The 1,153,433-nt window shown below is 42.7% G+C and overlaps 1 protein-coding gene, 1 non-coding gene and 2 pseudogenes across 2 annotated transcripts; 2 read left to right on the forward strand and 2 right to left on the reverse strand.

The window, feature by feature from the left end:
- Nucleotides 1-88,101: 88,101 nt before the first annotated feature.
- LOC124557288 lies at nucleotides 88,102-88,219 on the reverse strand (annotated as a pseudogene).
- An 18,068-nt stretch (nucleotides 88,220-106,287) lies between these two features.
- Nucleotides 106,288-761,893, forward strand: LOC124556317 (alkaline phosphatase, tissue-nonspecific isozyme-like). Its single transcript, XM_047130289.1, has 7 exons — nucleotides 106,288-106,921; nucleotides 170,808-171,043; nucleotides 366,739-366,913; nucleotides 410,372-410,550; nucleotides 529,348-529,555; nucleotides 706,795-706,935; nucleotides 761,688-761,893. The coding sequence occupies exons 1-7, from the start codon at nucleotides 106,288-106,290 to the stop codon at nucleotides 761,891-761,893; spliced, it is 1,779 nt and encodes a 592-aa protein (XP_046986245.1).
- LOC124557163 lies at nucleotides 238,071-238,188 on the forward strand (annotated as a pseudogene).
- On the reverse strand, nucleotides 744,120-744,194 carry Trnap-ugg. Its single transcript has one exon. It is a non-coding gene; the product is annotated as a tRNA-Pro (tRNA).
- Nucleotides 761,894-1,153,433: the final 391,540 nt, after the last annotated feature.

A 1,153,433-nucleotide genomic window follows, 5' to 3' on the forward strand; every position in this document is an offset into this window, starting at 1 on the left:
GTTGCTCGGCCACCATTGGCCAGACGTTTTCAATTGGTGAGAGATCTGGAGAATGTGCTGGCCAGGGCAGCAGTCGAACATTTTCTGTATCCAGAAAGGCCCGTAAAGGACCTGCAACATGCGGTCGTGCATTATCCTGTTGAAATGTAGGGTTTCGCAGGGATCAAATGAAAGGTAGAGCCACGGGTCGTAACACATCTGAAATGTAACGTCCGCTGTTCAAAGTGCCGTCAATGCGAACAAGAGGTGACCGAGACGTGTAACCAATGGCACCCCATACCATCACGCCGGGTGATACGCCAGTATGGCGATGACGAATACACGCTTCCAATGTGCGTTCACCGCGATGTCGCCAAACGCGTATGCAACCATCGTGATGCTGTAAACAGAACCTGGATTCATCCGAAAAATTACGTTTTTCCATTCGTGCACCAAGGTTCGTCGTTGAGTACACCATCGCAGGCGCTTCTGTCTGTGATGCAGTGTCAAGGGTAACCGCAGCAACGGTCTCCGAGCTGATAGTCCATGCTGCTGCAAACGTCTTCGAACTGTTCGTGCAGATGGTTGTTGTCTTGCAGACGTCCCCATCTGTTGACTCAGGTATCGAGACGTGGCTGCACGATCCGTTACAGCCATGTGGATAAGATGCCTGTCATCTCTACTGCTAGTGATACGAGGTCGTTGGAATCCACCACGGAGTTCCGTATTATCCTCCTGAACCCACCGATTTCATATTCTGCTAACAGTCATTGGATCTCGACCAACGCGAGCAGCAATGTCGCGATACGATAAACCGCAATCGCGATAGGCAACAATCCGATTTTTATCAAAGTCGGAAACGTGAAGGTACGCATTTCTCCTCCTTCCACGAGGCATCACAACAACGTTTCACCAGGCAACGCCGATCAACTGCTGTTTGTGTATGAGAAATCGGTTGGAAACTTTCCTCAAGTCAGCACGTTGTAGGTGTCGCCACCGCCGCCAACCTTGTGTGAATTCTTTGAAAAGTTAATCATTTGGATATCACAGCATCTTCTTCCTGTCGGTTAACTTTCGCGTTTGTAGCACGTCATCTTCTTGGTGTAGCAATTTTAATGGCCAGTAGTGTATGTGCGAGGGGAAAACAAAATAGTGTGAGTACGTTAAAGATATGAAACATCCTCAGCAGGGCTGTCATATTTTTTTGCAGAAGATTAGTTCATTAACGTCTAACACAAAGAAAACATTTCTATATATGGCTGCCTTCCATGATCGACGTTATAGTTTTCTAGTAGCAAGGTTATTCAACCAGAATACATACAGTGATTTCGCGTACCAAACAAGCGCAGTATTGCTTCGAAAGGAAGTGGATCTCAGAGTGACTTCAAACTTATTACGTGCGTTCCGACATGAATGTTGGTATTAGGAAGACTCTACACTCACCAACGCATCTGCGACATCAACAATCACTTTGTCCTTCATCTACTTCATCAACAATCTACAATACGTCTCCAGTAAAGTTACGAATGTCTCCGACTTCCATTATGAGTATTATTTCTATCACTAAATTCATAATAATCTATGAATATGTTATGATCAATACGACTATTGTCACTGGGAGGAATTATACCATTATCGTGGATACGACCTCCACATAAATGACCACGTTAAATTGGTAACCTGCGTGTGAAAAACCGTACTACGGCAAGGAGAACATCAGCATGTAGCAGACTAAGTGAAGTCTGCGACAGATTAGCATACTCATTTCGATCAAAAGGAAGCGTTCTTTGATAGCGAGCGCGGCTCCGAAGCGATGCTAAGCAGCGGAACACCAAAGCACACACAGGCTGCTGATGTGTTAGTGGCATTGCCAGGGGTGCGCGGGGTGGAATTCCGCTGTGACAAGGGCTGCTGATCAATATAGGCCGATTGAGTACTGCTCCCAGCTGCCGCCCCGAACGGCCCTTTCGTGCCTGGGTCGCAGCCAGGGAGGTTGCAATCGCTGCGCCTCAATAAACTGCTCGCTAACTGGCCGTGAAGGCATTCGTCAATTTCAACCTCTTTCGTCTCTGCTCAGAGATGGCTACACCAGCTATTAAATGATGCCTGCTTCATAACTTTCTAAACCTGGAAAGTTATTTTTTACTGGAACAAATGCACAGAACAACTGCCACAAATGCTCACTTGGAGACAGCAGAATTTCCAGTCGAAATAAAGCTCATAAAGGAACGAAACATTGCCTCGTGCACTGAATAAATCAAAAGGAAGATCGCTTAAAACACCAAAACACGAGAGACGGAAAATTTTGAGCACAAAATCCTTTAAAATAGGTGTAAAGTTAAAAGGATGGAGTGGTAGAGAGTTTACTCAAGTTTCAAATTATTTCGCCGTGATACATTTCAATGTTCTAAAATAGTGTTTTGTTTCTCCCACTAGACAGTGCCACAAGTTCCTCCAAAAAATCGTAACACAACACACACGCACGTGTCATACTAGCAAATGTAAATCCACCTCATGATGGAGATTTAAACCTTTGAAACGCGTCGTGGAGATAAATAAACAGTGACTGATAACAATAAACTTGTTGTTTCATTTAATTGCTTTTAGAGTTCTTTCAGAGTTTATTATTGTCTACGTTACAATTTTTTAACGAATCCAGAAATACTTCCTTGTATTTTATATCATTATGTGACAATAACAGCCTACTTTGGAACACAGTTATCGTCTTTTGTGATAATTAACGCTTAAGATATTTTTGCCACATCCATTTCTGTAATTTTAACTTATTAAATAGAATTAAATTTAATTTATCTGTTCTGCTCAGCCCGCATCTCGTGGTCGTGCGGTAGCGTTCTCGCTTCCCACGCCTGAGTTCCCGGGTTCGATTCCCGGCGGGGTCAGGGATTTTCTCTGCCTCGTGATGGCTGGGTGTTGTGTGATGTCCTTAGGTTAGTTAGGTTTAAGTAGTTCTAAGTTCTAGGGGACTGATGACCATAGAAGTTAAGTCCCATAGTGCTCAGAGCCATTTGAACCATTTTTTTTGTTCTGCTCATGTAATGCCTCTCTTTCGATGTAAAGTATTACGCTTTTCTCTTTTACTTTGCTCAAAATTTCCTTTATTCCAGTACACTGTATGTTGGAACGGAATTCATCATTGTGGAACCTCTGCACTCTATCCAGCGACACCTCTAATTCATCCTTACTTTCAATCAAAATGATGATGACATCATCTTCAGTGGGTCACCGAGACATTGCCATTTTATTTCTACTCTAAAGTTTTCGCTCCCTTCTCTTCGTGATATATAGTATTGTTGTTGTTGTGTCGGACTGGTTTGATGCAGCTCTCGGTGCTAGTCTATCACGTGCTAGCTTCTTCATCTCTGCATAACAACGGCAGCCTACATCCGTTTGAATTTGCTTGCTGTATTCAAGTCTGGGTCCCTCTCTACAAATTTCACCCCCACACATCTTTTCATTACCAAATTGATAACTCCTTGATGTCTCAGATTGTGTCCTCTCACCCATGTCCTTCTTTCAGTCAAATGTTGCCATAAATTTATTTTTCCAGAGTTCTGTTCAGTACTTCTTTATGTGTTATTCGATATAGCCAGCCGATTTCCATCATTCTTCTATAGTATCACATTTCAAAAGCGTCTATTGTCTTTTTGTCTAAACTGCTGGTCGTCCACGTGTGACTTCCATACAAGGCTACACCTTCAGTAAAGACTTGCTAACAATTAACCCGATATTGATCTTAACGAATTCATGTATTTAGGGAATTCATGTGTTGCTTTTGTCAGTTTGCACTTTGTATCCTCTCTACTTTGGCCATAATCAGTATTTTGCTACTCAAACAGCAAAACTCATATACTACTTTTAGTTTCTCATTTCCTAACCTAGTTCCTTCAGCATTGCCTGTATTAATTAGATTACATTCCATTACCCCAGTTTTACTTTTGTTGATGCCCATCTTATAATTTATTTTCATGACACTATCCATTCCATTCAACTGTTCTTCCAAATGCTTTGCTGTCTCTGACAGAATTACAATATCGCCGGCAAACCTTAAAGTTTTTATTTCCTCTCTGTGAAATTTAATTCCCTTTCCAAATATTTCCTTGGTTTCATTTGTTGCTTGTTCAATACACAAACTGAATAATTTTGCGGATAGGTTACAGCCCTGTCCTACTCCCTTCTCAACTACTGCTTCCCGTTCATGTCTTTAGACTCTTATAACTGTAGTCTGGTTTCTGTACAAGTTGTAAATAATCTTTCGCTCCCTCTATCTTATCTGTGATACCTTACAAATTTCAAAGAATGTAGTCCAGTCAACATTGTGAAAAACTTTATCTAAATCTGCAGATGCTATAAACGTGGGTTTTTCTTTCCTCGGGCTTATCATCTAAAGTATGTCGTAGGGTCAGCATTGCCTGACATATTCCTACACTTCCTTGGAACCCAAAATGATCTTCCTCGAGGTCGGCCCCTACCAGCTTTTCCATCCTTCTGTAAATAACTCGTGTCAGGGTTTTGCAACCATGACTTATTAGACTGAGGATTCGATTGTATCCCCATCTCTCAGTACCTACCTTCTTTGGAATTGGGATTATTGCATTCTTATTGTTGTCTGAGGGTATTTCACCTGTCTCATATATGATGGAATAGTTCTGTCATGCATGGCTCTCTCAACGATCTCAATAATTCTGAGGGTTTGTCGTCTATTCAAGCGTCCTTGTTTCCACTTAGGTCCTTCAGTGCCCTGTGAAATTCTTCTCGTAATCAAATCTCGCATCACATCGTCATCTGCTTTCTCTCTTCCTTGAATAATAATTTCCTCACGTTTTTTTCCTTTATATAGGCCCTATACATATTCCTTCCACAACTAAGCTTTCCCATCTTTACTTTATATCACCGAAATTTTGTTGGAAATGGAAGAATGAGTGACGGGTATTATATTATTCACTAATTTCCTATATAAAACATAAACTTCCGGACTGGCTGTACCGATCACCAACAAAAGAGGACGAATCTTTGAATGTGCCAGCCATTCGAGCTCGCGGAACTACAGAAAAATCATTACACAGGCGTCGGCCGAAGATTCCGAAACAAAAGCCAACAGGCAGCAAGGAAAATGGCGTTTCATCGTGACAAAGTGTTCACGCTTAGCGACTGATCAGCAAATAGTGAACAACATTCACATCTCTGAATCCCGTTAAAACAGAAATACCACGTCGCACACTCGAGTGGGTTTCCTCTTTGGTACGCAGATTCTTCTTGAAATTTGTCAGATTTGTTAAAAATGAGAGATTATGAAATTTCACACAGGCAACGCTACTGTGTAGGAATTTTTATTTACTTTATATCGAAAAACGAGCGACGCCAAGAACGATAAATGAATTATGCGTCCCCTGCTATTTACTTGAGCTTTAAAAGCAGGGCTTAGCAAAGATGTATAGTCTCTGGACAGACATGCTACATTCAGACACGTTGTGGAATGTTATCAAGTTTTCCGTGCAATGTAGTGCGCGTCTGATGTACCCGGAGTGAATAGAGTGGTTGGCATGAGAGTAACGAGCTAGCGGTTTCGTTTGCGACAACATTCGCGCTGTGAAGATAGAGACGCTTTTACTAAAGAAACTTTGTCTCTAATGAGCTCCTAACAGACTAGCGGCGTAAATAACTATTTAGAACAGACCTTGCAAAATGTTCCACGTGTCTGTAAGACTTATTTCTCTACTACACCGTCGCGCACAAATTTATAGCAGCATTTCACAGGGTTCCCTAACGAGCCCTAATCCATCAAGTTATTAAAATCTGTTATGCTCCGAGTAAAAGCACTCAGAACAGAGTAAATCCCTTTACGTTCCGACAGTCCGTCTTACATTTCATGCAGTCTGATCTGAGAGAAGACAGTTCGCGCTTTCAAAAAGGAAAACGAGTTTAGTGGTTTCATCAAATTAGAAATTTTAATTACTTAGGTATATTAAGTACAAATATACAGGGTGTTACAAAAAGGTACGGCCAAACTTTCAGGAAACATTCCTCACACACAAATAAAGAAAATATGTTATGTGGTAATGTGTCAGGAAACGCTTAATTTCCATGTTAGAGCTCATTTTAGTTTCGTCAGTATGTACTGTACTTCCTCGATTCACCGCCAGTTGGCCCAATTGAAGGAAGGTAATGTTGACTTCGGTGCTTGTGTTGACATGCGACTCATTGCTCTACAGTAATAGCATCAAGCACATCAGTACGTAGCATCAACAGGTTAGTGTTCATCACGAACGTGGTTTTGCAGTCAGTGCGATGTTTACAAATACGGAGTTGGCAGATGCCCATTTGATGTATGGATTAGCACGGGGCAATAGCCGTGGCGCGGTACGTTTGTATCGAGACAGATTTCCAGAACGAAGGTGTCCCGACAGGAAGACGTTCGAAGCAATTGATCGGCGTCTTAGGGAGCACGGAACATTCCAGCCTATGACTCGCGACTGGGGAAGACCTAGAATGACAAGGACACCTGCAATGGACGAGGCAATTCTTCGTGCAGTTGACGATAACCCTAATGTCAGCGTCAGATGAGTTGCTGCTGTACAAGGTAACGTTGACCACGTCGCTGTATGGAGAGTGTTACGGGAGAACCAGTTGTTTCCATACCATGCACAGCGTGTGCAGGCACTATCAGCAGCTGATTGGCCTCCACTGGTACACTTCTGCGAATGGTTCATCCAACAATGTGTCAATCCTCATTTCAGTGCAAATGTTCTCTTTACGGATGAGGCTTCATTCCAACGTGATCAAATTGTAAATTTTCACAACCAACGTGTGTGGGCTGACGAGAATCCACACGCAATTGTGCAATCACGTCATCAACACCGATTTTCTGTGAACGTTTGGGCAGGCATTGTTGGTGATGTCTTGATTGGGCCCCATGTTCGTCCACCTACGCTCAATGGAGCACGTTATCATGATTTCATACGGGATACTGTACCTGTGCTGCTAGAACATGTGCCTTTACAAGTACGACACAACATGTCGTTCATGCACGATGGAGCTCCTGCACATTTCAGTCGAAGTGTTCGTACGCTTCTCAACAACAGATTCGGTGACCGATGGATTGGTAGAGGCGGACCATTTCCATGGCCTCCACGCTCTCCTGACCTCAACTCTAAAAAAATGGCTCTGAGCACTATGGGACTCAACTGCTGAGGTCATTAGTCCCTTAGGACTTAGAACTAGTTAAACCTAACTAACCTAAGGACATCACACACATCCATGCCCGAGGCAGGATTCGAACCTGCGACCGTAGCGGTCTCGCGGTTCCTGACTGCAGCGCCAGAACCGCGCGGCCACTTCGGCCGGCTGACCTCAACTCTCTTGACTTTCATTTATAGGGGCATTTGAAAGCTCTTGTCTACGCAACCCCGGTACCAAATGTAGAGACTCATCGTGATCGTATTGTGGTCGGCTGTGATAGAATACGCCATTCTCCAGGGCTGCATTAGCGCATCAGGGATTCCATGCGACGGAGGGTGGATGCATGTATCCTCGCTAACGGAGGACATTTTGAACATTTCCTGTAACAAAGTGTTTGAAGTCACGCTGGTACGTTCTGTTACTGTGTGTTTCCATTTCATGATTAATGTGATTTGAAGAGAAGTAATAAAATGAGCTCTAACATGGAAAGTAAGCGTTTCCGGACACATGTCCACATAACATATTTTCTATCTTTGTGTGTGAGGAATGTTTCCTGAAAGTTTGGCCGTACCTTTTTGTAACACCCTGTATATACTGGTGTTCAAAATTACAGCTACTTCCCGCACTGCGTCTTATCGGCGATATAATCATACAAACTGTCAAGAGATGTGTTCCGCACGGAAGATGGGACTTTGGTCAACGGAAAACCACGCCAACGATGACGCCATGACACCAGTCAAACGGAGTAGAGTTTGTCTGATAGTCCCACATTCACAGTCGCTGTGTACACAGTCACAAGCGGTGCAGCACGGCACAGAGAGGACGTCTACCAGCCTCTCTGCCGGGGAAGGCCGTAGGAAGAATGGAAGCAAGACAGCCGCAAACTCATGTGTGGTTGGGTTGTTTTGGGGGAAGAGACCAAACTGCTAGGTCATCGGTCTCATCGGTTTAGGAAAGTACGGGGAAGGAAGTCGGCCGTGCCCTTTGAAAGGAACCATCCTAAATCAGGATGGCCGGATGCGGGATTGAACCGTCACCCTCCCGAATGCGAGTCCAGTGTGCTAACCACTGCGCCACCTCTCTCGGTCTCTTAATGTGGATCGTTCTGTTGTTTCTCGGATGTGACAACTGTTTATAGAGACTGAAACTGTATCCCGAAGACCAGAGCAAGGCCGAAGAAGTGTGACATTAGAAAGAGAGAACCGTAATTTGGCTGTAAGTGCACGACGCTACCGCCTTGAACGGCGCAGCAGCTGGCACCTGACCTCGCAGCATCCACTGGACGTGTTGTAGGGAACGTCTAGAGTGGAGTCGTCAACTTGCCAACTGGACGGTCGAACAGTGGGCCAGTGTTCTTTTCACAGAAGAGTTCCGATTTGGTCTGGAGAGTGATCCTCGACGGTTTCGCACCTGAAGGGAATGTGGAAAACGATTTCGAGACCCGAACATTGTGGAAAGAGACCGATGTCGAGGAGGATCGCTAATAGCGTGGGGAGGGATTATGTTGACCACTCGAACACCTCCTCATCAAATTGTACGTGTGGATCCAAAAATGATTCAAATGGCTCTGAGCACTATGGGACTTCATTTCTGAGGTCATCAGTCCCCTAGAACTTGGAACTACTTAAACCTAAGTAACCTAAGGACATCACACACATCCATTCGCCAGGCAGGATTCGAACCTGCGACCGTAGCGGTCACACGGTTCCAGACTGTTGCGCCTAGAGCCGCTCGGCCACTCCAGCCGGCCCGGGTGGATCGTCAAGGTTCAACTGCTGTCAGGTATCGTGACGAGATCTTGGGACCTCATATATAGTTTACGACGTGCTGTGCGCCCAGACTTCGTATTGATGGATGATAATGCTAGACCTCACAGAGCACGAATGGTTTATGTTTTCTTGGAGACGAAGGATACTACACTCACGGCGTGGCCTGCTAGCTCACGCGATTTGAATCCCATAGAACATGTCTGGGATACGCTAGGGAAACGTGTTGCACCACGTCAACATCCACTGACCACTCTCCAAGACTTGCGAGCAGCTCTGCAAGAAGACTGAGCATTATTGCCTCAGCACGACATTGAAGACGTTATTCACGTCATGCTCCGTCGTTGTCAGGCCTATAGTGAGCACATTAACCTGTTGTCGGAATGAGTGTGCAAATCTGTTAAGGTGTAAATAACGAAGAACACTTGCGTCTACTGCTATGCGTGTTGCAGTTGTTTACGTTCTGTATTCTTTACTTTGTTTCTACTTTGCTATCACCTTATTACACTGCTTGTGGCAAAATAACGTAACCTTGCAAAATTTCGGTTTGTTGCTTTAATTTTGGACACCAGTGTATACACAGGGTGGTCCATTGATAGTGACCGGGCCAAATATCTCACGAAATTAGCATCAAACGAACGTGACGGGGGAAAACGGGTGGTGCTATGGATGGCCCACTAGATGGCGCAGCCATAGGTCAAATTGATAGAAACTACGTTTTTTTTAAATAGTTACCCAGTTACCCCCAGTTTTTATTACTTATTCGTACAGTACGTAAATAAATATGAATGTTTGATTCGCTTTGTGACGGATGGCGCTGTAATATTCCAACACTTATGATGTGTCTCACCCATTTAGATGAAAAGTTGGTAACGATGCGGTTTTTTAAATTAAAACACAAAAAGTAGTTACGTTCGGACTTTATTTGTGTTGTTCCAATGTGTTCCATTTGCTTTTGTGACCTTATCATAAATTATGAGAACGCATGCTGTTACTGCGTGAGGAACTGTAATAACCTCATTATGTAATAAATGCTCAAAATGATGTCCTTCAGCTTAAATGCATTCGGCAATACGCGTAACGAAATTTCTCTCAACAGTGAGTAGATTGTCTTCAGTAACTGTCTCACATGCATTGACAATGCGCTGACGCATGTTTCAGGCGTTATTGGCGGATCACTATAGCAAATATCTTTCAATTTTCCCCAAAGAAAGAAGTCCGGAGATGTAAGGTGCAGGCCATGGTACGGTGGTTCTACGATCAATCCACCTGTCATTAACTATTCTATTTAATACCGCTTAAACTGCACGAGTGCTGTTTGAGGGACATCCATCATGTTGAAAGTACATCGCCATTCTGTCGTGAAGTGAAACATCTTGTAGCAGAGTCTGTAAAAAATTAATTAAGAAATCAACATACATTGCACCTTTTAAACTTCCATCGATAATATAACGGCCAATTAAATGTCCTCTCATGATTCCACACCGTACATTAATCCTCCAGGATCGCTGATGTTCCACTTGTCGCAGCCGTCGTGGATTTTCGTTGCCCAGTAGTGCATACTATGTCGGTTTACGTTACCTCTGTTTGTGAATGACGCTTCGTCAATAAGACTCTTGAAAAAACCTGCTATCGTCTCGTAATTTATTTTGTGCCCAATGGCAAAAATGTACACGACGTTCAAAATCATCGCTAAGCAATTCCTAGTGCATAGAAATATGGTAAGGGTGAACTGTATTACGATACACAATTCTCAGAACCGACGTTTTGGAAATTCCCGCTTCCCGCTCAATTGGTCTGCTACTGATGTGCGGATTAGCCTCAACTGCAGCTAAAACACTTACTTGGATATCTTCATTTGTTGCAGTTCCTTGTTGCGTCTTCTTCTTTGGCTGAACACTTCCGGTTTCTTGAAATACGTTAACTATCCGACGAAAGGTCCGGACACTTGGATGCTGCCTGTCAGAATAACGATCGACGTAAATAGCACAAGCTTGTTGGGCATTTTGATCACAACAGCCATAAATAATACCATATCTACCTTTGATGCGACTGTTAAACGTTCCTTTTTAACAGGTTTATGTCTTCCGCGTAATTATTATGACTGGACAAGGTTAATATCATACCTAATTTAAGTAATGAATTCCACACAGTGCTGTCGGTTGCGTTGCTACATTTGTGAGAATATTACAGCGGGGTCCATCACAAAGCGGAACAAATGTTCCAAATCAAACATTCCTACTTATTTGGGTATTATACGGACATGTAATAAAAATGGCAGTACCTACTTTAAAAAATGCAGTTCTTATCAATTTGACCTATGGCACCGCCATCTAGTTGGCTATCCATAGCGCCATCTGTTTACCACTGTCACGCACGAACAGATTTGATCTTCTTATTTTTTAGTTTGATGCTAATTTCGTGAGATATTGTGTCCGGTCACTATCAATGGACTGTGAATACACTATAAGATCAAAAGTATCCGGATTCTTGGCTGAAAATGACTTAGAAGTTCGTGGCGCCCTCCACCGGTAATGCTGGAATTCATATGGTGTTGGCCCAACCTTAGCCTTGATGACAGCTTTCACTCTCGCAGGTATACGTTCAATCAGGTTCTATAAGATTTCTTGGGGAATGGCAGCAAATTCTTTACAGAGTGCTGAGCCGACCGAAGTGGCCATGCGGTTCTAGGCGCTGCAGTCTGGAACCGCAAGACCGCTACGGTCGCAGGTTCGAATCCTGCCTCGGGCATGGATGTGTGTGATGTCTTTAGGTTAGTTAGGTTTAACTAGTTCTAAGTTCTAGGGGACTAATGACCTCAGAAGTTGAGTCCCATAGTGCTCAGAGCCATTTGAACCATTTTTACAGAGTGCTGCACTGAGGAGAGGTATCGATGTCGGTCGGTGAGGCCAGGCACGAAGTTGGCATTCCAAAACATCCCAAAGGTGTTCTATAGGATTCAGGTCAGGACTCTGTGCAGACCAGTCCATTACCACTTTCGAAGTCCGTGAGTTCCGTGGAGCACAGCATTCTGCTTTGTCACGAGGTCTAATGACTACTGAGGTCGCTGATATGGAGTACCTGGCAGTAGGTGGCAGCACAGTGATCCTAATATTAAAAAAACGTGTGTTTTTGGTGGTGTCCGGATACTTTTTATCACATAGTGTAAATCAGAGTAGAGAGTGTAACCACTCCACCACAGACCATACATTGTGTACAGGTGTTCGATCGTGCTGAAAGATGCAATCGCCATCCCCGAGTTGCTCTTCAACAGTGGGAAGCTAGAAGGTGCTTAAAACATTTATGTAGGCCTGTACTGTGATAGTGCCACGCAAAACAACAAGGGATGCAAGATACCTCCATGAAAAACACGAATACGCCATAACAACACCGCCTCCGAATTTTACTGTTGTCACTACACAAGCTTGCAGATGACGTTCACCGGGCATTCGCCAACCTACATCCTGCCATCGGATCGCCACATTGTGTACGGTGATTCGTCACTCCACACAACGTTTCTCCACTGCTCAACCATCCAATGTGTACGCTCCTTACACCAACCGAGGCGTCGTTTCGTATTTACTGGCGTGATGTGTGACTTGTGAGCAGCCGCTCGACCATGGCTCTGAACACTATTTCTTAACATCTGAGGTCATCAGTCCCCTAGATCTTAGAACTACTTAAGTCCCATAGTGCTCAGAGCCAATCTTAGAACTACTTAAACCTAACTAACCTAAGGACATCACATACATCCATGCCCGAGGCAGGATTCGAACCTGCGGACTGAAGCGCCTAGAACCGCTCGGCCACCGCGGCCGGCCGCTCGACCATGAAATCCAAGTTTTCTCACCTCCCGCCTAACTGTCACAGTACTTACAGTGGATCCTGATGCAGTATGCCAATTACTGAGTGATGTTCTGGATAGATGTCTGCCTATTACACATTACGACCCTCTTCAATTGTCGGCGGTCTCTGTCAGTCAACAGACGAGGTCGGCTTGTACGCTTTTGTGCTGTGCGTGTCCCTTGACGTTTCCTCTTCATTATCACTAGGAAACAGTGGACCTAGGGATGTTTAGGAGTGTTGAAATCTCGCGTACAGACGTACGACACAAGTTCAAATGGCTCTGAGCACTATGGGACTCAACTGCTGAGGTCATTAGTCCCCTAGAACTTAGAACTAGTTAAACCTAACTAACCTAAGGACGTCACACACATCCATGCCCGAGGCAGGATTCGAACCTGCGACCGTAGCGGTCTCGCGGTTCGAGACTGCAGCGCCAGAACCGCACGGCCACTTCGGCCGGCCCTTAACTGCATGCTGCACGTCCTCGTCCGATAGGAATCGTCGAAACTTCAAGGCATTTTTTAAGGAACCGGGCATGGATGTGTGTGATGTCCTTAGGTTAGTTAGGTTTAAGTAGTTCTAAGTCTAGGGGACTGATGACCTAAGATGTTAAGTCCCATAGTGCTTGGAGCCATTTGAACCATCATCATCACCCGCTGTCGCAGTTTTCCCGGACTTTCCCCTTAACTGCACGCCATTTTTCTGCAGCGTTGCGTATACTGACACATACACATTCTTCATTCTCCGATAGATATCTATCACATCTACCGGTGTTTGTCCTTCGGCAGCCCATAAAAGCATAACAGCACGTAGGTCCTGTTTGGTCGCATTTGTTAATACGTCGTAGTTCACATATCCGCATTTACCGCACGCTCGTGGGGAAGAAATGCCACACAATCCCATGCCTACATGTCGCTGCTTGTATACCCGCATCGGAGTCGCGCTAAGTTACATTTATGTTGCACCAACGTCCTCATACGGAAAATGTTTGATTGTCCATTTTAGAATACCCAGACTGACAAAGGACAGTAAATCTAACAAGTTTGTGGGTGTCATAATTTACTAGATCTTATTAAAAGTTGATAATCGGTGATTCTGATGCAAAATTAAAGCATTACTAAAGAACGGTTCTTCAGTCGGAAACATTTGGTTATGATACTAGATATAACCAGGTGATGAAAATTGTGTTAAAGAAAAATAAAAACATAGAATCAGCTAGGACCAAATGGAAATACAAATGATATTGACTACACTCTATACATTAATCCTTTCCACTCCAGTGGCGAGTGTATTTCGACATTGCGAATTTTGTTATCCACTATGACGTCCAGCCTTTCAAATGGTTCAAATGGCTCTGAGCACTATGGGAGTTAACAGCTAGGGTCATCAGTCCCCTAGAACTTAGAACTACTTAAACCTAACTAACCTAAAGACATCACACAACACCCAGTCATCACGAGGCAGAGAAAATCCCTGACCCCGCCGGGAATCGAACCCGGGAACCCGGGCGCGGGAAGCGAGAACGCTACCGCACGACCACGAGCTGCGGACCAGCCTTTCTAGACTCTACTTTTAGTAGCTCTCACATGATCCATTCTCGAATCTGACTGTACTAGGCATCAGTGCTACATAGAACTGCCAACTACGGAAGCCTGTGTTAACTCGGTGAACCGTGGTAGTCGTGTAGAGAGAAAGGTTGTAATTATTCCTTTCAAGTCACTGGGCACGAAATAGTTGGTTCTCCACGACAGTCCTTTCAGAGGAAGAGATTTTAGAGCTTTTAGAGGAATGTCTAAATGAAAAGGAGAGAGGCAATTATTTTAACGAAAATAATTGTGATTATGACAGTGATTTATTTGTAACAATTCGAGTGAAATCGCGATGGAAACAGTCCATCCTGAAAAGTGTCAAAACAATATCACACAATGAAAAGTTGTGTATTCTAATGCTTACGTAAACATATTTGGATGAAAAAGTATTTCAGTTTTTAATGAATACCCTAACTGTTGATCGGTGGCCTCATTGTTTACACAGAGACTCGCACTACTCTCTGTGGGGATCTCGCTGCCTGGGCGGCAGAGATTTAAATATCAGAGCACGGGGACGCCCTGTGTCTACATTAGGGAGTGCCAAAGGTAAACATGGGAAATGTACGGGCTGTTCTGATTCTGAAACACTTCAGAACGTCAAGCTAACATTGGAGAACAAAAAATAGATAAAGAACTTGAAAGCAATAAATTCATCAGGCAGGAAATAAAAAACTCGATAATGAAATTTTTTTTAAGAATAGGGACTTGTTTTATAAACAAGTTAAGCATCTTACAAAATAAATATTATTTTGTAAGTACCTCTGGGGTTTCAGAAGACGACTGTGCGACAAGAGCATGTCTCGAAATTTTAGTTCGTAATACGTCCCGTGACGCAGTTGCGGTAGGGAAGGGCCGCGTCAGAACATGTAGACAAATCGTCCACTTCGTATTGTCATTTCGAAAAAGTTCGCGGTTGCAGACAGGCAACCCAGTGACAAGATTTGAAAAGCGGGTTGGCGTCGCGCCTTCCCGCGAAACTCGTGTAGGCGACTTCCGTGACGTACTGACGACTGCCGCGTCACAAACGGTGCCCATATTGATCCCATCGTAATGTTAGATAAGAACTTGCAGAGAAGCACCATTCACTGATTTATGTCATTTTTCCGTATCTCTTGTAGTTTTTGCACAGTTGCCTTTTGAAACCTCGGATGTACATATGAATAACATTAGTTCAGTGTCTGTATTTGACAGTGTACAGTTCGATGGAATATTCCTTCTGACATGCATGCGTCTCCGTAGAAACGAACACGTACATCCCGCTTTAAACGACGGTCGCCTTAATCCCTTTGGTTATCCGAGCACGCTTTACGGACAGACCCATATATCCCAGTGTCTGCTACGGGCAGACACGACTTCCGCAAATTAGATGCGGTCGAGATAGGCCTCACTAATCCCTGAATTCTACAACTTTCCCTTCTGGTAGAAGAGCGCATTCCTGGGGCTTCCTCCCTGACGGGTGCGACCGGCAGCGACGCATTTGACCCAGTAAGCTTGTATCTGCTGTCAGTGAAAAGCATAGCAGTGGCAAATCTGGTGCCAAAGTACCTTTACTGAAAACTTTACGTTCAGACATTATAGAGAGGTAAAAATCTACAGGGAACATCGTTGGAGATGCTCTTACATGAAGAACTGTAATGCCAAAATTTTTACACTAGGCAGTGATCATGTTTTGTCGAGGTGCGACGGAAATCACACTTACGATTCATATTCAGTATGAGTTAGGAAGAAAATCTATGATAAATGCAATAAAAAAAGCTACCGATGCTATCGACGAGTGCCCGGCAAAAACTATCAATAAAGAGCCAGATGAGTAGAGCGATTTGGTCAGCGTGTTGACTCATCGAGATACAACATGCATAAGGAACAACATTCACAATACAAGACGTAGATACCACACGAAATAGCACAAATTAGCATATGTAGATCACTTGGCTGTAAATTCTATGAACACTAAGAGGATAATCTTTTTTACTGAAAAATCATCCTGATACAGCTTTGATAATTTTAGTAACACAATAAAATCTTCGTTATTTGTGTGAAAAGGAAATAGTTTTGATGGATGGCACTTTGGATTATGCTCCATAATTTGTCTTGCAGTTGTTTATAATTCATGGGTATACCGACAGAATGCACATACCACTGGTTCTCTCTCTTCTGAAGGATAGGAAGGTGACAACTTACATTAGTGTTCTGGACTGTGTTAAACAAAGTTGTTCAAGCAAAATAATATGTTTCAAACCGAGGTAGCAATCCAGTTCAGTCTTTCCTACGAGTGAAATACACTGAAGAGCCAAAGAAGCTGGTACACTTGCTTAATCTTGTGTAGGGCCCCCACGAGCACGCAGAAGTGTCGCAACACGACGTGGCATGGACAGTGAGACAAAAGGAAGTTTGGGTCTGTACTCGAACAGTCGAAGCAGTTAAGGCGGCCGTTCGCGTAAAGCGTGAAATCTGAATTCGAATACCTGTCCGGCACTAGTTGTCATTTGTTTCCAGGAAATTTTATAGCTGTGGGAGTAACGTATTCGTAGTTTGCAAATACATTTCATGAATTAATGAATGGCCCTATATTACTCAGTCAACTGATCGTGTGTGGTGTTCTTTTGTCCTTGGTGGAGATCAAAAAGCAGAAAATTTTAAAGAAAAAGAATGTGTCGGGCCTTTATTAATAGCACTCTCGGGAGGCTAAAGGATTAGCGGTACGTTAATAGTAAATAGCTATCCTACGCATGGTGGACCATCAACACGATATATAAGACGAGTTACATCAAAGAACTGAGTGACAGTAACAGCAACAGTAACCTGTGTGGATGTACTGAAACAGATAATGAGGAAATAAAGTCACGCGCTGCTGTTATCGAATTTCTCTCGTTAGACTGTGAGCCCCACCAATTAGGAATGCAAAGAGGGGCAGTGAGAAGAACTGCTGCCTTCGCCCCCCTTCTCCCCAAAAAAGTGTAAAGAGTTTCACTTTAAACGTATAACTGTAGCGGGAATCAGATACCATAAGGAAAGATTAGGCAAATTTTTTATTCAGAGTCGGAAGAACTGAAACATTCAAGAATCGAAATGACAGCGTGAAATGCAGCTTGCCATAGTTAATGAAACCAGCTAACAGTAAATGTGTAAAACAGCTAACGTTCAAAATGTGTAAGCAAGTTTGGAAATATACCTTTGAAGTATGGCATGTTTCGTTGCACAGGCGTCACTTTTGACCTTCTTGTTCTGTATCAGAAGTCATTTAAAAGCAAGTATTCATCAATTAAACGTGTTCTGTACGTTTTATTGTGTAAGAGACAGTTCAAATTCATTTTAATGAGACACTGTACGTAAGCCGCAAGCTGAAGAAATCACGGAGCAGATACAACACAGTTTGTTTTTAAAAATCTCCCTATATCACACTGAACAGACTCAGCGTGACTTCAGGCTACAGGTTCAAGGATACGTAAGTATAGTCATAATGCGTCAACGTAATAAAACTGTTCTCTCTCAGAAAGTCTCAATAGAGATAAATGAATGAGTTCGAACGGGGTGAGAATGTAGAGGCCGACAATTATGGGCATTCCGGCAGAGAGATCATAAAGTAGTTTCACTGTGCATGAGCGACTGTTAGCGAAATTACTGTGAAATGAAAATTCCAGAGAAACACAAACCCTAGCATCATTATCTTCCGTGCTCTAAATTACGGATATCACACATCTTTGTTATCAAGTGTCGATAACGAATAATTCCGCTACGTATATGTCACGTAGTACATCTAGGTTGTTAAGTAGCTCAAATGGTTCAAATGGCTCTAAGCACTATAGGACTTAACATCTGAGCTCATCAGTCCCCCAGACTTAGAACTACTTAAACCTAACTAAGCTATGGACATCACACACAGCCACACCCGAGGCAGGATTCGAACCTGCGACCGCAGCAGCAGCGCGGTTACGGTCTGAAGTGCCTAGAATCGCTCGGTCACAGCGTCCCGCTGTTAAGTAGCCCGAGACTTGGCTTGGAAATGCAGCACTACATTTGGTAGATCACTTACATGAAGCAGCGCTAAATCACAGAGCCGCGTGGGATTAGCCGAGCGGTCTCAGGGGCTGTGCAGCTGGTCCCGACGGAGGTTCGAGTCCTCCCTCGGGCATGGGTGTGTGTGTTCGTCCTTAGAATGATTTAGGTTAAGTAGTGTGTAAACTTAGGGCCTGATGACCTTAGCAGTTAAGTCCCATAATATTTCACACACATTTGAACTAAATCACAGACTCATGATCCGGAATACAGCACTTTTCAATTCAATATATCCAATCTGATCTTCCCTTGAGGCACTTCAGTTCAGAGTTATAATATTTTTTAAGCGATGTCACACGCTACCCCTTCTCAACTGATGTTATAATTTACGTTAGAATTTCGTATCCCATGCCTTAGCTGCTCATAAGATCAAAATGCTAAAACTATAGATTTAAGTATGCTACGTTCACCACCCAGCACAGATATGCGCAGCTTTTTGCATAATACATATTATTTTGAGGTTGAGCCTAGCCACCGAATTAATTACAGGCAGATTGGCCTCGTTTTCAAAGCGGATTACCCTGCATAACGCTTAATTATTAAAGTAATTCCAGAAACTACATATTTCCCTACCTGGCTCTAAGCAGTGTCATTATCGTTCGCGGTTAACGGATTAGGCAGTACAGTTACTACCGGAAACCAGTTTTACCTCGGATGTCGCGAACTATGACAACATTTGGAATTTTAATTCCGTATGTGATACCGAGTGAGGTGGCGTCCTAGCTAACACAGTAGTCTAGCATTCGGGAGTAGCATTGTTCAAATCCCAGTTCTTCCATCCAGATACAAGTTTCCCGTAGTTTCCGTAACGACTTAAGGCAAATGGTGGTTCCCTTTACAAGATATCCTGCCCCATCGCTGTCCTGGCAGAACATCTGCCTCGTCTTTTATCTCGTCGCTGAAGGAATGTTGATTTCCCTTATGTTGTGTACAGTGACTTGAACCACGTAGTCTTGCTGCATTCTCTCTAGATCTAGATGGGTTGACAAACTGAATTTGCATTCTTTAATTTTATTTAAAGGGAACAACCTAATTTCTTTCTTTATTAGAATTACTTATAGTTTTTGCTAAACTGCAACCTGCTACAGATGCAAGAAAAATCCTCGAACTTTATATTTTGAATTCTGTTAGTTGTTTTACAAACCTTTTTTATAGAGGTATTTTGAATCATAATTAGTTTAATTTCAACATCGAAGTTTACTGTGAGTGATACTCTATACCCCAATTACTTAAATTTGGATATCTTGTTCAGATTTGTGCCGTTTCGAGAAATACCTTTGTTTTGGTTACATGTTGCAAAGGTACCTATTAATTATCTTCATTCATATTGTTTAAAAGCCACTTTATTTTAACATATGATCTGCTGTCATTTGTAAATCCACACTGGCCTTTCGCAAATAATATTACCGGTAGTTAATTTTTGTATTGTTGTGAAAACTTTACATTAATATTTTCAGTTTTGTGTCTTCTTCGAAGTCAGTATTACAAGATGTTGAGTGGGTGCGGTTCCCTTGCGTAATTTCATTATTTGTCTTCACTCCTAATGTCAGTCTTTTACTTGTATCCGGGATAACGGAAGTCGTATTGGCGTCGAAATTTTTTACACTATGATTTCTTTTATTGTTCCTGTATTCAGATTACTGAACGACATTTAAAAGCTCTATTTAGTGTAGTTCAAATGGTTCAAATGGCTCTAAGCACTATGGGACTTAACTTCTAAGGTCATCAGTCCCCTAGAACTTAGAACTAATTAAACCTAACTAACCTAAGGACATCACACACATCCATTTCCGTGGCAGGATTCGAACCTGCGACCGTAGCGGCCACGCGGTTCCAGACTACAGCGCCTAGAACCGCTCGGTCACTCAGGCCGGCTATACTAGTTTCTTTGGCGCTTCAGTGTAGTTGGCTGCAGGCCGGCAGTGTAGTTATGCTGTGATGTTTTTACGTAGCTAATACAGTATCGATTACTACCCCAGTGCTGGTTCAAGAGTACGTCAGTGTTTGCTGCGTTATTGGGTAACGTACACAGCTATATATATGTTAAAATGAACGACTGTTAGGCGTTAAAACCACATGGCCGACTAATTTCTTCACAGCCTGATTCCGCCATGTTAGGTACACCTAAGGTGGATAACAGATTGCGCAAGAGTTAAATTATGAAAATAAAATAAGAATATTGCTAATTTTTTCTGTGATGTACCATAGTTTGGAAAAAGAAATGCGAATGATGTTTTTAATACATCGCCCCACACTCTCAGCGCAACAGGAAACACTGTCTATTAAAAGAATAGAAAGTTTCAGAGCCCCATGCAGGTAATACTGAGCAGAAGAGGCCCATATATTCGATCACCTTTTGAGTGAGAGCTAGCTACCAGTGAGAGAAGAAAATGTGATGCAGATTAACATAACGCACAGAGTGCAGGAAATAGACCGTAGTTTAATTACTGCCCGATAATGAGTTGCGGTTTCTGTGGTTTTCGCTGTTACTTGCTCAGAGCGGGCTTCCTGGTCACCGTGGAACTGTGAACTAAACAGGATCCCCTCTTCTAAGAATCATTTTAATCAATGTATGATATCTGCCTTACTTCTTGAGCAGATCTGATTATGCCGCGGAAACGGCCTATATGTATGAAGTCTATCTACGCTAACCACACGGATTTACTGCACACCCCCAGATTAATGACAGGCTAGTTCAAGTTTTTTCCGATATTCAGTTCACTTATTTGAATAAGGAAAAACATGTTCCACTACAAATACCGATGTATGTTACGTAAGTACGACTACTAAGTGTGTTCATTAAAATGAACTTTATTTTGCTCGAGTTAAACGTGGCAGCGAAGCAACAAAGTTCGTGGAACAGCAGCTTATAAATGAGACTGTATCTCCTTTCTGCTTTAAGACAATGGAGAGATAAGTAAGAAAGGAACTATCTGTAAGTGTTTCATACTTAGAATTACAGCAAAATTATGGACTGTCTTCCCTCGCTCAAAATTGCGCCCTTCTTAACGCTACAGATACGCAAAGAGAGTTTGTAGCAGCTAAGGTTCACGGGTGGAATCTCCCTCTCAGTACAGTAAATTAATACTGCTCCAAGACATCATACTCTTGCAAAGTGCTCCTAATGTTCGGGACGTCACCATACTTTTCTTGTTTAGTGAGTTATATATCTCCAAACGTGTCACCATACAAAATACGGATCTTTCGCTTTGATTGTTTCATCAGTTTCGATTAATGAAGAAGCTATACCAATTTTGGACGAGACTGTTTCACGGGAACTTTTATAAAGCTGAACGGTATTGTCGTGGAGAATGGCAAATCATTACCCCGGCGAATATATCTGACCATCATTTTGATCAGGTTGAGGTAGTACTGGCACCTAGAATATTTCTGTAGCAAAATATTCATCGAATTGATTAGTTTAAGAAGAAACGGAAAAAGCAAACTGTAGCTATTTCACAAATTTGTGGCAACTTCAGCATCACTACGTTATGGATCAATGTTCAGGCCTAGAAATATTATTATGTTTGATGTTTCTCAGAAGCTGTCCCACTTAAATATAGATTTACGCGTCATTTTTGGCGTGAAATTCACAGAAGGTTCATTTTTATCGTTCCGTATCTCAATCGGTAACAACGGACAAGATCACTTTGTTGTCCGCCTGTCTGTCCGATTGATAGGACCCCTTTTTCTCGGGAACGGGTGTAGGTGTCAAAGTTTAAATTTATGTGACATACTAACTACGGTCCCCTAATGGTGTGAAAAATTTAAGCATCTAGATCAATGGAATCAAAAGATACGTCCATTTATGTCACTTATTTCGATACTCCCAACTTCACTCATCAAAAACTATCGATTAACTATTACATGCACGTGGGGGTCCGGTGGTAAAGCGGGTGCCTGAAAATTGAGAGGTCGCGTGGTTCAGTCTCGGTCAGTAACGGTAAGCGTATCTAGGCGAACTAATAAGCCATGTACAATTGCTACGAGGTAAGGTGAATTTGATGCATGGCTGAAAGCTAGCGGGCCCAGAGCTCAGAGAGCTTCGCAGCCAGCCTAGGTAATTGAACGTTTCCGGTCAATCAGCTGCAGAGACATTGGGCCTGTCGTCGGAAACCGGTAAATCCCAGAGCCGAGAATTTGGACGGCTGATGCTCGCATTGCCGTTGTGCTGAATGTGTTCTAGGAAATAGCGGAGTTTCAGACGCTCTTAGAGATGGCTAAATTACAGCTCTATAAGATCTCACAGTAATTCACATCAAATATTAATGCAAATCTGAATACATCGGCGATCTGAGATACATGAGGCGCGACCAATGATACAACAACATTTCATTACCTTAATGTTTCACAGTCAATAAACATTTAGACAATGAACCTCTGAATTAACAAATTTTAAATGCTTTATACGATTTTAGTGTGCGATATCTCAGATGATAGCATTGCACTGTAGCTATCATCCCTGAAAGCTACCTATTTGTATTTGTTTCATTTATATCTTTTTCATCATGCAAATGTTTGTCAGAACAGCATCAGTACCTGACATATTATTATAATTGTGTTTTTATTCAATGGACAGTTTACTATTTTGGTTCAAATGGCTCTGAGCACTATGGGACTCAACTGCTGAGGTCATTAGTCCCCTAGAACTTAGAACTAGTTAAACATAACTAACCTAAGGACATCACAAACATCCATGCCCGAGGCAGGATTCGAACCTGCGACCGTAGCGGTCTTGCGGTTCCAGACTGCAGCGCCTTTAACCGCACGGCCACTTCGGCCGGCTGTTTACTATTTTGCCAGTAACTTTATTTAAATGTTGATTTTGCTCATTTAAAAGTGGTGAATCACATGTGTTAGCGGACACCACAATTGAGCCGGCCGCGGTGGCCGAGCGGCTCTAGGCGCTTCAGTCCGGAACCACGCTTCTGCTACGGTCGCAGGTTCGAATCCTGCCTCGGACATGGATGTGTGTGATGTCCTTGGTTAGTTAGGTTGCAGTAGTTCTAAGTGTAGGGGACTGATGACCGCAGATGTTAAGTCCCATAGTGGTTACAACCATTAAAAAAAAAAAATAAATAAAAACACACACAATTGAAAAGAATGCCAGAAGACGCTTTTGTGAAGCTGGCATAAATAATTGATTAAGCAGCTTTTAGCCACAATTTGTTGTCATTTAACGTGAGTGCACTTGTGCTAGAATGCTGGTTTATTTATTAATGAACAAACCTCTATTTATGAGTATTGTGAATAATCTGAGTGTAAACGAACGTTTATGATATTTATTTATTTAAATATTGTTGTAACATATTAGTTTATCCCGGGAAGTGGTCATATTGAGTCAAACAGCGTCTTTAGAGCCTGAAAACAACGTAATTTTGGTGGGAACAGCCTCCAGCCAATGAGAGTTGGACAGTGGCGGAACACTGCTGGAATCAAGTAGAAACTGGGACTTTTCGAGGGAGGAGCTCAAGGGAGCGATTTTGATGAGGCTTCATATTTCTAGAGGTCTGAATGTGCTCCAGAGTAGAACTCTAATTTTTTCCACTTGAATTACGGAACTGAGACTAGACAATTATGAGTTTCTGTTCTCTGTATCGCGTGTTATAATTTTTAGATCAGCATATTGAACTCTGAATAATTTTGAGCTGGAGAATATTTCGTGTATTGTGATTGCCAAATGGACTTAACTTTCGTGTATTTTTGATGATGGGTTTCGCTACCATTCTCGTAAGGCTCTCAACGTAACTTTACTGCATTTGATGAGGGTATTTTCTGTCTGTATTTCAGTTGCATACCGTAGGACAACTCCACGTTCAGTTGACATGTACTTCTTGAATAAACATTATTCAACATAATTCTCTGTCGTCTACATCAATTACAGACGTTAGATAGAGCCCTTTTTAAGAAATTATTCATTTATATTTTATTTTGTATAACTGTGCAATTTATTAGATAGCAATTCTAGCCAGTGCATAGACTGATTGCAGGATCACAGTAACAGTATTATTTGCAGCGAATCAGCTGCGGGGCATGAAAGCAGAGGAGCGCGGCCCGACCCTATGACTACATCGAGATGTTATTCTTTTCAAAGAGCCGTGCATAGCCCAAGTACCTAAAGTACGAGTAACCGAAGCAACTAATTTGTTCGTATGGTACGCTGTTTAGAAAGAGCAACTACTCAGCAGTAACCGCCACGTGTCGTCGCAGGTAGGACCACAGATTTTGCAGTCTTCTTTTTAACCAAGCCTTCACCTCTAAACGACGGGAGGAGTCACCAGGAATAACTCGTCGATCGAATTCCACGTTAAACTGTAGGTCCTCTTTCCCCGGTTGGATAACTGGGGTAGATTAGGGACAGGCAAATCGCCGAAGTGGCGTCCAATAGAAAGACTTGCAGCAGGCAACTGAGCCACACGAAGCTATTATTATTATCTGTATACATAATTAAGTTTGTACGGAACCCGCAGAGTGCGAGTCCTACTGGCATTTCTCCGGATTTGCTTCTGAGAAACGCGTAGTTCTGATACATTTGTCGTATGAAAATACACTATGGCCATTAAAATTCCTACACCATGAAGATGACGTGCTACAGACGCGAAATTTTACCGACAGGAAGAGGATGCTGTGATATGCAAATGATTAGCTTTTCAGAGGATTCACACAAGGTTTGCGCCGGTGGTGACATTTACAACGTGCTGACATGAGGAAAGTTTCCAACCGATTTCTCATACACAAACAGCAGTTGATCGGCGTTGCCTAGTGAAACGTTGTTGTGATGCCTCGTGTAAGGAGGAGAAATGCGTACCATCACGTTTCCGAGTTGATAAAGGTCGGATTGTAGCCTATCGCGATTGCGGTTTATCGTATCGCGACATTGCTGCTCGCGTTGGTCGAGATCCAATGACTGTTAACAGAATATGGAATCGGTGGGTTCACGAGGGTAATACGGAACGCCGTGCTGGAACCCAACGCCCTCGAATCCCTAGTAATCGCGATGACAGGCATCTTATCCACATGGCTGTAACGGATCGTGCAGCCACGTCTCGATCCCTGAGTCAACATATGGGGACGTTTGCAAGACAACAACCATCTGCACGAACAGTTCGACGACGTTTGCAGCAGCATGGACTATCAGCTCGGAGACCATGGCTGCGGTTACCCTTGACGCCGCATCACAGACAGGAGCAAAACGTCATTTTTTCGGATGAATCCACGTTCTGTTTACAGCATCATGATGGTCGCATCCGTATTTGGCGACATCGCGACAACGCACATTGGAAGCGTGTATTCGTCATCGCCATACTGGAGTATCACCCGGCGTGATGGTATGGGGTGCCATTGGTTACACGTCTCGGTCACCTCTTGTTCGCATTGACGACACTTTGAACAGTGGACGTTACATTTCAGATTTGTTACGACCCGTGGCTCTACCCTTTATTCGATCCCTGCGAAACCCTACATTTCAACAGGATAATGCACGACCGCATGTTGCAGGTCGTGTATGGGCCTTTATGGATACAGCACATTCTCCAGATCTCTCACCAACTGAAAACGTCTGGTCAATGGTGGCCGAGCAACTGGCTCGTCACAATACGCCAGTCGCTACTCTTGATGAACTGTGGTATCGTGTTGAAGGTGCATGGGCAGCTGTACCTGTACACGCCTTCCAAGCTCTGTTTGACTCAATGCCCGGGCGTATCTAGGCCGTTATTACGGCCAGAGGTGGTTGTTCTGGGTACTGATTTCTCAGGATGTATGCACCCAAATTGCGTGAGAATGTAATCACATGTCAGTTCTAGTATAATATATTTGTCCAATGAATACCCGTTTATCATTTGCATTTCTTCTTGGTGTAGCAATTTTAATGCTCTCCACTTATGTCTACGTGGGGTTCTAACAACTGCTTATCTGCTCTTTCTAGGGCTTTCTGCTCTTTCTACTTGGGTCTATGAATTGCGGAATTACATGAAGGTAGTGTATAGCGAATTAATTTCGTGTGGAAAAATATTTGAATATTGCTGGTTTCACTTTTCCTTCTTCGTTTCCACCCTGTGCCGTCAGCAATCATAAAAGCACTTGCTTTCGTCCAGCTGGCAATTAAAATAAACAATACTGTGAAAGTTATTGAAAATTTTTCGCGTTATCAGTTTCTCATCCTGTTACGTTACCTCCTTCAGGAGGACCTGCAACATGCGGTCGTGCATTATCCTGCTGAAATGTAGGGTTTCGCAGGGATCGAATGAAGGGTAGAGCCACGTGACGTAACACATCTGAAATGTAACGTAGACTGTTCAAAGTGCCGTCAATGCGAATAAGAGAAGGGAGAACCGATAGAGGTACTCAAGGTACCCTCCGCCACACACCGTCAGGTGGCTTGCGGAGTATGGATGTAGATGTAGATGTAAGAGGTGACCGAGACGTGTAACCAATGGCACCCCAAACCATCACGCCGGGTGATACGCCAGTATGGCGATGACGAATACGCGCTTCCAATGTGCATTCACCGCGATGTCGCCAAACACGGATGCGACCATCATGATGCTGTAAACAGAACGTGGATTTATCCGAAAAAATGACGGTTTGCCATTCGTGCACCCAGGTTCGTCGTTGAATACACCATCGCAGGCGCTCCTGTCTCTGATGCAGCGTCAAGGGTAACCGCAGGCATGGTCTCCGAGCTGATAGTCCATGCTGCTGCAAACGTCGTCGAACTGTTCGTGCAGATGGTTGTTGTCATTCCAAACGTCCCCATCTGTTGACTCAGGTATCGAGACGTGGCCTCCTTACACGAGGCATCACAACGAAGTTTCACCAGGCAACGCCGGTCAACTGCTGATTGTGTATGAGAAATCGGTTGGAAACTTTCCTCATGTCTGCAAGTTGTAGGTGTCGCCACCGGTGCCAACCTTGTGTGAATGCTCTGAAAAGCTAATCATTTGCATATTTCGCGTCTGTAGCACGTGTAGCAATTTTAATGGCCAGTAGTGTACTTCCCGTATGATGGATGTAGAGGAATTTAAGGGCAGAGTTTAAACGGATTGTAAATCACACTCTAAAGAAGTATGTGCCGAGTATGTGGATTAAGGACGGAAAAGATCCACCGTGGCTTAACAACAAAATTCAGAAAATGCTAACGAGCAAAGACTGTTGCACTCTCGATTAAAAGAGAACACGCAAACGGTGACAGAAAAAATTTAGTAGTGAGACGTGCGTCTGTAAAAAGGCAGATGCGCAAAGCATACATGAGCTACCGCCGTCATACCTCTGCAAAAGATCTACCCGAGAGCCCGATAAAATTCAGGTCCTACGTAAAATTACTACGTGGGTCGAAGGCTCCTGACCATTCGCTCGTTGACCAGTCTAGTGTGGCAATAGAAGACAGTAAAAGGAAAGCTGCAGTTTTAAATTTAGTGTTTAACAAATCTTTCGCACAGGAGGATCGAACAAACATACCGTTGTTTGACCATAGCACAGACTCCCGTAAAAGGACATAGTAGTAGACATCCCTGGCGTAGCGACCCAACTGAAAGTGTTGAATACAACTAAGTCACCCGGTCCGGATGAGATCCCAATCTGTTTTTACGGCATTGGCCTCTTACTTAGCTTGCATTTATAGCGAATCTCTTCCCCAATGCAAAGTTCCAAGCGACTAAAAAAAAGCGCAGGTGACTCCTGTATATCTACATCTACATGATTACTCTGCAATTCACATTTAAGTGCTTGGCAGAGGGTTCATCGAACCACAATCATACTATCTCCCTACCATTCCACTCCCGAACAGCGCGCGGGAAAAACGAACACCTAAACCTTTCTGTTCGAGTTCTGATTTCTCTTATTTTATTTTGATGATCATTCCTACCTATGTAGGTTGGGCTCAACAAAATATTTTCGCATTCGGAAGAGAAAGTTGGTGACTGAAATTTCGTAAATAGATCTTGCCGCGACGAAAAACGTCCTTGCTTTAATGACTTCCATCCCAACTCGCGTATCATATCTGCCACACTCTCTCCCCTATTACGTGATAATGCAAAACGAGCTGCCCTTTTCTGCACCCTTTTGATGTCCTCCGTCAATCCCACCTGGTAAGGATCCCACACCGCGCAGCAATATTCTAACAAAGGACGAACGAGTGTAGTGTAAGCTGTCTCTTTAGTGGACTTGTTGCATCTTCTAAGTGTCCTGCCAATGAAACGCAGCCTTTAGCTCGCCTTCCCCACAATATTGTCTATGTGGTCTTTCCAGCTTTCGAAATTTTTACACCCAGGTACTTAGTTGAATTGACAGCCCTGAGAATTGTACTATTTATCGAGTAATCGAATTCCAACGGATTTCTTTTGGAACTCATGTGGATCACCTCACACTTTTCGTTATTTAGCGTCAACTGCCACCTGCCACACCATACAGCAATCTTTTCTAAATCGCTTTGCAACTGATACTGGTCTTCGTATGACCTTACTAAACGGTAAATTACAGCATCATCTGCGAACAACCTAAGAGAACTGCTCAGATTGTCACCCAGGTCATTTATATAGATGAGGAACAGCAGAGGTCCCAGGACGCTTCCCTGGGGAACACCTGATATCACTTCAGTTTTACTCGATGATTTGCCGCCTATTACTACGAACTGCGACCTTCCTGACAGGAAATCACTAATCCAGTCGCACAACTGAGACGATACCCCATAGGCCCGCAGCTTGATTAGAAGTCGCTTGTGAGGAACGGTGTCAAAAGCTTTCCGAAAATCTAGAAATACGGAATCAACTTGAGATCCCCTGTCGATAGCGGCCATTACTTCGTGCGAATAAAGAGCTAGCTGCGTTGCACAAGAACGATGTTTTCTGAAACCATGCGGATTACGTATCAATAGATCGTTCCCTTCGAGGTGATTCATAATGTTTGAATACAGTATATGCTCCAAAACCCTACTGCAAACCGACGTCGATGATATAGGTCTATAGTTCGATGGATTACTCCTACTACTCTTCTTAAACACTGGTGCGACCTGCGCAATTTTCCAATCTGCAGGTACAGATCTATCGGTGAGCGAGCGGTTGTATATGATTGCTAAGTAGGGAGCTATTGTATCAGCGTAATCTGAAAGGAACCTAATCGGTTTACAATCTGGACCTGAAGACTTGCCAGTATCAAGCGATTTGAGTTGCTTCGCAACCCCTAAGGTATCTGCTTCTAAGAAACTCATGCTAGCAGCTGTTCGTGTTTCAAATTCTGGAATATTCCATTCGTCTTCCATGGTGAAGGAATTTCGGAAAACTGCGTTCAATAACTCCGCTTTAGCGGCACAGTCGTCGGTAACAGTACCATCGGTACTGCGCAGCGAAGGTATTGACTGCGTCTTGCCGCTTGTGTACTTTACATACGACCAGAATTTCTTCGGATTTTCTACCAAATTTCGAGACAATGTTTCGTTGTGGAGAGGCAAAAGAGCTACCAGCAAAATTACAGACCCACGTCTTGAACATCGATTTGCTGCAGAATTCTTGAACATATTCTTAGTTCGAATATAATAAATTTCCTTGAGAGCGAAAAACTTATGTCCACAAATGAGCATGGTTTTAGAAAGCATCGCACTTGTGAAACTCAGCTTGCCCTTTCCTCGCTTGATACCGCTAGTGTTCTCTAGATACATAAATTATCTAACGGACGGGGTGAGCAGCAATCTGCGGCTGTTTTGCTGACGATGCTGTGGCGTACGGGAAGACCTCGTCGTTGAGTGAATGTAGGAGGTGCAAGAGGCGACTACTGGGAAGGCGTAGGTAGAGTTGGTTCTGTGTCAGGAGGCACTCTCCCAGTTCGCTCCTTGCCAGTTTTCCTCGGAAGGATGGAAGTAAACTATGGTCGCTGGTAGGCACAGTGAAAAAAGATTGCCGGCCGAAGTGGCCGTGCGGTTAAAGGCGCTGCAGTCTGGAACCGCAAGACCGCTACGGTCGCAGGTTCGAATCCTGCCTCGGGCATGGGTGTTTGTGATGTCCTTAGGTTAGTTAGGTTTAACTAGTTCTAAGTTCTAGGGGACTAATGACCTCAGCAGTTGAGTCCCATAGTGCTCAGAGCCATTTGAACCATTTTTTGAAAAAAGATTCAGAATTAGTTACTTATTTCCGTGAAAATACAGGTAGTGTCTCTAATCGTGATTGCCATTGTATGTCAATGTACGCTGAGAAATCGCGACATAATGGCCTTCAGCCCCCCCAAGGCATCTGACACCGCACAGTTGGTTCTAGCCGGCTGCTGCACTGATGGTTCGCCGCTTGGCTTGAACTTGCACACGCCGACTTGGGAGGTGCTCTGTCCCCTAACGCACACCACCCTCCTTCGTCATCCATCGTTCCGCGATGACGGTTGTGGTGTAGCCGTGAAGCTCGACGATATTGGCCTGCCGTCCAGGTAGGCCCTATTAAGTCGTCGGATGTCAGGAACGCTGGTGCCCTCCCATCTGCCGGCCGCGGTGGCCATGCGGTTCTAGGCGCTCTAGTACCCGCAGCTCGTGGTCGTGCGGTAGCGTTCTCGCTTCCCACGCCCGGGTTCCCGGGTTCGATTCCCGGCGGGGTCAGGGATGCCGGCAAGGTAGCTCAGCGTGTTCGGTCAGAGGGTTAGCTGCCCTCTGTAATAAAAAAAACTGAGTGAATGGATCAATAACGAACTTCAACGAGCGTCAGGGGACGTCCGCCACGAACAATTGCAACGAACTATAACGAACAAAATGAGATTATAAAGAAAGAACCGCGCGATTGCTACGGTCGCAGGTTCGAATCCTGCCTCGGGCATGGATGTGTGTGATGTCCTTAGGTTAGTTAGGTTTAAGTATTTCTAAGTTATAGGGGACTGATGACCTCCGATGTTAAGTCCCATAGTGCTCAGAACCATTTGAACCATTTTTTTTCCTTCTGCCGTGCTCGCTTAAAGAGTTTGTTATAATATAGAACTGGTTCGTGGAAGCTCTTGGTACCGTTTGTTTCGTTCGCCTTAGTCTTCCTTTCGTCACATAACGAAGGCGAAGTGACCCTGTTTGACTGCTCCGACCTACCACATTCTGCTGAAGTCTACTGCCTGGCTCTCCAGAAACGCCAACGTTGTGTTTTGCCCTGACCCGGTCTCGTTGGCGAAATGTTTTCACTGCGGCCGCCTCGTGTCGACATTTCCATAATATAGCCATATAGCTTCGCTCTGAGACACTGAAAATTTTACACGTTTTACTGCCCTGTACAAGGTTGGCACGTAATAGTGGATACCAGACGACTTAGACAAGTAAATGCAGATGAATAGGAAAAACAGTCTCTTAATGTTCGAATACAGCTTTAGTAGTGTGCTACTTCACTCCGGCAGATCGATTACATATCTAGGCGTAACGTTGCAAAGCGATATGAAATGGAACGGGCATGTAAGGATTATAGGAAGGAAGGCGAATAGTGGACTTTGGTTTATTGGGAGAGTTTTAGGGCGCAAGAGAAATCGCATATAGAACACTAGTGCAACCCATTCTTGAGTGCTGCTCAAGTGTTTGGGATCCCCATTAAGTCAGATTAAAGGAAGATATCGATGCAATTCCGAGGCCAGATATGTTACCGGTAGGTTCTATCAACACGTAAGTATTACAGAGATGCTTTGAGAACTCAAATGGGAATTCTTGGAGTTAAGGCGACGTTCTTTTTGAGGAACGCTGACTGTAGAACGATTCGACTGCCACCAACGTACAAATCGCTTATGGGCCACCAATATAAAATTATAGGAATTGGGGCTCTTAAGGAGGCATATAGAGCGTCGTTTTTCAGTTCTATTTGCGAGGGGAACAGGAAGGGAAGTGACTGATAGTGGTACAACGTAAGCTCCACCGGGAATCGTACGGTGGCTTGTGGAGCATGTATTTAGATGTAGATGAAGCACTACAGTTGAAATAGTAAGCGAGAACATGTTCTGATGGAATACGAATTGGTTCTACAGAGAATTTTAACTGAATTTTCACCATTCTTTCCTTTTTTGTGATTTATACGATCAAAGTATTGTTCTTATGTCCAGTATAAGTAAATGCCCCCAATTAATCAATTATAATATATTCCTGAAGTACTTTGTTCAACAGCACTCTGTCGAATAACACAATATTTGTGACCGATGAGTTGTTGAAAGGAACTTTGTCTGGCCAAAAATTATCATCAGAGGCAAGAGAGAATTTGGATGGTTTTCATTATGGCATGAGAGAACTACACTTCATGCGTTGTTTCAGAAAAATTTAGAGGGAATATATACGAGATGTAGCTTCAGACTGCAACGCAGTAATATTAGACAAAGTGTTATCAAACTAATTTGTCAAATATTCAGTCTTACAATGACGTTTATAAAAATTGTAACACCGAGAAATAATGACGATAGGTGACGAAGACTGTGAAGAGACGGAGTATACAAACAGTCAACAATGTCTACGTTTGCGTGATGGAAAGCCTCTGAGTAACACCAAACTCAATATCTGGGGAACCATCAAACGGAGTGGAAACTTAGAAGAAAGTAACAGTACGCCTCGTAGAAGCCGAAGGACGTAATATCATCAAGTGTTTGTATTGTAACAGTGTAGAGTAGCCAGTCTCTGGTAGATGGGCTTGTTATACAGTGGCAATTTAGCACATATACGGGGTAAGTTACTAACCATTGCCACTAAGAATAACTCCGAAAGTATCATACTAGCTGAAAAGTTTGTGGTATAAAAATTGGATGGGACAACGGGGGCCATAATATGACGTTGGTTTTTTGTTGATATGTGGGGTCGCTTCAGAGGTATGAAGGTTAATTTTTTTAATGGAATGATATAGTTTGGTACTTATTTTCTGATAGCGGCTATCAAGACGAATTCAATGATGTGTAACAGTAAGGTCAGCGAAGATCAAAAAGATGCCATGAATGTCCAGTTACAGAATGTGTTCGAAGTGATTACTTTTGGTATCGACGCAGTGCTGCAATGTTCTTATGATGGATTGAGTGGTATTCCTTATCACTTCGGCACTTATAGAAGCACATACTCTGATAACTTTCTCTCGCATATCTTCAGGTGTAGTTGGAACGTTTTTATAAACGAAGTCCTTTACGAATCCCCACAAGAAAAAATCCAGAGGCGTCAAGTCTGGCGAACGGGTCGGCTACGACACACCTCCTCCGCATCAAATCCAACGATTTGGGAATTATCTCTGCAACTTGTTTCTAGCCATCAGCGAAAAATGTGCGAGAAACCCATCGTGCTGATACCACATCCTGTTCCTTGTTCCTAAAGGTACTTCTTCCAATAACAGACCTTATGTTTCTTGCTGGAATGTGGTGTACTTTCTGCCATTAAGATTTCCTTCGATGAAATAGGGCCCTATAATTCTGTCCTCCAGAATCCCACACCATACATTCATCGAACAGGTTTTTGGTGTGCAACCTGCCGCAGCCAACATGGTTTTTCAGTTGCCCAATAATGCATGTTTTGGAAACCAACATTTCCATGGTTAGTGAATGTAGCTTCGTCAGTTAATAAAATGAAATTAATAAATGTATCATCACTTTGAATCTGAAGTTGAGCCCATCGGCAGAATTCAATGCGACGCATATAATCCGTACCAGTCAATTCTTGGCGGAGACTGATGTGGTAATGATGATATTTACGGCGGTACAGAACACAAACAACACTACTCTGGCTCATGCCAGATTCCTTTGCGATTTGACGGGACCTAACAAAAGGACAGTGGCAAGAGTATCAATTTCCGTTTCCTCGTTAGTAACTTTCCTTTGCCGGATATATTTCCAATGCGTTAAAGATCCCGTTGTTCTCAATTTATCATACACATCTTTAAATGTACGACGTGTGGGGTTAGTACGTTGAGGATATCTTTCTGGGGATAGGTCTCTAGCTCTCACTGAATTTCGTTGGCATTCTCCATAAATGAGAAGCACATCGTCTTGTTCTTTGAAGGAATATATCATTCACATTCGCTTGATTCGACGATGCAAGTCTTACCGTTCCTATTAATGTTGTGTTTGCACGATATACGACGGCAAATTGTCAGAGCATGTGTTTCGATAAGTGCTGAAGTGATAAGGAACACCACTCAATCCATGATAAGAAGATTTCAGCACTGCATTGATACCAATGGTTATCACTTCGAACACCTTCTGTAAATGGACGTTCATGCCACCTTTTTTTCCTTCGTTGACCCTCAAAGACCTTACCGTTACACGTCATTGGATTTGTCTCGGTAGCCGCTTTCAGAAAATAAGTACCAAACTATAGCATCCCATTAAAAATAATAAAAAAAAACCATTAACTAACGTCATATTAAGGCCCCCGTTGTCCCATGCAACCTTTGTCCCACAAAAGTTTCGACTTTCAGCTACTATCATAGTTTCAGAGTTATTCTAGTTGCCAATAGTTTTGACTCACCCTGTGTATTTCTGGGCCATTGGTGCGTTATTTCTGGGACATTGGTGCGTAGTTTGTACTTGTGGATAGAAGCGGTCGTACAGAGCAACCCGACGACCGCCGTTTTGTCCATTGCCACTGTGGTTCATACAACTTTATCCACAGTGTTGGCTCCGAGCTGGAGCACTGCGACGGTCGTGGACTAGCCTGCTGCGACTCGAGGTACACAAGATTATTAGCTGTAGAGCGGCCCTGGCGGAAGCCGCCCTGATATGGAGCCAATAGGCCACGGATTCCAGGACCCACCTCAACCGCTGACACACCATACGTTCCAGCAGCTTACAGAGAACGTTGGTGAGGCTGATGGGCCGATAGCTATCCCCATAAAGGGGATTTTTACCGGGTTTTAGCACCGGAGTGGTGGTGCTCTCCCACCAGTGCGATGGAAAGACGCCATCGCACCAGATCCGGTTGAAGATGACGAGGAAATGTCGCTTGTAGTGAGACTAGAGATGTTTAATCATCTGACTGTGGATCCGATCCGGCCCTGGAGCTGTGTCCTGGCAACGTGCAAGGGCGCTGAAGCGCTCCCATTCTATAAATGTGTCGTTATAGGGTTCACCGTGGTGTGTAGTGAACTAGAGGACTTTCCTTTCCATCCGCTGTTTGAGAGTGCGAAAGGCTGTTGGGTAGTTCTCAGATGCAGAGGCTCGAGCATAGTGCTCAGCAAAGTGCTCGGCAATCGCGTTTGCGTCGGTAGAGAGCACGCCATTGATGTTAACGCCGGGGACACCTGTTTGAGTCTGGTACCCAAAAAGACGTCTGATCTTCTTCCAGACTTGGGAAGGCGACGTATGACACCAAATGGTCGACATGAACCTCTCCCAACACTCCTGTTTCCGTCGTTTTATAAGCTGGCGAACGCGGGCACGGACCCACTTAAATGCTATTAGGTGCTCTAGGGAAGAGTGCCGCTTATGTCGCTGTAGAGCTCGCCGACGCTCTTTAACTGCTTCAGCGACTTCCGGCGACCACCAAGGGACTGTCTTTCTCAGGAGCACCCTAGAGAACGAGGGATCGCGTTTTCCGCCTCAGAAACTACTGTTGCAGTGATCTACTCAATCACAACATCGATTGCACCACGTGGGGGAGATTCAACGGTGACAGCAGAGGTGAAGGCTACCCAGTCTGCCTTGTTTAAGGCCCATCTGGGTTGGCATTCGTGGGCATGATGCCGGGGCAGTGACAGGTAGATGGGGAAGTGGTCCCTACCACACATGTCGTCACGTGCTCTCCAGTGGATAGATGAGAGAAGTCCTGGGCTGCAAATTGATAAATCAATGGCCGAGTAACTACCATGAGCCACACTGAAATGCGTTGCGACCCCAGTACTTAAGAGGCAGTGGTCGAGTTGGGACAGTAAATTTTCTTCATCTCTGCCACGACCAGTAAGCACGGTGCAACCCCACAAGGGGTTATGAGTGTTAAAATCACCCAAAAGTAGGAAAGATTTAGGGAGTTGATCAATCAGTGCAGCCAATACGTTCAAGGGTACCGCACCATCTGGGGGGGGGGGGGGGGGGGATATATGTTGCAGACAATTATTTCCTGCGTCGTCGATATCCTGACAGCCACAGTTTCAAGAGGAGTTTGAAGGGGCACAGGTTCACTACATACCGAGTTCAGGACATAAACGCCAACTCCACCTGACACTCTACTGTATTTGATATGGTTGTTGTAATATCCCCTGTAGCCGTGAAGGGCAGAGGTCCGCATTGCCGGGCACCAGGTTTCTTGGAGGGCAATGCAGAATTCAGGTGTAAAGCTGAACAGTTGCCATAGCTCAGCCAGGTGGTGGAAAACCGCTATTCCACTGGAGGATGATCTGATCGTGAGACTGGGAAGGCATGAAACACTCAATAAGACAGTTTATGCCTCAGGGTCACCTACTGCCACCGACGTATTTCCTGAACTGGCTATATCAATTGTGTCTGAGGGTCTGGCGAGATCTAGGTCTCCAGCAGATGCCAGAATTTTCACCTCATCCTCAGATGCAGAGCTTGTTGGCAGCAGTAATGTGGGTGCCACCGCAATTCCCTTGGTCTTGGGGGTCTTCTTTCTGGATTTCTCTCGCTGATCCTAGGGTTTCTCTGGCTGGGAGGTCTTCACTGATTCAGTCTCCTGGACTCAGGATGGTCGTGAAGCCCTACAACCAGATGCTTTTAGGCACTTCAGCCACTGGCGGGTGTCATCTTTCCCACTAGCAGAAACATGGGAAGGGAGTGACCCAAGAAACCCCTTCCTATCGAGCGGAGCCGAAGAAGACTTACGCGTTTCCAGTTGAGAAGTGGGGACTGGTGTCCCCCATGGTTGGGGGGACAGTGCTCCCGGGATATGTGGTGCAGGGGCAACAGGGAGGGAAGTGTCCCCCACCATCAAGGGGGAAGGTGTAATCTTCCAGCTCTGAGAGCCGACTGGAACTGATGGGACTAAAACTGTTCTTGTAGTGGCGGTGTAAGAGGAGGTCATAGCCACAGGATGTAGGCACTCAAATTTCCTCATGGCCTCAGTGTAGGTCAGTCGGTCCAGTGTCTTGCATTCCATGATTTTCCTTTCGCACTGTAAAATCCTGCAGTCTGGTGAGCAAGGGGAGTGCAGTTGACACAGATGGGAGGCGGGACACCTGGAGTATTGAGATGGGATGGAAAATCTCGACATGTGATGCTGGAAGTACAGCAGGAAGACATATGGCCAAGCTTCCAGCAATTAAAGCTCCGCGTTTTGGGAGGGATCTATGGCTTGCATCACAGCGATAGACCATCACCTTGCCCTTCTTGGGTAATGTGTCACCCTCAAAGACCAAGATAAAGGCACCGGTGGCAACCTGATTATCCCTCGGACTCCGATGGACGCGCCGGACGAAATGAACTCCTCGTTGATCTAAGTTGGCTCACTGCTCGTTGTCATACTGCAAAAGAAGGTACCTGTCGAATATAATACCCTGGACCATATTTAAGCTCTTATGAGGCCCCCCACTTGTCGCAAGCGAATGCCTGTGACTGGACAGAGGATGCCGTTTTAATGAAGAATGACCATGACCGCATTTTGGACAAGCCCTCGACCTCGCCAAACTTGTCTTTTAAATGCTCTACAAAAAACTGTGGCTTCATCGAGACAAAGGAGTCCCCATCAGCTCTCATACATACGAGGTACCAGGGTGAATAAGTTTCGCTGCCATCCTTAGCCTGGCGTTCCTCCCATGGTGCGGCCAGGGAGGGAAACGATTTAGGATCATACTTCCTTGCACTGTACTGAGACTTTGAACGCTTAAAGACTGCTGGCGTTTGATCACCAGCAAGTGATGGCGTGGTACGCTTCATCGCGCGCCATTCGCCCTGATGCCACCCACTACGACCAGGGACCCTCCCCATGGGCGCCACCTAGCCGCAGCAAAGGCCACCTGGCAGGATAGCCATTGCTGGGAGTCACGATGCCCCAGGGCGACGGACATCTACTCCTTGGCATACGTGGGGAGTTAACAGCGCAGGCATCAGCAGAGCCGTCCCTGTGTAGTCAGGGGGCTACAACCAACAGGGTACATGGCGGCCCCACCACAACGGACTGGTTACCGTGCTGGATATGAGGTGCAAAGAATTCCATGGTCATCGTCGGCGCAGAAAAAGACACTGCATAGTGGGTGGAGGAAAACGCTCCCAGGATGGAGTCCTCGTCCAAGAGAAGGAAGATGAGCGGCACTGCAATGCCACGACGAGAAAGTGGGCTAAAGATCTCAATGCTCGATGGACACGATGCACCATGTAAGACGCCATTCCCCAATTGGCTCGATCTTCGGGAAACTTGTCTTTTAAATGCTCTACAAAAAACTGAGGCTTCATCGAGACAAAGGAGTCCCCATCAGCTCTCATACATACGAGGTACCAGGGCGAATAAGGTTCGCTGCCATCCTTAGCCTGGCGTTCCTCCCATGGTGTGGCCATTGGCATGACAATGCCTGGCAACATTTGGCGAGGATGTGCAAGCTGTCTAAGAACGGCAGGTAGCAATTTTCCCCTGGCATTCACGTCCACCCACTCGTTGCCCATCGAAAATTTATGGGTGATGATTTGTCGACAGATTGTCCGTCACTATCTTCCAGCCACTATAGTTGGCCCTTTGTGGATTTACATACAAACTGCCTGCATGGAAATTCCGCAAGAATATAACCAGATCCTCTCTGATTCATCCCAACGACGTCTAGAATAAAGAAAGGAAGGAAAATCAGGCGTTACCGTCTCGTCATCGACAAGGTCATTAGGTTCAGAGTATATGCTCGGATTGGGGAACCGTCCTGACATTTGCTTTAAGCAGTTTACGTCAACAATGGAAAACATAAATCAGGAGACGGATGGGAATTTGGACTTATGACCTTCCGACTGCGAGTCTAGTTTCTTACCACCGCGTCACCTCATTCGACTGCGCTGATTGCAGCATTTCTGGACTTCACATCATACTGAATGCTCAGAGTCAGGGATCACGCGAAGTTCTGTCATATTAATATTTTTCGTCTTGTCGCATACCTAATTTCATTCACGTCACGTATCTCCTTCCTAAAGTTGCGGTTATCATAAAATCTATGATTACAGTTGGTATTAACAAAACATTAGTGCAGTCCAATATCAAGTATCTCTCTAGGATGTGATATATGTATTCAATTGAATGGTTGGTTGTTTTGTTCAAGGGCGTTCGACATTAAGGTCATCAGCGATCTTTCCTTCGAGTGTGGTTTCAAACTGTTTCATTTGATTAAAAACTCTTTTAAATACTTTTGTTAAATGATGTTTCATTTCAACAGGCAACACACAATCACCTCTCATTGATGATATTACTGAGAAGTTACTATTGTTATACAGAAGTTCAAAATATGTCATTTACAATAGAGAACAGGTCCGGAAGTAAGCTGTGATCTGCTGATGTATGTAAAAATAGAATATACTGTGATGTGTATTATGAGTTATAGCTGCACTGGGACACGACCCAGATAGTTGCCTTTCGCGGACAGTGTACTACCAACTGCGCTATCCGAGATCATCCCATAGACCAAATCAAGCCTTCAATCTATCACAGACCTCTCTAAAACCCTTAGAACACAATAGGGGCTGTTTCAAGACGCCGTGTAATTTTCGTCTGTGTTAGAATGGATATTACACTGTTTATGGCTTCCTCAAAGACTCGTAGTTGCTACTGACTTTTAATTCGTAAACACTTTGCAAAGTATACGCCGCTTTGATTACGCAAAACAAAATTATCTGCTAGTCCTTCATTTACATTCTGAGGGAGGTGCAAGTCTCATAGCAACGAGAGTAAGCATCTAAACTGTTGCTAGTTATAGCGGAGGACCTTAGACGGACTGAGGTTTTGATTCGCCATTGGTAACACAAGAAAAAGGTATCCAGCACCGGTCCCGCTAAGGTACACCGTTTTAAAGTATCAATACGGCATATATTCTCCAATGAGTAGACGTACTTGTTTTAAAATGGAATGAACAGGTAGTGGATCACCGTGGTTTGTGGCCAGGAATTCGCTCACAACATCATGAGCGCTTTCATATCTGTGCTGTCATTACAGCTGAGACGACTGTGTTTTTTATACTGCACTGACAGCATCATCGACACTTCCTTATCATTTCAGGAATCGAATCCTACCATGCTCATGCAAGTGTGCTTTTTATTTCACTGACATCAGCGTCGTCGCATCCGACCTCGTGCCACAGCCATGGAGTGGGAGGGAAGGGCTCTCTGCTTGCCACGACCCCGTCCACCATGCCCGCGCTTTGCAGCCAATTGCGTGCAAGTATAATTTGCATATGCATTGTCATATGCACCCCTGCACTACTACATAGTTTACGCTGACGTTTGCGCTTTCATGGAAGTGAGAGTCAATTGTAGTTTGCCCATGTAGCGTGATATTCCATGGATCATGACATTAGCATCCATTCACGAACATCCACGCTCCTCGTATGTCCCACTGTAATGCATAGCCTATAGCGTGCAAGTTAAAGGGACCCCACTACTTTCGAACTATATTATCTACATTGTAACTCAGCACTTGGGTAATTGTTATAACAACAAATTAATTCTATTTTATCCACAAAATATTCAAAACGATTTGACGAAATCTCACACAAATAGGTGTAACGGCTCGTCGACGTCCATAAGCAATTTAATGCTCAAAATACCTGCAGTATTAATAACCATTAGCTGTGGCAATCCATTCGGGGTCTCTGTTCTGTAGTGAGAAGCAGAGTAAGATTCTACGACAGTATAAAATAATGATGTCATATCGGTAAGAAATGAACCCTATTATACCTAGACCATCGTAAATAGGACATTTATTTGGAAATTTTTGACAGAGAAGTGAATACGAAAAAAAATATTCTTGTACAAAATCAAAAAGATATTTAAACACAGAAAACAACCCTGTCTTTATTGGTACTTGGTGTAGCGGTAACGTGTGAGGATCATATAACATGAAACCAACAATTTCGAATCGCTTTTGCGGCATTCCGCGAAGCATGTAATCACACCGCTGGCGCCACCTCTTGCATCTCACTGCCGTTACGTGCCACTAGAACTTTATGTGAAGTTTGTATGTATTGGGAATAAACTCCACAGCATGCGAAACCCAGATGAGGAATGCAATAGAATGTTATAGCTGGGAACAGGCTGAATCGTGTGTACGGCACTATGCAAGACTCCTTAAATATGTTAAACACCAACACAGTAATTACAACATACTCCACTGTACCCTGCACCAATATCTTCCACATACTATCAGTATCCACCGTGACAACTGCTGTGTGGTTGTAACCCATCGGAGTCCCACCATCGTGGATCTGTAGAACACAAAAGGAGGCATCCTTCAGCTGTTAGGGCTAAAGACGATGTCAACCGACTAATTTGTTTGGTTTATTGTTATTATTGGAGAATATAGATAATCCGACATTGGCAACATAAAGTACAGCGTCTCCTTAACAGGAAACAATGAAATGTGCTTACACCCATTACAGAACTGTTTTGCGACGGCATTATGATACTGAAAATCCGTGATCAAGCGGCCTGTCAGTAATGTTAAAGAAGGAGATGTGTGGAACATTTAACTGTTATCTATGTAGTACGTTCTCCAGGTTTATCACTGTTAGACACGGTGCCAAGGGAAAACTACTGTTCCTGCAAGAGGAATATTGTATTTCATTTGGGAGAAAAAATAGAAATCCCTTCGGTCATAAAAATGGAAATCAACTGTGCATTATTATTAGTATATACCATCAATGAGGAACAACCTTCTGCATGAGAAGCAAAAAATTGAACAAAAATGGTTCTAAATATAACGAGGTATGGTACTTCAACATTGCAATATGCGTGACGTCATGAGATTACTTGTTTGCAGAGAGACAATGGTTTCGATGTCATAACACACAGAAACAGAGATGAAATAATGTGATTACATCAGCGATACTGGTGGTACAGTATTTGCTCATTGTGTACAGTTCGTCTTGGTACAATGGCTCGCGCACACCGTGGTAGGTTTAGGGGCTCCGAAGTGGGCGGAGGAACCGCGACACACAAATATACATTTTGTTGCGGTGCGTGCGATACTTAAGTTGTAGAGCAACTCGTTGGATGTGCTTGCGGACAAATAAAACTAACCTGCGGCTTGTCAAGGCTTGCGTTACTGGGTAATATGTCAAAAAGACTATGCCTGTCGTGGGCCAAACTATCAATCACTGTAGTAAGCACTTGTCTCTATGTAAAGGCTATAAGCGACTCCACTTGGATACTAAGTCTAGCAGGCCGATCTCCACTATGTCCTGTAGGTACCGACAGCAATCCTGGCACGTGCTGAAAATGAACAGTCCGTTGCTGCCTGTGGCTGCCACTTGCCACAACGAGGAGGTCCATCTCATTGACGGCGGCACGGAGATTGCTGATTGGGCTGCGCTTGTGGTCGGCGGCGAACTTCAAAGCACCGCCCGTAGCGTCAGTCAGAAACTGTCTCAGCGTACCAGCTCCGGTTGCGTCCATTGGCGAGGATACAACATTTATACTGTCTTAATTACATTTAATGAACTCCCTAACTGTAGATGCTCTAGCCTCCCAACACACATCACATGAGGAAGTGGGGAGTGCGCGTTTAACACAGTTAGTAATGCGTCCACGTGGATTGAATATTGCATCCAGCTCATCCTGGAAGCACGTTTTACACAGACTAGTACCCCAGCCACAAGCTGTTCATATAACACTGCTTTGTTCAGACTGTTTCCCGTAAGTTTAACATTTAATACGTCATTTACTGTAAGTATCGCTTTTTCGTTCGCCAGGTAGTATCCAAAAAATCAGTGCCCTTTACACGAATCAGAAACATACATTTGGAGAACCACAGCACATGTGCTGCCCATGGATCATCCTCTTCACACCAATGCTTCAAAACCTCAACTACAATGAAAACACACTGTTTGATCATTACCGGTGTAAAAGTACCCCACTTCACTTATTGTCGGATAACAAATCCGCCACAGGCCATGCATTATGAATAGGTACTCGATCGTGTTGAAAGATGCAATCGCTATTCTCGAACTGCTCTTCAACTGTGGGAAGCAAGAAAGTGCTTAAAACATCAATGTAGACCTGTGCTGTGACAGTGCCTCGCAAAACAACAAGGGGTGCAAGCCCCCTCCATGAAAAACACGACCACACCATAACACCACTGCCTCCGAATTTTACTGTTGGCACTACACATACTGACAGATGACGTTCGCCGGGCATTCGCCATACCCACACCCTGCCATCGGGTGGCCACATTGTGTACCGTGATTCGTCACACCACATATTGTTTTTCCACTGTTAAATCGTCCAATGTTTACGCTCTTCACACCAAGCGAGGCGCCGTTTGGCATTTACCGGCGTGATGTGTGGCTTGTGAGCAGCCGCTCGACCATGAAATCCAAGTTTTCTCACCTCCCGCCTAACTGTCATAGTACTTGAGGTGTATCCTGATGCAGTTTGGAATTCCTGTGTGATAGTCTGGATAGATGTCTGCCTGTCGACCCTCTTCAATTGTCGGTCTCTGTCAGTCAACAGACGAGGTCGGCCTATACGCTTTTGTGCTTTACTTGTCCCTTCCCATTTCCACTTCACTATCACATCGGAAACAGTGGACCTAGGAATTTTTAGTAGTGTGGAAATCTCGGGTACAGACATGCTACACAAGTGACACCCAGTCACCTGACCACGTTCGAAGTCCGTGAGTTCCGCGGAGCACCCCATTCTGGTCCCTCACGATGTATTCTGACTATTAAGGTCACTGGTATGATGTACCTGGCAGTAGGTGGCAGCACAATGCACCTAATATGAATAAAGTATGTTTTTGGGGGTGTCTGGATACTTTTGATCGCATGGTGTACGTCCCTGATAGAACAAGTGTGAGGACAGCTGGGATGCCAGTACTCAAGATATTGAGGACCAATTATGACAGTTACACGCCACCTTGCCTCAGGAGAGAGTATACAATGGCCTTATGACACCCATCCCAACAAAATCACTGCATGCATCCAGGCTAGAGGAGAGTGCAACGTCATCCTGTTAAGTGAGCCCATACTGCCAGATGCTTTGTAAATTTCACTAGATTTTGTAATCACTGAAATAACGTCTCATATTATCGCAACTCGTTAAATCTGATTATGTTTCCTCCTCTTCTTCTGGGTGCTTCTGCTTTTTTGTCACGTAGTCTATATATAATGCGCGACACAGTTATTTTAGTCATGTGAGAAAACTGTTTATGAAATAACGTTTCTGCTACCAGTCACGATTTTCTTTGTATTTATATTTAGCTCGTAGCGTTTCTGAAAATGATTTGCGTTTTATAGTGCACTTTACACTTGAAGAAGCCGGCCGAAGTGGCCGCGCGGTTCTGGCGCTGCAGTCTGGAACCGCGAGACCGCTACGGTCGCAGGTTCTAATCCTGCCTCGGGCATGGATGTGTGTGATGTCCTTAGGTTAGTTAGGTTTAACTAGTTCTAAGTTCTAGGGGACTAATGACCTCAGTAGTTGAGTCCCATAGTGCTCAGAGCCATTTGAACCATTTACACTTGAAGAATATCATGAATAAATGGAATAGAACACAGAAAACGCAATTGTACATGGAAATCATTTCCTGAAACATGTCGTGCAAAATGTAAATAAAAAGAATAATGATATCCTTCTCTGCTCCCTACCGTTTTATATTTTTATGTAATCACATATTATAATTTCGTTCGTTTGATAATAATGTACAAAATCATTTCCATTCTTGGGATTATTACTTTCGGAGAAACGAAGCATTCTGTATATGGGTTCGCTCTTGGTGGAAAGTTATTTATTCTCCTTATGAAAAGTTCTTGTTCTGAAGTTTTAACGTTGGTTATGTTTTCGATGTGTGCTTTGTATTGGTTATTAGCGGATCCTTAAAAAAGAAATTCCTTCGTTCCTCTGAAGATCAAACATATTTTCAAAATATTATGTATGGTCGCTGCATGTTTTTGCGGCTATGGGAATTCTATGCATGAATCTCAAGCATACAACAGAAATGAGACAAGAGACGGATTCAAATCTTCAGAATAATAACGAAAACACTGCTCAGTAGAAAATAACAAATTTGTTCTAACGTCATACTAAGCTTAACGGGAGTGCAATTTACGAGCGCATTTTTTACGCCAGTGTGAGAAAAACAAGCAATTTCGTCAACTGAGATGGAGAAGCAGCTGGGACCGTATGTCAGCGACGGGACGGGCCGAGAAATACATCGATCATCTGGTCGGTGCATTAATTCTGGTGGAAGTCAAGCATGACAGATTTAATGTAAACAAACGTGTTTCGTAGCAGGAGTGATGGACCAGCTGATGCAGCCCTCTCGCTCGCGAATACAAAGTAAGCTTATCGTGAACCTGGATGCTTCTGGGAATCGCAGACTGGACGAAGAAGAAGTGGACATAGGTGTGAACTTAACATACATGGAAGTTACAGCAGCGTAGAACTAGAGCGATGTGTTAACTGTAAATCTGTTAGAGGTGTGCACATGCCTAGAAAGTACGATACAAATAAAGTGATTTAGAACAAGGAGTATCACATTAACGGTGAGTTCTTAAATTTACAGAAGAGGCAAAAGTAAAAAAAAAAAAAAAAATAACAATTCAAAAATTTTAGAGAGCAGAGCGACCCAATTTTTTTCATAAACTGACAGGAAAAAACAGTAATCAATGAGAAATTTGGTACCATTTTTCTGACATATGAGACCGTAGCGCTCCAGGTGTCGTTGGTCGCCGTTAGTCAAACATATTTGTTGAATATCGCACTTCATATGTGTGTAATTGCGAACATTGATGAAACAGACTTTATTGTGAGGGATGGATGTCTCGTAACGGAATCGGTATTATCTTAACGAAACAAAGCTCTTAATATAGCGCATTATGAAAGATGTTGAAGTGCAATTATATGCTCCTATTGTTCAACTTAGTATATTGAAGGAGGATGGCACCCATCTCTTTTACTTTCAACTGAAACTCCCCATCGCAATCCGCTCAGATTTAGTGGTAAGTTGGCCCATTGGACAGACCGTCAAAATCTGAACAGAGATCAAACATGAAAACAGGAAGAAGCTGTACTGAAATGTGGAAAAAAGAAGCAAAATAGCATCAGTGAACGGTTCAACCTTAATGTGTGCAATATGAAGTAGCGTTAACGACAGTTGAGTCGTGGGTATGTGGTCACGGTGTTTGAGTGTGAAGGGGAAGAAACGCTCGGTTCTCATTTCTTTTTTTCACAAAATTACCAACTTTCCGTCTGGTCACAGACGAGTTTGTTCGCTGTATTCAAATTTGTGTATGTGTCGTGGGGTAATGTCAATTTGCAGCAGCGACGTTTAACGAAGAGGCCTCCAGAGATACGTGCCTACTATTTGTTCTACACATGTTATGCCTCTTGCGTTAAGGTTTGGAGCCTTCGACTCTTGAATTTCTTCTTAGTAACATAGTTCACACCCGTTTATTTCTTGTTTTCATTTCTGTGAGAGGTCTATGCGGCACCTCGCCTGTTCTCATTCTTTATCACAGGATATGAGTGATGTGGTAAGACTATATTACCCTCTCAAGTAAATGTGATGAATAGTGAGAACAGGCGAGATGCCGCATAGAACTTTCACACAAATGAAAACAACAAATAAGAAGGAGTAAACTATGTTACAAAGAAGGAATTCAAGAGTCAAAACTTCCAAAACGAAACGCAAGAGACTAACCTGATACCCGTGTACAACAAATAGGAGGTACGTACACCTGGAGGTCACTTCGTTACACGCCGCTAATGTAAGCTGACATTAGGCTACGACACACACACTAATTTGAATACAGAAAACAGACACTTCAATGACCGGGCGGCGAGTTCGTAATTTTGTGAAAAAAAAATAAAAAAAGAGGGAAGCGAGTGACACTCGAACCCGGATCTCCCTCTTCCCAGTCGAACACGGTGACCGCACAACCACTATACGACGGTCATAAACGATGCTCGATGTTGCTTAATTTGACCATTCACTGTTTCTGTTTTGCTTCTCTTTTTCCACAATTAAGTACACCTTCTTCCTGTTTTCACGCTTGATCTGTGTTCAGTTTTTGACGGGCTATCAAATGGACCAACTTACCACTAAATGTGAGGAGGATGCAATGGGGGGTGGGGTTCCCTTGTTAGTAAAAGCCATAATGAAATTTCAAGATGAATTGTCATTTCGTATGTTACTTTATGGTGAAGGTTGATCATCATCTAGAGATATGCAGACGAAATTCAAGACGTACAGAACTGAAATATAGTGAGCAGTCAGTAATATGTAAACTGAATTTTTCGATAAATGGAAAACAATGCAAGGTGTAGTGCATCCGCACATCGGAAATGGTTCAAATGGCTCTGAGCACTATGGGACTTAACACCTGTGGTCATCAGTCCCCTAGAACTTAGAACTACTTAAACCTAACTAACCTAAGGACAAGCCGGCCGAAGTGGCCGTGCGGTTAAAGGCGCTGCAGTCTGGAACCGCAAGACCGCTACGGTCGCAGGTTCGAATCCTGCCTCGGGCATGGATGTTTGTGATGTCCTTAGGTTAGTTAGGTTTAACTAGTTCTAAGTTCTAGGGGACTAATGACCACAGCAGTTGAGTCCCATAGTGCTCAGAGCCATTTGAACCATAACCTAAGGACATCACACACATCCATGCCCGAGGCAGGATTCGAACCTGCGACCGTAGCGGTCGCGCGGCTCCAGACTGTAGCGCCTAGAACCGCTCGGCCACTTGGGCCGGCGGACATCGGAAATGCTAGAATGAAATTTTCACTCTACAGCGGAGTGTGCGCTGATATGAAACTTCCTGGCAGATTAAAACTGTGTGCCGGACCGAGACTCGAACTCGGGACCTTTGTCTTTCACGGGCAAGTGCTCTACCAACTTTTTTTTATCTCATTTTATTCGTTTTCGTTCGTTGTATCTGCTCGGGGCGGCCGTCACAAGACACCAGTTTCACTTCGTCGTTGATCCATTAACTCAGTTTTTTTTATTACAGAGGGCAGCTAACCCTCTGACCGAACACGCTGAGTTAACCTGCCGGCTACCAACTGAACTACCCGAGCACGACTCACGCCCCGTCCTCACAGATTTACTTCCGCCAGTACCTCGTCTCCTACCTTCCAAACTTCACAGAAGCTCCTTCACAGAAGCTTCTGTGAAGTTTGGAAGGTAGGAGACGAGGTACTGGCGGAAGTAAATCTGTGAGGAGGGGGCGTGAGTCGTGCTCGGGTAGCTCAGTTGGTAGAGCACTTGCCCGCGAAAGGCAAAGGTCCCGAGTTCGAGTCTCGGTCCGGCACACAGTTTTAATCTGCCAGGAAGTTTCATCGGAAATGCTGTCAAGAATTTCCACGATCGCTGTAATTGTATCTCAAGCAATTATTTCCAATACAATTAACAGTCAATGTCTCCAGACAGTAAATTTTGAGATTTTTAATTCTACGATTATAAAAGTCACAGAGGTCAACCAACGTCAAGAGTAGGAACTGATATTGTCTTCAACGTCGTGCGAAGTGCCTTGCTTCGCCTGGCGTCCGTTTTCATGGCTAATGTTCGTAAACTTGACAATTCTTAATCACAGCCACATTAAATGAGACTAGGTTTTAGTGCAAAGATTTATTTTGCGCTGACGATCAGCGTAATAAGTTACCAAGTGATAGGCGAAAGTCCTAAACGCGTAGTGCACTGTACACATGACCAATAAAGACACATGAAATAATATTATGCGACTGGCTGGGGCCATGAACATACTGCTACTATGAGTAGGGTAGTTTATGGCTCATAGGAACGTTAAATCTCACATTCAGGAAGGGGCAGCTGACTAAAGTTACGGTGGGAAAGGATATGGAGTGTCTGCAGATGGGGCCGTGGGATAGAGCTGCGGTAACACATCATAGTTCTCGACAATGGAAGATAAAACAGAGTTTTGGGACTCTGATTTACAGGAACCAGAAAAGATTAAGGTGCTCTACGTGTTCGAGGAGGTATGTGGAAATCGAGGTGGACTGCAGTTGCAGGATTTTGAAAGAGCAGTAATACTTAGAAGAAGTTAAAGTACATCCATACTTGTATAGGTAAGATGGGTCGAAAGAGGGCTCCCCTATATGACGGCCGTGGTAATTAGTCCTCATGTTTAACCGGTTAGTAGTTTCAATATTTATGGACTTTCTTTTAAATAATTAGTAGATGGGTATTTTCAAGATTAGTTTTTGAACATGCACGAGTCCGGACTATTGTAGTGTTTCAATTAAGTGAACTGCACGGTTGTGGATTGTAAGGTATACACTGTCCGTTCTAAAAGTTCCGAGACCGATTTTATTCCTGGCGTATAAGCGACGTCAGAACAGTAACTACAGTGACAGCTTGAACTAACAATATAAACAGATGCATTCGACCAGTCACTTGTCAGCAGGCAGTGTTAAGTAGTAGACGTGCGGCCGCAGTGTGTCAATGACGTCCCACAAATCGCATTGCAAGAACATTAGGCCAAGAAAATTAGAGTTCTGCCTTCCAAAAATCAATGAAACTCTAGAAACTTTTTTAATCACTCACGTAGACCTCTGACAGGAATAATCTAGGTTTGCCTCGATTTTTGAGTCGAGCTTGAGCCGAGGTGAGAAGAAAACCACCAAAATTTAGGATATTTTCCGTTTTTTCCCAAAATTCCTCCGAAACTAATCGTTTCATCGAAAATGCCAAGTTTTCCAAACATGCAGAAAATCGAATTCTTCATCGATTGAGTACCAAAAACTTTGCTCTATGATTAAATTTTCCCGTTGAAAAACTAAGTGAGAAAACGATTCTCGAAAAATGCTCGTTTAGTCATTATAAAACGTGCAGCATCTGAGAATTGACCAATTTCAAGCAAAATTTTGAGGGAAGAAAGTTGTAGAGCATTAAACTGTGAAATTTCAAAGAATGTAATCCTAGCGCTTTAAATGTGATCCCTGTCAACTGTGAAATGATTTTTCATAGAATCGAGTTCCACAAAATTTCAATAAAGAGCTTCAGCACTATTTTTAATACGAGGTGGCTCCATATCCTCTATCTGTGCTTGACGATGTAGATGTGAAGGAAACACAACAAGCTTTGTTTTATAAGTTGTTTGACGCCTTGGAAGACCCAATGGACTTCAAAAATTCAGAGTTCGTTGTCGATGGAGGATTTCTGTTGCGTAGAGTACCATGGATGTCATAAGATCTATTTGCTTCCATAATTACATAGTATATAGACTACATGAAGCGTTAGTATGGCAGAAAGGTCAAGAATGTATTTGATGAGTAACCTGCCGTGCCAAGGGACAGGAGACTGAAATCGGCTGAGCTGCTGCGCACAGCCCCAAAGAACTTCCACTGTCACGTTTAATGAAACAACGTCAGTAACCACAGCAAAAGATTTCTTTACTGACAGCACAACTTGATGGTGATCACTTAAACATTAAGAAAACCGTTGAGGACGCTGTTACTTCAATTGTAGCTACTGCTGTTGACATTGCTCAGCAATCTGACTCCACTCTCTTAGCTAAGTGGTCAGCGTGTCTGACTGCCATGCAGCGTGCCCGGGTTCGATTACCGGGAGGGTAGGAGATTTTCTCCGCTCGGGGACTAGGTGTTCTGTTCTCATCATCATCGACAACCAAGTAGCCCCATGTGACGACAACTGAGAAGACTTGCAACTCAGTAGCCGAAATTCCCCATGGGCGGACTCAAGGCCATCAATGCCATACGATCATTCCTTTTCAGCAACCTAACAGTGTTGTTACCGTTAGGAAGACCCTGACCTCCTTATAATTCTGATAGCTTTAGCTCCAATGTTCCCCAACATTTTTATTCTGAACCCAGGCAAAGGCAGACAAGGTGGCGTAGGCTCCAGCTCCCTAAATTTCAAATTGTCTCAAGTACCGAAAGACAACATTCTGTTTCTACGTGCCTTCAGTGGCTCCACCCGATTCGTCGTTTTTCAGAAAAGGCAAACGGAAGCTCCTGAAGAAACTGGAAACGAAAAACAACCTATAAAAAGAAGGAGAGGTAATCAGTAATTCCAGTGCTCCTCCTGATCAGACTGTTGAGGCTGGACAGAAGTTCGTAGCAGCCCTGTACTGGGAATATGAAACATAGCATGTGATTCTCCATCGAATTGCTGAAAAAGTATATCCTAGACATAATTCAGCCCCACCTATTTGCCGTCTACAGAAGCAGCTGCTCAACAGCATTCCCTGAGGACGTATTTGCAGGTGAAAGCTTGGAAAAACAACCCACTAGACCCACTGGACTAGAGCTGGAAGGCTTCAAAAATCAGCCTTTTGCCAGTTCACAGTACTAATGAAACAGCATCCCCGAAACTGTTGAAAACCATTTACTACACATGGTGCACTGAGTGCCATGGAAGTTGTTCCTGCGAGATAAACGTCATTAAGTGTATCATCATTTGCAAATAAGCAAAGACCAGTCCTGAATCAGTGTTCCAACTGATATTCGTGTTATTGACACTGATGTTTGTTATATAGATAATGACATTTTGGAGCAAGCAAGGAGAGATCACGTCGAAGATATGAATATGTAAGAAATGGAATAATTAAAGTTAGTGTTATTTAGATACTCGTGTGAAGAATTAACATAAAAAATTGTGAAAAACAGATTGTATGTAGTTAAACATTAATCTTTTACTCCAAGTGAAGATAATTTTTTGATGGTACTACTTTTAATGCAGTTTTATATAATCGAAAGTAACTCAATTTCTTTTTAATTCATCTGAGTTTCTTTAGTCCAAATAAAACAATAATAAATCTAAAGCATTTATTTTGACTAATACCATTGTGAACAAATTTTTTTGTCATTTATATAACATTATCCTGCTAATTCCATAACTCTCAAAACTACTATATTGATAACGTGCAGGTTAGGTATTATGTACTAATAGCAAAAATAAAGAAGTAAATATTGGAAAAACTCTTTGAATGGAAAGTGAAAAGTTGGTGTTGTCTCTTCATCATGTGATTTTCATATAGTTGAGTAGGAAGATTTAACCAAAAATCAAAGTTTTGCCACTCATTTAATTAAAAATCTAATGCTCTACAGTTTTGATAAGCTTAGATTTTTCTATTCATCACTTAGTTTTGGAGGAACTTGAGAAACGAAGTTCGAAATTTTTTTAGTTTTCTTTTCATTACTACTGAAGCTCAGCTCAGAAATCGACGCACACACAGATTATTCACAGCAGAGGCCTGTTTGAGTGATTAAAACAGTTCCCAGAATTCCGCTAATTTTTGGAAGACAATCCCCTTTTTGGAGCTAATTTTACTAGCGTTCAACTGTGAATTAAGTTTTCAAGACATTCTCCGGAATATTTTAAGGAAGACAGAAGTCTGAGAAATTCGTCCGACACACCCTTACTCCCGAACAAAACCAACGACACTTGAACCCCTGGCTAGACTTTATTACAATGCAAAATGTGGACAGTTCTTGTCTAGAAAAAAGTCATTACGGATGACGAGACTTGGCATTATCACAGAACGACGAAGTGTAGAAAGCCACGTGAAAGGTCATCGCTTTGACGACATGACAGACATTCAAGGCAATATGACGCGCCAGTTAAACAACATCCCAAAGAAGGACTTTTCTGACAGTTTCACGTGGTTTTATGAATGTTCTGTGCGCTGTACACAAGTGGGGGAAGACTTTGTAGAGCAGCTGAAGCACTAAAACCGTGATCTCAACAGCCGTTATTTGTCTCAAGCATCAGGTCTGTGTGTTACTGAAAATGGATGTCTGAAGTCATAAGGCTCACTCGAACAGTAAAAAGAGATGGTACGGTCAACTGCAGTTGTTAATATTGCTGGCGTCACGCGTTCGAGAAATAAATCGACATTCTCGACTGCAGCTTTCATTACTCCACCATCGCCACAACGGCACACGCTGGCATGCTACTTCCTGCTTGGCTTGTTGCCGTATCTGATATCACAGGCCCAGTTCCGCGTGCGGCTCGCCAATCATCCTGTTCCACCGCTCAGATAAACGTAATACTGCCTTCTAAATCACTGTGCAGTAAACATTGTGCGGTAATGTGTATTTTTAAAAACTGTGCGACCACGCAGCAGAGAAGATAAAACTGACGAAAACGGATGAAATAAACGTTACAGTCTCTGATTCTTTTAAAAAAAAGTCTCTTATATACACCGTATTTAGAAATGTAAACTCTGATGTTGAGCTTACTGAAATATTTACTTTTACCTGGCCGATGGTAAAATGTCGGTACAACTGAATTTTGTAACTGCAAAGCAGGTACCACTTTCTAGATTTCTTTATCCCACGGTCAATTTCCCGTCAGTACGGAATATCGGATATTTACCCGTCTCCGTATCAGAGGTCGTTAACACACGCCTTTGTGGTGGCAATGGACTCGGAGGTAAATCTGTTCTAATCCTAGTCTCGCCACACCCAGTGCTTACATGTTTCATTTATACATCGTGCCACAGCTACACGATCCCCACACTGCCGCAGACAATCAATAAATATGTACCATCTGATGATAAATCGCTAGGCGCTTCGAGTCCGGTAATGGGATAATAAAAATTGAAGAACAAAATAAAAGGCTACTGGTTGCCGTAGTTTCAAGAAACATTTATAAATTTTCATCTCCAGTATCTACGCGACAAGGGGAGAAGGGACGGTGGCGTGAAGTTCTTGATCACCAGACTTTGCGCCAGAGTCCTGGATTACATTTCAAACCTCGCCACAGTGTCTCATGAGTAAGGTACGTGACGCTGTTGGTGCTGATCCGTCCGGCTGGCATTTACATGCTGATCGAGAGGAGAAGCGTGTGTGCTCGCATCGGGTTTCAGCTTCTTCTTTCTCTCATTTTAATAAAACACATATATTACATTACTCTAGACACACACCAATTACAGTCATCTAACTCAGCAGATACATTTAACACAGAAGTCTCACACAAAGGGAAGAAAAGTCTATCCAGTTTGTTAGCGGAACCTACGCGATGCGACAGTAAAGTAATGACACTGATGTGAGAAAAAAAGTTGCTTACCGTTTTAGTCAAGTTTAGTGTTGTCTCCTTCAAAGTAGTTCCCTTCTGATTGCACACACTTCTTCCAGCGCTTCTGCCATTGATGGTAACATTTCTGGATCTCATCTTCTGTAATATCCTCCAAGACACTCGTCACAGCTTTTTGGACATCTTGTGTTGTTTGAAAATGGTGTCCCTCGACCGCCGTTTTGACTCTTGGAAACAGAAAAAAGTCGCACGGAGCGAAATCTGTTTAATAAGGTGGCTGTGGTAGTACTGAAATTTGTTTGAGGTTATAAATTGCTGCACTGACAGAGCATTATCGTGATGTAGAATCCAATTATCAGCACTGTTGGTACGGACACGTAGAACTCTTTTGCGAAGACTTTCTAAAATTTCTTTGTAGTAATATTGGTAAACTGTTTGTCCAGGAGGCACCCACTCTTTATGAACAATTCCCTTGAAATCAAAGAAGCACACAAGCATGCATTTCACTTTTGACTTTGACATGCGAGCTCTTTTTGGTCTGGGTGATCCCTTTGAGCACCATTGCGAACTTTGGCGTTTTGTCTCTGGATCTTACTGAAAAAACCAACTTTCATCACCAGCGACAAAACGGCTCAACAATTCTGTATTGATTTCCGTTTGCTCTAACAGATCGGCTGCCACATTTCTCCTTGTTTCTCGCTGTTGTGGTGTGAGATTTTTGGGGACCATTTTGGCACAAATCTTTCTCATACCAAGATCTTCAGTTATTATTAGACAAACCGTTTCTCGATGATGTTCAGTTCTTCTGCAATCATCTTCATGGATAATCTTCGATCAGATCGGACGAGTTCACGCTCCCTGACCAAGCTGACATCTGTCCGTGAGGTTGATGGTCGTCCACTGCGGTCTTCATCGTCAACATTCGTTCTGCCTTCACGAAACATTTTATGCCAATGAAAAACTTGAGCTCTTGACGTAACCTCCTCTCCAAAAGCCTTCTAAAGCTTACCGTAAGTCGTCGTCGCGGTTTCACGCAATTTAACACAAAAAGAAATGGCATATCATTGCACAATATTATGCGGTTCCATTTCCGCGACGAGAGAGACAAACACATGTTAACTTATTACAGTTGCATTGATGTGCCACTTGGACTAGAAACAGCTTATAGACCAAGGTCAAAGACATTGCGCCTACGGAAGGCTGCAGGGTTGCCACATCTTGCAAAGAAAATCAGTCTCGTTGCTCTATTGTCACACCTCGTCCCCCCCCCCCCCCCCCCAGTTCTCCCACTCAGCCACCTTTACCGAATATTTCATTTGTGCAGTGAAACATAATTAACTGTAAATGTTCAAGAGAGAGGAGAAGAGGAGTCATCGGATAACTATAGGCGAGGAAGTCAAGTCCCTGCTGTGTAATGCTGATGCTTAGATGTTAAGCACCCTTGATCCACAACTCTTGCACTATTTTGTCTGCAACAACAGCATGTGAGATGAAGCACAGACTTCTGAAGACATAGCAAAGAGCAAAGAGGTGACTGTGAATGACATGGCTGTTCTCCGTTGCTGTTGTCTTTCTTTCAACTCGTGAGTGATGAGATACATTGTCTTTCGTCTGCCCATTGTTAAATTCAGTGTGAGTCGATGGCCGATTCCTATAATTAAAACGTTGTTGTCCACGAAAGCTGAACAAATAACCCTTGTGGCACTGGTTTCCACGAATCAAGGTACAGTCGATGCACCCTAGTCGCAGTGGGTTGTGAAAAGTCCAGTGTCTACACGGCACTGGAGGTTGACTGCTGCATACACTGGACACTCACGATATTAGTGGGACTAGGAGAGCATCACCCCACTCTCCAATGTGGCCAGATGTATCCAAGATGGCGAAGATGATATCATCCAAGATGTTGGCGTGTAGACTTGGCAACAGCACATGATGTCATCCAAGATGGCGGATTCTGGCGGGAAGATAGGTCAATTGGACTACCTCCACTAACCTAACCCCCCTCTCCTCCCCTCCTCTCCCCCACAAAATGGCAGAAAGTCCAAATTCCATCAGGACAATGCAACACGCCTCTACTAACCTAAGAAAATGGCGGGAAGATAGGTCAATTGGGCTACCTCCACTAACCTAAGTCATCCGACCACCAACTCTTCCTAGGAAACGGCGGGAAGAGGCTCGACCTGTGCTGGACATAAGTATTTTGCATGTACTATTTATTTAAACAATTAGAGGCAGTACCACCATCAAGTATAGTCACCATGGGGTCAAGAGTCCAACTGACCTAGTACACAGTAGTGCCATCAGAGGGCACTATCGTCCATTCCATGACATAATCCAAGATGGCGGCCAGGGGTGGGGGAAAATGGCAGGAAACAGTGTGGTCGCCATGGGGTACAGAGACCAACTGACCCAGTACACAGTACCACCACCAGAGGGCGCAGTCGTCCATTCCGTGCTACAATCCAAGATGGTGGCGTAGGGTGGGGAAAAATAACGGGAAACATTGTGTCCACCATAAGGTTTGGAGTCCAACTGACCTAGTACGCAGTACACTGTCATTCCTCACGTGAAGTCATCCTAGATCGTGGTCTGGGGGGAAAAATGACAGGAAAATGCCTCTGCCTGTGCTGGGCTGCTGGAGAGAGGAAGGAGTGTACTTTATTTATTTTAGAGCAGTTTATTTATGGACGGATTTCACACAGTTTATTTATGACACTGATACAAAACACATGCTCTGAAATGCTTGGAGTCACGCCACACAGCCTACAGACCGGCAAACTCCTCGTAAATTACCGAAATAATGCATTCATAACGCTCTGCCAACACGCTCACAACACTTATACAGCCGGAAATAATGTAGTCCACAGACACTCATTGCACATAAAATGCTTTCAAACTATCGTCAACATGCTCCAAGGGCGGATGCGCGTTGACACCGCCGCGAGCCACCGCCGGATGTAGGCCAGCACGAGCCATCACTACAGCAAGCAGGTGAAAGTCGGGTCTATTTTCTTTCGAGTATACATTTGGAGATCTTCGGGTGTTATACCGACGTCACAGAACTCCAGGGCACATTCATGCCAGTCCTATATGCGAGACACCTCTGGACAGCACGCGTGTTTACCGTTGGTGACGTGATACTTGTGGATACTGAAAATGGCTCTGAGCACTATGGGACTTAACATCTGTGGTCATCAGTCCCCTAGAACGTAGAACTACTTAAACCTAACTAACCTAAGGACATCACACACTTCCATGCCTGAGGCAGAATTCGAACCTGCGACCATAGCGGTCACGCGGTTCCAGACTGAAGCGCCTAGAACTGTTCGGCCACACTGACCTATGGATACTGACATCACAGAATAGCACAAGGTACATTGTTCCTAGTGATCCTAACTGGACATGCGAGCTGCGTCTAGCTGTGTATGTGTACCCAGCGTGGTTGACACATCGCTGTGAAATGTTCATCCTGCTGTCAATATCTGCAAGAAGCACTGGATCAGAACATGTTTATGTCAGTTTAGAACCTGACACAGACTTCGAGGTCGTGGTGGGAAAAACAAGATGTGTGGCAGTATACAAAGCGTGGTACAGCAGAAAAAGCAATGTTTCAAACAACGACACAGGCTCTTCGTCTTATAGTATAGTTTGTGGGGTACGGTACAGTACAGGTGATGAAGCTTTAAACTGGCCTCTCTTTCTAGATGGGTTGCAGAAGGTGGTGGATATGGCTTTCTATGGCTTCTGCTCAATTCCAACTTAAATTGGAACGAGCACATGCGCAAAGCTGCAGAAATAGCAGTCGCAAGATGCGTAGGGACAGATTAAAACCATACGGGCTCAAAGGTGACTCGTTTCGAGATATGAGAGCACCAGAAATGTTATTTACTTGTGGCTGTAATCATTATAGGAATTCTTCATAGGATCCAATGCAGGTATGTGGTTGAATAGAAAGACTTGACTGCAAATCATAGACATCATTTCTAGCGGGTAGTGTAACACTAGAGATCTGAAACGCTAGTGTACATTTCTTGCGATCTCAATCAGCACACCATATACTACTGTTTGTGATCTTTCTCAATCAGTCATCGCCTATAGCTCAGTGGATATATCACTGAACCTCTAACATTGTATCGAGACAGAATACACTAAGAATACTGTAGAAATATCTAGCAGCGCGAGGGAGTTGCAAATAGCGGTTTCATACCACGTTCCTCAGCCAAATCACTTTCAAAATTCAGCAGTTTTATCATGACGTAACATCGTGGGCTGCATTTAACTGTACTGCTGGTCTGATAATATACACTCCTACGATCACCGTCTTGGTATTAGTCTGGAAAAAACCACATCATTCAGAGGTAATACCATACATAGATTTATAAAGCCAGTACAGCTTTTAACATACTTACGTGCACCTGTAGAACCAAGACCGCTTGTGATAATAACATACAGAAGTTGTTGCGATCGGGTTTCTTAACATCTGGCGGTTTGTAAAGCGATTACACCTCTCTTTCTAAGACACACTGGTACCACTCACAAGGAAAACTTACGAGACATGTCCACCCATCGCTGATTTTCTCTCAGTATTATTTTGTATTGTCTGCAATCATTTATTGGCGAAGTATTATACTTAGTAGTAGGGGATGCATGATAGGTTTATCTTCAGCATCAGGCTTATATAGTATGTGTTTGTGTTCCAACAAGTACAAAGGAAATGACTATGTCCAGTCGTAAGGAAGGTATGGGTTTTTGACGTGGAGTAATGTGATAGCAAAGGGAAGAGTATGTCAGATCACAAGAATGGTGCTGATATCTCTATTTCCAGAGCCACAGCCACCAGCAGGGTGTATTTCTGATACTTCGCTCATTATTGAATGTTGTTCAACTGAGACTTCAATCGTAACATTTAGTTGTAAGTACAGGGATAAAATATACATGAGGCCAGTTTTTTTTTCCTAGGACGACTCTGTCTATGCATGTTTGGCGTGCAACGCCGGTGACCTGTGCGGGAATGATTAACGTTTCCCATCAACGGTAGGAGCTGTCCGAATGGAGAGGCCTGTTGGCGTGTAGGAATGTAGCTGACTTAACAGTGATGTCCTCTAGATGGTCGAATAGCGAACTAATACTTAGTATGTGTTAGATAGCTTTCATGATCAAGAGGAAATTTGAGAAGATTGAATATGGACGTGTGTTTGCACTTGATCGTTATACCCTTCCATATAAATTGTTCGGTTGACTGCTTCTTTGCATTTGAAATCTTTATTTAGTTGAAAGAAGATCGATTGTGTTGTGTGCATCTAGCATGTGTAAGACACATTTGCTGGTTCTCCAGACATAAGAAACACGTTATTTGACTTTGTAAATTATAGGGATGATTTGGAATCTATTACATCACCGACATCGGTATTCGTGAGTGGAAATATCGTTTCCCTCTATTTGTTTCGAGTTCTCATGTAAAGGTTTTCGCAGACAGGATAAGTTTCTAGTAACTCAGTGGTCTAGAGCATGCTCCCTCTCGCTAAAGTTTGGGGTTTGTAGCGGGCTGGAGCGGCCGAGCGGTTCTGGGTGCTACAGTCTGGAACCGCGCGACCGCTACGGTCGCAGGTTCGAATCCTGCCTCGGGCATGGATGTGTGTGATGTTCTTAGGTTAGTTAGGTTTAAGTAGTTCTAAGTTCTAGGGGACTGATGACCTCAGAAGTTAAGTCCCATAGTGCTCAGAGCCATTTGAACCATTTGGGGTCTGTAGAGAAATAATTTCCAGTCTATATCTTCAGAATTATGTTGTGGCGTGGTCGGTAGGATACTGCTGTGTGCCTGATATCGAGACGTACCGCGAAAATAGTATGATATTATGGCAGACCGCGTGAAAATACATGTGTTCTTGTAATCCCAGAGTCTGGAGATGGGTGTTGAAAAGCGAACAAGGAAGCAGGTCCGTACCAGAAACAGTAACGCATTTGTGTCGAGAGGAAACGACCCCGAATTTGTAGAACAGTTACAGGAGTTAATTCGGTCCATTGAGGGCACTCTGATCATCCGTCGGGAGTGGATGAGCGCCAACCTCACAGGGAAATATCTAGCGCTGTGCGGCGTATACACGGTGCTGTCTGTCTTTGCGATATATGTAGAAATGATGTAAAAGGGGTGATTTTGTATGGCACAGGATACGAATTGTATGTTTACTACATCGAAACTTTACATGGTGACATATTGCTCGGTTGGAGATAGGTTTCACGCTCTAATATTCAAGCTCCAGCTCTCAGTGGGGGATCAGTGTAATTGAATAAGAGTCTTTCCATATTTGACGATATGTAGAGGCACTTTGCAGGGTTTAATTGAAAGTGCAAAATGCCGGTCTGTGTAAAATACTTTTTGCTGCTGAACATCTTGTCCGCAGAAAGAAAGAAAAGGAGGATGGTGCTTCCACATCGGCGGCATCGTTAATTCGGAGGGTAAAGTCGATAAGAGCCAATCATAATGCCCAATTCATTCAGTAGACATCCTTTGTCCCAGGACGTAGAAACATCTACAAACTGATTCGAACAAGATGGAGGCAAGGTAGGTACAGAAAGTTCTGAGAAGGCAAGTCTTCAAAGACAAGTTGAAGCAGACCATCCACCTCTGGTGGGGATGCCGTCACTCATCCGCCACTGTGGCATCAGGACATCTCCAGACCTGTAGCTGCAGGAGACAGAATATTCGCGCCACTTTTCTCTTCTGTAAGGCAGAGTTTTGAATTCTGTATGTGTAATTATTCTGATCTCTTTCCAAACAACGAGAATGCTTTTAAGACTAATGGTATTTTCGTGAGCGTGCACAAACATGATGAAGGCATTTAACGGTGAGAACGATTAACGTTTCTGAGGCGTATATTGGCAGCAGGATGAACATTTCGTGGCGATGTGTCAGCCACACTGGGTACGCATGCACTGCTAGACGCAGCTCCCATGTCCCATTAGGATCGCTAGGAACAATGCACCCTGTGCTATTCTGTGATGTTGGTATCCATAGGTATCGTGTCAGCAACGATAAACACACATGCTGTCCAGAGGCGTCTACATGTGGGACCGGCGTGAGCGCGCCTTGGAGCTCTGAGGCGTTAGTATAACACTCAAAGAACTCTAACTGTATACTCGAAAACAGACCTAACTTTCACCTGCTTGCTGTAGGCAGCAGCGGCGTGAGAATGATGGCTCACGCTGGCTTGCGTCGGGCGGTGGCTCACGGCGGCGTCGGCGTGCGCGCCCTTGAAGTGTCTGATGTGTTGACGGTAGTTCGAAAGTGTTTTTAAGTGCAATGAGTGTATCCTCTCCTTAAGCAAGCTGGCCTACTGCTGGTGTCGCTGGTCCTTGATATCCTGGATACGGGCACTGGGATGGAGTTTACGACCAAGCTGGTCCCACACATGTTCAGTCGGGGACAGATCTGAAATTTAGTTGGCTTCGGGGGTACCTCAACATCGCACAGACAGTTCATAGTTACATGTGCGATATTAGGACGTGCACTGTCCTCTTGAAAAATGGCACCATGTTACTGTAGCATGTGACGTAACAAACGACGAAACAAAATGTTTGTGGCCTTCCATTATGCCATCAGAGATCCCTCAGTCACTACCAGGGGTGTCCTGAACTCATGCCGGATGGGTCCCCACACCATAAAGTGAGGAGTAGCATCGCTGCGCCTCTCAATATGAAGAAGAATGGGATCTCTCCCCAGTTAGGCTCCAACATACTTGCCAAAATTGGTTATATTGGGGTAGTGCACAACCACAAGTCATCGCCGAACACAGTACGACGCCATTCATCAGAAATCCAAACTGCACCATTATGGGCACCAATCCAAACGCAGCCGTTCGTGTTATTCTGTTAACGGCAATCTACTCACGGGACAGCAATTCCCTAGCCCGTCTCCTGTCAGTCTCTGATCGATGGTGCGGTATGACACAGAATGTTACAGGCAGGCCATTACTTGTTCTCGCGAGTCAGGCGCAAATGTTTTAATCTGCCAGGAAGTTTCATATCAGCGCACACTCCGCTGCAGAGTGAAAATCTCATTCTGGAAACATCCCCTAGGCTGTGGCTAAGCCATGTCTCCGCAATATCCTTTCTTTCAGGAGTGCTAGTTCTGCAAGGTTCGCAGGAGAGCTTCTGTTAAGTTTGGAAGGTAGGAGACGAGGTACTGGCAGAAGTAGAGCTGTGAGGACGGGGCGTGAGTCGTACTTGGGTAGCTCAGTTGGTAGAGCACTTGCCCGCGAATGGCAAAGGTCCCGAGTTCGAGTCTCAGTCCGGCACACAGTTTTAATCTGCCAGGAAGTTTCATATCAGCGTACACTCCGCTGCAGAGTGAAAATCTCATTCCAGGATACGATGTGATTGGTACACAATACGGCGATTCTCCCTCGTGCTGGTCAGACGCGGTCGACTGGAAGCTTGGCGACGAGTATCCCCACCCTCAAGTTCTTGTGCAGTCGAGCATCCTGATGTCCTAGAAATCTGGATATTGCTCGATTTGACCAGCCGACCGAGTGCAGACCCACAACAAGACACCTTTCAAACTCTGCCACGTGCTGATACTGCTGTCTCACACGAGAACGTGACACCTCTGCGTCCTTGATTCTGATCACTCAACATCTGACAATGCTCACGCTCGTTATAAACCCTACCAGGCCTGGTAATAACACTTAACACAAACAATCCTAAGGCGCGGTGAGGCCGTTTTATCTGTCACAGAAATTTGGAGCTCTAATCAGTCACCTACATGCAGGTGGTGTGTACATTTACGAAGTGACATTGAGATCCGACTGACCATGTCTTCTGGCTGCTTCGCCTTGTTTTTTTTCGGGAAATGTATCATTGTTTTAAGTAAAATAGCTTTGTATTATTAAATCTGTGTAGGACTGTTGAGCAATAAATTACACCGACGTTAGGGAACATCTAGTACTTTATTGTTTGATCAAAGAAAAACTGTTTGTGGCAGTCTTCATGCATCGCAAACTCTTAGATGAGCCACAACTTGGATTGATTTTAACTCTTTTATACATCTGACGAGAGCATCTGTCGGGGCTTCAGTCGACACCTATTACACGTAGAGAGGTTGTTGCAGGAAGGAATGTTGAATATGTGTTCTGATTTTATAGGATATTCGAATACATGTGACAGTCCCTGGAGCGTTGCAGTCCCGTTTTTCGTGAATATGGGGGTTGATATTCAGAATACCTGCAATGTACGGACAGCACATACACGACAGTGCTGTACGAGTTTTGTCTAACGTTGTTATATTTTGGTACATAGAACTATTTTGTTTCTAGTGAGATTGGAATATACTGGCTGTTGCAGGTGTAACAGTAAATATTTCAGAAGATGGATGATTTGATCTAAAAATGCATATGAACCTATGTGCAGTTTTGAATTTAGACGTGTGTCGTTAGAGCTGTTTGAATTTAACACGTAAAAGGAATCTGCCGAAGAGAGGCAAGAGAAAAAGTAGAACTGAGTGAATTAATAGATACAAAATGCTTTAAGCAAATGTAAAATAATTAATATAGCGTTTTCAAACAACTCATTACTGTCTTCGTAACAATTTTGAGCTCTCCTCATAATACTAGGAGCAGCTTTTCACAGTACGTCTTCAAGTACATTTGTGAGGCTAGAACCGCTGATAATGCGAGCGAATAATTAGCCTCCTGTGTGATCCTCTTTCTATAGACGTCGCATTTCAACCAGTCCCAGAGACAAAAATGTAATGGAGTAAATTCTGGGCTTGAGGGCTTGATGCCAAATTAGTGTTGCCAGAACTATTAGTATGACGGGTAGCGCGAGCAGCAGCTCACCATGTTGTTAGAAAAGGTTCATTTTTCTGACCTAAGGGAATTCTGAGAATAACAGTGGCAAATAATTATGAAGGGAGTTCTCATACATGATCTCTGTAAGACTATTTGTTGAGCTAACGGGCGCAATTAACCAACTGTTGATCGCATCAAGCCACAGATTTACAGAGAAGTGACCATGAGTACATTTCTCTACAACGACAACGCGAATTTTCGTCAGACCGCTGATATAAAGTACGGGTGATGATGTTACTCTCCCTCGTGAAAATAGCTTCGTCGTAACTAGTGTGAATAGAATTACTCGGCGATTGGCAATTATCCTCAAAGATCTAATAGTGAAGCATGACAGCCTGCGTGACTGAGTTTCATGCGATGATGATGGATAGGATATAAGCCAAAATGCTGTAATGTTCTCCGCTTTTATCTGCGGTACACCGATACGTGTTTAAATTATACGTCTTTTTCTATTAGTACAATTTTACAACGACGAAGAGTAACATCTCACTCATACATATTTTCTTCAAGTGGACGTTCACATGAAACTTGTGTACTAGGAACTTTGTGAATCTCACGGAGTTTGTTGAAAATACGAATCCGGTACTGTCCGGTGAGGAAGGTGACCAATATTCATCCATACCAACAAAGTAATTTTCAGAAAGGAAGGTCCAAGTTAGCTATAGTAGTAATTGAATGTAAGTTATCCAGTGAAATGGAAGTGATTTCTGACGTTCCCCAACGAAGTTTTGTAGGCTTTCTGTTGTTCGCAGATGTATGTAAATGATCTAGGAGACAATCTAAACAGCCATCGAAGATGGTTTGTATCTAATGCTGTCGTTTACCGTCTAAAAATTCATTAGAAGTTGAAACCGTGTTGTAAAATTATTTAAACAAGATATCTGCATGGTGGGAAAAGTGACGATTGACCCTAAGCAATAAAAATATGTGAGGTCCTCCACATGAGTACAAAAAATACCATTACATTTCGGTTGTACGGAAAACGATACAAATTTAAAGGTTGCTGTTTCAACTAGATACCTGGGCATAACAATTACTATCAATTTAAATTGGGTCCATCACACCCTGCGAGGTGGCGCACTGGTCAGCACACTGGACTCGCATTAGGACGACGTCTCAAATCCCCGTCCGACTATCCAGATCTAAGTTTTCCGTGATTTCCCTAAATCGTAGTTCCTTTGGAAGGGTACGGCCGATTTCCTTTACCACCCTTCCTAATCCGAGCCTGTGCTCCGTCTCTAACGGCTGCGCCACCGCCAGAGGTTCGACACCTCCCTCCGGCATAGGTGTGTTTGTTGTTCTTGGCATAAGTTAGTTTAAGTAGTGTGTAAGTCTAGAGACCGATGACCTCAGCAGTTTGGTCCCTGCCGGCCGCGGTGGTCTAGCGGTTCTAGGCGCGCAGTCCGGAACAGCGCGCTGCTACGGTTGCAGGTTCGAATCCTGCCTCGGGCATGGATGTGTGTGATGTCCTTAGGCTAGTTAGGTTTAAGTCGTTCTGAGTTCTAGGGGACTGATGACCACAGATGTTAAGTCCCATAGTGCTCAGAGCCATTTTTGAGTTTGGTCCCTTAGGAATTCACACACATTTGAACATTTTTTTCCATCTCTAATGACGTCGACGTCGACTGGACGTGAAACACAAATTTTCCTTCCTTCCTTTCTCTACCGACAACACAATACTCCCCAACTCCTTTTGTACTGGCGATTCCGTCGCTCGTGATATCTGGTGGTCAATTCCGCATTACTTACGGGCATTGGGATTCTCGTGATCATCTAGTGTATACATACACTGTCCAGTCACATTAATGTGAGCACCTGTCGAAAGCCTAAATAAACATCTTTTGCAGCGTAGACTGCTGCGAGACCTGCAGGAAGAGAGTCTATGAGGTACTGGGAGGTACCGACAGGGATGTGGAGCTGTGGCGGCTCCAATACTGTGGCCAGCTGCGCTAGGTTTCTCGGTTGAAGATCCATGTGCGAAGAGCGTGATTGAGCTAGTCCCACAGATTCTCGATTGGGTTTAAATTTGCGAATATAGGTGGTCAGGGGAGTACGGTAGAATCATCCTGGTTCTCTTCGGACCAAGGACGTGCACTGCTAGTTGTGTGACACGTTGCAGTTTCCTTCTGGTCGATGCCGTCATGGTGAGGAAAAACAATCTGCATGCAGGGACGGACATGATCCCCAGTTATAGATGTATACCTACGCTGGTCCACTGTGCCTTTCAGAGCGACGACATCAACCAGGAAATGTAACGAAAACATTAATGGGGCCATAAAAGTCCCTCTTCCGCCCTGGACCCACTTGCTTTCAAATCCGCACACGCCAATGACCATCTGTCGGATAGTGCATAAAAGGGGAATCACATGAAAAGGCCAATTCTCTTCACTCAGTGGACGTTCAGTTGCGGTACTGGCGTGCAAATTACAGCCTTCGTCGCTGATGAACAGAAAAAAAAAAAAAATGGTTCAAATGGCTCTGAGCACTATGGCACTTAACTTCTGTGGTCATCAGTCCCCTAGAACTTAGAACTACTTAAACCTAACTAACCTAAGGACATCACACACATCCATGCCCGAGGCAGGATTCGAACCTGCGACTGTAGTGGTCGTGCGGTTCCAGACTGTAGCGCCTAGAATCGATCGGCCACTACGGCTAGTAGGCAACGTTCGCTGAGCGATCGTTGAGGTGATACTGTTGGTAGCCCCTGGGCTCATCTGGATGCTCAGCTCATGAACAGTTGCATGTCTATTCGTACGTACACGTTTCCGTAGCCATCGTTCACCCCTGTCATCTATGCCCCTTGGTGCACCACAGTTGCGCCGGCGCCGGGTTTCGTACAGCACCATGCACGGTATACTTTAACATCGGTGGCATACGAACTTACAAATTTATCCGTTTCGGAAATGCTTCCACCCTTGGCCCGAAAGCCAATGAAGATGCCGGCCGCGGTGGTCTCGCGGTTCTAGGCGCGCAGTGCGGAACCGCGCGACTGCTACGGTCGCAGGTTCGAATCCTGCCTCGGGCATGGATGTTGTGATGTCCTTAGGTTAGTTAGGTTTAAGTAGTTCTAAGTTCTAGGGGACTGATGACCACAGCAGTTAAGTCCCATAGTGCTCAGAGCCATTTGAACCATTTTGAACCAATGAGGATGCACTTTTATACGTCGGATATATCGCCCAGTTTCTATCGCCCTCCCCTCCCCCCCCCCCCCCCACCCCAGCCCCCGACACGCTTTATACATTCCACTGCTAGTGCTGCCACCTGCCGTCTGTGAGTGTTACTACACGTCGATGTCGAACAAAGTAAGAACATATGGACTATCAGACCCATTGTGTGAGTGGATTGAAGAGTTCCTAGATAACAGAACGCAGCACGTCATCTCAATGGAGAGAAGTCTTCCGAAGTAAGAGTGATTTCAGGTGTGCCTCAGGGGAGTGTCGTAGGACCGTTGCTATTCACAATATACATAAATGACCTTGTGGATGACATCGGAAGTTCACTGAGGCTTTTTGCGGATGATGCTGTGGTATTTCGAGAGGTTGTAACAATGGAAAATTGTATTGAAATGCAGGAGGATCTGCAGCGAATTGACGTATGGTGCAGGGAATGGCAATTGAATCTCAATGTAGACAAGTGTAATGTGCTGCGAATACATAGAAGGAAAGATCCCTTATCATTTAGCTACAATATAGCTGGTCAGCAACTGGAAGCAGTTAATTCCATAAATTATCTGGGAGTGCGCATTAGGAGTGATTTAAAATGGAATGATCATATAAAGTTGATCGTCGGTAAAGCAGATGCCAGACTGAGGTTCATTGGAAGAATCCTAAGGAAATGCAATCCGAAAACAAAGGAAGTAGGTTACAGTACGCTTGTTCGCCCACTGCTTGAATACTGCTCAGCAGTGTGGGATGCGTACCAGATGGGGTTGATAGAGGAGATAGAGAAGATCCAACGGAGAACAGCGCGCTTCGTTAAGGATCATTTAGTAATCGCGAAAGCGTTACGGAGATGATAGATGAACTCCAGTGGAAGACTCTGCAGGAGAGACGCTCAGTAGCTCGGTACGGGCTTTTGTTGAAGTTTCGAGAACATACCTTCACCGAGGAGTCAAGCAGAATATTGCTCCCTCCTACGTATATCTCGCGAAGAGACCATGAGGATAAAATCAGAGAGATTAGAGCCGAAACAGAGGCATACCGACAATCCTTCTTTCCACGAACAATATGAGGCTGGAATAGAAGGGAGAACAGATAGAGGTACTCAAGGTACCCTCCGCCACACACCGTCAGATGACTTGCGGAGTGTGGATGTAGATGTAGATGTAGATCACACTAGTGTTACTCGACCGTGTATTGCCGAATTGCTCTGTAGTAAGGACATTTGGGAGGAGGACGTTTCAGTTCTGCGTCCGGACATCCATATTTAGGTTTTCTCTCAGTGGCTCCAGGAAAATGGCGGGTTGGTTTCTCTCAAACGGCACGGGCGCTCTCTGTCCCCATCCTTGAAACATTGCGATTGTGTGTTCTATTCCTAATGGATTCGGTACCGACGGGACGTTACATCCTAATCTTCCTTGCTTTTTTTCTGTTTTAAGAATTTCAAAACTACGTGTTTTCTAATGTCAGTACAGTCAGCCGGTCGCCTAATACAACTTTACGAAGTTCGTTGAAAGAATTCTCTTCCTCCGCGTTCATCAATTACATTTATGCTACCTAAATTTTTTGGTCGCAGACTTCCATACTCACGAGGGACTACCGAGTCCGCCCTTTTGCGTATGCTTCGTTCGACGCGGAAAAGTGCGTTTTGTGTTGTGGAACAAGCAGTAGGCCTTGCGGGCAGGAAGCGTGCGGTGTGGCTGCGCTGGCTCGCGCCGCGTCCACGTCCGCGTCAATCGATAGCGCTGGCAACGCGAGGCGGCGTACGCCTCAGCTCCCACCAGCCACGCCGGCGCACCGCCCACTTACCGCTGCCCACACCTCAAACCGCTCACACCGGCCACCGCTGTTTCGCGGATTTGCGATGTTACGACCACGTTACGGCTCAGTCATCTTTTCGGAAGACCCTGAGCGTGGCGCTTTATGATCAGTGAATTAGTTCTGATACTGACTGTTTTCCTCATTACTGGGCCCAGAGCCGTGAAATATTAGTTAAATAAATATATGTTTCCACTGAGGCTGCAACTTTGTGTATTACTTCTATATGCTGTTTGTCAGTCTCAACCTCATGGTCGTTATCGCCCATTCACGTCTTAGTACAAGACAGGTAAACATGAATCAAACAGAAAACTTTATACATAAACATGAATACTTGCCACAAAGTATCAGGTAGTACATAGTTAACGACATTAAAAACTTGATGTTTACATGTAAGCGGTAACAAGTTTACTGTTAGTAAATGACAGGTGAAGCAAAAATAAAATATTGTGTAAAATTGCCTGTTTCAAATGGTTCAGATGGCTCTAAGCACTATGGGACTTAACATCTCAGGTCATCAGTCCCCTATACTTAGAACTACTTAAGCCTAACTAACCTAAGGACATCACACACATCCATGCCCAAGGCAGGATTCGAACCTGCGACCGTAGCAGCAGCGCGGTTCGAGATTGTAGTGCCTAGAACCTCTCGGCCACCGTGGCCGGCTGCCTGTTTCAGCCAGCGTTTGCGGATCTGTTTATGACGCAGCAGCGCTAAATACTGTGACGAATACGAACGACTTGCAGGTAAAATCTTGTTATTACACAATAACTCACAGAACATGTGTGAAATATTTATGCAACTGACTTGATATTGGCGCGTAGCTGCTTCCGCGCAGGAACTGACATAAACTTTTAGCAGACACATATTTCATCATTAATGTAAACCACTACAGCTGAAATAATACACATTTATTATATGACGACCGCTTTCTCTGCCGGCCGCTGTGGTCGAGTTGTTTTAGGCGCTTCAGTCCGGAACCGCGTAGCTGCTACGGTCGCAGGTTCGAATCCTGCTTCGGGTATGGGTGTGTGTGACGTCCTTAGGTTGGTTAGGTTTAAGTAGTTCTCAGTCTAGGGGACTGATGACCTCAGATGTTAAGTCCCATAGTGCTTAGAGCCATTTGAACCGCTTTCTTTCCTTTACAACATCATCATGTTACCAGTAGTTAACCCTAGATTACTTAACCTTCGTAAAATTTACGACTGCAGTAGGGTAGAAAACATGAAATTTTATACTTAATTTGGTATGTAACGTAACATTGCAGATCTAATAATGGTAATTAATGGATAAACTATAAATTATTATTTACTTTGAATAAAATTTGGAGTAGTACACTTCCCGATGGTTTAGTAGCAATGTAACATTTTCCACTCTTTAGTGTTCTAGGGTTGAACAAAACAAGAAATTAGGTCAAAAGCTGTAGTATCTTAACGAATAAACAGACGTTGCCATTTCGTGTAAGCACTATCGTCTGCTCCCTTGTTATTGTGCACAACTGTATTCTTAATCTTCGTTTATGTCTATTTTAAAAGTTGTTTTGAATAAATGTGTATCGTTGTTTCAATTTAATGCCATTTCTATATTAAAGGTTCAAATGGTTCAAATGGCTCTGAGCACTATGGGACTTAACGTCTGAGGTCATCAGTCCCCTAGAACTTAGAACCACTTAAACCTAACTAACCTAAGGACATCACACACATCCATGCCCGAGGCAGGATTCGAACCTGCGCCGTAGCGGTCGCACGGTTCCAGACTGAAACGCCTTTAACCGCTTGGCGACACCGGCCGGCTATATTAAAGGTTTTATCTTTACTTGTAACGGTTATGACCACGTAACAGATACATCGCACTCAACGGAGGCCAAGCAGTAAGTTTACATATTTACCTCTGTCGTTGAGTGGTCCTGTCTGGTAGTCTAGTGTACACAGCATGCGTGTCGTATGCACTAACTGCTCGTTATGCTTCTTCCATACGGCCTGCAGGTTCTTTATGTGATCGTCGTTCCTAGGTTTTGCCTCTAATGTAAAATACGAGAAACAGACCTTCTAACTGAAGCGCCAAAGAAACTGGTGTAGGCGCGCGTGTTCATATACTGAGATATGTAAACAGGCAGAATATGGCGCTGCGGTCGGCAACGCCTATATAAGACAACAAGTGTCTGATGCAGTTATTAGATGGGTTACTGCTGGTACTATTGAAGGTTATCAAGATTTAAGTGAGTTTGAACGTGGTGTTGCAGTCGGCGCACGAGCAATGAGACACAGCATCTCAGAGGTAGCGATGAAGTGGGCATTTTCCCGTACGACAATTTCACGAGTATACCCTGAATATCAGGAATCCAGCAAAACACTAAATCTCCGACATCGATGCTGCCGGAAAAAGATCCTGCAAGACTGGGACCAACGATGACTGAAGACAATCATTCAACAGAGCAGACGTGCAACCCAACCGCAAATTGCTGCAGACTTCCACAGTCTACCAACACAAAAAGAAAGGAAGGAAGGAAGATTAGAGTAAGGTGATGTATCGACGGCTAGGTTAATAGAGCTGGAGCACAAGCTCAAATTGAGAGAAGGGTTAGGATGGATGTTGGCCATCCGCGCAGTATTAGCCGAGCGGTCTAGGGCGCTGCAGTCATGGACTGTGCGGCTGGTCCCGGCGGAGGTTCGAGTCCTCCCTCGGGCATGGGTGTGTGTGTGTTTGTCCTTAGGATAATTTAGGTTAAATAGTGTGTAAGCTTAGGGACTGATGACCTTAGCAGTTGAGTCCCATAAAATTTCACACATGTTTGAATGTTTTTGAACGGATGTTGGCCATGACCTTTTCAGAGGATTAGTCCTATCATTTGCGATAATCGATTGAGGGAAAGCATCGGAAATTCAAATCTGGGTTACCGGACGGGGATCTGAAGCACCTTTCTCCCGACTGCGAGTCCATTGTGCTAACCACTGCGCCACATCATTCGGTACACCGAGCGAAAGGTTTGAAATCGAGCATTCTCTTTTGGCATTATAAAGATACCATAGATAAATGCGACTAGTGTGTACTCAACATTGTACTACTTTCATTTCCTGTCGGCAAGATTTTCTGCGGCTCCACACTTGCAAGTCCTGGAGCATCGACGCAGGTATCAGCCGCTGAAGATCTCTATAGCGCCAGGAAGGACTTGAGGGGATCGCCGACGCAGCCCCCGTCTCACGGCGGACGAGTCGCTCGTGTTATCCCACAGCAAATACGACGGTGGCCTGGCTGTGGCTGCGGATTCCGTTTACTTCGCAGCAACAGTTCGCCACGGAGTTGAGACAGGCCCTGCAGCAGGCAGCCAAAAGAATAAAATACGGGTGTTTCGACGACTGCAGTATATTTTGGCGGAAATAGACGTCGCGACATATCCTTAAGTGGCGGACTGATATTTGAGGGAAGTTTCGAGTTCATACATAAGTAAGGCTTACTTAAAGTGGAAAAAAGGAAAGAAATTATAAATCATTTCAGATAAATGACAGCATTGTTCCTTCACCAAGTCTGCTGTCCGACAGAGTTCCCTCTTTACCAGGGCAGGCCACGAGGTGCGGACCAAGGCCCAGCACAGACTTTGCTCGGTCCTTCTCGGAAGTAGCCAGAACAGTGCGACATTTCATTTAGGAATGTCGTCCGACATTTTTCGGCCGGCACAGGTCCCTGAGTTTGGCAGAAACGCGGTGTCACAGATGTTTACCCTTCACTATTTGTTCGTGGTAGGAAGGAAGTTCACAGGTCCACTACCTGTTTGCACAAAAAGAGGCAATCTAGCACAATCCTTTAAAATGAACAGGAGTGACAGAAGAGAGGGATGAGAATTCTCAATTCGCATAAGCGACAAGTACTGCTTATTTGCTATGAAACGACATTATAATACCATGCAGAGAGAATTTAAACATTTAGATGACAGTGAACGAGCAAAAAACTACATCGATCAACAGACCAGATTCACTGTCCTGTACATCAAGAAGCACTTTGCGTTAAATTTGCAAATGGTTCAAATGGCTCTGAGCACTATGGGACTTAACATCTGAGGTCATCAGTCCCCTAGAACTTAGAACTACTTAAAACCTAACTAACCTAAGGGCATCACACACATCCATGCCCGAGGCAGGATTCGAACCTGCGACCGTAGCGGTCGCGCGGTTCCAGACTGAAGCACCTAGAACCGCTCGGTCACACCGGCCGGCCTAAATCTGCATGCAAGCAGCACTTGAAGGAATTGGTGATACGAATAATAACATTCCTGAAGTCGTACCCATTATTCCATTGTCAGTTGCAACAGTTTTTAATGGAAATGAACGAAGTGTATGGAGACTTCTTATATTACTGCGACATGTGCTGATTAAGTCAAAGGTCATATCTTTATCAACTTTTCGATTTAAAACTCACTACTGTTAAATTTATGAAGGAATAAGATGGTTGATTTGTGGGGTTGAATGGACCAGAGTGCAAAGGTCATCCGTCCCTGGAACGAATAAGAAGTGCAGGTACAAAAAATAGAAAATTCAGAATGGATTGCAAACTTCGCATTTATTAAGGACTTGACTGCACAATGCTCACAGTAAAGCATTGCAAGGTAACTTCTTTCTGCCGGCCGTGGTGGCCGAGCGGTTCTAGGCGCTTCAGTCCGGGACCGCGCGACTGCTACGGTCGCAGGTTCGAATCCTGCCTCGGGCATGGATGTGTGTGATGCCCTTAGGTTAGTTAGGTTTTAAGTAGTTCTAAGTTCTAGGGGACTGATGACCTCAGATGTTAAGTCCCATAGTGTTCAGAGCCATTTGAACCATTAACTTCTTTCTGATTTGATAGGGATGTGTTTCAAATGAAAATTACATTGTGGATGGGACAAGTTCTAACAAAGACAGACCAGTTCCCTCAGCTCACTGTGTCAAAGAATGGGTGCGGTTTGAAGAATTCATTGTGGCCTTGCAAAAATTAAAGGGATAGTTTTATAAACGTTTTGAGGACTCTGTCAGTCTTACATCTCTTTTCGAGCTGTTTTTGAGACCGTTTGCCGTTTCAGTTGAAAGTACCCCTGTGCATGGGCGGACGTAACTGATTGACCTGCGAGGTAATTCCAGTTTCAATGACAAATATTTTCACTTTAAAACTGACCAGGACGTCTACGTTGCTTTCCTTAGGTAGATTTTTCAATTTCCATAATGAGGCTGTAGAAGTGCTACAATATTTCGATCGACATACTTGTGCGAAAAACCTTTTTTCGATTGTGAAACCTGAGTGCAAAACTCTGTGAAATTGTCTGCGTCTGCCCGCATGAAAACAGTTCGTACCAGATACACTCGAGCACCAAAGAAACTGGTATAGGAATGCGTATACAAATACAGAGATGTGTAAACAGGCAGAATACGGCGTTGCAGTCGGCAACTCCCCAGACGTGAACATTATCCAGTATATCTGGAATGCCTTGCAACGTGCTGTTCAGAAGAGATCTCCACTCCCTCGTACTCTTACGGATTTATGGACAGTCCTGCAGGATTCATGGTGTCAGTTCCCGCCAGCACTACTTCAGACATTCGTCGAGTCCATGCTACACTTCTGCGTGCTCGCGTTGTGCCTACACTATGTTAGACAGGTGTTCCGGTTTCTTTGGTTCTTCGGTGTAAATACAGTATTGTATTCCGCCTTCAGCGCGCGAAAAATAATTAATACTGAAAACTTGTTTGTTTGTGATTTATGTTGATGAGAAATGTGAAATATAGAACCACGTAGCATGCAGTGCGATTGCAATGCCATTTAAATGCAGCACGTTTGCTGTTTTCCTCTCTTCCCCTCACTCGCGCTCAGGCAGCGTGGCGTGGCGGTGGGGGAAATGTGAAGCAAGGCTGAACGCTTTGGCACTCAGGCCCGGGGATGGCTCGCAAGCAAAATCTTGGCCACCCCTACTCAATAATTACTTCACTGACAGGTCACCGAAACCACCCTAATTACTACCTCGAATGTGTCGTTAAATTATTTTCTTATATTATAAAATTATAATTCTGTGTGGTCTACGTCAATCGCCTTTTCAGGGGTTGTGGATTCCCCAGGAACTTGTACTGCTGACAATATGACCCTAATACAGGGCTATTACAAATGATTGAAGCGGTTCCATAAATTCACTGTAGCTCCATTCATTGACATATGGTCACGACACACTACAGATATGTAGAAAAACTCAAAGTTTTGTTCGGCTGAAGCCGCACTTCTGATTTCTGCCGCCAGAGCGCTCGAGAGCGCAGTGAGACAAAATGGCGACAGGAGCCGAGAAAGCGTATGTCGTGCTTGAAATGCACTCACATCAGTCAGTCATAACAGTGCAACGACACTTCAGGACGAAGTTCAACAAAGATCCACCAACTGCTAACTCCATTCGGCGATGGTATGCGCAGTTTAAAGCTTCTGGATGCTTCTGTAAGGGGAAACCAACGGGTCGGCCTGCAGTGAGCGAAGAAACGGCTGAACGCGTGCGGGCAAGTTTCACGCGTAGCCCGCGGAAGCCGACGAATAAAGCAAGCAGGGAGCTAAACGTACCACAGCCGACGGTTTGGAAAATCTTACGGAAAAGGCTAAAGCAGAAGCCTTACCGTTTACAATTGCTACAAGCTCTGACACCCGATGACAAAGTCAAACGCTTTGATTTTTCGGCGCGGTTGCAACAGCTCATGGAAGAGAATGCGTTCAGTGCGAAACTTGTTTTCAGTGATGAAGCAACATTTTTTCTTAATGGTGAAGTGAACAGACACAATGAGCGAATCTGGGCGGTAGAGAATCCTCACGCATTCGTGCAGCAAATTCGCAATTCACCAAAAGTTAACGTGTTTTGTGCAATCTCGCGGTTTAAAGTTTACGGCCCCTTCTTCTTCTGCGAAAATACGTTACAGGACACGTGTATCTGGACATGCTCGAAAATTGGCTCATGCCACAACTGGAGACCGACAGCGCCGACTTCATCTTTCAACAGGATGGTGCTCCACCGCACTTCCATCATGATGTTCGGCATTTCTTAAACAGGAGATCGGAAAACCGATGGGTCGGTCGTGGTGGAGATCATGATCAGTAATTCATGTCATGGCCTCCACGCTCTCATGACTTAACCCCATGCAATTTCTTTCTGTGAGGTTATGTGAAAGATTCAGTGTTTAAACCTCCTCTACCAAGAAACGTGCCAGAACTGCGAGCTTGCATCAACGATGCTTTCGAACTCATTGATGGGGACATGCTGCGCCGAGTGTGGGAGGAACTTGATTATCGGCTTGATGTCTGCCGAATCACTAAAGGGGCACATACGATGCTTTCGAACTCATTGATGGGGACATGCTGCGCCGAGTGTGGGAGGAACTTGATTATCGGCTTGATGTCTGCCGAATCACTAAAGGGGCACGTATAGAACATTTGTGAATGCCTAAAAAAACTTTTTGAGTTTTTGTATGTGTGTGCAAAGCATTGTGAAAATATCTCAAATAATAAAGTTATTGTAGAGCTGTGAAATCGCTTCAATCATTTGTAATAACCCTGTATACAGGTTGGCGCCAAACCAGTATAGGAGGAGGCAGGGAATGTTGTATTGTCAGTAGAAAAGTAGTAACAGCAGGGTGGGTCGGTTATGAGAGCATAGTGACCTTTAACGTGTACAAATCATTGGGTGACACCAAAGTAACATATCCATCAAGGACGTTTCAACCGTATAAGGCTGCCCAAGGCAACTGTGGTTGATGTGACTGCGAAACCGAAACGCGAAGGAACAACCGTAGCTAAACCAAGGCAAGGTGGATCTCGTGTACTGACGGACAGGGTGGATGTAAAAAAAAATCGCATGAATTCAGCGAAAGGAACCACTCGTGATCCGCCTTCTAGCACAATGGCCGTGTATAGGGAGTTAAAAACGATGGGGTACAATGGTCAAGCAGCTCCTGATAAGCCACACATTTCTGTTTGTGCAAAGAGAGAGTCACTGGGTAGTGGATGACTGAAAACGAATGATGATTTGTTCAGATGAATCACACTATAATCTGTGCCAATCCGATGAAAGAGGTTGAGTTTGACGAATGCCCGGAGGATGTTACCTGTCATAATGTGTAGTGCTGACAGTGAGGTACAGAGATGGTGTTACGCAATGACAGTGTTTTTCGGGTTTAGGGAGTGGTCACCTAACCGCGCTTTAGAAAACGATAAATGCAGAGGATGTGAACACATTTCACAGTATTGTGTACTGCGTACAGTAGAGAAACAGTTCGAAGACAACGATAGTTCGTATCAGCATGACAATGCACCCTGTCACATCGCAACATCAGTGAGGCAATGGTTTGAGGACAATAACGTTCCTGAAATGTCTGACCTGTCCAGGGCACCGATCTGAATCTAATGTAACACTTTTTGGATGAGTTAGAACAGCGACTTCACGCCAGATCCAAGGATAACAGCACAACCTTCTCTGGTTTCGGTTCTTAGGAAGAATGGGCTGCCATTCCTGCACAGACATACAGACACGCCATTGAAAGTGTCTCCTGCAGAATTCAAGCCATCATAAAGGCGGAGGGTGGACACATCTCATATTTATGTCCACTAATGGTGCTTTTGATCAGTACAAGAAATAATAAACTTCCAGATGAAACAGAAGAGCTTTATCTTTTAAATGAAAGCTTTCTAACAGAAAGAGGAAAGAACTCTGCAGCTCCCTGCTGAGAACAATTCGACAAAGGATCATGTCAAATGATAGCCCAGTGCCAGAACCGAAATCGAAAGCAGACATTTGCTTTTCGTGCAGAAAAATGCGAGCTCGAATACTACGTCAGTGCCAATTCCTTACCTGCCATGACGTTTTATTTCAGCGTATACTCAGCTGAAATGCGAAATATTCGTTCTGGAACCAGCTTTACTGCAAATAATACGTGCGAATCTGCAGGCATTAATCGATAATTAATTTCCATACTAATTGGTTTTTAGAGGAAGACAGAAAAAATAAATCATGCGATTTTGATAAAGGTTTCAGAGTGCATCCTAAACCCATTCTCGGTCTGTTTCATCGCAAAAGAGCTTTCGTCGCGGAAAGAGTCTTTATCTTTACCCGCTGAAATGCTTACGAGCATAGTCGTTTTGTTTGTTTAGCTTGAAAGCTTTTTATTTTAGGAGTGTGTTTTTCCAGGGAATCGGGCCGTATCGTACTGATAACAAAAGCAAAGGTCAGCGCTTGCTACGCCTCGTCGTTTCTTCCGTGAGATTGAGGTGCAGCTCCATCTGTTTGAGTGCGCTGGTACTCAGAGAGAGGAGCGAAGCTAGCGCGCTCACAAACAGCGGTTTACATTCAGACGACTCTCTTACGGCTGATGGTTTACAGCATCGAAGCCACGGCTTGGGTATAAGCTAGCCAAAGGAAAGTATCTCGTCTGTTCTTAGAATCAAAATACAAATCGTTGAAACGTCAGCTTTATTTCTAATGGTGCTAATGTTATTAGTAATTACTTTAATAATTTTTAAATGAGATAGTTATTTAGTTATGTCTGGCTCACTCCAAAAATACTCATTCTATGAAAAAAGTTCCAGATGAAAAATTAATATTTTTAAAAGGGACATCTATCTGTACTAAAATTAGCCAGCGTCTAATCCCCTACGAGGAGGCCAACTTTTTATTTTCAAATTCGAGTCCCGCTTTTTATTGCAAATTCGGATTCTGCACCAAAAAATGCGTGGGGTTTATCTGAAACAATGTTTTTCCACTCGTGGTAGATGGCACTGTAATCGGGCACGAGAGTTCCGACTGTTAGACAGAAGAACACACCGAAATAAGTCACCATGATGGTGCTATGCTAAGGAACTCACCGAAATCAAGCATCCTGATGGTGTGGGGACTCAACGTAATCAACCACGAAGGGAACAGAAAACGACCTAACGTCAAAATTAGCTTATTTGTCAGACTTTTAAATATCTAAATGTAAAAGTTTTATTGTACAATCACATTTTTAAAACTAAATTAAAATTTTGACAATAGTAACAACTGTCTGGAACAAAAAGGTTTTCATTTTTATCGATAGTGTAATACAGAATAAAACGAATCAGTTTTCAGTCGTAAATACCGGAAAAATTAAATTTTATTTTATACAACGCATCTACCTCGAATGAAAATAAAAATTATTTCCTGTAAAGCATAGATATTTTTTGGGTACATTCCGAATGGGTGATTCCCGTTTGGAAACAAAACGTTGAACCCCTCTGACGGGGGAGGGGGAAGGGTGTGATGCCGTCCGGTGTGGCCGTGCGGTTCTAGGCGCTTCAGTCTGGGACCGCGTGACCGCTACGGTCGCAGGTTCGAATCCTGTCTCGGGCATGGATGTGTGTGATGTCCTTAGGTTAGTTAGGTTTAAGTAGTTATAAGTTCTAGGGGACTGATGACCACAGATGTTAAGTCCCATAGTGCTCAGAGCCAGTTGAACCATTTTTTGAAGGGTGTGGTGTTAGCGAGTGGCCAGTTTAGCACAGACAGACATTCTACTTTAAAATTTTAATTTTTCATAAGGAACATATTTTTACGTATGCTGTGTATTTTTCCAGATATAAAACATATCGAGATGTAAGATATCGAGGTTTAAAACAAACGCCATATATTTCAGTTAAGATGCAGGTAAAGATTTTGTTATATAGGACTCGATATTTAATTCTTTCAAAGAGATTTATTTAGCGAAATTTACAGTAAAACACCACTGAATTATGTTTTGTATCGTGATAAATGTCATAAAATACAGCGCCGGAAAAAAAAAATAGTATACCTGGTAAGACAACTTCGACGTTGATCGGATGACGGCATATGTCACCTGGGGGATGGTAAATGTGCTGAGAGTGGTTTCATTGTTGTCCGGCAACAGATAGCGTACTGGCTTAGCTACTAAAGCTCTGTGTAGGTGTACCTTTTGATAGGAATTGCTCACAGCCAGAAGGCTTAGTGTGGTGCAAACGTGTGAAGCAAGCAGGCAACTATGCCACGGAGCCGCACTCGTGCTTCCTACACCAAACTGAGCGAATTTGAAAGAGGTCAAATTGTGACCTTGCGAGAGGCGGTATTTCCGTACAAGTTGGACGTGCTGCGTCAGTTGTGCTACGATGCTGCTGGTATGAGCACACCTGTAGACGTGGTTCTGGACGTCCACGCATCACAGGCCCGTCTGGGTAGTCGTATTGCAACGTGTGACGTCCCATCCCTCCGCATTCACTTGCCGGGAGGAGACGAGACTAGTAACGATGTTCGTCCCCGTCGATATGACGTGGAACAGCACCTGTGACTCTCGTAAGAACACAACTCCTCGCATGGTTTAGAAATATTCTGTAATCTCTCCGCAACAGTCTTCTCAGCTTGTGCGAGCTGGTAAACTGCAACGGTTTATTTTTATTTTTATGACCGGTTAGTTCCGTGATGAAATAAAATTTTGATTCTTGGTTTCATCATTATGGTCGTTTTTCACATCAAACATAGCGGGGATGAAATTTTACTGTCTACTGTTCCGTTGCTATGCCGTTGCTACGTCAAGTTATTAACAACGGTCCGACGTGACTCCAGAGATAATTTATGGTGGAGTAAATGTTTTTTTTTATGCGCCGTAATACTGGTTTAAACTAATCACTTTTCACTGTCCGTTATTCATGTACTCACTTAGTCACTTAAAATGTTTAAAGAGTCAATCAACTTACGTTAATACACATTGTATTGTTCGTTTAATGAGTTAGGTGACACGTAAGATTTGTTCAAATGTTCAAATGTGTGTGAAATTTTATGAGACTTAACTGCTAAGGTCATCAGTCCCTAAGCTTACACACTACTTAACTTAAATTATCCTAAGGACAAACACACACACCCATGCCCGAGGGAGGACTCGAACCTCCGCCGGGACCAGCCGCACAGTCCATGACTGCAGCGCCCTAGACAGCTTTTTTTTTTTTTTTTTTTTTTTTTTTTTTTTTTTTTTGTAACAGGAATAAAGTAAATGACAATCCTAGTCACGGGCGGGAGTGAAAGTGAAGTTATCATCTGCATCAAAATCCCTGCAGCACGCGGTGTCGCATCATAAACCTGGCAGAAAGCCATATAATCTTATATAATCTTGACCATTTCTGCCAGTGTCTCTAGTCGTTCTGCTGCAGGAGTCTTCCCAGTTCTGGGACACCCCAGCTGTCGGGCGGATTGTGAAAAACACTTCCTAAAAAATTGGAAAAGTAAGACCTGTATTTCGTATGACTCCGTATGAGCTCGTGTTGTTCTTGTAAATACAACCAATAATCCATCACGGACTTAATATCGTACGAATACAAATATTTCGCCGCATGTCCAGCGATCCAATTAACCGCATACGTCTTTTGATTCGGAAAAAAGGTCTTGTCCGGTAGAAAAAGTACATCCGATGTGATTTCTGTGTAGTTAGTCCGCCGAAGGAAGGCCAATATTCGACGCGTCAGCATCCAGACGTCCCTCGCTGCGCCACACACTAAACCATGTTCTTCCGTGGCTAACAGTCCACAGTTGGTGCAAAGAGGAGAATCGACCATATGAATTGTATGTAATCGACTCCTGGTCACAAGTTTACGGTTTATAAGAATATACCACATCGATCTCGCTGCTGTTGACAGTAATGGAGTATGCACTGCACACCAAATGTGGTTCCACGTTCTCGACGGGTATTTGAATTCCATTATGTTGCGGCCATGGTGATCCATCAAGCATCTATAGATCTCCCGAGTCGTGGGTATTCTCGTCGAAGGGACTTTCAGACGAACATAACTGTAATCAACAAGAAATGAGGCAATGTGTGCAAGAGAAGGCGAAATATTGCCCACCGCAATAGGGGGTTCGTACGAAGGCGGAACAAGTGCTTCTATCAGAGCTGACGTTATGGTATGCTTTCTTTGTTGCCAATTTCGTATCATTGCTCGCATGTAAAGCGCCAGAGCTTTGTTTCGCACGTTTGTGAGGTTGAGGCCACCGTTTCGGAACTGTAGCGTTAACGTATCATATTTGATCTTAAATAACATCCCAGTACTAACATAGTAACCAAAGGCAGCCATGAGGCGGTCGGCGATACCCTTCGGTATTGGTAGGATCTGCGCTAAATGGGGCAGTCGTGACGCTATGTGAACGTTGGTGTATGCCACACGTTGGATCATGTCAAAGGCTCTCAGTGAGTTGTTGCGTATCGTCAGACGAACATTCTGCAGAAGCCGCCGAGAACTCGCCGCCGCTGACCGCCGTAGTGAACGGGTAAATGTAATCCCCAGACATCTCAGCGATTCCACCGTCTGGAACGGTCCCGGTACGTCTACCAGACCCCGTCCAATGTGCATAATTTTGGATTTCGTCATGTTAACGACACTGCCTGCCGCCGTCCCGTAAGAGTCTAGATGTTCAACAGCCTGACGAACTTCATGTCCTGATCTGACAAGAAGGATCAGGTCGTCCGCATATGCGCGACAAATGAAAGAGTTCTCATTAAGCGCTATCCCAGTAAGTGAGCGCCTCATAACACACATCAGCGGCTCAAGCGCTATCGCAAACAGCATCATGGAGAGTGGGCACCCTTGTCGGACTGAGCTGTTAATGGGAATCGAGCCCGCTTCCCGACCGTTTACAATCACCTTCGATGTAGCCCCTCGTATTAGCCTCATAACGATGGAGATGAAAATCGGAGGAATCGCCATTCGACTCATGACTGACACCAAGAAGTCATGGTTTATCCTGTCGAACGCACGATCGAAGTCCACAGATATCATCGCTGCTCGCATTTTACACGTTTCCGCAAGGGCGATAACGTCACGGTATTCACTTAACGCCGAGGAGATGTTGCTTCGCACCCCTAGGCAAGCCTGATCAGGGGATATTGTCCTGGAAATCACCAGCTTGAGACGAGACGCTAGTAGTCGTGCAAAGATTTTATAGTCGGTGTTTAGCATAGTGAGAGGCCGATATTGATTAACACTACGACTCTCCGCCATCTTCGGGATAGGAAGAAGAAAGCCCGTCACAAAATCCGACGGTAGGCGCATGTCCGGACGCATCGCCTCATTGTACATCGACACCAACTGTGGGATCATCATGTCCACGAATTCTCGATAAAACTCTAGCGTAATCCCATCTGGTCCTGGTGATTTATGGGCCGCTCCTTTTGTGAGTGCCACCTTTATATCGTCTTCTGTGAGTGGCTCCATAAGCGCTGCCTTATCCGTCTCTGTCAGTGTCGTTTGCAGATGTTGCAGTATCGCTTCCCCCACCAGACGGTCCGTCGGTGTACCGGCATAGAGGTGGCGGAAATGCTCTAAAAATTCATTTGCAATGTCCTGTTGTGTTGTCAGTTGACGGCCATCTAAACCGTGGAGCTCTGTTACCAATGCCCGGCGGTAACGTTTATGTTCCCGCGACACATGGTGCATCGAGGTACGTTCCCTAGTGATGGTATCGAGACATCTTGCCCGTATTGGGATGCCACCCAGTCGTCGTCGCGTGATCGATAGGATTTGTGCCTTGACACGATGAACTTCCGCATGATGTTCTGCAGACGGCACCTGGAAGGACAGCTCACGAAGCATGGTGTAATAATAATCAAGAGTGTCTCGTTGCCATCTCGTCTTATCCCGACCATACTGTATGAGAGCTCTTCTTAATGCCGGCTTAGTACACTCGAGCCACCATTGAAGCACGGAGGTATATGTTGGTAGACGGCGTTGACACGTGACCCATACCTCCTCGACTCTCCGACGACATTCGGGGTCCGCCAAAAGTGACGAATTGAGCTTCCATGTCCCGCGGCTTCTCCACACACTTTGCCTAGGGAGTGATATGGTACAAATGTAAGCCAGATGATCAGTAAATGCCGCAGGCCATCGTTCCGCGTCGACCACCTTATCCTGTAGGCCAACCGAAACATATATTCGATCGAGTCTGCTCGCCGAGTGACTGGTATAAAAAGTATATCCCTCACGGTTCCTATGAATCATGTCCCAGGTGTCGCTTAACTCCAGATCCCGGCATAGCACATGCAATTCACGACAGATATTGTAATGTGGAGTCTGGTCTTTTTGCGCTAAAACACAATTGAAGTCACCACCTATAATGAAATGATCGAATCTGCCGGTAAATAAGGGCACAATCTCTTCTGAATAATATCTAGCACGCGCCCGTCTGTTGTCTGTGGCAGAAGGGGCATAAACATTGAGAATGCGAATTCCATTAACAGTTATCGCCAGTCCTCGTGCCGAAGGTAGATAAGCCAGGTCTCGGACCGGAATCCCGTCCCGGACCAATATCGCCGTTCCACTGTCGTTGTTCGAGTGCGGCGAGGTGTAGGAGATGTATCCGTGGACTTCCTGGAACTCAGGAATGTAAATTTCCTGCACCATTAGTATATCCACATCCGACGCGTATATCATGTCCCTAAACAACTGCTGTTTCACGGGCGATCTAATGGTATTTACATTCACTGTCCCTATTCTGTATGCCTGGGGTCGAGTAGCTGTCATCTCCACATGATGTTAAAATGACAAAGTTTCACCGTATCGATAGTCCCTTTGCACATCCGCAGAGGGTCGCCCGACGGACGTGTCCCTGCGGCATTAGGTTTCTTGAGATGCGGACGGATGCGAGTCCCCACCAGTAGAATGGTCCGCATCGGTGATTTCGTCGTCCTGTTCATACCAGCTGATACTATTGGGGTGCTCCAAATTTTCCTGTGCGGCATTGATGTGTGACATCTGTTGTTCTTTTGCAGCATTATACTCCACCGCAGAAGGGGTAGCAGGCCCCGGAGCGGATGCGTCTTCCGAGCGACATGACATCTTTTCACTGTCCGAATTCATATGGTCTGCGACATCCGAAGCTTGTGGTTCCAAGTCAGACAGTTCCATAGTGTTAGACTCATCTGGGCTTCCAAGAAGAGAAGGGAGCGTCTCCGCAGAGTTTAGTCGGCGCTTCTTGCGGCGCTTTGGCGAGCGTTGTTTGCGGGCCCTAACCTCGGCCTCTGGTGTTGGCAAATCTTGCATCACCTGCGCTCTCGCCGCCGCTACAACGCCCTGGGGCCGTTCCACTTCAGCTTCCATGCCTGTTGTGATGCTCTCATCCTCTTTCTGCACCACCTGTAATGTCTGGCACTGAGGGTTGGTGGGAGCTGTTCCTTCTTCAGTGGGGTCCGAAGGCGCCTCAATCAACTGCGGCGTCGGTTCAATAGTGCGCTCCGACCTCGGCGTCACCTCCCCGCGAAGCGCCGCCACGTAAGTCATCGGCAGTGACGTTGGTGTAGTCGGATTCTGGAGGTCTCCGCTGGGGAGTTGCACGAGTCTCCTCTGCATACACGCAGATCGAAGATGTCCTTCACCACCACACCCGGAGCATGTCCGGGGCTGTCCATCATAGATGACAATAGCTCGACAGCCGCCGATGTTGATGTACGATGGCACATGTTTCGTAAGTGCAATTCGCACCTGTCGGACACCATTGAGCACTGGATACGTGCTAAAACTTGTCCAACGTTCGGCCGTATGACTGATAACTCTGCCATATGGCTGGAGCGATTCAGTGACCAAGGATTCTGGTAACTCGAATGGCAGCTCAAAGACTCGAATCGTACGCACGCCCAGGCCCGAATGAGCGACTAACACTTCGCCAATATGACCATCGGAGTGTCGGAACTGGAATCCTCGTTTGGCAGCTTCAATGATCTTATCGCATGCTGCGTCGTCAATCATCTTTACGTAAAGAGTGCTGCTCACGATCGATAAATGAATTCCAAGAACCTCAGTGTAATTAAGTTGCACTTCGTCCCTCAAGAAACGTTCGATTTCGAATGCTTTCGGTCGTGCATACTCGTTACAGAACGTGAACTGTATCGTGGTTTTTCGGAAATTGTGTGCCATTGCGTTCGATTCAAACAATAACACACGCGAGTGACGACGGTGTAAACACCGCTTCTTCCGCGAACGTTCGCAGCCGGGACGTAAACAAGTCCGAGCTGCTCCGCGGCTAAAGGCGGACTGACCGCTCGGCTAATCCTGCGCGGCGTATAGATTTGTCTTCTGACTTAGATTTTATTGTTCTTTCTGTAAGTAATTGTTTGTCACTACAACACACGCACACCGATATGTCATTCAAGATTAACTTCTGTTCAGTTCAATAATCGTGACGCTGACGACAACTTTTGACTAATCGGCGTACTTGTCTTTCTTCCTGTCTTCGTTTTATTGTGTCCTACTCAAGACTTCGAATTTTTTTTGTCGTTGATTCATTGCTCTCAAGGTTTGTACGAAGGCTAAGTACGATAAACCAATATCACTCAATTGAATTCTAACACTCGTCTTACTATACCGTCGCGTTGAGAACGGTAAAGATTAATTTTCTTCAGTCGAATGACTGCGCAATATTTCAATCTCTATCTCACCAATTATCAAACTTCCAAAACTGAAACAATCTAAGAGCGTTTGTATCCAGACAACTATCGCAAAAGTACTATCCGAGTTGCATTGTAGTCGCACTGAATTTTCTTTTCGATGCGGCTGCAACTCTCTCCATGGTAAATGTTATCTTTGACTTTCTTACATTTAACCCTCGTTCATATGATTTTGAATTTATTCTATAGATGTTTGATAAAGAATCTATGATAATTCTTTCCTTTTATCTCCCCTTTTTGTGTGCTATTCTCAGTTTTTTAATGATATAGGTGTTAATCAAAATATTACCGGTGTAGATTTTATCGTCAGTAGTTGCCGTCACTGTCAAGATGACTCACTTCTCTACTTTAAGTTTCCACAAAGTTTGTTGATTGGGGTTTTCTGTCCTTGGGGCGTTACAAACGGCAGCAAGGGCGGAGATCGTACAGCCACCACAGTACAGATAAGGGGGCTTGTGAATCCAGACGTGTCAACACGAACTGCTGCAAGCCAGTTATTAACAGTGTGACTACGGATACACACATCTCTAGCCCCTCTTCCATTTATGCTCTAGCATCGTCGTGCATCGTACGACTGGTGCCGTCAGAGGACCAGCGATGAAAGCAGATTCTGCCTGCACCCAGGTGATGGTCGTTTGTGCATACTACGTAGACCTGTTGAGCTCTGTTTCGTAGAGTGGACTTGTCCAAGACACACTGGCACCACCTCTGGCTCTATGGTCTGGGGTGCGATGACTACAACTGTCTTTCACCTTTGGTGTTTCTGGGGGGGACACTAAGCAGCGCTCGGTACGTGTAGAATGTTGCCATTTTTGATAAGTTGTTCCAACAGGATAATTCTCACTGCCCGTGACACTCAGTGTGCTCTGCAAGACGTGCAGCAACTTCCCTGGCCAGCACGATCTCTGGACTTGTCGAATCGAGCGTATGTGGGATATAATGGGACGACAAGTGACTCGTGCGACTCGTTAACCGACAACTCTTTGAGAACTACGTGAAAAGGTCGAGCAGGCGCGGTATAACGTATTCCAGGACAGTATTTGCCATCTGTACGATAGACTGAATGCCAGAGTCAACGTCTGCATTGACGCCCAGGAAGACTACTCCATGTACTAGTGTAGGTGTTTCAACATGGGTCCCGGTACCTCAGGGCCCCTTGTGCTATTGATCCACTCCGTTTACAGGCCACAAGTGGCCCATCGGGACCATCCGAGCGCCGTGTCATCCTCAGGGGAGGATGCGGATAGGAGGGGCTTGTGCTCAGCTCACCGCTCTCCCGGTCGTTATGATGGTATTCTTGACCGAACCCGCTACTATTCGGTCGAGTAGCTCCTCCATTGGCATCACAAGGCTGAGTGCACCACGAAAAATGGCAACAGCACATGGCGGCCTGGATGGTGACCCATCCAAGTGCCGATCACGCCCGACAGTGCTTAACTTCGGTGATCTCACGGGAACCGGTGTATCGACTGTGGCAAGGCCGTTGCCCTTGTGCTATTGATCGGTAAATGAAATTATTTCATGTACTCCATATGCATTGTTGCAACGATAAATCGTGAGCAAATTGAAAACCTCTAAATAGTGAACTAATTTTTTCCAGCAGTGTATTTTTTCCAGCAGTGTATTTTTTGAAGTTTTTAATCAGCTTTTTATAGCTCCGCCATCTTATTTTTTTAAAATTTTCTACCAGCACCATAATGCATTTTTAACTCACTGCCATCCTACATCCTGGATTTTTGACGACGTGGGTAACCAAACTATGGAGTTTCTAGAATGAGATTTCCACTCTGCAGCGGAGTGTGCGCTGATATGAAACTTCTTGGCAGATTAAAACTGACGATGTACTGGCAGAAGTGAAGCTGTGAGGACGGGGCGTGAGTCGTGCTTGGGTAGCTCAGTTGGTAGAGCACTTACCCGCGAAAGGCAAAGATCCCGAGTTCGAGTCTCGGTCCGGCATACAGTTTTAATCTGCCAGGAAGTTTCATATAGAGTTTCTATCCCACTTTCACGTTTGAAAGTCATTAAAGCATAAAGTGGTACAGGTTGTACCCTGATATGCCACTCTTTTTCATACAATTCTCTATCGTAGATACCTTTCTGTTTACAACTGCATCCTCTGTGCAGACTCTCGTGGAACTTCCAACGTTATCCACTAGGTCATTTATATATGTTTTGAAAAGTAATGGGCCTACCACTCTTCCTTGGGGTATGCCCGAATTTACTTTTACATCTGAAGATTTCTCTTAATTGAGAATGACATGCTATGTTATGTTTGACATAAACACTTCAATCCAGTCTCACAGCTGATTTTATTTTCGGTAGGCTCGTATTTTGTTCATTAGGTGGCAGTGTGAAACAGTATCGAATGCCTTCCGGAAGTCAAAGACCACGACATTAATATGTGGGCTACAATATACTTATTTCTGGATACTGTTTACAAAACAGAGCGAGATGAGTGTCATAAGACCCATTCTGTTTCGTACAGAGGAGACTTCCAGTCTCCAGAATTGTCATAATACGCCAGTATAAAACATATTCCAAAATTCAACAACAGCCTGACGTCAGAGATACAGACCAACTCCCCTCCCCCCCCCCCCCCCCCTCACCAAGATCGAACGGAGCTTGTACTTCATCTTTAGTGATCGTACTGTGAACCAGGTATTAAACTTCATTTTCTCTTATACTATAGCAGATGCGACATTTATTTCTAGTCGTATAGTTGGATTATTGCATATATGTACCAGTCATCTATTCTCTTTTTCAATTGGGATACTGTCTTGTAAACTGGAAAACATGTTTGGTTCCTCAGTTGAGGACGATTGTTAAGTCGATCGCCCGCCATCCCAGTTAGTCAGTTCTGTACCTGATCGCTTGTTTATCATATTTTTAGGATTAATAAAAGTGAAAGGACGGATATAGACGTAGATTCAGAAGTAAAGACTGAGAAGTGGATATTTTAGTGTTACTTCCATTTCTCTACTAGCTTTCAAAAACTCGTTTACGGTAGAGGACTGCAGCACTATTCCCCTTTTCAATTCTAGAACAAACGCAAGGATGGCTGACATAGTGTTTAGTGTATCTGGGATTGTAAAACAGTTAAGATCCTTACACGCCAGACGGTATCCACGTAAGATTTTATGTTGATTATGTTGCAAATATAGCACCAGGCGTAACATCAGGTGTGCCCCAGGGCAGCGTAATATGTCCGCTGCTTTTTACGATTTACATAAACGATCTCGTTGATGGCACTGACTGTTTGCCGATGATGCTGTAGTCTACAGGAAAGTAGTATCACACGAAAGTTGTGAACAAATAAGTGAGGATTTGCAGAAAATAATTGCGTGGTGTAATGACTGGCAGTTATCTCTCAATATTCATAAGTGTAACCTACTGCGTATAACAAAGCGAAAATCCCCATTAATGTACGAGTACAAAATAAATGCCCAGTCTTTGGAAGCGGTAACATCCGTCAAATATCTGGGTGTGGCTATTCGAAATGACCTCAAATGGAACGATCAGTTTAAACAAGTAACGGGTAAGGCGAACACTAGATTACGGTTTATTGGTAGAATCCTGAAGCGATGCAGTCCTTCATCAAAGGAAATAGCTTACAATACTTAAGTTCGTCCACTCTTAGAGTATTGCTCGTCTGTGTGGGACCCTTACCAGTTAGGTCTGATTCAAGAGACTGAGAAGGTCCAAAGAAGAGCGGCAAGATTCGTGACTGGTACATTTAGCCATCGCGAGAGCGTTACAAATCTCATAGAAAGTTTGAAGTGGGACACACTTGCAGATAGACGACGTGCTAAGCGGAAGGGCCTGCTCACTAAATTCCAAAATCCGATCTTCGCCGAGGATGTAGAGCATATATTATTACCACCAAGTTTCAAATCGCGCAATGATCACCATTCAAAAATAGGGTAAATTAGAGCTCGTACTGAGGCGTTCAGACAGTCGTTTTTCCGTCGCGTTATCCGCGAGTGGAACAGAGAGGGGGGGAATATGACTTTGGCGTGACTAGTGCCCTCCGCCAAACACTGCTTGGTGGCTAGTGGAGTATACATGTAGATGTAGAGTACTGTGACCACCTATCTAATATGTGCCGTTTGATTTTTATACGCAAAACAGTTGTACCTCGTCATGCCATGAGGTATGCAACAACTTTGTATGTTGGTATGTAATTTTCTGGCAGTATATATTCACGTACTCGTCCTTTAGAATAATGTAGTTTTATTAATTGAAGCTATCGCTTGATAACATTTCAGGTTCATGGAAAATGAGGAGTTCCGTATACCAATTGGAATTATCGGAAAGCCACTATGACTATGGTCTGGAGATATACACATAGAGACTTAAATTGCTCTCGTTCATACAGATCAGTGTCAGCAAAGTAAAGTGTACATGCACTGATCACTGAGACAAAACATTGCAATGGCGGGGTGGTCGACGAAGAGAGAAACGATTCCAAAGTCATTTGTATGTGACTGGCAGAATGTGGTGCCAGGTGTACAAGCACAGATCACGTACTTTCAAATCCTAATATTATGAATATTAATTGAAAATCCAAATTGATGTACCAGTCACATTTATAACAGTTTCCACTGCGCGTTTTGGAGGATTATACCTACACCCTCTGGTGGATTTACACTGAGGTGATAAGTCGTGAGACAGCGATATGCAAATATAGAGATGACAGTTGTATTGCGTATACAACGTATAAAAGGGCAGTGCATTGGTGGAGCTCTCATTTGTACTCCGATGATTCATGTGAAAAGGTTTCCGACGTAATTATGGCCGCACGACGGGAATTAACAGGCTTTGAACGCGGAATGATAGTTACATATAAATGCATGGGGCATTTCATTTCGGAAATCGCTAGGAAATTCAATATTTCGAGATTCACAGTGTCAAGAGTGTGTCGGGAATACCAAATTCCAGGCATTATCTTTCACCACGGACAATGCAGTGGCCGACGGTCTTCGCTTAACGGCCGAGAGCAGCGGTGTTTGAGTAGAGTTGTCGGTGCTAACAGACCAACAGCATTGCGTGAAATAACCACAGAAATCAATGATGGGCACATGAAAAACGTATAGGTTAGTGCAGTGCGGAGAAATTTGGCTTTAATGGGCTATGGCTGAAGACGACCGACCCGAGTGCCTTTGCTAACAGCATGACATCGAAACTTCCTGGCAGATTAAAACTGTGTGCCGGACCGAGACTCGAACTCGGGACCTTTGCCTTTCGCGGGCAAGTGCTGTACCGACTGAGCTACCCAAGCACGACTCACGCCCCGTCCTCATAGCTTTAATTCCGCCAGTACCTCGTCTCCTGCCTTCCAAACTGCACAAAAGCTCTCCTGCGCACACTCCGCTGTAGAGTGAAAATTTCATTCTAGAAGCATGACATCGCCTGTAGCGTCTTTGCTGGGCTCATGACCATATCGATTGGACACTAGACGACTGGAAAACCGTGGACTGGTCAGGTGAGTCCCGATTTCAGTTGGTAACAGCCGATGGTAGGGTTCTAGTGTGGCGCAAACTTCACGAAGCCATGGACCCGAGTTGTGAACAAGGCACTGTGCAAACTGGTGGAGGTTCCATAATGGTGAGGGCTGTGTTTACATGGAATGGACTGAATCCTCTGGTCCAGCTGAAACGATCATTAACTGGAAATACACTCCTGGAAATGGAAAAAAGAACACATTGACACAGGTGTGTCAGACCCACCATACTTGCTCCGGACACTGCGAGAGTGCTGTACAAGCAATGATCACACGCACGGCACAGCGGACACACCAGGAACCGCGGTGTTGGCCGTCGAATGGCGCTAGCTGCGCAGCATTTGTGCACCGCCGCCGTCAGTGTCAGCCAGTTTGCCGTGGCATACGGAGCTCCATCGCAGTCTTTAACACTGGTAGCATGCCGCGACAGCGTGGACGTGAACCGTATGTGCAGTTGACGGACTTTGAGCGAGGGCGTATAGTGGGCATGCGGGAGGCCGGGTGGACGTACCGCCGAATTGCTCAACACGTGGGGCGTGAGGTCTCCACAGTACATCGATGTTGTCGCCAGTGGTCGGCGGAAGGTGCACGTGCCCGTCGACCTGGGACCGGACCGCAGCGACGCACGGATGCACGCCAAGACCGTAGGATCCTACGCAGTGCCGTAGGGGACCGCACCGCCACTTCCCAGCAAATTGGGGACACTGTTGCTTCTGGGGTATCGGCGAGGACCATTCGCAACCGTCTCCATGAAGCTGGGCTACGGTCCCGCACACCGTTAGGCCGTCTTCCGCTCACGCCCCAACATCGTGCAGCCCGCCTCCAGTGGTGTCGCGACAGGCGTGAATGGAGGGACGAATGGAGACGTGTCGTCTTCAGCGATGAGAGTCGCTTCTGCCTTGGTGCCAATGATGGTCGTATGCGTGTTTGGCGCCGTGCAGGTGAGCGCCACAATCAGGACTGCATACGACCGAGGCACAAAGGGCCAACACCCGGCATCATGGTGTGGGGAGCGATCTCCTACACTGGCCGTACACCACTGGTGATCGTCGAGGGGACACTGAATAGTGCACGGTACATCCAAACCGTCATCAAACCCATCGTTCTACCATTCCTAGACCGGAAAGCGAACTTGCTGTTCCAACAGGACAATGCACGTCCGCATGTATCCCGTGCCACCCAACGTGCTCTAGAAGGTGTAAGTCAACTACCCTGGCCAGCGGGATCTCCGGATCTGTCCCCCACTGAGCATATGTGGGACTGGATGAAGCGTCGTCTCACGCGGTCTGCACGTCTAGCACGAACGCTGGTCCAACTGAGGCGCCAGGTGGAAATGGCATGGCAAGCCGTTCCACAGGACTACATCCAGCATCTCTACGATCGTCTCCATGGGAGAATAGCAGCCTGCATTGCTGCGAAAGGTGGATATACACTGTACTAGTGCCGACATTGTGCATGCTCTGTTGCCTGTGTCTATGTGCCTGTGGTTCTGTCAGTGTGATCATGTGATGTATCTGACCCCAGGAATGTGTCAATAAAGTTTCCCCTTCCTGGGACAATGAATTCACGGTGTTCTTATTTCAATTTCCGGGAGTGTATATCAACGGGTCACAATTGTTCGCAATTGGTGACATGAATATTCTGGTCAATTCGAGCGAATGATTTGGCCGGATCGCCCGACATAATACCATTGAACATTTATGGGGCATAATCGAGGTCAGTTCGTGCACAGAATCTTGCAGCGGCAACACTTTCGCATCTGTGCATAATACCATTGAACATTTATGGGGCATAGTTGAGGTCAGTTCGTGCACAGAATCCTTCAGTGGCAACAGTTTCGCAGCTATGGATGGCTATTGAGGCAGTAGCGCTCAATATTTGTGCAGGAGACTTCCAACGACTTGTTGAGTACATGCCACATCGAGTTAATGCACTATGCCGGTCAAAAGGAGGTCCAACACAATATTAAGAGGTGTGCCTTGACTTGTGTCACCTCATTGTACGTCAATTAACAAGGCATGGATGTATTGTATGTACAGCTTTTGGGTTCGCTGGGGGAACAGTCTGGCAGCAGAAGACCAAAGCCTATTTTAGTACAAAGCTATGAGTTATGTGGATGTTTTGATAACACAAGCGAACAGTAATTCACATTTAATCAGCCCAGTCAGGGAAAGAAGGCTACTTTCGAATATAAGCACGTTTCGAAGAATTAGTACAGACAGTCAAGCACACACAGTTCACTATAGATGCCACGAAAAATAACGCAATTCGAAATTAATTACATTTTTATTGGATTCACGAAACACTCTTAGGTTCCAACGTAAATGTGTCAGTAAGAGAACTCCCTACCACCGAAATTAGTTGCTGCTATTGATGTGGCTTGCTTGCAAGCAGCAACTATACAGCCTCGTCACAGGGCAAATAGGTTTAGGCAAACTACGGTAAAAGTTATGGGAACACATATTAGCAACAATTTACAATAATTCATTAAAATAAATAGCACACTACTTGACTTGCATGTGAAAATGTTGCATGATACTATAGTGAACAGTTTATTTGCACTCACTAATCTTTGAACACTTGTCTAGTCCAGAATACAGTGAACGATGGCTAATATAACTTGAATTATGCCGAGTTGGGCCCATCCGGGCGGCAACTATAGGGAGGTCCTGATGCTATCCTGAAGTACAAGCAACTAGTGGGTACTGTGCGGATACTCGGCGGTTGCTGCCTGAGTGGAGCCGTGCGTCTGCTTATACAGAACTTTGGCGGATGATATGCACTTGGGAAACTATTTAAGTGACATATAGCAGAAGCATAACATTTGAAGAATATCCATCTCAGACTCCATAAGAGCATCTCACACATTAAATTCAACTGGACCTGTAAACTAAATAATGTAATTCCAAGTAATATTAATGTAAAGGTCAGAAACAACTCTTTGGTAGCACAAAGAAAGAAATCATTTGCAGAAAAAACTTGGTTAAAAATGAAATCAAATCGCTTTATACTAAGAAATTCATACTTAATAGAATGTTATATGATGTACATCTTGAGTTATCAGCATTTATTAACAACCCAACAGTGATGATCAACATAAAAAAGAACACATCAAAGCAAGAACACTACAATACACACAAAGCAAAAAACACTAAAAATCAGAACACTACTAAAAAAAAAAAGCCAGAAAGAAAACATGACAAAGTGCAACACACCCACCACCACATATCTTACCCAAAATTAATAAATCTCACAGATACAGAATTAACAGGGAAAGAAACACAGCTGTTACAGAAAGGGCTCAAATACAACATCACTACAAAAATAGATAACCACTACATCGAAAATCTGATTGTAGAAACGGAAAACATCATGACAGAGGAAGAGAAAAAAAGAAAATAACACTGTAAATAATGGGCCAAGTCGAGAACTAGTGAAGCAAGAAATATATAACATAATCACAATGTCAAAGAAAGAGCAAAACAGTAAACTTCAAAAAGAAAAAAACACCACTAAGAAATTAAAAGATAAACTGCAAGCTGACAACTTTATAGTCACAGGAGCTGATAAAGGGAACAGAACAGTACTGATCAATAAAAAACAATATATAGAAAAAACTAAAGATTTCATCTCCTCTAACAATATCACAAAACTGAAATTGATCCAGCGGTACGCTCTCCAGACATACATAAAAAACAACCTCAAAGACATCAGACACAAACTCACAGATAAAAAAAACCAACACATCACACAGAAGAACCCGGAAGAACCAACTCTCAGAAGCCAACCCAAGGTCCACAAACCCCACCTTCCATTGAGGCCTGTTATTAATTTCATGAATACACCATCATACCATGTGGCAAAACACATGAACAAAATCATAATACAACATTATGAAATGAAAAACAGCAGAAAAGGGAAAAACACAAATGAACTCATAACACAAATAAAAGACATACACATCCCACAAAGAGCATCACTCATCTATTTTGACATAGAGAACATGTACTCACTGCAGACACAATAAAATTAATTGAAGAAAACTTCCTGACATACAACAAACTACCTGCAGACAATACTAATGAAGTAACTAAAACCCTCAAAGGAATCACATCCCAAAATTAATTCCAATTTGAAAAGGAATTTTACTTAGAAGAAGATGAGCTTCCGATGGGATCCCCAATTTCAGGAACACAGGCAAACATATTCACCAACCACATAGAAAACACAATCTTTGATGCAATCATCACAAAGAAAGGATACAAAACTGTTTTCTGACACAGATATCTGGATGACGTAATCTGTATGGTAGATGAAACAACAGAGAAAATTGATTAACTTCATACAGATATAAACAACACACATAAAAATATTCAATTCACCATGGAAAAAGAAACAATAAAGAGAGACAACAATAAACACACATTTGACATCTTCAGAAAGCCAACAGCCACAGCCATAATTATACATGCTTCATCCAACCACCCACAAAATCAAAAATTAGCTGCCCTACGACACATGTTACACAGACTAACTAATGTCCCACTCAGGAAAGAAAACTACGAAAAAGAATTACAAAAAGTACAACTCATAGCCACAAAAAACAACACCCATATAGTACAAAAACTGAACCAAAAAATTGAAACACAACTAAAGAAATAATGAATAACAGAAAAAAGTGGTACACTCGATGGCAAATATACTAAAGAAACAAGGACTACAGATACCTTACAGAGAAAGAAACACACTCCATCACATTTGCAAACAACAAACAAACCAGATAAATACCAGCTACAGTGGCAAGAACGTAAATCAGTATATCTGGGTATGACAAACAGGAACTTCAAAACTAGATATCAAGAACATATAAGAAGTTGGAAATATGAAAATAGCCATTCTACCTTCGCTGAACACCTGATAAAACATGGACATGAACCATCCAACATGGAATGTGACATGACAGTTATCGGAGTGAATAATCACAAAAAAAGCTCCTGACATTGCAAGAAAACTTTCACATCCAAGGAGCCACTGCAATGGAAAATAAGGTACTCAACGACCAAATCCATATAAGCAATAACTCTCTGATCATGCTAGAAATCAGATCAACAACAAACTGAAATGTAACCCACATAAATAATTAATAAATCTCCTTCCCCCCTTCTCTCTCCCCCCTACCCTCCCCCCCCCCCCCCCAGACACGCACATAAACACATATTTATATATATTTAAAAAATAAATAAAAATAAAAAATAAAATAGAATAAAAACATTTACACACAGCAAAATACTCTCTCTCTCTCTCTCTCTCTCTCTCTCTCTCTCTCTCTCTCACTCACACACAAACATAAACACAAACACACACACACACGCACGCACACAACAAATGAAAAAATATCAAACCACAACACAAACAAAAGAAAGACAAACACACATAAACAGCTAGCACCACTTCACACCGAAAACATACATATGTTGATCACAAAATGAAAAGTGCAAGTGATACATGCGATGTGACAAATGTGGGTGAAAGAACGCCAGAAATCGGCCAGCTGGAGTATGGAAATTAACGAATACATCTCCAGGACCACACACATGAGTTAACAGCGCTGGAAATCGTAAGTAACTCTGAACGATAAGTTCACATTACGAACATTGTGCTACAAAATTTGACTATAACCTAAAAACAAGAGAAAGACGCGACAAAATGTAATATATCAGCATATTACATCTACTATATAATACGTTTATTGTATGTAAAATAAGGAAACATGTATTACAGGCCACTGATGATGCTTCCCACATAAATGAAGAGAAACGCGTATGGCAACGAACAAACTGCCTTCAATTGGTTGCATAGACGGTACATACCTCCATGAATTTAAAGCAATTTGGGGGAAGACGGAAAACAGGAAAATATGACGATAACATAGCCTGAGTTGCGTGCACCCTGTATGGTGTCTGACCATGACAATGTTGCGCCTCTGTGGAGACAGGCCTTGCAGCAACGTTATGTAAAATTTGGCAGGATTATTGGTTTTATATGTTCCAAGCGGTTGTTAACTCTTAATACGCCATATTTGCTTAGTTCAGAAAACAAAAAATATTTTTGATGAAAATACGACTGGAAACGGGGCCTGTGTTCACTGATCGGTGTTTACATATATATTACTGTGCACCTACTTAATCGAAATATCCACGTAACACTGAATTTTGTACTACTGCCAGGCGTTGCCAAAGGTTACAAAGGCGTACTACGATACATCAATGCCACATTAGTTTACATAAAGTATAGTGGGGATGCAATAAATGTCACTGGTTACATTAATTTATATTTTCAGCATATCAAGTAATTTCTTTATGACACGAGCAGGTAATTTTTTGTTTTGGCGGCAGCGCCTGATGACGCCTTAATTGAGTTCGATATGGCAGACAGCTGTTATCATTCTTTCCCATTATAGCAAGATTTTGGTCTTGTAGGACAACTTCTCTGTTGTAAACTGAAACGTCTAGAGTGGAAGGCATCAGACATAGAAAGATGCAAAACCTGAGTAGTAAATTACAGTTGGATTACATATTGAGTTTAATCTGTGACAGCCATAGATCCCAGGCAGACGCAGGCAAATGTCAGCTGAAGCATAATGCTGCAACCACTAGGATGAGAAAGTCCCTCTGTAAATGTCCTGCAAGCGTTTTAGCTCTGAATATTGTCGTGTTGCAAGAGAACCGTTTGATTTGTCTCACCCAGGCTGCTTGCTTCCATCGTATCTTGATAGAAGTGCGGTGTTTTTACATTCGTTAACTGACGATACCATTTGATAAGAGTTGTGAAACTACTGTGGGTTAGCTTAGACTATCGTAAGTAAGACTAGACTGTGATAGTTTTCCTAGTAGCCTTGGTTAGTTAAGATCGTAACCGCGTTACCTATAAGTTAAGTGTGTTGCATACCTATCGGGCGGCACCTCATTTCGATCCCTTTCTTTGTGTATGCGATCAGGGTATAACTACGAACTGTATATTCCACCAGAAACCATACATGGTGAGTCATGCAGAAACTGAATGAGTACATATAAAGGCTTTTGTAACCTACGAAACATTTTTCCTATACATAGTTATCCTCCTGTTTGCAACTTAAAAATAAGCAGTATTTATAGCGAAATTGAAACTGTCGATGTTTAATTCGGGTTTTATTCGATAATTGTTGATTTGTAACGTGAAATAGAGGGATGCTATAGAAAAAAATACAAATTTATCACATAGCTCTAGAAAACGCAATTTTCGCAAACAAATGGTAAAATAAAAAAAAAAAACACCGCAAAACAAAAACATATCGAACATCACTTCAATACTTTATGCAGCTTATATACTTATGTTATTCATAAACAACTTTCGCCCTTATCAATAATAACAGGAAACCACTGTCTTTAACAATGATGAAGAACATTCTATTGCGTACAAAGTAACAACGATAATTATAAAGATTTTTTAATGTTTGAGGATGTAAACTGAACTTGCATCAAAAGTAATTGCTTTGGTTACATAAAGAATATAAAATGCGCAATGAACTAACACTGAACGATGTGTGGTTCTAATTTGTACAAAACAAACGAACGAACAAAAATCAGAGAGAAATCGCCGGTTCCAAGTGTCTCTCTTACACATTCATTTCTGTTTCGTTCCCTAGCATTACTACCGGTAATCCCATCATTTACTACGTGATTTGTGCACTGTACCAAAACTACGGAATCGTTGTTTTGGTAGAGGGCAACTTTACTTTTGATCAAGTGCACTACAATTACTGGTCGTTTTTTGCGGCACCTCTTGTGCGACACTTTGATCAAAAAAATTACTCCGAATCTCTTGTGCCATCCCAACTCCGTAATCTGTTTTCATTCATCTTACAGATAGCAAAGTTTTTCGATTTCGACAGTCTTTGTTGAAGCATAGATTTGCAACTCCATGATGTCTACTAGTAGTTCCCTCAAGATTCATTCACCATTCGCCATCCTGTCAATGGCATTATCCGACGAGCTGACACGAACGTTCGCAAGCGGAGAATTAAATGGTTTCTGTATGTTCGTTGCATACATTTCTGTCTCGTCATGGGTCATTCTGGAGACCTGAGAGAATTAGCAGGTGGTAGTACCTATTTCGTTGTGTCGCCCGATTGTAGAATTCTACTATCCTTGAGAGGATTATAAATATACATCTCTGCAAAACTTATGGAGGAGCTAGATAAAGTAACATAACTATTCGGTGGAGAGGAATGGAGGTGCGATGGAGTGTTGCCAGAGGCCTCCCAGTTGCACAAAAAGTTGGACGTCACATGGCGTGAGTTGTCGTGACTATAGCGCCAAATGGGCCTTAGCCCCGTAACACGAGACAACTGAACGAACAGCTGAAGAAAGTATGTGTTAGTCAGCGAGCATTTACCGTACACTGCTCATTACAGCGTGGCCCGGAGACAACATCTGGATGACTTCACACGAGGAAGAATCACGGGACTGGAAGATGGCTGAAGTGTGAAGAGTGTAGCCCAGGAGTTTGGTATTGCTGATACATTGTCATGGCGAGCGTACTGAACCAACGGAACTGTTGCCCGAAGGAGAGGAGGTCGTCGACCACTGTCAATGGTCAATTACAGCAGCTGAGGACCACTACATTGTGAAACAATCAGGAGGGGACCCACCTCAAACAGCGGGTGCAATTGCAGGACTGCAACGCACGCAATATCCTACGCTCCACAGTGGCACGACGACGGTGGGAGTGTGGACGAGGGAGGGAGGGTTGGTATCATTGCTCACGGACAGTACGTTGCGTTCCGTTGACACCCGCACCTAGGCCGCAAAGCTTGCAGCCGTGCCAAGAACATGGTGATTGAACCAACGAGGATTGGGATCGCGTGCTCTCCTATGATGAGAGCAGCTTCAGTCTGCGTAATTATTCCGGATGTACCATCATATGGCGAAAAGTGGGAGCACGTAATGCACCCAAGAAATTGTCGAACATGATCGTTTTTGTGTGGGGAGGCATAATGTTGCATGGGCGTACTGATCTCCAAATCTTTGAACACGCTACACTCACCGGCCAACGCTATTGTGACACTGCACTCCCTCCCCATGTGCGTATTTTCATTGGTGCATTCGACATTCATTTCACTTTTATGGATGACAGTGCGCAACTGCATAGAACAGTGCAGGTGGACGAGCTCTTGGAGCGGGAGGATATTTGGCGGATGGACTGGCTTGCTCATTCCACTGACTTAAATCTCATCGATCACGTATGCGGTGCGTTGCGGAGACGTATTGCAGCACACTTACTATCATCAACAACCTTCCAGCAACTGTGAATCGCACTGGTACAGGAATGGAAAGCCCTACCACACTATCCCATTACAAGCCTTGTGATTAGCATAGGAGCACGTTACAGAACATGCACTACCATCCGTAGCGATCACACACCCTATTAAGAAGCATACTCCACCTTTCGCATTGTCCAGAAGACCACCATAAATCGCTGTTACTTCTGTGTAACTACTGTCTTCGAATAAAAGTGTCATTGCTGTTCGTCGCATTGAATATTCCTTCCATTTACTTTCCGTACATTGTTGTGTCATTTCTTTCTATGTATGCTACCAGTTTCACCGAGCTATGTCACTTTCCAGAGATACATCATGTGAAAGTTACTTTCATTCTTAAGTTTTGCACGCACGACTACAATGAAGTGACAAAATTCATGGGATACCTCCTAATATAGCGTTGGGCCTCAGTTTGGCCAGCGTAGTGCAGCACCTCGACGTGGCATGGACTCAACAAGTCATGAGATGTCCCCTGCAGAAATATTGGGCCGCTCTGCCTCTTTAGCAGTCCGTAATTGCGAAAGTGTTGCCGGTGAGGGATTTTGTGCACGAACTGATCTCTCGAGTACGTCCCATAAACGGTCGATGGGATTCGTGTCAGGCTACCTGGATGGCCAAATCATTCGGTCGAACTGTCCACAATGTTCTTCAAACCAATCACGACTATTGTGGCCTGGTGACATAACACACCGTCACCCATAAACATTCCATCGTTGTTTGGGAACATGAAACCCACGAATGGCTGAAAATGGTTTCCAAGTAGCCGAGTGTAACCATTTCCAGTTAATGATCAGTTCAGTTGGACCAGAAGACTGAGTCCATTCCATGTAAACACAGCCTACACGATTATGGAGGCACCAAAAGCTTGCACAGTGCCTTGTTGAAAGTCTGGGACCATGACTTTGTGGGGTCTGCGCCACACTCGAACCCTACCATTAGCTCTTACCAACTGAAATCAGGACTCATCTGACCAGGCCGCGTCAAGGGTCCAACCCATATGGTCACGGGCGCAAGAGAGGCGCTGCAAGAGATGTCGTGCTGTTAGCAAATGCACTCGCGTCGGTCGTCTGCTGCCATAGACGACTAACGCCACATTTAACCGCACTGTCCTAACGGATACGTTCGTCGTACGCCCCACACTGATATCTGCGGTTATTTCACGAAATTTTCCGTATCTGTTGGGACTGATAATTCTACGCGAACGCCGCTGCCGTTAAATGAAGGCCGTCGGCCTCTAATTGTCCGTGGCGAGAGATAATGCCTGAAATTTGGTATTCCCGGCACACTCTTGACAATGTTGATCTCGAAATAATGAATTCCCTAACGATTTCCGAAATGGAAACTAACATTCCGCGTTCAAAGTCTGTTAATTCCCGTTACGCTGTCATAATAACGTAGGAAACCTTTTCACATTTCTTAAAACGATGCTTACGTCAATGAACTGACCTTTTATTTCTTGTGTGCCGGCCGCGGTGGTCTAGCGGTTCAGGCGCTCAGTCCCGAACCGCGTGACTGCTACGGTCGCAGGTTCGAATCCTGCCTCGGGCATGGATGTGTGTGATGTCCTTAGGTTAGTTAGGTTTAAGTAGTTCTAAGTTCTAGGGGACTGATGACCAGAGATGTTAAGTCCCATATTGCTCAGAGCCTTTTTATTTCTTGTGTACGCGATATCACTGGAATCTAAACATGTGCATATCGCTATCCCATGACTCAGTGCAATGTGCCTCGTCAGGTGCCATCTGTGAGAACGTGCTTAAAATTTATGCCTCAAAACTTTTTTATGTGGAAACTCAAAGATTTTTAAATAAAACAAACGTTATTAACATTCTACAGTCGGCCGCTAAAGCCTAGCGGTTATAGGCGCTTGAGTCTGGAACGGCGCGACCGCTACGGTCGCAGGTTCGAATCCTGCCTCGGGCATGGATGTGTGTGATGTCCTTAGGTTAGTTAGGTTTAAGTAGTTCTAAGTTCTAGGGGACTGGTGACCTCCGATGTTAAGTCCCATAGTGCTCAGAGCCATTTTGAACTGATGACCTCAGATGTTAAGTCCCATAGTGCTTAGAGCCATTTCAACCACTGGAACATTCTCAAACTTTGTTCCTGATGTCTACATATTTGCAGTCCTCTGCTGCCTGATGGCTCCGAGTTATGGCGTGTAACAAGGACGTGTGTAACGTAACTATGTCTGTGCGGAAGAAAGAGCGTGCCATAATCGAGTTTCGAATTCGAAGAGTTGGTCCACACATGGAGTACCCTCTCGTTTAGCATAACAATGCCAGACCACACATAAGCGCTGCTACATCTGCTGCAGCCCGACGCCATAGGTTCACTATCACCGATTGTCATCCATACAGTCCCGACTTCGCCCCATCCGATTTTCATCTGTTTCCAGAACTTGAAAGAACACCATCGAGGACTTCAAGCTGATAGTGATGAAGAGGTGCAAGCAGAGGTGAGGTTGTGGCTCCATAATCAAAGTCACACATTTTACAGTGATTGTATAAACAAACTGGTCGTTCGTTGGGAGAAATGTGTTCGTCGCCAGGGTTTCTATATTGTGAAATAAATATGCAGACGTGAAGAACGAAGTTTCAGAAAGTTAGTAACGTTTGTTCTGCTTATAAAGCTTTAGAAGTTTTCATATAAAAAATTGGGAGCCATTACTTTTCAGCAAGCCGTCGTACAACTAGACCTATTCTGGGTGTTCCAGGAGGAATGGTTAGTGTTCAGGGATATGACAGGAATAATCACTCGAAACAAAAATGTGTAGTAGACGTAAGCTTTAAAATGGGTACTTTAAAAGCTGTGAGCACTTCTTCATCTTCGATAACGTGAAACTAATCTCATCTACTATGAGCTCTTTACTTTCCATAATTTAGGGGAGGTGCACGGCCCAAAACAAGAAATAATTGCCTAATGAACATGGACTCTAAACTGCGTACCTTAAGAGCTATGAGCACTTTTTCAGCATAACCCATGTTTTTCGCAATAGTGAAGATGAATAAGTCCTCATAGATATTAAAGTACCTATTTTGCAACCCATGTTTACTAGATACTTTTTCTTGTTTTGGATCACACTACCATCTCTCAGAACATCGAAAGGAAAGGAATTGTGAAACTTCCTGGCAGATTAAAACTGTGTGCCCGAACGAGACTCGAACTCGGGACCTTTGCCTTTCGCGGGCAAGTGCTCTACCAACTGAGCTACCGAAGCACGACTCACGCCCGGTACTCACAGCTTTACTTCTGCCAGTACCTCGTCTCCTAACTTCCAAACTTTACAGAAGCTCTCCTGCGAACCTTGCAGAACTAGCACTCCTGAAAGAAAGGATATTGCGGAGACATGGCTTAGCCACAGCCTGGGGGATGTTTCCAGAATGAGATTTTCACTCTGCAGTGGAGTGTGCGCTGATATGAAACTTCCTGACAGATTAAAACTGTGTGCCCGACCGAGACTCGAACTCGGGACCTTTGCCTTTCGCGGGCAAGTGCTCTACCAACTGAGCTACCGAAGCACAACTCACGCCCGGTACTCACAGCTTTACTTCTGCCAGTACCTCGTCTCCTACCTTCATATCAGCGCACACTCCGCTGCAGAGTGAAAATCTCATTCTGGAAACATCCCCCAGGCTGTGGCTAAGCCATGTCTCCGCAATATCCTTTCTTTCAGGAGTGCTAGTTCTGCAAGGTTCGCAGGAGAGCTTCTGTAAAGTTTGGAAGGTAGGAGACGAGGTACTGGCAGAAGTAAAGCTGTGAGAACCGGGCGTGAGTCGTGCTACGGTAGCTCAGTTGGACAGTCGGCTTTTGGCGGCCGTGGTGTGCGGACCTCCGGCGTGTGCTGTGCGCTGCGGTCTGCTGCGCTCCGCTCGGTAAGTCAAGCGCCTGTTGCAGTAGTTACTGCGTTATTTGAGACTCTTGATGGATTCATATTAGAAGGAGAGATGGATCAGCCTAATAGGAGAGACACATTGAAATTTGTTTTTGACCAGAAAGGGCAGAGACCGAATTCGTTCGAAATTGAGACGTGGTTAGAAGAAGTTGTGAAAATTTCGTTTGAGGATATTATAGGTATTCACCTTTCAATTGTGAATAGTATTGTGTATGTCAAGCTTAAAAGCACGGAATTGTGTGACAAAATTTTTGAATCTAGTGGCGGAACATTTAAGTTCAAACATCACGATGGCAATGAATAGTGAAGTTCGTGTTACGCATGCTGGCTTTGGATTAAGAACTGTCCGTATCTTTGAGCTACCATTTGAAATCACCGCTGAGCAGATCAATTCCGTGATAGCTCCTTATGGGAGAATAATTAGCAATTTTGCAGAAAAGTGGTCTGCTGCTCACAAGTTCCCCGTCTTGAATGGTATCAGGCAACTGCGAGTGGATTTACACAAGCACATACCCTCGTATATAAATGTTTGTGGTTATCGGGCTATAGTAATATATGATGGGCAGCCAAGAACCTGCGCGTCTTGCGGCGGCACAGGCCATGTCCGCTCGCAGTGTATACAACGCCGAGTGGCCCAGCTACCTGCGGGCGAAGCAGTGAGACCCCCGGCCATGTCAACGTTGCCTTTAACTTACGCAGCGGCAGCCGCTGGACAACTCCATACGCGTGACGCTCCTGACGCTACTCGGGACCCTACCCAGGATGATGCAGCTCGCGACAATGAAGTGATAATGGAAGTTAGCGACTCGATGGGGACAACACAGCCAAAGAGTCAAGAAAAAGAACCAAATATCTCTGTTCAAATAGAACAAACTCCTGAACCGGTTATAGTCCTTCAGAATGAGCAGTCTCCAGAAAACCACAAGGAAATCAACCCATCACTTGCCAGAGAACAAGACCGAGCGCAAGAAACCCAAGATGTAATGGAAAACGATGAAACCTCCCCAAGAGTCAGTCCTCCAAGGAAACATAAGAAGAGGAGACTAGCTCATAAGGGAGCTGAACAACTGGCACCCCCTTTGCGAGAAAAAGCAAAGCAGATTAGCAACAAACTGCATGAAGAACAACATCGTAATCCGGTTCTGAGTATGCAGGCACCTGACCCCTTGCAAGCCAAATCAAATACACCATGCCCCATGTCAACGGAGCAGTCGTCAACCGAGAGGTTGAAGCTGATAGTAAATTTCGATGCAGACAAGGTTTTCCCTGATACTAGAAATGCAGAAAAAGAGACATCGAAAGCTAATCAACACAAAACCTGGGCTGATGAATCGGATGAAATGCATCAAGATGAAGAATTGAACGAAACTGGAGGAACGGAACAGAGTTCTGCCCCAAGAGATCAACTGAAGGCGATGAATACATCATTGCCGGAACATACATGTGAAAAAGGATTTTCCTCCGACAGCACTTCGTATGACGAATACTGACTTCGGTAATGAATAGGACAATATGAACGCAGCGCAAGCCTACAAAATCGCTACGTTGAACATTAATAAGATACGCTCCTCCCTGCAGTTACAACATCTGCAAGACTTTCTATACGCTGCTGACGTTGATATACTACTGTTACAGGAAGTAACAGATATTAAATTAGAGAAGATACGTGGATACAACGCCACAATAAACCCCGGTTACGGTGCAGAGCTGGGAACCGCAATTCTCACGAAAGAAGGCATCCGTGTCACACAAATAGCAAAACTTGAAAACAGCAGAGGGGTTGCAGTGACTGTTAACAATTCCCGCATCATCAACGTTTATGCACCGTCAGGCAACAATAACAGGCGTGCTAGAGCGGATTTTTTTAGAAGGGAAATCGTTCATCTCTTCGGTACACGTCAAGATTATATAATCCTAGCCGGCGATTTTAATTCTGTACTTAGCCCGAAAGACCAGACACCGAATTTCAACAAGTCCGTAGAACTGGAAAGAATAGTCCACCAAATGCAGTTAACCGATACCTGGGAACATACCCATGGCGCACAGGCCGGTTTCACATATTTTAACAGTCACTCAGCAAGCAGGCTAGACAGAATTTACGTGTCGTCCAACCTTAAGAACCATGTACTCCAGTCTGAGGTCTGGCCCACTATGTTTTCTGACCATGCCGCGTACATCACCACAGTAAATTTGGAAAAACAAGAGACTTACCGAGCGAGGGGCATATGGAAACTCAACATTACACATCTCCAAGATGAGGAATGTCGCGTAGCATTTACTAATGTGTGGCAAGAATGCGAGAAACGATTCCCGCGATACAGTTCTGCCATAGCTTGGTGGTTACAATGTGCGAAGCTTAAAATAAGAAGAATGCTGATGGATTACTCGCGACAGAAAGGTTTCTGGATTAAAAAGACGACTGAATTTTATTTTAGCTGCCTTAGAGACCTGTACACCTTGGACACACGATTAATGGAGAACTTTAGCCGGATTCAGAAAGTCAAAGCAAAACTTTTGGCGCTGAAGCGGCGACAGTCAGAAGGTTTTAAAGTCAGAGCGAGACTACACAACATTGTAGAAGGGGAAGAAACGGCTATGTACCATGTAATGCGTGAGAATAAGAGAGGAAACAGAAAAATACTGACAGAAGTTAAGTTACCTGATGGGACCAGGCACACAAAACAGCATGAAATTCAAAACGCTGTTCATAAATATATCTCAGATATGATGTCCACCAAACCTACCGTCGACGAGGCGCGGCGTGATCTTGTTAGAAACGTATCAGGACGAATTAGTACAGAGCAAGTAGAAAATCTCATGGCCGAAATAGAAGAGGACGAATTGAAAGACGCAATAGCACAGAGTCCTAAAAATAAGTCTCCAGGACCTGACGGTATCCCCGTGGAATTCTACCAAGTGTTCTGGCCACAAATGAAAAGCAAGTTGCTATGTATGTACAACGAAATCATGAGTGGCACTGTTGCCGCTCCCAAAGAATTTCCTGAAGGGATCATAGTTCTAATTCCTAAAAACTCACTTAGCAAAGCGATTGAAAACCTTCGCCCAGTAACATTACTCAACAGTGATTACAAAATTATGGCCCGCGTATTAGCAAGAAGAATAAAAATGGTTATTAACTCTGTAACTGGCACGTACCAAACATGTGTAGGCAAAGACAGAAACATTTATCAGAATATATGCGAATATAGGGATATAATATCAACCGCAAATGTATGCCGAATAAAATGTGCTGTAGTGTCATTAGACTTCGAGAAGGCGTTTGATAGGGTCGATCATAAGTATCTTCTTGGTATCATGGAAGTAATGGGATTCCCACTATGATTCGTGAGGATTATTCAACAAATTCTGAAAAACAGTGTAGCACGAATAATGATAAACGGACAACTAAGTAGAGAGATTGAATTGACTGGATCCGTACGTCAAGGTTGCCCAATGTCAATGGCCCTTTTCGCAATAGCAATAGAACCTCTCCTCGCGACACTCACGCATCACCTGCAAGGACTGCATATACACGGCAAGAAAATAGTGTGCAACGCCTACGCAGATGATGTGGGCGTCCTGGTTATAAATGAAGATGAAGTGGCGAAAGCTCTTCAGATTGTACACACATATGAACTTGCTTCTGGCGCCAAACTAAATAAAAGGAAGTCAGGCATCATGAACCTAGGCAGAGGAATATCCATGCAAAATCGGGGACAATTGACGGAAGTATCCACATTGAAATGTTTGGGTATTGAATTTAGGAGCAACATCCAACACACTATTGCCGTCAATTATAAAAAACTACTTGCAAGCATACGAGCATCTGTACAAGGAAACAGTATGTGGCAACTGGACGAGATACAGAAAATCAAACTAGTAAATGTGTATATAACATCCAAACTTAACTATGTTGTCCAAGCTTTTCCGATGCCATTAGAAACAGCCAGAAGAATTTTATCCGCGATAGGAAGCTTTGTATGCCAAGGCAACATTTTCAAAGTGAAGTTCAATACACTAACACTCCCAACAAGGAAAGGAGGTTTAAACCTTGTTGATGTCAGTTACAGGTCACGAGCGTTATATGTGTGTCGAATGTGCAAGCAATGGAAACAGATGCCCGACAGCTTAACGGCCCACTTGCTGAATGAAATTGCTCCAACAAGCATGCAGCCGCCTATAGATGTGAAGCATATACCAGCTGGTCTTTGTCACCTGAAAACTTTTCTCGTTGAGTACAGTTATATCTCCTCGAGGCTCTCAGAACAGCAGTTGAAGAGAGTAAAGGACATCTATACATATTTGATGGAAGCTAAGGACGGAAATATTATTGAAAGAAAATACCCCAACAACGACTGGTCTGCAATTTGGAAAAATATCGACGATCGGAACTTACCCTCTAAGGTGAAAGCAACTTGGTATAATGCAGTCAACAGGAAAATTTCAACTAATTCCAAATTGCACGCTATACATCTCACAAATTCGCCCTTGCGCGTCATGTAACCTTCTTGACACTGAAGAACACCGATTCGTGTGTGAAAGAGTAAGAGACATATGGCATATAGTTAAGCAGAAATTAGCGACCGTTAACAGAACATCTCCAACCGTTTTCACCGCCGCAGATTTTCTGACTCCAGACGCAGTGCCATACCCTGATACGAAAAGAAATGCTGTTAACTGGCTAAAAGGGCACACTGTGCACTATATCTTGAAGGCAGAAAATAAAAGCAAAGAAGATTATTGGGTGTACCTAACGACTCAGCACCATCATCTCATGCGGACAAAAGACTACAAAAAAAATTACGCATGCTTCCTAAATAGAATCATGGAATAAAATTAAACAGAGAACAATAGACAGATTAAGATTGGTACGGAATTCAGAGATGTCAGCCCTGCACGATTACAGATACCTGGAACCGGAATGTCTTCGATCCTTTCACGAGACACAGCAGAAAAGAAATCAAGTCCGTGGCAAGACGCACAGGACTATATCCTCATGAAGAAATTAGACATCAAGTTTTATGTATTGTATTCTTTTTTTTTTTAATTATCTTATGCCATACACGGAGAAGTTTTCAGTTCTAAAAAAAACGTTCTTCAAGGGGTTGCAAGATTTTATGTTTTCCTTATGAAGATGAGAGACTTCACGTATCAGTTTATTTTAATATACTTATCTTTCCATTAGCAAGAGGAAGATTCATTACCTTTAATTAATATTAAGAAGAAACATTTACTTCTCATTTCTGTTAGCTAAGGTAATTTAGACATCCAGCTTACAGAAAAAAAAATTAAGAAGCCGAAATAAAAAAAAAAAATAAAAAAAATAAAAAAAAAATAAAAAAATAAAAAATAAAATAAAACAAAAAAATACAAAACAAGAAAAAGTGGCCGAGCACTCGCAAAAAGTAAGAAAAATGAGGACTTGGCATCAAAAACATAAAAAAAGTACATACAATAAAAAAAGTAAAAAAAAAGTTGGTAGAAGGATGGACTCATAATAACAATGATAATAATAATAAAAACGACAAAAGCAAAGAGGCTAGCCGAAGAAGGCAAAGCAAGGTGAGCGTTTGGAAGGGCTGTGAGGGGAGAAGGGAGGCCCTAAAAAAAAAAAAAAAAAAAAAAAAAAAAAAAAAAAAAAAAAAAAAAGGTTGGTAGAGCACTTGCCCGCGAAAGGCAAAGGTCCCGAGTTCGAGTCTCGGTCGGGCACACAGTTTTAATCTGCCAGGAAGTTTCATATCAGCGCACACACCGCTGCAGAGTGAAAATCTCATTCTGGAAAGGAATTGTACTAGAGAAGATTTATTTCACAACACCGAAGATGAAGAACCGCTCATAGTGCATAAGATTTGTATTTTAGAGCTCATAGTTACTAGCCTGTTTGGTTTCGAATGATCGTTCCTGCTACATCCTTGAATACTGACCATTGCTCCTAGGACCTTCCGCATGCTACTGTTAAGTGAATGCTTGGGGGGAGAAGGGGAGAGTACACCGTACCAATATTATCAGTTTCTTTCCTATCCCATTCGCGATTTGAGCGAGGAAAAACTCACAGTAAGTGCGCCCTAATCTCTTCTATCTTTTTCCCAAAACCCCTACACCACGTATACGTTGGTGGTAGCATAACGGTCGCACAGTCATCTTATACTCTCCCTCCGTCTGAACAGGCCATGGAGGGTCCAGTGCCACCGACCAACCGCCGTGTTATTCTCAGGCAATAGACGTCACTGGATGCAGATAAGCATGGGCACAGTCCCGGTCGATGTCAGTTTCCGTGACCGGTGCCTCTACTTCTCAGTCAAGTAGCTCCTCAGTTGACCTCAGAAGGCAAGACTGCAGACCGCTTGTCAACAGCGCACGGCAGGCTCGAACGGTCTCCCTTGCAAGTATTAGCCAAAGCCGACAATGATTAATTTCGGTGATCTGACGGGAACCGGTGTTCAAAAAATGGCTCTGAGCACTATGGAACTTAACATCTGTGGTCATCAGTCCCCTAGAACTTAGAACTACTTAAACCTAACTAACCTAAGGACATCACACACATCCATGCCCGAGGCAGGATTCGAACCTGCGACCGTAGCGGTCACGCGATTCCAGACTGAATCGTCTAGAACCGCACGGCCAAACCGGCCGGCGGGAACCGGTGTTACCACTGCTTCAAGGTCGTTGGCGCCTTCGAATACAGTTTCTCTAAATTAACGCAATATGACTGCGCGAAAGACGGCCGGAGTGGCCGTGGTGTTCTAGGCGCTACAGTCTGGAACCGAGCGACCGCTACGGTCGCAGGTTCGAATCCTGCCTCGGGCATGGATGTGTGTGATGTCCTTATGTTAGTTAGATTTAATTAGTTCTAAGTTCTAGGCGACTGATGACCTCAGAAGTTAAGTCGCATAGTGCTCAGTGCCATTTTGAACTGCGCGAAAACTACGTCTTGTTAGCTCCAAGAATACCCATTTAAGTTCCCTGTGCAATTTTGTTACACTTTTGTATAGACCTGTTACGATCGTAGCAGCGCGTTTGTGAATTAGTTCTATATCTGCCGTAATCAAGGAAAAGTAATCACACTGTGCTCATAAAGTTTTGGCGGATGAGTGTACAAGTGTGGTGGTGCAAATGGCTCTGAGCACTATGGGACTTAACTTCTAAGGTCATCAGTCCCCTAGAACTTAGAACTACTTAAACCTAGCTAACCTAACCTAAGGACATCACACATATCCATGCCCGAGACAGGATTCGAACCTGCGACCGTAGCGGCCGCGCGGTTCCAGACTGTAGCGCCTTTAACCGCTTGGCCACCACGGCCGGCTACAAGTGTGGTTGTTCTGTAAAGGCTCAAAAAGTGCCATACATTCTGTACTTTTGCCGGCCGCGGTGGTCTAGCGGTTCTAGGCGCTCAGTCCGGAACCGCGCGACTGCTACGGTCGCAGGTTCGAATCCTGCCTCGGGCATGGCTGAGTGTGATGTCCTTAGGTTAGTTAGGTTTAAGTAGTTCTAAGTTCTAGGGGACTGATGACCACAGATGTTAAGTCCCATAGTGCTCAGAGCCATTTGAACCATTCTGTACTTTCGCCTTCGAAACCTACTGAAAATGAACTGCATGTTGGAAACATTAAACAACTCTGAGAAATACACGAATATACGTTGACATCGGTGACAATCTGAATTATACACATCTGGAAGCTAATTGTGATTTATCTGCGAGTGAGGCGGACGAGCGTGGGGAAAGCAGTTAGTTGCAACAAACTGACAAATACAGCATAGCGAGCAGAAAATAGGGGTGTTTACAGCGGGGCCCCGTTTGTCATCGGCAGAGGTGAGAGCGGCTGAGCCCCGCCCGTAATGAAAACGTCAGCGCGGCGGAAGCGCGCGCCCGCGCAGCTAAATCATCCCGCAAGACGGCTGCTCCTCGCCGCCTGCGCAGCCGCCGCACAAATCTTCTCCGCGATCCAAACAGTACTTCCGCTCCTGGCGAGGGCGCGCCGCTAAGCCACCCTGACAACATTTACGTCCCTTTCTTCCAGGCTTTCTCCCTGCCGCTTCTTTGCGGGTAATATCCTGTCGGTATCAGCGGCACGACTGCCACGACAAGACTAAAGCACAAAGCCAGGTGCGGGAAATTGAAACACGGAGCAGCAGAACCTGAGAAGACCGTCACTACAGTCCTAGAACTTCTTTCCGCCTCTTTAAATGTGGGAGTAACGTGAGCTGTCGTATCTGTCACTGGGGTATTACATACCGTACCGCAGCAGTGCTCTACAGGTTTGTATGCCACGTACGTTTCATTTAAGGTATTCTACAAACTAGTTTATTCTATACTTTTTTTTCACTACGTAGTTTAGATTAATGTTAATGTGCTATACCTTTAATATCTCTCCTTCGGTGCATACTCCATCTAGAGGTTTTACGTCCGAGCATCATCCAACAGAATCGTAACCGGAAAATAAAACGACAATTTTTTTACGCATCCACCCGAAATTTTTTTGAAATGATTTAGAGAAACAACAGGTAACTTCAATCGAGGTAGCTGAATGAAAATGTGTAATCTGCTTCTCCCACTTCGTTCACATCAGCTCACTAGTTACATCCAAACCGAAGTACTTAGTTCACCCCGTCAATAAAACATAAAAATAACGTGCATGACTTCTGCTGTAAGTCCTTGCGGTTTTCGCTGAGCATGGTGCAATGAAGCCATCAAAACATATAATATGAAAATTATTAACACACGGTGTTGCACCAAATTCGTTGTACATTTTACCCATAAAGCTCCTGATGTGAGTTAGAAATTGCAAAGTTGAAAAATTAATATTACTGAGAACTTGTTTCGGATAATTCAGGATCCTCTGGATTTTTAATTAACGTTTAATTTTGTTGCAAATATGTAAAATAAGAACAACAAACCTTAAGTATAAAGACTGGTGACTCCATAGAGTGATGTGTGCAGCCGGCCGCGGTGGTCTTGCGGTTCTAGGAGCTGCAGTGCGGAACAGCGAGACTGCTACGGTCGCAGGTTCGAATCCTGCCTCGGGCATGGATGTGTGTGATGTCCTTAGGTTAGTTAGGTTTAAGTAGTTTTAAGTTCTAGGGAACTGATGACCTAAGATGTTAAGTCCCATAGTGCTCAGAGCCATTTGAACCATTTTGATGTGTGCACAACGACGATATGGTAAATAAAAATGCTGAGCTTCCTTCTATTTTTAAGTATAAAGCATTAAGAACAATGTCAGTACAGTACAGTACAGCATTACTTTCCAGCATGATCGTCGTGTACGTCGGGAAGCTGAAAAGTAACAGTTACCTTTTGGAACGTTTGCTCGGAAAGTGTTCCTAAAACAGGCACTTAATAAAGATTTTCTGTTCCCTATCACGACCACTATACGAACTGCTGCTGGAAGACACCAGGTTTTCTTGGAACCAGGAATGAGATAGATCTTCTCTGTCCTTTAAGAGATGCTGACATTTTCACATGCAGTGTCACTCTACGACGATAGTGCCGTGACTACAATGCACTGTGACGCCAACAGTAACTGAGTTCCAGTGAAAACCAGAAAACAAAGGAAAGAGCTGTAGAAGTGTCTTCAGAGTATTCCTCCCAATAAAAAAGAAAAAATAGAGTATCTAGCAGTTATTAACATAATAAGTTTCGACCGTGTTTATTTAACAAACCACTCACTGCTGTAGCAGTTCGCCATTATTTTTGCTGCATGACAAGTTTGAAGGATCCGCATATGACTACTGGTAAGACAGGTATTGTCGAAAACATAATTATGTGAACAGTATTTCTTGGGATCCTTAGGAGGAACATTGCATCAAAGATGACGTACTCATCTCTGCATTAGCAGACACACTTGTTTAAAAAAGTTGACCTAATATTACTGAATATTAAAAAAGTGTAAGAGAGGAAGAAATCATAAAAGGAATATTTCTGTTAACATATAGGCCGTCGCACAAAAGGAATTAAGAGACACCGGGCGGAGATTGTAGCTCGTAATATCAGCTCACCATCCTAAAATATCAGTATACTCCAACAACTTGTCACTGGGGATTTGTGAACATCTTTGACAAAATCAAACACATGAGTCATCGGTCACCTTTATCAACTTATTATGTAAGTCATTTTAGCGAATGCCAGCGGTAGAGGCTGGTTATTAAAAAAAATGGTTCAAATGGCTCTGGGCACTATGGGACTTAACATCTGTGGTCATCAGTCCCCTAGAACGTAGAACTACTTAAACCTAACTAACCTAAGGACATCACACACATCCATGCCCGAGGCAGAAATCGAACCTGCGACCGTAGCGGTCACGTGGTTCCAGACTGAAGCGCCTAGAACCGCACGGCCACACCGGCCGGCGGACTGGTTATCCCCAGGGCATCTAGTACCTATCATGCCTGCGGTTGCCCCATCCTACCGCATCGAATTTGACCTGTTGAGGGCGACCCCATAGTCTGAAAACGGAAATCGATCATTAACAGAGTGCACTGACTTCCTTACCCATCATATCTTGGAAATGTCGTATCCAATACTAAAGCTGGGGGAAACACCAAATTTCTTGTAGAAGGGACAGTTCTAAGGCGATATGAAATAAATTATGAGAACTGGGTGTCGCCTGACTGTGAAACAACAAATCATCTTGGAATCCAACTCCCATAATTTAATCTGCCAACACTGTTGCTGTTAGAGCATCAAAAGCGAAATGATAGTAATTTCAATGTGTAATATCTAATAATCTCTAAACGTGGAAACATATTTTAGGCAGAAATAGCGTCAAATGCTAATTCATGTTACGATGCAGCGTTGCTTACAGTATGAGAGTCACCTACTAGCTGCGGACAAATGGTTTTATGGAACGTTTTAATAAAGCTTTGGCAGGTATGATCTACGTGTTCATAAACGTTAAAAGAGAAATTAGGATCCACGTTCAACGTAACGAGTTAAGACAGAAAGGCCTACATGCCATTTCTATTCTTCTACGGTTGAGCGGTGAAAACCCCAATGGGTATCCCACTACGTTAAGACAATAATACGTGAAGCTGGTTATCATCAGGCCTACTGCATACTCGTAATACAGCAGAGACAATAGCGATATAACATCCTGAAACCAGATGGAGATATTCGACGGAAATTTCCCATTAAAAGAAGCGTAAAACCAGCGCAGATATCGAAAAAGTTCGTAGGAAGGGTCTACTTTTGAACGTTACATTGGTAATATAGATGCGACGACGTCTGATACGGGAAAATTTTCAAGTGACCTGTGGTAAGATACAGAGAAGAAATGCAGTAGTAGTAATTGAGAAAGAATATATAAATCTCCTCACTTTTTCTTCGGGAGGGCTCAGGAGGAGGGCTGAGGAGGAGAACAATGCTGATCCATTTGTTAGTTTTCCTATCTCTCTTACTATCTATGTGCATCTTATCATTTCCCACTGAGCATCATTCACTTTTGGAATGTTTCCCGTATTGAAAGTCTATTTCTGACTGCTGAATTCAAAACTGATAATACACACTGTTTGTGATATTTTCATCTTGGACACCACAGAAGCTTCGTTCTGACAAGTGCGTTACGTTTGTAGTGGGAATTACTGTCGCTGCTCGCTTTCCGTGACTCTTTGTGCGTAGATGCCTTCTAGCTCGTAAGTCTGTGACCACACTGGTGTATAGGCTTCAATGATTTGCATGGAATATCTTTCACTATCCTTTCGCTGTACGAACCAAAATATTCAGAGATCCAGTTGACGCTTGCTTCATGCAGTAGCAGTTATCTATCGACGTAGCAGTTATTTTCCATTGTGTCGATTATAAGACATTCCGGTTCCATTTATGTATGGAGCGAAGGAAGAATGCTTGCTTAATCACTTCATTGCGCGCTGTAATTAGTCTAGTCTTGTTCTCGCCATCCCTACAGGTGTGGTACATAGGGGGTTGTAGTATATGCCTAGATTCATCACTTAAAGCTGGTTCTGCGTCTAACAGTACAGTTTCTTCTGCATCTCCATGGCTCTTTCCCATGGGTGAAACAAACCTGTGACCATTGGTGCTGCTCTTCTCCGTATACGTTCAGTATCCCTTGTGAGTCCTATTTGGTAAAGCTTCTATACATTTGAGCAATATTCTACAGCAGATTGCACTCTTTCCTTGTATGCAATCTCCTTTTCAGAATGATTGTATATAAAACCACTGGCAAACAAAATTCCGATCATTCATTTTTTCTAGATACAGATGTAATGTAGTTTCCGTTGCGTAGTGAGTTTTCAGCGTGACTGACTGCCATGCGGGGCATCCGGGTTCGATTCCCGGTACTGCCAAGAACGTTTCCTTGATGGGAGGACTGGTGCGGAGCGCACTCTGCAGCTTGAGGCCAAGTGAGGAGCTACTTGACGGATTAGCAACGTTTCCAATGTCAAGAAACCAGACGACGACCGGGAGAGCGGTTGGCTGACTAGATGTCCCCTCATACCGCATCCGATAAAGCCATTTGCAAATGATGATACGGTGGTCGGTCGGTACCGATTGGCCAGTCTACGCCCAGAGCGTGGAACACTACCAATTAATGTAGTTAGTTATCTTCAAAAGTCTCACCACTCGTTTATTCAGTCACCTATAAAACAATATTACTACAACAGGTTAATTTTACTCACAACATTGTTGCAATTGCTGCAATCCAGTATGTGCAACTAAAGCTTTCGAATTTTCACAGATTTAGTAGTTAATTATGCTGCTCGTATTTATCCTTATCGTCAATAGAATATATAGTGTGAGGATTTCTTTTGCTCTTCATTGGCCGAGAGAGATGCGGACTGGTACAACACTGGACTAATATTTTGAAATAGCTGCAACGTGGACTATTCTCAACTTCTGCATTCTTGGGAACAGTAGCGCTAACTTTCCAGTAGCGACTTCAATCGTGAGCATAATAGTAACTCAATTATTATTATCGGTTAAACAAATGGTTCAAATGGCTCTAAGCGCTATGGAACTTAACATCTGAGGTCATCAGTCCCGTAGAACTTAGATCTACTTAAACCTAACTAACCTAAGGACAGCACACACCTCCATGCCCGAGGCAGAATTCGAACCTGCGACCGTAGCGGTCACGCGGTTCCAGACTGAAGCGCCTAGAACAGCTCGGCCACACTGGTCGGCTATCGGTTGAACATTTTCGTTTATAATTTTGTAAGCAGAAAGTAACTCTTGTACCGACGTGTATCGTATGTAGAAGCGTACGTAATTTCAGAATGATATATCAGAATATACAGGTCACTTGACTAAGATCCGATCAATTCTGTGAAATATATCACTCCTCAAGCTGATATCACAATTTCTGACCTACTACATATTGTGCATATGAACTACAGCGTGTCCCACTCGAGAGAGCCCCACAGACATGTGTAGTAATTCCGCTGAAATTGCACCATGTAATTTTTGACGTTTGAGGTTCGTGAAACTGTAGCGTCTTGTTCAACTATTTTTACAAGTCGACGCCGGCCGTTGGTGGCCGAGCGGTTCTAGGCGCTTCAGTCTGGAACCGCGCGATTGCTACGGTCGCAGGTTCGAATCCGGCCTCGGGCATGGATATGTGTGATGTCCTTAGGTTAGTTAGGTTTAAGTAGTTCTAAGTTCTAGGGCACTGATGACCTCAGATATTAAGTCCCATAGTGCTCAGAGCCATTTGAACAAGTCGACGGCCGTCACTTCCAGCACCTTTTGTGATTCACTTTTATTTCCCCACGAACAAGGTATGACATGTTCATTTCATTTCCTGATTTTTATGCAAAGCTTTTAACGGTAATTTAAGCAAATGTTTGTTTGGGGTGCCTCTTCCGAGTGGGACACTCTACAAATCCACAATGCAGAGCTGTAAGAAATATCTACTGTAAACGTCTGCACCAGTCGCACCACTAACTCCAGCGGTAGAAAGGAAATGTTTGTCAGGAAATGACAAGTGGCTCTATCAAACCATCGATGAACAGTATCCTATTTTATTGAAGTGGAATCAGCGCAGCTGAAATAATATCTGCTGAGACAATGACAGGTAACAGTTTCTACAGTTGGTCTATTCATGTTAAGAATACCGTATCTTTTACTTCAGCTTTCCTCACTTCCATTTATATTCAATGATAGGAGTCACAAACGTTTGCAGACAAATTGTAACAAAGAGAATAATGAAACAGATGAATGCATGTGATATAAATCATTATTCAAACTTTTTCAGAGAGGATGATCTAACCCAAGAACTTTATTGCTAAAGATTCAATTTTCTTGCAATAACGAGATATTTCGTGAGAGACTGTTCCCGTACAGGATCTAAGAGAGCGATTTATGTAAAGATATAATACAATAGTACAAAATGAAAATCACGGTGTTTCCTATCGTCAGCATAGTCATTATAAATGGAACATTTGTTCATTTGGAGAATGGTGAGCCGGCCGCGGTGGTCTAGCGGTTCTAGGCGCTCAGTCCGGGACCGGGGGACTGCTACGGTTGCAGGTTCGAATCCTGCCTCGGGCATGGATGTGTGTGATGTCCTTAGGTTAGTTAGGTTTAAGTAGCTCTAAGTTCTAGGGGACTGATGACCACAGATGTTAAGTCCCATAGTGCTCAGAGCCATTTGAACCATTTTTGAGAATGGTGAAGGAAATTGTTGGTCATGGTTTTGCCACTTTAAGTGCTTTAGTGAAACCAGGAAAGAACTAAACCAAGATGGGCGGGTAAAGATGTTAATTGCGCTCTTCTTAAATTTGAGATTAACAACTGCGCCAGCTCACTGGATAATAATTAGAATGTCTTGAACGAGTCTGAGACTGCATTCATTAGATTAGGAGGCCGGTATTGTACCCTGTGATTGCTCGACCAGTGATAAGTACGTAAAAGCGAATGCCACGACTTAGTTGTTATAGATTATGCTAGTAATTAGCGAATGTGTTCAAATTAGTGCCGTGCACGTGTTTAATTGGATTACAGATTTTATACCCACAACACCTGAAAGAAAGACCATTACTTCGCTGAGAAAATTTTAGGATTCTTTGAAGTAATTAAATTTCGATGGTCCACAAAGGTGTTGGATTCGCAGCTGTCGCCCCGACTCCATCGCTAGCCTTGTGTGGCTCGTCGTCGCCCGTGCTGTGCTGTGATAACACAAACCCCATCTATCGGCTAATCGTGTAAGCTGGTACCACCGCGCAATCATTTCAACATGTTGGCCCATGTGGATTTCTATTAAGAATTGAATGAATTAGCATGAATAACGAAAATTAGTGACAGACTGCTACATAGATTCCAGACACCGCTGAGCATACCACGAAAATCAGACATTTCTTTAAAATTATATAACAGGATAGATGTTTTGTGCCGTCATCTAAAAACTGTTCATTTGCCGCTATAAGCACACTTTTGCATATTAAATTTCATGGAAAATAAAGGCGAGATCCTATCCTCTGTTTTGCCTGGATACCCCCCCCCCCCTCCCCAACAAATTCTACAAGTCCCTCCAGATCCTCGAGCACTATGCACTCCGCCTCACCTTTCATATACACCTCACATCCCCCACTGGGATCCTCTATGACCCGATTCCTTTCCCCCACCTGCTCCTTTTACTAGAACGTATCCGCATCCTCTACACCTCCCGCTGCCTTGATCACTCTCATCCCGTGGTTGCTCCCCTCTTCTCCAACCCCCACCCACTGCCACGCCCTCACCGTTGTGTCCCCCCCTACCCTCTACCTTTACACACTTCATCTCCTTTCCTGAGGTGACTTCCACCAACTCCCCCTCCTGGATGATGCCCCCTATCCCTCCATTTATCCCTCCTATCAACTCTGATCTTCACCTCCCCCTCCCTCCCTCTTCCTGGGCTCCCTCTCCCGCCCCCTTCCATCCTGTCCTTCGTCACCTACCCTCTCTTTGACTACCTTCTCTCCTTCGAGTCCATTTTGCTTTCCCCTCCACTGCCTTCCCCACTCCTTCTCGTGTCCACCCTGCCCCCACTTTTTCTATGTCCTCTTCCTCCATCGGCTCCCTCCGCTTTTCCTTTTCTACTCCTTCCCCCCTTTTAACCCCCTCATCAGTCTGGGTCCTCCCCCCGCCGCCGTCTGCCACTGTGTGCCTATAGTGCTGTTTTCAGTGAATGTTCAGTGATGTGCATCCCCTATCAGTGTTGGGAACAGCCACCATACTGTCGGCTTTGTTTTTTATCTCGTACGAACAGACACCAGACTGTCGCCGTGTTTTTTTAATTGTGCCTGCCTACTTACCGTGCGTCTTCATCCGCACCGGCAGCACCGTGTTTTTGTATTATAAATTACGCAACTTTCCTCCATTTTACTGTTCCTAACAAAGTCTTCGTTTTATCGCCTTTTTATATTGTTTGTTATCTTACCATTGTTTGTTTCACTCTTCTCTCGGCTGTAGAGCAGCGTATTAAGCTGCTGTCAGCCCGAAAATCGATAAAGGAAAAAGCATAAAGGCGAGAAATGCTTACATAATATGTTCCACCGACCTTAACTCGCATCTTGTACCAACTCATCCACTTTCCACATCTTATTCTTTTCCTTGAGAACCTTTGAACCCGGTGCACTGGTCACAGAACCTAGTCCCAGCACCCAATTTTCCAACCAACTAATAGCCAGTCCAGGTACCCTGCTGCTCCACTACATCCAAATCAGACATTCCATTCACCTTCATGCCTTATCCATCCTCTTCCACCGGAATTTTAACCATGTCCCACTTCCCAAAATAAAATCCGTCCCGAAATATACCACTCTTTCCAACCTTAATCGTAACGCTCCACCTCATACCGTCCTTCCATTTACTCCTTCTCCCTTCATCCACCTTGCTGACTGCTAGTCGCTACATGCCATAATCATACTCATCATCGCACCCTCATCGTGACGATTATTTTCATGTATCACCTAGCATCATCATTACATCATGGCATCATTCACATTCATTAGTGACTATATTTTACCTGTAATATAAAATCATCAAACGACTTTAAAAATCATCAATATTTTCTAAGCGTACTTTACAAAAACCTCGTTTATTGTCATTTGTTTTGATGTAAAAATCGTAAATGTCGTCCACCAGTGTGTTTTTTACAAAATCATCTGTTAATGTCATCTCTTTATATATTTTAATATCTTCTAAATACAGTTCATGAAACCTTTTACTGCAGAGTAATTTTTACCCTTTTCCAGCCCGCCCCCTTTGTGGGGAATTGAAATAACAATAAAGAAGAAGAAAGTATAATACTTCTCCCCAAACGAATTCATGAATCACGTAGTTCTTAGTTTATCCCGCTAGCTCTACAATCTTTCCTCCGCACCGATGAGCAAGACACGCTAACACGTCACCGGCGATTACAAAGACACGTTTTTAACGTAATGAACGCCAAAGAACGCCGCGATTGGCGACAGACATGAACTTAACTCAGTACATCGCTACGCATAAACGCAAGCAAGTACTGGAAAGCTCTCCACCGACTTACAGGAAACAATCCTGCCCTTCACTACGCACTACTCCACAACCTGACAACCTAAGTAATGGAAATGTTTTTGCCTCATACCCCCATGTCACACCCACCATTCCCATCGTCCTTCTTCTCTTTTTCTTTATTCCGTATCGTCAGGGGGTCGGCATGTTAAATATTGGATTTGGCAATGTTAGTGGTAGAGGATGCCCTGATCCCTTTCCTGCCTCCATCCATTTCCTTTCCCAGTATAATGTTAATGCCTCTCCACCAAATCATAAACTCATCCCTGAAATAAACCCATCTTCCCAATCATAAAGCAACCTACCCATTCCATCATATCCATAAAGAAGGCTCCGACCAACCTTCGCTTGGCCAGTTTGCATCCCCCTTTCTTCTGACACCCACATCCTACTTATCAATTCCTTCTCATAGAAACAACCCACATCTTTTTTGCATACAATAGCGTCCACAACAGATCTTACATCCCAGTCCCTATCAATCGTTACCGGGAACACCTCCCCCCATCCTCAATCTCATACTCATAACAAAGTAAGTATGTATCACATCACCATCATTTTGTCATAAACATCAGTACTACTTTCACCTTCTCAATTTTATCTATATTAAAATTACAAAATTTTTATATTGCAATGCCAGCTCAACCCTAGTAGTGCAAATGTAAATAAAAGATGAAAAACTACATCGCGCTCCACCGAAAATTTCAACACTCTCTCCAAGTCCTCAATCATCACGTAGTCCGCCTTGCCTACCACATCTCCTGCCATCCCTCTGTAAGATCCTGTAGGAACTTATTAATTTCCCCTCCCTCCTCTTCCGCAATGAAGACATTTGCATTAACTGCACTTCCGTAGATTTGACGCCAACCACTATATAGTTTCATCACCGATTATTAGCCCTAGGCGTCTGCTGCCAAACCTTAGACTTACACGCTCCCCGCATCCTTTCCAAGTGAAACTTTAACCACCTCTTTCTACCTAAGATGAAATCCGCCTAGAAATCCACCTTATAGCTTACTATCAAATCCCTTTCATTCTCCACGTCAGGGCTCCTGCGTCCACCTTCCTTCGTGTAGTGTGACATGTTGCATTGTCCTGGTAGATGCCATGGTGCTGAGGAAAAACGAACTGTATGTGCAGGTGGACATCACCCCAAGGATAGATACATACTTGTATTGACTCACTGTGCCTTCCAGAATGACGACATCATCCAGGGAATGCCACGAAAACATTCCCCCGACCATAACGCTCCCTCTTCTGGCCTTTACCCTTTTGCTTTCAGACGTTTCACGCCGTATACGCCAACCGCCATCTATCAGATGGAGCACAAGACGTGATTCATCTGAAAAAGCCACCTGTCGTCACTCAATGGCTCAACAATTGCACGTCTATTCGCCCGTACACATCTCCAAGCCGTTGTTCACCACTGCCATCTGGCCCGTGGTGCGCCACAGTAGCCTCGGCGCCGGGTTTGGATAGCGCGATTTCGTCATGCACAGTATACTTTAACCACGGCCGTCACGCGAACAGTTTACAAACTTATCCACTTCGAAAATGCTTCCACCCTTGGCCCGGAAGCCAATGATCATGCCTTTTGGACGTCACATAAATCGCTCCGTTTCCACATTACAACAGCTGCGCAATTTTCACGATCCCCCGACGTGCTTTATATACCCTACACTGCTAGTGCTTCAACATGGCATCTGTGGTGGTTATTGTACGTTGGTGTCGAACATAGACGGTTGTCATATTAATATGACTGGGCCGTTTATGTTATCTGATGAAAGGTATCTGGACATTTATTAGTTGACATTAATATGGGAGATGTCCACCCATTGCCTTTATGACACGTTGAACTCTGCTGATGGTTTCTGAATGTCTGTGGAGGAATGGCAGCCCGTTAGTCCTCAACAACAGAAATCGGGAAGGGTAGTGATGGTGGACGCTGGGATCTGAAGCGGAGTCGGCGTTCTAACTCATCCAGTCTTCCATTGGGTGAAGCTCTGGAATCGGGGCGGTCCAGTCCTTTTTAGGAATGTTATTTTCTACAAATCATTGCCTCACAGACCCTGCTTTGTGACTGGATGCACTTTTATGTCGATGGAAACATCGTCTCCTAAGTGTCCCACCATTCTACGCAGCACACAATGCTTTCAAATGTGTTCATATCATTCTGCATTTAACATTTTCCTAAATGCAGTAAGGGGTTCACACACTAACCACGAAAAATATATTGTAACACCGCCTGCTCCGTACTTCACTGTTGGCAGTACACAATCAGTCACATCACAATCAGCGTACTTGGGTGGCTTTAGAACGGCTGAAATGTCCCTGATGGGTTTGTTACTCAGATGATATCCAATGACAACGTGTAGTCCACGTTCAAAGTCAGTGTCTCCTGACCAAACCATTCTGCTATTAATGCTTCTCTACTGACAACACAATTTTCTCGGCATTTTTTTTTTTTGTGCTGGTTGGTCTGCCTCTCGTGACACTTAGTGGTCAGTTCAGCACTACATAGGGGTGTGTCCGGATACTGCTATCTCCGGATACTGCCTATATCAAGTAAGTCATCCATCTTTCTCTGTTTACATAAAAACAAATAACTTAATACTTATATTTTCATTTGCATTTACACCGGTTCTCATTTTTTGTGTGGGCATATAGTACCAGAATTAAACTGAAAAAAGAGTTCCCAACCTCGGTTCTTACTAAGGTTTACGGTAACTTTCCCTTGTTTGCACGTAAAACACCGGAACGGGACGTTCCCTCGAAGTAACCGAGCAAGATGGCGCAATGGTTAACACACTGGCACTCCAAACTTAGGTTTACAGAGATCTCCCTAAATCGCTCCAGGTAAATGCTGGGATAGTTCCTTTCAAAGGGTACGGTTGATATTATTCTCCATCCTTGAAACCATCAGAGTTTGTACTCTGTCTCTAATGACCTGGACGTTAAACACTGATCTTCTTTCCTTTCTTTCCCTCACACAATTCCTAACTGAGACACTCTCTGCTCCACTCCCAGGTCACCAAATATTTGGTTATAAACACCCTGACTCTACTACAGGGGGACGGCTCTAGCGGCAATGGTAGAGAATGATAAAAAAGTATAATATGCACAGCTCAACAGTCGCTGTCGATCAAACAGTTTGCAGTCGACAGCGACACAGACCACACGTGTTGAGAATTGGCTCAATTGACTCTGAGCACTATGGGACTTAACATCTATGGTCATCAGTCCCCTAGAACTTAGAACTACTTAAACCTAACTAACCTAAGGACAGCACACAACACCCAGTCATCACGAGGCAGAGAACGTGTTGAGAAAATCATAGACTTTACTCTGCGTACGCGTAAGCAAATAAACTTTCACATAGGTAAGTTTTACAGATTTTCGTCTGCAACATATTGTCCAAGGTCTTCTGTATGTTTCCGTTGACTGTAAGGCAAATGCCAAAACTGGAAATCTCCTCCCGTACATCTTCACTCCGCAAGCCACCTCACAGTGTGTGACGGTGGTTCCTTTGTGTACCACTGTCATTTTCTCCTTTTCGTGTCACAGTCAAGAATGTTTCACGGGAAGAGCGACAGCTGGTAAGCGTCCATGTAGGCTCGGATCCTCTAGTTTTACCTTAGCGGTCTTTTCAAGAGATATAGATAGGAGGAAACAATAAGAGGGGGCAGTCACGAAAATCACGGAATTTCCTTTGTATCCGTTTTTCTGCCCCTCGTATTATTCCGAATTAATTACTCTGATTTAACTGATTATTCTTGATTAACCTACAATAATTAGCGTAATGTTTTTTGTTTATTTACAGGTAAGAATATGTGGTGATCTGTTGGCACGAGCAAAGGTCGAACATCAGATTCATGTGCAGAGTGGGCAAATGTGCTGCAGAGACTTTATTAGCCTTACAGTTTACGGTTAGGCTGCTTTAAAGAAAACAGCTGTTTACGAGTGGTTTTTGAAGGTTTCGGTGTGGGCAGTAATCGCTGGAAGACGAAGACCGCAGAGGAAGGCCATCAACCTGCAGAAACTAAAAAATGGTCGAGCAGATCAGTTAATCACATCTGACCGATGGTTGGCCATCGACTAATTCGTACAAGAATTGTAGATATCTAATGGATCCTTCCACGTTAGCCTGTCTGATGATTTGAAGATGAAACTTGTCAGTGCAAAGTTTGTCCTGCTGTTGCTGACTTTGGATCAAAAGGAAATTCGTTTGTTGACTTCAGCCAAATGTTTTGAAAAAAGCTCAGAAGATCCCACGTTTCTTGATACTATCGTTACTGGTAATGAGAGCTGGGTGGTCGCTTACGACCCGCGGCAAGAAAGGCCGTCATCAGAATGGCATATAACGTCGTCTCCTCGATCAAAGAAAGCACCCCATATAAAATCCAAAACAGAAGTGATATTCATTGCGTATTTTGACAACGAAGATTTCGTACACCATGAGTTTCTATCAGCTGGACAAACTGATATTGGACCTTTTTGAAACGATGAGGGAGGTAATCCTAAGAAAACGTCCCACGATATTGCAAGAAGGATGGATAATGCATCACGGCGATGCTCCCTCTCACACATCACTTGTTGTGGGTACATGGCTCGCGGAAGCGAGCGTTCCACTCGTCTATCCGTCTCCATGCTTACCTGATTTAGCACCGGTTGATTTCTGGATCTTCCTCAAGATTAAAATGGATTCGAATGTAATCATTTTGCCACTATGGAAGACATCAAAATCAACGAGACGACCGAACTTCGGAAGATAGAAAAAGAGGACTTTCATCGATGTTTACAGCAGTGGCAGAAGGGGTGGAACAAGCGCGTGTGTGCTAAAGGAGCCTATTTTGAAAGCGATTATGTAAATGTGTACCTATATTAGTTCAAATGGTTCAAATGGCTCTGAGCACTATGGGACTTAACTTCTGAGGTCATCAGTCCCCTAGAACTTAGAACTACTTAAACCTAACTAACCTAAGGACATCACACACATCCATGCCCGAGGCAGGATTCGAACCTGCGACCGTAGCGGTCGCGCGGTTCCAGAATGTAGCGCCTAGAACCGCTCGGCCACTCTGGCCTGCTGTACCTATATTGCAGCATTAAGTAGTTACAAGGAAATTCCGGGAAATATTTGACTATTCCTCGTATATTGGTTGACACATCTAGGGACGTACGCTCTCGGAAATTTAGCGGTAAATGACACAGAGATGCAGAACGACTCTCTTGTAGCGTCTGCCACTGTATCTGGCTGAGCATCTCCGTGATGTTATCACGCTCACTAGACTAACCTATAACAAAACACGCTGCTCTTCTTTCGATTTTCTCTATCTTCTCTATCCATCCTATTTGGTGCGGATCTCAGACTGACGAGCAATATTCAGGAACTGTTGGAACCAGGGATTTGCAAGCTACCTCCTCTGCGGATGAACATCATTCCCTGAGGATTCTTCGAGTGAATCTCAGTCCATCAGCCTTATCTACGATTAATTGTAAGTGGACGCTGCGCTTTAAATCTCATACTTCAAGATATTTTGTGGATGTGACTGCTTCCAGGAATTGTTCTGCAATCGTATTGAAACAGTAATGCATACCTCTGCGTTCTTGTGCACAATATCTTACACTTGTTTAAGTTGTTTTGTAACCAACCCAGATATCAGGGATTCATAGCATTGCGAAGTGAGGGCTCGTGCTGCGGCTGGGCCAGCCAGTGGCTTCCCAGGCCGATGTACGGTTGCAGACAGCCTCGAGAATGGGGGAGCGAACAGGAGGCAGGGCCCCGGCGACCGTACCCTCACAGTACTCCACCGCGTAAACTGCTGAACACACTGTAATGGTACTTGAATTACGCAACCATTACGGCAGCTCACCTGAACCTCTCGATACCAGTAATATTTTACTGTGATTCTGTAAAGTAGTTAACATACACTCCTGGAAATTGAAATAAGAACACCGTGAATTCATTGTCCCAGGAAGGGGAAACTTTATTGACACATTCCTGGGGTCAGATACATCACATGATCACACTGACAGAACAACAGGCACATAGACACAGGCAACAGAGCATGCACAATGTCGGCACTAGTACAGTATATATCCACCTTTCGCAGCAATGCAGGCTGCTATTCTCCCATGGAGACGATCGTAGAGCTGCTGGATGTAGTCCTGTGGAACGGCTTGCCATGCCATTTCCACCTGGCGCCTCAGTTGGACCAGCGTTCGTGCTGGACGCGCAGACCACGTGAGACGACGCTTCATCCAGTCCCAAACATGCTCAATGGGGGACAGATCCGGAGATCTTGCTGGCCAGGGTAGTTGACTTACACCCTCTAGAGCACGTTGGGTGGCACGGGATACATGCGGACGTGCATTGTCCTGTTGGAACAGCAAGTTCCCTTGCCGGTCTAGGAATGGTAGAACGATGGGTTCGATGACGGTTTGGATGTACCGTGCACTATTCAGTGTCCCCTAGACGATCACCAGTGATGTACGGCCAGTGTAGGAGATCGCTCCCCACACCATGATGCCGGGTGTTGGCCCTGTGTGCCTCGGTCGTATGCAGTCCTGATTGTGGCGCTCACCTGCACGGCGCCAAACACGCATACGACCATCATTGGCACCAAGGCAGAAGCGACTCTCATCGCTAAAGACGACACGTCTCCATTCGTCCCTCCATTCACGCCTGTCGCGACACCACTGGAGGCGGGCTGCACGATGTTGGGGCGTGAGCGGAAGACGGCCTAACGGTGTGCGGGACCGTAGCCCAGCTTCATGGAGACGGTTGCGAATGGTCCTCGCCGATACCCCAGGAGCAACAGTGTCCCTAATTTGCTGGGAAGTGGCGGTGCGGTCCCCTACGGCACTGCGTAGGATCCTACGGTCTTGGCGTGCATCCGTGCGTCGCTGCGGTCCGGTCCCAGGTCGACGGGCACGTGCTCCTTCCGCCGACCACTGGCGACAACATCGATGTACTGTGGAAACCTCACGCCCCACGTGTTGAGCAATTCGGCGGTACGTCCACCCGGCCTCCCGCATGCCCACTATACGCCCTCGCTCAAAGTCCGTCAACTGCACATACGGTTCACGTCCACGCTGTCGCGGCATGCTACCAGTGTTAAAGACTGCGATGGAGCTCCGTATGCCACGGCAAACTGGCTGACACTGACGGCGGCGGTGCACAAATGCTGCGCAGCTAGCGCCATTCGACGGCCAACACCGCGGTTCCTGGTGTGTCCGCTGTGCCGTGCGTGTGATCATTGCTTGTACAGCCCTCTCGCAGTGTCCGGAGCAAGTATGGTGGGTCTGACACACCGGTGTCAATGTGTTCTTTTTTCCATTTCCAGGAGTGTATTTCTGAGACAACATTCAGATTTGATTTCATTTGTGATACATCGATATGTTTATATTGCAATGATATTATTCTTATGCGTATTCTTTCTTTTGTCACTATGATCTTTGACGTACTTGTAACTCTGATTTTTGGGCGCGTAAGCGATTGTTAGTTAGTTGGTTGTTAACTTGTTAGAGAGTCGGACCTTGAGACAGTCAAGTCGTGGACGTCATGTTGGAAAGACGAATATTGTCGTCAGCTTATAAAATGTGAACTTTAACATTGACTATGAGGAAGATGTTTTCAAGTATGTTTTGTATTGTGAAGTGATGTTTTGTGTGTTACCTGATATTGCAATAAAAGCAATTAAAAGGAAGTGTAACTTAAATTCGGAGTGCTGATTATATTTTTTACATCACTATTGCGCTAACTTTGAAAGGTTTAATCTCCAAGAATGGTTTGAGAAGCGCATCTACAAAACTTTTGAATATAGCAGAATAAAACCTAGGCTTCTTTGCATCCGAGCTTGGAATAATAATCACCTAGATTTTCAACGATTGAGCCATAATTTTACGACGAGACCTGCGTGGGAAATACAAAAAGATGAGTGGCTAGTTTTTTCATTATTACATGAAATGACTTAACTGTGCTCTAATGACACCTGCCACATAATATGACTGTTGTTGCCCGATAATGCAGTATTTAGCAGCGTTAGCAACACCACAATCGTTATTAAAATTTTGACCTTTGTTGTGGTAGGGTTGTTAGAACACCTACACAATAAATCAGCCCTGCAAAAAGGAACTAGATTCTAATAGACCCCTCTGAGAAGATGCAATTCCATTCGGATATTGAAATACGTGAGAAGATAAAAATTTTACAAAGACGCGAATACGATTAAAAAACAAGGCTTGTCGGCGACTCGGACAAGGACGTAGATATAACCCACAGCCCACTGAATCATCGAAAGAATAGGCCATAGATTAGTCCTCTCCAGAAATGTCGTAGAAGTCACTTGACAGCGACGCAGTATCTGACACCAGAGATCGAGAGCAAACAAAGGCAACAAGTAACAAGAAACAAGATACATCGTCCCTATCCACCTACAGCGGATCTCAGATTCCTGTAATTTAATAAACAAAAATTTCAAAAACTGAAACTTCTATGGACATGGACGGATCCATAACTGGCAAACCCAAAAAGGAAAGCAGCAATACGGCAGGAAAAGGAAATGGTCACACCAAAGGGAGGTGTTTCGTAGAATAAAACTAAAGCCAAATGATGTACAGTTCTAAAGCGGCATATGTTAACTTGCTAGAACAGTCCGATAATGAGAAGCAAATGGACAGACATTCGATTTCGAACAACGTTAAGCCACAGATCAATTGGTTGTATATCATATCGCTATTCAACTGACCAATGTTGTCAAACGTTCAAACTCAGGATCCTTATGTGGTTTATGTAGGGTGGTCAGAAATACTGTGAAAAGCTTGTAAGGGTACTGCAGAGTAGGTTGTCCTGGAAAATAATTGTTATCAAAAAATTCTGTATGTTGTGCTGTCTACGATTTAATTAAGATTGAAGTTAGCCAATTAGGTTATTGAGCACGCAAATTCAAGCAGCCTGCCAGAGATAGTGTCGCCAAATGTGTCTTCATTTGGGTTCCTTTAAACCGAACAAACGTAGTTTTATCTCACCTAGCTTAAATGTACCAATTCCGAAGAAGGCACATTTTAATTGGTAATGAGCATATCAGCAAGTTATTGGTTTGTTGATTCGGGGGAAGGGACCAAACAGCGAGGTCATCGGTCCCATCGGACTAGGGAAGGACGGGAAACGAAGTCGACCGTGCCCTGCCAAAGAAACCATCACGACATTTGCCTGAAGCGATTTAGGGAAATTACGGAAAACATAAGTCAGGATGGCTGGACGCGGGTCTAAACGTCATCTACCCGAATGCGATTCCAGACCCATATATGTCTGCGAATTACCGCATTTTGGCGCTTCCAAGTGCTTCAATTTGCAACCGCAACGACCTGATTGCCTAACGTCAATGCTAATTAAATAGGAAATGGCGCAACGCATCGAATTGTTTTCTTAATACTTATTTCTCAGGACAACCTACCTTGCAACAGACTTACATGCATTTCAGACTGTTTATGACAGCACTGTATAATGGCACCCACGCATGTATGGTTTCAAGGAAAAGGAGAGTTACAGAGAGACGAAATAATTCCTAGAAACAAACCGCCTACTCTGTTATAACAAACAAAATCTAGGATACAGGAAATTATGGGTACTAAAGAGATTTTCTGTTGGAGCTACGTGAAAGGAAGTACCTTCTAATAGACAGTTTGAAACAAGGGACATTGCCAACAAATAATTGATCCCATTATCGGTATTTGCCATGACTCTGACAAAGGGAATGACCCGGGGAGAATACACAGAGAGGTGTATCTTACGGTAAGAGTAACCATAGAAAACAACGAAACGAAAAATAGCTAATCGTATTGTGAAAAGGGACCGTGGTTATTACAACTACAATCAGATGCCTTACAGACATAGAAGCCTATATATAGTTTGCATGAGACCTTCTCTCTATATTGCAAACTACGCGCTGATCAAGAAGTCACTTGATCTTACATAGCGAAAATACACTTCACCTCCTGGAAGGATGAACCCATCACCAGAAAACAACAAATGAATAAATATAGAAAAATTGTTGCGACTACAAACCAAAAGAGTTACAGAGAATTGATGGGAGCGAACAAACTTTACACCTACAGCCAGTGGCGGACAGGATAAAAATCAGTCCACGAACAACTGCAATAGGCAGACCAACAGTTAAAGCTACCGAACCAAAGGAAATACCCACTAACAGATTTGGACCAAGTAAAGTATCACAAGTAAGCGTAGACACCATAGTTGATAGCGTCATAGGAGAAATTATTGTCCTTCTCGCATTCTTCTTAAATGTGAAAAAACGTGAAAATCATCAAAAAATGGCACAGAAAACACTAAACGTAAGCGAGAAAACAGAAACTTATAGTATCGTAGAAGCCACGTGACAATAATAATAAATAAAAAGCACAGTATTGCTTATGTTCTTCAGGATTACTTTATTGAGTTAACCGGTTTTCGGCTCACGAGGCCATCATTAGTCTGACGATGGCTTTGCAAGCCGAAAACCGGTTAATTCAATAAATTAATCCTCTACAACGTAAGGAATACAGAGGTTTTCATGTATTATAATGTTGCTCTACCAGGAACCGATGGAAAAATCAGTTAACATGAAAATAATAAAATAATGCACAGAAACTTAAATATAACCATTTGGGAAACCAATGGCATAAAGCGTAACAGGAGTCTTTTATTAGACACATAAATACCACCATAGCGCGATTCACTGAAACCCTTTGGAGAGAAACCAACCTCTTATGGTTAAACACATGCACACGCACTTACTGAATTGAACACCACGTGAGAGAAGGGTGCGACACGGCAGTGCTTCTAAGACGATGTGTGTTCTACCACGAAGAGCAAGTACCCAGACTACGCAACACTGAGACAACATCTGTCTCAGACCCTACCAACAACAGGAGCAAAACATTCATCGTGGCATACTTAAGTCCTCGCCAACAGTTAACAAGATCATACCTTGAAAACTTTTTGAATATAGACGAGTCGATTTTCATCGGCGGTGATTAAAATTCAAAGCATTCGTTGTGAAAGAGCCGCAGTCCCAGCCAGAAAGACGAATCTACTATCCGACTAAGTAAACGTACTCACCTAGAAGGTGCACAATCGGAAAGAGCCTACATTTATACCCATTAACGGAAGACATCAGCCTGCCGTTCTCGACATAGCATTTACAAAGAACGTAACACCCATCTTTGAATACCAGGCTATAAAAATCAACATCACCAACCGGTGCTTACCGCTCTAAACATAGCGATATCGACGTAAAGCTTTAAATATAGCCATAGAGAGACGAGGAAAAGTGATACTGTCAAACACAGTCAAATCACCGCTCACATATCCCATAAGCCATAAAATATGTCACATGAATCGAAGTCCTTACTGCCCACACAGACACCAAGCCTTACCCTTTATTTACACAAACGCACAAATCGCTATGGGAAACCATGGAAACCGTACAGGAATTCATGACACAGGACGAAAAGGTACAGCCTTGATAGTGAAGAGCCACAGTGGTAAGACACTCGACTTTCATTCGAGCGTCCTTGGGTTCAAATCCCCGTGTAGTCATCACGATTAGGGTTTCTCTAAATAGAGTAATGTAAATGTCGATATGATTTGTTTCAAAATAACACGACCAATTTTCTTCCCTATTTTTCTTCAAACAGAACTTGGGTTTAGTATTTGATAACCTCGACTTAGACGCGATGTTAACCTTTCTGCTTCAGAGAGAGATTGTATTATTATGTAGTATTCTGCCTAGTGGTAGGTCCGTGTCTTCGTTCGGAGAACTTTTGACTCCAATGATACCTTTCTTCATCTTCTTCCTCCAGTCTGCTGTATCTCTTTCCATCTTTCATCTTATCCAAATTTTGAATTCCTCTTCTTCCTCGTCCTGTAGCTCCTTTGATCTTCCATTTTATGACTTGGTGTATGAGCCCTTTTTTCTTCTCTCCTATTTTTCTCAGTAAGTCGTCGTTTGTCATCCAATCTGTCCATTTCATCTTCTGTAGTCTTCTCCGGCATCACGTTTCAAAACTTTCCAAGTACTAGTTCTCGATTTCTCTCATGGTCCACGTCTCTGCTCCATACAGTAAAATGCTCCAGATGTAGCACTTCACCAGTTTCTCCCTCAATTCCAAGTCCAACTTGCTCGTCAGCAGAGTTCTCTTCTTGTTAAATGTGGGTTTTATTATTTGTGTAGCGGGCATCATTTGTCAGCAGGCTTCCCCAGTACTTGAACTGCATCGAATTCTCCAGTTGTCGAATGTTGGCAGTTATCCTCCCGTTCTGATATCCACATCTCTCATAATTTCTTGATGTTGATTTTCATGTCATATTTCCTTCCAGTTTCCACCAACCGGTTCATACTGTGTTGCAGTTGTCTTTGATTTTTGGCGACCACTTCCGGTCATCTGCATGCTTGATGTTCTCCGTAGTAAGACTAGAAAAATGGCTCAACAAGCAATGGGAAGAAAAAATAAAAAGCGTTCTAATACAGATGAAATTTGAATGGAAGCTATCCTTAAAAGCATTAACAAAGCTAAAAAAAACCATGAGGGTCATAGAGACCTCAAGCTGACTTAACTTCTACCAGATTACCATTAAAGAAACTTTCGCGAACACTTACGGGAAGAATTGCATCCTACCTAATGTAAACATCGCTCCACGTGATGAAATCAATGGAAGAAACACTGTGCTATATAACAATACATACAGAAAACCTTAGTAAGTGGAACGTTGGGTATCTCCCACATCTGATCGCACTGACAAAAGTAATACACACTTTGACGAACAGAAACATAAAATCAGAACTAGAATAGCACGTACAATTAACATTCCCCTAAAATGTGCCAAGAAAGCCTCTTATTTCGTTGGCAGGATATTCAAAAAATATTATGTGCTCAATGTTCGTATCCAATCTCAAGAAACTAAATTTGTCACTGTTGGCAAACAAAGCAAAGATAAACTGCAGACCCTCAAGCCGTCTAAATAACATAATTAAAAACTTCGAAAAAATAATCAGACGAACCCAAATGTCACGAACAGAAAAGGCCCCACAAACCTGGGGCAATTGTGACGAAATCTCCGAAGTGATGCATGTGTTGACAGTAACAGAATAATCAAATGTTTACTCGTTTGAGCGTGTTGTAGACATCTTCCTCGATTATAAGAAGGCATTTGAAAAAGTCAGGTGAGACAACCACGAAGTTTCTGAGCGAAGTTACTGTGTGAGAGTGTTATTGAAAGCTACCGATAATTTCCTGCAGGAGCTAAGAAACAGTAGTTTTTATGAGGAGAAATTATCAAATACAAAAACGATTCCTGCAGAAATAACCCAGGGCTTAGAGCTCTCATCCGACCGATTTAAAACTGACATAAATTATCGCCTATTGCACTACGGAGTGAAGTTGGATAAGTTCACACGTGATGGTGCTCTTCTACGTGGGGATGACAGTGCTTCGTCTGTATTGCGAAATTCTAAAGGCAATTTAACCTCATTATCGATTAATGGAAACAGCACAGAGTGAATCTAAACTTCAACAAGGAAAAAGACAATTTCATTTCTGTAACGATTCTCTTCAATTAAGAAGTTATAAGTAAAACAAACTATTGTCGTCGCGAATAAACTACTCTGAAATCAATTTGCACAGGAAACTCTTCTTTAATGCACAGGTGGCAGAAAAAAGAAGAAAATGTATATGCAGATTACAAAGGCATCAGAACTCTTCTTCAGTTGCGCTGTTTTGAAAAAAAGAAAATTATGTTTCCATAATTTAAAAATCTTGTCGAAGATCTTATCTCACTGAAGAGCATGGTGAATCGTGTTGAAAATTCAGCCAGTTCAGATTAAAGCCCTCTGTTGGATTCTATGCACACCATCATCGGAACACACCGCCGATGTGCACGAAGTTCTTCAAATAGAATAATCAAGAGAACTGAAAGGAGAGCGGTAGAGAGATTACATAGCAAGATTATCTTACTATAGGACTTATCCCTGATTATCAGGTACCCTGCAGCACCAACCCTAAACCAAACCACAGATTTAAAGTCACGCTAAACTTACTAAATAACAAAAGGAGATAGAAAGTGCTCAATTTAACATGTAACGTTAATTCTTTAAAACCCCTAACAGAATAAAAAACAATCAATTTTAAGAACAGAAACCTATGGAGAGTGGTAGGGACTACAGGAAGAGCCATACCCATTCTCTAAAAGTGCTGAAAAAAAAAAGACCATTTACTCCAAACTACTCGCTTATTCGGTCAATTTGTCAACGGTAATGGCACGTTAAGCTATATTACATAAGGAAGGTTCGTTCTAATACTTAACCGAATAGAATATTCTACTCCAAGAACAAAATTTCATACTTTATTCTGGAATGTAATGTTGTCCGCGCCGGCCGAAGCGACCGAGCGGTTCTAGGCGCTTCAGTCTGGAACCGCGCTGCCGCTACGGCCGCAGGTTCGAATCCTGCCACGGGCATGGATGTGTGTGATGTCCTTAGGTTAGTTAGGTTTAAGTAGTTCTAAGTTCTAGGGGACTGATGACCTCAGAAGTTAAGTCCCATAGTGCTCAGAGCACTGCAGAGCTGTCTGCGATCTGAGTTGGAGAGCTGCGCTTCGGTATTTGCTTACCAAACTGGAGTCGCTATAGTCGCCGTCACATTGGCCTATGGAGAGAAGGGTTCTGGTGCCCACAGTGAGACAGAAGAGTGATCAAGTGTTGTGGGACACACGTTGCCAGCTTCCTACGCTGGAACTTGGCCGGAATGGGAGGATCTATCAGTGAAAATGCTTTACAACGAACCGAGAGGCAATACTAAACATAATACAATGAATTTCGGACATTTAAAAGTGTACAATCCAGTGCTTCATTAATGTTTTAGCAGCGTATCTTCTGGCCATCCTTGGAGTGAACCAAGAGATAGTCTGCCGGATTTGAAATTTACACAGTTTTGCCCCTAAAATTTAATGAGTTATACACTAAGCCATGAAAAGCTGAAAATGCACGTTCTAAACGAGTTGCAAGAGTTCTTCAAAAATTTGTGGATTAGGCCTACACCAAACAAAGAGAACGCTCAGGTAAGACATGTATGCATGACAAAATAAACACCATCCCTACATAATATATTTACACTACGCGCCGTTAGGATATTTCAATGTGGATACGTAACAGTATCCGAACCATTGCGAGTATACAGTTAGGCAGCGAGCAAGTGTATTAGTGACCGGCCGGAGTGGCCGAGCGGTTCTAGGCGCTACAGTCTGGAACCGCGCGACCGCAACGGTCGCAGGTTCGAATCCTGCCTCGGGCATGGATGTGTGTGATGTCCTTAGGTTAGTTAGGTTTAAGTAGTTCTAAGTTCTAGAGGACTGATGACCTGAGAAGTTAAGTCCCATAGTGCTGAGAGCCATTTGAACCAAGTGTATTAGTGGACAGGGCGCTACTGTGTAGTATGCGGCATATGGAGATTCGGTTCGGACGGGACACGTGCACTGATAGCAGAGGCAGTTAAGGCGACCGCTTGCGTAAAGCGGAAAATCTGGGTTCGACTCCCTGTCCGGCACAAACTTTCATCTGTTGCCGCTGCCCCACTGCAACTAAATGTCGGATATTTTTGTCGTCGTGCAAAATAAAATGTTGGAAGACGTCCAATATCCTCCATCTCACATCAGGAGTGACCATTCGAGCCACCCACCGAGCACACAGTTATCTGTGCTGCAATTCTCCAACGATGGCCTGTATACGCTCTCGTGATATTCCACACTTACCTGAGAGCTGTCTTTCTGTTATCCGACGATTTCGTCTGATGAGTTCATCAACCCGATTCCGATGACTCTCCTCGGTTGCCATACAAGATCGTCCACTCCGAGCTCTGTCACACACACGTTGCACCGCCATTTCCCCTATTACGAGCAAGAACAATACAACGTCGCACATTACTGACGCCGATACAGTCGTCACCGTCCACAGCTTTCCTTCTTCTATGTATTTCAATTGGATGCACGTTTTCTGCGGTTAAAAACGCTATTGCGGCACACTGTTTCTCACGCACCGAAATAGCTACGTTACACACCGCCATGTTACACGCTACAATTCGGAGCCCTCTAGCGGCAGAGGGTTGCAACGTGCTTCAGCGAAGCGAGAAAGTCGATCGAGTAATATGCATGACATGTTATACGTCAACCGATATCGTGAACAGTATAAAAAGTTCCGAGGCATTACTTTCCAGCACGTCCTCGTATTACCTTAACCTGAAAGGTATTTTATCGCCAGAGGTAGCCAATTAATTGAGATCCCATTTTACTAAGAATTTCTTCATTTCTGAGCTCTGATGTCCACGGAATCTTTGTCGTCCTCTTCCAGGAATACATTTCAAATTCATACATACGTCTCTTGTCGTATGCGCCAAAATTATACATTTCCGAGACATAGAAGGCTATGCTCCTTCCATCTGCTCTTTATTTCGATCGAAGGTTTGCCGTCTGACGTGGTTTTACGTCCTAAGTAGTGAAAGGTATTTGCCTGTGTATGTGTGTGTGTGTGTGAAATCTTATGGAACTTAACTGCTAAGGTCATCAGTCCCTAAGCTTACACACTCCTTAACCTAAATTATCCTGAGGACAAACACACACACCCATGCCCAAGGGAGGATTCGAACCTCCGCTGGGACCAGCCGCACAGTCCATGACTGCAACGCCTGAGACCGCTCGGTATTTGCCTGAGCAGTATATTATCATCTGCAATGTTGACTGAGATATGTTGGTGCATGAATATCATAACGTAGTTCCTAGTTGTACTAATTTTCAAGTTATACTCTCCTTTCAAGAAGGTATTCATTATTGTTAAGTTTTTCTGCAGTTTTTCTTCGTTTTCTCAGTGACAGAAATCTCTCCAGCAAATTTTATCACTTTATTTTCCACTCCATTGACCTTTACCATTCAATATCCTTTTATTCTCATCTGTGCCTTTCTCAGTATACAAGTTGAACTACACAAGTGCCAAGTTGCATCCCTGATGCACTCCTTTCTGTATCTAAGGCTCTTATACTTTACTATTTGAATGTATAACGTCCCTTTGCGTTCTGTATACTTCACATACTATTCGCCTGTGTCTGAAATCTAGCGCAATACTATAGATTTCTCATAAACCTATTTCGGTTTTCTTACGTCCAGCGTTTTGTGTGAAACCTGTCGTAACAGTAATACATGCTCTTGGGCATCTGTACCGTCTAAATCGAAACTGGTACACAGCTAAATTTGGTTCAGTTCGATTGCTCAAGCGCCAAAGAAACTGGTATAGGCATGCGTATTCAAAAATGGTTCAAATGGCTCTGAGCACTATGGGACTCAACTGCTGAGGTCATTAGTCCCCTAGAACTTAGAACTAGTTAAACCTAACTAACCTAAGGACATCACAAACATCCACGCCCGAGGCAGGATTCGAACCTGCGATCGTAGCGGTCTTGCGGTTCCGGACTGCAGCGCCTTTAACCGCACGGCCACTTCGGCCGGCCATGCGTATTCAAATACGGAGATAACAGAACAGGCAGAATACGGTGCTGCGGTCGGTAACGACTATGTAAGACAACAAGTGTCTCGTGCAGTTGTTAGATCGGTTACTGCTGCTACAGTGGCAAGTTATCAAGATTTAGGTGAATTTGAACGTGGAGTTATACTTGGCGTACGAGCTGTGGGACACAGCATCTCCGAGGTAGCGATGAAGTGGGGATTTTCCCGTACGACTATTTCACGAGTGTACCGTGAATATCAGGAATCCAATAAAACATCAAATCTCCGACATCGTTGCGGCCGGAAAAAGATCCAGCAGCAACGGGACCAACGACGACTGAGAATAATCGTTCTACGTGACAGAAGTGCAACCTTTCCGCAAATTTCTGCAGATTTCAGTTCTGGGCCATCAACAAGTGTCAGCGTGCCAACCATTCAATGAAACATCATCGATATGGGCTTTCGGAGCCGAAGGTCCACTTGTATATCCTTGATGACTGGGCCCATGAACACCGACAATGGACTGTTGATGACTGGAAACATGTTGCTTGGTCGGACGAGTCTCGTTTCAAATTGCATTGAGCGGATGGACGTGTGTGGGTATGGAGACAACCTCATGAATCCATGGACCCTGCATGTCAGCAAGGGACTGCTCAAGCTGGTAAAGGCTCTGTAATGGTGTGGGGCGTGTGCAGTTCGAGTGATATGGGACTCCCGATACGTCTAGATACGACTCTGACAGGTAAAACGTACGTAAGCGTCGTGTTTGATCACCTGCATCCATTCATGTCCTATTTGAATTCCGACAGACTCGGGCAATTCCAGAAGGACAATGCGACACCCCACGCTTCCAGAGTTGTTACAGAGTGGCTTCAGGAACACACTTCTTGTTTAGGCCACCAAACTCCCCAGACATGAACAGTATTGAGCATATCTGGGATGCCTTGGATCGTCGTATGGCGGCACTTCTGCGTGTTCGCGCGGGACCTATTAGGCAGGTGTACTAGTTTCTTTGGCTCTTCGGTGTATAATAGTCTTGACAATATTTTCTACGTGTGCGAGAAGAGACTCAGGTGCAGATTTCTTTGCATTTTAGGGTTCCTGGTTTCTTTGCAATAGGTATTAAGATACAAGTTTTAAAATCTTCTGGAAATTCTCCAGTTTTATATATCTCCGTGATTACTTTAAAAACATAATCGTGTGTTTGATCACCCAGTCCATGTGCAATTGCTCCAGTCACTTCAATATTTCTTGGCCGTTTATTAGTTTACAATTCTTTTACTGCTTGAAAATATTTTTTGCTTGTATCTGATGATTTACTGTGCTGTTTTCATTTTCAATATCCTTTACTTCTGACGGCTATCGCTATGATTTTTCTATGTATCGCCTTCATCTTTCTCTCACTACCTTGGTTTCACATAAATGTGTCCAATTTCACAGTACTGCGGCATTCCAAATATTTTCCCATGTTTTAATCTATATATTTTTCAGATATTCCCTACAGAATACTCATAAGAGACCATTGATCTATCAGTCAGATGTTCGTTAAAGACTTTGTATAAAATCAAGCGCTGCTAAAGAGTAGTAATGAACACTGCAGCAGATGTAATTTTCATATTTTGTGTTATCGTTAAAGATAGACTGCAATGAACACTAGAAGCTGCATGTGTCACTTTAGTGACCGTGTACATCACATTGCAGTGTGTATTCATCTCCAGTAGTTTTAGGTGATTAAATTTCACGAGTCGCTTACATGTTTTGCAAGGAACCTGGCATAGTTGTTAAAACACTATACTAACATTTGGCAGAACGAAGCTTCAGATACCTATCCGACTATCCAAATACCCATTATAAATAACCAGATTTAGGTTTTCTGTGGTTTCCCTAATTCACTTAAGGTAAATACAAGGACAGATCTTTAAAAAGCATACAGCCGATTTCCTTTCTCATTCTTCTCCATTCCGTGTTTGAACTACATCTCTGAGGACCTCGCCGTAGACAGGACATTAAATCATAGCCTTCCTACTTATATTTATTGGGTTTCTCGTGAAATAAAAGAACAAAGAAATCTGAAGAATAGCTACTGCTGCTATCGCTTGCAAAAATTGTTGTGTACCGTAAAAATTACCAGAGGTAATTTAATTTTATCTCACATGTGACGTACTGCATTGGTAGGAAATCATCACGTGTTAGAGAGAAATAAAACAACAAATGTCATTGCTCCGAATCAAGATGGCTGCGAACGTGTCACCGATGAAAGGGACGTCAGACGGCCTCTATCTGAGTGTATGTCGGCTACCGTATGACTGGAGAGATTAACATACCAGCCAAATTCCTGATATGTTCATTTTCTTGAATTATGTGCTTGGAGGGGCTCTGTGTCTGCTATTTCGTGTTGGAATCTCATTCTGAGGTCCATTGCTGGGTTGGTGACCTGATCTAGCCCACATCTTCCACAAACGCGTCGCAGTAGTAGCGCGACGTGCCGTGCAAACTGCAATTTTATGATACGACGAGGACGAACCATATTCGCGAATGGCGACCGTTCGCTCCTGTTCAAACTCCATAACTTGGTGTTATAGCAGCCTTTGGCGTCGACGAGCGTATTGATTCCCCGCGCAACGATTACCACTTGCAGCCAACGCTCCCGTACATCCCTTCATATAGAGGATGAACCAGAACTCCACCGCCAAATGTTCAGAGATGGTAGTATGGACTAGAATAAGTAAAAATGTGCAGAAAATATGGGCCCTAAAATTCATAGACACGAACCGGTTCGACGTAGTCAAGCATTTATCTCCGTCTACAACTGCCCCTCCCCCCCACCCGCGCTCCCGCCGAAATACTTCCTTCCATCCATTACAAAATTAACTATTCCCTGATGCCTCAGAATGTTTCCTACCAACAAACCCTCTTTTAGTCCAGTAGAGCCATAATGCTCCGTGCTTCCTATTTCCTCATTAATTACTCAGTTTGGGTCTACGAATGAAATCTTCTTTATTTTTCTGTAATATTACATTTCAGAAGCCCCCTAGTCTCATCTTTTCGTTATTGTTTATTGTCCACGTTTTACTTCCATTTAATGCTGTCAACAGACCAGTGCTTTAGAGTTATATTTAATGATAACAAATGTTTCCTTTTCAGAAACGATTTTCTGTTTGGAGCCGGACTGAATTTTACATCTGCTGTCTTTCGATCAAAGTCAGTTATTTTGCCGCTGATGTAACAAAACTCATCTACTGCTCTTAGTGTCACATTTTCTAAACTAATTCCCTCAGTATCGTCTGATTTATTTCTACTTCACTTCTTCATTCTTGTCATTCTTTTTGTTGATGTTGATCTTATTATCTATGGTCAAAAGAGTCTCCATTCCCTGAAAATACTGCAATGTCATCTGCCATCATTAAGATTTTATTTATTTTCCCTGAACTCTCTCACATATCATACATGTCAGATGGAACAGTAGCCTCACGGTTCAATGTCGTCTGCTCAAGGTATACTGTTCGGACTTCTTCCAGTGTTTTCTCAGATTCTTCTTGCAGTATCGCATCCTCATCTTATTTCCATCTACTTCCTCTTACTTTTTCGTAATCCAATCTTCAGGTTTTTCGCCATACATTGCCTTTCTCTACATTCCATGTACCTATCAGTGTTCTCTTGTACGCTTGGTATTGGCTTATCATATGAGTTATTGATTTTCAGATAACTCTTTCTCTTTTCTTCTAATGTTTCTTTAATTTTCCTACATGCGGCATCTACCTTTCCTGCAGTCGAGCATGGTTCTACACCATTGCATTTCTTTTCTAGCTTTCCTTGAATTCCTATTTTTGCTATCTGTCAATTTCATTTTATTAGACGTCTCAGTTCCTTCTTGCCTGCTTCACTTTTGTATTTTCGCCTTTCATTAGCAGGATTTAATATCTCTTGTGTAATCCAGTGATTCCTACTGTACCTTGTCTCTTCACATTTAATCTGTTAAAGCTATTCATTAATCTTTCTTTGTATTTCTTTCATTTTCAGTCAGTCGTTGTCTATCGCTCTTTTCCAATCTTTGTATGTTCTCTAGTTGTTTCAACTCATCCAGTTTCTACGTCCTTAATTTCTTACATTTCTGCAATTCCTTCAGACATAATCTGCATTTCATAAGTAGAAAACTATCGTCGGAGCCCTCATCTGCTCCTGGGACTGTTTTTTACTTTAAAATCTGCTGAAAAATTTCGTTGCCTCCATATGTCTTGCGAGCACAGAACTTTCTTTCATTATTCTTAAACTAAGTGTTAGCGATGATAACATTTGAGCCTACACAAAATTATTTGAGTTCCTTTTCTCCACTCCATGTTTTCCAGCTACCTTTCCTTCTCTTTCTTTTCCTACAGTTCGATTCTATTCCTCCATTACAATTAAATTTTCGTCGCCTTTAATTTACAGAATGATTTATTTTACCTAATCGTGCTTTCATGACTACGAATTGCTTGTTCAGAAACGATAGGCACGGGTATCGAATTATGATTCAACAACTCAGATTAAGGTTTTTGAAGTGTTTTCCGATTGCATCATTCAAAGCCAAGAGCATTCTACTTTTTAAATGACGGCGTTTACTAAGAACCTGTTACACAGAACACTTGTAATGTAACTAAGCAACCAGTATCAAACTGACTTAAGATAAAATTATTTTAAAACGGTTAAGTATTCGAATTTCATAATGTAATCATCAGATAGTTTGCATGCTTTCGTGTGAAAACCTTATGGTTCAGCGCTTTACTGAAGTTTTGACCGAAGGCATTGGTAAATCAGTAGTTTTAAATGTGGGAATATAATGATGAATAGTCCGTATTAAGTTTCAAAATTCGTACTAGAATTTATCATTGAGACAACAGCCTGGAATATTCCTTTCTTGAATGTTTCCTCAGCCAGCAGAATTAACTGCAATCTTGAAGCGTGCTTAGTCACCCTAATATTCCTCATTCTTACCACTTCTTTCTTAGTTCAAAATACTGCTTTCCAGAAAGCTGTATTTCTACAAACATGCTGTGAATGTAAACAGACTAGCTTCAAAAATTCGATCGTTGAAAATGTTGTGATGTAGAAGTACGATACAAACGTAAAACGTATGGCCTGTCAAGTGAAAACAGTATTTTGCAAGATAACGAGCGAATCGATACCGGAGATCGGTGAGTCCCGGGCATATTGATTGCCGCTTTACGGTCAAGCCTGGTGGACTTGGCTGTATTTTATGGAAACGTCGCGATATCTGTCCTGCTGACCGCACATGTCTACTCTTACACAATATAATGAGTCTTAATAATTTTAAACAATGTAAAAGAATTACTGAAGGTTTTGACGCAATATGCAGTATGTAGTTTCAGATGCATCAGATCAAGATTTCGTACTAAAAACAGTGTTTTGAAATATTCACTGGTGCTAAATAAGAAACCTACAAAAAATTGATAAAAGGCACATTTGGAAAAGAAATATAGTACTTTCATTGAAAGATATTTTAATGTATTTAAAATTAATATAGTTTTTATTGTTTTTGTCGTTTATAATTGAAATTTTACAGATGAACCACAAGCAAAAATCATAAAGTAGGAAGTCTAGCTACACGATAGTGCAGCTCTAAGCATTTAATAACCCCATATCCAGTTTAGCCGTTCTAAAGTACACACAGTGGGATGAGTAATGTTTCGTTGATACTGAGAAGCGATTGTAACTGATGTGTCAATATTAAGAAAATTGATTTTGTTACAAATTCAAATTTGTGGCCAAGAGAGACCCAATCAGCTTCTTGTCCTGATATATATTTGCTGGGATAAAAATATACGATTATAGTACACTCATTTTGGAGACGTGTACGACTTGTAACCTTTCACACTGCGTTTCAAACTGAACGTATTTTCACTTGAAGCGAGATTAAACCAGAAATTGTTCTCAAATTGTACCAGGCGTCGACACTGACTTCCCTGAGATTGAAGCTGGAGGATTGCGACGGTTTTAACGAGGTTATTTGTCTGCGACCTGGACGTTGACAAATTAATTATGGTATCATTCATATGCCAAAAAATACAGTACTGGGTGGCCGAGTGTTTTGACAGTTTTAGCGAGTTTACTTGCGGGCGTTCTAGACTTTTAAGAGATTAATGATGTTCTCACTCATACGCCAGAAGAATAATACAGTGCTGCAATGTAATTGGTAACTGACTATTAACTAACATTAATATTCAGTTGCCACTGGAGTCATAACTCTCTTTGGTGAGAATAGCGATTGTAACCCATATGTATAAGCAGTCGTCGTCTACAACCAATGTTAATTCTTTAAGCTGATTCACTTACTTTGGGACTGCTTTACTTTAGCCACTGGTTTACTTATAATTCTCGCAAAAAACAGAGTGTAAATCACTTCGACTTCAGTTTCTTAACTTGTTTTACTGAATATCAAGAACAGTTTAATTTTTCTGCGTTAAGCAGTCGAGTAGAAAGCTCCATTTCATATTAGCAGTTAATGTATAAAATCGAAACTGTTCGACGAGGGTACAGCTAGCAACCGCGATAACAGAGTGAATGGTTACAACGTTAAGTTTGCACCTTTCCAGCAACATTTTCGAACTTCTGCAGATCCTGCTTCGTGGATCCGACTCCCGACATCCACTTTGGAGTAGGTCTGAAGATGGTCCGCCTTTGGACTGAAACCGGTCACAGACAAATGCGATATAGACTGTTTTTCTATGTACGGTAGAGAAAGTGGATTGTTGTTTTTCGCCAAATGTTTTCGAAAATACGTGATCATTCACTGATATGATCACAATATGGTCTAACAAACCGTATCTCTGTAACAAAAAACATATGCAAAATTTTACCTGTTACACCAATCACACGTAGCATTAAAAAATGAATTGAATCTCAAGGCCGGCCGGAGTGGCCGAGCGGTTCTAGGCGCTACAGTCTGGAACCGCTCGACCGCTACGGTCGCAGGTTCGAATCCTGCCTCGGACATGGGTGTGTGTGATGTCCTCAGGTTACCACTCAACCGTTTTCTCCGACTTCTTCCCAGGGCAGCTCCTAAATCGTTCAGTTTATATGCTCTGATAAAACATTCTCTTGGTATATCACATCATGCTTGAATACCTTCGAAATTACTTTGTTCACTTCATCGTATCTAAGGTAGTTTTAGTTCTTTCAGTTAGGCATACTGATTTTACGTCCGATCTTGAAATTCAAAAATGGTTCAAATGGCTCTAAGCACTATGGGACTTAACGTCTGAGGTCATCAGTCCCCTAGACTTAGAACTACTTAAACCTAAGTAACCTAAGGACGTCACACACATCCATGCCCGAGGCAGGATTCGAACCTACGACAGCGCGGTTCTGGAATGAAGCGCCTAGAACCGCTCGGCCACAGAGGCCGGCCAAACCGATTGAGTAATTTAGCTCTTGAGCCTGGTGTGTCAATAGGACATCGAGTAATCACTTTACATATTATTGCTCGACAGTTCTGCATTTGGATAGTGCAGTCAGTGCCTGATGGGAAAGTTGATCCATGCTTCTTACGAGCATCATGCACAGACTCATATAGCCAGATGTACTACTATCGGCGAGAAGTAGTATCTGAATTAATCAGTCGATACCCTATCCGTAGTTTCTAACGTTGGCCAAAGACTGCTTCTAATGGTGTTTACTACATAAAATACCTGAGGCAACATTAAACACTATACACATTTGGGCAACACACAGGTCAATATAAATCTACGCCTCGACATAATCATAGGGTCGATCCATAAATATCTGCTTCCATGCCCAGCAACTACATTCACTGCGAAAAGTAGTTGTAACCTGTGATTCTTGGGTCTAATTATCCAAATATTGGCAATAATGAGAATTTTTATTAAAAAATTGTAATGAAATGTAATATTAATTACAATTATAAAAGTGTTATATTCTACTGAATAACTGATGTAGACAACTTGAAATGGTATAATTTGAATGAACTGATAATTTATTCAGTCAGTCAAAGCAGTGGAATCGTTAAAATGGTGGTCCTACAATAATTCATTTAAACAGTAAAATAAAATAATAACAGTATTCCAAAGTAGTAAAGTTTGCTTGAATGCGTAATCAGAATGGTAGCAGAAAACCCATTTACTACGTAAACATCACTGATACATTCCGTTAAATTAAACACAAAATATTCTCCAGCTCGTAAATACACTCTAAGACAAAATAAAAAAATAAAAATAAAAAAGACTCACTTCTGTGGAATTATCCGAATGGGACGGATACCGGTAGATACGATGTACATGTACAGACAAATAATTACATTTTCAGAAAAACTGGATAATTTATTCTAGAGAATAACTTTCACAAATTGAGCAAATCAGTAATGCGTCGACCTCCACCCCTTACTCAAGCAGTTATTCGGATTGGTATCGACGGATAGAGTTGTTGGATGTCCTCCTGAGGGATATCATAGCAAATTCTGTCCAATTGGCGCGTTAAATAGTCAAAACTACGAGCTGGTTGGTGGACCATGCCCATAATGCTCCAAACGTTCTCAACTGGGGAGAGGTCTGGTGAGCTTGTTGGCCAGGGTAGCGTTTGGAAAGCTCGAAGACAAGCCGTGGGAACTATCGCCGTGTGCGGGCGGCCATTATCTTGATGAAATGTAAGCCCAGGATGGCTTGTCATAAAGGGTAACAAAACGGGGCGTAGGAATCGTCGACGTACCACTGTGCTCCAAGGGTGTCATGGACGAAAACAAAAGAGGTCCTGCTATGAAAAGAAGGGACAGAGGAGGATCAACACGTTATTGACGTGCTCAAATTGTGAAGATCGTTATTTTGAATAAATCATCCAATTTTTCTGAAATTGTAATTATTTGTTTGTACATGTACATCACATCTGCCGATTTGCGTCTCATTCGGATAATTCCTTTGTGGTGAGTAGGTTTTTTGTCTTAGAGTGTTCATAAAGTCCACTGTGGTGACCAACATATTTAAACTAGCGAAATCATGAGCTGATTCCCACAATATATCCAGCATTACTTCCAAAATGCAACCCATATAAATTTAAGTTTAGTGCTGCAAATCATCTAATGCTTGCGATACGTTAAAGTTGTAGCCAGCTCTCAGAGTTTTAAGTCCTACTTGGCTCGGAATTTTACTAAATACTAAGGAGAATTAAAGTATTCGCGTGGCCGCTTGCAGCTCAAAATCTGGCACTTTTACAAGTACGAGACCGCACTATCAGCTCCGCAATACGTTCGCTCAAGACCAATCCGTACAGACTCACCGCCAGACACAGAATGCCCCAGAGTGACTGCTCGCTTACTTTTCTAAGCCTTCGGTTCCCCTCTCCAAAATTCGCAATATACTTAAAATACAGAAAATGGGCCACCATTCAAAATATAAGTAAGTTAGAAATATGATGCGTACGTTTAATGGAACGCCTTCCTCTCCCGATCACCCACAGATCATACACATTATTCTCCTCACAGTCCATACAGTCCCAAAAGCTTTTATATAATCAATTAAAACAAGAATTTTGCGCATACGAACTTACAACAAATAGCAAAGAAAAAGTTGTTAATAAAAAATGGATATGACGTGTGGCTAGGGCCTCCCATCGGGTAGACCGTTCGCCTCGTGCAAGTCTTTCGAGTTAACGTCACTTCGGCGACTTGAATGTCGATGGGGATGAAATGATGATGATAAAGGACAACACAACACCCAGTCAATGAGTGGAGAAGATCTCCGACCCAGCCGGGAATCGAACCCGGGCCGTCGCGCTGACCACTCAGCTGCCAGGGGCGGACAGCTGTTAATATATGAAAAACAATAAAGTTGATCTGCTCAATAGATGCTCTTTATTCAGTGATGGTGTGAAGTCTTATATGCAGACTACTGTTTCAAACGTCAATTGTCTTTAATATAGGCCGAATTAGTGTTTAATTAAATAAACTATAAATCGAGTAATAATCTAGGTATATGTTACATGGTTAAGTACGGAGTGGTACAAGGAATGCCATGCTGCATTCATTTGATGTGTAACCGTGGATAATATGAGGATCTGAAACATTAACTTAATTAACAAAATGTAAAATGTGTATGGGTGTGGGTTTCAGTCATGATGGCTAGTGTCACATAATATCTTGCTTGTCAAGATTGAATGATGCATTCAGTAGTTATTAATTTTTCATGCTTTTTGTAAGATCATTAATTTATTTTGAGTGCCTAACTTCTATAGTTTTCGTGACATTCATAACACTAATTTTCAATACATGCACCTCAGTGCTGCGAATGTGCTCATGTGCTCGGTTTTGTACTACGATGAAGCTGTAAATTACTACTGTACGGGTAAACAGTTGTTACTGAGATAGCACTCCGAAGTGCTAAGCGGAGCAACAGTTTTCTCGGACTTCTTTCCAAAACCCATCAGAAATTGTCCAGTTTTTATTTATTTATTTTTAACGATAATCTATCTACCTTACTGTCCTCAGCATGTTTCGTCGGTGAAATACTACATTCGCAGACACTTAGTGGATATAACATATTCTGAACAATCAAAACGTATTTTCTCTCAGTTTTCAAGCTAAAGAGGGACTCGACCGGGAAGAGCACACATTTCCATTGATCTGAGGTCATAATACTATTCTTCCTGTAAACCATCTTTTGTTTTTGATTGTGTTTCACAGCTTGTATAAATTATTAATACGACATCATGTAACACCTTAAGCGGCATCTCAGTTGATTTCTTATTATGCAATTGTTTTCAGTCGGAGACCATTTACCATTAGAAATTTTTAATCAGATCGAGAGTTACAAACATAAAAAACACGATGTCAAAATATAATATTTGTAAATAATGTTTCTTCACGAAAAGGTAGATGCATGGAGTGTCAATTACAGACACCTGTGACTACTTGTGATCAGTTCGCACGTATCTGTCTGTCCCGGATGCATAGTCTGTAAAGCCTTCCGCAGCTAGGACAAGTCATGGTTGACATGGGCTAGCGATTCTGTTCACTCCACTGCACCGAAACAAATATTGCGCGCGTCGTAACCCTTTTCGATCGTTCCATGAAGATTGTGGTTGAGTAAACTATGCTTAAATTGTAATTGCAGTGTGAACAACACAAGAAAAAAAACTTTCAACTACCTGTGCACCTCTGTATGTATTTTTCCGTGCCATAAACAGAGAATGACCATTCATTACAATTCGTTCCATAAATGTCGTAGGCTAGTTACTTTTTCGAATGATCACAGCACCAAATGTCGACCAAATGGCTATCATACATTTTTCATCTGTGCACCGATGACGTATATAGGCTGCAAAGTGCGTGACTGTCTGTAAAAATACTTGATAAGTAGGTTTTTGGAAACAGAATGCCCACAGCAAAACTTTATCGTTTTCATTATATATAGTTATATTTCATTCTTGCGACAAGTATCGGCGTCGGAGTCCCATTCACAAATACATCCGGAAAAAAATAATACAGTATTTGCATTAACTGACTGTTCCGTTAGTTTTTCGTAGAAAGAAAAAAACACACTAAACTGTTGTAGGTAGTATTCTACAATATTTATAATTTTAAAAACCTGTTTTCGGCTGTTACGTAATCTTCAGGTACAAAGATAAAGATGTATGGCTGTGAAACATTTTTGGGATCAAAATTTTAAAATGCTTCAACTATAGAGTGTCTCAGTTGGTTTCCAAATATGACAGCTGTTAATGTTTCATTTACGACGAAAAGAGAGGGTATATTCAATAAAAATGCGATGCAGAAATATTTAGGTTACATAAAATATGTTTACCTTTGTATCTAACGATGGCGTAACTAGCGAAAACCGGATAGTAAGATGATAAATATTTTAGAATATTACGTCTTTTCATTCGTAACATACAATATTTCTTGATTTGCGAAAACCATTTTCAGTACCACACCCACTTTCGTTATCGAAAGTAGGATCGTATGAGGTATCAAGTGAAATTTGTGCCTGGAGTAAAGATTTCTTTACAGGGAGGACACAGCATATTATTTGGGATGGAGAGTCATCTAAAGGTGTAGAAGTAACGGCAAGTGTGCCCCAGGGAAGTGCGCTGGAACTCTTGCAGTTTGTGTTGTATATTAATGACCTTGCACACCATATTAATAGTAAGCTCAGGCTTCCCCATGGTGATGTTATCAATAATGAAAAAAGCTGTTACAAATATTCAGTTAGATCTTGATAAGCTTTCCAAGTGGTGCAAATATTGGCAACTTATTTTAAATACTCAGAAACTTTATACTTCACAAAACGAAAATATGTGGTATCCTATGACGACATTATTAATGAGTCACAACTGGCATCAGTCAACTCATACAAATACTTGGATAGGCCTACATTAATTTGTAGGAATATGAAACAGAAATATCATATACAATCAATCGTTCGTAGAGGAGGTGGCAGGTCTCGTCCATTTATAGAACATTAATAAAATGCAATATGTTCACAAAGGACATTTCTTGCAAAAAAGTATGCGACTTATCGTAGAATATTGCCCGAATGTGTGGGACCCGTGCCATATAAGACTAATAGGGGAGATTGAATGTATGCATATGTGGCTTCTTATGATGGAGGAATTCCTCCACAGGGCCAGAAAGATGACTTCTGAGACCAGAGTAGCATTCGTCACAGCAGATCGGAGAAATAAAATGTTATAATAGTGTTAGTTAATTGGTGGAATGTCTATGGATAGGTCCCGGAAAAAAATCTTGCTTATAAACGGTAACAACACTTACACAGTACTAGTGACAGAAAGCTGGCTCAAACCAGAAGTCAATAGAAATGAAATTCTAAATACGATTGGAAAATATACCGCTCAGATAGGTTGAACGCTGATGCCGAAGCCGTCTTTATAGCTGTAAAAGACACTATAATATCTACTGAGATTAGTACTGATGCAGAATGCGAAAAAATTTGGGTGAAAAAAAGCGTTAAGGGTTGATCAAACGTTGTCATCGGATGCTTTAATAAACCCTCTGCCTTAGCAGTAGAAGTGGCGGAACAGTTAGCTGAGGAGAAACATGGAGAAAATTTTGTGTAAATTTCCTGGTCATCTTATAGGTTTAGATGGATATTTTAAAAATGGTTCAAATGGCTCTTAGCACTATGGGACTTAACATCTGAGGTCATCAGTCCCCTAGAACTTAGAACTACTTAAACCTAACTAACAGAAGGACATCGCACAGATTTCAGTAGGACCCAACATGGGTTCCGAAAATAGCGATCTTGTGAAACCCAGCTTCACACTGTTCGTCCACGAGCGAGACCCAGAAAGCAGTAAATGCAGGCGCCGAAGTAGCGGCCATGTTCCTCGGCTACCGGAAGGCATTCGATACAGTTCCGTAGTGCTGTCAAATAAACAAAATGTGAGCGTACTTAATATCCGGCCACCTGTGTGACTTGATTGAAGAGTCTCTAGCAGACAAAACACTGCGTATCATTTTGAACGGAGAAAAGTCTTCAGACATAAGCAACGTCGGGTGTGCCCCAGTGGAGTGTTACAGGACCATTACCTTTCGCAATGTATATAAATGATCTAGTAGATAACGTCGCATTTCTGTGAAGCTTTTCGTGACGCTATCGTATACCGAGAAGTCGCAACGCCGGAAAATTGTAGCGAGATGCAGGAAGACCTACAGAAGTTCAACCCCATGGTACAGGGAGTGGCAACTGACGCTCAACATAAACAAATGTAACGCAATGCAGATATAGAGAGAGAGATCCTTTATTGTGTGCTTAACACAATTACAGAACAATCACTGGAAGGAGTTACTTCCGTAAAATACGTGGGAGTATGCGTACGGAGCGATTTGAAATAGAACGACCGCATGAAATTAATCGCGAATAAGGCAGGTGCCAGACTGAGATTCATTGGAAGAACCCTCAGGAAAAGTAGTCCATTAACAAACAAAGTAGCTCACAAAACACTCGTTCGATCAATAATTACATACTGCTCGTCAGTATTGGATTCTTACCAGACAGGAGTGACATAGAGAAGACCAAAATAGAAGCGGGGTGTTTCGTTCGAGGTTAATTTAGTAAGTAGGAAAGCGTCACAGAGATGATCGACTAAATCCAGCGGCAGACGTTGCAAGAGAAACATTCTGCATCACGGTGTGAGTTATTGTCAAAGGTCCGAGAGCGTGCATTACGAGAATAGTCAACAAATTTATTGCTTCCTCCTAGAAATAGAAGACCGTGAAGATAAAGTTACGATGATACGAATAAATACGGAGGCCTACTGGCAATAGTTCTTCCCGCGAACTGTTCGCGACTGGAATACGAAAGGGGGGAAGTGACAGTGGCACACGAAGTGCACTCCGCCACGTTCCACAAGGTGGCTTGCGGAGTAAGATGTAGACATAAATGGAGACAAAGAAGAGCAGCACGAATGGTCACAGGTTTGTTGACCCATGGGCGTCACGGAATTGCTGATAAAACTGAACTGGCAAACGCTTGAAGACAAATCCAGATTATTCCATGAGTGCCAACTCAAAAAAATGGTTCAAATGGCTCTGAGCACTATGGGACTTAACATCTCAGGTCATCAGTCCCCTAGAACTTAGAACTACTTAAACCTAACTAACCTAAGGACATCACACACATCCATGCCCGAGGCAGGATTCGAACCTGCGACCGTTGCAGTCCCGCGGTTCCGGACTGCAGTGCCTAGAACCGCACGACCACCGTGGCCGGCAGATTACAGTAGCTTTATACTTGTACTGCGATTATTTTTATGGAATGTACGATACAAGATCAATCCTTACAAAGCATAAAATGTAATTGAGGCTACAAATAGCTACGAAGTATGCAAGATAATAGACATGCTTTGCTACAGATATAAAACAGGTGTAATGCACTTGCATTGTTTGAAATTTCCAAGAAGAGAATATAATTAAACCATACAGTCTTTGTTAAACGTATTTCTGTCGTACTAAAAGATTAAAATTGCTTTATTTACTTCCAAATTTATGGCTGTTTTGTGTTTTTCATCAATTCGCTTAAGCTGTCATATCTTCTCAGATGGAACAGGTGAGGCCACTCCAGGGTCCCCTAACTTGTTAGTTAAAAATATCTCGGAGTGATGGGCACACCATTAAAAGCCCTGTTCCTGGTAACATTCTGGGAGGGAATAATATGTGCTTTTCCATACGGAGAAATATCCATGCAGCTGATGTGTGCATTTAAAATTTCTCGAGATTTCCAGAGCTCGCCGACAGATTGCTCTTTTTGCTGAATACTTGAGGGACCGTCAAAAGCACACAGCGTATCACACACAAGCGGGCAGAAGTACTGCAGCGGCGTCTACGTCGCTCTGGGATTCGAGCTTTTTTCCCTTCGTTTTCTTTTTAGACAAGTACATAGCAGGCGATAAACGTCGGATGGTACACAACTCTTGACTACTAATACAAGTTAGCGAAAAGAAGCTAACAGCGAAAAATATTTCTAATGGTTGTCATTTGTCTTCAATGACATATAAAACTATTCGTAGAAAAATTTACGTTTCTTTTATGCAGAAGTAATCAACAGCGCCAAATTCACATAAAACCACACGTTTGCGAACAAGCATCACTTGTTTCTTTGTATCATCGTCGAAGTAATAATTTTACGTTGCTATGTTACAGTGACGTTTTAAATACTACTGCTGGTCGTTTTGAAAAGAAAAATCTAAAAAGTTCTGCTTTTACGTAAAATCAGTAAAGGAATAAAATCTAAATAACATTCGCTTAGTGTCATACTGGCTTCAAAATTCTTCAGAAAGCCGAAATGCTGAACTCGATCTTGCGATATTATTTTACTGCGGAAAATCGTAATACATTTCAACCATCGCATCCAATCTAACATGACAGATATTGACGTAGGGGAGTCCTGTACGAAAAATGACACGCTTTGTTTTGTCTGCCAGAGACTCTTCAATCAAGTCACACAGATGGACGGGTATTAAGTACGCTCGCATTTTGACAATTGGACCTAATGAGATACCTGTACTATTCCATACATAGAATGTAAAAAACTATGTAAACAGAATTCTTGTATTTGATGGAGATAAAAAAAACACTTTTTAGGTGACAAATATGTCACATTGAACTAGAGATGGGTAAAACCATTATTTTGGGAGATAGAATCAGAACAGCTGACTGGAATGAACTAGCTATTTTTTAAGACTCATCACTCACCATTCGTCCACAAAAATAAATAAAATGAGAGGAAGGCATTTTGACTTTTTAATTCAGGTCAGAATATCTATATTTTTAATAATTTGGTTCCATTTTGAAAGAACATAGAAAGAGGAGTAATAAGTTTGTGTTACGTCCCTGGTAGTTCTGAGATTTAAAAGTTCTATGTTTCGTTTGCTGTAAGGATTAAACATACTACAAAAAAATCCTAAATATCTTTTTATGTGGGATAATTTTAAAAATAAGTGTAATTCGTGTTATGTATTATTACTTTTATCAGAAACAAAATAAACTGTAAGAATTATAACAAAAGTGTAATTAATTTACACATCTACAGTTTTCATTCACAATCAATTTAGCAATATAGGAACCCAAGGATGAAGATTAACAGTATTATGATTTATAAGTGACTCTTGACCTATTTTATTCGAAATGAATTGATTTCCTTTCGCAGTGAATATTTGTCTTGATTTTGTAAAGACATGCTCACAGAGCACTGACGCAGCTGACAATGACATGTGTAAGTGAGTTCGGAAAAAAAACAATACAAGCACTGGAGATAAAATTGCTAAGAAGAGTAGCTGCGTACACATTATATTACAGGAGAATGAAAGCTGACATCAGAGAGGAAATAGGAGCAAAACTCTTAAACGAGCAGATTAAGGCATACAGGACCAAGTGCAGGGACTACGTCACAAAAATGGAAGACGTCAGAATACGAAAGTTAATGATGAATTATTACCTAACCAGCAGAATATATTTAGGAAGACCAAGGAACAAGTGCAAAGATCAATAAATTCGGCACAAGAGGACGTGACAGGCAAATGCCTAGTAATGGAGAAAGAGGACTTACGTATAAAACCGTGGTCCAATGTAAGAGCGGTCCTGGAGGCAATACCCTGATCAAGTTAAATGAATTAATAAAAAATAAAAAGAAGTATTGTATACTTGTACTATCATATACATAAAAATAACTATATAATATGTATATCAATATTATTATAAATAACGATATCTGGTAGAGACGAGATGCTGAGACAAGAAAGCCAGCTGTTAGCTGATTCAGTGTGTGAGCCAAGAACGCAGAGAGCAGAGTGAATCCTTATTCACTTTGCGATCCGCTCTGTGTAAGCTGAGGGGAGCAGAGATTCTTGAGTCACTTTGAGTTCTGCTCCATGTGAGCAGTGGCTGAAGACTGCAACATGTTCTACTCATACAATCGTCAACATGTTCTGAGTGCAATGCTATGTCAAAGGATAAGTAATAACAGCCCACTCAGAAGTACAGGGTTTATATGAAAATATATTTGTAGGAGCTAAATGAATTCGAACATGGAAAAATTGTAGGTCACTGCAGAACGCATTGCCACACTCCTGAAACTCGTCAGCACCAAAACAACATGAAGGGAGCTCCATAAACTGGGAATTTCAAAGGAAGCTGGAATTCCAAAACTGTTCATCAATGATGCAAATGCCAGTAACAGGAAAACGTTGTGCAGAAGCCATAATACCTGGGCTATGGAGCTACAGAAGTATGTCGATGTGTCACACTGTTTCCAACATCTGGCCAAGTTTGTATTCCAAGAGTGAATGGAAATTATTTTCAATGCGAAGAGGTTTCCTATATTGTAGTAGACATGGTACTGTATTTTGTTATTCTTTTCATAGCTGAGAGAAGTTGTACGACATTAGTAAGATATGTAAATCCATATAATGCACATGGCAGATAGTTCATCTTCCTCTTTCTCTCTCTCTCTCTCTCTCTCTCTCCCTCCCTCTCTCGATTCTAGATTTTATTTATTTATTTTTATTTTTGCACCTTGGGAACCGTTTCCTTCAGCATTTACATCTACGTGAGGACTCTGCTATTCACAATAAAGTAACTGGCAGAGGGTTCTATGAACCACACTTCAAGCTGTCTCTCTACCATTCCATTCTCGAACGGCGCGCTGGAAAAACGAGCAATTTTAATTTTTCTGTGGGGCTCCTGATTTCTCTTATTTTATAGTGATGATCATTTCTCTCTATGTAGGTGGGTGCCAACAGAATGTTTTCGCAATCAGAGGAGAAAACTGGTGATTGAAATTTCATGAGAAGGTCCCGTCACAATGAAAAACGCCTTTGTTTTAATGATTGACATTCCAATCCACGTATCATGTCTGTGGCACTGTTTCCCCTATTTCACCATGTTACAAAACGAGCTACCCTTCTTTGAACTTTTTCGATGTCATCCATCAGTCCCATCTGATACGGATCCAACACCACACAGCAATACTCCAGAATAGGGCGGACAAGTGTGGCGTAAGCATGTGGTGTGGCGAACTGTTACATTGCAGCGGCCTGCTGCAGAATCTTCGATCCGCTCACTAATGTCACCAGAGAGAAATTTGGTATCAGTTGAGCTATCCCTCCTTTTTTCCAAGTCACTGATCGCTCACTCTTTACAAATATCTGGCTATTTGAATCAGTGTGAGAGAACATCGCCCATCTCTAATTGTGAACCTCTTCACTCGTAGGGATCCACGAAGATTTTGACGCTAGTGATGATCAGAGATGGTGTTCAAACTGCCATGTGATCAGTGTTGTTTTACAGATATTTCTGACATACATTTGGATTTATTTTCATACAGGGAGAGCATAAGTTTCGTTACAAGAGACTAACAGACACTGCAGAAGAGCTGGTCACTGTTTTAGCTGAAGCTGCAGTTATTATTCGTGAAACATCTGGTTGTCTTGGATGTTTTAGACTATCATTAGCGCACAGATGCCAGTTGTGCAGTAATGTAAATGGACGACAATTTTAGCAACATTTTTAAAACAATATGAATCACATGGTAGTTAGAAACCGTCTCTGAACATCACTGGCGCCAAGAGTTTCACGGATCCCTAGTGGGGATACTGGTGCACCTACGATATTCTTATCACACAAAAACGTGTTTCTTTTTATCCCCTCTAAACACGTTATACCTATATCCCATTTTTATAATTGCTCCACAGAAACCAATTACTTATTGTTTAAAGGTCGATTAAAAAAGTATCCATTATCAGGATACAGGAGACCAATATAAGAAGGGAACCGAAACAGATTATTTTGGCGTTCAGTTAGATAGCGTGAGTAAGCATTTTTTCCTCTAGTGCAAATAATTTACAAAAGCGAATGAAAGAAACAAACAGAACATGTTTAGAAGTAGGCCTGATAGTCAATTACACTAAGAATAAAATAATGTACAGCCAACATACGAGATTTTGTGTTTAGGGCAGTTGAAGACTGATAAAGAAATAAACAACAGAGTAAGAATGGGCTGCAGTATATTTGGTAACATAAGCAGTGTTTTCAAAACACTGTTTGAAGAGGAACCTTTAAATCAGTGTGCATTTCCTTTTAATACGAAAACCATTTATAAACTGAAGTTTTTTGAGTAACCAATGGAAAGATGAATTTTGGGAACTACTAGAACAGACAGGAAAATTAACAAGTGAATCAGGGACCGGATTGGAGTGGAAGATGCCATTATCACCATAATGAAACTTAAATGGCGTGGGGCAGATAATATAGCCAGGCGGATGGCTGATAAATAGAACAAGGGAGTTCTTTGCTGCAGCCCAAGACGCGAGAAAACACCGATACCGAGGCCTAATCTAAGGTGCGTGCATGAATTTAGGAAGCACGAAGGAGCAACATGGATGCGTGTGGCATAGAGATGCCTGGAAAGCGCCTTTACCCGCCAGTAAATCAAATGGCTTATTGTGATAAAGTATGCAAGCAACAATCGTATAAGTATTGGGCAGAGAGGTTTTAATTTGTCACCAGATTTTACAAACCTTATCATAAACTTGCTTGCCTACGGTTCTAGGCCCGGTGAGCACAGATTTAACTTGTGAAATGTGCTTTGGCTTTGAGAGGATTGCAGAGAACCATCATTGTAAGAAGTAAAGCAGCTTTTTAAACGTTCCCTACAAATGCAGTGCCGGCACCAGTGGCCGAGCGGTTCTAGGCGCTTCAGTCTAGAATCGCGCGACCGCTACGGTCGCAGGTTCGAATCCGGGCTCGGGCATGGATGTGTGTGATGTCCTTAGGTTAGTTAGGTTTAAGTAGTTCTAAGTTCTAAGGGGACTGATGACCTCAGATGTTAAGTCCCATAGTGCTCAGAGCCATTTGGACCATTTTGGGCAGATGCAGTACTCGCAATAAAAGGGTTTTGTCTTTCGAGCTTATCGGGTAAAGAACAAGCTAAGAATTATCGGTTAAAAGCAAAGATTTTTGGGATAATGAAACTCGTACTAGACCAGCAAGTATTTAGTGTACAGAAATGTAATTCTAGAGTAGTGGCAATAGAATGGGAAGTGTATTCCTCTGAGTGGAGAACATTTAATGTGTTTCCAGACGTTCACTGGAGACTAAACAAAGGAAGTAGTACCCTTATTCACAGCTGATTCACCCAATCAGCCATGTTTTTGTTGGAATCACGATAAATTAACACCTGAATGTAAATGTGGGAAGCCATGCGGAACCTCTTGTGACATACTACTTCAGTGACCTATGTGCTGCTTAAAAGTTGCTTATGTGTAGCGACAAACATTTCGCACGAGATATCTGTTTGAGGTATTCCTAAATACATTCTAAGGCAAAAAAAGGACACACCACGAAGAAGTTATCAGAATGGGACGGAAACTGGGAGATGCCAGACAAACAAATGGTTACACGTTCAGAAAAATTGGATGATGTATTCAAGAGCAAGAGCTTCACGAATTGAGCAACAGTTATTCGGCTTGACACTGATTGGCAGAGTTGATGGATACCCTCCTGAGGGATATTGTGCCAAATTCTATCCAATTGGCACGTTAGATCGACAAAGTCCCGAGATGGTTGGAGGACCCTGCCCATAGTGCTCCAAACGTTCTCAATTGGGGAGAGATCCGGCGACCCTGCTGGCCAAGGTAGGGTTTGGCATGCATGAGTACAAGAGGTACGCGTCGGACATTTTCTTGCTGAAATGTAAACCCTGGACGGCTTGCTATGAAGGGCGACAAAACGGGGCATAGATATCGTCCACGTACCGGTGTACTGTAAGGATGCCGCAGATGACAAAGAAGGGGTCCTGGTATGTAAGGAAATAGCACCCTAGCCCACAACTGCTGTTTTTCGGGCCGCACGGTGGGCTACAGTTAGGTTGGTATCACACTGCAGTCCAGGACGTCTCTAGACACGTACTCTGGTGGGAATCTCTTTGATTAGAGTAGAATTGTCTTGAGTCCCGCTTTGAACTGAGTGCCGATGAGCAACGAAGACGTGTCTGCAGGCAACCCAGACAGCGGTGGGATACCAACCTGAGAGTCGCCTGCCATACAGCCTGACAACCAAGAGTGATGGTCTAGGCTGCCATTTATTTTCATACCAGGACCCCTTTCTTCGTCATCCGTGGCACCCTCACAACACAGCGGTATCCTGACGATATTCTACGCCCCTTTTTATTGCCTTTCAGGCCAAACCGTCTTGGGCTTACATTTCAGCAAGATAATGGTCTTCCGCACATGGCGAATATTTGTACTTCTTGACTTTGTGCATGTCAAACCGTACCATGGCCAGCAAGTTCACCAGATCTCTCCCCAATTAAGAATGTTGTGGCATTACGCACAGTGCCCTCCTACCAGCTTGGAATTTTTAGGATCTATCGCGCCAATTGGACAGAATTTGTCACGATATCCCTCAGGAGGACATCCAGCAACTCTGTCAATCAGTGCCAAATCGAATAACTGCTTTCATAATGCCCACAGTTGGACCACGCGTCATTCATTTCTTCAGTTTTTAAATCTTTTCTCATGAATAAATCGTCAAATTTTTCTGAAACTTTAACCATTTGTTTGTCTGTGCCTGTACAGGTATCTTCCGATTTATATTCCATTTGGGTAATTACTTCATGGTGCAACGTTTTTTTTGTCTTAGAGTGTAAATTAAATGAGTAAAACTGGTTGAGATAACAAAAAAGATTTAAACACAGGCCACATTATCTGATCAAAAGTATCCGGACACCTATTAGTGGAAATTAGCATGGCCTGTGGGCATACTTCGTCTCCATGACGACTTGAACTTTGTTGCGGACACTTCTAATGAAATGTCCGAATGTACATGGAGGAACTACAGATTGTTCTTCCTCAAAACCCGAAAATGAAAGAAGTATTGATGATAGACGGTGTTGTCTGGAGCGATGTCGACCTTTTGACTCATCTCGACGACGTGCCATTAGGTTCAGGTCGGGACTCTGGGTACTCCAGCCCATTTCAGGAATTGTGTTGTCCGCAAGCCGGCCACGGTGGCCGAGCGGTTCTAGGCGCTTCGGTCCGGAACCGCGAGACTTCTACGGTCGCAGGTTCGAATCCTGCCTCGGCCATGGATGTGTGTGATATCCTTAGGTTAGTTAGGTTTAAGTAGTTCTAAGTCTAGGCGACTGATGACCTCAGATGTCAAGTCCCATAGTGCTCAGAGCCATGTGAACCACGTGTTGTCCGCAAACCACTGCCTCACATATGCTTCTTTGTAACAGCGTACGTTGTCACCCTGATACAATCAGTCATCTTCTCCAAACTGTTGCTCTACTGTACACAGAACACAATGCTCTACTGTACGCAGTACACATGTTTCCGCATTTGGCGTTTGCTTAAACACAATAATGGGACCACAAGGTAACGGCGAAAAACACCACCATATCGTAGCACCACTTCCTCCATACTTCACACTTAGCTCTACACATGATGGCAGGTAACGTTTTTCAGTCATTTGTCAAATCCAGATATTGCCACTGGATTGCCAGAAGGCACAGCGCGATTCAACACTCCAAATCACTTGTTTCCAGTCATCCACTTTCCAATGGTTCCACTCTTTACACCGCCTCAAGCGTCTCTTATCTGTGGCTACGGGTATGTGTGACTCACGAAGAACTGCTCGACCATTGCACCCCATTCACCTTCACTTCCTACGAACAGTCATTGTGTCAGTCACTTTGGAATTCGCGAGTGAATCTTTCCTCTGGCTGCATACGATTTTCTACAACTATACCACGCAAAGTCCAACGTTCGCCATCTGTCAGTACATGAGGCCTGCCGAGTATTGATTTGACTGTGGTTGTTCCTTCGTCTTTCCATTTAACAATTATTACATAACCAATGGTCGAATTTGGCAGCTTTAGAAGGTCTGAACCGTTCCTGATGGATTTGTTCCTCAGGTGACATCCAGTGACTACTCCGCGTTCTAAGTCACTGATCGCTGCTGACCGACCCATTCTGCTGTTACTGTTTCTTTACTGATAACTCGATACTCTCCACCTCGTTTTATACTCTCGTGGCATCTAGAGGTCAATTTTGCATTGCATAGGTATGTCCAGATACGTCTGATCGCATAATGTATACTAGTCACTTGGCATACACAAAAAACGAACAACCGATGGGATCGCTTCTAATGCCAAATGGAATAGTGAAAGGGTTACAATCTGGATTCAGGACCGAAAATTGCCTCCTCACATCCCCATTTATATTACGACGGATTTTTAAGATAATTATAGACTGACAGTTTGAGTGTAATTTAAACTGAATTATGTGTTAGGTAGCATTATTTTCGAAAACGTTTTGTCTGAGTTATTATATGAGGGTACGTATTTTGTGCTATTTTAGATTGCATACTGTGTAGTAATGTCAGACACAAAGAGCTCACATTGTCAGTGACTCATCTTATCTGGGGATAAGTGACCATATGAATCGGCACAAGTCAGAAACTGGTTATATTACACAGTAAGCTAAAGAAGTAGTACACACTGTTTTATAGTGTGTCAGTAAATAGAAATACATGACTATTATTGCAGAGAGTGTATGTGTGTGTGTGAGAGAGAGAGAGAGAGAGAGATGGAGGGAGGAAGAGAAGAGAGTGTTCCCCACAAGATACTTCAGTACCTTTGTTGCAAACGCTAGCGATTGCCATAGTGGTGATCCTTCATTGATATGTGATCATCATAGTTATCACTGGATGATCACACAAGGTATCGCATGAGGAAAGACACACGGGTTGAAATTTTATCCATTTGAGCAGCAGTACGCCAGTGTCACACTGTCTATGCGCTGTATAAAGCACGGTTAACCACACAGCTAGAAGACTGAGACGAGTGAAAATCAGACCATATACACAGGTGAGCCAAAACATTATCACCACAAGCTTAATAGCTTGTTGGGCCATATTTGGAATGAAATACACCGCTGATTCTGCGTATCAGGGAGCCATCAGTTTATTGGTGGGTTTGTGGAGGTATGTGGCATTAGATGTCTACGCACAAGTCATGTAATTCGCGTAAATAACGGGCCATTGATTTGCGTACGTGGTGTAGGCAATCGATAGTGACCCAGATGGGTTTCAATTCATCAGGCGAATTTGGTCGGTGAGACATTAACGTCAGTTCACCATAATGCTCCTCAAACCACTGTAGCACGGTTCTGGTTCCGAGACACGGACAGTTATACTGCTAAAAGATGACATTGCCGTTGGGGAAGATGTCAAGCAGAAGGGATGCAGGTGGTTAGCAGCTGTCAGCGTGTCTACGATTACTACCACAGGTCCCATGCAAGCGCAGAAGAATGTCTCCCACAGCATAATACTTCTCCCACCAGCCTGTGTCTGTGGCGCACTGCACGTTTCGAGCCGTCGTTCATCTCGATGGCGGCGTTTGTGGAGACAACCATCGACCTAATGTAGCAAAAATATGCTTCACCCGAAGAGCAGACACGTTGCCATTGGTCGACGGTCGAATCCCGATGGTCCCGTGCCCACTGCAGTCGTAACTGACGATGTAGTCGGGCCAACATGTGAACCCTAGGGGTGGTCTGCTGCGGAGCTCCATGTTCAGCAATGTACGGTGAACAGTGTGCTCCGAAACATTTGTGCGTGCACCAGCATTGTGATCTTTCTGCAGAGGTGCCAGAAATCACCATCTATCCTACTTTACAGAGCAGACAAGCCTCCGAACCCAACGTTCTGTGAAGAATCTTGGACGTCCAACAGTTTAGAGCCTAGTGGTAGTTTCACTATATTACCTCTTTCCGTAAATGCTCACGACAGTAGCACGTGAACATTCGACCAGCTTCGCCGTTTTCGAGATACTCGTTCACAGGTTCTGCGTAATAATAATAATCTGCCCTTTGTCAAACTCGCTTATCTTAATGAATTTCTCCATTTGCAGCTCATATCTTCTCTAGGGTGATCCCCCGTCCGTGTCTGCTCCGCTTACATACTTTTGTTACCGCGTCACGTGCCCGCAACGCACCAGGCGGCTAACTGATCCATAAGGTCCGTATAAGGAGTATATGTAGACGAAAAAAACGTACGACAACAGGTGGAAGCACTGAGCACACGCAGACATATACCCTGTTCTCCGTGGTTTCCAACATGCAAGTCTCAGTCAGGACAGGCAACGGTGCAGGTGATAATGAGCCACTTCAAGTAAAGATCTGTGAATGAACTATTTCTTATAAATCAAGTATTCAAAAATTTCACCCCTCAATTCGACGTTTAGATGTGCTAGACGATAAATCAAGTTGCTGTCTGTGTCCAACTTTGACATGTGCTCAAGTATTTAAAATGTAAGGAAGAAAATCTTATTCATTTGCATCCCGGATACTCAGAAGAGAAGCACATAGCGCATGAACACTGTGTCGTATGTCCTAGCAAACACTGTTCCATGAGATATTCCAGAAACTGTCACTGGTGTACTAAATTAAAGAGACTCGTATCTTCGTTGCAATGACCATATACATGCTCCATACCAGCGCTTATTCTGAATGTCTAAATACACGTGGCATTGTATCACTGTAAATATAAACTGTCCCAGTCTTCCTGGCTCAGTCAAACTAAACTATAAGAGCCATCCCTCCATCCTTTGATCAAACGGTGTCTCTGGGGGGAGTGGAGAAGGTCGCGCTCCAAATAGGTTTACATTTGATACCGCTGAGAGTGGAGCGCATGTTCGCATGCGCACCGGGACACGGAGCGTGCATTCGAACGTCAACGTCGATAATGCCGAGTTTCTGATCATCTCATACCGTGGAAGAGGCGCGTTGTGAAGACTTTCAGAACGTGTAGAACAATATCAAGCATGGCAGATATTCTGAATGTGCGTTTAAACGTAGACCAATGATATGGAAGAACGCCACCTACGTTACATGCACGCCATGTCTTTTAACTAGAAAGTCTGGAGACGCCGTGTTGGCTTTCAGTTGAAGCCCATAAAGCACTACAAAATTGATCTCTTGAAAGTCCGTCGTGATAAAATGACGAGAAATGTCGTATTTCTGGTTAAATAATTTTCAAATTGTAACATGCATATAACGGAAGCATGCGGTTTCAAGGCAAAAGCACGCTGAAGATCCATCACAAACACATTTTCTTTAGTACGATTTGTTACAATTTCATGACCATCAATAACATAGCTGCCTTCAGAATATGGTAACATGTAACGCATCGGCACGTGTTATGCAAGTTTAAAACAGCGTAAAGAATAGAGAGGAAGTTATAGAGTGATGTCTGATGTGTTGTAGGTTCGCGTCTCGCTATATTAATTTTTTTTTTTTTTTTTTTGCTTGCCTTCGCGTTTTCTAATAGGTTCTGAGACTTTCTTATTAATTTAATATAAGCATTATTCTAAACTGTTTGAGGTTATATGAATATAAGTGCACTGTCTCTTAGGAGTGTGTGTGTGTGTTCGATTGCTTTATCTACAAGAGAGCTTTCACTATTTGCAGTAAGATATTTTGCACTTTCCTGTTTAGTCAAGTGTTTCACATGTTCTAAATACTCTGCTACTGGAAAAGTGATAAAATAAGAGTGACCTTACAGTTTTACTAAAAACTTAGAATGATGAAATGATTTTTTCTTATATGGAACACTATTGTAAATTTTTATGGCAATATTTGTAACGGAATTTTTGTAAGCTAATTCCTTATTGACTGTATAGTGTACAACATGCTTGGATGTGCAAATGATCAGCATTTCACCGCCACCGCACAAAGTAGTGAGGAGAAACGCCATCTACACTGTTAATATTACGTAGCGGGTTTCGCATTCAGAAACCGAATTTCGAATGTCGGTTGTCTGAGACTATAGTTTTATGCTTCGTCTAAGAGGGAAAAACATCTTCCAGCACGTACTGGAATTCGGCAGTTTCTGGATCGTGGCTTCTCGAGATTGTGGATTATCATTCCGCTATATCGTTGCACGACTGATATGCGAATATTAAATCGATGGGGGTCGGTAGGGCCACACTGTGTGCCATGCGAGATGTCACAGTCCCATCGGGAACAGCGGCCGAGAGGGCAGACATACTGTTTGCTCCACCATGCAGGATCGTACAACCAAGTCACGCCCCTTAAATCAGGGAATGGGTTGGTTTGCAACAACACGAGTATCCACGCGGACAGTGCGACGACGTATGGAGCACTTCGGACTGTTGCCACGTCATCTGTTGCGGTTTCCCTTGACGCGATAACAGGCAGAGGGGTGCTGACAACTGTGGGCTCAATCACAACATTGGACACAGAAGTGGCACCACGTTGTCTTGTCTGAGGACTCCCAGTTCTATATACATATATCATGAACATATCCATGTTTGGAGGCTCTGAAGAGAATGAGGGTTGCCAGATAGCATTTGTCAGCGTCATATAGGCCCGGCACTTGTCGTGATGTATACGAGGTGCCGCTGCGTACAGAACACAGTCTCCTTTCGTTCGCATAGCCGTTAATTTTGACGGCGGTTGATACATTTGACGTTTTAACGTCGGTGGCTGCACCCTGTTCTCGACAAGGTAACGTAAGACCACGTGTTGCAGTGTTGTGACCTACCTCGATACAGAGCGTATTTTAATGCTGTCCTGGCCAACAGTTCTCCACATTGGAAACATTTTGTTATTGTTTGCTTAGACACTGAAAAGGCCGGCCGCGGTGGCCGTGCGGTTCTAGGCACTTCAGCTCAGAACCACGGGACTGCTACGGTCGCAGGTTCGAATCCTGCCTCGGGCATGGATGTGTGTGATGTCCTTAGGTTAGTTAGGTTTAAGTAGTTCTAAGTTCTAGGGGACTGATGACCTAAGATGTTAAGTCCCATAGTGCTCAGAGCCATTTGAACGATTTTGAACACTGAAAAGCTACCACTCACCCGCCACTACGATTGACGAATTGTGGCTCAGAGTTGTAGCACCATTGAATTACTCTACTGGCCATTAAAATTGCTACACCACGAAGATGACGTGTTACAGAGGCGAAATTTAACCGACAGGAATAAGATGCTGTGATATGCAAATGATTATCTTTTCAGAGAATTTACACAACGTTGGCGCCGGTGGTGACACCTACAACGTGCTGACATGAGGAACGTTTCCAACCGATTTCTCATACACAAACAGCAGTTGACCGGCGTTGCCTGGTGAAACGTTGTTGTGATGGCTCGACTAAGGAGGAGAAATGCGTACCATCACGTTTCCGATTGTAGCCTATCGCGATTGCGGTTTATCGTATCGCGACATTGCTGCTCGCGTTGGTCGAGATCCAATGACTGTAAGCAGAATATGGAATCGGTGGGTTCAGAAGGGTAATACGGAACGCCGTGCTGGATCCCAACGGCCTCGTATAACTAGCAGTCGAAATGACAGGCATCTTATCCACATGGCTGTAACGGATAGTGCAGCCACGTCTCGACCCCTGAGTCAACAGATGGGGACGTTTGCAAGACAACAACCATCTGCACGAACAGTTCGACGACTTTTGCAGCAGCATGGACTGTCAGCTCGGAGATCATGGCTGCGGTTACCCTTGACGCTGCATCACAGACAAAATGGTTCAAATAGCTCTGAGCACTATGGGACTTAACAGCTGTGGTCATCAGTCCCCTGGAACTTAGAACTACTTAAACCTAACTAACCTAAAGACATCACACACATCCTGCCACCGTAGCAGTCGCGCGGTTCCGGACTGCGCGCCTAGAACCGCGAGACCACCGCGGCCGGCCATCACAGACAGGAGCGCCTGCGATGGTGTACTCAATGACGAACCTGGGTGCACGAATGCCAAAACGTCATTTTTTCGGATGAATCTAGGTTCTGTTTACAGCATCATGATGGTCGCATCCGTGTTTGGCGACATCGCGGTGATCGCACAGTGGAAGCGTGTATTCGTCATCGCCATACTGGCGTATCACCCGGCGTGATGGTATGGGGTGCCGTTGGTTACACGTCTCTGTCACCTCTTGTTCACATTGACGGCACTTTGAACAGTGGACGTTACATTTCAGATGTGTTACGACCCGTGGCTCTACCCTTCGTTCGATCCCTGCAAAACCCTACATTTCAGCAGGATAATGCACGACCGCATGTTGCAGGTCCTGTACGGGCGTTTCTGGATACAGAAAACGTTCGACTGCAGCCCTGCGAGCACGTTCTCCAGGTCTCTCACGAATTGAAAACGTCTGGTCAATGGCGGCCGAGCAACTAGGTCGTCACAATGCGCCAGTCACTACTCTTGATGAACTGTAGTATCGTGCTGAAGCTGCATGGGCAACTGTACCTCTACACGCCATCCTAGCTCTGTTTGACTCAATGGCCAGGCGTATGAAGGCCGTTATTTCGGCCAGAGGTGGTTGTTCTGGGTACTGATTTCTCGGGATCTATGCACCCAAATTGCGTGAAAATGTAATCACATGTCTGTTTTAGTATAATATATTTGTCCAATGAATACCCGTTTATCATCTGCATTTGTTCTTGCTGTAGCAATTTTAATGGCCAGTAGTGTACGTACCTGCATCTGTCACCCAAGCTCAGTTCGATTTGATGCCCAGCCAGTCTAGACGCGCTATTACTATCAGAGGGAGCAGCTCTGTGTACTAAATTTAGCTCCCTGTACACCCCAATCATCTATCAATTTTATCATGAATTCTTCTTAGTACACAATATACGCACAGCAAGTAGTTTCTTTAGTTGGTATCCTTCCTAGCGTTGCAATTTAAATGACCAGCAGTGCATTTCTCAGTTGCCACGCGTGTTTTAACTGTGCTGCGTTGTCGGCAGACGGCGAGGCGTGGCAACGGGCGGCGCACGCGGCTATCCGACGGCGGCTGGAGGAGGCGGAGGCGGACGCGCGCGGGGGCAGTGCGCGGGCGCGCAACGTCGTGCTGGCCGTGGGCGACGGCATGGGGCTCTCCACCGTCACCGCCGCACGCATTCTCGCCGGGCAGCGCCTCGGATCCTCCGGCGAGGACCACCACCTCACCTGGGACCGCTTCCCCGCCACCGCACTCGCCAGGGTAACTACATCCAACAACTAACCGTATTCCTGATGCTATATCGATATATGTTATAAAATGTATATATGAATGTTGCACATCTCCTTCTACATCTACATCTACATACATACTCCGCAATCCACCATACGGTGAGTGGCGGAGGGTACCTCGTACCACAACTAGCATCTTCTCTCCCTGTTCCACTCCCAAACAGAACGAGCGAAAAATGACTGCCTATATGCCTCTGTACGAGCCCTAATCTCTCTTATCTTATCTTTGTGGTCTTTCCGCGTAGCCGGCAGTAAAATTGTACTGCAGAGCCTCAAATGCTGGTTCTCTAAATTTCCTCAGTAGCGATTCTAGAGACTCCCACGTGAGTTCCTGAAGCATTTCTGTAACACTCGCGTGTTGATCAAACCTACCAGTAACAAATCTAGCAGCCCGCCTCTGAAATGCTTCTATGTCCTCCCTCGATCTGACCTGATAGGGATCCCAAACGCTCGAGCAGTACTCAAGAATAGGTCGTATTAGTGTTTTATCAGCGACGATGAGCCGATTTCAAATAAACTTGATACACATTGCAATATTTCTGGCTTTGTCAGCCGTCATATTAGGCTCCAAGAAGCTGTTCCCAGAGCAGTGGAGATGCAAGAAGTATATAGGCGACGAAATGTGGTGTGAGGTACCTGTGACAGATGTTAGATTCGGTACCATTCCCGTGAGAAAGACCGCCTGCATAATGCTACTGCTGTGTGATTGGCTGCTGTGTTCGGAGCAAGGGCGCCAAAACGTTAAAGTGTAGTTATTATTATTAGTTAAACTACTCATTGGAATGACTTCACTTTTTAATATAAATATCTCTCAACAGCTGACTATTAATCAGTCATTTTAAAATAATTAAAAACAATTTAAATCAAAAACAAAAGACTGACGAAATTGCAGACGAAGCACTTCGGAAGCGTTCGGGTCACGCCTTTTCTGATATGGCGCGCGAAGTGTTTCGGGCTGTTCGTCACTCTGGATTAGGCAGTCGAGAAGAACACACATGGTGTCTATCGTAGGATGTGTTTCCAATTTTTAATTAAGTTCCTATTCGTCACTCTGGATTAGGCAGTTGAGAAGAACTTTCTTGCCGTAACATACCACTTACTATCTGGATATAATCGCTGTGGGGGTAAGAACCACCTACCTATCAAAGGGGCGGGATGGGAGTGAAAAAGAAGTCTAGCCCACGTCACGAGAATACCCAGTCTTTATTCATTCAGTATTTGAGAATGAGAGCACTTGGTGACTTGCATCAAACTTAACGCACAATTTCAAACATTTCAAAAACTACTCGCTGACAACGCCTACAAAATGATGAAAGAGAAAAAGTTTATCGCTTATTACATTTTCGCTGTTCTTGAAGTAAAACTGTCGCATCGGGTGTAACGTTTTAATTTATTACACCTTTGCTAATAACTCTATTCACGACACATTTCGCAGACAGTGTCGACATGTGCCGCTGTATATATGCACAAAATTATGTGATTGTATGTCACATTGTTCAGGAGATATGACGTCATAATCATTGAACTGCGTGAAAACGAAACTGCAGGGCCAATGTCGCTACAGATATGGTGAAATATGTGTACAAATATGTGTGAAATATGTTAGATATATATGATATACGTGACATGTGAGTACGCACGTGGGTAAAAACTTCCTCCAAAGCTTCTTGTTCGATTTCAACCAAACTTGGTACACATATTAGTTGCTATCAGGAAAGAAATGACGTGGGGGTAAGAACTAGCAACATCCTGTTGGAGTGGTGGTAATAATGTGGAGAGGAAAGGGGGCAGGAAAAGATGGACTGACAGAGAGGAGAAAGAAGGAGTTGACAGAAATAGGGGGGAGGAGGATATGGACAGAGAAAAGACGAGGGGGAAATGGACAGAGACAGGAAAGAGGACATGCACAGGGAGAGGGGGGAGGAGACAGAGGAGGATGAGGTAGAGATAGAGGGAGCAGGATGAAATGGACTTACAGGGAAGAGGAGGAGGTGGAGAGAAGGGGAAGGAGCTGATAGATTGGGGAGAAGCAGATGAATGGAGAGAGGGGAGAGTAGCAGTTTGACAGAGAGAGAGGCAGCAGGAAGTGGATAGTGAGTAGGTATGTCGGAGGTGGACAGAGAGAGAGAGGGGAGAAGGAGATGAACAGAGAAAGGGAGAAAGAGGAGATGGACTTCATACCTGGGCAGATATATATTATGAGCCAAAAAATTATGACCACTGTCCACCACGAGAGTGAATGTCGCCATGTGAGCATCTGTGGAAAGTGGACTGTGGAACCACTAGTAGGCGACAAGATGCTAGAAGACCACGCCTCACCACAGAATGTGGATGTCGGACGTTTGTCCGCTCTGTAAAGCAGCATAGGTGGCACGAGCTGTGGGAGATCTGACGACAATGTTTCGGAGCACATTGTTCAGTGCACATTGAGGGACATAGGGCTTGGCAGCACACACCTCCTATGCACTCCCGAATGAGATGCCTAGTCGGATAAATCACATTTCTGGTTAATCCAAGTAGATGGTTGTGTCCACATACGTCGCCATTCAGGCGACTGGCTGTCCTCATCGCGAATGTAGGCTGGTGGGGTCAGTGAGATATTTGGTGGTAACCGAGTGCAGTATGGCAGCTATGAACTATGTGAACTTTATAGCAGACCATCTGCATCCATTCATGTTTTACGTCTTCCCTGACAGTGATTGTATCTTCCAGCAGCATAACCGGCCATGTCATAAGACCAGAATCTTTCTGCGGTGGTTTGAGGAGAATATTAGTGAACTCACGCTGATATCTTAACCATCAAAATCTATTCAGAAACCGATGGAAAATATCTGGGACGGTATCTGGCACCAGCTCAATGCCCAAAAACGATGGGTCTGTAATTTTCAGAAACTGTGTGACCTGTATGTAGATATCTGGTGTAACACACCTCCACATACCCTCTACACCTCACAGAATTCCTATTGTACTGTCCACATAATCCTCCCACCTCTATCTGTCTCTTCATCTCTACCTACCCCTCACTTTGTCCAATCCCTCCACCCCTCTCTCTGACTGTATCTGACTCCCTCCTCCCTCTGAGCATATATTCCTTCCCCTCTCTCTATCCATATACACTTCCACCTTTTCCATTTCCACCTGCCAACCACCCTCTAAACCAGTATTGGAGCAAACTATGTACCACCCCACATTACACTGTTCCCAATTTTTTCAAGATGGCGGATCCAAGATGGCGGCGATAGATTTGGTAATGTCGTCATGGTGGGAAGTTCAAATTTTGGAGGGAAGATAGGTCAATTGGGCTACCTCCACTAAATGAATCCCCTCCCCTCCCCTCCCCCTCCCCCCAGAAAATGGTGGGAAGTTCAAATTCCAACTCAACAATGCTACACACCGCGACTACCTCCACTAACCTAAGAAAATGGCGGGAAAATTGGACACTTGGGCTACCTCCACTAACCGAAGTCACCCAACTGCCAATTCCTCCTACGAAATGGCGGGAAAGGGACTCAACCTGTGCTGGATAGGATGGAAGTAAGTCTTCATTTTCAGTTTTTATTTAAACAATTAGAGGCAATACCACCATCCAGTGTGTTCACCACGAGGTTCGGAGTCCAATTGACCTAGTACGCAGTACTGCCACCAAGGGCGCAGTCGCCCCCTGTGATGTAATCCAAGATGGCGGTCTGGAGGGGAAAATGGCGGGAAAACGACTCAGCCTGTTCGGGGCAGCTGGAGAGAGGAATGAGTGTACTTCATTTATTTGGGAACAATTTATTTAGGGACGGATCTGACATAGTATATTTATTACACTGATACAAAACACTCACTCTGACGTGCTAAGGGTCACAATACACAGTTTACAGACCTGCGAACTACTCGCAAATAATGCAGTGCACTGATGTAGAGACACGCAACCAACTCGTAAATTACCGAAATAATGCAGTACACAGCATACAGACATGCAAGCAACTCGTAAACTATCAAAAAATAATGCATGTGTAACGCTGTGCAAACACGCTCACAATGCTTAAACAGCTGAAAAATAATGCAGTGCACAAGCACTTATTGCACGTCAAAAACACTCTCGAAATATCATCAACCACAACGCATCAGAGGCTCCAACGCGCGCCCAACTCCGACGATGCCGACTCCGTACGTGGCCCCAGGAGTTGGGATGCATGGGCAGCCCTCACAAAGTGACGACACGTCTGTCAGCTACCGAGCCACATACAGGTGTCTGTTCGGGTCCCGCAAGCCTGAGGCAGAGGCATCCCTTTCATAGTTGACACCTGAGAAATTCCTGTCGAAATACATGTTCACCTAGACACCTTTACTGGCGCGATGAACATAGCTGTGGTGCAGGTCCAGTGTCGAGAGATGTTTGCAGAGCAGCTAAAAGATTATCAGTGTTATACCGACGTCACATATCTATGTAAATAACAGCCAAGTCCCCCCTCTGGATGTGCTGTAGTAATCTGTGTCAGAATAACATCGACAGCTTTCACCCCTTGCGATCCATAACGGGACATGCGAGACGTGTCTAGCATGCATGCACAAAACCTGTGTGTGGTGTCACCGCCAGACACCACACTTGCTAGGTGGTAGCCTTTAAATCGGCCGCGGTCCGTTAGTATACGTCGGACCCGCGTGTCGCCACTGTCAGTGATTGCAGACCGAGCGCCGCCACACGGCAGGTCTAGAGAGACTTCCTAGCACTCGCCCCAGTTGTACAGCCGACTTTGCTAGCGATGGTTCACTGACAAATTACGTTCTCATTTGCCGAGACGATAGTTAGCATAGCCTTCAGCTACGTCATTTGCTACGACCTAGCAAGGCGCCATTATCATTTGCTATTTATCTTGTGATGCATGTACCGTCAGACCGATGTTCACCAATTATGGATTAAAGTTAAGTATTCCAGAAGCTACGTACTTTTTTTTGCTAGACTCAACTCCTTTAACTGTTCCAGACCTCACGCCAGCCTGCGTGAGCTTAAACGCGTGCCTTTCGGCTATCTCATAGTGGCTTGGCTGTCTTGCCAAGTCACAACACTGTGGATACTGACGTCACAGGTCGCGCTATAGAAATCTGTTCCAGAATAACATTGACTGCTTTCTCTCCCTCGAGATCATAATGGAACATGCGAACTACATCAGGATGTGCACGCTGTGGCCGATCTGTTCTAGGCGCTTCAGTCTGGAACCATGTGACCGCTACAGTCGCAGGTTAGAATCCTGCCTCAGGCATGGATGTGTGTGATGTCTTTAGGTTAGTTAGGTTTAAGCAGTTCTAAGTTCTAGTGGATTGACGACCTCAGATTTTAAGTCCCATAGTGCTCAGAGCCATTTGAACCATCTAGCTGTGCATGCGTGTTTACCTGCCCAGCCTAGCTGACGCATCACCACAAAATGTTTGGCCTGCTGTCAATTTACATCTCACAAATGTTAAATGTCCTCGTTGCTAAAAGCCTTCATAATGTGCACACTCGCGAAAACACGGTTAATCGTGAAAGCATTCTTGTTGTTTGAAAAGAGAGCACTGTCTAAGTACAGGAGAGGGGAGGGGGGGGGGGGGGGAGGGAATCTGGACAATTACACAAACAGAATTCGAAGCACAGTCTTACAGATGAGAAAAATGGCGGGAATTTTCGGAATCTTACAGCTACTGGTCTGGAGATGTCCTAATGTCACAGTGGCGGATGAGTGATGGCATCATCGCCAGAGATGGATGGTCTGCTTCAACTTGTCTTTCCAAATCATGCCTATAATTTACAAAGTCGGCTAAAGTGTTTCTCATGTCTAGAGAACCAGCATATGTGCTTCCACCTGGCTTTCACCAGCTAAATACTCAAACCGCAGTTTATGTTCTCTCAACTAAATAAAGGTATGAAATGTGCAGCCACATGTGCATATTGAATCTTTTCAAATTTCCATGTGATCACGAAAGCTGTCCAACACATACTAAGTATTAGCTCGCTATTCGGCCGTCTAGAGGACGAAATGGGTAAATCAGCTACATTCCTGCATCCCAACAGGTCTCGCCATTCGGACGGCTCATACCTTTAGCCAGAAACGTGAATCATTCCCGCCACAAACCACCGGCGCTGCGCGGCGCGCACTGCCATTGAACAACACTTGACAATGACCGAAGTACTGGAAATACACACTGCTGATGGGTGTGGCTCTGAGAATAGAAATGTCTGTACCATTCTTGACATACTCTTCCCTTTGCTATCACAATATTCCATATCAAATCCATACCTTCCTTATGACTGGACATCCATTTCCTTTGCACATGCTGGAACACAAACACATACTTTGTAAGCCTGATGCTCAAGGTGAACTTATCACGCATCCCCTACTACTAAGTATAATACTTCGCCAATAACTGATTGCTGGCGATTCGAAATAATACTGACTGGAAATCAGTAATGGGTGGACATGTCTCATACGTTTTTCCTGCTAGTACGACCACTGTGTCTTAGAAAGAGCGGCATAATCGTCTTACAAACAGCCAGATGTTAAAAAACACAACCATATTACCATTACAAGCGGTCTTGGTTCTATAGGTTCACAGAGGTATCCATGTTAAGAGCTATACTGGCTTTGTAAATCGAGGTATGGCATTACCTCAGAATGAATTTTTTTTCACACAAATACTGTGACGCTGAATATAGACCGTGATAATAGGCGTATATTTAATCAGATCAGCAGTGCAGTAACATGTCACCTACGGTGCACCCTCCTACTAAAATTATAGAGTTTTGAAAGTGATTTAGCTAAGGAGCGTGGTATGAGACCATTATATGCAACTCCCTCATGCCACCACTAGATACTTCTCCAGTATTTGTAACACATTCTGTCTCGCTGTCATGTCATAGGTTCTGCGATGTATCCACTGAGTTATAGGCGATGGTTGATGGAGAAGGATCACAAACAGTATTAGATGGTGTGCTGACTGAGGTCGTAAGAAACGTACACTAGCTTCTCAGATCTCTACTGTTACGCTTTCAGTAGAAATGACGTCTATGATTTGGAATCAAGTCATTCCAGTCCACATACCTGCGTTATATCCGATGGAGAAGTCCTTTGATGATTACAGCCACAAGTGAATCATATTTCTGGCATTGCCTTGGAGCCTCTGATACATCGTGGCTGATGATAGTTCAAAAGCGCTTTTTACGTGCTATGAGTGTTTGTGGACTGCTTTATTTTCAGCTGTTTAAGCACTGTGTGTGTGTTTGCTTAGCATTGCACATGCATTATTTTTTCACTGTTTACGAGTTGCTTCCATGTATGTATGTTGTGTACTGCATTATTTCGGTAATTTATGGGTTTTTTGCTTGTCTGTACATCAGTGTACTTCATTATTTCGGTGATTTACGAGTGGTTTGAAGGTCTGGGTGCTGTGTACTGCATTATTTCGGTAATTTACGAGTTGTTTGCGTGTATATACATCAGTGTACTGTATTACTTGCGAGTAGTTTGCAGGTCTGTAAACTGTGTATTGTGACCCCAGGCACATCAGAGTGAGTATTTTGTATTAAGTGTAATAAATATACTATGTCAAAACCGTCCATAAATAAATTGTTCCAAAGTAAATAAAGGACACTCCTTCCTCTCTCCAGCAGCCCAGAACCGGCTGAGTCCTTTTCCCGCCATTTTTCCACTCCAGACTGCCATCTTGGGTTATGTCACGGAAGGGGTGATGGCGCCCTCTGGTGTTCTATGTCAGTTGAACTCCAGACCTCATGGTGAAGACACTGGATGGAGGTACAGCCTCTAATTGTTTCAATAAAGACTGCCTGCAAAATAAAAAATTACGTCCATCCTATCCAGCACAGGCTGAGTCCTTTCCCCGCCAATTACTAGGAAGAGGTGGCGGTTGGATGACGTAGGTTGGTGGAGGTAGCCCAAGTGACCTATTTTCCCGCCATTTTCTGAGGTTAGTGGAGGTGGCTGTAGTGTGTTGCATTGTCCTGCTCGAATTTGAACTTCCCACCATTTTGTGGTGGGGGAAGGAGGGGGGAGGGGAGGGGGTTCGGTTACTGGAGGTAACCCAGTTGACCTATCTTCCCACCAAAGTTTGAACTTCCTGCCATGACGGCATTGTGACGTTCCCATAACTATCACCACCATCTTGGATCCGTCATCTTGAATAAATTTGGCAACAATGCAACATGGGGAGTACATAGTTTGCTCTACTACTACTTCCACCTTCCACCTGCCTCATGCATCTCCAGCTCCTCACCTGATGGCCAATATCACTCCCACAACATGCCTATCATGCAGGACAGCCTTCATTTCCGGTCCAGAAAACTGTTATTTGTCCCTGACATGCAGGTTGCCCTGCAGAGCAGGTTGATTTGACAAACTGATACCATTCCCACATAACACACCTGTCATATAGGGCAGCATATACGACAGTGGCTGAAGAAGAAACGTTTTTGTCTGTAGGAGATTATAAACCCCACAGTGCTGATACTTGTGAGGCCTGCTGTTTATGTCCTAAGTTTGGTTTACAGCGCTTCAGGGGTTTGAGAGGAGCTCTCTAACATACCCTGCTTTATATCCATAATGGAACTCTACAAACGCATTTGAAATATAAGTTCCTCAGTTGGTCCAGATCTAATTTGGCACAATTTTAAGACATGGCTTACTTTAATATAATATACAATACTACTTGAGTTCATTAAGTGATACCTTCTTCCGTATACTCCTACACAATAAAGCAGGTGTTCCACATGCCTTTCTTGTATTTGGTGGAAATACGATTCTCGTCCCTGCAGCGAGTTACGATTTTTTTAGAAAATACTACGAATATCTCGTATGTATCAGTAAGACTGTACAGTTCGCTGCTCCAGCTCCAGTGCTGGACACTTCACTTTTGAGATAACCCCAGACAGAAATCCAGAGAATTGACATCAGGTGGTCTTCAAGACCAAAGAACAGATCTTTTTCGACCCAGCCTTCTTTGACCCCACTGGAGCGTTGGGTAACGTCTTATTTAACTCTATGAGCTGGTGAAATTTCAGCTCAGTCAAATGTGTATTTAACTTAAAAGCTTACATTTCAAATACAGTTGTACTAACTAACCATGACACTACTTCACACTGAAGTCAGAGGCAGCTTATAGCCACACATTCGTAATCATCTTGCAAACGGCTCTTTTGCGGATTCATGCTTTTGTAACTTTTTTACTTCTATTGCAGCACATTTTCACTCCCGTTAATTTTCGTTATAAATTGTTATAATCCTAATAAATGAAACTAGTAAGATTTTACGATAAATTAGGAACTGTTTCTATTACTTTAACTAAATTTTAGTCTACGAGTAGTACCTCTGGCTGTTGCAAAATCCTCTTACTTTACTACCTTAAAACAAATGATTGAAGGGGTAAGACGATAGTGGGTTAAAACTATTTCTAATTATTATTTGAATTGTATCTTACCTGTTTCTAATGCGCATATTATGAGGAATGCAAAAGACACAATGGATGCACGTAAAATCAATATCAGACATTTCCGGTTACGCAGAACATTTTATTTCTGTCTACATACACGAAAAAAAGTGCAGACAGGGCTCTCGTGCTCAGTCAATTTTATTGAGTAAATTATCGAAACAAGATGCCATCACCAGTGCCTGACACAATTATTTACAACTTTCGACTGACAGTTATTTACTACTTTCGACTGCTGCATGTCATTAACGATCAATTTTAATTTCCTTAAAGAGAATTTATGATCTTGGACCAGTGAACAGATTGTACTAATTTTTCTTGAAACTGTATTTGACGTTAGCAATTACATGTTTTGTAAAGCTATGATAGTGAAGGATAACAGAAAATACGTGAAAAGCTTGTGCATCCAAGGTGCTGTTATAGGAAACAAAGTTTCACCTGTAGGGTGTAACAAAAAGAGATGGCCAGACCCTTGGGACAGATTCCTCACACATAGAAGAAGGAAACTTGTTTTTCAAATTTGTGTGAAATCTTATGGGACTTAACTGCTAAGGTCATCAGTCCCTAAGCTTACACACTACTTAACCTAAATTATCCTAAGGACAAACACACACACCCATGGCCGAGGGAGGACTCGAACCTCCGCCGGGACCAGCTGCACAGTTCATGACTGCAGCGCCCCAGACCGCTCGGCTAATCCCGCGCAAGGAAACATGTTACGTGTACTTCAGTTTTTACAACTCTCCCCAGAAAATTAATCACCTACAGGGTAGCTGCGTGTATTAACGGGGCCGCTTCCGGAACGGTGAGGTATGTTGGCCTAAGATCGAATCCACCCAGCGGATTAACACCGAGAGGTCGGAGTGCGTGCATGGTGCATGAGTGGATGTGGCCTTTAGGCAGTTTTCCACGTCTCACTTGGTAAATACCGGGCTAGCTGCCATGTTCCGCCTCAGATACAGGCTACGCAAACATTTACAACACTATGTCACTTGCACACAGGATTTACTCTACTCTCAGACAGATTGAGTACACTGCTAATGTCCTGGGGCATGAATAAGAGAGTAATGACCTTAGCTGTATGTATCTGTAAACACTTACTCAGCATCAGTAAATTAATGACGGGTAACACACAAGAACAGAGATAGCATGTTGCATCATAATCTTTGTGCGCTGTCTGACAGGAGAAGTGAAACACCCACAAGACATGGTCAGATGTCAATGTAACTTCGTACACGTAGACACCATCAGAGGGTAATTAAATGATTATAGCTGTAATTTTATGTGACAGGAAGAAAGGCCAACAGTGAGCATTTGTATTGTTTCTATTCACTGTTCTTACCAGGCCTGGTAGGGCACATAATGGGCGTGAACAGCATTAGATGTTCAGTGATCAACGTGGAGGACGCGGAGACGACTGGTACTTCTGTGGGACAGCATTATCAGCACCTAACAGTGTTCAGAAAGGGCCTCATTGTGTATCTTCATTTGGATGGCTAGCCGAATCGTGAAATAGCTAGGCAGATGAGGCATTCGCGTGTGCTAATGGCCTGAAATTGGCCTGCATGAGAACGTGAGGACAGGCATTCTCGTAGTCAGAGTTCCAGTCGACATCACCTGTCAGTGAAGATCTCCAAATTGATAATTACTTTTCCAACAAAGGCATATGTAAACTTCATCCCACCACATCGCCAACAGTCATCAAAGCTGATCAAAGACTCATCGGTTGCCATTTGTGCAAATTCCTACTCTGGTACCAAGCACCACAGGTTTCGAATCTGCGCCAGATGGAATGGACCTCGATTACCAATAGAGGTCTCTGCAGCCGTCGCGCCGTAAGCCGTGGCTGCGAGCGCTCCTGGCCTGCATATAATGTGAGGGCGCCACTGTGGAGCACGTAGTCCCAGCGGCCAATTGCGTCGTACCCTATCATGTATTTAAATGCCTGTCTCTCACTCAGGTGGCACAGCCTTCTGCCGCCTTACTGGGTCTAACCCCCCCCCCCCTACTACCCTCTCCTTCATGATGACCACCCCTTTCCTAATAACCTTACTACGGCCAACCATTTTACTTCCTACCTTTCCGACATCTTTACCATCCCTGATGATCCCCAGTTCGATTACTCCCTCTTCCTTGATGTCCGTGATCGGACTGACACCTCTTCCCCTCCACTCGCTCCTGGCTTCCAGTACTTGGACAACATTACACACACTGAACTCAACATCCCGATCACCACTCAAGATATCACCGCTACACTACACACGAAATACAACACCACTCCTGGTCATGACCATGTTACCTACCGTAACCCCCTTGAAGCTCCCACCTCCTTCCTCTCCACTCTGTCCAGACTATATAATGTGGTCTTGTCCATGAGCTTCTACCCCAGCCTGTGGAAAACCTCACGGTCCTGACGTTCCTCAAACCCGACAAACCACCATCCGCTGCCTCCTCCTACCGTCCCATCAACCTTACCTCAGTCTTCAGCAAGGTTCTGGAATTCATCCTCACCCAATGCATCCATTAGCACCTCCACCAGCACCACCTCCTTCCGTCTACTCAGTGTGGCTTTCGGCCATCCTTCTCTACCGATGACCTTCTCCTTCACCTCACTCACCTCCTCCCCAACCAGTTAAATTCCCGTCGCTGCGCGATCTTCCTCTCTCTCGACCTTGAGCGCGCCTACGACCGTGAATGGCATTCCGGTCTCCTCTTCAAGCTCCAAACCTTCGCTCTTCCTATTAACTACGTCCATCTCATAGCCTCCTTCCTTTCTCACCATCCTTCCTATGTCACCATCCATAACACGGATTCCTACACCTTCCTCCCCTCCCATGGTGTGCCCGAAGGTTCCATCCTCTCCCCTCTTCTCTACCTTCTTTACACGGTGGACATGCCACCATCTTCAGCCCCCTTACACCTTCTCCAAATCACCTATGACACCGCCTTCCTTGCTCTTGTCCCAGTACCTTCTCAAGTCGAACCACTTGTTGTAACCAGTGGCTGCTCAAGTCAAACCTCTTGTTGTAACCAGTGGCTGCTCAAGGTCAATCCTTCCAAAACCCAGGCGATCATTGTAGGCACAACCACCCCCTCCTTTCGCCTCCTTGATTTTTATGTCACTAACTATGGCCATCCTATTAACGTTACCCCCACTCACAAGTACCTTGGCGTCACACTTGACCGCCGCCTCTCCTGGGCCCCCCATCTCTGGATGATCCAAGCCAAGGCATGCTCCCGACTCCGCCTCCTCAAACTCCTTTGTGGTCGCACATAGGGTCTGGACCCCTCCACAATCTACCACATCTACAAATCCCTCATACACCCCATCCTCTGTTATGCCCATCCCACCTGGATCTCTGCCCCTCCTACCTTCTACAAGTCCCTTCAAATCCTGGAATGCCATGTGCTCTGCCTCGCCCATCGCATCTGCCTCCCTTCCCCCACATAGATCCCCTACGAATTAATTCCTTTCCCACACCCCCTCTTCTTCCTTGAACAGATACGGATCCTTTACACCTCCCGTAAACTTGATCCCCCTCACCCACTTGTCTCTTCCATCCTTTCCCACCCCCATCTGCTGCCGTGCTTGTATACCTGTATAATACCTGCTCTCCATCTTACCACACTCCATACCCTTGCCCAAGGTGGCTTCCATCAACTCATCCTACCAGTTGATGTCCTCATCCTCTCCATCTACCCCTCCTACTAGCTTTGATCCTCTCCTTCCCCTCACCTGTGTTTTTTCTCCAGGGCACCCTCTTTCCCTTCTCTCCCTGCTACCTCCTCCCTCCCTCCCTCCCTCCCCCCAACCCCAGGCTTCTGCACACGCTCTCCCCTCTCCCCTCTTCTCTCCCACTGGCATCTTCCCCCCCTCCCTCCTCCCCTCACCTCTTCACTCCAGCAGACCCCCGGCTTTTTTGTGTGCACAGTATGTTTTTAGTGCGCTAGAGATCGTCGCCACTGTGATAGCGTTTGTCTTCCCGTCAGTTACTCAGTGTCTCTCCTTCAGTGCTCTTCTGTTCACGTGTGAAACTCTGTGTCTCCCTTGTGTACAGTGCTGAACGTTTTTATACAAACGGCACATCCGTGAACGCCTTCATTTATTTCTATATTTATGTCTCGTGTTTTTATCCTCCATGTATGATTGTTTGTCTGTCTTCTTGTTTTATGTATGTTTTTTCTGTGGCCGAAGATCGGCATTGATAGGCCTCTGCCGGCCTACCTTTTTGTAAAGGTGTTAAAATTACAATAAAGAAAAAAAATCTCAGGGAGGCAGTCTGATGTTCGCGTGAGTCGATATTTCGCATACAAACATTGTGTTTACTTTGCTTATTTCCGTGACCCCGTTGCTTCTTGCGTGTTGTTGTTCTTGGTGTCTTGCTAGGTCGTCTGTCGTTGTGCGTGTCCATCATTTCCCGTTCGTCCATCTTGTTTGTTCGCGGGCCGCTCCCGTTCGGTCCCGCCGGGCTTTCGCTCATAGCCATCCCGCAACTGTTCCGGTCGCGGTTACAACACCTACCATACATTGTTCTAAAGATTGAAGCTATACCTGTCAGTTTATCCGTTATAGATAATGGTAGTATCATCGATGAACAATTGACCTGAACCTAAAATACATTTTCCATGTCTGGAAATGATATTGGACGAATCATATTTTGCAAAACCACATACAGCTTTTCTCAAGGGAAATGGAAAGTGATTTGGGAATTTGGGACCTTACACATCTTACGTTTTATTCCACAATGCCCTATAACAATGCTCCAACTGTGAAAAGCGCCTAGACCTTGCCTTAACATAGTTTACTAATCCAAGTGGAAAAGCGGTTAGCACTGTGGACTTTCAATCGGAAGGAGCGGAAATCAAACCCACTGTCGGCCATCCAAGGTTTCCACAAATCAGTTAAATTGAATGCCTTTAAGATTCCTTTGGAAAGGAATCAGTTTCTTTCTACGGTCAAAGCTACGTCTCCGGTGAACTCGTTGTCAACAGGTAATTAAATCTAATCTTCCTTCCTTCCTTTTAAATTTCTTTGTGAAATATAAAGATCGCTGTGGCAGGTTACCGCTTTCTATAGTCAAATATACTGATAATGTACTATTCGAAGAGGGGATTAGCGAAGTCGTATCCCTAGTACCTTCAGCAAGCATAGCTCCCCAAATTTGTCCAGTAATGTGACTTTTCTATACAAATAACGCGTACTGGACAGCAGAACCGTACCTACTAAACTGCATTAATCTCCTTCGTGGCACATATACGTATGACAAATATTTATGTACTTCGGAATGTCTTTCCCGGCAACATTAACAAAGTTAAACATTTCCCCATTTTACAAAAATAAAGCAGTGTCTTATGTATAATGAAATAATAAAAGTACAGCGTCTACTGCAGACTGAGTCCTACTTACTACAGTCGATCGTCATTTGTCACTACAAGTCTTAAAGACGTTTTAACTCACTCCTTACTTTCAGCTTTATCACTCTTTTCCTTGATTTACTTTCATTTTCTTTACCGTGATTTGTTCATCAACTTCACTATAATTTAAAATGATAATATACTATCACGCATCCCTATTAATCGTTATGCAATAGTATTTGTCTTTGCTGTAAATTTAAATCTGTGTGGTCCAATGAAGTGAAGGACGTGAGGACCTAATCTGATATTGGAAACTGCCTTTGTCTTGTGCCTCGGAATCTCGGTGAAGTTTAAATAAACATTTATGATCTGTTGCCACTTTCTGCTCAAATTACCCAGTAAACGCCCTTAAAATTTTCCTTATATTATGTAGCGCCACGTAAAGTGCTCATTAATGAAGCATCTAATTTACGTATAATAGCATTATAGGCAATACAGTCCCAATCTGCCGTGTTAATGCACCACAGGAACGGGCTTTAATGTCAATTCTTGGAAAAGAGGCAATAAATTATCTCAAGTACCAGCAACGAAGTCCAATTAGAGGCTTTTCCTCGTTCCAAATAAGGAACGCAGAGCTGAGTGCGAACATCGCGAGAATTTGGCTCCCGTCCCAGGCTCTCCGTCCTCATTCGAGTTCTTAATGGCCCTCTCTGTCGTTACGAGTGAGTACCAGTGCCAGTCCATTACCTAATGTAAGTCAAGGCTAGTTGCACCCACACAGCCCTTTGAAACTGGCAGAGTGTCTCCGTGTGCACCGCCTGCGCTACGTGTTGTTTTCCAATGTTTAACATAATTCACATTTGTTTGTCACTGATAATGCGAGTTCACTATAGATGTGACACTCTTAGGTTTGCAAAAACTAGAATAATGATTATCAGCTGCTTGAAGTTTGAAACATTCCGTCGTTTGCACGGAGTTATTTACGGAACCCAGAAGAGCGCACGGATGAACTCACGTAGACATCCAAGGCTCTCAAGGAAGCGAGAAACTAAGCATATAACAATGTCAGATTAATTGAAAAGTGGCGTCTAGCATACTAAGTCATTACTGTGGTACAATTGACAGAAATAAAATAAGGCAATGTATCAATTTTGTAAATAGTTTCCGTTGTACAAATCCTGATGCACTCGTGTCAGCAAACATTGCAACACTACGAAAGAATTACTACTTAAAAATAGCAGTTTTACCACTTAGTTATTTAAGGAGCTGACAAGGTTAGGGCCTTAAGGTCCTCTCTTACATCTAACAGACGTTCTTAGTGAGTAAATATTACAATTTGTTCAGTCCATGAGCAGTACATAACAATACTATAATAATAATAATAAAGATAATGATATAAATAATGACACAATGTATGGTAATGAATATGCGGAATTTAATAAATGTCTTATTAACATAAAGCAATTTCCTCATTACAATCTTGTTGTATGTGAGTAATGACATCTAACAGAAAGGTCTGACAGTAGCACAGAAGGAAACAATGTGGAAAACAAGTTGACTAGTTTAAGGAAGAATGAGAAATAAAAAGGAAGGCTAGCAGATGAAACAAGAAAAAAGAAACAGAAAGCGACGAGAAAAGCGTAGATAGTTTATAATGTGACAGACATAATGGTGACGTGTTGAAAACAAAGAAAACAGCCGAGAAATTCCAGGAGCATAGCTACGTTGGTGATAGCAGATCAAGCTTTTACCTCCACTAGAAAGCAGAGTGGTTTTGAATAAATGGCAGGCTACCGGGTAATTTGTTCGCCAGTCGTGTGCTTGAAATGGAAAAGGAGATGGTGTAAGATATGGTGCTAAAGCTACAACCAAAATGATGGACATATCCGATGACATCTAATAAGATCGGAAGTTATTAAGGAAATTTTGTAAATTTGTTCAAAAATGGTTCAAATGGCTCTGAGCACTATGGGACTTAACTTCTGAGGTCTCCAGTCCCCTAGAACTTAGAACTATTTAAACCTAACTAACCTAAGGACACCGCACGCACCCATGCCCGAGGCAGGATTCGAACCTGCGCCCGTAGCGGTCGCCCGGTTCCAGACTGTAGCGCCTAGAACCGCTCGGCCACCCCGGCCGGCTGTAAATTTGTGGTAAGGCCATATGGGAACAAACTGCTGAGGTCATCGGTCCCTAAGCTTACGCACTACTTAATCCAACTTGAACTAACTTACGCTAAGGACAACACACACACACACACACACACACACACACACACACACACACACCCATGCCCGAGGGAGGACTCGAACCTCCGACAGCGGCAGCTGGCCTGACCGCGACAAGACGCCTCAGACCGCGCGGCAGTTATTAAGGTATAACACTGCTGCAGCTAAGTTACAGGCTCTGAATTGGCGTTTTGTGAACTCTTAGGAAAGTTTTCATACGTGGCAAATCAAATCAAAGAGGGAGTAGGTGTATTCTTGTAGGATTAATTCCCAAGTCCATTAACGTCTTATCCCGCAGTCTACTTGCGATCAGCGGTGAAAATTTGTAGCTCTTTCGTTTCCATCTTTCGTAATCTTTGTGCGGCAGTTCTTGCAGTTGTAATATCTCCAGCTTGAGTTGGTAAATTATCTGGTGATTCATGAAGTCCTCTCATCAATCAGGAGTTACAATATTTGTTACATAAAAAATAGGTCTATTGACTATTTTATAATCAACGAGTTTTAAAACTATATCTTGTTCTGGTCGTCAGTGTGAAGACTTGTTTCATGCCGCTCTCCACACTTCTCTTTCCTATGTCAGCCTCTTCATCTCCCACTAACTACTGCAGCCAGCATAGTTCTAACTGCGCTTGTTATATTCATCCCTTGGTCTCCCTTTACAATTTTTACCTTCCCTCACCCCCTCCCCCCTACAAAGACACAGTTCCATTACCAAACTGATGTGTCCTTCATTCCTCACGCTGTGTCCTGCCAACCGAGTCCTTCTTTTAGTCGACTTGTGGCAGTATATACTGACAAGGGAACCTCCCCATTGCACCCCCCTCAGATTTAGTTATAAGTTGTCACAGTGGGTAGGCCTTGAAAAACTGAACACAGATCAATAGAGAAAACAGGAAGAAGTTATGTGGAACTACGAAAAAAATAAGCAAAATATACAAACTGAGTAGTCCATGCGCAACAATGCAACATCAAGGAGAACATGAGTTAGATCGCCATGGTCCCGTGGTTAACGTGAGCAGCTATGGAACGAGAGGTCCTTGGTTCAAGTCTTCCCTCGAGTAAATATTTCACTTTCTTTGTTTTCGCAAAGTTATGATCCGTCCGTTCCTTCATTGACGTCTCTGTTCACTGTAATAAGTTTAGTGTCTGTTTTGCGACCGTACCGCAAAACCGTGCGATTAGCAGACGAAAGGACGTGCCTCTCCGATAGGAACCGAAAACATTTGATCGCAAGGTCATAGGTCAACCGATTTCTCCACAGGAAAACACGTCTGATATATTCTATACGACACTGGTGACGGCATGTGCGTCACATGACAGGAATATGTTGTCGACCCACCTAACTTGTACACTTGGCGAATGGGTAAAAAGATTCTTCTACCTTGCCCGATTTAGGGTTTCTTGTGGATGTGATAATCACTCCCAAAAAGTGATGAAAACATAAGAGTTTGTCACATAAACTGCAACAAATGAATGCAAAAGTTTCACAGTCACACAGTTTTCCCTGTGCTCTGTCAAAACGTATGTTTTTAACGTTTTCAAATTTTTCCGTGTGTAGACCGTCAAATCCTGCATAAGTCCAAGCAAATCTGAACATGTCCTGGAATTTTGGAGAGCGAAGTTGATTATGTGTGAGTGCCTGAACTTTGATTATTGTCTGAAAATAGAAAATTAGACTTCTCACTCGAGGGAAGACTTGAACCAAGGACCTTTCGTTCCGCAGCTGCTCACGCTAACCACAGGACTACTGCGCCCATTACACACTTCCTCCTTGATGTTGCCTATCTCTTGATGTTGCCTATCTTGCGCATGGACTACTCAGTTTGTATATTTTGCTTATTTTTTTCATAGTTCCACACAACTTCTTCCTGTTTTCTCGATTGATCTGTGTTCAGTTTTTCAAGGCCTATCCACTGTGCCAACTTATAACTAAATCTGAAGGGGGTGCGATGGGGAGGTTTCCTTGTGAGATCAGGGATCCTCCGCAGGTGGCGCTGCAGTCGCTCCCAATTACACTGCGTTCAAACAGCCTCCACTAGGTGGTGTTGAAGTCTGACTCCAAGATGGCGGTAGTGGGAGATTTAAAAGCCCAAGATGGCAGCGACAGGACGTTCAAAACAGGAAGATGTAGTAAAAAAAAAATTTAAAAAAATAGAAAATACAGGATGTTGGAACTACCCAAGTTGTTGTACTTTGCAGTCCCTCCTCCTTCTTTCCCCTCCTGTACTCTCCCCTCTGTTCTAAATAAGAGTGTAGTTAGTATTTCACCTGCCATTAAAACGAAACAGCCAATCAGATCACAGTAATATACAAGCCATTAAAAGTTAACAGCCAGTGACAATGTAGCCCCGAAGTAGTCCTCTTGGCTGTGCTCATAAGTATCCGAACGATCAATTTTTTGCACCAAAGTCAAAGGTATTTATCCAAAATGTATGTTAAAGTAGTAACTTGTGGTATTTCTGCATCTAAAATACCTGAGCGGAACACGCACACGCACACACACACACACACACACACACACACACACACACACAAGGACACACACACACACTCACACACACATCTGCATGCATGTCTATGGGAAAATTGCGCCATGCTCAAAAACATTCCGAACGATCTAAATTTTTCGCCCTGTTAAAATATTTAAAAATAATGTCAATGCTGGTATAATTTACAGTATTTTGACGCTAAAAATATGTAAGAACTCATATGTATTTCATCACTTAATGCTTTCATACATCACTAAAACAAAATTATTTCAAACACTACACTGTCTCGTCAGAAAATTTCATCTTGCATCTGTAAATTTCATCGGAAATTATGTAACATTCGCTGTGGATATGATAACGATTATGAAACATGCTCTTCATAAGCAATTAAAAAGCGACAAATGCTTATCAAAAGTGATTAACGAATTGGAATATTTGCTAAAGAAGAGTTTTCCTTAACTCAAACTTGAAAACGTGAAATAAAATCAGCTGCTGCTTTATGCTCCTGTTGCTTGTCATCGACAACAAACGGTATCGCTTCTGAATCTACACAGTACAGTCTTTGCATCACAGTTGGTGTAAGGCACAATGTGTCCTCATATTAAATATTTCCACATGTAAACTGTTTTATGGTGCTTATCAAATGTTACAGTGGTATCTTCACGTCTAAAACACCTAACGAGTGTTGATATTTCGTTCTGTGGACATGTTATTGGTGGTTCACAGAACGAACTGTCACCACTTAACGTGTTTGCTAGTTTTGAATTATGTATCACCTAAGCGAGCACCATTTTAAGGAGGAAGAAATTATTGTACCCTATTGTACACTAGAAAAATACACTCGATGATACTGATTGACAATTATTGTTGTTTGTGATAACTGATTCAGGCATATTCGAGCTTATGTGCAAAACAACTTTTGAGGAAGGCTCAGTATTTGCCGATTGGAACTATGGTGTCATGGCTCTTTAAAGCTTTTACAGACTGTATTTTCTATAATGTACCACTAAATCATACCAAAAATCTAATCTTAATGCTCCAAAATACATGTACAAGTGTCAATAAAACTACAGCATTTTGGGAGCAATAGAACAGTTTCTTTGCAAGGCTATTCAGTTTCCATCCAATACTCTGTAACTGAAATTAAACTCTTACTAAGAGAGATGAAGAGCTTACTTAAATAATAATGAACTTACTCTATTGACCGGATTCGTACTAAACTGCAAACATGGTTCAGCAGCTCTACCTTTCCAGAGGTTTTTGTTACTGGTATGGTCAATCGACATTTTGATGTATCAACAAAAGGCATTTCTGATAGTAGATCTTCTGATCATATTGTTGTGTTAAACCCGTTTCAAGCATTGGAAGATGTATGGATGAATGGTGAACTAGCTGATGTTTCTTTCTGTGAGAGTAAGATATTGCGAATGCCAACGTCATGGTAATAATATACTTTGGTAATTATCGTCGACAAGTGTACTTAAAGCTATCAGTAGTAGTGCCCACGTGTGTTTTGCAACGTTAGAGTACCAATTTTTATGTATTTTGATGAACGTAATGCATGGTAGGTAGATTGAAATATGACAGTCGACTAACATATAATTTATTTCAGTAGTGCTAAAAAGCCAAAGATCTTGCCGCAGTAGTAACACCAGTTCCCTTCAGATCACCAAAGTTAAGCGCTGTTGAGCTTGGATAGCACTTGCATGGATCGCTATCTGAGTCTGCCAAGTAGTGTTGCCAAGTAGCTGACTCAGCTCTTTTTAGGCCAATTGAGGAGCTAATTAATTGTGACCTGGTTGCTCCAGTCACGAAAACTCACAACGGCTGGGAGAACGCTTAGGTGATCACACACCCCTCCATATCTGCATCCAGTGATGCCTGTAGTCTGATGATGACACGGCTGTCAGTCGGTAGAGCTAGGCTTTCGAGGCCTGAACGGATGGAGTTTTAGTAGTGCTAATAAGCAAACCACATGCAGTTTAATAAGTAATGCAGATAATTTACTTGTGGGAATATTTAATTTTAGGATTCATTATGCCTTACACCTCGTGTAGGCCTAAAAATGGAATTAACTGCATTCTTCTAGTAGTTGGCAGTAATTCAGAGCGTCTGTGTATTTGTGTACTTGCCTGCTTAGCTTAGCATTTTAGCCAACATATGTTCTAAGCTTGCTCAGGATTTATTAGTACATCGTCTCATTTAGGCCTTAACATGAAATGTCTGCTGCCTGTTCGGCATGGTATTTTAGCCCCCATGAACCATGGACCTTGCCTTTGGTGGGGAGGCTTGCGCGCCTCAGCGATACAGATAGCCGTACAGTAGGTGCAACCACAGCGGAGGGGTGTCTGTTGAGAGGCCAGACAAACGCATGGTTCCTGAAGAGGGGCAGCAGCCTTTTCAGTAGTTGCAGGGGCAACAGTCTGGATGATTGACTGATCTGGCCTTGTAACATTAACCAAAACAGCCTTGCTGTGCTGGTACTGCGAACGGTTGAAAGCAAGGGGAAACTACAGCCGTAATTTTTCCCGAGGGCATGCAGCTCTACTGTTTGGTTAATGATGATGGCATCCTCTTGGGTAAAATATTCCGGAGGTAAAATAGTCCCCCATTCGGATCTCCGGGCGGGGACTATTCAAGAGGACGTCGTTATCAGGAGAAAGAAAACTGGCGTTCTACGGATCGGAGCGTGGAATGTCAGATCCCTTAATCGGGCAGGTAGGTTAGAAAATTTAAAAAGGGAAATGGATAGGTTAAAGTTAGATATAGTAGGAATTAGTGAAGTTCGGTGGCAGGAGGAACAAGACTTTTGGTCAGGCGAATACAAGGTTGTAAATACAAAGTCAAATAGGGGTAATGCAGGAGTAGGTTTAATAATGAATAAAAAAAATAGGAATGCGGGTAAGCTAGTACAAACAGCATAGTGAACGCATTATTGTGGTCAAGATAGACACGAAGAATGCGCCTACTACAGTAGTACAAGTTCATATGCCAACTAGCTCTGCAGATGACGAAGAAATTGAAGAAATGTATGACGAAATAAAAGAAACTATTCAGATAGTGAAGGGAGACGAAAATTTAATAGTCATGGGTGACAGGAATTCGTCAGTAGGAAAAGGGAGAGAAGTAAACGTAGTAGGTGAATATGGATTGGGAGTAAGAAATGAAAGAGGAAGCCACCTGGTAGAATTTTGCACAGAGCGCAACTTAATCATAGCTAACACTTGGTTCATGAATCATAAAAGAAGGTTGTATACATGGAAGAGGCCTGGAGATACTGACAGATTTCAGATAGATTATATAATGGTAAGACAGAGATTTAGGAACCAAGTTTTAAATTGTAAGACATTTCCAGGGGTAGATGTGGACTCTGACCATAATCTATTGGTTATGAACTGTAGATTAAAACTGAAGAAACTGCAAAAAGGTGGGAATTTAAGGAGACGGGACTTGGATAAACTGACTAAACCAAAGGTTGTACAGAGTTTCAGGGAGAGCATTATGGAACGATTGACAAGAATGGGGGAAAGAAATACAGTAGAAGAAGAATGGGTAGCTTTAAGGGATGAAGTAGTGAAGGCAGCAGAGGATCAAGTAGGTAAAAAGACGAGGGCTAATAGAAATCCTTGGGTAACAGAAGAAATATTGAATTTAATTGATGAAAGGAGAAAATATATTGTTGTTGTTGTGGTCTTCAGTCCTGAGACTGGTTTGATGCAGCTCTCCATGCTACTCTATCCTGTGCAAGTTTCTTCATCTCCCAGTACCTACTGCAGCCTACATCCTTCTGAATCTGCTTAGTGTATTCATCTCTTGGTCTCCCTCTACAATTGTTACCCTCCACGCTGCCCTCCATTACCAAATTGGTGATCCCTTGATGCCTCAGAACATGTCCTACCAACCGATCCCTTCTTCTAGTCAAGTTGTGCCACAAACTCCTCCCCAATTCTATTCAATACCTCCTCGTTAGTTATGTGATCTACCCATCTAATCTTCAGCAGTGGTAAATTGTAAGACATTTCCAGGGGCAGATGTGGACTCTGACCACAATCTATTGGTTATGAACTGTACATTAAAACTGAAGAAACTGCAAAAAGGTGGGACAAAACTCTACCATCTGGTGAGCAAGATGTATGAGACAGGCGAAATATCCTCAGACTTCAAGAAGAATATAATAATTCCAATCCCAAAGAAAGCAGGTGTTGACAGATGTGAAAATTACCGAACTATCAGTTTAATAAGTTCTTTACAGAGGAATGGAAAAACTAGTAGAAGCCGACCTAGGGGAAGATCAGTTTGGATCCCGTAGAAATATTGGAACACGTGAGGCAATACTGACCCTACGACTTATCTTAGAAGCTAGATTAAGGAAAGGCAAACCTACGTTTCTAGCATTTGTAGACTTAGAGAAAGCTTTTGACAATGTTGACTGGAATACTCTCTTTCAAATTCTGAAGGTGGCAGGGCTAAAATATAGGGAGCGAAAGGCTATTTACAATTTGTATAGAAACCAAATGGCAGTTATAAGAGTTGAGGGGCATGAAAGGGAAGCAGTGGTTGGGAAGGGAGTGAGACAGGGTTGTAGCCTCACCCCAATGTTATTCAATTTGTATATTGAGCAAGCAGTAAAGGAAACAAAAGAAAAAATCGGAGTAGGTATTAAAATCCATGGAGAAGTAATAAAAACTTTGAGGTTCGCCGATGACATTGTAATTCTGTCAGAGACAGCAAAGGACTTGGAAGAGCAGTTGAACGGAATGGATAGTGTCTTGAAAGGAGGGTATAAGATAAACATCAACAAAAGCAAAACGAGGATAATGGAATGTAGTCGAATTAAGTCGGGTGATGCTGAGGGTATTAGATTAGGAAATGAGACACTTAAAGTAGTGCCCGCATCTCGTGGTCGTGCGGTAGCGTTCTCGCTTCCCACGCCCGGGTTCCCGGGTTCGATTCCCGGCGGGGTCAGGGATTTTCTCTGCCTCGTGATGGCTGGGTGTTGTGTGCTGTCCTTAGGTTAGTTAGGTTTAAGTAGTTCTAAGTTCTAGGGGACTGATGACCATAGATGTTAAGTCCCATAGTGCTCAGAGCCACTTAAAGTAGTAAAGGAGTTTTGCTATTTGGGGAGCAAAATAACTGATGATGGTCGAAGTAGAGAGGATATAAAATGTAGACTGGCGATGGGAAGGAAAGCGTTTCTGAAGAAGAGAAATTTGTTAACATCGAGTATAGATTTAAGTGTCAGGAAGTCGTTTCTGAAAGTATTTGTATGGAGTGTAGCCATGTATGGAAGTGAAACATGGACGATAAATAGTTTAGACAAGAAGAGAATAGAAGCTTTCGAAATGTGGTGCTACAGAAGAATGCTGAAGATTAGATGGGTAGATCACGTAACTAATGAGGAGGTATTGAATAGGATTGTGGAGAAGAGAAGTTTGTGGCACAACTTGACACGAAGAAGGGATCGGTTGGTAGGACATGTTCTGAGGCATCAAGGGATCACCAATTTAGTATTGGAGGGCAGCGTGGACAGTAAAAATTGTAGAGGGAGACCAAGAGATGAATACACCAAGCAGATTCAGAAGGATGTAGGTTGCAGTAGGTACTGGGAGATGAAGAAGCTTGCACAGGATAGAGTAGCATCGGGAGCTGCATCAAACCAGTCTCAGGACTGAAGACCACTACAACAACACATGTTTTGGAACATTTTAGGCACGAAAATAGCATATGTGGTGCGGCTAGTTAAAAGTTTCGGTTATTGCTTTATGAAGTATTGTTTTTTGGTGCTTTTTGTATGCATTTGTGCGATTTTAAGTACCATTGCCGTTTACAAGTGCATAGCAATTATTTGTGCGTACAACCAGAAAGTAATCTAGAAACCTGCTGCCCGTAATCTCCAGTCCTCATGTCCATAGCCCAGCTCTCCGAACTGGAATGAAATGTTCTAAATAACTGTTCATAATCAAAAGGAATCGCGAACTACAGCGTAAATTGAATGTCTACTGTTTTAACGAATCAGTATATACAAGAAATCCTAGATTTCCAGTTCCATACAATACAATACTATATACAAGAAAATACACGCGCACAAATTGATATTTTGGAAAGTCATTAAAGTTTTCCTATCGTAATCAGTACTACATACGGTTTAGAGACGACCTCTGCTCATAGTTCCAAGTATTGCTGATTATCGCACAGCCTGTTAATTAAGTACAATTAATTTCTCACCTGAAAACTGGTGAATAAATTACGCTAATTGCCATGCAGTTTTCTAAAACACTTTAAGGGGCACACAAAATAAAAACACCGAAACTAAAACACAGGTTTTCCAGTAAATTATCAATCCATAAAAGTTCGTCTCTGCACATTAGCAATAAAATAGCGATACATAATCCAGTTGATAAACCCTCAAGCCAGTCGTCTTCAGTGCCATCCGAAGCACAGCGTACTCAGTCGTGGACAGAGTTACGACACATTCTGAAGCATAGCAAGATACATCATGGACTGCTGACAACAATCGAATGTAACCCATATACCACTACAGTTTCACGCAGAGCAAGTGCCTGCAGTGAAGCTCAAATGGCACCCTTTCTGTCTACAAGATCTTACATATCGTTATTAACTGAAAACTAACAACTTTTCCATTCTTTTCTATTACCAATACTGTACTCCGCATATGTTTCATAAGAATATCAGTTAGATAACTCTTATTTTCCGACTTCTAGAATTTTTCTAAAGGAACCAAGAGTAGGTTTCGCCTTCTAAACTGTCTGTATTCTGCCGACTGTACCTCTGGAAATTTACATACACTAATGTTCAGAAAAAACCGAACACCTCTAACGACTAGAGAAAGGTTGTTCATATTCACAGGACATGTACATTAGTATCTTCTTCTCTTCCTTCTTTTGCATCTGCCTTTGTCCCGCAGTTTTCACTGGGTCGGCAGTGTTACAATCGGATTTGGCATGCTTAATGTGAAGGTGTGGCTGGATCCCCTTCTTGCCGCCACTCTGTACCCTCCAGGATGGAATCAGTGTGCCCCAGCTGTTTGTGTTTAGTGTAAAGCATGAAAGAATGTGAATGTGTTGCAAATGTCTGTGAGTTATGTAACTGAGGCAGAACGTGGGGACCAGCCAGGTTTTCACCTAGTGGGATGTGGAAAACCACCTAAAAACCACATCCAGGCTGACCAGCACACCGGCCCTCGTCGTTAATACGCCGGGCGGATTCGATCTGGGGCTGGCGCGCCTCCCCTTTCCAGGAAGCAGCGCATTAGCGCTCTCGGCTAACCTGGCAGGTACATGTATATTAGTATATTCTACAGAAATATTGGCATTTGAACGATGTCGGCTCACTGGTTCAGGACAACATCGATATTGCGGCGAAACAGCAGTTGTGGGCAAAATGTGCCTGCGGCTCTCGTTGTCGCTATAAACCAAAGGTAATGGGTCAGTGTGCCTTGAGAGATGCAGGATGCCTCTTAGACGTATGCGTGAAATGTGCTGTCAAATCAGTGAGTCTGAAAGAGGGTGCATTATTGGCAAGAGAGAATCTGGTGTATCCATCGGGGAAATTGCTGCTCGTGTGGGACGAAGTGTTTCGGCAGTGCAATGGGTGTGTGCAAAATGGTTCACGGAAGGTCACAGAACACGACGAGATGGATCAGATAGCACCATCCAGACCACCTCCCGAGAAGGTCGACAACTTATCCGGATGGCATTGCAGGACAGATATGTGTCTTCTTTGGCTCTGGTGCCATGATGGAACAGTGGAACACATGGTACAATATCAAGGGTTACAGTCGGTCGCCACTTATTTTGGCATGGGTTACGTGTGCGTCGTCCACTTCTCTACCATACCTTTGACGAATGAGCCGAAACATGCTAGACGGTAATTGCGCATGGAACGACGTCACTGAGAACAGGAATGGCATCACATAGTGTTTTCGGACGAATAATGCTTCTCTTTGTCTGAAAATGATGGCTGCCTTTTGGTTCACCCCAGACAGGGGAAACGACATCACGGTGACTGGATTCGTCCAAGTCATACAGCTCCAACGCAAGGCCTTCTGATGCGAGGTGTTATTGGGTACAACCACAAATCACAGCTGGTGCGTATCCAGGGCACTGGGACCAGTATGATCTACATGAATGACATCGTGCGACCTGTAGCCATAACGTTTCTGCACAACATCCCAGACGCCATTTTTCAGAAAGACTATGCACAACCACATGCTGCAGCACGAAGACGTGACTTTTTGGTGTCACAGGATGTCAGCCTTTTGTCCTGGCCCGTCATATCACCAAACTTGGCCGCGAATCGAAAATACGTAGGATATGGTGAAACGACGGGTGTGGCGCTGTGACCCAATGCCAACCACCGCAGATGAGCCTTAGAACCAAGTGAATGAAGCATGGATGGCTACAGCACAGGACGCCATTCGCGCCGTATGCGCGTCGATGTCATCACGTATGGAACAAGTCATCAGGGCCCATGGCGGACCCTGTGCCTGTTAGGCAGCAGGACGCTTGCTGAACCGAGGTGACTGAAATGCTAATCTTTTCTACCGAACATACTAATGTACATGCCCTGTGAATGTGAACGTCCAATCTCGAGTCGTTCAAGGTGTTCTGTTTTTGTTTTTCTTTTTTTTTCTTAAACATGAGAGTAATTACATTGAAATTTGGCACAGTTCGACCACTACGTCAACTGAACATAATTTTACATAGTGTTGTAATTTTATCATTGAAACATTCTTCTAAAAGCTAGTTAATTAATCAAGGTTTTACAAATTTTGGTACAAAAATCAGTTTTCAGTTAATAACTTGAAAAATAAGATGTAACTTCCTAAAAACCTCTAAAGTATGTTTTTACATAAAACGGAAACTAAATACAAAATTACAACGTTCTATCTTTAATATTCGGAGCTTTAGACATTTCATAAGATGTAGATTTATGTGGAGACTAATCAGCAGTATGTTTTTGCATCGTCTGGTGAAGTACTGTGACATTACTGAAATATTTCATTGTGCTTGAGATCACTGTGCAACGCTTCTTCGGAATGCTCGTGCACACGTTAAGCGCCGCGGGCAAGACGCGGAAGTACGTATCACATTCGCTCGCCACTGTTGCTGCGTAGTCACAGCGCTTACTTGCTTCCTCACACATTGGGCCACTTCATATGACAATTAACTAATACGTTTTAAGCAGAAATTTTAATACCATGCCTATACCAGTTTCTTTGGCGCTTCGGTATATATACAGTATATATACTGAAGCGCCAAAGAAACCGGAATAAGCACGCGTATTCAAGTGCAGAGATACGTCAACAGGCAGAAAAACGCACTGCGGTCGGCAACGCCTATAAGAGACAACAAGTGTCTAGAGCAGCTGTTAGATCGGTTACTGCTGCTACAATGGCAAGTTATCAAGATTTAAGTGAGTCTGAACGTTGTGTTATAATCGGTGCATGAGCGATGGGACACAGCATCTCCGAGGTAGCGATGATGTGGGTATTTCCCCGTACGACTATTTCACGAGTGTACCGGAACTATCAGGAACCCGGTAAAACATCAGATCTCCGACATCGCTGCTGCCGGTAAAATAGCCTGCAAGAAGGGGACCAGCGTCGACTAAAGAGAAGCGTCCAACGAAAAACCTTCCGCAAATTGCTATGAATTTCAATGCTGGGCCATCAACAAGTGTCAGCCTGCGAACCATTCAACGAAACATCGTCGATATGAGTTTTCGGAGCCGAAGACCCACTCATGTACCCTTGATGACTGCACGATACAAAGCTTTACGCCTCGCCTAGGACCATTAACACCGACATTGGACTGTTGATCACTGGAAACATGGCTGGTCGGACGAGTCTCGTTTCAAATTGTATCGAGCGGATGGACATGTATGGGTACTGAGACAACCTCATGAGTCCGTAGCTCGTGGTCGTGCGGTAGCGTTCTCCCTTCCCGCGCCAGGGTTCTCGGGTTCGATTCCCGGCGGGGTCAGGGATTTTCTCTGCCTCGCGATGACTGGGTGTTGTGTGATGTCCTTAGGTTAGTTAGGTTTACGTAGTTCTAGGGGACTGATGACCGTAGATGTTAAGTCCCATAGTGCTCAGAGCCATTTGAACCATTTTGAGCCAACCTCATGAATCCATGGACCCTGCATGTCAGCAGGGCACTGCCCAACGGGCGTGTGCTATGTATGCTGCTCGGTATCCTGGACGACATCATCCAAGTGTCCGGACCGTTCGCCGGATAGTTATGTTATTTAAGGAAACGGGATGTGTTCAGCCACATGTGAAATGTCAACCACGATCTGCAAAAAATGATGATGCCTAAGTAGGTGTTTTAGCTGCTGTCGCAGTTAATCCGCACATCAGTAGCAGACAAATTGCGCGAGAATCGGGAATCTCAGAAACGTCGGTGTTGAGAATGCTACATGAACATCGATTGACCCATACCATATTTCTATGAACCAGGAATTGCATGGTGACTACTTTGAACGTCGTGTACAGTTCTGCCACTGGGCACAAGAGAAATTACGGGACGATGACAGATTTTTTGCACGCGTTCTATTTAGCGATGAAGCGTCATTCACCAACAGCGGTAACATAAACCGGCATAATATGCGCTATTGGGCAACGGAAAATCCACGATGGCTGCGACAAGTGGAACATCAGCGACCATGGCGGGTAAATGTATGGTGTGGCATTATGGGAGAAAGGATAATTGGCCCCCATTTTATCGATGGCAATCTAAATAGTGCAATGTATGCTGATTTCCTATGTAATGTTCTACCGATGTTACTACAAGATGTTTCACTGCATGACAGAATGGCGATGTACTTCCAACATGATGGGTGTCCGGCACATAGTTCGCGTGCGGTTGAAGCGGTATTGAATAGCATATTTCATGACAGGTGGATTGGTCGTCGAAGCACCATACCATGGCCCACACGTTCACCGGATCTGACGTCCCCGGATTTCTTTCTGTGGGGAAAGTTGAAGGATATTTGCTATCGTGATCCACCGACAACGCCTGACAACATGCATCAGTGCATTGTCAATGCATGTGCGAACATTATGGAAGGCGAACTACTCGCTGTTGAGAGGAATATCGTTACACGTATTGCCAAATGCATTGAGGTTGACGGACATCATTTTGAGCATTTATTGCATTAATGTGGTATTTACAGGTAATCACGCTTTAACAGCATGCGTTCTCAAAAATGATAAGTTCACAAAGGTACATATATCACATTGGAACAACCGAAATAAAATCTTCAAACGTACCTACGTTCTGTACTTTAATTTTAAAAAACCTGCCTGTTACCAGCTGTTCGTCTAAAGTTGGGAGCCATTTGTTTGTGGCTATTACAGCGCCATCTATCACAAAGCGAAAAAAGTGGTCCAACTAAAACATTCACATTTCTTTACGTACTACACGAATATGTAATAAAAAATGGGGGTTCCTATTTTAAAAAACGCAGTTGATATCCGTTTGACGTATGGCAGCGCCATCTAGCGGGCCAACCATAGCGCCATCTGGTTTCGCCCTTCAAGCTAGACGAGTTTCGTTCTTTGTAGTTTTTTCGTTTGATGCTTATTTCGTGAGATATTTGGCCCGGTCACTATCAATGGACCACCCTGTATAGTTAATAGTGTTTTTCGTATTGTATTGTAACTAAAATGTCCAGCTTAGATCTGAGTCTACTGATAGATTAGTTTCTGGGTCCCCATGCTAATAGCTGAACCAGATTTAAGTTTAATATTATAACTATAGCACTGATGAAGTGCACTTGCCAGGTCTCTAACATTATCGCGCTTATAATAAGCAACTGGGTACAACTATTAAAATTATGCTAGATCTAGCACCACGCGTTCCATTTCAGCTAAATAATATAAGGAAGCGGACGCTCCTTGAGAATACAAATAATAATCGAAATAAGTACCTGAAAATCGTTTTAGTGACAGTATTTTCCAATAATTAAACTGATAAAAGAACCTCACGTCCAAGTTATTAGTGCTCTACCGTAAGTAAGTCATCTACTTCTATGATCATTACGTTGCTTCTTTATTACAGAGATAGTAAGTGCTACTGTGAGCCGGTGGTTGACAAACGTTTTGATATACCTTTTGAGTTAGTCATGCGAAACCACAGGTATATTGTTTGTTAAAGTGTACTACTGTCTCAGTCCCATTAACAAAAATAGTATTTCAGTATCAGGTAAAGTAGATACCGATAGTTAACTTTCTTTAGGAACGGTGCTAGTACTTGGTACAACTTTGCCTAGTGAGGCTGGCGGCCGTTTTGCTTCCACGTAATTACAATTTATTTTATAGCTCAAAGAACCTCGGCTCGAATCCCGTTTCTTTTGCTATTTTTTTCAGTAGTAATCTTTTGAGAAACGAAAAACAGTCCGAAACCTTATTCATAACACACAGTCACGGTCAAAATTAAAATCGTATCACTCGAGTAACGTTATCGGTGTACTATTAATTTATAGTAGCCGGTAGTGTTATTTTTGACTCTTTCCGTGAGAGGACTAGTGGTACTGTTAGGGGAGAGTGTTAGAAGTGCCATCAGGATATGCAGCAGTTTGGCTGCCGAAGGTACATCAACACATAGAGGGGTTCTTGGTCGCGAGTTGCAGATAGACTGATGCTGCAAAGAACATCATCAGCACCTAACTAAGAAAGACATCCCTGTGCTCAGGATGTGTTTCAGTGTACGGCAGCGCTGTCAGTGATTTTCATATCACTACCACTGGCGAACAATGGCTATATGTAATCGAACTCCAATCCTGAATATCAAACAACTAGATGGTGTCTTGTAATGTGATGGTTTTTCTTTTCAGGCTTCCAAAACAAAGGCGAATCTCGGTATCAAAGATAATACTTTATCGATGCGTTGCATTCCTACTCGTGCTCAACTGAGTTCAATGAAACCAAAGTCGTCAGTACTGAAATCGTATTGGAACACCCGCGCACCTCAAGATACTTACAAGGGAACCTCCCCATCGCACCCCCCTCAGATTTAGTTATAAGTTGGCACAGGGGATAGGCCTTGAAAAACTGAACACAGATCACTCGAGAAAACAGGAAGAAGTTGCGTGGAATTATGAAAAAAATAAGCAAAATATGAAAAATGAGTAGTCCATGCGGAACATACGCAATATCAAGGAGAGTGTGAGCTCAGGAGCGCCGTGGTCCCGTGGTTAGCGTGAGCAGCTGCGGAATGAAAGGTCCTTGGTTCAAGTCTTCCCTCGAGTGAGAAGTTTAAGTTTCAATTTTCAGACTGTCATGTGACGTACATGCCGTCACCAGTGTCGTACAGAATATATCAGACGTGTTTTCCTGTGGAGGAATCGATTGACCTATGATCTTGCGATCAAATGTTTTCGGTTCCCATTGGAGAGGAACGTCCTTTCGTCTACTAATCGCACGGTTTTGCGGTGCGGTAGCAAAACACAGACACTAGACTTATTACAGTGAACAGATACGTCAATGAACGAAGGGACAGATCATAGATTTGCAAAAATAAAGAAAGTAAACTTTCCACTCGAGGGAAGACTTGAACCAACGACCTCTTGTTCCGCAGCCGCTAACGCTAACCACGGGACCACGGCGCTCCCATGCGCAGATTATCCTTGATGTTGCCTATCTTGCACATGGACTACTCAGTTCATATATTTTGCTTATATTTTTCATAGTTCCACACAACTTCTTCCTGTTTTCTCGATTGATCTGCGTTCAGTTTTTCAAGGCCTATCGACTGTACCAACTTATAACTAAATCTGAGGGGGGTGCAATGGGGAGGTTCCCTTGTTAGGTTACAGTTATGCTAGTGTACCTAATACTGCCTAAACGTGCTGAAGGACTGCCGGACAGAAAATTTTCCCTGCTCATGCTCCTATGCCAGTAAACTACACAGTTCTGTGATTTTTACAATTGGTCACCACAATAGTGTTCAGCCCGCATCTCGTGGTCGTGCGGTAGCGTTCTCGCTTCCCACGCCCGGGTTCCCGGGTTCGATTCCCGGCGGGGTCAGGGATTTTCTCTGCCTCGTGATGGCTGGGTGTTGTGTGCTGTCCTTAGGTTAGTTAGGTTTAAGTAGTTCTAGGGGACTGATGACCATAGATGTTAAGTCCCATAGTGCTCAGAGCCATTTGAAAGCACAATAGTGTTCATATTTTTCTTCTGGTATGATGTTATTGTCGAGTCGAAAAGTTCCAAATTATGATAGTTGTAGTTGTTCACTTTTATACAGATCAGGACTACAAACCTTTCTCAAACTCACCAGATGTTCGGAATGTCGATGCTTACACAGTCACATCGGGCTGGATTGAGCTTCGTTTACAGGGTGATTCGAAAGTAACTATACACACTTTGTGGGTGTAATATATGCATCGAAATAAGAGTAAAATGTTAAAGAAAGGTTTGTATGAAACTGCTTTATTTCCGACATGTGCAGTGTGGCACGGATCACAAGTGCACCGCAAACAATACAAAATTAATTATTTTATGGAGGTGGTGTTGTACGGCTTTAATAAGTATTAAGAGGTGCATTATGTAACGGTATACTGCATTTTATTAGAGACGATCGATTTCGGTCTAGGGTCAACCCATGATCTGGTCCAAAAACCAAGTCAGATATGCATTTACGTAATTGTTATTACGAAAATGCATATCTGAGATGGTTTTTGGACCCGATCATAGTCTGATCCTAGACCGAAATCGATCGTTTCTAATAAACTATTCCGTTACAGGTGTGTGCCGCACAATGCAGTTCTTACCAAATTAATTCTTGTTGATTCAAAAGTAACTGTACATACTTCATCGGTGTAATGTGCGCATCGGAATAAGCTTAAAATTTTAAATAAAGTCTCGTCTGAAACTGCTTTATTTCAGCGTTATGCAGTAGAGTAGAAGTCACAAGTGCAACACAAAATTAATTATTCTCAGGAAACAACGACACGAAGGACCCGAAATTCAACACAACTACTTGCTTATATTTACCCCAGAACATGTTCAAAATGATGTCGAAGTAGCCGAAGCTCTCGGGATGTTGCAGGCTCTGTTCATCTCATTATTTACAGTTGCGCAGCCAATTTCATTTCACTGCTGTAGTTGTGCTTCATTCTCAGTTGCAACACCATACACGAGTTCTTTGAGACATCCCAAAAAGCAGGACTCCAGGGGTTAAGATCCAGAGATTAGGCGGGTCAAACAACTGGTCCTATCGGGATAAGCACATGCAGATACTCTCTTGTCTCGTGACTGAAATGCGCAGGAGCACCGTGGTACATAAGCCATAAGTCGGTTCGTGTACCGAATGGGATATCACGAAGCAGACCGCCCAATTCATGCTCCGAAAATTGTCGATACACTCTGCCAGTCAGGCGCGTTGGAATTATATACGGTCGAAGTAAACTGATTGTCCACTACACCACACCAAATGTTCACTGCAAAACGATGTTGATACCCTCGTACTGTAGTTACGCAAGGATTATCGTACGCCCATACTGTAAGTAGGCTGTTTAGGTTTTCTTATTGGGAACGCCACGTAGCGCTCTGTCTGAAAATCACTGGGTGTGCTGTGTGCAGTCTGTGGCTAGTTTGCATTGTTGTCTGCCATTGTAGTGTTGGGCAGCTGGATGTTAACAGCGCGTAGCGTTGCGCAGTGGGAGGTGAGCCGCCAGCAGTGGTGGATGTGGGGAAGTGAGATGGCGGATTTTTGAGAGCGGATGATCTGGACGTGGGTCCATCAGAAACAGTACATTTGTAAGACTGGATGTCATGAACAGCTATATATATTATGACTTTTGAACACTTTAAGGTAAATACATTGTTTGCTCTCTATCAAAATCTTTCATTTGCTAACTATGCCTATCAGTAGTTAGTGCCTTCAGTAGTTAGAATATTTTATTTAGCTGCCAGTAGTGGCGCTCGTTGTATTGCAGTAGTTCGAGTAACGAAGATTTTTGTGAAGTAAGTGATTTGTGAAAGGTATAGTTTAATGTTAGTCAGGGCCATTCTTTTGTAGGGATTATTGAAAGTCAGATTGTGTTGCGCTAAAAATATTGTGTGTCAGTCTAAGCACAGTCATGTATAATTTTTCTAAGGGGACGTTTCAATACATGCACGTTATAAGCGTTCACGATACGCACATGGGTGAAGACGCTGTCACCCGAAACAGTAATCGACGACCAAACAGTTTATCACCAGCACGGCGCTCGAGTAACCACTCACAGAAATTCTGACGTCTAGTGTAGTCTACAGGTGTCGGCTTCCGTACCTTCTCCAGGTGAAATGGGTGGAATTGCTATCTCTGAAGACGGTGGCATACATTTGATTGACGAACCCCTACAGCAGTGTAGAGAGGTGTACAGAGCAACATCAGTCGATATGCAGGCGAACACGACAAGCCAAAAGCCTGTACTACCCAAAATGTGGTGCCTATCACAAATGACATTATGTATCATAACTCGGAAACAAATCAATTTCAGACAAAACTTTATTTCACTTTTTCTCTTATTTTGGCGCATTCCTTACACCCACGTAGTGCGTACATTTACTTTTGAATCACCCTGAACAATATGTGTGTTGATACATTTACAATTCTTGAGATGTTTCTAATCTACGATACAAACGACCGTATCGCCCATGTATTGCTGACATTGTAGTGTTATCATATTAACCTGCATTCATTTGCAGGTATTTTGCTGGTAGTTTTGCCAAACCTTCCAGTTAACAGACTTGTTACAGTATCTGAAATGTTCTGCGAAGATGAATTGATGATATTCTAAGAATCGTTTGTGGTTTTTCGGTGTACAAATGGAAAAACAATTCAGATCTTTAGCCAAGCTTAGGGTGCTGCTCCATCATCATCTCTGTCTTTGGGCAGATACGGCAATCGCTTATCAACAGAATAATTAAGTTCAAATGTTCAAATGTGTGTGAAATCTTATGGTATTTAACTGCTAAGGTCATCAGTCCCTAAGCTTACACACTACTTAATCTAAATTGTCCTAAGGACAAACACACACACCCATGCCCGAGGGACGACTCGAACCCCCGCCGGGATCAGCGGCACAGAATAATTAAGTACATATAAATTTCTTACACTAAATTTGCTCCAAAAGTGAAAATTTACAGCGAAGACAGCGCGTTAGTCAACTTTTTCCACATATTCATCACTATTCCGCTACAGGAGTATTTTCTCACTTTTCATTTCATTCGAAGCAGTGTGAATTTTGCGCAGCGAGGTGGTGTTCCGATTACGATATAGGACAAGTATTATAGGCTTCCAAATTCACCCGGCTCTACAGATTTATGTCTACCTACAGTAAATAACTATCGAGGAGAAAAAAATGTGAATAACGTGGAAACGTATGGATGACTGTTCGTTTCTAAATGTGCCTTTGCTGTGAGAAACATTGAATACAAATGCAGGTAATGTAATTTCAAATTAACTTTTAAAAATTTTCAACATTGGATAAATGTCCAATGTAATTACAGTTATGTAATTCGTTCCACAGGTAATAGCTGGATGAGAAGAAGCAATGGAAAATTTATTATTTAATAACGTATGATGAAATTTCACCCAGCGCTTAACCGTCTGATCTGTTTCATATTAATCATTTTATCGACTTCAAAACGCTACCGTTACAACCAGTTAGCAACGTAGAGAGGACAACAAAGGTATTTCGACGATTAACCCAATGTCAAACTAATCGATAAGCTCACGTGGCTTCGAAATCACGTTGATTGGCAACATGCTACCATCATCCGTATATTTTCAATCGGGCCAACTCGAAACAACTTCAAACAGAAAGCTATGTGTAAATTTTATAGAACTGTTGTAAAAAATGTTTGCGCAAATGAAATAAATGTACGGTTCTATTAGTATGTTAATCCATAAGAGCCTGAAGCTGCTGACTTAAATGCGCCAATGAATCATATAACAACCATATAGCGAAGAGTGCTTCCGAGTCATCTTAATTCGTTAAATTTTCTGTTGGTGTGACGGAGTCCTGCATTCATCCTACCCAAAGCACACTTTTTCGTTGTTGTATATCATCTGCACCTGACGTCCAAAAATATTCTGTGCTATAGAATGTGGACTATTTAACTTTTGACACCTAAATATCTCTAGAAATTTGCAGAGTACAAATAGTTCGTCCATAAAATAATAGTTTATAACAAAGTATGATATTCATTCAGTTTATTATTTTTTCCTAAATGGCGACTTCGTGGGGAGAATCAATAGGAGCTTTATTTTATTTTTTTCAACTGTTAATTCCTATTTTATATTGAAGACTTGCCTTCTACGAGTGAAAATACGTATTTTTTTTTTCTTTCGACATTTGCCTATAGAATATGTTATGGTATCAGGAGTTTCGAAAATTTTAATAAGGGGTTTATCAGGGTTAATTGCAGGTATGCTAGAAGCCGGCAATTTTGCATGTTATGCTAAATCTTTTAAACGACATTTACAATGTATCAAAGCTGACCCTCAGAACTTTGAGCCCTGTTTTAATTGATAACACAGGAAAGGAAGAAAGTACTCGATAAATGTAAGCAATTCGAAGAGAGTAGTAAATTACTCTGTGCAGGGCATTGTCCTAGCGTTAGGATAGCGGCAATGGCTTTTTCTATCCGTTAAATGTTTACAGAATCGATCACAACTAGATAAAATACACAAGACAAAATTTTATGTATGATAGATCTGCTTAGGGAATGAAATGTGGAGGTTGCTAGTTAATGAAACTAGACATTAACGGCCACTGATAAAACGTATCAGCCTGCATGAGTCGCGCCGTCTTCTGGGACTGGAACTAACTTTGCTGTGAAAGACTGAACTTGCTCAAAGGTAGGGATGGCTGGTTGTTGAGAGCGCCATTTCTGGGCTAGTGATGGAGCCCCTCAGAGAAATAACAGTCAGGGCAGGATGACAGTCCATTTTTCTCATGGTAAATTGCCCAATGATTTCTTGCGAGACGAGGAAGTGGCTCTTCAAGATATTTTGAAACACTGGGTTAGGCAGCAACTCAGATCAGCACCAGTGACTTTTGGCTCTTGTGTTCAGAAAACACTCTCGGTTCCTTTAGGTGACTGGCTGAAGTAATGAAAAGTGCATTGCTATCATAACTCTGCCTTTCTCATCTTGTTTCTTATCCATACATGTTTCGGCCCCTATGTACGATCTTCTGCGTATCTCGTTTTATTTGTGTAAAACCATGGTCAGCTTTGATTCGTTTTCTACATTATTACTGTACAGATAGAGGTGGAGTGGGTCCGAAACTTTATCTTTGAAGAAAGAAGTGGTTGGAATACCGTCGTTGATTACATTAGGAAATCTCACTTATTTATTGATGGTGATTAGTTTCAGACTTGTGTCGATTCTCAAACCATCCGTCTTCTAATTGACTGAATGCAGTTATGTATGCATGCTTGGAACAAGCATAGCAAATAATCGAAATGTTAATATGGATACTTAATCTTACCGTACACAGTTAACAAGGAGCAATGCGAAAAGGTAGTTATTATTTTAGGCGTAAAACTGTAGCATGGGGATTTATTTATGTTTCGATTGCTATTCTTAGAGACGTAATTTAAGTCTTGAATTTAGAAAGGTAGTGGACATTGGTACGGATTATGGCCTGACATTTTATCTGAGAAAGGAGCGAAAAACAGTCGGTCTCTTTGTTCGAGAAAGGATTACATTTATAGAAAATTTCACTAGAGTTAGTGGAAGTACTGTGGCTTTTCGCCGCATTGCATTGCCTTTGTATGATGGGTAACACGTATTTTTAACACTGTTTTTACCATAAATTTAATGACTCCACCGTTATCTTCTTTCATCAGTATACAATAACAAAACAAAGCTATATCACAGTACGCGAATTTGCATCATGTTGTTCTTGTCCAGTGTGCCATAAATTTTGAATATTTGATTCAGTGGCCATACGATAAATAAAAGAGTCCATCACAAGCGACATTGTGCGTGTGAGTGTGTGTGTGTGAGAGAGAGAGAGAGAGAGAGAGAAAGAGATAGATAGATAGAGAGAGAGAGAGAGAGAGAAGGCGAGAGCGAGAAGCATTAAAAAGTCGATAGTACCGAAACTGCTTCTACAGGCCATCTCATACAGCAAAAATGCAACCCGAAACATGCTGGAACTGACCTTCAGATCCTCAGGGAAACTAATAAATACCTTTTGCCGCAACTAATATTGTTAGAAAATTTCCATTCCCAAAAAGCGATAGTAAAAGGGAAATAGCCATGAAATATGCGCAGCAGTACGCTGGAAAACACTTCGTTCTATGAGTATGCAAAAGCTCGTCAGCAAAAAAGGATATCGATCAGACATTTCCTATTCCAACTGTGAATGGCGCTCGGAAATAATGACTATCGATAAGCCTCCCTTTCATTTGAAATTTCTCAAATTTTGTGGCCGTCGTCTCATCGTTAGGTATTTGCAGAAGGTAGTAACATGCTAACAGACTCTTTTTCGGAACGTGCACGTTCGGAATAATAACAGAAAACATCTCTATAATGTATAACGCCTCTGTTGTTTCTCGAGCCACGAGTGTCGGAGACCCGTATCCGTGACGCTTTCGCGACAAATAAACAATCCCGTTTTTTCTTTTTTTTCAGAAAGGGTAGATGCTCATTTAGTGAATGTATCATTGTTACCATAAGTGTTCACTGTCCTCTGTTATGGAGCCGGGTTGATAGCTTAAACCCGAAAGCTTCTCTCTCCCCCCCCCCCCCCCCCCCCGGTCCCCCACACGCACACACTAATAGCAGGGGCTTGTAGTAACGGTTTTTTGGAATAATGGAGCTTCTCAATAGGCCCAATGACGAAATACATGCCACATTCCGAGAGGTAATTAGTGTTTCTTCCCGTCACGAATAAAAAAATGTGAGTACTGTATTTGTAACTACAGTATCATTAATCGTAAAGTTAAAGAACGGACCAGGTCATCATCATTAGCGGTAATAATGCCCATGTTGTATTGTGAGTTTATAGCTGACTGAAACCAGAAGCGAACAGCAGCGAAATATTAATTCCGAACGTAATATATATCACGGGTATGGTATGGTCGCTAGTTATGACGTCGTAATTCATCCCACGAGGAACTGGTGCACATGTAATGAGTCTATTGTAGGCTAAATTGAGAAGGCGAAATAATTTGGCAAGCTTCAAAAGTGAGTCGAACATGGTGCTCAGGTGCATTTTTAGATTACATGTATCAGGTGCCGCTGTGACTGAACACTCAAGGGAGAAACTGAAAAAGGCCACGATAAAATTTCGTTATCATCGTACCGCACCATGTGGAAATTTCAGTTTGGTGGTTATAGACCTGGAAATTCACACTGTATAAGGGTAAAGGATATGTGCGATATTGACTTAAACGCCTTGTCAGTAAACTACCTTGACCAACCATAGAACCAACTCGCGACAGTAACGTCTTAAACCTCATGATTACAGACAGATTCACTGACCATCGAGTAGGGAATGAGTGATCATAAGGCCGTTGTAGTACTAATGACAACTGATGTTAAAAGGAATGCTGAAGTGTACGAAAATATTTCTGATTAGTAATTGTTACACGAATCAGATTGAAGATTACCTGAACAACCAAGAACAAACATTCATCTGTCGGGTTGAAACTGTTGAGTATGAATGCATAAAATTAGAAAGTTGTGCACAGTTTTCTTTGGATGGGTACGTGCCACGTGAAACTGTGACGTGTGGGGAGGATCCAAGGTAATTTAATATTTGATGATGATGAGTGTTTTCAAGGCGCTCAACATCGTTATTATTTGTATTCTTACAAAATATTTAGTGGAGGTATGAGCTTAAGGGCAGACGTAGGGCAAAATAATGAAAAAATTCGATTTTTTTATTACATAATCTATTAGGTTGATGTTTTAAGAACGACATCTGAAAGTTTCGTAATCGAAATCTGCCTAGAACTATTTTTAAAATTTTTTTTCACCGTCTGCGCTTGCCACGTCTCCTTTATTTGTGCTGTGCTCCACTCCTTCTTGACTCTAAATATATTTTTGTGTTATTTTTCAGTCACACAATCGAAACGAACAGCAGACGTATTTAGAAGGCTGTGACAAAGATTATACATGCCTGTTCCTTTGGTTATTAACATGATTTGTTTTTGAATAGTGCGTGTTACAGTTTGTTGTTTGGCAATTTATTAGCTTTTTTTTTTTTGCTTAAAATGATTCGTAACACTGGCCGTGTATTCAAAAGAGTGAGAAAGTGTCGAATTTCACGTGTAAGGAGCACAGAATGTTTAAATAAGAATATTGTAAATGTTCCTTGTATGTTTGAAGAACAGTTTTCGATGAAATCGCCAAGTTCGTCGAAGAAGAAAATCAGTGAAGGAATTAATGATGCAGTGTACAGTGTTAAAGACGAATTTTGTAGTGAATTTAGGTTAATTGACTTAGAAATTCTTGCCCATATGATTAATGTTTTATGTGCATGTGGTAATTGTGGGTCCAAGGGCCTCAGACTGTATGATGACAATGCCAGAATTGGCATTGTAAGTAATGTACGTCTTTTCTGTGATGTCTGCAAATATGATGCTCATTTCAAGACTTCTGCTCTCCATGTGAAAACGTATGAAGCTAATACAAGATTGTGTTATGCCATGACATGCTTGGGTGTAGGAAGAGAAGACACAAATTTGTTTTGTGGCTTGATGAATATGCCTCCACCAGTGGCTAGATTCACTGAGTACAACAAAACACTCCTCAGAGCTCTTGAGGTTGAGTGCAAGGAAAACATGCAAGCGGCTGTTGAGGAAGCTGTAGACGTTAACAGTGAAGGGACAGAAGGTAATTGTGATGTGAGGACAGATCTGTGTGTCTCCTGTGATGGAATGTGGATGAAAAGTGGCCATACATCACTTCATGGTGTGTCATCTGTCATCAGTGTGGACACAGGAAAAATCTTGGACTTCCAAGTAATAAGCAAATATTGCTCTTATTTTGAGACCCAAAAGAACTATGACAGCAGTGAAGAAGGAAGGTATCAGGAGATACACAAGAAAGTCTGCTGTAAGAATTATGAGGGGTCAAGTGGTGGGATGGAGGTAGCTGGGATGAAACTAATATTCCAAAGGTCAGCAGAACAATGTGGAGCAAGGTGTGTGAAGTACCTAGGTGATGGAGATGCTAGTGCTTTTAAGACTGTTTTAGAGAGCAATCCTTATGATTCACTAGTTAAAATTGAAAAACTTAAATGTGTGGGACATGTTCAAAAGCGAATGGGTGGCAGACTTCTCAGACTGAAGAAAGAAATGAAGGGCAAAAAATTAGTAGGTGGAAAGCCACTGGGAGGTGTTAACAGATTGACAGACAAAGAAATTCACACATTACAAATATATTATGGGAAAGCTGTCAGGGACAATGTACACAGTGTGAAAACAATGCAGCAAGCAGTGTGGGCAATATTCTTCCACAAACTTTGCACAGATCAGACTCCTCAACACTACCTTTGTGGCATTTTGTGATGCAAATATCGTCAGGCAGAAGCCAGTGGAAACCCATACACCCATAAGCATGGTTTGCCACTTGCTCTTTTAAATGTTATAAAGTCAATTTTCAGATATCTAGCCAATCCTGAACTGCTGAAAAAATGTGTACATGTGTACACAAAATTCGAATGAGAGCTATAATCACCTTATATGGATGCGTTGTCCCAAAACAGTGTTTGTGTCCTCAAATGTGTGTGTGATGCCTGTCTAGTGTTTAACCGTGGAAATGTAGGCAGGATTAAGTACCTGCAGAGATTAGGCTTCTATCCAGGTGCATTCACACTGAAGATACTCCGAAGCATCGATGAAGTGCGACTTGACAAAGCCCAGGCAGCAGAGGAAAATATCCAAAAGATGACTAGGCAAAGGAAACAGGGAGAGAGAATACCCCAGCAAGACAAGGAAGAGAATGAAGATTATGGATATGGACAGCATTGGTGCATAGAAGTATGGCAATATTCTTAAAAATTGAAATAAAAATTTTTAATGAGATTTCCCATAAAGTGATTTTTTTTTAGATTTAACCGTTTCCATCCGAACCCACACGATCGTGCAGGTTCGGTTTTTATTTTTTTGACGACAAACTGAATCTCTTGCCTTGCTTCCAACCGACCTGCAACGATCGTGCATGTTGTGCGCTTCGCGTTTATCATGTTTATGTTGCAATTCGGCGCCAACAGATTGCAGCAAATGTTGTTTAAGTTGATCGAGAAGTGACCATTATGTCGGCGCTTGGTTAGTTGCTCATAATTAAGTTACATTGAATTGTTTCGGCGATTTGCTGGATCTGGTTATTTGTAATAGTGTGTACAATGTTGTGATATTGATAATTATTAGTGAATTAATATCTTTGCAAAGCAATTGTGCGTTAAATTTGTACTAGCACGATTGTGCGGGTTAGGTGTTGACTGTGTAACTTCATCCTCGAGTGGGTGTTGTTGATTGGGTCAATGGCCTCCCTATATTACTGCTTTTCATATAGTCTTGAATGGGAAAGTTTTTATGCATATTCCCGCTATTGTATGCAGGTTTATCAGACAATCAAATCCGTTCTCTATTAGAGGATTCGGATTTGAGTGGCATTTCGTCAGATGAAGACGACAAGTTTGATCCTTCACCTTAAAATATTCAGTAGGCAGACGACTCGTCTGATGATGATTTGAGTGCCGAAGAAGTTCCTGAAGAGCGCAGGAGTTCACACATTGTCACAGAAGGTGTCATACCACTGCTTTTTCGGAGATCAAATTTTGTTCAGAAGTTTCCTCCACCAACCATTAATTACAGTGCTGTTGAGGTCAGTGACAAAGATGTGCGATCTGAGTTACCAATTTCGTGTATAATTCCCATTTTCTTACTAAAATATGTATGAGCGCTGCAGTTCTAGAACAAAGACAAAGTGCATAAAATGCAATCAGTACTTAATGTCTTGGCAAAGGAAATGATTGTTTCAAACTATTTCACGAAAAGTGAAGCAGTCTGAACCATGCCTTTGTGTTACAAAATAAACAAAAAAATTTATTATTAATTTTTTCCACAGAATATGATTTGCAATCTGTGTAACATTTTTTATAATAACTAATGAATAAAAGAAATGAAACAGTAATTTTTTATTCATAACTGTTCCTCAGGTAATTTATAATATCAAACAAATAGCAAGAAGTCAGAGAATAATTTTGGTGAAATAAAACCTGACCCTCACGATTGTGCTAGTTGTTTTCCCGCTACATTTTTTATGGAAGAGTTTTTTTATTGTTTTTCCCAGTGTCTACTATGCCCAAGTATACAGGGAATTCAACTTTATTCACCATTTTCAAAAAAAAGGTGTTCATGGGAACTATAAGAGCTAACATCCAGAAATTTGGCAGAGTTGTTAAGAAGTACGTACAGAATAATCCTGTGCACCGATTTTCCATTATTTTTTCTCTGAGAAAAGTTATCCTTTAAAATTTGAGAAACATAGAGCAGTCCCAGGTAACAGAAGACTAATAAATTAAATTGAAAGTAACTATGATCTGAAACAAAAATCTGTTGCACACGTTTTAATAGCCTTTAATGAAGAAGTATACTATAAAGTTTCAGCTTCAATGCTTGAATAGTTTATGAGAAAATGTACATTATACGTACATTGGTAATTAAAAATTCAAATTCTTATAAAATGAAATTCCATGAACATGATCAAACAAAAACTGCAGAGACTATAGTGGATTATGTACTACACAATAGAGTCAAGTTTTTAATTTATAACTGTAATGTTGTAGGAGATATCTAAGTTTAAATATCAGTATGCAGTTTGGTCTACGTCTACCCTTAAGAAAACTACCCAAAATGGTAAAATAATAGTAAAGGGAAAAACATAGGGGGAAATATTTACCAGTTAAACTTCCAATAGTAATATAAAACTCAAAACTATCAGTTATAAGTGGATAAGTGCAACAATAAAATAATCGTATATAAAATTTGAATAAAAAGAGACTGGATATTAGGAAGCGTCAATATTAAACACTAAACAACTATACAACAGACGTTTCGACAGTCTTCACAGCGAACCTCTTCAAAGCGAATGAACTGCTACAGCGAAAAATAGCTGACAAAATTTACGTTCGACCAATTATTTGTTACTACTTGGCTGTCTCGAATCCATATCAGGCAGTAATAGCAGAAAACAGAGAATGGAGCCAAAGAAGAGCAGCACGTTTCATCACGGTTTCGTTTAGCAGGGACGAATGCGTCATGGACATAGTCATCACAACCTCAATGGCTCACGCTGCAACAGTGCTACAATTTCGAAACTGTACGTTCCAAGATGAGTCGACCAACGTTTTACTTGCGAAAAGTCCCTGAGCGTGAAGTATGAGAAATTTTGGCTGCTACAGGAAGTCCAGCTTGTCATGCGCCGTTCAAGAATGTAACACTGAAGTCGTAAAATTATAGAAATACGCATCGTGATCTGCACCATAAACCATAAGGTGGCCTTCCGAGTATTTAATATACAGTTACACAGAAAGAGAGAATGGAGGATGCTTCAACATAACGAGTTATTTGTAAGGGAACGTTTGTACTGTCTTTATGTACGACTTGTGTTTTACTACTGAGTTCTATGTACTCTTTCAATACCTGTCTTGTTATTGCTTTATGAGTATATAAACTTTTATAGTGTTAATTTTGGTAGAGACTATTGCTTTCTTTAAGGATCTGCAGGATTGTTTCAGTATGTTATGGGTGATGGTTCTACTATCACATGTGATGACGTACGAAAGTTCCTTGCTATAATACGCACGGACGAAGCATTCAAAATTTGCGTCTCCCTCGATAACAACAACAAGATGCAAAAAGCAAGAAGTAGCAGTAGACTAATATCTCGCTTTCAGTGTGCAGTCTAATGTTTTCTCCAATTCTTTTGCTGTTGAATACTGACTAAAAACGATACAAATAAAGTGTTCAAGTGAGGTATTCAATTGAGTTGCCATTTTCCTGAAGGGACAACTCAACGTGCCTTCTAAACGGCCTATGCGCTAATGTCACGGAGAGAGATGCTTTGTCAATGGGATGACTGAAGTCATCTGGGGTCTTGTATTACCACCTTACCATCTCAAACTACTCGATTCTCGAAGTCATTGTTCAGCACATGAGAACGTAGTCCGCAGCTCGTGGTCGTGCGGTAGCGTTCTCGCTTCCCACGCCCGGGTTCCCGCGTTCGATTCCCGGCGGGGTCAGGGATTTTCTCTGCCTCGTGATGACTGGGTGTTGTGTGCAGTCCTTAGGTTAGTTAGGTTTAAGTAGTTCTAAGTTCTAGGGGACTGATGACCATAGATGTTAAGTCCCATAGTGCTCAGAGCCATTTGAACCATTTTTTTTGAGAACGTAGCGGATGATGGAGCTCCACTACCAGGATATCTCACGGCATAGACCATGGATGATTTGTTGCAATCGTGTCATTCTTCGCCAAGAGTAAGCATCATGTCAACGTACTCGTGCAATGTGTATTCCATGTTCATTTCCCTGTGAGACCAAACCCCTTTTGTTTCTGCATACCTATCTACCGTCCATGCGGCTGTATAAGGATCCATTCTACAATCTGGCCGAACATGACTTCAAACAGCGACTTCGCAAGCTTGTCGCTTCATGACGTCAGGAACTTTAAATTTCGTCCACAAGTCGTTCAGGAGACGCATTGAGTCGTGCATTAGGAAAAAGGGCGCCACCAGAGCATCCATGTGAACACAGCCAATTATATACAGAATGTTGCATCCAGTCCTGAAACTTCTAACGTTTCTAGTTCCCAAATTAAAACAGAGAGTAACCTGACTTAAATTCATCTGTAAATCAACTAAATGACAGAATAAATAATATTTTATTTACATACATAACTCGTTCTGCAGCTCCCTGGTAAATTAACTTCGGACGGTGTTAAATAAGTAATGCAACAATTTTTTTTCTCGACCAGAAAAAATGCGGAATTAATTGTGGGACATGGTGAAATATTCCGCTTCAGCCTTTTTAGTTTTGTGAATTTCCGATAGGTGGCACCGCCTACGTAGCTTTCAAAACGGTGTCTGTAACGGTGGTACGTTCCAAGCAGAGAACTGTCATTGAGATTATTTTGGCAGAAAAGCAGAGCATCGCAGATATTCATAGGCGCTTGCGGAATGTCTACGAAGACCTGACAGTGAACAAAAGCACGGTGAGTCTTTTGGCGAGGCAACTGTCATCACGGCAACAAGGTAGCGCTAACCTGTCCGATTTCTGCGTCCCAGCCGGCCCCAAACAGCTGTGTCTCCAGCAACGCTGGAACGTGCTGACACTCATTCGAGGTGATGCAAACGAACTTATTTTCCCCCATGACAACGCAAGGCCTCACACTCGTCTGCGCACTCGATAGGAGCTCATAAAACTTCATTGGACCGTTCTTCCTCATCCACCCTAGAGCCCGCATCTCGCACCTTCCGACTTCCATTTGTTTGGTCCAATGAAAGATGCACTCCGCGGGAAGCAATTCGTGGTTGATGGAGATTTTATTGATGGAGCAAGATGTCGGCTCCGATGTCGAGCCCTGCCGTCGTTGGATAAGCAGCTGCAGCAGCAAGTCGTATACTCCTAGCTCACTCATTTGCTACACAGTTTAATTCTTAATTTCTTTGCGTGTTTTTGGTACTTCCATTGTTGAATTCATAAATTTCGGGCGTATTAGAGTATTTGAGAGTTGTAGCATCGCGTTTTAGTGCCTGAATAGTGTAAAATCGCGTAGTCTCCTTCCGCCGCCGAGCAGTGGGTCAGCAGTGCGCAAGTAGCAGCACTACTGCATTTACTAGGCAACCTTGCACTCTAATAACTATTTAAATTTTGTGTCGATTTCTTTGCGCTCTCTATAGATTAGTTCAGACGTTCTTTGCACAACAGTTTTTAGCATGGATAGGGACTGCAACTGCTGTGTTCGGATGCAGGCTGAGTTTGCATCCCTTCGCTCCCAGCTTCAGGCAGTGTTGGCTTCGGTCACACAGCTTGAGGCTGTTGCCAATGGGCATCACTGTGGGGTTCCGGATGGGGGTTTGTCGGGGACGGCCAGCTCGTCCCACGCATCCCCCGATCGGACTACGACTGTGGTTGCCCGGGATACTGCCCGCATTGAGGCTGATCCCTCACCTGTGGTAGAGTGGGAGGTCGTCTCAAGGTGTAGCAGGGGGCGAAAGACATTCCGGAGGGCTGAACGGAAGGCCTCTCCAGTTTGTCAGACGAACCGGTTTCAGGCTCTGTCTCAGGCTGATACTGATCTTCGGCCTGACATGGCTGCATGTCCTGTTCCAGAGGTTGCCCCTCAGTCTGCAAGATCCGGGCGGTCGCAGAGGGTGGGCTTACTGGTAGTTGGGAGCTCCAACGTCAGACGCGTAATGGGGCCCCTTAGGGACATGGCAGCAAGAGAGGGGAAGAAAACCAATGTGCACTCCGTGTGCATACCGGGCAGAGTCATTCCAGATGTGGAAAGGGTCCTACCGGATGCCATGAAGGGTACAGGGTGCACCCATCTGCAGGTGGTCGCTCATGTCGGCACCAATGATGTGTGTCGCTATGGATCCGAGGAAATCCTCTCTTGCTTCCGGCGGCTATCTGATTTGGTGAAGACTGCCAGTCTCGCTAGCGGGATGAAAGCAGAGCTCACCATCTGCAGCATCGTCGACAGGACTGACTGCGGACCTTTGGTACAGAGCCGAGTGGAGGGTCTGAATCAGAGGCTGAGACGGTTCTGCGACCTTGTGGGCTGCAGATTCCTCGACTTGCGCCATAGGGTGGTGGGGTTTCGGGTTCCGCTGGATAGGTCAGGAGTCCACTACACGCAACAAGCGGCTACACGGGTAGCAGGGGCTGTGTGGCGTGGGCTGGGCGGTTTTTTAGGTTAGATGGCCTTGGGCAAGTACAGAAAGGGCAACAGCCTCAACGGGTGCAGGGCAAAGTCAGGACATGCGGGGACCAAGCAGAAATCGGTATTGTAATTGTAAACTGTCGAAGCTGCGTTGGTAAAGTACCGGAACTTCAAGCGCTGATAGAAAGCACCGAAGCCGAAATCGTTATAGGTACAGAAAGCTGGTTGAAGACCGAGATAAATTCTGCCGAAATTTTTACAGAGGTACAGACGGTGTTTAGAAAGGATAGATTGTATGCAACCGGTGGTGGAGTGTTCGTCGCTGTTAGTAGTAGTTTATCCTGTAGTGAAATAGAAGTGGATAGTTCCTGTGAATTATTATGGGTGGAGGTTACACTCAACGACTGAGCTATGTTAATAATTGGCACCTTTTACCGACCTCCCGACTCAGCAGCATTAGTGGCAGAACAACTGAGAGAGAATTTGGAATACATTTCACATAAATTTTCCCAGCATGTTATAGTCTTAGGTGGAGATTTCAATTTACCAGATATATACTGGGACACTCAGATGTTTAGGACGGGTGGTAGGGACAGAGCATTGAGTGACATTATACTGAGTGCACTACCCGAAAATTACCTCGAGCAATTAAACAAAGAACCGACCCGTGGAGATAACATCATGGACCTACTGATAACAAACAGACCCGAACTTTTCGACTCTGTATGTACAGAACAGGGAATCAGTGATCATAAGGCCGTTGCAGCATCCCTGAATATGGAAGTTAGTAGGAATATAAAAAAAGGGAGGAAGGTTTATCTGTTTAGCAAGAGTAATAGAAGGCAGATTTCAGACTACCTAACAGATCAAAACGACCGAGCGAGGTGGCGCAGTGGTTAGCACACTGGACTCGCATTCGGGAGGACGACGGTTCAATCCCGTCTCCGGCCATCCTGATTTAGGTTTTCCGTGATTTCCCTAACTCGTTTCAGGCAAATGCCGGGATGGTTCCTTCGAAAGGGCTCGGCCGATTTCCTTCCCAATCCTTCCCTAACCCGAGCTTGCGCTCCGTCTCTAATGACCTCGTTGTCGACGGGACGTTAAACACTAACCACCACCACCACCAGATCAAAACGAAAATTTCTGTTCTGACACTGACAATGTTGAATGTTTATGGAAAAAGTTCAAGGCAATCGTAAAATGCGTTTTAGACAGGTACGTGCCGAGTAAAACTGTGAGGGACGGGAAAAACCCACCGTGGTACAACAACAAAGTTAGGAAACTACTGCGAAAGCAAAGAGAGCTTCACTCTAAGTTTAAACGCAGCCAAAACCTCTCAGACAAACAGAAGCTAAACGATGTCAAAGTTAGCGTAAGGAGGGCTGTGCGTGAAGCGTTCAGTGAATTCGAAAGTAAAATTCTATGTACCGACTTGACAGAAAATCCTAGGAAGTTCTGGTCTTACGTTAAATCAGTAAGTGGCTCGAAACAGCATATCCAGACACTCTGGGATGATGATGGCATTGAAACAGTGGATGACACGCGTAAAGCTGAAATACTAAACACGTTTTTCCAAAGCTGTTTCACAGAGGAAGACCGCACTGCAGTTCCTTCTCTAAATCCTCGCACAAACGAAAAAATGGCTGACATCGAAATAAGTGTCCAAGGAATAGAAAAGCAACTGGAATCACTCAACAGAGGAAAGTCCACTGGACCTGACGGGATACCAATTCGATTCTACACAGAGTACGCGAAAGAACTTGCCCCCCTTCTAACAGCCGTGTACCGCAAGTCTCTAGAGGAACGGAAGGTTCCAAATGATTGGAAAAGAGCACAGGTAGTCCCAGTCTTCAAGAAGGGTCGTCGAGCAGATGCGCAAAACTATAGACCTATATCTCTTACGTCGATCTCTTGTAGAATTTTAGAACATGTTTTTTGCTCGAGTATCATGTCGTTTTTGGAAACCCAGAATCTACTATGTAGGAAACAACATGGATTCCGGAAACAGCGATCGTGTGAGACCCAACTCGCTTTATTTGTTCATGAGACCCAGAAAATATTAGATACAGGCTCCCAGGTAGATGCTATTTTTCTTGACTTCCGGAAGGCGTTCGATACAGTTCCGCACTGTCGCCTGATAAACAAAGTAAGAGCCTACGGAATATCAGACCAGCTGTGTGGCTGGATTGAAGAGTTTTTAGCAAACAGAACACAGCATGTTGTTATCAATGGAGAGACGTCTACAGACGTTAAAGTAACCTCTGGCGTGCCACAGGGGAGTGTTACGGGACCATTGCTTTTCACAATATATATAAATGACCTAGTAGATAGTGTCGGAAGTCCCATGCGGCTTTTCGCGGATGATGCTGTAGTATACAGAGAAGTTGCAGCATTAGAAAATTGTAGCGAAATGCAGGAAGATCTGCAGCGGATAGGCACTTGGTGCAGGGAGTGGCAACTGACCCTTAACATAGACAAATGTAATGTATTGCGAATACATAGAAAGAAGGATCCTTTATTGTATGATTATATGATAGCGGAGCAAACACTGGCAGCAGTTACTTCTGTAAAATATCTGGGAGTATGCGTGCGGAACGATTTGAAGTGGAATGATCATATAAAATTAATTGTTGGTAAGGCGGGTACCAGGTTGAGATTCATTGGGAGAGTCCTTAGAAAATGTAGTCCATCAACAAAGGAGGTGGCTTACAAAACACTCGTTCGACCTATACTTGAGTATTGCTCATCAGTGTGGGATCCGTACCAGATCGGGTTGACGGAGGAGATAGAGAAGATCCAAAGAAGAGCGGCGCGTTTCGTCACAGGGTTATTTGGTAACCGTGATAGCGTTACGGAGATGTTTAACAAACTCAAGTGGCAGACTCTGCAAGAGAGGCGCTCTGCATCGCGTTGTAGCTTGCTTGCCAGGTTTCGAGAGGGTGCGTTTCTGGATGAGGTATCGAATATATTGCTTCCTCCTACTTATACCTCCCGAGGAGATCGCGAATGTAAAATTAGAGAGATTAGAGCGCGCACGGAGGCTTTCAGACAGTCGTTCTTCCCGCGAACCATACGCGACTGGAACAGGAAAGGGAGGTAATGACAGTGGCACGTAAAGTGCCCTCCGCCACACACCGTTGGGTGGCTTGCGGAGTATAAATGTAGATGTAGATGCAGATGTAGGTACCATGTGGGTATACAAGCCCTCCCTGTAAGGTGGCGTAAGGTCGTGGCACATAACGGAGATTGCCGGCCGAAGTGGCCGTGCGGTTAAAGGCGCTGCAGTCTGGAACCGCAAGACCGCTACTGTCGCAGGTTCGAATCCTGCCTCGGGCATGGATGTTTGTGATGTCCTTAGGTTAGTTAGGTTTAACTAGTTCTAAGTTCTAGGGGACTAATGACCTCAGCAGTTGAGTCCCATAGTGCTCAGAGCCATTTGAACCATTTGAACCATAACGGAGATTATATTGAAAAACAGGATTTTGTACCCATAAGTTTTAGGAATAATGTGGTGCCCTTGAATCCTGAATAAAAGCTATCTGCTTTCAGAGAAAAATATGTGTTACATTACTTACTGAATGCCCCTCGATGTTCCTAACTCCGTAGAAAGAGTTACGTTGCTTACGTTTGCTTATGTAAATAAATATTCCGTTTGGTTATTATTTTGTAAGTTACTGAGAAACACACCATACTGAATCACACTATATACTCAATCCTTCATGAGACGTAGAATAATTTATCAGCAGACTTCTTCATTCGAAGCGGACCCAGCACTGTAATGCGGGATCTCGCATTGACTCCAGTACTCTTTAACACACTATCAGAACGCTTGAGGAACAGTGTAGAGTTGATGTTATCATGGTTAGTCCTGCACTGTGCACTAGTCATGAAACGTTCTTACAAAATGCTATGTTGCACCGAAACATGCTCCCCAAAATTATACTGTTAAGATTGGGTTTCAAAAGCTGCCAACTAACGCAAATGCATGTTTGGTATGGATATGGTGGAAATCACTTGTATTGAGTGGCGCGCAAGACAGCCCTGTCTTTTCCTAGAAAGGGAATGTCCCCTTTCCATGCTCAGCTAATATGTACATGGTTCCTGATGTGAAACGCCTAGTGGGATGAACCTGCCAAATCTAAAGCGAATTTCGAATTTCAGTGCTGTAATGAAATGAAAAGTAGTAAACAGATTTCTATATAAATTGAGAAAATTACTTAATTTCTACTACAAAACTAAACTATTTGCGATAAGAAATCATTTATAATATAATAGATGTGTAGTCATAATTTACAACAATCAAAACTTTATGTACACTGACGGGAAAAGTCGCAGCACCAAAAAGTAATTAATGCAGAGTAATTAAATTTAGGAATACATTTTTCAAGGTAACATATTTAAGTAATTACCATTGTAAGATCAGAGGTTAATGTAAGCGCGAGATAAGCCACTGCAAATGTGAAAGGCTGGTATATTAATAACCGGTGTGTCCGCCCCTGGTGACTGACGGGTCAGCGCGATGGAGCGTCATACCCAAAGGCCCGGGTTCGATTCCCGGATGGGTCGAAGATTTTCTCCGCTCAGGGACTAGGTGTTGTGTTGTCCTTATCATCATAATTTCATCCCCATCGGCACACAAGTCGAGGAAGTGGCGTCAACTCGAAAGACTTGCACCAGGAGAACGGTCTACCCGCCGGGAGGTCCGAGCCGCACGGCATTTCCCAATAACAGGTGTAACCACCAGAATGTTGAATGCAAGCATGCACACGTGCATGAAACGTGTTGTACAGGGAGCGCTTATCAGTTTGTGGGATGGAATTCCGTGCATGTTACTCTTGGTCGGTCAAAACAGTGATGGCTAATGCTGTTTGTGGATGGCACTGGAGGTGTCATCCGATGATATCCCGTATGTGCTCGGTTGGAGACAGATCTGGTGATCGAGCCGGCTAAGGTAACACGTCTACACTATGTAGAAGATGTTGGGTTACAATAGCGGTATGTGGACGAGCGTTACCTTGTTGGAAACCATCCCTGGACTGCTGCTCATTAATGGCAGCACAACAGGTCGAATCACCAGACTGACGTACAATTCTGCAGTCCGGGTACGTGGGACAACCACAAGATTGCTCCTGCTGTCATACAAAATCGCACCCCCGACCACAACACCAGGTGTGTCTAACCAGCAGACAGGTTGATTGCAGGTCATCAATTGGCCTCCTTCAAAGCAAAGTACATCACTGGCAACGACGCAGAACCAGTTTTCATCATAATATACAACAGGCCTCCACCCTGCCCTACGATGAACTCTCTCTTGACAACACTGTAGCCGCAAGTGGTGATGGTTCGGGATCTGTGGAATGCACGCTACAGGGCGCCTGGCTCTGAACTGTCCTTGAGGTAACCGATTTTTAACGGTTCGTTGTGTCTCTGTGGTGTCAACTGCTGTGTAGATTGCTGCTGCAGATGCAATACGAGGCGCAAGTGCCATACACCAAACACGATGGTCCTCTCCCTAGTAGTACCACGTGGTCCCCGGAGCCCGGTCTTCTGTCGACCGTACCTTCTTGTGACCACTGATGCCGGCAATCATGTGCAGTGGCTACATTCCTGCCAAGTCTTTCTGCAGTATCGTACCAGGAACATCCAGCTTCTCGTAGTCCTATTACACGATCTCGTTCAAACTCACTGAGGTGCTGATAATGGCGTCTTTGTCGCCTAAAATGCTTTCTTGACTAAAATCAACTCTCCACGTTCACTCTCAAAGGTAACTAACGCTTGCGACCCTTACAGCATGTATTTAAAGCAAGCCTGATTTTCATCCTCATAGTGGTGCTACTAACGTCACTCTCATGCACTGGCGCGAAATTTGAATAGGCAGCATATTTCAGATGTAGAAACACATCAACCAACTTTCGTTTATATCACACAACTCATTCTTGGTGTTATGGTTGTTGTTCCGTCAGTGTAGTTTGAGCAAGTTTTACCTGCCATTAAGTTTAACGTCAACATCATCAAAATGTAAGGATAAGGTGTCCTAAAACTACAAAGCCAAAACTTTCAAAAAAATGCTAAACCCAGTCTATTCATAAGAACCATATGTATCACAGCTTTTCCTACTGTTAGATATGCTGCCATTCTTCAGAAATAGTTAGCCATAATTTGTTTCTCCCTGAGAAACTTCAGTTTGGGGGTAAAAAATAATTTAGACAAACCGTACGTTTAGACTAAAAATAAATGTTGGCACAGGTTTAGAACATTTGCCACGCTTATGCAACTATTGACTATATATCCACCAAATTTGTGTTACATAGAAAGAAAATTGTGCTCTGTCTGCTGAATTATTCATTATTGTCCCGTTTGTCATATTGTGATGACTATTAAGTAGTCAGTATAGTCCTTAATTATGATACACTCCATTCCATAATATGATACTGTTTTGCCAAAGGCCCAGCAACAATTCACACAGTGATGTACTGTGGGTTTCCGCCGCTCCCATACTCTAGCAACACAACCGCCCGGGGCCACACCTCCGGCAGTAAACTCACTGCTGAACAAGAAAAGCCTCCAAACAAGCAAACAAACAAAAACAAACAAACAAACAAACAAGAAGGAAACTGCGGAGGCTTATTCTGATTCCGATATGCCGTTGAAGAGTGATGACAACATGGATAATGTCGATCCCCTTGAAGAGTCCACACCCAGTCATATTGTAGTGATGGGTGCAGCACATGTAGGTGGAGGAGCTTACGTCTTGGCTAAATTCCGAGGGGGGAAAACATACATATATATGTCTGCTCCATACAAAAAATACCGATAAATGACCTAAAAGCTGCGCGGGATAGCCGCTTGGTCTATGACGTCTTGTCACGGTCCGCGCCGCTGCCCCCGTCGGAAGTTTGAGTCCTCCCTCGGGCATGGGTGTGTGTGTTGTCCTTAGCGTAAATTACTTTAAGTTAGTTAATTAGTGCGTAAGCTTAGGGACCGATGACCTCAGCAGTTTGGTCCCATAAGACCTTACCACAAATTTCCAAAAAATGTGACCAAAAAGTTATAATTTAAGCACAAGGAAAAAAAATATTTTCTCAGTTAATTGAAAAAGACATTTCTCTTATTAATAAGAGTGATTTGATAGGAAAACTTCCTATTTCTCGTGTTGATACTGAAGTGGTAAACATCAGACGAAGAGTCTACTTTGTGTTTAACGGTCCTGTAGATGTTCATAAAAAAATATAACATAGTGATTCTGTTTTGCGTAGCCCTTATTTTTGTATTATTGTGGGTGTATTAAGTATAATTGTAAACAGTTCCTACCCATTGCTGGTTAACTTCATAGTATTAAAAACAGAAGAATTCTAGACTTCTCGCTGACATACGTTTCACGTCGTAAATATCCTACAGATATCCCCACGGAAAAATTCGTTATCTTCACGTATCGTTTTGTGTGTTCCCTATCTCATTTTTAAGACCTCAAACCTCTGTCTTAGATTGGAGGAGTCGTATCATATTTAAGGTTTTCGGTCCAAAACATGATACACATTTTTTATTTTTTCTAGTCTACAACTGTAACCTTAAAGACTTAAATACAGTGGCATTTTAAAGCAACTTAAACTATGTAGTATTTACAATTTTTCTTAACAGTTAGTTATTTATTAGTCTTTCAAAAATACAGGTTAATTTTAAGATTTTGTATCATATTTAGATCACCTCACCCTACACCTAGAAATCTAAAAAAGGTTCAGTGAACAGGGGAACTGAAGATTGCTTCCATAAGATCTAGTTGCGTACGTAGCCATCTAGAAAGTATTACCCCGTAGTAGTTTACGAAATTTTACGAAGTGTGCATTCACGCAACTAGACCAGATTAACTTGATCCGTGCAGCGGAAAACTTTGTATCATTCAGCTAATACAGGATGAGCAGATCAGTAAATCCGATCTGCCAATTTCCGTAAATCGGTATACGAACGAAGTAACTTCTAGCGTTTGCGGAAAATTGCGGCATGTTGGTAGCAGTGGCAGGCCGGCTTCTATTAGCCCAATGGGAGGGGTAACTGTGCACAAAGTCAAACAACGGGTGTGGTCACCTACCCTCTGCTTTACTTCAGCCACTTGACTAGCATTTACGTGTATTGAGCCCTCGGAAGCCACAAGCTTTGGACATTTACACTTTGTTCACCTTCAGTCACGCAATAAATATTGTTTTTTATATCGTTACGACTTTGATTACCATCGTACTTTAATGTGTTTCGGGCAGTAAATGAATGAATTTCACGAACTCATTCGTTCAAACAAACACATGATCGCATATTGTGCATGGGTCAGGTTATCAATTTTTCGTATAGTTTAATGACTCTGCGCAACTATAGCTCGTGTGACAACTTTCCTTCCAGGAAGGATGGTGTGCAGTATATCGATTCTGTCGCACTTTAAAAGCGTAAAAGATTTCATCGATGTGACTGGTGATTTGTACGATATATCCAGGAATTTGCTAGAAACTGCCTTTTTGAAGGTGGTACGCTCACGTCTTCAACCGATCCGAAAATCAGATAATTCGGCTGTTTGTAATGTGACCTACAGTTAAAAATTTATCTTAGCCAAGATCAAATTCTGAACAATCTTGTCTGTGGTGAAAGTCAGCATAAAAGTAAGAAAAACTGAATTAATCCGAAATTAAGCATGGAATTACATTGTTCGAAATGTTACGAAAAAGGAATCATCGGAGTTGTGTTACTCGAAATGAAATGTCTTAAAACAATTGTTGGTTTTGTTAAAACAGGCAACTCGACATTTTCACGCAGTGCAGTATCCTCTTGTCTCTTCATCTTTTCCAACAACCAACTTTTTTGGGTTTACAAGCCTTACACTTACGTGATTCATATAGACTTTGTTTTTTTAGTTGTAATGTCATATTAATTTTTTCTGTAATGTCTGCATAAAGCGAAAACAGTTTAAAGTAATAGACAAAACTTAACATATATTTCAAAAGAGGAATAATTTCTCAAATAACGCCATCTGTATAAAACAGTCTATCTGCATGTCATACCATTTGAATATTTTGAATAACTCAAAAACAGCTGAAAGAGACTATTAAGCTGAGCAGATGATTTTAGATAAAATTTTAGATAACAATATCCTTTTCTTCTGTGTTCCGATTTTGATTAAATAAAACCTATATGTTGACCCAATTTATGCTCAAGGTAACTATGAAACCCCATGAAAATTCGTCTAGTAGGTTAGCGTATTCAATCACACAGACATCAGTGTTGTACAGTCTTATTAATAGTATAGATTATGTGGAAACCTCTGCAGAAACTATCTGCTACAAACCCGGTAATAGAGGTGATGCAGCAGAAGGGTTCCATTGTACGAGGGCTATTTCCCCCATCGATTGGGTCACGTTGCAGTTTTCAGTTCTGAGCACACAGTGAGCAAATAAAGGTGCCTTGAACAACAGAAACTCCCTCCAAGTGTAAAGTACGTGCCGTCATTCACTAAGGGTTTCCGCCAGATTTCATGTAGCTCACATAATGTAGCTGTCATGCGTGACAGCGAAGTGCGGCAATGTTGTGCGAACTCACAGCGCCTGAAACAAAGACGCTCTTGCAGCGTTTTGGATGGGGAGTGTTTGATCACCCACACTACAGCCTGGACATGGTTCCCTCTGATTTTCATCTCTTTGCTCAAATGAACCGCTGGCTATGAGGACAGCATTTTGGTGCAGACAACGAGCTGCAGACCAGCGTAGGGAATTGACGGAACGCACAGGCGGCTGCCTTTTATGACAAGAGTATTGGAAAGTTGGTACAACGCTACGACAATTGATTAATTCCATCTCGCACTATGCTTAATTCCTGCCAAATCCCAGAGTGCTTCTGCCGGAGTACTACTAAGCGTATGTCGATTATCCACATTACCAAGCGCTGCGTTAAGGGCTTTTGATTAGAGGTGCAGCGGAGACGAGAAAATGTTTCCAGGTTTTCGGTCACACATTAGCTGGAATGTGGCCACTGAGTCAATCATGCTGTAACGTACACTCTGTTTTACGTTTTCAAATTGTTTCAGAGTATAGGGTACGGTCGAAACCTGTACACAGCATGCAAGGTTCCTGTTGTGACGCAGCTCGGTATCACCACATTTTACTGTCATCTTCTTTTTGGCTGCGTACGTAGAAAGCGAAGGCTTAAGTTCCTGTTGGGTTTGACATACTGAGGCCCCACTTGTGATCTTTAGTGAGATATCTGAGTGTTTTTGTCAACTCCGAGGTGCCTCCTCCCGACAGACTTCGCAGTTAAGTCTCAGAGCACACGTCTCTCGGTGGAAGTTCAAATGGTTCTGAGCACTATGGGATTTAGCATCTGAGGTCATCAGTCCCCTAGAACTACTTAAACCTAACTAACCTAAGGATATCACATACATCCATCCCTGAGGCAAGATTCGAACCGACGACCGTAGCTGTCGCTCTGTTCCAGACTGAAGCGCCTAGAACCGCTCGGCCACAACGGCCAGCTCGGTGGAAGTAGTCACGCGCACATCATACTAGGAACTGGGAGTTGGTTGAAAACTAAAGTAGAGAATAGGGAAATTTTCTGCAACACGTGGAACGTACATCGGAAAGGCAGGTTACACCCTCCAGGCCGGCCGAAGTGGCCGTGCGGTTAAAGGCGCTGCAGTCCGGAACCGCAAGACCGCTACGGTCGCAGGTTCGAATCCTGCCTCGGGCATGGATGTTTGTGATGTCCTTAGGTTAGTTAGGTTTAACTAGTTCTAAGTTCTAGGGGACTAATGACCTCAGCAGTTGAGTCCCATAGTGCTCAGAGCCATTTTTTTACACCCTCCACGAGGAGTTTTTATAGCGACAAGTAAAAGCATTAAATCTAGTGAGGTCTAAAATGAATCCGACTGTAATGTAATATCGATAAGGGTAACCAGGGTAGTGGGCTTAGATTAACAATCTCTACGCTCCACCAGATTCAGGCACATCTGTCGTAGAGTCATTCAAAGACAGCCTAAATTGGATATCAGGGATATAACCATTGCATAGTTTGCGGCTTTGACTTGTCCAGTAACGACTGTATAAACTACGCATACGTTATCGGCGGTAAGGGCAAATAATACTGCTGAGTAATGCTGCCTCGAACAAATATTCTGACAAATCCAACGCAAAAGAAATATTCTAGGCCTCCTGGATACAAACACAGCCGACATTTTCGACAGTGCCACCAGTGAGAGAGGGATTACTGATCACGATGCCGTTACAGGAACAAATGTCAACAAAGAAATAAGAAAGCGTTATCAAGAAAGGTGGAGACTATTTGTGTTTGGTCGACCTAACAGAGAGTCATTATCAACTAATTTAAAGCATGAACTGAGAACCTTTAGTTCAGATCTGAAAAATAAGGAATAATTGTGGTTAAAGTTGAAATACGTTATAAACCGTGGTATGGAGAAGTGATTTTTAAGTTATGTAATAAAACACGGCAAAACCTCACCCTGTTTTAAGGGCGCCATTCGTAGAATGTTGAGAAAGCAGAGACGACTGCACTCTCGCTATAAAAAGTTTATAGGAACCCACACATCTTTACGAAAATCCTACAGTAATTTTCACATTCAGATACTCACCAAAGATTTATCAGAAAGTGTTACGTAAAGTATATGCTGATGCAATAGTTCCATACTTAGCAATCATGTACAAATGAATACCCCTGGAGCTCGCTAGCTGGTGCTACTGCGCAAGTTGTGCGCATGATGGCGAAGTGCTGCCGTCTTGTTAAAACAGCAGCGTTCGTTGTAAGTATTGGATAACACATCTTTATGACCATAGTTTGAGTTTCAAAAGATATTCTGCACATTATGTCTCGACTCGCAGCTAATAGGGAAACCGGTGAATGTTTTTCCAGCTGACCTCATCAAAAGAAAACACGCGTAAGTATAATTTGATTTGTGAAATGGTACTTAAACTTTCAATCGTGCATTTAAACAGTGCAGAAATATCGGTAGAAACCACTGGATCACTTTATTCTGCACACTGTGAATCGAGTCAAGACGGAAAAAATTGAAGAAAGTTATAATAATGACGAATTTTCGAGTAATAGCGCCACATTTAATTATCAGTTGTCTCCTAAAGAAACGGAGTGAAGTAAAATTACCTTATCAGACAAAGAATAAGGGTTATTGTTTTGGGTAAACGAAAGTGGTAAGAAACGCCTTTGTATGAGTACTCTTCAAAAGAAATTTCACGTTTGCTGTTTGTATAGGTGGAACGACGTCAGACCATCTTGGGCGACTAGGCTTGAGACGGTTCAGATCCCCTAGATTTTCCGTGATTTCTGTAAGTCGCTTAAGGTCAATGACGGAATGGCTCCTCTGAAAGATCACGGTCGATTTCCTTCCCTATCCCTACCTTGTACTAGCTTGTGCTGCGTCTGTGACGACTTCTCTGTCGACGGGACGTTAAACTCCAATCTTCCTTCCTTTCTTTCTTAGTATTTAGATACCTCGAATAGTACAGAAAAAAAAGACAGCCTCTCAAAGTTTGCTTAGTCGCTTAAAAAAATCTCATAAAACTGAATCAAGAAATATAACAAAATTTGTATGGAGGAACAGATCGGAAAATGAAGCGGTTCAAAATACTGTAAATGGATTGACTGGTTTATTCAGATGGTTCATATGGCTCTGAGGACTATGGGACTTAACATCTGAAGTCATCAGTCCCGTAGAACGTAGAACTACTGAAACCTAACTAGCCTAAGGACACCACACATATCCATGCCTGAGACAGGATTCGAACCTGCGACCGTAGCGGTCTCGCGGTTACAGACTGAAGCGCCTAGAACCGCTCGGACACAACGGCCGGTGATTGGTTTATTACAAAAGCTTAGCATAATATCGCTAGTTTTACTGAATCTTGTGTTTATAATAAAAAACTGTCCAATTTTGAAATAGAAAGGTGAACTAAGAGGATGCTTTCATTCGAAGGAGGAAGACATACAGAAATTGGAAATTTGTGGTAAATTCCTATGGGGCCTAAATGCAGAGGTCATCGGTCCCTAGGCTTACACACTACTTAATCTAACCTAAACTAACTTACGCTAAGGACAACACACACACTCTTGCGTGGGAGGACTCGAACCTCCGACGGGGGGAACCGCGCGAACCGTGGCAAGACGCCTCAGAGACAACTGTGCAGTTCACGGCTGAATTCTCAAATCCATACACAATAAAGCAAATATTTAATCTGTATAATTCAGTGTTATCTGTGAAATATGTTTGTTTTTAAGAATCGACCGAATATTTTAGATCTGTGAAAATATGTATGTTCCACGCAAATAATCCTATGAGAAACTCATCGAAGTGTGGAAGAATGGTAAAATTGAAGCGTTATACTGTTCACGCGGCACGCTTCTCTTCTGTTTTATGGGAACAGATCCCTTCTCCTTCTAGATTATTAGTTACGTTACACAAGTTCTGAATCATTAATTGCCGCATTTCGAGCTCACCGTGACTAAGAAGTACAGACACTTCAGATTGCACCTGGTACTATGCATGTATTGACCGTTAGACTGCGAATTTTTCTGCCATCGGAAGGCATTTTAAAGAACATTAACACAGAAAATTATTTTCAACACACCACTACAGTCTCCAGTCTGCCTCCGTGACAACATTCTCAAGTTGAAGTCAATAGCACACTATCTGTTTTCCACTCCTCGGTTGAAGAATCTGATTAAATACTCGTGACGCATCTCAAATTATACCGAATTAGGCCGGATTCATTCCTACCTCTACCCCACTTCTGTATAAAAAGCCTACGTCTGTCTGCGACCAGCGGGGCTGTCAAGTTTCGTCCTTAATTGTACATTCATGGTTCACAGGAAATATAAATTTGGAACATTACATCAATATTTCACATTTATGTAGCAAAATGGTTCAAATGGCTATGAGCACTATGGGACTCAACATCTGTGGTCATAAGTCCCCTAGAACGTAGAACTACTTAAACCTAACTAACCTAAGGACATCACACACATCCATGCCCGAGGCAGGATTAGAACCTGCGACCGTAGCGGTCACGCGGTTCCAGACTGAAGCGCCTTTAACCGCACGGCCACACCGGCCGGCTTTATGTACCAATTAGAAGGAATAAATGTAATGTAGACGTGGTGGAAACCTTGTATTTGTTTGTGTGTGTGCTATATCAATTTGCGAGGAAATTTATGGATAAAATATGAATTGCCTACCCTATGGGTATTTAATTATATTACGATCGCTTTCTATCGGCGGTTTAGCGCTCGGTTAGCAGCAGATCAGTACAAGCGCTGACAACAGAACGGCAAGCCTTGCAGGCACAGAATTCAGGTCCGTACACGAGGTAGTTTCTAGTGCGGAAAGTATGAGATACATGTCACATTTGATAACTATTTTTCAGTAATTTCCAGTTCATGACGACAGCTAAAATTTAACAAGTGGATTTTAACTAACCTAAACTATGAGTGGCAGGACCAGGGAAGGTGTCGACGTGAAAAGTCTGATCGTTCCCTCGTTAATCACTGCAGTGAATACTGTAGTCGGGATACGTTTTCAAGAGGTGATAGACTATTATGAAATGGCACTCGATACCGACAATCAACACGAACAACATCCCTGGAGTTGAACCTGAGGAAAGGAGACTAGTGAAAATTCCAATAAGACTACAGGAAAGTCTCTACAGCTGACAACAAGTAACAACAAGAAGCAACAAAGCGAATGTGTAGGAAGTACAATACAGCTTCTGCAGCGGGAAACCTCACATTTGAAAACACAGACAGGGAAACAGATCTCGGCCAATATGTAGCGTACTTTGAAAGTCGCGACAGAAACATTGGATGTTTTCATCCAGTGGATGCGAGTAAGTAGCCGGCCACTGTGGCCGAGCAGTTCATGGCGCTTCAGTCCGGAACCTCGCTGCTGTTATGGTCGCAGGTTCGAATCCTGCCTCAGGCATGGATGTGTGTGATGTCCTTAGGTTAGTTAGGTTTAAAGTAGTTCTAAGTCTAGGGGATTTATGACCTCATATGTTAAGTCCCATAGTGCTCAGAGCCATTTGATTTTTTTTTTTTTTTTTTTTTTTTTTTTTTTTTTTTTTTTTTGGCTAGTAAGCTGATGTATTCAAAGATATTAATTACGAAGACTGATACTGTGACTGAGTCTGACATTGGCAGGAATAGTATGAAAACAAAGCTTACGAAAGTTGAGGCGGTAAAGCAGTTAGAACAAGAAAAGTATTCAAAAGAAAAAAAATGGAACGTGTATATTGCCACAAATATGGTGAAAATTTAAAGTGTAATCAGGAAAACTGGAAGCTCGTTACATAAATAGGAGACTGTGGACGTCGTTATAAGTGAACACACTGTTACAAATATACAGACGTTTTAAGAAACGAGTCATACACAAAGCAGTTGAAGTCATCGAGAAACTTCAAAATTATTTGTTAACATTAACGCACTATCCTTATCTGCATTCGTGTAGACTCACGGAATGAGATGTTTTGTAAAACTATACACATCTCCTGGCAGATTATAACTGTGTGCCGGACCGAGACTCGAACTCGGAACCTTTGCCTTTCGCGGGCAACACTTGCCAGCGAAAAGCAAAGGTCCCGAGTTCGAATCTCGGTCCAGCACACACCTTTAATCTGCCAGGAAGTTTCATATCAGCGCACACTCCTCTGCAGAGTGGAAATCTCATTATAGTTTCAGATATCTACGCCACGACCGCATTAACATCCAATACAATGACCAAACGAAATGCGAAAGATATCGTGAACCCATACCCACAGACACCACAGGTATATCCATTTCAGGCCATAACGTGTATCTGTTGCCAAGAAAATCGCTTACGATGTGACCGTATAAACTTTCCCTCATGGTGTGCGTAGGGTACTACTAGGGCTTCGACACGTGTAGAAAGAAAGACGCAACCCAACTCTTTCGTATAAAATTAAGTTTGAAAATTTTAGGCGTGCTTATTGCTTTGTATTGTCACTAGTACTCAAGGAGATCACAGCGTAGCAGTTAAGCGCTTAGTTGCGTAAGTGCGAGGTATCTGGATCGAATGTCGCTGTTGGTAGATGTGCGACGAACGGAACTGCATAGGGCGGCACCTTCGTACACTGCTAAATATGCTGTCACCTTATACGGAAAATCATAATCAACTGTCTTCGTTTGCTTGCAAGAGACCACTGGCTCATTAGGACCTTGGGTGAAAAAATACAAAAAACGTTACTGTAACATCTTCAAAGTCTTGCACCCTCAAAACAGCATTACATAACGATCTTCTAAACGAATTCTTGAAGCCATACGTAAGAGAAGAACAAGCTCTTTAATTTTTCGATTCATGGGAAGAACAAACGAATCCAGTGTGTACGACGATACTTATCAGGATGGAGAGCGTCTGCCAACGTGCAGTATTACATTAATTTCTCCAAACTTTACTCCGATGGTGCAGCGTTGCGAATTTTATTTTTACAGGCAAGTGAAAAACCTTGTATAGCTGCTACAAAACAGCGCGTACATCGTCGAACAGAATGGAGAGATAGCTTACAGAGAAGACTGAATAAAAATTCAAGCAATCGTACACCATGACTGCACCAATATGCGGAGATATGCTTCGATATGCTTGGTACGCCGTGAAATCGTGTGATGACCGAGAAAAATTTATGGATGTAAACCAAGTTTGTTTTGCAGTAGACACATTGAAGAAAGCATACACAAGCAAAAATTCATTACGTCTGCTGTATGTTGCAATAATTATGTAAAGCTGTGTGGACGGAGCGTGAGTCGTGCTTGGGTAGCTCAGTTGGTAGAGCACTTGCCCGCGAAAGGCAAAGGTTCTGAGTTCGAGTTTCGGTCCGGCACACAGTTTTAATCTGTCAGGAAGTTTCATATCAGCGCACACTCCGCTGCAGAGTGAAAATCTCATTCTGGAGACATCCACCAGGCTGTGGCTAAGCCATGTCTCCGCAATATCCTTTCATTCAGGAGTGCTAGTTCTGCAATGTTCGCAGGAGAGCTTCTGTAAAGTTTGGAAGGTAGGAGACGAGGTACTGGCAGAAGTAAAGCTGTGAGGATGGGGAGTGAGTCGTGCTCGGGTAGCTCAGTTGGTAGAGCACTTGCCCGCGAAAGGCAAAGGTCCCGAGTTCGAGTCTCGGTCCGGCACACAGTTTTAATCTGTCAGGAAGTTTCATATCAGCGCACACTCCGCTGCAGAATGAAAATCTCATTCTGAAAACATCCACCAGGCTGTGGCTAAGCCATGTCTCCGCAATATCCTTTCATTCAGGAGTGCTAGTTCTGCAATGTTCGCAGGAGAGCTTCTGTAAAGTTTGGAAGGTAGGAGACGAGGTACTGGCAGAAGTAAAGCTGTGAGGACGGGGAGTGAGTCGTGCTCGGGTAGCTCAGTTGGTAGAGCACTTGCCTGCGAAAGACAAAGGTCCCGAGTTCGAGTCTCGGTCGGGCACACAGTTTTAATCAGCCAGGAAGTTTCATTATGTTCCATGTTACTACGATCTGGCAGCGGCCTTGCCGCAGTGGAAACACCGGTTCCCATCAGATCACCGAAGTTAAGAGCTGTCGGGCGTGGTCGGCACTTGGATGGGTGACTATCCGGGCCGCCATGAGCTGTTGCCTCGTGATGCCAATTGAGGAGCTACTCGACCGAATAGTAGCGGCTCCGGTCAACGAAAACCATCATAATGACGGAGAGAGCGGTGTGCTGACCACACGCCCCTCCTATCCGCATCCTCGTCTGAGGATGACACGGCGGTCGGATGGTCCCGATGGGCCACTTGTGACCTGAAGACGGAGTGCTTTTTTTACTACGATCTGCATCACGATAGGTTACACGTTACGTTTGTCACAGATATAGACACAATAATTTAAATAATTATACCAGTTTCATTGAAAGTTCTCGTGTATCCTTCTTTTACTTCCAATAAAAAACAAACACCACCCGAACAGGCCAGAAGGTCCACCGGTACCCACCGCCCGCCGTTTCATCCTCAGCTCCTAGGCATCATCAAATGCGGATACGGAGGAGCATGTGGACAGCACTTCGCTCTTCCGGCTGTTGTCAGTTTTCGTGAGCGGTGCCGTTAATTCTCAATCAAGTAGCTCCTCAATTGGCCTCACAAGGGCTGAGTGCACCCTGCTTGCCAACAGCACTTGGCTGACGCGAACGGTGACCCATCCAAGTGCTAACCAAGCCTGACAGCGCTTAAATTCGGTGGTCTGGCGAGAACTGGTGTTACCACCACAGTAAGGCGATTGGTTTCTTATTTCCAATATTCTTAAGAAATTTTTCTCCTTTTTCAGGATAAAGATAATGAAAATAATAAATGAATCATTAAATACTGATAATTTTCACACTCATACTATACCTATTGTTAGAATTACGTGGGAATTAAAAAAAAGAAAGGTAGAGGCAGCGAGATTCGACCCGGAGACCTCGCGGTTATGAAACTAAGTACTTATTCGATTGTTAGCGATCTTCTTAAGCACTAGTGATCATACAAAACATTCAATGACAAGCCGAAACATTATGAGCACCTGCTTGATAGCTTTTGGGCCATCTTTAGAGCACAGTACATCACCGAGTCTGCGTATCATGGATTCTACAGCTTTTTGGTACGTTAGTGGAGGTAGTGGCTCAAAAAATGGTTCAAATGGCTCTGAGCACTATGGGACTTAACATCGGGGGTCATCAGTCCCCTAGAACTTAGAACTACTTAAACCTAACTAACCTAAGGACATCACACACATCAATGCCCGAGGCAGGATTCGAACCTGCGACCGTAGCGGTCACGCGGTTCCAGACTGAAGCGCCTAGAACCGCTCGGCCACACCGGCCGGCTGGAGGTAGTGGCACCAGATGTTTAAGCACAAGTCATATAATACCTGTAAATAAGGGGCTGACGCTTTGTGTATGTGGTGATAGCGTCTGATAGGGACACAGATAGGTTCCATAGGATTTTACATCAGGCGAACTTGGTAGCCAGGACATCAACGTGAGTTCACTCGAACAGTCGAACCACTGTAACACGGTTCTGGCTTTGAGACACGGATCATTATACTACTGAAAGACGACGTCGCCGTCGGTGAACACGTCAAGCATGAAGGGATGCAGGTGGTCCGCACCTGTCAGCGTGTCTTCGATTAAGACCACAGGTCTCATGAAAGAGCAGGGGAATGTCTCCCATAGCATAGTATTGCTCCCAACGGCCTGTGGTCGTGACGCGACACACGTTTCGAGCCTCCGTTCACCTGGGTGATGGAGTTTATGGAGATGACAATCGATCTGGCGTAACAAGAAACATGATTAGTCTGCCTGGGTGACAAGTTTCCATTAATCTACGGTCCAATCCCGCTAATACCGTGCCCACTGCAAATGTAATTGACGATGTCGTTGGATCAACATGTGAACATGTAGGGGTCGTCCAATGCGCAGCTTAATGTTAGACAATGTGCGCCGAATGGTATGCTCTAGGACACACGTGCGTGCACCAGCATTGTGCTTTTTTGCCAGGGATGACGTAGATCGTCGTCTATACTACTCTACATAGCCTCCGAACTCCACGTTCTGTGTAGAGTCGTGGACATTCAACCATTTAACGCCTGTTGGTGGTTTCACTGCATTTCTACCACTTTCCGTAGATGCTAACGGCAATAGCACGTGGACATTCGACGAGCTTCGACGTTTCCGAGATACACCTTCACATGCTCCTGGTAATAATAATCTGCCCGTGTTCAAAGTCGCTTATATCAGTGGATTTCCCCATATACGGCCCGTATCACCGCTAAAATCATCCCCTATCCGTCTCCGTTCAACTTATATAATTTTCTTACCGTGTTAAGTTCCCGCGGCTCCACCAAACGGCATCTAACCTCTGTGTGGACAGCGGTCAAAATGTTCTGGCTTATCAGCGTATAGGCACGCCTAAATGTTTCAAACTCGATTTTCTCGAAAACGGTTAAGGGTGCATTTTCCCGTTTACATATGCTGGAGTCCTAGTCGCGCCTTACACACCATGTCAATATGAATCAAATCGGTGAGGGGAAGTTCGTACGGTTCCTTGTTAACCACGAACAGAGGATGTCACGAAGACACTAACACGAGACAAATACAAAAAATAGCTACATGCTAAAAGATATCTTGAAATTGTGACTTGTTTTTGTTTTCTATGCACAAATCTACAATATTAATGCTATTTTTTTCTGTGTAGATGATACCTTAATTTTACTCAAAGGTGACTCCAAGGACACCAATAATACTATAAATTTGTATAATAATGTGCACAAGAAAATAAATTTCACAGCTGAATACACAAAAGCATTAATTTTCTAGACTTTTGCATAGAAAACAAAAACAACAGACACAATTTCAAGATATGTAGGAAAAATACAACCTAAGCACCACAATCCCAGCCACATCATGTCATCCAGATGTACACAAGAATGCTGCATACAAAACGATGATACATAGAGGTTCAAATGGCTCTGAGCACTATGCGACTTAACTTCTGAGGTCATCAGTCGCCTAGAACTTAGAACTAATTAAACCTAACTGACCTAAGGACATCACACACATCCATGCCCGAGGCAGGATTCGAACCTGCGACCGTAGCGGTCACGCGGTTCCAGACTGAAGCGCCTAGAACCGCACGGCCAGACCGGATGATACATAGAGCAAACACAATCCAAATGAACGGAGAGGACAGGGATATAGAATTAGACATCATTAAGAAAATTTCAACGGCCAATGACTTCCCCAGGTCAATGATAGGATGCAGACACTCTATGTGAAACCATAGTGTCATAATATCTTTGTAGCATGTTTTGTAAACAAACAGTGTAAGCGTGTGTGTGATATTCTGTATAATGGGGGCGGTATAATACATGTAACCAAACGAACAAAAATATGTTCTCTAAAATTAGCATTTAAAAACCCTCAAAAATTAATTATGTTCGATTTTCTGATTACAGTCCAGCTTCGAAAAGACGCACGGCAGAAAATCATACATGCAAATAAATGTACAAATGCACTTGAAAATGAGAATAAATTCTCAAAACAGGAGGTCGGACGTAATTGTGCATCGGTACTGAAGGTAATGGGTTCGTTGCCCATCGAGGCGATACAAATATACAGATGCGTGGTGTCTGTTCTTTCGGACGTGTCAGAAGGAACAAACACTACGCGGAATCAGCAGCTGCGAAACATATCCCGATGCAGCTGATATCATTAGTTCCTTCCCCTTTCTTGCTTTTCTCCCCTCTCCACTTTCAATTTACATTATATGTATCACAGCTGGAGATACTGAGTGGTGTTTGTCCCTTCGGACATGTTCGAAAGAACAGGAACCACTCGTTCATATAGCTGATTCACCTCGATGGGCAATGAATCCATCACCTTCAGTGCGGATGCACAATTACGTCCGACCTCCTGCGGGAATCTCAAAGTAGCGAGCATGGAGGACATGGACATGGTCGGAGACTGCTGATGGGTGGTGCTATGTGGGAATGTGGGTCGGCCTAGAGGCGTGCCGCGATAGTCCGTGTAACTGCGATAAACACTGTGTCCTGGTGGTGCAGTGGTTAACGCAACTGCCTCGTGAGTAGTAGATCCTGGGTTTGAGTACCACTCTGGCTTCCTTCAAAACGAAAAAAAATGTATCGGTCTAGCACGTATTTTCATTCGTCATCGCTGACGTTGCATAAAGTCTCTATGCAGCAGACATCAATAGTCCCTTTCCCCTCTATTTTCAATTTACATAACAGAACTTTAATTGTAGCAGTTAAACTTCATTCAAATACAAACAGCTTCTCGTTAATCTCCGGATAATGTACAAGCAGAGCTTCAGTCTAAGATAGAAGGCAGAGAAATATCGTCACCCACACGCAGTCGCCGCATCTGGTATGCGGTGACTTTAATGCACATAATTTTATGTGTGGGTGTGTATCTAAAGACGGTTGTGGGTGACATAAGGAAAAGGTAACCCTATGACTGTGGGTTAATTACGCTTAATGATGAAAAATCTCCCATAATATCGAGGCCGTATAGAAAGCCGAAGGCCAGCTGCCAGAGCAGCATAGAGCGCTACCGAGCTGCTTCCTCGACTCGAGTAGGCGCGCAAGCCCCGGATCGAATCCGCCCGGCGGACTACCGACCAGGGCCGGTGTGGCGGCCAGCCTGGATGTGGTTTTTAGGCGGTTTTCCACATCCTGCTAGGTAAATACGGGGGTGCTCCCCACGTTCTGCCTCAGTTACACGACTCGCAGACATTTGAAACACGTTCGCACTATTCCATGGATTAGACTAGACGCAGACAGCTGGGGTACACACATTCCGTCCTGGAAGGGGGGGAGGGGGGTATAGGGTGGCGACAAGAAGGGCATCCGGTCACCCCTTCAAATTAACACGCCAAATCCCACAAGTCGGGATTAATGTTTGGAAAGAGAGAGAGAGAGAGAGATAGCGAGAGAGAGAGAGAAAGAGAGAAAGCCGAAGGCGATAGACATAAATCTTTGCTTTCCAGAGCTGGCTGCATTAGCTTAATGGACAGTTCACAGTGACACTTTGGGATCCAACTAATGTTAAACTACGAATGGAGGATCCAAAAAATAAAATAGAGATAAATGAGAAATTTAGGCTAAAAAAAGCGCTATGAGAAGTATATAGGATATGGATTCAGCATCTAATTACTGAAATTAGAAGCTGTCACACCGACACGGACACATTTAAAGCATCTATCGAACTAATAAACATAGACTGTTGGTAAACCAGAAAAGAAGAGACTAGAAGCATTTGAGATACGGTGCTACAGATGAATGTTGAAAATTAGGTGGACTGATAAGGAGGAGGTTCTCCACAGGATCGGAGAGAAAAGGATACATGGAAAACACTGACAGGAAGAAGAGGCAGGATGATATGACATCTGTTAAGACATCAGGGAACAACTTCCATGGTACTAAAGGGAGCTGCAGAGGATAAAAATTCTAGAGGAAGACAGGTAGTGGAATACATCCAGTAAATAACTGAGGACGTAGGTTGCAAGTGCTACTCTGAGATGAAGAGGTTGGCGCAGGAGAGGAATTCGTGGTGAGCTGCATCAATCCCAAAGAAATACCCACTCATTACATGGCATGGGAAGCAGGACGATAAACAGCTATTGTGCTAGGGAAAACTAATTGAAAGATATCGTGCAAGGCAGTCACCTGAGAAGTTCTTACAAGATAAGAAAATAATACTGCGGCAAGGGAAAACCCACTGGAAGAATATCATGCAAAGCAATCACCCGAGTAATTCTTACAACACGAGAAAATAATATTACGGCAAGGGAAGACCCATTGAAACAATGTCGTGCAAAGCAATCACCCGAGTGGTTCTTACAAGACGAGGAAACACACGTCTCAGCGAAAATTTTTTAAAGAAAAAGAAGTCGTGTTACGTCGTATTTGCAGGGACTTACACAAAGATACTAACGTCATAGATATATTGAGATGAAACCAAGGAACTAATAATTTAAAAACAATGAACTCGTCGTTCGTAGACACATTCCTAGAGACAGCACCATACCGCATCAGTTTCGTCAGGATGTTTGAGTGTTCTACTGGAAGTGTCAAATCAATTTTTTACGTCCCTTGCTTAACAAAGGAATACGACCATTGCTGGAACCCGTACATCGAATACAGTACCATCGGTAGACAATTTTAAACATTGGACGATTGATCAGTGGAAAAACATTGTGTGGAGTGTCGAATCACGTTACACAACGTGGCGATCCAATGGCTGGGTGTCGGTATGGCGAATGCCCGATGAACGCCATCTGCCAGCGTGTGTAACGCCAACAGTAAAATTCGGAGGCGGTGGTGTTATGGTGTGGTCGTGTTTTTTATGGAGGGGGCTTGCACCTCTTGTCGTTTTGCATGGCATTATCACAGCAGAGGCCTACTTTGATGTTTTAAGCACCTTCTTGCTTCCCACTGTAGAAGAGCAGTTCGGGGATTGCATCTTTCAACACGACCGAGCACCTGTTCATAATGCACGGCCTGTGGCGGAGCGGTTACACGACAGTAACATCCCTGTAGTGGATTGGCCTGCACAGAGTCCTGACCTGAATTCTACAGAACACCTTTGTGATGTTTTGGAAAGCCGACTTCGTACCAGGCCTCACCGACCGACATCGATACCTCGCCTCAGTGCAGCACTCCGTGAAGAATGGGCCTGATTGGATGTATGCCTGCGAGAATGGACGCTGCCGTCAAGGCTAAGAGTGGGTCAACACCATATTGAACTCTAGCATTACCGATGGAGGGCGCCACGAACGTGTACGTCATTTTCAGCCAGGTGTCTGTATACTATTGATCACATGGTGTAGAAAGAATTGCTACAGCGTAGTACAAATGACAACTGAAAGAAATGGGCAGTGAGACGAACAGAAACGACAGTTTTATTCAAAGATAGTAATAAGACTGAGGTCATCGCGATTTATGATGGTTCCTTGAACACTACAGAAGGTTCTGGTTCTTAACAGATCATGTGCTCAGCATGGAGAGCACATACTCTGCAACGCGCTCCCATGCTGGTCACAAGGTTGGTAACTAGTTCTTGGACGTTCCATTTCTCCACCAGCGCGGTTGAATAATGCTGGATGGCCTTTGTTGCATATGGACTTGTTGCAATACGTCTTTTCAACACATCACATACGTGCTCCAAGAGGTTTCAGTCGGGGGAAGGGGCAGAACAGTTTATTCACCGAATATCGTCTCGTTCCAAGAACTCCTCCACCTGCGCTTGTCGATGCGGCAGGGCACTGTCATCCATAAAAATGAAGTCATGGTCGAATGTACCCCTGATAATACTCACACGGTGGAGGAGTACAGTGTCATAACGGTGACCGGTGAGAGTACCGTGATCAAGAATATGGATGTCAGTACGTCTATGCAAGACTATGCCTCTATAACACCTGGTATACGAAAACGGTTATGTTCGACAATGTTCTTGGTCGCATTGCGTGTTCCAGTCACTTGCCATATGAGCGTACATCCAGAACTACTACAGACTTAATCTAGTCTCATCCGTTAAGGACACGCGACCCCACTCCTCACTGGTCCAGTCGCTATGCTCTTGGTAACATCGTAAAAGGTGCCGCTGATGTGCTAGTGGCAACGTATTGGTCGTCGGACAGAGAGACCACCTCCATGAAGTAGCCATTCCACCGTGGACCGAAAGTTTGAGTTCCCTGCAAAACTGTTAAATGTGGTTGTAACTGCACCTATTGTTTGGCGAGGGTCCCTTCTTGCCTATTGCACAATGTAGTGGTCGTCTGCTGCTGTAGCTGACCGTGTTCAACCACCTTCTCTCCTTCGTGCATCAGCGCCCGTGGTTCGGAACACTCCCCCATGCACGTGAAAAAAAAAAAAATTGAAATGATCGTATGGCGTCGGTAGCCGGGAGTTCCCACGCGGTAAGTTCGGCCGCCAAGTGCAAGTCTTACTGAGTGCGACTCCAAGTTGGGCGACTTACGTGTCGACAATGAGGATGAAATGATGATGAGGACAGCACAACACCCAATCCCTGAGGAGAGAAACCTCCCACTGTAGCCGGGAATCGAACCCGCGCCCCCTTGCGCGGCAATCCAACGCGCTGACCGTTCAGCTGTTGGGTTGGACTGGAGGTGCAATAATGCTGTGATTAATAGCAAACTCCTGGGCTACACCCGTCACACTTCGTCCTTCTTCTACTTTCTGAGCCATTCAACAGTCATCTACAGGCCATGTTGTAATGGAGAACGTATCCACTGTGCATCATAACTGCTCGCTAATAGACACACACTTTCTATTCCCGTTCTTTCAACTACTCCGTGTTGCGCTGACAACACCATTTGACACTTAGACTCGCTGACCGACCTAACACTATGCAACGTTCAACTTACTGTGCGCGTCTGGTAGCCCCTGGCAGCATTCTCCCACACTTTCATTCATTTCCAGCAAGTAGTTGATATGTTATGGTACTTCATTTACCTCGTTCTTAAATTTTGAAGATTAGTGTACAACATAGGCAGAGATATTTATTGCATAATGTGCCATTATTGAATTTTTGTGCAGATATTTGAAAATGGTCTGAGTCCGAGTTTGTGCAACAGTACAGCGAATAAAGGAAAAATGAAACTGCAGACGGTATTAAATCGTTCAAAAATTGCGATCTCCAGTCGGGAGGCTGGTTTGCTGCAGCTATCCACATTATTTTACACGATGTATGTGTGCCATCTTTGACTACCATCCGTGAATAAAACGCTAGGTGTAATGAGTTTATAGATTTCTACTTTCGAGAGGATTACTGTAACGTTAGCAGGTGAAGAATTCTACAAGAAATAGGGCACGTGGCAAGGAAAGATGAATATCAAAATGGATATCAAATAAAAAGTAATATATTCAATAAATTGTTTATGGACAGACTGCAATTTTTAGTCTACAATTATAGCACGATGACTAGTTTCTGTTGTTTTCTACAACCATATTCAGCTCTTTTAAACAGTAAAAAGTCGTAGGACATGAAATGAAAAACATGATCATTAACTTTAGTCATGTAATGAAATGCATTCGTATTGTGGGCCAACAAGATATGATAGTATATAACTAAAAACTTCATCATGAGCGAGCCAGATTGTAAACCATAATCTCGCAAGATGACAGTAATAAAGAAGGAAAATTGCCGATTGCATTAGTAAAACTTGCATCACATGCCCGTGATTTGCAACAGTCCAGCAGGTATTATAATGAGAACAGTATACGTAACGGCACTAGAATATTCAGCCGTTGCACAGCTGTAAATATAAACACCAAACAATACGCAGTGAAGTTATAAAAAATTTATGTGATCAATGGTTACAAAATGAGAGAGAAATGCAATATCCTGGCTTCCAAAAGAGTTGTCCAGCATGACATATAAAATAGTCATCTTTATAAAATGTGTACACGTACTGATTGGTGTATGTGTTTACAGCTATGGAACAGCTAAAAATTCATAATGAAATTTTTAAGTACATGCTGTCATAGTCTTGTGGGTCCACAATACTAACGCGTTTCATTGCATGACTACTGTCAACGAAAATGTTTTTCTACGCATACACACAGCTTTTTTACGATTTGTGCGATCTATTGCAGAAAACAACCCAAACTGTGCTGTAATTTTATACTGAAAATTGCGGTCTAGGCATAAGAAGTCTTTTACAATAAAAATGTTATTTAACAAATTACACGAAGACCTCCATCTAGTCCTTGTCAACATCACTATTCTTTAAAAGATAATGTTATGGACAAATACTGCTAAACTGGGCCCACACAGGGTAAGAAAGTAAAAGAAAATATAAGTCATGTGAGACATAATCATAGGTCATTCACCACTCGTCTGCACATAATATACGTTCGAAATAATCATTATTGTGAATGTGATGGGATAAATAGTATTTGTAATGACATAAAGCTATTTACAGAGAAGAGCCAGACTAAATCTCCAAGAATGGTGATGGACTCACACTTTTCATGAAAGGGGTATACTGCGTATCTCATAGATGAACACTTGCCTTGTCGGAACGAGATACGCTCGGGTAGAACAGGGGTGTGGTGGGGAATGGATCATAATATTCTGTTATTAATGTGCAGGAATCTAATAAGATTTTCAGTCGACGATGACTGTGTCTCTAGCTATTGCATAACTAGTTCTAAAGTGAATAGAATTGGGGAGAAAAGAAATTTGTGGTACAACTTGACGCAAATAAGGTACTGGTGGATAAGACATGTTCTGAGTCATCAAGTGATCGCCAGTTTCATACTAGAGGGAAGTGTGAGAAATAAAAATTGTAGAAGAAAATGCAAAAATGCAGTAAACGAAGCAGGCAAAAAGGAATACAAACGTCTCAAAAATGAGATCGACAGGAAGTGCAAAATGGCTAAGCAGGGATGGCTAGAGGACAAATGTAAGGATATAGAGGCTTATCTCACTAGGGGTAAGATAGATACTGCTTACAGGAAAATTAAAGAGACCTTTGGAGAAAGGAGAACCACTTGTATGAATATCAGGAGCTCATATGGAAACCCAGTTCTAAGCAAATAAGGGAAAGCAGAAAGGTAGAAGGAGTATATAGAGGGTCTATACAAGGGCGATGTACTTGAGGACAATATTATGGAAATGGAAGAGAATGTAGATGAAGATGAAATGGGAGATACGATACTGCGCGAAGAGTGTGACAGAGCCCTGAAAGACCTAAGTCAAAACAAGGCCCCGGGAGTAGACAACATTCCATTAGATCTACTGACGGCCTTGGGAGAGCCAGTCCTGACTAAACTCTACTATCTGGTGAGCAAGATGTATCAGACAGGCGATATACCCTCAGACTTCAAGAATGATATAATAATTCCAATCTCAAAGAAAGCAGGTATTGACAGATGTGAAAATTACCGAGCTATCAGTTTAATAAGTCACAGCTGCAAAATACTAACACGAATTCTTTAGAGACGCATGGAAAAACTGGTAGAAGCCGACATCGGGGCAGATCAGTTTAGATTCCGTAGAAATATTGCAACACGTGAGGCAATACTGACCTTACGACTTATCTTAGAAGCTAGATTAAGGAAAGGCAAACCTACGTTAGCATTTGTAGACTTAGACAAAGCTTTTGACAATGTTGACTGGAATACTCAATTTCAAATTCTAAAGTTGGCAGGGGTAAAATACAGGGAGCGAAAGGCTATTTACAATTTGTACAGAAACCAGATGGCAGTTATAAGAGTCGAGGGGCATGAAAGGGAAGCAGTGGTTGGGAAGGGAGTGAGACAGGGTTGTAGCCTCTCCCCGATGTTATTCAATCTGTATATTGAGCAAACACTAAAGGAAACAAAAGAAAAATTTGGAGTAGGAATTAAAATCCAGAGAGAAGAAATAAAAACCTTGAGGTTTGCCGATGACATTGAAATTCTGTCAGAGACAGCAAAGGACTTGGAAGAGCAGTTGAACGGAATGGACAGTGTCTTGAAAGGAGGATATAAGATGAACATCAACAAAAGCAAAACGAGGATAATGGAATGTAGTCGAATTAAGTCGGGTGATGCTGAGGGAATTAGATTAGGAAATGAGACACTTAAAGTAGTAAAGGAGTTTTGCTATTTGGGGAGCAAAGTAACTGATGATGGTCGAAGCAGAGAAGATATAAAATGTAGAGTGGCAATGGCAAGGAAAGCGTTTCTGAAGAAGAGAAATTTGTTAACATCGAGTGTAAATTTAAGTGTCAGGAAGTCGTTTCTGAAAGTATTTGTATGGAGTATAGCCATGTGTGAAAATGAAACGTGAGCAATAAATAGTTTGGACAAGAAGAGAATAGAAGGTTTCGAAATGTGATGCTACAGAAGAATACTGAAGATGAGATCGGTAGATCACAAAGCTAATGAGGAGGTATTGAATAGAATTGGGGAAAAGAGGAGTTTGTGGCACAACTTGACACGAAGAAGGGACCGATTGGTAAGACATGTTCTGAGGCATCAAGGGATCACAAATGTAGCATTGGAGGGCAGCGTGGAGGCTAAAAATCGTAGAGGGAGACCAAGAGATGAATACATTAAGCAGATTCAGAAGCATGTAGGTTGCAGTAAGTACTGGGAGATGAAGAAGCTTGCACAGGATAGGATAGCATGGAGAGCTGCATCAAACCAGTCTCAGGACTGAAGGCCACAACAACACAACAGAGGGAGATCGAGAGATGAACACAGTAAGCAGATTCAAAAGGGTGTAGTCTGCAGTAGCTATTCGGAGATGAATAGGCTTGCACAGGATAGAGTCTGGTGGAAGCCGACTTTGGGGAAGATCAATTTGGATTCCAGAGAAATGGCAATACTCACCCTAAGACTTTTCTTAGAAGCCAGGTTAAGGAAAGACAAACCTACGTTGTTGCATTTGTGGACGTAGAGAAAGCTTTTGACAATGTAGACTGGAAAACTTTCTTTCAAATTCTGAATGTGGCAGGGGTAAAAGACAGGGAGCGAAAGGCTATTTACAATTTGTATAGAAACCAGTCGGCAGTTACAAGAGTTGAGGGGAACGAAAGGGAAGCAACGGTTGAGAAGGGAGTGAGAGAGGGTTGTAACCTATCGCCGATGTTTTTCAATCTGTACATTGAACAAGCAGTAAAGGAAACCAAAGAATAATTTGGAGTAGGAATTAAAATCCAGAGAGAAGAAATAAAAACCTTGAGGTTTGCCGACGACACTGTAATTCTGTCAGAGACCACAAAGGACTTGGAAGAACAGTTGAACGGAATAGACAGTGCCTTGAAAGGAAGATACAAGTTGAACATCAACAAAAGCAAAACGAGGATAATGGAATGTAATCGAATCAGATCAGGTGGTGCTGAGGCAATTACATTAGTGAATGAGACACTTAAAGTAATAGATGAGTTTTGCTATTTGGGCGGCAAAATTGCTGAGGATGGGCAAAGTAGAGAGGTTATAAAACGTAGACTATCGATGGCAAGGAAAGCGTTTCTGAAGAAGAGAAATTTGACAACATCGTGTATAGATTTAAGTCTCAGGAAGTCTTTTCTGAAAGTATTTGTATGGAGTGTAACCACGTATAGATGTGAAACGTGGACAATAAATAGTTTAGACAAGAAGAGAATAGAAGCTTGTAAAATGTGGCGCTACAGAAGAATGCTGAAGATTAGATGGCGCGATCACGTAAGCAATGAGGAGGTACTGAATAGAATTTGGGAGAAGAGGAATTTGTGGCACAACTTGACTAGAAGAAGGGATCGGTTAGTAGGACACGTTCTGAGACATCAAGGGATTACCAATTTAGTGCTGGGGGGAAGCGTGGAGGGTAAAATCGTAGAGGGAGACCAAGAGATGAATTCACTAAGCGGATTCAGAAGGATGTAGGTTGCAGTAGGTACTGGGAGATGAAGGAGCTTGCACAGGATAGAGTAGCATGGAGAGCTGCATCAAACCAGTCTTTGGACTGAAGACCACAACAACGATATATTCCTCCAAAATAGACATTCTATAATTAACCAGCGAATAATTCAGAAATTCGAAACGTTATCTTATAGGGCAATGGATGGACAGAGAATATACTGTGCCAAAAAGCAGAAATCATCCATCAGCTTCATTGATCTAAACGACGTTTTACGCATACTGAGGTGACAAAAGTCATGTGATACCTTTTAATATCGTGTCGGACTTCCTTTTTCCTGTCGTAGTGCAGCGGCTATATGTGACATGCGCTCAACAAGTCGTTGGAAGCTCGCTGCAGAAATATTGAGCCATACTGCCTCTACAGTCATCCATAATTACGAAAGCGTTGCCGGTGCAGGATTTTGCGCACGAACTGACATCTCGATTACATCCCATAAATGTTCGATGGGATTCATGTCGGACGATCTGGGTGGCCAAACCATTCGCTCGCACTGCCCAGAATGTTCTTCAAACCAGCTGTGAACAATTGTGGCCCAGTGACATGGCGCACTGCCATCCATAAAGATTCCATCGTTGTTCGGGAACATGAAGTCCATGAATGGCTGCACATGATCTCCAAGTAGCCGAACAAAACCATTTTTAGTTAGTGACCGGTTCAGGTGGACCACAGGACCCAGCCAAGTCCATGTAAACACAGCATACACGAAGCCACCACCATCAGGTTGCGCAATGTCTTGTTGAAAACTTGGGTCCATGGCGTCGTGCGGTGTGCGCCACTCTCAAGCCGTACCATCAGCTCTTCCAAACTGAAATTGGGACTCATCTGATCACGATACGGTTTTCCAGTCTAGGGTCCAACCGATATGGTCACGAATCCAGGAGAGGCGCTGGAAACCTTTCCACCTGAAGCACCTGGGAACAAAAGACAGCTTTGCCAATGCACTGCCCTTATGTGCGGGATACTACCGTCATGTCTATGTGTGAATATCGCTGTCCCATGACTTTTTATCAGCTCAGTGTATTCTCCAAAGAATGTGAGCATATCCGGATTCGTATAACTAACCTAAAGAAATAACTATATTACCGATGGTTTCTTCTCTACAATAAAAACTTTCACCAGATCACAAAAATCAACGAATAACTGCATTTCTGTTAACTTCCCAGAATATTTCAAGAACTACACGGAAGACTCGACATCCTCAGGTTACGCAGAGTAGGATATGCATTTGTTGTACAAGTTCAGGTTACAAAGAACTGACTTTGCTTTCCAGTGAGATTTCTACGAAGGCGTCCTGAAAAGTAATGCCTTTATTACGTTCTCAATATCGGTTGAGTTCGGTCGACTTCGCCGCTACGTTGATGCACGTTGAAACCCTCTGCCGCTAAATGGCTCCGAATTGTAACGTGTGACATTGCTGTGTGTCACGTAACTATGTCGGTGCGTGAGAAACGTCGTGCTCTATTCGAGTTTAGAATTCGCGCAGTTCGTCCACATATGGCGCTCCCTCTCCTTCAGTACGATAATGCCAGACCACACACGAGCGCTGCGACATCTGCAACAATCGGACGTCGTGGATTCACTGTCATCGATCATCCTCCACATGGTCCCGACTTGGCCCCACCCGATTATCGTCTCTTTCCAAAACTTAAAGAACATCTTCGAGGACTTCACTTTGATGGTGATGAAGCTGTGGAAACAGAGGTGAGGTTGTGGCTCCCTCAACAAAATCAGACATTCCACAGTGACATTATCAACAAACTGGTCTCTCGTTGAGGGAAATGTGTTCATCACCAAGGTGACTATGTTGAGAAATAAATCTGTAGGCATGAAGAATAAAGATGTAAAGTGTTAACTGAATAATACTCAGTATTACAGAACACTCAGTATAATGTCGTTTATTGAAACTGAACTACACTTTTCGAACAAACACTATATACACACAAAGAATGCAAATAACAAGTACACGACTATTCATCAAGAGCGTCGGTGATGTCCGCCGGAGCTGGTCCTAGCTCGGCGAGGAACTGGCTGTACTGCTGCTCCGCTGGCCTTATAAAGCCGGCAGAGGTCGGCGGAGTACTCCAACTTCCCTGTGTCTGTGAGGCGACCTCTGCAGAAAAAGGTTCGCATTAGTCTCTAGCAAGTTCAGTTTATTTGTAAAGAATTTGTTTCCTCTTGGTTGCGCCTACAAGTGCTTGTGTATGTTATATTATATGGTACACAGGGGTGTCTTGAGTGTAGTCTGCCCGACAGCGGCCGTCTGTGGCAGACGTAACATTAACAACGTTTGTTTTATTTAAAAAGGTTTAAGACGTTTTACATAAACAAATTAGTAGGCATTATTTTTCAGCACGCCCTCGTAGTTTTCTCATAACAATACTATACTAGCAGGTTTACGGGGCATACAGAATTATTTTACATATTATACAGGTTAATACTGTCGCAAAATGCGGCGTTACCCCATATAATGTGTATAACTGCAACTGAGGGAAAAGGGGCCGCAAAGCAAAGAAGAAAAGATGTAAAATTATTTAATCGTGTAGGACTGGAAAGTTTTGCTTCAGACCCTAGTTCCTATTAGGAAGTCTAATGCATTCGTAAAGCACTTTATGAAAGCTACCAAGGTTAACAAAGTTGTCAGGAATAACTTAAAATCGATACGGATCAAGGGATACGCTAACTTTAAATACACACATCAAAAAAAGTTTTGCATCACCCCGGTTCCCAGAACTCCTGAAGACAGACGTCGACTGTGGATACTGTATCACAGACACAGTCCCTCTGATTGTACAGAGATGCCACTAAACCTGCCCAAAGGTAAAGAAGCATGCATGAGCAGCGCCTATTAGACGGAGTGAGTCCGACACTCGATCAGTTCCAGTCATTCCACCAAGAAGGAGGTACATGGCTCGTGTTGTCTGTAGTTCAGCCATGCCTAGACGGTCAATACCGCGGTTCGACCGCATCCGCTTTGTTACTTTGTGCCAGGAAGGGCTCTCAACAAGGGAAGTGTCCAGGCGTCTCGGAGTGAACCAAAGCGTTGTTGTTTGGACATGGAGGAGATACAGAGAGACAGGAACTGTCTATGACATGCCTCGCTCAGGCCGCTCAAGGGCTACTACTGCAATGGATGACAGCTACCTACGGATTGTGACTCGGAAGAACCCTGACAGCAACGCCACCATGTTCAATAATGCTTTTCGTGCAGCCACAGGATGTCATGTTACTACTCAAACTGTATGCAATAGGCTTCATGATGCGTAACTTCAGTCCGCACGTCCATAGCGAGGTCCATCTTTGCAACCACGACACAATGCAGCGCGGTACAGATGGGCCCAACAGCATGCCGAATGGCTCGCTCAGGATTGGCATCACGCTCTCTTCGCCGATGAGTGTCGTATATGCCTTCAAACAGACCATCATCGGAGAAGTGTTTGAAAGCAACCCGGTCAGGCTGAACGCCTTAGACACACTGTCCAGCGAGTGCAGCAAGGTGGAGGTTCCCTGCTGTTTTAACGTGGCATTATGTGGGGCCGACGTATGCAGCTGGTGGTCGTGGAAGGCGCCATAACGGCTGTACGATACGTAAATGCCATCCTCCGACCGATAGTGCAATCATATCGGCAGCATATTGACGAGGCATTCGTCTTCATGGACGACAATTCACGCCCCCATCGTGCACGTCTTCTGAATGACTTCCTTCAGGATAACGACACCGCCCGACTAGAGTCGCCAGCATGTTCTCCAGACATGAACCCTATCGAATATACGTGGGATGGATTGAAAAGGACTGTTTATGGACGACGTGACCCACCAACCACTCTGAGGGATCTATGGCGAAGGAGTGGAACAGTCTAGACCAACAATTCCTTGATGAACTTGTGGATAGTATGCCACGACGAATACAGGCAAGCATTAATGCAAGAGGACGTGCTGCTGGATATTAGAGGTACCGGTGTGTACAGCAGTCTGGGCCACCACCTCTGAAGGTCTCGCTATATGGTAGTACAACATGCAACGTGTGGTTTTCATGAGCAATAAAAAGGGCGGAAATGATATTTCTATTGATCTCTATTCCAATTTTCTGTACAGGTTCCGGAATTCTCTGAACCGATGTGATGCAAAACTTTTTTTGATGTGTTTGTAATGAAATAGTCGATAACTTAACACAGACAGTCGCTCGGAAGGGCACACTTAAAAATATTGTCAGACCTAAACAACGCATTATATACAAGAAAAAGATGAATATCAAGATCGATAGTAGTAAGAGAAATATTACGGACAAATACAGTAAAACTGGTTCCACATTATTTAAACAAATAAAACCTTAAAGTGTTTCATAATCCGCCTGAGATACAATCATAGATCGTCCTTCACTCATCCGCACTTAATATGTGTTCGAAATAAGCATCACTGTGCATGTCACGCGATAAAATAGGATGCTTAATAGCAATTTCTTCGCATTTAGGCCGTATACAAATATCAAACGGAAATTTTCCAACAATTAATAAGATATAATCAACCATTACATACTAATATGGTAAGCCCCCTTTGTCATAATGTTATATTAATCATAAAAAACAGTAAAATATTGAAAACAAATGCGATACCTCCTGAAATCACATAGTAAATCCGTAACACATTAAGAGATGGCTGTATGGTCTACAGGCCAAAAGCTAAATAAGAAAGTATTAACAGATAGGTCGCCGGGCGTCTGTATGAGGTAAACCATCAGTGGAAAAAGTTCTTTAAACAGACCGCCATGAGGCAGCAGAGGTGTCTAACAATCTAGTCTTTCTTGACCCACAGTCTGGAATCTACAAAGGTCTTTAATTATTAGGGCTTTGCCGATAGACACAGTAATTGTACGCACAAGTAGCGTGAATGGTAATTTAACATGATTTTTCGATTAATGTTGTAAAAGGTACTTCCTTAGTGTACGATTATCACTGCTGATTAAGGACTCAACGCCTACGTTCGGGTAGCAACAAGTGTACGGTCTCCTAAGCAGAGGCTGCCATTAAAGAATACTGGTTTTTATATCATGGTTAAATTTCTCTTTTCGTTTGTGCGCAGATCTTTAAAGAATTTCACACTGAATTCCAGCTATAATTTTTATGAACGATGGAACAAAAGGACAGGAAACATGCAGAACAAGTTTCAATAACATATGGTAAGAACCTCCAGGGATAGCGAGCAAACTACCATTGGTTCCCTAGGTGGACACTGCGGGCTGCAGTAACACACTTATGTAAACATTTCGTTACTTTGTTGTTTATCGTTTTCCCATATGCCCAACCGGTCCTCCACCATAACCTAAAACCGTAGTTTCCTCGAAAAATGTGAATGGCACCTACGTCATAGCTCAGATCGTCCAGGAGCAGTGATTTCTAAAGTGGTCTATGTCGAACAACAGAGGTCGACTCCAGCCCGCAAGGGGTAGATGTCAACTGAAAAAAAATAGGGGTGCATCAGATTTAAATGGGGGTCCACAAGAGTGGATCCTATTTTGGCAGGTCACAACTATAATTCCAAATTATTGTTAAAGAGATGAAGCTTACTCCTGTGAAGTCACTGTTCGTGCCATCGGCTAAGATAGATTGTGTAGGAAGTCTTTATTGTCGCTCTCCTGCTCACAGCGTTCAGGGGTATAATTATTTTTCTAGCTTCACTCTGAAGGACACCCCTTGCCTTTTCCGAGGAGTGGAAACAGTATCTAGCCCGTGACAGGTCAGTAACGGCTTCGTCACTCATCAAGAGATGTATTAATATGCAACAAAACACAAAGGGCAGAACAGCCGCTTCGCAATGGGTGCATACACGACATTCTGTGTTAAGTCGCTCAGGTTGTTAGTGGCCGAACATAAACCATGAGAAGACCGAAGATGACCGACTTCTACTAATCCAGAACTAGGAAGCCCTAGTTCATCTCCTTGTGAACAAACTACAGTTAGGTATCATACAAGTCAAAGTCAATTGATGTCATGTTGTTTGGGAGTGCTGGGGAAAAGTAAGTAAACTATTTTTTATCAAATTTTCTGTTTGTAGTTCCTTCAATTGCGTAGAGACGCGCCGATCATGAGTTGAATTTGAGAGTGTTGATTTTGATTGCTATGTCTTGTCACATTTACCTAAATACCTTAATGTTTGTGCACAGGTAACTGATAGTAAACATAGCCGAATATGAAAAGATACGCAGGCAGTGCAGTTTTGATTATTTGAATTGTGGCTTCATTCCAGTGTTGTAGGACAAACAGTTATCTATGTGTCCATTGCCGGCCGTTGTGGCCCAGCGGTTCTAGGGGCTTCAATCCGGAACTGCGCTGCTGCTACGGTCGCAGGTTCGAATCCTGCCTCGGGCATGGATGTATGTGATGTCCTTAGGTTAGTTGGGTTTAAGTAGTTCTAAGGTCTAGGGGACTGATGACCTCAGCTGTTCAGTCACATAGTGCTCAGAACCATTTGAACCATTTTTTGAAAATTGTTATTATTGTATACCTGTCAGTTTTGTGTATGATATTGAGTTCAATCACACTTCTGCACACATATGTTTGATTTTTTCCACTGTTAATTAAGATACGTAAATACACAGAAGAGAGACTACACGATTCACAAACAAATGGCATACGGGAAGTATTTTTCATTTAGAGTAAGGAAGCTTTATGGTGACAGAAGGATAAGTCAGTTATAAAAATAAATGCCATAGCTTGGTTGATCAACTGCCCATATTGTACATACTCCCTCAAGTGGTAATAATAGGTATAGCAAGAGGGTTTTCTAGCCGGAACGGCCTCTTATTTCTGTTCACGCTGTAAATCCACAAATGCATGTCTCACAAATAGCAATAGGGAAAGTTATCAAATTTCAGTTTCCATTTATTGGCAGTTTCCTTTTGCGTGTTGTTCGTTGAAGATTGGCCTGCGCAGTTTTTATCACAATGAGAATTAGTGTTGACACTGGGTTCTTTTACACATTAATTTTTCTGTTAGAATACTAAACGCCTGTGGTATGTACACTACTGACTAAATCATGAAATATCATATAACCAAATCGTTCTTCCGTTGCATACATATCTTACCTGAAATGCCAACTTTCAGCCTTTATTATTATCGGTTTTCTTGAAAATCCAGCCGATGTATAAGTAAAGTTTCTGAAATAAATAATGTAATGACACAGAGTGTTTGTTTTAATGTAGGATAACTAAATATTCCCAAAAATACTCATTATATGAAAAAAAGTTCCAGAGGAAAAATTAATATTTTTAAAAGGGACATCTATCTGTACTAAAATTAGCCAGCCTCAAACCCCCTATGGTGAGGCCACATTTTTATTTTCAAATTGGAGCCCCCCTTTTTATTGCAAATTCGGATTCTACACCAAAAAATGCATGGGGTTTATCTGAAACAATGTTTTTCCAGTTCGTGGTAGATGGCACTGTAAAGTCCCATAGTGCTCAGAGCCATTTGAACTATTTTTTTATGTGTCCATTATGCAGCGAAGTGTTAACCAATGACGATATGAAACTATCCAAACTGGAGGGCCATCTGAGAAGGTGTGCCCTTATAAAACACTTTAAAATTTGAAATACTTCTAGCTGCTTAACGAAAAACTTCAGAAGAGATTCACGGTCGACAGTATGTTAGCTTCGGCGTCACAAAGAGGGGATGATGATTTGTGGGGGTCTTACAGTATCTCGCTACTTATAGCCAAATCTGGAAAATTATCGAAGAACAGTTAATTCTGCCAGCCGTTCAAGAGGTTTTCGAAACTGTTCTGCACAGAACTACTTATAATATACTCAAAAAATTCCTTTGATCTACAACACAGTTCAAAGACATATCGATGAAATAAATTACGATATTGAAGGCAGCTTGTGGAATTATCTGCAAACGACCCGGTTTTCCCTAAAGATGGACGAGTCAATTTCACCTGGTAATGAGGCATTATTATTACCATAGGTTAGTTCTGTTATTGATCGAGAAATACACGAAGAGTTGCTTTTGGTGACGACAATGACAACATACACTAAAAGTGAATCAGTATTTAATGTTTTGACGTATTATTTCATGGAAAAAGAGATACCTCTACCAAACATAATATCAGCGCCAGCGGGCGGAGCGCCTGCCATGTTTGGGCGTTATCGTGGATTTATCAGCCATTTTAAAATAAAATGTACCTGGGGTGTTTGCAATACACTGCGCCATCCATAGACAACATTTACTTGTTAAAAATCTAAGTGCTGTATCGCATCAATCTCTTCATTTTGTCATTAATGGAATCAACAAAATTTGAAGCAACACATTGAATCCTAGGTTATTTGAGCAGTTACGAGGAGAAAACGGCAGGAATTTGGATCGATTACTTCTTCCTACTGACGTATGCTTGCTGTCAAAAGGCTTACGCTTGACATTATTTTTCTCACTTTTCGGAACGGTTTTATAGTTTTTTAAAAGAAAATTTCATCAAGTGGAAACCAGACATTGCTTATTTAACACATTTGTTTCCTAAATTTAATGAGATTACTTTGCGTTTACAAAGTGACAGTCTAATTTTGAAAAAAATCAAAGTCCATAATTTCAGCTTTTATAACCAGAACTAATGTAGCAACACATTAGACTGCGCCAATTTTCCCAGTTTCCCAATTTGTCGCAAACTGCCAGGATGATGAAGTTTTAACCTACGTTGAACATTAAAGTGTCCTTCTCACTGACTTTGAAACTAAGTTTGACGATGTTCTGACTATTGAAATACCACAGTGGATTATCGATCCATAGAGTAATACTGAAGAAACAAATGTTCCATTACAAGAAGAACTGATGGGAATAAGCACTATCGAAGAACTTAAGGTACAATTGAGAAAGGCATATCAGCAATTCTGGTTTCAACGAGACATACCTGTTACTTATCGTGTGTTATGGATTATCACAAGAAACTTTTTAATAGTTTCACAAAATAACGAAACAGACTGTAATTCAGTGACCGAGGAGGTTTAACATAAAAAGTAACTAAACTGAAGAAAAACACTGAAAGTTCTGTAATAAGGTTCCAGGCTCATCCCTCCCATTTAAAGCATTTATGTATTAATTTTACTCGATTTGCATTTTGTGTCATTTATAGTAATAAATGTTTAATACTTAACATATATTTAAAAGTTTTTCGCTCTACACTTCTGCAGTTAAACCTACCAAAGTTACCAGCACTGTATAAGCTGTCGAAAACAGTTGATGGATTTGCAAAAATTCAATGTTGGATAGGCAGAAGGCTACCCAAACCAATAAAAACTGGCATCTGGTCTACGCCACAAAAAAGTTTGGAACCTCTGATCCAGAGCAACGATACACAGGCTGATCAGTATCCGCCACTACCAGCGTCTCGTTATAAGACCTGGAGTGCAGAAAACGGTGTTTGTGAATTCTGATCAGAGAGATCTGAGCAAAACATTGTTTTTGCGCGCGTGCCGCCAGTTGTTTTTCGCGCTTGCACTTTGTGTCGGTATACATGAAAGGAAAATTTGTTTGTCGGTACTTTTGTTCCACAGCTATGGAGAGTCACTCGCCCGTAAAAGAACTGTTTGCATTCCGCTTTTCGTCACGCGCCAGTTGAGAATAATAAATTTTTCTGACTATTGTCCTTCCATAACACCATTCGCTCTTACGACCAGCAAGTTATCAGTTAAAAAAATATTTAATCACAAAGGACTCGGGGCTTCATACAATATAAAAATTCCTCTTTTCCTGTTAATCTTTATATGTAAACTGCAATTTAAAAATACGGGCATTAATTTCGAAACGTTAGTTTTGATTCTTGGTTACAGGAACGATGTGCTGCATTTGTTATACATCTACAAGTGTGTTGGTTTGTTCATCAAGTCCATATAAAGTGATCTTGTTAACATAAATGGCTTTTACAAGCGTCTGTGATTCACTCTGAAGAAGTGGTGACACAAGGATGGCAGAGGAAAGCCATCAGTTTTGGCCTAGTTGAACAAATCTTCTTGTTAAATTAATTTCTTGAGGCGAGAGTGAACACTGCTGTTCTTGCTAATTCAGTTCAGTAGCCGTAAACGAAACTGACTTGTGGTTTATTCACAGTCTATAAGTACATATGGAGTCGCAAACAACAAGGTGACGCCGTGGTCAAAACAGCATTCACCTACAGGACAACAAGGATTTAATCATTACTGATGGCTCTGTTTTTACATTTGTCCTGGAGCTACTCAATGTCTTAAACCAAATGCCGTGATGATTCGTTCCCGATGGAATGTTAAACTTTGACGTTTCTGCTTCTCCTCTTTTTGCTCTGTATGTGTGCTACTTACTTCATCAAACCTTAATGAAAGACATTTCATGAAGACGCATAGCTTTCACCAATTTCAAGATAATGCGTCTGGACTGTTAATGAGTATTTATGGGCGACAGAATGAAACACAACAGCCTACTGTACACGGGATTTTTAACTCATTCGTTTTACTGCAACTCGTGTCGTTTTCTTCCCTTCGGTTTTCAACGAATTGTCAAACGTACAATTCATTTTAGTTGTGAGATTCATCATATTTTCCATTTCAATTTTTTTTTTGTAAGTTATCCGACCACTTTCATTCAGTTTTGTATCGACAAGTCGTCCGTCGTTACCACCATGTGTTGCATCAGGCGAAACACGCTTTACTCAACTCACACTTAAAAACACGTATTTAAGAAGGTCATCAACTCAGGGGAGGCTTAGTTATTTAGAACTTCTGGCTGTACAGTGAGGACTGTTTGGGAACTAAGAACTGTTGCACATAGTTAACAAATTATCTGTCTCCTTATCCGAGCTGGTTGGTACGTGCGTGTGAGCTCGTGCACAACAAGGAAGTAGCCGATTCGAATCCTGGTGGTGGGAAAAATTTTCACCTATAGTCCGTGGAGAGGGGGAGTGGGGGAACGGGATGTTGTCAAATCGCTGGTCACCAGAATTTGCTGTAATGTACTGGATCAAATTGCAAACATCTTCGTGGTATCTCGTGGAAGTGAGGACATGTGGCTGTCACTGACGATCTATCCATCGGATTGGGACCTTTAACTCGGCTAACCACTGGGGCTACCCGAGAGGAGTAGACTATGTGCCGGCACCCAATGACATACTCTCCCTTCCGTTTTTTTCACAACAAACGCTCATGATAGTCATCCACACTACACAGAATCACACTTCACTGTTCGTATCAGAAGGGAGGAGGGACAACAGGAAACCACAAGCACGTCCTTGTGCTGGACGGCAATTCGGGACTCATGGATCTGCCTCTAACGCCACTATCTGAGCATGGGGCTGGCTTTTACACTGATGGAAAGGTAAATAAGAAAGATGTTACACCTGCTATGGTGAAACACATTCTTTACTACTAAAAATGAGGATAAAGTGTAACTACTTGACAATACATAATTGCAGTCCACTCTGGGTCGTCGTAAATTCAATAAGGGGCAGTCAAACGAAAACAACACATCAGCCACGAAGGGACCATGAAATGGTTCCATTCAACAGTAATCACCACATGCCTTAAGACATTTATCGCACTGATGGGCGAGATGATCATTGCCTATTTCGTAGAACTCGATCTACCACTGGCGGACCCATAACGTTCTCTTGCACTTCTCCGTCCGACTGAAACCAACGTCCACGCATATTTTTCTTCAGGTCACCAACGATGTGAAAATCGCACGGTGAAAGATTCGGGCTGTACGGAGTATGTTGCAGCTTTCCCGACAAAATCGCTGACGTATAGCCTTCTTCTGATTGGCAGCTTGGGGGTGGAAGTCACCGTGCAACAAGATGATTCTGTCCGACAGCATTCCTGAACGTTTTGACTTTATGGCGCGTCAGAGTTTCCGCAAAGTGCCTCCATAGCGCTACGTATTGATTGTGGTTCCACGTTCGAGGACCTCACGAACAGAGGCTTCCTGCAGTCGAAGAAATAGGTCATCATGACCTTACCGGAACTTGTGCGAATAGCTTCGGATTTATTTGACGGGGAAGATGTGCGGTGTTTCCACTGTTGGCTTTGGCGTTTGCCCTCGGGCTGGCGGAATGTTGTCGGACGGAATCATCCAGTTGCTCGACAACGCCTGCCTCCAATCGGATGAAGGCTACGCTTCAGCGATTTAGTTGTAAAACTCTGCAACATCCTCCGTACAGCCCAGATGTTTCATCGTGTGATTTTCACGTCTTTGGTGAGCTGAAGAAAGACATGCGTGGAAGCCGGTTTCAATCGGACGATGAAGTGCAAGAGTGGCTACGTTGATGGATCCGTGAGCGGCGTTCTACGAAACAGGAATTGATCGTCTCGTTTCCCAGTGGAATAAATGTCTTAACGGGTGTGGTGATTAGTTTTGAATAAACTATTCCATGATACCGTTGCGGCGGGTGTTAGATTTCCATTTGACTGCCTCTCATAGAACACACTAATAGAGTATTCCAGATCATCCAGGGACAGGCCAGTCCGTCAACAATCCACAGTAGAGCAATCCAAAATATAGTCCAGCTGAAGTGCAGTAAACAGCAAGGTTACGAAAGTACTGTGTAGGCAAGGTATAGGCATCAGCGCAGCATGATTCGAAGTGTCATTCTGCCGCCCAGTGACTTGGTTTTGTCTCCGGCATGACCTCTGTATCTAGGCCCAAATAACAGCCCAATGGCGCCTCTTACAGGCGACCATCGCAGGGCATCGATCTCGCTGTTGGATAACAGAGATATAGCAAAAGCAAGAAAAGTAAAGTCTATATTTGTTGTGTTTGTTAACTGTCGTCTTTATCAACTGCAACAAAATTCTTATTAACACCAGACGCGTTTCGCTTTCTTTTAAAGCATATTCAGTGGTCTCTGTAACAGTATTGTTTTTCCTCTTACAGTTTTGTTTGTTACGATCGTTAACAGTTCGCATGCTTTACATATTACTATAAATCGTCTATATTCTTTTCATTACACACGATTTTTGTTGTTGTTGTTTATTAAATCCTTCTTCATCTTCCACGTGTGTGCTGAGCACTGGTAAACAGCACTTCCACTGCAGTCAACACATGTACACTTGTGTGCTAGAAAGCATCATTATCAACTCGCTATTTTGTGTGTTTTGTTTTGCTATTGCGGGATGCGTTTGTCTTTTGTTTGCTTTGATCATAAGAAACAAAATTGTAAAAGAAAAATTCTTACTGTTACAGTGACCACTAAAGATTCTTTAAAATAAAGCGAAACGCCTCTGGTCTTAATAAGACTTTTATTACAGTTACTACAGACGGCAATTAACGTATACAACTTGTATATGTACAACTGCGTAAAAAGGCCTAAAAACAAAGAAGACAACATGTCTATGTTTGTAAGTGAACATGCACTGGTCATTTGAAATAAACTAAAACAAAATGAAACTTCGAACTTATTTTCCTGCTGTCTGGAACAATTGGTATAGTGTCAGATTCAGAACAAACTTTGAGTCTTGGAATGATTGAAGAATAGCAAATGACGGACACGTAAGTTTTTAATGCACCGTCCATTGTGGACGAGGTCGTTACAGACAGTATACAAGTTCAGACTGGACATGGATCTTGCGGGAAACGGATCGTAGCTTTTTATTACTGAGCCGTTTTAAAGACACATGATCTTGGTTGATAATGATACTTTAAGCGTCTTATGCAAAACTGTGTAGCCCCAAATTCTGTGCAAGCTTAAAAGCACTCCTTTCCGTTTTTGCACAGTTGTATCACATTGCTACAGCATGAATAATTTTTTAATGTACGTGTATGAATAGAAACGATACCATTTGCGAACAACTGGAAAATGAAAAGCAATTTCAATCAAAGCCTTTCCTAGTACTTGACATTAAAAACATTTAACAGACCACACGATATAATTCGTCAGAGAATCGAAAGCCAATATCCTATCTTCACAATTATAGATGTAAATAGCACTGCCGTAATTATGGTTGAAACTAATGCAGTACATACAAATATAAACAGTAAATTGCGCGAAATTCCCGTATCATGATTACAGATGGAAGAGAACAACTGTATCCGTTTGACCACGACAGAAGACTCAGCCAACAACTCATACCGTTATTAATTCGGTGCTTCATGCTCCTGTTCGCTGTACATCAAACATTCAAATTAATTTAATTGAACATTGTAAAGGACGGAATAGAAGTTGACGAGTAACCTCAAATAATGACGTTACAAGGAATTTCTTCTGTTATCTAAAATTTTATTGCGGATAGCTTAAATCACCATACTTATGATAACAAATAGGGGAAAGTATGTGGATTTAAAACTTTTCATCAGAAGATACTTAAACTGGTTAGAACTGCACATGGCGAACCGTCGCTTCCGTCTCGATGTTTCCGAAGTTACCATACTGAGCATTCACACCGCGTTAAAAACCTTACTGAGATCTGTCTCTAGACAGGCTGCTTGTTCCTTCTCCATAATAATATAGCGTTGTAACAGAGATTCGCTCTGTTTAATTGTACAATTAAAATTTACAATGTAAGACATCAATAAACGGAGGTGTCGGTTATCAAAGCTAAGAGGAATTATATTCTGCTTCTTGTTCCTACCATAAGTTCTGACCCTCACCGAAGCCGGCCGGAGTGGCCGTGCGGTTCTAGGTGCTACAGTCTGGAGCCGAGTGACCGCTACGGTCGCAGGTTCGAATTCTGCCTCGGGCATGGATGTGTGTGATGTCCTAAGGTTAGTTAGGTTTTATTAGTTCTAAGTTCTAGGCGACTGATGACCTCAGAAGTTAAGTCTCATAGTGATCAGAGCCATTTGAACCATTTGAACCCTCACCGAAAAGAAATTAAGTCATATACTAGTAACTGGCGTTAGTAACTGCGACCCTCATCATACGAATACCATTGTGTAAGTCCTCAGAAACTCTCTTCTCTTACAACATATGCACATGACACTTGGGAAACAAAAAAGAAGTTCATGAATTTCCTATGGGAGAAATGAGTTTCTGCGCAACAAGGTTTGAGGCGGGAATTCTTATATGTAACATATTGTTAGAATATTCATGATACTGGCGCGTAAGGGCAGCTGTGCACTGTACTACGGCCATTGTAGAAATTAAGAGCTAGACGAGCAAGTACATCTTCAGCAAATAACACATATTTTTCAGCCTCATAGTAGAATACTAATCGTGTCAGAGTATTTGGGGTGTGATCATAGAAATGAGTCATTTGATCCGTCATAGTCATTAATAGATTAAAGAGATTCCTGTTGTTACTTTCTAATTAAGCGTCTGGTAGGGTATTCTGGCCTCTGCCAACATTTCGTCATCTGGTCATGCATGTTAGCAGGGTTATCTTTCCTTGGCGATTGATTTACCTCACACTGGCTTTCGGAAAACACACTACGTTTGTTGAAACGTCCAGAGCGAATCACTCAAATGAATCCAGAAGCGGAGGATGCACAGAACAGTGTGCCATGAATAAATGGTTATGATTGCAGAGGGACAGCGTACACGTAAATCTAACAACGCTGCTCTGGTGCGACCAGAAAGGTCAGCGTTATTGACAGCACAGTAAACAAACAGCTGTGAATCAACGTGGAAACGGAAAGCAAATGTCAGTATGCTTAAGGCAAGGGTTCGAATAGAGCAAAATCGTTTTACGTTTGAGAAAGGTATTTGTCACACTATAACAACTCTGTTTAACGTCCTTTCGCCGCTGAGCTCATAAAAGAACAAATACTAACTCATTCCGAGAATAACTGGAGAAGCAATTCGCAAAAGTTTTGATGAAGCAATCACCCCAAAATTTTGATGAAGATATGCGGAAAACCTTGGAAAACCTAGCGATCATACTAGAAACTTACCGAAGTGGGTCATGCATGTGGTGTACTCATCTTTTTTCGTAGTCAAGACTTTATGCCTACAAAGTTGTTGTAAATGCGTATCATTGGAGAACAAACTGTTTAAGGAATTGCAGTGTCTGTGTGTCTGTGTCTGTGTGTGTGTGTGTGTGTGTGTGTGTGTGTGTGTGCGTGTGCGTGCACGCGTGTTCGTGTTCTGTATCAATATCACGTGGCAGAAGCCCAAAATTAATAATGGAAATGTAAACGGATCTCACAATGATATTCGTCTGTGGTTAACTGTTAACTTACTATTAACGAACCGTAAACACGGTTTCGTGAGTCTGTAGCACAGAAAACGAAATAACAGTCGCCAGCGGTCAGCTGAAATTACTACAATGGAGCTTGATTATATAAAGATACACGAATATTCCACAGTCAACGAGCGTAAATTTCCTGATGTGATAGTCCGCAGCTCGTGGTCGTGCGGTAGCGTTCTCGCTTCCCACGCCCGGGTTCCCGGGTTCGATTCCCGGCGGGGTCAGGGATTTTCTCTGCCTCGTGATGACTGGGTGTTGTGTGCTGTTCTTAGGTTAGTTAGGTTTAAGTAGTTCTAAGTTCTGGGGGACTGATGACCATGGTTGTTAAGTCCCATAGTGCTCAGAACCATTTGAACCTAATGTGATAGATGGTTGAAAAAGACACTGTAACACTGAAAATCTATTTTAAAGTATTCATGACAGTAACACATTGAGTTTATTCAAATTAACGTTACCATTACGGATAAATAGCAGTCGGCAATGAAAATAGTTGCTGGAAGACTGTATTGACCCCTACCACTCTCCTATCCACACAGTTTAATGTCCAATAATAAAATACTGATTCTGTACCTGCATTTGTATTACTGGTATTATCTAGCGTGTTTGAAGTCGTCAAAAACCCCACGCAGTAAAGTAAATATGTTGAACGTGAGTGTTTGTCTGATTTGCAATCACTTTGCGTACGTAAACTTAAGGAAGTGATTTGTAAGTGACCGCCGGCCGCAGTGGCCTAGCGGTTCTAGGCGCTACGGTCGCAGGTTCGAATCCTGCCGCGGGCATGGATGTGTGTGATCTCCATAGCTTAGTTAGGTTTGAGTAGTTCTCAGTTCTAGAGGACTGATGACCTCAGCTGTTAAGTCCCATGGTGTTCAAAGCCATTTGAACCATTCTTTGTAAGCGACCGCAGATACTGGTTACATTCATAATACTATTATTGCATTAAAATAACATCATAAAGCAATTTCAAAATCAGACTAAGTAACACTCATTTTGTGCAGTTCTGACGTGCTATAAGCGCTATGGGACATATGAGCGAAAGTGAAGCAGCGGACGATATTCACACAGGAAATCACTCTTCTATTTACGGCAACATCTCCACCAACGTCGCACGCAACCATTTTTAAATATATTTTGGCCCACTGGGGACGTGAAAGTGAAATATGGACGCCACATGTAGGACAGTATATGTAGAATTAACTGATGATCGTTCCAAACTCAAAACTGTACTGGAAGCACGTGCTAAAGGAACTGCATTACTAACTGCGTTACTAGTATTAATCAGCTAGTTTCATGGCTATGGATTACGATTTCTCTCAGGTTCATTAAAAGTCATGTTCCATAGGACAAATAAGGTGACCCAGAACTACTCCGACGAACTTTCAGCGTTAGTAGTATGGAGCAAAACAAGAACAAAAGGATGGGCTCTAAAATGTATGCCTTAAGAGCTATGACCACTTGTTCCTCTTCGATAATGTGAAACACATTTTATCTACCGAACAAGTGCTCATAGCTCTTAAGGCATGCACTTTCGAGCTTTTTTTAACTGGGCTTTTTTTAAAATTATTTTCGTCCATACCATCACCTCTGAAAGTTTGTTGGGAGTTGACTTTTGATTGACCATGTATATAGTAGTATATAGGGTGATTTAGCTGCCCTACCACTGGGTTTTATGCAACTCGCATTGCCTTCATATACCACACGCAAGATTTTCGTATTCTCTCGTGCAAACTATCAGTCCTACAGAAAAAAATGAACAGGATCTCTTTGCAAAAAATTTAAAGTAGTTAAATTTTGTATTGAGTTGAGCTCTCGCTACAGGCTGTAGTTTATGAATTATGCAAGAAGAACGTACAAAAGTGACCTTAAGTGCGTTTTTCTTGAATGACTCGAAAACCGTGACCTTCAGCGGAAACGTATCCCAGTACAAAATTTGGCTACATTAAAACTTCTACAATAAGGTCCCGTTCATTATTTCCATATTCATATTAGTTTGCACGTAGCGAGCACGGACTATGAAAATCTTGGGAGTAGTATTTGAAGGCGTTAGGGCTGCATAAAACACAGCAATAGTGGCAGATGACTCACCCTGTATGTACATATTTTGAAATTATTCTATGGAGTAAAAGGACTTTTCAAGTAGATGTGATTTCAATTAGTATTTAAAGTTACTTTTATTATCTTTTGGATTCCTTGCATCACTGGACAAGTAGTGAAAGATTCTTATGGCTTAATATCTCACTACTTCGTTCCACTCTAGGGCTCAGTGATGGATCGTGGGATCGTGTAAATCATTTCCCTCTTCAAGTATTATACACTCTAAGAGAAATTTGTTAACATCGAGTATAGATTTAAGTGTCAGGAAGTCGTTTCTCAAAGTATTTGTATGGAGTGTAGCCATGTATGGAAGTGAAACATGGACGATAGGTAGTTCAGACAGGAAGAGAATAGAAGTTTCGAAATGTGGTGCTACAGAAGAATGTTGAAGATTAGGTGAGTAGATCACGTAACTAATGAGGAGGTATTGAATAGGATTGGGGAGAAGAGAAGTTTGTGGCACAACTTGACTAGAAGAAGGGATCGGTTGGTAGGACATGTCCTGAGGCATCAAGGGATCACAAATGTAGCATTGGAGGGCAGAGTGGAGGGTAAAAATCGTAGAGGGAGACCAAGAGATGAATACACTAAGCAGATTCAGAAGGATGTAGGTTGCAGTAGGTACTGGGAGATGAAGGAGCTTGCACAGGATAGATTAGCATGGAGAGCTGCATCAAACCAGTCTCAGGACTGAAGACCACAACAACAACAACAAGATAGAAAAAACGACGTACGACGAAGGAGTTATGCAAATCGGCCACAAATTAATAGCCCCACATGTATCGACAGAAAATGGAAAACTGTGAACTTTGACAGCCGATAGATGAATATGTGACGCAGCAGTGCAATCTCACCACGCATTGACAAATACAGTAAACAGTGGACATGACGATACCAGGGCATAAAGTCTCTGCGAATATCATTCCGTGTGTTCAGTTGGACTCTACCCTTGCCTCGCAGACAAGCGAGTGAACAATGACAGCGTGTACCTGGGCTCAAAGAAGTCGGCGAATCGCTTACATCTGAATAGCAGTGATCCCACTATTCGACGATGTTGGCAGAAATGAGTGAACCATTGCCGAACACAGCGTCCAGAATGAAGTGGTCGACCTAGAGGAGGAGATAAGTGTTTAACACCCCCTCGACAGCGAGGTCTTTAGAGACTGTCGACCTAGAGAGACAACAGAACTAGAGGACTGAATAATCGTCAGAGAGGCACTCAGAGCTCGAGATTCATCACTATTATCGATCCTACGTACAACTGATGCTTGAGTGACCACAAGGACCATTAAGGGGCGGCTCACGGATAGAGAACTAAGCTCACGGCGCCCCTACCATTGACCTCTGCACAGCAACAAGCACGTCTGCAGTATTGTTGGGCATACTTGGCCCGGAATTTCACTGACTGTGGAACTTAGCAGTTACGCTGGAGGGTTATACAACGTAGTAATCAGTCCCACATGACTGTCTCGGTAACTGGTAGAATATTTATTTTAATTTCAAAACTTAAACGAAAATGTGTTTCCGTTGTATCGGTTGAATGCCAGTGACCAGTTACTTGAGTGCAATGGTGCCACTCTCTCCGTTTACCAGAGCGGGCAGCGTGCCAACGGTCATCTCACGTTTGTGGAATGACTCGCGCTCCAAAAACACCGATATTAGGCCAGGTCGTCGAAAAGGCACTCAGGAATAGCTCTGATAATCCGCTTTCGTAGATTCACATTGTAATTATCAAAATGAAAATTATATTGAGGTGGCCTGGGAATCAGGGTTGGTTAGCCACGAATAAAAATAACAGAACTGCAAAAGCCTTCAAATGTAATTTGTCCTCTAATAAATTGCAGTACAGTAGCAAGTGACTGATCGTTACAGTTGTGTTCGGCACCTACTGCTTAAGACGAGAGCACACGAAAGACAACGGTATAGGCGAATGTCTTCCCTTACATCCATTGTATGAGACTTCCATCAAACATGTTAAATATAATTCTCCTCGCAAATCAAGCACCCGCTCACGTTAACCATTTCTAGAACTCCAGAAGTCAATCTGAAGCACTCGGTAATTTAACATAGCTACAACGCATAAAAATAATTTGTAAAGCATCTTTCACTTGCCTTAATTAATATTGCACTGTTACGTGCGATTTTCAATAATGATTCTAAACTGTACTCTTGCTCATTTGCACATAATAAACGGAATAAAGCATCAGGACTAAATACTTTCATCACGCGACCAGTCGGCCATATGCGTGGTTACACCTTTAAGACAGCCATCAGAAATCTCGCAAACGCCATGCCATGCGCCGAAATCACTTGCCCATCAGGTTGGGCCAGCATAATGACTTGAGAACGTGGGCCTACCGTCGTTTTAATAATCGTCACAGTTGGAAATGATACTTATGCACACATTTAAAGTCGGTCCTACTCGTACACGTTACTGCGCCTCTCAGGCAGTCCACTGGCGACTTTCTTTCGAGTATGCCAACAACTCAGCTTGTTTCCCTTCACGGAACCTATGCTTCCCCACTCTTGAGTCACAATAGATGTACCTGCTTTTGAAAATGAATGAAAACATATGGTCTAAAACAGAGGAATCTGATCCCTTTGGTGTCGTCCTCTATTACATTCTTTAGACTACGATTAAAATAAATAGCTCTCAGCCTGAAGGGTTAATAACTCGTGGGACTATTTTATGTCTTTGTGCTATATCTTGATCTATTGCACAGCAGACCAGTACGGAGTTCCCCAGTACGTAGCCCTTCCGTCAGCTAAAAAAAGCTGACGGAAAGGTCTACTTATGCGAAAATCCTTCCAGAACAATCTAGACGTTTTCTGTGTTCTCTTGCAAACAACACATCTATATAACTTACTTCTGCTACTTTACTCTCACTTTCCTACTCTCACCAAATCACCGCCTTCCATTCGTAACGTTCAGTTGTCTGCCTGCTTAGTGACATTAGAAGTGTCCCCTCTTACTGTAACTGGAGTACAAAGTAAACACTATTTCGCGTTGCTTATGGGTAACTTGAAATTCTTCTCTACAAATTTTGGTAAAGCCGTTAGTTTTTGCTAATATTATCATATATAAGCAAACAAGAAAAACAAAGGAGTATACATTTATACATTGCTACGTTACAGCTGGATTAGAATTGTCTTCACTGATGGGTCCCATTTGAAAGTGAGCCCCGATGACCAGCGGAGATGTGTTTAGAGACAGCGGTAGGATACCGACATGACTGTCGCACGCCGTACGGACAACCGGGAGGGACGGTCTGGGGTGACATTTCTTTTCATGGCAGGACACCATTGGTTGCCATCCGCAGCCCCCTTACAGCACAGCGACACGTCGAAGATATTCTACGCCTAGTTTTGATACCCTTCATGCCAAGTTATCTTCGGCTTACATTTCAGCACGATAATGCCCGCTAGCACACGCTGAGAGTTTCTATTACTTGCTTTCGTGATTGACAAACCCTGCCTTAGCTAGCAAGATCGCCGGATCTCTCTCCAGTTGAGAATCTTTGGAACCTTATGGGCACCTTGTTATTGGTGAATAAATCATTCAATTTTTCTGAAACTGTAATCATCATATCTACCGATTTCCGTCCCATTCGGGTAATTCTTTCGTGGTGTTTCGTTTTTTTCTTAGAGTGTATTTATAAATGTTAATATTGTTTTCGAATTGCGACTGATTGTTGCAACTAACTTCATAAGGGCGTAAATGTATTATAAGACAGCTACTAATTTTCTCAACTATTTAAACAGGTTTCTACAAGAGAGTCTTAAATGCGTACCACGTATTATTTTCAGTAAACGTTTCACTGCAACAAACAGTTTCCTCCTCAATGACGCCATATGAAATTAATCACTGGAAATAGGAAAAGTAAGTCAACTTTTTGACATTTACATCTGCAACATCTGCTCTAATTCGAAATCCAAATCTTGCAGACATTTAATAGGATCTGTAGAATCTCAGCTCCAACTGGAGATATTATCTATGTAATCAACTAATTATTTAGAATATTCTGTTTTATTTACTAATTTAACTGCGTGCATCATTTCTAGCCGTCTGGTCAGGTGTTACATGAGTACAAAGTTGTAGGTATTGCGTTTTGTCTTAGTCCAGTTGGTAGCGGACCAATTATTAATGTTTTAAGTAAATTTCACTTTTATTGTCGAGCACTGAAGGCTCGTCATTATACTTGGTTATTGCACTTGGATTCTTGAATTTGTGTGGGCAGATCATTTATATATAACAATAACAAAATTGGACTCAACATCGATCCCTGTAGATGCATCTGTATTGATTGCAGCCATCAGCTGATCTATAAATAACCTGACTAGCCAGCTACAAGACGAGAGCTTTACAGAACTGAGGAACTTGGTAGTAAACAAAGGTAATGAACAGTCGATGAGAAACAGTTATTGCATATGAAATATGGTACGTCATGTGCTTCATTCATATTAGTCGATAGTCCCAAGATAAACCGGAAACTGGCAGCTCTATCACTAATTTCATATTCTCAGTAATGGCAACTGTGTCAGGATTCGTGTGTGCAAAGAGTGGTAAGTGCCAAGAACTTAGCTGCCATTAGTAGTAACACGTTTGTTGTTAGTGCTAGGAAAATAGTTTTCAGGGACAATTTATATAAATCCGAGGACACTGTGAATTACTACAACTCATATAAAGATTCTCAGTATGTTTCTGAACACAAAAGCTCCTCAAAAGTTGTTGCTTATCAGGTATACGTGAATAATTATTTAATTGAATAAACAATGTTGTGTCCGTTACCATGGTTCAAGTGAGTATATGTGAAAGAAACGTTAAGGACCATCCTTGATCGTGTTGTAGTAAGGTGACAATAAAATTTATATTGTGCTGAATCTGATTCATTTCTGATGTTGGCAATGCAAATCTTATTATAACAAACTGAAACATTTTTTGGAGTTTCCTCAGTAATGGAAAAAGCGGTTAGTCAGCACTAAGCTATATTAAGTGTACTCAGTTTACAAGTAGACAGTGTTAAGTACCACTGAAGCATTTTTAAGAATAAAATTTTGGATAGAATTCAAGATTTTAAAAATATGTCTTTACTCTAGAAATATTAGAAAACAGTGTCTTATCTGAATAAGACTTAAAAGAAACTTTACGGTACAACGTCTCGAAAGAACTAACTTGTCCCGTACTGTACCACTGTTTACAACTGAGGTCTTCTATTTTAGGAGCCCACTTGTGAACTCTACAGGAAAGGTGACAAGTACCTGAATAGGTGACAATTACCTGAATGGTTGCTTTGGTAACTCTTTGACGTCGCGTATGTGGAGGATTCTAAGTAACTTACCACCCCCACAACTATATGTCCTCCTCCAACTTCTACATGCTTTTAGCATAGTGATAATCAGATCAGCACACACTTAAAACCGAACAGGCAGTCATGCAAAGCATGCAGCAAGTGAAGCAGGTACAGTAACAAATAACGAGACAGATTTTTTTGAGAGATTTTACTACCTATTCATGATATAGTCGACGTATGTAACATAATATTAAGATGTTAGTATCGGGGACTGCATCAGCTGTTACTATTTTCATTCGTGACTTGCTGTCCCATATTTATTATTTTCTAAATGGCCTTTCTCTCGTCGTAAGACAAACCTTCATCAACTCTGGACCAGATCGGCGGCCATTGCCACCTGAGTGACAGAAGTTACAATTACCTCTTTAAGTGACGACCTAGGAGACACTTTTTGAACCTAATTCCCACAACTCATTCGACTGTAAACACCTTACCCATTTTCCAAACAAATGATTTTAAAAGATTTGTAATTCTCTTTCGTACTTTGAGCACTGCCCTTGCCAAGATTATAATTTATTATTTCGTCACCTCTGATGTTCCTCTCGTTGTCGAAATCTCAGCTTTCTTCTATAAAGCCATCACGAGTTGATAAACAGCTGCAACTGTCAATTGTTTACATTGTTAGGGTCTGTATTACACGAGCCTGTCAATGCTGTAAAGAATTGTTAAGCCACACGTAATTTGGATGCAATACTGGAAATCAAAACCAAATAGATCAATTAATAATGTTTGAAGTCATATCAAGAACAGGAGCGATCTATCTTATTCTAATGAATATAATAAGTCGTGATCGATAATAATGTTTTATTTCATTACTAGTGACGGGTTTCAATCTAAGTACACCATCGTCAGACTAGTGGATGACACCTTTGGTGACACTCCTAGACGACGAGCAGAGCTGTTGTGTATGCCGGGAGGCATCAGTCGTAAACTGTGAACGTTGTCACCCTTCGGTCTGGAGATTGTCTACTCAGACTGAAACCGGTCACCAGTAATAAAACATCATCCGCGATCACGACTGATTATTTCCATTAACATGAAACAACGTCAAATTATTAAGTTATGGCACCTACATAAATCGAGTATTTTTCTACTTTGTTTGCTCAAAGAAACTGAACTGAAGAGTGCAACTAATTTAACCCTTTGAGCCCCAGTTATTTCTGCCGCAACACCCTACTTCACTCGTTTTGTTTTAAACTACCAGTGCCTTTAGCATGAAACCACTGATGTTACAAAAGCCCTGATTCTGGCAGAAACCACAGCGGCTCAAAGGGTTAAAGTCACTAAACTATTGTTCAGCATGTATAATTAACCACTACTCGAGCCAGTCAGTCAGTTCTCATTTAAAAGGATGCATATTCTTTAACACAACGTTTACAAAAATGTTTCTCAACGAATATTATCGAAAATAATAAATTAACAGTTGCTTCAGTTACTATTGATTTTAAACCTCAAGGAAGGCCATCCACACCGATCAGACATGTTTAGGTGGTGTCAGCAACATTCATACAGCGTTAGGAGCATACCGAGACGTAATTGCTTTGACGGTGGCCTGCAAAATACGAGGCGCCCTTGTCGCCGTCGATTTTGACCACGCATTCGACATCGTCGTCCACGGCTTCCTATGCGCAGTTTTGGAACACATGGGCCTCTGTCCAGAGTCTGCACAGGTGGTCCTTCGACTGGTCCACGGAGCGCGCTCCCGCATGATGGTCAACGATTACCAGTCTGGTCACATAGTTGTTGGACGGTCAGTGTGACAAGGGTGCCCCTTGTCGGGTATATTATTTGCGGCAGCGCTTGAACCAGCTTTACATGGTCTACGGCAGCGATTAACAGGCATTTCCATGCGGGACATGACCTTTCGTTGTGGTGCATTCACCGATGATGTGGTGTTCCTGGCCAGATCAGAGGATGAAATGCATATGGCATTTCAGTGGCTACGCCAGTAGGGGGCGGTCTCTGGGAGCGTGATCAACGTGAAGAAGAGAAAATACGTGGATATCGGAGGGGGGCTTTCTCACACAACGGCTTTGCCCTTTGACAAGGTGCCCGTACTCAATGTTTAGTAGTGCAGTTCTATAGGAATGTTCGCCGCACAGCGGCGGCGTACCTCCGTGCCGGCTCCTACACCAGACACGTGCTCGCTACAGGACAACAAACTGCGTCGCATGGATATGCTCCTCAGAACATGTTGTGCACCCTGATAGCTTTAGTGGCACCACACAATCCGCATCCCCCAGTTTCTGTAGGACACATTTCACCGGCACTCGCCCACATCAGAGAGTTCTTGATTGACTTCAGCTACTTAAACGGTCAGACCTTCCTACGACACGGATGTCCAGCACGAAAGACTATTATCACCTCTATCAACAACAGCAACCTATCAATACGGTCGCGCATAGACATCCTGAAGTTGCCTGGAACACGGGGTGGCGAGCGGTACACACGTCCTTTCTACATACGACGGTGCGTTCATTGTAGTACGTGGTTGTGAATGGGAAGTTCGCTACTCGTCAGCGGCTACATTCAATTCATCTGACGGACGACCCCTTGTGTCCGACATGCTCAGTCGTTGACCCGGATGCACACCGCCTGACTTGTGTCGCAACCAGCGAGTGCTGGCTACTCACGCAGCGCATGCTGGCCTTTATCTTGCGGCGATTGCCGGAGTCTATCTCCCCTCATGATATATTGCGCCGCGACGGCGTATACTTTCCATCGACCAGGACGAACGCCGTTACTGGCTAAAAGGCATGGCCCTTTACTACATATTTTGCGATGCCCACAAAGGCACACTCGACTTTTAGTCCGTACTGATGACGACACATGCAGCTTTCAGCCGCCACCCGAAGTACAGAACCCGTTTCGCAAATTATTTAGGGTCATTATTTGCAGATCCTCCTGCTCACTGGGCGTTCCGGGTATGAGGCGCTGAAAATGAAGAAGAATCTTCGAGCATATTGATCCTCTACGGACGGAGTAGAGGGGAACCCCTACCAACAGACGAGAAGACGACTCGGACGCTCGGTTACGGCAGTTGTAGGATCTTTTTTTAATGAAACAAAAGTAAATCCATAAATACAATTTAAAAATAATAAATAAAATAAAAAATTATAAAAATTGAACAAATAAATAAATAAAACAACATAGACAGTCAAGCTACATCCTCTCCCTGATCCTTCGATCCTAGAACACGTTGCTTGGGCAAGGCGGCGGGATGGTCAGGCCTTGGGTGTCGACCCCTGCCCTACCCGTCGTCCTGCTCCTGCAGCGATTCCTTAAAAAAAAAATCCCGTTCTGCCACGAATTTTCAACTTGATTTCAATCAATGTCTGCTTGCAGCCAATTTTTGTAATTCCTTTCTGCATAACTAATTTGTTTCCTGTCACATTACGAATCTGCAGCCTCGGTTTTAGATTTACTTCGGCACCAGATTTATATTTTCAATGAAGTCCTAAGTGCAGAGGCGTGTTTTCGCACATACCTGACGTCTCGCCAGCAATGCGTCATGTCCGGCACCGTAAAATCACAATGGGACAGATAGTTCAGATAGTTATCAGGGGTCCCCCAGGGTTCGGAATCAGGTCCTATATCCCTTTCATTGTTTTTCAATGATGCGTCATCAGTTTTGCCCTACTGCAAATACCACATGAATGCTGATGATCTCCAGTTGTATTTAAGTGAAAAACAAATGAACCTGAAGTCAGCTAGTGAGAATCACAATACCGATCTGTGTGCACTATCATAATGGACGCAGGATGTAGGGTTAAGGCTCAACTCATCCAAAACCGAAGTGGTACTGGTTGGTTATTCTAGGCTCATCAGTCCGAAATATCGATTATCTCTACCATCTATAGCCCTAAATGGGACAAATATCAACTTCTCTCCTTAGGCGAAGAGTGTAGGAGCAATAATGGATGAAAATCTAAACTGAACTAAGCATATAACTTCAATGTGAGAGAAGACATCAGCATCTCTCCATACCCTACAAAAATATAAGTAGTTCGTCCTTCTTGACCCAAAAAAGAAAATTGTACAAACACTTATACTTCTAGTTATTGAATACAGCGATGTTATCCTGGAAGGCCTTTGTCAGGAAAGCTCACAGCGCCTGAAACTGGTTATGAACGCCTTTGTTCGTTATATCTGTGATGCTCGACGTTTTGATTGTATTTCATCTTCGTATGCACAGCTACCTTGGCTGTGTACAGACAAGCACAGAGATTTCCATACCCTCCGTTTTCTCAACTGCCTTATCGACGTACAATGTACCTCATATCTCTCCTCGACCTTAAAGATCTTTTCTAAACAACATGACAGAAACATCTGTTCTCATCAGAGCAAAATCCTATCTGTACCACTCCATCATTCACATACTTTTTCGAAGTCTTTCTCTGTAATAGGTACCCGACTCTGGAACAACCTCCCGCGTTCTTATTAGAGAAATGAATACCATCTCTAGCTTCAGAAGACAGTTAATGATACATCTAGTAAAGCAGCAATTATGATTATCACTGCCCCTGTACATACTCGTTACCCTTGCAAATTCTTCTATCCCACCAGATCTCCCTCATTTCCCAGTGGTTTTAGCTGGTACAGTCTTCTCAAATTTCCTTTCCGCAGAACTCGCTATATCAGAGAACATCTATCTTGTACACGTATAATTAATTTTTGTATCTGCCAGTATTATTATTATTATTATTATTATCAATAGAGGCAGCAGCATCAGCAGCAGTAGTACAAGTACTGTCAGTGTTATCTTTATTAGTTCATAAACTATACTAAGCTCCGTCCCAACATGCCTCATAAGGCCCAACGGTACTGACCGACCGCCGTGGCATCCTCAGATTATTGGGGTCACTGGATACAGATATAGAGGGGCATGTGGTCAACACACCATTCTCCCAGCCGTTGTCAGTTTTCGTGACCGGAGTCGCTACTTCTCAGTCAATTAGCTCCTCAGTTTGCCTCGCAAGGGCTGACTGTATCCTGCTTGCAAACAGTTCTCGGCAGACCGGATGGTCACCCATCCAAGTGTTAGCCAAGCCCAACAGTGCTTAACTTCAGTGATCTGACGGGAACCGGTGATACCAGTGCGGTAACGTCGTTGGCAACTTTATTAGTTCATAGTCAGTATTATTTACTTACATTGTGACTACAGACGCTCAAATCATTTTAATACTATTTGTCATATTATATTTGTTATTTCTTAGGTACCTATGATGTGAAGAAAGGTACAGTTTGATGGCCGTAACCAGATCAGCTTAAATAGATAAATAAAAGTGATAAATATAGTTCAAGGTGTGTTACACAAAGAAAATCGACTACGGTGTCAAGCTGTGTTGTTATATGCAGAGAATAAAAAGCATTATAGCAAGTCTTCTCATCGCCGGTTTCAGTACTGATAAATATCAACAGCAATACAGGAACTATTCCAAATATCATCCACCGAAAATGAAGTCCAGGAAAGCACAGATGCTTCCTAGTCTACAATTTACACTAGGCGAGAAGAGAGAGGCCAGACTAGAGTCGCGCGACAGCCTCAGCCCATCGGCGCTGGCAACTTTGCTCTCAGAGCTGCTTTGCGGATTTTGCACTTGTGACCTACTGGTGGCGGCGACTGCGATAAACACGGGAGACATTTGCTGACCGCGCCACCAGCACGCTGTTTACGTCTTTCTCTGTCGGCCTGCCTGAACTATAGTGTCCTACACAACAGATACGAAATCCACATCTTTCTGAATTTTTCCTTTGGCTATTACAAATATTTTTGGTATTCAAATATGTTTATTTATTAGTTTGAACCCTTGTATTTTTTTAGATAGAGCTATTTAGAAAATCTGACGGTTCAACCGTCCTCTAATCGAATTAGAAGATCTCGATGAGTAATACACTTTTCGTTAACTTGCGGAGCAAAACGTCATCCTCAGATTTTTCAGATCCTGAAATCATGGACTGCTCGGTTCGTATATCAACTTATCCCCCGTTATCCAACACACCGCTACATCCTATCCTAAGGAAACTAAAATCTCTCAGTTCTTAACTCAATGCTTCTCACTGATGACTACCTGTCCTGTTCCTATGAACTAAAATCCAGCCCCTTACCTTCTCCTTACAATAGGTCTGTAGTTCATAGGAACAGGACGGATAGTCATCAGTGAGAAGTTCTGAGTTAAGAATCCCATCCAATCTCTCACTACCACTGTCGCTGTTCCTTCTCTCATTGTCTATTCACACACTTCCTAACACTCAATAACCGTCTCCCTCCCTTCTCCCCACTACCCCGAAATGTGTCCAATCCATTTTGTTCTTCATCCTACACTAGAGACTTGACGGTGAATGTCCAGCATGAACAACAATACCCATCTCTTGTAGGCCAGAAAAAAACATTGTCATTCATATCACAGCACCGCCGCAAAAATGTTGTCAGCAGGTATCGTCTACTGTTTTTAATACTCATTATTTTATTCAATGAAAGTGATATCGGCCCGCATCTCGTGGTCGTGCGGTAGCGTTCTCGCTTCCCACGCCCGGGTTCCCGGGTTCGATTCCCGGCGGGGTCAGGGATTTTCTCTGCCTCGTAATGGCTGGGTGTTGTGTGCTGTCCTTAGGTTAGTTAGGTTTAAGTAGTTCTAAGTTCTAGGGGACTGATGACCATAGATGTTAAGTCCCATAGTGCTCAGAGCCATTTGAACCAATGAAAGTGATAAAACTCTGTTCGGCCCCCTGAATTATGCTAAGGAGCAGCAGTATAACTGGGGCCAGTTGGCCGCCCACACGCCATGCCTCGAGCCTTATGTGCATGTTAATGGGTTGCGGGTCGGAGTAAAATTAACCGTAACGAAAAACAAAGAATGATTCTGTGAGACGTGCTGGTAAGTTTAGAATTATAGCCTTATACAGAGTGAGTTTTCTAAATGGGGCAAAAAGCAGGAAACGATGACTGAAAGAGTAAGGAATAAGAAAAGGTTATTGGACATGCGGCCGGAAATACATTCTAAGGGAGATATAACCACCTGAAGGTGGAGATAAAAGATCTTTGACAGTGAGCTCTGTATCACCATCAGGCAGGTGGCCCGCCAGCATGGTTAAGCCAGACGACCATGTGGAACATTCTTCACGACAGCTGCCACTATCCGCATCAGTTACAACGCGTGCAAGCATTGTTACCTGCGGACTTGCCACTGCAGCAACGGTTCTGTCGATGGTTCCTTGCACAAACAATCACGGTGCTGCAACTTTTGTCATCCAACCAATTCACATGTCTGGCTACATTTACGAGGGGGCAGTGTCATCGAACTTCAACCCTCCCCCTCCCCCCCCACTCCTCCACCCTTTGGACTACGGAGAGGCCCCATAGTACGGTGGCAGCCAAGGTTCTGCACCAGTTCAGCCTCAATGTGTGGGCAGCGATTATTGGTGACTACGTCTTGGGACTCGCTGTCCTTCCACACGCCTCACGGAAGAGGCATATCTGCACTTTCTGCTCGTGACCCTGCCTTCCCTACAGGAAGACGTGCCTTTGGTGGTAAGAAGGGTAATGTGACTGTTACATGATAGTGTTCCAGCACATTGGCCTCATGAGTGTGAAGCGGAAATACTAGTACAAACAGATCATTCAAACCTGCCTAGTGTGTTCTCATGCGTGATTTCAATCGTTGACACTTACACCTGTCAAGAAGGTGTGTCTCCCTTGGAACGCATTTCCGGCTACATGTAGAGGTTCTCCGTGATTTCGCTAAATCACTACACGCAGAAGCCGGTATGGTTCCTTCCCCATACTTCCGTAATCCGAGCTTGTACTCCGCCTCTAGTGACTGTATTCTTCCTTCCTTTTCCTATCGACGTCTCTGCTAGAGGTGGCTGTCCAGCAGGTTTTCCTACGTAAGCATCACTGCTTCGGCATATCCTTCGATATCAGTAACGCTTACGATACTTCTTGGAGACACTGTATTCTAGAGCAACTGCATTAGTGGGTCTTTCGTGGCCACCTCCCTATCTTCATACGGTCTTTCCTGTCTCAGTGGTTGTTTAGGACCCGAGTTGCTGACTCGCTGTCAGATCATTTGGAACAGGAGAATGGTGTCCCTCAGGGCAATGTTTTAAGTTGCCATGTTGCCATAGCCATTAAACAGTATCACGTCTACGGCAACGAGTCCTGTCCAGTGCACCTTATTTGTGGACGACTTTGTTGTTTTCTGTTCCTCCTCCAGTGTTGCAACAGCGATGTTGAAACAGCGAGCCGTCGGTTGCAGCTTACAGTGTAGAGATCGGAGTAGTGGGCTGCAAAGTCAGTCTTTCAGTTTTCTGAAGATAAGTGTGTGTGTGTGTGTGTGTGTGTGTGTGTGTGTGTGTGTATGCATTTTAATTGTCCTCGTCGTATTTTTAATTTGCCTGACCTGCATATGAGGGACACCATTCTACATTTTAGAGACTCAGTGAGGGTTCTGAATTGCAACACCTGAGAGACGTGAAAGCCAGAACTCTGAAGGCACTAAACATCATCAAGTGCCTTAGCCACAACTCTTGGGGAGCGGACACGGCACATCTGCTCCAGTTTTATAGGGCTTTCGTGCGTTCTCGGCTGGACTACGGGCGCACGGTGTATGGATCAGCGAGACCTTCTTATTTGAAGATCATTGACACTGTCCACCATGAGGGCACTCAGCTGTCCACAGGTGCTTATATGACCAGTCACATACCCAGTCTCTGTACTGAGGCTGGGGAACCACAACTCACCATCCGGCGGCAGCTCCTCATGGTGTGTCAGGCATGTAAGTTCCTTGCAGCTCTGACTTCACCCGCATACCATACTAGTCTTCTCCACCTCTGGAACGCCTTTTCTCCAACTGTCCACGAGCCACAGTGCCATTCGGGACCCGCGTGCAGCGTGTACTGCAGTCGCTCTTTGTGGAGCAAGTACAACCCCAAAACCGGGGTTTTAATCGTCTGCCACCTTGTTTTCTGTAGACGCCCAGCGTCATTTTAGATTTAGTGCAGTACAGGAGAGGTTGCAATCCTCCTTCTGTTTTTAATTCGATATTTTCAAATATTTTATATGAGCACCACAATGCAGTAAACGTAACGCATGTATGCGTGCTTAAGAACATCACTTTGAAAGTTTCCTATAACCGTGGCTGTGCAACTGCCGCTTTGCTGTTGGTGAAAGATAATGGACAGATAATACGGAAAAGTAGGAGATTCCTTACATATCTTGAAAATATGAATTTTAATAAAAATTAGCTGATGTAGATTCGGGCTAAAATATAGTGATGTGTATAAATCGCTGATCATTGAAAACGGACTCCACATTACTCGCACAGGCAATATTAGTATGTCTAGCAGCATAACGTGCACGAGGGTGGAGGAAACTTTCATTTGAGGATTATGTAACTTAACGTTAATTCAAAAAACATTCACTTGTGAATATGAATGAAAACAGTATCTAGAATAATAATACTTCGTATCAAATTTATAGGAAAGTGTAAAATTATTGAGTAATAAATCAACGAAATGATACTGAGGGTGATGACTGGGTGTTGTGTGATGTCCTTAGGTTAGTTAGGTTTAAGTAGTTCTAAGTTCTAGGGGACTGATGACCATAGCTGTTAAGTCCCATAGTGCTCAGAGCCATTTGAACCATTTTTGATACTGAGGGGCTCAGTACCACGAAGTATAAACCAACATTCGAGATTTGTTCATGGATGTCTACAGAGCTCTTCAGGTCTACTCCTGATGCACAAATATCCAGAATAAGCAGAATTACGTGCAACGTATATTCTAAAGTTAGCATCCGTCTCAAAGGACTCTGTATGCTTAGCTGCATACAGACATGTGCTCCCACATTATAAAAGTATGTCCTAAAAGGACTTTCAGGACTTTATGTCGTACTTTTAGCGTTAAGCTTAATGCCATTAAAAAACAACAGGCACTACCTACTGCCGCCCAATTAATAGAAAACTCTCGTTAAATATTTCGAGTTCTGTTGCAAGATACAGTTTCAAAGATAATTCAGACCCAATTTATTCAGACCTAGGTGAAAGCCAGATATTACTTGTTGGATCTTTAGCTTTTAGAGTTAACTAATTTGATCCAGTGTTAAGATCCAGCTCCTATCCGACCAGTGAAGTCATTTCCCTACACCTTTCAGTCAGCCTGTGGGTTCGTCCTGTTCTTGTCTTAAATGATAAGTTACTAGTTTCGATGGGGTTCTGGAACCCAACTCTGTAGCAAATAATCTTCTGTAACTCAATATTAATTTCTTTCATTTCTCTTATTCTATCGCATAACTGGTACAATAACATATAACAGCAATTGATTTCATATTAGAAATGGTTCTTGAAACATATGAGGATAATAACAAAGAAGGGAAGGAGACGGAATGATTCCAAAGACGTCGTCGCTGAGTTTCTGTAGGAAGATACAAGATGACACAGACAAAATTTTTAGTTGGTATAATAAATGACAGCTTGCTTTAGATGTAGAAAAATGTAAGTTAATGCAAATGAGTAGGGAAAACAATCCCGCTACGGTCGCAGGTTCGAATCCTGCCTCGGGCATGGATGTGTGATGTCCTTAGGTTAGTTAGGTTTAAGTAGTTCTAAGTTCTAGCGGACTGATGACCTAAGATTTTAAGTCCCATAGCGCTGAGAGCCATTTGAACCATTTTTTTTAACAATCCCGGAATGTTCGAATACAGCATTATTAGTTTACTGCTTGACAGAGCCATATCGATTAAATACCTAGACGTGAAAATGAAATCGATATGAAATGGAACGAGCACATACGGACAGTAGTATGTAAGTGAAACGGTTGACTTCGGTTTACTGGGACAATTTTAGGAAAGTGGAGCTCATCTATAGAAGAGATAGTGTATAGAATATTAGTGTGATCCCTTCTCGAGGACTGCTTGAGTGTTTGGTATCCCAACCAGGTCGGATTAAAGGATGACATCGAAGCAATTCAGAGGCGGGCCGCTAGATTTATTGCGGGTAGGTTCGATCATCACGCGAGTATTACAAATATGCTTCGTGAACTCAAGTGGGAATTCCTCGACGGAAGACGACTTTCTTTTCGAGGAACACCACTGAGAAAATTTGGGGAACCGGGATTAGAAGCTGACCGCAGAACGATTCTACTACCACCAATGTACATTTAGCGTAAGAACCACGAAGATAAGATGAGAAAAATTAGAGCCCATACGAAGGAATATATACAACCGTTTTTCCCTGGCTCTATTTGCTAATGGAACAGAAAAGTAAATGGTACAAGGTACTCACCCCAACGCATCACACAGTAGCAAGCGGAGTAGGAATGTAGATGTAGATACACATGTAGAAAAAAGCTGTAGGCTTTCATTCAGTGGTATGAGATAGTTAAAATAAACTAAAAACGCGTACAACCCTTGGTGTCATTTTTCTTCTGGATAGCATTCGAATGTGGGGTCTCTGCTTAAAAATCAACATACAAAATTTTAAAAATCGGTGTCAGTAAGGAATAAAGGAGTATTATGTGACCTCCACCATATCATAAATAATGAGGCAGTGAAGGGGAGATAAGGAGAAGTGCAAGTGATGAGTTTGTCCATGAAGTGCAGAGGTTAAGATTAGAGTCTTGATCCAGCACTGAAAATTAACAGCAAAATGTGCAATGGAACATAATACTCTAATTTTTCTCACACACCAACCACAAATGGAATGGGAAGAAGCTTTACCGGTGTGTTTCTGGATGAAAAGCGAGCTTTACCAATCACATCACAGTAGCGGGCGGAGTATTAAGATAGATATGTATCTCGGCTTCTGCAGTAACCTCTATCGATCTGCCAGCTTGCAGTTCACATTTGTCGCAGCGTTGTGATCTTGTTTACCCACTCGTAAACTTGGCATTTAACCAAACACTTCTCCACGAAATTTCAGACCGTTTCAATCTCTCGGTACGCAGGGAACGAATCATTAATCGCATCTCTAGTGTCGTACCCCGCACGAGTAGCGCCAAGTTCATTTAGCAATACATCAGTTCGTGTAGAGACAGAGTGAAGGCTAAGAGCAAACTCACTAACATTTTGCAACATATTGTCGCTCAGCAAACAACATACCTCGGGCAATACATCAGTCCGTGTAGAGGCAGAGTGAAGGCTAAGAGTAAAATCACAAGCATTTTGCAGCATATTGTCGTTCAGCAAACGACATACCTCCTAACGTGTCTTCCACATTTATCGTTCTGGACATATGTCTCGAAAACTGAACGCTCGGGGGAATTGTGGATAAGGTGCCTCTGGGAAAATGTTTAAGAACAAAAAAACTGTGGACCTTAAATATTTAGAAGCCGGTCCAGACAGCCTGTACAAAATCTAATGTAGAGTATAAATGAAAAGATTGTACAAAATTAGTGTAATTGGATACAGGTTTCAAAACTGGGGATTTTTATTGAAGAATTTCCTTTCTGTCTTTTTTTTTTAATTGGCGGTATAATCATGAAACAAGCGTCCCGTTGATGAATGTCTGAAAAATACTTCAGAAAAAATGAATTATTGTGGAGTAAAGGATTTGACTAAAACGTCTTTTAATGTTGGAATGAGAAGAATGTTTTATTCAAATTATAACCCTCATTAATCGAATTTTGTGCCTTTCTGAAAGTGAAGATTACGTTGTTAAAATTTTAAATAATAATATTTTTTGGTAGTAGCATATGCTGAAAGAACACATTCGTCTATTTCTGGTCTCCCGTAAGTAAAGAACATTCCTTACGTTTAACAGCCATAATAATAAAAAAAAACGACTGATGATGCTGCAACTGCAGTGAAACGTGTCTGGGACAAAAAACAAAATTGTGTTTTGCTAAAGACGGACCTAACTCAAAAACAAATGGCATAGATGATTGTGGATGAATACGGTAAGTGGTTAAAATGGATGTAAGCTGCAGTAGTTAAGGAGAGATGCTGAGACTTGCAGAGAATAGAATGGGGTGCACACATGTGTCAAGCGAGTTTTAGGACTGAATACTACCACTACCGCCGCCACTAACCACAACAACGAGACCAACAACAACAACAGGACGTAATCTTTCATTCCCTATATCAAGTGAGATGGAACAGTTGTTAAGATACTGGAAGCGTGTTCAGGGGTCTGATCATCCAGATTTGGGTCTTCTTTGATTTCGCTTGAATGCTTAAGGTGGATGCCCGTATGGTTCCTATGAAATGTACGTGTGATTTCCTTCGCCATTCCAAGCTTGTGGTCTCCTAATGACCTCATCGTAGACTGGACGCAAAATCGTAATCCTCCTACCTTCCTGATAATTTCCTGTCACACTTTAGTGGAAACCCATAGAGATACGTTCTGTACATTGCAAGAAGTATTTGGTTTTCACTACATTTAAGAACTCTATGCCATCGAGTTCTGCTGTCTTCTCCACTGATTTAATTTCCATTCTGAGAGGACTATTGAACAGTTTCTTGTTCAGCATGGCATACAAAAGTAAATCTCAGAGCTGTATAGTCTCATTACTGCCGAAACTACTGTGTGTTGAAAAGCTGACAAGACCGCCAAAATAGAAATTATACGGATTGGCACCAGATCAATGCGGTGGTAATCGTGTTACCCGTGAACAGTTTGCCGAGTTATTTCTATGCGAGTTTGCAGTCAACTTGAATAGACGGGCGAAGGACGTTGATTACGGACGTTAAATTTCATGCATTTTCAATCAGCGACTTGTCTGACGAATGGGCCTATCGCGGCATATTCTGTAGCACCATTACTGCAGCAAGTGATCGAGTGTTTGAAAGAGCATTACATTATCTTGGATTCTAATGACGACCTTCTTCGCATTACATGATATCAGGCTGAATCCTAACCTCTCTCAAGTATTTTAGTGATTCACGTTGAAGTAGTGTGGACATTATAATGTAGATCGTCGTTCATCACCACAGATCTCGGCGTACTTCCTGCATCGATCATCACATATCGTCCAATGGATGGGCCGACAACGGATGTCTAAAAATAAGGAAGTCTGAAGATTAATGTTCCATCAGTGTCATAGGCTGTGCACAGTCACTGCGAAAGAAATGGGGTGGTCGATTTCGGAGCAATCATTAGTCACTGATTTGAATTTATTTAGGGAACTCAGAGAACATTTAAATAATTAAAGCTGAACAGGGATGTTAGCTCCAGTCCACAGAATTCATGATCAATGTTTGAACTACTGGGTCACTTTGTATGACAGCTACACCATCAGAGTCCCACATCTACATCGTCATCATCATCTACATTTATATCTGTACTTTGCGACGACCCAGTGGTAGACACATAGTGTACCAGAACCATTGCGTCCCCTACATCTTCCATTAGTTAGTGGGCTCGGAAATTTTCCTATACCTGTACTATTCACGAAGTACAAGCTGACACTCGGCGCGGCAGCTGATGCGAGCAACTGTAAATGGAAAATGCCTGCACAGTCACTTGCAACTGCCACTGGAGCCAACGTTAGCTTGGAGTGCGCAAATACTTCTCTATTTAGTAGCCGTTAGGCGAGATTTTAGTTGAAAGTAGAAATATGTTTCTTAAACAATTTTTTATTGTGAGCTGTCGGATTACAGACAACAGCAATCCACATCTATTTTTTGTAGAGTTTGTCACTGGAGTTACAGTATTTCTGTGACTACTGGACTGAATAAACAAATGACACTGTAACCATAAAAATTTCATTTTACTTAAAGAATTAATTTATTTGCCTAAAATTTAATATTTAACAACGCCAATTTTATCAGTTAAAATTTTAAGAGCTTGTTCAAGACACCCTTAAAATTTAACATTCGACAAAATAAATTTTAAACATTAAAAAAGTAAAAATTCTACATTTTATTGAAATTCAATAACATGAATCAAATTACTTATTTTGTTTTTACCTTGATGTATAAAATGTAATCCAACAGTTTTCTGTAATTTATCATTGTCTTCGGAAAAGATTTTAGTGTAATGATATGGAAGAGTAATGTCATATTTATCATCTAAAAGTAATAAAACTTTTTGAACATATTTAGTTACCAAAATTTCAGCTTTTGAAATATTGCAAGTTATTTCCAGTTCTGTCAATTGCATAAACACTTCTGTATAGCCATGACTGTAACTGTGAAATTCACTTAATAGATTTTCAATGATGCCACTCATGATCATTTTGTTTTGCTTTCATTTATACAGAAAACAATTAAATTAACAAAAATTAAAACATTTATCAAATGTTTTAATTTTTAGAAATCTAAATCCTCCGGTTTTATTTCCTCGATTAGTCTGAAAATACTTCAAAAGGAAATGTAAACATTGAAGTCAACACATCTAAAAGGTTTTCAAATTTTTATTCATTTACTTAATTAAAAATTTTCAGTAAGAATTCTATATTGTGAATCATAAGCTGAATTCTTTTTACCATACATAATTATATATACAATTGTATCATTTGGTATGTTTTCAGTAAAAAAGGAACAAAATTTCAATTTTGTTTTTTGTGTAATTATAACATTAATTCTTCTAGTCATATTTATTACATAGATAGAATATTTCAATAGACTGAGTGGACTTACATTTACGAAGTTATTTAATTGTGTTAGTGTTTTAAAATCTCTAAAAACATCATAGGCTTTTAAAAAAACTATTCAGTGGATCAACAATCCAAATTTATTGATGAAAAATTTCATTTCTTCCATTGTTTACATAGATACTTTCTAATCTAACATGATCGAACCAAGAAGAATTATTTAACTGATTATTTTTTCGGCTAGTTTGGAAAACAACGAAAATAAAGTAAAGTATATCACATTCAGCAGAATTATGACAACTACTAATACCTTGTTCTAAATTTCTTTTTCCATGTAATCCAGCAATTTAAATTGCAAATGGTTCATAAAAGAAATTGAAATTATTGAATTTTTTAGACTTCCTTTTTCTAGTTCAGGTGAGCATTCTGGTTCATATTTAACAACAACACGATTTCCACACTTTTAATGACACTTTTGCCTTCTTTTGGAAGTGTACTACTATCATTATCACTAACCCATATAAGGAGATAATCTTCTTGATATTTTTCTGAACTCCAAGTCAAAATTACTGTTAAATCGCCTTCCCAAATTATTTTATGAAAATTCTTAATAAATTCTCTGAATAATTCTAATGGATAAAGTACATCATTTTGTTGGTCTTCAATTTACCATTGTGAAGAATATGTCCTTCCAAAGTTAAATCATTTGATAGAGATGAAGTTAAATGAATATGAGTTGATGCATATTCTATTCTGAACAAAATATTGTTTCCTATTTTAATTTTAGTAACACTGAAAATCTCAACACACAATCATCTATCAGTTTAATATTTGCTTTAGCATCATATGACGAAAAATCTGTTCTATCTGTGTGAATAATGTTAAGTATGATATAAAGTTGTGAATATTTAGAATGAATCCAAACATCACAAATTTTAATATTAAATTCTGTTTTCTTCTTTTTACTGTTTAAATTATTTTTTGTTTCCTCACTACCAGGAAATGAGCAAAATCGTCAACTCTCGATTTTATTTATGATTTATTAAGCAAAAAAATTATTAATACATTTTTAAAATTACTTTTACACATGAACCATTGGAAACATTCAAATTATCGGTTCATCAGCAATAGTTGACTATAAATTTTGAATACCATCAAAAATTGCAATATTTATAGAATAATTTCGTCCATAAATTATTGTTCCTGCATATGGTTTAAAAGAAGAAATAATATTAATTTCTCAATGGGATTGGTTAATGTTTAACAAACATACCACTAGCCAAATTAAAATTTATATTTATTAATTCAAATGGAATACTTTTAGGAACATCATTAAAAAATTTTTTTTCAATAGTTTAATAATTTGATCACTGAAACCCAATATTTGTCCAGTACAATCTTCTTTGTACATATATAATTTAACAACACTTTCAGTAGTAACTATATTTAAAATTTTCCCTCCTTTAATGTGAAGATTAGGTTTTTCAGATTGAATAAGTTTTCAAAGTTTTCAAAGTACATTGACCAACAGAAGTTTCTGTCATTTCTCCTTCAGTATCTACATTATTATTTTTAATATGATATTTGCAGTTTAAAAAGCTGAATGAAAACCAACTAATGTAATGGTTCAATAAGTTTTTCTTACTGGAACCATTAATTTTTCAGAAAAGATGAAGTGTCACTCTGTTGAAATGATCTGCTCATTCATATTAATTAAAACTATGAAAATTAGATGATAGATTGGCAACCAAAAATAAGAATTCAAAAAAAAAAAAATATAAAAACTGAAACTTTTACCAAATCTTGTTTGATCTTCAATAATACGGCCAAGTGGTTGCAGAAAGACAATGCTAATGGTCGATAATTATAATCTATATCTGGGATCGTTAAACTGGAATAAAATTAACTATTTATACATTTATTCTTTAAGTTTAAATCAACCAAAATGGTTAAACTGGAATAAAATTAAGCATTTATACATTTATTCTTAAAATTTAGATAAACCAAAATATCAATAATTTATAAAAAGATGTGAAAAATTGAAGAAAAAATAATTAAAAAATTACTAATTTTATTAAAAATAATGATGAAATTATTCTGTTACATTAATATGGATATAATTCAGATGTAGGTTTGATTCTTGAAACTTGAAGTATACTTGGAGACAACTTTGCTAGATGTAGACACAAAGGAATAGATTTTTTAAATCAAATGTATCAAAAATGTCTATACAATTTGTTAGAGATAATCTTAATTTTTAAAATATTTTCAGACAAGAGGATAGAAATTGAAATCACATTTTTCATGAGTTAGTTGGGGTGATTTAATATATGATGATTTTTAATGCTATATGTGATAAGTGTTGGGATAAAGATGAGTTTCATTTTATAACAATAGATATGACAAGAAAAATTAATAATGGTAAATATAGAAAAAGATTAAGAATTTTTAGACACTTGACATAAACAATGAACATAAAAGTTTAACATAAATGTTGAATGCAAAGAGTGAACATAACATTCAACATAAATGATAAATATAAATGATCTACATAAATATTGAACACAAATGATGAACGTGAAATGAAAGTGAGTATTGTTTTTTATCCTTAACAATAGTTTGGAAATATGATTCAGAACTTGTTAAAAAAGGCTAGACGAAATAAAAAGTAAATTAACATTAAAAATAGTTTAAAAAGTGGAAAGAAACCAAGAAAAGAATATGAATTATTCAAAAAGGAATTTCAACCTGGTATCGAAGCATCCAACAAATTAAACAAGGAATTGATGGATTCGGTGATAATGTTTTGACAGCTAGTGAAGAAAATAAAGAAGTTGAAAAACAATTGATACCTAATAATCAACATTGCTTAGACGAACTATATTCCAACAATTTAACAATATGACAGTGATAAAAGAGATTATAAATTAAGTGAAACTGAAATACATAATTTGTTAGAGAACTATAAAAAGAAAGAACAAAAATTAAACGACAAAGATATTAAAAATTAATATATTTGAAGGAATGTTAGAATTTATCAATCATAATGAAAATACTGTTTCTGGATCAAGAACTGTTGGTAGTTTCAAATCTATTGGTAAGTATCCATGTGAATTCAATAGTGATACATTAGAGACTGGTGAAAAAGGATATGTAGGTACTAGTGGATTAGTGAGAACGTCAACTAAAATACAAATTTATGTGGATGATATGGCATCTCATGTGATTCCATTGATATACAAAATTAGGCTAGAATTTTATTCGACTCAAATGCTGTAGATAATGAAAGTAATCCAAATAAAATAAAACCAAGTAATCGAAATGAATACAATACTTACTAGTTTTTCAGAAAGAATACATAATGATTCTTTTCAAGAAGTTGTTGAAGGTTTATATTAAAAAATACAGAAAAAACAGTTGAATATATTTGGTTGAATGCTGTTCAAAATTCAATCCATAGATTATCAATAACTCATGATGAAGAATTAGCTATAAATCAAAATTTTTTATGATGAAAAAGTTGGAATAACAAAAATGTTTTAGTGATTTTATTATTAATAATCCAAAAGGAATTTCATATTTGATTAGATTTTTGAATAATTTTCCTCACAAATTTTGGAAAAGAGAATAATATTGAAGAGCATTAGTTAATATGTGGATTAATAAACTGCAATTAGAAATAACATTCCTGGTTATAATTAGTATGATTCTTGAACAAAATTAGAAGAAATACCAGCTAGAGGAGATTCGGGACTTAATACAGTAGATTAAGCTGATAAAGAACATGGCATTTTTAATTGGGATAAAAAATATTTAGAATCTAGATATGAAGTTGATAAAGAACATCAATTATTAACAACACAAGGAATGTATGCTAATGGTTCTTCAATTGGTCAAAAAGGAGATGAAACAGCAGTTAGAGGAATAATGTACAGAAAACAAAATTAGGAATAGTTTGAAATGTTAATGATTAAAAAAAGGCGTAATTATTTTTTATTAAATTTTTATTTTTTATAAATAAACAATTTTAGAATCGATTATACTAAACTTCCAAAAGTAAAATTAAACGAAAATCTATCAAAGTAATAATAATTTTTAAATAATGCACATAAAACCAAAAGAGATAAAAACTGGTGGAAATTTACTTATTACATTTGATTTTCCTGATATAAAACAAATTATTGAGTGTTTAACTGAAAAGAAAGAAACAAAATATGATGGTGGATTTTTACCAGTTTTACTTGCAGCATTTGGAGCAATTGATTCATTAGCTGGTGGTGCAGCAGCAATAGCAAAATCAATTCATGATAGAATAAAGTGGTAATGAATTTGAAGAACAAGGACAACAGAATATAGATATGGAAAATAAAAGTGATACAATACTAAAACCATCTCAAAAAGTATAAAAAATAATAATACTTTATCAATTTTCGGTATAGAAAAACTTGTTAGACAATTAAATCTTAAATACTTTAGTTCATATTTAATATTAATGAATTAATCGATAAAAAATATCCATATGTGTAATAAAAATTTATATCATCTGATTATATTTGCACTCACTGGATTATTTATTATAAGAATAAAGATATTAAATTAGTTTTCCTTGGTTTGGTGGATATATACCGTAACAGCTGGTTAACTATTTGGAACTAATGATTTATATTACAAGACTGAGAGCCTACCAAACTTTAATGAAGTAATATGTGGTCAAATGGATATATCTGCATTAAAACTATTAACAGACAAATATAAGTGTAACGATTATTATAATTTAATAAATAGAAATTTTTAGAAATGCGTTATATGGTAAACTCAATGGCATCTGAGAAAAAATGAAAAGTTTTCAGTCACTATAACCAATAATTAAAAATTACTCAACTTAAAAATTTGAAGGTTTTCAATCAAAAATAAATGATTTTCAATCAAAAATTTAAAATATTCCATAATCAATATATCCAAGAACAGAACCATCATCCTAGTTATGGAAACAAAAATAAAAAATAAGTAATCAATAGATAAAAAATAAAACCATTAGAAAAAATTAAATGTATCAAAATTTTTAAATAATCCATACATGCTAAAATATATTATAGAATCAAGCTATTTCAAAAATAAATAGCTTACTTTTTATTTAGTAAAAGTAATGTTGATTTTAAAAGAAGAATATTGGTAAATGTAAGTAATTCAGTTGATAAAAAGCCAGTAGTGAACAAAGAGAATTATCATTTGAAGATTTTGATATTTCAGTGTTTATCATACTCTTTGTGAAATATTCATACTATCCAGTCAATAATAGTTAATTAATCAAGTTTTCTAACTATATGACTAAAAGATTCTTTTAAAGCTGTTCCACTTGATGTAAAGTTCCTTTTATTGGTGAAATTATTTAAAATTTAAGCATTTTATATTCTATATAAATGGACAATCACATTCACATCTGCCATTTGAAGAGTACAAACTTTACTGAAGCACATAATACTCATAGAGTAACAACTATAAATGGAAAACAAAGATTTGAAGTTAGTTGTTCAATATGTAAAGCTAAACAGTATATTCGACAAAAAGTTGTAGGTAAGGGATGAAGTATTTGTGAACAAATTATAAATGAATTACATAAACCAATTGTAGGTGTTATAAAAAATGTAATGTCATTTGAAATAGATGATGTCTGACAAGCTGATATATTCGAAATGGAATCTGGAAAATTAAAATTAATATCAAAAATAAATAAACAATGTAAGTATTTACTAACTGCTATAGATATTTTTTTAAAAATTTCCTTGTGTTATCCCAGTTTAAGACAAAACAAGTAAAAGTACCACTGACTGATTTTTTTAAAGAAATATTCAAAATACTCCAACCAAAAATCTACAGTCTGCCAACAATAAGAATTTTATAATAAAGATATCCCAAGATTTAATAAAAAATTCCAATATTAGTCGTTATTCACTTTTGTGAATTAAAAGCATGTGGATAAAATTTACCAGAAAATTATAAATGGGTTGATTCAGCTAAATATCTTTTTGATGACTATAAAACAAAAATCATTCAACACTAAAAATTAAACAACAAGATGTAAACAAAGGAAATCAAAACATCTTACTGAAAACTGTTAACTTATCAAACATGTCAGATATTAATACTAAATTTAAGCAAAGTGATTTAGTAGGAGTAAGTAAATTAAAAGGAATTTTCGAGACAGGATGTACAGCAAACTACCCAAAAGAAACTTTTGAAATTGAAGATATTATTCATTCTAATCCAATCACATATAAATTATATGATTTAAATGCTGAAGAAATAAAAGAAAATTTTTATGAACAAGAACTACGAATTTTCCAGCTGTCCATCCTGTTGAAAAAGTTTCGAAAATGAAGATATTCAAGGGTATGTTAAATGGTTAGGATCAGATAATATCCATAATAGTTGGGTTACTACAATAAAATTGTTTTATAAATGGAGAGTCTAAAAGATACAACAAAATAACTTGGAAAACTTACTACAAAGCAACTAATTTATCTTATTAGCAGTACTAGCGAATTTATTTTTCGTATATTTCTTCTAAACTAAAATTTAGAGTATTTATATTATTTCTATTCAAAAAATGAATCATGTGGAACTATTATTTCTGGTTACACTAAAAACGAAAATTTATCTAATAAAGAACATTGGATATATATATATATATATATATATATATATTCCAATATAATAAGTCCTGAAATTTTCTAATAAAATCTCCAGATAATTCTTGATCCATTGATATATATATATATATATATATATATATATATATATATATATATATATATATATATATCAATCCTGTTGTCGTCCATGAAGACAAATGCCTCGCTAATATATATATATATATATATATATATATATATATATATATATATATATATATATCAATGGATCAAGAATTATCTGGAGATTTTATTAGAAAATTTCAGGACTTATTATATTGGAAAATTATGTCAAAGCATTAAGAATTATGTGATGATTTTATAAGAGCATTTCAAGATACAATAGATTGGTCTATTATATAATATACACAAAAATTATCAGAAGATTTTATAAGAGACTCTCCAGATAAAGTTTAACTGGAACCATATTTCAGATGAACAAGGATTATCAGGAGCTTTTATTGGAGAATTTCAAGATAAAGTTAACAGGGTCCAGATTGTCCCATTCCTCAACGGCCATTCGGTGTAGATTCCTCAGAGTGGTTGGTGGGTGACGTCGTCCATAAACAGTCCTTTTCACTCTATCCCAGGCATGTTCAATAGGGCTCATGTCTGGAGAACATGCTGGTCGCTGTTGTCGAGCGAAGTCGTTATCTTGGAGGAAGTCATTCACAAGATGTGCACTACGGGGACGCGAATTGTCGTCCATGAAGACAAATGCCTCGCCAATATGCTGCCAATATAGTTTCACTGTCGGTCAGAGGATAGCAGTCACATACCTTACAGCCGTTTTTGCGCCTTCCATGACCACCAGCGGCGTACGTCGGCCTCACATAACGCAATCCCAAAGCATCAGGGAACCTCCACCTTAATGCACTCGTTAGACAGTGTGTCTAAGACGTTCAGTCTAACCGGGTTGCCCCAAAACACGTCTCCGACGATTGTCTGGTTGAAGGCATATGCGACACTCATCGATGAAGATAACGTGATGCTAGTCGCGAGTGGTCCATTCGGCATGTTGTTAGCCCCATCTATACCTCGCTGCATGGTGTCGTGTTTGCAAAAATGGTCCCGCCATGAAAGTCGGGAGAGAACTTGTGTATCATGCAGCCTATTGCATACAGTTTGAGTCGTAACACAACGTCCTGTGGCTGCACTAAAAGCATTATTCAGCATGGTGGCGTTACTGTCAGCGTTCCTCCGAGCCATAATCCGTAGGTAGCGATCATCCACTGCAGTAGTAGCCGTTGGGCGGCCTATGCGAGGCATGTCATCGACCGTTCCTGTCTCTCTGTATCTCCTCCACGTCCGAGCAACATCGTCTTGGTCCACTCCGAGACGCCTGGACAATCCCCTTGTTTAGAGCCCTTCCTGGCACGAAGTAACAAAAAGGACGCAATCGGACCACGGTATTGACCATCTAGGCATGGTTGAACTACAGCCAACACGAACCGTGTACCTCCTTCCTGGTGGAGTGACTGGAACTGATCGGCTGTCGGACCCCTCCGTCTAAAGACGCTACTCATGCATGGCTGTTTACATCTCTGAACAGTCAAAGGGACTGTGTCTGTGATACAATATCCATAGTCAACGTCTATCTTCAGGAGTTCTGAGAACTGGGGTGATGTAAAACATGTTTTGATGTATGTACTTGCTGTAAAAGATAGATACATGAACAAATTTGTTAGTATAATGAGTTATCGAATCAATAGCAGGAAATGAATGCTACAGGCTATATGAAGCTTTGAATGAGAAGTGCGTGTGAGACACATGTGGGTAACCTGCTTATGTTTTAGACCATAAAAACCACCTGTTCATTGACGTTGATGGTGTTGTGTTGAAAAGCAATGCACAGTCGTCTGTCATGTTTCCATGATGGAGTTTATCACTATGAGTAGTTGTTTATGATAGAACGTTACTGTCATAGGAACTTGCAGACAGGTATTTGATTTATGATGCAGTACCTGGGAAGGGGAACGAATGTACTAAGCAAAGTTCCGCAACAGGCGTCTTCCTAAATGGAGGTCGTTTATAACTGTGGATGTACAGTTACAGGAAACTGGGTCGCTCAAGCAACTAACAGTTGTTCAAGCTTCTAGACAAAGAATTGTTTACACAGTAGAATTTTATGTGATGGTGTTCAAACGAGTTCGGAAGAACTGAGCAATAAGCACCTGTCAACTTGCCCATGAAATACACACTTCGAAGATCGCATTGTGGAGAGTACTGGTAGAGCAGTAAGTAACCCCATCACAAACAGTGTGTGCCGTCAGTAGAGCCAGGACAGGTCTTGGTGGTCTAGTGGCAGCCAGCACGCCAGCTCAGCATGTTCAGTCAGAGGACTGGCTGCTGCCTGAAAAATAAAAACGAGTTTCAGTCTGTCTTTCTGTCTTTACGCTAGTATTCACCTCTCACTGATGTGAAGAAACACTAGGAACGACACGTGGTTCGGAGTTTACGTTAAACTGTGGGTCGCCTTTCTTTGATAGGATTAATGGTAGTTTAACGGCGCGCAAGTCGCTGAAGTGGAGTCCAGTTGACAGAACTCTCAATCAGGTGGCTGAACGTCTCTCTTGAGGGATTTCCAGCCCATCATGCTATACGAATTCACCTACTAGTGGAGCCAAAGATCAATTCTGTCACTGAACTACTCAGCAAGTAGTGCAGTGTCGAACTTCCTACTACTGCACATTTATCAGAGATGAGGCCTCTTTCAATCTCCTCTTCTTCTTCCTGGCCTTATCCATGTCTTCTCGTAATCTGCGTGTTAATCTGGATTTGGCAGTGTTAGCGGTAGAGGGTGGCCGGATGCCCTTCCTGTAGCCACCCCTTCCCCTCCCCCTCCTCCTCCCCTGGGCGAAATTAGTGTACCCCATCTGTCTCCGTCCAGCGTTATCCCAGAGGGGGCCCCGGCGTGCCAAACTGCACGCGTGCGCGATGTGTGTGCGAGGCTGTCTGTATCGGCTTTGCTTCGTCGTTCTCGAAGTGCTCGGCATGGCGTGACGTTTCTTGTAGTAGTACTAAGCAGTACTGTTTCTTCCCGCATATGGTGCGGTATTTTTCGGAGTGCCAACGCTGTCTATACCTCACTATTTGTTTGTGGTTTAAAGGAAGTATAAAAGAACAGTAGTTGTTGCAATGGCACATACACTCAAAAAGCGGCAGTCTAGCGACATGTCCGCAGCTCGTGGTCGTGCGGTAGCGTTCTCGCTTCCCACGCCCGGGTTCCTGGGTTCGATTCCCGGCGGGGTCAGGGATTTTCTCTGCCTCGTGATGACTGGGTGTTGTGTGATGTCCTTAGGTTAGTTAGGTTTAAGTAGTTCTAAGTTCTAGGGGACTGATGACCACAGCAGTTAAGTCCCATAGTGCTCAGAGCCATTTGAATCTAGCGACGTGTTGTCACCAGCATTTAAATATGAATGGAAATTACAACACTTTTTCGAAGAGAAGGACGAAAATTCTCAGTGTCTATTATACAGACGCATAATCGCTGGGCACAGCAGATATAATACAGAACGGCATCATAGTACAATGAAAAATGAAATTTAAAGATTTAGTTGGTGATGAACGAGAAAACAAGTTGGCGGATCTATAAAGGTGCACTGCTGTACAGCGGGTGGATCTCAACGTGAGTGATACATGAACATCATTCTGTTTGTGCTGTCTGTATGTGTACTATTTGTTTGTAGAAATCTAATGCGTTTCCAGTTCTTCGTTCTACTTTTTGTTTTTAGCTGTCAACCAACTGTAGCGACCCTATTGCTGAATTTTGTAAGCATTTCAGCCATGGCGAGTTCATTAAAGCCTGCGTTGTTGAGGCAACGAAACTTACGACGCTATTGGAGGTACAGAAGTTTTCCGAAATGATCCTTTCGCGACAAACAGTAACTTGTAGAACAGCTGTCACGGCAGCGGATGTCTACATAAGGTTGATTAAAAATGGCAGCAAGTTCATTACATTCTCGTCGCCTTTGAACGAGTCGATCGACATTTCGGACACGACACAACTTGCGATTTATGTTCGTGGAGTCGACAGGAATTCGCACGTGACAGAATAATTGTTAAATTTGATGCCAATGAAAGACACAACGAGAAGAATCGACTTGCTGGAAACTATTGAACAGACAACTTAAGCCGTTGATCGGAAATGGAACATGTTGATCTCAGTTACCAGCGATGGAGTGCCTGCGATGTGAGGGGCACAAAATGGGCTCGTAGTATTGTTGTGCAAAAAACCACAACAATCAACAGACGATTTGTACGGCGTTCATTGTTTCGCACACCAAGAAGCACTTAGTACAAGATTTACACGGATGGAGCACCTCATGAAACTAGTGGCCCGAATATTAAATTATCTAACGTCTCATGGGTTACTACAGCGGCAGTTTTAACAGTTTTTGGTAGAACTGCAAGAACAGCATGGAGACATGATTTGCTACTGTGAAGTACGTTGGTTAAGTCGAGGGACATGCCTGGAACGATTTTTCGAGTTAAAGCCTGCTATTGTTCAATTTATGAAGGAAAAATGAAAGTAGGAACCAATGTTTTACATTGGGAATGAATTGCGGATCTCCCATTTTTAGTAGACTGCACACTTGGACACTCAATAATACGTTGGACAATGAGAAGCACTTAAAATCTCATTTAATGGAAAAGATGGGCGAATTTAAAATGAAAATTACCTTGTGGCAGGGACAACTTCTGAAAAAGGACACCACTCATTTCCCTAAAATCTCTGGTGTCAATGAAACTGAGAATTTTTAACAAATGTAAATGTTGGAAGAAATACAGAAACAGTTTTGAGATCGTTCTCAGGTCACTGCCAACCTCGCATCTGTTTTTGAGACTGTTTAACATCATTTGCTGTATCAGCTGAAAGTGCCCCTGTTTATTTACAGATGGAACTGATCGATCTGCTATGTAATTCCAGATTAAAAGACAAATTCTATTACGTTAAAACAGACAAGGGGTTCTCCGAAGGCTTTCTTCTGGAAGAGTTTACGCATCTCTATAATAAGGCTGCAAATGTGCTATCCATGTTTCGATCCACTTATTAGTGTTAAAGATTTTTTCGATAATGAAGCAAATAAATCACAGTTACGTGGCAGCCTGAATAAGACACTGCCTACCCCTGTCAACATCTCGACAGATTGTACCAGATATTAATTTTATTACGTCTTCAGCGAACCAAAAGTAATTAAATAATGACGAAAATTCTGATTTGTTTGTGATATATTTTCTTCGGAATTGTAGCGATGGCACTGTCTGTAGAGAAGTGCTAGGTAATAAATTCTTTATCTTTTCACATGTAGTCGTGATAATTTATTCCATCCCTAAAGGCATGCTATAGAGACCATTTGTTTTGCCTCTTTTTCTATATCTCAACTGAAATGTTGTAGAATTGCTAACTGAACTGTACTTCATTTTTTTAGTGTATGCTCTTGTTCAAACAGTCAGTAACAGTATAATACTGCTTTCCATGACACATAGCTTAAGATTTTCGAATTTCCTAATATAGTATTATAATATGAACCAAGCCTAATGGAAACTGGTCTGTGTTCCATGAGGAACTGTTCTACCGTCTAAGCGGAGCCTTTGTAGTTGCTACTCAGACAGCATAGCAGGTGATTGGGGGAAACGTGCAGTCGGACGAGCGAGAGAGTGGCCCATGTACCCAAGGGTTGCCTGCGTGCCGAGTTTCTAGCCAACCCTGGGTTACCCCCTGTGAGAGTTTGGGAACGTTTTCTACATTTTCACGAATTGTAGAACGGAGGCAGTACCTGTGAACCAGCCCGGTATTCACCTTATCAGATGTGGGAAGCCACCTGAGAACTACGTCCACGCCCGTTGGCACACTAGCCCTCGCAGTGAATCCGCCGTTCGGATTCTATTCGGGTCGTCCTCTCTCCCAGAATCCAGGAAGCGGTGTAATAACGTGCAGGACTATACGCTTGTCTGAGGCCTCTTTCAAACGATACTGACATTTCAATCGCCCACCCCTCTCTTTCTTCCTCTCTTTATTCCCTAGCGTTTATCACGCCGTACGGAGTCTACTGTTTCCGAGATTCAGCAAATGTATTTTATTTTTAACGTTATGGTCGGCTGACCTCCTTGTCGCCACACTCGTCAGATAAGGAGGGAAATCGAGTTCGGCATCTGCCTGTGAATCATCTAAACTTCGTTCTGTGTGTTATCGTATTTCATTTAACTGTTTAACTGGGATCTCGTAAAGTAAATACGATCGTAGAAGAAGAAACCCATCATAACAGGTAAACGAGGTGGCTTTAGAAGAGAAAAATCACGGCCAATCCATCGTTACCAAATCTTTACGTTGTAAAGTGGTTGCTAACATTACGTCTTGAGTGTGTAGGTGTCACTCTATTTCGAAACGTTGTCAGCTTCGAAGAATCGGCTGCACATCTTCCAGTGTGTAGCTTTGTAGAACTGTTAAATAAGTTCCCAAAGGAAGGTTTTGTAAGTGATTCCATGTTGTCCCTCAGGAAATTCAGATACTCGGTAGTTGGTGATGATGGATTGATTATATGAAACGACTTAGCACACTTCCATTAATCTATCCTCAATGTTCCTTAGCTATGTATATAGCCTCCTAGTGCACGAGTTTACAATACCAAAGCAAGGTGAATCTGCGACGGTAATAAGATGGTTGCGTCATTTTCAAGATCTCCGCCGCGCGGGATTAGCCGAGCGGTCTGAGGAGCTGCAGTCACGGACCGTGCGGCTCATCCCGGCGGAGGTTCGAGACCTCCCTCGGGCATGGGTGTGTGCGTTTGTCCTTAGGATAACTTAGGTTAAGTAGTGTGTAAGCTTAGGGACTGATGACCTTAGCAGTTAAGTCCCATAAGATTTCACACACATTTTTTGAACAAGATCTCTCTATGAATATAAATCTCATCAAAGGATACTTTTTACGAGGTTTATAACTTGATTACTCACAACTGATCAATACCGGTTTCAGATTATAAGCTTACATGCTGATGTCTCGCTTCGTAGTCTTTAATTATTTGGCGTGGTTCACACATAATGCTCGGGCAGCATAGTGGAAGTTATAGAGGTACCAGGGAGTATTGAAAAGTAACGCTTCTGAATTTTGTATTTGAAAACTCTTAAAAAATTTTTAAATGAAATTAATATTATTAACATTCTACATCTTCATTCTTCATGTCTACATATTCCAGTCCTCTGCTGCTTGAGGGCTCCGGACTGTAGCGTGTAACGTGGCTGTGCGTAACCTAACTGCGTCGGTGCGTGAGAAACAGCGTACTGTAATCGAATTTCGAATTGGAAAAGTTCATCCACTCGTGAAGCACCCTCTCCTTTAGCGTGGCAATGCCAGATCACACACGAGCGCTGCGATATCTGCAACGACCTGATACGCTGTATTCACTGTCACCGACCATCCTCCATACAGTCTCGCCTTGACCCCAATCGATTTTCATCTGTTTCCAAAACTTAAAGCACATCTTCAAGGACTTAAGTTTGATAGTTATGAAGCGATCCAAGCAGGTAAGGATGTGGCTGCGCAAACGAACTCAAACATTCTATAGAGACAATATCAACAGTATGTTCTCTGGATGGAAGAAATTCGTTCGTCGCCAACGTGGCTATGTTGAGAAATAAATACGAGGACATTAAGAGTAGAGCTGTAGAATTTTAATAACGGTTGTTTTATTTAAAAGCATGTAAGAGTTTCACAAGAAAAATTCGGAGGCACTAATCTGCAGCATGCCCTCGTAAAACAGAAAAATTCTAAAAATGTGTCGCTCACGAACATACACGAAGAAAGATTTCGCCAAACTATATGTTAATCAACTTTATGATCATTTCCTGTACGATTCATCAAATTACAAGTCTTTTCCAAACGTGTACTTAACTGCAAACAAAAAAACATATTTTTACCTTAGAGCTCTAAGCTATTAACAGTCACAAAGCGAGGTTTCGCTATAAAAGCCTTTAAACTACATCTGACGAAAAATTTATGAAAAGATCCGGAACCGGTAATGGTTAAATGTAAACAAACTTTTTATACCGTACTTGTGGCTGGTTGCTGGATTCAAGTTGCAATTCTTACAATTCTGCTACAACCACATTTCCCAAAAATGTTTGTTTTCGAGAAGATAACGAGCAGATACTCCTGTCAATGCATGTGGAGTTTCCAACAGAGCAATTATTTGGCTGTGCAAGCAGCATACGATACGTTGGGACCGGATAGTCGGGTGGCGATTGTGTGTTATCCTCCTTAGCGACAAAAGGATAGCTTTCATATGAGACAATACTGCTACGATTATTCGGGTAAAGTACAGCACAAATATTTTAATAAAATGTTCAAACGGTGGGCGCTCTTTGATGAGCGCCTCGTGTTGGAAGCAACTCGGCGAAATATTTTCAAGCCTTTGCCTTCGGAGAGGCAACGTAACGCAGGACACAGTCAGATAAACATTTTTTACAAATATTTCCCGCACCGGCACACCGCTCGCTATCCTCTGACGGACTGTCTTTTTTGCACACCAACATGCTATGAAAACGTAGTTTTGTAACGTAGACAACTGTCACAGTTTACCTCGGTGTTACGTTTCACTTACAAACTTGTATGACGCCTGTAAAATGAGTTTTTTTGTATTATTGATCATTAAGGCCCACATAAAATTGCTCTGATTAAAGATGCCCTCTTCACTATGCGAATAAAGCCCAGGACTATAATATGATTACGATATCTGCCTGTCCTTCAGGTATGATGCAACACAGACATAGATACTTAATACAATGGATATTCTTTGGCATCTGAAATGATTTACTATTGTGAACGGAGCAAATTTCTCATCACTGGATCTGACCTTTGATCACAGAATCATATCAACGTTACTTGCAGTAGGAGTGACATACTTGGATTCAGTTACGACTTATAGCGCTTGACCGTTCGTAGCTGGTAATACATCGTTCCCACAAAATATTACCGGGTGATCAAAAAGTCAGTATAAATTTGAAAACTTAATAAACGACTAAATAGTGTAGATAGAGAGGTAAAAATTGACACACATGCTTCGAATGACATGGGTTTTATTAGACCAAAAAAAAAAAACCCATATTGCTAGGCGCGTGAAAGATCTCTTGCGCGCGTCGTTTGGTGATGATCGTGTGCTTAGCCGCCACTTTCGTTGTGCTTGGCCTCCCAGGTCCCCAGACCTCAGTCCGTGCGATTATTGGCTTTGGGGTCACCTGAAGTCGAAAGTGTATCGTGATCGACCGACATCTCTAGGGATGCTGAAAGACAACATCCGACGCCAATGCCTCACCATAACTCCGGAGATGCTTGACAGTGCTGTTCACAACAATATTCCTCGACTACAGCTGTTGTTGAGGAATGATGGTGGACATATTGAGCATTTCCTGTAGAGAACATCATCTTTGCTTTGTCTTACTTTGTTATGCTAATTATTGCTATTCTGATCAGATGAAGCGCCATCTGTCGGACATTTTTTGAACGTTTGTATTTTTTTGGTTCTAATTAAATCCCATGTCATTCAAAGCATGTGTGTCAATTTGTACCTCTCTATCTACATTATTCCATGATTTATTCAGTTTTCAAATTTATACTGACTTTTTGATCACCCGGCATATCAATACGGTGTACGTATGCTGGTCTGGATTTCTCAAGGTAAACTTACCTTCTGGAACCTGCAGATAAATTATTAAAGTGATAGAAACACTTGTTGGCTGAACAATTCGTACGACATAAGGAGTGGTTATCATCGAGCTAATGACTGAAGGCACAGGATCATTTCTCTTATTCTTATGCAAGGCATTAGTGAAAGGCCTCGTGGTTACTCACCTTCACCATCATGAAAATGTATATTACATTTAATTAAATTGATGAGGGACTGAAACAAATAAAAGTATGAGACTTTCAGCAGACCTGTAACCTTTAAGTCCCGAGGAATAAACACGTTTTACATAGAGCAATAAGATAAATGTCACATGAATCACGTGGTGCTGTCGGACTATCATACCAAGACTTGCTCCACAAGGTGGATGTGAAAGTATGCAAAGTGCAAAAAACCCTTTGGGGACTAAAATGCTGACTTGCTAAACTCGATCACGAATCAAATACGACATGTAAACAGAATGGAAACTGCCCTGTATTAAACGTAAATCGGAATACCACAGTGCTATTTACCCTGCTTTAGTAACCACGGAATATTATCTTTCCAATATGGCTAACGAGGTCGTAAATAAAGAAAAACATTATCTTGTATACCTGTGTAGACATATGGAGAAATATTATGTACAATCCTCAGTATCACTTCATGAATACAAACCGTAAGCTTTCACATATCGCTCTCCATGTTTCTCACCAGGATAACGCAGCAAGTGCCATAAACCGATTTACCAGAAACTTCGCTCAGTGGACGAGGGGTCAAAATAAGCTAAGACATCACTAGGTTATCCGTAGATACTGCATCGTTTCTGAGAAAACGACGGTCAAAGTTTTCAAGATACTGTATGTGCCTTTTAGCGATTAAATAATTCAACCAAAGCAGTGGCACAGTGGCTAGCGTCACTGTTTTACAGTTTGGCGCCCCGCATTCGAAAACCGAGTCCTATTTTTATTTGTGTTTTTCGTTTATCTACTCATTTACGTAGAATATTATTACAGTGTATACGGAAATAACGTTCATTTTATTGGTCCACTAATTATATGTCTATACATTATACAGTAAATATATGGCGCAATTGTGAAAACCAGCTGTAATTTTACACTTAATATAACGCCTTCGTATCCTCTAAATTGGTAAGAAACATTCGTGTAATAACCTTCTACGGACGTGGGTAGATAAACGAAAATAAATAAATACATAGAATGAAATAAATAAAAACAATAATCGGGTGTCGAACGCGGGATGCAAAACCGAGAGGTCGCAACATTAGCCACTGAGCCTCCGTTTCGGCTGAGATTATGGCGCATAAATTACTCGAAAACTTTGATCGTCGTTTTCTTAGAAACAATCGAGTATCTACCGACAAGCTGAGACACGTATTCGCTTATTTTGACTCATCTTCCTCTGAGCCAAGCTTCGGGGATATCGGATTATGTCACTTGGCGTGTTCTCCCCGTCAGTGTAATTCAATACAACCACGCTCAAAAGCACTACATAAAACTCACAGCCAAGAACGCAACTTAACTCCAGAACGGTTAAAATGGAATAGAACGAAAAAGAAGACTTTGTTCGCATTCAAGATTGCAAGCCCCGTGCTTCGTCTCATTGACCGAGGCTGCTCTCGCCTCAAAGATCTTAGGCAAGATAAACTAGTACAGCAGACGCATTAGTGAGTGTCTGGAAAGTCGATCAGTGGGCGCACATATGACAACAGACATTGCTTGTGAGAAGCAGACACGTAAGAGGAATATGGAAATTGCCAAATCATACACACAACTTCTAAATTTAATGCCCTTAAAACCTTTGTATGAGTTGATTATTTGTACATTATTCCCAGGATCTTGCAATCAAAAAAGGTTTCACAAGATCTCATTTTTGAATTGGCCTATATAGATTGTTGTGTTTATTGTGCTTGCTGCAAATTTCTCTGTAGTATCTCTGCTCAAATACAATTTCATTTTATTTTCCTTTCGTGACGTAGGCGTACTGTATACAGCGTCCTTCTCACGGCATTACTGCATGTACACATTCTCCTCGACATAAACCAACATTAATGTTTAAAGTTTCTTATATATTTAAACCCATGTTCGTAAATGTCAAGCTGCTATTTGAGAAATGTGTAAAACTTATTTTTGATATATAAATATCTAAATCTCATTGCAGGGCAACGGAAGTATGTGAAAATTTATTTTCACACATAAATACGTAGAATCTACACTACACGATGTGAAATCCAGAGTAGCCGGTATATCAAACAATTCGTCTGCGAGAAGGGAATTCGTTTTCGATGAAGTTTATATGCGTCATTTGAGTGCAAAACCAAAATGACTTAGTTTAAAATGTTGGCCCTCAATAATGCTAATCTTTATCTTTAGTCTTGCAAACAGTCACCGTACCAGAAATATTGTTGTAATTGCACACCAAATGAACATAAAAATTAACGAATCTGACATTCTGATAAAATTGTTTGAAAATTCACAAGATAGCTCTTTACTGAAATATTTTACTGGTATTAAGCCTCTGAACTGATACTGTTATTATTTTTAAAAATACACTCTGCCAATTACTATGCCTTATAGTGAACGTGAACTTTAATGGTAATTAAATTTATTGGCCAACGTGTGAGCGCGGAACGCTCATCTGTTCTGCAGCTTGTTGCTATTAGAAACGACGTGACTGTCAAAAATCAAATCTCATTTGCCGTACTTGCGATGTGTAATATAAGACGGTATCTTACAAATTTTCATAAATGCTTGTCAGTACACATCTCGCGATGTGCAATGCAAGTGTGCAAACGGAGTCATGATAGTAAGTGAAAATGAGAAACTAATCTTAACGACTGATAAACGAGAAGAAAGACTTCAAGTTTAACTGCACTTCATTAAGCCGTAACAACAATAATCCTTTTCATAAAGTTCTCGCTCCGAAAGAAGTTAGCAAAATATTTCTTAATAACTCTCCTGTGTACATTTGCTTCCCTTGACACAAGTTTCAACTATAATACAAGACTATGCGCTTTATTACAAAATTTCTATTGCAGACTTCAACCATACGCAATGTTCTAACAATGAGAAGCTACATAGTTACAAATATAAAAAGCTTGATTACCTTAAAAGCTGGCTTTTATCATTATTCCAGTAATATCATTTGCTTCATATCTTTCCTCAAAACATATTATGGCAGAATTCTTTTTAAATAATGCTGCCTCCACTACACAGCACACATCCTTTTTAAACCAAGTACATTGCCAGACTGCTCAACACTCTCTGTTACTGCTACTCTTTGACTTACTCTGATAAAGCAAATTCCACCTCCCTGACCAACATCTCTTATCTCAAACACAGTCTTACAACAAATATGACATAGAAATTAAGTACATTTATGAAATTCACAACTTCATCCACATTTATGGCCCAAACTTCCTAAAAATCTTCTTGGACAGTAGGACAGCCCCCTTTTAATATTACTTCTGTTTCATTTCTGAACTACATCTAAGCCCATTATTTGGCTTCAAAAATAGATATCGTTTCAACTGCTACAGAAATATTTTTCTTTAAAATAAACTGATAGTTATTACATTTCATATTTCATATTTTGCTCATATGATCACTAAGCTTTGGAGAGGTACCGCCTAGCTTACAGAGGGTACATACTTATTACTTATGTAAAAATAACAAACGATTGCTTGTTGACCATGTGTTAGCTTATTATCTGTCAAAACTGGTTATAGGTGACTAAGAGACTTCCAAACTTATCAGCTTCTCTTGACAGCCTACGGCTAAATTTCTGTAGGAATGATGTCAGCCAAGTTCAACATTCTTCTCTTCCTCATTATGTGTTCCACATCTTACTATGTGAACCTCATGCTCCAGTTCGCTTCAAACCATTATTGGTTGCTATTCCTGCACAGCACAAGAGAAAGAATATTTTATATTCTCCAAAAAAATATAGTGTACAGTGTGCTCCTTCCATTGGTGACAATTTAAGAGACTGATATTTGCTTCTTTCTACGTTACTGTAAGTTCCTAACTAACATAGTTAGTGAAGAAGTACACAAACTGCCACTCTCTTCTGTTAAAACGAATAGATTTTGGTCTAACGTAAGCACATCACGCCGATTTCTGTAGCTGAGAGCCATGAAGGACGCTCTAGTTGGGATTCAACTAGAAGGTTCTTCAACTCCTCGTAGGCTGCTGGTTAAATTTCAATCGTGTCTGAAGTAACAACTCTCACGAGCGTGATCAGCGAGATATATGGGGTCGCAAAACTCGTCAGTCCGCTCTGTACATTTTCCTGCCCATTAGAAAATCACTCATAACAATCAAAGGGTGCACAAAAAGATACTGATAAGCTTAGAGAGTTTTGATTTTATCATTTTTTGGATGTGAGGTCATGGCTGTACTCAACTTGAACTCTGAAGTGCCGCCCCAATAAGTTATAATGCAAAAGCACTAATTTTAACACGTTTCGAATGTACATACCTTCGTCATGAAAAATGCCTTAACATAGGAATCTTCATCAAAATAGAAAGGATTCACAGACGTTCATCTATGCGAAGTTGTCATAGTAGTGTCGTCATTGTACAAAGGTAAGAACATAAAACACATCCATATAAAAGTCGCCAAAACTTCGTGTTCACTTGTAACCATGTCCTTTTCCAAATCTGAACATGCTTAGAGGAAGAGAGGCCACGCAACACAAACTGCTACCACTGTGCCATTGCCAATTTTGATGGCCACCATACACTGTCTGTCCAAAAAGTTCCGAGACTGATTTTATTCCTGGCGTACAAGCGGCGTTACCATAGTAACTACGGTGGCACCTTGAATTCATAACGATAAACAACAGACTTGCTCTAGATCAGCTGGTTGTGATCAGGCAGTGTTAATTACTGGACGTGTTGCTGTAGTACGTCAACGTTGTTGTGCCACAAATCGCAGTAGAGCAACACCTCTAAATCAAGTGTTCAATGCATTCTCTAGAATGCTGCAAAGGAGAGAAAAGTGTGTGCAAAGTTTGAATCGTACACCTCGACTCCCGAGCAAAAACATCGACACATGAACGCCTGCCACGACTTGATTGAAATGAGAATCCCGCATAATTCTTTTCAGGAAAAAATCATCATGCGTGACTGAAATCGGAGCAAACGTTCAGGCCCACGTGACGCGCCAGTTGATCAACAAACCAAAGAAGGACTTTTCTGACAGTTTCGCATGGTTGTCTATGCGTTGTACTCAAGTTGAAGGAGACTATGTAGAACACATTGATCAGTGAAACAACAAACTTAACTTCTCTCCATTTGTTACTGACCCATCAATGAAAATTTTTTGAGTGATGAGGTATTCTGATCTATTATTGCTGATTAACTATGTTTTAAGAAGAGGACATTGTTACAAGAGACGTGGCCTCCTTACTTTCCTACAATGGCAACAATGTGAGAGCTTTCCAGGGATGAATGTCCTTCAATGCCTTCCATGCAATGAAGATTCTTATGTTAAGATATTTTTGATGATGTAACGCGTTAACAATGGTGCTTTTGTAAGTGGTTGAGCCTATACTGCAGCTTTCAAACTTTAAGTGGTTGTAGGGGGTGTATCGACGGTCAACTTAGTGACTGGGACCCGTGAACGGAAACATCATCCGATGGCACTACAGAGTGTGCATAACTACAGTGTGTAGAGGTATTATTCGAGCATTTCTAGCTGATACTCGCCGAGGCGGCTAATGGCAGCGACCGTAAAGGCATTATCCGTTTACGGTAACTCGAATCAGCCATCGCGCCCAGTTTCAGCTTGTACTGCGCGAGTAGTACAGATCCAGGAATATTTCTGAACACAATCTGCTAAAAGCGCAGGGTAGACGAAATGGTTCTGGTACACCATTTGTCTACCACTGAATTGTTGTAAAACACAGATGTAGATGCAAATGATGATGATGTTGATGTGGGACACAGATGTTGCAGCTGCCAAACAAGGTGTCTTGAGGTAAAATTTGAGGCTAGGGACCCATGTTGGGAAACGTCATACGTGGGGCTACAGGGCGTGGACGTTAAAGAGGTAGACGCTTGCCACACTTCCGGCTTAAACCGTGAGTTTGTACGCTTGCAGGTCTCAGCAGTGTCGTTATGGCAGGCGTGGACGCGTTCGGAGCCAGTCAGTCGGCATACTGACTCACATTTGCTGAAGCGGCAGACTTTGATGCCCATAAATTCGATGTCCTGTAGGATGTCTGTATTGTTACAACCCACATAATACTAAAATACACACCTCATCGCAGACATCCATACGACACAGTAACACAGCTAACAATTATACCTCCAGGTCGGAAGAAGACTGAGGCAACCACCTCCATTACAGTCGTCACACGAGAACAATATTGGGTGACCCCCATCCGAACTAGTATAACAATTTTGGCACATTCAGGCTGTTTTGTCGAAGTAGTTGTAGAAGGAATGTCTACCTAGTCATTCACGCTAACTGCTCGACACAAATCGCAATGTATACTCAGAAGGTATCATATTTTGTAACACGGAGCAGAGGATGCCTGGTTGTAATGTACACTGCCTGCCAAAATTAGTAAAGCCCTCAGAAGACATGGTCGGATGTCAGTGTAACTTTGTAAGCGTACACACCATTGGCAGGTATGTAAATGATTAGAGTTGCAAGTGGGACGTAGCACGGCCACCAGAAAGCATTATCGTGTTTCGCGTTTAGTGTTGTTACTAGGCCTTGTAGCGTATATAAGGGGTGTGAAGTGTGTTAGCCTTTAAGTGATCATTGCGAGGGATACGGATATGCAGCGTACTCACGTGAGACAGCGTTGTTGTTTGGAACGGATCTTATTATGTGTCTCCAATATCCAGACTTGTGGGGCATTCAGATGTGACAGTGACCCGATGTTTGACTGCGTAGGAACGTGAGAGCAGTCATATTCGTCGTCAAGGTTCCGGCCGACCATATCTGGCCACCACAAGGGAGGATCGTCATACTGTACACCAAGCAAACCGTCACCCCCTATTGCTCCGGCCATCCGAGAACAGGAAATGGGGCCTCTTGCAACATTCTGTGTCATTCCGCTGCACTGGTTGGAGACTAGCAGCAGCAGTACTAGGGAACTATTTTTGCAGACTTACAAGGAAACTCCCCATCGCACCCCCCCCCCCCCCTCCCCCCGCCTAGGATTTTGTGGTAAGATGGCTCTGTGGATAGCCTGTCAAAAACTTAACACAGATCAAGCATGAAAACGGAAAGAAGGCATACTGAACTGTGAAAAAAGCAAAACACAAAACAGAAACAGTGAACGGTCAAAGCATAAGAGGTGCAATACGAAGCAACGGAAAACGTCACCCAAGTCGTGATGTAGTGGTCACAGTCAGAGCTGCCCTCTGTAATAAGAAAAAAAAAAGAAAGAACGCAAAACGTCGTCACGCCATCATCTGCTTGAGAGTGATCACATTCACATTCATTCGAACACCTAAATCGGGTAAGGAAGCATACCTCACTCACTCACCAGGCGTACAAATTAGGTGCATCGGTAAGAAATTCCTACTGTATGACGCACGTTCTTTTACTAATTCCGTGTATGACATACCACACATGTTGTCCGGTGGCGTTTTCAGTTGACTTGTCGCCTTGTCATCAAACTTTTGCGGTTTCCATTCGAAAGCCACTTCCTTTCGGCTGCTAATAGAGTAGTTGTGCAGAGTCAACTGTCATTATAGGTCCCTTCCTTACACCTCGCTGTTGCAAACGGACGTAACACCACTACACAGACACAAATTTAAATACAGCGAACAGTGGAAAAAAATTGAGCAGAAGGGAGGCTTGATCCCTCATCGCCCGCATGGCAATCCAACACCGTCACCACTTCGCCAGGACGACGGTGGTGTTTCAGTTTGCTCTACGTTATACTTCCTGTTCTTCGACTGTCCACTTTCTATTTTGCTTTTTTTCACGGTTCAGTACACCTTCTTCCTGTTTTCATGCTTGATCTGTGTTCAGTTTTTGACGGGCTATCGACTGAGCCCTCTTACCACTAAATCTGACGGGGGTGTGATGGGAAGTTTTCCTTGATAGGCTACTGTTAACACTGCAACGCAAACTGCTACCGACTGAGGTGACGCAGTGGTTAGCGCACTGGACTCGCATTCGGAAGGACAGTGGTTCAAACCCACATCCGGCCATCCTGATTTAGGTTTTCCGTGGTTTCTCTAAATCGCTTCAGGCAAATGCCGGGATGGTTCCTTTGAAATGGCACGGAAGACTTCCTTCCTCTATCTATCTACTACTTGTGCCTTATCCCATGGTTCAGCAGGGTCAGCCATGGGTAATCGGATGTGGCACGTAAATGTTAATGGGTGGCCAGATGCCTCCACCCCGTACCCTCCAGAATGGCATTAGTGTACCCCAACTGTCTGCGACAATGCGAAGGTGTTCAGATGTCTGTGAGCCGTATAACTGAGGCGAAACGTGGGGACCAGCCAGATATTCACCTAGCGGGATGTGGAAAACCGCCTAAAACCCACATCCAGGCTGGCCGGCACACCTGCCTTCGTTGTTAATCCGCCGGGCGGATTCGATCCGGGACCGGCGCGCCTACCCAAGTCCAGGAAACAGCGGATTAGCGCTCTCAGCTACCCTGGCGGGTAGCAGACTTCCTTCCCCATCCTTCCCTAATCAGATGGGACTGATGATCACGCTGCTTGGTCAACTCCCCTAAATCAACTAACCAGAAACTGCTGGATCTGGAGTATTGCCATGAGCAGATGCATTGTCTGCTGATGAATGTTTTCACAATGTATCCGGCGATGATTCATCCTGTTCTGCACTTCCCCAGATGACCATCGTAAGTGAGTGTGCTGGCGTCATGGGCAGAGGTCCCATTCTTCCAATATTTGGGGAAGAATAGCGGCGTCGTGGTGTGGGGAGACATCGGGTATGATCTCAGGTCGCGGCTGGTAGTTACTGAGGGAACTCTGCCGGCAGAACGGTACGTCGTGAACATCCTGCGTCCTAATGTTTTACCTCGCATGGGACAGTATCGTGTTGGCATTTCTTAACAAGACAATGCTCGAAAGTTCGTCCACATATGGCACATGTCTCTGTGAACTGTCTGGGTGCTTCACACTTTTGTCACGCTGGCTACCTACATAATTTTCGTGAATGGAGGAAATTAGTTTCAAAAAAAGCCACAGATGGCTCCACCTCCACTCGTGAACATGCTCATTCACTAATGACTTCGACATAAAAAGTGGCATCATGGAACCACTAAAAGCTGCCGTAATGTGTATTTATGCATATATTAGTGAGAGATGCTCCAACTGATATTAATTATGTGGTTGACGCCGAAGAATCTTACTTTACTGTGACCTAATGTTCATCTGCGGCTAGATGATGTTCTTGTGCAGGAAACTGACTGTTGATACATGAATACACATTACAGCAGCCTTTGGTGGTTTCGTGATGCCGTCCTTTAAGTATATTGAAGCTGTGCAGCATTGTTTCCCGAAAATACACTGATGTGACAAAAGTCATGGCACAGCGGTATGCGCATACACACATGGCTGTAGTACCGCGTACACAAGATGTAAAAGGGCAGTGCATTGGTGGAGCTGTCATTTATACAAAGCTGATTCATGTGAAACATTTTCCAACGTGATTATGACCCCACGACGGGAATTAACAGACTTTGAACGGGGAATAGTAATTGGAGCTAGACGCATGGGACATTCCATTTCGGAAATCGTTAGGAAATTCAATATTCCGAGATACACAGTGTCAAGACTGTGTCGAGAATACTAAATTTCAGATATTCCCTCTCACCATGGACAACGCAGTCATCTACGGCTTTCACTTAACGACCGAGAGCAGCGGCATCTGCATAGAGTTGTCAGTGCTAACAGACAACCAACACTGCATAAAGTAACAGCAGAAATCAGAGTCGGAAGTACAACAAACGTATCAGTTAGGACCATACGGCGAAATGTGGCATTAATGGGCTATAGCAGCAGACAACCCACGCGATTGCCTTTGCTCAGCACGACTTCGCCTGCAGTGCCTCTCCTGAGCTCGTGACCATATTGTGTGGACCCTAGACGACTGGAATACCGTGGCCTGGTCAGATGAGTCCAGATTTCAGTTGGTAAGACCTGACGGTAGGGTTCAAGTGTGTCGCAGGTCTCACGAACCCGTGGACCCAAGTTGTCAACAAGACACTGTGCAAGCTGATGGTGGCTAATAATGGTGAGGGCTGTGTTTACATGGAATGGAATGGGTCTGCTGGTCCAACGGAACTGATTCGAAGAACATTCTGGACATTCCAGCGAATGATTTGGTCAACCAGATAGCCCAACATAAATCCCATCGAACATTTTTTGTCATAATCGAGAGATCAGTTCTTGCAGAACATCCTGCACCGGCAAACTTTCGCAGCTGTGGACGGCTATAGAGGCAGCATAGCTCAGCATTTAGAGATATGCCGTGACTTACGTTACCTCAGTGTACTTTAAAGACTTCGATGACGAGGAGGCATCAAAGTCTATCCTTGTTTACTCTTACAATGTAAATAGAAAACCAAATAAAACATTTTAGAGAAAGCACTGCAATAGACACCTTTTCTCTACCAAGGAAAACAGGAAAACATTATCCAAGAATTGTAATCGAGCACTGATAAAGAATAAAATCACAGCGAATTGCAGTGAAAGTATTGCAACGTAACTACATGCCATTATTACTGTTATAGTGAACTATTTAGTTTCATGTTTTCATCCGTTGTCTTGAGAAAGCATGTAACGACTATCTTGGTTTAGTGGACGACACAACTCGACCAGAAAAGTAAGTGACTGAAGTGGGAGCTCCAGGTGACGATGCGCATAGGGAAAATAGCATTTTCGACAAGGGTCGGGCGAGACATAAACCGTTTATGTCAGTGCTGTTTCCAGGCAGCGTTTGACGCTCCGGAAAAGCACAAAACTGGAATCCGAGGATGGTGGTGCCGATTCCTTATGCGGAAATTTTTTCTTTTTTTAGTTTCAATTTTTAAGTTGCTTACATTGCAAAGAAACCGAAATAATGCTTAATATACAGGTTGTTTCAAAAAGAATATACGTATTTCGAATGTATATATTTATTAAACTTTAAGACATACGAATATGAAACTTTACATACGTATTTACGAGCCTCTCAAGTTTAGATTACAGGTGTTCAATATGTCCTCCATCAGAAACACGAACAATATCACATCGATACTCAAATTCCTCACATACTCGGGCAAGCATGTCCTTTGTCAGTGATGTTATGGTAGTACGGACCGGTTCTTCAACTCTTCCAGGTTCTGTGGGAGTGGTGGTACATAAACGTTGTCTTCAACGAAACCTCACAGGAAGAAGTCAGAGGGTGTCAAATCCGGTGACCGTGGAGCCCAGATGAGACTTGCTAAGTCGCCAGCTCCTTGACGACCAATCCAACGGTTCGGTAGAGTTTCATTTAGATATTCACGCTCTTGGCAACTCCAGTGAGGAGGTGTCCGTCATCTTGAAAAATGAAGGTGTCTACGTGCAGCTTCGGAAACAACCAGTTTTGTAACATAGCGAGATACTGCGGACCGTTAACCGTGTTTCCATCACAGAAGAAAGGCCCGCAAACAGACGATCGGGATATCTCACAAAACAGATTGACTTTGGGCGAATCTCATACATGTTCAATGGCTGCATGCGGGTTCTGTAGGCTCAAATTTCGAACATTGTGTTTGTTTACCTGACCATTAACATGGAAAGTCGCTTCATCACTGAACCCGGTGCGTTTTCCGAAAGTGTTATCATTGTCAATTGCATCAAGAATCTAGTTACAAAATACCACACGTTTGCGTTTTTTATCAGGACGCAGAGCTTGTAACAGCTGTAACTGTACGGCTTCATACCCAACCGACGTCTCAAAACACGCCAAATTGTTGTTGTAGGCAGTTGTAACTCCCGACTAGCACGACGAGCTCATTTTGAAGGACTACGCTGGAAAGCAGTTAGAATTCGTGCAACATTTTCTTCAGCAACACGACGGTGGCCAGGACTCTTTGCTTAACATACACATCCTGTATATAGAAACTGTCGATACCATCTGCGAATGTTCCACCCATTCGGAAGATCCATTTGGTACCTCAACCTGAAACGTCTTTGCAAACTCGAGAACACAAAATTATTTCTGCTGCGGAGTAACCATTTTAAACATATCACGATTACCAAGCAAAACAGAAAACAACTGACATCTAGCGGCTATCAATATATACTAGACTATGTATTCGTTTCTCCATTAGCAGAGCTGAGGCACAGCGACCGATAGTTTGGACAAAATAACATTTTGTAATACGTATATTCCTTTTGAAACACCCTATATTGTATTTATTAATATCTTGATAAAAGGTGTGAAATAAAAAGCCAAAGGAAAATTATAGGCTGAAAATAAATTTTCAAGAAATGGTTGTATTTACAGCGTCTACTAGGACTTTGCATATAACTTTCCTCGGCAGCTGCACGCCAACAGGAGACTCTGGATGCAGGTAGAATCGGCCGATGGGGACAACGGAAGCTACGACTACGGAGCCCATTCGCTTGCTAGCTCTCGGCACCAAATGCACTGCACTAATGCCATGTCTGTTTTTATCGTCGGGTAAGGAATTTGATGAAAAGGCATCAAAACTGCTCTCATGTTATCGAGACAGAAAAAGAAATCACGTCCCGAAAAGACTGCATCAAGACTTGTAACAGCATCAAACAAGCGCTGGGCATGATTAAAGGCGGCTTTGGTGGACACTCGATTCTTTGTAAGAGAGAACAAAAGCTAAAGGTTAACAACCCGTCGGCATTAGACGAAGCAGAATCAATTGCGTCTGTTTTAGCAGTCGTTAGCGACTGACCCCCAGATCTTTCTAGGGCAAAAGCTAAGCATTCTGACTACTGTTCACAGTAAATTTGTTCCCTCATGAAGAGTGTTGTAAATAGTTCACTGCAGTTCAAAAGGAACAATGATGTAGATAATTATAATACGAGAAGGAAAAATGACATTCATTACTCCACATTAAGGTTATCATTAGCACAGAAAGGAGTAGACAATGCGGCAACTAAAATGTTTGATAATTTTCCCAGTCATATTAAATGTCTGGAAGTCAGCAAAGTAAAATTTGAAACCAAACTGAAAAAGTTACGTATGACATATCTTTTTGTTCCGTAGAAGAATTTGTAATATTTTCATGTGTAAAAGTTTATGAGTAGGAGTTGCTAACTCACATCTGTATGTATAATAATGACAGTAATAATAATAACAATAAACATAAATATTCAGTATGTAGCCATATTTACAAATTAATTTGCTGTGTGAATATAAAATCACTCATTCCACAAAATTACCATCTGTCGTGCAAATGATCCTGAGAACATAAAGCTAAGTAACTACCTCTCTAACTGCACCGTGTGACGTATACATTCGAACACTGACAAATAATGGTTTTGCTGTCACAAAAGGAACAATGAAAGTTATTGACTATATTCATATTGTTACTGTCTACTCGTGTCCTTTATATGTCCCCGTTCCGAACTCAGAAACTACTTCATAATCCACACCTACATTAATATATCGCAAGTCACCAGAAAGTGTGTAGTTCCGTTATTTCTCGCCTTGTTTCATGTTCATCTCACAAAGGGAGTATGGGAGAAATTGCTCGTATTCTTACATGTTACAATCTGTTTAATCTTCTGTGGTGTTTTCACTGCATACTGACCGGAGCAAGTAGATTGATATTACCTTCAATTATACACTGATTCTTTGAGTTTGTTGTGTTGTTTCGTGAAAAAAAAAACGTGTCTTCTTCTTCCTAATATTCCTGTGTGAAGTTTCTAGCCGTCTCCATAGTTTTTAGTACTTCACAAATTATTAGACTATGTTCAATAAATAAATAGATAAACAAAAATTATTAGATATTTTGTGTGGATGTCGTCCAATATGAAGAAATCGTACCATTACTCAGATTTTAAGTGCTGCGGGTGAACTAAAGCGTTATTGCTGAGCCTCCACAGCCCTGTGTCCGATGCCTGTAGGTCGGACAATGGTAGTAACAGCGTCTGATTGCAGTTGTGTCGGACTGGCGAGCCCGCTTCTTTGATCACTCACGCGTGGTTAATGGCTGCTGTAACACGTGGTTTGATCTACTGTTATAACACTGAGACACAATGAATTAACTACGTGTCGAAGCCTACATAGACGGTGCTCTGCACTCCAGAAGAGTCGGCATTCAGCCATACACAGAGAGGGCTCCACATGGCAAGGCCAGCCGCCAAAGAGCCGCAACACATTTGTGGTCAGATGCCATGGAGAGCGCACGGACCATGTTATGCATCCGCCTTTAGCCACACAGATAGTTCTCAGGTGAAATATCCAGCCGGCCGAAGTGGCCGTGCGGTTCAAGGCGCTGCAGTCTGGAACCGCAGGACCGCTACGGTCGCAGGTTCGAATCCTGCCTCGGGCATGGATGTTTGTGATGTCCTTAGGTTAGTTAGGTTTAATTAGTTCTAAGTTCTAGGGGACTAATGACCTCAGCAGTTGAGTCCCATAGTGCTCAGAGCCATTTGAACCATTTTGTGAAATATCCATTCGCCAAACGCAGATATAAGCTGACGCGTGGCTCCAGTCACTCAGTCCTATCCTGCTAGTAAGAAAGTACTATCACACAAAATCAGCAGAAGAAAATCGAAAAGACAGCTTTAAGACATTGTCCCGGAAAACCAAACAGAAGGTTGGAGGCACAACTAAATGGTCTAACCTTCAATAAACTCTGCGAGTGTGGATCCCAGCACTACCTCTCCACAGAGAGACACAATTAGAGTGAAAAAACTTTTTTTTTATTTCGTCCGTCTTAGTTGCACTGATATAAAATTTTTGGTGCAGTGATTACCGGTTTTAGGCTGACACTCCCATTTTCAAACCACGTATCTTATGCCAACCTGAAACTGGTAACAACTATAGCAAAAAATTTATATCAATGCCACGGAGACGGACGAAATAAGAAAAGAAAATCCAATTTCATCAGTACTGAACGGTTGTGGACCTAACATCCCATGGCAGCATGCCTTGAATACGCAATGCATTCGGTGTATCATCAACAGTTAATAAGCCAGAACAATGGCTTCATTACAGTCGGCGGCAGCAAGAGCCCAACTGTACATTGTACACGTTAAGAGGACGTGCTGAAAAGTAATGCCTCCGAAATTTTTATGCAAAAACTCTTAAAGCACTTTAAATGAAACATTTTATTAACATTCTACATCTTTATTCTTCATGTCTACATATTTACAACCCTGTGCCACTAGAGGGTTCCGAACTGTAGCGTGTAACATGGTGGCGTCTAACCTAACTATGCTGAAGCGTGCTAAACAGCGTGTTTTAATAGAGTTTCGAATTCGCAGAGTTTGTCCACAAATGGAGCACTTTCTGCTTTAGGATTACAACGCCAGATCCCGCTATATCTGCAACAACCCAACATCTTGGTTTCAGTGTCATCAGTCATTCTCCATACAGTCCCAAATTGGCCTCACCCGAATTTCATCTGTTTCCAACACATAAAAACACCTTCGAGGTAAGCTCCTTCTACATAGTCAAAAGTTATACACACAGTGAGGGTATCAGCTAACCGGTATCCTGTTTGGGAGAAATGTATTAGTCGCTAGGGTGACGTAAGAAATAATTTTGTAGAGATGAAGAACAAAGATGTAGAATGTTAATAACGGTTGTTTTATTTAAAAGGATTTAAGAATCTTCATATAAGAGTACGGAGGCATTACTTAAAATATTACCCAACAATCACTGGATTTAGGACTACACAAGTATTCGAAGTTAGATCAATGTAAGTGAACTTCTGAAAACATTAACGCGCATCATTTTCACACTCAAAATACGTAGTGTAAATTGTCTCTTAGTAAAGTACCGTAAAAATGGGCAACTTCGCGACACTTTGAGCAATTTATGTAACATAACCTTATATAAATACACTGTAAGCAAAAGAAGTCGCAACACGAAGGAATTATCCGAATGGGACGGAAATCGGTAGATGTGATGTACATGCACAGTCAAACAAATTGTTGCAGTTACAGAAAAATTGGACGAATTATTCAAGAGAAAGAGCTTCACAAATTGGCAAGTCAATAACGCGTTAGTCCACCCTGGCCCTTATGCAAGCAGTTACTTGGCTTGGCACTGTGTGATAGAGTTACTGGATGTCCTCCTGAGGGATATCGTTCCAAATTCTGTCCAACAGGCGCGTTAGATCGTCAAAATCCCGAGCTAGATGAAAGGCCCTGTCAATAATGCTGCAAACGTTCTCTATTGGGGCAACAACCGGCGACCTGTCTGGCCAAGATACGGTTTGACAAGCACGGAGACAAGCAATAGAAAGTCTCGGCGTGTGCTGGCAGGTATTATCTCGCTGAGATGTAAGCCAAGAATGGCTTACCATGAAGGGCAACACAACGTGGCGTACAATACCGACAATGTACCGCTGTGCTATAAGGTTGCCGTGGATGACAAGTAAAGGGGTTCTGCTGTGATAAGAAATGCACCCCACACAGTCATTGCTGGTTGTCGGGCCGTATAACGGGGGACCGTCAGGTTGGTATCTCACCGCTGTCCGGGTAGTCTCCAGAGACATCTTCGGCCTGAAATCTCATTGACTGGAGTAGAATTGTCATCAGTGATGAGTTCCTCTTCGAACTGAACCTCAATGACCAGCGATCTGCAATAAACAAATTAGAAACTTACGACCAATGTTGCCCTTCCTCCTATCTTGAATCTCGTTAATACTGTCGTGGAGCATGCTGTTCCTGACGGACAAACCTGAAGACAATCCCTTTGTGGTGTGTCATTTATTTTCTATTGAGTGTATGTATTGGGACATTCAATTTCTGCATGCAGCATGTGGAGTTTTTAACATTTATCCTTTAATTTTGATACCAATACAGTTTATATGTGGAATAAGGCATTCATAATAAGGGATACCAATTTCTACCAAGACACATCCTTCCCCTCCCCCCCACCCCGCAGCAAAGAGCAACATTGTGTCATGACGCCTATGAGAGGAAAGTAGAGTTAATTTCATCTGTCAAAAAGATTAACTGACCCAGTGTTTCCTTATGACACACAGTTATAACTCTGTCAGAAATCTGCTAGGTTTTGTGAGTCTTGTTTCATCAATACGCAGAAATTCTTTTGTCACAAATTTTGTAAATTTGTTGAGATAAGTTTTCCCGCTTTTCTTAAATGCAGATAATTATTGCCCTGTATTCACTGAAACAAAATACGAATAAAGAAATTAAACTGCATTAAGCAAAGTAATTAAACAAAACGTTTACACACTTATTTATGCAGGCATCCGGTGAAACCGTGTGAGGAAAAGCAGGTGATAACATATTGAACACAATATCCTCTAAGCAAGGTAATTAGTTTAAACTGTAAGAAACTACGAAGTTCCGTGATATAAGATAAAGAAAGTCATGACGCATTTAATATGTTATTCGTATCAAGTGTATCTTGTATTTAGAAACAATGCTATAATGCCAAATAAAGCATTGTATTTTTCACTAAAACCTTTACAGATATCTCTGATTTCATTAATGAGACTTATTTTCTACCATTTCAGTTGCTACTTTTTCTACAGATATTTGTGCCATAGCAAAGTTACTCCTATAATCTAAGGAAATAAATTTTTCCACTTCTCGAAGACTGAAATTACCTCTTGTATGGTGTAGTCAGCACATATAAATTACTTATCTCAACTTATCTTCAGTTACACATCTCTTCAAATCTGTCGGCAGTAGCAGAAATTTTCAAAGAAATCTACGAACACGTTTTTCCATCTGCAAACAAACTCTTTTTGTGACCAGGTCAAGTGTAACGCGTGTACGTGTACCTGTCATCACTAATAGCAGTTCTACGCAAGAACACACTGCAGCAAAACTATATGTTCACTGTCCATCCAAGTGACAGTATTTCAGAATAAAAACGTACAGTGTTCTGTTGTCACAAGGCAATACCTAAGTTTCAAAGTTACACGCTTTTTTGATATTGTAAACTGTTACTAATTTTTGTTGCCTGCTGTCCTTCGCCTAAACCTATTTGGCCCTGGGACGCGGCTGTATAGTTTCTGCTTGAAATGAAGCCACCTCATGACAGCAAATACTTTCGGTCGAGGGAAGTTCTCTTCCAGCTATATTTATGTTTCACTCAAAGGGTATCTAGTGAACACAATAGACGATCAAAAGAGGAGCACAGAACAGTGGTCATCCGTCTACGTTCAGCCAAATGTAGACCACTACAGATTATCTCGCAAATGTTATTCACGACTCAGTGCATAACAGAAGCGTTCCAACACGACTGTCCCGTAACTCATGTAAAAGGTATACCAGCATAGAAGTTTCAAAGTTACACATATATCCCACAAGGTTTTTGTCTTTCCGTATGCGAAATTAATCTCTACATTACTTTACATGCTAATATGACATTTCACCCCATCACGAATTATCTTTCATTTTTAATCCATGATATACAGTGTGCGTAATTCTCAGACCTGTCCAAAAAAAAACCTATGGGACTTCTGTTCTTACGACAGAGTCGAAGCGAGTCACGGCCGCTTCTCTCGGACCGAGAGAAAGGAGCTCACTTATCGTCTTCCAGATGAGTTGTCCGGCGCAGTGGTGTGAATGCGCAGAAGAGAGCCTGTGCCGTTAAATAAACTGAAGGCTGCAGCTGTTTTCCTTTTCTGTTTGCTTGCGTGGGTGTAACGTACCGTAGACACCGAAGTTTTTAAAAGTGCAGGAAGTGTTAGAAAGGTCTATTATCGTTCATAAATATCTAAAAAGTATTTTACACTCTGCTGACCCTTTACATGGTCAATGACTTCATCGCATGGTCCACCGTAATTCCCATTCAACAAAGGTAGTACATTACTTTCGAAAATCTGCGGTTCATTCTTGGAAAAGCGGTAGTAAGAATTTAGAATAACTTCAAATTTCAGAAAATTTCCTTTTGCGTAATGGAGAGGCTTATAGAGTTCTCTGCTTTCTTTTCAAAGTAATTTGAACTGTGTCGCTATTCTCCATATAAAGATAAGGTAAGAGAATACTCCCTAATAGCAGCGTCAGTTGTTTAGTTCTTAGTATTTTGAAATCTGTTTTCCTCCCGTCTAAAAATTCTGCTAAATATTACCTGCTCTGTCACTGAGGTCAGTGGTTTCACTTAAGGAGATACTGAATTATTCGACCGAACGAGCTGGCGCACCGGTTAGCACTCTGGGATCACATTCAGGAGGACGATGATTAAAATCCGCAACCGGTCTTCCTAATTTAGGTTTTCCGTGATATCCCTAAATCGACCCAGGCAAATGATGGGATTGTTCCTTCGGAAAGGGCACGGCCGATTTCCTTCCTAGTCCTTCGTAATCTGAGCTTGTACTCCGTCTCCAGTGACTTCGCTGTCGACGGGACGTTAAACTCTAATCTTCCTTCCATCCTCTTTGAATTATTCAACACGTAAATTGACTAATACATAGATTTGTCCAATACAGTCACAATACAAGTGCAATATTTCGTAACCTGTCCGTGTACAGACAAAATCCGCTATAGCCCAAAACAGAACAATGTAAATTTCACCAGAAAGTCCAAGGATCCAAAGCTATGTCTTTGTATGCAATAGCAAAGTCCACCAAAGTTGTAATAACGATACGTATCCAAGTTCACAAGCAACGGTAGGCCTCCAGAATGAGATTTTCACTGTGCAGCGGAATGCGCGCTGATATGAAACTTCCTGACAGATTAAAACTGTGTGCCGGACCGAGACTCGAACCCGAGTTCGAGTCTCGGTCCGGCACACAGTTTTAATCTGCCAGGAAGCTTCAACGGTAGGTTTCTTCGATCAGTTCAGGAGACAGCACCAGCTGCATGATGACCGAAGTGTGCTTCTACAGCCGATACCAGTTCGTATACACTGCCCACGTGACATATTTGAGGGCACCACTTGACGTGTTTCGGAAGCCTCCTACTGCGAGCAATGTTGGTTGAGAACGACTGTGCTGTGTCAGTAGGCGTCACTGTGAGAGCCTGATTTGCCGTCAGCCTGCCATACAAGAGACACATTAGAGCTATATATATATATATATATTTTCATGGTCCAGTCAGTCATGAAATAGAGACCTCAGCAAAAATCAAAGATGTTTCACTTGCAACATTTTGCTGCACCTTTCAGCTACTTCTCTACATAGTCATCGCTTCAGCTTAGACATCTGTCGTAATGTTGTACTAACTTTCCAATACCCTCTTCACACACTGAGGTTCAAAATGGCTCTGAGCACTATGCTACTTAACTTCTGAGGTCATCAGTCGCCTAGAACTTGGAACTAATTAAACCTAACTAACCTAAGAACATCACACACATCCATGCCCGAGGCAGGATTCGAACCTGCGGCCGTAGCGCTCGCTCGGTTCCAGACTGTAGCGCCTAGAACCGCACGGACACACTGAGGTGAGTGAAGGCATGGGATACCTCCTAATATCGTGTCGGATCTCCTTTTTTCCGGCGTAGTGCAGCAATTCCACGTGGCATGGACTCAACAAGTGGTTGGAAGCCCCCGCAGAAATACTGAGCAGTCCATAATTATGAAAGTGTTGCAGGTGCAGGATTTTGTCCACGAACTGACCCATCTATTACGCACGTTAAATATTCGATAGGATTCACCTCGAGCGATCTGGGTGCACAAATCATTCGCTCGAACTCTACAGAATGATCTTCAATTGTGCCCGCTGACATAGTGCATTGACACCCATAAAAATTCCATTGCTTTTTGGGAACACGAAGTCCACAAATGGTTGAAAATGGTCTACAAGCAGTCAAACATAATCATATCCAGTCAATCATCATTTCAGTTGGACCAGAGGACTCAGTCAATTGAATGCAATCACGGCCCCGCACCATAATGCAGCCCCCACCAGCTTGCACAGTGCCTTGTTGACAACTTGGGTCCATGTTTTCGTGGGTTCTGCGCCAGACTCGAACCAAACCATCAGCTCTTACCTACTGAAATCGAGACTCATCTGACGAGGCAGCGGTTTTGCAGTCGTCTAGGGTTCAACCGACATGGTCACAACTCCAGGAGAGACGCTGCAGGCGACGTCGTGCTGTTAGGAAGGGCACTCGCGTTGGTCGTCTGCTGCCACAGCCCTTTAACATCAAATTTCGCCGCACTGTTCTAACGGATACGTTTGTCGTACGTCCCGCACTGATTTCTGCTGTTATTTCATTCAGTGTTGTTTGTTTGTTAGCACTAACAACTCTTTGCAGATCTGCTGCTCTCTGTTGTCAAGGGAAGGCGTCTGCCAGTGCTTTCTCCGTGACGAAAGGTAATGGCTGAAATTTGGTATTCTCGGCACACTCTTGACACTGTGTATCTCGGAATACTGAATTCCCTAACGATTTCCGAAATGGAATGTCCCATGCTTCTAATTCCAACTACCATTCCGCGTTTAACGTCTGTTAATTCCCGTCGTGCGTCCATAATCACTTCGGAAACCTTTTCACACGAACCAGCTTTGTTTATACCTTGTGCACACGACACCACCACCATCTGCACACGTGCATAACGCTATCGCATGACTTTTGTCTCCTCAGTGCAGAAGGTCTGTGCTTTCCGCCAGTTCTCTGCGCTGGTCTGCGGCCCTTTGTCTGCGTCAAAATGCCAGCAGTTTATGTCAACAAATAGATGAAACTCAGATGGAACCAAATCCTTGCTGTACGGCGAGTGATCAAACAATTTCCATCGAAAACGCTGCAGGAGCGTCTTTTTGGCAGCTGCAATGAGCGGCCAAGTACTTTTAAGAAGAAGGACTTTACTGTCACCCATGACAGTTACGTTATGTTGGTTGCATGAAATCAGGCGGAACCCCTCACCATGAAGACATCTAATGACAGCGCACACATCACACTTAGCGGGGGACTATATTGTTCTAGGCGTGATTAAGGGCTCACTGTGCACTCAGAACTAAAAAGAGTGACTTCAGGCGATCGACGGGCATACTTAAGAGACACTGCGCAACACATCTGCGCAAAGCTTCATCGGATGTTCACTGTTGTTTTAATTTCGTGAATAATCTGACCTTGAAAGCAAAATAATGCTCCTAGCTTGTTTATCACTTCATTCTGAAGTAATCCCTTAATACATATGCACGATATTCAAGTATACAGTGACCAAGTGAAATGCAAGTCCAGTTACGGAACTAACAGATCTTTCTGAACTACAGCACATATTTTCTATTTGTTAATGTAAGCAGAAATGTTGATGTACAAATGATATGATATAATCTGTTATTAACTATTCTTGAGGGGGCTACACTCGCCCATCCAGAGCGGTCCTGAAGCTGTAAGCTCCCACTGGATGATGAAAAATAGCGAGGATCTTAGTGGAATCTTTGTAGTTTTGGCCAGTACGTCGTGACTAACAGGAGAGGGAAGGTAGATTTAGAATTCAATACCCCACCAATAAGGAGGTCATTATGAAATGGAGCACGAGCCTGGGGTAGAGATGGATGGGGAAGGAAATGGCCTTGCGTTTTACAAAGGAACTATCCCGGCATTCACCTAGAGCGATGCTCAATAGCTGCACGTCTATTCACCCATACACATCTCTATAGCCGTCGTTCACCGCCGTAATCTATAGCCCGTGGTGCAACCCACTTGTCAGGCGCCGGTTTCCATTTTGCCATGCACGGTATGCTTTAAACACGGCCGCATGCGAGTAGTTTACAACATTGGCAGTGGTCTCATTAATGAGACTACACCATGTAGTTCTGTTCAACGGTGCAAAATTGTCGCACAGTTAACGGAAGTACTGGCTTGACTGGTCGGATTATGCGGATATTACAAACCTTAACCTCGAAGTGTGCTAAACATCGATGAAGTGGATGCCTGTGAAGGTGAAACAGAGGAAGTGTTCAGCGTTTTGCCCAACGAAGTGGACGAGGCTCTTTCCAAAGCTAGAACATACATAAAGACAGAGAGGAGAGCACTGAAATGCAATCACTTTCTTTTGAACTAGTAAGTAATAAGCATACGTTCTATTCACTTATTAGGTAACGACAGCGGCCTGAAATAAGATAAGCAATGCGCAAACCGATATCAAATATCAGCATTTGTTTACTACAGTAATATTCATTACAAGTACTGCAATCTCATGTTGATTTTGATTTTTATAGTAAATTTAGCTAGTACGTAGCCAACGGCCTTAACACAGTGGTAACACCGGTTCCCGTCAGATCACCGAAGTCAAGTGCTTAAGCGCTGTTGGGCTTGGCTAGCTCTTGGATGGGTGACCGTCCGGTCTGCCAAGCGCCGTTGGCAAGCGGGGTGCACTCAGCCCTTGTGAGGCAAACTGAGGAGCTGCTTGATTGAGAAGTAGCGGCTCCAGTCTCGTAAACCGACATACGGCCGGGAGTGCGGTGAGCTAACCACATGCCCCTCCATGTCCGCATCCAGTGACGCCTGTGGGTGAGGTTGACACGGCGGCCGGTCGGTAACGTTGGGCCTTCCAAGGACGGGGTTAGTTTTTAGTAGCTAGTACGTGAATAGAAATTAACTATCAGCAGATCTAGATAGATTGGTTTGAATTAAACTTCCTGCCAGATGAAAACTGTGTGCCGGACCGAGACTCGAACTCGGGACCTTTGCCTTTCGCGGGCAAGTGCTCTACCAACTGAGCTACCCAAGTACGACTCACGCCCTGTCCTCACACCTTTACTTCTGCCAGTATCTCGTCTCCTACCTTTCAAACTTTTCAGAAGCTCTCCTGCGAACCTTGCAGAACTAGCACTCCTGAAAGAAAGGATATTGCGGAGACATGGCTTAGCCATAACCTGGGGAATGTTTCCAGAATGAGATTTTCACTCTGCAGCGGAGTGTGCGCTGATATGAAACTTTCTGGCAGAGCACTTGCCCGCGAAAGGCAAAGGTCCCGAGTTCGAGTCTCGGTCCGGCACACAGTTTTCATCTGGCAGGAAGTTTCATATTAGCGCACACTCCGCTGCAGAGTGAAAATCTCATTCTGGTTTGAATTATTTTACACCATATTACCATATATGTCACTGCACAAGTCCGACTACTGCTAAGAACTGTAGTAAGGAGTAATCAGTTGCAACAATCGAGGCCTCAAATTGAGTTGTCCGGTGTTGTACTCTGAGGCCATATTCGTGTCACAAAAAAAAAGTGTTTCTAGGGATGAACATTAGGATGTCTGTTTATACATGGAGGTGCAGATATGGGAAGTAATAATTTCGATTCGTTACATTTTCTAATGAGAAATAAACACTTTGGGGATGAGGAACCCTTCCATACAGAAGGAGCTACTGTGGTCAGCGAGACTTCCCGGTGCAGCGGAACGAGCAGAATAGCACGACGGTCATGTGCCGCCATGCGTGATACAAGGCGACGCACGGAGGCTGCGAGGCATCGCTCATTATTCCTCAGAGTCGCACCCGCGAGGCAATTAGCCACATGTTAGCGGGCTTGTTAATGAGCCCACTGGCTCTGTCCGTGCACAGGAGGAAAAGGGACGGGTTTCCGCGGAGCCCGCCATAGACGCAGCGCCGGAAAGCCTCTCTGAATAGTCGTGTGTGTTTGCGTCACCGTACGGCGGGCGGGACAGAACTGTCTGGAGGAACGACATATCGTCCGCTGCGCAGCTGTCCCTCTCGGACTTTTCGCTTTTTATTTTTACTTTTTGCCCGGGGGTTAATGCTCCCCCCCTCTCTCCTCCACCCCCACATCGACAGTGAGGCCATTAGGGACGAGCCGCTGCTGCTAGCACTCTCAGCAGCCCGTGGTCGAGATGTGCTTCGCCTGATCATTAGTGCAGCATAGAAAAGCTTACGCACGGTCACTGAAAAATGTCAGCTTCAACCGTACTGCCATATCTCTCCGGAGTTTCGAAAGGGGTTAAACGACAGCGAATGCTGGGGGAAGCGACAGCGAATGCTGGAGGTTTCAATTAAGGCTGAGGTACAGTAATTTTGTGATAATTTACGTTACTTCGTTCCGCGACTCAATCAAAATGTATTCACACATCCACGCAATTTTCGAGTATTTTATCAGTTTATACTATGTTTTACAGGGTACTTTTCATCACATTTCCTGGAAAATGTACGTAATATGATCCGACTGCAGAAAAAGTTTAATCATTTCCAGTACAGGTTGGCAAAATTAAGGACGAACGAAGCTTACATATAGTTTGTGTTTTTGGGCGCTATGATATTTTAAAAATTTACAGAGCATTAAACCGTAGTATCTTGTTCCAATATTGCCCTCTGCTTGTTGGGACTAGCTCTTATCTCTTACAGTATTGCTATTCCCAAACATAGCTGCTCTTTTTCATTGATAACACTGGTGATTAAAACATAATTAGTGAAACACACGGCATATTTGTCGTTGCTTGGTCTTACAACATTTATGTTTGATGTTTATTCTTTCCACACAATACCAGCTTTTGCACAAGTCATTGAGTTATTTAGCTAAATGTTTATATAACTCCACCAATAAATATTCTGTCAATAACACATGAATTTTGAATCACAAAAGCCCAACGGCCACATTTCAGTGTTGACGCAGCGCGTCTGCAGTCCTGCGATTGATTTGGATTAAACAAAACAAACAAGATTCTATCAGCACAAAACTCACTGAATTTACTTTTATCGATTAAAGTATTTTTTTCGAAAACGCCTATATGCCCAAATCAAGTGTAATACACATTAGTTTTCTTATTACAAAGGAGTTGTTTCATCACTTATAATGTATAGCCTTATACATGGTGTAAATGGTAACTGTTTAGAACGTTCTGCAGTAGTGTGAGGGAAGTAAAATGGTTCAAATGGCTCTGAGCACTATGGGACTCAACTGCTGAGGTCATTAGTCCCCTAGAACTTAGAAGTAGTTAAACCTAACTAACCTAAGGACATCACAAACATCCATGCCCGAGGCAGGATTCGAACTTGCGACCGTAGCGGTCTTGCGGTTCCAGACTGCAGCGCCTTTAACCGCACGGCCACTTCGGCCGGCGTGAGGGAAGTAGAGAGGAACAATTTGATAAAGGAAACTTGTGGCCTGTCAAGCAGGAAACAATTTAAAAGTGGCCTACAAAAGACGCCAAGCTATAGAGTACATGAAATTTGACAGATTTGCAATATGCACCCGCTCTAATTGTCCTAGTCGCCTATTTTGCTAACATTATTAATTTAAACTTATCCGTGAGGGCAATGGAAGGAAGAAGACTTTTGTAAACGTTATGCAAAAACTAATTACGTGTAAAATTCGATGTAAACTTATCCCTCACAAGCACAGTAGTTTCACAGTTAAAAAGCGAGACAAACAAATCGATTTAATTATTAAATTATGAAATTAACTATATTTTGTGGTAAAATTTACAGAGACGTCAATGTCACATTTTGTAAACGGAAGAGAAAGAATTTTCAATATTCGAGGACTATTTTAGCCAAAATCTCAGAGTGGTTCGCATACGCTGGAGGCTAGGTTTCATTTGAAGGAGAATTTAAGGCAGTTTCCCGGCTTGATAGACCACAAGTATCCCATACCAATTTATTCGTCTCGAATTCACGTACACCATTGTAGTAAGCTGGTAACATTTGTCGTTTGCACCCTGTATACAGTGATATGAGCTAGAGTCATCACAGTTTTACTGATTTGTAGATCCTGGATACTTAAGAAATCCCTTACAGCTAGTTGGTCTGCAGAAGTTTCAAATAAAAGTGCAATTGAGTTTTGGGTAAGTGTACGGTTTTCTGCGTTATTGAACAGATAGTAGTAGATGTAAAAGCCTTCCATCGTATCTTACGAGAACCTTCATGTACCTATCCCATTTAAAATATGTTTTGATGTACTGCACATCTGCGATAAAGCTATAGCTCAATGCAATGTTCCTATAACAAACAGCGCCCTAAACAATTTGAAGCAAAATCTGTGTTCAATTCTCATTTTTAGGGCTGTATTGGAAATACTAAGAATCTAATATTTTCTGATCAACCTTCAATTTTTTTTTGAACGTAACAAAAGGCTGAGAATACCGCAGTCAAAACTGAATGTGCTTCAAGAGCCTTCCAGGCGGAATAATTTTCAAACTAGAAATGTCGCTGGGTCGACAGTAGCAATTTGAAGAAATGAGTGTTGGAGTTTAACTTCTCATCGACGTCTAAGTTTTTAAAGATGGAGCAGTAGCTCACTTGTAAAACATTTAGCATAGGCTCGTGCGACGGGAAAATTTCAGTTTTTGAAGTGATTCATGTGACTAGGGGGAACCGGAACTCTGCTGCCTCCCGATGCAAGTAGAACCCCAACCACGGCGAGCCATGTCAGTCTGCTGCATACGGGACAAAATTATAGTGGAGCAAAGTCACTCATCTGGTATATAACTGCTGCGGTCTTTCCTCTGTGAAGACCCTTCTCCATCTCTTCTCTGAGAAGAGCCCGTATGGAAAGAACATGACGGCCGCCTCAAAAACGTTATTAGTTCGTTCAAATAAGGTTACTGGATTGATGAATTTATTTGCAGGTGTCGTTCTACGGTACCGTAAGCAATAGAACACTTTGCTGAGGAGTAATTCACTGGTGATTTTACTAAACCCAAACCGTTGTAGGCACAGTAACATGTCGTAGCGACAGCAACAGTCCGGCACCATAGGATGGAGACTATGCCAAAACTTAAATTCCCCTGGAACGAGTGCAAAAAATATGGTGGAAATGATTCGTTCTTATAATACAACAATTTACAAAATATGTAGCTTCCACGAGGTCTTGTCTCCTCTTAAACGCATTTCAGAGAGAACTAGAGGGTTTCATTGCTGATAGTATTGGGACAAGGGGTATATCACGCCAAAGTACCGTTATCCAGGATCACGGTGATGATGTCATCCAAGATTGCGGCGATGACTTCATCCAAGAGGGTGCCCATGACGTCATCCAAGATGACGGATTTTGGCGGGAAGTTTGAATTTTAGCGGGAAAGTGCCACGCCCCCCTCGCCCATAAAAATGGCGCAAAGTTCAAATTCCAACATGATAATGCATCGCAGCCCACTTATCTCTACTAAGCAAAAAAAATGGCAGGAAAAAAGGACTTGTCTTTATTATGTAACCAATTTCAAGCATGTGTGTTCTCCACTCGGTCTGGACTCCAACTAGCTTAGTTCAGATCATCGCCACCAGAGAGCGCCACCATGACGTCATCCAAGATGGCGACCGTGACGTCAATCTAGATAGCTGCACGCAGTGAATCTACCACGTGGTGTAAGATTGGACACCTGGCCTACTTTCACTAACCTAACCCCCTCCCCAATAAAAATCGGGCGACGTTCAGATTCTAGCATGATAATGCGGTACACCTACGATAATGGTGGGAAAAACAGACTTGTCTTTGTTAGTTAACGAATATCAGGTACGTGTGTTCGCCACTGAGTCTGGCCTCCAACTGGCTTAGTTCATATCGGTGCCAGCAGAGGGCGCTCTCCTGACGTCAGATCATGATGCAAGTACCGTTATTCAAGATGACGGTAGCCGCTGTGTTCACCGCGAGCTACATGGCCCAGCTGACTTAGTTCATATCGTCAACAACAGAGGACACCACCGCGACGCCACGTGATGATGCGAGATTGTCTGCTGTCTCTCGCGCGCGCGTTACAACTGGACATGCGCCGCGCCACCGGCCCCAGGGCGTCCGACCGCTTACGTCACACACCCTCGGCCGCTACCTCCATACACGCTCCAGGCATAGTCCTCTGTAAATATGCTAACACTCACATCGCGCATCTGACCTATCAGTTACTTAAGTAATTAATTCAATTTCAATTTTAATCATATTCAATAATTCAATTTACAATTTCAATATTCAATGATCAAATTAGAAGTTCCACACCACTTTATGTTTGACCTCTGCTTAAGACAGTTTTACTACTTAGGGCACATATTCGTTGAAAACACCGAAGATGGCTGTTAATCAGTCGAAATCGATTTGCAAAAGTGAATAAATAAAACTTCCTGGTAGATTAAAACTGTGTACCCGACCGAGACTAGAACTCGGGACCTATTCCTCTCGCGGGCAAGTGCTCTACCAACTGAGCTACCGAAGCACGACTCACGCCAGGTACTCACAGCTTTACTTCTGCCAGTATCTCGTCTCCCACCTTCCAAACTTTACAGAAGCTCTCCTGCGAATCTTGCAGAACTAGCACTCCTGAAAGAAAGGATGTTGCGGAGGCATGGCTTAGCCACAGCGTGGGGGATGTTTCCAGAATGAGATTTTCACTCTGCAGCGGAGTGTGCGCTGATATGAAGGTAGGAGACGAGGTACTGGCAGAAGTAAAGCTGTGAGTACCGGGCGTGAGTCGTGCTTCGGTAGCTCAGTTGGTAGAGCACTTGCCCGCGAAAGGCGAAGATCCCGAGTTCGAGTCTCGGTCGGGCACACAGTTTTAATCTGTCAGGAAGTTTCATATCAGCGCACACTCCGCTGCAGAGTGAAAAATCTCATTCTGGAAACATCCCCCAGGCTGTGGCTAAGCCATGTCTCCGCAATATCCTTTCTTTCAGGTGTGCTAGTTCTGCAAGATTCGCAGGAGAGCTTCTGTAAAGTTTGGAAGGTGGGAGACGAGATACTGGCAGAAGTAAAGCTGTGAGTACCGGGCCTGAGTCGTGCTTCGGTAGCTCAGTTGGTAGAGCACTTGCCCGCGAAAGGCAAAGGTCCCGAGTTCGAGTCTCGGTCGGGCACACAGTTTTAATCTGCCAGGAAGTTTCATATCAGCGCACACTCCGCTGCAGAGTGAAAATCTCATTCTGAATAAATAAAACATGATTTTGCGACTGGTTGCTGCTTATTTGGTAATTTTATGGTTTACGGTCGCTGCACAACTTGGGAACCACATGGAGCCCACCATTCACAAGATGCATGTGTCTCTGGACAAAACGAGACTGTAGACTCTTGGGCATCTACAGCAAATTTTGTGGATCCCCGCAGAGTATGGTGGACCTTAAAAATCTTTGATGTGGAGGAACGGGCGAGGAATCATGAACCACACTACGTAAAATGTAGCCATCTTAGGTCAGCTCCATTATTGGCGTGGACGTGGGCGGTCTGCTGTCTTACTATGGACCCTCCTTCGTCAGTGAATTATCTAAGAAAGAATGTTAATTCAGTTTGAAATGTTCTCGTTCTAATTATAGCATACCTGACTAGTAGTGACGAGCTCTCCATTCGATTTCAAGAATTTGGTGAGTTTTTTGGGCCTCACATTTGATGAGAGAATTACTTTACTGCCACACCTGAGAGACTTACATGAAAGAGCGACGAGAGCACTGCACATATAGATGTCCCAGTGACCAGGCTTGGAGGGTGGGCAGACAGAACAGTTTTACAGAAGCTTCGTTAGATTTCGCGTCTTTTATGTTTGAAGTATGTACGGTTCGACAAGATCTTCATAAACGCAGGTAATAAATGAAGTTCCTCATGTTGCCTCGCGGACGATGGAGAGCCACCATTATGAATCCAGTGGCAGTTCCTTGTGGCTGGCCATACCGTTACGTCGTGTAGTCACCCGCATACGACTCACTAAAACCGTTCATCTACAAAGTTTTCATTTATTTGCGCATAATCTAAGAGTCTTGAGATTCGATGTACTTAAGTGTAGCGGACATAAAAATTTTGCCTCAGGGATGGAGAACGTACAAACACTAGTTACTGCCGGCCAGAGTGGCCGAGCGGTTCTAGGCGCTGCAGTTTGGAACCGCGCGACCGCTACGGTCGCAGGTTCGAATCCTGCCTCGGGCGTGGATGTGTGTGATGTCCTTAGGTTGGTAAGGTTTAAGTAGTTTTAAGTTCTAGGGGACTGATGACCACAGATGTTAAGTCCCATAGTGCTCAGAGCCATTTTTTGAACTAGTTGCTGTGAGGACGGGGCACGAGTCGTGCGCGGGTAGCTCAGTTGCAAGGTTCGCAGGAGAGCTTCTGTAAAGTCTGGAAGGTAGGAGACGAGGTACTGGCAGAAGTGAAGCTGTGAGGACGGGGCGTGAGTCGTGCTCGGGTAGGTCAGTTGGTAGAGCACTTGCCCGCGAAAGACAAAGGTCCCGAGTTCGAGTCTCGGTCCGGCACACAGTTTTAATCTGCCAGGAAGTATGTTATCAGCGCACACTCCGCTGCAGAGTGAAAATCTCGTTCTGGATATTACTGTTATGTTAGTTAGGATAAGCTCACCGGACGAAAAAATTAGTCGCTCCAGTGCGCACACAGATGAATCGTTAAGGTTTTGCAGATTACACAGTGATCGAGTCACGTGCTAAACCACGCGCTTACTGCCTCTACGCGAGCATAAGGCAGTAGCGATCAGTGAGACAGTTATGTTTCAAGCGGCCAATGTCGTAAGCAAGGGTAAATGTAAGGACGTGACAGAGTGGCAGAAGGGGCAATCGTGTCTGGCTGTGGCCATGGCCATATAGTGTGTATAGTTGCTGGATTTGTTGATATCTCACAGTGGACTGTTCAACATGTCTACAGGCATTTGTGTAATGTACATGGTCGCGAAACACGACCTCAGAATTGTCGTCGGAAAAAGATCCTGATTGAAAACGACCAGGGACGCGTGTCACGGCTTGTGAATCGAAATTCCTCCGGAAACCGACGGTGAATCCCAACAGAGAATATTGCGTCAGGAATTGCATACAGTGAACATTTGGAGTCGGTTACCTCATAAAAGGCCATTGCTCACGTGGGCACATAAGCACCGCAACAGAAAAGTATATCGGGCTGGAAGAATATGTGACTGGTTTCCTAAACTCACCCCCAACCTACTACATCTGGATAAGCCTGCAAAATCACGTGACATGAACCACATAGAAAATCTGTGAGACATATTGGAACAGCGGGTAAAGCGCCGACGTCAGCATCCCAGGAATCCGGTGGAACTGCTCCACCATATCCTCAACGAGTGGCTTAACATGGGTGTGACGTATCTGCACAAAAGTGAACTGACTTCCCAACCGAATGCAGTCGGTTATCAACTCCAAGGGCGGAATCTAACGGTATTAAATTATTCTTGTAATAATTTCTCTAGGGGCGACTAAATTTTTGCCCTGTGATCTTATATTAATTTGTCGTAAGACAGTTGGTTTATCCTATATGCTGCGTGATCAGCTAGTCATATAGACCTGCATATTCAATTTTACTGAATGGAATCCCCGTATTTTGGAGTACTCGTTAAGATTTTTCGCGAGCGCTGCTCTCTCTCTGTGTCTCTCTCTCTCTCTCTCTCTCTCTCTTTCTCTCTCTCTCTCTCTCTCTCTCTCTCTCTCTCTCTGTGTGTGTGTGTGTGTGTGTGTGTGTGTGCGCGCGCGCGAGTGTGTGTATTCATTTCCCCTCTCAGCCACTCTTTGTCTAATGCACCCTCTGAAACACTCAACAACTTCCGTTTCCTTCTGTTTCTCCAGGCTCAAACTCCTTCAGTTTTTATCTACAGTTCATTACCAGTAAAGATAGGTCCGCAAGAGAGCTTCTGTGACGTTTGAGAGGTAGGGGACGAGGTACTAGTGGAAGTAAAGCTGTCAGGACGGGTCGTGAGTCCTGCTTGGGTAGCTCAGTCGGATAAATGTGCACAAAAAGTGAAATAAATAAATAAGTAAAATTAATATAGCAATGTGAGCGTGCAGCACGGCGGCGGGAACTGGGAGGCATCGTGGCCAGGCCTCGGAGTTCGACCCTTGCCCACCTTGTCTCCTCCAAACTGTGGCTGACTGTGGCCCTAAAAAGCTGCAGAAAGTCGTTGGAGCACTTGCCCGTGAAAGGCGAATATCCCGCGTTCGAGTCTCGGTCCGGCACACAGTTTTAATCTGCCACGAAGTTTCACAATTGCCCATTTTTGTCATTCTGTCACGTTCTTGCATCTACTTTAGTTTACGTACATTGTCCGCTTGAAACATATATGTCTCACTGATTGCTACTGCTTTGTGTTCACGTAGAGACAGTGGCGCGCGGTTGAGCATGTGACTCGATCGCTGTGTCAGCTATTGAGGCTTAACGATTCATTTGTGCGTGCGCACTAGGGTGACTAATTTTTTATCTGGGCAGCGTATCTTGGTTAGTAGTCGACAGTGTGGTAGTGTCGAACTCCTTTCGGAAATGTAGGAAGATAGTATCTACTTATTCACTGGTATCTAACGTTTCCAAGGTGCTATATATGAATAAGCAGGCTGTGTTTCACAAGGGTGGTTTTACCTGAATCTATGCTGGTTCTGTTAGGTGTAACATAGTGCATATGTTTTAGTAATAAGCCAGATAGAAGCTTTAAAATGAGTCATGAAGAGTGTTGTCCGGCTGCAGGGACTTCCCACATGACTCACGTGCGTCGACAAATGACCGGCCAGCTACGGACAATAGTAGAAGTTTCTCCCTATTAGTAGGTGGAATGGGGGCGGATCATCAATCCAGGCTACAGTGCCTGTCCGGTAGAATGACAGAATGAAGGATGGCCATTTTGAAACGCTTCATAATTCAATAATAATTCGATGTTTCACAGAACAACTAATCGAAACATATCAGCATGCTTGCGCCATTGAGGCCTAATTATTAAGGCTTTCATATTATAAATATCATAAAAGCTGTAGAAGTTAGTTGAACACAGTTAACAAATATACCTACAATAATCACTGCAAATTATTAACTGCTGACCACCTTATGTGATCCTAATAAACGAAGTATTGGATGATAACTCAGGACTCTAGCTACCATCCCTGGTAGTTACACATTGGCCCATAATTTATTTATTGAAGTATTGGTTTTTATGTGTTTTTATTATGTAAATGTGTCACATTGTGGTATCCTTCACAGACACACAGCAAATGAAAGCAGTGCGGAAATTCTCAGGTGTAGCCATCCGTGATCATGTTATGTCCATCTCATTTATTAACTGTTGCTGAATGATAACTAAAATTTATGTCGCCCAGTCAGGCCGCAGCTCTCGGCAGATACAATCTACTGAGCGACAAATTAATCTTTCTATCTTTTCCCCTGTTTTGCTCTAGTATATTTATTAAATTTTGTGCGTGTTTTTCTGTTTAAGAGGTTCAATCTCGCGTTTTTCTAAGGGTGAATTCATTCAATCTGTACCGTAATTGTTGCGCACTGAACAGCCAGCTACGTAGCTCATTAACAAATCAGCGTCCATTGATGACTCATCAGGAGGATAGCAATTTGCATTTCTACGATTCTGTCTGCTTTTATGGTTTACTTCTGCAGTTAGTCTTGCTAGGTTGGTTAGGACGTGTGCATGCTGTGTGCGGATGCAGGAGGAGCTGGCCGCAGTTGGCGAACAGCTGAATGCGATTTGGCTAGGGTCATCCACGTTCAGGCCATACTACCTAGGGTTGTAGCGGTGACGGAGAATCTGGCGCGTCACGTGAGACACCTCAGGTGCCGGCCGGAGTAGCCGAGCGGTTCTAGGCGCTACAGTCCGGAACCGTGCGACCACTATGGTCGCAGGTTCAAATCCTGCATAGGGGAAGGATGTGTGTGATGTCTTTAGGTTAGTTAGGTTTAAGTAGTTATAAGCTCTAGGGGACTGATGACCACAGCAGTTAAGTCCCATACTGCTCAGAGCCATTTTAACCAACACCTCAGGTGTCTCTTGTTTTGCCCACGGCCTCTGCTTCCGTGGCACCTCCTAGTGTACCCGACGGGGTGGATCCGCCACACTGCAGAGTGTGTTGTGTCGAGAGTGGTAACGCGTTCACGTCACTCGAGGCGGAGGGCCAATATGGAGACTGGCCACTTGGCCTCGATCATGCACCCCATGAGTAGATAGGGGGCCGCACCTTCAGCAGGGTCCGAGCCGGCACACGGGGAGAGGGGTTTACTAGTTATCGGGAACTCCAACTTAGGTGCGTTATGGAGCCCGTTAGTCAGATAGCGTTCAGGGCTGGAAAGAAAGTCAATGTGCACCCGGTATGTCTGGCGCGGGGCTTCATCCGAGATATGGAGACAGCCTTGCTTGCGGCTATCGAGCATCCATGGTGCCGTATTCTGCAAGTTGTGGCTCACGTCGACACCAAAGACTCTCGTTCATGGGTTCTGCGGCCGTCCGCAGTTCATACAGGCGGCTGGTGGAGGTGGTGAAGACTGCTGGCCTCGCGCGCGGGGTGCAAGCAGAGCTCGCAATTTGCAGCATAGTTCCCAGAGTATATCGGGGTCCTTTGGTTTGGAGCCGAGTGGAGGGTCTCAACAAAAGGCTTTGTTGACACTTGACAGTAGATTTCTAGACCTGCGTTATCGTGTGGAGATTTGTGGGACTCCCCTTGATAGGTCATGGGTGCACTACAGAATGGAAGCAGCTACTAGGGTAGCAGAGTACTTGTAGAGTTTCTAGGCTGGGCGGTAGTTTGAGGTACTCTGATGAACACTGGCCAGTCGATACGCAGCAAGAGAAGTCAGACAGCGTTCAGAGAAAAGGCACTTCGACTGTCAAAATTTTATCAATAAGCTGTCGAAGTATTCGTAATAAAGTTCCGGAACTTACTGCCCTCCAGGAATGTTCTAGCATTCAAATCATTCTTTTGACTGAAAGCAGGCCGAAACCCGAAATGGAAAGCTCTGAGATATTTAGCCAGTCGACGAAAGTATATCGGAAAGACACATTAGAGGCCACAGGAGGGGAAATGTTCATTGCAGTTGACAAAAATATTGTTCCTATGAAGGTCGAAATTGAGCGTGACAGTGAAGTTATCTGTTCAGGTATAACAAGTCTAGGTGAAATCCAGTTAATTGTTGGATGATTTTTACCGGCCACCCTATTCCGCTGTGACAGTTCTAGAGTCATTCAAAGGATGTCTACGGTCAGTAACACGTAAATACTCAGATCGTACAATACTAGTTGGAGACGACTTAAACCTACCGAGTATAGACTGGGATGAATTTTGATTCACTGCAGGGGGTACAGACAGACAGTCGTGCGAAAATACTTTTGATCACGTTTTCTGAAAACTGTCCTGAGCAGTTAGCTCGACAGCTCACACACAATGGAAATATCTTGGTCCTTTTAACTACAAATAGACGGAACTTTATCGAAAATATCAGTATAGAAATAGGGTTTAGCGATCGTGATGACATCATAGTAACTATGATAACGAAATTTAATAAATCGGTCAAGAAGCCTAGGAGAGTTTTCCTGCTAGACAGAGCAGATAAGCAGTTGTTAGCATCTCACTTAGACAGTGAACTGACACCACTTAGTGCCAGTAAGACTGAGGTAGAGGAATTATTGACAAACTTTAAGCAGATTGCAAATCGTGATACGGAGAATTATGTGCCTAGTAAGTGGATAAACGATAGAAAACACTCGCCATTGTTTAATAGCAAAATTTGGAAGATGCTGAGTAAGCAGAGGCTGCTGCACTCTCTGTTCAAAAGAGAACGCACAAATGATGACAAGCAAAGGTAAGCAGAGATTCGTGCGTCTGTGAAAAGATCTATGCGCGAGGCATACCTTAGCAAAAGATCAGACTGAGAACCCGAGAAAATTCTGGTCCTATGTAAAATCGCTGATCTGGTCTAAGGCTTCCACTCAGTTCCTTGTTGACCAGTCTGATGTGGCAGTCGAAGGTAGCAAAATCTGGTGTGGCAGTTGAAGATAGCAAAACAAAAGCCGAAGTTTTAAATTTCACGATCATCAAATCATTCACACAGGAGAATCGTACAAACATACCGTCATCTGAACATCGGACAGACTCTCGTATGGACGAAAGTAATAAGCATCCCTGGCGTAGAGAAACAACTGGAAGATTTGAAAGCAAATAAATCACAAGGTCCGGATGGAATCCCAGTGCGGTTTTACAAATATTACTCAACGGAATTAGCCCGTTACATAGTCTGCATTCATCGTGAATCTCTCGCCCAACACAAAGTCCCATGCGACTGAAAAAAAACCTCACGTGACTCCAGTATATAAGAAGGTTAGAAGAAAGGACTCGCATGATTACAGACCAATATCCCTAACTTCGGTTTGCTGCAGAATCTTTGAACATATTCTCAGTTCGAATACAATAAACATTCCTGAGACTGAGAAGCTTATGTCAACGAATCAGCATGGTTTTAGAAAGCGTCGTTCGTCTGAAACTCGGCTTGCCCTTTTCTCACATGATATACTGCGAACTATGGACGAAGGGCAACAGGCAGATGCCATATTAATAGATTTCCGAAAGGCGCGTTTGACACGGCGCTCCCCTGCAGGCTGTTAACGAAGGTACGAGCATACGGAATAAATTCCCAAATATGTAGTGGCTCGAATATTTCTTATGTTATAGAACACAATATGTTGTTCTTGACGGCAACTGTTCATGAGAGACAAGGGTATCATCAGGAGTGCCCCAGGGAAGTGTGATATACACAAATGATTTGGTGGACAGAGTGGGCAGCAATCCGCCATTGCTTGCTGACGGTAAATTGTCGAACTTGAGTGACTTTAAGAAGATACAATAAGACCTAGACAAAATTTCTAGTTGGTGTGATGAATGGCAACTATCTCTAAATGTGGAAAAAACATAAGTTAATGAGGATGAGTAGGAAGAACAAATCTGAAATGTTCGGATACAGTACCAATTGTGTCCTGTTTGATACAGAGAAGTCGTTTAAGTATGTGGGCTTGACGTTGCAAAGTGATGTGAAATGGAAGGAGCATGTGAGATCTGTGGCAGGGAAGGCGGATGGTCGACTTCGGTTTGTTCGGAGAATTTTAGAAAAGTGTTGTTCATCTGTGAAGGAGGCCACATGTGGGTCGCTGGTGCGACCTATTCTTGAGTACTGGTCGAGTGTTTTGGATCCTCTCCAGCTCGGATCTGAAGGAAGACATCGAAGCACTTCAGAGGCTGGCTGCTAGATTTGTAATCGGTAGATTCGAACAACACGTAAGTGTTAAGGAGATGCTTCGGGAACTCAATGGGAATCCCTGAAGGGAAGGCGACGTTCATTTCGAGAAACACTGTTGAGAAAATTTAGATGATGATGTTTGGTTTGTGGGGCGCTCAACTGCGCGGTTATCAGCGGCCGTACAAATTACCAACCTTTTCTCAGTCCAATCTCGTCACTTTCATGAATGATGATAAAACGATGAGGACATCACAAACACCCAGTCAGAGAAAATTTAGAGAACCGGCATTTGAAGCTGACTGCCGAACGATTCTACTGCCAGCAACATACCACTAAGATAGGAGAAATTAGGACCCATACGGAGGCAAACAGACAATCGTTTTTCCCTCGCTCTATTTGTGAGTGAAACTGGAAAGGAAATGACTATCAGTGGTACAGGGTACCCTCCGTCAGGCAGCGTACGGTGGCTTGCAGAGTGTATATGTAAATGTAGATTAAAACATTTGCACCTTAAAAACAGCCATTGATCCGTAAGAAGTAACATAATAAATAGATCGAGCGTGAAAGACGCACCAGCTGAGAAGGCCAAACTTATATTTCATATGTTTTGAACGTAAATTCTTTATTATTTGTTATAAGCACGTATGTGCTAGGTCATGTTTAATCAATAAAGTCTATGCTTTATCGTACTTAGTCTCTACTTAAGCAGGAGAAGATGTTCTTTAATATAAACCATGTTTCTAATCCGTAACATTTTTATTATGTAAATTGTGGTCCGCTTTATAGATTTTAGTAAATCATGCTATTAGGTGGGGGCGCGAATGTTTCTCATTGGCGATATCTGTGAGGCTCTCGGACATTGGGACTTGTGGAATGGCTCTTCGAAGAAAAGTGAGGTTTCGAGGAGAGGTACAGAGCTGAACAGTTGGTGTGAAGAGATGATACTGCGAATTTCGTGTCGAGACGCGAAAGAGGAAATACTTGATGTGGAGATGGGATTTAGGGAACCTTGTTTCGGGAGGTGTGGAGAGTGGAAGATTTGGTCTGGGCAAAGTGGGGTTTCTGGAAGAGGTAGAGAGTTGGAACATTTGGTGTGGAGATGTGATACAGTGAACTTCGTCTCGAGACGTGATATAGAGGAGAGACATGATGTTGGAAGGCAGTTAGTGGGTTAAAGTGATATAATGTGAGCGGCTAGCGGTCGGGAATACTTAGTGAAATATGAGGCCAGTGGGACTCTGACTCAGTGCGTTAGTATGAGATTTAAATGTGAGTGATCACTATAAAATGTCCTTCGGGAAACTTCGACGTGAGTTCTTGCTGCTCTGGGGTTATTTTTGCCTAGTTCGAAGCATGATATTTTGGCGAAATAGTGATGGTTTATTGATTTCGGGAGAGTCTACTCCCATTCTAACTAGGCAGATTTACACATCTTAACAGTAGTTGAATAATTATCAGTTTATATCCTTTAAACTGGAATATTCTACGATCACCATTTCTACATACACTATGTGATCAAAAGTATCCGCGCACCACCAAAACCATACGTTTTCCATATTATGTGCATTGTGCTGCCACCTACTGTCAGGTACTCCATATCAGTGACCTCAGTAGTCATTAGACATAGTGACAGAGCAGAATGGGGCGCTCCGCGGAACTCACAGACTTCGAACGTGGTCAGGTGATTTGGTGTCAGTTGTGTCATACGTTTGTAAGCGAGATTTCCACACTCCTAAACGTCACTAGGTACACTGTTTCTGATGTGATGGTGATGTAGAAACGTGAAGGGACACGTTCAGCACAAAAGCATACAGGCAGACCTCGTCTGTTGACTGACAGAGACCGCCGACAGTTGAAGGGGGTCGTAATGTGTAATAGGGAGACATCTATCCAGACCATCACACAGGAATTCCAAATTGCATCAGGATCCCCTGCAAGTACTATGACAGTTAGGCGGTATGTGAGAAAACTTGGTTGAGCGGCTGCTCATAAGCCACACATCACCCCGGTAAACGCCAAACGAGTCCTCGCTTGGTGTAAGGAGCGTAAATGTTGGACGATTGAAAAGTGGAAAAGCGTTGTGTGGAGTGACGAATCACGGTACACAATGTGGCGATCCGATGGCAGGGTGTGGGTATGGCGAATGCCCGGTGAACCTCATCTGTCAGCGAGTGTAGTGCCAACAGTAAAATTCGGAGGCGGTGGTGTTACGGTGTGGTCGTGCTTTTCATGGAGGGGACTTGCACCCTTATTGTTTTGCGTGTCACTATCACAGTACAGGCCTACATTGATATTTTAAGCACCTTCTTGCTTCCCACTGTTGAAGATAAATTCCGAGCTGGCGATTGCATCTTTCAACACGTTCGAGCACCTATTCATAATGCACGGCATGTGACGGTGTGGTTACACGACAATAACATCCCTCTAATGGATTGGCTCGCACAGAGTCCTGACCTGAATCCTACAGAACACCTCTGGGATGTTTTGGAACGCCGACTTCGTGCCAGACCTCACCGACCGACATCGATACCTCTCCTCAGTGTAGCATTCCGTGAAGAATGGGCTGCCATTCCCCAAGAAGCCTTCCAGCACGTGATTGAACTATGCCTGCGAGAATGGAAGCTGTCATCAAGGGTGGTCCAACACCATATTGAATTCCAGAATTACCTATGGAGGGCACCACGAACTTGTAAGTCATTTTCAGCCAGGTGTCCGGATACTTTTGATCACATAGTGTATTTTTTCACGTGACCAATTGAATAAATTATCTCCTTATTCAACATAGGCTTATGGTGTCATCTATATCAATTTATTATCAGTAGATAATAATATTTTATTGCCGTTCAGTATTATTCATTTAATTGCAATTTGTGTTTATTTAAAATTTCTTTTAACTTGCCAGTGTTTTAGCTGTCTGACCGGAAAATCAAAATCTGAAACTTTTACTTCAGGTGTCTTAGTTAATCGGCATGAAAGCAGTCGTGAACGACTCGACCCTATGACAGCGTCGAGGCATATTTTCTGAACAGAGCCGTGCGTTCTCCAAATACAAACTGATCAATAATCGGCTAATTTCCGTACTTCGAAAACATAATTTCTCGTCAGGAAATCTGATTACAAAATGTATCCATATTACTTAGCAGTTGGCATGCTACACAGAGAAACTTGTTTTCGTCAAGGAAAGTCAAAATGTTTCGACTTAGAATACGGTCTTATATTCTGCAACTGATTGACGTAAGTGATATTGGTCTGTAATTCTTTACTTCAGATATTTTAGCATTTCTGTAAATAAAGGTGACCTCTTTTCCAGTCATACAGGACTGTTGGCTGCGCAAGGTATTTTCGATGCGTATGAGCTTGACCAAGAGATAATTATGCGCTTATTGAGTGTAAAATCTAACTTAAACGTGGTTTCTGCTACAGGCCTTATTAAATTTAAGTAGTCTTAATATTTTTCAGTACCAGGAGCACCAATGTCGATATCTCTCACTCGTCCAGAATGAATTTTATATTGGAGATGCGACAAAAACTCATACAGGAAGCATGCCATCATATTGTATAATTGGAACAGTACTGTACAATTGATGAATAGGTCACGTAATAAAACGTCATCTGCTAGTGAATCAATGATTTTAATATTACGCGTTTGGCGTTATCCATCATCAAATATCCGTGAAACAGAGAATACACAGTCGTAAGTAACATCAACAGTGCTGTCATGGCGCATCATAAAAATATCCACAGGTTACAAGTAAAGGACACAGACGGAATACATTTTGTCCAGATGAACTGAAGTTATATGATACGCACGTAACTGTCTGGGCAGATTGACGGTTGCACATTGATAACACCGCCACACAGCGAAATTCTACCGGTAAGTGGCGATAGCATATCCTTAGTAGCGCTAGACAGCGTCGAGCGACAAACAAGTTTTTGAATTATGTAAAGACACATCGACAGAAAGACCCAGGCGACAATATAAAATATACAAGAAACTGAATTGGTGACTTTTAGCGCCACCTAGACAGACAAAATTTTTAAAATAATTTTACATAGGTTGTTGTTGTTGTGGTCTTCAGTCCTGAGACTGGTTTGATGCAGCTCTCCATGCTACTCTATCCTGTGCAACCTTTTTCATCTCCCAGTACCTACTGCAACCTACATCCTTCTGAATCTGCTTAGTGTATTCATCTCTTGGTCTCCCTCTACGATTTTTACCCTCCACGCTGCCCTCCAATACTAAATTGGTGATCCCTTGATGCCTCAGAACATATCCTACCAACCGATCCCTTCTTCTGGTCAAGTTGTGCCACAAACTTCTCTTCTCCCCAATCCTATTCAATACTTCCTCATTAGTTATGCGATCTACGCATCTAATCTTCAGCATTCTTCTGTAGCACCACATTTCGAAAGCTTCTATTCTCTTCTTGTCCAAACTATTTATCGTCCATGTTTCACTTCCATACATGGCTACACTCCATACGAATACTTTCAGAAATGACTTCCTGACACTTAAATCAATACTGGATGTTAACAAATTTCTCTTCTTCAGGAACGCTTTCCTTGCCATTGCCAGCCTACATTTTATATCCTCTCTACTTCGACCATCATCAGTTATTTTGCTCCCCAAATAGCAAAACTCCTTTACTACTTTAAGTGCCTCATTTCCTAATCTAATTCCCTCAGCATCACCCGACTTAATTAGACTACATTCCATTATCCTTGTTTTGCTTTTGTTGATGTTCATCTTATATACTCCTTTCAAGACATACGTAAAATAAGAAAGCCGGCCGAAGTGGCCGTGCGGTCTAGGCGCTGCATGCAGTCTGGAACCGCGAGGCCGCTACGGTCGCAGGTTCGAATCCTGCCTCGGGCATGGATGTGTGTGATGTCCTTAGGTTAGTTAGGTTTAACTAGTTCTAAGTTCTAGGGGACTAATGACCTCAGAAGTTGAGTCCCATAGTGCTCAGAGCCATTTTTAAAATAAGAAAAATTTGTTTAGAATCTGTACAGATATTTACAATGTCCTCGCTCCACGATGACAAAAACTATGACTGGTGATCCAGATAACAACTTAAGAAATCAAACAAAGAATTACTGTTGGCTTAAAAGTGCCAACACAATAGACATACAAGATGGAACAATTTTATTTTAAACAAGAAAAATAATCAATTTTGCTTTTTTCAAAAAAAAAAAAAATACAGTCATATCAAAGATAATAATTGACATATGACATTATAAAAAGACGGGGCATAAAAAATAAAAGCACACTTTAATACACTAGAGCGCTAAAGAAACTGGTACACCTGCCTAATATTGTGTAGGACCCCCGTGAGAACGCAGAAGTGCTGCATCAAAACGTGGCATGGACTCGACTAATGTCTGATATAGTGCTGGAGGGAACTGACACCATGAATCCTGCAGGGCTGTCCATAAATCCGTAAGAGTTCGAGGAGTGGAAATCTCTTCTGAACAGTACATTGCAAGGTATCCCAGATAAGCTCAATAGTGTTCATGTCTGAGGAGTTCGGTGGCCAGCGGAAGTGTTTAAACTGAAAAGTATTCCTGGAGCCACTCTGTAGCAATTCTGGACGTACGGCGTGTCGCATTGCGCTCCTGGAATTGCTCAGGTCCTTCGGAATGCACAATGGACATGAGTGGACGCAGGTGATCAGACAGGACGCTTACGTACGTGTCACCTGTCAGAGTCGTATCTAAAGGTATTAGAGATACCATATGTGGTGTCACCGCCAGACACCACACTTGCTAGGTGGTAGCTTTTAAATCGGCCGCGGTCCGTTAGTATACGTCGGACCCGCGTGTCGCCAGTATCAGTGATTGCAGACCGAGCGCCGCCACACGGCAGGTCTAGAGAGACTTCCTAGCACTCGCCCCAGTTGTACAACCGACTTTGCTAGCGATGGTTCACTGACAAAATACGCTCTCATTTGCCGAAACGATAGTTAGCATAGCCTTCAGCTACGTCATTTGCTACGACCTAGAAAGGCGCCATTACCAGTTACTATTGATACTGAATCATGTACAGTCAAGAGCGACGCTCATCATTAATGGATTAAAGTTAAGTATTCCACCAGCTACGTCCGTTTTTCTAAATTCTAATTTCCTTGTCCTGTTCCAGACCTCACGCCAGCCTGCGTGAGCTAAAACGCGTGCCTTTCGGCTTCCTCTAGTAACCCGGTGTTGGCTCTCCTGCCAGCCCACAACACCATATCACTCAAACTGCACGTGACCCACACCATAACAGAGCCTCCATCGGTTTCAGCAGTCCCCTGCTGTCATGCACGGTCCATGGATTCATGAGATTGTTTCCATACCCGTACTCGTCCATCCGTTCGATACAATTAGAAACCAGACTCGTCCGACCAGACAACAAGTTCCCCGTCATCAGCAGTCCAATGTTGGTGTTGACGCGCCTGGGCGAGGCGTAAAGCTTCATGTCGTGGAGTCATCAAGGGTAAACGAGTTGGCCTTCGGCTCCGAAAGCCCATACTAATTATGTTTTGTTGAATGGTTCGTACGCTGACAGTTGTTAATGGCTTAGCATTGTAATTTATAGCAATTTGCGGAAGGGTTACACTTATGTCACGTTGATGCCGTTTTTGCAGGATCTTTTTTCGGCCACAACGATGTCGGAAATTTGATGTTTTACCGGATTCCTGTTACTCACGGTATACTCGTCAAAAGGTAGTAGGGGAAAATCCTCACTTCATCGCCACCTCGGAGATGCTGCCTCCCATTGCTCGTGCGCCGAATACAACACCACGTTCAAACTTACTTAAATCTTGATAGCCTGTCATTGTAGCAGCAGTAACCGATCTAACAACTGCACCCGTCAGTTCTTGTCTTTTGTTGGCGTTGCCGACCGCAACGCCGTATTCTACCTGTTTACATATATCTGTATTTGAATACTCATACCGATTCCACTTTCTTTGCCGCTTCAAGTGTATTTGCACCTCTTATTTTGGTACACTAATATTTGCATTGTGGAAAGGTTGACAGCTCGCTAGAATAAAACTGTGCATCAGACAACCTGAAGACTAACATCTTGAGATATGCTGAATTACTCAGTTTTAAAAAACACCCCATAAGAAGAAAGCAAGCGTTCTCTGACCTGTTAGCGCTATAAGTCACCAATTCAATTATGTATGTTTTAAATTGTCGGCTGAATGTTTTTGTATATGTGACTTAACGTAATTTTTTTTAAAAAAATTATGGCACATAGACAGTTGTGTATAACTTAACGCTGTGTAGCGCCACTAAGGGTACACCATCGCCGCCCACCTGTATAATTTTGTTTCGTGGTTCTGTGCATCCGCCAGTCTGCCTCTGATACTTATGTACGAATCATATAACTTCAGTGCATCTGTATAGCTCGAGGTATCTTGTATGTGTCCTTTACTTGTAACCTCTGGACATTTCTGTGATGCTTTTACTTATGGCTATGCGTCGTAGGATTAACAGATATCTGAGGATGAGTTAACCCGAAACGCGTAATATTAATATTACGCATTTCGGGGCAACCAGACCTCCAATATCGGTGAATGAGAATAGTCATTCAATCAGAAGCTAATGAAGTTTTATTAAGTTACCTATTCAGCATTTGTGCGGTATTGTTCCAATAATTTTATATGGTCGATGATAATTCGACGTAGAGTATTCTGAACCCAAACAACAACATCAACATTTCAGTTACGAGTGTTATTGTTCTGATTGAATTCTGACCTCAGTGTCGTACGAATTTAAGCTACCTGATTAGAAAAGTCAATATCAGCAGAGTATTTGATACAATTCAAAATCTTTTGGCATCGATCATTAAACGCGCAGTATTTGCTTGGATTTATTACCCGGACAGTTCGTTCCTCATAATTGTAAAACATTTTTCAGAAGGTGAATGTAAGAGAAATCGGCTACTGGCATAGAGAGAGACCAGGTGCAGCAAAGATACTGGATCCGTATTCGGAGGGAAGAGTGTCTCAGTTCCCGGTCAAACTAGCATACGTTTATCTTGGTTTCCCTAAATCGTTTAAGGAAAGCACTCAATTGTTTTTAATATTATTTTTTGATGCAATAACGTGGCAAATTAGAAACTGAAAATAAGTCATATTAAAAAATTATCAACGAAAAAAAAAAAAAGAGTAAGCCGTAGTCAGTAACATCTACTCGAAATACTGTATTGAGAGCAGTATACTTTGTTCGTTGCTTAAGTTACCTGCTCGCTAAGCCAACAGTTGTAACTCAAAGGTTGCGACATACTTTCATAGGTCAAAGTAGGACATTCTGACGTACAACCTCTCCTTTTTACGTAAATTACTTTTCTCGAAACGTATAGTATGAAGTTACCAATTTTACGTTTGAAAAATCTGTTATGAATACAGGAACTCTGAATGATAGCAGTCATTTCCTTAAAAGAACGGAAAAGATATGTTTTCATTAACTTTACTACGAATTAATTGTACAGTTACTGACTAATTGCTAGTCTCCTAAATTCAACAAAATCGAGGTGATGCAGGCAATAAGAAAATTTCGCGAGGGTATGGATTCGGTACGTTGGTAGAATACTGGCAAGGTGCAACTTGTGCATTAAGAAAATCACTTACGGTACATTGGTTCAAACTGTCCTGGGGTACTCCTCGAATGTTTGAGATTAAGTGTCTGTTTACGGATAGCAGCTGTACGTAGGAAAAGAGCAGCATATGTGATCACAATTGGTTTCAAAAATGAAAAATGCGCAGGTATTGATAGTATGGACTAACCTGATAAGAGGGCTCGAACACTTCTCGTTAGTTTCTTTACGAAATTACAAAAAAATGAGAAATAAGGAATGCTTCCCCATTCGATTCGTCATTAGAAGATCTGAATGGCGTACACAGAGTACTAATTGGTTTCTCTTCGATTGGTTTGCAACAGAGCACAGCTACTGCTTATACCTCTGTGATTTGAATAACGGCTCCCCTACACTATATAATTTTTTTAAATTGCGGATCCTTGGATAGTATTTCCTGTGTTCACGTGTTGTTCCCAGAAAAATGAAAACGCTTTACATTCTTCTGTCTTCCTTAATTTGTTTACTTTTTATAATTCCTTTAAACAAATCGAGCGTATTTTTAAAAATGTACCTTTAAATAATCTCTTCCGCGTTTTGTCCTATGAGAGGGGCATGATGGACCTGCTAACTACAGAACACCAAAATACAAATAGTGCAGAGACCATTTTATGATACCAAAGCAGAAAACGACAGTAGCAATCCTAGTGGCCTGCTATTCAACGTCGAATACGGGAAAACGTAGCTCGAAAATTGGTATTATTTGATTTTGAGATACTAGTATTAGATGACAGTATCTTTTTTATTTATAATTTATGGGTCGCCCTCCTAATCTAGTGATTAAGTGCGTGACTGGAAAAGTTTTTTTAACCTTGCAAAGTTATATATCCGAGACATCGTAATCAAAAACTAAGATTAACTTCTCGTAGCTGGGTTTACAGATACGAAAAATTTTATAAATAACATCGTAGTTGCATTTTGAATGCAGCATTATTTATTTGTAAAACCCAATATTGCAATTTCGACTATGTGGTTTTTATGAAGTGGATAATACTGCATTTTACCACATGTCAAAATCTAAAAATCATCTGTCATGAAACAGAAGCTAGTTTACCGAGCGAGGAGGCGCAGTGGTTAGCACACTGGACACGCATTTGGGAGGACGACGTTTCGAACCTGCGTCCGGCCATCCTGATTTAGGTTTTCCGTTGTGGTGTCACCGCCAGACACCACACTTGCTAGGTGGTAGCCTTTAAATCGGCCGCGGTCCGTTAGTATACTTCGGACCCGCGTGTCGCCACTGTCAGTGATTGCAGACCGAGCGCCGCCACACGGCAGGTCAAGTCTAGAGAGACTCCCTAGCACTCGACCCAGCTGTACAGCCGACTTTGCTAGCGATGGTTCACTGTTTACAGACGCTCTCATTTGCCGAGACGACAGATTAGCATAGCCTTCAGCTACGTCATTTGCTACGACCTAGCGAGGCGCCATATTCAGTTACTATAATCTGAACAGATAATATTGTGAATCATGTACCGTCAAGAGCGACGTTCATCATTAATGGATTAAAGTATCAAACTAAGTACGTCCGCTTTCTGAATTCTAATTCCTTGTCATGTTCCAGACCTCACGTCAGTATAGTTCTTCCCTCCTCACGCCAGCCTGTGTGCGCTAAAACGCGTGCATTTCGGCCTCCTCTAGTAACACGAAGTTGGCTCTTCTGCCAACACAATATCGGTGATTTCCCTAAATCGTTCCAGGCAGATGCTGGGGTGATCCCTTTGAAAGGGCACGGCGGCCTCCCTTCCCCATCCTTCCCTAATCGGATAGGACGAATGACCTCGCTGTTTGGTCCCCTACCTCCAAATCAGCCAACCAACCAACCAACAGAAGCTGGTTTTTTCACATTCTGCTCCTGAATACGACTTTGTGAGAGTATTGCACTCTCTGAATTGCGTTGTAAGTATGTTGTCCGTATTTTGCTTGATTTTTGCTCAGATCTGTCATATTGGATGGAGTAAATTGTTCCATATTTGCCTTTGTCTCACATAAAACAGATTCTGGTTTCATAGTCTCACGTATATTTGTTCTTGCTTACGTATCAGTATGTGAACCAATCAATTTAAATGTGTAGTAAGTACATTGCTCGTGTTCCGCTTCATTTTTGTTTTTTCACACTTTTTCAGATTTAATGGAGAATTCCATGTTAGCAGCTGTTGGCAGAACTGATATTCAACTTTATTACACGCTGAGTATGTAATTGTCCTTTGAATGGTGTTACTGCCGCGCGGGATTAGCCGAGCAGTCTAAGGCGCTGCAGTCGTGGACTGTGCAGCTGGTCCCGACGGATGTTCGAGTCCTCCCTCGGCCATGGGTGTGTGTGTTTGTCCTTAGGATAATTTAGGTTAAGTAATGTGTAAGGTTAAGGACTGATGACCTTGGCAGCTAAGTCCCATAAGATTTCACACACATTTCATTTCAGTTCCGCGGAGCGCCCCATTCTGCTCTGTCACGATGTCTAATGAGTACTGAGGTAGCTGATATGGAGTACCTGGCAGTAGGTGGCAGCACAATGCACCTAATATGAAAAACGTATGTTTCTGGGATATCCGGATACTTTTGATCACATAGTGTAATAGAGTTGAATGCCAATTCTTTAAAAAGCTGTTAGCGTGAAGTTCTCCATTAAATTCTAGAAAGTACAAAAAACGGATGAGAAAAAAATAGAGTACAATAGGAGCAGTATACTTAAAACGCAAATTAATCAAAAAATTCACACAAGGATTCGTAGTCAGGAACAAATACACATGAGTCCACAGAACACCATACGGCGAAACCAGATTCTGTTTTACATGAAACTGATACAAATATGGAATCGTTTCCTCCACCCAGTCTAACGACTGCGAGCAAATATCGAGCAGAATACGAGCAACATGTCTACAGTGCAGTTCAAAGAGTGCGAAATACACAAGAAGTCATAATCAATAAAACAATATGATGAAACCACCTTCTGTTTACTAAGAAACGAAAACTAATATAGAAGACTTTAAATCATCCGAAGCGGGATAGCCTTGCCACGGTACGCGCTGCTACCCCAGTCGGAGGTTCGAGTCCTCCCTCGGACGTGGGTATGTGTGTGTTGTCCTTAGCGTAAGTTAGTTTAAGTTAAATTAAGTAGTGTGTAAGTCTAGGGACCGATGACCGTGGCAGTTTGGTCTCATACGAACGTACCACAAATTTCCAATTTCCAAATGATCCGTTAAGAAAACGAGATGACGAAGGATTGATAAACATGCAGCGCTCCAAGAGGCCTGGCAGTGAACCCAGATCGTGTTACCGGAAGTGTCTATATCAGTTTCACGCTCCTGCTGCTAAACATCGTACGCCACTGTTTCTCCGGCACACCGCCATGGCCTCTATTGTATAGAGTGGCTGAATACTTGCGCCATCTCTTGGTGCGTCTCGTAATATACTTGTTAGAGTGAGTTCTGGATGTATGTAAAACACACACACACACACACACACACACACAATGCGGAGGGGGAGGGATGGACAGATAGAGAGAGATAAAGAGACAGAGATAGAGAGAGAGCAGGAGAAGAATTAACAATTCCCCTCAGTTTCTAAATAATTCCAGTCGCACCTGTTTTGCTAATGAACATGCTGCAGTGAAAAGCACAATGTTTCATTATGCCCTAGAACTACACAGAGAGTAAGAACAAAAAAATTACAAAGTAAAACGTGGTTCTTTTAATAAAAAAGTGAGAGAGTAAAGCTCGTGTCGATATAACTTTCATGTTTGAGAGCGAACTAAAACACCTTGGCTGAATGAGCATTAGGGAAAAAGAGGAAGCTCCACACCGCTGTCCTACACAATACACAAGTGCAGATGTTTTGCATTTGTCTTCCTCAACTTCCTAATGAAGTCTCAAAAGTACATCTGGGTCGTGCATTAACAGAAATGAGTGTTTGTGTTCTTTGGATTAATGAAGAATGAATGCAAGTGATGGCTGTCGGCTAACATTTTACTTCCTCTGGAAAGAATGGAAGGGTGCAGCCGAGTTTAACGTCTACAGCAGACAGCTTCTCTTTCTATTAGATCACTGTATTTGCGTTAATCACCTGCTTCCTAAAACCCATAATAGGACATTCTTGTCTAAATTACAGAAAGTAATGATTAACACTAATATACTATCAGCTTCTCTTTTCTCATTACTGTTGCTAAAATTAGCTTTCAGATGGTCATAATTGTATTACTTTGCAGCTTATTAACTAATTTAATTATCAAGTTTTCCATCACAACTAATTCTCGACTAAACCTTATTCAGAACTTGTACTATACAGGCTTCACCTTACTTATTGGCATGGGAGTTCGAATTAAACAGCGCCTTTCGGAGGTACTGACCCCCTCTAATTTTCACCTGTACTAAACTCACTGCGGCATTTAACATAAACTATACAACTACATCTCATTTTGACTCGGGAAATATGTCAGATACTGTCTTCCGACTATTCCGACACGTCAGCTGTGTAACATTTTCTCCTTGAGTCGCCATCAATGCCTAGTGTTGCGTTCCGGGGTGAGGTCTGGTTGTAGCTGTCGGTTGTAGGCTTAGATCCGATTCGGGTAGCTGGGGCGTCCTATCATCACCACATCTACAGGAATTTCGTACATGATTTTATCTGTACTTTCGTTTTTTGCCATCTCAGCACTTATAAAATAATTGTTGATCCGTTGATCAGTTCTCGTTCTGTGATATCACCAAAACTGTACCTATGAGAAAATCTACTTCAATGCAATCGCTTAGTCTGATTGCCTCCTTCCTCTCCCACTGCCTCTCCTACGCCACTGCCCACAACACCGATTCCCGCACTTTCTACCCCTCCACGGGTGTGCCCCAGGGTTCTCTCCTCTCCCCTCTCCTCTACCTCTTGTACACAGCAGATATGCCCGAACATCCCCCTCCAATCCACCTCCTGCAGTATGCCGATGACACCGCCTTCCTTTGCCCTCTCTTCTACCCTTTAACGATGCCAACGCCTTCTCCAGAATTACCTTGACCTTTCTGCCACATGGTGTAACCGGTGGCTCCTAAAAATCAATCCTTCCTAGACCCAGGCAATCATCCTAGGTCATACCACTCCCTCCTTCTGGCTCCTTGATTTTTCCCTTACCATCTGTACCCATCCTGTCCGCCTCTCCCCCATCCTGACTGTCGCCTTACCTGGACCCCTCATCTCCACTCTATCCCGTCCAAAGCCCAATACCGCCTCCATCTCTTTAAACTCCTCTCTGGCCGGACAAGAGGGTTGAACCCCTCTACCATCCTCCACACCTACAAATCCTTGATACGTCCCATCGTCTGCCATGCCAGTTCTGTCTGGACCTCTGCCCCTCGAAATTCTATGCATCCCTCCAGATCCTTGAGCACCACGCACTCCGCCTTGCCTTCAGTATATGCCTCCAATCCCCCACATAGACCTGATTCCTTTCCCGATCTGCTCCTTTTCCTTGAATATATCCACGTCCTCTACACCTCCCGCAAATTTGACCTCCCCTCCCCCCCCCCCCCCCCCCGCATCCCCTGGTTGCTCCTCTCCTCTCCAACCCCCACCCACTGCTGTGTCTTCACCATTGTGTCGCACCTACCCTCCATCTGTATACACTTCATCTCCTTTCTCAAGGTTGCTTCTGTCAACTCCCCCTCTGGGATGATGTCCTCTCTCCCTCCATTTGTCTCTCCTATCAACTCTGATCCTCACTTCCCCATCCCTACCTCTGACCTTTTCCCAGGCTCCCTCTTCCCCTTCCCATCCTGTTTTTCCCTCTTCCCTATCTACCCTCTCTTTGACTCCCTTCTCTCCCCCAAGTCCTTTCGCATTCCCCTCCTCTGCCTTTCCCCACTCCCTCTTGCATCAATCCTGCCCCCTCCCCCATATTATGAGTCGTCTCCCTCCATCGGGTCCTCACCCACTTTGCTTTTTCTCCTCCTCCCCCTTTTTTCCCCTCATCTGTCCGGCTCTTCTTCCCCCCCCCCCCCCCCCCCCCCCGCATCTGCCTTAGGCTGTGGTGTCTCATCTCTGTGCCAACGTTTTAGTGCAGTATTTTAAGTGAGTGTTAAGTTTTGTGCGTCTTTTCTGAAGTGTTGCGAACATAAGCCATACTGTCGATAGGTGTGATTTTTTGTCTCTTGCAGACAGAAACCAGACTGTTGCCATGTTTTTTTTAATTGTCTGTCTACTGTTGTACCTGTCTGCTTCTTGTGTGTCTTAATTACCATCGCCAGCTCTTTGTTTTATATTATGACTTCCACTAAATTTCCGCCTTTTTACAATTTAAAAAGTCACTTTTTTATCGTTTGCTTTTATTATTTATTATCTTCTTATAATATTTTTAAATATTCTGTAGGCTGAAGAACGGCGGCTGGTCTCTGTGGCTGAGCGGTTCTAGGCGCTTCAGTCCGGAACCACGCTGCTGCTACGGTCGCAGGTTCGAATCCTGCTTCGGGCATGGATGTGTGTATGTCCTTAGGTTAGTTAGGTTTGAGTAGTTCTAAGTTCTAGGGGACTGGTGACCTCAGATGTTAAGTCCCATAGTGCTCAGAGCCATTTGAACCTTCCCTGTCATACTCCTCGACTTTTATAACTACCTTCTTGTTTCTGTATGAGTTGTAAATAGCCTTTCGTGCCCTGTATTTTACCTTTGCTACCTTCAGAATTTCAAAGAGAGTATTCTAGTCAACATTGTCAAAAGCTTTCTCTAAGTCCACAATTGCTATAAACTTAGGTTCGCCTTTCCATAACCTATCTTCTAAAATAATTAGTAGGGTCAGTACTGCCTCACGTGTTCCTACATTTCTCCGGAATCCAAACTGATCTTCCAAGAGGTCTGCTTCTAGCAGTTTTTCCATTGTTCTGCAAAGAACTCGTTTTATTATTTTGCAACCATGACTTCTTAAACTGATTATTCGGTTATTTTCACTCCTGTCGCAAACCGGTTTCTTTGGAATCATAGTTATTAATTCTTCTTGAAATCTGAGGGTATTTCGCCTGTTGCATGCATCCTGCACACCAGATGGAAGAGGTTTATTATGGCTGGCTCCCCCAAAGCTATTAGTAGTTCTGATGGAGTATCATCTACTCCCGGGGCCTTGCTTCGACTTAGATCTCTGAGAGCTTTGTGAAATTCTTCTCACAGTATCATATCTCCCACATCATCTTCAATCTACGTCCACTTCTCCTTCTATAATATTGCTTCCAAGTTCATCTCCATTGTATATACCTCTATATACTCTTTCTACCTTTCAGCTTTCCCTTTTTTGCTTAGAACTGGTTTACCATCTGAACCCATGACATTCATATAGTTGCTTCTCCTTTCTCCGAAGGCCTCTTTAATTTCCCTGTAGACTGTATCTACCTTTCCGCTAGTGAAAATCCTTACATTCGTCCTCTTTCCATTCCTGATTAGCAGTTCCTATCGATCTTATTTTTTAAACGTTTGTATTACCTTTCGCCTGCTTCATCTTCTGCATTTATAATTCTCCTTTCATCAATTAAACATTACCAAAGTTAACTACAATAGCTGGAAGGTATGAATGTTTTACTGGCGGCTCCCAAGAAACATTTAAGGATTGTAGTTTACTGTTCCGCCCGTCTGCAATAAGACCAATGAAACAGTTCATTCAAGATTACTTGAATGAAATGTGACAGGAGCCCCACTGGGGACTGGCGTACTAGGACGTGTATTAGAACTCTGAAATACTGTATCGATAATGGCTAATTACTAACCAAAATCTAGATTTGCTTTAATAAAGCTTTAAAGGACGACAGATTGCTGTGTTACATCCTTTTGAAAGCCATATCACAGTCGTTGAGTGCATTTCACATTCCTAAAGGAAGGTATCTTGATGTAACTATTTAGTTAGACAGATAGGTTTCAGAAACATTGAGTAGATTTTTGTGTTTGATTGTATCAGAATTTACCTTTCTTTATCGGTATTTGTAATTATTCAATGCTCAGCATGCCTGTCTTACATTATAAGTCATTTTGAATATATCCACACATTTTTGAGGTATAATCATCGTCAAAGTTCCGTCGGCATATTCTGCTACCACTTGGTAATCCACTACATTATTCATGGCCGAAGGGATTTGGCCTTAGCCCGCCTGGAGGATTTACGTTGCTTTTACTATGGAACTAGCCAATCAACTCCAAGATGTAACTGATTAAAGTTATGCAGAACCTGAAAAAGGTGCCTATAGGTTTTTCCGCAAGTCAAAGTAGAACTTCTTTTGGTATGAAAAACATTTGTCTACTAGGCGACGCAATAATAACAACTGTGTCTACCAATGGTATGCAGAAGTTTATTGCTTGAAATTTTGTGCTGCTTTACGCTGCTGCTGCGAAAAAGCAAATCACATAGTTTACGTAATGTAAAGTCTGATTGCGTCCAGATTTGTGTCAGCATTGTCACGCCGTAACTGCAATAGAGTCAAAATCCGAAAGAAGGGTAGTCAATGCAATACAACACGTAGCAATAAAAGGATATTTATAACGGACACCAACACGCAGACATAACTGAACTGCTTCCTGAACGGAGACTGCTGCTATTTACACAAACATCGAATATTCCGGAATATATAAACATTACAGTCGTATGAAATTTCGAGAACCTTTTAGAAATATAAATACTAAATAACAAATAATTGCTTGTGACCGGGTTTGAAGAGACGCCCGGAGCGCGCCAGGCAGCGGCATTAACGGCTGCTCCGCATTGCTTGCACCACAGGACGCGCAAATAATAATCGGATTGCTTTTCAATTACATATGGAATTCCCTGAAAGCGTCTTATCGAGTTTGAAGCCTAGCCGTGGAATATTTCCGTGCCGAGGGCTGTGATTTTTACGAACAACCCACGTGCAATATTGCATTATCTCACGTTAATCCGCCGAAATGGCGTGTAAAGCACTTATAATTCAATAATTCACTCTAGCATGGAAAACCAGACCAGAAATTTTATAAATAAAATGAATTAATGTACGCTCGACATTTCTGTGTACTCTGTAGATTACTTTCTTAATGGATTTATCCGTATATGGCTAGGTTGTACGTATTAAATTTTATTGTAAATTGAAATTAAAATCCAGTTACGTTAATGGACAGCATGTAAAGATTTTTTCGCGAAGTTAAAGTGCCTGGAACGAATATTTCTCTCTACAGCGGAAATTACGCTGCTTTGAAACTTCCTGTCAGATTGTAACTGTGTTCTAGACCGCGCGTTAAACACGGAGCTTCGTCTTTCGCGGACAATGCTTTTACCGACTGAGCTATCAAGACACGACTGACTGGCATCTCTCACAGATTTAAGTGTTTAAAGTATCTCCTCTGTAAATCTACTGATACATTCCACATCACAGGGAGCTGCCGCAAATATCCAACTAAGTAATTAACTGGCGGAACGCTTCCATCTCGAGCCTACGGTGTAAGAATTAGTGAGTTAAGATAAGGGAATGAAGGACAATGGCTACCCACACAATCTAACAGAACTCATATATAGGTAATATATCGATACTCTCATACGTGTTGACGACGAGGGTTGGTTCAAATGGCTCTGAGCACTATGCGACTTAACTTCTGAGGTCATCAGTCGCCTAGAACTTAGAACTAATTAAACCTAACTAACCTAAGGACATCACACACATCCATGCCCGAGGCAGGATTCGAACCTGCGACCGTAGCGGTCACGCGGTTCCAGACTGAAGCGCCTTTAACCGCACGGCCACACCGGCCGGCCGACGACGAGGGAAGAGGATCCTCGGATGATACTGTAAACCAGAGTGTTGAAACAACAATGCCCATTATCACCGAACTGTGTTTAATATCTATGTAGACTCAGCTATAAAAGACTGGCAAAACAATGACAATAAACATTAAAAACAATAAACATTTTAGAACTGTCATGACAGTCGTAACACTATGTTACGTTCTGACGGTTAAGTCTTACATGCAGGCAACGAGACTGACGTATAACTGCCCACTCATCAACTTTTCAGCTTAAGCTACTTTTCAATAATTCAAAGCTAATGATATTCAAGGGAAAGCAACCAGTCTGTAACATGATTGTAACTAATAATGACATAATCCAACAGGCCAGAAATTCATCTGTTTATAATGTTTGGTTGCTTATGATTAAGATGAGAATCTGAGGAATATATTAGATAATTCACAGTTGACATATGACACTTTGAACACACTGATTACCTACAAAACAAGAAAAGACACACAAATGAAATTATATACAGTGATGGAAGTGCCTTTGATGTATGTTTGTGAGAATTAAGCTCTAAAGAAGAAGAAGAACAAGAACAAGAAGAAGAAGACAGGTATTGCAACAACAAAAATGAAGTTCCCTTGTCGAGCGGCTGGATATAGCGTCAGAGACGAAATAAGAAATGAAAACATCAGACACTACGGTCGCAGGTTCGAATCCTGCCTCGGGCAGTGTGTGATGTCTTTAGGTTAGTTAGGTTTAAGTAGTTCTAAGTTCTAGGGGACTGATGAACTCAGAAGTTAAGTCCCATAGTGCTCAGAGCCATTTGAACCATTTTTTGAAAACATCAGACTAGGGTTAAAGATACTTAACGTACTTTAAAAGACACTTTCCAAAAACTGAAGCGCGCTATCAAGTAGAAACGCCCTGGAATATTGACTGACGCCATCACTCTGTTGCAGGATAATGACATCTTTCTAAGGTTGATTCGACTACGCTATAGAAGTTTCACTGGGAAGCTCTTAGACATCCTCCATACAGTCCTGATCTCTCCTCATGCGATTTTGATATTTTTGGAGCTCTGAAAACGTCATTCGAGCCCAATGATTTGCTTCGGAAGAAGAGGCGCTTGCCTGGTGCAATCACAGTTCCGTGGGCAACCACAGACATTTTTCCACGAAGGCATTGACCATCTTGTGGGATAAATGTATCAGCAGTTATGGCGATTACTTTTGTGATGCCCCCTTATATTACGTGTCATCCTAACCCTTCATAAGAATTCAAGGTGTAACAGCAAGATGAGACTGCATCTTAAGAGGATTTTTACTGATTATGCAAGCGTAGAATAAGTTCTAAAATGGTTCAAATGGCTCTGAGCACTATGGGACTCAACATCTTAGGTCATAAGTCCCCTAGAACTTAGAACTACTTAAACCTAACTAACCTAAGGACATCACACACACCCATACCCGAGGCAGGATTCGAACCTGCGACCGTAGCAGTCCCGCGGTTCCGGACTGCAGCGCCAGAACCGCACGGCCACCGCGGCCGGCAGAATAAGTTCTCTTTCAGTTAGGATCGTCTCACTATCATTACGACCGTTGTTGCAAACTGCACTGGCCCGACGCCTCTCAAAACAACAACAGGTGGCAGACCGTTGTTGCAGACGGTTGACGCTAGAGTGTGCTGTGAGTCAGCATTGAAGTTTCACCCCTGGGCGCGAATTTTAGGCATATTCAGATGGTGGACGAATACTTTATGAAGTAACATTTTTAAGATGCTTTCTGCTTTGTCAACCTTATTATCGCTATGAATGTATCTTTTTCCCTGTTTTACAATAAAAGTGATTTACTGTGCTAATTTTTATAGGACTGGGTCTTCATGTTTTATATTCTCTTCTTTTCGGGTGCCACAGATTTACTTTTTGAAAAAAGAAAATATACCGGTAGATCAATACTTTTTGGACTTACTTTATGGCCACTTTTCGCTCTGTCAGACAGTAAAGCAAATGCCCTCATCTTCTCCCACTAATCGGTTTTTCTCTTTTCATTCATGTATGGTTCAAATGGCTCTGAGCACTATGGGACTCAACTGCTGAGGTCATTAGTCCCCTAGAACTTAGAACTAGTTAAACCTAACTAACCTAAGGACATCACAAACATCCATGCCCGAGGCAGGATTCGAACCTGCGACCGTAGCGGTCTTGCGGTTCCAGACTGCAGCGCCTTTAACCGCACGGCCACTTTGGCCGGCTTTCATTCATGTAACTTTCTTTTTCCGTATCTTCATTAATTGTGTTTCACCGCGTTCCTTTTTCTCTCACTCTTCCCCCCCTTCTGTTATGTCCGTTGTTGCTAGCCTTCATGGTTTAAATCTGCCTCCTGTAATTTGGATCTACTGTTGTACTTCTCATGAACTAATGTAAACAGGTCTTTTTCTATGTTAAAAAATGACGTAATTCCTCCAGCTGTATTAAGGTGTTGATTTTATTGGCAACTAGTTTCGATGTTGTTACATCATCATCTTCAGGCCCATACTTGTTGAAAGTAACCGTATGTGTTAGACATAGCCGGCCAGAGTGGCCGAGCGGTTCTACGCGCTGCAGTCTGGAACCGCGAGACCGCTACGATAGCAGGTTCGAATCCTGCCTCGGGCATGGATGTGTGTAATGTCCTTAGGTTAGTTAGGTTTAAGTAGTTCTAAGTTCTAGGGGACTGATGACCTCAGATGTTAAGTCCCATAGCGCTCAGAGCCATTTGTTAGACATACGGTTAGACATACGGTTACTATCAACAAATATGGGCCTCAAGATGATGTTGTAACAACATCGAAACTAGTTACCAATAAAACCAACACCTTAATACAGCTGGAGGAATTACGTCATTTTTTAACTTATATTACGCCAGCCGACGTCCCAAGTCGTCCGTTTTAATTATGGATATACGAAGGTTTTTTTTCTTTCTGTACTCTACCAATTACTGCAAATGGTTCAAATGGCTCTGAGCACTATGGGACTCAACTGCTGAGGTCATTAGTCCCCTAGAACTTAGAACTAGTTAAACCTAACTAACCTAAGGACATCACAAACATCCATGCCCGAGGCAGGATTCGAACCTGCGACCGTAGTGGTCTTGCGGTTCCAGACTGCAGCGCCTTTAACCGCACGGCCACTTCGGCCGGCTCCAATTACTGCACATTTTATGATAATGTATATTAGTTGTGATTTGTAATATGCTTATTGTACTGAAAGTAATGAAAATACGCAGAATAATTTGGTTAGATGTAAGAAATTGCCCGATAGCCGTAAAATTGCCAGGATAAATAAAATAATGAATGTAGGGTTACATATAGTCACTTCCAACTAGGAACGTTAATGTGAAGATAGTAACATGAGTGATGTTTTCGTGGCATGGAGAGTACTAGCGTAAGTGTTGTCGTTGCAGACGTACAACGCCGACGCTCAGACGGGCGAGTCTTCGGCGTGTGCGACGGCGCTGCTGTGCGGAGTGAAGGCGAACCGAGAGACGGTGGGGCTGGACGCGCGCGCGCGCTTCGAGGACTGCCCGTCCAGCCACACGTCGCGCGTGCCGTCGCTGCTCTACTGGGCCCAACACAAAGGTCAGCCAAATATCATGCATTCAGCTGGCCAATTCGACTAATATAATATATTAACGTTGTTCATGACTAGGTCATTACGCTTTATTTACCACCTCAGTCACCTTCAGTCAGCGACCATGAAACTTGTGGTATCAGTCCTTCTCTGCATAATTTATCCTTGAATGTGACCCATTTTTCTGAACGATGAATGACTTGGCAGATGGTTCAAATGGCTCTGAGCACTATGGGACTTAACATCTATGGTCATCAGTCCCCTAGAACTTAGAACTACTTAAACCTAACTAACCTAAGGACATCACACAATACCCAGTCATCACGAGGCAGAGAAAATCCCTGACCCCGCCGGAGTCCCGGGCGCGGGAAGCGAGAACGCTACCGCACGACCACGAGCTGCGGACTGACTTGGCAGAGAACTTGGATGTACACTGATCAGCCATACTTGATTACCACCTACATAATGTCCGGTATATGCACCTTTGGCACGGATAACAGAGATGACGGGTCGCGGGCCGGCCGGAGTGGCCGTACGGTTCTAGGCGCTACAGTCTGGAGCCGAGCGACCGCTACGGTCGCAGGTTCGAATCCTGCCTCGGGCATGGATGTGTGTGATGTCCTTAGGTTAGTTAGGTTTAATTAGTTCTAAGTTCTAGGGGACTGATGACCTCAGAAGTTAAGTCCCATAGTGCTCAGAGCCATTTGAACCATTTGATTTGAACGGGTCGCGGCATGGAAGCAATGGGGCCTTGGTAGGTCGCCGGAGGGAATTGGCACCACATCTTCACACACGAATCATCTAATTCCCATAAATTCCGGGTAGGGGAGGGGGGGGGAGCTATGCACTCCGACGCCACGTTCAATCACATCAGAGATGTGTTCGATCGGGTTCAGATCTGGCGAGTTGGGAGGAAAGCATACCAATCAGAACTCGCCACTGTGTTCCTCGAACCACCTCAGGCAAATGCCAGGATGGTTCCTTTGAAAGGGCACGGCCGGTTTCCTTCCCCAGCCTTCCCTAATCCGAACTTATGCTCCGTCGCTAATGACCTCATTGTAGATGGGACATTAAACACTAATCTTCTCCTCCTCCTCCCCCTCTTGCTGAAAAATGCCATTGCCATCGGGAAACATGATCGTCAGTAAAGGGTGTACGTGGTCTGCAACCAGTGTATTATACTCCTTGGCTGTCATGGTGACTTGCACGAGCTCCAGCGGACCCATGGATGCACACGCGTACGTTCCCTGGGGCAGAATGCAGCCGCCGCCAGCTGTTCCCCTGGAAAACGACGGATTCGTTCCCTCCGAATGGCATGATTAAGAATGTACCGGGATTTTTCAGACTATGCAATGCTCTGACACTGCGCCAACGTCCGGTGCCGATTGTCACATGCCAATGTCATGGCGTTAACACTGGCACATGAATGGGTGGACGGCTGCAGAGTTCCATCGTTGGTAGTGTTTGGTGCACTGATTGTACAGACACACTTGTACTCTGCCCAGCACTACAGTCTGATGTTAGTTCCATCACATTTCACCGCCTGTCCTGTTTCACCAGTCTGCCCAGCCTACGACGTCCGACATCTGTAATGAGGGGTGGCCGTCCAACCGCACGGCGTCTGGACCTTGTTTCACCTTGGTTTTGCCACGTGTAGAAAACACTCATCACAGCACTCCTCGAACGCCATCCTCTGGATCACGGGGTCCCACGTTCGATTCCCGGCCGGGTCGGGGATTTTCTCCGCCCACGGACTGGGTGTTTTTGTTGTCCCCATCATCTCATCATCATCCGGGAAGTGACGAGATTAGAACTGGAAAGATTGGGGACTTGTACGGGCGTTGATGACCTCGAGGTTGAGCGCCCCACAAACCAACATAATCATCATCCTTGAACACGCGACAAGTCGCGCAGTTTCCGAAATGCTCGTGCCGAACCTCTGGGACATCACAATCTGCCCTCGGTCAAACTAAGATAGATTGTAATCCTGCGACATTCTGTTCACGGACAGCTCGCTCACTGATATCACATGCATCGTGTGTGTGTCTGACTAGCAGTCATTCCCCGCCAGGTGACTATGCTATAGCCTGGACGGGTTATGTCGATAGTAGGTCGGTGGTCATAATGTTCTGGCTGATCGGTGTACGTGTCTGCATTTAGGCTGTCCAGCAAACGTTCCACCTAGTAAATCAGCTCTTCCTCTTTCTGGAAATGCCTTCTATGCAATAGTTTTTTCATTTGAGGGAAGATTAAGAAAACACTAGGTGTCATATCATCAGAACACCCAGGCAAAATCTTATAGCCGAAAGAAGCGTCCCGTGCGGAATGAGTTGGAGCGTGGAACGTGGAGCAAAACTACCCTTTTGAGGGAAGGGCCAAAAAGCCGAGCGTAGTGAACTTGCCTGTGAAAGGCAAAGGTCTTAGTTCAAATCCCAGTTGGGCATAGAGTTTTACTTTGCCATGAAGTTTCAGTCTCTTTGAGAGCTTCCCATGGTACTTCCTCCTGACAGTAGGCTAGCTAATGGAATGTGCCATATGCCATAGACCATTTAAAAGATTTTTTTCACGGACTGGGCGGCCCCTCCCGCCGGAGGTTCGAGTCCTCCCTCGGGCATGGGTGCGTGTGTTGTTCTTAGTATAAGTTAGTTTAAGTAGTGTGTAAGTCTAGGGACCCATGACCTAAGCAGTTAGGTCCCTTAGGAACTCACACACATTTGAACACACATATTTTGAACATGTAGAAAACATGTGGGGCGAGTCAGTTTACAGGATATGTATACATGAATAGTTTCAGTGGGTGGCTACATGCTGGCCATTTATAAGTTTTTAAATTTAACATTAATGAACGAAACAGTTTTCCGTCCTTCTCGTAGAACTGCACTTAAAACTTTTTTGTACCTTACCAGTTTTTACATAAAATTTCGTATATCAAATACAAGGGGTTGGTTGCTCAGAGGAAATGATTTTCCGTTAGATATTTTATGTTATTGGGCAAAAGATGCTTATTGAGTCTCCTTTCTGAGTCACTGGTAGCTTTAACAATGAGTAATGTAGGACATTTCTTCATCTAGCGTTGTATGTATAGACAAGTATATGCTGTCCTAGGAAACCGTTCACTTTGCGTCCTAGATACAGCCATGGAGAAAACATCAGATCGTAAAATATGGGACGTGTTTGTGTGATGCCTGCATGACGCACAGAAAAAGCAGCCAACTCACTGATGTGTACACATATTAAGGTACCACATATAAAATATCTGCACATATACCCGTTACACCCTGTACATTTAGTTAAAATGCGTCACTCCTTGATATGGAGCATACAATATGATCGCAAGTGAACACCAAATATTATTCGCATTGTTCCATGTTTTGCAATCAATGCTTACTTTCTAAGTAATAAGTAACACTAGAAAATTTTTTCGTTAAGATATTAGTCAGTGAAATTGAGCAAAATATGTTAGGAGGCTGATTTGTTTGTTTCCAAAGCTAGCAATTATGCAAAGAGCAGTTGAACACAATTGTTTGAACAGATCAGTAATGCGCTTCTTCTAATTCAAGTTTTCATCAGTACGTAAACTCTAAAATTTTGAACATTCTACCTGGTTTACCGACTCCTGTTTATGTATTACATCAATTGTGACATCTGTCTGTTATACTGAGCTGAATATATTTGTTTCCTCAAAATTGAGAGTGAGCGCCTTTTGACAGAACCACTTAATAATTCTTTGAAAAACATTATTAATAAAATTTTCCATCGTTTCCTCTCTTTTGAGATTTATTTAGCACAGCATTGTCTGCAAAAGGTACCAATTCTTTTTTATGACTGTTAAGTGAAAGGTCTTTCACATGTGTTAGGAATGGGAGTGGACCTCGTCAAGATATTTCGGTAGATCCTCCTGAGATGGTTTTCTCCATACGAGAGTAATTTGTCAGCACCGAACCATGGTGGTCCCAAAAATAACCGTTCTATCTTGCCTGATGATAGTGGGGTCTTCCATTTTTCGGCGGTTATGAATCTGCATGCTTCGTCTACTTGCGTTGGTTCTTTGTTTTTGGGTCATAGTGATAAATCCGGCCTTCGTCGAATGTGATAAGGGGGCTAAAAAGTCGTCTGGTTTGGACTGCACTGTTACAACATTTCCACAGTTGTCTCGGCTCGGCGAGCTTAATGGGTGTGAGCAGTCGTGGAACCCAGCGGCCAGCCCATTTTTTCATGTTTAAATGTCGTGCAAGGTGCTGAAAACTGATCCGTGGATAATTTTTACTTCTTCGTCTATCGCCTCGTCTTTGATGGTCTGTCACTCCATTGATCGTCATTCAAACTTCTTTGACAACACTGGAAGCGTCTGAGCAACCTAATCACTATGTTATAATGGGTTGGTGAATACCTCCCGTTTCTCTAGTAGTTTAATAAACACAACAGACACACATGACTCATGCTTTAGTCATCAATAATTTATTCTTCTTAACTATTTACAATAGTCTGTCAACGCTGGGGTAACTTTTCGATTCAACGACTGTAGAAATCACGTGGTTTTGAGACGAAGAACACGTCTAGCCATGTTCGGAGTGTATTTTTATCCGGCAAGGAAGTTGCTTGAAGGCTGTTCGGTAGAGAAAGGGAAAGGTGGAAAACTGAGGGTGCAAGATTAGGTGAAAAAGGTGGACGTGGAATGATTTCCCAATCCAACTCCTCTGTAGTATTTTTGATCAGTCAAGCAGAATGTGGACGGGCGTTATCGTGGAGTAGCATCACTTTACGTAGTCTTCCTGGTCGTTGTTCTTGGATTGCGTCTGTAGGACGTCTCTGTTGTTGACAATACATGTCATATGTGATGGTTATACCTCGGGGCAGCAGTTAGTAGTACAACACACCGTCGCTGTTCCACCACTTGCATAACATCATCTTTTGTGGATGCGCGCAGGTCTGTGTAATGGGAGTTGTTGCTTTGTTTGGGCTCAACCGTTCCCCTCTTTTCCTTCTGTTAGCATAAAGACACCATTTCTCGTCACCAGTAACGATGCAAAACAGGAATGGTCGGTGTTGTTCACCAGCCAATTGGTGATGAACAGGCAGAGACGAACATATGTCCACCCAATGACCTTTGTGATTTTGGCTTAGAGCGTGTGGTGTATATACACCCGATTTTTTGAATCCTCCCCATTTTATGCAAATACCGCACAATGGTGGAATGATCAGAGTTCATCACATTTCCCAGCTCTCGAGTACACTATTGTCGATCATTGTGGATGAATGAGGTTAAACCATGTTCATCAAATCCCGAAGGTCTTTCTGAACGTGGAGAGTCACTAATGTCAAAACGATGCCTCTTCAAACGAGAAAACCATTTTCTTGCCGTGCTCTGTCTGGTGGCATACACGCCTATGTTTCTGGCTATCTCCACTGCTGTCACCCTCTATTGAACTCAAAAATAAGAATGACTCGAAATGCTCGATTTCTCCAGTTTGCACTGCATTTCCTAGCGTCCATAGCTCCGCTCGCTATGTATACTCCAATATCAACTGTGAACTACAAATAATAAATGACAATCGCTAAATAAAACCATAGCAACCAGAATACCAATATGCAAAACTTAACTACTGCGAACTTATGCACCAACCTAATATGATGGTGCGTTGTATTCGCACACTTCCATCAACTCAACATGGACTGTTACACTGTTGTTTCCCTTCAAAAGTAAAAAAGCGAATTTGCGTACGATGCTCCACTTGATAAATGGACTGTGTCATTTTTCGTTTTTACTTCTCTAGCGGCGCGCTAAGGCGTTGTGGTACGGGAATTCCAATGTGTATCAGGACTGCAGACACGTACCTGTAAAAAAACGAAATGTTAATAATTCAACTTTACAATTACGAGATGACAATTGTACCTTATGGCTACAGCTCCTATAACGATCGTGTACAAACAAGTACACCCTAAGACAAAAAAAAAGAAGACGTACCAGGGAGGAATTATCAAATGGGACTGAAACCGGTAGCGTGATATACATGCACAGACAAACAAATGATTACAGTTTCAGAAAAACTGAATGACGTATTCAAGAGAAAGAAGTCCGTAAACTGAGAAAGTCAATAGCGCATTGGTCTGCCACTGGTCCTTATGCAAGCAATTATTCGGCTTTATATTGAATGACAGGGTTATTGAATGTCATCGTGAGGATTATCGTATCAAATTCTTTCCAATTGGAGAGCTATATAGCCAAATTCGCAAGATGGTTAGAGGGCCCTGCCCATATTGGTACAAATGGCTCTGAGCACTATGGGACTTAACATCTGAGGTCATCAGTCCCCTAGAACTTAGAATTACTAACCTAAAGACATCACACACAACCATGCCCGAGGCAGAATTCGAACCTGCGACCATAGCGGTCACGCGGTTCCAGACCGAAGCGCCTAGAACCGCTCGGCCACATCGGCCGGCTGCCCATAATGCTCCAAACTTTCTCAACTGGAGAGAGATCTGACAACCTTACAGGCAAATACAAAGACAAGCAGTACAAACTCTCACGGACTGCGGTTGGGCATTATCTTGCTGAAATGTAAGCCCAGGATGTCTTACCACTGGAGAGAGATCTGGCAACCTTGCTGGCAAATACGAAGACAAGCAGTAGAAACTCTCACAGAGTGCGGTTGGGCGTTATCTTGCTGAAATGTAAGCCCAGAATGGCTTACCACTGGAGAGAGATCTGGCAACCTTGCTGGCAAATACGAAGACAAGCAGTAGAAACTCTCACAGAGTGCGATTGGGTGTTATATTGCTGAAATGTAAGCCCAGAATGGCTTACCACTGGAGAGAGATCTGGCAACATTGCTGGCAAATACGAAGACAAGCAGTAGAAACTCTCACAGAGTGTGGTTGGGCATTATCTTGCTGAAATGTAAGCCCAGGATGGCTTACTACTGGAGAGAGATCTGGCAACATTGCTGGCAAATACGAAGACAAGCAGTAGAAACTCTCTGACAACATTGCTGGCAAATACGAAGACAAGCAGTAGAAACTCTCACAGAGTGCGGTTGTGCATTATCTTGCTGAAATGTTAGCCCAGGATGGCTTACCACTATAGAGAGGTCTAGCAACCTTGCTGGCAAATACGAAGACAAGCAGTAGAAACTCTCACAGAGTGCGGTTGGGCATTATCTTGCTGAAATGTAAGCCCAGGATGGCTTACCAAGAAGGATTACTAAACAAGGCGTAGAATATCGTCGACGTGCCTCTGGACTGTAAGGGTACCGCGGATGACAGCCAAAGTTGGCCTATTATGACCCCAGACCATAACTGCTGGTTGTCGGCACGTGTGACCTGCGACAGTCACATTTGTATGACACCGCAACTCAGGGTGTCTCCGGACACCTCTTCGGTCTGACATCTCATTGAATGGAGTAGAAATGTGTTCTGTGATGTCAAAACGAAATTAGCCCAGATGATCGGCGAAGATGAGTCTGGAGACACCCCAGGCATTTGTGTGGCACCAACATGAATGTCTCCATTCATCCAAGCAGACAACCAGGAGTGATGGTCAGGGGTGCCATTTCTTTTCATAGCAAGACCCTTTGGTATCATCCGCAGCATCCTTACAGCACAGTCGTGCGTGACAAATTCTATGACCCGTTTTGTTGCCCATCATATCAAGCCATTCTGGGTTTACATTTTAGGAAGATAATGCCCACCTGCAAGCAGTGAGAGTTTCTACCGCCTGTCTTCGTTCTTGCTAAACCCTACCTTGCCCAGCAAGGTCACCGGTTCTCTAGCTAATTGAAAACATTTGGAGCATTATGCACATGTTTCTCCAACTATCTCGGGATTTTGGCGATCTAAGTCGCCAGCTGGGCAGAATTTGGCACTATATCCCTGAGGAGGACATCTATAAATCAGTGCCAAACCAAATAACTGTTTGCATACGGGCGAGAGATGGACCAATGCGCTATTGACTTGCTCAATTTGTGAAGCTCTTTCTGCTGAATAAGTCATCCAATTTCATTGAAATTGTAATCATTTATTTGTCTGTACATGTACATCACATCTATAGATTTCCGTCGGATTTGGGTAATTCCTTCGTGGTGCGTCACTTTTTCTGTTTTAGAGTGTACTTCAGCCATGCCAACAAGTAGCTTTGTTGGGCCACTAACATTAATGGACAGAATAAATTACTCTCACGGAAAGAAATGAAGGGACTAGAAAAATTCTAGTGCATCTAGATTACTGAATATATTTCTACGGCTACCTCACGCGTAGATTGGTGATCTAACGTGTCCACGCTCTACCAAAATAGCAGACGTATATGGCCAGAAAAGTCTGTGAGGCAATCTTATCAGTTGAGTTTCCAAAGTAGAGGATTTTTGGCACATTCCCTTAATGTATTCGCCATATGCTACTTAACCAAGGGATTCTGAAATGCAGAGTTGATTGTACGGGTGTTATGGTCATTCCAGCACGAAGGCGTAATAGACTGTTCTCAGCACTCTGCATTCCCGTCTCTGTAGCCCAGGTTACTAACGAACCCTAATGCAGTAGAGCTCGGCGCTGCTGTAGGTGGGTCGAGAACTGAAAGTGAAAAGAAAATTTCATCGCCACTATTTGGTCAGTAAGGAATGGAGAACCGGTGGCGTAAATGTTTTAATTATGAAACTTATAAGCAATGTCCTACGCTAAATTGCGAACATTATCGCAGTGTCTCGTAAAGTGAGGGCATATAACCCTTTTGATGATCTGTTCTTCCGATGAGGACATTAAGTCTGGCACCCCGTTGTTTAAGAGGAACGGAATGTGCTTGAGCATCGCTTCCAGCTCTCTGCCATCTTCCATATTGTCAACGACAACATTAAAACAGGACTCTACTAGAATCATTCGTTGTAGTAATCTACTCTGTACAGCTGAACTATCGAGTCGGTGATGTAATTATTATTATTACCACCATAGTGAGTGGCCTTATTGGAGCAGTCACTGGGTGTGGATTTGGAGCGGCATGTGGTCTGCATAGCGCTCTCCCTGTCGTTGTCGGTTTTCGTGACGGGGGTTGCTACTTCTCAGTCAGGTAGCTACTCTATTGACCCCATTGCTGGGTGCACCCAAACTGCCGACAGCACTCGGCGGACCCAAATGGTCACTCATCCAAGTGCTAGCCAAGTCCGATAGCGCTTAACTTCGGTGAGCTGACGGTAACCGGTGTTACCACTGCGGCAAGGCCGTTGTCACAATGGAGCTTACTACTGCATAACTATTTGGCCAGCCTTTTCCCCTCGTTATATGAAACGCTTATAGGTTCTGAAATGATGTTGTGGACTTGAACCTTCGCATTGCCACCTTCCCGTATTTCATTACGGAGCGACATTTGCCATTCAACCAGAGAATATGTTGTCTCTTATGCTGTTATTAGGTTTGGGGGCAAATTAAATCAGCAGAGCGATGGATCATGTTTCTGACGTTGTCCGCCCAGTCATGTACTCTGCCACGGTCCCCGAATTTTGCCAGTCGACTGTAAAGAGTCCAGCTTCCTCCGATGAACAACTGTTCTAACCGATTCTTTTCAGAGACTGCTATTTCTGTGGGTGTAACCAGACTGCGAAGTATTAACTCGAACGTAGATCTATTCTAACACCCGAATGAGCAGTTTTGCAAGGTCAAGTAAACAAATGGAAAGCTCTGTTGCAGAGAAGGCCACTATTGTGAAACTGAGAACAACGGTTCGTCTACGTTCATGATGAATGTCCTCTGCTAAGGTAATACTCTTGAGCTCTGTGCGTGGGACGTGTTTTTGAAGTCCCACAACGAACCGCTTGAGAGTGAGGTCGCAAGTTCAGTCTTTAGAAAGGCTCATTTGAAAGTATTGTGTCAACTATTATGACTCGAAAACTATTAGCTGCTACTGACAAACATGTGCATCAAAAGGGAAACACAAAATGAATATCCCGGCGATACAAAGATCAACCTTGTATGGGATGTATGTATTACACTTCACAATATAGACATGGTTGACATTCAAGAAATGTTCAAAACAAACCATTAATTTGTAACATGAACCATGAATGAAAAATGGCGCACTGCAGTGATCACAAATGTTTTCACCATCTACATCGAAGGCAAACTCCTTCGTAGTTACGAACCGTGAAGGACGTCCAGCTTGGCATCCACTCTTAAGGAATGCATGTAGAATCATATTGCTGTAACGGGGTGATGAGAACTGGTGGAATGTGATGGCATGCAACCGAATGCCAAACAGTCTATCGTGCTTGTCGTGAAACTGGCTATCCTTCACGACGTAGCTGCAGATAAGGCGATAATATGTTTTATAGGACGGAAAAAACAAACATTCAGAGATTGAATTTTTCCATTGATTCCAGGTGGTATGAACTGCAATCCCACACACTTTCCAGGGATGATATTTTGCTCTGAAGGAGTCTGATTTTTATACCCAGTCCTGGTATCAATCAAAAGCAAGTTATTTAGACCAGCTACTGGCCAAAAGCAGTTCTCATATCACAATTATAATTCTCTTGCGCCGATTTTCCCACTCTTGCTTGCTGTGACGTAAATATTCCCTACTGCCCTTGCAAGATGAATCACACGAGAAAGGATCTTAGGGGGCAGAGCACCTCCAGCTTCTCGCAGCACAGTAAAGAAATAACTTTCCAGCCAATTCACCATCCAGATGAACAGTCGACATAATTGTATGCGAATGGGTTAAAGGATTGGCCTTTGAGCTTGATACAGTTCTCTTGGTACCTCTAATATCCAAGGGCTCCTTTCATATGTATTTCTTCTTCAAATCGCGGTTAGTCGGAGTCGGAAATAAATTCCTTACTGAACAATTGGATAAGTCCGTTTATCTCATCTTCAAATTTTAAGAACGATTCTGCAGTTTGCAGTGCATCGTCAAAAGGACGCTTTGCTTGAAATTTCGTGATCTACGTCTTCCAATTCTGTGGCACTGTTTGAAATTCGCAAACATCCACTGGTTCCCTTGAAATCACTGTAATTTTCATAAATTAAGGATAATTTCAGAATGTGGTGCCACACAACGTGGCACTACACAAAACTGGCGCTAATAGCATACGCACATAGGAAACACACACGACACAGATCTGTAAGTTCACGGTATTGGTGATAAGTTGAGAAAACCGTCCCGAAATACATGTGCTACAAAACGCCACTGTTTCCTGCGCATGTACCCCGACATCAATATGGGATATGATCACCATGCACACGTACACAGGCCGCACAACGGGTTGGCATAATGTGGATCAGGTGGTCGAGCAGCTGCTGGGGTATAGCCTTCCATTCTTGCACCAGTGCATGTCGGACATCCTGAAGTATCCTAGGGGTTTGAAGACGTGCGGCGATACGTCGACCGAGAGCATCACAGACATGCTCGATGGGGTTTAGGTCTGGAGAACAGGAAGGCGACTACATTCGCATGATATCTTCTGTTGCAAGGTACTCCCCCACGATGACAGCTCGGTGGGGCCGTGCGTTATCATCCATCAGGAGGAAGGTGTGACCCACAGAACCCCTGAAAAGGCAGACATACTGGCGCAAAATGGCTTCCCGATTCACCTGACCTGTTACAGGTCCTCTGTGGAAGACACGCAGGGGTGTACGCGCACCAATCATAATCCCACCCCACACCATCAAACCACGACCTCCATACAGGTCCCTTTCAAGGACATTAATGGGTTGGTATCTGGTTCCTGGTCCACACCAGATGAAAACCCGGCGAGAATCACTGTCCAGACTATACCTGGACTCGTCCGTGAACACAACATGAAACCACTGTTCTAATGACCATGTGCTGTGTTCTTGACACCAGGCTTTACGGGCTCTCCTGTGACCAGGGGTCAGTGGAATGCACCTTACAGGTCTCCGGGCGAAAAAACCATGTCTGTTCAGTCGTCTGTAGACTGCGTGTCTGGAGACAACTGTTCCAGTGGCTGCGGTAAGGTCCCGAGCAAGGCTACCTGCAGTAATCCGTGGCCGTCTGCGGGCACTGATGGTGAGATATCGGTCTTCTTGTGGTGTTGTACACTATGGACGTCCGGTACTGTAGCGCCTGGACACGTTTACAGTCTGCTGGAATCGTTGCCATAATCTTGAGATCACACTTTGTGGCCCACGGAGGGCCCGTGCGACGACCTGCTGTGTTTGACGAGCCTCCAGTCGCCCTAGTATTCTACCCCTCATAACGTCATCAATATGTGTTCTTTGAGCCATTTTCAACACACAGTCACCATTACCATGTCTGAAAACGTCTGCACACTTACTCGCTGCACCGTACTATGACATGCACCAACACACCTCTGCGTATGTGTACTGCTGCCAGCGTCACCGTGCGACGACCGTAGATCAAATGCACCGCATAGTCATACCCCGAGGTGATTTAAACCCGCAAACCGCCCACCACAGTGTTGTTTCACCATGCATCAGCATTATCCTTAATTTATGAGCATGAGTGGACATGGCGCGCAATCTCATGTGCATAACGTAGTGGGTCACTGCACATCCTGTAAACTGTATCGAGCATCCACGAAACGTGCAGACACCAGTTTTTGTAACAAGTGCGCCTTGTCCTCCCTTGAATATCCGTAGTTTTTCTTATACGTTACAAGATCGTATTGCTGTGGACTTATTCACAATCAGTTCATAATGGTTTTCTTACTACTCTGCGGATGCCCTTCCATGTACGTAATGATTAGTACCCGCTACTTGGGCAACGACTGCCCTTTACTACGTCTCACTGGAGACAGTTTTTGTGGCTCCCTGTCGGACCAGGATGACGAACTACAGGATGACATCTCTATCAATATCACTTACACTTGTAAAGCACGTATCGTCATTATTGTACTCCTCATGTACATTGTCCCCACAGTCGAGCGTATGCGACACCATACATTCCACTGACTCATTTTGCAGAAATGCTAATATTTCATCTGCCACTTTTTTCTCATTCTACGAAATTCCTTGGGTTCCATTCTGACGAAATATCAACTATTGCAACTGTTGTAGATATAATGCAATATATTACGTGTTGTGTCTAGACAAGACAGCCTAGACACAATGAGAGGAAGCCGAAAGGCACGCGCTAAGCTAAAGCAGGATGGCGTGAGGTCTGAAACAGGATACGTAATGAATGCTATAAAGAAAAGTACGTAGCTTCTGGAATACTTAACTTTAATCCATCCTTTTGGTACATCTGGAGATTGTGGCGATACAAGTGAGACTCTTTAGATACATGCAATGTTACTAATGGCGCCTTGCTAGGTCGTAGCCATTGACTCAGCTGAAGGCTATTCTAACTATCTGCTCGGCAAAGGAGCGAGGCTTCGTCAGTGTAGTCGCTAGCAAAGTCGTCCGTACAACTGGGCGAGTGCTAGTCCGTATCTCGAGACCTGCCTTGCGGTGGCGCTCGGTCTGCGATCACACAGTGGCGACACGCGGGTCCGACATGTACTAATGGACCGCGGCCGATTTAAAACTACCACCTAGTAAGTGTGGTGTCTGGCGGTGACACCACATTACTTTTTTACCGTTGCCATTGCTCTGCTTCGTATTAATACCACTAGCACAGTAGCGCTGCTGTGAGTAACTCGTCGACCAAGCTGTTCAACAACGCTCCGTCCTCACCATTAGATACCTTCAGTCCTGCCCGCTGTTGCCATTAGCAGCAAATATTTTGGTTGCATGGTAGCCAATATGTGGGGCGTCAACTGTCGCAAACATCACTGACCTGTTGCGACCTCACACTCAAGGGGTTCCTTGCCAGACAGTACGGTGAGGTAGTCACTGAAGAAGAACAAACTAGGAAGTTCCTTAATATCCTGTGGGCTCTGTCAAGCGGACCATACGGTGATAGATATACAGAGTATATGTAGAACTTAGGAGACACATGAATAGCCACAGCAACTGTGGTTGATATGAGTGATACTGACGAACACAGAAACATCACCTTATGCTCTCTCAACACCAAGGTCGACTGTTAATATAGACTGCATAGTTTCTTAATAAAGGAGCGCCAGAATCTTTGTCGCTCTTTTCTTGTAGGCATACGCCTAATGATATTCCCCGAGCTAAGAGCTTTAGTTCTTCTAGACGGATTCGGAAAACTTTCATGTAGCACTAATGGATGGGAGCCAGGTATCGGTGGGGATTTTCTTAACCTATTCTCCTGGCGCTGGTGAGATGCGCCAGCCATTAGGGGCAGCAGCGGGGACTCTTTTCTTCTCCTTGAAAGCACTGACATTTATAAAGATGTTTTCACGTTCTTAGAACGAGAGTGCTCTGCCTTCTTACGGTGTTTCGGTGTCTGTCTTTCTTTGCCATTGACCTTCCGTGATAGTTCTTCAGTTCTTGCATGTTGTGTTACCGATGTAGCAGGAGCTGTATTTGCGCTATGTTACGGAGATGCTATAGCTATATCTCGCTGACTAACGTTTGCTGTAACTGTCAGTTTGGAAGCAAATGCGTGCAATGTACTACTTGTTCCCTTGTAAATGCATGTGCATGTACGGGTGCAGGTATTAGTGCAAGTCTCGACCAATCTGTTTTTTTAAGGGGAGCCAGAACAATGAAAATGACAAAATTAACGTTTTCTGTTTTTTTAATTATAAAATTATTTGGAGTTTTCTGAATAAAACAAATCAAGTTTCACCCTTCTAAGTGAATTCTAAGTGTGTTTTTTATCGCTGCAAAGTTGACGCGCCGCGTAAAAGGTTGTAACGACTTGGTGTGTCACCTCTGACGGCGCCGCTCGCTGGCTGCAAGCAGGGTATCTTTGCGGAATTAGACAGTGTTTTGTTTTCCAACGTTGTATGGCTAATGTGATCAGACGGGTTTACTCACCTACTAATTTGAGGGTTAAATGGAGTAGCGTTTACCGATATGAACGGTCATTTGTCACAAAGATAAACGCTATATCGTGTGTGTTGACTTGTGGAGTTTGCTTTGTGCTGTTTAGCCGTTCAATTTTGCGTATTTGACAAATTTTGCTCGTACCTGTAGCATTGAGCATATGAGGAGAGCAGTATGGGCATTATTTTTTAATACTGCATCAACAAATGAGCACCCACAAATGCACTGTGGGCCACAGGTGATAACTCAGGGTGTAAGTACCAACCAGGAAAGGAATATGCCCATAAAAACAGTTTGCCAAATGCTGTAATTGATGTAATTAAGCCCATATTCAAAGATTTCTTACAGCCAAGTTTATTGGAAAAGTGTTTACATGGGAAAACACAGAATTCAAATGAAAGTGCAAATAACTGAATTTGATTAGGATTCCCAAAAGAGTGTTTGTACAGATAAAAACATTGCATTTTGGAGTGTATGATGCAGTAGCAACATACAATGAAGGAAACATTATCAAATGTGATGTGCTGAAACGTTTAGGTTTCCAACCAGGACACAACACCATTTCCACAATGTGCCTAATTGATGAAGAAAGACTAAGAGGTGCAGGAAGATGAGACAAAAGCCGACAACATGCAGCAAAAGGGTAGAAAAGACCAGTTAAAGGGAAACTAACACTAAAAAGAAGAGGATGCTGATATCCATCATATGGGGCAGGAATGTATTAAAAAACTTTGGAAGCCATTTCCCATAACTTTAAAATTTTCATCTTTGAGGAACATTTTCTCAAAAACTGCTAACAGTATATCAATGAAATTTATACACGATATTGTTTACTTCTTTTCCTTCATTTTTATAACAAATTGTAACAAAAATATTGTATAATTCAAGAGTTACAGAAGAAAAAGTGCAAAATTTTAGAGAAAAAATAAGCATCTGTTTAAAAAAATTGTAAAACAAAAACCCATAAATATTTCTTACCATGGCATTATAACGTTGTAGAGAAATATTCACTGAACAAGTACTCCAAATTTCAGAGCAATATGTTTGATGGTTTTAGAAAAAATGTTCCTTCTATTTGCTAAAATTAACATGGAAGAGATGGATCATTCCGGTTCTCCTTAAGCATTAGGATTAGGTACAGGTTTCTTCAGTGCTATGGCAAACGAAGTCATTAGGCTTGGAAGCTGCATCGACTTCAACGCCCATCATGTTCACGGTAAGAGATTTTGCTAATTACTTCCAGTTTCTGAGTTTTCCACTCGGATGTGCATACATCGTATTCACTGAACCACACAGGACGGTCACACTGAAAGTTGAAGCACTTCGATGAGAATCTACACGGCGATTCTCTATCATGTGGTTATGGTCCGCATCTGCCACATGCCATAGCAGTGATCGGTTGTGAACTCAAACGCCTGATATTTGCAACACCGTGTTACAGTTGGTATAAAAGGTCGTATCTTAAGACGTATCCACCTTTCCTGTATTCGTGTAATGCTGTTTCATTTGAAGGTAAAATCAACGCAGGTGTCTCTACAGCACGCAGTCTACTGCTTTCATTATGTTTCTGATTCGTATTGCTCCTATTTATGACAGTTGGTCCTCCACGACTTTAACGCAGATGTCCATGATGTCATGGCATTCCACAACACACCTGCAGGAGTTGAATGTGTTGTGGAGTTCACAGGCAATCGGCGAGCCTCCTGATTTCTTCTTACTCAATACGTTTGCTGCTTGTTGGACAGTGGCAGTGTCTGCTAGCACAGTGCCATCACGAAGCCTTTTCAAAGCTCTGCTAGCCCTTCCAACTCTTTTTTTTAGTGATGAATTGATGAGGGGAGGGGGGGAGGCGTAAGCTTGTCTCAGCTAGCTTCTTCTTTCTTAGCAGCAACACCAAACTGATTATGTCAAAATGGTGCCCTATTACTACATTCTGCTTTTATTTTTATTTTAAGGCTGACGAAGAGGACTCCCTACCGAGCTCTTCTGGGGTCCCACTAATACTACTGGGAGTGTAAGATTGATCGTAGACTTCCATGGAATTCCTACGAGCAGCTAGGGATGTACAATCTGACTCAAGCAGCATCCCGTATTCACGAGCATCTCTTTTACATCTGAGGTGCGGTATGTGGCTCAGATGTTACCAACAACGACAGATTAACTAAACAGGTATCCACTCCATCGACATGTAGCACAGTTTGAGGCTGAGGTTTCTCTTGTAGAGGTTGGTTGTACCTGGGTGACAAAGGCAATATCTCCATTCCCTATTGCTCATGATTCCCTGTCGTTTCTAACAGTTGCCAACGACGCATGTTCATAGTTTACTGTTGTTGTAGGTGGGAGGCGATGGCGACTCCCAACTCGGGAACCCGGTTTCTTCAAACCCAAACTTATCCTGCGACCAGGCGCGGTTCGTAATTAAAGGTTCTGTGGCGGATCTGTCCCAAAATATGCATTACAAAATTTCTCAAAAATGCATTACAGAATTTAAATTACCAGAGCGCATTTCGTATATTTCCCACAAGGATTTAATAAATGGTGGTCACTGCTTTTGGAACTGTTGATATGTGATATCAAGCGATGTTTTCCGAACAGGCATTAGCAAGTCTTAAGGCTGTGCCTTGAAATGACGCTTAGTTCTATGTATGAGACGTTTCGGAGCGTGGCTTCCTTGGAGTACAGTTCTTAAGGACGTCCCGAAGGGTCTGGCGTATCAACCTCAGGGTGGCACACCAAACTGCACACAAATTTCACGTTCCGTTACTTACATCAAAAGGGAATGAACAGAGATGCTGAAACTTCGTTATCAAATCCCTGTTTTTGTGTATCTCTGATATGCTTGACTGTGTCATTAATTAAGGTTAAGTATTATTGTTTTTACAGTTTTTTACAAAGTCTTTTTTGTTTCTGCAATTGGCTATTCTATCCACCGTTGTAATAGATTTGTCTGTGTGCACTAGATTACGGTAACATAACTATCACCACCTAGCAATTGTTTCACGTTTGATTAGTGTAAAAAGCGCTAGAAATACGTACGTGAGTGAAGTATGTCCCGTTACTTTAGTTTCCTTGCTTGCTGACTACGGGTAACGTAAAAGTTTCTTTGGTTCAAATGGCTCTGAGCACTATGGGACTCAACATCTTAGGTCATAAGTCCCCTAGAACTTAGAACTACTTAAACCTAACTAACCTAAGGACATCACACACACCCATGCCCGAGGCAGGATTCGAACCTGCGACCGTAGCAGTCCCGCGGCTCCGGACTGCAGCGCCAGAACCGCTAGACCACCGAAAAGTTTCTTTCTGTGGGAATATTATGCATGGGTTAAGTGAGTTTTTGCAAATAACCGTGACATAACACGAGTTCGAAAACAGCACAATATGGGTTCAGTGGGTAATTTGTCAGGTAAAATTTAGGCACATGCGGTTAGGATGAAAGTAAAGGAACTTGGTGAGCGCAGACCCAACGTAACATGAATCAACAAAAGGAACTGTGAAAATACAGGAAAGGGTATACACTCAATTTTGAGAAAACAATGTACAATCCAGCTAAGTGGTTATGTGCGCTTCGGTGTGGCCGAGCGGTTATAGGCGCTTCAGTCTGGAACCGCGCGACCGCTACGCTCGCAGGTTCGAATCCTGCCTCGGGCATGGATGTGTGTGATGTCCTTAGGTTAGTTAGGTTTAAGTAGCTCTAAGTTCTATGGGACTGATGACCTCAGCTGTTAAGTCCCATAGTGCTCAGAGCCATTTGAACCACTTTTTTAATGTGCGGTTTATCACTGAAAATACATATTTTAGTAATGTTGTTGTTGTGGTCTTCAGTCCAGAGACTGGTTTGATGCAGCTCTCCATGATACTCTATACTGTGCAAGCCTCTTCATCTCCGAATAACTACTGCAACCTACATCCTTCAGAATCTGCTTGCTGTATTCATGTCTTGGGGTCCCTCTACGATTTTTACCCCCACGCTTCCTTCCAGTACTAAATTGGTGATCAGAATGTGTCCTACCAACAGATCCCTTCTCCTTGTCAGACTCTGCAAGAAATTTCTTTTCCCCAAATTCTATTCAGTACCTCCTCATTAGTCACGTAATCTACCCATTTAATCTTCAGCATTCTTCTGTAGCACAACATTTCAAAAGCTTATATTCTCTTCTTGTCTAAACTATTTATCGTTCATGTTTCACTTCCATACATGGCTACACTCCAGAGAAATACTTTCAGAAAAGACTTCGTGGCACTTAAATCTATACTCGATGTTAACAAATTTCTCTTCCTCAGAAACGCTTTTCTTGCCATTGCCAGTCTATATTTTATATCGTCTACGCGAAGGAACTTGCCCCCCTTCTTGCAGCGGTGTACCGCAGGTCTCTAGAAGAGCGTAGCGTTCCAAAGGATTGGAAAAGGGCAAAGGTCATCCCCGTTTTCAAGAAGGGACGTCGAACAGATGTGCAGAACTACAGACCTATATCTCTAACGTCGATCAGTTGCAGAATTTTGAAACACGTATTATGTTCGAGTATAATGACTTTTCTGGAGACTAAAACTCTACTCTGTAGCAATCAGCATGGGTTTCGTAAAAGACGATCGTGAGAAACCCGCTATTCGTCCACGAGACTCAGAGGGCCATAGACACCGGTTGCCAAGTAGATGCCGTGTTTCTTGACTTCCGCATGGCGTTTGATACTGTTCCCCATAGTCGTTTAATGAACAAAGAAGAGCATATGGACTATCAGACCAATTGTGTGATTGGATTGAAGAGTTCCTAGATAACAGAACGTAGCATGTCATTCGCAATGGAGAGAAGTCTTCCGAAGTAAGAGTGATCTCAGGTGTGCCGCAGGGGAGTGTCGCAGGACCGTTGCTATTCACAATATACATAAATGACCTTGTGGTTAACATCGGAAGTTCACTGAGGCTTTTTGCGGATGATGCTGTAGTATATCGAGAGGTTGTAACAATGGAAAATTGTACTGAAATGCAGGAGGATCTGCAACGAAATGACGCATGGTGCAGGGAATGGCAATTGAATCTCAATGTAGACAAGTGTAATATGCTGCGAATACATAGAAAGAAAGATCCCTTATCATTTAGCTACAATATAGCAGGTCAGCAACTGGAACCAGTCAATTCCATAAATTATCTGGGAGTAGGCATTAGGAGTGATTTAAAATGGAATGACTATATAAAATTAATCGTCGGTAAAGCAGATGCCAGACTTAGATTCACTGGAAGAATCCTAAGGAAATGCAATCCGAAAACAAAGGAAGTAGGTTACAGTACACTTGATGGCCACTGCTTGAATACTGCTCACCGGTGTGGGATCCGTACCAGATAGGGTTGATAGAAGAGGTAGAGAAGATCCAACGGAGAGCAGCGCGCTTCGTTACAGGATCATTTAGTAATCGCGTAAGCGTTAAGCCGTCGGCACAGACCGTGCATCCGAACGTTGAGCGTTGAGCGTGCCGAGTTTCTGACGTCATAGCGTGGAATAGCACGTTCGGGAGTCTTCCCGAACGTGCAAACTAATATCTGGCATGTCAGATATTCCGAGCGTGCGTCTCAGCGTTGACCAATGACATGGCACAACGCCACCTACGTTACACACATGCCGTCTCCCTTCAGTACAGAGTTGTGAGGCGCCATATTGGCGTTCATTTCAAGCCTATATGTATATATGCTGTTTCTGAGCACCAGCAAATTGAGAATTACTGAAAACCCGTTGTTAGTTGTGTGATTCGTTCCAATAAAATAATGAGACACATCATAGTCGTGACAAAAGAATTATTGTAACTTGCGTATTATGAGAGTAGGCTATTTGAAGGCAGCGACACACTGAAGATCCACCAAAAACGCATTGTTCGTAGTATAATTTGTTATAATTAAATTTCAATTAGTAACACAATTATCTACATTAACGTTTTTAGCCAGGCTTAATACATCTGGTTAGAGACGTGGAGGATATTATTGCTTTAGCGACGCCTGCACGGTAGCTCAACGTGTTCGGTCAGAGGGTAAAGTGCTCTCTGTAGTAAAAAAACTGAGTTAACAGATCAACTTTTCCAACATTCGTGTTTTTATTAGGTTCTCATACTTTATTATTAGTTTAATATAAGTATATACTATAATATTTGATGTTATGTAAATATAAGTTCACCTTTTTTTGAGGGGATGACTTTGTTCAGTTGGCTTAATCTACAGGACAGCTTGCGCTACTTGTATAAAGATATTTTGCTCCTTTTTATTTACACTTCGTAATTCACATGTTGCAAAGATTCTGCTACTGGGTAGGAACAGTGATCAAGTAAGACTGACATTGGGGCTTTACTAAAATATGGGAATGATGAAATAATGTTTATCTTATTCGGAGAAGTATTCCAAATTTGTACCGCACTGTTTGTAATGGAACTTTTATAAGCCTGTGTCCTTATTGATGGGACATGGTACTTTCCTTTTCGTGGACGATGAAGGAAATGTGCGTTTTAATAGATCTAACGTGGGATTTTTACCCGCGCCCGTTGAGTAAACAGTGTGATTTACGAACTAGAAACGTCCCTCAACTACCGCTGGAGTGCGTTGCGATCGCGTATACCACGTTGGGTCCCACGTACCGTATGCACAAGTCGCATCGTTCCTGAGCGTTCAGCAGCACGTTGAACTTGGCACACTCAACATTAACGTTCGACAGCACGGTCCGTGTGCCGACGGCTTTACGGAGATGACAGATAAACTCCAGTGGAAGACTCTGCAAGAGAGACGCTCAGTAGCTCGGTATGGGCTTTTGTTGAAGTTTCGAGAACATAATGACTAATAAATTTTCGTCTCCCTTTACTATCTTTATAATTTATTTTATTGCATCATACACTTCTTCAATCCCTTCATCATCTGCGGAGCTAGTTGGTATATTAACTTGTAGTATCGTGGTAGGTGTGGTCTTCGTGTCTATCTTGGCTACAGTAATGCGTCCACTAGACTGTTCGTAGTAGCTTATTCGCGTTCCTATTTTTTTATTCATTACTAAACCCACTCCTGCATTGCCGTTATTTGATTTTGAATTTATATCCCTGTATTCACCTGACCAGAAGTCTTGTTCCTCCTGCCACCGAACTTCACTAATTCCCACTATATCTACCTTCAAACTATCCATTTCCCATTTTAAATTTTCCAATCTACTTGCCCGATTAAGGGATCTGACATTCCACGCTTCGATCCGTAGAACGCCAGTTTTCTTTCTCCTGATAACGACGTCCTCCTGAGTAGTCCCCGCCCGGAGATCCGAATGGGGGACTATTTTACCTCCGGAATATTTTACCCAAGAGGACGCCATCATCATTTAACCATACAGTGAAGCTACACGCCCTCGGAAAAATTACAGCTGTAGTTTCCCCTTGCTTTCATCCGTTCGTAGTACTAGCACAGCAAGGCCGTTTTGGTTGATGTTGCAAGGCCAGATCTATCATCGAGACTGTTGCCCCTGCAACTACTGAAAAGGCTGTTGCCCTTCTTCAGGAACCACACGTTTGTCGGGCCTCTCAACAAATAACCCTCCGTTGTCGTTGCACCTACCGTACGACTATCTGTATTGCTGAGGCACGCAAGCCTTCCTACTGACGGCAGGGTCCATGGTCCATGGAGGGCATTTTTCTAATACACAAGTATAAATACGACAAATACGGTGTGTGAATAACCATGGCGGTTTTTCGAGTTGCTCATATCAGGCAATCACAGCACAAGATTTGTGACATGATGCAATCATCACTTCTTTGTCACGTGAACTCAAAAACACCGTGGTTTGAGCACACAAAATACTAAGCATCTGGAATTTATAAATGGAAATAACAAAAACATTAAGCACGCAGCGAAGGAAACATATACCGCATTAAAGATTTCTCCAATACCACTCTTTTAGTAAGATTTGTTGTGGTAAACTGTCGGGAAATGTGACGTTGCAGGATAAATAAGCTACTTGTAGATTGTATCTTGCAGTTAGCTTTTGATGTTATTTAGTAGTTGATAATGAAACGGAAAGAAGATATAGTATGTAACCCTTTGGCTGGAGTATGGTATTACCCCACTCCCCCCCTCTCTCCCGAAATCTAGGTCGTGGTGACAGATTGTCTGTAACGTAGCCTGAGATCTAGGTTATTTCCGATCGATGAAGGTTAGTTCCGGTCTATAAATGTCGCAGCCTTCCCCAGTACTGAAACCACGAGCCGCTCCTGCCAAGGATGCTCGTCATTTGGCACGGCACAGGAGACCCCATAGGCTTACAGAATGCCATGGACGCAACAAACAAGTATTATTCCTTATTTCATCCACCCCTCCAACGCCTCGTACGGTAACGCTAAAATGAAAACCCACAAAGCTTATTAAACAATTTTAAGGGCTAAATTTCATTCAAATATGAAAGTATCACGCCCAGGAAAAGGCTGTACATTCCATTACGATAATGGGGCCTCTCACTAGCCTATAAATACTCAAGATTTGTTTCGTGAACATGAAGGTGAAATAACAGATCTTCGCCGGCCGCGGTGGCCGAGCGGTTCTAGGCGCTTCAGTCGGGAACCGCGTGACTGCTACGGTAGCAGGTTCGAATCCTGCCTCGGGCATGGATGTGTGTGATGTTCTTAGGTTAGTTAGGTTTAAATAGTTCTAAGTTCTAGGGGACTAATGATCTCAGAAGTTAAGTCTAGTATTGCTCAGAGCCATTTGAACCATTTAAAAGATCTTACCTCACCTCTACAACAGCAAGGTTTTAATTTATCAAACCATGGTGAACTGTATGGAAAGATATTTGTCTCAATGAATTGGAAAAAATTATTTGCAAGGAATAGTAAAAAAATCTAATTGATCTCCATTCAGAGTTTGTATGTACGTTAGATAACACGAAAGGTGGATTTGACAGCGTAAAAGGTGGCGAAGAGTGTTGTGTTGCCAATAGAGGCCGCGCGGGATTAGCCGAGCGGTCTCAGGCGCTGCAGTTATGGACCGTGCGGCTGGTCCCGGCGGATGTTCGAGTCCTCTTTCGGGCATCGATGTGTATTTTTGTCCTTAGGATAATTTAGGTTAAGTACTGTGTATGCTTAGGGACTGATGACCTTAGCAGTTAAGTTCCATAAGATTTCACACACATTTGAACATTTTTTGGCAATAGTGAAGCAGTAACAGCGGAATGTTTATTTTTATTCTATTTATTTACACGTCAAGTTCCCTAGGACCAAACTGAGGAGCAAATCTCGAAGGACATGGAACGTGTCAGTACATGAAATTACAACACAAAAGTAATAAAAAATAAAAATAAAATGTTTATGAACCCGAAAAAAACCAATCCATCAGTTTAAGAAAACGCAATCAACAATACAACAGGAATCAGCTTATTTTTCAAGGAATTCCTCGACGGACTAGAATGAGTGATCCATGAGGAAACTCTTCAGTTTCGATTTGAAGGCGCGTGGATTATTGCTAAGATTTTTGAATTCGAGTGGTTACTTATTGAAAATGGATGCAGCAGAATACTGCACACCTTTCTGCACAAGATCCAAATGCAGGTTTCATTTCTGCTGAGTATTAACTGAGTGAAAGCTGCTTATTCTTGGGAATAAGATGATATTGTTAACAAGAAATTTCAGAAAGGAGTATATATATTGAGAGGCCACTGTCAAAATACCCAGACTCGTCAACAGAGGTCAACAAACGTTTCGTGAACTTACACCACTTATTGCCCGAACCGCCCGTTTCTGAACCAAAAATATCCTTTTAGAATGGGAAGAGTTACCCCAAAATGTAATACCATACGACATAAGCGAATGAAAATAAGCAAAGTAGAATAATTTTCGTGTCGAAGGATCACTCACTTCAGATATCGTTCGAATAGTAAAAATGGCAGCATTACGTCTTTGAACAAGATCTTGAACGTGGGCTTTCCACGACAGTTTACAATCTATGTGAACACCTAGAAATTTGAACGGTTGAGTTTCACTAAACATATGCCAGTTGTTAGAAACTGTAAAAACTGAGTCCTACTGTGATTTAACCTTAGTTTATTTTCTACAAGCCATGAACTTAGGTCATGAACTGCACTGTTTGAAACCGAGCCAATGTTGCACACAACATCCCTTACTACCAAGCTAGTGTCATCAGAAAACAAAAAATATTTTAGAGTTACCCGTAATACTAGAGGGCATACCATTTATATTAGTAAGGAACAGGCAACCCCCCCCCCCCCCCCCCCCCCCCCGCCACTTGACTGTGACTGTATTCCACTCAGACCTCACATCACAGCCATTCTCAACATTGTGTTCCTAAAGTAAGAGTTGAACCAATTGTGAGCTACTCTCGTATTCCGTAATGGTCCAACTTCTAAAGCAGTATTTTGTGATCAACACAATCAAACACCTTAGTTAAATCAAAAAATATGCCTAGCGTTCGAAATCTCTTGTTTGACTCATCCAGTATCTCTTAGAGAATGGAGAATATAGCATTTTCAGTTGTTAAACGACTTCTAAAGCCGAACTGTACATTTGATAGCAAATCGTGTGATATAAAATGGTCAATTATCCTTACATACACAGCCTTTTCAATAACTTAAGCAAACACCAACGGCATAGAAATAGGTCTAAAATTGTATAAATTAGCGCTTTCTCCCTTTTTATAAAGCGGTTTTACTATATAGAACTTTAATCGTTCAGAAAACTGACCATTCCTAAAGGAAAAATTAGAAATATGGCTAAATACAAGGCTAACATGTGCAGCTTCTTGTAGGCACTCCATTATATCCATGAGAGTCCTTAGTCTTCAGTGATTTAATTATTGACTCAGTCACCCCCTTCTCTGTATCCCAGAGGAGTATTTTAGACATCAATCTCGGAAAGGCATTTGCCAAGAAAGTTATGTGATTCCCTGTAGAAACTAAATTTTTATTTAATTCACCAGCAATGCTCAGAAAATGGTTCTTAAATACTGTACATATATCTGATTTATCAGTAACAGAAATATTTTTACTACGAACTGATTTTATATCGTCGACCTCGTGCTGCTGACCAGACACTTCCTTCACAACTTACCACATGGTTTTGATTTTATCCTGTGAATTAGCTATTCTATTTGCATACCACACATTCTTTGCCTTCCTAATAACATTTTAAGCACTTTGCAATACTGTTTGTATTGGGCTTCTGTAGCTTGATTGTGACTGCTTCTAACATTTTGATATAATTTCCACTTTCTTCTACATGATATCCTTATCCCATTAGTCAGCCACCCAGTCTGCCTATTTCTGCTAGTACCCCATTTAGAACGTTCTAATGGAAAGCAACTCTCAAAGAGCATGAGAAATATGTTAAAGAAAGAATTATATCTATCATATGTGTTATCGGCACTATAAACATCCTGCCACTCTTGTTCCTTGACAAGGTTTAAAAAACTTTCTATTGCTGTTGGATTAACTTTCCTACATGATTCGTAATCATATGTGATATTTGTTTGAGTACAAAAGCCTTTTTGTGTTAAAATTTGTGTGTCATGGTCTGAAAGGCCATTCACCCTTTTACTAACAGAACGCCCATCTAGCCATGAAAAATGAATAAAGATATTGTCTATGGCTGTGCTACTGTTCCCCTACATCCTAGTTAGAAAAAAACACAGTCTGCATCAGATCATATGAATTTAGGAGATCTACCAACATCCTTTTCCTTGCACCATCATATACAAAATTTATATTGAAGTCACCAAACGTAACTAATTTCTGGTACTTCCTACAAAGGGAATAAAGAACCTCTTCTAGCTTGAGCAGAAATGCTCTAAAGTCAGAGTTAGGGGACGTATAAACAATAACAATTAGACGTTTCATTTCACTAAATTCAACTGCCCCTGCACAATATTCAAACATCCGTTCAGTGCAATGTCGTGAAAAGATAATTTTGCAGCAGGTCAGTGCTCGACCCCATGTCGCAAAACCCGTCAAAATATACATGGAAACCTTGAAATGAGAAGTCCTATTACTTCCGCGGTATTCTCCATACGTTTCTCTCTATGAGAACCACCTTTTTCGATTAGTGGCATACAGCCTGGCTGACCAGCACTTCCTATCATATGAGAAAGTGCAAAATCGAATCGATTCATGGATCCCCATAAAAGACGCCCAGTTCTTCAGCCACGGGATTCGTATGCTATCCGAAAGATGAGAGAATGTAGTGGCCAGCGATGGGCAATAGCATGAATCATAATTTTTTTGTAAGTATTCACAATAAAGCCCCGAATTTCGATAAAATCAGCTGCATTTTGTCTGGTGTTTCAACACATATTTCAATTTCGTTTCTACAGTGTGTAGATGGAGTCAGCCCAAAAACTTATTACTCGTCACATGTTTCATACGACGCTCAGTGTCAACAGGAAGCATCGATTTGTTTCTAGTCACAAACAAAATTATTTTTAAAGTGGAAGTTAACGCGTCCGTTCGATAAAACAGTCCTAGGTCTATTGTGATATACGGTTTAGCGATATGTGTTGAAAAGAATAATAAGCTCTGAAAAATAACCAGTACTCTGCTGTACAGAGGTAGCACACAGTGCGGGTAAGTAGGGCAAACATGTGGCTAACAAAAGTTTTATTGTGTTTTACAGTCCCTGTTCGTACATTGCCGGAAAAAAATTAATACTCCTGGAAAGACGACATCGATTTTGATCCGACGACTGCATATGCCACTTTGGAGATAGTAGACGTACTGATAATGGTTTCAACATCGTCCACCAGGAGATAGCGTTGTGGCATAGCTACCATAGCACCATCTGTGTCAACCTTTTCATAGGGAGTGCTTACAGCCAGATGGCTTAGTGTGATGCAGACTTGTGAACCATGCCACGGAGATGCACTAGTGCTCCCTACAACCAACCGACCGAGTTTGAAAGAAGTGAAATAGTGGACTTCCGAGTGGCAGAATGATCCTTTCGGAGAATTGCCACACGAGTTGGACGTGCTGCGTCAGTTGTGCAACGATGCTGGTATCAGTGGTTACGTGAACATTCTCAGACACGTAGACGAGGTTCTGGACGTCCCCGCAGCACAGAAGACCGCAAGGATCCTCTTGTTGTAAGGGCAGCAGTTCAAATGGCTCTGAGCACTATGGGACTCAACTGCTGTGGTCATAAGTCCCCTAGAACTTAGAACTACTTAAATCTAACTAACCTAAGGACATCACACACATCCATGCCCGAGGCAGGATTCGAACCTGCGACCGTAGCAGTCCTGCGGTTCCGGACTGCAGCGCCAGAACCGCACGGCCACTTCGGCCGGCTAAGGGCAGCAGTGGCAGATCGTACAGCTACCACGGCACAGATATGAGGACTTGTGATGAGTCATGGCAACACAAACGGTTGCGGCCCTGTTATTAGCAGTGAGATTAAGAGCACCCACACCTCTAGCCTGTCTTCCCCCCACGCCACAGCAGACGTGCACGTCTTGGCTAGTTCCGTCGGAGGGTCACTTGGAAGATGCATTGGGGCACTGTGGTCTTCAGTGATGATAGCAGATCCTGCCTGCACGCAAGTAATAATCGTTTGTGCTTAGGACGTAGACCTAGTGAGCACTATCTCGTAGAGTGCATTCCTCCAACACACACTGACCCCACTCCAGATCTTATAAACTGGGATGCAATAAGCTACAATTCTAGTTCACCTTTGGTGTTTCTGGAGGGGCGCTAGCCAGCGCTCAGTATGTGCAGAAAGTTGTTAGACCCATTCTTTTGCCGTTCTTGCAACAGGAAGGTGATGTGTTGTTACAATAGGGTAATGCTCGCCCACATACTGCCTGTAAAACTCAACGTTCTCTGCAAGACGTGCAGCAACTTCCCTGGCCAGCACGATCTCCGGACTTCGCTCCAATTGAGCAGGTGTGATATATGATTAGACAAGAAGTGACTCGTGCGACTCGACAACCAACAGCTCTTACAGAACAACGGGAACAGCTCGAGCTGGCGTGGCATAACGTATCCCTGACAGTATTTGTCATCTGTACGATCAGTTGCATGCCAGTGTCAGCGCGTTCATTTCCGCCCGGGGGGGCTACACCATGTACTAATATGGGCATTTCAGCATGGATCGATAACTGGAACCTCAGAACCACTTGTGCTATTTATTTGTAAATGAAATCATTTTTTGTAGTCCATATTTACTGTTGCAACAGTAAATCCTGAGTGAATTGGAAACCTCAAAAATGGTACAGTATTTTTTTCCCCGGGAGTTTACATATCTCTAAACTGAAAACCACAATAAACTAACTTGGGACCTTTCTATCGAATGGCCACGCTAAATTCTGCTGTAAAATACTTCCCTTTTTAACTGGAAACAAACAGGTACTTTCCGTTGATGCTAGGTGACGCATGAAACATGTGATAAGCGGTATTTGTTTGGCCCGAGTCCATCTACACTCTGTCGAAACCGAAACTGAAAAAATATGCGGAAACATTAGCCAAAATCCACCTGACCACTTAGGAAATAACCCGGTATATACAGAGTGTTACAGCTGCCCCTAATAATGTTGTTTCATGCAACTCGCAACTCTATATCTGGTCTTCAAAAATATGTGCGAGAATTTCATATTCTCTCGCACGCTACGCACAAATTCTTAATCCTGCAGAGAAAATGAACAGGACCTTTTTGTAGGAAATTTAATGTGGTTAGATTTTATACTAGGATACAGTTCCGCTGCAGGCCATTGTTTTCGAATTATTCAAGAAAAACGCAGAAAAGTGACCATCAAACCCACTTCCACTCTCACACTCATCCCTGACCGGTCAGGATTTCTAGTATGTTGTTCGTGGCACTCACTCCCACCACTGTACAGAAATTTCGGATTACACAAATTATTCCCAATATTCGACATTTTCTGGTCTCCATTTATTGGGCTATTACGTCGCCAGTATAGCCGGCTATTTTGTTAACATTATTGACTTAAACGTGCCCGTGAGGGCAATGAATGAAAAGCGACTTTTGTAAACGTTGCACCAAAACGAATTACGATGACAATTCGATGCAAAGTTTGTCCTCACAAGCACAGTAGTTTCGCATCAGAAGGCCTGACGAATACAATGATTTCATTGTTTATTTTATGCTGTCAAAATTCACAAAAATTTTAGGTGAAATTAAAACAAACGTAAATTTTACAATTCGTAAGTGCTCCAAAAATGGTTCAAATGGCTCTGAGCACTATAGGACTTGACAGCTGGGGTCATCAGTTCCCTAGAACTTAGAACTACTTAAACCTAACTAACCTAAGGACATCACACACGTCCATGCCCGAGGCAGGATTCGAACCTGCGACCGTAGCAGTCGCACAGTTCCAGACTGCGCGCTTAGAACCGCGAGACCACCGCGGCCGGCGTAAGTGCTGCGCTAAGCCGATGGCGTAATAAGGCCAGTCATTGAAGATCAAGAAAGGTAGAATGTGGGATTTAATTAGTACAGCAGCATACTTTTGTACACTGTTACGAGGAAGTGCCATGAAAAACATACCAGAAATCCTGACCGGTGGACGCTGAGCGTGGTAATGGGTGCGTTTGAAGGTAACTTTTATACATATTTCTTGAATAACTCGTGAACTACGACCTCTAGCAAAAACGTACCGCAGTATAAAATTTTGGTACATAAAATTTCTCACAAAAATGTCCTGTTCTTTTTTTTTTTTTTTTTTTTTTTTTTTTTTTTTTTTTTTTTTAGGACTAATACTTGCCGGCCGCGGTGGTCTCGCGGTTAAGGCGCTCAGTCCGGAACCGCGCGACTGCTACGGTCGCAAGTTCGAATCCTGCCTTGGGCATGGATGAGTGTGATATCCTTAGGTTAATTAGGTTTAAGTAGTTCTAAGTTCTAGGGGACTGATGACCACAGAAGTTAAGTCCCATAGTGGTCAGAGCCATTTGAACCATTTGACTAATACTTTGGACGTAGCGGGCGAGAAAGTGTGGAAACCTCGCGCGTGGTTTTTGAAGGCCAGATATAACGTTGTGGTTTGCATGAAACGACATCTCTAGGGTCAGCTGACTCACTTCGTACATGGTGAGCGCACTCAGAGGGGTCCATGGTGTCTGGCGGATCGTTACAGAGTATAAGGCAATTTTATTTATCCCTAGTCACCCTTGTTCCTGTGAAAAGACCTTCACAACAGTGAATAAACCTGTAACATGCGATAACCATGATGTACAACACAGAGTAATGCGAAAATACCAAATGCAGAAGTACAGCGATGTAGTTTCCATCGGTGAGGGAGCAGCTCAGCGTAAAGTTGTTGTATCGCTCTTCCTTTGGATCCAGTGAATCCATACACCAGCTATATTGATCTTTTCCACCGTGTACAAACTGTAGGGACTGATCGATGAGAGGATAAGGAATAAAAAAGGTCTACTGAACTTATGTCCGGAAATTCGTGGTTTCCATGCTAGAGACCATTTATTCAATCATATTTAGTTACAGAGACTGCGGTCTAATACACGCTGTACCATGCAGTCACTGTTACAGTATGCATGGTTTCCTCCTAGAGGGTGGTACTGTTCTTATATGTCATGGTCTAGGGCCCTCTCTTGCCATAGTAACTGGTAATATTGTGTCGGTGTCGTTCTCTTACTGACTCACCTAGTACTGAATGTGTTACAGCGTTGTACACAATGGTTCCGTATTCGAATCGAGAGCTTGCCGACATGGCGTTTAGTTCTACACCTACATCTACATTTACACTCCGCAAGCCACCCGACGGTGTGTGGCGGAGGGCACTTTACGTGCCACTGTCATTACCTCCCTTTCCTGTTCCAGTCGCGTATGGTTCGCGGGAAGAACGACTGTCTGAAAGCCTCCGTGCGCGCTCTAATCTCTCTAATTTTACATTCGTGATCTCCTCGGGAGGTACAAGTAGGGGGAAGCAATATATTCGATACCTCATCCAGAAACGCACCCTCTCGAAACCTGGCGAGCAAGCTACACCGCGATGCAGAGCGCCTCTCTTGCAGAGTCTGCCACTTGAGTTTATTAAACATCTCCGTAACGCTATCACGGTTACCAAATAACCCTGTGACGAAACGCGCCGCTCTTCTTTGGATCTTCTCTATCTCCTCCGTCAGAGCGATCTGGTACGGATCCCACACTGATGAGCAATACTCAAGTATAGGTCGAACGAGTGTTTTGTAAGCCACCTCCTTTGTTGATGGACTACATTTTCTAAGCACTCTCCCAATGAATCTCAACCTGGTACCCGCTTACCAACAATTAATTTTATATGATCATTCCACTTCAAATCGTTCCGCACGCATACTCTCAGATATTTTACAGAGGTAACTGCTACCAGTGTTTGTCCCGCTGTCATATAATCATACAATAAAGGATTCTTCTTTCTATGTATTCGCAATACATTACATTTGTCTATGTTAAGGGTCAGTTGCCACTCCCTGCACCAAGTGCCTATCCGCTGCAGATCTTCCTGCATTTCGCTACAATTTTCTAATGCTGCAACTTCTCTGTATACTACAGCATCATCCGCGAAAAGCCGCATGGAACTTCCGACACTATCTACTAGATCATTTATATATATTGTGAAAAGCAATGGTCCCATAACACTCCCCTGTTACTTTAACGTCTGTAGACGTCTCTCCATTGATAACAACATGCTGTGTTCTGTTTGCTAAAAACTCTTCAATCCAGCCACACAGCTGGTCTGATATTCCGCAGGCTCTTACTTTGTTTATCAGGCGACAGTGCGGAACTGTATCGAACGCCTTCCGGAAGTCAAGAAAAATAGCATCTACCTGGGAGCCTGTATCTAATATTTTCTGGGTCTCATGAACAAATAAAGCGAGTTGGGTCTCACACGATCGCTGTTTCCGGAATCCATGTTGATTCCTACTTAGTAGATTCTGGGTTTCCAAAAACGACGTGATACTCGAGCAAAAAACATGTTCTAAAATTCTACAACAGATCGACGTCAGAGATATAGGTCTATAGTTTTGCGCATCTGCTCGACGACCCTTCTCGAAGACTGGGACTATCTGTGCTCTTTTCCAATCATTTGGAACCCTCCGTTCCTCTAGAGACTTGCGGTACACGGCTGTTAGAAGGGGGGCAAGTTCTTTCGCGTACTCTGTGTAGAATCGAATTGGTATCCCGTCAGGTCCAGTGGACTTTCCTCTATTGAGTGATTCCAGTTGCTTTTCTATTCCTTGGACACTTATTTCGATGTCAGCCATTTTTTCGTTTGTGCGAGGATTTAGAGAAGGAACTGCAGTGGGGTGTTCTTCTGTGAAACAGCTTTGGAAAAAGGTGTTTAGTATTTCAGCTTTACGCGTGTCATCCTCTGTTTCAATGCCATCATCATCCCGGAGTGTCTGGATATGCTGTTTCGAGCCACTTACTGATTTAACGTAAGACCAGAACTTCCTAGGATTTTCTGTCAAGTCGGTACATAGAATTTTACTTTCGAATTCACTGAACGCTTCACGCATAGCCCTCCTTACGCTAACTTTGACATCGTTTAGCTTCTGTTTGTCTGAGAGGTTTTGGCTGCGTTTAAACTTGGAGTGGAGCTCTCTTTGCTTTCGCAGTAGTTTCCTAACTTTGTTGTTGTACCACGGTGGGTTTTTCCCGTCCCTCACAGTTTTACTCGTCACGTACCTGTCTAAAACGCATTTTACGATTGCCTTGAACTTTTTCCATAAACACTCAATATTGTCAGTGTCGGAACAGAAATTTTCGTTTTGATCTGTTAGGTAGTCTGAAATCTGCCTTCTATTACTCTTGCTAAACAGATAAACCTTCCTCCCTTTTTTTATATTCCTATTAACTTCCATATTCAGGGATGCTGCAACGGCCTTATGATCACTGATTCCCTGTTCTGTACATACAGAGTCGAAAAGTTCGGGTCTGTTTGTTATCAGTAGGTCCAAGATGTTATCTCCACGAGTCGGTTCTCTGTTTACGGAAGCGGGGAGCAAAGTTGTACCAGGAGACCTAACACCACAAACAACAACCGCAGCATCCAATGTTTGCAACAGTGTTTTGCTCTTTGCCTGAGGCAGAGTCGTTTCAGGAAGCAGGAAATCATAAAGGAAGTACCCGAAATGTTCGGACACCAGACCTGGAGGAAAATGATTGACACTGTGGAAGGCGACCGCCGTGTCAGTTGGCTCGCCAGTACAGGGTAAGCCAGACGACCGTGTGGAACATTCCCCATGACAATTGTTACTACCCGTCTCGCTTACAGCGCATTCAGGGCTTACTAGCGACAGACTGTCGGCATCGAGAGCAGTTGTATCACTGGTTTCTTCACCGGGCAACCACGATTCCGGGATTTGTGTCATTCATTCAATTCACAGATGAAGCCTCCTTTACACGGAGTGGTATCTTCAACTTTAATAACTGTCATCTGTGGAATAGTACGCAGAACCTCCGTGGTATGGTGACATGAATCATCAGCATCGACGCAGCCGGAATGTGTGGACCGGGATAACTGGCGACCGTATTTTGTGAACAGTCTTCCTTCCACGTCGCCTAACAGGCCGGAACTATCGGCGTTCCTTGCGGGTGAGTTTGCCTCCCCTGCTGGAAGAAGTGCCATTGATGATTCGAAGGGTTATGTAGCTGCTACATGATGGTGCTCCACCCCACTTGGCCGTTAACGCCCGGACGCATCTCAATCATGTAGTCCTTGGTCGATGGATTGGACGAGGGGGTCCAGCCACATGGCCTGATCGTTCAGCGGATCTCTGGTTATGGGGCCATCTCAAAAGCATCGTGTATGAAGAGCCCATTCCATATGGGGAGACACTGGAGCAGCGTGTTCATGCCGCCTTTGACACTGTTCGGATACAGCCTGGCCGATGTGAACGTGTGAGACAGAACATGCTACAGCGCGTACACGCATGCTTTGAGGCACATGGAAACCATTTTCAACATATATTGTAACTGTGGCTGAGTGAGACAGCGCGTATTAGACCGCAACCTCTGTAACAACCTATGACTAAATAAATGGTCCATAGCTTGGAAACCAGCACAATGGACTCGCATTCGGGAGGACGATGGTTCAATCCCGCGTCCCGCCATCCTGATTTAGGTTTTCCGTGATTTCTCTATATCGCTCCAGGAAAATGTCGGGGTGGTTCCTTTGAAAGGGCATGGCCGACTTCCTTCCCCGTCCTTCCATAATCCGATGAGACCGATGATCTCGCTGTCTCGTCTCCTCCCCCAAACAACCCAAACCCTAGCTTGGAAACCATGTATTCCGGACATAAGTTCATTTGACCTTTTTTGTTCCTCATCCTCCCATCGATCAATCCCTAGAGTGTGTACACGGGCCGGCCGAAGTGGCCGTGCGGTTAAAGGCGCTGCAGTCTGAAACCGCAAGACCGCTACGGTCGCAGGTTCGAATCCTGCCTCGGGCATAGATGTTTGTGATGTCCTTAGGTTAGTTCGGTTTAACTAGTTCTAAGTTCTAGGGGACTAATGACTTCAGCAGTTGAGTCCCATAGTGCGCAGAGCCATTTGAACCATTTTTTTTGTACACGGGGGACAAAAATCCTCCTGTATTTTTTGTTCCTCATCCTCCCATCGATCAATCCCTACAGTGTGTACACGGGGGACAAAAATCACCCTGTATTGACCAACTCCTCATCAATAAGCCTGTCCATAGTATTACTTTGTATCACTGTTAACGCACATCTAACAGTTACGGACAACAAAACTCTAGACAGAGCCGAGCAGTGCTGAATACACACTTGAGAGAAACATATTAAAAGAGGGCATTACTCTTTTAAACAGAAGGTACCTTGAGCGAATGGAAAGATGACATGCAGCACATACCGTCGACATTTGAACTGTTTTGTACTATTTTCAGTGCAGTACAGATACGGAGGTAAATGGGGCACGAAACCGAACGAAATGCAGTATCTCAGTAACGACCCGCCTGAGACCGTGGGTACATTATATGAAGATACAAAGTACACTACTCGCCATTAAAATTGCTACACCACGACGATGACGTGCTACAGACGCGAATTTAACCGATAGGAAGAAGATACTGCGATATGCAATTGATTAGCTTTTCAGAGCATTCAGACAAAGTTGGCGCCGATGGCGACACCTACAACGTGCTGACGTGACGAAAGTTTCCAACCGATTTCTCATACACAAACAGCAGTTGACCGGCGTTGCCTGATGAAACGTTGTTGTGATGCCTGGTGTAAGGAGGAGAAATGCGTACCATCACGTTTCCGACTTTGATATAGGTCAGATTGTAGCCTATCGCGATTGCGCTTTATCGTATCGCGACATTGCTGCTTGCGTTGAGCGAGATCCAATGACTGTTAGAATATGGAATCGGTGGATTCAGGAGGGTAATACGGAATGTCGTCCTGGATGCCAACGGCCTCGTATCACTAGCAGTCGAGATGACAGGCATGTAACGGATCGTGCAGCCACGTCTCGATGGGGACATTTGCAAGACAACAACCATCTGCACGAACAGTTCGACAAAGTTTGCCGCAGCATGGACTATCTGCTCGGAGACGATGGCTGCGGTTACCTTTGACGCTGCATCACAGACAGGAGCGCCTACAATGGTGTACTCAATGACGAACCTGGGTGCACAAATGGAAAAACGTCACTTTTCGGATGAATCCAGGTTCTGTTTACAGCATCATGATGATCACATCCGTGTTTGGCGACATCGCGGTGAACGCACATTGGAAGCGTGTATTCGTCATCGCTATACTGGCGTATCACCCTGCGTGATGGTAAGGGGTGCCATTGGTTACATGTCTCGGTCACCTGTTGTTCGCATAGACGGCACTTTGAACAGTGGACGTTACATTTCAGATGTGTTACGACCCTTGGCTCTACCCTTCATTCGATCCCTGCGAAGCCCTACATTTCAGCAGGATAATGAATGATCGCATGTTGCAGGTCCTGTACGGGCCTTTCTGGATACAGAAAATGTTCGACTGCTGCCCTGGCCCGCACATTCTCCAGATCTCTCACCAATTGAAAACGTCTGGTCAATGGTGGCCGAGCAACCGGCTCGTCACAATACGCCAGTCACTACTCTTGATGAACTGTGGTATCGTGTTGAAGCTGCATGGGCAGCTGTACCTGTACACGCCATCCAAGCTCTGTTTGACTCAATGCGCAGGCGTATCAAGGCCGTTATTATGGGCAGAGGTGGTTGTTCTGTGTACTGATTTCTCAGGATCTATGCACCCAAATTGCGTGAAAATGTACTCACATGTCAGTTCGAGTGTAACATATTTGTCCCATGAATAACCGTTTATTATCTGCATTTCTTCTTGGTGTAGCAATTTTAATGGCCAGTAATGTAGGTATCCCTCAAAATCATCTGGAAGTTTGTCGTTGGGATCCTAAGAGACGTCAGGCACATTGTCGCTAGTGTTTCAGTATATACTTGCAAGTTTGTTTTTGCAACGTGTAGCTGCAGTCATCTCACAACAAATACAGCTTATCACATCTTTCATGCGACGTCCAGTGTTGCTGGAGGCATCGGTTTGTGTCGCGTTACGAACAAAGTCTTTTTTTGTTGAGGAATTGTACGTGACATTTCAGTAGACCAGTACAAAATTAGTCTAATGCAATATTTGTTTTATCTATAGCTGCGCGGATTGGCCACGTGGTTAGAGGCGCTATATCACTAATCGCGCGGCCCGTCACGCCTGAAGTTCGAGCCCTCCCTCGGGCATGGGTGTGAGTGTTGTCTTTAGCGTTAAGTTAGTTTAGGCAGCGGTTAAGTCCAGGGACCGATGACCTCAGCAGTTTGGTCCCTTAGGAATTCACACACATTTGAACATTTTTCTTGGGTATATTAATTAAAGAGACAGTAAACCACGAAGAAAAACCAGTACTCCAGCAGCGACTGAGCTGCGCGACTACATAGCGTTGCAATCGGCGCAGGCCATGGCGATACTGGCACTGCTGGAATACTTATCATTCTTCGTGTTTTACTGTCTCTGTTAATGCATATCGATAAAACGAGTCTCATACTATAGTCCGTGAGACGAGTGATTGGTACTGACAGTTCCGGCGGGCAGACGGCGCTGTTGCCGAACGTGGCTCACAGCACGCGGCGCCCTGTCTACTACACGCATTGTCTAGCAGCAGAAATAAAAGCGAGACAAAATACAAGTCGTATTGATACGCGTGAATTTATTTAAAGTTGATGCTTGAAATATATTAACTCGAAAACTGATAAGAGCTATTTAGTACAAGTATCTAAGATGCTGAAACATAATAAAGTTATTTGTTAAACTTCACAACTGAAATGAAAACTATTTTCGCAAGTTGTGGAACATTAGCAGTTTTGGTTTCCATTGTTAAGTATTAGCATTATTAATTTGTTCTACTACAAGCTACAGAATAATTGGTCAGTGTATTAAGAGTTATAATCTGAAGAAAGTACTCACAATATGATGATCTGGTTGTAGATCGATAGCAAACTCCCTCCTTACATTCCTGAATACGTTATAGTTACTGTAATGGAAAAACACCACTCACATCACTGTCAGAATCTGATTTGACATTGTCTTCCTCAGCACTACTCGAACTATCACTGCTCTCTCCCAGATGTATAATTAAATTTTCGATGCATTCTTTCACAACCCCTTCGGTTTTGGCCGCCTCTCTGATGGCACTTGCAGTGCTGTTTACAATTTTAGCCCACGTCTCGCTTGTCACTTTATTGATAGCTGCTGGAAGGAGAGTTTCCACTTCAGAGATCGTGAATTTTTTATTGTTTGCAGCAATGTAATTTTTTATCTGCGCCCACACTCCTTCAATTGCATTGAAGTGACAGTGTTATGGAGGAAGCCGAACGATTTCATGCCCGTGCCTTTTAGCAATCTCGTCAGTTACATATGTTGGAAATTGGGGTTTCTTTTGTGCCACAATTTCGAGCAGTTCCGCCTTCCTTAAATCTTCTCTGAAATCTACTTTTCGCCGTTTCAACCACTGAATGATATCGTCTTTTTTTGTTGCCAAGGTTGGTGCCTTATCGTGAACAACGGAATGATAAGGCGCATTGTCCATAACAATCACTGATGGACTTGTCAGATTCGTCATAAGCGATGTCTCGAACCATTCTTGAAATATCACACTGTTCATTTCTTCATGGTAATCTCCCGTCTTTTTTGACCGAAACTTTTTCAAGCAGTTTGGCACAAAACCTTTCGATGTTCCTGCATGTAAGACAATAATACGCCCTCCTTTGCCAACAGGCACTGCCATTGTCCCCTCGGGCGTTCCATCATTCCAGCCTCTACGTAAAGAGGCATTGACCCAAGTTTCATCTAACCACACTATACTTTGCCGGCCGGTGTGGCCAAGCGGTTAAAGGCGCTACAGTCTGGAACCGCGTGACCGCTACGGTCGCAGGTTCGAATCCTGCCTCGGGCATGGATGTGTGTGATGTCCTTAGGTTAGTTAGGTTTAAGTAGTTCTAAGTTCTAGGGGACTGATGACCTTAGAAGTTAAGTCCCATAGTGCTCAGAACCACCACACTATACTTTCGAATTCCACACCCATGATCCTGCGCAGAAATCTGCACCGCCATGCAACTACATCTGTCCTTTCCATTAATATTTTGCGTCCGTTAAACAGTGAATAGCTGAAGCCTATGTCTTTCAACACTTTACGCAATGAAAATTTGCTCCCTTTAAAAAGATCGTCTTTCTGAAGCAACACCTGTAATTTAGATAGAGTGGGATGTTCCCTTCTCTTATAATAGCTGTATATATGACGACGAATAGCGTCTTTCTGAAAATCGTCCAAAGCTGCCACCTGCTTATTTCTCGGTCGCTTCTTTCCTGGTGTGTGCAGCTTTGTTGTGCCACGCTCGTCACAATCTACACTATACTGTTCTTTCCCTATCTTTACAACAGTGTTCTTACTTATTTTCAATGCTGCTGCAGTTCTCATCACAACCTGAACAACAGGAATTAAAGGCCCACCTTTGCCCTTTTCTTTCTCAAAGCAATCCCTCACAGAGCACACGAATTCACGGGCCTGGGTGTGTAGCACACTTTTCTTCCTCCGTTTCACTTCTTGTGTTGGGCTGGTACTACCCGCCGCACTAGACATTGTTTACAACGAAACATAAACAAAGAAACACTAAAAACAACAAAAACGAAATAAACTGCGAATTCAATTTCAGACAAACGACGAACGACCGCACCGCCTGCACGCGAGACACTGGTAAGTTTCATAAGCGCGCGCGACCGGGTTTCAGAGCGGCAACGTGGCCCTTGCTACCCGCTCAAAGTCAGGCCGTCATTGGCTGCCTGCCTGCGGTCGCTAGGCAACGGAAAGGCGCTACCGAGCTGTCAATACCAAAGACTCGTCTCCCAGACTATAGATGGTTCAAATGGCTCTGAGCACTATGGGACTTAACTTCTGAGGTCATCAGTCCCTTAGAACTTAGAACTACTTAAACCTAACTAACCTAAGGACATCACACACATCCATGCCCGAGGCACGATTCGAACCTGCGACCGTAGCGGTCGCGCGGTTCCAGACCGTAGAGCTTAGAACCGCTCGGCCACACCGACCGGCCATACTAGACTGTTTGGATACAGATGTATCGACTGGATACTTAAATTCTGTTTTAAATATTATTTCGTTCGTAACAGGGGACAAACCGACGCTTTCCATCGACATTAGACATAGCATGAAAGACGTGATGAGCATTATTTGTTTTGGGCGACTCCAGTTACAGCTCGCAAAAACGAAATGACAAGTACCTGCCGAAACAATAGAGAAAATACGCCTGACGACTCTTAGGAGGAACATCGGAAAACATAATGGCGTTCAAAACCTATTCAAAACAAAGGAGGACAAAATAAAAATTATTTTCAGTGCTATGTTTTAGAATTCGCTCATAGATATGACTCGATGCCAGGTGGGTATCTTGATAGAGTAGTTCATTTCTTACATCACCTTGCCGTCGACAGTATGGAGGTGATTGGGGTTTGAAATGATCTGTTTTTGTAAAAATGATGTGTGATGATACGACAAGCCACCAGACTACACTGGTGGTCTCTTCCTGTGCCCATGTTATCAAGCCTAACAGTGCATACAGAGTATAACGAAACGGAACCGACAAACGTCCAGGGGTTGTAGGTGTTGTCTTGAGGAGGTGGCCTAGCCGCATGCGTGTGACTCTACAACTTCGATGTTCTGAAGCGTCACTGAACGTAACAAAAATGGTTCAAATGGCTCTGAGCACTATGGGACTCAACTGCTGTGGTCATAAGTCCCCTAGAACTTAGAACTACTTAAACCTAACTAACCTAAGGACAGCACACAACACCCAGCCATCACGAGGCAGAGAAAATCCCTGACCCCGCCGGGAATCGAACCCGGGAACCCGGGCGTGGGAAGCGAGAACGCTACCGCACGACCACGAGATGCGGGCTGAACGTAACAGGAGTTCCTGTTCTGAATTTGTTCCTCGTAAGTCCAACTACAATCCAACGACTGTGTCGTTTAGTTGCGCCCTGTATGATGGGAGTGCGCTGCGTCAGGTGATCAGTGAGCAGTGTAAAGGACCATGACAAACTGAAAAAAATGCCGTCTTGTGGTTTCAGGCAATCATACAAGCGTCTGATAGATTTTGAAAACAGCATCATTGTAACTCTACATGTGACCGTCTGGCAGGGCTGTACGACATTCAGGCATGCGGGGGTTTGGATATAATAGTAGTCCGATTTTGGACTGATTGGGACCGTGGAGAGAATGACGCGTGTCATTAATGTTACGGTCGGCCAAGCACATCATAACCCCTTCACATCTGCTGCTGCCATCCGGGTACAAGTAATCGACTGACTAGAACACTCCCTCGCCGTTAGTTGGAGACTAGCAGAAGCCAGGTTACTGCATCTCCGCCGCCATGCGTAGGCAGCCGTTCACACAACAGGCAGCTGCATCTTGAATGGTATGCTAACCGGAAAGCATGGTTTGTTGACGAGTGGCGTTGCATTATTCTCACCGACGTCACTCAGTTTTGCACTAACCAGGATACTCATGGTTTGCAAGTATACAAAAAAATGTGTGTGAAATCTTATGGGACTTAATTGCTAAGGTCATGAGTCCCTAAGCTTACACACTACTTAACCTAAATTATCCTGAGGACAAACACACACACCCATGCCCGAGGGAGGACTTGAACCTCCGCCGGCACCAACCGCACAGTCCATGACTGCAGCGCCCTAGACCGCTCGGCTACTCCTGCGCGGCTGCAAGTATACATATCTTCCGCAATTAACCATTGGCATTGTTGTGAGTGCCTTCTGAAACATACTTGTTGTGTAATGATGCAGCAGTTCATTATGTTAGGATATACTAGTTATAACAAAATAAAACAATTAAGGTTGTAGGCAGTCAAAAGTTACATTTCTGATCAAACGACAATAATGCAACAATTATTGTCAAAAACCAGGTAGTGAGACAGAGACCAATAGCCGAGTGTGGAAGAGAGCAAGGGAAGAAATCGAGCGATATTATGTAGAAAGAAACAACTGCTAGTGGAGCTATGCAACTGAGGAACTCAGTATGATCAGTGAAGCACGAAGTCAGAGAGCTGTTTTGGATACAGCTTTAAGAACAGAGCATTTCTTTAAACCATTAGTGAGAATGGTGAAGTATCTGACAGATTCCTTCCACTGAAATGTAATGCTTATTTACCACTCTTTTTTTTGGTTCGTGACGTAAAGTAATGCCAACGTCAAGTAAATTAAAAATAATTCTGAAATTCCAGAAAAACTTTTCTAATTTAATTTATCTTTTATTAATTACTCTGTAATTATGGTCACGATACTTCTGAGCTTATTGGGCACTTTACACCACACATAGAAAACAGTAACACAAAGTGCTTCCATTACTCATTCATCTGTTAATCGTGTATTTTGGGATTAAGACAGGCATATTTTACTACAGTATGATTTTTATGTGTGTACTACCTCTAGTCAGTGTGGCGGCGATAGTGTGCGCTGGCATGTTATACTGCCTCTAGTCAGTATGGTGATATATAATGTGTGTATACATGTATCACCTCTAGTCGATATTGCGATGTATGGTGTGGTTCAAATGGTTCAAATGGCTCTAAGCACTATGGGACTTAACATCTGAGGTCATCAGTCACCTAGACTTAGAACTACCTAAACCTAACTAACCTAAGGACATCACACATATCAATGCCCGAGGCAGGATTCCAACGTGCGACCATAGCAGCAGCGCGGTTCCGGAGTGAAGCGCCTAGAACCGCTCGGGTGTATGGTGTGTGCAGGTATGTTGTACAGACTTTCGCCAGTATGGCGGTGCATTGTGTGTGCAAACATGTTGTACTGACTCTGATCAGTGTGGTGGTGTATGGTGCATGCAGGCATGTTGCCCTAGTTCTGGGCAGCTTGGTGGTAAATGGTACGCACAGATATGTTGTATTGCCTCGGTCAGTATTGTAGTAATGTAAGATGTGTGCAGGCATGCTGTAGTGGCCCTGGTCAGTGTCATGCAAAATGGTGTGCACAGGTATGTTGTACTGCCTCTGATCTTTATGGTGGTGTATGGTGTGCGCAGGCATGGCGACGGGCATCGTGACGAACACACGCGTGACGCACGCGACGCCCGCTGCCCTGTATGCCCACTCGGCTAGCCGCTACTGGGAGGACGACTCCAAGATGTCGCCAGCTACGCGAAAGATCTGCAAGGACATCGCAAGGCAGCTCGTCGAAGACACACCAGGTCGCAATATCACGGTAAGTATCAACCACACTTCAGTTCATTTATCTGCATGTAACATGAAACAGAGTATGACACAATTCAACAGCTGACAATGGACAGTCGCAATTGTGTGTAACGGTGTCTAAATCCACTGTTGACCAACAGGTTTAGCTTTCCCACGGTTTCCTCAAATCGCTTAAGGCGAATGCCGGGATGTTTCCGTTGAAACGGCCACAACCAGATTCCCTGCGCATCTTTTTCGAGTCCGAACTTATGTTACGTATTTGTAATATCGGTGTCGATGACATAGTAAATTAAACTCTTCCTTTACTTTTCCATGATCTAAATGGAGTGTTTCTCGTTCCATAGATAGCCCATTCGAATACTGATGAAAGGAGAAATTGCCATTGCCAGCATCTGGCTGACAAAGAGATACTAACGTGTGGCATACTATGTACCTGTTACTAGGCTCTGTTGTAGTACTCTGGGTTGATTCGCAAACATTTCCGCAATGTATCACAGAGTAAGAACATGTGATACTATTGACAATTCCCAGACTATCAAATAACTACGCTCAGTTCTGCAGCCCTCTTAGTGCATATTAGCGAAAAGGAGATTCAGTGACAGCACTGGCTGGAATGCTGTTCATCAATGGTAGCACAACAGGTTGAATCACCAGACTAACGAACAAATTTGCAATCAGTCTGCGTATGATAACTACGAGAGTGCTAGCACTGCTATACGAAATCGCACCCTCGACCACACCTCCAAGTGTAGGTCGAGTGTGTCTAGCATGCAGACAGGTTGGTAGCAGGCCCTCAACTGGCCACATACTAACCTACACACGACAATCACTGGAACGGCGGCAGAACGAGTTTTCATCAGAAAACGCAACAGACCTTCACCCTGTCCTCCAATGAGCTCTCGCTTGACACCACTGAGGTCGCAATTGGCGGTGGTTTGGGGTCAGCAGAATGCACGCTACAGGGCGTCTGGCTCGTAGATGTCCTTGAAATAACCGATTTGTAACAGTTCGTTGTGCCACTGTTGTGCCAACTGCTACTCAAATTGATTCTGCAGTTGCAGTACAATGCGTCCAGTGCCATACGCCGAACACGATGGTCTTCCCTCTCGGAAGTGCCACGTGGCCGTCCGGAGTCCATCCATCTTGCGACCGTACATTCTCGTGACTACCGCTGCCAGCAATCATGAACAGTAGCTGCATTCCTGCCAAGTGTTTTCACAGCATCGTGGAAGGAACATCCAGCTTCTCGTAGCCCCATTACACGACCTCGTTCAAACTCTGTGAGGTGTTGATAATGGCGTCTTTGTCGCCTTAGAGGCATTCTTGAGTAACACCAACTCACCAGGTCCATTATCAAAGATAACTAACTCTCACGATCGTTGCAGCCTGTATTTAAAGCAAACCTGATTTGCATCCTCATAGTCGTGCTACTAACGCCACTCTCGTGTGACTGGCGCGAAATCTGAGTAAACACGATATTTCAGATGTAGGAACACGCCAACCATTTTTTTTTGGCGCACAACTCCTTGTTGGTGTTGTGATTGTTTTTCCGTCAGTGTAGTTTGAGCAAGTTTTATCTGCCAGTAAATTTAACGTCAACATCATCAAAATGTTGGGGTAAGGTGTCCTAAAACTGATGCAGCCAAAACTTTCCAAAAAATGCTAAAATCCAGTCTTCTCATAATAAAACCACACCTATCACAATTTTTCCTGCTGTTAGTTATGGTGCCATTGTTTAGAAATAGTTAGCCATATTAAAACTGTGTGCCCGACCGAGACTCGAACTCGGGACCTTTACCTTTCGCGGGCAAGTGCTCTACCATCTGAGCTACTGAAGCACGACTCACGCCCGGTACTCACAGCTTTACTTCTGCCAGTATCTCGTCTCCTACCTTCCAAACTTTACGAAAGCTCTCCTGCGAAACTTGCAGAACTAGCACTCCTGAAAGAAAGGATAGTGTGGAGACATGGCTTATCCACAGCCTGGGGGATGTTTCCAGAATGAGATTTTCACTCTGCAGCGGAGTGTGCGCTGAAATGAAACATCCTGGCAGATTAAAACTGTGTGCCCGACCGAGACTCGTCTCCTACCTTCCAAACCTTACAGAAGCTCTCCTGCGAAACTTGCAAGCCATGTCTCCGCAATATCCTTTCTTTCAGGAGTGCTAGTTCTGCAAGTTTCGCAGGAGAGCTTCTGTAAAGTTTGGAAGGTAGGAGACGAGATACTGGCAGAAGTAAAGCTGTGAGTAGCGGGCGTGAGTCGCGCTTCGGTAGCTCAGATGGTAGAGCACTTGCCCGCAAAAGGCAAAGGTCCCGAATTCGAGTCTCGGTCGGGCACAAAGTTTTAATCTGCCAGGAAGTTTCATATCAGCGCACACTCCGCTGCAGAGTGAAAATCTCATTCTGGAAACATCCCCCAGGCTGTGGCTAAGCCATGTCTCCGCAATATCCTTTCTTTCAGGAGTGCTAGTTCTGCAAGGTTCGCAGGAGAGCTTCTGTAAAGTTTGGAAGGTAGGAGACGAGATAATGGCAGAAGTAAAGCTGTGAGTACCGGGCGTGAGTCGTGCTTCGGTAGCTCAGATGGTAGAGCACTTGCCCGCGAAAGGCAAAGGTCCCGAGTTCGAGTCTCGGTCGGGCACACAGTTTTAATCTGCCAGGAAGTTTCATATCAGCGCACACTCCGCTGCAGAGCGAAAATCTCATTCTGGAGTTGGCCATAATTTTTTTTTTCCTTTAGAAAATTCATTTTGGGGGTAAGTATTTATTAGGGCAGTATTTATTCACATAACAAACACCTTGTGCTAATAGTTTTTAACATGCACATTAAATATGTCAACTTTGCCAATAGAGCTTGCGAAGTGGCGCTCTTTCCTCAGCGTTTTAAAATTTCTTTATAACAGTATAATATTGGCTTCTGTAGACAAGGTTGTCCTTTTCCTCATAGTTAGTTTCTTTCAGTGTTAACAGTAAATTTATTTCCTAATAAACTGACAGAGGACGTAATTGTATGGTGACCAAATGATATGATACACGCACCAGATATCGAAATGATCTCAAGCGTGGAAACGGTCGATAGGCACTTTACATCTGGCACTCTCTGGTGCAAGCCACATGAGCTGACCCTCTTGACTTCTAGAGTGGTGAGCAGTAAGAAGACGGGTGAGTGATGCGTTCTGCGCAAAGACAGAGAGAGAGAGAGAGAGAGAGAGAGAGAGAGAGAGAGAGATATTACTTGGCGGTGTCGTTAGAGTGCTCTCTATCTCTGTCTCACACCACATGCTGCAGCTGTTCTCTCTCCTGGAAAAGTGGCAACGCCGGAGCGAACTCCAACACGGAACACTGTTTTCACTTCTGACATTTTCTCGATAAAGTGACTTACAAGCAGTGCCTAGTGCTCTCGATTATTCGTGTGATATTTGTTACTTTTCTTTGCGTTATCCATAACGAACACAACAGTGGCAAAATGATCGTCGCCGTGCACGAACAATAAAATAAGCACGAAATGTTTAACACACTCATCAACGTGCTGATGACAGACAGAATCAGTGGAACATCGCTAAGTACTTAGCCAACGCGTGATACAGTCTCTTGAGGCTGCGCTACTCTCTGCCACATGCCTTCATAGTTGCACAAAATTTTAACAGAGATTAATTTGGCGCCCAGCATCTCTCGACTCCACAGTTGCGCATAAATCATCTCACTACTCCAGTGTTCTGTATACGATTACGGCTTCAACATCAGCTACTCGCTCACATTAGTATTATGGTGGCTGTGAATTCAATTGATGATCCTTGCTTTTTGAATGGTTTTGTGTTTAACTACTGATGGTTTTTCTGAAGTGTCATCATGTAACCACCTACGACAAGTGCCAGTTATTAGTACAACTAAACTAGTACCCGCTATGAACAGATTAGATGATAAAACAGTCTAAGTTCTCTTACAGTTTCAAATACGTTTACAATTTGTGTTTTCCCCGAACCGATCGCTTCAAATTTGTTACAATGCTCTCAAGTCTAAAGATTGATTTGATGCAGCGACCCTCCTACGAAACTATTACAACCTATATCCATTTGAACCTTCTTCATGTACTCAATCCTTGGCCACCCTCTAAAATTTTTACCCTCCACAAGGCCCTATATTGCCACGTTAACTCTTCCTTGATGCCGAAGTATATTCTATATCTTTTAGGCAAGTCTTGCATCAAGCTCTTTTCTCTCCACTTCGATTCAGGACCTTGTCATTAATTACCCGAGCTACGCACATAACCTTCAGCGTTCACTAAACCTCACTCTAAAATTCTTGCCACTCTGATCTACATAGAAATGATCAATGTTTTTTGCAGTTGGTCTTATACAGGTTGTTAAAAAAGTGTCGAATACTTTGAGAGGTGGTAGTTCTAATTTCTGGGGGACTGATGACCTCAGAAGTTAAGTCCCATAGTGCTAAAAAAAAAATATTTGCAATAAGGCACACAAACACGACGAAAACTAACGCAGCCAACAAAACGACTCATCGAAAGGAGAAAAGCAAGTCCAATAAACATGGGTCCAGAAAGGCATACTTTCTGAGATAGGTCCAATAAACACTGACCCGGGAATGCATGCTTTCTGCGATAAACACCTGTTTACAGGAGATGTTCAACGTAGCGTCCATTCATGACAATGCAGCCCTGATGCATACTTTGAAGTATACCGACTTGTTGTTGTACATGCTGGCACGCATTGATGGCGGCCCTGTAGTGTCCGCACATCGCTGATTGGAGTAGACCAGTTCCTTTAAGGTCCCCATAACCAAAAGTCTAGGTGACTGAGGTCTGGGGAACGAGCAGGCCTAGGCGTGCTGCCCTCCCCTTCCACCCCCCTCTCCCTCCCGCCCCCGACAGATCCAGTGGTCCTGAAATGTCTGCATAAGATATTCGGGAACATCGTGACGGAAGTGTGCTGGTGCGCCATCATGCATAAACCGCATTTGTATTCGTTGCTGCAATGGCACAGCCTCCAGCATAGTAGGCAATACATTAGTGAGAAAGTCCAGATAATGCTCCCCAGTCAATCTTTGTGATAGCACGTATGGCCATATTAATCTGTCGCCAAGTACACCTGCCTATACGCTGATTGACAACCGGTGTTGATTCCCTTTTTCCTGAATTGCTTGAGGATTTACATCGACCTATACATGTTGGTTATGGAAATTCTTAACACCATCTCTTGTGAACTTAACCTCATCGGTAAATAAAACCTCGGATGTGAACAGTGGATCTGCGGCACACTTCTGCAACAGCCACTGACAGAACCGCCGTCTGCCATGACGATCATGTGACCTTAGGACCTGAACGCGCTGTAGATGATTCGAGTACAGCAATTGTTCATGAAGTACCTCCCAGATAAGAGAGTGAGGCTCGCCTTCAGCTGCTGCTAAATGGTTCAAATGGCTCTGAGCACTTCTGAGGTCATCAGTCGCCTAGAACTTAGAACTAATTAAACCTAACTAACCTAAGGACATCACACACATCCATGCCCGAGGCGGGATTCGGATCTGCGACCGGAGCGGTCGCTCGGTTCCAGACTGCAGCGCCTAGAACCGCACGGCCACTCCGGCCGGCAGCTGCTGCGAATCGTCGCACACTGCTCCCAGGGGTTTCTTCCACCGAACGTAGCACACGTTCCTCTATGGCAGGCGTGTGGACTATGCGGGGCCTTCCACTGTCAGTCTTCCGATGTGCAAGGGTATGTGTGACCCTCAGACACTGGAAAAGCCTGCGGATCAACTTATCAGAGGACACACTGCGCTGTGAATGTTTCTCAGCGTAGATGGCACGGGCTCGCAGGCTATGTCCAGTTGCTAATCCATAGCACAGTGTCATATCCGTCATTTCACTTGTAGAGTAGTAGGCTTCCATTGCTAATATGTGGTGGAAGAGAGAAAACGTAAATGTACTATACCATTTGTACGTACAACCAGCGCAATAACAGTAAACACATAATTGAATCCGCCCTTGGAAGAACGTAAAACACCATGATACGTTACCAGGGTCGACAGTTATGTACACTAAGGCACACAAACACGACGAAAACTAACGTAGCCAACAAAACGACTCGAACCACACAACTGACTGCAGACCACCAAATGGTAGGTAGAGTACCGTAAGTAAGACGTCATTATACCCTGCCGACACATTTGACGGAGCGCCAATGCAACGACTGTGCTAATATCCGCAACCAATCCTCACGCAGCCCTTCCTATAAAGACATGTTTATTTCGGAAAGTATACTTATCCATGTATATTAGACTTACTTTTTTGTTTCGATGATTACCACCACCTCTCAAAGTATTCAACAGCTTGTTTTTAAAACCCCTGTATATACCAGAATGTGTCCATTTTTCTGACTTCTTTGTTATGTTTAATATGTGGAGTGACAGATTATATTTTGTAAAAAAGAAATATCTATATTCAATTGGTTGAATGTATTAACTATTTTATATGAGAGGTTGCCAACAAATTCCTGACTTTGGTGAAACGTCTTGTTGCAGTTAGTGGTGTGTGTGATGTAAGTTCCATTTCATAGTTTTTTGCAGTGCGTATGATAAAGGGAATCTATTTTATATAGGATACTCTTTCTTTTCGGAAATTTGTTGTCTTGTGTTTATTTCTTTTTCTTTTAATTCTCTAAAAACTATAATTTGACCACTCTGTGTCTCATGCGTCTTAAAGTAGCAAGTATTTCAAATGGTTCAAATGGCTCTCAGCAGTATGGGACTTAGAACTACTTAAACCTAACTAACCTAAGGACATCACACACATCCATGCCCGAGGCAGGATTCGAACCTGCGACCGTAGCGGTCGCGCGGTTCCAGACTGAAGCGCCTTTAACCGCGTGGCCACACTGGCCGGCAGCAAGTATTTGCGTATGGGGATGGCATGATATATTTTTTATTGTAACGTCTGTGGTGATAGATTTCCTGGGTATATCAAAGCACCGCATATTATTTTTACACCGAGGAAGTTTTTAGTCTGTTTTTGTACATGTTATGCTCTAAATTTAGTGTTCTCATCTTTGGAACTGAACAACTAGCTAGAATTGTTGATAAATCTATTAGAACCTGACGTTCAGCCACCCCGTTTGAAACAAGCGTGTTACTTGAGTCACACGCTTCTCCTACTACTGGGCAAATTATTTCCCTACATTCATAGAAACATTTAGACCCAGAATAATAGAACGCTGCGACACGATCGTGAAAGGAAGCCATCAGGATTGAATTGCGGTACCTCTCCGGCACATAGTTTTAATTTATGGGGACAATTCATTATGGCATGCAGTTCGTTGCATAGAGAGAGTGAGCCTGCCTACTTTGTAGGTAAACAAATAATTTATTTCCGTTTTGATATCATTAAAAACCATATTCTCTTCGTCGTTGCTTGGATCATTGAGGAATACGTGAGCGAACACGTGTTTCTCAGTAACAAATAACCTACTACTAAACACTGTCAACATAAAAAAAAGCTGATTTGTAAATGTAGGGATGTGGTAAGAGGTGTTCATGTTGTCATACGCCTAACTTTCTGTGCGTAACGAATTTCATATGTTTAGGGTTGGCATGTATAATTCTGTTATACGTTGTTGGTTGGGTCACTCATGAATCTATCTTTTTACGTGTTTTATGATGATTCTGTTTGATGGTAAAACAGTCGTTGATACAACCTCTCAAAATACACGTTTAATGAGTACACTGTCATTATAATTAAAGTTCTGCTGCTTGAGCCTGTGGAGACGAAAAACTGTTTACCGTATGGATATTTATTTTTATTTATTTAGACTTCAAAATTACAGCCTATTATCTGAAAAGCTAAAATCTGCCTTACAAACCACATTTCCTTGGATACTAATAAATTATGTAACAACTACTCCTACTCATCAGGTTACCTTCCATTCGGAAAGTGGGTGGACTCAGCGACTATTATGTGGCTTATAAATTATAGAGTGCAACAATCAGTCATCCTTTTTTAGATTTTATTACGCAAATCCGTATTTTGGCTAGTAGCTAGCCATTCTCAATGCACTATCTTCTATTTTCGATGCATGTAAGTCCCTGTTGTTCGGGCACCAGTCACATTTCTTTGAATACTACTTTTACTACTACGAAATTACATTAAACCCTTAATCAATTACCCAGCTACTAATGGGTTCCAAACTTTATGAGATAGATATCCAGACTGTGCGCTACATGATTTGCGTTGTTAGTAGTGCTAGTGTCACGACTTGCCGTTACGCGCCGGTACTAGTACGGCGACGTAGGGTTGAAACAGAAGCTCTGGGTGTGCGTTACAGTTGCAGACTGTCAACGTGGTCTGGACAAGGTAAGCAGGAATTTACTCGTAAAGCAATTTTATCAAAACAGCAATAGCGCTGCTGCTCTTCGTGAGTATCGACGCATTAAAGGAATACAAGAGGTCCTCTTTCCACACCGGAGTTGAAGAACATGATTCGGAAGTGCGAATTAACTGGCGATTGCACCACAAACTGTTGAAGAACCTACTGCCGCCATGACTGAGAATCCTGAACGCAATACGCGATCTTCAAGGAGTGCGCGGTCTGTGGCACGACAGCTGAACAATCCATGGTCCAGCCCGTCAGAGATGTTTCCGGCAGTAGTAGAGTAATCCCTCCTGCGGATCCAAGCTGTCGTGGTAGCATATGGTTGTCACATTGAGCAACGTTTTTAACCTGAAACGTAAACATCGTGGCCATTTAACAAATGCTACTGCCCCACGTGAAAATTAAAATGTGTTTCCTACAATGGTTTATTCGTTATTTCTCTTCTGCATGTCCTTAAAAATGTTTCCACAATGTTCCGTTGTCCAACGATCACTCATTTTTCATGGTGGTCTTCTCAAGTAGCAAAAGTTTAATCATAAACACGCTGTATATTATTCTCGCGAGCAGTTCTAGAAGCGCTTGCCTAATAACAGAGGACCAGATTTAAAAGTATTTATGCATGATTTCAGGAAACTTCGTTATGTATTCAGTATACCCATATCCTCAGTTTATTCGAATCGCCAACGTCAGATAAAGTGGAAGGCACCGTACGTTGAATAAAATGTAGTTCTACTTCAAATACGCATATCAGATAAGAATGGTGAACATTCACTGCAGCACGATCTACAACCATCGCGAAGAGGATCCACTGTCTGACAAAAAACTTCGTTCCACTGTTCGAAGTACGTTTACGGGTTTACACTCTTCTTCTACCAGAACTTACTAGGACGAGCTAAAAAGTAAAGCCTCCGACTTTTTATGTGAAGACTCGTAAAGCTGTTCAAATAAAACAAATGTCATTAACATCCTACATCTTTATTATTCATGTCTACATATTTATTTCTCAACATAGTCATCCTGACGACGAACATACGTCTTTTAACGAGAGACCAATTTGTTGAACAGTCTGGAACCGCGCGACCGATACGGTTTCAGGTTCGAATACTGCCTGGGGCATGGATGTTTGTGATGTCCTTAGGTTAGTTAGGTTTAAGTAGTTCTAAGTTCTAGGGGACTGATGACCTCAGTAGTTAAGTCCCATACTGCTCAGAGCCATTTGAACAATTTTTGAACCTTCCGGTGTCTGCAGATTTCTCCCACATATACAACCTTCTTTCATGATTCTGAAACCAAGTGTTAGCTATGATTAAATTATGCTCTGTGCAAAAATCTACCAGGCGGCTTCCTCTTTCATTCCTTTTCCTCAGTCCATATTCACCTATCACTTTTCCTTCCCTTCCTTTCCCTACTATCAAATTCCAGTCACACATGACTATTAAATTTTCGTCTCCCTTAACTATCTAAATAATTTCTGTTATCTGGCTATGCATTTCCTCAATCTCCTCCTCCTCTGCGGAAATAGTTGGCATATAAACTTGTACTGCTGTGGTGGGTATGGGCTTCGTGTCCATCTTGGCTACAATAGTGTGTTCACTATGCTGTTCATAGTAGCTTATCTGCGTTCCTTTTCCTTTTTATTCGTTGTCAAACCTACTCCTCCATTACCCCCATTTTATTTTGTGTTTTCAAACCTGTATTCATCTGACGAAAAATCCTGTTCGTCCTGACCCGAACTTCACTATTTCCCATTATATCTAAGTTTAACGTATCCATTTCCCTTTTTTCATGCCGGCCGCGGTGGTCTCGCGGTTCTAGGCGCGCAGTCCGGAACCGTGCGACTGCTACGGTCGCAGGTTCGAATCCTGCCTCGGGCATGGATGTGTGTGTTGTTCTTAGGTTAGTTAGGTTTAAGTAGTTCTAAGTTCTAGGGGACTGATGACCACAGCAGTTGAGTCCCATAGTGCTCAGAGCCATTTGAACCATTTGAACCCTTTTTTAATTTTATAACCTACCTGCCCGATTAAGGGATCTGACATTCCACGCTTCGATCCGTAAAACGCCAGATTTGATTCTCCTGGCGATATGAGAGGCGAAATAAATATGACTGTATACCTCAAACGAGCTGTTGTTTGCGGCCATCACGTTCGCTGGTTCACAAGATACCTTTTTGAGCTCCATTAAATATTATATCTGTGTTTGGTGATCGGTGAAAAGCCAAGCTAACAAAGTGAAGCTAGCTGAGCAGGAGCGGCAGATTTGCGGCTGCTTGCGTCAAAAGAGCGTCGAGGCGAGCGACAAAGTATATGCGTACTACTGGAAACAAAGGTAGAAAATTCACCATTCCTGTGGCGCAATTTTCGTGAATTTATTTCGGACACTAGGAAAGTATTCACCTAAGATTTGACCAATAAATGTATGACGCAGTCATTTGTTTCCTCTTGCTCGTTTATGATGTATCTTTTGAGAACGAGAGAGAAGTAAACAAAAAAAAAGACCAATCTGTCTTTTACATTTACTGCGAGTTACGTACTTATTTATTTGATTGCATTTTGTGTGGTGTGGAATATAGACACTTCATTAGATACTTACTGATCCTCCTACTGCACACAATATATGGATTTGTCTTTAGAATATTTAGAGAGTCGGGTGTTCTATCCTATATCATCAACATCTTTGCAGAAGCAACAGGTCGTTCGACTGTGCATTCTGCCCCTAGGTTCTTGTCCTATACTTATTCTATATTTTTTAAGCAAAGCATGAGGATTTTCCCCTGAAACAACAGAAGCCGATACAGAAGCCTGAATTCTCTTTACATGAACAGTTCTTCCAATTTTCAGTTAATTTTAGTGAGCTACAATTACAATCAAATCGTGTAAACTGGCAATTTGTAAGTAGAATGAGTCCATTCATTTCGGAAAATTATGTTTCTATAACTTAATTAAATTTACTTAATATTGAAGTGCACAATTTTACGTATCTGTAGATCAAAAGCAGCTTGCAAGGTGTACACCATTTTGAAATTATATCGTGATCTGCCTGGATATTTGAGCAGTTCTTCAGATAGTACTTCATTCCTTACTAAACTGCTTTAAATGTTCTTAAACGTAAAATTGTACACTTAATAAAACGCAGAAACGTAGTATCCTATGACCATAACATCAGTAAGTCACATCTGGAATCATTCAACTCACACAAATAGATGGTTGTGACAATTTTTGTGGATATGGAGTGGAATGATTGCATTTGCTCAGTTACAGGTAAAACAGGTGACAGGCTTTGGTTCACTGGTAGGACACTTGGAAGATGCAGTTAGAGTACAACGGAGATTGCATAAAAAACTGCCGTGCGACCAGTCCTGCAATATTCTCAATTGCGTATAGCACACAGCACATAGGACTAAAAGAAGATATCGAAGGTAGATAAAGAAAGGCAACACGAATTGTCAAAGGTTTGTTTGATCCATGGGAGAGCATTACGGAAACGCAGAAAATCATGAACTGGGAGAAGCCCGAAGATAGACGGCAACTATTTCGCAAAGACTTACATACAATTTCACAAGAGCCACAATTTAGTGAGGACTCTAGGAATATGCTACAGCCCCAACATATTCACGTTTTCTCCTTTGTTTTACTGCCTCTTTTTTCTGCAGTCGCAGTTTTGTAAGTTGCATAGGTTTATATCGTTGAAAATGGGAAAACAGAGTTCAGCATTTCTGCTTTTTCTTTTCTACCCTCAATTTAGGTCTCTGAGCCATCTGTGACCGACTTGCTGATGACAGCTTTTACATATGACAAGAATTTCTTTGAGTTTTGTTGGTTGGCTGGTTGGTTGATGGGACCAAACAACGAGGCTATGGGTCCCATCGGATTAGGGAAGCGTGAGATAGGAAGTCAGCCGTGCCCTTTCAAAGGAACTATCCTGGCGTTTGCCTGAAGTAATTTAGGGAAATCACGGAAAACCTAAATCAGGATGGACGGACGTGGGTTTGAACCGTCGTCCTTCCGAAGGCGAGTCCAGTGTGCTTACCACCGCGCCACCACGTTCGGTCTTGAGTTTTGTGTAAGCTCTTTAGATAAGAGTCACTGAAGCTCTCATGCACTGCCGTTACGACAGCCAAACGCTTTTCTTCACCATCTGTCTATCTATAGCTCTTTGCTTTGTTTAAAGCATATTTGGCAGTAGTCGCCGTTTGTTTGGAAGTTTCTTTACTGTCAATGTAATTCTTTCGAGGTTCGCTCCTATCATGAACAGTTCTATCGGATCAATATCTACTCAGCATTCAGTACTCTCGAGTCACAATCCGTCAACAGAGTGAAATGTTTTGAGTTCTCCCTAGATATATGGCACTCTTCACCTTTATCTAGTGTACTGAGCATGTAAATCTTGCTACTTGTTTTAGCTGCCATTTGTACTTCAATAAACATTATTGCTAAAACTACCTCATAGTCACTGATATACCAATTTCAGTGCGGGGATGATTAAGGTCTGAAAAGCGTTTAAGCCTTACGAGTTACTCGATAAAATGGTAACTGTACTGATAATATAAAAAGCACCGGCGGTAAAGTTAAATGACAAACGTCTTAACTAAGCTCTGTACTGTGGAACACGAGAATAACAACATATGCTAAATAAAATGGAGCTTAAATTAACGTTGCCAAATTTGACCGATGAGAAAACGAAAGAACTTGAAAGTACTTGGTAAACTATTCTAATTTTCTTTAGAACTATTGAAAAATGAATCTTTGTGACAAAGGAAAACAAGCTATACCTGCGCGAATTACACCTAAGCAATGGCACATATTCTTACCTGGGTGGCGAAAACATCGTGGAGTTAAACGCGTAGCATGAAACTTTCCGGGCTGTGCGCTGCGCGCAACTTTTCCTGTTCCGTGTGCCGCGCCGGCACAATGGAATGTTTGAGTGCTCTTGCCGGGAGCAGCACAACACCCTTAACGTCATATTCAAAGGCTTAATGGTCGCCGCAGAATACAGAAGCCTTTCGACATCCATAAAAGAAGAGCACCGCACCCTCAGACTCCAGCCTAGACGCTCTTCAGCGTTCTTCTAGAACAAACGAAGAGCAAAAAAGTCAAATAAATGTACATTCACCGTAACTTTTCGCTGAAAAAAAAAAATAGCGATGGAACAACCAGGCAGGTAATCGAAGTTCTTAACTGAGTTAATCGGCATTATCGCTCAAATTTCCACTGATCTTTTGCGTAGGCAGCCTATTCATCGTTATGAACACCAGAAACAGAATTGCTTCCCACCTAATGCGTCCTCTTTTGCCTTGCAAAATACTTCCTAACGAAGACAAAGAAGCAGGTAGACATTCAAGGCATACTTTTGTTCAGATGGTGAATAAACTGTGAAGATAAGCAGAATAGTGATTCAGTCCGCCGGCCGGAGTGGCCGAGCGGTTCTAGGCGCTACAGTTTGGAACCGCGCGACCGCTGTGTTATGTTAGGTTTAAGTAGTTCTAAGTTCTAGGGGACTGATGACCTCAGAAGTTTAAGTCCCATAGTGCTCAGAGCCATTAGAACAATTTTTTTTTTTTTTATTCAGTCGCCAACTGAGATTTATTTATTACTGACATGTTTATTGGAAGTATTTGGGGGTTTATTTATTTTATTTATTTTTGACGCTGGTGATGTTAATAGAGATATTCATGGAGCTTTAATGTCAGTAACCGTATATAAAACATCTGGAGCATTAGAGTGTTACCAGAATTATAAAACTTGTTCTGTGTAGAATCTGAGTCATAGGTAAGGAGTAAAAACATGAAACTGTAATTTCTATTTCGTTATTCCCATAATTGTATCGTATTAGAGTGTTATTTGGTATTTGTAGGGCTGTAGGAGAGAAAATCCTGAATCCATGGTTTGATTTCCTGTTGGTCTCATGTCTTTTTATGGAATTTAGCGTGAGTTTGTAGTTATTGTGCATGTAAGAAGAATCGAGTTGCACCATGATTCAGATCCCAGGTTAAACTGTGCGCTACTTTACAAATTTCTGAATGTGTTCGTTGTAAGAGAAGAGCAAGACAAATGAATAACAACTCCAAAAGGAAAATCCCCTGGAAGGTATAGAGATGCTAAGGCAGGATTCAAAAATGGTTCAAATGGCTCTGAGCACTATGGTTCAAATGGCTCTGAGCACTATGGTTCAAATGGTTCAAATGGCTCTGAGCGCTATGCGAATTAACTTCTGAGGTCATCAGTCGCCTAGAACTTAGAACTAATTAAACCTAACTAACCTAAGGACATGACACACATCCATGCCCGAGGCAGGATTCGAACCTGCGACAGTAGCGGTCGCGAGGTTCCAGACTGAAGTGCCTAGAACCGCTCGGCACACCGGCCGGCGCCAGCATTCAGATTGGGTGTAACGTTACTGCATAGTTTACTCTTAACATAAAGAAAATGTTCTTATATTAGCCTTTCCCTTGTACTGGGAGACAACAAAAACAAAAGTCGCTCATTAAATGCATCAAAGCAGCTGTGAAAACGACAGCACTCGAAAACAAGGACCATGAGATACAGACAAGTCCCTGGTGTATCAATCATTGAACAGTCGCACAAAGGAGTCCGTGTTTTTGCACTAATAATATGTTCCACATTTTCCATACACAATGATAAACTGAAATTCACAGAGAAGGATCTTCCAAGTCTTTTGTGGCTAAAGTGTAGCTGTCGAGTGTCCGCGAAACCTTCTATAGAAACCTGGATTACCACATTTGAATAAAATTTATTTTTTCCTCAGAAGAAATCGACTGCACTACCATAACGTGCGTGTGCTTTGCAATATTGATGCAGAACACGTTTTCCTATGTATAACATGCAAGGAGACGAAGTGCTGCCAATGTACTGTGAACAGGCATGATCTATCGGAACATTGTTAGACTGTTTTAGATCATGTGTGACACCACATTTCTGCTGATTTATTTATCTCCTATGTTTGTTTGCTGTGGCCAATAAACTAAGGAAAAAACCCTGTTTAGTATGGACTGTACTAACATGAGCGAATTACAACTTATTATGATAACTTTAAGAAAAAATTCATTCATAAAAAGCAAAGTACCCGCGATTCTAACGAATTAGCAGGATAATACGCACTTTCTGCTTCAAAACGGTCTGTGTCTCCGTTCAGTCCACAGTCTTACTGAAGTAGCGTTACAGGACTACTATGAAAATATGCAAATATAGGAGTAGGAGTAGATACAAGACAAGATCCAATTAACAAATCATTCAGTGCCACAATTAAGTCAATACAATTGACAGAAACGGAAAAGGTAGGCACTCACAAGTGCTCTATTCAGCAAGATTTTCACCTTTATATGTATAGGGTGCGGAACACGGTAGTAACAAAACTTGTGGGACTGTAGTTGTCTTAGGATTTCTCTACTGATTGTCGATCTGCCTGCTAGTGGCTCTTTCACAGAAAAGAAAAATTCTTGTCTGCAGCGAGATAAGAACCGAAGATTAACACACTCTTCTACTTGAAGCGCGAACACTTTAGCATTCAGCTAGAATAAAACTACGTCAAAAAGCTATACCTAAGACAAGGAATACGCAACATAAATGACGAAGTAAGCTGCAGTTTCTGTTTGAACGAACTTTCTGGTCTCAGAACCATAAATTTGCAACCTCTGTGTCACCCATTAAGTGAGAATAAGTCAGAAAATTGGACCAAACCACGAAGTAAATCGACAGTCACATTGCTGCCAAACGTAATCTACAATGTAGCCAATTCTCCAGTAGACAAGCGACAGGCGGACAACTTTTGCTTAGGCGATGTGAATCTTGAAATGGCTACCATCTGGGAACTAGCCCTTCGAATTTCCGGTGTCACTGGCTGTAAGTTTTATTCACATTTCTGTTAACTATGATTTGGGTTTAATGTGCAGTTACAAATAATCAAATAATATCCAGACGCACGAATATCATTAACAAAGGCCATAGAAAATTATTACAGCGATTTTCCTCTTCTGTAGCTGTCGAAAGCAGTTTTGTTTTTCTGCCTCAAGCGTACAGCAAATTAAAAAACTCATTCACTTGTACATTACTCCTGCTTCACTGTGAAGCAAGTTGCAACCCTCTGCTGGTACAGGGCTCCGAATTGTAGCGTGTAACATGGCGGTGCGTCAGAAACAGCGAGCTGTAATCGAGTTTCTAAACGGAGAAAGTTCGTCCGCACATGGAGCACTCTTTCTTTCAGGATGAAAATGTGGACCACACACCAGCGCTGCGACACCTGTAACATTCCGACGCTCTGGATTCACTGTCATTGATCATCCTCCATAGAGCCCCTACTTGTCCATTCCTACTTGTTCCTGGACTCGGGTAGGCGCGCCGGTCCCAGATCGAATCCGCCCGCCGGATTAACGACGAAGGCCGGTGTGCCGACCAGCCTGGATGTGGTTTTCAGGCGGTTTTCCACATCTCTCTACGTGAATACCGGGCTGGTCCCCACGTCCCGCCTCAGTTACACGACTCACAGACATTTGACACGCATCCGCACTTTTCCACGATTTACACTAGATGCACACAGATGGAGTACTGTCATACCGTCCCGGGGGGTACGGGGTGGCGGAAGGAAGGGCATCCGGCCACCCCTTCAATCTAACATGCCAAATCCGATTTAACCACGCCAAACCCGCCCACAATGCGGGACACAGGCGCAAGCGATAGATAGGTAGGTAGAATAATAAAGATGTAGAATGTTAATAAAGTTATTTTTATTTAAAAAGCGCCCCAGTACGGTCTTATACTTATTCTAATATAGTTATTAAATGTAATGACAGATAATAAATATGACTGAAAGACGTGCCACTGTGGAAACAAACCCTGAATGCAGAACTGTTTGCAATTTTACCTCAAGCTCCATAAAACATTCTTGCAAAAAGGCTGCAGATGATACATACGTTAGGGATATGCAGCATCCGCTCCTCAGCGGATTTTATGGTGGAAAGAATCTTCTTGACAAGCTAAAACCATGTATCGGACCGGCATCATAACCTGCATTTTATGTTCCCTATCCGTCAAGAAATTTTAGTGTCACTAACTTCTGTCTTCTATGAGGAATTCTTTTCTTTTCAGAGTACAGAAATAAATAATAATTATTCAATAATATGATACCTTATCGTAAAACTAGATTTTCACATATTTCTGAAATGTTTCCAAGCTTAAAGATGGTGCACTTCCACATTGCTATTACTCTTAGAGAAGTTTTTACGACGACTTAAAAAATTAAAAACGCATTTACTGTATTTCAGGTTAAACATGATCGTTAAGAGCTCATACACTCCTGGAAATGGAAAAAAGAACACATTGACACCGGTGTGTCAGACCCACCATACTTGCTCCGGACACTGCGAGAGGGCTGTACAAGCAATGATCACACGCGCGGCACAGCGGACACACCAGGAACCGCGGTGTTGGCCGTCGAATGGCGCTAGCTGCGCAGCATTTGTGCACCGCCGCCGTCAGTGTCAGCCAGTTTGCCGTGGCATACGGAGCTCCATCGCAGTCTTTAACACTGGTAGCATGCCGCGACAGCGTGGACGTGAACCGTATGTGCAGTTGACGGACTTTGAGCGAGGGCGTATAGTGGGCATGCGGGAGGCCGGGTGGACGTACCGCCGAATTGCTCAACACGTGGGGCATGAGGTCTCCACAGTACATCGATGTTGTCGCCAGTGGTCGGCGGAAGGTGCACGTGCCCGTCGACCTGGGACCGGACCGCAGCGACGCACGGATGCACGCCAAGACCGTAGGATCCTACGCAGTGCCGTAGGGGACTGCACCGCCACTTCCCAGCAAATTAGGGACACTGTTGCTCCTGGGGTATCGGCGAGGACCATTCTCAACCGTCTCCATGAAGCTGGGCTACGGTCCCGCACACCGTTAGGCCATCTTCCGCTCACGCCCCAACATCGTGCAGCCCGCCTCCAGTGGTGTCGCGACAGGCGTGAATGGAGGGACGAATGGAGACGTGTCGTCTTCAGCGATGAGAGTCGCTTGTGCCCTGGTGCCAATGATGGTCGTATGCGTGTTTGGCGCCGTGCAGGTGAGCGCCACAATGAGGACTGCATACGACCGAGGCACACAGGGCCAATACCGGGCATCATGGTGTGGGGAGCGATCTCCTACACTGGCCGTACACCACTGGTGATCGTCGAGGGGACACTGAATAGTGCACGGTACATCCAAACCGTCATCGAACCCATCGTTCTACCATTCCTAGACCGGCAAGGGAACTTGCTGTTCCAACAGGACAATGCACGTCCGCATGTATCCCGTGCCACCCAACGTGCTCTAGAAGGTGTAAGTCAACTACCCTGGCCAGCAAGATCTCCGGATCTGTCCCCCATTGAGCATGTTTGGGACTGGATGAAACGTCGTCTCACGCGGTCTGCACGTCCAGCACGAACGCTGGTCCTACTGAGGCGCCAGGTGGAAATGGCATGGCAAGCCGTTCCACAGGACTACATCCAGCATCTCTACGATCGTCTCCATGGGAGAATAGCAGCCTGCATTGCTGCGAAAGGTGGATATACACTGTACTAGTGCCGACATTGTGCATGCTTTGTTGCCTGTGTCTATGTGCCTGTGGTTCTGTCAGTGTGATCATGTGATGTATCTGACCCCAGGAATGTGTCAATAAAGTTTCCCCTTCCTGGGACAATGAATTCACGGTGTTCTTATTTCAATTTCCAGGAGTGTACTTTCTTCCATGAAATCTCACACAACGATTTCCCGCAAGTGCCGTTTTAGGTTCCGTTCGTCACAGTCCACTTTCTTATTACACTTACAAGGTTTCGAAAATTGTGGGGTTATAACCTTAGATGATATGTTCGCAACGACTGAAATTAATTTCCTCTTACTCGTTATGAAAGTTATTTCGTGTTAAACTTCCCCGCACACGCTGATTACGTAACCTCTCCCAGCTGTTCAGCTTAATACTGTAACTCGATTAGCAATAGCGGCACGCCCTGCGGAAACGCGGTGTGGGACAGCTGGAATTGGTATTTCAGCTTTACACGCGCCAGCAAGCAGATGCCCGGCTAGCTTGCGTTTCCGCTTGCGTAATATGCTGGTAAACACCTGTAGTACCGTTTGCGGTGCAGACAAGCTTACGCCACCACGATCAGGGAACAAAACTATTTCCTGTTGTAGTTACGCAAGCGATGTAACCACGAGATGCAGAATCTCACTGTGAAATGTTGAATATGGGATCTGAACGTTGCATCGCGCGTCAAAGGTTACAGGGTTGTACGAACAGTGGCTTACAATAAAGTGATGTGCGGAATGGGGCCACAGTCCTCCAACTTCTCTTACTATTATGCTCGTCGAATTTCGGCGAAAACTTTGTAATGAGATTACTGTAAGTTTTAACATCGTTGTCAACGGTAAACTACTAGTGTTCGCATAGGAAGTGAGAATCTAAAATTCTAAAACCAGATTCTTGATACAACCACACAGTAAAGTTTCTCAGCAGGCGTAGTATATTCCTTCAAATTAACTCCGCTATTGCGTGTAAATAATAACTGATTGTAATTACTTATCTCTATCGCAACCCACTACACTTTAAAATCTTTTTCTGTTTAATTCCGTAACCGCCTCCGTTAACAATCACATCACGAGACATCAAGCAATCCTCAATTCGGTAGTAGAGAAAAAATATGTAAAAATTATTGAGGGAGACCAAGACTTCAATAAATATGAAGGTTGAAATTGATGTAGGTTATAGTAGCTATGCAGTAGTGAAGAGACTTGCACTGAATAGACGAGGAAGAAAAGGAAGCAAGATTAGAGTTCAAATGGCTCTGAGCACTATGGGACTTACAGTCTGGAACCGCAGGTTCGAATCCTGCCTCGGGTATGGATGTGTGAGATGTCCTTAGGTTAGTTAGGTTTAAGTCGTTCTAAGTTCTAGGGGACTTATGACCTCAGAAGTTAAGTCCCATAGTGCTCAGAGCCATTTTTGACTATGGAACTTAACCTCTGAGGTCATCAGTCCCCTAGAACTTAGAACAATTTAAACCTAACTATTCTAAGGACATCACACATATCCATGCCCGAGGCAGGATTCGAACATGCGACCGTAGCGGTCGGGCGGTTTCAGACTGTAGCGCCTAGAACCGCTCGGCCACTCCGAATTGCCAAGATTAGAGTTTAACGTCGCGTTGACAACGAAGTCACTAGAGACGGAGCACAAGTTCGGATAGGACGAGGAAAGAGTACGAAACTAGCCATGCTGTTTCAAATGAATCATTATGGCATTTGTCTTAAGCATTTTGAGGAAATCACGGAAAACATAAATCGCTATGTCCGGATATCGATTTGAGCCGTCGTCCTCTCGAATGCGAGTACCGTGTACTCACCACTGCTCCGCCTCGCTCAGTGGAGAGACAAGAATAGATAGCTGCGTGAAACTAAACTTCGGAATAAAAGCAACAACAACAACACTGTCAGGCATATGACTCACGAACTACGACAACAATGCGCTGTGGTATGAGTTTGGTACTCTTAAATTTCAGATTCAATGGATTTTTAGCACTGTTTGACATTTACGAGGAAATCATCTCTAAATTAAAAACAGCAGACTGCGTAGCATGAGTATTTAATGGAGTGAGTTGTAAAAAGGACAACTAATCAACAACCTAAATAAAAGCAAATTGTAATTAAAGTAGTATTTAATTTCGATTCCATTCTGTTAATTATTTTCACTTATTTCATATTTATGATGTTACTGTTGTCATGATTATTGCTAGATGTCTTTTGGTAGCGTTGACGTGATAATTTATATTACTTTTGTAAATTTTCATCAATGATTAGTTTCTTGAATATCACAATATTCAACAATCGCCTGCACTAAAAGGCAATTTGTTACTGCAGCGCATTTATACGTCTTGTACATGAACCGAAAAACGTATTCTTAATGTTCATAAATTCTCGTGAATGTAATCTTCGTTTCGTCATAACATATAACAAAGACAAGGAAGATGAAATTTGGACTATAACACATGATCTAGAGTTCTCAACAGTGTTGGATAAGTTGTGATTTGGGCACTTTGTTAATTACAAAATTATTAAGCCTAAAACTCGAATAAGGGTACGTTTCATCTGGGTACCTGATCTATGATATTTCATCCGTTCCTTCGAATTTTCATTCTTTATGATAGGGCTCATGACTTCATTCATTAATCTATTAATAAACTCACGTTTTTGCCCGTAAGACCCCTCATTGTGACTCTGGAAGCACCTACACTATGTGATCAAAAGTATACGGACACCCCCAAAGACATACGTTTTTCATAGTAGTTTCATTGTGATGCCACCTACTGCCAGGTACCGCAGTAATCATTCAACATTGTGAGAGAGTAGAATGGGGCGTTCTGCGGAACTCACGGACTTCGAACGTGGTCGGGTGGTTGGGTGCCACTTGGGTCATACGTTTGTACGCGAGATTTTCACACTCCTAAACATTCCTAGGTCCACTGTTTCCGATGTGATAGTGAAATGGAAACGTGAAGGAACACGTGCAGCACAAAAGTGTACAGGCCGACCTCGTCTGTTGACTGACAGAGACCGTCGACAGTTGAAGAGCATCGTAATGTGTAAAAGGCAGACTTCTGTCCAGACCATCACACAGGAATTCGAGCTGCATCAGCATCCACTGCAGGTACTATGACAGTTAGGCGGGAGGTGACAAAACTTGGATTTCATGGTCGAGCGGCTGCTCATAAGCTACATATCACGCCGGTAAATGCCAAACGACGCCTCGCTTGGTGTAAGGAGCGTAAACATTGGACGATTGATCAGTGGAAAAACGTTGTGTGGAGTGACGAATCACAGTACACAATGTGGCGATCCGATGGCAAGGTGTTGGTATGTCGAATGCCCGGTGAACGTCATCTGCCAGCGTGTGTAGTGCCAACAGTAAAAATCAGAGGCAGTGGTATTATGGTGTGGTCGTGTTATTCATGGAGGGGACTTGTACCCCTTGTTGTTTTGCACGGCACTATCACAGCACAGGCCTACATTGATGTTTTAAGCACGTTCTTGCTTCCCAATGTTGCGGAGCAATTCGGGGATGGCGCTTGCATCTTTCCACACGATCGAGCACCTGTTCATTGCACACGGCCTGTGGCGGAGTGGTTACACGACAATAACATCCCTGTAATGGACTGACCTGCACAGAGTCCTGACCTGATTCTATAGAGCCCCTTTGGGATCTTTCGGAACGCCGACTTAGTGCCAGGCTTCACCGACCGACATCGATAACTCTCCTCAGTGCAGCACTCCGTGGAGAATGGACGGCAATTACCCAAAAATCCTTCCAGCACCTGCTTGAACGTATGCCTGCGAGAGTGGAAGCTGTCATCAGGGCTAAGGGTGGGCCAACACTGTACCTTACTGCATTATGGATGGAGGGCGCCACGAACTTGTAAGTCATTTTCAGCCAGGTATCCGGATACTTTTGACCACATAGTGTACCTCCGATACTGTCTTACATATTCAGACACCTTATACCATAAAGCAGATATATCCTACTACGTGAAGAAGAGAGTTTCCATGGGCCTTCTGTGGCACTGCGTAACTCTTACGACAATTTCGTCTAACGTTCTTTACCTCGATTTATGATAGGAATGCAACTGGAAACGTTACAGTCTACAAAGCTGTCGTGGTCACGTAGTTTGTGACAAAAAAAACCGTATTTCTATTATGTAATGCACCAAGATATCACAATATGATTTTGTGGCCTTTTTTTTCTTTATTGTATTTCAATTCCCCATCGGGGCGGGCTGGCAGCAGCATATGCGCTGCTCTTCAGCCGAAAGACATAGAACAAACAATAGAAGACATTTAAAAATAACAAAGGAGAGAATAAGGTGAACATACACTCCTGGAAATGGAAAAAAGAACACATTGACACCGGTGTGTCAGACCCACCATACTTGCTCCGGACACTGCGAGAGGGCTGTACAAGCAATGATCACACGCACGGCACAGCGGACACACCAGGAACCGCGGTGTTGGCCGTCGAATGGCGCTAGCTGCGCAGCATTTGTGCACCGCCGCCGTCAGTGTCAGCCAGTTTGCCGTGGCATACGGAGCTCCATCGCAGTCTTTAACACTCGTAGCATGCCGCGACAGCGTGGACGTGAACCGTATGTGCAGTTGACGGACTTTGAGCGAGGGCGTATAGTGGGCATGCGGGAGGCCGGGTGGACGTACCGCCGAATTGCTCAACACGTGGGGCGTGAGGTCTCCACAGTACATCGATGTTGTCGCCAGTGGTCGGCGGAATGTGCACGTGCCCGTCGACCTGGGACCGGACCGCAGCGACGCACGGATGCACGCCAAGACCGTAGGATCCTACGCAGTGCCGTAGGGGACCGCACCGCCACTTCCCAGCAAATTAGGGACACTGTTGCTCCTGGGGTATCGGCGAGGACCATTCGCAACCGTCTCCATGAAGCTGGGCTACGGTCCCGCACACCGTTAGGCCGTCTTCCGCTCACGCCCCAACATCGTGCAGCCCGCCTCCAGTGGTGTCGCGACAGGCGTGAATGGAGGGACGAATGGAGACGTGTCGTCTTCAGCGATGAGAGTCGCTTCTGCCTTGGTGCCAATGATGGTCGTATGCGTGTTTGGCGCCGTGCAGGTGAACGCCACAATCAGGACTGCATACGACCGAGGCACACAGGGCCAACACCTGGCAGCATGATGTGGGGAGCGATCTCCTACACTGGCCGTACACCACTGGTGATCGTCGAGGGGACACTGAATAGTGCACGGTACATCCAAACCGTCATCGAACCCATCGTTCTACCATTCCTAGACCGGCAAGGGAACTTGCTGTTCCAACATTACAATGCACGTCCGCATGTATCCCGTGCCACCCAACGTGCTCTAGAAGGTGTACGTCAACTACCCTGGCCAGCAAGATCTCCAGATCTGTCCCCCATTGAGCATGTTTGGGGCTGGATGAAGCGTCGTCTCACGCGGTCTGCACGTCCAGCACGAACGCTGCTCCAACTGAGGCGCCAGGTGGAAATGGCATGGCAAGCCGTTCCACAGGACTACATCCAGCATCTCTACGATCGTCTCCATGGGAGAATAGCAGCCTGCATTGCTGCGAAAGGTGGATATACACTGTACTAGTGCCGACATTGTGCATGCTCTGTTGCCTGTGTCTATGTGCCTGTGGTTCTGTCAGTGTGATCATGTGATGTATCTGACCCCAGGAATGTGTCAATAAAGTTTCCCCTTCCTGGGACAATGAATTCACGGTGTTCTTATTTCAATTTCCAGGAGTGTAGATATAAAAATGGGGGAACATCATGGAAGGCAATAGGCAAAAAAACGGGGTGACCGTAAAATGGAGATAAAAAACTGTGAAAACTGTTTAAAAGTAGCACACACAAAAAGCCACACTCTGCGACAATTAAAAGAACACAAGGCACAATATGACTTGAGCATAATAGGTATCGACGGATGGCGTAGCACATAACAAACAATGACGGCGAACCTCAAGGCAGTACACAATTAAAATCACACCTCTTGACGCACAGGAGAAACAGCACTAAACACAACACTTAAGTGGCACACTGACGATGATCAAAACAGAGGATCTGCCAGGCGCAAGGAGATGAGGGAGACTGGAAGAAGGAAGGAAGGGGAAGAGATGGGGGAGAGGAGCGGGGGCGCGCTGAAGAGGGCCAGGTAGGGAGGGATGTGGGAAGGAAAGAGGCAAGTATGGGGTGCAGGGTCCCAGGGGAGGGGGGGAGGAGGAAAATCCGCTCTGGGAGAAGGAGGGAAGAGGAAAAAAGGTGACCCTGGGGAGGGGGGGAACAAGGCCAGGTTATAGTTGGAAGGAAGGGTAGATGTCACGGCGAAGTTCGTCATCCGGGAGGGGGAGGCGTTGGAAATTGCCCTGATGAAGGAGATGGAGGGTGTGGAGGTGGAGAGAGGGAGGGATACAGCGATAGAGGCGTGGCAACGGGCGGGGGGTGGAGAGGAAGCAGGAAACCAGAAGGTGGGGGGGATCAAGCCTGCGGACAATGTAAAGGATGTGGAGATGTTGGAGGAACAGGAGGAGGTGGGGGAAGGGGATCAGTTCACACAGGAGCCGTGTGGGGGAAGGAAGGCGGATACGGAAGGCAAGGTGGAGCGCATGGCGTTCAAGGATTTGGAGGGCCTTGTAAAAGCGGGTGGGGGCGGAGATCCAGGCAACGCTGGCATAACAGAGGATAGGACGGATGAGGGATTTGTAGGTGTGGAGGATGGTAGAAGGGTGCAATCCCCATGTCTGGCCAGACAGGAGTTTCAGAAGGCAGAGGCAGGAATGGGCTTTCTGCTGGACGGTCTGGAGATGAGGGGTCCAGGTGAGGTGTCGGTCAAGGGTGAGGCCAAGGTATTTCAGGGTGGGGGTAAGCTGGATGGGACGACCATAAAGGGTGAGGTAGAAATCATGGAGGCGAAAGGAGCGAGTGGTGCGGCCTATGATGATTGCCTGGGTTTTGGAGGGGTTGAGACGGAGGAACCACTGGTTACACCAAGTGGTGAACTGGTTAAGGTGGGTTTGGAGGGTACGTTGAGACTGTTGAAGGGTAGGATAGAGAGCCAGGAAGGCGGTGTCATCAGCATACTGGAGAAGGTGGACTGGTCGGGGTGGCTTGGGCATATCAGCTGTATACAAGAGATAAAGGAGAGGGGAGAGGACAGAACCCTGGGGGACGCCAGCTGTGGGATAAAAGATACGGGAGTTGGTGTTGTGGAGGGTGACATAGGAAGGACGGTGCGAGAGGAAGGAAGCGAACAGACGGACAAAATTGATAGGCAAGGCGTAGGTTTGGATACCTACATGTTATCTTTAAATCATTTTGTACATGGTTCAAATGGCTCTGAGCGTTATGGGACTTAACATCTGAGGTCATCAGTCCCCTAGAACTTAGAACTACTTAAACCTAACTAACCTAAGGACATCACCCACATCCATGCCCAAGGCAGGATTCGAACCTGCGACCGTAGCGGCCGCGCGGTTCCAGACTGAAGCGCCTAAAACCGCTCGGCCACACCGAGAGAAGGACAGTTTTAGTTTTAGTGAATCAAAATTTACGAAGTAAATAAGTATTTTTTATTTATACGTAACCATTTTCCACGCAAAAATGAGAACATGGAATCTAAACAAATGTTTAAGACACAATATATGTAGTTTTTATGTAGAATCTGATTCTGCAATAAAAATGGGATTCCCATTTGAAATTTTAAAGTTGCCTCCCGCCCCACCCCCAGGGGGCTAGTGTGGCGGGCTAATTTTAGCACCAGCAGCTGTCCCCCTCGAAAATAATCAGCTTTGGATTTTACACATTTTTTCGTGTGAATCTTATTTTTAGAGTTATTCTGGTTTGTCAACTTAAAATTTACACCCTGTATATAAACGATTTAGGAGACAATCTTAGCAGCCCTCTTAGATTGTTTGCAGATAATGCTCTTATTTACAATATAGTAAAGTCACAGAAGGTGAAATCAGTAACAAACTTACTTACACACGATACTTCCATGGCGCAAAAAGTGGTAATTGTCACTGAATACGAAAAAGGGTGAGGTCATCCACATGAGTACGAAAATAAATCCGTTAAATTTCGGTTACACTATGTTGTTGTGTTCTTTAGTCCAAAGACTGGTTTGGTGCAGCTCTCCATGCTATTCTGTCCTGTGCATCTTTATCTCCGAGTAACTACTGCAACCTACATCCTTCTAAATCTGCTTATTGTATTCATCTCTTGGTCTGCCTCTACGATTTTTACCCTCCACGCTTCAATCCAGTACTAAATTGGAGATCACTTGATGTCTCGGAACACGTCCTGTCAACATATCCCTTCTCCTAGTCAGGTTGTGACACAAATTTATTTCTCTCCAATTCCGTTCAGTACTTCTTGATTACTTACATGATCTACCCATCTAATCTTCAACATTCTTCTGTAGCACCACATTTCATAAGCTTATATTTTCTTCTTGTCTAAACAGTTCACTGTCGATGTTTCACTTTCATACATGGCTACAGTCCAGAGAATTACTTTCGGAAAAGATTTCCTGACACTTGAATCTATACTCGATGTTAAAAATTTCTTTTCTTCAGAAATGCCTTTCTTGCCATTGCCAGTCTACATTTTATATCCTCCCTACTTCGACCATCATCAGTTATTTTGCTGTCCAAACAGCAAAACTCATCTGCTGCCTTAAGTGTCTCATTATGTAGTGTAATTCCCTCAGCATCACCTGATTTAATTTGACTAAATTCCATTATCCTCGTTTCTCTTTTGTTGATGTTCATTTTATATCCTCCTCTCAAGACAATGTTCATTGTGTTCAACTGCTCTTCCAAGTCAAATATCATCGGCAAACTCATTGTTTTTATTTCTTCAATTCAAAAATTGGTTCAAATGGCTCTGAGCACTATGGGACTCACCTTCTGAGGTCATCAGTCCCCTAGAACTTAGAACTACTTAAACCTAACTAACCTAAGGACATCACACACATCCATGTCCGAGGCAGAATTCGAACCTGCGACCGTAGCGGTCTCGCGGTTCCAGACTGTAGCGCCTAGAAACCCACGGCCACTCCGGCCGGCATTTCTTCAATTCCTACTCCAAATTCTTCTTTTGTCTCCTTTACTGCTTGCTCAATATACAGATCGAATAACAATAGGCTACAACCCAGTCTCACTCCTTTGTCAACCACTTCTTCCCTCTCATGCCTCATGATTCATATAACTGCCATCTGGTTTCTGAACAAATTGTAAATAGCCTTTGGCTTCCTGTATTTTACCGCTGCCAGCTTTAGAATTTGGAAGAGAATATTCCATTTAATGTCCGTCAGTTCAGTTAAATACCTAAGAGTTACAATTACGGGCAGCTTAAATTGGAACGATCACATAGATAATGTCGTGGGGAAGACAAACCAAAGACTGTATTTTATTGGCGGAATACTTAGAAGTTGCAACAGGTCTGTTAAACGGACTGCCTATACTACACATGTTCGTAGTGCTGTGTGGTACGGAATCCCTACCAGATAGAATTGACAGAGGCCATCAAAACAGTCCAAAGAAGGACAGCTCGTTTTGTATTATCACAAAACAGGGGAAACAGTGTCACGGATATGATAAGCGAGCTGGGGTGGCAATCGTTGACACGATGTAGGTGTAGACATATGCATATATCAATGATAATGATGATAATAATAATGATAATAACAATAACAATTTGTGGCAGTTACATTTAGGTTCATCGACTTTGGTATGCCCAGTAAGTGATTTTGGCTACACATCATCCTCGTCCTTAGGAAGATTGTCCATACATTGTAATATTTTTTCGTCCAGTTCAGCATTCACATCTACGGTTGTATTCTTGATAAATGAATTTAGATAAAAAAAACATACATCATAAGTATTGCATGTAAGCGTAAAAATTGTTATCTATAGAAGAAGAAGAAGAAGGAGTAATATTACTTTCGTACCTGATTATCTAAAATCGGACCCAAACGACATGAGCTTCGGGTTGATGGCTGGGACAGCTCACATGTAGTATTCAGATCAACACAATCCCCCAAATCGTTCACTACAAAATCCATGCTTTGATTGTCAAAGATTGGCGACGGTACTCTATTATCCTGCTCACACACGGTATTCACCTAGAAAGAAAGAAAAAGCATCTTATAAACATTGTTCGCAGGCGTATATAATTGTTCATAACACACACAAGTATATACCAGAATGAAAAATTCTCCTATCGTAACAAGAAAAGGCGAATATATCCTTGGCAGATATAGGGATTTAAAGACAGGGAACTAGGTTTTCGACTTATGTGGCTTCAAAGACATTTTAATCAAATCATCTTGACCTATTCGCGCTTTTTTATTTATTATTAGTATTAGTACCCATGTTATGTAATATAATGCATCGTGTCAAGTAACGTAATATTATTCATGACGTCATGTTGTACAACATGACACATGCCATCATGTCACCCGACATGCCATGTGTCATGTCATGCAATGTAACACAACATGTCATTAAAGATTAGGGTGCGTGCATCACCATTCTAAGATACTTCATATTATAGAAACAACCCCACTCTCTAATACTTCCTATTGTATACGTATCCCAACCTCTAGACGCACGCAGATCTATTTGCTTTTACACCCATAATCATACATGTAACAACAGGTGGGTGTAAGAGAACTCCCTGCGCTGGGGATGTAGGATTAACTCGTAAAAAGTGCGAATATGTCAAGATGTTTCGATTTAAATGTATTTGAAGCTGCCAGATAAGTCGAAAACTTAGTTGCCTTCATTAACATCCCTAACTCTGCCCTGGATATATTCGTCTCTATTTGTGGTGAGATAAGAGCATTTTTCATTCAGGTTTCCAACTTTTTCTCTACCATAATTTTGACATTATACCGCCATAGCTAGGCAACCGATGAAGAATTTTGTTGACTCGGGCGACGACTGATCCGGTATACGTTTTTTTAGTTGTCTTTCGAACCATGTTGCTTATATGGTGGCATCGGACAAAGCTTTCAAAAAACAACAGGACTACCATGAATTACATGTATTTGTCTACGTTCTTACAAAATTTTAACCAGATCGTCACGAGTGAAACATAGAAGTGGCATGATTGAAAAATTTCCCAGAAAAACTTTTTTTCTGCACGTCAAATCCAAACGCAGGAAGATTTTTTCAAACAGTTAAAACTTATCTTAGACCAAGATCCGATTCACCGGTGGACCATCAATCTCACGCCAGTCCGGAGTTATTTAAGGGTGAATGTTTTTGTACGTAAAATTCGAACGGTGCACATACAGATGGTGTCATTAGCTGAGCATTAATTTCAGCCCAGTTAAAATCCTTTACAAAAGGAATTAATCGATTCGCAAAATTTACCTGGGCGCCAGCTCCAGTTCTTCACTCAAATACTGTTTAATATACTGTAACATAGTTACAGTAATAAGACAGATGTTCGAACAGCTATACTAATGGCCAACGGTCCGGGATGAACCAAAAACATTTTACCACACGTTCCTAGCTCAGATGGAAACGGAGCACCAAGATCCCCCCACCCACAAACTGCGATTCTGCTCGCGGCCATTTCAGGAAGCGCTGTAACGATATTAACGTATAAATTCCTGGGGAATAATTCGTGAGTCGGGCCCTCCCGCCAGAGGTTCGAGTCCTCCCTCGGGCATGGGTGTGTGTGTTGTTCTTAGCATGGGTTAGTTTAAGTTAATTTAAGCAGTGTGTAAGTCTACGGACCGATGACCTGAGGCGTTTGGTCCCTTAGGAATTCCCACACATTTGAACATTTTGAATTCATGACTAAGGGTATGGCCTCATCGTCGAAGAGTGGCGATGGTATGCTTGTGGTCACCGCGTAACTCAAACGAGAGCGCTTACCGCCTTCATTACCATTACAAGTGTCAGACTGACGTTTCGTATCGACACAGTAGCCGTCAGTGACGATGGTCGGACTGAAATGGGACAGAGACTGCCCAGCACGGCTTATTTACAACTAGCGTCAGAATACATGCCCTGACTTTCTGTATATCACCATCTCTGTGCGTGATCACCGACCCTCATGTGAATGTGTCCCAAGTGCAACGATTTTGCAGATCCTGTGTTTCTACATGGAAGCCACTCGACAGCGGCGCCTCGCAGTGCTTTGATATCCAAAGACGCGTGCATGGCTCGGGGCGTAATATTAGACTCGTGGTCGTACCGGCGCTCACCAGCTCCTGCGCGTAACCAGGCAGTTTTATACACTACTGGCCATTAAAATTGCTACACCAAGAAGAAATGCAGATGATAAACGGGTATTCATTGGACAAATATATTATACTAGAACTGACATTTGATTACATTTTCACGAAATTTTGGTGCTTAGATCCCGAGAAATCAGTACCCAGAACAACCATCTCTGACCGTAATAACAGCCTTGTTACGTCTGGGCATTGAGTCAAACAGAGCTTGGATGGCGTGTACAGGTACAGCTGCCCATGCAGCATCAACACGATACCACAGTTCATCAAGAGTAGTGACTCGCGTATCGTGACGAGCCAGTTGCTCGGCCACCATTGACCAGACGTTTTCAATTCGTTGGTTCAAATGGCTCTGAGCACTATGGAACTTAACTTCTAAGGTCAGCAGTCCCCTAGAACTTAGAACTAATTAAACCTAACTAACCTAAGGACATCACATACATCCATGCCCGAGGCAGGATTCGAACCTGCGACCGTAGCGGTCGCGCGGTTACAGACTGTAGCGCCTAGAACCGCTCGGCAGCACCAGCCGGCTTTTCAATTGGTGAGAGATCTGGAGAATGTGTTGGCCAGGGCAGCAGTCGAACATTTTCTGTATCCAGAAAGGCCTGTACAGGACCTGCAACATGCGGTCGTGCATTATCCTGCTTAAATGTAGGGTTTCGCAGGGATCGAATGAAGGATAGAGCCACGGGTCGTAACACATCTGAAAGGTAGCGTCCACTGTTCAAAGTGCCGTCAATGCGAACGAGAGGTTACCGAGACGTGTAACCAATGGCACCCCATACCATCACGCCGGCTGATACGCCACTATGTTCGATGACGAATACACGCTTCCAATGTGCGTTCACCGCGATGTTGCCAAACACGGATGCGATCATCATGATGCTGTAAACGGAACCTGGATTCATCATTGAAAAAATGACGTTTTGCCATTCGTGCACCCAGGTTCGTCGTTGAGTACACCATCGCAGGCGCTGCTGTGTGTGATGCAGCATCAAGGGTGACCGCAGCCATGGTCTCCGAACCGATAGTCCATCCTGCTGCAAACGTCGTCGAACTGTTCGTGCAGATGGTTGTTGTCTTGCAAACGTCCCCATCTGTTGACTCAGGGATCGAGACGAGGCTGCACGATCCGTTACAGCCATGCGGATAAGATGCCTGTCATCTCGACTGCTAGTGATACAAGGCCGTTGGGATAAAGCACGGCGTTCCGTATTACCTTCCTGAACCCGCCGATTCCATATTCTGCTAACAGTCATTGGATCTCGACCAACGCGAGCAGCAATGTCTCGATACGATAAACCGAAATCTCGATAGGCTACAATCCGACCTTTATCAAAGTCGGAAACGTGATTGTACGCATTTCTCCTCCTTACACGAGGCATCACAATAACGTTTCACCAGGCAACGCCGGTCAACTGCTGTTTGTATATGAGAAACCGGTTGCAAACTTTCCTCATGTCAGCACGTTGTAGGTGTCGCCACCGGCGCCAACCTTGTGTGAATGCTCTGAAAAGCTAATCATTTGCATATCACAGCATCTTGTTCCTGTGGGTTAAATTTCGCGTCTGGTGCACGTCATCTTCGTGGTGTAGCAATTTTAATGGCCAGTAGAGTATATGCTAACAGGCTCGCATGGGCCTCTGGATACTAGCTACTGTCGACTGCTGCCACTTTCAGCATGGTGTAGACAGAGTATCCCAAATTATATATCTGACCCTTAATGAATTGCATAAACAACAAACTTACGATGATGAAATGAGATCTATGGGGAGGTGAAAAAATAAATAATGAGTTTTAAAGGCAAGATCATTTATTGATAAATCAACTTCAAAGTATTTGTACATAATCTGATCCACACATATCACCGTAACGACATGGCCCCTGTTCACACAATTCGCGTCGTCCAGGATTGGTTTTGTAAGCAGAAGAATGAATTGTTGCATCTCCCTTGGTCACCACAGTCGTTAGATCTCAGTATTAATGAGCATTTGTGGTCTGCTTTGAGGAGAAACGTGCGTGATTGCTGGCCGCATCTATCATCGTTATCTGAACTTGTCACTATTTTGTAGGAAAAATGGTATAAGATTCCCTTGAAAATCGTGGAGGACATGTATTTATCCTCTGCGACTGGAAGCTGTTTTGAATCCCGACGGTTTTCCTACACCATATTAGGCGTGCTAATGTGTTACTTTTGTGGTATTACCATATTTTTGTCCTCATCTGTACATCCGGCACATACATGGAACTTGCGAAATGATCATTATGGTACAATAAGAGAGACTCTAGTTGATACGAAGGTTTGTCAACAATCATACCTCTTACGCGGCACTCGTGACTGGAATAGCAAAAGGGGAAAGTGGTAATAGTACAGGAAGTACCCTCCGCCACATACCGTAAGACGGTTAGCGTGGTAAATATGTAGATATGTTTGTATATGCAGATATGAGTAGATCAAACATACGAGAACCAGTTAATCAATAGTAGACTTTTGGAAACTATATTAAGTATTTCCTTTTGGATATTACACGTAAAATATTATATTGCAGAATAATAGAAGCGACACACTTGTCCATCTCCACATCGGACTGATGTTGCATCAGCATTTATATGTTCCCAGTAACTATGATACGATGTGTCAAGTAGGAAACAACACACGCACAGCACTGTAATAATTTGGACTTCGATTCATATATGAAAGTAACTCGGGGAACGTAGTCTAGCAAATTAAACTCATATTGCAATATTAATTCCTGTTTACTTTCATATACAAAAAAACTTACATCATGGAGAACGATACTAGTCAGAGCCGCTGAGGTTTGTTTCGCGCGATGAAGTATCGTAAGGTGTCAGGGAATTTCTTTAGGTAGGTGTGCAGAGGTGTTCGTTAGTTAACAGCAGCTGAAATGCGGTGGGTCTACATCTACATATAGTAAACCCAGCAGCTCACCTGATCGTTATTGCGACGCTGCTGTTCACGAGAAAGTTTTGTTTGACAAACTGTAGTTCGCCGCCTGTCAATGTCGGCATTTCATTAGACTTTGAGTCTGAGGTAGTAGTCAAGATAAAAGATGAGTGCTGTTCAAAATGGGAAGTGACTTTTCAAATTGCACGGGCAACGTACACTCGATTATCGATCATTTTGTTTTGTTATGTTGGTACACATGTCCCGAACAGTGTTCACAGTTTCAAGTGTACAGCATTCTTCGTTTGTTTTTGACAGATAGATAGGTTAGATTTGTTTTAGTGTGGTCGGCAATTTTGATTATTATAGAAAATGGAGCAAAGAATTTGCATCAAATTTTGTGTGAAAAATTGAACCAAGTGCTCTAAAGCAACTGAAATGTTGACAGTGGCATATGGTGAGTCTGATCTAAGTAAAAAAAAATTTTTACAATTAGTACAAGCTCTTCCAAGACGGCCGAGATAATGCCAATGACGAACCTTGCTCTGGACGCCCCAGCACATCAACAACAAAACGCCGAAACTGTGAAGAAAATCGTTTTGTAAAATCGTTGAATTACCGTAATAGAAGTTGCTGAGGATTTTGACATATCGGTCGGCTCGTGTAATGCATTTTCTTCGGATTTTTTTGGGCATGAGACGTGTTTCAGTGAGGTTTGTTCCAAAACTTCTCAATTTTGATCAGAAGAAGCATCGCATGAGCATTGTTCAGGAGCTCTTGAATGACGTCAATGATGATCCTGATTTGCTCTAAAAGGTCATAACTGGTGATGAAACATGGGTTTACGGTCATGTCGCCGAAACCAAAGCCAAATCGTCCCAATGGAACCATCCCGGAGAGCCAAGACCGTAAAGAGCAAGCCAAGTTTGATCAAATGTGAAAGGATTGCTCATTTTTTTTTTTTCAATTACCGTGGCGTAATGAATCATGAATTTTTGCCTCAAGGTCGTTCGGAGAATAAGGAGTATTACCTTGATGTTATACGCCGTTTGCGAGGAGCAGTACACAAAAAAGTCCGCAATTGTGGAAAAACAATTCATGGCTCTTGAATCACTTCAATACACCTGCTCACTTATCGTTGCTTATGACAGACTTTTTGGCCAAAAATAACACGACAATCATGCCTCGGCCACCATCACCGTAATTTCCCCCCTGCGATTTTTTCCTGTTCCTTAAACTGAAGAGACCTATGAAAGGACGAAGATTTACAACGATTGAGGAAATAAAAACTGCATCGCTGGAAGTACTCAAGACTGTACCAAACTGCTTATGAAAAGTACTACGACGATTCAAAGAAGCGTTGGAAAAAGTGTATTGCATCTGACGGGGATTACTTTGAAGTGGGCAACATGAATATCGATGAATAAATAAATATTTTCTCAGAAAAACGTAAAGTCACCTTACTTTTTGAACACACCTCGTATGTGGTACGTAGGAACGTTCAGCTCACGCAAAACCAGTAGCACTGCTAGTGTGACAGACTATCCCACAATGAGAGCCAATTAAGAAACTAATTCACTTGAGACCCAATCAACATCAATGTTTTCTCCAGCAGTAGCAACAACACCAACAGCGACATCTTAGTGCTTTGATAGTAGGTGTATTTGGCTGCACAGCACTTAAGCTATTGCATCGGGTGATGATATATAGTGTACTGTTAAAATAACAAAGTGTTGCAAACATCCGGGTGTGCGTGATACGATATGTTTCATACTGACGAAATATATCCAGTAAGTGAAGGCGCGAAATATGCGTTCAATGACAGTGAGAAGCGTATTGCAGTTTCACCTGTGTATTGGTCATGCCGAATTTAGCGTGTATAAAAGACAATTATGTGGCAGATGCTTTCGTATGGCAAACGGTTTTGATGGAAAAAAATGAGCAGGTATTAAAATGTCTGTACACATGAAGAAATGCAATACATTACAATGGTATTATTATTTTTTAAAAGTTACAATACATGTATAATTTCCTTCACTGAAGAACATGGTTTCTAGGCTGCGCTTTAGAACTATGGAATGGATTGTTCCAGTTTGATTCTGTGGAGAGTGGTCTAAATGTATCGCTGACATGCCTTAGGTTTCTGACAGTGAATGCACTGCTTGACATTCTCATCGCTGATATACATATTTTCACTGTTCTTGGGTAGTTCTCACACATATTGTACAGTACTCCAGTAACACTGCCAGAGTTTGAGATAGAGTTGAAAATTGCAGTTATTCAGCTGAATTCTGATACACGCGTAACTGATGTCAATCATAAACTGACAGCATCACTTTCATGTAAAAAAATCGTGGTTAAAAACGTACATTGAACTCTGTATCTGATGACAATCCTATAAAAACGTATTTAAAGATATAGAGAGTGACACGACGTTCATGCAATGCTAGTAGCGTAGACATTGGTGACAGCAGAATCTCAAAGCTTGGAAACACTTCCGTGTGTCCTCCTCAAAAGTATTCTTGATGGTTAATAAGCCTGATCGCTTGGAGTGTGTGGTGTTTAGAAATCTGCATGTTGTATCTATAACGTAAATACAATTTATGAGAGAAATCACTTAAAATGCAGTGCTAGCGTGTTCATCAGATCACATTCTGTTTACATGAAGGATGGTTGGAGATTAAAGTTTTCATCACGCCAAGATCTACCTGTAACGAAAATCGGTATCAGTTAAAGAATAATACCACCTCCCATCAAAAATGTTTATGCTCACTGTACTATGGCTGGTTGAGAATCTGTGGTTATGAATCTATTTCACTGCAGCTATTTGGGAACCTATGGCAGTCCATAGTATGAGTGTCCGTCCCGATAGCTGAGTGGTCAGCGTGACGGATTGCCGTCCTACGGGCCCGGGTTCGATTCCCGGCTGTGTCGGGGATTTTCTCCTCACAGGGACTGCGTATTGCGCTGTATTCATCATAATTTCATCCCAATCCGGACCGCAGATCGCCCAAGTGGCGTCTAATGTAATAAGACCTGCACCAAGGCGGCCGGACCTGCCCCGCAAGGGGCCTCCCGGCCAATGACGCCAAACGCTCATTTCCATAATATGGATCTACGCTACTGAATCAGCCATTGTGGTTTGAGGAACACTCTGATAGATGTCTTAGCCATCACATTAATATGATCTGGATCTTGTGATAAAGGGCTCCAACCAGTGGTCTTGGCCGTCAAATAAGGTAATTTAGCGAGTTTATACTTCCATACATTAAGTGTTCTCTGTGAAGTAGTTTCATTTATATATAAAAACGGCAAACACATTTCACTTTAGACCCACTGTCTGACTATTTCGAGAATATTGTGAGAACTATCACTGAACTGACGCACACAATTGAAGGTCTATATTGCTACTGTCAGTCGGCTGTGAGATTTTGGTACACAGCTTATGTTCATCCTGAAGACAGAACAGCAGCATATATTCCATAAATATTGGTCACGTGGAGTTCAGCTCTCTCTGTTCGTCCACCAGACACAGAAAGTGATACATACTGGTGTCTATGTTGATACAGTTCAATGCTGTGACAGTATGAATAAAACACAGAAACGTCAAACTAAATTTGTGACTGGGTTGGAGAGATCCTAGCACATAGCGCGTTGATCTGAACATACTACATAATAAAAAAGTTTTTTATAATAAAAACAATTTATTATTATAATATGGTCACGAAATCATTAACTTGAAATTCCCTGCACAGTTTTACCTGTCCATGTTTGACGCCGTTTCTATACTTTCCCCGCGGTCTGCTTCTCCGCCTGTGTTGCTGCACAGTTGGCTATAGCGTGGACTCTTGACACTATGTTAGGTTGAGGTGCTATGTCTTGCTCGCTTTACTAACCGCCATTAACGGAAAGCCACATCCAGGCATGGGATACTATTTGAACGCGCAGATAATCTGCTGTGATGTTACCCGATATCAATTTAGCACTTTTACGAGAAGAATCTAACCGAGACTTAATACATGTGACTGTCAACATTTGCGAACATGTACATAGCATCTCTGATACCCTATCATACCGGCTAGTAAATACGAGCTGGCTTTAATGTTGGTGGAGTCCCTGATCATTCCACTGCCAACAGCGAAATATAGGTATTCACGTCTATCACCATCAATGCCAGAGACGTTGTCAAAAAAAAAAGAGAGAGAGAGAGAGAGGGGGGGGGGGGGGGGTTCAAATGGCTCTGAGCACTATAGGACTTAACATCTGAGGTCAACAGTCCCCTAAACTTTGAACTACTTAAACCTAATTAACCTAAGGACATCACACACATCCATGCCCGACGTAGGATTCGAACCTGCGACAGTAGTAGCAGCGCGGTTCCGGACTGAAGCGCCTAGAGACGGTGTCACTCACCAGAATGGCTTGTGGCAGATTCACATAGTCGTCACTGGATTAGTTCAACGATATGACATCATCGTTGACCTATTAAGAGTCAGTAGCGAATTGCAGGATGTGCTTTAGGGGAATTTGTGATTATCGTTAATGCTGATACGATGTACCTTCCACCACGCGCTGTACAGTGGCTTGCGGGGTATTTTCTTAAATGTAGGATGTTCGCAGGGACTTCCTTCCATGGAATATAATTTCATTTCAAAAAAATGGCTCAGAGCACTATGGGACTTAACTTCTGAGGTCATCAGTCCCTTAGAACGTAGAACTACTTAAACCTAACTAACCTAAGGACATCACACACATCCATGCCCGAGGCAGGATTCGAACCTGCGACCGTAGCGGTCGCGCGGTTACAGACTGTAGCGCCTAGAACCGCTCGGCCACACCGGCAGGCTAATTTCGTGTCAACTAAAAGACAATACACATAGGTTGGTTGTCATAATATTGTGCATCAAATGCTATAGACCTTATTGTGCTTAGACAGTGTATAGTGTTTTGCCAATCTGTAGGTTAGTTAACTGCTATATCGTGTTCTCTGCAGCTCGAAATTGCATGTGGCACGTGGTCTGTAAAATTCATTTTGGTTACGTGCCCTAATTTTTATCCTGTAGTCTCTTTGCGAGATATACGATGTTGAAGGTAGAATTACAGCACAGTTCAGAGTTTCGCGAGAGTTATTTTGACTTTCTTCCATGGAATACCATTTTGGTTTCTCCCCCCCCCCCCCCAAAAAGAAAATGAATAAAAGCCACATATAGGTTGGCTGTCGTAATATACGAGGGCGTGCTGAAATGAGAGCATGTTGGTTACAACAGCAGTATGCAGGCGAGCGTTATCCTGGTGGTAAACACTCCCTGTTCATGAATGGCAGCATATCAGGTCGAATCACCAGACTAACGTACAAATTTGCACTCAGGGAGCACGGAATAACTGCGAGAGTACTCCTGTTGTCATACGAAACCGCAACCCAGACCATAACTCCAGGTGTAGGTCCAGCAATGCAGTGTGTCTAGCACGCAGACAGGTTGGTTGCAGACCGTCAACTGACCTCCTCCTAACCAACACACGGTCATCACTGGAACTGCAGCAGACCGAGTTTTCATCAGAAAACGCAACAGACTTCCATTGTGGCGTCCAATGAGCTACCTCTTGACATAACAGAAGTTGCAAATAACGGTGGTTAGGGTCAGTAGAATGCACCTCCCCCCGTCGGAGGATCGAGTCCTCCCTCTGGCATGGGTGTGAATGTTGTCCTTAGAGTAAATTAGTTTAAATTAGATTAAGTAGTGTGTAGACCGATGACCTCAGCAGTTTGGTCCCATAGGAACTGACCACAGATTTCCAAATTTCCAAAATGCACGCTACAGGTTGTCTGGCTTGGACCTCCCCTTGAAATAGCCGATTTGTAATAACAGTTCGTTCTGTCACTGTGGTGCCAACAGCTGCTCAAATTGCTGCTGCAGATGTGGTATGATGCAGAAGACCCATACGCCGAAAACTATGTCTTCCCTTTCAGTAGTACGTGGCCATCTGCAGCCTGGTCTTCTTATAACCGTACATTCTCTTGACCACCACGGCCAGCAGTCATGTACAGTGGCTACATTCCTACCAAGTCTCTCTGCAATATCGCAGAAGGGGCACCCAGCTTCTTGTAGCCGTATTACACGATGTCACTCGAACTCAGTGAGGTGTTTATAACGGCTTCATTGAAGTCTTAAAGGCATTCTTGACTAACATCAGCTCAACAGCCAGCAAAAGCTCATTATTCACAGCGTTGAGAATGGCTATGATGTGGGGTCTGAGTGGGGCACGGTCAAATGAAAAGGGGGGGGGGGGGTCGCAGGGATCAGTGCTGGGGACACTCCTGTTCCTTATTTATATAAATGATATTCCCTTTAGAATTACAGGTAATTTTAAAATATTTCTGTTTCTGATGACACTAGCTTGGTAGTAAAGGATGTTGTGTACAACGTTGGCTCTGTTTCAAATACTGCAGTTCATTACATAAGTTCATGGCATGTAGAAAATAAACTAACTTTAAATCACAGTAAGGCTCAGTTTTTAAGGTTTCAAACACACAATTCAACCAAACCCGACATTTTAATTTCACAGAATGGGCATATGATTCTTGAAACTGAACAGTTCAAATTTCTAGGTGTTCGGATAGATAATAAAGTGTCGTGGAAAGCCCACATTCAGGATCTCTTTCAAAGACTTAATGCTATCATTTTTACTGTTCGAGCGGTAACTGAAGTAAGAGATAGTTCGACACGAAAATTAGTCTACTTTGCTTATTCCCATTCGCTTATGACGTATGATATTATATTTTGGGAGTTACTCTTCTCATTTTCAAAGGATATTTTTGACTGAGAAACGGGCGGTTTGGGCAATAAATGGTGTAAGTTAGCGAATCTCTCGTCGACCCCTGTTCATTATTCTGGGTATTCTGACATTGGCCTCTAAATATATATATATTCTTTACTGTCGTTTCTTGTTAACAATATCAGCTTATTCCCAAGAATTAGCAGCTCTCACTCAGTTAATACTAGGCAGAAATTCAATCTGCATTTGGATCGCACTTCACTGATTCTTGTACAGAAATGTGTGCAGCATACTGCTGCTTCCATTTTCAATAAGGTACCACAAGGATTCAAAAATCTTAGCAGTAATCCACGCGCCTTCAGATCGAAACTGAAGAGTATTCTCATGGGTCACTCCTATACTGTGGAGGAGTTAGTTGAAAAATTAAGCTAACTCCAGTGCTATATTGTTGATTGCGTTTACTTAAACTTATGGCTTGTTTTTTGTGGGTTCACAAACATTTTATGTCATTTGTTATCACTTTTATGTTGTAATTTCGACACTTTACATCACCTTGGAGATTTGTTCCTCAATTTGGTCCTACGGCACTAGACGTGTAAAATAAATAAATAAAACCACGTCCAATCTCCAAGGTAACAAACGCTCATGACTGTTACAGCGTGTGCTGAAAGTAAACGTGATTTGCGTCCTCATACTGGCGTTATTAGCGCCACTCTTATGCGACTGGCGTGAAATTTGAATAGACATCATCTTTCACACATAGAAACACGCCTACCAACTTTCGTTTACGTCGCACAACTCCTGCTTGGTTCTGCGATTTTTTCCCGCTACTGTAGTTACATTACACGCCACCATATTACACACTACAGTTCGGAGCCCTCTAGCGGCAGAGGGTTACAACTTGCGTCACAGAAGCGGGAAAGTAGACCACGGAATATACGTTATATGAATGCGTGGTGTGTGGTCTTTCGGACACGTCCAAAAGAACAGACACCACGCATTCATATAACTGATTCGCCTCTATGGTATCGATAGCTACGATGCCACGGCGTAGCTGCAAGTTCATAGGTTGGCACTACGACACCGACACCGACAACAGCGCCCTCTAGCAGGCGCTGTTCAGCTCTGCGAGCACCGCTGCAGATTCTACCCATTTGATCAAGAGCAGACAGACGGGACACTTCGCTTCAGCTTCGCTTCATATAGAGACTTGCACTGCTTACGACGGGTCTAAGGCTTACCACCTACGTGCTCATCTGTACAAAGTTATGTATGCCTCCGTATATATTCATGCACCAGTAAACCACTTTTACGTGCTTGCAGTACCGACGTGTTTTACCTCACCTGCTCCTACTCGCTTCCTTCATTCGGCCAACTTTTCAGTTTTAGGAGCAGACCCACGCGCCGCCTTCCATGCGGGATACAAAAGCCTCGATGGACAATGAATCCACCAACTGCAGTGCGGACGGACAATTACGTTCGACCTTCTTAGGGAATCTTAAAGTAGCGAGTATGGAGGGCATGGACAGGGAATGCGGACAGGTCGTGTTAAGTGGGAATGTGAGTCGGCCAGGAGGGGTACCGAGATAGTCTGCGCTACACAGTGTCTGGGTGCCGCAGTGATTAACAAAACTGCTTAATAAGTAGGAGATGCTGTGTTCGAATCTCGGTACAGCAGACATTTTCACGGATCACCGCTGATTCCCCGTAACGTCTCGACGCAGCTGACATAATTAGTTCCTTTCCTTTCCTTCCTTATCTCCTATACCTATCCTAAATTTACACAACGATTAAGATGCATGACATGTAATACCTGAACCGATATCGAGAACAGAATAAAAACATTTGAGGCATTACTTTTCAGCACGCCTCGTATAACAGTGCTTCGAGCCGCAAGGCGTTCCCTCGGACCGGCAAGCTTTTATGTCCACATGGATACTAAACGACTCTCGAACTCCCGCACGTCAGGGCTGGTACGCTATCGATGCAACTGTTCCGTTACTTTGGATCTTCCTTGGCCATTTCTCCCACGAGAAACGATGAATTCTGCGCCTCGTGTCAGTATAAATCGTGTTTGTGCTGATGAATACTCAGGGGACGAGGAGATAATTACTGTTTTTTCTGTGGCCCATACTCAAGAGGAAGCTGCGCGGAGCGTTTATTGTTGGCGCGAGTGAGAGCTAAGGACGCTATTCTACCGCGCCACTCTTTTATTTAGTGTTATCATATCAGCAAGTGACTTTCTCTAACGAGGAGGGCAAAGCAAATGCCATAACCCGATTTCCCAGAAACTTCGCTGAGTGGAAAAGGGTGAAAATAAGCGAACACGTGTGTCGGCTTATCCACAGGTAGTCGACCTTTTGTGAGAAAACGGCGATCAAAGTTCTTGAGGCACTTTGTGCGCCTCTTAGCGAGTAACTAGTTTAACCGAAGCTGTGGCACAGTGGCTAGCGTCGCGGAATCACACTTTAGCGCCTTTATTTTTGTTTTTCATCTAGCTACTCAGCTGCAAAATACTAACGCGGAATCTTTACAGACGAATGGAAAAACTGGTAGAAGCGGACCTCGGGGAAGATCAGTTTGGATTCCGTAGAAATGTTGGAACACGTGAGGCAATACTAACCTTACGACTTATCTTAGAAGAAAGATTAAGAAAAGGCAAACCTACGTTTCTAGCATTTGTAGACTTAGAGAAAGCTTTTGACAATGTTAACTGGAATACTCTCTTTCAAATTCTGAAGGTGGCAGGGGTAAAATACAGGGAGCGAAAGGCTGTTTACAATTTGTACAGAAACCAGATGGCAGTTATAAGAGTCGAGGGGCATGAAAGGGAAGCAGTGGTTGGGAAAGGAGTGAGACAGGGTTGTAGCCTGTCCCCGATGTTATTCAATCTGTATATTGAGCAAGCAGTAAAGGAAACAAAAGAAAAATTCGGAGTAGGTATTAAAATTCATGGAGAAGAAGTAAAAACTTTGAGGTTCGCCGATGACATTGTAATTCTGTCAGAGACAGCAAAGGACTTGGAAGAGCAGTTGAACGGAATGGAGTGTCTTGAAAGGAGGATATAAGATGAACATCAACAAAAGCAAAACAAGGATAATGGAATGTAGTCAAATTAAATCGGGTGATGCTGAGGGAATTAGATTAGGAAATGAGACACTTAAAGTAGTAAAGGAATTTTGCTACTTAGGGAGTAAAATAACTGATGATTGTCGAAGTAGAGAGGATATAAAATGTAGACTGGCAATGGCAAGGAAATCGTTTCTGAAGAAGAGAAATTTGTTAACATCGAGTATAGATTTAAGTGTCAGGAAGTCGTTTCTGAAAATATTTGTATGGAGTGTAGCCATGTATGGAAGTGAAACATGGACGATAACTAGTTTGGACAAGAAGAGAATAGAAGCTTTCGAAATGTGGTGCTACAGAAGAATGCTGAAGATAAGTTGGGTAGATCACGTAACTAATGAGGAGGTATTGAATAGGATTGGGGAGAAGAGAAGTTTGTGGCACAACTTGACTAGAAGAAGGGATCGGTTGGTAGGACATGTTTTGAGGCATCAAGGGATCACAAATTTAGCATTGGAGGGCAGCGTGGAGGGTAAAAATCGTAGAGGGAGACCAAGAGATGAATACACTAAGCAGATTCAGAAGGTTGTAGGTTGCAGTAGGTACTGGGAGATGAAGAAGCTTGCACAAGATAGAGTAGCATGGAGAGCTGCATCAAACCAGTCTCAGGACTGAAGACCACAACAACAACAACAACTCATGTCCACAGGAGAGTACTACACGAATGTCTTCCAGTGTATAGTGAAACAACGTTGTCCTTATTCGTCTAATAAATGTATGCCTGGTGAATGAATTAAAAAAGAAAATACAATAAATGAATGAGAAAGTTACTTGAAATCGTTTTCCCTGAGATTCCTGTAGTGTATCTTGAGTCAAAAGCGCAGTGGTTAGACACTGGACTCGCATTCGGGAGGACGACGGTTCAATCCCGCGTCCGGCCATCCTGATTTAGGTTTTCCGTGATTTCCCTAAATCACTCCAGGCAAATGCCGGGATGGTTCCTCTGAAAGGGCACTGCAGACATCCTTCCCTAATCCGATGAGACCGATGACCACGCTGTCTGGTCTCCTTCCCCAAACAACCAACCAACCAACCTTGAGTCAAAAGCAAGTGCCAGTTTCCGGTATAGTGATCCGTTATGCGTAGTTTGCCGCGAAATTATTGGCAACGCGTGAAATCTTCATCAGTGTTAAAGACGTTTCTTTCCCGAGTGAGTTTCATGCGAAGAAATGTCACTGTGGTAAATCTGTCTACACACGATGCTCGTGGTGTGTGGAATTTCTCTGTTTCAAATGTTTTTACGATCGGTATCATCCAAGGGAATGCACTAAATCTTTCTGAAAAACAAACACGAGAACAAAGAAAAAGAACTGACATAATAACTGATACGGAAGGAAATATAAAAATATGATAATTTAAAAGGTTGTAGCCCCTGAAAAGTACCATACACACATACATTACATAATAAATGTATGACACTTATTGTGAAGCCCAGTTGTGATTTTACAATTAAGGTAGTATCCTTGTATTCCTTAACTTGATAAGAAACATTTTTGTAGTAACCTTCTACGGAAATGAGGAGATAAATATAAAATGTAATAAAATAAATAAAAACAGTCATCGTGATTCGAACACGGGGCGCAGAAGTGACAGGTCACAATGCTAGCCACTGTTGTGCGCTAAAAGGCATCTAAATTAGGTCGAAATTTTTACTGTCGTCTTCCCAGAAACGTTCGAGCATTACGGATGAGCTGACACACGTATTCGTTTATTTTGCCGCCTCTTCCATAGCGTGAAGTTCCTGGGAAATCAGGTTATGGCACTTGCCGTTTTCTGCTCGTAAGGACTGCTATATTTTGAGACAACTCCAAGTTTCCTGCCGTAATTTACACCAAAGAGCCAAAGAAACTGGTACACCTGCTTAATATCGTGTAGGGCCCCCGCGAGCACGCTGATGTTCCGCAAGACGACGTGGGATCGATTCGTCTAAAGTCTGAAGTAGTGCTGGAGGACATTTACACAATGAATCTTGCAGGGCTGTCCATAAATACGAAATAGTGCGAGGCGATTAGTAACTCTTCTGACAGCACGTTAAGAGACATCCCAGATACGTTAAGTAATGTTCATGTCTGGGGATTTTGGTGGCCAGAAGAAGTGTAAACTCAGAAGTGTGTTCCTGGAGCCACTGTGGAGAAGTTCTGGATGTGTGAGGTGTAGCATTGTCCTGCTGGAATTGCCCAAGTCCGTCGGAATACGCAATGGACATGTTACCAGACAGGATGCTTACGTACGTGTCACCTGTCGGAGTCGTATCTAGACGTATCAGGCGTCCGATATCACTCCAACTACACACGCCCCACACCAGCTTGAACAGTTCCCTGCTTACATGCGGGGTCCATGGAAGAATGAGATTGTCTCCATACCAACACACGTCCATCCCCTCGCTACAATTTCAAACGAGACTTGTTCGTCCAGGCAACATGTTTCCAGTCATCAACAGTCCAATGTCGGTGTTGGCGGGCCCTGGCCAGACGTAAACCTTTGTTTCGTGCAGTCATCAAGCACATATAGATTATGTTTCGTTGAATGGTTCGCACTCTGACACTTGTTGATGGCCCAGCATTGAAATCTACAGCAATTTGCGGAAGGTTTGCACTTCTGTCACGTTGACAGATTCTCTTCAGTCGTCGTTGGTCCCGTTCTTATAGGATTTTTTTCCAGCTGTAGCGATGTCGGAGATTTGAAGTTTTACCGGATTCCTAATATTCACGGTACACTCGTGAAAAAGTCGTACGGGAAAGTCTCCACTTCATCGCTACCTCGGAGATTCTGTGTCCCATCGCTCATACACAGACTATAACACCACATTCAAACTCACTTAAATCTTGATAACGTGCTATTGTAGCAACAATAAGCAATCTATCAACTACTCCAGACACTTGTTGTCTTATATAGGAGTCGCCGACCGCAGCGCCGTCTTCTACCTGTTTACATATCTCTATATTTGAATACACATGCCTGTACCTGTTTCTTTGGCGCTTAGTGTAGTTATCAGAGTAAATGTATTGTTTTTCGTCATTTTTTTCTGTTTCCGTCATTCCTTTAGTTGCTTTAAATTCGTCGAGGTATGTACCGTCCATCCAACCAATTGAAGGGAGTTTGTTTGTTGCCATACGCGTTTCGCTTCATTTATTTGGAAAGTATCATCAGTAGCCTGTAATACATGTTTCCTTTTCTTACATACAATAAACGTATTATGTGGTAGATATAATATGCTGCTATATTACATTTTGTCGTGTCTTTCTCTTGTTTTTAAGGTTGAGATCAACTTTTGTAGCACAAAGTTCATAATGTGAACTTATGGTTCGGCGTTACTTACTATTTCAAGTGCTGTTAACTCACGTGTGTGGTCCTGGAGATGTATTCGTTAGTTTCTATACTCCAGCTGGCCAATTTCTGGCATCGTGTTTCTTAACCCCTTTTTCAAGATTATTCGTTGTGCTGTACTCCTTATGCCTGGTCTGTCGCTTTTACTTTCAGCTAATTTTTTGTAATTTTTTTATTAAGTTAAGTAGAGATGCTACGCTACAGCGGATTATGCAGGGGACGGTAATTCCCTAGTCATGCTACTGTTGTTAATCTTCGACCAATGGGGAGGAATGACAGAATTTTACAAGGAGTTCATTACTTATTCTCGGATGGCAGTCGCACATGTGAATGGTTGCGATGTGCTTAGTGTGCAGCATGACGATCCTTCTTTCTGGTGATAAGATTCGGTCGACCGGCCGGCCGGAGTGGCCGAGCGGTTCTAGGCGCTACAGTGTGGAACCGAGCGACCGCTACGGTCGCAGGTTCGAATCCTGCCTCGGGCATGGATGTGTGTGATGTCCTTAGGTTAGTTAGGCTTAAGTAGTTCTAAGTTCTAGGGAACTGATGACTTCAGAAGCAAAGTCCCATAGTGCTCAGAGCCATTTGAACCATTCGGTCGACCGGAACGTTTACGACGCATATGCCTGCCTTCCCGTTCCCATGCAGCCCGACATCATGCGCTTGTCACAGCCGGATGCCCCACAAAACTAGATATTGTACAGCGCGGAGTAAATAAAAGTCCCCCAGACGAGTAGATACGACTGTATGTGCATTTGTGGCAGCATTAACGAAGGGGGAAAAGATCTAAAGCTGCTTTCGACAGGATGGAGAAACTGTCCATACAGCCGGCCGAACCTTGAAGCACATTTACACGATCTTCACGCCTGACGGAATTGTTAGCAGAGGTCAGTGTGGTCGCAGCCCTAGCTGTCCACCTAGGTCGCCTGATCTGTCAGTGTGCGATTACTTTGTGAGCGGAGCACTGCAGTCTAAGGTGTATCACAACAACCTCATAGTCTTCAAGACACTCATCAGAACATTTCGGATGAGAGTGCAGCAGTCCAGCTTCGTGCCGCCTTCAGCAGCTTTCTGAAAAGGGCCCAAAAGTGACAAGAGATGAATGGTGGTCACTTTCAATATCTGCTATAGTCATTTTAGTACTGTATTTCCTTTTCTCGTCTGTGTTTCTTTGTATCCTGGAACTCTGTTCTCCGGGCCATTTTTATTTGCCCCACTCCATATTATTCGACTAGCAGCCAAATGGATACCCGCAGTGAGACCCCTTTGAAACACTTTAAGGTCCTGATGCGTTCTCATACGAGTACGCGGCACCTCCGTGTCCTTCACAGTGATCAGTCAACACTGACGCTGTTCAGGCCTCTTATACACCCTACCAGGCCTTGTAACAACACTGACACAGTATGGTGGCCGTTCTACCAGTCAGATAAATGCAACTCTAATAATTTACATACGCGCCAGTGGTTTGGACGTGTACGAAGTTACTCTGACATCCGACAACGTTTATTGGGTGCTTCTTCTTTTTTGTCAGGCAGTGTATTTGCGTCCAGGAAGCTTCGTATGTTTCAGGGCTGCACAGTGAGGCTATAAGACATGGTAGTTACGGTGCCTCATATCTTTGTCTACGAGATCCGTAATAGTTGTACAGACTTTAAAGCTACATTAATCGAAGTTTTTTTTGTGTATATTGACTGATAGCAGTTATTTCTTGGATTGGTCTACTGATGACGCAATGGCTTCTTCTAGTGGAAAGATGCGAACAAGGAAAAAGAAAAGATTTAAGTCACGTCGACATAATTAGAAATAAAAGGAGATGAGAAAAAGTAACGCATAGAACCCAGATTTTTCAAGAAACCTTCAAACGCTATCTTACTACCAGTCAGTGCACTCGTACACGCTAATACAGAAGTTACTCCCTCTCCGGTCTTACACACTCTCAAACGAAGTCAGTGAAGTAAAATATTAAAATAAATATTTTGATCGCCATAGTCTGATGAGACGTATGTGACGTATTACATCTTCCTTTTCAACCTAGCTCTGCAGCCACGCTCGAAAAATGGCTCAAAGTGCTATGGGACTTAACATCTGAGGTCATCAGTCCACTAGACTTAGAACTACTTAAACCTAACTAACCTAAGGACATCACACGCATCACACACAGGCAGGATTTGAACCTGCGACCGTAGCAGCAGCGCGGTTCCGGACTGAAGCCCCTAGAAGCGCTCGGCCACAGTGGCCGGCAGCCACGCTAGCTAACGCACGCCGATATGACGGTGCTTAACTGAAGGTGAGATGGTTCGGGGCCAGGCAGTGGATGGAATTTTTACAGCGAGTATTTGGCCGGCAAGGGGAAGAGAGGTGGTGGGGTGAAGTTCCTGGTCACCAAAATTTGCGCCAATGTCCTGGACAAAACTGCAAACCTCTCCGCGGTGTCTTATGAGGTGAGGTCAGCTGTCAATGTTGATGGAGTAGACTCTGTGCCAGCACCGGCTTTCACCCTCTCCATTCTTTCATCATCATCGCACAACACACAATACGACACTATGTACACATCCATTACACTCACTCACTCTCAGGAAATACACATATGACAACTCTCACTTATTTGTAAGGCAAGAGGCCATTATGCGCGGCGGAAAAAAATATTTTCCAACTAGGTGGCCTCCCAGCGAACAATACCATTTGACTTTGCGTTTTTCTTTCTTTACACACTCTCTTTGTGCAAAAGTAGTGAACTAACTGCTTGATCGGTTTTTATAGTCTTTTGGCTTCATATGTGTCTAGGGACGGGTACGCACACCTGTCACATTATCCTGCTACTGTTCTGTTAACTTCTTATGACTTGATTAAATTGCAACCAGGGTTATAGTTGTCGAAGGGAATAAATGCCCTTAACACAAAATGAGTCCTTAGGTACACAAACTGGCTCTTAAAGTTCCTATTGAACCCTTGCCTAATACTGCAAGTGCAACGTCAGATTGATTCGCTTGCTCCATCGAGAGTGTTCTAAGTCCGGGTCACCAAATAGCTGTTCGAAATTGAAGTTCGAGAAATCTGTTGTCGGGAACTTTTTAAAGTCGAAGAACCTATGGAGAAATTGTATGACTCTTCAAAAACACAACGCTGTAGTTCAGAGTTAAAGACCACAAGCCGATGTAGAAATTTCACAAGTCTTCAATACCACGCTCCTTGTCAATTAGAGTCCACGAACGCGACTGTCGAAAAATTATCTAAGTTTCCGAAAAATTATCTAAGTTCAGGTTACCTTCCATTCGCAAAGTGGGTGCACTCAGCGACTGTTACGTGGCTTATAAATTATAGAGTGCAGCAATCAGTCGTCCCTTTTTTAGATTTTTATTACGCAAATCCAGATTTCAGCTAGTGGCTAGCCGTTCTCAATACATTATTTTCTATTCTCGATTCATGTATGTTCCTGTTGTCAGTCGCATTTCTTTGAATTAACTAAGTTCCTGAAATGCAGCATAAACTGAAGTCCCTAGACTTGTCGCCAAAAACATTTCGACCACTTCAATTGCGGATGACACGCCTCTCATCAACGCAACTCATCAGTCACCGACCACGGCTAACATGGGCGCTGCCCCTACACAATATGTGATCAAAAGTAACCAGACTCCTTTATGTGACGCGCAATGGACTCGAGATGCCGCGAGAGTTGGACCTGCCAGCATAGAAGGAAGTGAGGAGTATTGCGTTGTCAGTAGAGAACAATTGACAGCAGAATAGAAATGTCAGGAGAGTTCAGTGACTTCGACCGTGGGCTAATCAGTGGATGTCGCTTGAGTAACAAATGCAGCAGACACATTTCCACCCTTCTACAGCCCTCTAAGTCGACTGTTAGTAATGTGGTTGTGAAATTGAAACATGCAGGAACAACCACAGCTAAACGAAGACAAACAGACCTCCAGAACTGAAGGACAGGGAGCGTCGAGAATTGTGGAAGCTGATTGTAAAGCATCGCATGAAACCAGTGGAAGGAATCAGTCGTGAGTTCCAAAGTGCTATCAAGAGTGCATCTAGCACAATAACTGCAAGTAGGGAGTTACAAAGAATCTGGTACGATAGTCGAGCAGCCTCTCTTAAGCGTATACATTTCTGTAGTCAGTGCTAAGCGACGCTTGAGGTGATATAAAGAGAGACGCTAGTGGATAGTTGATGGCTGATAGTGATGAATCACGCTATACCCTGTGGAATTCCGATGGAAGGATTTTGGACTGGCGGATGTCTTGAGAACGTGAAGTATGGAGGAGTATGTGGTTCTACGATAGGGAGGGTGTTTTTCTTGATTAAAGTATGGTTCCATAATTACACTTAAGAAACCGCAAAATGCGAATTGATTTTTAACACTTAATACAGGATTGTGTAATGCATGTAATAGAGGAACAGTTCGTGGACCATGATTGTATCAGCACGACAATGCAACCCGTTATAAAGAAGTATCTGTGAAGCAATGGTTTGTGGACAATAACGTTCCTGAAAAGGACTGACCTGCCCAGAGTCACGATCAGAACCCGACGAAACATCTTTGGGACGAATGAAAAAGTCAGCTGCACCCTGGAACCCAGCGTTCAACAACACTACAGATTTCGTTTTCGGCTGTTTAGGAAGACTGGGTTGCCATTCCTCTACAGACATTTAGCCGCCTAACTGAATGTGCCCTCAGCAGAGCTCAAGCCTTCATAATGGCTAATATTAATGTTCACTAAATGGTGTCCGGCTAATTTTGATCAGTAGCCTATAGCCTCAATTTTCTATTGTAAAAACCCATAAAAATATACATACAATACGTATTAGTACAAAAATTATGCACCTAAACAGTTTATATGACTCGCGCCTATGCACTCATTCCTTCGAAGTGTTAAAAATTTCTGGTTATCTTTTTGTAAGTAAATCTAACATAATGTCTCTCGTTAGTTTCGCGTGAACATTATGACGAAAAAAATTTACGTTGAACTTATCACTGCTATAAGTATTACACACCAACTTCTCTGTGGCATTACTAGGTCTTGGCTGGGGTCCTTAGTTTTTTCCGCTATGTTCATGTTATTCAGTGAAGTAGTCAATATTTACTATGACCTATTTTAAACCTAGTAAGAATTAAACCGCTACAGATAGTCATTGTAGTACCTAGGCTATATTACGTAGTGTTGCCGCTGTACTAACTGCGAAGGAATTTATTTTGTATTAAAATACGCTATTTAACGATCGGAATCAACATTCCGGTGGATTATTCAAGTTGTACTACTTTAATAGCTATTTCCCCGTAGCACTGTTCGAGCATTAGCAGTTGACATTTTGTTCGTTAAGATCGCTGAAGGTATTTGGAAAATGTTAATTTTTAAATATATTAAAAACATTCATATCTTCCTCCATCAATATCTAAAGTACTGTTATATGTACAGAACTGGTGTTTAGACATGCTTCCTCACCTCGTTTGTATCTTTCGTTAGGTGCCGTTGCCCATTTTGTACTTCTATTAGTATGGATTTTACTTATGCGGCCGCCGTGAAATAGCTTTCGGCCTCTGATTTCCCTCCATGGCTGCAGCCTTACCTCATGCGGGGACGTACAGTAGCCACTCGGCTGGAGAACACCACTGACAGTAACCCCATCAGGCCACTCGCTGGCCACCTGACAGCCGGCTTACTTCGTGAGAGCACATATTCCGCCAGTAATAGAGGCTCGGGTGTCGTCTGCTGTGGCATTAAATCCTCACGAGCTATGTCGCCTGTATGTGGACACGCGCCGCCCCATGCCACTTGCCAGATCAGCGCGCGTCTAGAAGCACCTGTCGATATCATTTCACAAGCTCTGGCGTTAATTTGATGGACTGGGATTGAGTATCGATTCAGTTGCCTTGATTCAGGGTTTGAGTGCTTTCCCGAAACTGACCCATGTAAACGCCAAAAATGATTTTGTAAACACGATCACAGTACTTTTGCTTGCTTAACCTCTAAGCTGACAAAACTGCTTGTTCTCTGCTAACGTATCTCATAGTTTTAGATTTTCTTTTATAATTTACACGAAGTACATCTGCAGATAGTAGTGACACTCGTACGCCAGGTCAAGATACAGGTTATATTTGGACCGTAGTAAATTCTCAAGAGTCGACCTCTATAAATTTCTTTAGATACGACAAATGTGCCACATATTTCATATACTAGTAAACTTTCAAACTTCTTTCGATGTCATGGTCAAATGTTGATTGTTTTCAGATTTTATGAAATTAAGAATGACATTACCTACCTCGTTATTATCATTTTACTTCCTGAACACTGAAATGCTTTATAGCAGGCGTGGGCAGCCTTTGGTGACCCACGGGCCTGATACACACGCTTACTCACGATCTCGGGCAACCTCGTGCCATGACTCAACAACAGCACTCCTAGAGCAAAATGTTAAAACTAAAGCATTCGTGACATTCATGTTTGTGGCAAAACTACTATAACTTGAGCTGAACTGTTCGCCAGGTGTTTCCCAAAGTATAGAATGTCCGCCGGCCGTAGTGACCGTGCGGTTCTAGACGCTACAGTCTGGAACCACGTGACCGCTACGGTCGCCGGTTCGAATCCTGCCTCGGGCATGGATGTATGTGACGTCCTTAGGTTAGTTAGGTTTAAGTAGTTCTAAGTTCTAGGGGACTGATGACCACAGCAGTTAAGTCCCATAGTGCTCAGAGCCATTTGAACCATTTTTATAGAATATTCGCCGGCCGGTGTGGTCATGCGGTTCTAGGCGCTTCAGTCTGGAACCGCGCGGCCGCTACGGTCGCAGGTTCGAATCCTGCCTCGGGCATGGACGTGTGTGATGTCCTTAAGTTAGTTGGGTTTAAGTAGTTCTAAGTTCTAGGGGACTGATGACCTCAGAAGTTAAGTCCCATAGTGCTCAGAGCCATTTGAACCATTTTATAGAACATTCATACTTGTTTACATGTGAGTCACAATGCGAATGGAGATTTCTAACTAAATGTGTTGTAGAATTCGTCCTAAATATGGGTGGATGCTCAGCAGTGAACTGCACTAACCGTTGCAAAAATGCTTTTACATGAAAGCATAGTGTCTGTTCTTTCGGACACCACGTGGAATCCACAGCTGTGATACATATTGCCGGCCGCGGTGGACGTGCGGTTCTAGGCGCTCCAGTCCGGAGCCGCGCTGCTGCTACGGTCGCAGGTTCGAATCCTGCCTCGGGAATGGGTGTGTGTGATGTCCTTAGGTTAGTTAGGTTTCAGTAGTTCTAAGTTCTAGGGGACTAATGACTACGGCAGTTGAGTCCCATAGTGCTCAGAGCCATTTGAACCATTTTTGTGATACATATTATTTAAATTGTAGGTGGGTGGGGGGATAGGAGAAAGGAAGAAAAGGAACTGACGATATTAGCTGCATCGAGACTTTATTCGGAATCGGTGATGATAAGCAAAAATTTGTGCAATACTGAAACTCAAACCGACACCTCTTACGTATAAGACAGTTGCGTTAACCACTGTGGCGGCCTAAGTGGCCGAGCGGTTCTAGGCGCTACAATCTGTGACCGCTACGGTCGCAGGTTCGAATCCTGCCTTGGGCGTGGATGTGTGTGATGTCCTTAGGTTAGTTAGGTTTAAGTAGTTGTAAGTTCTAAGGGACTGATGATCCCAGCAGTTAAGTCCCATAGTGCTCAGAGCCATTTGAACCATTTTTGACTATCTCGGCACGCTCCCAAGGCGACACACAGACACACACACACACACACACACACACACACACACACACACAGAAAACACACACACCCCTAGGGCCACCAATCCGCAGTCTCCTTCAATGTCCTCCATGCTCGTTAATTTTAGACTCCCACAGGAGGCCGAACGATGTTGTGCATCCGCACTGAAGGTTGTGGTTTCCTTGCCCATCAAGGCGAATCAATAATATGAATGCGTAGTGTTCGCACTCCTGAGTGCAGATGGACAATATCGTTCATCCTCCTACGGGAGTCTAAAATAAGGGAGTATGGGGGACTTGAGAACGGGGACTGCGGATTGTTGCTAGGCGGGCGTATGGGTCGGGCGGGGAGCGTGTCGAGATAGTCTGGGCATTTGCGATAAACGCTGTGTCCGGATGGTGCAGCGGTTAACGCAACTCCCTGGTAAGCAGAATTTGCTGCGTTCGAGTCCCAGTCCAGCACACATTTTCACTCGTTACCTCCGATTCCGCATAAAGTTCCGATACAGCTGATATGATCGGTTCCTTGCCTTTTCTTTCTTCCCCCCCCCCCCCCCCCTCACTCCACCATCCACCATCAATTTACATAAAAGTGAAACTTCCTGGCAGATTAAAATTGTTTGGAAGGTAGGAGACGAGGTACTGGCGGAAGCAGATCAGTTGGTAGAGCACTTGCCTGCGAAAGGCAAACGTCCCGAGTTCGAGTCTCGGTCCGCCACACAGTTTTAATATGCCAGGAAGTTTCATATCAGCGCACACTCCGCTGTAGAGTGAAAATTTCATTCTAGAAACCTCCCCCAGGCTGTGGCTAAGCCATGTCTCCGCAATATCCTATTTTCCAGTTCTGCAAGGTTCGCAGGAGAGCTTCTGTGAAGTTTAGAAGATAGGAGACGAGGTACTGGCGGAATTAAAGCTGTGAGGACGGGGCGTGAGTCGTGCTTGGGTAGATCAGTTGGTAGAGCACTTGCCTGCGAAAGGCAAAGGTCCCGAGTTCGAGTCTCGGTTCGGCACACAGTTTTAATCTGCCATGAAGTTTCATATCAGTGCACACTCCACTGTAGAGTGAAAATTGCATTCTACGTAAAAGTTGTTTCCACACATTAGATTTCCAAGTGACTCCAAACGAAGAAAAAGTTGGGCCATAAATTGCCGCAAAAACAACTGGGAAACAGGACTTGGCGCTCAATTGTGTACTGTAAGTATGTTGTAGTAAAAGTAGTTATAAACAGGAAACCAACTGTATAGCGTGTTTCAAAATGGACTTTACAATTTTTAAAATTCGTATAAATTAATTCATAGTACCTACAGAGATGATTGTAGTGTCAATTTGTAGGAAAATACAAGTTTTTTCTCACGTAGTTCACTAGTGCAGAATCGCACCGAAAGGAGCGCTAGCTGCAGTTGCGTTAAAGATGGCTGCCTTCACTGGACCCTAGTATGGTGGCTGTGTGTTTTGGTTTGAAGAATCGAAGTCGGCGACAACAGTTCAGCGTAATTTCCGTACCAAGTAAAGATCCTCCTAGTAGGTCTACAGTTCATGAGTGGCATAAATGTTTTGTAGAAACAGGGTGCTCGGTAAGACATGGGAAATCATCAGGTCGTCCAAGCACATCTGAAGACATCGTTGAGCGAGTGAGACAACGTTTTGTCAACAGTCTTACGAAATCGACTCGGCGTGCATCTCGCGAACTGCAAACCCCACATACGACTGTTTCGCGTGTGTTGAGAAACTTTTGCATTTGAAACTGTACAGATTGACGATCGTACAAGCAATAAAAGACACTGATAAAATTGCTCGCAAGAACTTCTGTGTGGATATTTTAAATCGGTTACATGAGGATGAATATTTCTTGGACAAAATAATCTTTTCTGACTAGTCGACTTTTGACTTAAGTGGTAAGGTTAACACACCTAACTGTAGGATGTGGGGCAGTGAAAATCCACATCACACATTGCTACATGTTCGTGATAGCCCTAAACGGAACGGTTTTTTGTGCACTGAGCAAGAACAAAGTCTAAGGCCCCTTATTTCCGTGAGAGAACAATCAATGGGATAGTGTACCTGGATATGTTACCACAGTTTATGATACCACAATCGATGAGGATGACCGTCTGGGATTTCCTCAGTGACCACTTTCCACGTCAGTGGATTGGGCGTGATGCTCCAATTTCATGGCCCCCAAGTTCCCCAGACCTGACACAACTAAATTTTCATTCACGGGGATTCATCAAGGATATCGTGTTTGTATTCTTGTGTCGCCTTCTTTACCTGAAATTAGAGCAAGAATTTCCCGGCACTGAGCAAGTTACACATGCAATGCTATAGCGAGTTTGGGAAGAAATTGTCTTCCGATGGGATGTGTGCAAGATAACCAACGGAAGCCACATACGACATCTTTAGCTTAAGATAAAAAGCCATGATGTGTTTCCCTGCAAAATAACATTAAAACCCAGCTGTAAATCTTGTTTCAATAAATTTATATGAATTTTTAAAGCTGTAAAGTCCTTTTTGGAACACCCTGTATACAATATTCAACACCCAACCGTCAAAACTATACTGAAGCAGTTCGTTTCAAAATTTTTCGATTCGTGAGATATTTTGCAAGTGGCAAAGTCGAGAGGAATATTTATTTGTTTTTGTATGTCGTTATCATAAACATACTTGCACAAACTGATTAATACTTAGCCCCATCTCAAATAGTTACGGCAGGTCGAGTGATAATTAAGATATTTTTATAGCGGGATGGTCATTGTGAGGGATCCTTCACAAGTATCAGTTCAGAGAATAAAGTTTGGACCACAACTTAACAGTCAATAAATTTTCTGTATCATTTCGCGTTAATGATAAAGACATTTAATAACAGCATTTACAGTTAGTGTTTTTTTTGGGGGGGGAGGGGGGGTTACTCAGATCTCCCTACTTGGTGAGAACTAATTTAATCTAATGAACAAAAAGTACAGGTTGTTAATGAACGCCGGCCGGGGTGGCCGAGCGATTCTAGGCTCTACAGTCTCGAACCGCGCGACCACTACGGTCGCAGGTTCGAATCCTGCCTCGGGCATGGATGTGTGTGATATCCTTAGGTTAGTAAGGTTTAAGTAGTTTTACCGTATTTGCACATATTGATACCGAGTTTTTAATTCATTGCGTTTAATATTTACAAAATAGCACGTACGTACCGAGCCTACAGTTCTTTAGCCGTGTAATATTACATTCAAATATCCGCTATATGAAAAGGGCATTATAAATATCTCTGTACACTTTAATTACTATTCGGTACACTTCATACATGCAACATCAAATATCTTATAAGATATGTTACTAATATTAATACGAGAAAGAATAGGAAAACAACACATTTCAATGAGATGCGCAGTCCCAGGTGAAAACAATTACGTTTAGTTTTAAAATTTTTAGTCACATGCAGGCCGTTCAGGTGTTTGAAATTCAGTGTGTGAATATCTACAAACATCATTAGCAAGCAATTTTTAAATATTTGTCAACAAATATCTTCGATGACTCATCGTATAGTCTTGGGTTGTTTCTGTAACAGTAAATAATTTAAGTACTCAGAACGGAAACTGGTTACAGTTTGTTGTTCAAATCCAGAGGCGGCCAAAAGACATTGTGCATGTAAGCAAAAGTTTCATTGGTCTGAGATATCAGCTGCAAATCCGAGGCGAGCAGAATGTCGGCAGACATATCCGAAAAAAGTCTACCGGGAGCTGCGCGGAATGGCCGCGCGGTTATAGGCGCCATGTTACGGACTGCGCAGCCCCTCCCGCTGGAGGTTCGAGTCTTCCCTCGGGCATGGGTGTATGTGTTGTTCTTAGTACAAGTTAGTTTAAGTAGTGTGTTACCGGGCGGAGCACATGCAAGAGCCTCGATCTCTCTCCTACGAAATTCTTCCGCAGACCAGATTGAAACCAATCGGAAGCCAATCCGGCGGGCGTGTCGCTGGCTGTCCACTTGTGGTTTATAGTATACATGAATTCGTTTATCATGCGAAGTCGGTATTGCTTAGCGCAATGGATTGGCATTTGGAAAGGTTATGGTTCTTATCGCCATCTGGTCATCATGATTTAGGTTTTTCATTGTTTCCCTGAATCGCTTGTGACGAATACCGAGGCTGTTCCTTAAACCAATCCACGACCAATTTCATTCCCTCTTCCGAGTTTGAGCTCAGTCTTTCTGGTGATGCCAGTATTGACAGCTTTTAAAACCTAAATTCTGTCCGTTCGTTCGTTCCTTTACTCTTTCTTTCGAATTCAGTAGGAATCCTGAAACCGTAAAAGGACGAAGACCGGCACCTTGCGCGTTTTATGTGTGCTTTTATGTGTTTTTCGATCTCTTGTACATCATTCGTGAAGCTGCTAAAGTAGCCGTTGCAGTTTTAAAAAGATCTCATAACACCTGGATTTTGTTCCTATACTTATTACGTTGTGCTTTCGAAACCCTTAGTGTTGTTTGTGGAGCAATTACAAGCAGTTTAGCGCTTACTGCAGTTGGCTACACGTCTCCATATTCAGTCATAACAAGTTCTCCGTTCAAGAATATACGAAAATGCGATACCTTTGAATAACTGAATTACAACTCGTCTCAACAGTGACGCTTCTGTAAAGTGTATGCAAAATCGTTGTTGCCTTCTGTTTCGTGTCATCGTTGAGCGCCGTTAATATCGATATGACTTTGTAGTCAGAAACGACTGTCGTCCTAATGAACGATGAATGTGACTTATTTATCCCTTACGCTTGCAAAAGACCGAAGCTATAGGTACTGGTGGCCTATAAACTACTGAAATGAAACAGGTTCCCGGCATACCAGACTCAGGATAACGTTTCGTCCTGAAGAACACCTGAGCAACAGTTAGCCCTCACTCCATGCAACTGATGATTGAATGATATCGAGATGGTAAGCTCAAATCACAAGTATTCAATATTCAATCATTAAATTCTGGACAAGACTCTTATTAAAATCACGCAACAATGAGTCTACAAGATTTGTAATCTTCCACGACCCACGAAACCATGAAAGTTTCCAAACTTCCAAGATAATTAGCCACAAAAAATTCATTTCAGCGATATATATTCAATTACATTAGTAAATATCTATTACTCCAGATATCGTTTGGAACCTGACAACCGAGGAAAGGCAAGGAGCATTATTTGGGAATTTTTTATGGTCCGTGTGTCCTATTTCCAGTCTCAGATTCGTTAGCGATCATAATATGCTTAAAGTTTACTGACCTACCCGAAATTATTCTCCAATATCAAAACAGTGGAGGTGTGTAATGATTTACATTCTTTTATCTCAGCTGAGCAAACGGGGGAACGATATATGCAATTCACTGAAGACGTCTTAGACATGGCTAGTGGCATGCACGTTAATATGTATGCATTTAAATGTTTTTAGTTACGTTTCTAATTAATAGGTGAATGGAAAACGTATATGTATTTAGTTTTTCTATATCAGTCTCACCTGTGTGTAAGATACATTAGCATACCAGTTCTTTTGTAAACGTGTATTACGAAGTTTTGTTTTCCTGCGATGTTCCACATTCTCAGTTGTCATCTCACTAAGGATTCAACAGTGTATCTACATCTATACTCCGCAAAGCACCTAACGGTGTTCTGGCGATGGGTACTTCTGGTACCAACACATCCCCTCTTTCTCTGTTCCATTCAAGAATAACAAGCGGAAAGAATTATGGCCGGTAAACCTACGTATCAGTTCTAATTTCTCTGATTTTCTCGTCGTGGCCATTTGTGTGAGATCTAAATGAGCAGAAATAATAAGTTTCTCATCTCGTCCCGGAATGATCTCGCTTGGAATTTCGATATCAGACCACTCTGTATTGCATCACACATCTCTTGTAATGTCTGCCACAGGAATTTGTTCAGCATCTCAGTAATGCTCTCATACCAACTAAACGATGCAGTGAGGAAATGCACAGCAGTTTTTGATCTTCTCTGTGTCTTCTATTAATCAGTCAAGCCGCAGCTGTCACCTGTTACACATTTCCAGAGCGTCCAGTTACGTATTTAGCTTTTCCTGTGTTTTCCTAGTAGTATATTTTTTAAATTTCGTGCGTTTTTTTCATATTTAGAAGTTTAGTCTCACGTTTTATAACTGTGTGTAAATTCATTCAGTCTGTAGTGCAGTAGCTGCTTCTTTTCTTTTTTTTTTTTTTTAAAAAAACAAGAGTCCGTTCGTTTAGTAAGCCAGTTAGTAAGGCCTTCAGCTGACCCCTGTTCACATCTCCAGAGCGGCATGTTTCAAATTTTGATTTTCTTGTGTTTTCCTAGTAGTTTATTTTTTTAAATTTTGTCTGTGTTTCTCTGTTTAAGAGTTTTAAACTCGTGTTTTTAGCTGTAAGTCTAAATTCAGGCTGTTTGTAGCGCAGTTTTCATTTCTTCTGAACAGCCAGCTACACACCTCATTAAGGCATTAGAGTCAATTGGTGACACGCCTGGAGGGTAGCAAGTTGAGCATCTAGATTTCCGTCTGCTTTTAAAGCTTACTTCTTCATTTAGCCTTGGTAGGTCGGGTAGGATGTCTGCATGCTGTTTCCGGACACAGGAGGAGCTATAAGCAGTTCGCTAACAGCTGCCGTCTTCAGGCTTCTGTCTCTGGATGTTACGGTGATTGGGATTCTGGTGTGTCGCATGGGCCACCTCAGGCCTCGCTTCTTTCACCCACGGGATGCGCTGCCGAGGCACCTTCTATTGTGCCCGACGCAGTGGATGCACCCGCACAGTAGAGTGAGTGGCGGAAGGTAACGCGTTCTCATCGCTCGAGGCGGAGGCCAATGTGGAGACTGGCCGTCTGGCCTCGCCTATTCGCCCTGTGAGTGAACAGGTCGCTGTTCCTTCACCAGGGCTCGAGGAGCACACATGAGCAGGAGGTTTGATGATTATCGGGAGCTCCAAAGTTAGGAGCGTTATGTAGCCGCTTAGAGGGATAGTGTTCAAAGCTGGAAAGAAAGCCAGTGTGCACGCGGTATGTCTGCCGGGAGGCATCATCCGAGATGGGGGGCGGCCTTGCCTACGGCTATCGAGCTTGTAGGACGCAGTCGTCTGCAGGTTGTGGCTCACATGGGGGTCCTTTAGTTTAGAGCTGAATGGAGAGTTTCAGCCAAAGGCTTCATCGACTCTGTGATGGTCTCGGCTCCAGATTTCTGGACCTGCGCTATCGGGTGAGGAAATTTAGGATTCGCCTTAATAGATCAGAAGGGTATTACACAAATGAAGCAGCTGTCAGGGTAGCAGAGTACTTCCGGAGTGCACATGATTTCTTTAAGGGTATGCAGTAGTTAGAGATAGTCTTATGAACACTCGCCAGTGGATACGCAGACAGCGAAATCAGACCGCGTTCTGAGTAAAGACGCTTCGAATGACAAATTTTTTTTACTAAATTGTCGACGCACTCGGCACAAAATTCCCGAATTTACTGTCCACCAGAAATGTTCTCGCACTCAAATTATTCTCGAGACCTAGAGCTGGCTGAAACCCTAAGTAGAAAGCTCTGAGGTATTTAGCGAGTCGAGGAACATATATCGGAAAGGCAGATCAGACGCCATAGGGGTGAGGGGGGGGGGGGGGGGGGTACTGTTCATGGCATTTGACAAAAATATTGCCTTCTATTGAGGTCGAAGTTGAGTGTGACAGTGAGGTTATCTGGTTCAAATGGCTCTGAGCACTATGGGATTTAACATCTGAGGTCATCAGTCCCCTAGAACTGAGAACTACTTAAACCTAACTAGCCTAAGGATAACACACACTCCATGCCCGAGGCAGGATTCGAACCTGCGACTGTAGCGGTCGCGCGGTTCCAGACTGAAGCGCCTAGAACCGCTCGGTCACAGCGGCCGGCTGGTTATCTTGTCGAGTATAAAAGGTCTAGGTCCCACCAAGTTAATTGCTAGATGTTTTCACCGGCAACCCGATTCTGCTGTGACAGCTGTAGAGTAATTCAGGGGAAGTCTACGGTCAGTAGCGCATGAATATCCAGATCATGCAATACTAGTCCGAGACGACTTTAACCTACCGAGTATAGACTGGAATGTCGATAGATTCATTGCAGAGTGTACAGACGGACAGTCGTGTGAAGTACTTTTGAACTGTCCTGAGCAGTTATTTCGGCAGCCCACATGTAATGGAAATATCTTAGACCTTCCAGCTACAAACGTGGCCGGACCTTATCGACAGTGCCAGTAGAGAGACGATGATTAATGATCATATGTCATCACAGAGATTATAGTTACGAAAGGTAATAAATCAGTCAAGAGAGCTAAGAGAGTGTTTCTGGTAATACGAGCAGATACGCGGTTGTTAGCATCTCACCTAGACAATGAACTGACATCATTTAGTTCCAATATGACGGACTTAAAGGAATTATGGGCAAAGTTTAAACAAACTGTAAATCGTGCTCTAGAGAAGTATGTGTCTAGTAAGTGGGTTAAAGAAGGGAAAGACCCACCATGGCTTAACAACGAAATTCTGAAAATTCTGAGGAAGCGAAGGCTGTTGTACTCTCAGTTCAAAAGAGAACGCCTCGCAAATGACGACAAGCAACAGGCAAAGGTTGTATGTACGTATGTATGTATTAAACCGGGGACCTAGAAACGACGGAGAGGCTTCGTCCCGCCGTACCCCTCACTGGTTCACAACTCCACAACAGGCCACAGCAGTCCACCCACCCCACCGCCGCCCAACACCGAACCCAAAGTTATTGTGCGGTTCGGCTCCCAGTGGACCCCCCTGGGAACGTCTCATACCAGACGAGTGTAACCCGAAATGTTTGCGTGGTAGAAAAACGTTGATGTACGCGTACGTGGAAACAGCATTTGTGCAGAAATCACCGACACAGCGTAACTGAGGCGGAATAAGGGGCACCAGGCCGCATTCACCAAGGTAGGTGGAAAACCGCCTTAAAAACTATCTACAGGCTCGCTGGCACACTGAACCTCGACACTTATCCGCCGGGGAATCTTCGCATTTCAGGAATCGTTCACACAGGAGAATGACACAAACATATCATCGTTTGAAAATCGTACAGCGTCCTGTATGGACGACGTGGTAATAAGCATCCCTGGCGTAGAGGAACAACTGAAAAAGTTGGAAGCAAATAAGTCGCCAGGTCCAGATGGAAACCCATTTAGGTTTTACAAAGGGTGCTCTACAGCACTGGCCCCTTACTTAGCTTATATTTAAAACAAATCTCTCGCTCAACACAAAGTCCCAAGTGACTGTAAAAATGTGCAGGTGTCTCCTGTATATATAGGAACGGTAAAAGACAAGCTCCCCAAAATTACAGACCAATATCCTCATCATCTCTTTGCAGCAGGGCTATTGAACATATTCTCAGTTCAAATAGAATAAATTTCCTTGAGATGAAAAACCTTCAGTCGACAAATTGGCACGGATTTCGAAAGCACAACTCGTGTGAAATTCAGTTTGCCCTTTTCTCACATGATATCGTGTGAATTATGTATGAAGAATAACAGGAAGATTCCATATGTATAGATTTCCGGAAAGCTTTTCACAAGGTACGCCACCGCGGTCTGTTAACGAAGGTACTAGCATATGGAATAGAGTCCCAGATATGTGAGTGGCTCGAAGGCGTCGAGGGTGAGTGTTTATTAGAGACGAGGGTATCGTGAGGAGCGTGACATGACCGCTGTTATTTTCTGTGTGCATATATGATCTGGGGGGACAGGGTAGGCAGCAGTATGCACTTTTCGTTGATGATGCTCTGTTGTACGGAGAGGTGTCGTCATTGCGTGGATACAAGCTGACTTAACCAGAATTTCTAGTTGATGTTATGAATGGCATCTAGCTCCAAATGTCTGAAAATGTAAGTTAATGCGGATAAGTAGGAAAAATAAACCCATAATATTCAGATACAACATCAGTCCTGCTTGACACAGTCACGTCGTTTAAATATGTGGGCGTATCGTTGCAGAGCAATTCAGATGCGGGCTACTGGATTTGGTATCGGCAGGTTCGAACAACTTGCAAGTATTATGGAATTCAAATGGGAATCCCTGGAGGGAGGCGACCTTCTTTTCGAGGAACACTATTGATAAAGTTTAGAGAACCGGTATTTGAAGCTGACTGCAGAACGATTCTACTGCCGTCAACATACATTTCACATGAGGACCACGAAGATAAGAGGGGAGAAATTAGGGCTCATACAGAGGCATACAGATAGTCGGTTTTCCCTCACCCTATTTGCGAGTGGAACAGGAACTGAAATGACTAGTATTGGTACAGGGTATTCTGCGGCACACATCGTACAATGGCTTGACCAGTTTGTGGATAAATGTAGACGATAATGTACATGTAGATGATAAGAGTATGATATTGACAATAATACACAAAAATCGACTGAAGAAGTGTTTTACAAGACTCTTCGTTTTGTATGATGTTCGTTTAGTTAAGATTCTTTCAGTGAATCTCAGCCTGGTATCTACTTTTCGTGCAACTTCTTATATTAGGTCATTCCACTTTCTGTCGCTCCGGATGGTTACTCTTACGTACACTGCCTAACAAGAAAAGTGAATCATGCAGAATACACGGATGGATGTGAGTGCGTCTTTGTAGATGAACACTCCACGGGCGGATATATTAAATGATTAGAATTTCAATTCTCTGTGACAAGTAGAACGGCCAGCAGTGTGCACTAGTGTTGTTGGCGTTTAATGTTGTTACCAGGCCTAGTAGGTTATATGCGGGCCGTGAACTCAGATACTGAGTGATCACCCTAAAGGACATCGTAATGCCGCGTACGCGTGTGAGAAACCAGATAAATTAGAACTGATGCATTATCCGCATCTCACAGTGTTTGAAAAGGGTATCAAAGTGGCTCTCCATCTGGCCGGCAGGTCGAACCGTGCAATGCCCAGATTTGTGGAGCATTCAGATGTGATAGTGACCTGATGTTGGACTGTATCTGAACGTGAGGGCAGGCATACGCGTTGTCAAAGTTCCAGTCGACCACATCTGACCACCACAAGGAAGGATCACTGTAATGTGCACCAAAGACTTCGTAACCTTTTCACATAATTATGCCGCCTGCCATCCGAGAATAAGTTATAGACTCCCAGCAACACTCCGTGTCATCCTGTACATTAGTCAGAGGCTCCAGCAGCAGGAGTAGGATATTACCGTCCCATTAATAGGTTACAGTTAACACCACAACACAAACGGCTGCATTTGAAGGGGTGCCATGACTGGGAAGCATAGAGTGCGGCTGAATGGCGTCCCATTATGTTCAGATATTAATCACGGTTCTACACTACCTCGGATAACCAAAGTTGGCAAGTATGGCAGTAATCTGAGTAGAGGCCCCTTTCCTCCAATGTTTCAGAGAAATATAGCAGTATTACTAGTGGCGTCATGATGTGGGTAGGCATTGAGTGTGACTTCAGGTCGTAGCTGGTAGTGGTTGACGGCACAACTGTATGTCACGGACATGCTGCGTACTCATGAGTTACCTCTGACGATACAGTAGCTGGTGATGACACTGTGGTGTGGGCGCACGACAGAAAGGTCATTAGCGCCCATACGAAAATATCATGACAAGAGTGTCGACAAAATAAGATTCACATAATTAGACTAGTACAACTACATTTAAAAATTACAACAATGCAGCAAAGTATGTGTACACACACACACACACACACACACACACACACACACACACACACACACACACAGGCATACGAAAATTACGTGTTTCACCAGATCATAAACTTGGGCTAAAAAAAGGAAAAAGCGGTGGAAAGATGTAAAATATCATAGCAGATACCTATGGGTGTGTGGTCACTGGAATAAAAAGGATGAGCTAGTCACTTTGCAACAGATTAAAATCTCCAGCCTAAAGACTTGGACTGGAATCCAGACGCTTCGTAAAACTGTAAGACTTTCACTGCACTCGCCTCGTCATCAACTAAAATGGAGGACAGATCACCACATAAATTTGCTTCTGCCTACTCATCACGATATAAAATGCACTCAGTGGCACACAGTTATTGGCATGCCATTGACATCACAGGGGTTCCTCTCACCTGAGTAGAAAGCCATGGTTGAGGAGGCATTGCTGAATTCGGTGGCGGGTCAGGGCCACTTCATCCCACCAGAGTGCCCAGATGAGGAACACCAAGGCCGGATATTTGGCTTCACCAAGCATACCTTTTTGCCTGTCACTGGGAGCCACCCCTCCTCCCACAACTGCGTGGATCTCCGAAGCAAAGTGAAATGACAGCCTGCAGAGGAATGGCACATTGGGTCTCTTCATGTTCCCTGCAGGCGCCCTCGGCAGCTCTGTCTGCTCATTTTTTTCTCTAAATTCCGACGTGGCCCAGTATCCGGTCCCACTTCTGTAGGACGAGCAGATGGTCATGTTTTACCTGGACCATTTTCTCTACTGGGTACATGTGTTGCAATGATTGTAGGGCAAAAATGGAATCGGAGCGGAGCAGTAAAATGTTTACCATTAAGATGCCACATCTGCTCCAGTGGGCCGGCCACTGTGGCCGAGCGCTTCTAGGCGCTTCAGTGCCGAACCGCGCTGCTGCTACGGTCGCAGGTTCGAATCCTGCCTCGGGCATGGATGTATGTTATGTCCTTAGGTTAGTTAGGTTTAAGTAGTTCTAATTCTAGGGGACTGATGACCTCAGATGTTAAGTCCCATAGTACTTAGAGCCATTTCTTGCTCCAGTGCCTTGAGGACCGCATGGAGCTCTGTGATAAGGTGAATCCTGAAAGCGAGTCCATTCCATCAGTACATGCACCTTTAAAACTGTGAAGCCGTTCTAAAATGTTAAAAAACAGCGATGGAAAAGTAAAATATGGAGTGTAATTCGTCAAGTTGAAAATAATTCTGGGAATCTGTAAAAGTCAAGGTGGAGATCTGCTTCAAGCTTGAAATAAAACTTTCAAGCCTGCAACACTCGTCTCTAAAACACACTTCTTCGCCCGAATCGGTTAGGGGTTCATTACTCGTTGTCCATTAAGAAAGAGCCTTTCCATATGTGGCTGAGCAGCGGTATGGTGTACAAATGTGTGTGGCGCCGACAGTGTTTTATAGGCCTGTCGCAGCATGATAAGTCGTCGCCTCATATAAGCGGCGACTCACTAAACCACAGCCCAAAAGCTCGGATGGGACTGGCTGGAAGGGCCCCACTGGCCAGCCGAATTCATTCATGGTACTAGATTTCTTATGACACAATGCTGTCGAACACATTCGTTTACATCATGGTTCAACAACCTAAATCCCAGTTTACTAGAAAGAAATAATCAATTGTCAGTCAACATGCAAGTATCCCTATCCTCAATGCGATCATATATGGTGGTCAAGGTCTTCCGTAACGTGTAGCTGCATTCCACTGCTCCACAAAAACAATTAAGTCATCTGTGATAACCACGCGCCAGTGATACCTCTAACAATCATGTGCTAGTGAAACCAGATGGAACGTAGTCAATGTATAAGACCCGATGAAAATTACTCACTCCAAATTCACGCGATTATACTGGGGCCCAATACTCTGTAGATATTTTAACACATGTTTATTCAACAAATCATCCGTAAATGTGGGGCCAGGGTACAGATTAGCTGCCTATTACTCAAGGAGTTCTTTGTGAAGTGCCGCAGTGGCCATCTACGTAAGAAACAGCATTCCATTTGAGTCCGTAGACATATTACGGCACTGCACCGAACAGGTATTTGAAAGTTGTGCAGGGGAAGCTGAATTTAGTGAAACTAAACTTATAATTCTTGTTATTTATAGGTCCACTAACTCTGACTTCAGAGCATTTCTGCTTAGGCTAGAGAGGGTTCTTGGTTCACTTTATAGGAAGTACCAAAAATTAGATATATGTGGTGATTTCAGTATTAATTTTGTATGTGATTGTGCAAGAAAAAGGATGTTGGAAGATCTCCTAAATTCATGTGATCTGATGCAACTGCGTTTTTTTTTTCAACCAGTGTGCAGGGGAACAGAAGCGCAACCATAGACAATATTTTTATCCATTCTTCATTACCAGATGGGCACTCGGTTAGTAAAAGGATGAATGGCATTTCAGACCATGACGCACAAATCTTAATGCTGAAAGGTTTTTGTACTCAAAGAAATGTTATATATACTTACAAACTATGTAGAAAAGCTAATCCAATGGCAATAGAGAGTTTTTTAAACCTCGTTAAGGAACAAGACTGGCAGGATGTTTATAGTGCCGATAACATATATGTTAACATGCAGCCGGCTGGAGTGGCCGAACGGTTCTAGGCGCTACAGTCTGGAACCGCACGACCTCTACCGTCGCAGGTTCGAATCCTGCCTCGGGCATGGATGTGTGTGATGTCCTTAGGTTAGTTAGTTAGGTTTAAGTAGTTCTAAGTTCTAGGGGACTGATGACCTCAGTAGTTAAGTCCCATAGTGCTCAGAGCCATTTGAACCATTTGTTAACATGCAAGTCAACATGCAACATACAACACACTTCTCATGTTATTTGAAAGATGCTCCTCATTAGAACGTCCTAAACAGGGTACTAACAGTAAATGGCATTCTAGGTGGCTGACTAGTGAATAAGGGTATCATGTAGACAAAGTGGGAATTACATCAAAATGTTAGAAGTAGTAACAATTGAGCTACAGTAGCCCATTACAAACAATATTGTAAGATGGTTAAAAATGTAATTAGGAAGGCGAACAGTATGTGGTACGCAAACAGAATAGCTGATTCACAAGATAAAATTAAAACCACTTGGCCAGTCGTGAAAGAAGTGTCTCGTCAGCAGCACAAGGTCGACAATATAAAGTCAGTTCGTGGTGAATATACTTCTGTTATTGATAAGTCAGATATATTTACCGTATTTAACAGCCCTTTCTAAGCATTGTTGATCAATTAAATAAATACTTAGTTTGTACAGGGAACCATATAACGCTCTTGGAAAATGCCAATCCGAGACTGATGTCTGAAATATTCCTCTGTGATACTGACAGGAGAGAGATGAAATGAAATGTCGTGTGGCTAAGGCCCCCCGTCGGGTAGACCGTTCGCCTGGTGCAGGTCTTTCGATTTGACGCCACTTCGGCGACCTGCGCGTCGATGGGGGTGAAATGATGATAATTAGGACAACACAACACCCAGTCCCTGAGCGGAGAAAATCTCCGACCCAGCCGGGAATCGAACCCGGGACCTTAGGATTGACATTCCGTCACGCTGACCACTCAGCTACCGGGGCCGGACAGGGGAGAGATAGAGTCAATAGTTAAATCACTGAAGACTAAGGAGTCTCATGGATATGATGGAGTACCTAGCACAATATTAAAGTACTGTGCTGCAATTGTTAACAAACGGTCATTCTACACAGTGTTGAGCATGGCTATAATGTGGTGTCTGAGTGGGGTATGGTTAAATGGGGAAGGGGGGGGGGGCACTAGGGATCAGCGCTAGGGCCACTACCGTTCCTAATTTATATAAACAATATGCCCTCTAGTATTACGAGTAATTCTAAAATATTTCTGTCTGCTGATGACACTAGCTTGGTAGTAAAGGATGTGGTGTGCAATAGCGGCTCTGTTTCAAACAGTGCAGTTTATGACATATGTTCATGGATTGTAGAAAATAAACTAACGCTAAATCACATTAAGATTTAGTTTTTACGGTTTCTAACACACAATTCAACAAAACCGACGTTTTAATTTCACAGAATGGGCATATGATTAGTGAAACGGAATATTTCAAATTTCTTGGTGTTCAGATAGATATGAAACTGTCGTGGACAGCCCACATTCAGGATCTTGTGGAAAGACTTAATGCTGCCATTTTTACTATTCGAACGGTATCTGAAGTAAGTGATAGTTCGACACGAAAAGTAGTCTACTTTGCTTATTGTATTATGGTCATGTGACGTACGTAGTACAATCACCCGTTGTTTGCGTAGTTGTGCCGTGTAAGCCGCATTGTGTAGTGTACAGCCGACGGATCGGTTAGTTGTGTAGTCTATGGTGTTAACTGTGTTCGTATAAGGACTACTAACAATGCCTCACGTCTACAGTAAGGAGGAACAAGCAGATATGGTGTATTTTTATGGCTTCTGCGACGGTAGTGCTACCGCTGCAAGAGAAAAATACCACAGACGCTTTCCGACTCGACGATTACCTGATCGCAGTGTGTTTACCAAAGTGTTCATCAGTTTGCGTGCAACAGGCTCTCTTACAAGTAGACATTTTTCGTTCGAGCGTACACGTCAACAAACTTTGTAAGAACAGGAAGAAATTATCGCAAGAGTTGAGCGAAGTCCCAGTACGAACATATGAAAAATGTCCCTGCGTATGAATGTCCTACAGACACGTGTATGGGAAATATTACATGCGGAAAACCTGTATCCATTTCACATACAGCGTGTCCAAAATCTCCACGTTGCCGACAATGCCCAACGACTTCAATTCTGTCACTGGGCAATTGAGGATAGTCATTTGCTTCCATGCATACTATTCACTGACGAAGCCCAGTTTTCACGACATGGAATAAACAACACACGGCATGATCGATAACCTTTTGACAGGTCCATTTATTACCAATCAGCGATTGACGGGAGAGAGGTACCTGCATTTTTTGGAAATTCATTTGTGGCACTATTGGAATACATTCCTTCAGCCAAGCGAACTGGAATGTACTTTCAACATGACATTGTCCCTCCACATGTTACCTTACGTGTGAGGGACCATCTCAATCGCTGGATTGGCCGTGGCGGTGCTATTAACTGGCCTCCAGGATCACCTGACCTTACACCTTTAGATTTCTGTTAATGGGGTTGAATGAAATCATAGGTGCACAAAGTGAAGGTAAATACACGAGATGAACTGCTTCGTCACATCATGGACACCGCAGAATTGATTAGGATCCAACCACAGGCAACTGAACGAGCAACACAACATGTTATCGCTGGAGCGCAAAAGTTCATTGACGTTCATGGTGGGATATTCGTACTTGTTCTGTGAACTGTACAACATCTCTACGAAAAGTGTTAACGCCGTCTGTAAAAGACGTGGTACGTCTTTTTCAACTGAATACATGTAACATACATGTTGTAATGCATTATGTACTAAATGCAAAGTAAATAAACATTTTGTAAAAATGTGTAGCTTAACTGTACTCCTCTGTAACATTGCTTTCAAGAAAATCGCGTTACGGTCCAGTTGTATTGCATATACGTTCACGTTGTGCTCATCAAATTTGCAGAATTAAAGTTCCTTTCAATACCCATACCTCCCTAACGAAGCATTTGCGGACCTATGCTCATATAACATTTTTTGTTCAGAATTAATTATACTATCACTGTGTAAAATATTGACATTTCCTCCCCAAACACCCTGTATATTCTTTAGTGTCGTTTCTTGTTAAGAATACCAGCTTATTATGAAGAATTATGAGCTTTCACTCAGTTAATACTAAGTAGAAACCCAATCTGCAATTGGATGAAGCTTCTTTGACTCATGTGCAGAAAGCCGTGCCGTATACTGTTGCATTCGTTAACAATAAGCTGCCACAATAATTCAAAAATCTAAGCAGTAATCCTCGCGATTTCAAATCAAAGCTGAAGAGCATCCTCAAGGGTCATTCCTTCTACTCTGTCGAGGAGTTCCTTGAAAAATCAAGCTGATTCCTGTGTTATATTGTTGATTGCGTTTACATATACTTATGGCTTGTTATTTTTTTTTGTTCATAAAAATTTTGTTTTATCTGTTATTACATTTATGTTGTAATTTCAAATACTGACACGTTCCAAGACCTTGGAGATTTGCTCCTCAGTTTGGTCCTACGGAGCTAGATGAGTAAAATAAAAATAAAACAACAAGCCATGGGTCGGATCTGTAACACCTGACAAATTGGAAGCTTACTGCAGATCAGATTTTCAGAAGGGCCACCCTGCTTGGGGTGGTATTACGGGACGAAAGCTCTGTCCTCTAGTGTTAGGGGGACAGCTGTCCCATCTGGCTCACATAAATATACATATTATAATTTTAGTCTTAAAACTGTAGTACTTGCGTCTATTTCATTGTTTTAGACCACGTTATTTAATTTTTGGTTTTCACAGCGAAAGATGCTATTGCATACATTGTCTGAGAGCACGTCATCCGTAAACTATGGAGAAATAACAATTTCTTTGCTCAAAATGTAATTATTTGTGCAGTCGTGTTCCAAGCGTAATTGTAAAGGATATGCTGTACTTACGTTTTCTGCCATATTGACCATTATTGGTGCGTTCTGTACGAATATGATGTATTCTCAAATTCTGATTTCAACGTACATTTAACCACTTCACTGTTGTTTCTCAGTTTGCAACAATAAAGCAACACTCTCAAAAAGAGACTTGTTATTTCGCCTGCATCTCGCTTCAGCGTCGTATTGTTTTCATTCAATGTGGATTAATTTTTAAAGTTGTGTGTACGTGTGCACAAACAATACTCTAATACTTCACCAGACAAATTTATTAAAAGTAATATTCAGGAGACCGCAACTCGTGGTCTCGCGGTAGCGTCCTCGCTTCCCTAACCCGGGGTGCCGACGGGGTCAGGGATTTTCACCTGCCCCGAGATGACTGTGTGTTGTTGTGTCGCCATCATCATCATCAGTCATACCCATTCCGATCGGAGGAAGGCAACGGCAATCCATCTCCATTAGGACCTTGCCTAGTACGGCGGTGCGGGTCTCTCGCATTGTTTCGCTACTCTCTGTCAAGAAGCGTGACACTTCATTTTTTCTAATATTCAGGAGTTAAATTGTGGTTTATTCCAGCATATGAATGGAGGTCGAACACTCAGATATTTTAGAACAAGGTGTTCTGAGCTCCTCATGGCATTAAGAAGTGATAGAATGCTCTCCACTCTTGCAGATAACCCTGACCTGCAGAATTTAAATTATTTTCAAAATTTCAACAGATTTATACTACTGTTTGACGTGATGCTTTTAAGTTTAATACTTTTGTTGTAATAAGTAAGAGTTAGTCGAAACTCAGACACGAAATATCGAAATATATGAGTACCTTTACAAGTCTCTGGCTTTTGTTTTTCGTTTCTCATCAAGATTTTCTATTGTTCTTTTCCTGTGAAAAATGTGCTCCTGATCTCTTTGCAAAATCCAGCGGTAGTCAGAAACCATGCTGACGTCTCACTTCCACAAGTATCTGCGTTCCATCTCCTAGAGACTCTGGTAGAAGCTTCCTCGCTTCTGCTCAAAAACTTTTGGGAAAACAGTTGAAATGTGAATGGAAATGCACTTTCAAACTCCTTGAATAACTCAGTGTTTTAAATTCTGTCAACCTGTTTCCCATTATGCACTTATAGTTAGTCCTTACAGTTTCCAAGAAATTTCATTACAACTTCTCTGGCAGCTATTCACGTCTCTTGCGGAACTGTTTCCATTTTTATTAAAAATCCTTTATCTCGATAAAGTTCCCGAATGTCTGGGCCAAGAATAAGCCCTTCTCTCAAGATTGATTATAACAGCGGCAGAAATTTTTCTCATAGGTATTAAAAGCATTCCCTACGTTTTGGCAGAACCCCACAAATGGTCTATTAATCTCAGCTTAATGTAAAGCCGAAGCAATAGACGTTTCTTCAGGTCAATCGCGCTATTGTGAATTATGTTTTACTTCAACGATCTGTGTTCATTCTGGAAAGCTATTCGTTTTGAATCCAGTGCGGGGCTCTGTCACGTCCATCTCCTTCACATAAAAAGCAGGGTTGTCCAAGAAGTACGTAAATAACTGTCACATCATCATATATAATCAATTCATGATCACTATATTCTAGTTTTGTGAGAACAAATGCTAAGTTGTCATGATATTCCTTATCGCATACAGAACACTCTACAAATATTGGTGCATTCTTGATGGCGTTATCACTGCTTTTTTCTTGAATGAGTGTCGTTGCGGGGGGAAGAGGTAATTTTGGAATGCTTTTTTAGGAAATGAGAGACTTTTCAGTGAGGGAAGATTGATGGATTTTTGCAATTCGCAGTTAGGTGTTCATTGTAATGGAAGACGTTTTGACAGCAGTACGACTGAGGCTGGGATTTTTAAGTTCCATAATAGTGGCCCCCCTGATTGAATGATTTTTTGTGACAGTACCACAGCTTCCTTTAAGTCCTTTCTGTAAGTTTAACGATTTAAGTCCATTTGATTTGGTGTCGGTGAATACTAACGTTCAAAAGACAAGAACCAAAATCAGATCACAAATCAGCGCTGTCTCTGTGCTGCAATTCAGTGAGGAAAGGCAGCTCATCAACGTACACTGCTTGCCAGTTGCTAGATAAGAAGGAGATGGCCACAGTTGACATTGCACTGCAGAAATTTGTGTGTGTGTGTGTGTGTGTGTGTGTGCGTGTGGAGTTACTGGTACGGGTCACCAGCAATTTGTCAGTCCCACTGACAGGCACAAAAGAGCTATTGAAATGCTCTCAATTAGGAAAATTTGTTGCAGCTGGTCGATAGACTCTGAACTCATGAAAGCCATCAATTTGGAATGTGGCTATTTGAGGGGATATCAAAGTCCAGCCTGGAGGCAGTGAGAGAATGTGTTTCCCCAGACATTGACACTCCAGGCGACAACAATATTATTGAAGAAGCCACAGAGAGCAGATGGTCGCCCACACCTTGTTTCGCCCTGGGTCAATGCGGTAACACACAACTGAACAAAGAGTCCAAGGAAGAGTGGTCGCGCGGTTAGAGGCGCCATGTCACTGACTGCGCGGCCCCTCCCGCTGGAGGTTCGAGTCCTTCCTCTTAGCATAAGTTAGTTTAAGTAGTGTGTAAGCCTAGGGACCGATGACCTCAGCAGTTTGGTTCCTTAGAAATTCATACACATTTGAACATTTGAGTCCAAGGAACCTGACAATATTTGTAACTCAATGGGACACTGAGTTTCGAACTAACTAACCTTTACTTAAGAATGAAATGCTAAAAGAATGGAACAGTTTTAGCAAAGAGTGTTATTCTTTTAGTGCGGGAAAATAGGGGATGTTGTAATAACAACAAAAGTTGTTAGCAAATAATTAGATTTGTGAGACGAGAACTCCAATGCAGCCAATCGGATGTAAGGACACGTCCAGAGAGAATTTTTCAGAGGACTAGGGCAAGCATACTATTCAAAGGGACACTTTTCTGTCAGGCCAGATATAAGGGACTTCAGCATCTTCTCAAAGGTCGTTCAAGACATTGGTTGTGGCCGGCCGAAGTGGCCGTGCGGTTAAAGGCGCTGCAGTCTGGAACCGCAAGACCGCTACGGTCGCAGGTTCGAATCCTGCCTCGGGCATGGATGTTTGTGATGTCCTTAGGTTAGTTAGGTTTAACTAGTTCTTAGTTCTAGGGGACTAATGACCTCAGCAGTTGAGTCCCATAGTGCTCAGAGCCATTTGAACCATTGCTTGTGATAGTACGTAGCGTGAGTCATTGCTGGTAAATGCACGCCATACCTTCTCAGAAAATGCAACACATTCAGCTACCGCCACTCCAAGAGGTTTACTTTCTCCTGGGCACAATATGGACATCACACATCAGCTGACGCTACCTGCAGATCGATCAACACCTGGTAACGATGCCTGCTAAAGCACTCTAGTAAAAGTCTACCTTCCGAAGTTCTGTTTGCCTCAAAGTAGTTACTAATATCCAAAAAAGTAGTCCTGAGATAACTGTGAACACAACTAGTGTATTATTGTTTTTTCTTTGATCTGAGTGTCTGATGGACATGTTAATTGTTTCTGAAAGAAGTTTGGGAAAGGGTAAGGGAAATAGCTTTAGACACGGTGCTGAACTGACATGAAATTTATGAAGTAAAAACAATTATAATATACCTGAAGTAATTTCCTGCAACTGAATCATCTGTTGACTGCAATTGTTACACTTAAGTGCCATTTTTATCTTCAATAAATGTAATTCATTTACATTAGATTCTCAAACTAACTTATGCTTAAAAACAAATTGAGCGAATAGAAGTCTACCTAAGGAGTGGCATTAACATTTAGTGTCACAACAATTTATTGTACTACATCCCTCGCAAGAGAATGACTGTAAATCATCATCAGAGAAGCATACAAGGACACTCCGTTGCCTTACGAAGGTCCAGTTGCCTCTACTATTGTGAGTTCCAGGAAATTGACGAAGAGTAATCTTATTAACTGAAAGAACTGCTGTTACCAGAAGAACTGGTGCAGCTTGAAGGCTGTATGATATGTATAACAGACAACAATTATCGCTATATTAGTGAACTCCTGAAAATAATCAGATTTACTACTCCTTCACATATTGTTACCGCTTCAAAAACTCACGTTCTCCACCACCTCCCTCCAGTATGATCACCTTGATAGATTGCTGTGATGTTTTGAATACCGTAATTGAGACTTGTGGCAGTGGTTAATAGTGATATTTGCAAAAAAATCCATTTCGAACTATTCTGGACACATCCTGATGCAGAGAGAACGAAGAACACTTTTACATGAGCAACTCAAATTGTTACGTAACAATTACAGTGGATTTGCAGTAATTCTCTGATCGGCTAATAGTTTGTATCTTTGCATACAGTCGGTCTAAGAGAACATTATGTCATCGGGATAGAAGAAAAACTGTTTGACTTGTCCACAGTGTAGTGCCTCCTGCCTCCATTATCACAGATGACAGTCCTGTGTTGAGATACTGGAGAATGAGAATTTGAATAAGATTAGAGGGACGCTCTCAGGAGATATGCCCTACAGATGAAAGCACCAGTTCATAACATTCGATACGAACAAACCATTCTGCTGCAACAGTTTCTGAGCAGCCTCTCAAAGTGTTTCCAAACATATTCAGATCGCACATTGAAGTCTCCCGTAGGCGTAATTCTTACCGGTATGCTGGCTTCCATGGATAAAGACAAACTTATCACGTGATACCAGTTTTGGGTATATTGCTTTACTTGTAGTTTCATGCGTCCATCCATGATGTGAGAATCCCTGTTGCATCTTCTAAATAATGATAGTCATTGTCTAGTTGCCCATATGGTTCTTCGCTATCCCGGTACTCCGGCCAAAAGAGAAAAAGAAACAGAATAACTGATGTGTGTTAATAAGTGTCAAGCAGTGTCATTGTGAATGACTTCTATGGTTAACATTTCCTTTTCCATTTAGAATTTGAAACAGACACTGAATTTGCTGCATTAATAACTTATATGTTCATCGATCTCATTTCTGTTCAGTTACTGTCGTGCCCGCCTTGGTGGCCGCGCGCGAATTTCATAATGTGAAAACAGTTGGGCCGGCCGTTGTGGCCGAGCGGTTCTAGGCGCTTCAGTCCGGAACCGCGCTACTGCTATGGTCGCAGGTTCAAATCCTGCCTCGGGCATGGATGTGTGTGATGTCCTTAGGTTAGTTAGGTTTAGGTGGTTCTAAGTTCTAGGGGACTGATGACCTCAGATGTTAAGTCCCATAGTGCTCAGAGCCATTTGAACCATTTTTTGAAAACACAACTTCGGCCACAACTTCGGAAATTATTTATGCTTCACTCTTGTGTACGAGACCATCACGCCACATCTGTAGTGCAATATGATAATCTCCACCAAACTGCATCACTAACTATACAATTCTTAATCTTTCATTAAAAGTTCGAACATCAGGTTTTAGTTACGTCAGTGAAGATCACCTCAACACAAAGTTTTACTTCAACATCACACTGCTGTACTATTCACAGTCCTGTAGAAGGTGGCACTTTCGTGCCTTCTTACGGTCTTTGAAATCACTTAACTAGCCAGCTGAAGAGTTTAGCAACGACTCTCAACTATGACGTGACTTGGGATATCCATTTTTACAAATGATTGCCAGATGTGAAACAAACGAAAGTGACAGGAAAACCGTATGACTGAAAGAAGAATGAGCTGTGCGTCTGTGAACTAGCAGTCCACTTTTAGCCATTGAGGCAGTTTTGCGTTATTTTGCAAAATTTTGGGAGCAATGGAGGGACGAACTCCATATCTTCGGGCACACGAAGCTTGAGAGTCACACGCCTGGAATGCTTGTAACCCATTCCCTGAATTGAAATCTAGTCATCGGAAAGTATTCGGAACGTTCCCGCGTTAGGGAACCAACTTCTCGTTGTATTAGTGGACTGGAGAGTTTGTAGTAAATAGAACACAGCATGTTCCTCTTAACGGAGTGAAATTTTGAAACATAAAAGTAACTTCGGGTGTACCCCAAGGTAGTGTTATAGGGTCGTTACTTTTCACAATATTTGCAAATGCAGTCCCAAGACACTTTTTTGGATGATATTGCATACATAAAGCCGAGACGGTGGAGAAATGTAGGAAGATTTGCGAAGAGTCGACGCTCGGTGCAGGGATTGGCAGCTGACCCACAACATAAACAAATATAAAGTACTGCTCACAAATAGGCAGAAAGACTCATTATAGTATGATGACACGACTACATAACAGTTACTGGAAGCAGCCAAATCCATTACATATCTATTAGTATGTGTACGGAACGATTTAATGTGAATCAATCACGTAAAACTAGTCGCAGGTGAGGCAGACGCATGCATTGAGGGAATCCTCAGGAATTTTAGCTTACAAAACCCTCGGTAGACCAATGCTTGGATACTGTTCGGCAGGTTGGAACCGGAACCAGATAGGAGTGGTGAAGGAAATAGAGAAAATCCAAAGAAGAGCAACGCGTTTCGTTACAGGTTCATTTAGTATGCACGTGAGCGTCACGGTGATGCTCAACCAACTCCAGTGGCAGACACTACTAGAAAAGAGTTCTGTATTACTGTTCAGAGAGCGTACTTTCCCAGAAGAGTAAATGTATTTCTTCCTCCCAAGCGTATTTCACGAAAAGACCATGAACGTAACATTTTAGGGATTCGAGCCCATTTGGAGGCTTATCAATACTCGGTCTTCCTGGAGCCCATTCGCGACTGGAACAGGAAAGGGAGGAAGTGATTGTAGTACACAAAGAACCCTCCGTTACACACTATAGGGTGAGATACGGTGTACAGATGTTGGTGTGGATTCCCTCTCTCGGTTCTGCCACTCCCCTCCTCATCATTACCATCCCAATTAAATGACCCACTCATATGGAAGAATTGTAAAGGAATCATCCCTTCTAAAATGCAAAGCGTTATTACTCGCCTCTGAGGACAGTGCAGCGTGATCATTCAGCGGGGCGTGTTCGAACAGCTCCGGCGTTTCAAATTGTATCCCGTGCTAACGACTGGCACTGTCAACAGCGTTATCTGGCTGGCCCAGGCGTGCAGCACATTTCCCGCACTCCTACACCGGTGCCTGCCTCCTCCCATCAACTGGAGCGCACGTCTCCTGGGCGTGGTGTGCCACATTGCTGGCCTTGTTCGCCTCGGGGATTCTCTTTCAGGGCTCTCTGGAGCCTCGAATTACACTTTACGGGAAAGTCCACGCGAGTAGTCTCGAGTAAAGCCCAAGGGAACCTCACGTTTCGTCCGCCATGACATGAAGAGCGATGTCCACGATTCTCTTAACAGAAAAAGTTTCTCTGTCTTCAGAGACCTCACTGTCGCCATTCCCTCGAGTCCAGTCCACTTATATGTTGTCTCTTCACGTGGTAAAAGTGAATTAGGGTTACATTTTCCCCGATGACGTAAGAGTGGTTGTGGCTTATGTGGCCCTCTTGTCCTCTTGCGACTTCTAGCTAACTTTTACTTAGGAGCTCTCGCTAACCTGTACTCGTTGTCTCTATACTTTGTTACATAATTTCACTTCTATTATCACTGCAACCCTAAACATCTTCAAATCTTATGATTTCAGTGTTTTCTTCACCTTTGTAAGCTATCCAGCCGCTTGCCGTATTTACACGCTGCTATTTAATGACTACAGTCCAATAATGTCTGTACCTGTTTGTCAACAGTTCCGAATTAATATGTGTATTTGGTCAATATTGACCCTTGGTCAAAGTGCTGTTACATAGTGAATCGCTTCATTAGTCTCAGTGGTGCACCGTCATTAAATATTGAAATGCCAAGTCAATTCTCTGTCTGTTTGTAATTTCCCTATTATTATTTTGTGACTCGAAAAATTTCCCACTAATTTGACTACTCCTTCTTACTTATTTCTTTCATTCTAGAGCATTTTTCCTTGGTATTTGACACATTATTTCTTTTCTCTCTTCCAGGCATTTCAAATATTTGACAGTGTCACTGCGAATGATTGTGGTACTTCAACGAGATTTCAGTTCAGACGTTACGGATAGCCGAATTTCTCTTTCCCATTAGATACAGTGTGGCAATTTGTTTTAGTGGCACATTTCGTATCACAAAAATTGTTATTTCACTCCAGTGATGGCATCACAAGTAACCGGAAAACGAACACCCGGTAGCGCATCACGCTTTCTGTCCTCCACGCCCTCTAGCTAAATGTCAGATTTCCGTTTACCGCTCTGACATTTCCTGGTGAAAATGACAGCGAGGCGGTACGGCCCTTTAATGTGTAATACAACCATCCACACTTGCAGGGTAGCCGGCAATACCGATCCTTTCCTATCTGTACAGATGAAATGTAAACTGAATTCAGCTACGTGATTCTCAGCATGTTCAAAAGTAAAATATACTAAATAGGAATAGTATCAAAACAATAGCCATTAGTTTGCGAGAAACCATCTATCAGAATGAAAATGTTGCACAATATGTATCCAGATATCACGTGATTAGAAGTACTCTCACGCTCCACTAAACTTCGTGTGACGTCAAAGCATACTGCCCAGGTTAAGTAAATGCTCAGTGTATCAGTATGATAGCCGTGTTCTATGTCGGAATGAGTCAGCGGATTGAATTGAGAATGTTCTACACGTCGTGAATGTGCCCAGAAGCTGGAGCATTTGCTCGGGAGCTGCAAGTAAATGTACTCAGTTGCGTTACTAACGCTGTTGTTTGTAAAGTGGAAACGCCATAGAAAAGTTCGATTCAGTCCGCTGCAGCATGTACATCGTCTACGAATAACCGAGATACTATCGAACGATACTGTTCTCTACAACAAGGTACAGTCACTGAATGATCAGGAAGAAATGCACGAAGGCAGGGACAAAATTTTCGTTTGGTGTAATGAACTGTAGTTGTGTTCAAATGAAGAAGACTAGGAGAGTATTTTTGCCAGAAAGAGCAGAAAAGCAGCTGTTAGCATCCCACTTAGAAAATGAATGGACAACATTTAGTTCCAGTATGATGGACTTGGAGAAATTACGAGCAAAGTTTAAACGGACTGTAAATCGCACTCTGGAGAAGTATGTGCATAGTAAGTAGATTAAGGAAGGGGAAGACCAACATTGGTTTCATAACAAATTTCAGAAACTGCTGAGGACATGGGGACCCCGTCGTTAGCGTTACTCACATCTATGAATGCTATTGCCAGAGAAAATTCTTAGTAGATTAGAGACAAATATCAGAGATAATTCGTCATCAAAGACAGACGATTGAACAGGATACCTGGTGAACAACGCAGGGAAAAAAAGTCTGTTGAAAATTTCAACAAAGGTTACAGCAGAATAAATAGATACAAGAAACGCTACAGCCGATAAATGACGACTGAGAGAAAAGAAAACAGCAGACGCTGAAGAGGTGTCAAAGTCAGTTTCAATAGAATAGCTACGACCACCATCCCACAACAGACACAAAAATACAGATTTAGATCCATACGCGCTTTATGTTGGAAGCACCGAGAGAAATGTGGGAAGATTCCGCCCAGTGACCTTGGGTAAATGAATAAAATTACAATGTGTACTTGTCTCCCACTGACAGAAACCACTCTAACGAAAGGTGAAAGAGCATGACTTTTACCGAGCAAAAAGTTTTCAAAGAAACATATTGAAGACATATATATTAATCCCAATAGTAATCAGGAAATGTGAAATCCAAATAGCTGAGGAGGAAAATATAGACTTCATTGGAACTTGAGATAATATTTTAAAGGTGCAGTGGTTTTCAAAGCGCGCTGTGCAGAAAGAAGTTTTAGTCTGTAAGAAATTTTAAACTTATTCATCAACATTAAATGCATTGGCGTCTGTTTGTATTCGTGGGCAGAGGTAGTCAGTAGAACCATATGTAACCACCGAGCGAGGTGGCGCAGTGGTTAGACACTGGACTCGCATTCGGGAGGACGACGGTTCAATCCCGCGTCCGGCCATCCTGATTTAGGTTTTCTGTGGTTTCCCTAAATCGCTCCAGGCAAATGCCGGGATGATCCCTTTCAAAGGGCACGGCCGACTTCCTTCCCCATCCTTCCCTAATCCCATGAGACCGATGACCTCGCTGTCTGGTCTCCTTCCCCAAAACAACCAACCAACCATATGTAACCCAGTACGACAATGCTTAAAACGTCTATGCTACGATAACCCTAGGAACCAATCCATAGGGCAAGAAATATACAAGGCGACAGGGCGATTCAGCTCCCCTTCCGATGGGCTTCATGCAAAATTCTACGCCTTCAAATACCATGTGCAAGTTTTTGCTATTCTCTCCCTTCTCTCTCTTGCTACATGCAGAACTATTAGTCCTATAACAGAAATGAACAAGATCTTTTTGTAGCAAATTTGATGTAGTTAAATTTTTTACTAGGCTACATTTTCGCTAGATGCTATAGTTTTCGAATCATTCAAGAAAAACGTACGTAAGTGACCTTCCAAAGCGTTTTTCTTGAATAACTCAAAAACCATGGCCTCCAGCTCCCAGTACAAAATTCAGCTAAATTAATTTTGCTACAAAAAGGTCCTGTTCATTCTTTCCATAGGGGTAACTGTTTATGTGTAGTGAGCAAGAGAATATGAAAATCGTGTGTGTGGTTTTCGAAGGTGTTGCGGGTTGCATAGAACCAATAGGTAGGGGCAACTGAATTGCACTGTATGTAAAATGTAGCGGACGTCACACAACTTTGACATGTATGTATTAGTCCAATACAACACTTCAAGAGCAGTGCCATCCAACCAAAACAAAGAAAAAAATTCCAAGTAAACATATGTCGAAAATCCTTTCCTTTACATTTAATGCATTTTGTAATAAAATTCAAGATGTGAAATTTGACAATTAAAATTCACTTTGTTAGAAGCTGGACTGCTGATTAAACGTCTTGGCAAGTTAAAAATGTGTGCATGACCGTGACTCCGACTCCCCCTTCCGCCCATCGATCCCCCCACAGATCTACTACCGCCATTGCGTCATCTCCTACCTTCCAAACCTGACAGAAGTTCTCCTGCATACCTGTCAGGACTAGCACTTCGGGAAGAAAGGCTATTACTGAGACATAGATTAGTCACTGTCTATGGAATTGTTTCCAGAAAGAGTTTCAACTCTGCGGTGGAGTTTGCACTGATTTGAAACTTCCTTGCAGATTAAAACTGTCTGTCGGAGCGGGACTCGAAGCTGAGACCTTTGCCTTTCGCGAACACGGTCTCTACCGACTGAACTATTCAAGCACGACTCATGAAGGCCTCCCCCTCCCTACCGACAGCTGTACTTCCACTAATACCTCATCGCCTATCTTCCAACTCCACAGAAATTCCCCAGCATATCTTGCAGTAGGCAAAGGTCCCAAGTTCGAGTCCCGGTCCGGCACACAGTGTTAGTCTACCAGAAAGTTTCAAATCAGCGCACACTCCGCTTCAGAGTGAAAATTGGTTCTGACAACATTCCCCTAGGCTGTGGTTAAGAGATGTCTCCGCAATATCCTTTCTTTCAGGATTGCTAATCCCGCAAGGTATGCAGGAGATCTTCCATGGAGTGCGGAAGGTAGGAGGGAAGGTACTGTCGAAAGTATGGCCGTAAGGGCCGGCCGCGAGTCCTGCTTGGTAGCTCAGCAGGTAGACCACTTGCCCGCAAAAGGCAAAGGTCCAAGGTTCGAATCACGATCCAGCATAAAGTTTTACTTCATTCTGAAGTCATACTGCCGATAGCAGTTAACCTGCTGAACAGCACGTCGTAACCTCGATAGTATGCTACATTTGCATCTGACACTAATGTTCATCTGAGATTTGTCATGTTGAACGTTTTAAGTGTACAGTAATAGTGAGTTACCTGCTAAATGTTTCTTTTAGCCATGACAGGACACCGATATCATGGATAGGTCGTTCTAAATGTACGGCCGCATGAAGGGTAATACGCTACAGGCTACACGGCTATATAAAAACGGATTTCCAAACAGAAGATTGAGATGTCATTTAAATTTTGCTGATATTTACAGGATCACGCTGCTAAGAGTTGCACCCAAAATATGTCTACAGCGAGTAAATGCATTGAGGTATCATTTTCGTTAAGCTCTAATGGGCAGTGTGTTGAATTATCTGGCATATGCAAATAACTTTTGGTTTTCATAGGTACCGAATTATGACACGAACTTTTTTAAGGGAACTGTATACTTAATAATATTTAATCTTTAATCAGAATATATCTTCAACGAAGCCCTTCAAAATATCGAAGAAGAAATCGTCATTAATGAAGACATGCTGAGCAACATTCGCTATGCTGATGACACTGTAAAGACTGCTGACAGGTTAAACAGTCTTCAACATCATGTATCCCGAATCAACAAATGTAGTGTGCAGTATGACCTAGAAATCAACGTAAGTAAAACAGAATTAATGCTCATCAGCAAGAAAGACATGCCAAACAGACGTCTAGTCATTAATGCTAAACATACTGGCCGGCCAGGGTGGCCGAGCGGCTCTAGGCGCTACAGTATGGAACCGCGCGACCGCTACGGTCGCAGGTTCGAATCCTGCCTCGGGCATGGATGTGTGTGATGTCCTTAGGTTAGTTAGGTTTAAGTAGTTCTAAGTTCTAGGGGACTGATGACCTTAGAAGTTAAGTCCCATAGTGCTCAGAGCCATAAACATACTGAACAAGTAAACAAATACGCACATCTGATAACTAACAATAACAGCTACTAGGGGAACTCGCAAGAAATTGAAGTCTGTATTGAGAAAACCAGAGCCGCGTTTTGTAAATTTCCTAATTTTTTCAAGAACCATCACCTTTTAATCGAAACCAATTTAAGATTTCTTATTTGCTACGTACTTCACATAAAACTGTGTGCCCGACCGAGACTCGAGCTCGGGACCTTTGCCTTTCGCGGGCAAGTGCTCTACCATCTGAGCTACCGAAGCACGACTCACGCCCGGTACTCACAGCTTTACTTCTGCCAGTATCTCGTCTCCTACCTTCTGCCAGGAAGTTTCATATCAGCGCACACTCTGCTGCAGAGTGAAAATCTCATTCTGGAAACATCCCCCAGGCTGTGGCTAAGCCATGTCTCCGCAATATCCTTTCTTTCAGGAGTGCTTGTTCTGCAAGGTTCGCAGGAGAGCTTCTGTAAAGTTTGGAAGGTAGGATATAGCCAGAAGTAAAGCTGTGAGTACCGGGCGTGAGTCGTGCTTCGGTAGCTCAGATGGTAGAGCACTTGCCCGCGAAAGGCAAAGGTCCCGAGTTCGAGTCTCGGTCGGGCACACAGTTTTAATCTGCCAGGAAGTTTCGTATCAGCGCACACTCCGCTGCAGAGTGAAAATCTCATTCTGGGTACTTCACATACTTTCTTATGTAGCTGCGGCGTGAACTTTGACCCATTACGGGCAAACGATATGAGGCATTTGAGATGTGGCTGCATGAGAGAATGCTAAGAGTGTGACATTCTCTGAAAAAGGAAGAACTAAAAAGAAGTGCTAAGCACCGTAAAATGCAGAAAACTACAACAGCCATGTAACGATGAATGAAAATAGGCACAACCAGCTACAGAAAATTTTTCAAGGAAAGATACATGGTAAGAGAGGAACATCTTGACTTGAAAACTTAGCAATATGGACTTAACACACGAGTGTGGACCTTTCTAGAATAAGCAAAAGTGATATAGCTATTTCTCCAAAAACTGTCCAGTTACTAATATAACACCAGAGTTAAAAGGAAGAGATCTCTTTGGAAGCACATTAAGGTGAGCTGTAAGTGAACGAGCACGCGCCAGGTCACGTAGGATGACAGGGAGGGGCCCCACCCCCACCGCCGGGAGAGTTCTAGGTAAGTGCTATCTGGCAGCGACTCAAGTCAACGCTACTTAGTCACCCGACCTTTCCTTGAGGAGACGCCGCTTTGTGCCGCTCACTGAAGTCCAATACAGATACGATCTCTGGCAGTGTAGGGCCGCCAGCAAAGTCTGTTTTACAATTTGAAGGTTGAAAGAGGAGAGGTGCCATCTTTGGTGACGTTCGGAAAGACGATTTTGTGAATTAAACGTGGAAAATATGGCTTCTTCGAAATATACAGCCCGCATGAGATACGATCGACACGGGGAGTGTGAACTCGTAGTAGTCAGGTCACATTTGAGGGCATGGGATGTCGCCCAGTGCAGGCACTACAAAAATCGAATGTTTAACGCAATGTAAGAGCCGCCAGGAATGGCTAACGTAAATAAGCTAGGATTTAGAACGAGAAATATGGTACTGCTGTGGAGGACCCACCTCACTGGCCATGGAAAAAGACGGAGCGAGAGCAGGACACAGGTTTTCAGCACCAAATGCTAGGGAACGTATTTCTGGTTAACCATCTGAAGTCACAGTAAGGGAGAGAACCAGCTTCTTTTAAGGCATCCTTTTATTGGTCGGCGCTCGTAATATCCGTAGCCCTTCAAAACGACGCAAAGAACGAAAAACGCGAAAACCCATGTCTTCCTTTTCGGAAGCAGACTGAGAAAAATCATTACTTCTCCACCAGGGTCCCTTTCTGCATCTCGTCCGCCAAGCATGTCTGCAAACAGGTGCCTCTTCGAGCAGATGAGCTAAGGGACTAAGAAATATTTCAGGCTAGGATGAATTTGATTGCAGATGCAAGTTGGTGCGAGACCATTGACTGATTTTGCAGACACTTCTGCCTCCACCTGCAGATTAACATGGTGAGATCTAGCAGCTACAGCTACATTAACCGTACGGGCAGTTCATTCATTTCTACTGTTTCAGTAATTTTAAAGCTTAATTCTGAAGACTTCCTAGGAGATTTTCACTATCACTATGCTTGCTAGGTGCAAACGCATACCATATTATAGCGTTACCTGTCTTTTAATACTAACGATCAGCAGATGTTTTATAATGAGACACTATTATTAGATTCTGACCTCAGATCCTTTACACAGATTTGACAAGGTAATAGTTTGAAATTGTGAGTGCTGTCAGATGATTTAATACGCACTGTAACGTAATAAACTGAATTAATAGTAACTAAGCCAATTCCACTCGAACAGGCCTCGGAAGGCTCAACGGTACCAACCAATCACCTTGTCGTCCTCAGCCGATAGGCGTCTCTTAATGCGAATATGGAGAGACATGTGATCAATGCACCACTCTCCAGTTGTCAGTTTTCGTGACCAGAGTCGCTACTTCTCAATCAAGCAGCTCCTCAATTGGCCCGAAAAGAACTGAGTGCACCTCGCCTGTAAACAGCACTTGGCAGACCCAGACGGTCGACGGCCGGTGTGGCCGAGCGGTTCTAGGCGCTACAGTCTAGTACCGCGTGGCCGCTACGGTCGCAGGTTTTAATCCTGCCTCAGGAATGGATGTGGGTGATGTCCTTAGGTTAGTTAGGTTTAAGCAGTTCTAAGTTCTAGGAGACTGATGACCTCAGATGTTAAGTCCCATAGTGCTCAGAGCCATTTCAACCCAGACGGTCACCCATCCAAGAGTCAGCCAAGCCCGACAGCGCTTAACTGCGGTGATCTGACGGGAACCAGTGTTACCGCTGCAGCAGTGCCAATATCGATTTAATTGTGACTCTTATTTAATCTCATAGTTAACGAATTCCCTGTTCATTTTTTGGAAGGGCTTCAATTTATTTATGTCACATTGACAAGGCCAATTTACATAACTTGGGGCTATATATAAGGGGCGTTCAAAAAGAAACGAGTCAGAGGCATAATTACAGAAACCAGTTCCTGTAAGTTACACTCATGCTCATAAATTAAGGATAGTGCTCACACATGGTGAAACAACGCTCTGTTGGGCGGTTGGCGGGTTTAAATCACCTCGGGGTATGACCATGCGGTGCATTTGACCTGCGGTCGTTACACGGTGGCGCTCGCAGCAGTCCACATACGCAGAGGTGTGTTGGTGCATGTCAGAGTACGGTGCAGCGAGTAAGTGTGCAGACGTTTTCAGACGTGCTAATGGTGACTGTGTGTTGAAAATGGCTCAACACATATTGATGACGTTATGAGGGGTAGAATACTAGGCCGACTGGAGGCTGGTCAAACACAGCAGGTCGTAGCACCGTTCCTCCGTGTGACATAAAGCGTGATCTCAAGATCATGGCAACGATTCCAGCAGACAGGAAACATGACCAGGCGCTACAGATTCATTGGAAGAATCCTAAGGAAATGCGATCCGAAAACAAAGGAAGTAGGTTACAGTACACTTGTTCGTCCACCGCTTGAATACTGCTCACCGGTGTGGGATCCGTACCAGATAGGGCTGATAGAAGAGATAGAGAAGATCCAGCGGAGAGCCGCGCGCTTCGTTTCAGGATCATTTAGTAATCGCGAAAGCGTTACGTAGATGATAGATAAACTCCAGTGGAAGACTCTGCACCAGAGACGCTCAGTAGCTCTGTATGGGCTTTTGTTGAAGTTTCGAGAACATACCTTCACCGAGGAGTCAAGCAGTATATTGCTCCCTCCTACGTATATCTCACGAAGAGACCATGAGGATAAAATCAGAGAGATTAGAGCCCCCACAGAGGCATACCGATAATCTTTCTTTCCATGAACGATAGGAGAGTGGAGTAGAAGGGAGAACCGATAGAGATACTCAAGGTACCCTCCGCCACACACTGTCAGGTGGCTTGCGGAGTATAGATGGAGATGTAGGTGTAGACGTCCACAGTGTACAACACCACGAGAAGACCGATATCTCACCATCAGTGTCCGCAGACGGCCACGGACTACTGCAGGTAGCCTTGCTCAGGACATTACCGCAGCCACTGGAACAGTACAGATGACTGAACAGACATGGTTTGTTCTCCGGAGACCTGTAAGATGCATACCACTGACCCCTGGTCACAGGAGAGCCCGTAAAGCCTGGTATCAAGAACACAGTACATGGCAATTGGAAGAATGTTCCCAGGTTATGTTCACGGACGAGTCCAGGTATAGTTTGAACAGTGATTCACGCCGGATTTTCATCTGGGGTGAGCCAGGAACCAGATACCAACCTCTTAAAGTCCTTGAAAGGGACCTGTATGGGGGTCATGGTTTGTTGGTATGGGGTGGGATTATGATTGGTGCACGTACACCCCTGCATGTCTTTGACAGAGGAGCTGTAACACGTCAGGTGTATCGGGACGTCATTTTGCTCCTGTATGCCCGCCTTTTCAGGGGTACAGTGGGTCCCACCTTCCTCAAAATGGTTCAAATGGCTCTGAGCACTATGGGACTCAACTGCTGAGGTCATTAGTCCCCTAGAACTTAGAACTAGTTAAACCTAACTAACCTAAGGACATCACAAACATCCATGCCCGAGGCAGGATTCGAACCTGCGACCGTAGCGGTCTTGCGGTTCCAGACTGCAGCGCCTTTAACCGCACGGCCACTTCGGCCGGCCTCCACCTTCCTCCTGATGGATGATAATGCACGTCCCCATCGAACTGCCATCGTGGAGGAGTACCTTGAAAGAGAAGATATCAGACGAATGGAGTGGCCTGCCTGTTCTTCAGAGCTAAACCTCATCGAGCACGTCTGGGATACTCTCGGTCGACGTGTCGCTGCACGTCTTCACCCCTATGACACTTCAGGAACTCCGACAGGCACTGGCGCAAGAATGGGAGGCTATAACCCAGTAGCTGCTCGACATGACCTGAGTATGCCAACCTGTTGTGCGGCCTGTGTACGTGTGCATGCTGATCATATCCCATATTGATGTCTGGGTACATGTGCAGAAAACAGTGGAGTTTTGTAGCACATGTGTTTCGGGACGGTTTTCTCAACTTATCACCAATACTGTGGACCTACAGATCTGTGTCGTGTGTGTTCCCTATATGCCTATGCTATTAGCGCCAGTTGTCTGTAGCGCCACGTTGTGTGGCACCACATTCTGCAATTATCCTTAATTTATGAGCATGAGTGTAGAAGTATTGACCCTGGCTATTGAGACACTTGTCCCACTGTGACACAAAACGGTGAATGGCTGTCTCATAAAATTCCCGGGGCTGCGATGTTAACCAGTTCCGCACGTACAGCTGGACGTCGTCGTCCTAGGTGAATCGTTTGCCCCTCAGAGCCTTTTTTGAGGGGACCAAAAATGGCGTAATCACAGGGAGAGAGGTCCGGACTGTATGGAGGGTGTCCGAGAACCTCCCATTTGAATTTCTGCATGAGTTCTTCGACTGTGTTGGCCGTCATGCCTTTGCATTGTCGTGGAGCAGACTGATCCCACGGGTGAGAATGCCTGGTCGATTTGATTTGATCACTTGGCGAAGGGTGGTCAAGGTTTGCGAGTAACGCTGGGCATTCCCTGTTATCCCGTGCTGCAGGCAGTGAATCAGCAGGAGGCCATCTTGGTCAAAGAAGAACGTCAGCATAACCTGCGACTGGCAGCGTTGGACGATAGATGTATGCTTCTGCTAGCTCTGTATAGTCACGTGACGTGCACGCGTGCCCTCTAGCGACGGGCTGTGAACTTCCATGTTCTGGTCGGAAACACAACTCGTTACACACGCCACGATATTACCCTCCTGTCACCAGTTTGCACATTCCAGACTCTGGCTCGTTTCTTTTTGAGCGCCCCTTATACACAGTGTCCACTAGCACAAGAAGAAGAAGAAGAAGAAGAAAAAGAAGAAGAATATAATTCTATATAGAGCATCATGACGTGTGGAGGTTCTGGGCAGAACGAAAGTTTCCGCTTTACTATAGTCATCGTTATACGGGATGGTGATGGTGTGGATGGTGATGGTGTGGGGCGCCAAAGAGTACACGACACGATCACCTCTGGTTCATGTAACTGGTAATTTGGATAAGAGCCGTTAAATTTCTGATGTGGTAAGGCCGATGGCTGGGCCATATCTTCGAAGTCACCATGACGTTATCTTCCAACAAAATAACGCATGATCGCACTTCACAGAGAGAGTGGAAAGCCACCACCCTCCAGTCACTACAACTGATGAATTCTGGTACAGAGCCGAAGTAACATGGAATAACTTTTATGTATCTCTCATCTAAGCCCTATTCGACACAATGCTTAGCTGAATGGGAGCAATTGTTATTGCGGCTAGAAGTGACAGTTTTGTGTACTAAATTTCGCTCCCTGTATACTTTTAAATCACCTACAGATTTAGCCACGTATGGCACTATGATGCTGTTGTTACAGGTATTAGTCACTCGAGGAGAGGTAAACTAAGGTTCAAAGTTTCCTTGACGTTCTGACCATTAGAAACGGAATGCTAGAAAGGATGGGGAATAAAGTCAGATGTACTCTTTTTTAAAAAACGAGCTCTCCATCCTCTGTTCATTTGCGTCAACTAATTTAAGAAAACCACAGAAAAACTTAATGAACATTGTTGAACGTGGATTTGAACCACATCTCTCCTGAACACAGGTTACATCACTCGTTGACCGCTACGGTTGCAGGTTCGAATCCTGCCTCGGGCATGGATGTTTGTGATGTCCTTAGGTTAGTTAGGTTTAACTAGTTCTAAGTTCTAGGGGACTAATGACCTCAGCAGTTGAGTCCCATAGTGCTCAGAGCCATTTGAACCATCACTCGTTGTGGGTTCGCAACAACTTCAGTCGTCGTTGTCTACACGACGTCGGTAACACTTTGGAAGCTTACCGTCTTACCTATCTGAAAATAATACTGTAATATACCTCGGGTTGCCCAAACGAGCAATAATGTAGATTGAAAATCGACGTGTCAGTTGATTTCGCTGGCAGCTTTTCTCAGGGTTATTTCTGGTGGTTCACCATTGTAACCCTACATGTACTACTGGGTCTGTCACCCTTCCATTATCAAATAACGGGAACATCTACAAACTCCTTCAGATGAATGAAAGATAGCTTTGTGGATGACAACGTTCAATTCTTTTATTTGTGAATGCAGTAAATGCATTTTTTTTCTTTTGAAGCACATATATCACTTACATGAGCAAGATTATATAGTGTGATTTGTAGCAAACTTTACAAGACGAGGATCGTTGACGACTGTGCTGTGCACAAATATGCATTCCACGTGATTTTTTGACGAAACTAGGACACATCTGTTACTACAGATGCACTTGAGAATAGGTAGTGCTGTAAACCAGTAGTGCAAATAAAATAATTTACAACACAGTCTGGTGGAATAATCTCATTCTTCAAATTTATTGAGGTTCCAGGGCCCATTCAGTTCATCTCTATTATTGGTTGTCGACAGTTCATGAACTGAAAGACCAGTAGAAGGACGACAGATCCATATTCTTTAGAAATATCCGTGTTAATTGAAGGGACGCACTTACCGTCAAGAAGAGGATTAGAAGGCCCGTCGAGATCACACGCTGCTTTAACATGAATGCTGTGAGTGTTAATCCTCCCCACCGTGTTTTCTATGGATTCCTTTCACGGAGCTATCCTCATTAATAGCAGGAGGAAGTGGTGTAACTTTGCAGGAGCTACTGGAAATTTGTTAGCTCTGTTACTTCACAGTAGCAGCTTCAGTTTATTCCGTCACTAATAGTAACTGAAGTACAAAATAAAATACTTCCACTGATAAATTACGTGAAGATTCGATGCAAGCCTCACTGGGTAACTGCCTGCCACCAACTGCGTTTAACTTCATTGCTGGAAAATAACAGAAATGCGGAAGAAAAAACAAACCAAAAACGAATAGTGTGAAACTGACTAGACTCGAAGAACAAGACATAAATATTCAGTGTCTAGTATTTGCGTGTAATATGTCACTACTAAAAAGAAATAAATATGATGTTCAGAAAATTCTTGAAAAACTAAATGTGTCTGACGCAAGATTGCTCATGAGACAACTATTATAACTTCCTTTGCACTCTTTGTGGTTCTTTAGTGGATACAGAAGCGAGGAGCATATGCCGCTCATGAACAGAAAATTCAGATATTAATTTACTCTACACCTAATATCAAATAGTAAAAATAATACATAACTGTTTTGCTGTAGTTGCAGCGTCAGTTGCTAACAGTAGCTTTGAATGTTGAAACGTGAACGGATACCGCAAATTCACAAATCAGTCGGTTTTCAGTACAATAACTACTTAGTAGATCACGAGCTCCAGCTTCTATTAAAGTCTGTAAATGTTACTACTGTGAAACACAAAAAATGGGCTCAGTGTAGTGGCGGGCAGTAAATCGCCTATCTGTTACAAATCACAGTGATTGAGATGTCACAAATATCACAATAACAACTCTACAGAATCTAACTGCGATTTCAGTCACAATTAGCAGTTGCAAGTAGGATTTCACATTCAACGCCGTGTGCCATCTGATGCCCGAATTCCGTACTGCTTTCTGTAAACCTGGTGTCATGCTGTGGAATTAGCTGCGATTTCAGTGACAAGTCGCGTCTAGAAGTCGCAAGTAGCAACTAAAAAGCACAGTTAACAGTCAACGCCGTGTGCCATCTGTTGGCCAAAGTTCGTACTACGCTTTTTCTCTGCGATTCGCTATCGAGTCCAACTGCGAATTCTCTGACAAATCGCAACTAGAAGTCGCAGGTAGCAATTAAAAAGGGCAATTAACATTCTTTGCCGAGTGCCATCTGTTGACCGACGTTCGTACTTCATTATAAGAACCTTGTGTCTAACGAGATGGATGTATTGTGTGTGCATACTATATGACGACATGCACATTCAGCATTAGTTATGGTTGGTCAAACACAGCTGTGACTTTGTATGTTTTATATCAATAAGAAGCAACATTGCTTTTTTCTCCTGAAAATATCTTTTAGAAACAAGTAAACTAAAAAAAAACTGTTTGATTCTGCTTCCAATATGACATTTGTAGTTAACACTCCATGTGCCTACAGGACTTTGCAGTGTTAACACAGCAGAACTCACACATCTGTATAAGTGTAATGAAATGAAAAAAAATTATTGAGTCATATGAATGCCTCACTTTCGTTCCGAGACAGTTCAAGACTCTGGCGAAAAATTTTACACTTGGTGTTCTACATGGCAACTGCACCCACAAGAACTTTTTGCCGACACTACAACCACCTACGTAAGTAAGCTTTTCCTGTGTTACCTTCAAGTACTGCACTTAAACTATTCCTGATTTAACTGGAGGATCCGTATTTCCCACTTTCATATCAACAGCCTCAAAACTCACATTCCAGACCTCAGGCTATGTTACAGGTCAGTGTCACCACAACATGATTGCCGATAATTAAATGGCGGAAAATTTACGATTATAGGACGGCTTAACATGGGGAAAATGAGATTTTCATTATTCACTCACTGTATTTAGCATTGCTTTAATATCGCATACTAAGTTCAATTAAACACAGTTCAATCATTCATTCTGCACACTTAATTCATAATAATGGCACTTTTAAGCTGCAAGTCATCTAAGAGTTGTCTTGAATCTTCACAGTTCTCTCTCAAAAGCCTTGATGTTCAAAATGGTTCAAATGGGTCTGAGCACTATGGGACTCAACTGCTGAGGTCATAAGTCTCCTAGAACTTAGAACTACTTAAACCTAACTAACCTAAGGACAACACACACATCCATGCCCGAGGCAGGATTCGAACCTGCGACCGTAGCGGTCGCGCGGTTCCAGACTGTAGCGCCAGAACCGCTCGGCCACCAGCGGCCGGCAAAGCCTTGATGTGAATAGATACAAAATCACAAGCGTTATTAAACGTTTTTGCTGTTAGTAACGAAAGCCACTCAATGGGAGATGTTTCACATTTGCAAGGACGATCTCAGTTACGTAATTAAATTCATCGAAACACTTAGAAACTAACCTCTCGTCTGACGAAGACAGTCTAAAGACGCAGTGTCAATTTCTCCATATCTGATGACAATGATATTTTGAATTATCGCTACACTGAGTGACTGAAGCGTAGTTCAGGTACCTGTGAACATAACAATACGTTAGAATTCGTTTTATAAACACGAACTATTACGGTACTGTATGGCTACTTTGGTATTGAAAACTTCTTGGCAGATTAAAACTGTGTGCCCGACCGAGACTCGAACGCGGGACCTATGCCTTTCACGGGCAAGTGCTCTACCATCTGAGCTACCGAAGCACGACTCACGCCCACTCCTCACAGCTTTACTTCTGCCAGTATCTCGACTCCTACCTTCCAAACTTTACAGAAGCTCTCCTGCACAATTTTAATCTGCCAGGAAGTTTCATATCAGCGCACACTCCGCTGCAGAGTGAAAATCTCATTCTGGATACTTTCGTATTAATTACACTATTAATATTTTCCCAATGGTTTCTTTAATACAAAATTAAAACCAACGGAAGAACAATTATAAAACATACTTATTAATGACAGTTTTCTTGAGATGCTACTTTCTGTGTGGACAAGTGTAACTTTTTCATACGGTGATAAATCGCAGAAATCGCAGGAGTCGCAGAAATCGCAGTAGTAGCAGAAATAGCAGTGTTAGAGTACGGAGGGATACAAGACCTGGATTCGTTAACTGCGATTCTTAGCAGCGTCAAATCACAGTTAAGAATAACGGATACTGAAAAGTAGCATTCACAGAAATCACTGATATCGGAAAATCGCAGTTTAGGCCATCACTAGCTCAGTGCATGAATGATCGAACTTACGTACACCCACCGCTGAAGCTCCGGAGAGGGGATGCTTGCATCTCATTGGCAGCGGCGTAATCGGTCGTGGCAGCGCCCTCGTGCCCCGGTGGCAGCTGTAGGAAACACGGCAGCGTAACTGACGGCGTACGTATTTGAAAGTGCGGCCGACCGGATAGCGGCCGATACCGCACCGCTCCCCGACCCAAATTGGAAGGTACGGGGAAAAGCCTGTGCCACGGATAGTAAAGAGGCTCGTTGCTGGGCTGGGGGAAGGTAAACTGCCACAGAAAACAATGCGCAGGAAGCTCCGACGCCACAGGTAGGAGCATAGAGGGTGATACAGAGGATGCCGGCGTCTAGCTGACGGTGACGGCAATGTCTACGGGAGAGTGCGTAGCGGCGCACGCATCTGACTGCGTTACGACTGTTGGGAATCGTGCATTGAAGAAATCTGAAACAGTTTGATCTACGGCAGGAGCACTGAATTCACGGAGGCGTAGCTGATTTTTGAGGTGCTGATGAGTACTTGCGCTGCAGAAAATAGTGTACTGCGCTCTGCCAGCTGATGTGAGAACAACGCCGTATTCCCATAGATGTGGCTTGTTATACATTCGATATTGAACTCTGACGTTCGGGTGAAATTTAGTGGTGAATTCTGAAGCTGGAGCAGAGCGGTAAGGACTAAGCAAATGAAGTAAGGTCTGAAGGCGTCTTCCAATACAAACGTTCTAACGGCGAAATATCAGGAGCAGGCAAAGTACGATATGAACTCGGAAATATCAGTGATTGTGAAGCTAGAAGTTTTGATATTTGCATCTTCAACGTTCGAACGAAAAATGTTCGGCTTCACCGTTAGACTGTGGCGCGAATGGTGCTGTCATAACATGCTTTATTCCATTATTTTTGCAAAATTGGGCAAATTCCTTGAAAGTAAGAGGAGGTCCATGTCAGATACAATTGTTTGTGGCAATTCTTCGGGAGAAAATACAGAAGCGAGCACTTTGATAGTGCTGGTAGCATTCGTCGAATGCATTGGTATAACAAATGGATATTTCCTGTACGCATCGACAATAATCAAGTAACTTGTGTGCCAAAAAGGGCCAGCAAAGTCTATAGGAGGCGTGATTCTTCAATTTCTCCGGGCGTATTTTATGACGAAATAAATCTCGGGTGAACAGCCTGGTATAGGTGTGCATAGGATACAACATATCGGCAATCGACCACGCTGCCATCATCAGGTGCGCACCTGATGATGGTAACGTGGCCGATTGGCGAAATATTGAGTCCTATGCACACTCATACCACGCTGTTCACCCGAGATTTATTTCGTCTATAGGAGGCGTTTCCATGGATTATGAGAGAGTGGCAAGGAGAAAAATTCCTGGAGTAGAGTGCCCTGATGGTCCGCGCATGTGCCACTGTGTGCCATCGTACGTTTTAGTTGCTTATCTAAACCAAGCCACGTACACTGTTGGTGCGCGGGCTGCTTAGTGAGAACCATTCCTCAGGGACCTCTATATAGGAGACATAACACTTGGTGGTGCAATGAGGTAGGGTTTAACAGACTTGTGTGTTTGTTAGGCGTGCGAAGCAGAATCACGTAGTTCAGAAAAAATAAACTGTTGCAGTGCACAAAATAACTCCGCACTAAGGGATCGGGATTACATTTCTGATAGTGCGGCCAACTTTTGCGAATGTAGCTTTTCAACAAACGTAGTGATTGCTCATGCCCCGTGGCTCGTGTATTCCGCCATGAATCAATAGGAAAAGAATCCAGTGCTTGCAAATCAGAAGAATCAATATATAAACAAGGAGCTTCCGGTGCGTCAAATGGTGCATCTGTGCCGATAGGTAAACGAGATAGTGTGTTGGCGTTTGCGCGTTGCGCCGTCGAACAATACGGAAGATCATACTCGTAATTTGACAATAATAGCGGCCAACGTTGAAGCTTTCGCGCCATGTGTTCGGGAACTTATTTCGACGGATGAAACAGTGCAGTCAAAGGCTTGTGGTCTGTGACTGGGAAAAATTTTCTGCCATACGAGTAAGCCGGCCGCGGTGGCCGAGCGGTTCTAGGCGCTACAGTCTGGAGCCGCGCGACCGCTGCGGTCGCAGGTTCGAATCCTGCTTCGGGCATGGCTGTGTGTGATGTCTTTAGGTTAGTTAGGTTTAAGTCGTTCTAAGTTCTAGGGGACTGATGACCTAAGAAGTTAAGTCCCATAGTGCTCAGAGCCATTTGAACCATTTTTTGATAACGCCGACGATGATGATGAATGTAGTTTATAACAGACTCAACAGTGTAGTTATTAGGCTCAAATTTCATTCTCTGGGACAACAAAATACTGTTGTGTCCTCCTACTACACATCTCGGTAGTTTAATAAAAGACTAAACATTACGAATTTTTGCTTTCTTTTCTGATCTGTTAAAAATTAATAGATTTTAAAGTCCCTTCTTCTCCTCTGAAAGTCTAACCACTCTGAAAGTAATTTTTGTTTTCGACGTGTGAAAATTATCAGACAGAGGTTATATGAAAAAAAGGAGGTGGTGTACTTTACGTACCCTTCATTCCACACCGTAATACGGTATTAAATTTTCGAGTAATTCATCGACAGAAGCTGAAGTTGAAAAGTTCGGAGTTTGTTTCTGGAAAGAATTCAAAAACATTTTGCAGAAGACTGTTCAAAGAACTGCTTACGCTAATTACAATTCCGTAGTTCTTGTTATGTGGACCCTTCTCGTACCACACTTACCCACCATATCTTAGATACCATAAAAGAGGAAGTGGGATGGAATTATGATGTGTGTGTGAAATCTTATGGGACTTAACTGCTAAGGTCATCAGTCTCTAAACTTACGCACTACATAACCTAAATTATCCTAAGGACAAACACACACACCCATGCCCGAGGGAGGACTCGAACTTCCGCCAGGACCAGCCGCACAGTCCATGACTGCAGCGCCCAGACCGCTCGGCTAATCCCGCGCGGCGCGCAGAAATCGCCGACATAGTGTAACTGAGGTGGATTAATGGGAACCAGCCCGCATTCGCCGAGGTAGATGGAAAACCTCCTTAAAAACCATCCACAGGTTGGTCGGCACACCGTACCTTGACACTAATCCGCCGGGCGGATTCGTGCCGGGGATCGGCACGCCTTCCCGCTCGGGAAGCAGCGCCTTAGACCGCGCGGCTAGCCTGGCGGGCAGGAAAAATGTAGAAGAGGAGCAGATAGGAATGGGGAATCGTTCGAGCGACGATCTTGGCCGCAAATAGGGAAATTCACTGACGTGAACGACTTTGACAAAGGGCAGGTTGTTACCGCCCAACGCCTGGAAAGGAGCGCCTTGGAGACGGTGAAGCTGGTCGCCTGCTGCTGTCGCTGTCGCTGTCGCTCCTACCCGTTTGCGTGCTACTGTCGTGAGTATTTACGGAAAGTGATTGAAGGATTGTGAATCCGCAATTTGGTGACAGTACTGGACGTCCATGCCTGTTCACAGAATGTGAGGTCGGAGGTATGGTCCCTCTGTAAAGATGGTCATCAGTCCCCTAGAACTTAGAACTACTCAAACCTAACTAACCTAAGGATATCACACAACACCCAGTCATCACGAGGCAGAGAAAATCCCTGACCCCGCCGGGAATCGAACCCGGGAACCCGGGCACGGGAAGCGCGAACGCTACCGCACGACCACGAGCTGCGGACGGTCCCTCTGTAAAGCTGGATATATGGTGACCTGTGGTAGGTCTATCGACGAAATATACTGCTGGCGCAGGCACAAGTGTTTCGGAGCACACCGTTCCGCTTACGTTGTTGCTTAGGAGACATCGCAGCAGACGAGCTATAAGTGCTCCCATGTTGACTCAAATACATTTGAAACGTCCCCTTTGAACAATTCTTACACGAGACTGTGCTTAACCTGACACACAATATTTTTAGCGCAACGCAATCTGACTTTCAAAACTCCCTACTAAAGATTGGCCCTGACAAACATTAAACTATACCTTTCACAAATCACTTACCTCACAAAAATCTTCGCTGCTCAAGCTACTGCAATACAGCGAGCGCCACTACTGCCAGCTAAATAAAAGATTCAAACTACTGAAGGCACTAACTACTGATAGGGATAGTTAGCAAATGAAAGATATTAATAGAGAACAAACAATGTATTTACCTTGAAATCATCATATATAAATATATCAGTTCATGACAAATTTCAAAACTCCGCCATCTCTCTCCCCACATCCACCACTGCTGGCGGCTCACCTCCAACTGCGCAACGCTACGCGCTGTTCACATCCAGCTGCCTAACACTACAATGGCAGACAACAATGCAAACTAGCCACAGACTGCACACAGCACAGCCAGTGATTTTCATTCATATTGAGCGCTACGTAACGTTGCCAATAAGAAAACATAAACAGCCTACTTACATAGAGAAAACATAAACAGCCTACTTACATAACTTACATAGCCCCCATGCTCCCCACAAAAATTTTTACAAATGGTGTTGGGCACTGGCCAATACGGATTTGACAAAAATTTTTCACAATTACAGTAACACAGATATAAAATGCACACACTTATTAATATTATGTTGGTCAAAAGATCAAAATTTTCTCACAGTCCATAAAGATAGTCCAGATCATCCATCATAATAGTAATTACAGGTTTTTTTTTCACAAAGTCTCATTAGTAAAAGAAATTGCACACAGAAGTAGTGGATTTCCATGCAGTCTTGAAGAAGTAGTGTTGTCCTTCCAACGGAAAGACAGTGCTGACTCGACATGCAGACAGGTAATGGGCCACAATGGAGCAAACCCACAGCAGAGTCATTCGAAGTTTTGAAGAGTATTGGTAGGTAGGTCATCACAGAGCAGACCCAATGTAGTCCTGGTAGAGATTACGGTATTGGTGGGCCACCAGAGGTGCAGACCCACTGCAGTCCTTGTAGAAATAATGGTATTGATGGATCATCAAAGATGTAGACCCACTGTAGTCCTTGTAGAGATAATGGTATTGGTGGGCCACCAGAGGTGCAGACCCACTGGAGTCCTTGTAGAGACGGCCAGCAGCCATCTGTTGCGACTGTGCAGGTGCACAATCACCCTCGAAGAGTCTTGCGGAGAATATAGCAAGTCCATAAACCACCACTTGTGCACTCACAAAGTTTTTGGAATTGTCCTTAGAACCAGCAATGCTGTTATCCAGTCCCTTGCTGAATTACCAACACACGTGCAAACACTATCAGTCCCTACTTCTCACATATTGTCCATATACTGTGACCAACAGAAACGTGTGCAGTGAAATGTAACTTACAAGTTAATAATATCATGAACTGGTGACAATTACATTTTTATAACAGAAGAATACAATAACAAAGGTACAAAATACATCATTAAAGAACATAACAATACAGATAACATTTGTAGTACAGGCTTTACAAAAGAATAGATATAGACATATACATCAGTGTTACAGGAATTATGACATGAGTACATACATAGAAGATCCGAATAATTACTGAAACATCAACTTCACACATGAGCATTTAAACAGAATAAATAATGTGTAAGCATATTTATAAGGTAAATAACATATTATGAATGCCAATTATATTTGAGGATAACAGTATTCCTCATCATAGTGAATGTAGCTTAATATTAATAGAAGAAAAAAATTCTATGAAACTGCACAGAGACAGGAAGAAAACAAATACACAAGGGTACACAAACATATAGTGGGATAACACAAAAGGGAAAGGATAGGGTTCGTTTTCAGTGTAACATGTGGTACTGCAGTCCAACCCAAAACTTCATATATCTTTCCTCTTATTTCATCCTTTGTTTCCACCCAAAAAATTCTATCTAAGCATGCTTTCTGTATTTATATGTTCATACATTTCTTACCTCAACATTTATTTCCAAGAAAATCCTACCTAAACCTGTTTTCTCAATGCATTTCTTTACCTATTCTCCATAGTCAGTTTCTTATATAGTCTACCCCCTCTTAAGCTAACTTAAATCTACTGAGCTCAGATGCTAAACTAAGGGACGAGGCAATGCAGCAGCACATAAAACAATTAATATAAGCAGCAATGACAAGAAATACAGATTGGCAAAGCTAGCAGCAGCAAATGTAATAACTTATATCAAAACATGACATAGCTCAAGCAAAAAAGATATTACAGTAAAAACAACAATGCAGATAAGGGAAATGTATAATCACATCTTAATGTCTAAGTAATTAAAGTGGTGCACCACAAGAAGTTATTCTACCAAAAAGTTACCAATTACTTGAAAAGAAAATTATGAATGCAGTTACTAGTTCCTTCTTATTGTTCTTTCCTTTCCAAGTGCTCCTTTTTTTTAAAGAATGTGGATCATAAAATAATTATTTAATAGATCTGTTGACAGAAAGTGTTCACATTAGCAAATGCATTTCATTTTATAAAAGCAATGCTGCAACACAGCTGAAAAACAGGTATCAAATGAAATAAGCAATTACGCAAACCAAAGCATAAAAATATCATTCAATAGTCATGTGACATTTCATAAGTTAGTAGAAATTCTCTCAACTCTCGTAGAAAGACGCTTGTCGTAATCAGGTGTGCAGATGTACGAATATTTCTCGTCATTTCATTAGGCATTTCAGTAAATATCATAAATTACGAGCTCCACATTATACTTTCAACAAGGAAATGTCAATACCGAGGATAATGGCCTTCCCTTTTTTTTTTTTTTCTACCTGTGCTTCCGGAAAGGCTAATGGCTTTTTTTTTCGGGCGGCTGTCGCCCAGGTGGGTGCCCGCGACGCATTATGTGCAGGTGGTCACTTAACTTTCTTACGGAAATATTTACGACACCAGCTTCCGCTACCGTAACAGTCTCACATAATTCACAGGTCAAGAATTAGCGTTGCAAATCTGTAGAAACAAAATCCTATAAATATAAGTGTCCAAAAAAAATATTCGTCAGCATTGTGATACAGTCACACATTTCATAACTCTTAAAGTACGTTTCTTGGTTTCCAACATCCTGTTTCACAAGTCAAGAGTCCCTACCCACTATTCATGACTCCTTACCTTATTACACATATACGTATCCATCGACACTCGTCAATATTTCGTCATTATAAATATGAAGCATAATCAAATAACTCATATAGCCTCAGCCTATTAATCGTAAACATACCTCAGCAGCATAATACACATCGTCGTCGTAAAAATAACATCATTAACACCTCAGTCAAATCTCAAAATCGTCGTAGCTTTCTGCAATAATTCCAAACCTAAAGAAAATTCTCTGCTCATGTCAAAAGTGTCATCTGCCTCAAACGTACTTTAAAAATCATGAATCCATACTAAATACATCATTCAAAGCTCTCATAGTATCACAATGGTTCCAAAAACATATGAACAGTTTACAAAGTACAGACAAAATACAGTTTCATAAGTGTGAAGTTATCCAACTGTGTAATTGCGTAAACATGTGTCACTGACATAGTAAAAAACGTTTGTCTGTCTCAGTTAAAGGATCAGATAGCTGTGTAATTATGTGTTGGAGAAATATGGTACCGATGTGTAAAGTTGTATAAGCAAATACCATATTAGCTAGGGTTCCTTGTGGTTGCCACACACATGGTACACAAAGTAAGCATGTACCCCCCTGAGGATTAATGTAATTATACCCTCAGGTGTTACAGATTACACCAATGGAATGAAATATATCACGGAAAACTTTCTTTGTAATTCAAAAATCTTTAAAAATAAATGTTTTAAGTACAAAATTAATCACTCAAATACGTGTACTGTAGCGCTAAATGTGCGTCTTGTTGCAACATAATCTGTGTGGAAGTGTCGTAGTTATCGTCCTCCGAAAGCTAAGTTCTGCAGAAGTCAATGTACTTACCTCATAATACACAAAAGTGAAATGCTTTGCGTATAAATGTCTTAGTTATTACGCTTATTGCCGTGATGAGGAAAGTACTGTGCTGTAACGTATTATCGTGCTACGGAAAAGGCAGTCTCATTGTAGCTATACCACAAAAGTTACTACTAAAACATGTTTTTCTTTCCAGAAGAATTCAGAAAACTGTGCAGATATAAAACAGATACACCGCAAAAGCAACATTGTAAATTGTCACTCATTAGTAGCGTCGTGATAAAATCGTGTAGCTGTCACATAAACTAACCTCTGTGTCATCTGGTATCTCTCAGAAAGCACTTTAAATTCAGAATGTATTTTCAAATAAACCAAAATGTTGCATTAAAATCTCCTTAGCAGTACTGGTAAATGTTCTAAGTATGTGAGCCTTATAGTCGTTACGTAATCGTGCAACAAACAAGCAAGAATGTACACACACAATAACACTGTGACGTCTGTTCACTATAACAATGCATTCGTCATTTCTGTTTAAATAAGTTCTCTTGGTTCTTGACTGGATATTTCACCTCAAACATTGTTACATGTTAACAGTTTCTTAAGTCTGACAAAGCATACTAGAAATGTGAAGTGAAAAGTTTTATGGCAAAGACAAAGTTAAAAAACAGATTATCTCTCAGTAAGCGGTTTTACATGTGAAGTGTGGTGCAATCCTTTACTCTTCCTAGTACGCAGACTTTCAGCTTCAAAGCAATTATCATGTTGTTTACATCGGTAAAGAATGCTAAATCTTTTCTCAAGGCTAGCGTCTTTGTTATTTTTCCCTGAGCCAGCGGGCGCACGCGGCTGCCTGCTGTGCGAGTCATTGTCTGTCTCTTTGTTGCCGCGCGTCGTTACTGGGATTAGGAGGCCTAACTTCCACAAATTCGCCTTGCCGAGAGGGCCCAGCTCTGTTAGAATCCCGCCAGTTCTGATGAAATTCACGTCTGTCGTTTTGTCGGTAGTTTACATAGTTTCTTGTTTGTCGGTCATGTGGTGGAGAATTTATCCCTGAATCGTAACTCTGCGCCGAACTGTTGCGTCTGAAGTTATTCTGCCTCCCTTGATAATACTTGTTTTGGTTCCCATATTGTCTGTTTCTCTGATTGTCTCTGTGATAGTCATTACTACGGAAATGCGATCTTTCTCTGTAACTATTATTACTCTGCCAACGGTTGTCGTACGGGTGGTGTCTATTTTGGTCACGATTTGCGTTGTAAGAATAGACCAGTCGTGTCCGGTTATTGTTTCTGTCGTCACGGAATTGTGACGGATGTGCCCTGTAATTGTTGTGTCCTTGTTTTCGCGTTCTGCGATTGTCAGTGTCAATTTCCAATTCTTGTAAAAGTCCCTGAAATGCTTCAATGTCGTCTTTGCAACGTCCTGCCAAAATAATATGTCGTAAATGTTCAGGCAGTTTGATTAAGCAAATGCGGATGAGTTCTGAGGGGCTGTATGGGTTTGTCAGGTACTGATTCTTGTGCAACATGTCTTCAAAATATTTCACAAGACTGGAAAATTCAGACTGTTCAAAGTGTTTCATCATCATGATGCTATGTTTTACACGGTCTTGTGTGGCTTGAGACCAATATGCTGAGAGGAAGGCATGGTAAAACTCTCCTTCACTGTGGCAATCGTGAATTACCGATCGCATTCTTACAGCTGGTTCATTCTCCAAGTAGCCACACATAAATTCTAATCTGTGTTCCAACGACCAGTTGGGAGGAAAACAATGAGAGAATTGATGGAGCCATGCTTGAGGATGAATGTCGTTGCCAGAATTCTTAAATGTTTTGAATTTACGTGTAGTAATGAACAGCTTATAGTCAAAATCATCATGTCGGCAAGTCGCATCTCGGTCATAGTTACGTCGTTTCGGCGGTTCCATCTCAAAATTCGGCGTACCTTGCCAACTTCTTTCACAATTTCCGAAGTGCCCTGTGTTGTTATTTTGTGTCTGTTCCGTATTTGTATGTCCCTCTTCCCGTATTGGGGCGCGAGTGTCCTTTGAAATACGTAATTCTTGTACTACTTGTGCCAACTGATCTTGCACTTCCCGGATTTCTCTTTTGTACTGTGTATTGATTTGATTTTGATTTTGTTTGAATTTTCTAATTTGTTCATACTCTTCTGTGTCAGTGAAGGCTACAGGTGTTGTGTCATTCAGATCATCATCTACCTTTGTAGATAAGTTAGTGAACTGATCTGAAAGTTCGGCTACTTTATCCGATAGTGAAATCATTTCCTCTGTATGTTTTTCTGAACCAAGTTTCAGAGTGTCCATTTGTGTTGCAATCGTGTCTACTGTGACCTTTAAGTTTTCCTGAGTTTTTGCAAGTTGCGTAACCGAATCGGTAGATGCAACTGAGTCAATTTTAGCTTGCAAGGTCTCATGATTTTCATGAACAATAATTTGCAGTTCTTTTATGGCTGCTTCGTGATTCTGTAATGCATTTTCATGCCGCGAAAAAATAGGTTGAAAATGCTCACAAATTTGTGTTTTTACGTCGTTACAGACTTTTTGACATTTCGATTCAATGTTATGTAACTCAGTAGTTAAATCTTCACGCGTTTGTTCAAGAGTTTGTTCCAATGAGTCTAACTTTTGAAGCTGTTGCTGTGTTTGTCTCTGATTTTGTTCCATTGTGTCTAACTGTTGCTGTGTTTGTCTCTGGTGTTGTTCCATTGTGTCTAACTTTTCAAGCTTTTGCTGTGTTTGTCTCTGATTTTGTTCCATTTGTTGCATTAATTGCAATAATAATGTATTAGTGTCTGGAATCTGTTTCTCTACGCTTTTCGGCAGTGCATTTGCACCGGCAACATTCACATTTTGACAAGCAGAAAATGTATCTTGACTTATTTGAGAAAACGGAGATGATCCAAAACCTGAATCTACAGTATTTGCGAAATTGTGTCCGGTCATTTCGGATTCCTGAGGCGAGCTGTTGCCGACCGATCGATCGATAATGCTTCCCTCTTCACTAATTGTTTCACTGTCCACGCCATTGTTTGACGCCCGCTCCATTTCCCTGTGCACAGTTACCAAATTACTACTTTGAATGTCTGTTAATTCATTACTCTGCGGCGCTAACACACTGCTTTCGTCTTCACTGTCATTTCTCAGTTTACTTTGGAGCCTAGTATTACGTTTTTCACACGCCATTATTGTCACAATATTTCACATGACAACACAGAAAAGCACAATTTGAAGATCAAAAATAAGAGAACACATTAAAATAGCACTGAAAATAATATCTAGTTAATTGCAGCTGCGAAATACTTGGTGCAAATCTACATGCATGCCACAACTGTTTTACTGTACAACAATGAAAAACTACAACTACAAAGGAAATTCTCTCTATAATTACGCGCTAGCAATAAACAAAATCTACGCTAATTACACAAACTACAAGAAAAAAAATCAGAAGATTCCAGTGAGGTATCCTAGGCTAAGGGTCGACATATGAAACGTCCCCTTTGAACAATTCTTACACGAGACTGTGCTTAACCTGACACACAATATTTTTAGCGCAACGCAATCTGACTTTCAAAACTCCCTACTAAAGATTGGCCCTGACAAACATTAAACTATACCTTTCACAAATCACTTACCTCACAAAAATCTTCGCTGCTCAAGCTACTGCAATACAGCGAGCGCCACTACTGCCAGCTAAATAAAAGATTCAAACTACTGAAGGCACTAACTACTGATAGGGATAGTTAGCAAATGAAAGATATTAATAGAGAACAAACAATGTATTTACCTTGAAATCATCATATATAAATATATCAGTTCATGACAAATTTCAAAACTCCGCCATCTCTCTCCCCACATCCACCACTGCTGGCGGCTCACCTCCAACTGCGCAACGCTACGCGCTGTTCACATCCAGCTGCCTAACACTACAATGGCAGACAACAATGCAAACTAGCCACAGACTGCACACAGCACAGCCAGTGATTTTCATTCATATTGAGCGCTACGTAACGTTGCCAATAAGAAAACATAAACAGCCTACTTACATAGAGAAAACATAAACAGCCTACTTACACATTGTCAGTTGCGGCTGCAGTGGGCACGGGATCAGTGAGATTGGACGGTGAATCAATGTAAACGTGTCACGTAGTCTGATAAGTCACGTTACACCAGTTCGACAGTGGCGTCCTGATACGCCGTCTTCTAGGCGAACGGCTGCTGGACACATACATCGCGCCACGAATGCAGGCCAGTGCCTGTATTATGCAATGGGCGACATTCAACTGGGCTCCCGTGAGACCTGTGGTAGTAATCTAAGGCACCATAACGTCTGTGGGCTTCGTTAACATTATTGCGTGCCATCAAGTCTTTCCACGCTTGGTGTCTTTGCCAACGGCGAAGGTCTCTGTCACTATGATTAATAACCGAGTCGCAAGGCCACAATCATGCTACAGTGGCTTGAGCAGCGTGATAGTGAACTCACGTTGATGTCTGGGCTACCAGATTTGCCTGTTTTTAACCATTTGGAAGAGATCTGGGACACGCCCACAAACCACCGTCCTATAATTTACAAAAATTACACGACCTCTTTGAAGGTAAATGGTGCATATACTTCCGAAAACCCGCTAAGGGCTTGTCGAATGCGTGACACACAGAACTGCTGCTATGTTGCGTTCCAAACGTGGACTAACACGCTATTAAGCAACTGTCCAAAATGTTTTGTCACATTTATGTATGATACAAGATCCAGAGATTAATTAATGTGTAAAGGATCAAACTTATAAATATTTTTTTTTATTTTTTACGCATCATGAATGGCCATCTTATTTAGGATGTGTGGAAAGAACATTACCACATCAATTGTTCTGATTTTTTGACACGTTCTACATCCTCGACCGTATTCTTATTGTGGGTTTACAAAGCGAACAGTGTATCTACTATGATGTACTCGATAGTATATTCTATTTAGACTTATGATTGTCACTGAATGATGATATGGGAATTAACGGCCTTTTGAATTTCCGATGCTAGCATTGTTATAAGAGCTGACCCGTTGCATGCATCTCGCCGGCCGCGGTGGTCTAGCGGTTCTAGGCGCTCAGTCCGGAACCGCGGGACTGCTACGGTCGCAGGTTCGAATGCTGCCTCGGGCATGGATTATGTGATGTCCTTAGGTTAGTTAAGTTTAAGTAGTTCTAACAAGGGAACCTCCCCATCGCACCCCCTTCAGATTTAGTTATAAGTTGGCACAGTGGATAGGCCTTGAAAAACTGAACACATATCAATCGAGAAAACAGGAAGAAGTTGTGTGGAACTATGAAAAAAATAAGCAAAATATACAAACTGAGTAGTCCACGCGTAAGATATGCAACATCAAGGACAATGTGAGCCGAGGAGTGCCGTGGTCACGTGGTTAGAGTGAGTAGCTGCGGAGCGAGAGGTCCATGGTTCGAGTCTTCCCTGGAGTGAAAATTTTACTTTCTTTATTTTCGCAAAGTTACGATCTGTCCGTTCATTCATTGACGTCTCTGTTCACTGTAATAAGTTTAGTGTCTGTGTTTTGCGACCGCACCGCAAAACAGTGCGATTAGTAGACGAAAGGAGGTGCCTCTCCAATAGGAACCGAAAACATTTGATCGCAAGGTCATAGGTCAAACGATTCCTCCACAGGAAAACACGTCTGATATATTCTATATGACACTGGTGACGGCATGTGCGTCACATGACAGGAATATGTTGTCGACCCACCTAACTTGCACACTTGGCGAATGGGTAAAAAGACTCTTCTACCTTGCCCGATTTAGGTTTTCTTGTGGATGTGGTAATCACTCCCAAAAAAGTGATGAGAACATAAGAGTTTGTCACATAAACTGCAACAAATGAATGCAACAGTTTCACAGTCGCACAGTTTTCCCTGTGCTCTGTCAAAACATGTTTTTTACGTTTTGAAATGTTTCCGTGTGTAGACCGTCAAATCCTGCATATGTCCAAGCAAATGTGAACATGTCCTGGAATTTTGGAGAGCGAAGTTGATTATGTGTGAGTGCCTGAACTTTGATAATTGTCTGAAAATAAAAAATTAAACTTTTCACTCGAGAGAAGACTTGAACCACGGACCTCTCGTTCCGCAGCTGCTCACGCTAACAACGTGACCACGGCGTTCTTGAACTCACACTATCCTTGATGTTGCCTATCTTGCGCATGGACTACTCAGTTTGTATATTTTGCTTATTTTTTCATAGTTCCACACAACTTCTTCCTGTTTTCTCGATTGATCTGTGTTCAGTTTTTCAAGGCCTATCCACTGTGCCAACTTATAACTAAATCTGAGGGGGGTGCGATGGGGAGGTTCCCTTGTAAGTTCTAGGGGACTGATGACCACAGATGTTAAGTCCCATAGTGCTCAGAACCATTTGAACCATTTTTTTTCATGCATCTTTACAGAACAGTGGGCCGCAATCAGTGTCCATTTATTAACAGAATGGAAGTTCGCGAAGGGTCGAGTCGAAACAGGTCAAGTGAAAATTCAATTTCGGTGCCTTTGTTCTCTCCTTATGGAGAACGCTGTAAATTGGCCTGGTGTTCAAACGTTCCCTTCGCCCGTACTTTGGAGCTTCCGTGGCGTCGATCGATATCACATTCGCGGTCGCGAAAGATTTCACTCGCCCTTAGAGACGTGGAGCGTGCCTGACGAATTGTGCGACGTACTCCGCCGCAGACTTAGTCGGAAACGTTTATTGGAGTATCCACATTAATTCTCTGTTCTGTAATGTTATAAAATCAGTCTAAATCAGAGTCGACAGCCTGGCTTTGATTCGTGAGACAGGGTAAAATTCTCATTATTTCAATGCCAATAACCAAAACGCTGTAGCAATGCCAACTACTATCATAAACATTCCGAGATACGATCGCTGGAGTGGAAAACGTTCACCGCTAACAATTCACACGTCACAGGCAACTGACGTTTGACAACTCGCGCAGATAATCTCCACGACACAACAAAGGCATACAGCTGAAGGTCAAGGGGGAGCGAGGCACACAAAACACCACTCAAAAATTTCTATGGGAGGCATGACAACCTTTCTTGGCCCGCGAGCCTCATTCACATACATACACTATGTGATCAAAAGTATCCGGACACCACCAAAAACATACATTTTTCATATTAGGTGCATTGTGCTACCACCTGCTACCAGGTACTCCATGTCAGCGACCTCAGTAGTCGTTAGATATCGTGAGAGAGAAGAATGGGGCGCTCCGCGGAACTCACGGACTCCGAACGTGGTCAGGTGATTGGGTGTCACTTGTGTCATACGTCTGTACGCGAGATTTCCACACTCCTAAACATCCCTAGGTTAACTGTTTCCAATGTGATAGTGAAGTTGAGCCGCGAAAGGACACGTACAGCACAAAAGCGTACAGGCCGACCTCGTCTGTTGACTGACAGAGACCGCCCATAGTTGAAGAGCGTCGTTGTGGTGTCACCGCCAGACACCACACTTGCTAGGTGGAAGCCTTTAAATCGGCCGCGGTCCGGTAGTATACGTCGGACCCGCGTGTTGCCACTATCAGTGATTGCAGACCGAGCGCCGCCACACGGCAGGTCTAGAGAGACTTCCTAGCACTCGCTCAGTTGTACAACCGACTTTGGTAGCGATGGTTCACTGACAAAATACGCTCTCCTTTGCCGAGACGATAGTTTAGCATAGCCTTCAGCTACGTCATTTGCTACGACCTAGCAAGGCGCCATATTCAGTTACTATTGATATTGTGAATCATGTACCGTCAAGACCGACGTTCATCATTAATGGATTAAAGTTAAGTATTCCATCAGCTACGTCAGTTTTTCTAAATTCTAATTTCCTTGTCCTGTTCCAAACCTCACGCCAGCCTGCGTGAGCTAAAACGCGTGCATTTCGGCCTCCTCTAGCAACACGGTGTTGGCTCTCCTGCCAACCACAGCAGTCGTAATGTGTAATAGGCAGACATCTATCCAGACCATCACACAGGAATTCCAAACTGCATAAGGATCCACTGCAAGTACCGGTGTTCTATGGAAACAAATACACCTTACTTACCTGTATTAGATCACACCAAATCCAACACATCCACTAAAGCACTAACGTGGAACAAGCTAATGACTCCGCGATCTGATGTGAGGACTCTGCTTACCAGGCACGTGCACTGTTACTTAAAAGTAACAGTGGAGGAGAATAACTGGGATGACTCAACCAGAATTCGCGTCCGCTTACTGGATCCCACTATTCGGTTTGTCACCGATTTTCGTAATTTAAGGAATAACTCGGTTGATCACGGAAGGATCACCTTCTCCCACCTTCTAAAGTACACTATAAAACATCTTCTCCGACCCAGAAGGGACACATTTTCAACGCTCACCGGGGTCTGCAGGCCGACTCCACGATTTCGCGAGATCCACGCCGCTCCATGAAATTAATTAGCATTCAGGCCTTCCATTCCCTTCGATTCCGAAATAGAATTCAGGCATTTCCATTGTCAAATTTTCTGCCCGCTCTAACACAGCTTCTGTAAGGTGCATCTGCCTGGCAGGAGTTCCAAAGCTTTGTCTGTAGCGGATGTTGGAAATCACCGGATTAGCAGAGCGGTCTAAGGCGCTGCAGTCATGGACTGTGCGGCTGGTCCCGGCGGAAGTTCGAGTCCTCCCTCGGGCATGGATGTGTGTGTTCGTCCTTAGGATAATTTAGGTTAAGTAGTGTGTAAGCTTAGGGACTGATGACCTTAGCAGTTAAGTCGCATAAGATTTCAAATACATTTGAACTTTTTTTGGAAATCACCGGACATACTGGAAAAATTACTCACTCTTAAAATCAGGCTAGTCTGCTCAGACCACCATCCATTTAGGGGTATTAGTGAAAGACTTGCCCATCATTTTCTGGCAGAACAAGAAATCCTTTCCCATTGCAGCTGGAACTGGCCGAGGCGACTACAAAACGAAAAGGGCTAGCACACATGTGCGTCACGGAAATGATATGTTACAGTGCTTACTGGCTTCGCATGGGAAGCACAACGTATCCACGGCCAGCTGACCTCTCTGGTGTAGAAGTGCTAAATTACACTGTTTGACAGAAAACATGAGCACCCAAAGGACATAGACAGATGTCGATGTAACTTTGTACATGTACACACCATCGACGAGTATGTAAATGACAAGAGATGCATGCCTTTGTGACAGGTAGAATGGCCACCAGCTTGCATTATTGTTGTTCGTGTGTATAGCGGACATGAGCGTCTTCACATGTTGAGTGATCACTGTGAAGGACGCGGAGATGCTACGTACTCGTATGAAACAGCGTTATCATCACAAGACAGAGTAGGAAAGGGGTCTCACTTAGGATATCCATTTGGATGGCTGTTGGAATCGTGCAATATTCAGATTTGTGGGGCATTCAGATGTGACAGTGGCGAAGTGTTGGACTGCATGGGTACGTCAGGGCAGACGTGCTCTTCTTCAAGTTTCTGGTCGACCATGTCTTACCACCACGAGGTAAGATCGCAGTTTCGTGCACAAAGCACATTGTAACCCATTCACATCTGCACCTCTTCCGAGAACGAGAATTGGTCTCCCTGAAACATTGTGTGTCATCCCACACAATTGGTAGGAGACCAGCAGCAGCCGTAGTAGGTGTTGTGGCCAGGGAACATGAACTACTGATATATGGGGGTGTAAAGTGTTCAGCGATGAGTAGCGGTTCTGCAATACGTCGGATGACCATCGCTGGAGATTGTGGCTGTTACCTGTAGAGAGTTCCCACTCATCCTATGTTTTGGAGAGGCACAACTGTGTTGCTCTGGCTTATACGGCTCCGCGGAAGTTGGATGCCCGCCAGACGTAACGGACGTAGATGGCCAGTCTCGCCGCAGTTCTGTGCTCGCAGCGGGAGCGTGCAACTCATCTCGACGCGTGAATACGTCAGGCAGTAGTGTTCGTCATGGCCGACATAAACAAAACCCTCAAGCGAATGGTCAGTCAGTTCTGTACTCGGCTGTGATATTGTCATCGCTGTACTATGGACTATTGGATAACAACTTATCTTGGCACTTAGTCTTTTCCTCTGGTTGCGATTCGTATTGTGTCTCTTTTTTTCTCTTGCCCTGTCGACATCGTTGTGGCCAAAGTTTCCGCTTTACACTTCGTTGTCTACACAAGTTGCTTTTGTCTTGTCCTAGTCTGTGTCCTGTCTGTCGTCAGTCAGCCGTTTTTAGCTCGACTACCGCTTGGTGTCTTGTTCTCCTCCTCAACCTTCCACCTTGCTGCTTCAGGTATTTCTCTCCTGGGCTCAAACGCGTGGGGTGATATCCGGCCACCAACGAACACAGCAGTTACTCCTGATGTCGTAGTGTGCGGAGCCATCAGGTATGACTTCAAACCAAGCCTCATAGTGATTGAGGGAGGTCTGATGCCATAGCGTTATGTCACAGACGTCCTGAGCCCTCGTGCTTCATCTCCCGATCGACAGTACCGTAGTACCATTTTCCAATAGGATCATGTCACGTATCTGTTTGAGCTGTCTGCGTGATTTTGAGTTATTCCTGTCGCCAGCAAGATTACCAGATAAGTCTCCGATAGAACACGTGTGGAACCAGTTCGGATGTCAACTCTGGCCCATTGCCAATATGCTGAACATCAAGGACTAGTTACAATAACTGTGGGTTAGTTTGCCATAGGAGAGGACACAACGGGTTTATTGCACCCTTTCCTACCGAATCAGTTCGTGTATTCAGGCAAGAGGGGGTGCAACGTCATACTGACAAGTTCTTCGTAAATCTGATTCGATTTTACAGCCACTGAAATAACCTCACACACCCTCTCAACCCGGGAATTTTCAGCCTGTCTCCCTTCCTTCCTGAGTCCTTCGCCCTTTTGTCAGGCAGTGTCAGGCAGGCAGTGTATCATTATGAATCAGTCTGTCTGTTAGTGAAAACCGTATCAAATTCCCTGTAGCAGTCCCTGAGGTTAACCTTCAAATACAGACAGAAAAACTAGTAATACAACAATGGAGAAAAATATCCTGACACTAGGAAGAAGTTGTGCGAGATAAACGAAAATTGGCGTGTTTCTCCATCTGCAAGATAATGTCTATTCAAATTTCGCGCCAGTGGCATGAGAGTGGCGCTAGTAGCGCCACTATGAGGATGTAAATAAGATCGCTTTAAATATGCACTGCAACGGTAGTGACTGTTAGTTACCTTCGAGATTGGATATAATGAGTTGACCTTAGTCAAGAACGCATCTAAGATTATGAAGACGCCATTACCAACAGCTAACTGAGTTTGAACGAGGTCGTGTAACAGGGCTACGAGAAGCTGGATGTTTCTTCCGCGATTCGTGGTTCGATGAACCTTCTGCCAAGCACTTGAATGTGAATTGCAGAGTAATCATGTAGATGCAGATGTAGATACTGCAGAAAGACTAGGCAGGACTGTAGCCACTGCACGTGATTGCTGGAAGCGGTGGTCACGGGAAGGTACGACCACAAAAAGATCGGGTGTTCCGGACGGACACGTAGCACTACCGAGAAGGAAGAAAGTTATCTTCGTCGCATTGACACAACGATCTGTTGCAAATCGGTTATTTCAAGGACAGCTCCGATCCAGAAGCCTTGTAGCGTACATTCCGCCGACCTCAAATCACCGTCATTTGCGACTTCAGTGGTGCCTGGCAAGAGCCCATTGGAAATGGCTCTGAGCACTACGGGACTCAACTGCTGTGGTCATCAGTCCCCTAGAACTTAGAACTACTTAAACCTATCTAACCTAAGGACATCACACACATCCATGCCCGAGGCAGGATTCGAACCTGCGACCGTAGCAGTCGCACGGTTCCGGACTGCGCGCCTAGAACCGCGAGACCACCGCGGCCGGCAAAAGCCCATTGGAGGGCGGAATGGAGATGTGTTGTGTTTTCTGATGAAAGCCAGTTCTGCCTCGGTGCCAGTGGTGGCCGTTTGTTGGTTAGATGGAGACCAGGTGAGGGCCTGAAACCAACCTGTCTGAGCACTAGCCACATTGAACCTTCACCTAGAGTTATGGTCGGGGGTGCGATTTCGTATGACGGCAGTAGCAATCTTGTGGTTGTCCCACGCATCCGCTTGCAGTAATTCGACCAGTTGTGTTGCCATTCGTGAGCAGCATTCCAGGGAGTGTTTTCTAAGAGGATAACGCTCGCCCACATACTGCTGTTGTAACCCAACATGCGCTACAGAGTGTCCGCAAGTTGCTTTGGCCTGATCGATCAGCAGATCTGTCTCCGATCGAGCACGTATGGGGCATCATCGGATGACAACTCCAGAGTCATCCACAACCAGCATTAACTGTCCCTGTACCCATCCACCAAGTGCAACAGGCATGGAACTCCAACCCACAAACTGAAATCCGGCATCTGTGCGATGCAATGTACGCACGTTTGCATACTTGCAGCCGACATTCTGGCGGTTACACCTGTTATGAATGTACCAGTAATTCATATTTTCAGTGCCTTTTTTTCGTGTTTACATTAACCTGTGAAGTTGTGTCGTTAATCTCTTCAGTACACAACTGCCCATTAAAATTGCTACACCACGAAGATGACGTGCTACAGACGCGAGATTTAACCGACAGGAAGAAGATGCTTTGATGTGCAAATGAATAGCTTTTCAGAGCACTCATACAAGGTTGGCCCCGGTGGCGACACCTACAACGTGCTGACATGAGGAAAGTTTCCAACCGATTTTTCATACACAAACAGCAGTTGACCGGCGTTGCCTGGTGAAACGTTGTTGTGATGCCTCGTGTAAGGAGGTGAAATCTGCACCATCACGTTTCCGACTTTGATAAAGGTCGGATTGTAGCCTATCGCGATTGCGGTTTATCGTATCGCGACATTGCTGCTCGCGTTGGTCGAGATCCAATGACTGTTAGCAGAATATGGAATCGGTGGGTTCAGGAGGGTAATTAGGAACGCCGTGCTGGATCCCAATGGCCTCGTATCACTAGCAGTCGAGATGAAGGGCATCTTATCTGCATGGCTGTAACGGATCGTAGAACCACTTCTCGATCCCTGTGTCAACAGATGGGGACGTTTGCAAGACAACAACCATCTGCACGAACAGTTCGACGACGTTTGCAGCAGCATGGACTATCAGCTCGGAGACCATCGCTGCGGTTATCCTTGACGCTGCATCACAGACAGGAGCGCCTGCGATGGTGTACTCAACGACGAACTTGGGTGCAAAACGTCATTTTTTCGGATGAATCCCGGTTCTGTTTACAGGATCATGATGGTCGCATCTGTGTTTGGCGACATCGAGGTGAACGCACATTGAATGCGTGTATTCGTCATCGCCATACTGGTGTATCACCCGGCTTGATGGTATGGGGTGCCATTGGTTACACGTCTCGGACACCTCTTGTTCACATTGACGGCACATTGAACAGTGGACGTTACATTTCAGATGTGTTACGACTCGTGGCTCAACCCTTCATTCTATCCCTGCGAAACCCTACATTTCAGCAGGATAATGCACGACCGCATGTTGCAGATCCTGTGCAGGCCTTTCTGGATACAGAAAATGTTTGACTGCTGCCCTGGCCAGCACATTCTCCAGATCTCTCTCCAATTGAAAAAGTTCTGGTCAATCGTGGCCGAGCAACTGGCTCGTCACAATGCGCCAGTCACTACTCTTGATGAACTGTGGTATCGTGTTGAAGCTGCATGGGCAGCTGTACCTGTACACGCCATCCAAGCTCTGTTCGACTCAATGTCCAGGCGTTATTACGGCCAGAGGTGGTTGTTCTGGGCACTGATTTATCAGGATCTATGCACCCAAATTGCATGAAAATGTAATGACATGTCAGTTCTAGTTTAATAGATTTGTTTAATGAATACCCATTTATAATCTGCATTTCTTCTTGGTGTAGCAATTCTAATGGCCAGTAGTGTATGTTACCTAGATAAATGTATTGACGAAATTTCATTACTCTACATTAGTGATTTCTTGGTGTTGGAATTTTTTTCGTCGATGTACGCATAGCTTTGTTATCATTTTGGCAGGTGGTGCTGGGCGGCGGGCGGCGACACTGGCTGCCGAGGGAGGCGCGCGACCCGGAGCTGGACGCTGAGGAGGGCCGCCGGCTGGACGGCCGCAACCTCATCGAGGACTGGCTGCGCGACAAGAAGCGGCGCGGCCTGCGCGCCGCCTACGCCTGGAACCGCCAGCAGCTCAACCGGCTCGCGCGCACTCCGCTGGACCACCTCATAGGTCAGGTTCCACCATTCTTTGCACGTCTAGACCTTCTCAGCTCAGTAACACCTATAATATCCATTAAGTTTACGAAAGTGCATTACGCTCTTCCTTTTCTCTTGTGTGACTGCTTTCCTTGTGAGACAAGGAAAGAACAGAGCCCGACTATACTCAGAAACACGCAGCAAGCACAAAATGCAGGAACATAGTATCACGAATACTTGAACTAGTTCGTACGAGAGACGGTTTCAATGTTTAAACAGAGGCTGACGAGCAGTTTGAAGGTTATTCAAAAATGTTCAAATGTGTGTGAAATCTTATGGGACTTAACTGCTAAGGTCATCAGTCCCTAAGCTTACACACTACTTAACCTAAGTTATCCTAAGGACAAACACACACCTCCGCCGGGACCAGCCGCACATTCCGTGATTGCAGCGCAGCAGACCTCTCGGCTAATCCCGCGCGGCGAAGGCTATTAATATGGCCATAGTAGATATGTATTCGTTCTGTGACTATTATGAGTACATTCTTTGTTTTGTAAGACTAAAAGTAACGATATTTATTTACTTATAACAAGTTATTTGTTACAAGTTACGAACATATTTCGCTCAGTATCAAGCAGTGTTAACACTTTGCCGTCCGCACGTCTCGTACAAATTTATTCTCTTGGCGCCGACAGCGCTTATTCGGATTACTTGGCTTGTCGCCGGCCGCTTGTCACCTTTCCGCTGATGACGAGCTTCGAACACATTGACTTTTGCGCGCTTTAATTTTTCCGGAAATCCCTTATTTTGCCGTATCGTTCCACAAACACGATTTTTTTTCATGTAACTTCTCTGCAAGTTCTACACTGTTATACCAATTATCCATGTAGAGGTGATGCCATTTTGCATAAGAACGTGTCAATAGTTCCATCACTGTTTTTGCTAAAGGTTGTCCAGCACCGGAAAATATCTTGAATGAGGAAATGTATCCCGCACTCGAATCACTCAGCATCCGAATGAGTATGCCATATTTCATAATTTTAGACGGATTGTAAACTTTAGCCGGCCGGGATGGCCGAGTGGTTCTAGGCGCTGCAGTCTGGAACCGCGCGACCGCTACGGTCGTAGGTTCGAATCCTGCCTCTGGCATGGATGTGTGTGATGTCCTTAGGTTAGTTAGGTTTAAGTAGTTCTAAGTTCTAGGGGACTGATGACCATAGATGTTAAGTCCCATAGTGCTCAGAGCCATTTGAACCATTTTTTTGCTTTTCTTACAATTCCCATAAGGACAGCAAGACCATACCATTTTCTAAGTTCGGGTTCCGTAACATCGACAGATTTGGCATTTTTTTAATCCAGTTTCCTTCTATTGCAATTTTGACTGTAGTACTTGTTGGTTTCGTTGCTAATGTATTCAAATAGATCGTTCCCAATATATACACTACTGGAAATTGAAATAAGAACACCGGAATTCATTGTCCCAGGAAGGGGAAACTTTATTGACACATTCTTGGGGTCAGATACATCACATGATCACACTGACAGACCCACAGGCACATAGACACAGGCAACAGAGCATGCACAATGTCGGCACTAGTACAGTGTATATCCACCTTTCGCAGCAATGCAGGCTGCTATTCTCCCATGGAGACGATCGTAGAGATGCTGGATGTAGTCCTGTGGAACGGCTTGCCATGCCATTTCCACCTGGCGCCTCAGTTGGACCAGCGTTCGTGCTGGACGTGCAGACCGCGTGAGGCGACGCTTCATCCAGTCCCAAACATGCTCAATGGGGGACAGATCCGGAGATCTTGCTATCCAGGGTAGTTGACTTACACCTTCTAGAGCACGTTGGGTGGCACGGGATACATGCGGACGTGCATTGTCCTGTTGGAACAGCAAGTTCCCTTGCCGGTCTAGGAATGGTAGAACGATGGGTTCGATGACGGTTTGGATGTACCGTGCACTATTCAGTGTCCCCTCGACGATCACCAGTGATGTACGGCCAGTGTAGGAGATCGCTCCCCACACCATGATGCCGGGTGTTGGCCCTGTGTGCCTCGGTCGTATGCAGTCCTGATTGTGGCGCTCACCTGCACGGCGCCAAACACGCATACGACCATCATTGGCACCAAGGCAGAAGCGACTCTCATCGCTGAAGACGACACGTCTCCATTCGTCCCTCCATTCACGCCTGTCGCGACACCACTGGAGGCGGGCTGCACGATGTTGGGGCGTGAGCGGAAGACGGCCTAACGGTGTGCGGGACCGTAGCCCAGCTTCATGGAGACGGTTGCGAATGGTCCCCGCCGATACCCCAGGAGCAACAGTGTCCCTAATTTGCTGGGAAGTGGCGGTGCGGTCCCCTACGGCACTGCGTAGGATCCTACGGTCTTGGCGTGCATCCGTGCGTCGCTGCGGTCCGGTCCCAGGTCGACGGGCACGTGCACCTTCCGCCGACCACTGGCGACAACATCGATGTACTGTGGAGACCTCACGCCCCACGTGTTGAGCAATTCGGCGGTACGTCCACCCGGCCTCCCGCATGCCCACTATACGCCCTCGCTCAAAGTCCGTCAACTGCACATACGGTTCACGTCCACGCTGTCGCGGCATGCTACCAGTGTTCAAGAGTGCGATGGAGCTCCGTATGCCACGGCAAACTGGCTGAGACTGACGGCGGCGGTGCACAAATGCTGCGCAGCTAGCGCCATTCGACGGCCAACACCGCGGTTCCTGGTGTGTCCGCTGTGCCGTGCGTGTGATCATTGCTTGTACAGCCCTCTCGCAGTGTCCGGAGCAAGTATGGTGGGTCTGACACGCCGGTGTCAATGTGTTCTTTTTTCCATTTCCAGGAGTGTAGTTCTACGATATCCATGACGATCTGTGTATCTTTGGAAATATGTATGGATCCGTAGATCCTTCAAATTTATTATTGGTCCTTAGTAAATCATAGTCTGTCTTCTTCGTCTGATTCATCCGAGTCAGCCGGCAACCGTAGCGTTCACCGAATTCTTCTTGGACGTATTTCACTATCTTCCGACGATCCTGCTTCACTTTAATTTTTTTGATAACCAATGTCTTCTTCCCAATCGGCCAAGTCGTCCGGAAAGTCAGACAAGACGTCCGCGCATTCATCGTAAATAATCGTATCGCCTCTTTCGTCTGCCAAGATAAAAGTGCACAAGTATTTATGAAAACAAAAAACTTGTTGACCTGTGTAACTTATTGTTACCTAAACAAAACACCAACAGAATGAAAAAGATACTGAAGTGTTGTCACCAGCCACTGCGCGATACTATGTTCACGACACCACTGTGGTGTCGCCGGTCGGCAAAGTGTTAATTGCATATATCTGCTTTTCTGTAGTGATCAGTCCAGGGATTGATTGGCAGCAGTAAGTTGGCAGCATATCACCACTCCTCACTACCTTCCGATTTCCTCTTGATTTCTACGTCGTCCTTACATCCACACATCTATTTACCTTCGTCGTGGTCTCCCTTTACGACTCCTTCAATTAACATACCCCTATGTTATTCTGCTCAGGAGTCCTTCGTGTCTCATTAGATGATTAATCAGTTGCATTCTTCTTTTGGTAATTGACTTCCGCAAATTTCTCTACTCACCCAAACTCATAAGGACCTCTTCGTTCGTAACCATGTTAGTCGATTTTCTTTTGAGGACGAGTCTATAACACCAACTCTCTAATGGATTTAATTTCCTCTCTTCGCCGGCCGAGGTGGCCGAGCGGTTCTTGGCACTACAGTCTGGAACCGCGCGACCGCTACGGTCGCAGTTTCGAATCCTGCCTCGGGCATGGATGTGTGTGATGTCCTTAGGTTAGTTAGGTTTAAGTAGTTCTAAGTTATAGGGGACTGATGACCTTAGAAGTTAAGTCCCATAGCGCTCAGAGCCATTTGAGCCATTTCTTCTCTTCCTCAGTCCCCAGAGTTCGTGTGTCCTAACCATAGCATGCCACAGTCCAAACATAGGCTTTGAGAAACCTTTTCGTGATTTGAAGGTTGGTGCGTTTTGAAGTCAAGGACTTCTTCTTCTTGTTGAAGGCACCTTTTGCTTGAGTAGTTCCATTTCTGACATCTGTTTTTCTCTGTTCATGCCAATACATCTTTCTTCTAAATAAATTAATAAGTCAACTTCCGCAATTAGTTCGTTACCCACGTCAGTTTTGATTTAGGTTTTATCTTATTTATCACATTCCATTTTTTTGTTTTAGATGCATGCATATAAAAACAAAAATTACAAGATTAACTACGCTGCCAGAAAAAATGAACATCACCCAGTACAAGGTTATTTCACTGACCAATGATGAGACAGGTAGTACATCATTGTCGGAGTATATGATAACAAACTGAAACCAAAGGAAACACACAAGTCCCAGTGAACGGTGCCAAAACAGGCACGTCAATACACAGTGTACCCCCTCGTTCTTCTGGCGTCAACGTAAGCGTGCATTCTCGCATGAAAACTCTCATAAAGCTGCTGAATGTCATCCTATGATAGACTGTCGCCACAATCTTGCACCTTTTGTTGCAATTCAGTAATAGTTCTTGCAAGCTCTGGAGAACGAGTAAGCTTCTCCTTCGTCATGTCCCATATATCTTGAACTGGTGAGAGACCTGGTGATCTTGCTCGCCAAGGGAGTTGTACATCACGAAGAACACGTTGCTCCGCTGCAGCCGTATGTGGACGTGATTTGTCCTGCTCAAAAAGCGTATCACCTTCCCTTACAAGAAACGAGAGTAGCACAGTGATAACAACCTGTGCAGTGTAGCGGGTACTGGTTAATTTACGCTGCAGGAACACCAAATGTGACCGCGAGTTTTAACTGATGCCCCCAAATGTCTGTGGTGTAACCTGTTTGTTGTGAGCGAATGCACTCCGGAATAGTCCGCTTACCATGTCTATGACGTGCACATGCACGTCCGTAACACGCATACATACAGAACCTACTCTCATCGCTGACGACAACAGAACGCCATTCCACTCTCCAGTTGACTCTTGCACGACACCAGAGTAGCCGATCTTGGCGGTGTCATGGTGTCTGTGGCAGCCTGGCCACAGACACACGTGCTCATAGTCCTTCCGCTAGCAGACAGTTCTCATTGGTCCTCACACAGCAGGTGCAACATGTGACCAGATTTCTTCGCTGGATGATGTCGGTATGACACAGCTGCACGCACAACGCGACGGTTTTGACGTGCGTCTGTACTACACGGACGTCGAGAACCTGGTCTAAACGTGGGGAAATGTTCCATAGACCACTGGTGAAAGCAGCGATGTGTCACCGATACAACGCGCCCAACATGTGCAGTAATCCCGATTCGTCCATCTGCCTTCCCGCAGGGCCAAATTGTGACCCCGTGCAAACAGTTGAACTTGTTCGTCGGCGCGGCATGGTTGTACCGTGGAATGAATGTTGCAAACACTGTTCTTCTCTAAACTCAGCACTGTTACTACCTGCAGAATCTAAACAAAGGGCGCACGGTGAGGCCTCTTGAATGCCACCTGATCGCCGATGACAATCACGAGTGAACCACAAACCCATCAGTATGCACATATTACCCCTGGTACAACTGAATACAGCCCTGCCTAATCTTAACGTAGTCTTTTCTTTTGAGAAAATCGGCTGCGTGAACGTGGGTTTGTGGCGAGGGTGGGGGAGGTGGTGACACTAAAACAGGAATATGGCAACACAATAAGGAATAACCAGTAACATTTATTAACAGTGTGTTACAAAATGATACTTAACTTGGTTACAGTCTAATGGGTGGTACTGGATGTCCTATACCTAATACGACGAAGTCTAAATAACTTCTCTGTCTCTTGGCAGTCTATGTTATTTTCACGATTTATTTATTTTATTTATTCGTATGGCTAACATGGTCATTTTAGAGTCTTGTTTAAGAACTTCATGTATAAAAGGTTAAAAAAAACACAAAAATATACGTAATATAAACAAGTAAGCAAACAATCGAGGGAAAATATTTTAACTTAATATCTAGGTCTCTACAGTTCTTTGTGTCACCAAATGCAACTCGCTGAGTCCACAAGGAAATTTTCATAGTATACACGCTTCAATCAGGTGCCGCATAGATAGGATAGGATAACCACAATCACACACCGGTGCATCTTTGGACCCCCATTTATACAATCAGGCGCCACATCTTCCATGCCCTGTACGGAATCGATTCAGGGGTGTCCATAGTTCTCTGGGAAGACCAAATCCATTCACACCTCTGTTAAGGTTAGTTATGAGATGAGAATTAGTCGGAGGACACTTCTGCAAAACCTCTTTCCCCTCTTGACAAACATCATACTCAAGAGTCTCTAGAAATTTATGAAGTGGGACTGCAGCCAGACACGTAGTACTTTAATAACGACAAATCCAGCGGCTGTATTTGAATCTAACGTCGTTGATTCGTTTCAAAATTTGCTATCAGTTTCGACATCACTTGGTGTCATCTTCAAGCGCCTGCATATGGAAACATACATAGCATGACAGAAGAATATGTGTAACTACACATACGCTACCGTAAACTAAGAAACGCTCATACGGAAACCCAGCAGAATAAAATTAAGGACATGTACGTATTAACACACAATAACAAGAGAAATAACTCCAAAGATTCCATAATAATGGGAACACAGGTAATAACTTAAGCGAACGTGACAAATGTCGAGCGCATCCTTATGCGTCCCAGACAAAACGTATGGCGCACAGTTTGGTTACACTGGTGTACCGCTACCATGGTGTGGTTTAGGTGTGCAGAGATATAAGTTATGAATTATGCGTTTCGTCTGGGACGTGTTCGGATGTCCTCGACGTTTGTCAAGTTTGCGTAAGCTATTACCTGGGTTTTCATCATTATGGAATCTTTGGAGTTCTTTGTCATGTACTTGTGCTCTAATATGCACATATGTTTGGTTTTATTCTGCTGGGTTTCTATATGGGCTTTTCTTAGTATATGGTCCAGTACGTGTAGTTGCACATATGGGGCTACTGGTTTTACTGATTTACTTTTACCATGTTACTCATTATAGCCTATTGTTACATGTAAATAGTGATTTTGCCACGTAAGATGTTCCTCGGCAATAATTCGTCGACGCATATTATGTATGGGGAACGGCCTTGCCCCAGTGGATACACCGATTCCCGTGAGATCACCGAAGTTAAGCGCTGTCGGGCGTGCTCGGCACTTGGATGGGTGACCATCCCGGCCGCCATGTGCTGTTGCCATTTTTCGGGGTGCACTCAGCCTCGTGATGCCAATTGAGGAGCTCCTCGACCGAATAGTAGCGGCTTCGGTCAAGAATACCATCAATAACGACCGGGAGAGCGGTGTGCTGACCCCACGCCCCTCTCCGCATCCTCCACTGATGATGACACCGCGGTCGGATGGTCCTGGTAGGTCACTCGTGGCCTGACGACGGAGTGCTTTATATTATGTATGCCACTTTAACCCTACGGATACATATTGACAGTTGCTGTTAGGGATATACACTCCTGGAAATGGAAAAAAGAACACATTGACACCGGTGTGTCAGACCCACCATACTTGCTCCGGACACTGCGAGAGGGCTGTACAAGCAATGATCACACGCACGGTACAGCGGACACACCAGGAACCGCGGTGTTGGCCGTCGAATGGCGCTAGCTGCGCAGCATTTGTGCACCGCCGCCGCCAGTGTCAGCCAGTTTGCCGTGGCATACGGAGCTCCATCGCAGTCTTTAACACTGGTAGCATGCCGCGACAGCGTGGACGTGAACCGTATGTGCAGTTGACGGACTTTGAGCGAGGGCGTATAGTGGGCATGCGGGAGGCCGGGTGGACGTACCGCCGAATTGCTCAACACGTGGGGCGTGAGGTCTCCACAGTACATCGATGTTGTCGCCAGTGGTCGGCGGAAGGTGCACGTGCCCGTCGACCTGGGACCGGACCGCAGCGACGCACGGATGCACGCCAAGACCGTAGGATCCTACGCAGTGCCGTAGGGGAACGCACCGCCACTTCCCAGCAAATTAGGGACACTGTTGCTCCTGGGGTATCGGCGAGGACCATTCGCAACCGTCTCCATGAAGCTGGGCTACGGTCCCGCACACCGTTAGGCCGTCTTCCGCTCACGCCCCAACATCGTGCAGTCCGCCTCCAGTGGTGTCGCGACAGGCGTGAATGGAGGGACGAATGGAGACGTGTCGTCTTCAGCGATGAGAGTCGCTTCTGCCTTGGTGCCAATGATGGTCGTATGCGTGTTTGGCGCCGTGCAGGTGAGCGCCACAATCAGGACTGCATACTACCGAGGCACACAGGGCCAACACCCGGCATCATGGTGTGGGGAGCGATCTCCTACACTGGCCGTACACCACTGGTGATCGTCGAGGGGACACTGAATAGTGCACGGTACATCCAAACCGTCATCGAACCCATCGTTCTACCATTCCTAGACCGGCAAGGGAACTTGCTGTTCCAACAGGACAATGCACGTCCGCATGTATCCCGTGCCACCCAACGTGCTCTAGAAGGTGTAAGTCAACTACCCTGGCCAGCAAGATCTCCGGATCTGTCCCCCATTGAGCATGTTTGGGACTGGATGAAGCGTCGTCTCACGCGGTCTGCACGTCCAGCACGAACGCTGGTCAAACCGAGGCGCCAGGTGGAAATGGCATGGCAAGTCGTTCCACAGGACTACATCCAGCATCTCTACGATCGTCTCCATGGGAGAATAGCAGCCTGCATTGCTGCGAAAGGTGGATATACACTGTACTAGTGCCGACATTGTGCATGCTCTGTTGCCTGTGTCTATGTGCCTGTGGTTCTGTCAGTGTGATCATGTGATGTATCTGACCCCAGGAATGTGTCAATAAAGTTTCCCCTTCCTGGGACAATGAATTCACGGTGTTCTTATTTCAATTTCCAGGAGTGTATGTGGCTCTGATCGCTTTGCTGCTGTAGCTCTTTGTACGTATGGGTTCTCCTTAAGTCCATTGCGTCATTGGTGCAAAAAAATTGCATATAAGTTAGATGCAATTTTTTGTGTGAATAACAATACCATATTTTCATTAGATTATTTTATGATGTGATATATCTTTTTTAGTCATAAACTATGTCTTATATTGTCTGTGCTCTCATACCCTTCGTCATGCTATGTATGCATCCATATGCAGGGCTGAAGATGACACCATGTGGTGTCGAAACTGGTAGCATGTTTAAAATACTAAACAACGCTAGATTCAAATACAGCCACTACTTTTGTCACTGTTCACGAGAGGCGCATCTTACGTTGGCCAGGATGGTTTTCTAGATTTGAGTCTGCTGGCAGGAGCATTCTGTAGTTGATTTCATAGAAATTGGAACTCTCTTACTGCTGCTGCTTCTCATTATATTGATGGAAGTGCAGTTGAATACGGTTTAGCGACAGTCTTTCTAGTAGTTTATAAACTACACTAAGTAGTGAAATGGCTCTATAATGTGCTGCTTCGTTGCCATGTTTACCAGGTTTTTTGACACTATCTTTGCAGCCCTAAAGTTTTTTGGAAATTTTCCAGTGATCAGTATCACGTTATATAGTTGTAACAGCCATTGCTTAGTTTTCGGGCCAGCGTTTTTCAGGAACTCTGATATATTTCCTCGAAACCTGCCGCTTTGTTTGTACGCACACTTGCCTAAGCTTCCTCCAGCTCATCGGTTGTGAACTCGCCTGGAACCTCCGGATGGAGGACTAGCTGAGAGCACAAGCCTTGTGCGGTTCTTCTTCTTTCTGCTTCAGAGTTCTGCAATAAGCGTGTCGCGACTTCGTTTGGTGTGATGTTGTGTTGGCATCTCTAAGGCCCAGAATCTGCACCCAATTTCGTCATTCGCTGCCACGCATCACGACTCGAATGGGTGAAGTCGGGGCTCTCTATAGCTTCTTGCCACTTCCTTCTTCTATGGTCATTCCGTGCTTGAAGAAGTTCGACTGATGTTTTATTTGAAGAAGTAAGTTTATGTTCCTCGTATAGCTCATCACATTCATAGGACCATCCTGGGATGTATTGTTTCCTCTGGCTGTCGTTCTTTCTGCTACCTCAAAAATGGTTCAAATGGCTCTGAGCACTATGGGCTTAACTACTGAGGTCATCAGAACTTAGAACTACTTAAACCTAACCAACCCAAGGACACCACACACATCCATGCCCGAGGCAGGATTCGAACCTGCGACCGTAGCGGTCTCGCGGTTCCAGACTGTAGCGCCTAGAACCGCACGGCCACTCTGGCCGGCTTTCTGCTACCTCTTTGACAGCTTTTGTAAATCTGTCATACTTCTTAACAACTTCAACTAGCTTTAGCAGTTGAATTTACTAACGGTATCTAAATGACATAATCAATGAAAATCGGCCTATGTTGGCTGTGTGGCAGAGAGTCCATAACTTTCCTGTTTGCCAGTTCATTTCCATCAGCTTGGCCGGTAGTGATAAAGCGTAAGTCTGGTAATCAGTCTTTCTTCCATCTTACCGATCGAAAAGTTGCTTTGTCCTTTGCACTAAAAACTAAATACAGAGTGTTTTAGGACAGCCAACCATTTAAGATGTTGCCATTTATATCATTATCCTTATATCACCAAGCATGGTGGTTCCTACTGAAGTCTCAAACATAGGTGTCAGGGTCAGTAAGAAGTCTAATGGTTCAAATGGCTCTGAGCACTATGGGACTTAACATCTGTGGTCATCAGGCCCCTAGAACTTAGAAGTACTTAAACCTAACTAACCTAAGGACATCACACACATCCATGCCCGAGGCAGGATTCGAACCTGCGACCGTAGCGGTCACGCGGTTCCAGATTGAAGCGTCTAGAACCGCACGGCCACACCGGCCGACGTAAGAAGTGTGAATGGGGCTGTAAACCATACCACTATTGGAGGTTTGTAGATGTTGATAATAGTAGTCACATATGTTCAAATGGTTCAAATGGCTCTGAGCACTATGGGACTCAACATCTTAGGTCATAAGTCCCCTAGAACTTAGAACTACTTAAACCTAACTAACCTAAGGACATCACACACACCCATGCCCGAGGCAGGATTCGAACCTGCGACCGTAGCAGTTCCGCGGTTACGGACTGCAGCGCCAGAACCGCTAGACCACCGCGGCCGGCAGTCACATATGTCATCAGTGCCAAGATAAAACTGTTGTCTGTAGAGTCCTTGGAAACCATTCTGTAATCAGTTATTATCATCCTAACAATATTGCTATTCAGTACACATGGTGTTCGTCTTGAAGAGCATCTACCAGTTTACACCCTGGGATTTTTCCTCTGCTTTGGAGATCACTGTCGTCTTTTGTGTACATTTCTTGTAGAGTAATTATGTCCGCATTGTTCTCACAACACATACATGAGAGATATTCACATTTGCTTTTACAGATTCCTTCGATATTCAGGTCACTGATCTTCAGTGCTGCACCTGTTGTCAGAATTTTCGAGTCTTGAGAAAGCCCATTTGAATTTAATGTTGTAGTGGCCACGTTTTCTGTGTTGCATAGCCGGTTGGAAAGATTAGCCAGTAAACCACTCTTGCCCAGTATATGATAATACGTTTGGATATTCTTAGGGAAGAATACTTCCTTGTGATCCGTTTTCACGATGACTAAATGTAATAGTGCAGACACTCGTGATTACCCTGTTACTCTGTAAGTAGGAGCTGTTAAGCTGCTGCTTGGAACTGGAAGGCGCAAGGCGAGTGGTTGTGCCTGTGTGGTGACGCCGTGTTGTGGTAGTTGTTGTGTACCCTTAAGAGTGATACAAAAAATCCCTCCCCTTGTGGAGAGGTGGGGGGATGGAGGAGGTGATAAAGCCGTCTAGCTTCCTGCTTTCTTGCTAACGGTGTACGTATTCGGTGGGCGTTTATATGTAGCTTCCTCTGGCATTTTCCTGTGGCACCGCGGAAAACCCACCCCAAACCAACAAGTATTGCACTTCACGTTAAAAGAAGATGCACTTATCTTCGTTCCATTTCAAATTAGCCGCTTGTAGAATCATAAAAACAGATTCCAAATTCTGTAAGAGATCCTCTGGAGCTGTGCCTGGCTATTCCGAAGGGTAACCTTTTGTAATGGTAGACACCAAATGGAGTATTTACCACTATAAATTTCTGTGTGTCTTCGTCCAAAGGGATTTGCGAATATACTTCGTTAAGATCTATCATGGCAATATACACACAACCAACTAATTTTGAAATCAGTTCTTTCAGTTTGGGATATGAATCAATCAGAGACTGAGAGTTAACCATCGCTTTGAAATCTCCAGAACTGCAAAGTGAGCCATGTGGTTTCTGTACAACTGCGATCGGTATTGCCATTGGCTACGGGTTATAGCTTCGACAGCCTCATTCTGTTCCAGATGGTCGTGTTACTGCTTTGTCTTACCTTTTAACGCAAAAGGAATGTTCGTTATTGTCCTGTCATCTGTCATTGGGGTGGGAGACCAGAGTAATTTGTTGGAATGTGCCGGCCGGAGTGGCCGTGCGGTTCTAGGCGCTACAGTCTGGAACCGCGCGACCGCTACGGTCGCAGGTTCGAATCTTGCCTCGGGCATCGATGTGTGTGATTTCCTTAGGTTAGTTAGGTTTAATTAGTTCTAAGTTCGAGGCGACTGATGACCTCAGAAGTTAAGTCGCATAGTGCTCAGAGCCATTTGAACCAGGGAACGGAGGTAGTTTATTTAGATAAATAGAGTCAGCTACTCGCGGGATGGGGACGGCGAACTTGGGTGTCGTTGGGAATCGTTTGGCTTTGCACTTGTGAAAATATGGTTGATGGGCTCCATTGCAAGTATTACAGGTGAAAGACAGTGTCAGGCTGGTGCAATCTCTATGGAGACATTGGGTCTTTCGGTGAAGTGGGTTTCTGCAGTTGTATATATGATAAGGTAAGTGAATCTATGGTTATTGTGGATACGGATCGAAGTGCAGATTGTCAGGCCAGGGTTCGAATTTGCTTTCTGTGTGACGTTTTCTGCTGTGATCTCGGAATCAGCTCATTTGACCATAGACATAACGGTCGGCGGATGGTGTGTGGGAGATGGTTTTTTGGGACGACGAACAGACAAGAGGGTAACGTTGGCGTGGGTCCCAAAAGTGGGATGTTCTCGGAGTATTTGTGAATGAAGGTTCGAACTGAAGGATTTTGTAAGGAGAGAAATTGGTTTCGTAGGAGACACTGGCTGAGGAGAGTGGGCAGATGTGTTGGTTGGCAGATTAGAGGATATGGGTTGGTTGAATGTTGTGTAATGATACTGGTACTCGTGATTGAGGTAGTAATGGGACTGGTGATGACAGAGGCGCTTGCACTGTTTATTGTGATGGTAATGGTGATGGCGATGGTGCACGAGATGGAGCTGGATACAGTGCTGGCATTGCTACTGGTGCCGGTGGTGCAGGTGTTGATGCTTCTATAAGTGATATTACTAATGTTAGTGATATATGCCATGCTAACGTGGTTGTTGTGTTTGTGGTTGGTGGTTGCTGCAGTTGCACATACTTATGAAGGAAATATTGGGTAAGTTTGATGGCTGTAGGAGAGTTGGTAGATAAATTGAACGAGTCGCTCTGGCAGCGGGTTGGGAAAGAAATGAGAAGATAAAATACTTGGAAAGTGAACGTGGGGCGGGGTTGTGGTTGTAGGAATATGTGTATCTAGGAGTGGTGCACCGGTGTATATCTATGTCTGTTATAGTGATGGTGACAAGACGATCCACCACTGGTCACGAGAAAACAGACAGCGGGCTCAAATTACAGGAGTACGATCGATATCAATGGCGAAGTGAAGAGCGGTGGTAAGATCACACTGAAGACACTGGTGATAACGACAGCTCAAAGAAAGACAAAGCAGTTGACGACGAAGACAATTTCTCGCGAAGGATGCGACTGCTGGCAGAAACAATGACAGGTAAAGCAATGACTGCCACCGTAAGCGACGACAGAAAAGAGATAAATTCCAGTGAAGGTCGTGAGTGTCGACAAAATTGATGATAGGCTCAATAATGACAGATGACATACACAGTGATGACGATGGCTGGAGACGAAAGCGATAATGGGCTGTGGCTAAGCTGGAGACGGCAAATTACGAATACTGGTGATGACATAGTTCCACTTATGAAAACGTATTAGATGACCCTGAGAGTGTCCCAGCAAGTTATTGGATGTTTTGAGGATGGGGATCCACGCCTGATAGATAAGAGAAGACGGCATCTTATTGTTTATCTTATGTCATATTTACGTCACAGGGCGCGTGAATGCTAAGGTGGCGCACTCTGAGCCCAGAGATTACCATTCCGCTCGCGGTTCAGTTTCGCTTACAGCACCGCCACTCATATCAACTGGTAAATTATGTTATGTATTTTTCTGAACCATCTCCCATGCATTGATGCGTTCATAACCGGTCTCTGTTGAACTTTCTGTCACACGAGTCTAGTTTCCACGGGACCACTAATCACATATAGCCAGACGTTAAGTGTTGGAACCTAATTTCTCGTGTGTTAAACATAATCTTTTCACTGTTCATAATAATTTTCTTTACCACTGTAATTTTTTCGAAAGATCTGTACTTGAAATGGCGATGGTGTTTGCACAGCGATCAAAGACTGTCCTTATAGACTGGCCCACGTAATAGTTGTCACACTCCCACATAACGTATTGAACAGGATGGGCGTATGGGCAGGCGGTGGGCGTTATGGAATGATTAGAATTATTTTTAGAGAAAGGCCATTTATTGGCTAAAGCATGTTGGAAGGGGCTGCATAGGCCTAGGGAGGTGAGGGTGAGCCAGAGCTTAGAGTTCAGCCAAACATTGTTCGCGAAGCTGCCGAAAGTTGTTGTCTGCCAAAACTAAGTCCACAGTGCCGCAGCACCGGGAGAAGCGAGAAGGTCTACACCGCTACAGGGCGCGCATCCGACTCGCGGGTGAGCAAGAATACAAGTGAGCGGGCCCGGCGGCGGGCGGCCGGGTATATTCGACGCTCCACGCGGCTCCCTCCGCCCTGATTGGTCAGGAGCGAGCAAACCGTGCGGGCGGCATGGAACTTTCCAGAGCTTTGCCTGCTAAGCGACGCCTGGGGCGGCGTTACCTCGTAAGCACATGAGAGAGGTGCGTGACCAAGGTGCCCTTCCTCGGTGCTGACTTCCTGTTACTAGACCGTGCGACGAAAGAATTTACAGGCAGCTAACACTGCCGGGCGTGGCTTGGCCGTAATGGAACAATGAAGTTACAGTTTGAAAGCTTATATAATAAAGTAAAATCTCCTACTGTGTGGCTCATCCTTTACAGTATTAAATTCCTGGAACTCTCAGGCCAAGGCTATTTTTTTTTACCTATCGTTAATCTTTCTGGGCGACTAGAGAACAGGTCTGACTCCTTGTTTGTTGACTCTGCCTATTTTACACGTTGTTGCGTACCAGAATGAAAGCCGCACAATAGGTCGGTCTTCTTGGCCTGGTTGAACGGTATCATGGACTTGTTTCCTAGATAGACCTGAATTAATCTCACGGACAGAGTTCCCATTTCTTCTGAACAGCTATGCCAAGTCATTCCACGTCAATCATTCCCTAGTAATTTCAGTCAATCATTTCCTAATAATTGCCGCACGGGGTTGCCGTGCGGTCTAAGGCACCTTATCACTTTTCGCGCGGCTTCCCCCGTCGGAGGTTAGAGTCCTCCCTTGGGCATGGGTGTGTGTGCTGTCCTTAGCGTAAGTTAGTTTAAGTTAGATTAAGTTGTGTGTAAGCCTAGGGACCGATGACCGCAGCAGTTTGGTCCCATAGAACTTACCACAAATTTCAAATTTTTCCTAATAATTTCCACTGAACAAAAAATACGTTTTCGTCAAGATGTGGTGAAACTATTTTTAAAATTTCACGGGAGAAATAACTGATCAATAGCTTTAACAGGTCTTTTAATGGTACTTTCGTTAGCAGAGAGACTGCATCGAAGATCTCCATGACTTTATCTGGTCCTGTCTTCGTCTGCTTTTCAGTTTCCGCAAGAATCAGAGAGTTCTTAGCACGATGTTCACTGTGCTTGATCACGGGATTCAATAATTTTGTTAAACACGTAACATATGTAAAAGAGCAGACGGACTAACGATTGGTCGCTCTGGTACCTTTTCTTTGCGAATTTTTGACAAGCCATACAATACGGAAGGCTTAGGTTCCCGTAGCGTTAGATTCTTCATACGTTTGTCGGGAGGCTGGAATTCTTTAGTAGCTCCTTCAGAGCGATGATGTTTCCCCCTGACAAAGAGGAGATATTTCAGGAAGGCATACTGTAAAGTTGCAGTAATTCTTGTATTTTCCTGTGTCTCGTTTTATTCTTGCATTGAGATCTTTACTACGACAAAATTTCAATTCGATATGAACATTATAGCCGTGATAAAGTTGAACTCTCCAATACATGGTGCCTCTAGATTTTGTTTGAGGGGGAGTCCGCTGGTGACAAGTTGAAAGATTCGAGTACGTACAGCGTGCTCGGTTAATGCGGTTTCTAGGGGGTTCCCTTTCAGACGCAGTTGCCGGAGTTACCAGATTTTAGTCCTGAACTCGTAACACACAAACTCAGCAGGACTGAATAATATGTCTGCTAAGGACAGAACCGCCTAGTTTCGTGGCACCGCGTCAGATGACTGCTACCTGTTCGAAAGCTACGTTTCTTGTTTATAGTGCCCAATATATTCTTTTTCTTTCAGCTGTCAAGCTTAAGCTTAATTTGACGCAGCTCTCCATTCCTTGTCAGCTTTCCTCTTCATTTCAGCGCAACTGCTGCGGCCCTGCCTTCTTTTCTCATATGTAGGCCATCCGCTGCAATTCTTTGCTTCCATTATTCCTCAAAGTATAGTTTTCGGCGAACATTCTTGTAACAATATGTGACAAAAACTTTATCTTTTCGATTCATTATTTTCTTCATTAGGCATTTTTCTCAATGAATCGTTGCAGAACGTGTTTCTTTTGCACTAGATCGATCCATTGTTTTCTTCAATAATCTTCCCCCAGCATCACATTTCAAAGGCTTTTAGTCGTTCATTTGTAGATTTCATCCATTGTACGTAAACAATATTGACTTTTATAAGCTACTCACCGTTTTCTCCTCCGCAGAAATACACTGGGACTTCATAAACTGCCGGCCGGGGTGGCCGAGTGGTTCTAGGCGCTACAGTCTTGAACCGCGCGACCACTACGGTCGCACGTTCGAATCCTGCCTCGGGCATGAATGTGTGTGATGTCCTTACGTTAGTTAGGTTTAAGTAGTTCTATGTTCTAGGGGACTGATGACGTCAGAAATTAAGTCCCATAGTGGTCAGAGCCATTTGAACCATTTGAACTTCATAAACAACGGTACGTATGTTGTTCCACGCTAAGACAATTGCGCGACAAGAGTGGCACATTGGAAGGAGAGAGAACATGTTCAGAATTTCCTACAGACACAGTTATGCTGCAGTATGGGTAGCAGGTGTATCGCAGTGTGCGAATGAAATTGCACGGCAACTGGAAACGCACTCTTATGTTAACATACGCGGGCCAATACGATTCTTGTGGGGAAAACGTCCTAATTACACACAGATTCACCGAGAAATTCAGGCGGTATGTAGAGCAAGTGCAATACCGCGTTCAGGTGTAGTAAAATCGTACCAACAATTTGACCAAGGCCGTACAGACGTGAGTGGTGATGATCGGAAAGGAAGGAAGATCTTGAACCGTCCGACTTCCATCTTTTCGACAAAGGCCGGCCGCGGTGGCCGTGCGGTTCTAGGCGCTGCAGTCCGGAACCGCGGGACTGCTACGGTCGCAGGTTCGAATCCTGCCACGGGCATGGATGCGTGTGATGTCCTTAGGTTAGTTAGGTTTAAGTAGCTATAAGTTCTAGGGGACTGATGACCTAAGATGTGAAGTCCCATAGTGCTCGGAGCCATTTGAACCATTTTAACAGACTGAAAGAACATCTGGACTAAGAAATTTTCCAACGATGAGGACGTTCACACAAGTGATCTCGAATGGCTCCGTGATCAAGGAGCGGATTTCTATAGTCGAGGAATTGAACAATTGGTAGTTCCTTTCCACCATTGCTTGCGGAGACTTTGTTGAAAAATACTGTCACGTATATGTGTCTGTTTGAAATGCAGTGCAGCATTCAAAAAATTTTACTTGGCTTGCCATAAAAATGTGTAACTTACGTTCTGAAGTCCCTTCGTAAATAGCATTTCGATATAGCTGGGTACACTTGTAAGAATAGGTAAGATTTGTCACAGATCCGATTGTAGTTATAGTCATGTAGATGTATTTTGGGTGTATATTTTTTAATCACTTGTTGACTGAGTCCTTTATTATCACTTTAGTATTGACCTTGGTATTTTGAATTTACAGTCAGCGAGAAAACAAGTGCAGCTACAGACATTAAAATGTGATCATGCCGATAATGAGTGTCAAATATAGTGAAAGTGCGAAATTAGGTTACAAACGCTGTGTTGACCTTAGAACCAGATAATGTGTAAGTTAAAAGTAGCAAGAGAGCGTATATTTGTCAAGTCAAAAAGCTTCAAATTTTTACTAAGCTTTCTCGCTGTTTTATCTAAGCACCATATCGAACTACTTGGAACTGTTATAATTTCACTTGCTGAGGAAAGTTAATAATCAGAACATTTTCGTTGTAACATACAGTTTTTTACATCGACATCGACCGATTCATATGTCCATCATTTAGAAAATAAGTGAGTGACTACAAAACATTCCTCATTGGGAACACTCTCTCGCAACATCGCCATTACCTCTGTGGCAAAATCAACGACGCGGCGTTTTTCTTTCGAGGAAGTTAGCGTGACGTGTTCACAATGACTAACGACCTTGTCGTGAGCACACTGTAGAACGGCTTTTTTGCGGTTTGGTTCTACTTTCAAGGTTTTTTCGATGGTCGAGCAAGGGAAGGCCGCAGCAAGTAGATCATTGATGTCATGCCGTGTAGAACTACATATCGCGCACGTCAGGGTCCTCGAATTTCAGAAGGAAGCACTAATTATCATTGTCCATCCACTGAACGAATGTGAAGAAACTTCACGATCTGATCTAGCTCTTTTAATTTTTACCAGCTTGTTCTACTACCTGAAACGTAATAAAATGGAGAACGCCCCAATTTTCCAGGAAACAAAAGGACTTGTGACAGGAATTCCTGTTCCAGATGACGAGCCGGCTGTGGTGGCCGAGCGGCTCTAGGCGCTACAGTTTGGAACCGCGTGACCGCTGCGGTCGCAGGTTCGAATCCTGCCTCGGGCATGAATGTGTGTGATGTCCTTAGGTTAGTTAGGTTTAAGTAGTTCTAAGTTCTAGGGGACTGATGACCTCAGAAGTTAAGTCCCATAGTGCTCAGAGTCATTTTTTTGAACCAGATGACGAATACAACAATACGCCACAAAATAAAACGCACATCGAAGTATCTTATACTCGAACAGGAATGAGACATTTGTGTTACCTAATGAGGTAGAATTGCTCCAGAAGAGATGAAAAGTACGACCTCAAAAATATATTGACCTAGTTCTAGCTTACATCAGGGTACAAGAAGACTACATGCGGGATCTATTGTGCTGTATCATGTAAACTAGGTGCCTGTAGGATATTAGGCTTTCGCAGCTAAACACAATACGAAGCGTATTACAGGTGGCGGAACTATAAAAACTCGTGGAGACGCAACGAACGCATCTCGCACTCCTGCAGGAGCCGTACATGATGTCAGGCCGCATACCCCACCTTCCCCCAGGAGTCAAAGTGATAAATGTCAATTATTCACACCGTGAATGTAATAATTATATTTAAGGATAAGCTTCTATTAAAAGAAGTTTCATAGTTTTTCTCCAAAGCTAATGAAACTGAAGACACCATTATTAAAAATGGAATGTGGATATCCCTACAACTGCCACCCAGTGTTCGACAGCATAGAATCCCAGGTTGCTGAAATGATAGATGCTGCAATCTACTATTAACGGTTGAGAAGAGAGCCTGGTCAATGGTTTGTTACAGCTCGTTAACAAACGCTGTGGGCTCCCAAGTTGAAGGATTTTACGGTGTCTTTTTCACATCTTTGGCGAAATGAAGAAAGACATTAATGGACGTCGGTTTCAGTCGGACGAGAAAGTGCGGTCGTGGATCTGTCAGTAGGCGACCGCGTTGTACAAAACAGGAATTGATCGTCTCGTTTCCCAGTGGGATAAATGTCTTAACCCGTGTGGTGATTACTTTTGAGTAGAAATATCCCACGGTCCCGCTGTGGTGGGTGTTCGGTTCCCATTTGATTGTATCTAAGAACCGTGCAAATAAGTAATGTAAATTGTTTGTAATTCTTCATACAAACGTAAGTTTTCAGTATTCATGTGTTTTCATGTCACACATGTTTTCATGTCTGCGATTATATCTGTGTATTAGAAGTAATCTCTTGCTCATTTTTCTTTATCTGACGCAATGCGCTTTTCTTCTTAAAATGTTTGTCGTTATCTTAACAACTAAGCGCTACGGATTTTGAAATTTTTAGTTATCCCAGTTAGTTCACAGAGACGAGATACTAAACAGTCACCTTTCTGCCATTTTGTTATATGATATCTGGGTTTTTTATTGCGTTGTTGATTGAAGATATATTTTGGAGATTTCTTCATGGATATTTAATCACTAGTCCGATTCCTCAAAATGACATCTAGCTCAGTAAATATGGATAAAAGTGGAATCGCTAACCCGAAAGGAAAGTCGAAAATACGTTCTTCTTCTTGTTAAATAATTTGTAGCAGCTTAATTCAGCTGACAAACACATTTGTCTATAAGCGTCTGAACACTTCCCCAGCAGATGAACTAGGCGACTGTTTTGTGACCTACGACTATTTTATCCACAGTATATATTTCGATTTATATTTTTACTTATGTAATGAAAGTGGTAATACTGGGAATTTCCTATCTGCAAACTTACTGGGACAGTAATTCGCGTTTTCTGAAAATATTATCATAAAACCCGTGAAGGTGCCCATTCTGTTCCTACATACTGTAGACTCTATGTGCTGAGATGTAGCTGCAAGTACCTCCCCAAATTCTTCCGTGTAATGCTGCCCTAATTTCCGAGACAAATTCTCACGGTGTCGCTCGAGCGCGCAGCGGTTTAGGAATATTCGCCAAGGGTACGATATTATACTGCACTCCAGATGAGGCCAAGTTTACGACGCGTGTGTCTCAAACTCCGTGGCTCAACTTCCGCGCATAGACTTCACAATGAAGACAAACTTGCAGTCTTTCTAAGAACCCCGCGCAAAATATGCGTAGCGTCCCGGTTAATATGCCAGTCGCATATAGTAATACAAAATTTGCTGCTGATGGCGCAAGTGTCAATTGAAGAAGTATCTCAGACTTAGAGGTTCAAAACGAGGGTATTTTAAGGACAGCAATTTTCCGGAGTCGTGCCGTCATGTTTCTTCTGTTCTGGATCATAACAAATTGCGTCTACAAGAAGTTAAAATGATATCTTCCAACAGGCTGTCACAGATTATTCAGATTTATTTACTGAAACATTAGGAGTAATAAAAATGTTCAAATGTGTGTGAAATCTTATGGGACTTAACTGCTAAGGTCATCAGTCGCTAAGCTTTCACACTACTTAACCTAAATTATCCTAAGAACAAACACACACACCTATGCCCGAGGGAGGACTCGAACCTCCTCTGGGACCAGCCGCACAGTCCATGACTGCAGCCCCTAGACCGCTCGGCTAATCCCGCGTGGCATTTGGCGTAATAAACTTATAATCGCCAATGACATTTTACCAAGCTATTTGCTGTTGATATGTTAGACTTATAATGCCTCTGGGATAGTAAAAAACGAATTTTTAAATTTAAAATAAGTCCATTAATAATGCATTACGTTCCCATTACTATAATATCACGTGTACAGAAGCAACTAAACAAAAATTTAAAATACAAATGCATTACGATAGTAATGCAAACAACACCCTATAAAAACTTGTAGACCTTTGTGACCTTTGTTACAGAAGTTTTTAGTATATATAGTGCTCCCATTCATGTTTTGTTGCCATACAGATTTGCTTTACAGCAAAAATTCAAAACGTTGCGCAATATGGTCACGAAAGACTCGTAGCGAATCATGGTTTGTCGTATATGATCTCTTGTCTTTGATTAGATGCAAAAATGCTGATGAACAAGTAAAACCAATAGTCAAGTAGAGTTTCGAAAGTTAAGTTATTTACATGGCCCTACATCCTCCTGGTCAATTGCTTCTTACATGGGAAGTTTTTAGTCTCAAACATGGTGCCTGTATACAAATTTTCAGAACGTGTGTATTTTCCAAGATTAACCACCTCTCAGTGTTTCCAAAGCAGAGCAATCGGCCGTACTGTTTTCTGTGTATATTCGATTTTTACAACACTGAGCACAGTCACATGTCTCCGCGTAAGAACTGCTTAGTAGCCTAAAACTCAATTGCCGATTTCCTTAGATGTGCAGACTAACGTGCCGGTATCAAGACCCACATAGTGAATTATCTAGAAAATTCCACTAATGTGAAATTTTAGTGGTGGTTGCTCCGGACAATAGAAATAAATTTGAGATTGGTACGTTTTAACACACAAAAAAGGAAATCTAGCTTGAGACACCATAATACCCCAAGTGTCAGAAACACATTGCCATGAGTTTGTTAAAGTGATTCCGGTCGGGTATTGTTGTAGGCTGCACATGGCAAACGCCCTACCCGCACCTCCTCCTCTCTGATATTCTTCACGCTGAACTTGTAATTATTATAAGCTTGGTGAAAGACGTAAAGAAATCTGTAAAGCTTAATCTCTAAGAATATTATCGTTACCTTTATTTTTTCTCTAAGAGTTGTTGCAAGACAATCATGTGAATCTTTACTATCGTTACCATAAAATCTGATGTGTAGCCGTACAGCTTATGTAATGAAAATGTTATTCCGACATGTCAGTATTCTGATAGATAACAAAACAGAAATTAATTATTCGTCCTATAAATCACGAAAAATCATTTCTCTAGGATCTGATTGCGATTTTTTAAAAATATTTCCTAACGTCTCCTAAGAATTAAACTGCAATACTCCTGCACGCAACAGACAGCTTACCTCGTCTTGCCGCTGCAGCTGCATAAATATATTGTATCCAAGAACGTGCTAAAATAATTCAAGAGAAATACTGCGATCCATGCACAGTGCAATGCTTGGTCAGAAATACTGATGCAACTCTTCCTTTGTTTTATTCTTATAGAAATTAACTGATCAGGAGGGGTTCAGTCAACAAGGCTTGAGCAGTGTAAAGCAAGAAAGGAATCAATAAAACTTTTAATGTACTATATTATGGAAATTGCAGATTCATACACTGACAATCTCTCCTCAGACTTTTCTTTTCCTAGGATAGTTTGATTAGTAAAAACTTAAATTATTCCACTGTGGTGTCACCGCCAGACACCACACTTGCTAGGTGGTAGCCTTCAAATAGGCCGCGGTCCGTTAGTATGCGTCGGACCCGCGTGTCGCCACTATCAGTGAATGCAGACCGAGCGCCGCCACACGGCAGGTCTAGTCTAGAGAGACTCCCTAACACTCGCCCGTTGTGCAGCCGACTTTGCTAGCGATGGTTCACTGTCTACATACGCTCTCATTTGCAGAGACGTCAGTTTAGCGTAGCCTTCAGCTACGTCATTCGCTACGACCTAGCAAGGCGCCATATTCAGTTACTATAATTACTATCTTCAAGAATGTATTCTGAACAGATAATATTGTGAATCATGTACTGTTAAGAGCGACATTCATCATTAATGGATTAAAGTTAAGTATCAAACTAATTACGTCCGCTTTCTGAATTCTAATTCCTTGTCATGTTCCAGACCTCACGTCAGTATAGTTCTTCCCTCCTCACGCCAGCCTGCGTGAGCTAAAACGCGTGCGTTTCTGCATCCACTCGTAACACGGTGTTGGCGCTTCTGCTAACACAAAACCACAATATCTGTAACCAATAATAACATATCTGCTCACAACAAAGATACTAATATTACTTTCAATGTGCTATTCACGAATCTGACAAAATCCCCCAGTGCGCAAGCAAGCAACAGCTACGCGCAGCAAAAAGGCAAATTACCAAAAATCCTCGATTAATACCAAAATCTCCTCCGGTGCTACTAGCACGGTCAGGGCAGGCTGCGACCTCTCCTGGTGCGGCTTCTCTTCATGTGACTCTGCGTCGTACCACCGCGAACAACTCTTCACTCGCTACCACTCGCGATAAATACGAGGGTTGGAACTTTAATAGTGGCAACTATTTATTTACAGCTCGTACAAAATAGATACATTATTCAAAGTTTTACTGACCTTCAAAGTAGTCACCAGTATTGAGTATAACCCGGTGCCAGCGATGTGGAAGTCGTAGAATACTCTTAGCAGTGCCAGTTATGTTGACAGTTCGAGCAGCGCTGTCTATTGCCTTACGAATTTGAACAGTTCTGAAGCGAATGCCGCGAAGTGTTTCCTTCAATTTAGAAATCGAGTTGAACGCTTGAGGACTTAAGTCAGGGGAGTGCAGTAGGTGGTATAGCACTTAGCAGCCCCATCAGTCAAACAAATCAGTAACAGCTTGCACTGTACGTGCTTTAGCATTGTCCTGCAAAATGATGGTCAGGTCCTGCAGAAAGTGTCATCACTTCTGTCTCTAAGCCTGGTCGTAGGTTGTGTTCCAAAATGAACAGCATCGGTCCCTATACAGTACTTAAACTAACTTATCTCTGAAGAACACACACACTCATGCCCGAGGGAGGACTCGAACCTCCGGCGGGAGGGGCAGCGCAATCCGTGATATGGCGCCTTAAACCGCGCAGTCACTCCGCGCGACACTAGCGCGGCCTTAGATTGGAAACTTTTCGATTGCCACTTACACGATATTTGCTCTAAATATATCTCAAAAACATTTTAATTTCTGACTAAGGTTTGTCATCATTATTAAGTACTGTCTTTAAGACTAAAGCGTCCGTCCTCAATCTCTCACCCTGGGGCACAGACGATGGTGGGAAGTAGTTAATATCTCCTGTGGGCTCGAAAGCACACTCTTTTCTCGCACATAGTTAATTACTCCTTGACCTCACGACATACTACGCAATAATGTCGTTGCTGCGAAACAGGGAAATGTCTGAGTTAGGCTTTGTCCTGTCCTCACTTGTCAACTAAAGCAGTCGATGATGGGACTCATACCATATCACTCTACTAAATACTAGTGAACTGTACTTACATATTCCAGCTGAATTTTGTTTACTTGGTCGCATTCACACATGCCACGGTCGCAGGTTCGAATCCTGCCTCGGGCATGGATGTGTGTGATTTCCTTAGGTTGGTTAGGTTTAAGTAGTTCTACGTTCTAGGGGACTGATGACCTCAGATGTTAAGTCCCATAGTGCTCAGAGCCATTTGAACCATTTGAGCATTCTTTTCATAAACCAATATTCTGCCTCTTTGCTCTGTATTTTCCACGAGATCCAGAGCACACCGACACTATTGCAGCACAACTCTCCTCCGTACATTTTCTTGACATACAGACGCTCGGTCATTATAAAGGGCGATTCAGCTGCCCCTACCTACGGGTTTTGTGCAACCCACGACGCCTTCAAAAACCACGCGCAAAATTTTCACACTTTGTCGCTTACTATGCAAAAGCTATTAGTCCTACAGAAAAAAAGGTGGGTCCTTTTTGTAGGATATCTAATGTGGTTACTGTATTGGGACGCGTTTTCGTTGGAGCCCACATTTTTCGAGTCATTCGAGAAAAAACGCAGTTGAAGGTCACTTTTGTGCGTTTTTCTTGAACAATTCGAAAACTACGGTCTCTAGCGAAAACATAATGTAGTACAAAATTTCCTACAAAGGGTCCTGTTCATTTTTTTTTTCTGGTTCAAATGGTTCAAATGGCTCTGAGCACTGTGGGACTTAACATCTATGGACATCAGTCCCCTAGAACTTAGAACTACTTAAACCTAACTAACCTAAGGACATCACACAACACCCAGCCATCACGAGGCAGAGAAAATTCCTGAGCCCGCCGGGAATCGAACCCGGGAATCCGGGCGTGGGAAGCGAGAACACTACCGCACGACCACGAGCTGCGGGCCTTTTTTTCTGTAGGTGCAATAGTTTGCTCGTAGCGAGCGAGAGAAAATGAAAATCCTGCATGTGGTTTTTGAAGGCGTTTCGCGTTGTAGTAAACCTATAGGGTGGAGGCATCTGAATCTTCCTGTACAACAGAAAAGGGAATTGGCCAATGACTGGCCAGTATATTCTCCTACTTTACTCGTAAATCCCTCCCGACAGCAGCAGCGTCTCCAGTGCCGATGCATCTCACTTTCCACGTCGTTAGTGCTGCTGGAGACAGGTTTTCTGTCTAGGGGATGGAAGGAAGGAAGGAAGCTAGAGGTAGCGTTCTGTCAATATCAAAGCCATTAGAGACAGACGCTAGTTGTTATGAACAAGAACAGGGAAGGAAATCCGCCGTTGCCTTATTTAAGCAACCATTACTGTATTCTCCCGAAGAAATGTTGTGAACTACGGGTAATCCAAATCAGAGCCGTCGGCAGTAGATTGGAATCCCATGTCTCTTAATTATGAGTCCAGGATCCTAATTGCTGTAGTACGTTGCTCCCCGATTCCATGAGACAAGTATAAAGAGTGATCCAAAAGTTCCCGTCTGAAGGCGTTGCTGCAGCGTATACGCAACCCAGAGCGACTCCGATGCGCGTATATAAGCACCGACAGGTAGGCAAGGTATTAGTGTGGCGTTCGCACGGAAACTTTTTATTCGCCCCTTGTACTTACTGTCTATGGCTAATACAGTAAGTTACAGCTACCAAAGTAATCTGAAGAAATACTCAATCGCCAACTGTATATGCTTCAGTTTTGTTATTTCTTACTGAAAGTTGAGTTAAGGACTGTAAAATTCGATACAGAGGAAAAAATGTGTGAACCGTGCACTGAAAAGGATACAAGGGACAGTGCCACTTCTGCGGCTTTGTTAAAGGGACAGGGGTGTGCTGGCACGGACATATGTTGCAAGGCCCGAACCACCAACCCGTTCCTCTTCTCTGTCTTATTTAATATTGCTAGAAGTTCGATATCCAGAAAAACCCTGCTCGTCACAGAGTCAAAACTCCTCTCATTAAGAGTCAATTGGATCTCGTTTAGATTTCGGCTATTAAAGGCGTAGCTCTGCTGCCAGCTAGTCTGAACAATTCCTTTAAGTGTTTTCCAATCTCTTAGAGGATTTTTATGTCCACTATGGATAAAATTCATTTTTATGTTAGTCTGAAAGTTGTGTGTGATCAACTCCCTTCAAAACACAAAAGTATATGAAAAAACTTTAAGGGATCTGTACATTATCCTAACTGATACCTCGTAAAACTGAAACGAATATCTGATCAAGATATATAGCATAATATCATCACTGACTAACGCTGGCAGCAAGATTGCTGACGTAACGTTCAGACTTGAGATGGATGAGAACGGGGTGTTCAATATGCTAAGCGAGAGGAAGATTACATACAAATCCTCTCCGACCTTGCAGTTATGATTCCCGTCCTTCCCCTAGTCATCAGGATAAGAACCAAAATGTTAAGTATAAAAAACACACTCACTCACATACGGTCTCAGTGAGTCGTACGCTGGTAACGATGTAGGCATTTTGTTTTTGTTCTAAACCTTCTCAAAGTCCAGATACCTCCTTAAGTAATGTAAAGTCCAATCCGTTCCTCCCCGCTTTTTCTAACGAGCCAGAGCTTCTCCCCAAAAAATATTACTCTCGACAAGGGTTTCAATCTAATCGTCTTTTTTATCCACGAGTCCAGAATTTATTTGATTTCCCCTGTGTAAGACTAGGTTGTTTCGCTCTATATTTGCTCTAATGTCAGTAATTAGGATCCATTCCCGATCATATTCAGGGATATGACAGGAATGGTCATTCTAAACAAAAAAATCAAGTAAACATAGGCTCTAAAACACATACCTTAAGAGCTATGAGCAATTCTTGGTCTTCGATGCTGTGAAATAAATCTCTCTTACTGCAAGTTCTTTGCTTTCCATATTTTGGGAAGTTTTAGTATGGACCAAAACATGAAAAAAATGTTCGATAAACATGTGCTGTAAAATGCATACCTTAAAAGTTATAAGCACCTGTTCATTGCAAGCATTGTTTTTCAAAGTAGCGAAGATGAACAAGTGCTCTTCGCTCTTAAGGTATGCATTTTAGAGCACATGTTTACTGGGCAGTTTTTTCTTATTTTGGTCCATACTACCATTTCCCAAAATATGGAAAGCAAAGAGCTTGCAGTAGAAGAGATTTGTTTCGTAGTATCGAAGATCAAGAATTGCTCTTAGCTCTTAAGATATGCGCTTTAGAGCCCACGTTTACTTGACTTTTTTGTTTCTAATGATCATTCCTGTCAAATCCCCGAATATTGATCATCACTTCTGAAACACCCTGTATGTTACTTGCGTGCATGATTTTGCCAGAAATTTAATCGGCAGCTTTACTTGTAAGCTGATAACATATTTTATTTAGCCGCACAAAATGTGTTCCGAAATACCGTTCTCAAATCCAACACGTTATTGTGCTATAATAAATGCATATGTTTCTTACTCATAATATTAGAGGCGAACAAAAAATTTCCGTTCGAATACCACACTAAACCGTTGCGTACAAGTCGGTGCTTAAATACCCGCATCGGAGTCGCGTGGGTTGCATATATGCTGCAGCAACGCTTTCTAATGGAAACTTTTTGATCGCACCTTATACTGTATTTGCTCCTGATTATTAATCAGACAATTGTATTATTTTAAATGAAGTCAAATTTCTGTTACAGAGTCACTGATCTCACACAACTTTTCATGAAACGACATAGCTAAGGGTAGAACTGTGTATATCAACGATCTAATATACTATGACAAGATTGGAAGAATGAAAGAGATTGCTTCTAGAATCATTAACCGCAAGGATTTGGCCGCTCGTTCATCGATGTTGCTACCAATAATCTTGTCAATGAATATATCACTAAATTCATAGAACAGTCATTTTGAACTATGACTCGAAGCAGAAAGAGTGGTGAGTGTTTCGGAAAGCCTATAAACACAAAAATCTCAAATTTGGCGTAACTGGGGAGTAAAGAAGAAAGGAACAGAACTTCATTGACGGAAACTAACAATGTAGCTAAACACAGATGTTAAACAGCTAGACGATAAATAAGATTCAAGTGGATGATTACAAAATAAGCTATGTTTAATGCCTAGGATTTATTATTTAAGCGCGATCTTTGATAATCTTGTGTACCTACCACCGCACCCCGCATGGTCAAACAATAAAGACTGGGTGTGTGCTTTAACCCCCGGAAGTGCATGATAAAAACAATTTCCTCAAAGAACAAACACAAACAAAGGATAAGGCCTGGAAGTTAATTATCTGGGAATTTAGTTCGCGTAAAACTTTGGCTTTAATTAACTTCTAATTGCTTTTGTACGCCCGTGCAGATGCTCCTGTGTTTCACCAGAGGTAACGTTGCTTCAAGTCTCAAAAACGCTCTAGCTTGTTTCTCAAAATTAATTTCCTGCTCCAGATACAGTACTTGGCCTTAATGGACAGGCTGTCTCGTGCGACGAGCTTCCTTTTCTTGATAGACATGTCACCTATGTAATACTGTTTCCGGCTGTTATAACGTTCTTAGAACTATACCATGTACACTAGTGTCCAAAAGTTAAGTATAATCATGAAAACTCGAAAATGAAGCCGCGCGGGATTATCCGAGCGGTCTCAGGCGCTGAAGTCATGGACTGTGCGGCTGGTCCTGGCGGAGGTTCGAGTCCTTCCTCGGGCATGGGAATATGTGTTTGTCTTTAGGATAATTTTGGTTAAGTAGTGTGTAAGCTTAGGGACTGATGACATTAGCAGTTAAGTCCCATAAGGTTTCACACACACTTTTTTCGAAAATGAAAAGAGAAAAGGTGGGCAATCAGCAAACATCACCGTAAATATTAACTTACACTACTGTTGGCTCTGTGGGCAACAGCGCAACCGAAAGGTAAACACAAACAGTTCATGAGACCACTCATGTCTCAGTCTTGAGCAGAGTATAGTCACTTAGCGAAGCTCCTGGAAGCAGACCAGACACAGGCCTAAGTCTCAGTATCATTGGATGTTCAAAAATGGTTCAAATGCCTCTGAGCGCTATGTGACTTAACATCTGAGGTCATCAGTTCTCTAGAACGTAGAACTACTTAAACCTAACTAACCTAAGGACATCCCACACATCCATGGCCGAGGCAGGATTCGAACCTGCGACCGTAGCAGTCGCGCGGTTCTGGACTGAAGCGCCGAGAACCGCCCGGCTACCGCGGCCGGCCATCATTGGATGTGCCACAAAGTGTAGTATCAAGGCTTTGGTGACGGTTTCGAGACACAGGAGATATTCGTCGTAGGCCAGTACAAGGACGATCAAACACAACCACATCATAGCAGGACCGTTATCTAGCTGTAACTGCTGACCACATCGGAGTACAATTGCAAGACAATTGACTGCAGAGCTTACAGCTGTCTCAGGAATTACTATTGCCGGCCAGAGTGGCCTTGCGGTCCTAGGCGCTAAAGTCTGGAACCGCGTGGCCGCTACGGTCGCAGGTTCGAATCCTGCCTCGGGCATGGATGTGTGATGTCCTTAGGTCAGTTAGGTTTAAGTAGTTCTATGTTCTAGGGGACTGATGACCACAGCAGGTAAGTCCCATAGTGCTCAGAGCCATTTGAACCATTTTTGAATTACTATTTCCCGAAAAATTGTGTATCGGCGGCTCAGAACAGCAGGACTGTTTGCTAGACGGCCGGCCGTGTGCATCCCCTCACTCCATCACAGAGACGGACAAGTGTGTTGTAGAGTCGGCAGCATCAGAATTGAACCATGAATGAGTGGAGGAACGTGCTCTTTGTAGAAGAATCCCGTTTCAGTTTGAGAAATGATTCTCGTTGCACATTACTGTGAAGAGCACATGGTAGCCCAGGAACATCGTGGAAAGAGACCAGTTTAGTGGTGACGGCGTCATGGTGTGGGGAGGCATCGTACTGAATGACCGTACGAAGCTGCACATCTTCATTGGTGCTCGGAGGTACACAGTAAACCCCGAGAGGTACAGGGATGAGGTACTCCTACCACATCTTTGCCTTTTCAGTGGTGCACTTAGTCCAGACTTCCTCTTTATGGCCGATGACGTCCGTTCGTATCGAAATGCTCTGGTGCGTGAATTTGTTGAAGGAGAAGATCAATTCGCATGGATTTACCAGCGACGTCCGCGGATCTGAATCCCACAGAACATACCAAGCATGCGTTAGGAAGGCGAATTGCATTACTTCAGACTCTACTAAGTTCAGTTCCAGACTTCCGCACTGCTCTTGCTCAGGAGTGCCAAGACAGCTCCTGAACCATTCTGTAGAGAGCATGTCACATTACTGTGCAGCCTGTGTGGCTGTTAGGGGTAACCATATCCACTACTAGACGCTTATTTTGATGTGGAACAAATTTCCCAATTCTGATATTTCTTACAAAGGTGTATCTTAGCTATGAGAACTTTTTTAACATAATGCTTGGGACACTGTTGTATGCCACATGTTTTGTGATTAAGTTGAAGCTTGTTCAGTAATCCTTCTGGCATCCTGATAAGGCAATATGTCATATTTTAGTCAATATGCTTCACTCTTGAACAATAGCGTATACGTTATCTTGGAACGTTACACAAACTTCTCCTGTCCGAAATTTGACATAACGATCACTATTAAGATGCAATGTGAATCGGCCTACCTCCGAGTCGAGCGCCAAAGCACAGGAGTGCGCGAGCGACCTCTGCTACGGACTTGGGTATCCTGTATATATATTCACGTCGAATAAAGGAAACAAAGAGAGGAAGATGAGACCTTAACAACACGTCGACATTGAAGTCATTAGAGACGGAGAAGAAGCTCTTAATTTTTCAAGGATGGGGAAGGAAATCGGCCTTGCCCGTTGAAAGGAACCATCCCAGTATTTGCCTGGAGCGATTTAGGAAAATCACGGAAAATCTAAAGCTGAATGGCTAGAGGCGGATTTGAACCGCCGCCTTCCGAGTGAGAGTCCAGTGTGCTAACTTCTGCTCCCTCGCTCGGTTGAAATTAAAGGAACTTGGGGCACGATCGTAGGAGGTGACAAGTGGGCATCTTTAATTTCACAAGGAATACAGTGATCTCTGCAAATATCATACATATGCAGTTTATTAGCCCTGCATTAAACTAAAATGATGAGAAGGCCTGCAGCCATGTTCCAAACATTTAGATGCTTGTCAAAACACAACTAGATAAAACACAAATAAATTGTTTTGTAATAGCAAATTTTGATTCAGTTTAAAGTCAGTGAAGTTGCATGTGGCTACCATCTCATGAGAAGATTTGCAGTACGTGTCATATTCCGCCAAGTGTTTCGAATTGTACCTAGAGAAGGGTCTGTTGTGTGAGGGTCCATTGCACGTAGTCAGTCGTCTAGTCTGCTATAGTAATTGTTTGTGGGTTCCCTTAGCAGCGACCATTGCTACACAAACTATACTTCCAATGCACCACTTGCAGAATAATGTAATAAGAAGAAAACATGACCATATATTACCTAGACTGCTCATTCCTTCCCCTGAAAGCCGAGAAATCTATTTCTACAAATTTCCAGCGTGCTCGAATAGCTGTGGACCAGCAACTTCTGTTAATCAGTTCAACGAAAAACCAGTCCAAAGCTGCAAATTTCATATTTTTTATTCACTTGATGACTATTTTCGGACCGGGACCCATTTTCGAATCATCGTAACGTTGTCAAAAACGGTGTTTTCGACAGTTCAAAAACAATTTTTGATTATTTTACGATGATTTGAAAATGAGTCTCGGTCCGAAAGTAGTCACCGAGTGAAAAAAAGTGAAATTTGCAGCTTTGGACTGGTTTTTCCTTGTACTGAAATCTGTTTCTTAGTACGACGTATCTGTCCTCAAGAGAATGCTTAGGATACGGTACTTGACATTTAGCCGCTAAATGTGCAACAGTACTCAACCCCAATAGTTTGGCCTTGTATCGTAACAACCAGAGAAATATGTCCAATTCACGTTTACCTTTACACTACATTATGAAACACGTTTTCTCGCTGGTAGCGTTAATTTTATTTTGCGCATAACGTGGGAGTATTGGTGTGAAACTTAACCGTTTCTTCCCTACAGTACCATACACACGTTTGCCGCAAAAATTTTATACTTTGGAGATGATGGTTTGATGATTTGAAGACTTTCAGACGAATCATTATATTCGAATTTGATCCACTTGACATATAACAACAATATTTTGGACCGACAGTCTCTTTTCTGGTAAGATTTCCTACAGAACTGTCCGAACATAGATTGCAATGTGGATTTATTGCTACAACAGCTGCAAGAACCGCTGCTTTTGCTGTTTCATTGGTAAAAATTAGAGCTTTCAATACGTTTATCGAACATCAAGATTAATGAGATTTTCAAGCTGTATTAATAAAAATAGTACGAATTAGTTAAAGTCTGGCCGAGTTTATTCACATTCGACGTTTACAATATTTATGTAACAATGTTTCTTGAAACAACTAAACACATAGCGTTACGCAAGCCAAATTCTGTTAAATTCGTATACTAGTGGGACCTTATATTTGTATAATAGAAAAAGGTACACAAGCATGAGTTGAACGTGTCAGTCAAACTATTTCAGTAGCTTATCTAAGAAGTCGAGGATATTATTTGTGAGGCAATACTTTATAAATTATCTTGCACATTCCAGAATTGTTAACGTAGGCCCTTGAAGCAGATGTTGTGCTGTAGGTCTAAGACCCCCAAGCTGAAGCGGCCAACATTGGACTCGCATTTTGGAGGACGACGCTCCAAATCCACGTTCGGCCATTCAGTCCCATTCCGCATTGAACGATGTGGCTTCTTCATCTCTACACTTTTTAGAAAACTGCGAGTACGATGTTAACTACTGAAAAAGGTTTACACCACCTGCATATCAGCGAAACTGTGTGGGCTTGGTTTCAAAGGGAGGATAATATGCAAGAATAAGCCTTAACAAACCAAAAATTAACTTTACTCTGAACTAACAAAATAGAGACAATCTGTTTGAAATTGCATATCTGTAAATTAAAAATCTGCTTTTGGATAGCCGCGCGGAGTGGCCGTGTCACTGAGTGCGCGGCAGCTCCCGCCGGAGGTTCGAGTCCTCCTTCGGGCATGGGTGTGTCTGTGTATGTTCTTAGCATAAGTTAGTTTAAGTAGTGTGTAAGTCTAGGGACTGATGACCTCAGCACTTTGGTCCCTTAGGAATTCACACACATTTGAACATTTGCTTTTTGATAAAATTCAGTACCGTGCTCCTCCATCTCGTACACTGCAATATGCCCGATTTGTCCTTACCATGCTACCAACGAGGTGGTTGGGCTCAAACTTTTTTTACTCTTCGATGGTGGCCATCCTGCTATCACCTTGTGTCCGAAGATTGTTCCTGCTATTACTTAACGTTTCAACTGGTTCCAAGCATAATCAGCAGCGTACGTTTCCAAAACATACTGTACACCATTTCACTCGGTTTACTCATGCCTTCTGGAAGAAGATGTTAACTTTCATGGCTGTGGTGTGTCATGCATTGCCGTATTGTAAGCCGAATCGATCACCCAAATGTAGACTGGACAAGAGGTTGGAGGATTCTGTCCCGATACTGTCTCAAATTACACAGATTGTCCTAGATGGCGATGGAGATTCGTCTGACATACGAACATAATATTATCACAAAACTATTAGCCTAAAACTGCCACGCACGTTTCCTGTAGAAAGCATAATCTTTTAGGTGTTGAAAGTAACTGTACAGTTCTATGGATACATTATCCTATGGTTTGTGCATGACCAGGGAGCACAATGAACGTTTCACAAAACCAAACGTGAAGCTCGTGGTAGCGGTTAAAAAGCGCAAAAGTGGAAATTGTTAACCAAACAAAATGTTTAGTGGGAGGAAAACAGTCAACTAAGAGAACAGGGCTTCACGACGACCCAAAACAAAATAACATAAATGGCAGGCTAAAGCAATATCTTAACATTTAAAAATACGTTTTGCTGCAGTTATACTATTAGCTCGTGCATGTTTATTAAAATGACGAGGAACCAATAGGAGAAAATGATGAACAGATAACAATGTCCACAAAATTTCTAAATCACATTTAGACAGAAATACTCTGCCCCTAGTGACGTGCAAACCTTCGGGCGCTCCTGATTCGACTGTATGACTGACACGTACCTAGGTGCCTAGCCAAATCAACATCCTGCTATTATGATCATCAGGACAATGCGGTGGCAAAACTGCACTCATTGGTGAAGATAACCCAACACTGTTGTTCTATGATCCATTTCAGGTGTTCCCTTTCTCACCTTCATCGCGCTCCACAGTGCTGGAGAAGGGGGGCCTAACTGATCAGGTGGAGACAGTTGCATACCGGCTGAACGAGGTCATTAGAGATGGAACACAAGCTCGGATTAGGGAAGGATGGAGAAGGAAAATCGGCCTCGCCCTTTCGAAGGAACCATCTTGGCACTTGCCTGAAGCGATTTAGGGAAATCAAGGAAAACCTAAATCAGGAAAACCATAACGGCCAGTCGGGCTCACGTAGTTCGTACGTCATTGAATTTACTTTATCGAGAATACCTGGAAGGGTAGCAACTAACGAAAACTTACTTATAGTGCATACACAGTATAATAGGAATAATATATGGTTAAGTTTCTATGTGCTTGGGGGTATCCAGAGTGTGAAATTTTCTACACAGAGATGCGGCCTCAGGCAACTGACTCAACTCGGCTGCGCAGCGAGTCGATCTGAGCTTGGATGCCCGATACGGATAAGTCATTAAATGCTGCCACAGCACTATGCTAGAGTTCATCAATCGTAGTGGCAGACGAGTGGTGGCATGCTTGTCTCTCATAAACCTATAAACAGATCCAAAATGAGATTTTCACTTTGCAGCGGAGTGTGTGCTGAAATGTAACTTCCTGGCAGATTAAAACTGTGTGCCGGACCGAGACTCGAACTCGGGACTTTTGCCTTTCGCGGGCAAGTGCTCTACCATCTGAGTTACCCAAGCACGACTCACCCCCCGTCCTCACAGCTTTACTTCCGCTGTCATCTTTCCAAATGCACTAACATTTTTCAGCAGTGTATATTATCTGTATCTTTAATGCATTAAGTATACTGAATGTTGAAAATGAGTCGTAATCCATACACTTTTTTCTAAAACCCTAAAATTTATCCATGTATGTAAAAATGGTGCATACTGCTCTGTCCTGCTTTGTTGTTGTTGTTTTTCTTTTGTGTTTGTGTGTGTGTGTTCAAATGGTTCAAATGGCTCTGAGCACTATGGGACTCAACATCTGTGGTCATCAGTCCCCTAGAACTTAGAACTACTTAAACCTAACTAAGCTAAGGACATCACACACATCCATGCCCGAGGCAGGATTCGAACCTGCGACCGTAGCAGTCGCGCGGTTCCGGACTGAGCGCCTAGAACCGGTAGACCACCGCGGCCGGCTGTGTGTGTGTGTGTGTGTGTGTGTGTGTGTGTGTGTGTGTTTGTGTGTAGCTTAAGGGATGAGAGGGATGAGTCGGTTGTAGACAGCGTGGTTCTGCCCTGTAGTTTTTTTCTGAGAGAGAGGATACAATTCTGAGATTTAGTCGAGCATATGCCCTCCCTCATGTGGAAAAATCTACTTGCTTAACAGTGGTGTGAAAGTAACATATGTACTTTTATATTTTCATGTATGTTATTTGGGACGCAATATTATTGGCAAACAACGCGAAATAAAAAATAATATTTCCATTGACCAACCCGCTGTCAACCTCTGTCTGCAGATGAATTATTCATTAACATCAGATGTATGCCGAATTTGGAAGCCGTATCCAGTGGAATGCTTTTTTAATAATTTCATACCAACCTCCTTTTGTTGAAGAAAAATATATGTAGAAGAAGCTTTAATATCTTGGATACGTAAATAACTCAGAAAGTAGGGCACCGAGTGGCATAACAGAGAATGTGCAAAAATTTCAAACTAACATTTAATTGCAACTACGTTATTACGTGTCCCTTCAATCTCAACAGATATGTAAATTACTCTAATTTATCGTGTGCGATTAGTCTGAAGAAGGCTTTTTTGGACTTGGTCAATATGTTTAAATACGAATCATATTCAGTGTATCATTGATGAAGAATCTGACACTAATGTGGAAATGAAGATACTGACCATCTGAGGATAAAATATTTGTATTAAGTCATGTCATGCCCCCAAGAGTAATTCTGTTTCCGTCATAAAATGGAGAACAAAAAAGAATGGTATGAACGACAAACAATGCAGAATTATAAGATTTGTGGTATACGATTCCATGTGCTGAATCGGTTGTCCAGCTGAGAAAATGTTAACGAAAGGAACGTCCAAACGACTTCCACCAACCAATCGGTCAATTTCTAATTTCTATGTAGAAGTATACTGTTCCAAAACTGGTGCCTCTCAAAACTATTTGCATAGTAGGTCAAAGACTTCCTGCTAGCAGGTTCTCTAACAAAATTATAGGACACACACTTAGTCTGTCAGTGATTTCTACTATTACTAACGTAATTTACCTTTGTCTTTTTATTTCACCTTGAAAACCAAATACTTCTTAGCTATTAGCATTGACATGTGTATTAATATGATGACTGTTTCTCTGAATTGCCAAGATCCCTTTCCCGAATAGAACAGCTTACTCCAAACTCCATTAACATCGAATACAAAAAGTCGTTAACAACTGAAACTGTATTCACAAATATTGGAAGAACTATTTGGAAAATCTTCAAACATATGAAAACAGATGAAGAATGGGTGGTGGAAACTAGGATACCCTACTAAATACCCTGTTAGATAATCTCATTAGTTATTTCATGTGTACCACTAATCATAAGAATCGGCGTTGGACATTCTGCAGCATTCATGTGCCTTTTAAAGTACTTCTCAAGATTTGTGTTCTAATAACCAATCAAGATATCAGATATTTTATATAACACTAGCGAACCAGGCAGTGCTTTGCAATTGATAGAGATGTGTGGAAATTGGATACACGTCCTAATCTGAAGTATCCCTGGGAATTGTGTCAGGACGCAAATTGCGGCTCCTTGTTACAACTTCGCCCGCTTTGAAGGTATGGAATTCGAAACTTTAGTAAATCATATAGAATGTGAATAAACAATACTCCTTTGTTTTCGTTTTTTGTTTTTATTGTTTTCAAGATATTTTAAAATGATTTGTACGCAGTACAACCACAAAATTTCAGAATGTATAAAATTTTCCGTTTTTTGGATGCTGTGTGGAAAGAGTGTAAACTGGTTTTCTGAACTATCAGTTCATGAAAGGGCGGCACACAATAGCCTACGGTAAAAACGCTGTGATCGTAAATCAATTCCAGCGCGTTTGAGTGTCCGGCCTAGAACCTTCCTTATTGTTACTGCAAACGAAACGTTGATTCGCTTAAACTGAAGGAGTGAATCGGTTGGGATCATTGGTATGAGAGCCACCTCTCCTGATGCAGCATCCATGTGGATAAAAGCTTAAATGACATAATTTAGCATAGTTTTAGTTTGCGAACGAGTAAAATTATACAATTTCGGAAGATTCAGATTCTAATCATAAGCCATAAATACAACTTCCCATTTACACAATTTTAAGGCTTTGGGGTACAGGAGGCGGTCTATCGTAGTGGGCAACGATCGCTGCCCGCTGCGATCCGGCGATATGATTGTATGACGCAGCACTGCATCGTCCCTGTCACACATGAAGTGTTCTATCGCGGGGATACATTTGTGCGAAATTACAAAATTTTCCGGCGATCCAGGTCATCTACTAAAGTTCGTTGAGAAGTTTTTTTCCATATAGGAGAAGAAACTGATCTGCTGGCACAAAGAAAGTACTCGTATTTGAACAACACTTCACACCAGTTCCACAAAAAGGCAGAAACATGGATGGTAATATCAGAAGAAGTAAAAATTACTAGTAAGAACGAATGAGTTTTCACTTCACAATATTATTTTATTAGGTAGTCATTATTTATTATTGGGTACCTCAGAGAAGTACTATAAACAATGTCAAATTATGTACTACTGACAAAATAGTAAGAAAACTTTTCACGGACTTCAGTTCCATCACTGGTTGATCTTCGATTGGTAGCATCTGTTGACAACAGTGCCTGCACAGGCTGTATGACTACTTCCCTTTGATCAGTAGCTAAATATTCTCAGTCATTCTGCATTATAATGAAGTTATGGAAACAGAAACCTGCATTAGCTATGCAATCTGGAGTCGACTCCTCTGTATTTATGGCTCTCAAAAATAACAAGATTTCATAGCCAACATACCGAAAGCGCTTTCCACGACACGACTTGCTCGAGAGAGCTGTGCGTTGAAACATTTTTTTCCTCCGGCTTTTGGATACGCTCTTTTTAGGTACGTCTGAAGTATGAGGGATGGGGGTGTGAGTGGCCGGTAGTGGCTTTGGAGATAGAATTCTTTTTCCACTAATGTACTGTCGGTAGAAAGCTGAAGTGTCAAAAATAGCACTATCGCTATGTCGTCAATAACTTCCTGTATCAACTACCATTAACAAATAGACTAGGTCAACCACCGCCAAGAAAACGAGTGAAAAATGATTTTTATAACAACAGTAGTCAGATCCGCTCTTCTAAGAGCATTTTAATTTGATATATTTTCCATCCATACTTCCAATACAGTTCAGAGAATCCCTTTCTCGGCTTTTTTCCACATCTGTGTCGTGGGAGGAGGCAAACAGATCTGCCATAAAGTATTCCTTAGTTCTCTACAACCCTCTCTCACCATTAAGTAAATACCTGAACGTCTCGTGCAGAAAGAAAAAGCGATGGTCTGGTGACCGTCGCCTGTAGCCAAATACCTGGAGAGATACGAAAATTACTATCCGTAACACAAATACGTAGGTACATATCTAAATATCGAAAGTACCATGATAAATTGTGAAATCTGCATATTCACTCCATCCATCCAATTTTTAAAAATTTAGTGTTATCATTTTAGGCACTTTTTCCTGAAACATATAATCTTTTAATAATAATCATGTAATTTAAATTAACTTTTTGTAGGTTATACAGCCAAACCAAAGTGATTAACTTTGCGGGACAGTTATTCCAGGTACACGAAAAGCTTAAAATGTGTAACGAGACAATGAGTTCAAGTGGCCATCCAGTGGATACACGCAATTTTTTGAATATAGGCTTCGAAAGCCTTCCATGATCAGCAATATACCGAATGCCGACAATAAAGATTCCGTATCACTTGAAAACGAAACCCCTGAACCTGAAATAGAAAGTGAGGAAAATGACACACAAGTATCTCCAGCCTCTCCACAAATGTCATCCCAACCTCCTAAGGAAAAAAAAAGAACTAATACTGAATCTACAGCGCAAGATGATCCGTCCTGAAACTCTCCAGTTACGAAATTCATCGATCATTTGCAAAGCAAAGCCCGCTAAACGTAAGTTAAATGGCATAGATCACTTGTTTCTCAGCTATGCTGACAAGTTCAGAAAATTCCAGGCAACAACGCAAGCAATACTGAATATGGGACTAGCTACACCCTTCGCAACAGTAGAAATTAGAAAGGTTGGTGCATCATTCTACTCACCTGACCTGTCTGCGCTCCACTCTCTCTTATACTCCAATAACAATTCTTCCCAGTACTCATTTACTAATGACACAGCATTTAGTTTAGGAGATACATCCATAAAACACTGGAGCATAGATCCCTTTGGCTCACCAACCAATGATTAGTATGAAAATGTACACAACTTATATGAAAATTATGGGTCGTGTTTTCAGTCAGATTAGGTTGTACTGTTTGTAATAATAAACAATATTTGCGTTGTATATTACTTGATATGCGATCTGAAGTTTTCCCGGCGCATTTCCAATTTGAACAGTTCTCGGGTATCCGAATGGGTAGCGTCGTAATTTCTCCACCCGGTCGGATACCCGAGAAATGTTCACATATATTACTTGATACTATATATGTAATGTTAGCTGACGTTTTGAAATAAATAACTGTCCATATGATACAAGTGTATTTTTGATTAATTTACCTCAAATGGCTCTGAGCACTATGGGACTTAACATCTATGGTCATCAGTCCCCTAGAACTTAGAACTACTTAAACCTAACTAACCTAAGGACAGCACACAACACCCAGTCATCACGAGGCAGAGAAAATCCCTGACCCCGCCGGGAATCGAACCCGGGAACCAGGGCGTGGGAAGCGAGAACGCTACCGCACGACCACGAGCTGCGAACAATTTACCTCAAATAAATGGCTAACCTTTCCCTAGTTTTAAAAGGTCTCCTCCAGTTCGTAGTCATCTTCTCAATGCTCTCTTGCAGTAGTTCAGATGGTTCCTTGAAACTCTGTATAGACATCTGAAAATACACACAAAATCTGTGTTGGTGTGACTGAAATTCCCTACAGAGACGGAGGTATTCACAAAGTTCTTAATTTTTTCATTAAACGGCTGCTCCCAACATCGTCTTTTTCTTCAGCTGCTCTATAGTGCTAAAAGAAGCAGGAATTTCTCCTCATCAGAACTACTCATTTTCGAAGAAAGGGCTGCAAAAACTTGAACCTGTGCAAAACACTGCTGTGAACCTTACAGACATTCCACGTCATACTCCTTATCGCAGGTGTGTGTGTGTGAGATGGCTACATGTTGAAGGCTTCTATAAGCAGGAAACTTAGGAAGACGTGTTTGCAAAACAGTGGGACTATTTCTAAAAGGAGATTATTGCAGCATACTTCTATGAGCAGCATTTTAAAACTAGTGTTATTTTTTTCGGTCAAAGCAATAACTTTATCACTTAATCCAATAAGTATATTAGACAGTACTAACCTCAGTAAACAGAACTACGAAAACCTTTTCGTATAGGCATTTAACATGAAGTTCTGATGTTTATAAATTTATACAAATTTCGATTTTAGAATATGTAGCGTATCTGTAAATATAATTCCTAATACAAACATATGGTGTTACACAGATTAAAAACTGTTAAACCTGAAGACTGGTGGGACTTCTTTCTGAGTTTCATAACGAGTAGTATATTCGCAAAGCGCATTTTCGAGTAACAATTCGAGGTTGCAAACCTGGAATTTTATTATTTATAAATAAGAATCAAAAAATCATATTTGCCTGTATCGAAAAAAACTAAATTCTATATACATACAATGAAAACGACCAACAAAGTTGAGTTATATGAATACTTAGAAAATTACATAAAGGAAATTTTAATTTGATTAAAAGAGAAATACAATTCTTTTAAAATTTATGCAAAATCAATAACATCAATAGGTCAATCCTTATTTACTTTTTTACCTAGATAAATAAACTGGACTCTAACAATTTTATCTAATTTATCATTATTTGGAAAGATTTTAGTGTAGCATTCTAGAAGAGTAATTTTATATTTATCATCTAAATGTAATAAAGCTTTATCACCAAACTTAGTTGGTAAAATTTAGGCTTTTGAAATAATATAAGATTTTTATTTGATAAGTTCTGCAATTTAGTGAACATTTCTGAACAGCCATTACTATAATTGTTAAGTTCAGTTAACAGATTTTCAATGCTTCCATTCATGTTCATTTCATTTTGAGTTTATTTACACAAAAAATTTAAGGAATCAAAATTAAAACGTTTTCCAAAAGTTTGTAAAATGGTCAGAGAAAGATTTAATTCTAGAAAAAACTAAAGGATTCCGTTTCTTTTTCTCTAGTTTTCTGAAAACATTTCAGAAGGGAGTGAAGACACTAAGTTAAAAGTCCTTTAAATTTTTCTAATTTTTCCTACATTTATATAATTAATTTTATATATAAATATATATAATTAATATTATATATATATATATATATATATATATATATATATATATTACAATGTAATATTTGTATAATTAGAAAATTCTATGTTGTGAATCATTAGTTTAATTCAATTTATCATACATAATAACATATGCAATTGCATCATTTGGAATATTTTCATTAAAGAATGCACATAATTTCATAAATATCTTCAACATTTCGCAGCCCTGTCAGCAACTGTATAAATACTAATTTTAATTTCAATAGTTATCAACCTCAGGTCCACCGTTTACCTATAATTTACCTAGGTTTCAGTCAATATAACCCAACCTTCTTCAGAGTAACAGTAACTATCGTTTTTCCATAGTGGACATCATCAAGATAAAACTACAAATCCATAAATTATCGTCAGATTGTAAAAACATTCCTGAAACTGCCTCAGCCTTACTTCGCAACCGCGATGCGGCAGCCATGAGTGCTGTACAGTTCCAGTACAGCAATTCTGAATACAATTGTAAATAAGAAAGAAGTTGAAAATGTAATAGATGAACAAAAACCACATAATTTGGAAATGGAACAGAAACGATAAGGAGTGAAAAAAGATTCAATAATCCCTTATCTTATTTTGACATTTTAGAATTAGTTAAACACTAAATCATTTTCATGGTGTTTTTATGATTGATGAATAACCTAGTGAACCAACAAATTCAGAATGTGAAATAGTAAATTTAGAAACATCTGATCACGTTGCGGATCATTGGATTTGTTATTACAAAAATAAAGATATAAAATTTCTTTCTGATTCATATGGAGCAAGTATTCCAAAACAACTAGTCAACTATTCAGGAAAAAATAATTTATACTACAATAGCGAGAGAATTGAAAACTTTGATGAAATAATTTTTGTTTATTTTGTTTATTTGTTTTAAAACTATTTTGCATAGTTTATAAGTTTAATGATATTTAAATGAAGAAATGGTTCAAATGGCTCTGAGCACTATGGGACTTAACTTCTGAGGTCATCAGTCCCCTAGAACTTAGAACTACTTAAACCTAACTAACCTAAGGACATCACACACATCCATGCCCGAGGTAGGATTCGAACCTGCGACCGTAGCGGTCGCGCGGTTTCAGACTGTAGCGCCGAGAACCGATCGGCCACTTCGGCCGGCTAAATGAAGAAATCAACAGTTTTGGAAATAAATAACGTTTTGAATGGTGGTAACTAACAGTAATGTGTATATTGATCTATCCATCGGGTGTCCATTATCTACAATTTATTCACTGATTAACTCATAAATGTTTCTTAATCTACAACAAATATTGATTTGGATCATCCCTTTGGAGTTTCACAGTTACATAGCATTCAGTCTTGGGTTCTTGTACCCACTACGTTTAATCGTCATTACCAAATATACTGTACACTCGTTCTTATATCCATTCCAGTTGCTTATTTTATAAGTGTTGTGTATATTAGGGCGTAGTTTATTTCTAGGAATTTCATAGTTTGTATGTTTTATGATCACGAAAGGATTTTCTCAAACATCTTCTAGACGTGTTATTCACAAAGCTAATCATTGAGTATATCTTTCCCAAATTTTTGCTATGATTTGTTCTTGTTACGTTTATTACACTATTTTCAGCTGTATAGCATACCAGCTAGAGTCAGTACCCTTTTAAAATCTGGTTCACTGTATTCTGGAAGATATTTTGACCAAAAGATCAGGACAACTTTATTCTTAAATTTATTCTTTGTTCTGTAAGATACTCAAACCATCCAGTAGACTGTTATTATTTTAGTTAAATTATCTGAAATATTTTTCAGTATCTATCGTGTATCGAATTTTTGTATGAAATTAGTCTTGTATGGCCACAGCTTTCTTCCACTAATCAATTGATCTTTTTGAATTAATGACTTCTCATACTCCTCTTCTACAGTAACATCCTTCTTGGTCCTTACTGGTACATTCCGTGTCATCAGTACATTCATTGGTTTATTGTTGCTGCTATATTCTTAGCAGAAACAAGTTAATCTCATCAATTGTTCCAACAGCTAACAAACCTATCCTTCTCTGACCAAAATCTGAGAACTTGCTGCACTCGCAATTGACGACCAGTTCCTAGACCTACTCATTCCTAACCGGGTTTTGGTACTATTCCCTGACCTCCCCATTACTATTCAAAATTATTTTCCCTCTCATAGGGTATAATTTTTATACTATTTACACTCCCTTCTATTGCTCCTTTTAAATGCATGTCTCAGTAACACATAATCACAGTCTGGGCTGCTTGGATGTACCGAAACTAGCACCTTACACATGTTCCATGTCATTTTTGTGTTTATAAAATTATGCTCTGAACGTATTGTTTTAGACCAACTGAGAATTATTGTATATAGTGCACTGCACTTTTAAATTCAGCTACAGCCAATGATTAACTTTGTTTTACCTATGTGTGTAGAAACCACACTATCTATTGATTGAGTCTTCCTAGATTTGTCTTCATTTGCATCTTCGTGTATTCAATAGCCTTTGTTAGTATTTAATACCTAAGGTAGAGATTCGACTCACGCTTTATTGATTTAGTAATAACTATTTAAGTCAAGCTTCACCATTATAGACCTACTTTTCTTCTTACGTGCAAAACTCGAAACCACGTCGCCCTTCGTCTGACTTTCTAGTGACGTTATATCGTGTGGTTATAATTAAAGTTCAGCTGTTCACAGAGGTCCAGTGTGGTATGTAATTATCATATGGAAGCGAAACTTGTTAGATGTGCTAATGCATTAATCGGGAACCGATTATCGCCGGAAAAAATTAGTTTCTATTTTGGCCATCATGTGCAAATCTAGTGATGTAAATGCAAGAAAGACTAATGGTAATTTCTCCATATGTAATGTATAAGGGTGGGGACATAGGCAGAAAACGTCAAACAAGTGAGAAAGGCATAATGTTTATTTTATTATAACTGCCGCTTACAGAGTTTGTTCAGTATGAGCACAGGAGATGTGGACGAGATGCTGCATCCATAAAACGACACTGCTCACAGCAGTTCCCATGGAATCTGAGCAATGTGCTCCTGTACACTGGCCTTCAGATCAGGTAGAGACTGAACGTGTCCCTGGTAAACGCGTTCGTTTAGATATCCCTAGATCCAAAAGTCACATGGATTCAGATCAGGTAATCTTGCACGCCATGCGTCTACAATCCTCTGGATATGACACGTTTGTTGAACGTTGCTTTAAGCACATCACTCACTGGATGAGCGACATGCGGCGTTGTCTCATCTTGCACGAAAATAATTCAAAGCAGACGTCACGGTGCACCTGACAGGCCCTCTGGGTGTACTCTCTTCAAAGAAGAAGGGACTGAGAATAAAGGTGCTTGTGACCCCTCACTACACAGTCACATACAGCTAGTGAAGCAGCCGTTCGTCTACAGCACGCGGTTTAACAGTACCCCAAATTCGGCAGTTCTGTGTAGTCACTACACCCTGTAATGTAAAATTCGCCTTGTCACTCAAAAGAATATTGCCTGGCCACATATCATCAACTTCGATCCATGCCAGAAGCCGAAGAACAAATGGAGAACATTGCTGCGGATCATGCCGTTTCGGTTGCAGCGTCTGGATCGAGTATGGATACCAGTGTTCTCGTTAATCATACTGATCACTCCCATTATGGCTTGTTAAATGAAACTGTGGATGTCATACCGTCAGACAAACAGTGTACAGCGCCAGATTTGCACCTGGAAGCCAAAATTGGAACTAATTGTATTTTTATTGTAAATCGGTTCCACATAAACGAATTAGAATGTCTATTAAGTTTCTCTGCCATATGATAATTACAGCCCACACTGGACTCCATGAGTAGCTGAACCTTAACTATAAACACCCAGTACTATAATGTTTTATGTGGACTATGCGATATAGACTTTTGATTTTTCCTGTGTTTGGGTCTATTAATATTGCATCTTTGGGATGAGATACATCAAGAACTTCTCTTGGTCCTTGTACAGCTACATCTACATAAATACTCCGCAAGCCGCCATATGTTGCGTGGCGTAAGGTGCCCTCTACCATTATTAGTCAATTCCCTTTCTGTTTCACTCGCAAATAGAGCGAGAAAGAAACAATTGTCTATGTGCCTCCGTATGAGCCTCATTCTTTCTAATCTTATCTTCATGGTCTTTACGCCAAATGTACGTTGGCGGCAGTAGAACCGTTCCACAGTCAGCTTCAAATCCCATTTGTCTCAATTTTCTCGATAGTGTTCCACGTCGCCTTCCCTCCAGTGATTCCCATTTGAGTTCCTGAAGCCTCTCCACAATACTTGCACGTTGTCCGAACCTGTCGGTAACAAACCTGCAGCCCACCTCTGAATTCCTTCGATGTCTTCCTATCATCCGACCTGGTGTGGATCCAAAACACTCTAACATTCGCACACTGTGCGTGGTAACAGTTAATAATGACAGAAAACTTTATTGTATTCTACTTCCATCATTTTAACTTAGCCTCAGGCAGTGGTGTGAACAGTTACGTAAACTATTCCTCAGTACTTGTGGTTGGCTCCCACGCTATTACGCTGAGCTAGGGACGTCACCACGGTATTGCCGAGTAAGAGACGCCAACTTTCGCCAATGGGAGGTGCAGTAACCAAAACCAACTGCGGGAACGCCTTGGGCTGCGGATCGGAGCCGCCAGGCGGGGAAGCCGCCGACGGTGGAGCACGCACCACCGGGTAAACACAAGGACGAGTCGGACGACAGACCAACGACAGCTGACGACAACCGACCACGACCGACTATGACCGACACAACAAGGAAGAGATAAACAACGGAGGCTTGTGGAAACCACAACACCAAACACCAACAGTAAATCCACTCGGAACCAGAGCCAGGCAAATGTCAACAATGAGCAACGACCAGAACGCAGTACCACCGCGATATAAACGAAATCCAGAGCGTGTACCAGGCTGACTGGACTAGGTTTTTTTTTCTTTATTGTGATTTTAAAACCCGTAGAACAGGTAGGCTGGCAGCACATAAAAAAATACGTGAAGCCGTTCACACTCGATGACAATCCACACTACAAACTGTTGACACGAGGCACAAACACTGAAGATGTCGATGGCACTGGTGAACGATGGAGTGTGACGGTGAACACTGAACACTAAACACGACGGCACACACGAGACACTGATGGCGATGATCTCCGGCGCGCGAATGTCCACTTAGCGTGTGCGAGTCCGGGGACCTGCCAAGAGGGGAATAAGGGTGAGGTGGGGGAGAGCGGAGAACAAGGATGCCAATGGCTGAGGAGATGGGGGGAGGAGGAGAGGGACAGGGGAGGGGAAGCCCGGGGGAGGAGTGGGGAGAAATGTAGGAGGGAGGGAAGAGGGAGAGAAGGGAGGGAGGGTGCCCAAAGGAGCAAACACAGGAAGAGGGAGGGACGATCAAAGTTGGTAGGAGGGGTAGATGGAGGGGAGGAGGGCATCATCAGGGAGAGGGAGCTGGCGGGAGCCACCTTGGGAGAGGGTAAGGAGGGTGGAGAGATGGAGACCGGGTGGGACGTGGGAATACAAGCACGGCAGCGGGCGGGGGTGGGAGAGGATGGGCGAGAGAAGCGGGTGAGGAGGATCGAGCTTGCGGGAGGTGTACAGGATCCGTATCCTTTCAAGGAAAAGGAGGAGGTGGGGGAACGGAATGAGATCGTACAGGATCCGCGTGGGGGAGGGGAGACGGATGGGATAGGCGAGGCGGAGAGCATGGCGTTAAAGGATTTGAAGGGATTTATAGAAGGTAGGGAGGGGGGGGGCAGAGATCCAGGCCGGATGGGTGTAACAAAGGATAGGGCGGATGAGGGATTTATAGGTGTGGAGTATGGTGGAGGGGTTCAGACCCCACGTACGGCCGGAAAGGAGCTTGAGGAGACGGAGTCGGGAGCGTGCCTTGGCTTGGATTGTCCGGAGATGGGGGGGTCCAGGAGAGTCGACGGTCTAGGGTGACGCCAAGGTACTTAAGGGTGGGGGCGAGGGTGATAGGACGGCCATAGATGGTGAGACAGAAATCAAGGAGGCGGAAGGAAGGGGTGGTTTTGCCTACAATGATCGCCTGACTGGACTAGGGCAGAGCGGGTCCCTATATACGAAACCGGAGGGAGCGGCTATTGGCCGCTTGCACGTGGCGTAGCGGTGGCACCCTCGCTGCGCGAGAGCCGCCGCGCGGAATAGCCGCCGTGGAGGCGGAGCCTTCTATGGGCTGACGACGTCCATTTGTTCTGGCGCGTGTTCGACTTCCGCGGCGGAAGGTACTAGAGGAGGCTCTTTTGCCGTCACGTGATGTAGGCGAGAGAGTTGGCGAGGTAGCGGCCGCAACAGCGGGTCATTCTCTTGCCGGTCAGGTTCCTTACCCTCCGGACTTGTCCACCGATCCTTCCTATTGAGGGCAAAATGTGCTTTCCGTACCATGTGCGGTTCACTCCGCGGCCGCAGCTAGTTTTCACGAACATTGTATTGCTTAGTGGTAATTCTTGGGAATAAAACCCATTTTTTCCCCTTAGTCCTTGCATCTGTCATTTTACGTGTAGAGAAAACGTCCTGGATGCCCACCTGGTTCCATCCTGAGATGCACAACACTAGGTTATACAAAGTCACCAAACTTCTCTCATTATTCTTTACACAAGCGTTTCCCTGTGGGTGAAATATGAATATTTTAATATGCTTTATACTATGGTTTTCTAGGAATTGTTTACATAGTGTGCTTACAAACTGACTGTCATTAACTGATAAAATTCTTTATGCTATTTGATATTTTACAAATTAGTCCTTTTATAGCCATCTGGTTACAGCATTGAAGGTCATAGCTTCTAAAGGATATTAGGCAACATACTTTGACTACCAGCCTATCACTGCCAACACATACTTGTACCCACCTTTCTGTAACGGAAAGGGCCTAAAAAATCATTGAAAGCAAATACCATAATTCCCGTGAATATCTACTTGATCTGGACAGCTCAGTATTGCACTTATCTTCGTTCATTCCTTATCCATTCCCCTGTACATGAGTGGGTAATCGGCTGATAAGTACTTTAATTGAATGGCTATCACTTGTTGGCTCACCCAGTAACTTTACTTTATTTAAATACCATTCAAAGTATTTACGAAAATCACCCCATTTCTATTACGTGTGTTAGGGTCTAACATTTTTAAAGTGAGTTTTTTCTGTTCTCCTTGTGACAAGTATTTTCCTTTAAATAATTTGCGAAATCTCAAAAAAAATGGTTCAAATGGCTCTGAGCCCTATGGGACTTAACTTCTGAGGTCATCAGTCCCCTAGAACTTAGAACTACTAAAACCTAACTAACCTAAGGACATCACACACATCCATGCCCGAGGCAGGACTCGAACCTGCGACCATAGCGGTAGCGCGGTTCCAGACTGTAGCGCCTAGAACCGCTCGGCCACTCCGACCGGCTGCGAAATCTCAATCTGTAAATTCATTCTGAGGAAGTACGCCCCACTCCGTCACCTCGCCACCTCACTGAAGTTTTGTTGGTTATTACTTACTTTAATCTCAACCCCAGAATTGCTAGTGTAACTACCACTGGAAATTTACCCGGATATTGCATCAGTATTCAACGCTTTCAAGTGATTGTTCCAAATGCTTCACGTTGACCTTACATTTTCTAACGCTCTTATATGTAGATTATTTTCTCCGTTGACAACCTCTCCTTCATCCAGTCAGAACTCTACACCGCCTTTTACCTTTCTAAACCCTTCTCCTGATAATCCGGAATTGCCAGATTTTATTTCACTTAAGGCTTCCAAGACTTCTTCCCTCATTGTATTAATTTCATTATTTACTTGTTGCTGTATGATCCCCATCTTCTCGTCTGTTTATTTGCTGATATTTTACTGAGTTCCATAGTTAACATTTCTATATGTAATTTAATTTGTTCCTACTCCTCTTTCGATTCGCCGGTATGGTTATGTAACCTTTGGTCTACCGTCTCTGTCTTATTTCGTACTGCTGCTATATTCTGTATTAGTTCCTCAGTGATATCATCTGCCACTTGTTTTATTTCTACTTTTAAGTCTTCATTATCACTATCTATCTTATTAAACAGTTCAGTTATTTGTCTTTTATCAGTTTCGATTTGTTTAGAAAATCAGGTTTTATTATTAAATTTTAGCGGACAATTCGGTTGTTTTACTATTCATTAACTGTAAGATTTCATCTATTTTAAGAATTAAGGCTTCAATTTTTGCCTACAAGAATGGTGCTCTACGACCACAACGTCAGTATTTCCCTTATGTAGATACAGTCACGAACATGTGTATTTAACACTTGTTAGTCTTGCTATTAACCTCTCTTCACCACACAGATCTTTCACTTCCCCAACACTCAAGTCTAATTTACATTCGATTGTCACTGGATTCAACTCACCAGACCAGTTATATCGGTAATTAAGTAGCGGCTGCCGTTGCTGTGCCATGTCGCTACATGGAGCCGCCGGGCTGCACCTCTGATGCGAAGCCTGTGTACTGCAAACGCCGACTGCAACTGCAATGCGAAGCCGGTGTACTGCAAGTGGCGACAGACTGCGGTGCGAAGCCGGAGGACTGCGCTTCGCCAAACTCGTGCTAAAGCGTCACCTGGACAGCGTAGAACCCCGTGCCCGTGCCGCAAACAAGACCCTACCGAGACGTAGCGGAGAAGTAAGGAAACTGTTCCCGAGTTGAAGACCGCCATTTGCAGGGACGAAAATGTATTCTGGCCTATGATTTAATGGCTATAAGAGACAACGAAAGGAAACCGAAAAATAACAAAAGAACATGTACATCATAATTTCTACTGAGTCATCAAGTCTGTCTTAACTGTTTGTACTTCCTAGTTTTCTCCATCAATAGACGAGAGGTAATAAATTTCTATTCAAGATCCTAGGGATTGTTTCTTACAAGTATGGGCGGAAGTGCAAGTTTTCTATTCAATATAATTGCATAAAACATATGAAGTAGCAGATAGTGAGATTAGTTGATGTTTCACTAAGCTTTTCAGTTTCGGTACTTATTTAATATTTCTTGGCACAAACCCTACATCTGCCTTATACAGCCGGCCGGAGTGGCCGAGTGGTTCTAGGCGCTACAGTCTGGATCCGCGTGACCGCTACGGTCGCAGGTTCGAATCCTGCCTCGGGCACAGATGTGTGTGATGTCCTTAGGTTAGTTAGGTTTAAGTAGTTCTAAGTTCTAGGGGACTGATGACCACAGCAGTTGAGTCCCATAGTACTCAGAGCCATTTGCCTTATACATTTATTTTTCAGTATTTATTTTATTTTTACGTGGCATAATTTTATCTTGTTTAATGGTTCCTGGTGCATTCCCTATTTCTGACTTTTGTATTTATTTTTTAGTATTTATTTTATTTTTATATGGCATAATTTTACCGATCTTATTTTCCGTATTTTATCACATTTTTACTCAATTAGCTTGGACTTGAATAATTGCAGTCTCCAATATAAATTGAACTAGCCACTTTTTTTCACACCTTTTTCCGACAACAAGGACACATAGTCTTTACGAACGTTATTTTCGTCTGTTAACTCATTGTGTATGAAACATTTTATCATATATTTGCCGTCATTTACTAACTGCAAGCACAGAGTTGCCATGCAAATAGCGGCTTCAAAATGAGAGTACACAATCCAGCGAGCGGTGATTTTATTCCTGGTAAATCTATGGCCCCAAATGGCTTCCTCTTCTTTCTTGCTCATTGTACTGCTGCAGCACCTGGATTGCGTCCTATCATTTCTATGCCACATACAGTGGTTGCTCTTCATACTCCTTACACCGTAACGGAATGTGACACATCTTAATTACGAGTTGATACTGCGCAAACGTTTAATTCGTCTCACATGTCACACCACAGTACACTGAGGTGGCAAAAGTTACGGGATACCGATGAGCACATATATAGATAGCGGTAGTATCGCTTACACTAGGTATAAAAGGGCATTGCATTGACGGAGCTGTATTCAAGTGATACATGTGGAAAGGTTTCCGATTTGATTATGGCCGTACGACGGGAATTAACAGACTCTGAACGCGAATGGTAATTCGAGATAGATGCACGGTACGTTCCGTTTCGGAAATCGTTAGGGAAACCAATATTCTGAGCTCCAAAGTGTCAAGAGTACGCCGAAAATACCAAATTTCAGGCATTACTCTCTCGATGGACAACGCAGTGGCCGATGGCCTTCACTTAACGACCGAGAGCAGCGGCGTAGAGTTATCAGTGCTAACACAAGAAAACTGCGTGAAACAATCGCAGATATCAATACGGGACGTCCGATTAACGTATCCATTAGGACAGTGCAGCGAAATTTGGCGTTAATGGGCTATGGCAGACGACGACCGACGCGAGTGCCTTTGCTAACAGCATATCACCTGCAGCTTTTTTCCTGGGCTCGTGACCATATGTGTTCGACCCTAGAAAACTGGAAAACTGTGTTCTGGTCAGAACAGTTCCGATTTCAGTTGGTAAGAGTTGATAGTAGGATTCGAGTGTGGCGCAGACCCCACGAAGCCATTGGCCCAAGTTGCCAACAGGGCACTGTGCAAGGTGCTGGTGGCTCCATAACGGTATGGGCTGTGTTAACATGGAGTGGAGTAAGTCCTCTGGTACAGCTGAATCGTTCATTGACTGGCAATGTTCAGCTATTTGGAGACCGTTTGCCGCCATTCATGGACTTCATGTTCCCAAAAAATGATGCAATTTTTATGGATGACAGTGCGCTATCTCACCAGGCCACAATTGTTCGCGATTGGTTTGAAGAACATCCTGAACGGTTTGAGCGAATGACTTGGCCTCCAAGATTGCCCGACATGAATCTCAACCAACATTTATTGTAAATAATCGAGATCTCAGTTGATGCACAAAATCCTGCACCGGCAACGGCTATAGAGGCAGCATGGCACAATAATTCTGCAGGCGACTTCCAACAACTTGTTTAGTCCACGCCGCGTCAAGTTGCTGCACTGTGCCTCTCAAAGGAGCTCTGTCACGACATTAGGAGGTATCCTATGCCTTTTATCAGCTCAGTGTATAATTCCGACGTTAACATCTAATTAGGTCGCAGTTTCTATCTTGATGGTCAATCGACGAGGGCTTAAGCTTTTTATTAGTAATATCAGCTGTAATATTTCAGTTATGGAAATCACCTTTCACTGTCTTGTTTAGTTCTTTGAAGTAAGTCATAGACATTAACTTCACTTGAACTCGGTACCGTTTATTATCTCTAGTCCGTTCTTATTCACTTTTGAAATAGTGAGTTATTAATTCACCAACTATAAAATCCAACAAATCTGCACCATCAGTATAAAGGAATGTTTTGGCTTTGGCTTTCGATGACATTCCACATTAATATTACATTACCGTAAAGTATAACGTCCAACGATAGTCGTATTGTTGCTGTTTAAGAGTCTCTTCAGTCGCAAAGAATATCTCTGATTGTTTACTAACTGCCGCTTTAGTATTTAATTCACCGTTTACTATATATTTCTTCATTACAGAAGGAATTTTAAGTTCGTTTATGATTGGAAAAATCTACGAAAAATTACTTCCACTCATCTAACGTGAAGTAAAATTAACGCGGTCTCAAAGCGTAATCTCAATAATCCGGAGTGCATATTATCTGGTATTAATTCTTGCAGTACGCGTTAAATGACATTTCAACTCCGAAAAAAAGAACTTTTTCCCAATATCAGTGGTTAATAAAATCATTCTTCCAAAACAATTTCAAGCTCCTCAAAATTATTTTGAACATTTGATTGGTTGTGATCTAGCAACCGTACGCTATTTAAACACAGGATGTACATACAGCCACTTCGGTTGCACAAAATTTTGTCAATTGACCTCGGTTTCGATTGCACAAAATTTTGTCAGCTGACCACGGGTTTTTTTTTGCACTAGGGCAATCTTCATCAGAATAAAAAGTTACATTGAATACCTAAACATATAATGACATGGACTGAAATTATATGCACTTAATAGGATTACTTCCATAAGTTACAAACAGAATGTACTTACATGTAATCACACCAGGGTTTAAAACGTCTGAGCAAAAGTACTTTCCTCAAACAGAAATGTCATAGGAACAAAAACTAAAATGTGAAAGTATAACATGACTGCCAATCAGATAAAATACTCTATGTAATATAAAGACAACCGCAAGGTCGCTTAGAACCAGGAGCAGCATAACACAGCCGCTACCGCCAGACTAAACGGTTAACACACCGAGACAGCCACGTATTAGCCGAGCGGTCTGAGGCGCTGCAGTCAAGGACTGTGCGGCTGGTCACGGCGGAGGTTCGAGTCCTCCCTCGGGCATGTGTGTGTGTGTTTGTCCTTAGGATAATTTAGGTTAAGTAGTGTGTAAGCTTAGGGACTGATGACCTTAGCAGTTACGTCCCATACGATTTCACACACATTTGAACATTTTGTGAACAGCCACGTAGGTGGACACGAAGACAGACTCGCGCCATCTAGCAGGAAGTAATCGAAATACAGACAACTTAAGAGCAAATGAGACATTGCAAGGACAAATTTAAACATTACTGGTAACAAACAGCAACCAGTGTATGAAAGTTATAACAGAACGTATCAGTCTTTTTTACAAAAGAAAATACAGTTCAGGTAATACCCAGGAAAAACATAAGATTAGAAGGAAAAGCGAGATTTAGGAGATTACACTGAGGAGAGTATCGCCATTCAGACAGTTTTAGTTAGCGGCTCTACACCTTAAAAAATTTTTGTCCCGTAATTGCAACTACTCGTTAAGAGTGAGACCGTCCTTTTCTCTGAATGCAAGATCTGAACGTCTTTTACATCTTTACGATTATGTTCAATTGTGTGCAAATTCCTAAGGGCCCAAACTGCTAAGGTCTACGGTCCCTAGACTTACACACTACTTAAACTAACTTAAGAAGAACACACACACCCATGCCCGAGGGAGGACTCGAATCTCCGGCGGGAAGGGGTTTAGGATTATGACCTGTGATTAATAAATGATCAGCGAAAGTCGAATTATGAACCTTGATGCCTTTTTCCCTACAAGGTGTCCCTCGAATCTTATCGAAATAGCTTGGCCTGTTTGTCCTGTGTAATGGGCGGGACAATTGTCGTAAATAGTTGTATGAACACCAGAATTTTGCAAAGCGGAAAGCTTAATTTTCAAGTTATGTATGATGTTATTTTTTAAAGAACAATTAATGGAAAAGGCTACTCTACAGTTACACTTATTTTGAAGCAGACACTTTCCCCTTTGCAAAATTATGGTGTTTATAAAATTATTTGCGACAGTTGTCCCGCCTGTTACATAGGGTGAACGGGCCGGGCTATTATCAAGGGCCGGCCAAAGTGGCCGTGCGCTTAAAGGCGCTGCAGTCTGGAACCGCAAGACCGCTACGGTCGCAGGTTCGAATCCTGCCTCGGGCATGGATGTTTGTGATGTCCTTAGGTTAGTTAGGTTTAACTAGTTCTAAGTTCTAGGGGACTAATGACCTCAGCAGTTGAGTCCCATAGTGCTCAGAGCCATTTGAACCATATTATCAAGGAACACCTTCTAGGAAAAAGAAGCACCAATATTCATAGTTCAACTTTCACCGATCACTTATCACAGGGCATAATCATGAAGATGTAAAAGACGCCCAAATGTTGCACTCAGAGAAAAAGGATGTAGGCTTAACATCTTAGAAGAGCTAGAAATTTTTAAACGCCTATCTCTGAAGGACGGTCTTATTCTTAACGAACAGTTGCAATTACGCAACAAAAACTTTTTTAAGGTAATTAACGAAGTCGTCCGGTCAACATGTGAACACATAGGGGTGGTCAGCTGCAGAGCTTCATCTTCAACATTGTACGATGGGCAGTGCGCTTCGAAACACTTCTGCGTGCAGCAGCATTGTGCTCTTTCGGCAGAGATGCCACAGCTCACCATATATCGTACATTACACCCTCCGAATCCCATGTTCTGTGAAGAGTCGTGGATATCCAACCATTTAGCACCTAGTGGTCCTACCGCTTTAAGTAGATGCTCACGGCAGTAGCACGTGTTCATGTGTCGATCATCTTCGCCGTTTTCAAGATACTCGTTTACAGGCTCTGCTTAATATTAATCTGTCTTATATCAGAGTCGCTTATCTCAATCGATATCCCCATTTGTATCCCATATCGTTGCTTAGGGTGATCACCTGTCCGTGTCTGGTCTGCTTACATACGTTCGCTAACGCATCACGTGCCCGCAACGGTTCTAGGCGGTATCCAACGTCGCGGCGCCCAGCGGCCGTAATGTTTTGGCTCATCAGTGGTTATTAATAAAGATTTCCTTTGGCCCATCTGCTTGTACGTTAAATTTTAATACTATTTTCTGATGGGTCACTATTTGTACTCAAGTCACTGATTTTCACTTGCACTGATTTCTTCATGTTGATATTCATGAAACTGAGTATAAATAACAATTAGAAACTTTTGCTTCGCTAACCACGATATTAGACACTTTGTTCTGACTGTCGCAAATCGCAAAAATGTTCACGAAAATTATAACGCGCAGAAACAACGGGTCGAATGAATCCAAACACGGAAGATATAAGGGAAAGTGCCCCAGCAAAACGTGATATAGGAAGCAGAGAGATGGCGTATGCGTAAATAGGAAGGAAGGAATGTTAGGATGCAAAATCACGTCGATAGTGAGATCATTAGAAATAGAGCACAACCTAGGATTGAAGAAAAACGGGGAAAGAAATCTGCCGTGTTCTTTTTATAAGTAACAATTCCAGCATTTGCCTTAAGCTGTTTAGGGAAACCTCAAAAAACTTTAATCTGGATGTATGGTTGGGGCTTTGAACAGTTTTCCAGTGTCTGATCTCTCTCGATCTACACGTAGGCCCAGCTAGAGCCTCTGTAGAACTACCGAAAAGGTCAGTGTAACGTCGACCTCACTCAATGAAGAGCCGTCAAACGCAGTGGAAATGTTAAAGCAAGTGCCAGAACGCTTCGTTGACATCAAAGGGCACAATTTCAAAGTGTGAATGAGTTCGAGCTCAGCGGAATGATCGATCTCCAGCTATGGGTGACATTTCGTCTCTTGTACGGCAAGGGTACCACTGTGACGGATGTGCTGAAGCAGTGGACAAAAGACGGTTGTACGCAGTGACAAGCACGTACTTGACTGCTGAACGAGATCAGAGAACGAGATGATGGCCATCTTCGCTGGATGGCCATAACGCAGGCTACACTCTCCTCTACAGACAGTGGAAAAATGAAACGAGCCTGGGCTTCTGTGGGTCGACGGTTCGACGTTATCAGCGGGGAGCTTGACCAATGTATAGCTGGCTCCAATTATCCAGAAACCACTAACACCTCAGACTGTAATAGACACGTGTACGCACCCGCTGGAGTACTGACAAGGGAACCACCCCATCGCACCCCCCTCAGATTTAGTTATAAGTTGGCACAGTGGATAGGCCTTGATAAACTGAACACAGATCAATTGAGAAAACAGGAAGAAGTTGTGTGGAACTGTGAAAAAATAAGCAAAATATACAAACTGAGTAGTCCATGGGCGACATAAGCATCATAATGGATAATGTGAGTTTAGGAGCGCCGTGGTCCCGTGGTAGCGTGAGCAGCTGCAAAACGAGAGGTCCTTAGTTCAAGTCTTCCCTCGAGTGAAAATTTTACTTTCTTTATTTTTGTATAGTTATTATCTGTCCGTTCGTTCATTGACATCTCTGTTCACTGTAATAAGTTTAGTGTCTGTGTTTTGCGAGCGCATCGCAAAACCGTGCGATTAGTAGACCAAAGGACGTGCCTCTCCAATGGGAACAGAAAACATTTGATCACAAGGTCATAGGTCAACCGATTCCTCCACAGGAAAACACATCTGATATATTCTATACGACACTGGTGACGGCATGTGCGTCACATGACAGGAATATGTTGTCGACCCACCTAACTTGTACACTTGGCGAATGGGTAAAAAGATTCTTCTACCTTGCCCGATTTAGGTTTTCTTGTGGATGTGATAATCACTCCCAAAAAAGTGATGAAAACATAAGAGTTTGTCACATAAACTGAAAATAACAAATTAAAATTTTCATTTGAAGCAAGATTTGAACGAAGGACCTTCCGTTCCGCAGCTGCTCACGTTACCACGACACCACGGCACTCCTGCGTTATCGTCGTCCTTAATGTTGCATATCTTTCATTGAACTACTCAGTTTGTATATTTTGCTTATTTTTTCACAGTTCCACACAACTTCTTCCTGTTTTCGCAATTGATATGTGTTTAGTTTTTCAAGGCCTATCCACTGTGCCAACTTATAACTAAATCTGAGGGGGGTGCGATGGGGAGGTTCCCTTGTGAGTAGCGAAATGTCGTGTTTTCGTACGGGTTGCAGTTCAGTATGTCTCACACTGACGTCCGCATACGTGCTAGGATTGCCATGAAAACTGCAATCTCAAGGTCGCTACAGGTAAGCGTCATAACGGACGTATTCCAAGAGTGATACTTTGGGGAGCCATTAAGTTCAACATGCGATATCGACGTCTACGTATTCACAGTAACCTAAACAGCAACGGCTCTATCAAAGGGGATTTAGAGGCCGAGGCACTGCTCTTTCCTTTTTCAATTCCACGTGCCATAATTCAGCAGTACAATCTCCAGTCCCATTTGACGAGAAAATTCCAAGCCTTCTTCAAAGAACTACGCGTACCACTGTACCACTGTTTATCTGATTTAAACATTCGCTTAATTAACTCTTTACAGAACATATCTGTGATATGGTTGGTGGGCAACCTGTTGCTCATGCCCACCAGTAATCTCTACTGATACTTTGTGTTCTTCCATACAAACAGCTTGGAGGGAAAGTCCTCAGGAAAATATCCAGGACATTTTCGTTCCAATGCTACAAAGTTTTGAGGCTCTGATTGGTACATCTGGAGAATTCAAAACATCAGTAACAATTAGAATGAGCATCGTGTGTAGTTATGTAATAATAATCGTTTGTGTCTCCCGATGTACCTGATCCATAGTATAACCATCGTTCTTGTTGTATATATCAATCATAATGACAGTTTTCACAAACGTTCCCGTATTTTTGTATTATAACTTCTGATGTGGTGTTTCTGTATCGAGGTTCCTAATTATATTTTGATACTTCTGTGCATCTGCATGATGCTTGACAAGCGTAACGAAAAGACCCTCTACAAAGATTCTGTTGTATCCTTTATGTTATTAATAATCAAGTTAGTAAAATGATTAAGACACAGAAGACAGATTCAAATCTCCGTCTAGCTATCCAGATGTTGATTTTCCATGTTCTCCTTAACCGACGTAGAACGTCATTATCGGCACAATTCCTTTGACGTGACCACAGTCGAATTTGTACCCTGTCTGTATCCATATCAGTCTTGAGCTCTATTTAGTGGTAATTTCAACCATAAAATTAGGCCTACTTCGTTCGTTTCTTCCTTTTTACCATTATCGTTTTAGCTAAGTGGTTAACAGAGACCCGTTAAAGTGCAGACCTGTAGGACACGTAATATTAGATTATCAAATTGTCATTACAAATAAATTACGTCCTTACGGTATCTGTTTGAATATTTGAGTGATGACCACCGTGACCTCGAGAAATTAACAACGAAACTGAGTCGAATAAGCGTAACGTGGTTCAACATATCGAATCAAGATTTTCAGCAAACAATAGTTTGTAGAGGATCACGTAACTCAGTTGTATGTGCAATGCTCTTGTATCAACCGATATATTGAAGGAACTATATCTTTTTTTTAAATGGAACGATATACTTCCTCTGAACGCAATTCTAAACGTCTTGAAAATATGAGCACAGTGACATAAAGCTAGCTAATATTTACGCTGAAACTTTTAGTAAACGTATCCGAGAAATGTATTCATATTGAAAGACATAGCCACTGACGTCGGTCATTGCGGTGTGAACACTGCCTAGTGTGGCTCTCATGGCAGACGTCGCCGTTGAATCTAGCAAAAATGGTTCAAATGGCTCTGAGCACTATGGGACTTAACGTCTGAGGTCATAAGTCTCCTAGAACTTAGAACTACTTAAACCTAACTAACCTAAGGACATCACACACATCCATGCCCAAGGCAGGATTGGAACCTGCGACCGTAGCGATCGCGTGGTTCCAGACTGAAGAGCCTAGAACCGCTCAATCACAACGGCCGGCGCGAATCTAGCATTTATACATGTCTTCGCTACAGAACTTGTACGACTAGCCGCTCATTTCTGCTTCAATATTTATACCTCTTAGACAAATATACCAATGCGGAGACTTTAGAAATGTTGCCTGAAAACGGTAAAGGTCAAGGAAACGTTGTAGAATATTGGAACATTAGTGCGAACGGCCATCTTAGACGTCAAACAGTGGGCGATGTAGAGGACTACAAGACACAGAGCATACAAGAAAAGCGATTTCAGCCGCGACGTTTATGAGTCCGCATGGTGGCACGTGACGTATCGCCAAGGAATGTGAGATCAACCAGACGAGAGACATTCTCATTTTGCATCAACATAGATTCCACCCGTTTCATCTGTCAGCACATCAAGCACTCGCAGAATGTGATATCTAAAGACGTGCGGTATAGAATTTTGTCAATTTGCTTTGCAACTCTTCCTCTGCTACAACGCAGATGTTGTATGAAAAATTTCCAGGTCGTTACACAGGATGGAATTCTGCAGTAAAATGGCCTGCCATGTCAATCGATTTGATTCCTGACTTCTTTCTGAGGAGAGCTCTCGAAGTTGTCGTTTTGCATGAATCCCTGACAATGTGTGTCAACGAATAAACCGCAGGATGCGCCGCCATATTACTCACTGATATCTCATCTGCTCATCTTTTTCTAGAAAAACGATCGCAGATGTGCCTTGCAGGCACTGGTAAATAGTATGAGAATATGCTTTCAAGTGGTGTTTGAAAATATTTTTTACTAAGAAAAGTTTTTATTATGCAGGTGGCTGGTCGTCACCAAGTAAAATGGTTAGTTCATAGACTTATATTTTCAGGTAGATTGATAATGTGTTTAAATACACGGATAAATGCAGCAAAAACTGCGTTCGGATAAGGAAAAACTATTGCGAATAAATGTTAATTCAGTGACTTGCAAATTCCATTTAATTACAATTAAGACTAGTGTCTGTAGTCACAGTTGTCCAACACTAGGTGTTTTCCCTTAAGAAGCATGCACACAAAGTTAACAGATTACCACAGCTACTTGTGAACAGATACAAATCATAGAGCGATCGTGGGAGATAAGCATCAGATTCGCTTTAATATCAATGAGTGGGCAGGAATTGTGGCTGACACACTCATAAGGCTACACACTTTACCAGACAAATTGTAAAGTGCTGTTTATCAGCAGTATCTGCCCAAAAAATTACCCGCGTTATAGCAGAACATTTTTTGCCGGCCGGGGTGGCCGTGCGGTTCTAGGCGCTACAGTTTGGAACCGAGCGACCGCTACGGTCGCAGGTTCGAATCCTGCCTCGGGCATGGATGTGTGTGATGTCCTTACGTTAGTTAGGTTTAGTTAGTTCTAAGTTCTAGGCGACTGATGACCTCAGAAGTTAAGTCGCATAGTGCTCAGAGCCATTTGAACCATTTTTTTGTGATTTTTGCTCAACGGGACACCATTCAGTTTTCTACGCCTCGTAAGACAGACCCTCCACAAGCGTTTGATGAGCAATGGGTTACTCGAGGAGCTCCAGTAGCTTGGCTTTCCCATTCACCTAACCTTAATCTATTAGCTTTTAGGATATGGGGATTTTTAAAGACTGTTGTGTATTCCACACTTACCTGTAACGTGCACAGGGGCCTGTTTCTCACGTAGGAGACCAAATCAAGGCCAGCCAGGTATGTTCGTACGAGATAATGTTTCATCGAGAAGAACAGCTGGAAATGAGTTTTAATCATACTGTGTACCTTCTGCAGTGTCAACAGACGTAACTGTCAATTGGTAGAATGTTCCATATGCCAATATCCCAGCAAGTACTTGTTTCCCGACGTACTCCGATGAGCCAAAACATTGTGATTGCCGGTTTTACAACATGTTGATTCACCTTTGGAGCGCGACGCAACAACGTGATATAGATTCCATACGTCCTTGACACGTTTTCAGAGGTAATTTACACCATATTTCACTCAGTTCTCGTAAATTAGAGGCCACTGGTGTGTGGGCGGGGAAAGAACACATCAGGTGAATTTGGTAGCCAAGACATCAATGTGAGTTTGCCACCATGCTCCTCAAACCACTGTAGTGCAATTGTTTCCTAGTCGGACAAACAGTTATGCTGCTCGAAGATGCTATTGTCGTCGGGGAAGACATCAAGCTTGGCGGGAGAAAGCTTACTTAGTCCGCAGGTAACATAGTTCCTTCCATTACTGCCGCAAGTCCCATGGAAACTCAGGTGGATGACCCCTGTAGCATAATACTGCCCCATTGGCCTGCGTCTGAGGCGCGGTGCATTTTTTGGGCAGCCGTTCACCTGAATAAATGCATAGTCGGACACTTCCATTGACCTGGTATAACAAGAAAAGTTTCTGGGCTCAACCCCGACATCCTCCTTATAAAACACGGTACACAAATAGGTGAAATACGATACCACAAAGAATAAAGCTTACACCATTTGCATACAGATGCCGCACGCGACTTCCCTCCCTTAGGTGAAAAGACTACTGTGGCGACAGAAAGGAGATCCGATCACAAAATAAAAATAAAATAAAACTGTAAAATCAGAAGGACAGTGGCCCCCTAATTACGGAACAAACATTATCAAAGAGAGCACTGTTCAGACGACCATCAGTTCCTATGCTTGCATTGGGTACAACGTCCATCAGAATGCATTGATGTTGTTACCAGGCCTAGAAGAGCATATAAAAGGAGAGAGTAGTATCAGAAGTTCACTGATAACTGCGAAGGACAGGAAGGTACTGCATACTTGTGTGACAGCATTATCAGCACATTGTATGAAACGGGCTTCATTGTGGGTCTCCGTTTAGCCGGCTGGTTGGTCGTGCAATACCCAGAGTGGTGGGGCACTCGGATGTGACAAAGGCCAGTGCCTAATTGCATACAAACATGAGGGCAGGAATACTCGTCCTCGCGGTTCCGATCGATCGCGTCTGACCAGCAAAAGGGATGATCACCGTATTGTGCACCAAGCACATCGTAACCCGTTTAAGTCTGTAATTGTTATCTGATAACACGTAGTAGACCCTCTGCAACATTCTGTCTCATCCTGTACACTGAGCAGACACTACCAGCAGCTGAACTAGCGAATTACGGACACATACGTACGATGCCGTTAACACCACACCACAAATGGTTGTCTCTGGATTGGCGCTGTCACTGGGAAGCAGTTAGTGATGTTGAATAGCGTTCACTACCCGGATCACTATCGTCAGTGAGCATGGCGACGACATGAAGAGTGGTTCCATTCTTCCGAAGTTTGGAGACTTACAACGGTGTTACTCCTTGTGTCAAACTCTTGGCAGTCTTCGGGTATGATTTCGGCTCGCAGTTGGTAGTATCTGAGGGAACTCTGACGGCACAACAATGCGTCATGGACATCTTGTGTCACATGTTTTAGCTCTCATACGACAGTATCGTGCTACGCTCGTCCACATACGACACGTGTCTCTAAGATCTGTCTGCGTGATGCTGAGGTACTGCCGTGGCTAGCAAGATTCCGAGACTTGCCTAATAGAAAATGTTTGGGACCAGCTTGGTGACATCTATGTCTGAATACCAGTATCCAGAACTTCATAGACGAGGTGCAATAGTTGTAGGTCAACTTGCCTGAGGAAAGGATACAATGGCTTTATGACATCCTTCCACATCGAATGAATGCGTGCGTCCAGGCCAGGGGGGTTACAACGTCATGCTGATCAGTGAGCTCGTACTTCCATGTAGTTTGTAAACTCGTCTCGATATTTTAATCACTACGCTAACATCACGTACCCTTCCAGCCCGTGAAGTTTCTTTTCGATTCCTATTGCACTTCTCGGTGCTACACTTCTTTTGTTAGGCAGTGTGGGTGTGGAATACGTCAATACTGAAACATAGTTACCAGAAAAATTCACTCATGGCGGCCGGATTTCGTGCATGGCGTTCCGCATGTCGGTCTAAACAGTTTCAGCGATTTAACGAGGGATCAAAAGTTGGTATGTGAGAATGCAGCTTTCTCGGTGAATTTCAGATCTGAAGATGACGAGTTGGTATTTTCACAATCTTGCTTCAAAACGCCATTGTTACTCGTTTCACGAGCGAAGAAGATTTAATGGGTGAAACGCTGAGGACTTGTTAATCTGCCTGATTCCGTCGTACCATATACCACTGCTTTAGCACAATGGACGGAATAAAAGTGATCTTGAAGGACAGCTCTGGTAATGTTACGGCCTATGTTAAGAAGACGGGTAAGCCATGAGTCCAGGTTGTCCAGTTGATTTAATATACCTATCATTTCAACCAGAGCCACATAGTCTCTTCCAGGCTGCACCACCTCTTTCAGGCACTCGTTCAGGAATACTTCCTGAGGTCTATAACGAATGCAGTGCCACTTCTCACTCACACACAAGTATAAAAGTAATTCGTGTGACCAGATAAGACGTTTACAATTCTTCTCACATCACTGCATGTCACGTTTCACCCATATTGACCAGGCAACTTTACGGACAGGATGGAGCAACTCTGCTGCATTGTCCATTTGAAGTACTTGTAAACAGGTGTTAAAAAGCTGTGAATGACAACCTACAACATCTGCTGCCTCGCAGAGATGCAGTTTGGAATACACACATGTGTCTACTGCCATCTTGGTCGCTTTTCGGCTACCATATCATGCGAATTCGCCACAGATTTTGATGCGTGTCACTTTTTATGAACCTGCTGCACAATATGAAGAACGTTGAAATTCACAACTTTGCTCACATTTTGTGCATTCAAAGGTAATCACTCGGTCTTTACAAGCTGTGCGATATTCCTTCCTTGCAAACTGTGAACACTAATGTACGTCAATGAATAATAGCCTCCTCCAAACTCGTTCCACGTCTGCTACAGGCACCAGTACCATTTATATTTTCTGGTGATCATACTTAGATCATATTTCTTGTACACAGAGCTATTATTTGCAACAAAAATTAATTACCTCATTACTCACTATTGAGTAGGATACAGAATGGAGTGCATGGAATTTAGTCAGCTTACCCTAGTAGTATGCAAAAGAGGCAAATTACTGCCAGAGGTGGTTCACATCGATAATCAAAACAATATGTTAAGAGCTGGGCACCAAATGTTTCAATTATTAATATGATGCTCAGCAACCTGACGTACAGAGCTAAAATAACATGGCATTATACACTGCAGACTTCATTACAGTTTTCTACAACTTCTTTTTTTTAACTTCGTGTATTATTGCATCCTGTATCACATTGTATCTTTATACTTATGAATGATAGTTCGCAAGCCCATAGCGTATAGATGGCCTGAAACCCGTACTCACCAATCATATGTGCCTGTAGGAGGAGACCGTTCTCCATCTACATACAGCACGAAACATTTAGAATGGGGTATCAGCTTTAACTCCAGGCAGAAACCACATACGAACGATTTCTTCGACTAGCTCGGGGCGGACGTGTTTCATGATTTAAACATTCATGCAAATGCGCGTAAGAGCTTCCCAGCTTCGCGCTAACGTAGCAGCTTTTTTGACTCTCCAACAAGCATCTCAGCGACGCTAAAATTATATTATCGATCGTTTCCCTCGGCTGCCTGAACGAGCACCGGTCTTGAACATCGTTTCAGCTTACAACATTCATAAATGTATACTGCGTAGTCTAACGTTTTCGGGTACCAATAGCTGCTCTTTTCGGAGTAACTAATAACGATTAGAAGGTCTTTTTATGATATTAAGAATTTAATCTTCGAGAAGTAGATTCCATTTCGTTCTGATAGACCAATGGTGGAACAAATTAACGTTCTTCTTGAAGCGTGGAGCATAGTTCTTGCTTGATATTTGGACAAATCTAAAACCATCCAACATACTAGACCAAACCAAATATGTTTTGTTCTGTTCAGTTTAGAGTTTTGAGCGCGATAGTCTACCAGATATACCTGATTGTCTGCCTACCGCGATTTAATGACACTTTACAGACATGAACACTGTCACGTTGATACGTACAAGGCGCAATTCCAAATTATTATCACAGTGGAAAATGTGACATTGTCTTATATTTTTTCCAAAAACACTTGCGTTAGTTTTGTGACGGTCCAGTTCAAAATTAAGAAAAAAAAAGACCCCATGATAGTTCCACCAACTCCACCCAATTCCACTCAGGCCACACGCTCATGTTGGAATGCTGTAGCATTAAGCGTCACTCAACACGGCATGTAACACCCTTCCGCCGCTCCGCAACCCAATGAGACAATTGTTTGTACCGATACGAGGTGTGTGAGAAAATTAATGATCCTGATTTTTCATCAACCAGAGTTTTTATTTTTCAAACAACGATAATGTCCCGTTCGAAATAGTTCCCTTCAGCAGCCGTACACCGGCGGAGCTGTTCTTCCCAGTCTTGGCAGAAATGCTGAAATGCTTGAAATGGTATGGTCTTTAACGTGTCGGTCACATTCGTTTGAATGTTCTCCAGAGTCTCAAAATGACGCCCTTTTAAGACTTTTACGGTTTTGGGAAAAGAAATAGGTCACAAGGACTGAGATCAGGTGATAGGAGGGCTGTGGAAAAACATGAATGCCTTTTGAGGTCAAAAATTGTTTGATGGAAGTGGTTGTGTGACATGGGGATTGTCATGATGCGGCATCCACTTATCTACAATGTAAAAGGCTTTCAGTCAAAATCTGATGTATGATGACAGTGTTTAACTGGTCACCCATGATCTTATTTCTAAACATCGGTCTGATCTCACAAGAGCACGAACACGTTCGTTGGTTTTTGAAGTTGAAGGTCTCCCTGATCGAGGTTGTACTCATGATAAGAAATGTTCCGCATAGGTCTGTTTCAACTTTTCAGAGGTCACACTCGCGCACTCCCCAAGGTTAACAAAAAACTTGGTGCTGCTCTAGATTCCGTTGTTCCATTTTCGCAACACAACAACAAAAACATAACTTCAATGATGGCGCTCTCAAAAGTCACATGATGACTACAAGGAGCTGAAACTCGGACTGAGTATCTGGAACGTAAGAACACACTAGATTACACAAGTTGAGCAACACAGTGTTGCCAGATCGCTCACAGTGTTGTCAGTCTAAGTTCTTTTCTCACACACGTCGTGTACTCATAGACGACGTCGCTCTTCCGTTCTTGTAATCAGTCTTTCGGGCATGCCTAGATCTTAAGGGGAAACTTCAGGGGACGCCAAATTCATATTCTTGAAGAAAAAAAAAGTTAATCAAAATATCCACGGGTGTACTGCCGTTGCTTCCAAAGCGCCTAACATTCAACACATGTTGGTCTATCGATTATTCATATGATTCTGAAACACATCCCAGTTTCTTTTTGAACATTTATGAACTCATTATAAGCTGATTTTTGAACGAATCAAAAGTTGATCATAGTGTACGTGATGTTTCTACCAATAAAAAAACTTACTGGCAGACAAAAGGGGACTCTGCTATACGAACTGAACCGAGTAAACCCGAATGGGTGAATGTCTATCGCTGTTTGTTTACATGGATGATTGGGTGTACAAATGATCAGCATTGTTTTAATTATTACCTAAGTCCATAGATTCATACAACACAGTGGTAAAAAACGATTAACAGGAATAACATGCGAGAAAGATTACATATTATTTTCTTGGTGTATCCAAGAAAGCCTCTTGATCTAGGGCGCCTTGCCACGGTTCGCTCGGCTCACCCAGACGGAGGTTCGAGTCCTCCCTCGGGCATGGGTGTGTATTTTGTCCTTAGGGTAAGTTAGTTTAATTTAGATTAAGTAGTACGTAAGCCTACGGACCGATGACCTCATCAGTTTGCTCCCATAGGAACTTACCACAAATTTCCATTTTTTTATCCAAGATAACGAAATTTTGACACAAAATTTTTGCCAGAACGCTACACTACTAAGGGGCAGTTGTACAGTCCCCGAATAGCAGTCATTTAAGTTCTATTCTCGGAATAGCGCGGTAAAAGCGTTATACGACACGTAATAACGCCTAACCGGAGAACAAACGAGTGATAACTGAACCGGTGGTTCTGGCAGGGTTAGTGACTTAACCAGTTTTGATAATGGCAGTAATAGATACAGAATTAGTGATGACAAGTTTGCTTGTTAGAACGAGAAAGGAAAAAAAAAACGGGGACATCACACAAATTATATGGAAGAATATGACGAATCCAAATTTATATAATAATTTCATACTACTACTTTTCGATCTCATGCTTGAGAAAGTGGAAAGTATGAATGAAATGTGAGACTATTTCCTAACATAAACCTTGTTGTGGACTGACAAGACAGCCAGTCCACAGTGACGGGTAACCGAAAGGCACGCGTTTAACTCACGCAGGCTGGCGTGAGGTCTGAAACAGGATACGTAATGAATGCTATAAAGAAAAGTACGTAGCTGCTGGAATACTTAACTTTAATCCACAATTGGTGAACATTGGTCTTGTTACTGTACATGCTTCATTAGATACATAGCAAAGGATAAATGGCGCCTTGCTAGGTCGTAGCAATTGACTTAGCTGAAGGCTATGCTAACTATCGTCTCGGCAAATGAGAGCGTAATTCTCAGTGAACCTTTCCTAGCAACGTCGGCTGTACAACTGGGGCGAGTGCCAGTACGTCTCTCTAGACCTGCCGTGTGGCGGCGCTCGGTCTGCAATTACTGACAGTGGCGACACGCGGGTCCGTCGTATACTAGCGGACCGCGGCCGATTTAAAAGCTACCACCTAGCAAGTGTGGTGCCTGGCGGTGACACCACCAACCTTTTTGCTTATAGTAGGCCTAATAAGCAATTGATATTGGTACTTCATGAATTATATTCTGTCGTGTTATTTACGTAAATGATGTTTATAAAAATGACCATTTGTGCCGAAACAGTCTCGCTGATTTGGCGTGCTGCAATATTACAAAGACCTATTTCTTTTTATCTAGCAGTCAGTGACAAAATGGACGCAATCAAATCGAGAAACCACACCAGTCTTGGGTACTATCGGTATTAACAACTTTTTTCAGTATTAGCCAGCGACATTTTGATTTTTCATGTAGCATAACGTTTGATGAACTTTGATGACGTAATAGATTCTTTCAAAGAAAGGCAATCACGTCGTGTAAATCTGTATCTAGATTAGAGAGAAAAAAGTGTGAGACCTAAGGATTGAAGAAATATGTACTGTCTTGCTTGTCTCTTGTCTTTACTGGCTTTATGTTTCGTATATTTAATTTTATGTCACACAAAAGATAAAGTTATTAGCTGATAGGTAATAAAGAGTGCAATTTTTTTGATGGGTTCTTATTTTCCGTCGCGGTTCGTGCGGCTCCCCCCCCCCCCCCCCCCCCTCTCGGTCGTCATCCCTCGGGCATGAACGTGTGTGTTGTCCTTGCGTAAGTCAGTTTAAGTTAGTTTAATTAGTGTGTAAGCCTAGGGACCGATGACCTCAGCAGTTTGGTCCCATAGTACTTGGCACAAATTTCCAAATTTTCTTATTTTCTTGCTCACCAATAATCCCACCCAGCATTAATTGTGAGTTTTTTTTTTAGGGAGACAGGATGTCAAACCAGACGGCTGGGGGCAGGAGAGGCACCACAGGCCATTTTTTTATTTCCACTGTCTTGAATGTAGGTTTTGTGACTTCTATTGCAATATATATACGTTTGAATTCCACAGAGCGAAGTACAACGAAGAATGCTGTGTGAAGAGGCCTGGCACTGCAATTTGGCAGACTCAAGACCAAATAACATGTCTTACATTTCCTAGAACATATATGTTTTATATGTCTCTTCCGAGATATGTGCGTTACAAAATCATATTTTTGAAAAATCTTTTTGTTTTAATTTTTGACATCCTGTGTCAAACGCTACAGAAGAATGCTGAAGATTAGATGGGTAGATCACATGACTAATGAGGAGGTATTGAACAGAATTGGGGAGAAGAGGAGTTTGTGGCACAACTTGACAAGAAGAAGGGACCGGTTGGTAGGACATGTTCTGAGGCATCAAGGGATCACAAATTTAGCATTGGAGGGCAGCGTGGAGGGTAAAAATCGTAGAGGGAGACCAAATGAATACACTAAGCAGATTCAGAAGGATGTAGGTTGCAGTAAGCACTGGGAGATGGAGAAGCTTGCACGGGATAGAGTAGCATGGAGAGCTGCATCAAACCAGTCTCAGGACTGAAGACAAGAACAACAACAATCTCAAACGCTAGGGGGAGGCGGGGGGCGAGGCGCCACTATCAAATTTTTGCCCTGGTTCGGAAATATCGTAGATCCGGGGCTGCTTTCGGGCAACAACACGATCATGAAAATCGAGACATATCGGATCGATATGCATCTTTCTGTAACTGACATCAATGAGTGAGCAGTAATGGAATTCTTTTGGAAGAGCTGGCAACGATTTGTGACGACTGGTTCGTACAGTAGGTTTCGGAAGTCTGTTGTATTTAACAGTTAACTCCTTAGGCCTACCGGAACGATGCTTTTGTTAGTGCTTTCCTGTTTCCGTTTATAGAAAATCGCCTACTCCGGAGCTTGGACTTGTACCTCCTGTGAAATCTCTGTGATAAAATCTCAGAACTCTCAATTGAACCTCCTCTTCATTAACATACTGAGACAGAAATCATGTCAATGGTGACGACAAATTATGTCTGCACTTGCATTCTTCCGAACGCGTAGTCTACGTCACACAGAGAATAGTTAGCAGCCTGTGACTTGACCACATGGAGTACTGGAAAATAGAGGTATCTTTTACTAAGATACGCTTCTGATGGATGGCAACGCTATGCATATAGATCTGTTAAATATGCTGTTCTGAAAGGAAAAAGCTTATGTACCTGTTGTGATGCTGTATGCACAATTAAATATCAAAACATAGTGTGTGTTGGGGAGGTAGGGAGAATGTAATATTCCTCGAGCGAAGGCTTACTCTATTTATTGTATATCTATGATCCACGGCCCTGATCATGGACATATTGTCGCAAGAGCAACAAAACATACTGTCATGTGACTTAAAACAACAATGGCTTACTGTTCCATTACAGTTCGGAGTTAAGTTTTATAGATCATATTGTTCTTAAGAAACGGAAATATTTGTCGATTTATTGCATGTGGAAGTTTAATGTGATACCCATTGGCTATGTTAATTGAAGTGGAATGAGGAGCGAATCAGATGAACAGGACAGGGAAGGAGGAAGAAATAGCTGATGGATTTGTTGGATAAGTTATTACCTAATGTGATTTAAGGAAGTGGAATTTTGCTCATCCTGAAAAGTTCAAGGTCTTAACCACAGAGCTACTTCGCTTTGTTCTCGATACTGACGCGTGTAGAGGGTAAAGCAGAATAATCACATCTCGTTTTCTCGCACTCGGTGTTTATTTGTGGCCGTTGTTGCATTCAGACTCATTGTGTTATCTGATCTGAATTATGACGTCTTTCACCATTTTAAACAACAGTCTCTGCTACTGCATTTTTCGAAGTGGAAAAGCAAGTATTCCGCGTCCATGATATTTCCGATTCGAAGAAGTAACAAACGGGAATGACCCAGCTAACATACAAGTGCTGAAAGTTGGGGGTAGAGAATATTCTCAAGGTCTTTTATAAGGCGCGAGACAGACTTCGGCAACGTCTCCCAGAGGGGTCGAAGAGTAGGCAAAATGAATCTAAGATGTGCATGGCCGAATAATACACTATTGGCCATTAAAATTGCTACACCAAGAAGAAATGCAGATGATAAACGGGTATTCATTGGACAAATATATTATACTAGAACTGAAATGTGATTACATTTTCACGCAATTTGGGTGCATAAATCCTGAGAAACCAGTACCCAGAACAACCACCTCTGGCCGTAATAACAACCTTGGTACGCCTAGGCATTGAGTCAAACAGAGCTTGGATGGCGTGTACAAGTACAGCTGCCCATGCAGCTTCAACACGATATCACAGTTCATCAAGAGTAGTGACTGGCGTATTGTGACAAGACAGTTGCTTGGCCACCATTGACCAGACGTTTTCAGTTGGTGAGACAATGTGCTGGCCAGGGCAGCAGTCGAACATTTTCTGTATCGAGAAAGGCCCGTACAGGACCTGCAACATGCGGTCGTGCATTATCCTGCTGAAATGTAGGGTTTCGCAGGGTCGTAACACATCTGAAATGTAACGTCCACTGTTCAAAGTGCCGTCAATGCGAACAAGAGGTGACCGAGACGTGTAACCAATGGCACCCCATACCATCACGCCGGGTGATATGCCGGTATGGCGATGACGAATACACGCTTCCAATGTGCGTTCACCGCGATGTCGCCAAACACGGATGCGACCATCATGATGCTGTAAACATAACCTGGATTCATCCGAAAAAATGACGTTTTGCCATTCGTGCACCCAGGTTCGTCGTTGAGTACACCATCGCAGGCGCTCCTGTCTGTGATGCAGCGTCAAGGTTAACCGCAGCCATGGTCTCCGAGCTGATAGTCCATGCTACTGCAAACGTCGTCGAACCGTTCGTGCAGAAGGTTGTTGTCTTGCAAAGGTCCCCATGTCTTGATTCAGGGATCGAGATGTGGCCACACGATCCGTTACAGCCATGCGGATAAGATGCCTGTCATCTCGACTGCTAGTGATACGAGGCCGTCGGGATCCAGCACGGCGTTCCTAATTACCCTCCTGAACGCACCGATTCCATATTTTGCTAACAGTCATTGGATCTCGACCAACGTGAGCAGCAATGTCACGATACGATAAACCGCAACAACGTTTCACCAGGCAACGCCCGTCAACTGCTGTTTGTGTATGAGAAATCGGTTGGAAACTTTCCTCATGTCAGCACGTTGTAGGTGTCGCCACCGGCGCCAACCTTGTGTGAATGCTCTGAAAAGATAATCGTTTGCATATCACAGCATCTTCTTCCTGTCGGTAAAATTTCACGTCTTTCGCACGTCATCTTCGTGGTGTAGCAATTTTAATGGCCAGTAGTGTACAATTAGTACAATTCTGTTTATTGTATCTCCTTTATCTAGAAACCAATTTGCCCTTGTCAAAAACAGCTTTTTTTTTTAAATTTCCAACAATATTCAACATGATGCTACATCACCATGATAGTAAGGAATAAACGCAGTTAGTACTGTCAGGCAAATTAAATTTCTCTCAAAGTGAAAAAAAAGACAATACAATACACACAGCCTTAACGAAGACAATTAATATACAGCTTTATTATATGCTGAATTGCCTCTAACATAGTGTTGTTAAATTGTGCTTCCGTAAGACCGGTTTCTATCGATTATAGGAGATGGTGCTGAAAAGTAGTGCCTCCTAATTTTTTATTCTGTTCTCACTATCGGTTGAGGTATTAGAGCAATGCATACTGCTCGGTTGACTTTCCCGCTTAATGACGCAATCTGTAATCCTCTACCACTAGAGGGCTCAGAATTGTAGCGCGTAATATAGCGGTGTGTAACGTAGCTATTTCGGTGCGTGCGAAATCCTCGGAAAACTGAGAGCACAGATTCGAAGAGTTTGTCCCCTTCAGCATGACAATGCCAGACCACACTCGAGCGCTGCGACATCTGAAACAATCCTACGCCTTGGGTTCATTGTTATCGGTCATCTTCTATACAGTCGTGTCTTGGCCCCATCCGATTGTCATCTGCTTATAGAACTGAAAGAACACTTTAGAGGACTTCACTTTGATAGTGATGAAGCTTAATAAGCAGAGGTGAGGTTGTGGCTCCGTCAACAAAGTCACACGTCCTTCATGGACGCTATCAACATACTTGTCTCTCGTTGGGAGAAATATGTTCTTCTCCAGGGTGAATATGTTGAGAAATAATGAAGCTGTAGAATGTTAATAAAGTTTGTTTTATTTAAGAGTTTCCAGTTAAAAATTCGGAGGAATTACTTTTCAGCACTCCCTCGTGCAGGTCGCTCGAAATTTTGTACTTACATTTGCATCTTCAAATATTCGATGAGAGCAATTGACCCGTACTTACCGTTCAGAAGCGCCATTATTTACAGATTAGTGGCCCGGCGAAAAAAAATTGTCTTGCTACAAAACTGCATAGCAACGAAATTCTAAGTTCTGTTTGGAAAGTATATCGCAAGGATAGGCTGGACACCAATAGTGGAGATGCATTTTTTATTGTAACGATGCATTTTTTATTGTAACGAACTTGGTAATATCTATTGAGCTAATTACAAATTCTGACTGCGAAATAATCTAGGTGAAGGTAATAGCCAAAGGCCGTTAAAACACTATAATCGCATCATTTTATGTACCACTTTACATAGGAGCTGTAGTGGCATAACACTTCTGAAAAAAAAGGAGAATATACACTCCTGGAAATGGAAAAAAGAACACATTGACACCGGTGTGTCAGACCCACCATACTTGCTCCGGACACTGCGAGAGGGCTGTACAAGCAATGATCACACGCACGGCACAGCGGACACACCAGGAACCGCGGTGTTGGCCGTCGAATGGCGCTAGCTGCGCAGCATTTGTGCACCGCCGCCGTCAGTGTCAGCCAGTTTGCCGTGGCATACGGAGCTCCATCGCAGTCTTTAACACTGGTAGCATGCCGCGACAGCGTGGACGTGAACCGTATGTGCAGTTGACGGACTTTGAGCGAGGGCGTATAGTGGGCATGCGGGAGGCCGGGTGGACGTACCGCCGAATTGCTCAACACGTGGGGCGTGAGGTCTCCACAGTACATCGATGTTGTCGCCAGTGGTCGGCGGAAGGTGCACGTGCCCGTCGACCTGGGACCGGACCGCAGCGACGCACGGATGCACGCCAAGACCGTAGGATCCTACGCAGTGCCGTAGGGGACCGCACCGCCACTTCCCAGCAAATTAGGGACACTGTTGCTCCTGGTGTATCGGCGAGGACCATTCGCAACCGTCTCCATGAAGCTGGGCTACGGTCCCGCACACCGTTAGGCCGTCTTCCGCTCACGCCCCAACATCGTGCAGCCCGCCTCCAGTGGTGTCGCGACAGGCGTGAATGGAGGGACGAATGGAGACGTGTCGTCTTCAGCGATGAGAGTCGCTTCTGCCATGGTGCCAATGATGGTCGTATGCGTGTTTGGCGCCGTGCAGGTGAGCGCCACAATCAGGACTGCATACGACCGAGGCACACAGGGCCAACACCCGGCATCATGGTGTGGGGAGCGATCTCCTACACTGGCCGAACACCACTGGTGATCGTCGAGGGGACACTGAGTAGTGCACGGTACATCCAAACCGTCATCGAACCCATCGTTCTACCATTCCTAGACCGGCAAGGGAACTTGCTGTTCCAACAGGACAATGCACGTCCGCATGTATCCCGTGCCACCCAACGTGCTCTAGAAGGTGTAAGTCAACTACCCTGGCCAGCAAGATCTCCGGATCTGTCCCCCATTGAGCATGTTTGGGACTGGATGAAGCGTCGTCTCACGCGGTCTGCACGTCCAGCACGAACGCTGGTCCAACTGAGGCGCCAGGTGGAAATGGCATGGCAAGCCGTTCCACAGGACTACATCCAGCATCTCTACGATCGTCTCCGTGGGAGAATAGCAGCCTGCATTGCTGCGAAAGGTGGATATACACTGTACTAGTGCCGACATTGTGCATGCTCTGTTGCCTGTGTCTATGTGCCTGTGGTTCTGTCAGTGTGATCATGTGATGTATCTGACCCCAGGAATGTGTCAATAAAGTTTCCCCTTCCTGGGACAATGAATTCACGGTGTTCTTATTTCAATTTCCAGGAGTGTAGTTGGGAAATTTCCTGATCGTGCTGGAGATTTAAACTTGTTATCTACAAGCTGGAAGAGTCAGGTGATTTCAACAGTGCTACGGACAGGGATCTATGTGGGATCATTCTGAACACACTTCCTAAAAACTACTTTCAACAGTTTGTTAGTGAACTGTATCGTGAGGGTGGTGTCACATATCTTCTGGTAGCTAACAGAGTTGAACGTTACGATTCTATAAGCGCAGAGACTATAAGGCTTTCTAGCATCAATGGCTACAGTTGTTGTAAGGACTGTTAAGAAAGGTAGGAAAGAGGTGGTGATTGCAAGCGTGACAAGAAATATTGCAGGTACCTAAACTGGAACCACCAAACATTCATTGGTAGAGTTCAAATGCGCGGAATCAATGGACAAAATTCAAGACTCATAAAATACATTTTAGATTGATAGTTATTGAGCAAAGTTGTGAGAAATGAGGAAGACCCGGTCTTATTGAAAAGTAAGAAAGTTCCTATAAAGGCAAGTACAGCATTATGACAGATTTAAACGAAGCTAATGCTTTACTGACAAAATAGTAACTAATCCAAAACCTACGTCAACTAACATATATAGCAAGTTAATGTACAGTGAGTGTATGACGGAGAGAGCAGCTTGCTAACTTTAGAGACGCTATGTCATCTTTCTTTCACTTCGTGAGCGAGGTAAAAATGTCTGTCCCTAAGCCTCAATACACGTCCTAATCTCTCCCATCTTGTTCTCTTGATCTCTCCATTATATGTACCATGTATTCAGCCGAAACATTGGACGGCGTTACTCGAATATCGACTCTCTCAAATTTCCCAGTAGGTTGCGTTATATCTACTGTGATGTTAAGTTTGGTTATTAGTCGACAATGAAGTTCTGTGTCAAATGCCTTTCGAAACTCTAGTAAAACGGAAACAACCTCTTAATCAGCATCTGCTATTTCCCACATTGTGTGAATAAAGCGAAAGTGAGGAGCTCGCATACGAAAAGCGTTCAATGAACTCGAAATTAAATCCCGACTGCACTTCGGATCGTTATTGAAGTGAGACAGGTATTATTAAGTACAGCCAGTAAATGCATCAAAACATCTAACTTACTCGTTCAGTTCCTATACCGGCAGGAGCGAATAACACAGACAAGGTTAAATTACTGAAGTCTGTCGCCCGAAATCGTTTCTCTTGTTGAGATCGTTCTATGATTCCTCGTTGCTGTCCGTTGTACAAATTCCGAATTTACAAATAGTGAGATAAGATATTGTGATGTAGAAATTTAAATTATCAACAGAGGAAATATAACTAGACTTAACTGGATATCTGCTCGATTCCATACAGTTTCCGCAAAAGAACTAACTTACTCTCTAGCAGCAGTTATTGTATGTCGCTGGAACAACAAAGAGATCTAAAATGATTTGAAAGAGACTCAGGAATTTCCGTTCTCAAGAAGGGTCATCTAACAGATGCGCATAGAGCTATATGCTAACGCCAGTCTTGTGTAGAAATGTGGGACACGTTTCATGCTCGCTTATTATGATCATTTTAGCAACAGGGGAGCCATACCGCAAGAATCAGCATGCACTCCATAAAAAACGATATTGTGAAACTCATCTCTTTCTGTTCTGAAGGCAATAGATGGTATCACTTAGATTCATACGGAGTTACCTTACTTTCGTAAAGCATTCGGTTCAGTTCATAGAAAAATACAAGCTTACTGAATATGAGTTGAACTTCGTGATTGGATAGAGGACTTCCTAGCAGACAGAATCCAGTACTTCGTTCTTAATGGGGAAAGAGTGTAAGAGTGATGTAGCCTCAGACGAACTCCAAAGGAAGTCATAGAACCGTTACTGTTCAAGAGACTTATAACTCAACCAGTCGTCGAAAGCTCCACGAAACTGCTTACGGGCGTTGCTGTTACATATAGGGAAGTCGCAACGCCACAAAATTGATACTTGGTACAAGGATTGGCAATTGAGTCTCAGTATAAATCACTGAAATGTGTTGCGTATTAATAGGCGGAAAGTTTAATTATTTTTCGATTACGTTATCGACAACCATTCGCTAGAAATAGCAGCAATCGTAAAGTACCCAGAAGTACAGCGTGTTCCCGTTATTCCGTAAGCGTTGTGTCCAGTGTTGCGAGGGAATCAGCACGGTGAGGGACCTTCCGATCGCCGCATATGCTCTTACACGTTTCTAAGATTTTGGCACGTGGCGAACCAGTTTTCGCCGAGGTGACGAATTAGGAACAGTTTTGGAATGAAGTTCAAGAAAATTATTATGCCACTGGTAGTCCTTCGTGTTGAGTATAAAATTCTTTGTTGAACAAAAAGTAATTTTGTGCTGAGTACTGTTGCGCAGTTTAGCACATGAGAAACGCGTGTCAGTAGCATCTACAATGCGGGAACTTAAACTGAAAATTGCTGGATTTAAGGTCCATGTGTTATGAAAACCACTGTTCATTAGGTTACCTTCCATTCAGAAGGCTGTTGCACGCAGCGACTGTTGTATTGACTTGTAAATAATAGATTTCAGCTATCAGTCGCCCTTTTCAAATTTTATTGGCAGATCTAGATTTCAGCTAGAAACTAGCCATTCTCAATGCACTCTCATTTTTGATCAATGCATGTAATGCCTGTTTTTCGGGCTTCATCCACAGTTTATTGAGTACTACTAGTATACCACTAGTATTCAATGAACTGTTGATGAAGCCCGACCAACAGGCATTACTTGCATTGATAAAAAATGATAGTGCACTGAGAATGGCTAGTTTCTAGCTGAAATCTAGATCTCCCAATAAAATATAAAAAGGACGACTGATAGCTGAAATCTATTATTTACAAAGCCACAGTTTCTTTTCTTTAATCTACACTCCTGGAAATGGAAAAAAGAACACATTGACACCGGGGTGTCAGACCCACCATACTTGCTCCGGACCTGCGAGAGGTCTGTACAAGCAATGATCACACGCACGGCACAGCGGACACACCAGGAACCGCGGTGTTGGCCGTCGAATGGCGCTAGCTGCGCAGCATTTGTGCACCGCCGCCGTCAGTGTCAGCCAGTTTGCCGTGGCATACGGAGCTCCATCGCAGTCTTTAACACTGGTAGCATGCCGCGACAGCGTGGACGTGAACCGTATGTGCAGTTGACGGACTTTGAGCGAGGGCGTATAGTGGGCATGCGGGAGGCCGGGTGGACGTACCGCCGAATTGCTCAACACGTGGGGCGTGAGGTCTCCACAGTACATCGATGTTGTCGCCAGTGGTCGGCGGAAGGTGCACGTGCCCGTCGACCTGGGACCGGACCGCAGCGACGCACGGATGCACGCCAAGACCGTAGGATCCTACGTAGTGCTGTAGGGGACCGCACCGCCACTTCCCAGCAAATTAGGGACACTGTTGCTCCTGGGGTATCGGCGAGGACCATTCGCAACCGTCTCCATGAAGCTGGGCTACGGTCCCGCACACCGTTAAGCCGTCTTCCGCTCACGCCCCAACATCGTGCAGCCCGCCTCCAGTGGTGTCGCGACAGGCGTGAATGGAGGGACGAATGGAGACGTGTCGTCTTCAGCGATGAGAGTCGCTTCTGCCTTGGTGCCAATGATGGTCGTATGCGTGTTTGGCGCCGAGCAGGTGAGCGCCACAATCAGGACTGCATATGACCGAGGCACACAGGGCCAACACCCGGCATCATGGTGTGGGGAGCGATCTCCTACACTGGCCGAACACCACTGGTGATCGTCGAGGGGACACTGAATAGTGCACGGTACATCCAAACCGTCATCGAACCCATCGTTCTACCATTCCTAGACCGACAAGGGAACTTGCTGTTCCAACAGGACAATGCACGTCCGCATGTATCCCGTGCCACCCAACGTGCTCTAGAAGGTGTAAGTCAACTACCCTGGCCAGCAAGATCTCCGGATCTGTCCCCCATTGAGCATGTTTGGGACTGGATGAAGCGTCGTCTCACGCGGTCTGCACGTCCAGCACGAACGCTGGTCCAACTGAGGCGCCAGGTGGAAATGGCATGGCAAGCCGTTCCACAGGACTACATCCAGCATCTCTACGATCGTCTCCATGGGAGAATAGCAGCCTGCATTGCTGCGAAAGGTGGATATACACTGCACTAGTGCCGACATTGTGCATGCTCTGTTGCCTGTGTCTATGTGCCTGTGGTTCTGTCAGTGTGATCATGTGATGTATCTGACCCCAGGAATGTGTCAATAAAGTTTCCCCTTCCTGGCACAATGAATTCACGGTGTTCTTATTTCAATTTCCAGGAGTGTATATACCCAAACACGTTTCCGCAACTCTGGTCTATCGTCATGAGTGGGTACTCTTTAAGCAGTTCGGTAAAATGTAAATATGTTTTAAGTAATTATTATTCTAACGAAATTCCACCTAAAACAGTTTTTGTCTGTTATCATTACCGCAATTTTTTATACAGTGTTTGGTTATGAAGGAACTTCTACACATTACAGTAAATGGCTACTATAAATGATTCTTTCGATTTCGAAGCTCTACATTTTCCAAAGTGTTACATGTACAAATATGACTGGTGCCTGAATAGTAATGAAATCTCACTAAGTTTGTATTTTGCGCTGTAGAAATGTTTTAGGAGTGTCGCTCTATTGACACGACATAAACCAAGCAGTAGTCAAGTTCGTTCCGTACCCTGTGTAGCAACATCCTGTTAGTGGTCATCACAGCAGTGTTGGTGCGTTCTGTGAGTTGCTGCAGTGTTCTTGGCAGTGGGGTGCCTTAATACACCCTCAAAGGAAAAAGTCATAAGGCGTTAGGTCAGGAGTCCTGCTGGCCGAGGGAAAAGTGTCACTTCTTCTTCACCACTACACCCAATCCAGCGATGCAGAGGTTCGTCGTTTAGGTAGCCACGAATATCGATACTCCAATGAGTGGGTATCCTGTATTGTTGGATGATGAACTGGGAATGAACTATCAGTTGTGGGAACATGCACAACTGCAACATATAGATAAGACGTACCGTCAAAGTCTCCTCACAGTAGAAAAGCGGTCCATACAGATTTGCCTGTGACAATGAACAGAGAATATGAATCTTCTTCGAATCTCGTTCATGTGCCTGAATTTCATGAAGATTTTTGGTGCCCCACTTTCACAATCTGGCGATTAACCTTTCCAGGTAAATGGAAGGTTACTACGTCGCTGAATATCAGTTTGGAGGCGAAATTTTCATGTTCAAGTGCTTCCTGCATTCTGATTCAAAACTGAAGGCGCCGTCCATAAAATTCCGGTTTTAATTCTTGCACAAGCTGCTGACGGTATGTTTTTAAAATTTAATCGCCATGTTAAAATCTGTCCCGTAGTTTGCTGCTGTATTCCAAGTTCGTGGTTTCGAACACCGTTAAAGTTTTTTTACTGGGTGGTGACTTTAATTTACCCTCGATATGTTGGCGAAAATACATATTTAATTCCGGAGGTACGCCTAAAATATCATCCGAAATTGTGCTAAATACATTCTCTGAAAATTATTTCGAGCAGTTAGTTCATGAGGCCACGCGAACAGTAAACGGTTGTGACAACACACTTGACCTCTTAGCAACAAATAATCCTGAGTTAATAACGAGCATCAAAACTGATTTGGGGATTAGTGAACACAGGGTTGTAATAGCGAGAATGAATACTGTAATCCCCAAATCATCGAAAAATAAGCGAAAAATATACCTATTCGAAAAAGCAGATAAAAAATTCAGTTGACGCCTTCCTGAGCGACAATCTCCACTCATTCCAAATTAATAACGTGTAGACCAGATGTGGTTTAAATTCAAAGAAATAGTATCGGCAGCAATTGAGAGATTTATACCAAATAAATTAACAAACGAAGAGCCGGCCAGAGTGGCCGAGCGGTTCTGGGCGCTGCAGTCTGGAGCCGAGCGACCGCTACGGTCGCAGGTTCGAATCCTGCCTCGGGCATGGATGTGTGTGATGTCCTTAGGTTAGTTAGGTTTAATTAGTTCTAAGTTCTAGGCGACTGATGGCCTGAGAAGTTAAGTCGCATAGTGCTCACAGCCATTTGAACCATTTGAACAAACGAAGGAGCTGATCCTCCTAGGTACACAAAACGGGTTAGAACACTGTTGCAGAAACAACGAAACAAACATGCCAAATTTAAACAGACGCAAAATCCCCAAGACTGGCGATCTCTTACAGAAGCTCGAAATTTAGCGCGGACTTCAATGCGAGATGCCTGTAACAGTTTCCACAACGAAACTTTGTCTCTAAACCTGGCAGAAAATCCTAAGAGATTCTGGTCGTATGTGAAGTATGTTAGTGGCAAGAAACAATCAATGCCTTCTCTGCGAGATAGCAATGGAGATACAGTCGTAGACAGTGCTGCCAAAGCAGAGTTACTAAACACAGCCTTCCGAAATGCCTTCACAAAATAAGACGAATTAAATATTCCAGAATTCGAATCGAGAACAGCTGCCAACATGAGTAACGTAGAAGTAAATATCCTCGGAATAGTGAAGCAACTTAAATCACTGAATAAAAGCAAGTCTTCTCGTCCAGACTGTATACAAATTATGTTCCTCTCTGAGTATGCTGATGCATTAGCTCCATATTTAACAATCATATACAACTCTTCGCTCGACGAAAGATCAGTACCCAAAGACTGGAAAGTTGCACAGGTCACACCAATATTCAAGAAAGGTAGTAGGAGTAATCCACTAAATTACAGGCCCATATCGTTAACGTCGATATGCAGCAGGATTTTAGAACATATATTGTGTTCGAACGTAATGAATTACCTCGAAGAAAACGGTCTATTGACACACAGTCAACATGGGTTTAGAAAACATCGTTCCTGTGAAGCACAACTAGCTCTTTATTCACATGAAGTGGTGAGTGCTATTGACAAGGGATTTCATATCGATTCCGTATGTCTGGATTTCCGGAAGGCTTTTGACGCTGTACGACAAAAGCGGCTCGGAGTGAAATTGCGTGCTTACGGAAAATCGTCTCAGTTATGTGATTGGATTTGTGATTTCCTGTCAGAGAGGTCACAGTTCGTAGTAACTGACGAAAAGTCATCGAGTAAAACAGAAGTGATTTCTGGCGTTCCCCAAGGTAGTGTTATAGGCCCTTTGCTGTTCCTTATCTATATTAACGATTCTGGAGACAATCTGAGCAACCGCCTTCGGTTGTTTGCACATGACGCTGTCGTTTATCGACTGATAAAGTCATCAGAAGATCAAAACAAACTGCAAAACGATTTAGAAGAGATATCTGAATGGTGCGAAAAGTGGAAGTTGACCCTAAACAACGAAAAGTGTGAGGTCATCCACATGGGTGCTAAAAGGAACTCGTTAAACTTCGGTTACACGATAAATCAGTCTAATCTAAAAGCCGTAAATCCAACTAAATACCTAGGTATTACAATTACGAACAACCTAAACTGGAAGGAACACATAGAAAATGTTGTGGGGAAAGCTAACCAAAGATTGCGTTTTATTGGCAGGACACTTAGAAAATGTAACATGTCTACTAAGGAGACTGCCTACACTACGCTTGTCCGTCCTCTTTTAGAATACTGCTGCACGGTGTGGGATCCTTACCAGATAGGACTGACTGAGTACATCGAAAAAGTCCAAAGAAAGGCAGCACGTTTTGTATTATCGCGAAATATGGGAGAGAGTCTCATAGAAATGATACAGGATTTGGGCTGGACATCATTAAAAGAAAGGTGTTTTTCATTGTGACGAAATCTTCTCACCAAATTCCAATCACCAACTTCCTCCTCCGAATGCGAAAATATTTTGTTGACACCTACATACATAGGGAGGAACGATCACCACGATAAAATAAGGGAAATCAGAGCTCGTACGGAAAGATACAGGTGTTCATTCTTTCCGCGCGCTGTACGAGATTGGAATAATAGAGAATTGTGAAAGTTGTTCGATGAACCCTCTGCCAGGCACTTAAATGTGATTTGCAGAGTATCCATGTAGATGTAGACGTAGATGAAACTTTCTCTCACCTTCTCCACTATTGTATCTGGCACACTTGGACGACCGGTACTTTTTTGTTCACGAAGACAACCAGTGTCCCTAACTGTCGAGACCTAAGCACAAATACTCTGTTTTTATGGAAGTCCTTTTCCACAGTTTCATCTGAGTAGACGCTGCACTGTTGTAACAGATGAAGATATCGCATATTTCAACAAACAACAACTCTTTTTTTCACTTTGTCGCTATTTTGTCAAGGCACTACACTCGTAATGCCAACTGGTGGGCACAATGCAAACTCAGTGAGTTTACGGTTCTGTTCATGCATCAACCATATTAGTACATGCAATGCTTGGGAAAATATGGAATTTTGAATAGTAACTTACCATTTATAGCACCCTTTTATATTGGTAGCTTGCAATTTGCAATTAAGTGATTTTACTGTAGGTTTGGTTAGCGTGTTGACAAATGGCTTTATCTATAAACGTAATGTTGCTGTGCGAAATTATTTCACAACTGTTTTTGCGATTACGTACAGTTAGTTTCAAAATATACGTTTAATTTGTATTCCCAGCTCTTGCTGAAATGCACACACTAACACAATTGTGATGACTGGGTGTTGTGTGATGTCCTTAGGTTAGTTAAGTTTAAGTAGTTCTAAGTCTAAGAGGGACTGATGACCTCAGAAGTGAAGTACCATAGTGCTCAGAGCCATTTGAACCAATTTTTTTTTTTTTTTTTACTCGCAAGTAACATTTTCTCACTTTATGAAACACAGTGTTTATGTTGTTGCTGCGTCCTGTGTTCCAGTCCCTCCTGATGTTCCCTTGTTCTCATATCAGTTTTGATATGCCCCGCGCCAGTGGAGACGCAGTAACAACACAGCCCAAGTAAGCAATGCAAAGCAAGCTTATTAATGAACACACGAACAAAAAGTTCCTTCTTGGGCTGAGTTTTTACAAGACCCATGGGGGTAAATGTTTGGTTATCACCTGGTCGACACAAGACCTTCATTGGGCAGACGGCCCCAATAAATTATAAAGTCTGAGTTCACTTTGGAGTTGAACAGTTACACACAGTAAAGAGCCATTTCCTGGCAAAGCCTGAGGTCGTCACTGGCAGAGACCGGGGTAGGACAAGGTCGGAGGTTTTGATGATTTCCTTAGCGGAAGCTCTGATTGGTAGACCACTACTGTGGTCGGTGCCTGGCAAGCAGGACTCAAAGGACTGAATTTGCCTCGCACAGCTCAGTGCCAGGCTAAATACCCTGGCGGCACAAGGATACAGGAGGAGCTATTTGCGGCCGTGCGGAAGCAAGAGGGTCCTCGGGGTGCTCACGCTGCCACCTGTCGGCCCGACGAACGCCTGGGGTTTTATGGCTGTCGTCTGCAGATGTTGCCTTTGTGGCTTTACCGTTTAGGCCACTCACGTAACTTTGATCTGAGAGGGGTTGCTGGTAGAGAGGGCACACGGCCAGTACATGTCAAGTTAAGCGCCAATTTTGTACTTCATTTGCTTTCTCCCTCCCCTCTGTCTCTTTTCCCGCATGCGCGCGTGTGTGTGCGTGTGTGTCTGTATGTGTGCGCGTGTGTCTGTGTGTGTGGGAGGGGGGGGTGTATGTTCAGCTGCTTTAATGTATTAAACAGCCGCGTTGGGTATCTGCGCGGTCTTGGGCCTCTTGTCACGCTTCGCGCGGCTCCCGCTGCTGGAGGTTCCAGTCCTCCCTCGAGCATGGGTGTGCGTGTGTGTGTGTGTGTGTGTGTGTGTGTGTGTGTTAGTGCGTGAGTTGTCCTTAGCGTAAGTTGGTTTAAGGTAGTTTAAGTAGTGTCTGAGCCCAGGGAACGATGACCTCAGCAGTTTGATCTCATAGGAACTTACCACAAATTTCCAAATTTGTGCTAAACACCGTGCCTCTGCATACCGTAGTGTTATCGTTTATGATCTGTTTTCCTTCTGATAATGTCTTTCGAACGTGAAATTTTTCTTTTGTTTAAGTTTTATCGTGGGTTGTGACTGGATTTTAGTATTTAAAATGTGTTTATATTTTAATCGTGTGATGGTTGTGGGTTATTAAGTTCACAAATGGCTCTGAGCACTATGGGACTTAACATATGAGGTCATCAGTCCCCTAGAACTTAGAACTACTTAAACCTAACTAACCTAAGGACAACACACACATCCACGCCCGAGGCAGGATTCGAACCTGCGACCGTAGCGGTTGCGCGGTTCCAGACTGAAGGCTGTTAAGTGACCAGCAAATGTGAAATGAGAGGTGTTACTTTTTAGCCCTCTCAGGTGTTTGGAATATTTTGATTTGAAGTTCCTAGATGTTTTCTGTAGGCATTCTGATTGACAAGAATTGCATGCAAGTTCATGTAGGCCTGAAAAAATTTGACAATTTGGGGTAAGTTCTATGGGACAAAATGCTGAGGTCATCGGTCCCTAAGCTTACACGCTACTTAAACTAACTTAAACCAACTTACGCTAAGGACAACACACACACCAATGCTCGAGGGAAGACTCGAACCTCCGACGGCGGGAGACGCTCGAACCGTAGCAAGACGCTTAAGACCGCACGGCTACCCCGCGCGGCTCATATAGGCCTGAGCATTCAACTTAGCTGTGAGTGTTTCCAGAATTCTGAGTATTTCTGTGTTGTGTTGACTGTTCAGTATGGTATTTGAAGTCCTAGTTTCCTTTTTTTAAAAAAAGAAGCTTTGCTTCTTCTCTGAACTATTTTACTATTGTAAGTTAGTATGTGCCGTTTTTCTTTGTGTGGTGATTCTTGCTCTGATGTCTTGTGTGCGGTCATTGTCTGAGTGTCGAGTTTTTCTGTGTTGTTCTGCAAGGTCTTACACACATGTGGTTTGTTCTTCCCTGTGCAATTACATATATTTTGATTTAGTCTCTTTATCATATGTGTTATCATAACCATTCTCCATTGCTTGATATCTGACTGTATTTAACTTCTTTGCGTAGTTGTGTTTCTACATAGGTGTTAGGTTCAATCCGTGAGGCATGAATTTTGACCTTACTTGTTTCTCTGTCAATGGGTGGTTTGACTGATTTTGAATGGTGTTTGTGGTTGTGAGTTTCCTGTATATTGTGAAATCATGTACGTAGTTTATTCTTTGTTCGGTGACATGCAGAAAATTCAGAGTGTTATCTGTTTCTGTCTCTAATGTGACGTGAATTTTTGGGTCTAAATTGTCTATTTCCTTGCATAGGTCTTCCATGGGCGTATGTGGTTCATCTGTCAGGCATATTATGTCATCTTCATAATGGTACCATCATCTAACTTCGTATTTTTTTTTCATTATGTGATTGAAGATCTTGTTTTCTACCTTTCTTGTGAATATGTTGGCTAAGAGGCCACTAATCAGTGATACCATTGGCAGGCATTCGTGTTGAGGATAAAAATGTTTATTGAACACAAAGTAATTTTGAGCTGTTATCGTCCCGAGTTGGGTCGCTATTTCATCAATGCATGTGTCTGGTGTGTTCCCTTATTGTCTTGGTCCTTGGGTGGTGATGTTGACTGTTTTGTCTACTGCAGTGCAAGTGTGCAATGAAATGACATCAAATGGTATCAGACCTGATTTGTCTGAAATGTCTGTTCTTGATCCTGCCTATTCATTCCTTCGTGTTTTCGATGTTCCTATTTTTTCAGAAATTTATATTTTCTTTAGTAAAATGTGTGTGTGTGTGTGTGTGTGTGTGTGTGTGTGTGTGTTTGTTGGGCTCTGTGATAGCATATTGTATTTCTTAAGTTACTGATTGGTCTTATGGGAGCACTTTGTTTGTGCGTTTCTGCTAATGAATTTAGGGCAATGGCAACAATAAGCTAAAACTGTTTTTAGGCCTAATTTCGTTGTAATAATTATGACTTAAAACTTGTTTATCTTTTACCAAACTCAATAAAAATACACATTAATAATGGCACAAAGATGTTGGAACATATTTGGGTTTATATACAAAACAATAGCACCTGAAATCCAGTAATTTTACCTACAAACATGGCTACTGCAAGGGTTTATGAATAAATGAAACTCGAAACTTAAAAAATCACTGTAGTTCATCGACTGACCAATTCAGATGGTGTTGCTCGACTTCAGTACTGAGACTGTAGGAGTTGGTGATTTGAAAATCCTCATTAGTGACATGAAGAGTTTCCGCATGATATAAAAGCAGACGTGTCATGTGCTATTAGTGAAACACACATCATTGGACCACACATTTTCCACCAAAGTACAAATTCTCATAGATATGCGAACATATATATTGCAAATATTTTTAGAGAACTTCAACCAAGCAAAGTGTATAGAGTTATTTCATGCAGTACACTGCAGGAACATACCCCACCATTGCGTCTATAAAAGTATCAAGAGCTGATTTTGAGAATAAGTGCCAATGGATGATGCATTATGCATCACAGATGAATTTATTGTTAAAATTTCGACAATATGCATTTCGAGAAGTGTATATCAACAAATAATTACCTCTAACATTTACAGGGTGATTATAATTAAAGTTACAGTTTCAAAACGATGTAAAAAATAACCGCTGCTCAGAGTGAACGGAATAAAATCATTACTTATACAAAAAAATTTGCGATTATTTTCCAAGTAGATGGCGCTAAGCGTCATAATGAAAATGGATACAGTCACATATGACAAACGAATCTCAATATGAAGGCTGTGGTATGAGTTGCACATTAAACGAACTATACAGTTCAATGTGCATGCCTATACAAGCTCAGCATTTATTGGAGAATAAGAGTCGATCCTCTGTGGCGTGTGTGTATAATTGTCTGAAACGGTACTGGACGCTGTGAATAAATCTGTGAGTTAATACGTCAATTTTCTTCAACAGTACTGGGTCGCATGCACAAAGAGCGTGCTCAAAAAATGGTTTAAATGGCTCTAAGCACTATGGGACTTAACATGTGAGGGCGTCAATCCCCTAGACGTTGAACTACTTAAACCTAACTAACCTAAGGACATCACATACCGCCATTCCCGAGGCAGGATTCGAACCTGCGACCGTAGCAGCAACGCGGTTCCGGACTGCTATGCCTAGAACTGCTCGACCACAGCGGCCGGCCAAGAGCGTGCACTGAAAGCCACACACTGCTCTGTCTGGCAAGAGTTTCGAGATTCAAAACTTATAGATAATGGCTGCAGAGTTCTATGCCTGCCTCGGAAGTAGGATACAGTTTTCTCCAGCAATTGCACTATTGCTGAAGCTCGTCTTTGCTCCTTACAAAAGAATGAAGAACTGAGCTCATTTATGATGAGATCATGTCAAATTACATTAAGAGGAACCAGACAGAAGTTATGGCTAAGGACTACACACTTGGAAACGTGTTTTACCAGACACAACACACAGTGAAGAAATGCAGCAATGGAAGGGACAAATTCAGGACTGTGTTCGATGCATCATCACACGATCCAGGCTCTCCATCTGTGAATGACGCCATCGAAACAGGACCAAATGTACTGCCACATATATTCGCAACTTTGTTATAAGCCGGCAAACTTCAAATGGGACTAGTCTGAAATTGGGACCAAGCCTTCTTACAACTGATCTTGAGCGAACAAAACAGAGACCTTATTAGGTTCTTTTGGTATCGTGCTAAACAAACTGAGGACGGTGCCTACACCACCACAGAAGAGGTAAAATGGAAACTGATCGTTTGGCGTCACTGGCCAGGAGGCCCCTTATGGGGCAGGTGTGGGCGCCTTGGTGCAGGTCTCATTACATTCGACGCCACAATGGGCGACCTGCGCTCCGTATGGGGATGAAATGATGATGAAGACAACACAACACCCAGTCCCTGAGCGGAGATAATAACCTACCCAGCCGGGAATCGAACCTGGGACAGCAATCCGTCACGCTGACCACTCAGCTATCAGAGCGGACACCACGTATGAGGTGAACACATATTGCTTCAAATGCTTACCATTTGGAATTGCACCAAGCCTATTACTTTTTTCAGCTGCCATAAGGGCCAGCACCACTAAATGGGTACAAAATCCACGAGCTTCAGCATTAATTGACAATTTTACGTTCATGGACGATTTTGCAGTTACTGTGAGAGACAGCGAGGATGCTGCAAGTGTTTTCCTGGAACTTGACAGTACTCTTCCTGTAAATAAACCTTCCATATTCCAAATGGGCAAGTAATTCAAAAGAACAGAAAGCGATATGGTATACCAAGGCCCTAACCATGCCCACAACACAAATCTTGTGAATCAAAAGGAATAAAGAAAATGACTCCATCTCCACTGACTACTGAAGGATAGCAGATCCAAGGGAAAACAGACAACCAAGAGACACAGTATTCGAGCAGCCACTCAGTTTTATAGCTCCTTTGGTCTGTTCACATGCATTTTGATCATTGCTAAAATCATCTTTGAAGACACATGGCTGAGAGGTCTTGCATGTCAGGAAGTTCTGCCCACAGATCATGCACATAATTCACACTCTTGAGTCTCAAAGCTTCATCACATATCACTGTTGCACATTCCCAGATGGATAGGTGTGCCAGAGGTAGATATGCTGATTGTATATGTTGATTCTAGACCAAAGCATATTTTTTATAAACTACATACCTTATTAATCAATCAGTTTAATTAATTAATTAAATCGATTAATTAAACAATTAATTATAACTGTTTATCTTTTTTTAAAATTCCATCATGCAAACAAAGTTTTTAGTTCTCTGTACCCCATTCAAAATTTTATCTATACCCACAAACAAATCACTCATTCAGTTCAAAATATAAAAAAGTCAAATAATTTTTTCTTTATAAATAACATCTGCCAGAGCATGTTTATCTATACCCAGAAACAGATTCCTCATTTACTTAAAAATCTAATAAATTTACTCCTTATGAATAGATTATCTCAGATCTTGGTTACCTATACGAAAGGTTGCAATTTTCATTTAAAGAGTCAAAGGAACATCTAAACTGTAAATGTTTTAAAATATAAAAATCAATTTCTATATAAATAAAAAGTAAAAAAAGTACTGCAAAGCTGAGCTATTTCGAAACTTAAAAAATTATTACGAAGAAAAATGTAGATGTAGGTATATGGATTTAGAAAATTATTGTAAAGGAAAAGGTTATTCAGATGTTAATAGACAAGATCTCTTAGCATTTATGAACTATTTTATTTTGAAAGAAGAGAAGAATTCAGATATACAACTATTACAGAACTTCACAATTTGTAAAAAAAGAAATTTAGAAAATTATTCCAAACTTAATAAAAAAATTAATCGATCTTATTTTCCAATCCTGTTGGCTACATTAATAATAACGACAATGAACTGAATAAAAATTCTTTACTAGATCTTTGTAAAATCTATACAATGAGAAATTTAAAGAATTGTTATAAGCTCTTAAACAACGATTAGTTGATCTAATTAAAAGATCTAAGGATAGAATCAATAATGAAAATTATTTTCAAAACGTTCCATTAGATAAATATTATGGAATTAAACAAATAAACTGTCAGAAAATTTGCTTGGTTACAATTTTCTAGGTAATGATGATCACCTAAATTAATTAATAGAGAAGCTCTTGCTTTTAAATTGGGAATAACAACACATTAAACTAATAATAATGATAATATTGTTGAACCACAAAATTTTTTAATCAAATTAAAGAAGAAGTAACCACCAAATTAAAGAATATCTTAACACAAAAACTAGCGATTAAAGCTAACATGAAACTTTATTGTAATTTTAAAAATCAAGACAAAATACAAGAATTTAATTTTAAAATAAGTAACAAATTTTTATTACGAACAAAGCTATATTTAGTTTTAAGAATACTGATCAAATTTGTTTTATTTTTTCAATAAAATCAGCTTTATATCCAGGAAATGATCATGTGAAAAGAGTTAATAATTATAAAAATATTGGATTGGAATTAGTTGAAATTTTTGAAAATGAGAAAATTGACTTTACTGTTGAATTAACAGATGTCCCAAATTTGAACAAATCAAATATTTCCATTAATATTTATGCATATGATGAAAATTTCATTGTATATCTTCCTTATCATACAAAAAAAATAAACATGCTAATCTTCTTTTATTCGAAAAGAAAATCATTCTAATTATTGTTGAGTAAAAGAGTTTTAACTAGATTAATTAGTTCACAATCAACTAAAAATATACACAAAATTTATTCTTGTGATAGATGTTGAAGACATTTATGTTCACAAGAAAATCAAATAATCATGAAAATGATTGTAAAGAAGATAAAGTAACAATAAACTTGCTATAAGAAGGTGAAAAATTAATTCTGAAAATTATTATCATTCATAATGAGTACATTTTGCAATTTATGCACATTTGGAACCTATTTTGAAAGATGTTAACACTTGTGAACCACATAGTGAAAAATCTTATATTAATAAATGTCAGAAACATTAACCAGAATCTTTAATTTGTTATATAAGATACTTTAATTTTGGTTATAACCTGTAGAGTATACTGCTAACGATTGTGCACAAAAATTTATAAAATATTAAATCAAGAATCTCGAAAAATTAGCGAAATATATAATCAAAATGTACCAATAATAATAACTAAAGAAGATAAAATTAAATTTAAACATTTAAAAGTTTGTTTTGTTTGTGAAGGAGAATTTAGTACAGAAGAATAAAAAGTAAAAGATCATTGTCATGTAACAGGATATTTTCGAGGAGCTGCACATGAAAATTGTAATCTCAGTTATAAAAATCCTAACTTTATTCTAGTTTATATCGATAATTTAACAAGTTCCTATGTTCATTTGCTTATTAAAGAACTGACAACTGATAATCAAGATTATTACACCACGCCAAATAATGAACAAAAATATATTTCTTTTAGTAAAAATGTTGATGACAGATTAACATTAAGATTTCTGGATGGATTAAATTTATGGCATAAGGTACTGACAAGTTATCTTCTAATCTTACAAATGAACAATTTAGCGAAATATCAAAATAAAGGTGAACAATTAGATTAAATAATTAAAAATGGGGTTTATCCATACAAATATATGGAGTCTGAAGAGAAATTACAACAAACAAAATTACCTAGAAAAGAATGCTTATGTTTGGGATTTAAAAAAATCAAGATTTTTTTGAAGATTATAATTGTGCAAAACTATTCTGGTAAATATTCAGTATTATATAATGAAACTGATGTATGAATATTAGCAGACTTTTTGGAAATTTAGAGAGACTTGTATTAAATCTAATAAAAAGAATCAAGCTTGGAATTTTACTGCACCATGATTATCTGTATTAAATCTAATAAAATGAATCAAGCTTGGAATTTTACTGCACCACAATTATCTTGGGAATCTATGTTAAAAATGACAAAAATTTAATTATATCTATTAAATGATTATGACGTGATTCTACTTCTTGAAACAGGAATTTGTGGAGGAATTTCAATAGTATTAACAGATATGCTAATCAAATTTTAAATATTTGAAAAATTTGGATCCAGAAAAACAATAACATTATATTGCATATTTATATGCCAACAATTTATAGGGTTGGGCAATGTCTCAGATTATACCATTTAAAAATTTCGAATGGTTAGGCCAAAGTATTTTAATTTTAAAAAGTACTTAAAATACAGGATGATAATAAATATTGTTATATTTTAGAGGTCGATTTCGAATATACAAAGAATTATATGATTTACACAAGGATTCACCATTAGCACCAGAAGGCAGTAATAAATTATTACCAATATAAATAATACTAAGTTTTACTGTACAGAAATGTTAAACAGTTTTTAAAACTTGGAATAAAATTAAAAAAAATTCATATAATCTTGGCATTTGATCAACCACATTGGTTGAAAAAATATTGATTTTAATACAGAAATGAGAAAAATGCAAGTAACAAATTGGAAAAATATTTTTGTAAATTAATGAATATCTCTGTTTTTGGTAAAACAATACAAAATATTAGAAATAGACAGTTTATTAAAATAATAACAAATCCAAATCAATATGTGAAATATATTTCAAAACGAATTATGAACATACTACTGTACTTTCAGAAAATCTAGTAGCAATGCATATGAAACAATATTAAAATTGAATGAACCAGAGTACTCTAGATATTTCAACAATAGAAATGTAGTGTTTTTATGATAATGTGATGAAACGAAAAAAAAATGTGAAAATATTTATTTATGTTATGTGGATACAGATTCTTTTATTGTAAAAACTGAAAATTTTTATAAAGACATGAAATCTCTGAAAGTTTTTGGAACATTAAAAGAAGAAAATTGTGGAAAAATTATGTTAGAACACATTAGTTTCACATCGAAAATGTATGCATATAAAGTAGAATATAAAAAATGTAAAGGTGTGAAAATAATCTGTTGTAAAAAGTGAAATTACTAAGGAAGATTATAAAAGTAATTGAAATGATAAAATAAAAGATGAATTTGATAAGATCTATATGAACTCCGTACAACTGAATGCAATAAAAGTGTTTTAAAATCTGATGATGATAAACGTGTTATGCCACATGAGAGAATAGAAACTTCATCATACGGTATTATAAAATACAAAAATTAAAACTAAACATTCGAGACGCATAAAATACAAAAGCTAAATATAATATATTAACTTTAAAAAGTAAAACTTAAATTGAATTACTTTTTAATACTTTTGCATGTTTGAGTAATTTTTGAAATTTTATCATATATATTTTACAAACAAATTTTCCACAAAAACATTCACCTTTCTGAAAATACCTTTCTTTATGTTTTTGATAATCAAAAGGGTTTTGTGTGTCTTTGAGTCACATATGAATATATTTAGAATAATTTTTTACTTTGATTTTTACAAATTTCACAAGTAAATGTTTTTTTATTCCAGTTATTGGTGAGTTCTTTTATATGTTCATCAATTGAATCCATTTGTGAAGATGTGTTCTTTATTGTAATTTTTTGTGCTTGATGTATTTCTTTTTTTTATTGTGCAATGGACAAATCACTTTAGTTTCACTTTCCATTCTGAAAGGAAAAATTCATAAAGAAAAAATAAAAAAAAAATGTAATGTCATTATACATAAATGGAATCATATGTAGATATTAAAAATACTAAATTTTTATATAACAAGAAACAAGCTTCAATAATTTTTGATGGAAAAAGTAATATATGGTTTTATGCAAATCAGGTTGCTGGTGTGTTGCTTGAGGCTTGCTGATACTTTAGGATATATTCGATTGAGGAAAGCAATTGAAAATCTTGTTAAACAAAAACATTGTAAGATATACAGGGTGCTTAGGGAGGAAAGATCAATATTTTACACAGTAATAGCGCAAGTTATTCCGAACAAAAAATTTATATGAACATAGGTCCACAAATGCTGTGTTAGGGAGGTTCTTGAAAACAATGTTACGGAGAAGTATAGTTACAGTACCCATTTTAAATAATATTTATTTAATTTGCATTTAGTATATAATGCATTACAATATGCATGTTACATGTATTCAGTTGAAAAAGATGTACCACATCGTTTACAGATGGCTTTAACACTTATGATACAGATGTTGTAGAGTTCACAGAACAGGTTTGAATATCCCACCATGAACATCAATGCACTTCTGCACTCTAGTGATAACATGTTGTGTTGCTTGTTCAGTTGCTGTGGTTGGTTCCTAATCAATTCAGCAGTATCCATGATGCGACAAAGCAGTTCATCTAGTGTATTTATCTTCACTTTGTGCACCTCTGATTTCATCCAACCCCACAAACAGATATCTAAAGATGTAAGGTCAGGTGATCTTGGAGGCCAGTTAATAACACTGCCTCAGCCAATCCAACTATTAGGGTAGGTGCAGTCGAGATGGTCCCTCACACGTAAGGTAGCGTGTGGAGGGGCACAGTCATGTTGAAAGTAGTACACTCTAGTTTGCTTGGCTAAATGAGTTTTCCCAAAAATGCAGGTATCTCTCCTGACAGTCGCTGATTGATAATAAATAGACCTACCAAAAGGTTATCAATCATGACACACCAAAAATTATGGCAAAACGAACTTGTAAATTACTATCCACTGAAGCGTGTGTATTGTCCCGTGACCATCGATGATTATTGCATGTGTTGTTTATTCCATCTCATGAAAACTGGGTTTCGTCAGTGAGTATGATGTATGGAAGCAAATGACTATTCTCAATTACCCAGTGACAGAATTGAAGTCATTGAGCATTGTCGCCAGCACGGAGATTTTGGACATGCTGTGTGGGAAATGGATACAGGTGTTCCGCGTGTAAGGTTTCCCATACATGTGTCTGTGGGACATTTGTCCACAGGGACATTCTTCATATGCTCAAACCGGGACTTCGCTCAACACTTGCGATAATTGTTTCCTGTTCTTGCAAAGTTGGTTGTCGTGCACGCTCCGACGAAAAATGTGTATTGGGAAGAGAGTCTGTTGGACGCAAAGTGGTAAACACTTTGTCAAACATCTGCGATCAGAAAATCGTCGCATCGGACAGCGCCTGTGGTATTCTTCTTTTGCAGTGGTAGCACTACCGTTGTAGAAGCCATAAACATACACCATATCTGCATATTCCTCATTACAGTAGACGTGTGATATTGTTAGCAGCACTTGTATGGATACAGTTAACAACATACACTACACAGCTAACTGATCCGTCGCCGGTACACTACACAATGGGGCTTACCCTGCACAACTGCGTAAACAATGGGTGATTGTACTACGTACATCACATGACCATAACATGTGGTAGGTTGCATGTACCCATGCACTGTTTGCAAGAAAATCGCGTTATGGGCCAGTTATATTGCATATACGTTCATGTTCTGGACATCAATTTTGCAGACTTAAATTTCCTTTTCATACTCCTACCTCCCAAACGAAGCATTTGCGGACCTATGTTCATATAAGATTTTTTGTTCGGAATTACTTATACTCTCACTGTTTAAAATATTAACCTTTTCTCCCCAAACACCCTGTATAGGGGTTTGAAGGGTTCTATTTCAGGACTACCTGAAAATATTCTACCTTACACAAAATTTATTAATGAACGCAGTTTATATTCATTAATTATGAAATCCAAAATGCCTTTTGCGAAAAAATTTCAACATAGGATTTATGAGAAAATTTTACCATGTATTCAAATACAGGGTGAATATAAAATAAAAGCTAATGCAAGAAAACTCTACAAAGGCCAAATAACTCATTTAAAAGATCGAAATAATTTGGATAATCGTACAAAATAATCAATTAAAGATCTGATAGAACTATACAAATTTTACATGAAAGAAATGAACAGCTTACTGGTTTATTACTACGTGTAGTGGCGGCTATAGCAGCATTTAGGCTGAGTCTTGTTCCTCAATTAACTGATGAAAATTTAAGAATTGAGAACGTAGGTTGTAAGAACTGCTACTCTGAGATAATATTCCATTTGAATTTTACGTTATTCTGAGTAGTGGTTCGTGTTTTATAGCGTTTTGAAACTGAACTATAATCACCCTATACGCTCTGGCGGTAAACTCAATTTGAGCTCATAAGGAGGCTTACCAAGAGAAGTTCTCCCCATCCACCAGTCGTCAATGGAAAGCCACAATGGGGGAGCAACAGTGGAACCTGGGATATCGTCTACCACATACTATCAGGCGGATTTCCTAGTATTGATGTGGATCTACGGCGAACCTGTACATCAAAATAACAGGAAACTGAGTTAGTGCAAGAACTCACAGACTTAGTAACATTACCCAGTTTTGTATAACAGGAGCTGTCGATGAATCACGTGCTTAAAAAAGCTTCAGTAATGTGATAAATTTATATCAAATTTATGATTAACGAACGTAAATTCTGTGGTTAAGACCGAAATTTTCAGCTTTAGTAATAAAAATAACTTGAATAGTGTTTGTTCTCCAGAAGTCGCATTGGTGTGTTAATCCGAAAACTGACACAGCAATTTTTATCATAATTGTCATATCATTAAAAAAAATCTAGTCGAGCTTTTCTTATTATTACTTTGTCCATCAGTTCCATTTTATGGTTCGGTTGAGACTGACAACCAACGTACGCTTTAGTGTTAATATTTTATGGGTAATTTTCTGTATTGTCTACGAGAGTGCTGGGATGAGATCCGAGATCCGCAACGTTGTACCTATTCTGAGTAACAACAACAGAGCTACAATTCAGCAAACTCAGAGGAAGCGGTACAGGTTTCTAATGGCAGATGGGCTCTATTGTTAAGTGCACCACTCTCAGAGGGGCCTGTTCCTAGCAGAAAGCTTAGCTTCAGGCCACAGGAACACGGCTGCCGGTTGTAATGAGCGACCTATTGTATTGGAGACAGGTCAATGGCCACCAGGCCGCTTAGTCCTCCCTTTAGCGGCAAGGCAGCGTTCATAGCTTCTGCTTGTATCAGTGTTCTAACACTAGGACACTATTCGGTTATAAGTATGGTCAGCCGAGTGTTCATTCGTGGTGAAAACAAACTTTTCATAACTCCATGAAAATAATTGAGAAACAATTTCACTTCAGTTAAGAGATCGGTAGAAGAGTTTTTTACGGTAAACTTAAAATTAATTACATAATCTGAGACAAGATGTTAAATTAACAGAACGCAACAGCGATGCAAGATTTTTATCCGATGTTGTCGAAAATGGGGCTCCACAACAGACAGCTTGACATAATGTTGTAAAGTTATACCGATCTGGGAGCCGCAGTGCTTGGTTTTCAGTCGTCCCTGACGCAAACAAGGCAGGTTACTGCCGCGAACCACGTAGTATATCGAAACCGAGATCGACGCAAACTCATTGGACGAAAACATAATAGAAAACGAACGTTAAGACCGTACGTAACGTGACGTGAAGTCATTACCTATGAACAAAGCCAGAATCCTTATCAGCAATATACAGTACCACAGAGTTCCTATTTAAAGTCCACTTCCAGAAAGTGAGTTAACTGTTGTATCCGTGTTCAGCCTAAGGAAGACTTCAGAGGCTCTATACGAATTTCGATCCACCCGCCGGGCTGGGTATTTACTTCCTGTAGACGAAAAACGGCTTTCCTCATGTGATGTTGAAAGCCTACGACTTCCTCTTGCGCAATATGTTTCGAGAAGTTAATTACTGACATGGTGGAACTTTAGCAAGCGCTGCTGTGGATTCGTAAAGCATTCATAACTTGCAAGGACTGAACATTACGTGTACACGCTGCTTTAAAAAAGACCAATCGTGTAATGAACTTTGCCTTGTAGGCTCGGCTCGTGCAGAGAACATGTGCTGGCCATTGTTACAGGCCGGCCGGAGTGACCGTGCGGTTCTGGGCGCTACAGTCTGGAGCCGAGCGACCGCTACGGCACAGGTTCGAATCCTGCCTCGGGCATGGGTGTGTGTGATGTCCTCGGGTTAGTTAGGTTTAAGTAGTTCTAAGTTCTAGGGGACTGATGACCATAGATGTTAAGTCCCATAGTGCTCAGAGTCATTTGAACCATTTGAACACAAGCCGGCCGGAGTGGCCGTGCGGTTCTGGGCGCTACAGTCTGGAGCCGAGCGACCGCTACGGTCGCAGGTTCGAATCCTGCCTCGGGCATGGATGTGTGTGATGTCCTTAGGTTAGTTAGGTTTAATTAGTTCTAAGTTCTAGGCGACTGATGACCTCAGAAGTTAAGTCGCATAGTGCTCAGAGCCATTTGAACCATTTGAACACATTGTTACAGTTATCACTTGAAAAATTACTAAACAGTGAGATGTTGTGGATCCTAAAATCATCAAACTACGACTCCAAGGTGCATGTCAGAAATAGCGTCTTTGTTTCCGTATCTAATTTCTGCAAAATACCATGACAGATAGCTGACATGTGCATTAGCAAAGCGAAAATAAGCATTTCTTTCAAAACAAATCAAACAGGAAAATGGGGGTAGGTTCCATTAGATCACCTCGTATCAATGAATAAACAAATCCACGTGGCTGCATATTTGGACAAAGATAATTCTCAGCTGCAGTAAATATGTGTCCGGAAAAGGTGAGAAGTGAATCTTACAATGCTCGAAATAACATTATAGAAATGGTAGTACTACTTGGACAATATAAATCATCAATACAATTGAGGCATAAGTTCGCAAACCACATAATCAGTTGATGACCCCATAATGAAAGCTAAAAAAACGTTTCCCTGCCTTTTAAGACAGGGAGATAGATAGATAGATAGAGTGAGGGGGGGGGGGGGAGGGAGTTGCAAGTCTTTGTACACGCGGATTCGAACGGGTCACAAAGGAATATCGAGGTACCACAACGAATCAACAAATGCGCAGTATGAAAAGCTACTCTAGATAAACATGACTTGAAAATATACACTACTGGCCATTAAAATTGCTACACCAAGAAGAAATACAGATGATAAACGGGTATTCATTGGACAAATATATTATACAACAACTGACATGTGATTACATTTTCACGCAGTTTGAGTAAATAGATCCTGACAAATCAGTACCCAGAACAACCACCTCTGGCCATAATAACAGCCTTGATACTCCTGGGCATTGAGTCAAACAGAGCTTGGATGGCGTGTACAGGTACAGCTGCCCATGCAACTTCAACACGATACCACAGTTCATCAAGAGTAGTGACTGGCGTATTGTGACGAGCCAGTTGCTCGGCCACCATTGACCAAACGTTTTCAATTGGTGAGAGATGTGAAGAATGTGCTGGCCAGGGCAGCAGTCAAACATTTTCTGTGACCAGAAAGGCCCGTACAGGACCTGCAACATGCGGTCGTGCATTATCCTGCTGAAATGTAGGGTTTCGCAGGGATCGAATGAAGGGTAGAGCCACGGGTCGTAACACATCTGAAATATAACGTCCACTGTTCAAACTGCCGTCAATGCGAACAAGAGGTGACCGAGACGTGTAACCAATAGCACCCCATACCGTCAAGCCGGGTGATACGCCAGTATGGCGTTGACGAATACACGCTTCCAATGTGCGTTCGCCGCGATGTCGCCAAACACGGATGCGACCATCTTAATATGTAAACAGAACCTGGATTCATCCGAAAAAATGGCGTTTTGCCATTCGTGCACCCAGGTTCGTCGTTGAGTACACCATCGCAGGCTCTCCTGTCTGTGATGCAGCGTCAAGGGTAACCGCAGCCATGGTCTCCGAGCTGATAGTCCATGCTGCTGCAAACGTCGTCGAACTGTTATTGCAGATGGTTGTTGTCTTGCAAACGTCCCCATCTGTTGACTCAGGGATCGAGACGTGGCTGCACGATCCGTTACAGCCATGCGCATAAGATGCCTGTCATCTCGACTGCTAGTAATACGAGGCCGTCGGGATCCAGCACGGCGTTCCGTATTACTCTCCTGAACCCACCGATTCCATATTCTGCTAACAGTTATTGGATCTAGACCAACGCGAGCAGCAATGTCGCGATACGATAAACCGCATCGCGATAGGCTACAATTCCGACCTTTATCAAAGTCGGAAACGTGATGGTAGGCATTTCTCCTCCATACACGAGGCATCACAACAACGTTTCACCAGGCAACGCCGGCCAACTGCTGTTTTTGTATGAGAAATCGGTTGGAAACTTTCCTCATGTCAGCACAGTGTAGGTGTCGCCACCGGCACCAACCTTGTGTGAATGCTCTGAAAAGCTAATCATTTGCATACTACAGCATCTTCTTCCTGTCGGTTAAACTTCGCGTCTGTAGCACGTCATCTTCGTGGTGTAGTAATTTTAATGGCCAGTAGTGTACTTGAAACACAAGAACGATTAATGCAGTGCGGATGAATTGCACGGCTAAAGCCTATAGCAGACAGTAGTCCTATCCATTTACGTCTAACAACTTGATGAAACACTGTAACACCACCACATTCCGCCACAACGTCGAAAATATACCAAAACAGAATTCAAAAACAAGTGTGGAGTTTCCTCTTTCAAAGCATGTCGGTAAAACTAAATTTTTGCGGCCTGAGCTCTCCTTGACTCACGCCAGTTCCTGAATTGCTCGAGATATGATGCATTAAGTGGCTCTAAGGTGTCTGCTGCTGGCGTGTCAAACTCTCTAGACACGTGATACTTTGCAGAGACTTGCACTGAATATATGCAATTATGAAACAGAGTGGAGTATACACCACCGACGTGTTTGAACGTGTTTGCCGCGACCACTTGAGTCGCGACCGCTGAAAACAACTGTTTCCCGATTTAAAGTATCGGTGTCACATTCTTAGTCTGCTCCCATATCGCTAGAGTGTCGGGATACTAGATCTGTTCTCCCCCCCCCCCCCTTCCCTCCTGTAACAGTCCAACAGATGTTATGGTTCCCATAGTACTGTGACTGGCGATGTACGAGGGCAAGGGAGGTGGCAATCCCTGTCAATGGCTCTGCTGCCATTATTGCCGACATTGGAGCCACGGAGACTTATGAGCCCTTAGCTCGGTGTGCATGCACAGAAGCAGAGATAATACCCATGCCTCGCTGGAGTGAGAGACGAGGAGCTTCAGTAGGAAGGGTGTAGAAATCTGAGTGAGGGTAGCCGGGACCTGGGTCGGCTGGGAAGCCTAATAGGCAGCGGTGACAGTCTCGTGACGCTATTTGGACCCTGACGAGGTTGTGTCCTGGGCATGACTTCGATCAGTTGTCGCGACCGGAACCGATTGGGTTGGTTCACGAAGCTGTCTTGTCCGACTGCTACTTCAAGCAACTGCTGCTCTATATGACCTATGACGACACCTGAAATCCACCCTCTACGTGACCGAATGAGCGAGCTCGGAATACTGATATCGTGGAGTAGTGGCGTGTCTGTGTAGTCTGGCCCCGCTGGTTCCGGCATAGGAACTCTAAAAGAGTATGATGTCTGCGCCCGTGCAGCGTCTCAGCTAAACTGCAGACATATGCCGTGGTAGGTCTACATTAAGACGGGAAGCACGCCAGAGATTTCTCAGAGGTCGCTGTCGTCATCTTTTCCATTTAGGCTTTAGAAGTTCCGACCAACCACTCGGCTACAGAGTTCGATGTCGAATGAAAAGGAGTAAGGGTCAGATGTGTTATGTCGTTTAATTGGCGAAAGGAATGGAAGTCGCTTGTAATGAACTGTGGCCCATTGTCAGATACTATGGTTTGTGACGCACGGCTGTGTTGAAGATTGTAGTTAGTGCCTTTATCATAGTTGCTAATGTCGTTGATGAAATCCCAGCAGTGTATGGAAATTTAGAAAAAGTCCACAACATGTAACACCATACGCCCGTAAAGGAGCCGACAAAGTTTATGTGTACGTGGTTCCATGGGTGACTTTGTGATCCATGGCGAGAAATGTTGTGCCGGACCCCTCTGGTTTGACACACATGTTTGGCAGGTAGGGACCATACGTTCAATGCCGGCGTCATTTCCTGGCCGGTATACTCCCCATTGTGCCTCATGTAATAGCTTGAGGATGTGAGGTCAGAGTACGATTGGACTCGAAACCTTGCACTCGGACACTTCTGTGACCAGCAGACCCATGATTATTGTTATGTCTGTGCTGCGTCAAAAAAATAGATCCGTAGTGTCAATTATATAGCTTCGGGCAGGTGTTCGGATCAACCGAAATGCGTATAACGTACTGCTTTGTGAAGCGACTGGTTCTGATTTGTTAGTCAGGCCATGTCTTGGGACGTCACGAGGAATTCGTTCAGTGTGACCCTAATATTTTCATCAACCTGGAAGTGCAGTACCTCTTTCTTATCTAACTCGTGATCAGGACCCATCGGATTATGAAACAAGGTGCCGCCGTTGGTGTGTTATGTGTTGGACTGGTACTGGCTTACATAATTTTAATGGCGCCCGCCGCCGTAATCGTTGCACCGACTTATGTGTTTGGTTAATGCAGGGGCTGAAATGTTCAATTAGCCGCTTAGCGTTCGTGACTAGGTACAACTTTGTTCCATATAAGAAAACCTGATTTTTCGGATACCGTAAATCATAGCCGCAATTCCCTGTTCTATTTGGTTATAATTTAGCTGTGCTGCTGCCACTGCTTTAAGAGCATATGCATTCAGTTCCTTCATGCCGTCGGAGGACTTGGGTGACAAAACAGTAACCTATCCCATACACGTCTCTACTTTTGTGTCGTATGCTGACACAAACTAGGCAGCACGCCGTATCGAATCAGATAGCGCGTGGAAATCAAGATCCTCGCTAAGTCGATGGTAGAAGTGCAATAGTTACGGTTAGAAGTAACGTAATCTCAAATCTGTTCCAATGAACGAAACCAAGATCGTCTTAAAAAACAATGCAGGACCAAGTAGAGTTCCAAATCAGAGTTCATACCCACAAAGCGAGGTAATGTCTGCAGGCCTACTCGTGAGTCAGCATGACGATAGCTTCAAAGACGAGATACGAACTACCGATCATCTCACTGGACCGGGTATTTATCCTTCGTGTGGCGTGTTTGTAGCGACCCCTGAAATCGAGGTAGCCGAAAGCGAAATTATGCACTTCACAAATACTATTAACATCACCTCCCCTAACTCAGTCGGTTCTGATATTGCTGGAGTGGCTATATGTTGTACTTAGGAGGCTGGACGACATCATCAAATGGTTCAAATGGCTCTTAGCATTATGGGACTTAACTTCTTAGATCATCAGTCCCCTAGAACTTAGAACTACTTAAACCTAACTAACTTAAGGACATTACACACATCCATGCCCGAGGCAGGATTCGAACCTGCGACCGTAGCGGTCGCGCGGTTCCACACTGTAGCGCCTAGAACCGCTCGGCCACCCCGGCCGGCAAGATGAAAATAGGTCATGTTTATACCAACAGTTGTATCTGCAGTTTCTATTCACATACACACCCTACAAGAAAATCTTATCAGAGAATATAAGTTATCAATTGATACTGCAATGGTTTACTAGTACTGAAATAAATTGTAATCAATCATATGGAAAGAATGATGATTCTTTAATGGCGCATTGCAACGAATTAATTGGTAACGAATTAGTTTAACACTGGCAATGGAAAGAAAAGCGTTTCTAAAGAAGTGAAATTTGTTAACATCGAATATAGATTTAAGTGTCAGGAAGTCTTTTCTGAAAGTATTTGCATGGAGTGTAGACATGTGTGGAAGTGAAACACAAACAATAAACAGTTTAGACAAACAGAGAATAGAAGCATTTGAAATGTCGTGCTACAGACGAATGCTGAAGATTAGATGGGTGGATCGCGTACCTAGTGAGGAGTTACTGCATTGAATTGGGGAGAAGAGAAATTTGTGGCACAACCTGACTAGAAGAAGGGACCAGTTGGTAGGACACATTCTGAGGCATCAAAGGATCACCAGTTTAGTACTGGAGGGAAGCATGGGGAGGGGGGGGGGGCGGCGGGTGCGGGGGTAAAAACAGTAGAAGGAGACCAAGAGATGAATACAATAACCAGATTCAGAAGGATGTAGGTCTCTCATCTTACTCGGAGATGAAGAGACTTGCACAGGATAGAGTAGCATGGATGGCTGCATCAAACCAGTCTTTGGAAGACCACAACAACAACAACATTTTCATTACATGCAACTTTCATAAGGGTCCGATTGCATAAGTGGCAGTGGGATAAAATTAGTATCTCTTCTCTGAGGAAAAATTTATTTATGTAATACTAGAGCTTACAGTTTGAAAAGAATTTCTATCTCTCATTAGTTTCAAATTGAAATAAAGGAGTGAAAACTTTTACAGTGCTAACTAGAACGGTGTTGCGATGTGAGGTGTAGCGATGAGTTGGTTTGCAGCCACATTTTTCTTCTTCCAGAACGAGTACACTCCCCTGTCGCCCCCACTTCATCCAGAATTACTAGAGCAGTCGTATTTTTCTGATTTGGTAGGTGTATATATTTGTAGAACACATTACCACTACGATTAGGTCACATTATCAAACGGCCAATAGAACCACCTTGGATTTGTTCACTTGCTGGTCACTGAAGTTTTTTACTGCTCTTTTTGTACAACTTTCTTGCAATCTTCTTTTCTCAATAACAATACTTTCCCACACACCCTAGTAATGCCATGAGACTGACTTCTGTAACAAAATCTGATTGTCACCACAATCCTACAGTGAAATAGTGAATACATGCATTCGTGATATGAAGAAATAAAAGGATTACAAGGTTAATTATGATATATACTGGATGTCCCAGAAACGTTGCGACAAACTTCAAGGGGTTGTAGAAGGTGTGTTTAGAAACAAATCGAGGATAGGAACCCGTGTCCGGAAACGTCGTCCAGCGACGCTACACAGTCGAAGTTATGGGCGCAGGCGACTGCTACTAAAACACCCCTTAGGCAGAAACGCAACTTTTTACGCAGACGAACCGTAGACGAAACGTATCGCATTGTTGTTTGCTATTTAGTGATCACGACTGATTGCCACGATCGCCATTGTAGAAGGTGGAGCGAGCTGCTGCGTATACAGACCTCGTCTCTTACGAATGCGATGTTCTGTTGACTTGGTGGATGACAGTTTCGAACATGGGTTTTCATCCGCAGTTTATTTTTGTTCTGGAAACCTCTAAAATTTCCAATATTTTCAGTATACAGGAGGAAAATAAACTGCTGAATGAAACCTGTGTCCGAAACTGTCATCCATCATGGCAATAGAGCATCACATTCATAGGAGACAAGGCCTGTCTACCCAGCAGCTAGCTCAATCTTCTCCACAGGCGATCGTGGCAATCAGTCGTGATCACTGGATAACAGACAACAATGCGAGACGTTCCGCCTACGGTCCATCGCATCAGTGGCAGGCGTCCACGCCTATAACTTCGTCTCTGTAGTGTCGTTATGTGATGTTTTCGGACATAGGTTCCGATCCTCGATTTATTTCTCAGGACACCCTCTACAACGGCTCGAAGTTTGTGGCAACATTTCTGGGACACCCTCTACATGCAGGGGTTATAAGTGCAGATATTTCTGTTATGACTGAATATAGTGTACTGAACATTAAATCAGTATGTACTTCAGATGTAATATAGCTATTACGAGTAGTATGTGTTTAGGATTGTTAGTACCTCCAAGTACACATGGCACAAGCATGCCATTAATGTTTACTTTTCTCTAGGCTGCAATTTAGGTTTTGAAGTGTGGACGCATGGACATGAAACGGATAGTCCATACAGGCGTAGTCCTCTCTGCAGTACGGTTATGACGCTGTAAGAAACATCAGGTAGTAAATTATGTAATGTGTTTGCGGGAAGACTGCTAGACACAGACAAAATACAACTTACACACTGAGGTCGGTACTTGTTAAGATATCAATTATCACAATATCTGTGCCCGTACCACTAATACCCAGTATATATGTTAGGGAACTAGATTCGTACTCTGTAGGACAGCTGTTCAGAACTCATCCGGCCATCCAAATTTAAGTTCTCCCTTGTTTCCCTAAACTGCTTCATCAAATATCGGTCTGGTTCCTTTGGAAAGGCCACGACTGATTTCCTCCCATCTTTATCACATACCTATCTTGTGTTACGTCTCTTATCACCTCGTTGTCGACAGGGCACTGAATCCTAAACTTTTCTGCTTCATTTCTTGTGATCTATAAGCTGACGTTTGATGAAGGCTCAGATACGCCCAGTAGGATTGCCACTTCGGCTGCCGATAAAATACCGATGTATCGATATTTTTCCAAAAAGTATCTATATATATACCACCAATATTTCTTCCACCTTATAGCGATACATCGGTATCGAAATGGCAATATTGAGCGCCGATATTTTTATTTTACATTTTTTAGAAATTTTCGGTAAATATTTGAAATAATAGTCATGGGTGACTGGAATTCGGTGGTAGGAAAGGGGAGAGAAGGAAACGTAGTAGGTGAATATGGATTGGGGCTAAGAAATGAAAGAGGAAGCCGCCTGGTAGAATTCTGCACAGAGCACAACTTAATCATAGTTAACACTTGGTTCAAGAATCATGAAAGAAGGCTGTATGCATGGAAGAAGCCTGGAGATAATGACAGGTTTCAGATAGATTATATAATGGTAAGACAGAGATTTAGGAACCAGGTTTTAAATTGAAAGACATTTCCAGGGGGAGATGTGGACCCTGAACACAATTTATTGGTTATGAACTGTAGCTTAAAACTGAAGAAACTGCAAAAAGATGAGAATTTAAGGATATGGGACCTGGATAAACTGGAAGAACCAGAGGTTCTACAGAGTTTCAGGGAGAACATAAGAGAACAATTGACAGGAATGGGGGAAAGAAATACAGTAGAAGAAGAATGGGTTGCTTTGAGGGGTGAAGTAGTGAAGGCAGCAGAGGATCAAGTAGGTAAAAAGACGAGGGCTAATAGAACTCCTTGGGTAACAGAAGAAATATTGAATTTGATTGATGAAAGGAGAAAATATAAAAATGCAGTAAATGAATCAGGCACAAAGGAATACAAACGTCTCAAAAATGAGATCGACAGGAAGTGCAAAATGGCAAAGCAGGGATGGCTAGAGGACAAATGTAAGGATGTAGAGGCTTATCTCACTAGGGGTAAGATAGATGCAGCCTACAGGAAAATTAAAGACACCTTTGGAGAAAAGAGAACCACTTGTATGAATATCAAGAGCTCAGATGGAAACCCAGTTCTAAGCAAAGAAGGGAAATCAGAAAGGTGGAAGGAGTATATAGAGGGTCTATACAAGGGCGATGTACTTGAGGACAATATTATGGAAATGGAAGAGGATGTAGATGAAGATGAAATGGGAGATATGATACTGCGTGAAGAGTTTGACAGAGCACTGAAAGACCTGAGTCGAAACAAGGCCCCAGGAGTAGACAACATTCCATTAGAACTACTGACAGCCTTGGGAGAGCCAGTCCTGACAAAACTCTACCATCTGGTGAACAAGATGTATGAGACAGACGAAATACCCTCAGACTTCAAGAAGAATATAATAATTCCAATCCCAAAGAAAGCAGGTGTTGACAGATGTGAAAATTACCGAAATATCAGTTTAGTAAGCCACAGTTGCAAAATACTAACGCGAATTCTTTACAGACGAATGGAAAAACTAGTAGAAGCTGACCTCGGGGAAGATCAGTTTGGATTCCGTAGAAATATTGGAACACGTGAGGCAATACTGACTTAACGACTTATTTTAGAAGAAAGATTCAGGTAAGGCAAACCTACGTTTCTAGCATTTATAGACTTACAGAAAGCTTTTGACAATGTTACTGGAATACTCTCTTTAAAATTCTAAAGGTGTCAGGGGTCAAATACAGGGAGCGAAAGGCTATTTACAAGTTGTACAGAAACCAGATGGCAGTTATAAGAGTCGAGGGACATGAAAGGGAAGCAGTGGTTGGGAAGGGAGTGAGACAGGGTTGTAGCCTATAACCTATGTTATTCAATCTGTATATTGAGCAAGCAGTGAAGGAAACAAAAGAAAAATTCGGAGTAGGTATTAAGATCCATGGAGAAGAAATAAAAACTTTGAGGTTCGCCGATGACACTGTAATTCTGTCAGAGACAGCAAAGGACTTGGAAGAGCAGTTGAACGGAATGGATAGTCTCTTGAAAGGAGGATATAAGATGAACATCAACAAAAACAAAACGAGGATAATGGAATGTAGTCGAATTAAGTCGGGTGATGCTAAGGAAATTAGATTAGGAAATGAGACACTTAAAGTAGTAAAGGAGTTTTGCTATTTGGGGAGCAAAATAACTGATGATGGTCGAAATAGAGAGGATATAAAATGTAGACTGACAATGGCAAGGAAAGCGTTTCTTAAGAAGAGAAATTTGTTAACATCGCGTGTTAGGAAGTCGTTTCTGAAAGTATTTGTATGGAGTGTAGCCATGTATGGAAGTGAAACATGGACGATAAATAGTTTGGACAAGAAGAGAATAGAAGCTTTCGAAATGTGGTGCTACGGAAGAATGCTGAAGATTAGATGGGTAGATCACATAACTAATGAGGAGGTATTCAATAGGATTGGGGAGAAGAGAAGTTTGTGGCACAACTTAACTAGAAGAAGGGATCTGTTGGTAGGACATGTTCTAAGGCATCAAGGGATCACCAGCTTATTATTGGAGGACAGCGTGGAGGGTAAAAGTCGTAGAGGGAGACCAAGAGATGAATACACTAAGCAGATTCAGAGGGATGTAGATTGCAGTACTGGGAGATGAAGAAGCTTGCACAGGATAGAGTAGCTGCATCAAACCAGTCTCGGGACTGAAGACCACGACAACAACAGTAGAACTCAACTTTACTTTCGCTGTGTGAAGGAGTCTTACTACTTTTTGAGCTTTCATCACTTCCAGTCTTTCTCTTTGACTGTGTGAAGCAACAAGATCAAGATTCCCAATGTGACGAAACAGCACACCCGTTGCGTTAAAAAAATTTAAAAAATATTCACGCAACTAGTATGCTATTTCTTCACATTAACTTTCTTCAAAGACAGTTGCTGAAAATGATGAACACAAGTCTAAACGACAAGACTGGTCTTTACGGTGGGCGGAGACGTGTGAGCCGGCAGCGGTGGCTGAGCGGTTCTAGGAGCTTCAGTCCGGAACCGCGCGACTGGTACGGTCGCAGGTTCGAATCCTGCCTTGGGCATGGATGTGTGTTATGTCCTTCGGTTAGTTAGGTTCAAGTAGTTCTAAGTTCTAGGGGACTGATGACCTCAGATGTTAAGTCCCATAGTGCTCAGAGCCATTTGAACCATTTTTTAGAGACGTGTGAGGGGAAATGCTGATGTAATCGGCGCTACCAACAGAAACTCTAATGTTTAAGTTCACCAAGCAGTTTTGATACTACAACTGCTAGATCGCTGGCGTTGACATTTTTGAATTTGTGTTGAGTTCCTATGGGACCAGACCGCTGAGGCCATCGATCCCAAGGCTTACACACTATTTCATCTAACTTAAACTAACTTAGGCTAAGGACAACACACACACACCCATGCCCGAGGGAGGACTGGAACCTCCGACGGGGGTAGCCGCGCGAACCGTGACAAGGCGCCTAAGACGCCACGGCTACGCCGCGCGGCCATGGCGTTTACAGAAATGAAAAAGCAGGGAAGTCGTGATAAAGTGTTCTAGGCAAACCAGACACGTGACGAAACTGAACGATGGACACCTCTTATTCGCCGCTTACGTCCAGCTACCATTGTTAGCAAAGTGGTTATCGCCAAGTGTGAAAGTGCATCGTTTTCCTTTCAGTTCTTGCTCTAGGGGGAATAGGCGGGCTACTAGCTTGTTGGTGTACAGAATATCTGATAATAAATCAATACGCAGCAAATATACAGCTCGAAAACTGACATATTTACAATGTTCAGACGATAATTTTATAGGCCAGTATGTCAATTTTTTTTTTTTTTTTTTTTTTTTTTTTTTTTTTTTTTTTTTTTTTTTTTTTTTTTGCAGCGACATATCGTTACCCCTTTTTTATATATCGAGGGCGTATAATGATATTTTTTTAGATATTGATGTACCGTATTCCCGATATTTTTAAAACATCAACAGTCATAATTGACACCGAAGGAAGTAGGAACACAGGACATCAACCACAGCTCATGGCCATGCACCTCGAAGCACTGTATCATGATTCAGGTTCAGTAGCGCGAGTAGTGGTCTTGCAGGTAAGTGCTGTCCAGGTAAATTGCCTTAAGCGGTTTGGGGAAATCACGAAACACCTAAATCTGAATAGCCGGACAGGGATTTCAACTGCTGTCTCTTCAAGTTCACCCTCTTACTACTTCGCCCACTCCTTAGGTATCATAAACCATATCCTGGCAGTCTACTTGAATATAGTGAGCTCTGCGAGAACCTCTGTTGTCATGTACCAGCGGTAACGCAGCTGCTGCTTATAGCAGCCATACCGCGAAAATCTACGGTCAGATTTCTCCCTAAGTTGGCCCGGGGATGGTAAGGTTGTGTAGTCCTGTACAGGTATTCGTTTATGTTTTTTATTACGTGAAATTACTTTCACTTAACAGTTGCAGCAGACGGTTTTTAGAGACAACACTGTCATATTTTGCTTACGAGATTGCTGTAATTGATTATGCTAATTAATTACTCCGTTCATTCGTTCAAATACCCATATATTACCTGTATAGGTAATCTACGAAGCCGTTTCATGATTTTAGTCGTTAAGTCTAGACATTACTATTTTCTTGAATAATATGGCGTGCATGCTTAGTCTTGTAGATGGTCATGTTCATGTAGTAGCTTCTTGTATATGCCTTCAGTTTTCAGTATTGCACATTAAACATAAAGAAATTACCTACGCCATCATTTCCCTTTACTTTCTCAGTGCATTTCGCTGGCACAAAATAATAACACGGTACTCAAACAGACGTGTTATCATTTAGAAACAAAATTGTTTTGCTACTGCGTCAGCCGAAATGAAAGCGTGTACGATGAATATGATTAGTTTCACCGCTGGGCCCAGCATTGAAACTCGGTATTTAATAAAACGGCGTATTATCGTTTACGGCAGAAAACATTACTGTTTTCCTGCGGGAGATGTGAACTCGTTGGATGCCGTGAAACGCGTAAAAAACCGATATTGCAGCCAAATGATACCGCAGTTGCGTCCTTCGTGAGTTTGAATAGGTTCTGCTGCACTGTTATAGACCATCTCATGCCCGAAGTGGGAGCCGCAGCGAAGGCGAACCATATCCATAAACTGCTCCCCTATAAAACACAAATATTCAAGACAGAATATCGTATACATCTCGAAAACGTTATCTCTCGCTTCAAGAGGAAAAACACAAGGAAACGAGCGGAAATCAGTTTACCTAAAACACCAGGTGGTAAGATGAATACATACAAATAATAGAAGGTAGGACAAAGGACAGGTGATAAGTTAATGGCAGACGGCGGGAAATCATAATGGGAAAAATGTGAACATACAAAAGCTGATAACGTGACAGATGAATAGTTTTAATGCTTGAAAATCTAGTGTGAGTATGAGTCTGGAAATAGAACAAACGTGCCATAAAACCTTGTGTCACAAGCAGATCAGGAACGACATGACTGTCTAATACTTCTGTAAAGCTAGTTGTCCGCCAAACAAATAAGTTAAACAGCCATAAGGAGTAGCGTAAATGTAATAAATATGCATGTGTTCGGGAGATGTCAGTACATGACGTTGATTATGATATTATATTAAAGTTGGGAGTGTTAGAACACTGATGACATATCAGTATAATCATTCTGGACTGACTACATCCACTGGTGCATTTCGAAGGTCATACGGCCGCTCCTGAGACTCATTAATCCATACCTACTGAAACTGGTTTGTTTTGTTTTAGGGTGCAAAAAACAACTAGGGTCATACGCGCCCTGTAACTGGACTTCAGTATCTAGAGGATCGACTATGTGTTTTTAAAGCCCAAGGTGTCGCACACACATTTCTTAAATCGGCGACCGGTCTGGAGTCCGTCTTCATGAACCACGCAGCCAATTAACACAGTTGCCATGTGTGAATGCTTGTTGTCTTGGTAAATGATTGTTCCAGACTACTTTTTCATGAGCCTCCAAATGACACGCATTGCAGTAACCTGTAGTTTGTCCACTGTAACAGAGCATTCCCACTAGGGGCAGGAATGCGTACAGTACGGCACACGATAGGGTAAGCCTCGTTCTATGGTCAGATTTGGTAAAACCGAATTCCACTTGCAATATTCTCTCTTACTCAACGTGTACAACATGGACCGCTGTGGCCATGGAATTGTGTCCAGCAGTTGTGCAACTACACCACCCAATTTATATATGACAAATAAATACAAATATTATTCTCAATTTATTTGATTCTCCCTATCCGTCCGTGCACCTGTCAAGACCCGCGCGCAAAAATGCCATTTTTGGGGGTTCAGATCTCGTGTTTTATTGATCACATGCATAGGGCTCCATGTGTCGTAGATAGCCTTTGGTCTAGTGACAATTTGTGTATCTATCGAAAGAACTAGCATATCTAGCTATCCTACAATATGGGATCACAACTTAAAAATTACACACTCCCTCCAGTCCAGGCAAATTTAGAAAGTCGGTTGGTTCTTTTGTATTAGGTATCGTCTAGGGTGGACCTTAAGCGGTTTAGGAGAGCACCATTTCTTCATGGGCGGTTCTTGAAAAAACCGCAGAAACCGGTTTTTAGCCGTTTCTTTTTTTGCAGCGTGGGCCACAATTATCTAAATAACCATATGAAACGGCTCAAATGTTAACTTTATATTCTTAAATACACTACTGGACATTAAAATTGCTACACCACGAAGCTGATGTGCTACAGACGCAAAATTTAACCGACAGGAAGAAGATGCTGTGATATGCAAATGATTAGCTTTTCAGAGCATTCACACAAGGTTGGCGCCGGTGGCGACACCTACAACGTGCTGACATGAGGAAATTTTCCAACCGATTTCCCATATATAAACAGCAGTTGACCGGCGTTGCCTGGTGAAACGGTGTTGTAAGGAGGAGAAATGCGTACTATCACCTTTCCGAGTTTGATAAAGGTCGGATTGTAGCCTATCACGATTGCAGTTTATCGTATCGCGACATTGCTGCTCGCGTTGGTCGAGATCCAATGACTGTTAGCAGAATATGGAACCGGCGGGTTCAGGAGGATAATACGGAACGCCGTGCTGGATCCCGACGGCCTCGTATTACTAGCAATCGAGATGACAGGCATCTTATCCGCATGGCTGTAACGGATCGTGCAGTCACGCCTCGTTCCCTGAGTCAACAGATGGGGACATTTGCAAGACAACAACCAGCTGCACGAACAGTTCGACGACGTTTGCAGCAGCATGGACTATCAGCTCGGAGACCATGGCTGCGGTTACCCTTGACGCTGCATCGCAGACAGGAGCGCCTGTGATGGTGTACTCAGCTACGAACCTGGGTGCACGAATGGCAAAACGTTATTTTTTCGGATGAATCCAGGTTCTGTTTACAGCATCACGATGGTTGCATCCGTGTTTGGTGACATCGCGGTGAACGCACACTGGAAGCGTGCATTGGTCGTCGCCACACTGGCGTATCACCCGGCGTGACAGATGTGTAGCTCTACCCTTCATTCGATCCCTGCGAAACCCTACATTTCAACAGGATAATGCACGACCCCTTGTTGCAGGTCCTGTACGGGCCTTTCTGGATACAGAAAATGTTCGACGGCTGCCCTGGCCAGCACATTCTCCAGGTCTTTCACCAACTGAAAACGTCTGGTCAATGGTGGCCGAGCAACTGGCTCGTCACAATACGCCAGTCACTACTCTTGATGAACTGTGGTATCGTGTTGAAGCTGCATGGGCAGCTGTACATGTACACGCCATCCAAGCTCTGTTTGACTCAATGCCCAGGCGTATCAAGGCCGTTATTACGGCCAGAGGTGGTTGTTCTGGGTACCGATTTATCAGAATCTATGCACCCAAATTGCGTGAAAATGTAATCACATACCAGTTCGAGTATAATATATTTGTCCAATGAATACCCGTTTATCATCTGCATTTCTTCTTGGTGTAGCAATTTTAAAGGCCGGTAGTGTATTTAACTAGAAACATCATTTTCCCATCTCCGTAAATCTGTACCGTTTCCAAGATACACTCGAAAAACAACAATTTTTGGGTGCCAGCTATGCGGATGGGCACTTCATTAATTTCTATGCATGGTAGATCGTCGATTTTTACCGGGTTCTTAGGATGATGATGTCGGAGAATATTGAAACATTTTTCGATATCATTATCCGTTACCCAGGTGCAGAGGTTCAAATTTCCCGTACTTTTGCACGTAATATCTGCTTCGAGATGTAAATGTAGTTTTAACCGTCGTAGTGAACACATGGGAACGGTTCTGAAGTCATATAACTATGTTTTCAGTCTGCATTTTTTTCAACAGTAAAACTTAACGACGCGCTGTCTCTGTATTACGAGCAATTCACGCTTATGCAGGCTGCCTTGACGCGGAAATTATCTTATGGTGCCACTTGGCGGCGTAAGCTCCTTACAAAAAATTCTTTTGGCATACAAAATTCTACATACCTGTAAACAAAACACCTAATTTTTGTATACTGTTGGTTAAGCGAAATACGGCGCATTTTGAACCTACATTTTATACATGTGGGTATAGGGGGAAACAAAAAGTTAGACCCCCACAATTTCTGAGTTACTGAGGTACAGTGGAGACAGTGACAGTGGGAATGAAAGACAAAATAAGAGACGGCCGGAGTGGCCGTGCGGTTCTAGGCGCTTCAGTCTGGAGCCGAGCGACCGCTCCGGTCGCAGGTTCGAATCCTGCCTCGGGCATGGATGTGTGTGATGTCCTTAGGTTAGTTAGGTTTAATTAGTTCTAAGTTCTAGGCGACTGATGACCTCAGAAGTTAAGTCGCATAGTGCTCAGAGCCATTTGAACCATTTGAACAAAATAAGACACTATAAGTGGATAGCATACAGTGGGAGTGGGAGAGAATGACAAGTGGAGTCAATGTGAGTGAGAGAGGACAGTACCAATGGGAGAGAAAGTAACACGAGCAGACAGGCAGCGAAAGAGAGTAGCCTACACGTCCGCCAGTCGCAGGTTTGAGGGAAGAGGGACCGACTTTATCGGTCTTCCCCCATCGCCCTGTACCTACGTGTTACAAAATTTGCCCAATTTCCCACATCCCCTACACCCATGTGTTAAAGTTACCAAGTCTAAAGGTAAAGACCACAACCAAGCCCTTCCAAAGTACATGTATGGAGAGGAGACAATGGTAGGTGAAGAGGACGACAGCAGACTGTAAGCGAGAAAGAAAGAGAGGGAGTGACAATGAGAGAGTATACGAATGAGGCAAAGACAATGGAAATGGTGGAGAGAGACTATGAAAGTGGCAGATAAGGAGATAGTCGTAAGGAAGAGCGAGAGAAAGGGATGAAGACAGTGACAGTGAGAGGGGTAGACACGAGAAAGAGCCAATGGGAGAAAAATGACAGAAGGCAGAGACATAATAGGGTGATTCAGCTGTCCTATCGATGTCGTTTTATCAACCGACAATGTTATCTCTGGCCTTCAAAAAACGTATGCTACATTTTCATACTCTCTCGCTCACTGTGCGCAACTATTAGACCTGCAGAAAAAAATGAACAGAATCATTTTGTAGGAAATTTAATGCAGTTAAATTATGTACTGGGATGTGTTTTCGCTAGAGGTCGTATATTTCGAGTTATTTAAGGAAAACCTACAGAATACCTTCCACCGCTGTACAAAGAGCTCCCAATTTCGAGCTTTTTGTTCTTCTTGCATGGCCTTATTACGCCACCGGCTTAGTCGAGCACTTAAAATTTAAAGATGACGTTAGTGTAAACTTTACCTAACAATTTTCTGAATTTTAAAAGCACAAAACGAACAATTACAGCGTTGTATTCGTCAGACCATCTGACTGCGGAACTGCTGCAATTGTAAGGGTTAAGTCTGGATCGAATTGTCAACGTAATTAGTCGTAGCGTAACGTTTACAAACGTTGTTTTCTTTCACAACCCTCAGGGGCACGTTTAAATTAATAATGTTAACGAAATAACCTACCACGCTGGTGAAGTAATAGCCCAATCAACAGAGACCAAAAAAAGATCGAATATCGGGAATAGTTTGAGTAGTCAGAAATTTTTGTACACTGGTAGGAGGGAATGCCACGAACAACACACTAGAAATACTGACTGGTAAGGGATGAGTGTGGGGGTGGACGTGCGGTTGAAGGTTACTTTTGTAGGTTATTCTTGAATAACTAGAAAATCGTGGCCTCCAGCGAAAACGCATCCCAGTACAAAATTTAACTACATTAAAATTCCTACAAAAAGGTCCTGTTCAGTTTTCGTGTAGGACCAATAGTTCGCACATAGCGAGCTACAGCATATGAAAATCTCGCGCATGGATTTCGAAGGCCAAATATAGAATTGTGGGTTGCATAAAACGACATCAAAAATGGTTCAAATGGCTCTGAGCACTATGGGACTTAACTTCTGAGGTCATCAGTCCCCTAGAACTTAGAACTACTTAAACCTAACTAACCTAAGGACATCACACACATCCATGTCCGAGGCAGGATTCGAACCTGCGACCGTAGCGGTCTCGCGGTACCAGACTGTAACGCCTAGAACCGCTCGGCCACCCCGGCGGCCATAAAACGACATCGGTAGGGGCAGATGGCTTGCCCTGTACAGACAGCGGTAGTAAAAGGGAGATGTTTTGTGTGGAGGCTTCACTGCAAAGAGATAGTGGGTAAGAGGATTTCTGTGTTAAATGGAGACTGAAGCGGCTGGTTCCCATTTTTCTGTCAAGAGCCTTTCAAGGAGAAGCATATTCATCTTTTTCGTGCTCCGACAAGAGCATGTTTCCGCTGGTGATAAAAATGACTCACATTTGTGGTCTACATATACATACATAATCCGAAATCGACTGTACAGGTCACGTCGGAGGATACTCCAGTCGACTGATAGTCATTCGCTTTCCCGAGCTAGGAATAAATGGTTCTGTATATGCCTCTGCCTTAGCCCTATCCTCTCTTATTTTGTCCATATTTTAATCGATATGAACGTTGCAAGCCGCCGTGTCTGTCTATAACTTGTCAAAGATGCTTGTTCCCTAAACTTCCTTAATACCGTTTCGCACAGTGGCCGTCTTTCTCCTGCCATGGATTCTCGTGTAAGACGACGGAACATTTCTGTAACACTGTCGTACTAATCGAACTCATTAGTAATAAACATTCCAGCGTTCCTCTGAATTGCTTCGATGTCTTAGTATAATACGACCTTGTGTGGATTCCAAAGGCTCAAGTACAGTTCAAGAATCTGTAGTACAAGAGTTACGTGCACGATGTCTTTCATAGGTGCGCTGCACTTTCCCAGAGCTTTTCCAATAATCCGGAATCGGTCGGTCACCTTTCTTACAAGTGGCTTAATGTGCTCGTTACAGTTTATATCGTTTCACATCATTATACGTACATATGGTATCGACGTGATTGAGTGAAACAGCATACCATTAATAGAGGTGAGTGTTGTGCCTTGGCACGCTTCTCAGATTTTTGCCTCTCCTATAAGAGAAGTTTCATACATTCTCTTATTCCATTTTTAAATATGGACATTCACTTTTTATGTGCCTGAATTTACAGAAATTACTCCGATAAATTAAGGTTTCTGCAAATGTGAAAAGGTTCCAAGATAAAAGATGGTCATGTACCCAGGAAAAAATATTCTATTGAAATTTAAAAGCATGAAATGGATTCACGTACGGTGAATACGAGAGCCATTTCATAAATAATGCACAGAATGATATTACGGTGGATTTTGATTGCAATAACAATGGAAGTCACGTCAGAAGTAGTTGGGAGCTTGTGGACGAAGCACGTGTTTTTGTTTCTTCCCTGTGTCCTCTAACATAAAATTGGCGAGCGGTGGAAATGGACCCTGCAGAGGGCTCAAGTACTGTGACTGATGAAGACCAGAGGTCGTACATCAAGATCTAAATTTAACGCGACAAAAACCCTGAAACGTCCCCTTTGAACAATTATACAAGACTGTGCTTAACCTGACACACAATATTTTGTTAGCGCAACGCAATCTGACTTTCAAAATTCCCTACAAAAGAATGGCCCTGACTAACATTAAACTATACCTTTCACAAATCACTTACCTCACAAAAATCTTCGCTGCTCAAGCTACTGCAATACAGCAAGCGCCACTACTGCCAGCTAAATAAAAGATTCAAACTATGGAAGGCACTAACTACTGATAGGGATAGTTAGCAAATGAAAGATATTAATAGAGAACAAACAATGTATTTACCTTGATATCATCATATATAAATATAGCAGTTCATGACAAATTACAAATCTCCGCCATCTCTCTCCCCACATCCACCACTGCTGGCGGCTCACCTCCAACTGCGCAACGCTACGCGCTGTTCACAGCCAGCTGCCTAACACTACAATGGCGAGTATTACAACAATGCAAAGCAGCCACAGACTGCACACAGCACAGCCAGTGATTTTCATATTGAGCGCTACGTAACATTGCCAATAAGAAAACATAAACAGCCTACTTACATAGAGAAAACATAAACAGCCTACTTACATAGCCCCCATGCTCCCCACAAAAAATTTTACAAATTTTTTTTGGGCACTGGCCAATACATATTTGTTAAAATTTTTTTTTTTTCACAATTACAATAACAAAGAAATCAGATGCATACACTTATTGATAAATGTTGGTCAAAAGCTAAAATTTTCTCACAGTCCATAAAGATAGTCCTGATCATTGATCACACTAAAATTGTCGTGTTTTTCTCAAAGTCTGAGCAGTAAAAGACAATGCACACAGACGTAGTGGATTTCCATGCAGTCTTGAAGAAGTAGTGTTGTCCTTCCAACGGAAAGACAGTGCTGACTCGACATGCAGACAGGTAATGGGCCACAACAGAGTAAACCCACAGCAGAGTCAGTCGAAATTTTGAAGAGTATTGGTAGGTAGGTCATCACAGAGCAGACCCACTGTAGTCCTGGTAGAGATTACGGTATTGGTGGGCCACCAGAGGTGCAGACCCACTGCAGTCCTTGTAGAAATAATGGCATGGTGGGTCATCATAGATGCAGACCCACTGTAGTCCTTGTAGAGATAATGGTACTGGTGGGTCATCAAAGATGCAGACCCACTGTAGTCCTTGGAGAGATAGCCAGCAGCCATCTGTTGTGACTGTGCAGGTGCACAATCACCGTTGAAGAGTCTTGCGGATAATATAGCAAGTCCATAAACCACCACTTGTGCACTCACAAAGTTTTTGAAATTGTCCTTAGAACCAGCAATGCTGTTATCCAGTCCCTTGCTGAATCATTAACACACGTGCAAACACTATCAGTCCCTACTTCTCACATATTGTCCATATACTATGACCAACAGAAACGTGTGCAGTGAAATGTAACTAACAAGTTAATAATATCATGAACTGGTGACAATTACAATTTTTATAACATAAGAATACAAAAACATAGGTACAAAACACATCATTAAAAACATGATAATACAGATAACGTTTGTAGTAATAGGGGCTTTACAAAAGAATAGAAATAAACATATACATCAGTGTTACAGGAATTATGACATAAGTAAATACATAAAAGATCAGAATAACTTTTGAAACATCAACTTTACACATAAGCATTGAACAGAACAGAATATCATAGTGAATGTAGCTTAATATTAAAAGAAGAAAAAATTCTATGAAACTACACAGAGACAGGAAGAAAACAAATACACAAGGGTACACAAACACATACTGGGATAACACAAAAGGAAATGACAGGGTTCGTTTTCAGTGTAACATTTGGTACTGCAGTCCAACCCAAAACTTCATTCCATAGGTCTTTCGTCTTATTTCAACCTTTGCTTCCACCAAAAAAATCTTATCCAAGCATGCTTTCTGTATTCTGTTCATATTTCTTTCAAAATAATTATTTCTGATTGTACAATACTCATTTGGGCCCAAATCCTTTTTATATAACTTCGCAATGCATTCTTTACCTATTCTCCATAGTCAGTTTCTCATATAGTCTACCCCCTCTTAAGCTAACTTAAATCTACTGAGCTCAGATGCTAAACTAAGGGACGAGGCAATGCAGCAGCACATAAAACAATTAATATAAACAGCAATGAAAAAAATGGAAAATTGCAAAGCAAGCTACAGTATAAATTAGCAAAAGTCAAATTCAATAACACTATGCCTGGCAAACAGCAGCAACTTATACCTAAACATGACATAGCTGACACACAATATTTTGTTAGCGCAACGCAATCTGACTTTCAAAATTCCCTACAAAAGAATGGCCCTGACTAACATTAAACTATACCTTTCACAAATCACTTACCTCACAAAAATCTTCGCTGCTCAAGCTACTGCAATACAGCAAGCGCCACTACTGCCAGCTAAATAAAAGATTCAAACTATGGAAGGCACTAACTACTGATAGGGATAGTTAGCAAATGAAAGATATTAATAGAGAACAAACAATGTATTTACCTTGATATCATCATATATAAATATAGCAGTTCATGACAAATTACAAATCTCCGCCATCTCTCTCCCCACATCCACCACTGCTGGCGGCTCACCTCCAACTGCGCAACGCTACGCGCTGTTCACAGCCAGCTGCCTAACACTACAATGGCGAGTATTACAACAATGCAAAGCAGCCACAGACTGCACACAGCACAGCCAGTGATTTTCATATTGAGCGCTACGTAACATTGCCAATAAGAAAACATAAACAGCCTACTTACATAGAGAAAACATAAACAGCCTACTTACAACCCGCCAGAATCCACAGTGCGTTAACTGAATTTTGTTGTGAGTTTATAGTGGACCGTAGTACAGTTTCAAGTTTTCGTGTCGGTCGTATCAGCATAGAAGATAATCCAAGACCCGGAGGGCCAAAAACGTCAAGAAATGAAAGAAGTATGGAACTTGTGGCAGATGCTCTTGAAGAAGATCGCAATGCGACTTGTGGGGAACTCTCTTAAGCCACGCGAACTCCCCCAACATCAGTATTCCGTATTCCGACAAATAATCTGAAGAAGACAAAAATTTCTGCGGAGGTGGGCCGCACACTGACTGCTCAAGAGAAGCAGAAACGCTTGGATATTGCAACCTTACACAAATAACGATTCGACTGTGGAGGTCAACGATTCTTGGATAGAATTGTCGCTGTTGATTAAACGTAGATTAGAGACTTTGAACATGAGTTGAAATCACAGTGCAATGAGTGGAAAGCTTCAGATTTTTCATACCTAAAAAAATTTCGAAGTGCTCAGTCAAAGCTCAAGCAAATGACGATTTTTGCTTCTGATCGCCAAGGAATCATCATGACAGAATCACAAGTGGAACAAGTGTCACACCAGTGTATTATCGTAACTTCATGTAAAATCTGCACAGAAAAATGCGCAAAACCCGACCGTAGTTGCTCGAGGCTGGATTACTCATTCTCGGCCCTACATTGGCAGTGTTGTAGCCCAAAAAGTGCCCAAATACGTATGGGAAGTGTTGCCGTATCCTCCCTACAGCCCGGACATGAGTCTACCAGACTTCGACTTGTTCCCAAACTTGAAAAAACCTACGCGTGGACGACGTTATCTTTCTTTGGAAGAGTTTTCTACCACCTGAGCCGAGCCATTCGACAGATGAACAGAAGTGGTTCCGATAAACCGAAGCGCCAAAAAAACTGGCATAGGCATGCGTATTCAAATAGAGATATGTAAACTGGCAACAGGTAGTATACGGCGGTGCGGTCGGCAACGCCTATATAAGACAATAAGTATCTGGCGCAGTTGTTAGATCGGTTACTGCTGCTACAATGACAGGTTATCAAGAATTAAGTGAGTTTGAACGTGGTGTTATAGTCAGCGCACGAGCGATGTGACACAGCATCTCCGAGGTAGCGATGAAGTGGGGATTTTCCCGCACGCCCATTTCTCGAGTGTACCGTGAATATCAGGAATCCGGTAAAACATCAAATCTCCGACATCTCTGTGGCCGGAAAAAGATCCTGCAAGAACAGGACCAACGACAACTGAAGGATATCGTTCAACGTGGCACAAGTGAAGCCCTTCCGCAAACTGCTGCAGATTTGAATGCTGCGCCATCAACAAGTGTCAGCGTTCGAACCATTCAACGAAACATCTTCGATATGGGCTTCTGGGGCCGAAGGCTCACTCGTGTGCCCTTGATGACTGCACAAAACAAAGCTTTACGCCTCGGCCGGCCGGTGTGGCCGAGCGGTTCTAGGTGCTTCAGTCGGGAACCGCGCGACCGCTACGGACGAAGGTTGGAATCCTACCTCGGGAATGGATGTGTGAGATGTCCTTAGGTTAGTTAGGTTTAAGTAGTTCTACGTTCTAGGGGACTGATGACCTCAGTCCCATAGTGCTCAGAGCCATTTGAACCATTTAACGCCTCCTCTGTGTTCGTCAGCACCGACATTGGACTGTTGAATGGAAACATTCTATATCCCAACATAATTGTCGTAAAGGAATGTGACTATAGAATAAGTTATAAACTTATTTGACAGTACAATATTGAAGCCATAGTCACAGTAAATGAAGTATTTCTTTAAAAAAAGGGGGTTACATTACCGGTTTCGACAAACTACGTCGTCGTTTTCAAACGTAAAACATTCTCCAACTGATGTTTTACATTTCAAAATGACGACGTAGTTCGTTGAAAGCGATAATGTAATCCCCTTTTCTAAAAGAAAAATTTTTTGTAATGTGAATGGAAACATGTTGCCTGGGGCCCTATTCTGTATCGTTCATACCGATCGGTGTAGTAGGTTAGTCTCGGTTGTGACGTCATTTTCGGTTCTTTATCGAAATTTCCTATCCAGTAATCTTCTGAGACTTGTTACCGAACGGTCCTCCCACCGATTTTACGACAATTGTACCGTGAGGTTTTGAATTTGGTGAGCTGTGGTTTAGATACACCTATAATTTGTAATTTTGAACATATTTAGCGGTTTTAGCTTTGGATTTAGTGATTATGTTACAACATCACCAGAGGACGCATCCGATTGTAAAGTGAGTTCATTAAAGACTATTTTCCTTTGTTAGAAATATGGTTAGGTTAGGTAGTTACGGTACTGTGAATGATTACATCCCAAAAAACGTTTTCTGTCAACATTCTCTCAAAATACGTGTTATTTGTATGCAAATAAGAGTTTAAAGATCATTCAATATCAGGACATCGGCTCTGCTTACGTATATTACATGATTGTGAACTGACGTTCCTAGTGAGTTTGTGTACTTTTTCCCACAAATGGGTTAGTTAGTAACCATCGAAACGTGTTTACAACTTTCAAGTAACAATGGAAAACAATTATGTGAAGCCTGATATTGGAAACCTTCCAAACTATCACGCATTTATGACTTTCGCAGCACCGTTCGGCAACGAAGTCAGCCTACGTTCCTTTCCACAATACTACAAGAATTGATCACAGCGTATCTGATGTCTGGCATGGCCAAATGATGCCGGCACGGTAGCTCAGCGTGTTCGATCAGAGGGTTACGTGCCCTCTGTAATCAGAAAAACTGAGTTAATCGATCGACAACGAACTTAAACGGATGTTTTACGACGTCAGCCACGAGCAGATCCAACGAACAAAAGCGAACAAAAATGAGATAAATAAAAAAAAGTGGTTAGCGCGCGGGAATGCGATACGAAAGGACACGGGTTCGCGCTCGGGTGGATCCCACAGTTTTTTTTTTTTTCCTCTTCATATATGCAACACGTTCTGGGACATTGTTATTCGTGTAAGTTAAGATTTTTCTGCAATATTCGTTCTTACTTACATGTAAAAGCGCACTTCCTCAGTAATAATTTCGTGATTTCTGTGTGTTTAAAATACGAAATATGAAATTGTTGGAGATGAAATTGCTCTGAGTGAAACAACCGACAGTGACCTTTATATTTTTTCTTGTCAGAAATAAGTCACTATTTTTTCCGAATATGTAGTGATTTCCGAGTATGTGGTTAGACAGGAATCTAAGAGCACAACTTAAATTACTGGGAATGTAACTAGCAGCAGTCATCTTCATGATCTCGCTTGTGACAAGTATTTATCTGCGATCGAATCCTCAACCACAATAGACAGAGATGAAAGATCTCTGCCGTAATATTTTTAGACTGTAGCACCATATACGAAACATTTTCATTCATGAGATGCATGTTATAAACTTCGACGAACTGCAGAAACTCTCGAAAATGCATTTTTTTCAATTTTGTTTTTAACACCCAAATCGTTGACGTATCATATAGGGAAGTGGGCTACTTAATCATTTGGATCCCTAGGAGCGAGTTATAACCACATTCTGTTTGTCTTCTTATTCTTTGAAACTCTCAGAATCAATTTTTCGCGTGTTTTTATAGATGTATTAGCACAATGTGGTACTTCGAAGAATAGCGCGCCTGTGTCGTCTGCTAGTCGCTTTGTGTTCGTGGCGCTGTGCGCGCTGCAGTGCGCATGCGCGGATCTGCAGCCGCTTGCTTTTGATTGGTTTGCACGACACGAACCGACAGTACCGCTTCGGTTCTCTAGAGCCGAACCGTATATCTACCGAAATGCACACTGAATAATGCAGGGACTCTAATTCGAGTACTAGACCGTTCGGTGCTCTTGAGTACCGAAACGATCGGCACAATGGCGGAAAGGTACAGAATAGGCACCCTAGTCGAACGATCCTCGTTCCAAATTCTGTCGAGCGGATGGATGTGTACGGCATGGAGACAGCCTCATGAATCCATGGACCTTGCATGTTTGCATGGGACTCTTTAAGCTGGTGGAGACTCTGTAATTGTGTGGGACGTGTGCAATTGGAGAGACATGCGACCCCTGATACGTCTAGATACAACTCTGACCAGTGACTCATACGTAAGCATCCTGTCTGATCACCTGCATCCATTCATGTCCATTGTGAATTTCGACGGACTTGGGCAATTCCAGCAATACTATGCGACACCCCACAAGGTCAAAATTGCTACAGAGTGGCTCCAAGAACACTCTTCTGAGTTTGAACACTTCCACTGGCCACCAGACTCCTCAGACATGAACATTATTGAGCAAGCCTGGGATACCTTGCAATGTGCTGTTCAGAAGAGATCTCCACCTCCTCGTACGTTTACGGATTTATGGACAGCCCTGCAGGATTCATGGTGTCAATTCCCTCCAGCAATACCTCAGAGATTAGTCGAGTCCATGCCACGTCGTACTGCGGCACTTCCGCGTGATAGCGGGGAACCTACTCGATATTAGGCAGGTGTACCAATTTCTTTGCTCTTCAGTGCAAGTGAAATAACATTATCCAGACGTAAGGGTACTCGTCTGACCTCTGAGGCACCATGATGTTGATCTTATTGTACACGAATGTGATCCTGTGTACAGAAATCAATACAACGTTCAAAATTACGAACGATCTCCGAGTGATGGGTGCCACAATGGAGCGCGGTAGACAACGATTCCCGTGAACATTTGGAGTTCATGCGCGACTATACTCTGCTGTCATCAACTATAAACATTGCTGAAATACCGAGTTGTTGTTGTTGTTGTTGTTGTGGTCCTCAGTCCTGAGATGGTTTGATGCAGCTCTCCATGCTACCCTATCCTGTGCAAGCTTCTTCAACTCCCAGTACTTACTGCAACCCACATCCTTCTGAATCTGCTTAATGTATTCATCTCTTGGTCTCCCTCTACGATTTTTACCCTCTACGCTGCCCTCCAATGCTAAATTTGTGATCCCTTGATGCCTCAGAACATGTCCTACTAACCGGTCCCTTCTTTTTGTCAAGTTGTGCCACAAATTCCTCTTCTCCCCAATTCTATTCAATACTTCATCATTAGTTATGTGATCTACCCATCTAATCTTCAGCATTCTTCTGTATAATTACCCATTTGCGTACTGTCTGTAAGACGGACATTGTAAGGAAGCGAAAAAATAATGGACTAAATTATTGTTCGTTTTGCATTACTCTCCTTTGACTTCACAGTAATACACATACCAAAATTTAGATTTCTATCTATGGTGGACGTGCATTACATCTTTAATAAACACTCATAGGTTCGGAAGGCTTTAGGACTTGGTGCAAACAATTTCAAAGTCACGTATCAAATAACAAGTCGATTATTCCCTTCTGTCATATTACTTACGCGAGACCATAATTTGCACTATATTTATTAGTGATAACTGAACTAATCGTTTCAGTTGTTGATTTAACTGGTAATACTTGTAGCATAACAAGACCGCAAATGAAAATCTTAGTTTAAAATTATTTGCCTATTGTTCTATAAAACACTGCACTAACTACAATTTAGCCTCATTGTGAACGCTGTTCCCGGTCTTGCGATGAGTTAATTGCTGTTCGTAAACAGCTAGAATCCCACTGACTAGTGTCACGGGATTAGACACTGCTGCGAATGGGTGTGATGGAGGTGCTACCGAGAGGCATTTACTAGACATACGAAAGACACCGCAACTACCATCCTCTCCTCCAGATACTGTTACGCTACAGGAAATACATGTTCTGTCACTTGACAGTAAGTGTCAGCGATAAATCTAGAAGTTCTGAACTTGTAAGGATCCAAGGTGAATTCAGAGTGTTGAATCCATCCCCCCACAACCAATAACTTCGTGGTGGTGTCTTCCACTGAAACTGATCCACGCAAAACTAGCTTCATCTATGGCCCATGTCACAGGCGACGAACACAAAAGGGTAAGAATCTATTCATCTTCGGCAGTTGTAACGTGCAGCGAAAAATAGTGAAATTTCAACAAGGGATATGCAGTAACACCATGTACGCTCGGTGTGTATGCCTGGAGACCTCATCCAACATGTCTAAGAGGCTATATCGGTAGCTGTTGAGGTATCAGAGAGAGCCAACTATAGAGTGTGGTGCACGTTGGAACGAACGATGCCTCACGTTGGAACAAACGATGCCTGGCAACTAGACTCAGACGTCATGCTTGTATCATTCCAGTAACCGACAGAGAAAATTTAGAAAACAAGTCTTGCTCACAGTATTTCATCAAGCTCACACTCTGCAGAACTGTCTCCAGAAATGATCGTGCCCCCCAGGTTCCGTGCCGAGTAGAAGGCTTTAACCAAATACTTTAAAGTTTCTGTGTCAAACTAGGTTGTGACTTCCTATACTAGGGTTGAGAACTATAGGATCTTCCTAAATGGGTCAGATGTAAACTACACATCAGAGGCTGCTACCCAGGTAGCTGACTGTGTGTGGGGTGCACACAAAGAGTTTTTAGAATAGCCGACTCTCCATCCGGTCCAGATAACGATAGCTGTAGGTGATCCCACAGTACCAGTGTAATACAAAGAAATGCCGTTCACTGGCGATATTATTAAAATCCTAGTGATTAGCTGCCAAATCATTGCCACTAAAGAGTCAGAATTCGAAGAGAACATAGAAAGGGATGGAGTCCACACAATACTAGGTACAAAAGGGGGATAAATAACGTAATTGATAGCAGTGAGATATTTCGGGAAATTTTAAGTTTATATTGAAAGAATAGGCTAATTGGAAATGGAAGTGGTGTATCTGTTGCAGTAGACAAGAAACTCAAATCCACAAATAGACCTGACCCTTTGGGGATGTTTAAGTTAGAACTAGTATCAGTGGCCATGAAGTAGTTGTAGCAACAATGACAGCCAAAGTAAAAAGGGCAACTAAGAAAAGTAGAAGGATTTATGAGTTTAGTAAACTAGAGAAAGAAGCAGTGGAGTCCCATCTCAATGAGGAACCTGAAGCTTTTAGCTCAGCACAGGAGCATAAAAAAAAAAACTATGCTTCAAGTTTGAAAAAATTCCTGATGGGAAATACAATCCATGGTATACAGTCTCTATCCATGGTATACCGTCTCTGTAAAGAAACTTTTAAAGAAACAGAAACTGTTACATAATATGTGTCAAACAACGCATGGGGCTATAGGTAGAGAGATACTGAGTGAAAAGCATTAAACTGTCAAGAGAGCAACTGCGTGGAGCTTTCAAAGACTAGCGTAACATAATATTATTGGGAGACCTCTCCAAAAGCCCAAGGAAATTCTGGTCATATGCAAAGGCTGTTGGAGGCACGAAAGTTAGTGTCCAAATACTCACGGGGAATACAGGAACTAAAATCGAGGGCGTCAAAGCAAACGCAGAAACGCTGAATGCCATTTTAAAATGTTCCTCTTTAAAGCAAAATCTAGGAGTACTGCCACATCTTGATCTTCGCACCGCTGCAAAGATGAGTGGTATAGGTATTATTATCAGTGCTGAGGAGAAGGAACAGCTTCAGTCACTAAAATTCAACAAAGCTCCAGGGCCTGATCAGATTTTCCATGGAATTTGCGGCTGAGTTGGTAGAAGTAATTTGAAGTGTACCCCAGGGAATTGTCTTTGGATCCTCGCTATTCCTGTTGTATACTAATGACCTAACAGGCCTTGTTAATAGTAATCTCCGGCTTCTTGCAGATGATCCAGGTATCTATAATAAATTAATGTCTGAAAATAACGGGCCAAACATTCAGTTAGATCTCGATAAGATTTAAAAGTTTTCCAAAGAGTGGAAACTTGCTTTAAATGTTCATAAATGTAAAATCGTGCGGTTCACATATCGAAAAAATATAATGGCCTATGGCTACAATAACATTGGCTCACCACTGGATTCTGTCAACGCATACAAACACCTGAGTGAAACAACTTGTAGGGATATGAAATAGAATGATCATATAGGCTCAGTTGTAGATAAAGCAGGCGACAGACTTTGGTTCATTGGTAGGATAGAAGGAATACGCAATGCGTCTGCAAAGGAGATTTTATACAAAACATTCGTCCTACCATTCCTATAGCCCGATTAAAATTACTTGACAGATGACGTCTGTCACTTGCCACTACTCTGTCACTACATCGACTGCCGGCTAAAGCTTGGTTATAGACGACACAGAAATACGGCGGGTCACTTCACAAATACTGTTAATGTGTAAGGCAGACCAATGTTTGAAGCAGCCGTCGCGAGGTATGACAGAAATGTCATACTCTCTGGCAACAGCTAATTTTAAGTGACCAATAACTGAACTGCAGACGACCCGATGTGTAGCCTTGAATTTAAACTCATGTTCTAATCTAACCACAACCTCGCGATGTTCAGTGTATCCGAGAAAACGGCGGTCAGCAGTCTGAGGCAGAACTAATATCACGATCTCTTTGTTCATGGCTAATAAAGCTAATCTTCCCGAGAAAGCTCAATTTAGAAAAACTTCTGTTTCAGCGCTAAGAGCTAACTATAAGCTCTCGCTATCGTTGGCTACCTGAAACTATCCTCCTACTGGCTACACGAGCTGCCGCTTTACCAACCGATGAGCAGTCCTGGATGGCACTTGGTTGCAGATTGTAGCCGACACAGGCGGATTCCAAACGAAAACAGTTCGATAGGAAGAAAAATAAGAGCAAACAAAGAAAGCCAGTACAATGGTGAAAATGATACTGAAAAGTATTAGAAAGACAAAAAATATGTTTTTAAACCAATTAAATGAATAAAAATAGTAATCAAAATCTTTTTATTAGATTTAGAAAAAAAAAAGTTTGACTAGATTCGAACCTACGATCTTCTACGCGTTGAGTTGTTATATTTATGACTCTGGTGTCCCAGGCGTAAGGGTGAATTTCAGCCTTCTAAAATTCAGTTTCGCGCAATGTCGTGCGCCGCTTTCTAAATTAAGTCGATTTCAATGATTATAACTGTACGAATGACACTGAATCGCACCTTGTGCGGAAAGATCCAGCAGTGTCTGGTTAGTAGTGTGTATGAAACGTGTGTATTTCGTAAGCATAGTTTCTGTTCTGCGTGTATGAGTGTGCGTGCGTGTGTGTGTGTGTGTGTGTGTGTGTGTGTGTGTGTGTGTGTGTGTGCGTGTGTGTGTGTGTGTGTGTGTGTTCAAATGGTTCAAATGGTTCTGAGCACTATGCGACTTAACTTATGAGGTCATCAGTCACCTAGAACATAGAACTAATTAAACCTAACTAACCTAAGGGCATCACACACATCCATGCCCGAGGCAGCATTCGAACCTGCGACCGTAGCAGTCACTCGGTTCCAGACTGTAGCGCCTAGAACCGCACGGCCACTCCAGCCGGCTGTGTGTGTGTGTGTGTGTGTGTGTGTGTGTGTGTGTGTGTTATGGTGTATTATGTCTAATGAAATACGAAATAAAAGATCCAGACCCTGGATTGGGGATCAAAACTCATCAAGAAAGAAAGTCGGGCAAGGAATTGGAAGGGAAGTGAACAGTTGTTGTGCCAACGGCAACGGCGAACGAGTATTTTGCTCAGGTGTATGGGACACTTAGCAAATAGGACTAACACGGGATATTGACGTATACAAAGAAGAGCAACATGAATGGCTTCAGTTTTGTTTGACCGTGGGAGAGCGTCACGGAGATCCTCAAAAACCTGAACTAGCAGACGTTGAAGATAGACGCAAACTATTCCATGAAAACCTACTTCACAAGTTTAAGAAACTAACTTTGAGGCATATAGAAATATGCCACAGCCACTTACGTATCGCTCCCATAGAGATGGTGAAGACAAGATTAGGCTAGTTATAGCTCACGCAGATGCGCTTAAACAATCATTCTTCCTATGATGCGTCGATAAATGGAACGGGAAAAAGCCCTAATAACTGCTACAGTTGGTCGTACCTCACTGCGGTCTGTAGAAAGTAGATGCGTATTTAGGTGTAGTGTGATCCGTCCAAGAAGCAGTTTGATCCGTCCACCCTCTAATACAAGGTACATGAGGACGACCTTGTAATTCAGCACCGTGTATGACCGCGACGATGGCAGACTGCGCTTGGCCGATCCTCTATACAGTGTTCTCCTCTTGACCACTGTCGCTCAAATGACGAACACAGATTCTAACAATAACGTGCTTTCGTGGTAAATTGAGGCAGTAGGAGCTGGTATGTTATACAGGGTGAGTCACCTAACGTTACCGCTGGATATATTTCGTAAACCACATCAAATACTGACGAATCGATTCCACAGACCGAACGTGAGGAGAGGGGCTAGTGTAATTGTTTAATACAAACCATACAAAAATGCACGGAAGTATGTTTTTTAACACAAACCTACGTTTTTTTAAATGGAACCACGTTAGTTTTGTTAGCACATCTGAACATATAAACTAATACGTAATCAGTGCAGTTTGTTGCATTGTAAAATGTTAATTACATCCAGAGATATTGTAACCTAAAGTTGACGCTTGAGTACCACTCCTCCGCTGTTCGATCGTGTGTATCGGAGAGCGCCGAACTACGTAGGGATCCTAAGGGAACGGTGATGGACCTTAGGTACAGAAGAGACTGGAACAGCACATTACGTCCACATGCTAACACCTTTTCATTGGTCTTTTTCACTGACGCACATGTACATTACCATGACGTGGAGGACGCATAAATTAGCCAGCCCGTTCTCTTGGTCTTACACCTCTGGACTTCTTTCTGTGGGGTACGTTAAAGGAGAATGTGTACCGTGATGTGCCTACAACCCCAGAGGATATGAAACAACGTATTGTGTCAGCCTGCGGCGACATTACACCAGATGTACTGCGGCGTGTACGACATTCATTACGCCAGAGATTGCAATTGTGTGCAGCAAATGATGGCCACCACATTGAACATCTATTGGCCTGACATGTCGGGACACACTCTATTCCACTCCGTAATTGAAAACGGAAACCACGTGTGTACGTGTACCTCACCCCTCATGGTATTGTACATGTGCGTCAGTGAAAAAGACCAATAAAAAGGTGTTAGCATGTGGACGTAATGTGCTGTTCCAGTCTCTTCTGTACCTAAGGTCCATCACCGTTCCCTTTGGATCCCTATGTAATTCTGTGCTCTCCGATACACACAATCGAACAGCGGAGGAGTGGTACTCAAGCGTCAACTTTAGGTTACAATATCTCTGGATGTAATTAACATTTTACAATGCAACAAACTGCACTGATTACGTATTTGTTTATATGTTCAGAAGTGCTAGCAAAACTAACGGGGTTCCATTTAAAAAAACGTAGGTTTCTGTTAAAAAACATACTTCCGTGCGTTTTTTTATGGTTTGCATTAACCAATTACACTAGCCCCTCTCCTCACGCTCGGTCTGTGGAATCGATTCGTCAGTATTAGATGTGGTTTACGAAATATATCCAGCGGTAATGTTAGGTGACTCACCCTGTATATGATCCAACTGTGCTTACTCCATATTTAACTGTTAACAGCTTTAGGGACCCTGATCGTCAACTCTAAACTATTGAGATTTCATACGTACTGAATTCATTACTACACTTTGAAAGGAAAACTCTTAGTAAACGATCTTTGAGGCTTATAAAGGTGCTTGAGACCTGTAAGTTTGACTACAGTGTTAGACTGTTTTTCATACAGCGGTCCTGAACGACAGTAAATCAAGTCTGACCTATTGCCTATAAACGAGCGGAACGCACTACCACAGGAATAACGCCTGCAAAAAGAAAACAATCTCTTGGTCATACCAACGACCAATTCATTTCCACCCATTTCTAAAGACACGCAACTGATCCATTAGTAAATATTCTCTTATTAACGGAACAGTAAATACAAGTAACAAATGCTGATCACTCCTCTCCAACACCTTTGATGTGAACATATACCAAATTGTTGATGTCCGCAACCACGTTACGTAGCCGGTTGATAAGGAGGGGGGGTTGTATGAGAAGTCGAGGATACCAAGAATAATCTTTTATTTAGCAAAAATATCAGAATTTATTCATAATTGCCTTGTACTCTCAAATTAAGGCCTTAGTTCCTAAGCATTAATAAAATCCAAAAGAACACAAATAATGAATTATTACAGTTTGACTTAGGGAAGTACCACAAGCTCGAAATGACAATCACAACTTTTGAGAAAATTTTCAATATCCTCAGAAGTGACTTGTCAGATTAAATCCTAATGAGTAGTCAATGTTAAATTAAACTATGGAATACAGCACAGCAGCAAAATGAACCAAATAACTCTTAACAAAATTTACCTGAAGACATGTTAAATGGTACTCCAACAATCTCAGCAGTGACTTATCAGCTCAAATACTAGTGAGCAGTCACAATTAAACTAAACTGTGGAACATAAAATAGCAGCAAAATGACCAAATAACTTTTAACAAAATTTTCCTTGTTGCTGATTAAACAGTACTTCAACAACTTCAGCAGTGACTTTTCAGCTTAAATACTACAGAGTAGTCACCGTTAAACATAACTGTCGAATATAACAGCAGCAAAATGACAATAATAACTTTAACAAAACTTCCCTTAAGGTCCGTTAAACAGTACTTCGGCAAACCCAGGAGTGACTTATAATGCGTAGTCACCGTTAAATTACCAAAAGCAAACACGGTGCTGAATTGGAGGTAATAATAATTTTAAAAGGAATATTTGTTTAAGTGAGTTTTCATTAAATGCGACGTCAGCTGATTTCGTCAGTAATTTATCACATTACATACTGCTGTGTAATTACAGCTAAACTGCTCGATATGACGCGGCACCAGAATGTCAATGACATATTTTTAATAATTTTTTTAAACTTCATTAAATACCAATCATGAAATCCATAGAAATGACCTTAGGACGTGCAGTTACTTACGGCCAAAGGTTGACTAGATAATGCTACTTAGTATCAAAATTAAGATGAGCCAACACCTAAACGCAGACCAGCAGCTTCTCACGAATTTGGGCACACTCTTTATATCTGGCCGAGGGCGGCTACCATGATGGCTCAACCAGCCCCTCGCAAAAAAAGTGCAATCCTAAGTTCGTTACACACTGGTCGCTACTACAACAAATAAATCCAGAATTAGATACAAGGCATATACTCAGTCTCAAACAGTACTACAACAGCATTTTTTGCCGAGCACGTGTATGTAGATAGTGATCGGTGAAAGAGAAACAGAATTAGATTGCGCAAATACAGTTATCTTCTTTTGCAATGTTGAAACTCGTCCACTGACAAGGGACTACAGTGCCTTTCATACGTTCAGGGACAAACAGAGTACTACCATTTACTTTGAGAAATAACACATAAACAATAAAACGTATTACGTTTGTTATTCCAACAGACAGAATGATAATCACAGAGCAATAAGTTGAACATTTTACTTAATTTAATGACTCACAAAACACAGACAATTCATATTTATGTGAAATAACATAGATTTGCCTTTGCAAAAGTTTTGGGATAAAGTGCAGGAATAAACCAAAAACTAGGAAATAATGAGGAATTAGTACTTTGTGCTACTACCGTGTCCCCCACCGTAGCTGAGTGGTGCCGGCACGGTAGCTCAGCGTGTTCGGTCGGAACAAAAAAAATGTGAACAACAGAGAACAGCGAGACGACTTGTCATGCCGGGGGTCCCGGGTTCGATTCCCTGCTGCGATGGATATTTTCTCCGCTCAGGTACTGAGTGTTTGTGTCTTCTCTATCATCATCGACGCACAAGTCGCCGAAGTGGCGTCACCTCAAAAGACTTTGCACCAAGCGATCAGGTCTCCCCGCCGGGAGTCCCTCGCCACACGACATTTCATTTTTCGCTTCTACTGCGATGTTGTAGCACTTGTGTCAGTCGTTTTGACGTGTTTTCTACAAGCTTCTGTAAGTACGAAATACTTAGATTTTCCCATTCTTCTTGCAGTAGTCTCCCGACGTCTTGTTTGGATTGTATGGGGACTTTTCGAATATTTCTTCCTAACGCATCCCATAAATTCTCTATGTCCGGACTTTGTGGAGGGGGACTGACAACTTTTGGACAGTTGTACAGAAGCCACAACCGTATAATATAGGCGGTATGTTTGGGATCGTCACCCTGATAAAATTTCAAAATGGTTCAAATGGCTCTGAGCACTATGGGACTCAACTGCTGGGGTCATTAGTCCCCTAGAACTTAGAACTAGTTAAACCTAACTAACCTAAGGACATCACAAACATCCATGCCCGAGGCAGGATTCGAACCTGCGACCGTAGCGGTCTTGCGGTTCCAGACTGCAGCGCCTTTAACAGCACGGCCACTTCGGCCGGCTGATAAAATTTGAAACAGTCTCAAATCCCCATATTTTCTGCACTCTTCTTCAAACTGTTCCTTAGTATCTGCAGATATACATTTTTATCCATTCTTTCGTCAATGAAGACCAGCTCAACCACTCCCTGGGCCGATATACAACCCCAAACCATAACACAGCCCCTGCCACGTTTCACTGTACCTTGCATTTTTTTTTTCTTCCAGCTCTTCGTTGGGCTGAAGCCGGACCGTTATTTGTCCATCCGGGCCTCATATGTTAAATTTTGATTCGTCCGAAAAAATTACTTCATTCCACCACTCCATGTTCTTGCTTATGTGTTCCCCTGAGAATAGCAGCCTCTTCTTCCTATCGGCAGGACTGATGTAAGGATTCCTTCTTGCAGTTCGCTCAATGTGATTTTCTCTGTACAGGACTCGTCTGATTGTACTAGGACTGGCCTTCTTCCCAAACTCTTCCTCAACCTCAGTGCCAATTTGTATAGCTGTGATTCGTGGATCTTTCTTGACCTTTCGTACTATTGCCCTCTCTTGTCTCCTCACAAATATCCTTGGACAGCCTGACTGTGACAGATTTTCTATCCTGTCTTCATATTTATATCGACGGATATTGCTCCCTGCAGTCTGGAACCGCAAGACCGCTACGGTCGCAGGTTCGAATCCTGCCTCGGGCATGGATGTTTGTGATGTCCTTAGGTTAGTTAGGTTTAACTAGTTCTAAGTTCTAGGGGACTAATGACCTCAGCAGTTGAGTCCCATAGTGCTCAGAGCCATTTGAACCATTTTTTTGATATTGCTCCCACCACTACCTTTCTTCATATTCAGTAACGTTACTATTTCTTGGCATGTTATTCCCTTTTAGTGGTGGAATATTATTAACTGCCTCTGTTCAAAAGTGCTTCAAATGTGCAAATGTGTGTGAATTCTTAATGGACCAAACTATTGAGGTCTTCGGTCCCCAGACTTACACACTACTTAAACTAACTTATGCTAAGAACAATACACACACCCATGCCCGAGGGAGGTTTCAGAAAACATCGTTCTTGTGAAACGCAGCTAGCTCTTTATGGCCGCTATCGAAAGAGGATCTCAAGTTGATTCCATATTTCTAGATTTCCGGAAAGCTTTTGACACCGTTCTTCACAAGCGACTTCTAATCAAGCTGCGGGCCTATGGGGTATCGTCTCAGTTGTGCGACTGGATTCGTGATTTCCTGTCAGGAAGGTCGCAGTTCGTAGTAATAGACGGCAAATCATCGAGTAAAAGTGAAGTGATATCAGGTGTTCCCCAGGGAAGCGTCCTGGGACCTCTGCTGTTCCTGATCTATATAAATGACCTGGGTGACAATCTGTCCAGTTCTCTTAGGTTGTTCGCAGATGATGCTGTAATTTACCGTCTAGTAAGGTCATCCGAAGACCAGTGTCAGTTGCAAAGCGATTTAGAAAAGATTGCTGTATGGTGTGGCAGGTGGCAGTTGACGCTAAACAACGAAAAGTGTGAGGTGATCCACATGAGTTCCAAAAGAAATCTGTTGCAATTCGATTATTCGATAAATAGTACAATTCTCAAGGCTGTCAATTCAACTAAGTACCTGGGTGTTAAAATTACGAACAACTACAGTTGGAAAGACCACATAGATAATATTGTGGGGAAGGCGAGCCAAAGGTTGCGTTTCATTGGCAGGACACTTAGGAGATGCAACAAGTCCACTAAACAGACGGCTTACACTACAATCGTTCGTCCTCTGTTAGAATATTGCTGCGCGATGTGGGATCCTTACCAGGTGGGATTGACGGAGGACATCGAAAGGGTGCAAAAAAGGGCAGCTCGTTTTGTATTATCACATAATAAGGGAGAGAGTGTGGCAGATATGATACGCGAGTTGGGATGGAAGTCATTAAAGCAAAGACGTTTTTCGTCGCGGCGAGACCTATTTACGAAATGTCAGTCACCAACTTTCTCTTCCGAATGTGAAAATATGTTGTTGAGCCCAACCTACATAGGTAGGAATGTTCATCAAAATAAAATAAGAGAAATCAGAGCTCGAACAGAAAAGTTTAGGTGTTCGTTTTTCGCGCGCGCTGTTCGGGAGTGGAATGGTAGAGAGATAGTATGATTGTGGTTCGACGAACCGTCTGCCAAGCACTTAAATGTGAATTGTAGAGTAATCATGTAGATGTAGAACCTCCGGCGGAAGGGGCCGCGCTACCAGTGACATGGTGCCTCAAACCACGCGGCCACTCCACGCGGGTCAAAAGTGCTGTTTTTGCCTCTACTTATCATTGTATACAAACACACTTGTGTTTTCTTCGAGGTCTCGGCAAGTAATGACTGAAATAACAGGAAGTAACGAATAACAGAGATATGCACATTGACACTGTTGTCAACATTTGTCCCAAAACTTTTGAAGTGCAGAGTTTCATATCTCGCAGTAAGAAATAGGTCTTGTTCTGTTGTAAACAAGCAAACATACATGACTGCACTTTACATCGCCGATGATTACATGTACAACTTGCAGACGTGCATCTTTATTTCCGTATTAACCATCACAAATTCTTTCATACCCAGAGATACTGTGCTCAATGTTTGTCCCAAAACCTATGAGAGGCACTGTATGAACGTTCATAATGACACAGCGCTATAATCCAAAGTCAACAGTCTCTACCAGCCTCAGAAAGTGTTGGAACCTTCCGACAACGGAGAAAATATTCACATTACGAGAAGCCGTCGGGGTAACCGTGGGGTTTCAGGCGTCTTGGCACGGTCCACGCGGCTCCCTCCTTCGGAGGTTCGAGTCCTCCCTCGGGCATGGGTGTGTGTGTCATCCTTAGCGTAAGTTAGTTTAAGTTAGATTAAGTAGTGTGTAAGCTTAGGGACCAATGATCTCAGCAGTTTGGTCCCATAAGACCTTACCAGATTACGAGAGCACGTCAAGCATTCAGCTTTTGCTCACCATAAGGTTGCTCTCGGCGCTACAGATTCCATATGGGCAACGATGGTCGGCCAATATAAATTAGCTTAGGATCCTTCCACGCTGAAGTCCAGATTCCTTTCGTTTCTGTAACAGGAACATTCCATATAAACAGTCGCCACGCGGCCCTTGCTTTCTCGTTCACGCCGCACTACCAGCACGAGGAAAGAGCCCTAACTCACTGTAGCTCTCGCGTCCTAGCTCTCTCGCGGAGACCCGCCTTTCAAAACCGGTGGCTCTACACGCTTTCGGCAGACGAGAGAAACACCCTACATCGATCGGAAAAGATAACAGAGCATTGATAGATCGACGTTCAGACTCACACGGCTCACCGTGGAAGTGTTTTAGGGCACGGCTCACCGTGGATACAGAATTTGCAAAAAATCACATCAAACAACGTGGTTTAGTTCTCTTTGAAGTTTTCGGTCGTCTCACTGTGCAAGCGAGCAGAAATAAAAGCGATGTGCTACGTTTTGATTGAAGTTAATAACAATACTGCTCTCCCCATTTTTATTCAACGTTATTTCTATAGATATTCAATAGAAAGTACACAGCTGTTCACGCTGCACAGCAAAAATACGAATAAATAAAAACAATATGACTGCCGCGTGGTGACATTGACACAAAAGAGTTATACGAATTAGAGCGCATGTATCGTGTATGTGTTTCGAAAGCCGGCCGGGGTGGCCGAGCGGTTCTGGGCTCTCCAGAACCGCTCGGTCGCAGGTTCGAATCCTGCCTCGGGCATGGATGTGTGTGATGTCCTTAGGTTAGTTAGGTTTAAGTAGTTCTAAGTTCTAGGGGACTGATGACCTCAGAAGTTAAGTCCCATAGTGCTCAGAGCCATTTGTGTTTCGAAATGAGGGATAAAATTGTGTGCATGTATGCGTATTAGATTGTTCAAATATTTGTGTAGAGTGCGTGGTGTGCACGGTAGCTGAGGTTCACATAAATAAATCAAATAGCTGCAAAAAGGTGACGCTGCAAATCAGAAACATCGAGAGCTTTGTCACCTTTTACATTATCGCAAGTACTGCCGCTAGCGATTCAGCAATGAGTTACCCGACTGTTTTATTTATACTACTGCTGCCTGTAAAGCTCATGTTTTATATTGCTCCTTTTTTGCTATAGCCGTTAGCAGCAATTACTGGGTGATTAAATTCTTGTTCGGTGCTGCTATAAATGAGGGCCTATTATGATTTTACGTTCTTCGTAGGCAACAGTGAGACAAAAAATCGTGGTGACAGCACATCCAGATCAAAGTATATTTGGTTCCAACTAAGGTGTAGTAATTGTAGTGCGTGTAATAACCAAGCGCACCGATAGCCATAAAAGGAAGGATGGAATATCAGAGCTTAAATCCCATTCTAAATTTCTTTTTTTTTAATTTTTATATTTATTCTGTTTATAAATTTACACTCAAGCTACGCCAATTCGACTAGTTACATAAAGTACGCAGGTGGTTTTCCTATGAAATCGTGTGACTGCAACCATCTTGTGCTCTACATTCTATAATTAAATTCCTGTATTTAACGACTGTTTAGTAATATTAACATTTATTGAATTTAAGCAATTCTTATTTCACGTAAGTCAGTTATATGGGCCCTAATTTGTCTCCGTTCAACAACACACTTGTCATTTGACAAAATAAATCAGTTTCTTCCATTAAGTTCACATGGCGAAAATGTTAATTTTTTATTGCTTCATTTTAATTTGTTTACGACTTTTTCCGATATATGAGGTTTTAAACACGATCGCCTGTAAGGAAATTGATTTTCCATGTACTATATAAATGCCTAAGACGCACAAATCACCCTACGCTCTTCAGTTGAAAATAACTCACGACCCTTCATCATTATTTTCACGAAAGTAATGTCCATGAATCCTAGGCTCGAAATAATTATTCTTATTGCTTTTAAACTGTTCCTTTCTGAACATTAATTTTTCATCCGCGAACCTGGGCCGTCTCGCCTGAACTCTCGCTACCCTTTGTCTCTCTCCACTGCTTCAAATTGCGTCCAGCCTATTACGGAAGCCGTCCAGAAACTTCTAGATTATCAGCAATATCGTTGTCACCGAAAATGAGCTGCTAATATCGATTGTTAATATGTACATCGATAACTTTACCCTTACACCATCGACAACGAGCTAATTGAGAGATGAATAATAAACAGCTGTGAGATGAAGCGGTTCACCAAATTTAAAACTGACTGCTAGTTCTGAGTTACAAGTAAGTAAGGTGCTTATTTTTAACAGTCGCACTTATGGAACATTATGGAAGGTACATGCAAGGGCATTGGGATAAGGGTTCCGCTGCCGTAAGAGAGTTAGGTGAACGGTTCCAGTACAATTTGACAACACTGCTTTCATGACTCATATGCACACCATCCAATCACTTCGAGCATTGCGGAATACAGAAACCAGACGCGATTTTAATTGTCATTTATCAGGGCTGCGTGTTCCTGTGCTGCGCTAATTCTCTTTTGGCAGTGAAAATATGTGAGGTGAAGTGTTGAAATTGAAGAACTGTGTTATGGTGCGTGTGTATAGTTTCACAAAAATGCACCCCGCCTGCAGTAACAAACCTGATAATTTTTGTTACATTTGTGCAGATGTTATTTTTGTTTCAAGAAGGCCACCGCTGACTGAAGCAATGAAACAAGCACATGCCACGTATATCGGGCGTCTAGTTGGAGACCATGATAAATCGTGCACTCCACACTTGTGTTGCACCTTGTGTTCACCTGCACTGAATGCTTGGATGCATAATAAAAACGTCTCCATAAAATTTTGTGTGCTATTTGGCACAAAACCTCAAATCATGCATCAGATTGTTATTTTTGTGTGGCACTTCCCTTTAGGAAAGGAGTCAATACCAGGAGGAAGACGAATATTCAATACCCTGACATCCTACCTATCATTCGCCCTGTGACTCATGACGAAGGTTTGCCAGTTCCTGATCCTTTACGTGTACCATCATCACGTAGTGATAGCGATGATACTGAACTGACATATACAGCCGAAGAAGTGAAGCCATTCTCCAGTGACACTGATCCTATTTACATCAACATCGTCATATAGATAAACACAGAAAATCACACAGGGTGAACTCTGTGATCTGATTAGAGATTTAGCTCTTCCAAAGCGTAAAGCAGAACTCTTGGCCGCATCACTGCAACAGTGGAATCTCACTGACACAGTACATGTGTCTGTCTTTCTTGTGCGTCGGAAAAAACTTTGTCATTTCAGTACTGAAGGCCTGAATAACCAATAAATGCTGTTCCAACATGGGATTACTCAAGCAAAGAAGATAAAGCGTCAATGATAAGCTTGTTCCTGTCCGCTGTATCTGCATAATAAAGATTATAGTCCCGTTTTTCACACTAGAATTTACAAGCCCAAGTGAAACCTTAAAACACGTTAATCTATTCCTTAAGTGACTGTCCGGGTTTCTTATACGCCCTATAAAGTTTATGACGTGCCGGCGTCACTAGAATCTTACTCTCAACATATTCAGTTAATTTATCCTTTACTTCAGTGTGTTCTAACACACACAGGTCTTTATCCAGAAATAGCTGCTGCCCCAAGTTATAGATATGAACACTCATATTAGGTAATAATAAGGCACGTTTAGTTACATCACCTGCCGATCTCTTCGTTGCAAATTGTTGTCTCAGCATGGGTATGTAGCCAGCCCACTTTTCCTTTGCTCGTTTGAATAGGAGTAGCGCCGGTGGCGTCCACCTGACGTCCTCTTCCTATTGGTCTCGATCCTCTACTTGTTACCACAATTTTTCCTCGGTAGCATTAACGGACTGCAATAGGCTCAACACTTTTAATGCAAGAACAGTTTCCTGAATCACCGAGAGTGGATTACAGACAAATTGCTGTTCTCAGTCAAACTTGATAACATAATGAGAAAAGCCACGCCCAAAATGTCCGACAAGAAAATAGAAACGTTCCAGCGTTGGGAATCAAACGATCTCTACGTCCACTACAAGCTCTGACTGTCTTGAACGCAACACTGTGAGTCTGCAAGACTTAGAAAATACACTGAACCCTACACCCTCAAAAGTGAAACACTGCGTTTGTGTGATCCACTCGACTTCCACTGAAGTATGTTCTCTTCAGTGGCCACCTTTGCGTTTCCTTGCCATCTCCAAACACCTGGTTGATGGTGAGTGTAGCGTAGCTCCGGTAATCCATATGACAGCGCCACAGAAGTGTGGACAGTTGTCTTTGCTCTGTCACACTGATTTATAGTGGTTTGCTATCCAACGAATTCTGCCACTGTACATTGGCGGGTGTCTCTCTCGTGAGTGCGTTCTGGAGCAAGGCTGCACAAATTAACTAGTGTAATATAACTGAACACTTATTTATTGCCACACGCGTGTAAACCACAACATGCAGTTCAGGTTAAAAACATATGTGAATATGTCCAGCCTGAAAACAAAGACCCGTAACAAACAGTCTCTTCCAGAACTAAAAACCTGTTCAGAGACTAAGTCCGTTATCAACAGCTCTGGACTAAGGACAGTGGACGTCCCTATTCTCGTGATCTGTTTACTGTAGTCGGCTGACAAGGGGAGGCCGCCAATTGTGAAATTCAGATTCGATTCATACTGCGCATAATAAAAGCTCATGGCCAGAGGAGTAATGTGGCAAAGCACCAAGATGCACTTCTCAGCCGTTGTCGAGAAAATCGACAGTTAAAAGAAACCGTTGCGGTGAAATACTCTCTACGATTAACAATTTTCTACAGCGTCGTGGCGCAGCGGTAAGCGCTCGGGTTCGTAATCTGAAGGTCGCCGGATCGAATCCCGCGCCATGCAACTTTTTTTTATTATTAGTTTTTGTAATTAATATATATATATATATATATATATATATATATATATATATATATATATATGAATTGCTTATGCATGTTGGTGAAGGCGGATCGCTCTCCAATTGTACCGCCTCCAATTTTCCGTTTGTTTAACAGGGTGTACCAAAGCTCTCCCGTCCGCACTGATTTTCGACGATTTTATAAGTTGCGCTAGGGACCGCATCTACCTTCTTTCGAAGTTGGCAGGCAACTACGCTGTTATGCGGCGGCTCGTTTCGGCCCATTCAACATCTGTCCTTCAAGTGTAACGAGCGAGTAACGGAGTTTATATTTCATACCTGCCACAGCAAATTTGTGTTCGTGGGGTTTCTATTCTAATTCGAACGTTTGACTTACGCTATACGTATTCGTTTCGGAATATCGTTTCTACGTCTTCCGTTAACTATACGTGGTTTAACATTATGAAGACAATTAATAACATTTATGAAATACAACTTTGTTTGCGGAAAACATAATGATGTTCGAAGTCGCCAGTTTTTCCACGACAAACGACTTTCAACAACTTATTATATGCATAATTGTTGCAACAGATTGCCGGGAATTATATATATATATATATATATATATATATATATATATATATATATATGTATATATATAAATATATATATGAATTACAAAAAGCAAATACTAAAAAAAAAAAAATTGCATGGCGCGAGATTCGAACCCGAGCGCTTACCGCTGCACCACAACGCTGTAGAAAATTATTAATCGTAGAGAGTATTTCATCGCAACGGTTTCTTTTAACTGTCGATTTTCTCGACAACGGCTGAGAAGTGCATCTTGGTGCTTTGCCACATTACACCTCTGGCCATGAGCTTTTATTATGCGCAGTATGAATCGAATCTGAATTTCACAATTGGCGGCCTCCCCTTGTGAGTCCAGAATGGTATAGGTACTCTCTTCAGACGGCTGCTAAGCGGGAAGTCTGGCCTCCACTGTGTGATGAACTCTGCTAAACTCTCGATGAACTCTCTTGGTGAAGAACAGCCACTGACTCGCTGGGCCACAAGTTATAAAACCTGCTTGGATTTATACACCTAATCCGTGTGATTAGCTGTGGCTGCTGCCAGTAACACACCTCCTGCTCGTTGGCTGCCCAAGCTGAGTGCTGTCGTCGTCATGTCAGAATGGTGCACGTTACGAGGCATGGCAAAATAGTGCAGCAGCCGCAGGTGACCTCTCTGGACAATCGCAGAATTGCTCGCCTCTCTTAGCCTCGCCTAGATTTATACTACGCTGACGCAGCAACATGATGGAAAGGTACAGTACCCTGCAGGGGCGCTGGTGTGGACACAACATAACAAACGGCATGTGCATGGCTAATTGTTGAGAATAGTGTGGTGTGATTTATACTTATTGAAGATGGGATAGTGATCTGTCGCTGTTTTTCTTCGGGTTTGAGCTCAGATGAACAGTTTTGGCTGATAAAAACGTGATCAAAAGCGTCTGTGAATATATTTTAAGTAATAAGTTAATTTATTAGTATTGCTTGGTTTAAGATCGTCTTTATCGTTTCTCTAAAGGCGCGTTTACACGGAGTTCGCAACATTGTTCACAACATTGTTCGCAACATTGTTCTTGACTCGTAATGGACTACCAATGTTCCCAACATGTTGACAACATGTTCGCAACACAAAATCAGTGTTCCACGGCTGCGTCGGTAGAGATCAAAGAAACATTGTTCGTAGCCTACTACCACTAAATTCCACTACGCAGCGCTAGTGTTCGTTTGCTCTGAGTGAGTGTTTTGGTGTTTGGTTTGCTGGAGTGTAGTGGTGCGTTTATTTTATGTCCATTTTTATTTGAAATGGAGTGGTCACGAGACAAAATTTTCCAATTGATATCGCTCTATGAGGCACAGGAGTGCCTGTGGAATGTACGTTGCGCAGGTTACAAAAATACTAAAATCAAACATGATTTATTACAAAAAGTTGCTGCGGTGCTTGGCACCAGCAGCAGTGACGTGGACAAAAAAATTAAATCTCTCTTGTCTCAGTACCGACGAGAGAAAAGAAAAATAGAGGAAAGTAAAAAATCTGGATGTGGTACTAACACACTTTACGAAAAGAAGTGGTTTGGATTTAAATATCTACATTTCCTGGATGATATCCAGGAACCAAAGGAGACCCGGGACACAACTGAAGAGGTAATCAAGGGTATACTTGCATATGATTAATTTTATTCTCTTGTACAACAATTTTAACTGTAATTATTTTGCCATGGAACAGCACCTTGTGGGCTCACAAAGTAGTTGGCAAATTCGTCGCGAATTTCCTTGAGTGTTTGGGAAGTTCTCCGTGGTATATTTGGGAGTGCAGTAATAGAGGGTGCATTAACATCTCGTCTCCATGCCCCTGGAATGACTTCACCTGTTTGTGGACAAAAAGAATCGAAGCTTCCTGGTGGTCTGTAATAACTTCTTGACTCCGAAATTCTTCTTAAAAAATTGTGCAGACATACTGCTGTCATTGTGATGGTTTAAGCCTTCTGTGGTTGTAATAGCATCGGTTAAGTATTATTAATGCACCACCAAATGTCATTAATTCTTCCTCTTCACCTGACATAGTGCATCTCTTGATTTGAATACACAAAGTAACCTATCAGTTCACCGTAGCAGACTATGCGAATACGTAGAAATGTTGGTCGCTAGTGTAAATGGGAATGCGAACAACGAACAATGTTGCCAGCATGTTGAGGGAACAAGTTGCACACAATGTTCCGAACAGAAACATGTTCTGAGCTCAGTGTAAACGCGCCTACACAATAACATCGTTAACAGTGAACCAGGACCCGTACAATTTCTGTCAAAACTTTCTGTGTAGCACTCGAATTTACACACACACACACACACACACACACACACACACACACACACACACACACATGATAACAATGAAAATTTCGTTGTCAGATTTAAAACTAACAGTCAAAAGCGAAAAGCGATGGTCAGAAATAAGGTAATACAGCAGATAACTGCAACTGATTGATCGTTGGAATAAAAGGGATGAAAAAGGATAAGTTAGTCGTTTGGCAACACATTAAAATCTCCATACTAAAAGTTTAGGCTTCATAGAGTTTTAATAGCTTGTTCATTATTTCCTCATCATCTGATAAAGAAGAAGGCAGATCACAACCTGAAACTGCTTATGCCTGATGACCTCCACATAAAATGCACTCAGTTAAAATGTGGTGTACAGTGATTTGCAAGCCTCAACCATAACAGATTTGGGCATCCTCTCACTGGGGTAAAAAGCAATATGTTAGGGGACAGTACTCAATTTGGAGGTGGATCAGGACCACTTCATCCAGTTGAAGTGCGGCATGAGCAACAACACGACTAGATAGTTAGCTTCACCAACTACAGCTCATTGTCTGTCACTACCAGCTACTCCTCCTCCCACAATTTCATGGATCCCGACTCACCAGTGAAATGACAGCCTGCAGGGGAATGCACCTTGTGTAACATCATTTTCCCTGCAGGCCTCATTGGTGGCTTTGTCTGCTTGGTCATAGCCCCAAATTCCCACGTTTCCTGGTACCCATCAGTATGACACCTGGTTCCCCTCTGCTGTTGGACGTACGGTTGGCTGTGTACTAAATGGACCATTTTCTTCATTGGGTACATGTGCTGCAACGATTGTAGGCCCCGAAGACGCCTCAACTGCTGCAGTGCGTTCATGATCACCTGGAGTTCTGTAGTAAATGTGGTACATCCACGAGGAAGGTGAATCGTGAAGACATGGTCAGGAAACGCTACTGAACAGCCAGCGGAAACCTGTTGTCTAAAACCATCAATGTACACAACTTTAAAACTGTGATGCCTATACAACAGGTTAAAAAACGGGGAATGAAACGTAAAATCTGGAGTGCAATCTACCTTGAAGTTCGTCAAGTCTTAAATAATTCTTGGATTCTGCAGGAACCTCTGTGAGCGTCGGCTTCAACCTTGAGGTAAAACTTTAAAACCAGCAACATCCAGCGCCAGAAGGTAATCTTTCGCACGAATACCATAGGGGCTCGTTTCTTGCTGTCGATTATGATTTGCGTGGTTGTTGGTTATTAGGCTTGTCGCACCATGAGGACTTGTAGTCTGATGTGATGTGGTGGCTCCCCAGGCTCAGCACAGAGGTTCAATATGGCGTTGGATCTAAAGGCCCCAGTGAGCAGTCTCAGTCCTTCATGGTGCACCACATCCAACACCTTTAAATTAGAGGGTCTTTGAGAACCACAAACCGTGCACCTCCCACATCATCAGCATGGAAATGTTTGACCCAGAAACAACGCCGTATCTTTAAAGTTGAGAAGTGTCCCACATCATCAGCACGGAAATGTTTAGAAGAGAACTGGAATTGTTAAGAGAACGCACACAGACTTGTCGGTTGACAATTTAAAACCCGTCTTCTCCACCCATTCACCCAAACAACGAAGAGTCAGTTTCATCTCTCGAGGAGAAAAAAATGACAGAAAAGTTATCAACAAACAACAATGATCAGGACATTTAACTACTCACCTGATACAAATAATAGCTATGGCAAAGATAATCACACTTAAAGCACTACCTTGAGGGACACCGTTCTCTTGTTTAAAGGTAGCAGAGAGCACTTCGCCGATTCGATATCTGAAATAAAGTGATAAAGTGGCGAGAGAAAGTGCCTTATAATGACGAGAAGACGCCCTTTATGGAGCTATCCAACCGATACGGTCACGACTGAGGAGAGGCGGTGGACGCAATATCGTGCCGCAAGCAAAGGCACTCTCGTCGGTCGTCTGCTGCAGTAGCACATTAACGCCAAATTTCACCGCACTGCCCTAACGGATACATTTGTCGTACGTCCCAAATCTATTTCTGCGTTTATTTCACGTCGTGTTGCTTGTCTGTTAGCACTGACAACTCTACGCAAACGCGGCTCCTCTAGGTCTTAACTGAAGGCCATCGGCCTTTGCGTTGTCCGTGGTGAGAGGTAACGCCAGAAATTCGTGTTTCTCGGTACACTCTTGACACCGTGGATCTCGGAATATTTAATTCCCTAACGATTTGCGAAATGGAATATTCTATGCATCTACACTACTGGCCATTAAAATTGCTACACCACGAAGATGGCGTGCTACAGACGCGAAGTTTAACCGACAGGAAGAAGTTGCTGTGATATGCAAATGATTAGCTTTTCAGAGCATTCACACAAGGTTGGCACCGGTGGCTACACCTACAACGTGCTGACATGAGGAAAATTTCCAACTGATTTCTCATACTCAAACAGCAGTTCACCGGCGTTGCCTGGTGAAATGTTGTTGCGGTGCCTCGTGTAAGGAGGAGAAATGCGTACCATCACGTTTCCGACTTTCATAAAGGTCGGATTGTAGCCTAGCGCGATTTCGGTTTATCGTATCGCGACATTCCTACTCCCGTTGGTCGAGACCTAATGACTGTTAGCAGAATATCGAATCGGTGGGTTCAAGAGGGTAATACGGAACGCCGTGCTGGATCCCAACGGCCTCGTATCACTAGCAGCCGAGATGACAGGCATCTTATCCGCATGGCTTAACGGATCGTGCAGCCACGTCTCGATTCCTGAGTCAACAGATGGGGACGTTTGCAAGACAACAACCATCTACACGAACAGTTCGACGAAGTAAGCAGCAGCATGGACTATCAGCTAGGAGACCATGACTGCGGTTACCCTTGACGCTGCATCACAGACAGGAGCGCCTGCGATGGTGTACTCAACGACGAACTTGGGTGCACGAATGGCAAAACGCCATTTTTTCGAATGAATCCAAGTTCTGTTTACATATTAAGATGGTCGCATCCGTGTTTGGCGACATCGCGGCGAACGCACATTGGAAGCGTGTATTCGTCAACGCCATACTGGCGTAACACCCGGCGTGACGGTATGGGGTGCTATTGGTTACACGTCTCGGTCACCTCTTGTTCGCATTGACGGCAGTTTGAACAGTGGACGTTACATTTCCGATGTGTTACGACCAGTGGCTCTACCCTTCATTCGATCCTTGCGAAACCCTACATTTCAGCAGGATAATGCACGATCGCATGTTGCAGGTCCTGTACGGGCCTTTCTGGATACAGAAAATGTTTGACTGCTGCCCTGGCCAGCACATTCTCCAGATCTCTCACCAATTGAAAACGTCTGGTCAATGGTGGCCGAGCAACTGGCTCGTCACAATACGCCAGTCACTACTCTGATGAACTGTGGTATCGTGTTGAAGCTGCATGGGCACCTGTACCTGTACACGCCATCCAATCTCTGTTTGACTCAATGCCCAGGAGTATCAAGGCTGTTATTATGGCCAGAGGTGGTTGTTCTGGGTACTGGTCTCTCATGATCTATTTACTCAAACTGTGTGAAAATGTAATCACATGTCAGTTCTAGTATAATATATTTGTCCAATGAATACCCGTTTATCATCTACATTTGTTCTTGGTGTAGCAATTTTAATGGCCAGTAGTGTAGCTGCAACTATCATGCCCGTCGTATGGCCATAATCACGTCGAAAACCGTTTCATATGCATCACTAGAGTACAAAATACAGCTCTACCCATGCACTGCCCTTTTATACCTTGTGTAAGTGGTGCTACCGCAATCTTTATATCTGCATATCGTTATCCTATGGATTTTGTCACCTCAGTGTATATCCTGAACCCCTTCAAGGTACCAGTTCTATCAGGCGGACCTCGACGTCCGTATCATCGATAATATGATCATCGTCTTAATCATCAAGCGAGACCACGATCACATGGTCTGATGGCTTGGGACCTCATCGTTTAGGCCTGTTGGTTTTCGGCTCCAGCTTGGATTTTGTGGAGGGCCGCTGTGGCCGAGCGGTTCTAGGTGCTTCAGCCTGGAACCGCGCGACCGCTACGGTCGCAGGTTCGAATCCTGCCTCGGGCATGGATGTGTGTGATGTTCTTAGGTTAGTTGGGTTTAAGTAGTTCTAAGTTCTAGGGGACTGATGACCTCAGATGTTAAGTCCCATAGAGCTCAGAGCCATTTGAAAAATTTTTTGGGTTTTGTGGATGATGGTAACGGCAGTTTAACATAAACATGTTTTTTCTCTCTTCTTCAGTCTTCTGTGAGGGTTCTGTTTCCTTTTCTGAAATTAAGTTGTTCAGCCAGCATTATTTCAGTAATAAGGAAGCTTGGTTGTGGGACTAGAGGGTCAAGTTTGCAGCGCCATTTGCAGGGCCAGGTTGATGTGCTCTGTTCAGCAGTCAAAGTCTATGTACTAGCACTACCCGTAGTATTCTGCATACAATGCTTCAATTCTGAGGCAAACCAATTCACGAAAGAAGTCGACTCTGTGGCTCTAGACGCCTTATTCGCGTCCGACTAAGGGATGTGTTTGGTGACTTTAATCTCCTACATTTTCTTCAAATCTGCGGAGACAGTACAATGTTTGCTTCAGACAGACTGTGGTTGGGAGCAGTTGAAACATGGATGGGGCATTACACTGAACATTAAGTTCGTGGGCGGGAAAGTCGCATCTTCCACACACAGCATGATCGTTGCATCTCATAGTGGTGTGGCCGAAATAGTGGCTCTGTGCACTATGGGACTTAACTTCTGAGGTCATCAGTCCCCTAGAACTTAGAACTATTTAAATCTAACTAACCTAAGGACATCACACACATCCATGCCCGAGGCAGGATTCGAACCTGCGACCGTAGCGGTCGCGCGGCTCCAGACTGTAGCGCCTAGAACCGCTCGGCCACTCCGGCTGGCGCCGAAATAGTGACACAAAGCAGTGCAGAGGATTAGGTAACCAGATTCTAAATTTAAGGTGTAGAAATCCAGACGGAATATACTCAGGCAACATCGGTAAATAGAACGTCAGGATAAGTGATGCTGCCTACTGGAGCTCACCACCAACCCTCTTCAGAAGAATCGGTACTTCAATGACACATCCGCTTTCCAGCTCTTGATGGAGTTCTTTGATATCCATATCCATAGTGTCCCAACATGTCACATGATGTGGAGTGAGTCAATTTACAGCATATGTACACGTAACTAGTGTTAACACAAATGAATACAAAATTTCTAGTTCTAGACCTACTCATGCAACTTCTTCTTCCTCTTCTGTTAGTTTGGGCCTGGTTAGGACCACGGTGATCGTTTTGACTCTTTACACGGGTAATCATGCTACTACACTTAAAGGTAGTTATTTGTCCTGACTATAAGTTTTTTAATGAAAATTAAATGAAAAAGTTACCCGGAAGAAATTATTTTAGTTGAGATCTAAAACTTTAATTGTTACCTGTTAGACATTTTATAGTGTTGGGCAAATGATCAAAAAATATTTTTGCTCTGTTTTGAACACATTTTTGGGCCATTCACAGGTTTAATAGTGGGTAATAAGGGTGACAATTTTCCTCTAGGTTTGTAGGTGTGGACATCTTCTCATACAGTGGTAGATTATTTATGACGAATTACATTACCAAATCTGTGTGTTGTGATGGTACAGTTAAAATGCCTAACTCCGTGAAGAGGTTTCCGCATGACTACCGCGGGTGAACGCCACATATTACACTACTGGCCATTACAATTGCTACCCTAATAAGATGACGTGCTACAGACGCGATATTTAACCGACAGGAAGAAGTTGCTGTGATATGCAAATGATTAGCTATTCAGAGAATTCACACAAGGTTGGCGCCGGTGGCGACACCTACAAAATGCTGACATGAGGAAAGTTTCCAACCGATTTCTCATACACAAACAGCAGTTGACCGGCGTTGCTTGGTGAAACGTTGTTGTGATGCCTCGTGTAAGGAAGAGAAATGCGTACCATCACGTTTCCGACTTTGATAAAGGTCGGATTGTAGCCTATCACGATTGCGGTTTATCTTATCGCGACGTTGCTGCTCGCGTTCACGAGATTCAATGACTGTTAGCAGAATGTGGAATCGGTGGGTTCAGGAGGGTAATACGGAACGCCGTGCTGGATCCCGACGGCCTCGTATCACTAGCACTCGAGATGACAGGCATATATTCGCTTGGCTGTAACGGATCGTGCAGCCTTGTCTCGATCCCTGAGTCAACAGATGGGGACGTTTGCAAGACAACAACCATCTACACGAACAGTTCGACGAAGTTTGCAGCAGCACGAACTATCAGCTCACAGACCACGGCTACGGTTACCCTTGACGCTGCATCACAGACAGGAGCGCCTGCGATTGTGTACTCAACGACAAACCTCGGTGCACGAATGGCAAAACGTCATTTTTACGGATGAATACAGGTTCCGTTTACAGCATCATGATGGTTGCATCCGTGTTTGGCGACATCGCGGTGAACGCACATTGGAAGCGTGTATTCGTCATCGCCATACTGACGTATCACCCGGCGTGACGGTATGGGGTGCAATTGGTTACACGTCTCGGTCACCTCTTGTTCGCATTGACGGCACTTTGAACACTGCAGTTACATTTCAGATGTGTTACGACCAGTGGCTCTACTCTTCATTCGATCCATGCGAAACCCTACATTTCAACAGGATAATCCACGACCGCATGTTGCAGGTCCTGTACGGGCCTCTCTGGATACAGAAAATGTTTGACTGCTGCCCTGGCCAGCACATTCTCCAGATCTCTCACCAACTGAAAACGTCTGGTCAATGGTGGCCGAGCAACTGGCTCGTCGCAATACGCCAGTCACTACTCCTGATGAACTGTGGCATCGTGTTGAAGCTGCATGGGCACCTGTACCTGTACACGCCATCCAAGCTCTGTTTGACTCAATGCCCAGGTGTATCAAGGCTGTTTTTATGGCCAAAGGTGGTTGTTCTGGGTACTTATTTCTCAGGATCTATGCACCCAAATTACGTGAAAATGAAATCACATGTCAGTTCTAGTATAATTTATTTGTCCAATAAATACCCATTTATCATCTGCATTTCTTCCTTGGTGTAGCAATTTTAATGGCCAGTAGCGTATTATTACTTCCCGCTTTTGTTACCAAGACTAGCAATTGTACGAAGAGCAAAATTAGCTGAACTTAACTGTTTGAGCAGCTTAGTAATATACTCCTTCCATTTCAAATTTTCATCAATATGTGCATCCAAAAATTTTGAGAATTCTATCCTACATACTGACTCCAGTTCGCGTGCTGCATCAATTATTGTATGTCTCTATTTGTTGTACAGAAATGAGTATAGTGTGTTTTCATACAATTGAGGGAGAGTCCATTTTCAGAGAACCACTTAATAATTCTGTGAAAAACATAGTTAACAATCTCTTTTGTTGCTTTCCCTCGAATGGAGTCGTCTAAAAAAGTACTAGTTCTGCTTGATGAGTGTCAATTGGAAGATCTTTCACATGTAGAAGGAATAGCAGGAGTCCTAAAAGTGAATCTTGTAGGATTCCCTTCATGATTTCTCCCCAGTCACTGAAATTTTCTCTCCTTTCAGCATCGTTTGAATTATTCAGCACCCCTTTTTGCAATATCTTTGTGAAGTATGATTCAAACCAATTGTTTGTAAAGCCATTAGTTCTTTATAGCTTAAGTTTTTCTGAGAGAGTAACATGATCTACGGAACTATGGTAAACCGGCCGGAGCGGCCGAGTGGTTCTAGGCGCTACAGTCTGGAACTGCGCGACCAATACGGGTAGTTCTAAGTTCTAGGGGACTGATGACCTCAGATGTTAAGTCCCATAGTGCTCAGAGCCATTTGATTTGAACTATGGTAAACGCCAAGAGCGGCTCTGGTACGCAAAAAGTAAGGACACAGACCGTGAATGAATTGACAGATTCATTGATGTATCAACGTGGACTTGCCAACATGTGTACAAGAAATAGAGTACTGTTAGCTGCCATGTAACCGGGATCGAACCTGGATGCTCCGCTTCTCTAAAATGGTTTCCTTAACCACCTCGGCCATCGGGTTACGCTTCCCGTCTGATTCAAATTCTCAACCTGTCGCGTGCTAGTAGCGGCCCCATCGATTAACCCCACTGCAACTAGAATTCGCTAAGTCCAGCAAGGGTTCGGAAGATGGTGCCCCCGCACGGAAAGAACCTAGAGCCGCCTTCGCTCATACACGTAATTATAGGTACGTGGTGTCTTTTCTGTCGGACATGTCCGGCTAAACAGACACCACTGGTGGTTCAGCAGCTGTATAGAACACACTTTTAAAAGAAATCTGGTTTCGAGTCCCGGTCCAGCGAAGATTTACAACCTTCGTCATTGTGCTTGCAAGTGGCTGGAGTCCTGATTTCACTTTAAAAAAATGACAAACCGTTTCAAACCCGACATGAACCGCTGCTGTCTGGAAACTCAGGGCCAGCCTAAACAGTTTCTGAGCGAACATTGCGAAGGGAACTTCAAATAATGGATATTTGCAGATGGTTACCACGCAAAAGGCCATTGCTCACAGCAGTATATAATGCTACACGTCTTCAACGGTCCAAAGATCACAGAGTCTGGATAATAGCCCACTGTAGAGTTTCGACGACTCGTGATATTGCCTATTATCAAATAGTGAAAGGCTTCGAATGCACCGATGACACAATGAGGTGTTTTTAATCCATAATGTGTAGAGGGTGTATATCAGGCTGGAGGGCTTTCTGTGTGTTTTTTGTGCATTTATCGCACTATGACTTGCGCCGTCTTATTGAGGTTACCGTGAACATAAACCAACATATTTATTTCAACAGTCTTTCTTCCACATCTTGATGAGTATGTTGTGAGCGCCCCCATCTTCCAGGATGACAACACCCATGTTCACAGTGCTGCACACATACATTCCCAGTTTAACGAACACTCAGGCACCTTCCACAGCTAGACTTGTCTGACAATGCATCCGATCTTAATTCCATAGAAAATATATGGGACCATTTGGAATAGAATGAAAGAAGATAAGGGTTCAACGCACTGTCAACAACCAGGTCATTAATGAAACTGCACAAGTCGGATTGTTGAACCCAATCGCATCGAATGCCGAGCTCTAGTCGCAGACGGAAAAGAAGTGAAAGTGCGTAGCAGTGTAAAAGGTATGGTGTTGCTCTACATCAGAAGACAATTTTGAGGTCTACCACACACAGCAATCATGCTAGCTGATACGTAAAACAGTTATACTAGCTGCTATGTATTAAATCTGATTTCACAGAAACCAGTACGATATTCCGAAACATTGTCATTTGGCTCAGTATGGGGAAGGAAATCGGCCGTGTCCTTTCAAAAGAATCACCCCGTCATTTGCCAGAAGCGATTTGGAGAAATAACTGAAAACCCAAATCTGGATGGTCGGACGCAGATTTGAACCGCCGTCCTGCCGAATGCGAGTCCAGTATGCTAACTACTGCGCCACTTTTTTTTTAATCTCATTTTGTTCGTTTTCGTTCGTTGATCTGCTCGGGGCGGACGTCGCAAGACACCCGTTTCAGTTCGTCGTTGATCCACTAACTCAGTTTCTTTTATCACAGAGGGCAGATAACCCTCTGACCGAACACGCTGAGTTACAGTGCCGGCTATCACCTCGATCACTTGTTTGGAATAGCGGGTGAAACACATCAATAAATAGGCCCACAGTTTTTTAGCAATCCAAGTCATCAGTGAATGGCTTGAACTGGGTATTGCATACATAAGGAAATTTGTGCACTGTCTTCCTCGCCCAAACGGAACTACTATCAATGCTACAGTCAGTGTGTGCACGGTATTAGCATCAGGTCTTCTGGGAGTGACATATTTTTTGTCCAGGGCGTTTATATAAGTTCCCGGACTAAAAATCAGCTGTCCGGTGTGGCCGAGCGGTTGTAGGCGGTACAGTCTGGAACCGTGCGACCGCTACTGTCGCAGGTTCGAATACTGCCTCGGGCATGGATGTGTGTGATGTCCTTAGGTTAGTTAGGTTTAAGTAGTTCTAAGTTCTGGGGGACTGATGACCTCGGAAGTTAAGTCCCATAATGCTCAGAGCCATTTGAATCATTTTTGAACTAAAAATCAGTTATTCCATTGCGCACGTACAGATGAATCGTTAGGTGTTTACAGAAAGCGCAGTGTTGACTCACGAGCTCAACCGCGTGCGCGCCACTGCCTCTACGTGAGCATAAGGAAGTGGCTGTAAGTGAGACTTTGTGTTTCAAGTGGACTTTGTACGTAAACATGGGTGAATATAAGGACGTGACAGAATGACATAGAGGAGCAATCGTGTTTGGCCGTGCCCATGGCCATACGGTATGTGAAGTTACTGGATTTGTTGGTGTTTCGCTGTTTACCGTTCAACGTGTTTACAAGCAGTGGTATAATACTCATGGCCACGTAACATGACGTCAGAATTGTGGTCGGAGAAAGAGGGACCGAAGACGCATTTCAAAGATTGTGAACAGAAATAGTTCAAAAACCTGATAGGAATTACTGTAGGCAGTGAAAGAATGTCCATCCCAACCTGTTTGCGAGAAAACATTGCGACGTATGCAGTGAACATTTGGCGTCGTCACCTCGCAAGAGGCCAAGGCTCACACAGGCACATAAAGCTGTTCATCTTTCATGAACTAGAAATCATCGAACGTGGACAGTTGCTGACTGGCGGAACGTAATGTGGTCTAACGAATAACGTTTCTGCTAATATTTGAATGATGTACGTCGTCTGACACACTACAGACCAGATGCCAAATGAATGCAAGGACAAGTACAGGCCAGACGTGTGTTTGTGACGTTTTGGGGATGCTTATCTTATCGGGAATTAGGCCCAAGCACAGAAGTGACCAGTGATATGAACCAGCATATTTATTTAAACATTCTGAATCATCAAGTGTTGCCTTTCAATCAACTTTTATATTATGAGTATACTATTGATACCCCTATTTTTCAATACGACAACACCGAAGTGCATTGTGCTGGAAAAATATGTGACAGGTTGTTCCGTACACTCCCCCACCCTATTACATTTCAATTGGCCTACAAAAGCGCCTGACGTGAACCCCATAGAAAATCTACGGAACATGTTTGAACAGGATGTAAAACGCCGACACCAGCATACCCGCAGTTTGGTGGAACTTCGCGATCCAACCCTCGGCGAGTGGCTTAATCTGGATGCAACGTACCTGCACAACCTCGTGGACTCACTTCCTGACCGAATCCAGGGGGTTACCAAGTCCAGGGGAGGAATTACACGGTATTAAGTGGTGCTCGTAATGACTTCTGTAGGTCTGACTAATTTTTTGTCCAGTGAGCATAGTCTTCTATCATGCGGCAAGCCAAATACAAAGAAACCGATCTACTCCACATACATTTTTTTGTTATTACGAACACAGGGGTCGATGGAACTTCCAAGTTATAATACACCTAAATCTAAGAATACGCACCCATTTACCGTAAGCAGCCGATGGGAAACATAATCCTCAAGAGTGACGTAAATGTCATCCAGCTTCTAGCAAGATAGTTTTACTGCTAACGAGATGCAGGATTAAGCTAATGTACTGAACGCCCAAAGACTTAACGCTATATCCCTGTAAGTAACGACCTGAAACTAGAGACACAAAACTATACCGCATGTATGTGGAGGTAATTACGTAAGGAAAACGATCACCTCGATTGCAGAACGCTGAGGCAAACTTTCACAACGTGCAAAGCTCACCACTGGCTGAGTACAGTGTAACGAGTATGTAAAACTTGCACACGTTTTACCTAATGATTCATTCATAACGAGTACTGTGGCGAGCTTTACTTATAATAAATAGACTGAAGGTAATTGTCGAAACATTGAGTTTTACTTTACTTCTGACGTTGATTAATTATAGGGACTCTATAACACACATTATTTTTAATTTTAGAATGTTAGTGAAATTTTTGCTTGTACTGTCGAAGCAGTGGCAATCCCATCTGCAATGTTTGGTAAGTCTAAAAGCGAGATCCATGACAACTTTCAACCTCCATGGACATAGCAACGTAGGCAGGAGAGGAGACGTCTCCTGAAATTCTACAATTTATGTATTTCTATTAAAAATAAGTAGGCATCATCATTCACCTCTATTATTTGAAAATACTACAGTCTGCTAACAGTGATGGGAATAGGGTCCGAAAAACTTCTGTATGGTTATATTCAACCTGTAAGTTGAGTAACATAAATCGCCACCTATAATGTCGCAGAATTTCTCGTGATAATACGAAGAGTATCATATTTAATAACGAAAACAGACACAGGGTTAAGTATGTGAAAGTAGAAGGAAAAGCTTTCCACCAAACATGGCTCACCAAAGCAGATGTTAACCAAGTAATTGTTCATGTATGGTTGTGAGCCGCCCCTAACTTCAGTATGACCTACTACCTAGATAGTGCAAATCTATCTGAAATGCAAGACCTAATCTAAAATTTCATATATTTCGGATACTTTTCAACTAAATAGGACAACGCTTGATGCTGATTCAGTGGCTACTCGTAGCCATACATTTCCGAATTTATCTTACAAAAGGCTCGTTTGCAGATCCATGTTCACAGAAATTTCGCAAGAAGCCTCTTCAGAAAGTGCGAACGCTTCTCCATTTTGTGGAAAAGTCAAGAAAAATGTTTGCTCAACCATTATTCTTGAACGTAACTGCAAAGAAAAAAAAATTTTGACTGTAGGCCCTGACGTAAGAGGACAGCATATTCAATTTATGCATTAGGGTCATTTAAGTAACGGGAACGTTATCGTTAAGCTTTCAGTAAAGGAGTAGAGATGAAATCAGCTCAAATTCGTTCGTGTCAATAATGCACACTATATACTTATTCATAGAATTATGATTTTGACGCCCTGTATTCATTAACACAGTAAAACATCGTCATTCTTACAATAACTTAAACTAATTATTCTTGTGTGGGACAGGAGGATACGAACCATGAAGCGACCGTTGCATGTCCAATCATCTAACAAATCTGCGAAGAAATGATTGGTTTTATTGTACTACGAGGATAATAGCAACATGAAACAGAAACAAAGGTACGCTACAAGCATCATTTTGGCGTCAATTTTACTCGCGGGGGTAAAATTACAGCACCATTAAAACAACCAGGATATTTTAATCAGTAACACTGTCTGGCACCAGGTTTAATCAATTACAAAGCGAAGTTGGCTTAAATATGAAAATTACAGTTTCGAATTTTCGGAAATGCTGGACAAAAGTTATTGTAACTATTTATATCGATGAATAAACACAGTGGAGGGATTTATTTAACACTATGAGTCATATTAAACACTATCTAGTATCATGTGCAAGTATACAAAAAGAACGGTTGTCTTCATTATGAACAATACCTTCATGGGTTATCGAAAATGCTCGAGATACATTATTTAAGCAAACACGTAGAAGAAGAAGCAATGTAAGAACGTTTCTGAAACCAAAAGACATAACAAGGGCCAGTATAGCGACATGTGGTCGAAATCCCACAGAGACATCGACTAATTTAGGGGATTAAAAATCGCGAAACATCGGAAACAACATGAAGCACTATTTACGCTAACTGAACTCAGAGGAGGCAAGAAGATCATCAGTTACACCCAACTAACCTGAAGATTCAAAAAAAATGGTTCAAATGGCTCTGAGCACTATGGAACTTAACTGCTGCGGTCATCAGTCCCCTAGAACTTAGGACTACTTAAACCTAACTAACCTAAGGACACCACACACATCCATGCCTGAGGCAGGATTCGAACCTGCGACCGTATCGGTAGCGCGGTTCCAGACTGTAGCGCCTAGAACCGCTCGGCCACACCGTCCGGCAACCTCAAGATTCCAACAGCCCGAACTCCATTGGTGACTCACAACACAACAGAAAAAAAATTATGTAGGCAGTCTTGCTCCTACCTGTCCCAAGAAAAGTGTGTCCGCTTTTTCTCATGGTGCTTTTCTGCCCCAGACGCACATCCCACAAGACGGGCGATCCAATGCCATCTTCAGCATCTAAAGCCGATTGACCTCTCTTTCCAGTGATCATCCTTCTATTCACAAAGCCAAAGATACCGAGTTTACGTCCTTTGCAAACAGGGGGGGATTATGAAAGTTGCTAACCGACTGCTACAATTACTGTTACTATTAATAGCAAGAAAACGAGAGGGGCTAACATGTCATCAACGTAGAACTGCCAGTCATTTCTCCCATTATTTCTCCTATTCTATTATATTTAAGCAGATTAATGTTTAATGTACCTCATCTTGTGAAACGAGTTGGGCAAAATTTCAGCTGATGTGTTTCAACGTTTTTGCTTCTGTTGTAGTCTATGTCAGTTTTCGTTATTAATAATTAATTAACATAAACTCTGTACATAGTCTTAGCTATGACACTTTTGTAGCCTTCAGCGACCTTGCTCACCCACATTTCGAAAGGATTTTTGTACGCTGGTTGTATGCAGGGATTTCGTTTGTGATCCATGTGCAAAATAACGACTTATGGGGCCTGGTGAATCAGATATGAAGATCGAGATTCAGATACGGTACGTACAACTTTCTCTTTGGATACTAAAGATAGCCAGAACAAATTTATATTTGATAGAATGTACGAAGTTCAAAAAAATGGTTCAAATGGCTCTGAGCACTATGGGACTCAACTGCTGAGGTCATTAGTCCCCTAGAACTTAGAACTAGTTAAACCTAACTAACCTAAGGACATCACAAACATCCATGCCCGAGGCAGGATTCGAACCTGCGACCGTAGCGGTCTTGCGGTTCCAGACTGTAGCGCCTAGAACCGCTCCGCTAGGGGTAAGTGCAGATATTGTGATCAGTGGTACCTTAATATGTTCCCATTTCAATGTGTCAGTTCTTTCTTCTCTGCGTCTTACAGTCTTTCCACAAACACATCACATACGAGGGCTATTCGAAAAGCGAGGCCCGATCGGGTGCGAAATGGAAACCACAGGGGAAATCCGATGAAGCTGTGCGCATATGTGTTAGGCTGTGTTTCTAATACGCCCGACGATCGCTTCACGTCGCTCTTTTCAGTTCCAAGCGCTCTGTGAGCCCGTAAAGACGCCTAGAATATAGTGTCTCGCGCCAAGTATTAAATAACATAGCTATCGTTCATTTCCTTCTTCACGACAATTTTCGGCAGCACTCTGCTGTGCTCCTGCAGCCAACTGGTGGAAAGCAAAGGCGGCTGCCTTCTGTAACTGGGGTATTGTGAAGTTCGTACAACGCTACGTCAAATGGACTGGAATAGAAGGGAGAACCGATAGAGGTACTCAAGGTACCCTCCACCACACACTGGCTTGCGGAGTATAGATGTAGATGTAGATGTTTAAGTCGGAGCGGCGACTATGTAGAGAAGTACCTTGAAGGTGTAGCTAACTGTTTGAAATAAAACATTATTGATTTTTACGGTGGTTTCCATTTCGTGACCGATCGGACCTTACTTTACAAATAGTTCTCGTAGTTTATTACCTGATGTTTTCTGCTCAGTCGCAACTGCACCACTAAGTGGACTATTCCTGACATTATAGACTAACCGTTTTGCGTCCACGTGTTCACGCTTCGACACCTGACCTGCTGCCCAGAGCAAAATAAGCATTAATGGCTTGCTCTTGCCACATGTACTTTGAGATACTAACCAACCTAAAAATATAGCACTTCTAATAACTAGAACCGTTAGTCTGCTAATGAAGTCAATACTAATGTAATGCTGTTCAGTACACTCTCCTCAATCACATAAAAATATCTGCCCTTATATTCCTGGCACCCTGTATGACATATTCGTGTCCTGAGAGCAAAGGGAAAACGAAACGCGACATATAGCCTTTTTACAATTGGTAATATCCCTTTTTAGGAGGGAAAAAGGTACAGGGTGAGTTTAAAGTCTTTCCCTGGCTACAAAATTTTGTTTCTAAGGAACTATGCCAGGTACAGATGGAGTTTGTTGCAAATAGTAGCTTAACTCATTAAGTTCTTTGGTGGGTATACATCCACATGTGCTCTTTTAGTTGTTCGCAGATCGCGTAGGTAATGCTCAATTTCTCCCCATACCTGTGCCAACATCTCTTCCGTTATCGCACCAAGTGAGGTGGCGCAATGGTTAGCACACTGGACTGGCGTTCGGGAGGACGACGGTTCAATTCTGTGTCCGCTATCGTGATTTAAATTTTCCGTGATTCCCCTAAATCGCTCCATGCGAATGGCGGGAGGATTCATTTGAAAGAGCACAGTCGATTTCCTTACCCACCGTTGAAAGAAACCTATTTGTGCTCGTCTCTAATGACCTCGATGTCGGTGGGACGTTAAACACTAATATTCCTCCCTTCTTCCGTTATTGCCGCTACAGAATCGCGTATTAGCGTCGTAAAGAATTTGCACATTACGAACTGCTGAATTCACTATTATATCCTTAACGTAACCGCACGAGAAAGGTCAAAGTAGATTGTGCCTGATGAACATGACAGTCATGATGTTGGGCCATCTCTTCTTACTCATCTGTGCGGAAAGATTTCGTCCAAGAATTGGCGAGCAAAGAAACCCTCAGGGTTGCAATGCACCACCATGTTGAAACATTACCCATGATTTAAATTCCTTTAACTGAGGTGAAAGTTAAAATTTCAACACTTACACGGAATCTCTAGCCGTAATGGTAGACCCGGTGAAAAACTGCGGTCCAATAATTGTGCTGGGCACTAACGGGACACTCCTCTTTGAACGCCTGAAAAACAGGTTATTTTCGTCATAATTTTTTCATAACTTACACTTTTATCTTTAACGGATCATTTTTGTGTCCACATCGGGTGCTTCCTGTAACCGCTACACCAGGTGGAACGACTATTTGCAGCCGGAACACTTTTCATCGGTGGGAACTCCTGAATCCCTCATATCGGACCTGTAACAAAAATATTTTTGCAAATCATATTCAATATATTTTCCATCAGCTTACATAGGATAGCTGAAAAATACACTACTGGCCATTAAAATTGCTACACCAAGGAAGAAATGCAGATGATAAACGGGTATTCATTGGACAAATATATTATACTGGAACTGACACGTGATTACATTTTCACGCAATTTTGGTGCACAGATCCTGCGAAATCAGTACCCAGAACAACCACCTCTGGCCGTAATAACGGCCTTGATACGCCTGGGCATTGAGTCAAACAGAGCTTGGGTGGCGAGTACATGTACAGCTGCCCATGCAGCTTCAACACGATACCACAGTTCATCAAGAGTAGTGACTGGCGATTTGTGACGAGCCAGTTGCTCGGTCACCATTCACCAGACGTTTTCAGTTGGTGAGAGATCTGGAGAATGTGCTGGCCAGGGTAGCAGTCGAACATTTTCTGTATCCAGAAAGGCCCGAACAGGACCTGCAACATGCGGTCGTGCATTACCCTGCTGAAATGTAGGGTTTCGCAGGGATCGAGTGAAGGGTAGAGCCACGGGTCGTAACACATCTGAAATGTAACGTCCACTGTTCAAAGTGCCGCCAGTGCGAACAAGCGGTGACCGAGACGTGTAACCAATGGCACCCCTTACCATCACGCCGGGTGATACACCAGTATGGCGATGACGAATACACGCTTCCAATGTGCGTTCAACGCGATGTCGAGAAACACGGAAGCGACCATCACGATGCTGTAAACAGAACCTAGATTCATCCGAAAAAATGACGTTTTGCCATTCGTGCACCCAGGTTCGTCTTTGAGTACACCATCGCAGGCGATCCTGTCTGTGATGCAGCGTCAGGGGTAACCTCAACCACGGTCTCCGAGCTGATAGTCAACGCTGCTGCAAACGTCGTCGAACTGTTCGTGCAGATCTACTCTACATCTACATGATTACTCTGCAATTCACATTTAAGTGCTTGGCAGAGGGTTCATCGATCCACAATCATATTATCTCTCTACCATTCCACTACCGAACAGCGCGCGCGAAAAACGAACACCTAAACCCTTCTGTTCGAGCTCTGATTTCTCTTATTTTATTTTGATGATCATTCCTACCTATGTAGGTTGGGCTCAACAAAATATTTTCGCATCCGGAAGAGAAAGTTGGTGACTGAAGTTTCGTAAATAGGTCTCTCCGCGACGAAAAACGTCTTTGCTTTAATGACTTCCATCCCAACTCGCGTATCACATCTGCCACACTCTTTCCCCTATTACTTGATAATACAAAACAAGCTGCCCTTTTTTGCAACCTTTTGATGTCCTCCGTCAATCCCACCTGGTAAGGATCCCACACCGCGCAGCAATATTCTAACAGAGGACGAACGAGTGTAGTGTAAGCTGTCTCTTTAGTAGACTTGTTGCATCTTCTAAGTGTCCTGCCAATGAAACGAAACCTTTGGCTCGCCTTCCCCACTATATTATCTATGTGGTCTTTCCAACTGAAGTTGTTCGTAATTTTAACACCCAGGTACTTAGTTGAATTGACAGCCTTGAAAATTGTACTATTTATCGAGTAATCGAATTCCAACCAATTTCTTTTGGAACTCATGTGGATCACCTCACACTTTTCGTTATTTATTGTCAACTGCCACCTGCCACACCATACAGCAATCATTCTGACAGGAAATCACGAATCCAGTCGCACAACTGAGACGATACCCCATAGGCCCGAAGCTTGATTAGAAGTCGCTTGTGAGAAACGGTGTCAAAAGCTTTCCGGAAATCTAGAAATACGGAATCAACTTGAGATCCCCTGTCGATAGCGGCCATTACTTCGTGCGAATAAAGAGCTAGCTGCGTTGCCAAAAAACGATGTTTTCTGAAACCATGCTGATTACGTATCAATAGATCGTTCCCTTCGAGGTGATTCATAATGTTTGAATACAATATATGCTCCAAAACTCTACTGCAAACCGACGTCAATGATGTAGGTCTGTAGTTCGATGGATTACTCCTACTACCCTTCTTAAACACTGGTGCGACCTGCGCAATTGTGCAATCTGTAGGTACAGATCTATCGGTGAGCGAGCGGTTGTATATGATTGCTAAGTAGGGAGCTATTGTATGAGCGTAATCTGAAAGGAACCTAATCGGTATACAATCTGGACCTGAAGACTTGCCCGTATCAAGCGATTTGAGTTGCTTCGCAACCCCTAAGGTACCTACTTCTAAGGAACTCATGCTAGCAGCTGTTCGTGTTTCAAATTATGGAATATTCCATTCGTCTTCCCTGGTGAAGGAATTTCGGAAAACTGCGTTCAATAACTCCGCTTTAGCGGCACAGTCGTCGGTAACAGTACCACCGGCACTGCGCAGCGAAGGTATTGACTGCGTCTTGCCGCTTGTGTACTTCACATACGACCAGAATTTCTTCGGATTTTCTACCAAATTTCGAGATAATGTTTCGTTGTGGAACCTATTAAAGGCATCTCGCATTGAAGTCCGTTCCAAATTTCGTGCGTCTGTAAATTTTAGCCAATCTTCGGGATTTCGCGTGCTTCTGAACTTCGCATGCTTTTTCCGTTGCCTTTGCAACAGCGTTCGGACCTGTTTTGTGTACCATGGGGGATCAGTTCCATCTCTTACCAATTTATGAGGTATGAATCTCTCAATTGCTATTGCTACTATATCTTTGAATTTGAGCCACATCTCGTCTACATTTGCAGAGTCAATTCGGAAGGAATGGAGATTGTCTCTTAGGAACGCTTCTAGTGACACTTTATCCGCTTTTTTAAATAAAATTATTTTGCGTTTGTTTCTAGTGGATTTGGAAGAAACGGTATTCAGCCTAGCTACAACGACCTTGTGATTACTAATCCCTGTATCAGTCATGATGCTCTCTATTAGCTCTGGATTGTTTGTTACTAAGAGGTCAAGTGTGTTTTCGCAACCATTTACAATTCGCGTGGGTTCGTGGACTAACTGCTCGAAATAATTTTCGTAGAAAGCATTTAGGACAATTTCGGAAGATGTTTTCTGCCTACCACCGGTTTTGAACAAGTATTTTTGCCAGCATATCGAGGGAAGGTTGAAGTCCCCACCAACTATAACCGTATGAGTGGGGTATTTATTTGTTAGGAGACTCAAATTTTCTCTGAACTGTTCAGCAACTATATCATCGGAGTCTGGGGGTCGGTAGAAGGAGCCAATTATTAACTTGGTTCGGCTGTTAAGTATAACCTCCACCCATACCAATTCGCACGGAGTATCTACTTCGACTTCACTACGAGATAAACCACTACTGACAGACACAAACACTCCACCACCAATTCTGCCTAATCTATCTTTCCTGAACACCGTCTGAGACTTCGTAAAAATTTCTGCAGCACTTATTTCAGGCTATAGCCAGCCTTCTGTACCTATAACGATTTCAGCTTCTGTGCTTTCTATTAGCGCTTGAACCTCAGGGACTTTCCCAGCGCAACTACAACAATTTACAACTACAATTCCGACTGTTCCTTGATCCAAGCACGTCCTGTATTTGCCATGCACCCTTTGAGATTTCAGCCCACCCCGTACTTTCCCGAGGCCATCTAACCTAAAAAAACGCCCAGTCCAGTGGTAGTTGTCTTTCAAGCGTCCCCATCTGTTGACTCAGAGATCGAGGCGTGGCTGCACGATCCCTTACAGCCATGCGGATAAGATACCTGTCATCTCGATTGCCAGTGATACGAGGCCGTTGGGATCCAGCACAGCGTTCCGTATTACCCTCCTGAACCCACCGATTCCATATTCTGCTAACAGTTATTGGATCTCGACCAACGCGGGCAGCAGTGTCGCGATACGATAAACCGCAATCGCGATAGGCTACAATCCGACCTTTATCAAAGTCGGAAACGTGATGGTACGTATTTCTCCTCCTTACACGAGGCATGACAACAACGTTTCACCAAGCAACGCCGGTCAACTGCAGTTTGTGTATGAGACATCGGTTGGAAACTTTCCTCATGTCAGCACGTTGTAGGTGTCGCCACCGGCGCCAACCTTGTGTGAATGCTCTGAAAAGCTAATAATTTGCATATCACAGAATCTTCTTCCTGTCGATTAAATTTCGCATCTGTAGCACATCATCTTAGTGGTGTAGCAATTTTAATGGCTAGTAGTCTATTAAGTTCTAACAAAATACTGATATGCTGAAAAAACTGTCATTTTCTTTGCCCACAAAATCGAAACAAAAGCCTACACCGAAAACAGACTTTTCAATATATCGCAAAACTGCTACGTATGGTGATAGAGAATTCTATTTAGAATGTCAGCATCAAATTCCGATCAAAATCGTATGTACCGTTCTCAAGTTATCTTTCCCGACAATTTCAAAAAATTCTGTTACAAGAAATACACGTTTTAATTTTTGGGTTATATTTTTTGTAGCTAAGTTAAACACATATCTAGACAGCGAGATCTCTACCATACAGCAATCGTTCCACACCCAAAAGGAGGTCCTCCTCCATCTTCTACGTGACCAAGGCGGTCCTGCGGGTCTCTTTGTCAGCTTCCGTTGCTCTGCTCGCTCCAAGTGCTTCTCGTCTGCTTTCGTGCAGAAGTTGAGAAGTTGTAACGGGCTGGCCTGATCTCAAGTTTGAGCGCGTTAGTAATTTCCGTAATGCCAGTTAGCTCGTAGTTGAAATTACATGCTGCAATATGGGCTGAGAAATGAATGACTTTCAGACACACTTTTTCACAAGTCGCATTGTAACTCGATAACGGCGTTTCTGGCGAACCTTGGGTGAACACTACAGTAACATAGACGTCCCAGAGGACATCTCAAGCCAAAGAATCGATTTTTTTTTAATTTTTGAGGAGAATTACCCAACTGTCCCATTAAGCCACATAACACATTCACTTTCGGGCTCTCAGTTATCTGCTGTACCACGGTATGTAGGTTCTCGTGCCCCCCCCCCTCCCCCCCGATCAGGAGAAATTATGCCTGTCTACTTTCCGGAGGACGATTCATCGTTAAATTAAACATTATGAAGGAGGTCACTGTCTTCATGGACTGATTCCAGCATGTCCCTAGCAAACTCAGCACCTCTGAGCCTATCAGCTGGCTGCAAAGCTTCCTAGCTTCCTGCAGTTGCACATTGTACAGCCTGAACTATTTTAATGAGTCATTACATTTGAACCAATAATGGGACACAATTACAATTTTGGGAGATGATAACACACAATTGGGAGATTACATACATACAAAATCCTTATAGCAAATACTGGAAGTGCCCTCCACTTGCGTCGATGCAGAACTGCACTAGTTTCACCATATTTCGAGATCCTCTGTGAAGTGCATCCTCGTCAGTGTTGCTTATTTCGTATGTAACGACCTCACGGAGTTCTGCAGTAGCCCGTGCTCTACTTGTACAATCGGCTTTTAAGATACTCCACAAAAAAAAATCTGAGAGTTAGGTCAGATGATCGGTGGCTCGGGGGCCGGGGAAGGGGGAGGAGGGGGGACAAATTTTTGGTGTTTACTCGGTCACCAAAGAAACTGGTTATAAGACGTGTGATACGTTGCTCCATCCAGTTGGAAATGGTCTTCTGTAAGTTCGACGGTATCCAACTGCTCCACGAATGTGTTGAAGATGCCCGTGTAAAGTGTAGTGTCTACGGATGTATCAAAGAAAATGGGGCCAGAAATCCTGGAAGCTCACACGACGCACCACACTCCAAACTTTCCATCACGCAGTGGTATTTCGTGGATGACAGGGGGTTTACACCAGTCCAGTATCTACTGTTTTGTGTGTTGATGTAATCTGACAGGTGGAACCATGCCTCATCTGCTCTCTGACATGTGTCACACAAAATGACTGGCTCCTGTCTCAATCGACGCAACAACTTCTTTGGAGAGTTCTCAAAGCGTCTTCGAACACTATCAGTAACCTGTACAAGTAATGATTGTCTATGTTTACCACTACCACAGAGTAGAGCACCAGTTGTCACCAGTTTCATTACAGTCCATGAAATTGTTGCCTTTGGTTTGTGCATATTGAATTCTCTCTGAATGCCCTTTGTGTTGTAAACAATGAGTCTGTCTTCCAATACGTTTTCATAATAAAAACCCGCTCTCGAAATATGTATTGCATGTTTCTGCCAGCTGAAGACTGCGAATGAATCACTAATTTGCTCGTCATTGTCACGCAGACCGAACCACACACCGATAGATTTCACACACTGCGACCGACGAGTCTACGAACAAACTAACACGAGCCGAGCAAGCGCTGCATTATAACTGACAAAGGACCCCATGCGCAGTAACAACAATCTACTTGCCAACAACGGGCGGTCTTTGTTATTCTGCTACTGAGAACATTTAAACAAAGTCCGCAGCTCGTAGTCGTGCGGTAGCGTTCTCGCTTCCCACTCCCGGGTTCCCGGGTTCGATTCCCGGCTGGGTCAGGGTTTTCTCTGCCTCGTGATGACTGGGTGTTGTGTGATGTCCTTAGGTTAGTTAGGTTTAAGTAGTTCTAAGTTCTAGGGGACTGATGACCATAGATGTTAAGTCCCATAGTGCTCAGAGCCATTTGAACCATTTAAACAAATTTTCCGTTTATACGAGCTTTCGGAGGGAAATCACGACCCACTGAAATAGTTCAGGTTTATATAAATCACCCTACGATGCGTCGAATTAGGCAGACTGCGTTGAAATGTACGCACGGTATCAGTAGTGTCGTCTTCCCAACACCCCTACCCCCGTCTCTCTCCCCCCCCCCCCTCTCTCTCTCACCCCTCCCCCACTCTCTCTGTCTATCTTCAGGTCTGCCGCTTTTTGCGTTGTCACCAACACTGCTAATGTCTTTGAACTTTTCATACCATCTTTTGATGTTCTTCACATCTGGTGGATCTCGACCCTAGGCACTTTGCAACAGTAGCTGAACTGTAATAAACAGCAGTGTTTCATCAAACCACAAAACGCAATGCTCTTTCTCCTCAACACAAGCCACTGTGACAGAAAAACACCAAAATTACACTGACTGTCAGAAAAGACAGAAAGAGAGAAAGACAGAGTGGACATATTGAAATTTATCCGTAAAAAACCTCACGAGTTAAACTACCACTGTCAACAAATCGCATAACTTGTATAAGTCCGGAAGAAATAATTTTTTACGAACAGGTAAAGTCTTTATACCCACTGTTTAAATTAATAAGGGAAAAAGAAACCACGAGTACACTGGACCACAGGTAGCAAATAAATATACAGTTGTCGCTCCACGAACACACGTCTGTTAGCCAGGCTACAGGCAGAACTACGAAAGAAGTTTGAACACCGTTCAGTTAATACAAAGACGGGGATACGACAAATAAAAAGGTCAGCAGGTGCAGGAATGATGAGTATGAAGAGGGAATAGAGACCAGCAGACACCCTGTCTGTGTAGAGTACGTTTCGACGGAAAAAATATTTCACCACAGCACTTAATCTATGATAGCTGCTAGTCATATACAGATATTTTGTGTTAGGGCACAGCCTTGGACTCTGCAGAGACAGATTGGTACATGGACCTAGCACCATATTCTTTATACCGCCCTGTAAATGATAGGTAATGAGTTGATGTAAATGGCTGGCGGAAGCGGACATTTTGTGCAGTACTCTGCTTTGGTTTACATCGATGTGTATAAAAAGTAAAGCCTCTACTCTCCTCGAATAACATGAAAGAGGCGCCTGTCTAAATAACTGATGCCTCATTAATTTTTACAAAAGGACCATTTGGTCAAGTAAATTGGCGCCGTCTCTACCACATCGGACGTGAATGGAATTCAAATCCTCGTCTGACCATCCTATTACAGTTAGTATAGAGTTTTGTATTAAATTAGTGAATACTGTACGGTGGACAGAATTCCGATTTGTATGTAAATGCTAGAATGAAATATCCGCTTTGCTGTGGAGTGTGCTTCAAATGGCCTTTCTGAAATATTAAAACATTCTACTGGATGGGAATGAGGACATAGATCTTCGCTTTTCACACATGACGCTCGAGCAGTTGTAGATATTCGTTCTCCCTCCCGTGGACGGTAGACCACACAGATATGCAAGATAGCGCCTTTGATAAATAGAGAAATTTACCGAAGTATTAGCAGTTTTAAGGTATGGAAGTGAGTGGTATTAGTACGCCTGAATTTGTCGAGCGCCGGCTGCGAAAGGTAGAAATTCCGGTTTCCATTTGTGAATTCCCAAAATCCGAAACGTCTAGTACCGCGTCAGCACTTGACGCTGAAATGCTTAGCGGAATATTTTTTTATTTACACAAGTTTAAAAAAATACTACATTGCCTACGAAAACATGGACAAAGTTATAGTCTCATCAAGGCAAGCACACTGCTTCATAAAATATATGATTAATGACAGAAGCTCAAAACGCTACAAAAAATCAAATGCATTAGAGTTTAACTTCGAAACCTTGTATGCTATGATTGATTCTCCGAGCTGAGTGTACATCTACATCTAAAATTGCACACCGCAACCAATATTGCGGTATGTGGAGGAGGATACTTCCGGTTCCATAATCATTTCTCCCATTCGCGAATAACACGAATCAAGAACAGTTGTCCGTAAGATTTCAATTTTTCTGATTTTCTCGTCATTTCACTAATCAAACTTAATATGTTTCCTGATGTCTGTTGGAGAGGTTTCTCTCACTGATGCGCAACACCTCTCTCTCAACAAGACCCCAGGTAGCGCATTGGTAAGGCACTGGACTCAGGCCTTTCCAGTTTAGGTTGTCTATTATTTCCCCACTGCCTTTAAATCAAATGCTGGTATGGCTAATTTCCTTCCCTATCCTAATGCAGTCGGAGTTTGTGCTCCGTCTCTAATCGCCACTTCGTCGATAAGACGTTAAACAATAATGTTTTCTTAATTACTTTCTCTCGTTGAGTCTGTTACTGGTGTTTAGTCATTTCCATAAAGCTATCGCAACCCCCTGACGAAACTCTCTGCTCTCCTTTGAATCTTCTCTGTTTTCCTCTATTAAGCCTACCGACGAAGGATCCTAGACAGCCAAGCATTACTCCAGAGTCGGACGAACGAGTCTTTTACGAACCATTTCATTCATGAAAGAGTTATATTTCCTTATGGTTCTTCCATCGTCTCCCAGCCTGACATGTAATTTTGTGTACAAGTAGTTTTTTGTGTCGTTCTTCTTTAGATCTTTCCAGTCGCTCCTCTTAGATATTCCACGGTTGTTACGGTTTTCAGTGACTGGTCGATAACAGTGTAAGCGTACAGTAGTCCGTCTACCTATGGTACAAAGTCTTCAGCAAAGGAGACTCTGATTTCAAATTTAAATACCTGGAAAACTTATATCGATACACAATTCCAAAAAAGGTATGTTCGTTGTAAAAGCTGTAAGAATTTTATACACAAGTTTTACAGAAGTTTTGAAATAGTTCGAAAAGCTGCTAACAGATGGCGCTATACGCTGTGCAGCTCGTACACTATCAGCGCGCATAACTTAACTCGACCTCTGTGAGCAGTCTTTGTAATCAAATCACCATGTTTTTGAAATATCCATTATTATCAGTACGGTATTGGCGCAAACGAACAGTGAAATTTGTCATCACATTCTGTAGTGGCTCGAGGGAAACAGACACAGATACCACGCAGTTAACCGATTCAAGCTCCTCGAGCGTAGTGGTATGGTTTCGGTACACAGTGTCTTCCAATGTGCCCCACAAAAGGAGCCAAAACGAGTTAGATCTGGCGAATATGGAGGCCAGTTCATCTCGGCGTCAGTAAATTTGCAAAAGTCTAACGTAATGACTCTATTCCAGAAGTATTCATCAAGAAAGCGGAACATCTGTTAGGTGCGATGCGGTCTGGCCCCGTTTCGCGTAAAGCACTAGGCGCCTCGGCGATGCTCCAGCGCTAACTGTGTAGCGACAAACTGCTCCAAAATTGCAACGTGACGTTGACTAGTGATCGTTTCTCGCGTGGAAAAAGGCCATGAATGCCTCAACTGCATACCGCAGTCCAAATTGTAACTTTGAGAGAGCAGTGGTTTCGCTTCACACAAATGGGGATTTTCGAAACCCCAAAATAGCCGGTTTTGCTTATTCACGACTCCATTCAAGTGTTAGTGTGCTTCATCTGTGAATCATATGCAGCCAGTATCAAATCGTCGCGTGAATCTGGTTCGCAAAGTAAGCCGTCTTTCGCAACAGCTCGTACAGATACGGCCTGGCGGTTTTGTAAGAGGATTGGAATTTGAATAGTGGCAACTTTTTATTTACAGCTCGTACAAAATAGATACGTGTTTCAAAGTTTCACTGACCTTCAAAGTAGTCACCAGCATTGTGTATAACCCGTTGCCAGCGATGTGGAAGTCGTAGGATACTCTCAGGTGTGCCAGTTGTGTTGACAGTTCGAGCGGCGCCGTCTATTGCCCGAAGAATTTGTAGCAGTTCTGAAGCGAATCCCGTGAAGTGTTTCCTTCAGTTTAGAAATCGGGTTGAACTCACGAGTGCTTAAGTCATGGGAGTGCAGTAGGTGGTATAGCACTTAGCAGCCCCATCGGTCAAACAAATCAGTAACAGCTTGCACTGTACGTGCTTGAGCATTGTCCTGCAAAATGATGGTCAGGTCCTGCAGAAAGTGTCATCACTTCTGTCTCTCTGCTGTTCATTTTTGGAACACAATCTACGACCAGCTCATTATTCCCAGGTAGCTTCACGGAGTTTCCGACGTTATCAATCAGATCACTTACATGTATCGTTTACAGTGCTCTCGAACGTACACAAATAGTGTGTCATTGGTGTCTATGTATCTGAAGTGGAAGTACTTAATTTCTCTGGGAATATTATTTAAAGTAGAAATACAGAAGCCTATACTGCAATAAGTAAATGTATATCAATTTTAGAATAGTTCGCAAAGACAAATGCCTTTCAAGGCGTTATTTTAAATGTATTGTACTCTTTACCACATTCTGACACTGTCATGCTGTCACCAAGAAGCTGTAATCAAAGTAAAGCTCAACGTTCTGGATCTGATGGGTCAATCAGTACGAACCGACCGTCGTTCCATCGTCTGCCAGTGCCATCATTGAATGCGATGTGGAAGGGCACTGGCGCAGCACACATTCTCCTGGCCGTAGTCGGCTTTCTTGATCTAGGAGCAGCTGCTTCTCAATCAAGTAGCTCCTCACTTGACATCATGATGCTGAGTGCACCCCGTTCAAGTCCTCCCACCAAGGAAAAAACCATGCCTGTACCAGAAATCGAACCTGGGTCTTTTGCATAGTAGTCAGACACGCAGACCACAGAGTTATGGAGAACGGCGCTCTAATAATAATAACACTAAAATAGCAAAAATTATGACAACAATAATAATATATGAATTCATCACGCCTCACCCGAATATTAGCCAGTTGCAGCTTCAGTTGATGATATAAATAAGAACACTAGGTAACCAGTCTCTCCATCTTCAAGTGGACCAATCATCTCGAAATATCTGCAGCCCTGTGAACCTTCGTTGTCCGCTCTCCACAAGAGCTCTGCATTTAACGTTTGCATGAGATTTGAATTAGTAAAGATTAAACGCAGAGCTCTCGAGGAAACTACGATGCGGATGGCCCTACATATTTCGACACTGTTATTTTTCCCGGGCGCAGTGCACCAGATCTGAACAGCGGAAATACAATCTGATATTCGAGCAAAATCTCCGAAACGTGTCATAAATAAAAAAAAAACCTTAAAACTACAAGAGAGGTAACGTTGTGTTTTTATTTATATTTTAAACTGTTATGGGAACAGCCTAACAAATTTATTTGTGTGTAAAACAGTCTGCAGTAGTATATATTCCTGTAAACCAGGTGGGCATTTTAGGATTATGAAAATAAGTGGTGCATTCAACTTGATGTACATGTTTTTGTTCCGTGCAGGGCTGTTCGCGTACTCGCACCTGGACTTCGAGGCGGACCGTGACACAGGTCCCGAGGGCGACCCGTCGCTCGCCGAGATGGCGTTAGCCGCGCTGCAGCTACTGCGCCGCAGCCCCGCCGGATTCTTCCTCTTCATAGAAGGTCAGCCCCGCATATCATTCGATTCAGTGTTACCCTTAATGAAACATAATTAATTTACGGTGTTTTGGGTCAAATAACCAGAAAATGAAGCTTAAATTTGTTGGCTGGATCTCAGTTTTAAGATGCGTCTACATCTATACCTTGGATCTTGTCAACTTCTATACATTATGTTTTACGTGTTTACTACTAGCGAGCATTCTTTGGTATCATATCAGACCCCACTGATCGATTTTCCGTATACTCCCTGCAGCTTCTGCTATACTAGTTCATGTCAGCTAAGATCTTTGCCACCCTAGCGAGCCCAGCTAGAGGGGATTAAGGGCGCTGTCCCGCCCGCATAGCTTACGAGTTTCGTGCGGAACAAAGGATTCTTTTTCTTTCTGCTCCATTTGAGCTGTTTTGGCGTGCTTTTGCTTGTGTGTATTATATGGTACGCTAATGAGCATAGTTGCATTGAATTAAACTCAGAAAGAAGGAGAGCGATATATGAAAGCAGCCTCTGGTTTATATTCATGAAGGAATACACAAAACTGTATAGAACATTTATTCATGTATCTAAGCTGGAAAACGAGATATAGTTACTAAAGAAGAATCTACAAGAAAGTGGTATTAGTTGCTACGGTTAATATGGTCATATGCAATATTTGGTCGTAATCGAGTTTAGCAAGCCATTATTTTATTTACCAAAGAGCTTTTTGCTCCTTGTATTTCTCACGGCTATCCTGAAGAGCAGGTCTTTGTATAATAGTTTTGCATTTATAGTAAGCCATTTTTGATGTGTAAGAATATCCATTGTGTTGAGTATATGTATCTGTATCGAACAATATCTGAAGAGCAGTCAGATTGCGTAATAATATTACCTGCTCGGGGTTTATTCACATTTTAAACTGAGCATCTTTAACCAGGGCACTTTTATGTAGAACTTATCGACCGCTATATATACACTACTGGTCATAAAAATTGCTAGACCATAAAGATGACGTGCTACAGACGCGAAATTTAACCGACAGGAGGAAGAAGCTGTGATATGCAAATGATTAGCTTTTCAGAACATTCATACAAGACTGGCGCCGCTGGCGACACCTACAACGTGCTGAGATGAGGAAAGTTTCCAACCGATTTCTCATACACAAACAGCAGTTGACCGGCGTTGCCTGGTGAAACGTTGTTGTGATGCCTCGTGTAAGGAGGATAAATCACGTTTCCGACTTTGATAAATGTCGGATTGTAGCCTATCGCGATTTCGGTTTATGGTATCGCGACATCGCTGCTCGCATTGGTCGAGATCCAATGACTGTTGGCAGAATATGGAATCGGTGGGTTCAGGAGGGTAATACGGAACGCCGTGCTGGATCCCAACGGCCTGGTATCACTAGCAGTCGAGATGACAGGCATCTTATCCGCATGGCTGTAACGGTTCGTGCAGCCACGTCTCGATCCCTCAATCAACAGATGGGGACGTTTGCAAGACAACAACCATCTGCACGAACAGTTCGACGACGTTTGCAGCGCCGACCGGAGTGGCCAGGCGGTTCTAGGCGATTCAGTCTGGAACCGCGCGACCGCTACGGTCGCAGGTTCGAATCCTGCCTCGGGCATGGATGTGTGTGATGTCCTTAGGTTAGTTAGGTTTAAGTAGTTCTAAGTTCTAGGGGAGTGATGACCTTAGAAGTTAAGTCCCATAGTGCTCAGAGACATTTGAACCATTTGACGTATGCAGCAGCATGGACTATCAGCTCGGAGACCATGGCTGCGGTTACCCTTGACGCTGCATCACAGACAGGAGCGCCTGCGATGGTGTACTCAACGACGAACCTGTGTGCGCGAATGGCAAAACGTCATTTTTTCGGATGAATCTAGGTTCTGTTTACAGCATCATGACGGTCGCATCCGTGTTTGGCGACATCGCGGTGAACGCACATTGGAAGCGTGTATTCGTCATCCCCATAATGGCGTAACACCCGGCGTGATGGTAAGGGGTGCCATTGGTTACACGTCTCGGTCACCTCTGGCTCTCATTGACGGCACTTTGAACAGTGGACGTTACATTTCCGATGTGTTACGACCCGTGGCTCTACCTTTCATTCGATCCCTGGGAAACCCTACATTTCAGCAGGATAATCCACGACCGCATGTTGAATGTCCTGTACGGGCCTTTCTGGATACAGAAAATGTTCGGCTGCTGCCCTGCCCAGCACATTCTCCAGATCTCTCACCAAGTGAAAACGTCTGGTCAATGGTGGCCGAGCAACTGGCTCGTCACAATACGCCAGTCACTGCTCTTGATGAACTGTGGTCTCGTGTTGAAGCTGCATGGGCAGCTGTACCTGTACACGCCATCCAAGCTCTGTTTGATAGAATGCCCAGGCGTATCAAGGCCGTTATAACGGCCAGAGGTTGTTGTTCTGGGTACTGTTTTCTCAGGATCTATGCAACCAAATTGCGTGAAAATGTAATCACATGTCAGTTCTAGTATAATATATTTGTCCAATTAATACCCGTTTATCATATGGATTTCTTCTTGGTGAGGCAATTTTAATGGCCAGTAGTGCATATCTAAATAAACATTTACAAACAACGTACAATTTATACGCTCCAGGCCACCTAATGGCGACTCGCATTCGAGAGGACGACAGTTCAAATCTGCGTTGGACCATCCTGATTTAGGTTTTCCGTGATTTCCTTAAATCTCTTAAGGCAAATGCCGGATGGTTCCCCCGAAAGGTCCCGGCCGCTTTCCTTTCCATCCTTGCATATTCCGAGCTTGTGCTGCGTCTCTAATGACCTCGTCGTCGGCGGGACATTAAACAATAATCTCCTCCTCGTCCTCTCCTCCTCCATCGAATGATGTGTTGTGTACCACTGTCAATTAACTCCTCCCTGCCTCTTTGCTGTGCCAATAGCGAATGGTTCGCAGGAAGAACGATTGCTAATCCTCCGTGTGAGCTCGAAACACTTTAACTTTACCTTCATAGTTTTTTCGCGAGATATACGTGGGAAGGAGCAGTATATTGACTGACTCTTCTAGAAATGTATAATGTCATACTTTTTTAAGCAAACTGCACTGCGATGCAGGACGCCTCTCTTGACACTGAAGATGGTCGAGCATCTCCGTGAACCTCTAGTGAAACGTGCTATTCTTCTGTCAATTTTCTCTATTTCCTCTATCAGTTCCATCTGGCACCGAACGCAGACGGACGAACAATAGCCAGGTATTGGTCGAACGATGGTTTTGTAAGTTAAATCTTTTGTAGATGGACTACACTTCCCGAGCATTCTTCCAATGAATCTTAATCTGGCACCTGCGTATCTGTGATTAGTTTTATGTGGTCTTTCCACTTCAAATCCCTCCGCACGCATGCTCCTAGATATTTTATAGATGAGATTGTTTCCACCGACTGTTCTGAAATCATGTAATTATACAATACTGTGGTCACCAGGAGAGATGCGACAGTTCATCCTCGTGCTCACAAAACCAATCCTGCACGATACGAGCTGTATCATCAGGGGCTCTGTCGTCTTGGAACTCAGAACCACCATTGGGGAACGAAAATTGTACCATGGCATGCACGTGATCAGCTAAAATCTTCATATAATTCAAATGGCTCTGAGCACTATGGGACTTAACATCTGAGGTCATCAGTCCCCCAGACCTTAGAACTGGTGGTCTAGGGGTAGCGTCTTTGATTCATAATCAAAATGTCTTCGGTCCCAGGTTCGATCACCGCCACTGCCTAAATTTTGATAAATAATCAGCATTGGCGGCCGAGGACTTCCGGCATAAGAAGTCAGCCTCATTCTGCCAACGGCCTTGTCAAAGAGGGCGGAGGAGTGGATAGAGGTTCAGGGCATTCTCTTGTCCTAGGGGTGGGAAATTGCCCCTAAAGGCGGAAGAATCAGCTATGATCAACGACATGAGGATGCAGAAGGGAATGGAAACCACTGCATTAAAGACACGTAGCGCGTATCCACGGGACATGTGGCCTGTATTTGAAGAAGTGTCATGATGATCTCTCCATTGGCAAAAGATTCCGGAATAGTCACCCATTCGGATCTCCGGGAGGGGACTGCCAAGGGGGAGGCTACCATGAGAAAAAGATTGAATAATCAACGGAAGGATAACGTTCTACGAGTCGGGGCGTGAAATGTCAGAAGCTTGAACGTGGTAGGGAAACTAGAAAATCTGAAAACGGAAATGCAAAGGCTCAATCTAGATATAGTAGGGGTCAGTGAAGTGAAGTGGAAGGAAGACAAGGATTTCTGGTCAGATGAGTATCGGGTAATATCAGCAGCAGCAGAAAATGGTATAACAGGTGTAGGATTCGTTATGAATAGGAAGGTAGGACAGACGGTGTGTTACTGTGAACAGTTCAGTGACCGGGTTGTTCTAATCAGAATCGACAGCAGACCAACACCGACAGCGATAGTTCAGGTATACATGCCGACGTCGCAAGCTGAAGATGAACAGATAGAGAAAGTGTATGAGGATATTGAAAGGGTAATGCAGTATGTAAAGGGGGACGAAAATCTAATAGTCATGGGCGACTGGAATGCAGTTGTAGGGGAAGGAGTAGAAGAGAAGGTTACAGGAGAATATGGGCTTGGGACAAGGAATGAAAGAGGAGAAGGACTAATTGAGTTCTGTAACAAGTTTCAACTAGTAATAGCGAATACCCTGTTCAAGAATCACAAGAGGAGGAGGTATACTTGGAAAAGGCCGGGAGATACGGGAAGATTTCAATTAGATTACATCATGGTCAGAAAGAGATTCCGAAATCAGATACTGGATTGTAAGGCGTTCCCAGGAGCAGATATAGACTCAGATCACAATATAGTAGTGATGAAGAGTAGGCTGAAGTTCAAGACATTAGTCAGGAAGAATCAATACGCAAAGAAGTGGGATATGGAAGTACTAAGGAATGACGAGATACATTTGAAGTTCTCTAACGCTATAGATACAGCAATAAGGAATAGCGCAGTAGGCAGTACAGTTGAAGAGAAATGGACATCTCTAAAAAGGGCCATCACAGAAGTTGGGAAGGAAAACATAGGTACAAAGAAGGTAGCTGCGAAGAAACCATGGGTAACAGAAGAAATACTTCAGTTGATTGATGAAAGGAGGAAGTACAAACACGTTCCGGGAAAATCAGGAATACAGAAATACAAGTCGCTGAGGAATGAAATAAATAGGAAGTGCAGGGAAGCTAAGACGAAATGGCTGCATGAAAAATGTGAAGACATCGAAAAAGATATGATTGTCGGAAGGACAGACTCAGCATACAGGAAAGTCAAATCAACCTTTGGTGACATTAAAAGCAACGGTGGTAACGTTAAGAGTGCAACGGGAATTCCACTGTTAAATGCAGAGGAGAGAGCAGATAGGTGGAAAGAATACATTGAAAGCCTCTATGAGGGTGAAGATTTGTCTGATGTGATAGAAGTAGAAACAGGAGTCGATTTAGAAGAGATAGGGGATCCAGTATTAGAATCGGAATTTAAAAGAGCTTTGGAGGACTTACGGTCAAATAAGGCAGAAGGGATAGATAACATTCCATCAGAATTTCAAAAATCATTGGGGGAAGTGGCCACAAAACGACTATTGACGTTGGTGTGTAGAATATATGAGTCTGGCGATATACCATCTGACTTTCGGAAAAGCATCATCCACACAATTCTGAAGACGGCAAGAGCTGACAAGTGCGAGAATTATCGCACAATCAGCTTAACAGCTCATGCATCGAAGCTGCTTACAGGAATAATATACAGAAGAATGGAAAAGAAAATTGACAATGCGCTAGGTGACGATCAGTTTGGCTTTAGGAAAAGTAAAGGGACGAGAGAGGCAATTCTGACGTTACGGCTAATAATGGAAGCAAGGCTAAAGAAAAATCAAGACACTTTCATAGGATTTGTCGACCTGGAAAAAGCGTTCGACAATATAAAATGGTGCAAGCTGTTCGAGATTCTGAAAAAAGTAGGGGTAAGCTATAGGGAGAGACGGGCCATATACAATACGTACAACAACCAAGAGGGAATAATAAGAGTGGACGATCAAGAACGAAGTGCTCGTATTAAGAAGGGTGTAAGACAAGGCTGTAGCCTTTCGCCCCTACTCTTCAATCTGTACATCGAGGAAGCAATGATGGAAATAAAAGAAAGGTTCAGGAGTGGAATTAAAATACAAGATGAAAGGATATCAATGATACGATTCGCTGATGACATTGCTATCCTGGGTGAAAGTGAAGAAGAATTAAATGATCTGCTGAACGGAATGAACAGTCTAATGTGTACATGGTATGGTTTGAGAGTAAATCGGAGAAAGACGAAGGTAATGAGAAGTAGTAGAAATGAGAACAGCGAGAAACTTAACATCAGGATTGATGGTCACGAAGTCAATGAAGTTAAGGAATTCTGCTACCTAGGCAGTAAAATAACCAATGACGGTCGGAGTAAGGAGGACATCAAAAGCAGACTCGCTATGGCAAAAAAGGCATTTCTGGCCAAGAGAAGTCTACTAATATCAAATACCGGCCTTAATTTGAGGAAGAAATTTCTGAGGATGTACGTCTGGAGTACAGCATTGTATGGTAGTGAAACATGGACTGTGGGAAAACCGGAACAGAAAAGAATCGAAGCATTTGAGATGTGGTGCTATAGACGAATGTTGAAAATTAGGTGGACTGATAAGGTAAGGAATGAGGAGGTTCTATGCAGAATCGGAGAGGAAAGGAATATGTGGAAAACAATGATAAGGAGAAGGGACAGGATGATAGGACATCTGCTAAGACATGAGGGAATGACTTCCATGGTACTAGAGAGAGCTGTAGAGGGCAAAAACTGTAGAGGAAGACAGAGATTGGAATACGTCAAGCAAATAATTGAGTTGCAAGTGCTACTCTGAGATGAAGAGGTTAGCACAGGAAAGGAATTCGTGGCGAGCCGCATCAAACCAGTCAGTAGACTGATGACCAAAAAAAAAAAAAAAAAAAAAAACCTAACTAATCTAAGGACATCACGCACATCCATGCCCGAGGCAGAATTCGAACCTGCGACCGTAGCAGTCGCGCGGTCCCGGACTGAAGCGCCTATAACCTCTCGGCCACCGCGGCCGGCCTGTCATATAATTCCTGTCAGTAATGTGTCCTTGCACAGTAGCCATGGGCCCCTTGGAATACCAAGATATGGCCGCCCAAATCGTCACCGAATTCCCGCTATGTTTCACTCTTTGGACGTAAACTCGGCAGGAAGTTGGAAACAGTGTGCAGCAAGCCTCATCCGATCAAACGACCGTTGCTCCATAGTCCAGGTTTTATGGCTTCGGCACCACGTTTTCCTATTACGGGCATTTGCATCACTGGCGATTGGTTTTGGAATTCCAGCTCACCCTGAAATTCGCTGCTCATGGAGCTCCGTTTGTGCTGTTTTGGTGCTGACATGGTTTGCGAGAGCAACATTCGGTTCTGCAGTGACTTCTGCAACTGTAGTCTTCTTATCTTTTTTCCACAATCCTCACCAATATCCATCTGCCACGATGATCAACACACACTTAGACTTGTAACTTAACGGATATTTTTTTCCGCTCTCCTTATTGGGGTATAAACCTTCGGCTACCAGGGTTACGGAAGCACCAACCTTACGAGCACCAACAATTTGCCGACGTTCGACTACACTGAGCTCCGGCATAACGCATTCGCAACAAGAGGAGAACATCGTTCTGGCGACGACGAACACTTGCAACGCGTTGAGGATATTGCAAAGGTGCCTTTCGTGGTCAGATACAACAGTGCAAGCTAAAGGCTTGGCTAGCATCTGCATTTCTCGCTGTGTTTCTATAGTGTTGTTCACACTCTGTATATGTATTAAGACAATCAATTAATGGTCCCGTAACACCCTCGCGGGGTACGCCCGAAGCTACTTTTACGTCTGAAGATTTGTCTCGGATGAGAATGACATGCTGTGTTCTGTTTGCTAGAAACTGTTCAATACTATCACAGTGATGGTCTGAAATCTGTACTGTCTTTACTGGGTAGCTGTGCGGAACAATATCGAAAGCCTCCTGAAATTAAAGGAACACGGTAAACACCTGGGCGCCGGTATCAAGTGCCTTATGGGTTTCTTTATTGTGGGACCTCAAGCATATACTATGTCATAGTAGGACATAATGCAGAGAATTGGAAAACAGTATGCTGCTAGATATTTTATTTTGGTATATAAGCTTATTTCGGCTTCCCTTCATCTGTACATACCCTGACGTTGTAGATGCAGAAGTCAATTTTTTATAAACCATTATTGCTGTCTGTAGTTGTTGGTTGTAACATTACTTTTAGCAACGTATTACGTCTTCAACAATTTGCTATTGTACGTATATTACAATGCATTTTTTACTATCTGAGAGTTGTAGAAATTCGAGGTTGATAGGTAGTTGTTTACTCAAAGATACATTGAAGAGGCAAAGAATCTGCCACACCTGCCTACATCGTGTAGGTACCGCGCGAGCATGCGGAAGGACCACAACACGACGTAGCATCGACTCGACTAATGTCTGAAGTTGTGTTGGAGGGAACTGACACCATGAATCCTGCAGGGCTGTCCATAAATCCGTAAGAGTACGAGCGGGTGGAAATGTCTTCTGAACAGCACGCTGCAAGGCATCCCAGATATGCTCAATAATGGTCATGTCTGGGGAGTTTGGTGGCCAGCGGAAGTGTTTAAACTCAGAAGAGTGTTCCTGGAGCCACTCTGTAGCAATTCTGGACAAGTGGAGTGTCGCATTGTCCTGCTGGAATTGCCCAAGTCCGTCGGAATGCACAATGGACATGAATGGATGCAGGTGATTAAGACAGGTTGCTTACGTGCTTGTCACCTGTCAGCGTCGGATCTAGACGTATCAGGGATCCCATATCACTCCAGCTGCACACACCGCGCCCGCCGGAGTGGCGGAGCGGTTCTAGGCGCTACAGTCTGGAACCGCGCGACCGCTACGGTCGCAAGTTCGACTCCTGCCTCGGGCATGGATGTGAGTGATGTCCTTAGGTTAGTTAGGTTAAAGTAGTTCTAAGTTCTAGGGGACTGATGACCTCAGAAGTTAAGTCCCATAGTGCTCAGAGCCATTTTTTGCACACACCCCACACCATTAAAGAGGCTCCACCAGCTTGAACAGTCCCCTCTTGACATGCAGGGTCCATGGATTCATGAGGTTGTCTCCACACCGGTACACGTCCATCCTTACAATTTGAAACGAGACTCGGCCGACTAGGCAACATGTTTCAAAATGGCTCTGAGCACTATGCGACGTAACTTCTGAAGTCATCAGTCGCCTAGAACTTAGAACTAATTAAACCTATCTAACCTAAGGACATCACACACATCCCTGCCCGAGGCAGTATTCGAACCTGCGACCGTAGCGGTCGCTCGGCTCCAGACTGTAGCGCCTAGAATCGCACGGCAACTCCGGCCGGCCAACATGTTACCAGACATCAACAGTCCAATGTCGGTGTTAACGGGCTCAGGCGCTGCGTAAGGCTTTGTAACGTGTAGTCATCACTCCGAAAGCTAACATTTGTTAATGGTCCAGCATTGATATCTGCAGCAATTTGCGGAAGGGTTGCATTTCTGTCACGTTGAACGATTCTCTTCGTTGGTCCCGTTCTTGCAGGATCTTTTTCCGGCCGCAGCGATGTCGGGGATTTGATGTTTTACCGTGTTCCTGGTATTCACGGTACATTCGTGAAATGGTCGTACAGAAAAATCTCGACTTTATCGCTACCTCGGAAATCCTGTGTCCCATCGGTCGTGCGCCGACTACAACACGACGTTGAAACTCACTTAGATCTTGATAACCTGCCATAGTGGCAGCAGTAACCGATCTAACATCTGCGCCAGGTACGTGATGTCTTATATAGGCGTTGCCGACCGCAGCGCCGTACTCTGCCTGTTTACGTATCTCCGTATTTGAATACGCATGCCTACACCAGTTTTTTGGCCCTTCAGTGTATTTGTCTTTGTGTAAATACATACATACTTCCTTAAGGCGAGATCTAATGCAGAGCGCTTACAAGAAAAAGTGGTTTGTTGCGTCGTGCAATTCCTAGCTAGTTTAAATATTTTGTTGTGGCTACGTGTATCATGAGTGTATTCCATAACTTATTTTCCGTCAAATATTTTAATGAAACATCAGAAGTAGATGTACCTGCCCATGTTATAGCAAAATAGCTCTAGGTTCGTTCGCTTATGCGAAGGACTAGATGAAACGTTTGATCCTTCAAGGCGTGAGCGTGCCTTTGCGGCCTGTGCCTGTACTAGCCGCAGCTGGCGAGCTACGGGCCAGCCAAGCTGGAAGGCTGACGGGCTGGCCGGCCGGCTACAGCTCTGTGCCGAGGCGAGACAGAAGCGAGTGAGCCGGTAGTTGTGGGTCAACAGGCCCCCTGAGCGGGATGGGTCAGCACGGCCGCAGCGCACGGCTCTGCCTCCGCCGCCCCTTTTGACATAAATATGTTTACTTCCTCTCCTGGCAAGCGGAAATACACATGCGGTCGTCTGTTGCAATGGCTCACTGGGAGAGATCAGATCGAGATAAGAGTTGTCGCTCCTATTGAAGAAGTTGGATGTTCCATCAGAGAAGCTGGCAGAAGGTTTGGCGTACCACATAGCACTGCAACGAGATGGTGGAGTAACTATTGTTATGTGTGAATTCCTAAGGGACCAAACTGCTGTGATCATCGGTCCCTAGACTTACACACTACTTAAACTGACTTATGCTAAGAACAACACATGCCCGAGGGAGGACTCGAACCTCCGGCGGGAGGGGCCGCGCAAGCCGTCACATGAAGCCTCAAACGGCGCGGCCACTCCGCGCGGTTGGTGGAATAACGACCTTGAAAGAAGCACTATCAATAGAGCTCCTGGCTCAGGCAGGAAGAGAGTGAGCTCACAGCAGGAGGTCAGGCAGCTAGTGTCTACGAGCAAAGAAAATCCCTTTCTGAATGCGAAGGAGTTGCGGTAGAAGACCAACTTCCCCGGCTCCAGTGACACAATTTTCCAAAGGTTGAGGGACGCTGAACTGCACTCACGACGACCCTCTGTGAAATAAGAGCTCAGCGAAGACAATGTTCTATACCGGCTGGCATTTTCGGAGCTTCATCTGAGTGAGTCTCGGAAAAACGTCATTTTCACTGATGAGAAGGTGTTTCCCACCAGTAACGACGCTTCAATAGTCGTGTACAGGCCGCAAGGGACTCGCGATCGACGCGATTATGTAGCCACGACGAGAAAAAGTGAGCGGCTATCTGTTTCCCGCTGGGGATGGATTTCTGCGAGAGGAGTAGGAATTCTTCACAGGATAGGAGGAACTCTCGACAGCGAGCAATACGGCCACGTATTGGAAAATGTGATGTTTCCGTCAGTGCGAATGCTGTACACAGAAGGAGACTTCACATTGCAAACGGACCCTTCTCCCGTCTACAAGTCTGTATTCGTTCGTCAGCAGCTCTCTACGATTGCCTTCAACGTCATGGACTGACCACCACGGGCTGCTGATGTGAAACCTATGGAAAAGATGTAAGCAGAGGTCGCCTGAATGCTAACATGGAAGTGGCCAACCAACTACAACTGACGCTCTTTGGGACTGTGTTCTTGAAGCCTGGGAGGAAGTTGCTTCTTCAGGCTGTTACGTACGACCGCGTATAGATTCTATGCCAAGATGCATGATAAAAGTACAAAATAACAGGGAATTCTAGATAAAATATTTGCGTCCTTCACACGTTATGTTATGTCGTCTTTTTCTTCATTTTTCTTCATTGAGAGCCAGTGGAAAGTCACGTGGCGACAGATAAAGTTTTAGTTGTTTTCCTTTGGTTTGCCTTTTTAACCGAAGTGAGTTTCTTTTTGAATATACAGTTTGTTAAATATTCTGTTTTTGTTTCATTTATAGCCTGTCAAAACACTCACATAGTAAGCAGTTTAGATGGACGCTTTAAAAGTATTTTGTGTGATTTCAAATACATCTCTCCTGCCCTCCATCCATTAATACACCCTCCGCCATCGAAAAATTGTGCAAACGATGTCGTCTTACATTTATTCATCGTTAATTTCTCCTCCATTCTCTCTCTCACTCTCTCTCTCGCCTCTCTTACCTCAGTTGTCCTTCTACTCCATTCCCCCAAAACGGTACAAACAAAACTAGCGATTTATGTTGAAACTACAAGTTCTTGTTTAAATTATGCTTTCTTTACTGTCCTCTACCATTCCTCTCAAAATCTATGAAACCATATTCTTTTATGTCCCCTTTGCTATAATCTGTTCTCCGTTTTTAAACCGTTCTGCCCTAAGATAAAACGAACTGTGATATACGTCTAAGCAAGGAATACTTTGCAAGCTTTTCACTCTTTTGTTTTGCACTTCTGTACTCCTGTCCATTTCTAGATCCCTTCCCCCTTCCTGCTACTCCCCCCTTGACATTTTCATCCACATCTACATGAATGCTCTGCAGTTCACAATTAAGAGGTTGGCAGGGGTTCTTTGAAGCACTGTCACATTGTTTCTCTACCGTTCCATTCTCAGAAAGCGCGTGGTAATAATGAGCAACTAAATATTACCGTACGAGCACTGATGTCTCTTATCACAATGGTCATGTCTCTCCTATATATGTCGGGGTAAACAAAATATCCTGACATTCAGCGGAGGAGGTTGACGAATGGAATTTAGTGGAAACACCTCACTGCAGTGTAGAAAGCCTACGATTCAATGATTTCCACCCTACCTCGTTCATCACATCCGCCACACAATCTCTCCTATTTCGTGGTAATACAAAACGAACTGCCCTTCTTTGAACTTTTTCGATGTCTTCCGTCTGTCCTACCTCGTAGGAATCCCATACCACGCAGGAATACTCACTAAGATAACGGACAATTGTCACTTTATTAGATTTGTTGTTCGCCCTCGGTAGCTGAGCGGTCAGTGCGACAGAATGTCAATCCTAAAAACCCCGGTTCTATTCCCGGCTGGGTTGGGGATTTTCTCCTCTCATGGACTGGTTCTTGTGTTGTCCTAATCATCATCATTTCATCCTCCTCGACGCGCAAGACCCCGAAGTGGCGTCAAATCGAAGGACTTAACACACGGCGAACGGTCTACCCGACGGGAGGCCGTAGTCCCACAATATTTACATTTTATTTCATTTGTTACATCTTCTACGTATTCTTCAAATAAAACACGGTCTTTGGGTTTCCTTCTCCACAATATTTTCCATATGACGGTTCCAATTTAAGTTATTTGTGATCGTAGCTCCTAGATATTTAGTTCAATCGACAACCTTTAATTGTGACTGATTTAGCGTGTAAGAGAACTTTAACGGAATTGTTGTGGTATTCATGTGGAGAACCTCACACATTTTATTGTTAGAGTCAATTGTACGTTTTTCACCGCGAATATAAATTTTTAAGATTATTTTACGATTCGCTTTGATCTTCTGAGGAGTTTACTAGATGGCATCATTACCTACTATAAATCTAAGAGAAATGTTCTGACTGTCTGCTAAATAGTTTATATATATTAGAAATAGCAGAAGGCCTAGATCACTTTACTTGCGGAATCACTCTCATCATGACCGTTTCATTAGGTGACATCCCGTCACTTACTGCGGACTGTGCCCTTTCAGACAGGAAATCGGGAATCCATTCGCATAACTGAGACGACAGTCCACAGGAAAGCAATATGGTTGGAAGTCGGTTATAAAAAATGATATCAAAAGCCTTTTTGGAACTCTATAAATAAATAATCAATGTGAGAGCCCATGTACGAAGTATGTCGTGCGAATAAAGTGCCAGTTGTGTCTCACAAGTGTGGTGATTTCCAAACCCGCGCTGGTTTGATGTCAACAGATAATATATTTCGGAGCATTTCACAACGTTGGAACAAAATATTTCTTCACAGCTCCTGCTACATGTCGATTTCAATCAATTGGATCTTTTTTTATGTATAGCGGTGGTCTGTGCAACTTTCTATTCTTCTCCCTCACCGTAAATACTAGAATACTCCTTATGACGTCGTAGGAAAAGTAATTAAGCCGATGCATCGATAATGCACAATCTGCGCTCCTCAATCGTTAGCCCACTTAAGGAAAACATTGCCCGTAGAAACATAATCGCCCTGATACGACTATGATAGGGTCATGACAACATAGTGGAACATGTCTGGTGACGCTGTGATAGTTTGTTACTTCCTGGAATGACAAAGGATTACCTTGCAAGATTCACTTGATATATACGTGGTATACCAATAAAAGATTCTGAATGAAGTCCACTTTGGTGTGTCATCGACTTATCAGATACGAGGGTTGGAACTTTAATAGTGGCAACTATTTATTTACAGCTCGTACATTCACTTCAGAACTGCTACAAATTCGTCGGGCAATAGACCGCGCCGCTCGAACTGTCAATACAATTGGCACTGCTAAGAGTATCCTACGTCTTCCACATCGCTGGCAGCGGGTTATACACAATGCTGGTGATTACTTTGGAGGTCAGCAAAACTTTGAAACACGCATCTGTTTTGTACGAGCTGTAAATAAATAGTTGCCACTATTAAAGTTCCAACCCTCGTATATGTTTACAGACACAGGAGATTACTTTCACGCAGCAATTGCAACTAATCTCACTGTCTGAACTGCGAAGTATTTGTATCAGCCATCACAATAGCAATGAGGAGGTGATGAACGTTGCAGTTGGTCGCTTTCATCATGAAAATATCGACACACTGCAAAGAGTAAGAGGCAGTAGCTCTCAGTTCCAAACTTGCACGAGCGTAACATTTTACATACCCTGTAACAGAACTACAAACAGCTCTAACAGACTCAGATCAACTTCTTTAGACATTTTGCCATCGTAAGACGTCTCGCTACGTTCAGTAACCTGTAGGTCTAGAGGTAAGAAACACTGCGGAACTGCTTCTGAAAATACACAAATCTGTTAATGAAATCGTACTCTGTTAACGGTGTTTCATTCAGCAACTACTCTCGCAACCATATTTAGCGGCATTGTCGTACTTACGTCTTATTCCGGTAAAGCTACATGTGTATGACAAGAGACTTCACGTTGAATTAAGACAGCCATTCGTTGTATGGTATTTCGACGAGACACCAGTTGTACTAGCGTAGTACATATGAATAGCGTTTCCCGTTAGGTTATTGACCAAAATAGACTCAAATATGAGAGAAATTTCCAACAATATATTCCACCTCATTATCGAAAACTCTCTGATGATGCGCAGGAAGTTTTTCCATCCCACGCATGTAGCGACTTGCTTATTCTGAGATACGGCACTTTTGAAACGCAATTGCCAAAAAAAGCAAACAAGAACAAACAAACAAAAAAGCAACTAACTTCCTTGATGGCTGATGGATAAGGGCCGAGAAAGGTAAACACATGAGGGTGCCACATTACAAGAAGCGCGGGAGGCGTGTTTGCCAACCAAGCTCCTTGGTGCTGTCTTCCAGGTCGCATTTGATACTCTGCAAGGCATCTCATTTGTTGGCAACAAATTTCAACTGCGAAGGACACATCCCTGTGAATTAGGTCGAAACACAAAGCACCTTCATTGTGCCACCAGATGTACATCGATAACACTAAATTGTGTTGACGTATATAGGCCATCGTTTGAGATAATTTTGGTACGGCTTATCCACTATTTTCTCCTTATAAAATTACCGTACGTTACTTCTAATCACCATCAGGCTGTACTGATTTAGGTTTACGGTGCCTTCCTTAACTCTATTACGGCAAGTGCCTCCATCAATCCTTTTAAAGGACAGAGACAACTTCCTTCCCATCCTTCCCAGTTCGAGATTCTACTTTGCGTCTAATCTCGTTGTCGATGGGACTTTGTACCGTAATCCTTCTTCCTTCTTTTTAACCTCGATATAAGTCCTGAAGGCAAGTGTCGCAAAAAGGTTAATTGGTCGTCACAGTTGCCAGTCATCGGATACACTGTCAGTGACCACGGTAGTAAATCGTAAACACCTCCTTCATCAACGCCTGTTTGTCTTCCTAAATGTGGTGATTAATTTATCTGGAAACGATCGTTCTTGAAACGATACAACTTGATTTTCTCGACAACACTCACTCCATACACAAACGGAACACAACGTCACAAATGTTAGATTTTACTCAGTTTTAGACTCCGTTTTTTACTGCATAAACGACACTCCCCATAACGTCAAAAATAAGAAATATTCAAACTGTCATAGCACCAGCTATACTACAAACATGAACAAAATAAGACCGTAGTTGAATACGCTTCTAGAAACATGAGATACAAAATCGCCCAGTAGCATACTGAACCATAGTATCATTTCATATCCAACATCCCAGAATGTTATACTTGCTAATTCGAGCGCAGAGAAGTCCGCTGGAGACCATAGGCTCTACGCCCGATGCTACGCGATCACGTGGGCGGACGCCGGTCTGTATCAAGCGACCGGTGGCTGATGACACTGAAACTGGTATTATCACCACAGACACCCACGAGCCCTTCACAAACATGTTTCTGCAAGATTTTTCTATTACTGGCTGATTGTAAAGTGAACGAAACTGTCTCTGGCATTCTGTCAGACTGATGCTCTTAGGAGACACATGGAATGTGGCTTTAAAAAAAGAAAGGAAAAGGATGGGTTCTATACCACTGGTTTGCATTCGTACTACATGACGTTGACTACTAGACCACGAATAGGTTATTCACAACAACGGCTCAAGTGGAAGTCAACACTTCTCGTGACGTTTGCTGCGTACCCCATTATGACATAAACATGATGCTAAGACACGTGATATTGGGTGGTTGGTTGCACAGAGTCTAGCTTGTAATGGCAAAGGTATGGGTTCGATTCTCGCTGGGCGTACCAGTTTTTAACAGCCACAAACGTAAGTTCTTCACCTCCAGTAACTCTAAATAAAGAACGCAGGACTGTGCCATGGTTCCAAATCAACCTTAAGCATGTCCATTCGCTAGTGACTGGAAAAGAGTTGGATTAGTTTTGGCAGACAGAGGTGGAAGTCGCTACTAACAGAAACGCTGTCTATAATAAGGTTTCTTACAGTATCAGTGTTATTTCAGTTCACAAACCAATCAGTCTGCTGCCCGTGGTCTAGTGGCCAGTGTTGCTGCCTCTGGATCACTGGGTCCCGGGTTCGATTCCCGGCCGGATTGAGGATTTTCTCTGCCCGGAGACTGGGTGTTTGTGTTGCCCTCATCATTTCATCATCATCATTCATGACAGTGGCAAGATTGGACTGCGTAAAAATTGGACTATGTAAAAATTGGGACTTCGTACGGGCGCTGATAACCGCGCAGTTGAGCGCCCCACAAACGAAACATCATCATCAAACAAAACAATCACCATGTAAGGTCATAGGACCTTCATTTTTTATTTTAAGTGAGCTTGAGATTTTGAAAATATTGGCGCTGGACTGGGATTCGAGCTCCGATTCCAATTTTTCTCTGAATTTGAACCCTTCGATACTGTCTAATCATTTCGTTGTTTCCTCGCGATGCCAAACTTCTCTATGTCTCTACGAGTGGCGCGATCCTAACTACTGGACAAAGAGAATTTGATAGTTGACATCTCTTCGTATGGGGTCAACAACGACGATATGCCTGGGGTTAGAGTCCCAGGCAGCACAGAACTATTTGTCTCGTTACCTCCAGCCGAACACGTACACATCTCGCTACTGGTGAAGAAAAAATAAATATTTCATGTTTATTCATAGCTACCAGACAACAGCTAAAGGTGCCGGGTTCGAATCCCTTCAGGCAAAACTGATTTGTATCGTTGTTCCTGGTTCCAGTATCACGCTCTTGGTGAACATATTATACATCTGACATCTGATTGTGCTTAGTTAACAATTCATATAGATTCTACTCCCCATCCATCACCACAATTTTACTCCGTGGTGTTTCACACTTACGCATTGGACCTTATCACATGCCTTTCGTGGTTACTTCTCAAGACCACTATAAGCTTCATGGGGTTCCCAGTGCAATGCTAAACGTATCGTCATTTATTTCTGGCATTGTAAACTGACACTGGTGAACACTTCGGTATTTTGCGTCTCTTTATGCCTAATCGACACTCGATCACACACTCGAGCTTTGTTCGGTTAGCAGTGGGTTCAGGTTTGGATCACCAACAACAACCCGTCATGTCATTTAAGGAGTGTGATAAAACTTCTGAAGTGTTACTTATTGTAATGAGGTTTAACTTACAAAAATTAAGGACTGTCTCATCTCTATGACGTGTTTTATAATATCTTTTGTATGGCAGTATTAGTTTGCATCTGGACTGACTGCCATAAACAGCAGTGTTCTCTAATAGCCTCTTGTGGTACACTTTTTGTATAGTCAAACGATTGTAGTGCAGATGGTTTAGAGGAACTGCGATACAGCTGCGGCCTGCACATTGTACACTACTGGCCATTAAAATTGCTACACCAAGAACAAATGTAGATGATAAACGGGTATTCATTGGACAAATATATTATACTAGAACTGGCATGTGATTACGTTTTCACGCAATTTGGGTGCATAGATCCTGAGAAATCAGTACCCAGAACAACCACCTCTGGTCGTAATAACGGCCTTGATACGCCTGGGCATTGAGTCAAACAGAGCTTGGATGGCGTGTACAGGTACAGCTGCCTATGCAGCTTCAACACGAGACCACAGTTCATCAAGAGTAGTGACTGGCGTATTGTGACGAGCCAGTTGTTCGGCCACCATTGACCAGACGTTTTCAATTGGTGAGAGATCTGGAGAATGTGCTGGGCAGGGCAGCAGCCGAACATTTTCTGTATCCAGAAAGGCCCGTACAGGACCTTCAACATGCGGTCGTGGATTATCCTGCTGAAATGTAGGGTTTCGCACGCATCGAATGAAAGGTAGAGCCACCGGTCGTAACACATCTGAAATGCAACGTCCACTGTTCAAAGTGCCGTCCGTGCGAACAAGAGGTTACCGAGACATGTAACCAATGGCACCCCATACCATCACGCCGGGTGATACTCCGACGAATACACGCTTCCAGTGTGCGTTCACCGCGATGTCGCCAAACACGGATGCTGTAACCTCCCCCTCACTTATCGACCTTAATGACAGCGAAAAATTAAACCGCGTGCACCAAATGGAAATTTGGTAAAAGCAATCGTCACCGAAGTTAATTTGTCGGTAAAGAGGGAGGAAGGGGTTACATCTAAATGAAAGGAAAAATGCAAATGAAATTGGTGGAAATTAATTTTGAGAAAAGGGTAAAATTAATAAAGAAATTAAATGTGCTGTCGTTACGTTAACAATTAACTGGCGTTAATTAGATATTTGAGATTTGGGGGAAATTACGGTGTCCAGTCCTATGGACAACTACTATAATAACTGAAAAAGAAAGGTTATTGCACATATAATTAGCACTAAAAGCGTGGCAACTGAAGGTTGACACGTGTTGTGTGAAAACTGAATGTTTTGTCAGAAGTAATAACTTTAGCTACACTCTGACTTAATTTAGCAAAAGAATTAATAGAACCGGAAAACTGAAAGTTAATTTAGTGACTGAAACTAATAGTGAACTTTGTTTCTGAAGCACTACGAAATTCAATAAAATAAGGTTAGTCTTGGGCTACCTCAACTATCATTTCAAAAGCTACTTGAATCTACGCAATTTAGAAATAAGAGATTTAACTTTGAACTTGAATTAAATGATTCTGAACGATTAACAATAGTAAAATTTAGTACGTACCAAACTAAGCTGCAGTCACAGGTAAGCTAAAATATGGTAACAAAACTCGCATTCTTAATTTCTGCTTGTGTAATCTAAATATTGTAGCCAGCTATGAATACTTTAACTGAACTTTGAAATTAAAGCAGTGAAATGGAATGATATTACTTTAATGCTGGCGTATGAATTTCAACGACACTCGGGTTCATTCCAGAAAAGGAAGGAACCCTGCTTGGTAATGCAATTGGGACAATGAGCAACAAAGGTTCATTTTAAGTTGCTGTATTTTTTTTTTTTTATGCAACAGTTTTAAAAGGTGAGGTCTGCGATACAGTTCTAAAACTTTACGTTCTTTCAGTCTTCCTTGTTGGTTAATTGAAGGTTTGCAGTCGTCGATCAAAAATGGTTCAAATGGCTCTGAGCACTATGGGACTTAACATCTATGGTCATCAGTCCCCTAGAACTTAGAACTACTTAAACCTAACTAACCTAAGGACAGCACACAACACCCAGTCATCACGAGACAGAGAAAATCCCTGACCCCGCCGGGAATCGAACCCGTGAACCCGGGCGTGGGAAGCGAGAACGCTACCGCGCGACCACGAGCTGCGGACAGTCGTCGGTCGGGGAGGTGGCGACAGTCACTCATTGTCGGCCGTCGCTGTTGCAGAAGCTGGATGTTGGCGCGCCTTCTTCTCGACACTGTCACCAGGCGAAACGGGCTCTCGATGTGCGCCAGCTAATGCTTCCCGTCCGCGACACCGTGTTAGAAAGTATCATAGCAAGACGAGCGCAATTACATGCCGCCAAACCCCGAAAGCGCGGCAACCCGCAGGAGCGTCGCACAACACACCTTCTCCACCGCCCTCCCTCCAGCCAGACTCTCTCTGCACTGCCAAAGATCCTAAACACTTTGGTTCTCCACACGACCTATCGATGTAATCGTTCGATAACATAGTTTTCCCTTGGCAAGACCCAGCGTAAAAATACCAATTATACATCGTATATATATATATATATATATATATATATATATATATATATATATATAGTAGAACAATTACAATATATAAAGACACAGAAATGTCATATCTTCAGGTAACAAAATAAGGACAAAAAATTTATAGTACAACAGATGGAAATAGGAGGATATACATTTCCGGCGTTACAATGCGACCATCATGATGCTGTAAACAGAATCTGGGTCATCTGAAAAAATTAGGTTTTGCCATTCGTGCACCCAGGTACGTCGTTGAGTACACCATAGCAGGCGCTCCTGTCTGTGATGCAGCGTCAAGGGTAACCGCAGCCATGGTTACCGAGCTGATAGTCCATGCTGCTGCAAACGTCGTCGAACTGATCGTGCAGATGGTTGTTGTCTTGGAAACGGCCCCATCTGTTGACTCAGGGATCGAGACGTGGCTGCACGACCCGTTACAGACATGCGGATAAGATGCCTGTCATCTCGACTGATAGTGATACGAGGCCGTATTACCCTCCTGAACCCACCGATTCCGTATTCTGCTAACAGTCATTGGATCTCGACCAACGCGAGCAGCAGTGTCGCGATACGATAAACTGCAATCGCGATAGGCTACAATCCGACATTTATCAAAGTCGGAAACGTGATGGTACGCATTTCTCCTCCTTACACGACGCATCACAACAACGTTTCACCAGGCAATGTCGATTAACTGTTGTTTGTGTATGAGAAATCGGTTGGAAACTTTCCTCATGTCAGTACGTTGTACGTGTCGCTACCGGCGTCAACCTTGTGTGAATGTTCTGAAAAGCTAATCATTTGCATATCATAGCATCTTCCAGTCGGCTTAATTTCGCGTCTGTAGCATGTCATCTTCGTGGTGTAGCAATTTTAATGGCCAGTAGTGTATTTAAGGTTGGCCCGCTTTTTGTGCTGTCGAGTGTACATGCAAAGAGATGATATTACACTACATATAGTTCAGGAGATAAGACATCATAAAATCTGAGCTATGTGAATATGAAACTGTAGGTCGAAATTCGCCAGAAATGCAAGTGAAATACATGTACAAATACATGTGAAATAGCTTTGGGATGAGTTAGAACGTGGACTTCATTCCAGACCCCCACCACCCCCAACAGCCGGCTGTTGTGGCCGAGCGGTTCTAGGCGCTTCAGTCTGGAACCGCGGGACCGCTACGGTCGCGCGTTCGAATCCTGCCTCGGGCATGGATGTGTGTGATGTCCTCTGGTTAGTTAGGTGTAAGTAGTTCTAAGTTCTTGGGGACTGATGACCTCAGTTGTTAAGACCCATAGTGCTCAGAGCCATTTGAACTATTTGAACGTGTGAAATACTTTAAATACAAGTTAAATATATTTGACTTGTACAAAGGTGGGCAAAGCTATAGATAAATTTCTCACCTGAAATCCCAGGAACGACTTCGACAAAATTTGGTATACCTTTTAGTTACAATGGGAATGAATACTGGATAATAAGAACCGCAAGCTTCTTGTTGGGGTGGGGATCATAATGTCAGGATAGATGGGGGAATGAGGTGATGGATAGAGAGGAAAAGGAGGAGATGGACACAGTCATGGGGGAGGAGGTGATGGACAGAGGGGGAAGTAGGTGATGGACAGAGAGGGAGGAGGAAGAAATGGACAGTGAGAGGGAAACAGGAGGGACTGGAGAGAGGCAGGGAGCAGGAGGAGATGGGTAGAGTGTTGGGTGCAGGAGATGAACAGATATTGGGGGCGGAGAAGATGGACAGAGAGGTGGGAAGGAGGAGGTAGACAAAGAAGGAGATGAACTAATAGAAGATTGGAGTAAATACATACCCAGGATTTTTTTTTCATAAATAACTGCTTAACCGCGAGTATCACCACAGGGAGCAGCTAGTACCTCAAAATTTTCACATATTTGTAGCGTTATTTCGATCTGATGTGATCATTTTCGAGTCCCTGGGGCAACATTTACCCTAAATGGACGTAGTCTTTGACAATAATATTGTGTGCAATTCCATACATAGACTCTTACATTAGTGTGTAATACACTCCATAGCCGTTTTATGAGAATCTATGGAGGCAAGCAAATATGGCCTCAGAATCCAAGTGACAGGCTCCATTAGCTCTAATTTGCACATGGTCGCAATTGTGCCATCAACTGCTCCTGAGATTTGAACACTGATTTGAACACTGAATGCACATTGCCTTCCTTTATGGTTCAAAATGTCTCTGACCACTATGGGACTTAACTACTGAGGTGATCAGTCCCCTAGAACTTAGAACTACTTAAACCTAACTAACCTAAGGACATCACACACATCCATGACCGAGGCAGGATTCGAACCTGCGACCGTAGCGTGGACGCGGTTCCAGACTGAACCTCCCTTTACGTCCTTTCCATTTTCTGGGCTGATGTTTTAAGGATAGCATTATTCTGTCTGCATTCTTCGTAATCGCCACTATACGTCGTAGCACTCTGCTAAGCCATGAGATAAACTATCTGATTAAAAGTATCTGTACATCCCTATGTAATGTGGAATTGACCACTAGATGACCCGAGAGGCGGACATGTCGACATAAAAGCAGGCGGGGGAGTATTGTGTTGTCAGTAGGAAAGTAGTAACAACAGAACTGGAGAGCTCAGTGACTTCGATCGTGGAATCACCTGAGTAACAAATCCATCAGCGTTATTTCAGTACTTATGAATCTGCCCAATTTGACTGCTGGTGATGCGATTCTGAAGTGGAAACGCGAAGGGACAATCATCGCAATACCAACACCAACCTGACAATATATACTGACGGACAGTGACCAAGGAGCGTTGTGGAGGGTGGTTGTAAAAAATCGAATGAAATCAGAGGAGGGAGTCACTAGTGAGTTCCATAGTGCTACCAGCAGTCCTGCTAGCACAATGACTGTGAATAGGCGGTTCAAAAAATGGGGTAGAGTGGTCTAGCAGTTGCTCGTAAGCCAGACCTTTCTGTGCTCAATACCAAACGACGCTTGGGGTGATGTAAGAAGCGATGCCACTGTACAGTGGATGTCTGGAAACGGATAATTTGGAGTGACAAATCACGCTATACCACCATGTGTAGTCCGAACAGTGAAGTAGAAAGGAGGTTGTGTTTCGGTACGGGAGCGTTTCTTGTGGTTAGAGCGTTGTCCCCTTACTGCGCTTAAGAAGACGCTGAATGTGGAACGGTATGAACACATTTTACAGCATCGTGCACAGTGTGGAGCAGAGTAACAGTTCGGAGGGGATGAGTGTTTGTATCAGCATGAAAATTCACCCTGCCATAAAGCAGCATCTGTGAGGAAATGATGTGTGGACAATAACATTCCTGAAAAGAACTGGCACCCCAGAGTCCCAACCTAAACGCAATAGATCGGCATTGGGATGAGTTAGAACGTCGACTTCATTCCAGCCCCCCCCCCCCCCCCCGCAACAAATATTACTTTCCCGTTAGTCGAAGGTTGGACACAAATAGACGTCCGGACACTTGTGATCAGATAGTATAGATTAGTTTACTTGTTCCACTTCAAATCCTTGTTCCATGACTGGTACCGAAGATGGCTGAATGTTGACTGCAGCAAAACACTGAGAGCTGACTTGTGGTGTCAAAAGGGCGTTCACGGCCTTGAATATGAACGATCCATGCTGTGATGGTTACAAAAAGTGCAATCGCGGACAATATGAGGCGCGAATTTTAGACATTTACACACGCGTTAGTAGCCGTTGACAACGATAAATTACGAACATTTGTGACTTCTGAAACACACCTAATTAAGAGACAGAACAGTCTCGTATGTTGCAGAGGTTTAATTTCAAACTGATGAGATATAGCGACAGCATTGCTTCTGAGATACCATTTGCTTCCACGCAAAAATCCCCTCTATAATACATTTTGGCAGATTCAAACCCTTTGTTGCCTGATGGGCGAATGTGGTAAGAAAAGACTGTCAAAAGCCATAAACTATATCAGATCCAAATAATACTGAACGATTCAGTCATCCTAGGCGTCTCCGTGCCCCTCGTCACGTAGATTCCGTTGCATTAAGATGCATGAAGTAACAGCTAACATCATCTTTGTTGTGACCAGAATCGTCAAAAAGTCACTGAAAATCTGATAGCACGTGGCCTTCAAGCTGTTTTTATCTTCTCTCCTGGGGGCTCAAATTGGCAAAAACGGGTTTGACACAGCAATTTTCATCGCTTTGTACCTTAACTAGACACTGAAAGCTACCCTGTGAGGATGGCAATGATTTCTATTTGTTGCCCTGTTTTACCCAACCTTTCTTGAACTTGCGGAACAACTAAGGTTTGGTTTATTTTGTCATGGTATAAAACGCGCCAGATGCAATGACAAAGCACACAAAAAAATCAGCGTGAAAGCTCATAGGTTGAACTACAAGACTGACTTTCAGCAAACATATCTGTCGTTTCTCACAGCGATAGCTATACAGGGTGCTACAAAAAGGTACGGCCAAACTTTCAGGAAACATTCCTCACACACAAAGAAAGAAAATATGTTATGTGAAACGCTTACTTTCCATGTTAGAGCTCATTTTATTACTTCTCTTCAAATCACATTAATCATGGAATGGAAACACACAGCAACAGAACGTACCAGCGTGACTTAAAACACTTTGTTACAGGAAATGTTCAAAACGTCCTCCGTTAGCGAGGATACATGCATCCACCCTCCATCGCATGGAACCCCTGATGCGCTGATGCAGCCCTGGAGAATGGCGTGTTGTATCACAGCCGTCCACAATACGAGCACGAAGAGTCTCTACATTTGGTACCGGGGTTGCGTAGACAAAAGCTTTCAAATGCCCCATAAATGAAAGTCAAGAGGGTTGTGGTCAGGAGAGCGTGGAGGCCATGGAATTGGTCCGCCTCTACCAATCCATTGGTCACCGAATCTGTTGTTGAGAAGCGTACGAGCACTTCGACTGAAATGTGCAGGAGCTCCATCGTGCATGAACCACATGTTGTGTCGTACTTGTAAAGGCACATGTTCTATCAGCATAGGTAGAGTATTCCGTATGAAATCACGATAACGTGCTCCATTGAGCGTAGGTGGAAGAACATGGGGCCCAATAAAGACATCACCAACAAAGCCTGCCCAAACGTTCACAGAAACTCTGTGTTGATGACGTTATTGCACAATTGCGTGCGGATTCACGTCAGCCCACATATGTTGATTGCGAAAATTTACAATTTGATCACGTTGGAATGAAGTCTCATCCGTAAAGAGAACATTAGCACTGAAATGAGGATTGACACATTGTTGGATGAACCATTCGCAGAAGTGTACCCGTGGAGGCCAATCAGCTGCTGATAGTGCCTGCACACGCTGTACATGGTACGGAAACAACTGGTTCTCCCGTAGCACTCTCCATACAGTGACGTGGTCAACGTTACCTCGCACAGCAGCAACTTCTCTGACGCTGACATTAGGGTTATCGTCAACTGCACGAAGAATTGCCTCGTCCATTGCAGGTGTCCTTGTCGTTCTAGGTCTTTCCCAGTCGCGAGTCATAGGCTAGAATGTTCCGTGCTCCCTAAGATGCCGATCAATTGCTCCGAACGTCTTCCTGTCGGGACACCTTCGTTCTGGAAATCTGTCTCGATACAAACGTACCGCGCCACGGCTATTGCCCCGTGCTAATCCATACATCAAATGGGCATCTGCCAACTCCGCATTTGTAAACGTTGCACTGACTGCAAAACCACGTTCGTGATGAACACTAACCTGTTGATGCTACGTACTGATGTGCTTGATGCTAGTACTATAGAGCAATAAGTCGCATGTCAACACAAGCACCGAAGTCAACATTACCTTCCTTCAATTGGGCCAACTGGCGGTGAATCGAAGAAGTACAGTACACACTGACGAAACTAAAATGAGTTCTAACACGGAAATTAAGCGTTTCCGGACACATGTCCACATAACATCTTTTCTTTATTTGTGTGTGAGGAATGTTTCCTGAACGTTTGGCCGTACCTTTTTGTAACACCCTGCAAATCGTTTTCAAGTGTTATTCCCAGCTTCCACCAGGAATCTAGTACAAGCAAACATAATGGTTTTCTTCAGACAACAAATATTCCCTCTTGTGTTTAATGACTCAATATATTTTAAAAAAGGAACGAATATTAAAGTTTAATGTCCTGTCGACAGCGAGGTCATTAGAGACGGAGCAGAAGCTCGGGTGAGGGAAGAAGGGGTTAGGGTACCGAACATTTTCAAAAGAATCATCCTCAAATTTGCGTTAATCTATTGAGTGAAATCACAGAAAACACAAAGTTGAATGGCCAGAGAGGGTTTTGAATTTTCGTCCTCCCGAGTTCGAGTCCGGTGCGCCACCTTGGTCGGTAGTATATTAACAACTAATTGCTAATTGTAAACAATTTTTAACTTCTTTGTCTAAATAATATAGTTGTGATCTAAAAGTACATAAATGACATACCAAGTACTCATAATCGGTAGTTTTCACGTTTATCTTGTTGATTCAGACTTTTCCTTTTTTAAAAAAAGAATTAATGGTTCTATAGCAATGCCAAACTCGACAGATGAAATTGATATCGACGTTTTATGCAACAGCAAACGTTTCATGCTAACAGTAATAGTAGCAAAAGGTATACATTAAATCTCACACGGTCGGGTGAAAACCTACAATCGTATAAAATATGCTTGACAGTAAAAGCTTTCGAATCAGGACAGAAAATATTACTTTATAATTTCAGAAGAATAATTGTTTCAAAGCATTACCTCCAACGATTTAACATCATGCATTTCTAAAGTGAAAAACATTTTCCGTCCCTATATCGTCGAACGTACACTACTGACCATTAAAATTGCTACACCAAGAACAAATGTAGATGATAAACGGGTATTCATTGGACAAATATATTATACTAGAACTGACATGTGATTACGTTTTCACGCAATTTGGGTGCATAGATCCTGAGAAATCAGTACCCAGAACAACCACCTCTGGCCGTAATAACGGCCTTGATACGCATGGGCATTGAGTCAAACAGAGCTTGGGTGGCGACTACAGGTACAGCTGCCCATGCAGCTTCACCACGATACCACAGTTCATCAAGATTCATCAAGAGTAGTGACTGGCGTATTGTGACTTGCCAGTTGCTCGGCCACCATTAACCAGACAATTTCAGTTGGTGAGAGATCTGGAGAATAAACCGGCCAGGGCAGCAGTCGAACATTTACTGTATCCAGAAAGGTCCGTACAGGACCTGCAACATACGGTAGTGCATTATCCTGCTGAAATAAAGGATTTCGCAGGGATCGAATGACAGGTAGAGCCATGGGTCGCAACACATCTGAAATGTAACGTCCACTGTTCAAAGTGCCGTCAATGCGAACAAGAGGTGACCGAGACGTGTAACCAATGGCACACCATACCATCACGCCGCGTGATACGCCGGTATGGCGATGACGAATACACGCTTCCAATGTGTGTTAACCGTGATGTCGCCAAACACGGATGCGACCATGATGATCTGTAAACAGAACCTGGATTCATCCGAAAAAATGACGTTTTGCCATTCGTGCACCCAGGTTCGTCGTTGAGTACACCATCGCAGGCGCTCCTGTCTGTGATACAGCGTCAAGGGTAACTGCAGCCATGGTCTCCGAGCTGATAGTCCATGCTGCTGCAAACGTCGTCGAACTGTTCGTGCAGACGGTTGTTGTCTTGCAAGCGCCCCCATCTGTTGACTCAGGGATCGAGTCGTGGCTGCACGATCCGTTACAGCCATGCGGATATATGCCTGTCATCTCGACTGCTAGTGATACGAGGCCGTTGGGATCCAGCACGGCGTTTCGTATTACCCTCCTGAACCCAACATCTTCTTCCTGTCGGTTACATTTCGCGTCTCTAGCACATCATCTTCGTGGTGTAGCAATTGTAATGGTCAGTAGTGTAATAACGTATCTTTCTCGTTAACGAGTTATCAAGACATGACAGCAAAGCGAATTGTGTTGTTTCTTTGCATCGATACTAATTACGTGGCACGAGGAAAAATTAACATGCATTGATCGTGAGACTGCTTACATGATTCATAGAACGCAAATAATGCTTTAGCGATAAATTTATTTAGTCCTGTTGCTCAGTGGCCGGGAGCAAGTCTTTCAATGGGACCCCACTTCGGTGACTTGTGTGGCCCTATCTACTAAGTTATCCAACAGGGGTAGAGGGCCAACAGGTTGACATGGACTCCGAACGACGTGTCATGCGTAGTGACTCTTCACATCACTGAGAGCAGAAAACCAGATTAAAGGCAGTGGACAATTTCCATGGACCCACCGGGATTCGACCTTGCGCTCGAATTATCACTAAACCATCAGGCTCGACTTAGCGATGAGATACAATTTTGCAAGAACCTTCAAGAAAGTGTCGCTAATGGTATAACACGCTGTCGAAGCGTCTGAATGTCGTTTCACTCATTCAGGAATGAATTAATTGATAAACATTGTTTATTTCTTAAAACAATTATTATATTTCAGAGAATAACATGTAGAAGAAGCACGATTGGGAAAAATAATCTGGAGTGTACGATTCATAAGGAAACTCATTCCAGAGTGGAAAGGTGACACTGTTGCTAAGAAATCTCAGGTCATCAGTTCCCTAGCAGGCGCGCGGTTCCGGACTGAAGTGCCTAGAACCGCTCGGCCACAGCGGCCGGCTCGCTGCCTGGTCTCCTCCCGCAAACAACCCTAACAGAATCGACATTCGGACTAATATGACGCACGAGCTGGACAACATCCCAAAGAACTATTCTTTCAATTTCACGTGGTTGCATGATGGTTCTGTGCGTCCTACTCAAGTGGAAGGAGACTATTTCGATCACCTGAAGCATCAAAACTACAATTTTAACTTTTTTTTATCAATCCGGTCTCGAAACGTTTGGGAATGACGGGGTATATGAACTATTCGAAAAATATTGACTGCACCTATTACTAACGTACAACGCTGTTCAGCTATTCACCACCATGAATATCTCAATACTTTTTCGGCTGCGTAACTGTATTTCGTGACATGCAGTCACAACTTTGTTACAAAGAAAGTAGCATGAAGTTTGAGATAAACTTATAAAGAAACATATAATGGTAATATTACGACAGTGGTTACCCTGTTCTATGAGACAGTCAGTACAATTAAAGGAAGGAAGATTAAGAGTTTGACATCCCGTCGAGAGCGCATTCATTGAAGACGGAACACAATTACGGATTACGAAAGGATGGGGAAGGAAGTCTACTGTATCCTTGTCAAAGGAAGCAACCCGGCATTTCCCTGGAGCTATTTCCGGAAATCACGGAAATCCTAGAACTGGATGGTTGGACGGGGATTTCAACTGTTGTCCTCTCGAATATGAGACCAGTGTGCTGATCAACGCGCTACCTGCCTAGGTAGGACGATTTAAACGAAGTCCAGAAGGCCTTACAATGAATTTCCCTTTGTCGTTACATTAGCCTTAATCATAAATAAATTTAACTGTATAAGACTTACAGTAATAAGAAAAAAAGATTAATGTTGGGACTTCAATAAACACAGTGTCACTGATATGATTCCCTGGCGTTATTGGAACGATATAGAACGACGTGAAGTGAAATGAAAGCGCACATGCTTTTAGGATAAAAACATATTGCAGGAAGACATCCAGACCAACTTTTGAGTACTGCGCTAATAGTAACTCTGTATAATGAAGTCTAACGTTCTGCATCATGAGGGCACACAATAGAGGAACATGAAATTTAATTTGATTTGTGCCGAGCTATTGGAAAAATGAGACAGCGTTTTCGTCGCTCGTGAATGGCAATAGCTGGCTCGGTGCCACCCTGGAGCGGACAACGACCTGGCGTACGGAAGGAAGCGGGGGAGATCCGGCCGACTGGCGCCTCTTCCCTGCAACCCGAGGTCACGGCCCCAAACTTATCAAATAGTTCTATAGCCACTCACTTCACTCCCTTCTCAGCCAAACGTAGAGTCACTAAATCACTTTATTAATCGCTGTTATTCTCAAACTGCTACCAAAATATTTTCACAGAGAAAGTGTAGTGCCAGACTTTTATTTTTATTTCCCATTCTTTTTATTACCTCTACATGTACATACATACTCCGCAAGTTACCGTATGGTGTATGGCTAAGTGTACCATGTACCACTACTAATCATTTCCTTTCCACCTCCACTCGCAAATGGAGCGAGGGAAAAACGACTGACTGTACGCCTCCGAACGAGCCCTCATTTCTCTCATCCTGTCTTCTCGGTACTTTACGCGAAATATACGTTGCCACAGTAGAATCGTTCTGCAGCCCGCTACAAACGCTTGTTCTCTAAACATTCTCAACAGTGTTTTGCGAAAAGAACATCTCCCTCCAGGGATTCTCATTTGAGCTCGCGAAGCATCTCCGCAACACTCGCGTGTTAATCGAACCTACCGGTAACAAACCTAGCAGTAAACCTCTGAATTTCTTCAATGTCTTCCTTTAATCCTACTTGGTGCGGATCCGAATCACTCCAGCAGTTCTCACGAATGGGTCACACAATAGTTCTGTAAGCCTTGTGGATGAGCTGCCATTTTCTAAAATTCTCACAGTAACCAGAAGTTGACCATTCACCTACTCTATTACCGTCGTTTCATATTCTGTCTCTTTGCAACGTTACGCCTAGATATTTAATCGATGTGATTGACTCAGTAGGCACACCAATAATGCTCTGTTCGAACATTACACATTTGTTTCTCCTACTCATCTATATTAACTTACATTTTTATGCATTTACAGCAAACTACCATACATCAGATGAAATTGAAATTCCGTCTAAGTCATCTTGCATCCTTCTAAAGTCACTCAACGACGATACTTCACCGTTTACTACAATGTCATCAGCAAACAGTCACATACTGGTGCTCACCATATCCGTCAGATCATTTATGTACATACGAGGGCGAGCAGAAAAGTAATGCCTCCGAATTTTTTATATTAATATTCTTAAAGCTTCTTAAATAAAACAAACGTTATTAGCATTCTACATCTTTCGTGTGTACATATTTATTTCTCAACATCGTCGCTCTGGTGACGAACACATTTCTCCCAACGAGAGACCACTTTGTTGATACTGTCAGTGTAGAATGTTTGACTTGACGGCGGCACAACTTCACCTCTTATCGTACCGCTTCACCACTATCAAAGTGAAGTCCTCGAAGGTGTTCTTTAAGTTTTGGAGACAAATGAAAATCGGATGAGATCAAGTCGAAACTGTACGGAAGATGATCGATGATAGTGAACCCAAGGCGGATTGCTGCAGAAGCCGCAGCACTCGTGCGTGGTCCGGCATTGTCGTGCAGAAGAACAGGGTGCTCCATGTGTGGACAAACTCTTGGAACTCGAAACTCAGTTACAGCACGCTGTTTCTCATGCACTGTCATAGTTACGTTAGGCACCACCATATTTGATGTTACAATTCGGAGCCCTCAAGCGCAAATATACAGACGTGAAGAATAAAGACGTTAGTTTCATTTACAACACTTTAAGACGTTCCACTTAAAAAATTCGGAGCTATTACTTTTCAGCACACCATCTTAGATAGCAAGAGCTGTCCTATCACACTTCCTTGGGCCACTCCCTTGTCTCTGCTGAACACCATCAGTCGGTGACAACGGTCTGGGTTGTATTACTTAACAGATGAGTACGAGACGTATATTATCAAACTGTTCATTAATGAATTTGAATTGTGCAGTATACCGCTACTGAATTACCATCGACCTATCCTAATACTTTACGACTTATGATATGAATTGAATGATGAAAAGTGGCTAATTTATCGGTTACATACTTCCATACGTTACAATTAGTCTCGTACCAAGCATTCAAAATTTTAATGTTTTGTAAGACTCAGTTGTGAAGTGTCAGACTGCGGATCCGTAAGTCTCGGCTTCGTTCCCCCGTTAATCCTTGGATTTTTATTTATCACTTATTACTTCTTAAACCTGTGGCAATAATATGAAAAATGATCAGTTACGCCGTGGTTCACAGTACTCGTTAAACTGTAAGTCCTCCTGTCACTGGCTGGGCACATCAGGTTCAAAAATGGTTCAAATGGCTCTGAGCACTATGGGACTTAACATCTGTGGTCATCAGTCCCCTAGAACTTAGAACTACTTAAACCTCACTAACCTAAGGACATCACACACATCCATGCCCAAGGCAGGATTCGAACCTGCGACCGTAGCAGTCGCGCGGCTCCGGACTAAGCGCCTAGAACCGCTAGACCACCGCGGCCGGCCTTAAACTTCTAATCACCATGTGTCTCCAAAAACCTATAACACTCTGCATTCTTAACTTTAATATTAGTGACTTACAATTTAGGAAGGTGATGCTCCACAACCCTTAAATATTAAAAAAACGTCATGACTTACCCCCAAGAGCTGCTGATAAAACTCCTTCATTGAACAACCACATTGGATCCACAGATCATCGTCAGATTCCGATATAAAGACATTTATATCATCATACTAAGTGATAGAATAATTGGTCTCAAATAATAACCTCCATGAATTCGTCTTTGTGTGAAATAGTAAAAACTTACATCGTTAATTATAAAAATGTGCAGAGCGGTGCCCTCATTCAAGGTATGTTAACAGTCAGCATCAGGATTACGATTGGAAGCCTTCTTAGTACGCAACGTAGAATGCCTCCATTTGTAATGTTAATGCTGACTGTTAATATAATAAAAGTGAGTGCACTGTATTGCATATTTTTATGATTGACTAGCTGAGAAATGCGGTGTTGCCCAGGTATTTATTTATAGCAGTGTCCGAGGCTTCATACATGTGAAATTTATTTTTGACTTGTAAAGCTTCTTTCTACACAACATTTAAAGCAGTATGATTGGGTACCTGGCTGAAGGTCTGGTTTGCTTCACTAACATGGGCGACAGCCATGTAGAGCTAGTTGTGCGAAAATCAAGTAACACTAAGGTCGACGCTCACAACATGCGGCGTCTGGCCTTGTGCATTGTTTATGGTCATGGCATTACATGAGCTCACCGGAACTGTATACGTGTAAAAAGAATTGGTAAAGTGTTAGGAATAAGCGGGATATAAGGTATAAAAACTCGATCGCCCATGTCACTTCCCATCAACGATGTTACGAAGGGAGAAGTAACTTTGAGCCTCTGACAGCAAAGGGTTTTGAATAGCGAGATAAAGCATGATGCTCTCGATCAGAGTTATGTCGTGCCTTGCTTTCGGAAGGAGTTTCTAAAGAACGAGTTAACGCCTGATGTTCTCGAGCCAAATCGAGTCTCACCTCATGATTTTCATTGGATTCTTGTGACTGTGTAATCTTCAGGCTTTCAGTCATTCTGACGTATTTGCAAGGAATCGACCATTTTCTAGGCATTTTTATTCGTAAGGAAATGGAACCAAAGTGTTATGAGTAGTATACAAATCACAAATCAAACTAAATAAATCCGATTCTCCTAGCGAAGAATGTAAATATAACCGACTGAAAGAAGCAAAGTGGTGTCGTTAAGTTTTTAAGTGAAATCAGTAAATCGGTATACCTAGGCGCATGAATTCGCTGTGAATTTGTATTTTTGGTCTGTTATGAAACTAACAGTGCTATCTATTGGTGCTTTGGCGTACCACACCTTGATGATTAAACATCCAAAATACTAAGCTGAGCAGATGATATTAGATAAAACTTTAAATTGCGATATCTTTTTTGTGTGTTCTGATTTTGATTAAAGAAAGCCTACATCTTGTCCCAAGCTACGCTCAAGTTACCTGTGAAAACCACATGAAAATTCTTCTAGTAGTTTATCGTGTTCAAACAGACAAACTGGCAGATGCGACGGTTTTGCAGTTTTATTATTACTGTAGACAGACGATGTAATTTTTTGACATTTCGCAACAGTGACGAATTCGTGAATTTTTTTTATTTGACGCCACTGATTGTATCACCTAGTATGATGTTTTAAATGTTTTCATGTGAGAACCTGATGATGGACTGTGGAACGGAACTACTTGTTCAAAAAAGAAATTTTATCATCAGCTCTTCTTCATGATAGTGACTTACTCGTATATATAAGAATAAAAAAATGTTAAAAATTATTAACTTACTTGAATCAATAATGTAACACTTTCTGCAGGAAGAAGCAGATTATACTGCGTTTTCTGAATGTTCAGTCGAAGTCCATCCAGTGAGAAGAGTTAGTGACTTTCACGAAGGAACATATTATTCACAATTTTCTCTGCAAACCGTTCCTGGCTCGGAATTAAAAAAATAACTTTTATTTACGAAGAAAATGAGATTTAGTTCACATACATAAAAAAGAGTAAAACATTTTGGAATGTCCCACTTAGTTGTTCATCATGCACACGAAACAGCACTACTCTGAAACTTGCGTGACTTATTTAACACTAGCTGGCAAACCCTGCCTTGCTCGGGTATTTATTTATAGCTCTGACGGAGACTTCATACAAGTTTTTATTTTTGGCTTATAAAGCTTCTTTGTCCACGACGTTTGAAGTACTATGATTGGGCAAGTGAATGGTGAATGATGACATTGTTTGCTCCTCTGACATGGATAACAACCACATAGAACTGGTAGCGTGAAAAACAACATGTAGCGTCTGGCATTGCACTTCGTTTATGGTCATGGCATAATATAAGCTCACCAAGAATTATACACGTTTAAAGAGAAATGGTAAATTGTTAGGGATAAGAGGGATTCGGGGTATAAAAACTCTCTCGTCTGTGCCACTTCCCGTCAAAATTTCCAGTTCTATCATTTTATTTTGGAGAGAAGCACCTTTAAGGCTCTGTTACTGAGGGTCCTGAATAGAGAGATAATGTATGACGCTCCTTTAACCCTCTGTTACTGAGGGTTCTGAATAGAGAGATAATGTTTGACGCTCACGATCAAAGCTACGTCGCACCTCGATTTCGGAAGGTGTGTGTGTGTGTGTGTGTGTACAGAGTATGACAGCTAAGACAGGCCACCCCAAATATATTCAGAATGAATAAATATAGTGAGGTGCGTTTTTGGCCAAGTTATATAATACGGCGAATTTCCTGACGTTCACAAGTGATCTTCATCGTTTGTAGTCGTCGAATCACGACAACGACTTTATTTTTTCTAATAGAACTGTGTATTTTTTTGCTGCGTTTGAAACAAGCTTCTAAGAGCACTTCAACTGCAAAATATGTAAATGATTGATCAAATAGTATCATGATAATAGCGCCACAAACCACTGTCCCGCAGTCACAGAAGACGTTCCACAAACGTCGCCCTATTACACCAAATGTAAGCAAACACGTAACTCAAGTACGGTTCGTGTATCCGTTATCAGGCTGTCAGACAAAGTACTCAAAATGTTGACCTCGAGCGTTGCTATACGCTATAAAGTGATTCTAGAGAAACAGGAGTTACGCCCCCCCACCCCCCCGGGCTTCCACAACCCCACCCACCCTCTCCCCTCCCCCTCCCTTCTCCTCTCCCACTGACATCAACACACTCCCCCTCTCCCTCCTATCCGCACCTCTTCCCTTTGGCAGGTCCCCGGCTTTGTGCGCCGGAGGTCGTCGCCAGTGCTCGTGTGTGTCTTCCTGTTAGTGCTTCAGTGTCTCTCCGTTTGTGCTCCTCGGTTCACGTGTGTAAACTCGTTCTTCCCCGTTGTGTACAGTGATGAACGTTTTTTATCCAATCCGTACGTCAGTGAACGGCTTCATTTATTTTTACTGTGACTGTGTCCCGTTTTTGTCCACCATGTTTGTTTCTTTTTCTGTTTTTCTGTTTCCTGTATGTGTTCACTGTGACCGAAGAGCGGCGTAGATAGGCCGCTGCCGGCCTATCTTCATTGTAAAGGTATTAAAATAAGTATAAAGAAAAAAACAGGAGATAAGTGCTTAAAGTTCCGTCGACAAAGAGGTCATTAGAGACGGAGCAGAAGCTCGGGTTGGGGAAAGATGGAGAAGGAAATCGACTGTGCCCTTTACAAGGAACCATGGCGGCATTTGCTTTAAGCGATTCGGGGAAATAACGGAAGACCTAAATCAAGATGGCCAGGGACGGGTTTGAACCGTCGTCCTCCCGAATACGAGTCCAGCGTGCTGACCACTGAGCTACCCAGATCGGTCTGGAGAAACAATACTGCATGCACGCCGAATTTCATCTGAAGTTAATGGCAGCATAGACCCATTTTATAAGGTATTTCATGCCTTCTGGGGTCGTCTATGTTTCCTAACAGATCTCTTAATTTCCACTACAGATAGAACTGTAGAGGTGTTAAGCTTGATGAGTGTGTAGACCACTTTGCGTTTCCTGAACGACCATTCCATGGTTCCAGAATGAGACTTTCACTCTGCAGCGGAGTGTGCGCTGATATGAAACTTCCTGGCAGACTAAATCTGTGTGCCGGACCGAGACTCGAACTCGGGACCTTTGCCTTCCACGGGCAAGTGCTCTACCAACTGAGCTACCCAAGCACGACTCACGCCCTTCCTCACAGCTTTACTTCCGCCAGTACCTCGCCTCCTGCTTTCCGAACTTCACAGAAGCTCTCCTGCGAAACCTAGCAGAACTAGCACTCCTGGAAGAAAGAATATTGCGGAGACATGGCTTAGCCACAGCCTAAGGGATGTATCCAGAATGAGATTTTCACTCTGCAGCGAAGTGTGCTGATATGAAACATCCTGGCTGATTAAAACTGTGTGCTGGACCGGACTCGGGTCCCGAGTACGAGTCTCGGTCCGGCACACAGTTTTAATCTGCCAGGAAATTTCATTCCATGGTTCTCCAAATGTTCTCTTAAGAGGGTGTGTCATTTCATGTGCACAGTTGGAGAGATATCCGTCGTGTTAGTACCACTCTGATTGCCTTTGTAGAGTGGGATGTCTTCCAATACATGCGATAGCAGCATATCATAGGAACTCAAGATAATTGAGTCTAATTAGATTTCCATCAGTAAAATAGGAACCAATGGTGCTGGTCTTGAAAAACACGCACCAAACTTTGACATACCAAGAGCGTTATTTTTATCCTCTTCTTTGAGTTAGTGTGAGTTTTCAACTGTCGATTAATGCACATTGCAAAGAATGACTAGCCGATGGCTTGTAAATGATGCTCAGTCTTCAAACAAAATTTTGCATAGATATGTCGTATCACTTTGCTCTTTTCGTAGATAACATTCGGAGAACTGTAACCATTTTTGGTAGTCATTGCCATAAAGCTGTAGATGCAGCTAAGTGCGAAGAGCATAAAATGTGATTGAATTTAGTGTGCGCAGAGCACTCGTTTGATTGATCCTTTTCGTACTTCCGAGATCCCTCTTAGTGACATTTGCAGTGTGTGTTACTGGTGCTAAAATGTTAGTTTCATTCCTTTCATCAGTTGCTCATCTTTTTCCTTGGCGTATTTTATTCTCCACAGTGGCACGATCTAGATGCTCTTCAGATTACTACCGCACCGCTGCTCTAATAGCTTGGCAACATCCACCATATTTTTTCCTCCGATTATTTTCTGTTGGCTGTTCTAATTTGTTGTCTTTCTTCGCATTGTGTTCTGTTGGTCTGTATCTATTTGCCGGCCGCGGTGGTCTAGCGGTTCAGGCGCTCAGTCCGGAACCGCGGGACTGCTACGGTCGCAGGTTCGAATCCTGCCTCAGGCATGGATGTGTGTGATGTCCTTAGGTTAGTTAGGTTTAAGTAGTTCTAAGTTCTAGGGGACTGATGACCACAGATGTTAAGTCCCATAGTGCTCAGAGCCATTTTTTTGTATCTATTTCCATATTCTGTGAATCTGAGGCTTGCCTCTTCTGAACGCATTTTGTGGTTTGTTGCGAAGCCTCTTTTCCTGCTACTGAGTTATTCAAAAATTTAGGTGACAATGAAAAAACAAAAAATTTCAACGATCGACAGATGGGATTCGTTGTTCTGTACATCAAGATCCACTTTTTCTTAATTTGCAGGCATGGAGGACGTGAAGCAACTGTTGGTACGAACAGTAAAGTTTTTGATGCCGCCCGCGTTATTCCACTGTCAGCTGCAACAATTCTCTGTGGGACTGAACGAAAAGTATAGACACTTTATATATTACTCCAACACACATAGTTAAGATGCATGCCTGGAACGATTTTTAGATTTAAAACACGCTAATGTTAAATTTATGAAGAAAAAGGAGTGCACGAACGAAAATTAAAGCATCCCGAACGGATTGCAGACCTCTCATTTTAAGTGGACTGCCCTCAGTGAACAATGCTGCCAGTTAGACATTGCAACGTGAGAAACAACTTATTTCTAATTTGATGGGGATGGATTTAAAAAGAAAATCGCGTTGTAGAAGGGTAAAATTCTGACAAAAAATGCAGTCCCGTTCTCTAGGCTCACTGGCGTCAAATAAAACGTGAAGTTCGAAGACTTCGTTGTGGCCTTGACAGAATTACAGCTACACTTTCCTTAACGTTTTGAAGACACTGCCAGTCTTACATCTGTTCCCCAGCTGTTTTCGAGACCGCTTGCCGCATTAGTTGAAAGCATCCCAGTAAATTTTTATGTAGAACTGATTGATCTGTAATGTAATCTCCGTTTTAAAGACAAAGCCTTTTACGTTAAAACTGTGCAGGACGTCTACATTGTCTTCCTCAAGAAGATTTTCCGCGTATCCATAATGCGGTTGCAAAAGTGATACAATATTTTGATCAACATATGTATGTCAAAGACCTTCTTTTCCATTATTTAAGTCATGATTGCATGGCAAACTGAATGCGAAAATCTGTGAAATTGTCCAGATAAACATTATGTATTCAGTGTGCCAAAAATAATGAAATAATACTGAAAATTTGTTACGTTTGTGATATATGTTTTTAAGAAATATGAAATCAAATCGTTTGCAGGATAACTGCATTACCATCTAAATATGGAGCGTTAGCTTCATCCCCATCTCCCCCCTATTCAAGCTCGAACGTCATGGTGTGGCAGTGGGGGAAGTATGCAGCCAGGCTGAGCACTATGAAACACGAGCCAGCTAGGGCACAGCTCGAGAGCCGATTTCTCGGCCGCCCCTTCTTTTGAGGATAGCAGTGACTTGCAGCCACCAAGAACAATTATGCCTGAGACATGTAGATCAGTCTTCGGGTTGACACACTAAATTCACTCTTAATAAATTAAATTTATTCGGAACTTCAGGCTGACCCAGTTGTAGGGACGCGATGAATTTGCCAGTTCTACTAATGGGCAACATTATGCAATGGCTCTCACTAGTGGAGAGTAAACTGAATGTCCCTTATAAATACCATGATTAAGTGCAGAGGAAGTAACAGAGCCGGCCGCTGTGGCCGAGCGGTTCTATGTGCTTCAGTCCGGAACAGCGCTGCTGCTACGGTCGCACGTTCGAATCCTGTCTCGGGTATGGATGAGTGTGATGTCCTTAGGTTAGTTAGGTTTATGTAGTTCTAAGTTCTAGGGGAACTATTTTAGAAATTTATATTCAAGCCATGAGAAGTCTGTCGTCAGAGGGACATGACTAGAGGAAAGTTCTCTGTGAACATACGCAAAACGACTAGCGAAGTCATTGCTGCTACATCAGCCTCCATATTGTTAGCGTGATAAGTGTACTAATGCTGGTTGTTTCGGCTGTAGCTCCAGCGTCAAATGATACTCCTATAAGCTGCTGTGACACCTCTTGTCATGGTGGTAGTAGGGGGATCATTTCTCCAAATGTAAGGCATCGCCTTGTTGGTTCTAGCAGATGCTGCATTTTCCGCGAACTGAATTGTCCCAAGAGGCTATAGTCTAATGTGGAATAGTTATTATCTGGCGTGTAAGCCGGATTTTCCTAGGCACAAGAATTATGCCCAGTATAAAAGGGAAGTGTGTCTTGCTTCGACAGGGACGCAAAACTAAAATACGTAGCGCACTTTAAAAACTGTCTTGAAGAGCTGTCGAATCCACCACTACACAAAGATGAAATAGATATGTTTTTCAAAATCATGGCTATGATCGTGAAAAAACTTTAGCCAAATCCAATTACGCAGACGAAGATCGGAGCTTTCCAAATCGTCACAGAGGGAGAAGTCTTAAATCATGTTTCAATGTGATTCTAGTTCAGCTACTGTGAATTACTACGGAAGTCATTCGTCCTCAAAGCACTCATCAGCACCGTTCCTCAGGTCAGCCACTGACACACCTGCAGCACCTCTTAGTGAAGTAACTCAAACAAGTAACATTGTCAGTTAGGTGCTCGGATTTTCGTTAAATGATCTTACTGATGACCAGTACTAATACAACAAATAATACGAAAAAAGGCAACGTTTTGTATAAAATTCGATACTTCAATTGCTGTATAAAACTCACTGGAAGCTATGAAAGCTGCTTTGCGGTTGTTTGTAGCTGAGGTTTTTGTTGTGTGTTAAAGACTTGTAAAATGTTTATTTTTTGATTGAATTTCTTGCAAAATATAAATAAGTACTACTAACTGCTATAAGAAATATGCTTTCACACAATGAACTTTGCGGACAGCACGTACGCACTGAATAGTCAATGCGGTTGCAGTTTTATTTTCTGTGAAAACACAAATGCGCTATGTATTTTAGTTTTGCGTCCCTGCCAACGCGAAACGCCCTGTCCTGTCCGTACTGCACAAAACACCTCTTCCTAGGAAAATCCGGCTTTAAGGCTCAAGTTGCGACGTTCTCGCTACAAGTACAATATGCAGGCAGCCGCCACAGCGCCCCACTTTCCACGGCGACAGAAAATCGCTTTATCGTCTGTATATCCTAGAAAAACAACGGGAGCAGCTTGAAATTCACGTGTGGTTAACTCATTAGACTATTCCAAAGTATCTAAAAAGAACTACATCTAACTGTAATTGGGAACAGACTTTTTTTTTCATTTTTTAAACATATGAAATTTTCTCGCCCGTGAAATACCTTCATACTAATCACGCCATATCGCGAAAACTAGTGGACTGAATGAAATATTTGTTTCCTTTGAATACAAAAATATCTCGTGCAGCAAGTCGATTTTCGAAATATTGTTTTCTGTTTTCAATGTTTAGCTTGCACCAAGTATGAGATTCGAAATATGTACCGACTACAAGTATTACGTAAACATTCCGAAATTAACGTATGGTATAGCTGTCCATTGTGTCCCCTTTATGCCATTAAACGGTACACGTAATCTCCTACTACAAAAGCTCATAGGGAACTGGTAAGCACACTGCTTTGTACAGTGGAAGTTCTAACACAGTAAGAGCTCACAGTGCCTGGTTCCCGTTGGCGTATTGGTGACTGGAACAGTGCAACCCGATTCCTATCAAATGTCAACTACACTACTGGCCATTAAAATTGCTACACCACGAAGATGACGTGCTACAGACGCGAAATTTAACCGACAGGAAGAAGATGCTGTGATATGCAAATGATTAGCTTTTCAGAGCATTCACACAAGGTTGGCGCCGGTGGCGACACCTACAACGTGCTAACATGAGGAAAGTTTCCAACCGGTTTCTCATACACAAACAGCAGCTGGCCGGCGTTGCCAGGTGAAACGTTGTTGTGATACCTCGTGTAAGGAGGAGAAATGCGTACCATAACGTTTCCGATTTTGACAAAGGTCGGATTGCAGCCTATCGCAATTGCGGTTTATCGTATCGCGACATTGCTGCTCGCGTTGGCCGAGATCCAATGACTGTTAGCAGAATATGGAATCGATGGGTTCAGGAGGGTAATACGGAACGCCGTGCTGGATCCCAACGGCCTCGTATCACTAGCAGTCGAGATGACAGGCATCTTATCCGCATGGCTGTAACGGTCGTGCAGCCACATCTCGATCCCCTAGTCAACATATGGGGACGTTTGCAAGACAACAACCATCTGCACGAACAGTTCGACGATGTTTGCAGCAGCATGGACTATCAGCTCGGAGACCATGGCTGCGGTCACCCTTGACGCTGTATCAGAGACAGGAGCGCCTGCTATGGTGTACTCAATGACGAACCTGGGTGCACGAATGGCAAAACGTCATTTTTTCGGATGAATCCAGGATCTGTTTACAGCATCATGTTGGTCGCATCCGTGTTCGGCGACACAGTGGTGAACGCACATTGGAAGCGTGTATTCGTCATCGCCATACTGGCGTATCACCCGGCGTGATGGTATGGGGTGCATTTGTTACACGTCTCGGTCACCTCTCGTTCGCGTTGACGGCACTTTGAAGATTGGATGATACATTTCAGATGTGTTACGACCCGTGGCTCTACCCTTCATTCGATCCCTGTGAAACCCTACATTTCAGCAGGATAATGCACGACCGCATATTGCAGGTCCTGTACGGGCCTTTCTGGATACAGAAAGTGTTCGACTGCTGCCCTGGCCAGCCCATTCTCCAGATCTCTCACCAATTGAAAACGTCTGGTCAATGGTGGCCGAGCAACTGGCTCGTCACAATACGCCAGTCACTCCTCTTTATGAACTGTGGTATCGCGTTGAAACTGCATGGGCAGCTGTACCTGTACACGCCATCCAAGCTCAGTTTGGCTCAATGCGCAGGCGTATCAAGGCCGTTATTACGGCCAGAGGTGGTTGTTCTGGGTACTGATTTCTCAGGATCTATGCACCCAAACTGCGAGAAAATGTAATCACATGTCAGTTCTAGTACAATATATTTGTCCAATGAATACCCGTTTATCATCTACATTTCTTCTTGGTGTAGCAATTTTAATCGCTTGTAGTGTACTTTAAATAGGACTGTTGAGAGCACATGTTTCAATATTATGGGTGCATTCAATAAGCAATGCATCATATTTTTTTCTGAACGCTGGTTGGTTTTGTTCGTGATTCCAATACACCATATTATTCCCCACTCTTTTGGCTACAAAACGCTACTTTTCAACATAATCTCCGTTCAGTGCGACGGCCTTAGCCCGGCTTACTGCGAGGGCCTGTACGCCCGCATGGTACCATCCTACTGGTCGGCATCGCAGCCAACGACTTGCTGCATCAATAACCTTCCCATTATCAACGCACTGCTTCCCGCAGAGTGCATCCTTCATTGGGCCAAACAGTTGGACGTTGGAGGGTACGAGATCCAGGCTGTAGGGTGGATGAGGAAGAACAGTCCAATAAAGTTTAGTGAGCTCCCTGCGCAAACTTTTGTAAGGCCTTGTGCTGTCATGGAGAAGTTGATTTGCATTTTCGTGCGACGAACACGCTGCAGTCGTTTCTTCAGTTTCTTGTGGGTAGCACAATACACTTCAGAGTTGATCGTTGTATCATGAGGGATGAGGAAGGTCATAAACCGATTAACATCTTCAGATTGCTTCAACAGCTGTGGGTGTTGCTTTGAATTTTTTCATCGGAGGAGAGGCGGTGTGGCGCCACTCAATGGATTGCCGTTTTCTTACCGGTTCGAAGTGATGAACCCATGTTTCGTAGGCTGTCACGATATTCGACAAGAAATTGTCACAGTCAGCTTCGTAGTGCCCAAACAGTTCCGCACAGATGGTCTTTCGCTGCTGTTTATGGACATCTGCCCAGCGGGCAGACACCTATGGATAATCCCAACTGGCGGACGAGTGTGTCAACATTACCAACAGAGATATCCAGTTCTGCAGCGAGAGGTTTTATTGTGATTCGTGGATCACCTCGAGTGAGAGTGTCCACACATTCCAACATTGCAGGAGTCACAGCGGTCTGCGGCCGGGCGGCACGTGGGAGGTCTTGCACGTTTGTGCGACCTTGTTGTAGTGATGAGAGACGCCTCGCCCAACGACTCATCGTGCTTTTGTTCACTGCCAGGTCTCCGTGGCTATTCTGCAACAATGATGCTCTCGTTTCCCGCAACAACAAAAAAATCAATGACACAACTTCATTACAGACGTCATTTTGAAGGCTACGTATAGTCCAACCACCAATCGGAACTTCATGAAACTATAGAGGCTCAAGCGGAAATATTCTACGATGCCCCACAGCAAATTCCTCATTTTTTCAACTGCCCGAGAAAATAATGCGATTCTTACTGAACACCTCAAGTACTACCTGCTCGACACTGCTATCGAAGACGTGAAAGTGCTCGTAGGATGTTATCTGACAGTTCACATGGACGTTGCACGTGGATGGGTCGATACACATCGCAGTTCTTTTTCCACTTTTCTTGTAAAGATGTTCGTCCCTTAGAGCAGAAGTAACTCATGGCCGTAGGGCCTCTTGTGTGTTCACTGACCTTTGATGACAGAAGAGTTGCTGTAATGATTTAACCCGATATTTGACACCATACTGTCAGTGGTTACGTGCACAATTGTTATCGGATACTACCATATCTCTATTAGGCACAAATATTGCACAATGTTTGGTACAAACGGAAATCATGATAGCAACCTGGCGTATCGAAATAATTTCACACGGAATTAACAGATACATGATTAAAACGCAGTATAGACACAATCTTGACATTTAAATGAGAATTACCCCTAGTTATGCAGCAGTGCATCGTTTAAGTCTGAATCCGTGAGCCTCTGATACCCCACTTTGTTCCTTACCGACTGTGTCATCAAGTTGCACAGGGAATTTGCTTCATCTCCATGCAAGTGAATCTTGAAAGCAACCAATGAGAGACCTGAAACGTGTTGCTGCGTGCACATTCGCGTGATCGTCCACGCATCCGCTGTATACTAACGACGCAGAATGCCGCTCAAAAGCCTCACGTCATCGGGTTCCACGTAGTCAATCGCACAATGTAGGACGTTGTTTAACTTTGCGTGTTTAACGCAACCCAAAACTAAAATATCGATTTAAATTTCCTGATAAAGTGAGAGCGTATGACACTGTCGACGGTGATCCGTCTGTCGGCTGGGGACGTTTAGCTCGTCGGCTCCCTCGGTGCAAATAAAGGGAAGTAGACTATGTGCCGGCTGCCCCTACTTTCTGTCATCCAACACAAACATGACACCACACTACTCACACCCATTACTGTCACCTACACTTATTAGATACACTTAAATGCTCACCTCTCACGTTTCGCAAAGGAACGGTGCAATTCTCCGTGAAGGACAGGAAAACATTTCCAATCAGGTGGCTCATCCCGCCCAGATAATAATGACATATGACTTTACTTTTTTAACGCATTTTCACTAGCTCACTTTCTTGTCTGTCTATCTGTTCGGTGCAAAGTTTTCAATTGATTTTAAACTAACTTCCCGATGCGGGACACACTTGAAATTTTAAACATAGCTCAGAAATGAATGGGAATGCAATACTGACTCTCTTGTCTGTCCGTTCGGTACGGGTGGGAGGTGCGAGTGAAAAATCTCGGTTGACCTGTATGAATCGTACGTTGTGTGGGGATTATCGGAATTTATTTCAGGCGGTATTGAACAGAGGGCACGACTGAACAGATAGAGTGGGATAAAGAGATTTAAAGAAAGAGGGGGAGAAGGAGATGTGTCCAACACATGTAACAAATGCGTACACGGGAGAAGTTGACGGTAAAAAGCATGTTATTTTCAACTTCGGACAACTAAATATTTCGAAAACGACGGATCGTTCTAAGAAAATGTTCTAGGTGAAAACTTAATATCAGTAAAGGGGACATCTGTCTGTGCTACGACTGGGCAGCTCCTAACCACCCTTCCTGCGCGATGGAGGTCAGCCTCGTATTTTCAAATGGGAACCCCCACATTTTATTGCATATTCGGATTCTACGCCAGAAAATACGTACGATTTACTCAGACCATTGTTTTATGGTCGCGGCAGATGGTGCTGTAATCTATAAATATCCTGTGTGCGAGTTTTTGCAATTAAGAACACACGTATCTGATTCTACATTTCCCTCATGAATCCATGGATCCTGCGTGTCAGGAGGGGGCTGTTCAAGCTGGTGGAGACTCTGTAACGGTGTGGTGCATGTGTAGTTAAAGTGATGTGGGACCCTTGATACGTCTAGATACGACGCTGACAGGTGACACGTACATAAGCATTCTGTCTGATCACCTACCGCCATTCGTGTCCATTGTGCATTCCCGTGGACCTGGGAACTCCAGCAGGACAATGCGGCACCCAACATGTCCAGAACTGCTACAGAGCGGCTCCAGGAACAGTCTTCTGAGTTTCCGCTGGCCACCAAACTCCCCAGACATGAACATTATTGAGTATATCTGGGATGCCTTGCAACGTGCTGTTCAGAAGAGATCCCCACCCCCTCGTCTTCTTACGGATTTATGGACAGCCCTGCAGGATTCATGGTGTCAGCTCCATACAGCACTACTTCAGACATTAGTCAAGTCCACGGCACGTCGTTTTGCGGCACTTCTATTTGCTTAAGGGGGCTCTTCAGCCTAAATGTAAACCTTTGAATTCTAGGGTTGATATTTATGTCCGAAATTTACTTTAGTGTTGCAAATTCGACTGTACAGTTCAATATGGCAAGCCGTTTCAGTGGTTAGAAACTACGTTTAATGTGATCCAGGAACAACGATGTGGCTGTAATAGTTTCCCATCGAGATGTTTGATTTTGGTGAGTCCCCTTGCCTCTCACAATTGGGGTGCTTGATTTCGGTGAGTATCCATGGCAGGTGCGCCCGTCACTATCACTTCATGGGCGTTTTACCTTATTACAGTTGTTGTGCTTTGTATTTCGTTGGTAGCCGCGTTGGGCGGAAACACACAGGGGAATCAGTCACCCTGTTGGCGGAGTTCTAAGATGGGCACCGAGATCAAGCATTCCTATGGTTTCAGAACTCACCACAGTGAACACCACAGGAACAGGAAAATACGTTACCATATAAGTAGCTTATTTGTTAAAAATTTCAGTCTCTAGCCAAATTATTTGTACTGTACGATCCCATTTGCAACACTCAAGTAACGTTTGAAATCAGTATCAACCGTTAGAACACAGAGGATTGTTGTTGTTGTTTTTGGGGGGAGGAGACCAGACAGCGAGGTCATTGGTCTCATCGGATTATGGAAGGACGGGGAGGGAAGTCGGCCGTGCCCTTTCAAAGGAACCATCCCGGCATTTACCTGGATTGATTTAGGGAAATCACGGAAAACCTAAATCAGGATGCCCGGACGCGGGATTGAACCGTCGTCCTTCCGAATGCGAGAGAACACAGAGGTTTACATTTTACATTTACATCACAAATGAAATATAGAATCAAATCTGTCTGGTCTTAATTGCGAAAACAGGCACACTTGATTAACACCATCTACCACGAATGAGAAGCAATGGTTTTAATAAACTGTACGAATTTCTGGTGTAGAATCCGAATATGTAATAAAAATGGGGGGGAGTGGGGGGGGGGGGGGTTCCCACATGTAAATACAAAGCTGATGCCGCCTACTCTGGAGGAGTGGTTAGGCGGTGGCCATTTGTAATCCAGACAGATGTCCCCTTTACTAATATTAAGTTTTCACCTACAAAATTTGTTAGTACAATGCGTCTTATATATATGGGTGAATATTAATAAAACCGACAAACTGTAGGGACAGATTCCTGACACTAGAAATGGAGGAAGAAAGGTCCTATGGACATGTGCCCCGAAATTGAGGTGCGCGTGCGACATCAACAAATCGTCCCAGAACACAGTACAGAGCTGCATCGCATCCACGTCACAACAGATATTCAAAGCGGCCTCCATGAGATTGCATGTGAAGGGAATAGCAGCGGTTTTCATGCAGGATACACTTAATCGCACTCTAGCTTACACCATGTTGGCGGGACATTGCCTGGAGCTTGTATAAGGATTCGTCTCAATATCATGTAGAGTCCGGTCTTCCAAATTTGGTGTACGCACAGTTCGCCTCTTTCCTGCACGTTCGTCTGTCCGAAAGGACCTATGGTCACACAAGTGCCCAAAAAGGGCTTCAAATATAATGTGATGTGGTTAGAGTCTGTGAGGTTACTTGTTTTGGTATAGCCTTGCTGTCTCCAGACCGTTCCCATCTACTTGGCCGTACACAAACACCTTCTTGGCTTGTTCCTGATAAGAATACTGGACAATTATGCTGCTTACAGTACGCTCCATGAATTACACAGCATGTAACACACACACAGCACGTGGTCAGAGGAACTGTCATTCGTCAGCGCCGTCTCCCGTGACAACGATGCATTTCCAGACACATGTCCTAGGACATTTTTTCCCCATGTCCATTAATAAATCTGTCCCTGCTGCTTGTCGGTTTTATTAATCTTCATAGGGTGAATCACCTAGAACTTGCACCGCTAATGTTGCGGAGATGGGAAGATCGTATTTTGAAAAGTTTCCACATCAAAATTTATTTGTACCATTCAACCTGCGTAGTTATTAAGTACGATGTTGTTTTATATATAATTAAGGTGAGGACGTCCAATTTATTAAACACTCCCATCATAGCACAAGACATTAAACTTATCATCTGGTCCAAACGCAACACGCCCCCTGGTCACGACTCTGTCACCTACCGCCACCTTCGAGAAAGCCCCTATTCCTTCCTGACTGTCCTCGCCCATCTATAACGTCATCCTCTCCACCGGCTTCTACCCTGACCTGTGAAAGACCTCCAAAAGCCCTTATTCCTTCCTGACTGTCCTCGCCCATCTCTATAACGTCATCCTCTCCACAGGCTTCTACCCTGACCTGTGGAAGACCTCCCGCGTCCTCTTATTCCTCAAACCCAACAAACCCCTTTTGCCGCCTCTTCCTGTCATCCGATCTGCCTCACCTCTGTCTTCAGTAAGGTCTTCGAATCCATCCTCTCCCACACCATATCCATCAGCACCTTACTCAACACCACCTCCTCCCCTTTACCCAGTGTGGCTTCCAACACTCCTTCTCCACTGACGACCAACTCCTTAACCTCGTTCACCTTCTGTCCCTCCAGCTCAACTCCCGTCGCTCTGCCTTTTTTGTTTCCCTTGACCTCCAAAATGCCTATGACCTTGTATGGCATCCTTCTTTAAACTCCAAACCAACGGCCTGCCTATCAATTTTGTCCGTCTGGTCGCTTCCTTCCTCTCGCACCGTCCTTTCTATGTCACCCTCCACAACACCAACTCCCGTATCTTGTATCCCACTGCTGGCGTCCCCCAGGGCTCTGTCCTCCTCTCCTCTCTCCTTTATCTCTTGTATACGGCTGATATGCCCAAGCCACCCCCACCTGTCCACCTTCTCCAGTATGCTGATGACACTGCCTTCCTGGCTCTCTATCCTACCCTTCAACGGTCCCAACTTACCCTCCAAACCCACCTTAACCAGTTCACCACTTGGTGTAACCAGTGGTTCCTCCATCTCAACCCCTCCAAAACCCAGGCAATCATCATAGGCCACACCACCCATTCCTTTCATCTCCATGATTTCTACCTCACCCTTTTTGGTTGTCCCATCCAGCTTACCCCCACCCTGAGATACCTTGGCCTCACCCTCGACTGACACCTCACCTGGACCCCTCACCTCCAGACCATCCAGCGGAAAGCCCATTCCCGCCTCCGCTTTCTGAAACTCCTGTTTGGCCGGACATGGGGATTGCATCCTTCTACCATCCTCTACACCTACAAATCCCTCATCCCTCCTGTCCTCTGTTATGCCAGCGTTGCCTGGATTTCCGCACCCACCCACTTTTACAAGGCCCTCCAAATCCTCGAACACCATGCACTCTGCATTGCCTTTCATATCCGCCTTCCTTCCCCCACACGGCTCCTGTATGAACTCATCCCCTTCCCCCACCTCCTCCTGTTCCTCCAACATCTCCGCATCCTTTACATTGTCCGCAGGCTTGATGCCCCCCACCCTCTGGTTTCCTCCTTCCTCTCCACCCGCCGCCCGTTGCCACGCCTCTATCGCTGTATCCCTCCCTCTCTCCACCTCCACACCCTCCATCTCCTTCATCAGGGCAATTTCCAGCGCCTCCCCCTCCCAGATGATGAACTTCGCCGTGACATCTGCCCTTCCTTCCAACTATAACCTGGCCTTGTTCCCCCCCCCTCCCCAGGGCCCCCTTTTTCCTCTCCCCTCCTTCTCCCAGAGCATATTTTCCTCCTTCTCCCCCCCCCCCCTGAGACCCTGCACCCCATCCTTGTCTGTTTCCTTCCCGCATCCCTCCCTACCTGGCCCTCTTCAGCGCGCCCCCCATCCATCTTCCCCCTTCTCTTCCCCTCTCTCCTTTCTTCCAGTCTCCCTCATCTCATTGCGCCTGGCAGATCCTCCATTTTGATCATTGTGAGTGTTGCGTTTAGTTTCTCCTGTGCGTCAAGAGGTGTGATTTTAATTGTGTGCTGCCCTTGTACTTAGTGTCACTGTCAGTGTTTGTTATGTGCTACACCATCTGTCGATACTTTTATGCTCTGGTCACACTGTGACTTGTGTTCTTTTAATTGTCCCAGTGTGTGGTTTTTTGTCTGCACTACTTTCTTATGGTTTTTATCTCCATTTTACAGTCGCCCTTTTTTTTGTCTATTGCCTTCCATGATGTTCCTCCTTTTTTATATCTACGTTCACCATGTTTTCTCCTTTGTATATTTTTAAATGTCTTCTATTGTTTGTTCTATGTCTTTCGGTTGAAGAGCAGCGCATATGCTGCTGCCAGCCCGCCCCAGTGTGGAATTGAAATACAATAAAGGAAAAAAAGTCCAATTTATCGCCTCAGTTAGGATGCAGACTACAATTAAACTCTTCGGCATATCGGCGAAATGCCGCGCGTGATGAGGATATGGGCAAGGGACACTACGTAAGTATTGTGTGGATCAGTTTAGAATTTGAGTCTGTCAGGAAGTGTGCTAGTATAGTCTGTGCAGTTGCAATGACCACTGTACCCGGATGGCTTAGTGGTCAGAGCGTATGCGTAGTAAGCCGGACCCCCAGTCTCGAATTCCAGCCCGGTAAAAATTTTCAACTTTCCCCATTGATTTAAATCAATGCCCACTCGTAGCCAATTCTGCACTTCCTTTGTGCTTACTATGTTGTTACGTTCGCTTGCAGTGTGCTTGTGTGTTGCTTGAGCGCACTGTGATATGCTAGTCAGTTACTGTGTGACAGTCCAGGCAGCTGGTCGTGTGTGAACCATGGCAGTTACCAATGCAGAAAAAGCCGACATGATCATGGTGTATGGAGAGTGTAGGTAGACTGTAAATTGTTCTTCTATGGTGCATGCGGCAAGATATGCCAATAGACGTCAACCATCTCGCCAATTATTTATCAACCTCTTCAACCAGTTACGTGAAATAGGTAGTGTACCACCTAGAAAACACAACAGAAGGAAACAACTGACGACAGAAGAGGGAGAAATTAATGTTCTTGCTGCTGTTGGTGTGTTGCCAGCCCCCGCTGGCTTCGTCAGGTGGAGCGTCAGCGGCCATGTAGCTCACGGGCCCGTTTTTCATAGACGGAACACTGAACGCGCACAAATATCGCAGCCTCCTGACAGACCATTTTCCACAGATATTAGAAGGCGTTCCTCTGCAGACTGGGATGAACCTGTGCTAGCAACATGATGGCTGTCCAGTCTATAGTGCACGAAGTACCATAGTATGTTCTCACTAATTGTTTCCAAATCGTAGGACTGGATGCTGAGGACCTGTACCTTGGCGGGCCCGTTCCCCGTATTTGTCGCTTGTAGACTTTTTACTCTGGGGAAAGCTGAAAGACGCCGTCTACGACAACATACCAACTACACCCGATGATATGCAACGACGTATTACTGCCACTTGCTCGGACATCTCCACTGTGCAGCAGTTGTTCTATACCAGACTGGACGCGTGTATTTCAGCTGCCGGTAGTCATCCTGAATACAACCTGTGATGGTCAGTTGTCTCGTTACTGGTCAGAATCCACATACTAATTTATGCTCTTGTGTTGCTCTTTAGTGCGTGCTATCTCTAGAGGGTCAGGAGTCTGTAAGGGGCAAGGAGAAATTATTTTACACTTCTTAGTTTTACTTAAAAAGTGTTTATTTTAAAAATTTATTTTTAATTAAAAAATTATTTTCTGCTTTTTACTTCTGTATGTGTAAAATTAGACAACAAATTTTTGTAATTTCATACACAGATGAGTAAAACGCAGAAGCAATTATTTAATTAAAAATAAATTTTTAATATAACACTTTTTTAAGTCAGACTAAAAAGCGTAAAATAATTTCTTCTATCTCCATAAGATTCCTAACCATGTACAGATAGCTCTGAACATTTATGCTCGTGAATCTTTAACAGGTATGGCAATACTTTGTGGGTTACATGCATTACATAACTGATTTACGAATAGTTCACCTCCTAACTATTATCATTTTTCATGTACCTCACGTTTTTCGTTACAAACTTAAAAGTATTTTCATAGCTATTAAAAATTCACAAATACAAATTTTTAGGTTTACCGGTATGGGGTTAGGAATCTGTACGTGATAGGATAAATTACACTACTGGTCATTAAAATTGCTACACCAGGAAGATGACGTGATGCAGACGCGAAATTAAACCGACAGTAAGAAGATGCTGTGATATGCAAATGATTAGCTTTTCAGAGCACTCACACAAGTTTGGTGTCGGTGGCGACACCTACAACGTGCTGACATGAGGAAAGTTTCCAACTGATTTTCATACACAAACAGCAGTTGACCGGCGTTGCCTGGTGAAACGTTGTTGGGATGCCTTGTGTAAGGAGGAGAAATGCGTACCATCACGTTTCCGACTTTAATAAAGGTCGGGTTGTAGCCTATCGCGATTGCGGTTCATCTTATCGCGACATTTCTGCTCGAGTTCGTTGAGATTCAATGACTGTTAGCAGAATATGGAATCGGTGGGTTCAGCAAGGTAATACGGAACGCCGTGCTGGATCTCAACGGCCTCGTATCACTGGCAGTCGAGATGACAGGCATCTTATCCGCATGGCTGTAACGGTCGTGCAGCCACGTCTCGATCCCTGAGTCAACAGGTGCGGACGTTTGCAAGACAACAACCATCTGCACGAACAGATCGATGATGTTTGCAGCAGTATGGACTATCAGCTCGGAGACCATGGCTGCGGTTACCCTGGACGCTGCATCACAGACAGGAGCGGCTGCGATGGTGTACTCAACTACGAACCTGGGTGCACGAATGGCAAAACGTCATTTTTTCGGATGAATCCAAGTTCCGTTTACAACATCATGATGGTCGCATCCGTGTTTGGCGACATCGCGGTGAACGCACATTGGAAGCGTGTATTCGTCATCGCCATACTGGCGTATCACCCGGCGTGATGGTATGGGGTGCCATTGGTTACACGTCTCGGTCACCTCTTGTTAGCATTGACAGCACTTTTAACAGTGGACGTTACATTTCAGATGTGTTACGACCCGTGGCTCTACCCTTCATTCGATCCCAGTGAAACCCTACATTTCAGCAGGATAATGCACGACTGCATGTTGCAGGTCCTGTACGGGCTCTTCTGGATACAGAAAATGTTCGACTGCTGCCCTGGCCGGCACATTCTCCAGATCTCTCACCAATTGAAAACGTCTGGTCAATGGTGGCCGAGCAACTGGCTCGTTACAATACGCCAGTCACTGCTCTTGATGAACTGTGGTATGGTGTTGAAGCTGCATGGGCAGCTGTACCTGTACACGCCATCCAAGCTCTGTTTGACTCAATGCCAAGGCGTATCAAGGCCGTTATTACGACCAGAGGTGGTTGTTCTGGGTACTGATTTCTCAGGATCTAAGCACCCAAATTGCGTGAAAATGTAATCACATGTCAGTTCTAGTATAATATATTTGTCCAATGAATACCCGTTTATCATCTGCATTTCTTCTTGGTGGAGCAATTTTAATGGCCAGTAGTGTATTAAAAATTCACAAGCACAAATTTCTAGGTTTGCCTTTATGGGGTTAGGAATCTGTACGGGATAGGATAAATTATTTTATAGTTTTTGGTTTGATTTAAAAAGGTGTTATATTAATGATTTATTTTTATTTAAATGCTTATTTCCCCATCCAGCAACATCATTACCTGTCTCATCACATCAGTGTCATTCTGCTGTGTGCAGGCGGGCGCATCGACCACGCGCATCACTACAACAACGCGTACCGCGCGCTGGACGAGACGCTGGCGCTGGACGCGGCGCTGTCCGCCATCCTGCCGCTGGTGGACCTGCGCGACACGCTGGTCGTCGTCACGGCCGACCACTCGCACGTGCTCACCATGGGCGCGCTCAACGCGCCGCGCGGCAACCCCATACTCGGTGAGTCCTGACACAATTGGGAAATGGGGGAAAAAGGTAATCCAGAATGAATCTTTCATTCCCCAGCAGGTTGTGAGCCCAACTGAAAAATTTCTGGCAGATGTAAGCCGTGTGCCAGTTGGACACTCGTACTCGGAACTTCGCATTACATGGGCAATGTTTTTACTGATGAGCTAACGGGCACGGTGGAGATAAAGCCGTCATGACGGGCCGTGTGAGGTGCCTGGATAGCAGTCGGCACGGTCGCTCAACGTTTTCGGCCAGGTGGACTGGCCACGCTGAAGAATCTGAATTAAGTGTGCATCGATGATGTCTGATATGTGTCATGCGATATTCACACGTAACCACTGACGAAAAATAACAAAAATGCTGGTAGTTAGAACGAAACGGAAAAAGGGCAAAAAACATAGCTCACTCGGTTAGAGCACTGTCCATGAAAGGCAAGGGTTCGGTCTCGAGTCCTGATGCAGCAAACAGTATTTATCTACCAGGAAATTTCAAAGCAGCTCAGACTCCGCTGCAGAGTGAAAAATCTTTTAGGACCAGTCCCAGAGCCTGGCTAAGCAGTACACTAACCGTACCAGACTTATGTGTTTGTATACATTTGATACACTAGGGCAGAGTTCTGCGGAACCTCTTCTCCTGACGCCACATGAAAAAGTATATACTTTCTCTGAGACTAAAGTCGGCGTCATAATCAGGCGGCTTTGAACGTTAAAAATTACTAACGACGTCAGAAATTAACGTAGTGAAAACTGTACCTCGATGTACTCTCAAGCACAAAAAAAGAACGACGCACCACGAAGGAATTGTCCGAATGGGACGAAAATCGGTAGATGTGATGTACACTTGAACACCTTGAACTATTAGAGACAGGACATTGATATTCACAGAACATGTACATCAGTATGTTCTGCAGAAATTATTAGTATTTGAACCATGTTGGAGGGCGGGTTAAAGGACATATCGTGGCGCAACACCACCTACAGGTAAAATATGCCTGCGGCTATCGTTGTCGCTGTGAATCGAAAGTAATGGATCAGTGTGACTCGAGCAGACGTGCAGGATGCCTCCCAGACGTATGCGCGAACCACACCGTCAAATCAGTGAGTCTGGAAGAGGGCACATTATTGGCATCAAAGAATGTGATGCATCCATCTGCGAAATTGCTACTCGTGTAGGGCGAAGTGTTTCGGCAGTTTAACGGATGTGTACAGAATGGTACAGAGAAGGCCGTAGAACACGACGAGATGGGTCAGGTCGGACCACCCAGACCATCCCCCGAGAAGATTGATACCTCATACGAGTGGCACTCCAGGACAGATCTGCGTCCTATGGCGTAACAGTAGAACAGTGTAACATATAGTGCACTATCAGGGGTGACAGTCCTTAGCCGTTTATTACGGCATGGGTTACTTGCGCGTCGTTCACTTCTCCGCCTACCTTTGCCGGTCGGTGTGGCCGAGCGGTTCTAAGCGCTTCACTCTGGAACCGCGCGACCACTACGGTCCCAGGTTCGACTCCTGCCTCTAGCATGGATGTGTGTGATGTCCTTAGGTATTTAGGTTTAAGTAGTTCTAAGTTCTAGGGGACTGATGACCTCAGATGTTAAGTCCCATAGTGCTCAGAGCCATTTGAACCATTTTTTGTAGCGGTCGTGCAATTCCAGACTGTAGCGCCTAGAGCCGCTCGGCCACCCCGACCGGTGAGCTGCATCACTTGACTGCATTCGCCCAAGACATGCAGCGCCAACTCAACGTCTTATGGTGTGGGATGTTATTGGGTACAACCACAAATCACAGTTGGTGCGTGTCCAGGACACTGTGACCAGTGTGACTTACGTGGATGGCTTCCTGCGTCGCGTAGCCATACGTTTTCGCATGACACAACAGAAGTCATTTTCAGCAAGACAATGCACGACCACATGTTGCTGCACGAGGACGTGTCTTCTTGGTGTCACAACATGTCAGCCTTTTGCCCTGGGCCAGCAGATCGCCACGCTTGTCGCCAATCGAAAATGTGTGGGAGATGCACCACTGTGACCCAGTGCCAACCACTACAGATGAATTTTAGAACCAGGTGAATGCAGCATTGATGGTTATACCACAGGACGCCATTCGCGCCTTATACGAGTCGATGCCATCATGCATGGAACAAGTTATCAGGGCCCACTGTGGACCCCTTGCCTACAAGACAACAGGACACATGCCGAACAGAGGTGACAGATATGCTAATCATTTCTGCAGAACATACTAATGTTCATGTGTTGTGAATATGGACGTCCTATCTCTAGTCTTTCAAAGTATTCTTTTTTTTTCAGCACACGAGTGTACGTGTACATACAAACAAATCTGACTGGCTGTAGGGCCCTACCCATAATGCTCCAAACATTCTCAGTTAGGGAGGGATCCGGTGAGCTTGCTGGTCAAGGTAGGGTTCCGCGAGTAACAAGACAAGTAGTAAAAACTCTCGCCGTGTGCGGGCGGGCGTTATCTTGCTGAAATGTAAGCTCAGGATGGAGTGCCATGAAGGATAACAAAACGGGGCATAGAATATCGCCGACGTGCAACTTTGCCGCAAGAGTTCCGCGGATTCCTGATATGGAAAAAGAATTATTCCTGGTTGTCAGGCCGGATGGTGGGCAACAGTCACGTTCTTATCCCACTGCTGTCCGGGGCGTCTCTAGACACGTCATCGGCATGGAATCTCATTGACTGGATTAGCGTTGTCTACAGTGATGACTCCCGCTTCGAATTGAGCCCTTATGCCCAGCGAAGACGGGTCTGGAGACGCCCGAGAAAGCGGTGGTTTACCAAACCACATTTTCGCCCGTCATACGGTGCGACAAGCAGGAGCGATGGTCTGGGGTGTCTTTTCTTTTCGTGCCTAGAACCCTTTGGTTGGTATCCGTGGCACTCTTACAGCACAGCAGTACGTCGACGATATTCTACAAGCCTTTTTGTTGCTCACTATGGCAAACCATCCTGTGCTTACATTTCAGCAAGATAATTCCTGCCTACACGCGGCGAGAGTTTCTACTGCTTGTCTTTGTGTTTTGCAAACCCTATCTCGGCCACAAAGGTCGACGAATCTCTCCCCAATTCAGAAAGTTTGGAGCATTATGAGCAGTGCCCTCGAACCAGCTCGGTAATATGATAGTACAACACGCCAGTCGGTCACAATCTGGCACGAGATCTCTCAGGAGGACATCCAACAACTCTATCAATTAATGTCAAGCTGAATAACTGCTTGCATAAGGCCCAGAGATGGACCATCGTGTTCTGACTTGCTCAATTTCTGAAGTACTTTCTCTTCAATAAATCATCAAATTTTTCTGAAACTGTAATCATTTGTTTGTCTGTACATGTACATCACATCCACCCATTTCCGTCCCATTCGGATAATTCCTTCGTGGTGCGTCGTTTTTCTTTTCTTTTCTTTTTTTCTTAGAGTGGATGTATTCGTTCTGGGCAATTCCTGCTCTTGGGATTTGAGGTGACCTGTCTTGGTTGCTCACCTTGCCATTTTAATGTAGCATATCTTTGAAAAATAGGTCCCAGTTCGGGATCAGAGTCGGGGAGCGAGAGTGCAGTGCTTTTTATAAAAACAACCTTTGATCACATATGACGAGAGAGTGCAATGCTCGTTCCTTTCTCTAAATTCTTAATGTAACTGATCATTGAGTTTGGCCACTGGGTGTAATGATAATACTATCACTGTGAGAGCAACAAGCTTAGACGTGCACTAGCTTATATTGATAATTAGTGAGTCCCCTAACTATGGAAAAGTTGTAGGAAAATTAAAGGATCTTCAAATCGAAGTCAAGACTGAGATTAAACGATATTTTTTTCCTGTAATGACTGACCAAAATATTTACAGAGAAAGGAGTTCTGAAAACCTCAAGTCAAATTACAAAATTATTCAACAAATCTGAAGATGTACCAAAAAGAGTAGAAGACTGTATGGAGAACGCGCAACAAGATCTGGTCATCTGGGCAGCTTGCGGAATCAAAATATCATAACCCAACACGGCGATAAAAATTACAACCAAATTAAGCAACACAAGTTGCGTGGTAAAGTAGGCAAGTAGCGTGCTGCTCTGAACATGGATCGCATTGTCGTAATTGATACACTTACGTTTCCCTAAAATCAGTAAACCATGTAGTCATCACCACAAAACAGGGGCTCGGAGATAGGTGACCCTCATGACAGGCTGTGATCGAATGACCACGAAATATGTACCTCCCTCCACTACTCTCTACTATCAAAAAAACTCAATATGGAGGTAGTGACTCAACGCTGTTGCCAGTATGATGGACGATAATATCGTCGTATTTCATGAAAAAATGGGGGAATACTGCCAAGACTTCTCACTCTTGGTGCACAGAATACACCTTAACAAATAAGAGGTTGGTACTGGAATGGAGCAGTGTCCCAGCTTTTGATAGGCTTATTTGAGCCAAGCACTGTGGTGGGGCGACTTAATTCGAATGAGTACACCAAATTTTGGAGCCAAAGCAACGGGCCTTCGCATGCTGGCCGAACAATGTTTCGGCGTCTCATCCTTTGATGTCTGAACAGAACAGGCGAAAATGTCGTGCTCGCTTATCCTCTGGGGATGGTAGTGACGGCATGGTGTTAGGAGGGGCGCCGGCTCTGCCGACAAAAGCACGAAACAGGCCAAAGCCTTATTTCTGTGAAAACTGTCCATCTCCCACGGGAACTTGCCCATACTAACGAAATTCACTGACCAACTCCTGCCGCCAAAGAGGACCCACAGACTACACAGGGAGAACATCTTCCTAGTGAGAAAAACGCAAAGCTTTCTTCCTATCACATATGTCCAGTATACTTTAAATAAAATCAACCACGAAATGATGGCAAGGATAAATCAAATGTTCCGCAGCAGTATGTGGCAGTAATGCCTTAACTTTTTCTGCAACCAGGTATGGTGACTGGCAGAAAAAACTCACTTTGCACCCGAATCTGCGATGACAAGTACATGTAGCCTACCAGATACTAAGTAACTGCATCCAGGAGTATTCTCTGCATTTTACTAAAAAAACTAGAATCAAGTCTTTCTCACGACCAGTCATCAATACACGTTGCTTTTTGGCACAGTTAAGTACAATTAACAACTCAGAAACGAGGAAGTATATATTATAGAATTGTGTGGAATGAGGACAAATCTGTGTGTCAAATCTTATGGGACTTAACTGCTAAGGTTATCAGTCCCTAAGCTTACACACTACTTAACCTAAAGTATCCTAATGATAAACACACACCCCCATGCCCGAGGGAGGACTCGAACCTACGCCGGGACCAGTCGCACAGTCCATGACTGCAGTGCCTTTAGACCGCTCGGCTAATCCCGCGCGGCTAATGAGGGCAAAAATGCAACTGCTAGATAATATGCACGGCGCTAATTAGAGTTCAAGAATATCTGTGCTACATAAAGCAAGGTTATTTATAAGTACTTCCAGTGTTTCAGAAGAAGACTATGCGAAAACTACAAGACATTGAGAAAATGCCACATATCTGTTGACAGAGCATCTTTACAAGTTTAGTTTCGTAATACGTGATGTGACGTGCTCCCACAAGCAGCAGGCGTGTCTAAACGTGTAGACAAATCATTTGCTTGGTAGTGTCGCATCAAATTAGGTCACGCCGCCAGATAGGCAACACAAAGAACAGATTTCCAAAGTGTGCTGCTGTTGCGCCTTCTCGGACAATTAGTGTCAGAGATTTTAAAGAATTTCACGAACGCTCTGACGTTAGCAGCGTCCCAAACCGTACCCTTATCCAGCACCTGTAATGTAATTGAAAAGTTGGAAAGATGCTCTATCTACTGGTGCTCTATCGGGTAAAAAGTATCCGCAAAGCTCTACGTAATGCGGAATAGACCACTAGATGTCACGGGAGGTGGACATGCTAGTACGAAAGCGGGCGGGAGGTTGTGTTGTCAGTAGATAGCTCCGAAGATGACATAATAAAATAAACGTAGTGCCTTTTACCTTCACGCCGTTACGAGTAGGCAACACCACATGGTAATATCCTACAGCGCATACATTCACCGTAAACCCCCCTCCCCCCCCCCCTCCGCCCGGCAGAAGGAGCGGACAGTCAGTGTTATCAGCAGAGAAGCGGTAACAGCAGAATGGATCGTGTGACGTACTGACGTTGGCAGAGCCAGGATGGGGAAGGTGTAGGCACATTTGTTTGGTCCAAGCCTTGTTGACACAAATTTATTATTTAACAATAATTGGTTATACATCCAAGTTAATACAATTAACAATTTAAGGGAAATTTTAGTAAAATATTTTTTTAAAAAACATTCTCTAGGAGAACATGCAGCCCCACTCTGAAACATTACATAAAGGTACTGTTAGTAAAGAGTATATTATATAATACACAAATATGGCAATATCAAGAAATAGATGTGTTTATCCCAAGCAATATTAGTAGAATTAAGAAATTTGCAATTTAAACGCACCAATTTTAACAAGGTCTAATGTAATAATAATTTGGACAGAACTTTCATAAAATGATCGATGATAGTGGATACCGTGCCATACACTATGAAACAAATTAAGAATTATTGACAGTAGACACCTGGCACATGATGATATTCTCTAAGGTATTTCAAATCACAAAATGTTGGCTACAAGAACCAACCACATAATAAGATAATGATCATTAAATATAATAACAGTATATGAAAATTTCGGCCTTAGCCAGGTGACGAGAACCACACCAATGCAGTTTCCTGTCACACTCGAGTGCTAGGCCCAGCCGGCCGGAGTGGCCGTGCGGTTCTAGGCGCTACAGTCTGGAACCGAGCGACCGCTACGGTCGCAGGTTAGAATCCTGCCTCGGGCATAGATGTGTGTGATGTCCTTAGGTTAGTTATGTTTAATTAGTTCTAAGTTCTAGGCGACTGATGACCTCAGACGTTAATTCGCACAGTGCTCAGAGCCATTTTTGCTAGGCCCAACAAACAACAGCTGGTCATTGAGAACCACGCTAGGCAAGCGAGCATTCCGTCCTCCCCACACGCTCGCAAACAGCCATCTTATCGCCGTCCTTAAACGACAGGCACCAGTTGACTCCCAGCCGCTTCCGTCCTGTCGCCATCCGACGACCAGCCGACCGATCGACCAACGGCCCTCCGTCTGCGTCGACCACGGCCCCGGCGGGTACTTGCACCGTGCGGACCCGCCTGCTGCTGACTGCCAACTCGTCCAACCGCGGAGTAACGACGAACCCGACTCAGTGCACAACCCAACAGCGACTGAGACTTAGAGCCGACCGACTAACATGCGAGTGTCTGCCTTCTGACTGTCGCCTCACTGCACCGACTCCCAGACTGAGCGACTAACCGACTGACCAGACTCGCCGAGACTGACTGACTGGTCCTCTCGCCATCTCCCGACCGAGCCGTCCTCCAAAACTGTTGCTTCGCGCACCAGCGCCAACAGCGCTCAGCGATCACGCCCCCTATCGCGGCGGCGAAAACAAGTGAATAATCTCGCGGGTAAATCAAATGAACTGAGCCGTGACACGGCTCAGATCAGTCAAGAGAACACTGCGACTTCGAATAGAGACTAGTCATTGGACTCATGTTCGTAACAAATCCATCACAGACACACTTCCACCCTAGTAGGGCCGCCCAGTTTGATTGCTGAGGATGCGATTGTGAAGTGGAAACCCGAAGGCAACAACCACAGCCAAACCAAAATCAGGCAGACCTCATATACTGACTGACAGGGACAGTCGTGGTGTCACTCATGAGTTCCAAAGTCCAGCTAGCACAATGATTGCTCCGAGTGAGTTGAAAATATTTGGGAAAAATGGTCGAGCGGCTGCTCACAAGCCACACATTTCTGTTATGAGCGCCAAGCGATGCTTGAGGGGGTGTAAACAGCGACACAGTGGATACTGCAAACGAGTGATTTAGAATGATGAACCACGCTATACTCTGTAGTAGTCCGATGGAAGGGTTTCGGTTTGGCGAATTCCTGCCATTATGCGTAGTGCCAGTTGTTAAGTACGGAGGAGGTGGTGTTACGGTATGGGATGTTTCTCGCAGTTACGGCGTGTTCCTCTAACTGCACATAAGGAATCACTAAATGCGGAAGAATATGAACGTATTTTGTAGCATTGTGTACTATGTACAGTAGAGTAACAGCTCTGAGACGATAAATGTTTCTATCAGAACGACAACGCACCATATCACAAAGCAGCAACGGTTTGTGAACAATAACGTTCTAGCAATGGACTGGCCTGCCCATATTACGACCTACACCAAATGGGAAACGTTTACGATGTGTTAGGAAGATAACTTCGCTACAGACCCCAGCGTCCGGCATTACTTTCTTCTCTGATTACAGCTCTAGAGGAAGAATGGACTGATATTCCTCCACAGACATTCAGATACCTCATTGAAAATGACCCCAGCAAAGTTGAAGCCTTCATAAAGGCGAAGGATGAAACCCCCCCCCCCCCCCATTAATGTCCACTAATAAGTGTCCGGACACTTTGAATCACATACTGCATGTCTCTGTTTTATTTAAGTATTGTAATTTTCGTGCAGTCGTCTACTATAACCTCGGAGGTACTTACGAATAACCCTGTATTACTACAACGTAACAAATCATCAGAAATAACAGATGGAAAATCGACAAGGCTTGGGAACTGCCTCGAAATTGCCGCAGATATAGCTCTATAAACACACTTATATTCAGTAAGACCTCCTCAGCGGCGTAGCCGCTTCTAGCGGCGACTCTCAGCCCTCCCGAGTCGAACTAAAAGCGAAACAAGCAAGGGAAAACGTTGGTGGCACACGGAAACAAACCCAGCCGCTCAACACGGACCAGGAAATTGGGACAAGCCAATATAATAATAGCGGTAAACACAACAGAGCCTCCCCTCATACGATCGCTGCAAGGATCCCTGGGGCTCGTATGAGAGATCGCCGCCGATTTTCATCGGCAGATTTGAGTCCTTCCAGAACTCATTACTAAATCCACTTTCAATGAGCTTGATTACATATAAAGATTTTGAACCGCAGCGAAAAAAATCGTATCAATTCCAAATAACATAACATAAATTTAGCCTCTCACAACTAAGACACCAAAATGTGCTTGCTACTCTATTCTCAGGATGAGTTAAAACAAAAAAAGTAGTGAAAAATAGGATAAAGAAAACGATGACTCAGTGCGATTAGTATAATTTTTAATAATTGACCCACAGTTACGTATATTGCAATGATGAACATTACCAGCATTTTGTGAACACCTAACTATATGATGTTTATGATGAATGTCGCCATTACCACTTTAATCGTTTCCACTATTATTTATTATTAGTCTTAAATCTGTCAATGGCAGTAAAGTAGCTATAAAAAGGTAATATGCAAAGTGGTACAGATTGAGGAAGCCACTGGTTTTAGTGTCATTAAACCCTCAGAGGTGAACCAGTAGGCCTGTGACCAAGACTGACTCTGATACCAGAAAACTCATTATGATTGAGGCGGTCCACAATTTTGCAGACGCTCGAAGCAAAATTTGATGTACTTTCTTACAGATCCACTCACTCGAAGGAGAAACAGCCAAATTACAATGACGCTCAAAGCGGTGATACCTTATTTCACTCTAATTGTCAGACAGACGTTTCATAGAAGGATATTTGTATCATGCGGAAAAGGGACCACTACGTTATTCGCTATTATCATGAGTTGAATCTCAAATGTTTTCTTACTGTCTCATGGTGAAGGATATGCGACACTTTTAACGATACATCTTATCTTGAGTGTAGACGTTAAACGCATTGGGTATCTTGGTGCTCTGAGGGAGTTTTCTGTGGACTAATCCGAGCTTATGCTTCGTCTCTAATAACTCGTTGCCGACGAGACGTTAAACACTAATCTCTTCCTCCAGCTTCTTTAATAATATAGAGTGACATTTCCGACCAGTCACATACGATTTGAGTAGTCAATATAATCGAGATGAAAATGTGGAGCGCATACGGCTGAAATTCAAACATATTATAAAACTAATTTCTTGTCCAGCACATGAAGCATGCTGATACAGGTTCGGCTCCTGCAGTACTGATATTGAATTAAATGCCAGAGCCAGTTACACTTTTATTGTTAATTTTAAAACTACGACCAGTTTCGACCCCCAAGAGCATTATCCAGTGGTATATGTAAGGGGTCCTGAGAAAACACAGAATGGCTAGTCGTTATAAAACATACGGTAAGTATGCCCCATCCAAGGTAACTTATGAGACAGGTACAACGTGGTTTAATTTCGATATTAGAAAATTATTTATGAAACAAAGAGAGCTTTACCACTGACTGAAAATATGTCATAACTTTTTTGAAGTACAAGCGACGAACGATATAGAATAGAGCTTAAAGAATGCTATGACAATTGCATTTAACTGACAAAAATAGATAATTTTGGTTCTTTATGAAATCAGTTAACCAGGTGAAATCACCTGTCCAGTTAATTGTTGCCGAAACAGGAATTAAAACGAAAAATGGTAAAACTAAGACTTAACTCCTCAACTCAATCTTTCGAAACTGTTTTATTGTATAGTCGACATCTTTTTGCTGTTGAACTATAAAACGCTTTGGTATTTGCGTGTAATGGCCTATTTCGGATCTAATAACTACTCTACAGAATGCACGTGGTTTCTGGAATCCAGGACCATGTTAAATTCAGCTCTTTCTATCCATTTATTCCTGGAAGATATGATTGATTCCACGGTTCTTGATTTGACCGGAAATGTTTTCATACGCATTGACATTTTAGTGTGGTAAACAACGCTCTTGCTTACGAAAAATGTGGTCCGATATGTGACTGGCTTGAGGACTTCCTAGCTGACTACACCCAGCACGTCTTCCTCTAACCGAGAAAGCCTTCAAAATGGAATGTAGCTTCGAGTATTCGTCAAAGAAACCTGATTAGCTGGTTTCTATTCACTAAGTATATGTAAACAAGTGAATAATTGGAAACGTCAGTACATTTGAAAATTGTTTGCGGACTATGGGTGGCACAGGCCCTAAATTATTAAGAAATGCGGAACATCTCAAATTAGCAGCGCTTGGTGCAAGGACTGACAGATGACTAAGTGCAAACAAATGAAGAATTTTGTACAGTTTTCGGAAAAACAGATGTCGGGCTAAGATCTATTCGAAGAAATCTTAGAAAATTTAACTCATCTACGAAGGTGGCTACTTTAAAACCTCTCTCGGCCACTTTTAAAATGTTATACCATGTGGTTATAATTAAAGTGCAGCTTCTCATGCAGGTTCAGTGTGGGCTGTAATTATCGTATGGCCGCTAAATTTGGTAGACATGCAAACGCGTTAATAAATAACCGATGTACGCCGGAAAAAAATTTAGTTCAATTTTTGGCCAATGGGTACAAAACTTGCACTGTAAATGCAAGAAAGACGAATACAAATATTTCCATATGTAATGGATTAGGAGTCCGCAGCTCCTCGTCGTGCGGTAGCGCTCTCGCTTCCCGCGCCGGGGTTCCCGGGTTCGATTCCCGGCGGGGTCAGGGATTTTCTCTACCTCGAGATGACTGGGTGTTGTGTGATGTCCTTAGGTTAGTTAGGTTTCAGTAGTTCTAAGTTCTAGGGGATTGATGACCATATACACTCCTGGAAATGGAAAAAAGAACACATTGACACCGGTGTGTCAGACCCACCATACTTGCTCCGCACACTGCGAGAGGGCTGTACAAGCAATGATCACACGCACGGCACAGCGGACACACCAGGAACCGCGGTGTTGGCCGTCGAATGGCGCTAGCTGCGCAGCATTTGTGCACCGCCGCCGTCAGTGTCAGCCAGTTTGCCGTGGCATACGGAGCTCCATCGCAGTCTTTAACACTGGTAGCATGCCGCGACAGCGTGGACGTGAACCGTATGTGCAGTTGACGGACTTTGAGCGAGGGCGTATAGTGGGCATGCGGGAGGCCGGGTGGACGTACCGCCGAATTGCTCAACACGTGGGGCGTGAGGTCTCCACAGTACATCGATGTTGTCGCCAGTGGTCGGCGGAAGGTGCACGTGCCCGTCGACCTGGGACCGGACCGCAGCGACGCACGGATGCACGCCAAGACCGTAGGATCCTACGCAGTTCCGTAGGGGACCGCACCGCCACTTCCCAGCAAATTAGGGACACTGTTGCTCCTGGGGTATCGGCGAGGACCATTCGCAACCGTCTCCATGAAGCTGGGCTACGGTCCCGCACACCGTTAGGCCGTCTTCCGCTCACGCCCCAACATCGTGCAGCCCGCCTCCAGTGGTGTCGCGACAGGCGTGAATGGAGGGACGAATGGAGACGTGTCGTCTTCAGCGATGAGAGTCGCTTCTGCCTTGGTGCCAATGATGGTCGTATGCGTGTTTGGCGCCGTGCAGGTGAGCGCCACAATCAGGGCTGCATACGACTGAGGCATACAGGGCCAACACCCGGCATCATGGTGTGGGGAGCGATCTCCTACACTGGCCGCACACCACTGGTGATCGTCGAGGGGACACTGAATAGTGCACGGTACATCCAAACCGTCATCGAACCCATCGTTCTACTATTCCTAGACCGGCAAGGGAACTTGCTGTTCCAACAGGACAATGCACGTCCGCATGTATCCCGTGCCACCCAACGTGCTCTAGAAGGTGTAAGTCAACTACCCTGGCCAGCAAGATCTCCGGATCTGTCCCCCATTGAGCATGTTTGGGACTGGATGAAGCGTCGTCTCACGCGGTCTGCACGTCCAGCACGAACGCTGGTCCAACTGAGGCGCCAGGTGGAAATGGCATGGCAAGCCGTTCCACAGGACTACATCCAGCATCTCTACGATCGTCTCCATGGGAGAATAGCAGCCTGCATTGCTGCAAAAGGTGGATATACACTGTACTAGTGCCGACATTGTGCATGCTCTGTTGCCTGTGACTATGTGCCTGTGGTTCTGTCAGTGTGATCATGTGATGTATCTGACCCCAGGAATGTGTCAATAAAGTTTCCCCTTCCTGGGACAATGAATTCACGGTGTTCTTATTTCAATTTCCAGGAGTGTATGTTAAGTCCCATAGTGCTCAGAGCCATAATGGATTAGGAATGGGACGTGGCAGAAAATGTGAAACATGTGAGAAAGGCACAACGTTGATTTTATTATTAACCATAGTGCAGTGGTTTTCACATAGTTGCGCTCTTACAAAGCAGGTACCACATGCTGCACAAGGAGGTCTCGACAATGTGCAGATGTCACGGTACATCTGACAGGCCCTCTAGGTGCATTCTCTTCAAAGAAGAACGGACAGGAGCTACAGGTGCTTGAGAATCCATTCGACATAGTCACATCCGGCGAGTGCAGTGGCTCTTCATGCCCAAAATGCGGGATAACAGTGCCCAAAATTCATCCGTTCTGTGTATTCACTGCGCCTTATAGTGCAAAATGTGCCTCGTCACTCTACAGAATATTGCCCGGCCACATGTCATCAACTTCGATCCGTGCCAAAATTCGAAGAACAAATTCAGAAGGTTGTTGCAGATCATGAGGTTTCCGTTGCTGCACAGTCTGGATCTTGTAAGGGTGCCAGTGTACTATAGACCACAAAACTCGCCGCTCTGTAGACCATGGGATGGGCAATTCTCGTGACCTGCAAGCGGGGCACGTGCTGCATGGTCAGTTACGGCAACAGCAACATCGCCAATAATTTCCACGGCAACAGGACGACCTCTTCTTCCAGGTGCCACACCAAGTTCACCCGTGTTTTCGAATTTTGTTATCATCTTCTTTAAACAATTTAATAACAGCAGGCCTCTGCCGAGACCCTTCAGTCGGTAATATTCTCTTAACGAAGCACTGTAATTGCTGCTGTTCACGTAAAACAGTTTCACTTAGAGCGCACCGTCTTTGAATCGGTTCCGCAGTAACGGTTTAGCATATCTACCAACTTGTGCTGCCATATGATAATTACAGCCCACGATGGACTTCCTTGAGCAGCTGTACTGTTATTATAACCAGCTGGTACATCTGTCTGGATACTTTAAAAAAGCAGCGTTAGCTAAGGACTCAACTCAAAAGCATAGGTTCGCTGGACAAATGCGCATTTGTCACGAGTCTGCTTTATCAAACGGACTGAGTTGCTGAAAACTTCCACGAAATCCAGTGGGAGATGTTGTGTACTGCGAAAGGTATCGCTCTTAATATTTCAAGACCCACACCTCTCGAGAGGACTCAAGGATTATGTTACTTTAGTCCGCATTCATACTTCGTAGCAATCCATAGCGTAAAATTAGTTGCACTTCAACTAACACAGAGGAACAGAAGCAACGACTTTCCCGCATGCCATTCCCCAATTGAATAAGTGGTGTACTACATTTATTGCTACAGTACATACTATCTCCCAGACGCAGTTGGATGGCTGGATATGTCGTTGTACAGGAAATGCCAACAAAGTCAATTAAAACTGGCAAGCTCAATACTGATCTTGAATAACTCACATATTTTTAACGAAATTCGTGGCCCGTGCCTTTTACATCTACACCATAACTGAGCGGATACTTCTTCAGTTATGGCCCCTTACTTTGTGGAGAGTAGGGCCATAATAATGAAAACTGGAAGCTGCAAAACAAAATGCCGTTGTTTTTTTCCAAGAGTCACAAACGGCAATGCTTGTAGCGGTTTAGGATGGCCGATAGGATTCGAGCCACAGTATTCACAATTAGGTATCTAGAGTATTGCTGTAACGCTACAATGTTGTTTTTATGTCAGTGTGGTTTCCGGAGCATCGTTTATACGGTACAGCTTTCTGTGGAATAAGAGCCCGGATTTAATGGATAATGTTAATCGAACTTTTCGAAATTAACGGCTAGTACCGGAAATGCTAAATCGTTTACAGTTTTTACTACAGCTTTGGATTACCGTTGCATTGGCTACGAAATACGTGTCTGACAATCTCCGATTTATCCGTAAAATGTGATAAAACATGTTCTCGTAAGAATGCTAACTGTATTTTCACTGTTTGATACACAAAAAATTAAATACTGTTTTTCCAGGCTTAAACTGTTGTATTTCGTCCGATCATTTTTACTAGCTTATGATCATGGTGTGAAACCGTGTTGCACATCTACCGCTAATGACCATGACATAGTACACTCCAAATACTAGCGTAGTATATACTTTAACAGCGACAACACATTCTGTGGAATTCAAAACCTCTACACCTTTCCCACTGCATCGTCTCGAAGAGTAAAGGATCTCGACATATTTTGAAAAACACATGTTATTAATGTCATCCAGAACATTGATAGAATGTATTTTGGAATATTGAACACAAACTGTGTTTCATTTTTCTTCCGAAAATATGTAAACAGTCTATGGAAAATTCTGCTAAAATGTACGATCCCAAATAACATTCGTATATAATACGTTAACATTTATCTTTCTGGTCCATAGATGAGCACATGATACAGCAAAAATTACTGTTTCTTGGTCGCATTTCAGATAGCATTCGAAAGTACTGTCTGAATTAAACAAATGGCAAAGAGCTGAAACTGTGAAACTGGAAAGAAAATAAAGGAGCTGTATTGTGTGCTCGACTGCAGTTGTTGAGGTTTCTATCGGCTACGTATCATTTCAGACATCATGTCACGACAACAGATGTCACCAGAAACCAAGCCTTCTGGTACATCAATTTCTAACTTCGTGTCTCCATAGTCGGGAAACTTAAGACATAGTATGCCGCGGCGCTTGTCCTGAGGGTAGTAGTTGGAAACTTAATGACAAAATAAATTTTCTCCTGAGTATTTTGCCATAGAGACCAGAAAATGCGATGACGTACAGTCTCCGATCAGTAGCTTGCGTACCATTGTTTTGCTTTAAATCCTAAACCTCCCCTTACTTTGCCATGAAGGGAAACATGCGTCAATGTTGATCTTGAAAAATCCTTCGGATGAGGATGTTACGCTCGGTATTCTCCTTGGTGTTGTCCTAGAGCAGCAGTTTATGAACTGGCATCACTTGTCACCCTCTCTTTCAATCACACTTCAATAATCAACCGTAACGATGCAAGTGAAATTCTACTCTGTTTACGTACTCATCATAGTCATGTACGCGGCACAGATGCGTAATTGACATAATTCACTGTGAAGAAGATGAATGGTATCTCATTATTCCAGGAAAATTCCAAGACTCTCCAAGCACAGTACTACTTCAGCGTACTGACTGTAAATTCCACCAGCCGTAAAAAATTTACAAACAGGTATTTGTAAATAAATAAGAAATATGATTTATCATTTCCGTATCTATTTTTGATTCACGAACTACTACAGTGGTTGGTCACTCTCCGAGAGTGCAGTTCACATTGCTGTTCTATTCGCCTGCATTTTTACAGTTTCATCTATGTAGTCATTCTTTCTACTATTACTATTTAATTCCGTTGGTCCTCAGCCATAAAACGCTCTACGTCGACAGGACATAAATGTTTAATTTAAAACTAACTTGTTTGCACGCAATAAAGTTTTTAACCGATGCTGGCAGCTATTTACAGCAAATATAACAGATTTTGACTTAATATGAGATGTGTACTAACACAGCTGAAAATGTAAATTGCTGTTATATAATTCAAACATCACTGGTGTTGCCTGTGCAAATTTTCAAAACACCCACATCGCTGCGCTCCCTCGATACTCCAAGTACAAGCAGAGTTCGCATTCTCTTCTCAGATAACACGTGAATATCCTTGGGAAAACCGCCAATAAAGGGAATATATTTTCCCTGTGGCAGAGAAAAGCAGCATTAGGTGGTTTGAATTTCCCAGCAATAAAAGCTGCAGTTCGAATTTACCTTGCACAATTTTTCTTGCAGTATAGGAAGTTACACCATGAAATTTTCCCACATCAGATACTTCCAAAACCAAAAATTCACCGATTTCAAAAGAAATCTAGGTCTTTTCTTTAAAAAAAAAATCGGCAGATGCTACGCACCAGTTTTTAAGGTAAACCTTCTACTTGTAGTTTCATGACATCCCCCTACTCTAAAATGCAGTAATTATTATGTTTTATATATGCTTCAGCATATGTGTGTCATCGACCGTTAAATATAGGACTGTTGTGTCACCAGCAGGTTTGTAAGGGATTGAAGCGATTTCTTCAGTTAGTTGTGACGGTATCAAAGACCGAAAGGAACAAGTAGAAGACAGACGACAGACACTCACATTTACAGCTTTAATGAAAAAATCTTTGAAAATCCTCAAATTTGGAAACCTCATATACAACGGATGAGTCACAAACGTTTGTCAAAATTGGAATGAAAACATACAGGACTTCGCAGAGAGGGCAGGCAATAGAGAAGGAGAGGTCAAGTTTTCAATTTTCGTTTTTACTGGTTGCAGGAGAATCCCATTTGCCCAGATACGGCTATGTCACACAATTGTACAAACAGGACGTTTGTCAGACTTCATTATAAAATATAAAACGCAGAACATAACCAGTTTTTAGACAGATAAGCGAACAACTGAGAATAATTTGTCTAAAAGTTCATTAGCTCCACTGCATCATTACGATGAATGTTGTTGTGGCTGTTGTTGTGGTCTTCAGTCCTCAGACTGGTTTGATGCAGCTCTCCATGCTACTCTATCCTGTGCAAGCTTCTTCATCTCCCAGTACTTACTGCAACCCACATCCTTCTGAATCTGCTTAGTTTATTCATCTCTTGGTCTCCCTCTACGATTTTCACCCTCCACGCTGCCCTCCAATGCTATATTTGTGATCTCCGGATGCCTCAGAACGTGTCCTACCAACCGGTCTCTTCTTCTTGTCAAGTTGTGCCACAAACTCCTCTTCTCCCCAATTCTATTCAATACCTCCTCATTAGTTATGTAGTCTACCCACCTAATCTTTAGCATTCTTCTGTAGCACCACATCTCGAAAGATTCTATTCTCTTCTTGTCCAAACTATTTATCGTCCATGTTTCACTTCCATACATGGCTACACTGCATACAAATACTTTCAGAAACGACTTCCTGACACTTAAATCATTACTCGATGTTAACAAATTTCTCTTCTTCAGAAACGCTTTCCTTGACATTGCCAGTCTACATTTTGTATCCTCTCTACTTCGACCACCATCAGTTATTTTGCTCCCCAAACAGCAAAACTCCTTTACTACTTTAAGTGTCTCATTTCCTAATCTAATTCCCTCAGCATCACCCGACGTAATTCGACTACATTCCATTATCCTCGTTTTGCTTTTGTTTATGTTCATCTTATATCCTCCTTTCAAGACAGTGTCCATTCCGTTCAACTGCTCTTCCAAGTCCTTTGCTGTCTCTGACAGATTTACAATGTCATCGGCGAACCTCAAAGTTTGTATTTCTTCTCCATGGATTTTAACACCTACTCCGAATATTTCTATATTTTCCTTTACTGCTTGCTCAATATACAGATTGAATAACATCGGAGAGAGGCTACAACCCTGTCTCACTCCCTTCCAAACCACTGCTTCCCTTTCGTGCCCCCCGACTCTTATAACTGCCATCTGGTTTGTGTAAAAATTGTAAACAGCCTTTCGCTCCCTGTATTTTACCCCTGCCAGCTTCAGAATTTGAAAGAGAGTAATCCAATCAACATTGTCAAAAGCTTTCTCTAAGTCTACAAATTCTAGAAACGTAGATTTGCCTTTCCTTAATCTTTCTTCTAAGATAAGTTTTAAGGTCAGTATTGCCTCACGTGTTCCAACATTTTTACGGAATCCAAACTGATCTTCCCCGAAGTCGGCTTCTACTAGTTTTTCCATTCGTCTGTAAAGAATTCGCGTTAGTATTTTGCAGCTGTTAGTATTTTGCAGCTGTATTAAACTGATAGTTCGGTAATTTTCACATCTGTCAACACCTGCTTTCTTTGGGATTGGCATTATTATAGTCTTCTTGAAGTCTGAGGGTATTTTGCCTGTCTCACATACCTTCCTCACCAGATGGTAGAGTTTTGTCAGGACTGGCTCTCCCAAGGCCGTCAGTAGTTCTAATGGAATGTTGTCTACTCCCGGGACCTTGTTTCAACTCACGTCTTTCAGTGCTCAGTCAAACTCTTCACGGAGTATCGTATCTCCCATTTCATCTTCATCTACGTCTTCTTCCATTTCCATAATATTGTCCGCAAGTACATCGCCACCTTTTTGCTTTCCCTTGTTTGCTTAGAACTGGGTTTCCATCTGAGCTCTTGATATTACAATGAAAGCCATAAATATTTAATAGAGATCAGTATAAAGGCAGGGTTCCACGAAGGTAATAGTACAATGTCTGAACCACACATGTAGCGACTTTACTATGGAAGTAATAGATATACATAAGACATAAACAACATGATGGTATTACATGTTTCTTTCATAACACAAGTAACAAAATAAGGCGTTTACATTTCCTGGATAGATGTTGGTATAAAGGCAGTCACTATACCGCTGTGTTGATGCATTGTTAATACTTTGTCCAACATTTGTTCTGCCTAATTGTTTCAAAAATCCTCTTCGGTACTGATTTTGTTAGGTGTTTGTAGTTCTTGCAGTGTCTCCCATAGTTCTCGCATCCCTCTTCCTAGCACACATACGGTCTCGAATCTCATTCCATTGCGATAAACATGCCTTGAAAGCATTCCTCGAAGGTTTTGCGTGAGATTCTAATCGGGGCTACTCGCAGAAAGGGTAAGACATTGATATCTTTATCTTCAAAACACTTTTTGATTGTAGCAGAAACATACGGAGATGCATTATCTCGTTGAAATATTAGACTTTCGTTCCCTATGTCCTCATACATTCTAATTAATTAGCCGGCCGCTATTGCCTAGTGGTTCTAGGCGCTTCAGTCCGGAACCGCTCTGCTGCTGCGGTCGCTGGTTCGAATCCTGCCTTGAGTATGGATGTGTGTGATGTTCTTAGGTTAGTTAGGTTTACGTAGTTCTAAGTCTAGGGAACTGATGACCTCAGATTTTACGTCCCGTAGTGCTTAGAGCCATTTGAACCATTTAATTGGTTTTGTCCATAGTATCTTACTTTGCACGTTAGATTTCAATCTAGTGTTCAGCCAAACAATGCGTCGCTTACTTTTAGCGCAGAAGGCTGCCCAAACCCAAAGACTTCTACCATCAAAATTTCTTTCCATTCTTACCTGCTGCTCTACTTTCAGATTATGTCTTGTGACAGCCAGAGCGAGAGCACCAGCAGCAGCGAGTACTGTTTGTATAAAGCGTTTATTTTGCATTTTGTTTACGACCTTCCACTAAGGAAGGGATTCTATTTATGTTTATCTGCTCTGCATAGTAACTAACAGTTCTTGATAAAACTTTACGTAGTTTTCGTGTTAGATTTCTTAGTGTTTTCTTGATCGTTTAGAACAGAAAGCGCCCTAAAACCGTCTTTTGTTTGTTTCGCGGTCGTTAGCCACTAGTCACTTGAATCAGCAGTTGTCTTGTGACAGCCAGAGCGAGAGCACCAGCAGCAGCGAGTACTGTTTGTATAAAGCGTTTTTGTACTTATTTGCTGCGCTTAGCTTTTAAATAGTTTTTCTGGGAAAACCTAGCGTAGTTTTCGCGTCTCGTATTTCAGTGAGTGTTTCTTGATTATCAGAGTAGCTCATCAGAAGATTATCTTGGAAATTTGTCACCGTATAGAGTAGGGTAAACATAGTCATGTGTAGGGACTGTGGTTGTTGTGAGCGGACGCAAGGAGAATTGGCCACTCTTCGGGGGCAGGTGGAGGCTTTGTCTGTTAGGCTCATCGAGCTCGAGGCGCAGGCGTCGGCTCGTAGTGGCGTTGGGGCAACTGTGGTGAGACCTATGCCTACTTCGGTGGCCTTGGAATCACATGGAACCCCTGATGTCCCTGCGTCTTCCGGCAGTGAGCATCTTACCGGTCAGCCATCACTCCAGGGTGAATGGCGGACAGTGGTGGGCTCGCGCGTGCCTGGCCGAAAGGCGAAGGTGGGATCTGGCCGCGTGGCAGCTGCCTTACCCCTTTCCAACAGGTACGGGGTGCTTCCTAGTGGTGATGACATCGTTTCCGAGCCACCACAGGATGCCTCGCCTGTTGGGCCAGTGGCCGATTCTCCGGCAAGGTCCCGACAGTCACAGAGGGCGGGCCTATTAGTTATAGGGAGCTCCAACGTTAGGCGGGTTATGGAGCCCCTTAGGAAAATAGCGGGTAGGTCGGGGAAGAATGCCAGTGTGCACTCGGTGTGCTTGCCGGGGGGTCTCGTCCGTAATGTGGAGGAGGCCCTTCCGGCAGCTATTGAACGCACTGGGTGTGACCGGCTGCAGATAGTAGCACATGTCGGAACGAATGACGCCTGCCGCTTGGGTTCTGAGGCCATCCTTGGTTCCTTCCGGCGGCTGGCTGATTTGGTGAAGACAACCAGCATCGCACGCGGAGTGCAAGCTGAGCTTAATATCTGCAGCATAGTGCCCAGAGTCGATCGCGGTCATCTGGTTTGGAGCCGTGTGGAGGGTCTAAACCAGAGGCTCAGACGACTCTGCTACTATAATGGTTGCAAATTCATCGACCTCCGTTATTGGGTGGAGAACTGTAGGGCCCCCCTAGACAGGTCAGGCGTGCACTATACACCGGAAGCAGCTACTAGGGTAGCAGAGTACGTGTGGCGTGCACACGGGGGTTTTTTAGGTTAGAGGGACCCCCCCTTGGGCGAAACGATAAAATACCTGACGGCTTACCAGAGAGGACATTATCATCGTTGATAAAGAACGTCCGTCCTCAGAGACCAAAAACAGGAAAAGTCAACGTAATATTGGTAAACTGCAGGAGTATCCAGGGCAAGGTTCCTGAATTAGTATCTCTTATTGAAGGAAATAGTACGCATATAGTATTAGGAACGGAAAGTTGGTTAAAACCGGAAGTGAACAGTAACGAAATCCTAGACACAGAATGGAATATATACCGCAAGGATAGGATAAACGCCAATGGTGGAGGAGTATTTATAGCAGTAAAGAATTCAATAATATCCAGTGAAGTTATTAGCGAATGCGAATGTGAAATAATCTGGGTTAAGTTAAGTATCAAAGGTGGGTCAGATATGATAGTCGGATGCTTCTATAGACCACCTGCATCAGCAACCGTAGTAGTTGAGCGCCTCAGAGAGAACCTGCAGAACGTCGTGAAGAAGTTTCGTGATCATACTATTGTAATAGGGGGAGACTTCAATCTACCAGGTATAGAATGGGATAGTCACACAATCAGAACTGGAGCCAGGGACAGAGACTCTTGTGACATTATCCTGACTGCCTTGTCCGAGAATTACTTCGAGCAGATAGTTAGAGAACCAACTCGTGAAGCTAACGTTTTAGACCTCATAGCAACAAATAGACCGGAACTTTTCGACTCCGTGAATGTAGAAGAGGGTATCAGTGATCATAAGTCAGTGGTTGCATCAATGACTACAAGTGTAATAAGAAATGCCAAGAAAGGAAGGAAAATATATTTGCTTAACAAGAGTGATAGGGCACAAATCGCAGAATATCTGAGTGACCACCATCAAACGTTCATTTCTGAGGAAGAGGATGTGGAACAAAAATGGAAAAAATTCAGGAACATCGTCCAGTACGCCTTAGATAAGTTCGTACCGACTAAGGTCCAAAGCGAGGGGAAAGATCCACCGTGGTATAACAATCATGTACGAAAGGTACTACGGAAACAAAGAAAGCTTCATCATAGGTTTAAGAGTAGTCGAATCATAGCTGATAAGGAAAAGCTGAACGAAGCGAAAAAGAGCGTAAAGAGAGCAATGAGAGAAGCATTCAACGAATTCGAACATAAAACATTGGCAAACAATCTTAACAAGAACCCTAAAAAGTTTTGGTCATATGTAAAATCGGTAAGCGGATCTAAATCCCCTATTCAGTCACTCGTTGACCACGATGGCACCGAAACAGAGGACGACCGAAGAAAGGCAGAAATACTGAATTCAGTGTTCCGAAACTGTTTCACTGCGGAAAATCGTAACACGGTCCCTGACTTCAGCCGTCGCACGGACGCCAAAATGGAAAATATTGAAATAAACGATATCGGAATTGAAAAACAACTGCTATCACTTAGTAGCGGAAAAGCATCCGGACCAGACGAGATACCCTTAAGATTCTACAGTGATTATGCTAAAGAACTTGCCCCCTTTCTATCAGCAATTTATCGTAGATCGCTGGAAGAACGTAAAGTACCTAGCGACTGGAAGAAAGCGCAGGTCGTTCCCATTTTCAAGAAGGGTCATAAATCAGATGCGAATAATTATAGGCCTATTTCACTTACGTCAATCTGTTGTAGAATAATGGAACATGTTTTGTGTTCTCGTATTATGACGTTCTTAGATAATACAAATCTCCTTCATCATAACCAACATGGATTCCGCAAACAGAGATCATGTGAAACTCAGCTCGCCCTATTTGCCCAAGAAATTCACAGTGCCGTAGACACTGGCGAGCAGATTGATGCCGTATTCCTGGACTTCAGGAAGGCATTTGATACGGTTCCGCACTTACGTTTAGTGAAAAAAATACGAGCTTACGGAATATCGGACCAGGTTTGTGATTGGATTCAGGATTTCCTAGAAGAAAGAACACAACATGTCATTCTTAACGGTTCAAAATCTGCAGATGTAGAGGTAATTTCGGGAGTACCGCAGGGAAGCGTGATAGGACCTTTATTGTTTACAATATACATAAATGACTTAGTTGACAACATCGGTAGCTCCGTGAGGCTATTTGCAGATGACACGGTTGTCTACAAGAAAGTAGCAACATCAGAAGACTCGTACGTACTCCAGGAGGACCTGCAGAGGATTAATGCATGGTGCGACAGCTGGCAGCTTTCCCTAAACGTAGATAAATGTAATATAATGCGCATACATAGGGGCAGAAATCCATTCCAGTACGATTATGCCATAGGTGGTAAATCATTGGAAGCGGTAACGACCGTAAAATACTTAGGAGTTACTATCCGGAGCGATCTGAAGTGGAATGATCACATAAAACAAATAGTGGGAAAAGCAGGCGCCAGGTTGAGATTCATAGGAAGAATTCTAAGAAAATGTGACTCATCGACGAAAGAAGTAGCTTACAAAACGCTTGTTCGTCCGATTCTTGAGTATTGCTCATCAGTATTGGACCCTTACCAGGTTGGATTAATTGAAGAGATAGACATGATCCAGCGAAAAGCAGCGCGATTCGTCATGGGGACATTTAGTCAGCGCGAGAGCGTTACGGAGATGCTGATCAAGCTCCAGTGGCGGACACTTCAAGAAAGGCGTAATGCAATACGGAGAGGTTTATTATCGAAATTACGAGAGAGCACATTCCGGGAAGAGATGGGCAACATATTACTACCGCCCACATATATCTCGCGTAATGATCACAACGAAAAGATCCGAGAAATTAGAGCAAATACGGAGACTTACAAGCAGTCGTTCTTCCCACGCACAATTCGTGAATGGAACAGGGAAGGGGGGATCAGATAGTGGTACAATAAGTACCCTCCGCCACACACCGTAAGGTGGCTCGCGGAGTATAGATGTAGATGTAGATGTAGATGCTAATAATATTGAAATCTATCCTGATCATCTAAATTAAACTTCCTCTCATCACTAAGCTCACTTTATCTCATTTTGAAATCCAGGACGTACGTTTTTCAGCAAACTTCAATCTAGCCTGTTCATATTTGGGTGTTAGAGCGGGTTTCTGCAGTCTTTCATGAACAAAATTTGTCGTACATGTCTGGCAATTACTGGTAACTGTAGATAAGCACCAAGTTGAGAAGGATAACTGTTTGTAGCCCTTGCTTTGCGCGAAAGTAGCCCTTTGTATGCCTCAGATAATTTTCCACTGTCCCATATCTTCCGTTCTGCTCATACTTTGCGCCCAGTCTAACGAGATTGTCAATCACCGTACTTGTACAGTTCAACTTCCTAGCAACTTGACGTTTAGAGGCCGGCCGGAGTGGCCGTGCGGTTCTAGGCGCTACAGTCTGGAACCGCGTGACCGCTACGGTCGCAGGTTCGAATCCTGCCTCGGGCGTGGATGTGTGTGATGTCCTTAGGTTAGTTAGGTTTAAGTAGTTCTAAGTTCTAGGGGACTGATGACCACAGCAGTTAAGTCCCATAGTGCTCAGAGCCATTTGACGTTTAGAGAGTCCCATTTCCTTGTACGTACCGATTTTTGCTTTTTCATCACATGATAACCGTTTCCCACGGGACATTTCCGCAATCGTGGTTTATGTAGGCCTACACAGCACCCCACAGAGCAGACTGCTTTTATACCGAGTTCCACCGTCTACCACCTCAATCGTTTATGTGTTGTTGTACGGGGTGAAGAATAGTGAAACTGACAAACTGCAGGGACGGGTTCCTGACTGGAAATGGACAGAAGAAAGACCTGTGATCATGTATCCGGAAATGCATCATAGATGTCGCTGAAGAATGGCAGTTCCTCTGACCACGTGCCGTGTTCCTTGTGTATTGGAGGCTGCGTGACTGACGCAGTGGCGACTGGGTGTTGTGTGCTGTCCTTAGGTTAGTTAGGTTTAAGTAGTATTAAGTTCTAGAGGACTGATGACCATAGATGTCAAGTCCCATAGTGCTCAGAGCCATTTGAACCAGCCATTTGACTGACGCAGCGTACTGTAAGCAGCAGAACGGTCAGGTATTCATGTCGGGAACAAGTCGAGATGGTTTACGTGTTCGGCCAAGCAGATGGAAACGGTCCAAAGGAAGCAAGGCTATACCAATACAAGTACCCTCACAGACACCAACCACATCACCCTTTTTGGGCGTTTGTGGGATCAAGGGTCCTTTCAGACAGACGAACGTGCAGGGAGGCGGCGGGCTGGGCATACACAGGATTTGGAGGAACGCAACTCATTGTTATAACACTATTTTATAATTATCGTCGCATTTCTTGTATCCTGTATCGTGAGGGTTCAAATGGTTCAAATGGCTCTGAGCACTATGCGACTTAACTTCTGAGGTGATCAGTCGCCTAGAACTTAGAACTAATTAAACCTAACTAACCTAAGGACATCACACACATCCATGCCCGAGGCAGGATTCGTACCTGCGACCGGAGCGGTCGCTCGGCTCCAGACTGTAGCGCCTAGAACCGCACGGCCACTCGGCCGGCTGTATCGTGAGGGATTACATAAGTTCAGTAACAGAGCAGAACAAGATATTTCTTGAAGTATGATAATTCGACTAATAAAATGACCTACTAGATATTATTTCCTTTGTTTCAAATTTTATGTGTTTATTATATTATTTCTCTTGGATTTTACTTACTTCTTTACGAAACGTAATCTGTCCGATTTTTGGGTAGGTCTACTGCAAGCATCTCTAACGTCTCTGAATGGGATACCAACCCAGAGTTGGTGAAGGCACTGCTACTTTATCTTGCCGTCATTGTTTCCGTTTCAGTAATGAGTGGTACAGTATTTTCTTTGTACCAACTGGCAGTTATACCGCCAATGTTCGTTTGTCAGAGCCCTCCGCGCTAGACAAGGTTCACTTCGAGTCGGCGAAGTGAACTATCGTTTGAGAGAAAGGGAGAAAACCTTGTATTCACCAAGCAATTGTTGTTACCTGACGCTAAAATTCCGATTTAGTTGAAATGGGATACTAACACATTGTAACTATCTTCTGCGAAAAGTTTCAGTTGTCTTAAAATATGTCTTTCAGACACGTCCGAAAGAGCTCCTGAAGAGAGCATTTCATATACTATGCACATGTAAACAGGTTGTGCTATTTATTCTTTTATCGTCCGACCCCGGTAGCTGCGTGGACGCCGGCACGGTAGCTCAGCGTGTTCGTTCAGAGACCTGGTTGGTCTCTGTCATACAAAACTGAGTGGAAGGATCAACAAAACGAACTTTAAAGGATGTCATGTGACGTCCGCAACGACCAAACACAGCGATCAACAACAAACAAAATGGAAAAATAAGAAAAAAAAAGTGGTCAGCGCGACAGAATGTCAATCCAAAGGGCCCGGGTTCGATTCCCGGCTGGGTCGGAGATTTTTTCCGCTCAGGGACTGGATGTTGTGTTGTCCTAATCAACTTCATTTCATCCCCATCGACGCACAAGTCGCCGAAGTGGCGTCAAATCGAAAGACTTGCACCAGGCGAACGGTCTATCCGACGGGAGGTCCTCGTCACACGACGTTATTATTATTATTATTATTATTATTATTTTATCACCTCGTTACATCCTGTTTCAAACATTCACGTTGTCCCATAACTGTCTCGAAAATAATTTCTATGTTCCATGATATCTTGGTGAGTCTCGATGATGATTGAAGAAGTTAACAGTAGGTATTCTACTGTTGTTTTAGATCACAGTTATGCTCCTTTCAAAAGAACTAATTCCCATCCTTTAGTAAAAGGAATTATGGAAGATATTGGGGTACAACCTAATTCAGGATACTGTCTCTCTCTCTCTCTCTCTCTCTCTCTCTCTCTCTCTCTCTCTCTCTCTCTCCTTTCTGCAGATACGAAATAGAATGATCACATAGGCTCAGTGACAGGTAGAACAGATGGCAGACTTCAGCTTATTGGCAGAATTCTAGAAGAACGCAATCAATCTACAAAGGAGATCGCTTACAGAACCCTTGTGCAATCAATCCTACAATACTTCTCAAGTGTTTGGGCCCATAACAAGTAGGACTAACAGGGGATATTGAACGTATACAGGGAAGGGTAGCACGAATGTTCATAGGGTTGTCTGATCCGGAGAGAGTGTCATGGAGACATTGAGGAAACTGAACTGGCAGACCCTTGAACACAGACACAAACTATTCTGTCTATCCCGAGAAAGCCTATTTAAAATGTTTCAAGAACAAGCTTTAATTAATGACTCAAGCAAGATGCTAAAACCCCATACGCATTGCTCCCGAAGGGATTGTGAGTGCAAGATTAGACTTGTAACAGCACGCACAGAGGCCTCTGCACATTGGTGTTTCCAGCGCACCATGCATAGACAGGAAAAACTGTAATAACCGGTACAATTTGAAGTACCCTCTGCCATGCAGTTCACAGTTACTTGCAGAGTGTCGATATAGCTGCGGAGGCAGACTAGACACAAATGTCATTACAGTTCCTTCGAGAAGAACAGAGACTATTCTTCGATCATGCGAGTCAAAACTCGGTTTATGTTCGGTTTCTAATGATCTCGCCTTTCTTACAAAAATCATACCATTTTTTAATCATGTATTGCTAATTATACTTATTAACGATCTCCTAACACAATAAAATGTTCTAAAAGCATCGTTGAAGCACAGATCAGAGGAATACTTTTGTGGACACTAGTTACGACAAATGCAGGTGATTCAAAGATCCGGATTAAAGAATCAGTCAGGCAATTTTCATCTTTTAGAAAATGTCACAAAAATGTATAGAAACGATATGACAGTAGAAAAAATACAGGATTGTCTTGCACAAACTATAGGATTTTCCCCCCAGATTTTATTTCTAAACACTGGGTGACATGTCGCTGTAGGAACACACTGAATTCAAGCCCTGGGGGATTGAGTTCAAATCGCACTCTAGCCATTCACATTTAGGTTTTCTGTAATTTCCTTCAATCACTAAAGGCGTATACCGGAATGGCTGCCTTAAAAACTCTCATACTTCGCTAGTCCGAGCTTGTGCTCCTTCTGCAATGTCCAAACTGTCAATGAGACTCTAGTCCCTAATCTTCTTTCTTGTCACTTCGGACCAGGCGAATATTAAAACCTATTACGTAGTGTGTATGTATCGTACATCGTTGTCCTGCGGCTCAGTTATAGAATTATTTATTGGTTATTTATCGTATAGTTGCAGGAGAAAATACCTGAAAACTATTTACAACAAATACATACACTATTACACGGATATACACAACCTCAAGTTCGTAATGGGTTCATACTGCGGCATGGCGGGTTATAAAAAAGTTTGGCTCGTTCGTCGTACTGTTCACTGCAAAAGTTCCACCTACCTCCGTACGGCGGCGGATCACCAGCCCGTTTCTCTGCATACGTATGTACTGCGCTGACGACGTAAAGGCAGCGTTGAAGAAAACGCCGTCAGTACTTACGTTGCAAAGTCCGCGTAAACTCTGGTAGCAAGATATCCTGTAAATTCTTATAATACTTTTCGGGTGGAAAGTGGTTGCTTCGTTCTCTCAGTAAAATGTCAAAATTCTGAAACGAGTCTTTTATTCCATTTCAGTTCAAAAAAAAAAAAAAAAAAAAGAAAAAATACCTGCCATCAGCCCACATGTAATTAGCGAACAACATCACTGTCCTCAGTTCACTGTTCATGCAACCCCTGACACATGCAAGGCAGCCAGAAATGTACTTAAGTCCAACCCGAACAATTACGCGATTTCGCAGTCAATACTCCGCCACTATATCTGAGTTTCACATTCAGTTCTTTTCAGTGGATTTCAGTTAAAAAAAATTGCTCACCAAATATTCCATATACGGATACGAAACATGCCACGCGCAATTTTACAAAGGCCGAAAGATCACACGCGTTTATCTTTGCAACAAAACGATTCTAGAACTTCCAAGCTTTGCAAAACTGTCCGTAAATGCAACTGCTTCTGCGGCAACACAATCTGGACGCGAAATTCCAATAACTTCTTCATGTTACAGATTATGCACGTTCAATAACTACCCAGTGACTCCTGAATGTTGCTCTTTCCACAGCCTATAACTACTTGGCGGTGCGCGGGAACTGCTAAACTCTGATTAGTTGGTCAAAATGACCAGCCAATCAGAACAATTGTTCGATATCATTCTCTCGCCAAAACTGTCCTACGCCAGTCACTATTCCAAGTTGTATTTACGTCATTTCAATATGCAAATATTAGTATAATGTTTAACAAAACCAAACGAAAGGAAAACTAATCTCTGAATTTATTTAGAAAACTATTAGTCTGCAAACGCTATTCTGACTGCCTTCTTACATAAGCAAGTGCATACGTCATCAGCAATGACGGAAAAACATAACTTCCCCAATACACAATATACAATATTGAATTTCTAGGTATGTCCCACTTACACATTCTGACTCATTCTCATTCATTCCGCAACAACAAAACAAATAGATATTAATTAAATAATAATCTTCTCTGGATTCTATATTACGAAATTGAAAAGTAGTTAACGTATTTAATATGAAAATCCAAATAAATTGACCTGATACTTTGTGAACTCCAGTAATGATTTCAAATGGTACTAAAAGACAAACTGTTATTATTCCTAAATGGGTTTTTTAGTCTAAGTGTCGGTTTGGGGTGTTTTAGGTAATTTCCTCTAACTCTGAAACTATGACAGATAGAAGGCTGAAATTTTTATACCATATTCTCCTGAATAACAAAAGGCAGTGTATCGACTTTAAACAATATTAAATAATATTTTATTTAGATTCTTAGATGTTTGAATAATCAGTCGCTCGAAGTGACACAGATACCGCTTCCCACGGCTAGCATAGCATCAGGTGCGAATGAGTCATTGCTAAGACACAACTGGCTGTCTCCTTCACAGCCAACAGCTCCAATGCTACGGGCTGTTCTGCAAAGTAGCTTACTGCAGTAAAGTTATCGCGTGTTGACTCGCGACGTTACAATTCCTCTAAGTCCAACTTTGAAATACAGCCAAAGGATTCTGCAGACAAACTGTGAACGTCTTCCATTCTCCCTTTGAATCCTCTAAAGGAAGATTCAAATGTTTTCTGCTCTTAGCCATGTAGTGGACTGGCAAGATAGCCAATCCACAATGACGGGTAGCCGAAAGGCACGCGTTTAAGCTCACGCAGGCTGGCGTGACGTCTGGAACAGGTAAAGGAAGTTATAGTAGCAAAGAACGTACGTAGCTGCGGGAATACTTAACTTTAATCCATAATTGGTGAACATCGGTCTGACGGTACATGCATCACAAGATAAATAGCAAATGATAATGGCGCCTTGCTAGGTCGTAGCAAATGACGTAGCTGAAGGCTATGCTAACTATCGTCTCGGCAAATGAGAGCGTAATTTGTCAGTGACCCCTCGCTAGCAAAGTCGGCTGTACAACTGGGGCGAGTGCTAGGAAGTCTCTCTAGACCTGCCGTGTGGCGACGCTCGGTCTGCAATCACTGACAGTGACGACACGCGGGTCCGACGTATACTAACCGACCGCGGCCGATTTAAAGGCTACCACCTAGCAAGTGTGGTGTCTGGCTGTGACACCACAAGCCACGGTCACATTTATTGGAGGACTTCATCCTCATTGGTGCGTCAATGCTCCACACATGTGGCCCAGTCAGTTCTGACCCAGTTCTGTATGCACCAGTGTCAACGGGGTAGATGAAAACTTTCTGGTCCCTCCCAGGGGAGTTTAATTAGTTGATGATGCTTCAATGAAGTTTGCTCCTGCCATCGATTGTTCCAGAAGCCTTGTATTTTGAAATGACTGTCCTGCAGGCTGATTGCTGTGCACCAAGATGATTTACAGCTGCTCAGTCGCTGGGGCTCTGATAAAGACATTTCTAAATGAACTGCTAATTCTGTGTTTCATACTCTTGACTACACTTTCTGCAATAACTGTGATCTTCTTATGGATGATGGTGCAACATCACTAAAAATCCGTAGCCATTGCGTGTTTGTGTGACGAATACACACTGTGATAAGGCATATTGCTTGATTGAGATGCGTGTCAATTATTTTACTCTGAGCAATTATTGATCAGATGAAACAGCAGTATTCTGAGACTGAGTACGGCAGAGCTAAAGCTGATTATCTAAGGACTGTATTACTCACATACTTTTATGCACTCTTATCTAAATGAAAACAATGGAGCTAGTGATAATACTCGTATAACATAGTACACCATTTCTTCCTAAATCGTCCGTTTCACTGATGTTTGTAATGCTTCACGTCAAATAAAAAAACTGCTTTCACGTTGTATGATAAACTAAGAATTCATCCCTGAAGAGAACGAGTTTCCATCAATCCGTATTCCGGTGTACGCTTTGGCAAGCACATTGCAGACGCTCTCTCCAGCGGCGACCAGTTAGCAGCGTACACTTCAGTGACGGATTTTCAATCTACTTTCTTCTTAAAATCTGCGCATAACTCCAAATATTGGTCGTCGATGGACGTTGTTGCCCTTGAACTTCCGTATTCATCCTTGAGCTTCCATACTAAGGTATGCTTTTTAAAAAAAATATCTTAATTCGCCGTTAAAGACGGCCTCTCACAAATTCCCAGTCATCTAAGCAGTCGCCCCCTATGAAACTCCCACGCAAGACGGTGCAGTAATTAAGTAATTGGTGGTTCAAATCTCTGATCTGTCGCCAGAGTTTAGACATTCCATTGTTCCCTTAATCATATCAAATGCTTCGATGGTTCCTTCGGAAAGGACTTTGCTTGTTCCTTTATTCTCCTTGCCCTACCAGAGCGTCTACTCCACCTCTATGATATTTTTGTAGGCGGTACGTTGAACCTAAAATTCTCCTTCCTTCCTTCTTCAAACTAAGATGATAATCTTACGATATGAAGAGGATATAGAGCGGTGCAGAAAATTATTCAGGCTTCATTTTGTGACAACGTCATCGTTGGTTACATTCGCACATGTGTAACAAAGAGACGATGCTCCCGCGTGGTGGATTTTGAAGGTCGACGAGAAGCTACCTATGAAGTACGTCCCCTCTCTTGTATTCTCTGCTCTCAGCGCCGTAGCACAGGTCGGCCTCGGAGGCACTAGTGCCACCACAGTAAACATAATTTCCATTCGGCCTCACATAATCCATCAGTCCAGCTACCTTGGATCAGTAAGTGGTTAATATTGCTGCGGAATGCATCAGTGAGGTATCTTGGTCGCTCACTGATTTTCCCTTCACAAGCACAACAGTAACACAGGCACAGAATCGTTCCAAGGCCGTTCTAGTTTCAAATCTTGTGACGTAGTTACTACCCTCTATTATAGCATAATACAAAAAAGGTTGGATTTTAACATCTCATTGGCATAGCAGTCACGTACAAAGGGATCAGTTGCACTGAAACAGCAGCACAGGGATATACAGGGTGATCCATTAATACTGATCGGGCTAAATATCTCACGAAAAAAACTACAAAGAACGAAATTCGTCTTGCTTGAAGGGGGAAACCAGATGGCGCTATGGTTGGCCCGCTAGATGGCGCTGCCATAGGTCAAACGGATATCAACTGCGATTTTTAAAATAGGAACCCCCCTTTTTAATACATATTCGTGTAGTCCGTAAAGAAATATGAATGTTTTAGTTGGACCACTTTTTTCGCTTTGTGACAGATGGCACTGTAATAATCATAAACGTATAAGTACGTGGTATCACGTAACATTCCGCCAGACCGAGCGAGGTGGCGCAGTGGTAGCACACTGGACTCGCATTCGGGAGGACGACGGTTCAATCCCGCGTCCGGCCATCCTGATTTAGGTTTTCCGTGATTTCCCTAAATCGGTCCAGGCAAATGCTGGGATGGTTCCTTTGAAAGGGCACGGCCGACTTCCTTCCCCATCCTTCCCTTATCCGATGAGACCGATGACCTCGCTGTTTGGTCTCTTCCCTCAAACAACCCAACCCCCCCCCCCCCCATTCTGCCAGTTCGGACGGTATTTGCTTCGTGATACATTACCCGTGTTAAAATGAACCGTTTACCAGTTGCGGAAAAGGTCGATATCGTGTTGATATATGGCTATTGTGATCAAAATGCCCAACGAGCGTGTGCTATATATGCTGCTCGGTATCCTGGACGACATCATCCAAGTGTCCGAACCGTTCGCCGGATTGTTTCGATATTTAAGGAAACAGGAAGTGTTCAGCCACATGTGAAACGTCAACCACGACCTGCAACAAATGATGATGCCCAAGCAGGTGTTTTAGCTGCTGTCGCGGCTAATCGGCACATCAGTACAGACAAATTGCGCGAGAATTGGGAATCTCAAAACGCCGGCCGGTGTGGCTGAGCGGTTCTAGGCGCTTCAGTCTGGATCCACGCGACCGCTACGGTCGCAGGTTCGAATCCTGCCTTGGGCATGGATGTGGGTGATGTCCTTAGGTTAGTTAGGTTTAAGTAGTTCTAAGTTCTATGGAACTGATGACCTCAGATGTTAAGTCCCATAGTGCTCAGTGCCATTTGAACCATTTTTTGAATCTCAAAAACGTCGGTGTTGAGAATGCTACATCAACATCGATTGCACCCGTACCATATTTCTATGCACCAGGAATTGTATGGCGACGACTTTGAACGTCGTGTACAGTTCTGCCACTGGGTACAAGGGAAATTACGGGACGATGACAGACTTTTTGCACGCGTTCTATTTAGCGAGGAAGCGCCATTCACCAACAGCGGTAACGTAAACCGGCACAATATGCACTATTGGGCAACGGAAAATCCACGATGGCTGCGACAAGTGGAACATCAGCGACCTTCACGGGTTAATGTATGGTGCCGCATTATAGGAGGAAGGATAATTGGCTCCCATTTTATCGATGGCAATCTAAATGGTGCAATGTATGCTGATTTCCTACGTAATGTTCTACCGATGTTACTACAAGATGTTTCGCTGCATGACAGAATGTCGATGTACTTCCAACATGATCAATGTCCGGCACATAGCTCGTATGCGGTTGAAGCAGTATTGAATAGCATATTTCGTGACAGGTGGATTGGTCGTCGAAGCACCAAACCATGGCCCGCACTTTCACCAGATCTGACGTCCCCGGATTATTTTCTGTGGGGAAAGGTGAAGGATATTTGCTATCGTGATCCACCGACAACTCCTGACTACATGCGTCAGTGCATTGTCAATGCATGTGCGAACATTACGGTAGGCGAACTACTCGCTGTTGAGAGGAACGTCGTTACACGTATTGCCAAATGCATTGAGGTTAGCGGACATCATTTTGAGCATTTATTGCATTAATGTGGTATTTACTGGTAATCGCGTTGTAATAGCATACGTTCTCAGAAATGATAAGTTCACAAAGGTACATGTATCACATTGGAACACTCCGTCGTCAGGCCACGAGTGGCCTACCGGGACCATCCGACCATCTTGTCATCCTCGGTGGAGGATGTGGATAGGAGGGGCGTCGGGTCAGCACACCGCTTTCCCGGTCGTAAGATGGTATTCCTGACCGAAGCCGCTACTATTCGGTCGAGTAGCTCCTCAGTTGGTATCACGAGGCTGAGTGCACCCCGAAAAATGGCAACCATTCAAGTGCCGACCACGCCCGACAGCGCTTAACTTCGGTGCTCTCACGGGAACTAGTGTAACCACTGCGACAAGGCCGTTGCCATCACATTGTAACAACCGAAATAAAATGTTCCAACGTACCTACGTTCTGTATCTTAATTTAAAAAACCTACCTGTTACCAACTGTTCGTTTAAAATTGTGAGCCATATGTTTGTGACTACTGCAGCGCCATCTATCACAAAGCGAAAAAAGTGGTCCAACTAAAACATCCATATTTCTTTACGTACTACACGAATATGTAATAAAAATGGGGGTTCCTATTTTAAAAAACGCAGTTGATATCCGTTTGACCTATGGCAGCGTCATCTGTCGGGCCAACCATAGCGCCATCTGGTTTCCCCCTTCAAGCTAGACAAGTTTCGTCCTTTGCAGTTTTTTCGTTTGACGCTTATTTCGTGAGATATTTAGCCTGGTTACGATCAATGGACCACCCAGTAGAACGTATAGAGGATGGTGTAACCTGTTTATCAGTTGTCCTTAAATGCAGGGGTCACTCATGACTACATACAGGTGGATGGGAACATTTAATGACCGTGAGCAGATATCGCACCGACCTGTTCCCCTTGGGCGCTTATCTTCTCCATGCTGCAACCACCAACTAATATTTTATCCTGTAATTAATTATTCAATTAGCTGGAGGTTGGGGAAACATACACATAATGAGGACTACTCCTCCGAGCATTAAAGTCTGATGTTAGTTCCACAGTTCGCAGCCTGTCCTGTTTTACCAGTTTGCCCAGCCTCCGACGTCCGACGTCTATAATGAGGAGTGACCACCCAATCCCAAGACGTCTACACGTGATGTCACCTTTGTTTCGCCGCATACTAAATACACTTACAACAGCACTTCTCGAACATCCGACAAGTCACGCTGTTTCCGAAATGCTCGTGCGAAGCCTCCAGGCCGTCACAATTCGCCCTCGGTCAAACTCAGGTAGATCGCGCACCTTCCCCATTCTACACACGGACGACACACTCACTGATACTACATGCACCGTGCGTGTGTCTGACTAGCACTCATTCCTCGCCAAGTGACGCTGCTATTGCTTGGACGGGTTTGTATCTATCGATAGTAAGTCGGTGGTCATAACGTTCTGGCTGATCAATGTACGTTCAAATGGCTCTAAGCACTATGGGACTTAACAACTGAGATCATCAGTCCCCTAGACTTAGAACTACTTAAACCTAACTAACCTAAGGACATCACACACATCCATGCCCGAGGCAGGATTCAAACCTGCGACCGTAGCAGCCGCGTGGTTCCGGGCTGAAGAGCCTAGAACCGCTCGGTCACAGCGGCCGGCCAATAAATGTAGGTTTTAATGACTGTACACATCTACATCTTCATCTACAAACATACTCAGAAGCCACCATACTGTGCATGGCAGGGGGTAAATGGAGCGAGCGGAAAACGACTGTTCATATGCGTCCGTACGAGCTCAGATTTATCTTCTTTTCGTGGTCCTTGCGCTGATCATAAGTGTCCGGAAACCTGTTAGTGGACAATAATATGGTATGTCTCCACCCTTTGTCTTTGCGAAGAACTGGACTCTGTTAGGGACACTTTCTATGACGTGTCTGAATGTCTGTGGAGGTCCATCCTTTCTCAGCAGCCAAAACCAGACAAGTTTCTGGAGTCTGGAGCGAAGTCGACGCTGTGACTCATAATTAAGGTGTTCCATTTGGTTCACATCGGGACTCTGGGAAAGCCAGTCCTTTTCATGAATAATACTGTCCACTATCAGTGCTTCCCAGTGACAAGAGTGACAAGGTGCATTATCACGCTGATTCAAACAGTCATCGTCTTCGAACTGTTCCTCTATTAGACGTAGTACACAGGGCTGTAAAATGTGCTCATATCCTTCCGCATTTACCGTTTCCCTAAGCGGAGAAATGGATCATACCCTGGCCACGAAAAACAGCCCCTTACCGTATTGTATTGTATGTTAACCGGGGACCTAGAAACGACGGAGAGGCTCCGTCCCCGCCGCAGCCGCAGTGGCCCACAACCCCACGACGACTACCGTAGTCCACTTCACCCCTCCGCCGCCCCACACCGAACCCAAGGTTATTGTGCCGTTCGGCCCCCGGTAGGCCACCCAGGGAACGTCTCACACCAGACGAGTGTAACCCCTATGCTTACATGGTAGAATAAGGGTGGTGTGCGTGTACGTGGAGAACTTGTTTGCGCAGCAATCGCCGACATAGTGTAACTGAGGCGGAATAAGGGGAACCAGCCCACATTCGCCGAGGCAGATGGAAAGCCGCCTAAAAACGATCCACAGACTGGCCGGGTCACCGGACCTCGGCACAAATCCGCCGGGCGGATTCGTGCCGGAGACCAGGCGCTCCTTCCTGCCCGGAAAGCCGTGCGTTAGACCGCACGACCAACCGCCCTTACCGTAACACAACCTTCTCTGTACTTCACTGTTGGCATTACACTCGATGGCACGAACCATTCTCCAGGCATTCGCCAAATTCCATCGGATTGTGACTGTCTGTACCGTGAACCATCACTCCATGTCACTCCCTTTCAGTCATCCAGTGTCCCGAGACGTCGCTCTTCACACCACCCCAAGCATCGCTTGGCATTGACTACAGAAATGTTTGGCTTATGAGGTGCTGCTTGACCACTGCACTCATTTTTTTAGCTTCTGCTGGTAGCACTTCACGAGTGCTTTCTTCTGTAGATATCATGCAATTTCACGGTCCGTATCCGTCAGTACATGAGGTCTGCCTAGTCTTAGTTTAACTGCGACTGTTCACGTCACCAACAGTCGACGTGAGCAGCTTTAGAATAACCGAAACGTCCGTGATGGATTTGTTACTCAGGTGACATCCCATGACTAATCCGCGTTCGAAGTCGCTGGGCTCTCCTGACCAACCCAACATATTCTCCAGTGACAACAGAGAACTCTCCGCCACTGTATGTTGGTAGCAGTAGGTTCGTTCTGCAGTCTATCGCAAATGGCGGCTCTCTAACCTTTCCCAATAATGTTTCGCGAAAGAACGTCTTCTTCCCTGCGGTGAATTCCATTCGAATTGACGTAGCATTTCCGTAATACTCGCACGTTGATCGAAATTACCGGCAACAAATGTAGCTACACACCTCTGAATTGCTTTGAGACCTCCCTGCAACGTGAGCTGTTTGGGATCCCAAACCTAGTGTGTTCTTGATGCTTTACCACTCGATTTCAGAGTGTTTTGCACAAAATAGAATCTCCACACTACGTGCGATATGTTTTAAGCGAAGTAGAGAGGAAATCACGACCACGCTGTCACCAAAGATGGATTCCCTTCCCTACTCTGTTTCAGCAGCCAGTGAAGTGATAAGTGCTATCGACAGGGGATGTCAAATTGATTCCGTATTTTTAGATTTCCATAAGGCTTTCGACACCGTTCCTCACAAGCGTCTTCTAACCAAACTGCGTGCCTACGGAGTATCGCCTCAGATGGGCGACTGCATTCGTGATTTCCTGTCAGAATGGTCACAGGTCGTAGTAATAGACGGAAAGTCATCGAGTAAAGCAGAAGTAATATCCGGTGTTCCTCAAGGAAGTGTTATAGGCCCTCTATTGTTCCTGATCTATATTAACGATGTAGGAGACAATCTGAGTAGTCGTCTTAGATTGTTTGCAGATGATGCTGTCATTTACCGTCTTGTAAAGTCATCAGATGATCAAAACGACTTGCAAAATGATTTAGATAAGATATCTGTATGGTGCGAAAATTGGCAATTGACCATGAATAAAGAAAAGTGTGAAGTTATTCACGTGAGTATTAAAAGAAATCAGCTAAATTTCGATTACGCGATAAGTCACACAAATATGAAGGCTGTAAATTCGCCTATATACTTACGGATTACAATTACAAATAACCTAAATTGGAACGATCAGATAGATAATATTGTGGGTAGAGCAAACCAAAACTGCGATGCATTGGCAGAACACTTAGAAGGTCCAACAGGTCTACTAAAGAGACCGCTTACACCACGCTTGTCCACCCTATTCTGGAGTATTGCTGTGTGGTGTGGGATCCGCATCAGGTGGGACTGACGGATGACATCGAAAAAGTACAAAGAAGGGCAGCTCGTTTTGTATTATCGTGAAATGGGGTAGATAGTGTCACAGACATGATACGTGAATTGGAGTGGCAATCATAAAAACAAAGGCGTTTTTCGTTGCGACGGGATCTTCTCACGAAATTTCAATCACCAGTTTTCTCCTCCGATTGAGAGAACATTCTGTTGACACCCACCTACATAGGGAGAAATGACCATCACCAACAAATAAGAGAAATCAGGGCTCGCACAGAAAAATTTAAGTGTTCGTTTTTCCCGCGTACCGTTCGAGAGTACGGTAGAGAGACAGCTTGAAGGTGGTCCATTGAACCCTCTGCCAGGCACTTTATTGTGAATAGCAGAGTAATCATGTAGATGTAAGCGTTAACGAAATGTCACAGTTGTGTCAAAACTTTTCGACAACTTACTGCATAAAATAGCGTTATGTACACCATGTAATGTAGCTTTCGTGAAAATGAAAAAGTGATATAGTGAATGTTTCGTTGACCGTTGTTTTCTGCGCCTATCACCAGTATAAATATATGGAGGCAGATAATTGTGAGCTATACCAGAGAGACGGTTTCCAGCGGCTTGGCCGTCTCGCCTTGTGACACAGAAACAAGGCGTGAAACGTGAAACGGAGCAGTTCCCAGGAGAAACGCGTGTAAAACACGGGCAGCGTTTAGCAGCCCCTGGCAGGCAGCAGGAGAGGTGCGGTGCGCCGGCGGACCGCCCCACGAGACGCCTGGCCTCTGGAGAGCCAATGCTATTACCGCACGCAGTCGGCCGCGCACGGCTCTGCGGTAGGCACACCGCGCTCTATTCCCAGCCCGCCCATTCGGCGTCAGCTCTCCAGCATTTCAGTGATCATATAAAGCCGTTGCTAGAATTATTAGCTGATCGAGTACACTACTGATTTTTTGCTGAATTTCTCTGACCCGAATTTAAAGAATTCCGTCACCAGTGTGCTTCGTATTAATACACTTTAGACAGTGCAAATAAGGAGGAAGAAATCCTATTCCTTTCTAGTCCACAGAAAGGAACTTCTCTTTCAGAAAGTGTGAACATTCTCTGAAAATTAAGGACGATTCATACTTGACGTAACGTAACGGGACGGAACTGAACGTCAAAACATTTCCCAATGCTTTCTGAATTATGAAATCATTTTAAAAACCACCATAGGCTGCCAAATTTTACAATTTAAGTAGGCTTCATTCCTCCACAGGACGGTCAGAAACAGTCTGAAAGTCTTGTAAGAGTGTTTCAGGATGGGCTGTGTTGAGAATTAAATGTTAAGAAAAAAATTAGATAAGTTGCATCGTTCCCGAGTTAATTACCATTGAAGTTGGCCAATCAGACCTTTGCGCGTGTAAATTCAAGCGACCCACCGGACACAGTAAGTGTTACTTATTCTCACGGCGTACAACAGATGACAACGCAAGAGACTGCTCAGCCTCTGGCTTGGGTTCGACGCTTATTATCGTCCCATGTCCAGTTTTTGTATCACTCTCTCGTTCGGCTTTAGTAAACAAAACGAAGTATACGTTTGGCGACGCCGTCTGTGGCGGGTAGCTTAAATTTGCTCTAGCAATGGCCTGATTGGTTAGTTGCAACGCTAATTAACTCGTAAACAGAGCAACATAACAATTTTTTTTCTTCCTAACAATTATTGCTCGACACAATCTACCCTACAATGCTCTTACAAGCTTTTGATACTGTTTCTAACCAACCTGCATGTGACATTACTGTCCAGTTTTGGCTTGCGGCCATTTTCAAATATCTGCAGTTACAATACCAAACACAGTAAAAAGGTAAGTCACTTAGTAAACGTCGTTGTGCTTAAATTAAAAGGAAGGTCAGCGTTGGCCGTAATATTGATGTTTTATTGATAGCAGAATCGATTTTCGATCACATAGTGATCATCTTCAGTGCTGTACAAATTAAACTCAGACACTGGTATCAAGTTATCAATAACCAAAACTGAGAAGCGATCACAATATGGTTATTGATAACTTGATACCAGTGTCTGAGTTTAATTTGTACAGCACTGAAGATGATCACTATGTGATCGAAAATCAATTCTGCTATCAATAAAACATCAATATTACGGCCAACGCTGACCTTCCTTTTAGTTTAACCTATACGGTTGTGTACACAACCGAGCGAGGTGGCGCAGTTGTTAGCACACTGGACTCGCATTCGGGAGGACGACGGTTCAATCCCGCGTCCGGCCACCCTGATTTAGGTTTTCCGTGATTTCCCTAAATCGCTCCAGGCAAATGACGGGTTGGTTCCTCTGAAAGGGCACGGCCGACTTCCTTCCCCGTCCTTCCTTAATCCGATGAGACCGATGACCTCGCTGTTTGGTCTCTTCCCCCAAACAACCCAACCCGTTGTGTACACAGCACTCCAAGGAGTCGCCAATCAATAAGTCGTTATGCTTGTCATACTACAAATGGTGCTATATTACTTACATAGCGTCGGTGACTTGTCCTTTTGCCTCCTCGTACATAAACGCAGTGCTTACAAGGGAACCTCCCCATTGTACCCCCCTCAGATTTAGTTATAAGTTGGCACAGTGGGTAGGCCTTGAAAAACTGAACACAGATCAATCGAGAAAACAGGAAGAAATTATGTGGAACTACGAAAAAAATAAGCAAAATATACAAACTGAGTAGTCCATGCGCAACAATGCAACATCAAGGAGAACATGAGTTAAAGCACCATGGTCCCGTGGTTAACGTGAGCAGCTATGGAACGAGAGGTCCTTGGTTCAAGTTCAGTCTGCTTTCGGCCGGTGAGCGGCGAGGACGTCTTGTTTACGTCCCGTCCGCAGAGTCGCGGTCCCGTCCGCAGAGTCGCGAGCGCGCGTAGTTTGTTTACTTCCTCGCCGCAGCTAATACTCGCGTCCGTTAACACTGAGTCGCCATGGCTCATTTGTACAGAAAAGCTACCATCAAGATTAGCTTCCAGCCCGACTACGCACGACCACGAGCCTTTAAAGTCGAACGATTTATCCGTGACGAAGTTCAAATACCAACACAGCACATCATCGGTATCCACCTATCCATCACAAGCAGCGTCGTTTACGTCAAGATGGTCGATGACGAGTTATGTCACGCAGTTGTGAACAGATGCGCGAACACTCTCAAGTTCAAACACTCCGATGGTCACATCGGAGAGGTTACTGTTAACCATGCTGGACTAGGATTACGCACACTAAGAGTCTTCGAACTCCCTTTCGAAATACCACCGGACGTCGTTACCTCATCTTTCCGCCCTTATGGGACGGTAATTAGCCACGTGGCCGAAAAATGGAACACCTTCGAGACGTACCAAGTCCTCAACGGCGTCCGACAAGTGAAACTTGAATTAAAGAAACATGTGCCGTCCTACTTAGTCATAGGTGGCTGTCGAGCAATAATAATGTACGACGGCCAACCTCGTACTTGTTCTGGTTGCGGCCAGGAGGGTCATGTGCGCTCGGCGTGTATTCAACGTCGGGTTACACAACTTCCATTGCATGACACGACACCACCTCCTACGCTCACGGCCCTCCCCCTCAATTACGCAGAGGTGACACGATCGACCGTCATGACAGACGACAACCCCCCCGGAAGACAGGAAGCGTTAGAATGCGCACCTGTCGCCGGTCCTGGATTGACCAACACCATTACGGTGACTGCAGGGGTTGAAGAACGCCGCCCATCGACTCCACATGAAGATTCGTACGAGAGATTGGAACTCGACGCTAGGGTTGTACCGACCTCTGCCTTTCTCCCTGAGGGGGATGCTATTCGGGAACCACAAACTCTTTCGGACTCAGACACCCACGTCCGCAAACAAAGGCCACCGAGAAAACATAAAAAGCGACGTCGCACACCCTCAGACGACTGCCTCCAGCGGACGTCTTCTCCAGTTGACGACCGGACGGCCGACGAAACGACGAGGAGAATGGATGACACGAGATCGCCTTCACCTGTCACTTTGTCCGATTTTCACAAATCCGATTCCGCTCCCTCGGACAAACGGATGGCCAGCACAGCGCCCGCCGTTGGTACACAACCGGAAACAACTGCGGATTCACCCTTAGTCACTCAGCCCACAAGTGTTCTACCGCAGCCACCGTTAACTTGCGGATCTTGGGCGGATGACATTGAAGACAATTCTACGGCCGCTGTGGTGGATGAGGAGAGGGGTCTCTCCTCCCACACCTCGGCCCCTCCCGAGTAGCAACAGATGACGGCGCGGACGCAGCCAGCAGATCACAGGCCCCACCTTTTACGGCGACACTGACGGCAGCCCCCACCGCAGGAGACGATCTACAAACCTATCGCTTAACGACCATCAACATTAACACCATTCGGACACGTACGAAGTTCTCGCTGCTCCAAGACATGCTCAATGCAGCAGACGTTGACATTGTCTTTCTCCAAGAAGTCTTCGTCGACGATTTCCCGGGTATGTATGGTTATACGGCTCATGTGTCCCACGCCTCGCCAACTATCAGTGGAGTCGCCATTCTCCTCAGAGAGGGCCTCGAGGCGGACGAAGTCCGATATCTCCCCGACGCTAGAGGAATGGCCGTAACGGTGCAAGGCGTCCGGTTTATCAATGTGTACGCCCCTTCCGGAACGAATCGCCGTCGTGACCGATCGCTCTTCTTCGCAGAAAGAATAGCACCGCTTTTTCAGGGCAGGCACGATGACTTGATATTAGGGGGCGATTTCAATTGCACCCAAGCACTTAAAGATCAGCTGCCACGCCATTCACCGTGCCCCGAACTTGGGACACTCATCGGCGATCTCCAGCTAGTAGATACATGGGAACATGTCCGAGGAAATAGACCGGGATACACCCATTTCACGAGTCACTCGTCTAGTCGCATCGATAGGATTTACGTCTCCCGTTCTCTCGCGGCAACGGTGAGTGACGCGGAGGTGTGGCCAGTAGCCTTTTCTGATCACGAGGCCTATATATGTGCCGTCACCCTTCGCCGCCAATGGGTGTGGCGCAGCCGACATCCCTGGAAATTAAACCTTGCTCATCTCGCTTCTCCGGATTGTCGACGCGCCATCGAAGACACGTGGAGTTTGTGCGTCCGCCGCCTCCCAACGTATCCTACGTCGATTAGTTGGTGGTTAACCTGCGTCAAGCCGGCCCTACGGCGAACCTTTATTACGTATGGTCGTGAGACTGCTGCTTGGAGGCGGCAGACCCTTGGTTTTTATTTCACCGTCCTTCGAGAATGCGCCTCCTTACCACCCACACCGGAACGACAGCTGACAGTTCAGCGTGCGAAAGCACAGATCGTAGCCCATATGCGCCGACACCTCGAAGGGACGATCGTCCGAGCGCGGACACAAGACAGACTCGCAACGGAACGACCCACCATGTACCACGTCATCCGAGAACGTACACTGCGAAGACGGGCGCTGATACATGCCATCACCACTGAGGACGCCCTTCATCACACCACACAACGCGATATTGCTGCAGCCTTCTTCGACCATTACGCACGTCTTTATTCTGCTCAATGTTCCGACCCGACGACGGCGACAGCAGTCTCGCAACTGGTTTACGGCATTGTCCCACGGGATTTACAAACTGAATTATTGAACGACATTACGGAAGACGAAGTTATCGACGCCATCGGTAAAGGAGCGGCGAATAAGTCTCCTGGCCCCGACGGGCTCCCTGTGGAGTTTTATAGAACTTTCCAGTATTTACTGGCTCCCAAGTTAACAGACATCTGTCGGGAGCTTATGTCCCCCACGGTGCCGCTCCCTGCGACCTTCGTAGAAGGAATAATTATACCGGTTCACAAGCCTAAAGGTGGGGCTCGAATACAAGATTACCGCCCGCTAACACTCGTCAACTGCGACATGAAGATATTCACCAGACTATTAGCAAACCGTCTACGACCGGCCCTACCTTACGTCATCTCGCCAGATCAGACTTCCCTAGGGGGTATCAACAACATCCACACAGCACTGTGTCGATACCGTGACTTAATAGCCCTAGCCAGGGCACGCCGCATCCCGGGAGCGCTGGCATCACTAGATTTTAGCCAAGCGTTTGATCGAGTGGATCACGCGTACCTAACGTCCGTTCTCCAGCACATGCAGTACCCACAGCAATTCACAGCCGTCGTGATGCGCCTACTCCGAGGAGCGACTTCCAAAGTGCTCGTTAACGGGCGTCTCTCGCAGTCCCTCCCGATTTTCAGCTCCGTCCGTCAAGGCTGCCCCTTGTCGACGTTACTATATGCTCTGGCACTGGAAACGCTCCTCTGTGGTCTCCGTCAACGCCTCACCGGTCTTACCCTACGTGACGTCACATTTCGCTGTATAGCATATGCAGACGACCTGGTTCTCGTGTTCCGCAATCGCGACGATGTCAACAGAGCACTAGAATGGATTACCACGTACCGTGTGGCTTCCGGCAGCTGTCTCAACGTCGCCAAATCGGTCGCCATGGCCATAGGAGACGGGTTGACCCCAGCGTGTGTCGAACCCCTACAGCTTCGTGGCACTATCAAATGTCTCGGAATAGAGTTTCACGACGACATACGGCGCACCGCGGCTCTTAACTACCGCCGCTTATTACAACAAATTCGGGTCCAGATCTTCAACCTTCGTCTGCGGACCCTCGACATTCTCCAAAGGACACACTTCGTTAATGTTTACCTCGCATCGCGCCTTCCACACATAGCGCGTGTTCTCCCAATACCGTTACTGATGGCTCGACGTCTATTAGCGGCATTCGGAGCCTACGTCAGTACAGGCATGCTCTTCAAAGTCAGTTATGAGTCACTGACCCTTCCCCCAGAAAGGGGAGGTCTTGGCCTAGTCCATGTCCACGACAGAGCAGCGGCCCTGTATGTCAGCTCACACATCAAGCTGTGGCGCCACCACCCGGAAAGTTTGACAGGTTTGCTGTTGGAGTCCTTAGCTCCGCCGTCCATTATGCCCCCACTGACGACGCAAGACATACCCTCACCCTTCTACTACTTCGGGAACTTTTACATTGAACACAGCTATTTCCGTATCGCAGTACCACCGACGAAACAGGCGTCGGCGCGGGATATATATCATGTCCTACAGCAGAGGCGCCTACCAAACATCGTGGAGACCAAAAGCCCTCAGGTTAATTGGAAGGTGGTGTGGAAGACGATTCACGCGATTCCACTGGACACAGCCGTCCGATCCACATGGTACATCACAGTCAATGGTAAACAGATCACCCGATCACGCCTCCACAAGATAAACATGGCGGAATCGACTCTCTGCGTAGACTGCGGGATACCAGACACGGACGAACACCGTCTCACATGTGGCGCGGCAGAAGACGTATGGCGCTTGGTGCGACAAATTTTGTCGTATTTTCTACGAGTGACTCCGGAACACATTACACCTCGGTTTCTACTATTTCCGGATCAACAGTATTTCCCGCGCGCCAAGACCAACGCTGTCACGTGGATCCGTGCGCATGCGGTACACTACTTATTTCACGATGGACCTAAAGATGTATTAGACTTTTGGAACTACCTACAAGAACGTCATTGCAAGATCGTACGGAACCCAAAATACAGACAGTATTTTTCTAATTACTTAGGGAGTGCCCTATGCGACCCTCCACGCAGCTGGATCATCAACAGGTAGGAGAAGATACCCATTGAGTGAGCTGACATGACTAAGTTCGATTCTCGGTGGAACAACATGATATACGTGAAGACGTACCTGGATGATGAAGCGTAAGGAGAGTAGCGACACACCCTTCTGCATCCTGTATGAAGCACTTTTTTTCGTTTTCCCCATATACATTACCTCGGTGTAGGAACGTGCCGAGATATTGTTTTCTTTTTCTCAGAGCACGATGCGGTGCTAGATACATTTATTTTTGTTGTGGTATAAAGTAAAACCACATTAAGAATGTATTAAAAACAGTAAATAAAAATAAATAAATAAATAATAATTCCCACAAAAGATTTCCCCCTCCCATCCCTGATTCCCTGACAGACGAGGGGGACACTGTGACCAGGCCTCGGGTTACGACCCCTGATCGCTCTGCCTTCCGCGCCCTCCCCCACCTTCTTTCAAAAAAAAAAAAAAAAAAAAAAAAAAAAAAAAAAAAAAAAAAAAGGCGCTGCAGTCTGGAACCGCAAGACCGCTAAAAAAAAAAAAAAAGTCTTCCCTCGAGTAAAAATTTTACTATTGACGTCTCTGTTCACTGTAATAAGTTTAGTGTCTGTTTTGTGACCACACCGCAAAACCGTGCGATTAGTAGACAAAAGGACGTGCCTCTCCAATGGGAACCGAAAACATTTGATCGCAAGGTCATAGGTCAACCGATTCCTCCACAGGAAAACACGTCTGATATATTCTATACGACACTGGTGACGGCATGTGCGTCACATGACAGGAATATGTTGTCGACCCACCTAACTTGTACACTTGGCGAATGGGTAAAAAGATTCTTCTACCTTGCCCGGTTTAGGGTTTCTTGTGGATGTGATAATCACTCCCAAAAAGTGATGAAAACATAAGAGTTTGTCACATAAACTGCAGCAAATGAATGCAACAGTTTCACAGTCACTCAGTTTTCCCTGTGCTCTGTCAAAACGTATGTTTTTAACGTTTTCAAATTTTTCCGTGTGTAGACCGTCAAATCCTGCATAAGTCCAAGCAAATCTGAACATGTCCTGAAATTTTTGAGAGCGAAGTTGATTATGTGTGAGTGCCTGAACTTTGATTATTGTCTGAAAATAGAAAATTAAACTTCTCACTCGAGGGAAGACTTGAACCAAGAACCTTTCGTTCCGCAGCTGCTCACGCTAACCACAGGACCACTGCGCCCGTTACACACTTCGTCCTTGATGTTGCCTATCATGCGCATGGACTACTCAGTTTGTATATTTTGCTTATTTTTTTCATAGTTCCACACAACTTCTTCCTGTTTTCTCTATTGATCTGTGTTCAGTTTTTCAAGGCCTATCCACTGTGCCAACTTATAACTAAATCTGAAGAGGGTGCGATGGGGAGGTTCCCTTGTGAGATCAGGGATCCTCCGCAGGTGGCGCTGCAGTCGCTCCCAATTACACTGAGTTCAAACAGCCTCCACTAGGTGGTGTTGAAGTCTGACTCCAAGATGACGGTAGTGGGAAATTTAAAAGCCCAAGATGGCAGCGACAGGACGTTCAAAACAGGAAGATGCAGTAAAAAAAAAATTTAAAAAAATAGAAAATCCAGGCTGTTGGAACTACCCAAGTTGTTGTACTTTGCAGTCCCTCCTCCTTCTTTCCCCTCCTGTACTCTCCCCCTCTGTTCTAAATAAGAGTGTAGTTAGTATTTCACCTGCCATTAAAACGAAACAGCCAATCAGATCACAGTAATATACAAGCCATTAAAAGTTAACAGCCAGTGACAATGTAGCCCCAAAGTAGCCCTCTTAGCTGTGCTCATACGTATCCGAACGATCAATTTTTTGCACTAAAGTCAAAGGTATTTATCCAAAATGTATGTTAAAGTAGTAACTTGTGATATTTGTGCATCTAAAATACCTGAGCAAACACACACACACACACACACACACACACACACACACACACACACACACACACACACACACACATCTGCATGCATGCCTATGGGAAAATTTCGCCATGCTCAAAAACATTCCGAACGATCTAAATTTTTCGCCCTGTTCAAATATTTAAAAATAATGTCAATGCTGGTAAAATTTACAGTATTTTGACGCTAAAAATATGTAAGAACTCATATGTATTTCATCAGTTAATGTTTTCATACATTACTAAAACAAAATTATTTCAAACACTACGCTGTCTCGTCAGAAAATTTCATCTCGCATCTGTATATCAGGGTGCCCTGATATACCACCGTCGCCACCCTTTTGAATCCTCCAAATCCCCTCCCCAATCCTACCGTTGCCAGCGGTGCCTCATGTACAATGACCACTTGACTCCCAACTGCAAAAACCCCCCCACCTGTCCCCACTGCAAGGCCTCCCACTCTCTTAAGAACTGCCCCAACCTCGCTGCTCCTCCTTCCTGTAATACCTGCAATGGCCCCCGTCCCACACACTCCCACAAGTGTAAAGCTAAACCCCCCCCCCCCCCCAGCCTCCCCTGAACTTACAGTCCCAGTTCGCCCCGTCGATCCCCCTGTCCATCCCAACAATTCCCTCCGTCCACCCCCCACGGCCGAGGACATCATCTGGTTCATTACCGTTGTACTTTTCAGCGCCCCCACACCTTCCAACAAATATCCCTTGCTGCTCGCTCTGTTTTCCACCTGAACACCTTCGCCACTTACTCCCACAACCAATCCCACGTCACCTTCACCCGTCTCGACACCCTAGTTTAAGTCTCTTCCTTTCCCTCTCTTCCCCTCCTCCTTCCCGTCATGGCGCGGCACGAGTCTCGCATCCTTTTCCAGAACATTCACTCCTTCCACTCCAACAAATACCTCCTCATGCACACCCTCTCCCACCACCAGGTCGACACCTTCTTCTTGAACGAAACCTTTCTCCAGCCCCACCATTCTATCTACGCCTCCCCCTATCTCCTCCACCGCACTGACGCTCCTGGTCCTCGTGCGCAGGGTGGAGTCGCGATTGGCCACCTTAAGCATATCCCTGTCCGGCCACAACCTCTCCTCAATGACCCCACTGAACACCTTATCCTTAGCGTCTTCTTCCCCTCCCTCACCATTACCTGTGCCACCATCTATGTCCTCTCCACTGCTCCTCTTCCTTATGACTTCATCTCACACATTGACCACACCTTCTCCACCTATGTGATTGCCGCCGACCTCAACATCCATAGCCGCACTCCTGCTGCCCTTCGGCGGTGGCATCAGTTCCTCTCCACAATCCAAGGTGACCTTGTTCCCCTTCCCCAGCACACCCGACCCGAAAGTAACACCACCCCCAATGTTGTCATTGCGTCCGCCAACCTCCTTGGGCGTATCACTGTCGCCGTCCTTGACCCCACAGGTAGCGATCACCTTCCTGTCCTTCTCACCATAACATCTGCAAACCGCCCCCCTCGGGCTCCGCACCAAGGTCGTCCATGACTATCGCCGTGCCAACTGGGATGCCTACCAGGACTCCATCTCCACCCAGGTCGAAAGCCACCCTCTTACCTATCGCCGTCCTTACGACATCGTCCACGCCTCGTCCTTCCTTCAGAAGGTAATTACTGACGCCGTGGAGGCCCATGTTCCTACTAAAACCATCCACCCACACCGTCTCACTCTCCCTCCACGGGCTGTCCTCCTCCTCGGTGAATCCCGCCGCCTCTATCGCTCCTTCCTGCGCACTCGTGACAGGGATACACTCCAACGCCACCAGCAAATACAGCGACACGTACGGAAAATTATTACAGCAACGAAACGCCGAGACTGGCGCCAGACCTGCACATGACTCAACGCCACCCTCCCTATCAACTCCTCCAAGTACTGGTCCGCCTTCCATCGTCTCAATGGTTCCCTTTCCACTCCCCACTACCCTCTTCTCCATAACGATCGCCCCCTTCCTGACAACCTCAGTAAGGCCAACCACTTCGCTTCCCACCTTTCCGAGGTCTTCTCCATCCCCGATGATCCCCACTTTGATTATTCTCTTTTCCCCACCGTTATGGAACGTACCAATACCTCGGTCGCTCCACTTGCTCCTAGTCTCTAGTACTTGGGGCAGTTGACCCCCTCCGACGTCAACACTCCCATCACAGCACAAGACATTAAACTTCTCCTCCAGTCCAAACACAACACGGCCCCTGGTCACGACTGTGTCACCTACCGTCACCTTCGAGAAAGCCCCTATTCCTTCCTAACTGTCCTCGCCCATCTCTATAATGTCATCCTCTCTACTGGCTTCTACCCTGACCTGTGGAAGACCTCCCGCGTCCTCTTATTCCTCAAACCCAACAAACCCCCTTCTGCCGCCTCTTCCTATCGTCCCATCTGCCTCACCTCCGTCTTCAGTAAGGTCTTTGAATCCATCCTCTCCCACCGTATCCATCAGCACCTTGCTCAACACCACCTCCTCCCCCTTACCCAGTGTGGCTTCCGACCCTCCTTCTCTGCTGACGACCAACTCCTCAACCTTGTTCACCTTCTGTCCCTCCAGCTCAACTCCCGTCGCTCCGCCATTTTTGTTTCCCTTGACCTCCAAAATGCCTATGACCGTGTATGGCATCCCGGTCTCCTCTTTAAACTCCAAACGTACGCCCTGCCTATCAATTTTGTCTGTCTGGTTGCTTCCTTCCTCTCGCACTGTCCTTCCTATGTCACCCTCCACAACACCAACCCCCGTATCTTTTATCCCGTGGCTGGCGTCCCCCAGGGTTCTGTCCTCTCCCCTCTCCTTTATCTCTTGTATAGAGCTGATATGCCCAAGCCACCCCCACCAGTCCACCTTCTCCAATATGCTGATGACACCGCCTTCCTGGCTCTCTATCCTACCCTTCAACGGTCTCAACGTACCCTCCAAACCCACCTCAACCAGTTCACCACTTGGTGTAACCAGTGGTTCCTCCGTCTCAACCCCTCCAAAACCCAGGCAATCATCATAGGCCGCACCACTCGCTCCTTTCGCCTCCATGATTTCTACCTCACCCTTTATGGTCGTCCTATCCAACTCACCCCCACCCTGAAATACCTTGGCCTCACCCTTGACCAACACCTCACCTGGACCCCTCATCTCCTGACCATCCAGCAGAAAGCCCATTCCCGCCTCTGCCTGCTGAAACTCCTGTCCGGCCGGACATGGGGATTGCATCCTTCTACCATCCTCCACATCTACAAATCCCTCATCCGTCCTATCCTCTGTTATGCCAGCGTCGCCTGGATCTCCGCCCCCACCCGCTTTTACAAGGCCCTCCAAATCCTTGAACACCATGCGCTCTGCCTTGCCTTCCGTATCCGCCTTCCTTCCCCCACACGGCTCCTGTATGAACTGAACCCCTTCCCCCACCTCCTGCTGTTCCTCCAACATCTCCGCATCCTTTACATTGTTCGCAGGGTTGATCCCCCCCACCCTCTGGTTTCCTCCTTCCTCTCCACCCGCCGCCCGTTGCCGCGCCTCTATCGCTGTATCCGTCCCTCTCTCCACCTCCACACCCTCCATCTCCTTCATCAGGGCAATTTCCAATGCCTCCCCCTTCGCCGTGACATCTACCCTTCCTTCCAACTATAACCTGGCCTTGTTCCCCCCCCCCCCCTCCCCAGGGCCCCCTTCTCCTCTTTCCTCCTTCTCCCAGAGCGGATTTTCCTCCATCCCCCCCTCCCCTGAGACCCTGCACCCCGTACTTGCCTCTCTCCTTCCCACATCCCTCCCTACCTGGCCCTCTTCTGCGCGCCCCCCTTCTCCCCTCCCCCATCTCTTCCCCTCCCTCCCTTCTTCAGGTCTCCCTCATCTCCTAGAACCTGGCAGATCCTCTGTATTGATCATCATCAGTGTGCCACATCAGTGTTGTGTTTAGTGCTGTTTCTCGTGTGCGTCAAGAAGTGTGATTTTAATTGTGTACTGCCTTGAGGTTCGCCATCAGTGTTATGTTATGTGCTATGCCATCCGTCAACACCTTTATGCTCCAGTCATACTGTGCCTTGTGTTCTTTTAATCGTCACAGTGTGTGGCTTTTTGTGTGTGCTACTTTTAAACAGTTTTTTATCTCCATTTTACAGTCACCCCGTTTTTTGTCTATTGCCTTCCATGATGTTCCCCCTTTTTTATATCTATGTTCACCTTATTCTCTCCTTTGCTGTTTTTAAATGTCTTCTATTGTTTTGCTCTCTGTCTTTCGGCTGAAGAAAGAGCAGCGCATATGCTGCTGCCAGCCCGCCCCGATGGGGAATTGAAATACAATAAAGAAAAAAAAAAACAAAAAAAACGTTATATCGATTAGACAAGGACCAGCGGAAAAACCCAGGTGATAACTACCCGCAACTTCCGACCCCGCAATTTCTACATTACAATTTACGACCGTCATATCCAGACGACCAAAACACTATAATACCTCGGACTAACACTTGATCGCTGACTAGCATGGAATCACCATCTACTAAATATTCAAAAGAAAGCCCACAATACACTAAAATTACCAAAACTATCAACCGACCGAACATGGGGCTGCACCCTTCCACCATCCTCAACACCTGCAAATCCTTGATCCGACCCATCCTCCGCTATGCAAATGTGACACGAGCTTCCGCTCCTCCCTCCTTTATCAAACCCTGTGGATTCTCGAACGCTATGCATTCCGCTTAGCCTTTTAGAATCCGCTTACCCTCCACCACCTGCATCCTCTACCAACTTATAAAATTCCCCACCCTATTCTTCCACCCTGAACACCTCCGAATATCCTACGTTACCCGTAAACTCGACACTACCCACCCCCAAGTTCCTTCCCTGCTCACTGATCCTAGTACTCTGCCGCACCTCTACAGCAACATTCCACCAAGACCAACCTCCACACTCTCCACATCCTCTCCCAACGGAACACTAGATGCTTTTGCTTACTCGACCATGAAATCCGCCCTGATATACACCCGTCATACGAGACTGGAATAGAAGGGCAAACCGATAGAGGTACTCAAGGTACCCTCCGCCACACACCGTCAGGTGGCTTGCGGAGTATGCATGTAGATGTAGATGTAGATACCGTCTAAGAGAACCCACCGCTCCTTCCCCCGGTCAGTGTTCCCTTCCTCTCCACCCACTTCCTAAGGCTTAATCCGGAACAGCATCCCTCTTCGGTCTTCAAATACCTCCTCCAAACATCTACCCACATAAACACGCTCTTACGCACTACCGTAACTGCTACGCACCCATGGTATCCCTCTTCCAGGCAGTCTACGCCCACACATGACTTCACTCCTCTATGTCTCTATATCAATGAGTCAACACATTGCTATTGTCCATCTGTCTTCCATTTTTCGTGAAACATTCATTTACCATTTCGTCTGAGTCAATATTTTACGAGGGTTATTCGGAAAGTAAGGTCCAATAGGGTACGAAATGGAAACCATAGGGGAAATCCGATGAAGTTGTGCTCATAAGTGTTAGGCAGTGTCTCTAATATGCCCGTCGATCTCTTCACGCCGCTCTTTTCAATTCTGAGCATTCTGTGGGCACGTAAAGACGCCTAGAAAATAGTGTCTCCCGCCAAGAATGAGGGCCTGGACAGAGATTTCGCGTGACGTCATGCAACCTAAATAACATAGCTGTCATCCATTTCCTTCTTCACGACAATTTTCGGCAGGCCTTACCAGAGGCAATGAAGATGCTTCTGCAGCCAGCATGTTCGGTGGGAAGTGTTTGATCACATGAACCGCAGGCTATGAAGACAACATTTTGGCACAGACAACAAGCTGTAGACCAGCGCAGAGAAAGCATAGGTGGCTGCCTTCTATGACGGGGGTTTGGAAAGTTGGTACAACGCTACAACAAATGTTTAAGTCAGAGCGGCGACTATGTAGAAAGGTATCTGTTCCATTTCTTGATCAATCAGATCTTATTTTACAAAAAGCCCTCGCAATTAATCAACAAATCAGCCTTATATATTTTAATTTATGCAACTCACGATCTGCATTTTTATTGTGTCAAACATTCACTTCGCCAATCCTCGTGTCTAATTTTATAATACGTTTTAAATTTTTCACTCATATGGCTGAAAAGTGGCGACTTGTATCCGTTGACAACCCATCCGCTGCCTATATAGGGTGAAGAGAATGAAAGAACAATAAAGAAAAAAAAACAGGTGTTTAGAGTATTTCGCTTAATTTGACGTATTTCAAAATGTTGTGTGCTTGGACAGGGACTATATATGTCATTTTTGTTGACCCGTTAGTGAGTGGGAGGGGGGGGGGGGGGGAGGAAATCACAGGCCAAAACTGGTCATTTGAAGAGACAAAGAAACTGGTACAGCTCCCTAATATCATGTAGGGCCCCTGCGAGCACGCAGAAGTGCCGCAACACGACGTGGCATGGACTCGACTAATGTCTGAAGTAGTTCTGGAGGGAAATGACACCATGAATCCTGCAGGGCTTTCCATAAATTCGTAACAGTACGAGGGGGTGGACATCGCTTCTGAATAGCACGTTGCAAGGCATCCCAGATTTACTCAAGAATTTTCATGTCTCGTGGGTTTGGTAGCCAGCGGAAGTGTTTAAACTAAGAAGAGAGTTCCTAGAGCCACTCTGCAGCAATTATAGACGTGTGCAGTGTCGCATGGTCCTGTTTGAATTGCCCAAGCCCGTCGGAATGCGCAATGGACATGAATTGTTGCAGGTGATCAGACAGGATGCTTATCTAGACGTCTCAGGGGTCCCATACCCCTCCAACTGCACATGCCTCGTGATGACTGGGTGTTGTGTGCTGTCCTTAGATTAGTTAGGTTTAAGTAGTTCTAAGTTCTGGGGGACTGATGACCATAGATGTTAAGTCCCATAGTGCTCAGAGCCATTTTTTTGCACATGCTTCGCACCATTACAAAGCCTCCACCAGGTTGAACAGTCAACTGCTGACATGCAGGGTCCATGGAATCATTAGATTGTCTCCATACCCGTACACCTCCATCCGCTCGATACAATCTGAAATGAGACTCGTCCGACCAGCCAATATTTTTCCAGTCATTAACAGTCCAATTCAGTGTTGACGGGTACAGGCGAGCCGTAAAGCTTTGTGTCGTGCAGTCATCAAGGGTACACAAGTGGGCCTTCGATTCCGAAAGCTCACATCGATGATGTTTCGTTGAATAGTTCGCTCGTCTAAGGCGCTGCTGTCATGGACTGTGCGGCTGGTCCCGGCGGAGGTTCGAGTCCTCCCTCGGGTATGGGTGTTTGTGTTTGTCCTTAGGTTAATTTAGGTTAAGTAGTGTGTAAGCTTAGGGACTGATGACCTTAGCAGTTAAGTCCCATAAGATTTCACACACATTTGAACATTTTGAACAATAGTTCGCTCGCTAGCACTTGTTGATGACCCAGCATTGAAATCTGTAGCAATTTACGGAAGGGTTCCACTTCTCTCACGTTGAACGTCTCTCTTCAGTCATCGTTGGTCCCATTCTTGCAGGATCTTTTTTTGGCCGCAGCGATGTCGGAGATTTGATCTTTTACCGAATCCCTGATATTCAAGGTACACTCGTGAAATGGTCGTACGTGAAAATCCCCACTTCATCTCTACCCCGGAGGTGCTGTGTCCCATCGCTCGTACGCCGACTATAGCTCTACGTTCAAACTCACTTAAATATTCATATCCTGCCACTGTAGTAGCAGTAGGTGATCTAACAACTGTGCCAGACACGTGTTGTCTTATATAGGTTTCAAAATGGTTCAAATGGCTCTAAGCACTATGAGACTTAACATCTGAGGTCATCAGTCCCCTAGACTTAGAACTAATTAAACGTCACTAACTTAAGGACATCACACACATCCATGCCCAAGGCAGGATTCGAACCTGCTACCGTACCAGCAGCGCGGTTCCAGACTGAAGCGCCTACCACAGCGGCCGGCTATCTGCATTTGAATACTCATGCCTACACCAGTGTCTTTGGCATTTCGGTATATATATAGTATGATAAAGGGATCTTGCCTAGCAAAATTTGACAGCCTACGGTGGTTTTTAAATTGGTTTCGTCGTTCAGAAAGAACGACAGGGCTGTGGACCCACACATGAAGAAATTACTTTCACAGTGTATTTCAAATGGCCTCATTCACGCAGGACGTCGTCGGAACAGAACGCAGGGAAAGGAACTGGACGTGATACTCATCTTTTTCAGGGGGGAATGTACTGACATTGACGTTGGTGGGGGAACGGTGTCGCCGCCCGCTGATAGAGGAAGTTAACCTATTTTCGCGTCGCTTACTCACGTTACAGTTGTGGATTTCCTGCTTTTGAGCCTTGTTAGTCTCTATTTTATAATTTTGCTTTGTTTTTCTTGGTGCATTGAAAATGTTGCATGATGACTTGGATAATTTTTGTGTTGATTGTTTGAAAGCCGATTACATTCCGAAAATTTTAAACGAATGTTCAAATGCAGTTTCTAATAAGTTTCACCTCGATATGTATACTAATTTTCAAATATGGAATACTGGAAATTAACTATGACTCCAAAAACCAATTATTGACGTGGTAGACACTTCTCAAGCCCAACAAATGTGTTTTTAAGTATTTATAACTTTTACAGATTGAACATTGAATACACACACTGCCTAATAAAAGACAAAACGTGTAATGAAATTTGCCTTGTAGGCTAGGTTCGTGCAGGGAAAATATGTTTGCCAATTTTTATACTTATCACTTGAAAAACTAATAAGTAATGACCATGAGCTGAAAATTGTGAAACTACCGCTTAAAGCTGCATCACAGGAACTGCATCATGACATTCTTACCTGGCTGCTGAAAAACACTAAGAATGATAGTGGGTACATGCACTGTGAAGTGAATAGGTGCTTTTCTTTCAAAACAAGGTGAGAGACAGAGAGTAACAGAGAGAGAGACTGCAAGCCATTTATATTCACGGATAGAATAATTATAAGTCGATACTACCACAACTTGTGCACGTGGATTCGAATGGATCACAAAATAATATTGAAGTCCCGCTACAAAACGAACAAATACGTGCACTAGAAGCTATTCTGAAAGAACACTACTTAAAAATACACTCCTGGAAATGGAAAAAAGAACACATTGACACCGGTGTGTCAGACCCACCATACTTGCTCCGGACACTGCGAGAGGGCTGTACAAGCAATGATCACACGCACGGCACAGCGGACACACCAGGAACCGCGGTGTTGGCCGTCGAATGGCGCTAGCTGCGCAGCATTTGTGCACCGCCGCCGTCAGTGTCAGCCAGTTTGCCGTGGCATACGGAGCTCCATCGCAGTCTTTAACACTGGTAGCATGCCGCGACAGCGTGGACGTGAACCGTATGTGCAGTTGACGGACTTTGAGCGAGGGCGTATAGTGGGCATGCGGGAGGCCGGGTGGACGTACCGCCCAATTGCTCAACACGTGGGGCGTGAGGTCTCTACAGTACATCGATGTTGTCGCCAGTGGTCGGGGGAAGGTGCACGTGCCCGTCGACCTGGGACCGGACCGCAGCGACGCACGGATGCACGCCAAGACCGTAGGATCCTACGCAGTACCGTAGGGGATCGCACCGCCACTTCCCAGCAAATTAGGGACACTGTTGCTCCTGGGGTATCGGCGAGGACCATTCGCAACCGTCTCCATGAAGCTGGGCTACGGTCCCGCACACCGTTAGGCCGTCTTCCGCTCACGCCCCAACATCGTGCAGCCCGCCTCCAGTGGTGTCGCGACAGGCGTGAATGGAGGGACGAATGGAGACGTGTCGTCTTCAGCGATGAGAGTCGCTTCTGCCTTGGTGCCAATGATGGTCGTATGCGTGTTTGGCGCCGTGCAGGTAAGCGCCACAATCTGGACTGCATACGACCGAGGCACACAGGGCCAACACCCGGCATCATGGTGTGGGGAGCGATCTCCTACACTGGCCGTACACCACTGGTGATCGACGAGGGGACACTGAATAGTGCACGGTACATCCAAACCGTCATCGAACCCATCGTTCTACCATTCCTAGACCGGCAAGGGAACTTGCTGTTCCAACAGGACAATGCACGTCCGCATGTATCCCGTGCCACCCAACGTGCTCTAGAAGGTGTAAGTCAACTACCCTGGCCAGCAAGATCTCCGGATCTGTCCCCCATTGAGCATGTTTGGGACTGGATGAAGCGTCGACTCACGCGGTCTGCACGTCCAGCACGAACGCTGGTCCAACTGAGGCGCCAGGTGGAAATGGCATGGCAAGCCGTTTCACAGGACTACATCCAGCATCTCTACGATCGTCTCCATGGGAGAATAGCAGCCTGCATTGCTGCGAAAGGTGGATATACACTGTACTAGTGCCGACATTGTGCATGCTCTGTTGCCTGTGTCTACGTGCCTGTGGTTCTGTCAGTGTGATCATGTGATGTATCTGACCCCAGGAATGTGTCAATAAAGTTTCCCCTTCCTGGGACAATGAATTCACGGTGTTCTTATTTCAATTTCCAGGAGTGTATATTTGATATACAAGAACCGTAACTGTAACGCGAGTGAAATGCACAGGTAAGCCTTACAGTTGGCATCGATTCCACCCATTTATGCCAAACAGCATGCTGAAACACCTAAAAAGCTATCACTAACCACCAGAATGTCAATGTCACTCCAGTGTCAGATCTTGAACCATAAGCGAAGCTTGCTCTCTCATAGCCAGCCACTACAACTAAATGTTGGCGATATGTTCTGTCATTTGCTCGCGTCGGTCACAGCTCCTGAAGTGACAAAGATATGTTAGGATATGCAGAGCAAAGATTGCAGCTGCTGGCCGTTCCGACTTGCAAGGCATGCGATGCTTTGTCAACATGCGACTCGCTCTGAGCGTCCTTGCGCGCAATATATGAAACTATGAAAAAGGGCGGCTTGCACGGCGCCGACGTGTTTCGTGTTCTTACACAAGAGAAGCGAGCTGTCTGAAAGCGAAGAAAAATTTACGTTTTACAATAACTGGACAACGAAACAGCGTGCACTATGTATAAATAAAACGCCAAGACTAGTGAGGGAATTGACGTTATTTTATACTTAGAAAACAAATTAAATAAAAACTAAACGGATAAGGTATACAGGCTCTATGCATTACATTGCAAATATTGTTCTTTCTATGTACGTATTTTCGCTAGAAGATATGTATCGGTGTTTTGAAAGATTCTGAAGATACTTCACTGTTGTTTCACTCCTCAATAGATTACCATGCAAAACTTTATCTAGAACATCCATTATGTGTTTCCTTTGACCATTACGTAGCCTCATCGTTGTTAGTTCCTCAGTTCCGATAAAACTGTTGTTAATTATTCTCTACGTAGTCACCATCAAGATATGCACATTTTTTCGCGAGTTTCTTGACTTACAAAATGCCTTGATTGCAGTAGGTTGCAGATTATGCCTTAAACCACTCTCCCACTTCAGTACTGACGTTCATCTGTGTTGTCAAGTCGGCAACCACGCAACGGATACTTCATTTGTGGGAGTTTAGTGCGAGATCGGGAAAAGAAGGCGAATGTTGAAAAACAAGCCCTCGTTTTGTCAGCTGCAACTTGGAATGAATGAGCCGGTGCAGTTTCAGCCAAAGAACGAATGCCTATGAAGAGCGTAGTGCAGCGTTTCCTAGCCGAAGATTTGCGTAACTTGTCCAGATGATTTCTGTAGTATCTCAAAATAATTGTTTGACTCTTGGCAAGGAAATCTGCGAGGATGACTCCATGAAAGTCTCAAGGAACTGAAAGCGCGGCGTACTCAGCTGACTTTTTGCGCTTGCTTCGTCTGTTAGTGGCATGTGACCAGTTTGGAAATTACTTTCCACCTCACAATAGTGTAATAACATGAGCAATCATTTTCTTAAACAGCCGGCATCTCATCATGGACTTCCAGGGCACTTTTAGCCCTCAAATGCAGGAACTTTACCACACTACGAACCTCAAATGTGTCCATCTTACGCCTCAGTCACTTAGGTGACTCCCTGCAAAAATAATTGATACAGTTAACTAAAATTTTTAACATAATGCGCTGAGGGACCAATGAGAGCACTGACAAAATTTCATTACACACAGCGTAATGATTTCCGGATGATAAATACAACTTCACCATGCCCCTTCGTATATTCCTACTTTTTGTATCACAAATTATATCTCATAACCTCACTTTTATCGTTCGGTACTAGTCTAAGCGAAGTGCGGTCGTTTTGACGTTCCATTCCGTGTGAATCGACGTTTAAAACAAGGACACCTATTTAAAATCTGCCTGTCCTTCGTACGACAAATTCCTTTAAAAAAACGTTCTGTTGCTATGGTCTTCAGTCCGAAGATTGGTTTGATGTAGCTCTCCGTGCTACTCCATTCCGTGCAAGCCTCTTACGTCTCCGAGTAACTACTGCTACCTACATCCTTCTGAATCTGGTTACTGTATTCAGCTCTTTGTCTCCGTCTACAGGTTTTTACCCCTTGCACTTCCCTCCAGTGCTAAATTGGTGATCCCTTGATGTCTCAGAATATGTCATACCAACCGATTCCTTCTTCTAATCAGGTTGTGCCACAAATTTCTTTGCTCCCCAACTCTATTCAGTACTGACTCGTTAGTTACGTGAAATACCCATCTAATCTTCAGCTTTATTCTGTAGCACCACATTTCAGACGCTTCTACGTATTCTCTTCTTGTCTAAACCGTTTATCTTCCATGTTTCACTTCCAGACATGGCTACACTTCACGCAAATTCTTTCAGATAAGACGTCCTGCCACTGAAAACTATACATGAATTAACAAATTTCTCTTCTTCAAAAACGCTTTACTTGCCATTTCCAGTCTATATTTTATATCGTCTCTACTTCGGCCATCATCAGTTATTTTACTGCCCAAGTAGCAAAGCTCGTGTACAACCTTAAGTATCTCGTTTCCTAATCTAATTCCCTCAGCATCAACTGACTGAATTCGACTACCTTCTATTATCCTTGTTTTGATTTTGTTGACGTTCATCTTATGTCCTCCTTTAAAGACCTTCCCCATTCCGTTCCTCTGCCCTTCCGAGTCCTCTGCTGAGGGAATTACAATGTCATCGACAAACCTCAATTTTTTTTTCTTCACCCTGGACTTTAATTCATACTCCAAATTTTTCTTTTGTTTCCTTTACTGCTTGCTCAATGTACAGATTGCATAACATCGGGAATAGGATACAACCCTACCCACTCCCTTCTCAACTACTACTTCCCTTTCATATCCCTCGACTCTTATAACTGCCGTCTGGTTTCTGTACAAGTTGTAAATAGTCCTTAGCTCCCTGTACTTTATACCCCTTATATTCTCAGAATTTCAGAGTATTACAGTCAACATTGTCAAATTTGTCTAAGTCAACAAATGTTATAAACGTAGGTTTGCGTTTCCGTACTCTGTCTTCTATAAGAAATCGTAGAGTCAGTATTGCCTCGAAATTCCTACATTTCTCCGGAATGCAAACTGATCTTCCCTGAGGTTTGTTTCTATCAGTTTTTCCATTCTTCTGTAAGGAATTAGTATTGGAATTTTCCAACCATGACTTATTAAACTAATATTTCGGTAATATCCAGGCCTGTCAACACCTGCTTTCTTTGGAATTGGAATTATTACATTCTTTTTTAAATCTGAGCGTATTTCTCCTGTCCCATACGACATGAAAGAGTTTTCTCATGGCTGGCTCTCCCAAGGCTATCAGAAGCTCTAATGGAATGTCGTCTACTCCCAGGGCCTTGTTTCGGCTTCGATCTTTCAGTGCTGTGTTGAATTTTTCTCGAAGCATCATTTCTCCCATCTCATCTTCATCTACGTCCTTCCTCCATTTCTGTAATACTGCCTTCAACTGCATCTCCTTTGTATAGGCCCTCTATGTACTCCTTCCACCTTTCAGCTTTCCCTTCGTTGTTTAGGACTGGTTTCCCATCTGAGCTCTTGATATTCATGCAGGTGGTTCTCTTTTCTTCAAAGGCTTCTTTAATCTCCCTGCAGGCTGTATCAATCTGTCCCTTCGTGATACATGCTTCTAAATCCTTACATCTCTCCTCTAGCCATTCCTGCTTAGCCATTTTACACTTCCTGCCAATCTCATATTTCAGACGTTTGTATTCCGTCACGCCAGCTCTATTTTCTGCATTTTTATATTTTCTGCTTTCATTACCTACATTCAGTATATCTTTTATTACCCAAAGATTTCTACTAGGCCTCATTGTTTTTTACCTATTTGATCCTCTGTTGCCTTCACTATTTCATCTCTCAAAACTACCCATTCTTCTTCCACTGTATTCATTTCCCTGATCTTGTTAATCGTTCCCTAATGCTCCCTCTGAAACTTTCAATAACCTCTGGTTCTTCCACTTTATATAGGTCCTATCTCCTTAATTTCCTACCTTTTTGCAATTTCTTCAGTTTTAATCTACAGTTCATAACCAATTAATAGTGGCCAGAGTCCACATCTACCACTGGAATTGTCTTACAAATTAAAATCTGGTTTCTAAATCTCTGACTTACCATTACAATATCAATCTGAAGCCTACTGGTGCCTCCAGGTGCATAATTCTACCAGGCGACTTTCCCTTTCATTCATTTCCCCCAGTCTATATTCACCTACTATTCTTCTTCTCTTTCTTTTCCTGCTATCGAATTCCAATCCCCCATCACTATTAAACTTTCGTCTCCTTTAACTCTATGAATAATTTATTTTATCTCATCACGCATGTCTTCAATCTCTTCATCATCTGCGGAGTTTGTTGGCATATAAACTTGTAGTACCGTGGTGGGTGTGGGTTTCATGTCCATCGTGGCTACAATAACGCGTTCACTATGCTGCTCATTATAGCTTATCTGTATTCCTATTTTCCTATTACCTGCATTACCCCTATTTGATTTTCTATTTACAACACTAAATTACCTGACCAGAAGCCATGTTTCTCCTGCCACCGAAGTTTTTCTAATTTCCACTATATCTATGTTTAACCTATCCATTTCCCTTTTTAAATTTTCTTACCTACCTGCCTAATTAAGGGGTCTGACATTCTACACTCTGATCCTAAGAACGCCAGTTTTGTTTCTCCTGATAATGGCATTATCCTGAGTGGTTTCCGCCCGGAGATCCGAAATTCAAATAGTTCAAATGGCTCTGAGCACTATGGGACTTAACTTCTGAGGTCATCAGTCCCCTAGAACTTAGAACTACTTAAACGTAACTAACCTAAAGACATCACACACATCCATGCCCGAGGCAGGATTCGAACCTGCGACCTTAGCGGTCGCGCGGTTCCAGACTGTAGCGCCTAGAACCGCTCAGCCACTCCGGCCGGCTAACGTCTTGGAAAGACGGATACCGAGATGTAATGTTTGTTAATTTTGAGTTTGGAAATTTTCTAAAATTCAGAAGCAAGTTCGCTGAAATCGGCTGTTGCGTTGTTAACAGGTTTCATCGTTGTATCAAGTGTTTCGACAATTTACTGGTCTGCACTGCAGAGCTATCAGATCTGTTTCGTCTGTCGGCAAGTCATACTTGCTTTACCATTTCTTGCATGCAGACATGTACAACAATGAAGAGAAATTAGACATGCTATTTTTATGCAGCGAATTTCGAACAAATGCTGTCTAAGTGGTAAGGGAGAACTGCCTGAAGAAACTGCAGTTGTTTCCACAAAATCCTCGAAATGTGCGCACATTTGAAATAGCTTTTCTAAGCCCCATTTGATGTGTTAGAAGCTAACATATCCTGCAGTTCAATATACAAAACTGATAGCTGATCCTTTATGTATGTCGTATAGAAAATGAGATTTTACCATAGTAGCGTAGGCCTGTCTTGCTGCATATAACGACGAACCCTCGCATGAGAGCTTTGCTTGGCGGTGTTTACAACGCAATGTATGTCGTATAGAAAATTAGATTTTATCATAATAGCGTAGGCCTGTCTTGCTGCATATAACGACGAACCCTCGCATGAGAGCTTTGCTTGGCGGTGTTTACAACGCAATACCCCACTCTGGCCGCATTGTTTTCCGATTTTAGTGCGTTTCTCGGACTTTTTTTGCGAAAGGTTTCAACGTCAATTCTAACAAGCGCTATATCCCTGTAATTGTCTTTCCTAGAGCTATTAAAAGCAGTTATTAATAGTATATGGTTCCATTAAAAAATTCATTTTTTTCCGTATCTCGGTTAATACCAGAGTTCAGAGCATTATATGTACAAAACATAACTTATCCCTTAGCATATTATCAATTACGGAAAACCTCCTTTAGATTTCAGGAAATAAAAGGTCTGTTACCTCTTACGTGACTCATTCTCCAACTCCCTATTTGGCAATAATTGGTAATTAGTGGTAAGGACTTAAGGGACCAGACTGCTGAGGCCATCAGTCCCTAAGCTTACGCACTATTTAATCTAAGTTAAACTAACTTACGCTAAGGACGACACACACACCCATGCCCGAAGGAGGACTCGAACCTCTGTCGGTTGTAGCCACGCGGACCGTGAAAAGACGCCCAAGACCGCGCGGCTACCCCGCGAAGCCCCTATTTGGCACTTTGCTTTTACGCATGCCTTTATATTCCACTGGGACGATCCCTTATACTTTAATGCATTTTACGTATGTATCACCGAACGCCCTGTTTAAACACAGTGAAGTTTATAATTTGACGAATGGGCACAAATAACGAAAGGGAAGATCTTACCTCGATCAAAGGTAACGATGAGATGGGTGTGATAAAACATTCACAATTTCGTGTAATGTCCGGTGATTAGTCAATCACGTTTTCCTGTTGTACGAGGGCGTGCTAAAAAGTAACGCCTCCGAGTTTTTTAAGTGAAAATTGTTAAAGCTTTTTAAATAAAACAAATGTTATTCACATTCTACATCTTTATTCTTCACGTCTATATATTTGCAGCCCACTGCCGCTAGAGGGCTCGGAATTATAACATGAATTGTGGCGGTGCCGAACGCAACTATGACAGCGCATGAGAACCGGTGTGCTGTAACCGAATTTCTAATTCGAAGAGTTCGTCCACACATGGAGCATCATCTCCTTCAGTATGACAATACCGGACCACGCACGACCACTGCGGCATCTGCGACAATCCGACGCCTTGGGTTCACTGTCATCGATCATCCTCCGTACAGTCCTGACTTGGTCTCATCCGATTTTCGTCTGTTTCCAAAGCTTGACGTACGCCTTCGAGAACTAACTTTGATAGTGGTGAAGCGGTGCAAGCAGAGATGAGGTTGTGCCGCCGTCAACAAATCAAACATCCTACAGTGACAGTATCAACAAACTGGTCTCTCGTTGTGAGAAATGTGTTGGTCGCCAGGGTGACTACACCGAGAAATAAATAGGTAGACCTGAACAATAGAGATTTATACTGTTAATAACGTTTCTTTTATTTAAAAAGCTTTAAGAAATTTCACATAAAAATTCGCAGGCATTGTTTTTCTGTACGCCCTGGTACTACGAGGGTCGTTCAACAAATAATGCCCCACAATTTTGTCTCTTGTCCTGTAGGCGTAGCAACGTTTTCACTGCAAAACTGCCACTCTCGTCATCTTCAAAGTGTGTTCCCCGTAGAGAATCTTTGAACGGCGCAAAGAGATGGAAGTCCGAGGGTTCCAGGTCTGGAATTTGAATCTTGTGGTCCGCTGTGAGCATTCGTGGAACCCATCGTCAGCACTTCTTTCAATATCCGAGAATCCCGATCATTGCAGACTTCCAATGCCGACCGACAACTGTAGAGCCAATTGTCGAGTTGTGATGCGCCGGCCGGCACGAATAATGTCATACGCAAGATTCAGCATGTCTGAAGCAGTGGCTGTGACAGGACGTCCCGAGCGTGGCTGATCATGGAGCTCTATTTCTGCATTTCCTGAGGCTGTAACTTTCTTTACCCATCGCCCAACTGTACTCCTATCAACTGCAGCATCGGCATACACTGCACGCAAACGTTTATGGATGTTCTCCACAGTTTCTTTTTCTACACACAAGAATTCAATAACAGCACGCTGCTTGTAACGTGAGTTGTATGCAGACGCCATTTTGACGCTGCCATCTGCCACAACGATTCGAAACTTCACCGGCGCACAGAACCAACATCAAATGTGAAGCACCAATAAGGAATTTTGTCTATGTATATTAATAGCTTTTAAAAAAATGTGGGTCATTACTTGTTGAACAACCCTCGTATTTAAAATTTTTCTACGTGGAATACCTCAATACATCACAAGTTTTGGAAATGACAACGTGTTTCTTTCGTTTGTTTATGGGTATACGTTAGGAAATATTGTATTTTAATTATCTGTTGAATCTTTAAGCTTTTTGACGCTTTTAATAGCATTAGTGTCAAAAAAAATCTTTAGTGTGGTCGATAAACACCTCAGTGACGTATGGCCATACAATGCTCACAAAACCTCACATTTCCTATATTCCGAGTTACAGAGGAGACTAAACTTAGGTGACAAGGCTCCTGGACAAAGTACGCTATGTTGTCTACTAATGGTTATACTGTTGCTTTTTCAATTTCGATTGATGGTAACGAAGGCCGCACGTGAATATGCAACAAGTCTGGTCGTTTCTGTAGTCCCATTAGCCGTAAGATAGCGTCTTCCCTGCTGAGCTACACTCTTAAATTAACGAGTTTCTCGATTACACGCACACAGATTCGATCGAATGATTCAGGGATTCTCACATCCATGACAGAAGGGTTTTTTAACTGATTGACTTAGCTTGACGATGATCTTTCATATGATATCGATCGGGATCACGGCAACAATAAGTGGAAAGACTGAATCAGAATTGATTTTTCTTACGACATATAAAAATCTTCGACGATTACGAGCCACTTCAGGGTGAGTACGCCTATGTGTGCGCAGAAAGGGTTTAACTGGAGAAACAGAGCGTCACAGTGCAACATCCATTCTGTGTGTGAAAGAAGGATAGCAATCTGTTTGTTCAGTGTATAGGTGCACATTTAAATGTTAATTTATTCTGGAGCAGTAACGGGGTGCGAATAACCCCGTGAGTCCATTTCCCGGGAACGCCATGACAGAGAGGCGCGGTCGCCTAGTGGTATTGATTTTTCCTTCAGTGCGCTGTTGGTCGCTTGCGGACCTACTGCTTCTTGGCTCCAGACAAATTATTTTCGTCGCGCAATTTTCAGACAAAGGAACAAGAACGTTTTTAATGCAGCGTGTACTTGCGCTATGCTAAAGGAATCGAACAATACGCTGGGCTGCCCACTCCACCACCTGCAGCACTCAGCAGAAACCACGGACCAGCGCAACTCTGAGAAACAAAGACGTGCACCATATAAACTGTCGCGTAATAAATGCAAGGACGCTAAGACTGACTGTGCGCGTAGATATTCATAGATCAGAGATAAAATGCATGTCTATATTTGTGACTTACACACAAAGTAAGTAAAGCATTCATTAATCCGAACATTAGTTTGCACGTCACTGCGCTCTGCTAGGCTTGCTCCTATTGGAGATTACGTGCCTCTTGTCTCCTTCCGACCCGGCAACGAGTGCATCAACTAATTGTAGCGGGAGATTACAGTCTGACATGCAACTCTAATCACAGTGCATCCGGTTCTTACGGCAGGCGAATATCACATTAAGATCCAGAGAAAAAATCTTGATATGATCAGGATGCGAACCCTGACCCCTAAGCGTCTTTACAGCTTTACATTTTCTTATGTGGCTACCAACACATGCATTTGAAAAAATACAGCATTAGAAGGGTAAAGTGAAGGTTAATCAATTTTTGGAACAGTTTATTAGACTCACTCTCTCTCTCTCTCTCTCTCTCTCTCTCTCTCTCTCTCTCTCTCTCTCTCTTCCTCTCTTCCTCTCTCCGACAGCTGGTTACAATATCGTTACGAAGGAGAGAACCCACAGTACTGCAAGGGCATTACATAAAAAAGGCGACTAGTACATAAATTCTCCTGAGGGCGTTACTTCTTTTATTATTCTTAATTAAAGTCTCTGTTTCATCAAAAAATGTGTACGCTACAGAAAATTTTCTCTCTGATCGCTAAGGTAAAAAATAAAGAACACCTAAAAGAAACTTAGTGGCATATCAAAACTGTGTGCCACAAGGAAACTCAAATTCAGAAGGCCTTGACACAAATCAAGCATATTTTTCTAATTGTACCAAAGCACTGCCACTAATAACACAAGCTTAGTACTCCTGGAAGATGAATACCACAGGTAATTACTTTGCTATAACGCAACATTGACTTCTGAAAGAAATATTTCACACTTCAGCCGAGTGGAGTTTCTTATTCAGGAACTAACTACAGAATACGGTGAAGTCATTATACCCTGCCGCGCGGGATTAGCCGAGCGGCCTGAGGCGCTGCAGTCATGCACTGTGCGGCTGGTCCCGGCCGAGGTTCGAATCCTCCCTCGGGCATGGGTGTGTGTGTTTGTCCTTAGGATAATTTAAGTAGTGTGTAAACTTAGGGACTCATAACCTTAGCCCGCATCTCGTGGTCGTGCGGTAGCGTTCTCGCTTCCCACGCCCGGGTTCCCGGGTTCGATTCCCGGCGGGGTCAGGGATTTTCTCTGCCTCGTGATGGCTGGGTGTTGTGTGCTGTCCTTAGGTTAGTTAGGTTTAAGTAGTTCTAAGTTCTAGGGGACTTATGACCACCGCAGTTGAGTCCCATAGTGCTCAGAGCCATTTGAACCATTTTTTTCATGACCTTAGCAGTTAAGTCCCATAAGATTTCACACACATTTGAACACACATTATACCCTATGAACTTTTCCCTAAGCACTATAAACTTAACGTGATTGTCAGAAGAACTTCTGTTCCTGTTACACGAGAATAACCTATTAGATCACTCCTGTCACGATAGTTATTTTCTTTTTTACTTTACTCACAGTAAGTCTCAAAGTTCCAACTGACTTTTTTAGTTTGTTCCTGTAATCGTAATTCGCTTCACGAAGTATTGGAAGTATCAATTTTCTGACATACTATATTTCTATCTAAGCGTTATTTAAGAGAAATACGGGTCTCAGGCAAAACTAGGCATTGAATTAAATTCAAAGGCGCCAAGTGAAAATTTATGCTGGACCGGGACTCGAACCCGGATATTCCGCTAAACTGCCTTTCTTGTGGTTTCTTCGGCTTTTTGAGACCGGTCACCTTACTATTTTTATTTATTTTTGCCATGGTTTTCTTTTTTCTTTTCCTTTTTTTTCCAGGAAGTAGTGTAGTAGTTAGTCATCTTCAGGCCAGTGGACACGTAGTGGGTAGGCCTGGCCACAATGCCTCCTCCTTCCCGTCCCTAGACTACTCATGCCTTTTTTTTAAGCAGTAAAGCAGATTAAATAAAATATATTTATTCGCACAATTATGCACCGCCTCGGTCATCCGAACAACTCACCAATCCAAACTCTCAACTTGTCACACACTACAAGTGTAGCCTACCCCGCCCATTATTCTCACGTCCGACAGAACAGACACCACACATACAATTTCTTTAGAAGTTGGTGCATGCTGGTAACATAAACGTTCGGCAGTTTACTTGCTATCGTTGTCCGACTATATAACGTCAACCTCAGTTTTATTACGGTCCAGAACATCGGGTTTCTTTCTGTCTCGTCTCGTGGTAGGCATAATTTTTTCTCATTTGCATTTGGTTGCTGAAGCAGTATTCGCACTAAAGAAGCGTCCACCTGCAGTTGTTTTACTGGACAAATCACTTTGCGAATCATATACAAACTCGTACATACCACATCAGCTGATTTATTGTCTAAATTAATGTGTTAATAGTTTTTGTGGGGTAGATACAGTTTTCTTGTCATATTTGTTCATTTATTTCGTTACGTCAGTACATATTAACGTTGCGGGAACTCAGATGTGTTTCTGGATTGTAAGATTATCCATGATCGGCATTGAACTTGAATCCGTGAAATGGCACACTGTAAGACAAAAAAGGACCTTCCGCGAAGGAATTATTCGAATGGGACCGGACTCAGTAGATGTGTTGTGCATGTACAGACAAACAAATGATTACAATTTCTGAAAAACTGGATGATTTATTCAAGAGAAACAGGATGAGATTTTCACTCTGCAGCGGAGTGTGCGCTGGTATGAAACTTTCTGGCAGATTAAAACTGTGTGCCGGACCGAGACTCGAAGGACTTTTGCCTTTCGGGGGCAAGTGCTCTACCATCAGAGCTGTGAGCTGTGAGCTGTGAGGACGGGGCGTGAGTCGGGCTTGGGTATTTCATATGGTAGAGCACTTGCCCGCGAAAGGCAAAGGTCCCGACTTCGAGCCTCGGTCCGGCACACAGTTTTAATCTGCCAGGAAGTTTAAAAGAGAAACAGCTTCACAAGTTAAACCAAGCAATAACGCGTTGATCCACCTCTGGCCCTTATGCAAGCAATTATTTGGTTTCGTCTTGATTGACAGAGTTATTGGATGTCTTCCTGAGGGATTTCGTGTCAAACTATGTCCAACTGGCGCGTTAGATCGTCAAAATCTCAAGCTGATTGGAGGGCCCTACCCATAATGTCTCAAATATTCCCAATTGTGGACAGGTCCGGTGACGTTCCTGCCAAGATAGGGCTCGGCAAGCGCAAAAACATGTAGTAGAAACTCTCGTTGTGTGCGGGGAGGGCGCTATCTTGCTGAAATTCAAGCCCACGATGGAACGACAAGAAACCAGGCGTAGAATATCGCCGACGACTCGCTGTGCTTTAAGGGTGCCTCAGATGACAACCAAAGGGGTGCCAGTATGAAAAGAAATGCAACCCAGACCATCACTCCTGGTTGTCTGGCCGTATGGCGAGCGACAGTCAGGTTGGTGTCCCACAGCCGTTTGGGACGTCTCCAAACTCGTATTTGGCTGGGAATCTCATTGACTGGAGTAGAATACCCTTCAGTGATGAGTCCTGCTTAGAATTGAGTTCTGATGACCAACGAAGACGTGTCTGGGGACGCTCCAACCTCTCACCCATCATACCGCCCGACCGCCAGGAATAACGGTATAATATGCCATTCCACCTTGTAGTAGCTCTTCATGGGAAACCATCCTGGACTTCAACATGGCAAGAGTTTCTACTGCTTGTCTTTATGCTGGCCAAATCCTACTTGGCTAGCCATGTCACCTATCTCTCCTCAATTGAGAACGTTTGACAGTGTTTACTTCAAAGTGAATGGCCGTCTAAAGAGCTGTCCCATTTTTGTGGGGACGTGCATGTAGTACCATTTGCGTGATCCGCTTCGCCAACGATCCCATACGTTGCTTAGCAATTGCACCCTGGTGTTGTGTGACAAATCTTCAGAAATTTGTAACGCCTCCTTGGATCTGGGATGTATAGACGTACCTTGAGACGTAGAGAGCCTGTCCTAATATATTCAATAACCACTGTACAGTCGAGGGTTAGGGTAAAGTCACTAGTCTTTTCAAGTTCAATACAATAATAATACCGCCAGTCAGAAGTTTTGCTGCTGACATTGATGTTGATGATGACAGTTGATGAAATCTTGGTGCCGGCCGGAGTGGCCGAGCGGTGCTAGGCGCTACAGTCTGGAACCGCGCGACAGCTACGGTCGCAGGTTCGAATCCTGCCCCGGGCATGGATGTGTGTGATGTTCTTAGGTTAGTTAGGTTTAAGTTGTTCTAAGTTCTAGAGGACTGATGACCTCAGAAGTTAAGCCCCATAGTGCTCAGAGTCATTTGAACCTTTTTTTTTTTAATCTTGGTAATTTAGCTCAACTCTTACGCCTTTACAACTGAGATGATTTCCTTCGGACATTTATCACATCTCCGTGCACCTTGAAGCAGATATCCATTCCGCAAATGAATTTCTTTTATTCTTTTGGATTAATGAGGACAGTCATCCAGAGACAAGCAGATAGTACTACCGCGGCTGTGGTCGTTCTACTGCTCAAAGTTGTTGGGACGATGACACAGAAATCTTCCGAACGCCTTAAAAAAAGACCTGCCGCTTTGTGGAATAGTCACTGCCACTTTATAACAAAAAAAAAAAAAATGGAAATGGGCGTATGGCATTGTCGGCCGGGAGGCCCCATCTGAGGAAGTTCAGCCGCCGAGTGTAAGTCTTATTTCAGTCGACGCCGCATTGGGCGACTTGCGTGCCTGTGATGAGGATGAAATGACGATGAGGTCAACACAACAGCCAGTCCACGGGCGGAGAAATCTTCAACCCCGCCGGGAAACTAACCAGGGCCGGCTACATGGGAAGCATGCGCGTTATCACCCAGCTAAGCAGGCGGACTTTATAACAAGAGACAAGTAGGTAACACTGAGAGGGTTCAAGAACAATCCAGTACAGAAGAGCACAGGGTCTCTAGATTGCGAAACTAACGTCCAAAGGATAAACAAGGAGAGCAGAAAGAGCTTATAAATAGATTTCCTGAACACCACAAACAGTTTCACTCACAATGACACAATAAGAAGCGTCCCACACGAAGCTATAGTATATCGACAAAATATCATCTTCCCAGAGTCAGGGCTTGGGTTTCCGACCATGACGCCAAAAATGTGGAAAAACAAGTCCATTTTTCTCTCTGAAATGGGAGAGGTCTACAATCATCCTATCCGCATGTGGGAACTTCGTACTGCATTAGCTGTCTGCCACGGCAACATTTAAAAGCAGATATGATACATTACAGAACGTAAAAACAGCTAAGTTCAGCATCCAAGGAAACTCTCCTTACTTTTCTTAACACAATTTCGTGTGAGGGTAGTACAACCTTCACCAGTTGCCTCGAAACGTCCATAGAATGCCTGGTAAACACTCCACTAATCTGGCTCATGGAGGCAGATCATCAGCATCTTCCGCTGCAGATTGAGAAGGACCCAATCTACTCTCCAAATTCTAGCGCTACTGGGGACGTATAAAGGCCGCTGTTTCTGCGCAAATAGCACCCTATAGTGGTCCTATTCTAACTTTACAATGCATATGAGACGGTTTGGAGGTTCCCTATCACGCTACGGTTGAATGAGTTGGAATCTGTAGTAACGACACCAGTTTAGTGAGATCATAATGAAAATATGCTATTTTAGTTATATAATAAGGAATCTCTCGGAGATGTTTCTCTAAGCACCTCTCTGTTTGCTATAGCCGCAGTATATATTTGAAACTTAACCCATCTAAAACGCAAACAATCTTACTCGCTCACAAAAGATTTATTATGCCTCAGTTCAGAGAATATCTTCCTCCATTAATCCTAAACGCCACAGAAATAACCTTTTGCTTGCATCTGCAATCTTTACGAATGTGTCAGCGTCGCTTCACTCGGTACAAATACACAAAAAAGTATTTCCTTTGGAGCTTAAAAAGAAGCTGGACGCTAATGCTCCGCATATTTGACTATGGTGAAGCCATTCACCAAGGACTTTCTTACGAGAGCTCGTGCCGGCTGGAACTGGCGATGAATCCTCGTGTGCGATACATTTGTGACGTACGCTTTTTCGACCGTATCACACCATCCTACGAAAAATTATCGTGGCTACGTGCCGATAGGCGTAGAGACTATTGTACTCTATGTTTGCTCTACCATCTTCTCAGTCATTCTACCCCCTCTTATCTGTCATCAACTCTTACTCTACGATCTGAACAGGAGAGTTGAGATACTCGTTCTCAATATAGCAAAATTCTGTCTGTACCATCACATAGCACTGCTATGTTTTCTAAATCATTTTCTATGTTCAGGAACCCGACTTTGCTGAAATCTTCCTCAGATTATCAGAAAAATTAAATACCTTCAAAACTTCAAAAGACGGCTAATGGTCCCCTTCTATCACCATAGCCACTCTGTGCGGCACATTCTCTCAGTCCTCCTCCCCCACAACTTCTCCCTACCCCTTGTTGGCAGAGTTTTCTACTTATATTTTGGTCTTTCGTAACAGCCACTGTCACAAAATTTCAATCTTCTCCTCTTCCTTTATCCATTCCGCTTCTGATAACATTATACATGGGTTCAGATATTCTAAGCTAATCTATATCATTCTAAATGCTCTTTACTATAATTGCTATAATAGTTATTGTCATGAAAGTCGTTATTACTACTATTATCAGTTTTGTTATTATTACTACTATTATTATTATTATTATGGAGAACGTTTTGTAATATGTTTGGTATGTGTTGCTACTGGTCAGATGTAAGAGAGGGCCATAGGGCGCAAATCTGGTCACGCTAAATAAGAAATAAATGAATAAATAAACAGTATCTACTCCACAGTAAAAAGTCATTTACAGCATTTCATGTTTGCAGACGACTTGTCAATATACTGTTTATTGGTTCAAATGGCTCTGAGTACTATGGGACTTGACATCTGAGGTCATCATTCCCCTAGAACTTAGAACTACTGAAACCTAACCAACCTATGGACATCACACACATCCATGCCCGAGGCAGGCTTCGAACCTGCGACCGTAGCGGTCTCGCGGTTCGATAGTAGAACCACTCGGCCACTCCGGCCGGCAATATATATATATATATATATATATATATATATATATATATATATATATATATATATATATATATATATATATATTCTCCTTACTGTCGTTTTTTACAACAGTAAACAGTATTACCTTATTCCCAAGAATAAGCAGCTTTCACTCAGTTAATACTCGGCAGAAATCAAACCTACATTTGGATAGGAATTCCTTAACTCTTGTGCAGAAAGGTGTGCAGTATACTACTAGATCCATTTTCAGTAAGCTACCACTCTAATTAAAAAATCTTAGCAGTAATCCACGTACTTTCAAATCTAAACTGAAGAGTTTCCTCGTGGCCCAGACTTTCTATTCTGTAGAGGAGTTCCTTGAAAAATTAAGCTTATTCTTATTGTATTGTTAATTGCGTTTACTTAAACTTATGGATTGACTTTTTTCGGATTCATAAACATTTTATTTTTATCTGTTATTACTTTTATGTTGTAATTTCATGTACTGACACGTTCCATGACCTTGGAGATTTGCTCCTCAATTTGGTCCTACGGAACTTGACGTGTAAATAAATAAATAAATAAATAAACAGAGGAAAATTCCAACATGAGAATATCACAGACACGATTTTTCTTGTCACATCCACTAACATGAATGGGGCAATCCGTAACGTTGTTAATACACTCTCTGACAAAAAGAGTGAAGCACTCAGGAGATCTGGTCGGACGTCAATGTAACTTCGTACATGTGCACACCATGGGCGGCTATGTAAACGATTAAAAGTTGTAATTGTCTGTGACAGGTAGAACGGCCAATATAGGGGCGTGAACAGCGTCAGATTTTGAATGATTAGTGTCAAGGACACGGAGATACCAGTTACTCCTGTGAGACATGACAGAGGTTGAAAGGGGCTTCAGTGTAGGTCTCTATTTGGTTGGCTGGTTGAATCGTACAATATCCAGATTTTTGCAGCATTCTGATGTGACAGTGGCCAGATGTGGGACGCATGGGGACGTGATGACAGGAATATTAATCGTCAAATATGTCCGCACCTCGTGGTCTAGTGGCTAGCGTTGCTGTCTCTGGATCACGGGGTCCCGGTTTCGATTCCTGGCCGGGTTGCGGATTTTCTCTGCCCGGGGACCGGATATTTGTGTTGTCCGCATCATTTCATCATCTTTTGTGATAGTGGCTAGGTTTGACTGTGTAAAAAATTGGACCGTGTAAAAATTGGGACTTCGTACAGGCACTGATTAACGAGCAGTTGAGCGCCCCACAAACCAAATATCATCATCGTCGTCAAATATCCGGTTGTCCACGTCTGAACACCAAGTAATGGTGTACCTGCAACATTCTGGGTCATTCCGCACCACTAGTCGGATTAGCAGCAGCAGGACTAGAGAATTACCGTCCCATGCGCCGACTACCGTGAACACCACAACACAACCGGCTGCGTTTGGAGAAGTGCCGTGACCGGGAAGCACGGGCTGCTGATGAATAGCATGTGTTCGGCAACAATTCTCGGTTCTGCACAATCCCGGATAAGAATCGTTGGCGAGTATGGCGGCGGCCTGGGGAGAGGTCCCATTCTTCAAATGTTTTGGAGAGGCATTGCGATTTGGGGAACCATCGAGTACGATTTCAGGTCACAGCTGGTATTGATTGAGAGAATTCCGACGTCATAACGGTAAGTCACGGACGTTCTGTGTTCTGTTTTACCTCTCATGCGGCAGTACATTGGCGCCATTTTCTCTATAGGGCAAAACTCATTCACACATGGCACGTATCTCTATGAACTGTCTGCATGATGGACCGAGAGGTTCTAGGCGCTACAGTCTGGAACCGCGCGACCGCTACGGTCGCAGGTTCGAATCTTGCCTCGGGCATGGATGTGTGTGATGTCCTTAGGTTAGTTAGGTTTAAGTAGTTCTAAGTTCTGGGGGACTGATGACCTCAGAATTTAAGTCCCATAGTGCTCAGAGCAATTTGAACCATTTGTCTGCACGATGTTGAGATACTCCTGTAACAGATTTGATCACCCGATATCTCTCTGATCAAGGACTAGTTACAATAGTTGTAAGCCAGCTTGCCTCAAGAGAGGATGCGGCGGCCTTATGACATCCTTCCCAACTGAATCAGTGCATGCATCACGGTCAGAGGGGGTGCAACGTCATAGTGGAGGTGGGCTCATACTGGCAAGTTCTTAATAAATTCAACTACATTTTGTAATAATTGAAATAACACCAAATATCCTCTCAGGCCGTGAAGTTTCATTTCATTTTGTCCTCCCCATCGCAGTGTTCACTAACGCCACGAGTCGCTTCTGATTCCATCATTACTGTGTATACATTATGTGAGTGCGGATCGGCTTCACCACTTTGTTCCGAGGCCTTGTTTACAGTTAATGAGTGTGGTCTCATTTTACACTGCTATGACTGATGACCCACATCTCACGGGGTAAATCGACAGTTACACTTTTTAAGTATTCATCTGTAGGTTTATGCTCGCATTTTTATACCCTTTTCCAAGGTGTTCTTCACGTTAGGTTGCCGGACATTGTAGGCTTATTTAACGACCGTTTTTAGCAATAATTATAACACTTTATATGTGCTTTCCTATTGTTTTTGTCATATATATTTACAGTTTTGATTTTCACTTTTTCCTGTAGTAGTTTCATACTTTACTTCCAATAACCTGATAATGCCCTACCCGGATGAAACGTGTCGTTTTTGAACCAGCAAAAGACATTGTGCTACTTTCGACCGTTTCTTTTTTTTCTAATATTAATCACATGATGTAACATGTCGAGCGAAGCGAGCGTCCACTGAGTCTTTTAAACCGCAGTATGTGAATGTTTCAGTCCGGAGCAGGGATGGTTCTGTGATGTCTTAAGCATGTTTTTCTCACCGTTACAAATTTTATTACAATGGCTTGGAATAAATTTCATTTCAAAATTATCGTGAGCAACTATTGCCCTATCTTCTATATCTTCTTCATTATTATGCCATGGACACTCCCAGCTTGCAGGATGACAATAACCGTGTTCGCAGGGCTGCATACATACGCTACTAGTTTGACGAACGCGCAGGCATCCCATCGCTCCTCGATTGGCTCGCTAAATCATCCACCTTTAATCCCACAGAAAATGTCTGGTGCCATTTGGAGCAACGGGTAAAACGAAGCAGTCACCACCCTGCAATCTACTAGCTGCACCGGATCTAATCGTCAATGAGTCAGCTGGATACGGCATGCCTCAAGACACTTGTAGTCACTTCTCCTCTCCGAACTGAGGCTGTTATCGAAGCTACAACTGGCTTTAGACGGTAATAGCATGACGTCGCCTGGGAGTGAGTATTTTTTGTCCCGTGTGCTTAAATACACAGTCATAAGCGGGAAATTAATGCGTTGCATTTAAATGATTGAAACTGAAGATCGAAATATCTTTAGTCAGCTGGAAAAGCCTGCATCTACCAGTGGATGTTAAACAGTTATTCACGATGATTCACCGTTATTTAAGGTGTATTTCATATACTGCGTGTACGGTATTTTGTGACCTATGAACGAGGTAAGGCGAGGAGACTACAGGAACGGAGGCGAGTAGCGGAGCCTGAAAGCCGAGCCAGCGTATCCAGGCACTGGCCTGGCGTAACGGCTGACGTTCGGCGCTACTTGAGGAAGAAGTGGAGTTCTGACGACACCGTCTGTGGCGCTGCAGAAATGTCGGCCTCCCGTCTCACTAGGCGGGTTCCTTCCGACGGGCTCAGGTTAGCTAAAAGCACACCTGTTTCTACAGGCCCACCAGTCAACTGACCAGTCGACTCGCTTGACTTACAAGAGCAAAAAATAGTTTTGGCCTTTTCTACGTATGGCGTATTCCTATTAAACTCTCTACCCAAAATATTTTCCTTATCTAGACAAAATAAAAGGTAAATAAAATCATTACGTGCTCCTGCAGTCGCACCGATAACCATTATTACTGTCATTATACACTAGTGTCCAAAAGCTGAGCATAATCACGAAAACACGAAAAAAGTGGAAAGGCGAGCAATCGCCTAATACCACCGTAAATATTTACCTACGAACACTACTTGTTTGCTCTGTATAGGAAAGGAGTACTCCGTGCAGTGAATTACAGCAGAACCGGAAGGTAAACTGAAACAGTACATGAAAACACTCATGTCTCACAAGGAAGTGGTCCAGACCGACACATCGAAACGTGCCCTAAAGTTTTTCTCACAGGATGAATACCCGGAAAGAAATGTACTGCCAAAATTTTAGCTCCTAGGGAGCACTGCAAGTATTTTTTTAAAAAAATGTAGAAGTTGCACATTTTTGCCACACGAAGAACCGCTTATAACAGCAATTTGTACAGCCCTTCCCGCTTAGCGCGCGAATCGGCTGATACGTAGACAAAGCTATGAAAAGAGAACGTAGCACCGCGTAGCACGAGGCCCAAAGAGAACACACGCGAATTTTAAGCACTTAAACCATATAAAAATGTCTGAAATCATTAATTTATTGATTGGCTTGCAGTTCATATCGACAGTTAAACTGTTGTAGAGATGTAATTGTTACAGAAGTGACTAGCAGAGGGAAAAAAATTAAATCAGTGTACGGTGTTACATTATAGACGACTTCCACCAATTGAACTTTAATTTTTTGACGTGAAATACTTCTGACAACTGCTGCAGCACAGTTCTTATGGTAAGTTTTGAATAATATATATTTTACTAACAATGATGCAGTACCTTGTTTTTTCCCTGGAAAAATGCGAAGTGTCTGTTGGGTGACCAAAATACAGTTTCCTTACATCAGACACAACTGACAATAAAAATAAATGCATTCAGGCACGTCAGTGTAATTATTAGTTTTATTTAGACAGAATTCTGATGGAGTAAGAAATAGTGCTGCTTACCAGGCATACTTGGTCAAATTGATAAAACATGATAAATTGATAAAACGTGATGATGCAAACTGAAAATGTGCAAATGACTGACGTTTGACAATATTACCGAAAATTATACTGTTCGAGAATTTTCAAAAAAAGGCTTTACAGTGTGGAAACATTTCTGTATCGACAGTCTGAGTCACATTATTAGTTCCGAGTGGAATCCAAATTATATTGACAGTCTTTTCTTCGTCCACCTAAAGACAGTTGTGTCGTTATGTCGAAGTAAAGAGTCCAACAAAAACATTTAATTAATACATGAAACGTATTCGCAATTGGGAATGTGGACAACCATCAGCTGTATAAGGGAATAACGACAATAGAGATTTGTGTAGCACCAGGACTCGAATCCGGATTTCTCGCTTTACGAGAGCTGGCGCCGTAACAGCGTTAGCTATTGAGGCACGATCCACGGCCATACCGAAACTTCTGTGTGTCGTCGTTCATCTGTAACAACCTGCACTCGTACACATTATGTAATTCCCGTACAGCGGGAAGACATTTTTTTATTGAAAGTGGCTACCTAGTATCGACGGATAAATATGATATTTCAGTGCCTGTGTTACGAAGAACTGAGCAATGTTCATTCGGACACGCATGCTTGTCCAAACTAACATTGCATCGTTCTTCTTAGCAAAATAAATGGCAATGAATTAATTTCCGTAACGGATAATAAGACGTTTCGGTTCTAACATTGAAAATTATTCTGTCCTATTTTTCCAGATATTGCAACGTCTGTTACAAGATTTTTGCAACTAAACAGTCCCTTTTTAAAATTTTTGGTCCTAATTCCCCTCGACTGTGGAAACATTAATCCACTCACACTTACCACAGGCGTTGTTCTATACGAAAGTATCATAGCATTCATCGACTGATCGACTGCAAAAGCGACTCTGCCTTTTTTTCACTCGAAATGATAAACTGTGGTTTGCACGCAATTCTTGCACGAAACCAGACTGATCGAGGTTATACACAACTTTGAAGGGTTAGCAAGAAACTTTGTTTTGACGTCAGCTACGAATTTCTCTACAGTATTACCTATTAATGGCCTCTCTGCACGTTTACTTTATGTGAACTTTGTAATTTTGCGACTTCCGTTATCGCATAATTTCCTGAATCTGAGTAACCAGAGGACCCAGTCTCGTCGATCTCCCTTGGTAACTGTGAACTGAGTCTCACAAGCATGTTTCGAATAGTTTTTCTTTCACATTTTTGCGAGTTTTATTTTGGCGCATATTTCGCACTTCTTGTAAATATTTCTTCCCTTTAAACAATTGACATCCAGGTTTTACGAAACATAACCGGCTTTGCAGATTGTTTAACTTTAAGCGCTTTCTCTTTCCTTCGTTTAAACGAAAAATTTACAGTTTTTTTTTGTCACTGGGAGCTATTACTTTACGTGTTTTCTTTGAGCTTCGAAAAAAATTCAAATGGCTCTGAGCACTATGGGACTCAACTGCTGAGGTCATTAGTCCCCTAGAACTTAGAACTAGTTAAACCTAACTAACCTAAGGACATCACACACATCCATGCCCGAGGCAGGAATCGAACCTGCGACCGTAGCGGTCTCGCGGTTCCAGACTGCAGCGCCAGAACCGCGCTTGAGCTTCGAAGATATTGTATTTCTGCTCTGGGCTTTAATTAACACGAAAATTATCGTTCGAACCACAATTCGCGGAACTGTCAGAGTTATTTTCTGCTTCTTCTAATGCTTACGCCAAAGGCCTTGCCGCAATGGTAAGCGGGGTTCCGTCAGATCACCGAAGTTAAGCGCTGTTAGAATGGGCTAGCACTTGGAAGGGTGACCATCCTGTCTGCCGAGCGCTGTTGGAAAGTGGGGTGCACTCAACCTTTGTGAGGCAAACTGAGGAGCTACGTGATTGAGAAGTAGCGGCTCCGGTCTCGTAAACTGACAAAACGGCCGGGATAGCGGTGTGCTGACCACATGTCAGCCACAGTGACGCCTGTGGGCTGAAGATGCCACGGCGGCCGGTCAGTACCGTTGGGACTTCATGGACTGTTCGGGAGGAGTTTAATTTAGTTCTAATGCTTACACAATTTCTAGAGGAATGTCGACATCATTCGAAAGAATTTCAAAGAAAATAACTGGTAAATAACTTCAGAATAAGTAGATGATTTCGATTGCATACGACGTTCTTAGTATTTCATCTTCGCAAGTTTTAAAACGTTATTGGATTCCACATTATTGTGAAACTCTGGAATCTGCAAAAAGACAGAAGCTATTAGCAATCATATAAGAAGAAAATACAAAAAAAATTCTGTTCCATCTCCATTATTAACACAGCAATACCGCAAAGGCAACTGGATATTAAATGAGTTGCAAAGTCTAGTGAATAGTAACCGTAAACAATTGTGACAGAGAAACTATCAACGAAAACTTGAAATCGGTTTACAAATTATGATCGCATCAAGCCATGATATCTGTCTGCCGATGTGTCGACAACCAAGGTTACGTGCCTACCGTGTTGCACGTCTGCTGTCTGCTACCACTACGATGGGGTGTACGTCTTTCCAGCCACCTGGCGAGCTACGAATTTGGAAATTTTCAGCATTTTTTAAGAAATACTTGCAGTGTGTCTTAGAGGCTAGATTTTTTACGTTGTGTTTTTTCCGTGTATTCTTCCTATATAATAAGTTTCAGGGCCGATTTCGAAATACCAGATTGGACCATTCCCTTGTCAGTCTTGTTTATTCGTTCATGGCAAGCAGAAGTTGACAACGTAATGTCACAAAGACGCCATTAGGACCCTGTTTTGGAGGGTGGAATATTCGGCTTCCTGGAAGCGGGCCAGACGGAGACCGAAGTCTCATTATCCTTGGATGTGCCACGAAGCGTAATTTCTACGCTACGCTTTGGCAACGGTTTAGAGACACAGGAGATGTTCGTCGCAGGCCAGTACAAAGTCGACCGAGAATAACCACGCCACAGGAGGACCGATATCTGCCCGTAGCTGCCCGACGAAATCGGAGTACAACTGAAGACAACTGGCAGCAGAGCCTGCAGCTCCGCCGGCCGGTGTGGTTGAGCGGTCCTAGGCGCTTCAGTCTGGAACCACGTGGCCGCTACGGTCGCAGGTTCGAATCGTGCCTCGGGCATGGCTGTGTGTGAAGTCCTTAGGTTAGTTAGGTTTAATTAGTTCTGAGTTCTAGGCGACTGATGACCTCAGAAGTTAAGTCGCATAGTGCTCAGAGCCATTTGAACCATTTTGAACCTGCAGCTGCCTCAGGAGCTGCTGTTTCCCTATAACTCTGTCTAGAGGCTCAGCACAGCAAAGCTGTTTGCCAGACGTCCGGCCGTGTGCATCCCGCTCACGCCAGTACAGAGACGGGCCCGCGTATTGTGAAGTCGGCAACATCAAAATTGGACCATGAATGATGATGATGATGATGTGTGGTTTGTGGGGCGCTCAACTGCGCGGGCATCAGCGCCCTTACAAAGTCCCAATGTTTACACCGTCCATTTTTTTTACGCAATCCAATCTAGGCACTGTCACATATGATTATGATGATGTGATGAGGACAGCACAAACACCCAGTCCGCGGGCAGAGAAAATCCCCAACCCGGCCGGGAATCGAACCCAGGACCCCATGATCCCGAGGCCGCAACGCTAGCCACTAGACCACGAGTTTCGGACGACCATGAATGACTGCAGGCATGTGCTCTTCGCAGATGAATCCCATTTTAGTTTGCAAAATGATTCTCGTCGCACATTGCTCTGGAGAGAACCTGGTAGCCGATACAACCCCAGGAACATAGTGCCGGCCCCTGTGACCGAGCGGTTCTAGGCGCTTCAGTCCGGAACCGTACTCGGCTGCTCCGGTCGCAGGTTCGAATCCTGCCTCGGGCATGGATGTGTGTGCTGTCCTTAGGTTAGTTCGGTTTAACTAGTTCTAAGTCTAGGGGACTGATGACGTCAGATGTTAAGTCCCATAGTGCTTAGAGCCATTTGAACCATTTGAACGTCGTGTAAAAAGACCAGTTTGGTTTGAAGGCGCCATGGTGTGGGGCAGCATCATGTTAAATGGCCGTATGGAGCTGCACATCTTCGTTGGTGGTCGGAGCAATACTGTAAACGTTCAGAGGACAGAGATGAGATACTGTTACCACACGTTCACCTTTTCAGAGGTGCAGTTAGTCCGGGAGTCCACTTCATGGACGATCACACTCGACCGCATGGAGCTGCTTTGATGGATGAATTTCTTGATGGTGATGATGGTCGCTACATGGACTGGTGAGTGAGGTCCCCGTATTTTAATTCTATAGAACATGACTGGAATGCATTAGGGAGACGAACTACATCCCGTCAGCCTCTGCTAGGGACACTTCCAGACCTCCTTACTCCTCTTGTTGACGAATCGGATAGACTGTCAAGAGAGCTCTTGAACCATCTCGTAGAGAGCGTGCCTCGTCGCTGTGCAGCGTGTGTGGCTGTTAGGGGTAACCATATCCCCCTAGTAACAGTTTATTTTGTTGTGGAAGAAATTTTCCTTACCGGAATTTGAAAGGATGCTCTTGGCTTCAGATTACCAGCAGGATAAGTTGTAGAGGTAGTCAAGGCACAGTTTCACATACCATTTCACAGTCTGAAGGAGTGAGTATATTGGGAAGTTATTATTTGAGTCGGATTTTAATGAAGCAGAGATTTTCGTTTCTTTTTTTAATCTAGCGCGACAGACAGCCTTGCCAGAACGACACTATAGGTTATGGTACATAAGTGTTGGATGTTGAGAAGGGAACCCACTAGGTTCGAAAAAGTGTTAGTTGACTTTGGATATTCAACTAGCAGCGTACTAGTTTTCTCCGGAGGCATGATTTGCGCAAAAGTTTGAATGTTTAAATACTTTCGATAGAGCAAGGAGATCACAATGTCTGTGAGTCTAGATGTACGAGGGAAGTTGCGGTCGCTATGGACAGAAGTTGATGTTTGAAATTGTTGCATATTTCTAGTCGGACGTTTGAGTTCATATGTGATCCATGAAATTATTCCGACAACTTAAAAGAATTCTTAGGTGCGTTTCCATGCGCGGTCATGGAATTATTTCTGATTGTATGGGCGAGTGCTGCGTCTTAATCGGAACAGGTTTCGTGTAAAAACATGAAACTATTAATTGGCTGGAGTGGGTGTTTAATAGCACAGACGGACTTGGTGAAGATCAATTAAAATTAATAAACAGTATTTTTTCGTGGAAAAATTTCTATGTAAATTTAAATCCACCTATCTGTAAACTGTTACGCTGTTCTCATTTCGTGGAGATAACTGTGGAAATTTTATGAAACGTGGAACCTCTCACGGAGTTTTGCTTTGACGTTTATTATGATTACTTGGTTATTGCTTGCCTGTTTGTACTGTTGGTGCCCATTGACTTTACAGCTGATAGCCGCCGTTCTGCTGTTCCCCATTCTGTACATTCTCACAGGAACACTATCAGAAAATGTGTCTCTGTGATTCGCATAGTCACCTCACGTCAAACCTCTAAAATGAAATTTGCTCATGGGAGGGCAGTGTTAAGCCTATAAGCAAGAACAGAACCCAATGCTGTTGTTGACAAAGGAGCCGTAGTGGCCTCCGAACGTTTTTCGGGACGTATGATGTTAAACACATTGGAGTACTCGGTGTCTGGCACAATAACGCAGAGCGCCCTCATGGAAAATCATAGATTCAGAATACACCCTCCCTGCGTATCAACTTGAAATTATGGAGCCCGTGGAAACATCATCTTTGCAGCGAATGTGAACTTATTTTTACTCGTACTAGTAAAACTTTACCATGTGATTTTTGGAATAAAGTAATAGGAACACAACACCTAGCCCTACATGCTTTCTGCATAAGACGAGTACTTAAACTTTTCTGTGCGAGCCCTGATTTCTCTTATTTATCGTGATGATCATTTCCCCCTATGTAGGTGGATGCCAACAGAATGTTTTCCCAATCGGAGGAGAAAACTGGTGATTGAAGTTTCATGAGAAGATCCCGTCGCAACGAAAAACGCCTTTCTTTTAAAGATTGCCACTCCAATTCACGTATCATGTCTATGGCACTCCCTCCCCTATTTCGCGATAATACAGAACGAGCCGCCCTTCTTTGCACTTTTTCAGTATCATCCGTCAGTCCCACCTGATACGGATCCCGCACCGTACAGCAATACTCCAGAATAGGGTGGACAAATGCAGTGTAAGCAGTCTCTCTAGTAGATCTGTTGCACCTTATAAGTGTTCTGCCAGTGAATCGCAGTCTTTAGTTTGCTCTACCCACTACATTATCTATGCGATCCTTCTAATTTAGGTTATTTGTAATTGTAATCCCTAAGTACTTAGTTGAAATTACAGTCTTCAGATTTGTGTGACTTATCGCTTAATCGAAATTTAGCGGATTTCTTTTTGTACTCATGTGAATAACTTCACACTTTTCTTTATTTGGGGTCAATTGTCACTTTTCGGAACACACAGATATCTTATCTAAGTCATTTTGCAATTCATTTTGGTCATCTGATGACTTTACAAGACGGTAAATGACAGCATCATCTGCAAATAATCTAAGAGGGCTGCTCAGATTGTCTCCAATGTCATTAATATAGCTCAGGAACAATGGATGGCCTATAACGCTTCCTTGGGGAGCGGTGGTATTACTTCTGTTTCACTCGATGACTTTCCGTCTATTACTACGAACTGTGACCTTTCTAACAGGGAATCAAGACTGGAGCCGCCCAACTGAGGCGATATTCCATTGGCGCACAGTTTGGTTAGAAGACACTTGTGTGGAACGGTGTCGAAAGCCTTCTGAAAATCTAAAAATATGTTGTCAATTTGACATCCCCTGTCGATAACACTCATTACTTCATGAGTATAAAGAGCTAGTTGTGTTCCGGAAGAACGATATTTTCTGAATCCGTGCTGACTATGTGTCAATAAATCGTTTTCTTCGAGGAACTTCATAATGTTCGAATGCAGTATATGTTCCAAAACCCTACTGCAGATCGACGTTAGTGATGCGGGACTGTAATTCAGTCTTTCTAGTCTTTGGGTGCGGGACTTCCTGTGAGCCAGCGGTTGTATATAATTACTAAATATGGACTATTGCATCTCCATACTCTGAAAGGAACCTGACTGGTATACCATCTGGACCGGAAGCCTTGCATTTATTAAGTGATTTTAGCTGTTTGGCTACACCGAGGATATCTAAAAATGGTTCAGATGGCTCTAAGCACAATGGGACTTAACATCTGAGGTCATCAGTACCCTAGACTTAGAACTACTAAAAACCTAACTAACCTAAGGACATCACACACATCCATGCCTGAGTCAGGATTCGAACCTGTGACCGTAGCAGCTGCGCGGTTCCCTACTGAAGCGCCTATAACCGCTCTGCCACAGCGGCCGTCAAGGATATCTACTTCTATGTTTCTCATTTTCGCAATTGTTCTTGATTGGAATTCGGGAATATTTACTTCGTCTTCTTTGGTGAAGGAGTTTCGGAAAACCGTGTTTAACAACTCTGCTTTGGTGGCACTGTCATCAGTGACTTTATCGTTGTTATCGCACAGTGCAGGTATTGATTGCGTCTTGCCAGTGGTGTGCTTTATAGGTGACCAGAATCTGTATGGGTGTTCTGTCAGATTCCGAGGCAGAGTTTCGTTGTGGAAATTATTAAAAGCATTTCGCATTGAAGCTAGTGCTATACTTTGAACTTCTGCAAAACTTTGCCAATCTTGGGGATTTTGCATTCTTTTAAATTTGGCATGCTTTTTTCGTTACTTGTGCAACAGTGATCTGACCCGTTTTGTGCACCGTGGGGGATCAGTGCCATCACTTATTAATTTATGTAGTATATATCTCTCAATTGCCGTCGATTCTATCTCTTTGAAACCATTCCACACCTTTTCTACACTTACATGATCAGATCGAAAGGAATGGTGACTGTCTCTTAAAAAGTCGTTAAGAGCATTTTTATCAGCTTTTTTAAATACATGTACTTTGCGTTTCTTTTCGATGGTTGTGGGTGTTGCGGTATTCAGCCTAGCAACAACTGCCTTGTGGTCGCTAATCCCTGTATTCGTCATGATCCTCCCTATGTGTCCAGAATTATTTGTTGCTAAGCCGTCAAGTATGCTTTCGCAACCATTTACGCTTCGAGCAGGCTCATGAACTAATTGTTCAAAACGATTTTCTGGGAAAGCATTCAGTACAACTTCGGATTATGTTTTATGCCTGCCGCCGTCTTTAAACGTATAATTTTTCCAGCATATCGAGGGTAGATTGAAGTCACCACCGACTATAATTGTATGAGCGGGGTACTTATTTGAAATGAGACTCAAGTTTTCTTTGAACTGTTCAGCAGCTGTATCTTCTGAGTTGGGGGGTGGGCAAAACGATCCAATTAATAGTTTAGACCGATTGTCAAGTATAACCTCTACCCATACTATTTCACAAGAACTATCTACTTCAATTTCACTACAAGGCAAACTACTTCTGACAGCAATAAATACTCCACCACCAACTGTATTTAATCCATCCTTTCTGAACACTGTTAGATCGTTTGAAAACAATTTGGCTGATCTTATTTCCAGATTTAGCTAGCTTCCTGCACCTATAACTATTTGAGATTCAGTGCTATCTATTAGGGCTTGGAGCTCTGATTCTTTCCCAACACAGCTACGACGATTTACAACTACAATACCGATCGTTTCTATATCTACCTTACTGTCTTTTACCTGCCCCCTTTGAGAGGGGCGCCCTTTCTGAGGTTTCCTGAGACTCTCTAACCTAAAAAACCGCCCAGTCCCTTCCACACAGCCCCCGCTACCCGATTAGCCGCTTCCTGTCTGTAGTGGACTCCTGACCTATTAAGCGGAGCCCGGAAACCCACCACCCGATGGCGCAAGTCAACGAATCTGCAGCCTACACGCCTGAGCCTCTGATTCAGACCCTCCACTCCGCTCTGCACCAAAGGGCATCTACATCTACATCTACGTGATTACTCTGCTATTCACAAGAAAGTGCCTGGCAGAGGGTTCAATCAACCACCTTCAAGCAGTGTCTCTACTGTTCCACTCTCGAACGGCTCGCGGGAAAAACGAGTACTTAAATTTTTCTGTGCGAGCACTGATTTATCTTATTTTATCGCGATGATCATTTCTCCCTATGTAGGTGGGTGCCAAAAGAATTTTTTCGCAATCGGAGGAGAAAACTGGTCATTGAAATTTCATGAGAAGATCCCGTCGCAACGAAAAACGCCTTTGTTTTAATGATTGTCACTCCATTTTACGTATCACGTTTGTGACACTATCTCCCCTATTTCGCGATAATAAAAAACGAGCTGCCCTTCTTTGTACTTTTTCGATGTCATCCGTCAGTCCTACCTGATGTGGAACCCACACCGCAGAGCAGTACTCCAGAATATGGCGGACAAGAGTGGTGTAAGCAGTCTCTTTAGTAGACCTGTTGCATCTTCTAAGTTCTCTGCCAATCAATCGCAGTCTTTGGTTTGCTCTACCCACAACATTATCTATGTGATCGTTCTAATTTAGGTTATTTGTAATTGTAATCCCTAAGTATTTAGTTGAATTTACGGCCTTCAGATTTGTGTGACTTATCGCGTAATCGAAATTTAGAGGATTTCTTTTAGTACTCATGTGAATAAATGCACACTTTTCCTTATTTAGGGTCAATTGCCACTTTTCGCGCCATACAGATATCTTATCTAAATCATTTTGCAAGTCGTTTTGATCATCTGATGACTTTACAAGACGGTAAGTGACAGCATCATCTGCGAACAATATAATACGGCTACTCATATTGTCCCCTATGTCGTTAATATAGATCAGGAACAATAGAGGGATTATAACACTTCCTTGGGGAACGCCGGATATTAGTTCTGTTTTACTCGATGAATTTCCGTCTGTTACTACGAGCTGTGACCTTTCTGAGAGGAAATCACGAATCCAGTGGCACAACTGAGGCGGTACTCCGTAGACACGCAGTTTGGTTAGAAGACGCTTGTGAGGAACGGTGTCGAAATCCTTCTGGAAATCTAAAAATATGGTGTCAATTTGACATCCCCTGTCGATAGCACTTATTACTTCATGAGTATAAAGAGCTAGTTGTGTTCCGGAAGAACGATATTTTCTGAATCCGTGCTGACTATGTGTCAATAAATTGTTTTCTTCGAGGAACTTCATAATGTTCGAATACAGTATATGTTCCAAAACCCTACTGCAAATCGACGTTAGTGATATAGGCCTGTAATTCAGCGGAATACTACTACTTCCCTTTTTGGGTACTGGTGTGACTTGAGCAATTTTCCCGTCTTTAGGTACGGATCTTTCTGTGAGCGAGTGGTTGTATATAATTGCTAAATATGGAGCTATTTTATCAGCATATTCTGAGAGGAACCTGACTGGTATACAATCTGGACAGGAGGCCTTGCCTTTATTATGTGATTTAAGCTGCTTCGTTACTCCGAGGATATCTATTTCTGTCTTTCTCATCTTGGCAGTTGTTCTTCATTGGAATTCAGGAATATTTACTTCGTCTTGTTTGGTGAAGGAGTTTCGGAAAACCGTGTTCAATAACTGTGCTTTAGTGGCACTGTCATCAGTGACTTCGTCGTTGTTATCGCGCAGTGAAGGTATATATTGCGTCTTGCCACTGGTGTGCTTCATGTATGACCAGAATCTCTTTGGGTTTTCTGCCAAATTTCGAGACAGAATTTCGTTGTGGAAATTATTAAAAGAATTTCGCATTGAAGTACGCGTCATATTTCGAACTTGTGTAAAACTTTGCCAATCTTGGGGATTTTGCGTTCTTTTATATTTGGCATGCTTTTTCGTTGCTTCTGCAACAACGATCTGACACGTTTTGTGTACCATGGGGGCCAGTACGATCACTTATTAATTTATGTGGTAAATATCTCTCAGTTTCTGTTGATACTATTTCTTTGAAAACATTCCACAACTTTTCTACATTTACATGATCAGATCGGAAGGAGTAAAGAATGTCTCTTAAAAAAGCGTTAAGAGCATTTTTATCAACTTTTTTAAATAGATATACTTTGCGTTTCTTTTTGATGGTAGTAGGTGTTACGGTATTCAGCCTAGCAGCAACTGCCTTGTGGTCACTAATCCCTGTATTCGTCACAATAATCACTATTTGTCCAGGATTATTTGTTGCTAAAAGGTCAAGTGTGCTTTGGCAACCATTTATGCTTCGAGTGGGCTCACGAACTAATTGTTCAAAATAATTTCCTGAGAAAGCATTCAGCACAATTTCGGATTACGTTTTATGCCTGCCACCAGGTTTAAACGTATAATTCTTCCAGAATATCGTGGGTAGATTAAAGTCACAATCGACTATAATTGTATGAGCGGGGTACTCATTTGAAATGAGACTCAAGTTTTCTTTGAACTGTTCAGCAACTATATCTTTTGAGTTGGGAGGGGGGGGGGGTTAGTAAAACGATCCAATTAATAGTTTAGTGCGGTTGTCAGGTATAATCTGTACCCATTCTATTTCACAAGAACTATCTACTTCAATTTCGCTACAAGGGAAACTACCTCTCACAGTAATAAATACTCCACCACCAACTGTATTTAATCCATCCTTTCTGAGCACTGTTAGATCGTTTGAGAAAATTTCGGATGAACTTATTTCCGGATTTAGCCAGCTCTCTGTACCTACAACTAATTGAGCTTCAGTGCTTTCAATTAGGGCTTGGAGTTCTGTTTCTTTCCCAACACAGCTACGACAATTTACAACTACAATACCAATCGTTTCTACAACTACCTTACTGTGTTTTACCTGCCCACTTTCAGACGGACGTCCCTTCTGTGGTTCCCTGAGACCCTCTAACCTAAAAAAACCGTCCAGTCCCTTCCACACAGCCCCTGCTACCCGTGTAGTGGACTCCTGACCTATTAAGCGGAACCCAGAAACCCACCATCCGATGCCACAAGTCAACGAATCTGCAGCCAGGACCACAGTCGGTTCTGTTAACGATGCTGCAGATGGTGAGCTCCGCTTTAATCTCAGAAGCAAGACTGGCAGTCTTTACCTCTTCCGCTAGCCGCCCGAAACCAGAGAGAATCTGCTCCGATCCAAAGCGACACTTTCATTGGTACCGACATGGGCCACCACCTGCAACTGGCAGCACTCTGTACTCTTCATGGCATCCGGAAACACCCTTTTCGCATCCAGAATGACTCCCCCCCAGTATACACACGGAGCGCACACTGGCTTCCTTCACCTCCTTGGTAGCCATGTTCCTAAGGGGCCTCATTACGCGCCTAATGTTGGAGCTCCCAACTACCAGCAAACCCACCCTCTGTGAATGCCCAGACCTTGCGGGCCGAGAAGCTTCCTTTGGAACAGGGTGGACGACTGCATCCAGCTCAGAGACTTCATCAGCCACATATAACACCCGAAATCTGTTCATCAAACGAACCAGGGAGGCCCTACAATCAGCCCCACGGAAAGTCTTTCACTGCCTGCCAGACTCTGGAATGATCTCCCACTAGACCATGGGTGAGGGGTCAACCTCAGTGCAGGCAGTACCCGGGGCAGCCACAGCTGTGGATCGATTGGGGGACACGTGGGTCATGCTCCCCCACAGTGATGCCCCTTGGCAGCAGCCTCAAGCTGGGTGACTGAAGCCAAGACTGCCTGGAGCTCTGAGCGAAGAGTCACCAACTCAGCTCGCATCTGTACACAGCAGTCGCAGTGCCTATCCATTTCTGAAGTAGGTAGCGATAATATAATTGACGAAGTAGTAGATCGATGAGGAACCAGTAGTGGAAAGAAATGCTGAGTAGGATATTTGCAGTGGCATATGCAACAACGTTCGAGGACTATATCGAACAGTTTGTGCCCAAACTAGACTGTTCTTTATATTATCATTAGTTATTCTGTTTTGTGCAATAAGAAAAGAGCTGTTGGCATAGTGTAGGTTATAGAAGGAAAAATGCAGTTATGACTTAGTTACAGGCTTAATATCGAGAGAAACAATGTCAAAATATATTTGCAAATAATATTTTGACTTTTTAATGATACATGTGTAAAACCTGCTATTAACAACAATTCGCACTGGAAAATGGTCTCTGACCGAAATCAGCCGTACAATTAAAAATAAATTATACAACAGCTTCAGGTTTTACAACATGTCACTTCTACGAATTATCAATGTTGTGGAACTAACGAAAACTAATTTAAATGCGTATTTGTCCATTATGGTAGGGGGTAGCTGGCGATGGCAATCACTCTTGTGTGGAAATGGTTAAATGCGAAGTAGGCGTTATTGTGGAAAGAGGTAGGTAGGACATCAAGATCGAATACACTATGTGATCAAAAATATCCGGATACCTGGCTGAAAATGACTTGAAGTTCGTGGCACCCTCTATCGGTAATGCTGGAAATCAATATGGTATTGGCCCACCCTTAGCTTTGACGACAGCTTTCACTCTCTGAGGCATACGTACAGTCAGGTGCTGGAAGGTTTCTTGGGGAATGGCTGCCCATTGTTCACGGAGTGCTGCACTGAGGAGAGGTATCGATGTCGGTCGGTGAGCCCTGGCACCAATTCGGCGTTCCAAAACTTCACAACGGTGTTCTGTAGGATTCAGGTCAGGACTCTGTGCAGGCCAGTCTATTACAGGGATGTTATTGTCGTGTAACCACTCCGAAACACGCCATACATAAGAAAATTATGAGCAGGTGTGCTCGATCGTGTTGATAGATGCAATCACCATCCCCGGATTGCGCTTCAACAGTGGGAAGCAAGAAGGTGCTTAAAACATCAACGTAGGCCTGTGCTGTGATAGAGCCACACAAAACAACAAGGAGTGCAAGACCCCTCCATGAAAAACACGACCACGCAATAACACCACCGCCTCCGAATTTTACTGTTGGCACTACACATGCTGGCAGATGACTTTCACCGGGCATTCACCATACCCACACCCTGCCATCGGATCGCCACATTGTGTACCGTGATTCGTCACTCCACACAACGTTTTTCCACTGTTCATTCGTCCAATGTTTACGCTCCTTACACCAAGCGATGCGTCGTTTGGCATTTACCGGCGTGATGTATGGCTTATGAGCAAGTTTTCCCACGTCCCGCCTAACTGTCATAGTACATGGAGTGAATCCTGATGCAGTTTGGAATTCCTGTATGATGGTCTGGATAGATGTCTGTCTATTACACATTACGACCCTCTTCAACTGTCGCCGATCTCTGTCAGTCAACAGATCCTCGAGACAGGGTGGAACCTGTCACTGCTCTAAAACCAATTATTAATGCCCTGTAGCTAAGCAGCCACATTTAGCAACATTCCGAATCCAGCATCCGCACTGCGTAATGTACGCCGCTAATAGTCAGTTCCGACAACTTTCGGCGATAATCTCCCACAAAGACATAAGTGAATAACAGTTCAAACACAGTCAAAAGTTTCGATTAGAAACAATTAGACCTCGCCACACCCACCTCTTTCATTAATCGGAAACTCCAGGTAGCTGATGATTCCACACTCTGAAACTATGAGGCTTCTTCCAGCTGAACTTGTGCACAATCACTAAATCTCGACCGTGTCCTAAAAATCCGATCACTGTATAATTATAATTCCATGCCTGCGTAATGGAATGCTTATTAGAATTCTTGCAGGCTATCCGTATTAAGAAAGCAACTTTGTTGATGTTGAAGGAGTATTAATTCCTGATTTGAGAAAAGTTATATATTTCAGAACATCGCTTCCATCCCAGACGGCACACGACTCACCTTCTCCAGTAGTGATTGATGCAAGCTGTCTTCGCGATTTCACGAGCCCCTCAGCAGGTCCACAAAGTTATTTTGGTATTCAGATCTTTGAACTAGTCAGTCTCAGGAGCAGAACACAAGTAGCTCCATGACTCATTTTCTTCTCCAAGTAACGGCACTCTAAAAAGCCTTACTTCCTGCTAGGCATTATCACAAGTTTATTTACAACAGTTGCTGGAAAACACGTGCCTTAATTGGGATTTCAGTAAACATATAGCCCTTCTAGTAGGTTCCGACCACAACACACTTTATACAGATTACAGAGAGGCCAACCAATACACTCCAGGTTGAATAAAAGCTACATTAACTGGTCAAATGAATCTGGACACCTATTAGAGGACGTTAATATGGATTACGTCCAACCTTCACCTTTACGACGGTTTGAATTCTTCTGGGGACACTTTCTGTGAGGTGCCTGAATATGTGTGGAGGAATGGCAGCCCATTCTTCCGAAGCGAGAAAAGTCAGTGATTGTGCATTGGGGTCTGATCGTTCTAACCCATCCCAGAGTTGTTCCATTGGGATCAGGTCAATACCCTGGGCAGGCTAGTTCATTCCAGCAATGTTTATGTCCTCAAATCATTCCCACACTGGTACTGCTTCATGAAAGGGTGCATTGTCATGCTAATACAACCAATCATTATCTCCGAACTAATAGTCTAATACACACACCACAAAATGCTGTAAAATGTGTTAATATGCTTCTCCACTTAACATTTGCTTAAGTGAAATCAGGGGACCATTACTTAAACACGAGAAACACTCCTATACTTTCTTCATTCTTTACTGCTGGCACTACACATGACCGTAGGTAACATTCTCCATACATTCGACAATCCAGACTCTTCCGGTATATGGCGATTGATCACTGCAAATCACTCGTTCCCAGTCATCCACTGTACACTGGTGTCAGTTTTTACACCACCTCAAGCTTTGCTTAGCACCGAATACAGAAATGTGTGGCTTATGAGGAGCTGCTCGACCGTTGTACTGCATTCTTTTTAACTCCCTACGTAAGTCATTGTGCTAACTGGACTGCTGGTAGCACTTTCTAAGTTATGAATGATTCTTTCCGCTGATTTCTAGCGATATTTTACAACCACTCTGCACAATGCTCGATGGTCCCCGTCCGGCAGTGTTCTAGAACATCGATAACAGATAAGCTTAATTAGTGAAATCTTTGAGTGGAGCGAAAACAAGATACAGTATGAAGTAACACAAATAGATACAATTTGTCTTTGTTTTGTTTTTAGACCTCCTTTTTCCGTAGTGCTGTTAACTTAATATACGCGATATTCCGACATTTGTGTCTGTGATAAAAGTCTAACTTAGACTTTCATTACAGTCGCAAAAGACGGAATAAAAAATGGATTTTTGTCCGAATTTTCATAGTCAGACAGAGAGTGAGAAATGCAAAAATTGGACATAAAAAAAAGTTTAATTGCTTGAAAGTAAGGGGAGTAATACAAGAAAAATTTAATTACTGATTCGATGGAAAAATGAAAGGCACTCTAAGACAACAAAAACGACACACCACGAAGGAATTATCCGAATGGGACACAAATCGGTATATTTGACGTACATGCACAGACAAACAAACGATTACAATTTGTGAAAAACTGGATGATTTATTCAAGAAAAAGAGCTTCAGAAATTGAGTAAGGTAATCAAGACAGTAACGCGTTTGTCTACCTCCAGCCCTTATGCAAGCAGTTACTAGGCTTGGCATCGATTGACAGGGTTGTTCGATGTTCTCCTGGGGGATATCGTGCAAAATTATGTGTAACTAACGTGTTACATCGTCAAGATCCCGAGATGGTTGGAGGGCTCCAAAAAGTCTCATCTGGAGAGACATTCGGGGACCTTGCTGTCCGAGGTAGAGTTTGACGAGCATGCCGAAAGGCAGTACAAATTCTCGCCGCGTGCTGGCGAACATTATTTTGCTGAAATGTAAGCTCAGCAAGGGCTGGCATGAAGGGCAACAAAACAGGGCGTAGAATATCGTCGACGTACCGCTGTGGTGTTAGGGGTGCCGCGGATGACAATTACAGGAATCCCGCTGTGAAATAAAATGGCATCCCAGACCATCACTACTGGTTGTCGAGCCGTATGGCAGGTGACAGACTGTTATCCCACCGCTGTCTGGGTCATCTGCAGACATGTTTTCGCTGGCCATCGGGGCTCAGCTTGAAGCGGGACTCGTCAGTGAAGACAATTCTACTCCTGTCAATGAAATTCCGCGCCCCTGTGACCAGCGGAAACTTGTCTAGCGACGGCCCGGAAAGTTGCGGTATACCATCCTGACTGTCGTCAGCCGTACGGCCCAACCGGGAGTTAAGCCATTTCATTTTATAGCAGAGCCCCTTTCGTTGTTATCCGTGACAGACTTACAACACAGCAATACGTCGACGATACTCTTTGTCCCGTTTTGTTCCACTTCATGGCAAAGCCATCGTGGGCTTAGATTTCAGCAAGATACGGCCCGCCCGCTCACGGCGAGAGCTTCTGCTGCTTCTCTTCGTGCTTGCCAAATCCTATCTTCGCCAGCAAGGTCGCCAGATCTCTCTACAAATGAGAATTTTTGGAGCATTATGGGAAGAGCCCCCCAACGAGTTCGGGATCTTGACGATGTAACACGTCAGTTATACAGAATTTTGCTCTTTATCTCTCAGGAGAACATCCAATAGCCCTGTCAATCGATGCCAAGCCTAGTAGCTACTTGCATAAGGGCCAGACGTGGATCAAAGGGATATTGACTTGCTCAACTGGTGACGCACTTCCCCTTGAATAAACCATCCAATTTTCTGAAAAAAAATGGTTCAAATGGCTCTGGGCACTATGGAACTTAAAATCTGAGGTCATCAGCCCCCTAGCACTTAGAACTACTTACACCTAACTAACCTAAGGACATCACAACATCCATGCCCGAGGCAGGATTCGAACCTGCGACAGTAGCGGTCGCGGGGTTCCATACTGAAGTGCCTAGAACCGCTAGGCCACAACGGCCGGCCCAATTTTCTGAAATTTTACTCATTTGTTTGTCTGCACTTGTACGTCAAATCTAGCGATTTGCGTGCTGTTCGGGCAATTCCTTCGTGGTGCGTCGTTTTTGTTGCCTTACAGTGTCATTCATTTTTCCATCAAATCAGTAACTAATTTTCCTTCTATTATTCTGTTTACTTTCAAGCAATTTTTTTATGTCCCATTTTGAATTTCCCACTCTTCGTTTGACTACGAAAATTCGGACAATGGTTAATTTTGTACCATTTATATCATGTTAAGCAAATGTGTTGAACTGTGTGTTTGTCGTCCTGCACAGCACGCTGCAAAATTAGTTAATGGTCTGAAATCATTGTACTAGGTAATGGCGTGGAAGCCGAAATTCAGATGTTACGCATGACATTTACAGAAATATACACTCAAATGACAGTGTACTCTTTCAAAAAATACACTACTGGCCATTAAAATTGCTACATCACGAAGATGACGGGCTACAGACGCGAAATTTAAGCGACAGGAAGAAGATGCTGTGATATTCAAATGATTAGCTTTTCAGAACATTGACACAAGGTTGGCGCCGGTGGCGACACCTACAAAGTGCTGACACGAGGAAATTTTCCAACCGATTTCTCATACACAAACAGCAGTTGATCGGCGTTGTCTGGTGAAACGTTGTTGTGATGCCTCGTGTAAGGAGGAGAAATGTGTACCATCACGTTTCCGACTTTGATAAAGGTCGGATTGTAGCCTATCGCGATTGCGGTCTATCGTATCGCGACATTGCTGCTCGCGTTGGTCGAGACCCAATGACTGTTAGCAGAATATGGAATCGGTGGGTTCAGTAGGGTAATACGGAACGCCGTGATGGATCCCAACGGCCTCGTATCACTAGCACTCGAGATGACAGGCATCTTATCCGCATGGCTGTAACGGATCGTGCAGCCACGTCTCGATCCCTGAGTCAGCAGATGGGGACGTTTGCAAGACAACAACCATCTGTACGGACAGTTAGACGACGTTTACAGCAGCATGGACTATCAGCTCGGAGACCATTTCTGCGGTTACCCTTGACGCTGCATCACAGACAGGAGCGCCAGCGATGGTGCACTCAACGGCGAACCTGGGTGCAAGAATGGCAAAACGTCATTTTTTCGGATGAATCCAGGTTCTGTTTACAGCATCATGATGGTCGTATCCGTGTTTGACGACATCGCAGTGAACGTACGCTGGAAGCGTGTATTCGTCATCGCCATACTGGTGTATCACCCGGCGTGATGGTATGGGGTGCCATTGGTTACACGTCTCGATCACCTCTTGTTCGCACGTTGAACAGTGGACGTTACATTTCAGATGTGTTACGACCCGTGGCTCTACCCTTCATTGGATCCCTGCGAAACCCTACATTTCAGCAGGATAATGCACTACCGCATGTTGCAGGTCCTGTACGGGCCTTTCTGGATACAAAAAATGTTCGACTGCTGCCCTGGCCAGCACATTCTCTTGATCTCTCACTAACTGAAAACGTCTGGTCAATGGTGGCCGAGCAACTGGCTCGTCACAATACGCCAGTCACTTCTCTTGATGAACTGTGGTATCGTGTTGAAGCTGCATGGGCAGTTGTACCTGTACACGCCATCCAAGCTCTGTTTGACTCAATGCACAGGCGTATCAAGGCCGTTATTACGGCCAGAGGTGGTTGTTCTGGATACTGATTTCTCACGATCTATGCACTTAAATTGCGTGAAAATGTAATCATATGTCAGTTGTAGTATAATGTATTTGTCCAATGAATACCCGTTTATCATCTGCACTTCTTCTTGGTGTAGCAATTTTAATGGCCAGTAGTGTACATTATGACCTCAGCACCATCGAAAACATTTTAGTATGCAGAGTGTTTGTGTGGGTGTAGGTGTGGACGGCAAGGTGTCCGACGTGGACTCGCTGGAGTACTCGGTGCTGCTGTACGGCAACGGGCCGGGGTACGCGTCGCCGCGCCTGGCGCCAGCCAACAGCAGCGGCGACCGCAACGCCGTGCACAGCTCGGCCGTGCCGCGCCAGTGGGCGACGCACGCGGGGGAGGACGTGCCCGTGTACGCGGCGGGCCCGCTCGCCACGCGCCTCTTCGCGGGCAGCGTCGACCAGACGTACGTGCCACACGCCGTCGCCTGGGCCGCCTGCCTGGGCCGCTACGCGTCGCGCTGCACCAACGCCAGCGGGGGCGGCGGCGGCGGCGCGCACGACGCGGACGGCCCGGCCGGCGCCTGCGACCGCGAGCGAGAGCGCGACCGCGCCGGCGCCAGCGTCGTCTTCCTGGCGAGCAGCGTGCAGGCGGACGCGTCGGGGCCTGGCCACGGACACGGCGCCGGCCCCGCCTCGGGCAGCGGGCCCAGCATGCACAGGGCGCTGGCCGCGCCCGCGCTGCTGTGGCTCGCCGCCGCCGCCAGGGCGCGCCTCTGAGTAGCGCCACAGCCACCGCTGCCCGGTGGCAACTGAGTCGTGCCGCCTCTTCTCGTTCCCCACCGGAAACGCCGTTTCCTCGCTCAGATTCGTCGCGAATGCTCTTACTGGAATTAACGTCATAATCGAATCGTACTTCCTGTTAATTACCGCGCCCCGCTAGCGACGACGCGCGTTCCTTCGATTAATTTTACAGGGACGGCTATCTCGCGCCAGTTTAATGCTACCTTATTTGCGTGCGAGACAGGCAATTTGTTGGCTGCCGAATGGAACACACCGGATTATTTTTATTAGAAAACACTTTCCACCTCTTGAGTCATCGGACTTTTCCTTTGGTTCCGAGTATTTTGCGGGTTTTACGACTGTTTCACAGACTTTCATATGTTCTGCTTGGATCACAATTTACAAACTTTCACAATGTGCGCCCTTGAGCTAAACTATCAATATTACGCTGTTGAGAAGACTGTACGTGTTACGCATGTTAAGCTCGATATTACAAACTGTGGATCACAGGTGTACCACTATAGTGCGCGTCACGTCGGAAGGCGCGCTCTGCAAAGAGAGACAGCGACAGGAAGCGTGGAGGGGGTGCGACTGCTTACGCGGGGAGATAGATAGACGTCTTACCGAGTGTTGACGAGGACAACGACGAATAAGATTGCAGTATAGCTACGTCTCAGTCTTGAGGCGAGCATTTATCGTCATGCAGAGTGACTCGCGGCATGACGGCCGGACGTAGACCGTATCGCATTGGCTGCCGGGATTAATAGAGGAGAGGGGCACGGAACTGTTCAAAATTGGACCGCCTTGCGACGTTATGTGGACTATAAACGCAAACAACATCAAACGAAACTCAAGTCTCCTTACAGCAGACAGCGCATCGAACACTACTCAGAAAAAGGAAAGAACAGAGAACTGTATACAGTGCTCTGTTGACCTGAAATATGTATATATGGGGAGGGAGGAAGGGACTGATTTTATCATCTTGTACTGTGTGGTACTACGCCATAAATGCACTCCTCAACTTATCAGATTGAAACCCAGATTTCGTAACAAGAATTTGTTATAAACAGACAGATCATATGTGTAAACGAAAAGCACGACATTGTATATGTTCCACAATTTTTGTGATGTGTCCAAGACATCTGAAATGCCTCTGAAGTTTATTATGGTGGGACCCTTTCCAGAGTCACTTTTCCGTTCTCTGGCACGCCTCTGTACCTTTGCATTGCTTCCCTCTTAAAGCGCTGTTCGTTAGATTGCGTACAAGTTCTCGTACTGGGAATATATCATAAGTACTACACGTATTCCTGGGCTACTTAACAGACAAGTGTTAGACAAGAAAATCACAGGGCATCCTGTTTCTATTTTGCATACGGATGCAACACCGGTTGGGAGCATAATTTGTAAAAATACATTCGTACATATATTGCAAGTATTAAAAACAACTAACTTAAAAGTAAAATTCTTACCCCGAATTTAATAACGTTTTCTACTCATAACAAACAATTCTTGTGGACTGTTCTCAGGAGACCACGTCAGTATATCGTGCTGCCATGCAATACAGCCTCTAGTTTTCGCTTATAAATGGTCGTGTTGTCACCCATCTGTCTTCAAGTCGCTGTATCAACGCAAACAATTGGAATAACTCACACAAAACTGATCGCAGCATCTGAAATACATGCAACTTCACTGAGACTACCCAGTTTAAAAGTGATTAGTAAATTCGGGATTACACTCATCGGAATGAAAACCCACCCTGCTCAAGCAGACGGATGCGATTACACACAATTAGAGACTGAACGTAACGGAGCTTCATAAACAGACACGATTCCTTTTTATCGGGGCTGGAAACAAATTATATCACATACTTTGTTGTTTTCCTAGAGTATAACTTTCTTTAAGATTGTATTGTCTCTCATTCCACATACTTGACTACTGAAGATTTTAATTCATCTTAGAAATAGCGGGAGTGATGGAAGGAAGGAAAGACCCTACAAAGCAAATGCGTTCCTTGACGCACAGAGAGATTATGAGGAAGAACTGCAAGTGTTGCTTCCTTTAAATGTTGCTTTGTATTGTGGTCTTCATTCCGAAAAATAATTTGATGCAGCTCTCCACACAAATCCATCCTGTGCAACCCTTTTCATCTCGGCCAGACTACTGCAACCAACATGCATTTGAATCTGCGTGCTCTATTCAAGCCTCAGTCTTGCTACAAAATTTTTAACCCGTACGCTTCCTCCATTGTCAGGCTGACGATTCCATGATGCCTCAGGAGCTATCCTATCAGCCGATCTCTTATTTTAATCAAGTTCTGCCACAAATTTCTTTTCTTCCCAAGTCTGTTTAGTAGCTCCTGATTAGTAATCCGATCTAGCCACCTAATCTTCAGCTTTCCCCTGCAGCATCACTTTTCAAAAGCTTCTGTTCTCTTCTTGTGTGAATTGTTTACCGTCCAAACTTAGCTTCCATACTGGGCTACTCTCCAGACAAATACATTCACAAAACATTTCATAACATTTAAATTTGTATTCCATGCTAACAAATTTATCTTTTAATAAATGCTTTTTCCTGCTATTGCCAATCTGCATTTTATATACTCTCCACATTGGTCATTATCACTTAATTTGCCGCTCAAAAAACGAAACTCATTAACTACTTTTAGTATCTCATTTCCTAATTTAATTTCCCAAGCTTCACCTGATTCCATTCCACTACATCACGTTATCCTCATTTTGCTTTTGTTACCTTTTTTTTAGTTAGATCAGAGGAAATCGTTTCTCGTCGTGAATTACGTACTCCAGAAGAAACGCCACTTCTTACCATTTATTTATTTGTTCGTTGATATTACCACAGTTTGAAACTCTCCTGGCTCTTCCAAGGTGTTGGCGTAAAAGTTCAGCGGAGTAAATATTAATTACATTTGTAGCCTTTCCGTCAGCCAGCGGCGGCTCACTGAGATGTGGACTGGATTCATTTATAAATCTACGAAACATCAACGTCCTACCTATCGTACTACCAATAACCCCCCTTCCCCCTTCGTTGGTCTTTTTGTGCTAATACCATCTGTGTCGTAAAGGAAAAAGGTTGCCTTCAAATCCAGGAGCCTTTCTTCCTGCCTAGGTGACATTTTATGCTGAAACATTGTTATTGTTGTTAAAAGTTTCCATGTTGTGGATGCTACACAAACACTTTCACAGTTCACTGAAAGTACGTGAAAATTAGTAAAATTTAATTTCAGATGGCCAACATAATATGGACGTTTCCATTTTATTGTCATGCTGACGTGATAATAAGTTGTTCTCGCAGGACAATTTAAAACTTCGTGTGAAATTTTCTTACAATTTTTTAGAAAGAAATACGCAAATAAATAACTAATTTGCGAAAGCTAGTGTCAGGGCAGCAATCACGAAGAAAGTGTGAGAAATGATATTTAGCATTATTTTTACACTTTGCATCCCTGAACTGATCTTTACGACTGTAGGGTGTAATTTCGTACACAAAACATTTAAGTGTATTAAAATGTTTTTATAGTATATTTATGTACCAAAGAAGAGCGTGAGACAGAGTTTGAAACTGACCCAATTTGACGTCTGTATGCAACTAAGTTATAAAGTGGAAAACGAGTAATATGTTGCTGTGTTTTTCGTCTCATTTTGATGTGACAATTAAGGTATTTCAGACGCCCATTATCGTCTGAAATATTCATCGTATTCTCCATGGTAAGCAGGTTAATTTTGTCACTCTTCTCGGTAGTATGTTTCGTGAAGAAAGATTTGCTATTAATTTAGGTTTGCTGAAGCGACTTATTAATGTAACTTAAAATGCATTGTTTAAATTTTAACATCTTGTCAACTGATATGTCGTTAAAACTGGATGCCTTTTTGTATGATTCACCTCTACCGTAAAGCAGTTATTGTCTATATAAGTTTCTCAGATCCTCTATCGTCCATAGAGTCATTCCATTTTTATCGGATTTAGACTTCGCATTTTACAGGCGCTCTTTCAGGACAAAGCATCAGAACTCGAGCAAATGAATGGTGCCAGCAACCCGTGCCACGGTGTTCCATGGCTAATTAGCGCTCTGACTTTGCCGGTTACATTCTAACTTAATGTAGGCTACGTTAAAGCTCGCAGCCCATTGATGACATCTTAACATCTCAGGCAGTCGCAATTAGCCAGGTGTGCACAATCCAAAACAAATATCGAAAAAGTCAGTCCATTCGCAAGTTACACTGAAAAATACAGACAGTAAGAAGAAGAAGAAAAGGCATCCGACGAAATCTTCTGTTTGGAAAACGATGTGAAATTTCCACTTCGACAGACGAAAGAAGTTATACGTAAAATAAAGGAATGCATTTCGCTGAGTTTCGACAGTTACATCAACAAGTGGATGACTTTGTTTCAGACATATACCATTGTGCTGTAACTTGGAGTACGAATTTGAATAAAATTTTGTGTTATCACCAAAAGAAGATCCGTAGCATTACTAATGCCAGACTTTTACATGTGGCTTCTTGGAATGATGTTTACCGAAAAACATATTGAGACACCAATAATCTTCAACGGAAGTTTTCTGCATCGATGTTAAAGACCGAAAATCTTGGTGCTCCACTCATTGTGAAGCAAGTGTTTTAAATCGAAATCGATTCTGTGACTTGTTATTAATATATAATAGCCTCTTAAATTTCTTTATGCATTTCTTGTAGTACGTCCAAGGATTATGGTTTAGGGATACCATATTCTCCTGATTTTTATCGTGTGCAATTAACAGCATTAAAACCTCTACAGTACCTTGATTTCATTCGTGTTTTTCGCACAATGCGTCTTTAGGATTTTTTAAATAACGTACGTGCTGTCCTCTAAGAATTCCCCTACTGGGACAAAAACGAAATTTACGTGAAAGCATATACTGCATTCTACTTCTATTTTAACGCAAATGAAAATGAGAGTTTTTTTAAATTCAGAATAAAACTGTATATTTTCTACTAAAATAGCGCTAATAAAATTTGACTTCTTCTGGTTGGGCACCAGGACCACGGTAAAATCAAAAAGATACATTTCCACCACGAAACGCTCTTTTGCCTTTTTATATCAATTACAGTTTTAGCATTCGAAGGTACAGTGAACGTTCTTCACTAGACTTCCCATATGTTCAAAGAATAACAAAGAAACAACGTGTCCATTCTGAAGAAAGCGTCGTTATAATGTGATACGCAAAGTGTACAAATGTCACGATTTTTCTCTATCTGAACGATTTTAAGACTCTAAGACTGAACATATTATAATTACAGAGGAAGGCTCGTTGTTTGGACCATACGTAGATTTACAGAAAAGAGAATAAACACCGTAATGAAATTATGCTATAAGAACAGGTATCCAGAATGTTGCTAATTTTTTTATGGAACTGACGACATGATAAATTTATGCCCAACTCCCAAACACTCCTGAATAATTGTGTCCCTTCTGTATGTGTACAACGTGTGTATAATAAGGAACAAAGGCAACCTAAGCCAGTTCGTTGACAGTGAGTTCCAGTTGTAGTGCATAACACTTCACGACTTTTACTGGTATTCGTGTGCACTCTTCTTCATTACTGACTTTTTCCTGACTACAAGAACTGTCTTTTAAATCAGTGTAAACTTGTAATACATATTAAATGTGCAAATAAATATTTGTGTTCTGTTCAGTGTTTATCATTGCCACAAAAATGCACATCATGAATGAATATCGACAGCGTTCGAGATCAGTGGTTTAGCTACACGTGAGTATAAAGCATTCAGTCACATCTGTTTCATTTGAGGTATGTAGAAACAGAAGAGATCACGAAACGGGAATGCATACTGATATCTATTACGAAAAGTTAAGCACTATGATACGATATTGCTTCGGTGTATCAAGATATCGTCTAGAAATGTAAGCATGATGGCACAGGGGAGAAAATATATACAATAAGAGAAGCCGGGTGGTGTGTGTGTGTGTGTGTGTGTGTGTGTGTGTGTGTGTGTGTGTGTGTGCGTAAATGAATGAAGTCAATTGCGTCAAATACAAGCTGAAACCTAACACACGTCAGCTTCCCTACGAGGTAGCTAGCGGAAGGGACAAGGTAATTTGTGCTAAGCCCTGTGACCCCAGATCTTCTTATAGTCAAACAGAGCGACCCCACGAAGCTGATGACTACTGAGGACTTGCACACCGTTTGCGCATTGGATAACACCCCTACGCTACTACATTTACTGCGACTATAAAACAGATAGGTTGACCTGGTAAAATATTAGTTTATTGACGTTAATCCTAAAGGAATTGTCACTGAAAACAGCAGTTGATACAGAATTCAGTTCAAAATAAAAAGGATAACACTTGGTCACCACCAGCGAGACACTGCTGGAAAATTCATTTATTTCACTCAATGTGACTGACGTAGGAGTAAAACTCCACATGAATTTACAAAAAATAGGCCCGCCGCGGTGGCCGAGCGGTTCTAGGCGCTTCAGACCGGAACCGCGCGGCTGTTACGGTCGCAGGTTCGAATCCTGCCTCGGGCATGGATGTGTGTGATGTCCTTAGCTTTTAGTTAGGTTTAAGTAGTTCTAAGTTTTAGGGGACTAATGACCTCTGATGCTAAGTCCCATAGTGCTCAGAGCCATTTGAACCATACAAAGAGTAGACAATGAGAACTGCATAAAAACAAAATAAAAAATAGAGTACAAATAAAATGAAAACAGGGTAAAAATCAGAGGCAAAAGAAATAAATTAGAACCGATAGACCAAACGTTTTTTACGAAACATAATTAAAGGATTGCGAGGTGCATTTAAATCACGCAACAATGTGAAAGACTATCTGACTAATTACACAGTGAAAAAAAAATATGAAAGCTTGTGTGAGCGACGGCCCTGCCTCTCGTACAACATCTCAGATGATCGATAGCATGAAGTTTGCCGCTTGACCTAACCAATCTATTAGAATGTTTCCCGCTATTCCTACCATGGACCTGCAGTCTTACCAAACACTCGCGTAAGTTTAAGGCAGAAAGGGTAATGTGCACTGGGCCTCCACGATCCATCAGCGAAACTCGGCCAAGTCCCAGAACTCGGAACGCAGTGCAAGTACGGCGCCGGTTCCAGACCAAGGAATGTTGTCTTTTCCAAGGGTAGAACAGAATTATAATAATAATCTTTGGCTCCCATAAAGTCTGTAAAATCCGAGCCGGCCAATCGCCAGATTGGTACGAGTGGAAAAAGCCCTGAAACTTCTCACATGCTACTGAATGTCCCGAGTGCGCCAAAAAAGGTGAGCAAGTAGCAAACAGAAACATTGGGTTGTGGGTTTCAAGAAATATACTGAAAGATCCTATCGTATCTCTCAGAAACCCGCTTCTCAGCCCAACAGAAACAGTTCGTGGCTAACAGAACGTCCAGCTATCGAACTGTGTTGGCCCTGAGGTCGTACGGCGGGCGCTCTTGTGCTCTTGGAGCCGGCAGACCAATGTCAGAGGATTAACATTGATCACTTCAAAAGATAGCTCCCCTTGTTAGCATAGCGGCGAGCACTTAAGGACTTCCCAAGAAGCTTGCCAGCGGAGCCCTGTCCCGCATTTGCTTCCCCAGAGCCGAGTTACTCGTCAGTAAAAAAAATGGTTCAAATGGCTCTGAGCACTATGGGACTCAACTGCTGAGGTCATTAGTCCCCTAGAACTTAGAACTAGTTAAACCTAACTAACCTAAGGACATCACAAACATCCATGCCCGAGGCAGGATTCGAACCTGCGACCGTAGCGGTCTTGCGGTTCCAGACTGCAGCGCCTTTAACCGCACGGCCACTTCGGCCGGCTTACTCGTCAGTAATACGGATGTAATGACTGTAGTAAGTCTGGTCGAATACGGCGAAAGAAAAATAAGAAATCGTTAGTCTAAAATCCAATTACATTCATCCTGTGGTCAATCTAGTTGATATATACAACGAATTAGAGAATTAAAAGAAATTTAGCCTGTCTGACAACCTCGCGAAAAAAATTAAAATGAAAAATGCCTGTCGCGAATGGCTGCCGCCTCTCAACGATACAGGGGTAAAACAACGTGAACATTCTGCTAATAACCTTGACACTCAGAACAGAATGCATCCTCCAGAGTATCTATGGAAACAGACCCTGAATTATAGTCAATGTAATGTAATAACCACTTCCCGCAATGAAATAATTCAGTTTCCTTGAGTAATAGAACAGAAGGGTAAATGATCCTTTACTTCTTTTTGTAATACAGACCACATGCACTAGTGGAGAAAAATCACAACTCCAAGAAGGTGCTGTGCGACCCATTCAAAAAAAGGTTCAAATGGCTCTGAGCACTATGGGACTTAACTTCTGAGGTCATCAGTCCCCTAGAACTTAGAACTATTTAAACCTAACTAACCTATGGACATCACACACATCCATGCCCGAAGCAGGATTCGAACCTGCGACCGTAGCGGTGAGACCCATTCAAATTTCGCGCCAGTCACATACGAGTTGCGCTAATAGCGCCACTAAGAGGATGCAAATCAGGTTTGCTTTCAATACACTCTGTAACGGTAGTGAGCATTACTTACCTTTCGGATTGAATATGGTGAGTTGATGTTAGTCAAGAACGCCATTAAGGCGGCAAAGACGTCATTATCGACACCTCACTGAGTTTGAACAAGGTCATGTAATAGGGCTCCGAGAAGCTAGATATTTCTTCTGCGATACTGCAGGAAGATTTGGCAGAAATGTAGCCAATGTAGGTGATTGCTGGCAGTGATGTTCACGGGAATGTACGGTCGCAGGACAGCCACATGGTACTACCGAACAGGAAGACAATCGTGTTCGGCGTATGATACTGGCGCATGGTACTGCATCTCCAGCAACACTTTGAGCAGCAGTTGGCACCACGGTGACACAGCGACCTGTCACGAATAGGTTACTTCAAGAACAGCTCCGCACCAGACGTCGTGTAGCGTGTATTCCACTGACCCCAAACCACCTCCATTTCCTACTTCAGTGGTGTCCAGCGAGGGCTCGTTGGAGGGCAGGGTGGAGGTTTGTTGTGTTTTCTGATAAAATTTGGTTCTGCCTCGGTGCCAGTGATGGCCGTGTGTTTGCTAAAAGGAGGCCAGTTGAGGGCCTGAAACCAGTCTGTCTGTGTGCCAGACACACTGCCCTACACCAGGAGTTATGGGGCTGTGGTGCGATTTCGTATAACAGCAGGAGCACTCTAGTGGTTATCCCATGCTCCCTGACTGCAAAATGGTAAGTCAGTCTGGTGATTCGACATGTTGTGCTGCCATTCATGAACAGTATTCCAGAGGGCGTTTTCCAGCAGGATAACGATCGCCAAATACCACTGTTGTAACCCACCATGCTCTACCGAGTGTTGTCAGGCTTCCTTGGCCTGCTCGGTCATCAGATCTGTCTCCAGTGGAGCACATATGGGAAATCATCAGACGACAACTCCAGCATCGTCCACAATCAGCAATAACTGTCCCTGTATTGACCGCCAAGTTGAAAAAGCAAGGAGCTCCGTCTCCCAAACTGACATCCGTCACCTATACAACACAATGCATGCACGAATGCGCTCATGCATTCTACATTCTGGCGGTTACATCTGTACTTAATGTGCATTATGAGATCAAAAATATCCGCACACCCCCGAAAACATACATTTTCTTATTAGATGCATTCTCTGCCACCTACTGCCAAGTACTCCGTATCAGCGACCTCAGTAGTCATTAGACATTGTGAGATAGCAGAATGTAGCGCTCCGCAAAACTCACCGACTTCGAACGTGGTCAGGTGATTGGGGGTCATTTGTGTCATACGTCTGTACGAGAGATTTCCACACTCCTAAACATCCCTAGTTCCACTGTCTCCGATGTGATAGTGAAGTGGAGACATGAAGGGACACGCACAGCTCAGCAGCGTACAGGCCGACCTCGTCTGTTGACTGACAGAGACCACCGACAGTTGAAGAGGGTCGTAATGTGTAATAGGCAGACATCTATCCAGACCATCACACAGAAATTCCAAACTGCATCAGGATCCACTGCAAGAACTATGATAGTTGGGCGGGAGGTGAGAAAACTTGGATTTCATGGTCTAGCGGCTGCTCATAAGCCACACATCACGCCGGTAAACGCCAAACGACGCCTCGCTTCGAGTAAGGAGCGTAAACATTGGACAACTGGATAGTGGAAAAACATTGCGTGAAGTGACGAATCACGCTACACAATGTGACGATCCGATGGCAGGGTGTGGGTCTGGCGAATGCTCGGTTAACGTCATCTGCCAGCATGTGTAGTGCCAACAGTAAAATACGAAGGCGGTGGTGCTATGGTATGATCATGTTTCTCGTGGACGGGGCTTGCACCCCTTGTTGTTTTGTGTGGCACTATCACAGCACAAGCCTACACTGATGTTTTAAGCACCTTATTGCGTCCCACTGTTGAAGAGCAATTCGGGGATGGCGATTGCCTCTTTCAACACGATCGCACACACCTGTTCATAATGCACGGCCTGTGGCGGAGTGATTACACGACAATGACATCTCTGTAGTGGACTGGCCTGCACAGAGTCCTGACCTGAATCCTACAGACGCCTTTGTGATGTTCTGGAACGGTGACTTCGAGCCAGGCCTCACCGACCGACTTCGATACCTCTCCTCAGTGCAGCACTCCGTGAAGAATGAGCTGCGATTCCCCAAGAATCCTTCCAGCACCTGATTGAACGTATGCCTACCAGACTGAAATGTGTCATCAAGGCTAAGGGCGGGCCAACACCATGTTGAATTCCAGCATTAGCGATGGAGGGGGCCATGAACTTGTAAGTTATTTTCAGCCAGATGCCCGGATACTTTTGATCGCATAGTGTACTAGCATTTCACATTTGCAGTGGCTTATCTCGTGCTTACATTAACCTGTGATCTTGCAGTGTGAATACATTACCTAGAAAAATACATTCAAAAATTTTCGTTAAACTACATTAAGTATTTTTTGTGCTACGATTTTTTCGATCAGTGTAGATTCGATAATACTATACCTGACGATTTAGGAGACCAGGAGGGACATGTTTTTACGTCGTCATGCTCATCGAGCCAACCGAAATATTTTCAGCTGTGAAAGTGGGTGCTTGTTTATCTTAAATGATACAATGCTCCACTTGAAACACTGTCTATGCCAGTGAATGAGCGTGTGAACGTTTTGACTTAAAATCGTTTCATAAGCTTTAATAGCTATATTTTCGTCTGTGTAATAACAATACGAACGTCGAAGACTATTAAAGAACGTCTGGTGTGTTTTACAGTCAGAAGACAGTGTGGACTACACGTTTCCTTTGGTGTTCTGCATCAGTAAGCATGTCCTGCAGACACTGTTACCTGTTTCGCATGACTAGCAGCCAAATTGTTGTGCTCCTTGCGCGAATGAAACCTCTTCTTTATATTCATCTGTGCTTTGGCAATAACAGCTCCGCCACGCACATCTAAACTTAATGTTTCTCGTTGACACTGTCTCATCTGGACGAATATTAAACACTGCTAACATTGTCATGACAATGGTCTTCTTAGCAACCTGTTGCTCTTATCAACAAGTATAATACTTTGGTTAGCAGAAATAACCATGTATTCGTTACACAACATAACAGTTATGAACAGTATTTGCAAATCTGAAACTGTTGTTACGCCTGCACTAACTATGAGAGCGCCAATAACTTGCCCTCATTCCAAGTCGATAAGGTACGATACGACGGTACACTGACACAACACACCACTACAATGACAAAAGGCTTTTTGGAACATTATCAAAGGTGTTGGAATACAAGGAGGAACAAAAACAGCATTAGTGTGTTACTGGTAAGTTAGAAAACAAACTGTGGAAATAATATGTTCATATTACGGTGCTCGTACTTTTATGTCCAACCCCTAAACAGTGTACTGGTTATGTAAGTTAATACATGAAGTTTTGCAGTGTTAATGGAACTATAATCGACGTAATAAGTAACCTGCACTAAATGAACCAGGAATAAGCCCTCTGGCTGTTGTTCGGAGTATTTTGTAGCTTCTGAAGCGTTGTTCGTCTTGCTACGCATAAAGTGTCGTAACAGTGGAAAATAAGTCCTGTTCGGCAAAATAAGCAGCAGGAAGCATGTGTTACTGCGGTATTCTTTATTAATTCCACTCTCTTACAGCTCCGACGCCACAGGCTGAAGAAATTTCGCAATGCCATTATTTCTGCTTGTCATTCAGACTGATCTTCCAAGGTGTCTGGCTAAGAGGTTGGTAGACAGGGCGCTATGATTAACCAGAAACGTAATTAAAATGTCGTCTTTGTGTATTTATGCTATAGGAGTGAGTGTTCTTGTGTATCAGTTTGTTTCTGTTCTGCAAATGCATTGCTATAATTCGTCAGTATATTCAAAAACATGTTACCAGAATTGTGTTCCAAATAAATTGGGCAGAATTATTTGGTGAAATGTGAGCTTCAGTCTTCGCCATAAACAAAAATTTGTACGCAACACACTCTCAGTTACCACATACAAGAAACAGTCATCCTAGATACTGGCATGATGGACGAAGTTAAATGTTGCACATACAGATCCTCTAGCTTATTGAGAAAAATTACTGCAGATACATTCTGAACAGAGGAGACTGAAACGAGTGCTAATACTATCTAGATGGAGCACTGAAAATTTAAAAATTTAAATAAGTGATAAAGAAAATAATAAAAGAGAAGTTGATCAAAACCAGAAGAAGCCAGGTATACAAGAAACAGGCACAGCGAAAGTGGGATCTGGCTGTAAGGCTGGCCACTTGCACCTTAGCAACAGGTGCAAGAAGCTGCCCAGTGCTCGTAACACACCTGAGCCGGTACGGGATGCCTCGCCTGTTGCGCCAGTGGCGCAGAGGGAAGGTGCATTTGCCTGTAAATTGTAGCTCGTGTCGGCAGTAATGACAATCGCCATTGGATTCTGAGGCCACCCCCCGTTCCGTCAGGGGGTTGGCTGGACTGATGGAGACAGATAATATCACACACAGTTTACAAATAATAACGTCGTACTCAGGACCGATCGTGATCCTCTGGTTTGGAGCCGAGAGGAAAATCAGAATTAGAGACTCAAATTATTCTGTGACGATCTCTGCCGTGAATTTCTCGACATTCGCTATGGGATGGAGAACTGCAAGGCCCCCATCAATGGGTTAGACGTGCACTACACAAAGGAAGCGCCTGGTTGGGTGGCTCAGTACATGTGGCGTGTACATGGTGACATTTTTTAGTTTTGAGGGCCCTCTCCTCGAGATCAGGGATGATTTACCACTGAAATCAATGGTGGATGAGCTACATTACTCCCTGAAAAATGCTCGTCCTCGCAGGTCGTAAAGAGAACGTGTTAATATGATATTAGTAAACAACAGCAGAATCCATAGTAACGTCTGAGAATTAGTATTGTTTATTAAATGTAATTGTGCTCGCATAGTATTAAGAACAGAAAGTTGGTTGCAACTGGATGGGAATGGCAACTCTTAACAGTAACTTTTAATTAATTAATTTACAAAAGCACAAATTATTTAGCAAAAAAGTAAAACAATAATAAATAGACCATAATCTCCACATGACAACCATTACTTCTCTTTTATACACTGACGGAAAAAAGAGCAACATCAGATAATAATTAATGCATGGTACTGAAATTTCGGGAATATATTTGTCTAGGTATCGCATTTAAATTATTAAAATTCCAAGATCACAGGTTAATGTAAGGGCGAGATAAGCCACTGCTAATGTGATCTGCTGGTACATTAAGTACCGGTGTAACCACCAGACTGTTGAAAGCAAGCATGCAAAAAGAGCATGCACTGAATTCTGCAGGTACCAGATGTCAGTTTGTGGGATGGAGTTACATACCTGTTGCATTTGGTCAGTCAATAAATGGACAATTACTGCTGGTTGTAGATGATGCTGGAGTTGTCATCCACTGATGTCGCATATGTGCACGATTGGAGACAGATCTGGTGATCAAGCAGGCCAAGGAAATATGTCAACACTCAAAAAATGGTTCAAATGGCTCTGAGCACTATGCGACTTAACTGCTGCGGTCATCAGTCGCCTAGAACTTAGAACTAATTAAACCGAACTAACCTAAGGACATCACACACATCCATGCCCGAGGCAGGATTCGAACCTGCGACCGTAGCGGTCACGCGGTTCCAGACTGAAGCGCCTTTAACCGCACGGCCACACCGGCCGGCTGTCAACACTCAGTAGAGCATGTTGGGTTACAACAGCATTATGTGGCCGATCGTTATTCTGTTGGAAAACACCTCTGGAATGCTGTTCCTGAATGGCAGCACAAAAGGTTGAATAACCAGACTGACGTACAAATTTGCAGTCAGTGTGTGTGGGATAAACACGAGAGTGCTCCTGCTGTCATATAAATTGGCACCCCAGATCGTAAAGTGAGGTGTAGGTACAATGTGTCTAGCACTCAGACAAGTTGGTTGCAGGTCCTTCTTACTAATACACACGCATCACTGGCAATGAAGCAGAACCCACTTTCATCAGAAAACACAACAGACTTTCACCTTCCTCTCCAGTGAGCTCTCACTTGACACAACTAAAGTCTCAAATGGCGCTGCTTCAGGGGGAGGTGGGGGGGGGGGGGTGAGGGGGGAGGGAGGGTGTACTGAAGCTCAATGGAGAGGTTATCTTCAGAGTGGTTCAGGGTCAGTGGAGTATTGGAAAACACAGTACAGGACGTTTGGTTCAGAGTTGTCCTTGAATTAAACGATTTGTAACTGAACTGATCATTGTGTCACCTGCCGGCCGCGGTGGTCTAGCGGTTCTAGGCGCTCAGTCCGGAACCGCGCGACTGCTACGGTCGCAGGTTCGAATCTTGCCTCGGGCATGGATGTGTGTGATGTCCTTAGGTTAGTTAGGTTTAAGTAGTTCTAAGTTCTAGGGGACTGATGACCACAGATGTTAAGTCCCATAGTGCTCAGAGCCATTTGAACCATTGTGTCACCCTGGCGCCAACTGATCTTCAAATTGCTGCTGCAGATGCAGTACGACATGCCAGAGTCATACACCAAACACGAAGGTCTTCCCTCTTGGCAGTACCACCTGGCTGTCTAGAGCATACTGAGGACAGTCTACTGAACAACATTATATACGTATTTACTACGTCTGAGGACTAATAATTACAGCCATTAGCAGTTAGATGTTTTTTTGGTTGGTTAGTACTTGCAAGTAGGTGTGGCAAGTGCAAACCATTAATGCTTCTTTCCCCTGGGCAGCAGGTGAGGTATTGAGCTGTGAACATGTGAACACAAAATGGATAGTCTATACTGACAGGGATTAGTCCACTTAGTGGTGCAGTTAGAACCATGCACGTAGTAAATTATGTCATGTGTTTGCGGGAAGACTGTTAGACACAGAGAAAAATTCAACTTACACACTGAAGCACTTAAAAACTAAGACACTGAAGATCACAATATCTGCAGCATATATATATATATATATATATATATATATATATATATATATATATATATATATATATATATTACCGTACATATATTTCTTGTCCTCAAAAAATGGATCTCTGCAGCTTTTGGTGTAGTGGGGTAGGGGGGTAGTTTTGGGGAAGGAGACCAGACAGCGAGGTCATCGGTCTCATCGGATTAGGGAAGGACGGGGAAGGAAGTCGGCCGTGCCCTTTCAAAGGAACCATCCCGGCATTTGCCTAGAGCGATTTAAGGAAATCACGGAAAACCTAAATCAGGATGGCCGGACGCGGGATTGAACCGTCGTCCTCCCGAATGCGAGTCCAGTGTCTAACCACTGCGCCACCTCGCTCGGTTTGGTGGTAGTAATCAATTAATATTAATCACATTGATTTATAATTATTTAATTAAATTAGTATATTATATTAAAGTACTTATGTTAAAAAAATAAAAATTAAAAATTTTACTTGTAAAATACAAAAATTAAATAACTTGAAAGAGAACTATACAGAAAGAATTACAATTACAACTTCATTTAATATATTAATTAACAAAAAAATAATGCAGTGACTGACTGAAGGGTTACCTTGATAGGGTAAATAAAATAGCCGCCAATAAATATTACATGCACATCTTGTATGCTCTCAGGCGCCACCCGGAGCCTACAAACCACCGTCTTGTAATTTACAGGATTTCGTGACCTGACTGTAGACTTCTAGTGTCACATACCTCTGGAAACCTTCAAAGGATTTTTCGAATCCATGCCACACAGAATCGTTTGCCTTTCAAAGGTGGACCAACATCATGAGTGTATATTGCAAGAATATCTTAGCTGACAAGGAGGGCTGCATATTTATTCCAGTAAAGAAATTGATAACATCTAGTGAGTTTTTACAGGTTCCATATGCAAAATAACCTGGGTAAAGTTAAGAATGAAATGTGACACATCCCGATGGCTGCATGTACTTAAGCGCCACTTCGGATAGGGAGGTGTGCCGTCCGCGGATTGAATCTGCCAGGTGAATTTACGATAAGGATCGGTGTGCCAGCCAGTCTGGATGTGGTTTCTACATGGTCTCCCACATCCCACTAGGTGAATACGAGGCTTGTACCTAGGTCCCATCTCAGTTACATGATTTGCAAACATTTAGAAAACTATCGCTCACTTTCGCAGGAGTAGCACCACATGTAGACATTTGGGGTATACACTGTCTGTCGTCGGCCGGTGTGGTCGAGCGGTTCTAGGCGCTTCAGTCTGGAACCGCGCGACCGCTACGGTTGCAGGTTCGAATACTGCCTCGGGCATGGATGTGTGTGATGTCCTTAGGTTAGTTAGGTTTAAGTAGTTCTAAGTTCTAGGGGACTGATGACCTCAGATGTTAAGTCCCATAGTGCTCAGAGCCATTTGAACCATACACTGTCTGTCCCGTGGGGGAACGGGGTGGCGACGGGAAGCGCATTAAATTGGCCATGCCAAACCCGTCAGTAACCACACCAGCCCTGCGCGGATGGGGGAGAAAGGCACAAGAGAAAGAAGAAAAAGAGCGTTAAGAATGAAAGGTGGGTCAAGCATGGTGATCGCATGCTTTTCTAGGCCGTCTGCCTTAAAAGCTGTAATGGTGGAGCACATCAGAGAGAACTTACATGACACTGCGAGTAGGTTTCCGAATCATTTTGTTGTAACAAGAAGAGAATTAATTTCGGCAGTTATAAAATGGGAGAGCCATATAATCAAAGCTAGCACAGCAGACAGGAGATTGTTCTGAATTTCTTGTCTGAAAATTACTTCTAGCAGATAATTAGAGAACTGACTCACGTCGGCAACGTACACCTTAGACTTCCTAGCAACAAAAGTTCTAAGCTTTTCAAGTCAATTGATGACCAGGAGCGCATCAGTGATCATAAGGCTGTGATAGAATCAGCGACTGGGGATGTTACATGGATGGTAAGAAAGGTAGGAAGAAATTTTTGGATTGCATAAGTCACAGGATACTAATTGCACAGTATCTGAGGAGACAAAATCAAATACGCAACACTGAGGACGACGATGTGGAGCACAAATGGATAAAATTCAAAATAATTGTTCAATACATCTTATACCACATGTGCCGCACAAAGCCTTGAGGGATAATAAAGGCCCACCGTGGTCGAATGGCCGTGTCAGAAAGTTGGTAAGAACTCAAAGAGACTTTCATCACACATCAGCGCAAAGACAAATACTAGTTGACAAAAAAAGTGAAAATTGCACCAAATGGAACTGACTAAAAACCCTAAAAAGTTTTGGTCTCACTAAAACTCAGTAACCGGATTGAAATCATCGATTCAATCACTCAGTTACCGCACTGAAAATGAAACGGAAGATGATGGAGACAAGGTTCAAAAATGGTTCCAATGGCTCTGAGCACTATGGGACTCAACTCTTGTGGTCATAAGTCCCCTAGAACTTAGAACTACTTAAACCTAACTAACCTAAGGACATCACACACATCCATGCCCGAGGCAGGATTCGAACCTGCGACCGTAGCGGTCGTGCGGTTCCAGACTGTAGCGCCTTTAACCGCTCGGCCACTCCGGCCGGCGATGGAGATAAGGCCGAAATATTGATTTTGATCTTCCGAAACTGTCTCACCGCGGAAGATCCTTATATCGTTTATCCCTTTAATCCTCGAAAGAACGCGGAAATGACAGATATTGACATAAGTGATCGCGGATTTGAAAATAAACCAAAATCGCTCAGAAGTGGAAAGGTATCTGGACCGTATGAGACGTTTGTGTGAGTCCACTACACAGATTCTGCGGAAAAACTTTTTCTCCCCTTCTAGCAGAGGCTTATCGTAGGTCACTCGAGCAAACCTAACGGCTTGAAAAACGCGCATGTCATTCACGTTTTCAAGAAGCGTCGTAACGCTGATGTCATCATGTTGTAAAATTATGGAACAGGCCGGCCGGTGTGGCCGTGCGGTTCTAGGCGCTTCAGTCTGGAACCGCGAGACCGTTACGGTCGCAGGTTCGAATCCTGCCTCGGGCATGGATGTGTGTGATGTCCTTAGGATAGTTAGGTTTAAGTAGTTCTAAGTTCTATGGGACTTACGACCTCAGATGTTAAGTCCCATAGTGCTCAGAGCCATTTGAACCAATTATGGAACAAGCTTTATGCTCACTGTTTATGAAGTATTTAGAGACTCCTGTATACAAATCAGCGTGGATTCCTCAATTGGAGATCTTGCGAAACTCATCTCGCTATCGTTATTTTCTTGTTGTATGAGTCCATAGATTCTATAATTTTTTTAAGGATTTCATCTTGATTTCGGCTGCTAGAATTTTACTTTGAGATTGCAATTTCGGGCTTAAGCCATCTTCAAGCACATACAAAACATAATACAACTGAATGAGAACCATTTACAGTGGGATTAACAGTAGGTCAAGAGTAAAACAGCTCGTACCATAGCGAACACGATTTCTAACTGAGATACCGAAATTAACCTCGCGTAGACGACTTAAATTGCTGTTTGTGTTAAACTAAAAAACAATTGAAGGCAATAAAATAAGAAAACTGAGTGAATACATTGTAAAAGGTGGTGCAACGCAACAAGGTGTCCAGCATTTTTCTGTTCCAACGTACCGTAATAATTACGCATAGAGAATCTGTGATACACTCCATTGTCGTTAATCACATGGCACTGTGAAGACATTGTATCTTTCATTCTATTTTAGTGTCTTCATGCCCCTGATCTCGCCTTTCACAACTATCATAATACTTGGCTTCTTAGGAAAAATTTTCCGTTGAGTTCGTTTAAACTGCAGATATTGTATTCCAGTCCTCTTACATATAGCGAACACGTCTAGAGCTTGAAGCGTTTCAGGCTGGCAATGCGCAACACGGTAGTGTTTCTGGACGTGTGTGAGTACGCCATCTGCACCACGGCCGGTCGTTGGTTGGGCGCCAGTTTCTTGCGAGGCATTGGAGAGGCAGGTCGCTAGTAGGTACCGCGCTTGCACATGTCCTACTGCTTCACTGAGTAATGAGATGGTTAAGATAAATTTTGTCAATTGTACCAATGATTAGAGAAGTTGGTAAAGTGCCCTTCGGAAGCGTGGACGTAGAGGAAGAGATTCAACGAAGTTCTGGAAGATACCGACAGTGATGTGGAACTATGTCGACCCCAGGACCATGGCCAGCTGTACTAGGTTTCTCACTTGAGGATCCATGGAACGAACAGCCCGATCGAGATAGTCCCACATATCCTCGATTGGTTTTAAATCTGGGAAGTGCGGTAGCCAGGGGAGTACGGTAAACTAGTTCTGGTGCTCTTCGAACCACGCGCGTACACTGCGAGCTGTGTGGCATGTTGCATTGTCCTGCTAGTAGATGCCGTCGTGAGAAGAGAAAAACAAGCTGCATGAAGGGGTGGCTATGGTCCTCAAGGACAGATCATGCTCGTGTTGATCCATCGTGCCCTCGAGAATGAAGAGATCGCCCAGAAAGTGTCACGAAAACATTCCCCAGACCGTAACGCTCCCTCCTCTGCCCTTGCCCCTACCAATGATTCTTGCAGGACCGTACATGCCAATTGCCATCTTTCCCATGGAGCATAAAACGTGATTCATCTGAAGAAGTCATGAGTCACTACTCAGTGGAAGTCCAGTTGCGCTATTGGCATGCAAAAGACAGCAGTCAGCAAGCATGCATGAACCAGGCACCTGCTGCGGAGGCCCACACGCAGCAACTGTCGCTGAACAGTCGTTGACACGAATCTGTTGGTAGTCCCTTGGTTCATCTGGGCAGCCAACAGCTCAACAGCTGCAAATCTAGTATCCTGTACACATACGTATCAGCAGTCACGGTTCAGCCCCGTCGTCTATGGTTTGCAATGCACCACAGCTGTTCCGACGCCGTTTTTGGATAGCGCCACGGCGGCGCAGTTTACAAAGTTAGCCGTTTCGGAAATGCTTCCATCCTTGGCCCGAAATTCAATGCTCATGCCCTTCTGGACGTCAAACAAATCGCTCCGTTTCCACATTATGACGACTGCGAAAGTGAAACAAAAATAGAAAATGTCAAAGCAGAGCAAGCAACAACTTTTTCTGTTAAATCTGCCACCAGTCAGGATCCATAACAGGTAGGGAAATTCTAACTCCCCAAATAAATCCATGTGAATCTGAAAACTAGAGCTGTGCGCACTACCCGAACCGTCGTAATCACTGAAAACAGAAACACAGGGAGAGTCCCGAAAACTTCAAGAGAGAGCTAGTCATATTAAAGACATCAAGTGTGAGGCAACATAAACAAAACGCCTGTCACTTATGACTGTTCAATACCTTCCTGACATATACACAAAACAGGTGTAACTGGAAGAGACATATGACTTAAACTTGCCAGAGTACATAACAAAAAAGATCGCATAATAAATTAAACTTAGATTTAAGATAAGCCGAAAGGGAAAAATTTCCTCAAACAAGGTACTTGAAGCTTCCTCGTGTGAGGAATATACTTCTCAGTCAACGCCGGATATTTTTGGATTTACAGTCATTGGAAGTTTAAGTCTTCGTGGCCGTACACTACTGCTTTAAGTGCTGCGACCTAGACCATACAACAGAACATTCCAGGCGAAAAGAAGTAGTCTGTGCCAAATGCGGCGGAGAGGGACTCAAAAAGACCGAGACCCAGCAGCACAATAACACCATTGGATGCATGCCTTGCACTCGTAGAGACAGATGAAAATCACGTAATAAAAAGGTTGGGTGGACTGTCAGACCTACAAGAGACTTTATGCAAGACACATTGAAAAAATAGACCATGGCAACGGCTGTGGCTGCTAGTTCTATGGTTGATTACCGAAGTCTCAAAGAGCTACACGACCCACAGTAGGAAGAAACACAAATCGACTCCCACAAGAACGAGCCATCTACTGGCGCCGACAGAATGATGTGTTTCTGGAACCACTAAATGGTAACAGTGACACAAATGTCTTACTAGTTCACAATGAGGTGGTTCAGTCGAGCTTCCTTAACGTTACAGACTGCATTGTAGGTTTGCGCTTTGCAGGTGTAGCACGGCAGTTAAAACACGACCTATAACGATGGGAGCGGTAAGCAACACGACTGTGAAGAAGATTAACACACTTGGGGAACCAAAAAGATGCAACATTTTAACTATTATGATGTAAATACGTACACTACACTCGAACCAACAATACAGGAGGAACTCCAACTCGAACTAACCTACAATTAAGTAGAATGGAGCGTAGAGACATATTTCAGACCTCGCAGAGTCTTTTGATCCGTCAGGCCCACCCGAATCGGGTCTCAATCTCTCTCCCAACGACGGAGATCAAATGATAATGCGTATAGAAAAGCTACCAACAGGCTCACTTGAATTTCACGACGTGCTTCATCAGGCTTGTACGTGGAAGTCGGAGGACCTAGACATAGAGAAAATTTGCGAAAACATTGTTAGAGCCCATGGTAGAGTGTTCTTGACCCACAAAAAAGAGATAAAGTATGCTTCGTCTACAAGAGGCTGCCTTGGGGCACTTATAGCTAAATACGATAAGTACACTACTGGCCGTGGAATTACCCAAACTCATAGATTACTGTAAATCAGACATTCTGTGTGGACAATTAACTTGTATTCTACCACACATCATGACGATCACTAGAGATCGTAAAGCCATGGCGGCAATTGTTTTCTTAAGAGAAACCTAAGTATCACCAAGGTAATTCAGCATAGCGATAATCATGTAGTACCGACTGATAAAAATGGTAACAGACAAGTGTGGTTGATAACATCACTATACGACCAGTAATTACACACAGTAGATCCCTACAAGGATAAGACCGAAAATTTAGCACATTTTTGCCAGAGGTTATTGATATCTGTTGACATTACTTCCAAGTCATCACTCAGGAATGCAGGTTCAACCGACGACCGAGGACAAGCTGGTGATGAGGTAAGTCAAGAGAATAATCTATTCGTATTAAACAAGGAAGACAAGCCATACCCTTATATGGGACACGCAGGTGGGATGAGGAGTACTGACATAACTTAAACCAATGCCAAAAGTATAAACACGAATATCACCTCATTAGGTATAATACACGTCACAAATGACCTTAACATCATTATTACAGACATTCATGACAATGTTATATACCAAGCAACAGACAATCGACCCATTATCAACAAGGTGGATTGGAAAAAATTAAGAATGCACGCACAACAGGAACTGAACAATAACACAACCGGCAGAATTGATTACAGGAATCACAAATAAACTGAAATATTACAGAACTTATAAAATATTGCTACACCACGAATACCAAACAGACACAGGAAAAAAGGTTCCTCGAACACTGACCTACACCACGAATACCAAACAGACACAGGAAAAAAGGTTCCTGGAACACTGACCTAACCAGACTTACACACGACATAAGACAAAAGAGAAAACTGTATCAAACAGCAGTTATAACCGGAGAGAGACAAATAAAATTACAGGACTACAGAAATGCCAAGGGGCTATTTAATAATGTACTACAGACGACAAGGAAACAGCACTGGGAGAAACACGTCTCAACACAGTTGCAAACCAAGAAACCAACAAAATAAACCCCGAAAACATTAAGTCCCTTTAGCTCTGTCAACAGTGAAGCAGAGTAGCGGTACAATGAAACAAAGGTGAAGAAATAAAGCGCTGTTCCTGCTGAACACACTGTTAGCAGATGATGACCTGTCAGTAGATACACCGACACAACATACACTAAGGGACGAATTAAGCAGGGAGTATATAACTGAAACCTACATCCATCCATTAGCGTAAGAGGAGGGCACGTTAGCAATATCCAGACTAAAGAACAAGAAAGCTCACAGCCCAGACCAAATACACTCAGAAACGATACAACAGGTTATATCGCTAACAATACCATACTTAACAGACTTATTAAATGTCGCTCTGCGGCTGGGAAAGGTAACTGAGTATTGTAATAATTAAAAAATAAGCCGATAAAGACCACAACATGAATCCTACAGACCAATGCTCTTTTTAAATTCTCTACCTAAGGTGGATGAACGGCTTCTGTGCAAACGTCTACAGGAACACAGAAAACTCTACGGCTTTAGACCACTTGAATACAAATTCAGAGCAGGTAAATGAATCGATGATTTAATAAAGTTTTCCAAATCATAAGGTACACCCTACGTTAATATGCAAGAGAGTTTTTATTGACATTGCAGACGCCTTCGGCAGTCTGCGGTGGCCTGCATTGTTTTCGTGATTCCATGAACTTCAAGTACCCGAATCCCTGAACCCCTGAATGCTACTGATGCGAAGGTCGACGTCAGCATGTCATGACCTCATACAAATGCAGGATGCTTTTCGATCGGTACCCCTGGGATTTGCAGTGGGATGATAGAGGATAGCACGAGTGGGGTGGTTGTAGGAATCTGGAACATTCTATAATAATTAGTAATGGAATACTTTGGCTCAAATGGCTCTGAGCACTATGGGACTTAACATCTGAGGTCATCAGTCCCCTAGAACTTAGAACTACTTAAACCTAAGTAACCTAAGGACATCACACACATCCATGCCCGAGGCAGGATTCGAACCTGCGACCGTACCGGTCACGCGGTTCCAGACTGTAGCGCCTAGAATCGCTCGGCCACCCCGGCCGGCGTGGAATACTTTAGTAAATAACTTTTACTTAACTTTGTCCTGCTATTGCACTCCAGTAACATAACTAATAACAACTATCTTTCTTGAATACAAATGACTTATTAGCAAACATTAAATGGATTATACAACAAGCAAGATAACACAATTCTAGTATTACGTGCGTAATACATGCGCTAACTAGAGGCTGCGAACCTAGCGAGCTGAAGACTATCCTAATCTGACTTCGCTCAGGACCTGTAGCTGACTCCGCCGGTGCGATCTGCAAGTCTCTGTCCCTGCCATACGGCGGCGCTGCAAGCGCCAGCGAGTCCATAGAGGTTGCAAGTGCTGGACCGCTATCGATTATGGCAACCTCTAGCGTGGTGTCTAACGTTGACACCACAGCTATAATAGTTTCCTCTACTATTGTAACACGAGGTAGCTGATTTTCAGGCAGGCACCCGCAGAGTAATCAAAAGAATTACAAAGGGATACCCCCACGGCTCTATTTGCGGACACAACTTTTGGGATATCACATTCGAGCCCCTTCTGCATCTTACAGATGTACCCGAGTTCTCTCACGGGGTTGCTGCGTATGCCGATGACCTGTTGGTAGTTGTATCAGCAGACGCAAGATCGACATTAGAGAGCAAAGCCAGTCAAATCCTGAACACAATACAACATTGATGTAATACAAACAAATTAACAATTGCGTCACACAAAATAGCTTAAATGCTAATGGAAGGTGCGCTACAAAGACACTCAGCGATGGAAATAAACACAAACGTCAAAAGAGAGACCGTCACACGACACTTGGGGGTACATGTTGACGACAAACATAACTTCCATCAACACATTAAACTAACTACAAGTAAGTCTAAAAAAATTTTACGCAAATTATCACGTTTATATACCACACAATCATGAACATCAGAGCAAGCCTATGCGCTCCCTATCAATCAGTAGTATGTTTTTGCGGTACGTGTGTGGCCACATAAGTTCGTCCCTGCGATGAACAGGATAAGTGTGAGGCACAGACAGAAGAGTCTTCTCCTGAGGCTATCAGGGGCATTCAGCACAACTTCAATAGACATACTGTATACAGTCTGAGCGTCTTTCCAATCGAGATAACTATCGAATATCGAGCTGCAGTCTACTGCCTGAAGAAGGGAAGACCTGATAAGCTTAGGGAAATAACAGAAGAAGCTATTGAACAGATATGGTAACTCAATTCTTGGCTGGTGGACGCCTGGCAACGGTGGTGGTGGTGGTGGTTAGTGTTTAACGTCCCGTCGACAACGAGGTCATTAGAGACGGAGCGCAAGCTCGGGTTAGGGAAGGATTGGGAAGGAAATCGGGCGTGCCCTTTCAAAGGAGCCATCCCGGCATTTGCCTGAAACGATTTAGGGAAATCACGGAAAACCTAAATCAGGATTGCCGGAGACGGGATTGAACCGTCGTCCTCCCGAATGCGAGTCCAGTGTGCTAACCACTGCGCCACCTCGCTCGGTCCTGGCAACGAGAGTTGGACTAAAGTCACAAGGGTCGCAGGCTGTACACCATTTCCTCTTACATAAGGGAATAGTTATGAAAAGAACATAACAGTCTGAGGCGTGGAATGGTTCACTTCCTAACTAGGCATGGCCCTTATCCATAGCATTTGCAGCGCGTTTCACTTGCTAACAGTAAAGACTGTCAGTTTAGGGAATGTGGTTCTGCGCTGTGAGCGGTACAGCGACATACATGGAAACAGACCGGGAATTACCTTAGAGACACTACAATAAACACTCAGGGACGCAGAAAAATGAGAACTATTAAACAAATGTACACATCAAATTTTCACAATTGAACACACTATTTACGATCAAATGAGACCATATCGATATCGATTTAGACGATGGCGAGAAGAAAGGGTTAGTTCAGAGCAACCGTGTGCTCTGACACTAACGCCAACGACGAGGCAAACGAAGAATACCGCAGGGAGTAATGGGAATAAGTGTAGATATTTTTATATGTAATATCTTAATATGTACACACATCAGCGTGTTGGTGGTTCTGCATTGAACATTCTTTCCACAATCACATCACATAATTTACTATCTGATGCTTCCTGCACAGTCGTAATTGCACCACTAAGTGGACTATGCCTGTCAGTATATAATAACCATTTTGCGTCTACATGTCCACACTTCAATAAATGGCTCTGAGCACTATGGGACTCAACTGCTGAGGTCATTAGTCCCCTAGAACTGAGAACTAGTTAAACCTAACTAACCTAAGGACATCACAAACATCCATGCCCGAGGCAGGATTCGAACCTGCGACCGTAGCGGTCTTGCGGTTCCAGACTGCAGCGCCTTTAACCGCACGGCCACTTCGGCCGGCCCACACTTCAATACCTGACCTGCTGCCCAGGGGTAAATAAGCAGTAATGGCCTGCTCTTGCCACATGTACTTGGAGGCACTACCCAACCTACAAACATATGACTTGTAACAGCTATAATTATTAGTCTACAAATTATGTAAATACTGATTTTATGTTGTTCAGTACACCATCGTCTCTCACCAATAGAAATATTTGCACTAACAACCATTAAACCCTATAAATACATAACATGTACACAGCATATGCGACACTAAATGATGAAATAGTAACACACAGGCAAATCAGAACAGAAACCTGTTAACAGAGGAAGAAGGATACTTCGTGGCCAGTTATTGTACCAGGCTCTACGTAAAACGTATATTTAGTCCGGTTATTAGACTAAACAGCATAGAAAAATTTTCACAAATACAACAACAAGACAATAAAAACACACAATATACGACACTAAACGTAGAAATAGTAACACACAAAGTAGAATAGAAACCTGTCAGTAGATTGAGTAGGATACATCGTGACCGGTTATTGTGTCAGGCGCCCCGTTAAACATGTTATCAGACTAAATTACCGTAGAATAATTGCAATCCCAGTAATCTAGCTAATCGACACACATACAGTAAAAAACTGTAACAAAAGTTAACCATTATATCAGTTATGTGGGAAAAGAATCGACTCGTGACATCCGAGACATGGATAGTCTCGTGTATTAAACTAACAGTGGAAGACATGTTCAGGGATGGGGGGCTCCAGGATGTATTTCGATACCATCTCCCAGAGCAGTACCGGCAGAGGGACAACTATCTCTAACACTGATTTTTCCTAGCTTCATTTTAATCTTTTCCTGGAACTTTTAATTTTTATAATTTTCCATTTCAGAACTTCGTTTATCATAATTTAAGAAGTAATTACAACTGTATCGGATAAAAAAATCTCCAGGCAGCCTCACCTCCACGTCGTGCTGCATGGGCAACGGTGTCCGCGGCCTCAGCTGCGTTTACAAATTTTGCTGCGTGGGGAAGGCCGCGGGTACCGGCTAAGTGGACTGACAATTGCTACACCACGAAGATGGCGTGCTACAGACGCGAAATTTAACCGACAGGAAGAAGACGCTGTGATATGGAAATGATTAGCTTTTCAGAGCATTCACACAAGGTTGGTGCCGCTGGCGACACCTACAACGTGCTCACATTAGGAAAGTTTCTAACCGATTTCTCATACACAAACAGCAGTTGACCGACGTTGCCTGGTGAACATTGTTGTGACGCCTCGTGTAAGGAGGAGAAATGCGTACCATCACGTTTCCGACTTTGATAAAGGTCAGATTGTAGCCTATCGCGATTGCGGTTTATCGTATCGCGACATTGCTGCTCGCGTTGGTCGAGACCCAATGACTGTTAGTAGAATATGGAATCGGTGGGTTCAGGAGGGTAATACGGAACGCCGTGCTGGATCCCAACGGCCTTTTATCATTAGCAGTCGAGATCACGGGCATCTTATCAGCATGGCTGTAACGGATCGTGCAGCCACGTCTCGATCCCTGAGTCAACAGATTGGGACGTTTGCAAGACAACAACCATCTGCACGAACAGTTCGACGACGTTTGCAACAGCATGGACTATAAGCTCGGAGACCATGGGTGCGGTTACCCTTGACGCTGCATCAGAGACAGGAGCGCCTGCGATGGTTTACTCAACGACGAGCCTGAGTGCACGAATGGCAAAACGACATTTTTTCGGATGAATCCAGGTACTCTTTACCGCCTCATGACGGTCGCATCCGTGTTTGGCGACATCGCGGTGCACGCACATTGGAAGCGTGTATTCGTCATCGCCATATTGGCGTATCACCCATCGTGATAGTATGAGGTGCCATTGGTTACACGTCTCGGTCACCTCTTGTTCGCATTGATGGCACTTTGAACAGTGGACGTTACATTTCAGATCTGTTACGACCCGTGGCTCTACCCTTCATTCGATCCCTGCGAAACCCTATATTTCAGCAGGATGATGCACGACCGCATGTTGCAGGTTCTGTACAGGCCTTTCTGGATACAGAAAATGTTCGACTGCTGCCCTGGCCAGCACATTCTCCACATCTCTCACCAACTGAAAACGTCTGGTCAATGGTGGCCGAGCAACTGGTTCGTCACAATACGCCAGTCACTACTCTTGATGAACTGTAGCATCGTGTTGATGCTGCATGGGCAACTGTACCTGTACACGCAATCCAAGCTCCGTTTGACTCAATGCCCAGGCGTATCAAGGCCGTTATTACGGCCAGAGGTGGTTGTTCTGGGTGCTGATTTCTCAGGATCTATGCACCCTAACTGCGAGAAAATGTAATCACATGTCAGTTCTAGTATAATATATTTGTCCAATGAATACCCGTTTATCATCTGCATTTCGTCTTGGTGAAGCAATTTTAATGGTCAGTAGTGTATTTTAAAAAAAGGTAAAAAAAACAAACAATGAATAGAAAAATTATTTGAAATTGTTTTCGGTGAAATTTCTGTAGTGAACCTTGATTCATAGTCAACTGTAAGCGCCAGTATTCGAAAAGAGATCTTATGCGTGGTTTACCGCGAAACTACTGTCAATGCACGAAGTCCTCCGCAATGTGAACGACATTTCTTTCCTGAGTGAGATTCATACGAAGAAATGTTACTGTGCAAACCTACCTTCGCCCAACGCTCGTGGTGTTCGGAATATCTGTTTCGAGTGTTTCTACGATTGATATCATCCAATGATAACGTACCAAAGCTGCCTGAAGAATAAACATAAGAAAAAATATAAGAATTGAAAATTATTGTGTGAATTAAATATAAGAATATGAAATTTTAAAAAATTTTAACCGCTGAAAATACCATGGACACATATTTAATAAATGTATGACACTTATTGCGAAACTTAGTTGTAATTTTACAATTAATATAACGCTATTGTATCCGCTAATCTGAGAAGAAACATTCATGTAGTATCCTTCTACATACATGGGTAGACAAATGAAAAAATAAAACAAATAAGAGCAATAATCGGGTTTCGCATACGGGATGCAAAAAAAGCAGCAGGCAGCGACGCTAGGCGCTACACCATCAGTTTGGCTTAGTTTATTGTCTCCTAAAAGGCATCTAAACTACCTCGAAAACTTTGATGGTCGCTTTCTCACAAGCGATGGATTATCCACGGATAAACTGAGACACGTGTTCGCTTACTTTGGCTCCGCTTCCCCTGGGAAAGTTTCTCGGAAATCGGGATATGGCGCTTTTCGTGTCTGTTCCTCAGTCGTATTCGAAAATTGCCAGCTGCACTGTTGCAGACGACTGTTCGGTCAAGATACTTTATTTATTGCCGTTATCTGCCTCAAACCTTAAGCATGGAATGACACCTATAATCATTATCTTTTTTTCAGCTATACCAGACACTCTCACGTCCCTTTTGCAGACAACAAACACGCATCTTCTTATAATGGACGAGAACATGCTAGAGGTAAGTCAGCTTTTCGTGTGGTTATCATTAACGTCGTGAATAGAGAGGTGTTGCACATTAAAAATCAATGAATCAGTGTAGACACAGGGATGAGCAGCAGGAAATTTGACTAAAGTTCTACATATCGTAGCAGGATTTTGAAGTACAATATATATCATCTGACCTTGGCAGGCGACCTATATCATCACCAGAGAAAATCACAGCGAACTAAGATATGAAAATCAGTTAAATCAGGAACTGCTAGTTTCAGCTCATTCATAAAACAAACATCACATATACAGATACTAACGTACAATAAACATGTCTTAGACAATATACAAACATGGGCACCAGAAAAATTATATACCAATCAAACACATGCTGTATTTATCCAGACTGTGCGATCCCTAGGAGCACATCCACACCCACCCATCCACACACACACACACACACACGCGCGCGCGCACAAGCAGTGAGAAAAAGATAGGGCCCAGAGGAGACATAATATGAACAGATAGAAAAAGTGTTAGAGTACGCAACAAAAGAGACACGATAACGTAGTCTTTGCCAGTGGCAATGAGAGTTGTCAATTTCACGCATAAAACCAATAACAGGTGCGTCTATCATGAACACAACACTACCACAATGGTAGTATACATTACACTGTAAAGAGACAAAAGTGGATTCAAAACAAACAGCGTACAAGTAAACATAAACGACAATGGTAATAAGTCTGTATCATAAAGCATTCACTGACATTCTGCTAAATATGTTGGACTGCAAATGAGCAAATAGACGAAAACCAGTGAAAAGTAATGAAGAGACAAGGAAAATGTGAGTCAGCAGAACCACAGATGTGGGTGACCAGCAAGAAACTTTGACAGTAAATAAATTAGCTAAAGTCATTAGCCTAGAAAACCAGCAGTTTTATATCTCCTGCAGGTAAAGCTTAGTACGGAAATATTATGCTGAAATCTCTGCTATTGAACATAGGGAGCACGTTAGTTGCTGGTAGTTGCATCGACGAAACTGAAATGAATAATGTATTTATACAACTACTCAAATGAACTGTATAATTGACCTAATCCACTGCAATTCAAAAGGAACAATAACGTACATAATTACAATACCAGAAGGGAAAATGACATTCATTACTCCACATTAAGATTGCCTTTAGCACAAAAAGTGATACACAGTACTGTAACTGAAATCTTTGATCTCTTACCCAGTGATGTAAAATGTCTGACAGATAGCGAAATAAAATTTGAAAGCAAACTGAAAAAGTTTCTTCTACGCAACTCGTTCTGTACTGTAAAGAATTTCTATTACTGCAATGTGTAAAAACTGGAGGGTAGACTTTACTAACTCACATCTGCATTAAAAAAATGAAAACTTGTTAATGTTCAGCATGTAGCACACTTACAAATTAATTTGTTGTGTGAATATAAACTGACTCGATCGACAAAGTTACGAGTTACCGTGAAAACGATCCGTGGAACATGAAACTAATTAACTAGCTAACTAACTCCCTTACAGACATGTTACTGTGTGATATACAGGCACCAAAGTTTCAGCACCCTGGACTGGCCTGAATGAGCCCAAAGTCGAAGGGCGTGCAGACTTCGAACGGCAACACTACGGTGTTACGGCACACACGTTGGTTTAGCAGCACCTTTTCTTGCCTAACCGGAAAGGTCAGACGTACGTCCTGTTGAGTCAATAGCGAGCTGTAAACACAACGGAACCTTTGTATCTCGTTTATGTCAAAGGGCGTAATATCAGCATGTGAGTGAGTTCCAGCGGGGCAGAATTTAGATCTCCGAGAATAGATCTGTCATACCTTGGTTTCCCTACCAGCCTACATAGCCGCGCCAGTGCTGTAGCACTCCGCTGGTAGATATTCTGTTCTAAACCTGCTGGTAGACGAATTTTTTACCGTCAGTATTCGGCCAGCAAAGTGTGGAGGAGTGGTGGCGTAAGCTTTCTGACTTTACGCCAAAGCCGGCAGGAGTGGCCGAGCGGTTCTAGGCGCTTCAGTATGGAACCGCTCGACAGCGACGGTCACAGGTTCGAACCCTGACTCGGGCATGGATGTGTGTGATGTCCTTAGGTTGGTTCGGTTTAAGTAGTTCTAAGTTCTAGGGGACTGATGACCTCAGATGTTAAGTCCCATAGTGCTCAGAGCCATTTGAACCATTTACGCCAAAGTCCTTGATTAAATTCCAAATCCCTCCACAGTGTCGTGGGGAGTGAGGAAATATGACACTGTTGATGGTAATTCGTCCGTCCCATGCGGATGTTATGCTGGGAGGCCCCTTGGTGCTGTTCGATTGGAGCGTGGTATGTGGCAGCATCAGATTTCATCTCGTCCCTTCTCTCTAATCATTCAACACAGACTTGACACTACCTTACAGACACATCCATTACAGTCACGAACACTCAATACACTAATAAACACGCCTAACAAAGACAGTGCCTACTCGTCATCACCGATTCCGTCCAAATTTATGGTATATGCAGGGCTTGGCCAGAAATGAAAGTCAGAGATACAGATGGCCAAGCCATCGTAAAAATAGCGAGGCACGAGCCACTTACATTTAAGTAGTTTCCACTCAACGGAGCAGCGGAAAGAGTACGGAACGGTAATCCGGAGGGTGAGGAGTCGAATTCCTACATGGAAACTTTTTATATATTTTTTTTTATTTTCAATTTTTGCGTTATCAACACCGATCAAACAGGTAAGTCGAGGATTCTCATTCGCAGACATCAATCAAAATACTGTTTTAAACGTCACGCGCAATAAAACATTAACATTTGGATATTGGCAGTACCAACCGATTTATAACCGAACCCTAGATCATTGAGGGGCAAAAGTAGTGTGGTCATTCCTTTCTCAAAATCTAGGAAACTTAAAACACATTTATGCAAAAATGCTTGCTAATGAGATGAAGCCCTGCGTGCAGAGAATACATTTCTGCTATTAACTAACTCATGGAGAGGACAAACAAAACCACAGTCACACAACGAGATGTTTCAAGATGAAGTGATTTCCCCCCCCCCCCCCCCCCCCCCCGATAAATGCGGTCCGCTAGTGCAGCCAAATGACCTCTTATCGTCAGGTAAGGAATTTTATCAAAAAACTTCAAAACTGCTCTTATCTCGTCGAGAGAGGAAAATAAATCATATGTGGAGAAGACTGCATCAAAATATACACTGTAGGAAAAAGTCGTAACACCAAAAAAATAATTAATGTAGAGTAATGAGATGTCGAGAATACATTTGTCTAGGTAACCATTTAAGTGATTAACATTGAAATATCGCAGGATCTTCCCCACATGAACCATAGACCCTGCCGTTGGTGGGGAGGCTTGCGTGCCTCAGCGATAGAGATAACCGTACCGTAGGTGCAACCACAACGGAGGGGTATCTGTTGAGAGCAAGACAAACGTGTTGTTCCTGAAGAGGGGCAGCAGCCTTTTCAGTAGTTGCAGGGGCAACAGCCTGGATGATTGACTGATCTGGCCTTGTTACACTAACCAAAACGGCCTTGCTCTGCTGGTATTGCGAACGGCTGAAAGCAAGGGGAAACTACAGCCGTAATTTTACCCGACGGCATGCAGCTTTACTGTATGGATAAATGATGATGGCGTCGTCTTGGGTAAAACACTCCGGAGGTAAAATAGTCCCCCATTCGGATCTTCGGGCGGGGACTACACAAGAGGATGTCGTTATCAGGAGAAAGAAAACTGGCGTTCTACGGATCGGAGTGTGGAATGTCAGATCCCTTAATCGGGCAGGTAGGTTACAAAATTTAAAAAGGGAAATGGATAGATTAAAGTTGGATATAGTGGAAATTAGTGAAGTTCGGTAGCAGGAGGAACAAGACTTCTGGTCAGGTGAATACATGGTTATCAATACAAAATCAAATAGGGGTAATGCAAGAGTAGGTTTAATAATGATTAAAACAATAGGAATGCGGGCAAGCTACTACAAACAGCACAGCGAACGCATTGTTGTGGCCAAGGTAGACACGAAGCCAACGCCTACGACAGTAGTACAAGTCTATATGCCAACTAGCTCTGCAGATGACGAAGAAATTGAAGAAATGTATGATGAGATAAAAGAAATTATTCAGATAGTGAAGGGAGACGAAAATTTAATAGTCATGGGTGACTGGAATTCGATAGTAGGAAAAGGAAGAGAAGGAAACGTGGTAGGTGAATATGGATGGGGGGTAAGAAATGGAAGAGGAAGCCGCCTGGTGGGATTTTGCACAGAGCACAACTTAATCATAGCTATCACTTGGTTCTATAATCATAAAAGAAGGTTGTATACATGGAAGAAGCTTGGAGATACTGACAGGTTTCAGATAGATTATAAAATGGTAAGACAGAGATTTATGAACCAGATTTTAAATTGTAAGACATTTCCAGGAGCAGATGTTTACTCTGACCACAATTGGTTATGAACTGTAGATTAAAACTGAAGAAACTGCAAAAAGGTGGGAATTTAAGAAGATGGGACCTGGATAAACTGACTAAACCAGAGGTTGTACAGAGTTTCAGGGAGAGCATAGGGGAACAATTGACAAGAATGGGGGAAAGAAATACAGTAGGAGAAGAATGGGTAGCTTTGAGGGATGAAGTAGTGAAGGCAGCAGAGGATCAAGTAGATAAAAAGACGAGGGCTAGTAAAAACCCTTGGGTGACAGAAGATACATTGAATTTAATTGACGAATGGAGAAAATATAAAAATGCAGTAAATGAAGCAGGCAAAAAGTAATAAAAAACGTCTCAAAAATGTGGTCGACCGGAAGTGCAAAGTGGCTAAGCAGGCATGGCTAGAGGACAAATGTAAGGATGTAGAGGCTTATCTCACTAGGGGTAAGATAGATACTGCCTACAGGAAAATTAAAGAGACCTTTGGAGATAAGAAAACCACTTGCATAAACATCAAGAGATCAGATGGAAACCCAGTTCTAAGCAAAGAAGGAAAGGTGAAAGGTGGAAAGTGTATATAGAGGGTCTATACAAGGGCGATGCACTTGAGGGCAATGTTACAGAAATGGAAGAAGATGTAGATGAAGATGAAATGAGAGATTTGATACTGTGTGAAGAGTTTGATAGAACTCTGAAAGACCTAAGTCGAAACAAGGCCTCGGGAGTAGACAACTTTCCATTACAACTACTGACAGCCTTGGGAGAGCCAGTCCTGACAAAACTCCACCATCTGGTGAGCAAAATGTATGAGACAGGCGAAATACCCTCAGACTTGAAGAAGAATAGAATAATTCTAATCCCCAAGAAAGCAGACTTTGACAGATGTGAAAATTACCGAACTATCAGTTTAATAAGTCACGGCTGCAAAATACTAACGCGAATTCTTTACAGACGAATGGAAAAACTGGTAGAAGCCCACCTCGGTGAATTCCGTAGAAATATGGGAACACGTGAGGCAATACTGACCCTACGACTTATCTTAGAAGCTAGATTAAGGAAAGGCAAATCTACGTTTCTAGCATTTGTAGACTTAGAGAAAGCTTTTGACAATGTTGACTGGAATACTCTCTTTCAAATTCTGCAGGTGGCAGGGTAAAATACAGGGAGCGAAAGGGTATTTACAATTTGTACAGAAACCAGATGGCAGTTATAAGAGTCGAGGGACATGAAAGGGAAGCAGTGGTTGGGAAGGGAGTGAGACAGGGCTATAGCCTATCCCCGATGTTATTCAATCTGTATATTGAGCAAGCAGTGAAGGAAACAAAAGAAAAATTCGGAGTAGGTATTAAAATCCATGGAGAAGAAATAAAAACATTGAGGTTCGCCGATGACATTGTAATTGTATCAGCGATAGCAAAGGACTTGGAAGAGAAGTTGAACGGAATGGATAGTGTCTTGAAAGGAGGATATAAGATGAACATCAACAAAAGCAAAACGAGAATAATGGAATGTAGTCGAATTAAGTCGGGTGATGCTGAGGGACTTAGATTAGGAAATGAGACACTTAAAGTAGTAAAGGAGTTTTGCTATTTGGGGAGCAAAATAACTGATGGTGGTCGAAGTAGAGAGGATATAAAATGTAGAATGGCAATGGCAAGGAAAGCGTTTCTGAAGAATAGAAATTTGTTAACATCGAGTACAGATTTAAGTGTCAGGAAGTCGTTTCTGAAAGTATTTGTATGGAGTGTGGCCATGTATGGAAGTGAAACATGGACGATAAATAGTTTGGACAAGAAGAGAATAGAAGCTTTCGAAATGTGGTGCTACAGAAGAACGCTGAAGGTTAGATGGGTAGATCACATAACTAATGAGAAGGTACCGAATAGGATTGGGGAGAAAAGGAGTTTGTGGCACAACTTGACTAGAGGAAGGGATCGGTTTTAGGACATGTCCTGAGGCATTAAGGGATCACCAATTTAGTATTGGAGGGCAGCATGCAGGGTAAAAATCGTAGAGGGAGACCAAGAGATGAATACATTAAGCAGATTCAGAAGGATGTAGGCTGCAGTAGGTACTGGGAGATGAAAAAGCTTGCACAGTATAGAGTAGCATGGAGAGCTGCATCAAACCAGACTCAGGACTGAAGAGCACAACAACAACAACATCGCAGGATAATGTCAGCTCGAGAAAAGCTACTGCAAGTAGGAAACGCTGTTACATTAATAAACGGTGTAACCGACAAAACGTTGAATGCAACCACGCAAACGTGCGTGCATTCTGTTGTACATGTGCTGAATGCCAGTTTGTAGGATGGAGTTCCCTGCCTGTTGCCTTTGATTAGGAAATACAGGGGCGGTTAATGCTGTTTGTGGATGATACTTGAGATGTTACTTGATATTCCATACGGGCTCGCTTAGAGACAGATTTGGTGATCGAGCAGGCCAAGACAACATGTCGACACGCGGTACAGCATGTTGAGTTACAACAGCGGTATGCGGTCGAGCGTTATCCTGCTGGTAAACACCCCCTGGAATGCTGTTCCTGAATGACAGGACAACAGGTCGAATCATCAAACCGACGAACGTATTTGCAGTCAAGGTGCGTGGGATAACCACTACAGTGCTCCTGCTGTCATATGAAATGGCGCCCCATACCATAACTCCAGTTGTAGGTCCAGTGTCTAACACGCACCAGCTTTCATCAGAAAACACAAAAGACCTCCACCGAGCTCTCCAATGAGCCCTCCCCTGACTCTACCGAAGTAGAAAATAGCGGTGGTTTGGGGTCAGCGGAATGCACACTACAGGGCGTCTGGCTCGAAGCTGTCCTTGAAGTAACGGATTTGTAAAAGTTCGTTGCGTTACTGTGCTGCCAACTGCCAGTCACATTGCTGCTGCAGATACAGTGCGATGCGCCAGAGACATATCCCGAACACGATGGTCTTCCCTCTTGGTAATGCCATGTGGCCATGAGGAATCCGACCTTTTTGCGACCTATATTCACATGGCTACTGCTACCAGCTATCATGTACAGTGGCTACATTCCTGCGAAGTCTTTCAGCAGTATCGAAGAAGGAACATCCAGCTTCTCGTCGACTAATTTAGTGAGGTGTTGATAATGGAGTCTTTGTCGTCTTAAAGGCATTCCTAACTAATATCAACTCACCCCGTCCAGTCTCAAAGGTAACTAACGCCCACGACCGTTACAACGTGAATTTAAAGTAAACTTGATTTGCATCATCATAGTGACTCTACTACCGCCGCTATTTTGCGACTGGCGTAAAATATGAATAGACATCATCTTCCAGATGTAGAAACACGCCTAACAACTTTCGTTTATGTCGCACAATTCCTTTTGGTGATGCGATTATTTTTCCATGGGTACATTTCACTGTGCATCACCAGGTATCCTCGCAAATGTCTAGCGAAATTATGGGTCAAGCGTGGTTTCCTGCCAAACTGTCCGATGAGAAAGAACCTTTCAAGAGTACAAACAAAGTTTATTTCTACAGAAACTTTAAAAACAACCATACAATTGTAACAGAGTTTGTAACGAGTGAGGATGCTGAGAAAATTACTGCTTCTCCTATTTTACGAAGAATATCACCCAGCACGTGTAAAAAATAATTAAAGTATCTAATTTTATATACGAATTTCTGGTGTACACCTTACAATCCCTTCCCGGAAATTTATCTGCAATTCCAAATTTTCATTTGCCTTTCATTTTCATGACTTTTATGAAAAATTAGTAAATTAAATATAAGGACAATTATTTGGGTGTATCTGCCGGGTAACTAAAGTAAGAATGGAAAACAAAAAAAGAATTTTTCACATATGGACCCGACCCCAGGATCCTCAGATTAGCGTTCCGTGCTCTTTCAAATGGCTCTGAACACTATGGGACTTAACGTCTGAGGTCGTCAGTCCCCTACACTTAGAACTACTTAAACCTAACTATCATAAGGGCAGCACACACAGCCATGTCCGAGGCAGATTTCGAACCTGCGACCGTAGCAGCTGCCAGGTGCTAAAGCGCCTAGAACCGCTCGGCGACGAAGACCGCCTCCGTGCTCTTTCAGCTGCACATGCCGCACCAGGCCCGCGCGCAAAACTGCTATTTTTTTCCTGGGCAAGACCTGCGTATACTATAAATTTGAGCGAAGTCGGCTATTATGAGCAGGCGTGGTCCATTATAAGAGAACTGTAATACACTGCGTGGAAAGGGACCATCGTGACCGGAGGACTCGTACAGGACACGTTACTACGGATCCAGGGTACAGAGAAGTATCGTACAGACATAAGTGCTGTTACTGGACCACGCAATACGATCAAAACTCCAGATGGCCACTATCTTATCTCCAAAACTATAATTCACCGTAAAGTTTCGGTGCTAGCCGCATGCCTGAGTTGGATCTAACCTGCCTGCGTCGACTGTGCCGTGCGAGCCGGACTGATGATATGCATCTCAAGTACTGAAAGTCTCAAACTGCTAGCTAGATCTGTTTCGGGGTGTGAGTTGAATGATAGAGAACTTCTTGTATCATTAACACAGTGCATACACTATGTAATCAAAAGTATCTGGAAACCCCTATATATTGCGGCACTGACTGCTAGATGTCACGAGGGGTGAATCCCTCCAGAGAGGCAGGGAATATTGCATTCTTAGTAGAAGAGTAGTAAACGCAGAATTGGCACGTCATGAGAGCTCAGTGCGTACCAAAGTGTAATAGTTGTAGTACGTAATCTGAGTGACAAATCAAAATGGCTCTGAGCACTATGGGACTCAACTGCTGTGATCATCAGTCCCCTAGAACTTAGAACTACTTAAACCTAACTAACCTAAGGACATCACACACACCCATGCCCGAGGCAGGATTCGAACCTGCGACCGCAGCAGCAGCGCGGCTCCGGACTGGAGAGCCTAGAACCGCACGGCCACCGCGGCCGGCTGAGTGACAAATCCGTCATGGACATTTCAGCCCTTCTGAAGCTCCCCGAGTCAACAGTGGGTGATGTGATTGTGAAGTAGAAATGCGAAGGAACAACTGCAGCAAAATTAAGAGCAGACAGATCTTATGTATTGATGGACAGGGACCATTGTGGGGGGCTGTAGTTAAAGTAGTATGATTCAGCTGCAGGAATCAGTCGTGAATTTGAAAGTGCTACTAGCAGCTCAATGAGAGTATGCAGTAAGTTAAAAAAATGGGGTACAGTGTCAGAGCAGCTCCTCGTAAGCCACACATTTCTGTAGTGAGTGCTAGGCAACGCTTGAAGTTGTGTACACAGCGGCACCACTGCACAGTGGATGATTGGAAACGGGAAATTTGGAGGATGAATTACACCCTCCACCACGACAATCCGATGGAAGGTTTGGGATTTGCCATATGCCTGAAGGACGTTACCTGTCGTCAAGTATAGTGCCAACAGTGATGAACAGAGTACGTGGTGTTACGGTATGGAATTTTTTCTCGTGGCTAGAGTGTGGTCCCCTTATTGCACTAAAGAAGTTGCTTAATGCAGAGGGATGTAAACACATCTGACAGCATTAAGTACTGCATCAGTAGAGGAAAAGTTTGGAGACTATGATTGCTTGTATTAGGTTGACAATGCATTGTATCATAGAGAAGCTTTTGTGAGGCATTGGTCTCTGGAGAACAACATTCCTGAAACAGACTGTCCCGCCCGGAGTCTCGACCAGAACCCAATGGAGCAGCTTTGGGATAAGTTAGAACGTAGAGTTCTCTCCATATCCCAGCGACCAACATCACTGCCATCTCCGGTTTTGGCTCTTGAGGAAGAATGAGCTGCCATTTCTCTACAGATACGCTGATCCTTAATTGAAAGTGTACCCACCAACGCTCAAACCACCATAAATTCCACTGATAGGTATCCAGCTTCCTTTGATTAGACAGTGTACTGCTCACAGTAACAGGATACATTGCTGGAGGAGATATTGTCACTTTGTAACAACTCTCACATCTTAATCTGGAAGCTGAGTCGTTAATAACGTATAACACTTACAAATGAAAGCATGTTTGTTCTGATCACCGACGTACAGCCACACAGAACTGATCTCCTGGACGATGAGTGCTGTTATGTATACAAACGTCGAACACACTGAGGTGACAAAAGTCGTGGGATACTTCTTAATGTCGTGTCGGACCTCCTTTTGCCCAGTGCAGAGTAGCAACTCCACGTGGCATGGACTCAACAACTCGTTGGAAGTCCCCTGCAGGAGAATTTGGCCATGCCGCCTCTATAGCCGTCCATAACCGCGAAAGTTTTACCGATGCAGAATTTTGTGTACGAACTGAGCTCTGGATTATGTCCCATAAATGTTCGATGGCATTCATGTCTGGCGACCTGGGTGGCCAAAACACTCGCCAGAATTGTCCAGAATGTTCTTCAAACCAATTGCAAACATATGAAATCCATGAACAGTTCCAAATGATCTCTAAGTACCCGAACATAGCCATTTCCAGACAATGATCTGTTCAGTTGGACCAGAGAACCCAGTACACTCCATGTAAACACAGCCCACACCATTATGAAGCCACCACTAGCTCCCATAGTGCCTTGTTGCCAAACTGGGCCCATGGCTTCATGGTGTCTGTGCCACACTCGAACCATCCCATCAGCTCTTAACAGCTGAAATCGGGACTCATCTGAACTGGCCACGGTTTTCTAACTGTCTAGGGTTCAACCGATGTGGTCACGAGCTCAGAAGAGGCGCTGCAGGCGATGTCGTGCTGTTAGCAAAGGCACTCGCGTCGGTCATCTGCTGCCAAAGTCCATTAACATCATATTTCACTGCATTATCCTAACGGATACGTTCGTCGTACGTCCCACATTGATTTCTGTGGTTATTTCAAGCAATGTTGCTTGTCTGTTAGCAATTACAACTCTATACGAACGAAGCTGCTCTTGGTCGTTAAGTGAAGGCCGTCGGACACTGGTTTATCTGTGGCAAAAGGTAATGCCTGAAATATGGTGTTCTCGGCACACTATTGACACTGTGGATCTCGACTTCCCTAACTATTTCCGAAATGGAATGTCCCATGTTTCGAGCTCCAACTACCATTTCGTTTTCAGAGTCTGTAAATTCCCATCGGAAGCCTTTTTACATGAATCACCTGGACGACAGCACTAACAATGCAGTGCCCTTTTGTGCCTTGTATACACGATAGTACCGCCATCTATGTATGTACATATCGCCACCTCATAACTTTCGTCTCCTCAGTATATTCCAGTATTCCAGTATTAACGCAACCATAGAATATTCCAAACATAAAAACATTACAGACATAAGATATCTCGAGAACTTTCCAGAAATGATAAATATGAAAAAATTGTTGCTGATGGACGGCGTAAAAAACCATAGCAAGTCTCCCTGGTGTATCTCACAGGCTGATGTTTGGCTTTTTAGCACTCTCGTTCTTTCTTCTAGGAGTCCAGGGTGGGACTGCCTTGCTTCTTTGGTCCTGGTGACTGGGAGTTTCACGTAGTCATCCTGAGTATCATCTGGTAGAAAGGGAACAGTATATCCACTGTCATTTCCGCCTTGCAACCGTGGTCACCAAATGTTCTGTGAAGTTCTACGCACGACACGGAAGTTCACATGCCAATAACTTCCAAACAAAGCAGCTTAAAATGTTTAAACTTCCACTAAAATGTTGAATATTGTAGTCACTTTATAATTATGATACGAGAACCGGCAAAATGCAACATTTCCTTCATCTTGGCACAAAGTTGTTTACCGCGGTTTAACACTGATATGTACCATAATACGGTTCCCAAGCGACTCCCAGAGTCATAGGAGTGTGGCCCAAAGCACTACACGAGGCGGGGGAAATGCTTAAATCCTATTGGATGTTAATTTAGGCAGCCAATCAGAAAATCTCGAACACTCCCGTTTCAAAGTGATAAAATAGAATCACAGAAAGCAATTTGTAAAAGAAATCCTGAATTTCGAAAACGGAAGTTAATTTAAATTAAGTAAAATACGAATTATTCCCAGAAATGAAACTCAAACTGATTTAACACCTAACTTTTTTTTCTGGCTGCTTTTGTACAAAATCATTCACACTAGGACACAAATGATTCATGATTACACAAGAACTTTTCCACGCATATTACATAGTTTTCCATTAATAAAACATGTATACTTTACGGATGTCCTTCACACAATCTCTTAGTCTCTCCACAACACTTACATACACAAACACAAAGAAAATTCTAGAGAAACAAATTATATGTACTGTTCTTTTTGGTTGTAGTTTCAAATGAGATTATAAACAAATGCAGTATGGTCCCTATTTCAGTTTTGTAATACCAGAATAGTTGTCATGTGTTTTTGGTAGGTTTTTATATCTCGCAAAGAATTGATGTTTCTGAACTGAGATTTTTATAGTATAGTCGTATTATACATAGAAATCTGTATATGGAGTATGAAAAACTCGACTATAATTTAATACTATTTCTTCAGATTCATAGGGAGTGTGAATAACGAGTCGCATAGAAGAGGGACGTCCTCTCACGCTGCCTCAGCGGCCAGCGACAGCTTGGCTGATGAGAGAGCACAAGAACTGCCCTCTTCCCGGCTACATGACAAGACACACTTGATAAGCGCTTACTTCACTGCAAAGGGATAAAGACTTGGAAGAATTTGCTACGTTATACATTCCCTATGAATAGGAAATTACTTTCTAATATATTTGAGGTTCATTGTGGCAACATCATTACGTAACACCTTTTCTAGCTGAACAAAACAAATATTATTGATCATGCATCCTTAATAAAATTTTAAATACCAAAAAACTTGTTCGTAAATGAAACACAAACGAAACATTAAATTATTCTACAGTATTATCTCAAAATTTCTGCTATCTTGGACTTGATAAAAATACAGCGAATTAATTTTGCTGAATTGTTATGAAACAAAAAGATTTTTTTTACAAAATTGCCATTTTTAATTCGTTTAACTGAGATCTGACACCCATTTGAAAATATAGATCACACTGAGAACTTTTCTTTTGTTTTATCACAGCAAGTTATACTTCTGTATTCACGTGAGCTGCACTATGAAATAGTTATGTTGGGCGTTCATAAGAAAATTCTAGAACATCATGTAACCAACAATAGGAATAAGCCCAATGGTTGACATCTCTCTCTGTACCAAACACACTCTTTCTACTAATTACCGTTTCACAATACTGCTACGGTAAACATTCATTAAAAATAGATCCTTACATCTATTTTACAAAGTGATAATATGGAAGCCATTTCATTTATTTCACAACTATTCTTATTCACTTTCCTAAACTCGAACATTTCACATAATTCGCTTTGGCTCGTGTCTACAAAAAACCTTACAACATTTCAAAACCTACTTTATGATGAAACAGAATGGGGATCTTCTCTCTTTTTCACACTTACACGTCGTTTACACCAAGGATATTTTATTTGTTGCAGCGTCCAGTCATGTGTCCTCAGTCAGATACCTGGGAAACTCGTGCCAGGTTTACATAATAGTCGTACCTGCAAAATATAGCATATCTAAGCCATACAAACACAATACTGCATCCTGCAAAGAAGAAAGATTATACATGTTCCTTACAAGTACATACATTTTTCTGTTCCACTGTAACTGGTATGTTCTCATAAAGACATCCATATAGTTTTTCTTAAGTTTACATACCCAGTATAAATACTAATCTACAAAAGTCTAATTCAGTATTAAAATTTTTCAGTAAAAAGTGAACTAGTAGTCACTAATAAAAGGAAAATAGTACTCTAATTGGCACTATTACCACCTGATTCAGATTATATACAGGAAAAATGTTTAAAAAACTAATCATTAAAAAGCACTTTAATTACAAATTTTTCTTTAGCAACTTATGCTGAAAGCATTTTTTTATGCAAGTAATTTACTTCCCACACTTTTTTTTCAACTTCTCTTTCACAGGTAGTCAACACGTTCCTGACTTCAGAAAAGCACTTTAAATCTTGAAAGTCCTATTTCTGTTGCACAAACTTTACATAACACGCACAAATCCGTAATGAGTGCAAAATACTGAAAATATTTACGATAACTGCCTCAATCTGCAGTAGCCATGTAATACATAACCTTTATACCTTCTTTTCTGTATGAATTCTCTAGACATCATACACTGACATTCATAACATCATTGCCTATGTTCTGAAACTTACACATGCCTGGGCAGTAGCGCATTACTTTACATTTACATTAGACATCACCATTACCAGCACTTTCATAATTCACACCACTCACTCCCATGACTATTCCACTCGTTAACAGTGAAGTATATTTTTAGTGTTGACTTTACAAAATTTTTACTTTCCTTATAAGAACCGCTTTTTGGATTTTATAGTTTTTCAAAACTAATTTCCAACAACTGTTTTTTTCTACAAATGCTATGTACACTATTTACGCACAAGATAGGGAAGAGTGGTAGATGGTAGCAAAAGTTCTGAATGACGGAAAGGTAGGTTGACAATACAAAACGAAAACGAAATAATATTGCCAGCAACTCGGGATCCTGGTGTTTGTCAAAAACCAAAACCCACGCACCCACTGAGGTTAGGAGATATGGTGGCCAATGTCAGTGACCAAGCGCTGGGTGAGTTCATTCGCTTGTTCGGAACGTGGAAGGGGGCCGCCAGTGTTTGCCCCCTTTCAGCCAGTCTGCAGAATCGAAGCGCACGCCCTGCACTCTTTCTCCAACAATTTTACAGAATCTATTCGATAAAAAATTTCATTTTTCAGTTACTTATAGCTTTATATGTCAGCTTTATGATGATGTGGCATCATTTCGTTAACGGTCATAGTTATTGTGATATTTGCATGTAAGTGAGACACTATGAGAAATTTGAAAATGTTTACAATGAAAAATCGGAATCTTAATGATTTTTCATTTGGTCAGTATTACATAATATGTTGCGGCATGAAATTTAGCTAACATATTCTCATATTCAATTTTTCTTTATACGTGGAGGGGGGGAGGTCTCTACCTGTCACCAGCGATAAAGCCAAGTAAAATACCTACAAAATTTTTTATATTTCACGAACAGTTTGATGTGACGAAATGAGATTTTCCAAGTGATTGCGTGCAAAGACCAGAGAATATTTCCATACTGTTACTATGCACCACATCATTATCTACTGTGTTGTTCCAGTAACTAATGACATTTTCGAGAAAGGAATGCAATTATTAAGGGCCATCGACAGCTGGTGAAACGGAAAATGTTATGGGTTTTGGAACAATACAAATTAAGAGATTACACGTTTATTTTTGTACCGAGAATCTACTTTTTCATAAAATATTGACCTTACTTTTCCTGAATACCGCACTTACTAAATTTCATAAATCACCGTTTCAGAATTCTCTCGCAGCTGCATCTGCACAACATGTTTGTAAGGTGGCACTGCGTAAACTCTGCTTGTTTTGGCAAAAGAAGCAAATTTCAACAACGCAACAAGAGAAATGTATAGATGATTCAAAATTCACAACTCATGACGCTTTTCTGAAAGCTACAAATAACCAACAAGTCAGGCGAAAGTAAATCACTACTTTTGCTGCATTTTCAGTGGAATTCTCTTTAGATACTAACTAAAGCAAAGCCGACAGATCTTTTTCAATGTTCATTATGCAAGTGTGGACATGGAGCGTATCCACTTAATATTTACAAAATATGTGAGTATAGCCTTCAGTTTTCCTCCAAGGCTGGTGTCCGAACATTTCGGGTACTTCCTTCCCGCTTTCTGAAACGACCATGTTTCAGGCAAACAGCAAAACACTGTCGCAAACATGCAATGCTGCGGTTGTTGTCGGCGGGGGTAGGTTCAAAAAAAAAAATTGTTCAAATGGCTCTGAGCGCTATGGGACTTAACTTCTGAGGGCATCAGTCCCCTAGAACTTAGAACTACTTAAACCTAACCAACCGAAGGACATCACACACATCCATGCCCGAGGCAGGATTCGAACCTGCGACCGTAGCTGTCGCACGGTTCCAGATTGTAGCGCCTAGAACCGCTCGGCCACTCCGGCCAGCTGCAATTATCTCATAATACATATCGGGTGGTAATGTTGGTGCTTCTGTTATTAAAAATTGTTCAAAATTCGAAAGCAAGTCTTTTTTATTTCCTTAAGCACACATTTAAACCGGCCATCAAGTCCACATTTACTTAACTAACGAATCTACAACTCTCAGTTCTCAGTTCATACAACAACTTCACATGCAAAGCAGCTAGAAATACAAATAAGTCCGACCAGATTGACTACGCGATCTCACAGTCACAGTTCGCTACTAATAGTGAGTTTCACATCCGGTCCTTTACAGTGTTTTCCTTTAAAAGAAACTGCTCGCCAAAACACTCCATATATGAATAGGGAACATGCCACGCGGAAATGTTCACAAAGGCTGAAAGTTCATGATGTGTCGACAGAAGTGCCGACACAGTGTGGTTTGAGGGGGCCGCAATGCACGCTATAAGCACACGAAGGATGGCGTGAGGTCTGAAACAGGATACGCAATGAATGCTATAAAGAAAAGTACGTAGCTGCTGGAATACTTAACTTTAATCCATCCTTGTTGTACATCGCTATTGACGATACAAGTGAGACTCTGTAGATTCAGGCAATAAACTACTAATGGCGCCTTGCTAGGTCGTAGCCATTGACTTAGCTGAAGGCTATTCTAACTATCTGCTCTGCAAATGAGCGAGGCTTCGTCAGTGTGCATCGCTAGCTACGTCGTCCGTACAACTGGGGCGAGTGCTAGTCCGTCTCTCGAGACCTGCCGTGTGGTGGCGTTCGGTCTGCGATCACTAACAGTGGCGACACGCGGTACCGACATGTACTAATGGACCGCGGCCGATTTAAAGCTACCACCTAGCGAGTGTGGTGTCTGGCGGTGACACCACAGTTCACACGCTCGTAACTATCCAGCAAAGCAATTCCAAAACTTCCAACTTTCATCAAACTGTTCGTAATTGCAACGGCTTTCCTTGTAACTAGTTTTAAACGCACGGAACACAATATTTCTTCATCTTACACATAATGAGAAACAGCACATTTAACATGTCCTTCCGCGACCGAAGCTGATGAGCGACTCTTCTTCAGACTGCCTCTCTCCCAGTATATCTAACTAGTTGTGCATGGGAAGTACTTAATTTTGATTGGCTGATCAGTCTGACGGACCAATCAAAATGATCCTTCGAGATCATTCTCGCGGCCAAACTCGTCTAATCCAATCACTATTCAGAAAAGCATTTGCATCTTCCAAAATGCAAATTCTTACACAATGTTTAATAAAACAAAACTAAATTAAAATTTGAAATTTTGTGGAGACCTTCTTCTGAATAACAAAAACTAATATATCAAATTTGAAAATAATGTCCATATTTAATGTGTTTTATTTGATTCGTAGGAGGTATGAATATAAAGTGGCTCGAAGTGTCACAGGAGCCGTTCTCACGGTGACTAACAGCGACAGCTGTGCTTATGAGTCATGGCTAAGACACAAGTTTGCAGCTTCCTAAGCTCCAATACAGCGAGCTATGTTGCACTGAATGTTATCGCGTAATAACTTGCGTCGCCACAACCTGTTCTAACTGTACCATTTTTACTATGTTTCGTTGGTTTTTGGCTTACAAAGCGTTTTGCTAGGGAGTTTAACCTACGTTTTGGCAGTCTTCAAACGCTAGCACCCTTACAGACTGCTATTAGTTTTCCTCATCTCCCACTCTGTCATTAACTTTGGCATTAAGTTCTACTGGTTGTCTATGTTGTTTCACTGTCAATTCAGCTAACTGCTGATGTGCGTAATTGTCACTTCTTTTCCTGTCAAAATACCTCCTACTTCCAGTAAAACCCCCTCATCCTCTGTTCCTTTCTCCGAAATTATTGGATCTCTGTACCCCTATTCTGTTTACATGTGTTTCTACCCCGCTCTCATCTTGTCTAACAAGAGCCCTATAATCTCTATTTGTATTCTCTTCCGCCTTCATTAGATGCTCCACTCCCTCTAGATAAAGAATAAATTTCTCTGCGAATGGTCGCACCCTGAATTTCATAAAGACACATCATATTCAGTTCTGCACTTCTAGGGGTACAGCCCCAGTGATAAGTGTAACACATGGTGATGAAATAATACATAGGGTGGAAACTTCAAAATTCTTAGGTGTCCATATTGATGAGAATTTAAATTGAAAGAAGCACATTTTGGAACTCCTAAAACAATTTAGTTCAGCCCCATTTTCAGTTAAAATCACAGCAAATTTTGGGAAGAGAGAAATCAGTAAGTTGACATATTATGCTATTTTCATTCAGTAATGTCATATGGAATAATGGTCTGGGGTAACTCATCTCTGAGAAAGAACGTCGTCATTGCCCAAGAGCGTGCTGTAAGAATAATGTATGGTACTCACCTGTGATCATCTTGTAGACATTGTTTAAGGAGTTGGGCATTCTGACTACTGCTTCACAGTATATTTATTCCCACATGAAGTTTGTTGTAAATAATCCACTACAATTCAAAAGGAACAATGAAGTACATAATTACAATACTAGAAGGAAGAATGACATTCATTACTCAACATTAAGGTTGTTTTTAGCACAAAAGTGGTGCACAACGCTGCAAGAAAAATTTTTGACCACTTATCCAGTGATACAAAATGTCTAACAGAGAGCAAGGTAAAACTTGAAAATAAAGTGGAAAAGTTTCTCCTTGACAACTCCTTCTATTCCGTAGAAGAATTTCTATGTTTGTAATGTGTAAAAGGTGGTGGGTCGGAATTGCTAACTCAATCTGTATATCTTGTTTTCATTTCGGAAAAAAATTATATGCTGATGTTTAGAGTACAAATAGATGTACAAATTAATTTGAATTATGAATGTAAAATGACTCGTTCCACATCATGACGATTCATCATGCACAATGATCCATAGAATGTGAAAGTAACTAACTAAATAACTGTTATATTTATCTACTGCTAGGTTTTCCCAAACACAAGCTTCTCCCATAACATTAGACACAACGCAACCTATCCTCTATTCGTCATTCCATGACCTAGGCAATCAATTCGCAAAGTCGCTCCTGAATTCCTTGGGTTGCACATGTTTACTGTGGTCAAATATCAGAAATTGTCTCTGAGCAATATATGCAGTTTCAGATGTTTCTCCGACACCACTACATATCACATGATCACAACCATTAGTTACATTTTGTTCTACTCTTTTTAGTCTACTATAATGCTCGTGCAAGTTACCACTTAAATCTGTACCAAATTCTTTCAGGTTAGCTTCGAAATAAGTCATTGTAGCACTCGCTTGCATACCCAACAATCCAAACTTACCTTTTTCTTAAATTTGACTTGCCAAAACTGTATGGTCATCATTACACTGCTTTTTCAATGTTATAATCATATCATTAAATTCCTGCATTGCTTGACAAATTAGTACTTTCACACTATCCTTAAGCTTTATAATATTTTGTAACATTACTGAAATAATATCTTTCTGCTCATAAGCCTCTGATGCTGAATCTCTTTTTATTTTGGTAATAGTAAATGGTACCAGTTCAACATTATAGTCAAATGCTTGTTAACTATTTATTTCTTGAATAAGGGTTGGCATATTTTTAATAGAGCTTAAAAACCCGACTCCCTTTTACGCCATTCACAAGAAATGGTTCAAACTTAACATGAGCTTCCAATGTATTTTGTTCATTATATGACCCATAATTAGCAGACAATGGATTTGCATAGCCACTATGATTAATTTGTGCTACTTCAAAACTAAATTCACCTCTCACACTATCATCTGCAAGTACTGAGTCATACAAATTTACTCCCTCCTCCTAGTACTTACCACAGACTTATCATTTTTCTCCATGTTTGCTAATTTCTTTCCACACTCACACACCAAATGAAGTAAAACAGTATTTCACTTTTTCTTCTTGTTATCAGCACGGCGAGACGATACTGCGAGCCCATCCTCCAAGCACTGCCCACTTTGATGTTGTTTATGGGTCTCCACGCTATCCAGGGCCGCCAACTACACCTGTTGCCAGTCTGCTACGGCTCGCCGTTACAAGCTGCTTCCGTCGTTCTTGCCGTAATTCGCTGAATCGTGACACGTCGATAATATTGTGCTCTGCACTCTGTATCTCCACCAATTATCAGGCCTTCTTCTGCCTCTAATGTTCGAAAGTCTATCTGTACACATGTGGGTCTTTCTCTTTGGGTCTTTACGCTGCTCCTTTTAAAGTTCACGATCAGTTGAACTTCACATTTCCCGGTCGCTAAATGCACCATATGTGGGTGGCTAGGCGGGTTATAACAACTCATCCCTAACAGTTCAACCCACCTACATCGACAGGCTTTTTGTTGTCTGCCCCTTGACGCTGCACTGGTTCAACCGATAAAAATAGTGTTCAACAAAATTCGACTAAATAACTATTAAATAAAGGTCGCATATTCGAGCTTGGAGGCAACATCGGAAAGCTAGCAAAAATACCAGCCGTTATGGATACTAAATAACTTGCTTCAAAATGATTAAATTTCAACTGACTAGGCTTTATTGCCTTGAAAACAGGTAGCAAATGGTTATCACGTCTGTATTTATTGTTAAAGTATTATTAGTCCAAATTGATTACAGGTTTTTTCTACGATTTTGTCCCACGAAAGCAGCCACATATTCGCCAGTCTGATCCAAATAATTTTGCCGTCCTATACACTCGCTGACTCGCAGCTATTCGTGAGTTACTACACCAAGTCGTTCGTGGACTTCTTAAAAAGAAGTGTTCCCCCAAATGTTGTAAGATGTTCCCGGAATATGCCACGTGGAGTTTTATGTACGACCAAAAAGTTCACTTGCCATTAACTTCCAAACAAATCAACTTAAAACGTCTGATCATCCACTAAAATGTTAAATACTATAATCCCTTTATTATTATGGTACGGGAAGAGACAAAATGAGAGTTTTCCTTCATCTTGGCACAGACTGATGTATCGCGGTTTAGCATTGATGTGTACCGTAATATGGTTCCCGAGCGACTCCCGGTCCCAGAGATAAGGAACTGCAACATAAAACACTACACAAAGGATGACAAACGCTTAAATCCTATTGGCTGATGATTTAGACAGCCAGTTAGATAAGCTTGAGCTTTCCTGTTCTTACGGTAATTGCTAAGTCATCCAATAGAATCACAGAAAGCAGTTTATAGAAGAAGTCCTGAATTTACGGAACCAAAGTTAATTTAAATAAATTAAAATACGAATTAATCCCAGAAATGAAATACTAATTGATTTAACACGTAGTATTTCTTCTGGTTGCTTTTACACAAAACCATGCAACTAGGACATACGTCGCATAATTCATGGTTGCACAAGAGCTTTCCCACGCATACATTTCACTTGGTTTTAAATAAAATGAAACGTCCGCATTTTACGTATTTCCATCATACAGTCTCTCCACAAAACTTAACGTTCTACAGTTGTGTGCAACAAGATAGCTTTCAATCGAACCTGCTGTGTCTAGGATATTACAACAATGGGCTGAACTTAAGCTGCCATTCTCGCTCTCAGAGTCAAATCACAACTGCTGTACTGCTGATCTTCTACACTGAATGTACGCTGATGAGAAAAACAGAGTGTATTTAATATACCTCAGATCCGTCGTAGGAGAGGTGCAAGCAGCTGTTAAAACAGTTCGAGGGCGACAAAGTAGATCCAACCAGTCTCCTTGCAACTCTGTTAAACCTTCTAATATTCAACAAAGTCCTATATGCAACAAAATTCTGATGCCTGGATCAAGAATAGATATTACCAACTATGATGTTGAAGGACACCTCGATCCTCGGCCATATCTTTGACACGACTTTGAAAAGGACGTAAAGGAACTGAAACTCGATACAGAAGGTGAAGGACGACTAAGGAAATGGTGTACAGATTTTATTGTTAAACATGCCAAACTGTACAGCAACATCTTCCTGATAATGTCAAAACGCTGGAGTTAATGTCTCAACCAAGTGTCCAAGAAACACTGAAAGTACACAAAAGCATGAAAATTACAGAACTGGCAGATTTTTATGGGTTTGAACCAGATGAAGATGACAGAATCGTGGACCAGTGGAGAAATATCTCTCACCAAACTTGGAACAAGAAAGGCATTTTGAGCTGAAGTATTACAGTTCCGAGATGCAGCAGATTTAAAGTCATATAAAGACTTTCGTAATCTGGCTCTGGAAGTCTTATCTTTACCTCATAATAATGCAAAGTGTAAAGGGCGTTCAGTGCAATGAACATACTGAAAATCAAATTACGGAATCGAATGGGGACTGACGCATTAAGTACCGTGGTGATAGTAAGGTATGGGTTAAAAAGAAGGAACAAAAATTGCTACGATTATGCACTTCCAAAAGATCTGGTGAAAAAAATTGGTTCTAATGCTGCACATAACTTCAAAAGCAACTAGCCTTCAACCTGTGCCACAGTAGAAGAAGATGAAATAGGAACATTTTCTGACTACGAGTAGGTGAGTGTCGATTGAATGGTAGTATAAAAAAATGTCAAATAGAGCAAAGATCACAAACTGAACAACTATGTTAGATTTCCAGAGATGAAGCATGAAGCAAGACTGAAGGCCGGACTTGCTGGTGCCGATTAACACGCTTCCTCTTAACGAATTGTTAAAGATGAACTAAAGGTTGAACGATGCTAGGGTTTAACAGCATTTTTGAGGCAAGCGCTTGTTATATGAGGCTGTGTGTGTGTGTGTGTGTGTGTGTGTGTGTGCGTGTGTGTGTGTGTGTATGTGTGTGTCTAAAGTGGATGAGATTTAAACTCTGTCTTATGTCTTGTTGAACACCTCATTGAACTCCGTTTATAATACAGTATCATAGGGATGTTAAAGTAACAAATTAATTAACTCAGCTAGTTCAGGAGGTATTTTATGTTAATTTTTCGTGTACTGTTTGTGGCTGTACAACACACTTGCTACAGTGAACGATGGAAACATCACGTGATATTCCCTATAAAAGTTGAAATATTGGTCTTGTTAGTCCTGTGATATTTAGATGTATACCACAGTAAATATCTAATAATACGAACGAGATACATTGCTTTTTAAACCGGCGCTCAAGCAATTTTGTTTCTCGATACACTCTGCTAGAGGAATATCGTTCTCTGATTGGCTGGCTAACTCTCGTGCCGCACAGTTTCTGGAAGTATTTGCACATATATCATTCGGAAAACTATTTTACGCTTACTGCAGTAAGATAAGTGAAAAAATTGAAAACAGTAGCAATGAGTTCATGATATATGAATCTAGTCAGAGTTCTCGAGTGTACTTGCGTAAAAGATTTGGCACCTGGTTTCTTCCAAAAAAATTTTGCAGTAATATGTGCAACTTAACATTTAGGAAAAAGAAACAAATAAAAGAAGAAATTTTTTTATAAATAAGAAACTTATCCATCAATTATCAATTATTAGGCAAAGGACTGAATAGAATACAAAATACAAAGTTAGGCGGAAGATTTGCCGTCGACGTCCTGTCATTCTTTTCACTTACTTTCTGATTATATTTGTTGTTGTTGTTGTTGTGGTCTTCAGTCCTGAGACTGGTTTGATGCAACTCTCCATGCTACTCTATCATGTACAAGCCTCTTCATCTCCCAGTACCTACCGCAACCTACATCCTTCTGAATCTGCTTAGTGTATTCATCTCTTAGTCTCCCTCTACGATTTTTACCTTCCACGCTGCCCTCCAGTACTAAATTGGCGATCCCTTGATGCCTCAGAACATGTCCTACCAACCGATCCCTTCTTCTAGTCACGTTGTGCCACAAACTTCTCTTCTCCCCAATCCTATTCAATACTTCCTCATTAGTTATGTGATCTACCCATCTAATCTTCAGCATTCTTCTGTAGCACCACATTTCGAAAGCTTCTATTCTCTTCTTGTCCAAACTAGTTATCGTCCATGTTTCACTTCCATACATGGCTACACTCAATACAAATACTTTCAGAAATGACTTCCTCACACTTAAATCTATACTCGATGTTAACAAATTTCTCCTCTACAGAAACGATTTCCTTGCCATTGCAAGTCTACATTTTATATCCTCTCTACTTCGACCATCATCAGTTATTTTGCTCCCCAAATAGCAAACCTCCTTTACTACCTTAAGTGTCTCATTTCCTAATCTAATTCCCTCAGCATCACCCGGCTTAATTCGACTACATTCCATTATCCTCGTTTTGCTTTTGTTGATGTTCATCTTATATCCTCCTTTCAAGACACTATGCATTCCGTTCAACTTCTCTCCCAAGTCCTTTGCTGTCTCTGATACAATTACAATGTCATCGGCGAACCTCAATGTTTTTATTTCTTCTCCATGGATTTTAATACCTACTCCGAATTTTTCTTTTGTTTCCTTCACTGCTTGCTCAATATACAGATTGAGTAACATCGGGGATAGGCTATAGCCCTGTCTCACTCCCTTCCCAACCACTGCTTCCCTTTCATGCCCCTCGACTCTTATAACTGCCATCTGCTTTCTGTACAAATTGTAAATAGCCTTTCGCTCCCTGTATTTTACCCCTGCCACCTTCAGAATTCGAAAGAGAGTATTCCAGTCAACATTGTCAAAAGCTTTCTCTAAGGCTACAAATGCTAGAAACGAAGGTTTGCCCTTCCTTAATCTAGCTTCTAAGATGAGTCGTAGGGTCAGTATTGCCTCATGTGTTCCAACATTTCTACGGAATCCACACTGATCTTCCCCGAGGTCGGCTTCTACTAGTTTTTCCATTCTTCTGTAAAGAATTCGCGTTAGTATTTTGCAGCTGTGACTTATTAAACTGATAGTTCGGTAATTTTCACATCTGTCAACACCTGCTTTCTTTGAGATTGGAATTATTATTTTCTTCTTGAAGTCTGAGGGTATTTCGCCTGTTTCATACATCTTGCTCACCAGATGGTAGAGTTTTGTCAGGACTGGCTCTCCCAAGGCCGTCAGTAGTTCCAATGGAATGTTCTCTACTCCGGGGGCCTTGTTTCGACTCAGGTCTTTCAGTGCTCTGTCAAACTCTTCACGCAGTATCGTATCTCCCATTTCATCTTCATCTACATCCTGTTCCATTTCCATAATATTGTCCTCAAGTACATCGGCCTTGTATAGACCTTCTGTATACTCCTTCCACCTTTCTGCTTTCCCTTCTTTGCTTAGAACTGGGTTTCCATCTGATCTCTTGATGTTTATGCAAGTGGTTCTCTTATCTCCAAAGGTCTCTTTAATTTTCCTGTAGGCAGTATCTATCTTACCCCTAGTGAGATAAGCCTCTACATCCTTACATTTGTCCTCTAGCCATCCCTGCTTAGCCATTTTGCACTTCCTGTCGATCTCATTTTTGAGACGTTTGTATTCCTTTTTGGCCTGCTTCACTTACTGCATTTTTATATTTTCTCCTTTCATCAATTAAATTCAATATATCTTCTGTTACCCAAGGATTTCTACTAGCCCTCGTCTTTTACCTACTTGATCCTCTGCTGCCTACACTACTTCATCCCTCAAAGCTACCCATTCTTCTTCTACTGTATTTCTTTCCCCCATTCCTGTCAGTTGTTCCCCTATGCTCTCCCTGAAACTCTGTACAACCTCTGGTTTAGTCAGTTTATCCAGGTCCCATCTCGTTAAATTCCCACCTTTTTGCAGTTTCTTCAGTTTTAATCTGCAGGTCATAACCAATAGATTGTGGTCAGAGTCCACATCTGCCCCTGGAAATGTCTTATAATTTAAAACGTGGTTCCTAAATCTCCGTCTTACCATTAGATAATCTATCTGAAACCTGTCAGTATCTCCAGGCTTCTTACATGTATGCAGCCTTCTTTTATGATTCTTGAACCAAGTGTTAGCTATGATTAAGTTGTGCTCTGTGCAAAATTCTACCAGGCGGCTTCCTCTTTCATTTCTTAGCCCCAATCCATATTCACCTACTACGTTTCCTTCTCTCCCTTTTCCTACTACCGAATTCCAGTCACCCATGACTATTAAATTTTCGTCACCCTTCACTATCTGAATAATTTCTCTTATTTCATCATACATTTCTTCAATTTCTTCATCATCTGCAGAGCTAGTTGGCATATAAACTTGTACTACTGTAGTAGGCGTGGGCTTCGTATCTATCTTGGCCACAATAATGCGTTCACTATGCTGTTTGTAGTAGCTTACCCGCATTCGTATTTTCCTATTCAATATTAAACCTACTCCTGCATTGCCCCTATTTGATTTTGTGTTTATAACTCTGTAGTCACCTGACCAGAAGTCTTGTTCCTCCTGCCACCGAACTTCACTAATTCCCACTATAACTTTAACCTATCCATTTCCCTTTTTAAATTTTCTAACCTACCTGCCCGATTAAGGGATCTGACATTCCCCGCTCCGATCCGTAGAACGCCAGTTTCTTTGTCCTGATAACGACATCCTCTTGAGTAGTCCCCGCCCGGAGATCCGAATGGGGGACTATTTTACCTCCGGAATATTTTATCCAAGAGGACGCCATCATCATTTAACCATACGGTAAAGCTGCATGCCCTCGGGAAAAATTACGGCCGTAGTTTCCCCTTGCTTTCAGCCGTTCGCAGTACCAGCAGAGCAAGGCCGTTTTGGTTAGTGTTACAAGGCCAGCTCAGTCAATCATCCAGACTGTTGCCCCTGCAACTACTGAAAAGGCTGCTGCCCCTCTTCAGGAACCACACGTTTGTCTGGCCTCTCAACAGATACCCCTCTGTTGTGGTTGCACCTACGGTACGGCCATCTGTATCGCTGAGGCACGCAAGCCTCGCCACCAACAGCAAGGTCCATGGTTCATATTTGTATGTGACAATAATGTATTGTAGACTGCTTCTTTATACATTACAGTTCATTCTGTTTAATTTGTATATGATTTTTAAAAGCATCGGTCCCATTGTTGCAAGAGAGTTTAGGTTCGTTGGCTTAACACGATAGAAGGTAGTGATGATAACTCACTCTGCTCTGAAATAGTAAGGGCGCTCTAAACTTCGGTCGAGATGGGAACGACCTCAATACACAAGAATTCTTCGCCTCTTAGATATGTGTTATGCAGAATGTGAATTTGTTGTGCATCCTCTACAGAAAAGTTACTACACTGCTCAACAATTGCATGATATGAAACCGCACTCATTTATTTACATATCATATACAATTCAACTGTGCCCAAATTGTTTACAATGGATAGTTTTCCATCACCTATTAATATAACACTCATCTTCGAAACATTCACCGTTGTCTGATATAACGAATTTCTTATGTCACATTTTGTTTACTTCAACATAAATATTATCGTAAAATATTCTGACGCCTTTTTTAGCGCCTGCGTTTTCAGAGTTGCCGATTTTCTAGCGGCTTTAGGGATCATATTAGCCCCAAGTTGTGACATAGAGTTGGCAACGCTGGGTGCAAGACTAGACACACTTCAAGATAGATTACTTCACCGCAAGGTGGAAAAATTCGGAATAATTTGCTACGTTACAGTGTGTCTGATTGTAATTCCAGGTAACCAGATGTTGGAGCGTCATGGAAATATTTCAGGATCACTTGCCACGTTGAATGATGAGCAACCATTTCTACGCCATCGAATCGTAGCTCCTCCTATATAATGTTCCGTTTATTAACTGGAGACCTCTTTTTGCCTTCACGGCTGGTTTTCAGAAATGCCGCATCTTTTCACTGTTCAGCAGCGATGTTATTTAATGCAGTGATGACTGAGATTTCGTCCACCCTGTTGTGCTTCACCAGAATGGTTCAAATGGCTCTGAGAACTATGCGACTTAACTTCTGAGGTCATCAGTCGCCTAGAACTTAGAACTAATTAAACCTAAATAACCTAAGGACAACACACACATCCATGCCCGAGGCAGGATTCGAACCTGCGACCGTAGCGGTCACGCGGTTCCAGACTGAAGCGCCTTTAACCCTTTTAGTGCCAAATACGATCTGATCGTGATCCAGATTTTCGGCGAAAAATGCCAGTAACGATCTGATCGTGATGCCTTTCTCATTCGTTAGGAAATACTAACAACTTTGCCTTCAAGCGCGGAAAAAATGAATGAGAAAGGCATCGCGATCGGATCGTTACTGGCATTTTTCGCCGAAAATCTGGATCACGATCAGATCGAATTTGGCACTAAAAGGGTTAACCGCACGGCCACACCGGCCGGCTGTGCTTCACCAAAGGAATCCTTGAAAGGCAGCCAGCGTCCTTATGTTTGTGTCCGTTTTTGTATTCCATTAAGATTTTGTACTCTTGAAGCCTCAGTGGTCATCTTGTTAGTCAACCTGCCGGATCCTTCAGGCTAGCCAGCCAGCACAGAGAGTAGCGGTCCCTTACAAAAACGAATGGTTTGCCAAATAAATATGCCTGGAACTTGTTGCTGGCGCAAACAATGGCTGTACGGCAGTTCCTTTTGGACTAGGAGAGTATGCTAAAAGCAAAAGATGTCATCTTCTCAGCAGCAGTCTGAATGTGTTCTAGAACTGCCCCTACCCCAAAACCACTAGTGGCAGTGTGAAGCTCTCTCTTGGAATTCTCGTCATACAGTGGTAGGACTGGAGAAAATGCTATCCACTCGTTATGGATAAGGTACGATTTTTCTTATGCCTTGCTCGAAAAAAAAATTAGATACTCTTTAAATTTCTTTGAATAATCGGCAGTGTCATCCAAGCAAAGACATGTCACTTATTTAAAGTATCAAAGCAAATTCTCTATCATATGTTTTAAGGTCGCTGGAGTGTTACATAGACCACACAGCATAGCTTTGAACTTATAGAGACTGTCAGAAGTTATGAAGGCAGTCTTTTCCCAGTCAACCTTATCAAGCCAAATTTGCCAGTAGTCTACCTGCAAGTCTATAGTTGAGAAATACTTTGCTCCTTTCAAGCAGTCAAGGATGTCATCAACACTAAGCAGTGCATATACATCTTCCTTCATGATTTTGTTCAGATGTCACTAGTCAACACAAAAAAGACATATACCATCCTCCTCCTTTACAAGTACTACAGGGGAGAACCGACGACTCTGCAGATTCAATGATATCATCATGCAACATTTTTTTCAGGTTCATCCAGTATTATTTGTCGTTCACATGTCATAAGTGGTCACATTTCATTAACTAGGCTACTGCAACTGCCTTGCCGTGTAATTTGTGCACTGCACTAGGCAACATTCAGTTGTATGCGAAAGGTGGTAACAGGTGCGATAGTGACAGTAGGCACACTTTCAGGCCATCTGGTGTCCTGACAGTTTGACTATGCTTTTGTTTGCCACTAGCCACCACTAGGTGGCAATATGCGTTAATTGGCACCACAAGAGATAGTAAGCCTTCTCAAATACATGCTAATGAGAGGTATTGTATTTATAGTGATTGTTTTTAATGTGTTTTATGATGATGTAAGGTAAATATGTTTGGAGAAATGTCGATAATTGTATGAATATGTATACATCAACTGTAATTTGAGAGACAGAGTTTTAAGTATGAATATAATCATGTATGTGTTATTGGTTTGCTGGAGTAATGATAAGAGGTAGTTCTAGAACTGGAGAGACAATGTGATGTGTTCATAAGTACGTGATTATGGAAGATTAATGTGGTAAAATATAAGACTGTATCGACCAATAACTGGGTGAATATTGTGAGTTTAACTACTGTTGGAGGACGATGTAATAAAAATGGCAATATATGGGAGCTGTGTTACGTATGCTCAATTGTTAGTCTGCGTTGCTACAACGAAATTGTATCAAGAGAATGGAGTCTCTTTGTGTGGCCTTATCCCTTGGACTGCTACCGACGTGCTCGCTACGTTCTGTGGTGAGCACCGCTTGTTGCCCTATACTGCTGTCTGCGCTGAGAGACAGCGTTCCGGCCGCTACCTGCGTATTGGTTTCTCGGCACGGTCCGCCTCACCTGTGCAAAATATTCCTGAAACGTTGGGCGTGACGATTTCGTCTGGTGCTCTGGATTTCCCCTCCTCCGATACAAAATACATACATTTCCTCTAACAGCTTTAGGTTTTCACCTTAAAACTCCTCTTAGAAATGAATCATTGCGTAGACAAACACACAGATATGTCAGTATTGTTTCACGCCTAATAATTTCATCTTTTCCGAAGTTTTTAATAGGATGTTAGAAGCCTATGATGGAAACGATGTGTCACTTTCATTTCAAATCAGTATCACAGTGTTCTTTCATTGTTACTCTTCCATGAAACTGCTGTCCTACACGTATTCAAAAGAGTAATAACTTAAAGAAAGGATGAACCTGTCCGTGATATCGCTCTAATACAGAGGTTCCCAAATTTGTTGGTCATTACCCCCTGAGGAATAAAATAAAATTTTATGATGAGTAAAAACAAAATGGTTTAGTAGTTGTTATTCTTAAAAGATCATTTCTATTATCACAGTTTGTAGGAGTGTAATATTGATACATAAGTTAGCAATAATTACACTTCTTTTTAAATATTGGCATTAATGTATGACACAAAGTAATGGAGTTTACAGCTTGTGAAATAAATGTATAAACATCTGATGCGTCATATAGTCTGTCCACTACAAACATACTTTCTGCTTTGCATCATGCGTCTATGACAGTAAAATTGAGAGATATACTTTATATATGCTGAAATATCTCACGAAAACTCCTACTTAGAGTTGTAGGTAGTTCCTACAATGGGCCAGAAATTGCTCATTATTTACTTCGCAACAAATAAACGAACTAATTAACAACGCAACACAATAGCAACTATATAATGGCTACTATTTTGCTTTAGTCGTTCGGCAGTATTATTATTATTATTATTATTATTAATGGCAGTGGTCAGGCATAAGGTGTTGGCAGGCTCAAGTTTTCAATTTCTGCCAGTTCATATGTAAGGAGTCTAACAATCAAGCGATTTATAAACATTATACCCTAGTGAACACATTTTAACTCGGTTGGTTTTAAATGGGGATGCACTATATGAGTGAAACAAAGTGTCGCTATGTAGACAAATGGTGCATAGAAAGCATGTTTTGTAACAAGTGTCTACTCTCAATGTGAATAGTTAGCTTTATTTTGTGAGGAGTTGTAGGTAGTACAGTACTCACAATGCACAAAGAACTGCTTTATCATTCTAGAAAAAAATAGTTAGAAATAAGCAGTACCAATTGTCTCATTGACTCGTTAGTTCATGGTTTAACAAAACAAATACGAAAACTGTATGTCATTTATCTTTCGTCGCTTAAAAATAAACGTGTTCAAAGAAAATTTTTTCTCATTCTAAAGTACAGTTAGACGTCAATGTTAACGACGGTGGGGGGCTGGGGGGGGGGGAGGGGGGGGGGGGGGGGAACTGGCTATTGTCTGACCGGATGTAGGGGTAATGGTCTCAGAAAGATTGGGAACCACTGCTCTACCACATCGGCAGTAGTTGGGAACGACATTGATAACTTTTTCGCTCCACATTTGTTCATTCCATTCATGAATTGTTAGCGCCGCGGCTGAAAGAACATGTGGATCGCTAATGAGATACTTCTCGTCCGATTGTAAGAAAATTATTAGGTGAAAATGTTTGATTCTTTCACATATTAAAGTGTGATATTTCGGAATTTCCGGTATTTGTAGTAAGTTTCTGTGGAACCCAACTGCTGAGGTCATCGGTCCCTACGCTTACACCCTACTTAATATAACTTATGCTAACTTACGCTAAGGACAACACACATATCCATGCCCTCCGAGGGAAGACTCAAACCTCTGACGCGGGGGGGGGGGGGGGGGGGGGGCGAGCCGCGCGAACCGTTTCAAGGCGTTCTAGACCGCGCAGCTACCCCGCGCGGCTAAAGTGTGATATATTCGCTCGATGAAAGACAAAATTTCTTTTCGTTATTCGTCTTAGTTACTGTGCTGCATCCAGTTAAATAAAGCATTGAACGAAATTTTAAGATTTCTGCAGAGGTAAACGAAACCTGTTTTTTGTAATGTCACAAGATGGAATCGCTAATTAGGCCTAACTAAGTGTTTTATGAGAAACAGTATTATAAACGAATTGAGTTCTATAGTGACAATGTGAGTAAGTAAATACTGACTATGAACTAATGAAGTTAATACTGGCAATACTTGTGCTACTGGTGATGCCACTAATAGCGATAATAATAGCAGTGACAATATTAATGACAATAACGATAGTGGCAGATATAAAAAGAATTTATAGGTTTACAAAATAAACGTTTTCTGAGATAGTGAGTTCTGGGGAAAGGTAATTTAAGGAGACAGCACCGGCTAAGAATACTGGAAAATGCGGAAGGTCTGATTGGAAAGGAGGATTTACAACGGTAACGAGGGCGTACGGGACAATGATAATAATTATTGTTGCTTTAATAGATACGTCATTAACTGTCTTCTGAAGCTAGAGATGTTACATAGCTTTCTAATATACTGAAGGAGGTTATTCCAGAGTCGGGTTTCTGCTACGGAGAAGGACTTAGAGAAAGTGGCTGAACGATGGAGTGAGACAGAAATGATTTTGCTCTGAAGTGAACGGGTGTTTCTACCAAGTTGTTCAGACAAGAGCGTTGAGGTCAAGGAGAGATGGGGGGGGGGGGAGTTGATAAGACAGTAGAGAAGACAGAAGGTATGCAGATCTCTCCACTTGTCTGCACGCAGCCAGAATAACTGTGCATATGATGGTGAAATGTGATCAAGCTGTCGGACATCACAGATATAACGAGCACAGGCATTCATAACCACTTCCAGGTGCCTGCCGTGACCGTTTCTGAGAAAGACCTTGCTGGATAACAGCGCTGTAATCAATAACTGTAAGTACAAGTGTTTGTACAAGTTTGTTTTTCAGGCCAAGAAGAAAGAGCATTGTATATTTCTGTAGGGCATGGAGAGATGCTGATGCATTCAAGCACGTTACAGTTACGTGCTCACTCCAATTTAGATTTTCGTCTATTATTGTTTCTAGACTACAGAAGGAGAGAAGTTGATACCTGTCTCGTTTAGGGTTGAAGATGGTAGTGATATCCGATAATTCGGACTAATGAGCCTAGAATGACGAATCAGTGCCGCCTGAGCTTTAACTCTACATCCTGCGCCCACTTTGATAGTGCACACAGGTCGTTATTGAGATACTCGATAGCTGTCTCCAGGTTTATCTACATCTACATAATACTCCGAAAGCCACCTAATGGTGTGTGGCGGAAGGTACTTTCGGTACCACTGTCTGATCCCTCCAACTCTGTTCCACTCGCGAATAGTGCGTGGGAAGAATGATTGTCGGTAAGCCTCCGTATTGGCTCTAATTTCTTGAGTTTTCTCCTCGTGGTCAATACACGAGATGTATAGGGGAGGGGAGTAATATATTGTCCGACCCCTCCTGAAAATAACTGTCCAGAAATTTCAATAGTAAATCTCTCCTTGATGCACCAACGCCTCTCTTGTAATGTCTGCCAGTGGAGTTTGTTTAGCATCTCCGTAACGCTCTCTCGCCAGCTAAACGATCCCGTGACGAAACGCGCCGCTCTTCGTTGGATCTTCTCTATCTCCTCCATCAGTCCTACCTGATAGGGATCCCAAATACATGAACAATACTCAAGAATCGGGCGAACAGGCACCTTATAAGCCACTTCTTTCGTGGATGAGTTACATTTCCTTAACATTCTTTCGATGAATCTGAGTGAGGTATATGCTTTCCCCACTATCTGTTTTAAGTGGTCATTCCACTTAAGGTCGCTCTGGATAGTTACGCCTAGATATTTTACGGCAGACGTTGTCTCCAGCTGTTTGTCATCAATAGTGTAGCTGTACAGTAGTGGATTTCTTTTCCTGTGTATGCGCAATATGTTACATTTATTTACGTTCAGGATTAACTGCCAGAGCCTGCACCATTCATCAATTCTCTGCTGGTCGTTCTGCAAATTCTTACGATCTTCTGGCGTTGCTACTTTGGTATAGACAACTGCATCATCTGCGAATAGCCTTAAAGAGCATCCAACGGTTTCTACTAGATCATTTATATATATATTGTAAACAGCAACACTCCTATCACACTTCCCTTTGGTACTCCGGATATTACCTTTACATCCGTCGATTTTGTTCAGTTAAGAGCGACGTGCTGAGTTCTGTCTGCAAGAAAGTCTTGAATCCAATCGCAAGTCTGCTACGATACTCCGTAAGCTCGTTTTTTTTTTTTTTTCATTCATCGGCAATGTGGGACGGCGTCAAATGCCTTACTGAAATCAAGGAACACGGCATCAACCTGAGCGCCGTTGTCCACTGCGCTGTGGATCTCATGGAGGAACAGAGCGATCTGAGTTTCGCAGGATCTCTGTTTGCGAAATCCAAGTTGATTTTTATAGAGGAGGTGTTCATAGTCCAAAAACGACTTCATTCTTGAGCATAAAACATGTTCCATAGTTCTACAACAGATTGACGTTGATCTTGTGGATATGTCTTACGGGATTTCTTAAAAACGGGAATTACCTGTGCTTTTTTCCAGTCGTTAAGTACCTTTAGTTGCTCAAGCGATCTACGATAAATTACTGCTAGAAGGGGAGCAAGTTCTTTCGCATAATCTTTATAGAATCTTATAGGTATCTTATCTGGTCCTAACGTCTTTCCACTACTAAGCGATTGTAGCTGCTTTTCAATTTTGCAATCGGTTATCTCAACATCTGCCATTTCGACGTTTGTACGAAGATTGGAAGGAGGGTCAGTATTACGATCTTCCGCTGTGAAACAACTTCGGAAGACCGAATTCAGTATTTCGGCCTTCTCTCTGTTACCTTCCGTTTCGGTGCCGGTGAAAATGGATAGATGATTTTGATCCACTTACTGATTTTACATACGACCAAAATCTCTTAGAGTTTTTACTCAGGCCGGTTGACAACGTCTTACTTTCAAAATCATTGAACGCTTCTCTCGTTGTTCTTCTTACGCTCATTTTCGCCTCCTTCAGCTTTTGTTTGTCAGCTAGGTTTTTCTTCTCTTGAAACTGAGATGAAGTGCTCTTTGTTTACGTAGAGCTTTGATAACACAGCTATTAAATCAAGGTAGATCTTTCCCATCCCTTAAAAGCTTACTCGGAACATACTTGTCTAGGGCATATTGAACGATGCCTTTGAATTTTTTCGATTTGTTCTCCACATATTCTTCCTCATCACTGAATATTTCATGCTGACTGCTGAGGTATTCTGAAATTTGTTGAGCAAATATATCTTCCTACATTCCTTGTAGGCCTTCCTACATTAGTCTGGTCTCATAGGAACTTGCCACTTACCTTCCTACATTCCTTGTAGGCCCCGTCTTCATAGATGCTGTCACAGCCTTATGATCACTTATACCTTCCTCTATGCTAACTGATTCCTGTTGCCAGGAGATCTAAGACGTTACCCTCACGAGTTGGTTCTCTAACTAATTAACACGTCACTGACATACAATGAAAAGAGTATAGGACCTAATACCGAACACTGGGCGACGCCTGATACTACTTGCCTCCATTGACTTGACTTTGTGGTGTCGGATATGACACACTGCTGGCGAAACGTCAGGTATGAGCGAAACCATTACACTGCACATGGTGAGAAATTTAGGCTTTTAAGTTTGGCAAGTAAAATGTCGAAGCCGACAGTGTCAAAAGCTTTGCTGAATTCTAAGAATTCGCCTCTTCTGCATCCATTGCAAGCTTCAGGTCATCTGTTAGCTTTATCAATTCAGATGTCGTGCTGCAATGTTTACGGAAACCTGACTGGTATTCGTCTAGTACGTTGTTTGTGGTTAGATAATTTGTTAGATAATAGTGGACTACATATTCTAAGGCCTTGGAGAGTGTGAGAAGAACGCAGATAGGTCGCTAATCAGATGGTCCTGTGACAATATCCTTTTTAGGTACTGGCTTAACTAGTTCTTATTTCCAGGCCTCAGAGGAAACGCTTATGTTTAAGGTGTGGTTGAAGTTATCTGTAGTAATAGGTAGTAGAAGGTCAATAATAAGCTTCATCACTTGGACTGGGATGCCATCATATCCAGCAGATGCTAATATGATATGCTTGACGGCGTTTTTGACGATGTTTCACGCAACATGTTTTAAATAGAATTTTTCATTGCCACAGTCGTTTAGCCCCATGAAGTAATCAATGAGTCTCTGTTTCGCTTGTAGTTAAATTGTGGCTGTATATAATGTGAAGTACCTGTTTAGTTCTTCGGCGGGGAAATTTTGATCAGCTGCAGCTGTTACCTTGCGTATACCAAGATCACGCAGGTTTTTCTGTGGGACAGCTGGTCTATTTCTGTTGTCGGTTAATTAATGGGCATGCCTGAGCTTTGGAATACTCACAGCTCCACTGACTTTGTTCTGGTTCTGCTTGTAAGCAATACGATTTTCAGGTGTGTGGACCAATTTGAAGCGTCTCTGAAATTCATGAGCTGTTTTAGTTTTTCAGTTAGCCAGGGTGTAGGTTTCCTTCTTACTTTTCGGCCATGAGGGGCGCATAATTGTCACATAGTTGAGTAAAATTGTTAGTAAATCCATGAAGATGTTCTTTTAATAGGAAACGTGCCCAAAACTATTTCTTGAACCTCAGTTAGAAGCACAGATAAATTAATGCGTTGCAGTCTTCGGAATGTAGTCAGCTGTGGTTTCTTTTTGGGACATTCTGGCGAGTACGTCATGAAAATTATGTGGTGGGCATACATTCCAGGTGTAGATGTTTGAGAGCTACGAATTACTCTGGGGATCTCGTTTCAAATATATCTATGAGGGTATGACTACTATCTGTGTGATGCGTAGGAGCAAGCTGAAGTAGTGACACGGTTGAAAAAGAAAGCATGCCCTTAAATTTCCCATTTAAGTGACTATTGTATAGAAAATTTATGGTAGTGTCACCAGCTATATTTATATGCTCGTATGTCAATAAGAGACTTGAAGGAGCAGTTTTCGCGGGCAAACCAGTCTGCTTTAGGAGGTTTGTAGAGATCACATACCACGCACTTTCTGTTAAGGGCTTTTATCCCTACAAACAGATATTACGCTTGTTTATGTTTATTATATTTGGATGTGTGTAACACAGATGATAAATCAGAGCTTATGCATGCCCATACTCGAACCCCTTCCCTGTTACATCTGTTGAGTCTTAGAAAGATGTGGTGGTCTAGGTTTACCGAACTAGTGGAAATATTTGATTTGAACAACGTCTCTGACAGAAGAATTACATGGATGTCTGTGTTTCTTGAAATATATAAAGTATCTCGTGGTGATGAGCTGGCAGAGATTGGACATTTGCATGAGCTACTTGGAGCTTGCTACGTTCAGGTGCAAAGCTCGCCAGGAAGCCACTGCTGGATGTTAATGACTGTGTGTCAGCGCTCGCGAGCGTAACGAAACATTTACAACCTTGAGAATGGATTACAGCAACGTGTAATGATAGCACCTTCCCAACTAATCTCTGCAGCAACACTATTGCAAAAGGCTTTATATGGAGGCATCTGATGGTCTACTTCAGTTTCTTGTACCCTACGATGCCAAGTACCAGTTATAATTGCCTGTCACCATCTGCATAGTTTTTTCGACTGTACAACCACAACGGCGTGTCATTTTCTCCATCAAAAGCAAAAATACGAGGGCAAATCAGAAAGTTTTTGCCCCTATATTTTTAGCCAAATTACGACTGTAAATATCCATTCTCAGCATTGGCTCTTTCTTTGTTCGTGCTGGCCTTATCTGCTGGTAGCTCCGCCGCACGGCGCTGTTGTCAGTTTTTACAGATGGCGGCTGTGCTTCACACGTCCATGGTGTTAGAGCAATGAAGTCTGATTCGTTTTCTACGGAGCAAGGGACGAACGCCCATAGGGATTTGCAGGGAATTGCAGCCCACATATGAAGGGCTTATTTCAATAGTGGTACAAGTCCATTTTTGTTCACTCTGAGATACAGAGTCCTAAAGTTAAATGAGCTCTGAAAAATCTCCAATTGAGATACCAGAAATATTCAAGCATATGGCTTCTTGCTAGAGATAAACCTTTCTTTCTCTTTGTTTCGACCATTAATCTCAGAAGCATTATAGACAAAAAAGTGGAGGTAATGGATTTGTACCACTATTAAAATAAGCCCTTCATATGGGGGATGTTGTGAGTTCGACAAAGGCCATGAAGTACTGCATGACAATGACTGGTCGGGAAGGCCGCATTTGCCGTTGACTGACGACATTTCCCGCGTAGATGCAATGGTGAAAGCAGATCGGCGTGTGCACATCACGGCCATTTCCCGGGAGCTTGGCATATCATATGGGAGTGCTTACAACATCGTCCACGGGGCCTTAGGGTACTGGAAGGTTTCAAAAAATGGCTCAAATGGCTCTGAGCACTATGGGACTCAACTGCTGTGGTCATAAGTCCCCTAGAACTTAGAACTACTTAAACCTAACTAACCTAAGGACATCACACACATCCATGCCCGAGGCAGGATTCGAACCTGCGACCGTAGCGGTCGTGCGGTTCCAGACTGTAGCGCCTTTAACCGCTCGGCCACTGCGGCCGGCTGGAAGGTTTCATGTCGGTGGGTGCCGAAGTAGTTGGATGACATCATGAAAGGCAAGCGAATGATGTCTGTGGTGTCACCACCAGACACCACACCTGCTAGGTGGTAGCCTTTAAATCGGCCGCGGTCCGTTAGTATACGTCGGACCCGCATGTCGCCACTATCAATGATTCCAGACCGAGCGCCGCCACACGGCAGGTCTAGAGAGACTTCCTAGCACTCGCCCCAGTTGTACAGCCGACTTTGCTAGCGATGGTTCACTGACAAATTACGCTCTCATTTGCCGAGACGATAGTTAGCATAGCCTTCAGCTACGTCATTTGCTACGACCTAGCAAGGCGCCATTGTCAATTGCTATTTATCTTGTGGAGCATGTACCGTCAGACCGATGTTTACCAATTATGGATTAAAGTTAAGTATTCCAGAAGCTACGTACTATTTTTACTAGACTCAACTCCTTTAACTGTTCCAGACCTCACACCAGCCTGCGTGAGCTTAAACGCGTGCCTTTCGGCTACCTCATAGTGGCTTGGCTGTCACAACAATGTCTTCTCTGAATCATCTGCAAATGAGGGTTTCCAGGACAACAGTGTTACTGCTCATGAAACGTGGATACTGCGTTTCACGCCAGAATCCAAGCAGCAGTGTACGGTGTGGAAACATCCGGGTTCGCCTGTGACTAAAAATTCCGTTCAGCGCGTGTTTTGGGAAACTGATATTAACGGCATTCTAGGATAGCCGTGGACCGCTCCTACTTGATTTCATGCCACAAGGTGCAATCATCAAAGCCGACGTTATTGTTCCACACTGTCACGCCTGAGGCGAAGGCACCGAGGGATTCTCGATGTGAACAACGTGATTCTCTTCCACGACAATGCGAGACCACTTGTGGCAAACAGAACTGCCAAAAAGCGACGAGAAATTCGCTGGGGAATTCTGGACCATCCGCCACACAGTCCAGACCTCGCCTCAATTGAATTCCACGTTTTCGAACTGCAGAAGTTTCTGGCAGGACAGCGATTCACAACTAATGATGACGGTGCTTCCATAGTCAGCCAGACGAGTTCTACCGCAGGGGCATTTCAAATATAGTGCTGCGATAGAACAAATGTGTGAACCGGAGTAGGGACTATGCGGAAAAATAGTGTAATACACTCCTGGAAATGGAAAAAAGGACACATTGACACCGGTGTGTCAGACCCACCATACTTGCTCCGGACACTGCGAGAGGGCTGTACAAGCAATGATCACACGCACGGCACAGCGGACACACCAGGAACCGCGGTGTTGGCCGTCGAATGGCGCTAGCTGCGCAGCATTTGTGCACCGCCGCCGTCAGTGTCAGCCAGTTTGCCGTGGCATACGGAGCTCCATCGCAGTCTTTAACACTGGTAGCATGCCGCGACAGCGTGGACGTGAACCGTATGTGCAGTTGACGGACTTTGAGCGAGGGCGTATAGTGGGCATGCGGGAGGCCGGGTGGACGTACCGTCGAATTGCTCAACACGTGGGCGTGAGGTCTCCACAGTACATCGATGTTGTCGCCAGTGGTCGGCGGAAGGTGCACGTGCCCGTCGACCTGGGACCGGACCGCAGCGACGCACGGATGCACGCCAAGACCGTAGGATCCTACGCAGTGCCGTAGGGGACCGCACCGCCACTTCCCAGCAAATTAGGGACACTGTTGCTCCTGGGGTATCGGCGAGGACCATTCGCAACCGTCTCCATGAAGCTGGGCTACGGTCCCGCACACCGTTAGGCCGTCTTCCGCTCACGCCCCAACATCGTGCAGCCCGCCTCCAGTGGTGTCGCGACAGCCGTGAATGGAGGGACGAATGGAGACGTGTCGTCTTCAGCGATGAGAGTCGCTTCTGCCTTGGTGCCAATGATGGTCGTATGCGTGTTTGGCGCCGTGCAGGTGAGCGCCAAAATCAGGACTGCATACGACCGAGGCACACAGGGCCAACACCCGGCATCATGGTGTGGGGAGCGATCTCCTACACTGGCCGTACACCACTGGTGATCGTCGAGGGGACACTGAATAGTGCACGGTACATCCAAACCGTCATCGAACCCATCGTTCTACCATTCCTAGACCGGCAAGGGAACTTGCTGTTCCAACAGGACAATGCACGTCCGCATGTATCCCGTGCCACCCAACGTGCTCTAGAAGGTGTAAGTCAACTACCCTGGCCAGCAAGATCTCCGGATCTGTCCCCCATTGAGCATGTTTGGGACTGGATGAAGCGTCGTCTCACGCGGTCTGCACGTCCAGCACGAACGCTGGTCCAACTGAGGCGCCAGGTGGAAATGGCATGGCAAGCCGTTCCACAGGACTACATCCAGCATCTCTACGATCGTCCCCATGGGAGAATAGCAGCCTGCATTGCTGCGAAAGGTGGATATTCACTGTACTAGTGCCGACATTGTGCATGCTCTGTTGCCTGTGTCTATGTGCCTGTGGTTCTGTCAGTGTGATCATGTGATGTATCTGACCCCAGGAATGTGTCAATAAAGTTTCCCCTTCCTGGGACAATGAATTCACGGTGTTCGTATTTCAATTTCCAGGAGTGTACGTAGAATACGATGTATATTTGTCATTACCTGTATGTATCTCACTTTGGCTAATAAAAAATATGGGCAAAGACTTTCTGATTTGCCCTCGTAAAAACAGCAACATACGTTCACAGCAAAAAGCACACACAGGCCGAACGATGGAAAGCTGCTGAACTCTCAGAATGGAAATGCGGGTACTAAGCAGTTATACTGGCCACTGAGTGCCGTGCACGTTATGCGTTCGGAGCTTACAGGAGACCTTAGCGGCCGGCCGCACTGACACGTCGAGGACACAAAGGCGTCGGCTAGGGGGCATACTTCTAGAGCACCTGCCAGTAGGATCAAAGGGGCATATAAATGCGCCAGAGCACCTGCGAACAGTAGCAGTGGCATACGTTAACACGTCCAGAGCAGTCATAGGGTTAAGTCGAGCTTCGGTCGTGAAGAATTGGAAAAACTACACATCTAGATAAAAGTCACACAAGTAAAAAGACACAGTTATATTATGCAGCTTGCCTGACATAAATGTACTATTCTTCAATTCTAACTCACATGGACTTTCTCAAAAGTTGATAAAGAAAGGTTTCGAATGGTAAATGTAATTCATTCTTCTCTCTCACAATAGTAGTAAATAAATGTGTAATGAATGATGGTTGTGAAAAGTGTATACTGGTAACTGCGATAACATTTCACTAATACAGACCTATTTCAGCTTTTCATGAGTATTTAATGGAGGAAATATTATTCTGTGATAGGAAGTGTTGCTAAAGAAAGCTCCAGGAATTATATCTAAGTAGATCAACCATTGTCCATCTGGAAAGTAGCCAAAGGTGGAAATCGAATAAGTGCAAGTTACTTTAATTTGAGGCAGATTGGGTACTAAAGTGAATTCATTGAAGACTATTGCTGATTTTACACAGACACGAACTACACTCTCTTTCCAAACTGTAATATGTCAAAGTTATGTTGTTAGTTACGTAATTTTCAAGACAAGTTTATCTCGATGTAAATTTTTCTGAAACAAATGACACACTTGACAATCTCTTTAGCAAATGTTACACATCATGTTAATTGTAGATTTAGTGTTGTCGGATCAACAGGCCGTTGACTGTTTATATGACCAGGGAAGTGAAATTGTATAATGGTGATTGTTAAATGTACATGTGGTATGGTGAACCCTGTTGCAATACTCGGAGTAAATCCTCTTTTGTGACGAAAGTGCTACTGGAATTAATGGAGACTTTTGTAATTATTACGGGTACTAATGCATAGCTCATGAGTTTCTTGAGTTTTTTTGAAGATCAATTAAAGTTGCACACTGCTAGCGACCGTTTATTTTCTCATTAGTAACTGTGATCGTTCTGTGTACTGTAATTGCAGTTTTTGTCATTTGCGATGTCTTCCTTTCCCTCTTCTACATCTACATGCATACTACGCAGTCCACCATACGGTGCGCGGCGGAGGGTACCTCGAACCACAACTAGCATCTTCCCTCCCTGTTCCACTCCCAAACAGAACGAGGGAAAAATGACTGCCTATATGCCTCTGCACGAGCCCTAATCTATTTTATCTTTGTGGTCTTTCCGCGAAATGTAAGTTGGCGGCAGTAAAATTGTACTGCAGTCAGCCTCAAATGCTGGTTCTCTAAATTTCCTCAGTAGCGATTCACGAAAAGAACGCCTCCTTTCCTCCAGACTCCCACCCGAGTTACTGAAGCATTTCCGTAACACTCGCGTGATGATCAAACCTACCAGTAACAAATCTAGCAGCCCGCCTCTGAATTGCTTCTATGTCCTCCCTCAATCCGACCTGATAGGCATCCCAAACGCTCGAGCAGTACTCAAGAATAGGTCGTATTAGTGTTTTATAAGCGGTCTCCTTTACAGATGAACCACATCTTCCCAAAATTGTGCCAATGAACCGAAGACGACTATCCGCCTTCCCCACAACTGTCATTACATGCTTATCCCACTTCATATCGCTCTGCAATGTTACGCCAAATATTTAATCGACGTGACTGTTTCAAGCGCTACATTACTAATGGAGTATTCAAACATTACAGGATTCTTTTTCCTATTCATCTGCATTAATTTACATTTATCTATATTTAGAGTTAGCTGCCATTCTTTACACCAATCACAAATACTGTCCAAGTCATCTTGTATCCTCCTACAGTCACTCAACGACGACACCTTCCCGTACACCACAGCATCATCAGCAAACAGCCGCACATTCCTATCCACACTATCCAAAAGATCATTTATGTAGATAGAAAACAACAGCGGACCTACCACATTTCCCTGGGGCACTCCAGATGATACTGTCACCTCCGATGAACACTCACCATCGAGGACAACGTACTGGGTTCTATTACATAAGAAGTCTTCGAGCCACTCACATAGCTGGGAACTAATCGCATATGCTCGTACCTTAGTTACGAGCATATGGGATTGGTTCCCAAGTATGTGAGTGGCTCGAAGTCAAATTGTCTTAGAACACGCACGGTTAACTTTCCACAGTGAATCAAAGCTACGCATAATAAAGTAGCTTTCACATTTTCACGTTTCTAAATGCAATTCTAAATTAAAGTTTAATCTAATATTAAATAAGAACAAAAGAGACGTGGACATTAAACACTCTACAAGCGGACTGGCTAATTGGTGGATGATTTCTAATGTTGAAATGGTGTTTTATCATCGGCTGCTTGCCTTTTCTTTTCAACACCCCGTATTTGAAAGTATCCGAAAATTAGCGCAGAATGGTTATTAATCATTGGCGGTGTTCCTCGGCTAGGCCACATCCATTGGTCTTTCGACAGCAGCTTCCTCTCTTGTGTTGTCTTTGGTGGTAGCGGAGTACGATTCTTCTCCGATGACACTTTTTTGCATACCGGAAAGAGGTAAGTCGGCCTGAGATAACCACAAAAAAATTCTCCAAAATCTCGCAGAGGCTTTGGAAAGCTCGAGACAGTAACAACAGCGAAATATACCAAGCACTTCCTGGTAAATACAGAGACGTCCTCATTTTTCAGACAGTGTCAAACGGACATCAAACATAACTATTTGAAATCGTGTTGTCCATATCTGATATCGCAAAAGATTTTGAGGACTTATTTAAAGAGATATATAAAATTCTTTTTAATCACTTCTTCTGTTTCTCAGGATATGAGGATACTGCACACTCGTAATATGTAAATCTGCAAGATTCCCTACAGCTGACAGCATGCCCCATTTATCTTGACCAGTCCTAATAATTTTTTGTCACGAATTAAAAAAAAAAGTATCAAAACAATGTTGTTTAGTTGCCATGGCACATTAATCAGTATGACTGCCCCCCTTGTAACTTTGTTTGTTACGAAGATATAAACTACAGTAAGTCGTTTTTAAATAGCACTTTGTATAAATTATTCGGCAACCACTTCGTCTCGTCATGATCTGTTCAAAAAATTTTCACAGTGTACATTAATGTAAACATGACGTTATTAAAATATGACATAAAACTGACTGACTGTCCTGTACTAGCACGTAGTGCGTGTACCCTGAGTAACTTGAGTTGTCAACTTGCCAGAGCCGACAGTAAATAAATTGAAACACAAGGACAATGCACACCGACGATTCAGTCATCCGTCTTCAGTTGCGAGTTTGCGTGACTTAGTATTTTGAAACGTTTCTAATGACGTCTTGTTTACGTTACAGATACAATGACAGTTATTTAACAATACTTGAGGAAAGGAAGTGGATCACAGAATAAAAAATACAAAGTGCCATTGAAAAAGGAGTAACTGTCGTTTGCATCTTCCTAACGAACGAAGTTATGAAAAAGGTATTCCTGCTGGTTAGTATCCCCCTGATAGCTAATTAGAATTTGCATAAGTTCTTTTTTTTATTTTGCATCTCGACAAATCGTTTTTTGGGCTGGTTGAGACAATGGTTCTAGGCGCTTCAGTCTGGAACCGCGCGACCGCTACGGTCACAGGTTCGAATCCTGCCTCGGGCATGAATGTGTGTGATGTCCCTGGGTTAGTTAGGTTTAAGTAGTTCTAAGTTCTAGGGGACTGATGACCTCAGATGTTAAGTCCCATAGTGCTCAGAGCCATTTGAACCATTTTTGAGACAATGGTGATCCCGTATAACAGAACACCATCGAAACGTACACTGAGATGACAAAATTCGTGGGATAGCTCCTAATATCATATCGGACCTCCATTCGTACGGTGTGGTGCAGCAACTTGACGTGCCCTGTATCAAGTCATTGGAAGTCCCCTGCAGAAATACCGAGCCATGCTGGGTCTATAGCCGTCCATAATTGCGAAAGTTTTTCCGGTGTAGGATTTTGTGCACGAACTGACCTCTCGGTTGTGTCAAATGGTTCAAATGGCTATAAGCACTATGGGACTTAACATCTGAGGTAATCAGTCCCCTAGTCTTAGTACTAATTAAACCTAACGAACATAAGGACATCACACACATCCATGCTGGAGGCAGGATTCGAAGCTGCGACCGTAGCAGCAGCGCGGTTCCGGACTGAAGCGCCTAGAACCGCTCAGCCACAGCGGCCGGCTCGGTTATGTCCCATAAAGGTTTCATAGCGTTGATGTCGGACGATCTGGGCGGTCAGTTCACTCCTTCGGACAGTCCAGAATGTTCTTCAAACCAATCGTGAACACTTGACGCATAGTGAAACGACGCATTGCCATCCACAACAATTCTATCGTTGTTTGAGGAAATGAAGTACAAGAATGGCTGAAAATGCTCTGCAAGTAGCCCAGCGTAAACATTTCCAGCCAATGATCGGTTCAGGTGGACCAGAAAACGTTGACCATTTCATGTAACCACAGCCCACATCATTATGAAGCCACCACCAAATTGGACAGTGCATTGTTGACAACTTGGGTCCTTGGCTTCGTGGCTACTGCGGCACACACGAATCCTACCATCAGCTCTTACTAACTGAAATCTGGCTACGGTTTTCCAGTAGTGTAGCGTCCAGACGATACGGTCACAAGCCCAAGAGAGGCACCGCAAGCGATGTCGTGCAAATAGCAAAGGCACTCGCGTCAGTCGTCTGCTGCCACCGCCCATTAACGCGAAATTTCGAATCATTGTAGTAACGGATACGTTCATCACACGTCCCGCATTGAGTTCTGCTGTTATTTCGCGCAGTGTTGTTCGTCTATTAGCAATGAAAGCTCTACGCAAAAGCCGCTCATTAAGTGAAGGCTGTCGGCCACTGCGTAGTCCGTGGTGTGGGCAGATGGCTGAAATTTGATATTCTCGGCACATCTTAACACTGTGGATTTCGGAATATTGAATTCCCTAATGATTTCCGAAATGCAATATCTCATTTGTCTAGCTCTTTCCGCGTTCAAAGTCTGCTAATTCCCGACATGCAGCCATAATCACGTCGAAATCCTTTTCACATTAATCATCTGAGAGCGAATAACAGCTCCGCCATTGCACTGCCCTTTTATACGCTGTGTACGCGATACTATCGTCATCTGTATCTGATTATAGCGCGATCCCATAACTTTTGTCACCTGAGTGAAAAATAGAAGTCGTCTGGCTTGCCTCACTCCATTTACATGCTAAATTCACCTGCTCCTTGTCACGACTGGTGATAGACAGGACACTTTACTTTCATCATTCTAAATGTGTCATGACATTAATACTGGGCAATGTATTTTATAAAACTGCAATGGTTGTCGGTCGAGGCTTGTACTTCCACTTTAAGAATGCCTGAGAACTGCTCAGTTCGCACGGAACTTACAGAGCGACAGGGAAGACCGTGCGGCATTCAAAGGTTTTGTTCCGGCTTACACGTGTCAAAGAGTCACCTGGCAGGTCTCACAAAAGTCCCCTGTCAACGAAGCCAAGACGAGGCTCACGTTATTCGGCATGTTTCAGCTCTGTAGAAGACTGACGGCGGTAGTCTCAAGTGCTGGCTGCCACCTAATAATTTATGGTGAGAAATCACAAATCTTGGTATGTCTGGGCCTACGAAGTGGGAAGAGAAGCCACGCGAAATTCCTGTCTCATTCGTTAGGCTTCTGGAAATTCAGAGGTGTATAAACAACGCTCTCATTCTCCCATTACCTACCAACATCAGAGAATTTCTAGAGTAAACTGGCGAGAAAGATGTGATCAGATTGGCCCACTTCTGGAGACATTCTGTGGTGGTAGCTTATTAAACGTAGTAGTTTTCACACTATTGACGGAAACAGTAATATATTTCCTGACTGGCGGTTGCAGCCGGAACGATGCGACCAGCAGAGTCGGGAGCAGGTACACTATGTGATGAAAAGTATCCGGACACCCGCAAAAATATAAGTTTTCCATATTAGATGCATTGTGTTGCCACCTACTGTCAGGTACTCCATATCAGCGACCTCAGTATTCATTAGACATCGTGAGAGAGCAGAATGGGGTGCTCCGCGGAATTCACGGACTTCGAACGTGGTCAGGTGATTGGGTGCCACTAGTTTCATAAGTCTGTACGCGAAATTTACACACTCCTAAACATCCACTGTTTCCGATGTGATAGTGAAGTGGAAACGTGAATAAACATGTACATCACTAAAGCATACAGGCCGACCTCGTCTGTCGACTGACAGGGACTGCCGACAGTTGAAGAGGGTCGTAAAGTGTGATAAGCAGACATCTGTCCAGACCATCACACAGGAATTCCAAACTGCATCAGGATCCACTGCAAGTACTATGACAGTTAGACGGTAAGTGAGAAAACTTGGACTTCATGTTCGAGCGGCTGCTCATAGCCACAAATTACGCCGGTAAATGCCAAACGACGCCTCGCTTGGCGTAAGGAGCGCAAACATTAGACGATTGAACAGTGGAAAAACGTTGTGTGGAGTGACGAATCACGGAACACAATGCGGCGATCCGATGACAGGGTGTGGGTATGGCGAATACCCGGTGAACGTCATCTGCCAGCTTGTATAGTGCCAACAGTAAAATTCGAAGGCGGTGGTGTTATGGTGTGATCGAGCTTTCCATGGAGGGGGCTTGCACCCCTTGTTGTTTTGGGTGGCACTATCGCTGCACAGGGCTACATTGATGGTTTAAGCGCCTTCTTGCTTCCCTGCCGCGCTGGATTAGCCGAGCAGTCATGGACTGTGCGGCTGGTCCCGGCGGAGGTTGGAATCCTCCCTCGGGAATGGGTGTGTGTGTTTGTCCTTAGGATACTTTTTAGGGACTGATGATCTTAGCAGTTAAGTCCCGTAAGATTTCACACACATTTGAACATTTTCTTGCTTCCCCCTGTTGAAGAGCAATTCGGGGATTGCATCATTCAACACGATCAAACACACCTGTTCATAATGCACGGCCTGTGGCGGAGTGATTACACGACAATAACATCTCTGTAATGGACTGGCCTACACAGAATCCTGACCTGAATCCTATAGAACACCTTTGGGATGTTTTGGAGCGCCGATTTCGTGCCAGGCCTCACCGACCGACATCGACACCTCTCCTCAGTGCAGCACTCCGTGAAGAATGGGCTGCCTTTCCCCAAAAAGCCTTCCAGCACCTGATTGAACGTAGGCCTGTGAGAGTGGAAGATGTCATCAAGGCTAGGGGTGGGCCAACACCATACTGAATTCCAGCATTACCAATGAAGGGCGCCACGAACTTTGTAAGTCATTTTCAGCCAGGTGTCCGGATACTTTTGATCACGTAGTGTACATGTGAAAATGGACATTTCGGTTTGGGTGTGGAAGGTTGAAGGTCGCTGGTTTTATACGCTGAGGACTCTCAGTTCAGACGGTGGATGGGATTTCACAGTGTATGAGTCCTGACGTACAAGATCCCGATTTTACACATGCGACCACACACAGCCAGCTTACTGACACAGCAGATTGGCGAGAAAATGCATTAGCACCGGCGATAGGCAAATATATATGATCCTTGTCAGGTTGGACTAATAGACACATTTGAGCTTGTAGAAAGAATGGCTCACAGATACACTGAAATACGTAAACCACCAGATACTCATGGAGAGATGCTCAGTATCTAATGAGAACTACCTTTAAAGGCCCAACAACAGTTTTTCAATATTAAGTGTGTGAATACTCTTTAACGTCCTATGTACAAGTCCTGTAAAGACCGACAGGATTAAATGAAACTATTGACAGTTCATACTGAGATAAATAAGCTGTTACTCGGAGTGTGTAGCTGTCAGATTACAAGTCCAAAATTGTAATCATTCATCACTCCTAGGATTTTTCAGGCTCTTATCTTTCCTTCTATCTCTGGCAATGACTTTTTAATGTGAAAAATGTCAACTTGTGGTTTGGACCGACATGCTTTCTTCTTTAAGTCCACGATTACTTCATATCCCAGACCTGTTGACCAAAGCCAGTGCGACATTTCTAATAACTTCGAACTCAAAACTACACTTAATCTCCAAGACTACTTTTTTAAGTTTCGTCGTTGAAGAAAAATAATAGAAATTGTGTACCTAAGTACACAACAGACCTTTTCTAGATTTGAGAACAAGCAGGCAGTTTGGAAACTTATGGTAACAGTAAGTCTTGCCGTCTACGTTTGTGGCTTGAAAACCACATGCAGCTATTAGGGAATGGAACTTCTCGAAGCACTTGCTGGGGTCAGAATGCTAGGCCCAAGAATTTCTCGCACTAGTGTGCAGACAATGCGTTCAGTTGAAGAAGTGGAAAAACTGCCCACCTGGACCTACCTGTTGGGCACCTCTTGCCACAGTAGGGTCGGGGGTGCCAGAGAAATCTAGGGCACCAGGTCAACAAGTTACGAAATTTTCATAAGTTCCCTTTGTGAACAGGGACTGCGGCCTTAAAAACTCGCGAGTTTCCATGTTTACTGTGGACCTTACACTATCAAGGAGCCGGCCGCGGTGGTCTTGCGGTTCTAGGCACTGCAGTCCGGAACGGCGGGACTGCTACGGTCGCAGGTTCGAATCCTGCCTCGGGCATGGATGTATGTGATGTCTTTAGGTTAGTTAGGTTTAAGTAGTTCTAAGTTCTAGGGGACTGATGACCTAAGATGTTAAGTCCCGTAGTGCTCAGAGCCATTTGAACCATTTGACTATCAAGCAGCTGTCAGGTGGTTTCGTCCCTGATCCTGCAGAGTTTTTTGGGAAGTCTCATGTCTTCAAAAGAATTTTAGAAGGAACACAACATTTATGGTGGCTCTGAAATGATATATGTTGGGACACAAAAGCAATTCTCTTAGTTTGGCTGGGACCCCTGGTTGGACATGCGGTAACGTTTGAACTGTCCAGATAATGATCTCCATGATAAATGTACTGTTTGCTTTACGGCTATACAGAAACTCAAAACACGCTGTCTAATATGGCCGTCGCAAAGAACAAGTCGGGAGCACAACGTCTGATTCGGATTCCAGTCTGGACTAGGTGTTCTGATTCAGTCTCCGGTCCGGAGAGGATTCTGGTCCCAACTTTTGTTGTGAGTGGGTTGTCCTTGGGACACTTGTCCTGAATGTGACTTTGCACTAGCACTGATCTTTACAGGGTAGCCTTTGGTGAGGACCGACAGTTTAGACCTCAGTCATTTCAGACAACTCGCTGTGCCTAGGGAAATCTTATTCGTGAGAGGGCTGCTGCCTAGACGTTTAATCCCCTTGTGCACGCTGCCGTATAAGTGAGTCAAATTGGTCCATGTTACGACCGGCGAATGGGAGTGTCACTCGCTGGAATCTGCTGGGATGTCAGGGCTCCATTAGAAAGTAACTGCTGTCCGTCTAATAGAACGCCAGGGGTGACTTTCCATATTTCGTGCCCGCGATTGGAAACTACAGGCGCCGCGCATCGCTGCTCTGCAGATGCTTGAACCACAATCGTTACCTGAGATAGTACCGCACATAGAGAAGAGGGGTACTGTATTGCTGCTCCAACTTGTTAGGGCAAACAAGATCCCAATTCCGCCACTTGTTCACAGCTGCACCAACGTAGTATAACTTCTGTGTAGAATAAATTCATCAAAGTATACTTAGTGTTAAATAATTTCAGATTGAACTATCCATATTTTGGGTGAGACAAATAGTTCAATCAGACAAACCTTAGTCATTGACAACCTGCCGCTGCACGGGGGAGTGTTAACTGTTTGTTGTATATTGGTGCTGCTGTCAATTCATGTTCTATTTCGTCATCACGCTTAACATATATCTTTTGCCCTATTTTTAATCAATAAACTTGTGCCGTAACTATTATGAAAGATCAATCCCGTGTTGATATGTTAAGAACCAATCAACGACTGACTTTAATAACGACAATTCCATCATTTCATTAATATTACTTCAGCATTAAAGTTTATTTAGATTCTGATATATGTGTTAACCTCTGATACAGGATATCAACAACGACCACAGTCAAAGGGCAAAATCAATTTGGCAGACACTTGGTGCAGGTAATCAAGTGGGAGGTTTACTAGTTGAAGCGATTGCTGTCAGGAAGGTAATTCATAGTCGCCTGTCGCCTTCCAAAACACACTGCAAGACCAGTGTAGTCTAGCATAATGTATCAGAAATTCGGTTGCCATGAATTACTAACACAGCATAACACGTGAGGAATACGTTTTCAACCTAGAAAAAGATCAAATGCACGCATTGAATTTATTACCATTTGTCTCGCAGTTTTTAAAGAAAGAATGAAAGAAAGGTACAGTTTACCATCTTGTCGTGCTCTGATCATTAGAGATGGAGCGCCAGCTAAGGGGGACGATTTTTGGATCAAAAAGCGGTCGTTATCTGATTACGGTATAACCCTATCATTTGGCAGAAATGATGAAGAGGAACCGCGGAATAAGCCAGGTCGGCCGAACACAGCACCTGCCGCGTAAGAAATTGGAAATTTGTTGTAAGTTCTGTGGGACCAAACTGCCGAGGTCATCGGTCCCTAGGCTTGCTCACTACTTAATCTAACTTAAACTACCTTACGCTAAGGACAACACACACACCCATGCCCGAGGGAGGACTCGAACCTCCGACGGGGGCAGCCGCGCGAACCGTGGCAAGGCGCCTGAGACCGCACGGCTACACCGCGCGGCCCTGCGTAAGAGGTCAGCATCTAATTCAATGCTCCATTTATTTCGGATGTAATATATTCAAATGATTACTTATTCTTGTTTAGGTGGGGAAAAAAGGAAGAAAGATTACAGCTTAACGTCTCTTCGAGAGAGTGGTCATTAGAGACGGAGCACACGCTCGCATTACAAAAAGATGAGGAACGAAATCGGCTGTGCCCTTTTCTAACGAACCATCCGGACATTTGCCTGGAGGGATTTAGGGAAATCACGGAAAACCTGAATCTAGTTGGGCACACGGGGATTTCAAACGTAGTCCAGAATGCGAGTCCAGTCTGCCAACCACAGCGCCAGCCCGCTTGATTGTTTATTTGGATTCCGAACTGGTTCGTAATTTCCGATTCAGACACTCAATACACAAATAATGAAACAAGAGAAGACACGGAACAAAGTTTACACGATTCGCGTACACGTAGCGTAAACGACGCTTCTTACATGAAACCACGTGGGGTAGTGCACCTTCGGAAGGGACAGAATACAAATCCACGTTCGGCCATCCGTATTTCGGTTTCTGTAGTTCCCCTAAAACGTCTGTGGCAGATGTCGGGCAGGCCCCTCGAAAGGGACAAATCCAATTTCCTCCGCTATCACAGTTTGGCATCAGTCCACTGATGCTGCCGCCGATGAGACGTTGAATGATAAACTTCTTTCCTTTTCTCTTCTTTAGATTATAATAAAGTGGCATTAGGAATGGCATCCGCCAAGAGACACAAGTGTCAGCTCTACACGTCATATAAAGACAAGTGGCAAAATAATTCCACGAGGAAAAACAGAAACGCTACATTTTCTACTTAATATTAAAGGTAAGAAGAGGCTGTAAGTTTTTATTTTCTAGCGGCCTTCTGAGTGAGATCTTCACTACGTATTTTCGTAACCGCCAGGAACAATAAGTCACAGCCTCTACGATTTTTCTACACTTCAACAACATATTCAAGCCCTCCACTAAAGCCAGTCGGAGTGGCCGAGCGGTTCTAGGCGCTTCAGTCTGGAACCGCGCGACCTCTACAGTCGCAGGTTCGAATCCTGCCTCGGGCATAGATGTGTGTGATGTCCTTAGGTTGGTTAGGTTTAAGTAGTTCTAAGTTCTAGGGGACTGATGACCTCTGTAGTTAAGTCCCATAGTGCTCAGAGCCATTTGAACCTCCACTAAACACAGAGGCCCCAGGTCTTTTTGTGTACAATCTGACCGCTTGAAAGAGAGGCTACCACGTAAACTTGATTACCATGTCTGTTACCTTCTCACCATTTACGCAACAACCACAGTGTCGGATAAGAGAAAGGTAATTTACACTGCGCAACAGAAGTAAAGGATTACTTTTTCAATACCTCCTAATTGTTTCCCATTGCGACGCATAAGTTTGAAATTTGGCTAAAATGTGCCTACAGTCTTCCACTGTAACAGTACAAAAGCGAGGAGCCTTGCGACGTCATCATCGGACTCGGTGACGCTTCAAATGGGTCAAATGGCTCTGAGCACTATGGGACTTAACATCTGAGGTCATCAGTCCCGTAGACTTAGAACACTTAAAACTAACTAACCTAAGGACATCACACACATCCATGCCCGAGGCAGGATTCGAACCTACGACCGTAACAGCAGCGCGGTTCTGGACTGAAGTACCGAGAACCGCTCGGCCACAGCGGCTGGCGGCGATGCTTCAAACAGCAAGATGTCGGCACATGCGAAAAGAGACCACAACTCAGAAGTTCATCGGAAGTGTAAAGCTTACGCTGCAGTCTGGAACCGCAAGACCGCTACGGTCGCAGGTTCGAATCCTGCCTCGGGCATGGATGTTTGTGATGTCCTTAGGTTAGTTAGGTTTAACTAGTTCTAAGTTCTAGGGGACTAATGACCTCAGCAGTTGAGTCCCATAGTGCTCAGAGCCATTTGAACCATTTTTGTAAAGCTTAGAAGTTTATCTAAAGTGTAGAGTGGGTTAATGAACTCACAGTGTCACCAAACTGCATCACCATTCTGCCCAACGCCACCATGGATGTGACATATGATGGGATGGTCGTCATACCACCTCTTACCCACATTCCATTCGCTCTCTTGACTCCCGTGCCATGGAGATCAGATGGGAGACACCAAGCATTGAAATCACACAGGTTTCTTACAGGCGGCCGTGGAAAACATTTCAGACACACCGGAGCTCAGAAGCGACACGAAAAGGCCTCAGAGGGTTCATAAAGGGCGTCCATGAAACTACTCCTTTCCTTGGGACGTTGATTCCCGCACATTTCGAGGTCAAAAGCGACAGTTCTCAGTGGGATGAGCAACAAGACGACGTTCTTAACAACCTTTGAGCTGCTGGCCCCCTCGGCCATCGTAGGGCCACTTTGAACGTGATCGCACCCCTTTAGAGTGTAGCGCAACCATTACTTTTCCTCACGTGTCCAGTTTGAAATTACTAGGAACTGTTGAAAACCATTCAACGAAATTTGAGCTTGTGCTTATGCGTTTCCAGTCCTCCGGTTTCACGCCCCCTGTGGCGATGGATGCTACAAATGTAGTGTGCGACTAGCTGAGAATTTGCATTGGAAGGAAAGCGTGTCCCAATATCCAAGGCGCTAGCCGGCATGGTAGCTCAGCGTGTTCGGTCAGAGGGTGAGCAGCCCTCTCTAATAAAAATACTGAGTTAACGTATCAACAACGAATGTCAACAACTGTCATAGGACGTCCACCCAGAACAAATACAACGATCAATTACGAACAAAATGAGATGAACAAAAAAAAGTGCTTAAGGCGATCGCTTAGTAAAGCACGAAATCGGTGGTTCGAATACCGGTCTGATACAAATTTTCGCCTGTCGCCACTGAATTTAATTCAATGCCAAATTGCGGCAGAGATCCGTATTTGTTTTAAACAGGTAATTTAAATCGTGCAAGTCCAGATGGCATAAATATGATTTGCAGTCGTGAAGAAAGGACTTGAGAGCTGTTGCTCATTCTCAAATATCGCATGAAAACACTGTTATCTGAGTGAGTAAACATTTAGAGGGAGAAAGTGTAGCTACTAGTAGCTATTTTACGGATCTATTATTGTGCTGGATAAAGAGAGAATGGGACACCCCGCAACACTTACGAAAGGTGAAACCATTGCTGGACAAGCTGATTAGCTCATTTGGCGCTATTTATGTGAAATTATATCAAATTTTCATCGGAAATCGTTATTGATGGCGGTCAGAGCACAACATCTTGCATGAAATCCCGTGGTACTGTTAAATGTCATCACGACAGGCGCCTTAAGCCTCTCCTACCTCGCAGCGCGTTGTAGCCGCGTGGTCTTGGGCGTCATGCCACGCTTCGCGCGGCTGCCCCCGTCGGAGGTTCGAGGCCTCCCTCGGGCATGGGTGTGTGTGTTGTCCTTAGCTTAAGTTAGTTTATGTTAGATTAAGTAGTGTGAAAGCCTAGGGACCGGTGACCTCAGCAGTTTGGTGCCATAGAGCTTACCACAAATTTCCATTTTCTCTCCTATCTTAGATGTCAATGGATGTAAATAAACATGCAGTATATATGAAGTTCACGGCACTCTCCACGGAAACAATCACGGCGAGAGAAAGAAATGTGTTGTTTTCATCGCTCTCGACTTACATTGCAGAATCGAGTAAACGTCCGGACAGGACACTATCCAAAAGACCTACAACACAAATACACTCCTGGAAATGGAAAAAAGAACACATTGACACCGGTGTGTCAGACCCACCATACTTGCTCCGGACACTGCGAGAGGGCTGTACAAGCAATGATCACACGCACGGCACAGCGCACACACCAGGAACCGCGGTGTTGGCCGTCGAATGGCGCTAGCTGCGCAGCATTTGTGCACCGCCGCCGTCAGTGTCAGCCAGTTTGCCGTGGCATACGGAGCTCCATCGCAGTCTTTAACACTGGTAGCATGCCGCGACAGCGTGGACGTGAACCGTATTTGCAGTTGACGGACTTTGAGCGAGGGCGTATAGTGGGCATGCGGGATGCCGGGTGGACGTACCGCCGAATTGCTCAACACGTGGGGCGTGAGGTCTCCACAGTACATCGATGTTGTCGCCAGTGGTCGGCGGAAGGTGCACGTGCCCGTCGACCTGGGACCGGACCGCAGCGACGCACGGATGCACGCCAAGACCGTAGGATCCTACGCAGTGCCGTAGGGGACCGCACCGCCACTTCCCAGCAAATTAGGGACACTGTTGCTCCTGGGGTATCGGCGAGAACCATTCGCAACCGTCTCCATGAAGCTGGGCTACGGTCCCGCACACCGTTAGGCCGTCTTCCGCTCACGCCCCAACATCGTGCAGCCCGCCTCCAGTGGTGTCGCGACAGGCGTGAATGGAGGGACGAATGGAGACGTGTCGTCTTCAGCGATGAGAGTCGCTTCTGCCTTGGTGCCAATGATGGTCGTATGCGTGTTTGGTGCCGTGCAGGTGAGCGCCACAATCAGGACTGCATACGACCGAGGCACACAGGGCCAACACCCGGCATCATGGTGTGGGGAGCGATCTCCTACACTGGCCGTACACCACTGGTGATCGTCGAGGGGACACTGAATAGTGCACGGTACATCCAAACCGTCATCGAACCCATCGTTCTACCATTCCTAGACCGGCAAGGGAACTTGCTGTTCCAACAGGACAATGCACGTCCGCATGTATCCCGTGCCACCCAACGTGCTCTAGAAGGTGTAAGTCAACTACCCTGGCTAGCAAGATCTCCGGATCTGTCCCCCATTGAGCATGTTTGGGACTGGATGAAGCGTCGTCTCACGCGGTCTGCACGTCCAGCACGAACGCTGGTCCAACTGAGGCGCCAGGTGGAAATGGCATGGCAAGCCGTTCCACAGGACTACATCCAGCATCTCTACGATCGTCTCCATGGGAAAATAGCAGCCTGCATTGCTGCGAAAGGTGGATATACACTGTACTAGTGCCGACATTGTGCATGCTCTGTTGCCTGTCTCTATGTGCCTGTGGTTCTGTCAGTGTGATCATGTGATGTATCTGACCCCAGGAATGTGTCAATAAAGTTTCCCCTTCCTGGGACAATGAATTCACGGTGTTCTTATTTCAATTTCCAGGAGTGTATATCACTGAATTTCTGTCTCAATGATGTGCTATTCTGGCACGACAAAATACTGAGTTACCTTTTTAAAAAGTTAATGCTGGTATCACGGCATTTAATGAAGGCGCTAAAACAAGTTGATGTTTGTATGGTGAAGATCCCTTATATCAAAAGTTAAGAAGTTACTTGAAACTGTTCATCATGAGAAGGCACTGGACGTCCTACTTCAGAACCTAGTCACTAGAGGCTTTCCTTTTCTGTAAACCAGCTTTACTGGCGGTCTGTGTCGAATCAGTCAATGAAGTTAAATAGTTGGGAACTGTATATGGCTAAACATGGACCTATCCAGCTGATGAGTTTAATTTGAGAACTGTGTTCGCAACACTATCGTCAGTTTGTAGCGCTTACGCTTTTCCAGCATCATTTTATGATTGCTTTACTGAAATTTCATCTGAGTTTAGGTGGCTTTTAGATGCAAGCCAGCTAATAGTTAATCAAGCTGAAACAGTGATCTGCGTGCCTTGTGGTATGGAGTCTACTTAATGACGTGCTGCATAGTTAGTAAGGGATATATAACAGAATGTTCAAATGTGTGTGACTTCCCAAGGGACCAAACTGCTGAGGTGATCGGTCCCTAGACTTACACACTACTTAAACTAACTTATGCTATCAACAACACACTCACCCATGCCCGAGGGAGAATCGAACCTCCGGCGGACGGGGCCGAGCAATTAGGGACACGGGGAGTGTAAATCAGTTACCTGTACTTGCAAAGATACTATAAGTTGTAGTGTATTTTCATTATTGTTAATATGCATATTAAACGATTTAATTTGCAATGTTTTGTGTTGAGTACCGTTATGTTCAGTCGTTTATTAATTCATAGAAAATTTTTAACGGTGACATATTTAGATGTCATCTCAGTGCAAAGGAAAAACAGGCTTAAAGATTAAGTAATTCTCAAGTATAGGTATATAATTACGCACGAAACTTACATCAAATCGTTCATTTACGTATCATTACTAACCTCATAATCCACCCACCCCCAACACACACACGCACACACACACACACACACACACACAGTCTCGCTCTCCCTCTCTCCCTCCCACTCTCTCTCTCTGTGTCTGTGTGTGTGTGTGTCTGTGTGTGTGTGTCTGTGCGTGTGTGTGTGTGTTCGCTTACACTAGGACTGCTATTAAGGTCCTCTTCGAGCATGTCAATTTATTAATTTATTTCTACGGAAATAATCCTGATCAACATCTGCAACAGCCGAAATTCCATGATTAGGCGACCTCTTGGGCTTTCATGAATCAAGTCCACAGACATTCGATGACTGGTAGCTGATCTGCAACACTCTTTTGAGTTCTTGCTCGTAAATAAAGGAAATGAATGAGCAATTGTAAATGTGGAACAAGCATCTACATCTACGTGAATACTCTGCTATTCACTGCTGAGTGCCTCGGAGAGGGTTCAATGAACCACGTTCAAGGTGTCTCTCTACCGTTCCACTCCCGAATGGTATGCGGGAAAAACGAGCACTTAAATTTTTCTGTGCGAGCCCTGATTTCTCTTATTTTATCGTGATGATCATTTCTCCCTATGTACGTGGGTGCCAACAGAATGCTTTCGCAATCGGAGGAGAAAACTGGTGAATGAAATTTCATGAGAAGATCCCGTAGCAACGAAAAACGCCTTTGTTTTAATGATTGCCACTCCAATTCACGTATCATGTTTGTGACACTATCTCCCCTATTTCGCGATAATACAAAACAAGCTGCCCTTCTTTGTACTTTTTCGATGTCATCCGTCAGTCCCACCTCATGCGGATCCCACACCGCACAGCAATACTCCAGAATAGGGCGGACAAGCGTAGTGTAATCAGTCTCTTTGGTAGACCTATTGCACATTCTAAGTGTTCTGCCAGTGAATCACAGTCGTTGGTTTGCTCTACCCACAATATTATCTATGTGATCGTTCCAATTTAGGTTATTTGTAATTGTAATCCCTAAGTATGTAGTTGAATTTAAAGCCATCAGATTTGTGTGACTTATCGCATAATCGCAGTTTAGCTGATTTATTTTAGTACTCATGTGAATAACTTCACACTTTTCTTTATTCAGGGTCAATTGCCACTTTTCACACCATACGTATATCTTATCTAAATCATTTTGCAAGTCGTTTTGATAATCTGATGACTTTACAAAACGGTAAATGACAGTATCATCTGCAAACAATATAAGACGGTTACTCAGATTGTCTCCTATGTCGTTAATATAGATCAGGAACAACAGAGGGCCTATAACATTTCCTTGGGGAACGTCGGATATCACTTCCGTTTTACTCGATGACTTTCCGTCTATTACTACGAACTGTGACCTTTCTGACGGGAAATCACGAATCCAGTCATACAACTGAGGCGATACTCCGTATGCACGCAGTTTGGTTAGAAGACGCTTGTGAGGAACGGTGTCGAAAGCCTTCTGGAAATCTAAAAATATGGTGTCAATTTGACATCCCCTGTCGATAGCACTCATTACTTCATAAGTATAAAGAGCTAGTTGTGTTCCGGAAGAACGATATTTTCTGAATCCGTGCTGACTGTGTGTCAATAAATCGTTTTCTTCGAGGAACTTCATAATGTTCGAATACAGTATATGTTCCAAAACCCTACTGCAAATCGACGTTAGTGATATAGGCCTGTAATTCAGCGGAATACTACTACTTCCCTTTTTGGGTACTGGTGTGACTTGAGCAATTTTCCCGTCTTTAGGTACGGATCTTTCTGTGAGCGAGTGGTTGTATATAATTGCTAAATATGGAGCTATTTTATCAGCATACTCTGAGAGGAACCTGACTGGTATACAATCTGGACCGGAGGCCTTGCCTTTATTAAGTGATTTAAGCTGCTTTGTTACAACGAGGATATCTACTTCTATGTTTCTCATCCTGGCAGTTGTTCTTGATTGGAATTCATGAATATTTGCTTCGTCTTCTTTGGTGAAGGAGTTTCGGGAAACCGTGTTTAATACCTTTGCTTTAGTGGTACTATCATCAGTGACTTCACAGTTGTTATCGCGCAGTGAAGGTATTGACCGCGTCTTGCCACTGGTGTGCTTTATGTATGGCCAGAATCTCTTCGGCTTTTCTGCCAGATTTCGAGACAGAATTTCGTTGTGGAAATTATTAAAAGCATTTCGCATTTAAGTACGTGCTATATTTCGAACTTCTATAAAACTTTGCCAACCTTGGGGATTTTGCGTTCTTTTAAATTTGGCATGCTTTTTTCGTTGCTCCTGCAACAACGATCTGACCCGTTTTGTGTACCATGGGGGATCGGTACCATCACTTATTAATTTATGTGGAATATTTCTCTCAATTGCTGTCGATACCATCTCTATGAAAACTTTCCACAACTTTTCTACACTTACATGATCAGATCGGAAGGAGTGGAGACTGTCTCTTAAAAAGGGGTAAGAACATTTTTATCAGCTTTTTTAAAGAGATATACTTTGCGTTTCTTTTTGACGGTTGTAGGTGTTACGGTAATCAGTCTAGCAGCATCTGTCTTGTGGTCGATAATCCCTGTATTCGTCACAATACTCACTATTTGTCCAGGATTATTTGTAGCTAAAAGGTCAAGTATGTTTTCGCCACCATTTACACTTCGAGTGGGCTCATGAGCTAATTGTTCAAAATAATTTTCTGAGAAAGCATTCAGTACAATTTCGGATGACGTTTTATGCCTGCCGCTGGCTTTAAACGTATAATTTTTCCAGCATATCGAGGGTAGATTGGAGTCACCACCGACTATAATTGTATGAGCACGGTACCTATTTGAAATGAGACTCAAGTTTTCTTTGAACTGTTCAGCAACTGTATCTTCTGAGTCGGGGAGGGGGGGGGGGGGGGAGTCGGTAAAACGATCCAATTAGTAGTTTAGTCCGATTATCAGGTATAACCTCTACCCGTACTATTTCACACGAGCTATCTACTTCAATTTCGCTACAAGGCAAACTACCACCACAAACTGTATTTAATTTATCCTTTCCGAACACTGTTAGATCGTTTGAAAAATTTCGGCTGAACTTATTTCCGGCTTTAGCCAGCTCTCTGTACCTACAACTATTTGAGCTTCAGTGCTTTCTATTAGGGCTTGGAGCTCTGTTTCTTTCCCAACACAGCGACGACAATTTACAACTACAATACCAATCGTTTCTACAACTACCTTACTGTGTTTTACCTGCCCACTTTTAGACGGACGCCCCTTCTGTTGTTCCCTGAGACCCTCTAACCTAAAAAGCTGCCCAGTCCCTTTCACACAGCTCCCGCTACCCGTGTAGCCGCCTTCTGTGTGTAGTGGACTCCTTACCTATTAAACGGAACCCGGACACCCACCAACCGATGGCGCAAGTCAAGGTTCAAATGGCTCTGAGCACTATGGGACTGAACTTCTGAGGTCATCAGTCCCCTAGAACTTAGAACTACTTAAACCTAACTAACCTAAGGACATCACACACATCCATGACCGAGGCAGGATTCGAACCTGCGACCGCAGCAGTCGCGCGGTTCCAGACTGTAGCGCCTAGAACCGCTCGGCCACTCCGGCCGGCGCAAGTCTAGGAATCTGCAGCCTAAACGGTCACAGAACCGCAGATCATATAGCTTCAAGCATTTTAAGCGATTGTCTTTCGTGATTTATCAAACTCGTTGGCAATCTTGCTAAAACTTGTTTTTATATTTGTGTATTATTTTCCACGTGTCTTTCGTGATTTATCAAACTCGTTGGCAATCTTGATAAAACTTGTTTTTATATTTGTGTATTATTTTCCACGAATGAGTATTCCACGACTCGTTGCTGTGGGTTCAATAAATGCATTGGCACCCGAGTTACTATTCCAATTACACGCTATTCCACCAAAGCACTGTGCAGTAAGCCTAGACATTAAAAGTCTAGGGACACTCTTATTGACAGCCATTCTACAAGAAACGGATATCTTAAACAGAAGAACGCAGATAACCAAGCACTGTTGGAAATCAGCATTTGATTGATCAGTTGTGCAACGAAATTTTGCAATACAAACGGCGCCCATGGGCTATAGACGTTGCTACTCCTTCGTGTGTTATCAGTTACCACAGACAAAATTTTGTATGAGGTATCATACAAGGCACGTCCTGCAAAAGTACGAGACTTACTTTTGAATTAAATCTCTTGCTGAAGTTGAGTTGTGCGTGTCACGTATGATTTTGTGTCTAAGGTATGAAAAAGTTGGTGTTATAAAATTCCATAGTTATAGTTAAGTGCAGTGAATTACTGTGATTCTTGAATAAAGTGTGTGCTCCTTTCTTTTGAGAACTAAGTTCTTAACTGGAAGCAAAGAACATGACCAGGCCAAAGTTAAGTAGATACACCGCTGCACAACAGGTTTTTCATTCGCAGTGTAAGTGTGAACACAGACAACGATCTGGAATCTGTTCATAAGAGCGAGAAAGAAAATAGAGGGAAAACATGAATGGTAATTTATCTGTTTGATAGGAAGAGCAGACTGCAGAAATAGAAGTCTATACAATGACTAGCTTTACTTTAGCGGAAATATCCATGTTAGGGATGATATGTGTAATGATACTAAACCAGAGAAGAGCAAAGTCAATTATCATTGAGAACAGAAACATTTTTTGTTTAACTGTGTGAACAGAATCATAAAACTTTGTTAGGATTTTGGTTTCCTACTGTAACTGATCAAAGTATGCTAAATTGGGAGAAATAAAAAACAGCATTAAAGAAAATGACACTAAATTCAAGCAAATAAATAAGGATACTGCAAGGACTAATGTTAAATTTGAATAAATAAGTACGAAATTTGATCAAATGCTATGCAATACTTCTCGAAATTCTGATGTTTTCTTAGTGTGACTAAACGTCACGTATTTGTGTTTGAGTCAAGTTAATGATTCGATTTTTTGGCACAATATATTGATGACTGACTTAGTACACTACTTCAGGTACGGCAAGTCTGGATAATGCTGAGGCAGCAAACACACGTAATACCACAAACCACACCTCCTGAACAAAATGATTGGGCAGGGTCGGTCGGTGGAATAGTGTGCGTAAAAATTTCAAGTTGTCTGGAAATGCAAAAACCTACCATCTGAGATATGCTGAGAAAATGTCAAGAGTCCAAAACATGTAGTAAGAGTTGGGTTCCACCACAACCCAAATTTGTAATATAAATCAGTTTAAATTCACCCTCAATTGTAACACTAGTTCTGACAAGTCAATTTTTCATGTATAAGTGGATACGATAATTATAAGAGAAATAATATACAACATATTCTCAGCAAAAGGATTTCAGCAAGCAGTGAAACTGTGGATAATTATGTCAATCAGCTAAAAGAGAAATAAAACAATGGTTAAAAGAATGGTATGTGTAAAGAAGAAGAGAAATGTTCCTGCTTTCAGTGAAATATGAAACAACATTTGTCTGCAGATATTTTCAACAATGGTTAATATACACCAACACTTTCATTAATGAACTTGAGGATTTCCTACCAGGTCAGTGGGCTAACAGAAAAAGACTGGATGTGTAATCAGTCGATTCGAGAACTGGATATGTAATCAGTCGATCCGAAGTAATATGTTATGATGTGGCATGAAGACTTGTCAAACGAAAGCTTACTTGTATCTGTTAGTTAAAATTAATGCTAGTCTATAAATGCATAGACCCGCATAAAAATTGATATTCTGAAATGGATGAAGTGTGTAAACACAGAGTCTAATACTTATCAAGAATTATTTGAACATTTCAGGAAAAAAAAACCTTGTACTTGGATGACCAATAAAAGAGAAAAATTCTGTAGTGGTTATGTTAATAAGTTCCCTGTGGCTGTACAAGGAGGTATGATAGGGATTACAGAAAAAACGCAGATGAAATATTACACGGGCTTGAACAGGCATACATCTATTCTGTATTGCTGAAAAAGAGTTCAGTCAACCTGGGGAAAATAATATGTTTCAAGTCGATTGAAGGATAATAGGATTCTCAAAGCTATAGTAGTAATGTCTTGAGTAGCATACGACTATTTCTGTAGAACGCATGAAAGTGACATGGGTGCAGCAGAATATTACTTTCTCACCAATAACCTCGGTCGATTTAAGAATGTCCACATAAATACAAGATTTAGTAATCATAGAGTTCCAGTATCAAGAAAAACTGTACACTATGTGATCAAAAGTATCCGGACACCCGTTCTTCATATTAGGTGCATTGTGCTGGCACCTACTAGCAGGTATTTCATATCAGCGACCTCAGTACTCATTAGACATCGTGAGAGGGCAGAATGGGGCGCTCCACAGAACTCACGGACTTCGAACGTGGTCAGGTGATTGGGTATCACTTGCGTCATACGCCTGTACGCGAGATTTCCACACTGCTAAACATCCATAGGACCACTGTTTCCGATGTGATATGAAGTGGAAACGTGAAGGGACACGTACAGCACAAAAGCGTACGGGTTGACCTCATATGTTGACTGACAGAGGCCGTCGAAAGTTGAAGAGGGTCGTAATGTGTAATAGGCAGACATCTATCCAGACCATCACACAGGAATTCCAAACTGCATCAGGATACACTGCAAGTACTATGACAGTTGGGCGAGAGGTGAGAAAACTTAGATTTCATGGTCGAGCAGCTGCTCATAGCCACACATCAGGCCGGTAAATGCCAAACGACGCCTCGCTTCGTGTAAGGAACGTAAACATTGGACGACTGAACAGTGGGAAAACGTTGTGTGGAGTGACGAATCATAGTACACAATGTGGCGATCCGATGGCGGGGTGTGGGTATGGCGAAAGCCTTGTGTACGTTATCTGCCAGCGTGTGTAGTGCCAACAGTAAACTACGAAGGCAGAGGTGTTATGGTGTGGTCGTGTTTTCCATGGAGGAGGCTTGCACCCCTTGTTGTTTTGAGTGGCACTATCACAGCACAGGATTACATTGATATTTTAAGCACCTTCTTGCTTCCCACTGTTGAAAAGCAATTCGGGGATGGCGATTGCATCCTTAAACACGATCGAGCACCTGTTCATAATGCACGGCCTGTGGCAGAGTGGTTACACGACAATAACATCCCTGTAATGGACTGGTCTGCACAGAGTCCTGACCTCAATCCTATAGAACACCTTTGAGATGCTTTGGAACCCCGGCGCCGGCCGCTGTGGCCGAGCGGTTCTAGGCGCTTCACGTTCGAATCCTGCCTCGGGTATGGATGTGTGTGATGTCCTTAGGTTAGTTAGGTTTAAGTAGTTCTAAGTTCTAGTGGACTGATGACCTCAGATGTTAAGTTCCATAGTGCTCAGAGCCATTTTTTTGAACCCCAGCCTCATGCCAGGCCTCACCAACCGACATCGATACCTCTCCTCAGTGCAGCACTCCGTGAAGAATGGGCTGCCATTCCTCAAGAAACCTTCCAGGACCTGATTGAACGAATGCCTGCGAGAGTGGAAGCTGTCATCAAGGGTAAGGGTGGGCCAACACCATATTGAATTCCAGCATTACCGATGGAGGGCGCCACGAACTTGTAATTCATTTGTAGCCATGTTTCCGGATACTTTAGATCACTAAAATTTATGTGCTCCTTTCAAATACAAATTATACCTACCCCAAGAACCCGACTGCATTACTCTTACAATAACATATCAAACATATAGAAGTGCCATACGTCTTTACAGAGCGTACGAGAACGACGCGGGAGACCCGCGCCTTACTAGGCAAGGTCCTAGTGATGGTGGCTTGCTATTGCCTTCCTCCGACCGTAATGGGGATGAATGATGATGATGATGAAGACGACACAACAACAGCCAGTCATCTCGAGGCAGGATAAATCCTCGACCCCGCCGGAAATCGAACCCGGGACCCCGTGATCGGGAAGCGAGAACGCTACCGCGAGACCAACAGCTGCGGATATACATCTGCGGTTAATCTCAAGATGTGCTACAATTCACTTAGTTTTCCGTATCATGTGTAGCATACCGACTATATGTAGTCATAAATGTGTGAAGTTAGAACGAGAACTGCTGCAGCACCAACCAAAGGGAAGCGTGGGTGTTGTGCTTTACGAAATGTGGCACAGCCACCGTAATGTTGAGATGGGCCAGCCTGGTACTGTGCGGAAACAGTTGTAGCAGCAGTATTCAGGGAGAAAGGTGTCACAAGCTTCTCCACACCAGCAACCGCTGAAGTGTTTAATGTGCGAACCAAAAGGCGTATCACAGACCTAACGCGCACAGCTCGGAAAAGTGTACATACCCAAGCCAGTTGTACTAAAATCACTTCCGTCAGCACCACAGCTCTGCCACCACAGGGTCTGTGTCGTCTGGCCATGCTGATTGAGGACTTCAGTTCTCATCTCCGCCAGGGCAAACCGCCCTGAAGCTGTTCGATGTCGGAGCTGCTGCTACAGTGGGCCAATGCCAGCCCGGGGTAGCAGCTGTGAAAACCAGCGCGGGGGCAATGAGTCACTGCCTGCTACGTCACCGGTCAGTAGCCTTCTTACACTGCAGGGAGGCAGGGCGAGAATCATGGCGACGCTTCACAAGGTGCCTTGCACAGGCCACTGAGCTCGCAGGAAAGCCGCTGGCAGAGGAGGTTTCCTCACGAAGGCTACGGCCAGCCGACGCTGCACTCCGTCAGCAATCCTGGGTGTCAACAGCATCACCAGGCAACGGATTTCCTGAGCCAAGTCGCCACCATCCTGTACTGGGCTGCAGCAAGATGCAATAATAGAGAATTGAGTATTTGCAGACTGTACATCTGGCGCTCCCTTGTGTCCATCCAACTATACCCAGCTACCGATAGTCCCACAAGTGGTGCCAGTAGTCGGCGCTCTTAACGCAGGCAGGTAAGTCCCAACGATACATGCAAAGAATTCTAGAAGTGATAAAGAACCGATCGACCGTTCGTAGAAGAACTTAATTTTTCGATATGGGAATGGTTTATTGTGTGGAAAAATATATCACATATGGTTTTCACTACATTTTATTACAATATCTATCGGTAAATTCACACAAGGACAATTAGTGAAAAGTCAAATTCTTATATGTGCAACATGATGTTGTAAAGTTGTGCTACACATAATGGTGAGGCTAAGACATAGTTAGTAAACAGTTATCGTCCTTTCTGAGTGGCTTGGTTCTTGCTGCCTCAGACTGACATCTGTTCTCCTCAAAGAACGAGCACATATCACTCTGTAGCGACCTAGCCAACTAGTATTGATGCAGCAAGTAACATATGGTGATAGCGAATGTTTATTTCATTAACAAGTGGTACCAGAGTTGCTGGCATCATCATTTCAGTGCGACGTTCGGTTCTACAGTCTATCTTGTGATGAGTCAACAGATTTGACCGTTTATTGTGGAGAGTACGTTTATCATGGAGAGAAAGCATGACTACTATGCAATCTCGAAAGTTAAATTTTTTAAGAATAAGGAATCTGTGGATGTCTCATGTGATTTTCTGGGTGATTCAGCACAATTTACATGGTCGGTAACAGTAGTATATTTAACATGCACGCATTATGAGCATATGGCTAGACAGTGCTGGGAGTTCAAAATGGTTCAAATGGCTCTGAGCACTACGCGACTTAACTTCGGAGGTCATCAGTCGCCTAGAACTTAGAACTAATTAAACCTAACTAACCTAAGGACATCACACACGTCCATGCCCGAGACAGGATTCGAAACTGCGACCGTAGCGGTCGCTCGGTTCCAGACTGTAGCGCCTAGAACCGCACGGCCACTCCGGCCGGCTGCTGGGAGTCAAAGTGGTTAATGTTGAGACACAGTTATTAAGTTTCTATGCTTTGTTCTGTTATATTTATAATGTGTTATGTTTCTAAATGAGCAAAGATGAAGACAACGATATGGCAGAGTCAGGAACACAAGGAGTGTCAGAGCCAGAGGCAGTACGTATACTGTCGGAAAGGTTAGCACAGTTAATAGCAGTTAATACAGAACTGAGCGGTATATTAGAAGTGCAGTCACTACAGCGAGGTGTAGATTTATTACCCATGGGTCTAGTTGCTCCTATCTCTGGTAAACTGACAAGATGTGCAACCATTTATTGGCGATCTTAAGAATTTGACAGAGTTGGGAGATTGGAGTGACGTGGATGATTTAGGAATGGGAAAGCTAAGGTTAAAAGGAGAAGTGGAGGCTTATGTGGGATATATAAAAACTCTTAATGGAGCAGGACATTTGAAGAGTTTAAAAAGAGGTTGGTAAAAGGTGTAGAAGGCAAAAGAGTGCCATATATCGCCGAGAGCAGTTACATATGGAAATGAAAAGGCATGGAAAGTAAATGGAAGAATTTGCAGGTAAGGTAAGAAAGATCAGTGCTTGAATGTATGAGTTGGGACAGGTCTCAGTAATGAATGGAGTAACCTTGCAGAAGGCTGAGAAAAGGGCAGTTTACGTATTTGTAAGTGGATAGCCTTCAGAAATGTAAAGGAGAGTAAGAGCAGGAGTTCCAGTTGATTTGCATACAGCTGTTAGGTTGGCAGTAGAATGTGAGGAGATTCATGTGTCGACCAGATTGTAAGACGGATTGGGAATATTTTCAGCTGTTAAAGTGAGAAGATGGGACATGTGCATAGGTACTGTCACCAGCCATGAAACAGTGGAAGTATAGGCAGAGGTAAATATAATGATAGCAGTACTTCCAGGGGTGGTGGACAAGGGAACAAACAGGTGTTAAATTCCAGAGTGAACCCCAGCAAAATTAGATGCTAAGGTGACGCATGCAGAGGTGGACTGCGCAGTGGAAGGAGTAGTAGGAGAGAAGAATTTCAGGATGTTATTGGACACATGGGTGCATTTGTCGGTTGCCAGTAGGGGTCTGGTGAATCGAAAACAGTGGAACCCACTATGGTATAGGTTACCTCAAGTGGGAGATAGTAATATCAGGCTTTCCCTTTCGAAGTCAGTGGACGTAGATTTATGTTTGGGTATGATTGAGTTCAGTCAGTGTATAGAAACTGTGCCACACGTAAATGAGGGCTATGAAATGATTCTGGGATTAGATTTTTGAATTTCTTGCATCAGCATTGTATCAAAATCGATCTCAGGCAACATACGATGGAGCTTGATGGAATGGTGTTTCAGTTAAGCGAAGAAGTGGCCAGTGTAGGACTGCCGTGAGGTGAGCTTATCATGTGTGACGAAACAATTAAACCGTGAACAATTGCACTAAGGTTCAGTTCCCGTGATTGTGTACTCAATGGTACTAGGAAATAGCTTTGGATTAATGTTGAGTCTAAATTACCTATAGTGATGCTGTGTGTGGTGGAACCGTAAGAAGCAAATGAAATACTGGATCCAGTAGGTTGTTTTGTGAAAAGAAGTATTGTATGTATGCAAGAGGTGACTGGAGAGAAAGTGGCATCTGTATACATAGATAATTTTAGCTCTGAGGACTTGAGGTTAATTAGGTGTTGCTAATCCCTAGCGTGGATATCCTGGATGAGGAATAGTAGGACGCGGCAGGTGTTGGCCACGAGCCGTCGCCAGACGCCATTGAAACCACATTACGAGCAAAAGTGAAACATTTGAAGGGGAATGATGAGAAGCAGATTGAGGAGTTACGGCTCCAGTTTGTTTTTTCCAAGGGAGCCATTGCCAACGGCGCATATTATGCAGCACCTGATACCGAAGGGGACTGAATCACGAGTGAACTGCGAACCATATAGAATATCGAGGTACTTATAGCTGATTGTCGAGGAGTTCATTAATCAGCAGCTGAAGGATGAGATTCTTGAGGAAAGTAATAGCCCATGGGGCGCAGGAATTGTTGTTGTGCCAAAAGATCAACGAATGGATCACGAAAATAGAGGTTTTGTTGCGATTATCGATATCTGAATGCCAAGACTGTAACAGATGCCTACCCTCTGCCAAATCATAGGGAAACTGTAGACTATCTTGCCTGTGCAAATATTTTTTGACGATGGACCAGAAAAGTGGTTACCATCCGTTAGAAGCAGTTCTAGAAGACCAGCGAAAGACACCGTTCTCTTCAGCCTGCTGGTGTCTTTTGGATTAAAAAATGCACCTCCGACGTTTCAGGGTTGGTTGGACAGAGTCTTGAGTGGTTTAAAACTACATCAGTGTATGATATGTCTAGATGATATGATTTTCTTTGCGAGTAACATGGAGCAACACAGACAGTCCTCAAGGAAGGTATTCTTGAGGTTGAGGGCCGCACATTTGACACTGAGTACAGAGAAATATCGATAATATAAAAAGAGGTGCTCTGGTTATACTAAAAAATATGCTTACCTTTAAGATGTTAACTTTACAATAAATCACTTGACCTCAAAAGAGAACACAGGGCACCAAAAGAGGTAACGTCGTTGGCTGGCTCAATTCATACACAGATTGCGCTTATATTACTTATTTATTTATGAACATCAAAATGCCATGCTTTATGTTCACATTTATTATGCATTAAAAAAGCTCTTTCTAAAACCAAAATTTCTTTTTAATTCAATATTCCCAAAAACAGACTATTTTGATCCAATGACAACTCAGGTAATTTACCAAACGACTATTTTTTTACAAAAAATAAATGCTTTACTAAGATAAAAGTTTATCAGATCCTAAAACTTATAAAATCTTTTAGAACAGTACTGGATTTGTATTTGAGTCTGCATCTCAGATACTGGCTCAAAGTAACCCATTTTAACAGATTCCAACCTCCCCTCCGCCCGCCCTCCCCCCTCCCCACAAGGTGTAGCCCATTTGATGTACGTCTTAACCAAAAACAAGATAAATTGACCTTCGATGGAATCTGCAGCAGAACTCGTGTGAATATCAGACTATCATAACCTTAACCATAACAGGAAGCAACTTGCGAGATACACAACACATGTGATACATTAACAACGTATCAAGTAAATTCAGTTAAAACAGTAATTTTTTACATGAAACATATAGCAGTTCAGCTAAAATTAGCCTATGGGCTTCCTTCTTTGCTTAATAGCCCCACACCCGTTTATTGTCACCCAATAGGACGTTCATGTGTTCATGTAATAGTACGATCAAGGAAGGCATGCCTTACCTAAACTAAAACGACATACCATCAATTCACTTTGCATTTGCAACACAGAGTAAGTACGACGTCTAAATCACTGCCCACTGTATATTCCAAAAGGGACAATAAGATAAGCGAAGTCAAACCAACACGGCCAACCATATTCAACTTCAGTCGACGTCCCCCATTCGAAATGCAATAATTATATCACAGTACACACCAAACGAAAACCAGAGTGCAGTCGCAATACAGTATCTTATAATTCACTACTGCTGAACACACAACATGCCCCACATCGCTTATACAACCGCCACAAGCTATGCTGTTCACTCTTGTGTTCTCTCCTCTCGCAAAAAATTTCATTGTAGACAGACGGCTTGAAGCCCCAATGTCCAACAGCATCAGCCGGCCGCGGTGGCCGTGCGGTTCTAGGCGCTGTAGTCCGGAACCGCGGGACTGCCACGGTCGCAGGTTCGAATCCTGCCTCGGGCATGGATGTGTGTGATGTCCTTAGGTTAGTTAGGTTTAATTAGTTCTCAGTTCTAGGGGACTGATGATGGTTCAATGGTTCAAATGGCTCTGAGCACTATGGGACTTAACATCTGAGGTCTTCAGTCCCCTAGAACTTAGAACTACTTAAACCTAACTAACCTAAGGTCATCACACACATCCATGCCCGAGGCAGGATTCGAACCTGCGACCGTAGCAGTCGCGCGGTTCCGGACTGAAGCGCCTAGAACCGCTCGGTCACCAAGGCCGGCGGGGACTGATGACCTAAGATCTTAAGTCCCATAGTGCTCAGAGCCATTTGAACCATTTCCAACAGCGTCGACTCGCTCCCTTCAAATATATCTCCTTTTCGCAAGCCACGATCTTCCTCTCAGTGCACTACGCTACCGAGACCCATTCAACTGTCCGTCGCTGTTCGTGCCTCACCAATATCAGGGCCCCGTGTACCCACCAATCCCTGTAGGGGGAATATATACAGGCTTACTTCATATGATCGGCTGTGTGCAAAAATGTGCAGCCAGTCGGTGTAAAGGTATAGCAGTAGTGTACCTTCAAAGAGATATTGACTGTAAAACTTGTAAGATTACAATCAGTGTGTCTGCTATGTGCAAATTATTAAAAGGACAGAAGATTTGGTTGGTGGAACACGACGGAGCTGACAATTTGCCACAAAGTGCTTAGGTCAGATAGGTACGCATATGCTGGGGAGAGCTTCGAGTTGCTGCTATACATATGAGGTGGGGTGGGGTGATGTCCACCGGACCGTTGTGCTGATGCAGCCTAGAATTCTGGCAGCGGTAAGAGTAAGTGCAAGCACACAAAGAGAACCGATAATCTGAGTGGTTATCCACCGCGCTGTCCAACACAGATATATGATCCTTCAGGTGCACGCAGTGATTATTGGTTAGCCTGCCATCCAAGGTCCAGCTGTGTTCTTCATTTTCCTCACATGATTTTACAGAAACTACTCGGTAAAAAACTGTTTTTTGCGCTAATTATAACTTTAAATGTCATTTTCATAGTGAATTGCCCGTCATTTCGTTAACGATCATAGTTATTGTGATATTTCACATTTAAGTAAGACACTGTGCGAAATCCGAAGAGTCCAATAGAAAATAGGGATTGATCTGAGTTTTCTTTCCGTGCATATTATATCATATGCTGCTTACGTAATTTAGGAACATACTGAATTTTTCTTTCGACTTAGGGGAGGTCTCTATCTACCAGCAATCGCAAAAACGTTGGCTTTATGCAGCGTACTCATTTCTGTTCCTGAGCCAGCGATAAAGTCAGAGTGAAATACTCGTGATATCCCTGATGTCTCACAAACAGTTTGAGGTATAGAAGCGAGATTTTATCAAATTATAGCACGCAAAGAGGAGAGTATTTTGCCGTATGATCGGCACCCGAAACTTAATCACCTGTTTTTAAAAGTAACTAAAGATTTTTTCGGTGAAGCAATGTAATTGTAAAGGACAATCAGTTGCTGGTGAAAAGAGAATTGCTCTGGGTTTTGCAACAATATAAGTGAAGGAATAACATTTTTATCTTCATACTGAGTATGTGCTTCTTCACAAGCTATTGAACTGACTATTCCTCATATACCTGCTAATGAAACCACTGTTTCAGGGTTCTGTGGCAATTAAATTGTACTAACATGTTAGTGAGGTAACATTGTCTAAACACTGCTTTGGTTTTTAGTCAAAATTCATTATTGATGACATTTCTCTGAAGCAGAAAATAGATAAGAAGTCTGCGATAGCTAAATCGCTCATTTTGTTGCAATTTCAGTGGATCCTGTAACCCGGTGGGTTTTTAATTGTGAACAACTAGTGCTGAAACCCATCAAAGAATTTTCTTTGTGCACCTTCATGATCTCAGAAATACATGGTGGTTATAATTAAACTTTCCTCACTTGAGCCAGTGTAGATGGAAAACTATTTACAGCATGCATGTCCAACATTACAGGAATAGTGTTCAGACTGTGTGCTGCTGCATTTGCGTTGTTAGTAGTGTTAGTATCATGACTTGCCGTCAGGTGCCGGTACTGGTGCGGCGACATAGTGTTTACACATAAACACCATCGTGCATCAGAGCTGGACAAGGTGAAAAAAAAAATGTTGAAATGTGTGTGAAATCTTATGGGACTTAACTGCTAAGGTCGTCAGTCCCTAAGCTTACACACTACTTAACCTAAATTATCCTAAGGACAAACACACACACCCATGCCCGGTGGAGGACTCGAACCTCCGCCGGGACCAGCCGCACAGTCCGGACAAGGTGAGCAGAGCTTTAGTCGCAGAGCTGTTTTATCAAAACCACAGCTATAGCGCTGCTGCTCATTAAAGGAGAGGTCCTCTTTCCGCACTGGAGTTGAAGAAAGTGATTCAGAAGTTCGAATTAACTGGCGATTTGAAAATTGCTCCTGGAAGAGACCAAATTTTCGCCACGAATTGTTGAAGGATTTACTGTTGCCATGGCTGAGGATGCTGCGAGCAATGTGTGATCTTCAAGTAGTACACGAGCTGTGTCACGACAGCTGAGCATTCCATGGTCCACCGTTGTTTCAGGCAGTAGTAGAGGAATCTCCGGCGCTGTTCTAGCCTATCGTGGAAGAAAATGGTCGTCACATACAACAACATCTATAAGCCGAATGCAATTAACAAATGCTACCCTCTCAAGTGGGAATTTCCATTGTTCATTCGTTATTTGTCTTCCGCATATCTTGACAAATGTTTCCACAAATTCGAACCACCCCATATGAAAAAATTGATGCCAAACGGCACACCATAGTTTTGATCCTATGAGTGAAGGACTATACTTACTCACCTCACGTATCTTTTAAGTTCGTCAAAGTTACTGACAATCTATTTTCCCCTCGCTGAGTAGTCGACAGAATTCTGCAAGTCGTCAGATCGATCACAACTTCGACCCTACAAGATATGATATCTGAACAAGAACTCATATTCCCGTGCTAAATAGAACAGATCTATTCATAAACACGTGGTTAATTTCTATCATGAACTGCGTGCAAGTGTTCATCAAGATGAAAACAGATTTTATCTTTGACATATCAAAAGATATTTGAGGCAAAACACTTCAGCAATTAACTTCGAATTAACATAGCAACAAAAAGATGGTATGTAAGTTGAAGGTGGAAGAGGGCGGGGGGAAGAAAGTAAAGTAAAGGAAGGAACTAATGTAACCGAGCGGTGTAAGGCGCTGCAGTCATGGACTGTGAGGCTGATCCCGGCTGAGGTTCGAGTCCTCCCTCGGGCATGGGTGTCTGTCTTTTTCCTTAGGATAATTTAGGTTAAGTAGTGTGTAAGCTTAGGGACTGATGACCTTAGCAGTTAATTCCCATAAAATTTCACACACATTTTTGAAGGAACTAATGATATAAGCTGCAACAACCATATGGGAATTGTGAGTCTGCCTTGATGCAAAACGCCTTGTTATTTGTTTACTTATTTATTCTCCAAACTAGTTTCGGCAACAAATATCACCATCATCAGTGGGTTCTTTAAATCTTATTCATTGTATGTTATGACATGATTTTAAGAATAATTGTCGCCATAACATACAATAAACAAGATTCAAAGAACCCATTGATGACGGTGATATTTGGTGCTGAAACTAGTTTGGGGAATAAATAATTAAACAAATAAGAAGGTGTTTTGCATCAGGGTGGACTCACAATTCCCATATTGACGTTTTTCTGTGCAAACACGGACCAAATGGAATGGTTCCAAGAAAAGTTCATTGATATCAGCTGCATCGGGAATTTATGCGGAATCAGCGAGGACGAGGAAAAACGTGTTGGATGGGGACTCGAACCCCGCATCTCCTACTTACTATGCAGTTACGTTAACCACCTGCACATGGTGTTCAACGCACACTTCCCAGTTGAGGCACACTCCCACCTAGAGCCACCTATCCGCAGTCCCCATCTACGTCCTCTATGCTCGCTAATTTTAGATTCCCGCTGGAAGCCGAACGTAAATGTGCATCCGCACTGAAGGTTGTAAATTCATTGCCCATCGAGAAGAATCATTTATCTGAATGTGTGGTGTCTGTTCTTTCGGACATAGTACTGACCAACCTAACAACATACGATTTGTAATGGCCATAATTATTAGTCTGCACATCGTCCTCAGTCACCAATAAAAATATCTACACTGATACCAGTTACACCCGTACAGCCGGCCGTAGTGGCCGAGGGGTTCTAGGCGCTACAGTCTGGAACCGCGTGACCGCTGCGGTCGCAGGTTCGAATCCTGCCTCGGGCATGGACGTGTGTGGTGTCCTTAGGTTAGTTAGGTTTAAGTAGTTCTAAGTTCTAGAGGACTGATAACCTCAGTAGTTAAGTCCCATAGTGCTCAGAGCCATTTGAACACCCGTATACTGGCGGAAGACACTGTTGTTGTAAGCTTAGAGAGCATTGAGAATGAGGTGAAAGGGTGTTAGACATTCTTTATTGGTGTTTGCATTATTTCTTTTCATTGGTGGAAATAGACGTTCTTGATTAGTGTTTGCTGAATTCCTTGACGCTGGTGGAAAAAGGCAAATGAGAAATGGGCGGCACTTCTGACATAACGCTGTTTACTGGCTTCCTAGCGCCGATTGAGGCGTACCAGTACTCTGTGTACCTGCGGCCGCTGTGGTCTTCCGAGCGCCTGTGTGTATTGCTTCGCATGAGCTGCCATTCCGTAGCGCTGTTACTGCTGGCAGCCAAGACGCCGGATGTCTGCAGCCGTCTTCTATATCCATGTTAGCGGGTCGCTTAGCTTTTTCTATCGCCTCTGTAATCTTCCTCCTAAAGGTAAGACGGTGTTTTGTAGGTACGCCGACTTCTCAAAATTCTATGGTGAAAGAGGCTGTTATCGTAATCTAGTAGGGTATTGAGGATGAGGAGAAATATGTAAGACGTCCTTTATTGGTGTATGCATTATTTCTTTTCACTGATAGGAATAGACGTTATTGATTGATGTTTGCTTAACTGCTTGCCACTGGCGGAAACAGGGAAATGAGAAACTGGCGGAAGGTGTAAGATAGCGCTGGTTACTTACTACCTAGTGTTGGTTGAGGCATGCCAGTATATAAAAACCAAAAATTTTTCTCATTCATCAGTTAGCAAATACACCCTGAGGAAGGCCATTTTCAGTAGCGGTTGAAACGTTGGAAAGTTTTACACATTGACAAAAAGGTCACATACCCAGAAAAATTTTATTGCCTGTGAAAATGGCCGCAGAAGCCTACGATTTCACTTGTTTACGTTTGTTTAACATGAATTTTTATGAGTCAATGTTTGAGTAAAGTAGTGTAGAAGCAACAAGCTAAATACAGTTAGCCGTGCGGGATTAGCCGAGCGGTCTGGAGCACTGCAGTCATGGACTGTGCGGCTGGTCCCGGCGGAGGCTCGAATCCTCCCTCGGGCATGGGTGTGTGTGTTTGTCCTTAGGATAATTTAGGTTAAGTAGTGTGTAAGTTTAGGGACTGATGACCTTAGCAGTTAAGTCCCATAAGATTTCACACATATTTGAACATTTTGAATACAGTTACAGTATTTGACTAGCGCTTGCCGTTCCGTTTTTGTGTGATTTATAAAATATAACTTAAACTTGAACACATTATGAAATAATATCAGTCTGAAAATATATTTGAAGTACTTAAAATTGTAAAACTTGTGTTAAATAGAACGGTGATCTGACATAAGTATACCCATTTGACTGTAATAGTTGACCACATGATTGGAGTGTTAATTTGGCATGCAGAGCATGTTTCCATTTTCAGTGTATAACTGGTACGTTAATTGTTTTTTAATGCCACTGCTGGTAGATGCTAATTCTTCATGACAAGTGCTGCATTCTCCTGAGTGTTTCAGGTACCTGTAAAGAACCACAATTTTTGATTTTTATCTTTCGTCTGGATGACTGACTGACCTGGCCTTGTAACATAAACCAAAACGGCCTTGCTGTGCTGGTACTGCGAAAGGCTGAACTCAAGGGGAAACTACAGCCGTAATGTTTCCCAATGGCCTGCAGCTTTGCTGCATGCTTAAATGATGATAGCGTCCTCTTGGGTAAAATATTCCGGAGGTAAAATATTCCCCCTTTTGGATCTCCGAGCGGGGACTACACAGGACGGCGTCGATATCAGGAGAAACAAAACTGGCGTTCTGCGGAACGGAGCGTGGAATGTTAGATCCCTTAATCGGGCAGGTAGGTTAGAAAACTTAAAAATGGAAATGAATAGATTAAAGTTAGATATGGCGGGAATTAGTGAAGTTGGGTGGCAAGAGGAATGCGACTTCTGCTCAGGTGAATACAGGGTCATAAATACAAAATGAAATAGGGGTGATGCAGGAATAGGTTTAATAATGAATAAAAAATAGGAGCTACTACGAACAGCATAGTGTACGCGTTATTGCAGCCAAGGTAGACACGAAGCCCAGCCTACCACAGTAATACAAGTCTATATGCCAATTAGCTCCGCAGATGACGAAGAGATTGAAGAAATGTGTGAGAAGGTAAAAGAAATTACTCAGATAGTGAACGGAGACGAAAATTTAATAGTCATAGGGGACTGGAATTCGATAGCAGGAAAAGGAAGAGAAGGAAAAGCAGTAGGTGAATATGGAATGGGGGTAAGGAATGAGAGAGGAGCCGCCTGGAAGAATTTTGCAGAGAGCATAACTTAATCGTAGCTAACACTTGATTAAGAATCCTGAATGGAGGTTGTATACGTGGAAGAGGCCTGGAGACACTCGAAGGTTTCGGATGGATTACATAATGGTAAGACAGAGATTTCGGAACCAGGTTCTAAACTGTAAGACATTTCTGGGAACAGATGTGGACTCCGGCCACAATTTATCAGTTACGAACTGCAGATTAAAACTGAAGAAGTTGAAAAAAGGCAGGATTTTAAAGAGATGGGACATGGATAAATTAAAACAACAAGAGGTTCTAGAGAGTTTCAGAGAGAGCGTTAGGGAACGATTGACAGGAACCGGGAAAAGAAGTACAGTAGAAGAAGAATGGGTAGCTTTGAGAGATGAAATAGTGAAGGCAGCAGAGGATCAAGTAGGTAAAAAGACGAGGGCTAGTATAAATCCTAGGGTAACAAAAGAGAGATTGAATTTAATTGATGAATGGAGAAAATATAAAAATGCGGTGACTCAAGCAGGCAAAAAGGAATACAAACGTCTCAGAAATGAGACCGACAGAAAGTGCAAAATGGCTAATCAGGGATGGCTAAAGGACAAATGTAAGGATGTAGAGGCAGGGGGTAAGATACATACTGCCTGCAGGGAAATTAGAGAGACCTTTAGGGAAAAGAGAACCACTTATATGAATATCAAGAGCTCAGATGGAAAATCAGTTCTAAGCAAAGAAGGGAAGGCAGAAGGGTGGAAGGAGTATATAGAGGGTCTACACAAGGTCGATGCACTTGAGGGCAATATTATGGAAATGGAAGAGAACGTAGATTAAGATGAAATGGGAGATATGATACTGCGCGAAGAATTTGACAGAGCATTGGAAGATCTAAGTCGAAACAAGGCCCCGGGAGCAGACAACATTCCATTAGAACTACTGATATCCTTGGAAGAGCCAGCTCTGACAAAACTCTACCATCTCGTGAGCAAGATGTATGAGACAGGCGAAGTACCCTCAGCTGATAGGTATACCTGCTTAAAGGGAGTCTCTCTAACTAAGTGCTCACCTTCTGAGGATGTAATGTTTTCAAGTAGAGAAGTAATTAGCATATTTCATCAAAATATAAGAGGTATTAAGGATAAAGTTAGTGAACTGCTTATAAATGTTGACTCTGAAATTATTGGTATATCAGAGCACCACTTAAATAATTTGACAATTCAGAGGCTCCCTTTACTAGGATACAGATTAGCTGGCTGTTTTTCAAGGAGTTCCTTGTGGAGTGGGGGAATGGCTGTGTACGTAAAAAATAGTATTCCATTAGAGTCCATAGACGTATCACGGCACTGCACTGTACAGATATTTCAATGTTATGCAGGGACAATTGAATTTAGTGAAACTAAACTTCTAATTGCTGTTTTTTATAGGTCCCCTAACTCTGACTTCAGAGCATTTCAGGCTAATGAGGATTCTTCATTCACTTTGTAGGAAGTACCAGAAATAAGTTATATGTGGTGACTGCAATATAACTTTGGATATGATGGTGCAAGAAAAAGGTTCTTGGTAGATCTCATAAATTCATATGATCTGATGCAGGTTGTGTTACTTCCAACGAGGGTGCAGTGGAACAGTAGCACATCCATAGAAAATATTTTTATTCATTCTTCATTACTGGATGGGCATTCTGTTAGTAAACGGGTGAGTGGCCTTTCAGACCATGATGCACAAATTTTAACACTAAAAGGCTTTAGTACTCAAACAAATGTCACATTTAATCACAAACTGTGTAGGAAAGTTAATCCAACAGCAATACAGAGTTTTCTAAACCTTGCCAAATTACAAGAGTGGCAGGATGTTTATAGTGCCGATAACATAGATGACAAATATAATGCTTTCCTTAACACATTTTTCATGTTCTTTGAGAGTTGCTTTCCATTAGAACGTTCTAAACGGTGTACTAGCAGTAATAGGTAGCCCGGGCGGCTGACAAGTGGGATAAGGATATCTTGTAGAACAAAGCGGGAATTATATCAAAATGTTAGAAGCAGTCACAATCAAGCTAGAGTAGCACATTACAGACAGTATTGTAAGGTGCTTAAAACTGTTAATAGGAAGACAAAGAGTATGTGGTATGCAAATAGAGTAGCTAATTCACAGGATAATATTTAAACTATTCGGTCAGTTGTGAAGGAAGTGTCTGGTCAGCAGCACAAGGTAGATGATATAAAATCAGTTCGAAGTAAAAATATTTCTGTTACTGATAAATCAGACATATCTACAGTATGTAACAATCATTTTCTGACCATTGCTAGTGAATTAAATAAAAATTTGATTTCCACCAGGAATCAATGAGTTTCTTGACAAATGCCTTTCCGCGATTCATGTCTGAAAAAGCTCCTCAGAGATACAGACAAAAGGGAGATTGAGTCAATAATTAAATCACTGAAGACTAAGGACTCTCATGGTTATGATGGAGTGCCTAGCATAATATTAAAGTACCGTGCTGTACATGTTAGCCTTGTATTTAGCCATATTTCTAATTTTTCCTTTAGGAATGGTCAGTTTCCTGAACGATTTAAGTACTCAGTAGTAAAGCCGCTCTATAAAAAGGGGGAAAGGGAGAATATAGATAATTTTAGACCTATTTCTATGCCTTCAGTGTTTGCAAAACTTACTGAAAACTCTGTGTATGTAAGGAGATTTTATATCGCACGATTTGCTATCAAATGTACAGTTCGGCTTTAGAAGTCGTTTAACAACTGAAAGTGCTATATTCTCTTTTCTCTGAGGTACTGGATGGGTTAAACAAAAGATTTCAAACGCTTGGCATATTTTTTTTATTTAACTAAGGCATTTGATTGTGTTGATCACAAAATATTGCTCCAGAAGTTGGACTCGCATTCGGGAGGACGGCGATTCAATCCCGCGTCCGGCCATCCTGATTTGGGTTTTCCGTGATTTCCCTAAATCGCTCCAGGCAAATGCCGGGATGGTTCCTTTCAAAGGGCACGGCCGACTTCCTTCCCGGTCCTTCCCTAATCCGATGAGACCGATGACCTCGCTGTCTGGTCTCCTTCCCCGAAACAACCAACCAACCAGAAGTTGGACCATTACGGAATACGGGGAGTAGCTCACAGTTGGTTTACCTCTTATTTCAGCAACAGACAGCAAAAGGTCATTATTCGTAATGTTGAGAATAGCTATGATGTGGGGTCTGAGTGGTGTATGGTCAAGTGGGGGGTGCCACAGGGATCAGTGTTGGGGACACTCTTGTTCCCTATGTATACTTCTAGTATTACGGGTAACTCTAAAATATTTCTGTTTGCTGATGACACTAGTTTCGTAGTAAAGGGTGTTGTGGTCAACATGGGCTCGGTTTCAAATAGTGCAGGTCGTGACGTAAGTTCATGGCTTGTAGAAAATAAACTAACGCTAAATCATAGTAAGACTAAGTTTTTACAGTTTCTAACACGCAATTCAATAAAACGTGACGTTTTAATTTCACAGAATGGGAATATGATTAGTGAAACTGAACAGTTCAGATTTCTAGGTGTTCAGATAGATAGTAAACTGTAGTAGAAAGCCCACATTCAGGATCTTATATATATACACTCCTGGAAATGGAAAAAAGAACACATTGACACCGGTGTGTCAGACCCACCATACTTGCTCCGGACACTGCGAGAGGGCTGTACAAGCAATGATCACACGCACGGCACAGCGGACACACCAGGAACCGCGGTGTTGGCCGTCGAATGGCGCTAGCTGCGCAGCATTTGTGCACCGCCGCCGTCAGTGTCAGCCAGTTTGCCGTGGCATACGGAGCTCCATCGCAGTCTTTAACACTGGTAGCATGCCGCGACAGCGTGGACGTGAACCGTATGTGCAGTTGACGGACTTTGAGCGAGGCCGTATAGTGGGCATGCGGGAGGCCGGGTGGACGTACCGCCGAATTGCTCAACACGTCGGGCGTGAGGTCTCCACAGTACATCGATGTTGTCGCCAGTGGTCGGCGGAAGGTGCACGTGCCCGTCGACCTGGGACCGGACCGCAGCGACGCACGGATGCACGCCAAGACCGTAGGATCCTACGCAGTGCCGTAGGGGACCGCACCGCCACTTCCCAGCAAATTAGGGACACTGCTGCTCCTGGGGTATCGGTGAGGACCATTCGCAACCGTCTCCATGAAGCTGGGCTACTGTCCCGCACACCGTTAGGCCGTCTTCCGCTCACGCCCCAACATCGTGCAGCCCGCCTCCAGTGGTTTCGCGACAGGCGTGAATGGAGGGACGAATGGAGACGTGTCGTCTTCAGCGATGAGAGTCGCCTCTGCCTTGGTGCCAGTGATGGTCGTAGGCGTGTTTGGCGCCGTGCAGGTGAGCGCCACAATCAGGACTGCATACGACCGAGGCGCACAGGGCCAACACCCGGCATCATGGTATGGGGAGCGATCTCCTACACTGGCCGTACACCACTGGTGATGGTCGAGGGGACACTGAATAGTGCACGGTACATCCAAACCGTCATCGAACCCATCGTTCTACCATTCCTAGACCGGCAAGGGAACTTGCTGTTCCAACAGGACAATGCACGTCCGCGTGTATCCCGTGCCACCCAACGTGCTCTAGAAGGTGTAAGTCAACTACCCTGGCCAGCAAGATCTCCGGATCTGTCCCCCATTGAGTATGTTTGGGACTGGATGAAGCGTCGTCTCACGCGGTCTGCACGTCCAGCACGAACGCTGGTCCAACTGAGGCGCCAGGTGGAAATGGCATGGCAAGCCGTTCCACAGGACTACATCCAGCATCTCTACGATCGTCTCCATGGGAGAATAGCAGCCTGCATTGCTGCGAAAGGTGGATATACACTGTACTAGTGCCGACATTGTGCATGCTCTGTTGCCTGTGTCTATGTGCCTGTGGTTCTGTCAGTGTGATCATGTGATGTATCTGACCCCAGGAATGTGTCAATAAAGTTTCCCCTTCCTGGGACAATGAATTCACGATGTTCTTATTTCAATTTCCAGGAGTGTGTATATATATATATATATATATATATATATATATATATATATATTCCCTACAGTCATTTCTTGTTAACAATATTAGCTTATTCCCAAGAATAAGCAGTTTTCACTCAGTTAATACTCGGCAGAAATCAAACCTGCATTTGTATCGGACTTCCTTATCTCTTGTGCAGAAAGGTGTGCAGTATACTGCTGCATCCATTTTCAATAAGCTACCACTCGAATTTAAAAATCTTAGCAGTAATCCACGCGCTTTCAAATCGAAACTGAAGAGTTTCCTCATGGGTCACTACTTCCATTCTGTCGAGGAGTTCCTTGATAAATTAAGCTGATTCTTGGTGGAGTGTTGATTGCGTTTACTCAGTTTGGTCCTACGGAACTTGACGTGTAAATAAATAAATAAAACTTCAAGGAGAATATAATAATTCCAATCCCAAAGAAAGCAGGTGTTGACGGCTATGAAAATTATCAAACTATCGGTTTAATAATTCACGGCTGCAAAATACTAACACGAAATCTTTACGGACGAATGGAAAAAGTGGTTGAAGCCGACCTCGGGGAACATCAGTTTGGATTCCGCAGAAATGTTGGAACACGTGAGGCAATACTGCCCGCCCGGTTAGCCGTGCCGTCTAGCGCATGGCTTTCCGGACTGGGAAGGAGCGCCTGGTCCCTGGCACAAATCCGCCCGGCAGACTTATGTCGAGGTCCGGTGAGCCGGGCAGTCTGTTTCGCTTTTAGGCGGTTTTCCGTCTGCCTCGGCGAATGAGGACTGGTTCCCTTTATTCCGCCTCAGCTACATTATGTTGGCGATTGCTACTCTATCGCCGGCCGAAGTGGCCGTGCGGTTAAAGGCGCTGCAGTCTGGAACCGCAAGACCGCTACGGTCGCAGGTTCGAATCCTGCCTCGGGCATGGATGTTTGTGATGTCCTTAGGTTAGTTAGGTTTAACTAGTTCTAAGTTCTAGGGGACTAATGACCTCAGCAGTTGAGTCCCATAGTGCTCAGAGCCATTTGAACCATTTGAACCTACTCTATCACTCAAACGTAGAGGTTACAGCCATCTGGTGTGAGAGTGTGAAACGTTCCAGGGATGGCGGGAGGGGGGGGGGGTGTCCACGGGGGCCAAACCGCATAATAATGACCCTGAGAAATTGGTTCGGTGTTGGGCGGCGGAGGGGGGAAGTGGACTACGGTAGTCGTCGTGGGGTTGTGGGCCACTGCGGCGGCGGCGGGGATGGAGCCTCTCCATCATTTCTAGGCCCCCGGTTAACATACAATACAATACAACTCAATATCTTACAAGATAGATTAAGAACAGGCAAACCTACATTTATAGCATTTGTAGACTTAGAGAAATCACTTGACAATGTTGACAGGAATACGCTCTTTCAAATTCTGAAGGTGGCAGGGGTCAAATACAGGGAGCGAAAGGCTATTTACAATTTGTACAGAAACCAGATGGCAGTTATAAGAGTCGAGGGGCATGAAAGGGAGGCGGTGGTTGGGAAGGGAGTGAGACAGTGTTGTAGCCTATCCCCGATGTTATTTGGAGTACGAATTAAAATCTATGGAGAAAAAATAAAAACTTTGAGGTTTGCCGATGACATTGTAATTCTGTCAAAAACAGAAAGGACCTGGAAGAGCAGTTGAACGGAATTTACAGTACCTTGAAAGGAGGATATAAGACGAACATCAACAAAAGCTAAACGAGGGTAATGGAATGTAGTCGAATTAAATCAGATGATGCTGAGGGAATTAGATTAGGAAATGAGTTTTGCTATTGGGGAGCAAAATAACTATGATAGTCGGAGTAGAGAGTATATAAAATGAAGACTGGCCATAGTAAGGAAAGCGTTTTTGGAGAAGAGAAATTTGTTAACATCGAGTATAGATTTAAGTGTAAGGAAATCTTTCCTGAAAGTATTTGTATCGAGTGTAACCATTTATGGAAGTGAAACATGGACGATAAATAGTTTAGACAAGAAGAGAATAGATGATTTCGTAATGTGGTGCTACAGAAGAATGCTGAAGATTAGATGGGTAGATTATGTAACTAGTAAGGAGGTGCTGAATAGAAATGGGGAGAAGAGGAATTTGTGGCACAACTTGACTAGAAGAAGGGATGTTCTGAAGCATAAAGGGATCACCAATTTATTATTGGAGGGCAGCGTAGAGGGTAAAAATCGTAGAGGGAGGCCAAAAGATGAATACACTAAGCAGATTCAGAAGGATGTAGGTTGCAATAGATACCTGGAGAGGAAGAAGCACAGGATATAGTAGCATGGAGAGCTGCATCAAACCAGTCTCTGGACTGAAGACCACAACAACAACAACATCTTTCATCGACAATTTTTTTTCGTTCATTAAGGGGTTAAGACTCTTTCTACGAATCTCAGTCTGGCGTCTAATTTTCTTATTATTTGTTTTATTTGTTCATTCCACTTAAGGTCGATCTGGATTGTTACTTCTAGATATTTTACGGAGATACTGTTTCCAGCAGTTTCTCATCGATAGTGTAGCTGTACAGTGGTGTATTTCTTTCCCTGTTTATATGCAATACGTTACATTTATTTACATTCAGTGTCAACTGCCAGAGTCTACAGCACTCAACAATCGTCTGCATGTCATTCTCCAAATCGATACTGTCTTCTGGCGTTGCTGCTTTGTTATAGAGCAACCGCATCATCTGTAAACAGTCTTAAAGAGCATCCGACGCTTTCTAATAGATCATTTATATACATTATAAACAGTAATGGTCCTTCCTATCACACTTCCTTGGGGTGCTCCGAAAATTACCTTTACATCTTTCGATGTTGTTCCGTTATGACAGACGTGTTGAGTCCTATACGCAAGGAAGTCTTGAATCCAATCGCAAATCTGGTCCGATACTCGATACGCTCCCATCTTTTTTTCACTGAACGACTGTGCGATGTTGTGTACTACACTGGTATCCAAAATTAAAGCAACAAACGGAATTTTGCAAGGTTGCGTTAATTTTCCACAAAACAGTATACACAGGTGATAGTAAGTAGAAATAATGTAAAGAATACAGAACGTAAACAACTGCAACATGCATAACGGTAGACAAAGATGTCCTTCGTTTTTTTCAGCTCAACAGATTTGCACATACATTCTGACAACTGGTTAACTTGCTCACTATGGGGTGTGACCACCTCTGGCAGCAATACAGGCATGACAACGACGGGGTATGCTACGAATGATGTCATCAATCTCATGCAGCGAAATGCAAGGAAGATCTGCAGCGGATAGGCACTTGGTGCAGGGAGTGGCAACTGACCCTTAACATAGACAAATGTAATGTATTGCGAATACATAAAAAGAAGGATCCTTTATTGTATGATTATATGATAGCAAAACAAACACTGGTAGCAGTTACTTCTGTAAAATATCTGGGAGTATGCGTGCGGAACGATTTGAAGTGGAATGGTCATATAAAATCAATTGTTGGTAAGGCGGGTGCCAGATTGAGATTCATTGGGAGAGTCCTTAGGAAATGTAGTCCATCAACAAAGGAGGTGGCTTACAAAACACTCGTTCGACCTATACTTGAGTATTGCTCATCAGTGTGGGATCCGTACCAGGTCGGGTTGACAGTGGAGATAGAGAAAATCCAAAGAGCGGCGCGTTTCGTCACAGGGTTATTTTGTAAGCGTGATAGCGTTACGGAGATGTTTAGCAAACTCAAGTGGCAGACTCTGCAAGAGAGGCGCTCTGCATCGCGGTGTAGCTTGCTGTCCATGTTTTGAGAAGGTGCGTTTCTGGATGAGGTATGGAATATATTGCTTCCCCCTAATTATACCTCCCGAGGAGATCACGAATGTAAAATTAGAGAGATTCGAGCGCGCTCGGAGGCTTTCTGGCAATCGTTCTTCACGCGAACCATACGTGACTGGAACAGGAAAGGGAGGTAATGACAGTGGCACGTAAAGTGCCCTCCGCCACACACCGTTGTGTGGCTTGCGGAGTATAAATGTAGATGTAGATGTTGTGGCAATAACGCCCGTTCCTCCTGCAGAGCTGCCCGCTAGTCTTGGAGAGTGGTTGGTTGGTTGATTCGGGGCAGTGGACCAAACAGCAAGGTCATCGTCCCATCGGATTAGGGAAGGTAGCAGAAGGAAGTCGGCCTTGGCCTTTCAAAGGAACAATTCCGCCATATACCTGAAGTGATTTAGGAAATCACGGAAAACCTGCATCAGGGTGCCCGAACACGGGTTTGAACCATCGTCCTCCCAAATGCGTCCAGTGTGCTAGCGACTGCGCCGCTTCGCTCGGTTTGGAGAGTGGTCGGTGGAAGCTGACGTGATGCAACCCGTCTACCCGTGCATCCCAGACATGCTCTATGGGATTCAAACCGGGAGAGCGAGCAGGCCACTCCATGGGTGCAATATCTTCCGTTTCCAAGAAAATATCCGCCTGTGGTCTATGAGGTCGAGCATTATCGTCTATCAGTACGAAGTCTGGCCCACAGCACCTCGGAACAACTACACATGAGATCCCAAGATCTCGTCACGATACCCGACGGCAGTTCAACCTTGCCGATTCACCCGCACAATTTCATGAAGAGGAGTTCGTGTGGTTAGCGTAATCCCTGCCCACACCATTAGGGATCCTCCTCGATATCGATCTCTTTCCACAGCGTTTGGGTCCCGAAATCGAGTTCCACGTTCTCTGCCGGCCGGGGTGGCCGAGCCGTTCTAGGCGCTACAGTCTAGAACCGCGCGATCGCTACGGTCGCAGGTTCGAATCCTGCCTCGGGCATGGATGTGTGTGATGTCCTTAGGTTAGTTAGGTTTAAGTAGTTCTAAGTTCTAGGGGACTAATGACGTCAGAAGTTAAGTCCCATAGTGCTCAGAGCCATTTGAACCATTTTCCACGTTCTCTCCAAATAATCACTCTCCAGACCAAATCGAGATTTATCTGTGAAAAGAAAACTGGCCCACTGTTCGACCGTTCAGGTGGCATACTGACGACTCCACTCTGGACCTTCCCTTCCGTGAAGTCACGTCAGAGGCACACATACAGCAGGTCCCCGACAGTAAATGCCACTCTGCCGAAGCCTTCTGTACACAGTTTGCCTCGATACAACACGTCCAGTAGATGCTACGGGGTCAGATGCCTGTTGCCATGCAGTACTAAGGCGGTACCGTGTTGCCCTTACAGCCAAATCACAGTACTCTCTTTCTGATGTCACACATGGTTGGCCCTCCCCAGGCCTTCAGGATACAACTTCGGTCTCTATAAACTGCCGACACAGCCTAGAAACAACAGAACTATTGACATTAAGCCTTCGGGCCACACCAGTTTGCGACTGCCCTGGTTCCATTCTTCCTACGGCCCTCCACCACAGAGAGTCTTTTTGGCGTCTTTTCTATGTCATACTGCACCGTCTGTGACTGTGTACACAGCAATTGTGGATGAGGGACTGCCCAGGAAACATTATCCCATTTGATTAGTGCCCTGACGTCATCGTTGGAGTGGTTGTCCGTTGACACGAATGCCACCTCCCGTGAAGAACACCATCGTGCGGACTTCTGTCGACAGTTCGTATTATTGTATCATGAATTAGACACAGAACGGGGAAATAGTAGTTTGTTTTAATTTTGGACACCAGTGCACTTTGTATACAATGGCAAGGAGAGGAGGGATACAGAGTGGTGTAGCGGCTGTCGTCGTAGGAAGTGGGACACGAGCAGAAATGCTTAGCAATCTAATGAATAGAGTAAACAGAAGCTTTACTTAACCTGTAGCTTTCTTTAAGTGTACGAAGACTCTTTACAAATGAACATACAGCAGTGAAGTTCAACTAATACAATGACGACCAGGGTATCATGGGGTGAGACTCTCTTAACTTTTGCACTCCGTTCCGACAGGGCTGCGTCTCATTGCGAATTGGCTGCACGGTTGCGGCCGATCATCCTAAATCAGAGAGGCAGAGGGCACTCGTGTTAGGGAGCTGCTGGAGGCATGGGTCAGTAGGCGTGCTACATTGGGTCCGCCGGATCCCGCAATGACGGAAACCTGCGTTGCCGTTACCAACTATGGGACGCCAGACGGGTGGTATCGATCTATGATAACACATGCAGGACGGTGGCAACGTGGCATCAACCTGAGTGTCGTTGTCTACAGCACTATAAGTCTCATGGAACCTTCCGTTGCTCCAGCGAACTACGGTAAACTGCTGCTAAAAGGAGAGGAATTTCTTTCGCGTAATCTTTGTAGAATCTTCAGGAATTTCATCAGGTCCTCATGCCTTTACAATACTAAGAGACTGCAGTTGCTTTTCTATTCCGCAATCGGTTATCTGAGTATCCGCCATTTCGACATTCGTCCGATTATTGATAGGAGGGATCGTATTACGATCTTCCTCGACGAAACAATTTCGGAAGACCGAATTCAATATATTGGCCTTCTCTCTGTTATCTTCCATTTCGGTGCCTGTACAGTCACTGAGTGACTGAATAGATGATTTCGAACAGCTTACTGGTTTTTCGTAAGACCAAAACATCTTAGGGTTTTTAGTCACGTCGGTTGACGAAATTTTACTTTCAGAGTCACTGAACGCTTCTGTCATTGCTCTCCTAATGCTCATTTTCGCTTCGTACAACTTTTTTTCGTTAGATAGGCTTTGACTTCTCTTGAATCTGTGATGATGCTCTCTTTGTTTACGTAGCAGTTTTCTAACACGGCTATTAAACCACGGTTGATCTTTCCCATCCCTTAAGTCCTTACTCGGAACATACTTTTGAAAGGCATATTGGATGATGCTTTTGAATTTTATCCATTTGTACCCCGCATATTCTTCCTCAGCACTGAATATTTGATATTGACTACTCAGGTACTCTGCAACTTGTAACCTGTCACTGTTGCTAAGCAAAAATATTTTCCTGCCTTTCTTGGCATTCTTTGCAATACCCGTAGTGATAGTTACTACCGCAGACCTGATAATTGATACCCTTCCTCGACATTAACGGATTTGATAAGTCCAGATCACTTTGTGCTCTAAGGTCTAAGGTGTTAGCTTCGCGAGTTGGTTCTTTAATTACCTGCTCGAAGCAATTTTCGAACAAGGCATTCAGAAAAATGTCACACCAGTTTCGAAAGCATGACTCTCCCAATCTATATCTGGCAAGTTGAAGTAATTTCTATTACAAAGATATGATCAGGAAAGTTATTAATGATATTCTCTAAGTTCTCTCTGAACAGCTTCGTCACTACAGCTCCTGAGTGAGGCGATGTATAAAAGTGTCCGATGTAAGTTTCGACAGACCTTTCACGCTTAATTTCACTCGCTTTGGGGTAACAAAATGCTGCGTATAATATCGTCGACGTATCTTTGTGTTGTAAGGATTCCGCGGATGGCAAAAATTTAAGTGCTCGTTTTTCCCGCGCACCGTTCGAAAGTGGAACGGTAGAGAGACAGCTTGGAGGTGGTTCATTGAACCCTCTGCCAGGCACTTAATTGTGAATAGCAGAGTAATCACGTAGCTGTAGATGTAGCTGTAGATGAAGATGTAGCTGAAAGGGGTTCCGTTGTGTAAAGAAATGGCACCCCACACTATCACTCCTAGCTATCGCGCCTTATGGCGGTCGACTTGTCAGACCGGTATCCCATCATTCTCCAGGGCGTCTCCAGACACGTTTTCGCTCCGTAATCTCATTTAATGGAGTGGAATTCTCTTCAGTGATGAGCCCCTCTTCGAACTGAGCCCAAACGACTAGCGAAGACGTTTCTGGAAATCGCCTGGATAGCGGTGGAACACCAACATCATTGTTGCCCACCATACAGCCCGACAAGCTCGAGTGATGGTCTGGGGTGCCATCGCTTGGACTCCTTTGAGTGTCATCCGCGGCACCTTTACAGCACAGCGGTACTTTGGCGATATTCCACGCCCCGTTTTGTTGCTCTTCTTGGCGAGCTATCTCTTGAAAATTAAATCAATACAATGAAACGAATACCCTTAGCTGCATACAGGCGTTGATATATGTCAACGGGGACAGTTGAAAATGTGTGCCCCGACCGGGATTCGAACCCGGGATCTCCTGCTTACATGACAGACACTCTGTCCAGCTGAGTCACCGAAGACACAGAGGATAGTGTGACTGCAGGGACTTATCTTTGGCACGCCTCCCTGAGACCCACATTCCCAACTTATTGTCCCGCACTATATTCGTTGTGCCCCTGACCATTACACTCGTTACTCGTGGCTTTACCGATTCCCGTATGAGTTCGGGCAATGTGTGTGCATCCGCATAGAAGATGGTCAAATGGCCGGTGAGCCTTAACTACACTCCTGGAAATGGAAAAAAGAACACATTGACACCGGTGTGTCAGACCCACCATACTTGCTCCGGACACTGCGAGAGGGCTGTACAAGCAATGATCACACGCACGGCACAGCGGACACACCAGGAACCGCGGTGTTGGCCGTCGAATGGCGCTAGCTGCGCAGCATTTGTGCACCGCCGCCGTCAGTGTCAGCCAGTTTTCCGTGGCATACGGAGCTCCATCGCAGTCTTTAACACTGGTAGCATGCCGCGACAGCGTGGACGTGAACCGTGTGTGCATTTGACGGACTTTGAGCGAGGGCGTATAGTGGGCATGCGGGAGGCCGGGTGGACGTACCGCCGAATTGCTCAACACGTGGGGCCTGAGGTCTCCACAGTACATCGATGTTGTCGCCAGTGGTCGGCGGAAGGTGCACGTGCCCGTCGACCTGGGACCGGACCGCAGCGACGCACGGATGCACGCCAAGACCGAAGGATCCTATGCAGTGCCGTAGGGGACCGCACCGCCACTTCCCAGCAAATTAGGGACACTGTTGCTCCTGGGGTATCGGCGAGGACCATTCGCAACCGTCTCCATGAAGCTGGGCTACGGTCCCGCACACCGTTAGGCCGTCTTCCGCTCACGCCCCAACATCGTGCAGCCCGTCTCCAGTGGTGTCGCGACAGGCGTGAATGGAGGGACGAATGGAGACGTGTCGTCTTCAGCGATGAGAGTCGCTTCTGCCTTGGTGCCAATGATGGTCGTATGCGTGTTTGGCGCCGTGCAGGTGAGCGCCACAATCAGGACTGCATACGACCGAGGCACACAGGGCCAACACCCGGCATCATGGTGTGGGGAGCGATCTCCTACACTGGCCGTACACCACTGGTGATCGTCGAGGGGACACTGAATAGTGCACGGTACATCCAAACCGTCATCGAACCCATCGTTCTACCATTCCTAGACCGGCAAGGGAACTTGCTGTTCCAACAGGACAATGCACGTCCGCATGTATCCCGTGCCACCCAACGTGCTCTAGAAGGTGTAAGTCAACTACCCTGGCCAGCAAGATCTCCGGATCTGTCCCCCATTGAGCATGTTTGGGACTGGATGAAGCGTCGTCTCACGCGGTCTGCACGTCCAGCACGAACGCTGGTCCAACTGAGGCGCTAGGTGGAAATGGCATGGCAAGCCGTTCCACAGGACTACATCCAGCATCTCTACGATCGTCTCCATGGGAGAATAGCAGCCTGCATTGCTGCGAAAGGTGGATATACACTGTACTAGTGCCGACATTGTGCATGCTCTGTTGCCTGTGTCTATGTACCTGTGGTTCTGCCAGTGTGATCATGTGATGTATCTGACCCCAGGAATGTGTCAATAAAGTTTCCCCTTCCTGGGACAATGAATTCACGGTGTTCTTATTTCAATTTCCAGGAGTGTATATACATATGAAGATGGTATATGTTCTTTCCGACATGTCCGAAAGATCAGATACCCTCTTCATATATATAAAGCTATCTCTTGTCTTGGTGGATGACGGTTTCGGACATGGGTTTTCATCCGCAGTTTGTTTCCTTCCTGGATACCAAAAAACACTGGAGATTTTAGAGGATTCCAGGAGAAGAATAAACAGGAGATGGAAATCCGTGTCCGAAACCGTCATCCACCGAGACAACAGAGCATCAAGTTCATAGGAGGGAACACTACGCAGCAGCTATCTCCATCGTCTCCACTGGATATTGCGGCAATCAGTCGTAATCACTGAATAACAAATAACATTGAGAAACGTTGGCTTACGGTCCACCAGCATACAAAGTCATGTCTGCTGCCGAATGGGTGGCCTAGTGTCAGGTGCCGGCGCCTGTAACTTCGTCGTAGGGTGTCATTTCTGGGCACGTGTTCCTATCCTCTATTTGTTCCTCAAGACATTCTTTACAGCACCTCGAAATCTGTCGCAACACTTCTGGGACACTCCGTATATCGATCTGCGAAGACGAACATTCTCTGAAAAGAATTTGGCTGATGTATCGTCGATTTTAGCAGCCAATGCGTCTCTGATCCCAAGGTGGGCGGGGGTGTTCCTTTAATCTAAAAAGCACCATGTGCATGTCAGAAGTATTCCGCTACCCTAGTAGTCGCGTCCAGAATGTAGTGCACGCCTGACCTATGAAGAACAATCCTACAACTCTTCATCCGATAGTGGAGGTCGAGAAATTCACCTCCGATACCAACGCATAATCGTTTGAGCCTCTTAGACCTTCCACTGTGCTACAAACCAGAGGACCACGATCGACCCAGGGTATGATGCTACAAATCGCGAGTTAGTCTGCACGCCGGCCGGAGTAGCCGTGCGGTTCTAGGCGCTACAGTCTGGAGCCGAGCGACCGCTACGGTCGCAGGTTCGAATCCTGCCTCTGGCATGGATGTGTGTGATGTCCTTAGGTTAGTTAGGTTTAATTAATTCTAAGTTCTAGGCGCCTGATGACCTCAGAAGTTAAGTCGCATAGTGGTCAGAGCCATTGGAACCATTTTTAGTCTGCACGCCACATGCGATGCTAATTGCCTTCACCAAATCGGCCATCCGCCGAATGAACCCGAGGATGGCCTCAGAACACGAGCAGCAGGCGTCATTCGCACCAATATATGTCACAATTTGCAGCCAGTTTCATCCAGTTCACTCGATAGCCGCTGGCAGTCTCCTCCAAGTCTCAGATGAGATCCCGCGGCAAACGTATGAGTGCACAATGGCATTCTTTCCCGTTCTGCCTCCTATTTCCCTGAGGGGCTACATTACCTGCCAAATGTTGGAGCTACCAATGACTAGCACTTGTCTGGACTGGGCGAGAAAATTGGCCACTGGCCCGCAAGGGAATCATCTCGTGCTAGCTCAGAAGTCTTATCAACTGTGGGTAGAACCTCGTACCTGTAGCTAAAGCATAAGGGGCCAGCCATATGGCCCGTTTCCTGTTTCGCCTTCTGACAGTTAACACATAAACACACCAGCTTCCGCCACTCACCCTCAACTGAAGACGGGCTTGTTAGATGTTGCATATCAGATGACGCAGTGAGAGCCATTTCACCAGGGGATTCCAACGGCATCAAAGGTACCGTCACTCCCACTCTCATGTCACCGCATCTTTGAATAGTAGCCAGAAGCCTTTTGACTGTGGCCAATGCAGGTTCTAGCTACTTACTGATGACAGTGAATTCTGCTTGTAACCGCTCGCATGAACTACAATCCCTACCCACCTCGTGCTGTACAAGATCTCAAAAAACACAAACAATGCAGTCAGAAGAAACTGAGAAATTAGAAACAGATCCCTGCAAAAGAGACTGTGGCGCTACTGTGGTTGGAATGTGCACAAAATATAAATGAAGAGAATAAACAGACACTAAAATCTACTCTGCAGAGTTCTCAATACATATAAATTTAGGTGTTTAAACATCACACTGTGAATTAAAATAAGTCGCTTCCTGTTATAAGCTGTGTCAACTCAACAACGTAACAGTGTGCTTTGATGTGCTTCTGCTGGGATGGAAGCTACCACTCAACTGGAGGATCTAATAACTGTAACTCGATCTTCAAACAAAAAGGAACGCCTGTACCCATGCAAACAGTAGCACTATTCACTACATAGTTACTAAAACGAGGAACTGTTCTTCATAAATACACAAACAAGCAATAAATTTAAGAGTTAGATCTAAAGTGCATACAGGAATTTCAAAACAAGTCGCTTCTTATTAGAAGCTGTGTCAACTGACAAAGCAGATCTTAATAAAATGCTGGTGAAATTTAATCCTGTGTTCAGGCTACTTCATTATCCTGAGGGATCATTCAGTTTTATTTTCTTCATTTAATTAATCTCTTCATTTATTTATGTGCCTTTGCAAACTATTCACTGACTGTTCTTTAGACTGGCCACATTAATAATCGATGTTTCTATAAGAGCCCAATATAATAGTGCACAACAGAGCCCCTAAATATGCAAACGAGTCATATGAAGATCTAAAGTTACGCACTCGCCCTCTTGTGGTTAGGTAGCAACAAACTGATTTTGACTGACAATTTATCTCACAATGTTTTTCAGTTACCTCGAACTCCCAACGTTTTTGCAATTTGAAACATCCCCTCAGAAAAATTATAAAATATGAAACGCCCCCTTTGGAAAAATATAAATGACTGTGCTGATAAACCTCTTACGTTATTTGATTTTCAAACAGCTGAGCAAAACTGAACGCACTCAGACATTTCTCTCTTTACTTATTCTGATCATCACTAAACTGACACACAATATTTGTAGCGCAACGCAATCTGACTTTCAAGAATCCCTACAAAAGAATGGCCCTGACTAACAATAACCTATGCCTTTCATGAATCACTTACCTCACAAAAATCTTCGTTACTCGAACTAATGCAATACAGCGAGCGCCAATACTGCCAGCTAAGTAAAAGATTCTAACTACTGAAGGTACTAACTACTGATCGGCATACTTAGCAAATGAAAGATTTTGATAGAGAACAAACAATGTATTTACCTTAATAGTGTTCAAAAGTCACAATACATATATAACTTCATGACATCCAGTCTTACAAATTTCGTTTTTCTGACGGACACACGTCCAGATCGTCAGCTCTCAAAACTCTGCCATCTCGGTTCCCACATCCACCACTGCTGGCGGCTCACCTCCAACTGCGCAACGCTACGCGCTGTTCACATCCAACTGCCCAACGCTACAATAACAAATGTTCCAACAATGCAAATCAGCCACAGATTGCACACAGCACAGTCAGTGATTTTCATACAGAGCGCTACGTGGCATTACCAACATAAAAACCTAAACAGCCTACTTACATAGTACGTAAGTGATTTTCATACAGAGCGCTACGTGGCGTTACGAACATAAAAACCTGAACAGCCTACTTACAGGGGATGTTTCAAATTTATTTAGCTTGTTCAGGATAGGATTGTAGATACAATTCGTTCCAAGGTGTATTTCTAGATTTGGAGTCCCAAAAAGTATTTTAGGCGTTAGCAGTCCATTTGTTGTAGTAATAGGCAGCACTAGTTGCAATACTACAACGGCTATACGCCACCTCCATGCCACCATGTTCTCGTGCCGCAACCTCAGTGGTGCAGGTTTCATACCATCATGCGTTCACTCCACAGTATTCACAGTGTCGTAGCGTCCATTCCAGCACCTGTCCATTGTGCAGTTGTCTCAGGGGCGCCATTTTCACCCCAATGCCTGCCAGGACTGCTGTTCTGTCAGTGGGCTACCAAACTGCAGATGATGCTGAAGTGATGCGTTCACACCGTTGCCCACCAGTACCGTAGTTCCCTCGCTGGACTACAACATCTGTACCACTGCCAGTCGAAACTGTAATCTTCACAGGGCTGCCGCATTTCTGCCGGTGCCTGACCATACTGCAGAAATTGCAGGACTACGCTGCCCACGCCGACGACTGTCCAACTAAAAGCGTCTCAGCAGTGTCATGCCTATTCATCCCGCCACGTGACCACACTACAACCATTGCAGGACCATATCGTCCACGCCAACGTCTGACAATTAGGCAACCAAGCAACACACTCCCTCGTTCCTTGCGTTTCTCAGTCCGAGTCAAAGGCTCTCCCTAGAATAACAGTCACACTATACTGTGCGTTGGTGCATGTCAGAGTACGGTGCAGCGAGTAAGTGTGCAGACGTGCTAATGGCGACTGTGTGTTGAAAATGGATCAAAGAACGCATATTGATGACGTTATGAGGGGTAGAATACTAGGGCGACTGGAGGCTGGTCATACACAGCAGGTCGTAGTACGGGCCCTCCGTGTCCCACAAAGTGTGATCTCAAGATTATGGCAACGATTCCGGAAGACAGGAATCGTGTCCAGGCGCTACAGTACGGGACGTCAATAGTGTACAACACCACAAGAAGATCGATATCTCACCATCAGTGCCCGCAGACGGCCACGAATTACTGCAGGTAGCCTTGCTCGGGACCTTACCGCAGCCACTGGAACAGTTGTCTCCAGACACACAGTCTACAGACGACTGAACAGACGTTGTTTATTCGTCCGGAGACCTGCAATGTGCATTCCACTGACCCCTAGTCACAGGAGAGCCCGTAAAGCCCGGTGTCAAGAACACAGCACATAGTCATCGGAACAGTGGTCTCAGGTTATGTTCACGGACGAGTCCAGCTATAGTCTGAACAGTGATTCTCGCCGGATTTTCATCTGGCGTGAACCAGAAACCAGATACCAACCCCTTAATGTTCTTGAAAGGGACCTGTATGGAGGTTGTGGTTTGATGGTGTGGGATGGGATTATGATTGGTGCACGTACACCCCTGCGTGTCTTTCACAGAGGAACTGTAACAGGTCAGGTGTATCGGAACGTCATTTTGCACCAGTATGTCCGCCTTTTCAGGGGTTCAATGGGTCCCACATTCCTCCTGATGGATGATAACGCACGGCCCCATCGAACTGCCATCGTGGAGGAGTACCTTGAAACAGAAATATCAAGCAAATGAAGTGGCCTGCCTGTTCTCCAGACCTAAACCCCATCGAGCCTGTTTGGGATGCTCTCGGTCGACGCATCGCTGCACGTCTTCAAACCCCTACGACACTTCAGGAGCTCCGACAGGCACTGGTGCAAGAATGGGAGGCTGTACCCCAGCAGCTGCACGACCACCTGATCCAGACTATGCCAGCCCGTTGTGCGGCATGTATACGTGTGCATAGTGATCATATCCCATATTGATGTCGGGTTACATCATACAAGCGCAAAAAACAATGGCATTTTGTAGCACATGTGTTTCGGGACGGTTTTCTCAACTTATCACTAATACCGTGGACTTACAGATCTGTGTCGTGTTTGTTCCCTATGTCCCTATGCTACTAGCGCCAGTTTTGTGTAGTGCCACGTTGTGTGGTACCACATTCTGCAATTATCCTTAATTTATGAGCAGGAGTGTATATACAGGGTGTTTCACCTAACTCTGCCACCTCAAATAGCTCTGGAACAACAATAGATATTCAAAAACCTTTTTCACCAGCACGAACGCTGGAAACCAAATACTATGCGAAATTTTAAAACGTAAACAAATACTATTTTCAACACAAACTTGTGAATTTTTAAATGGACACCCTCTATTATTTCGTATGCAATCAATAGGATGAAAAATCACATAAATAATGGCGTTGGTTGCGTCGCAATACGTCAATTATATCCCGAGAAATTGCGAAGCGAAGTTGACACCTGAAATAAATGAAGCGCACAGATAGCGCACGTCCTGAGGTTCAACCATGCACCTCACGCTGCCTGTGTCAAGGGCTCACACAATGAGAAGGTATGCGCACTCCACAAAAATAAACAAGTAACACCTCCAACGCAAACTTACGTTTTTCAAATTGTAAATGTATGTTTATTCTAGCGAATGACAACTAGAGTTACATTTAGAGATAACGCACTTGAATTTACTTTGCTGAACACATTTATTAGTGCCCTGACGCCCACAGAAACTGTATTTTTGTGCATTACACCCACATTTTGACCAATGAAACTGTATCACGTCAACGTATGTTCGAAGTCCCCACCGCTTGCATCAATACACGTTTGCAGACGGGTAACGAGAGAGTGTTGCACAGATTGTAGAGTTTCTACTGATATTGCCGCACACGCTGCAGTAATACGATGTTGCATATCCTCTATTGTCGTTGGGGATTCTTGATGCACTCTAAGCCGCGCGGAGTTGCTGCGCGATTTGAGGCGTCATGTTACGGATTGCGCGTGGCCCCTCTCGCCGGAGGTTCGAGTTCTCCCTCGGCCATTGGTGTGTGTGTGTTGTTCTTAGCATAAGTTAGTTTAAGTAGTGTGTAAGTCTAGGGACCGATAACCTCAACAGCTTGGTCCCTTAGGAATTCACACACATCTGAACATTTTTTTTTATACACTCTGTCTCCCATTGCGCCCCAGAGAAACAAGTCTAATGGCATCAAGTCGGAAGACAGTACTGGCCACCCGCCCTATCCACCCATTTGTAAATGTCACATCTAGAACGTCTCTGGCAACTTTTGCATTGTGTGTGGGACATCCATCATGTTGGAACCACACTGATAGACGAGTTTCCAATCCTAGATCCTTCATGAGGAATGTTAGTGTGTGTTGAAGAAATGATGCATATCGCTGTCCATTCAGTGTTCCACGGTAAAAATAGGGACCTACAATACAGTTAGCAATGATACCGCACCAAACATTGACACTCCATTGTCGCTGAAGAGCAATCTGACGAATCCAGTGGAGATTTTGCACGGACCAGGAGTACTTGTTCCAAAGATTCACATTACCATGATTTGTAAATGAAGCCTCACCCGTAAACAACGTATTGCTTAGGAATACTGAATTATCTTGCAACTGCTGAAGTGCAAAGCGACAGAATGCAATGCGGGACTGAAAGTCATTCACGTACACTTCTTGGTGCAGTGAGGTGTTTCTGAAATTAAAACTTCTTAAAACGTTATTTTAACGCTTTTCAGAGCATTTTAAGAGTGTGAATACAATATTTGCTTTACATTGCTTCAACTATAGCAAAAATTCTATCGAAACACTTCTCAGAATCTGCAGTTCTGAATTTTGGTGTCAGAGGTACCAATACAACCCACTGGTGCGTACCATCACAAATCAAGCACTACATATTGTCATGCTGGGTTGTTTAATAAGTCTTTCCCATATAAGTATATTCTAAACGTATATTCAAGATATATTGTTCAACATATTTTTTTCTTTTAATTTTACGAAATATAAAATATCTTCTGTTTGTGGGGCGGCGGGTGGAGTAATAGAATAAATGTTTTGTATTTATACTGTTTGCCGTTCTCAACACTGGCTCTCTAACTACAATATTGGCAATCAGAAAGTGATTAGCAAAACGTGAAGCCTGTAATTAGAATTCCTAGTGCCCACTTCATCTGAGAAATACATTTATAGCTACAGCTTATAGCTCTGAGGAATTAGGAGATTGGGATTCATAGTCAAAAACCATTCTCTCTAAAATGTTCACTATATTCTGAAAGTCACAGACCAAAAAGAATCTACACAATCCAACTACCAGAGCAGTTCAAAGTCTAATGCGCTGATGCAACTATAACTGTTCAAATTAAATGTTTAAGTGAATGCTCGCCATAATTTGATGATAACGTTCATCAAACGCCACGCTAATAATGGTAGAATGTCTGTCCTGCAGCGGCACGTGAAATACAACATACGCAAACTAAAGATAGATCATTAACGTCATCCCAAAATTACCACTTCACTCGAAAACGATTTCATGGCTATGCGTATCCCAAGTAACTTATTACTGCATCCGAGGCTGTTTATACGAACGATACCGACGCGACGCGACTCCCGGCACAGGTGGTGCGCTAATCAGCGTCTGGAGAGAACTGGGGCCTTCTTTTTCTCGCGCAGCTTTCTTGCATATAAAGCCGCGGTGCGGACGGCTAAGGGAACGCCTGATCAAATCTGCTCTCCCGACTAGCCGCTGGGCTAGTAATGCACCACTTTAAGTTATAGAATAAATCATTGCTCGCTGCTGCTTGCTTGCTTGCTGATGGCCGATGAAGCTTTCAATTTAATTGTGCAATCAGCACACAAGTAAGTAATCATAATAAAAGTCTGACGTGGCTAAGTCAAATATTTTCGGCGAGAGAATTAATTTAATTACACTACACGCAGTAGACGAGCTCTGAACTTGCTCTTTGGAGATATGCTATAGCTATAGTTTTATAATTATTCTGTTGAAACTTCTCACATTTGTATGATTATAGCGGATCTCCCTCTACTTAAATTTAAACATCCTAGCTTTATTTATTCGCCTACTTAATCTATTTTGCTTCCTTAATTTCTAAGACAAAAACCAGAAAATCATGAATTTCAACTAAAATTTTAATTTGTGAGATCCAGAATACTGTTTCTACTAAATTATTATGCAAAAGGAATCTAAATATAAATTTTTAAGTTTCTAGCTCTTTTCTGTTGCGCCAATGATTTTTACAGAAAAACATCCAAATTTCGAAAATGGTTAAAGTTATTGAACTGATATTCAACACATATTGATTCTGTATTACTCCTGACATGCTAGAAACGTTTCAGGTTATTTACTTGATTTTTAAAGTATTGCACAACATTTATGTCGTCAGAGCTAATTACAGCGGACTGGCTGGCACACAATGGAAAGGCTGATGTGAACTTTATAAGGCGTGAGTAGGGTGCTTCCCTACATGTTGTATTTGTGTAGTATTTTTGCACTTGGTGTATTTTTTTCGCCTTGTAGCTTTTACAGATATAATTTTATTATATTTCAAATTGTCTGACGTGGCTAAGTCAAATATTGATGTGACATTACTGTAACTCTGTATAGTAATGAGGAAATTCACAATTGTTAGGGTCAAGAAATGCTGAATCCTTTTTAATTTTGCACTCCAAGCACATTGGATAACTGCAATTTCATCACAGGAGTCACAAACAGAATCACAGTTTTTAAAGAAAAAGTGAAGAGGTGTCTCACATTTCTGTGGTTTCTGTTCAGTGTAATCTCTCTCATACGGAGCATATTTAAAAAGTTTGACGAATCTGGGAGAAGAAAACTAATTGTGAATAATAGATTGCAGTTTTAGAAAATTATTTCTGAAACGCAAGTTAACATCAGAGTTATATAATGCAGTTACATCTATGGCTGAAATATGAATGTCTAATGGTTGTATCATATCAGACTTTCTGGGAGAAATCGTTAAAATATTCACCTCTTTTCCACGCTTACCATTGGTGTTAAATTTTGTTTCGTTTTTTGCTGTCCGTGAATCTAAACCCAAGACAATTTACCAGACATACAAGTGAACAAAAGTATATTATCTGCTTTTGTATAAATCTTTGTCAACTTTTGGCACAAACACACCACTTATTCTTTCAAAACTATGTAAAAAGGGGACATAAATTTCTTCTTGAAGATATAATAGGCTGTATCGTATAATTATGTGTTGAGGAATTCAGGGATTTGGTTAGAATTTCAATTTTTGATGTTCCTCTGAAGAATAATGTTCGTCTTGCATGCGTTTCCTAATTGAAACTTGACTTTATAGTATAATTAGGTGTTGAGGCATTCAGGGATTCGGTTAGAATTTCAATTTTTGATGTTCCTCTGAAGAATAATGTTCTTCTTGCATGTGTTTCCTAATTGAAACTTGACTGACCACAAACATACACATTGGCCTCGCCAGTCAATACAATTTTCGATTTCGCAGTCTCTACAAATTTATAAGCCTTTCCCCCTCAGTTCTTCTTTATTCACTATTTGTGACTGAATGGTGAGTTTATTGATTTTCCTTGAAACAATCCAGTGTCTTACTTTAAAATTAAGAACCCATTTTGAGGAAACCTTGGGCAGATGTTGTAACCAGTTACCATAATACCCTTTTGGAAAGCCCACCTCTTTATTTCCAGACCATATATGGGTACTGATTTGTCTGTAGCAGTTTGAAATTTATCTAATAGATACTTAGAAATATCTAATAACTTCCCATTTCTCGTCCCACCCCACATCAATTTGCGCTTACCATTTATACAGAGCTTGTCTCTTTGTGACCATTCTACATCAATGTTTTGCAGTTTCAAATTAGTTATTACCAGAGCACCAAAATGTAATGGCTTTTTGTTTATACTCAAGGTCTATGCCAGGTTTTTACCATTTCTTCAAAATCTTCTTCATAGTGTTATTCAATTAGAATAGGGTCTGATATTGCACCTTTTTCATCAAAACTTAGAGTATTACGATTTTCCATAATCGTTTCATGATCAATAGCGTCTTTAATGACATATTCTAACCGTGATGCAAAAGTAATTTCTTCGCTAGTTATCATAATATCCACATTATATTGTGGCTGATCAAACTTTGTACATAGCAAACGCAAACTATTTTCTGGATTCATGCGCATTCTTCCTGTGTGCATAGTTGTTATGAACAATTAAATATTTGGTGCCTAGAAGACATGGAACAGTAGACTGTAGGCCAAACACTTGGTGTACCACCTTCACAATCAGGGATACAAAGTAGGCATCTCAGCACACAGTGTTCCCTCACACCATTTGTCCCCACACTGCTGCTCTTGTGCTTGGGAAAGTTTGGTCAGTTGAGGGAAAGTGAAGGAACAATCACTTCCTTTCTGCTCCTGTCATGAAATAGAAAGTGTCCATTGTGCTTGGTGGGCAAAATGAAAAATCATTCAGCATTTTTGGACCCTAACAATACTCTGCTTCGTCACTGTTGTACAGTTACAATAATGTTATAACAATAATGTACAAAAAAATCAAATATAATATAGTTAAATCTGAAATGGTTGCAACTTGGAAACAAAAAGACTACACCAAATGTACAAAGAAAACATAAATACAACGCAAGACATTTTCTAATTCATAAAATTAAAAGAAAATATGTAGGCCTATATAGAACAGTATATGTAGACTATACTTTTAAAATATGCTTCTCTGGGAAAGACTTATTAAACAACACAACATGATGATTGGCATTGAAGTGGACACATACTGGGCGTGCATACAACGATATAGAGATATTTCTAGCTGATTTCTGACAAATGCGTGTTTTGAATACCACTTCGTCATATATGATTGAATTTGGTATTAACGACGCTATACGTTTTACTGTTAGTCAAATGTCTAAATGAAAATCAAAATGTTGGGAAGAGGGGATTTTGAAAAAATGACTTTATCGACAAATCGCGGTGTGCCATTGTAATGTACATTAAAAACCAAAGAACTTTTATGTGAAGTTTTCTTGTATGTATTACCGTTCAATGGTATTCATTCAGAACTATTAAATACGATATTGCAGTTACTCTGTTGTTCCGAATTACGTGTAAAGTTCTTTCAGACATGCATGCATGTCCGAATGAACAGGCACTATGAGCAAGTGACTTTTAAGTAAAATGTCTCCCAGGAGTCCAAATAATGAATGTACAATTACAGGTTGTAGACACATGGTTGACAAAATATGGTCTGGCTCTGAATCGTGTCCAGGTAGCCAAATGGTAAGGCGACCACTCGCGATAAGCGGGAAATCTGGGTTCGAATCCCGATCTAGAACAAATTTTCATTGTCGTTATTCCATTATACAGCTGATTGAATCCATATTCGCTACTGTGAATACATTTTATATCAGAAATATTAAACTCAATTTTTTCAAGCGGGTGTCTCACCCCCTTAGTGGCTGTGTGGGCATGTATAAAAAGAAATATGTATTTCTTATTTTGCTCTACACTACAACATATCCAAAGATGATCAGAATTAAACTGTATACTTTGGGTTTTCTGAGAAACAGAAAATGCACCTTACTGGTTTCCTATGTAAATATAGACATGTGCTTTCGGTTAGGCTTGAATATTCGTTGTGAGTAATATCTCATAAAGTGATGGGGGTCAAGCTATTTTCTATTGTTATGGTAGATAAAGAAGCAATAAGAGTTAGAATAAAATGATGTTGGACTGAAATGTAATAGAACTGAGAGGACACGAATACTGTAATTGTAAACTTTGCAATCTGTTTGCGTCTGTATGACAAAAAATGGTTATAGATTTCGTTTCTCATGATTGAAATACCAAGATAATTTTATGAAATTTGGTGACTGTCTGAAAATACATGAGCAATGCATTTTTAAAACTATTTTAAAATATTTCAGCTGTTTCAGTAATAACTTTAATAGCTGTATATGTAACATCTGGTTCATAATGATGTGACACAAATATTACTACTCCAAAGTCAATTTTTTTGTTTTCTGATATAAATTGTGATAATAACGATTTTTATTCTTCCAGCTTACTCTAAACAACCATTAAAGCCTCTGGATCTGCACCAGTGTGCTTGTCTACAGCTGTTTGAAGAAGCTGTTTAGCACTACTCAAGTACTTGAATCTTCATTGTTTATTCACTGTCTGACATGTGACATCACAGTAGTTACATCATTGACTGATGTTGAGTAACAGCTCAGAGACTAAGCGTGCTGATGATAGTGACGACAGTCCATAGACTGTACAAAATAATGTAGTCTTTCCTTTCAGTAAATGGGCGTGTATAATCGTAGTTACACCCACCAACACAACATTGCTGCTTATTAGCTTCGAATATTATCAGCAGTTACCATGTATGCAAGCAGTGGAATGAGTGACTTAAAAATCCATTTGAAGTGTGATTTTATATAGTGCTTCAAAATGAAATAACAGAGATGTCAGATAGCGGGGAGCAGAATTTTGTCAAAGAAACTTGCAAATTCACTGACAGCAGAACACATTGCATCAAGGAAACATTCCCAAGAATAGTAGATTCTCTAAGTATATTCACTTGCAACCAAAACCCTGAAGGTGTGGTAAGTAATCAAAATCAGTGACAACAAGAAAAGCTACAAACATGCATGCTATAAGCTATGTCCAGAAAGCAACAACAGTAACAAAACAAACATATTGTATAGAAAATGTAATAAACATGTTTTCAAAACATGTCACCTGTTTTTGTTCAAATTCGAATCGAATAAATGAAAGTCGGAAAATAAATATTGATGCTTTTAAAACTAATTGCCTGTACTGAAAATTATTGTCTCATGATTGTTTCTTTGGTGATTTTTGTGTGACTAATTTTGTCCAAACCGCGATCAGTAAGGGAACAAAACGGAAGAAAAGAAGAATAATGTAATGCTTTCTAAGAAGCATGCCTTACTGGATAATGTTTGATATTCCAGATTTACCCTATGTAAATGTTACAATAGAAATTTTGTTAAATAAGGTTCTGTGTATTATTATTATTATTATCATTATTTTCAACAACATATGGGTGCATGTAATGTCAACAACTGTACAAGAAAGTTTGTTAACAGAAGTTCTTTGCAGTATTTTAATGTCAGGTCATATTGACCCAAACAGTACATTTTTGTAGTGAAAATTAACAGAACAGTAGGGCTAATAGGATGGGTCTGTGAGAATAGTATTAGATATAACAATGCTAAACAAGATAATAATTAAGGAGAACGATCAACCTGAAAACATGAATGAGTTGTTACCCAATTTCAATTATTTGAATCTCATGTCTAATATAGATTTAACCTCTAGATTCTGGTGGATACCAGTAGCTGAGGAAATCAGAAATTAGCCGGGCAGAGTGGCCGAGCGGTTCTAGGCGCTACAGTCTGGAACCGCGCGACCGCTACGGTCGCAGGTTCGAATCCTCCCTTGGGCATGGATGTGTGTGATCTCCTTAGGTTAGTTAGGTTTAAGTAGTTCTAAGTTCTAGGGGACTGATGACCTCAGTTCTAGGGGACTGATGACCTCAGAAGTTAAGTCCCATAGTGCTCAGAGCCATTTTTTTGAAATCAGAAATTATACAGCTTTTCTGTTTGAAGGAAGGATATATATGTACAGGATACTGACTTTTGGTTTATCAATCTCAGTAACTGTATGTGTCAGGACTTTCAATTATGTTCTTGGAACTGAAGTGGTGTAGAGATTAAATGCATATGGTGAGGATACCTTAATTACCAGGAGACATGGCATGAACATTGTCAGCTGTTGGAGGACATGTCTAAAGCATTTCATAAAGGGCAGGTGATAGAATTGTAAACTACTGTAGGCTACCGTTGAGTATCATAAGTAAGCATAGACTACAGTTGTTTCCCTTGCAGCCTTGGTCAGTTAAGATTATAACCACATTATCTAGTTATTAGCTATGTTGCATACCTATTGGGCATTACTTCATTTCCATAGTTTTCTTGCGCATGTGATCAGGTTCTTACTAGATTCCCTATAAACCAGAAGCTGTGAACCATGTAGAAACTGAGTGAGGGTATATAAAGTGTTGTATAACCTATGGAACATATTTGTTCTACATGGTTATCCCACTGTCAGTTACTTAAAGATAAACAGTAGTTATAGCAAAATTGCGACTGTCAATGTTTAATTCAGGTTTTATTCGAACATTGTTGATTTCTTTATGGTTCTCACATGTTTCCTTTTAAATGTTGTTACGTTGTGTCTTCCCTTGTGCCTCTACTTTCATCCTTAATTTTATGCTTCCTAGATAACATATTGCTTTCTTGATTTCGTGATTTTTTAGAGAAAATTTTATACTTTCAGCAATCAAGTTTTCTAGCTTTCTGCCCATTATGACTTCGTATGAAAGCCTGTAGCACAACTTTTTACAGCATCTTCAAATTCTGATTCATATTCTACCTATGCACTGTGTCTTGTGTTGTAATATGTCCTGCGTAACCTACACAGTTTTGGCATGTATCTCTTAGCAGGATTGCTATCTGGATGATATTTGCATATGCTTGATTCCTATTCTTTTAATAGCCTTATCCCACGTATCTAAAACAAACTGTCATGCAGCTAGTACACTGAATAGTAAAACTGGCAGCACCTGAAGAATATGGTTAGGGCAGTCGACGAAATATTGTGCAGGAAATGGAAAGAACTCGGCTGTACACCCAGAAGCTCGATATTAGTTAAAGACGTCGCTGGAACTCTAATACATTGCTCTTGCGTAAATTAATTTTTGTGGCCTACAGCTCCCTTTTACATACAGCTATCCAGCTTCATGTCACTTTTTTTCAATAACGTACATTGAGTAGGTGAATTCAACCTGTAATCACTAATTTATTTTCTGTAAGAAGAACATAGTCCAATGAAAGACTTCAGCTGCTTGGTATTTTTAGGTACTTTCAATTCAGTAGTAGTTCTGTTCGTTTCTTTATTTGGCAGAATACTCTCAAGAGTCAGCCGGTGCCCAAAGAAAGTTATCTGTGCCTGTGAAATTTCACATTTACTGAGCTTAAGTGTCACCTACTAGAGTTGCACTCTACCAAAAGTATAATTTGGTAACATTGGCAAGGAAAGGAACAGAAATGAATATGTGAGAGAGAAACTGGAAGCCAAAAACTTCTTTATGTTTTTTATTCTCTTGTTTGCTATTTTGCACATTATTTGAACTGCCCATCATTCAGTGTTCGTCCAATGTGTGTTTTATACCCTTACAAAATATAAATTTCATTTTATAAGTACCAGTAATAAAAATTAGTTGATCGCATAACTTCTGCATTTGTATGTAACCAAAGCAATGACTTTTGATGCAAGTACAGTTTACGTGCACAAAAATAAAACAATCTGTGTAGTTATTGGTGTTACTTTGTATGCAACAGAACATTCTTCCTCATGATCACACTCAAAAGCTAAATGTTATTACTGATATGTGCAAAAGTTATTTATAAATAACAGAAACATGTTTTATATAAGTTTGGTGAAGTATTGAAGTGGTGTTTAATACGTTTTTGTTTCACTTTTTTAAATTTTACCGGTTTTTGAGGATATTGCGTTTTTAGCGCTATACTATAAATCCGTATTTTCTCATTTTTCATACAGTTACCTCCATCTACAAGAATGGGCTTACAAAAAAGAATTAGACATCAAGTGACACTTATGGAGGGTAGTTTAAGAAAGGTCACAGAACTGAAATTATATACTTTAAGAAATCTTGAGGGTGACTATGCTGCATATGTAATGAGTATATATATATATATATATATATATATATATATATATATATATATATAGGGTGAGTCACCTAACATTGGCGCTGGATATATTTCGTAAACCACATCAAATACTGACGAATCGATTCCACAGACCGAATGTGAGGAGAGGGGCTAGTGTAATTGGTTAATACAAACCATAAAAAGTATGTTTTTTTAACACAAATCTACGTTTTGTTAAATGGAACCCAGTAAGTTTTGTTAGCACATCTGAACATATAAACAAATACGTAATCAGTGCCGTTTGTTGCATTGTAAAATGTTAATTACATCCGGAGATATTGTAACCTAAAGTTGACGCTTGAGTACCACTCCTCCGCTGTTCGATCGTGTGTATCGGAGAGCACCAAATTACATAGGGATGCGAATGCGAATAGCTGAATTTGAAAAGTCTTCCTCTTATAGAGACTGCTTGTTAAAACTGAAAAACAGAAGGTAGGAGAAGATTACAATTGACAAAAGTTTGCTCACCCAGCATGAACGTGAAGTTACACATTGGACGAACATGCTGAAGAGAGTTGTTTCTGTAGTTAAGAAGTTAGCTTCTAGGGTTGTAGCACTTCGTGGAGACAAAGAGATGTTTGGCTCCGTGAAAAATGGAAATTTCATGATGTGTCCGGAATTAATTATGGAGTATGATTGTTTTTTGGCTAACCACATAACAAGGTTTGATAACACCCATAATGACCAGTTAAGTATGATAATTTTATACGTAAATGAAGATAGTCTGTCAGGTGAAAGACTCCTGTATTTTATTAAAAAAAATACAGGTCACACTGGACAGACGTTTTCTGAAGCAGTTTTTAATTCTTTAGAACTACATGAACTGAAATTTTACAACCGTAGAGGTCAGTCAAATGATAACGCAGCCAACATGTCGGGTGAATATTCAGGCTTGCAAGCAAGACCCAAGCTCCGAAACTCTATTTTTCTACATTCCATGCTGAATCTAGTTGGCTCACGAGCTGCACAGCTGCTATACGGTTTTTTGGGTTAATTCGAGGTTTATACAGCTTATCTGCGGATTTTACAGGCAGACGAAACATCTTGGAAACATTTTTTGTTTCTGCGAGTATGACACTAACGTCTCTGTCTACAACAATATGGTGTGCACGTGAGGATGCTTGTAAGAGTTTGAATGCAGATTGGAAAGCTGTGTTTTCTACATTAAAAACAATTTCAGAAAATGAGAGTGGTAGTTGAAGGCCTTCTTAGAAAGATAAGTAGTACTGAGGTAGCTTTCATGATATCAGTGTGGGCTGCATTCTGCAACAGTTTAACAAAGCAATGAAAAAACTGTAAGCTGAAGATGTCGATATTTCCACTTCTGTTGAAATTTACGACTCTCTTGCAATGTTTTTAACTGAGCTTCAGACAGCTTTCTCAGTTCACAAGGACCTAGGTTATGAGAAACTTATGCAGATCCAGGATTCAGAATCAGTTTCACATCCTTCAGCTGCTGGGAATCAAAAACGGAAATTTCAAGTTAAATGCAAGAGATTTTTTGATGAATCATCTGACTCAGAAGACGAACAAAAATGTCCTGAAGAAGAAGAAGAAGGATCAGATTGTGTTGAAATCGAGTAGAATGAAGATGATGTGTTCTAAGATTGTACAAAATCTTCAGAATGAGTTACAAAAGACAGTTAATGTCTACAGAGAATATAACTTAAGATTGTCATTTCTCTCAAATGTCACCGAACTAGAAGCTGTTCTAATTTATGATGCTGCACAGTTGTTTATCTGGTGATCCCAAAACGATCAACGGAGCAATTACACTTATTGGACATGTATGGCTTTCGATGTTGTAAGAACTTTGTAAGAAGATTCTGAGATCTCCTTCTGCTGAATGATTATGATATCAGTCTGCACTTGAGAAACAATACAACCAGGCTGCAGTCACTAGCACATAATCAGCTCTCTTCACCAAGGTTTTCCAATGTGCTGAAATATGCCTGGCGCAAACTAGAATGTTTAGAGGGTATCCCACCACAATTTGAAGACCCTGCTGAGATTTGTTTTATATTGTGTTACCCATCATGTGTATTACGTGAGTAATTTCGTTCGTTTCCTGTGCATTGTGTAAAGAACGTTATGTTTTAAATATATGTTTACAGATAATCATTCTTGTAACGATTTAATATCATAATAATGAGCTGCTTACCATTCTCAATTAAGAAAATACACAAATGTGAAATGATAAATTAAAATAACAATTTAAAACATAAAACAAAAATAAGTGAAATAAATAGTTCGAATAATAATAAACATTTATATATTTCATTCAGGTACGTTGAAAATACTCCGATAGCCTATAGTGTATAGCTTACTTTCCAAAAATGGTATTACAGAAACCAGCTTTGTTACACAGAGATGGATGTGGCATGAAAGCTTCTGTAATTTATGTAGTAACAAATGTTTTTATTTTTTAAAATTAATTAATGGTGGTGGAGTATTTTCAAAAACTTCATATTATTACAAAAGTTGGTTATATATTTTTTAAGAACGTTAATTACATTTCAACCTTCATATGAAATCCGCTTTTATATAGGCCTGTCGTGGTTTCGAAGATATTCCCTGTAAGCCCAATATTCCAAATTACCTTTGAGGGTGTGTGTTATCCCTTAAAAGTGAAACTGGGCAGAACTGAAAACATAACATACATATTGCATTATTTTGGTCCTCTACATGCACACCAAGTTCCATCAAGATCGTTTAGATACACCTGGGAATGTTCCCTTTTTAGCGATAGTGCACAGTTGGGCACCCCAGGTCAACACCAGCAGCTCGGCGAACTTCTGCGCAGATAGTAGAGGGTCGCTCTTTGTGTACACCAGACAGCTAGTGCCATTGGAGGATGGGTGTCTCACGTGGTCAGTGTCCACTGCCATGATGCAGCTGAGGCGACACCCAGCGCAGTAGCAGAGACAGCATTATCGCACATACACACTGCTGGAGGGCAAACTACATGGCCAGCTTACGTCAAGAGGCTGTTGGCGCTCGGAGGAGAAGCGGTGTCAGAATCACAGGACATGCAGGCAGCCAGTCCAGCAGAATTCGCGGTCAGCTGGCCGCTGACCAGATGAATCGAGCAGCGAAGATGCGCCAATGAAGACTGTGTCAAATTTGCAACTGCGTATCTGTGGAGCCTTCGGGGCTCCCACCTCCCCTCACCACTCACTGGTTCATAGCTGCCCCTCTCTGCACTGGTTGAACTATAGTTTGGTGTCAGAATTTGCAGCTGCATCTTCACTCAGCACAGGGTCTGCACCATGACCTATGACGTCATTACAGTATGGTGACTGATGAACAATTTGGTCATGTTTTAGGAAGATGTCATAGACGTGGAAGTGAGGCGTGTCTTTCGTCGTAACTTAAAGGTTACCTTGTTTAGGCTGGAGAAGCCGACTGACTTATCTGACTTTAATGGTAATTGTAGAGATCAGTATTTGGTGACTGTAAGGTGTACGCAATGTAACTTACTTTGGGATATTGCACCATGCATGGAGTCAGTGCCTCTAACTGGTTATGCATGTTATTGATATGGTCGTATTATAAGGCAGTGTAGAGAGTCTAAGTGGTTTGTGATAAATGTAAAGACTAATTTGTGATGATCTTTTGGCGTTGTGATTTCTTGTTACATTATAGTGTGTAAAGGAGAGTAAGAATATCACAATGGTAGAGTCAAAGTTTACCAGAGCTGGAAGCATTATGGATATTGTTAGAATAAGTAGCACAGCTGACAGCGGATAATACGCCGTTACATGAGCAGTTGACAGCTAGGGGCCAACCGTTAGTATTGCTTCAGGTACCACAGCATGAGATAGTTTCAGCTGCTGCATGATTAACTGCTCCCTTTTCTGGGAAAGCATCTGAGGGTGTGCAGTCATTCTCAGAGGACCTTAAGATGTCAGTGGAAATGGGTGGTTGTACCAAAACTCAGTTTCTGGGCACAGCAAAACTGCAACTAGTGGGAGAAGCACAAACGTACTAGTGGAGTACAGAGGCATTAAAGAATGCAGCAAGCTTTAAAGAGATGGAGAAGGAGCTTCTGCAGAAATACCAAAAACTTAATAGTGTGGTATTTTTGGGAGCAGTTGAGCACTGTTGTGAAGAGACGTGCAGAAACAGTGGATGATTTCGTGTATAGGGTAAGGAAATGTCATGAACATACGTTCAAGTTAGGGCAGAGTGATGTAGCAGTCGCAGTTTTGTTGCAATAATCTGAGCAGAGGGCGCTTAATGGTTTTCTGAGGGGATTGTGGATGGGCATATCAAGAAGGGAATGTACAGCAGCACGAAAGGATCTGCATTCTATTGTCAGGTTAGTGATGGAATGCAAAGAAATTAACATATCAACAGTGGTACGAAATAGATGTGGTGTGTTTTATGTCAACGTTAAGTGATACAGGTGTGGACAGGAGGGTCATGTACAGAGGCAGTGTGGCCAGTCACTGGGAAATCTAGTAAATGAAAGATATCAGCAGCAGAATTTTGGTAATTGCAGTAGGGGTGGACGAGAAGGTGGTAAGCAGCCGTTAAACGCAACGGGGAACCTAAGTCCACCTGAAGGCGTTCTCATTCAAATTGGATGTAACGAATATGTACGTAGAGGTGGAGTGTGCAGCAAGGAGTATTGTGAGTGTTGCAAGAGGTAAAGAATTCAAGTTTTCGTTGGAAACAGGGCACATGTGTTTGTTGGTAACAGATAATTACTGGGTTGAAGGCAATGGAACCTGTCAGACTGTAGCTTACGCAAGGTCAGGGATAGTTTCTTGAGGTTGTTATGGTTGCCGGGCACAGATTTCCGTATAGGGGTTTTTAGATTGAAGCAGTATGTAGAGCACACGTAAGTGAAAGCTACAGCACGTTCCTTGAGTTACACTTTTTGTACCGACATTGCGCTAAAATTGACCTTCACTAACACACAGTAGAACTTAGCGGAATCACATTTCAACTAGAGGAAGCTGTTGTCAATGTAGAATTGTCGTGAGGGGCATCTAGCATATTGGAAAAACCAGCTCAGCTGTATATAATTGCAATAAGGTTTGATGATTCATGTGCTTCTATGCCAGGTGGCAATAGTAAATCTCTTTAGGCCAATGTATAGCCAGATCTACCTGTGGGTCTGTTGTGTGTTGTACATCCTCTGGAAGAGAACGATATACCGGATCGAGCAAGTTGTTGTATTAAGTGAAGTGTGGTATGTGCAGGAGAGAAGAATGGTGGGAGAGTGTTACCCGTAAATATAGATAATTATGGTGCTGAAGAAGTGAAGTAAAGGAAGGGGATGTTAACAGCAAGTTCAGACGTTCTGGGTTAAGATGAGTCGTGCAGGAAAAGTGTGAACCACAAGCAACCGCAAGCTGCTGTTAAGACTGCATTACATAGGGAAGTGGAGCACCAAAAGTGAATAGAGAGAAGTGGATGGAGGAAATTATTGTTCGAATTTGAGGGTTTATTTTTTCCTTAGGGTCCATTGCCTGCAACAAATGTGACTCAACACTGAATACCAAGACGGAACAAAGCACTGGTGTATCAGGAACCATGTTGCATGATTAGGTATTTGCAGCCAATTATGGAAGATTTTACTAACCAGCAGATATCTGATGGGATAATAGGGTACAGGAATCATGGTCGAACCAAAAAAGCAGGTTACAGACAATACAGGCTCTGCTGTGATTACTGTCACCTGAACAGCAAGACCTTAATGTATGCATATCCAGCCTCCAGCATTAATGAGACCATCAGTAACTTGAGTCAGTGTCGGCACATTTTGACGGTGATTTGCTATTTGAGGAGTGGTTCCTATCATTAGGAAATTGTTCCTGAAGACAACATTTTCGGTACCACGGGAGAGGGGGGGGGGGGGGTACTATTAATTCAAGAGAATCCCGATTGGATTGATAAATGCGCGTGCAACGCTTCAGATGTTATTGGACGACGTATTCCTACATCTGAAACCATGCCAGTGTCTAATTTGCTTAGCCGATATCGTCATATCCTCAAAAGACATGGAGCGGCACAAACAATGTCTGAAGAAAATGTCTGTGAGATTGAGGGCTGCATGTTTCATGTTGAGCACAAGGAAGTGGCATGTTGTATGGAAAGAGTTAGAGTATTTGGGCCATGCCATTAGTAAAGGCAGAGTAAGGACAGACCCGAGGCTATTGTAAGCTGCATGAGAGTTTCCATGGCCCAAGTCAATTAAGGAACTACCGTATTTTCTGGGAATCTCATATTACTACAGAAAATACATGAATGGGTTTGCTGACATAACACAGCCACTCACACAGTTGCTAAGCAAAGGTGTGAAAATCACATGAACAGAAGAGCGTGCATTTGAAGGATTAAAGAGGGTTTTGACATCCAGCCCAGTTCTAGTATTTCCAAACTTTCAAAAAGAGTTTATCCTTTCGTGTGAGACATCTAATCAGCTTTGTGATGTCTCTTAAGCCAAGAGATTAATAGTGAAGATACGGTGTCACGTAGTTTGGATGTTATATTTAAAGGAACAGATTTCGAGTAGTGACCGACCACGATGCTTCGAAGTGGTTATTGGGCCTGAAGGACCCATCTCGCAGGCTGACAATGTATCCCCTGCGACTTAATGAATTAGACTACGAAGTAGTACACAAGCTACAGAAGAAGCACAGGAATGAAGACCCATTAAACAGGAAGGTAGGAGTGTTGGAAGCTCTGGGGCATGATCTTGTGGAGTGGTAGGCGGTGTAAAGTGCTGACAGTGACTGTAAAACAGTAGAAGACGCAATTGCAGTTTAGCACACGTGACAGACTGTTGTACAAGAATATGAGGCTAGGGCTGTGCGCAGTAGTACCAGCAAAGTTTAAAAAGGAGACGGTAAAGGAAGGACATGATCAAGTCTTATCTGGACACAGAGGGTGCAGAGCAACAAACTGGGAAGTGGCCGAGAGATGCTAGTAAAGAGGAAGCAAATCGGATGTGGATCAATACATGAGGTATTGCAGACAGTGTATGTACAGCAAGATGGCGTGAATCATAAGCGAGTACCATTGCAGAGACTACCGGAAGCATCAAAACCATTTGAAATGCTCTGGACTGATGTATTAGGAGCGTTCAGTTGTAGGCCAGCAGGAAACTGGTTTGTATGAACAATAATCGATCACTTTTGTAGGTACATGGAGATGGATGCTATTTCAATCCACCAGGCAGTGACAGTTGCACAAGAAATGGTTGAAAACTGAATATTGAAATGCCAAGTACGACAATTATAGACCAGGATACGAATTTCATATCAGACTTAATGAAGCAATTGAGTTATTCCATATGAAGAAGTTAAATGGAAGGCCAATGGAAGAACGGGACGGGTACACAGAACAATTGGGAAAATGTTAAGTTACTATCTGAATGCACATCATAGTGACTGGGATACATATCTAAGGTATGTCATAGCAGCGTATAATTGAAACATATTCACAAACACAGTGTTGTCCTCGTATGAGATGATTTACCTTTGGGAAATGCCATCGCGATACAATTTGATATAGGTAGAGAATGGTAAAGCTGGGAAATTAGTATGTGAGTTTGTGAAGACAGTATGTGATGTATGGAAACGAGTACAGAACGGGAATGCATAGGCGTTAAAGAAACAGGAGGAATCAGTGAAATATTCAGAAAGTTTACCGCAGTGTAAAGTAAGATAATCGGTGATGTTATCCAGTCCTTACACCCCGAAAGGGAAGACACAAACGTTCATCATAAAGTACCAAGGACCTTACCAGGTGGTAGAGACTACATCGCCAATCAAAGTGAAGCTTCAGTTGCAAACAAGAATGGAAACAGCACACGTTGGGCGTCTACGATCTTATTGTGGTAATCCATAGTCGATTCTAGAAGTTTCATAGGTGGTGAAAGAGAAGGACATGAGGAGAAGGAATAAGTGGAAGAGACAAGAAGATGTGGCTGAGCCTGTGCATGAAGTACCATATGCATTTAGATCAAGAAAATAAGAGGCGTTTGTCAAAAATTTCTTTGTTTCTCTGTTCCTGTCATTGTTGTTGTTTGTGAATGGGCTTATAAGTGGCAGCAGACCTCTGAGGAGAGAGGAAGTGTGATATTTGTCCCTCTCCTCGGGTTGTGATACGTCGAGGACAAACACGTAAGGAATGCGAATCATAGAAGTACTGTATTTCGTCGCTGGATCGGGACGGAAGTGTTGCAGAACCAGCACCTGGAAAGAGGAGTGCTACTCTCAAATCAACAGTTGCCTGCTATCAGCGGGCACTGGAGGTGGTTTTCAACGCATGAGAAATGGGCAGTGAGATGAAAAGGTTGGAAGAAGCATTCCACGAACTTCGGCAAAGTGCCAAGAGCATGGAGGTACTCGAGGAAGTATCAAGGAGAGTGACAAACCGCATGGAACCCACGATCAACTATGAGAACAAATGAGACATGTAGTGGAAGTTGTGTCACGTACACAGCGGAAGAGAGGATGTCTGCATGCTGAAGGAAAAAATTTGAAAACAGTGTTTGAAATGGCAGGTGAGGGTGAGATTAGAGAATTCAACGAAACTGTGGAAGCAGTAAAAGAGTTGACAGAGCGAAGTAAATCAGCAGAAGACTGGCGCGAATTTGGAGAGAGAAGTGCTTAACGACACGTGGTTGTTACGGCAATTAACGGACAGAGTAATGCATTGCACTAGGGCATTGGAGGACGGGACGAATCAAGATCTGGGACTGCTGCAATCACGGGTAGAAGTACTGGACAATGGAATTTTTGTGATAAGGCTGTTAGAAGCATTAGCGGATAGCGTATGGGACGCATGGGGGTATTGTCAATCTCACAAAAAACCATCCATCACGGGTTGCATGGACAGCCGATTGCTAATCTTTTGTCGCCTAGACAGTCCTCATCGCGGTTACAGAAATCATGGAGAGAGCTACCGCCTGTGATAAGTCTAATTATGGAATACAGCTGAAAAAACCTACATATCTTATTACCACATAGCAACAGTAGAAGTGAAAACTGATTGAGCGCTATTGTATATTCTAATTCGGTTCTTAGTACCAGGAAGATGTGCACAGCTGAAGTGTTACGCCATTTAGACGTATCCACTGAGGTAGGAAGTTCGTGGAAAATTCGTGAAGGTGAGGATCCATGGGATATTATTAATTGCGGAAGATGGTAGCAGGCATGCAATAATGACGGAGGAGGAGTTGCCACATTAACGAACGGGTAAGGTCATGAGGTGTCCGACAAGGGTAATACAAACCAGCCAGGCCATATCCACGGTATAACTGTACTTAGCCAGACAGAAGGGACTAGATCATCCGTGCGATATCATAGAACACAGACTGCATTTCCAGCAAGCAAGTTTCCTTCGATTTACTCCAATTATGACGATATGGTAATATTAGCGGTTTGTTATGAGCAGGGGAAGTTCACGCCACGGAGATCAGATGAACTGAAATTAAGGGAAGTGGGTTAGTAACCAATGTGAACACATGTACATAACAAGACCAACCTCCCATTTACCAGACATGATCACTGGACCCACACAAGTGAAAATCTCACAACCACAGTTGTGTTCCCCAGACGTAAATCTGGAATTATTGCCAGTAGCGAAAATACACTGACATGATAAAAGTCATGGGGCCGCAATATGCACATAAACAGATGACGGTAGTATCGCGTAGACAAGGTATAAAAGGGCAGTGCATTGGCAACGCTGTCATTCCTACTCAGGTTATTCATCTGAAAAGATTTCCGACGTTATTATAGCCGCACGACCGGAATTAACAGACATTGAACGCAGAATGATAATTGGAGCAAGATGCGTGGGACATTCCATTTCGGAAATCGCTAGGAAATTCAGTATTCCAAGATCCACAGTGTAAAGAGTGTGCTGAGGTTACCAAATTCCAGGCATTACCTCTCACCACGGACAACGCAATAGCCGTCGGCCTTCCCTTAACGACTGATAGCAGCGTCGTTTGTGTAGAGTTGTCAGTACTAACAGGCAAGAAAAACTGTGATAAATAACCGCATAAAACAATGTAGAACATACGAAGAATGTTTCCATTAGGACAGTGTGGCCAAATTTGGCATTAATGGGCCTTACCAGCAGACGACCGACGTGAGAGCCTCTGCTAACAGCACGACATCGCCTGTAGCTCCTCTCCTGGGCTTGTGACCATATAGATTGGACCCTAGACGACTGTAAAACTGTAGCCTGGTCAGATGAGTCCCGATTTCAGTTGGTAAGAGCCGATGGTAGTGTTCGAGTGTGGCGCTGACGCTACGAAGCCATGGATACAAGTTGTCAACAAGGCACTGTGTAAGCTGTGGTGGCTCCATAATAGCGTGGGCTGTGTTTACATGGAATGAACTGATCCTGTTTATGTTCGGCTACTTGAAGAAATTTGCATATATTCATGGATTTCATGCCCCAAACAAAGATGGAATTTTTATGGATGACAATGTGTCGTATCACCAGGCTACAATTGTTCACGATTGGTTTGAAGAACATTCTGGACAATTCAAGCAAATGATTTAACAACCCACATAGTCCAACTTGAATCCCATCAAACATTTATGGGACGTAATCGAAAGGTCAGTTCGTGCAACACCTTTGCAGTTATGGACAGCTATAGAGGTAGCAAGGCTCAATATTGCTGCAGGGGACTTCCAAACACTGGTTGAGTCCATGTCGTGGTAAGCTGCTGCACTACGCCGGTCAAAAGGAGTTCCAACTTTTGTCCCCTCAGTGTAACATTCTGAAGTCAAACTCTAGAACGTGACCTAATCCATTCCCTAGACTGATTCATTACAGTTCAAGAAGGGAGCATCTCGGCCGAGTAAGTATATGCAGCACGTAGAGCAGTTCAGAGAAGGACAACAACGCATAACAGTGATTTTAAGAGCCACAATACCAACTGCCAGTGTGGCTCTAACTCTACTGTGCCCAGCTTTCACTCTTTCGAGACAGAGAGCCGACCGTCAGCATAAAATACCAATGTTCAGATTCCAGCAGACTGTATCCCTAGAGCATGAGACAGGGTGAGACTGTGAAAAAGATGTAAATTTAGGGTTAAGAGGAAACGAAGCAACAGGGCAAGCCATGGAAGTTAAATTGCTAGAAGCACAAAGCAGGTGAGATGAATAGACTCATAAGCAAATAGCAATAAGCAGCATAGTAATTAAGACTGTCTGCAGTATCTAACCAATGTGGGCAGGTCGCCAGTTGTTTTGGATATCAGTTTCTCTGTATTATTTACGAACACATAATATAGTATGAAACTGGTTTTAAGCTCGACCTGAGGGACTGGCTCTTGTTCATAGACAGGGGTATTGTAGTGCACCAACCATATATGGCCATATTAGTTGATGTAATTGATTGTGAAGGGGGGGAGGAGGAAAGGAAATGAAGGAACTAGTGATATCAGCTGTATCGGGACTTTTTGCGGAATCAGCGGCGACGAGTGAAAATGTGTGCTGGACTGGGGCTCGAACCCGGGATCTCCTGCTTACTAGGAAGTTGCACTAACCACTGCAACATCCAGACACAGTGTTTATCGTAAATGAGCTGTCTGTGTGGGCACAATCCCCAGTCGTCCCACATTCCCACCTAGCGCCACGTACCCTCACTCCCCATCTATATCCTCAATACTCGGTAATTTTAGATTCCTGTTGGATGTCAAACACATTCGTATAATTGATTTGCCTCTATGGGCAATGAATCGACAACCTTCATTGCAGATGCACCCTTCGTTCCACCTCCAGTGGGAGTCTAAAATAGCAAGCATGGAGGACATGCACAGGGACTGTGGACAGGAGGCTCTAAGTGGGAATGAGCAATGGCTGGGGGGCGTGCCCAGATAGTCCGCATATTTATGGTAATCGCTGTGTCAGGATGGCTCCGTCGTTAACGCAGATGCCTGGTTAGTACGAAATCCCAGATTTGAGTCCTAGTCCGGCACAAATTTTCACTCGTTGCCACTGATTTCACAACAAGTCCCGATGCGGTTGATATTAGTTCCTTCCTTTTTCTTTTCTCCCTCCCCCCCCCCCTCCTTCACCATTATGTAATATGTACCACAGCTGCAGACTCCGTGTGGTTTCTGTTCGTTCAGACATTTCCGGAAGAATACACGCCATGCATTCATATAATTGGTTGACCTCGATGAGCAATGAATCCACAAACTTCAGTACAGATGCACATTTCATTCGACCCCCAGTGGGAATCTAAAATAAGCGAACATGGAGGACATGGGTGGGGGCAGTAGATAGGTGGCACTGGGTGGGAATGTGAGATGGCTGGGGAACATTCCGAAATGGTCCGCACATTTGCGGTAAACACTGTGTCTGGATGGTGCAGTGGTTAATGTAACTGCCTAGTAAGCAGGAAATCCCAGCTTATAGTTCCAGCCCGACACACAGTTTCGCAAAAAATCCCAAAGCAACTGATATCATTAGCTCCTTCCCTTCCCTTTCTTTTCTTCTCCCCTTCGCCATCAATTACATTATATTTATCACAGATGCAATTCCGCATGGTGTCTCCTTTTTTGTGGCCGTATCTCAAAAGAACAGACACCATGCATTCATATAATATTAGAGTGAGCGTGAAGCAGCCTGGAGCATTACTGACAGCGGACGAGCGTGTCATATTGTCACTGTAATACTTCAACATGGCCGCTGCAATGTCACAACTCAGGTTAGCTTGCTAAAACAGTGACCTCAGCTGTACTGCATTGACTAATGCAGCAACGGCCATACTGACAATGTCAGTGGTGTTTTAGTATATACGATTGGTAGTTGCACATATGTGCAACAAGTGTGCTGCTGCCAACTGTATATACTGAACAATTTCGTAAGGAAATTGTTCTTACTCTCACAACCCTATCAGTACGATGGGGCTGAGCTAGATGGGGCCACTATATGGATGTGCCAGCGGACGTCGCCGGTCTGAGCTCATGGTAGGGCAATAGCACTATGCACTAAGTCTCCTCTGGACTCCATTGCAGGACAGGCATCTCACCACAGTGGGCATCCACCACCATGACGCAGCAGAGGTGTCTCCAAGGGACCATGGCAGAGACAACATCGTCGAGTATACACGCCGCTGGGATGGAAATTGCATGGCTAGCTTATGTACTAAGGCTGCCAGCACTTGTTGGACACTCCATATCAGCACCACAGGGTACACAGGCAGCCAGTCCAGCAGAATTCAGCAACCATCCAGCTACTGACCAAGTGTATCACGTAACGCAGATGCATTAATAATGAATTTGCTCTATGGAGCATCCTGGGATCCCAACTCACCTCGGAGACGCACTCACACCATCCTGGCTCACAGCCACCCACCTCTGCGCTGAGGGCACTACACTAAATACTGAACTTCAGTTAGTGAATCATTAACATTGCTGTATTGAGAGTGAATCCATTGGACAATAACATAGTGTTATGTACAGTGAACTGTATAACAACAGCATGAATGGATTGTGTACATAAACTGAGTGATATTGTTGATGATGTAAAGAAGTAACAAAACGTTACTTGGTTGCTTATTAACATTGCTTTGTATGGGAATTAGCATGAGGGCTTCTGCTAAATTTGCCAGAGACATAATATACAAAGAACTTTTGATTGATAAAGATTGGACATCACTCCAAATGAAAATACTTAATTTAAATAAATGTGAAGTTTAACTCAAACATGCGGTCTTAACTGAATTCTGTGATTACCAGCAAATTTATTTTCAGATTATAAGACTTCAACTCTGCTCATGCCACTGAGGAGCTTCGATCCACAAACAAATAAGTAAACTAACACATGTGCCTCAGGAGATGACTAGTCCCACCTTAAGATTAGTAACAAGAACTTACGAGTGACAAAAACTGGAATCCACTGATAGCAAATAGTGAATGCATAGTGACAGTAAAATAATGAACATGCAATTCAGCTGGAAACATTGGAGTGTAGAGACTATTCTTATTTGAAGAAGTGGAAAGTGTACAGAGTACCAATAAAAGAGACGAAATTAATTATGATGCTATGCAGACAATGCAGCAGAGATGGCAGCAGATTGGGAAACAACACATGAAAAGTGAAGAAAGCGGCCACCATATTTTTCAAACAGGATAGACCAATGGTAGGGCAGAGAAAATTTTATATTTCAGGGGTTTCAGCCAATGAGGAAACAGCTTGTAGTCCAGATATAAACAGATCACCATGACATGGAACTACAAAAGAATTGGTGAAAATAGTGAGAAAGAAGCTTCTAATATTGAGGAAAAATATAAGATAGCGCATATTTGTTTTCAAGTGTCATCTGTTATCTTTACTAAGATGAGTGACAACACTACAAAAGACAATGTGACTGGTGATGATGGACAAGGGTTATAAATTAACTGAGAAAGAGTACTATTCCAAAGGGAGCCTTTCAAAGATAGTATGTCTGAGAATAGGAAACAAGAACTAGGCATTGATGATGAAAAACACATAATAATTAAGATTGAATATGAGGATGCCAATGGAGTAAAATTAGGAGAAACATTATTTTATGATGAAGTAATCCGTATATTATTGAGGAAATGTCTAAGAGATCACCCATGGAACTTTTGAATGAAAAAAACGATAAAAGTGATATTCTAGTAAAGAATCGTGTTAGCGACAATAAGATAATGAAATTTATCGAAGAAATGAGCATGCATATGCGTATTTTGGGGATGGTAATAGGGATGGAAATGAAAGAAACTAGGCAGTCAAAATTTAAAAAAGGAGCAACAAGAAAATAGGAATAAAGAAATGAAATTGAAATTGGACATGAGTACTAGTCACAATAAAAAGGAATTTAACTGTGAAATAAGTAATTTAAATTCAGATTTGGGAAAATATATCAGAGACTTAGATGATAAAGTGGAATCGTTAAAGTTCATCTGAAAAATAACTTAGAAAACTGAATAAAGGATTTAATGTCAGAGATGTTGTCAGTAAAGAACGTGAAACTTAGGAAAATAAAATTTCAGAATACTGTGGTAAGAGGGTAGAAGCCGTTGTTCCTCGTAATTCCTTTCAGAAATAACCTGCTGGGTTAAAGAAAATATGTAATGAAAATAGGGATGAATTAAAATCATCAATTGAAAAATGAAGCTGGATTTTTGTAATAAAATAGAAACAATAGGACAGGAAGTAGAAAATAGCTTTTTATTTAATTACTATTGACAAGAGAATGAAAGAGGTTAATGAGAATGAAACTGAAGGCAAGGTTAGTAGAGTACAAAACATAACTCATTGTGTACTTACTGTATCAAATGAAGTTAGCTTTGTTAACTGTGAGAAATTTAACAGCTTTGAAACGTATGGTAATGTTCATCCATTTGTTTCTATTAAGGAATTTGATAATTTGCATAGAAGTTGGACTGACAAGGAAAAGATGTCATTTGTTGGGGTTATTTAAAAGAAGATGTGTTTGGATGGGCTGCCAAAGTAACATATACATGTAATTCTTAGGTAGAACATAAAAAAAATATTTTTAGAAAAATATTGGTCTAAGAACAAACAACAAAAAGTTATAAGTGTTTTTTTAGATATGAGTCCAGAAGATGGACCATTAAAGGTTAATAAACTTGAGATTTGGATAAACAATTAGGGAGTGAAGCAATTGTAATGGGACTTGAGAATTAATTACCCCAAAGTTTCTATTACTTACTCTTACCGGTCCCTAGAAATAATATAAGTGACTTCTGAATTATTTAGGACAAGTGATCAACAATAGACAAGAATGTGAAAAATTCTCATGTAAGGTATGTACCAAGAAGAGATTATCAGTTAAACTGCATGCGTATGGCAGGTTCCAGGAGAAATAATGGGAACCCCAGGGCAATATGGATAACAAAAGATGCTAGAGAACAGAGCGACAGTAGCAGGAATCCCAGTAATAGAGGTTTGGGGTATAATACTTATAAAAATAACCAGAGAAACCGGTGGTTTGCTCCAGCTAGGGGCTCACACTTCGACAAGATCTAGAAAACAGAATTTAGTAAATAAGGCTTTGCTAAATCATAATAATATTGTCAGGAACACAAAGAAAGTAAAAAAACGTAAATCACATGTAGTGCTAAATAAAGTTGATTTCAGTGAGAAGAATTCTTATGAATTACGAAAGTTAGTAAAAAGGCAAATAGATAAAATAGAAAATTACCAACAGTTTTTGTGCAAAAAAACCTTGAAAAACTGATTACCAGGATTCCACAAAAAGTGTAAACAGTTACAAAAAAACAATTTAAATGATGAAAATGAAGAATAACTGGTCAGCCAGGAATTAAGAGACAGTGGAAGTGACACAAGCCGTAATAACAGCAGTTATAAGAATAGTGACTCTTTAAGTAGTAGTGTAGATGTGAAGAAGAAATACTTTAATGCATTTCTGATAATGAAGGAAATATTCTGAGTAAACAAAGGACAGAGAAAGCAAATGATCAGGATAATAATAATGATGAATTAGAAGAGGATGAAGATTTAAGTAGGGAGGTAGAGTATAATATTAACATTAACTGTGAAATGAGAAATTATGCTTGGCAATCCAGATGATAGTTTTTTCATGGGAAGTATTAATGAGGATTCATTACGTGAATAAGACTCATTTTAAATAACTATGAAATATGGAAGTCTGTAATTTTGGCAGCCATACTAGGAACCTTATTAAGTGTTAATTGGACAATGGGAGTGATTTAACTATGATATCACAAATATTTTCTGAGTCAATTGAGGATAGAGATGGTTTAGTAGTAATGTAAGTATAATGAATCGAAATTATTGGGGCTGCTGGAAAGCTATCCAAAAGCATTACACAAGAGGTTCTCTGGTCTGCTCGATTGGGGGGTCAACAACTGGAATCCAAAATTTTAGTAATTCCTGACTCTAACATAGATGCAGTTTTATGAACGGAATTTTTGTGTAGTCAGACTGTCAAGATAGCTTTTGCTGTTTGGAAATTTAATTTTGTGTGTAATAAAAATTTAACTGAAGTTACTTTTCTTGGAAAAAATGGGCACAGAGGGACATGATGAAGTCATTTTTCCATTGAGATAGTTAACCAAAGAAAATGAAATAAATAAAGATAATAAGGAAAAAATGCAGATAGAAATAAAATAAAATATTAAAAATATTGATAGCATCTCACCCATGCAAAGAGAGGAATTGGTGGAAATAGTAAAACAAAACATAACTGATTTAAAACCACACATTCTGAGTGCAAAAAATATGAAAATGCAGTCATTTGACCCTGAACCTTTTCTAACATTGAGAGCCATTTAAGTTGTAAACAAGATCGAAATAAAAGTGGGCAAAAATAAAATAAATATGTCCACTGATCTTCAGTGAATATACTCTTCACCTTCCCCAACTGGGAGATGTCAATCATATTTTCATGAATCACTATGTATATTGTGAGAATAAACGTAGTCATCTTCTGCTTTGCTCATTTGTCACGTATCTAAAAATTTTCTGTATCAATGACTGAGTTTTAGTATTTTGATGATTTAGCATATGAGAGGACAGAAGATATGCTATACCTGCAAAACTGCCTTCTTTGAGTCTGGATTAAGTAATCACGAAATTTGTGTACGTAACAAGGAATCACTTTCAGTAGATGACCATGTAAAATGTTGAAATAAGATATAACTGTGAAAGAATACTGAGAGACTTGTAAGTATACAGATTTTTGCAACAGCAGTAAAGGACAGGTCTCAGATAAGTTTAATTGCTTAAATTAAAGTGGTTGACCAGTAATAATGTGCCACCTTATTGCCCTTCAGATTAAAATAGAGAAAGCTGAATCAGAAACAATTAAACACCCCCTACTGTAAGGCTTGTAGAATTAAAGTTTTGCTTTTGTATGGCACTTCAGGCACGAGTAAAGAGAAAAATGTTGTTTGCAGTGAAGAAATATTTGCAGTAAGTTATGTTTTGTCTGTTATGTCAATAAAGGTAAAGTTTGGTTATTGTTTGTTGCTGTGAGGTGTCATTCTTTAAAGTCATTTTCATAAGGAAACCAAAGCAGGAGTTCTGATGTTTAATGATTATGTAATAAAACAACTATGCACAATGAAGTGACAAAATGTAATGAGATACACAAAATAAAGATGTGATTATGAATGATAAAGAATTTACTGGAATACTGAAGTATATGTTGAAGTGATGACATGAAATAATCGAGTAATGAATCGTTAGAATGTGATGGTGTGTATGAAATGACAAAATATAGTAAGTATGGGGATCATTATTTGGAAGAGCTATGGTAAAAGACTTTGTCCTTGTGGCAGTTTAATTCAGCAAATACACTTCCACAGTTAACAAGGTTGTAGGGAAATATCTGGTGAGATAGCAGATTGTTGTTGTTGTTGTTGTTGTTGTTGTGGCCATCAGTCCTGAGACTGGTTTGGTGCAGCTCTCCATGATACTCTATCCTGCGCAAGCTTCATCATCTCCCAGTATCTACTGCAACCCACATCTTTTGAATCTGCTTAGTGTATTCATCTCTTGGTTGAAAGGTGGTTTTCATTTGTGATGTTCATTTCGCAGATTGTTCTGCATGTTTGAAGTAAATAAACCTATATAATGGTTAATTAGTCTTATTAGGTGGATTAGAAAGAGAGACACGTGATGATTAAACACATGTCTGAAATAATACGGGCTTTGGTATTGATAATATTTAGTTGCATGCTGTAGGTGTAAGCACAGTAAATTTGCCAGTGGAGGCGAGGAGTGGACGGGCACAACCGGGGAGGCGAAGGCCGGCAAGCGCCGGAAGAGCATTGTGCATGGGCCGGGGGTCCCAGGGGATCGGGCCAGTGACCGGCAAGCATCAAAAGGAACACCGCCGAGTGCCAGGTGAGAGAGAGAGGGGAAATGTCGAGCAGACAGAGAGTGTCCAACGTACGCACTGGCGCTGCCCGGTCGCGCGCTGTTTTAGCGGCAAATGGGCTGAGCTCTGACTGGACAGTTCATAAGAAAGTGCTGGAAACGCTGAGGGTCAACGCCCGCTGTTTGAACAGAGAAATTTTTGGATAGGTGGAGAAATTGTATAACTCCGCGAGGGAGATGTGGGAGGCCTTTCAGTGTCGGGATTGGCTGATTAAAGTTTGGCGGCGAGATTGTCGCAAGAGCATCAGGGAGAGCGAGGCAGGAGAGAGCGTCTTGTGCCGTGAAAGCGGACAGTCGCAAAGTTCGGTAGCTCTGAGATAGGGACTTAGATTCCGAATACTGTGCTGTGTATGATCTAGAGTCTGCAGCTACAGTAGGACATCAGTGTCCACGATAGGCATTGCATTGACTACTAGTATAATTGCAGTTTATTTCGCCTTATAGGCTGGCAGTCACCATTGAACGTAGTCAACCAGTGCACAGAGCTATCATACTGGTATTGCATGTTAGTACAAGACACACTGGGCTGCACCTTAAAGGTTGTTGAGCCAGTCTTGAAAGCGTTGTATACCATTTAGAGGAAATATAGGGCTTGTGGTATTAGTAGTTTCTGAGTAGTTTACTCTGCTCAAGATATTTGAGAGACTTATCTTAATTCAGAGACTTCGCAGCTCCTGTCGTCGCCCCAGCCGTATCGACGGAGCCAGCACGCTGGTAGATGGTATTGCAAAATTTGCAGCAGCGGCAGTAAAGCTCACAAATATTTGTTGGATCGTGTTCTAAGCATCCGTGCAGTTTTGCATACGATTCGATATTGGTTATTTGTCTTTTTGCATGATGTTTAGTTTGTTTCTTGGTGGTGGTGTCTGAAGTACGTATTATGTCAGACACAAAAGAGATTATACGAACGCAGTCAGATCGCATTTACCATTAGCTTATCCAGGGGCATAATTAAATCTAACTTCGCATCAACTTAACATTCAGAGCTGAGAGCCAATCTTACCAGTGTAGTATATCTAAGAACAGTGTACAATTTGTTTAATTTGTTTTCATTCATGATTTGTTCAATATGATCTAATTTCTATCGTGAGACAATTTACAATAAATACAAGTTATTTACAATATCGCTTTTGATTCAGCAGTAGTGGTAGTTAGCCATCACTGTCACATTAATATATATTTTACTCATGTTTAATATCGGCCACTACCACAATAGGACTACTCCATGGTCTCCCTCTACGATTTTTACCCTCCACGCTGCCCTCCAATACAAAACCAGTGATCCCTTGATGGCTCAGAACATGTCCTACCAACCGGTCTCTCCTTCTTGTCAAGTTGTGCCACAAACTTCTCTTCTTCCCAATTCTATTCAATACCTCTTCATTAGTTATGTGGTCTACCCAGCTACTCCTCAACATCGTTCTGTAGCACCACATTTCGAAAGTTTCTATTCTCTTCTTGTCCAAACTATTTATCGTCCATGTTTCACTTCCATATATGGCTACACTCCCTACAATTACTTTCAGAAACGACTTCCTGACACTTAAATCTATACGCGATGTTAACAAATTTCTCTTCTTCAAAAGCGCTTTCTTTCCATTACAATTCTATATTTTATATCCTCTCTACTTTGACCATCATCAGTTATTTTGCTCCCCAAATAGCAAAACTCCTTTACTACTTTAAGTGTCTCATTTCCTAATCTAATTCCCTCAGCATCACCCGACTTAATTCGACTACATTCCATTATCCTCGTTTTCTTTTGTTTATGTTCATCTTATATCCTCCTTTCAAGACACTATCCATTCCGTTCAACTGCTCTTCCAAGGCCTTTGCTGTCTCTGACAGAATTACAATGTCATCGGCAAATCTCAAAGTTTTTATTTCTTCTCCATGGATTTTAATACCTACCCCGAATGTTTCTTTTGTTTCCTTCACTGCTTGCTCAATATACAAATTGAACAACACCGGGGAAAGACTACAATCCTGTCTCACTCCCTTCCCAATCACTGCTTCCCTTTCACATCCCTCGACTCTTATAACTGCCATCTGGTTTCTGTAGAAATTGTAAATAGCCTTTCGCCCCCTGTATTTTACCCCTGCCACCTTCAGAATTTGAAAGAGAGTATTCCAGTCAACATTGCCAAAAGCTTTCTCTGAGTCTACAAATGCTAGAAACGTAGGTTTGCCTTTCCTTAATCTAGCTTCTAAGATAAGTCGTAGGGTCAGTATTGCCCCAGGTGTTCCAATATTTCTACGGAATCCAAACTGATCTTCCCCGATGTCGGCTCCTACTAGTTTTTACATTCGTCTGTAAAGAATTCGCGTTAGTATTTTGCAGCTGTGACTTATTAAACTGATATTTCGGTCATTTTCACATCTGTCAACACCTGCTTTCTTTGGGATTGGAATTATTATATTCTTCTTGAAGTCTGAGGGTATTTCGCCTGTCTCATACATCTTGCTCACCAGATGGTAGAGTTTTGTCAGCACTGGCTCTCCCAAGACTGTCAGTAGTTCTAATGGAATGTTGCCTACTCCTGGGGCCTTGTTTCGACTCAGGTCTTTCAGTGCTCTGTCAAACTCTTCACGCAGTATCATATCTCCCATTTCATCTTCATCTACATCGTCTTCCATTTCCATAATATTGTCCTCAAGTACATCGCCCTTGTAAAGACCCTCTATATACTCCTGCCACCATTCTTCTTTCCCTTCTTTGCTTAGAACTTGGTTTCCATCTGAACTCTTGATATTCATACAAGTCGTTCTCTTTTCTCCAAAGGTCTCTTTAATTTTCCTGCAGGCAGTATCTATCTTACCCCTAGTGAGATAAGCCTCTACATCCTTACATTTGTCCTCTAGCCATGCCTGCTTAGCCATTTTCCAGTTCCTATCGATCTCATTTTTGAGACGTTTGTATTCCTTTTTGCCTGCTTCATTTACTGCATTTTTATATTTTGTCCTTTCATCAATTAAATTCAATATTTCTTCTGTTACCCAAGGATTTATAATAGCCCTCATCTTTTACCTACTTGATTCTCTGCTGCCTTCACTGCTTCATCCCTCAAAGCTACCCATTCTTCTTCTACTGTATTTCTTTCCCCCATTCCTGTCAATTGCTCCCTTATGCTCTCCCTGACACTCTGTACAACCTCTGGTTTAGTCTGTTTATCCAGGTCCCATCTCCTTAAATTCCCACCTTTTTGCAATTTCTTCAGTTTTAATCTACAGTTCATAACCAATAGATTGTGGTCAGAGTCCACATCTGCCCCTGGATATGTCTTACAATTTAAAACCTGGTTCCTAAATCTCTGTCTTGCCATTATATAATCTATCTGAAACGTGTCAGTATTTCCAGGCTTCTTCCATGTATACAGCCTTCTTTTATGATTCTTGAACCAAGTGTTAGTTATGATTAAGTTGTGTTCTGTGCAAAATTCTACCAGGCGGCTTCCTCTTTCATTTCTTATCCCCAATCCATATTCATCTATTACGTTTCCTTCTCTCCCTTTTCCTACTACCGAATTCCAGCCACCATGACTATTAAATTTTCGTCTCCCTTCACTATCTGAATAATTTCTTGTATTTCATCACACATTTCTTCAATTTCTTCGTCATCTGCAGAGCTAGTTGGCATATAAACTTGTACTACTGTAGTAGGCGTGGGCTTCGTATCTATCTTGGCCACAATAATGCGTTCACTATGCTGTTTGTAGTAGCTTACCCGCACTCCTATTTTTTATTCATTATTAAACCTACTCCTGCATTACCCCTATTTGATTTTGTATTTATAACCCTGTATTCGCCTGACCAAAAGTCTTGTTCCTCCTGCCACCGAACTTCACTAATTCCCACTATATCTAAATTTAACCTATCCACTTCCCTATTTAAATTTTCTAACCTACCTGCCCGATTAAGGGATCTGACATTCCACGCTCCGATCCGTAGAACGCCAGTTTTCTTTTTCCTGGTAACGACGTGCTCTTGAGTAGTCTTCTGTGAACCTTCGTTCGCAGAAGAGCTGTGAGGATGGGGTGTGAGTCGTGCTTGGGTAGCTCAGTCAGCAGAGCACTTTCCCGCGAAAGGCAAAGGTCCTGAGTTCGAGTCTCAGTCCGGCACACAGTTTTAATCTGTCACGAAGTTTCATATAAGTTACAATTTTTGTATAAATAAAAAATAGAGGATTTCAGTAATTTTATTTAATTTCAAAAATGTTTGAATCCAAAAGTGACTTCCACTTGCTTAATTTGACCGATTTATAACATAACCTAACATATACAAGGTGAAACACGAATAAGTGCAGATATTTTTATATGTGGTGCCTAAATGTATACACAGATCAGTGCATTGATTATTTTTTTCCTCTGCATCAAACAGTTTTTCCACAAACACATCACATTCAGGTGGTAGTTTTCAATCCACTGATTCCAACAAGATATGTAATTTCACTGAAAACGATGTTAATGAACAGTAACTGATAACTGAAAAAAGTAGTATGATCATATCAGCAAATTTGCGAGTATTGGCACCACTTATTAGAAGGCCAGCATTTCAGTGTTTTCAGTAACCTACTTCAGTTTCGTGAAAACAGATTATCTTAAAAGCTATCTGTAACTAAAGATCAGTCACACCCAGAATTATCTTTGCCATTTGAGCCACTATGCCCCTTATATTAAAGGAAGTGATTTTATATTTTCGTTGTCCTAAATTTTTTGAACCATATGCCAACCTTCATTATTTGGTTAAGCCCTTACTTAAGGAATGACTAAATTATCATAAAACTCCAACATGGCAACTTTATGTGTAAATATGAAATCCAGAATGGAGCAATGCAAAGTAGTTAGAGAATCTATTTTACATTGTCAACTAACAAATTTTAAAGCAAGATCTTGCTGAAACTTTTAGAGCATCTGCTCTAGTAAATTCGAAGAGTACACTTTTAGAAACTGTAATACAGTTCTAAAGATCATAAAATATAATTACGCCTGTTTATAAATACCCTTTGCAGTACAACAATCTTCAGGCTTTGGTCGAAGCAGTACGTCACTAACATCACTGTGCAAACATCATCTTGCATCTTCGAGAATCTCTTTGGAAGCAGTTCAGCCCATGCCCTCAAAGCACGTAAGTAACATTACATGAACATTGTCTAAATCGATCACACACTTCATACACTTAGTTTACATCAACACTGATGGAAAAGAAATGCGCAACATCAAAAATTAATTAATACAGCGTAATGAATTGTCGGGAATACATTTGTCTAGGTAACATTTAAGTGATTAACACTGCAACATCACAGGTTAATGTAAGTGCGAGATAAGCCAGTGAAAATGTGAAATGCTGGTACATAAATAACCGATGTAACCACCATAATGTTGAATGGAAGCACACAAACATGCATGCGTCATGTTACATAGGTGCTGGATGTCAGTTTCTGGGATGGAGTTCCATGCCCGTTGCACTTGTTGGGTCAATACAGGGATGGTTAATGCTGTTTGTGGACGACACCGGAGTTGTCTTCTGATGATGTCTCACATGTGCTCCTCGATTGGAGACAAATCTGGTGATTGAGCAGCCAAGACAACGTGTTGACGCTCTGTAGAGCATGTTGGGTTACTACATTGGTGTGTGGCAAATGTTGTTATCCTATTGGAAAACAACCCCTGGAATGCTGTTGGAAATGGAAATGCCGTGTGGCTAGGGCCTCCCGTCGGGTAGACCGTTCGGCTGGTGCAAGTCTTTCGAGTTGACGCCACTTCACTGACTTGCGTGGCAATGCGGATGAAATGATGATGATAAGGACAACACAACACCCAGTGACTGGGAGGAGAAAATGTCCGACCCAGCCGGGAATCGAACCCGGGCCGTTAGATATGACATTCCGTCGCGCTCACACTCAGCTACCAGGGGCGGACTAGAATGCTGTTCATGAATGGCAACACAAAAGGTCGAATCACCAGACTGATATATCAATCTGCACTCAGAGCGCACGGGAAACCACGACAGTGCTTCTATTGTGATATGAAATCGAATCCAGGACATAGCTCCGTGGGTCCAGTGTGTCTAGCATGCAGACAGGTTGGTTGCAGGCCCTTAACTGGCCTCCTTCTAACCAACACATGGCAATCACTGGCACTGAGGCAGAACTAGCTTTCATCAGAAAACACTGCAGACATCCACCCTGCCCTCCAATGAGCTCTCGCTCGTCACCACTGAAATCGCAAATGGTGGTGATTTGGAGTCAGTGGAATGTACAGTACCTGGCTCGGAGCTGTCCTTGAAGTAACCGATTTGTAACAGTTAGTTATGTCACTGTGGTGCCAACTGCTGCTCAAATTGCTGCAGCAGTAGTGCAATGCGCCAGGACCACATGCCGAACAGTATGGTCTTCCCTTTCGGTAGTGCCACATAGCTCTCTGGAGTCTAACTCCTTCTTGGTGTTGCGATCTTTTCTCCGTCAGGGTGTATAAAAAGTTACTGCTATCATCTCGACGGAAGTGCACTTACAATTATGATCACATTAACAGTTTCATGGTATTTGGATTATTAAAAATCAGTGGCTCTTTGTGTACAATAATGTTTGTTACAGCCAGCATGTGGCTAATGTCTTACTAAGTCTTCTACTGTGAGTAACAGGACATGTTTGTCTAATGGATGCTGATGTGCTGTATTAATTTCGATGAACTGTGAGTTGAAAGACAACTGGGTTTACTGTCACTAAATACTAGTAGAAGAAAGAAAGGAAGTTTAGGGTTTAATATCCCATTGACAGTTACCCAGAGCACAAGCTCAGATTAGGTAAGAAAAAGGAAGGAAATCGGCTGTGCCTTTACAAAGTGAGCATCCCGACAATCGTCTTAATCAATTTAGGCAAATCACACTATATGCTGAACTTCTGATGGTGGAACATTAATACTGTCATGTTTAGAGTGAATCAAGTGGTCTGTAAATTGGTGTGTAATGACAACATAAATTGACAGTGTAGGCAAACCACTAAGTGGTGTTGTTGTTTATTACATATATATTATAAAAAAAGTAATTTAAGCTTATAAGACTTCAATTCCACACGTGCCACCAACGAACTTCAGCCTATAACCACGTAAATAAACTTGAAAGGTCTAGCTATCATAGTGTGGGTTTTACTTGTATGTATCTTCCATAATCGAATTCCTGTAGTAAATGGTTAGGCAATAGAATCATGTTCGTCCATTCCATACCCCCTCCACCGCAGAGTATACAACAGTTTCTGGTTGTTATACTTAAATTAAGGTACACATAGAGAAATTTCATGACTGAGATAGTAATAACAGTTGGTTTAGTACAGATTACACATTAAATACGTGTATCAGTGTGTTTTGCAAGGTTACTATTAAAGTTGTCACGTTTAAAGGTTTCACATTTCTTTATGTAGTATTCCAGAAAGAGCGAAAAGATCATAAAGTTTGGTTGTAGTCGTATTTTTGTTTATGTTTGGCACAGTAAACAAAGAATCCCATTTAACTGTTCTGTGAATTCAAGTACAGTGTATCTAATCTTTATTAGTTCATATTCTGGAAATTAGTGGAAATCTTAAGTTGTTTGATTTAGTAACTTTTGCACTAGTCGTCAGTGTACATGCAGCACAGTTTGCTTACATTAAAGTTACATTAAAAGCTACAATCTATTGTGAGTGAGTTAATTAACAAATACTGCACTTAAGTAAGTTCCAAGTTCTCTTTGTAAGCGGAAATAATTAACCTTTTGCGTTATATCATGTGCCTGAAGTGCTAGGTTGTAGGGCTAATTTTTGTAACTAGAGAATTCGTGTAGTGTAAAGTGTGTTACGTGATTAATTCTATTTTTAAGAGTGTAATCTGGGTTGCAATGTGTGATAAGTGTGGACGTTCCTGTAGAATAGTCATAGAGGGAGTAGTATATGTTTTTGTAGATTGTAGCTTGGAGTTTCACTTGAGCGACTACTTGTGAACTGAATGGGATACTCAGTGAGGCTCTCCCATGGAACTGTAGGCTCTGCAAAAAAGACAAGAGAATCACAGAAGAGCGGCAAATGTTTTTCCCTTCAGGCTGAATTAGAGCATGCGAAACTTGAATTAGATGAGCTAAAAAGGAAAAAGTATAGCAGAAGCTGTGTAAAGGCAACAAGCAATGAGTGAAAGGGACACATCTCTTCAACTTCTTCATCTACATTTGACCTTACAGTATCGAATACATTTGACTTGTTAAGAGCCTCTCCAGTTGTAGGTGGCAGTAGGGTGCAGCAAACGTCTAGCAAAGAAACTACATGTAGATCCATGCCAAAAGAGGGTAGGAAGAAATGAGCCCTGCTGCTAGGTATTAGCCATAGGAATGGTGTAGGCCAGATGCTACAGGGCAAGTTACAAACAGGGTGCCAGGTCACAAGTATTGTAAAGCCAGGTGCTAGCCTTAGCCAGGTGACACTGGACGTAGCGAATTTATGCAAAGATTTCGACAAAGAGGATCAAGGACAGTAATTACGGGGTTAGGGGTGACCTGGATGAAACACGAGTAGCAACTATAAACGAGTTTGGGTTTTGTGGTGGTTCTACAGTACCATTACCAGGCCTGAGTTAGCACTCCTGTGAGCCATGTGAACACTGAGTTGCATAGGCTGCTGCTGACTGAAATGAAATATCATATGAAGGCAATGCCTGTTGCTATAATTGGGAGATGGTGATGAACAGTTCGGCTGAGCTTCTTGCAGAAAACGTATAGGAGGGGGAGAGGGGCACCATCACTCAAGGCAAGATCCCTGTCAATATTGGTGACAGAGAGGTAATTTGCTTAGGTTAGAATCAGGATTCAGGCACCCTGTTTTGAAAGATGTCAGAATAACAGAAGAACCCAACAAAATGCTTAAGAATTCACAGAAAAGAAATGTTAGCCTATTTCATCAAAATAATAGAGGACTGAGAAATAAGGTAAAAGAGCTCCTTGCCTGTTTCGAATTAAGAGAACTCTGAAAAGGCAGACATCCTCTGCCTACCTGAGCACCAGGTAAGTTACATACAAAAGATTTCTCTCTAAAATTTTACTCATGCAGAACTAATAAGGGAGAAGTAGGAGCTGTTACATTTACACAATCAAGTCACATTCATGTGACCACCACCTGTATTCGACATCAACTTGCAATAACCGCTGACAGACGGCAGGCGCCAACGCTAGAAGTGGAGGGTATGTAAAGCACGTTGGGGGTAAGTGGAAAACAGTGCAGTCACTGTCGTAATGCAGAAACGCAAGAATTTATCTGACGTTCAAAAGAGCATGATAATTGGCTTTCGGGCCAAAGGTGGGACATTTTCTGAAACCTGCAATGGCACCAAACATTTTTCTGCTACTGAATCGCTCTTCTAAACAGCAAACCAGTTGTGTCTTTACCTGTCGTTATTCGTACTTTAGGTACTTGTGATATGGAAGGCTGTTTTTAAAAAGCCCAGTGTAGTGATAGAGTTGAGCCGCACGCATCTACTTTCATGCTCCACAACTAATACACTGCAAATAATAAGCTGTAGCTGCGATCCTACAGTCAAATAGCCTATGCATTGGCTAGAACTGTGTGTTAATAACACACCAAAAACGTAAAATAAAAGTTAAATTATAATTTAATAATAAGGGTTCTATTCTGACGTCTGTAAATGTTGTAGTTGACAGAAAATCAAACTGCATATGTTTATTCAACAAAGGACATCACAAATAAACGGAATGTAGTCCTAAAATACTCGGTTAAAATACTGACAGAAAACATCCTTAGCAAATCCAGTAAAGTTACGTTGAGAGCATTGCGACCTTGATAGCAAACTAAATCGTAGTCAAAGTCCATTTCGTAATCACAATACACGAAAAATTCACCAGCTCAAAACAGTTCAGAGTTCAACACAATAATTTACAAATTAACACACGCAATACAAAGAATAGTAACTCATACCCTGTCTACCCTCCGTTCCGTGATACAAACGGAAAAAGTTAGAATCCTGCTCTGGAGCACATTCAGACCTATCGAAATATAAGACTCTTCAAAAGTTAAAATATTGTAGCGGTCGATCACTGCCCAGAATCAATCACTTATACGACTTGATCATGCATGTTACCTTCTTCTAGCACCTGACATAAATGGATTGTTCCCCTGAGCTCTTCACTTGTAAAGCCCCCGTCTCACTGCCCAGAATCAATCACTTATACGACTTGATCATGCATGTTACCTTCTTCTAGCACCTGACATAAATGGATTGTTCCCCTGAGCTCTTCACTTGTAAAGCCCCCGTCTCTACTTGACTTCCATAGTGTTCCACTACTGTCTCCTTTTCCATTGGCTGCAGGCCATCGCCACCAAACATATATATTTCTTATGTTCTACAGACCTCATTTAACTCAACTTGATCACTTTCCAGACTAAACTAATATATTACAACAATATTTAAATAAAGAAATGTTGTAAACAATTGGTCACACTCAGATTACTCACAAGAAACATAAATAAAGATTTGTCCATAAATAAATAAGCCAGTATTCTTCTGCAAGTGCGCTCACAGTAAATGACAAGAGATTGTTATTAAATATTGTTTACACAATTATTTAGTTCTTCTTGCCAGGAACGTCTTTTCGCAGATGTGATTTCCCACTTTTAAACTAGTACACTTTTTAACAGCATTTGCAATCAAAGTTTAAATAAATCTACTAGCAAAATAGTAAATTGTTCATTAAATAACTACGACAGTATGTGAGATATTCATGCTGTATTCATTTGCTGTATACTTGTTGAGGCTATCATGTTCTGACAAACATTTTCATGACGAAACACTATAAGAAAAACGTAAAAAATCAAGAAATGGTATAGATATACATACGTAGCCTTCAGAGATGATAGCTGTAGTACTATGCTATCATCTGAGGCATCATATGCTGAAATCGCATGAAGCATTTTAGTTATTAATACAGAGGTTCATTGTGAAAATGTTCATTCACTGTGAAATATTAACTTCTGTAGTTTCAAAGATATTGAAATATTGTTGTGTCATTGGATGCGACTCATTTTTCTGAGATTGCAGATGCATTTAGGTTTGCTTTAATACTTAACTGTGAATTATTGTAGATTATTGAAGAGCTGTAAGAAGCCATCTTTAAGCATGTGTGACTTTTCGCCCTTTTTGGTGCATCTTCTCTACAAACCGCATGCAAACAACAGCCGTCAAAATTCCTCGTACTGGGATTTACCTGCACCTGGCCACGCTGCTCATCTTTGTACCTGTCTCAGCTAGCCAGGGAGGCCGCAATGTGCCCTCGGCCGTGCGGCCACACAGCTGGTCCTCATCTGCACAAACAAATTGCTCTCTCCTCAGACCAAATCCAGGTGGCCAAATCGCTCGCCTACATATGGATAACGTTACAGATCTCCATTTCATGTGGCATATTAGCTCTCTAACATGGCACATTAAGTCACACCAAATTTTACATACTGACATCATAAACAAATACACAACATAAATAAATAGAATACCTTACTTGCATATAAGAACAATCGTGTAATTATTTTTGTGGTGGTGTATAAAATATCATGTACTTCCAAGGATATGTCATAATATCAATTATCAGCATTAATTTACTATACATAATACAAATTATAAAATTTATGGCATGTGAATTAAATGCTCATGTAAACACAAAGGATATAAATTAATTAAAATTTGAGTCAACTCGACTTTTTCTCATTCGAAACCAGATTTTCTTTGAAGATTTCTGTGTAGCACTTCACTAACACGAACACAGAACATGGTCGGTGTTCTAACATTGAAGTTCAGATCCCATTGAAGTTCAGATCATTGGCAGTCCAGCCACCTCAGCAGAATTTCATGACTCCCTTGGCCACTAACTGCGACGAAAATGCGCCAATTTGCAGTCACCTTCAGTGCTGAAGGACGATAGCTATCGAAATACAACTGTGGTGTTGTTATCAATAATTACATGACTCCCCATAGATCAGGCACTAGAAGCCCTCCCCAGTGGAGTCGATACATTCACAAACAGGACAGGAAGCAAAAACCGATTGATAGCCTGAACGAAACACATGGTTCGGCTCGACATTTCAAACGTTCTGTCATTGTACCCACTAGAAATCACATCTTTCGCGGTATGACATTTGTTCGACACCATAAATCAAGTAACAATTTATCATTTCTCTACAGTTTTGCTGCATCTAATTAGAAACTTTAAAACCAATTCCACCCTGCGCAGAAATCACCTATTTAGCTTTCATTTTACCCCTGCACATAACTGGATCACAGTTCATCAGTATCTTATTAGCATGATAAAGCAATTATCCCTAGAATTGTTCTCTTAAACGTATTACAAACTTATCCCGAAAACTTACATAAAAATATATTCAAAACTCTTTCAAAATAACATACATTATAGAATTAACGCACATAATATACCCACAAAAGTTAGCTTATGCCTTGCACGTATCTGCCTGTTTTACTCCCACAAGCAGTTGAGATTTCAAAGAGGTTGATAACCTCCACACACCAAATGTTATGCAAACAATAACTACAAATAAACTAAACATATTACATGAGAAACCCATCTAAAATACTAAAAGTCACACATTTAAATAACCTGTTGAAATTTCCCCTCAAGTCTTACATACAGTACAATTCCAGATAAAGGAATTCATTATGTTCTGCCGACGTCCGTATACCAAGAATTGTGCGGCCAATGTCGACACTCTCCTTGCACTAAATTTTGCCTCAATACATCTTAAATGTACAAAATTTATTTATTCTATATACCAAAGAGAAATACCCCCCCAAAATTGTTATAAACTATACATGAAAATTACACATATATATATACACACACAGCAGTACAAAGCTACTGCATTCTTCTTTCTGTGTAAAATCGCAGCTCTGTCACGTTTCATGGCCCCACTAATTTTCCTTATTCAGGATACTTGAGCCTGTACGCACTGGGGTGTGGACATTCAACCACAACAAATAATCCATAGTACAGTTCCAAGAGCGTTTTTATTTCCCCATCTACTTCACTAGATTTTTCTTTGGTTTTTCCCAATCTCGTACTACATTGTCTTATAACGCCCATCACATAGCTTTTTTCTTTCATTTGCCATCTTCTCCAAATTAACCTTTACCGCCTCCTCTCTTTCAGTAGCCGTTACTAGTTAACTTCGTGGAAAATCCATGACTTCAGTAAGTAAAAACTTGAGTTTGCTTCCTTTCATTACTTCTGATGATGAGTTCCCTGCAGCGTTACTCTTAACTTTATTTAATATGTCTTCGAATGGTTTCATAAACTCCATCCACTTCTAATGTATGTTTCTTGCTTGTGTTCTACACAGGCGGCCAATTTCTCATATATAGCGTTCACATAGGTATAGATATCAGGGGCGCCGACGTATAAAATACAGTAAATTGGGGAGGCCCATACCGAGGGTCTTGCCCCGGGAAATTTTCTAAATTTTAGATAAAAAATAGAGAGTTTAAAAAGTTTTTTAAGAATTTTAGAGTCATATGATCAACATTAGAACCCCAAAAACTGGACTCTCGATAACTCGACACTCCAGGAAACATGACAAGCCTGACACATTTTTTGGCTTTGAAAAAATAAACAAAACATAAACACGCACGATATTTTCGTAAAAAGCTAATTTAATTTACAGTAATAATCATGCTTACAGACTATGACAGAGCAGTGAATGCATACCTCTGAAAAGACTGAAATTATATTTAAATAAATCCTAAACTATCATTAAAAGAATAAAACATAAAATATTGCTGTCGCACAGTACTAGCACTTTGATTAATAATTGAAATAGCTAATTTAAGCTTACTTTGAATAAGGCTCAGGGTTCATTAAATAAAAACAATATCTGAAGGTTAATGCTTTATACAGTTAATAAAGTTAATACAGTATGCCTAATACTTTCAGTCAAAAAGTATGTAAATAGCAGGTTTCAATTGGGTTTTACACCGTAAAATATTTAAATATTTGAAAATAATTAATACAGTACTATAATAATATAGTAATACAGTACTAAACTAGTACTAATATTTCGAAACTGAAAATTTAACATTATGTATGTATTTATTTCTGTATTTTATAACGATTTTTAATATTGCTCTATATGCCATTACTAGGGCTAGAGTGTCTTTAGAAAGGTGCAAATGTCGACCATCTGACTGGATTACTGAATACGAAGTCGGTGACTGGTCGAATATCCAATCATCCAAAACATCTCGGTGAGCATGAAGAGCAGCCAAGTTGTCCAATCACTTCTGTCCCATTGTTGATCGGAGATATGACTTCAGACGTCTAAGGGCGCTAAATGACCGTTCTGCTGTTGCTGTCGTGATTGGAACTACTTGGAGAAGCTTAATGCACTGCACTACTTCATATAACATTTCTCCAACTGCAGGCTCTTGTGTAATGTACTTTCTTACATCACACATGTTTTTTAAAAACAGTTGTTTTTTTTTATTAGCAACATCAGCTAACATATTCAAGTGCAAGCGCAGTCTCTCAACGTGTAGGACATTTTTGAAAAACTCTGTTGATTTTTCCAAATTTGTTTCAACTCTGTTTACTAAAAGCAAGCACTCTTGTTCAACTGCAATAACCTATGTGAGTCCAATTGAAGCAAACTGCTCAGTAATGCAAGACTGCACTGTTCCACAAACTTCAATGTAAATAGCTTGTAGTATTCCTTGGGGTTTTGAAAGTGTGCGGTGAGCTTGCTTCGTTGTTTTCATACTTCTTTGGTATACTTCGATTCCCAGGAAGCGAAAGATCATCAACTTGTGAAGGTTTTTCTTTTAAACACAATTCACAAAAGTGTTCAAAACTGTCTTGCCTTCCATTCAATATACAGAACAAGCCCTCATATATTTTTTCCAAATCAGCTACACTTAGCTGAGGGAATTGAATTTTTTCATTTACATCTTCTACTGGGCTCATTGCATGGCAATAAAGACGTAAAAAGAAATAAGCCTTGGATTGTAACATTGACTCAAGGTAGCCTGCACATTTGTAACCTGCCTCTGTTTTGTCCTCTGCAGAAAATGTTTCAAAAAAACTCTAGAAGTTCTTCAAACTTTTTCAGTATTGTGAAGATACTAGAAGCTCGCATAGTCCATCGAGCCGAGCAAAGGGGTCGTAGACCATCTTGGTCGTTGGCGTTCTTACAGCGTATGCTTCTGAAAAATCCCATCCTTTTGCCGGATTCCCTTACAGCGTTTGTTATGTTCTTGGCTAAAGCCACAATATACCTCATAGACGTAAGATGGCGGAGACTGTCTACAACTGCCTAGTCTGAACTGTGAGCAGTGCAGTGCACACAACGTGCTTTTGGCTGTATATCCAAAACTAACTTTTTTTAGTCCATTGAACTTGACTCTCATATTAGAGACACCATCATAGCACTGTCCTCTTAAGTTATCCATTGACAAATCAAGACGTGCAAAAATTCTTTTAAAATACTAAACAGAGTTTGTGAATCAGTGTTGGGGGTCTCGTATAAGCCAATGAAGTCTTCGTTGATGATTAAGGAATCATTGACAGTACGAATACAAAATGACACTTGTTCGTGAATCGAATATCACATGTTTCGTAAACCATAACAGAAAAATGTTCACTCTTCTTGATTGAAGCCAATACCTTTCTCAACACGGACTTTCCTAGTAGATCAATGATCTCCTTTTGAATATCGTTGGACATCCACTTATACCCCGAACGCCCTAACCAATCTTTAAACTCAGGTATGTCATTCCTTCTGAGTTCCAACAATTGAAAAATATTTGAGTTTACATCTTCGTGCCCTCTAATTGCTAGTCCTTGTCGGCATAGAAATTGCACGGCAATAAAAACTGCCTCAAGAGCTAAACGGCCTTTCTTCATATCACTATCTAACTGTTCGTTCAACTAGGAGGCCACACTTCGGTTAGTGATGGAATTTTAGTTTCAGAACACCTTCTTTATGCGTAAACATATTTTCATGAAGACAGAATTTTTTTCCAAAGCCTTTTTCCAGTTAGAAAATCCTGCGGAAGTAAACGCATCTTCTTTTTTTGAAGAAAACTGTAATAGATTTTTAGCATCTGCCTCTTTGCAGGTTTTGCAAAAAACTTTTTCGGTAGATGCTTCATATTCTAGCCATGTATATTAGATCATCCAAGACTTCTGAAATGATTTTCCCTTACTGGATTGTCCAGGTTTCGACTGTGAACGGTTCTCGCCTGAAGACGACGAAGTAATTGACGACACAGTAATTATTGGAGGTTGACTTGTAGTGTCATCAACTTCCTAGCGCGCCTTTATGGTAACAAATTTATCCATTACAAACTTAATTCACAATACACTAAGAGACTAAAGTATACGAATAAAATATAGTCATATAAAATAGTCCACTAGACACTAAAGTCGAAACATTAAACATGTCTGCAGCACGCACTGAATGAAACTATCCACACTGAATGACTGTGACAGCAGGGTGAGCTTTATATAGCCGCGGCGTCGTAATGTCTCGAAGTGTTAAGGCGATGCGAGGCGGAGGGTTCCAGGCGCTTCTGCTCCAGTCCTTTTGATGTCGCCGTGGCCGCAGCGCTAGCCCGCCGGCGCCAGACTTTACCCGAAGGTTCGCTCGCCGGTGCAAATTTTAAGTGTGCCCGCAGCACCGTAACACAATCATAATTCACACCACTCGTTTTCAAATGTTCAAATGTGTGTGAAATCTTATGGGACTTAACTGCTAAGGTCATCAGTCCCTAAGCTTACACACTACTTAACCTAAATTATCCTAAGGCCAAACACACACACCCATGCCCGAGGGAGGACTCGAACCTCCGCCGGGACCAGCCGCACAGTCCATGACTGCCTGAGACCGCTCGGCGTCGTTTTCAGTTAACCTGCTTACCACCATAATAATTTTTTGTTTTAACTCATTACTGAATGTATTTTAAAAGGCAACTATTGCCAAAAAAGGAAAATAAAAAAATTCCAACATAATTTTGTGACTTTACAAAGCATAATATAACTAATAATTTTCTTAAATTGGTTCGGGCCCCCTCAGGCCCCATGGAGTCTGCGCCTGTGATAGAGATACTTGCTTATTCATGAAGTCATTCCACTTTTTAGATTTAAATTGTGGCCCATTGTCAGGCAAAAACCTCTCTGGTTACTTAATAGATAAGCCCTTTTCCAGTTTTATGATCAGAGTTTTGCTATTAGCTTTTTGTATTGGATACAGTCTGGTCAACTTTGTAAACATATCAACAATCACAAATATATCTTTCACACCACCACCACCACCACGACCTGACAGTGACCTGAAACTGTCTATAGCCAATAGCTCACCAACTTTGCTAGGGATGATACTCCGCATTTTCCCCTTGTGCCAGGTAGTGTAATGTTTCAGCCGCTGGCATTTGTCACAAGTGACTAACTGGGCGCACATCCGTCTGGCTTGATTGTTTACGTGCACATGCTACTCAATGATTTCTACATACGTTTGTGCCCCGTAACTTAAGTGGACATAGTTTATCAGTTGCTCACCACACTTTTCCCGAAAGCACAGTCTCTACAGCCCCGTTTTCCCGTCTTTCCTACGAAATAAAACACCTTTATGAATTTTGTAGAATCGGGGTATCCTTTCGTAACTCTCGCTGCCAAAACCTTTTTTTTTCAGTTCTGGGTCGTCATTTTGCACTCATCGTATGACCTTGCAGACAGCACGAACCTCTCTTCCCGTTCTATCCTTTCACGTATAAGAGTCAAATCTCTTCACTTACTTCTTCCTCATAAGTGTCCTCTTTCCCAACAGGCAGCCATAACAAAGCATCAGCTATGAATTTTAAGTTGCTTTTATGTATGTTATGCTACAGTTGACGATCGTTTGGCAATCCACTATCCTGCAGAAACCTGAGAGCTTTATGATCAGATAGCACGGCCACCTCGCAACTCCCCAGCTGCAGTCGGAACTTCTTTAGCCTCTAAGCAGTAGCGATTAAATCTTGTTCAGAAATGCTATAACCGTGCTCATATTTACACAACTGGCCATTAAAATTGCTACACTACGAAGATGACGTGCTACAGACGCGAAATTTAACCGACAAGAAGAAGATGCTGTGATATGCAAATGATCAGCTTTTCAGAGCATTCACACGAGGTTGGCGCCGGTGGCGACACCTACAACGTGCTGACACGAGGAAAGTTTCCAACCGATCTCTCATACACAAACAGCAGTTGACCGGCGTTGCCTGGTGAAACGTTGTTGTGATGCCTCGTGTAAGGAGGAGAAATGCGTACCATCACGTTTCCGACTTTGATAAATGTCGGATTGTAGCCTATCGCCATTGCGGTTTATCGTATCGCGACATTGCTGCTCACGTTGGTCGAGATCCAATGACTGTTAGCAGAATATGGAATCGATGGGTTCAGGAGGGTAATACGGAACGCCGTGCTGGATCCCGACGGCCTCGTATCTCTAGCAGTCGAGATGACAGGCACCTTATCCGCATGACTGTAACGGATCGTGCAGCCACGTCTCGATCCCAGAGTCAACAGATGGTGACGTTTGCAAGACAACAACCATCTGCACGAACAGTTCGACGATGTTTCCAGCAGCATGGACTATCAGCTCGGAGACCACAGCAGCGGTTACCCTTGACGCTGCATCACAGACAGGAACGCCTGCGATGGTGTACTCAATGGCGAACCTGGGTGCACGAATGGCAAAACGTCATTTTTTCGGATGAATCCAGGTTCTGTTTACAGCATCATGATGGTCGCATCCGTGTTTGGCGACATCGCGGTGAACGCACATTGGAAGCGTGTATTCGTCATCGCCATACTGGCGTATCACCCGGCGTGATGGTATGGGGTGCCATTGGTTACACGTCTCAGTCACCTCTTGTTCGCATTGACGGCACTTTGAACAGTGGACGTTACATTTCAGATGTCTTACAACCCGTGGCTCTACCCTTCATTCGATCCCTGCGAAACCCTACATTTCAGCAGGATAATGCACGACCGCATGTTGCAGGTCTTGTACGGGCCTTTCTGGATACAGAAAATGCTCGACTGCTGCCCTGGCCAGCACATTCTCCAGATCTCTCATCAATTGAAAACGTCTGGTCAATGGTGGCCGAGCAACTGGCTCGTCACAATACGCCAGTCACTACTCTTGATGAACTGTGGTATCGTGTTGAAGCTGCATGGGCAGCTGTATCTGTACACGCCATCCAAGCTTTGTTTGACTCAATGCCCAGGCATATCAAGGCCGTTATTTCGGCCAGAGGTGGTTTTTTGCGTGAAAATGTAATCACATGTCAGTTCTAGTATAATATATTTGTCCAAATTTGCATTTCTTCTTGGTGTAGCAATTTTAATGGTCAGTAGTGTATTTAACATATGGCTGGCAAAAGCTACACTCTTGTGTCCCATCTCTTCTCCTACCAACTTTTCCTGGAACACCGCACATCCGATGCTGTAATCGGAATTATCCGTATCTAGACAGAATGGCAGTGACATGGTGTAGTTTAACATATTACTATTGCATAAGTTCGCTCCATATCCATATCGAGTTCTTTAGTAGTTTGCATAATGTTGAAGTATTTATCCCACCATTACCCAGAAATTTACGGTAAAAACTTCATAATCCTAAGTGTGATTTTAGTTGTTTTCTGGTAGTTGGCCTCTTGCACTCTGAAATTGCTTTAAGTTTCTGACTGCTAGACCAATTCCTTCAGATGAGAGTTTATGACCTAAAAACTATATTTCTACTGTAACAAATTCGCACTTAAAGGGTGTTAACGGTCATTCCTCCCTTTCTTAAAGCGAAGAGCACTTCTCCAACAACTCGAAATATTCACGCCAAGATTTCGTGACGATTAAAATATCGTCCACGTAGACAACAAATTTTCACATTAATCGATCTGCCAGTACGTGACTTAGCGCTCTCACGGAAACCGCAACATATATTGTTAATCTGAATGGGGCCAATTTGAAGCGATAAGGAATTTGGCAAAAGCCAGATATCAAATGGACACTCGACCTCAGTTTAATATTGCGAAAATTCTGTAAGACTTCTTCAGTGTTGTATGGCTGATCGAGTTCTCCTGCTATAAACTTATTCAATTTTCGAACGTCTAAAACCAATCTAACTGAGTTACGTCTCTTTTTAACAGTTACAACCGGATTACAGTAATCACACCCAGTAATCATTCCTACCCTTCTGTAACTAATGTATGAGCAATTCGTGGGTCTCTAGTTAACAAATTTTTGGATTTTACTTTCCTTCTCTTACTCTCCAGTTAAAATTCAAGATATTTCTCAACACAATTCAAAGAAATTTTATATTTATGCAGGAAATCCGTACCCAGTACGACATCTTTAATCACATCATTTGCTATAAAACATCTAATACTAAAACAGCAACCACTATACTTAAACTCTAAATGCATTTCGGGTTTTATGAGTTTACTCAGCTCACAACCGTAGTCTTATCTTAATCTTAACACTGTTGATCAGAACAATTATAAATTTCTTATTGTATTTAAAAATTGTTCTCATATGGCCAACATACACTCCTGGAAATTGAAATAAGAACACCGTGAATTCATTGTCCCAGGAAGGGGAAACTTTATTGACACATTCCTGGGGTCAGATACATCACATGATCACACTGACAGAACCACAGGCACATAGACACAGGCAACAGAGCATGCACAATGTCGGCACTAGTACAGTGTATATCCACCTTTCGCAGCAATGCAGGCTGCTATTCTCCCATGGAGACGATCGTAGAGATGCTGGATGTAGTCCTGTGGAACGGCTTGCCATGCCATTTCCACCTGGCGCCTCAGTTGGACCAGCGTTCGTGCTGGACGTGCAGACCGCGTGAGACGACGCTTCATCCAGTCCCAAACATGCTCAATGGGGGACAGATCCGGAGATCTTGCTGGCCAGGGTAGTTGACTTACACCTTCTAGAGCACGTTGGGTGGCACGGGATACATGCGGACGTGCATTGTCCTGTTGGAACAGCAAGTTCCCTTGCCGGTCTAGGAATGGTAGAACGATGGGTTCGATGACGGTTTGGATGTACCGTGAACTATTCAGTGTCCCCTCGACGATCACCAGTGGTGTACGGCCAGTGTAGGAGATCGCTCCCCACACCATGATGCCGGGTGTTGGCCCTGTGTGCCTCGGTCGTATGCAGTCCTGATTGTGGCGCTCACCTGCACGGTGCCAAACACGCATACGACCATCATTGGCACCAAGGCAGAAGCGACTCTCATCGCTGAAGACGACACGTCTCCATTCGTCCCTCCATTCACGCCTGTCGCGACACCACTGGAGGCGGGCTGCACGATGTTGGGGCGTGAGCGGAAGACGGCCTAACGGTGTGCGGGACCGTAGCCCAGCTTCATGGAGACGGTTGTGAATGGTCCTCGCCGATACCCCAGGAGCAACAGTGTCCCTAATTTGCTGGGAAGTGGCGGTGCGGTCCCCTACGGCACTGCGTAGGATCCTACGGTCTTGGCGTGCATCCGTGCGTCGCTGCGGTCCGGTCCCAGGTCGACGGGCACGTGCACCTTCCGCCGACCACTGGCGACAACATCGATGTACTGTGGAGACCTCAGGCCCCACGTGTTGAGCAATTCGGCGGTACGTCCACCCGGCCTCCCGCATGCCCACTATACGCCCTCGCTCAAAGTCCGTCAACTGCACATACGGTTCACGTCCACGCTGTCGCGGCATGCTGCCAGTGTTAAAGACTGCGATGGAGCTCCGTATGCCACGGCAAACTGGCTGACACTGACGGCGGTGGTGCACAAATGCTGCGCAGCTAGCGCCATTCGACGGCCAACACCGCGGTTCCTGGTGTGTCCGCTGTGCCGTGCGTGTGATCATTGCTTGTACAGCCCTCTCGCAGTGTCCGGAGCAAGTATGGTGGGTCTGACACACCGGTGTCAATGTGTTCTTTTTTCCATTTCCAGGAGTGTATAAACTACGGGAATCTCGATTTCTAACATAGGTTGCACACTGATGAATTCTTCGATAAACACTGCTCCTTCAAAAGATCATTTTAAATATCTCTTCCTTTCTCCTTCATTTCACTTGGGCACATTACAACATCAGACCTATCTTCAGTTTCATTATCATCATCAAACAATTCATTTAACACTTCATTCACCCAAGTTTCGTCTTTCCTCCCTTCAAGAGCTGTTGGTATTTCTCGTGTGCCCATCAGTGAGATAGTTAAGACTTTAAACTTTTACGTTACCATTTCCAATCATGTATAGTCACTTTCTTCCTTGCTGTACCATTCAGTACTAACATCATCCCCTAAAGAAATACTTTCCCCATTATCCATTTGTATATTCTCCCGACCCACACTTAAAACATCTGTAGGCTTTAAATCGCCGTCAAAATCCTTCGTCTTACCATCCTCGTAAGCATCAAATATACTCTTCCCTTCCACTGAAGTAATGATATCAGTATCTGCAACATTTTCACAACTAATCACACAACTTAAAACTTCGTCTCCCTTACGCAAAATGTATTTACTCCCTTCGACCTATCACTAACTTTACCACAAATAATTTCATTAATATTCGTCGATAACTTATAACCTCCTTTACTTGAAAAAGCCATTACATCCGTGAATAGATTATAAAAATCACCACCAATAACTCCGTCATCCTCCGCCGATACACCACATAAACTGCCTACTGCATCGTTCCAGGTCAGAAGTGACAGTACATTCGAGTTGCGCGAAACTCGGATTTATCTCTGTCTCCATCAGATTTTCTCTACTATCAGCCGCCTCCGCCACTTTATGCTTCAAAATACGTGTAACACGTTTTCACATTCATCCTTCCGCATCCACACATAGTTATGCTTTCATTAAGAGCTATCAGTTCACTTCCATCAATAGAAAAAAAATGCGCAAATTCCTTCCTCTGAGATATCTAAAGCAGTAGCTTCGACCTTCGCAACTTCAGCATCTAACACGTAACATTTACTTCCCTTGAACAGTAAATCACCCACCTTGGCCGATACATAATAAAACCTATCGCAATTGACGAGACTGGTCCCACGCCCCCTTCACAAATACCTTCACATACCTCCGTCGATACACCACAAAATTCATCCTCAGCTGATGAAAATACGGCTTCGCTGCCTTCGCAGATATCCTTACATACTTCCGTTGACACAAGCTTCCCTTTCAAAAAATAAATTTTTCAGCCCTATACCCTCATTATCGAATCTCTCAACACATTTTACCATATTTCTTGCGCCCCCTATATGGTTGTGCTGCTTAAGATTATTCCCAATTTTATTTTTATTTCTTATAACTTTCATCCCTCTATCCCAAACATTTGTGGCTTCTTTGGAGAATTTTCGACAGCCATTGAATTTGTCAAATAATGTGTACTTTTCAACGCCTGTTTATTTCGCCACATTCCGGGGCTGAGATGCAGCGATCTCTAATTTCCCGACCTCATATTCTGGCGACGCATTTCGTGAGGCTCCTGCTCCTCAAATCTTCGTTTCCGGTTTTGATTTCTGTTGTAAGAGTTCCTATTTCCATTTCCTCTTTGAATTTTATTGTTAGCATTGTGGTGGTAATTATTTGGTTGATTATTATGATTATTGTGGACATTACCACTGTTCCCATTCTGATACCCATTTCCGTGTCTACTGTTCCCGTTATGTGGCTTGAATTTCAACGCCCGTTCAAATTCCTCAAGAAAATCTAAACTCGTCAGTGTAATTTGTCGGACCGTGGACAATACTCCATTGTAAAATTTCCAATATTCGTCTCTTGAGGACCGTTATCTCCATAAACACTCTCAGCGGATGATTTATAAGAATCAACTTAGCTACTTCAGGCACACAAACATCCCACATCGACCCACTTCCATATCTGTAACTTGGTCCATTTAGTAACTCATTCTGCATGTCTTTAAACTGCCTCTTTAATTAATATATATTCAAAATGATCCCCCTTCACGGGCATCTCTTTCTCACATTACTTCCCCTCTCTGATTTTTAACTATCTACCTGACAAATTGTTAACGGATTTTGTGGTTACTTGGCTCAAGAGCATTTTGCTTCAGCACACAATTTTTAACATCGCCCCTAGCTTATCCTGTAGCTCTTCCAACTTTTTCCGAAATCTTTTTCTGCTGTATCGACTCTGGTGTTAACTAGGTCTATCTCCTAAAAAATCATACCCACATGCGCCCTTATACCTTCTAATTTTGAATCAGACATCCTTTCTATATTAGATCTAATTTTTTCCACCTCACCTTTAAATTTCTGCTGCACTCATGTCTACATTTTCAATTTTCGAACCTAGCTCTGTTTTCACATAACTTGTTTCTGTACCCAAAGCACCTATTCTAAGACTGCATTGCTCCCATACTAGATTGCATTTCTAGTAAAATTTACATTAGTTGTGACGATGTATCGTCTGAAAGCTTACTTACCCTCTCTGATTTTGAACTATCTGCCCTGTCAGTGAATATTGCCCCTAGCAGTACCACCACGTACCGATCTTGGACTCACTGGCCCACTGACATTATCTGAACTACAAATGCTGGGTGGTTGGTTAATCTTCGGAAGCTTTGTCGCTGAGAATAACTCAGCGGATTCACACGTATTAACACTACCGGTGAAAATATTTAACTTGTCGGTCATGCTGGCTTTAAAAACAATAGCTCAATGTAGTCATAGGGTCGAGATGTGCACGTCTACTTTCATGTCCCACAGCTAATTCGCTGCAAATAGTAACCTGTAGCTGTGATCCTGCAATCAAACAGTCTATGCATTTGCTAGAATTGCAAGTTAATAAAATACACAGAAATACATAACAAAATTAATTTTGTTATTCTAAAGTCTGTAATTGATGTACATGAAAGAGAATTACGTCAAACACTGTTTATTCAAGAAAGGACATCTCAAATAAACGGGCAGTGGTCCTAGGACATTCAATTAAAATACTGACAAAAAAAATCCCCTTAGCAAATGCAGTACAGTTATGTTGAGAGCATTACAAGCATGGCAGCAAAATCCCCAAACCAACCAACCAACTAAATTTAACCGAAGATACGCGAAAACTAAGTCCATTTCGTAATCACAACACATGAAATATTCAACAGCTGAAAACAGTTCAGAGTTCAACATTAAGATTTACAAATCAATACACGCAATACAAAGAATAGTAGCTCATACTCTGCCTATTCTCAGTTCCGTAGTACAACTGGAAAAATTTAGAACCTTCCTCTGGAACACATCCAGACTTATCGAAGCATAATTTTCCTTCGGAAGTTAGAATATTGTAGCGGTCGTTCACTACCCAGAATCAGTCAGCTATACGACTGAATTACGCACGTTACCTTCTTCGAGCATTCGACATAAAGTGTCCAGAATCAGTCCCTTGAGCTCTGCACTCGAAAAGTCTAAGTCTCTACTTGACTCCAGCAGTTTTCCGCTACAGTCTGCTTTTCCATTGGCTGAAGGCCGTATTCTACAGACGTAATTTGACTCAACTCGACCAATTCTCGAACTAAACTGATATATTACCACAATATTTACATAAGGAAATGTTATAACGATTCCGTCACACACAGATCATTAACAATAAATATAACTAAAGGTCTGCTCATAAATAAATAAGAATGTATTCTTGCACACGTGTGCTTACTATACATGACAACGGATCATCAATAAATATTGTTTAAACAATTATTTAGGCCTGCTCGTCAGAAACATCTTTTGACACTCTTTTACAAATGTGGTGTCAGCTAACACATGTGATTGCCCACTTTTAAATTAGCACAGTTTTTTTAATAGCACTTGCAATAACATTTAAATAAAGTTACTGGAAAAACTGTTAACTGTCCATTAAACACACTAAAGAGCCAAAGAAACTAGTACACCTGCGTAATTCGTGTAGGGCCTGGCGAGCACACAGAAGTGCCACAACATGACGTGGCATAGACTCGACTAATTCCTGAAGTAGTGCTGGAGGGAATTGACACCATGGATCCTGCAGTGCTGTCCATAAATCTTTAAGAGTACGAGGGGAGAGATCTCTTCTGAACTGCAGGGGTCCCGTACCACTCCAACTACACCTGCCTCACTCCATCACAGAGCTTCCGCCAGCTTGAAAAAAAAAATGGTTCAAATGGCTCTGAGCACTATGGGACTTACCATCTATGGTCATCAGTCCCCCAGAACTTAGAACTACTTAAACCTAACTAAACTAAGGACATCACACAGCACCCAGTCATCACGAGGCAGAGAAAATCCCTGACCCCGCCGGGAATCGAACCCGGGAACCCGGGCGCGGGAAGCGAGAACGCTACCGCACGACCACGAGCTGCGGACCGCCAGCTTGAAGAGTTCCCTGCTGACATGCTGGGTCCATGGATTCATGAGGTTGTCTCCATACCTATCTGCTCGATACAATTTGAAATGAGATTCGTCCAAGCAGGCAACATGTTGCCAGTCATCAACAGTCAAATTCAGTGTTGATGGGCACAAGCGATGCGTAGAGCTTTGTATCGTGCAGTCATCAAGGGTACACAAGTGGGCCTCCAGCTTCAAAAGCCCATATCGATGATGCTTCGTTAAATGGTTTGTATGCTGACACTTGTTAATCGCCCAGCAATGAAATCTGCAGCAACTTGCGGAAGGGTTGCACATGTGTCACGTTGAACGATTCTCTTCAGTCATCATTGGTCCCATTCTTACAGGATCTTTTTCTGGCCACAGCAATGTCGGAGATTTGATGTTTTACCGGATTCCTGACATTTACGGTACATTCATGAAAGGTTAGCACAGGAAAATCCCCATTTCATTGCTACCTCAGAGATGCTGTGTCCCACTGCTCATGCGCCGATTATAACATCACGTTCAAACTCACTTAAATCTTGATAGCCTGCCACTGTAACAGCAGTAACCAATCTAACAACTGCGCCAGGCGCTTGTTATGTTATATAGGCGTTGCCGACTGCAGCGCCGTCTTATGCCTGTTTACCTGTCTGTATTTTAGTACACAGGCCGATATCAATTTCTTTGGCGCTTCAATGTAACTACACAACTACGACAATATGAGATTTATCACGCTGCATTGATTTGCAGTATAACTGTGGAGGACATGATGTTCTGACAACCATTTGAATAGTGAAAAGATAAAGAAACATAATTGTGGTGTGCGTACTGTAAGACCTTCGGTACACACATCAGATTATTTGACTTGTCGCTCTAACAAAGTAAGCGAGTGTCAGCAATATGTCTCGTGGTCTTATCGTGGCGTGTTTATCTTCTGCTGTTAGGTCAGAAGATAGAAATGCCACTTGTACGCTTAGAGTAGCTGATTGACGGTGACCAACTTTAAACAGAACTTGATTAATTTTCACACACATTTATTAAAATAATAAAAATCATAGACATTACATAACTTGATTCTGGATGCTGTTTAGAATTGACAATCTGAAGTTCCTTTGGTCTTGATACGTTAATCTTATTCTCACATATCTGTGATACTTGACAAAGTGTCTATTCATTTATCTTCATGGCTATGTACAGGAATATGGTAATCTTATTAGGCGCAGACTGAAACTTGACTATAGACTAATGCAGACTGAGTAATCGGAGGTCTGTACACTTGTTATAATACCTCGAGCATTCAGGTATCACTGCGCGAGTGTGATCCGCGAGGAGAAAAGGTTCTACGTTAGCAGCAATCTAATTGGCTGTGTTACATATTAATACGTGGATTGGCGGAAGCAGAATTTGGTCCGTCTCTAAGACAGCGCCATCTCGTAGTGCGGAGACGGACGAGCGCTGCGCCTGTGCTGTTGTGCCTAGCAGGGCGCTCTCTAGTGGGAAAGTTGGGTATGCGCTGACTACGCGGAACTATGTACACAACAGTAATAAATCAAGAAATAAAATAGATAAAGATGTGTAGCTTTCAGAAGTGATAGCTATAGAGCAATGCTATCATCTGAGATACCACACAAAGCTTTTAAAAGTTGTTAATTCAGAGGTTCATTGTGAAAATGGTTATTCGCTGTGAAATATTAGCCCCTATAGTTAAATAGATAATGCTGATGAACTGCTTGTTTACATATGTGCAATCAATATTACAAATCGCTAAGTTTGTAAACTGTTCACATGCCGCCATTGTTAAACTATACCGTGCGTGGCAAAATGGTGTCATCCAAAACCAGCACCAAGGCAACTGTGGAGCACCACAGACCATACATGACAGGTGTGAGCAACAGGTGTGGAGTTGAGTACAAACAAACAGACATGCTACTGTTGAGCAACTGACTGGCCAGATAAACCAAGGAGCTTCCAACAGCGCCTACTCAATTACCAGTTAGTGAACATTGCTGCATATGCGCCTCTGCAACAGGTGCCTGGTTCTAGCATCCATGCTGCCTGCTTTTCATCTCTGACAAGGGCTGGAATTTACATAACAATACTGAAACCGGACATCCATCAAGTGGCGGCATGTGGCCATTTCAGATGAATCACATTTTATGCTTCATTGGACAGACAGCTATTGGCTTGTATGGTGTGAAATATCTGAATGAAAACACAGAAGCCAGAAGTGGGAGCATTATGATCTCGTCTTTTGGAAGGCACAATGGACCAACACAAGTATTCATCTATCCTTGGGGATAATGTCCACCGCTAAATGTAGTTTGTTTTTCCTTGGCAGGGTGGCATCTACCAGAAAGACAATGCAACATGTCACACAACTCGCATTGTACATGTGTGGTTCAAAGAGCATCAGGATGAGTTTACAATACCCACATAGCCACCAAACATCCCGGATTTAAAACCAAATGAGAATATACGGTACCACTTGCATTGTACAGTTTGCACCATGAATCCTCAACCAAGAAATGTAGCACATCTGACCACTACACAGGAGTTGGCATGGCTGCACATCCCTGTTGGTGCCTTCCAGAAGCTCACTGACTCTCTTCCTGCATGTCTTACAGCAGTGTGCACTGCTTAAGGCAGTCTTTTCACAAGTGGTCACATTAGTATGCCTGGATAGTGTGTTAAGACAGAACACAGGTTTAAAAATATTGAGACAAGTGGATTTTATTGTGATCAGCACACAGAAGTGTGTGATTGCAAATTAATACTTAGAACTACTTCACTTTTAATTGTACTATGTACTGATCACCCCCCCCCCCTCCCCCATGAACCATGTACCTTGCCGTTGGTGGGGAGGCTTGTGTGCCTCAGCGATACAGATAGCCGTACCGTAGGTGCAACCACAACGGAGGGGTATCTGTTGAGAGGCCAGACAAACGTATGGTTCCTGAAGAGGGGCAGCAGCCTTTTCAGTAGTTGCAAGGGCAACAGTCTGGATGATTGACTGATCTGGCCTTGTAACAATAACCAAAACGGCCTTGCTGTGCTGGTACTGCGAATGGCTGAAAGCAAGGGGAAACTACAGCCGTAATTTTTCCCGAGGGCATGCAGCTTTACTGTATGATTAAATGATGATGGCGTCCTCTTGGGTAAAATATTCCGGAGGTAAAATAGTCCCCCATTCGGATCTCCGGGCGGGGACTACTCAAGAGGATGTCGTTATCAGGAAAAAGAAAATTGGCGTTCTACGGATCGGAGCGTGGAATGTCAGGTCCCTTAATCGGGCAGGTAGGTTAGAAAATTTAAAAGGGGAAATGGATAGGTTGAAGTTAGATATAGTGGGAATTAGTGAAGTTTGGTGGCAGGAGGAACAAGACTTCTGGTCAGGTGACTACAGGGTTATAAACACACAATCAAATAGGGGTAATGCAGGAGTAGGTTTAATAATGAATAGGAAAATAGGAATGCGGGTAAGCTACTACAAACAGCATAGTGAACGCATTATTGTGGCCAAGATAGATACGAAGCCCACAGCTACTACAGTAGTACAAGTTAATATGCCAACTAGCTCGGCAGATGACGAAGAAATTGAAGAAACGTATGATGAACTAAAAGAAATTATTAAGATTGTGAAGGGAGACGAAAATTTAATAGTCATGGGTGACTGGAATTCGAGTGTAGGAAAAGGGAGAGAAGGAAACATAGTAGGTGAATATGGATTGGGGCTAAGAAATGAAAGAGGAAGCCGCCTGGTAGAATTTTGCACAGAGCACAACATAATCATAACTAACACTTGGTTTAAGAATCATGAAAGAAGGTTGTATGCATGGAAGAACCCTGGAGATACTAAAAGGTATCAGATAGATTATATAATGGTAAGACAGAGATTTAGGAACCAGGTTTTAAATTGTAAGACGTTTCCAGGGGCAGATGCGGACTCTGACCACAATCTATTGGTTATGACCTGTAGATTAAAACTGAAGAAACTGCAAAAAGGTGGGAATTTAAAGAGATGGGACCTGGATAAACTGAAAGAACCAGAGGTTGTAAAGAGTTTCAGGGAGAGCATAAGGGAACAATTGACAGGAATTGGGGAAAGAAATACAGTAGAAGAAGAATGGGTAGCTTTGAGGGACGAAGTAGCGAAGGCAGCAGAGGATCAAGTAGGTAAAAAGACGAGGGCTAGTAGAAATCCTTGGGTAACAGAAGAAATATTGAATTTAATTGATGTAAGGAGAAAATACAAAAACGCAGTAAATGAAGCAGGCAAAAAGGAATACAAACGTCTCAAAAATGAGATCGACAGAAAGTGCAAAATGGCTAAGCAGGGATGGCTAGAGGACAAATGTAAGGATGTAGAGGCCTATCTCACTAGGGCTAAGATAGATACTGCCTACAGGAAAATTAAAGAGACCTTTGGAGAAAAGAGAACGACTTGTATGAATATGAAGAGCTCAGATGGAAACCCAGTTCTAAGCAAAGAAGGGAAAGCAGAAAGGTGGAAGGAGTATATAGAGGGTCTATACAAGGGCGATGTACTTGAGGACAATATTATGGAAATGGAAGAGGATGTAGATGAAGATGAAATGGGAGATATGATACTGCGTGAAGAGTTTGACAGAGCACTGAAAGACCTGAGTCGAAACAAGGCCCTCGGAGTAGACAACATTCCATTGGAACTACTGACGGCCTTGGGAGAGCCAGTCCTGACAAAACTGTACCATCTGGTGAGCAAGATGTATGAAACAAGCGAAATACCCTCAGACTTCAAGAAGAATATAATAATTCCAATCCCAAAGAAAGCAGGTGTTGACAGATGTGAAAATTACCGAACTATCAGTTTAATAAGTCACAGCTGCAAAATACTAACACGAATTCTTTACAGACAAATGGAAAAACTAGTAGAAGCCAACCTCGGGGAAGATCAGTTTGGATTCCGTAGAAACACTGGAACACGTGAGGCAATACTGACCTTACGACTTATCTTAGAAGAAAGATTAAGGAAAGGCAAACCTACGTTTCTAGCATTTGTAGACTTAGAGAAAGCTTATGACCATGTTGACTGGAATACTCTCTTTCAAATTCTAAAGGTGGCAGGGGTAAAATACAGGGAGCGAAAGGCTATTTACAATTTGTACAGAAACCAGATGGCAGTTATAAGAGTCGAGGGACATGAAAGGGAAGCAGTGGTTGGGAAGGGAGTAAGACAGGGTTGTAGCCTCTCCCCAATGTTGTTCAATCTGTATATTGAGCAAGCAGTAAAGGAAACAAAAGAAAAATTCGAAGTAGGTATTAAAATTCATGGAGAAGAAATAAAAACTTTGAGGTTCGCCGATGACATTGTAATTCTGTCAGAGACAGCAAAGGACTTGGAAGAGCAGTTGAATGGAATGGACAGTGTCTTGAAAGGAGGATGTAAGATGAACATCAACAAAAACAAAACGAGGATAATGGAATGTAGTGTAATTAAGTCGGGTGATGCTGAGGGAATTAGATTAGGAAATGAGGCACTTAAAGTAGTAAAGGAGTTTTGCTGTTTGGGGAGCAAAATAACTGATGATGGTCGAAGTAGAGAGGATATAAAATGTAGGCTGGCAATGGCAAGGAAAGCGTTTCTGAAGAAGAGAAATTTGTTAACATCCAGTATTGATTTAAGTGTCAGGAAGTCATTTCTGAAAGTATTCGTATGGAGTGTAGCCATGTATGGAAGTGAAACATGGACGATACATAGTTTGGACAAGAAGAGAATAGAAGCTTTCGAAATGTGGTGCTACAGAAGAATGCTGAAGATTAGATGGGTAGATCACATAACTAATGAGGAAGTATTGAATAGGATTGGGGAGAAGAGAAGTTTGTGGCACAACTTGACCAGAAGAAGGGATCGGTTGGTAGGACATGTTCTGAGGCATCAAGGGATCGCCAATTTAGTATTGGAGGGCAGCGTGGAGGGTAAAAATCGTAGAGGGAGACTAAGAGATGAATACACTAAGCAGATTCAGAAGGATGTAGGTTGCAGTAGGTACTGGGAGATGAAAAAGCTTGCACAGGATAGAGTAGCATGGAGAGCTGCATCAAACCAGTCTCAGGACTAAAGACCACAATAACAACAACAACAACTGATCATCAATGGGAAATTTTGAATTGCTTATGAGGAATTTGATTCCCTTACTATGCTGTATCAAAGGGCAGCAAGCAGTTAAAATCCTGTGCTGACTTGGCTGCAGATTTTCTAAAGATTCTGATAGGAAAAATGATCTGGGAACCTAGTTTGGATCCTACAATTTAATCACAGTAATTAACTTTCCAACATAGGTGGATAAAGACAGTAGGCACCTAACTGATAATGTTTTCTTTGGTGACGCTCAAAGCAAGAAAATAAATGTTTACCCAATAACAAATGCTCTTACTTATCATGATGCATGGTTAGTTAGAATAAGTAAGATAGTGCCTTATAATACTGATACTCCTCGGTGGAAATCAGAATAATTGATGACTCCAGGACAAATGTTTTTAAGAATAGTTTACAAGAGATGACCTGGGATGAAATTTACAATGAACCAAATGCTAACATTAAATATTATGTATTCCATGATAAATTCATACTCTTATTTGAAATTATCTTTCTGCATAAGCTAATCAGTAAAAACCATGGATCAGCAGAAGAAGCAAAGTATATTGTCAAAGGAAATGGGAAATGTATCTGTTGCCAAGAACAAGTACAGATCCAGCAGCTGTTGCATACTACAAAAACTACTCAAAATTACTAAGAAAAGTTATTAAAAAATCAAGGAACATGTTCATAACGTCAGCAGTCAGTAATTTGAGAGACAGGGAAACCAGCTATAGAATAGGATAATGTCACTATTGATTTGAATGGAAGTGCTATAAATGATGAGTCACAGGCAGCAAATATATTTAATAATCATTTCTTAAATACAATAAAAAGTATAAGTTCAAGCAGTTGAACAGAGCAGTATGATCAAAAGCAACTCTCACAAAAATTCAGTAATATGAAAATATATCACTAACTTTTCCTTCTGAAATTAAGAAAATTGTATAGTCTCTCAAAAATAAAAGCTCATTTCTAAAACAGGGCAGCTCGTTTTGTATTATCACATAGTAGGGGAGAGAGTGTGGTAGATATGATACGCAAATTGGGATGGAAGTCATTACAGCAAAGACGTTTTTCGTCACGGCGAGAGCTATTTACGAAATTTCAGTCACCGACTTTCTCTTCCGAATGCGAAAATATTTTGTTGAGCCCAACCTACATAGGTAGGAATGATCATCAAAATAAAATAAGAGAAATCAGAGCTCGAACAGAAAGGTTTAGGTGTTCGTTTTTCCTGCGCGCTGTTCGGGAGTGGAATGGTAGAGAGATAGTATGATTGTGGTTTGATGAACCCTCTGCCAAGCACTTAAATGTGAATTGCAGAGTAGTCATGTAGATGTAGATGTAGATGTAGATGCACTTCACAGTGTCTCCGACAAACTGCTAAACATTTGTTCCCAGATAATAAGCCACATCTTATCTGAAACACATAATGCATCACCAGTTCAGGGCATTTTCTGAGACAGAATGAAATATGCCATTGATAAACCCCTCTTAAGTAAGGCAATAGGAGAGATGTCCGCCCCTGGTAGGTGAGTGGTCAGTGCGATGGAATGTCATACCTAACGGCCGGAGTTTGATTCCCGGCTGGGTCGGAGATTTTCTCCGCTCAGGGACTGGATGTTGTGTTGTCCTTATCATCATCATTTCATCTGCATCGACATGCAAGTCGCCGAAGTGGTGTCAACTCGAAAGACTTGCACCAGGCAAATGGTCCACCCGACGGGAGGCCCTAGCCACACAGAATTTCCAGTAGGAGAGATGTCAATTAATACCAAGTTGTTTCACTACTGAAATCGTTTTCCAAAAATTTTGGGAAGGCAATGTGTTCTAGAACAGTATCTCACCTGAACAGCAATAATATCCTCAGCAAGTCACAGTTTGGATTTCAGAAACGTTGCTCCACTGAGGGTGTCATTTACATATTCACACATCAAATTTTACAGGCATCAAACAACAAAGTAGCACTGGTTGGTATTTTCTGTGGCCTATCTAAGGCATTGACTGTGTGAATCATAGTATTTTCCTAAATAAAGTGAGAGTTTTATGGGATTAACGGTATGGTCGACCAATGGATAATGCCATATCTAAGCAAAAGAATGCAGGTTGCTCTTCTTGGTAATAATATCACACACAACATGGCTGACATCTGTTTACATGACATTGTATGTTGTAAAGATGTGCCTGGCTTTTTTTTTGTTAGTTTTTAATTGAATTATGGAGTCTGATATATAGGATGAATACTGTGAATCACCAACAGAAACTGAAAATACACAGAAACGGGTATGTAGACCAGAAAAGTGGAAGAAAAAGTCACAAAAGAAAATAATCATGCAAAAAAGGCTAGTTTTACACCTCAAAGTAGTTGTGAACATTATAGTGGTTTATGCAGTGCTGCATGTTTAGTACCAACTGAAATTCAAAAGTTCCATGACAGTTTCTATGAGAATAAAGATTCTGTTTCACAAATGAAGTTCATTTCAGCATACACTGATGTGATTTCACCAGAGAGGTGTAGACCCAATCACAAAAGTGGTCAAATATAAAATAAAATCTCAAACTTGGGTGGTGAATATATGTTGAGATACATTTCTAAGTGCATTGAACATTGGTAGACAAGGGGTTGAAAATATTGCAAAAACAGAACACGGGACAAGTGTTATAGGTCCAGAGAAGAGAGACGGGTCTAGATTGACAACTGAAATGACTAGACTTTACATTTTAAATTTAAAGGTTAGGAAAACTGTAAGTCATTTTGATTATTAAACTTCCTGGCAGATTAAAACTGTGTGCCCGGAGAGCTTCTGTAAAGTCTGGAAGGTAGGAGACGAGGTACTGGCAGAAGTAAAGCTGTGAGTACCGGGCGTGAGTCGTGCTTCGGTAGCTCAGTTGGTAGAGCACTTGCCCGCGAAAGGCAAAGGTCCCGAGTTCGAGTCTCGGTCGGGCACACAGTTTTAATCTGCCAGGAAGTTTCATATCAGCGCACACTCCGCTGCAGAGTGAAAATCTCATTCATTTTGATTATTGTTCATATCATGTACTTTGGTTGAAAATTGAAAAACAACTTTGAAATGAGCATTACAAGAAAGCATACTCTCTGACAATTTCATAAGGAACTCTTCAAACAAAATGAAAGCTATGTGGAAAGTTATTAAAAAAGAAACTTGTAGTTCAACACCTAAAAAGGAAAACATTTCTCTAACACTTAATGACTCTAAGGTCACAGATCCATACACAGTTGTAAACAAGTTCAATGACTATTTCACCTCACTAGCAGAAGATCTCATTCAGGAAAACTGCAAGGTATCGTTCTTCAATTCCACCAATACGTCAAACAGCACTAATGCTACAATGTTTGTTTATGAAACAAACCCTGATGAAATTATGAACATAATAAAATTGTTACGCAATAAAATCTCTAGTGGCTATGATGAAGTACCTGACCTCATATTAAAGGTGTGTGCTCCCCATATAGTAAAGCCATTATCAACCATCTACAACCAATCATTAAAAACTGGCATTTTTCCAGATGCTCTCAAAATAGCTAAAGTCTCGCCATTACTAAAGAAAGGTTCCCCTGATTTAGTATCCAATTATAGACCATTATCCATATTAAGCATCTTTTCAAAAATCCTGGAAAATCTTTTTTATGACAGGCTTATAAATTTCATAAAAAACCACGCACCAATCAGCATTCAACAACATGGTTTTAGTAAATCTTTATCCACCCAGACAGCAATTTTTGAACTGTTGGACCACATACTGAAATCAATTGACCAACATAATATAGCTGCAGGTATCTTCTTAGATCTCTCTAAAGCCTTTGACGTGCTAGATCATAAAATACTGCTTGCTAAATTGGAATGAAGAGGAATAAGAGGTGTGGCTCACAACTGGCTATGCTCTTACCTACAAAACCGCAGACTGAAGGTATCACTTCAATACGATATTAATGTACAGAATAAAATAAATATAACAGTTTTCCTCTCGGAGGAAAGAACAATAAGATATGGTGTTCCCCAGGGTTCTGTTCTAGGGCCATTACTTTTCCTCATTTACATAGATGATCTTGTTGAACGTATGACCCCACAAAAAACTATCCTGTTTGCTGATGTTACAAGCATAGTGTTGACTGGATCTAGCCCTGAATCCCTTCAGACAATATCTGATAACTCTATGGAAAACCTTTCTGAGTGGTTTAACAAAAATGGCCTAATTATTAATAGTGGGAAAACTGTATGTATCAACTTCCATCTAATTCCCACATCCAGTCAAAAAACTATCCAAGTAAAGTCAAATAACGATAAAATTGAAAATGTAAATGCAACAAAATTTTTGGGTCTATGGGTCCAACAAAATTTAAAATGGGACACACATATAAACAACTTATCAAAGAAACTCTTATCATTGTGCTATGGACAAAGAATACTAAAATCTACTACAAGTAAATCCACACTAATGCAAGCATACCATGCGCAGTTCCACTCATTGCTCCGCTATGGAATCATCTTTTGGGGACATTCAACTCACAGCACAAATATATTTAAACTACAAAAAAGAGCACTGAGGATAATCTGTGGCCTCAAAAAGCTGGAATCCTGTAAATGTCAATTTATAAAACTTAATGTTCTAAGCATCCCATCCCTATTCATTCAAGAAACAATCCTATTCACCAGGGAATACCTCTCAAGAACAGGCAAATTAATCCGAAACAATGATATACACGCTCATTATACCAGAGGGCAATCTAATATCCATCAAATTTTTTCAAGGACATCATCATACCAAAAATATATAACTCATCTGGATGTCGTATTACACAATAAAATTCCAGAACAAATAAAAACTGCTCCAGATCCAATATTTAAAAATAAACTAAAGGCATTTCTGACAAAGCACTGTTTCTATTCAGTACAAGAATTCCTGGAAATGAAAAATTATAAAGTTCCTTTGTAAAATACTGTGATTAGAGTAAAGCATTCTGTAGGTAAAATAATAACCTAATTTCTACTATACACAACTATGTTTCAGTTTCACTTCCCAAAATTTTTCAACTCACTCTTGAATGTACAAGTACACATTCTATTAGTATTAAAACTTAATTGTCTGTTAAATCTCAATGTTAATTTCATGTTTAATGTAGTTTTTAAATGACATTGTCCTTCTGTTGTGTTTCCAGTTGACATTTTCACTATTCTGTAATCTCAGTGATTATTTGTGTAAATTTAAAGCAGCACTACATTGCCTACACGTTTCTTAGTTCCCCATGTAAATTGTTTGTATTCTCTGTATGTGAAGTTACTATATTCATCAACGAACAATTTTGTGTACATTTTTTTAAATGGCAGTCCATTGCCTATTTTTTTCTCCAAACTACATATTTGTTAAGAAAAATGACTTGTCCTATATCATGTGTACTTTGTACAATATGTGATCCACAGGATAAATAAATAAATAAATAAATAAATAAATAATCATGCACTTGGGTTTCTGTAGTGGGAGTTCTTATGATTCTCTGAAATTTTTAAATAATTTACTTCAAATGTAAATTTTTAATCATTACACCAGATTTTTTTTTACAGATATTTGTTACCAAACTGAACCTAAGTTTTGAAAGCATGAAACAGGACACTTGAAGCAAATGTCTGAAATGTAGTATACAGTTTAAATTAGCTGGCATCTATGGAACAGAAGAGGGTGATAGTTATTCAACACATTGTTCATAAATATGGGGTAAAGGCATTTTTTTCTAGAACCTCAGTTAGTTGGCTGAAAATTTCACTGGCTGTAAATTTTGATTTTATGCAAAATCAAACTCTGCCTAAGACTACCATTGAGCAGCCCTATTACTCGAGGCAGCTGTAGTATTACATTCTTGGTACTGTGATTGTGTAAAAAGATAAAACTGTTAATGAGAAGACAACACACTTCTACAGATTGTTAGAGTATGAGGGAGTAGGGGACCTAATGAAATAAGTTCTCGTTTGTCAGATTTTTTTCTTGAAAAATACTCTTTCCACTTTGCAACAAGAAGCACATTGATGCAGTATTTTGTGACAGCTGTTCATCACATAACAAAAACTATTGTAATACTTTCATGTTGTCAGTAATTGCACATCAAATCAATTTGCAAGTAGAGTGGTTCTTTCCCACTATAGGTCATTCCTACATGCCTGCAGATAGCACTTTTGGGCTGAGTGAAAAAATGATAAAGAAAAAAGTTGTATCCTTTTGCCAGAAAAATATGATATCCTTTTCAAAGATACTGTAAAATAGCATGTGTAAGGCGCTGCTTTTAATTAAGTCAACTGGCAAAATCTGTGAACTCTGTATGCCATCTTCAAAAAGCATAAAGATAAGCAAAGTGAAGAGGATTACTTTGTAGCCACAAACCCGTCTGGTTGGTCTACACCCATTCTATGTGGAAACACCTCATTGTGAACACAAAATTCTAAAAAAAAAAATCATTAAAATATGAGGACTTTATGGCAAGGATTAGGAAACTTAATGCTGAGAGCCATGCACAACCTGCAAAAAAGAATGACATAACTAAACTTCTTGGAGATATGAGATAATCAGTATGGGATTTGCCCTTTTATAGTAGAGCACTTAATGAAGATAACAGTACAGAATCTTTCAATGATGTTAGTGATGATGAAGTAATTAATGAGGACAATCTGTAGCAACGTACTGCTGGTCTTTGTTTTGAAGCATACTTATTTTTACATTAATAATATTAATTTTTTTTTTAATTTATACAGGATCATACATGTACTATACCTCCAGAAAAAGGATATTATTATAATATCAATCTCCTTATGGATGATACAGTTCATGGAATACCTCTCTCTCACCTGTAGCCTTTATTCTAAAGTAGACCTTTAATATTGTTCCGCGTGCTGATGACAGTACTGCAGGAAGTAATAGGGAATACAATTTAGTTCATTGTCCAGGTTGTGTGAAAGTGGAAATAATGAGCGAAATATTTTGTGAAATAAAAATATTCTCACTAATTTCCTTTTAATATTTGTAAACCCGTAAGTTAGTAATTCAAAATAACCTGTGAAGAGTATAAACTGCAGTCCCAAAACATTGCAAATGAAACAGTCAACTATATTTTACTGCTTATAGTAATACAGGGTGATTCAAAAAGAATACCACAACTTTAAAAATGTGTATTTAATGAAAGAAACATAATATAACCTTCTGTTATACATCATTACAAAGAGTATTTAAAAAGGTTTTTTTTCCCTCAAAAACAAGTTCAGAGATGTTCAATATGGCCCCCTCCAGACACTCGAGCAATATCAACCCGATACTCCAACTCGTTCCACACTCTCTGTAGCATATCAGGCGTAACAGTTTGGATAGCTGCTGTTATTTCTCGTTTCAAATCATCAATGGTGGCTGGGAGAGGTGGCCGAAACACCATTTCCTTAACATACCCCCATAAGAAAAAATCGCAGGGGGTAAGATCAGGGCTTCTTGGAGGCCAGTGATGAAGTGCTCTGTCACGGGCTGCCTGGCGGCCGATCCATACAGTTGATTGTGGAATTTGCAGCTCTCTGCTAGCTCTGCGAGTCGATTTTCCTGGGCTGCGAACAAATGCTTGCTGGATGCGTGCTACATTTTCGTCACTCGTTCTCGGCCGTCCAGAACTTTTCCCTTTGCACAAACACCCATTCTCTGTAAACTGTTTATACCAACGTTTAATACACCACCTATCAGGAGGTTTAACACCATACTTCGTTCGAAATGCACGCTGAACAACAGTCGTCGATTCACTTCTGCCGTACTCAATAACACAAAAAGCTTTCTGTTGAGCGGTCGCCATCTTAGCATCAACTGACGCTGACGCCTAGTCAACAGCGCCTCAAGCGAACAAATGTACAACTAAATGAAACTTTATAGCTCCCTTAATTCGCCGACAGATAGTGCTTAGCTCTGCCTTTTGTCGTTGCAGAGTTTAAAATTCCTAAAGTTGTAGTATTCTTTTTGAATCACCCTGTATAATGTAACTCCAGAATAACAATTATAAAACTTAACATAATTCTCTGCCAGAAGATACCATATTCTTTTTTATCTATGCAGTAACAATTCAACAAATAAACATTTAACAGAGATATGTGGCATAATGTGTCTCAACATGTCTGAATATTACAACAAAGCTACAAAACATATTCTGATGGTACTGTGGTTGTAAAATGTCTTGTCTCTCCTGTCAAATTAGATTTTACAGATTTGGTACCTATTGGAAATGAGCTTCCCATATGGGGGGTTTCCCAATGCTCGATCTTAGGTCCGCTATTGTTAGTTCATTTATGTAAATGATCTTCCATCTAATATACAACAAGCAGAATTAATTCTTCTTGCAGTTGGCACAAGTAATGTAATCAAATTACACATACATACATCAACAGAACTGGTTAACAAGAATCTTAAATGCATCATTGACTGGTTTTCTGTGAATGGTCTCACCCTCAATTTTAAAAAGACAAAATATATTCAGTTCTGCACATCTAAGAGGCAATACACCAATGAGGAAATAATAAATTGGGTGCAAACTTCATAACTATTAGGTCTCCATATTGATGAGAATTTAAACTGGTAAAATGCATGTTTTAGAACTCCTCTAAAGAAACTTCATTCAGCCACATTTACACTTAGAATTATTGAAATCTTTGGCAGATATAAACCAGTAAGTCGACAGATTTTGCGTATTTTCATTCAACAGTGTCATACGGAATAATGTTACCCCCTGCTAAATGTGGCACAAAGTAGCACCAAGTCACCAGTTCATACTTACCAGTTTCTTAACATGTTTACTTACTGTGCCAATAGTCATGTGGCGGCTATTTAGTATAGGAAATAATGTAATTGCAACTCTGTCAAGTGTGCTGATTATTTTGTGGATTTATGATCATGAATTTAAATTAAGCTCACATTTCTCCCTAACTGTGCACTACATTTTGTAAGTTTGATGGGGGGGGGGGGGGGGATACTATTCTTTTGTCTGCTAATTTAACTGCACAATGTCCACAGCTACCGGCCGAAGTGGCCGTGCGGTTAAAGGCGCTGCAGTCGAACCGCAAGACCGCTACGGTCGCAGGTTCAAATCCTGCCTCGGGCATGGATGTTTGTGATGTCCTTAGGTTAGTTAGGTTTAACTAGTTCTAAGTTCTAGGGGACTAATGACCTCAGCAGTTGAGTCCCATAGTGCTCAGAGCCATTTTGTCCACAGCTTTGGCTGTTGATTGCAGTGGGGAAATTGTTTTGCTTAGCTATCAAATTAAGGTCTCATCTCACCTCTTGGGTGGCTAAACCATTCACTACACATACAGTTGTTGTAATGAGTCCTGACTGATAATGAGATATAGGGCCTTACACTTCTCTCTTAAACTTGATAGACAAAAGGAAAAAATGCATGAACTGGAAATGCAATGAGCTAGTACAGTCATGCAGTTAGTTAATTAGTTAGTTACTTTATTTCATGTTCCATGGATCATTTGCCAATAAGTGGTAATGATGTGGAACAAGTCATTTTACACACACATCACAAATTAATTTGTAAATATGGCTACATACTGAACATTATGAGGTGTATTCGGAAAGTAAGGTCCGATTAGGCATGAAATGGAAATGACTGAAAATCCGATGGAACTTTGCACAGATGTGTTGGGCAGTGTCTTTAATGTGCCTGTCAATCACTTCACATCGCTCTTTTTCAGTTCAGAGCTCAAAGTGATCAAGTAGAAATGCCTAGAACTAGTGTCTCCCACCAATTATATGGATCTGGTGAGAGATTTCACGTGAAACTATGCAGCCCACATAACATATATGTCATGTGTTTCTTTCATGGAGACAATTTTCAGCCACATTCTGCAGGGGCAATGAAGATGCTCCTGCAGCGTTTTTGATGGTGAAGTGTTTGATGACCCACAATACAGGCTCCCTCTGTTGTTCATCTCTGCTCACATGAACCGCTGACTATGAAGATAACATTTTGGCACAAACAATAGAAGGCAGACCAGTGTAGAGGATGGGTGGAAAGCACAGGTGGCTGCTTTCTGTGATGAGGCTACTGGAAAGTTTGTACAATGCCATGACACGTCTAAGCCTGAGCGGCAAATTGTTGCGAATAACAAAAAATTTTTTTTTCACTGTGGTTTGTGGGTCGCAACTGATTCCACCTTACATACCGAACAGCCCTCATGTAAGTTTCATGGTTTTATGATTGTAACGAGATATACAGATGTGAGAGTAATTCCTACCCATCACCCTTTACACATTACAATAACAGAAATTCTTGTATGGAATAGAAGTAGTAGTAAAGGAGAAATTTTTTTCTGTTTGTTTTCAAGTTTTACTTTGCTGTCTGTCAGTCATTTTACATCACTTCGTAAATTACTAAAATTTTTAATTTCTACATTGTGCATCCCATTTTGTGCTAAAGACAACCTTAAGTGGAGTAATAAATATAATTTTTCCTTCAGGTATTGCAGTTATGTACATCATTGTTCCTTTTGAAATGCAGCAGATTATTTACAACAAACTCCATGAAGGAATAAATATACTGTGAAGCAGCAGTCAGAATGCCAAACTCATTAAACAGACATCTACAAGGTGATTGTGGGTGAGCATTTTTTTGAGCAGTGAAGTCTTTCTTAAAGATGTAGCCTATCCTCTTCAAAATTCCATCCACTGCAGCAGTTCGGATGTAGTGCTTAACTACAGCAAAGCAAGGAATTATGTCCATGTCCTGGCAGCATTGCACAAATGCTAAAGAACTAAGCAAAATGTGATTTCTTTTTCTGCAGTTTTTCCAGCAGTCTCACACTGCACATTATGTCCTCACTATAGAGGAAAGATATACGTCCCTGGAATCTTTCACAGTGGCTTGTCTGAATAAAATTCTCGAGCTTTCAATGGCCACCTCCACCATCTGTGGCCGGCTTAGTCGTTCATTGTACAGGAAACCAACACAAACTGATCAATATTTGAACACCAATAGTTTTCTCTAGCCTACACACAAGAAAGCAGTCCTGAACATGTTAATACACAGAGCAAAAATTATTTCTGACGATGACCACCTACAGTCTAAATTGCAGCAATTGAGACATGCTCAGAGGGAGTGGATATAGCAAGAGAGAATAGCAAACGCTTGCAAGTGCCAACGAAGGAGGATGCCTTGTGAATCAGCTGAAAGGCCAAACCAGCTGCTTCCCTTCCATACTGTGTGGCACTGAGCAGCAACTTAGGATGTGTGCTGCAGACACATGGACTGAGACCCAAGGTATTAGATATGCTGCTAAAGATGACATAGCTCTTCGTGTACCCGGTACGCATAGTGTCCCTTGTGAATGCAGCAGCATCTATGTAGGTCAGACAATTCGCACAGTTGCAGCATGTTGTACCAAGCACAAATGACATATTAAATCAAAGGGAACTTGACACGTTGGCCATAGCTGAGCATTGCTTGGAAAACAGACAAAATAATGCTTGAGAACACGAGAGTCTTGGCTCATCCGTCAACATACTTGGACTGCATTATAAAAGAGGCAGCTGAGACTAGAATTAATAACAAGAATTTAGACAGAGACCAGGGGGTACACACTCAGTAGGACGTGGGGGTGGGCTTTGGATGTCAAAAGGAAGCAACAGTGAACAGTTGATGCTTTTAGGTAGGCGGGAATGACAGTATCAAATGTGGCGCCAGCCCCTCACGACACCTGACTTCACTTAGTCCTGCAGTGGGCCGAAACTGCTATGAGCTGCCCAGTCACCTCCAGTGCACCCATTGTTTCGGCCGCAATTGTGGCTATGTAAGTGGAAAACCACACCAGCCCTGGCAGTCAGTGGTTTTACTCCTGATGCCAATGGCAGAGATGGCCATCAAAAACTTGTGAATTTTATTCGAATTGACGCGGCTCGAAAACAGATTTTATTCAATGCATGGTTTGATTCAACATCACGTAGCTGTCAATATGCTCAAAGGTGACTAGAACAGGTAGGCATGCAAGTGCTAGGTAGAGCTCCAAGTCACCAAAGCACCCATACAAGATGGTGAGTTGATGTCCAGTGGGTCACTGGGTGAAAGCAGCCTGCGATTCCTGCGGCGAAAAGAGTAAAATGAATCTCTGCATAGTTATGGACGCTAAGCAGTATGGCGAGACTGACTGCTAAAATTAAGCTTCAGATATTCACCAAAAACAATAAAATCAGTTCCAGACAATCTACAGAATATCTGAGGACAGTACTGAAATCACTATGAAGAGGCCAGTTCAATAAAATTATCATCATATTTATACAGCAAATAAGTCAGCTATAAAATGCACATATTTATGTTAGCACAGTTATAAGTTGAGTGGCAAACCAAAGAGTTCTCAAGAGACGCATGATAGATTAGCATCATGAATGATCTGACCTATTAATTCAATTTGTTTATATTTGTATAATAAAAATTTTTATATGACAATATCTGTAATAAGGATATTTGAGTTACATAGTGCAAAACAGCATGTTGAATCAAATTGCATATTTGACTAATGCTTACTATTCTGCTCGTGCGATGTGTAAAATATAGATTGAAACTGATTGTTCTACATGTTTAACATGTGATCAAGTAATATTTCTCTGCAAATTGTCAGTGTCAAGGAGAAGGGTGGTCTACTTTCAATATACTCACCTCACTCTAGTACTACATCACGTGATGGAAGTGATAAATAGGCAGGCATGTTTCTTGGTCTTTTGATGTTTGTATCTGTATAGTTGCATAGTTCTGGTAAGGTCTGAAAAGTGAGTGAGCCACAAGTGTCTAACAAGCTGACTTCTGCACACATAGTGACGGATATTTCACCGCCAGGCCAGGCCAGGCCAGGCAGTCGGGAATGAGGCTCTGCTGTGCCCACCTCTGGGCTTGTGGCAGTCAATGTGTTAAAAGATAACAGTTCAGTGCTAGGAATATTTTGGTGTACACCTATTCAGGACTTCGTATTTTCAGTGCATCAGTTTGGGACTCCAAACATTTGAACGGTTAATATTAGAGTAGCTATCAGCGACAAATTTGCTATGGTGAACTGGTTGTTGTGTATAATCTTGAGTGTCGGGAATTTTATTCAGATTGAGTGAATTGGTGTACTGCACAATGCCTTTGGCTTACATTTATCATTGCCTGTGAATAATCTGCTAGGTCCAATTATTTTATATCTAATTTACTTCACTGTGTATGAACTGTACCCCTTGTAAGGCCATCATTCAAAGTTAATCTGAATACTCGTAAACTTATAGTGAACTTTAATTTTGCAGTTATGCTACATCATTATCCTGAGGGATCAGTTCTTTTTATTCATTTTATTTAATAACCTATACATTTATTTATGTGCTTTTGTAAACTATTCAAAGACTGTTCATTCAACTGACTATCCAAGGACTAATTGATGCTTCCAGAAGGGCTTAATATAACTGTGCACAACTAAACCCCAAAATATGTTGAAGAGTCATATGAAGATCTAAATTTGTGTACTTGCCCTCTTGTGTTTAGGTAGCAACAAACTGATTTCATCTGACAATTGATCTCTCAATATTTATCAGTTACCTTATCTCCAGAGTCATTGTGAACTAACAAACATTTAAGATACAATAGTCTCTGTATTTCCTGTCACAGTTGCTTTACTATGTGGGCATGTTCTAAACTCAATTGGTTAGTTCAAAACTTGAACTTTTGGAATTTTGTCCCTGCCTGTATAAATTACTGCAGACAGACTTGTGATGGTGAATAGAGCTGGCAACATGAGCTAATACCAAGACATGATAGTCCATATAATGTGCTAGGTAACCATTGTAATGTGTATCACACCTCAACAACTGAAAACAATAAAGTAGTAGTAGTAGTAGTAGTAGTAGTTGTTGTTGTTGTTGTTGTTACAAAGAAAAGAAGATAGATGATATTTAATGAAAGGTAGCACATCTGGGAATTAGCAGCATGCATTGTGAAGAACTAGAGCATCTGACTGTTTTGGTAAAATTAACATTCTGTCTCCCAGTACCTCAGTCAAATGATAGCTTTCATTTAGAATTAGATTAATTTGAGGCTTCAGTAACAATCAGTACTTAACAGCCATCATTTATTTCTTGATTTTTTTCTTTTTATTTCTGCAACTGTATCAGCAGTTGCACAGCAGCACATAAATAAATAAATTTAGTTAATTACTGCTCACCAAATGTATTGCAGTATGCACAAACAGCACATTTTTGTTGTTATTTTTATTTGTCTTTACATCCAAACTGGCTGATTAACTTCAGATAATTTTCTCACACACAGATGCAAACATTCACTAGTATAGGTGGAGTGAATGACATTTGTCAGTGACAAATATTTATTTGTTAATGGTCCCCTAAAATTAGTGCAGAAACTACAAAATGCACAATTTTTCAATTCTTCATTTACCTGCCTCATCTAATCGGCTCATTTTTTTCCCCACACAGCTTTGAAAGACCACCAGTATTGATGGAGCAAGTGACAAGTGGTGACAGTGAAAATTAATTTAATTATGGTTGTCTGAAGTTAATGTGGACGCTGCATATTATAATCATTCTTCCATTACCACCACCTTTATTTCTTAATCACAAATATATCCTGAGTGTACACTTCTTCAGCGCAAAAAGTTTCAAGACTGCATTAATAAACAAAGAGAAAAGTTAAGATGGTGGCTTTAATGTTTCAGGTGTTCTTCATAGTATCCCCCACTTGAGTACAATACACACAATGTTTGTATGACCACGTGATACTGTTATAAAATTTCTCGTTTGGGATGCTATTCCACGTATATGTCATATTGGCTAGAATGTCTTGTGGTGTCACCGCCAGACACCACACTTGCTAGGTGGCAGCCTTTAAATCGGCCGCGGTCCGGTAGTATACGTCGGACCCGCGTGTCGCCACTATCAGTGATTGCAGACCGAGCGCCGCCACACGGCAGGTCTAGAGAGACGTCCTAGCACTCGCCCCAGTTGTACAGCCGACTTTGCTAGTGATGGTTCACTGACAAATTACGCTCTCATTTTCCGAGACGATAGTTAGCATAGCCTTCAGCTACGTCATTTGCTACGACCTAGCAAGGCGCCATTATCAATTGCTATTTATCTTGTGATGCATGTACCGTCAGACCGATGTTCACCAATTGTGGAATAAAGTTAAGTATTCCAGCAGCTACGTACGCTATTGGCTATATTAATTACCTTGTCCTGTTCCGGACCTCGCGCCAGCCTGCGTGAGCTTAAACGCGTGTCTTTCGGCTTCACCTCGTAGTGGCTTGGCTGTCTTGCCAAGTCACAACATGTCTTATATTGTCAAAGTGTTGACCCTACATGTGAATTTCTACACTGTCATTTTGTGGTAGATTTGGATTGATGACAACAAGTCTCATCACTTATGATTTTTTTTCATAAAATAATGGTTCACATTTTGTATTTTAATCAAACCAATGCAGGTGTCCACACAGTGTCATTTTTGTTCTAGAGTTAAGTTACGCAGAAAAAATTTGAACGCACTTTTCTCTTCTTTGAAACATTCTGGAGAATGTTGAGCACTTCATTGAGATGTACCTCTACTGCAAATTATGACAGAACAGTATTAGCACACTATGGCCGCTCGTATACTACTTAACACTGCCTGCTAACAACTGACAGGTTGAATGCGCATCTCATTTGCAGTTTCTAGGGCAACCTGCCACTATCATTACTGCACTGACATTGGTTATACTCCATGAATAAAACCAGCCTTGAAAATTTCTGCACAGACCATACAAATTTCTGAGGTGTGAACACTATCTTGACATTGCACCTGCTAATGTAAGTCCCAACTAAACAAGAGAGTCACAAATGTTTAGACGTCTTCCACTTATGTAGAACAGATTTGTTATGTGGCACATATTTACCTCAATTGTTACCAGAATGTATACCCATATCCCAATTACATATTGTTAATTTCATTATCACCTTTGTAGTAGTAGTTTGTAAATATTTGCTCTGGTCTTTCTCCAATTTTTTTGTGATTATACTGCTTAGCATAAGCACAGGGCTCTCATGAGCACAATTTGGCTAAAACAAGCTTACCACCTAAGGATGTGAACTTACCCCCTCAAATGCTGCAGTTTTGTCACATTATCTATCTGAACAATTCATTTGGACCTTTTTTTGTTTAATGAGGAATTATTTCTTCCTCTAAAGAAATGCTCTCCTCTGATAGCTCACAATCCCTGTCTGCATCTGAATCATCAATACAGCTGTTAGTTGCTGAACACGCCTGTCCAATTTGTCAACTGAGCTGGTTACAGACTAGTTTTTACAGCACATACACACAACTTTCACGTAACATTCTGCAAAGTTCTGACTCTACTCTTTTTGAGATTTACACTACTGGCCATTAAAATTGCTACACCCAGAAGAAATGCAGATGATAAACTGGTATTCACTGGACAAATATATTATACTAGAACTGACATGTTGCTACATTTTCGTGCAATTTGGGTGCATAGATCCTAAGAAATCAGTACCCAGAATAACCACCTCTGGCCGTAATAATGGACTCGATACGCCTAGGCATTGAGTCAATTAGATTAGATTAGATTAGATTTACTTTCATTCCAATTGATCCGTAGTGAGGAGGTCCTCCAGGATGTGGAACATGTCAGAAAAACAACAATACATGACAAATATTTAAACTAAAACAAATAAGCTAATGTACCATTCCACAGGTCCCAAGTGGAATGATCGTCATTTTTTAATGAACACTAAGAGTCATTTTACAAATACTATTGCACTGAATTTAAAATAAAAAAGTTTTTTATTTATTTATAAGGTAAGAAACATGTAATACAACTACTGTAATACTTATTTACAATGAACACATTACTGTACTGAAATGGTGCAGAAGTTAGATTATACTTACACACACACACACACACACACACACACACACACACACACACACACACACACACACACACACACACACACACAAATTTTCAGTGAACACATTACTGCACTGAAATTGTGCAGAAGTTATGTTGTACTTATATACAAATCAGTTGGTTTTCCTCAGAAATTCATCAATGGAGTAGAAGGAGTTGGCCACCAATAAATCCTTTAGGCTTCTCTTAAACTGAATTTCATTGGTTGTTAAGCTTTTTATGGCTGCTGGCAAGTTATTGAAAATGTGTGTTCCTGAATAATGCACACCTTTTTGTACAAGACTAAGTGACTTTAAATCCTTGTGAAGATTATTCTTATTTCTAGTATTGATTCCATGAATTGAGCTGTTGGTTTGAAAAAGTGATATATTTTTAATGACAAATTTCATTAAGGAATAAATATATTGGGAAGCTGTAGTTAGTATCCCTAGTTCCCTAAACAGGCTTCTGCAGGATGTTCTTGAGTTCACACCACATATAATTCTTACTGCACGTTTTTGTGCCCGGAAAACTTTAGCTTGGCTTGATGAATTACCCCAGAAAATAATCCCATATGACATTATGGAATGAAAGTAAGCATAGTATGCCAGCTTTTTCATTTTTATATCCCCTATGTCTGACAAAATTCGCATTGCAAACAGAGATTTGTTAAGACGCTTCAGCAGTTCTGTGGTGTGCTCCTCCCAGTTGAATTTATTATCAAGCTGTAATCCCAAGAATTTAACACCGTCCACTTCTTCTATCTTCTTGTCATCATATGTTAGACATATACTCTTGGGACACCCCTTACAAGTTCTGAACTGCATGTAGTGTGTTTTTTCAAAGTTTAGTGACAAAGAATTGGCTAGGAACCAGTGATTAATGTCTACAAATATTTTATTGGCTGATCTTTCTAAGACTATCAGAGCTTTGATGGCATGTACTGTACATTGCTGCCCACGCAGCTTCAAAACAATACCACAGTTCATCAAGAGTAGTGACTGGCATGTTGTGACGAACCAGTTGCTCGGCCACCATTGACCACAAATTTTCAATCGGTGAGATATCTGGAGAATGTGCTGGCCAGGGCAGCAGTCAAACATTTTCTGTATCCAGAAAAGCCCGTAAAAGACCTGCAACATGCGGTCGTGCATTATCCTACTGAAATGTAGGGTTTCGCAGGGATTGAATGAAGGGTAGAGCCACAGGTTGTAACACATCTGAAATGTAACGTCCACTGTTCCAAGTGCCGTCAATGCGAACAACAGGTAACCAAGACGTGTAACGAATGGCACCCCATACCATCACACCAGGGGATACGCCAGTATGGCGATTACAAATACACGCTTCCAATGTGTGTTCACCGCGACGTCGCTCAACATGGATGTGACCCTCATGATGCTGTAAACAGAACCTCAATTCTTCCGAAAAAATGACATTTTGCCACTCGTGCACCCAGGTTCGTCGTTGAGTACACCATCGCAGGCACTCCTGTCTGTGATTAAGCGTCAAGGGTAACCGCAGCCATGGTCTCCGAGCTGATAGTCCATGCTGCTGCAAACGTCGTCAAACTGTTCATGTAGATGGTTGTCGGCTTGCAAACGTCCCCATCTGTTTACTCAGGGATCAAGATGTGGCTGCATGACCCGTTACAGCCATGCTAGTAAGATGCCTGTCGTCCCAACTGCTAGTGATATGAGGCCGTTGGGATCCAGCACGGCGTTCCGTCTTACCCTCCTGAACCGACCGATTCCATATTCTGCTAACAGGCTTTGGATCTTGACCAACGCGAGCAGCAATTTCACGATACGATAAACCGCAATAGCGATAGGCTACAATCCAACCTTTATCAAAGTCGGAAATGTGGTGGTACGTATTTCTCCTCCTTCCATGACGCATCACAACAATGTTTCACCATGCAAGGCCGGTCAACTGCTGTTTGTGTATGAGAAATCGGTTGGAAACTTTCCTTATGTCAGCACATTGTATCTGTAGCCACCAGCACCAACCTTGTGTGAATGCTCTGAAAAGCTAATCATTTGCATATCACAGCATCTTCTTCCTGTCGGTTAAATTTCACATCTGTAGTACATCATCTTCGTGGTGTAGCAATTTTAATGGCCAGTAGTGTAACTTCTCAGTGATGGAACATCCAACTTGTCAGCAATCTCTTGCCTAACACCCAACATTTAGCATTTAGGTTGCATCCGTTTTGCATGTATTAGGCACATTCGTTGCACTGAGACAAGCCATTCTGTAATAGCTACAGAACTGCTCTGTCATCACTACATCACACAGTGCCCTGCAGACTTTTAGACATTCCTGGCATTAAGACTGTGTCCACACTAGCTGGCACAATGGTCTCAAAGATTTTTAATGTTACAGTTTAAGCACCTGTGACACTGAGTCATCCAAATAACTTTAGTACAGTTGTTGCAGGAAGGTAAGTGCATATTTTTTGTGAAAGTTAGGTACAATACAATGATCACCTTCAAAAATGTCCTCCATTCAAACTAAGTTTTAGATGGAGGAACGTAACTGTTTCCTGTACTTCCCTCAAACAAGAAAGCACTTTCAGCAAGGTAGTACTGCAGAGTAAGGCCACTTATTTTCCTTTTAAATTCAGTATTAAGCCTACTTTCTAGAGACATGCAGTACAATCAGCAACTTTGTGTATATTCTGATAGCTCAGATAAGTTTTGGCATTGCTCACTCCATAAATTTATACTGAGTGTTATGAATCATGTGAAAATTAGTGAGAAGTGGATGTTTGGAACATACATGGCAGTTACAATGCTCAATGCTGCTACCCCTGCTCCCTTGTCTCTTAAGGCATCAATGACATCATTGGAGCTTAGAGTATGCAATGATTAAGACAAAGTTACTAAGCACCTTTGAAAGGAAGTGTTCCAGTATTTGCTTAATCGATTTAGAGAAGCCATGAAAAAACCTAAAACTGGATAGACGTTTGAAGCTCACTTCTAAAAGTGAAGCCTGTATTTTAACCACAAAGCTACCTCTTTCAGTCAAATTATCCAGTATTATCAGTGTTTATCTTGTATGTTGGTGGGTGGAAACAGTTTAAATGGAGAGAGTCATGCAGATGACCTGTATGCCATGAAAAAATGAGTTGTTAAACAGGTGCTGGCAGACAGTGCTCTTCAAATACGAGATCCAGTTTTTTAACGTAATGCTTTTTTAGTGCATATTGACCGGAATAATCTGTTTATAACTCATTGCTGAGGGTAGGCTGATGCAATACTTTTTCACTATCTTTTTACAATATCATGACTCTGGGAAATACACATGGATTTCTAGCTTGAGACTTTGTTACTGCTGCGTGGATACCTCCAGTTTTTGTACTAAATTGTTTGCACAAGGATTACTTGCAGAAATCTTTTAGATAATAATCCATGCTCAGACAGGACACCTGAGTAATATTTGGATGACACTAATATCTCAGGTGCAGTAATTTTTTGTTTTTTCACAGCATACACAATCGGTCTGGAAAGTTCCTGTAATAGGTAAATATAAAAGCATGTATGGGTTTACCCTTTTTTTAAAAAATCTCTATCAATTTCTTCTCTTATCAATACACATTTTTCTTCATTTGAGAAGTCCTTGGAACACATTTGAGAACACTTACTTTACAGGAAAGCACTCTTTGCATCACAGGTTGCATGTATCTGATTCTTGGGGAGGGAATCTATCATGCCTTTGTACAGCTTGCCAATAGCTGTCTGCCTTTTGGACATTAAATCATTGATGACAAGTCAAAAACAAATGACAAAATATTATGAGCATAGTTTTGACACTCAGTTTCACAGTTATTATGATTCAACATGTCAAGTGCCTGTAAGTGGCAGAATAATCCCATTCGCTTTTCCTATGCTTGTCCACGTTTCGCATGGATGAGCCTCTTCAACTTAAGTCGACATTCAGTTATTCTAACCACTCTCAAAATTGTACCTCATGAACAGAGTCATTCATGACAATCACAGTTTTAAACCAGATCAAATGTTAGCAACAGTCTCCCACATTTGACGGGAAATTAGACACCTGCATGGTCAATCATTTTTCCAATGAGGACAAAAACGGCATGGAGTAGCAACAACTAATCTCCATCACTTCTCCTGGTAAACTTTAAACTGCCAGAGAAAAAACCATTGTGCAGCAATATGTTCTGTATGCAGTGCCTACAAACACTAAGAAATAGCATTGGTTGATCTCTGCAAATTTAAGTTAGCACTTGAGAACAAAACGTGAAGCAATGAAACTACCTTGTATTCTCTATGTCAGACTTAGTTGTCATGAAAACCTCATCCAGATTAATGCAAGGTAATTTGCAGATGTCACAGATTCTCATTAGCATGATTCACTTAAAATAAAAATGACATTGAGAAGGTTATACATAGCAGTTACTAGCGAGGCATCTCAAATACGTTCTGAATATGGAAATGTAACCCAATAGATATATGCCATCTCACAAGTCATTTTGTATAAAATTTTCCAACATTACACCTTTTCAACCCTACAGTATACAACACGGAAGGGTTTTCCTGGTTACAGATTAACTTACATTCAACAGACGGATCATTTCAGTTGGTAAAGTATGCCAAAAGAAAATGAATGTAGCCAGTGGTTGGTGCCCCTAAGAACACACTCAATGTACTTCAGAAAATACTTTGGAAACCATGGAAAACTAAATCAAAATTGCTAATACAATGAAATCTCTTGATGATGTTCCTGTATATAATATTTTCCTCTGTGTTATGTCCAATTTTTCCCCGACTAAATGCCCTTATACACAATGCTAATTTTCCTCTGAATCATGTTTACTCTAGACAATGATTTCCTCCATGTAGCACTTGCATTTTTGGCACCCTAATCAATTACTTCCATTTTTACAACATTAAAGCCATTCATGTATTTCCCATTCTGTGGATTTGTCCAAGGTCCGAAAGACTATTCTCAGCACGAGTCAGCACCCGGGTCACACGAGACATGACTCACATCATGCTTGCCATATGTCTTATTGGTGTTATTTTATTGTTTTTATTTTGAGGAAACAATGAACATCTCTAGTGAAAACAATGGTGGATGCATTGCTGTCCGGTGAATTGGAGGAAAGTCTACGTTGGCAATATAACATCTTTGGAACAGGTTTCACTGAACAATGGACATCACTGAGAATTGGAAGATTTCCATTTAAGAAAAAGTTTCAATAATTAAATAGAGGTCAATGCACTTATGAGTTGGGTGGAGCTAACTAAACAATTTGCACTGGCCTCACCAACTCTTGAAATTCAAAGCGAATGCGAATGAAGCCTTCGATCTATGGTGAAATGGAGCAACTTTTAATAACCTTGTTTGAACAAGCACATGCTGCAAATATTCCCACAAGTGGACCCATTTTGAAGAAAAAGGTGCTACAAATAGCTTTGCAGTTTGCAGTAAAAATCTCAAGGCTTCCAATAGTTGGACTGACAAATTTCGAGCATGGCACGTTGGTGTGTGTAAAGCAGAATCTGGAGAGAATGAAAGTATTGACCAGCACACTGTAGCTGAATGGATGCAGACTCACTCACTCACTCACTCACTCACTCACTCACTCCCTCCAAGCTACGTAACACTCTTAATGCCAACAAAACCAGCATATTCTTCAGTTTAATGCCAGATGATACTTTTCACAGTGAAAATTGCCTCGGCGATAACAAAGCAAGGTGTGCCTTATCGTTTTGTCATGCATGAATGCAGATGCCAGTGATAAACTAAAGCTTTTGGTCACTAGGAAGACTAAAAAGCCAAAGTGCTTCAAACCCATTTCTACCTTACCATGAAAGTACACAAACAATGCTAAAGCATAGATGACTAGCAAAATATTTTTAAATGTTCTTAGCGAAATCAATGCCAAAATGGAGAGTATTGTAGGGAGATTTCCATTAGTGGATGGATGTGCAGCAAATCCCCCAGATATTTCATTTCTGAGAAATGTATGAGGAGATACCCATAAGAAACCAAACAAATTTTTTAGTGGACAGAGCTTTTGTAGTGCCATGTTTTCTCACAAGGATGCACAGAACAAACATTCCAAAGTCAGTAAGCTGAGTGCCATCTCTGCAGGTCAGGACTAGTTTCGGCAGAGTGTATAGCAATTACTGTTTTGTGCGATTGTCATTTTGACAGTGGCTAATTTTCCTGAACAGTCTGCAGCAGAGAGAAAGTGGAACGGAAATTCTTGAAACATTAAAAATGGCATACAAGAATGATGCTATGGAGAAACAAATGTTTAGAGTGGTTTTTCCATTTCAAGAATGGTGAAATCGCCTGATGACAAACCTCATTCCAGTCGTCGTCACGTGGCCCGTACAAATGAAGATGTTGACAAGTTCATGCAGTCACCAACCAAGATCGACAGCACACCACTGAAGAAACTGTGGAGCTCTTAGGAGTCACTAAGTTCAGTGCACTGAATTGTGACAGAAGATCTGGAAATGAAAAGGGGGGTGGCTCCCAAATACATGGCATGACTGCTGAACAAAAACAGTCAAAATGGAAGCACGTTGTGCTTTGATAGAAAAGCCCTGAAATAATCCAAACTTTTTTCAAAAATTTTCAAATGTGATAAATCCTGATTCAAGGCAACAATCAAGCCAGTAGGAGACTTCAAGTTCACCTCACCCCAAGAAAGCTCATCAGATGAATCGTCCATTCAAAGACTGTTCTGCAAGGTCAGTCAGTTAACCAGGATCCCTACTTGGATGTTTTGGAAAGATTGTGCAACAGTGTGTGATTTTTGGCTTTTGAGTGACAATGATCTTGCTCACACAGACCTGTCTGTATGACAACTCTATGAAAAATGGTACAACCCCTGTTCCTCAATGCCCATATTCATCTGACATTGCCCCATGTGAATTTATTTATTTATTTATTGTTTCCTAGAATGAAAAGAGGACATGAAAGGAAAACATTTTGCTGATGTTGCAAATACGAAGAAATAAAATACGGAGGCTGTCAAGCATCACAAATGATGAGTTTAAACAAGGTTTTGAAAAATGGAATAACAGATTAGACAGATTAAGCTTGTACATTACCGATGTTTAAGAACCTGTAATTGCTTGCACTTTTCTGCATTTATAAAGGTTAGAGAAGTGTATCAGTGAAACAAGAGGGTACTTTGAATGGGATGGAAGGTTTGTGCTTATAATGTCAATAAATAAGTAAAAAAGTTTCTTTTGGGTACCCCTTGTAAACCTAGTTTTCTTGCCACCCAGTTGCACCAACCATCTGCAACCTGTGGACAAGACATGTGTGAGGTTATATACAGAACAGATCTGGTAAGGAATACCTTTAATGACACAGACTAAAAAAGGCAGGAACCCAGTATAATTCACAGTTCAAGGTAAATCTGAAACTCTCAGTACCTGTTTCAAGAAAGAAAGGTTCAAAACAATTCAAATAGCTCTGAGCGCTGTGCGACTTAACTTCTGAGGTCAGTCGCCTAGAACTTAGAACTAATTAAACCGAACTAACCTAAGGACATCACACACATCCATGCCCGAGGCAGGATACGAACCTGCGACCGTAGCGGTCGCTCGGTTCCAGACTGTAGCGCCTAGAATCACACGGCCACTCTGGCCGGCGTAAGAAAGACTCCACGAGATCAAGATGGTTGCTCCAGAGTAATAAGTTTGATATGAAGTGCAAGAGTTCTCTGAATTAGTAGGCAATTACTCTGCAACATTTGAGGAATTTGACCATAGACGAAAATGTGGCAACCACAGGAGCACTGAGTGTTGAGGAATTGACTGCCGAGAGAGAGAGAAACATGGAAAAATCTAAGTGATAGCCATAACTCAAGCCCATGCCCTCATATCCCAAGGCAGCTGATGGATATGAAACATCCCGAAGGTTTATGTTGGCCCATATACTAGAGCACACAACAATAGCACAACTTTCTAATTTGGAGCAAGGAATAGTTCTGACAAGCCAAGAGAAATAAAAAGCAAACTTTTCTTGACACCTTCAAAAAATCCTAGGTGTGTGATGTTTTAATTATGTCAATGCATAGATTTTTGTGAAAATTTGAGTACAGTTTTACTGTAAAATTTCATCACTTAAGTACTTTTTGCAGCTAATTCTTTTCAATTTGTACAATTTACTGCATTTTTCTGTGACCTCAGGAAAATTTGACTAGTGTTTTATAGTCATCAGATGGAAGTCTTCCCCTTTATAGTGTTTTCCACTGCACAGTGATTAGAATTTGTGGTCCCTTAACCCTCGAACACACGTGTACAGCACAATGGTCACAAATTTAGTTACTTCCCTAAAAAGGTAGAGTAACTCACAGCAGAGAAAGCTGTCAGCTATGCTGAAGCTCATCTCTTTGGCATTTGGAGCCACTACAGTTATTCTGTAGGAACTGCTGATACGGCACCAGTTGTATGTGAGACACGAGTGGCCAGACAGCCGCCAAACAGTTCCTAATCTTTCTGAAACTGGAGTGAGGAAGCTGTCCTGTAAGAACCATCAATTTATTTCTCTGTGTTCATGTTATTTCGAGTTTATAATGCAAGTGGGGAGTGAATGGTATAACTAATATATACAAATGCATAGCTTTCTCAAGGATTTTAGTATTTATTCCTGTAGTCACTGTTCTGCAAGTCATATTTGTTCCATATACAGATCTAGCCAGTATGGTTGTATGGTGGTATGGTGAGGGACAAATGATTGAAAATTAGTACTCAATGAACCTAGTTTATCTTCAGCTTTGAAAGAATTCTGCTTCTATTTTAGGGATTGCAGACTTCTTACCAAAGAGGAGATACAGCACCATTTACGTTAACTGTCTGAAGCTGAGGAGGAAGGGTACAAGAAGGGGCAGACAATGATGGGTCAGTTGAATAAATGCCACTTGAGGGGTGACAACCCTGCTCAATTACGTTTTTATTTTGCAGAGCCAATGATGCATTATGCATAAATGACTAAATACTTAACCTAAATTTCATAAAAAAATAAGTGTTGAAAATATCATTAAGGTTTTCACTGGACTGGAAGGAGCTGCCACAGATGCCAAAACCTCTCTAGCTGCATTTCTACAAATCTTAACTCTCCTAACAGTTGGTGGAACTTGTGAAATACAAATATTTCTGTAACAAACATTCATCAAAACAGATGTCTGCAATGAGAGGAACAGAGGAAAGTTTACAGATGGGACAGGGAGTTCAGGTTAACAAATCGCAAAGGAATTGTGGCACTTAACTGCACTCTGTTTATGATTGCCTCTAAGAAGTCAAATCATGCTAACATGAGGGAAATGTGCAAAATCAGTGAGACAGGATTGCTAATGCTCAGAGCAAATTTCAGTTTCAATAGAATTTTGCTTCCATTGCGATACTTTCATTTTGAAGCCATATCAGAGCAGTGAGGCATCACACTGAGAAATTGGCTCCTATTCATGACTTTCACTCTAAACTCCTCAAAAACTGCCAAAATTGTTACTGTCTGGGTTCGCTCAGAACTGTGGATGAAATGCTTGTTGCCTTTCATGGTACATGCTGTTTTACCCAATTTATGCGTCAAAAGCCCATCAACTATGACATCAAAATCTATTAGATTGTCTGTCTCCCACATTTCTCACTCACACCACTGAAATATACTTCGGAAAACAGCCTGAGGGCCCCCCCATTTCGGTCATTTGAAGAAGCCCCTTGACATTGTGAAACAGTTGACTGAACCAATAAAAATGTACCCATAACCTGACCACAGACAATTGCAACAAAATATTTGCTGGAAAGTGGAATGACATTCCTAACCACACTCAAAAGAAAAAAAAAAAAACAAAAAAACTAAAGCTGCAAATAAAATGTACACGATAATAAATGCCCATGCCCCGACAAATGATAAAAATAATAAAAAAGAACACAGAGAAGAGGTAGAAAAATTTTGGGAGCTCTTAGATCAAACGACGAATAACATTAATAAAAATCACATCAAAATTTTAATTGGAGACTTCAATGCCCAGTTAGGAAGGGAAAAGAGAGATAGAGACATAATAGGGAAATGGACAGCACAAAGAAGAACAAACAAAAATGGCACAAGACTAGTGGAATTTTGCAGAAACCATGACATGATCTCAAAGTCGACGTATTTTAAGAGAAGACCAAGTAAACTAAAAACTTGGAAACATCCAGACTGGAAAAAAGGAGAATTGCAACTGGACCATGTCTGCATGGATAAGAATTACCACAAGTAAATTTACAATGTGAAAGTACTGAGAGGGACAGATACCGGATTAGATCATTACATGATAAAAATTAAAATTACATTAACCCCATTAGCAAAGAAAAAATCCCACCAGAAGAAGAAGAGAACCTATGACCCTCATAAACTGATACAAAATGAGGATTATGAAGCACAAACCAGGGATATAAAAATAACAGATGATCTGGAAGAAATAATTCCCAAATTGAAACAAATAGCTGAACAAGTTGCCCCTATAAATCCAAGGAAAAAACACCAGTGGTGGAACGATGAATGTGATGAAGCAGTGTTGGATTGACACCAAGCCTGGTTAAGGCATCAAAATGAAAAAACAGAAAAATCATATTTGGAACTCACAAAACAAAGGAAGACAACACAACAAATAATAAGGAGAGTTAAATGTCAGTACCAAAAAGATATACTTCTAATGATAGAAACAAATAGTGAAAAACAAACTCAAGAGACTATTACAAAATATTTGGCAGACAATTACAAAGATATGATCCTCCAACATTAATGTTAAAAGATAAAGATAATAACCTAGCCCATAGCAATAGTAAAAATACAGAAATTCTAGCAGAAACATTTAACAAGTTACTAAATTGTGAAGATCCCCCAGAACTTCTTCAGATAAACACAGAAACCCCAATTAAAACATCAGCAGAAAATATAAATCCACCTACAATTAATGAGGTCTACAGAGCTTTGAAAGAACTCAAAAACTACAAAGCAAGTGGAGAAGATCAAACGTTTGCTGAACTTTGGAAATATGCAGCAGAACTAGTGAAGATAGCATTACACCAATGCATAGTAAAAATCTGGAATGACGAGAAATTACCAGAAAATTGGACTACTGCTATAATACATCCATTACATAAGAAAGGAGAAAAATCAAATCCAGACAACTATAGAGGAATTTCCCTTTTGGACTGCACGTATAAGATCATGTCAAGAATACTATACAACCGCTGTAAAAATCAATTAGAACTGGAACTGGGAGAATATCAAGGAGGATTTAGATCCTGGAGAAGCTGCCCAGAACAGATAATCACCTTGAAGTTAGTTATGGATGCCTACAAAAGAAGACAAAAACAACTAGTCATAACCTTTGTAGATTTCAAAAAGGCGTATGATTGCATCCATAGATCTTCAATGATGAAAATATTAAGGAATTTTGGACTTCATCCTAAATTAATAAAAATGATACAGTTAACCTTAAACACCAAATCCAAAGTAAAATTTAGAGGAGAAATATCTGAACCATTTACGATTAAAACAGGGTTGAGACAGGGAGATTGTTTATCACCATTGCTATTCAATTGTGCTCTTGAATATGTAATGAGAGAATGGTACAAGGAAAATCCTATGAATATTAAAATTGGAACTAAGAAAGATAAAATAAACCTAAATTGCTTGGGATTTGCTGATGACCTAGCATTACTAGCTAATAATATTCAGGAAGCCACGAAACAAATAACAAGCTTACAAAATATAGCACAAAAATTAGGACTCCAGATATCATTTGAAAAGATTGAAATAATGGTAACGGATCCACTTGTAATAGATCACATCACAGTGAACAATAGGGAAATTAAAATAGTGAAACAATTTAAATACCTGGGTGAAATTATAACATAAATTGGACGAGAAACCTGCATGGCGAGCAAGAACTAATAAAATGATAAACGCTCAAAAACGAACATGGTCTACGTACAATAAAAAATGTCTATCAATTAAAACAAAATTAAAACATTACAAGACGGTGGTTCAACCAGAGGTTACATACAGAAGTGAAACTCTTTTTAAAGTCACTCAGAAAAACAGAATTGACAAAATTTTAAAAGTAGAGAGAAGAATTGCTAGAACATGCATAAATAAGAAATATCAAAAAGCTGGGCAATGGCGGATAGTTCCAAATGAAGTGGTATACAGAGAACTGGAGCCCATCACTGATACTATACGAAAGAAAAGGATCTCTTTTTGTGGTCACATTCTGAGGACACCAGAAACCAGATTATCAAGGAAAATTATTGAGAAACTCTGGAATTTGAAACAAGGAGGATGGCTTAAGGAAATAAGAGAGGATATGGAAGAACTGGAAATAACTCTGGGTGATTTGCAGAACAAAACGCCAAATTTAAAGAAGTTGAGGGACACAGAAATAAGATTTAAACCAAAAATTTACAAACGACATACAACGAAAAGGGTATTTACAGATAAGGAACGACGAAAAGCATCGGAACGAATGAAGAGATACTGGGCCACTCGGAAGGGGAAAATACCAAAGAAGAGGACCAGAAATGATTGAAGTGGTCCAATGAGGCCGTAAAAGCAGAAGAAGAAGAAGAAGAAGAAGAAGAAGAAGAAGAAGAAGAGATACCTGCAGAATTCGTAAATAGTCTTTCTCTAAAGGTAGGATCAATTATATGTTTTCAGTGTAACACACCCTTTGTGACTTTCGTAATTAAGATGTCTACAGCCATAATTATCTTGTCAACTTGGCACAAAACTGCTGAAACTGAGCTGGAATCAGCTAAGCCTCTAACACTACTTTATTATAATAATACAAAAGGGGGTGTGTACTCAAGAGAATCAGATACATTCCACACTGAGCACAGCTAGGAAAAGATGACCAAGTAAATCAATTTTTCTGGAATCTAGCCATACAAAATTTATAAAATAAATAATGTTAGAGAAAATAATTACAGAACAAGACTATCTCAGTGAACTCCCTCAAATGTTGGTGGAACCGAACCTCAGAAACCGAGCAACAAACCAGAGGCTTCCAAAATGATGTACAAATTTTCCTTTCCAAGCACGAGAAACCTTCAGTCATTCCACCTAATGCCACCTCAGTTGTTCATAGAAGTTGTTACTTATGAGGATCCCATAAAAATTACAGAACAAGCCTTGCCTGTGACAAATGCTCACACAAAGTTTGCAAAACACACAGAAAACTATCACTGACTTGCAGAAGATGCCAAGGAGATGAAGAAACTCAAGACTGAGGAGAGAATGAGCACTGGAATATATTCTACACAATTATTTTGAGTTGTGTGTATTTTAAAAGAAAACAACCTAAGATTATGTTCGTGTTTTACACAAAAAACCCTCAAGTTCAACGTCAACAAGAAACTTTTCTCTAGTTACTAAATTATTAATTTTAAGTGTCTCAGTTCTCGTTTTCACATGTGCACAATCTTAATTTGTATGCTAAGCCAAATGTTGAACGCATTTTTCCTTTACTTCAAATCTGAAGGTAATATATTATTTTGGAGTTATATATATAGTATTTGTCTACATTAGTGTGTTCTTCAAACATTGTTATGCTTTCGTCCAACCAGATATTGTGCACCTACGACCTATTTCCAATCAATCTTTATGTGCTATGGGTAGTAACTGAGTTTTGATGTAACGAGACGGCAACCCAACATGTTTGGTGTCTGAGTATCTGCCATGGTTGGTTGGTTGGTTTGGGGAAGGAGACCAGACAGCGTGGTCATCGGTCTCATCGGATTAGGGAAGGATTGGGAAGGAAGTCGGCCGTGCCCTTTCAGAGGAACCATCCTGGCATTTGCCTGGAGTGATTTAGGGAAATCACTATCTGCCATGACATATCACTGTTGCCATCAGGACAAAAGGGCCTGCTGCACACTACTAGGTAAGTCCCCAATTTAATTGCTCACGAGTTCATTTCCATTAAGTGTGTTGCTCGGAAATTTAGAAGGTCAATAGCAGATAATTAACTAAGCGTATGGAGTTCAATTTTGATTATTCATGAAATTTCTTCTCACATTTGAAGTGATTATTACATCTGAAAAATATATGTATAACAGAGGAAATGCTAAATCACAAATCACTAACTGAAGGAAAAATCCTAGTTTCAGTAGTGACACCAACCCTAGAACTTTCTATCCATTGTCAGATAGCTGCACAAACGAAAATTCACTTATCAGTACATCGGTGGGTTCTTTAATTTTGCTCCAGGAGGACACCAAGTGAGTACTTTGACATGTAAAATATTCGTTCACTTTATTATGACCCAGATAAGGTGATTTACTTAACTTCGACAACCCATTTCTACAGGAATTCCACGAGTATTTACAACTCTCTGAACATTAATGTATCACTTGGTACAGACAAAACAAGTCTCACTCAGAGTACAGTTAACAGTAACTTCCACATTGAGTTCTGCCTAATATATTGATCGCACACCTGCCCTACTAGAAAATGATACTGTCACCTTAGTCCATGATTGTGGACTGGGTTGAGTGGTACTGTGCTCAGCTGTTAGAAGTTCTGATGTGGTGGTGTAGTCCAACATTTCTTGGCATGCCCACACTGGTGTCACTTATTCGTTGATGCGGCCTGCAGCAACTAGTTCTTTTTTCTCATCTCTGCATTGTAAGGTATTGACCTTGCTTTGGCACCTCACTCTGCGAATGACACTACACAAACCACACATTTCATCCATACCTATCCCCAATAAGCTGATTAGTGGATTTGAGGAAGACAAGCGCAGTGCTGAAATTTGAGGTATTCAATATGCTCCATGTGGGCCAGTCACATTACAAGATTTAAGGGACCGTTAATAGAAATAAAGAACCATTTTAATTGTGTGTAAAGTTCAAGGAGTTACATATGTGACCGTCAGCAAAAAGGATACACCCTATTAAACAATAGGGAAAACTATGCCATCCAGTGCCTAAAATACAGACCCAAAAAATGCAGTTTTGGTTATGCAGAGTACCAGACACAGTATTGATGGAAAATAGTGTTGCAACTGCACAAACATTAAACAACAATTTTGCTGTAACTTGTTTGTCACTTCATTTTCCCGGGCCATTTTAGTCCTACTCAAAAATTTACAGATCACACACGCTCATTGGTATAATTTTCTCCACTGTCATGTGGCGTACTTAGCAAAGTCATACAATGCCAGGAAGCTGATCTAGACACGTTTTTCCATCAGCAAGGGCAACAATAACAAAGATTAGAATCTAAAATCATGCTGGTAATGAGGTCATTGGATATGGTGAACAAGTTTGGAATGGGTGGAAATTAGCACTCTCCTTTTTAGGAACACCATCCCCACATTCTCCTTAATTGACTTACAGAAGCTATGGGGGAACATAAAATTTGGATGGCTGCACAGGATTTTGAAAGAGCAAATATTCCATCTTTGACAGCTTGCTGGCAGCAGGAAATGACACACAGCAAATGTGGCTTGACTCAATGTGTGGGTAAATTCCTAAGGAACCACACTGCTGAGGTCATCGGTTCCTAGACCTACACACTACTTAAACTGTCTTATGCTAAGAAAAAACGAACAAACAAACAAACAAACAAGGGAGGACTCTAACCTCCAGGAGGACACACGCAGTCCGTGACATGGCACCTCAAACTGCACAGCCACCCCGCATGGCGTGACTTGACTCAAGTTCAGATAGTGCACATATCTGATCTTTAATTGCGTACTTCCACTTGCTAGTGAAGAACAATGTACTTGCTTATAGAGAGCTCACCAGTTCACTAGTGGGGTACAATATAATGACAATTCTGAATTAGTGACAGGCGAGCTTGTGAGAGAGGCGGGTGTGTCCAACTACCCCACTGAGGTGACCGCTAACATTAATATTGTTGGCCACAGATCCAAAGCATGTGAGCCAGTACTGACAAGCACGTGACTGAACAGTGCATCTGATGTAATTCCTGTAAGTTTACTGTCAAACACTAAACACGATGACTGATACCTAGTGCTGCCACAGATGCAGTCATTTCATTTTCTTGGCAACCTAAAGCTGCAATAACTTCAACACTGTATATAGTATTCCACAGCCGAAAACACTGACTTAGAAAAAAAAAAACGAATTGTTTTTAAAAAGGAGCATTTTCACTGGATGATAAATGACAATCATTACTTAAGTAAAGATGACATTTTAACACTTACTTTGGAAATTGTTAACTTCTGTAGGAAAAGTGTATTATAAATCAAGATGTCACTGAAGTATGTCCCTCACACAGCAGTGAATTGTGTATGGAAAGTTTGATTAATGTACAAAAGTCACCCATTTATTTGACATAACTGTAATAGTTATGTAACTAATTTCATAGTAAATTAAAAACAAATCACAACAGGAAATTATAGTGTGTTGTACAGAATAGTAATTTTAACAATGGTGTTTAAAAAAAAAAAAAACAAGAACCAATGCTTATTTCATAGAATTAATTAGATTTTAAGTCTTGGATAGGATTAATTTGAACATTCAATGAGGACTAATGAAGCTAAGGACAAATGGTCACCACCAGTGGAAAGATATGGAAATTCCTTTGGAAATGAATGGGCTCATGCTTCATTGTAATAATATCTTTTAAATTAATGGAAGCATTGGTAACGTATGATGTGAGAAATTTAATAAATGATTGCTGAAACAACAAGTGCAGACACTGCCATGTTTGATGTCTATGGATGCAGCATAGGAAGCAGCACACTGAGGTGCCAGTAGCTTTAATGTAGGTTACATGACAATTTTTATCTTCAGTTTTCTTCATTAGGGTAGAAAACGTTTGAGATTTCCAGACAGAGGGTGCTGGGGCACATAAGGACTGGGCAAGCAACGTGAACCGGGGTTTACTTCAAAGGAATTTGCATGTTCAATCACTCAAAGTTTAATGGAAGTTATGAGGATAGGAGTAACCTATTGAATTACAGACCCGTATCACTGACCTCAGTTTGCAGTAGGATTTTGGAGCATATACTGTACTCTAATATTATGAATCATCTTGAAGCAACATGGATTCAGAATATATCTTTTGTGCAACACAGCTAGCTCTTTATTCCCACAAAGTAATGAGTGCTGTTGACAAGGGATCTCAGATCAATTCCATATTCCTAGATTTCCAGAAGGAATTTGATACCGTTCCTCACAAGCGACTATTAATCGAATTGCGAGCATATGGAGTATCCTCTCAGCTGTGCGACTGGATTCGTGATATCCTCTCAGAGAGGTCACAGTTCTTGTTGGTAGATGGTAAATCAAGTAGAACAGAAGTGATATCTGGTGTTCCAAGAAGTACTGTCATAGGCCCTCTGCTCTTCCTGATTTACGTAAATGATCTAGGTGATAACCTGAGCAGCTCCCTTAGATTGTTTGCAGATGACACTATAATTTACTGTCTAGTAAAATCATCAGACAGTAAACTCAAATTACAAAATAACCTAGAGAGAATTTCTGTATGGTGCAAAAAGTGGCAATTGGCACTAAACGAAGAAAAGTACGAGGTCATCCACATGGGTACTAAAGGAAATCCAATAAATTTTGGGTATACAATAAACCGCAGAAATTTAAGGGCTGTCAGTTCAACTAAATACTTAGGAATCACAATTGTGAGCAACTTAAACTGGAAAGACCACATAGATAATATTGTGGGGAAGGCAAAACAAAGACTGTGCTTTGTTGGCAGAACACTTGGAAGATGCGACAAACCCACTCAAGAGACGGCCTACATTACACTTGTCCGTCCTCTGCTAGAATATTATTGTGCGGTGTGGGATCCTTACCAGGTAGGATTGACGGAGGACATTGAAAAAGTGCAAAGAAGGGCAGCTCATTTCGTGTTATTGCGCAATAGGGGTGAGAGTGTCACTGATATGATATGCGAGTTGGGGTGGCAGTCACCGAAACAAAGGCAGTTTTCTTTGCGGCGAGATCTATTAACGAAATTTCAATCACCAACTTTCTCTTCTGAATGCAAAAATATTTTGTTGACACCCACTTACGTATGGAGAAATGACCATCATAATAATATAAGAGAAATAAGAGCTCGCACGGAAAGATTTAGGTGTTCCTTTTTCCCACGCGCCATTCAAGAGTGGAATGGTAGGGAAGTAGTATGAAAATGGTTCGATGAACCCTCTGCCATGCACTTAAGTGTGAATTGCAGAGTAACCATGTAGATGTAGATTCTGGTCAGCTGGAGTACTGCATGACTGTTCTTTACACAATTTGGTGCAGAAGAACAAATTTTAGACTTCGTAAAAACTCTGTTCGGTGGCACAGAACTCCAAATTATTTGTGTGGCATATCACATCAGACTTTGAAGAATTTTAGTCCATTGGTGATTTACAGTGAACTGTAAACTCTGAACTACAATGAATAGTTTGTGACAGTCTTCAGTGTAGTTTATAGTACTTAAATCTGCAGAATCTATGTGAAAAATACTGCAGCCCATATCTGAAAGTGAAAAACACTGCAGCCCATATCTGAAAGGTAGCCTCACTCTTCCACAATCATATGTTGGACTGAATATTCACATGCCCATTCTGTGCAGTAGTATAATACAGCATACCATCATCAGAGTTTTCAGTAACACACAAAATCTGCCACTGTTTTCTGCCTTCATTTATTTCATCTCCCATTATGTAACTGCTAGTTTCTTGGAAGGCAGAGATTAAGACATGGAACTTCTTTGGTCAACCCTTAAGCCACTGGTGCAATTACATGTACTGTCAATCTTAATTTTCTATTGCTGTACTAATTACAACTTACACTTCAGCTTATTTCTTTATCATTGCTCTACCATGTATCTCCAGTGCTTCTTACATAAGCCTCAATTTCTGAATGATTTTTGCACTGAAAGTCCATATCTTAGCACCAGAAGTTGAAATTGTTAATACACACAGTTTACAAACTTTCAGATGCACTGGAAGCTTACTTCTGTAAACTATTTAGTTTACCCGAAGTATGTAATGGCATGTAATTTCTTGGTGCAAAAAGTCATAAATGGTGATAATTCGTTCTCCTCACAACAGTTACTAAAATGTAAGCTCTGATTCACCATTATCAGCAAATTATAGCACCATTCCATCATCAGCAAATTGTAGCACCATTCCCCATTCTCAGAATGCAGGAAGGTGAATCTAAAGAAACTGAGAAACTTATAACAGATACAACAAACAGAAACAATGAGGACATACATGATTGAGCAGATCATCTACACTAAAGAAAGAGCTCAAAATAGGCTAATGTATTTTCAATGGAAAGAAGGAAGGAAGGGCAGGGAGTCTAGTATCTTGATGAGTTCATTAGAAATTGAGCAGTAGGATGAGGATGGAAATCATCCATTATCTTTTCAAATCACAGCCAATTTAGCACTTAAAACACCCTTTACATAACAAATATCTTAATGATCACAGTCCTACAGAGAGAACGTTTCACAAATATGTCATCTTGCATGAACAAAGAGTACAGAATAAATGCACAACATGGGGGCAGTGTCATCCTTATCTGAATAATTGAGAATATAGGAGAGAAACATAAGAGGGGCATGGCAGTGAAAAGACATTATTATGGGTAATTTTTTCTTCTTACAAAACTGGGCAAAGAACCAGCAACACAGAGAAAAGGAAACACCTGCTGTTTTGCTATTTTGTATCTGTAGAAATTTAAAAGGTTAGAAAATCAAACTGTCAAACCTGTGTATAATACTTTATTGTGCTTCAGAATGACATCAAAAACACATCATGCTGTCCAATCATCTCTGAATCATTACCTTACAATTCTTTGGTTATCCCTGTGTCATTTCCATGCCTTCACTTCTTGAAATTATAATAGAAAGTAAAACTGCAAATTGCACAAACTAGCAGTACAAATTCTGCTGTTCCATTAAGCATCTGTCTTTACTTCTACCTTCACTTCGCAACCATATGAACTGCAAAATTCCTTCCACATGTTTATCACCTTCGCAAAGTTACTAATGCATAATACCACCATGCGATGTCTTCGCTGTCAAAATTTAACAAAATGTCTGTTCAGCATACATAGCTTGCACTGAGGAAGACGTTTCACACATTCCCAGTGTATTTGGTTAAAGGCAGCTGCAAGCTGAAAAAAAAAGTGACATTCACAGATCCTATCAAAATGTTACAATGATGTAAATATAAGGGCAAGAGTGCTGACTAAATATTCAAAAATTTTATTACCAGTCTCAAAGAAGCACTAAAGCAAACTCGGCATGTACACAATCACTGAAGTGGAGGATCATCATCATCGTCGTCATCTTGACCAATGTGAACCTCATCATAACGTCGCATCCGAAACTGCTGCAGACGCTGTAGCCACTTATATCGATGAGCAACATACATCAAACCTGAGACCACTAGCACTGACAATGGTATCAGTACACCAGCAGTTATTGTAGAAGCTGAAAAAAAAATCAATAACCAAAAATGAATTTACTACTTTATTAGAACTCCAAACATTTCACATTCCTTGAAAAAGTTGCAGTAATACATTAGTAATACATCCATTACATTTCTGGAGTAAAGCTGCATAAACCTTATTTTTTCCAAACTTCCTTGCAGATAAAAACTGTGTGCCGGAGGGAGACGAACTTGGGACCTTTGCCTTTTGCGGGCAAGTGCTCTTAGTAGTAGAGCACTTGCCCACAAAAGGCAAAGGTCCCAAGTTCAAGTCTCCCTCCGGCACACAGTTTTAATCTGCCAGGAAGTTTCATATCAGTGCACACTCCGCTGCAGAGTGAAAATCTCATTCCTTATTTTTTCCTTTTGCAATATTTCAGTCATGTATCTAATGGACACCTACAGAATGAGCCATTGAAGTTACAGTGCTGTCAGCTCACTCTGAAGGTGGTCAAAACACTAGTAGAAAAAGAAGAGTGTATATGGATGCACTCCTGAAATTTAATGAATGTATCATTACAACATGAAAATATCAAGATGCATATCTAAACTGGCATACAACAGTTTTTTTAGGGCACTCAACTACTAAGGTCATTAGCACCCAGTCACAAATGTTAGTGCACTAAGAGTGTAGAAAAACGCAAGGGGGCAACATCAGAAAGTACTGACAAAGACGCAGATCAACAAAATAAGAGATCTTTTTGGACAAGTCCGTCAGTGTAATAAAACTAAGGACACTAGCAGCTGCTCGAGCGTCATCAGCTAAAAGTTCCTGTAAGGTAGACGGCAGACACAGGACAACACCAGAGTGAATAAAACGGGGACAGGACAATAAAACATGGCGCACTGTCAATGGATGACCACAGGGGCACTGCGGGGCGGGGTCACCAGACAACAGGTAGTGGTGGGTAAATCGGCAATGCCCAACCTGCAACCTGGCCAAAATGACCTCTCAGCGGGAAGGGCGTGAGGAGGTTGTCCAAGCCGTCGGGATCAGTTTGATGGCCCTAAGATTATTTTCATGGAGAGAGGACCAAGCCTCATGCCACAATGAGGAAACGCGCCGACAAAAAACCCCACTAACATCAGTTGATGGGACACAAAAGGAAGCTAGCTGTCTGAGGCAGGAGGACAGCAGCCTTGGCCACAGCATCAGCAGCTTCGTTCCCAGGCACACCAACGTGTGCCATGAATCCCCCCCCCCCCCCCCCCCAAAAAAACAAAAAAAAACACGAGCGCCGGTATCAGCTAGCAACTGAAGGGACCGTTAAATTCGTTGCACGAGAGGGTGGTCCAAATATGGGCCATGGACACACTGAATGGTGCTCAAAGAATCAAGAGCAGATGGCATAGGGAGAATGAGAATGGCAGCAGATATACTGAACAGCCTGATAGAGAGCAAAGAGCTCAGCTGTAAGGCTTGAACACTGGTCAAGGAGCCAGTATTGAAAGGTATCTCCAACGACGAAGGCACATCCGACACCAACAGTAGTCTTGGAGCCATCTGTGTAAATAAAGACGTTATTAGTGAGCCTCGAACGAAGTTTGACAAACCCTGAGCGGTATATCGAATCTGCGGTCCTCTCCTATGGGAGTGAGCCGAGTTCAAGGGGAATGTGAACCTGAGCCTGGAGCCAAGGTGGTGTCGGGCTCTCACCCACTCAAAAAGTCGTAGGGAGGGTAAAATCAAGTTGCTAAAGCAGGCAACGAAAGTGAACTCCAGGAGGCAACAGGGCAGAGACATACAGCCCGTATTGGCAGTCTAGAGAGTCGTCAAAGAAGGAGAAATATGACGGGTGGTCGGGCATTGACATCAGTCGGCAGGTGTACCGACAAAGCAACATATCCCACTAGTAGTTTAGCAGTAATTCGGCAGCTTCTGCATGCAGACTCAACAGGGCTGGTGTAGAATGCTCCAGTCACCAGATGTAACCCCCGATGGTGGATAGAGTTTAGACGGCGTAAGATGGACGGCCGGGCAGAGGAGTAGACAAAGCTCCCATAATCCAGCTTTGATTGGACAACGGACCGATATAAGCGAAGCAGGACCATTCGATCTGCTCCCCATGACATACCACTGAGAACACTGAGGACACTTAGGGAACGGGTACAACGAGCAACCAAGTAAGACATGTGGAGACCAGCAAAGTTTCCTGTCAAATGTAGGACCTAAAAATTTTGTTGTCTCCACGAATGGGAGAGCAACGGGACCGAGATGTAAGGATGGTGGAAGAAACTGTAACACCAGAAGTTCAGACCGTTTTCTCACCAGAAAAATGGAAACCGTTAGCAACACTCCAGGAATATAGATGGTCTAGACAACGCTGAAGACAGCACTCCAAGAGACATGTTCTCTGAGTGCTGCAGTAGATAGTGAAGTCGTCCATGAAAAAAAAGGGAGCCTGAAACGTCAGCTGGAAGGCAATCCATTATTGGATTGATAGCTATGGCAGAAAGGGTCACACTCAAAACTGAGCCCTTGGGCACCCTATTCTCCTGGCAAAAGGCATCTGACAAAACAGAACCCACACGTACCCTGCACATACGATCCATTAAAAATGCATTAATAAAAAGAGGGAGGTGACCACAAAGGCCCCAAGTGTGCATGGTGCGGAGAATGCCCGCCCTCCAACAGGTGTCTTAAGCCTTCTCCAAATCGAAGAACACAGCCACTATCTGGCGCTTATGCAAAAAGTTGTTCATAATGAAGGTCGACAAGGTAACTAGGTGGTCAACAGCAGAGCGGCGCTGACGAAAGCCACGTTGGAAATTGTTAAGGAGGCGTCGAGATCCAAGGAGCCATACCAATCGAGAATTTACCATGCACTCCAGCACCTTGCAGATGCAGCTGATAAGGGAGATGGGGGCGATAACTGGAAGGAAGGTGTTTGTCCTTTCCTGGTTTGGGTATGGGAACAACAATTGCTTCATGCCAGCGTGTGGGAACATGACCTTCAGTCCAGATGCGATTATAGGCACGAAGAAGAAAGCCTTCACCTGCAGCAGAAAGGTTCTTCAGCATCTGAATATGGATACCATTGGGCCCCAGAGCAGAGGATCGGGACTGGGAGAGTGCATTTTCGAGTTCCCGCACTTTCATGATTCAAAGACTTGAAAGAAGGTGGCCGTGCCCCTTCTGCTTGTTTTCGGGGGAGGAAGGCAGGGTGGTAATGGGCAGAGCTCGAAACCTCCGTGAAAAAGTAGCCGAAGGCATTTAAGACATCCTCAGGATCCACACGGACTTCATTCGCTACAGTCAGGCCAGAAATCAGAGAGTGGACCTTGGTGCCAGACAACCAGCACAGGCCACCCCCAGACAACCGAAGGAGTAAAACTGTTGAATGAGCTGGTGAAAGCCATCCAGCAAGTCTTTTTGCTTTCTTTGAGAACACGACGACATTGTGCACAGAGTCGTTTGTAACTGATACAGTTCGCCATTGTAGGGTGGCGTTTGAAGGTGCATAAAGCAGGTCGCCAAGCCCGAATAGCGTCGCTGCATGCTGTAGTCCACCAGGGGACTGGGAGTCAACGTGGAGAAGAAGTACAAGGGATAGAATATTCAGCAGCAGTGAGAATAACGTCTGTGAGGTATGTGACTGACTATCGCAGCTGGAGGAGTTTTGATCATGGAAGGTCGCCAGTTCTACAACTGTAGATCAGAGAGCCTGCCACACAAAACTTGGGTGAAGATAAACCCAAGGCCTATGAAAGGTCAATGAAGGCAAGGTAAAGGACAAAAAGAAGAAGGGCAAACAGAGGAAAAAAGGCAGGCAAAGTGTCCCATCTATGGCGCAGCCGGAAGCCCCCAAAAGTGGAGTGCAATGAGGGGACATACGTCCCCCAATACCCACCAGAAGTACTCCATTCAGAAATTGCCTACGAAAGACAAGCAACACAGTCAGGGTAAGAGAAGCACAGAGAGAGAAAATTATAAAGTCTAACAGACCACATGAAAGGGAGGAAGATGGGTGAAAGAGCAGGTAGGGTGAGGGTCAGGTAGAACCACCAAGACCAGACAACCGCAGCCCGGTGTAAGCAGAGAAGCCAACAGTGTGTTCTGCCAACCCCTCAATGGGCCAACAAGGTTAAGTTTTTTTTGTGGTTTTAGGGCGCAAAACTGCTATGGTCATTAGCGCCCGTATAATAAGGCTAAGTGGCCCTCCCTTGAAGAGTGATAACAGCTCCCTTTAAGAATAAAATGAACTGAATCATCTGCTGAGGCATCGTCTCCTAATACCATGGGTATCCAGTCAGCATGATTAACGAGTCCGCCACAGGGCAGCTAAGTTGGGGGAGTCCAGCAAAATGCACTCCACCATCCAGTGGGAACCACAATGACAGTGGGGTGGGTCCATGTGATGGAGGAGATGACCACAAGTCAGTCCAGTGTGGTCCATGCAGAGTTCTTGAGAGCTGCCTGCATGGAGCACCTCCACAGATTTTTAGTCTCCTTTATCACCCACAGACACTTTGGTGAAGTTAGAGTGAGCCATTCCGTATTTCAGAGTCCTAAAACTTGATGGCATAATACCATTCTGGGGTCTGTTTCTAGAATACTGAGCTCAAGTATCAGTTTACTGGTAGCCAGTTTGGCCATATTATCAGCGAGTCCATTGCCCATGATCCCAACATGGCCCGGAGTCCTGACGAAGGTCACTGAGCATCCACATTGAGATCATGAAAGGATGGTGAAGGTAAAATGGCTGAGAGCTTCCAAACTGGTCAAGGAGTCTCTGCATATGAGGAAGGACCCACTGGTGCACAAATGGATATACTCAAGAGCACAAGAGATGCCCACCAACTCCACAGCAGGGGGAGGGGGGGGGGGGGGAGAATTACAGCCTTCCAGAAAGGAGTGCAGTTCAGTATCTTTCAGTACCTACCATGTGAGTATAAGGAACGCCCAAGTGACTAGCAACCATCGAGCCATCAGTATAGAATACATCTAAACCTTAAGTTGCACCAAGGACGCAGACAAATTGGTGGCGGAGGACCTCTTGAGGGACGAAGTCTTTTGGACTGTGTGATACGTCAAGACAAAGCTGTAGCTGAGGGACGGACCATGGAGACCCCACTCATGTAACGTAGCAAGGATATGGTGTGATAAGCCATTTGCAGTCTAAGACGACAGCTGTACGGTGCTGACACCGGGCAAAAGCTGTTCAGCTGGCAGACTCCAGGTAAACCAGATTATAAGCAGTGGACCAGCATTGGTGAAACCACCCTGTGACACATCCAGAAGACCCAGAGAATCAAGGAGCCAGCACAGCTGCTGGCTAAACATGCATTCAAGTAACTCACAGGGAACATTGGTGAGACTAACTGGGCAATAAATATCCCTCTCTAAAGGATGCTTGCCCAGTTTCAGTACTGGAACAATGATGAATTCTTGTCATTGCAATGGAAACTTGCCCCCTCTCCAGATGTGGACAAAGATGGCAAGGATGACACTGACAATCTATCGGTACATGCTTGATCGTTCAATTGTGGGTGTGGTCTGGCCCTGCAGCTGTATCAGGACAGTGGGCTAGGACATTGATGAATTCCCACTCACTGAATGGAACATTATATGGGTCCAAGAGGCATGTAGGAAAAGATAATTGCTTCCACTCCACCCAATGTTTTAGAACATAAAAACAAGATTAATTCTCAGATGAAGGGGGCTTGAGCGAAATGGAAGCCAAAATGTTTGACGACAACGTGTGGGTCAGTGTAGACAGTGCCATTCAAGGTAATACCAGGTAGACCTGAAGGTGTTTGATATCCACAGAGATGCCTGATCTTTGCCCAAACCTGGGAGGAGACGTCTATGGTCCAATGGTTGAAGCACATTATTTTCGGCATTCTCGCTTCCATTGTTTTGTTAGGTGGTGGAACTAGGCACAGAGCCACTTGAAGGTATTGAGGTGCTCCATTGATGGGTGCCGCTTATGGTGTTGGAGAGCCCATCTACAATCTATAGTGGCCTCTGCGACTTCTGATGTCCACCAAGGTACTGTCTACTGTCAAGGCAAGCCCGAGGAACAAGGAATCACTAAACCAGCTGCCAAAATAATGGACGTATTTGTATTCTGGACTGCCTTGCCGATATATCCATACAGCGGGGGGCCAATAGTGACAGCAGAGGTGGAAGCGCATCAGTCAACACTATTGAGAGCCTATCTGGGTAGGTTTCCAGGAGAGAGTTGCTGAAGGATGGACAGGAAGATCGGGAATTGATCACTGCAACACAGATCACGTACTCTCCAGTGTATGGATGGGAGAAAACAAATACTGCAGATGGAAAGGTCAATGGCCTAGAAAGTACTGTGGGGGCACCAGTATTCAACAGGTAAGTTTTTGAAGTCTCTACCACGACCAGTGATCATTGTTCCACCACACAATGGGTTATGGGCATTGAAATAACCCATGATTAGGAAAGGTGGGGAGTTGGGAAACCATTGCAAACAATATGTTCTGAGACACTTCACCATTGGGAGTGATGTAAACATTGCAGATTGTAATATCCTGAAATGCCCTTACCTGAACAGCCACTGCCTCCAAAGGTGTATTAAAAGGCATAAGCTCGCTATATAGTGTACAGAGCATACACACGAACTCCACCTGACACACTGTCATACGTAGCACAATTCTTACAATATCATTGGTATTCAAGAAAGCCTGGGGTCCATGCTGCTGGAAACCAATTCTCCTGAAGAGCAATGCACAAGGCAGGTGAAGTGCTTAAAATGTGTCTTAGCCAGGTGGTGCAAAAAACCGCTGCAATTCCACTGGAGAATAATGTTGTCGATGTATTGTGAGGCCATGAACGGATGAAGGAAGTGTGTTATGTCCTACAGTCACCTGCTGACAATGGTTGAGGGGTTAAGGCATCAACACAAATAGGCCCCGGGTTCTGTTGTGTGGTGCGACCCAGGGCCTCAGACGACCGGCATCTCTGCCTCGACCACAGGAGTGGAACGAGAGATCTGGTGGCATGGGGGGCATCGAATATCTTTCTCCTTGGATGACTTTTTCTTGTCTTTCCTCTCCTAACAGCATTTCAATGACCAAGAGCTTCTCTGAATCTATTTCAGGTAAATACGATGATCGCGAAGCCCTGCAAACAACTTTTGGCTCCTTCAGCCAGTGGCTGTGTGTCCAGTTGCAGACCACCAGAAAGTGGGAAGTGTTCTGAGGGACTCTTTCCTGGCATGAGAAGCCAGAGGAATGTGATTCATCTATGGCTGGGAGGTGGGGACCAACGTCCCTAGTGAGTGGGAAAGCATCTAATTCTAAGTAGGTGTGGAGGAAGCAGTAGGGGAGCCCCCAAACATCAGGGGGGCTAGCATAGTTAAGCAGTCCCGAGGGCCCACTGGAGGAGGTGTAGCAGGTGGAGTACTGTTACCAAAGGCGGCATCATCATCACAGCTGTAGCATGTGACTGTTTTACATGCTGGGTGTAACCACATGTACTTCGTTTTGGCCTTTTGTAAGTACGTTTGTCCAGTCTTGTATTCTTGTAATCTTGTATTTTCTTCTCTCTGGAAATTGGTGCAAGCAGGTGAGCATTCCACAGCTGACAGATGAAGCAAGGGGCACAAAGAGTGTTTGCATGCAGCACTCATCCACAACTTCTACAGATGGGGCTAGAATTGCATCACAAAGATATGTGCCCTAATTTCAAACATTTGAAGCACCACATGGAGGAGGGGGTGTACAGTTTCACATCACATCAGTACACCATCACCTTGACCTCTCCAGGGAATGAACTGCCCTCGAAAGCCAAGATGAATCCGTCTGTGGTGACCCTATTTTCTTTTGACCCCTACTTACATGACAAAGTGTGTGCCCCATCACTCCAAGTTGGTGCGTAGCTCATCATCAAATTGCAAGAGCAGTTCTTTGTGGAAAACGATGCCATGAACCATATTTAGATTATTATGGGGGTGTGACAGTCACTGGTGTGTCACCCAGCTTGTTATAAGCAAGTAGCACCTGTGACTGGGCAGGGGATGCTGTTTTAATCAAAACTGACCCACTTTTCATTGTACAGGTGCCTGCCACTTCCTCAAACTGGTCTTCGAAGTTCTCCATGAAGATTACAGGCTTTGTGCCCAAAAAGGAATACCCATCGGTCCTTCTGCAAATCAAATAGTAGAGGGGGGGGGGGGGGAGTATTTTTCTGCTTGCTGCTATGCCCTATGTTTCTCCCATTGCATAGCCAGGGAAGCGAACATTTTAGGGCTGCATTTTTCTTCATTGAAAGAGGTCTTTCTTTCCACACAGACTGCTGGAGTCATATGGACACCCGCAGGAGGTAACTTCATCCACTTCATTTGCTGATCATCTACCATGGTGCCATCCCCTCTGAACAGGGCTCTCCCCATGGGTACCACCCAGAATCAGCAGCTACCTGGCCAGTAATTCACATTTGGATTCCCTGTGCACTATCACACACACGCACAACCAGATGGCTACCATGCCAGGTCTTGGGTATATTACTTTATTAAAGGAAATCATACAAAGATGGAAAGGTACAAAAATGGAGCATCCACTGCATTGGGTGACCTTCCCTGCACGATCCACACTTCTGGAGGATTTCGTCATTGGTCCCCTGTTCCCAGTTGAACAATTACCCAAGGGAAAGAAGAAAACAAAGAAGACGTACGGCACGATAACAGGAGAAAGGAAGAACCAGAAGAACAGAAGGACAACACACACTACAATGGACAAAACAGGACACCAAAACCACAGAGAGATGCAAGAAACAGGGAGAAGACATTAAAAGCAAGAAAGCAGATGACAATGGCTGGCTAACCATGAGAATAAAAAAAAGGAGAAGCCAGCCACTCTGCAACACATTAAAAATTCCACCCTCAAAGCCCTAGGGTAGGGGACACAGAGGGACAATGGACATGCACTAAACCTCAGATCAAATGATAAAAGCCACCCTCACGAATAAAACGTAAAATTAAAGCTGCTGTTTAGGCACTGTCCCCCAACACCAAAGGTAGGGTGCTGGGAAAGTTGAAAGTGCTGCAGAACGGCTAAAAATGGGCAGTCCAGCAACAGGTGGAAGACTGTCATTTAGGAGCCACAGCGACACTGAAGTGGGTCCTCGTGATGGAGGAGGTAACCATGTGTGGGCCACATATGGCCAATGCGGAGCCAACAAAGGACAAATGATTCCCTACGAGAAGCCCACAGGGCAGACTTCCACATATTCGTGGTCTCCTTAGTGACACGCAGCTTGTTGTGCATACTGTCATGCCACTCCGTCTCCCAAAGCTGAAAAACCTTGCGGTGTAAGACAAAGCAGATCAGTTTCAGAGATTCCCATTTCCAGGAGCTGTTTCCATGTAGCCTGTTTGGCCAGCCTGTCTGCAAGTTCATTGCCTGGGATTCTGACATGTCCTGGGGTCCACACAAACACCACTGAGCGACTGTACCATTCCAGAGCAGAGATTGACTCCTGGATGTTTGCTACAGAAGGATGGCGAGGGTAGCAATGGTTGATAGCTTTTAATCTGCTCAGGGAGTCAGAACAGAAAGAAATGACTCACCAGAACAGGAACGGATGTACTGAAGGGCACGAGATATGGCCACAAGCTCTGCAATGAATTCACTGCAGCTGGCAGGCAAGGGATGCTGTTCAATATGGCCTCTGTGCACACAGACAAAGTCAACATTACCATCAGCTATCGAGCTGTCTGTGTGAACAACTTCAGAGCCCCAGAACAAGTCAAGAATCGAGAGTAAGTGATAGAGAGCGGTGGGGTTAACAGAGTCCTTAGAGCCATGCAAAAGGTCCAGAAGAATCTGCAACCTAGGGGTACACCATGGAGGTGTATGTGAATGGACCTCAAGGAGATTTAACAGGAAGGACTCCAGTTCAGACAGAAGTGACCGGATGCGAACTGCAATGCTAAGCCCTGACATGGGCCACCAATGTGGGAGATGAACTGCTGCGATTGGGAAAAGGAGATGATAATTCGGATGCACAGGAGAACTACGAAAGTGTGCAATGTAACTGACGAGCAGTTGTGCACACCCAACCTTCACTGGAGCAACTCCAGCCTCCACCAGGACACTGGTCACTGGACTCATTCTAAAAGAACCTGTCACTAGGCAAATGCCTCAGTGGTGCACTGGGTTGAGTAAACAACACTGCCGAACCGTAAACCATACTCCCATAGTCAAGGCAGGATTGAACAAGGGCTCTGTAGAGCTGCAGCAGCGTAGAGCAATCTGCACCCCAGTTGGAGTTGCTCAGGCAGCGGACAGCACTGAGGTGATGCCAGCACTTCTGCTCAAGCTGACGAAGGTGAGGTAGCCAAGTCAATCAGGTGTTGGAAACAAGTCCTAAGAGTCAATATGTCTCCCCTACAATGAGTAAATTTCTGGTTCTGAATGAATGGTGCGATGCGGACAAATGCACGACACATGAGTTCGCAGCTGAAAACTGGGAGCCATTGCCTAGAGCCCATGACTGCACCTTGTGAATGGCTCCCTGTAGATGCCACTCAGCAACACCAGTACTAGAAGAGCAACACGTAATGCAGAAGTCATCCGCATACAGAGAGGGGAGACCAACTGCCCTACAGCTGCTGCTAGGCCGTTAATGGCCACTAAAAAGAGAGACACTCAATACGGAGCCCTGCGGAATGCCATTCTCCTGAATACAGGGAGAACTATGGGAGGCACCAACTTGGACACGCACAGTATGGAGTGACAGGAAGTTTTGGATAAAAACTGGGAGTGGGCCCCAGAGACCCCACTCATACAATGTGGCATGGATATGATGTCGCCAGGTCATGTCATATGCTTTACGTAAGTCAAAAAACACAGCAACCAGATGTTGGCATCTGGGAAATGCTGTTTGGATGGCAGGCTTGAGGGACACAAGATTATCAGTTGTAGGAAGACCCTGGCAGAAGCCACCCTGGCATGGAGCCAGTAGGCCAGGACCCAACCCAACCACCAACACACCATACATTCCAGCAGCTCACAGAGAACATTTGTGAGGCTGATGGGCCAATAGCTATCCACATCTAGCAGATATTTACCAGGTTTTAGGACCAGAATGATTGTGCTCCCCTGCCATTGCACCACATCTGGTTGAAAATGACAAGGAGGTTTCACTTTTTGTCAGACGAGAGATGTTTAATCATCTGACTGTGGATCCGATACGGATCAGGAGCTGTGTCGGGGCAATGTGGAAGGGCGCTGAGGAGCTCCCACTCTGTAAAGGGGGCATTATAGGATTCACTGTGGCATGTAGTGAACAAGAGGATTTCCCTTTCCATCTGCCATTTGAGGGTGCGATAGGCTGCGTGGTAGTTCACCGACACAGAGGCTCGAGCACTGTGCTCAGTAAAGTGCTTGGCAATCGCGTGTGCATCAGTAGAGAGCACGCCATTGATGTTAACGCCAGGGACACCTGTTTGAGTCTGGTACCCGGAACACATCTGATCTTCATCCAGACTTGGGAAGGTGATGTATGGCACCCAATGGTTGACACATACCACTCCCAACATTCCTGTTTTCATCATTTTATAAGCAGGCGAACACGGGCACGGAGCCACATAACGGCTATTAGGTGCTCCAGGAAAGGGTGCCACTTATGGCGCTGTAGAGCTTGCCGACACTCCTTAACCGCTTCAGCGACTTCCGGCAACCACCAAGTGACTGCCTTTCACCGTGGGCCCCTAGAGAACAAGGGATCGTGTTTTCTGCTGCAGAAATGATAGTTGTAGTCACCTGCTCAACCATCACATCGATGTTACCATGTGGAGGAGATTCAACAGTGACAGCAGAGGTGAAAGTTACTCAATCCACCTTGTTTAAAGCCCATCTGGGCAGGCGTCTGAGGCTTACGCCAAGGCAGTGACAGGAAGATGGGGAAATGGTCACTACCACACAGGTCATGTGCTCTCCAGTGGATAGATGGGATTGCAAACAGAGATAAATGGCTGAGTACATGTCACGTGCCACACTGAAATGTGTGGGGGCACCTGTATTTAAGAGGCAGAGGTTGAGTTGTGACAGTAAATTTTCAATGTGTGTGCCTTGGCCACTAAGCACGGTGCCACCCCACAAGGGATCATGCGTGTTAAAATCTCCCAACAGTCGGAAAGGTTTAGTGAGTTGATCAATCAGCACAGCCAATGCGTTCAGGGGTACTGCACCATCTGGAGGAAGATATATGTTGCAGACAATTATTTCCTGCATCATCCTTATCCTGATATCCACAGCTTCAAGAGGGGTTTGAAGGAGGCACAGGTTCACTGCATACTGAGTCCAGGACAGAGACAAACTCCACCTGACACCATTATAGTCTCTATGGTTCTTGTAATATCCCTTATAGCCGTGGAGGGCAGGGTTCCGCATTGCTGGGAACCAGGTTTCCTGGAGGGCAATGCAGAAACCAGGTGTAAAGCTTTACAGTTGCTGTAGCTCAGCTAAACTGCTGCAATTCCATTGGAGGATGACATGATCATGAGGCTGGGAAGGCATGGAACATTCAATGAGGCAGTTTACACCTCAGAGTCACCTGCTGCTACTGATTTATTTCCATGGTGTCTGCAGGTCAGGCGAGATCTTTGTCCTCAGCAGACACCAGGACCTCCACCTCATCCTCAGAAGCAAAGCTTGTAGGTAGCAGTGGTGTGGGTGCCACCAGAAGTCCCTTTGTCTTGGGGCTCTTCTGTTTGGATTTCTCTCGCTGGTCCTTAGCTTTCTCTGGCTGGGAGGGCTTGACGGATTCGGTCTCCGGGACTGAGGATGATCGTGAGGCCCTATGACCAGCTACTTTTGGGCACTTCAGCCACTGGGGAGGGGGGGGGGGGGGGAGTGAAGGGGGGCAGGGGGGGAGAGAGATTCATCTTTCCCACAGCAGAAATCTGGGAAGGGAGTGACTTAAGGGACTCCTTCCTAGAGAGAGGTGCCAAAGGAGACTTACGCTTCTCCAGCTGAGAAGTGGGGACTGGTGTCCTTAATGCTTGGGGGGGGGGGGGGGGGGGGCAGTGCTCCGGAGGTAGATGGTGTGGGAGCAACAGGGAGAGAAATGCCCCCATCATCAAGGGGGCAGGTGTAGTCTTCTGGCTTGGAAAGCTGACCGGAATTCGCAGAATGGATGGGGCTAAAACGGTTCTCATAGTGGCAGTGTAAGAGGTGGTCATAGCCACAGGATGTAGACACTCAATTAGCCTCAGTGTCAGTCTGTTTGTCCAGAGTCTTTCATTCCATCATTTTCCTTTCACACTGTAAAATGCTGCAGTCTGGCGGGCAAGGGGAATGATGCTCTCGGCAGCCGACACATGGAGTATTGGGATGTGATGGACATCCACAATCTCAAGATGTGACGCTGGAAGTACAGCAGGAAGACATATGGCCGAACTTCCAGCACTTAAAGCACTGCACAGGGGGAGGGATATATGGCTTTACATCACAGTGACAGACCATCACCTTGACCTTCTCGGGAAATTTGTCACCCTCAAAGGCCAAGATGATGGCAGCAGTGGAAACCTGATTATCCCTCGGACCCCGATGGAGTTGTTAAGACGTAATGAACTCATCATCACTAAGTTGGCGTGCAGCTCGTGGTCACACTGCAAAAGAAGGTCACTGTGGAATATAATACCCAGGACCATATTTAAGCTCTTATGAGGCATGATGGTAATGGAAACATCCCCAGCTTGTCACAAGCGAGTAATGCCTGTGACTGGGCAGAGAATGCCGTTTTTATCAAGACTGACCCTCACCAGGTTTTGGACAAGCCCTCCACCTCCCCAACTTGCCCTCTCAATGCTCTACACAAAACTGAGGCTTCACTGAGACAAAGGTGTCCCCATAAGCTCTCATACATACGAGAGTACTAGGGCAAATAAAGTTCGCTGCCATCCTTAGCCTGGCACTCCTCCCATGGTGTGACCAGGGAGGGGAACAATTTACAATTATACTTTCTTACATTATACTGAGACTTGGAATTCACACAGACTGCTGGCGCTTTATCACCAGCAAGTGATGACATGGTACACTTCATCGCACGTCATCTGCCCTGATGCCACCCACTCCAACCACGGGCCCTCCCCCATGGGTGCCACCCAGCTGCAGCAAAGGCCACCTGGCAGTATGGCCATTGCCATGAGTCCCAATGCTCCAGAGTGACGGGCATCTAATCCTTGGCGTATGTGGGGAGTTAATGGTGCAGGCATCAGCAGAGCAATCCCTGCGTAGTCAGGGGGCTACAACCAACAGGGTACATGGCGGCCCCACCACAAGAGACTGGGTACCATGCTGGATACGAGGTGCAAAGAATTCCATGGTCATCGTCGGCGTAGAAAACAACACTGCATAGTGGGTGGAGGAAAACGCACCCAGGAAGGTGTCCTCCCAAGATATGGCGTATGAGCAGCACTGCAATTCCACGATGAGAAAGTGCGCTAAAGATCTCTATGCATTATGGACACCATGCTACACATAAGGTGCCCTTTTCCAATTGGCTTGCTCCTCAGGAAAATTTTGAAAAATTGATGTTAAACACTACAGGGGACCATCACTTGAAGGCCAAAAGATGTGAGACTCGTTTTAGTCACCTCTTACAACAGGCAGGAATACCTCCGGTCTATTACACCCCCCCCCCCCCCCCCCCCGCCTGCAGGGGGCAGAAGTGGAAATTATTCTCAATCATAAACAAGGTCCAAGCAGGGTCTGCACCAAGAAAACCGTCTGATGGAGAGGCTGAGGGGGCAAGGGGTACTGGTAGTGTAAACTTGCATCATGGCAGAAAAAGATATCCTTGAAATACGCACATCCATTTTTCAAACAACTGAAATTACTCTAAGAATGCTGGGTAGATAGTCCTATTAGAATCATTATTATATTTTACACCACTCTAGGGATTTAATACCTATCACAACTCATTTATATAGAAAAAACCTCATGTAGTCACGAGTCATGTGTAAAATGACTAAAAATGCTAGTAACTTCCAATTCGAAGAAGGAAGAACCACATAATTACAGAGCAATGCAACTAGTGTGTTGCAGGGGTCTAGAGCATATTCTCAACCATAACCTTTTGACTTAACTTGAAAATACAATTTTGTCGAATAATAAGCAAGCGTACAAGAAACTGCAGCTGATGGAAGTACAACTTATTTTTTCCACTAAAAGGATGAGGCTGGACAAGAGAAAAACTGTTCATCATGGCCTATTACTACAGGACTGCTTTTGATCTTTCACTGTATCCCTGTATAGTGGCAATTTCTTTTACGAACTTCATACCTTGCACATACCAAATGTAGATGAACACATTACACTTTCCTAGCTTTCTGAAAGTCAAATGCGACTGTACCACCATGTTGACTGAAACAAGGTATGACTATGTGGATTATCTCATCGGAGACAAGTAACTAAGAATGTTTAATTGACCAAATCCATTACATTACAGTACATGGTGAACATTCAACACAAATGGGGCACTGAGTGTAGCGAACAGAGTGTCACAAAACTTCAAATATTTGTAATACATATAAAGAACTTAGCAAAGTCAACAGCACACACAGCTCATATCAGTGTCTTGAAAACTTGAAAATCACAAATACTCAGGGAAATCAGATTTACTGGAAAACTCTGGATTCTGAGAGACTCAGGATGGTGGTAGGGGACTGAATTCCTCATTGATGGAAAGAATACTCTTAAATTCCATTTCAGAAAGACTTTATTGTGGAGTCCAATAAGGAAAGGTGAGGAAGTGCACTGAATTACTGTAATGTTTGCTGCTCAATCTCAGCAACCTCTAACACACATTAACTTTTGCACTCTTCATTATTGTCAGAGTTCTTTGACTCCAGTTTGATTTCCCATTAAATAACTTAAGTGTGTCAGAGTCTGACATACACTTGAAAGTTTCTTACATAGTTATGGATTCGCTATTTCCACAGAGCAAAAGTTTTTAATTTTTAAAAAATACAAACATATCTATATATATAACAGTATTTCATTTTTGTAGATCAGCACTGAATATTCAGTCTTTCTTTTTTATTAATTTTAATTAAAACAATTACTTTGCCAATTTTCACAGTGTCAGGCTCAAAGTCAACTATCACCTTAATGCGGAGAGGGGCTAGCTTGCTATATGATGCATATTTGCTCTTCAAGTCTATTTATGTTGCATTCCATTCACAACACTTTGAAACATGTTCCTGAGATCATTGCTCATACTTGAAGTTATTGCACAATAACACAGAATGGAACTAAATGGTGAGCACAGTGATAACAATGGAATTTACAGGGGTGGCAAGAGCTAGTAGTAACTGTTGATAAAACTATCAAACTACTGTTCCAATTTCACTTTTCCACTGCTTTGTTAATATTTTAACCAAAAATGTTTCCATTGGTTTTCTCACAAAATTTAAGCCATGGATATCTGTCTTCTGTTCTGTGATGTCAGTACTTTTATTACACTGAAAATAATAATAATAATAATAATAATAATAATAATAATCTTACAGAAGAATTAGGAACAACCACTATTGTTTTGGCAAATGTGTCTCACTTGACAGTCATCATTGCTCCATATAGAAAGTGCCTTTAAGGGTTAGCTGATATGCACGATTACCCTGCAATGTTATGAATACTGCAACACCATGTATTGTCTTCTTTCACAAGTTTAGACTAAGTTTAGCAAGACAAAATGATAAAATTATGCACATTTTGTTTTAGTGTGAGTTCTCTGACTGTAAATTAAGTTTCTTATAAATATTGTAAATTTATTAGGAGTAACTGTTACAAATTATTACGATATAACATTATATTCAGAACAACAAAAAATTATCCGTTTTACACCTATACTCTGCTACCACTGAAATGTACTGCACGATGTACTTCCCACAGTACTTATTAGATCATCTTCCATGCCATTTGCACATCGAGTGCACGAAGAATGATTGCTTAAACGTCTGTGTGCACACTAACTACTCTAATACTGTCTTCGCAGTCTCCGTGTGAGCAATATATTGGCGGTCTTTGATTTCTCACTTAAAACTGGCTTCTGAAACTTTGGAAGGTGGCTTTCGTAAGGTATTTGTGTTTCTTTAACTGTCTGACCAGTTTTTCCAGGATTTTTGACACACACTGAAGGGTCAAAAATACCTGTGACCATTCATGCTATCCACCTTTGAACACATTCAATATACCCTGTTAATCTTATTTGGTATGGGTGCCACATACTTTAAAAATATTCAAGGATGAATCACACAAGTGGTTTGTAAGCAATTTGCTGTGTAGACTGACAGCATTTTACAAGTATCCTACCAATGGAAGAAAACTGCCACTTGCATTACCAACAATGGAATCTCTTCAATCATTACATTTCATATCCCTACAAATTGCTACACCTACACATTCGAGTTCAACAGATTCAAATTGTGACTCACCGATATTGCGGTCATACGCTACCGAGTTTTTATTTTGTGTAGTACACAATTTTACATTTCTGAATATTTAAAGCAAGCTGCCAACCATATGATGATCCGACTGAATATTTATGTAGCTCTTTTTCTCACTGTATTTCATTATAGAGAACAGCATCATAAATAACAAGTTTGAAGTTACTATTAATATTGTCTGCCAGATCATTAATATGCAAAATAAATAGCAAGAGTTTTGTATGTATTTTGTTTTGAATTTTAGATGAACTAGGAATATCACTAGCAAGTGAAGGTGCAACAAAAAAAACTTAATTTGCAGCCTTGGAAATCAGTAAAATCAAACTTGCTCTCACATACAACAAAATTGGTTGAGGTAAATTTGGAGTTTTAACCCGGAAATATTTTGGCAAAACCAAGTTGCCACTCTGTAGATGAGTATTCCATTGTCTACAAAAAAGTAAACTCACTGTAAAATTGTAAGAAAATGGATAATGATTTCGATAATATACTCTCTCTAAATGTGGATAAATACTAGACAATCTTTAACAATGACAAAGAAACAAAACCATTTTATTGCAACATTTTTTTAACAGCCCACGAGTAATGGTACAAAGCTAGGTTACGTTTAGCAAACATGTAAAATCAGTAGTACCGAAGGGAAAAGGAAGATTTGAATTTCTTGTAGAAGCTGGAAATCACAAGACGTGTTAAGGGAATCATGTACAACACTATAGATCAACCTATTCAGTGCAGCACTTAACTGTTCATGGTCTTTATCAAGTAGATGTAAAAGCATACATCACCAATTTAAATGCCTGCTGCTAAGATTGTTACAGGTCAGCGCGGGAGGGAGGGAGGGAGGAAGATTAGGGTTTAACATACCGCCAACAGTGACATTACTAGAGTTCAGAGAGGAGGAGGAGGAGGAGGAGGAGGAGATGGAAATTGGATACCCCTTTTCAAAGTAACCATCATAGGATTTACATTAAATGAATCAGGGAAACTGTGCAAAATCTAAATCAGGATGGCTGGCCAGAGACATTAACCACCATCGTCCTGAGTGAGTCCAGTGTCTTATCACTGCACCAGCTCACTTCGTCAGGTCAGTGTTGACCATCCGAAAGTATGAAAGATCTAGTCAGTGAAGTTAAACGAGAATTCTACAAAAAAGAGGAGACTCATGTACCCTTGTTGGTTGGATTCATGAAAAAGAATTGAGAAAGTCTGTACAACAATTCTGCTGCCTTCATGTAGCTCACAAGGATCACCAGAATACGATAAAAGCGTGCATTTAGTCAGTCATCCCCCTGACTCCGGATTCAAAAATTAAGGAGAGTTATAGTTTAATATTATGTTTGCAATGGGGCCATAACAGTTTGAACATCTGCTTTGATTATGTAAAGTAAGGAAATTGCACATCATTTTCAAAGGGATCACGCAGACATTTACACTTTATGATTTAGGGTCACCACTGAAATCAGGACATGGATTTGAACCACCGTGCTCTTAAATGTGAGTTCAGTGTCTTACACCTGTGTCAGTACACTCAGTTATTGCTCCTTGTGCAAATGGAGCAGCACAGAAAATGGATGGGAGTGGTACAAATTCCCCTTTCCCCACTATACAACGCAAAATGGCTCGTTTATGTATGCAGATGAATCAGGAATTCATAAAACAATATAGTGGTGCTTTTGACAGCCTTTTTAATATTGGTGTATCTTCTCAACAGTACACTGTACCCAATAGTGTACTCTTCAATATTTTGGCTAGATGCAAAAAATGTGTAAATATTTTTGTGTAGTCAGATTCCTTCCACTTGTAAGGATGTTCCAATAAGGTTCATGGCAATGTATTCAGGAAGGGTTTCATTCTCTGGCTGACATCACTTTTCCTGCCATGAATATGCGTGTAAGAAATTTGATGTCTACATCAGCTCTTAACAGAAATTTGACACCAAATGTATCTGGTGCTACGTTTTGCATCAATTTGCATCTACTTTAGTGGGAAAAATTTTTCATGAATTTTTATGGTTCCTCCTGGACTATAAAATTTTCAGTGTGACGAACACGAACTTCTGACACCAATGCAAACTTTTACAGCTTTAGTCTTATTGTCCTACGTTCCACAATAGTGAAGTGAAACAATGTCATAAGTTTGTGAATCTCTCTTGACATTGTGTTATGTAAGGGCTGTGATCCCCGGTTTTCTGACCACAACCCATCAATTTTGATTCCTACAGCACACAAAAAGCCATGGGAGTACAAAACTGCAATTAATGCACCTAGATCAGAAGGAGAAATACTCCAACCACTGTTTCCAAGTTGCCTATGGGATTCTGTCTCTTTGCAAAGTTTTATATGTTTCAGCATTGAGTCGTCTACGAACAGCTGACCAGAACTAGCAATGGTGTGAATTTTGATGTTCCAGTTCACAAGAGGCGTTGATCCCATTATTGTCATGAAATATTTTGTTTTTGTAGTCTTCTAGGTGCATTCAAGATCTGAACCTAGATCTCTCATTATGTTTAGACTTTTCTGTATGGTCTACATAGTATGTGCTGGCAACTGGTATCTACCTACCTCTTCCTCCGTGTTTCGCCCTGCAGTATCAAGTATCATCCTTCCCTGAACAACAACCTTGTTTGACAGGAACGTGTCTTCTTGTGGTAACAGACATTGGTTTTAATTCTCGAAAGACGACTAATTTCACTTTATGCAGTAATGTTTAGTTTCCACTTTTCTTTCAATTTCATGGCCTTTGGACTCTTACTAAACTCCTTGCAGAAGTTCTAAGTATTCCATTACTTCCTCCTCTGACAACCTTATGAACAATTTTTGTACCTATATCATAACTTATACACAACCACACGTACATTACAGCATCATATAGTCATGGACAAGGCAGCTGAGCATTTGCAGTACTCCAACATAGGTTCATAAAAAATGTTAATGTATCAAAATCACCACTGCCATGGTTCTAAGTACCCAGTGAAACAAAGTAAAAAGCATAGCTACAGGTCTAATTTCTACAGTCTAGTCTCTGATGAAAAGAAATAAAGATCACAAATGTTCAAAGTCTAGGGAAAAAAATATTGTCATGCATAGAAAAAAATCAAGACAGTCAATTTGACCCATGTGGGATCGCCGGCTTTATCAGCAAATTTGACTGATGAAATCTTAGGTTATCTGCAAAGTTGTGGCGTCACATTGAAACCACAAAGATGCTGCAGTTCTGTTGATAAGATTTCATCAAAGTCAATATGACCACTTGCATAATTCTCATGTTACAACCATGCTGACAATGTGGAAGTAATAAATACAATATGGCACAAAAGTTGCATTTACACCATGAGGTTGTTCCACATTTCCGTAACATAACTAGCATGTGGTGCTGTGGAAGTATAGTAATTTTGGGGACAGAGCAATAATGTGTGATATAGATAGTTCATTTACTGAACTGCAACCAACACTAACAATGTACAACTTTAACATTAAAAAGTCTGCATTAATAACTGTGTTACAGATTCAGAAATAGGGTGAGGAAAAATGCCATTGGCAAGTGCAATTAGAAATAAATGTTCACGTGTTAGCATCTTCCTTCAGCCATTAAAGCTGATTACTTGGTCTGAGACAGAGCAATAATATGGCATTATCATTTATGTTCACCATTCACAGAGAATATACATACCCACCTACTTAGTTGAGTGTGCTAACATGCTGCTTCCAGGATTTGGGGATGCAAGCTTGCCCTGGATTAAATCCACCTCTCAGATTAACAAGAAGGCCTGGTGACCTGGGCAGACTGGATGTGACTTAATTGGATTCCTCACACCCAACTACGTGAACACTGGACTGATACCCACTATCTTACCTCAGATACACACTCCACAAACATTTAGAAAACTTTCTCACACTTAAACATGAGATTTACTCTAGATACAAGCAGATGGGGTACAGAGATCCCATCCCAGGGGAATGATGGGCTTAGGAAGGTCATCCAGCCACCAACTATCACTAACATTGCCAAAACCCATATAACAATGCTGATCTCTTAGAGAAACAGGAATAAGAGGAGTCATGGATCGGTTTTGTTTTGCTTTACAGCACAAAAAACAACTGGGGTCATAACTGCCCAAGTCTAAACTATGGAACACGAACACACAAAGGAGTTAAATGACTATATGTTAGTCCCAAAGGACAGAATATGACAGTTAAAAAACAGGCATGTTCAAAAAGGGCTAAAAATACCATGCAGAAATTGAGGTCCAAATCTAAAAATTAAATGACCTTCACCATATTGCTTCGGCAGATAAAAAGTAAAATGCGACTGATAAATCAGAAGGAAAGCCAAGCTGGAAAGCAAATTGTTAATAAAAGGGCATTCCAGCAGGAAGTGGCAGACAGATAAAATTTGGGCACAATGTGTACACAGTGGTTCGGTAGCACCACTAAGCAAATGACGATGGATGAAAAGGCAGTGCCCAATATGAGGCCACATTAAAATAATCTCCTCCTGGCAGGAGGGGCGAGAGGTGGTCATGCAAGGCACTTGGAGAGGCTTAATGAGCCAAAGCTTATTCCCATGAAGGGAGGACTATTGGTGATGCCAAAGGGACACCACCACCTGACAGACAGCTTTCTAGAGATCAGAGGGAAGATAGGTACTCGTGAGCTGAGGTACAAGGACTGCAGCCTTGGCAACAGCGTCAGCAGCCTCATTTCCTGGCAGACCGACACGACCAGGGACCCACAGAAACATGATACTGGCTCCACAATGAGTGAGCAAGTGACAGTTTTCCTAGACTTGCTGCACTAAGGGATGAGCAGTGTACACTTACTTTGGAGGGCACTGAGTGAGTCTGAGCAGAGGACAATTGGAAAGGCTGTGTCACCGAATGTACTCCGTGGCCTCATACAACGCGAAGAGCTCTGCTTTAAATACTGAGGAGTGTGGCGGAAGCCGATATCAAAGGACACAGATGTCACTGACGAAGGCACACCCGACCCCATGGTCAGCCGAGAGCCCTCAGTGTAGACAAAGGTACTATCGCGAAGTTCCATGTGAAGATTGTGGAACTGGAGGCGATAGACCAAGGCTGGAGTGGCGTCCTTAGGAAGTGAATGAAGGCAAAGGTTAACATGGGCTGCTTCATGAAGCCAAGGTGGTGAAGGGTTCACACCCACCGGGAAAATAGCAGGTAGTGTGAAATTAAGCCACCGTAGCAAGTGGCGAAAGCGGATTCCAGGAGGTAACAGAGGAGGAACGAGCCCCATACTGACAAAGGAATCATCAAAGAAGGAGGAATAGGAGGGTGGCCACGCATGGCAGACAAATGGCATGCATACCTGCCGAGGAGAAAGCCATGATGGTAGGACGGTGGTAGTTCAAGGGCTTCAGCATATAGCCTCTCAACCAGGCTGGTGTAAAAGGCACCCGTGGCCAAACAGATGCCACAATGGTGGATAGTGTTGAGACAGCTAAGAGGGATGGGCGTGCAGATGCATAAACAAAGCACCCATAGTTGAGTTTCGAAAGGACAAGGGACTGGTACAAACAAAGAGTGCTTCGATTGACACCCCAGGAAGTACCATTGAGGACACGTAGGAGATTGAGGGACTGTGTACAGTGGGCTGCCAGGTAAGACACATGGGAGGACCAAGAATGTTTCCTATCGAGCATGAGGCCCAGAAATTTCATAGTTTCAACGAAAAGAAGGGCAACAGGCCCAAGATGTAGAGGCAGTGGGAGAAACCATTTGTGCCACCAGAAATTCATACAGACTGTTTTGTCACGGGAAAATGGAAAGCCACTGTCGATGCTCCAGGAGTAAAGGCAATCAGGACAGCGCTGAAGATGCCACTGAGTGAGACAGATCAGAGAACTGCAATAGATGGCAAAATAATCTACAGAAAGAGAGCCGGAGATGCCCGGCGGGAGACAGGTCATTACAGGGTTAATGACGATAGCGAAGAGGACAATGTTCAGGACAGAACCCTGAGTGTACACCATTTTCCTTGATAAACTTGACCGACAAGGCAGAACCCACATGCACCTTGAAAACTGTCTTGTAAAAATGCCCGAAGAATACAGGGCAGATGCCCACAGAAGCCCCACATGTATAGAGTACGGATGATAACAGTTCTCCAACAGGTGTCCTAGGCCGCCTCCAAATCAAGGAGTCATTGAGATTACACAATACAGCATTACTCTTAACTGTACCTCATGTAAGACAATTTTCGTATGTGTTTCACAATCCTATGATATTTAATCACATTTTGGACAGAAGTACAACTAGGCCTCCTATTATCTACCTTTCTACCAAAACAATTTTACTTCAGGGTACTATCATGTCTGTATGAAGAGCTACAAAACATACCCATCATTCTTGTCTTCAGATTTCATTAATGAGGTACTGGAGCTTTTTTCCTCTCTTAATACCTAAATTTATTATCACCCCCCTCCCCCCCCCCCCCCCCCCCACTTACCTGAAAACAATGAAACCTACCAGTGTCAGCCTGCTGTTACACAAATGTTTTTATATAAATTATTTAACTAGTACAAAAATGAAGCTGATTTCAGCTCATCCCATGACAAGCACACAGGCAGCACTGTGGATTTCTACTTGTACAAGTAAAACTGAAACCACTGGAGAGTGCATAGCCTATTCAGTTTCAAACAACAAAAAGAAAGTGCTACATACAGTGGTGGCAGTCACACTGGGATTGTAAAGCACAAATTACTGCACATTCTCAATTCTGCCTTTCTGCCAAAGTGCAGCAGTATTAACATGTATGAAGCATCACTTCCATACATTATATATCCATAGCTGAATTTTATTTCATTACCGCATTGATGTGTGTGAGCTTTGGTGCTGGCATAGGATGCTGTGCATGAGATGGACCGAAAGAAGAACAAATGTGTCCATTATTGAACAACTCGATACCTCCAGACGCCTTTCTTTTCGAGCCACCAAAAAAATTCTCCAGTTCTTTGGCCATATTGTGAGAAGAGATGGAGAAAATTTTGCAAGGAGGCACGGCACCAAGAGGAAGAGCAGCAAACAGATGGATGGATCAAATCAAGATGATCTTCGGTCTACCTCTTCAGCAGACACTAGGAGAAGCTGACATCCATCCAGGACAGAGACGCTTTGTTCATGGGGTCACGACACTCAGCAATGAGCGCAACGATTTATGATGATGATGGCATATCTCCCATTAATTCAGTCAATTGTCAAATTAAAAGTGAAAGCCACTAATCAAGTGAAACTATGCTGTTCCAAGACCTTTTCAAGTCTCAAACATCTATGATTTATACAGGTTGAGTCACGTAAGAGTTGGCACCTTTTATTTCATGAATTTCACACATATCGTAACAGTTTTCGAAAAATGTTAGACTGTCAAGGGGCACATATGTTTTTGTCTGGTTAATGATTTTAGTCTGGTATCAATGGCAATATTGAAGCAAGCACTTCTTTTTTTAACTGAACTGTTTGCTTCTTATAAATGCATTCAATACCTCTCGAGAAACCAATTACAAAATCATAACATTTGTTAATGTTGATGTTGAAACCTGTCATATAAAAATTCGAGTAATGTCCCAGTATGTGTGAGCACAGTGGCCGGAAATGTTAATTTTAGTGGAAGCACTACCAAGCAGGCATCTCAGACCAGGCTGTGTAGTTGCATATCATAGGGTGGGCTGCACAATGAGAATAAAGCTTTATTTCTCCTTGAACCAATTTACAACGTAGATACATGTTCACTTACGAATGCTGTATATGGAAATACAAGAATGGCTAGAATCTAGTGTAAAGGGCTTAGGAGAACTATTTCATATTTGTGTATCCTCCCAGATATACGTGTGCTGAAACAGGGAAATCAACTGTTCATTCTTAAAAAGCAAAGAAATCTTTTACACTGCAAAGAGAAACTATTGTATCAAATATGTAGATGTTAGAAATAATATTTGACCTACGTTTTCCTGTATATAGCTGTGTGCTTCTTAGCAGTGAAATACAGGGTTATTACAAATGATTGAAGCAATTTCACAGCTCTACAATAACTTTATTATTTGAGACATTTCCACAATGCTTTGCACACATACAAAAACTCAAAAAGTTTTTTTAGGCATTCACAAATGTTCGATATGTGCCCCTTTAGTGATTCGGCAGACATCAAGCCGATAATCAAGTTCCTCCCACACTCGGCGCAGCATGTCCCCATCAATGAGTTCGAAAGCATCGTTGATGCGAGCTTGGAGTTCTGGCACGTTTCTTGGTAGAGGAGGTTTAAACACAATCTTTCACATAACCCCACAGAAAGAAATCGCATGGGGTTAAGTTGGGAGAGCGTGGAGGCCATGACATGAATTGCTGATCATGATCTCCACCACGACCGATCCATCTGTTTTCCAATCTCCTGTTTAAGAAATACCGAACATCATGATGGAAGTGCGGTGGAGCACCATCCTGTTGAAAGATGAAGTCGGCGCTGTTGGTCTCCAGTTGTGGCATGAGCCAATTTTCCAGCATGTCCAAGTACACGTGCCCTGTAACGTTTTTTTCGCAGAAGACAAAGGGGCCGTAAACTTTAAACCGTGAGATTGCACAAAACATGTTAACTTTTGGTGAATTGTGAATTTGCTGCACGAATGCGTGAGGATTCTCTACCGCCCAGATTCGCACATTGTGTCTGTTCACTTCACCATTAAGAAAAAATGTTGCTTCATCACTGAAAACAAGTTTCGCACTGAACGCATCCTCTTCCGTAAGCTGTTGCAACCGCGCCGAAAATTCAAAGCGTTTGACTTTGTCATCGGGTGTCAGGGCTTGTAGCAATTGTAAACGGTAAGGCTTCTGCTTTAGCCTTTTCCGTAAGATTTTCCAAACTGTCGGCTGTGGTACGTTTAGCTCCCTGATTGCTTTATTCGTCGACTTCCGCGGGCTACGCGTGAAACTTGCCCGCACGCGTTCAACCGTTTCTTCGCTCACTGCAGGCCGACCCGTTGATTTCCCCTTACAGAGGCATCCAGAAGCTTTAAACTGCGCATACCATCGCCGAATGGAGTTAGCAGTTGGTGCACCTTTGTTGAACTTCTTCCTGAAGTGTCGTTGCACTGTTATGACTGACTGATGTGAGTGCATTTCAAGCACGGCATACCCTTTCTCGGCTCCTGTCGCCATTTTGTCTCACTGCACTCTCGAGCGCTCTGGCAGCAGAAACCTGACGTGCGGCTTCAGCCGAACAAAACTTTACGAGTTTTTCTACATATCTGCAGTGTGTCGTGACCATATGTCAATGACTGGAGCTACAGCGAATTTATGAAATCGTTTCAATCATTTGTAATAGCCCTGTACATACTGTCTGACAACTGCCTACCTACACGGCTCTAACTTGCGTCATATGGGATACGCTCACTGCACTAAACATTTTATTAAAAACACTTTGGTGAGCACCTATACACACCAAAATAAATATTTTTCTCAACAAAACATCGTTTCATTCTGAAAGTAAGCACATAATGACAGTGTCACCAGCTATGTGCAATACATGTGGTTGATTTATTTGACACTGCAATACTATTTTATACACACGTAAATTAAATAAATAATTTACTAACAATGTTCCGTAACCACCCAAATCACATACCATAAATTTTGTCTTCCAAAAGGATTTGCTTTATCCTTCATTTAAGCATGTATTCAAACTGTTGACCATGAACTGAATAGCACATTTGCAATCACTATTCAAAACAACGATGAACAGGTCTCATTACAGTGGATCATATGGCAGAGCATGCACAGACGATTCAATGACACACATTGTCTGGCATAATTGGGGCTTCATCATAAACTGCATTTTTGAGTGATTCCAAGGACAGAAACCTAGAGAAGTCGAATACGAGGACCTCACAGGCCATTTGACAACAGAATTTCATCCTATCGAACATCCAGGAAAGTTCATATTCAGCACTTGCGTTTTAACATGGGACAAGTGAGCTGGACACCCGCCGTGTTACAGCCAAGTACACTGATGAATATCTAGTGGTGCGGGGCAAAGTCAGGACATGCGGGGACCAAGCAGCAATCGGTATTGTAATTGTAAACTGTCGAAGCTGCGTTGGTAAAGTACCAGAACTTCAAGCGCTGATAGAAAGCACCGAAGCTGAAATCGTTATAGGTACAGAAAGCTGGCTGAAGCCAGAGATAAATTCTGCCGAAATTTTTACAAAGGTACAGACGGTGTTTAGAAAGGATAGATTGCATGCAACCGGTGGTGGAGTGTTCGTCGCTGTTAGTAGTAGTTTATCCTGTAGTGAAGTAGAAGTGGATAGTTCCTGTGAATTATTATGGGTGGAGGTTACACTCAACAACCGAGCTAGGTTAATAATTGGCTCCTTTTACCGACTTCCCGACTCAGCAGCATTAGTGGCAGAACAACTGAGAGAAAATTTGGAATACATTTCACATAAAATTTTACAGCATGTTGTAGTCTTAGGTGGAGATTTCAATTTACCAGATATAGACTGGGACACTCAGATGTTTAGGACGGGTGGTAGGGACAGAGCATCGAGTGACATTATACTGAGTGCACTACCTCGAGCAATTAAACAGAGAACTGACTCGTGGAGATAACATCTTGGACCTACAGATAACAAACAGACCCGAACTTTTCGACCCTGTAAGTGCAGAACAGGGAATCAGTTATCATAAGGCCGTTGCAGCATCCCTGAATATGGAAGTTAATAAAAACATAAAAAATGGGAGGAAGGTTTATCTGTTTAGCAAGAGTAATAGAACGCAGATTTCAGACTACCTAACAGATCAAAACGAAAATTTCTGTTCCGAAACTGACAATGTTGAGTGTTTATAGAAAAAGTTCAAGGCAATCATACAATGCGTTTTAGACAGGTACGTGCCGAGTAAAACTGTGAGGGACGGGAAAAACCCACCGTGGTACAACAACAAAGTTAGGAAACTACTGCGAAAACAAAGAGAGCTTCACTGCAAGTTTAAACGCAGCCAAAACCTCTCAAACAAACAGAAGCTAAACGATGTCAAAGTTAGCGTAAGGAAGACTATGCGTGAAGCGTTCAGTGAATTCGAAAGTAGAATTCTATGTACCGACTTGACAGAAAATCCTAGGAAGTTCTGGTCTTACGTTAAATCAGTAAGTGGTTCGAAACAGCATATCCAGACACTCCAGGATGATGATGGCATCGAAACAGAGAATGACACGCGTAAAGCTGAAATACTAAGCACCTTTTTCCAAAGCTGTTTCACAGAGGAAGACCGCACTGCAGTTCCTTCTCTAAATCCTCACACAAACAAAAAAATGGCTGACATCGAAATAAGTGTCCAAGGAATAGAAAAGCAACTGGAATCACTCAACACAGGAAAGTCCACTGGACCTGACGGGATACCAATTCAATTCCACACAGAGTACGCGAAAGAACTTGCCCCCTTTCTAACAGCCGTGTACCGCAACTCTAGAGGAACGGAAGGTTCCAAATGATTGGAAAAGAGCACAGGTAGTTCCAATCTTCAAGAAGGGTCGTCGAGCAGATGCGCAAAACTATAGACCTATATCTCTGATGTCGATCTGTTGTAGAATTTTAGAACATGTTTTTTGCTCGCGTATCATGTCTTTTTTGGAAACCCAGAATCTACTCTGTAGGAATCAACATGGATTAAGGAAACAGCGATCGTGTGAGACCCAACTCGCTTTATTTTTTCATGAGACCCAGAAAATATTAGATACAGGCTCCCAGGTAGATGCTATTTTTCTTGACTTCCGTAAGACATTCCATACAGTTCCGCACTGTCGCCTGATAAAGTAAGAGCCTACGGAATATCCGACCAGCTGTGTGGCTGGATTGAAGAGTTTTTAGCAAACAGAACACAGCATGTTGTTATCAATGGAGAGACGCCTACAGACGTTAAAGTAACCTCTGGCATGCCACAGGGGAGTGTTATGGGACCATTGCTTTTCACAATATATATAAATGACCTAGTAGATAGTGTCAGAAGTCCCATGCGGCTTTTCGCAGATGATGCTGTAGTATACAGCATTATAAAATTGTAGCGAAATGCAGGAAGATCTGCAGCGGATAGGCACTTGGTGCAGGGAGTGGCAACTGACCCTTAACATAGACAAATGTAATGTATTGCGAATACAGAGAAAGAAGGATCCTTTATTGTATGATTATATGATAGCGGAACAAACACTGGTAGCAGTTACTTCTGTAAAATATTTGGGAGTATGCGTGTGGAACAATTTGAAGTGGAATGATCAAATAAAATTACTTGTTGGTAAGGCGGGTACCAGGTTGAGATTCATTGGGAGAGTCCTTAGAAAATGTAGTCCATCAACAAAGGAGGTGGCTTACAAAACACTCGTTTGACCTATACTTGAGTATTGCTTATCAGTGTGGGATCCGTACCAGATCGGGTTGACGGAGGAGATAGAGAAGATCCAAAGAAGAGCGGCGCGTTTCGTCACAGGGTTATTTGGTAACCGTGATAGCGTTACGGAGAGGTTTAACAAACTCAAGTGGCAGACTCTGCAAGAGAGGCGCTCTGCACCGCGGCGTAGCTTGCTCGCCAGGTTTCGAGAGGGTGCGTTTCTGGACGAGGTATCTAATATATTGCTTCCCCCTACTTATACCTCCCGAGGAGATCACGAATGTAAAATTAGAGAGATTAGAGTGCGCACGGAGGCTTTCAGACAGTCGTTCTTCCCGCGAACCATACGCGACTGGAACAGGAAAGGGAGGTTATGACAGTGGCACGTAAAGTGCCCTCCGCCACACACCGTTGGGTGGTCTGCGGAGTATAAATGTAGATGTAGATCTCCTCTAGAAGTGGCAGAATATTTCTCTGAAATTGTATGTATGAATGTCCATTTAGAAAGCCTGAGATAAAGTAAGGTACCACAATGTAATTTCCTATGATGCTGCACTGTAAGTTTATGGTCTATGTTGCACTTGACTAAGCCAGTGTGGAGTTTTGGCAATCTAGTAGAGCATGTTATGCAAATTTACATTACCGTTGTTAGTAAACTGTTTCATTGCTACAGAGCACAAATTAGAAAAACATACAGTTGTCTTTCAGTTGCTGAAGGGCAAACTGACAAAATTCCGTACGACATTCAAAATCATGGTCATCAAGTGCCTCATGTAACAGATGATATAGATGGAAATGCTGCCAATGCAGGATGCACACTTCTGGATGATCGCATATTCCTTGGGAATATGTCTCTCTACCACTGAATTAGTCAGATGTAGCCAGAACTGGTGTGTGTGTGTGTGTGTGTGTGTGTGTGTGTGTGTGTGTGTGTTCTTCTCCGGGTCTTCTGATCACTAAGCAGATATGCTAACCCACAGACTACAAGTTGGCTGAGGTGTCACTTGGGAATTTGTATTTATGAGGGACACATGCTACGGTACTCTGTGGGGTTGCGCAAAGCCAGTAAGCCATAGGAGTGTAGTGGTTAGCACACCTGGGTAGTGAGCAGGAGACCCAGGGCTCAAATCCTGCCCTTCATAGAAATTTTTATTTGTTGTTTCAGTCTGCATATATACATGAAAGCCACTATCTGAATTAGCATCTTCAGTTTTGACTTCTAGTGGTCTTCAGTCCTAAGTCTAGTTTGATGCCGTTCTCCACCCTAATCTACACCGTGCAAGCCTCTTCATCTCTGTAATTACTGAAACCTACACGAATTTGGACCTTCTTACTAGAGCCAAACATTTCTAACCTCCTGTAACAGGAGATAAATTTGAATGGATACAGGCAGCAATACCTAAACGTGAAACAGAAACCTATTGCTCACAATGGGGTACTTGAGAAGCTGACTGGCAGAAGCTGGGGAACCAATCCACACCTCATAAGGACTTCTGCACTTGCGTATGCTGCTCCTCTGTGGAATGCTTCAGCTCATGCTAAGCAAGTCAATATTGTGGTCGACGATACTGCAAGGATCATCTCAAGATGCTTTAAGCCAACACCAGTGTAGAAATTGTATCCAATTGTTGGAATGGCCCCACCCAGCATTCAAGGGCCATTGTTGCAGACAATGAGAGAACAAAGGAGAATGACCACCGACATCCTCTGTATGGTTATCAGGCAGCAAGATCCTGCCATAAATCTTGCAAGAGTTTCCTTGCTAGGACTGCACCACTGGAGGGAGCACCAGAGACAATTCATCTTGCAACATGGAAGAGCTCACTGCCCATACACGTCTCACCAAAAGAACTAACTCCTGGCAAAAACCTACACTACCCTGTATAGAAATCCCTCAACCACCTAAGGGTAGGAGTCCCCCAATGCAAGACCAACCTGAAGAAATAGGGAATCCTTCCAGCAAGTGCTGACATCTCTTGCGACTGTGGGGCTGAACAAGATCCAAGCCACCTACTTTTATGCCCCTCCTACACAACTCATGCACAATACAAGATGTTTACCACGGAAATGAAAGCTATCACAGCTGCTATTTTTAGGAAATGCTGACCAGACATGGAAATGAATGAACGAATGAATGAATGAATGACAGGAGATCAAAAAGTTCCTGTTTGAGGGCTACACAGTGTAGAATGAGTATGTCAATTGGGCAAAACAGATGCGAGCACAGAGAAAATCATCACACTGATGCACCAGATTGAGGATATCCGTCTGCTAAAACACCACGTCATGCTGCAAGAGGAAGTCCATAACTACTTGCTGCACAACCTTATCTCAAAGTATGTTTCAACCCTTCAAGGCCTTTTTAAGGGATCTAATGTGCGAAAATAATATGGGGAGAGACCAGGACTACAGGGTAGGTGCCCGAATGTCTGCCACCTGAGTTGGTATTAACTTGTGAAATTTTTGACATGGGGATGCAAACTGTTATGAAAAAGCAGCACCTCTTCATGCGCAACTCCAAAATGGTGGTTTTTGATGACCATGCTGCCCCATATACTTTCTTTGTTCTTAAATGAATGTCTACTGGTGTTTGTCATTTAGCAGCCAAGAAAAGAATAACAGCATGTTGGTCCTGTTTGGATGTATTTGGTAATAATGTTGCCATAGCTCACATTTCTGCATGCACTTAGGAAAGATATGAATGGCACACTTATTTGCCTACATGCCTGTGCTTATATACATGCATCAGAATCAAACTATGCTGCATAAAAGCTGCAGCAACACCCTCAAACTTTTTGATCACCCCTAATACAAGGTTTATCCCCTCTCCCTTTCCAACAGCAAACTGGCTATTCCTTTATGTCAAAGGACATGTCCTATTAAGTTATTCCTTCATTTAATCAAACTGTGAAATGAATTTCATTCTTGGCATAATGCAATATGCATTTCTGGTATTTACTGGCATATATTCTGCAAGTTGGCAACAATCATACTAAATAAAATAAAATGTACAATTAAAAATATCCTTTATCATTTACTTTAAAATTATTCTGGAGGTGTTAGTTGTGTATTAATTTTATTAAATTTAATTTGAATACAATTTTTTTTTCTCACAAACTGCTGTTGCTGCAACTTTTTTAAATTTTCCTTGTCCTGCTGCTCATGCCTCACTAATTTTCCTTCTAGATAGCATTTCAATAAATTGCTGTCAGAATCACTCTTCACTTCAATTTTACAACTTCGGTTTATTTCTATATAATGATTTCCCATCAGAGACTGACGAACTGAATGAACAAACATAATTATGGCTAGGACACTTAACAACCACAAGGCCTCCATTACTGACAATCATGTAACCCACATCTGGCATCAAGCACAACTGATATTAAATGTATTTGCTTAACTGGAAACTAACAGGAAGAACAGAAATTTGTGGAGAAATTAAAATATCTTGTGAATAACTACAGTGCAAATCAGAATGAAGACTTATCCCTTCATAATAGAGCCATTAGCCCAATCAAGTAACTAAACTGCTGCATAATATACTTAATATCGTAGGACAGAAGTTACAGTGGTCAAGTAAATGAACTGTCCAGCACACACTCCCGAAAAATTGAGCACTCTAGTTCCTGGTTTAAATCAGGCATTAAGATTTCCTGTAGGACTTTAAAAAGTCCTAGGTCTCAATCATAGAACATGTGAAGACTTGTAAGAAAGCATACTGAAAGGAACTGCGAATGCGAAACTACTTGGAAACAGCAGCAGACTGCTGGGCAATAAATCTGAGTCTATATGGGGCATACTAAAAATTAAAATAGGGAATATGGAAGGAGAGCATGAAACTACACTTACAAAGAGAGAAATGCTGTATGCAAAAAGTTTCTGTATGTGAACTTAATAAATGTAAGCATGTTACACAGGTCCATGCACACCAGCCATGGCCTTCATTTAAATCACAGAGGGAAAGAATTTTTGGTTGAAGAAATCAGTCGCCTAGGAAATTTGAGTCACAATAGGCATAATATAGAAGCAGTCCAAAGTACTTCAGACAAATGGGTCATAAAAAAAGATGTGATGTCTTATAAAAATGGCGAAAGACATTTTTTAGGGAACTAGACTATCAGAAAAAAAATGTGATGCAGAATTAAATTGCAAATACACATTGAAGATTGCACACCAGAATGTACAGTCATTAACAAACAAAGTTGATGAAATAAATGTATTCCTCAATAGTGAATGGAAAGATGTTTCAGTGTTATGTTTTTGTAAGCATTGGCTACAAAATGATTTTCAGTACTTAAAAATAATGCATTTTAACCTTGCAAACTGCTTTTGTAGAATGGAATCAAAACATGAGGGAACTTGTATGTAGATTATAAGAGTATAGTATCTGTTTGCAAACTTTGTTGTTAAAGAGACTTTGAAATCTCAGCTGTTTAGTTAATGTTTGAAAAAACTTATTTTATGTGTGTATAAATCTCCTGTTAGCAACTTAACGTTTTTATTCTTCCAAAAAATTGGACCTTGCTTTAGACAAAATCAAGACAACTGGGAAAACAGTGGTACCAGTGGTGATTTTACTATTGACTTTCTGAACCATATCCCTCACAGGGAAATGTTTTTAAATATTATAAAAGCCTGCAATCATTTTCTGAATGGTAGCTCCCCAACCCATGTAACAAAAACTAGCATCACTCTCCTTGATCAGGTATGTGTAAACATGGACAAGTGTACACCAGAAAACTTTGATACTGGCTATAGTGACCACCTTTCACAATTACTAAATGGTTCAAATGGCTCTGAGCACTATGGCACTTAACTGCTATGGTCATCAGTCCCCTAGAACTTAGAACTACTTAAACCTAACTTAAGGACATCACAACACCCAGTCATCACAAGGCAGAGAAAATCCCTGACCCCGCCGGGAATCGAACCCGGGCGCGCGAAGCGAGAACTCTACCGCACGACCACGAGCTGCATACTTCACAATTACTGACCATACCTGTAAATCACATTTCAACCAGCACAGAATACATCATCCATAAAAGAATTTATAGTAGGAAAAATATTGAACACTTCAAGTACCTAATCAGCGAACCATCTAGGAGAGAAGTATATGATACCTCTAGCACCAACAAAAAGATGGAAAATTTTTTGAACATTTTCAAGCATAACTTTGACATAGCCTTTCCACAAAGGAAAGTGATTTCCAAAAGCACAGATAGATTCAAAAACTGGATTACAGCAGGCATTAGAGTATCTTGTAAAAGGAAGCGGGAACTTTTTCAGCAGTTAAAAACTCACAGCAAGCCAGAAGTTAATTTTGAAACAGGTCATAAAAGAGGCAAAAATTAAGGAAAATGACAAATATATTATGAAGTCATCCAATAAAACTAAGTCCATGTGGAAAGCTGTGCGGGATCTTACGGCGAAGAAGACAACTCACAAAAATATTGTGATATCACATGATGGCAAGAATGTCACTGACCCTAGGGCAGTTGCAAACAGTTTCAATTCTTATTATGCAACTGTTGCTGGAAAATTAGTGAAGGAAAAATTTGGAAATCCACCTAATACAACATGTAAAGAACTTTCATCTATAGGAATAAATAATATATCCATGTTCCTCAGTCCAGTAAGCCAAACAGAGCTCCTAAATACCATTAATTCACTGAAGAGTAAGTATTCAACTGGTATTGATGATATTCCAGATTATATTATAAAAATAACAGCAAGACAAATACTTTCACCTTTATTGGACATATGCAATTCATCCTTATGTGGTGTCTTCTCTCAGCAACCGAAAATGGCAAAAGTAATACCCCTATATAAAAAAGGTGATCAATGCATGGGTCTCTGTTGTCAGGGTTTTTGAAAATTATTTAAAAAGTGTTCCTTTCAAAACTAATTACATTCTTCGACAAGAATAATATTATTTATTTATGTCAACATGGCTTCAGACCTTAGCGATCAATTGAAACAGCCACTTTCAGTCTGATAAACCATGTCTTAAATGCAGTGGACAACCACAGAAACATCTCATCTCAGGTTTATTCTTGGACCTAACAAAAGCTTTTGATGTGATTCACCATTCTATACTCCTGAGGAAGCTTGAATGGTATGGTGTAAGAGGTGTGCCAAATCAGTGGATTGAATCATATTTGGAATATTTCTCTCAGGTAACTGAAACTAAGTACACGGAAGGAAACGAACCTTTCAGAACCATGTGGACTAAGCCAAGGTGTTCCACAGGGCTCCATTTTAGGTCACTTCCTTCTTTTGGTCTACATTAATGATTTCCCATCACACGTCAGAGATTCTGTACCAGTACTGTTTGCAGATGACACCAGTCTATTGATTGAAGGGAATAAAGAAGAATCTTACTGCATCTGCAAAAGATATTACAAAAAGTGTGTCTGAATGGTTTACCAGAAACAGTTAACCCCAAAAAAAAGTACTCATGAATTTCCACATTGTTTAAAATAAAAATCCGGCACAACCTGTAATATGTATAGATAACCAAAACATTAGTGCTGTCAATGAAAGTAAATTTCTTGGGATTCATATCCAGGAGAATCTTAAATGGAGCACTTATCACGTCCCTAAACTCAAAATAGCAAAAATGAGCTATGTAGTAAGAATAGCAACAATACTAGTGTAGAAACAGTTAGGGCTGTATACTTTGCTCGTGTACATTCAGTATTGAAGTCCGGTATCATTTTCTGGGGAAAAGTACACAAGGCCGTAACAGTTTTCTGGAAACAAAAAGCTATTACAAGAAATTAGTGAGCAGCAGAAACCATGCAAACCTTTCTTTAAAGATCTGAAGATCCTATCCCCTCCCTGCATTTATGTACTGGAAGCAGTTGTGCATGTCAAAAAAAGCATACTGAGAAAAGAAAACCTTTTTCCTCAAAACAGAAGTGTCCATGATTACAATACCAGGTCAGACAGGGACATACATGCTAATCATTGTAACACAACATTATGCCGAAAAGGTGTATATCATGCTGGAACAAAACTTTACAACAAATTACCAAGACACACAAAATCTCTTCCTGAACTACAGAGCTTCAGAAAGTCTGTGACAGCCTACCTTCTGAAAAACTGCTACTATTCAATCTGACAGTATCTTATGCAAGAAAACATGTAATTTGTATCTTTCACTGTAGAAATAAGTTATAAATATACAGTATTTCAGAAATTTGTAATTATTAACTGTATAGATCCAATTTGTCATAAAAATTTAAATCATGTATGTTTGACGTTTGAAAAACCAACAGCTAAAAAAGGTTTTCTGTTCAATATCCTGTATACAATACATGTACTGAAAACGAGGTATGGACAAATAAATAAAAAATACTGATAATATTAATATCAGCAAAAACCCTACCAAACTACATGTATGATTATTTTATAAATGCGTCCCAAACAGCTTAAATTTTCCATATCACGATAAAGTCAAATATCTTACATCTGCCTACAGCACGAGGTTAGTTTCAATTCGCGAACACAAAGTAGTAAAGGTGATTAAAAGCCTCAAATTCAGATATCAGCAGGTTTAAACAAAGAACCAGTGTCACTTATAACTCTTTATGCTTCACACATTGCAAAGCCCTTGAGTTACGTTGTGGTGTCAGCACATATTGGTGTGTTCACAAATAGGAAAGAAAGTGTAGTTTTCAAACAACTTGCCCCTTCCAAACAGCACAACTATTCTTTGTTTAAAGCAATTTATTCAGTTCATATTTATACACCCACATACAGACCAATCACAACCTGCTTCCTTTATTTTAGCCCCGAAATAGAAAAAAAAATTACGTGCAAAAACAATTACAAGATTCCATATGGATCGCACTTTTAATTCAAATTAACCATAAGTTATACATTAATGTACTTCAGACAAAGCTACCACCAGAAAACAAAGTAAAAATATCAATACACCACACCATACACCATTACAGTTCTGAACCTATACGGATAGAGTGTAGAAGTACTAACTTTCATCCATCCATTTGTGTCAGACTCACATGGGAATCCAAGTACCTAGACTAAATTAACAAAGACCATCCTGATATGGATACTGACAGGATAATTTCTACAGATGTGAAATTACCCTCTCAGTCTCAACAAACTGCCCTCATTTAACAAAGAGGGAGAAGTCTTATATTTAATGTAGGAGTTTTTCTATCTTCTTTGTAAGTGTATGTCAGCTGTCCTAAGTCACTAAAATGACATGGATCTGCACAGCTTATTCTCATTTTGATTTCATTTTTTAATGTGCTTAAAAAAAAACCAGATCTGGAATATTCATATTGAGGACAACATAAAATAATGTAACTACGGCTGCCCCTCAAGGTTGATTCCACTTCCATCTGGTATGAAATGTTGAGAAACTCCATCAAAAACCGTCTGCAGCAAGGCTCTAAATGTTACATACTCGACTGTCCACAAAGATCAAGTGCTAAATCTTGTTGAAAGACTGACTGGCATACTCAAATAGCAGTAAACTTCCATGTTTACAGAATTAGTTGACTATTCACTCTGAGCAGAACAAAATCAATAATTTAACATCACACAGATAAGATGACACGAAAGACATTTTGAGTAAACGGGTAATTATAACGCAGTAAAGCTGCCAAAAGCGAATTTTAAACGTCCGTTTATTACAAGCAAAAAAAAGGCAAAAATATTTTATTCTGACCTGTAGCTCCAGAATACTTCTGATCGGTTCGAATGTAGGGTGCTTCGGAACTAGAAATATTGGGATGTTCTAGTTCTGGTATCAACGTGCAAGACATGTTTTCATTAAGCTGAAATCCAGTTCTGCAAATGCAAATGCCTCCGGCTGTACCGTTGTCTGTCTGTGCACACATTTCATTCGGCTCACACTCGAAAAGAATGTGCACATCACAAGTTTTTCCTGAAAATTACGGTTGTTGGTTTAAAACATAAAAAGAAATGGGATTTTTCTTATGCGATTGCGAGAAACAATTGTAGAAGCAATATATATCTCTCTCTCTTCCATTGTCTTGCGCATTATACCCATTAAATTTAATGAACACATTATCATTGTTGGAAATACACACAAAACGAGCGCAGAAAAATGATTTTACCTTCACATAACACTCTGTCAAAATACGCTACCAATAATACAACAACAAATACTTTCTCATAAGACGTCATAATGACATTTATCGACATCATTAAATCTCTTTCACTAAAATACTGGAATATATTTAATGTACATTGCACAGCTAACACGAAACACGAAAAGTCAACGCGATGAACAGTTCCTATCGTCTTGCTCTCGGAGTAAGTCACATTTTACTTTCGAAAGAAACGTCAAACACCTCTACCACTTCACCCTACAGGCAGCCAATACTTCTGTAACTAATCGGCGCAGCACTGTCAACAGCGAACGCAGTCTTATCGCAGTGTATAAACTACACATATCCGTCGTATTTCGATACATCGATATTATTGACCAAGAAATGTCAGTGCGAACATTTAAACGTTTCCTCACATTGTATCAATAATTAACAATTTTTATTCGCCATTGATGATATTAAAATGAAATAGGCTTCGTCATTGTTGCATAATACGGGATGTAGTAATACATATGGGTATATAATAATAAAATAATGTCAGTTAACTGTAGTCTACACATTAAGCACCACAATAATAAAATACGCTACAGGAACAGTTCTGAGGGCTAGTGACCATACGTTATAGTATAATGTAGTACGGTACAAACACTGTGCAGTAATAACTGGATAGAGTATAAACGACATAGTTATACAAAACGTAGAAGCGTAATTTTACAAACCATAAACAAACCACATAATGATACAGTACAGTATAGTAAAATTTGTTAAATGCTAATATCCTCCTCAGGTCTCCGAAAAAATTCTTTAAAATGGTGAAATGAGTAATCTTATAGCCAGCTGTACCATTCAATTTTAAAAATTATGAGATCCATAGATCGAACATAATGGTTAATTTGGTAAAAATTCTCAGTGGGTTCACTTCGTGAGAATTTCCAGTTCTTATTCACCCGTCCCTTGGTACCTTTAAATTACCCTTAGCTCTAGTGTTGTGTTCATGAGTTTCTCCCCTTGATATTATTTTTAACACACAGCACAGACACATGTAAGTATATATTTATAATTGTATTTTGGGCCTGGAAAACAAGGACGAGAATGTTCCACGTGTCCTGTTTTACATATTATATGTAGGACTTTTTTGTACTTTTAGAATGTTCTTGAGGTGAGGCGAGCGTCCCCATATAAACAGACCATTTGACATATGTGACTCGAATAGTGAAAAATATCTCATCCCAACGTAATCCAAGCTCACTAAATCTCTTTAGCTTCAGAATGAGGTTTGACACTCGAGATATTTTTTCGCATACGTGATTGATATCCTCCTATCAGTGGAGTTCAGAGTCAATATAAATACATAAAAGTTTTACTGATTTATTTTCTATTTCATTAGACATTCCAATTAGAAGTGGTTGTGTTTTAACGGGATTACACTGGTGCTTCTTAGCTGCAACACATTCCAAGGCTGTATCAAGAGTTTCTTTCGTTTTCCTGTGCAGAACTGAGAGTCTCCAATGAGTGGTAAGTAGCGTTGTATCATCTGCATAACACATAACAGAATGAGTTATGTTATTAGACAAGTCATTGATTGCTGCAATGATTTATTTATTTATTTTGATCCAACATCAACTGATTACAATTTTTTTTTGTTCCAGTCTTCTGGATAAGTCAGAGCCTTACTTACTTGAATTACATATAATTGCCTGGCATTTTTATCTACACAACTTTTTCTAAATTTAGTTGAGAGAACAATGTTACATATGTGGACTATACATAAAAACAATTTATTATTGCAATACACAGATTAAGGAATGTACAGTTTGTGACACAGTATTCAGATCTGAGATTCAAATATTTACAGTTTGTGACACAGATCTGAGATTGCATATATTTTTAGATAGATGGTCTTCCATCATACGAGCGTACTAAATCTAGAAACTCATCTACTGAATATACAGGATTTTTAGGAGCCATAATTTTCATTTTTTTTTAGTTTTGGAATGGACAATTTGGAGGTATTAGGATGGAAGCAATTCAGTAGTTTTATGCCTGCATAGCGAGGGCTCTTCTCATAAAGTGTTTTTCTATGAGAGATGATGTGGAGACTCTCTCTACCTCTACTGTTGTGATCATGTATTTCTTTATTAAGTGTTTTGTTACTGTTTACTGCTATAATGATTATCTTCAGTACATACAAATTATGAACAGTTAGTGTTTTAAATTCTTTAAACAAATTTCTGCAGGACTCCCTGGCATATTTCTTTCCCATAATTCTAAGTGCCTTCATTTGCAAGATAAGTACCCCTCTGCATCAAGTGTCAGGCCAAGAAATTTGGTCGAGCATTGCTTTTTAATATATTTGTCACCCATTAAAATTTTGTTTTCATGAGTTTTTGCCCCCCAAAATCAAATTCAATATAGAGAGATTTATTTGTGTTTAATTTTAGTTTGGTTTCATTAAAATATTGCAGAATTAAGCCTGCTGCAGTATTGGATTCCACTTCGAACTGCGAATAGCTTGGGTTGCAGCATATTAATGTGGTATCATCTGCATATAAGATAGCTGTAGCATGGCTTGTTATTGACTGAATATCATTAACATAAATAATAAAAAGAAGTGGTTCTGATATTGACCCCTGTGGAATACCAAAATTTGTGTCAGTGGTGTTTGATTCGTATGCTCCCTGTGTAGCGCTAATATACACAAACTGCTTCCTGTTTGTGAAGTAGGACCTAATCAGATTATGGGCTGTGCCTCGAATGCCATAGTTCCACAGTTTGCCCAGCAATATGGTCATATCAACACATTCAAATGCTTTTTGTAAGTCTAGTAAGATGCGACACTCATGTTCTTCATTATCTATTGCCTGAGTGACACCTTCGATTAAGTTGAATGCTGCTGTAATGGTGGATGACCCCTTGACAAACCCATACCGGCCCTTAGGAATCACTTTTTTGCATACCAGGAAGTTCCAGATTCTTATGTATATTACTTTCTCAAAGATTTTGAATATTATTGGAAGAACAGAAATGGGTCGAAAGTTTTCTACTAGATTTCTGTTTTCTTTTCTTAAATTAGGCACAACTCGAGCAATTTTCAACTCATCTGGAAATAGACCATCTTCCATATGAAAGTTGATAACTGTTGATAAAGGTAATGTAATTTTATGTATACATTTCGTAAGAGTGTCCAGACTAAGACTATCATATCCTGCTGCATGGGAATTCCTTAAGACTCACTATTTTAATTGCTACTTCTTTACTTGTTGGTGTCAAAAATTTACTTCCTGACACAGGTGTTCCTCTGAATTTGTATTTATGATTTTTAAGCTGATTGTTTATCCTGGAGCCAACAGAAGCAAAGTAATTGTTAAATAGATCTGTTATCTTATTCTGATCAGTTTCTATTGTGCCATTTATCATTAAGTGATTTTCAGTTGTATGTTTCCTAGATTTACCTGTTTCTCTATTTACTAGCGATCATGATGTTTTGGAAATATTATTTGAGTTTTGAATGACACTATCAAAATGTTTCTGTTTTACCGAAATTAGGAGGTCTACATAGTATTTCTGATACTTTTTGAACTCTTCTTTTAATTTTTTATTGCTCAAGTCATTCAACATAGCATACTCATACCATCTTAGTTTTTCTCTAACCTCAGTGACTGAATTTGATATCCAGTTTCCAGTTGATATCCAGTATCCATAAGCATATAACATAAATTTCATCATTTGGTATCTTTATACGTGCTGCACATAATTCAATTGTCTCTTCTAATGAATATTTACTTACATTTACAGAATTAAAATCAAATGTGCTTTTTACATACGTTGACACACCCCCACCTCTGATAGAAGATCTGCAAAACTTATTAGCTAGTACCATGTTTAGAGGTTTAAAAAGTTCTAATTTGGCATCAGATAACCAGTGCTCACTAATAGCATGCACATCAGGCATAGTTTCATTTACAAACACATCTAATTGTTCATATTACTTGCTCAAGCCCTGTACATTCTGGTGGATTATTTTAAAGTTGTAAACACCTTGTTGTAGATTTCTGTGCCTTTCCATCTTAAATAAGGGTCCTTGTGGAACACCTGCGCTGATTTCCATTAAGAGGCCATTTACGTTTCTGACTGAGGCGAAGTGTTTTCTGTTGCTTAAACAAGAACGAATCACAGCTAATGTGCTCCAACGCACCCCATAAAACTCCAGGTTCCTTATTAGTATGTCAACAGGATTGGCCGCATAACAGCAGTGATATCAAGTTTTTGTCTTCAAGAGCTGTTAAAGTTTGGTCCACAATTTCCAAGATGGCTGCTGTTGTGCATCTCCCCTTGCGAAAACCAAACTGATTGTTACATAGGAGACTGTGTTTTAGTCTCAAATACCTTTGAAAATATTGGCGCAACTGAGACCTCTCTGTAGCTTTGGGTAAGTTGTTTGTCCCCCCTCTTTAAAAACTGAGATAACTTTCGTTACCCTAAGTCAGTTCGCAAATACTCCAAATTCTAAACATTTGTTAAAAACAATAGATAATGGTGTAGGCAATGAGTGTACTGTCTTTTTAACGATATAATTCGGCAACAAGTAGCAGTCCTTACTTTAAGAATTTCGAAATTCGGAAACAGCTTTTATAATATCAGCAGATGTGATAATACTCCATTGAAATTACAAATAAATCGCGTTTGTGTGTCTTAACGTTCCTTAGTCACCAATTTTGATTGCTAAATGTTGCTAGTTGCATTGAGCATGGCCATTCGCCATATTAATCATGTTTCAATTGGCGTAAACACGTCAGTAGAGCACTTGCCTGTGAAAGGCTAAGGTCATAAGCAAGGAATCCAAATTCATACATGTACTGAGCTGTATATCAAAACCAACTATAAATTGCATAACTTCTCCTCATCCTCTGTTTTTTGAGTGATATATTTCGTTGTCTTCTTTACCTCTCTAAATTAAGTGCAAAAGAAAATTCTCACTTACGAGTACATCCTCTTCTGTTTTGTAGTGCTGTAGTTATACTATTATGTCACAATCATATCACACAGCTCTTTGTGCAAGCAAGAAGCAATAGAAAACCGCATCATCTCCGCAAAATTACACATGTGTTGAAAATCATGTAATTTTCTTTAAATGCAGGTCTACCTCCGTTCACTACACATAAAATACTTTTATTGCATCTCATGATCTCTCATGTCAAAAAACAAACCAAAAAAATGTTTACTGCATGCTGTGTACTGTTTATTTCACAACAGAAGGGAAATGGCTACAAAAATGGAAGAGAACATATGGACAACATGAAATACTGAATAGTACGAAAAATTCCACAAATGAGAACATATTAAGGGAAAAATGGCAGTAAGGCTGCATGCTTCACACCTTTGAAAAATTATGATATTCTACTTTTTTAACTTTGGAACTGTAATTTTGTTATAAATTATAAATAAAATGTTAATATACTGCTGCTGCCCAAACAGAATTTTGGCAGTCCGTTAGAAAAGTTCGTCATGGTTTGTAACAACTCACTTAGTGTACAACATTGATCAGACTTCGTGAATACAATGGATGAGTAGCTATATACACAACTGATATTACAGAAGTCTCAGATACGGTAAATACTACTCTCCAAAGCAGTGAAAACGGTTTTGAGGCAGCAATAATAAAAACTACAAATCAGATTCGAGAATAGACATGACCTGTGGGTATAAGTCTCCATTAGGATATTTTGAGATATTTCTGAGAGGAAAAAATGGCTCCTAAACCAAATAAATTCAAAAAGATATGAGATTATAGATAGTCTGTGGTAACTTTAACATTTTCTTTTGCAGTAAATGTAGATAGATGGTCACTGCAATTGATTATTCAGACTCTGTAAAGCCACAATAATATTTACTTTGTTCCTCTGTCTGCAGCCCACCTTTACATATCGGATGTCACAGGTGGTAGATATTTTTGTTTCTCCCTATACTGAGCGTGACTGCACAGTGGTTAGCACACTGCACTCCCATACAGAAGGATGACGGTTCAAACCCACATCTGGCCAAACTGATTTCGGTTTTCCGTGATTTCCCTAATCGCTTCAGGCAAACGCCAGGATGGTTCCTTTGAAAGAGGATGGCCGATTTCCTTCCCCATCATCCACTCTCCTTCCCAGCAATGGTCTCCAATTCGTTATCCTCACATTTAACCAGTTCTGTGACAAAAATGGTATTGATAATCTTACTACCACCCCATTCCACCCGTGTCTAATTCATAGATGGAGCGAATGATCAGAAATTTTAAAACTCAAATGCGCAAGGCCATGGTGGAATTCCCATATCGTGAGGTTCTGGCCAGCCTCTTGGCTATGCTCTTTCACTCATCAGTAACCAAAGCCTCGGCCAAAACTTTTGCAGGCACAGACCACAGATATTATTCAATATTCTACACACAAAACAGTGAGCCCAGATCCTGTGGCAATATACATGTAATTACCATGTAACCTCCCTCATCAGGGCTTTCTCCTTTGGCCAGAGATGATGGTAGATACCAGACGTTACGTAGCTCATTATGATTTACAAGCTGTCGAACTTTCTCTACATTAAGAGAATTTCGGGCACTTCTACAGCAACCATAACCCAGGTGTTAGCATACCAAAACTGAGGAAGAGCAGCTGGTCTGCCTCAAGAACCAGCACAGGCCACAACACCCAGCACAGGGGGTGACCCCACGTGGGCTGAGGAAGGACTCTGATGCCAATTACCACAGACATGTTGTAGTGAAACAAATAAATGCACACCTAAACTGACCCAGCGTATCCCAACGAACAGACTGGAGCGGTACTAAGATCTATGAGTGCACTGCACACAGCCACAGTGGTTGAGGCCAAGCAGTAGCAGGAACTGCTCATGAAATTCGAATGCATTCTTCCACCAGGCCCTCCCAGCACTCACGAAAGCAAACACCAGTCCAAACAACTCCACACAAAGGTCTGATCAACTACTAACAGATACAGCAGCTCCAATACCAGCAGTTGGATCAGACTCCATACTGTAGGTGTAGAAGGATCATGCAATGAAGCTTTCCCTCTGCCTCTGTCGATCCTAGGATGATCATGTGCCTATTTAAGGAAACTGGAATTTTGTGTCATACAGCTCTCTACTTGGATTAGAAATGGGAAATCCTAGAGGTGTCTGAGTGGACAGCATATGACCCTCCTGAAGTACGAGACTTAAGTGAATACATGGCCACAAGATAGCAAGATAGCACCACATCAACAGATGAATTTTTTTTTAAAATCATATTTCTATATACAAGAGATGAAGAGATTCTCTTCTTAGAAATACTTGATTATGGAATGAGTAGTAGACATATAATTATTGGTACATCTAGCACAGTCGATCAATTTTAAACAAACTGAGAAAAAATGAAGGAAAAATAACAAAAATTGAAGGTATAAATAAGATGTTACCAAACACAATAAAAAAACAACTTTCATTGCACAGGAGGGAAAATGAACAAAAGTGAAGGAAAATAAGTGAAAATAACCATTTTTTCTCCAAGCATTTATTTATATATACTCAAAATTCTATTGCTTATATGTGGACACACAGACGAAGACAGCCAGAAGACTAAACACAGAATTATATGGATGAGAGTTAGAAGAATTTTTGAAGCATTTCAAGTACTTTCCATATGTGGACGCAATCAAGAAGGTGAAGATGAAGAAATCTTTCCTTTTTTTGACACTGAAGGAGAAGGAGGAGGAGGAGATTAGTGTTTCACATCCTGTCGACAATAAGGCCATTAGAGATTGAGTGCAAGCTCGGATTAGGAAAGGAAGGGGAAGAAAACTGGGGGTACCCTTTCAAAGGAAATTTAGGGAAATCACGGAAAACCTAAATCAGAATGGCCAGATGTCGGTTTGAACCATAATTCTCTGAATGTGAGTACAGTGTGCTAACCACTGTGCCACGTCGCTCGGTGAGACTGAAGAGCAAGAAAAAATTTCCATTTCTGAATGGGAAAAATGGAAAAAATGAAAAGAATATATTCGAAATGATATGACAGCATATCTTAAAAGGTTGAAAAGCTTGAACATATTTTATGGAAAAAGAAGAAGAAATGAATACAAAGATTATGGTGATGACCCAGGATGAGAAAGAATAAAATTTTATGAAGGAAATGAAGCTTATGAATGTGTCAAATCTTACAAATGTATCAAATCTAATGCATGATGCGAAGATTCCACAGAAAAAAATTTAAAAAATTGAAAATGAACAAAAAACTCAGAATTGTGTCAAGAAGACCATCTCATGATATTTTGTGTGTTACCTCATCCCTGTGTATTTTAGTTTAACCTTTCCATCTACAAAATACTGAAAATTGAACCCACTAATTAGTTTCAAGTTTCTGTCTATCAAAATAATTTTAAATTCTTTGTTGGGTTCCATACAAACTTCTTCCCATATCTCGTGTTCAAGTAATAACAGCCAAGGGTGTTGTATACAATGAACATCTTGCTCACACAATGGTCAACAGCATGTACCAGTTTTAGAAAATGCATAACACTGTGCTGTCTGTAATAACATTATTTTATTCTGCTACTGGTTTTGGTTCTGCACCATCAACAATAGCAGGAAAGTTATGACAGCTGTGTCACATGTCATAAATGCTTTAACTTAAATTACCGCAGGAAAGCATAATTGCAAGATAAAATAAAATAAATAAATATGGCAAGATTATATGACACATTGATACAAGCACAACAAGCAATCACTTTTTGTCCTTGTGTCAATGTGCCATCATAATTTAATCTTGTTACAATTTTTTATTTTGTTTTATCTTGACAATTATGTTTTCCTGTGGTAATTTATGTTAAAGCACATTTGACACCTGATGCATCTGTGGTAATTTTCCTGCGATTGATGATGGTTCATTACCAAAACCTGTAGTGAAATGAAATATTGTTATTACAGACAGCACAGTGTTACACATTTTCTTAAATTTGTGTCCAATGTTTACTTCTTGTTCTCTTATTTTTTAAATGATTAAGTATTGCCTGCGTTGACAAGTTTCTTCAATAGAGTCTCCACTTATATGGAAAAAATCTATAAAAACATTTTTTAATAAATGGAAATTGTGCTGGAGAAGTCTTTTGAAGAGTGTTATTTGCACAAGCACACGAAGGACAATCATCAACACACATGCAAAGAATGTGTTAAAAGGTATCAAAAAGAAGGGACCTTATCAATAATAGAGTGCTATGTGTATGCAAAAAAATCTGGTTTATGTAGACACTATAAGAAATATTTAAAACTAGTCTCGAATGGTTAAGATAAGGAACTGTTATCATATATGAAAAATAATGAGGAAATTGGGTATGAAGAAAAAAACAAAAAATGTATCAAGTGAGAAGAAATGAAAGATTCTGGTTGTTTTCACCCAACTCCTGCATCTAGGGACAAGTGTACAAGTAGATGCAAGATTTGTTACTGATAATGTGGGAAAAATAAAGTGATGTGTACCTGTGGAACAGAAGTACCTCGACCTTACCTTAAATAACATGTACTAATGGCCAAACAAGCAAAATTAACAGAAATATGAGAAAAATGAAGTTCCACGAAATTTTTGTATGGTCTGGACATATACCTAAGACTACTTCAGTACGCACTGTGTCCAGTCTCTGGCATATATCTTTTTAAAAATTTTCTGTCAGTATTCTGTATTGTGTGTCATTTGTGAGATTTTTCTTGCCATACATGACTATGTAAGCAATTGTAGCTTTCGGAATTTTATCACTGAACGTGGAACACAGTTTCATTATAGTGTTTTGTGTTGCTAAGACTTCTTTCTGCATAACATGCTGATCATAAAGATAGGATAATGAAACTGAAAAGATTTACATGATCACCACCTTTCCATTGTGTAACAGATTGAAAATCACCAAAAGCATCATAAGCCGTCAGAAAGTTGGTTGGTTGAATTATATTCCACATTTTTTAGTAAATAAACTTCATTTCTCCAAATTTTTGGGTACATATATTTCAGTTTAAGTGATCAGACAATGAAGAGCCAACCAGCTGGTTATTTTTACGATTTGCCTGACAGTTGATGAAGATAAAATAGGGCATGTCAAACATGGCAGAATTATAGTAATTTATGACATCTAATTCAAAATATCTCTTGCCACTCAATCCTGCCATCTCCGTATTTGTGCTTCAAAGAAAGATATTGTTATTTTCAGATTTTTAAGCCTATATTGTTCTAGTTCACATATTTTGCTGCATATTTAATAACAGACAGATGAATATCCATATTTTCTACACCAACTTTACATTCTTCTGGAAGTGTATCTTTCATTAAAACTCCTCCATTATTGTGGTGAGTCCATCAAAAAATGATACTTGCACTTAAACTCCATTTAAATTTATAGTTCGATCACTGTCGCTCGTAACTTGTTTATAATCTTTAAATAATCCACTAAGCTTGTTCACTGAAAAAACACTTCATTTTTCATCCTTTTTATCTTCACATTATCAGGTTTATGACCTTCCATACCTAACTCAACAGCAAAAGACAAAGCCAAATGTAACAAAACTAATGAAGAAATGAAAGGATGCTCCACTCTAGACAAAAAATTATGTCCTTTCATTTCCTTTACTGGGTCAAAATACTTTGCGACATAGTTATCAATCTTTATTTTTTTTTGTATTTATTCATAACGTGTTGGACAATCTGTTCCATCAACTTCAGCAGTACTAAAACTCAGGTACAATTGGGCATGGCTAGGGTCAACCCAACCATCACTGGCATGAATGTTAATCTCTGTATCCTTGTCAAATATATTTAGGTTATTTATTGTCTTTTCATTCACAGGGAATGAGTAAAGCTGGTAGGTTTTCATCTTGTTCATTTATTAAGGAAAATGTTTTGTTAGTTCGTTTCCAAAACAACAGTCACACTGGCACCAGTGAAGTCAATCAAATCATCATTTTCATCAGTTATGGTTGCTTCTAAGATCTGAATTTTGTCATGGATTGGAACAAAAAAAGATATGTGGCTCCTAAATTATTGGTGAACCAAACTTGATGGTGGGCTTAAATGATGCATTAGTGTTATTTTCTTGAAGAGAGGGGTCACTATGTTTCACATACATTCCATCATCGAGATTAAAATTTACGTTTATTAACTCATACATTATAATTTTTGAAAGGCCGTAAGTGATGGTTTTTTCACTGGCAGAACGTTTTGTTATATTCATGTACAACCTAGCATCACTCTCCACAGTGACTCTACAAACACATTCATCTGCTTCCAAAACTATTCTTTGATGTATTGTTTTGAGTCAAAAATGTTGTATGAAACCATCCAGTGCAACATGCTTGTAACTGCCTTCTGTACATGCAGTCAGTCTTTTCTTAAGTATTGATGACTTACCAATCAGGTAAACCAATATACTCATTTATTACTGAATAATTATTACCAATTAAATGACGACATACCGAGAACTAATAATAATAATTTCCAAGAAAAAATGAAAAAAAAGAAATAAAGCAAACTTTTGCCTAACTCCATTTGATCTGCAATGATAGGACTGAGCAGATGTGGGAAAACAATATTAATGATCAACTACTATATCTGAGGTCAAGGTTGGTTGAACTGAGACAAAATTAATCATTTATATGTTTACCCAAAGAGTTTAAGTCAACCAAAGCATGAAGAATTTATGAATATGTGCAAAACAGTTCAAGATAAAAATATGAAAATTTTTTTGTTGCCACAGTCATTGAAAATAGCGATGAAAGCATACCATTGGATGATGTAAGGAAAACTCAGTTGTTTTATTTGACGAATTTCTTCTTGAAAACTGGGATGTAGTCAGAGAATATTTTACTAGAGGATTACGACATAAGAGGATACATTGTTTTTATTTGACTCAAACATACTGAAGATGCCAAAGCAACTACTGAGAGATAATCTAAGTTTCTAAATGATTTTTAGGTAAGAGAACACAAATTTAGACCACATCTACTGTGAGTTGGGTGGTGGGAATCTAAATTTTAACGAAGTTAAAGGAATGTGTGGTGAGTGTTCGAAAGACGACAAGTTTGGTAGTTTAATAACAGACATTATATGGAGACCCATAGAGACAAAATTACTTTTGTTAACATCATGAACATAAAACGTTAATTTTGATGAACATAGACCTTAAACATTTAATGAAAATGTTAAATATAAATTTTATGTTTCTTTCTTGTTGTCGTTGTGGTCTTCAGTCCTGAGACTGGTTTGATGCAGCTCTCCATGCTACTCTATCCTGTGCAAGCTTCTTCATCTCCCAGTATCTACTGCAACCTACATCCTTCTGAATTTGCTTAGTGTTTTCATCTCTTCGTCTTCCTCTACGATTTTTACCCTCCACACTGCCCTCCAATACTAAATTGGTGATCCCTCGATGTCTTAGAACATGTCCTACCAAACGATCCCTTCTTCTAGTCAAATTGTGCCACAAACTCCTGTTCTCCCCAATTCTATTCAATACCGCCTCATTAGTTATGTAATCTACCCATCTAATCTTCAGCATTCTTCTGTAGCACCACATTTCGAAAGCTTCTATTCTCTTCTTGTCTAAACTATTTATCGTCCACGTTTCACTTCCATACATGGCTACACTCCATACAAATAATTTCAGAAATGACTTCCTGACACTTAAATCTATACTCGATGTTAACAAATTTTTCTTCTTCAGAAACTCTTTCCTTGCCATTGCCAGTCTACATTTTATATCCTCTCTACTCCAACCATCATCAGTTATTTTGCTCCCCAAATAGCAAAACTCCTTTACTACTTTAAGTGTCTCATTTCCTAATCTAATTCCCTCAGCATCACCCGACTTAATTTGACTACATTCCATTATCCTCGTTTTGCTTTTGTTGATGTTCATCTTATATCCTTCCTTCAAGACACTGTCCATTAAGTTCAACTGCTCTTCCAAGTCCTTTGCTGTCTCTGACAGAATTACAATGTCATCGGCGAACCTTAAAGTTTTTATTTCTTCTGCATGGATTTTAATACCTACTCCGAATTTTTTCTTTTGTTTCCTTTACTGCTTGCTCAATATACAGGTTGAATAACATCGGGGAGAGGCTACAACCCTGTCTCACTAACTTCCCAACCGCTGCTTCACTTTCATACCCCTCGGCTCTTATAACTGCCATCTGGTTTCTGTACAAATTGTAAATAGTACAAAGTATGATCATCTGAAGGGAAGTAGTATACATGTGTACAACCCTGAGGGCGTTAAAAAGCTAAACGAAGTAGAACGAACAAGGAAGATTTAAAGGAATCTTTTCGAACATGGAACAAACAACTGAGAACAGAGTATGAAAAGTATAAAGAAGAGGATCAACCTGTTGTTGATGCAATCGTACAAGTTAAAGAGGGAAATGAAGGTGTGGGTGATGATGTTTTGAAGGCCATTGAACAAAACAGAGAGGCTGGAAAACAGATGATTCCCTACCATCATCATCACTATTTAGAAGAATTTAATGACATGCCACTGACAAAATCTCACGAAAGTCCACAGTTGGATTACATATTAAGTGAATCTGAACTACAGGTTTTGTTGAAGAAATATGGAGAAGAGATTAAAAATAGTAGAAACGAAGCTCCAAGAGCCCTTCAGGGTGATAAAGAACAAAATGGGAACTTCGTCCAAGTCACCAAAAGAACAATTACAAGTGAAAGAATGATGAAGTATATCAATCAAATTGAAGATCAAGTTTTTGGACTAATACCTTTGGGTACATATAAATTTGTTGATAAATTGCCAGTAAAATTTGAAGAAGACATCTTAACTGTTGATGAAAGGACGTCTGAATGATCAGACAGACGGATAAATTTTTTAACTACAAATCAAATTACTATGGACGATTTGAACACAAAATCTGATGCTGTTAACCTATCAAACGTTACAGGTATTTTGTTCAATTCAGGGCCGTTATAATCTGAGAAAAACCGAAATAAGATAAAATCGAGTAGAGGTATTGAGTACGATAATTTGACAAAGGAGATTGTTGAAGTCTATTTCCCAAGATGGCAGTTGATTTAGACTCAAGTGTAGATGAGAATGTACTGAAATATTGATCCCAAAATACTCAGGTGAAGGCCTGATAATAAAGTATACAGAAAAAACATTTGAGTATGTTTGGATAAAACATGCAGTTAACTAGTCAGCATATCAACACTTACTCATGAAGAAGAAATGGCCAGTAAGTAAATTAATTACCACAAACAACTTGGAATAACACAGATTTTCATGAATAAATTTAGTGGCTTCATGAAGAATAGTCCTAAGTGAATAATATATTTGATGAGATTTCTCACCAATCTTCCTCACACATTCTGTAGAAAGTGAAAAGTACGGGGAAGGTCTATTAGACATTTCAATCAAGAAACTTCCATTCAAAATTCATCTGACAGGTTAGAGCTGTTGTGGTTCTGGAATAAAATTGAGTAAAGGACTAGCCAGAGGACAGCAAGGATAAATCCATTGGATTAAGCATATAAAACATGACATTGTCTATAGAGATCATAAAAATTTAAAGAAAAGACAGAAAGCTGACAAAGAACCTCAACGATTTGCAAAAGAAAAAAATGCCAGTTCTTATGCCTCATTTGGAGAAAATTGGCTGCAACAGTTGTTACAGGAATAATGTATGGAAAATGAAAACTAGGTGTGGGCCTGAATGAAATTGGTTGGGGTTTAGCAAAATTTCATTCTTTCTCGTTCCATATAAATGAACAATTTTACTATTGACTAGAGTTTGTTACCTACTTGCTAAACTAAACCAAAAGCAATTAAAATTAAATTCAACAATTTTAACAGATGCTTAAAAGAGAAGTAGAGAGGAAAAACCTGGTGGATAATATGGGGCATATCTGTTGTGAGGAAGATCGTTGTATATCTTATGAAAAAGAAGGAAGGTTCAGTTCTAGCAAAAGATGCAGGTTGATCTCTTCTATTATTATTGACCACATCGCCCTATTTGGCAACTGTTGGTTCATTGCTCAGTAGGGCAGCTACTGTTGTAAATGCAGTCATAAACAAGAAGAAAATAAACGAATAATTAGCAGAACAAAAGAGACATAGTCTTCTAAAGGAGGAGATAGGAAAATCGATAAAAAAAATTTCGAAGAAAATCTTGCTAAACAGTTGAAAATTAAAGAGTTGTATGGTGTTTACATGACTGATGAACTGCCTGAGAATCAAACAGTTTTGAATGTGAGTAGTAAATTTAGATATTCCTGATGATGGCACAAAATGGATATGGTGCTATTCATTGGTGACATAAGAAAACCACTGCTTAACTATTCAGGTGGAAATGAACTACATGACAACACTGAAAGAATACAAAACTTTGATACTTGTGAATATTTGTCATAAAGCTCTTGTCAGATGGTCATAAGTTTAATGGAATTCTGAACCTAATAAGTAGACATTTTTGGAAATAAGATGTTAACCAAAGGTTGATTACAGTCCAAAGAACTACATAAATGAAACCAACACCAAAATACTTGGAATTAAAAAATTAAATATTTTGAATAAAAAATTGAATATTTTCACTCAAAAATCGAAAATTTTCAGTTATTTGAAAAAAAAATTGGCAAGAATTGGCTTAAAAATCCATTATTTTCAGTTAAAAATGGAATTTTTCAATCCAATATTAAAAAGACTCAATAATTTAGCTAAACATCTATCAATGAGGTAGCCAATCTTAAAAGATTCATAAAATCAGGCCCAAAGATAGAAAATTTTAACGATGATTTAGGTAATGCTTTTAATAACAATAAGGTGTTACAATTAAAAACTGAATATTTTTCAATCAATAATCGAAGATTTTTAGTGAAAAAGAGAATATTTTAAATTAAAAAAATGAAGATTTTCGATCATCAGTATATCCAAAAATTGGAAACTTTAGTAAGAGCTAGCTAAGGTTCTTATAGCAATTAAAGCACTACACACAAAAATCGAAATATTTCAGTAAAAAGATGAAGATTTTCGATCAAAAATTGAAGACCTGCAGTCGTTACAAGAAAAGGTAGACCCAGAAATTGAAAATGTGTTAAATAGGCTCACAAGGAATTAGACAATACATTTAACAGAGAAAACTAGTTGATGTAAGTGATATAACTGATAAGAGGTATGTGGACAAACAACATTTAGAAAAGAACTGAGTAACGTTTTTAAAACAATTGTGGGTTAGATTTCTTTAAATTGTAGAAGACTAGTAGAACTACACTGAGGTGCCAAAAGTTATGGAATACCTCCAAATATTGTGTCAGACCTCTTTTGCCCAGCATAGTGCAGCAAATCAACAAGTCACTGGAAGTCCTCTGCAGAAATACTGAGCCATGGTGCCTCTGTAGCCAACCATAATTGCGAAAGTGTTGCTGGTGCAGGATTTTGTGCACAAACTGACCTCTCTATTATGTCCCATAAATGTCCTATAGGTGGCCAGATCATTTGCTCAAATTGTACTGAATATTCTTCAAAATTAATCACAAAGAGTTGTGGCGCAGTCACACAGTGCATTTTAATCCATAAAAATTCCATCGTTGTTTCGAGACACAAAGTCCATGGATGATTATAAATGGTCTCCAGGTAGCCAAACATAACCATTCCCACTCAACGATCGGTTCAGCTGGGCCAGAAGACCCAGTCCATTCCATGTAAACACAGCCAACACCGTTCTGGAGCCACCACCATCTTGCACAGGGCCATGTTGACAACCACTTCGTGGTGTATGCGCAGAGACCCTACCATCAGCTATTACCAACTGAAATTGGGAGTCAGATTCGTCTGACAAGGCCACAGCCTTCCAGTCATCTAGGATCAAATCTGTATGGTCACCAGACCAGAAGAGGCGTTGCAGGCGATATCATGCTGTTGACAAACACACTCACGTCACTCGCCTACTGCCAAAGCCCATTAACGCCAAATTTTGCCGTACTATCCTGAAGAATACGTTCGTCATACGCCCCACATTGATATCTGCGGTTATTTCGCGCGGTGATGCTTGTCTGTTAGCACTGACAACTCTAAGCATTCATTGCTGCTCTCAGTCGTTAAGTAAAAGCATTCGATCAGTGTGTTGTCTGTGATGAGAGATTATATCTGAAATCTGGGGTTTTTGGGACACCCTTGACACTGGGTCAGGGAATACTGAGTACACTAATGGTTTCCAAAATGAAATGTCCCATGTGTTTACCTCCAACTACTGTTGGTCTGTTAATTCCTGTTGTGTGATCATAGTTACGTTGGGAACTTTTTCACATGAATCACCTGAGTATAAATGACAGCTCTGCCAATGCACTGCCCATTCATACCGTGTGTTTGGGATACTACTGCCATCTGTATATGTATATGTCACTATCCTATGCTTTTGTCACCTCAGTGTAAGTGGCTCATTAAGTGCTTATGATGCAGTCACCAGACGATAGTTAGAAAAATAATTTAAAAATTTTGCTTCAAATGCTGAATATGTAAATATGGTAACACACATCAACACCTATATTACTAAACAATATTTAGAAGAAGTAGAAAAATACCTTGCTACAGAGGCTCAGTGTTCAAGTATTCCAACCACCTCAACAACTGTGTTATTAAGCAATATCTAGAAAAAAGGAGCAAAAAATCTTGCTACAAAGGCCAAATACCCCAAGATGCCTATGAGTATTCTAACGCAACTTGATAACTACCATACAAAGAAGGAAATAGAAGGACTGGTCTCAGATAACCACACAAAGACATATTTGGTCCCATATTTACATCAGATAGACAGATGACAAGATACCTCATGCCACAAACAAGTGTATCAGTTTTCTTTAGGGTCTAAAAAGGGTGTGATATTACACAATCTTAACTATGATATACCACTTAAAAATCATTCTCATAGGAAGAAATGAAAATAAAAGACTCAAGTTCATCGATTTTGTGGTCACATTACCATGTGAATCAGAGAATCAGACAGTTTCATTAGAGATGGCTAATCCCACAATGCCGTATGCTCATTTCCATTTTTCCATAATGATAAACTAGATATAAGATTAAAAACAGAAGGCAAAACATTGATGTGCCAGGAGATGAAAAATTAATTTTATTTGGTGAAATTTAATCTATGTAAATGGACAACCCCAACCGCATCTGGTGTGTGGAGTGTAAAAAGATTACTGAAAATCATCATCCCCAACGTACAACAACTAAAAATGGGAGACAGACGTTTGAAGGTGTTTGCGCAGAATGTGAAACTAAAAAGAGCATGTTTGTTAAAAAAAATCTTGTAACTGCACTTGAAGAAACTATTAACAAACTTCACAAACTGACAAGAAAATATTTTGGAAGGGGTGTTGTCTCACTTGGTATTGATAATCCATGGCAAGCAGATCTAATACACATCGACAGTGGGGACTTGAAAGGCATCTCAAAAATAAGCAAGTGGCATAAGTGTTTATTCACTGTTATCGATTTATTTTCTAAATTTGCATAGGTCGCAGCAGTTAAAAACAAAACAGCCGAAAATGTTTCAAAAGCCTTTGAAAAAATTGTACACCAAAGGTGTACTTAGCAGACTTTGCCCTGCATTCTGCTTGTGGTACTCCAAGAAATCTACAAACAGACAGTGGCAAAGAACTCTCCAACAAAGAATTTCAAGAACTGGCAAAGAAACACAGCATCAAACATGACTCAACATTTATAATGTTGAAAGCGTCTATTGTTGAATGATTTCACAGAACACTGATGGAAAAAATGTGGAGAGGTTTGCTCTTCGGCAATTATAAATGAGCTGAACCAGTTGAAAATTTGGTGAATCAGTACAACACAAAACATTCGATAGTAAAGATGAAGCCAAAACATGCAACCAAAGAAGACTTGCCGAAGATAGTTTATGTGACAGATGTTGAATAAAAAGTAGGTGATAAGTTTAGAATCAGCAAACTTAAGAAAATTTTGAAAAAGGCTATATGGCCAACTGTTTTAACAGAAATTTTCGATGTTGAATGTGTTATTCTTTCTAACCCAGTTACATACAAGTTAAGAACTATGGAAGGTGAGGAAGTGAAAGTAAATTTTTATGAACTTGGAAAACTAACTATCCTGATGCACACCATGTTGAGAAAATGTTGAGAAGGAAAGGCAACCAAGTATATATTAAGTGGATAGATCTTGATAATTCTCACAATATCTGGGTAAACAAAGACAAAATTGTTTAAGTGGATAGTGTTCATATGGAAGTGAATCTGTTGTATTTTCCATGATACATCTTTCATTGTCACGGTGATTCAAAGCCTTTTTACTGATCTTGGTACAGTAAATTTCATGTTTAAGTTCATAGTCCTGTACTTTTCAATGTTGTTTAACAGAGAATCCTTGTAGTCATATAGACAATTTTATTTTTTATGACACATTTCTTGACTCCTTTAGAGCCACCTAACGGTGTCAGCAAAGCTCATTTACAGATTGTCTGTCTTCTCGCAAAAAAATCATATATATGTCTTCATTATTGCATATCAAATCTATTTTTTTGTGTCATACTCGAGTTCTTTCATGAACAAATGCGAATCATATCCTGACAAATTATGTAGATAAATTGATACAAAAATAAGATTTTTTTATTTTTAAGTTACACCAGTTGTGTAGCGGATTTACATATTTTCCATTTAGATGGTCATGGTAACGAACTTTTCTGTTTTTTATGTGAACAACAAAATCCACACAATGAACGTAGTTCAAATCTGTAGTGTCTTGTTTCTACTTCAAGTATTAATGGTCTGATTTCTTCAATTTCAGAAGAAATTCCTCCAATTTCTTCAACCTCTTGTTTCATACATTCGATGAATTTTCTTATGACAGTTTGATTCCCTATACACGACTGGGTCTTTGTGCTGTCCACTGATATGCTTGATGTAGTAACAGACATCACTTGGTTTGTGTTTTTGATATTCTACTATATATGTAGCTTCTGGGTTTTGATGACAGTTGTCCAGCTTTTGAAGCCAACTCTCAAAATCGGCATAAATAACGAATGGAACCTTCACTGCATGTTGATAATTTTTAAAAGTTATATATGTACCTTTTTCTGTCAGTTCAGCCTTTAAGGGCTTATTAACTAACCGATTTTTTGTATGATTATCAAATTTTTCCTACTTGTTGAAACTGAGTAGACAGATGCCACAGATAAATTTTGTTGCTTTATGTCGTGTTAGTTGAGGTGAAACAGTTTGTGAGGTAATGAGGCAGATGTGGCATACTGGAAATATTCTATGTTCGGAGTTGATGTGGGCACGTGGGGGCCTCTCTCGGCGGGCAGCAAACCTCGTGGTGCCAAAAGTTAGCTGAGCATGAGCGGTGGCCCAGCACGTGGTCCAGCCGTGTGGCTGGGAATTCCATGGTGACGCTGTGTCGATGAAGGAGACACGCCAGGAGTGCCAAAGATGGTGGACTTTGTGAAACCTTAATGGCAGACGTTTCACAGTTCATATAGAAATTAATAGCAGCCAGATGAATCACGATACCTCATATAGAAACATGTACATTACCATTATTTGCATGACAATTCTGATGGTGTAATCAGATTTTCAATATCTTTATTAGTTTAAAGTTTAGTATCTGCCTGTAAATGATACAAGTAACACCCAACAACGAATTTCCAAAGTCTAACGATTCATCCGATTTCGTCGATCGATGTGTCTTTAGAAAGCTACTAGTGTAAACCTAAATTTGTATGAATTACAGGCATGTAACTTGAATAGTACATGAGTTACTGGAGTTCTAAGTGGCTGATTACTACTAATCACGTCAGGCCATAAGTACTCCACAGTGAAACGAAAAAACGGTAGCAGCATGCTTATAAATATATTTATTCGTCTAGGTCTTTGTTAATGCCCGATATATACCATTCATGAAGAAATTGGTTAAATATGTACTGTGTTTTAGAAAGCACAGAGGCATTAGGTTACTGGCCTACCTTTATTCTACACCTATGGTATATGCTTATTCAATTTGTTTATGTATCTAATAGTGTGTGTTAGAGCGTGTTTATGATCCAGCCGTAGGAATATTTATTTAATTTGAAGTTATTGAAATGGAATTCCAGTATTTCGAATGTGTTTCATTAGGTCTGTGTGGGTGCATTGGCTTGAAGACATGGTGGGAGCGCTCTAGCCATTCACAGCGCTCGTGACTGGGCAGACTGGATGGAAGCGAGAGAAAAGTACTGGACAGTACGGCACAGGACACAGCAAGTGCTGGACGCGACAGCGTGAAGGACGCACGGTCGGGAGAGAGACTTGGAGAGTGTGGAGCGGTTTGCGCGTGGTCGCGGCACATAGAAATAATTTGGAGTGCCGACTTTAGTCCAGTCAAATAGTAGATATACCTTGCAAAAGGTGGGGTAGAAGAGTTTATTTTTTCAACTCGTTCATATGGTTGGAAAGATTAGAAAAACCGAGTTTTGCCAACAAAATTTCGCTTGGGAAAACTTTCTGCAGTTAAAAAACTTCGAAAATTTCGGACTTTTTTCAGTTTTTTCAAAATATCTCAGTTTCATTTGTTCCTATCGCTTTAACGTCTATTTTCTTTTTTAAAGAGCACAAAATTCTCTACAAATTTGATTTTTGCCATTTTTTCTACTCCCAATATCTAAGGCGCTACAGCGCCTCAAAAAATACCAATTTTTCAAATTTTGAGCATAGTGGCAAGATACCTTATTTTTGAACACTATTTTTTCAGTTTCTGTTTGTGTAATATAAATACATTATACATCATGTTATAATTTGGAATTTACCACCTCACTTTCAGGTATTCAGTTTGTCTGTATGCAACATGAGGATTGCTGGGGACCCAACTATTATGATTCTTACATCACTACCTGAAGTTCACTATGGGCCACCTCAGCCCTGGTATTTGTAAAACTATAAATATAAAAATACATCATTAAGAGACACAAACACACACCACACACACACACACACACACACACACACACACACACACACACACACTTACACACACACACAAAATAAATTGTCTCAGGAAACTGAACTATTATTAGCTGCAATAGGCAACCTAATTAGGTAGTTGATTATTCTTGTGTACAAAAGCCACACAGTTGACATTAAAAATAAGTAGCTTTATTACAATAAAAATGCATTGTCAGTTACTAAAAAATGTTGACAGTTCTGGGTGTGTAATACTTGTTATATTGCACTTAAGTGCACTTGAGACAGATATGAGCATCACTTCGAACGTTTTGATGGGCCAGGTTCCTCAGTGTCACCAGAAATACCTTGCCTTACGGATTCAGGGTCTGTACATACAGTTGATCCCAGATTGACCTCTTCTTTAAACAGCGAGTCAGCCTCAGCAAGTTCGTTGGTTTCGTCAGCGGTTTCCTCAACATTCTCCATAACATCTTCTTCACTGTCTTCATATAAAAATTTTGGCGTGTTTTCACAGTTGACCCCAATACATTTCTTGCCAATTGAAGAACATTTCAAACCCACTTTTCTGCAGGAGCACGCTCCGCCACAGTTCAGCTTGCATGAGTATGAAACAATGTGAAGAAGTGCTTCAGGTGCTGGATCTTGGCTCATTATAACGGGTATTGGACCGTGGTCACTGTGATTCCAGCCCCATTTCTCAGGAGGTTCCCAGTTTCCCATCCAACTTTAATCTTGTTGGTAAGTCCGCAACGAATGATGTTGTGCAGCATCTTGTGTAGGTGGCAACTGTGCAAGATTCAGTTTGCTTTTTGTGGCAGACTTGGCGAATAGCTGGTACCGCAAATGGTCTAGTGTGTGGGAACTGCTGACACCTCCACTATACAATGCGATAATAACCTGTTCTCCTGCAGTTATTATTTCTTCACGGGTAGCATGTGGTTTATTGAACGTGCGAAGTGCTGAGGTTAGGTGTTCATTTTTCGCAACAATACTGCAGCACTTAATTTTTCCTTGACCAAAAAAAGCAGATGTATCACATCCGCTAAAGGCGTGAGTGAACAGAATAGATTCACTGTCAAACTTGTAAGATACAGAGGAAAACCACTTGTCTTCTGCATTTCCTCTTCCTGGCTTT

This window comes from Schistocerca americana, chromosome X (genome assembly GCF_021461395.2).
Source record: "Schistocerca americana isolate TAMUIC-IGC-003095 chromosome X, iqSchAmer2.1, whole genome shotgun sequence".
NCBI classification, from domain to species: Eukaryota; Metazoa; Arthropoda; class Insecta; order Orthoptera; family Acrididae; genus Schistocerca; species Schistocerca americana.

What these genes read in the sequence shown, in the direction of transcription:
- LOC124556317 (XM_047130289.1), top strand. Translation starts at nt 106,288, where the DNA reads ATGGGGACAACACAGCCAAAGAGTCAAGAAAAAGAACCAAATATCTCT. An exon ending in CCGCCACCGCACTCGCCAGG is followed by an intron (nt 171,044 to 366,738) that starts GTAACTACATCC and finishes TTGTCGTTGCAG; the next exon opens with ACGTACAACGCCGACGCTCA. An exon ending in CACCAGGTCGCAATATCACG is followed by an intron (nt 410,551 to 529,347) that starts GTAAGTATCAAC and finishes TCATTTTGGCAG; the next exon opens with GTGGTGCTGGGCGGCGGGCG.